The sequence below is a fragment of the Mauremys reevesii genome, linkage group 13 (genome assembly GCF_016161935.1).
Source record: "Mauremys reevesii isolate NIE-2019 linkage group 13, ASM1616193v1, whole genome shotgun sequence".
Classification (NCBI taxonomy): Eukaryota; Metazoa; Chordata; order Testudines; family Geoemydidae; genus Mauremys; species Mauremys reevesii.
The window spans coordinates 26,284,987-27,393,738 of record NC_052635.1 but is presented as its reverse complement, the minus strand read 5'-3'; the positions used below and the strand labels follow the sequence as shown (position 1 = coordinate 27,393,738).

Sequence of the window (1,108,752 nt, the reverse complement as noted above, 5' to 3'; positions counted from 1 at the left end):
GTCCCGAAAGCAGGTGAAACCTTCTGGTTTTAGTTGAGTTCAGCTCTGAGACTTTAGACCCATCTACATTCTAATCCTTACATTTGTTGGGGGAACCAAGTTCAGACATGATAATCATTTGACACGGTTTGATTTCCGTGCAGATGGGACCAGTGTTTTACTCAAGTTCCCCAAATCATACTATTAACCTTCAACATTTGCAGGCCCATAGCTGTGTATGGGAACATGGCTAATATGTGGCTTGGTCTTGTGTGTGCTGCCCACCAAACAGTGTTGAATTACATTGGAGCCTGCCATGTTGCATCCTAATGGCCCAAGAAGGTGGGATTTTTGGTATTGTTCAGACATCTCATTTTAGTTTAAACCAGAAATTCAAAGCAAAATTCACAATGAGAACCCATCGGAACTGAAGCCATGCAAAAGCTTGTATGAATCATAACAAGTAGAAACCACTGAATTTTACACACATTTACCACATATATACATGACTATATTTGGTTTTGATTTCCCCCCACCCTCTGCCTTCGACATGACCTCTCAATTGTTGTCGTCAGCAGCAGCAGAGAAATCTGCAGGCTTCATGCCTCTAACTCCAGAAATAGCAAATGATGACTCATTTCACCTCCAATGCAAGGATGGAGGGAGAGACAATACCATCCTTTCCTTCAGTCATAAAGAATGTCAGTTACTAAAGAAATCCCCGAAAGAAGCTCTGTGAGTCTTTTGCGGGTGGCAAGGATGGAGAGAGATGAAAGGGAAAGAAGACGCATGATTGAATGTTGTCTCATGTTTCATTCAAAGCAGTGTGCACTTGTAATAAATTGACAAAGCAGCTTCTTCATGTATTCAATATCATGATGAGGGAACCTCAGAGAGATTTTGAGATAGGATATTCTTCAAAACCTAGGAAGTTCTGATGCTTTACTGAACCAACCACAGTTCTTGGATATACAATAAGAATCTCAGAACAGCTTTTCTTAAGTAAGTTTTGGCACTTCCTGGTTTAACTTGGGCTACCAATGCCATCAGCACCACCTTTCATGAGGTCCATTTTGGATGCTTTAGATCTTCTGCTGAAGATTCTAGTACTAGCCACAGTTGGAGACAGGATACCAAACTAGATGGACTACTGGTATGTTCCTGATTTGGTGTTTCTGCTTCTGGTCTGGATGCTTCGGAATGTGGGAAAAAGGTTACCCAGACTCGTCAGAACCTCAGAAAACTTTAGCTGAAAGTTAATGTAAAGGCTGCATATGAACAAAGTGCCAGCACATTAATCTGGAGAAAAAGCATATGAGTTTTATTGTGGGAAGAATATAGCTCAGGACCATCTTTAGGCTGTGTATTTCAACTAACTGTGAAGAAATATTGCTCTGGATGCAAACTTTACTGGCATAAAGATAGGGATGGACTGCAAAGGATTCAACAACTCGAGGACATAATCTAGAAAAACAGGAATCTGAGTATAGTACATGGGGGAACTTGGGCAGTAACAGACTAGGGTAATAAGTAGGGTATGATTCATCTTGCCCTTAATCTAGTTTTGTTGACTTCAGTGTATTCAGTCCTGATTTACATCAATGTCAGATCTGATCTGCATACAAACATACACTGAAATAACTAAATTGCTCTTCATTCAGAAGTTTAGATGCAGGTCTGTGTGTTGCTTCTCAATTTTATTTAAGCTGGAAGCAAAATCAAAATAGGACACTCAAATAAGAGTGTTCATGCAGAAGTTGCAACCAGGTTACTAAATTGCTTTTAATTCACACCATTGGTTATTTCAGTCCATGTTTGTATGCAGAACAGACCTTGCATTGGTGTAAATCAGGAGTAAATACAGTTTGTATAGGCAAACACTAAATGACAGAATCTGGCCTAAAGAATATAAACCAGTCATTATTTTGGGTTAGGGACTAGGGACTTTTGGTGAAAATTTGTTTTCCTGTTCATACGATATCTGACCAAATGGGGAAGTCTTCAGAAATTACAGAATCAGATGAATAACAGGCTCGATTTCAAAGCCTCTCTAATAAAAAAGTATGTCTGGAAACGTGTGAGAAGCTTCAGAAAAGGACCTAACACCTTTTTTAATAATAATATAAACACTTAGCTATGGAGCATGGAAGATCAAAACTAGTCAAATGGCTGGATCCAGGCTTGAATCCTACCTATGTGCTATTAAGACCAAGAAATGACTGACGTACATGCTTAATTCAAACTAAATAGCCTATGAAACAACTTCCCTGAGGCTAATAATAATATCAGGAGAAATGAATACAGGGATGATTGAATACAGGATACACTGATCAGTGAATATGGCTATAGATACATATCAGGCTAGCAGAGATGGGCTAGTATTTATGGCAAGCTCAGAAGGCCCAATCAATCATCTGACCAGAGAATGTAATACAGTTAGAATCAAAACAGCGGCTCCATTCCAGAAGCTATATACGGCACATTATAACCCAGCAAATGCAAATAATCAATCAAAGGCAGCAAGCAAATAAAAAGTGTAATATCATCAAGCAATAATTCACAGCTGTGGATATGAGTGATAACCTTAAATCTGCTATTTAATTAATATTAAGCCTCTGACACCATGGCCATGCAAACCTTCTCAGGCCTGGTCTACACTACAAGTTTATCTCGAATTTAGCAGTGTTAAACTGAATTAACCCTGCACCCGTCCATACAATGAAGCCCTTAACTTCGATATAAAGGGCTCTTAATATCGATATCTGTACTCCTCCCTGATGGGTATTGCCATTTCGAATTAAGGTTAGTGTGGCTGCAATTCGACGGTATTGGCCTCCGGGAGCTATCCCACAGTGCACCATTGTGACCGCTCTGGACAGCAATCTGAACTCAGATGCACTGGCCAGGTAGACAGGAAAAGCCCCGCAAACCTTTGAATTTCATTTCCTGTTTGCCCAGCGTGGCGTGCCGATCAACACAGGTGACCATGCAGTCCCAGAATCAAAAAAGAGCTCCAGCATGGACCATACGGGAGATACTGAATCTGATCTCTGTATGGGGAGATGAATCTGTTCTATCAGAACTCCATTCCAAAAGACAAAATGCCAAAACATTTGAAAAAATCTCCAAGGCCATGATGGACAGAGGCCACAAAAGGGACTCAACACAGTGCTGCATGAAATTTAAGGAGCTGAGACAAGCGTACCAGAAAGCCAAAGAATCAAATGGACGCTCACGGAGGGAGAGGTGACTGACGACTGTAGCTATCCCACAGTTCCCACACTCTCCGAAAACCATTTGAAGGGTCAAAAACATTGTCGTGGGTGGTTCAGAGTATATGTCGTCAGCCCTCCTCCCCTCCCTCCCTCTGTGAAAGCAAAGGGGAAAAAAATCGTTTCTCGCCTTTTTTCAATGTCACCATATGTCTACTGGATGCTGCTGGCAGACACAGTGCTGCAGTGCTACGCAGCAGCATCCCTTGCCTTGCCTTGTGGATGGCAGACGGTACAGTATGACTGATAGCCGTCATCGTCATCCCATGGGTGCTCCTGGCTGGCCTCGGTGAGGTCGGCCGGGGACGCCTGGGCAAAAATGGGAATGACTCCAGGTCATTCTCTTCTTTAAGTTTTGTCTAACAGAGATTCAGTCCTGCCTGGAATATCCTGGCAGCTGGAGGCTTCTGCCTCAGGCTGCGCTCCCAGTCAGCAGCACCGTACGGTCAGATACTTAGACCTCTACATTTTGCTGCAAATAAAAAAATTAAGCTGCCATTTAGAACTGTCCCCCAACATACATATCCTGGGACGTTTTGTATTTTACCAGTGTCAACCAAAGGCTCACAAACAAATGGAGATTCAGTCCTGCCTGTGCTTCTGTCCTAGTGCTTGTCACAGATTCCCATTTTCAGCTATAGGCTGAGCAAGTGCAAAATGGTGGTTCACTCTACTTTGCTGTAAGCCAACCACCCTCCCCTCCCCTCTTTGATCTTTGCTTGCAGAGGCAATAAAGTCAGTGTTGTTTCTTATTCATGCATTCTTTATTACTTCATCACACAAATGGGGGGATAACTGCCACGGTAGCCCAGGAGGGGTGGGGGAGGAGGGAAGCAACGGGTGAGGTTGTTGCAGAGGCACCCCCTAGAATGGCATGCAGCTCATCATTTCTGCGGGATGTCTGGGGCTCTGACCCAGAGCGGCCATTTGCCTCGCTGGTTCTTTAGTAGGCTTGCCTGATTCTAGGCAGGACTGACTCTCCATTAGACAAAACTTAAAGAAGAGAATGACCTGGGGAGTCATTCCCATTTTTGTCCAGGCGCCCCCGACCGACCTCACCGAGGCTGGCCAGGAGCACCCATGACAGCACCAGATGGTACAGTATGACTGGTAACCATCTTTGCTAACTTGCAAAGGCAAGGGGATGCTGCTGTATAGCACTGCAGTACCGCCTCTGTCAGCAGCATCCAGTAGACATACGGTGACAGTGAAAAAAGGCTGAACGGGCTCCATGGTTGCCATGCTATTGCGTCTGCCCAGGCAATCCAGGGAAAAGGGCAAGAAATGATTGTCTGCCATTGCTTTCACAGAGGGAGGATGGACTGACGACATTTACCCATAACCACCCGCGACAAATTTTTGGCCCCATCATGCATTGGGATCTCAACCCAGAATTCCAATGGGCAGGGGAGACTGTAGGAACTGTGGGATAGCTATGAGATAGTTACCCACAGTGCAATGCTTCAGAAGTTGACACTAGCCTCGATACATGGACACACACCGCCGAATTAATGTGCTTAGTGTGGCTGCGTGCACTCGACTTTATACAATCTGTTTCCAAAAATCGTTTTCTGTAAAATCAGAATAATCCCTTAGTGCAGACATACCCTCAGTTTAGTTATGGTAACAGCCAGAGTAACAATACCCTTTTTTATTAACTTGTAAAGTGAATTAACCATTCACTGATCTCTCATCCAAGGCTGTCCAGAGGTAGGTGCAAAAATGAGAACTCTCTATAATGTACTCTTCAACCGGGTGCTTCTTAGATAAGCTCGGGTTTTGATGGTTTCAGATAGTTGGTGTCACTGTAGAAAAGACATTAGTCTATGACCCTGGTATCAATTAATCTAGATATTCTGGGTCACCTTTGTCTTCCTGCATGGTCAACGTGGTGCTTCTTCCTCTGTAGGGTGGAATTCGCAATGGTCTTGGAGTAATCTAAGCCTGCTGTCCTCTCAGTTCACCAGGATAGGGGCAGGAGAGCCATCTACATGGTCCTAAATCCATATTTATGCATAACTTTAGGCACCCATGTTTTGAAATGTTAGCCTACCTACCTGATAGCTAGGTAGCTGTGTGTGTGTAGAGACCAATGACTTATGCTTCCCCAGTTTTGCATGCCCCTCAGGGACTGAAAATCCACCCCTATCTGTGCACTGACTGCTATATACATCAATAATCATAATAAAGTTTTATAATTCTCCTCATCACTAAAGGAGTGACTGTAAACTTCAAGCATTCAGAAACAAGCTGCTTCCACCACATTCTTCTGGTTTTAAAAAATGACCTTTGAATGAAATGAAAGTATCAACAGAAAAGGAAAACAGAAATGTAATTTATGAAATGTTAGCTCAGATACCCTTTGGGAGGAACAGACCTTTCCCTCTCCCAAGCTGATACATTATTGTGATGCCTGGATCAACACGGGCACAGTTAAAGAGTCAATTAAGAAAAAACTGTGTATTTACTATCGGATGGATTAACTTTGTGTTTTTGAGCAACTGAGACTATTTATACCCTTGTCATTCTCCCTAAAGAAGCACTATAATCAGATGCACTATGGGCTTGATTTTGCATGGTGGACATAAGAATGGCTGTAATGGGTCAGACCAATGGTTCATCTTGTTGCCTGATCTTTAGATTATGTATTAATTATATTGATTACTTAAGAATCCCTAGTTATCACTTTGAGGGTTGAAAGATTCTTGTCCCAAGATCAGGCCCAGTTAAATTTATTTAAATTTAATAGTTTAATATTTAAATTATGATATAGTTGGGAACCCCAATGTGCTAAGTTGCAACACTCTCACTATAGGAACTCTTTTATATTTACAAATATAATTTTTTAATACATTTAGCACAGTCACGAACACCCCCACTCAGTAAGGTAGATAGAGATACTACAGAACATACATCTGCACATCCATATACTCACACCATCTCCTGTAGAACAACCTGAAATGTTAGCCACCATCTTCTTCATCACCATCACCTTCCCCATCATCACCAGTGGCCATCATTCTGGCACCTCTCAAGGACTACATCTCCCTCTCCTACTGCCCCTAGGCTGTGATGCCACTTTTATAATATGCTTTGCTGACGCCGTTATATTTGATGCATATTCAGTAGGGTTTTTTCCCCATTTCCCTTATTTGTATTTCCTCACCTTACTAATGTTGGAGTGTCTTTTTCCTATAGGTTAGTATATCAATGATTTCCACTTATCATATACGTCAATTCGTTACCATGGCCCTTTTGTTGTTAGGTATCACATTTGTTATTTCTGTCCTAACCAGTTATTTCAGTTTTTTTCCAAGTTGTGGTGTACCTGTTAAGTTTAAAAGGGTATGAACTTAAGAAGCCCCTATGCCAACCTACTTCAACACATCCTCTATGTTAAATGTTGCAGCTATATATGGACCTTATGCTTTAACTCATTACCATCTGTCTAGGTCCCAAACATATGTATGCTAACTTTGCGTTCGCTCAACATACAGGATGTGGCCTGTAAGTCCCCTAGTTTACAGCCAAAATATATTCTAATACAGGGGTAGGCAACCTATGGCACAGGTGCCGAAGGCGGCACATGAGCTGATTTTCAGTGGCACTCACACTGCCCGGGTCCTGGCCACCAGTCCAGGGGGCTCTGCATTTTAATTTAATTTTAAATGAAGCTTCTTAAACATTCTGAAACTTTATTTACTTTACATACAACAATAGTTTAGTTCTATATTATAGACTTATTGAAAGAGACCTTCTAAAAAGGTTACAATGTATTACTGGCATGCGAAACCTTAAATTAGAGTGAATAAATGAAGACTTGGCACACCACTTCTGAAAGGTTGCCGACCCCTGCTCTAATATAAACCTATTATAATGAAACAAATAAGCAAACCTGTAAGAAAATTAGAAAAGATATATAGGCAAGGAAACAGGCTGGCCTTAGATGTATCTCATGTACCTGTTATGTACATCAGTTCATTGCCAGGACACTTCTGTGGTTGACTCGTACCCAGGGTCAGAACTTCCCTTTAAACTCTATTTTCAGCTCCCCAAATACTTGGTTTTCTGTTGGGCCGTTTGTGTGCAAAGTTCATCTGTTCAAAGTTCGTAGGCCTTAAGCCTTAACTTGCTGAAGCTAATGTCTTACAGGCCTGTAGGTTTCTTGCATTATTGCTGAATAGAATGCAAAGCAGTGAATATAATAAAGGTAAGCTAGCCCACTGGGCTACTGTCTAGCCCAGTATCTTATCTTCTGACAGTGGCCAGATGCTTCAGAGGGAAGGAACAGAACAGGGCAATTATGAAGTGATCCATCCCCTTGTCCAGTCCCAGCTTCTGGCAGTCAGAGGTTTAGTGATACCCAGAGCATGGGATTGCATTCCTGACCATCCTGGCTAATAGCCACTGATGGACCTATTCTCCATAAACTTATTTATTTTTTGAACCCATTTATACTTTTGGCCTTCACAACCTCTCCTGGCAACAAATTCCACTGGCTGACTGTGCATTGTGTGAAGTACTTCCTTGTGTTTGTTTTAAACCTGCTGCCTGTTAATTTTATTGAGTTACCTCTGGTTTTTGTGTTATGTGAAGGGGTAAATAATATGTTTTCTCCACACCATTCATGATTTTATGGATGTCTATCATATCCCCCGTTAGTTGTCTCTCTTTTCTAAAATGAACAGTGCCTTTTAAATCTCTCTTCATATGGAAGCTGTTCCATACCCCTAATCATTTTTGTTACCCTTCTTTATATATTTTCCAATTCTAATCTCTGTTTTGAGATAGGACCAGAAATGCATGCAGTATTCAATATATGGGCATACCATGGATTTATATAGTGACATTATGATATTTTATGTCTTTTTATCTATCCCTTTCCTAATGGTTCCTCACATTCTGTTAGCTTTTTTGACTGCTGTTGCATCTTAAGCAGATGTTTTCAGAGAACTAACCACAATGACACCAAGATCTTTCTTGAGTGGTGACAGCTATTGTAGACCCCATCATTTTGTATGTATCGTTGGGATTGTTTTCCCAGGTGCATCACTTGAAATTCAATGTTGATAAATGCAATCTGCATTTTTGTTGCCCAATACACCCAGTTTTGTTAGATCCCTTTGCAATTCTTCCCAATCAGCTTTGGACTGAACTATCTTGAGTAATTTTGTATTGTCGGCAAACTTTGCCACCTCACTGTCCACTCCGTTTTCCAGATGAGTTGTGAATGTTGAACAGCAAAGGTCCCAGTAAACATCTTTGGGGGACGTCACGAGTTACCACTTTCCATTATGAAAACTGACCATTTATTCCTACCATTTGTTTCCTATCTTTTTAACTAGTTACTGAACCATGAGAGGACCTTCCCTCTGATCCCTGAATAAAGCATGTTGAAATTTCTTCAAGAACCATTTTCTGATGAAGTAGCAACTTTTTGTGATTAAATTTTTGCATTCAACAAAAACAAAAAAAGTTTTGGTTTCAAATGGAAAGATTCCAGTTTTAGTTTTTTCAATGAAAATTCATATTGTTTTACAGAAAATGGTTTGGGTTTTTTTATTTCGTGTGTGTGTGTGTGTGTGTGTGTGAGAGAGAGAGAGAAATTGTTTTCCAACCACCTGTAGTTCTGAGCACTCCATGAGGTGCTGTGCACCCTCCTCTCCCATGGAAGTTGGTTGGAGTTGAGGGTGCTTAGCACCACATGGTGCAGCTCAGGACCTTGCAGTTCTAGCCCTAAGTCAGGTTCATATTGCCTGAAACATTCCTTCTCCTCATATTGTTAAGGCACAGAAATCGTAAGTGCTATTAATTACTTTGTGTATCTTTGTTTGTTACAGGGCTGGCCTTATCATGTACAGGGACCCAAGCAAGTGGTGGGCCCCAAAGCCAGAAGAGAGAATGGGCTTTGAGCTACCTTCCCTCTGGTCCTGCTACCTGAGGTGAAGCTAAGCAGTCACTTTACCTCCACCTCTGGGTCCTCTGCCTATTGCCAGATGGGGAGATCTGGTAGAGAGGCATCTACTCCTTTGGTCCTGCTCAAAGAGGGGGTGGACATAGCTAGTGAGCTGCCAGTTGGTGCAAGGACCCCAGCAATTCATTTGTGCTGCTTGGTATTAACCTTTGAAGGCAAAGGCTGAATATATCCACCCCTTGGGAGTCTAATGTGGGTGTCCAGAGGTCCCTATTTTATAGGGACAGTCCCGATATTTGGGGCTTTTTCTTCTATAGGCGCCTATCACCCCTGACCCCTTGTCCCGATTTTTCACACTTGCTGTCTGGTCACCCTATGTGGGGCAGGAGTGGGCTGGATGTGAGTTAATTCAGTGCTGTTTTTGTTCTTCTCTCCCCTCTCCTCCAGTGACCCTCCCTCTCTTCCCTGTGTCCCCCCCCACTTTCTATGCTCTTTGAGACCCTTCCCCAGGTCCAGATGCAAACCCCACTCTACTCCCAGTAAACAGGGAGCTTTACACACTCTGCCCACCTCTTCCTGGCCACCAGCTCTCTAAAGGTATGTCTACACTGACTCCAGCTTGCAGAGCTTGGGATGTGGGGCTAAAAATTGCTCTGTAGATGCTTGGACTGAAGCCCAGGATCTGAGACTCTCCCCCACTCATGGTGTCCCAGAGATCAGGCTCCAGTCTGAACCTGAGAGGAAATAGGACTACGGTGGGTGTTGAAGAGAAGATTGGGCATCATAAGTACCAGCCAGTGTACACAATGGAGCGGCCCTCTAAGGTGGAATGGGGGCTGGGGATCGAAAATGGTGTCAGCAAATGGCTGCAAATGATGGTAATCATTTCCAGGGTGCTGTCTGACAGAGAACAAAGAAAGCTTTCACTCTCTTCATAGCCTCGTGCAAAGAGCCCTGGGTTTTTATCTTCATTACCGGCCCAGGGCTCCGGTGTAACAATACAAAAACTAAACAGCCTCTCTTTGAACTTCCAGGCAAGAACAATGCAAAAAAGAGCAGGAGAAAATTGTTTATTACAGAGAAAATTACAGCACTTTGAATAATGAGGAAGCAAATGCAGCTGAGGGCTCAAATTGAACCTCCATTATACGTGTGATTAAAGATAATGCATGAGGGAAAGGGAGTTATGGAGGAGTATGTGTGCTAGAGTTGGGCAGTGAAAGACCGAGCAGTGACTGCTGCTGGTCTTGCGTTGGCTTAGTCCTCATACTGCAGTCAGTAGTGTTGCTACACAGAAATGAAACTGAAGCTCTCTGAGATCTTAAGCTTGTCCTGTGCCAGCTTATTTGGGGACTGAGCTTGTACAATGCTGAACACTCTCAATTCCCTTTTAAATCATTGGGTACTAAATAGCTCAGAGGTGGCTCGCAGCACCTTGCAGCATTAGGACCCTACTGGAATTGCCGTCTCTGCTCCCTGCTAGTGATGGGCAAGGGTTCAGAGCATGGGTTTGGGTCAGAATAGAATCCATACATTCTGATGCTTATCAGAAGCTTCTCCATATTATTTGAATCACTGGAGCCTGCATAACTAGACTGAAAAAAATTCATGAAAATGGGATTCCTTGGGAGGAGTCTGGCACTTCTGATGTCAGCCAGAACTTCTGTGAGCATAATCTTTACTAAGGAATTTTGGCACTTTGATTCCTAGCCAGAGCCCAGAAACGCAGAGTCAAAAAATTGTGTGTGTGTGTGTGTGTGTGAGAGAGAGAGAGAGAGAGAGAGAGAGAGAGAGAGGAACAAAAATCTAAAATAGAGCCAAAGATCTGATTCTAAAATTGGGGAGAATGTCTGGAGGATTGTAACTTTAGACCAGAAGTAAATACAATCCTTCCATCAGCAATCTCAAAATACAGAAAAGACTGTTTAGTGGTTATGGCACTGGACTGTGGCTTGGGAAAGCTGGGTTAAATTCCTGGTTCTACCACAGACTCCCTGTATGACCGTGGGCAAGAATCTCTCTGTAGTGCTGTCCCTCATGTGTAAAAAGGGATAGTAATCCCCACTTGGGCTGCCTTGTGTATTTAGATTGTAACATATTTGTGACAAGGAATCTCTCTCTCTCTCACTGTGTCTTCACAGTACCTAGCACAATGGGAACCAATCTCATTTGGGGCCTCTGGGCTCTAATGTAATATAAATAAATCTTTGGGGGTGGGGGGAACCTAAAAAAGATATAGGTATGACCACCTCACCCTGGTGAGCACTTACCCAGGCAATAGCTTCAATGGAACTACTTGTTGTGAGTAATGGCTCCACAGTGACTTCCTTGATGGTCAGCCTCAAACGCGGGTCCATCTGAATGCTTAATATTACCCTGAATTAATATTACATTAAAATATATAAACAAAATCATTCTCAAGAGCAAGTTCTCTAAGGACAACATCTATTGTTGGTCAATTAAATATTTATTATCTGATAATCATTCCTATTTATCTTGTACAAACAAAATTATTAATTTTTACATAAAAATCCCCTCCACAATCCATGGGTCAGAGATAAGGGTGTCTTGTTGTAATGAAATATGCATTCCTGTATACCTAATAAAATGTATTTGGGGGTTAGACTAGATGACTCTTGCCATTCCTTCTAACCCTATGGTTCTACAATTCTATCATTTTGTGTAAGATTTATAGAAGTCCTAAACTTTTCATTTCCTTGCCTCTTGGTAAATGATGCAATAAATTAAGTATGCTGTTGTCATTTAGCAAACTTAAATGGTTTTGACTTAGTCTCTTGGGTGTTTAGAATTAAATAAAACTGCTTTCTTTTTGAATCAGAGAGAACTCTGTTCCTGCAGGACAAGAAGAATTTTAATTCAACTTCTTCTATTTGTTTGACTCAAACCCTTTGTAATGCTCATTTCCCCATATCCTTGTAGCGCTCGGTTTTCCCACCCTTCTGACAGGAGCTGGAAGACTTGCCTATTCCACCTCTCTTCAGAGCCCTAGTGCCCTGCTGTGGGAATAGCTGCTATCAGCTGCCTGCAGTGTTCTGCTCCAGGCTTATCTTTCCGGGACACAGAAAGGTCATTGTCAATTGCTAATCAGCTTGGAGTCCACAGGCCTCTGAGAAACATCCACAACATCCATGCTACAGGCCTGTTCCTTCTTTTATTCTTTCTCTTTTTTTTGCAAAACTGTTCTCACTAACAAAGGAAACAGAGCATCCTTTGCTCCTTAATTTATGGCCGTAATTTTGCTAACCTCAGAAAACCGAAGCACAGATTTTAAAGTGATCACTGCCTCTCTGGGTTGATATCCAGCTGAACTTGCCTTAAATTAAATGCTACCATGTTTTAATTAAAGTGTAATAATACAGCTGCTGTATGTTAGTGGAATGGAAAATTATTTTTAAGGACAGATCTCCCACTGACAGCAGTAGAAGGACAATTTGCACTATAGTATTTAGTAGCTTGCATGATTGGTCTGCTAGCCTTCGAACAGTATGCTGCCACTTGACCCACAGCTATGCCTAAAGAAATCTAAGGATGGTCTATCTGCAGTTCTTAGTGCATTGGTATCTAAGAGCTGAGGAAGATACTAGCAAGGGCTGAGAGTAGTGCCAGAGAATGCCAGCAGCCTCTCATCAAGCCCAGGCTGCATTCTCAAGGTAGCATTCTCAGAGAGGATGACCAGGCCCATATTTTCTAAGAAATGTATGGTTAAGTGCTTGTGCTCTTAGGCATGCACAGGCCAGGGGTTGTGTGCACAATGCTCTCATTTAGATGTGCACATGTAATCAGGGTGTGCACAAAAGTGCATGCACAGTTACATCAACACATGGGCCATGATCACTGGGCAAAGAAAATGAGCAAACAAGCTCTGGGGAGAGCTGCCACTGCCCCCAGAGATATGGCCAATATTTTGATTTTTGGATCTGGTGGTGCCCCTCGAGACTACAGGCTCCAGCAAGCAATGCACTGTCTTGATCTAGGTACTGCATGCTGGGATCTGTAGTTTGTGCAGGCTACAATTCCACAGTGAAGAAAAGGAGGCTGCAATCTGCTCCATTTTGTGGATATTACATTTTTCCCTAGGGCTCTTGGCAAATTGTTGATGAGACCCCCAATGAATGAAGATCAGTTTTCCAGAAGAGGGGACAGTTCAAAATCTTCCCCTGATGGGATTTTGCCTTGTGACTGGGGTGTTTTTTTTGGACTGGGTGTTCCAAGCATCTGTCCCTTTGCCCTTTCATACCTTGTTGACTACTCAGTTGTCTTGCACCTGATACAAACAAACAAGCCCAAAGAGGCAATAACCTCCACTTTTTTTTTTAAATAACCTTTCCTCTGATTGTTTCTGCTACAAGCCAATCATGTGTGAAATCGGACAAAGGTTAAATTGCAAAGCTTCCTTTGCAAAGAAAAGATTTCTGACTTCTAGCCCGAGGCAAGGATATCTAACTTGAACTGCTAGATTGTTTATTAGGTCCTGGGTTTTTCATGTGTGAAATGTATCGACAGAGTAACTTCACCACACTTGTGCCATGCAGGGAGCAAAAGGTTTTGATTGATCTGTGTAAGTGTAATTTAACACAGTCCGGTAACCTGTTACATAACAGTATGGACTTTGACATTATTCAGAATGTCAAGCAATAGATTGCATTTTACATTTCTATTGAGTGATACAAGGGAGAAACACTGTGTGTGTGTGTGTGTGTGTGTGTGTTCCCGTCCCCTACACTCTGCCACTGTGAATCTGCAGTAGTTCAATATTTCCTTCAGACTTTACACAAGTGTACATGGGCCAGATTTTTGGCTCAGTGACTATATTCATGTGAATGTGTGCATATAGGATGTGTGTTTCTCTTGACTTCTGGCACTTGCGTTACAAGGTCTCACTATCTACCATAGCTGCCCCTGTTTTGTTGGTGATTATGAAAATCTGCCCTCAGTTATATTCATGCAAGGTTTCCCCTACTGAAGTTTACACAGTAAACTTAGTTAACTCAGAGCAATATTGTGAAAACCATGTGTAATGGCATGTCTGCTTTGGTGTGATGGGTACAGGGAAAACATAGAATCATAGACTTTAAGGTCAGAAGGGACCATTATGATCATCTAGTCTGACCTCCTGCACAATGCAGGCCACAGAATCTCACCCACCCACATGGAAGGCTAGGGAAGAACAGATTATCTAGGGTGTGTTTAAATTTCAAACCGTTAGCAACGTTCTTGTATTTGATTGTGACTGAATAATTACAGCTAGAATTCCCCAGCACTTGCGAAGCCCAGTGGTTTATACATTACAGCAAGGGCATGTGACCATGACCACTTTTCTAATGTACTTCATGGCTGCTTTGTCAGAGTCACAGGGCAGCTGCATTGCTTCCTCCTTTCTGGTCTCTCTAAGGGAACCCCTCTCACTTAAGTCTTAGGCCTGTTGCCTTTATGTGTCTCTGGGTGGAATAGGACAATTCTCCCACTTAGACCAGGCACTGAGCTACTGCACCCTATGTATCAACTATTATGATCAGTCGTGTTTGATTGAGTCTGGGCACCTGTGGTTCTTCCCATTGGCTGTCTGTGACCAATGGTGGACAGTGACCAGGAAGCCTTTTTAAAACAAAAGTATTGGTTATTTTAGCAGTGGGAACAAACACAGTTTAGAGGAAAAAAGGATTGTAAAACACTAAGACAACTCCCACCTTTTCATGCTCTCTGTATATGTATATATATCTCCTCAATATATGTTCCATTCTATGCATCCGAAGAAGTGAGCTGTAGCCCACAAAAGCTTATGCTCAAATAAATTTGTTAGTCTCTAAGGTGCCACAAGTACTCCTGTTCTTTTTGCGGATACAGACTAACACGGCTGCTACGCTGAAACCTGTAAAACACTAGACAGTCTACCCACATTTATCTTACCTAAAGTCTTATCATCCCATAATGGTGACCTAGGCAGGCCTAAAGACACCCTAGCAGGGCCCTGTGTCTGGTTCCGCCAAACACCTAGTGCCTCTCTTGGGATAGGTCCCTTTCAGTCCTCCCAGAGTTTTCTTGTTTGTCTGTGTTCATGGGCCTCACCCTATCCTGGTCCAAATTACTGGCTGGAGAGAAGGCAGAAATATCAAAGCTAATAGTTCTGGCCTTGCCCCTGAACAACTGTCATGTGTTTGCTGCGGGGTGGCTACCCTGAACCATTTTCTTCCTTCCTGGTGTCTGTTTTTTCTGGCAGCCTCATATAGAGCTAAACTAGTACATTCAGACAGTAAATATCTCAGTAACCAGGCCAAGGTAGGATATGGATAAATGATTACAGAATAGCTTCAAACTGGCCACAAGCTTGAAAAGCCAAAGACCCATTACTCATGCAAGTATCATTCACCTGAGCAAGTCACACAGAAGTGAAATGCCTGTCCTCTGAATGTGTCCAGTCCCACTGAAGTCAATAGAAATACAAACGCTAGTCTAGGGGAGTGAGGGATGCAGAACTGAGCCCTAGAAAAGAGAAGACTGCATCACTTCTGGACAAGTCCCAGGTGTCCTATTGACCTCAGGCTGTTCAGTTAAAACAGTTGGGAGCCCAACAGAGCCATTAATGATGCCAGAATATAAGGCACATTTTGGAAGCAATTATGATTCTTTGTTGATAGCATTTCTGTCTCCTCCAATGAGGTCTGTTTGCTTCATTGCTGTCTGTACAACATATGCTAATGCAACAGAAAAACATTTTTTGCCTTCATATTGAAGATTCAAATAAACAAAAGGTGTCATGATCTGCCCTGGGAGAGGTTGGGCTGTAATTGAGGTTATTAGCTTTGCTTTTTTTCAGACAGCAGAGCAGGCAACAAGCCAACCCCATCTCCTGCAGACAGCTCCTTCTGCAATCACTTCATTAAATGCCTCCCATCTCAAACTCAGCCTCCAACCTCTCCCCCCTCCCACCCTTTTCGCTTTCTTCCCCAGGCTGCAAATCCCCTTCTCATCAGGGAGCCTTTGAAATGGCAGCATGTCTGTTTAAAAATAAAATGAAATTTTAATGAGTACAAAATACCACCCTCTTCATCAGATGTGTGAGCGGTGGAACGAGGAGGGGGAAAAGGAGGAAGGCACAAGGAACCTGGGGGAATGTACAAATGTTAGAAATGCAGGGGACAGAATGACCATCATCTATTTTACTGGGGACTGTCATTTAATACAGGAAAAACATATTTAGAACATGTTAATTTGCCAACTTAGCTTTGAATTGTCTTTAAGTGGCAGGGGACAGAGAAGACTGAAGGCATTTGTTACACCCTGTAGCAGGACACACAGGCATTCGTCCCTCCCTAGATGGTTTTGGTGTGACCACACCTTGAATACTGGATTAACTTCTAGACCCCTCTGCCAAGCATTTCAAGTGTGACTAGTAATTTTGGGTGTCCAACTTGAGACACCATGAGGGAGCCTGATTTTTCAGAAAGTGCTGAGGATCCAAGCTTCTGAAAATTCCTTTATAGAATTGCAAGCTGGCTGGGCACCCAAAATCATTAATCACTTTTGAAAGCCTTGAACAATGCGAGGGTGGAATGAGAGAGACAAATTCCTCAGAATAAGTCTTACAGCCAGCTTCCACAGCAAGTGCTATGTCTAGCATTGTTGCATCCAGCATGACCTCACAAATTAGACTTTGTGCAAAAGCTAGCAGTGTATTTGGTTATGATCTGGACTGGGTTTGTCACTTTCTCATCTGTTCCTCTGGAACAAAGCCCTTGTATCATGGCATTTTGATATTGGTGTCTTGTCACCATGATACTGAATCATCACGTAGCTCTATTGTGTTGTGGTGTAAACATCTAGTTATAAAGTCATCTGGTTACCTGGTATTTGTCTCAGTGGTATTAAAATGCATCAGGAAATATCTGGGATATCACTTGCAAAATTAAAAATGATCTGGAATCTTTGGGCCAAGTGTCCACCTAAGCCTAGGATAACATCGCTGCTAATGCAGAGCCTGTGGAGATTAATTAACTGACAGGAGATTAATAGGTCTATGGTAGAGTTCCTATGGTAGAATAATTCTGGAACTGTGGTACTGTCTGTGATATATCCACAGTACTAATTTTGCATGTGAAATCCCATCTTCCTTCAGTGTCGTCATCTTGGATTTAGCATCTAGTTTGCAAAGCTGGAGTTAAAGTCTATTAACAACTTCTATACTAGAGGAGACTAAAAAGATTAGGGCTGCACTAATTTACCCTGTCCCGCAGTATAAAAACCAGAGGGACACCCAATGAAATTACTAGGCAGCAGATTTAATACAAACGAGAGGAATTACTTCTTCACCCAGTGCGTGACTAACCCGTGGAACTCGTTGCCGGGGTGGGTGTGATGGCCAAAAGTGTAACTGGTTTCAAAACAGAACTGGTTAAGTTCATGGAGGACAGGCAGTCCAATGGCTATTAGCCAAGATGGCTAGGGATGGAACCCTATGATTGGGGCAACCCTAAACCTTTGACTGCCAAAAGCTGGGAGTGGACTATGGATGGATTGCTGCAAAATTGCTCTGTTCTGTACACTCCCACTGAAGCTCTTTTATGAGCCACTGTTGGACCCAGAATACTGGGTTAGATGGACCATAATTTGACCCAGCATGGGAGCTTTTATATTCTTAAACAATGTTTCCCCTGATGATCGCAGGCCTATATCATATCCTTCTTGCTCCAAAGGTGGAGGGAAAACTTTAATCAGGAGCAATGTGGACTAGCTAGTGACTGGATACACGGGAAATGGCTCAGTTTTGTCTCTTTGGTTTATACAGTTGCAGCTGGAACTGACACAATTGCAAGGTTAGGATGGTAGAAGCAGAGACTAATTGCACTGAAGCAAAGGACCCGAGGAACTGAATTTGTCATAGAGCATCTGATGACTCATCCTGTTAGCAAAGTCTTAGGGAATCCCGGAGGTTACTTACCTGGCAGCCTAAATGTCTCATTACTTAAAGTGGGGATGTAGTAATACATTTAAAAGGGCTCAGGTCTAGGCAGGCCCCAGTAGTTTGTTCCCAGCCTGAGGCAGGAGTAATGTTTCTCTGACAGATTTCTCATCCTCTTTACAAAGAGCTGGGCAATCAACAATCACTTCCCCTTCCCTTTCCCCTTTCTTTAGTCCTAAGAAGAAAAGATAAAACCAGAAACATAATTTTCATCCATACTTTTATAAATCCCAGTCCTAAACTAAAGCTATTGGGCCATATTGTGTTTGCAGGGACCATTGACTAGTAACATAAGGCCTTGCATTCAGCCTGGCTGAACCAAGCCTCTATTCTTGCTCCTGTAATTTAGTGCTCACTAATAGAGGTGAGATTTAATACCTGCTGTTATTTGCAGCTGAATTTAAGTCATTTTGATTTTAAGCACCCAGCTCTACTTGCAAATCAGGCAGTTAAATGTCAGTTGCAGATATACTTAATTAGGGGCACAAAAATAAGCCAGGGCTTATTTGCACTTGCAAATTATGAGTGTAAAATAGTTTGTTTAAATATCTGGCCTTTAACTGCTCTGCAGCTCCATTTCCTTATCTCTAAAGGAGGCTAACAGACAACAGTATCTACCTTGCCGACTTGTCATAACCCTAATTTCACTAAGACTATATGTGGGGTAGAATGTGGTCTGTATGTCTTGCATCGGGCTGATAATTAATGGGTGTATCTGAACAAAAAAGAAAACATAACGTTCAGTGTTTCTGGTCAGTGACATTACAAAGGGGCAGCGACTATCTCCCAAACAAAATTATGCTAAAAATACGCTCCAAACTCAGGAAAAAAGCTCTTTGTGGCTCCTTTGGGCTCCTTCTGTCAAAGTATCATGACAAAATCCCAGAACTCCTTTCTCTGAGAACATGCAGGTGAAATCTGGCTGCCCTATGCCATTCCTCCCTCTTTTATTGATACCACTTGGACCTGCCGATCCTGTTCCTGGAGCTCAATCAATTGCTACAGGTTAAAGTGCTGTGTAAGATTTCTGGTGTAGTAAGAGAAGACCCTGAGATATAAACCTTGGTATCAGAGGCCTGGTATGAGGCCTAAGGCCTGAACTAAAGTAATGGTCAAGACTTTGCTAATATAAAGCAAAGTTACGCTGTGAGCCAGAGGCAGGCCCTGCTCACAGAAGCTGGCAAGGAAAGGGCTGATGCTGCAGAAAGAGACATACCTAAAAGATACTGGACACCAGATATCAGAACATTCGCATACTTGTACATTCCACACAGATAACAAGGAACAAGCTGACCCATCCCAATGACAAGGCCAAAAGGGAATATGATGGATAGAGTTGTTTTGTTCGAAACATGTACAAGGTGAGAGATGGCACCTTACTACGTAGAGGGGTTGCACCTCAATACATCAGGAGTGATGTGTAATTTGTTTGTACCTCTGTATAAGAATGCACCTCTGAGTGGATGTCTTTGTCCAGCCTAGGGGGCAGTGGAAAGTCCCGCCACTGACTAAGCTGAGTCCATTGCCAGGGGGCACATATTCGTAGTATGTCCTGTAGAGTAGAGTCTAGAGGGAACTATTACTGTGCTTCATTTGACAATAAACCTGGCCCGGGTGCCTTCGTACCTTACTAGAGTCGGTGGTCATTGGGGGTTCTCTCGGGGTCTGCTGTGTCAGGGATCTGTGCAGAGCCGGGGCAGCACACAGAGGGAACACGCACGCAGCCGATTGATATCAACATTGAACAGAGCAGAACACCACACCAGGAGCATCTGACAACATCTGGCTCTGGAAAGAACAGGCTGAAGTGGGTTGAAGCACAGGAAGGCTAGAGTTCACTTCATTCTCTCCAAAACGTCTGTTAGTCTATAAGGTGCCACAGGACTCTTTGCTGCTTTCATTCTCTCAGTGCAGCTTTAGTGAGGTCCATGGGAGAATTCACATCATGAACAAAAGTGTTGAAGATAACATTACATCTTCCCTATTCATAAATATGTTGGGTGAAGGAGAAGAGAGCGATAGCTGTGACACCATCAACTACTGCATTTCTACCAGCCTCAGAAAGAATTGCCATTCAGATACTATAGTGATGGGTTCATTATAATGTATAAATGTTTTGATATCTAAAAGTAGACTAGCCAAATAAGGTTGCTAGCACATTCTAAGGAACAGAGCCATACATGAATGCTTTTTGAGCAAGGCTTCCAGAAATATAGCCCATTTCATTTATGTTCATATTGTTTAATTGCATGATCTGTTTGAGCAAATAGTTTACAGGCAGACTTAAGCCAACTCTCCTTTAGACTGTACATGTATCAAATATGGCTAGCTGCCTAGTGATCAAAGGGAGGCCAAGGAGTGGTATAGATAATGCTGCTGTTAGCCATATAATAGCTCTGGAGAAGTGGCTGGCAGATGCAATGCAGATTTATTTTGATAAAAAGGCTATTTTTTCAGATGAACCATTTTAAAAGCTGCAGTGAATTGTTCTTCTGTGCCACCATGATTTTACCATAATAAATTAAATCCTTTATTGACTCAGTTATATTGGGCATCTTGTTTTAATTTGCCCTATAATATGGGTAATATATGTAATAATGTAATGCCTGGTTAATATCAAGTAAGTGCATATGTCCTACTGCTCTGTATATGGACCTGATTCAAAGCCCACTGGAGTCAATGGAAACTTCCCATTGACTTCATTGGTATTTGGATCAGGTCCTGTAAGCAGAGTGCACTGCATGTGTTTAAGTCTATGTTCTTATTGTCCATTAGTAGGGCAGTTGCAATGCCCTGCAGTTGGCTATTTATTAGCATAGCTTAGTGGCTGGCTTTAAATAGAAATAGATGGAAGTGCAGATTGACAGCTGCAGTCTTGAGCTATCCGTGCTGCCTGTGGTCTTTTCTTTCTTTTTTTTCTCTCTTTCTTTTTCCAGATTGATAAATAGTTAAAAGGCAATTACAATGTTAATTTGTTGTGTTAATGTGCTACAGCAGGAAGCCAAAGGGAGTTGCATGGGCTAATGCAGTGAGCCAGTCAGTTTAGATTAACAGACCAAGCTACCAGGGGAGTTCGCTGCCATTGAAAAAAAGAGGGAACACAATCAGTGTGTTATCAAGCCTGACACTGAAAATGATGCAATCACGTTCAAGTGTCCCAGAAGGACCAAGGCGCTGAATAAAGATAAAGCCACTCAACCCTTGCTTTCTTCACTCGGATCATTGGGAAGGGAGGTTTATTATTAGCCAAGCAGTAAATCTCACTGCTGAGCCTTCTATTTTTGGTTTTTCTCAAGCAGCTTTTCTGTTTTGTTTTGTTGTTCCTCTGCATTATGAAAGAAAGCTGGCGAAATGCAGCAGAGAGTGTTCCACCAGGAGCTAAGCAGGCCCTGCCCATGCAAAGGAATCTACTTAAAGGAACAAAGCACACCTGAAATGCTGAGTGGAGGAATCATCTGGTTTCCCAAACCATCAAACAGTAAATGTGTCTCCCATCTGCCTTCCATTTAGCCAGCATTAGGATCAGCATCACCTGTGCAGGTTTGTTGTGTTCTTAAGTACAGATTGGGGTTCACTGTGAGCGAGGGCACAAGGGGAGGGTATAGAAGGCCTTTCCCACCTATGCTGCATATGAGTGAACCCTAACAGGTAGGGGGTATGGAAACTATGTTAGACTTGTGCCCAGAGCACTGTTAGCAGGCTGATGGGACAAAGTAAGGATAGGCCCTCATCCTAATATCCCTCCACACCAGTCAGCCCCACTGAGGCAGCAATGTAGCTGCTTCTGCTTCATGTGTGCTTCCCCAGAGTCACTGAGGGAATTCTGGCAGAGATGGCTGAAATTCTTCCTAGTCCCTGATTTATAATGGCCTTTCTACACCTTCTTCTGCCTTACTGTCCATACTTTAACAAAGGACCACCTCTTCAATCTGTCTATGTGCTGTTCCCTTCAGTAAAACACTCCTCATGCCCCTCTCTGCACCCCACTACTCCATCCCTTCCACATTTTTCAGCCCCCATGCCCTATGTAATCAATTCCATACTCTTCCCACCCTAGAGAATCCATTAATTCCATGCATGTCTCTTCCCTAATCAATCCTCCCCTTACCTTACTTTCCCCTTATCGGAGGGTGGCTGGAGGTGGGGAGAATAGGCTCCTTCTGCTTCTTGAGGTGGGTAGATCTCCCTTGACTGCTGGAGCCCTCCACTAGCTGATGTGGATTATCACATCTCCCCAGACTAGTGGGAGGGATCACATGGGACATTTCGCTTGGCTGGAGGATGGGAGGACATAGCAGGATGGTCCCTTGCTGTATTGTACTAGCCTGGGGCTGAGCAGTCTGCAAGGCAGGCAGGCAGGCTGCAATGGTTATGTGATTTCCATGGAGAGAAAGAGCAACTTGGCCTTATCTCTTCCTCTTTCTGTGCAGGGGATTGGGAGAATTGCATGGATTACACAGGGCACTCCCCATTCACAGCTAGGCACCGGTGGCAGATACAAGGGGAGAAGAAATGACATTGTAATACCTGCATATGTCTCTTTATATTCTATGTAACAATGAAATGGGACCATCTCAGTCCTAAATGTGGGGTGAGAACTAAAAGAGTGTGAGGGACTGTGCACTAACTGACGTAGGTTTTATGGTTACTTAGGTTTGAGTATTCACAGAGAATCACTTGCAGCAGAATCCTGGCTAAATGGTACATTAATGCAACAGCCACATGCCTAGATAAGGATAAGTTCAGACACTTTATACACCCAAATACCCAAATGAGTGTCCAAATGTAGGGTGGTTTTTTTGCCTATAGTTGAATTTTTGACCTGTCCTATCCCACTTACCCTTTAATCTTGAATGCATTTTTTCCTGTTTACCAAATTACTTGCACAGGAGTAATCTATGCAACAGTAAATTATAACAGTAACATTTTAATCAAATATTTTTGCCAGGATAGTCATAAATAGGTAATAACAGCATTCTGGAAATCAGCTGACTTGATGGTAATAAAAAATCCATTTTTTATTCAAATAGCTTACCTTCCAAGTAATAAAAAATCATTAGCCTTGCCTGTTTGGGAAAATAGAAAGCTTTTAAACATCAATTTAGAAGCCATTTGAAAGCTCTCTTGAGGCTTTTTGTCATTATTCAGTAAGATGCAGTGAGAAGAACATGTGTTATGTAGCTAGTAAATGCAAGGGACAGTACTGAACTGTGGGAGAGCTGTGATGTTAAGTCTTTCTGAAATCTTTCATACTATAGAAACAGTAAACGAATAAATCTAGCAACAAATATTTCATAGTTTTTAAATATTGTATGGTATATATAATCTTTCAGGAGGTTATTAAAACACTAGTGTGTATAAATGATTTTTAAAAGTGAAAAGTGCCCTGTCAGTCTAATCCTTTGCATGCCCTGAGCTGTCCAGGGTGCTGAATGAGACAAAATGGGTGAGGTGATATCTTTTATTGGACGAGCTTCTGTTAGTGAAAGAGACTAACTTTTCAGCTTCAGGACCTGAAAAAGAGCTCTGTGGAGGTCAAAAGCTTGTCTCTTTCATCAGCACAAATTGGTCAAATGAAAGATATTACTTTGCCCTTGTTTCTCTCATATCCTGAGACCAACACGGCTCCAACAGCACTGCATACATGGTGCTGAATGGCAGACATGCTGTCTATTTCTCTGATGGGAGGGAAAATGAAGTCTGTATAAATATAACCATTCAGCTGAAGGTCTTAAATCCTTTTGCAAACATTAATTAAACTAGACACACAAAATACATTGGAAGAATGTCAAGGTTGTAAAGACAAGTGCTCAAAGATTAGGAAATGCCAAAATTAAGGGTGCCCATGCTCCCTTAATTCAGCACCCAAATGCCTATGTGTTCTGATAGTTACTAATTCTGTGCTCACAGTCTGCTTTTTCCCACAAGACCCTGCCTCATTCAGTGCACAGAATGAGTGTTCCTCATTGGATGAGTAGCTAATCAATATTTTGTTTTACCCTCACTGATCAATGTGTGGCCCAGCCCTTGTTAGTGACACCCTTCAAAGCCTGCCCTGATGACAGAATGGTTCATCATGTCATGTGCTTTTTATGGTGCTCATCCCTATAATATCTGAGTAATTCACAAAGATTATTTTTCACAACAGCCAGTGAGGTTTACAGATGGGGAACCAAGGGACTCAATTTGGGATGCCCAACGAGAGACACTTGATTTTCTATTTTTCTCATCATATAGCACTTTATGTGCTTACAGCACAGCTCCCATTGACTTCAGTTGCAGCTGTGAGTGCTCAGCACTACTGTAAATCAGAGCCCAGATTGTCAAGTTAGGCACCAAGAAAAGGAGGAACACACAATTAGTGGCCACTTGAGAAAAAGTTGGTGTATATGGCTTGCCCAGAATCACCTAGGAACTCTGTGACAGAGGCAGGGATAGAGTCCATTTCTCCTGGGCAACATTCTACTGCCTTAATCATGAACCCCTTCCTTTTTTCCCTATAGACCTCTGCCTTATTCACTACACACCTTCTGACTTCTGCAATAATGAGGAACAGGTCCTACGGACAACAGCCTCCCTTCACTACACAAACCTTATTCGTGGAATGGAGCTGGGGTCCTGTGGAAGAAGAAGCATGTGAGCATGTAATTATCGACTGTATCATAATGCATATACACAAAGAGACTGAATTAAGGTTACAAAGGCAACCTTAATTCTGGAATTTTCTAACTCTGGCATCATATTGACACCCACATAGTTCAACATCAGGGTTAAGAACCATTCCACAGTCCTCTGCTATTTGAGCTAATGGAATAATTGAGAGCAGGAGTAGGTAGCCATCTTTTATGCGGACTAGCACTAGAGGTGGAGAATGGGTTTTGCCAGTGGGTTTGAGATCTGACAGCAGAGAAATGGTGAGACTTAGGAATCTTGGGTTCATTCCAGGTTTTGGAGGGTAGTGTGCACCTGTTGGTGACCCTTCTGTTGTTGTCCCCTCCAGCCTGCATATGTGCTGTCTCTTCCCTGCCCACCCCCACAATTCCATATCACCATCTGAATCTTCTCACCTAGCCAATCACATTATATGCCCCTCAAACTCATCATCCCAATCCTAGTCTCTTTGTCTAGCCAATCATAGTCTGCCCCGCTGGGATCACAACTTCCTTCCACCTTGGCTCCTGCTCCCAGTCTCTCTCATTGGGCCTCCTTATCCAAATCTTCCCACCAGCTCTTTGTCTGTCTGCTTGGACAATCTCAGTTCTTATCCAGTCTGTCTCCTCTCACCTCATCCCATCCCTGCACCCACTGGCTCCCACTCTCTTTGCCCAGTCACTATCTGTCTCCTCTCCACCCCCACCTGACATACCCTTCTTCTGGCTCCTGAAAGCTTATGCTCAAATAAATTTGTTAGTCTCTAAGGTGCCACAAGTACTCCTCATTCTTCATCCCATATCAGTCTTCCTGTCTCCATCCCTGGTTCCCAGGACCAGTTTCCTTGCCCAGGCTGTACCAATTTACCACCACCCCCGCCAAGAAAATTCAGCCTGAGGCTGACTGGTTAAAATTTGGCAGTATTATAAGCAACTTAAAACAGGGTCTTCAAATTGGAAGTGTTGGGCAACCTTAAGTGAAGGCGGTGCTACCAGTTCCATGTACGATGAGCCTCCAAATACCCATGTGAGATGGAAAATAATAATTCTGCTCATTTTGCAGGTGGATAAACAAGGCACAAAAAACTCATGGGGCTTTTCCAAAGTCATGTGCTGAGTTAGTGGTAGAAGTGACACTAAACACAGGGTTCCTGCCTCTGAGTGCCTTGCTCTAACTGCTAGACAACACTCCCCCCTCCATATTTTAAATATATTTTGTGAGTGTACTAGAGACTTGTAGGCAGTGGAGTAATGTATGCATTCTTAAGGAGGCTGAGCAAACCTGCTATAATCCTGACACTGTATGCGAATTTATCTCTATATAAATCGTAATAATGGAGTGGACTTTTTTTTCTTAAAAAAAAGCTTTAGTATTATTAGATGTCATTTGAACTTCATGGGTCTTATGAACAGATCCCTGGTTCTCCGGATAACTGATGAGTCAATCACTGGCTGAGCTATTTCATAATCCACTGGAAATCTTTCATAGGCCTAAGAACAAACTCAATATATCACTTCCTTCACAGTGTGAATTTGTAAATGTCATTTGGCAGTATTTTTAAAGGAAGACTTGACATGTACTTAGCGCTGCATCTACTCTTGCTCAGAAAAGCAGCATGATAGTTCGCATGGTGCAAAGCCTTTCTCACCATTCTTAAACTGTGAAAATAAAGTGTAATTAGAACGGGCATTCCTGCGCCTACTGCTGCTAGATTCTCTGCTGCACCCTAAGCCTCTTGGTTAGCAAGGATAAAGCACTAAGGAGATAGCCTCCACTCATTCCTTCTTGGACTGTTTTATACTGGTCCCCCACTCTGGTATCCATAGGGCACTGCTGTAACTTGTGATGACTCACTAGCACCTCAAAGTGGCCACCCTGCCAGCTCTGGATTGACAGAACTCAGCAAGCTCCAGCCTTATCCCCCTCCCTCGACAACCCCCATCCGGCTGAGTGATCCTGGGTGTGGGGGAGGGGCAAGGGACATCCATGATCTCCCCCACTTTGGGGCAATCCTCATTTGGGAGATCATAGAATCATAGGACTGGAAGGGAGCTTGAGAGGTCATCTAGTCCATTCCCCTGCACTCATCAGATCTGAGATCTGACAGTTTTCCAAGATGCAGGAGATGATGTGGTCCTTTTATTTAATATGGAAGGGAAAAGGTTTTTTTAATTGTAATTGGCAACGGCCAGTGCACCATTGATGTCAATGGAAGGAAAATCTGTCCCTCGCAAAATACACATGGCAAGCTGAGATGTATAGAATGGGGACACAATAAAGCAGTGCTGTATTAATGCTGATGACTCTGAGATATCTCTCTGGTACCCCTGTTCCTTCAGGCTATTAGCCCACATTCTGGTGCTTTTTAGTGCCATTCACGACGTTATAAGAACACGAGCATACAGTGTAACTCAGGCTTCTCACACTGATTCTGTCACAGTATCTGAATATATGTGGCATACAAGAATGACGGCTAAAATAAGCTTGGCCGAACTCTTAGCAGCTCAAGCTTCCCTTTGGCTCCCCGGCTAGAACTGTTTCCCTGTAGACCAAGATGTGTCGGAGTCTCAGCACATATGCAAGTCACACACACATTGGAGCTGGGAGACTCCACTTGGAGTAGCTGGCTAAGGGTTTCCATGCACCTATGTAACTCACAGAGTACAAACAGTGCCAGGTTTGCCATGGATTAGGGGCATGTGCTACAATAAACATATTGCATATTTTAAAATAGCATGTTAACAGCCACAATGTTTTTTAAATATGGCCTTCCATGTTGTGCCTGCAATTACCTGTAGATGTAGAATTGCAGTCATGATTAGCTGTGAGTTCAAATGATAGCATATAGACATCCTACTACAATGGATGGGGACATAGGTAATTTGGTATATAAATTCAGCCATTAGCACCTACTATTAATTACTGACAATTTCACATCGACAATTTATTTTGGGTGCAAAATTGCAGAAATTAGAGGCTATGTTGAGATTTCTTTAAAAATGTGCCCCCAAAACCTTGTCTAATGGTTAGATGGTAAGTGTATTGATTATGTTTGTAATATGCATCATTTATGAATTCTTTTTATGAGTTCTACATACTATTTCTTTGCCGTGACTTTAATCATTATGCTAATATTTGCCAAGACAGACAGATTGCTTAATGCCACAGAAACTATTTTCCCTTCCTGGCACCCTAGGAATCACACAGCTGGTGTGAATTTTAATGTTATACAGGGCAATTTTAAAAAATTAAGCCAATTTTAGGAAAATAATAAATCTCGATCCTTCTCTAAAAGAAAACTTAAAATTGTGTAAATTAAAAACCACCACCAACAAACTCCATCCTTGTGCAAGAGCCTAATTTCCTCCATTCCGCTGGGATCTGGTATGTTTTTCAGTCCTGTCATTAATTGTGCTGTATTGTGTGCATTTTCTGCTTCACTAGTTAGTCAGATAGGCAGCAAATGGAGTCAGCTCTAGGTCACAGAACATGAAAAGCCAACTCCTGCTGCCTCCCAATCAGGTAGGGATATTGAATTGGGCTCCACATAATTGAAAACATTAGCAAGACAGAAAATAAGCCAGAGGTTTTAAACATGGGCTCCTGAAATTCAGAGTGAGCTCGTTTGAAGCAGACATGAGGGCTGACCCTCGTGATGAGCTTGATGCAGCTTCTACTGCAGTCAATGGACATTCTCCCACTGGTTTCAGTGGAGTTGGATCAGGCTTCGCATGAAGAAATACTTAAGACACAGTGACTCTTAAAAACAAAGACATCAAGAAGTTTTTCAAAGTGTAATGCATTAGGCCTCACAACCCCTTAGTGAGTGTGGTTATTATTATCCCCATTCTACAGACTGGTGAATTAAGGCACAGAGAGATTGTGCTTTTTTTGCCCAAGCTTGCACAGTGAGTGAAGCCTGACTCCTGGTTCCCTATTCAGAGAATGTCTCCATGCTCCCTGCTTTCTACTGTTAGAGGTCCCAAACACACCTTATTTCACCAGAGCTGTTCCTTTCTTGGTTTCACCTTCTTGAGGGCTTGGTTCTGCCTCACCTGGAGCAAATGGGAGTTTTGCCATTGTCTTGAACAGAAGAAGAACCAGGCCCATAAAGCTGTTCTACATATTCTCTGATAGCTTCTCCTCAACCTCTTTTAGGTACGGTTTGTTTGACATTTAAACATACATTTAGTTGAAGTGTGTGTCAAACCTTTAATTTTCTAGAATATGGCCAAGTTACATCCCAAGCTCTTTTTGTGACAGGGCAGGAAAAGCCCAAGGCTCCACCTGATGGCACAGAGGTTGTCTTTGATACTTAAGGTATCTATTAGCTAGGGAAGAGCCCAGTGAAAATATCCAACCCAACAAAAACGAAGCTGTATTGAGAGGGTGTGTGTGTGTGTTCGTGGGTGCCCTGCAGTAACCTTTACTAGAACCTGATGCAACTGCTTTGCTAGAATAGTTCTCTTTCTATCTGACCTACGGCAATTATTTCTTTAACCCTTTTCATTCCTGAATAGTTTGTAGCTATATGCTCAATATCTAGTTGTGGCTCTTAGGCTCTGTCTACACTACAAGCTGGGGATGTGAGTCTCAGCTCATGTACACATACTTGCGCTAGCTTGATGAGAGCTAGCATGAGTATAAATGAGAGGGTAGCTGCAGTAGCAGGGATGGCATGTCTCAGCCGTGATGAGTTCTTACCCACAGGGGTCAGACGGATTTGTACTCAGCACGGCTGAAGGGTGCCACTGCTGCCACTGCCTGTGCTATCATGGCTACACTGCTATTTATACTCACGCTATCTCTCATTGAGCTAGTGCAGGCATGTGTATGTGAGCTGGGAATCACATCCCTCGCTTGTAGTGTAGACTTTGCCTTAGAATTAAAGGGGGCAGATCCTTAGCTGGTATCAATTGTCATAGCTCCATGACTTCCACCAGCTGAGGATCTGCCCCCAAAAGGCTAAGATCACTCTCCTCCTCCTTGTAAGGATGGCAGAATCTTGTTCATAATATTCACGCGTGCCTTCCTAAAACAGAAAAATGGACACTTCGATCTGGATATACAGAGAGCCAGCAAAAGGCCTATGCAGCACGTCAGTCTCATGTCCTCAAAACAGGATTTATCTAGGACATGGGTGGTCTATAGGACATGGGCAAATTCTCTGTGCAGGGCCAGATTTCACCCTTGGTGACTATCATTACTACACCGATTCTTGCTGAATGCCATCATGTGTTTCAGCATAATCCTGTGCACTGTGATAGAAGCCAGGTGCAGTGGGAAGTCTATGATTCTTTATCCAGTGAACACTACAGCTCCAACTACCAATATACGTTCAGAAACTTCATTTGTTTGGATTTGTTTCCTCTCAAATCTTGTTAGATGCACGTGACACAGAGTAATGATTTTGCCGGTGCAGAGCAGAGGGGAAAAGAAATCACACAAATGTATTTGTTTGATGGACCCTGTTATCTGGTGAGTGACTCTGACAGCGATGTATCCTTCTGGGACCTGCCAAGCCGGGAGCAAACTGAAATGATGGCATGAATTGGACAAAGCAAGGAGATAAGATGAGAAAATAATTCCCCATTGCTCTCAGCTGCTCCTGACCTGCAATCTACATCATCACAGACCCCTGGTCTGTGTACACTGTGCGTTTAGCAGTTGGTCACAACAATAGCCGCACATCATATCAGCTTCGGAACAAAATGTCCTGTGCTGGTCGCTTTAAGAGCTAGGCAGGCCCACAGATTTGGAAAGCGCAATTCATAGCTGGCTGCTGCAATTCAGTTTGCTAATCAAAGAGAAGGTACTTGGAGTAAATATTTATGGATGTTAAAAGATGGCTGCAATTCCAATATTCACTCAAACAGCTTCCTGGGGCGCCCGGTGAAAAAGACATCTGAAAGAATCCAGAACTGTAAGAAAAATAGATCAAATTAACCATTGAGGTAATGAGATAAATTTGGTCTAGGGCATTTAACATAAAGAAGAATACAACCGCTAGTCTGTTAGCCACTCTTTCTGGAGGCTGGGGACATCTGAAAGTGGGTGGGCAAATCCCACACAATATTGTTACTTTCCCTGAGGCTGTGCCCATTTCTTCTGCTGCATCTCTTCTTATCTAACTCTGCAAACTTGTTTATTTACAAGCAATATACCAAGTTCTGCTTCTCCAAACTCAGGACAAACCAAGAACAAACAGAGTAGTTTCTTGGCTTCAAGCCTCAAATTGCTTTAGCGAACACCATAAGAACGGCCAGACTGGGTCAGACCAAAGGTCCATCTAGCCCAGTATCCTGTCTTCCAACAGTGGCCAGTGCCAGGTGCTTCAGAGGGAATGAACAAAACAGGTAATCATCAAGTGATCAATCAGACCCAAAAGCTCTCTCTTTGCCTTTTTCCAGGGTCACATCATGCTTACCAGCTGCTGCTTGGCTTTCTTGCTTTTTTCTTTCTTTCTCTGTTCTGTCTTCCCCCACCTCACAGTTAGCCTTTGCCCCACCCCCCTCCACCCCCCTGACACACCTGCGGTCAGAACAATACCTAGTGGAACCCTCTCCATCCACATGGTGCTAACTTCTGGGCAGATTCTATTAGCCTTTAGGTGAGGCCCCTTAACTAGCTCTTCCCGCTATCTTAAATGAAGAGCATATTCATGCATCACTTTCAACCAGGTTTTAATTCAACCTATAACAAGGTTTAACCCAGCTCATAAGACTGTTGCCGCACTCGGGCTGCAGCATCAGCATTTGACTCATGGCAGAATGAGATCTTTCCAGAAAGGAGGACCAGAGGTGTAATTATGTTAAATGATGACAGCCTTCATGCTGACAATGATTGTTTGGACCACCACAGAAGTGCTGGTATGCTGCCTTGCCATGTACTGAATCAATCCAATCCCTGATGCTCTGGACCAGCTGCCTCTGGATACTTCTAGGGATAATCTAAGAGTACGGTTCCCTACAGATGGACAAATATGAAATGTGCAGGCGGGACCAAATTCTTACATCGGTAGTGACAGCTATGAAAGGTGAGCTGAAATAAAACCTCACTGTGCCGCCACTAGGGCTTAATTTAGAGCAAGGCGTAACATTCACCGATACATCCCTATACAAACAGCAAGGCTTTGGTACGGTGCACAATTAGAAATCAAAGGAAACTGTCCAATAGTAACAGGAACAAAAACAAACAAACAAACAAACCCCCCCAGAAAGAAAGGCTGATTTTGATTAGGGAATAAAACTTTAATTTTTATAAAGCCCTGAATGAGATGCAGGAGGGGCAAATATTTATTCTGCTACTGACCTTCTCAGGCAAATAGTGCATTAGGCCCTTATGGGGCCTGATGCTTTATACTGCAGGGAAATGAGAAATCATTAAAAGTGAAGCAGGGTTTTAGAGGAGCAACTGATTGCTCAGGGTGACTATAATGAATTCCCCAAACTCCAGTGCTGTGAAAAGCCATTGTGTGGATGAATGTGGCTAAATAACACCCTTGGATTTTTAGAGTAACATCTGTCCAAACAAAGGCAACCTTTCCCCTGCTCGGATATGCCAACTTCCTCTTGGAGCCTGCTTTGTGGGTGAGAAGATACCCATGCTCGTGCGAGCTTCAGACACTGAGCCTCTTGCACATTGCAGAGTAGGTGGGCGAAGGGGAGAAGCTTTGTGGTATAGCAGTGTATGCCGAGCTGGTATAGTACCTGGCATCATCCACTTTGCAGTTCTTAATTATCTAATCTCTTTTCCCTGTAAATCCAGAGTTTAAGCATGATTAATTGTCAGTTAATAAAATGTTTAAATGGCAGCATGAGCTTAAAAGTATGTGCCGGTGTGTTCAGGGCCTGTGCATTGGCTGGTGGGGAACAGGTTAACTTTATCCTTTCAGATAGGTGTAAGTCCACAGTTGCCTGTCTTGAGAACAGGAGATTTCAGATTTGGGTTTTCTAAGCTTCTCACAAATGGATCTTTCTCAAATATATTAAGGCTGTGTCTACACTGCACTTTTGTCATTAAAACTTTTGGCGGTCAGGGGTGTGAAAAAACACATCCCTGATGGACAAACATTTTAATGACAAAAGGCGCCAGTGTGGACAGCACATTGTTGGCAGGAGACACTTGCCCGCCGACAAACCTACCGCCCCTCGTTGAGAGTGGCTTTCTCCTGCCGGCAAGGAGCGGCTTCGCTGCGTGTCTTACAGCGGCATGGTGGCTGGAGCAGCACAGCTGTGCTCCTGTAAGGTACACAGTGTAGACATCGCCTAAATGCCTCATAAACTGCTGCATTGATTCCCACTGCACCTCCTCTGAAGCACTGTGGGGATGGTTGCAAAAGATTTTGGGTGCATCTGAAGAGGGGTGGCTGCTGGAGTGTGACTGTGTGAAGAATCTGAGAACCTTTTCCTCTTTTGATACCCTCCCAAATGGTGTACTGAACTGCAGCAGGCTGTGTGCAGAGAAATACTAGTGGTGAGTACTATCAAATGTTATTACTCTGACAATGAAGGCTACTGGATGTGAATGTTTTGTAAATCAAGCATGTTTCCCCTTAGGGTCTATACTACCATCTGCCCAGTCTTTGTATTAGGAACATGGCCCAAGGAATATAATAGTTTTATTTAAGTACTGGATTACATTTACTATGGGACTGTTGCACTATTATCTCTTATTTTCATATGTTTCATCATCCTCTGTCAGAATATGTACCTTTCCTTGAGCTGGGGAGCTGAGAGGTTACCTTTGTTAAAGATTAGTATTTATCTATGTTGGTTTCTAATACACAAAAAAGGCCCCTATCCTGGGTCCCAGAGACCAGATTTTTAAAAGTTTGTAGGGACTTAAAAGTACAGATAAGCATCTAGTGGGATCTTTCAAAGCAACCAATAGGAGTTAGGAGCCTACATGCTTTTGAAAATCCTAATAGGTGCCTAGCTGTGTCATTAGGCACCTAAACACTTTACTAATCTGACCCTGGGTGTTTTTGTCATTAGTAAAAAACCAAAATCCCATGAAAAGATGAAGCTGGCAGCTAGGCCTCAACCTGAGACCAGAAAAATCATTAGCTAAGGGTTAAATTAAAACCCAACTAATACCCCTTCTGACAGCTACTACTCCTTATTGTGACCCTCTAGCCCCAAAAGCCTGGGTAAAAGGATAGGCCCTGAAGATTGATAGGTTTGAGCTCTTTCAGACTGAGGGGATTGGTAGGTTCCAAAGCTAAGAAGAGAAGCCTGAGAGTAGCTCCTGTCTCTTAAGGTCTGTCTGCACTGCACATTCCTCACGGGGGTGAACGGAGTACATACACTGCGCCCTCGCTCGGGTATAAATAGCAGTGTAGACAGTGATGCACTGCTTAGATGAGTAAAGAACCCGGAAGGTCTGTACCCTGCATAGTTCTCTACGTGCCCAACCAGTGCCTAGCGTCTACACTGCTACGCTGCCAGAGCCTTTCCTTGCTGCCTCCCCCCTTTTAAGAGCTACACACTGTTGTGTGGATGTAGCTTGCTTTTCACTGAGGTGTGTAGCTACACATACCCTACGCACCACCACCAGTGGGGTGCAGTGTGGACGTACTCTTAGGTATGCCTACATTGGAGCTGGAGGGGGTAATCTGCAGCTCAAGCAGACATACCCACTCTAGCTTTGATCAAGCTAGCATGCTAAAAATAGAAGTGCAGTCATAGCAGCACACATTGTGGGAGGGGCTAGCTGTCCTGTGAATGATCCTATCTGAGATCCTATGTGAATACTCAGGGCCCCTAACCCGTCCCATTTCTCATGTTCCCACTGCCACACTTTTATTTTTAGTGAGCTAGCTCAATCAGAGCTAGCATGGGTATGTCTACTGGCTTCTGTTCCTGGCTCTGCAATTGATACAAGATGTGATCCTGCAAACACTTACTTAGACATGTGTGTAACTTCATTTCATGTGGGTAGTCCTGTTACTGCTTCTACAATAGAATTACTATTATTATTATTCTGAGCTGAGAAATTCTCTCCAAACACGTTTTACTGGAATTTATTAGTTAGTCACATTAGCAAATTTACGATGAGCATCCTGTACTTTAAAGAGAATGGTATTAAGTTGGGCACCTAATTTCCTCAGGCACCTTTGAAAATCCCAACCTTAAATTACACAGACCAGACCAGTCTAGTACAAAACCATCCCATACAAATGTGCGTAAATAATTCTGAGATGATGAACGTTTACCAGAGAATTGGAATATGCTGAATTCTAATGAGTGAAACAGGTGAATGTAATCCTGTGAGCTGTGTTTGAGGGAGGAGCAGCCATTTATTTTACATGAAGCTGGTTCTTGTTTTGGCTTGTTTACCTTTGGGGGAAATGCAGGTCAGTGTGTGGTTGGCGGCTTTGCAGCTGGGATCTTTGCTCAGGCTGTGCTTTGAAGAGAATCAAACAGGAAATGGAGAGAGAATGGCCAGGAAAATGTTACACGTGCTAATACCTGGCTGACAGGTAAAAGGTGTGTGTTTTACCCAAGATCCCAGGTCTCTTTATACAGCTTTCTCCTCTCCCGGACACTGCCCAGTGCCTGAGTCACTGTCATTAGAGTAGGCAGATGATCATCTCTATAATGATGCCATTCACGGCTGATCTTCCTGGATTGAAAATGAACTGTAGCCGCTGTGGCTTCCACCTTTGCCGCATAGCAACGAGAGCAGAAAGTCAATTAATTACCTTCTTGCTGGAATCCAGGGGTCCTTTCGTCCTCAGCTCAGTCAAGTGTGTAATGGAAAAAGGGAACGAAGCAGACTGCATCTGGCCAACAGGGAATTGCATGACAAAGTGAAAGATGAGCTATGGGAAAGCAGGAAAGGGAGGGGCAGTGGGGAGAAAACCTGCTCCTATGAGTTCATTTAAAAAAAAGATGGTACTGATTACTTTATTATTGTCTTATTTTCTGAGACTGTACTCCCTTGTCTCTTCCTGATGCTGCAGAAGTCTGGAGCAATCCCCTGATTTCTGTGCTTTTGCTTCACAAAAATACTTTGCAGAGGCCTCTCTCAGTGAGTGTTCACTTTTTATCTGTTGTAGTCTTCGTAAGTTACCCATAATGGCTGACACACAGTAACCCATGGCCTGGAATTCCACTCTGTTGTCTTAAAGCCCATGAGAGGTCATCTTCAGAGTGGGCCACCTTAACATTCCTTTAGGTGTCTTTTCATGGTGAGGAGGAGCAAAAGAGAATAGCATTGCATGCCACAATTAAAAAAAAATCCCCGAAAGGATGGACAGATGCATCAGAACGCAAGAAACCACCTCTTATCTGCTTGGTTGGTATTAAGCATGAGTGAAAAGCAGGGAGAGTGGCAACAGGTTCAAAATAGACTCCCAAGTATGTTGATGCATATCACTGTTCATCTTTAAAATATCCACTCCTGGGTCTTATATTGGGTACCCGTGTTATATCCATCTATCTAATCACATACACAGAGTATAAGTTACTGTAGGTCATAAATCAAGGACAAAATCGAGCCTGGTAGGAAAAGGCCAGAGGCGGAGGAGAGAGATTGTTTAGACCGTGCTACCGACAGCTGTGTTGCAAAATAGTCATGTGCTGTTTTGTAATGCAGCTGGTACTACCACAAGTCTTCAGTCTAGTGTGGACAGGGAGAGAGAGAGAGAGAGTGTGTGTGTGTGTGAGTGTGTGTGAAAAGCATATAACAGTGTTAGGCTGTAATCATGTGTTCAGTTCCAGACACTGTCACAAGCTTTTGAATGTGTCTGTGCTGTGGAGGAAGGAGGATAGAGCATCTGTGTAGCCACAATTTATGATGAGGACTGAGAAGTTCCATGGTTTTCTGTGATATTTAGCAGGTTCTGTACATCCCCCTCTCTGCTTCCCCCTAAACGTTCTCCCACCCCAAACACACATACTCTCTCCAGAGCTGATGAAGAAAAGAGGCAAGTATTTTGTGAAAAAATTCTAAAATCACAAAAATGTTTTATTCAAAATGTTTTTGTATGGAAAAGTTCCTGTTGGCTTCAGTGGGATTAGTTAAGCACATGCTTAAGTGCTTTGGTGGGTCAGGACCAGAGTTCTCAATATCCTGCAGCATCAAACAGATAATGCAGCAGAGGAACCAGGGCCGAGGACTGCTGGGCAGGCGCTTCTGCCAGAAGCCACATGTGAACATTTCTAGTACTGTGCCCTTCTACAGAACTTTTCATCTATTGGTCTAGTGCAGTGGTTCCCAAACTTTAACAGCCCATGAACCCCTTTCACTAAATTGTGAAATCTCGTGAACCCCCTCCTAAAAATGAATATTTCCCAGGATTTAAGTTTAAATTTCCTCTGTGTGACGGAGGCGCTTGCTTTGCTCTGCATAGCTCTTGGCAGTCCGGAACCATGGCTGGCTCCCCCGCTGATGGGGGCAGGGCTTGGGTTGCCAGTTCCAACTGCCGGCCCTGCTCTCCCTGGGGCTCGGGCTGTCTGCCCTGCAACCAGGTCCCACCTGCTGCCTCCAATGCCCTGTGTCCTTTGGCCACCATTAGTAAAATTTTTCTGCGAACTTCCTGTAACATTCTGCGAACACCCAGGGGTTCATGAACCCCACTTTGGGAACCACTGGTCTAGTGAAATGAGATCTTACAATGAACTCAGCACATTTCTCTGGTTGTCTGCCTGACTATCTGTTACCCAATAACTTTTGAACACCGCCTTTGGTCAATTCCCAAAGTCTAGGGAACATTCTAGGCATCAGTGGGCTGAAACCTATTGATTTTTGGTGAAAATAGAAAATAAAAAAATTAAAAAAATATAATGGAGATATACCTATCTCCTAGAACTGGAAGGGATCCCGAAGAGTCATCGAGTCCAGCCCCCTGACTTCACTAGCAGGACCAAGTACTGATTTTGCCCCAGATCCCTAAGTGGCCCCCCTCAAGGATTGAACTCACAACCCTGGAAGGGGGAAAAATGGGGAACATGTAGAGCCTCTGGCATCTGATTAGCAGACCTAGCAGCTTCAACCTTCTCTGCAACTGTCTGTAGATAAAAGAACCAGTGGATGACAGCCATTCAACTCTTCGGGATAATGATACCTCCCCTTCAGCTCTGCCCATTCTCCCAATACAGTTTTAAAATATTGACACCCTGAATAATCTATCTTCCAGACCAGGGGTGGGCAAACTTTTTGGGTATGGAAACGGAGGGCCACATCTGGGTATGGAAACTGTATGGCAGGCCATGAATGCTCACAAAATTGGGGGTTAGGGTGCGGGAGGGGTGCAGGTTCTGGGGTGGGGGCAGAAATTAGGAGTTCAGGGGGCAGGAGGGGGCAGGGGATTGGAGTCAGGGGGGTGAGGGCTCTGGCTGGGGGTGCAGGCTCTGGGGTGGGGCTAGGGATGAAGGATTTGGGGTGCAGGAGGGTGCTCCGGGCTGGGACCGAGTAGTTCAGAGCATGGGAGGGACATCAGGGCTGAGGCAGGGGATTGGCGCATGGGTTCCCAGCCAATGGGAGCTGTGGGGGCAGCACCTGGGGTGGAGGGCCACGTGCAGAACCTCCTGGCTGCCCCTACGCATAAGAGCCAGAAGGGGGAACATGCCTCTGCTTCCGGGAGCTGCATGGAGCCATAGCACGTGAGAGAGGGGCAAGTCCCCAACCCTGCTCCTCGGCAGGAGCTCGAGGACCAGATTAAAATGTCTGATGGGCCAGACGTGGTCTGTAGTTTGCCCATCCCTGTCCCAGATAGAAAAGGGAGGGGAGGATGCACACAGAGCCAATGGCATGGGGATGGGAATGTGGGACAATAGTATGGGGGAAAGGGAATATGGGGAATACATGGAGCCCGGGCATGTGGCAGAAGGGGAATGGGATGCACGCAGAGCCCCTTCCATGGTGGGGAAGTGAGGAATGGGGGGCATGGGCAGAAGGATGAAAGTATGGTTTAAATCTAATGCAGTTTGTGTGTAGATCTTTATACTGGGGCTGCGGTATGAAGATGAGAGAAATTGTCCCAACCAGAACAACAGTGAATGGTTCAATAGCAGAAGTTGCTGTGGGATTGGGTGTTAGAGATGGAAAAACCCTGTTCAGCATCTGGGCCATCTCAGTGCCAGTGCAAGACTATTCTTTGTACCATGGAAGTAACTTGGGCCAGGGACCGTCTTTTTGTTCTGCGTTTGTACTGTTGGTGGTGTAATGAGGCCCTGACTAGGACTGGGGGGGAGGGGGGACGCTCCTCAGAGCTGCTGCAAAACAAATAATAATAGGACACACGTGCTTAAGTGCTATAGCTGAATAGGATGCTACGATTCCAGAGAGCAGGATCAGTCCGTGAGTTTCCTTCCCGTTGGTTTTGCTGCTGGAAGGGGCGATCTGGATGGGATGGCCTTTTGTTTTCTCTCTCTCTCAGTGCACTGCCAGAGAAGGAGATAGAGCTTCTGAGCTTTCATGCACGGGGTGGATAAATCATGATATATAAAATCACGATGATGGGTCCTGTGACTGGAAGCGGCTCAGATTCCACGGTGAATCCCTGAAATATGAATGCAGCTGGGCTCCATTTAGCCTTAAAGCACCATGTTTGTTATGGGCCCATGGGGCCATTGTGTCTTTTTCACTCTTTACACAACAATCAGCAATATGAAGGAACCATATGGGCAGAGCTGCGTGCCAAATAACCTTGTTTGCTAACTCTACACAAATACACAAGACCTGGCTCTGCATATACTGTTGCTCTGTGACAGGATTCTGGCAACTTCTAAAACACAGAACATGGTGAGCACGACTAGAGAGCTCATAAACTACTTAAAGGGATACCACCTTATTCCTATTCACTACCGGGTCACGAAGCAGTGTGTTTCTTTGTTGCTGTTTAAACACAGCCTTGAGAAGAGAGCTGGGAGTGGGTATAAATAACACCAGCAAGATTCCTCTCATCAGCCACTCACCTTAAATTACAGAAGGGAATAAGATGAAAGACAAGCAGCATGGAGAGAAAAAAACAAATATGCTGATCTTCATTGCAGAGTGACTTTCTCTCTTTAATGGATTCTCCCTCCCAAATCATCCAATGTGAGGCCACTGGCATGTTCAACAGATGGATCTGCAGTCGCAAACATACAGCTGAGCCCCCGTGAGCCTCAGGCACCGATGTTATGTACTGTAGTTGTGTGTTTGCTAGCTACCGTGGAAGACAGGGAAAAAATAAACGTGCTGGCCTGGTACACAGAGAAAATAGAGCACTGTTCAATCGCTGCTAGGGTGGGCTGTGTGCTGGGCTGGGCTTGAGAGGGACTAAAAAAGGGTAGATGCCAAAGGAAAGGAAAGATGCAATGAAAAGCATGAAAAGAAAGGGATTGCCATTCTGGAGGAACACACAAGAGAGAGGAGTCACAATCTAGGAGTTAAAGGAAAGGAAGGATGGTCTTGTGAATAAAACACAGGAGGGGGGCTCAGGAGTTCTTGGTGCAATCACTGGCTCAGCCACAGACTGTGTGATTTTAGGAAACCAACTTAGTGCCTGATTTTTGACAGGTGCTGAGCATCAGCAGCTCCTATAGAAGTCCAAGGCAGCTGTGGGTACTCACCACTACCAAAAATCAGGCTCTTTAACCTCTCTGTGCCTCCATGTGCCCATCTGTGAAATGGGGATAATAATACTTTACAGGGGTGTTGTGAGGATGAATTCATTAAGCTTTGTGACATGCCCAGAGGCTAGTGTTGTGGACCATAAAATACCAAGCTAGAGAAAAAACACAGGGTGTGGGTCAGGAGAGCTGGGTTCTGTTCCTGTTTTATCCACTGATGTGTTGCTACCTTGGCTGTAACAGCTTTGTGCCTCGGTTTCCTTTTCTGTAGAAGGGGGATTTCACCTACATGGCTGCACAGGGTGTTAGAGACAAGGTGGGTGAGGGAATATCTTTTATTGGACCAACTTATGTTGGTAAGAGAGACAAGCTTACGTGGAGCTCGTCCTCAGGTCCCAAGTAACTTGAAGAAGAGCTCTGTCTGGCTCGAAAGCTTGTCTCTCAGACCAACAGAAGTTGGTCCAATAAAACATATTCCCTGCTCATCTTGTCTCTCTAATATCCTGGGATCAACATGGCTAAAACAACCCTGCAGCTGCAGTGTTTGCTACAGAAGTGCAGAGTATTAATATTCGTAAATATATGAACGTTTCTAAAAATGCTATTTGCCATTTTCCTGTTTCCTGTTGCTTAAGCTAGGTACAGTTAGAGACACAGGAATTGCCATCCCACAACACACGTGTGGTCCATCAGGTTCCCTGTTCACTCTCAGAGCACGGGCAGCACCACAACAGATGCTCAAAGAAAGCCTTCAGAGCCCTCATATAATTTGCCAACTGTACCATGCACTATTACGGAAGGAAATTTCTTTCCAAGCCCAGCTGGTGAGCACTACATGCTGTGAATCATGATACTTGGTCGCCCTTGTGTTTGTTATCCTGAGTAGTGTAATGACAGCTGATATTCTTTTTCATCTTGCTAAAAATATCTGCGTGGTTAGTGTCCCACAGCAATGAGTTTCACAAGTTAATTGTTGCGTTAAAACCCGGTATTTATGTTTATATATTTCTAATTGTTTTTGCCCTGTTAAATTCATTGCTTGTCCCTTGTTATTGCCTTATGGGAAAGGATAAGTACAGAAGTGCACTTTTTATCTGGCCTTTCTCCCTGTACAGCCAATTGTGCTGACCTAGATCAACCATGGTGAGACCTAGATGGTCTCAAAAATAAAATTAAATAAAGAAAAATAGGTGTGGAATGTGGGGAGTAGACAAGTGTGATGGGGAGGGAGCTTCCTGCACAATCCCTCCATGACAGTCCCAGCGTGAGTCATTATCTTCAAGCAAGCAATGCAATATGGAAAACTGTATTGTTCTGGTGCTCAAGTCCATCAAACATGTCAAATATTCTGGGGAATATTTCTTCCTCTTTTTCTCCCCTTAATTCTTTCCCCACTTTGCTTTACACCAAGGCGTTTAAAACCTTCAGGTCCAAATTTACAGCACCCTCTTTAATTTATGTACTCTTACATTTGCACAAAAGTGGACAAGCACCCTGAACATGTGCACAGTCATCTGCTCATGCATATCATGTAGCCCAGTACCCAGCTGCCCAATTTACATACACAAACACAATTTGAGAATGGGGAGTGTTAATATTTGCCTGCAAAGTCAATTGTGAGCCTAAAAGCAGAAGTGCAAAATTATAGGCTAATTTGAGGCTGGTTCAGAATGTGGCCCTTAACAGGCCAATCTCAGAACCTACAGGTGTGGGTAGTATATTCTGTGGTGTATTCTTGTTCTGCTGTTACAGGAGCATTTCAATAACATCTGCAAACTGCTTCCCTATGTTAACCATGAACATATCACCAGGAGTACCTACGTACTGATTCACTGACAGATCTTGCATTCCTGTGGGCTGCTGCTGTGGGTTTGCTTTTGGGTATAGCTGGAATACATTTGCGATAGGTCTGAATACAAGGGTGTTGGTCTTCCTTCCTCATTGCAGAATGGACACAAAATAAAGGATGAAAAATAACAATTAAGGGACAAAGTTGATGGGCCTGGGCACTGCCTCCAGGAACCACAAGGGAGCAAAGGGCAGTAGTGTTCTGCCCCAGTTCTGACTCCTGTAGTGCCAACAGAAAGGTCATTCCCCAGACCGTCCATGGAGAAAAAATAGAGACATACCAACTACGAAGCTTCAGGGTGGGAACCAAGCACTAACTGCTGAGGATGAAACTTATCCTATGGGCTGGTTATTCCATACCTGCCCTTTATGGAGTTTCTTACAACTCCCCCCGAAGTAACGCTGGCCACTGTCAGAGACAGGATACACGACCAGGTGGCCCTCTGGTCTGATTCAGTATGGCAATTTCTATGCTCCTTTGTTCCTATGAAAGGAGTTGTGCCGTGACATCCTGGGAGCAGGCCTATGGGTCAGAAGTGTGTATTCAGCACATTTGTGTGAGCATTTGCCTCTTGACCTAGCAACAGCAACTAAGCACACACAGACACTTCACACCCAGTATAGATTATTCCTACTCTGTCCAAGAACAACCTGCCTGGAATAGAGGGGGCCAAGGATGCTGTGTGTTGGGTGATTGCTGTCCAGAATACAGTGAAATATTGATGCTCAATTTTCTGCTGCTGTTTACAGATGGGACCAGAATTTTGTCATCAATTCAGTTATGTGCAGGAGAAATAGACCTCATCATTGTTTTGATGGTCTTGATAACTGACTGAAATATATTGATGAGATTACAGAATCCTAACAGAAAGCAAAGAACATTGAGTTTTTAATTTGAATTTTGAAGGGTTTAAATATTACCAAGCATACATATGCTATGCTTTTCCTTGACTCTCAAAATGACACTATAATTGTGTCCTAGGAAATATACTGTGTACTACTCATGGCATAAATATGAATATTTTATTTAAATGCTCATTTAATTTGACAGTGATGAAGCTTTATATATGTTGTCAATGAAAACCCTATTAACTTGAATCCAACTCATGGGAGAAATGCCATGTTCACAGTGAGCTTGGGAATCTAATCTCATAAACATCAACAATGATCACCTCCTTTTCATTTCAACAGGAAAGCCAAGGTCACAGTTAAATTTAATTCTTACCTAAGAGAAATATCTCCTAGGGCATTTTTTAGTCTTATTCTCATTTTTGGAAGATGTTTATTTTGTTGTTCATAATGATTTGTTTGCGTGGCATATGAAGATCACAGAGATTCATGGGAAGTTTTGTTCATGTCAGAGGAGAAACACTGAAAAGTGTAAAAAAATGTAGGTCAAATCTGGAAGATGTTACTCAGTTTTTACTCCGTCCTTACACAGGCAAAATTCCTACTAGGCTAAATCCTGATAGATACTGATCTAAAACTGTGATGCCTTTTGTTATGCATCTGTACTGCACCTTTTAAATCTTAAGAATTCTGCTGTTTACAGAGTCAGGCAGTCATTTTGTGTTCAGTTGGTTATTAGCCAAGCTAGTCAGGGATGCACCCCCATGCTCTGAATGTCCCTGACTGCCTGAAGTTGGGACTGGATGACATGGGATGGATCACTTGATAACTGCCTTTCTCTGTTCATTACCTCTGAAGCATCTGGTACTGGCCACTGTCTGAGGAAAGGATATTGGGCTACATGGACCATTGGTATGTACCAGTATGCCCCCCATTATGTTCTGTGCAGATTGTTAAAAGAAGAAGCCACACATGATGTGCTCTTTCTCATGGAGCTTTTACTTTTTGTTTTTTTCTTGTTATGCTAGTGTCTTAACCTAAAATAATGGTGATTCTGACTGCAAGTGTCTCTTTCTTGTTTCTGGAAAATCATAAGATGATGGATTTGGTCCTGATGGTGGGGATCTAGCCACTCACAATCTGGTTCTACTGTAGCCAACACTTGCATTGTTCCATGCTAGTATTATGCTGATGAAGATTCATTCTTAACAACAGAAGCTTCAGTTTATCTCATTAGTAGTTATTCCACATTTTTGTGCTGTATGGTATTAGATGATGGGCAATGGCACCGACTTCTTTTGGCGAGACTCAGAGGTAGTGTGTTCCCGAGGGATACCCTCAGTTCTTTCACTAACTTTTTATCCCATAACCTGGGATGCTAATAAAAAAGAACTTATAATACAAATACAGCTGACCTCAGGTGCCACCATAAACTTTTATAGCAGAGTTCAAACAAGAGACCTACCCTAGTGAAGGGACATACGGTAGAATTTCACAGGGCTACTTTCTCCTAACAAGGAGACTATCAATACATCTTCCACAAAAATTATGCAGATATAGTTAGGTGACTGTTGCTGACTCCTTTCCCCCAGCCCAAAGGGCACTGATATACCAGCGTCTTTTTCCTTCTCTACTCTCTTGAAATTCCCAGCTCTGTTCAGAGCTATTAACCAGGTCACAAAGGCTTGTCCCAATCCGGCAGTTTACCTAATTGCCTTTTTATAGTGTATTGTGCAACTCTTTATTATCCTGTCAGAATTCACCTCCAAGGCTTCTGTGGAGGTGGGGGAAGGGGGCTGGAGAGGGAAGAAAGAACTGGAATGAATTTCTGCACTGTACAGCCACTCGTGTCTGAAAGCTTAGAACAAGAAGGTGCATGTTTACAATACCAGAGGGATAGCTAGATACTGTACAGTTTTTATCAATGGGCTGGTAAATCTTTGCCATTTCTGACCTCTGTGGTCTAATCAATACCCCCACCCCCACCCCCACCCCCACAAATAGAGATACAATTACTGATTTCAATAGTGGCCCTTAAAATCAGCGCTTGCTAACAGTTACCTCAGAATACTATCCGAGATATCACAATTTTTGCCCTAGACTAAGAATTAGGAGATATCTGTGGTAATTGTATGGCAAATGTTGACTTTTTGTGGCAATTGCTGTATGCACCTTAGTCACTTAACTTCAAAACATACATACCTATATCTAAGTACAGAGTAGGTACACGTTTTACAGGGTAGTTGCTTTTTCACTATACACAAATGTTATCAATCGCACCTTCAAGTACCCACAATTCTCTCTGGTCACATGGGGTCTCTCACCCATCCAGTACGCCAACCAGCTAAAATGAAACCAAAGCAAAACTCATCATTTTCAAGTGAAAACTTATCCACACCTTGTGATCTTGCAGTGGTGGTTCACCCAACTCTCCCGTTCAAATCAACTGGAGTTTGGGATGTGCAAGGAATTTGAAATTGACCTCTCAGTATATTTATTTGACTGGAGAAATTACTGTAGGATTAGCTCCTAAATGGAACACAAATAACCAGAGCCAGTGTGGTGTGGGGTCTAATTTTCTGAAGACTTAAATCTCTTGTATGTTGCACTGGGAGCAGGTTAGATGCATGATCACACCCTGAACATGGAATCTTTCGGTTGAGGATCTCCAAGCGCTTTGCAGCCTTTAGTTCAGACTCACAGCACCCTTTTGGGTTTGGTAAATACCAGTATAATACCCATTTTACAGAGGGGTAAACTGAGGCAGAGAGCAAAGGACTTGCCCAACCTCTCCTCTGGTAGACACCCCTTTAAAAAATTGCAACACAGAACTGTAGAACTTTGCACCGGGCCGTATAGTTTCCCAGTTTCCCTTCCTGAAAATAAGAACTGCTTCCAGGCTGAGAGCCCATTTGCAAGGCGATTGTGCCTAGCTATGCCCATCTGCAGTTCACATTAGGAGAGTCGGTGGATAGAGCAACTGTAGGAGGAATCCTGCTTTGTGTGGGCTCCTCTGCTCCCCCTTACCCAAGGATTTTTAGTCATGAATAGCCTTTCCCCCCCAGGTTATTAAATCAGGAACCGCAACTGCAAATCGCACCGCGCCTGGGCTGTGTAGATAAGGGCGAGTGTGTTTAACCCATGGAAGGCTTTGCAAGGCAGTTCCATTCCCATTAGATTTCCTGGCACATTGGCAAGCCTCAGCGAGAACTTACCGTCAAAGCAGACAAGCTGGTCAGCATCGGTTAGCCTTCCCTTTAGGAGCAGATACTCGCACTGCTGAGTCTGGAAAGGAGATGCGCTTTGTTTAAATACAAGGGGCGGGAAGGAAGACCATCCCAGACAGCGCCTGGTGTGACTGAGGCTCCAGAAAGCACCCAGGGCTTTGTTTTTATATAGACAAGCAAAGTATAAAAATCAGTGGAAACCCTTCCGTCTTTGTGAAGCCGGGGCTTAGGAATTGTTATTTGCTCTGCTTTAGCTCCGTTCGGAAATTATTTGCAGATCAAATGCACCCCGGAGACCTGCTAACCTTTGGGCAATGTTTAGATGTAACATCCTGCTTGGGGATAATTATTAGTTAGGGGGGAAAGCATGAATGACGTAGACGTAGTTCTCTCTCTCTCTCTCCTCTTTCTGCTGTCCCTGGTCCTCATCCATTCCCCACTTTCTAATGGAATAATGCACTGCCGGCGAAGATGAAGAGAGAAGCATAGGTAAACGCCAACACTCTTCTCTGCAGCTTTCTTTCTTTCTTTCTTTCTTTCTTTCTTTCTTTCTTTCTTTCTTTCTTTCTTTCTTTCTTTCTTTCTTTCTTTCTTTCTTTCTAGTCATATCTTGAATCCATTCTTTTAGACCATGGCAAAAGTTTAGGGTATGTTTTACAGAAATCCATTCAAGGAAGCTGCTGGGAAACACAGAAAAACTAGCTAGGAGGAAGTTTCTTTCTTGTGAAAGAATTCTCAGGTAGGGGGGTGGGGGCGGGCGGAGGGAGAAGAGTCATTTTCATTGTGGGTTGATGTAAATAGGGTTTTTTTCCCTCTAGGGGACATATTGCTTGGCTGTTAGTTTGTTGCTTGTTTTTCAGTTTTATTCAGAAGCAAACTGCCTTTTAAGATTTTTGTTTTCCTTTGCTGTAGAATTTAAACATAGTGAAGCGGAGTTCTGTTTAACAGGGATGGGTACGTGCGTAAAAATAAATGCATTTAGCTGGTGATTGACTTTAAATTTAGGGTTTATTTTAAATTAAACTCAGTATAGGAAATCCAGATTACATTTAAAGATGTAATTTATAGGGGTGACGTGTTGTGTATCATCATTTCTTAGCTTCGCTCCGCATTGTGTCAGTGAGCGGTTTATACAAATGGGCGTTTTACGAGGAGTTCTAGCACTTAGGACTCCGCAGCAATCCGGTGTGGATGGAACGGGGGCTTAGTTCGGATGCTGCTGTTACCCTGGTTTCTGTTCCCTGGTAACGATGCAGAGCTGCACAGAGGCGCGAGTTAGTTATCTGGACAAACCCTTCTTTGGAGCCGATGCTGCAGGGAACAGGACCGGGACTGTTAGTGGAACAAACCCCCGCTGCGAAGGAGAGAAAGGAGCTTGTATTGTTCCGTACCAGGGAAAGAGACTTGTCTGGGTGGCCAAGAGAACTCGTATTACCCAAACTCCCGGCTCCCTAGTATATGTAGAGAGATGCATCTGTTGATCTGTATATTAAGGCGCATGGTGCTGCTGTGTAATAGGAAGACAGTGGGATATAGCTTGTCCCCAGTGAAGTCCATGAGAGGTTTGCCATTGACATCACAGGAATCAGGAATTCACCCTGCGTCCTCAATGCCCCGCAAGAGGGGAGAGAAGGGACGGACTCTGAGACGGAGGCAAGGCGTGTGCAGTGCTAGGGACCAGCGAGCAGTGTCTGCTGCCGGCTCTGGTGTTCTGGCATCGAGCCTTGCTTGCTGGAGTCAGTAACCAGCCCTGAGCCATAGCCCCGGGCTCCCTGATACTCAGCGCCCTGCTCTTACCTTTCCAGTAGCTTCAAACACGCGTGGTTGCTTTGGTCCCACAACCCTCTTCCCCACCCCCACAATCCTGCTTTGATTGCCAGTGTGGTCTCTTTAAACCAAACCCCCATGTACACTGACCCCCTGTTTGTTTGAGTCTACATTTAGCTGTCTCCAGGGTTGAGTTTGTTTCTTTGCCTCCGTGTCTGTCGGGGTTGCCCTAGGTTTGGTGAGGATGGGATGGGAGATGGACAAGGGTTTATTTGTCTGGTGGCTTTCCGGTGAGGGAGGTGCGACTGACATCATACAACTAAAAGCTCTTAATGGGAAAAATGGGGCTTCCCCCGTTTGACGAAATAGCTAAAGTCCACTAATGGGGCGTTCACAGAAAGATCTTGTTAGCACCAGGAGGCTGCTTGCCAAAAGGACCAGAGAAACGAAGAGGGAAGACAGAGGTTAGTTTCAAATATCTACATTCTTCACAGATGTTTGTTTTCAATAGAGAGTAAATAGGATCGCTAGTTTAAGGCTCCCTAAAGTTTGTAAATTTGTAATTAATAACTCTTCGAGATAGATCGATACATTTGATTTAAAAAAAACAAATAGAATTCTTCCTTTGGTTTATGCTAATGAACAATTATAAACTGGAAGAAAGGAAAAGGATATTTTAAGTGGCATGAGAAAAATCATCAAATTACTGTATAATTAATCGTTTCTTCCGCTCCTTTGCTACCCGACTGGTGGAAAAATTGCAGCGGAGCTCACCGTCCAGCAAAAGACAATATATTTGTTGGATTATCAGGTGTTTCGTTCTGTGGGTTATGTGGAAAATTCTCAGTGCTTTACTACAGCTCAAGTCAGTTTCACAAGTTAAAGTTCTCTGAAGCGAATTGGTACCCTTTGATCTATGATGTGTTGGGAATCAGAGACCTCAGGGCTGGGCTTAAGAAATATGGTCTGGATGAATCGCACAACCCCAGACATGCCTTTCCCACCTAATTTTCGACAACAAATTCCATCGTATGTTAGAACATAGTAAAATCTCGTTGAATTAAAAGAAAATTCATTTTCCGTTTAGTGGTAGTGTGAGGAGGGAGGAAGAGAATAGCCATTCATCGATTAAAAATACACACCTGAATTTGTGATCAGAAATTTTTCTCAGTTAGGGGGATTTTTAAAAATGGAAGTTAAATTCTGGTTGCGATTTGATAATTCCGTAGCTCCCAATGCATGCTGGATGTTTCTAAATATGGATAAAAAATGGGCAGCGCTCCTGTTTCTCGACCTATTTGTGCAATGATATGTAATAATTCCTTCTCCAAAGCAAAGGCAGAGATGAGCCCTGGTTTGCTAATGCACCTCGCGGCCTTCCTTCTTCTGCAGAGAACCGTTTGCTATAAATAAGCATCATTGTTTGGGTTCTCTTTGACCTTTCGCACCCAGGTCCGCACAGAGGATTCCAGGAAGGAACATTACAGAAAGGAATTAGGATACAATTGTCAGTGCACATAACAACCATAATAGAAGAACTATTTTTTTCTTATTTTGGTGAAGCTCTAACTAGTGTCAGTTCTAATTGGTTCAATTCAGATACACTGTAGCCTATTAAATCCCTGTTTTAACTGGTTAAAGGCATCTCACGAGAAATGGTGGATGTATTTCTCCAGCCTCTAGTCGTTTTCATCTTAATTCCACATCCAATTCCTTTTCTCAGTTCAATCAGATTTGTATTAGTCACCTATCTTGTAATACTTAACTAGGAAAATAATCGGTAGTGTCGACAATTCTGCTTCTCTTTAATACAAAATGAGTTTGGCAAATAAAAAGAATTTTTAAAGAGAAATCAAATATACGTGTCTTGTGAAAGCAGTAAACAATAAGTAGATTTTTACAGCTCGCATTTAACATCTTAATAAAATAAAATAAAAATATAAAAACCCTATCCAAGTATTCTGAAGGAAGGGAAGATGGCATCCCCTAAACAACAACACTATAAAACTACGCATTCCCTTACAATGGTATAGATTTCCTTATAGACTTTCCCCAAATGGAATAACAGGGAAATATGTTAAATAAAAATGAATAATTTTAAGGCTGTTGCATTAAAAATAAATATAAGCATTTGAAAACAAAAGTAAATAATATTATATATCTATATGTAATAAGGTGATATCTAAATGTGGCATCTGTAGTTGTAGAACATGGACGATAAGGAGAAGTCTGTATCTACATACAGCTATCGAATTTATGTATACAAAAGTAGAATCTGTATCTGAATCAGGATTTAAAATATATGGGCAAGAGGAAGGAATCTGCATCTATATAAATATGGAATATACCTATAACGAGAACCTGTATCTAGATATAAAATAGATGAACACTAGGGAGGAATCTGTATCTGGATGTAGATACAGAATATAGGTATAATGAGAAATCTATATTTAAACTCTAGATATAAACTATATGGACAATAAGAAGGCATCTGTGTGGGTACATACAAAGGCATGATATGCGCACAGTAACAAGGAATCTGTATCTAGCTATACATTATAGAAAGAAGGTATATAGCCGTTTAAATCTGGCTTTAGTGCATTACACTGTATTTTGGCAAACAAAAAATGATCCGCGGATTTCTAGCAACATTAATTACACGTAGGAATCGTTCGAGAGACAAAACGGTGGAAGCGGAAGCTCCCGGCCTCCATTGGGGGTTTTCTTTGGGCCCTTGTCTTGCCAGCGAAAATCGGCTCCCAAATCAGGGCGAGGCGGCTCCTTTGGGAAGATAGAGATATAAATGTAGATACACATATAAATCAGGGAGGGGGAACTACCCCCATCTCCCTCCACCGCCAACTCCCTCTCTCCCTCTGCAGTGTGGATGACAGAGCCTAGAAGGTGTGGGTGTTGCTGTGTAAAGGGGGGGGGGAGGAAGGGCTCTGATGAGGACTGTGGTACCTCCCTCAGAAATGCAGCAATCCTCTCCCCTTCCTTCTGATAGATGGGCGCATTGGGATGGAGACGTGGTGTGCACAGCAAAAGGCTTGCGTTGGCAATCTGGTGATCATCCCCCGTCCCCCTGCCTTTCTCCCCTTAGGCTCCTCTGCATTGCACGGGCATCATTGAGGCTGGAGACAACCAACCCGCGTCTCTGCTGCTCAGCGAGGGGACAGGGATATTCTGGAGCACAGGCTGGGTACCAGAGCGCCGACCCCCCCTTCCCAGCACTGCAGAGACCCCCCTCCCCGGCACCCCACTTCACCCCCCGGTCTATATGCACAAGGAAGAGGGTGAGGTGTTGATCGGGAGCTGCCAAGGAACTCAAACCGAGCGGGGTCATGCTCCAGGGGACACTGAAGGGGAGAAGGTCCAATTGCGGTAGGAAGTGGAGATAGCGGCTTTGCCAGCCCCGCAGCAGCAGAACTTTCTCGCCTGGTGCCGAGGACCGCCGGCTTCTTGGTGGCCAGAGGATCCCAAGCAAGAGAGGCAACATGGCCACTCTGATCCGGAGCAAGCTTTCCAACGTCGCCACCTCGGTTTCCAACAAGTCCCAGGCCAAAGTGAGCGGCATGTTTGCGAGGATGGGCTTCCAGGCGGCTACCGATGAAGAGGCGGTGGGCTTTGTGCATTGCGATGACCTGGACATGGAGCACAGGCAAGGGCTTCAGATGGACATCTTAAAGACGGACGCCAGCGAGGAAGGAGCCGAGCCGCCCCTAGAAGGGGATATCCATTACCAAAGGGACGGCACGGGTCCCCTGCCCCCGTCAGCCTCCAAGGACGAGGGCATCTGCTCGGAGCTCTCCAGCCAAGCCAAGCCCAAAATCACCGCCTGGGAAGCTGGGTGGAATGTCACCAACGCAATCCAGGTAAGGGGGGGGGGACATCTCACCGCACACCCCCAGCAGCGCGCCCCCCAGTGCTGCAGGTTACCTGTGCAGGCATGTGTAGGGAACATGGGTCATAATAATAACGTGTGTGTGTGTGTGTGTGTGTGAAATCTCCCTGCTGCCTTCAGTCTGACGCAGAACCTTGAAACATACCAGGCAGAAATGGCATGCACATGCGTTGGGGGTCTGAGTGTGTACGCTGCGGTGTGAGGTGCGGGTGTTTACACACTCACACAAACTCACAACATCGTTTCAGACCGTGCTTGTTACACAAATATGTCAGCCCCCTCCCATCCCCAATTGCACGCTTTTTTTTCCTCTCGGGAATTATATTTTGATGGCGTAAAACCCTGGTGGGATGGGTCTGTGGACAGAGAGATCAGGCCAACAGAGGGTGTCAATCTGGAATGCAGCCCACTCCCCTCTGCTTGCCTTTATGGTCTGATGGAGTCAATTCAGTTTGGGCTCGGGGGTAAATTACTAAAAGGAAAAAAAAAGCGATCATCCCTTCTCCACTCCACATAACATGACAAGTTGCCCAGTAAAGTTTAAAAATGAGCAGGAGCGCGTGGCTTTTGCCAACTCTCTCCTGTTGTAAATAGAATTCACTTGAACAACCAAAATGGCATGTCCACTGAGCGCTAAAGTGTCTCACCTGAACACTGTGCAAGCAAATGAAGACACCTGAGAACGGTGTGTTCCCACTGAATCTGTTTTCTCCCAAAGTCCTGGTATTCGCTGCTGTAAACGTGAGATGCGTGTTTGGGACTGATTTTCATTTGGGGTTTGAGGGGATTTAGTGCCCCCCCTATTCCCAGCCTCCTCCTCTGGCTGTCTGGATATGTGAATATTACCAATTTCACCCCGAAATTATTACCCGTCGCAAATAAAACCCGAGCGGTTTTACGAGTCTCTCATCTCTTCTTAAAAAGCTTCCGTCTGTTAATTCATTTGTACTGATAACGTTCCTAAATGAATGGACCTTTCCCTCTGGGCCCCATGCACACGAGAGAACAGCAGAGATGGGTTTGCCTGTCCTAGTAACCCCCCACCCAACTTTCTAGCTCCAGAATGATTATGTATGTAAAGTGTGTTTCCTTACAGGGTTCTAGGCAATTTCAAACGGAAAACGAGTCCTTTGTGGAGAGCAGCTAGAGACTTTTAAAGGTGTCACCCTCCGAATCTCAGTAATGTGGACAGATCCCACAAGCAACTCGCGCTCTCAAATGCAGAGGCATCCTCAGTATGTCAAAAGCAACTGCATCATGGAGAGCGTGTGTTGTAAGTGGCAACGCAGCCCAATGATTTTTAATCTGGCTATATGAATATTTCCAAACCTTTTCCCAGAGTTGCCCCTTAAAATGGGGTCTCTGTTTTGATCCAAACCAGATTCAGTGTCCTATATGTTTGAGTGGGGAATTAAAAGGTTGATCGAAGATATTCAGAGGTTGGGAAATTCAAATAGCAGAGTAATAATAACAATAAAATAATAATAAAAGAGTGAATGTTTTATGAAATGGTGAGGACTATTCCTTTTCCAATTCTGAAATGACTAACTTCTCTGCCTTTCATTCCGAAAACAGATTTTTAACAAATTCTGATCAAATGTGGTTTTATTTTATATTAAAATGCTTGTCTTCAGTTCAGTTTAGCAGCTCAGGAAATATTTAGACATTTAAAAAGAGTTCTAGACAGACAAGTGAAGCAGGAATCCTTGTCCAATTTCATTTTTAATTTCTCTCTCAGACCTGATTATATGAAGCAGAATCTTGCTGTTGGTTTGTGATCTGATTGCATCGAGTAGAATCGTGTGTGTGTGTGACAGAGAGAGAGAGAGAGAGAGAGAGAGAGAGAGATCTTGCTGCTGTATGTGTGTGTGGTCTCTTGCTAAAATGAACACTACAGTATCCATTTTGTCTCTTTCTAGGGGATGTTTGTTCTTGGCCTGCCCTATGCTATCCTTCATGGTGGATATCTAGGACTCTTTTTAATTATTTTTGCTGCAGTAGTTTGCTGCTACACTGGGAAAATCCTTATTGCCTGTCTTTACGAAGAGAATGAAGATGGGGAGATAGTCAGGGTGAGAGACTCCTATGTCGACATTGCTAACGCTTGCTGTGCTCCCAGGTTTCCCAAGCTTGGAGGGAGGATTGTGAATGTGGCTCAGATCATTGAGCTGGTCATGACCTGTATTCTCTATGTGGTGGTCAGTGGGAACCTGATGTACAACAGCTTCCCAAACTTGCCTGTCTCCCAGAAATCTTGGTCTATCATTGCCACAGCTGTGCTCCTGCCTTGTGCTTTCTTGAAGAACCTCAAGGCTGTCTCGAAGTTCAGCTTGCTCTGCACCTTAGCCCACTTTGTGATCAACATTTTGGTGATTGCCTACTGTCTCTCCAGAGCACGTGACTGGGCTTGGGACAAAGTCAAGTTTTACATTGATGTGAAGAAGTTCCCCATCTCCATTGGCATCATCGTCTTCAGCTACACCTCCCAGATCTTTCTGCCTTCCTTAGAGGGGAACATGCAGCACCCCAAGGAGTTTCATTGCATGATGAACTGGACTCACATAGCAGCTTGCATTCTCAAGGGACTCTTTGCCTTGGTAGCCTATCTGACCTGGGCTGATGAGACTAAAGAAGTCATCACAGACAACTTGCCATCCACCATTAGGGCAGTAGTCAACCTTTTCTTGGTGTCCAAAGCTTTGCTTTCCTACCCCTTGCCCTTCTTTGCAGCTGTGGAAGTCCTGGAGAAGTCCCTTTTCCAAGATGGAAACAGGGCAGTCTTTCCTAACTGTTATGGGGGTGATGGGAGGATCAAGTCTTGGGGACTAGCCCTCAGGTGTGCCCTGGTAGTTTTCACCTTGTTAATGGCTATCTATGTCCCTCATTTTGCCCTCCTGATGGGTCTTACAGGGAGCCTCACAGGTGCAGGCCTCTGTTTCCTGCTCCCCAGTCTCTTCCACCTCAAGCTCTTGTGGAGGAAGCTCATGTGGCACCATGTTTTCTTTGATGTCGCCATTTTCGTTATAGGTGGTATATGCAGCGTGTCTGGATTCATCCATTCTTTAGAAGGCCTCATAGAGGCTTACGGTTCCAACATAGAAGACTAAAGAATGGCCAGAACTGGTTGCATTAAAAGAGAATTACACTGAACATCCACATAGCCAAATAATTATGTATCCTTTTAAAGAAAAGATTATTTTAGATATGTGCATCCAACAAAGTCAGTCATAGAACCTAAAAAATAAAATAAAGTCTTTGCCCTGCAGTTGTTTTAATAAGCTAAGATTTCAATATTTTTTTTCTTATTTATAAATTTTTTGAAGGAAAATATTTGACAACCCTCCTACCCTCTAAATAATGGTCTGAACTTTCTTTCAATATATCTTGTAGGGTTGTAAAATGCCCTATCTAGAAACAATTTTCAAGGCAATAGTCTTGCAAATATTATGCAAGTCAGGGTTGCAAGATTCGAAACACAGTTGTCAACCCAATGGATTTGGGTTGTTTTTGTGTAAAATTAAAAATAGATATTTTATACCCTGTGAAGGGTGGTTACAGAAGTGTAGACAAGACTTGGATTGTATGAACACCCAAACAGTTAAAATGGTAACAGCTGGTGACCAATGATCCCAGTGAGATGTAATGTTTACATTGTAGTAATAAAATAAATACATATCCTGAATTCTTCCATTTTAACTCATATCCAGTAATCCCATTTGATCAAGATCTTTTGCCTCCAGCTGAAATCACAGACCTGGAGTTCAGTTCTCCTTATTTTTTTTTTAAATAATCATGACGTCTAAATTTAACAGAAAGTTGTTGGATTTGAAAGCGTTCAGGCTACAAAAACAAGACAAAACTCATTCTGTGCAATCCACCAGATCTGTGCAGCTGTTTCAAATGTACGTGTGGTGTAATTGTGGTAAATAAGATGAAAAAAATGTATATCAGAAGATTTATCTTTAACATATAATGTGGTACATAAATATATCAAACAATAAAGAGAAAACATAACGACTATGGCTGGCATGGTTTGTTATAGGGACTGCAGGTTGGAGGAGTCTAACCAACATCATGAGCGATAGAGGAGGAGTATGCAGGTGTCAGGGCAGTGTTAGGAGAGGCTGAAGGGAACATGCCTCCTTTATTTAGCCTTTGAAACAAGAAAGAGAAAGCAAGCCAGAGGAGGAAACGGAAAAAGAAAGGAAAGAAGGCGGCCAGCCCTCTCCACTCCCTCACAGCAGCACCAGTAACCACGTAGGACCTTTTCTCTCACTCACGCCAAGCGCCCACTGCTTTCCATAAACGTGCCCCATGCGAATGGGAGGTTTGCCCGAGGGAAGGCTGCAGGGTAGGGGCTGAGAGAAGAAAGCTTCGCAGTATGGACTGCGAGGCTGGGAAACCTCGCCACGCTCCGCAGCTTTGGACACAAAGAGGAGAGGCGGCCATGGCCCCAACTACCACGGGGGCAATCCAGTAAAACACCAGCCCAGACCACACAAGGGGACTCACGCCACACCCCGATCAACTAAAGGAGTGGGGGGTTACAGCGCCTGAAGTCAAGAGCGAAGCCCCTGCATTATTTGCCCTTTCATTCCCGTCTGCCGGGCTGGTGCAGCAAGTACCCAACAGTGTCAGGGTCGCTGGCACTTGACAAGGGTGAGACTCCTGCCTGTGTCACTGCTCCTGTAATTGTACTGCCGCAATCCGAGTCTACTCTCAGCCCAGAAACAAAGCTATTTTAGGAGAGGGTTCGTTTTACACCGGCGCTCGGGCAGTTCTCCCTTGCTAGCATTTCTACTAGTTAAATAATTACCCTGAGCCTACCCTGGTAGGTTTTACCCAGGGGACACCCCTTGATGGTTAATGCCATGAATCCACCAATTCTACGCACTGGCTATTGCTTGGCAGATAACGACCTCCAGCCCCCGCCCCCGTAGCTACCGAGCAGACAGAAAAGCCCCTAAAGAGCTACTATTTAGAGAGATGCACCAGAGCTTTCCTTAACAAAATCACTCTGAGCCAATCACGACCCTTCCCCAACTGTAACTACCCTGTGAAGAGTTTGGATCTTGGGGGTGGGGGAAGGGCGAAGCATATTTTCTTCTCTTTTTACCCTTTAGTTGAAATCTCCGATTTCAACGAGAGAGAGACGTTAATTCGCCCTCCTTCATTTTTTTTAACTATAACAAGATCACACCCCTTTCATGTGCTTTGTATAAGGTTACGTTGTAGTTTAGATGGCCAATAATAATAGTTACACCAACAATCACATTATAGACACACATTATTCCTAACCACCTAATTAAATTACAGGTGGACCTTCTAAACGTCTTGCATAATAATAGTCACTCTGATCATCAGAACAAATAATTAATAGTGTTAATCACCTAATTGATTTCTTTCTAACAGATGGAAATTTTGTTTTGGAAGCTGGACATCTTGCATAAAATTATTTTAATACTTTAAAATGTTTTTACCCATACTGCAGCCCTCACCTAAATCTCCTATTGATTTCACAAGAACTTTTCAGTGAGTAAAACCTACAGAATCAGATTCGCAGTTTGTGCGTCATCTTGGTTCATTTGTCCTAGCAAGGGGGGAAAAAAGCTTGTAACGAAATAAAAGGTCTAAATATGTTACTGTTTGAATTCAAATGAATTCGCGAAACAGGCTTGCTTCCAAACCCTAACATTCAAAAATATGGGGATTGATTAGTGTAATTAACACGATGCCATCTTCCCATTGAGATTCGTACATTTAAGGGAGACATTTAGTGTAAGTACCCAAAACATCTTCATTAATTACAAATAAAAACACCTTGCCACTATATCGCGTTCGTGGATCTTCAATAGGTTAGAAGCATTTTAATACATGCAATCCCGTTCAATGTCAATTTCATAGGTCACTACTCCAGGAGGAAAGGAATCGTTAACAGAAGATCCCTGGTTTCCATTTTCAAAATGTTCTTCCTATAATCTGAAAGCAGCCAGTTAAACAGGAATCTGAATGGAAAGGGAAAAGATATAATCTCCGCAGGTTTAGATCCTATTTCCTCATCTGAAAAATAATTTGTGTTTGTGGGCGGCGAAAAATTAATTTAGCTCGCTGCTTGGAAGAGAGAGGCTGGTTTTGTTGTTGTTTGAATGCTCCTTGCAAAAGTAATTCGTTTCCAGCTAGCTCTGCAATGCGGTAAGAGGGAGAGCGAGCGAGAGATAAACTCCACCCGGTTGGCCAAACAGTTTCAGAAGGTGTCAGGACGTGTGGCTCAAGACTCCTTATAAGAAGGAAGGCAGCAGAAAAAAGAGGAGGGAATATAAATCACCCCAGGGAGATCAGGACATCAGTTTAGTTTATCCAAAACTGCGAGATCTCTGAAAGAGATTAAACCCAGAGGGTTATTGTTAGGAGCATGTTTTGTTTTGCAAAATAACCAGAAGGAAAAAATAAAAGTCTAGTATCTGTTGAGAGGGTGAAAACTTCAGGGTAGGTGGGTGAATGAATGACTCCTTCCCTCCGTGTGTTTGTGTTAGTGCCTTTTTCTGTGTTTTGTGAGTGTGTGTCTTCCTGTAGTAGAAACTATATTAAGAATTGACTTAGACTCATAGATCAACACAATTTGTTGGGGAAGCGTTAACAGGCCTTTTGTAAAAGGAAGTCATACCTCGCCAATCTCTTAGAATTCTTTCAGGAAGTCAACAAGCATGTGGATAAAGGTGAGTCAGTGGATACAGTGTACCTAGATTTTCAGAAAGCCTTTGACAAGGTCCCTCACTCAAGGCTTTTAAGGGAACTAACTAGCCATGGGATAAGATGGAAGGTCATCTCATGGATCAGTAACTGGTTGAAAGATAGAAAACTAGAAAACAAAGGGTGGGAATAAATGGTCAGTTTTCACAATGGAGAGAGGGGAACGGTCCGAGTCCACAAGGATCTGCACTGGGACCTGTGCTGTTCACCATATTTCATTAATGATCTGGAAAAGGAGATAAACAATGAAATGGCAAAGCTTGCAGATGGTACAAAATTATCCAAGATAGTCGAATCCAAAGCAGACTGTGAAGCATTACAGAGGGATCTCACAAAACTGGGTGACTGGGCAACAAAATGGCAGATGAAATGCAATATTGATGTGCAAAGTAACGGACACTGGCAAAAATTATCCCAACTATACATATACAATGATGAGATTTAAATTAGCTGTTACCACCCAAGAAATAGAGCTTGGAGTCAGCATGGCTAGTTCTATGAAACCTTTACCTCAATGCACAGCAATGGCCAAAAAGGCTAATAGTATGTTGGGAACTACTAGGAAAGGGATAGAACACAAGACAGAAAACATCATAATGCCACTCTAGAAATCCATGGTGAACCCACACCTTGAATACTGCTTCCAGTTCTGGTTGCCCTCTCTCAAAAAGGATATAGTGGAATTGGAAAAGGTTCAGAGAAGGGCAACACAGATGATCATAGCTATGGAATGGCTTTCATATGAGGAAAGATGAAAAACATTAGGGCTCTTTATCTTAGAAAAGAGATGACAAGGGGGTGTGCGATAGAGGTCTATACAATCATGAATGGTGTGGTAAAAGTGAATAAAGGAGTCTTATTGGTCCTTTCACACAATACAAAAAAACTGGGGGACATTGAATGAACTCAATAGGCAGAAGGTTTAATACAAACACAAGGACATACTTTTTCACACAATGCACAACTAACCTGTGGAACTCATTGCTATGGGATAGTGTGATTGCCAAAAGATACAACTGGGTTAAAAAAGAACTGGATAAGTTCATGGAGGAAAGGTCATTCAGTGGCTATTAGCCAAGATGGTCAGGGATGCAACATCATCCTCAGGGTGACCCAAAACCGCTGACTGCCAGAAGCTGGAAGTGTAAGATGGGGTGGATCACTCCATAATTGCCCTGTTCTGCGCACTCCCCCTGAAGTTTTGGTATGGGCCACTGTTGGAGACAGGATACTGGGCAAATTGGACCATTGATCTGACCTTGTCTGTCAGCTCTTTTGTTTTCTTATGTTCCTCTGTGTATTTGATGTGTCCTCCGCTGTATGTCTCTGCACATATATCTACTTCTGTTTTTGAGTGTGCAGATGTGTCCATATTGTGTGTCAATTTTTGGAAGGGTCTGTTTGTCTTTCTTGCTCTGTGAATATCCTCTATTTCTGTCACACTAAGACCTGGAAATATATGAATTCCAATGATATGATAATTAGGAGAAAAAGAGCAGATACAATACAAAACCAGCCAAAGGTACCTTCTTGTTGGTAAATCCAGAATAAAAGAGATGTAGTAGAGAAATATCTGATGAGCAGCTGGCATTGCTCACAAAACATAATCACTCCTCGACACAATCAAAACTGCACCATCAGCCATTTCTTTGTAAAGGATGCTGGAAGTCACTATAAATGAAAATGACACAAGCCCCTGACTATGCCAATTCCCCATATTTTTTCCCAACAGATTTCTGTTTTCTCCAAGTATGTTGTTGATTTAAACGTGATCCCGGAAGAGCTGTCCCTTGCTCACCGGACTTGCCTTGTGTGTTGCCCTGACTTAACCTGTAAGAGATTAGGCAGAATTTGCTTGGGGAATTGCTTTAAATTGTGTTGTGCAGCCCAGAGCATCACCTTGTCTACAGTATAGAACTACACCTTGCCCCAGGATGAGTGTGCCAATGCAAGCTGCAGTCGTGCAGTGCCTTCACATAGCCATCCTGCTTTGGGGACACACAGACCAGTGCATTCACATGCCAAGCACTCCCAACAATGGTTGCAGGGCCTGTGGGGTGCTGCTTCTCTCCCATAATTCCCAGCACAGCTGTTTGGATTTCCCCAGGAGCAGATGCATGTTGTGTCTAGTTTATCATGTCTATTGTGTTTCCCACTCACATGTTTGGTTTGTTCCAATGAATGTGCCTGCGGTTCTCTCCTGGCGGTGCATACATAGTGAAGGACCAGGGGCCATGCCCTGGCTGTGCCCTCATGCTCACATTGCGGATAACAGCAGATTCTCCCCAAAGCTGTTGCAGGACTAACTCTGGACCAGTTGTCTATGAAGCTGCTTTTGGGTGGTGCTGCAGGAAGAGGTAAGGTGCTTGGGGCTCAGTTACTGTGATGCTTCTAATGACTGAATTTTTTGTTGTCCAGCTGTTAACATTTTTGTTATTTTTGTGGTTCTTTTGCTGACCAAAGGGCTTTCCCCACCTCTTTTCTTGATCTCCCTACAGTATGCTGGGATGGAAATGGTCTGGGCCCAGCTGTGAAGTGAAGAGATCTAGCCAGGCTCCTCCCTGCAACATAGCCACTTCCCCCATCTCCCTGCTTCACCTGCTGTGGAGGTGGTGGGGAGAGGCATGAAAGACACAGCTTGTCAGGGCAGTGGGGTAACCCATGAGGGCTTGGAGAGGCATTCCTCCCCAAGGAAGTAAGTAGGGAGCTTGGATAATTGATTTTTCTATCTGTATATGTTTCTAATGTCTTTTCTTCCTGCATGCTTCCTTCCAGATCGCAGGAGACTGAGGGATTCATTGGAAACAGCTGCCGCCCTGCCAAGGCAGCTCCAGCCCTCCTTGCCTGTGCTGCGGTGCAGGCGTGCGGGGAGGGAATGTTCATGTGGATGAAGTGTGTGTGTGTTCTGCTTCCTAACCTTTCTCTGGTGGCTTTCAGGAGCTGAAGGCTCATTGGTTTGAGTGGTGGAGAGTGGAAATCATTAAACAACATTCTTAACTCTTAAAATATTAAGCACAATTTTGGAATGATTTTCTCCTAATACATGTTTTGAAATATGTTTTTACTGTAGTAGGACTCTGTACCTTTAATGAGATGGGTGGAGAGAAGCTGGCAGAGGCAAGCCAAGCTGAGCACAAGCTCCCCTGCTCTCAGGCCTGGCTCAAAGGGGCAGAGGAATTGGGCCAAACCAAGACTGAGTATCGCCTCTAGTGCTTCCTTTTCAGCTAAGCTTGCTCAGAGGAGATGACATGATGATGCCTCACATCCCTGTGCCCTGTGGTCATTCCTGTGGCCACCAGTGGAGCTGCCCAAGTAGGGAGTGATGGGTCCAACACACCCATTAAGTTAAAGAAGCAAACCCAGGTCACTCTGTCAGAGGTTCCATTTAAAAACACTGCGACCCACATATTTCCATGCAGTAGTGCTGGCACCAGCTCAGGGACAGAGGACAGGAAGCTGGTCCTTCCCTTTTCAGGGGCTGTCTGGGAGCCAGTGCAGCCCCCAGTGCAGACTAGGGCAGCCAGGAAGGTTTCTCTAATTTTCATCACTGCTGCAATTGGCCGGCAGAATTGCTAGGGCACAAGAACACCCTGCTTACGCCTCCTTCTGCCTCTGATGTCTCACCCTTCTTCCTCCATCATAGCCTGTGGTGGGATAGGAGGGAGGGAGGGAGGGCTTCTATGGAGGCAGGACAGACCTGCCAGAGAGGTCCCTGTGCTGGGAATTTATGCCTGAACTCTGACCCCTTTGCACTGGCTTAGCTGGCCCAAAGGGGCCGTACGGTAACTATGAATCTGGCCATTGGGGCTTTTCAACCAGGGTAAAGTCATAGATTATTCAGAAGGACCAAAATGAGTTTTGTCGTGCAGCCAGTTCTGGTCAAGTGTCTTGCTCCTGTATTTCTTTCATACTGTCTATGCATGCTCATGGCTGATCTGCGTTCAGTGCATTTCCTAGGAGATGACCTGGATATGCAAACTGAAATGCTAAGCAAAGGCTCTCTCTCAAGTCAGAACATGTCCTCCAGACTTGTCAGTCTAGTAGCTAAAAGGAGCATGACTGTGTGTGCTGTGCCTACAGCCCTTGTGACTTGGGCTTTAAATACACACAGGCAGCAGCCAGCCAGTTGGAGAAGGGACATTTCCATGCTGCGCTGATGCTAGTGAAAGAACAAGAACACCTAGTTTTGATTTGTTCACGCATGTTATTAGGTTTCGAACAGGGAACGAAACCTGATGATCAAAATGAAAAACAAACCCATAACCCGTATGAGTTGGGCATGATAAAAATCTGACAGAAGAGCTCGTACAATAGGCTTTAGCAAAACGTATAATCCGTATCTCTTCTTGTGAATATTCCCTCATTTACAGCTCCGCTAGCTTCGGATGATGTGGTATTGCAATATTTTAAATTGGTTTCATTATAAAGGGTTTTGTGTACACTAGGAAAACAACAGTTAGGCCTGATTATGTTGTCTTTGTACAGCACCTAGCACAATGGTTCCCTGTTCTCAGTTGGCTCCTATGGCCTATCATAGTACAAATGCATTGTAATAATCCACCCCCATGGCAGCTCTCCCACTAGTAAAAAATCTGGGAATTATAGTGTAGAGAGGCCTCAGAGCAGGGTTTGACTACATGGTAAAAGATGGCGGCACTACCTCTGTACAGCAGCTTCCATCATGACTATCACTGGTGGGGCTGGACCCATGCACAATTACAGACCCGAGTTTTGCCCATGTACATGGATTCCTGAATTGTGAGGCTGCCTTGGTTAGAGTGGCAATCGGTTACACTGACGTAATCACTCAAGCCTTTTTTCATTTGCTTAGCAATTTGCTGTAATTGTTTCAGGAAATGTTTATTTTGACGTCAGTTTGATTTCTCTAAGTAAATAGTGCAATAGCTGTTCCTATAACCACTCCTCCATGCCCTCCCCCAGATGTATAAAAACACCCCCCTTCTCTCTCTCTCGTGCACACACACGCCCCTCCCATGCATACGGGTTCACCAGGCTGTGCTGACTGCAGATAGCTAGCTAGCGAAGTGTGTCACTTGAGGAATTGTGCTCCGATTAATTTTCCTTTAGAGATATGGGGCCCAATTGACAATTACACTATGGCTCCTTTTCATGAATGAGGCTGGTGAAAAGGGGCTGTGAGACAGCTGGAACCTCCCCATAAGGTGACCAGATAGCAAGTGTGAAAAGGGGTGGGGTGGAGGGTAATAGTTGCCTATATAATAGTTACCAACTTCTCAGAGGTGTTCTAAATACCTTCAAGAGTATGTGGTGCTCAGATGGTACAGTTATGGGGGCCATATAAGTACCATAGATGGATAAGATTTACCACCCTCCCCCAAATAAAACAAGAACAACACAGATTGACTCTGGGGCACTTTGTTAACTGTTCTGGTTTGACATCTGATGGGGCTTTACACTGGAATTGAGTTACAGGGAGAGTACATTTTCTGTCCAAATAGCCTGACTAGTCCAGAAAGGAGCATCACATAGATTAATAGATTTACAGGGTGACGGGACCATTACAATCATCTAGTCTGACCTCCTGCATAACACAGGCCATAGAAACTCACTCAATAAGTTCCACATCAAGCAATATATATAATCAATATTAGATCAGCTTTTGCAGCCAATCTTTTAGGACCTTCCCAAAGGACAGATGGCCTCTGAATGCTCACTCTTACTTTATCCACTGCCTTTGAAATAGCCAGGTTGTGGCATTGGTATAATCCATCTAAAACTGGGTTATGGAAAAACACAGGTGAAGCTTGCTCCCTTTGCTGGGATGCACAGACCCTAGCCATAGTTTGGCAGGGAAGGTGTTAACCCTGCCTCCACCCCCCCTGCTCTTTAGAGGCAGGACCACAGCTGAGTGCTGAGATTTGCAAGCCAGGGAGACTGCGCCAGCTGTGGATGATTAATTCAGTCCCACCCCAGCCCTACTATAAGAGGGCTGTGCAAGGACAGTCAAGTTTTGGTTTGGCAAGGAGTGATGGGGAGGAAGTGTGTCTGGGAACAGGGTTAGTGGTGGCTGGTTGAGTCCATTTTGTTTTTGGCAGAGACAAACGCTGCCTCACTCCTTCATTTCAGCAGAGGGAAGCACTGCTGTATTTGCATTTAGCTTGTATGGGGGCAGGACATTCCTTACATTGACTTTACAGTTCTACAGCAAAACCCCTCATAGACATGTTGTTAAGCTGCACCCAGGCAGTGTTCCTCTCTCACACCTGCTTCTCTCTCTCAGGAGTAGGGTGGGATGGTGTTATTCCTAGGAGGGGTGCAGGAGCCATGGTCTCAGGAAAATAAATGCACCCTGAGTTGAGGTCTGAAAAGCATTGGAGCTGGGTTAAGGTGCAGAGATAAAAGGAGACTTTTACCTGGTGGCAACAGTATGAGCTGGGGCTTGGTCACTCAATAGTATCAGAAAATAATAGAGGGACATCATAGTGGATCAGAGCAGTGAAAGTATCTAGGTTGAGGCTTGTCTCTGACATTGGCCAGCACCAGCTGTTTCAGAAGAAGATGCCTGAAACTCTCCAGTAGGCAGCAAAGGGATTACCTGTGCCCAGGGAAAGTTCTTCCTAATTCCCAATGGTTAGAGGCTGTCTTATGCCCTAAAGCATAAGAGTTTGTTCCTTCCCTAGTTTTTTTAAAAAATTAAAATCTGACTAATTTAACTGGGCAGTCTCATTATCCATGTAAATATCCAGTCATCCTTTGAATCCCGCTGAGCTCTTGTCCTTGGTAAGATCTGATGGCAATGAGTTCCACAGTCTTAGTGCGTGAAAAAGCAATTCTCTGTATTGGTTTTAAATGCACCACCCTCCCATGTCATGGGATGTCTCCTTGTTCTTACACCATTAATTATTTTGTATAGCTTTGTCATGTCCACCCCTTATTCTTCATAAAATCAAACAGTCCTGACAAGTGTGTTATCTGAGGCGCATAGGGAATGCAAAGGACCCCAGAAGTCATAAAAAGAGATCTCAGTTAAGCCATTTTTCAGTTTGTTGAGCAGGGTAAATATTTCTGAGGCATGAGAGAGAGAGAGAGATAGTGGGATTTGAAACTGGTCAGTCTGGGGTGCCGTGATTTTTGGCAAGGAGGTTGTGGATGGGTTTCTGGAGAGAATGGAGAAGGATGGGGCAGGTGTCCACAAAGGTGCAGAGGATCCATGGGATTTGCCAGGAAAGAGCAACACCGCTATGAACTGCTGACCTGGATGCTGAGATCTCTGTTGATGACACTGGATTGAAATGAAAATTAAAGTATTCAAGTCAGGGGTCCAAGGTCCTCTTGTATTTATGCCTGGGAACCAGCACCCAGAAGTACCTGATAGGAGCCTCAAGACAGAAACACCTTCCACCCCTCTCATTTCTCTGGACAATTTGGAAGGTGATAAACTGCACATTTCAAGCTTTACGCAGGCTCATCTCCAGAGGAGCGGTAGGTCATAGCTGGGCCTTTTGAGCTCATTAAAATGATGATGTTATATGTCAGAACTGCAGCTCTGGACACAAGTTACCCTTCAATGGCCTGTTGCTGCAGAGAGGTCATTCCACTGGCCTCTTACTTTACGTTAGATTATTTGCATTAGTGTAGTGCCGAGAGGCCCCAAACTAGATTGGGGGCCCATTGTGCAGAGGGGCTGTACATGAGATGAGAGTTCTTGTCCTGAAGAGCTTACAAACCTTATAGATAGGGCAAAGGATAGATTATCACCCCCCCTTTTACAAGTGGTGAACTGAAGCACAGGGAGACTGAGTGACTCACCCAGAAAGAATCTGTGTCAGAGCTAGGCATGGAACCTAGATCTCCTACTCCACTCTGGTGCCCTAGCCAAATAACCATCCTCCCCAAGTCACCCTTCTTATGGGGTGCAGGGTGTTCAGAGAAGGAATGGTTCTGCCTGCCTGGAGGCAGACAGTAGGATGCATAAAGGGTGAAATCCTGGGGGATGAGGGAAAGGCCAGATTCTCTAGAAATGTCTCGCCCAAGCAAACTTTTGTTTGTTTCCCCTGGAAGGCATAGGCAGAATGCAGCCACTTGTGATGGCTCAGCACTTTGATAGGTGCTGGAAAACAGGGGTTTTCTGAGGTGCTGAGCACCTGCAGCTCCCACTGATTTGAAATGAAGCTGTGGGAACTCAGCTTTTTGGAACAGCCCCCTTAGCCCTCCGTGCCTCAATCTCCACCGTTTGTCAAATGTGGATAACGTGTCCTGACCTGGCCGGGGAGTTGTGAGGCTTCGTTCATTGATGGCTGTTCAAAGTTTCTGCTGGCAGGTTCTGTGGGAGAGTCAAGTGTCCATGCGTTTGTGCACTGCACTGATGAGGCTGTAGCATTTCATGAAGGAGTCCCAAGGAGCAGCATGCTGCAGACAAGAATGGCCGCCCTGGCTCAGATCTTGGTTTGCAAGGTGCAAGCCTACCAGATGAAATGGCTGTTTGGTTTGCCCCTCCTCTCACTGCAAGAGCACAGCAGGGCCGCATGCCAGGAGCACAGACACTGACATTGATGTCATGGAAAATGCAAGCAGGCCTGGTGGTAACACAGTGCAGCCCTGGTTTGTGAGGCATCGAACCCACACTCCCTATTTCTGCCTTTGGGTTCCAGTGGAGCAAACATCCTAAGACAGGGCAAAGCCCTATGCCGGGATTCACCCTGCAGCTCTATGCCTAGCGCTGGGGCTCTCCACTGCATATTGTATGCTCAGAGCTCCCAGTGACACCAGAGTCTGAGTACAGACCATGCAGCAGAGATCCTCAGTGTTGCTGTGAGAGCAGAAAAGTGTCTACACAGATTATACTCTCTCTCTCCTACTCACAACCCACTGTGCACAAGGAAACACCAGCATCAGCTTGAGAATGAACTGGGCCCTCTTGTCTCTTTGATCAAATACATTTTGTCTTCTCTTTGCTTAGGTGCCCAGGCATGGACCCTTCTAAAGGCTGTGTGAATTTTTACAGTTGCTTCCACGGACACCTTATTTTAAAGTCAAAATTCTTCCCCATCTGCTCCATTCCCTGATCCTCAGTGTGAAACTAATGTATTTGCCAATGACAATTGATGGGAAAGACAAGGGATTCCATGCAGAGACACGATGAGCTCAGGACCAGGCAGCCACTGCACCAGAATGTTGCTTCTGCCTCTGAGGCCTCCAGAATAGGACATACCCAGAGCCAGGGCCAGCACATGTGGATCCCCCTGTGAAATTATTTCATTTCCTCCACTCACTAGTCTCCAGGTCATGACTGTGACCTTTAACATCCCTCACGTCCCATATTCTTTGCCATGCCCGCTGGGGGAGAATAGGGAGTGCATCCGGCGAGTACATTTAATAATCAAATACTCGCACTTTTTGTGCATCAATCTCATGGAGCTAGTAGAATAGATGGAGACTTCTGGCTAAAGGAAGGAACCTCTGCTATACCCCAGCCAAGATTCTGATAATGGGGGAGACTTCCTGACTCCACGGGGACCTCAAAGGTTTAGCTCAGTCAAATGAAGTAACTCTACATCCTCTGTGGCGCTGGTGATGAGCTGTACACAGCACGTTAGTAGTTCAACCTGTCCACAGTAAGGTGGGCACCCAATGGCCAGGAACCTCCTGTGTCTGAAGGTCTGGCAGCATTGTCAGAGCCCTCCCTACATGTGCCAGCCAAGCATCATGCTCAGCACTGAAATGTCATATACGCAAATGCCATGTTCGGGAAGGCAGTACTGCCGGAAAGGCCAGTTAGCAAGATGAAAGATGAGTGATTACACCTCTGAGTTATACTATGGCAGTTTATGCAAGTTCTCTCCCTATGCAAGGGAACAATAACCAGGTTATTGCCTGAAAGGTTGCCAAAGTGTCTAGGTTATTTGGAAAGATCCAGAGTGGAGCTTTACAAAATATTAGGGACACAATACACCAGCCTACAATGCCTCTTTTGCCTGATTGCTCCATCCAATGGCAGGATGGTTGAAAACACAAAATTATGATGCGGGGCAGGGTGCGGGAGAGTGGATCTCTGGGCAGGTTTGTGGGGTGGAAAGGCACTTTGGGCAGGGAAGGGGTGGGGAGCACTGGAACTAGGGGTTTCTGGGGGTGCTGCTGCAGCACCCTAGGTTTTAGGCTGCCTGCGCAGCAGCACTTGGGGTCCAGGTCCTGGTTGCCCAGCCCCGCGGGGCGGGGTGCAGGGTCCAATGCCATGGGGCAGGGTCCGGCTGTCTGGCCCTGCACCCAGGGCTCCATTCCTGTCCCCATTCTGTTGAGGGGTCTCTGGGTGGGGGGTTCTGGGCATAGGGGACTGTAGGGGGCTTCGAGGGGTGTGTGTGCTGTGGTGCTCAACCTGCGGCACACTAACACTTTGTGGGCCGTTTGGCTGAGAACCTACATGCTCTACAAGGGGAGGTGGAATATTCACCACCTCCACCTTCTCTTATTTCTTAGGCCCTGCAAATCTTTTTCTGCATTGCCACCGTGTGGCTATTTGAAATAATGCAGCTGCATATTGAGTATTAAATGGAATGTTAATACTTGCATGGAAAGTTCATGGATGTTAATATTGATAAAGTAAACAGTTTTAAAAGAACATAAGGTTTTGACTGTCAGATGACACTCAAATTTGAACATATCATTTAAACAAATACATTTCCCAACTGTTATTACAAAATCCACCTTAGAGTATTGAAACTATTAAAAAAAATCCATCTAAATTTCCATCTTTACCTTTGGGCCTTTGAGATCAATAGCCCTACAACAGACAGATCCCCCATTTTGTATCTGAGCTTTTTATTTATATTTATTTATAGCTGTTTATTTATATTTATTTATTAGCTAATTTGACCACAGCAAAGAATCACTCAGTGGAGACAGACAGGCAGGAGATGAGGCAGCTAAGGAAAATACAGACAGATGTTTGGCTTATTGAATATAGCCAGTCATAAAAGCCAGTGGAAACCCTTATTGTCCCAGACAGGGTTATAACACGTTGGAGGTGACACTGCTTGGAGACCAACAGATGTTTCAACACTGGCCTAGACACAAGATCTGGAAGTGCTCTGTGAGCCCTCAGTGCTCCATGGACCAGAGCTGAGGAACATTACTCCAAGGGATGCAGCTCTTTCCGCTCGTAATGAGGGTGAGATGGGTGTAAGATATTAAGGAGAAGTGAGGCAAATCAAATAGCCTGCACTAGGTCAAATCCTGCCCCAGAGAGAGGCACATTGGACTCCTGAAGTCCCATTGGGAAGTCTTTGGCTCTCTGCCCTCCAAATGCCAAATCGCTGTTAGGTAATTTTTGCCCCATGACTGAGTTTGAGCCAAGCCCAAACCAAACCCCTCAATGCCATCATTCCAAACATCTGGGGGTGTTTGATATCCAAACTCACACCTCAATGGAAATGTTTGATCTCTTTCTCTATACTAGGTGTTTCTTGTCCAGCATGCTGGATAATAACATGAAAGGTCTCCATGCTTGTAAAGCTAAACTGGCTCTTTATTAAAAGAACTATTTACAGAGCTGCTGCAAATGCAGGTTCTGGTTCAGCCACAGCATACAGCCTCACCTCCTGAGCCCTCCTACAATCTCTTGCCTCCATGTCCCATGAAGGTTGCTACACTGGGCCGACTCCATGCCCAGGATAGCAGCTGATCTGCACTTTGGAGTGTTTGGATTTGGACTTAGAATTTGAATTGTGTGATTTGAGCCCGTCTCTAAAATGTGCATTGGCTGGTTTGTCTGTGTCACTTTTGCATGGCATTAAGCTGGATATAGTGCTGGCGCTCTCTAGTGGTGAAGAACAGAAAGAACAAACAGAAAAGACGGAGACATTTGCACCAAAAATCTGCACTTTAATGGAGATTTTAAAGAAATGGATGGCAAATGTTTCTGCCTGTTAAGAGTCTCATGTTCAGAGAAGCAGGTAGGTTGCTTGTCATGCCTTTCCTTATATAGTTTGTTTGAGAAGTTGCTCCTGGTTGGATTCAGTCTATCCTTTCTCAGTGTGTTCTGCTAAATGAAATGTTGATGAAATGGACACAAGTTCACAAAACATTTTTACTTCAGTGAAGCTTTTTTCTCTTATTAAAAGTTGCTTCATAGAAGTTTTCCAACCAGCTCTATGATGCTGCATCTGGGTGAATGATAAATTAATAGTTATTCATAGTTACTAAGTATGAGTTAGTATTATAAACAGTAGTTAGATTGAGTCTTATAAAGGCATAGAGTTTAAGGCCAGAAGGACCCACCAGATCATCCAGTCTGACCTTCTGTATATCACAGGCCACCAACAGCACCCGCACACTAAACCCAACAACTGAAACGAGACCCAGGTATTACATCCCACAAGGGACTAGACTATTGTGTTCCACAGGTGGAGAATAGGCGAGACCTTAGTGTATGAGTACTTGACACCCCTGCAGTGGCAGGGAAGTGATTAAGTGAGATGTACCCAGATGATCCTGGCAAGTCACACACACCCCACACTGCAGTGGAAGCTGAAAATGAGAAAAGGTCACTGCCAGTCTGACCTGACGGGAAATTCCTTCCTGACCCCACATATGGTGATGAAGTTAGACCCTGAGCATGTGAGCAAGAACCAGCCAGCCAAGTGCTTGAGAGCGAATTGACGACATGAATGAAAAATCCTAAACAAATGCTGGAGAGAGAGAGAGAGAGAGAGAGAGAGAGATTTGTTTATTCATCTGACATGAAGTCTGAGTGGAACGACTCATCTGAGGAGCAGGGGCATCATAGTCAGCATCAGTAAGTGAGATTTCGTACAATAACCGGCTGTGTTGATTCAGTTTAAACCTTGTGGATGTAACTGATCCCTAGAGTATCACTCATTGTCTCCAGTGCTGCTCTTCAGTGGGCCTGGGAGCAGCAGCAATAGAGTCAGGTTTTCTTTTTCATGGGAGGAGAGATGGGACAATGATGATGGGGAGGAAGTGAGAGGCTGGGGACTCCTACTGGTGAGGGAATGGATTGAAGAAGTTGCCTCAACCCCATGCCCAGACAGTTCCTTTAGAATTGGCCCAGCATTTTGTTTATCTACCCTTAGTGGATTGTGACAACCTAATCCTGCTGCCAGTATCTTCAGTGGTGCAGAAATAGATCCTCATTTGTTAGCTGCACTCCTGGATCTTTAGAAGAGAGTCTAAGGCTGTGTCTACACTATGAGCTAGGGGTGTGATTCCCCGCTCGTGTACATATACTCGTGCCAGCTGTCATTGAGTGTAGCAGTGTAGCCATGGTAGCATGTATAGTGTAGCATGGACACATCTACACAGCAGCTATACTTTAAGGTGGTACTTTCTGGAGTGATAGAATCATAGAATCATAAAGTTAGAAGGGCCTGGAAGGGTCATAGAGTCCAACCCTCTGCCAAGATGCAGGATTTGTTGTGTCTAAACCATCCAAGACAGATGGCTACTGTTGCGAATTATACCTGTAGGCCACGCACCGTTCGTTTCTAGGCTGCGGCACAAAACCCAAAGATTTACAAAGTGTCCAAACAACAAAGTTTTATTGCGCACAGGGCCGGCTCCAGACCCCAGCGCACCAAGTGCGTGCTTGGGGCGGCATTTTGCCCGCAGGGCGGCAGGCAGCTCTGGCGGACCTTCCGCAGTCATGCCTGCGGGAGGTCCACCGGGTCCGCTGGTCCCGCGGCTCTGGTGGACCTCCTGCAGGCATGACTGTGGAGGGTTCGCTGGTCCCGCGGCTCGGGTGGACCTCCCGCAGGCGTGCCTGCGGATGCTTCACCGGAGCTGCGGGACCAGCGCACCCTCCGCAGGCACGTCTGCAAGAGGTCCCCTGGAGCCACGGGACCAGCGACCGGCAGCGCGCCCCCCGCGGCGTGCTGCCTTGCTTGGGGCGGCCAAATTCCTAGAGCCGCCCCTGAATGCGCAAGGTTAAAACAACGTTCGAACGGGGTGTCTCCCTGCTAATCAGGGAGAGACAAAGGCTGCAGGTTACATAGGGGTTATATACCTTTTAGCAATGCAAGTTACCCTCATGGGTTGTGAGCCTTAGCCAATAAACAAGCCATTTTCTTATCTTTAGCCTATTACAGCTAATTATTATCCTTGTGCTGGCTATTGCGTAGTCCAGCTGTTATCTTGCATACTGGAATTTTTCTTTAATTATGCTGTTGCAGCTATTTTCCTGTCCTCTTTCCTGTTTCTGGCTTTATCTTTTATGCTGCTCTTGGGATCCTTGTACGTGATGTGCTCGCTTTTAGTTAATGATGGATACAAAATAGGGGAACTTACAAAATGGAGTCGCTCATGCTAATTACCCTTAACACTACCCAGCCTCTTTTTAAAAACCTCCAGTGAAGGAGCTTCCACAACTTCCCTAGGCAGTCTGTTCCATTGTCCTATTGTTCTTATAGTTAGGAAGTTTTTCCTGAGATTTATTCTAACTTTTGCTATGCTGTAGTTTGAACTCCTTCAGCCTCTTGTCCTATCCTCCGTGGCAAGTGAGAACAGCTTTTCTCTTATGGCAGCCTTTCAAGTATTTGAAGACCGCTATCATGTCCCCCATTAATCTCCTCTTTACCAAACTAAACATATTCTGTTCCTTCAGCCTTTGCTCATATGGCTGGCATTCCATCCCTTTGGCTATCTTTGTTGCTGGCTTCTAGATCCTTTCCAGTTTCTCGACATCCTTTCTATACATTGGTGACCAAAATTGGACACAGAACTCCAGCTGAGGCCTAACCAGCCCTGAGTAGAGCAGTACCATTACCTCCTGTGACTTGCATTCTATGCCTCTGTTAATGTAACCTAAAATTGCATTTGCTTTTTTGCAACAGCATCGCATTGCTGATTCATGTTGAGGATGTGATCCACTGCAACTCCCCGATTCTTGTCAGCAGTGCTGCTGCCAACCCAGTTGTCCCCCATTCTGTATTTGTGCATTTGGTTTTTCTTCCCTAAGCGAAGCATTAATAATAATAATGTTAAACAACACTGGACCCAGAACAGATCCCCACTTGAAACCTCCCTCCAATCTGACATCTAGATAATACTTAGTCCTGCCATGAGTGCAGGGGACTGGACTAGATGACCTCTTGAGGTCCCTTTCAATCCTATGATTCTACGATCATTCCATTAATAGTTACTCTTTGTTTGCAGCTGTTTAACCAACCTGATGTATTAAACAGCACTGATTTGATGATGCAACTGTCTTACTTAGAGAAGTGAATGGGTTAGGGTGTCACTCTTCTAGTGACACTGTTCATGATAATGGGCAGGTTGGATATTGATAGAGTGCACATAGGTAATCTGGGTTTGATAGGTGCTTCATGGCCCCATGGGCTCTCTACACACCATTTCCATTCCACAACATGACCCAAGCTTTGGGGTAATTTTACTGTGGGGACTGAATAACCAATGGGTTCGGTAATGGACTGTGGGGAGTTAGGGTGACCAGACAGAAAACGTGAAAAATCGGGACGGGGTTGGGGGGTAAATCGGAGCCTATGTAAGAAAAAGACCCAAAAATCGGGACTGTCCCTATAAAATCGGGACATCTGGTCACCCTATGGGGAGTTCACCAATTGCGCACTTATTGCTATTTGAGGGTTAGCAGTGTCCAGGAGTCACTACGATGTGACGGCTGTTCAATGGGCTACATGAAAGAAGCTGGCTGTCTCCAGGCCCCAACAGATAAAACACAATCACCTTTGGCACTAGCAGATCCCCTTGTTGGTCAACTCAGCACAGAAGCCAAGGGCAGAATGGGCTATGGAGAAAGAAATCCTTTTCCAGGTGTCCCTCCAGAGCCATTTGGGGAAGCTTGCACTGCTGCTGGCTCCTGATACTTCGTCTGTGGCCAGATACAGATAAACAGCTCTTCCACCTCCAGAACTGTCATTCATTCATGTTTTATGCTATTTAGGAAATAAATCCAACTCAGTTCTGGCTCAGCATGATACCGTAGAGCTTAATGGGACATTTGACATGACACATTTCAGATTTGCTGGTATAAATCAGAACACATTAACAACCCTTTGGGGTCTGTGTCCAAGGACTCTTGAAGCACTGAACTGCTGCAGTTAAAAGCCTGGGGCTAAATTCTACATTTGGATACACAGGTGGGAGGTGTAGATTCAAGCCAGAGGGCATAATTTCATGCTAAGACATACACTTCTGTTAGAAATATGTGATTCCCTCTTCCACTAGGTGGTGCTAGCCAATGTATCGGAGGGGTCTGGGTTATTAAATTGAGGTAGTGTATTGACTTTACCTTTGACTGAATTTACATAGCAGATGCAGATAGCCAGACATCCAGCCTGTTGGCCATCCCTGGCACCCTGACTACAGATGTTATGTGCATATGAAGAAAGGATAGGACAATTTTGCTCTGAAAAGGAGCGTCATAGGGGGTGCAAAAAAGAAGAACTGTGCTATTGAAATGGCCTAAGGCAAAGCTCCTCGGAAAGGTGTATTGTACTATGCATAGTCATACCTCAAGGCATGATGTGATCACTTGCCCAGGTGCATTGTGTTTTTCCCCACTTTCCTCTACAGTGTTGGGGAACGGTCCACAGCTACAGGCAGGCTACAGAGTTAGTTTGTTGGGCCAAAGAGAGCGATTGACTCTACAGCCCAGTGGTTAGTGCATTTGCCTGGGATGTTGGAGGTTCAAAGCTTTGCTCTGTCTGATTTGCAGCATGGGCAGGAACCTGAGTTTCCTATATCCCAGGTGAGTGCAATAACTGCTGGGCTATTGGCTATTCTGGGGTGAGTCTGTCCCTTTCTTAGACCAGAAATTCCGTCCTGAAGCTGAGAACATAAGAACAGCCATATTGGGTCAGACCAAAGGTTCATCTTGCCCAGTATCCTGTCTTCCAACAGTGGCCAATGCCAGGTGCCCCAGAGGGAATGAACAGAACAGGTAATCATCCAGTGATCCATCCCCTGTTTCCCGTTCCCAGCTTCTGGCAAACAGAGGCTAGGGACACCATCCCTGAGCATGAACACAATGAACAGAACAGGGCTATTAACAAACTATCCATCCCCTCTCTTCCAGTCCCAGCTTCTGGAAGGAAGTCAGAGGTTTAAGGGCACACAAAACATCGGGGTGTGTCCCTGACTATCTTGGCTAATACTCATTGATGGACCTATCCTTTTATGAAGGTCTCTAATTATTTTTTGAACCCAGTTATACTTTTGGCTTGCGATCCCCTGGCAATGCGATCACAGGTTGACTGTGCACTGTGTGAAGAAGTACTTCCTTAAGTTTGTTTTAAACCTGCTGCTTATTAATTTCATTTGGGTGATCCCTGACTCTTGTTATGTGAAGGGGTAAATAACACTTCCTTATTCACTTTCTGCACACCAGTCAAGATTTTACAGACCCCTATCATATACCCCTTTTGTTGTCTCTTTTCTAAGCTGAACAGTCTCTCTTTTCAATCTCTCCTCATATGGAAGCTGTTCCATACCCCATATAATTTTTATTGCCTTTTTGTGTACTTTTCCCAAATATAATATACCTTTTTTCAGGCGGGGCATCCAGGACTGGATGCAGTATTCAAGGTGTGCACGTATCATGGATTTATAAAGTAGCATTATGATATTTTCTGTCTTACTATCTCTTTTCTAATGTTTCCTAACATTCTGTTACCATTTTTGACTGCTGCTACATGTTAAGCAGACATTTTCAGAGAACTATCCATGATGATCCCAAGATCTGTTTCTTGAGTGGTAACAGCTAATTTAGACCCCATCATTTTATATGTATAGTTGGGATTATGTTTTCCAATGTGCATTACTTTACATTTATCCACATTGAATTTCATCTGCCATTTTGTTGCCCAGTCATCCAGTTTTGTGAGATCCCTTTGTAGCTCTTCACAGTCAGCTTTGGATTGAACTCTCTTGAGTCATTTTGTAACATCTGTAAACTTAGCCACTTCACTGTTTACCCCTTTTTCCATATAACTTATGTTGAACAGAACGGGTCTGAGTATGAATCCTTGGGGGACCCTGCTATTTACCTCTTTCCATTGTGAAAAATGACTGTTTATTCCTATCCTTTGTTTATAGTTGTAACCAGTTACTGATCCATGAGAGAACCTTCCCTCTTATCCCCTGACTGCCTACTTTGCTTAAGAGTCTTTGGTGAAGGACTTGTCAAAGGCTTTCTGAAAGTCCAAGTACATTATATTCACTGGATCACCCTTATATTCACTGGATCCCTGTGTTTGTTAGCTCCCTCAAAGAATTCTAATAGATTGGTGAGGCCTGATTTCCCTTTACAAAAGCAGTGTTGACTCTTCCCTAACATATCGTGTTCATCTATGAGTTTGAAAATTCTGTTCTTTACTATAGTTTCAACCAATTTGCCTGGTGCTGAAGTTAGGTGTACTAGCCTGTAGCTCCAGGGTTGCCAAGAATGAATTGGTTTTGATGAAATTTCCATCAACACCAATATATTTCCGTGAAACATTTCAGTTTCCACTCAAGGACATTTTTCAACAGGAAAATGTTTGTCAAAAGTTTCTACCGGTTCTTCTCTTTCATAGAGCATACCACATTTTAGTAGAGAGATTGTCTCCTGAACACTTCACCTCCTGTTGAAGATTGGGGTACACTAATGATCCCAGCAAGTGCCACATAGATGGAAAACTAATATTAGGAATGTGATTAGATCAAGATTTTCAAAGGTTACAAGTTGTCTGGAGTACTCTGATTTTTGGATGCCCATCTTGAGACAAGGCAAGAACAGTGGCTCAAACTAGCCTAGATGTCAACTGCAAGCACAGGCTTCAACTTTTCCCTTTCCCTGGGGGTGCTCCACCCTGAGGCCCCACCCCCACTCTGTCCCTTCCCCCAAAGCTCTGCCTTTGCTCGGCCTCTTCTTGTCGCTGCTCTGCCCCCTCCCCAAGGCCCCCGCCTGCGGCTCTCCGTCCTCCCCCCATTCCCCTCCCTGAGCTGCCAAACAGTTGTTTGGTGGGGCTCCGCCCCCATCAGCTGTTTGGCAGCTGCACCTCCCCATCAGCTGTTGGGTGGCAGTGGTGCCTGCCCTCCCATCAGCTGATGAGCAGGGGCTGCAAACAGGTGTGGCTGGTGGGCGCTGAGCACCCACTATTTTTTTCCCGTGGGTGCTCCAGCTCCGGAGCACTCACAGAGTTGGTGCCTATGACTGCAAGCCTCTTCGGGGCTGGGGTGGGGGAGAGAGAGAGAGTGAGAGAGGCAAGTATTAGCAATTGGCGATGGGGTCTGATTCCTTTGTGCTGCTGTGTTTCAAGGAAATTAGGGTTAGCAGAGTAATTACAACACTGTCGGCAGAGGAGAGCAATGATGATTAGGTGCTTAGACACTATGGTGATGGTTGGAAGCTAGGTAGATGGGTGGATACATGGAGCTGGAAATTGCCAAAGCTAACCCTTCCACTGTTGGTGGAACAGCCAGGCACATGTCCTCAGATCAGAACTAAGCAGACTAGCTATACATTGGAATGCAAAAATCAAGGCTTGTTTAATGCAACAGGGAAAGTAACAGAGCAGCACATGTTCCAGGTACCCCCCAGCATCTCAGTGGTTACTGAAATGATTGTGTCCGCAAGTTGAAAAAGGAGATATAATAATTAAGGCGCAAGTCTGGAATGTGGAGTGTGGGTTAATTATACAAATTGGTGTCCCAGTTCTCCTTCCTGCCCACAGGCATAATAACTTTTACCTACTTTACACAAGTGATGAATGTAAAGAGCACTGAGATGAGGGATGCAGTAAAAAGGCAAAGTATAGCTGAATAACAACATTGATAATGAACTGGCTTTCTCTGCCTTTTAGCATGTAATTAGCACTTCTCCAAACCAACAATACAGCGGAAGAAATTTTTCTGCAATGTGTTGGACACCTGCATCCTAAAACCTGAGTTCCCACGGCTGATGAGTGGGGACTGTCCAACCCCCGTCCCTGTCTTGGGGTCCACTCCTGTGGGAAAACTGACGCCACAAGCATGGGGGAAATTTAGCAATAGGTGGTCTACTTCACCCCCCCCAGCCCCATATAGTCTTTTGCCCAATAAGCTGAATTTGAATTTAACCTTTTTTGAGGTTTGAAAAAGTTCCGATTCCTCCCTCCCGACATCCCCCCTTTTATTTTATATTTCCATGAACCCCTGAACGTCCAGGATCTGTATTATGGTGGCTGTTGTGCTACTTCTAGCCATGCCCGAAGAATCAGAGACAGAGTTCACAAGACAGCCTGTTTCCAGATGTTCAGGGCAATTTTACAGGAACTTCTGGTAAGCAGGTGAAGTTTTAGGTTTGGTTTGAGTAAGCACCCAGAATCATTAGGAGTTTGGTCTAGCATTAGAAAAATCCTTCTCACAGGGTCATTCATGGCTGGCCCATTAAGTGGAGTTGGACCCAGCGTCACCTGTGACTGATCAGCTGCTTCAGTGATTAGAAACGCCAGCAATTGGGTCGGTTGAAGAGGGGAGTTATGTGAAGAGATGGGTTTCTGGGGCAGGCAGTGGAATGGGAAAGATACAAAGGGAAAGGCTTCTTGTGAGTGTTGCTTTTGCGGAATAAATCTATGCCCTGGAGGAAAGCCTGAACGGACCTTTGGGCAGCCTTCTAAGGCTGGGGAGACAGGCCAACAGTCTGAAAACCACCCCTCAACCCCCCGAATAATCATGAGCTTGGGAAGAATAATGTCCAACTATTCTCTCCAGGCATCAGCAGGGGATCTTAGCACCCACAGTGCCCTAACAACCTTCCACTACTGGGAAAGGGTCGCAGTAGAGAGCTTTACAGGAATGCTAAATTCTAACTCCCCATCAGCAGTGCTAACTACCATCCAGAGTTCGTAAAGCATTGCTAGTGCAATTAGTGGCCTTGCTTCTACAGCAGAAACCAGAACGGTTTTTTTTTTCTTAAAGAGCAAATCAGCAGTCGTCAGTGAGGTCATACCACAGCAGGGCTGGGTTTTTTTTTTATTTACTTCTGGTTCTTTTAATTAGAATCATGAGACTTGGAATGGCCTGAAAAGCTGGAGCACTGGCCCTGCTGTTCTGTGGCAGCTTCTTGAAAGGAGTTTAACATTTAGGGAGAGTGGTGTGAAGAGTGAAAAATGAACTAAAAGCTAATTGTGCAATCTTTTTCACTGTTGCATAGTCTTTATGCTCCCCAGTAGATGGCACTCTGGGATTAGACTTTGGTGTAAATGGCCTCTCTGAGACAGGGCTGAAAGAGCCTCATTGTCTCCGTTTTTGTGGCCCAGAGTAAAAAGAAAAATGAGCTATGGATACAGGAAGAGAAGTAAGAGAAACTGATAATGGCTTTGAAATGAGCACATCAGTATTAGCGTGGGGTGAACCTACAAAGGAGCAGAGCAGGAGTCGGCAACCTTTCAGAAGTGGTGTGCCGAGTCTTCATTTATTCACTCTGATTTAAGGTTTCACGTGCCGGTAATACATTTTAACCTTTTCAGAAGATCTCTTTCTATAAGTCTATAATATATAACTAAACTATTGTTGTATGTAAAGTAAATAAGGTTTTTAAAATGTTTCAGAAACTTCATTTAAAATTAAATTAAAATACAGAGCCCCCCGGACCAGTGGCTAGGACCTGGGCATTGTGAGTGCCACTGAAAATCAGCTTGTGTGCCGCTTTCGGCACATGTGCCATAGGTTGCCTACTCCTGGAGCAGAGCATGGCATTTAGGATAAAATTCACCTCTGTGCAGAAGTCCAGAGGCAGCATTATACACCTCATAAATTCCACTAAGACCAGATTTAAGTGACTGCCTAGTCTTTGTGCTGACCCCCTGCACAGGGGTGAATTTCACCTATAATGAGAAATAGGTATTCTTGAACATTGAGGTACATTCAGAATACACTGTCGCTTCAACCATGGCTGTACCCCCCTTTTATTCACTTTTCACCCACATTCCTGTGAGCTGTGTTGAGTCTTTGTGGAACTCAAATGGCAAAAGATGATTTACAGAGCTGGGTTCCAGGATTTGAGCTGGGTGAGTTCTGTTAGAGGCAAATGAAATTTTTAAGTGAATTCACTCAAACTTCCCTCAGTCTGAAGGGATGCGAGAGTGGTTCCTAGGCTGACATGCACTAGCTCCAGGGCCAGTGCAAGGATGTTTCGCGTCCTAGGCGAAACTTCCACCTTGCGCCCTCCTCCCCACCGCGCCCCTGCCCTTTGGCACGCCCCCCGTGGCAGCTCCCCCCCTCCACCCTGAGGTGCCCCCCTGCAGCAGCTCCCCACCCCCACCTTCCACCCTGAGGCACCCTCCCCACCTCCTCCCCGAGCACGCCGTGGCTGCTTCACTTCTCCTGCCTCCCAGCCTTGTGGCGCTAATCAGCTTAGGCACCGCAAGCCTGGGAAGTGAGAGAAGTAAAGCAGCCACAGCGTGCTCGGGGAGGAGGTAGGGCAGGGGTGAGCTGAGGCGGGGCGTTCCCCTGCGTGCCGCCCCCCCTTACTAGCTGCAAGCGGGCTTCCCTGCGCCCCCCTACCCCAGTTCCCTCCACCTAAATGCCGGTGGCGACCGGGGTGGCCGAAGATCTGGCCGCTGCAGTCATTGCCAAAGAAAATGGCGCCCCCCAGATCCTAGCAGCCTATGCGACCGCCTAGGTCGCCTAAATGGTTGCACCGGCCCTGACTAGTTCTGTTCAAGCTAATGAGCTAAAAATAGTAGTCTGGCCACAGTATCCTGGGCTGCTGTTCAGGCTAGCCACTTGAGTAGGTACCCAGGGGGTCAGGCAGGACTATAATGGGTGGTAGCCTGATTGCCTCTTATGCAGCCGCAGCCATACTAGTTTTAGGGTTGATGGAGCCATAAGGTTGATGAAGCTGTAGCTGTACTACAAGCCCACCAAGCTAAAGAGGCTGCTCAGAGAGCAGTTAACAATCCCACTGGGGTTCCAGGTGTTTAATATAAAGATCCAGGACTTCAAACTAGAACTTTGCTTCACTGAAGAAAAAAAATCTAAACATGAGAAAATGATTAAATATTGAGAAAAACATTGCAAAATATAAAATAAATAAAAAAAGGAATGGAAACTTTGAAGCTTATGTACAAAGCAAATGCCAGGGCTAGCAAAACTAATGCTGGTCCTAGATTTACCTATTGATTTAAAACAAAACAAAAATAGTAAAATGAAAAATACAAATTAATGTTTTATAAACCCCGGGGGGAAAAGATTTTCAGCAAAGTACAGAAAAATAAAGCATTCCATTCCTTAAATCTGCAGCCATACTATTTATCTCAAGCAGAGCTAGTGTGTGTCTGTCTACCCATGCTGGGAAGCACCCTCCCAGCCGCAACGTAGACATACCCTTATGAATACAGTCAGTTGGGTTGGTGTAAAAGAAAATGTACACAGTTCCTAGAAATTTTGTTTGCTGTTTACAAGGAAAGAATAATGGAAATTCAATTTGTAAATGGAATCCTTGCTTGTTAAACAAAAACTTAGATCATCCAGCTTGCATAAGCAAGAAACATCAGGATCTGCAAGAATTCTCAACCACCAAAGAACTCACTTGTGTTTTAATTAAATAATTTTGTGTGCGGGTCCTGGTATGTGGAAATAGAAAAGTTACTAGGAGCCTGAGCCAAAGTCCATGGAAGTCAATGGGAGCCTTTCTCTAGGAGCATTTCTGTAGCAGTTAATGTTATGCGGAGCGACTCTAAATCATTTAAAGAGAGAGAAATTTCCATTGCTATTCTCTTTGTGATCCTAACATGCTCCAAGTCAAAGGATACACTCGCTGTGGCTCTCAAGCCAGCATGCATAGCAATAAAGAGAGTGAAACCCCTTTAAATTCCTATATACATAGGGTCTGATCCAACAGCCACTGAAGCTGATGCAAAGATTCCCATTAGGGTGACCAGATATCCCAATTTTATAGGGACAGTCCTGATATTTGGGGCTTTTTCTTATATAGACATCTATTACCCACCACCCCAGCCTGATTTTTCACACTTGCTATCTGGTCACCCTCATTCCCATTCCCATTTGGATTGGGTCCTTAAAAAGTGTGGCTGATAACAGGCTCTTCTTTTCCCTTTTTGATATCATAATAAAACTGTGCTTTTGGCTAGTTTCTCGTGTTGTGGTGTAAATGGAAAGTGAGGACAGGAACTCTGCATTCTCTCATTAAGTGATGCTCTTGTAACCATGTCCCACAAGAGAGATCTCTTGTCTGAATGTCAGATGCAATATGTTTTCACTGCATTGCATTTGTGCATGGTTGGTTGGTTTTATTTATTTATTTTTTGTTGGGTTTGGGTTCTTCTATTCTATCCCAATGGAATAAATCATCCAGGCAGTATGGTTTGCGGCACAGCATCATGCCTCTGAATGACATGCCTGAAACCTCAAATAATCCCAGGTTCTGTAGAGGTTTTTTTTTTTAATTTTTTTGCCTTCCTTAAAAAATCAGCAATGATTAAAATTTTCTCTCTCTATCCTAGCAACAATTTCAAACACCAACTCAATCGTCATCAGTGAAAAATGCCTTGCATTCATTTTCTATTTCTTACATTGCCCTTTTGGAAACTTGGAATTAACACCTTGTTCATTTCTGATTTTGTCCCTTCCAATTTAGCAAATATCTGGGGCCAAGGTTTCAATGTGGCATCAACTCAGACTCTAAATTTGCACTCATATATTTGTGCATGGAAAATCTCACAGATACGTGTGCAAACAGAAACTGTGCATGCAATATGACTTGTTCAGGTAGGCCTAGGTCTCTTTAGCTTTCATTGGGCTGGTCACTGAAAAGATACATTGGCATAGCTACGTCTCTCAGGGGGTGAAAAATCCACATCATTGGGAGATGTAATGAAATTGATCTAACCCCTGGTGTAGACAGCACTAGGTCAGTGGAAGAATTTTTCCGTTGATCTACCTACCATCTCTGAGATAGGTGGATTAACTACAGTGATGGGAGAATCACTCCCATTGCCGTAGTAAGTGTTTATGCTTAACTGCTACAGTGCTGCAGCTGGAGCTTTAGCGTTTTAACTGTAGATGAAGCCTTAGGTTTGTGCATCATCGGTAGTGTCAGTAGGGAAAAGCAGAGCTTTTGTTAAGTAGCTGCTAACATGTGGTTACACTCATGCTATTTTTAATAAACCCAAGACCAGGGCTTTTACTTGGAGATGGATTTGTATGGATATACATTTGCACCGTACATACTGGAGATGCAAATCATAGTACCTAGTTAGAACAAATCTGGGAACTTTCAGGCATGGAGTTATCCACAGCATTCAAAGAGATAAGTCATGACGTTGGGGGAGTCCCTAGGGCCAGTCTAGTGTTTAGTTGTGACCACAATGTGACCACAAAATGAAAAATATTTTTCTTTTCTCCTAAAAAAGTAGAAGCTATGGATGTGTCAAGTTCTGAGAAACTCCAGAAGACCATCCATGTGGCAATGCTGAGGCACAACAGAGCTGAGTTCAGCATGCTAAAGCTGCCTTCTCGCCAAATCTTCCTGATCATGAGGATGAATTTTGAAAATCTCATGCTATTTAGAAATTTTAGACTGATATTTGTGTTCATCTTTTATCATTATCACATATCAACCACCACATTGGGTGTTATTGGGACTTCCACTAAAGAGAATCTAATCTCATTGTGATGGGTGAACCTTTAGAATTCAAATACTTCACTAAAATTTATCTGTACTATCCATACCTCTTGATTCTGCAAAATCTTGCAGATTTACTTAATGCAAAGATCTCTGGCACTTCAGTCTCTGGACTAATGTATCTCAAGATATCTTAACATTTCTGGTTCTGGCCCCAGATGGAACCATGCAATAAAATAAAAGGAAGAACATATTTAAACTTCCTAAATAGTTTGGTGGTTCTTTGATTCACAAAAGAGGACAAAGTTTGGTGGGAGGGAAGTTCCTATTGCTCCCTGAACTGGTTCTTCCACCCTGTTATCTGGACACACCAGATAAGGATACCCCTTAGCTGAATCTAAGATAGATATGGACCCAAAGCTGAACCCCAAATCTCAACTCCCCCCACACTCTGGATCCACACTGAACCTAGATTGGAATTTTATGATTATGGATCATCTCTACTGTGAAGCAAACTGAACCTTGAATCTGAACATTATCAAAGCTTTGGGTGGGTGGGCTTTTAAACCTGGACCTGAAACTGGACTCCAATTTTGTATATCTGGCCAATCTCAGGTTTTTAAGGAGAATCTGTAGGGAACCAATAATAAATAGTACTGCATTGTAATAGAATTTGGGTTTTATCTATATTCACAAATACTTGCTAGGTGATCTTAGGAAATGAGGCACCTAGGAATTAGTGCCAATTTCTCACCATTTCCTTTCTGGGAATTTGTCATTCTTAGAGCAGGAGACTAAACTATAGCATTATGCAAAATGGCAAGCCACTGTGAGCTGCAAGCTGCACAGTATGGTGCATGCAGCATCTATGCCTTCTCTTAAGCCTTCTACCTTAAGATGATGCAGGTGCTATCCAGCAAATGATCTACCCTTCATGGACACCAGTGCATGGATGGATCTGACACCTTTTCTTATACTTTACGGACAATATAGAGGTTTTAAGCAGCTATGCAATGCCTTGATTTTTGCAGGTACAAAAAAACAAAATAAGCAAACAAATACAGGGAGGAAAAAAGTTCTTAAAAAGCTTGGAACTGATACCAAGGATTAGTTTCTTGCTGATCAGAAGAGAAGAGGAGTGAGTCTGGAGGTGCAGCATTATGTATTGTCTAATCGATGTACCTTATAGAGGTTTAAAAGGGGGGTTGTGAGAACAAAGTTATTCTCGTTAGAAAAAATATTACCTGGGTATTAAGGCAACAGCTCAGAGCGCAGCTCAGCACAGGAGAACAGGACGACCTTGTGCTTAAGGCACCAAGCTAGGACTTGTCCCTTCAGTCCTTTAAAAACATAGTATAGCTGGCAACTGTGCCTCTGATTTATGTTCTCAAAACATGTTGCAGCGCTACCGAAATCTCAGTTTACCATAGAATCATACAGCTGCAGGGCTGGAAGAGACCTTGAGAGGTCATCTAGTCCATTCCTCTATCCTGCGGCAGAACAGGTATAGCTAGACCACCCCTGACAAGTGTTTGTCCAATTTGTTCTTAAAAACCTCCCACAGCCTCCCTTGGAAGCCTGTTCCTGCGCTGCAATACTCTTATAATTGGAAAGTTTTTTACTAACATCTAATCTAAATCTCCCTTGCTGCAGATTAAGCCAATTATTTCAGTAGACACGGAGAACAATTTATAACAGCCCTTAGCATACCTGAAGACTGTTATCAGGTCCCTCCTCAGTCGTCTTTTCACAAGTTGAAATATGCCCAGTTTTTTTAACCTTTCCTCACAAGTCAGGTTTTCTAAACCTTTTATCATTTTTGTTCCTCTCCTCTGGGCTCTCTCCAATTTGCCCACATTTTTCCTGAAGTGCGGCACCCAGAACTGGACACAGTACTCTGGCTGTGGCCTCACTAGTGCTGAGTAGAGTGGGACAATTACCCCCTGCGTCTTACAAATACCACTCCTGTTAACACACCCCAAAATGATATTAGTCTTTTTTGCAATTCCCTGACATTGGTGACTCCTATTCAATCTGTGATCCACTATAGCCACCAGATCCTTTTCAGCAGTGCTATCTCCTAGCTAGTTATTCTCTATTTTGTATTTGAATGTTTGATTTTTCCATCTTCACTGACATACTTTGCAATTGTTTTTATTGAATTTCATCTTCTTGATTTCAGACCAATTCCCTAATTTGTCAAGGTGATTGAGAATTCTAATCCTGTCCTCCAAAGTGCTTGCAACCCCTCCCATCTTGGTATCATCTGCAAATTTCATAAGTATACTCTCCACCCCATTATCCAAGTCATTAATGATTAAGAGTGCGTGTGTCTTTCTGATCCACAGATAACAGCAGTCCATAAGAGTATAAAATGTATTCAGAAATCATATTTATTCAAAGTGGAGTCAAAAATTGTATCCCAAATTGTTCGAAGTGATCGTTAATGGCAGCTTCTCGGCATGATGCCGAGTTTCAATTTATGGTAACATTTCTTTTGAGAGCATGTCTCTGTCCTGAATGACTTTGTGCTGATTACATTGAAGCAGCAAATTATATTTGTCCAGAGCTCAAAACCACCAGCTATTAGTGCTCCTTGTAGATTATGATTACTTTTTGTAAATCAAGGTTTGAGACTGTACTTTCAATCTAATTTTTTTTGTCCATCTTCTTTTCCCTTGCAGAAAATCTTGCTTGAAAATATTCTGGGATATACTTCTGAACCCCCAGAAAGAGGAAAGAGGAGGCAAACACAGGTTTACAGACAGTGTCATCAAATGGCAGCATGGTGCAAGCATAAGAGGGAAGAACGTAGTGGCTCACGTGCTATTTGCCAAGCCTAAAGCAGGTAAGGAAAAGGCAGTTCCCTGTGGCAAGCAAAGGGATTGCAGTCTTGCAACAAGGTCAACAGAAGCACTCACTGCCTTTGGCTACAACACTATCAGATGGATAAGAGTATGGGGCCCCCGAGGTAAAGCTTCAGTTAATAACATAATCAGAGAGTTCTTCATTGTCTTCACAGTGTTCTTTCCATGGCAAGCAGATGGGCCCGCTCTGAATCTACTGTTGCCATTTCATGGCTCTGAATATGTGGCGCCCATTGGGAATTTGCAACCAGACAAAATTCTTTGAGGCGTGCTCTGTGGTAGACGGCATGCTCAAGTGATACTTATGAAGAAGATAGGACAACCCCCCCATCCCCAACTCGAGAGATCCTCAGCAGAGCCAGTAAATGAGATGAAATAGGAACTATCCCCAAACCAGAAATTAAAACCTAGTCATTTTGAGGTTTACCCCATGTTCATTAGAAAGAAGATATACCCAAGTTCTGCTAGTTTAATATTGGTGCTGTTTCTGTGCTCTTTCTAACTTCAGTGCCCTCTTTGATCTTATCTATATTAGCTTCTCTTTCAAGTCCAAGATACAGCATAAACGGGAATCTCATTGCCCACGTGGGTTACACAATATGGGACAAAGCACGTGCGCTCACCAGCTATTCTTTAGGCTGCTATCACCTTTGCATTGCTAACAGAGTTCTCATTAGGGCAAAGGTTAGTGGTTTTTTGATTCCAATGCAAAATCCCTACCCGCAACAGTCTGATGCTCCTATTCCAGTGGTTTTCAACTTTTTTCATTTGCAGACTCCTAAAAAGTTTCAAATGGAGGTGCAGATCCCTTTGGAAATCTTACACATTGTTTGCAGACCCCCACGGGTCCATGGACCACAAGCTGAAAACCACAGTCCTATTTTAAGGCACTGAGTGTTAGTGAGATGGGCTAGGTATAAGAATGAGCACAGGCAACACAGTAAAATCCCTCCGTGAGGGATTGTAGATGACTTGTGCACCACTCTAGCCAAGACTCCTGTGATCTATCCGTCTAGGAGGTGAGCCGTTCAAGGAAGCTTATGGCTGGCAGAGCTGGTAACAGCTCTGCTAAACTTTTCTCTGCTGAAGAATTACTATTATGCATCAGTGAATGAATGACTGCTTAGTGCGTAATTACTTCTCCCCAAGAGGTGAAAATGCTGGAAAGGTCTTAAATAGTTTTGAGGCACTGTGCAGCACCATTGTTCTTTAAAAAGACTGCAGCTAAAGAAGTAAGTTATTTTGAAATAAAAAGAAGCATAAGAAAAAAATGAGTTAGCAGTTTAATGCAGCATTCTTTAGCCTCTGGAGATGTGGATTCAAACTTTGCTTGGGTAACTCACAGGAAAATCTGATCATCTCAGTTTATTCGCTGGTGGCCAGTTAATGGTCTCTGATCAGGAGGCCCCTAGGACAGGAATAGCAGGGATATTATAGGAATAAATGGTAAGTGGGCCAGATCTGCTGCTGCTGTAAATCAGCATTACTCCAGCACTGGCTGCAAGAGAGCGATGGCATTGTACACCAGTGAGGAACTGGCTCAGGAGTGTTTTAAATAGCTCAGCGGAGAAAGCTTGTATTTAACATCGCTTGAGCAAGTGTTATTTCTTCTTCACTTGCGGGAGCATTAAACATAAAGCTTCGTACTTCATGCTCTCGTTCTGTGTCGTATTTAACAGACTGGAGAATAAGTTACTATTTGCTGCCCACTAGCCTCCTGCAATGCACCATTCTTTTCTGACTGCCAGTTTGGGCAACTTTAATATTTTAAAATCATAAAACACCATCTGCTTCCCACAAAAATGGACAAATCTTGGGTCAGTTCCTCAGTAGCTGTAAACTGGCAAAGCTCCATTGACCTCAATAGAGCTGCAGCCTCATATGGTCAGTGCCTACATTATTATTTTTATTTATGTTCCAGTAGCACCTAGGATCCAGGGCTCCATTGTGCTAGGTACTGTGCAAACTCAACAAAGGCAGTCGCTGCCCTAAAGAGCTAATGTTTGCTGGTTCTGAGTAGGTTCAATTACCTAGAAGCATTGTTGCAGTAAATTCCCAAAAGTTGCACAATGTTGCTGGCTTTTGTGATATTATTGGGTATCTCATGAAATTTGGTATTTTAGTTAAAGCCCCAGCTCCTGGAGTCATGTGATTACAAGAGAATGGGAACATAGGACATTGTGCTGGAAGGGACCTCCTGACTCCTGAAGTCCAGTCTCTTGTTGTCACAGATAACTCCATCATATAATCCCATTAATAAATTTATCAAGATCCCTTTTAAAACTAGTTGGGTTATTTAGCTTCACTCCTTCTACTGGGAGGCTGTGACTGACCCTCCTTCTTCTGAGGGTTAGAAATCTTCTAATTTCCAGCCTGAATTTATTCCTGTCCAGTTTATCCCCATTTGTTCCTGTACCAACATTGTCCTTTAGCTCTTCTCTCTTCCTGGTGTGTTTATGTAACCCACACACCTTCTGGGTGTGGTGTTCTGTCCCATCTAGTGGCACCAAGACCACTTAGAGACAGAGAGAGAGAGAGAGGGAGAGTTAAGTGACTCTGCTCTACAGCCTTTGCTAACAGCCAGTTGGCTTTTAGCTCATGCGGTAGAGGTTCATGCACTAAGCTCCAGAAGCAGGGCCGGTGCAACCATTTAGGCGACCGTAGGGCGCTGAGATTTTGGGGGGGGGTGCAATTTTCTTTGGCAGCGACTGTGGCGGCCGGATCTTCAGCTGCCCCGGTTGCTGCCGGCATTTAGGCGGAGGGAACTGGAGCAGGGGGGCGCAGGGAGGGCCGCCTGCAGCAAGGTGGAAGTTTCGCCTAGGGTGCAAAACATCCTTGCACTGGCCCTGTCCAGAAGTCCCCGGTCTGATCTAGCCCACCGACAAACAGGGTCTGTCGGCATTACATTTATAGAGAGCAATCTCAGGTTCTTTAAAATAAGCCCAAACTCCTAAATTGTTATTGTTAGCCCACAATAATGGGTGTGGATTGAATCTTGAGAACATCATACCTAAAGGCTCCAAAACCAGAAGACCTATTGCCGTGAACGTGACTGCTTAAAGTCAAGGACATGCTTACATGCTTTGTTGGATGGAGGCATAAATCAGAGGAAAATCAAGCCAAATAATCAAAAATGCATTCCCGACCAATTTCGTCCGTCATTTGAAGGCTAAGTTAGTCAGGGATTGCTTTTGTATTTTTGTTATTTATACAGTTCAATAGAGGGTCAAATAATGTTCACCAAATTAATTACTTGTTGGATTTCCCCTCAACAATCAGTGAAGACATTATTTTTGAGTAGGTTTTGTATTCATTTGAGCAGCAGAGCTTGGGACACAGGCTGTTCTTATGAGATTTCAGCAACAAAGACGTTTGGCTAGTTGAGGTTAGGGCTGAAAAAGCATCTATACATTTGGCTGAACCTGTGGACTTCGATGGTTACCACCGGTAGTAACAATTACTTCTCTCAGGCCAATGTAAATGAACGGTGAGAGCACAAATGGAGTTGTTACTGCTGACATTTATGTTGAAAGGCTTTTTTTATCAGCCTCTCTCTTCCCTCTGCAGCAAACCTTGTCAATGAAGGTCACTTTCACAACCACACCAAATGCAGCATTTGCAAACATGTCATGAGGAAGACTAGACAGGCGATAGCTCTATTAGACTGACGTATGACGTTCTTCTAGGCAAAGATAAATGTACTTGTAAAGTTATTTAATGTTAAAGGCATGCTTGCCTTGAATGAACAAGATGCTCAGGTGCTTCAGGATATGAGGGGCATGCACCTACTCTAACCCACTGAAACTTTCTATCAAGTTCAGGCCATTTCCGATCAGGACCCACGGACTCCTCTCCCCACAGTTCTACCATGGTACACCACCTCTGACAATCCAGCAGCAGGGCACAATAGTCAAAATAACAATGCTGATGCTTTGCTTTTGCTCATTTGAATTTAAATTTAAGTGGATGCTGCCCCAGAGCTGATGTCTTCAAAGGTGTGAGGGCATGAAGGGGTTTAACACAGGAAGAGGTCTCTGCAAGAAAAGCCCCCCAAAAGTTAAGCTGAGTTTTGGTAGAAGGGCCAAACTTCAGAGTGTTGCCTACCTCTATCAGCAGCAAAATGACCTTCCATTGCAAACAAATACTGATAACAATTGATCATTGCTTGAAAGTCAGTTACAGTTCAGTTAAACCATAAACTCATAGACTTTAAGGTCAGAAGGGACCATCATGATCATCTAGTTGACCTCCTGCACATTGAAGGCCAGAGAACCTCACCCACCCACTCCTGTAATAAACCCCTAACCTCTGGCTGAGTTACTGAAATCCTCAAATTATGATTCAAAGACTTCAAGTTACAGAGAATCCGCCATTTACACTAGTTTAAACATGCAAGTTACCCCTGCCCCGTGCTGCAGAGGAAGGCGACCCCCCAGCCACATGACCCTTAAAACCTCCCAGAATGACTGCAAAACTCTCAAGAAAAGTAGTAATAAAGGCTGCACTTGCCTGGCTTAAATTGAAAATTTGATGAGCACCCCTACTGTTTTCTACGGTTACGTATGTATTAAGTGACAACCCCATATCCCTTTAGAAATGAAACACAGACACCTGCTGCGTATTTTGTAGGGATTTAGCAACCCAGAAGGCCTCTTTAAAAATGAGAAATTAGCAATTTGAGGACCACAGTCCTGTTGTAGCCTCTTAGTTTCTACTTTTCCCCCCCCTGCGGATCTTTTGTCTTCATGTTTGAAACCATATTTCACAGGCTATTAAAGCTTTTCTGTGGGGGCTTGGTTGGATGGGATAGTTGCAGACTCTGTGAGAGATCTATATCTTTCCTTCCTGATTAAAGATGAAGCCAGCACCTCAAGAGTAAGCTGTGGAGTATAATAGCCTGCAAAGGTCAGAGTGGAATCTAAGTGTTGGAATCAGAATGGCCCCAGCTGAGTCTGAAATCAGCATCCTGTGGCCTGTGCTTGTCATGAAACTTTCGGCTCATTTTTTATTTGCTTTGAATCCACCAGGAATCAGATTCATAACTGAGCTATTGAGGGTATCTCAGAATGGAGTTGGGGAAACCCATTAAGGCCAAACATTAACGTTTAATAGCTGCTCAATGGCTTTGCATAACACACTTTAAGGTCTTTTAACTATGGAGGAAAAATCACCAGGTTTAGTTTTCCTCTATGGTACTGAAGTATTAGCTGTTTTTGTTGCATGAAATGCATATAACACAGATATGTTAGATTTCAAAGGTATTGTGTCTGAGATGGACCAGACAATGGGGTGGGGCAATGTAAAGGTTTTATTAGCACTTCTTTAGCAAGATCTCTATGGCTTTGCCAATCATGTCTGAAGTGCTAACCCCAAATTTCTGTTGGTAAAACGTTCATACTACTCACCACCATCATAAGTTCAGTAAATGCCACACGATAAACAATAGTTACAGGACTGTTTTGGAGAGCTTTACAACATTTTGAGACTATTTATTTTGTCTCCCCGCCTGTAAGATGTCTTTATCATGGGCTGAATTGTAACCCAGTGTAAATCAACGTAGCTCAACTTGCTTATGAATCCAATTCTGCAGGTCTCAGAGAAAGCCATATAAGCCTCATGAAATTACCCAACATAGCTTTTCCATATATAAAAAGATCACAACTTTAGCCTTCTGGGCTAGAAATGAGTGCCATTCCCAATAGTTCAAAGCTCTTTAGCCAGATCCCCAGCTGCTCCAATGAAGTCAAAGGAGCTACATTAACTTACACTTGCTGAGGATCTGGCTCACTATTTCTAGCCCTTTGGGGAGAAGGAAAATTGTTTTTAACAGGTGACAGATGTTGATGGGTTTGAAATGTTGGGATAAACTCTGGGGAGAGAGAGATGAGTGGACCGAGGGCAGGTGAAGTGGTCACAGCTGCATAATAAATACATTGACCACATGAGTCCACAATTCACAACATGGGGGCAATGACCAAATGTTGGGAATCAGGTTAGAGCTCCCAGTTGATGTGAAGTGGGATTAAACAGAGTTGCACGGGATGTTCTTGGTGCCCAGATCTGTCTGGTCAGAGCTCCAGCCAGGGTGGAGGGACCGTGCACTCTGACTACGATTGACTGGGGTGCACCTCTCGGGAAATGAGGAACTCCACTTGGGCATCAACAGAGAAGTCATCAGTCATACTGCCATCATAGCACTGCCCAGCGTGCGGGAAGTTGGATGGTGTGCGCCACTCAGTTGCAGGTGTGGGTTTCTGGATTTGCACCTGGGATGGAATGCTTTAGTGGATGGTCTAAAGTGGGGAATGCCAGTGAACCAAAGTGCTAGTAACATCTTATGGTTGGTGATCCTTGTAGTTAGGCCAGATAAACTGCCTACTATTTATGCCACCTTGTTCTGGTGTGGGTGGGAAAGAGAATTAAGGCAGAACCCCATCTGAATGAGTTAACTTGCCCTTGAACACTGTTAATAAAGCTGACGCCAATCAGCGTGTGAGTGGGTGGCTCTATCTACCTTGTACACAGAGATATACTAACGAATCTACAATGCATTTCAGCAGCAGAGAAGTGTATGGCTTTCCAATTACTGCTGCCCTTTATGCGTTTTGTTCTTTATGCATTAATTTAGATGAGCTCAGAGATGTTGGGTTAGTCTTGAAAATAGTGTAATTAATGCAGGTTAATTTAGTTAGGTTCAGTATTTGTGATTCACCAGCTCTATTTTCTACTCTGTTTCTTGATCATTGAATGTCTTGAGTTTCAGTTTATCGTTATATCTGTTTTGTGATATTTTTAGTATGGAAGATAGTTATGACTCCAAGAATAGAATAGTCCTATACCCCATATAAATACACACACGTGTGTCCATCTATATTATGTGTATATAATAAGAGTCATTTTATACAACACTGAAATGTAGACTCATTCCTGGGGTGAAGCAACACAACTGTATCACAGCCTAAAGCAACACTACACACAGTTGAATCCAAGAAGCAGAGCTAGATATTTGTACTTACAAATCCCCTGGCCCTGAGGCCCCTGGTTTGGAGGGGACATGAAATGTAAAGAAGAACCTCAGTTTTTTATTCTAAACTCATTTCATTCTAAGCCTTTCAAACTTTACTTTGCAAAGTTTGTTTTGGAAATGTAAATTGATATAAATCAATGTAAAACCCATCCCTAGGAATAAGCTACTTCTGAAGCAGGAGGTTGGGAACTAAAAAAAATGCGCCCTCCTCCCCACACACATATATTGAGTTTTGGGGTTAAAGGAATCTGTAAGGTTTGGGTTGTATCCCGAAGCATTTTGTCACTAACCCAGCATTGCCAACCCCGAGCATTCAAAAATCATGACTCTCAAAATCATAAGCGTGGCTTAAAAGTCATGAGATTTAAAAAAAAAATGGCTTGTGATGTATGGCCAGAAAGGGTTAAACATCCTGCAAAATAAATAACCCACAAAAGACACGTAGGGAGGGAATGGTTGTGGTTTTTGTGTATTTACATATGTATGAGTAGGGTCAGCAAAATGTAATCCTCAGTCTCTGTCTATGCTGTATGTGTTCTGATTGTTCAGAGATCAAAAACACATCCTAGCATTTAAATGAATTGTAAACATGGGATATCTTGGTATTCATCTCTCTTTGAAATGTACTGTGAATGGTGAAGGAACAAACAAATTGCCTTATGTTGATTTGTATAGCTAAATACCGGTGACGGTCCCCCGTCAAAGTCATGCTAATTACCTTTTGTCCCCCCACCCCCCCAGGAACTCCAACTTGTCAAAAAGACATGAAATTGTATAAAAAATCCTTGGGTCCTGATTCTGTCATCTCAGATCTGCTTGAGGTTTCATACAGGGGAATCTTAGGTCTTAAGGACTGAGATCCCAGTCCTAAACTGGAACACCCTGAAATGACATTGGACTAAAATCTATGGACCATTTCTGCTATGAATCTGAACCTTAATTCATTGAACTCATGTCTGTATGTATTATTGATCTTTTAACCGTACTCTCTCTTTTGTTTTTTAATAAATGTTAGTTTAATTACTAAGAATTGGCTGTATGCGTGTATCTAGGTAAGATCTGGACTATTCCGTAACCTGGGAGGTAATGTGTCCGATCATTTGGGATTGATAGAACCTTTTCTTTTATATGATGAAATAAGATTTTCAGAAATTATCATATTTGACTTTGGTACCTGGATGGAACTGTGTTGTTTGGACTTCTGAGTAACCAGTAAGGTAATAAAGAAGCTGTTTTATGCTGGTTTGGGGAATCTAAGTATTGGAATATCCACCAGCTTTTTGGGGATTGTCTGCCCTATTATTTGCAGTTCACCTGAATTGAGTGACCATAGCTGGCCCCCACTGGGACCCCGGTCATACGGCTTCTGTTCCTTTGTCTTCTTGTTTCTGAGACAATAGGATGCACTCGAGTCATGTTTTCATGGTCTTTTTCTTCCCACCATTACATGCCATCAGAAGCTGGGGCTTTATGAGAAACACTAACCTTCATGAGAGCTGGCAACCAAGCTAAACCACTAATACTGTGACCATTTGCGCATGGATGGTCACTGCATACTGGGACACAGAAGGTCACAGACAGGACGTGCTATAACTTGAGAGGAAGAAATATCTGTGGTGGGGAAACAAATGCAGTGGAACTAAATAAATCTATGCCAACCTCTCAGCTGCATGCATGCGAGCGCACACACTTTTTGGCTGCAATTTTGCCTACTGCTTTATAAAATGTATACCCCAAAATGCATGAAAGCTACATGGTGCCTTTGATCCACCCATAGATCTTGCAACTCCCATTGGTATCAATGGGAGATGTGTACTTAGCTCAAAAGTTACATGTGGGGCTAAAAGCAGGGTCGGTTTTAGGAACTGTGGGGCCCGACTGGAATACCCAGCGGCGGTCCGGGTCTTCGGCAGCACTTCAGCGGCGGGGGGGTCCTTCTCTTGCTCTGGGTCTTCCATGGACCCAGATGCCACCGAAGACCCAGAGCGAGAGAAGGAACCCCCTCACCCACCTCTGAAGTGCCGCCGAAGACCTGGACCGCCGCTGGGTGAGTAAAAAAAATTAAAAAATTAAAAAGGCGCTTAAGGCTCAGGGCCCTCTTAGGCGTGGGTGTGGGGCCTTCTTAGGTGCGCGGCCCAATTCTGGGGAATCGGGCAATCGGCCTAAAGCCGGCCCTGGCTAAAAGTCTCTGGGTGGAGAAGAGGATGTTATTTAGGAGAGACCTATGTCCCCCATTTCTAATTTTGGCATAGTTAACAGTCTCCAGCCTTCAGTTATTCCTCACATCTCCAACAGCCACACTTCCAGGCCATATTGCTTTTTTGATAGAGCCTCTGGACATGAGTCTAGGAGAAAATTCCCTCCGGCATTAACACTCTTACCTTATCTTACTCAGTATCGGTAATAGGTAGATGGAGGATGAAAGCTTAATAATTTTGAAAATAGGATTTTAAATTCACATTTCGCTTTACTTAAGTTTGTTTTCCTTAATTTCCATTTCTTGGAGGGAGTTGCTGTATTTTTAGGTTACAGTTTGTCGTGTCCTGAAACACTTTTCTTAATGTAGAATGACGCTCAATGGAGGAATTTATGAAAGGAAAAAGAAGAGACTTCAGGAACTGTAAATTGCTCTCTATGGAGTTTTGAGTGACTGAAATTTACTAGGATCCTTTGAAGTTTATGTATACTTCCTAGTTGAATTGAAGTGGTTTCCAGACTTGCATAGTGAGTAATTTATTTAAGAGAATCAGTCTTGCAAAATGACACAATCCTAAAGCCAAATCCTGCAGATCCTTGCTCTTGATGTCACTGAGAGACTTGGGGAAGTTTTATCTGAGTGATGACTGCAGAATCTGCCCTAGGAGATGCTTGAATAAATGAAGCTGCTTTTGGCTCTCGCTGGGCTCAGCCATTCTTCTGTTGATGACAGCCATTCTCTAACCTATTCCAAGTGAAAGGTCTCCTTATTACCACACTTTAACTGACAAGCTGAATGATAATCCAGAATGAGAACCATGCCAAGTACCTACAGCCAAACCCCACAAAACTCACCTGATATCTGGCTTTTAGAAGCACACAATGGGGAGTGAACATTTCAAGAGAACCTGGACTCAGTTTCAACTGGGCTAGGTCCCTAAAACCAGTCTGACTCTCAGTTCTGGGCCCATAATGGGAATAGCACAGGATGATGCCTGGATTGTGCAAGTGCTCCCTTAGGTGGGCATGGTCTTTGTATTAAATCTTGAATAATGGATCCTTTCACACTTTGCAGGCTCCTTGCACTTTGAGGGCTGTGGGTATATTTGTAGTCTCTACGCAAAACCTCGTAAAGCTCAGTGCTTTCATTTGAGTTTAGTTTAAACTAGAAACTCAAAGAGAAATCTATGCACGGAGCAGTCACATAATAAGACCATAAGAACTGTGTCCCCCCTTAGTCGTCTCTTTTCTAAGATGAAAAGTCCCAGTTTTATTGATCTCTCCTCATATGGAAGCTGTTCCACACCCCTGCTTGTTTTTGTTGCCCTTTTCTGTACCTTTTCCATTTTCAATATATCTTTTCTGAGATGTGGGGATTAGATCTGAATGCAGTTTTCAAGATGTGGGTGTACCATGGATTTATATAAAGGCAATTATATTTTCTGTTCTTATTATCTATCCTTTTCCTAATGATTCCCAACATTCTGTTCGCTTTTTTAACTGCTGCTGCACATTGAGTGGATGTTTTCAGAGAACTATCCACAATGACTCCAAGGTCTCTTTCTTGAGTAGTAACAGCTTATTTAGACCCCCATCATTTTATATGTATAGTTGGGATTATGTTTTTCATTGTGCATTATTTTGCATTTATCAACATTAAATTTCATCTGCCATTTTGTTGCCCAGTCACCCAGTTTTGTGAGATCCCTTTGTCAATCTGCACAGTCTGCTTTGGACTTACCTATCTCAGGTAGTTTTGTATCATCTGCAAATTTTGCTACCTCACTGTTTAGCCCTTTTCCTAGATCATTTATGAGTAGGTTGATCATTACTGGTCCCAGTATAGACCCCTGGAGGACACCACTATTTACCTCTCTCCATTCTGAAAATTGACCATTTATTCCTACCCTTTGTTTCCTGTCTTTTAACTAATTCCTGAGCCATGAGAAGACCTCCCCTCTTATCCCAAACTCAAGAACCAGTTCAGCCACCCCCTTGAGAATTGAAATCGCTGTACCTCACTCAGCAGCCACCAGATCCTGTTTTAGCCAGTGGAAGTTGGTAACAAGAAAGATAAACTCTCAGCCAAGTTTATCTCCCTATTTGTCTTACTGCTAAGGCTGACCTGTCATTACTCAGAGGTTCTTTATCATCGACAATGAGGTAGTGTCTCCAACTGGTGGGTCAGGTTATGCTCCGATGGTCCCAAATAAACCTATTTTTCATTTGAAACTTTGACCCAGCTGCGCAGCAGGTCTGCACTGGAGGTTGATCAATGATCTACTCCTTTCGTTTTGTGATGTGGAACCATCCTGACTCTTTCAAGGCCAAGTGGAAAAATGTTTCAGCCTGGCTGGGGGAGGAACGGGAAGATATGGCTAGAGTTTATATACTACTGGGCTAGTGGCCCTCTCGGCGCTATGCGCCACTAAAACGCAAGAGGCATAGATTTGATTCCTGTGTCTGGACTCTGAGCTGAGGCAGCGGGTGCAGCAAAGGGTAAGCTGGGAAAATGAAACACCACTCCTGGGAGCCTCTAAGAGCCAACACATCCCCACTTGCAAGCACTGAGTCTGTGTGTAACAAAGGAAACCCTTTTTTTATTGAAAGGGACCCAGCATTAATTTGGGGAAACACCGCAACCATGATAAAAAAACATGTCACCATAAGCAAGCACATTTCCCACAAGATGCTGGGCAGTGCTCTTTGCCTCAGTTTTCTGCTTTGCAGTGTGAAAGTCTGAGGAAGGAATGGCCCTTTACCACATCACTCCCCTTTCCCTCTGCTGCCCCCCATTCACAGTGGGTTGTTCTTGGTCAGTGAGGACCCAGAGTTCAGAGGTGCATTCATGTGGTTTCACTTCCCACTTGTAAAAGGGGTGGGGGGGCATGCGAGCCATCTCTGCAATTGGCTCACTGCTGCTCTCTCTGCCACTGCATGCCACCGTACTCTTCGCTTTCACAAGGACTTTCACAAGTCCAGATTGTTTTGCTGTGCAGCAACCCCTCTGGCAGGTCAAAGACCAGCCCTAATGGGTCACAATGGGAGTCACACCCATTCCAAATCAGCTGGAGGCACGTTCATTCCCAGCTGCGCCTCATGGTATAAGCTAGAGAGTTCCTGACAGAGAATGCCTGACGCAAGGGGCCAAATTTTCAAAAGAGCCTCTTAAAAGGCAGCAACTAGAAAATGTTCCTGTGCACCCATTTGCATATGCAAGCTCACTATATCAGCACTAATGTGCACAGTTACCTAATTTTGCATATGTTGGTGTCTGTTTGCATGTAACTCGATCAAACAGACAGATTTTTGGGCATGCATACATTGCAGGCAGAGTTTAAGAGGAGGCTTCTTTAGATACCTGGGGGCCTTCATTTCTCAATCTGCCTCTTATCTATAGTGCAGATTGATCATATGACGCAAACCTAATAAGATATCAAGGAGGATGGGGTGCAGTCTCTCCCACCCTCTGCCCCTTGGATTGAGAGGCACAAGGCCATCTTGGCTAGGTACAGCTTCTGGGATTTGTTTCAAATGTTTCTGTGGCTCCAACTTAAACTTTGAAGTGTCAATTTCCTAATACTAAAATATTGCTAGGATGTGGCGTGTGTGTGGGTGAAGTTCTCAGAAATGTAACCTTTAAAATATATTGGCTTTCCTTCCTGGAGAACACAATGAATCCACAGTTATTTATTTTTAAATGAATAGCCTGGAAAAAAGAGAGACATCTTGACTCAAGCCATTTTTTTAAATTACTCACAGAGATGTCAAGGCTGACTATTGACAAGCAATGCTGGAGAGACACTGGCTTGCTTCAATCACATTTCACTAGTTTTGTGAGTTGAGTAGGTGAAGGGGAAAGAAAGATTAATAGAACTGATTTTGGCAGATTAGTTAATGGGACATTTAACCTCCCTTCTCTTGCCCCCTCCCTTTGGATCTTGCAAGCAGTTCTTTGCAAGGACCTTTCTGCCAGTTCTTTGCAAGTTACAATTCTGAGCTGTGAAGAGAACTGGATTCATATGGCAGAGAGCAAATCTTCATTAGAGTCACTGTGTTTCTACCCCTGTCATTTTTGTGGGCCAATAATTAATGCCATGTGGGATTTGAAAACAAATGTTATAGTTAGGAAAATAATTGCTGGTGAGGTTTGTTCATTTCAAGCGGCATTTGCTCTATGCCCCAGCACTCATACTAGGGATAGCTCTTCTCCTGACATAGCAATTGTGAAATCCGCCTAAGGCATTGTTAATAGTAACGCAGAGGAGATGGGTTTTTATATATGTTCTTCATCTTGACAGTGAGCGGCCTTTACTGCACAAACCCTGCAATTAAATGAAAGAAAAGACCTTACATGAAGTTTGTATCTTTTAACGTAAAGCACAACTGTACTATGTGTGCCTATTAACATTTTTTCTGCTGCAGCTACTTGCGAATTCAAGTAGTTTTTGGCTTAAGACCCTAAACTGGCCCAGCAGAGATGCAAACATGCTGTTACAATTGAAGGACATAAATCCACACCGTGTAGAGGCCAAGCATAAGAGTTTATTACACACAGCGCTGGCGGAGTGTCACCTGGCTTATTAGGCTCAGAGACACTGTCAATCAATTGATTGCAATAGAATATATAGATTTTCCATGGGTGGGGGAAAGTGACGGGGCAGGCAGTTCCACACCCCGGGATAGGTTTTGCAGCAAGACAAGATAGCACATTAGCCAATGGTTAAAAGGTTGCATAATGTCTCCGCCCATGGTCTCAAGTTAGCAAGTTAACATTTAATTAATACTTTGATAAAATGTTATTAGTATAAAATATATATGTTGAATTCTGATTTGGGGTCCATAGGAATGGAGCAACTCCTTTGATTGTCCAACAGGTACATTCCTAGAGGTTAAAGCAAAGAAACAGTGAAAGTATATGGCAATAAAGATTGTCCCCTTTATGTCTTAAGGCAGGCATTGGTCCCTGGGAAGGGAGGTGGAAGGATGCCATATCTTATACTGACATGTGCCAACTTTTCATAAACTCAAGGTTGGATCTGTGGGAAGAAACTGACACAATAGGAACAGGGATCCTTTGTTCAATTTGCAACTCTGAATAAGACACAATTATTTAGTTCTTAGCTCCAACACCTGGCAATTTGCTGACCATGCCTATTTTAGCAAAACAAGATTATCTGTTTACCCCAGCTTTCTCTTAGCTAATCACTATTCACTAGGCCTCTGCTCTCTTGACCAAACTCTGGACTTTGAATCTAAGAAAGAATTGGCACAATCCATATACCAGGTTGTTATATAAAATGCACATGGATTTTAACCCTTCAACAATATATAACAGCCCTCTGCCTTGTGCCACCTTCCCCTCCCTCTGCGAATACATGCTATTATCACTCATTAAAGAACAGGATTTTGATATGCTAATTTCTAGTATCAAGTATACCCACTGGTCCTTGATCACCCAGCTTGTTCTTTTGAAAGGTTCAGCTTGTCTGACCTAATCATGCACTTTTCCCAGCAGCCTCCTGAGGCCAATGAATCAGGGTAGTATGAAGACAAGAAGATAGTCAGTATTAACCAACCACCAGCCACAAAGAGGTTGATAGCATCTATGCCCACAACAAAAGGAACCTCGTTATACAATGATGCAGACTAAGACCTGAAAATGGTTTAAAAGGACATTGTCAAGAAGCGATGTGTCTGGCCCTAATTCTGATCTCATTTATGCCACTTTCACTTCAGTGTCTCTCTACTGACTTCGGTGGAGTTGCACCTGATTTATGCCAGCGTAGGGGAGGTCAGAATCAGGCCCTCTAGGTTTTTTCCTCCATTGTTTGAGATGACCATTCAGAACTTCAGAAGATAATGCTTTCAGTGACACAGGTGTAAAGGCAGAGTAATTCCATCAATGTCGATGGAGTTAGACCCGGGATTTAAAAGCATAGTCACGACAGAGTGGGCAGAAAATGGGTCTGGGTGCCAGGAAAACTGGGACATGTTCCTGACTCAGTCACCGACTTATTATGCAATATTTGGCAAGTTATTTACAGACAAGTTTTCTAATGTAGCCACTGATTTGGAATGCCTGACTTGAAATAGTTTGGACCTGATTTGCAGAAGTGCTGAGCAACTGCAGCTCTCAGGTATTTCAGATGGAGCTGTGAGTGCTCAGCTGGCCACTCAAAAACAGTGGTATCCTCTCCAAGGCATCACCAATGGCTGTGTAGGATGCTACACCGAGTTTGACTCAGTTTCTCCCTTTCATGCCATCAGTCATTTAACTGTGTGTCTCTCAATTTCTTGTTATGACCCTGGCCCCCTTAACGGGCCCTTATTAGTCTCTGCCCTTTGAAACTAGATTGGCAGACAATACCGAAAATGCAAATTTCAAGTATCTGGCTTTCAGAATCCAGGAAAATGTGTAAATGGAGGACAGAATTAGAGCTAGGGCAATAAATGCCTGGCTCAAATGGAGAGAGAGAAGTGGTGTAGTATGTGACAGGAGGATATCAATAAGATTAAAAGGGAAAATCTATAAAATTGTGGTCTGTCCAGGTATGATGTATGGGGCTGGGTTGGGCAACTGAGAAGAAACAGGAGTAAGTGATCTGTTCCATGGGAATGTGAATGCTGACATGGATGAGTGGTGTAAGCAAGAAAGACAACATGCAGAATTGGTCTGTTAGAGACATTCTCAAACTAAATACCCCTAATGGAAAGAATGAGGGAGTGCAGGCTCAGATATTTGGTCATGTGATGCATGGTCCTGACAACTCTGTGGGTAAGAGAGTTCAACAGATCAAGACTGAAGGAAAAAGACAAAAGATGCATTTACACAGCCAGCGGCCGTGAGCCTCTGAGCACGGGTCAACAGACATGGGCTTGTGGGGCTTGTGCCATGGCGCTAAACTTAGCTAAGTAGATGATACTTTTCATTAGTGGCTCAGGCTGGAGCTTGGGCTCTGAAGCCCACTGCCTTCCCTAGGCTTCAGAGCCTGGGCTCCAGCCTGAGCCACAATGTCCACACAGCTGCACCATAGGACGAGCCCCAGTCTGTCAACCTGGCCTCGAGGACCTACTGCCAGGGGCTGTGTAGACATACCGAGAGAGGCCAACCCAAGAGGAAGTGGTGGGATATCATGTTTGCATGTGGTGTGACAGAGGACAGGGCATTGAACAAAACACTTTGGAGGGAGAGGATTGGTAGAGTGGACCCCATTTGATGGGATTAATACAAAGAATTAGAGCCAGTCAGGAATTTTCCAGTGAAACATTTTCCCCCTCAAACTGAAAACAATCAATAATGGTCAAAATCAAAACCCGATGTTCCAGAATTATTGAAATGAAACATTTTGATTGACTGAAAACTTCACATACTTTTGGATTTTCAGTTCACACAAATTTTCAATCTCAAAAATTTTCACAGCTCAGGAAAATCATTTCCTGCCCAGTTATATCTCTAATTTAGTCATATGGCAAGCTCCCAATCATTTCCCCAACTTACTTTTAGGAGGGTCACAAGCTCAAATTATTTTGGGCACTATGGTTGCAGTTAACTGAATCAAAGAATGAGCTCTGACTATATCATACAGTAGCATAGAAATGATTTATGCATCTTGTTAAATCCATCCATTTTTGGCCAGACATCTCACTGAATCAAGTGTAGCAGACATGCAGGTCTACATATCCACGCTTCCTGGGGGATGACAAAATGCTAGTGGATTAACAGCTAAGCACAGATGCCACACTCAGCTCTTTAGGCACTTATGCTTCTCCAAGGTTTGGAGATGTGCATGTTAGACCTGAAGGCAGAATTTGGTCCTCTGATATAAAGACACTTTTACAGAGTCACAGAGATGCACACAGAGGCTTATATCATCCCTTCTGCTGGGTGGGGTGCAGATGACGAAAGGATCAGAGATCCCTTTCAAAGGGACGGGAGTCAAGGCAACAATATCTTCCCTCCCTCTAAACCCAAGGATGCTCCTCTCTAAGGGTGCTGCATGATCAGATCTCCAGGGAATGTGGCTGCTCCTCATGGCAACACCCCACAGTAGAATTAAGGGGAAATTCCTTTGGGAGTAACTTCCAGAGAGTCCTGTGATTTTTGTATCCTTAGAAGTGAGCAGGATGGGGTTAGGGCATGGCATTTAGTAGAAGGCTACAGCTTCCTGCTTCCTAAGAGAGCAATGTTGCTAAAGGCTACAAGACATCAGCAGTAGCACAGAAGGGCTGTCCATTTATCTGGATGCATGGGCCACACTCTGAGATCTATAGGATCTCACCACAATTCTAGATAAATGTTTATGGCTGGAGGACCAAGCCCCTTATCCCTCTCTCTAGTCCTTCCAGTCCCCTTCCCCTCCAGGGTGAAGATGCCTTAAAGATGGCATGCATTGCAACTTCCACAATGGCTAGTGTAACCCTACCTCTCCTGCAGGATTTTCTTCTGGGATGGGATGATCTTGCCCAGAATTCCCAGGCAAAATAACATTATTGAGAATGGTTTCAGAGTTGTAGCCGTGTTAGTCTATATCAGCAAAAACAACAAGAAGTCCTTGTGGTACCTTAGGGTATGTCTATACTACTTGCCGGATTGGTGGGTAGTGATCGATCTTTTGGGGATCGATTTATCGCATCTAGTGTAGATGCGATAAAATTGATCCCTGATCACTCTGCCATCAACTCCGGAACTCCACCGCGCACGTGAGGCGGAAGCGGAGTCGACGGGGGAGCGGCAGTGGTCGACTCGCCACCATCCTCACGGCCAGGTAAATCGACCTAAGATACGCCGACTTCAGCTACGCTGTGTAGACTTAGCCTTAAAGACTAACAAATTTATTTGGGCATAAGATTTTGTGGGCTAAAACCCACTTCATCAGATGCATGGAGTGGAAAATACAATAGAGAGGTATAAATACAAATTGGCCACCTTGATTACATTGAACTCATTAGCACTACAAAAGTGGTTTTTCCTCTCTTCTTGTCAACTGTTGAGAATAGCCCACTTCCACCTTAATTGAATTGGCTCGTTAGCACTGACCCTCCTCTTGGTAAGGCAACTCCCATCTTTTCATATGCTGTGTATTTATACCTCTCTACTATATTTTCCACTCCACACACCTGATGAAGTGGGTTTTAGCCCGCAAAAGTTTATGCCCAAATAAATTTGTTAGTCTCTAAGGTGCCACAAGGACTCCTCATTATTATTGAGAATGTAGCCCTTAGGGTTCTGTATAAATAATGGCTGCTTAGATTTCTTTCTTTATATCTCCTTTTAGACCCTAAAACAAAAAAGTTCAAATTCAGAATGTATTTGTGAAAACAATGACAGCCATGTCTTAAAGCAAATCAAAATTGAGACCTAAACTGTTTTGCAGAGTGTGTGAGTGAAAGGGAGAATGTTGTACTTGCTTATTTCTCCTAATTCTAAAGATGCTCCAATCATGGCCTCCAGTCACATGTACACACACCACAAAACCACATCTACATCCAACGGAACCAAGATCAATCAATAAAAACAAAGAATCTGACCCCACAGGCCCTCCAAGCACCATTTCAGGCAGTGCTGAGAAGATAGGCGTTGCAATGTTCACTGAAGGTCATAAACCCAAGTCTGTCAGACCAAGTGGAGAAGTGAATTCCAGAATCAAGGACTGACCTGCCACCAGCCCTGCAGAGTTTAATCTGAATACTGTCAAGTGAGAATATGCCAGCTGATCTCATCTAGCAGATTGGATCATTGGAAACCATAGGACAGAGGTTGTCTCTAAGATATTAGTCTCCAACCAGACTGACTCAGGCCAATCTTCTCACACAGTGTGTGTATACAGTGCTTAACACAATATGTCCTTGATTCCAGATTGGGGCATTTAGGCACTAGTACGATACAAATAAATAATAACAGGACTTTGTTAGTCAAACTACCTTTAGTTGCCCCTTGAACCTAATTAGAAGTCAGTGCAGTTTTTGGAGCACAGCTGTAATGTGCTCCATGCATTAAATATCATTAAGCAAACACATGGCCAAATGGTACTCTAGCTAAATGTCTGAGTGGTCTTCAAAAGGTAACCCAGTGCAATGAACATTGAGGTAATCCATTCTGGAGGCGAAAAAGAGCTGGATAATATTAAATGTGCTTTTCTACAATGCACCAGAAAATAGCTATTTTCTTATTTCACAATACAGAACACCAAAGATAAAGCCACGGGAAAAGGCACTTTAAACATTCAAAGAGTAATCTTTCTCAATTTACCATTTATATAGTTGATCTTTTTGATTGAAAACTTCTCCTCCAAAAAACCTGCATTGTGCATCAGAATATTGCTTTCACTTACCTTTCAGGTTGTTTGAACACTGTCATCTATTTTAGTAACAACAAGCTATACATCGGGTGGATTGTTTTTTGTCATTTTTCATTTAAAATCAGCATAAATCTTTACTGTTTACTGAAGTTCCTTGCTTCACTCCCTGTGTTGCATATGCTTTCCATCTGGCTGTAACCAAAACCATTTTTTGGCTACTGTCTATAAATAACACCATTCCAAATATAAAATACACCATGCCTCAAAAATAAATAAATATAAATAAATAAAATAAAATAAATGAGATTCTAATGAACTGGAAGATTTCCTGGGAAAATGAACATATCTTTCAGATAGCCATGACTCAACTGAAGAAAAGAGAAATCCATAGAGGGAATATATACTATTGTTACATGAGATAGTGTGCAAAGAATGGTAGGCAATAGATTTGAAGCAATTATGAATGGAGTGAGTTTTAGTGACTGCAAAACACCAGCGGCCATAATCTCAACTACACCGGAGCAGTATTCAGTACAGCTCAGGAATGAGGTGTAAAGGTCGGTTTCTGAGCCCTGAGAGTTCTTAAGTGTAGAAGGCTGGAATGTCATTGCCTTGGTAATGCTGTGCAGGCTGATCAGTGCTTCTGTCCTTGGAGCTCCAATGTTATCAGTATTAGCAGATAGTGCAGCCTGCTAATTCAGCAGACCTTGATGTTACTTGTAAAGAAAGAAAAACACCCAGGCACAATTTGGTGACAAAGGCACTCAGCCAGGTTTATTGCCTTCAAGGCACAGTCTTACAGGTGCGCACGAGTGCCCAGTGGCAAGGAGTGGCTCAGTCAGCAGCAGGAATGTCTGCTGTCCCCTCGGCCACACAAAGGATCAAGGTGGGGGTACCCTGACATTTATAGATTGAGACAAATAACTGGGATAAACAACTTACGTGTTTCATCACATCTGTTTGTTTCCTCCCCTTTTTCCTGATATCTGGGACGAAATGTTCCTATTCATTATTCTGTCAAACCATCTTATCTTGTACTAGCTTGGGGTGTACCTGTACAAGCCTTCTGAAAGGTATTTATGCAAATATTGAGTGTGTTATTCTGCCAAGACCAGGCCTACTCTCATTCACAGCCTTTGGTTCAGGCCTCAGGTCTTGCAGCAGGCCCAGTGCTCCAGGTGCTCTCCACTATACTGAGCTAGTCCCAATCATTTGCATAATGTAGAGCAGCCTCTTGACTGCTCTGTGTTATGCCAACTGCCAACAACCCCCAGGAACTATTCCAGATTAGAGTGCAAGGAGCCTTTAATGACATCCCATCTTACCTTGCCTCATGACCTACACTGAGACAGGGGATGCCCTAGTGTGGCCATTTAAGACAGGTTAATATCTGCTTTGTGCCATCACCATGGTCTTAGATTTCATTTGTTTAGGTCAGCCCACAATTTGTGGGTGTGAGCATTATCTAGTAGTTAGAGCCTGGGACTTTTTGTGTGTGTGTGTGTGTGCAGAGAGATCTGGCTGCTGTGTATCACCTTTTTGCCACCAGAGCAGTGCAAAGGGACACAAGAATCTGGACTGACATCCACACAGCCGGGCTAGAAACAGAGAAAGAACAAGCCCTCTCTCATGAGATCTGCAATAACGTCTTGCTTGAAATTGGGCCAGAAACCCTTAGAGAAAAGTCTTCTGGTGTTTGGCAAATAGAGAAGATCACACTCTGTGAGATAAGAAATGTTATTTTAAAGCTTATAACAAGGTATTATAAAGAATTACAAACTAGAGCTATATATTTATGTAGCTTAGTGTTATTTTAACTCACTTTGATCAATGCCGGGTTCCTATCTAATGTATTAAAAATTCTATCAAAGATAGTGCTTATTCAGTGTGAATCTCACTTAGAAATAGATCTTCAGGTGATACATTCATGATGAGCTCTTTTAAAGAGGGTACAATATATCTCTCAAAGACGTTTGGGGAAAAATGCTTTGAGATGATACCATGCTGCATCAATAGCTGAATATCATGAGCTTAATCTCATATTACAGTACAAGTCAAGCATTGTGTTGGTTTTATAAAATGCCACCATTTTAGATGAAATGACAAAAAGATCTCAATGAAATTTGGAATGGGTCCAACCAGGGCAGATAAAAATAAGAGAAATCTTCACAGGAAATTGGAATGAAACCCGAACTGAACTTTTCCTGTGTTTCTATAAAATGTTAACCACTTCTCTCCATAACTTTTATTGTTTGTAGAGCTCGGTACTTATAGATTCCAGCTGGAACTGGTAGCTGAAGTATTTACACTCAGCAAAAAAGCCTATTCTTGTGGTGTCTCCAGAGTCATTTTGCAGACCTAAGAGATTGGGATAATCCGGAGAAACATCTACCATTTTGAGTGCTTAGTCAAACTGAACCTCCAAACATCTGAGCTTTGCAATCATTTGTAGCCAAGACAGTAAGAGTGAAAGATGCAATTTTTACTCTCTCTTTAAAACCAGCCAAAGCAAAGCACACACAGGATTGGTCTGTTTTTTAAAAAAGGCAGTGCTAGTTGTACAATATCATGCTTCTCTGTGGGTCATCAGCGGTAGGCTCAAATCTGCAGTCACTGGATATTAATGCATGAGCCTCTACTGCATGAGCTAAAAGACCCACCGGTGTTAGCCACACGTGTAGCAAGCTCATGAATTTCTATACGACCTAGCAGAGGGGGACAGAGAGCTATACTGAGCTGGTGAGGGGCTTACATGCATAGAACACAAGGATATTTTTGGTAGGTGTTATAGATAATCACATAGCCAAATGCATATGTGTTGGGAGTGTTTGGAGAAGAAATAATCCAGCATTTGGAGAATAAATGGTTAAAACTCTGTGCATTTACTGACTGATAACGAAAGAAGATGTCAAATCTGGGACAGAGGTGTATCTAAAAGCACAGTCTAGGAGTAACTCTGGGAGCTATTGTGCCTTATAGAAAATTATCTGATGAACAATCCCTACCCTGCTCCCTTTTTGTTTTGGGGTGGAATAGCTGAGGGGAAATAAGTTAACTGAAAAGATACAACTTACTTCTTGTGCCTGGCTAGCTATTCTGGCCAGCAAGCTGCATGGATCAAACTCACACAAGGGCAGCTTAGGGTTGCCAGTTATGGTTGGACATATTCCTGGAGGTTCCATCACATGACATAATCTTTAATTAAAGATTACTCTTTAATTCCTGGAGACTCCAGGACAATCCTGGAGGGTTGGCCTACCTGTAGCTTCACACCAGATGTGTATGCAAGATTCAGGTAGGATTTATTCAGCCAATGAGTGGGAGTTTTAGCCCCTTGCTCAACCAAGTAAAACAAAGGCACACTCCAGCTCTCTGCATGCAAGACTCTTTGCATACCTGCATCCTACTGTCGTTCTGTTGCCATCTGTGCCTTTCATTGAAACCCACCACAGAGTGAGGCAAAGAAGTTGTTTTGCAAGAAAAAACATCTCCCATCCAAAGCATTCTGCATACCACTAAGTGTGTACCTTGTACACAATGGTAATCAACTACAGGATCTGTCAAGCTGGATCGGATCTTTCTAGTTGGTCAATTAGATTTGAATGAAAGAATTATTTTCTCAATACCTTGCATTGTTAAAAAAAGCAATGGCGTAATTAATAACACATTCATCGGTCCTGCTGGTAATTGTTTTCAAAGAACAAATAGAAAGAAAAATGATTGCTTTTAAAATGTTCAGCCACCTTTCAGGTATAGGTCACAAACCAAATGAGGTTGGTGATCTCAGTCCAGTCCCGGCTTGTGGACATTCATCCCCCACCCAGTGCTGCTGTGCAGCTCAGGAGAAACCCAGGACGGGGATGGCGGCAGGGTTCTTTGTGAGTCAGAATGGAAACACGTCAGAGAAGTGCGGGGGAAGCTCACGCAATGCCAGGCTCTTGTCAGCACTTAAAACTACTCTCTGGAGCATCAAAATGTACTCCATTTGAAAAGAAAAATGAACAAAAGACAGAGAATAAATAAAAGAAAATTGTTGCTTGAGCTTGCGGTTTGGTATCCCCCTTTGTTGCGACAGCAGCCATCAAAAACAGATTTATACAGAATTATGATGGGGTGGGCAGACCCCTCTCTGGATCTGGCAAGGAACTGGTTAAAACCCTGCCGTGAGCACTCAGTGGCACAAGTCACTGCTCACCTATACCTTGTCCGCCATTATCCTCTCATGCACAGGCGCTGACATTTTGTTTTTGCTCATGGGTGCTTTTGGCCTTCCGGTTTCACTGTGTACCATGCACATGCTCCTCCCACCTACATGTGGCTCATGGGTGCTAAGTACCCCCTATTTTTTCTCAGTGGGTGCTTGAACCCTAGCGCACCCATGGAGTCGGTGCCTATGCTCTCATGTGTATTGTTGAAAATTATTTACATTAGAAATGCCGTCATGAAGAGAGAGTCATTCACACTTAGGGAAATAATCCTGCTGCACTTCCTCTGCAAGAATAATTGTCTTGTGGGTGTTTGTCCATTCATGGCACCCTGCATTAGGACCAGGGCAGGTTGAGAGGTATCCCATTTTCTATTGGTGTAAATGGCCATGCATGCCAGAGATGCAGTGGAATGAGAAACACTGGGATGGGGAGGAAAGATTATAGGGTTATGAATCTCAACATGCCCAAGCTCAGAAAATGACTTTATGCTTTTGATCATAATGTTATGACATGGCCCTGATGCACTGAGATGCAACATGATTTTTCACAGACCCCAAAAGAATTTCAGGCCCTTTATAAGATTAGCACCATCCTGGCAAAAAAATCTGGGAAAGGGGGCAAGCTAGACTATAACAAGTGAATCCCATCTGTTTCCAGATTATGAGGACTCTGCCTGAAGGAGGCTTTACTGTGGCTGAACAAAATCTTTACACTTTGGAGGTTTGGACTTGAACTGGGCAAAATGTTTAGCCAAAACTTTTTCATCTAAAAATGCAGATTTAGCAACACCGAGACATTTAATGAATTCATCTTAGTTTTGCCAGGTTGGTCATGTAAACAATTCCAAAAGAGTCAGAAAAATGTTTAGTTTCAACATTGTTAAAACAATGTTACTATTATTTATTTCAAATAACTTTTTTGATTTGAAATTTCCTTCAGTTTTATTTCTAAAAATTAAAAAATGTAAAAAATGCTCAAAATTGAAACAAAATATATTTCCTCTTGGGTTGAATAAAATGTTTCATTTAACCCCAATTTTTTATTAACCAAAAACATGAAAAAAATAGTTTTTGGGTCAACACACAAAGAATTTTGAAAAATAAATGTCAGAATTGCTAGCATACTAAAAAATCAGTTATTCACAGTGCTCTAGTTTGGACGAGAAAGCCTTAAAGGACCAGGACACATTATACACTGTTTTCATTCAAGTCTTTTTGACCTCACGCAGGAGTCAATAAAACATCCTTTAAACTAGCATAGTCTTCTAACAACTGATTATTCTTGTAAGAGGAGATTTTGTTTTCTGAATCTTTTAAACAGATCCATTTGTTCCCCAGGGGGTCCATGTTGCATATTATTCCAGCTTGCAGATTTATTTTATTGTTGTATTCTGCGATGATAAATTAAAAAGGCTTCATTGTATTTCTATAAATGTCAAGTTTAGCATGCAGCGCAGGTACTGAATAGAAAAATCTGTTCCTGCAGTGAGGTTTTATAATTAGGAAACTCTAATAAGCTATTGAATAATGTTTAGTACAGCAGTCAAGAAACCTTTTGCACTGTAATAACTACAACTTTATTGAACATCCAAGCATATCAATATTAGACAACCATGCAGTGCACACCACTAGATGGTGCTCTTGTTTTATATTATCTGTCCACAGACACAGCATAGGTATAGCTTTACAATTCATAAATCCCTTATTTGTGAGAAAGCCTTCCAAAAGGCAACACCGGTGATAAATAAGTATTTTATTACCCATTACAGGTGTCTGCATGCCGGTACCCTAGTAATCCTTGTGGACCTCGCCAGTCCAGTGCATTGTGATGTCATCTGGAAGATACTAATGCTCCGAGTCTTTATAGGGCAGACACATCAACTTTTCCACAGCTGTTATTACATTAATAGAAAGCACCATCTCTTGGAAGTGATAGTCTAGGAAACTACAGCGCACACGCAAAAAAAGAGTGTATAACTAAATTACACCTATAAAACACTGCATTTAGCTCTGTATGAGAGATACCATTACCCCTTGCCAGGGGTGAAGGTGTCTGCTATCAAAGCATTTGCTACCTCTTGGATCAATAGACATGTGTTACAACAGCCTTGCACAATTCTGCACAGCTCAGACAACTTACTACTTCAGCAAGCAGGTAAAATAGCATTCAGTTTGATGTTATTATCATCATTGAAATAAATGTCAAGCTGCTCTGTGAATTTCCATGACAATTTTGCAAGGCTGCTGCAAAATGACTGATCAGTCAGCAATCTTTATTCAACTGCTTCTTATACACTTTCACCACTAGATGGCACCTTTGCCATGCACACATGCCCATGCTTGCCTGCTCTCTCGGTCTCTGTCTCTCTCTTACACACACAGTACAGTAATTTTGTGTCCAGCTAGGTATGGCCATTCCATTTTTGCAGGGGAAGGGATGACTACACTGCTAAGCACTGATGCCTTCATTCATCTACTGATTGGGTCTAACAACATATTTTAGGTTACACCAATTATGGCTCGTGGCTTTGGGGCCCAGTTTTGCGAGATGCTGGGAGCCTTCTATTCTGACCTCACAGGAGACCTCAGCACCTTGCAGGATTGAGCTGTGAAACAACTACCATTCCTAAGGGTAAATGTACAGGTGAACTCTGCTCAAGGGGCCCAATCCCACACCCACTAGCTAAGAATTAGATAGGGCCTTTCACAATAGCATGTACTGACAACGGTCCAAGTGAATGAATGATTCTTGTTGAATCAAGAAACAGGCATTTGGAATCCAATTATATTCTGTGATAAAGTCCTGGTTTAATGTGTGTGTATATATATAAAATATATGGGCAAAACTGGTATCGTAATGTGCCTGTCTGGCTGAGCATTAAAAGGATTAAAGAAAAAAAAGAAAAAGAAAGCTTCTGCATTTTCCCCTGCACTAATTGAATTTCTGTCCATAACATTTACAGACTTAAAGAAGCGACTGCATAATTACCATTTTTTCCTGGATTTTTTTCTTCTCTCTATTTAAAACTCATTGTATTGTGTCATTTTATAGAAGCTGGGAATAAATCTTTTGTCAACTCCATTGCATTATTATGCAAAGTACACAAAAAGCATTGGAATGAAACAATCCAAGAGAAAGTGAATGCCGTTTCTTTCAGAGGCTTCCTAGTCTACCTCATTAGAAAGCTTCCAAGTTTGCTAACATGAACCCTTTTTCAGAGACAGGTCCTCATCCTCTACCATTGATCTCAAAGATTCTACTGTAGGATGCTAATGTCTGCTGGAGGGATGTGTATTTCCTTAGAGAAGAGAGACTTGATGATGTACCCATTAATTATCATTTTAGAATTGAGCATGAATGAGTTGCTGAGCACTGTCAAGATTACTTGGCACAAAGAGAGAGGTCAATTTCAAATAAACACTCCTCAGTGTAAGTTGTAAGGGTTCCAAGAAAGATAGTTTGGTAAAAATACATGTACCAAAATATTTTTACCGAACAAAGCTCTATAGGTATCCAGGAACCATTCAGTTCCTTCCGAAATCTAGGCATTGACATAGGTTGGAACTAATTTGATTGGCTCTGAATGAAAGCTGAGATCTGGAAGGTCAGGCCTGCTCTACACCTAAAACTTAGGTCACCCTAGCTACCATACTCAGAGGTGTGAAAAACTCACACCCCTGAGAGACATAGGAAGCCAATTTAAGCCCCAGTATAGATACTGCTAGGTGGATGGAAAAGTTATTCTGATGACCTAGCTACTGCTTCTCAAAGGGGTGGATTAACTATGGTCAGGGAAAATCCCCTTCCGTCTCTGTAGCAAATGTCTGTACTAAGGGCTTGTCTTCACATACCTACTGTAGCACTTCCATGAAGATGCTCCTATATTGATGAGAGAGCTTCTCCCATTGGTATAGTTAATTCACCTCCCCAAGAGGCAGTCGACCAGAGAAGCTCGCTGGGCGACATAGCACTGTCTAAATGGTTGGTTAGGTCAGTATAATTATGTTGCTCGGGGTGTGGATTTTTCACACACCTGAGTGACATAGTTATACCGATACAGGTCTGTAGTGTAGATGTAGCCTAAGGCACTACAGTGGTACAGCTGCAGCAGCGTAGCTATGTCACAGCAGTGTCTGTAGTGTAGACAAGCCTCTAGGCATTAACCCTAACTCATGGTGCTCTGTACTGAAGAATCAAAACCAAGAATTTTTAAACTAAACATGAAGTGCAAAGAGCTTATGTAAATACATTAGGGTGTGAATTTACTCATAACAGAGGCTTGTTAACATGGTTGGAGTAGAGCATCGTGCTGCCAATGTATCAGCGGGATGGAGTTAACCAACGTAATTAGGTTGTGCAAAGTACAAAGAAAGGTTTTAAGAGAGAGCGAGGCTGCTTGGCAGACCTTCTGCAAGATGATGTAAGGCAGCTGGTAGAAAAACCCAGCCACCCACTGGAAGATTGATGGACAGTTGTTTGTTTTTTATTTGCTTGCTGTCAGGTGCTGCAATGGGCTAGCCAACTGGCAAGAAAGTGCTGGAGCTCAGGTGGACCCACCATCAACACTGCTTTCACCTTCTGGGGTTTTTTTTCCTTTTGTGAAAAATTTCCCTTTCCTTTGGGGAAAAAAATTCTCAGCTATGCTTTAAAAAAGGTCACCAGCAAGAGGTCACCAGCATCTGAACAGTCATGTTCTAGCTCCCATTTTCTATCCCATAGATTTGCAACCTGAGTGATCACAAAAAGGTGCCAAGGAATTGCAACTACCCTGTCCTTCCTATATTGCTAACAGAGAGAGAGATCCTGGTATGGAAGAGGTTGAGAACTGCACTATTCCTCACTGCGCCTGTTCTTAAACAGATTTGCTCAGTCCCTTAAAACCAAGTCCTCCCCAAATACTACCCCATAAACCACTGTAGGACTGGTGCCGAACAACTCCCCTGATGCAGCCTGGATACAGATACAAAAGAATTCTCATTGTCTGTGGACTGGTGGTAACACGTGGTTGGAAGTGGGTTTGTGGCAGTCTAGGGTATTTATTATTAGATCTATTATTGATGGCGATGATTGTGCTTCTGTGCCATGTTTTGGTGCCGAAGCACTGTAGGGTATGTAGGGAAGCAAACAGCCAAGAGTATAAGGTTTTCAGATGGCCAGGAATAGCACCCTGGTTTGAGGCAAGGACAGGCAATGAACAAGCCCACAGAAGGGAAAGGGGAAAGGAACTTGGCTCTGTCATATGGGTAAGGAGTAAAACGGGAGAAATGGGAGGCAGTCCCTGATTTTCCATCCCACATACCAATATGGGAACATTGTGTATGATTTTCATGATTATCTGAAAACATATTAAAAACAATATTGGACACCATCCAACAACCTATCCATACAGCCAGTGCAAACACACAATAAACAAGACAGTGGCTGCTGATACTGTATGTGCCGTGATGGGTTCAGTTCTGGGGGCCTACACAAGGCAGAACTTTCCATTTTTTTTTAACTAAAACATTTGGTGTGTTAAAGTAATTGGATTCTCAGTGACTCATTAGTATCACAAGCACTGACATGTCTTTTACATCAAGATGGCCCTGAACCAACCCGCATGAGCTTCAAGGAAGTTCTGACCCCATTTGGAGCCCGTCTCTACACAGACTAATATATTTACTAAACCAAAAATCCTGCCACCCCATTGTCTTGGAGGAAGGTCAGAGGGATGGACATGCTATTAATATGGACACAAAGACATTCTTATTCTAGATGATTTTTGCAGCCGCTTGTTTCCATGGGAAAATTTGCACCCACATTTTTTTTTGCACCCACACAATGACTTCTGGGCACACATCTGAGTGTTTGCACCTCCGACGATCCAAACTGAACTCTGAAGCAGGTAGTAATAAGGGGCCAGACTGTGAGGGGCAGTGCATGAGTGACTCATCCAGGAGGCATCTGCAGAAGCTCTGTGCCTGAGACAGGTCCAGTGCTTCTGGTAGCTCAGGGGAAGCATTTCTCCTTTGGCAACACAGTACCACTGCTGGCATTAGCCGCATGGAGTCCTTGCGCTGCACACGCGGACTGCAAGAACTGGGATTATGCCCAATCACTGTGCAGCAACACAAAGTGGGGAGGGGTTATGGCACATTTTCCATCCCCTCTCCCTGTGAGCACCACATGCATTCTTACCCAATACGTGAACACACTGGATAATCATGACTCCAGCCACAGAGGTGAGGCGGAGCCAAACTATGAGGTGGACTTCACCAAGATCCACTAACGGCAGCTGCTGGTACTGGTGTATAGTCCTAGCTGGAGGTATGTGTAGGAAGCAGAGATGCTGGTGCCATTGTTTCTACGGCACTGACTTTCACCTTACTCTCCTCTACTGTCTTCTGTTCTTAAACCATGGAACTCTAGCTATACATAGACTCCATCCCTACCTGTGTGGTGCTGCTTCGTCCATTGCTTAAGAAAACTCAGAAGGACCTTGAAACCTGAAGGGTTTGCTGCCTTTTTTTCTAAATACTACCTCTGCCGCTTAGCCCAGTCTTTCTAGTTATACCTTCACTCAGCCACTCATCCAAAGCCACACCTCCCTTACCTTCATTCACACCCTTAATAAATAGTATTTTACAACTACTATAGCACCTTTGGCTAAGGAACTTCAGATTAGATTAATTAAACACCAACCTTAAGCCTCACATCATTATAATAATACATGGCACTTTTAGTCTATAAAGCCTTCCATCTGAGGATCTCATAAGGACTTTAGAGACATTATTTTAGCCTACCAATGCCCCTGTGAGGTGGGTAATTACTATTTACCCCACGTTGCCTGCAGAAAACTGAGGCACAGAGACATTAAGTGACTTGCATAAGGTCACAGGTTATTTGATGCCGAGCTAGGAATAAAAGGACAGATTCTCAGTTGGTGTAAATGGAGTCATCTGAGGATCTAGCCCAGAGCCCAAGTCTCCCAAGCCCAAGTCCTGGGTTTTAACCACATCCTGTAAAGCAGCGGCTTTCAACCTGTGGTCCAGGGACCCCTGGGGGTCTGCAGACTACACTTAAGATTTCCAAAGGGGTCCACACCACCATCTGAAATTTTTTTAGGGGTCCACAAATGAAAAAAGTTTGAAAACCACTGCTGTAAAACAGTAATGAATTACGCCTGATTACCCACTCCTGTGTGTTAGGAAAAACACTCCAATATTTGTTGCTATTTATTATGTCGCCCACTGGTACAGCTGTGTATGGGGGGGTATACAAACCCTGCGTGCATCAGGAATGGGTTACTGGGCTGCTCAAGGCTCAGTCAGACCCACCTGAAGTCGGTATCCAACTGCGAGGGAGGAGCTAAAAAGGGACAGCTCAGCTCAGCTGGTACTTGGCTGGGAGGCAGCTCTCATTGTGGGAGTGCTGGTTGGCTGGGAGGAGCAGCCGGGGAAGATTACTGACTATCAGAACCTCCCTGAGGGAGGGGAGTCTGCTGAAGACTGAGCCCAGGAGGGGTGAAAGAATTGTTTATTGTGGAGTGCCTGGAAAGGACAGAACCCTTGTGATCTTGATGCAGGGCTAAGTCACACTGATCCAGAAGGTGTTGGAAGCTGGGTGGATCAGCTGAAGACCAGGAAGGGAAACAGAGGCAGAACCACTGCTAGCAAAAGCGGGAGTACAGGGAAGGTGGGTGGCCACTGAATGGTTGTGAACATTTGTTCAGATGCCAAAGGGCTGTTTGGTTTGACTACGTTCATACTCCTTTCATTCACTATTTCAAACAGATTTGTTTGGAGACTAGCTGTCGGTCACATGAATGGCAGTAGGTGCAGGAGACAAAAGTGTATTTGTTACTACCAGTTGTTTAATTGTTTTTCACCATTATTCTCCTGTTAACACATTTTCAATCATCTGATCCAGGAGCAGAAATAATACCAGTTACTTCAGTGACAGCTTGCACATTCCACACAATAACTAGCGAACAATCAAAATGAACATCTCCTGGACAACACATAGGCGGAGAAGTTATTTATCCCAAATGTTCAGTGACTAGTACAGCTGGTTGGAAAGAGTTAGTTCAGTTCTGTGGGAAATTTCAAGTTCAAAAAGTTTCATTCCAAATTGGAAAGAGAGACAAAATTTTGAAAATTTTCATGGAATGAAAATTCCTAATTTTGTTTGATTTGGAACAATTTAAAGGTTTTGTTTTGCTAATATTAAATAATAAAAAAGTCAAAATGAAATAAATTGAATCAGTAAAAGTTGAAATGTGACATTTTTACCTTATCAAAATCAGTAAGTTGAAAGGATTCATTTTGATTTTTTTCCCATTGAAAACTGTTGAAATAGACACGTTCCTGTTTGATTTTGACAACTGCATTTTCCAACTGAAAACTGTTCCATTAAAAAAATGTTGACTGGATTTAGTGAAGACTTACAAGTTCCGGGCCCAGTCCTGATCTCAGTTACATCAGTTTTGCACCAGTAGAACCCCATTGATGTAACTGGAGTTACTCCTTATCTACACCAGTATGAATTCATAATCAGGCCCAGCAACTTGAAGAAATTCAGGTTTGTTTCCTGAACAGGAAAAAGTGATACATTCATTGGATAATTTATTCACCATGAATTATTCAACCTGCTCTTGTTATTGCTTTGCCATATGTGTTTGTGTTATACAGTATATTTGATTTTATCATACAGTCCTTGAAATTAGGTAGGGAAAAGATCTAGCTCAAACCCACCATCCAGTGTGAGATTATTTTCGACACTATACAGAATATAGAGTGCCAGATTCTCAACTGGTGTAAATCAGCACAACTCCATTGATACTAGTATAGTAATTTAAGGTCTGTATCTTATAAATATTTCCCACTGAAAGCAAGAAGCAAAGCCTAGGATATTGATGGCCATAACTTTGTTGGTTCTGCATATTTGTATTTTAGCTGAGGATTTTTGCTTCAACAGAGGAAGTTATTTTAAGTGTAGATAAAAATATATTTTGTATTCATGTTACTGAAGAAGTAAGAAATGCAGACCAATTTTGGGATCTCTCTGTGCATTTGAGGTGTGAGATGACACTGCAGAGTTTATTTTTACCTAATAAAAATTAATGGCCAGAGCCTTAGCTTGTGTAAATCAGCTTCAGTGGAACTCTGCTGATGTGCCTAAGTGTTTTCCATAATGAGCTCTTTCTGAGCCCAGGCTTGCTAAGGGGGGTGGAAATTATATACCAGTGTATGTGAATGCTCACAATCAAACGTGGCTATCAGGAAGGCAACCTTTTGTATTTAAAAATACGATATTTATTGCAATTAGTGCATCTTCCAAGTTGTTGCTAATTAGCTGTAGTGCTTAGTGTGCAGCTGATTGAGGAAGCATCAGTGAAGGCTGCATGAGGGGAGCAAAGCAGAGGCTTCATTAGGTAAGTTTATCTCTGTCTCAGTCTTACCTGGTAATAGCAGGGCGGTGACAGCAGCTCGGAAGGTGAAGTCTATGCTCCAGGGAAAGAGGAAAAATGTCTCCATCAAAGGGAAATGAAACAAGAAGACTATAGAAACACAGGTCAAATCCTGAAGTCCATCCTTAGGTCAAACTCCTGTTGACTGAATAAAGACCAAAGGATTTGGCCCCCGATAAGTAGGGTTACCAGATAACAACTGTGAAAAAACAGGACGGGGGTGGGCAGTAATAGGCGCCTATATAAGAAAAAGTTCCAAAAAACAGGACTGTCACTTTAAAAACGGGACATCTGGTCACCCTAACAATACGTAAATACTTTCCTTTAAACCTGTCTTCTGGCCTAAATGAATCACTTAACATTATGGAAACCCAAGAATGTAGCTTCCGAAATACTGTTTATAGTAAACAGGTGGGTTAAGTGAAGCCTAACATGAACCAAACCTCAGGGGTTTATTTGTTTTGTTTTTTGTTTTAAATACTGTTTTTGCTTTTTGCAGCTGCCTCTGCCACTAAAAGGCCATTTTCGAGGTGTTCTGGAGTCCACTAGAAGCAGGAAGCATGTTCTCATGAGTCTGCAGATTCAAGAGCTTTGTGTCATGCAGACCAGATGCAGGCTTTTGTGTATAAGCTGAAAAGCATTGAGTTAGCATAAGAAATGTATGTAGGATAAGAAGGAAGAGGGGAGGTCTTCCACCACCACCCAGAACAGGAAGACTATTGAAGCTTTCTCAGTTGTTACAGACTGACAATGTACTATCACTGCTACAAATGATGGTAGTTGTCCATAGATTTGGTTAAGTGCAGCTTGTAGCACTGTGATCTTTCTACACAATGTAGACACTCTAGTGGAGAGTCATCTTTAGTAGGTGGCAGTAAGATTCCCTTAGATAGTGACCTTTCATGAATATACAGCTAAGCACTATGCTGTCAAGTCTTGATAGTTTCTGTGGTTTGCACTTCCCCTTGGGTTTCATCAGGGGCCTTAAGACTCGGGAGCTATCCAGTAAGCAAAAAAAAATCAAGCTGTCCCCATCACTCAAACAGTCAAGCCAGCCTGCTTTGTTCACTTGCATCCCATATACATTTATTTGAATTGCACACATAATCTTAACATCTTGGTGAATCATTTCTTCCAGCTTGATTTTTTTAAGCTAATGAGAGAGATTTCTTCATTCCTTATTCAGTTTCAAAGAGCAAGAAAGATTCATTGAACTCAGGCAGATTCTGGAAATTTACTAATGAAGATCTTTACACAGGGTATTTCAGAGGAGCAGACATCTGCCAGTTTAAAAACCAGGCCCTATGATGTGACGGAAACAGCTGCCCCTGATCTTTTTATTCAGGTTTTGTTCAACTTGTTCGAAGTCTGTAATGAGGGACAGTCACTTCATAAAACTGATCTAATGGGAACTTTGATCTCCGTTAGGAACTAGTGCTCAGTGAAGAAGGAATCAGTATCAATAACACACTTCACGTTAATTTCACATTAGCGATGTAAAAATGAGGATTTACCGTTCCCTTCCACCCCATTTAGTCCATTTTTCAACAAACTCACCAGTTCATATGAATTAGTGTCTAGCGCCTGTTGTTGTCACCAACGTTCTCTTAATAAATTGCATGTCTGTTGGTATTTAAGATAAAATATAGAGACTGGCATCTGGTTTCTTGCATCTCAGTAGCAACTCACTGCAATGTCTTATGTCAGAAGGATGCCAACAACTACTTGTTCCTCCAGGCAGAAGAGATGGGGAACACCACTAGCATGGTGTCCAGGAGCAGTTTATCCTGCAGGATGCCTCAACAGGTGCGGGTCAGGGGGCTTGAGCAGTACCTAGAAATGCATATTCTGAAATACCAGTTCAGGAGAGCAATGAGAGGCTGTAGGGTGGGGAATGTGGAAAGACTGGAGAAGAGCAAGAGGAAAAATGCAGACTCCTATGAAGATCACCTGCCCTACTTGTAGTGATCACGTCTCATCTCCTATCTCATTCTGTGTCGTCTCAGTGCCTCCCCTTTTATGACCATGATGGGGAAGATGCTGCACTTTCCCCCATATTCAGAAAGCTGCTAGCTTCAACTTGCTGGAAATCATTATCCCACTCATATGGTCCCCTTCTCACTTGCTCATCTAATAGATATCATTTTTATTTTAAAAAATGAATTATATAGACATTGCGGGACAAGATTTTTCATCAGCCTCAAGCTGGATGATACTTTTGTGTTCACAACTCACAGCATCCTCAAAAGTGAGCAGGCACCATATTCTGAGTGCAAAATCTGCATTCATCTATCCAAATGGCAAAGAGTAGAAAATGAACCTCGCAGGAAGAGTACAAACTTCTTTCAAGAAATCTTGATCCTCCACTAGCTATTAAAATATGCTTGAAACTTCATCACAATGTGCAATCATTAGAGCATTACCCTATGACTGCATTAAAATCTTCCTGTGCAATAGATCTGCTCCATGTGTGTGATCAGGCACATATTTGCTGATGTTACTGACAAAATCAAACTTTTATTACTTTTTTTTAATTTCCCTTATTCCACCAGAGCCAATACAGCTATGGGTGAGTGAGCTGAATTCTATTCTAGTGTATGCTTTATCCACAGAACTGTCACAGCTGAAGTTCTGATCTCAGAGCTTTCATTACTGAGTCAGAAATAATACAGCTTGGTTTTCAGATCCTAGGGTGAGTCTGCAGCAGTGAAAAATAGAAAAATACTATCTTTTGGATGTGCAAACTGAGCAAATGTGATAGGCAGAGCTTCACAAGCAATAAACACAGAACCCCCTCGCCCCTCCCAAATCCATTTTTACAAAGTCACTTTTCAGAGTAGAACTGCACTTTCAGTGATTTTTATAATTTTGAATCATTTCATTACTTTCATAGCTTCCTGAGTAAATGTATACAAAAAAGTAATATGAGTGTTTAATGTTTTGCAAGCTGTTGCCAGGTGTATGCTTTTACAGTCCATTGCAGTGGAAATTGGAAGATCGTTTTTTCATCTTGGGGCAAAAATAAGTAAATCTGGCACAAACTGTAATATATGGGAGGGAGAAAATGGTTTCTTTAAGGAAAGAGTAAAGTAGCACATAAAAATAAACAGTTGTTTCAAAACACAACATTGCCGCAGCAGATTTTATTCTTTGTTCCATCAAGGTGCAACCCTTGGTGTATTTCCTGCTGATCTGTTATTCCTGATAAATTATTGAGACAGAAAAGATACGTTCTCCTCCCAACTAGCTCAGGCAAATCATTAAGTGCATCAAAGCCTCTCTACTATTATATCTGAACCTGAAATCATCTTTGAAAAACAAGTGTGGCAGATCTGCTTTTAACACAGATTTTATATGATTTGCATTCTTTCTGGTTCTCTCTTGGGTTCGGGGAATTTTTCTCATTGTTTGTAGGGGCTTTTTTGGTTGGTTGTTTTTAGAGAGTGTTGAATTATTGAAAAAACAATCAAATATTTATTATATAATCAATATTACATTTGGGTACATTGCTGCTTATTTTGTATATTGACAGAAAGAACTCCAGTACACTGGATACTGGAATGAGGCTGATGGTGCTGTAATCAGCAGGGAATTGGATGGTGAGATGGTCACAGGCTGGACAACAATTATCCTTTCAGGTTTGAGAGTATTTAACCTGATTGGGAAGAGCTGGCTCCTTTGCTTCCGAGTGAACAGAGTTAGAGTAAAGGATGCAGATGCGCTGGCCTCAAGGCATACTTTGTAGCTCAAATGGCCTTGTGCCAGGCTAAGCTATGTTACCACTAGAAGAGATGTAGGGAATGCCTTCTGACAGAGATGTACTTAGCACTGTTACCACTAGCCCAAACAGATGAGATTGCATCACAGAAGGTATTTCTTATGTTGTTACTTTCCCCGCTGCACAAAAACATGCATGCACACAGGTGAACTACATAGAACATGTGACAGGCAGTGGGGTGTATTATTGAAATAGAACCAAATTCCTTTTCTAAATCTGTCTTTAAACAAGAACTATGTAGAAAAAAAGAGGTCTGGAGACTTAGGAAGTAACAGAATTAAAATCAAGTAAGGGAATCCTTGGGAAATTTAAAATACATACAAAATGAGATAATCTAGATTATACGCATTTTAGGATGTTAAGGAAATTAACACAAGAATTCACTGATTAGACTAATTTCTGAGGAAAAAAACCATGGGTATCTGGGGAGATACAAGAAGAATGGAAAAGACTGGCACCAATCTTCAGAAAAACAGAAGAGTGATCTTGTGAACTACCATCCTGTAAATGTAACTTCTAAGGGTATGTCTACACTATGAAATTAGATCGATTTTATAGAAGTCGATCTTTAGAAAGCTATTTTATACAGTCAATAGTGTATGTCCCCACTAAGCGCATTAAGTCGGAGGAGTGCAGCCTCAATACCATGGCTAGCATCAACTCACGGAGCAGTGCACTGTGGGTAGCTATCCCACAGTCCCCGCACTCTCCGCTGCCCATTGGAATTCTGGGTTAAACTCCCAATGCCTAATGCAGCAAAAACATTGTTGCGGGTGGGTACATGTCATCAGTCTCCCCTCCCTCCTTCCCTCTGTGAAAGCAAGGCAGACAATCATTTTATGCCTTTTTTTCTTGGTTACCCATGCAGACGCCATAGCACAGCAAGCATGGAGCCTGCTCAGCTAACCACTGCTGTTGTGAGCATAGTAAACACCTCCTGCATTATCCTGCAATATGTGCAGAACCTGGCTAGGAGCCACCAGCACGAGGATGATTGTGAGGAGGACATGGACACAGACTTTCCTGAAAGCCCGGGATGTGACAATTGGAACATCATGGTGGCAGTGGGGCAGGTTGATACAGTAGAACGCCAATTCTGGGCCGGGCAAACAAGGACAGACTGGTGTGACTGCATAGCGTTGCAGGTATGGGATGATTCCTAGTGGCTGTGAAACTTTTGCACGCGTAAGGCCACTTTCCTGGAAATTTGTGAGTTGCTTTTCCTTGCCCTGAAGTTCAGGAATACCAAGATGAGAGCTGCCCTGACAGTTGAGAAGCAAATGGTGATAGCTCTGTGGAAGCTTGTAACGCCTGACTGCTACTGATCTGTCGGGAATCAATTTGGAGTGGGCAAATCTACTGTGGGGGCTGCTGTGATCCAAGTAGCCAAGGCAATCACTAACCTTCTGCAGGCAAGGGTAGTGACTCTGGGAAATGTGCAAGTCATAGTGGATGGCTTTGCTGCAATGGGATTCCCTAACTGTGGTGGGATGATAGATGGAACGCATATCCCTATCTTGGCACCGGACCACCTTGCCAACCAGTACATAAACCGCAAGGGGCACTTCTCAATGGTGCTGCAAGCACTGGTGGATCACAAAGGATGTTTCACCAACATCAACGTGGGATGGACGGGAAAAGTGCATGACACTCCCATCTTTAGGAACTCTGGGCTGTTTGAACAGCTGCAAGAAGGGACTTACTTTCCAGACCATAAAATTACGGTTGGGGATTTTGAAATGCCAATAGTTATCCTTGGAGACCCAGCCTACCCCTTGCTTCTATGGCTCATGAAGCCATAAACAGGCAGCCTGGGGACAGTAGTAAGGAGCAGTTCAACTATAGGCTGACAAGTGCATAATGGTGGTAGAATGTGCCTTTGGACGTTTAAAAGCTCGCTGGTGCTGTTTTCTGACTAGGTTAGACCTCAGCGCAACCAATATTCCCATGTTTATTGCTGCTTGCTGTGAGCTCCATAATATCTGTGAGAGTAAGGGGGAGATGGTTATGGCGGGGCGGGAGGTTGAGGCAAATTGCCTGGCCGCTGATTTTGAGCAGCCAGACACCAGGGTGATTAGGAGAGCACAGCTAAGAGCGCTATGCATCAGAGAGGCTTTGAAAACCAGTTTCATGACTGGCCAGGCTACGGTGTGACAGTTGTGTGTGTTTCTCCTTGATGCAAACCTGCCCCCTTTGTTGATTTTAATTCTTGTAAGCCAACCCTCCTCCCCTTTGATCACAGCTGGCAAAGGAAATAAAGTCATTATTGTTTTGAAACCATGCATTCTTTATTAATTAAAAAAAAGTGAGATAACTGACAAGGTAGCCTGGGTGGTGTGGGGGAGGAGGGAAGGACAAGACCACATTGCTTATTGTAGCCACACTACAAATCAAAACTGTTTAAATGACAGCCTTCTGTTGCTTGGGCCATCGAGTGGCTGGGTGCCCAGAGCCTCCCCCTCTGTGTTCTTGGGCATCTGGGTGAGGTGGCTATGGAACTTGGGGAGGAGGGCAGGCAATTATAAAGTGGATGCAGTGGTGGTCTGTGCTCTTGTTGCCTTTCCTGCAGCTCCACCAGACACCTGATCATGTCAGTTTGCTCCCCCATTAGCCTCCGCATTGCCTCCTGCCTCTTCTCATCATGCTCACTGTATGGTTTCCTGGCCTCTGTCGCTGTATGCCTCCATGCATTCAGCTGTGCCCTATCAGTGGGGGAGGACTGCATGAGCTTGGAAAACATGTCATCTTGAGTGTGTTTTTTTCACCTTCTAATCTGCGATAACCTCTGGGATGGAGATGATAGGGGGAGCATAGAAACATTTGCACCTGTGGGGGGATAAAATGGGAGAGTAGAATTGAAGAAGATACATTTCTGAGAACAAAAGGGAGACTCTTTCACAGTGAATCAAGCAATTCACAGCAGACAGCACATGTGCTTTAGGTACAAGATCACATTTTGCCTTTTATTTTGAGCACCTGCTGGTATGGTGACACATCACACACGGCTGGGCAACAGAATTCGGTTTCCAGGCAGACATGGTAAGCCAAAGGGTACGTGGGGTTGGCTTCTTCTGCCTTCATAACACGTGGGAATGTTTTCAAACTGCAGCAGCCTCCTTTCCCATAGCAAGCAATGCTGGTTGGGTTTGCAATTTAAAAGGAGGGGCTGCAGTTTTCGGGTGGATGTGCAGCACACCCCTCCCCCCATCCCACTGTGGGGCTATTCTCAGGGATGATCCCTTTTAGCCAAGGGCAAACAGCCCAGCATGAACGGGGTCCTTTTACTGTTCCCTTACAAAAATTCCCCTATTTCAACCAGGTGACCATGGATGATATCACTTTCCTGAGGCTAACACAGAAAGATATAAACCGAATGTTGCTAGAACGTGACCAAAACCCAGGACCATTCGCTGCCATGCTTTGTGCTGCAATGATTCCAGACTATTTGCTACTGGCTTGGTGTGGTAAAGTGTCCTACCATGCAGGACGAAATAAGGCAGCCTTCCCCAGAAACCTTCTGCAAAGGCTTTCAGAGTACCTCCAGGACAGCTCCATGGAGATGTCCCTGGAGGATTCCCGCTCCATCCCCAGACACGTTAACAGACTTTTCCAGTAGCTGTACTGGCTTCAAATGCATCCCAAGTCTTCAGGGCAAACCAGACATTAAACACAATTGCTTTTAAACCCTATAGTGTAGTTACAAGTGTGCACTCACCAGAGGTGCCTTCTCTGGCTTCAGGGTCCGGGAACCCGCCTTGGGAGGGTATTGGCTCCAGGGTGATGAAAAGGTCCTGGCTGCCAGGGAGAATGGATTCTCCGCTTGCCTGTTGCGCATTCTCTTCCTCCTCCTCCTCCACCACCTCTTCCTCATGCACAAAATCCTCCTCCATGTTGTGTGAGACTCCCCCCTTGCAGGTGTCCACGGACAGTGGTGAGGTAGTGGTAGGGTCCCCCCATAGAATGCCATGAAGCTGATCATAGAAGCGGCATGAATGGGGCTCTGACCCGGAGCAACCATTTGCCTCCTTTGTCTTTTGGTAGGCTTGCCTGAGCTCCTTAACTTTCACGCGGCACTGCTGTGTGTCCCTGTTGTAGCCTCTCTCCACCATGCCCTGTGTGATTTCAGCATATGTATTAGCATTTCTTCTTTTTGATTGGAGTTTGGCCTGCACAAATTCTTCTCCCCATACAGCAATCAGATCCAGTGTCTCCCGTTTGGTCCATGCTGGAGCTAGTTTGCAATTCTGGGACTGCATGGTCACCTGTGCTGCTGAGCTCGCCACGCTGACCAAACAGAAAATGAAATTCAAAATTTCCCAAGGCTTTTCCTGTATACCTGGCTAGTGCATCGGAGTTGAAAGTGCTGTCCAGAGCGTCACATTGGAGCACTCTGGGATAGCTCCCGGAGGCCAATACCATTGAATTGCGTCCACACTACCCCAAATTCGACCCAGTAAAGTTGATTTTAGTGCTACTCCCCTCACTGGGGAGGAGTACAGCAGTTGATTTTAAGACCCTTTTGGGTCGACAGAATGGGGTTGGTTGTGTAGATGCATTGCTTATAAAATCAACCTAATGCAGCTAAATTCGACCTAACCTTGTAGTGTAGACCAGATTGAAACAAATATTAAGAGATAAAAATCTCTTTAAACTGGTTGGCTTTGTAATTCTATTTTAATAAGTATTGAGTTTGTCTGGAAAATTGTTTTTTTGTACAAAAGTTAGTAGCTGAAGGAAATGTGATGGGTGTAGTCTTATGTGCATTTTAGAAAAGCATTTGATGCAGTATCTCATGAAATCTTAATCTCAAAATGAATTAAAACTGCCTTTGATATGGACACTGTACGTGGACTGAAAGTTGGCTCAAGGCCCCTAAAAATAATAATGATACATGGCAACATGTTGAACTGCGGGAAGTGGTGTTTAGTGGGACAACATGGGGTGAGTAATTTCAGCCTAGCCATCTTTATTAGTGATGTAGAAGAAGGCGTGAACAGCATGTGAATGACACTACAATGGGAGATGCCATGAACTCCAGTGGTGGCAGAGATACAGAGGGATTTGGAGACATTAGAAGAATGGGCTGAAAACGACTTTAGCCCCTATACTGTATTTTTAAGCACACACAGGCATGAAGGAGTATGAACGGGTAATAGTTCATGCATGAGAATATACTTGCTGCTTTTTATTGACTTGTTTTAGATATGCTCCCCATTTAGTTGTTATATATATGAGAGTGAGCTTACTTGGGTGACTCCCTAATAGACCTTGGGGGGAATGATATCCCTATTTAGGCCTTGGAGTCAGATTGGCACTTATTCATTTGCCTTCTGGAAAAAACAAACTATCCTCCCCTTTGGCAGAATCCAAACCAGATGGGAATAGAGCCAGCAGTAACTTGCCTCATAAATATGAAGTATGGACCAAGGTGTGAAAAGGTACCAGGGAGTTATATTATAATGCAGTGCCGTTCTGGGATTTTTTTTTTATAAGCCCACTGCACTAATAAATCTGTACCTGAGATAGAGGCATCCATTTCAGGGTTAGAAGAGAAAAGACATTTCAGGGAGTTCTGGGGAGAACAGAAATAGCACAGTTCAGTACAAATAAGACAGAGGTGAGCATCAATTATGCTCAAAGGAGATTGACTTGAAAGACATTGTTCATTTATACAGTTCACAAGGTAGTTCCACCTCTCCCCTGCAGTCTAGCAGGTTCATATATGTTGAAGAGTCTGTATGTGCACAGCTGCTTCCTTGTCCACACACAATGAACAATGTCTATTGACAAACGCTGACCTTTCAAGGACAGCTACTATATGTGAGGCCATGATCTGGGTCATATACCAGAAAATGACAGAGTCAGAGAGAGACGCTGTCATGCTCACCAGTGCTTTTCACTGCTCCATTTACACCAGAGGGGAGGAGGAACCAAACTCACAATGCACTATACAGGGCTAAGCCTCAGCTCATGCCACCCACCCTTCCCTCTTTTGACTGAATATTGTCAGCTGCCACAGCCCTCAGTCCCACATACCACTGACTGGTGTGGGGACTCTTTGGCACAGCCCTCACAACAAGGCTTTGATAGGGCAGAGAATGCAAGGCAATGGAAGAGCTGAGGTTTACTTGCTTTCCTTCACACAGAAAATAGCTGCATGTTGAAGACCCCTTGGAATTTGTCCATAGCCAAAAAAGGCTCATCTCCATGCCAAGAAGGACCACTTGTGGAGGTTGCCGGAATGACTATCCCCAACAAGCAGCATGGGATTCATAGCTTGGCCAGAAGGGGCCACCTAAATGGCATTCCACCACTAGAACCACGTGTAAAGCACTGAGGCTATCCTCACTAATGTTCCTGGTCTGAGCTCCCCAGCTGATGGAGCTCTCCCTTCCCACAATCAACCCCCTATCTCATACATCACCACATGTGAGTACTAGGCCACTTGTCTGGTGCTGAATATGCTTGATCTTACTGCATCATAAACCATGGCTGGACACAGCTGAAGTTTCCTGCTCCAGCAACCTTTATGGAATCTCTCATTTTGGTGCCTTGTTCCAAGTTGTAAATGGCTGCGTGTCCCCATTGCTCATTAGCAGGCCAAGAGGAACGGCTTTTATAGACCCATGTATTGAACAAATAAAAGACGTCAAGGAAACTTAAAAACATATCCAGCAAATTTACAGTGTGAACATTAAACATACTTTTATAAAGTGCAGCTTTATTTTTTGGATCCACATGCCTGTGACAGCGGGAAGTAGGGTTATCAAAATATACTGGCTAAATGAGAACATTTAACAGCGTCAGGTTTATTGGCCACATCTCAATGACAATGCAAAGCACACTGGGTATTTTTGCAGACTGTCATGCAGTTTCCAGTTTCTCTCTCTAACAGAGAGTTTATGAAGCAAATAAACATTTTCCTTTGCTTGTCCTGTGGAGACTAGCTAGCTTCATTTTGATTTATTACACTCTCCTAGAAAGGGAAGCTAATTGCTAAAGATTTCAGAGCTAGGGGCAAGGGGTTGTCAAGGTTGAAGTGTGAACATCATGGAAAGATCCCTCTGTATTTCACATCAGAGCTTCAAAGCAACTGAAAAAGAGCTGGGTTCTACAGTATCCCACTCCCAGTTTTCACAAGACTAAGTGTATGGCTCTGGAACTGGTGGAAACTGACCTGACCTCTGTCATGTGATATGGTATCACCAGCAAGCCTGACCATTGTTATATGACAAAGGAATGGAAATAAACAAGTCTTGTATCAGCATTCCTGCATGTCCTGCCTTTATTACACACAAGACTAAGGACATATGGGGAGACAACACTGTAGGAATGTTTACTCAGTTCTTAACCAAACAGGACTGTGAGGGGGCAAAGAGGTCCCACACCAGCAATGAGGGGGTTAAGGAGACTTGCAGGCTCTTCATTGGCAATGGAAGAGCGAGAGAAAGCCTGTGGACCCTGTTGACCCCACCCATTACACCTGAAGCCAATGTCAGGCTTTCAGTGGGCCTACCCCAGTTCAGGGCTAACCGGGAAGGATGATGAGCTCTGCTTCTCTTGGTGGGAGACAAGCCTGGTTGCAGCCCTGAGATGGGTAGGATTGAAGGGCACTTTGGCCAGAGGACCGTGATTATACTGGACCTTGTTGGAACAGAGACATATCAGTAGAGACTTGCCACTCTCTGACTTGTGCCCAGCAACCCGGGTACATGATGAATTTAGGAAAGCTGCTTGTTCTTTAATATAGTGCGGGCTCTATTGCATCACCTACAGGGGGACTTCAAATATGGACCTACCTAAACAGCGTCTAACAAGGTTTGGTTGCTCACTGTGGACAGAGCCAGCTGGTGCTAGAACTAGAGCTGTGTGAAATTATTCTTCTGAAACCTTTTTCGGGCAAAAAATGCACATTTGGGAGCAACTGAAACATTTCACAAATTTGCATTGATTTGGGTGAATTGTTTCGGTTAGAAAAATTCTGAAGAAATCTGTTTTGATTTTTTCAATTCTAAATGACTTCTCTTTTAGAAATTTCTGTTTATTATTAAATTATTAAGTTTTTAGAAAATGCTTGAAATCACACCAAAATGTTTTTTGTTCATCCCAAAACTATTTTTCTAACTTTTCAATTTGCCCCCATATTTTGTTTTCAGGTGAATCCAAAATGAAAGTTTTTTGATTTTTGCCGATTTGCCAGTTAATTAAAATACCCATTATTCTCACCCTTCTAGTTAAAACCATCCTGTTTACAAACCAAAGGCTTTTTATGTAGCAGTGACAACTGCAGTTCAGGTGTCCCTCCCCAATACCCCACCTTTATACTGCAACTCTGAGCTGAAAGGGATGAAAGATTAGGCATGGTGTGGTCAGTTATTAGTCAGTCTATTGATATTGCCAAAAAGGGAGCAAACTTAGTTAGTTGGATTTATGTTTTGAAGACTTATTTGCTAGCACAGTAAGATTTTTCCTCTCTGTATACAGAGCTGGAAACCTGATTTTCCTGGGGGGAAATGGCTATGCTGTCAGGGCCATGTTTTTCTAATTAGTGGATAAAACTGTGCAAGCAATTGCCTGGCAGTCTGGGGCACCACCCAGCAATTCAACTTCAAAACTCAGGATCAGATCTGGTAAGGTCCATCACCCACGTCTCTTGACCCACCCAACTCCATCCCTAAACCCTTCCTCTCCCCACCAGGGTCTACCCCAATCTTCTCCCCCCCACAAACACCTTGATCCCACTTCACATCCCCAGCCCTAATTCCCACCTTCCACCCTCCTTGTGGTCCTCCACCAGCCCACAATTCTAGTCACATTCCTGCCTCAGAAAACAGAAGACCGCAGTAGGCTGCAGCTTTGCTGTTCTAGTCAGCTCACAAAACTGATACTATTTGGTACAATTTTGGGAAACCGTTCTATACATAGATTCTCCCCTTCCCCTGCCACTTGAGACGCCAAGTGGCACCCCTGCTGACAGTTACTATGACTGCATAATCAAATTGGGTAATGGCATGTGCAACTGGCCATGAAGTACATAATTGTCCCCATTTTCCCATGCAATCACAGTAACTACATGTGCAAACTAAGCACAAATGTGTCTATGAATTAGCAATTGTGCATAGCCAGCAGTTTAAAACACCATGACCTAATTTCTTTAAGGGTCTAATACTAGTCTGGAGGTCATGAATGTATGGAACAGCATCACTAGGTTTGCGGTTATGAAGATGGTGGGCTTTAAATGAAAGGAAATATTTTTGGCAGAAGTTGTCTATCAAAGAGCAGTAGTGAGCAGAAAGACTGTAGGGCTGGAAATTTTTCTGATGACGTAGAGCCAGGCACTCATACTATGATGATGAGTTTGGTATAAAGGTCCAGATCGGGAAGAAGATACAGAGTTGCCTTTATGTATCAAGGCTTCTGAGAAATGGGAAGACCACCTCAGCCATGTAAGCATGCAGGATTCCATGACATTTGATATTTCCTTAGACCAAACAGAAGGCCATACTGCTGGATACAGAGCCCTTGATTAATTTCCCCTAACAGTGCTTAACGACTTTTCAATGAGGATTACATTTTGACAGTGAACACAAACAGGCAAGTCTAGTTATTCAGCCATAACACAGACCCTGATTCCACAAAGGGTTTAAGCACATGCTTACTTTGCATTCAAGTCCTTGGGTTTATTCATGTGCATAACTGCTTTGCAAAGCAGGTCCATAGGCAGGAGGGCTACAAGAATGGCAGAAGCAGGGCAAGTTTGCCTTTCTTGAAACTCTAGAACATTTTAAAAAATATGGGGTTTCACAAAACTTTTTGACATTTTACAAGAGGCTTTTCCCCCTCCAACAATTATTTTTCCAAAGTACACTTATTTTTTTTAACGGGCCCATTTCTGGCAGGCTTTGTTTTGCAGATGTAACCCTTCTTCAGAGAGTATATGATCATACCAAACTTTCAAACATCACCTCTACAGAATCTGTGCCTTTGACTGTATGTATCGTTATCTCCTTTTGTCTCTCTAGAGCTGTAAGGAGCTAATACAGCCACTTAAACCACTGAATAGTTTAACTACAGAAAACATCAAATATGTCTGCTTCCCGCATAAAAGGAATAGGCACCTGTAACGGGTCGGACTCACCCCTGCAGCGCCTCCTGCTGGTGACTCCGGGGAATTAGCTCCGTTTCCAGCACGGAGCGCCCTCTGCAGGCCAGTGATCCGCCTGTTCCCTGGCCCCGAGTCATTCCCTGGACCCCGGTGCCCTTTCACATGGGGTGCTGCCCCCTGGCAGTAACCCCTTTCTCTCAGGGTCTCCCTTCCCCAGGGAACCCCCACCCTCTATCCCCACCTTGCCTCAGTGTAGGGCTATTGCCAATCATTGTCTAGCCTCACGTCCTGGGGCAGACTACAGTATCAGCCTATTCATCACTGGCAAGGAGGGTTTGGACCTGCTGCTTTGGCCTACCCCTGGGCTGCCTCTGCAACCCCCAGTACCTGTTAGCCCTCTGCTAGGCGGCAGCCTGGGGCTTTCCAGGCTGGAGCTCCCCAGCTCCTTTGCCTTTCCCCAGCCCTGCTTCACTCAGGTATCCAGTCTCTAGCTTCCTGCAGCCAGGCCCTTCTCCCTCTGAATGCAGAGAGAGACTGTCCTTGCTTCTGGCTTCCCTGGCCTTCTTATAAGGCCCTGTGGCTCAGGTTGCGGCATGGCCCCAGCTGCAGCCACTTCCCCCAATCAGCCCAGCCTAAAGGCTGCTTTCTCCAGCCACAGCCCCTTCCCAGGGCTGTTTTTAACCCCTTCAGGGCAGGAGCAGAGGTCCACTCTGCTACAGCACCATTTTCTTTGCAAGAAAGCATGTTTTATGGCATACAAAATAAAACAGGTAGATGCTCTGGGTTCACTCCATAAGGTGGCAGGTTGTAGCCTTGTGCTGTTTGAAAATGCTGCTAGGGCAAGAAGGAAACATTTGGCTGCTGGCCCAGCTGGCAAAGCCCCATTATCTGAGGGTGAAGCAGTGGGTGGAATTGTGTCTCTGGAAAGCAGCCCCCCACCCCACATCTTTGGTGCAAAGCCAGCTCTGAAGTATAATATATTAGATTGTTCTGCGTTTTCCATTTTTATTTGTAAAATATAGATAAAATCTGGGCATGTTTTCTCTGTTTATTTTCCAAACATTAAAACCAGGATGAAATTGGGTTAAAAAAAATCAGGAAAAATCGAGGAAAACAGAAAAACAAAAAACCTTTCATAATATACACATTTTGCTACAGTATAATTGAAACTTTTTTTAATGTACAAAGGTATTTTTTGTCTCTCTCTGAGCTAGCAGTTTGCGTAACACTCGCATAATTTTCTTCAAAGTATCCTTACTCATGTTGAGCCTATTGCTGTCTTGGAGGTAGTCCAACTTTGGAAATAAGTGCTTTGCATCAGTAGATCCAGGGGGTACACTCAAAGTTCGCTGTGCCACTTTGCTGAACTTGGGAAGTGTGTTTTCATGACTTCCAGAACATTCAGTTTCACATTGTCACAGTTAAGCATGTTCATGTAAGTAATAAATTCCCCTTTCAGATTTGAAATTTTATCTTTAATGGCAAATGGTTGAAACACTGTGGTATAATGGTCATAGTCTGCTGCAAAATTCACCTTGAGGACAGGGTGCAACACATGGGTGACATTCCAAAAAGAATCTTTGGCACCAAATGCTTGGGGTTCAGATTATGGGCCTTGGTCATCTCCCATGTCTTGCTGAGCATTGTGTTGAAGGGTTTTAATGCTTTTTTGGTTCCCTAGTGTGGCAGGCTTGGAAGAATTTCAAGAAACAGCTATGTCTTCTTGCTGTATGTTTCTTCTGCAGATTTTGTGCTCCATTCAGCTGAGATTTTGGTTGTCAGGATCCGGTAAACATCTGTATTGGCAAACATGTTGGCAGTAGTTGAAGAAAACTCCAGTGTTTTCTATGTGTCACACAGTGATTCCAAGTTTTCAGCAATGAATGTTACCTTGGTGCACAGAATCTGGCAGTCATTTTGGTTATTTGCCAGTCTCTTCAGAGTTTCTGCTTTAGAACCGACAAACTCAGGATGATCTAGGAGACGCATTAGCATAGTCCACGCATTATTTACATGACAGGCAATGAAGTACAAGCTCATTCACTGATGTGGCACAACAGGGTTAGGTAATCGGCAGTCAGCTCTGCACTCATCTCACACTGTGTAAAACCAAGTCTTCCACTTGCTTGTATGCTTGAAAACGGCCCCGAATCCCGTAATGCAAGATTTCACATCTTTCATTGCTTCTATAGCAGTAGCTGCTGACAGCACAACGTTAATCAGATGAGCAAGACAAGTAATATGTAGCAGCTCCAGTTTCTGATTGAGTTTAATCTCCTGTGCAAACTTAGCCATGTAGGAAGCAGCATCCATGTTAGTTGTGGCCACATTTTCCCAAATTCATTGGTACATCTCAAACATGTCAGTTATTGCTGTGTCAACAAAACGTGTGTCAGTAGAGGGGGTGAATGTCACAGCAGCACAAAACAATGCACATTTATTCCAAAAATGAAAACAAAAGGCCAAGAATCAGATGGTCCAAAGCATCAGGAGACTGGTCAAAAATCAGAGAAGACACCACATTTCCATAACATTGTTCTGTCTGTTTAGATCAGGGATCGGCAACCTTTGGCATGAGGCCCATCAGGGACATCCGCTGGCGGGCTGGGATGGTTTGTTTACCTGCACTGTCCGCAGGTTTGACCGATCGCAGCTCCCACTGGCCATGGTTTGCTGTTCCAGGCCAATGGGGGCTCCAGGAAGCAGTGGCCAGCACATCTCTCGGCCCATGCCACTTCCTGCAGCCCCCACTGGCCTGGAATACTAAACCTGTGGATGCTGCAGGTAAACAAACTGTCCTGGCCCGTCAGTGGATTTCCCTGATGGGCTGCATGCCAAAGGTTGCTGATCCCTGGTTTAGATACTAATGACTCATCATTTTCTCTCAGATACTTACAAGTGACATTGTCTGCAGTAGGAATGGTTTTTGTTACTTAACAGTATTGCCGCAGAAAGTCACTCTGCAATTAACAGTGGTTGCCCGATAAAACAAAGAACGCACAAATTCATTGACACAATTGTGCTGTGTCTGTTCTTTCATTAAAGTCCCAGTGAAAGCTTCTGATGTTGACCATTTAGCCCAAAGCTCACTTTTTTCTTTAAGGGCTTGTCTACACTGGCAATTAACAGCCCTGCAACTTTCTCACTCAGGAGTGTGAAAAAACACCCCCCTGAGCACTGTTGCAGCACTGTAAAGTGCCAGTGAGGTGGTTTTTTTACAGTGCTGGGAGAGCCGCAACCACACCAGGTATGTTAAAGCGTACTCAGCTGCCCATTACTAATTAGCTCAAGGGAAGCCACCTGGAGCACCTGATTGCTCCCATGTGTAGTGCAGAGGGTCAGCATGGGCCATGATCATTCTTGAAGGGTCAGTGGCTCCTTGACATAACCATAGACCACAGTCAATCACTTCTGAATATCTGCAGCTCCCTACCTATAGGCTGCGTGGCCATCCTTCCCTGTCAATCTCTGAGGGAGGCCACGCCTCCTCACTGCCACCTACCTGTAACGGTGAGCTCAAAAGGAGGGAATTAGTTGCACCTAGTGCTCCGGCCCTCCTGCTGGGCAGAGCAGTACATCAGTCTATGAGCCCTGGGCCCTCAGGCAGGGTGGGCCAGCAAACAGTTAGCAAGCTCTGGCCTGCAATCAGGACAGAGCGGTTAAGCAATCTATTAGTCCCGGGCCCTTGGTCAGGGCAGGGACGCAAACAGTAAGCTCTAGCAAGGGTGAGTGCCCATACACTCCAGGGGCTCAGGTTGGGGTGAGCCCCAGCAGAGTCCAGGGGCTCAGGTAGGATACCACAGGCCTCCTGGCCTAAGATGGGGGTGCTGCCATCCCAAGGTTGAGGTGGCAGGGAGTAGGGGGACACGGGCCCACCCGACTTCATTGCGTCCCAGCCCAGGGCCCTAACAGTGACGGATTGGCCCGCTACTGCATCAGCAGGGATCTGCTCACAACGCGCTGACCTAGGATCAGGCCAGCACTTAACCAGAGAGTCATCCATTTTCTCTGGGCTACTTCCTACATCCCTGGGTTTTGGTACCTAGTCTATAACATGGGGATCCTCTATCTTCTTGGGGAGATCTGGCCAGTCCTCAGCATGGCGGGGCTCCTCTGCAGGTTCTAGCAGCTGATAGGATGCGTCTGACTCCCTTGGCAGTTCCAGCCCACCTGAGCTGCAGGGCCTACCTTTTCTACTTCTGATTCCTGTCCTGCCCTCCCACTTCTGGCAGGGCAGGCATGATTTTCCTGGTTCTACTCACCAGGGTATGTGTTGTGGTCCCTTCCTGTCAACCTCTGAGATAGGCTACACCTCCTTGCTACACAGCCCCTTCCTCAATTCATTCATAAAATATACCTTGGTAGTAACCTTGCAATTCTCACTGCTGTTTGCAGATGCAAAAACTTGCACTTCAGCTGATCAAGTAGCAGAAAAAAGTTGTGTTTGAATAGCTTTTGTTTAATATATTGTTTGATTAATACTAGTGAAATTTACCAAATAGTATAGTCTCGGAGTATTATTCAATGAACTGTAGAGCTGGAGAGATAAAATATGATTAACTTTCAAATAATGAATCAACAAGGAGCTATGAAATTCAGCTGATAGTGTTCTCCAAATGTGACTCAAGTAGCTCCAATATGCACATGTGACTCCAGTGGTTAGTTGTTCAGCCACTAGTTTAAATTTTATCTCCCTGTGCCCTCAAGACACAAAGCTGCCCAGTCCTCAGGTTGGAAGATTCATAATTTGGAGATCCAGGCATAGTTTAGCTCACTGCATCTCATTTATTTTTTAATATGTTCTACAAGTATGATGGTCATACTTCAAAGTTCCAAAACTCAATTTACAACCAGCAGCATATATAGTTTTCAATCTCTATGCTCCCATGTAACCCAATCATAACTCTTAAGTGCATCACATTCAGGGACATAGACTCATTTTAGTCCCACAGTTACCTACATACTACACAAATTGGATGTCCCTTCACTTATTGCTGAAAACTATTTACATCAGAAACAATCCTGAAGCTGAGTTTATAGAAAATTCATACTAATCCCACAGCGTTTCAAGTTTCCTACATGACTATTTTTGACTCACAAAAGTGACTCTGCCCCCTGGATCCTCCTCCAAGATTCTCCAGCTCTGCTACAAGAGAGATTGTGGGGAATTGTATTAGTTACATTGAAAGACTATGCAGGAACCTAGCACCCATAATATATTGGTTCCTCCAATGAATGAGTTCACAAGGGAGACAAAAAGACTCAAGGGGAAAAGCAGAAAATGCTTGGTTCAGCTCTGCTTGTAGATCAGCCACCTGAACTCTGCGATGCAGCCATTAGTCAAAAACCTTACAGGCACCACTGATGGCTGTGGAACAGGGATGTGATCTAACATTGTGCATCCCAACTTCTCCTTGACCTTGACAAACAGTTATGGGAGAACTATTCTATGTGCCACAGGATCTGAGCTTTGCCCTGCTGCCAGCACAATAATCCTGAATGTTTTGTCTGCCTCATCTTCCTGGGAGACAGCCAGAATGAAGCTCAAGTTCTGACCGACTCACTCATCTCTAATAGTCACTGCTATAACTTCCAGATTGCTATGCATATAAAGATACACTTGGCTTTGTGTTACATTTCCACTACACAGTCTACATCCTGCCATATGGGTCCCAACAGAACACTACTACTTCCTCCGGTGTTCTTTAAGTCCCTATACTGCAAACCCCTTGATATGCATTTACTATACAGTACTTTTTGTTCCTATTTTCTTTGTCCTGTTTCTTTTGCATTAGCATACAGACAACTTCGAAACTTCTCAACTGACCTATTTTCTACTCAGTTTTTTCCTAGCCTTATTTCCTGAGTTATTTCCCTGATCATTTTCCCCCTCCTTAGGCCTTTTGTTCTCAGTTTATTCTTTCCTCTCTGTCCATCCATATGCTTATTTCATGCACTGTTTCCTTCCCCTCTTGTTGCTTCTAGAAACACTCCCCCTAATCTGTTTGCTCTTCCTACCCATCCATTTATTTTTAAACTCTCCCTGTCAGCTCTGTTTGACAGCACTACATGGCATGCCTTCTGGTTATAGGCAGGCCCTACCAACAATTTCAAAGAGACGTCCTTTGATCAACATACCTTTCCTCATTCCCAGCCCTTATAAAGCAGCACCCTATGATGCTCAGGATATACAGCTAATCCAAATCTATTAGCAAAGCATGGAAACATAGGTGCAAAATGTGAGCTCAAGTGTGCATACAATTTGCTCATGCAATTACAAAAATTGTGCATACAAAATGTGGACTATTTTTTTGTTCTGCAACAAATAAAAGAATAAACTGAGAACAAAAGGCCTTAACCTGCAGAAAGATGTCCAAGTATTCAGACAAACATTGTAAGGTGGAGGGCCCAAAATTCCATTGCTACTAAACAAGACTGAGGCTGCCTCTTACTAAAAGCTGACTCCTTAAGGAGTGAGGTTTTGTTGCAGAAGACCATCTAGATTGAGGCATTCATGGTCCACACTATCCACTGGATCAGAGATGAGCCAAATACCAGGTTCATATCAGAGATGGAGAAGCAGAGCGATAAAGCAAAGAAGTGAGAATGGCATCAGGAATCTTGCCCCTGTCAGTACTGACATCACTGTACATGCACGACCCATAATATATTTTTAGCAATAAGAGAATTTTCAATGCATTTGGCTCCAATAAGCATCTAAATGTCCAAATATTTCTCCAAAACTCTTCAGCCAGATGGAAGATTTGTTTTGATCATGAGGTGATGATCTAGGTCTGTCCTTACAATTTTATCTGATACTGTTTGTCCATCCCTCATTGTCTTCCAAATCTGATGACCAAAGAGATACCTGGACACTTACTCTTCACTGAGCATCCAGAGAACGATTAACAGTTACAGACCAGACCACAATGACTATGACTCTCAGGCCCTTCAGGAAGGAGTATAAAAGATACCTCACCTACCTTGTCTCTCTAATATCCTGGGACCAATATGACGACAACAACACTGCATAGAAGAAAACAGTGGCAGAGATACTGATAAATAAATCCAGTGTAATTTGTAAAGCCTAGATAATATGATGATGGGCATCATATAAGAACATGAAATTATTATTATTATTATAGTAGCATCCAGGGGCCCAACTGTACAAATACATAACAAAAAGCCTGTTCCTCCCTGCCCTGAGGAGCCAATCTAAGCAAGTAGAAAGAAAGGAAGGAAGGAAGGAAAGATAGGAAAGATATACGAAGAGTAGGAGAAAGAACAAGGTAGTAAAATAACATGCAGCATGGCTACAACTCCCGGATATCAGGGGATGTGACATAGAGGCCTATTGGTGGTTCACTACTCTGTGTCAGCAACTCTTGCCAGGCCTGACATACTCACTACACCTAACACCCTGTTGTCATGACATATACCCAAAAGGTGGCCTCTAATATAGTCATTGGAAAACTAATAACTCATTGATCATTAATATTCTTGTGTGACATATGTATGGGGTGCATGCAAAGGCTAGAATGTTCTATGCTGATAAAGTATGTTCTTAAAAATGTGTTCGCCAAGCCATCCATAAGCTCAGTCTGTCCTAGACAAAGGAACATGTATTTGCTTATTTGACCAGCCTGGTCATCAAGCAGAGACAACGAAGGCACATTTACATGCCAGGTAAACAAAGCCATCAGGAGAGCTAGTGGGAAAAGATGACCACCTAACAATCTTGATGGAGGATGAAGATTGCACCCTCAGGAAGCCTTCCTGCCTCTTGAAGCAGGGTCAATGAACTTTGGGAAGACATAAGTGAGAGAAAAAGCCATTTTGGCATCCATCACTTGAGAAAGTCAAAGAGCCAGAACTCTTGATATCACAGAACACTGGATCCTTCAACCAAGGGTGTTGAAGTCTCTGGGAACTGAGTTTAGGTGAGAAACCTGCTTAGACAAAGATTGTAATGAGAGTAAATTAATTTCTCATTTTAGAAGCATATTTTTACTTTTGTTTGCTTGTCAACCCTTATCTTTATTCCTTATTACTTAGTATCACTTAATTCTATGTCCTTTTGTTAAATAAACTTGTTTTACTCTTACTATAAACCATTTCAATGCTGTGGTTGAAATAGGAGTGATTGTCAAACTCCAGTTAAATTATTAAGCTGTGGTGTATTGTCTCTTTAAATGAGCAATGAACTTCTGTGAGTGTGACATCTCTGGGCAACTCTGGGGTTCGCTGTTTGTTACCTGCAAGGCAAGGTTTGGACTGGCAGAGTCTTGAGGAATTTGCTGGCAGGGCAGACAAGCTGGTGTGTCAGGGTTTTGTCACATGGCTTAGCAGTAGCAAAACTCTTACTTGCTGAGGCTAAGGGGGTAACACAGTAACACACAAATCTGGGCCACCCAGCAGATTGTCACAGAGGCCCACTAAAAATAAATATAGAAGTGAATAGGCAATGGGATGGGGGAAGAGATATGAATCCCACATGTGCGTCACATCTGTATCCCTATAAGATATGCACTTCTCTGGTGGATGATTACCTCCAGCACAGCTTATTTTTAAACACAACCACCCTTTTTAATTGCCTTAGTTTTCATTTACTCTGAATCCTTCTGCAGCAGACATCATTAGGGCATAAACAAGGCCTCACTTGCTCATGGCTAGTCTGCACTAGTATGTTGCTCAGAACTGATCCACTTTGACTATATTAATGTGCACTAGGGAACTTTTAGTGGTGCCAGTTAGTGTGCAACATGCTAGTACGGACTAACATTTACACCCCTGTGATCTAGACTAAAGTATTGTGTAGACAAGCCCTTAGTCTAGGCCAGGGGGTCTCAAACTGGGGGTCAGGACCCCTCAGGGGGTCGCGAGGTTATTACATGGGGGGTCACGAGTGGCCAGCCTCCACCCCAGACCCCGCTTTGCCTCTGGCATTTATAATGGTGTTAAATATATTAAAAAGTGTTTTTAATGTATAAGGGGGGGTTGCACTCAGAGGTTTGCTGTGTGAAAGGGGTCACCAATACAAAAGTTTGAGAACCACTGGTCTAGGCTGCTCTTTGCATGTCATCTTTGCTGTTAAGCCCCATAAGATTTCCCTCTCTGAGTTCCATTTGGAGGGACTTATTGGATTGGCTCCCTTTGCATGTTCCTTCAACTGCCCAATGGCACCCCTGCTATAGCAGACAGACATTTTGCCTTCATTTTTAATGTAAGTCCCAAATATTTCTATCTTCTTTTCTGGATAACTTTGGAGATAAGGGATTGCTGTTGAATCTTGGCATTTGTTACAGATTCATTCCATATAATATCTAATATTTTTCTAAGGAATTTGCTTTCTAAGGCATTTAGAGGTTGGTCTGTAAATTTGGTGGATTTCCAGCTTTCACATCAGTATGTCAAGGTGGAAATAACATCTGAGTTGAAGATTTGTAGTTTAGTCTTTGAGTTGGAGACTTTCAATTACACCGTCTCATTTAAGCTAGTAAATGCAGCTGCTGCCTTGCAAATTCATGACATTATTGCTGGATATCCCCATTGGCTTGCACATTACTGCCAAAGTATGTATTTGGCTCACTTCCTGTATTCCTTTGCCTTCCAAAGTAATGCTTGAGTTGTCACTTGCTGGGGTTTTCATTAGATTTTTTTTTATAGCCTCCTTCACTTCTTTGTGATCTGAGGTGTTATGATGGTGAGTTCTGGGTGTTAAGTTTCTTTGCCAAAGTTAATAGTTCCTTGTGGTGTTGCTCTGTTTAGCCACTCTTGGAAGTGTTCCACCCATCACTCTTTGTTCTTTCTGTTAGTCTTTCCTTGTTTATCCTTGACAGACATCTGGCTGGTATAAATGTGCAAAGACCTTCTTGAGCCAATAAAGTGTTTTACTATCACCACTTTCAGCAGCCACTTAGGCTTCTTTGGTGATGTTATCCCGTATTTCTTCTCATCACTTGGCATGCTGCTTGTTTACTGTTTTGTTCTTTGTTTTATACATATTGTTTGTTGCTTTTTTTGTTGTTTCTGAGGAGTTAATGTATGTTTTGTTGTGTTTTCTTTCTTTCACAGAGTTCTATCTATCCTCTCTTATCCAGACTTTAAGTTTGCTTTTCTGGAAACCAGCTACAGTTGTTCTGGTGTCATGCAGCTAATGCCATGATGTATCAATGTTGACTTCTTGTGATGTATCTAAGTCTTGCAGTACCTGAAATCTGTTCTTCAGTTCAATTTGAAATTGCTGCTGTAATGTCTTATCTTTTGGCCTTTTGTTGTCAATTTTCTTGGTGCTTTTGGCGGTTTTGCTTTTCTTGACTTTCATTTGCCACACAAATCATGGTTGCTTCCAATATCAGCTCTGCTTTATGCTCCGACATCCTGAGAAGCTGATCTAAATTTCCACCCAATACCTAAGTGGTCAATCTGGTTCCTGGTGACTCAATTGGCAGAAGCTGTAACTTCATGAATATCTTTATGTGGAAATAGTGTTCCACCAATTATGAGCCCTGACACCAGCCACAGTTCTACCAGACTTTCACTGTTCTGAGTTTGGGAACCAAGGTGGTGCTTGCCCATTGCTTTCTTTACTCCACTGTTGTCATCCCCAGTCTTGGCACTGAAATCCCCCATCACTCAGCAGGAGTCATGCTTGGGAATAGCCTCAGAGTTTGTAGGCAGCTGTAGAATTTACCTTTGATCTCATCATTGTAGTGTTTCTTGGTGCATAACTTGGTATAATTGTCATTATTGTCATGTATCATCTTTGAAACCTAGCTCAGAGCTATGGCTGTTGATTGGGTCCTAGTCTGTGAGCTATTTTTCTGAATTATTGAAGAGTTATCATATTAGAATATTGTGGTAATAGCAAATTAATCCATACAACAGAAATCAGATTTCAGACTCAGTACAAACTTTGGGGTAAATATTCATCCTATGAATGGAATCTCTCTGGCAAGGGGAGAGGTAAGTGCACTCCCAGAGGAGCAGTATCAGGAGACATCATGCCTTTGTATGTCTCCTGTGAACCAGGGGAGTAACATGAGCAGTAGATCTTGTGATACTTGTGAAAAGGCATAGCCAGTGCTGTGACACTGGGGTAGCAGGGCCATTGTCTCCACCTAAACACATCCCTTCTGAGCTCAAAGCAGAGCTATCTGACATCCTTCCTGATTGTGCTCCCTAGTCCCTGATGATCCACTGTGGCCAGTGCAAATCTAGCACAGTGGTATAGGCATAATTTGGCCCTTCAATATTTACCCAGCCTTAGCAGTTGAATGATTGATGCACAGCCTCGTTTCATAAGCCTGTGAAAGTGTTTTCAATAAAATACAACTTTGTTATAATTTACAGATTCTTTGTGACCTGTTTACTGCCTAAAATAATCTAGTCCCATCCAATCACAATTAAACGCTCTGAATCAAGTCCCATTGGCTCAAAGCCTTTGAAGTAAAAAGAAACACTTGCAAGGAGAAACAGTGTGCTAAATTCATTGTAAAACATATTAATAAGAAACTGCACAGGGTAAATGTATTGGTAACAATATATGAACCTTTTCAACGTTAAGGGTAAAATTCAGCCTTGTAGAGGGGGCCAGTACAAGGGTTTAAGTGGGCCTTATGCTGGCCCTCCAGACGAGGATGAATATCACTCTACAGCACTAGTTCAAATCAAACTCACAATAGTAGCCAATGAAAGCGGCTACTCAGTTAACAATTGTTTTGTTGGCCTATGTGTAGCAAGCTGTTTGCCTCCATCCAGTTCCAAAGCAGAGAACCTCATCACATAGCACACTGTTTTGCAGTCTTAGGAGAAGGCCAGATAGAGAACCATCCACTGACCCTTCAAGATAGCCGCTCAGAATTGTAAAGGTACTTTGGCTGGGCAGCAGGGAAAGGATGTGCATAGTAGGTTCCTGTGCTGCACCTATTCTGCTGATAGAGGATTTCCATTTCCTGTATGGTGGATCGAACACTTTTCCCCATCACTGAATTGTCATTAAAGGAATACACATCAGCTGAAGCTGCTTATGCAGAGTCTGCCCTTTCTTGGCTATTATCATCTGCCTCACATCCACAAAACCTATTTATAGTGTACAAGGGATACATTTTATTCCTGTGCATCAGACAGCACAGTGCAAAGCAGAACAGAACAAGAAGCCATCCCACAAGAAGTGCTGATTTAATTCAATTTTTCTACACAGAGGAGTGGCCAGAGGGAACCACAGAGATGTACTCCAAGAACACAACATTGATTTGAACAATGCACATTAACAGTTGTCCAATGCTGAAGCACTTTGTGGAAACCACCCTGCCATGGTAATGAGCACCTCTGAATTTAGCCAAGTGTATTTAGTTTTTAGAAGAGTAGCATAAGTCATCTTTATTGAATATAATTTAGTTTTAACATATTGCTCTGTGCTTGAGTTATTATCTTCAGTGTGCTTGGAGAAATAAATTACACGGAAGCCTTTATATTTGACCTGTGACATCAATACACACCATGGACAGATTCCAAAATCTTATCATCTTTGGCAGCGCTATTAAATTATAATAGTGAACAAACCTCTTGAGAAATGAAAAATGCTTTTGGAGCTTTGACCTTTACATTTCAATTCACAAAGAGTCCAGTGCAAATGGGAAATGCTGATCAAAATCCAGTTACTTTAATCTACCGGGGTGTCCTTTCTGCAGAAGAAAAGAACAAAATGTATCTTCTTGCCTATGAGCCCTTTGAATCTCAACACTTGAGATTTGGGGTTGGAAAGGCGCTGCTGCTTTCTTTAAAGGGAGGCCATGTGAAATGAGCAAGAATCACAGAATTTGTAAAAAAAATCCTGGAAATAAGTGCGTAACTTAAAATTGGACAAATCCAAATATCTGTTGTTGGTTTTTTTGCAAGTGTTCTGTGTTAACAGATATGTAGAGATGCATGCACAAGTCTTAAAATGCTGCAGAAAAACATCTACTTTCTTCAAAATGAATTGAAGCGCTTTCTGTGTGAGCTGGATTTAGCTGAAATTGGTATTTTATATATTTTTAAGCCAGCGTGTTTAGATCTGGGTTGTTTTCTCACTTCTCCCACCACAGCTTCTGTCTTCACATAATCATTTTTCCTTTTAAAAAAATTGCACATCATCCTCTGTGCAACACGTTGCAATGTTCTGAAGCCTGTGAAGTCACAAGGGGGATTAGATGAGGAACAGAGGACAGAGTGCGAAAACTAGATCTTGAGGTTATATATCAGCTGGAGTGGAAGCCATAATGAAAGATGTATCTAGGAAAATACTCCAGTGTACTGAAAATGTTTTTTGGCACCCAATGATTCTGCATCTATTTTTCTACCCCCCTCCAAACAGGCGTTAAAATATTTAGCTTCTTGTGCACTAGTAGAAGGGATGAAGCCATTTTCACTCCTTTACAGGAAGCAGAACAGACATCACACTCCATGCTGTCTCTATAACACTTTCTGGAATAGGGCTGGAAATGATTTTATCTCATCAACACTACTGTACCAGCTAAGCTTGTTGTCAACATCATTTTTTAACAAAGCAAGACTCTATTGCTGACAATTATTTTCAGCATTAGACAATTTTCCTAGAGTAGATGGACCTAAATAGCAGAAGTGAAACTTAAGTTCATAAGTGCAACTGGGCAGAGTCACACTCTAACTTCATCATCCCCTCTTAAATCTTAGGCCTGGTCTACACTACGATTTTATGTCGAATTTACCAGTGTTACCTCGATTTAAGCCTGGACACGTCCACACGACGAAGCCCTTTTTTTCAACTTAAAGGGCTCTTTAAATTGATTTCTTTACTCCACCTCTGACGAGGTGCTGAAATTGGCCTTGCTGGGTCGAATTTGGGGTAGTGTGGATGCAATTCGACGGTATTGGCCTCTGGGAGCTATCCCAGAGTGCTCCATTGTGACTGCTCTGGACAGCACTCTCAACTCAGATGCACTGGCTAGGTAGACCCACGAACTTTTGAATTTCATTTTCTGTTTGACCAACATGGCGAGCTGATCAGCACAGGTGACCATGCAGAGCTCATCAGCATGATGTGCACATTGCTGGGGCACATTGCCCGGCCCGTACTTTGTGAGAAGTCAATGTCCATGTCTATGTCCTCCTCACTCTTGTCACTGCACTGTCGTCGCCTCATTGCCTGGTTTTGCTTTTGTAGCTTCTGGTTCTGCGCTGAAAAAAGGTACGAAACAATTGTCTGCCATTGCCCTGACGGAGGGAAGGGTGACTGACGACATGGCTTACAGGGAATTAAAATCAACAAAAGGGGTGGCTTTGCATCAAGGAGAAACACAAACAACTGTCATACAGAATGGCCCCCTCAAGGATTGAACTCAAAACCCTGGGTTTAGCAGGCTGTTGATTTCACAAAACAAATTGGGTCAATTTCTTGTTTTGATCCACTCCATCTATCTTTTACACCTTAGGCTGGCAGCAGAAGGTGCAGTACAACTGCTAGCCATCGTAATCTCCTGGGTGCTCTGAAGAAGATGCTGCTTTACGATTGCTAGCCATCATCATCTCCTGGCTGCTCGCCAGAAGACAGTGCAGTACGAGTGCTAGCCATCGTCATCTCCTGGGTGCTTGGCAGAAAATGGGAATGACCTGGCTGAGTAACTCCCATGTCTGCCCAGGCGCCTCTGACCGACCTCACCCGAGGTTGGCTAAAAGAGCACCCAGGAGTACGATGACGATGGCTACCAATTGTAATGCACCGTCTGCTGCCAAAAGGCAATGAGCTGCTGCTGTGTAGCAATGCAGTCCCATGTCTGCCAGCACCCAGGAGATGTACGGTGACAGTGAGCTGAGCAGGCTCCATGCTTGCCATGGTATGGCGTCTGCACAGGTAACCCAGGAAAAAAGGCGCAAAACCATTGTCTGCTGTTGCTTTCAAGGAGGGGGGGGGGGCTGATGACATGTACCCAGAACCACCCGCGACACTGTTTTTGCCCCATCAGGCATTGGGATCTCAACCCAGAACTCCAATGGGAGCGGAGACTGCAGGAACTGTGGGATAGCTACCCACAGTGCAACACTCCGGAAGTCGATGCTGGCCTTCGTTCTGTGGATGCAGTACGCCAACTTAATGCACTTAGAGCATTTTGTGTGGGGACACACACAATCGACTGTATAAAAACGATTTCTAACAAACCGACTTCTATAAATTTGATCTCATTTCGTAGTGTAGACATACCCTCAGTTATACAGTAACTCCTACAGCAGAGCTTCCCAAACTTTATACTGTGTCCCCTCTTCCCCTTCAGAGATGCATGTTCCATGCATGCCCCTTTCCCCCCCTAAGAAATAGTATTTCTGCAGATGCCTGGGAGCCCACGGTGGCCATACCCCGCTTCTCTCCAGCTCACAAGCATGCCCTGCCCACACATGCTCTGGGTGGGCAGCTCCAGCAGACTTCTGAGTGCCAAGTTGTGCCCCTCTCCTTGGGCTCCTGCCCCAGGACTCCCCATAATCACTCACAGGGTGTAGGCTTCTCAGGTCCTGGCGCGATCACCAGCATGAATGTGCTGGAGCCTGTGCAGGCAGGGAGGACCTACCTCTCCAAAGGGGCACATGCACATCATCCTCTGGAGAGGCAAGCAAGCTAGACCGGCACCGTCCCCACCTCCTGTGCAGGAAGAGGTCACACTCCCTACCTCCTTGGATCTCCCTACTCCTTATTCTTTCACCCCAGCCGCAATGGCAGGAGCCAGAGCCAGAGCCTCAGCTAGGGAGAGGAATTTTTATTTTCCCAACACTATTTTGAAGAAACAAAAATTCTTAACCAGTCTGGTCCTTGCACCTCTTAATAACCTTGTCACTCCTGCCCCTGGGATGAACACCACAGTTTGAAAACCAATGACCTAGACAATGCAGAGGAGTTTCTGGATAGTGTAAGATGCCTTATGAGAGTAATGAGAGCAGGGGACACTGAACAACAATGTCCTCCTATAGGCTAACCTAATCCCATGTTACTTTTTAGTCAGAGGAAGTCCTGACATTTAAAGAAAAGAAATATAATTTAGGTGTTTGCCATTAAAGGCCAAGTTTTCAGCAAGCTTCCCTCACTGCAGCACACAAACTTGAGGGAACAAATATTTTGGATGTGCAAGAGCCCCCATATTGGCATGTGCAGACCAAGTAATTGCATGCATTGATGCTTTGACTGGAACTCTGTATGTATAATGGGTAAGTGCGGGCATACATACTCATACAAGAGCTTGTGTTTGTAAATTAATGTGTTCTCATACACCACAGATACAACTGAGGAGGCTTCTTATAAATATTTGCCCATAAAATATGGGCAGCAAATGGTTAACAGGTGTGCAGGCCTTGTCTGTGAGCCAGACAGTCAAAATAAAGCACCCTGCTGCATGAAGAGTCTAATGTATGTTAATTGAATGCCAATTGATTAAATATATTCATTGAGGTTTCACATCTAGGTCATAAGTAATGTATCTATCACATACTTGTTAAACCTCATTAAATAATTGCCAAGTGATATTTAACATGCAACAAGAATCCCCTGAAATCCAACTAAAATGTATTCTTACACCCATTTTGGACAGTTCATGTTCTTCAGTTGATTCACTTAGCCTAAGAAATAAAAAGTCAATGAAAATATTAAATGTGATTTTTTTTAAACAGAGCTGTATGGAATAGAATAATTCCGTTGCACTGAGTACAAGATACTCCACTAAGTCTGCTAACCAATATATATAATATCTTCACATATATTCACTTGATACTATGCTGAGAAAAGGGATGAATCATTAACAAGCCATGCTCAGAAACATGGGGTCAGAGTTCTACAGGACTGGAGGGAGAAAATTAGTGCTTGGCCTGAGGGAATAACTAGAAGATTTTTAGAAGAGGCAGGTTACTGGAGTCTGAAACTTTCCTTTTATTTTCAGAGGTGAAAAATCTTTGCTAACCATCTGATCTTGTGCCAACAGACAGAGAACTCCTTCCCTCTGCTTGTCCATTTTGAATAATTAATAATACTTTGCACTCACAGGGTCTTGAGTGAAAAATGGCAAGGCATCCTATCAACATTAAATAAAGGCTGACAGCGCCCCTGGGAGGTAGCTACTTGACGATATATATTTTTTCCCATATAAGGAGGAGTGAGTAAAACTGAGGCACAAATAGTTTAAGGGTATGTCTACATGGAAAAAAACCAAAAACCCACACACGCACCCTGTGGTGAGTTTCAGAGTCTGGTTCAACTGACTCAGTCTTGTGCTATGGGCCTAAAAATAGCAGTGTAGTCATTCCCACTCAGGTAGGAACCCAGGGTCTGAGACCCCCACCCCCTGGGTTTCACTGCTGAGGAGACTGGGGAGTGCTCAGAACTGAGTGAACTATACTAGTTGACTTTAAGGACATTGTGGGGCTAGACCCCTCTGCCCCAGCCCAGAGGGATCTGAGGTCACTGAGGTCCTCAAGCAGGCAGTACTGCAGGCGAGCCACTGCAGACTGTTTGGCCTGAGTTAATGGCTGTTGTAATGAGCCTGTGAGAGGGTGCTTGGAGGGCCAGCCAGCCTAGAGGTTAGCACACCTGACTTCAAGCACCTGACCGGGTGGCAGAGGTGCTTGGTTCCTGACATTAAGCCAGGAATCTTCTGGCCTCCACCCACATCAATGCCTCATCCCTGAAGGGGATAGGGAGACCCAGGCCCTCCCTCTCCACCAGGTCCCAGCTCAGGGCCCTGTGGAAATTAGCACTGGAAAAGTCCTCCCAGCAGAAAGTTTAAGCCTACTGCCCTGGACTACTTCCTATCTATGACCCTTCAGTTTGGGGCATGGCCCCTACAGGGCCAAACAGTCTACCACAACATTGCAAGGAATAATTATTGTATGTCTACAACAGTAATTATTAGATGCCCACTCTCCATGAAAAGAGCTGCAGTGAATCTTTAGTTCACAGAAGTTAGGCACCCTTAATTCAGGGATAATGTATCTATTCCTCTGTTAATTCAAGTCACATTTTTACCTACTGCCTTCAGAATTTCTCTTTTGGTGCTCATTTGCTGTACATCACAAAGCTGAGTTTGGGCAGCAAATGCCTTTACTACAAAGACAGGGGGAGCAGCTCTCTTGTTCTCTTCTGACTTGTCCACAGAATTTATTGCAGTTTCTCTGCCTCATTTAGTAAAGCCCAAGAGGAAGGGTGAAAAAAAATACAATTTCTTATGAAATAGTAAATAAAACAGGATGGAAATTTGTCTCTGTCACTTTACTGGCACAAGAAATCATAGATAAATGAGGCTACAGTGATGGGAAGAAGGAACGTGGGTAAGGGAAGGCAAAAAATTCTCTTTTAGACTGAAGAGTGAGTATGGGACATTTTAAAAAAATGTGTTAAAATGGTAGCTTCAGTAACACTCCAGAGATGGGCTAAACAGGTACAGCTTAGGTCAAGCAATTTCAGACACCTGGAGCTTTTTTGGTGCTTACTTGTCTTCCCAAGCATTGAGCACTATGGCTCCTAGCCTACAAGCTGCAACCCATGGGAAGAACCCTGCAATGACACAGAGCCCCACTGACCTCGGGATGGGGACCTATTTCCTGGTGGAGGTGGTACAATGGCAAAGGAAGCACCCATTCTTAGCTCTCAAATGGGGAGGGGTCTATTTAGAGGAATAATGATCGTTATTAAAATGATCAGCTGTTATCCTATTGGCAGGCTAAAATGAATGAGTGACTAGCTCCAGAGCTGGGCAAATATGACAAAAGAAGTTTTACAAACATTAATTCAGAAGAGGGAAGAGTGGAAATTGTCCATGAGCTATTCACCATGGCTACCTATAGGCTGAACTATGTTCACTTAAGCCATTACTTAGTGTTGAACAATAGACCCCATTCTCCTCTCACATCAGAGGGACTCCACTGTAGTCATAGTTCAGAGAGTGGTTAAGTGACAAAACAAAGGGTAGGGCAAAGGTCAATAGTGGGATGCCCGAAGAATCTGTACTAGAACCGGTGCATTGTTAACCCACTTTTCTAGATTATTAATACATGTTCAAGTGGCCAAGGTAACAATTATTTTGATTGTTACTGGTAGATTAACACCATAAAGAACCTAAGTAGCTGTAGAAAATGCTTCTGAAATGGACAGGATGATGATAGAACAAATCCAATGTAGATAAATTCACGGTGATGCACAGTGAAGGGAACAAACAAATGACTTGAAAAACTCATACAGATTGTTAGTTTCTAAATTAACTGTAACCACTCAGGAAGAGATCTAGGCATCATTGCCAGCAGCCTAATGAAATATCTATTCAGTGTGCAGTGGTGGTCAAGAAAAAGAGCAAACAAGATGTTAAGTTTTATTAAGTAAGGGATAGACATAATTCAGAAAATATTACATCTCATCATGTACATTGTGTTCAGTTCTGATCATCCCCATTTTGAAAAAGGATACAGCAGAAATAAAAAAAGGTCTAGGGAAGGTCAATGAAAATGATTAGAGGCATGAAAAACTGCAGTCTAAGGAGAGATTTAAAAGATTAGAACTAGATATCTTAGAATGAAAGGAATAAGTGGTGACAATAGAGAGGTATATAAAATAATGAACAGTTTAAAGATGGTAAGTCAGCAGTTGCTATTACTAGACCAAGGGACATAACATGAAATTCAAAAGCAACTAGTTTAGAACTGATATATGGAAATTCTTCTACAACACAACTGACCTGTGTGTAGTGGGGCAGTTGCCCCACACTCTGAGAATTTAAGCTGCAGCAGGCCAGTGGGCCTGCGCAGATGAACAGCCAATAAGAAAAGGGCTTATTGGGAGCCAATCAGGACCCAGATTGGAGGGAGCCAATCAGGGCCAGGCTCAGCCATATATAAAGGCTGCCCAGAACAGCAGCAGGTAGTCTGTCCCAGGCCTTTGAGAGAGGAAGGTTGGTCTCCAGAACGGGGAGACTAGCACCAGGGACAGCGCAGTGCTGGGCAGTCCCGGAGGAGCTGAAGGGAACTCCAACCTGGTCTGCAGGCCCTGAGGGGAAGGGCCTAGCTGGTGTGAGGGGCCAAAGGGGAAGCGGCCTAGGGACATGGACAGACAAAGGGAGAGAAGGAGGGCAGGATGGCTGCCACTAGAGGGTCCCTGGGTGGGGACCCAGAGTAGTGGGTGGGCTTGAGTCCCCCCCCACCTTGCCTTACACCCAGCTGATGGGAGTGGCTGTCTGGGGCTGCACCAACCCCCTGCCAAGAGGGGTGTGACTTTAGGGGTGCAGTCACCCACAGTGGCCAGGGTGTGGAGAGGCAGCTGATTGAACCCCTGCCCCTGGAAGGGGGTGTAGATGAACTAAGGGGCACTGCCAGAGGGCAGTGGTCCAGAAGAGGACACTACGAGCTGGAGAGCGACGCGGGCTCAGACGCCAACTGAGGGCGAGACAATGGGCGGGACACCACCAGGAGAAGGTGCTCCACTGGACTGAGCTAATTCCCAGAGTCACCAGTGGGAGGCGCTGTGGTGGTGAGTCCCAACCTTGTCACACTGTGGAACTCACTGCGCCTCCATGTCATAAGGCCTCCAGCACAGCAGTAGTCAACAAAAGACTGTACTTTTAGATAGTGCTGCTAACTCAAGATTTTATCCTAAGCGATGCAATTTTTGGTGCATTTCTTAAACCCCAGCTCCTGGAATCAAGATATTTCATCACAATCTCAGCCATCATTTAAAACAAAAAATAAGTTCATAAGCCTCCTGGTTGCAGATAAAATCTTGACAATTTGAAGCAAGTGCAACCTAAAGGCTCATAGACCAGAAGGCAAATAAAAAAAACAACCCCAAATTATTTTTCAAAAATAAAACATTTTTTGGAGCCTGCCTCAGCATCTTTGAATAATACAGGGTGACAATACTGTTTTTATATAAATAACATCCACAGTTACATTGGGTATGGGAAAAAATGGATACAGGATATAAATCCTCAGTGTTTGGCTCAGGCCATGAAGCACTAACTGGCCAAGGCTAGGAAGAAACTTCCCATAAGGGCACATGAGTCCATTAATACGTTTTGAAGTCGTGAGTACTGGGTAGTTTCAGAGACAAGACAAGACACAACATGGATTCTAGGTCTGACAACCTGTTTGTTTCTAAGGTGAGGTTGCATTTTCTTCTTTTTCCTTTTCTTTCTTCTGACCAAAGGACCAGTGTAGGCTGCTGGCTGCCCCCTCAGCCCAGAAAGGAGAGCAGGCTGTGGGGAGCGACACCACATCCCAAGTCTGCTTCAGGACACTTTTTCTCAAAGCTTCATCTTTTATGTCTTCCAAATAATACAAATTTAGCACACCAACCATCCTGTCCTCAATGTCCCCTGCAGCTCTTTTTTCCAGTCTCCCTACAGGTCATCTTCCTGGGACTCACCCTGTGCCAGAGCCAGTCAGTTTCTTGTAGCTCTGCAGCCCAGCTGAGCTACTTGATAGCTTTTATAAGGCCTTAATCCATCAGTGATCAGTCTCAGCTGAGAGGTAGCTAATCCATCAGAGGTGAGGCTGGGTCCACCTCCCCTTAAAGGGTCAGCCACCCTGTGATAACCAGAGCCTTTTCCCAATAAATGAACAGGAGCAGGATCTGATTCTATTTTTTTATTTCAAAATACTAGTATTGGCTGTATCTGCAGTTCTTGCCCTTCTAAGTTTGACTTAAAAAAACCCCAGTGTCTGACAGTGGCATTTTCATCTGTGCTTGGCTTGTTGCCCAAATTCCCCTAAGCCATCCATCCATCCTTGCACATAAAAGAAAGAATCACTGTCTGGAAATTACTTCACCTGGGCCAAATTCAGAGGGAACATAAGCCTGGCTTAAGTTATATATCTGTAAACCTTTTCTATTCAGTTTCTCATTGTGCCAAGCAGGTGGAAGAGCAAGAGGTGAGGCAGGAAAAAAAATCAAGAGGAGGGTGAAGGATCTGATAGGCCGGTCTTCCATCTGTTCAATCCCGTTCTTGTGCCTGCACTTTGCCGGTGCAAACATCTGTGAGCACATTGACCCCTAATATTTGCATATACATAGAATTGATACATACAAAGCCATAGGAGCCAATATAATCTGAGGAAGCAACAAAGAATCCTGTGGCACCTTATAGACTAACAGACGTTTTGCAGCATGAGCTTTCGTGGGTGAATACCCACTTCTTCGGATGCAAGAAGAAGTGGGTATTCACCCACGAAAGCTCATGCTGCAAAACGTCTGTTAGTCTATAAGGTGCCACAGGATTCTTTGTTGCTTTTACAGATCCAGACTAACACGGCTACCCCTCTGATACTATAATCTGAGGGTACAAGTTCTAAGACCTGAATGCACTAGGGAGACCAGATGTCCTGATTTTAGATGGACAGTCCTGATATTTGGGTTTTGTCTTAGATAGGTACCTATTATCACCCACCTGGCCCCATTTTTCACACTTGCTATCTGGTCACCCTAGCATGCGCACATGTATAGCAATTTCTACAGCAGACTGTAAAGTTCATGAGACAGAATGAATTTCTCAAATTGTGTGTGCTCACTTATGGAGAGCAGGTAGAAATACACAAGTCAGCTTTCTGCTGGATCGCTTAGTCCTCACCCCACAGTGACTGTTTCTGTTCCACTCAGTCATTTCTTCTTCTTCTTTAACATGCAAATTACACTCACCAGGACTTACTGATGCATAACTTTGGTGCTGATACCACTACCAGTGTGGGATTAAACAGTACCATGGTGACCTTATAAAAAGTTAAATATATAGATTACATCTGAGTTTGTCTTCATGTTCCCATTATTCCCAGTATTATAGATGTACCGACTGGGCCCTGTTTGTATATTTATAAAGTAACTTCTATAGCATTGTAGCAGCAACACTCCAGGCTGTGCATTTCCAGAGAATTGTTGTATTTGGATGGTTAATCACTTGGCCTTTGGCTGCCTGCCTTACAACTCATTTGACGTGTCCTATAATTACTTCTTGGAGAGCTTTATTACTTAATTATGCTATCAGGGACTGCAATTTAACATGCCAGCAGTCTCTCCCGACCACACCTACCTCATACACTCAGAAACAAATTCTTCCTTTCAATCAAGTTCTTCAGCAAGTTTGCAAAGCAAAGAACTGCAGAACTTTGTGTTTTGATCAATGTTATAACTGTTGACTGTTTTCAAAAATCATTCCCCTCCCCCCCATCCAATATTCTTCTCCAACTATTCCCCTTTCAGAGTGTGTAATTTCAGACTTTTCTAAACTACACAGTCACATGTCCCGGCGCTGGCACAAAACAGCCTGCTCACCTCATCCTTTTTAATATGTCCCCTACAAACAAATCAGGAGGCAACCAGAAAAGCTGTTGGTTTGTTTGAACATCTGCCTGATACTTCTTGGGCTGCTTACAGAACACTATGAGCTGCTGAACTTTTTCCTCTGATAGAGCAGCCACCAACCCTCTTTAACCAATGAAAGTGAGAGCAGCCCCGAGGGTGCACTGATTTATGGCACCTTCCCAAGAGCTCCATAATCCAGAGAAACCCAGAATCTCAGCAGTATGAATCCCCTTTCTACCTCCAACACCCCCTCTGCACCAGGGCTTGAAAAGATCAATATAAGCAACTATGCTTCCCCAAAAGGGAACTGGCCCCCTGGCCCTTTGCAGTATTAGGGGCTGGGGCAGGAGACAGAATTATTTCCCCGATGTTCAGTATTGAGCACTGTTTGCTGTGTACTCTTTGGGTCTGATTTCCTCCTGATTTACACCAATGAAACCGAGAAGTGACATCAGGGGTGTTTCACGAATGTAAAACTAGCATAAGAGGGAATCAGTCCTTCTATCCTTTATCTCAGCAGCTATCTAAAGGTTTCTATAGTGGTGTAAGAACTAGCATCCATATTGAGGAGCAGCTCTTTCAAGGGCAGGATTAAAAATGACCAGACTGTTTGGTCTCCTAACTTTAGCTGACTCATCCAACTGTTGCCTTGAATTTCAGCAGGAAATTTGGATTCTGGCCTTCCCCTTGAGCTATACAGTAGCAAGCAATCTTTCTACCCCCGAATGCCATCTGGGCTTTCAATTAAGTTTTCCTTGTAGACCATTGCAGGGATTTTACTAGTGGGGAAGTGGAAGAGTCCTCTGGAAATTCGTTTATTCAGAGTGTTTCTGAAGAGTGACCATTTCGCACAGAACCATGCTGACAAGGACATAAAAGCACAAGATCTGAGTTTTCATGCCCCATTCACATTGGAGTTTTCTTTCCACTGACTTCATTGGCATTGCATATAGGTACTGTAGGGACTGATTTATCCTCAAGATGCTTCCAAGGAACAGCAGGGCATCTCTCTTAGTTAGACAGCTCCTTGTGTTCCCCAAAATATCCCTTCATTTCTCCTGAAACCCTCGCTTATGTACTGAACAGAGGCTGACTAATGCAAAAAGTAGGAGAAGTGGTCTGTGTGCATTATTTCTCTTCATCAGGGCATCTGCATTGAGAGTTTGTTGGTCTGGAGGGATCAAGTTCTATTCTTACAGGGTGGAAGTCCACTCAACTTAATAGAACCAGTGTGAAAAATTTATAAAGGAGAAAGCTTCTGTGCAGTCCCATGGTGATTCTCTGCAGCAATCCGTAGACACTCATGTGACTGCCTGGAAAAAGTAAATGTATCTCAACAAAGGCCATGAGTTGAAAAAGTGTTTTGTAGACAAACCGGGGGCCCTTTAATTACATCTTGTGAATTTTAGCATCTCCGAGAGGCAAGACTGAATGGTAGCCCGATTCAGGGATTGTGCATGCAGACGGCACACCACTTTTCTTTCTCCATCTATTCCTAGCCTGCACTTCTCTGAGCACTATTCAACAGGATGTGGAGATAGTTTTCAGTGAGACCAGTAGGGGGAAAAAATCTAATGTCTTTAAAAATTAGCTTTAGGTAATTGTGAGACCAGAAACACAAATATGCATTAACCCTAATTATATGGTTATCCCATTGGTCTCACTATAGCGTAGAGTTAAGGCTGTTTGGGTGCTTAACTGTGCATTTCTATACCTTAATGTGTTTGTGTTTCTTTGAAGTTTTATTTTAACTCTAAATTGCCTAGGGTTGTAATGCTTATTTTGGGAATAATTACATCCCTGTAATGTCTTTTACCTTAAATTACTGATATGTACTCAACCTTAACATAGTATAGACTCCCAGATAACTGAGGACTACAGTGGAAGACATTTATTTGCATGACAGTATATGAGAGAAATATGCCTGCCAGTTAGATTATTTTGAAGTTTTGGCTTATTTCATTTGTTTAAAATAAGATACGAGACAGCTGTGTTGTGGGATAGAAACACAGCTTGGGTGAAGGCTCACAAATCACAAGACTGACGCAGGGAAGCTGGCAACACATCAGTAATGGTGTACATGAGCTACACATGATGGGTTTACAACAAAATATTTTAATCATCCTCGGTCTGTCTAGCAAAAGGATAGCAGTTAAATCAATGCCTATCCAATTATTCCTGGACACATCACCAGCTCTTTTCTATATCACTATAATCAGTTAATGACAAAAAAACCCCATGAGAGATTGGTTTCTCTCATTTGTGTATTGATGCACTTCGTGTGAGCAGCACATTATGCACACTGCATTGTGCATCTTACTTGAAAACACAGGAATGTGTAGTTCCTAACTGTGCTCCATTTCTTAGGGTAAATAACAAGCATGTTTGGTGGAATTCCAAAGAGCTTCTTCAAATTAGTTATAGTCCGTGCTGAGAAACGAATTACTCCAAGGTTTGGAATGTTCTGTTAGATTCCAACACTTGCTAGATTGGGATCATAGTGCACTGCCTGGACAAAAAGGTGTACGTTTCTATTATTCTGTAGTGGAGCAATAGAGTGTATTCAAACAAAAAAGGCAGGATAGAAAAAGCCAATTCTGTCCAAATGCCGACTTCCATCTTAATGTCACATCAAACGGAAAGAAATACAGGAAAGAAGACTTGAAGATGAGGTTTGCTCATCACCACAGGATATAAGATAGAAACAGGAATGGACTCTCCTTTGATTTAATGTATCCCCAAGGTCACAAATGCAACTGTAACAGTCAATACCAATCAGATTAGTGTAATGTATTATTCAGTGATTATGATGGTGAATTTGTATATCAACTGTGAGGCAGCGGTGATCCTCCTGAAATATTCTAACTGCTACTTGGGGTTGACACACAGCTGAGGCAGTTATACAAAAGCTCTAGCTAATGCTTCCCATGTCACCTCTGTATAATTACATCTTTTTATTCGGTGTACATGGATATATACTTGAATATAATTGTTCTGCAACTGAATAATCATCCTGGTTGTTGACTTCAAAGCATTTTAAATGGTAATAATAAAAGGAATGCTTTTTATCTGATGATCCCAAATGCTTTACAGTACTACCTAATTCGGTCTCACTGCAGAATAGCTCATGCCTATGTATAGGTATCACTTTGCCCACTAATGGAAATGGAGCTGTCTGCAGGATGCCACATAGCAGCTGTGTAATGGGTAAAAAAATGCATAGTTAATATTTTCTTCAATTAACAGCCTTCCCTCTCCTTCAAAAAGGATCCATGACTACCTTCCATTCCCCCCCCCCTCACATTTTTTTCATTTTTCAGTGTTATTCATGAAATTATTTGGTGACTAGTTCCTCATTTTTTCCCTTGGGCTTTTAGGAAATAAATGGAGGCTGGAGATATTTAAGTGTATATGGGAAGTCCTTTCAAATAAGCAGTACAATCTAGCAGAATATATATAAAAGCCGTGCAGTACAGACCAAGGTCCATAGCCCATCATATCTGTGGTCGACCAGTGGCCAGTGCCAGGTGCCCTGAGGTGAGGGCCCAAAGGCACATGGCAAAATGATCTCTCTCTCTCCCCATCCATCCATCTCCATCCTCTGATCCCATAGGGAGACCACCATTTCATCCCATCCTGGCAGCCACCATTTTATATGGCCATAGCCAATTATTTTTTAGTCCCTTTTTTACAACATAGTTTAGCCCCCTTCCTTCACCTCTCAGTCCAAGGAGTAAGTTGACTGTTGACTGTGAAGAAGAACTTCCTTACTTTTATTTTTTTTAAAACCTGCTGCCTATTCATTTTTTTTGGTGATTTTTCTTTTGTTATGAATAAGTTATAAATATTTCTTTCCTCCTTTTTTTCTCAACATTCATCATGATTTTATATACCTCTATCATGTCCCCTCTGTCTTCTCTTTTCCAAACTGAAGAGAGTCCTTCTTCTAGCCTCTTTCCCTCATATGGGACTTCTTCCTACCCCTAATCATTTTAGTTGCTCTTTTCTGAACCTTTTCTAGTGCTAGAATATCTTTTTTGAGGTGAGGAGACCACATCTGTACACAGTATTCGAGTATATGGAATAGAAGCCTAGAGATGGGTGCCTGTCAGTAGGGTTGCCAGCCCGCCCAGTTTTGCTGGGAGTCTCCTGGAGGTTACTGAACGCAAACTGGAAGATTTTAGCCTGCTAAAAGTCCGGCAGTGCAGTGGGGCTAAGGCAGGCTCCCTACCTGCCCTGGCACCGCACTGCTTCCAGAAGTGGTAAGCATGTCCCTGAAGTCCCTGGGGGGCACAGGGGTCTCCGCGTGCTGCCCCTGCTCTGAGTGCTGTCTCCATAGCTCCCATTGGCCGGAAACTGTGGCCAACGGGAATTGTGGGGGTGGTGCCTATAGGCAGGGGCAGTGTGCGGGGTCTCCTGCCCTCCCCAGGGGAAGCAGGGACGTGTTGGCTGCTTCCAGGAGCGGCAAACAGAAGAAGCAGCACGCGGAACCCCTTGGCCCCGCTTACATTGGCCAGCTCCCGGTCTGCAGCCACATTTCCCGGCCAATGGGAGCTGCAGAGCTGGTGCTCGGGTGTGGGCAGTGCATGGAGATTCCCTGCCCCCCAGGGCTGCAGGGAGCAGCACGGGGCCAGGACAGGCAGGCAGCCTGCACCCAAACTCCCTCCCACAGCCCGCACCCCTTCCTGGCCCCAAACCCTCTGCCCCAGCCTGGAGCCCCCTCCTGCACCTAAACTCCCTCCCAGAGCTTGCACCCCACACCCCCTGCCCCATGCTCAGCCTGGAGCCCCCTCCTGCACTCCAAAACCCTGAGCCGCAGCCCAGAGCCCACCCCCAGCTGCACCCCAACGCCCTGCTCCACCCTGGTGAAAGTGAGTGAGGGTGGGGGAGAGCAAGCAATGGGGGGGGATGGAGTGAGCCGGGGGCGGGGCAAGGGTGTCTGGGTTTGTGTGATCAGACAGTTGGCAACCCTAGTGCCTGTACAAGATCTAGCCAACTCCTGAGTGCCCCCTTGTGGCCAGAATTCACTCCATGGTGACCTGCCACGAATTTCCCCCCTTTTCTTCACAGTCCACAGATAAAGACATTCCCCTAATGGGGTCCCATTTATTGAGTCATCATATACTGGCCCTTCAGCCCCAAAGAACAGTTCAATCATACTTTCCCATTAGTGGTGGAGCTCCAGTCCTTCTTCCCTGAGCTATATCCCAGTCCAGAGTTTCTCTGGCTTTACTGGGTTGGAACTCAGCCCTCTGGCTTCCAGGCCCCCAAACCCTTTTCCCAGTCAGGGTCTCTAACAGGAGCTAGGCCTGATACTTCCAGGCTTTATCTGGCTGAAGCTCAGCTGTCTAGTTCTGCCTTCCAAGCCCAAACCCTTCTGTCAGTCAGGCGTACTAGCAGGAACCACCTGCTCTCTGCATGTCTTCTCTGTTACAGCTTCCTTGGTCTCAGAGTCTTCCTAGTAGGAGCCTTTCACACCCTCTGCAACCCCCCATAATTCCTGTACTCTCACCCGCTTTCTGGCAGCTTCTTGCTGCTCTTTATAAGGCAACCACCCTAATCTCTCCCAAGTGTGGCTCATTCTGTATGCAGTGTTGGCTAGTCCCAGCTCTCCCAACTTAAGGGGTGAGTCACCCTGTTACAGTGCCTATAGATTTTTTTTTTAATGGAATACATACATTGTTAATGGGCAGCTCACTGAGTATTCCATATCCAAGATTCAACCTGTGTGTTTTAGTTTTGATTGGACATATAGGTCACATGGTATTGTTTCCATTTCCTGATTGGATGTCTATGAGCTCAAAATTAACTTTTCATGAATGTTGCTGCCAGTACATTTGCTGGATTATTCAGAGAAAGTGGACACATGAGGGGTGTGAGGTTGGCAAAGCAAATTCAACACATCTTGGTGGACTTTTGTCTTAATTGTTTGTGCATACTATAGCTTGAGGCCAATGGATAATAGCCTAATCATAATGCCCTGCAATACCATGTTGGAGGCCTGTGTTTAATTCTTGATTCTTCAGTTTGTCCAAGGGCTAATGAGACATTAGAGTGTTGTAAAGGAAGCAATGTGCATTTTGGAGCAGGAGGTAATGCCTTGAATCCCTCACTGACCTATTGCTGAACATTAAAGAACAGCATTGATGGGCTCTGAAGAGGAATTCCATGCATCCCTGTTCAGTCAAAAGCATGGTGGCTTCAACACAGGACTGGGCGGGGGGAATGGGAGGAACGTGATAAGAGGATCCACAGGGCTCTAAAAGGACACAAAGTACTTGAAGATTCTAGGATGGAATTTAATGTACAACTGACCAACACATGACATGTATGAATAGATGAGCTGATCTGCTGTATACAGTCTGATATGGAAGGGTGTTATGGTAATGCACATAGAGTGGATGAGACTTGGGAGGGGGGTTATTCTTATTAAAAGGAACTTGCTAGGTTATTGGTTTTATTACATTTAAAAGAGCAGACACATCAAATCTTTATAGCTTCTGGTCTGAGTTTGCTCCATAGTAAATCATTTTATACAGTGACTCACAAAACCTTTCTTGAAACTAACTCAGTTTAACTGGCTTGGATATGGGCTGTCTCTTATGGACTGAAAAGTGCCAGAAAGACCATAAATATTGGACAATACCATATCTTGTTAAGGGAAGCTGTCCATAGGGGTGTTTCTGGGACTTTTTCAGGTCCAGTCTTATTTAACAGCATCATTAATGATCTGGAAAAGAAGGTAAACTGCACATTAGCATCATCTGTGAATTTAATTAAATTGGAAGGTGTTGCAAACATCAATGAGGACAAAGAAATAGCTATGAGGGGAATTTGAGTGGTTAGAAGTATGGCAAAAATAGCTAAATGAGATTCACCTGGAAAAATATGCATGATGATATATATATAAAATCCAGGACACATACTCAGTGGGAACAGCTGATGCTGAAAGAGCAATCTGATTGATATTGAAAACTCAATCATTTTGCAAGGCAGCATGGCATCAAGCCAATGTGCTTTAGGTTGGAATGTGCAGACACATTGTAATGGACAAAGGAAGCAAGTCTCGTCCAGAAGATACTGGTGAGGTTGTGCCTAGAATATGACATTCAGCTCTGAGCATCTCAATACCAGGAATATATTGACAAATTGAAGGGAATTCAGAGAGCAGCAACAGAAATTAAGAGCTTTTCTCATAAACACGGGTAGACACTACATTGGAATAACTTTTCTATGTCACAAATGAAGTGGGGGAGTGGAGAATATGGTAACTGTCAACTAGTATTTGGACAATGTAAACATGAAGGCGGGACAGGATTTGTTTGGGGGAATCTACAGAATGCTAACTAGCAGTAATGGGAAAACACTGGCTGAACATCAGGATCAGTGTTCCAATAGTCAGATCCATTAGTTCTGTGGAATGGGCTCTCAAGAAAAGTGGTGAGTAGTTTTAAAATTGTATAGACAAAGAACTGGAGACTATAGTATGCTGTAGAGAACACTGCAGAGGATAAAATCCCTCTAGCTCTAGATACACTGTTTGTTAGGGCAGAGTTTTTGACAGGAATTTAAATTAGGGTGTGTGTGTTCAAAAATGGAGGGGGTGGGGTGAAGACCAATGAGTGGTGAGACCGTTAAGGTGAAGGGGGGCTGTATGGCACCATAGTAAACACTGAAAAACGTTTCCAGCCATTTTATTAGATTTAACTCATGTTTTTAAATCATCACACAAATTAAAGCGGGCTACACAAGCCTACTATGAAGCACTATATCTACATCCTTCATGGTTTCTTGTTGTAATTTTGCACAACTCTGTTAATGAGCATTCATTTTTGGTGGCTTCTCATGTGTCTGGTACTTCCAGTCATTCATGGTATGCTCATGATCAGGCAGAAGGCGACTTCTTTCAGAACACAAAATTCTATTAAATGAGGGAAAAAATGCTCAATTGTAGCAGTTGTGACTGGGAGTAGAAAGAGTGAATTCCTACTTCTTTCATCCCAGGAAACAGCACGAAAAATGAATCGAACCACTAGTGATGATAAAGAAGAAGTTGAAGTCAAATCTTCAGTCGTTCTTTGTATGATATTCCACTCTGTGTTCAAATTCTCTATTTTGTCCTGATCACATGGCAGCCCCATTGCATGCAGTGCCTCACTTCACACAACTGTCAGTGTTTTATAAGACAGGTATCTGTAAAAGCTATGTAGAGGTTGAGTAGAATCCAAAAGTTGCTGTTGTAGAGATGTAAGACTCAAGTCTGTGTACTTTACTTTTTCAGCGGGCTTAGCGAACATTTCTTGTCCTCTTCATTTAAGGAGTTAATACAAGTGCCCTAATTAGTCAACTTCTGAACGTAAGGCTTTGCTTCTTCCAGTATGTTTTCAATGGATATCTCTCTGATTGATCCAAGTGTAGCTTCTGTTGCTGGACAGAGATCTACTACTGTTGTAGCAGACGCCTGGATGGCATTGTTTAATGACCCAAGTGGTTTCAACGGTAGGCTTACAAGAGAGAATGGTGATGGTCTTCTCTGAACTTGGTAGCAAAAGTAGTCCACCAGCCTCACTACTTAGATCCATCCCATCTTGGTAGATACTTTCCAAAGCCAATAATAATGGTTGCAGTAATTTGAAGACGACAGCCAAGGATCGCTCATGAGAAAGCCAGCGGGTTTTCCCAGGTTGGACTAATTTGAACTTCAGTCCCAGTGTATCTTCTATATTTTTCAAGATGTTCAGTCCTTTTGGACTCTTTTTAAAAAAAGAGTATAATGAAGACATTAAATGTATAGCTTTTTAAAAGCCTTTTGAAGATTCTGCAGCTAGTACTAGTGCTAGTTGGAGTAGATGGCCTCTGCTGTGTATTGGAGAGATTAGCGTTACACTTTTCTCTGAACAAAGCTTGTACTCCACAATGTCTTCCAGAGTAGTTTGCAGCTCCATCAAATGCACAAGCAGCCATCTCTTTTGGGGTTCAATTTACAAGCATTTAATTCTAAGAGGTGAGTTGTCAGAGATGCAGCCGATGTGTCATCTATAACTTGAACATCTAGAAATTCATCTACTGGCCTATCACTAATATCAAGATAACATATGCAGTGACTTAATGCTTGACACCCCGTTGCATCGGTGCATTCATCAGCCAAGTATGCACATTTTCTGAATGCGGTGAGAGAGTTCTTTATTTTTTCAACTGCTGAATCTTTCACTGTTGCACTGCATGCTTCTAACCAGTCAGGTGAGTTTCTTGCAGAAAGATAGCGAGCATTTGCTGGTCTTGGTCAGAACCAGTGTCCAACTTCAGGATTAACAAAGACACTGCATTTAACATTGGCCTCCAGTTTGTAGTGTATGGTATCTCTTTCTTAAAGAGAAAGTATGATGTGACAGTCATGTTTATTTGAATAAACTGTGTTGTGTCTCCAGCATTTTTAACAGCCTCATTAAGTACTTCCTAAAATTGGCTTTGACAATGATTGGCTTATAAGGCTTTCTGCATGTCGATACATTCCAGAGGATTGGTGTTTTGCAGTCATTTCACATAGTTTGTCAGCATTAGCTTTGCTGATCTGTATGGTAAACCAAGCTCTTCCACCTTTACTATATAAATCCATGGTATGCTCACATCTTGAATACTGCGTGCAGTTCTGGTCGCCCCATCTAAAAAAATATATATATTGGAGTTGGAAAAGGTACAGAGAAGGGCAACTAAAATGATTAGAGGTATGGATCAGCTTCCACATGAGGAGAGATTTAAAAGATTGAGACTTTTCAGCTTGGAAAAGAGGACTAAAAGAGGGGATTTGATAGAGGTCTATAAAAGCTTGACTGGTGTGGAGAAAGTGAATAAGCTCCTTCACATAAAACAAGAATTAGGGGTCACCCAATGAAATTAATAGGCAGCAGGTTTAAAACAAACAAAAAAGTATTTCTTCTCACAACATACAGCAACCTGTGGAACTTTTTGCCAGGGGATGTTGTGAAGGTCAAAAACAGAACTCCGTTAAAAAAAGAACTAGATAAGTTCATGGAGGATGTGTCCAACAATGCTTATTAGCCAGGATGGGCAGAGATGCATTTTAAAAAATGCTCATATTCCTCTCATCTTAATTTTAAATAAGAACATAAGAATGGTCAGACCAGTAGTCCACCTTGCCCAGTATTCTGTCTTTTGACAGTGGCCAATACCAGATGCTTCAAAAGTAATGAACAGAACAGGGCAATCATCAAGTTATCCATCCCCTGTCATCCACTCCCAACATCTGGCAGTTAGAGGCTTAGGGATACCCAGAGCGTGAGGTTGCATCCCTGACCATCTTGGGTAATAGCCAATGATGGACCTATCCTCCATGATATTATCTAATGCTTTTTTTAATCCAGTTATAGTTTTGGCCTTCACAACATCCCCTGGCAATGAGTTCCACAGGTTGGCTGTACATTTTGCAAATAAATACTTCCTTTTGTTTTAAACCTGCTGCCTATTAATTTAATTGGGTGATCTCTGGTTCTTGTGTTATGTGAAGGGGTAAATAACACTTCCTTATTCACTTTCTCCACACCGTTCAGGATTTTATGCACCTCTATCATACTCCCCTCTGTCATCTCTTTTCCAAGCTGAACAGTGCCAGTCTTTTTAACTTTGCCTCATATGGAAACTGTTCCATACCCTTAATTTTTGTTGCCCTTCTCTGTACCTTTTCCATGTCTAATGCATCTTTTTTAAGGTGGGGTGACCAGAACTGCATGCAATATTCCAGGCATGGACATATCATGGATTTATATATTGGCATTATATTTTCTTATTTCTGTCTCTTTCCTAATGGTTCCTAACAGTGTTAGCTTTTTTGACTGTCGCTGCACATTGAGCAGATGTTTGCAGAGTATGATCCACAATGACTCCAAGATCTCTTTCCTGAGTGGTAAAAGCTAATTTAGACCATCTTTTATATTATAGGTGGGATTATGTTTTCAATGTGCATTACTTTGCATTTATCAACATTGAATTTCATCTGCCATTTTGTTGCCGTCACCCAGTTTTGTGAGATCCCTTTGTTGCAGTCTGCTTTGGACTTGAGTAATTTTGTATCATCTGCAAACTTTGCCACCTCACTTTTTACCCCTTTTCCCAGATCATTTATGAATATGTTGAACTGCACTGCATATTTGCATGTTTTTGTTCTATAGCCCTCATGAAAGCAGTGAGTCTGAAGAATTTGAATAATAAAAGTAGGGTGGATTGAGATTGGGAGTGTGTTCCCCATAAACAAGGCAGCAAAAAAAAAATCAAAATGAGATTGAGAAAAGGTAACAAGGAGGCATCAAGATTGGCACAACAGGTAGCAGGAAGTGAATGAGGAAGAACACTATCAACACCATGCTCTTAGAGCTTCTGTTTGCCAGAATCTGGGAGTGGACAACAGGAAATGGATCACTCAATAAGTGCCATGTTCTGTTAATTCCCTTTGAAGCACCTGGTTTTGGCCACTGTCAGAAGACACAGTACTGGGCTAGATGGACTATTGGTCTGATCCAATATGGCCATTCTTATGTAAAAATTAATTATAATAAAAATGTTTAGTACAGAAACTCCCAACACCAGCCAAAATTGAGCATTTGGGCAACACAGCTCTGTCTGCTGGATTCCTGGGCAGAGTAGGTAAGTTCATGTAAATACAGTCTGGTCCTGAAGCCTTCCCTCACCCCAGGCTCATCACTGTGAAGAGAGAACTCATTCAGACCTTGGAACTCACTCGTGGTATCAAATTACACAAATCACAATTTTAAATTATTAGGTTGGCCAACATTGCCAAAACGAATGTGCCAACATTGTTAGAAAAAACAACAGCTGTGTGAAGAAGTTAGTCTTTGTTCATACTTTTCAAACCTATTATACTTTTTCAGGTACAAGTATTTTATCATACACAGAAAATGCTTTTAAAGTGTGTATTAATGTTTCAACTTCAATTCAAATTTCCAACTAATGACTAAACTGGCAACAGTGCATGTAACTAGCTGACCACTGGGGGAGTGTTGGGGAAATTTGGGCGGGGGGGCGGGGGGAGGAATCCCTGTGTAGGGGTGAGAATGAAGTTGTCCTGGAATAAAATGCCTTGAATGTGTGATGGAGTGTGCTCCCCACACTCACTAGAAGGAATTAATGTAGGCCAGATGGACCAATTAACCTATTAGGCTGCAAACTGGGGGATATTTAGGCTGAGAGAAGAGCCCTGGTTAAGGGGAACTCACCTGTGCAGGAAGAGGTGGGGCTTCTATAAAACCAGGGAGCTGCTAACAGAAAGGCCACTGCAATTAGTTTCCTGGGGCTGAGAGAGAGAAAGGGAGTCTGTTCCAAGAGGAGAGGTTTGTCTAGCAGACCTGAGAGATAAGGGTTTAGCTAGAAGGGTGGAGAATGTGAGCTGGAAGGAAGCACTCCAGGTGAGTGGCAGGAAGGTTTGTGCTAGCACTTACCTTGACTGCTAGAGATGAGTCCTCTGGACTGTATCCCAGAGTAGAGGATGGGTCTACGTTCCCCAACCAGCCACTGAGTGAGTGGTGCAATCTGAGCAGTGAATTTGGAGGCTGGCCAGGGCTAGATGTTCTAGTCACTGAGGGAGTGACCCAGCCAGGGTAGTGGACTGGACTGCCTGGGACAGTGAGGAAGAAATTGATAGTACCCCAGAAGGGGAGGACTCTTGTAACTTGGCCAGAGAGCTAAGCCACAAAGATGAGGTATAGCAATTCCTGAGGTGCAAGAGAGGGGCTGCAGACTGAGAGAGCGAGATGATGGACTGAGGAACTCCAAGAAGAAGGTGTCTGGATGAAAGAGCTAATCCCCAGAGCATCCAGGAGGAAACACTCTCTAGCAGTGAGTAGAGGCCCCTGTGATAGTCTGTAAGACAGTTTCACTATATGCTGTTTTTTTACTTTATACAAATCAGGTCAGCATCTAATCTTCCAGTCCTGATCCCCTTCCCTCCCCATCCCACCTATGCCTCACCCCATTAGAGGTGAGCTCTGTGTAATGCAGGCTGTGTACTGTCCCCAGACATCAATCTCTGCTTGCTTGTCCAGAGAGACTGCACTGGTTCCCATGACTGTAGGCTGGACTTGCAGTTCTATCATACAGAAGTGGCTGGCAGCAGGTAAAATTGTGTGCACACAATCATATGGCTTACACAGTTCTTGCACTGTGCTGGAGGATTCAAAAGGTTCATTAATATCATGTACAGGTGCCAGATTCAATCCCTATTGTATCTCCCCATTCACTTTATTAAGTTTACTTTATTCCTGCTCTGTTGCTGTACCTTTGTGCCCTCTGCTGTGTGTACCAAATCTTATTGACATTTTAATATTAAATTATTATGACAAGAAAATATTCCATTTGCTAAGTAATTTGTTTTATTCAGAGGAAAACTGGAAGCTGCAGAAAAACCATTATAAAAGATTAAGATAGTGGACTAATACTGACTGATACAATATAAATTATTATTTTGTTGGCAGCACACCCTGCTCTGCTACTAAAATTTTAAGCGATAAAGCCAACAAGTTAGAAAATTAAATCTTTGAGACCGAAAATACTATTAACCACAAAAAATAAGATTCAGGCACAGTTAGAAGTTGTGGAAAAACATGTGCCAGAGAAACCTGAACAAGACTCATGCAGGGAATGGCAAAAAATTACAGTGGCCAAATTGTGATTTCAATTAAACTAGTGTACGTTCAGAATGACTCCAGTCAAGACAAGTCATTTGAGTTATTTCTGGTTCCTGCCAATGTAACTAACAACTACAGTTGGCCTATTGAATCGATAATTTCACTGGCAGAAATGTAGCTGGATTCGTAGTGGCCAGCGTGACCTATGATATTATTTAATATTTGCAGTTCTGTAGTGCCTAAGAGCCCTAATCGTGAGAGTGTTTTATTGGTTCAACTGAGCAAATGTCCACAGAGCAGCAGCACAGGGAATTCTACACAGGATCACACCAGTGGTTCATTTAGTACCAAATCTGGGCTAACCATAGCCAGTACTAGAAGTACTTACCAGGAATGGGTAAGTAACCCTTCTGTTAAGTCTGTAACACAGTACCCAATGGAACAACTTCTTCCCCTTAGTCCGTATTAGAGGTTGCCTTATGCCCTGAGACATTGTCTATCAGTGCCACAATTGCTATTGGCTTGCCCACCTTTGTTCTCAGTCTAAGCAGTGAGACCAAAAACAGACTGGATCATGCAGCCTAACCCACACTCCCTTTCTCCACAGTGGTCACTTAAAAAAACAGTTCAGGCCCCCTGGCAATGCAGCCAGAAACTGATGCTGTCATTAGAGTGTGAGCTCTTTGGGCAAGGGGCTGCAATACAAATAATACATTGCCTGTGATGTTCATCAGCATGGAGTTCTCATTAGTAAGGATAAACTGGCTATGGCATTTGTTTTCCTTTTAATATTGTGAGTAGCAGGCTTGGTAACCCTCACTGATTCTAAAACCCCACATTGTCTTTATGAGGGTCTGGAGCTTTTTCTGTTTAAGATGAGTCAGGATAAAAGCTATCCCTTAGTTATCATGCATTCCTCTAATTAAAGGGGAATAGAAATGACAGGAATGAGTAACTCTGCAACTGGCTGGTCATAAATACATTTAACTATGAATTCAGGGCCAAATTCCCACTGGCTTGGGCACTTCACCTGGATTAAAGGACTGTACAGTTTGACTTCATTTCAAGTTTCATTTTTGATCTCTTGCAATTAGTGACTCTCAAGTAAGTGCAAACATATCTTTTTAAACAAAAAATGACTTGAAATCATATAGTTTGCAAGACAGAAGTAGCAAAAGATGTTGTCTAAAGGACAATTCATAATAAACAGGTTTTATCCAAAGGTTACCCTTCATGATACCAAAATGGAATTGCCTTAGTCTAGTGATACTGTATAGTTACTCACACTTAAATATAGATTCTTACCCCCCCCCTTAGTTATTTAATACTCTTCACTCTGATTGGTTCTGAGGATCTGCAGTGTATGCAATTATGAAAATGGGATGCCTCTCTTGTGTACTTCAAGTGATCTCCTCAATGTGGAGGTTTTTGACCACCTTATATCTTTCAATCACACACAGTTGTAAAACTTCCATTTTAATTTGGATACCTGTCCATCTGGTGGTGATTCCAACCTCTCTGTATCTGTGTAGAGACAGCTGCCATTTTTCTACTCCATTGTTGCAGCTGAGAAGACTTTCACACACTGTGCACAGATAAAGACTTGAATTTAACTGTGTGTTTTTTTCTTGCATGTAATCTGAATGATTTGTTTCTGAGGACTCCTAACCTTCAGTAACTTCAAAGGAAGTTTGAGGGAGCTCAGCACTAGAGCTGGTTGGGCATTTTTGTCCCTTTTTTTTAAATTAGAAAATGCTAGTTCATCAAAACCAGAACTTTTAGAAGAAACATTTCTTTCCTTGGGAAGGTTTCTCAGGCTCAGGATGGAATTTTGGGAGAGGAGACACCAGAATAGCCAAGATGCAGAGATGGGATTTGAATCTTTCTCCCCCAAATAAGCACTCTAACCACTGGGCTATCAGCTATTTTGGGGGGAAGATAAGCTCTCTGCATCTCATTTTTTCAACACTTTTTTGTGAATTTCTTGGTTTTTGTGCCAGTGTGAGGCTTGAAATTTTGTTTTAATTCCAATTTTTAATGGAACAGAATTATTGTTTTCAGGCTAGCCCTATTCTAAACATAACAGCTTTGCTTTTAGGTGCATGAATATGCGTTTAGTTGTTTAACTCTTGATAGTAAAGTTTAAAGATATTGGCCCATATTTTTGTTTTGGTAAAAGATTCAAGGTGTTGATTTGTTTGTAGCCACTACCACCTGCTTATGAGGTAGATATGTAGATGGTTTTGAAGTTCCACTCAAACATGTTGAAGGCAGTAAAAATAATAATTCATGTATAGTACTTGCATCTAAGGGTCCCCAAACATTTCACAAATGCACACTAAGTCTCCGTGCCACCCTGTAAGATGGGTGTTCTGATCCCTGTTTCATAGCCAGGGAAACAGTGCAAACCAGAGAAGTGACTTGCCCATGCAGTCAGCAAAAGCAGAATCAGAAAAACAACCCAACATCCTTGCCCCTTGGTCCCTGGCATTGACCCACATTCCCTCGTCCAGCAAAGAAGCATCTGTTAAAGATTATGCTCTAGCAGTAAGTAAAGCTCTTGCTTTTGGTAATGTTTTGCCTGTTTCTAGAGCTAATACAAGCTCGTAGCTATCTGAGGAATAAAGAGCTAGTGAACGTGGTTGTTAGAGAATGGATTACTATTTCTAAGCTTATGATCCTGCAGTGACACTGCCAATACCCGCAGCTACAGTTTCCTTTAAAATATACCAATTTTTGTATAAAGAACAATTAGCAAAATATTGTTTCCTTCTGGCACATTAACCTAAAAAAGCTATAAGAATTGCAATTTAAACATATGTAACTCTTTTATCACAGTGTCTCTTAAGAGACAGGTTTGCTATTGGCTTTCTGGAGTGATGCAAGCAGCAGAATCACTCTTGATTTCACAGCACGTTTGTAAGCTTATCTTAGACACAGAATTCTTTGTTCGAATGGACTGGAGGGTGCGCAAGAGAAGGGGCTATTTTATGCCTTTTTTTTTAAACTGGCAGAGGGGTTGCCTTTACAGGGGTCTGATTGGCATGCAAGACTGGAAATGGAATACTGGACGTTTTCCATCTCTATCAATGGTGTGAATCCAGGAGAAATTGGCAGAGGCTGAGGGCCAGGTTCTCAGCTGGTGTAATCATCATGGAAATCAATGCTACAAGAGCTGAGGATATGGCTCTGAGGTTAGCCATCATTTGATGATTGTTAGCTGGCTCCAATACAGTGAGTTGGTGGTCTGAGCTCAACTTCTGTTCACATTTTTTTTCTTTTTTTTTTAAAAAGGCACCATCATGACTGATACTCTTGTTAGCCGTCTCAATAAAGTGGCCAAGGAATGAATGGGTCATGGAGGCAAACTAACCTTTCATCTCTGAAGGTAGTTCTACATGTCAGGATTGATGAAGGCAAGGCAGGAAGAGGAAATCTTTCACTCTGCTGCTTGTCTCCAGAGCTAGCTGGCCATCCTAAGTACTAAAAATGTGTAAATATAAAAGCAGATGTTAACTCTCCAGGGTTTGTCTCCTACACCTCTTGGCATCAGGAATTGGTGCACTAATTCACATGAATGGGATACCATTCACAGAACTGCATACAAAAAGCTTTCCAAAGTGCACAAGTGTAATTGAGAATACATTGACTTTGTTTCTAGATGTATGTAACTATACTATTAAACAGCTTACATCTTATCCTAGTAAATAACTATTTTAAAGCATGCAACTTAACACTTCTATTGCAGTAGCACCTAGAACCAGGTAAAGGTTTGATAATGCTGGGCATCTACAAACCTACAGTGAATGAGTATCTTAGGTGCAAAGAGCCTACAGTCTAGAAGACAAGACATAATAGGTGGATGAAACAAACAGGTGGGTGGAGGGTAAGGAGGACAGGGTAACAAATATTTTTTGTCATAGACCGTGTGTACAACTCATAGCTAATCAGTAGCAGTAATCACAACTTGTCACCTGCCTAGCAGCAGGACTGGCTCTAGGCACCAGCAAACCAAGCATGTGCTTGGGGCAGCACAATTCCAAGGGTGGTATTCTGGCCAACTGTCCTTTGCTTTGCTAGTTGTGCTCTCGGAGCTTGGGGTGGCAAAAAACCTAGAGCCAGCCCTGCCTAGTAGTTATCATATGGCAGTTTTATGTATGCTTCATGGTAGGAGAGCTTTAAGGAAGGATGTGGTGGTAGCTTTGCAGGTCTTGTGGAGGAGCTTTTCACCACATGTAAATTGATATATTGTCTGCTAGTCCTTTCAATACACTCTTGCAGAAGCCACCACCATCTTTCTTCCTGAACTTGTGGTATAAGGTCTGAGAACATTGCAGTGTTGCTGCTTATATCCTCAGCAGTTTGGTTAGATGTGATGTGTGGTTTTGTGCAAAACCTTCTGTGCCATGTATACATTTGAGTTGGGAGATGTGATTCCCAGCTCATGTAGATGTGTATGTGCTAGATCTATTCAAGCTAGCATGCTAAAAATAGCAATGTAGCCAAAGTAGCCTGAGTGGTGGCATGTCCAAGGGGTCTGGGCGGCAGCTGCAACCTGTCCTATCCCAGCTACACTCCTATTTTTAGTGCACTAGCTTGAGCAGAGCTAGCATGGGTATGTCTATGCAAGCTGGGAATCACACCTCCCAGCTAAAATGTAGAAATACCTTTTGTTGCTTTGTCATGAGACTGTAAAGCCTATGTAGCCAATCCATAGGAACATAATGAAGTGACTGTTTTAGCTGATCTGAACCATGTGGAAGACAAGTTCTATACGAGAAATTAGCATGAGCTGCAAAGTTCAGAGCCTGATCTGGACATGAACTTTTCTAATATGAGCTGGCATTCAAGATCTAGGGGCTTGTTAAAGATGAGTGCTGTTCTGGATCTGAAAGAGTAGGGGGTCATCAGGTTGGGCCCAGCTCAGCTAAAGCATCTAAGAAAGTCCTTAAGTACAAAGCACAAGCTCCACAAGTACAGGAAACAGACTAGCTCAATAACCTACAATGAAGACATTTCCTGGGTCAAACGATGGGTACATTTCCTACAAGGAGTGAGATCTTGCATGGGCCCCAGGAACCTGGTCTTCATCCCACTGAAATCCATTCACAAAGATTCCATTACTTTAATGAGCACAGGAGTGGGCCCAGTATGTGCTACTTACAGTTATCACATCTGCCTGGTTCTTCATTAGTGACACTTAATGGGTGGGTGTAACAAAACTCATTTAAAGGACTCATGGTGGGTTAGAAATCAATGCTCATCTGTGGCAGTGTGTCTGCTAGGGATATTTTGTTCAAGACTTGGGTGGAAATGTTTCTACCACAGTCAATATGAGTCATGCCCAGCTATCTCCAGAATTTATCCTCCCAGGGCTATGAATGGGGCCAGAATGGCTGAAGTCAGGTGCCAAGCATATATTTATTAGGGTGACCAGACAGCAACTGTGAAAAATCAGGACAGAGGGTGGGGGTAATAGGAGCTTATATAAGAGAGACCCAAAATTGGGACTGTCCCTATAAAATCGGGACATCTGGTCACCCTAATGTTAATGTGGTGAAGAATTTTCTGTTTTCTGATTTGTCAGCAAGTAAAAAGTGGCTTCTATTAAGAGTAATTAATGTTTATCTAGGAAATATGAAATGGCGATAATGACCATTGTGACATGTTGCCCCTCTTTCAAGGGTACCACTGAGCCCACCTGTTCCACCAGCCTGGGCTCCCTTACACTGTCCTGCCAAGCCAGGCCCTCAAGCCTCCTCAAGCACACACACAGGTAGAGACACAACCAGCTGCAGAAAGACACAAACACTGAAATCAGCTCTGCATGGGAAGACTCAGCTAGGGAATTGCCCAGCACTCAACTACATACCCCCTCTGCATTGTAAACCCAAAATTGTATTCTTATGCTGCACAGAAAACTGTACAGTGTAAGATCACGAAATTAGGGCCAGGCACATGTGTGCCAGCCCTCTGTAAGGGATGCGGTGCAGCCCCATGACCCCTAGAAGAGCATGTGGAGATTGCGCCTGACTGAGGCACAATATCTCATAGGGCTTCCCAAAGTACAAGCAGGGGTGCACAATCTGCTCCCACCACCAACTTGGTTGTTCCATCCACTGCAAAGGTGTCTGGGGCCAGGATCCCATCTCCTCCACCCCCTTTCTGGTATCTTGGTCCCTGGGTGTAGAAGGAGCAACCCACCCTTGCATATCTGAGCTGAAGGACTGCTATTGCGGGCGACTCTTGTGTAACCAAGTAAGTGATGGGTTTAGTCCTTATGCAGCATTCCTGTGATCGTGCAAGGACCATTCAGAGGCTGGCCCTTTAATGAGAATCCCTCAGTATTTATATATCCCTAACTGAGTCAGCAAGGATGGTGTTTGTGACGGGTTGGATCACAGAAACCCCCTTGGGGCTGCCAAGTGATGTGCCAAGACTACTTCTGCCCCTGCTTTCCCTGCCAGCTTGGGACTCCAGAACCCTGCCTGGTTGTGCCAGACACGCTTGCCAGCCACAAACAGAGACCCAGGTCTGAACCACGTCCCACAAACTGCAAGCTTAACTGAAAGCAGCTTAAGAAGTGTTCCTGTCTCTAACACTCAGATGCCCAACTCCCAATGGGGTCCAACTCCCAAATAAATCCATTTTATAAAGCTTATGCAGGGTAAACTCATACATTGTTCGCCCTCTATAACACTGATAAAGAAGGATGCATGGATGTTTGCCCGCCCCCCTCCAGTATTAATACATACTCTGGATTAATTAATAAGTAAAAAGTGATTTTATTAAATATAAAAAGTAAGGTTTAAGTGGTTCCAGGTAATAGCAGACAGAACAAAGTGCATTACCAAGCCAAATAAAATAAAACACGCAAGTCTACACCTAATACAGTAAGACGATGATTACAGATGAAAACCTCACCCCCCCCAGAAATGTTTCAATAAGCTTCTATCACAGACTGGATGCCTTCCTAGTCTGGGCACAATCCTTTCCCCTGGTACAGCCCTTGTTCCAGCTCAGGTGGTAGCTAGGGGATTTCTCATGATTGCTGCCACTTTGTTCCGTTCCACCCACTTATCTCTTTTGCACAAGGTGGGAATCCTTTGTCCCTCTCTGGGTTCCCACCCCTCCTTCTCAATGGAAAAGCACCAGGTTAAAGATGGATTCCAGTTCAGGTGACATGATCACATGTTGCTGTAAGGCTTCATTACCCACTTGCCAGCACAGACGTATACAGGAAAACTTACGAGTAAAACAGCCATCTACCGACACTTGTCCTGGTTAATGGGAGCCATCAAATTCTAAACCACCATTAATGGTGCTCACTTTGCATAATTACAATAGGCCCGCAGAGTTATATTTCATATTTCTAGTTTCATATACAAAAATGCTACATTCATACAAATGGGATGAACAGTCAGTAGATTATAAGCTTTGTAATGATACCTTACAAGAGACCTTTTGCATGAAGCATATCCCGGTTACATTATATTCAGACTCATTAGCATATTTTCATAAAATCATAGAGTGCAATGTCACAGTGTTCATATGGAATAAACAAATCCTTATAGCTAACAAGTTAATGAGAAGTTACATAGGGTGAAAGGGATTCAACAGGTGACCCAGTTTGGCTGGCAGCAGTGGGGCCCAAGGACTGAGTGATGGACACATTTAATACGATTGTGAGGTATGGGACATTATATGCTGTATTAATAGTTGCTTCATTTTTATTGATCTCTCAAGCCTCATCCTTGGCAAAAAAAATATAAGTCTATGGCAGAGTAAACAATATCCTAACAGCCTTATCTTAATTGAACATTCGGGATATTCATGCAGACAGCTCACGGCTTTGGCTAGTTCAGCATTTTGGATAGTGTAAATCCTCACATTATTGTGATTAGCACTAGTCTTAGGGTGGACTTTTTATAATTAGCTCTTTATTTCTTTAACTGTATTTCTTCCTATATAAGTGAGATGCATCGATGATATTCTTTCATCCTCTGGACAGATGACCTAAACTCCCTCAGATTTCTACCTCACCTTCAACCACCACCACCATGAAACTATCTTTAGAACACTCCCATACAAGTATCAACTTCATAGACATCAGCATCAGCAAAGGAACCCTACAACTTGATATAGTCAAAAATCCTATGGGTCCTTATACCCACACAGATCCAATAACCACTCCAAACACACCAAGAAATCTGTTATCTACAGCCAGGATCTCATACCACAGAATATGCTGCAAGGAGAAAGTTGGGGACATATACCTTAAGTCACTTAAAACTGCCTTCACCAAACAAGAATGGTACACCAGAGAAGTAGATCGCATCATGGAATGGGCCACCCAAATATCCCGACAGGACCTGCTTCAAGACATAAATAACGCTGCACCCTAGTTTTCACCTACCTTCCCATCCACAATGGAACCCATATGCAGTATCATTAAACAATTGCAGCTCACACTGAAAGAAAATTTTTTTGAGCTTCCTCTTTTGGCCTTCAATGAACACCCCCCTATCCTGAAACTCATCATCCAAAGCAAGCTCCTCACAGACCAGGACCCACCAACTCAAAGTGGCATCGGCCCCTGACAGAACAATAGATATAAAACCTGTAGCCAATCTCCATTCCTATGATGATCAACACACCTTTCAAGATCCATGGGTATCACACATGCCTATCACAGCATGTAATGTGCCTCATCCAGTGAACTAAATGCCCCAATAACAACTCTGTGAGTGAAACAAGACAATCTCTACACTCTCTCAAATGAACTCTCACGGAAAAATAATTAAAGACAACAACACTCTGTCACCTGTGGGTGAACACTTTTCACAAAGCGATCACTCCGTATCTGACCTCTCTGTCCTCATCCTCTAGTGAAACCTGCACAACACCTTCAAAAGATGAGCCTGGGAGCTTAAATTAATAACTGCTAGACGCTAAAAAAGCATGAACCGAACAAGGACCCTAGATTTATGGCTTATTACAACAATCTGTAACCCACTAATCGCACATCATCCCCAGCTTTTTTTCTCCTTAGGGTAGGTCTATACTTACCTGCCGGGTCGACGCGTAGCGTTCGACTTCTCGGAGTTCGAACTATCGCGTCTAATCTAGACGCGATAGTTCGAACTCTGAACGCGCTCCCGTCGACTCCGGAACTCCACCACCGCGAACGGCGGTGGCGGAGTCGACGGGGGAGCCGCGGACTTCGATCCCGCGGTGTCTGGACAGGTAAGAAGTTCGAACTCAGCTATTCGCGTAGCTGAAGTCACGTACCTTAGTTCGACCCCCAACCCTAGTGTAGACCAGGCCTTAGTCTCTCTCTAGGCATAGGGGGAAACTGGCCACTTCACTTTGAATGGTGCCTTGAAATATGTGCTAACTACTTATGTTAAACAAGCTGCTGCTTCTTGTATTTAGCTGTGACACTGAGTGCATTTCCCAGACCCGAATAAGAGCTCTGTGTAAGCTTGTGTTTGTCACCAGCAGAAGTTGGTCCAATAAAAGATATTGCCTCACTCACCTTCCTTATAAACATACTCTGATTTCTTATGTGGCTTCTAAAAATTTGAAACTGTCATGGACTCTAAGTTACAGGGCTAAGTAAGCCCCTACCACATTCTAGTATACACCCACTGTGCTGTCGAGGTGACTTTCTGTAGGCCATTTCTCTATGCCAATTACTTAGGCATAGCAGCTTCCTGGTTTATTAATCTTCCCCTTTCCTCTTGCCAGATCCATTCAGACATCAGATATCCAGTTTGTCATGTCAAAGGTGTCCCTATGGTAGTGATTTGTGACTTGAGCTTTACAAAAATATATACTGACGGCAGCATTACTGGAAAAGTCTTTTCTTTTCGTCCTGCATGTTTGCCCCAAGGGCAATTTATAGAGCTGTTTTTTGTCCACTTCCTCCCTCCCACACTTGGTGGAAATAGTATGACACCTTAGAATGCGCCATTTATAGGTCCAGACCCAAAGAAAATGAAGGAATCTTGGAAGTTACATTCCCTTCTGGTTCTTTGGGCCATTCTACAGAGGACCTACACCAAGAATCTTTTCAGGATGTGGGTTGTCCAGGATGAAATTAAAGCCCAATGTAATACTCTCCCTGTTGCCATAGATGTTGACTAGGCTCATACTTCTTTAGTGTTTTATCAAAGCACTGGAGGTCATATTTTTTCCAACTTTGTGCTGAAGCTGTGCACAATATATCCTGTAGGTTCTTGCGCAGGCAACTATATATAAAAAAAATGCATGTGTGAACACAGAGCAGGTAGTAACATGATACACAGGGTTCCAGAATTGGACTCTAATTATGCAGATGTGGATTTGACATACACTTTGCCTCAGTTGCACGTGAATGGGCATAGGTTGTGGGCACAACTTAGATTGCAAAGGGGGTATTGTGAGGCCTCTGCTAGTCTGTGGAGCCATATATGCATGTGGACTTGTGGGGACTGGGCGTGCACTGACTGGGAAAATGGAGGGAGCTATGGAGGATGAACATAGTTTCTCCTGCTATGCCCAGCAAAGGTTCCCAGGAAAGGCTATTAATCCTGGTGCCTATCATCTTGGATATCTCTTCCTCTGCTGCAGGGGCGGGGATTCCTCTTTCAGGGACATCCAGAGAAACCTGAACCAGAAGAGGCTTTGGTCTCATGGCTCCATCCGAGCTGCAGTGCCAAGGGCACAGAGCCTCTGTGTGGATGGTTCTGGCCTTCCAGGGATCCTCCAGGTGTGAGGGCAGGCTCACTCATTCTGTGTAAGGCAAACTCTATCCCACATCTACTTACCCAATCCACGCCCATTATATTATTATTACTCCCGTACTCGTCTTGCATTTCCTTTCCTGTCATTATTGCTAAACACAATAATCTTATTTGTATCTCATGTCTTTTAAAGCACTTTACATACTATTACACAGAGGAATTGCTGGCAGCTTCTCTCTCCAGCAGTGTAGGAAGTTCTGTCTAAGAACACGGTGAGAACTCCCTTTTCTTTTTATATCCAGGTAGAGAAGGTGAGATTTTTTTTTAAGTGAAATTTAGCATTGGTAAATTTCATAATGCCCAAAGGTACAAACCCTGTGAAGTAGATTATAAATAAAGAGAACTGGTATACTGCAGGCAGCAATGCCCCAAGTGTCTTCATACTGTTCCAACCCACCTAGTTTTGAAGGGACCATCTTTAGAGTACAAAGGCTAGCTCATTATCCATGTTCATTTAATCCTTCTTTACCAACTGTGGATGCCAATGCATGCAGAATTTTAACAGTGGGTTGAGCATTGCACGTTAGTAAGATGTCCTTGTGCACACATACATCACAAGAGAGTTTATTCTTCACCTTGGGTGAGCACTGAGTACTCCTACATGGCAGAGCAGAGCTTTATTAGGATGCTCCATACCATGCTTTGTCATTGTATTTTCATTTGGAAAGATGGGGTGGGTGAGGGAGGATTGTTTAATTTTTCTTGCATTAAAGCCAGTAAAGGAAAAAAGCAGTGGAAACCTCTGAGAAAATTGCACTACTAATCATATTTTCGTAAGCAACCTTCTGTACCATTACAGTCACACAGTATATTTATAATTTGGTTTATATGAGCAACAGTTTAAGTTGAAGAAAATTGGTTTCCTTTTCAAAATGTCATGTTTCTCATTTTCTCTCGAATCTCAGGCTGTTTCAAGCTCTTATCAGCCTTTAAATCACTGGAAAACATACTCCGTAATTAAAATGCTGTAAATCCTCATGAATCAATTTAAGTTTTTTGATTTGTAGTAAGACGTATTTAAATAAGCTGAATGCTTGCTAAAATATGAGACGATAAACACAAGTGCAGAGCAAGGAGAAGATGGGGAGGTGGTGCAGATACTGCGGATCTGAGAACCAGGAATTTCTCTAAGTGACATTTTTCTATGCACCCCCCATATGAAGGGTTATCCCTTCTGGTTGGGGATCCTCTGAATCTGAAGGCTTTGCTATTATCCTACTGCTTTTAGCTCCTTTCTTCTGGGAATCATGCACGGCAGCTTTCTGATTGGAGAAAATTAGATGAGGACTGTTTAGGTATGTCCTCAGAACCAGTTCATGCTTCTCCTCATTTGGCTAAAGGTCATCTGATGCCATTATGACACAGGGGCATGTAGAGTTGTCCGTCTACAAGAGAGCTGTGCCTCAGAAAGTGTCCATCTTGGAGCTACATGTTATACAGGGATTCTGCCCTCTGCCCCATCTCTTAGTAACAAGTGCTCCTCACTGAAGTGGTCAGATCTGCTGGCAGGTCTTGGAATGAGGTGGACGTGGCGCTCAACCTTCTTGCCTCCCCTCTTGAGCCCTTCGGAACAGCTAGAGTTCCAGGGGCTTCCTTCCAGGCATTCAGTGGAGTGCAGGGACTGCAATTGTTCCTGGTATCGTTCACCCTTCCTCTTCTGCACTCACATAAAGGACAGATTCATAGGCGGCAGGTTTGTATAATTTTTGGTGGGGCCCAAAATGGTGGTGCCCCCCCGCTCCCGCCCTGTAAGCCAATATAAAATGAAGCTACAACGCGTCAGTGCCACAAGATTACAAGGGTCAATTAAAAGTGGAAAGTCAGAAGCAGCACTTGCCTACTTCAATATACAGTATTATATTTTGTTGCATCTGTTGTGATGAAGTGGGAATGTTCTTAATATTTTCTCTGAATACTGTGTGGGTGCCTCAGTTTCCCCTGCAAGATGCCAACTGAAGGTGTTGGGGACAAAGAGATCAGGTGGCCTCCTTGTCCAGAAGAGACACAGAGGCCAGAGGAGGGAGTGTCAGTTTGGAGCTGGCTGGGGAAATTGGGAGAGACCCAGAACTTGGTTCTGGGCTCCCCACCCCCCAAGATGGACCTGACAGAGGGGTTCTGTTTTCTGTACCAACAAGCTCTGTTTAAACTGTGTTCCCGTCATCTAATAAACCTTCTGTTTTACTGTCTGGCTGAGAGTCACATCTGACTGCAGAGTTGGGGTGCAGCGACCTCTGGTTGCCCCAGGACCAGCCTGGGCAGACTCACTTTGGAAAGTGCATGACGTGGAAGGGCATGCTGAATGCTCGAGGTCAGACCCAGGAAGGTGTAAGCTTCTTGCCCTGGAGACAGTATGCTCCGAGAGAGGAGGCTCCCCCAGAGTCCTGACTGGCTTTGTATGGAGATGTTCCAAAGCATCACAGCATCCCCTTCCACACCGTGCACTTCCCAGAAGTCCGCACAGGCACTGACACTCCCTCCTCCGGCCTTTGTCTCTTTTCCAGGCATTAGGAGGCCACCTGATCTCTCTGTTCTCCAACACCTTCAGTTGGCACCTTGCAGGGGAAACTGATTTGGGAGAAATGAAGTAAAAGCTGCCCAAACCGAGCTTGAGCACTCCTGAATTTTGAGGTGTTCAAATCTGGAAGGCAGGTGCTGGGAGTGGGAGAGGGCTGTGGGCTCCATGGGGGAGCATGGCAGCAACTGTCTGGAGCTGCATGGAGCCAGATACGCTGGTCTGAGTGGCACAGTAAGCAGTTTGGGGGTTGGAGACGAGGTAGGGAGTTCCGGGGGGCAGTCAAGGGACAAGGAGCAGGGGGAGTTGGATGGGGCAGAGGTTCGAAGGGGCAGTCAGGGGACAGGCAGCAATTGGATAGGCATGGGAGTCTAAGAGGTTTATCAGGGGACAGGTAGGGGGTGCGGTCCTGGGGGGGGGGGAAGTTGGATGGGGTCTCAGGAGGGGGCAGTTGGGGACAAGGAGAAGGGAGGCTTAGATAGGGGCTGAGGTCCCAAGGGGCAGTTAGGGGCAGGGGTCTCGGGAGGGGGTAATTGGGGAACAAGGACCAGTGGGGCTTAGATAGGGGGTGGAGGTTCTGGGGGGCAGTTGGGGCAGGGGTCTGGGGAGGGGGCAATCAGCGGACAGAGGCTGGGATTCAAAGGGCTCTGGGCTGCTGGCAGCCATGGGGATCCCAGAGCCCTTTAAATCCCAGCCCCGGCTGGGAGTCAGAGGACTCTGGGCTGCCTGCAACCGCAGGGAGCCCAGAGCCTTTTAAATCCCAGCCGGGGCCGGGAATCAGAGGGCTCTGGGCTGCCCGCTGCGGCGGGGAGCCCAGAACCCTTTAAATCTCAGCCGCTGCTGGGATTTAAAGGGCTCTGGGCTGCCTGCAACCGCGGGGAGCCCGCAGCCCTTAAAAACTCAGCCGCGGCAGGGATTTAAAGGGCTCTGGGCTGCCTGCAACCGGGGGGAGCTGAGACCCTTTTAAATCCCAGCCGCGGCCGGGAATCAGAGGGCTCTGCGCTGCCCACTGCGGCGGGGAGCCCAGAGCCCTTTAAATCCCAGCCGCGGCCGGGAATCAGAGGGCTCTGGGCTCCCCGCCGCAGCAGGCAGCCCAGAGCCCTCTGATTCCCGGCCGCGGCTGGGATTTAAAGGGCTCTGGGCTGCCTGCAACCGCGGGGAGCGCAGAGCCTTTTAAATCCCAGCCGCAGCCGGGAATCAGAGGGCTCTGGGCTTCCCGCTGCGGCGGGGAGCCCAGAGCCCTTTAAATCCCAGCCGCGGCCGGGAATCAGAGGGCTCTGGGCTGTCTGCTGCGGCGGGCAGCCCAGAGCCTTTTAAATCCCAGCCGCCGCCGGGAATCAGAGGGCTCTGGGCTGCCTGCAACCGCGGGGAGCCCAGAGCCTTTTAAATCTCAGCCGCTGCTGGGATTTAGAGGGCTCTGGGCTGCCTGCAACCGCGGGGAGCCCAGAGCCTTTTAAATCTCAGCCGCTGCTGGGATTTAAAGGGCTCTGGGCTGCCTGCAACCGCGGGGAGCCCAGAGCCTTTTAAATCTCAGCTGCTGCTGGGATTTAGAGGGCTCTGGGCTGCCTGCAACCGCGGGGAGCCCAGAGCCTTTTAAATCTCAGCCGCGGCTGGGATTTAAAGGGCTCTGGGCTGCCTGCAACCGCGGGGAGCGCAGAGCCTTTTAAATCCCAGCCGCGGCTGGGATTTAAAGGGCTCTGGGCTGCCTGCAAACGCGGGGAGCCCAGAGCCTTTTAAATCCCAGCTGCAGCCGGGAATCAGAGGGCTCTGGGCAGCCCAGAGCCCTTTAAATCCCAGCCGCGGCCAGGGCTCTGGGCTGTCTGCTGCGGCGGGCAGCCCAGAGCCTTTTAAATCCCAGCCGCGGCCGGGAATCAGAGGGCTCTGGGCTGCCTGCAACCGCGGGGAGCCCAGAGCCTTTTAAATCTCAGCCGCTGCTGGGATTTAAAGGGCTCTGGGCTGCCTGCAACCGCGGGGAGCCCAGAGCCTTTTAAATCCCAGCCGCAGCCGGGAATCAGAGGGCTCTGGGCTTCCCGCTGCAGCAGGCAGCCCAGAGCCCTCTGATTCCCGGCCGCGGCTGGGATTTAAAGGGCTCTGGGCAGCCCTGGCGGCGGCAGCGGCGGGGGGGCGCTCCAAGCAGGGGAGAAAAAACATTGGTGGGGCAGAGCCCCTGCTTGGGATTTATTCATGGGGCTAAAGCCCCAGAGCCCCATATAAGTCGGCGCCTATACTAACGTCAAGTGTCCAAGGGTCCCAATTGAGGGAAAAGGCCTGTTTTAGAAGATTTTAAAGCTCCTATTCAGGGGCACAGTGTTGTACCCATGATATTTCTACAGCAGAGGGCTAGGACTTTATGCAATAACCAACACACTACTGAGAGGTACCATATAATTTCTTCAGTGATGATCTGATCAGGGAGATAATAGGACTAATGAAATTTTCAGATACTGAACTGGAAGAAATTGCCAACACCACTGAGTCCAGGAAATTATAAAGCTTGAGAGAGCAGCCGCGTTGCCCCCAAAATACTTGCCAAATATACAGCATTTTTCATCCATACATCTCAAAATCCTTTAAAAAGGCGATGGTGCATCTTTTTGCTCATTACATCTATGGGATAGAGTCTGTGTATCTCATAGTGACAAGAAGTCAGCGACGGTGCCACAAATACAATTCATTTCTCCTTGACTCCCAGTCTAGCATCCTATCCACTGGGCCATGCTGCCTCAAAAGAAATTTATTTAGAAAATCACTCTTTCAAACCTGGGCTGATTGCAGAAAAGTTAGGGCAGGTGGCAGAAGTTTCCAAGGTGCAACATGGCAGCTAAGTGAGTTTCTACAGTGAGCGAAGGTAGTGGTGGGTTCTGCAAGGATCCTTGCAGCAAAAGAAAATGGGTCACCACTTTAGAGGGGAAACCGAATTGGAGAATACTGAGCGCTAGGCTCTAAGGATCTTCTACCATCAATCCTGAGTGACCTGATTAGAACGTGACAGGTCGGTCCAGAGAGCCAAGCACTAATCAGGAGGCTCCTTGCAAAGACACAGTTGCAGCAGTCAGTGAGCCTTGTTATGGCCTCATGGGGAGCAAGGGGAAGGCTTAATAGAGGTACCTCTTTCCCACAGAAATAGGCGGGAGGGATGGGAAAGACATGAGGGGAGAGGGGGCCCCTATAAAACAAGAATGAGGTAGAATGGATAGATTCACCCTCTTGGTAATCTGGGCAGAATAGGACATGAGGGTGGTATCCCCTGGTATCCCCCAGTGTGTAGTATTCACACCCTCCTCCTCCTATGAGCCAGGAAAAGCAACAGGCAGCATCTGATTATCTGGGCAAGGATTAGTATCCCACATCACACTTCCCAGCAGTCAGGAAGGTGGCAGTCAGAATTCCCTGGAAGGGAGGTAATCACATGACTACCCTCTCCCATGCTACACATTATTTTAGGCTGATGACAGCTGAGGCCCATGCAGTACACCTCTTTCCCCGCCCCTGTCCCTCAGGCTGACACATGGCAGCACCTATGAGAAGGCCTTGGGGACAGAGCTGTAGCAAACATTTGTAAGGTTTGGGTAGAGAAATAATCTGAGGAGATGAGTCAGTGTTAGTCTGAGCACTCAGAGGTGGAGGTAGGGTGGCCAGATGTCCTGATTTTATAGGAGCAGTCCTGATAGTCAGGGCTTTGTCTTATATAGGGGCCTATTACCACCCCACCCCCTGTCCCAATTTTTCACACTTGCTATCTGTTCACCCTTTAAAATCTGACAGAGCTGGAGTCCCTATTCAATCTTAATCCACCCTTGATGTTTTTGAGTGGTCTAGCTGTGTGGGAGGTGTTACAGGTCTCTTGACTAAGGGAGTTAGCTACATGCTGTACAAGCAACAGTTTAATGAAATTTTGCTGCTGTAATGGGGTGGAGAATGATCCAGTGGTCAGGGCCATGGACTGAGGAGAGCTGGGTTCAGGCCCCAGCTCTGCCACAGTTTACTGGTGTGACCTTGAGCAAATCACTTAGCCTCTCTTTGCCCAAGTTTACTGACTTCAAAATGGGGATAAAAGCACTTCTGAAACTCCCAAGGGTGTAGGGAAGATAAAAACGCTAGGGATTGTGAGGTGCTCAGATCCAGATACTCAAAGGCATTAAGTTAGGACTCTAAATACCTTTGAGGATCTGGACCCTAGAGACTGCGCTAATGGGTACCATAAGTACCTAACAATTCTCAGATTTAAAAGCTGTGTATTTGTAAACATTTATCACCATGAGAGGTGGACCCAAGGTATACAGGTTCTAAACTTCTCCAAAGCTTGGTGGTATTTGGTCTGGGGTCTGGGTTTGGTCCCAGCTGTAATTATAAGGATAGGATGATGATTTCATAGCTTTTGAAAACCCCATTGCCGACAAACTGCTGATACTTAGGAGCTCCTCTATGCCATATTAGTCTACAATCCACCTCCCTTAATCTACAATATGTAACATGAAACAAAGATGATTTTAGAGGTGTTACAGAAGTCCATCACACTGCTTATCCAATTATTGGTAATGATATTTAGATTTATTCATCCTGCGTAGCTGCTTTCAGACCTATACCTGATAGAATAAGCGAAAATAAATTAAAATTAAGCCAAAGAAAAATAAAACTGAAAGAAACTCAGCCCTGATCTGCAGAAAAAGATTTATTCCATATAATCATAGGTGTAGAGAGCTGCCTCTGAGGCAGGTATAGTAACAGGAAGGATAAGAGGGTCATGCAAGATGCAACCAAAATATACAGATGCCACCCTTGAAGGAAATGAAACAATATTTCAAAAAGTGTCTCTCCATGAAAAGCCTCAGGGCTTTTCACTTATCTCTAGCTCACCCCTCTCAAATTTTCTGGGTTGGAAGAACCAGAGCCCAGAATAAAAGCCCATGGAGATTCTAGTCCTTCTTGGAGGTAGATTTCTAAAAAAACCAACCAACCAAACAAAAAAACCCAAACCCCCACACCTGTAAAAGGGAAATGTGAGATACTGAGGATAAGGGAATATTAAAGCTAAACTTCATATGAGAGAAATGGAATTTTCCTGGAAAGGAATGCAGACCAGGATCCTTTAATGTTTCTATTAAACTGCAATAAAGTCCTGTCCTCCCAGGTTACAGGAAGTTGACAGACTCTCTGCATATGGATTTCTCTTCTCCTGCCAGCACTAGATTGGATGAAAGCCCAACAGTGCATTCCGTTAAGGAGCTTATTCATACAGTTAGGTTTAATTGTCAGCAGTTTGGATACTTCAAATGAAAACAAAACCTGGCTCCATTTCTGAGCCTTAGATACACCTGCAGCCTGGGAAGTTTCGGATGGGTTTTAAAATTAGAATCTTGGTGGTGTTAAAATGCCACAATAGCTAACAAAAACACAAATGCTACAGAAGCACTGAGCACTTTACAACTAGATCTAGGAACCCAATCAGCAGCCAGTCTATATAGCCCATTGATTCTTTTAAACAGTAGAAAGGTTCCGAGATATGAGAGTTCAGTAAATGCACCTAATTCCATCTCCCCAACTGAGATTGGCAACAAGGTCCTTTTACAGCTCACCTGAAAACATGCATCTTCGATACTACATATTGATTGTAGGCTTCAGAAAACTTCCTTGGGATGAAGACACATACTATATACATATGGATAAACATTTTAGACTGAAATATATTAAATTTTGCAAAGATCACCAGATTGTTATATAGATTAGGTATAATGCAATGCTCATTTCAGGGGTAGTATAGAAAATACTAAAAGTACTGCGCTACATAGCAGTTAGTGAAGAGAAAACTAAAAAGTATTTAAAGGGAAATATATATATATATACGTGTATATATTACATATACATAGGCTTGGAAGGATTTGACTTTCATCAGTAAAAGTTGATAAATGTTGGTTTCACCATGCGCACACAAACCAAGAAATGAACATTTCCAATGACGATGATTGGAATTTACAGATCGTCAAAGTAAGAAAAAAGCTGCTTCAGAACTTCTTAGAATCAGAATCCAGCGATTTAGACCAGTGGTTCTCAAAGCCAGTCCGCCGCTTGTTCAGGGAAAGCCCCTGGCGGGCCGGGCCAGTTTGTTTACCTCAGGTTCAGCCAATTGCGGCTCCAACTGGCCGCGGTTCACCGCTCCAGGCCAATGGGGGCTGTGGAAAGGGCTGCCAGCACATCCCTCGGCTCGCGTTGCTTCCCGCAGCCCACATTGGCCTGGGACGGCAAACCGTGGCCAGTGGGAGCCGCGATCATCTGAAGCTGTGGATGCGGCAGGTAAACAAACCGGCTTGGCCCGCCAGGGGCTTTCCCTGAACAAACAGTGGACTGGTTTTGAGAACACTGATTTAGACTTTTGAATTAGGTTTGTTACAAGTGGACTAGTGAATGAATAGTAAAAACAGGTACGATCTGTTTATTTAAGGCTATTTACTTTGTATATTTTGAAATGTGATGTTGACAATTTATATTTTAATAATTCATAAAACTTTAGCTTTTTTGAATCTCAACATCTAGTGTCATTAAATAATTGTCTGATCCCCCTCTAATTTCCCTCAGCTGTGAACATTTAAATTGATACACACTGAAAAAATGCCTTAAACAAACATTGATGTTATCTGTCAACACTATTTTTTTAAAATTGAATTCTACCACACCTACATATACAAGAGCAAGCGTGCCCTGGCTGTGATGTGAGATAAAGGTGTTTTTAATATACATTTGGGATGACTGCATTACTCAAGTGGTTTCTCCATTAGTAATTTAATACACATTTCATACAATCCTCAGTTTTACTGTTGCTTCCTCTGGCACACGTAGTTCTCACACTGAAGTGACTGAACACTTGAGAATATCAATCCAACACCCCTCAATTCGTCTTAGAAAGGCACCAAAACAATTCAGTCTTTTCAGTTCTTTTGAAACCATTTTCTCCCCAGGATTTCTAGTGCCTTTGGAAGGTGTTTGACTGACAGCACTGATTACTTAAATCTTTTATCTATAGAGGAGGAACAGCATGGACAATAATAGTGCCAGCTTCCATCGCACACAAACAACCCTACTTCAGGGTGTCTCAACTCTGATGATAGCATCTGTCCAAAAGGAAAGGCAAGTTCAAGCTCCACGCTGATCTATTTATTTAGGGCTAGATTGTGACCCCCCCTTGCTCAAAATTGGTGAGCATTTACTCACGATCAGTACCACTGACGTCAATGAAACTACTCATGTAAGCAAGAACCTCACAGCCTGGGCCTTAGCCTTCTATACTGGGCATCAAATCATGGTTTTACGATGTGGACACCTGTGGGACTGAGACTGCTAAACTCATTGCATCTAATAGGAAATGTAGTGTTTAAACGTATGCTGTAACAATCTCTGAATAGATTCAGCCCCCTTTTAGAAACAAAATTTCAAGAATAAGAAAAAATTTCAGCTGAGCTTTACCTGCCAATGATTGTACTGCCAGCTCATTCGGTAGAGTAATTAACTATCAAGCAGAAATAATTATAATAATTATGGGAGATTTGAGATTCCTCTTCATTTGCCTTCATGAAATATGGGTTACATAAATGAATTTCTTTCGTAAGGAAGAGGGCACAGTGTAGTTAGAAAATAGGAAATTCTAGCCATTCTAATTTTAGTCTGATCACAGAAGTAGGCAGCATAGGGGTAATACTGCAGTATTTCCTATGCCACTGTGTGATAAGGTTAGTGCTGGAAAAAGGTTGTATTCTGATGGCAACCACTCTTAGCTGTAGTGGCATGATACCTAGGTATAAATGGATTTTGGTTTCTTGTTTTCTTCCTCACCATATTCTGTCAGCTCAGCAACCTTCCTATTCCTCTAAGACTGTTTCTTCGTAGGTGCCATGTGTTCTTTGATACATTCCAGAATCTTTGCCATGACTTCAGTGATGCTTGTAAAGAAATGTTGTCTAAGCGGATACAAATCCAACCAGCTGTGTGCAGACCACTTAATCTACACTAAGGGCATGATCCTACTCCCACTGAATTCATTGGGGGTTGCAGAAAGCCTTACATCTAAATATATGGAAGATACCCAAGAGGTACTGATGATTCTTTGTACTAGTATACTTCTCTGCTGATTGCTTTTTTTATCACATGCATTAGAAACATCTAGAAGCTGTCTAGAGGATTTATGAAGCTTAATATGCAAATTTAGTCTTACCCCATACCTGTACTTGCTTCAGTAGAAAAGATGAAGACTGTGCACTACATGGTAGTCTTGGTCACAGATGCTTGCAGTGGAATGCTGACAGGGGGATTTTGGGTTGCTTTAAGAAGCTTTGTGAGATAGTGTAAGTGAAGTGTGTGTGTGTGTATGGGGTGGGGGAGCAGATTAACAAATCCTGTACAAAGCACTGACAAGAGCAAACAACATTATTATGTTAATTAGTGAACTCCTCCAGATCAGGAAGATGTCAAACCAGAGGGGATTCAAAGAAAAGCGGTAGAAGTAGTTGAGACTGGAGGGACTGATATACGTGAAAAGTTTAAAAATAAGTAAATTCAATCATGATGAAGGCCCCAAATTCAGCAGCTCGCTTAAGCATGTATGTAAGTCCCATTGGCTTCAATGGGACCACGTGTGTTTGAAGTTAAGCATACATGTAAGCACTTGCAGGAGTGGAGTTTTAGAAAAGGAATACAACTTTCTGTGACTATTTGGAGAAGGTGAGGCTGATGTGGAAAACAGGCCTTTTACTGTGCTCCAAAGACATTACCGGGAGTTGTAACGGAATGAAGCAAAAAGTGTAATACAAAGGTATAATGGAACGAAGGAAAAGTTTGATCAGGAAGAGCTTCTTGACACTGAAATCTACTAGCTAGTAGAACAGAGCTCTACGAGTTAAAAATGAAAACTTATTCATGTGAGTGAGTACAAACTGGACAGAACCAAGCACTGGAACAATTCTGAGCTGGGTGGGTGAGAATAGAGAGGAAAGCTAAGGTTACCCCACAGGAAACCTTTTTCTCTTGATCCATGATTCTGTAGCATATTTGATATTTTTTGTTGTGACACAAGCCGACCTAAATCTTCCCTTTCTGGCCATCCCCAGTCACTGCTCAGATTGGCCATGCTACTGAGCAGCTCCAGCTATGACTTGCACCAATTGCCCTTTCCACTGGAAAGAAGCGAGTAGCTCATGCTTCTGGGAGGGGTGCATCTTCAAAGCAGAAAATGTGGGCACGGAAGTCTAAACAAAAGTTGCAAGTCAAGTTGAGCCCAATTCCAAGAGAACAACCTAATAAAGAAAAGTGAATAATACCTACCAAGAGGCCAAGACTTGTGTTAATTCACTGACTTGTTTACTTTGCTCCGAGAGAAGCTCCTGGATCCCATTATTATGCAAGGGAGGCTCAGGTGGCCTTTTATTTGTTTATTCCCAATAGCCCCCATTATACTGAGGCCTGGTGGTTTTGTGCATATGTCAGGCTAACAGCGCTGCCATTATTCCCTTGAATGTCTGGGTTTATTGAATCCTCCATGGGATTCAGGCAGTGGAGGAGATAACAAAAAGATCCATTTCCTACAGGTAGAAGAATAAATGCATTTAAAATGGGTCTAGCATCACCACAAAAGTATTAACTCTGGCAGAATTTATCCCTGCACCAAATGTAATGAAAAAGGAATTAGAAAGTATCAATGAGAAAGCAAATTAAAGCAACCAGCTACAGTTAATATACAAGCTCAGCTGCCCTATTTATAATGCTTTTTCTCCTATTCAATTTCAAATGCACATAATTAATTATTGCATTTAATCTATGTTTTCCCTCCAGTCTGCTGCAAGCAGACCAGCATTTAATGGTGCCAGAGCTCACTTCAGGAGAAGGGGAAAAAGTATATGGCTTCCTGTCACACACAATCTCTAGGTGCATGTGCCATAACATAGCTAGCAATTAAGATGTAATTGGAAAGAAATTAATTGCTATAAGTGTGTAATTAGCACTGCCATTGATTAGGTATAGTCAAAATCACTGTCTATACATGAGATATTGATTGCTACTCTTTTTTTGTAAATGTAATTGTAATTATAGCTTTGCATTGCTAGGTCTTTTATTTGCTGTAAATTTCCAGTTGAAGCAAGAGATTAAATCCTTGTACAAATTTTAAAATGCCTGAAATAAGGAGAAGTGTGACACCATCGCTTTCATTTGTTGCTATGAAGGTTTTAAATAGAATACTAAGTAATGTCACACTGTTTCCTTGATCAGATCATAGCTGCTGTGCTGTAATCCCCAAATCACAATCATATGAGCATAGCACTTACTGGACTTGAGAACATTTTTCCAAAGGACCTCCAGAAACAAGCTTGTATATTAATACAGTGCAGCCCCAATACTGAGACAGCTATGCTACTGCAAAGCAAAAATGCTGCTAGTGAACGATTGTGCCCATTCAAACAAGTGCACATGCAGGTACATCTTAAAAAGTCCTTTTGAAAACCTGACCACATACGGCTGTAATTTCAGCAGGGGTGCTTGTGGCATCAGAAAGGGTGACTTACTCCATTTAAGGAAATACTAAGAATTATAGTGTGCAGACAACACACACACACACACACACACACACACACACACAGATTGCATCATGCTTAATTAAACCAATGTCCCTGTGTGACTCTTCCTCCCCACTTCCCCTCCCCAGCCCTTTTCTATTTAGTGCGCACAGTTTTGGTCCTTTTATTACCTTCTCACCCTTTATAACTAACTTAAAGACTAAACAATAAGAGCAGTTGGGAATTCGGTGGCTTCGTAATGGGCTATGGAGTTTTACAAGAGGTAATGTGACTTGTCCAAGGTCACATCAAGTCAGTGGTAGGGCTGAGAATAAAATCAAAGGGCCCCATTCTCCAACTGCAGGATAAACCGATATGGGAGTTGCATGGACCCTGCAGTACGAGGAGCAGTCCCTGTGAGTCCTGGGTCACAGTCCCTTGCTCTAAACTTTAGCTTGGACTTTCTCTCTTATCACCAGTTACAGCATGAAGGATGAACTTCAAGAACCCTCTCGTCCCTATAGGTCATCTCTCCAGGTCAGAGATGAAGCATATCAGTGGAGCTAGGTGGGGAAATTTGCACTGATGCCATCTGTGCTGTACCTATTCTGTGGATAAACAGATTTCAATCTCCAGCGCTGCTAATCCACGGATCAATTCCGTTTTACCAAAAACTGAAACAGAAAGAATATCAAAACTTATTTTCTATAAGCATGTTGCAGCTTCCTAGGCATTATAATGGACTTCAGTAATTAAACTGGATAGGAGCTTGTTTCCATCTCATCCTGCTTAAGACCATGGTTCCATCAACTCAAGCTGGACTGAACTCCAGATACAAATAGGAAGGGATTTAGAGAGATAAGGTGGGTGACGTAATATCTTTTATTGGCCCAACTTTTGCTGGTGAGAGAGCTGAGCTTTCAAGCTTACACTGAGCTCCTCTTCAGGTCACCAATGAGCTCTCCTGCAGGCTACAACAACACTGCATAGAACTAATAGGAAGGATGGAGGGTTTCTGGAGCTGTTTCTTCACCCCTCATCAGCAAATTTAGAATAAAGTTTGAACTCATCGCATTCAGCTCTGTGAGTTGCCATGGTTGCAGCAAAGACATTCTAAATGTGGGAGATTATATAATCAGTCTGAATGACTATTTATACAAAAAGTTTAATTTAAACAAAAAAAAGTTTGCTGTACAGTACATGATACTTTGTCACTTTCCATTCCAGCACAGGGAAGCTGCTGTACCACTGCTGGTGTTACAACACAGCACCAGCATATTCGCTCTTCAGATCATATTTATAATACATCCAAAGCCTTAAAAAAACCTTGACAAAGGTAACTGACCTATGCATGTAAACAAGATAGAGGTGTAATACTTTTTTATTGATGACAATTTTATTTTACCTGGATGAGCAATGTATATGCTAGAACATCAGTATCTCTCGTATGGGCAGCCATGAGACCTTTTCTATAACTTCACCATCCTTTAGACTTTAAAAACGCTACAGAAAGGGTCTCATTCTCTGTATAGATCATCCTATGAAATTCTATAGAAGAGACTAATATATCTTCTATACAGTTTAGGAGGTATTAAATTATTTATAGATGGTGATGCTGTAGTATCTAGTAGATGAGATTCTCTAGAGGTGATAACTTCATTTCTTCTATAGGATTTCATAGGAGAGTTGAGAAACCCTTCAGAAAAGCTCTCATTGTCTGTCAAGAGTATAGATCAGAGTCTGTGTTGTGCCTGAAGGAGAACAGCACAGGGCTGGAGTCCAGAGGAAAAGTGGCTTTAAGCCAACTTTGCACCTTCCCACCTCTGGGCTGCTCTAAGGTATTCCCAGGACTGCCTATGGCTAGCAATACAAGCCAGAATGGCTCTAGCAGCATGTGCCACAGCCCTGCCTCTCAGGGTATGTCTATCCTGATGTTAAACACCTGGAGCTGGCCTGTGCCAGCTGACTTGGGCTAACAGGCTCAGGCTAAGGGGCTGTTTAACTGTGGTGTCACCATTTGTGCTTGTGCTGGAGCCTGGGCTGTAGGACCCTGTAAGGGGAAGGTCCCAGAGCTTGAGCTGCAGCCCACGTCTGAGTGGCAACACTTCAATTAAATAGCCCCTTAGCGTGAGCCGTCTGAGCCCAAATCAGCTAGCAGAGGCCAGCCACGGGTGTCCAATTGTGGCCAGGTCTTGAAGGTAACATAGGGCTGACAATGGCAGTTCAATACAATGGCAGTTCAATTGGTAGAATTCTCTGCTACCCCTTACACCCATCACAGCAACCTCGGGGCTGGTGTGAGAAGCCCTCTCTGTAGGTTGTCCCTAGTAATGTGTACAAAACCCTTTTGCTTTCATCCTTATTCCAAGTTCTACAGGGTTTTTTTCCATAAGGGTTAGCTGTTAACCAGTTCCTTGCCAGGGAGCCATAAAAGGTTTTACCTCTGAGCAGTGCAGAGTGCCTAGATCTTTGCCAAGTGTAACGAGGCTTGTTTTCCTGTAGCTTGTTCCCTCACATGGCCTTCTCAGTGACCATTGCAGGCTAGAGAGCCCCAAACAAATTGCTTTCATGCTTTTACAGTATAGAATGGGTGTTCCCACATTAACCCCTTAATGCCTATAGTTTGGAGGGCGGGGATAGCATTCTTCTTGTAAGCATTAGCACGGAGTCTTGGGACTTTCTGCCCCGTGGCAACAAGCATTTGGAGCAACTCAACCAAGTTGACATTAGTTCTTGGCATCAATCAATGGAATCATTAGTTTGAACAGTGGGGTGTTTTTCTCTCCCCTGCCTTCCAGTTTCTGTGATGATAAACCTTCAGCAGAGCTACAGTTCTGCACTAAGTGACAAAGAGAAATGGGCTGCATAACTGTGGGTAGCAAGGACAGAGGAAAATGTCTATTGCAGGCACAAAAACTATATTAAAAAATGTTAAGCTTGTGCGAGGAAATTCAGTTAGAGGAGAGAGATGCACAGCACAATACCTCTCTACCCAACAGGCCATGGAGGAGAGAGCGCCTCGTTTCACCCTTTACTGAATTGCCAGTCTTTTATTACCTCATATCACATCCCGAATGCTTGGAGATTGAAGTTAGAGTGTGAATGGTTTTTTCTTTTCGTTGAGTTGGGCTAAAAAGCTGGTGTTTGGACTCTGGTTCCAGTATTCAGAGCAAACCTGTGCTGAGATTCAGATGAAGCATTAACAGCACCACACTTCTCATGTGATATTTCTGCTATCTTGTACAGCTTTTGAAATTTATCTGGGGAACAGATGCTGAGGGTTTTGGATGGTGGAAGGACGGTCAGATTGGCAATTCCAGTTCAGGCCCATTTCTAGGTTAGTTTTGTAAATAGCAAGCAGCCGGGACAAATTCTCTGAAGACAATTAGTACAGCCAATCCTGGATGCTTAAAAATGGAAGTTTTGGGGGTGATCAAGATTCAGGTGCATGCCATGACTTTCTTTAACAAGATTGTGATGGGGTGCATAGGCCCCCTTAATTGGTTGGCAGGGAGAGGGTTAACTTTCTCCCAGGCAATGAAAACATCACAGTTGCCTGCCATTACTGCAGGGATTGCTGGGGAGCCCAGCTACAGGGAGTTACTGAATCTCAAGCAGAAAGAGGAGTGAGCGTTGGGTAGCCACTCCCTGTGGTTTGGGCCATTCTAAGGGTTAGGTCCTCCTCATAGACACAGGGGACACCTGGGGCACAAGGAAACTCCACATGAACAACTCCAAGGACTGTGAAAGCCTGTTGAGTTTTGTCCGTGGAATGCCTGTTCCCTTATTTGCACTCAAATCCTGGCGTGTTTGTCCCTTACCTGGGCATGGCTCACCTTACCTGCCATATAAATCAAAAGAAAGAGGCCTGCAACTTTTTTTCTTTTTTAAATGAAGTCCGTTTTGCCTTTTGTGAGCACAAAGGGGAGAAGAGGGTTATATTTAGAATTCCCAAGCCGACTGGGCAGATTCTGTTCCAGTTTTCTAAAATAAAAATCCCTTCTGAGCAGACGCCTTGTTCCTTCTCAAAGCAAGTTTCCACAGCTCTTTTATAAATCTCAGAAAATGGGGAAGCTGGCCCCTCAGCTACGGTTTCATGTAGGCTATTGGCATTCTTCTGAAAGGTGATTAATGATATGTTTTCCCATACACAGAGCAGCCACATACTTACTGTCTGAAACACTCGTTTTAAAGCAAGGGACGTACAACAGCAACAAAACGAGTCTCTCTCTAGGAGAGCACAATGTGTGCATCTCCTCTATAGCAGGCTGCAAGGAACACAGAGGTCAAAATGGCTGCAGTGTGTAGACAGGCAGAGAAGTTGGAAGTTTAAAGGAGCAGTACACAGAAAACAAAATGATCAGTTTCAAGCTACTGGGACACGTGACTTTGTTAAATCTTTGGCTATTTCTGTTTTCTATTGAGACAAATAGCTTTTAATGCTAGTATCACAGTCCCATCAGCTCTTTCCCAATCAGCTATAACCTTCTTACTAGACTAAAGACAGGAATCAGTTGTAATTAATATGAAAAGAACTCCTAAGTGCGGTTACTGGACATGGGAAGGCCTTTTCCCTGGCCACCTCGCTAGCTTTGAGTCTTCCTAAATCTTGGCCTGGACTCAGTCAAAGAAGGGACTCTGACTGCATTACACCCTAAAATCCAGGTTTACATGGAGATTGTCCTCCCCTACACCAGCAGCCTTGTTGGAAAATCATAGTGCTAATGAAGCCTTTCCGTATTAGGCCCACAGTGATAAAGTTAGTTTATGCAAACTGTGTTGGAAAGCTTACAGAACTCATTAGACTGACTGAAGGTATCTACCTAAGTCATCTATCTCTAGCTTATCAGTTTTGTTTGGCTTTTTGTTTGTATGTTGGCTCCCCAAGTATGCATGCAGCTGCGTATGCATGTGCATATGTGCATCCAATACAAAGTAGGGTCAACGGTATCTTGTGTCCCCTTCAGAGAATGACAAATGAATCCTCAACAGATTGTATTTATTTTTGTAGCCATATAAATATATGATATATATATATATATATTATCCTATGCATGTACAGGATCTCTACAGGCAGGTCAGCCAAACCAAAACGAGGACACTGTGTGTGTTTGTTGTTTGTATATAGGTAAGCCCATCTGGCCACATGTGTGGTGTCTCTCTCTCTCTCACACTCAGGAGAGGAACACCCGCTCAGCTGACCGATCAATAAAGGGTGTGGTACTCGTCTTCCTGTCTCCGTGCCTCCTTGGTGTAATTAGGTAAGCTCCAGGGGGAAACGGGCCCTTTTGGCTAACAGCCTCTGCTCCCCACATCTGTTCCACCCCTGCACCTCCCAAACAACTCCTGTTCCCCCACCATCCTGATTTATGTATTGGGAATCTATTCACTGCAAAAACAGATGTGTTCATAACTCAGGTTAGCTAACTTGGGTTAAAATAGCAGGGAAGACACAGCAATTTGGCTTTTAGCTCAGGTTAGCATCAACCCCTGGCTCACCAAAGGCTTTAACTCAAGCTGCTGACCTGAGTTAAAGGCCAAGTTGCTGTGTCTTCCCAGCTATTCTAACCCAAGTTGGCTAACTCGAGTTCATTAAGAACACACTTTGTCTTCCCATGGAGACATACCCATAGAGAGATTTCTCCTCATTTTCCCTGCCCCCAGGCATAGTTTCCATTGCTGCCCGTCTAAGCCACCATCCACCATTTAAAACAGCAGCTGCAGACTTAGGAGTGAGAAACAACTTTAAAAACCTTGGTTTAAAAAACAAGTAGGGAGGGAACTGCCTGCTTTCTAAGAAGCATTACACACATTATCTAACCCTCTCCCAACTGTACTCCGGCCTCCAGCACAGAGAGGCAGAAAAACTAGTTGCCAGATGACTGACAGGTCCACTGCAAATGAGAGCTGGTAGCCTGGCCATACCATGATTTTAGTTAGTTCCTTATTGTGTTATGAACTGGTGCTGTACATGTTAAGTTAATCTCGTCTAGATCATTGCTTCCCATGCAGAAGATCTCGTGTATTCACTCCTGTGCCTAGGTGTTAATTACTCTCTGCAAACCATCATCATTTAAGCACATTCTCTTCCTGCAGCTCTGCCTGTTTGAGGTGTCATGCTTTGGCTCTTTCACGTGGCATGCTAAAGCTTACAGTTGTGCTTGGTGGAGCTGCAGCCTCACTCTCGCTCTGTGAAAAGCACAGCCAGCGTAAGCTCAGTCCAGGATCAAAGTAAGATTTTTTTTTCTGACTGACAAGGGCTTGCAAATGTCCCAGCACCTGAAAAATCAAGCTGTGCTTGTTCTGCTTAATACATCATCATTAACCTTCACCAACAATAAAACAGAGGCTCCATTTTTAGCTGACATGGTGTCAATTTAGTTGCTGTAATGGATGTGAGCTTCTATGTCCATCCACCAAGAGCTGCCTTCTATCAACTGGAAAAAAAAAATGAAATTCTGGGAGCAGAACCCAGCTGACAGCTAAGCCAGTGATGTATGAGGCAGAAGAGAATGCAGCTTGCTCCTGCACAGCTCTATTGATTCTACAACTTTGACTAGGCAGACAGTAAAACCAACCTGAAAGGACTCAGAGGAGCTCAGGGGTTCAGGTGTGATTTAAAGCCACAGTCCATGCCTCTATAGTGGCTAGCAGCAGAGCTTGTGTAGATCAGTTCTTGAGCTCAGAGAACTGCAAGTACTCCCAGAGTATTCCCCCATGGCACCAGGGTTCAAGGTGGGGAGGGCTCCTTGCACTTTCTCTCCCATGCACACGCATGTAGGGCCAGATTTGAGCAAGTCCCTAGGGAATCAATAGCTGCAGCAGCCGCGTTGCTATTGTTATCACCTCCCTTCACTGGGCATATGAAAGACTTGATCTGGCTGCAGGAATGTGCTGTCCATTATCCACCCCCTACTGTTTAATTTGTACTCTTCTCTAACTGAGGAATCAGAGGTTTCAGGAATAAAGTTATCTATCAGGAGTGCTCTCCGATGTATTGATCCCATGCTCAGGAATGTAATATGCATCCTATAGTTGTTTCCTTTTGCTTTTTCAGTATTTCTACAATGAAGTACAATTAAAACAATATAAAAACAATCATTTAGAGTGCCAGATTCTAGCTGGCACTTGACGCAGTCAATACCACCAGTCCTCAAACAAGCACGCTACATGCTGCAACCAGAATCTGTCCATAGAGACTAAGATACCACATCGGTCTAAGCCCAATAATGCCCCTTTCATATTCTATTTCTGCTTGGAGCAGGAATGGTTGTCAAGGTGAAAACATAAAGGTCATTGACTGGTCAGGGCAATCCTCTATATCAGTGATATTCAGGCTCATGAGCCAAAAGTGGCTTTTTAATGTGTCTCCTGCAGCGCTTTACAGCACATATTAAAACACCATGTTATTTAATTATTACGAAATTAATTATAATAATTATTTAATATTAACCAATCAGGCTGCTTTTACTATGCTATTAACCAATTGTAGTTGATAAAATAACAATCCTTAGCCAATCATTTTGCTGTGAGAATAATATATAATCTATATAAATAGTAAATGAATCAGTGAATTCACACTACTGTGGCTCTTTTGGGTAATGTTGATCGCTAATTTGGCTGCGGAACCACTGAGGGCTGAGTATCACTGCTCTATATAATATTTAGCTTTAGTATAGCACGCTCAGCCACAGATTTCAGTGTTTTTTAAAATAGGGAAAGGGTCTTTATCCTCCAAGAGTGGGGAAACGAAGGCATGGGACTTACCCAACATCACATAGCAGATCAAAGCAAGTGTTGGAGACTGCACCTGCGTCCTGGTCTGTTGGCCCTATCTGCCAGACCATGTTGCCAAACAGTTTAAAATAAGCTGAAACGTGTTGTTATAGACTAGCTATTGAAAGGTGCAGAAATGCTGTTTGTTTAGGAACAAATTGCAAAGAGAAAAAGTGATATTAATGTAATAGATGGTTTGCTACAAATTGTACACCATGTTCTAGCATTTAATGTGTTCACATTGCAGTGGTCATTACTGCAATCTTAACTGACTCTAGAAAGCAAATACTTCCAAGAATAACATTTCAGTCCTGTACCAGCACATTTTGTTTTCTACACAATAATGATTCCCTGAATGACTACTCCCATAGCTGTCTTCTCCAGAATGATGTTACAAGAATATATTGGATTCTTCTGTGCATCTCTGCTGCTGGCTGATTGTGTACTTCTGGTTCCAAATGAGGTGTGTGGTAGAGTGGTCAGTTCATAACTCTGGTGTTCATAACTCTGAGGTTCTCCTGTATATACTCAGACATCTTTCACAGAATACTTTCTTAACATCCTGAACTATTTACACAGACAGCCTTACATTTTATTTTCTTCACCTTTTCTACTGTTCTTTGGTAGCCAAATTTCATCTTCCACCCCCCTCAGGTTCTTCTTTCTGGTGCAAAAAGCACTTCTGTAGCCCAGAACTCCAATACATGACTGCTATGTTAAAGTCCCAACCTGGCCCGAGTTGCAGGGATCTCACAACATGAAGTAAGTGAGGTGAAGATCCTCTGGCAGCCTTGAGGGATTTAGGTGGGTTTTTTTAACTTTTGTTTGTCCACTTTAACATAGATTTCAGGCCACTTCCTTTAAAAGCCCTCTCAGAGGCTTAAAAGAATTGGACCATACAATAGAAATAATCTTCATTTATTTATAGACTCATTGCTCCTGGGGAAAACAAGCTCAAAGAGAGTCCAGTTCGCCTGAGTCATGGGGCTACAATTCAAGGAATGTAGAGCTAAAAAGGCAAGTTGCACTGGATTAGATGGATATAGATGAAGCGTTAACCTTAAACCAAGGGATCTATTCCTGTCTCTGGTACTGAAGCTTGAGGGTGGCCCTTAGCCCCTACACTGTCTTGTGTTTTCCTGTGTTTCTCAATTATTTGTGTAGATCTAGGTAATACACTACAACCAAATCAGGAAATTAACCTGATCTCCACTGGTTCTCTACAGCCTTTGTGTGGCTTCAGAATGCCATCTTTCAAGTACAAGTGCCTAGAGAGACAAGGTGGGAAAGGTCATATCTTTTATTGGACCAACTTCCGTTGGTGAGAGAGATCAGCTTTTGAGCTTGCAGAGCTCTTCTTCAGGTCTCGAAAGCTGCATGCTCAAAAGCTGGTCTCTCTCGCCTTCAGAAGTTGGTCCAATAAAAGATATGACCTCACCCACCTTGTCTCTCTAATATCCTGGGACCAACATGGCTACAACAACATTGCATATAAGGACAGGTACTGACATTCTACTGGAATGCCAGACTCTCAAAAGTAAAGTCCCAGGTTTCTGGGGGCAGCCTTTTTCCCTGATATGCGCCATGTACAATGAGCAGCACAGAAGCTGTTCAGTTGTGATTCTCAAAGACTATAAGCTAATTTCCAACCAGAATTGCATCTACTTCCCCACCAATTGAGTTTGGATCCATATTTATTTTGATTTCCCACCACAGACCCTAGATGAACAAAGAGACAACAAAATCACTCATTCCTTTTGGGCACCACCCCTTGTTCAATAGCTGACCCTGATGTCTACACTGGCAGAGTTACATCACCGACAGTTACAGCACCGCTCAGAGAGCACTGAAGGGAAACTGCTGTAATGTGTTCACACTGTCAGCTGCCTGTGCAATAGCGTGTTCACACTTGTGGCACTTGCGGCAGTATTCAGAGCGATGCAGCTATCCCACAGAACGTCTCTTCCTCTTCTGCTGCTAAGAGTTGTGGGAAGACGGAGGGGGTTGTGGGGCATCCTGGGTCCTGTCCCAGTGCCCCGTGATGCATTGCTTCGCATCCCAGCAATCCCTATGCTTCTGTCTGCATTTGGTGCCATCTTTCAATGGTTTGTGTACTGCACGCTCCGCCTCTTCAGTCTGCAGGAATGGATCCCACACTGTTGACCAATATGTTGCTTGCTCTCAGTAACATGTCATGAGTGAAAGTGGAGTTATTCCTTAAACTACAAAGGAAAGAGGAGTTTGACATTGATCTCGCCACACGTAGTAGCTATGACACAAGATTGCTTGTGGCATTCACGGAGGTGCTGACCACAGTGGAGCTGCTTTTCGGCTCGGGAAACAAGCACTGAGTGGTGGGATCACATCGTGATGCATCTCTGGGATGACGAGCTGCAGAACTTTTGGATGAGGAAAGCCACTTTCATGGGACTGTATGATGAGCTCATCCCAGCCCTGCGGGGCAGGGACATGAGAATGAGACCTGCCTTGTCGTTGGAGAAGAGTGGTGATTGCACTGTGGAAGCTGGCTACTCCAGACTGCTACCGATCGGTCACTAATCAGTTCGGAGTGGGAAAGTTGACCGTTGGACGTGTGGTGATGGAAGTGTGTAGGGCCATTAATCGCATCCTGCTCCGAAAGACGGTGATTCTGGGCAATGTGAGTGACATTGTGGATGGCTTTGCACAAATGGGCTTTCCTAACTGTGGAGGGGCAATAGATGGGACGCATATTCCAATTCTGGCACCAGACCACCTAGCCACCAAGTACATTAATCAGAAGGGGTATTTCTCTATGGTTTTCCAGGCACTTGTGGATCACCATGGGCTTTTCACGGACATTAACGCAGGCTGGTCTGGAAAGGTGCATAACGCACTCATTGGAACACTGGCCTGTTCAGGAAGCTGCAAGCAGGGACTTTCTTCCTGGACCAGAAGATCACCACAGGGGAAGTCAAAATGCCCATTGTGATCCTGGGAGACCCTACCTACCCCTTAATGCCATGGCTTATGAAGCCATATGATGTGAACCTTGACAGCAGCAAGGAGTGGTTCAACAACAGATTGAGCAAGTACAGAATGGCTGTTGAGTGTGCTTTTGGCCATTTAAAGGCCCCCTGGTGCTGCCTATATGGAAGGCTGGACCTGGCCAATGACAATATTCCTATGCTTATAGCCGCATGCTGTATGCTCCATAATATTTGTGAAGGGAAGGGTGAAAGCTTCACTCAGGGCTGGACTGCTGAAGCTCAGCACCTGGAGGCTGAATTTGAACAGCCAGAGACCAGGGCTATTAGAGGGGTGCAGCGTGGGGCCATAAGGATCAGCGATGCCTTGAGGCAGCAATTTGCAGCTGAAATCCACTAATATTTGTTGCTATGCTTGGGAGTGCAGTGCTTGTAATGCTAGGAGGTGTTTGTGATTAGTGCAGATGATGCACTATGAAGGTTTAAGAAAATTGCCTGTTGCTTTGCAGGACTCTGTTTGCTTTCTATCAATGTTGGGATATTGAAAGTCTTTTTCCTGAGTGTCTGGCTGGAGAGTCTTGCCCGCATGCTCGGGGTTCAGCTGATTGCCATATTTGGGGTCGGGAAGGAATTTTCCTCCAGGATAGATTGGCAGTGGCCCTGGAGGTTTTTCGCCTTCCTCCGCAGCATGGGGCAGGGGTCGCTTGCTGGAGGATTATCTGCTACTTGAAGTCTTTAAATCAGGATTTGGGGACTTCAACAGCTGAGTCAAGGGAGAGAATTATTTCAGGAGCGGGTGGGTCAGCTTTTGTGGCCTGCATCTTGCGGGAGGTCAGACTAGATGATCATAATGGTCCCTTCTGATCTTAAGTTCTATGAGTCTATGAATGGAATAAAGATTGCTTTCAAACCAAAACAATTATTTTATTAAAAAACAACAACAACAAAAAATACATCAGCACTGTGGGGGATGGGGGAAGGGAGGGTCCCTGGGGAGGTGGGGACTTGGGATGGTTAAAGATTTGTGTATGTCCAGGTATCATATGCAACCTTGTCCTTTGGAGTATAGTGCAGTGAGTATTGTACTTCAGCAGGGCTAAACTGCAGAGGGACGGGTGTTGAGTGCAGTGGGTACTGGGAGTCCGCAGGGCTGGACTGTGACAGGGCAGGAGTGGAATACAGCAGGTACAGACTGGATCTAGGAGGTTGATAAGAGTGTGTTGGCGGTGTCTGGGGGACACATAGGAAAGAGTTTTGCAATAGCGGCTGCAGAGGAGGACGGGTGCGGAGCTGCTCGGTTTGCAGTGCCAGTAGTGCCTGGAGCGTGTCCATCACATTTAAGAGCTGCTCCATGGCTTCATTCTGGCATGCCACGTTCTCCTTTTGGTCCCTCTTCTCGCTGTCCCGCTACTCCTTCAATTCTTGTTTTTCGGCCGCGGAGTGCACCATGACATCATGCAGAAAGTCCTCTTTAGTTCTTCATGGCCACTTTCTAATTCTGCGCAGCTGTTCAGCCAGTGATAACAAAGAGGGAGGCTGGGCTCCCAGGGTCATATCTGTGAAGCCAAAATGCAGCATTTTACAAAAGCAGCATTGTTTGGAACACAGAGACCACTGAGTCAGTCATTTAAAACACAGCCACGATTCACATACCTGTCCCTAACTGGCTGACTCCAGGCAAGCTCACATGAGCTATGAGCCCCCCAAAATGGTGAGTAGCCGCAGGGGAAGGGGAAATCAGTGTTCCAGGACCGTACTGTACACTGGGCATGTGGCTCTTGTGGGGAGGCAGCACTGTAGGGGGAGGACTTATAATCATTACTGTCCCCCCATTTTCCACAGGCTGTGTTCATTATGGAAGATATCTTGCTGCTGAGGGTGAGCATGGAATCAAGGGAGGGTCTTCTCCAAGACTGTGTTCCACCCTGGCCCTTATGTGGCTCCTCTGTGTGCAGCAATGGTCCCCCCGCCAGTGACGGCAGAGTGCGGGAAAGTTACCCTTAATGGGGAAAGAAACAAAGCAGCTCTGCCAAAGAACCTGCGGCAGCGGATTGCCCAGTATCTCCATGAGAGTTTCATGGAGATCTCTGAGGCAGATTCCTGTGAAATGAGGGAATCAATCAACACCCTGTTCCACTGCTCAGACTAGGCATGTGGTGGTACGTGCATCATGCAGACACAAGTCTGCTTTCTGCAACCCTCCTGCCCCCAACAACTCACTTCAGCGATTCCCAAAAACAAAGCCACTTACCAGGAGCCTACTCTCCTGTTTGCTCTTCGCCAAGCTCCAATAGCTGTGACTGGTAAGCCTCTTCCAGGGTAGAGAAGAGCTCCTGGCTGCATGCATCTCTGACCTCCGAGTCATCCTCTGCCTCTGGGTCTCCCTCCCCCAACCCCTCCTCATCCAAGATTTCCTCGTCCTGGCTCGGTCCACTCTTGATTGGCACGCAAACCACCAAAGTATCTATATTGGCCTTCGCAGCGGAGATGGGGTAACCACTGAGTATCACGTCCAGCTCTTTGTAGAACCGGCAGTTTGTGGGTGCAGCACTGGAGCGGTGATTTGCCTCCTGTGCCTTGTGGTAGGTGGTCTGCAGCTCCTTCACTTTGACCCTGCACTACAGTGTGTCCCGGTCATGGCCCCTTTCTGTCATGCATTGTGAAGTCTGTCCTACGGCTGGAGCACAGCTGGGACTGAACATCCTCCTCTCCCCATATGCTGATGAGGTCAAGCAGCTCGGCATCGCTCCAAGCAGGGGATCACCTGGTGCATGGAACATATATGGTCACCTGCGTTGAGAGCACTGCATGCTTCAGCAAGCAAACAGGAAGAGGACTTTCAAAATTCCCAAAGAATTTAAGGGGTGGGGCTCACGGTTGGTCACCTGAGGGCAGGGCAGTAGAGTTCAAATTGATGACTATGGAGGTGAGAACAGGCATTGTGGGATACCTCCCGGAGGCCAATCACAGCACTGTAATTGACCAGGGTGTCTACAATGGCACCGCGGCGCTCTAGCCCCAGCACAGAAAGCTGTATGCCTTTCAGGGTGGTTTTTTTACAGTGCTGCAGCTCTGCAGTTTCTGCGCACTAAGTGGGTTGGCAGTGTGTACACCTCGGGAGTTACACTGCAGAAAGCTGCTTTACTGCACAGAAACTTGCCAGTGTAGACAAGGCCTAAGTGTATAAAGAGGCCCCTGCACTCTGTATTTGTGGATAAGTAGTAGGTGTTGCCATCTCTTGTGATCATGTAACAGGACTTCCAATGTTCCTTAAAGCTCCAGCTCTTGGAGTCACTGGATTAGGTGAAACTTGACTTTCATTTTAAAAAGTTTCTAGTCTGCAGAGTTGCAGGGAAAGGCTTGTAAATATGACACTTAAAGGCTCAAAAGCCAGGAACAAGGAACCCCCCACCCCGCAACAATGTAGTAGTTTTAAAAATTATGATTTTTAGGACAATCTCATGGCTTTTGCAGCCTGACATGATTTGGAAGCTGGGGGTTGGCTATACTGCCACGGCACTGTATATATGCCACCAGGTTATGTTTGCAACTGTGAAATTTTTGCTTGCAGATTCCTTACATCCACACCCATTGAACACATGAAAAAGTGCCTCTCAGTTGTTTATTCTGCACAAAACCCATTGACAGTTTGCAATGGTACATTCTTGGGCTCAGGGTGCTTAAGTTACAGTAGGGAAAGGAAATCAATGGACCAATTCTCAGCCTCTGAGAACTTGCTAACAAAGTTATCACCTGATGACAGCAGATGTAATTAGGCTGTATAACTACATGCCCCTATTAATTCACCTGCAGGTTGGACTAATAAAATGAAGGAGAAAGGGGAAAAAAAGGGTAGAAGGCAAGTAGTCATTTCAGGCATGTGCAGTATCTCTAATGTAGTATTCAATACTTGGTGCTTCTATAGCGCCTTTCGTTCAAGGGAAACAATGTATTTGCAAACGTTGCTGAAAAACGCCTCTCAACATCCTGTGAGGTATTTAAATTGTGACAAAATATCCCCCCATTGGATGAACTCAGAACTGCTTAGCTTATGCATCAGAGGCTTGATGCTGCCAGCAGCTAATGTGGCATCTCCTCTTGCTCCAGTAGAACAGGAAGATCCATGTCCTGGTCCCACTGGCACTTTTGAATTTCCACGGCATGCAGCATTAACCTCACATCCATATAGCCTGAGGTAGCCATGTCACACTTAAAGGGTTAACTGCACCTTTATCCAGCCCTGTGTGGTCTGCTCCAAAAATGCCCAGTCAGGTCTTGAGACTCCTGCTGTCACCTGACCTTGTGTAGAGACCCTTGTCTCACTGCCTTCTGACTGGGGTTTTTATGGCTGCCTAGCTCCCTGACTTACACTGTAATATCTCGAGCAAGCCAGTCTACTGTAAGGCGAGCAGCTGTGCTTTGCTTTCTCTCCAAGAGCTTCGAACAGTGTAGTGCCACCAGTTACAAGTTACCACACAGCTCTTCCTAAGCAAGCACATTTATTCTTAAGGTAAAAGCATTCCAGAGAAAACATATAAAAACAATAAACAGATTTAAACACATTCTAAAGGTACCAGGAGTCACCCATTAATCTTACGGGTTGCTAGTAGGCCAAAGTCTTTCCAGGCCTTCCATAAGGGTGATGGCTCCCCTTGGACAGAAAGTCCTGTTGATGTGCTGGATCAGAAAGAAGGCCCTGATTCAGTTTAAAACAAGCTTTTTTATATCAAAACTCCTTCCATTATCTGCCGGTCTTTGGAAAATCTGATTTGAACCAAGACATGCAAGCTTCCTCAGGGGTGGTATCTCTCTGCAGGTGTTTACAAACTGTACACCATGTTCTAGTATTTAATGTGTTCACAGGTTTTGTTTTCTGGAGGAGTTGTAATTCTCCCCTCTAGAGTTGCATGCAATCCCTGGTGCACAATGATACATAAACTTAGTACAATATGGTCCTCAAAGCTGTTGAATGGGATTGCAATAGCTGTTATAAGCCACAGATTTGTTGTAATATTACCCCCAGTTTTATAGCTGTGTTAACTAGCAAAAGATTTGCTAGTACTTAGAATTTGACTCAGTGGCAGAGGTGAGGAATTGAACCCCTGATTCTTGACTCTGAGTATCCTAATGTAACCACTTTTCTCTTACTGTAGGTTATTAAATATTTTGAAGTCCTCAGTATTCCATTTGCAAAGGGTTAAGCAAATATCATCCCTGTGATGATAACTGGGCCTACATATTTACTCTAATTTTCAGCTAAATTGTAGAAAGTCTATAAAAGTTTATAAAATGTTACTTTCCATTAACATTTGCTATTCTTGGTTATTGTAAGTCAAATTGCTTTCAGTAATGAATGTTATAAGCATAGACAAAGATACTTAATAAGTCCAAACAAAGAGACTACGATGAAATACTTCAAGGACTATGTTGAAATCACGCTAAGTAAAAACAGATATAGAACTGGAAATTAATGAACCAAAACTGATGTGTCAACATGTCATTATCTGATTAAAATATGACCATGTAAATCATTGTTGCTACCACTATTATTTAATAGCACCAAATCTTGTACTAAGCATGTCAAGTAAGGTGTCTATGGAAAGGTTATGATTTGCTGAATATGATTATCCTATTAGTATGCATGCATCATTTTAGTATTTGAAGTTGTAAATATTGGCTCTATACCTGTATTTCAAATGTGTTTGTTTCTGGGTAACAGCCACCAAGTATTTAGCCTGCACATCTTGAAGGAACTATTCAAGTTGAATGGCCCATCAAGGAACACTTAACTCACAATGGACAATGGAAGACACCCATCCACACCGGATGGACTTTCATGTGAATGTTCTAACTAGAGTATGAGTGATGGCCCCTGCTATGACTCAGCTGAGCATGTAAGAGCATGTGACAAGACCATGTGACACTAAACTGCATCTTGTTACCCGTATTTTTCCACAAGCTGTGTGGAGGGTTTTGTTTGAAACACTGAGTTTCCCTCCACAAGGCCCTGGAAACAGCTCCATTTTGCCTCTTTCCTGCTCAAACCTCTGGACTATGAACTTATAGCAATGGGAGCATTCTAACCAAGGGACTGAGGACCTCCCAATGATTTGGGAGCAACCAGAGACTTAACAAGCCAGCAGTTTATTCCATCACGGCTACAAGCCTGATCCAAGAACCTTGCAATTACTGTATGTATTTGATACCTTTAACCCGTTTTAATCTTTCTTTCTTTGTATAAACCTTTAGAATTTAGATACTAAAGGATTGGCAACTGTGTGATTATTGGGTAAAATCTCAGTTGTATATTGACCTGGGTATGTGGCTGGTCCTTTGGGATCAGAAGAACCCGTTGGTTGATGAAATCAAGGGATGTGATCATTCCCCTCTATTCGACATTGGTGAGGCCTCATCTGAAGTACTGTGTCCAGTTTTGGGCCCCACACTACAAGAAGGATGTGGAAAAATTGGAAAGAGTCCAGCGGAGGGCAACAAAAATGATTAGGGGGCTGGAGCATATGACTTATGAGGAGAGGCTGAGGGAACTGGGATTGTTTAGTCTGCAGAAGAGAAGAATGGGGGGGGGATTTGATAGCTGCTTTCAACTACCTAAAAGGGGGTTCCAAAGAGGATGGATCTAGACTGTTCTCAGTGGTACCAGATGACAGAACAAGGAGTAATGGTCTCAAGTTACAGTGGGGGAAGTTTGGGTTGGATATTAGGAAAAACTTTCTCACTAGGAGGGTGGTAAAGCACTGGAATGGGTTACCTAGGGAGGTGGTGGAATCTCCTTCCTTAGAGGTTTTTAAGGTCAGGCTTAACAAAGCCCTGGCTGGGATGATTTAGTTGGGGATTGGTCCTGCTTTGAGCAGGGGGGTTGTCTAGATGACTTCCTGAGGTCCCTTCCAACCCTGATATTCTATGATTCTATGAAATTGGTTTTAAATAACCACTCACCATTAAGTTTAGTGTTTTTGGTGGTGATACAAGGACTGGAATACCTGAGGAGAGTGCATTTCTGGCTTCTTGTTAGCCGGTGTGGTGAGACATAAGTTTACTTTAGTTGCTGGATTGGTATATCTCATGGAAGAATAACCACCAGCTTTGAGTATCAGAGGGATAGCCGTGTTAGTCTGGATCTATAAAAGCAGCAAAGAGTCCTGTGGCACCTTATAGACTAACAGATGTATTGGAACATGAGTTTTTGTGGGTGAATACATGCATGCATCGGACAAAATGGGTATTCACCCACAAAAGCTCATGCTCCAATATGTCCACCAGCTTTGAGGTGTGTCTGCCCTATTTCTCAGCAGTTTGTCCTGAATTTGGTATTCTCGGTTGTGACCCACTGAGGCATGGTGACAGTTATTAGGTCTGATTGGAGAACAAAATAAGGGGGGATGGGCTACTCTACTCATCACTCCCTTTTTGGGTCCTTAAAGAAACTTGGTGGTGGTGGTGGGAAATATAGAAAGAACAGATAGAGGCTACTGAAGCAAGCTTCACCATCATGGCTGCACCCCCACTATCTCTTGGAAGCCCAGGCTTTTGTCACCCTGATCTCAAAAAATGTCGTAACCAGACTGAGCCAGAAAGAGGGATCCAAATGACATCACCACCTCTGCTGGCTCCATCTGAATCCCAAACACCAGCTGGGATGAAATGGGATTGGACTCTAACAACAGCAGCAAAATTGACAGCTCCAGCCGATTTCAACCAACTTCTTTTCTTTTTCCCCCAAAGGACAGTTTTTACCATCTTTGATACCATCTAAAAGACTGTCAAACAAAGGGTGCTCCTTCTCAACGTCTCTCCAGCCAAAAGGAAAGGGAACAAGGAATGTTGTTAAAATGATAGCCTTACTTAGTACTTTACATTTCAAAAGTTTAAACAGTTTTCCCTTCTTTTCTGTATCTTTAATAAAAGATTTAAAGGATTTTTAATGGTGTATTTGCCATGGTACTAAGGAGGCTGAGGTCTCCATATACCAAACTGTAGACTTTGTTTAACACTATTTAATATTGGACAGTGACTGGGTTATGTTAACACCTTTGGCCCATATATTTCCTTTAAATTAACAGAACAGCCCCCTCCTATTATGCATTGGTTCTATTTTCTTATGCCCCATCTATTACTGAAGCACCACGTCTGTTACTTTTCTGTTGATGTCAGCTTCATATACAACATATTCCAGAGAAGCACCTTTTTCTTCATCACTGTCAAGTTCTGCCCGTTCATATCTCGGCGACCAAATTTCATAATTCTTAACTCTTTTCTCTCATGTCTAGAGCTTTTCCCCTCAAACATATCTTGCACGTTTCGCTGCAGTGGTTTGATTTATTAACATTTAGTGCTTCTAGTGTGTGACGTTACAGTCTATATGATTTTATAAAAATATGCTAATGAGTCTGATCATCCTATTTGTATAAAGGTAACACTCTTGTATCTGAAAATAGAAATATGAAATATAACTCTGAAGGCCTATTGTAATTATGCAAAGTGTGGGCTGTTAATGGTGGTTTGGACTCTTGATGACTCCCATTAGCCAGGACAAATGACTGGCTCTGTTTGCAGGCAGGCCTTCCTGTGAGTGAGGCTGGGAAGAATGAAGGCTTGGGGTCTTACAGTGACAAGTGATCATGTCACATGAACTGGAATCCATCTTTAACCTGGTGCTTTTCCAGTGAGGAGGGGTGGGAACCCAGAGGGACATGGATTCCCACCTTATGCAAAAGATATATAAGGGGTGGAACAGAAGGAGGAGAGGAGCCATCATGAAGAATCTCCTAGCTACCACCTGAGCTGGAACAAGAGCTGTACCAGGGGAAAGAATTGTGCCCAGGCCTGGAAGGGGTCCAGTCTGAGGAAAAAACTTACTGAAGCATCTCTGAGGGTGAGATTATCTGTATTCAGTTTGATTAGAAATAGATTTGCACATTTTATTTTATTCTGCTTAGTAACTTCCTTTGTTCTGTCTGTTACTACTTGGAACAACTTAAATCCTACTTTCTGTATTTAATGAAATCACTTTTTACTTATTAATTAACTCAGAGTATATATTAATACCCCGGGGAGCAAACAACTGTGCATATCTCTCTAACAGTGTTATAGAGGGTGAACAATTTATGAGTTTACCCTGCATAAGCTTTATACAGGATAAAATGGATTTATTTGGGTTTAGACCCCATTGGGAGTTGGGCATCTGAGTGTTAAAGACAGGAACACTTCTGTGAGCTGTTTTCAAGTAAACCTGCAGCTTTGGGGCAAGTAATTCACACCCTGGGTCTTTGTTGGAGCAGACGGGAGTGTGGGGTGCTGGGGTCCCGAGCTGGCAGGGAAGGCAGGAGCAGAGGTAGTCTTGGCACATCAGGTGGCAGCTCCCAGGGGGTTTCTGTGATCCAACCCGTCACATAGTGTTTTACCAATTAAAAGCATTTTACAGACACTAACTGACTCTCCCACCACAATTGTGACAGGCATGATCATCCCCATCTTACAAAGAAGGGGAATGAGGCTAAAATTTGTGGTAGTGGGCTGTAATTTTGGGTGTTTCAATTTCTGGGTTTGTAACTTGGAACACCTACAGTCTGATTTTTCAGAGGTGCTAGGTACAGACAACTCTAATCAGATCTGGGGGTATTTTGTTCTTCTGGAAAAGAGAGATTTCAAATTGGGCACCCAGACCTGAGGCACCCCAAATTAATGTATTCTTATGACTTGACCAAGGCCATACTTTGTGCCAGAGCCAGGATTTGAACTCAGGAACTCCTTGTTATCAAACCCAAACACTACCCACTTTTAATATAATAGTTACTTTGCCGTTATAGAATAACTTTACGCAAAAATCTCATTAATTATCACACTTTACTTTCTGACTTTCATTTATATTTTCTTATTGTTACCAGTTCTCCATAGAAACTCATTAACATTTCAGCTGGGGTATGCTCATGTGCCCTGAAAAGTTAGATTTTGTTTCCTGGTATTGTCTGTATTGCATTATGGGATCCTGTAGTTCAGTTTATAACATCTCATATTTTCCTTCACTACTTTTTCCCAGATTCTCTGTGAGAGAAATTCTACTTCTGATTCATTTTTATTAGTAGGTTTATTTCAGTGCAAAATAAGGCTCGGTTTCCCCAGTGGAAAAAAAATCCTTTGCCTGTAGTGGCACAAGATAGTCCAGATACCTATTAGCCAAGAGACATTAGAAAGGTTGTAAATGTTTCTTTTTTTCGGGAGGAAAAATCCTCAAACTTGTTTGTAAAAAACCAAAACAAAATCTCAGCCATTGTACAACTCACAATGACACTAGTCTTTTGGGTTATTATTGTAGAATGTTATTTTAAGGGAATAGTCGTGAGGAGAATCAGGGAGTTTTGGGTGAAGGGATGGTCTTACAGAGAGCTAGAGAGGGCATCTTGGGAGTTTCAATGTTAGTGAGCAGTAGTGGATTGGGAATTTGAGGAAAAGGGAACTATTAGTGCAAGCAGAGAAGCAATAGTAATATCAAGTCTGTGGCATTATCTTGTCAGAAAGGAATTCTGCACCAAATGGAGCTTTACCCTTCACAATGCCCTCTGCCTTAACTGGGGGCTTCTTTCCATATTGATTTCTTTCGCTTGCCTTACAAGTGTCTGACCATCTAAGATACAACCTCTGCAGCTGTCTGTATTTTTCCTGAGACCGCTGAGCTCTTTTGTACAACTGCAGAGCACGCGCTTCATCTAGCACATTCTCATTCTTACTTCCTGCTCTCACCATTGACCCCCCACACTAGCTCCTCTTCTGAGTCCTGTCTGTTGTCTCTCAACATCAGAGGTGGTTTGGCAACTATATTTTGCTTAAATTCAATGCACTTCTTTACAAGCCTACATCTTTGAAAAAGCATTCACTGAGCAAACCATGGAGGCTCGAAAGCAACCTGCCCAAGCCCAACCACTCTCTTCATTTGAGTTAAAGTTGTGATGTTATAGAGTAGATCTCATGTATAGAGAACTGAATGTAACTTTTGTCTCTGCCTTGGCTCCCAAGAGCTCTTAATACAGTGCAATTTCCTTTCATTCAAAAGCTTTCTCCGAGGTGGTGTATGCTTTACCCAGGGTGAGCTTCTGTGCATTCTTCTTCCTCAATACTTCATTAATCACACAGAGGAGGTCTGTTGTGGAGAATCCTGATTGAAAAAGTCTGCCTGTGCCTATTCTCCTGTTTGATCCAAAGTGGGAGTTAATGGCTCAGTGTCTTTTTAGGGGTGTGTGTGTGTGTGGGAAATCTACAAAATTCAGCTCAGATTGCAATTGTTGACTCTGCAGATTCAGTAGACTAAGAGCTTTAGCCTCTGTTGTTCAACTGTTTTATTAATAGTTTTTCATTGTCTGCTTCTGGCAACCTTTGCTCTGACTTAAAGTGGCTTAGAGATTTCAAACTCTGACACTTGAACAGTCACTTATTTTATAAATTTTAGGCCCAGATTTTCAAGTTTACAGGTGAGCAATTGCACATACACAGGCTCTGGTCCTGCTGACAGCTATATATGCTTAACTTTATTCTTGTGAGTAGTCCCACATAGCAAAATTAAGCATATACATAACTGTTTGAAGGATTAGGGCCATACTTATAATTAAATGCACAATTGCTGTGATGAAGACATGGCTAAATAGCTACTTAGCACATCTAATTACCCATATGTTTTTAATTGCAAGTACAAATGGTGTACACACAATTGTGTGTATGAGGTTATATACTTCTGAAGGTTTTATTTTATATTTTTCTGCATTGACAAAGATTGACCTTCTGCACACACAAAAATTTGCTTTGTGTGAAACTTAGAGACCACATGTAAAGATTTACACCTTTCATTTCCAAGTATCCAAAAGCAAATTACAAGACAGATACATCACCTATGAGATGTTTGCATTTTCATCCTTGCTTTGGTAGTTTCCTTTTCATGCCACTGAAGATGTTACATCCCAGAGTCGGTTGCACTTTGCCACATGCAAGATTTGAATGGAGTAGCACTGTAGCATTTAGTTGTCAGAGATATGGGCCTTCTACCATTGATGGAAGTGTCATATTTCAGGGCAGCCAGAAAGAGAGAATCTGAAGACTCCGGGTGAGGGGAGTTGCATTAAACAGAAGAGGGAACTAAGGATGTGGAGAGGCAGCCATAGGTTAAGAAAGGAATGAGGGCATCAAATGGAAGAAGGGGTGTGAGAGTAAGCCTGAGTGTAGGTCTTGACCCCAAAGTAAAAGTAGGCTTGGGGGGGAACACGGAGGGAACCACGGAAGCTTAGCTTACAGCTTTCCGCAGTTCCCTCCGCGTTGCCTCCAGTTACAGCATTATAGCTTTAACCAGCATTAACCTGGTGCTGGCTGCTGCTGCTGGCAAGGCCTGGCTGGGGGGGCAGCCCCGGAGGAGGAGGAGTTTTTATTGCATTATGTATGAGCTGATATGCTGCTGTTTTTTATAAAAAATGCAAATGTTTTGTTTTTGTTTTCTTCTTCACCAGGCCGCCACAGGGTGCTGGGTGGGTCTGCCTCAGTGACAGCAACAGGGGGGGGGTCCTGTGCAGATGTGTCACTTTTATTTCATAAAAAATTACTTACTCTCAGTGTGGAGTCGGTCTTGTTCTTGCAGAGTACCTCGGACCCTTTGGGGCAATAACAAAAAGACTGTAAACATGCCTACTAGTTATTCCTGTGCCTACTAGTAGAACATGCCTACTAGTTATTCCTGTGCCTTCGCCTAACTGATGCGGTAGAGAGGCATTAATGCCAACCCCAAGTGTTCAAAAAATCTTGAGTAAGGCCTCAAAAAATAATGTGCTAGATTTAGTCAAGAGATATTTAAAAATACATTTTGGTTTCTTTTTGGTTTTGGGGTTTGTAGAGTTCATGTTTTCAAGCTTTTATCCACAGAGGGCTACAAACTTAACATGAAACCTGAGAGTTTCATGTAATCGCATGATTCCAAGAACTGGGCAATAAAAAACAAACAACTCCTTTGACCCCCTCTAAAGCCCCCCCCCCCCAATATTGTGACATGGTATCAGATAATAAAAATTGGCAATTCTGGAAAGGTGGGCATGGGGTGGGTGTACCACCAATTCTAATGGGAATAACCTACTAGGATTACCATGTTAGTTGGATATGTTTCCTCTGTCAATCTGTTTTATAGTGTGTCCATAATATTGGCATCAGAAGAAGGGCCCTCCCTCCCAAAATCATATTCAAAGCTATGACACCTTTACTGCCAGTAGAGTTGAGCATTTTTCACATTCTCAGGAGACGATAAGTTTTGGATACACAGACAGAAGATCTCACACTGGGACCAGGCAGAAAGTCATGAACACTGCAATAGAACATATGTACACTTTCATTCCTGCTGACAGAGAAAGAAAAACTGGTTTATGACCCCAGTCCTCAGAAAAAGCGGGCTGGGCGGGGCCGGTGGCCAGGACCCTGGCAGGCAGCAGCGTGCCATTAAAAATCCTGCCCGGCCCAGCCTGCTCTTCTCTGCCCCTCCCCCCCACTCTCTCCTGAGGGGGCAGGAGGCAGAAGCTTGGTCCTGCCAGCTGCTGCTGCAGTGCAGCTTCTACTGGCAGCCAAGCTCCCTCCTCCCCTGCCTCTTCCCCCAGTGCGCTGGGTTCCTGCCCCTCCTCCTCTCCCTCCCTGTGGCTGAACAGCTGATGGCCCTGGAGAGGGAGGGGAGAAGCAGAGCCGGAATCACAGCCATAACGTGCTCCCTGCTCCGGAGAAGAGGCGAGGATGGGGCCTTGGGGAAGGAGGGTGGAATCAGGGCATATCCCGTTAAGCCCCCTGCCACGAGCCACTCAGGACAAGGGGCTGGGAGCATCCCCACGACTCCAGCCCACACCCCCTTGCCCTGACTCCTGAACCCCACCCAGCCCTCTGCCCTGCACCCCCCACACCTCCCAGGCCCCTGCCATGACCCCGAATTGTGAATGGAACCCCAGGCCGACAGCAGGCTGAGCTGGCCGGTGGCATAAGATCAGCATTTTAATTTAATCTTAAATGAAGCTTCTTCAACATTTTGAAAACCTTGTTTACTTTACATACAACAATAGTTTAGTTATATAATATATAGACTTATAGAGAGAGACCTTCTAAAAAAACGTTAAAATGTATTACTGGCACGCGAAACCTTAAATTAAAGTGAATAAATGAAGACTCGGCACACCACTTCTGAAAGGTTGCCGACCCCTGGACTAGATGATCACAATGGTCCCCTTCTGGCTTTGGAATCTATGATGAACTATGGAGACCTTTTGAAGTAAATTCAAAGAGACTGCACATGCAAAAATAGCCAATTGACTGGTGGTTAGGGTAGTCCTGAAGGATGTAACTGGCTTGGGTTCAAGTCCCTGCTCTGTCTGATTTAATGCAGGAACTGCAGCCTGCATGCCTATAACCTTGGGCTATAGAAACAGTCTCTCTAGCTCAATGACCATTTAATTATTTATACAAAGGAAAACCCCTCCAACAGGAGCTCTTTCTTCCCCAGTCCTGGACCTGAGAAGTCTTGACAAAACTTTGGGTGAACCAGGAACGTTCCCACGCAGTTTCGGTTTTGATGCATCAGCATTTTCTGACAAAAAGTTCATCGAAAAAATTCCCAACCAGCTCCAGTGTTGGGGAGAATTAGTGTTCGAGGTGTTCATGTTAAGGAGATAAGGGCCATAGAGGCATATATAATGACCAGTCTCATGTCAATTATAGAATGCTCCCATCCAGTGCTTGCTATTTTAGCTTGCCACCTTATAACCACAAGGGACTAAAGCTGTCTCATTTGGAAGTTATCTACTCATTTTATAAGGCACTGGCAGCAACAGTAAGGTGGAGAACACTGCACCATAAAGGCAAATGCCATGAGGCAAACTATACAAAGTCACTTAGTATCCACATCTATGAAGCAATTGCCAGTGAGCACCCTTCGACTTTGATACATGTGGTCGCTGTGTTTAAAGTGATGCCATTGAGCCTGAAGTAGGATGGCCAGTTGCCCAGTTTTTGACTGGAAAGTCCGGTCAAAAATGGGACCTGACAGTGCCCGGTCAGATCTACTGACTGGACACCCAAAGACCGGTTACTGTGGGCAGGGAAAGCAGGGAGGTGCTGGGTCATCACCCACACCAATGCCTACTCAGCCAGGGCCGCCTCCAACCTGCATCAGGCAGTTGCAGCTCCCAGCCCTGGCAAAGCAGGTGAGTACCTCCTAACCCAGGCAGAGTGGGGTGGGGCAGAGGGGAAAAGCAGCGAGTGACGGGGAGATGAAGGGCAGAGAAGTGAACAGGGGGCAGGGCCTTGGGGGGAAGAGACAGGGCGGGGAGATAATGGCATTCCTGCTGGAGTGTCGAGTTTTTTAAATATTACAAAGTTGTCAAGCCTAGCCTGAAGTCTGGTTCAACACAGCTTACTTGACCTTGGCAGGTGCATAGTTACCTCAGTCTTTGAAATGCTCATTGTCAGATCAAAATTTCCAAAATGAAGGTATCTTTGTCTGCAAACGCTGCACTGAGTGGCTTATAAGTGCAGCAGTACTCAGCACGCACCCGCTATTCCCAAAGCTGTGCACACACACCAGTCAAGGATAAGGATGCACAAACAAAGATGTTTTGGAATGATAGGGCATTTGTACACATTGTGACTTGTTTAAGCAAAAAAGAACCTTGTCCGTTTTGTCTTTGTTCAAAAGGGAAGCGAGAGAACAACTGTTTGCCAAGAGGCAAAAGACAGAATTAGCATAGTGAGGGGAAATATTCTTGCGTTTGAGTGTTAAACACAATGGCAATAACATCCTTGCTTTCATCAGTGGATACAGAGAGAACAATAAAGAGCCACTAAAATCATGAAAGGGCTGAGAAATTTATGAGGAAATATTGAAAGAGTCAAATATGTACAGTATAGCTGGTCTCATGGATAACTAAGGGCCTGATCCAATGCCCGTTCAAGACAATAGAAATCTTCCCTTTGACTGAGGCACAGGGTCAAACCTTATGGGGGAGGGGGGGAAATGTGATAGCACTGTCCAAGATTTTCAAGGAAGTAAATGCCACGGAGGGGAGTTGTTTAGCATGGTACAAGGGGATATATCTAGGAATAGTAAGATTACATTAAAATAGGATTTTTCCCTTCCATAAGCCACAAAAGGGTGTCAGACAGATAAGAGGCTGTAGCAGAGGCAGCATAAGTATACATGCTACAAATAAAAGAATTGTATTTTGTTAAATAATTTGTAAAGTTTGTCAGTGTACTAGCAACAATTCTGTTTACATACGTGCTGGGTTTTTTAAACTAAAGCGGCACAAATTGTCTCTGAACTAGGAGAGAAGGGGTTGAAGTTAGTAGGGAATTTAAAAACCGCTGAAGTCAATCGTGTCTGGAAGTTTTCCGCTGCATATCAAATTTCAACACCAGCATGTTTTTCCTATTGGGCTGCAGATGAGCCTCAAGGGAAGCCTCTTCACTTGGAATAGTTAAGATTGGACAGGTCAGAGAATTAGAAGGTGGAGTGTGGAGAAGAACTGTACACAAGGGTATGGATTAGATGATCTAATAGAGATTTCATTGAGGTTGTGGGCAAGATTAACTCAGGACTTGTGACAGCTTCTGGCAAAGGGTTCCGTGTGGCAGAAAGCCAGAGATACAGAGACATTAAGTGATTTGTCCAGTGTTGCAAAAAGTGAAATTCACCCTAGTGCAGGCCTTCAGCACTGTGTTTAATCCTGTGCAACAAGGCACATACGGCACATAAACCCAGTGAAGAAGTGGCAGAATTGGAAAATAAACCCTCTCTTCTTACCACAGTCTAGTGCTCTAGCTACGAAAGAGCTCTGGGTGGCAGGGTCTGTCTAAACATTTAATATTCTTTTAACTGTTAGCAACATATAATTTGAATGGCCTGACAATCAGTGTTGGAAGCAGTTATTTGCATGATGGGAGACAAGATAGTGCCGCTCCTGTCTACTCAGCAGGAAGTTTTTATGATGTTCCATCCCAGGTCATCAATTTAGTATCCTGCACTTAGCTACCCTGCAAATAAAGAGACATGCAAATTTGATTTAGCTTCTGGGTGTGAGATACATGTGTCAAGTTTTCTAAGAAAATTCCAAGGTGGTTTGTTTATTTTTGGTAAATGCATTCAATCTCCAACCTTTGAGATCATGGAATAAGGAAGATGACGTGGTAAAGCCAGTGAGTTGCATATTGGCAAATGCACTAGAAATTTGAAAACTCCATCAATATAGGCTATTAGTCCCAAATCAGATTTGATACATCAAAAGAGATATCAGAAAAAAGAAATGCAGAGCTTGCTGATTTTTAAGCACAGAATTATTTACCCCAAACATCCATCTCAACATGCAAGATAGAGACTGAAGTACTGTCACTATTTCAGCTGTCATTTTTCAATGACACACGTCACTAAAATAGTTAATAAATATAAGCCAAATTCACCCCTGACTCCAATGGCATTATGCTAGGGATGAATTTAACCCATGGCTCATACTAAAGAAATTCTGCTGTGGAGGTAGAATACCCCTCTCACTAGCCTCACCCAAGCAAAGTGTATTGCAGGTACGGTTAAAAACACACGAGGTATACAAAAGCACCATTATTGTGACTCTCTGTTCTTAGCCTCCTACACAGCTCTCTGTAACCCCATTAAGATTATTTTGGCTGGGGGTGGAAGTGTGACTTAGTGCCTGGTTGTGATGTATAATATATTAACTGGTGAGAACTTTCAGACAGTCATACAGATGACAACAAAGGGGGACCTGGACTACAAGCCCAGTCCTTCATCTGCAGGAACACAGGCTTCTATCACACAAGGTTAAAGGGAAATTCTTGTGACTCCTAGTAGATCGTATTTGTCTGTGCACTAACCATTAAAGGGCAATATCTCTTAGCCATTCATGCACCAGTCAGTAACACCCTTACCAGCCTTCGTCCCCCTGCTCCAGCTCTGTCCTGCAATGATCCCCCTACAGAATAGCTGCTTCCACGCATTTGGAGCAGTCAGAATCAAGGATGAACACTTATTTCCTGTGCTCTTTTTTTGGCTACAGCCTCTGGAGTGCACACTTGCGGCCTGAATTACTCTGAACTTTATGAGTATTTGTGTAGGGATTGTTGTATTAATTTAGATGGAATAAATGGCCCAAAGGTATTAGCATAACCCAGTCACTGTCCAACATTAAACAGTGTTAAACATGGTTCAAGATTTGATATACAGGGACCTCAGCCTGCTTGGTACACTATGGCAAACACACCATTAAAAATCCTTTTTATTAAAGATACAGAAAAGAGGGAAAAACAGTTGAAATATTTGCAGTGTAACATACTAAATATGGCATTTATTTTAACTGTTCTTGTTCGCTTTCTTTTTAGCTAGGGAATGTTTTAGAAGGAAAAACTCCTTGTGTGATGGGGTCTTAGATGGTATCAAAGACAGTAATAACTGTCCTGTTGGGGAAAAGAGAAGAAGTGAGTTGAGATGAGCTGGGGCTGTTGTTCTTGCTGTTGCTGTTAAAGTCTGATCCTGTTTCATGTTAGGTGGTAGTAGGGATTCAGCTGGAGCTGGTAGGGTGATGATGTCATCTGGATCCTCTTTGGCCTGGTCTGGTCAGCACATCTCTCAAGATTAGGATGACGAAGGCCCGGAGTCATAGGAGGATAGGGGTAGCAGCCATGATGGTGAAGCTTGTTCCATTACTTTCCATCTGTTCTTTAAGGACCCTGTAGTGGGGCAGCTGCCCCACTCAAGTAAAGAGGGGTTAAAAGGAGCCCTGGTGAGGGCTGCGGCTGGGGAAAGGTTAGGCTGATTGGGAAAGGAGCCACAGCTGGGGCCAGGCCCCAATCAAGCCACAGCTGGTCCTATAAAAGGGCTGTGACCCAGGTGCTCTTTAGTTTCTGAGATGGAAGGACCTGGTTGCCTAGGAGCTGAGAGGGGTACCTGAGCTGGAGCAGTGCTGGGGAAGGGCAGAGGGATGGGGGGGCTCCAGCCTGATAAAACCCCAGGCTTCAGGCCTTGCTAAAAAGGTACTGGGGCAGCCCAGAGACAGGCAAAGGCAGCAGGTCCTAAACCCCTTGCTGCTGATGAGTGGCTATTACAGACTGCAGTCAGCCCCAGGGAGTGGGGGCTAGTGGCTACTGCCAGTCACCATCTGAGATAGGGTGGGGATAGAGGGTTGGGGGTTCCTCTGGGTGGGAAGACCCCAGACTGTGGGTTGCTGCTGTGGGCAGAACCCTGATGAAAAGGGCACCGGGGTCTGGGAAAGACACAGGGGCCAACGGCAGGCAAGACACCGGCCTGCAGAGGGTGCTCTGGCCTGGAAGAGCTAATTTCCAGGATGACCAGCAGGAGGTGCCACGTAGGTGAGTCGTCACCTCTCTACAGACCCAGAAAGGGAATGATGTGTGGAATAGCCCATTCCCTCATTAGTTTATCTACCAGTTAGGTCTAATATCTGATATACCAATTTTATTTCATTAATTTCCAGTTTCACATCTTCTGTTTTTACCAAGCATGATTTCAATATAGCCCTTGAATCATATTAATGTGACCTTTTCTGTTTGTACTAATTTAGTCTCTCTGCCTGGTTCTTTTGCACCTGTTTAACATTCATTCTTGAAAACAACTTGACCTACTTTCTATTAGCATTTGTTATTAGAAGTTATTGTAATGTCTTATGAACTTTCATACAGTTTGCACAATTGATCTTAAAATTAGGGTAAATTTGTAGGTCCCATTATCACAGCAGTGTACAAAACAACAAGGAGTCCGGTGGCACCTTAAAGACTAACAGATTTATTTGGGCATAAGCTTTCGTGGATTAAAAAAAACCCACCTTCTTCAGATGTGCAGGTGAATGAGCCTCTGATGGTGTGGTTGGGTCCTGTGATGGTGTTGCTAGAATATCTTTTGTGGGTAAAAAAAACCCACTTCTTCAGCTTATGCCCAAATAAATCTGCTAGTCTTTAAGGTGCTACCGGACTCCTCATTGTTTTTGTGGATACAGACTAACACGGCTACCCCTCTGATAGCCGTATACAGACACTGTGCTCTCAATACAGAAATATCAGTGTGTGTCCAACACAATATGGCACTAAAGAACTTTGCTGCAGAGAATTTAGCCAGCATGCTAAGAAACTTCTTCAGCATATGTATTGTTTACTGTATATAAGACACTATGTAGATACACACGTTTGTTCTACTTTGCAGGGAAGGAGAGCTAATAACTGATGGTATCATGAAAGCTGAGGTATTTAATGCCTATTTTGCTTCAGTCTTCACTAAAGAGGTTAAGGATGGCCAGAAAACTTGACCTATGAGGGAAAATTTAAAAAATAGGCATGTTTAGTCTTGAGAAAAGGAGACTGAGGGACATCTGATAAGTTTTCAAATATGTTAAAGGCACTTACAAAGAAGATGGGGTCCACAGGGATCAATTGTTCTCCATGTCCACTGAAGGTATGACAAAAAATAATGGGCTTCATCTGCAGCAAGGGAGAGTTAGGTAAGATATTAGGAAAAGCTTTCTAACTATAAGGGTAACTTAAACTCTGGAAAAGGCTTCCGATGGAGGTTGTGGAATCCCAGTCACTGGAGGTTTTTAAGAACAGGTTGGAGTAACATCTATCAGGGATGTTCTAGGAATTATTGGTCCTGTTTGAGCACTGGGAGCTGGACTAGATGACCTCTTGAGTTCCCTTCCAGCCCTGTATTTCTATGACTCTATATAGAGCCTCGAGGTTTCCCTTGTATTTGGCATGCTGTAGTCAGACCACAGAGCAGTGGGGAATGGATCTTTGTCTCTGTCTTTTGTAAGAGTTCATTAAAATAAGATGCTTTCCATAAATCAGTCTTTACTTTCTGTAAGCCCAGCAGCTTTACCACTGTGTAGGGAGAAAGCAGGCATTTTAGAACTTAGAGCCTGGCTCAGGAAAAAGTGAGATCCATTTTCTGGGGTGTCATTCTACCTTTTTAATTCCCTGTGAACTAGGGTAGTACCTAAAGGTGACCTTCAGCAATTCATATGCTCAAATAAATTTGTTAGTCTCTAAGGTGCCACAAGTACTCCTGTTCGTGTTGTTTTTTGTTTTTTTTTAAATGGGATTGTGGAGTGCAATAGATCACAGTACCCAACCACAGCTATTAATCAGGCTGCAGCACTGGGGGAGCAGTAGCACTCTGCAGTTCTGAGCTCCATCTTGGACATGTTTGCCAGGCCACCAGCTGAAATCATGCCATGGAACACTCTAGATGCCTTTTTGAGTCGGTCAGATATCACTGTGGAGACCCTCACTTCCATTGTCAGATGTTAAGTTATTTTCTTCCTTGGGTAGTGATTCTACCATAGAGAGGATATTCCTCTTGTCAATGGAAAGGACCATGTTTATTCCAAGAAACAAAACAAAATAAGACTTCTCACCTGCAGAATTTCTGATGACATACAAGAGTTGTTTGTTAAGCCTGGCTATGCTTTGACACATGCAAACAGTCAGTTTTTCAGACTATTGAGAGAGTTTTCACACTAATCAGAAGCCCACAGCCCGCTAGCTTAAGCTCAGTTCCCTCGCATACATATTATTAATAATAACATTACTATGTTACAAGATGCACTATCTGAAGAAGAAAAGAGATCACTTCAAATCCACTTCCTCTTCTCCATATATCAGAAGGGCTGTTAAAGCATCTGCTTGAGAAAGAGGAGCGGAGAATGACTTTGGGAAGGACAGCCTTCACTGAGGGTCATAGGCCTGGGTAGAATGCCAAGCTGGAAAAGCTTGGCTGTTTGCTGCTCATGATAAACATGATTTCTTAAGGAAGTTGCTTTCCTGATGGCAGCTCTTCTCTGCTGCCTCTTCATCACTTTAGTCCCATATGATACTGCAGGTGCCTAATTTTTGCATGCAAATATTATGACTACAGGCAGCAGTTGTATGCAAATGAGGTTTGTGTACATGTAAAGACTCTAATTATGCAGTTTTGAAAGTTAGCACACGAACAGAAAGGTTTGTATTATCACACATGTATATATTTGTGCAGTACTGGATATAACTGGGCAATAGGGTTGAAAGGGCATGTCAAAGGATTCTAAGTAGAACTTGGGAAAGGGAAAAGGGAACTTTGAAAATGCATCCATGGTTTTGAAAACTAGGACCTAGGAATGTAGCAATATGTACTTGATGAGCCCATTTAAATGAAAGCTAATCATATATATCACCAATCCACCTTTTTGCAAATGAAATTATTGCACTCCCTGATCCCTAGATCTGACATTAATACATATTTATACTATTCCTTAATGAATACCTAATTAAGGAATACAGCTGCCAAGTGAATGCATTTGTTGCTAATCAAATGGTACTATTAAGACAGATAATCAGACCTATTAGAATTTATACATTCAGCAGAGAAACCTTTATACCACAGTCTGTTAATACAATGTATAGTACAAATAAAATTAATCTGAAAAAGCGAAGTCCTGAGTTTGTCAGAGCTTTGCCAGGGTAAATAGTTTGCCCAGGGGTAGATTTCACCTCTGGGCAAAATCCTACAGTTCTTACAGAAGACCAGTAAACACTGTCCACTAAAGTCCTAGCTTAAAGGTGAATTTCATGTATACGGCTGTGCAGTGAAGATTTCACTGGGGTATATAATTGCCCATCTCTTTTACTAGTGTATTTAATTCAGCTTTATATATTACAATGTTAAGTAGGTTGTTGGGGGTGGGGTGTACATTTTGTGATGTATTAATTCTAGAACTCCTATTCGGAAGAATTAACTGGCATTTACTGTTTATAAGCCATTTTGCCCAAGGAAAATCTAACAGCAAAATTGGTCTAATTGCTTTTTTAAAGGATTACAACAGGCTGGAAATGACAAGGTAGCCTTTTGAATAACTGCAAAATTGTCTTTACAAGGGACCTACAAAATATTCACAATAACGTTCAAGAGCCTTGAAATGTTATAAGGCTCGCTTTGATTTTAATTTTGCAAAAATTTACTTTTTTTTCTCTCAAGAACAGGACCATTTGCATGCAAGCCTTAATGTGTAGCATTTTGAAATTCACAGTTGAAATATTGTTCTGATGAAGATTCACTTTCACATCGAGACATGAAGCATTTATGACTTTTGTGTGTCTCAGGCTGCAAACCATCATTTATGAAAGTTTTACACAGAGGAAATATGGGCCATGAAATGGTCTATAATGAAAGGGCAAGAATTTTTCTCCAAAAGGCCCTGATTCAGCAAGGTACATAAGCATGTGCGTAACTAATTGCTTCAGTGGGACTATTCCCATGCTTAAGTACTTTGCTGAATCGGGGTAATTTGATGAAAAATTCAGCATTTGCACACAGCCAAGTGTTAAGGGTTTTAAACTCAACATGCATCTCTTTATGCAACAATCCCTGTTCCCTTGCATAAACTATTGAATCAGGCAGAGGGGCCACTTTGCCTCCTACTCATCTTATACTCTTTCACCTGATATGTATTTGCTGATGGGAATAAAGGGAAATATTTATGCTTCAGAGTGTATTCACTGAACATGTCAGAATAAAGCAGCCCCTGCTGGGTTTACTTGCATCTGTCAAGCAGGACGAAAAACAGGAGGGAAAAAAAGGGAGAAGATATCTGCTTTTGAGAGTTTCAAGTTTGTGACTGATCAGTGCAAGATTTCATCTGACAGGGGATTTGAGTGGCTCTGCTCTCTGCTTTGCATCTGCTTAGCCAGTACCCACTCCACCAACCAAGTGTGTGACAAGGGATGGAGAAGGGCAGGAGTGGATGGAGCCTTGACTTCTCTTCTCTTCTCTTCTCTCTGCCTGTGGGGCTCAGCTGGTGAAAGGGAGGGCAGGAAAATTCAGATCCTTCCAGTGAAGGGTTGCAGTGAATTACTTACCCCCAGTGTAAATAGGGGAAGGAATCCTATCAGTTCTTTCCCACAGCTGCTCCGGGCATAAAACAGCAGGGCCACACCTGTTCCACACAACAGAATATGAAGGCTTAATCAAGCCCAATATGAATGCATTTTATCATGCACTTTGACCCCCTCACCTGCAATCTGCCCATTAATCCATTGCTGCTGGATTAGTTCTAAGAAACCTCAGAGCAGCTTCAAAGACCTGCTTGGGAAATGTCTTCTCCATGTGCCCTTCCCAGACTGAAAATTTTCCTGAAATTATACTGGGTCTGAAGCGCAGGATTTTAATCCTAGATCAATGATAGGTTTAATGTCCAATATCACACATCCCATAAGGGGTAGAAGTGGGAGCGTTATCCCATTGTCAAGTTAAGGTTCCCAGGGGGCCACACTAGTATTTGCCCTGGTGTGGCATGATGTATCTGACCCTTAAAAATCACAACATGATTCTGTAATGAAAAACTATTTGGAAGGATTTTTAAGGTGGGATCAAGTTATTTTCCCAACCCCCAACAGATCTGTACTATTGGACACTCAGGAACTAAGGGAATCTCCCTTTGTGCGTAGAGGGACACGAAATATACTGTAACTCCCAGCTGAATATCCAGCCAGCAGAAGGCTCCATAATGGTGAGAGAACAGGGAAAAAGGAAGTAATGTCCTGCAGTCATAGAGACCATGCTCAGAAGAGAGCCAGAGGTTGCCTGAGCAACAGGCCAGAAACAGCCACCTGGGAGCTGGTTGCAGAGGGAGGGCTGGATAGCAGGCAGCCTGGAAACCGGGACTGAAAGCCAGGTGGGGAAGCAGTCTTTTGCTGGCAGAAAGCAAGCAGAAGGACACAGAGTAACAGACCAAGGAGGCCCCACAGGATGCTGTTACCCTTACACTTCGTACTGGCCTGTCCTTAGGGGTTATGAATCCTTGGCTTGAGCTTATCTAGAATTACTGAAGCAACTGTGCCTAGGGCATTTGCACCTTTTATTTCCTGGCCACCCGACTACAGCAATCATGTGTTACCGTAATGGAATGGAATTTTTATCATGGGCTTGCCCACCCCTGCCTTCTACAGGATTGAATCAGAACTGCTCACTTGTGTGTCATAATGGCTACCAGGGCCAAGCTAATATGTGGCGTGGGCCTGAATCTCTTGCCTCACTTTTCTGATGGCCTTGAAAGGAAGAAAACACAAGTTGTTGCCTGGAGAATTTTCAGATTACGCTGAGTTGGCACCAGCTCCAAGTACAGCTGCTCGTGTGCTCAGCATGGGGCTGGGCAGGCTGTATGCTGCACCAGGAGCACTGAGGGCAGGTCAGCCATCTCTCCTGTGCTCTGAACGCTCTCCGTCCTAGCACCCACCAATTTGAAGCTGCCAGGGAGAGGAGGCGGTGATTGCAGCCAGTTACTTCAGGGCCTTACCAACTGAGAGGTGAAACAGAGTGGGATGCAATGGGCAGGAATACAGGCAGGGGGTAGGCTGGTTTTCCTTGATCTTTTACTTCTCAGCCTTATCACTCTTGAGTGCACATGTGCTTCCCCCCACACTCTCTCTTTGATCCCCTTTGAGCTGCTGGGGATGCTCCCAGTGGTCACTCCCAGTGGTCACTCCCCAGTTGCAGTTTAGCTCAGTCATTCTACTCCTGGATAAACTCTGTGCACAGAAACAAGACACTTTGCAATAAGACAAATGGACAAGATAAGCCTTTCACATTCTAGCTGTTCATTAATCTCTGTGCCTGTTTCCTGTAGCACACATGAAGGAGGTGCCTATGGCAGGTCAGGATACTCTTCCCCATTAGCAGTAGAAGGCTTATGACACACAGGAGAGCAGTTCTGGTTCAACCCTGTAGAAGGCAGGGGTGGGCACTATCATGAGAACAATTCCATTACTTAACGGCAACACATTATTGCTTCCCCCTGATTCTCCCCAGTGAAATATTTTGTTGTTCAGGTTCAGTTGCTGAAAACCAAAATGTGTCCAGTTGCTGAAAACCTGAACGTCTGTCCTGACAAAATCCCAGAAGTTTAAGAAATATGGATTCCTCTGGTCCCTCCCCCCACTCCCAACTTTCAGTTTTTTGTCAGTCATTTTTCATTTAAAAAAATTGACTGGCTCTATTTGGTTTGAGTACAGTGTGGCCTAATTGGAAGAGGTTTGGGAACCAATGCTTTAGTTCAAGTGTCACCGGTGGAACAGGAAGACCTGCATTCTGAAGGTGTAGGGAGAGGGGCAGAGGTTTTGTTCTTTAGAGAAGCTGGCAGAGGTTGAAAGAGAAAACACACAGGAACAAGCAGAGGAGTGGAAAAACAACACTAAAGAGGTTATAAATAGTTTTTAAATGTCTGCGCAAACAAGCTGTACTTATATCGTTAGGTTATGTAACACCAAGATATCATTACCCTCGGCCTCTCTCCTTTCCATTGGTTATGTCCACTTGTGCTGTCTTAAAGTAAATGCAAGCCCTTTGGGTCAGAGACTGCCTCTTGCTGTAGGTTTGTACAACACCTAGTACCATGAGGTGCAGATCCCAAATAGAGCCTCTGGCTGCTACTGGAATACAATTTCAGGCTCCACGTTCCAGTATGCTAGTGTCAATTTTCATATAGATTAGTGTTCTAGTTTTTCACGAGAGTATATGCAATTAGAGAAGGTTAATAGTTTCAGTTCAATTTTCAGTTTCATTTTAGCTCAATCATTTGTTATCAGCAGGTCTCATTGTGCAGGATCATTACAACTGTCAGGTTACTAGATGAGCACAGATTTGTAATAACTCTCACACTCCTGGTCTGAGCAAATAGGTGCAGTTTTGCCTCCCTGGAGCCTACAGAGTGTATTTCAATTGGCTGTCTCCCATGGAGGAGAAACATGCAAGATAGGGCCTACAAAACTGCATAAGTAGCAACTTTGTGGAAGTTATTAAATCCAAAATGATGATCAGCACAGCTTTAGCAAAATGACTAAAATGAATGCACCATCTAAACAGTTTGCTCTGCTCTGCATTGATGCTCCTAACTTGAAATGAATCTCTCTAGACCTGAAGGCTATTTAGAAACAGCTGATGGTGACTATAATGAGGCTTCCAATCTTAGTCTCCAAACTGAAATTAGACATGTGTTTTGACATGTTGACATTAATTTGAACTGTTGTAGCTGCTAAAAGGGTTTATTTTTCAAGCATTTTTAATAGAATTTCGTGGGAGATGGTCTCTCCGGTTTCAGAAGAGCTAGAGAGGGGCTGCTGAGCAGCTGTCATGGCAAAGGTTAATTTGAAATTGCTTTTCTTGTCAGAACTTTTCCTGAATTGCATTGCTACTTGCAAACTAGATATTGCAATAGCTGATACTACACTGAGAGGTGGAGCGCTGGCTAATGCACTAGCTTTTCATTTTTGGAGAGCAATGTTCAAATCCTGTTCAGCTCAAAAGCAAATGAATGTAATGCTTTCATCCTAGACCCTGCATTACACATTTAGGCTTGTTAAAAAAGCCATTGCATAAAGTGCAGTTTCTGCGACAGACATCTTTGAACTCAAGCTAGAATAAAAGTGTTTGGCGTAGTAACACAACTGCCCATATTTGTAGTGTTTTGTTCAAGCCAGTCCCTGACAGAAATGATTGCAAAATTCATCAATATAAAGTAACTAGAATACAGTGGTGGATGCAGCCACGAGCAATACAGTAGCTGCAAACTAGGGGGCTCTAGCTTGCTAACAGCACCACTTACTTGGTTCTACAAAAGGCCGGCACCAGCCGACTTTGGGGCGGCACCTTGGGGCGGGGCGGCGCTTGGGTGTGTTGTTGTGTTTGGTTTTTTTGGGGTGGCAAAAAAGTGAGAGCCAGCCCTTGTTCTACAGTATGCCGGTGGGGCAGTTCATGGATGGATCCTGGGGAACTGAGTACTAGTAAATCCGCCAGTGTTATTAGAAATTCCACTTTGGCAGGGATTGGGTTGGAAAATATCCCACGAAGTGTTATGACCAGAGGATGGGCATCCCCTGCACTGAGCAGAGGCCAGCCTCACAGATGATCCCTGTCTGGCAGCATGAAGAGGGTGGGTGCAGCTAGATCATGAGACAGGGTCAGCAGATGCTCTGTTGCTTAGGCCTTCTGGATCTGCCTCCTGCAGCAGGGTTGCCAAGGATTGCTTCAATCAGGGAGCTAGAGTAACCTCAGTGAAGGGGTTCCACAGCCACTCCATACTCTGGGGAGTTTGCCTCCCTGCCCTCAAAAGATGCCCAGCCCACTGCTTGGGATGGAAGTGGGGTCTTGGGGACTTGATCTGATATGACTCACTCAGGCAGTTCAATAGTCAACAGCCAGACTCTGACATTTTTCCATTGAGTTTCATAAGTTACATGCAGGGGCGGCTGTAGACACCAGTGCGCCAAGCAGGCGCGTGGGGCGGCCGTTTCCCGGGGGGGGCGGCATTTGGCTCCGGTGGAGCTCCCGCCGGCATGCCTGCGGCAGGTCCACCGGAGCCCGGGACGAGCGGACCTGCCGCAGGCATGACTGCGGCGGGGCCCGTCTTCCCGCGGCTCCGGGTGAGCTCCCGCAGGCATGACTGCGGCAGGTCCGCTCGTCCCGGGCTCCGGTGGACCTGCCGCAGGCATGCCGGCAGGAGCTCAACCGGAGCCGCGGGAACAGGGGACCCGCCGCGGGACCGGGGAAGGGCGGCGCAGCGCTCCGTGCTGCTTGGGGCAGCCTACTTTCTAGAGCCGCCCCTGGTTACTTCTACTGTTTTTGCTCCCTGACAGGCATAACTAACCAGCACTCTTAGGTTATAAGACAAACCTATCTTTCTCAAGCAACTGCTTAATTGATTAACCATACAACCTACCTTAGGGTTCCTTTAATTTTGATTGCTTAATGAAAGAAAAGGGCTCAAGATTTGAAATTAGTTTTATACCAAGCAGCAGAGACCCCCCACCCAAAGCAAGTACAGTACTGTGATAAACGTAAATTAAGAAAAAGGAAAGCAGCATTTTTCTTCGGCATAGTAAAGTTTCAAAGCTGTATTAAGTCAATGTTCAGTTGTAAACTTTTGAAAGAACAACCATAACATTTTGTTCAGAGTTACAAACATTTCAGAGTTATGAACAACCTCCATTCCTGAGGTGTTTGCCCCTGCTCTGACCCTTGGTCCTGACTGCTTGTTTTGGGATCCTGACATGTATTCAGTTTTAAAGCTACTTTTCAACCATTTTGATTGGAATCTCTTCCAAAGACACAAACAGTAACTCTGTGACAATCTTTAGAGCCCATACACAAGCATGTGCACTTCCTTACTAATTAGGAACTCAGTTTCAGGAAGTGGTCAGTTGATTCATTTGGGTAATCACTCAAGAAAAAAATCTGTGTGCCCCTTGTCACCAGATGTTTGCTCAGCTATTGTTCACGGCAGGAACTGACATTGCAAACACAGGTGGAGCCAAGGATGGACATGACTATAGTCTTTTCCTGGTGCACTAATGGGAACCCAAATTGCTGGTAAATAGAAAGAGACAGTTATCTCAGGCTGGCACCTTTAAGTACTCGATGTCACCAGTAGGACTCCCAAGGAGCCAGCTCAGGACCTCAGTCTTCTACCTTCCGGGTATCTTTGTTTTCCAGAAATTATGTGTTGAAGAAGACAGGCTGCTTTATCCTATTCCTGCTATGTGGTTCAACTTGGTTCCTCTTCTTGGAGGTGCTGGCATGGACCAGTCAGATGGTGACTCATACCTTTGAAGTGTCCAACTGTAAGGATAAGTCCTTCGTCTGCAGTCAGATTAAAAGAGCAGCCAAGCAGCAGCCATTGGCTGAGAAGCAGGAAGTCACATCCTCACATTCCATCTAAATTACATTAAAACAATGTAATATCAGGCTGTTAAGAAGCAGACCCTGTCCTAATGGCACCCACTATCACTAGGTAAGGAAACAGATCTTAAGATGGTTAAAGAAAACTGTCAAGAAATCACTTATCAATAGTTGTGGTTGTGAAATCCTCATTTCTTTATTGTTTTGTCATTATGGTCCCCACTTCCCTATTGTTTATCTGTATGTTCTCTGTCAGGTTCTTTAATTGTTTCTGTCTGCTGTAAAATTAATTTTGCTAGGTGTAAGTTAATTAGGGTAGTGGGATATAATTGGTTAGAGAATTGTGTTAGGATTGGTTAGATAGATTTCAACCAATGATTGCTTAAGGTATAGCTAAGCAGGACTCAAGTTTCACTATATAAACTGGGGTCCAAGAAGGAGAACAGTTGGGAAGAGAAGGAGAAGGAGGAAAGTCCTGGAAGAAGATCTCACCCCCAAGACTCAGCCTAAGATCAGAGCTGTTAAGAATCCTCCGCATGACCATGATGTGCAGCAACTAGGACCCAGAGGAGACCAGCCTTGCCTGGCCAACAATTGGTTAAGGACTGGATGAGTAACCAGATAAAAAGGTGATTGAGCTAGTCAGCTGAGGACAGTTAAAAGAGAAGGGAAGAGGAAAAAGAGGGAGGGGAAGGCCAGAGAAGCCCAGGCTCTTAGGGAAGTGAGATCTTGCATCCTATGCCTATGGAGAAGGTAAAAGACTTATGCAGTGGGATAGATGAGGAGTTTTATAGCACACTGTAATTAAAGCACTTGGTGTATGTGTGGACTGTTTGCAGAGAGGAATGCAGGATGAGGAAGGCTGCCCTGTGCACCCTCCATATTCTTTGATGCTCTTTAAGCTTGTTTTAACAGTCCATTTATATAATGCAAAGTGCTTCAAGAACTGTTTTCTCCAGCAGGCCAGAACAGCTGTAAAATCTTCTATTTCTGTTCTTCTTGCTTTAACAATGGTGCAACCTTGGTATGTATGGCTGAGTTGAGTCTGTGTGTTAACCGAACACTCTGACTCTTTCCACTCTGTTGTCAAGTGTCCCTTAGAAACATGTATTTGGTTTCAGTTCCTTTTATTTACTGCTGCTTTCAGACCAAGTAAATTTCACTAACTTGATATGATAAGCATGTTTGATTGCAAACATTGACTTTACTACTTCACTTTAGCACTTAAACTAAAAGAAATCAATATGAACAGACTGCCTTTCTTTCTTAACAGGATTGCCCATGGTTCTGATTTTTATTCTGTTAGACCTCTGTTTTATCTCTTCGAAAAGGCCTTGATGACTGGGCAATTCTCAAATACTAACAGTTCATAACTGTAGGGCGTTAGTTACTACAACTATGTGAACTCCAAATACCATTGTAAAATCTGCAGTTCAGCTTTGCTTCCAGCAATCAAGTACTTGCAGTTAAAACTCACTTTTCATTAGTGTTTGTGCCAGTACGTGTCAGTGGGAAGCAGAAATGGTTGCGTACGTGGCTGAATTACATTTGTTTTAAATTTGAATATTTGTGGAATGTTGGTTTGACTTTCTCATGGGTCTAATAATGGCAGATAATTGGGTTTTTTAATTAGCAGTGCATAGCACTAAAGTTAAAGGGGGGAAAAAGGGACTGAAAAGGAAGGGTTCTACCCTAGACCTGTCACCTTGCGCCCATGCGGAGCGCCATGGATTTCAATCTGAATCCACCCATGTGCAGGCATCTGCTTATGCAGATCAGATTGCAGGTTTGGGGCATATACTATTTGCCTGGATTGAAATTTCAGACATGTGGCTCAAAATTCTCTAGCTAGAGTAGCAGCAGATTAGAGACAGCTTAGACCAATCATCTTTTTGGTCAGAGTGATGCAGGGTGCCGCTCTGACAGCTCTTAACACAATATAAGAATGGATTTATGTGAATGGGATTTGGCTCTTATTTTTGAAGTGTAAACTTCACCAAGTGAGGATTTTTAATTATATACAGTTCAGCACATGTTCAATAGCTTAACTATTCAATTCTTTTGAATTTTTTTATAGGTTAGATCACTAGATACTCTACACAAGTTAAGCAATACCCCATGCTTCAATTAAAACCAGTCACTTATTTATAGGAGTCCCAATACTCCCACAAAACAAGCACACCAGGTGACAATAAAACCTTACATCAAATTCCCCTGTGTCTCCATCCCCTCAACCTAGCTGATATTCTGGTGTATCTGTATTCTCAGACTTCACACCATAATCTGATTAATTCTGAAAAAGAAAAACAATCGTCTTGACCAAAGCATAGATGGATGAGCTTTGATCCACTCCATAGGTGGATGTGAGTCACGCCTATACATAATATTGTAAAACCTGACCCTGTTTAACAGGGTTCCCCAAGACACCATCTCTCTTTATGAGGGAGGGACTGGTCTGACAGCATTTAGGTAATCTGCTGGTGTTCAAGTGGCCAATTCTGCAGCAAGGCAAGAAATATGTCAGGAGATCAAAGCCAAGTAGCAGTTTTCCTTGACACTTTCACCAGCCCCAGCCCCATTAAGGCTGCTAGGATTTTCTGGGAGTACTTGTAGCCAGTAGTCCTATTCCCTTCTGTACAGAGGCAGATGCTTGGGAGGCAGTGTTCCTACATGGGTAGGTCGGGTGCTATTTTGTGGGGAAAGGGAGGGCATAGGGCTCCAATCATTCCCTGTAGAGTACCCTTGAGAGAGGAGGGTGCACAAGTCTGTATACTTAATACAGAACTCTGGGAGGGGTTGGATCTTGATCCTGCCTGTCCCCCATTCTGGCAGTAGGGATCCCCCTGTTCTACTCTCCTTTGCCCCATAGCTTCCCCATAGCTGTAGCCTCCTCCTCATACTGTTGTTGACCTTGCTTACCTCCTCTTAACAGCAATGCTAGTGCAACTTAGCTCTGTTGGTGCACCATGTTCCTTTGGGATTGAAGGCTTTCAGATGGCAGATCAATGTGGAATTCTTCAGCTGGGAGCCAGGTCTGATACTAGCTCTGTTGAAGGGAGACTGCCTCAAACCTCTTCCCTTCTAACAGTTCCCTTTCCCACTCCATCAGCCCCAAGACACCCTGAGAGTTTAATTTCGGGCTAGTAATACAAAGAATGATTCATATAATATCCTGCATTTCTAACAGTATTCATTATCCCCAAACACTTTACAAACATCACATACTCCTCTCCAGCTATATGCCGGGATCACTTAACCAATTAGTGATATACAGCCACCTCCATGTGGAATGGAACAGCTGGTCATTAGTGCATGACAACACTATACAAGGCCAGAAGGGACCATTATGATCATCTCATCTGGCCTCCTGCATAACAGGCCATAGGTTTCACCAAGTGACAGGACGCCAAGAATGCTATGTCCAATTAGCCCTAAACAGGAATTTGTGGAGAGGGAACGTGGTTGGCCAAGCGACAATTTAGGCAGGATTTCAGGATTTATGCCTCTGCTTTGGCAGCAAAAATGCTGCAAGCGTCACTGCTCTTTCATTAAATGCTGCGAACAACTGAACTGTTTAGCTGTGTTCAGGACAACAGGTAATGCAGCATCTACCACTTTCTTGGTACTGCTTGGTTCAGTACTCAGAGCAGCAGCACCTACTAAATCATCTGCACCGCTTGTGATTTTTATGCCAAGTCTCTCAAACTTTTATGTTTTACCAAGTACCGAGCTTGATGCTGAGCTTGTGATTCCCCTCAGTTTTCATGAGACCGGCTGGGATGGTCCCGGGCAACTAGACTGTGAATTGTTCTGCCCCACCTTACTGCCACACAAGCTCTGTCATGGCCTTTTCACATGCTGTATGTTTCTCTGCCCTTCCCTGTGTTCCCTGCATAACATTAATACGCTGGGCAGAGTAGAATGCATTACTGCTTGGTGTCCAGAGGTTAGGTCAAACCTGCAAGACTAGCAGCAGCAGAGAGGTGGGGAAGAAATAACCACCCTTCTCCTGGCCAGGAAATTGAATAAACATGACTGGGAAGTGATAGGAGGAGAAATGAAAATAGATGCAACACAAATTGTCATTTTGCAAAATGACTTTTCACCAGGGGACTGCTCTGAATACATAGGGACACTGTGCAGATGATTCTTGGCCTGTTAAATAACAGTTTTCTTTATATTTATTGCTCTTGAGTTGAGCATGACAGTTTTATTGCGTGCAAACTGGCACATTATGAAAAGAAAGTAAATAGGTCTATGGAATCATGGCCACTGTATTCCTGCTTAGGGGGAAAACAGTCTTTCGGTTTGCCACATGTCTGAAAAGAAAAGACAGTTCTCACTCAGTGTTTTAGGGCAGTTCTCCCTCCCCCCTCCACCTTAAACAGTCTGGATTTGTTTTGCTTGTACAATTAGGCAATCACAGTTGATCAGATTTGCATCAACTGCATGATATCTTCTAAAAGCTAACTCAATTGATGGACAAGCGAGGGAACAGCCTGTTTATTTGTAGAAGCTGTAAAATATTCTGCCTATGCCATACACACTGAAAAAGTATATTCGAGTTGGCTTTTTTTTTTTAATTCTTTGAGAGTAGATATATGGCTAAGGCACTTGACATTATAATAGAGTTCAAGCTTCTGCTATTTTCTATTATCCTTGGGACAAAAGCAAACAAAATCCCTTATATGGCCTCATGTAAGAATGTATTCCTCTGAAGTAACTGTGTGCATTTCTTGTATGTACCCCCCCCTCCAACCTATACAAATTAGAAGAACAATTGCCAAGGTTTCTATGGCATTTATTTAGACCAAGCCATTTCTTTCTTGACAAATAAATGCAATTATGGTCACAGCAGCATTGCAGAGGACCCATGTTACCGTCTTATTTACTTTGTTACAAATCCCTCAAGAACAGATAACACTATCTCCTTTTATTGGCTGTGATTTGAATTTAATGAGTTGGTTTTCCCCTCACTTCCTGTTGGTCAGTTAAGAGCAGAAGTGATTTTTTCCCCCATGATATATACTTGCCCTCAATTTTTTCTTTAATCTCCAGCTGTGAACTTCTTACAGCCAGTATTTCTCGGTAGGCCAATGAGTGCAAACAATATCCCTGTGATGGAAGTAGCCGGTAATGCTGCCAATCTAAAGAAGTGGAATCTCACAAAGCCAATACTTATCCATCATCTTACCAGCGGCTGAGTGGCACAGCTAGTTTGTGGCTAAAAAGCCATTTCTAGTTCCAATGTGCCCTTTCCAACAAGACAGTACTTTTGAGTCAGTCCTCTGAAAGTCTTGTGGAACTAGGATGGAATTACCTGCACGAAATACAGCAGCCAAGAGTATGGGGGACTTGCTAAGTAATAATAGCAAGACTGTTTTCCCATCTGTGCTACTAATAGTCAACAAATTTAATTGATGAAAACCCTATCCTAGCTTTTAAAGCTAGATGATAGTCTGTAAGAGGTGAGGGTTTTCTCAGTAGCTACCTAGTTATGCAGATATTTGAACATGTTCCCTATTCTACACAGCTTCTCCTTTCTTCACAGATCATTGCATGTCTATACACGCAGCCCACATAACTAGAATGGGTGGGCAGAGTGAAACACATCTTTGAAAGCAAGCTTCTGTGGGCCAGGTGGCACCATGGGTCAGCGTTCTTCTGTTTTATCTCTGGAGTCCTAGGTTCAAATCAGGGGTGGCTCTAGGTATTTTGCCGCCCCAAGCACGGCTGGCAGGCTGCTTTCGGCGGCTTGCCTGCAAAAGGTCCCCGGTCCCGCGGATTCGGCGGCACACCTGCGGGAGATCAGCCGAAGCCGCGGGACCAGCGGACCCTCTGCAGGCATGCCGCCGAAGGCAACCTGCCTGCCGCCCTCACAGTGACTGGCAGAGCGCCCCCCATGGCTTGCTGCCCCAGGCACGCGCTTGGCGTGCAGGTGCCTGGAGCCACCCCTGGTTCAAATGCTACTCTGGTCTCAATTAAAAATGATTTGGTGGATCTTATCCTCATCTCTAGTTGGATACTTGCTCATATCCCTGAATAAGCTGGTACAACTGGCAAGCTGTACTCGAAAGAGGTTTACAGGGCTTAGCTGGTAGGTGTGTGTTTCAGATCACTGACAAAATGCACTATGTGAGAGATACACGCAGGAAGGCAACATTTCTACAGGTTACATTACCAGCTACACACTGCTTGGTTTGAATGGGGCTCTTGGTCTCATTTTCATATGTCACCAGATCTATTGTGACATACAGCAAGCATTTCTCTTGTGTCAGAAGAAGAAAAACCAATCCAAATAATAGCAGTCAGCTCAGGGGTCTCTTTCCTGTAGATTGTGAAAAAAGGCCATGTTGCCACACTTGTAAATATGAATGAGAATACTATTTATTTATATTCTGGAAGCCCTTGTCCTGGATTTGGATCCCATTGTTCTAGGTGTTGTACAAAGACAAAACAAAAAGACAGTCCCTGCTGCAAATAGCCTGTGATCTAAGTATAAAAGACAGGAGGCAACAGATGGATATGGACAAGTTGACGGGAGAGTGCAATGAGACAATATTGATCAGCAATTGTCTCAGCGCACCAGCAGCCCAACCAGGGTCAAATTTTCTGTAGACATCATGGGAGAGGAGAGTTTTAAGGGGGGCAATGAGTTAGTTTAGAGGCAAGGGGTAGTATATAGTGCTCACCAGCCTGTTTCAAAGTTTTGGTGCCTCTCAGTTTGCTGTCTTTCAATAACAGTTGAGCTTATTTTCAGTCAAGAAAGAAAGGGAGCTCATTTTCCTTATCTCCTGACACATTACTTTCAATTATTTAAAACACGGTGTTTGCTTAAGAAAGAGTGATGCTGTAGCCAAAGGTATTACTTGAATAAGGATTTCGTCCTTTGTCTCATTGCATTAGTTGATTTTAAGGAGTAAAGGAAACTTCACCTTGATCTTTGCAGGGGCTAATGCAGCCTTATTTTGCTGCTTTTTATGCTATGACTTTTCTAACTTCTATTGCTATTTCTTGGCTTTAAAAAAATTACAGTATTACCAGCCCCAAACATTCAAAAGTCATGAAAGGCCCCCAAATAATGAGATTGATGGGATGTTTTAGAAAGTAATTTTTTTTTCTTTTATATGCTTCCTGGTTTGAGCCTTTTGGATGCACTTGGGATGCATTTCCAAGTACTCCTCAGCAATCATGAGGGCTAGAATCTTTTTACAATGAAAGCTGAGATTCTCATGCAGTCTGTCTCCAGGAACTGGGGATTGAAGTCAAATACCCATTATCATGGGGCTCAATAAAATCGAGACGGTTGGTACCACAAAATTATTTCCAGCTAGAGGCAAGATTCAGCATAGGTTTACACCAGTGGAGGGCTCCATGAAGAATAGACCATTGATAAGGGGGAGAAGTAAAGCAATTGCAATCCCCTTCTGCTTGTGGGGAGATTTAAGAGTTCAGGGATGCTCAAAGGGTAGGGGCCCTAACCAGCAAGGGCACGGCCATGTCATCTGGGGGATGTGCCAAATTAGAACATCCTTTCATCAGCCTCTGCTATGGGCTTCTATAAAACTGCAGGTGAAAACTAAAGTTTGTACCACATCTGGCAGTAATAGCTTACAGTGACTCTACTCTAGATCATGATGGACCTTGGTGGTGTGGAGAGGTGCAATTTGCATCTCCCCGAGTGACTACTAGAGAATCTGTTCCCAGATCTGCAGCTGTGTGGTATCAAAATAATGAATTAGTCGGTTCCTTTTGTTATCTGTGCAAGCACTTATTGGGGAAAGCGCTTCTGTCCCCAGAGAAAGGATCGTCCTGTTCTGCATAGGTCAGGCTGGGCAGGAGCAATTTAGAATTTCAGTCACATTGATGGAATCACAAGATATCAAATCCAACAGCTTGCTGAAGGGATGCAGGGAAAATGCAAAAGCAACAGAAGACGGTCTGTTTCAGAATCCTCATCTATTTTCAGACCTGCTAGACAGGAAACATTCCAGGACAGAATTCTTCTCCCCTACATACTAGAGCTGCCATGGATTCATGCAGAGAGATTGCGGATGTGAGAAGAAGCACAAAGAACAGAGTCCTAAAAGCCCATCATCCTTTCCTGCTGCTAGCTAGTGAATATGTTCTACAGCCTTCTAGACACTAGCCATCCCTGTTTCAGCATGAAACTCATTTTTTCTGATCATTTTCAGCCACCTGTATTGCTGGATCTTTAGTTGTAGATTCAGTGCAATAGTAAGGGTGATGGTCTATAAATATTACTCAAGGGTAGAGTTTGACCCCGAGCACTCTGACGTTTATTTGGAATATTTTCCAAAAATAAAAGCGGATTAAAGCTATTGGGTGGGAATTTTGCAGGCCTTTACCTCAGCAAAGAGTTAATCTGAAGGGAGGAAAAGGGAGTGTTGCCATTATTTCCTTTGTCCTCCTTACCCATTGCACATCCTGGTTTTGATACCAGTGCCCACAGTGTTGCCAACTCACAACTTTAAAAAAGACACCAAATTATTGTGACTCGCCATAAAGATCCAATCCCCAGAGTTTTGTGACAGTGAGAATTTCAGCTTGTCTTTGAAGAAATACTGTTAGTTTCTACCCTCTTAGTAATGGAGAAAAACTGGAAAACGTGACTTGTGTACATCCTAAAGGTTCAAAAACCTGAAGGTAAATAAACTCAGTGTTGGTTTTTTGTGTGTGTGTGTGTTAAGTTTTCTCACAATTTTGTGAAATCTGACTCATGATTTTTTAATGCTTGCAGTTGGCAAAATAGTTGATCATACACCACTAAAAACAAATAACACAACTTATATCAATCTTATCATTACGCGTATTCCAAAACAAGTATGTAACTCACATGCTTGTATTGTAGCAATTGTCTTGAGGTTTTCAGTCTAACAGGGAGAGAAACAGTGGGGAGGAGATGTGGATTTTTGTTGAATCCTGTGCCTCTCCATGTGTGCAGAGAGTGCGGCAGGACACTTAAAAGGGTCCTGAGGCATAGAATGGAGAGGGTGGGCGGGGTGAGGAAGAGGGTGATGATTACTGAGCATGCTCAGTTGCTGTTTCTGAAACTGCAGTGGGTTTCCAGTAAGGGTAACCAGTTTAGCAGGGATATAAATATAGAACAAGTTGGAGACAGACCTGTGGACTCAGCAGCTGAACAATTCAAGACTAAGGTGTGTGTGCGGTGAGAGCTGTGTCCCAGAGCCTGTGCTAATCTGGATACAGGTTACACACTCCTTATTTTACTGGATGCTGAGGAGATGACCAAGTATTGACTCTGGGACCAGAACTGATGCTGTCTGTAAGGTTCTTCAAACTGCTTTCACTGAGGAGGCTGTAAGGAGTTTGGAGGGGAAACTGTTGAACTGCCACTCTCTTCTGCATCTGAGCAGTCCAGGTGACACACATGCATTTTTGATGCCATGCTGCAGGGACTGAGGTCCTATCTGTGAAGATCAGAGAGGGGTGTGACTGTATGGATGCTAAGATGTACTTTGCACTGAAAGTTATGTAACAGCAACCAAATGAGAGAAGCTGTATGGGAAAACAGTGTTACCACATGAGTGTTTACAAGAACTTTTCCCAAGTATTCCAAGTGCTGGCTGCAGATGTTTGTGTGTAACTATAAGATGTTATTCCATAAGAAATTGTATAGCACCTCTCTTGGTGGCTCAACTCTGGGTAATACTATTTTTCAAGTCTGGAAAGGACTGAGCCCTGGGCTTCTCCGATTCAAGCCTATGCTTCAACAGAGAGTAGGCTGAGGTGCATTAAAAAGGGGAGTGTATTAGTTATACATTATTTACATTACCTTTTCACCCCGCAAACTCATTGTGTGCCCACTCAGACTTGCATCAAAATACGATTACAGCCAATTTAGTTACTTTGCTTCCAGTTTCCATGTAGACAAGGTCATATCAAAGTGATTATTCCTGTGTAAAAAGGATGGATAATCAGGCTTCAAGTTTAACCAGTAGGGTCTGGACAATAAGTTTGCTGTATGAGCATTGAGTATAGGAATCTATATCCCGACCCTACGAGGAGATGGATTTAGTGATGCAGTAGATGTTCTCCATGTCTGCTATAATTTTATGTTCCAAGCTAAGAGCCAAATGCTCCTCCCATTTATGTAGTCGGTATTCCTCTATAAGACCATTATGTTGCTATAATTTGATGAGTTCAGTACTGCTTATAGTGGAATCTAGAGCAAAAGCTTGGAGAATCACAGGCTAATAGCTACTGCAGATCTGCTACAGATATTAAACTTACACCTGTCTGAGAGTGGATTTGCCTTCTGCAGGGCGGTAGATCTGTGGTAAAAATACTGAAACTAAAAGAGGTAAAGTCATCTTAGAACTCCTTGTCTGCAAGGGGAGTGTTCTTCTTGGCCAGCTCGGTGATCCAGCAAAGAAGGAGATTATCTCCACAACCCCTATCCCTTGCAATACCCTATGGGATATCTGTGTCCTAGGGAGCACACTAAAACACAGACCTAGTTGTGGTCTGCTGTTATGCAGCCGGAAGAGGGAGTCTCCTTACACATGCTCTCTTATGCACCTGTGAAGCAGCCTGATGCTATCAAATCTTAAATGCAGAGTTTCAGAATGGGTAGTGCAGTGCCATTTCCAACTATAATGTGGCTGGAGGGAAATGTGTGGCAGCTTATCATTATTGTGGTCAACTGTTTGGGAGATTTTAACTTTAACAACTATTAATACTGCAACAACTCCAGCCAGTCAGTGGGAGCGGCAGGTGCTCAGCACTTCTGGAAGTCAGGCCATTTAAAGCTCTTGAAGGACCTGATCTGAAGATCACTGAAGTCTGAGCGAGTCTTTCCACTGATTTCAATGAGCTTTGGCTCAGACCCAGAATCTGTAGCAAGAAAGGTACAGAACTTTACAGAAAAGACGCACCAATCAGATAGCTGTGAGCAAATAAAACTGCAAAGGAAAAAGGTAAACAAAAACCCAATGGCATGTCATTTGCATTGCCAAAATTATCACTGATTAATAGACTTGAGGATGCAGCAAATGCCCAGCAGTGTCAGAAACAGACTTAGATGCTTCAGACACTTTTTGGATGCGCTTGCTAGTGAGAAACCTAAAAGCAAGTCATATTATTGCTACAATGTGGGTGAGGTGGTAAGTGACACCGAGGATTCATTGCCCAACCAAATTCTGGCAGGCATGGTCCCCCGGAGAAAGCCCTTAGTGTTTTGGCTGACCACTTCTCTCTCAAAAGCAATATATGGAATTTGGATCATTTATCTTCATGCAATCAAGACAGGCCCCAGATGAGACATTAAATGATTTTTATGCCGAATTAGGCCAAGTAGCACTGGCGTGCAATTTTTCTGACTTGGATCTTGAGAGCAAACCACAAATTGTGCAGTATTAATCAAATAAGCTCTGCAGAAGAGCTCTTAACAAGCCACATTGGGCAGACTTTTCAGCAGTAGGTGAGCATTGGATTCTCTGGTTTGCTACGGCCGTTCTGCACCAGTGGTAGAAGTTGGAGCAGCAGAGGGCCTATTTTGACCTCCAATGGGGAGGGGCTACCAAAGATCACCAAGCCACAGCCAATTCCCTGCAGCCACCATGCGCCACTATGTCTGTGTGAAGAAGCGTATCCGGAAAGTGACAGAGCCACGGGCCCTGCGCGTGGAGAGCTGCATACAGCCTGTGTACGCTAGTTGGCACATAGACTTCCAGTCAGAGTAGACTAGACCTCATGAAGTAAAATTTGGGTTAGAAAATATTTGCTGAAAGTATAGTGGGATTGTATCCCCCACCACCTGGGATATGGCTCATTTTATCCAGCAAGTTTGGGGGAGAGTCAAGTGTGCTGAGGAAAACCACATCATGGCACAATGCCTAATCTAGAGGACAGAATTCAAACCAAGACAGGAAAACTAACATCCATTCATCAGGAGCTAACCAGATGCACAGACATTGTGCTTGAACTCCCGGTTGGTTAGGCAACGGCTGTAAGAGATGGTGATACTCACTCTGAGGGAGCTTTTTGCACCTACAGATTTGGAGGAGCTAGCCTGCAATCAGAACAGTACGGGCAGCAGAAGAGATGTCTATTCTGTAGCATTATGAAAACCAGCAGCATCTCAATGAAATAATGTCAAGTGAAGAATGAATAAGGCTAGAGCAGATTTTTCTGACAAGTTTTTTTTCTTTTTTTTTTTTTTGTTTTCCTTTTGCCCTTTTTCCCCCTCCCCCCTCCTCCCCTCCTCCCCTCCCCTCATAAAACCCCCCTTAGACCCAGGTTCAGGGCAGGGTGTCAATTTGGTTACATTTCCTAGTTCCTTCAGGTTAAAGTATCTAAATTAAATACAAGATTGCTCTAGATAAAACTTTACTATTTTTTTTAAAAAAAATTTTTTTTTAAAAAAATCAATTTTTTCAAAACATTTTTGTAAAAAGGCTGTGAAGCCAAAAAAGGCTAAGTTTAGAAAGAGAGCAGAAAGCAGTAGCAGAGGCATAGTGCAGAGACAGAAAAAGAAGAAGAGGCAGACAAAAAGAGAGAAGAAAAAGAATAAAAATGCACAACAAGAAGATCCCAGGATATTATTGTCAGTGTTGTTGTTACAGGTAGTTGTAGTTGTCCAAAAGAGGCTTTGTCTCTCACCACTCTAAAGTTGGCTCAAAGTCTCAGTTCCTGCTCAATTCTCTCTCTCTCAGAAACCATTCCAGTAGAGATCAGATCTTAGTTCAGACCTCTCTCTCCTCTCTCTTCATTCATTTGGATTAGATCTTTGGGTGGTGCTAGAGAGTATTAGATCTGTTGAGAGAGATGGAATTACACAAAAAAAAGTGAAGAGAGATCAGCAAGCAAGAAAAAAGCAAGATCTTGAAAGCAGCAAAACAAGTGCACAAGGAAAGAAGAAGAGGTCACAAACATCCATCAACAGACAGAGACAACACAAACAAGACACAAAAAACAAATCACATCAAAGAAAGCAAGGAAACAAAAAAAAAAAAAAAGCAAAATCCTGAAAATCTTGCATATGCTGAAAAATGAACATTATCCTGCACATTTAGAGAAATTAGAGTTTAGCATTTAATAATAACCTTTTTTTTTTTTTTTTTTTTTGTGTCTTAAATTTTTTTTTTTGTGTTTGTTTTGGGGGTGTGAAAAATGTGTTTGGTTTCTTGGAAAAAGTTGTGTGTCAAAAGCTAAAAGTAGGTTCAAAAAAAAAAAAAAGCTAAAAAACAAACAAAGTAAAGTTGGAGGAAATTGTAAAACTGGAAACTTTTTTTTTTTCAATGAAACTTTTTTTTTTTACTTTTGTGTTAAAACACTTTTAACCTGCCCTACTTTTTTCACCCTTCCTGACAGAAAAATCAGAGTCTCTTGATTGTGACAAGAAAAAAAGGCAAAGGAAAAAAAAAAAAAAAAAAAAAGTGCAAGTAAAAAAGCTTTATGGTAAACTAGCATAATGGTTCCCTTGTGTTTTGAGTTTGGAAAGAGGGATGCAAATGCAATGCCTTTTATTTTAAGAAAACTTTTCTATTTTAACCTAGAATCCCACCAGAGCTGATAGTGAGAGAGGGAGAAGTGGACCCAACACACACACTGCACAAAAAACACAACACCACCATGTGTGACACACCAAATAAGTTTGACCAGCTGCCATATGAAAAAAAACAAAAACCTTTAACTTCTCTTTCTTGCTTTTTTTTTCTTTTTTTTTTGTTTTTTTTCACTTTAAGTTTTTGGTTTTGGAAGTTTTTTTTACAGTTTTTCATACAGTTTTTGTTTTTTTTTGAGTTTTTTTTTGTAAACTCATTTCAGCTTTCATTCCTGTCCCAGGCTTATTGCCCAGAGCTGTCACTGGCTAACAGGAGCAAATGTCATGGCTTGTCATGTCTGGTCATGTATTGTCTATTTTCTATTATTATTTTATTTTTATTTTGTAGAGTTTTGGATCCCTAGATAGATAGTTTTTTTTGATAGTTTGATTTAGAGTTTGAAAGTTTAATTTTTTTTCTTTTCAAGAGTTTTCAGTTTTTTTTCTTCCCTTTTTTGATGGAGATATCCCTGACAATGACTGAGACATTATTTGCTCTCTAGTCATTATTGAAAAAATGGAAAAAAACGAAAAAAATTAAAAAAAAAAAAAAAATAAAAAAAAAAATACTTTTTCAATTTAAAAAATTTAAAACTGCCTCTCTCTGTTTTATCTCTCAAGTTTATGGAAAAGGTTGGATTTGGATTTGAACCTGAATGTATCTGAGATTACAGTTTGTTACAACATAATAACAAATAATAATAAAATGATTTATATAAAGAAACATTGGATCAAATTCAAATAATTGAGAATAAAATAATTTAAAAGAAATAAGAACAAAAAAATAGAACAAAATAAATAAGAAAAAAGTTATATAATAAAAAATATAAAAAAAATGCTTACCGTATTGCTTTTATGAAGCTCAAAGCTTTCACATTTGATCTTTTGACATATGATTTAAATATTATTTATGTGCTGGTCTAGCTGAGAGGTGAGGAAGGTGAGTGAAGAGGGCATTGGTGGGCTCAGGTGTGCTCACCTGACCTACACTGTTCATCACCTAAGAAGCCACTACAGCATCCATACAGTGAATTATTATGATTATTTATTTTTATTTTTTATTTTTTTTGCTTATTTAGCCATAGACTAATAAAACCCACAAATACAGAGACAAATGCCACTATTAAAAGTGGTTTAAAAAATTAACAACAAAGTCTCCAAAACAAATAAAAAAAAGAGTGGCAATAAAAATGAAAAATGGAGATCATGTCTGAAGAAGAAAACTAGAGTCTACTCTACTGACATGATGACTGAGGCATGAAGACAGAATCAATTTCAAAATAATTTTTTTCACATTCCAATTTTGCGCCCTGTGTAACAGCTAACACATCATTTATTATTATTATGTATTATATTAAGATCATAAATTATCAAATTTTTATTTTTTTTTTTTTTTTTACCTGAGTACCTTTCCTTTTTCTTTTTTTTTTTTTCTTTGTAAATGTTATAAAGAATTTGAATAGAATTTCAGCTAATTAGCTAAGATTTGAGGAGAGAGAATCAGTTTTTTTTTTATTTTTTTTATAAAAAAAAAAAAAAAAAAAAAAAAAAAATTTTTCAGTTTTTTTTTCAATGCACATGCACTACTGCCTGAGCAGTAGCATTGTAACATCATAGATAATCAGCCACTCATCATTCACTCATTTCAGTCATCATTTTATTTGAGAGAGGAGTTGCACTGTTTGTTGATTGTTTTGGCATTTTGATAACCTGATTTTTTCAGAGACCCATACCATAAAAAAAGAAAAAAGAAGAGGGAGAGGGAGGCAATGCAATGAAAAACAAGACAGAGCAGCTCCTGCTCCTGCTTTGCTCTGTTTGGGTTTGTCCTGTTGTAAACTGCACTGTTTTTTTCTGTTGACACTGTTTTACTTTTCAAACAATTATATATTATTATTAAAAAAAAAGATCTAAAATTTTTATATTTATTATTATATATATGACAGAGAGGATCAGGGCTTTCTGAATATTTAGCTTTATAATAGTTTTAATTTCCTGCTTTTATATTAAGTCCCTATTAGTTTTTTTTGTTTTTTTTTTTTTTTTATTAGAACTTAGAGTAAGCAGTAAAAGTTACATTTTTTTTTGTTTTTTTTTTTTTTACACTTTTTTTTACTACTTATATATATATATTGTTCAACATGACACAGAGTGGTGAAATATGGAGATTCTGCTTCACAAAGATGATAATGGCACTAAAGTATACATTGAAGATGACAATAGCACACATATAAAATATTTTTTGTATTTAAAAAATCCAAAGGAAATACACAATAAACTTTAACGTTAGCTAAGGTTGCTCTCATTCATAAACTAAACAATAAGAAATTAGGAAATACTAAATTAGGGATTAAAATGTTGCAAAGTCAAGCATTTTCAAGTTAGAAAATGCCAGGATGAACATAGCTCATTCCCTCTGAAGCATCTGACACCGACCACTGTCAGGAGACAGGATATTGGGTTAGATGTACCATTGGTCTGACCTAATATCGCCATTCTTATGTTAAACTTAATTCAGACCCTTTCTGTATTATGATACTGCCTTTAATTATATGATCCCAGAATCTTTTTTTACCACGAGACCCTTACCTCATTCAGGGCACAGGACTGATCTGCTCTTGGGATGAGTCAGGGTTGTATACAGAAGGAATTGGTTTTTATGCCTCCTTTATTGCACAAGTTGGACGGTTTGTAGTGGATGAGGAAGGGGATGGTAGGAAGAGAAAGGATGGTCTTGTAGTTAGAGCATTTGAATGGATTCAGTCCCTGCTTCTATCATCAAGTTACTGCTGGGCAAGTCTTTTTCCCCAAACTTTTCACAGGTAGACCCTTCACCATAATACATGCACACGAGGGGGCTGAATTAGGTTTGTGGATGGGCAACATGTAGTCTGGTATTTCCTAACTTGTGAGTGATTGGTTGGTTGGGTTTTTTTGTTTGTTTGTTTTTTGTGTATGCAACTTTTTAATTCTTCAGAATCACTAAATTTGTATTTATATTTATATATATGTGTATGTATATGTGTGTGTGTATATCTATCTATCTATCTCAGATAAGTGGTGGTAGGTAGCTCATTTATTCTTGTGGATTTGTACGAGGGGATTTTGGCAAACCAATCAAGTGCCTGAAACCACTATTGCTTATTGCTAAAAGAAGCCAAGTCAGCAGGCCGTAAATTGGCTATGCAGCAGCCTTAGCTTAACCAAGGCAGGAGGGGAGGGGGTTTTGGGTGCCACAGACAGGGCAGCTTGACCCCGCATCCTTCCTGCTAAGAATGTTGAAATTGATGATATAGGTATTTTAGAAAAACAGGAAACTATCTATAATGTCCCCTTAGGAATGTGTCTGTCTGGGTCCCAAGGCATGCACACTCTGGAAAAAAACATCTGGTTAATTGACAACCATAAGAAAACCTCTTGCTTGACCTTTAAAAACTGCTTGCTCAGCAAGCTTTCTTTATTATAATAGGATAATAATAGACTTTAAGATCAGAAGGGACCATTATGATCATCTAGTCTGACCTCCTGCACAACGCAGGCCACAGAATCTCACCCACCCATTCCTATAATAAACCCCTAACCCAGTGCTTCTCAAGCTATCTGATGTGGGGGACCAGCAATTTTTTTTCCAATGTGACAGGGACCAGTCCCATATTATTATCCTATTCAATGCTCTTATAAGGAAACTCGCCGCAGACCGGCAGCCGATGGCTCGCGGACTGGCACTGGTCCCTGGACCACCACTTTGAGACGCACTGCCCTAACCTATGTCTGAGCTAATGGAAAACCTGTCTTATGAAAGGAGACTCAAAGAGCTTGGCTTGTTTAGCCTAACCAAAAGAAGGCTGAGGGGAGATATGATTGCCCTCTATAAATATATCAGAGGGATAAATACCAGGGAGGGAGAGGAATTATTTAAGTTCAGTACCAATGTGGACACAAGAACAAATGGATATAAACTGGCCATCAGGAATTTTAGACTTGAAATTAGACAAAGGTTTCTAGCCATCAGAGGAGTGAAGTTCTGGAACAGCCTTCCAAGGGGAGCAGTGGGGGCAAAAGACATATCTGGCTTCAAGATTAAGCTTGATAGGTTTATGGAGGGGATGATATGATGGGATAACCTAATTTTGGCAATTAATTGATCTTTGACTATTAGCAGTAATAGATGGGGTAATAATTAGCGGGATGTTAGATGGGGTGGGGTCTGAGTTAATACAGAGAATTCCTTCCTGGGTGTCTGGCTGGTGAGTGTTGCCCACATGCTCAGGGTTTAGCTGATTGCCATATTTGGGGTTGGGAAGGAATTTTCTTCCAGGGCAGATTGGCAGAAGCCCTGGGTTTTTTTTTCTTTCCTCTGCAGCATGGGGCACTGTTCACTTGCTGAAGGATTCTCTATGCCGTGAAGTCTTTAAACTATGATTAAGTGATATGTCATCGTATTACTAATGTATAAATAAGGGGGAAAAGTTTGAGGTAGGTGGACTCTTCGGAGGGTTTCTTCAGGGATGTTCCCTTTGGGCGCATCTTGGGGTCCCCATCGGCAGATTGAAGTTTGGCCAATGGAGGCCTGTTGCTGTGCCACTCAAGAGCCACACTCCGCTTCAGTAATTATCGAGGGTTGGAGGTATTTTACTAACCTGTTGCGGACGTGTGTAAGTGCTTGAGACTAAGTTTAGCTTTAAGTGAAAGCTCTCTTGTGTTGTCCTGTTTGAGCCAGCCATCTATCGGTCGGACAGCCGTATCTCCCTTGATTTATTTCCTGACACCACCTCACACAGAGTAAAAGTTACCAAGAGCTTTGGGTTGAAAGAACAGATTGGGAGTGCTTGTTTTTTTAGGGCTAGTTTATTGAAATAGTTTAAATGTGACAATAGATCAGCTGTTTGGCAGGGTTATCAAAATATTCATTTCTTGACCTGATATTTGCTAAATATTGATCTTTCTTGATGTTATGGCGGCAGTAGTTTACATTATTCGCTATGGAAACAGAAATGACATCACGTCATTTTATGTAATAGAATACAACAATATGAATAGTGACTTTTAAAATCCAATTCACTTTTTAGTGACTAGCTCAGTAGACTTATATCTTCTCTCATTCATGCATACTGAAAGTAATCAAAGCTGCTTTTGCACTCATTTTCTTTTTATGTTGAAGTTTAAAAGAGTTTTGGAGTGTAATTTACAGCACAGCTCCTATGCTCTATTCCAGTCTCAAATAATTAAGAGATTATTATGGTCAATATGACTGTACTATGATTGAATGCATTTCTGTGGCTAGTTGCATTAGTGATTCTTTAAGGATTAGAAGCCTAATGAAATACATAGATCAGGGCTATGATTTAATCTTTTTCTTGTAAAAAAATCTTAGGGTAATAAACCTCAGAAACAAAATCATTTTGACAAACCTGACTCGCTCTCATATTGTGTTAAGTTTGAGACCATTATCTATTGGACACTGCTGTGATACTGGGGATAGTTGAAAAGGCACCTCTATATCTGAAAGTTTAAGGCTTGGAACTGAGTAAGAAACTTTTTCTCTTTGTTTGTTTGAGTCCATCCCAAATGTACTAACTTCAGTAAATCTACCTGTTAACAAGTCAATTGAATCATCTGAGAATCTCTTTTATGAAGTCAGTGTACATCTGTCTCAGCCACTGTGGTGAAATGGATTAAGTTTGTGACTATCTTCCAGCTCTCTCAATGGAATTACAGTATGCATCAGCACTCTTTTTCAAAACAAACCAAAAAGTGATATTAGCAATAGAACTGAATTTGGGGTGAGGTATGGGGAGTGGAATCTTATGTCAGTGGCTGAGAAAGATCTTTAAAGCAGGTCTTTAATTAGGTCAGAAAAAATAGCCTTATCATTTCTAAGTTTCCTTCTTGAATCAGTCCAAGACTGGTAGCAACTGAAAGTTCTTATCTGATAGCTTTTTTCAGTGGCCTGTGTGAAATGAGTTGGTGGTCTCAGTCAAGTTCCTAATGGAGAGGTAGCCGCTACATACTGATAAAGTCTTATGACCTCCTCTGGTGGCTTGGGAGATAAATCAACTCCTAACAGAGTTATCCCTTTAGCTCAGGAGTTAGGTGGTCTGAGCCATGGTGCTGCAAGTACAGGGTATGTACCTTGATAATAAGCCATGTGAAGAGTCATTAAATCAGTGGTTCAAACCTGCTGTAATGTTTGTTACTAATTCACACTCTTATTGGTAGCCTCTTTTTTGAGGCTAAGGGTATGTCTACACTATGGGATTATTCCAATTTTACAGAAACCGTTTTTTAAAACATTGTATAAAGTTGAGTGCACGCAGCCACACTAAGCACATTAATTCGGCGGTGTGCATCCATGTACCGAGGCTAGTGTCGATTTCCGGAGTGTTGCACTGTGGGCAGCTATCCCATAGTTCCTGCCGTCTCCCTCGCCCATTGGAATTCTGGGTTGAATTCCCAATGCATGATGGGGCAAAAACAGTGTCGTGGGTGATTCTGGGTAAATGTTGTCACTCAATCCTTCCTCCGTGAAAGCAACGGCAGACAATCATTTCGCGCCCTTTTTCCCTGGATTGCCCTGGCAGATGCCATAGCATGGCAACCATGGAGCCCGTTTAGCCTTTTTTCACTCTCACCGTATGTGTACTGGATGCTGCTGACAGACGCAGTACTGCAATGCTACACAGCAGCATTCATTTGCCTTTGCAAGGTAGCAGAGACGGTTATCAGCCCTATTGCACCGTCTGCAGCTTTGGAAATTGGCGATGACAGTTACCAGTCCTATTGTACCGTCTGCTGCTGTCATGGGTGCTCCTGGCTGGCCTCGCTGAGGTCGGCCAGGGGCGCATGGACAAAAATGGGAATGACTCCCCAGGTCATTCCCTTCTCTGTTTTGTCTAAAAATAGTCAGTCCTGCCTAGAATATGGGGCAAGCCTACTAGAGAACCAGAGAGCACAGCCGCGCTGGGTCAGAGCCCCAGAGATCCCGCAGAAATGATGAGCTGCATGCCATTCTAGGGGTGCCCCTGCAACAACCCCACCCATTGCTTCCCTCCTCCCACACCCCTCCTGTGCTACCGTGGCAGTTATCCCCCCCATTTGTGTGATGAAGTAATAAAGAATGCATGAATAAGAAACACTGACTTTTTAGTGAGATAAAATGAGGGGGAGGCAGCCTCAGGCTGCTATGATAGTCCAGGCAGGACTGAATCTCCATTACTCATTAAAGGGTGTGGGGGAGAGGAGCGCAGCCTCCTGCTGCTATGATATTCCAGCCAGAACTGAATCTCCATTAGACATGAAGGCGGGGAGAGAGGCGCGCAGCCTCCAGCTGCTATGGTATTCCAGCCAGGACTGAATCTCCAGGAGACAAAGCTTAAAGAAGGGAATGACTGGGAGTCATTCTCATTTTTGCTCAGGCGCCCCCGGCCAACCTCACCGAGGCCAGCCAGGAGCACTCACGGGATGATGATGACGGTTATCAGTCCTATTGTACCGTCTGCCATCAGGGAGAGGAGGGGAGAGGATACTGCTGTTTAGCGCTGAAGCACCTCGTCTACCAGCAGCATCCAGTAGACATACAGTGACATTGAAAAGAGGCGAGAAACAATTTTTTTTCCCTTTTCTTTCACGGGGGTGTGTGTGTAAATTGATGACACATACCCTGAACCACCCGCGACAATGTTTTTGACCCTTCAGGCATTGGGAGCTCAGCCAAGAATGCAAATGCTTTTCGGAGACTGTGGGAACCGTGGGATAGCTCGAGTCCTCAGTCCCCCCTCCCTCCATGAGCGTCCATCTGATTCTTTGGCTTTCCGTTATGGTTGTCACACAGCACTGTGTTGAGTCCCTGCTGTGGCCTCTGTCTATCATAGCCTGGAGATTTTTTCAAATGCTTTGGCATTTCGTCTTCTGGAACAGAGCTCTGATAGAACAGATTTGTCTCCCCATACAGCAATCAGATCCAGTATCTCCCATACGGTCCATGCTGGAGCTCTTTTTGGATTTGGGACTGCATGGTCACCCGTGCTGATCAGCGCGCCACACTGGGCAAACAGGAAATGAAATTCAAAAGTTCACGGGGCTTTTCCTGTCTATCTGGCCAGTGCATCTGAGTCCAGATTGCTGTCCAGAGCAGTCACAATGGTGCACTGTGGGACAGAGCCCAGAGGCCAATACCGTCAAATTACGGCCACACTAACCCTAATCCGACATGGCAATACCGATTTCAGTGCTACTCCCCTCATCAGGGAGGATTAGATATTGGTATTAAGAGCCCTTTATATCGATATAAAGGGCTTCGTTGTGTGGACAGGTGCAGGGTTAATTCGGTTTAACGCTGCTAAATTCGGTATAAACGCGTAGTGTAGACCAGGCTTAAGGTACAGAAACAAAACTGCCTTTTCCTACCCAAGAGGATCCCTCTGAGGCATGATGAGGACACTGGTAATGAGTGGTAGGGCACCTCTTGTAACTCTGCCTATGATGGCTGCCCTCTGGATACTGGGGTTCATTTTCCAGAGCTGTCTGGCAACTTTTACCAGTATTTAACCTGCCAGCACTGTTAGTTGGGGGAACTTGCTACCAAAAGGAAAAGGAAGCAGTATCTGTCCCAAAGGATTGAATTTCTAAAAACTCAAGACAACTTTCTCATGATGGCTTTGACGGTTTCTCTGGGGCTGGAGCCAGACTCTCACTTGATTGAGAAACTCCTGCCCTCTTGGGAATTTCAGATGTGCCTGAGGGGAAACCCTCCCTGAATGGCTGCCTTCCTCACTGTCCTGGCTTCTGGGGAAGAGAGCCCATCAGAGCTGCTGCAGGAAACAGGCAGAGATCTCTCCCCTCCTGTCAGGAACAGACACCATTGTCACAAGGAGAGAGGAGGTAGCAGAGGGAGGCCTGGGAAGGGGAAGAGAGAGGTGAAGAGGCCCTGGAGATGACCCCCAACCACATCACCAGTTGAAAGGGGAAGAAGGTAACCCTGCTGCAGCCCTCTCCTCCTGCATCCTAGGTCTGGGAGAGGAGGGCGAAGAAACCTAAGAGAAACAGAGTGAATCTAGGGGCACAAAACTGACGTGCCATTAGAATTAATTGCTGGGCAGGAAAACAATCAGATGTGGGGGAGAAAGTGTCTGCAGCAAGGGCCGAAATCACTTTAGTACATTTGGGAGCACTGGAAAAATGAATTGTCCCACATACTGGGGGTGGGCCAAAAATCAAGACAAACCAAATATACAATTTTTAAAATATGATTGGCGGGTGACAATCATGATTTTTTGAGGTCCGTTTCCTGATATTTGAACCTTTGAGGTTGGCAATGCTGCAGACGTCATTTTACTGATCCGTTTTGCCAAAGATAGAGTAGCGTTTCAATGAGGAGCTACCTCAAGCCTTGAATATGGAACAGTGCATGATGGCCCTGCCCCAGAGCAAAGCAAGAGCATTGTGCCTCAGTCACCATTTGGTCCCTGGTTCCCCTCTTGCTCGAAGGAAAAAATAATCTTTACATGCCCTTTACCTGGCACAGTTTACTTTTCCTTTGTGTTGATAGAGTCACAGCTCTGCCCGCTCCATATCCTTGCTCCTCCACCTGTGTATGTGTGGTGAGAAAGCATAGCAGCCTCACAGGCCTGCCTCCCTACCAGGTTGTAACCCATGCTATGGACACACATGGTAAGCCATGATCTTACCTCATAATAAGGAACACTTACAGAAAAGAAAATAGACCGTAGACCCTAATCTATTGTTACTGAAGTAATTAATTGTCAAGATTCTACTGACTTCATCTGCAATAAGTTTGGACCAACAATCTAACGATTCTGAAGTAGAGCTGGGCACATAATGGATTTTCTCAGTTTATTTGCAGTTCTGGAGAAGAAAAAGTTTTGGAGCTAACAACCTCCTCCCCATTCAGAAAATCAAAGTCTGGCGGGGGGAACTGTTTCGGGTTGAATGAATCCTTCCATTCAAACAAACAAAATGTTATTTTGAGAGTGTAAATTCTAACAGAAAAAACGATTTTTAAAAAAAATATAAAGCTTATTGTTAAAAAAACCATAGGGGTGGATGTGGGGTAGTTTGTGTTTTATCTGGAACTAGTCAACAAAAGACACTGAAATTTTCTGGTGTAAGCCAATTCTGCCTTTTTTTTTCCCTCCAAAAACTATTCTGTGAAAACTTTTTGCCCAGCTCTAGCCAAAATTGATAAATAAAAAAAATTCTAATCTGCAGAAAACTCTACTGAGCCAAAACACAATCAAACATTTAAAACATACGCTAATATGAGAGAGAGAGCACACCAAGCAATTGCTGTATGGTATAATATATCCACACAGGAAAGCAAATATTGCACTGTGCACAACATACTGCAACATTAGGAGCTTGCAAGTCTTCTATTTCCAAGAACCAGAGAGACAGTTAAATTTTACAAATAGATATATAAGGGAAATAAGAGATGGAATTACTTTCTCATCAAATCTTCTTCTGAGCCTTGCACAGCATTCCTCTTTTGGCCCTCCCTTTGACTCTCCTATTGGCACCAATGAATTGCTTTGAATGGTTGTAAAAAGAGAAGTGCCCCTTGGACAGAAAATGTCATCTTGCCAAAGATAATATGGACACACAATTTAAGGGGAACATAATCAGTTTTTTACAGTTAAGTCTCTTCCTGAGTTTTTGTAGCTCTAGAAATATCAGGAAAGATAGGTAGCAGGAGCGTGGGGGAAGGGAGGGAATCTACTCTTTCACTACCTCATTTTCTCATAGTGGCTACTTTTTAAAGGATCTGGACTCTTAGTGGGTATGTGAGAAGGTTGAATACATCTTCAAGGCAGTTGAAATTTATTTCCTAATGGCAGTAATAAGACTTTTCAGACTTTCCTATGGTGAGACCTAGCACCCGGAAGCTGTTCTCACATTTCTGTCTTCCTGGGTAGTGGGGTTTACCTTTTATCACTTCACATTTTAAGACTGTGGAGCTACCAAACATAGTCTGTAACATTTGAGTGTCCCTGGGGAATTTCAAATGGTCTTATTCACTACACATGTCCGAAGTGTGCTTTAAATAAGGCAGACAAGGAACATGTGAATCAATTTTTACCTCCAGCATCTGGATGGCTTGTAGAACAGACCCCACTTAGACATCAGTGTCTTCAGAGAGCCCTGAAGATGACTATCTCTTCCAGGCTAGAGCCCCGCGCTGCGCAAGCGCCCGCGCCGCGCCGGTCCTTCCCGTCTCCCGGCGGTTCCGCTGAGCTCCCGGTTGCTCGCCGCCCGCCATGCCTGCGCGGCAGGTCCACCGGAGAGACCCCCGCACGCGCTCCGCCCGCCTGGGAGCGCTCGGAGCCGCGGGAAGACGGAACCTTCCGCAGCCGCCATGCGCGCAGGTCCGTCATCCCCGCCCCGTGGACCGCCGCAGCAGAGCATGCGGCAGGAGCTCCACCAGGCCAAATGCGCGCCCGGAAACGGCCGCCCCAAGCGCCTGCTTGGCGCGCTGGTGTCTAGAGCCGCCCCTGCTTCCAGGGAACTGTGGGAGTATTTGAATATGCCACCATATTATTAACTTGCTGTTGTTACTTTGGCTCTACAGGAGGCTGCTAATGCAGTCTTATCTTACGTTTCTCCTAAGGGTTCAGCACTTGGAGCACTTGGATATTATGGTAATGAAGTCCATCAAAGTACCTGGACCAGTAGATGATGGGATCAGCTTCTAACAGGCTCCAGCTGGCTTTCTTAGAGGTACTCCTTTGGAAAGAATAGCATCAGGTGTCAGAAATCGGCCTCGGCAAGCTCAGAGCTTTATTAATAAATGACAAATCCACTGTTAAGAAAGCACATAGAAGGGGCAACACACAAGAGTGATAAGCAAACAGCAGGTGAGCTGATATAGACAGAGAGATTTAAATAGCATCAGCCTAAGCAAATGGAAAAAGAAGCTTGTTTACACAGAGTGGGAGCCTAGCAGTAAAATCACGCAAAAAGGCCAGCTTCCACCAAGCACCGAGGAGCAGATCCTTGGCTCCTCATAAGTCCCGTCTGTGCCATTGCAGTGGTGCCTTGAAGCTGCTTTACAACAGATTCCCCAAGCAGGACACAGGGCTGATGTTAACTGCCCTCGGGCTGCCCCCACTAGCCTCCCATGTCCCTGGTCTACTGTGTGGACTGGAAGGTGGGGGAAATTGTGCTGAGATGAGAGGGTACATGGCCAGAGTGCAATGGTGGGTAGCAGAGCAGCTTGTCCAGCACTTCTGAAGTCAGGCCGGTATTCCAGCTAAGCTGCTTGATGCACTGATCCAAGAAAAAACACTTCCAGGGAAGTAATTCGGATTTTTTTGTTGCCATCCACTATGGCACCACCTGCTGGTTTGAAATGCAGATCTGTAGTAAGTCACATCATAACTCTGGAAAGTGGAGATGTCATTGGGTGGCCCCACCTAGAGCATCCTCTTACAGCAGGCTGCAGCATGACTGCTACAGCTACCTCTGTTTTCCCTTGGAGAATCCCCAATAATTCCACCACAAGCTTTCTTGCCTCCATAATACCCCTCCTTGGGGTTCATTTATTACCAAAACATAATGTAAAGAGCTCAAAACATCATCCCCAACATAAAGTCTGTTTATCACCCCTGTGCATATAGTTCTTAAAATCCCAGAATATCAAGTTCCTCAGTACTTCACGCTCCATTGTCTTCCACTAGCCCTGGCTTTTCACTGGTCCTCTGCCAGGACAGCCTCCGAAGTTCTACCAGCTAGATTACAATCCTGGGGGGGAACTGCTGGTCTCTCTGTTAAGAGATCATCCTCACCAAGGGAGCATCTACGTGCCCTCTAACTGTTCCCCTGGGTCCAGTGCTCTAATGTGGAGATGACGGCAGATAAATCCCTCTGCTGTTCCCCTGCCTTCAGCCCTTTCCAGTCCTTCGCTGCACCTCTGAAGTCAGACAACCCCCTCTGCTGCTCTCCTGCCTTCCCCAGGAACTTCCTACAGCTTCCTTCGGGAAATCCTCCAGTCTCCTGGCCTCTGGCAGCTCTGACCTGCCAATCTCCTGACTTTCTCCCTTGCCCCTCCTGACTGACCAGACAGGTCTCACCTCCCTTTTTCCTGATCAACTCTGGCAACCCAGAACTGGGTCTCCCTTCCCTCGGGAGCACAGCTGGAGTGAGCCACTGGCCCTGCTCCCTCTTAAAGGGCCAGTGTCATCTTGTGACAGGAGGGTTACCTTTGCCAGCTGTTTTGAGTGTGTTGTAAGTGTGGTTCAGTGTGGTGCACACTGACTTCAGTGCACAGTTCAGAGAGGAAAATTGAAGGCATGCTCTGATGGGTTTTTTTTCTTCTTCACCAGCGATTGAAAAAGTTTTCTGCATTGATGGATGTCTCTATTCTGAAATATTGATTGGATGTGTTTAAAACAGTCAAATAAAATGAAGTAGCATTGGGTTTGGTACAGATTGAAAAATTTGTCTCTGTGATCAGATCACACTGCATTTTCTTTACCGTTTTGGTTTGACTTGGCATTTAAAACCCCTTAAATTCCTTGGCTAAAAGGCCAGAGCACATAGGCCAGATGTGTTCCTGAAAGTCTTTAAACAAACTATCACACATGGGAGGAAATAGGCATCGCAGATACCCTTCCATGATCAGAGGTGAAGTTGTCAGTGGAGAAAGGGATGTTGTCTCAAGAAAGTGGGGATCAAAATGTTTCTGGAGAATAAAAATGACCACCATTTCCTGAGAAATGTATCCTGTTTACAGAGCTCTTAATCTTTACCTTCACTCACACTCCTGAAATAATGTGTGTAACTTAAAGGAGGTGCCATTCCTAATGAAAGAGTTCCTGGGGAATTGGGTGAATAATAGTAACACTTCCCCGTATACTAATACCAGGGCTATGATCTAAAAGCATTTTACAAATATGAGAGAATTAGGACTCATAACATCCCTGAGAGAGGTATTATTCTTGCTCTACAGGTTAGCAAATTGAGGCATAAGAAGGTTAAATGACTTTGTCCAAGCTGGACTGTTAATGAAAAGGTGCCTTGTAAATAGGGCTACCACCTTTGAAATGCAGCCTCCCCTCAAAAAACCCAACACCCATCCCTGCACAAGGCAAGCCAGCTGTAACCCAACCCCCAACCACAAAGCAACTGCACAACCTCCCCACCCCTTCAAAAGCCATTTATAATATGTAGAGAAAACCTATAGATAAGCTTGATAACATAATTTGATAACAAATGGGCATTTGTTTTAGCAGCACATTTTGCCAGCGAGTTTTTGTAGCCTGTTTTGTTTAGCCAGTTATCATTGAATGTGCAGTTTCTGATGTGTGTTTTTTTTTTTTTTTTTTTTACAGAGTGTAGTAGGGTCACTTGCGCCATCGCCCTCGTCTTCCATTACTTAATATGCCTCACACATCTCCTCACTCTTGCATGACTCAAACCCTCTCTCACACACATGTGTGATGCGCTTGCATATTGGTGGGCAGACAGCTGCTGTATTTTCAACAGTTTTGATGTGTTATCGCTTAAAGTATGGAAGTGGGAACAGAGTAGCCTCTTTAGCTGTACACAGAAACTTTTAATATTAGATATCCCAGTGTATTATGATAATAATGCAAATCTTTTGACCCATGTAAAAAAACCTGGCAGATTTAAATTATTTGTCTGGCAACTGGCAAATCCATAAAAAAAAAAAACAGCCAGGTGGTAACCCTACTCATAAAGTCCTGGCCCTTGAAGGCAAGGAATTTCTGGGAGTTGTGGTCCCCAAGTGGGTGAGGTTTTAGACTGACCCAGGAGAGGAGTGAAGCAGAAAAAAGAACCTGGGGCAATACTCCACGGGTGTAAGTAGGAAGTTGGTACCAGTCTCTGTTTAGTGGCTTCAAGCTGGGGATTGCAGCAAGCAGGGGCGGCTCTAGGAATTTGGCCGCCCCAAGCACGCCGGTCCCGCGGCTCCATAGACGTGCCTGCGGAGGGTCCGCTGGGGCAGCATTTTGCCGGCAGGGCGGCAGGCGGCTCCGGCGGACCTTCCGCAGTCATACCTGCGGGAGGTCCATTGGAGCCGCGGCAGCAGCGGACCCTCCGCAGGCACGTCTGCGGGAGGTCCACCGGAGCCGCGGGACGAGCGGACCCTCCGCAGTCATGCCTGCGGCAGGTCCACCTGTCCCGCGGCTCCGGTGGACCTCCCGCAGGCATGACTGTGGAAGGTCCGCCAGAGCCACCTGCTGGCAAAATGCCGCCCCAAGCGCGCGCTTGGCGCGCTGGGGTCTGGAGCCGGCCCTGGCAGCAAGGTATCCTGCCTTTAGTCCCCATATCAACAAGGGGAAGACTGGGGCAGATCCATAAGCTGGTGGGCTGCAAAGGACTATCAACTGACCCTGCTTGGCCCATTGAAAAAACTCTGTAGCTTAGGAAGAGCAGATTGTTTCCCCAGTTGACACAGGGCTGCTCAAATTGTTGAGCTGGGGTAGAGCGGATGAGTGCTGCTGAGAGAGGTAGTGTGGACACCTCTGCATCAAGAGGTTCAAAGAAACTTCTGGAATCCAAAGAGAGGAAAGACTGTTAAGCTCAGACCTCACTGGCTGGCTTTGTTTTTTTGTCAAGGGTTTGGATCTGTGTTTGCATTTTGTTGACCTTGAACGGGAAGGACACTTACTGAGGTTTGGCTGCAGGGCTAAACCCCAAATCACCAAGCCATTGGCAGATACTTCAGACCACTAACCAAAGAAGGGGAAAGTGAGGCAGCAGTGCCAGAAAGATAAGAACCTCTTGCAGTCAGTTACTGGTACAGAACAATGGAGAACTGATTCCCATTTCCTGGCTGTTAATATTTAACCTATGGAATCCTTCTGTAGTATTGAGGCACTAGATACAGAAATAAGACTCATATAGCAAATTGTCCTCAAGGGACCCTACTTTCTTGATTCAGCTGCTGTTACTTAGTGGGTTAGAATGCATGTTGCTCTTTTTTCTATTCTGGCACACCAGACCACAGCCTCTGCAGAAGGCTCATCCTCAGAAGCCCATGTTGGTACCTGTGCTAGAAAGAAACAGGAAAAAAAAGTGCTGCTTTTTTTTTTTTTAATGGAGCCTGAACTCTCTGCTTCAATAGCCTCTCTAGTTCACTCATTCTTGAAACATATAGGCACGGAGGAAAGGCAGGAGTCTGCACTGCTGCTATTCCTCTGCTGTGGCTCAGAGGACTCCAGGACTGCCAGTCTGATGCCGTCTACCATTATTACTAACTCCACGCTGAAAACGCAATTAAATATTTTTGGCAAACATTTCATGTGAACACCAAAAGTTGCTAACAGTTATGAATTTTGATAAGAGAGGAATCTAGGGTGAAGGAGTGGGGTGCGGGACTCTGTCTATGCATACCTGTAACAAACGGAAAGGTACAACTTATAAGAGAAGGTAGAGAAAGTAAGACCAGAAAGGTCCGTCCAAGGTACCATCCATCTAGAGCAGCATCTACCGACAGGCAGGTGCCACAGGTGCTGCCCCACAGGCAGTGTGATCTCGATCATCCATCCATCCATCTCCATCTCTCTCATCTCTAGGACATTCTCTCACCAGAGGCTAGGGACACCATAGCCACCTAGCCATTTTTTATAGATTTTTATCCATTGATTTATCCCATTTCTTATAAACATTGTTATAGTTCCCCTTAGTCCAACCTCCTCACCACCCTTGAGTAAAAGAAGAAAGAAAAACTTCCAAACTTTTTTTTTTATTTTTTTTATTTTTATTTTTTTATATGTTTTTCACCTTTCTTTTATTATGAATGTATATAGTAAATAATTTTAAATACTTTTTCCTTATCCACTTTTCTCATATCTCTCATGATTTTATATACCCCTCCTCTCTCTCCCAAGTCCTTTGAAGAGTCCTAGAGTCTTAATCTTCCCTCATCTTTCCCTCTTCTCTAAACCCTCTAATCTTTAACTCTTTTCTTTTTTTTTCTTTTCTAGTGACTATCTTTTTTTTTGAGAGGTGAGGACCATTTGAGGTGAGGAGACTACAGAGGTACACGCAGAGATGATTATATATATAGGGCAATATTATATCAGTCTTATTCTATATTCTCTCTTTATTTTATATCCCTTTCCTTTTTTTTTTTTTTTTTTTTTTGCTTTTTTGACCATCTCAGCACAACTATCCACGATAACTCCAAGATCTTTTCCTTTTCCTCCATCTTTTCCTGACTCCCTCATCATGCCCCATGTATGTTGTATGTTTTTTCCAATGTTTTTTATTGTTTTTTTTTTTTCCACATTTTCATTTACATTTCACATTAAATTTGTTTGCCATTTTGTTTTGTTTTTCTTTTTCTTTTGAAGTTCTTCACTCTGGTCTTTCTTCTCTAGTAGTAGTATTCTATTTAGTATCATCTGTGCCTGCACACTTTACCACCTACCCTCACTGTTTTATGAATAAAATTGAATATAAATTGAATAGGATGACTCCCCTTGGGAAACACCTTGGTAACCTCCACTCCTACCTGAGAATTCACACCATTTTACCACCCCCTGTCCTTCCTTGTTCCTGTCCTTTAACCAGTTCTCAATCCATGAACCCTCCTTCCCTTTTGACAGCTTAATTTTTAAAGAGGGAGAGGTGAGGGTGAGGACCTTGTCAAAATCTTTCTGGAAATCTCTATCTATACGGATCCCCTTCCCCACATGTTTGTTGTGTTCTTCTTCAAAGAACTCTAATAGATTAGTAAGACACGATTTCTTTACAGACATGTTGACTTTTGACTATTCAAGAGTTTATGTTTTTCTATGTGTCTGACAATTTTATTCTTTACTATTGTTTCAACTAATTTGCCTGGTACCGACGTTAGACTTACCGGTCTGTAATTGCCAGGATCAACTTGTTGATGGAGCACCACAAATCATTATTCACACCCAGTGTTTTTTATACTAGATGGGATAGGTACTAGACAGCTAGGTGGCTGGACTGCTGACCTTCTTATCCCTCATTTGAGAAACGAGCACAACAGCAGAAATGGTCACTGGATGCTGAGCTTATGCTGCATAAATGCTGAGGCACACCCAGGATTTACTTACAAAAGGATGGATGTCTGGCATGCGTCTGACGAAGGGGGTATTCACCCACGAAAGCTTATGCTCCAATACACCTGTTAGTCTATAAGGTGCCACAGGACTCGTTGCTTTTTACAGATCCAGACTAACACGGCTACCCCTCTGATACTTTACGAAAGGAGTAACTGATCCTGTGCCATTGCAAAATGATTGTTTCTTGTGTATAAATTTAACTATAGTGGGGAATTGCAGGTAGGTGAAAAGTTTGTCATCAATAGCGTATTCATCATGGTTAACACTGCTACTCTTGCAAATAGTGCCTGGAATCTCTTATGGCCAGTGACGTGATCTCTCATTTGAAAGACTGTAGCACATTGCCTATTCATGTAACGATAGGCTATCACTTCAGTACTGACTCCAAGGGAAGAATGTGCAACGCTATGGTAATTCCCATAGCACCTAAGAGTTCCTTTGAGATCTCATCCTAGCCTTGACCTGCCTACCCGTGATTAACCTGTAAATTGAGGGATCACAACATGTGGTGGCATGGCTGCACTTTATGTTAAAGAACAGAATTACTCTTCTCTAGTTACTTAGCATGTCGTGTAGCTTGACTAATCTTTCTATGGCAGCCAATACCGTAAATACAGCATTCCATTCCTCAGTGTGTGAAATAATTGAAGATTTGCCTTTAAGATTAGCTTCTTTGCTACGACAACGTGTAATGTTTTTCTTTCTAATGGCCATGATGTCCTTGGAATGGATCTTCTAGAATAAGCAAGGATCTGAAATTAATCAGCTGAAAAAAGTAAGATCTCCTGCAAACCTTTTAAAAGGAGTAGTTCATCAGTCCAGCTTTGGGGTGGATTTGTAAGACAGCAGAGGTTACTATCTGCAATAAGGGTATCTATATGTGCAACAGTCCATTATAGTCTTGAAATATGTCTGAATGTTGGCACAATAGTGACGATTCCTGATAGGTGAATTTATCCCATTGCAGAGCGTGCACTAGGCTCTAAGCCCTCCTTGAGCCCCACCTCAGGGCTTTGAATAGGACAGTGATCTCAGGCTTAACACAGCTGTATTCACAGAATGTTCCTGGAAACCATCAGTGGTCAGAACCTTGATTTTATACCACCTGCTAGTTACAGATTAAAAAAAATGATCAAATACAACTTCATTTAATCAGCAACTTGGTTGTTCCTAATAGGCAAGTGTAGGATATAAACTGGACACTAGGAAGTTTAGACTTGAAATTAGACGAAGGTTTCTAACCATTAGAGGAGTGAAGTTCTGGAACAGCCTTCCAAGGGGAGTAGTGGGGGCAAAAGACATATCTGGCTTTAAGACTAAGCTTGATAAGTTTATGGAGGTGATGGTCTGATGGGATAGCCTAATTTTGGCAATTAATTTGGCAATTGATCTTTGATTATCAGCAGGTAAGTATGCCCAGTGGTCTGTGATGGGATGTTAGATGGGGTGGGATCTGAGTTACTACAGAGAATTCTTTCCTGGGTGCTGGCTGGTGAGTCTTGCCCACATGCTCAGGGTTTAACTGATCGCCGTATTTGGGGTTGGGAAGGAATTTTCCTCCAGGGCAGATTGGCAGAGGCTCTGGAGGTTTTTCGCCTTCCTCTGCAGCATGGGGCACAGGTCACTTGCTGGAGGATTCTCTGCAGCTTGAGGTCTTCAAACCACAATCTGAGGACTTCAGTAACTCAGACATAGGTTAGGGGTTTGTTACAGGAGTAGATGGGTGAGATTCTGTGGCCTGCATTGTGCAGGAGGTCAGACTAGATGATCATAATGGTCCCTTCTGACCTTAAAGTCTATGAGTCTATAGTCCGCAGGCAGCAATGAGTGACTGTCCCTCTTCTGCACTGACAGTCGAATGACTGGCTCTACACTGCTTGTTTGCTCTAACATATTGTCATTGTAATAGGGCATTGTCACTAAAAACTCATTCTTTAAAATAAATAGTTTGCCTTCACTGCAGCATTAACTTCCGACAACTTAGCACTTAAATAGTTGCAATCTTTTATCCAAGGCCCTCAACACAATGTACAGATACTAAAAGTAGTCCTTCAGCATTGGACAGGGGAAAGTAGTATAAGCATTTGACAGGAGAGTAAACTGAGGCAGGTATTAGCATCTATTACTTGTCCTGTCTCTGGCTCGTTGTGGCCTTAAACAAGCTAAGCATCCTGGCTGACACCTTGACCTCTGCTCACTCCATTTTCCCAGGCTAAGTAGCAAGGTGGCCCTGTTCTTGACAGTGGGTTGGATTTAATAAAAATGATCTATAGGTGTGAGGAGCACCTGAATGGGCTGCAGGCCTTGAAACTTCCACCAAAGCCCTTGTGACAATGTTTTATGGATATGATCCCTTAAATATGGTGGGTTTAATACACCTACATGGAGAAATTAACAAATATGGATGAGGACTAAAGACTCATAACAAATTTGCAGAAGTGACTGATCCAGAGACAATAGATTTTTTTTTTCTCTATCCAGTACAAACAATACAGTGTTAAGGCCAATGTTCGCTGACTTGGAGTTAATGTTAAATATGCAGCCACCACTCTGTTTATTAAGGAATCTGTTTTTATTCAGCAGTATTGTGTAAATGCTTGAGCTCCCATGGGCAAAGGGGTGGGGTGGGGAAAGCAGCATAATCCAGGTCAAGAGCTTTCTTGTTAAGTGCACTCCTTTACTTTTGTCATAATGAGAGGCAAACTGGCACATGCAGGTATCTTGAGTGCTTCAGTTACTCTTCAGATTCAAGTTGCCTGGAAAGAAAGTAGTTATAGCAGACAGAAATGTTCATCATCAATAACTTCCTGTAGTGTGCAAATCTCCTGTTGGACTATTTGGTTGCATGGAGTGGAAAGTGTTTAGTTTTCCTCTCAGTTATGCAGCATCAAGTCACACAGGGGAAAGTGGCTACTCTATGTTCAGATCAGATGGATGTTGTTCAGAGTTAGGCCTTGTCTACACAAAAAAGTCAAGATGCCCCAGCTCTATCACTTGGGGTGTAAAAAATCTGATTTACCCGTATCAAAACATCAGAAGGGAGCACGCGCGCACACACACACACACACACACACACACACACACACACACCAGGGAAAATGAGTCACAGGTCCACTGTATACAACAGTCTGCTACCCCTGCAATAGGCTGAACTCTGTTAAGCACACGTCTACTTTTTCACACCAGTTCATTAGTGTGCTAAACTGACACTTTGATCAGCCCCCACCCCAAAAATTGGGGTGTGCTTGGTTCTGGATCTGAGTTTTACGGCTTGGGTCCATTTAAAAAATGGTCCTTTTTACTGCCTTTGGGGGTTTATCTATGTTCTCTGTGTTGCAATCATTGAGGTTGCACATTTGGTAGCAATTCACAATAGCAGGAGATAGAGCTATTCAAAATGATCGCAATGACATTTAAAATCAGGTGAAATTGACTCCACTTTCTCATTACAGCTAGAGACCAAGGCCCCACTCTTGAAAACAATAAGCACGTGCTTAACTTTATTTACAGTAGTGGTTCTGATCTCAGGGGCACTACTTGGCTCACTTGTACAGGAGCAGGAATTAGGTGATAAACTTGTGTCAGAGACCGGGACGTGGGTAGTCATGCCTAGTGGTAGGGGTTGGAGCAGGAGTCAGCCAGGATTAGGAGCCCAGGATCAGAAATTAGAGCTAAGAGTCAAAAGCAGGTTACCTGGAGTGAGGCAAGGCAGAAGCAGAGCAAGAAACAAACAAGCATAGAAACTAATACAACCATGGGCAAATGCTTTAATCAGCCAGCCCCCTGCTGCTCATCTGAAGAGCAGGTCTGCTGATCCCCCTCAGCCAGTTGGGTGGTCTGACCAATCAGGTGATTCTGCAGCAAGTCTTCAGTTGTGCACTAGGGAGGTGGAGCTAGCTGGTCCGAGGCTCAGCTGCAAACCCTGACTCCTGACCCATGAATGTTCTCAATCTTGTGTGCAGTTTAACTTTAGTTTCAACATGTAATAATCAATTAGATGATTTAGAGTGAAGCACCCATAGTGTGCTGTGTAAGACAGATATGTTCCCTGCCTCAAGGAACACACCACCTGAGTAAGATCCTACAGGATTTGAAAGAACTCTTCTTGTCCTGGCTGTCAGCTAGCAGCACTGTGTCACACCTCAGCCAGACAAACTAGATACACATTCTTCATATGTAGTACAGTAATAATGATCTTGTTGTAAGGAGCCCTGTGACAAATTGTATTTATCATGCACTGTTGACTGCCTCACTAGCATTCCACTGCCCAGTAATCCATTTCCACCCAAGCCATCTGTAACCTTCCAGAATATGTAGTTAGGTGTGTATTGTTGGACACCTACAAATTCTGTGGGTGCAAAAATTGCCTATGTCAATTGCTCCCATGAAATGGAGTTTGGCTTCTGAAAATGTAGGCCTGGGAGCATAAAATAAACAATCTGAACACCCCAGAACTTTGGGGGGGGGGAGGGCAGGTTGAAAATTCAAATGTACAGAGAGTCCATGTCATCTCGTTCTAGGGTTCATCTAGGTCAAGGTTTCTCAAACAGGGGGTCGCCACTTGTGTAGGGAAAGCCCCTGGCGGGCCAGGCCGGTGTGTTTACCTGCCCCATCCGCAGGTCTGTTTCATCAGAAAGTTCCCGACCACCTCTAGGATCTACAGCCTTATTGCACACTGCTTACCCTCCCCTCTTCTATGGCCCTCCTCTTTTGTACTGAACTGTTGATCTTTCTCAGATGTTCCCAAGCTATAAATTATGGAATACTGGTTGTCCATGAAATGTTTGCTGATGGGATGTGGAGGGTTCAATCATAGAATCTCAGGGTTGGAAGGGACCTCAGGAGGTCCTCTAGTCTAACCCCCTGCTCAAAGCAGGACCAAACCCAACTAAATCATCCCAGCCAGGGCTTTGTCAAGCCTGACCTTAAAAACCTCTAAGGAAGGAGATTCCACTACCTCCCTAGGTAACCCATTCCAGTTCTTCACCACCCTACTAGTGAAAAAGTTTTTCCTAATGTCCAACCTAAACCTCCCCCTCTGCAACTTGAGACCATTACTCCTTGTTCTGTCATCTTCTACCACTGAGAACAGTCTAGATCCATCCTCTTTGGAACCCCCTTTCAGGTAGTTGAAAGCAGCTATCAAATCCCCCCTCATTCTTCTCTTCTGCAGACTAAACAATCCCAGTTCCCTCAGCCTCTCCTCATAAGTCATGTGCTCCAGCCCCCTAATCATTTTTGTTGCCCTCCGCTGGACTCTTTCCAATTTATCCACATCCTTCTTGTAGTGTGGGGCCCAAAACTGGACACAGTACTCCAGATGAGGCCTCACCAGTGCTGAGTAGAGGGGAATGATCACATCCCTTGATCTGCTGGAAATGCCCCTACTTATACAACCCAAAATGCCATTAGCCTTCTTGGCAACAAGGGCACACTGTTGACTCATATTCAGCTTTTCGTCCACCGTAACCCCTAGGTCCTTTTCTGCAGAACTGCTGCCCAGCCATTCGGTCCCTAGTCTGTAGCAGTGCATGGGATTCTTCCGTCCTAAGTGCAGGACTCTGCACTTGTCCTTGTTGAACCTCATCATATTTCTTTTGGCCCAATCCTCTAATTTGTCTAGGTCCCTCTGTATCCTATCCCTACCCTCCAGCGTATCAACCACTCCTCCCAGTTTAGTGTCATCTGCAAACTTGCTAAGGGTGCAGTCCACACCATCCTCCAGATCGTTAATGAAGATATTGAACAAAACCGGCCCCGGCACCGACCCTTGGGGCACTCCACTTGATACCGGCTGCCAACTAGACATGGAACCATTGATCACTACCCGTTGAGCCCGACCATCTAGCCAGTTTTCTATCCACCTTACCGTCCATTCATCCAGCCCATGACCACATGCTACTGATTCCTTTTTTCCAGGGGTGATCAGTACCATTGGGAGTGGGAGGGAATGTGCCCCCATGCATCTCTATGTTAAATATGCTCCACACTATCCAAAGTTTGGGAACCCCAGTCGAGCTGTTTTCTGTACAGTAATTGGAACTAAATAACTGAGAGGGTTGTGGGAACTGTGCATGAGCCTTGTGGGCACAGGGGAATTCTCCAGAGTGAAAAATATTTTGACCTGTTGGTGCTTTCCAAAAGGCAAAAAATATTTTCAGAAGTACATTTATAAGTCAGATACTAATCCTCCTTGGAGGGGGAAGGTTCATTTGTATGAAAGAGGGACACATGCTCTAAATTTTGAAGTGATAAATGCATTACAAATGGGACTAAATGGCTGGTTAGATTATTCTCCCATCCCCCCTCAGTTTGAACTCTGTTAAGTACACGTCTACTTTTTCACACCAGTTCGTTAGTGTGCTGCCTCCTTCTGACTGCTCAGAGGGCAAGGGAACCTGCCATGATTTCTAATGATATCTCACATGATTAGAAAAAAATTACTTATTTGGGATACATACGTTAAATGGGGAAATAACACATTAGTGTTTCTAAAGATGTGAAATCATCAGGAAAGATCCAGTGATCAACCTATTCTTCTATCTTTTGTATAGTATATTTTTACACAAAGGCACTCTAAAGAAATGTTAGTACCATAGTCAGGTTTTACACTGGAGCAAGCAGTTGGAAACTCTTGTACATTCCATTGCCATTTTCAATTAAAGGTAAGTTTCTTTCTGACTACCTCTGCCCATGGGGGAAAAGAGATTTACTATAACAAGATACTAGGAATCTTGTTTAATCTAATTAGACTTCCTTTAAAAAAAGCAAGAAAAGGTCTTTCAGTAGCATTAAAAAGAACTAAAAATGAAAATAGAACTATAGACCAAATTCAACGTTGGTGTAATGACATGTCACTTCACTGATGTCAAAGGAATTTCACCAAGGCTAAATTAGTCCCTCTGTCTTATATCCAGCAATACCTCCAATTAGTTATTGAGGAAGCAGTTGCAATTTCCCTACACTGCACGAGGCTGCTAAATGTCTAGATCACTGGGCTACCAAAGCTGAGATGAAGGTAGAGGAATTAGAATTGGACTGTCTGAAGTAGGACTGAGTGCCTCCATTAGTGCTGTATTATGGCAGTGTCTAGAAGCCCTGATCAGGAGTGGGGTCCTGTAATCCCGGGCACTGTACAAGCAAAGACATTCTTGGATAGGCAAATGTATCTAAGGGCTTGTCTACACTATCTGCGGGATCAGTGGGCAGCGACTGATCCAGTGGGGGTCGATTTATCGCGCCTAGTAGCGACCGCTGAGTGCTCTCCCGTTGACTCTGGTATTCCACCAGAACAAGAAGCACAAGTGGAGTCGATGGGAGAATGTCAGCTGTCAACTTACCTCAGTGAAGACACCGCGGTAAGTAGATCTAAGTACATTGACTTCAGCTATGCTATTCATGTAGCTGAAGTTGCACATCTTAGATCGACCCCGCATGGTAGTGTAGACAAGCCCTAAGTTTGATTTATCTCTTCATAAGTGTATGGTGTTTGGATCTATATTGCATGCCTTTTATACAATGTTATGTCTCTTCTGTGGTTTTCTGCTAAGGGTACGTCCAGACTACCCACCAGATGGGTGGGTAGCGATCGATCTATCGGGGATTGATATATCCTGTCTCATCCAGACATGACATATCGATCCCTGAATGCGCTCCCGTTGACTCCGGAACTCCACCAGGGCGAGTGGCAGAAGCAGAGTCGAGGGGGGAGCTGCGGCCATCAATCCCGTGAGGACGGGAGGTAAGTCGAAATAAGATATGTGGACTTCAGCTACGCTATTCCCGTAGCTGAAGTTGCATATCTTACATTGATACCCCCCCCCAGTGTAGACCAGGAATAAGTCTAATCAACAGTGTAATAGAATGCTAAACTGTATTATACTGTTCAGCCACTAGGTTATGCTGTGTGTAACATACCTTATTTAAGCTAACCTCAGCCTTGCCTGGCAGTACATTAAAATATCTTATACTGAACACATTTGGCATATACTTCCCAGAGAAAGCAGCTCTGTAATCAGTCCATATCAAATACAGAAGCCTGATGTGCCAGTAACAGTCCTTCAACTTATTGTGTAGAAGGCATACATGACATGGTGTCAGGAGTAAACTAGTGCCAGAGAACAACAGAAACTGAAGGAACAAAGCAACAAAGGCTGCAGGATATCATCAATATGTCACTCTTCAATGCCCCAATGAAAGTCAGCTTTGACAAATCTTCATAAGCAACAGATTGAAAGCCATACTGTGCAAGATTTCAAATGGCTACAAAGCTCCATAAGGAAACTTAAGATATATAGGTATGCTTCTTCATTTATCTTATGGGAAACCACACAGAGTGTATCTTTAAATCCTTTACTGAAGTCAGTCCCAAAGATGACCATGAAAAGGTTCTGACTACTTTTTATCTCTGAGTAATGTTTTTGAAAATGTGTGTTTTCACTGGAGAATTCAAAGACCAGGGGGAAATGTGAAATATTTCTAAGAACTCTGCATGCATTGGCTGAAAACTGAGAATTTTTTTTGAACTGCAAAACATGAAGATATCAGAGACAGGTTGGTTATTGGGTAATCTTTGACAGCAGCTACAATTAAAAACAGATTTAATCCTAAACCCAGCTATTCAAGTAGCACAGCAGTCTGATCAGGTGAGACAGCAAAATCACAAGCAACTTGTCAAACTTGAAAAACAAGAAACTAACTTAGAAGCTGTTAACAGACAGAGCATGAATGCTAGTAGCCATTGCCATAAAACCTCTGAAGCCAGAAGAGAGAACTCCTAGGCTAAAAGAGACAAATTCCAGTCAAATATCAAAACCTTTCAGTCTAAATTCACGTGTGGAAAAACTCATAGTGCAAGGGATGTGTGTCCAGTCAAAGGTGAAAGGTGTACTAAATGCACAAAATATGCACATTATTGCAGCTGTTTGCCACACCAAAGCAGCCAAGGAATTGACTCATATTACAGACAATCAAAAGCCATTGATTCTGAGATCATCACATGTGATGAGACAGAGCCTACTTGAAGAGAGAAACTGAATATTCATGGAAAGACACAAACAACTGAGAAAAATAGAATCTATACATTTCAGGTGACTGAATCAAAGACCAACAACCTTCTAAGCTGCGGTGTGCTGCACTATATGCTGAATCATACAGTGTACAAACACCTCTACCAACAGAGCTTGGATGTGATTACCTGCAGATTTATGCAAACTCAGAAGACATATTTATGTAAGCAGTGTCAGGATGAGCTCTACCCTGACATCTGGTGGTAGATTATGGGGAGTGCAGAAAGAAGTTTCAAGTATTCGTATTAGCATTTCAGTTATTTGCATTGGCACTCCCACCCCACTTAGCATACTGCACAGCAGCCTGGGATGGTTATTTTCACAGCTATGGGAGCCCCAATTTCGTTGTTATTGGGGCAGGAGCAATAAAATGTTGTCACCCCAATTAAGTAAATGAGGAACTACTAAACTGTCTTATGATAGAGGGTTTCATTATCAACTAAATAGCACTTGCTAGACAAGGGACATGGGTTCCAAAACCCAGTCAGGAGAGAGAGGCTGGGGACAGATATCTGTACTTGGTGGTGCAGGCTCCTTGTGTGAGCCAGAAGCACCAGTTCCACCTATGCCTCTCTCCACTGTGGAATGTCAGAGTTAATTTTTGATTCCCTTAAGAATCTAGATACAGGTTACTGAGCTGAACTCACTGGCACTGGGGCTCCCCTACTATGAGCTGGAATCACTAAGAGCTGAAATCACTGAAGAGCTGGACTTGCTGAGCTGAGAGCACTGAGTACTGTGCTAATGAGTGGGGGAGCCTGAAGCAATACCGCGGAGCAGAGCAGCTGGCAGAGCGGAGTGGAGCAGTTGGTGCAGCTACTGGGTGAGTGGAGCCAAGCAGCTCGCGAGGATGGCTGGAGCGGATCACAGGACAGCTGGTGGACCAGAGCAGCTGGCAGAGTGGAGCAGCCCACAGAGCAAATGGAGCTGAGCTGTTTGCGGGGATGACTAGTGGAAGCAGAACCCCACGAAGAGGCAGGGCAGTTGGCCCGGAACCATGTAAGGTGCCCCTTTCTACCCAGGCTGGGGAGGGGGACCTCTGCAGAGAGACTCTTGAACTCTGGGGCTGCACTGACCTGGGACAGAGACTTGGGATTGTGGGACGTTTGGGACTGTGGGTGATTTGGGGGTTGCTGGACTCAAGGGCCCAGAGAGAAGGACATGGCCCAATTTGCTGGAGTGGGTCTTTGCTCATGGTTTGACCTATGAACTCTAGCTGAGGTATTTTCCCAATTTAATGCTTGTTGTTTATCATGTAATTAAACCTTTTCTGCTACACCAAGACTCTGTGCTTGCGAGAGGGGAAGTATTGCCTCCTCGAGGCACCCAGGGGTGTGTGTAAGATTTTCCCAGGTCACTGGGTGGGGGCTCGAGCTGGTTTTGCATTATGTTGAGGGGAAGGGACCCCTATGTATTGAACCCGGCCCTTGCTGCTATTGTTTCGGCCCGGCAGAAGGGTTACATTTACTTGATCATAATGGATGATTTTTCTGGGAAATAGTGAACTTGAAAGACATAACATGTCTGACGAAGTGGGAATATTCTGTAATTTTATTTAGTCCTGGTGGCTTTTGGGGTAGACTAAGACAGAGGTGTGGGTGTCACCTAGTTTTCTGGACCTTAATCCCCATGTCAATAAAGCATCTGAGAAGACAATGGCAAATCCAATTTCCCAGATGTTGACACCTAGCAACCAACAACCCAGAGGGATGTGGACTTCACTACCTCTCCTTAGGGAGACTGAACAGCATTTCTCCAACACGAGAACAAAGGACTAGGAAGGTATGAGGTGGGGGAAATATGGCTGCTGCAAGGAGGCGGGGCTTTTACCTGGAGTCAGATGAAGGGGCAGATACAGATTGAACCAAAGGGTTTGCTACAGCTTGGCTGCGTTCTTGGCTAACCAGAATGGACTCTCTAAATCAGTAGTTTTCAAATGGTGGTATGTGTACCCCTAGGGGGTATGCAAGAAAAATTCTGTAATGGCAGACAGCACACTTTATTTAGTAAGACTTGGCAATCTAATCATAGCTATATTAGATGGGAGTATGCGGTAGACTACATTATTTGGAAAGGGGTACGCAGCCTAAAAAGTTTGAAAACCACTGTTCTGTACTACCCTAAGAAATTCCTATGCTGTGTTCCAGTTAACTAATAAACCTACTGTTTTGACAACACTGTCCGAGTGTCACTGCAAATGCTTGGCAAGGTGCATTAATCCCAGAACAGTGGACAAGTCTCCATTAGGAGTCTGTCTCAGATGGAGTCACTGAACAGAGCTCAAGGTGTGAAGCAGGAGTGCTGCAGGCCTAGAGGTCCAGCCTAAGGAGGCAATGAAGCCATGTGGATTACCCTGGAGGAAAAGTGAGACCCCAGGGCATCTGGCACATTGATGGGGTTTCTCCTAGGAACCGTTCCAAAGTAAGGGCCATAGCACCGATCCTGTGGATCTGTGATAACATGTTGCAGTGTTATCAAGAAACTGAAGCTCACTTTGTATTCCAAAACAACTAGTGATGGACAATGGACCACAATTCATTGCGGCAGAAATTGGCATTCTGAATTAAATATGATTTTGATCATATTACTAGCATCCCACAAGTGAATGGAGAGGGTCAGAGAGCTGTGCAGGCAGCTAAGAAAATCTTACAGCAGGAAGATTCATTCCTTTCTCTTCTGAGTTAGAGATCAATACCAACAGCAGCTACTGGATATGTCCAGCACAACTCCTGATGGGAAGACAGTTCAAAATTACTGTTCTGACTCAGATTCTTTTCCAATCTCCAAGTGGTCAGACATGAAGAAAGTAGCCAAATTGGCACAAATAAGGCCCAAAGAGCTTATGAACACTTTTACAACAGATGATACTCGGAGAACTGCTGCGTCTAGAACTTGGTGACAGTGTTTGTGTCAAAATGGTTTGAGAAAAAAGATGGACAACTCCATCTGTTATAAAGAAAAATTAATCACCCAAATCATATGTGAGCAAGACATACAGTGGAGAGTTTGACAGAAACCATCTACATCTACAGTTTTTTCCTCTGAAAGAACAATCAACAGAGCAAACTCTACAGATGGCAGATGAGGAACAAGAAGAAGACTCAAGGATTCCAGCCACAGCCAGTTGTTGCAATTAATGGACATCCAGATGACCAAGTTGCTACATGGTCAGGTTGTGTAATTAGAAAACTAGTACAAGCCAGAGGCACTTAAGAGACCGAACTGTACTTTTCAGGGCTGATTCCTTACTCTGGCACTTCAAGTGCAGAAGGTGGGGGCCCGCAAGGACTTTAAAAATTTAATACTGGCCACTCCAGGCTGGTATTAAACTCCCAAGGTCATAGCTTCTCTCTGACCTTGGATGGGTAAATGCTGCCACCACCCAAGTGCAAAGAACTCCACCCCCCCTTTGGGAACTCAGGAAGGAACACTTGGGAATTCCTTCCTGTGGGGTACCCTCAAGCCTTTCACCCCCCCCCCCTGGGGAAGAGCTGAGAAAAAAACAAAGGAAATCAGCTGTTGCCACCAGCTAATTAAACAACATATGCACAGACCTCTTAGGGACACACAAATCCAATCCTGTTCTTCAAAAAGGTAAACTTTATTAAAAACAAAAAGAAAGAAAATACATTTGAAACGTAGGCTTTTGCTAGATTTTAAAAGAGCAATTCCAGAAATTAAGTACCCAAAATAGCTTTCTTGTGGGTTCAACTTAAAGGTTACAAGAAAACAAAAGCATCTGGGGTTAGCACAGAGGAGTCCACAGCCAAGAAATAAACAGAAATAAACCTAATCGCGTCTTTCTAAATATTCCCTGTCCCAATGAATCCTTCTAGGTATGGATGATGAATTTTCATACCTGGTCCAAACTTTACACAGCATTTCAGCTGTCCCCCTCCCACGTCTCTTCAGCCCAAATTGAGCAACAGAGAGCCAAAGCGAAAGCCTTTTCCCCATTTAAAAAAGTTCTAGCCTTTCCACTGTCTCTTTTGGTCAGGTTCCCACTCCCTTTTCTTTGCCTGGGGACTTTTTAACCCTTTACAGGTAAAGCAAGCAGCCACCAAGAGGGACTTTAGAGCTACCTGACTGGCTGTGTGTCCATAAAAGGGAGCTCCCCCGCTTCATTTATCACAGTACTGAACATCAAACGATAGTGAACATTTGTAAATGGTAGGACTGTAGAACTTAATGGGGGAGATGTAATGAAGTGCTAAATTGTATTATGTTGTTTAGCCACTAGGTGGCACTGTAGGTATCATAACTTACTTAAGTTACCTCAGCCATACCTGACAGTACATTAAAAGATCTTATACTGAGCACATCTGATGTGTGTCTATATCTCTGAGAAAGAAGGTCTGTATTCAGTCTGTATCCGCTAGTAGCAGTCCTCCACCTACCACGTACAAGGTGTAATGACAAACTGTGTGTGTGGTTGGGGGGAATACTTTTCGTATATTAACACTGGAAAGATTTAAAAAGTAATGATCACTTACCGGGGGCCAATCTAAAGCTTTTTGAAGTCAGTAGGAGACTTTCAGCTGACTTTAATGCGATCGGCTTCCATCCCAACATCACAAACTTGACTGTGAGCTAAAAACTGAGTAACTACCTGCATTATTTGTTCAATGTTAATACGCTAAAATAGTAGGAGGCTTTCCTATGTCTGTTCTCTAGATGGATAATGCTCATGTGATCGTCAGAGTTTTTTAATTATAAATGATAATGTATCGTGTTTCTTTAGCAACGGAATCAGGCTATAATGCTGGTGGTGGAATACATACTTTGAATTATATGGATTGTATTTCAGCATCTCTTGTTTGTAATTATTAGGGCAGCTCAGTACTGGAGCACACCAATCCCCTACGGTACCAGTAGTGTGTCATCTGTGCCACAACATGGAGGCAAGGACTGTAGCTGCTTCAGCAGCTAGGCCTTTTAGGTGCTAATGCTGGTGGGTCCCAATAACACAGAGGTTCTCAAACTGGGGGTTGGGACCCCTCAGTGGGTCGCAAGGTTATTACATGGAGGGTCACGAGCTGTCAACCTCCACCCCAAACCCCACTTTGCCTCCAGCATTTATAATGGTGTTAAATATATTAAAAAAGTGTTTTAATTTATAAGAGGGGGTGGGGTGTTTGCACTCAGAGACTTGCTATGTGAAAAGGGTCACTAGTAAAAAAAAGTTTGAGAGCCACTGCAATAACTCAGACACATAGCTAAGGGAAAGGGTCTTTTACTAGGGCTGGCAGGAAAGGGAAGGATTGGGGTTGGGAAGGAATTTCCCCCAGGTCAGGCTGGCAGTGACCTGGGGCAGGGACGGGTGTTGCCTTTCTCTGCAGCATGTGGGCGCGGGTCACTTGCCAGGTTTATCTGCATATATCTCACTTAATCATTTCCCTGCCATAACAGAGGCCTTAGGTGCTGGTGTATCACATCCCCTCCTACTCCCTCTTCCTGTGGCACATGTAAAGTCTCCTGTGGGCTGTAATACTTTGGTCTTATTTTGGTTGTTGGATTTAGTGTGCGGGTGCTGGGTAGGTTGGTGGCCTGTGATACAGGAAGTCAGACTGGATGATCTGGTGAGTCCTTCTGGCCTTCAACTCTGTGATAAATACCACAGATACAGAGAGTTAAACTGTTACAGTGTGAAATAGTGGTTCTTGGACCCCTGGAGCAGTCCAGTCGAGGTTTAGGGCTTTTCAGGCCTTGTGCATGGTGTCCCGTCTCCATCTCAGTCTCTATTCAAGCTAATAGGAGCTTGTGAGTTTCCAGGCCAGGCTCAGTTTGGGTTTCTGTAGTCGACTACTTAGACTGCATCTACACTTGGAGCTGGGAGTGTGATTCCCAGCTTGCACAGACATACTCGCACTAGCTGTCATCGAGCTAGCTCTCTAAAAATAGCAGTGTAGCCATGGCGACATGGGCAAGCTGCCCCGAGTATGTACCCACAAGACCAGGCAGACTTGTACTCAGGGTGGCTAGTCCATGTCACCGTTAGCCACTACTCATGCTACTGCGGCTACACTACTCGGTTTAGCATACAAGCTCAATGAAAGCTAGCATCAGTGTGTCTGCTGATGCTCCAAGTGCAGACGTAGCCTTAGTTCATGGCAAGGTGGAGTGTAAATCTACCCCACACTAACCTGCCTGCACCATCCCACTTTGAAACTGGAACAAATAAAAGTGCACTAGGGAACTTCTAGTGCGTGGCAGCAGAGTCCACACAGAAACGTAGTTAAGGAAGGCTACTGTGGAGAAGACTTATACCCCAACTTGCCACAAACTAAGTGTTTGTGTAGATAAGTGCTTAGTGTCTCTCACTGATGCCCCTCTGCACTGGCTCTCTGCCCTGTTGCTGCTGCTACCCCATAAACCGCACACAAAGCTCTACCCAGCTGTAACATCCGTCACTCACAGCCTGTTCCACATGTGGCTGTGTATGCAGTTTCTTGGGGTTCCTCTCTGCATCTGGCTTCTCTGCAGTTCCTGGCTAGCTATGCGGCTGCTGCTTTTCCAAACGTGCCCTAGTCATGCCGTGGTTCAGGACCCTTCCTTCTACTTGGCCAGGGGCAAAGACAAGAGCAGTGGGGCCCTGGCTGACAGGAAAGTTAGTCCCTGCTTAGCAGATCCATCCCACTCTGAGGGACACACAGAGCTCACTCACGGCAGCAGCAAAGGCTCTTCCAATTTTAACTGCTCAGAGTGGTGGGCTGTTTGGGGAATCTGACCTCATTAACTGCTGCAGAGCTATGTCTTTCTCTGCGGCATTGTCCGCCGTTTCAATTAGAATTCAGGCTGATATGCCAGTGGAGTTTTTGCACGGTTTCCTACTAGTTAAGATGGTATAGTTACCTACACTTGAGGATTAATTCCTGGTGATGGACATGAGGAAAATGCTCTCATGGCTTGTTAGACTTTTTCAGAGGCTTTATTGCTCTTGCCTAATATTTTGACGTGTGTGTTTCTTACTCTTAGAATTCCAAGAGGTGTGACTGGTTCATGGCTACTTGCTTGAGCAGTAATGACATTCTGCTTGGCACCATACAGTAGACAGATAGCTCTTGTGCTGAAGATTGTATAGTCAAAGCAGGCCCAGAAGATGGGACACCCTGGGAAACCAAAGAGGGACGGCTGATGGGCAGGGTGGCTGATCTGTCCTTGAGTTAACAATCGACTCTTTTGTGGGCATTACCAAACAGATGAGATTTTAAGGACTTAATCAGAGGTTGCTAGTAGAGCTGGGGTGGTTTAAATTGCCTATTCACTCACAAGTGTTGTTTCGGCTCAACCAAAACTAGTCACAAATGCTGGTTGAATTCAGCAAAAATGTGAAAAAATATTATTATTATTATTATTTAAATCTACAAGCTTGGTTTTTACATTTTCATAACAAAATGTTTTGACTCTTCATCTTGAAATAATGTTTCATTTTGAAACTTAACTTATGTAAAAAAAACCAAAAAACCCCAAAGCTACAAAAACATCTGATACCTAAAGAGAAGGTTATGTGTGCATTCAAGCTGGAGGTGTAATTTCCAACTCTGGTGGTTGTCCATGTGTTTGCTTTATTCAAGTTACTGCCCTAAAAATAGAAGTGTAGCCGCCCCAAGTACAATCCCACTTGGGAGTCTAGGTACTTACTTGGGCAGCCAGCCCATCCTGCCATCTGCACCGCTGCAGCTACCCTGAAAAGGCAGTGCACATATACCTACCTGCGTTGGGTTTTCTTTGTTTGTTTGCCCCAAATGAAAATGTTACCTGGCTCAATTCACATTGGAGACCAGGTAAACAAGTGAAAAAACATTCCTTTGTCTAGGACAGGCTGGGCTTATGCAAAGAAAAAATAATACAATAGGTTTTTTAGTTTGTTATAGAATTTAATCACACCTGTAATACTTCCATTAGAGAGTTAAGAATATGAAGGGTCCCAATTGGATGCTTTTTCTGAGGGACCCTAAATTTCAACCCTCAGAAATATGCATTCCTCTAAAGATATTGGTCCCAATTCTCTCCTGGGTTAAGGCTGCTGCGTGCCATTCTGTCAGGATAAACACAGCCCTAAAGCTGGGGAAGCCAGCCACGAAGGAAGACCCCAGTGGAGGGGATCCTTTGACATAGATTGTGGAAAGTGAGCTAGAGAAGGTGATGTGGCTGTGGCCAGACTGTACCCAGGCTAAACTTGGCCGTCATAATGGTCGTTTGGGATCATTGGAGCTGGTCTAATTTAATAAGGCCTTCAGGCTGTGCTAAATTATGCCAGGGACTAGATCATTTTTCAGCTAGCCTACAATAAAGGTAGTGCAGTAGCAGAATCCTTGCACCTTTTTGCCGAGTTGAGCAGAGTGTGCCTCTGTGACAGCTAAAGATCTGGGCCATTGCTTGGCTGACTTGTTCCCATTACCCTAGCCCCGTTTCCTGCATCATTTGATGTGAGTACCGAATGCTTCTTTAAAGTGACTCTAGCAAGCTTTGTTGTACACTGAAGACAGACACCAGGTGTTAGCTGAATGGATCTCTATACTTGATTTGCACTTAGACTAGTGCTGTTCCTGCATCCTGCCAGAGGGCAGCACAGGGCCACTGAGATCTTTCTAGTACCCTTGAAACCAGGAACGAATGAGGTCTCCATTCCTAATATTTATTAGTGTGCTCTATTCCAGAACATTTTATAGCCTTTCCATCAGATATGTTTCAAATGATTCTGCTTCAGCCAAACAAATTGTCCAGGCTTAATTTCCGAGAAATCATTGTCAAAATTGCTGAACCAGTTTAATTCTAAAGCATATATTTATACGGAGCTGCACAAATCACATCACCAAGTAAGATTACAAATGGGAGGGAGAACAAAATTTAATCAGAAATGAGATTAGATTTGAAAATGTAGTGTTAGTGATTGCTGCCGAGGCTCAGAGAGACTGTAAAGTCATATATTTTGTTAGCAGGTCTCAGAATAGTTAGCTTGAGGAAGCTCCAAAGAGCACATATGCCCTTGTGCCGAGGGTGGGAGAATGAGGAGGTGGCTGAATACTGGGAAGTTGTCATTTCTAGCAAGATGCTGATAAAATTGTGTCGCGGAGTGAAGCAGAGGCAAGAGCAAGGAATGACTCAAGGTGTGTTCTGGGGACAAGTGGGAAGATAGGATGGGATGGAGGGGGAGGAGTTAATTCATTTTAAGTGATGTGCCTGCATCTGGTGCTTTGGGGTTGTAAACGGGTCGGACTCACCCCTGCGGCACCTCCTGCTGGTGACTCATGGAATTTGCTCCGTCCAGCGCCGGAGCGCCCTCTGCAGGCCAGTGATCCACCTGTTCGTCTGGCCCCCCGTGTCCCTCCCTGGACCCGGTACCCCTTTCTCTGGGGTGCTGCCCCCTGACAATAACCCCCATCTCTCTGGGTCCCCCCTCCTTAGGTAACCCTCACCCTCTATCCCTACCTTACCTCAGTGTATGGCTACTGCCAGTCATTGTCTAGCCCCCCACTCTGGGCAGACTGCAGTCTCAGCCAACTCATCCCTGGCAAGGAGGGTTTGGACCTGCTGCTTTGTCCTACCCCTGGGCCGCCCTCTGCAACCCACAGTACCTATCGGCCCACTCCTAGGCGCCAGCCTGGGGCTTTCTAGGCTGGAGCTCCCCGGCTCCTCAGCCTTACCCAGCCCTGCTGCACTCAGGTATCTGGTCTCTCTTTCCCAGCAGCTAGGCCCATCTCTCTCTGAAGGCAGAAGAGAGACTGTCTGGGCTCCTAGCTTCCCTGCCTTTTATAAGGCCCTGCTCCTCAGTTTGGGGCGTGGCCCCCAGCTGTAGCCACTTCCCCAATCAGCTCAGCTCTGTCAGGCCACTTTTAACCCCTTAAAACCCCGGAGCAGGGTCCACCCTGCTACAGGGTGAAGATGGATTCTCTCCTCTTTTTATTAGTGAGTAGACTCCTGGTAAATGTGCCTCCTGGGTGACCAGCAGCGGGCCCTGCTTTCTGAACTGATGACTCTCCTCTGAGGGACAGGTGGCCTGCAGTAATAGAAGGAAAAGGGAGGTCTTAGCAAAAGGGTGTTTCACTATGCTTTTTTCAAGAAGAGTAGGGATACTTCAGTCCTGGCTAAATTCCAATAGTAAATCTGATCTATACCTAAAAGTCCCCAGGCAGTTTCAGTTGGACAGAGTCTTCTCCTTGACTTCCTGCTCTCAGCTGTTAATAACTTACATTGTGGCAGCACCCTCAGTTGCTTTTTGGAACCCTGTGTGGCTGGGCGGTGTACAAATGCATAGGAGCTCAAGGTCTCCTGCACATTGACCAGCCTGTATGGAGGAGGATGGTTGGCCTGATGCAGGAAGTGGGAGGGGACCTGCCCCCACGCTGATGTCGGGTGCTGTGGAGCAGCTAGGAATTAAGGAATTCATGTAAATGTGCTGCCCACTCTCACATCCTCCAAGGTTTATGATGCATCATGGAAAGATACAGTAACAGCTCAGAATGGAGAACTGAGCAGACTTTTTTCCTAAACACTTTCAAGCCAACGTCTAATTGATGTAAGGAGCAGAGGGGGAAGCAAGGCAGAGTAGCATGTCCTCTTACTATAGATGATTCGTGTGGTGCTTGAAATGCACCCAGCCCCAGATCAGACCTGGCAGTCCTCTTTTACAATTACAGGATGGCTAAAAGCACAATCCAGGTGCAGAGCTGCTACCACCTAACAGAGGTTTTGCCAGCCATTACCGAACCAGTAGTGTAGACTGTAGTCCAGATTGCGATGTGGATCAGGTGGTCAATTCTGAGGCCCTGAGTCTCCTCTTCTTCTACACCAACTTGATTCAACTTAAACCAATGGAATCACTCCAGCTTTAGCCCTCTTGCGTATGCCTGGATGCCCCAGTGTGTTAGCCCTGCTGGGATTACTTTCTCCTCCTTCCCTTCTATTTTGACCCTCTTTGTTTTCACCTCTCCTCTTGTCCTGAGTCCTTCAAGCCGCTCATTCGTTCTCTCCAATGACTGTTTCCCCTTACAAAATGGACTGTGCACAGAGAAAGAGAGAGTGAGGTCTACACTGAAAAGTCTATGGGCCTAATTTAAGGGGAATCCCCAGGTGGCATACAGCCGCTACAGCGCCAGTGTAGGGGGCATCCTCTGGAGAAAGGTCCCTGGCATCTTTATTGCTTGTTGATCCCTGCCTGCAGCAATGCCTTTTGGGCCTAGGAGCAGCTGGGTGCAAGTTAGAACATGAGAATAAGTATGACCTGTGGTCCAACTAGTCGGTATCTTTTCTAAGGTTGTGGCCAGCAGCAGATGCCTGGGGGAAAGAGCCAAGAACCTTGCGAAGGTCAGATGTGAGATAATCTGGCCCCATGAAGTTCTCATCCTAATACTTAATAGTTATTTTGTCTTAAATCCTGAAGCATGAGGCTTTGCTCTTCCAAAGTGCAGCCCTGAGACATCCCATGCTGTCGGATTGGACTTGCTCCAGGATCAGGGAAATGCAAAAATAGAGACACCTTTGCCTCAGCATCTCAGCTGAAGCTTGATGATTTAACACAAACCTAGATTTCAGCTCCACCAAAATGTAGGGGTTCATCTTGGGATAATCTCTAATATATAGATAGCATAGGGCTTGATTTAAAAAAAAATGTTAGCCATGCCAAATGTCTACAATTGCACACACAACCTGCTGATGCAGTTGCGTTGGTTGTGCCTTAAAATAGGTAGTCTGCCACGCAGATGAACACAGTGCATACCAAGGTAACTGCATGCACAAATGAAGCATGCAATGGCATACTTAATATCTCTGAAAAATCAGGGTCATGGTATACATGATGATTGTGACAATTTGGGGACTCTGTCTATGTACGGCTTATGAATTCTATTTAATACTGGGAATCCACTGAGTCTCTGTGTCAGACTCTAAACTCCATTTTGAATGCGGGGCTTGTTTGCCTTGTCTGCCACGGGCCTCAAAGCTCCCTGTTGTGGATACATGTCAGGCTGCTGTATTTGGGCCAATGTATCCTTTAAGCTTCCTTTGTCTGAGTAGGCTGAAGCACTGTCTCTTTCCTTGGCTTTTCTGGCACATTTCCTGGGAACATGCTCTCTGTTACCAGTTCACAGAAATGGGTTCTTCTGGTCCAGTGACCTCCTTCACCAATGTTGACTGCTAACCCAGATTTCCCAGTAGCTTAAGCATGCCCTTTCCCAGAACTCCAACCTTGTTAGTGCTCCTCTTCAGGGACATGGGATGATGCAAGCAAACAGACACATGGGCTTTGCAAGGGGTCCAAAAAACAATAATTCTTTACTGTAGTTAGTATGAGAAATATACTGATTTGGAGAAAACAATAGAACACCAACATGCATTACCCTGCCTCAATTTCCTCATCACTTTTAAGTATTCTTTGGGCTTAGGTCAAAGCCCTGTAAGGAGGCCAGAATCCCCTCAACCTGCTTCTCCTCTCAATCATGGAGGGTCTCTTTCTCCGTCCTCTGCAACCAGTTTCCTTCTTCCTCATCTGGACCTGCAGTTAAACATAACACCTCTGCTACAAAAATGTCTCTTGCTTTCCCCCTTTTCTGCCTTCCTGCACATGACTTCTCCTTGGGAAGATGGAGCCTCACTGGTCTCTTCTCCCTGTCTCTCTACCTAAAATAGCTGAGAGATTGTTACCTTTATAACGGGGTGGCCAAACTTAGTGACCCACCAAGCCTCGTACAACAATCTTCAGAAGTTTGAGAACTGGGGAACGCCAGCAGGGCTTGGGCCTTCAACCCTGTGGGAAGCGCCTGCCTTGCTGAAGCCCTGAGACTCTCTCCCTCCCTCCCTGCTGGGCAAAAGCCCCTACCCCACCAACCCACTGCAAGGCAGAGGTCCCAAGACCCCCCCCCCCATCTGGTAAGTGGAGAATGGGTGAGATGGGGGGGTGGGCTCCGAGAGCCGCACTTTAATGGTAAAAGATCTGCACGTGGTTCATAAGTCACAGTTTGTCCACCCCTACTTTATAATCTCCAGCCCCCTTTGCCAGACAACCCTCTGAGCAACCTCCTCAGATGATCAGTCCTGCACAAAGTGGTCTGTTGCTTAGTTACCACCCTCCCCTACCTACAGAGTTCAGGTTTGGAAAAACTGGTTTGGCCTGGCCATTAGCTAGTGTTGCCAGGTGTCAATGGGAGCTGGGGGGGGGGGGGAGGGGGCGGGGCGGTGCGCCTGCAGATGCAAGGGCAGCATGCTGAGCATCCCTGGCTGCTCATGTGCCTAGGAGCCACAGGGACCTGGTGGCCAGCTTCCTGGGAGTCACAGTAAGCACTGCCAGGACCCCGAATCCCTTCCCGTGCCCAAGCCTGGAGTCCCCTCCCGCACCCAAACTCCCTCCCGGAGCCCACCCCCTCCTACATTCCAAACCCCTCATCCCTGGCTTTCCCTCTGCTGTAAGCATTTAGTGGGGTGATATTCCCATTTAAAATGTTCCCCTATTTGCAAACACTTGTGTCTATATTTTGGTAGGAGGCAGATAAACCAGCTAGTTTGCTGAGCTGCCATTAGGAATAAACATATTGCAGTGGGTCTTAGAAAATCCAAACAGGTTTTTTTAAAATTATATTTACTGACTTTCAACTTAATAGAGTTAAAACCAATCCAAGGATTATATTGTCACTAGGTCTAGGTAGGTCACTAGGTCTAGGTAGATTGGTTACAAGTAAACAAACCCAACTCTCAGCAGCAAAACTCAACGCTAACAATGAACAATAGCTTCCAATTAGCGAGGGCTACAGCTCTTGTGGAGGAGAAGGAAACAGGCCAGCAGTAGCAGAACACAAGCTGTGGGAGGCAAGGGATATGGGTCCAGCAGATAGGAACTTGGAGATGGGGGTAGAGCTACATTCATCCCAAAGAGACCTATTAGGCCATAAACACTATTATACAGATGTCTTGCACTGGAAAAGTTGTGTGAGAGAAAATATGGGGCACTCATCTCCTTCACAGTGCAACTTTAAAGTCAATTATTGCTAAAGTTTTAAGGTAAGGTGCATAGCATTCGTTCTGATGTACCATATATACTTTCTCTGCAGCCGTAAAGAAGCTGTACTGTTCACACACACACACACACACACACACACACAAAGGAAGAATTAAAATGTTAGGGAAATTCTGAAGTGCTATTGCTTCTTAGTAAAATGAGTAGCTGTATGTTGATTGAAAGAGGAGATTTCTTCCATTGCATGAGAAAGGACCCTTTCCCAGCTGTTGCCTTTGGCTCCCAAAAATAACACCACAGAAAGGTAGAACCAAATTCATCCCTATTTTCCACAGAGTTATAGCTGGTAGGAATTTGATGTCTAAGTGTGCAATATTGTGAAAGGGTGTCTACCCCACACAGGACTGAGCAGGGATAAGGTGCCAGGTAGGCCAGTTAATGCCACAGGCTGCATCTGGAGCAGGAGCCAGGGAGCAGGAGATTAATTAGGAACAGGTTCACCTGTGCAGAAACTGGCAGGGCCTATAAAGCCAGGTAGCAAGCTACAGACTGGGCTGCTTCTGAGAAAAGGGCAGTCACTCCTTGGAAGATGGAGGAGCATTGGTGGGGCTGCTGGGAAAGGCTGAAGGAAAGCAGTCAGCAGTCACTCCCTGGGACGAGGGAAGAGGGTTTTGGAGCTAGGACACCCAGAGAGAGAAGGGGACCCAGGTGTGGTAAGCAGGGGTGAGGGCTAAGAGAGAAAAGCCCAGAACTGCTGAGCTGAGGGTCCCTGGACTGGAACCTGGAATTGAAGGGTGGCCTGGGTTCCCCTGCCAGCCACTGAGGGAGTGGCATGAAGGGGCAGTGGAAGGGAAGATTGCCTAGGACTGCAGGGGTGAGGGAATTCTGCTACCTCGGAAGGAGGAACATTGAGTGAGCTGGCTGGAGGGCTTAGTCACAAAGAGGACACTGCGGTTCCTGGGATGAGAGAGGAGCAGCAGATGAGTCAGAGTGTTGGTGTGCAAACATGGGTGGAGGTGTTGGCCATGACAGCTAATCCCCACAGTGACCAAGAGGAGGCGCTAGACTGGTGGGACGTGGAGCACCCCAGGACAAATGCAATTAAAAATCAGGCAGGAGTGAAATACCTGGCCTACTAGCGTTGGGTGTATATACTAATTGGTCATCCAAATCATTAAAAATTACGCTTTGTGTCATGCTGCTAATCACTTAACAGGAAGGACATTTATCCAGTTGCCTTCTTCCATTCCTCTGCCTCCAGGAATATAGTGATGGAAAGAGGACGAGTGAGACAAATCTTGTTAAGATGTTATGGGGCTCTTGCTTTCTTGGATCTTCTGCCTGTTCCCCCTAAACATTTTATTTTTAAAAATGACTTTTACCCCAGATCACTTTTTCAGTTACAAACAAACAGCACCACTGAGATGCATCCACCTCTGGGGGTAGAGAATGGTAACCCACCAACCAGTAGCCAGCCAGCTCTACAGAAGGAAAGGAAATTTTGGCCAAGGATACCAAGATAAACCCTCATCTTTACAAAAATAAAACTAATACTTGGACCTCAAAGAATTCTACCAAGCAGGGTAAGGATAGTGTGGCAAAGTCCCGTCTCAGTCTCCCCAGCCACTGCTGTTTTTAGCTCTGGTGAGACTGGCTAGGGTAATGCAGTCCCCCTTAGGACTCAGGGGAAGTCTGTCCCCTGTCTTCTCACCAGTCTTAATTAAAGTATTTTTACCCTGTCTTGTAGGAGAGTGTCCTGCCGCTCTGCCTGGGAAGGCTTGCTGCTTCAATACTCCTGGTAGCCAGGCTCCTTCTCTCTCTGCTTTCGCCCCCCCCTCCTTCCTCCCAGGAAGGGGTCTCAGGCAGCTCCAAGTTGTAACCAGCTGATCCTAATTACCCTCAGGTAGCTCCCCTCAGCTGATTCTAATTTGCTACCTGGGTAACCCTTTCTCAGCTGAACCTGCTTGACCTGTAGTTGCTTCAGTTGATAAGGAGGAGGGCCTTTTAACCCTCTGGGACTGACTCCTCCCCCCCCTCTGGCAACTGTCTGTCCTGAGTTTATCACACATCCCCCCCCCCCCCTGCTCAACACTACAGGGTTGCAAAACAGTGTACCCTTGAAAGGCCATCATGCTTGTTTCCAGACCTATGTTGCACTCTGAAGTGGAAGGGTTGTAGTGACAGGAACCACCTGGTCACTCTCGCATTTTCTCTTTGTTTTGGTGCATCCACTTCAGGAGCATGGTCCGTGACACCAGGCATTCCTTTTCAACTACGGCATATTTCCGTTCCTGGGCAGGAGTTTCCTACTGAGGAACAGGACGGGGTGTTCTTCCGCTCCAACCAGTTGTGAAAGTACAGGCATCCGTTTGCAAGATAAACTCCTTCTCCCAGTCTGGAGCTACCAGCACTGGGTCAGTGCAAGATCTGCAAATGCCTCCTCAGACCATTTCACTATATCTGGGCGGTCAGTTAGCGGGCATGCCCTAGTGGCGAAGTGGGGATGAACGCCTGTAGTACCCCACCAGCCCCAGGAATGCTCTGACCTGTTTCTTCCGGACAGGTCGGCCAATTCTGTATTGCCTCTAACTTGTTGAGTTGGGGCTTTACCACACCTCTCCCCACTATATATCCAAGGTATTTGGCTTATTTGGAGGATTTGCAGTCAGCCCTGCCTTCCTCAAGGTGTCCAGGACTGCTTCCACCTTCCCTCCCAATCCGGACTATGTATAATGACGTCATCAAGATAACAGTTTGTCCATGAGTCGTTGGAAGGTGGCAGGAGCCCATGTAAACCGAACGGGAGGACAGTGTATTGATACAGTCCTCTGGTGGACAAAACCCATATGCTTTCCCCAGTCGGTCAATTAGCTCATCTATCCGGGATCAAATTGGGACACCTCATTCAGTTTCCGGAAGTCATTGCAAAACCTCATACTGCAGGTACTAGGACCACTGGACCATTGGCTATGAGACTCTTCAATGACCAACATTTTCCTGACTTCTGACTTGATCTCTTCTCTTTCGCCTCCGGGATCCGGTATGGCTTTACATTCACCTTCACTCCAGGCTCTGTGAGGATGTGATGGTGAACCTCAGTAGTCCTGCCTGGCTTTTCTGAGAACACGTCCTGGTTGCGTTCAATCATGTGGATCACCTCCGCTCGTTGGTCAGAGGTCAATTCTGGGGATATTCCCACTTGGCCAGGCAGGTTGCTCCTCTGTCTTGCCAAGGTTTCAACAGGTTCACATGATAGATTTGTTCCAGCTTGCCATCTGGCCAGGAGCTTGCTCTCTGCTGAGTACCATCACCCGATCTCCCACCTGGAATTTTGATTGTAATATGTTTGTTGGGCCCTTGTGCTCTCTCCATGTGTTCCATATGGAGTGACTTGGGCGGGCTATCCTGTCTTTCATCTGCAACACATGCTAGTCTGAGGCACCTCCTGAGCAGGGTGTCCCAGTTCCTCCCATCCCGGCTCACCACCTGGCCATCGGTCTGCGGATGATAGACTGATGTCCTTAGTGTCCTTATGTGGAGCATTGCACATAGATCCTTCATTAATTTAGACACAAAGGAGTTCCTTGATCTGTCAGGATCTCTTTGGGTATTCCTTTGGATTAATTCTTTAGCTATGGTCTTGGACGTAGTGTTCTATCGGGTGGCATAATCTAGCACCACCAGTATGTGCTGATGGCCCGGGCTGATCTTTCTAATGGCCCTACTAGGTCCATAGCTATCCGCTCAAAGGGACTTCAATAAAACTGGCATTCTGGACAGGAGGCACAAGCTGCATATATTCCAGGCCAAAAAAACCTCTGTAGAAGTCGGTCCAGGGTTTTATCTACCCCTAGATGTCCCCCGAACAAATGGCTGTGAGCTAGCTCCATCACGCTCCTCTGATGTTTCTGTGGTACTAGGAGCTGTTCCACGACTTGCTCTTGAGATCCTTCTTGATCATATAATATGGCCCAGGGCCCTTGGCTCTCCCTTCCACAGGGACCCCATTCACCTCCACTACTTCTTTGCGAATGTTCTGGTATACTGGATCATTGGCCTGATCCTGTCCAAAATTCTCTAGTGAAGTTCCAAGTTTCCCAAACTCAGAGGTTCTATCTCCCCTCCTCTTCAAACCTCCTGCCTAGTCCTCGTCCGTTGGGCCAACTCTCGATTCTGGGCCAAGATGCTCGTTCCCCTCCTCTTATCTGCCCTCCTTTCGAGTCTTCCTGGTTTCGAGAATAAGTCAGGCCACCCCATTGCTCTCTGGAGTGTTATCTTCTGACTCCTCTCCAGGAAGTAGACTGCGAGGACTGGGCCATCACCTTAGTGGGGTTTCCTTGGACCTCTATTTTCACTCGGATGGTCGGATAGTAATTTACATCCCCATGGACACAGGATATCCGGATAGTTGATCATACCCGACCAGCTTTCCCGAGACCAGCGTGACTGCACTTCCTGAGTCTACTAACGCGGTGGTCTTTATACCATTCATTTTAATATCTATATGAGGGACATCGCTACTCCTACTAGGCTTATCAGGTCACATGACTCTTCTAGATTTCCCAGGTCGCATTGCATGGGCTCCTCTAGGTTTGGGCATTGGGCAGCTATATGCCCTATCTCTCCACATGCATAGTCTCTCAGTACTTTGGCTGCTCTTCATTCTCCTTCTTCCTACATAGCCTTGCCTCCTATCCTGGCGCCTCCTTCCCCAGTGGTCCGAGAGAGTTCCTGTGCTGCTAGATGTCTCTGAGCCAGATGGATCAGGTCAAACAGCTGGGACCTCGGGGCTTTGTTGGCTAGACCTTGCCAGGATCTCGCTGCTTCTGTTGCCATATCAAAATACGCTTTCTGTGCCTCCCCACACAGAAAAGGTGCCAGGATACTGGCCCACTGGTCTATCATCCACTGTCATCTTCTGTAAGTAGCGGCTGGCATGCAGGTGGTCAGGGCCTTTAGCTGGTTCACAACCTCATGCAAGGTGGCTCGATCCTGAGCCGCTTGGCTCATCAGGAGTTGATTTGTCTCCTGCTGGCCTCCTGCTGGGCAGCCATCTGCACCCTGGTAGCTTCTTGCTGGGCCGCAGTGGCCTGCACCAGTGCCTTCACTACATCTTCCATTTTTTTTTTTTGTCTCAGTCTCCCCAGCCACTGCTGTTTTTAGCTCTGGTGAGACTGGCAAGTCTGTCCCTGTCTTCTCACCAGTCTTAATTAAAGTATTTTTACCCTGTCTTGTAGGAGAGTGTCCTGCCGCTCTGCCTGGGAAGGCTTGCTGCTTCAATACTCCTGGTAGCCAGGCTCCTTCTCTCTTCCTTCCTCCCAGGAAGGGTCTCAGGCAGCTCCAAGTTGTAACCAGCTGATCTCAGGTAGCTCCCCTCAGCTGATTCTAATTTGCTACCTGGGTAACCCTTTCTCAGCTGAACCTGCTTGACCTGTAGTTGCTTCAGTTGATAAGGAGGAGGGCCTTTTAACCCTCTGGGACTGACTCCTCCCCCCCCCTCTGGCAACTGTCTGTCCTGAGTTTATCACAATAGTTATACCTATATTACAGGTAGGCAAACTAAGGCACAAGGAGATGGAAGTGACTTGCCAAAGGACACACCAAAAAATTACTGGTCGTCTGGTCAGGGCTCCTGATTTCCAGATCAGTTCACTGGATCAAGTATCAGGGGATCTTCAAAATGCACACAGAACAGATAACCGCTCTTTTAAAACCTCATTAGGCAGACTCCAGCACATGAAATTATATGGAGCTCTGCTAATTTACCTTACAAGGAAGAAGTGCTGAATTGACCTGATGGGAATTGAATCTGTGGTTCCACAGAGACTAGCTATTTGAAAGCTAGATGGCTGGGCCACGCAGCTAACAGAACATAGTCTGTTCTGCAGATGAGTCACCACCAGCATCCTGCAAAGAGATGTGCTCTTGTGGCACAGAGTTCCCACTTATTTTTGTCAGGCAGCCAGAATGAGATTATTTTAAAGGCCCAAGAGACTGGACTCTGGGGTTTGTCATCAGTGTTGCTGTGTTTCTTTGTTTGGCAGCCAGCCACTAGCGCTGAAACTACACGGTTCCTCAGCTGGTGTTCTTCAGACGAATTAAACAGCAGGCAATGATAGAGAAAGTAGAAGCAGCAGTATCAGGTAAGTGGCCCTCTGATTCTGGTTTGCTTGGTGAACCAGAAGATCCTACAGAGTCTTATGACTGCGGAAGTAGCTGTGATCAGCTCTGTTGAGACACTGTTTCTCCCCCCCTCCCCCTTTCCCATTATGTTTCAGATGGGAACTGGGCTGTGTTCCAGACCTGTAGCCTGTGGCAATGGGCTGAGGAGATAAGAATTCACTGAAATATAAACACAACAAAGTGTGTAGGAAAAATTGAAATGACAAACTTCTTAAAGTGGAACTTCCATAATTGGAAACACTTCAAACTGTATCGTCTTTTCAGATAAATCCAGTCACTTTCCACACTCCTTTCCTATCTTCTCTTGGCATGTCTGCACTTATCAAAGATGTTTGTTTAAAAGCAAAGGTTTTCTTCTTCCTCAGCAAGTCCTCTCATTTTACTTGATTTTTTTTCAGGGAAGTCTTAGACAAACTTACAAACACAGTCACTAAGTATCCAGACTTCTGCATGCAGATGGCACCTGAGTTAGTTACTTAGAGCTCCCTTCTAAAATGTTTGCACGTCATACAAGTTGTTACCACTCCTATTGCACCATACATCTGCATGGTGTTTTACAGGCAAATGCCTTACTGTCCATATTTATGGTAACTGTATATGCATACATTAAATATGCAATTGTACTCATTTAAAAACATGTTTGCACTGTTGTAGCTATGTTGGTCCAAGCCGGTTAGAGGGACAAGATGGGTGAGGTCATATCTTTTATTGGACCAACTTCTGCTGGTGAAAAAGACAAGGTTTTGAACTACACAGAGGTCCCTGAAGCTCAACAGTTTAAGCTTGACAGTTTGTTTCTTTCATCAACAGAAGTTGGTCCAAGAAAAGATACTACCTCACCAATCTTGCATTAAAAATTTGGCATTTAGATACCTCACTTGCACATGCAAATACAATTTGCAACTGCAGATTTGGGATTTTGCACATGCACATTATTTTGCATCTACAACAGCATGTTAAAGGTTCAATCAGTTGAGCTTTGAAAATTTCAGTGCTGAAAATGTGGTGTCACAACTGCTTCTAGGCCAACACTTTCATATCTACGATGAACAGAGAATTGGCTAGGTAAATGGTGAGCTGAGATCTCTGCTTATTTTATAAAAACTTGCTTGCTTTGTGTCCCCCTCCTTCCCCATCCCTCCAATTTGTTTCTCTTCCAGCTATTTTGTCATAACCTTGATTGTGGGCTCTATGGGACAGAGATTGCGCAAGGTGCTGCACACAATGCAGCAGACAATGAGGACCTGATTTTTTACTAGCACCTGCAGCCATGTAATAGCAATAGCAATGGTGACTTCATTGCTAGGTACTTTGTGTTATAGGTATTTCTATGATGCTCTATAGTGCTCATCAACACAATGAGGTAGGGAAATATGCCCATTTTACAGATGGTGAAACTGTGTTAAAGGTAAGAATATACCTGAACACTTGCTTGAAACTAGAACCCCATGTTTTAGAGATTTTAAAAGACTCTTCTCCTTCCAGCTGGGACCGGAACTAGATGAGTTGACATGCCACAAGGCACTGGCCATGGGAGATACCTGGCCAGTACAGAACTGTCTAAAAATCTCACAGGATCTTCTCCTGAGACTTCCAGCCTGAGTTATATAGTTTAAATAAGCTTCAGGTAACATCCCCTACTCTTACAGGCCATGTCGTCCAGTGACTTATGTAGGGGAACTGGAATTCAAGATCTGTGTTCTTCTACTGGCCCTGACATTCACTTGTCATGTGGCTATGAGCAAGTCACTTAGGACTAGATTCACAAAGAAATTTCAGTATGGGGACACTCAGCATCACCACGCCTAACTTTTGGGTGCCTAGGAAATGACTGTGAATCACAAAGCCTGAGTCTGGTGCCTAGGCTTCCTGTACAATGAATGGGAAGAGAAAGGCGCTGCAGAATGGGAATCTCAACCACCAGCACGCTAGGTAGTTCATTGCCTAAGCTAGCCAATGGGACATGCCAACTTGTGGGGATAAGTGCTAAGTCCTACCCCTCTCTTGGAGATAAATTCCTAAGTCTGAGCTTCTCCCCTTCAGATGTGGAGGAGGACTTGAGCTGGAGGTCTTCCACATCCACTAGCTAAAAGTTATGAGGGAGGTGGTCCTCTCCCTCCTGCAGCCTTTTATGTAAGATCATCTATAGGGGCCCGAACTGGTAGGTGAGTCTGAGTATGCTTACCGGATCCGGTGAGTTAGTCAGAGGAACACTTATCTTTCCCCAGTTCATTAATCAATCCGGGGCATAGAGGTCTGGGTGCCTGGAGCAGGGCTACAGCACACACATGTAGAGGAAGAAACATCATGCATCTGACGAAGTGGGTATTCACCCACAAAAGCTCATGCTCCAATACATCTGTTAGTCTATAAAGTGCCACAGGATTCTGCTGCTTTTACAGATCCAGACTAACACGGCTACCCCTCTGATACTTGATCAACACCGTGGGAACCTTTAGTGCAAATATGGAAGTGCAAAGTGAGTTTGGGCACTTCTAGCATTCAGTGGCACCTGAGCTGGGCTTTCAGAATCCCGGAGGTGCCTAAAGTGGCAGTGAGGCACCTAAGCTCTTTTGTGAATCTAGCCCTTAACCTGTCCATGCCTCAAATTTGCAATCTATCAAATAGGGTGGGTGGGTGATAATTTATCCACTTTTAACTATCCAAACTCTTTACGGCTTATCCATACCTACTAACTACCCCTTTTTTCCAGGTGGCATGTACTGGAGAGAGCAAGCTTGTTCATACCGAAGTACCTCTTAAATATATTTTTTAAGTCTGGGAGTAGTTAATGTAATAAATATTCTGCCCCTCCCCCCCATATGCTTCTCCTTCAGGACTGGTTCAGATAAGCATCTCTGAAAACTACAGAACTCCATTAGGGCGGTGGGTGCAGCGGGACACAGATAACAGAGTACTTGCCCTAGTCAAACATTGGAGATCCATATCCCTTAACTGGGATGTAGTCACACGTCAGTTACCGCATTGCTGTTCCCTTGCATACCACCACATAGTGTTCAGTGGGATCAGAGGTGGCTGAGATGATTCACTTGTTCAAGAACATGTATAATACACACCAACCAATGTTCTGTTGCTGGGGAAGGGGGGAAAGAGGTGTGAGTGTGTGTATTTGCTTGATCGTACTGATTTGATGGAACACCATCAGCCTGACAGAGTTCTTTATGACAAGTCAATAGCTGGAATAGATTCAGTAAATTTTCAAAGCCCTGTTGCCGAGAACGCATTATATACTCATCTATTGTTAGACCCTCCAGGTTGTAAGTATTGCCAGTTGTGCAAAGCAGGTGACCCTGTGTAGTTCTGTAATCTCATTCCATGCTGTTGCGATTTACATATACCAGGTGTAAGTGGTAATATCTGTTAGAGATACAATGCAATTTTTGCTTTTATATCAGAAGAAGAATAAATTTGACATCCATTAAAGGCTCTGTTACATATATACCTTGCCATTGTAGAGCAGGAAGGCACCTTATTTAAATTGTACAGAAATCATACAGCCCAGCTTCAGTAGGCACAGCCACATTTTTGTTGGGAGAGAAATGAGAGGGTGAAATAACACTGACATTTTATGAGTGGATAGATGGTAATAAATGTATGTTATAACAAGAGCACACTGATACTCTTCTCCTCTTGCTGACATTCAGCGTTGCTTTGAAGACAGCAGAAAGCTTTGCTTTGAATCCCAAGCATATCAAAATTAGATAATTTTTTAAAAAAAGCCTCCAGATATACCTTATCCTGAAGCGGTTTTTATTAAGGATGCTAATTGCCCAGGCCTTGACAAATTCGGGCTGTGCTCTGCTGCCAGATTAGTCTCCTTTGCATCTTCTGAAGTAAAGCAAGGCAAAAATTAAAGCAGAAGATGTAAGTACTCCTTTAGTGCTTTATATTGCAAATGCCATTGGAAATCTGATATAGCCCCGAGTCATGGCATGGATGGATATTTACATATAATAGTGTTTGTAACTGTATGCTCATATTTGTACCTATGTATGTTTGAGTCCATAGACACAGAACACATGTTTATATAAAACATAGATGTATACTGAGACGTTGCACTCCATATGATTCTGTGAAAATATGCTAATGAGTGTGAATATAATGTAACTGGAATATGCTTCCTGCAAAAGGTCTCTTGTAAGTTTCATTACAAAGCTTATAATCTACTGTGTGTGGTCATCCAATTTGTATAAATGTATCATTCTTGTATCTGAAACTAGAAATATGAAATATAACTCTGAGGTCCTTCTGTAATTATGCAAAGTGTGGGCCATTAATGGTGGTTTTGGAATCTTGATGGCTCCCATCAACTAGGACAACTGACTAGATGACTTTGTTTACTTGCAAGCCTTCTTGTGAGTCAGGCTGGGAAGAATGAAGGCTTGGGGGTCTCAAAGGACATGTGACCATGTCACCTGGTACTGGAATCCATCTTAAACCTGGGACTTTTCCATTTAGAAGGAGGGGTGGGGACCCAGAGAGACAAAAGATTCCCACCTTATACCAAAGGGGGTGGAACAGAACAAAGGGGGTTGCAGTCATGAGAAATCCCCTTGTTACCACCTGAGCTGGAACAAGGACTTGTACCGCGGAAAGGATTGGGCCCAGACTAGAAAGAAGTCTACTCTGTGAAAGAAGCTTATTGGAACACCTCTGAGGGTAAGATTTCATCTGTATTCAGTTTCCTACTGTATTAGGCTTAGACTTGCATGTTTTATTTTATTTTGCTTGGTAATTTACTTTGTTCTGTCTGTTATTACTTGGAACCACTTAAATCCTACTTTTTATATTTAATAAAATCACTTTTTCCTTATTAATTAACCTGGGGGAGCAAACAGCTGTGCATATCTCTCTATCAGTGTTATGGAGGGCAGACAATTTGAGTTTATGCTGTATAAGCTTTATATAGAGTAAAATGGATTTATTTGGGGTTTGGACCCCATTGGGAACTGGGTATCTTGGTGCTGGAGACGGGAGCACCTCTTAAACTGTTTTCAGTTAAGCCTGAAGCTTTTGGGGGACTTGGTTCAGACCTGGGTCTGTGTTTGCAGCAGGCTAGGGTGTCTGGCTCAACAAGACAGGGTTCTGAAGTCCCAAGCTGGCAGGGAAAACAGGCTCAGAGGTATTCTCAGCACATCAGGTAGCAGTCCCAAGGGGGTTTTTGTGCCCCAACCCGTCACATGTACAATTTATCTTTATGCCATATTGCAGCTTTGTATATCTCTCACATACAGATATCCATTATTCATATGTTTATATACAGTACATAGTTAACACAGGCATCACTGTACCTTTCAGTCTTACTACACTATATACATCTAAGTGTGTAAGTAAACCAACATAACCATTCTCTGATGCAATGTCATCAATATGTACATGATATGTATATACTGGCAATTCTAGAATACACAAACTGCTTACTTGTGTGTAAAGTATATGTATGTGAACCTCAGATAAAAGGGACTCTTAAGTGTATATGACTCTCGCCATATTTTTTTCTTGCTTTATTTCCTTAAGGTAGCCTTCAGCCTCTACTATTAACATCTTTGATTAGTGTCTTGCATTTCTATATCTAGTATTTTAATATAGAAGATTCATTTTCAGTTGATATTTCTCAGCCTCAAACCAAACCTGATCACTATATAAACTTCCCTGGAGTCCTACAGCTTCAATTTTGGATCTGTTTCACATAATTTATTAAATGTTTCTTTGGAGAATAACCCTGACTACCAGACCCTTTTCAATTGCATTAGCCTTTAATGGAGGAGGAAATATCCTAGAAATCTTCAGCTGAAAACAGTCTATTACCTCATGCAAATACCGGTAATCCAAACCTGGATTCTGGAAAACCTTACAGTCACGGTCATTATAGAGATTACTAACTATTAACACATTGCTGGCCATGAATTTTACCCAGGTTTCTCTCTTCCTTGTTCTTTAAATGCTTATTTAAGTGGATAGTTTTTGGAAGATGACATGATTCCAGAGAATGTGCTATATATTGTAAATTTTTGTAATTTATATTTCAATTTTAATTCTGCTCTAAGCTCTATCATATCTTGCTACTTTTTTTTTATGGAGAAGGAACTAATTAAAGATACAGCACAAATTCAATTCATTGTCCACTGATCTGCACTAACTTTGCTGGGCACCCACAGCATCTAATCTGGATTCCATAGGCAATTTTGTCTCCTCACTGCTTGGATCAATGCCAGCTGTGGCACTTCTTATTTTCTGCAATCCTCAAAGGCATGTTTCTCTTCTCTTACTATTTGCAGTACACTGAGGTATCTCACCCACTTTAGCATCCTGGTGGCTTTGGGGAAGGGTCTGCAAGGGAGGAAATTCTGCTGTGTGATACATAATGCAGGGTATAACAGAAGGTAGAATTGATATGAAGGTGAAGATGTGAAAAGCCCTTAATATTTTGCCCTTGCAGGAGGATGGATTTGTAGCCCCCTGCATTAGAGGACAAATACAGTTTCATCTTGTCTAAAAGCTCAGACATCCTCCCAAGTTAGGACGCAGGTGAATTATTGAAGAATAATTATCCTTATCCTCCTCCAATTCAGCAGCATATAGGAGAGTGTCTTACAAGCTTCAGGACATGATAGGCTGTTTAAAGGAAATATGGGCTCCTTATATTGCTTACTGAGGCACAGTGAGAGCTCACTGAGTTGATTTATTCTGAAGGGATTGTGAGGAAGATAAAAACATTAATGTCGTGCTTATTTGTACTGCCTCTGTGCATGTGTGCGGAGTGAGTGACTCATGAGAATGGAGAGCTGTCAATCTGATATACTAGAGTAGGTCCAGTGGGACAAGTTTACAGCCCAGCCCTAACAGCTCACCCATTTATGCAGGTGCAAATTTGCTCCTGCAGCTTGTAATTTTAGTCCCTGTTTTGCTGATAGACATAAATGACTGAGAGGATATAGAGATATGGGTGTGCCCCTAGAGAGGTCCAAAAGCCATGATGCACCCTGCCTCTTGAGTGCCTATAGCCAAATGGTGAATTTTGGGGGGGAGCTTTTGAGTGAGTGCAGGATCACCATCTCTGCTGGGATGGACTCGTGTATTGTTGAGCTTGGTTATCTTCAGATCCATAAGAGGCCGAGCTACTGTGAGGAGAGTTCTACTCTGTGTATACTCAATAATTATACTGTAGTTGGTTCTGTTTGGTATTGCTAAACAATCTCCATGGAGGAATTGTCCTTCAGGACAGATGGACATTGGTATATTGGATTTATGGCTGCAGAAGAACCCTACAGAAATAAACCTGGAAGCAGAGAGGCTTCCCTAACTGTTTGTTTCTGCATTTGTGCATGCCCTGGTTCTACCACAGTGACCTAGAGGGTATGACAACAGGTACCATTTTTTTTAGTCAAATTTATTTTTATGGGTGCAAATAGTTCAGTGTCACCTAGTTCATCTTCAGCTGGAGAGGCAGGTCGTGGCTTCTAATATGTAGTAACTGAAACCATTTTTTCAAGGAATACCCACCTGCTTTAATTGCCAAAACACACTTCTAAAAAATACCAATCTTCGATCAAACCTACTTCTGCTGCTAAAGAACCATGCAGGAAAGGGCCTCACAATTCTTGAGCATGGACACGTGCACGCAAGCGAGTTTTCTCATATGTAAACGCCATTCATGCATGTAAGCTGACCAGCACACAAATGACAAAATCCATATCTGTGAACACCCAATGTCGTAGGTGCACAGAGGCCACATTTTGCAAACATGGTACTTAATGCTTGTATTTTATCAGCTTCACAAAAAAGATGAAAAGTGATCCTTTATCAGCAGCACAGTCTGTTGATGGCAAATGATTGAAACAACTGCTTGTCTACAAGCTGAGAACAAACCTTGTGTAGTATCACAGCTGAGGGATGAGGGGTGAGAGGAGAAGTTGTTGTAGATCTGAGGCAAAATTCCATTAGGAGCACATTTTTACCCACTGAAATCTACTCCTGTTATAATGATCCCCTTCTTCAGTCCTGCTCAGAAAGGATAAGCGTTTAGGGAATGAGGGAACATGAATGGACATCTTTGAAATAATCCTTTGAGAAATTAATTAGTCAGTGTTTGTAATTCACTTGAGCCACTCTCAGATGAAAGGTGCCATGGAAGAGTAAAATATTATTATAGGAAATACCCTGCATGGAAAATATTGTGTATATAAATGACTGATTTACATTGATTTACATATGATTTGTTCCTTGTTTATTTAGTTTAAAGGCTGTTTAAACCAAGATTTAAAAATCACTTTACATGTGTAAATTAGAGCTGACCAAAATATGCACTGAGAATAATTTATCCAATTAATTGAGTCCTTCCCCTTCCTTCCCCCGTTCATGGGTTATCTGTGAACAGACATTGGACTTTACAAATTTATCCATTCTTCATAATTAGCTGAACACCTTGGGATAGATCCTCAGTTGGTATAAATGTGTGTGGTTCCAGTGATGTCAATAGAGCAACACAATTAATACCAGCTCAGGATCGGTCCCTTTCTGCAAATAAATTTCAGCCTCTGGGTTTGAAAACTCTTACCTCCAGTTCTTTGCCACTGGGTATTTACAAAGTGTGGTTAGTTATCTAAGCCACTTGGTATTCTTCTGGCTCCTAGAGATTAGTCAATAACTAGAGGTGTTTTCTGGAATGGCTGAGGATGTCAGATGAGAAGGCCTGTGGAAAGGAAGAGGTCCAGATGCAGGTGTTGCCTGGATTGAACCTCAAGATGGGGAGTGAGCTTTTGAGTTTGGATCCCTGATTACTGCCCTCTTGCTTCTGGTGAGCCAGCCCCCAGTTTACCCAGGATTAGTTATCTACTTATGGCAGAGGAACACATTTCATTAGAGATAAGAATGAAACAAAAATGACTGTGGCCATGGAGCAGCAGCAATTGTTCATAGAATATCAGGGTTGGAAGGGACCTCAGGAGGTCATCTAGTCCAACCTGCAGCTCAAAGCAGGGCTAATCCCCAGACAGATTTTTGCCTCATATCCTTAAATGGCACCCTCAAGGATTGAACTCACAACTCTGCATTTAGCAGGCTAATGCTCAAACTACTGAGATATCCCTCCCCCCAAGATTGATGTTACAGAAGACTAATTTTCAAACCCCACTTTCAGTTTCCCTTAATAAACATTGCATATCTCATCCCAGGGCATGATATCAAGTTTGGAAAATGTCTAGAAAGCAGTTTTAAGACCTCCTTTGGACCATTCCCCTGCTGCACTAGAAACTGGGTTCCATATGTTAGTTGCTTAAGACTGTAATTAATATAGTTTAAAATAACAAATTAACAAAGACTATTTATACTTAAATAAACCCACAGCACAATGTAATCAGCACTTTCCATAATACCAAACATATCAATCATTCCAGTTCTGTTCATAAAAATACTCACCACCAACACAAGCACACTGAGAAATATGTGCAACTGACACCTACCTCAGTAGTCCCAGGGACTATGTTCCTTTCAAAATCTTTAGTACACAGTTAACAAGAAATATACAAAATCAACAGTGCACATCCAAAACTATATTTATATTACAGGAGACAATGAGGTGAGAGGTGGGTGGATGGTGCAAGTGTGGTGTGGTGATAGTTGGGGATAAAGAATATGCTTTCTCCTTCGGGCTTCTCCAGTGGGAGAGGAAGGGGAGAAAATACAGAGCCGTCCCGTTGCTCATTCCTTATCTCTGCAAGATGGCTATTGTCCTTTCGATCTGGTTTTCACTTTCTGTGCATCAGGGGCGGCTCTAGAGAGTAGGCTGCCCCAAGCAGCGCGGAGCGCTGCGCCGCCCTTCCCCGGTCCCGCGGCGGGTCCCCTCTTCCCGCGGCTCCGGTTGAGCTCCTGCCGGCATGCCTGCGGCAGGTCCACTGGAGCCCGGGACCAGCGGACCTGCCGCAGTCATGCCTGCAGGAGCTCAACCGGAGCCGCGGGAAGACGGGACCCGCCGCAGTCATGCCTGCGGTAGGTCTGCTCGTTCCGGGCTCCGGTGGACCTGCCGCAGGCATGCCGGCGGGAGCTCAACCGGAGCCAAATGCCGCCCCCCCGGGAAACGGCCGCCCCAAGCGCCTGCTTGCCGCGCTGGGGTCTAGAGCCGCCCCTGCTGTGCATTAAGACTCCCCTCTTTGGAATTATACACTTAATCTATGCAGTCCTTGCCCACATTTTCTCACGCTGTGCTAGTATAAACCAAAGTGCCTTTGAGCCAAACATTTGCCCTCTCTAGATGTTAGTAAAACTCCGTTGCTTTGGGATTTTGTAACTTCCTTTAAGTGATGGTAGGAAAATTTGGTGAAATATTTTTCATGTGAATAAAAATGTGGGTAAAATGGTAACATTAGTGAATGCAATATACTGTTCAGACCTGCAAAATTTTGATGGGGAAAGTGATCTTTCATAACAGGTCTGTATCACTTTACAAACTAAAAGTGAAGCAGGATTATGCCAGGAAGAATATAGAGGGGTTTGGTCTTCCTTTATATCAGTGTAAATAAGGAGTAGATCCATTGACATAATCCGGGTAAACTGGTATAAGGGAGACAAGACTGAAGCAGAGAAAGAGGGTGATATATGTGGTCACAAAGTTCAGAACCTGATCCAGTATCAGAACTTTTTCAAAGTTTGGAACTGTTATGAGCTAAACCAAAACCAGATCCTCACAGATGGACTTAGCTGTGAATTTTGGATCTGAATCTCCCTGGTGTTTTTAAGCATATTTAGATCCAGAGTTCTGTTCCACCGCTACCAAACCATGTTTCTCTCTAATTAATAGATTCATAGAGTTTAAGGACAGAAGGGACCCTTAGATAATCTAATCTGGTCTCCTGTATATCACAGGCCATTACATTTCACCCAGTTGTCCCCATTTTGAGCCCCATAACTTGTATCGGATATTGGCATCCGATATTGATTTGCTTGTTCCAGAGGTTAATCATTCTCACTGTTAAAAATTTGTGCCTTATTTCTAACTTGAATTTGTCAGCTTTCAGTTTCCAGCCATTGGTTCTTGCTATGCTTTTCTGCACTATGAGTCCTTTAGTACTGGTATTTTTCTCCCTGTGTAGGTACTTATACCCCATAATAAAGTCACCACTCAATCTTCTTTTTATAAGCTAAACAGACTGAGCTATTTGTCTCTCACTGTATAAGGCATTTTCTCCATCCCTCAAATCATTTTTGTTGCTCCTTTCCTGCACGTCCTCCACTTTTTTCAATATCCTTTTTAAAATGTGCAGACCAGACATGGATGCAATATTCTAATATCTGTCTCACTAATGCTGTATGAAGAAATGACATCCCCTCCCTGCTCTACTCACTCCTCCCCTGTTTATGTATCCAACAATTCCATTAGGTCTTTTTGTCATGGTGTTAGTGCGCATTCATGTTCAGTTGCTTGTCCACTATAACCCCTAGATCCTTTGCCACAATTGCTTTCCAGGGCACAGTCCCCTGCATTTCTTCTACCTCATTGTATAACTTGCATTCGACTGTATTCGGTTGCATTTAGTTTGAATAGGCCCACCTTACCAAGTGATCCCTCTGATGACTGCCCTGTCCTCATAATTAATTATCACTCCACCAGTCTTTGTACCACCCATGAATTTTCTTAGCAGTGTGTTTATATTTACTTCCAAATCACTAATGAAAATGATGAATAGCATTGGACCTAATATCCATCCCTGCAGAACCTCTCTAAGGAAAAAAACTCTTTGATGATGATTCCTGATCAATGATTACTTTTTAAGATCTTTCAGTTAGCCAGTTCTTAATCCACTTAATGACTGATTTACTGATAATGTGTAGCACCAATTTTTTAATCAATGTTGTGCAATACCAAGTCAAATGCCTTACAAAGTTCTAAGTATATTGCATCTACCCAATTACCTTTATCAACCAAACTTGTAATCTCCTCAAAGAATGAAATCAGGTTTGTTTGACAAGACCTATTTTCCATAAAGCCTCATTAATTATATGCTTATCCTTTAATTCTGTTTTCAGTTGAATCCCCTACCAGCTTTTCCATTATCTTGCTTAGGATTGATGTCAGTCTAACCAGTCTGTAGTTACCTGGATCATCTTGCTTGCCCTTTTTGAATACTGGCTCAACAATAAGGCCTGGTCTACACTGGGGGGGGGTCGAACTAAGGTACGCAAGTTCAGCTATGCGAATAGCGTAGCTGAACTTGAACTACCTTTGTTCAAAGTACTCACCCGTCCAGACACTGCGGGATTGAAGTCCGCAGATCCCCCGTCGACTCCGCCACCGCCGTTCGCGGTGGTGGAGTTCCGGAGTCGACGGGAGCGCGTTCAGAGTTTGATATATCGTGTCTAGATTAGACGCGATATATCGAACTCCAAGAAGTCGAACGCTAGCCGCCGACCCGGACGGTAAGTATAGACGTACCCTAAGACTCTTTCAATCTTCTGGAATTTCCCTGTGTCGTGGCTACAGGGAAACCTGCACCACAGACACCTTTTAGTCCCTTTTCAGTACACCCCTTAGATGATCAGACTGGCTTCCTGTACCTCATTCTGCATGAAATCATGTAATCTTAGACTAGATCTCTGCCCTCATTCTGGGTGGAATCATGTGGTCCATAGGGTAGGTCCATATTTACCCGCCGGGTCGACACGGAGAGTTCGACTTCTCGGAGTTCGAACTATCACGTCTAATCTAGATGCGATAGTTCGAACTCCGAACGCGCTCCCGTCGACTCCGGAACTCCACCACCGCGAACGGCGGTGGCGAAGTCGACGGGGGAGCCGCGGAGTTCGATCCCGCGGTGTCTGGACAGGTAAGAAATTCGAACTAAGGTAGTTTGACTTCAGCTACGCTATTCGCGTAGCTGAAGTCGCGTACCTTAGTTCGACACCCCCCCCCCCCGTAGTGTAGACCAGGCCTTAGACTGGATCTCTGGGCACCCTCCACTCCATTTCCCAGCCATGTTATCACAACAGGTCCAAATATGTTGCATACCTGAAAACCCTTTCACGCCAGGGTTCTGTGACCAGTGAACTGATTACAGTGACTCCAAAAAACAACATCTTCATAACAACACATTATTTATTCATTTCCCTAAAGGTGCAAAGCCCACATAGCAAAGGGTAAAAACAATAAAAACCCTAGATGCATAAGTCTAACTCTTTCTTGCCAGCTCTTGTAAGTTCCCCTTAGCCAGCCAACCCCCATCTCTGTCTGGGATAAGTAGAGTGTCATGTTCACAGCATCCTCTGTCTGTCTCTGTGTATCACTGCCTGCCCCATATTCATAAAAATAAGACAGATATTTCCCAGTTTGTCACAGCCTGGCATTATAAGGTTTATTAATTCAGATCAGCAGACTAGATAGTGCCTCAGCTAACTGATTATCTCTAGTAGATGTTTAGCATTCTGGCAGGGTGGACTAGATCCGGTGGCCCCCTGCTGGAGGCTTCGTGGCCCAGCGTCACCCTGCCCCAGAATAGAGAGAAGTCCTTGAGGCAGCCTAGAGTGGCTGCAGAGGAGTGGCAAATCACAGGGGCTGCTGGAGTAATCAATAAGGGGCCAGAAGTGCCAGATAAAAGGTAAGCCGTGGAGCAGAGCCTTCAGTTGATGTGTGGAGCTCAAGGCATGAAGACTGAGTGACTGACTGGCTGGCTGGAAGAGCAGCAGTACCACAGGCAGCTCACTGTGGAGCACTCACTGCAGGTAGGACTGAAGCCAGGGAAAGCTGCTGAAGACCCACGGAAGGGGAGGCAGAGGCTGAAGGAGGGCCAGAGACAGAAGTTGGGGGTGAAGGAGCGCTCACAAGAGGTGAGTGCTGACCCCATTACAAGCATCCTCTTCGGTTATTAATGGACTGGAAAGTATTTCATCGTCCTCATGTGATAAGAGTACATCACCCTGCTTCTTTCCAAAAAAGAAATATTTATTGAACACTGCTGCCTCTTTTACATCATTATTAACAATTTTACCGTTTCCATCTAGTAATGGACCTGTACCACTGCTAGGATTTATTTTGTTCCTAATACACTTTTTAAAAAGTCCTCAGTCTTGCCAGCCATGTCTTTTGCTTCCCTTACCAATTTTCTATACTTAACATCTACTTTATATTGCTTATCTGTTTTTCATATTTTTTTCACTTCTTCCATTGCTTTTTTATTTTTAATTTCTGTCTACACGAAGAAGATGGACTTGTATGCAAAGTTCTCCTCTTTCTTGAATAATTTACAGTGTAACCATGTGAAGGAAACTAATGAAGTCACTCATATGGGAGGGCAAGCAGAATATGGTCCAGTATCTATAAAGTATCTTGTACACTTAAGAGCTAAATATTGATAGGCACCACTGAAAATTTTACCCAATATCTGTAGTAATATGTGACCTAGGAACTTAAGGCTGGGATTTTGAAAGGAGACTAAAGGAGTCAGATGCCCAACTCCCATTGGAATTTGATGGACATTAGATGCTTAACTCCTTTGAAAAACTTGTCCTAAGTCCTACTTCTGGGTTCTAGTCACAATTCTGCCACTAACTCCTAGTGTGATCTAGGAGAAGGAACTTAACTTCTGACTGTCCCGGTTGTAGGGGAAGTACAATATACCTGCCCTACCAGGAGGTTGTGCAGCTTATTTCATTAATATTCCTAAAGTGCTTTTGAGATCCTTGAATTTGGGGTGCTACATGAGTATAAAGTATTGCCCTAGATCACTAGGATTTTTGCCCTCCATAAGAAGCGGCTCTATAAATGGACTAGTGGGAAGGAATCTCTCCCGCTGGCTGAGGCAGTGGGAACTGTGTGAAATATTCCTCAGCTGGAAGCCACTCTTACACCTATTACTGTAAGTTTGCAATGTTCCCAGCTGGGAGATCCCTGATTATACAGCTTTTGGATGTTGTGCTTTTACAACTTCACTTGCCGAGCTATCGATTTTTACCGCAGAGACATAACAACAGGTTTATTTTTGGCTTTAACTAAAAGCAATTACTGCAGCTACCAAAACACTGTGCACTGAATTCAAACATTCTACTTCAGCATTTGTGGGCTAAATTCATCCCCGGTGTAGCTGAAGTCAGTGGAGTTACATCACAGGTGAGTTTGACTATGTATGGTGGATGCCTGGTACCTGCATTTGTGAGAGAAGGGGTGGGACGTTCTGCCTTGGGTGTGAACTGTAGCTCATGCTTATTGCTTAGGAGATTCCAGCAACCGCATGTGTCTTTCATCCAGGGTGTCACGTTTACAGGACTAGATGCATCTCTGTCCCCTTCCTGCTCTCTCCAAATATACCTACTCACATGCTGGGCTTTGTACCTTTACCTACCCTGAGATGGAATTCGGCAGTTCTCCCACTCTTGGACGAGGCCCTGGGTTACAGTGCCTTGCGTACCAACCCTGCATACTCAGCAGGTCCAGTTCTGGCACTTGTGGTTCTTCCCTTTGGGAGTCTGTGAGCACTGGTGTACAGTGACAAAATAGTTTTCCTAACCAGTGTATCATTTTCTTTAACAGTAGGAACAAAACATTTAGAAAGGGAAGGATTTTAAAATGGTCCACATGTCTGTCTATCTTGCCTAAAGGGTCATCCTCGCCTGATGGTCATTTAGGCAGGTCTAACTTCTTCAGAACCCTCCAGTGGGGTGTGATGTGTAAAAGTGGGTTCCCTGACCAACGAGAGAGAGAGACAGAAACACCTTTTTTACCCCTGATGTAGTGCTTTTGATCTTGCATTCCCAGGCCTTTTCCTGTCCTTTCACTGTCTTTTCACAACTCATCTCTTTACAGAGAACAGGTTTCAGAGTGGTAGCCGTGTTAGTCATGTACATTGGCCAATCCGAACAGTCTCTACGCAAAAGAATAAATGGACACAAATCAGACATCAAGAATTATAATGTTCAAAAACCAGTTGGAGAACACTTCAACCTCTCTGGTCACTCAATTACAGATCTAAAAGTCGCAATACTCCAACAAAAAAACTTCAAAAACAGACTCCAACGAGAAACTGCAGAACTAGAATTAATTTGCAAACTGGACACCATTAAATTAGGCTTGAATAAAGACTGGGAGTGGATGAGTCATTACACAAACTAAAAACTATTTCCCCCATGTTAATTTCCCCCTACTGTTACTCACACCTTGTCAGCTGTTTGAAATCGGCCATCCTGATGATCACTACAAAAGTTTTTTTTCTCCTGCTGATAATAGCCCACCTTAATCAATTAGTCTCATTAGAGTTGGTATGACAACACCCATTTTTTCATGTTCTCTGTGTGTATATATATATATATATATATATATATATATATATCTTTCTACTGTATTTTCCACTGCATGCATCTGATGAAGTGGGCTTTAGCTCATGAAAGCTTATGCTCAAATAAATTTGTTAGTCTCTAAGGTGCCACAAGTACTTCTCTGTAAAGCAAAAAGAACGAGGAGTAACTTATCTGAAGCCATTCTCTTTTCTTCCTGCTTGTTTTTCCTTACAGCCCCCTCTTAAACTATCCCAATATATTCATACAGCAAACTATCTCAATAACGAGGTCAATGTCCAGTATTAATAAATGATTATGGAACAGCTCCAATTGCCAAGGATTCTTAAACGTCTTCATAATGTGGGCAACCTCTTCAAAAAGAAATTGTCTTATGGACATTTCTCGTCCCATTAGCAATCACACGGACAACTTATTCGTAGTACTCTATGATTTCTGTGGCAACTACAGCAGTCGCTTACATGGAAAACTATTGCTATATATTTTTTATCTGTCTTAATGAAATTTAGCTGTTTTGGAAGGAAGGAAGGAAGGATGAGAGCCAGCACCCTGTGACCAGCTGGCCCTCTGTTGAAAGCCAACAAGTGTTGTGGGCCTCAGGTACTAAAATTATCTTCTGTAGGTTCTCACACTGCACCTATCACTATAGCATCTGCATTCTTCTCTGGTGCACTCAGGACTGTTCGCTCATGAAGTAAATGCATGAGAAGATGATAAGCATACCCAGCATGCATTCGTGCCCCTTTCTTTTTCCTTAGGCATCCAGTATGCAAGCATGTGCTTGCTCTGCTAGCACTTTGTAGGCAAATAGATATATTTTTCCACAGCCAGTTTCACTTGGCAAATGACCACCCAGGATATTCATGATATAGACTTCCTTTAATTGCAAGCTCCCTGCCCCCACCACACTTTGTTCAATCCCATCCTTTCTTATCCTAAAGCAGCTGTGGGTGCTGCACTTACCCTGCAGCCTTGAAGGAGGCTATTCCAGATTTGTCTAAGCGAACAGCCTTCTGCACAAGTTATGGTCTCTTCTGGTATCTCTGTAACACTAGCTACTGTATCCAACTTTCCCAGCCCTCTCGAATCCAAAACGCAAGAACTTGGAGGTCTCCCTTATCAAGATGGCATCATGTGAGGCCAGCCCTGATTCTTTCCCCCCTTCCTGTCTCACTGTTGGCATATCTGAGGTGGGACTGCTGCTAGAAAATACAGCAAGTAAAATGAATTACCCCTACTCTCCACCTCCTGTTGCTGCTCTTATACTTGCCTGGATGTTCGCAGGCAACACTTGCATCATTTTGTAAAGGAGATGAGAATGTGACCTAGGCAGTTCCCAGTTTGCTTGATGATGGCACTGGTTTATGGTACTGAATTGACAACTCTCATGACTTTATTGTGACTTTGAAGTGTTTGGTATCTTTGTTAAAGCTCCAGCTCCTGGGATCACGTGATGACACCTGGATCTGAGCTTGCTTGCTTTCTGTACACTTCTATAAGTGTGGTCAGTGGTTTGTGTGTTTCTAGCTCAAGCCAGAAGAAATAAAATTGATCTTAAAATCATTTTAATAATAATCTTACCATTTGGAGGCCTGGCATGATTTTTGAAGGCTTGGAATTGGCAATACTGAGGGTATGTGTGTTTTGGACTCTGTGTGTGTGTGTGTGTGTGTGTGTGTGTAAGTGTAAATGTCTGATACACTAGTATGTAGTGTTCTTGCCCACGATGGCAGGAAGCCTGAAAGGATGTATCATTTTTTCTACTTCTGATGGCTACTTCCGGAGAATCAATGATAGCACTGTCACTTTTTGGATCAAAGTATCAGTGGTCAAATCCAAGGTGGGGGCACATTCTGTATCCTGGTGTCCCATTAGGACTCCATTCCATACTCCTTGGTATCACTGGCAATACTCCCATTAACTTTTCTAGTGCAGACTCAAGCCCTTTGTGGTTTGAACTGCAGAGTAGCCTGAGGCTGCACACACAGGAATATACACATTGCTAATGTTTGTTGGAAGTCTTGAGAATTCATCCAACTTTATTTGCTGACATTTTTAAACAAACTGATTGAAGACTGCATTTGCAGTGTGACTGTTCCAGCTTATTGTTTCATTAAATATTCTAGTTTGCTGGAGTTGTCTGAGAAATAGCAAATTTTAAGCAATTGTTTATTTGCAAGAACCAAATTTTGAACTTGGCAGCAAGTATTCATACCTGCTGTGTGATTCAAATTATGTCCATCCGATCCAGGAATAAACACACTCTATGACCTCTATGCAATTAAAATTAACCAACGGAGTTGAACTTCAGATAGCCAAGACTCACAACAAGCTGCTCTCAAACAACCTGCAGAACTGTTATTGACAGAACTCACTCACTGAATAATTTAAAAGAAGAAAATCCTGAAAATGGTCAGTTGCTCGTGGACAATTCAAACCGAGGCAGAATATTTCAAATTAGCTTGGCTCTGCTAGTCTTATGGCTTCAGAAGAAGAGAGAACTATAAGTGTGGTCAGTGGTTTGTGTGGGATTCTGGATTGGGAGAGAATTAATAGCACTGAAATAACTGAAGTTGTCATGCTTTCATTCTAACCACAATCTCATGGAATGGCACACTGAGAGATCTTGGGAATATTTTCAGGTCTGCCACATACTTCATTGGTGACCTTAGGCAAGTCACTTAACACCCCCCCTGCCTGTTTCCCCATGTAGCAGGGTGGTCCCCTGCTCCTGCCTTGAAGGGCTTAAAGCAGCCCAGGAGGAGGGCTGTGGCTGGAGCAAGAAGCCTGGGATGACTGGGGAAAGTAGGCTCATCTGGGGCCATGCCCCAATCAGGCCCAGCTGGCCCCTATAAGAGGCTGTGAGCCAGAAGCCCAAAAAGTCTCCCTCTGCCTGTAGAGGGAGAAGGGCCTGGCTGCAGGGAGGTAGAGACAAAGTACTTGAGTGGAGCAGGGCTGGGGACAGGCTGGGGAGCTCCAGCCTGGAAAGCCCCAGGCTGTGGCCTAGCACAAGGCCAACAGGTACTGGGGGTTGCAGAGGGCAGCCCAGGGGTAGGCCAAGGCAGCAGGTCCAGACCCAACCTTGCCAGTGATGAGTGGCTGATACTGCAGACTGCCCCAGGGCGTGGGGGCTAGACGATGACTGGCAGTAGCCTGATACTGAGGCAAGGTGGGGATAGTGGGTGGGGGTTCCCCTAGGTAAAAGGGCACCAGATCCAGGGAGGGACACGGGGCCAGAGGACAGGCGGATCACCGGCCTGTAGAGGGTGCTCCGGAGCTGGAACTGAGCTAATTCCCAGAAGTCACCAGCAGGCGGCGCCACATGGATAAGTCCGCTGCTCTACACCCCACCTTTGAGAAAGAGATAATAGTACCAAGTATCAGAGAGGTAGCCGTGTTAGTCTGGTTCTATAAAAGCAGCAAAGAATTCTGTGGCACCTTATAGACTAACAGACGTTTTGCAGCATGAGCTTTCGTGGGTGAATACCCACTTCGTCGGATGCAAGAGATAATAGTACTTTTCTCTCCCAGGCAGGGTTATGGTGAGCATAAGGGCATTAATGTATGTTGAGGGCTTAAGTTCAGAGGAAGGTGATATATTAGTGCAAAAGACAGGTAGGTGGATATGCAAGGTAGGGTGCTGAAAGAGAATTTGAGTGCTTTGTTTAAAAAGGGGAAAGTGTAATGGTCACACCATCTAGTGGCTGGAGGCCTGAGAGAAGAGATCAGCTGCTGCTACAGAGAACACATACAATTTATTTTCTATTAAGCCTGATGCTTTTGGATACAAAGATCTCTGCTATGGTCCCAGTAGGAGACCGAATCTTCACACACCTTTTGAAAGCTCAGCTACTTAAGTAACTTCCCCAGCTAAAATCTCTGCTTCCAACTTCCAACTGCTTAATTTCATTTTTAAAAAATGACCCTATGCAAATGATACAGAAATTTCACCAGTAGCTGTGATTCACATCAAATTCCTGCGGCTAATTACATAGGCTTTTTGCTACAAGTTCTGATTAGGAATCATTCATATGTCCTTAGAGGTCTCAGAAACATTTAGTATTCATGGTAAATATATCAGTGTGCATTATGAAAGAATCATTTTAAAACAAAGTCTGGTCAGCTGTTTAATAATTTAAGTGATAGCGAGGAGAATAGCTAATTACTAACGAGACTGGCTTTCAAATTGAAAATGAATTCAGGTAAGAGGAGTTTGGTTTTTTTAAATGAATCATAATTAAAATTAGAGAAACATTTGGTTATTATGGCAGTTCTGGATTGCTTTACAAGTACTTCTGAAGTCAGACTTTTTGTGTGATTATTTAGTAAACTGTAGAGCCCAACTCACTTATTACACAGCTCAGACTTAATATGAGCAATTCTCTTTCAATATTTGAATGGAGTCAGCCCTAAACCAAGTATGTTTTACAACTATTTCTTGGCCAAGTGAAGTGAGGTCTAACATAAAACTCAGTGGCATTTATCTGTGTGTCTCTAATGCGAGAACTTTTGAAAACTGTCTGATCAATTCTAAATTGCAGGGCATGTCCCATGCATTGGTGGGAAGAATCCAGTTGATTCTGGTAATAATTGGAGAACTAAATAGGCTGGATTTCCACACAGTGACTATTGGGTGCTGCAGGAACATTGTAACATCAGCGGTAATTCAGCCAGTCATCACGCCCTCCCTCCACTTTATTTGCATACTTCAATTCCATTCATTGAAATGAGTCAGCAAATGAAACTGCAGATCAGGACTGAGATGCTTTGACAGACTTGGTGGAGAGGCCCACAGGCATTCAGTGCTGGAATAGCAGTGGTTGGTTTAGATCAGGAGCTATATTGGCTGAGTGGGAGTGAGGAGGAAGATTTGCTCTGTGGCTCCCTCCATACTATGTCTGGCTCAGCCAATTTCACTTTACCTTTGCCCAGTCAAAACCATCAACTCATCTAAACAGGCCCATTTGGCTCTGCAGGTAGAGAGATTCATCTGCCTGCAGCACAAATGGGCACTGTCAGTGGGGGAGAGATGACCAAGTGTCAGAGGGCAATTGTCCCTTTAAGGGGAGTAGAGGTCAGTCTACCCCAGTTCCATGGTGTGTCCCTTTAAGGTTCCCAGGACTTTTAGAGTGGACAAAGGTCTAGGGAAGGTATTTGCCCTTTTGACCCAAGCAGCTAATCAAAAATTCCAGTCTAGTAGGTTGTTCCCATTAGGAAGAGAAATTGGTGATAGGCATTTCTTTGTTTTGTTTATTTACAAAGAATATATAAAGTTCTGTGTCTGAACACAGAAGTAATCAAATAGTGGGAAACAGCTTATTTTGCTGACAGGCCCAAGCTGCTTGTCAGCCAGCATCCTTAACTCAAAAACCTCTCCCTGCATTCTTCCAGGGACATACACTGTGCTTTCAGCTGCTCCTTTGGGCTGTCTGTGTGGCTTTCTTGCTCTGCCCCTGAGCGTCTGTCTGGTCTGTCTCTGTTTCTGTGTGTTTTCCCTACATGCACACCCCTCAGCAAACCCTCCCCCCACCCACTCAGTCCAAAACTCCAGGATGGGTTCACAACCCCTTTTGTCTTAGCTGGGGGGCTTAGAATGAACTTAACCTGACAGTTATGGTAATTGAAGGGTGCGTTCACATCCAGTGTCAGAGGTTTGTGGACCCATGCAGTCACCAGTTCCTCTCAGCATAACACAAGGGCAGAAGCAGGTGTTGCAATGGCTCAGGAGCGTGAGTACTAACCTCTGGGCAAACTGCTAAAAACCAGGGCACAAAACCCAAACTGGTTGTGAGTTCTGAACTGAGATTTCACCAACCAAGTATCAAGTGTGAACTCCTCAAGCTCTATTACAGCCTTTACATGGAGTCACAGACAGTCCTCTTGGGCATTTCAGACTATCTTGCCACCCAGGCTAGCCTGTCTTTGTGATAGATGGTCCCTGACCCCCAAAATCACAATATTCAAGCTACTCCCAGATCCAAAGGGCTAATCACTTACCCCAGGTCAATTGCATCTTAGATCCTATACCAAAGACAACACATGTAGCCAATCCTGTAATAAAGTAACTAAAGATTTATTAACTAAGAAAAAGAAATGTGAATTGTTTACAAGTTTAAAGCAGATACACACACACACACACACACACACACAGAGTTATAATCTTAGGTTCCAAAATGCAAGAGAGGCTGATATATCGAGCTTGTTTATTACATCCTGTAAGGGTAAGCCAGTCTAAGCAGCTGGGGATCCCTTGCTTAAGCTTAGAAATCTTGCCCTCCCGAAGTCCAAACAGCACAGAAATCCAGTTTCTTCCTGTCCTGGATTTTTATTCCCTTCCCCCAGAGTTCAGGCTGATGGGATGAATCCACATTCACTCCTCTTCATGGGTTTGGGGGGAACAATTAACAAAGTCTTTTGTTCTTTGATGTTTCACAGTAGTTCGTTAGGTTTCAGCAGGCCTTCTTGGTGGGCAGGACCTAACTCCTTCTGTAGGAAGCCAGCATTTTACATCAATTAATGCTCCTTTCTTGTTTGTTTGACTTAAACATTTACAGAGGTTTATAATACAAACACTCAATATAACCTTATACTATGGGTTACAGATGTTATAAGTGAGATTACTACATGCAGCATCCTACATGCATTTCATAAAGTCTGAATATATTCTTATAAACCTAACATCTATTTTAACAATGCTTACACACAGGTGAGTCAGACCGGTTTCCAGCTACAAATTTTCCATTGTTCAGTTGAGGTCTAGGGGGCCTTGGCATAAGCTGGCACCTGGTCTGCTAGTGTCATACCCACACAAGGGGGAATTCTGGTGTGAGAGTAAGTCATTGCAAGGAAATCAGAAGGAACAGGGAGCAAGCTGCCTGCAGAGCTACCTCAAGCCACAGGGCAGCAGCCAGAGATGCTCTGGGGCAGCACCCATTGACACTAAGGCCTGGTCTACACTAGGGTGGGAGGTCGAACTAAGGTACGTGACTTCAGCTACGTGAATAGCGTAGCTGAAGTCGAAGTACCTTAGTTCGAGTTACTTACCCATCTTCACGGCGCGGGATCAAAGTCCGCAGCTCCCCCGTCGACTCCGCCACCGCCGTTCGCAGTGGTGGAGTTCCGGAGTCGACGGGAGCGCGTTCGGAGTTCGAACTATCGCGCTAATTCCGAGAAGTCGAACGCTACGCGTCGACCCGGCAGGTAAGTATAGACCTACCCTAAGGCAGGCAGAAGGCTTAGGGCTTAAGGTTAGGGTTGTTGGAGGGAGTAAATGATGATGTCAAAATGCTACTACTCAAGCTCGTCTGTCTGTAGCATCAAATGGGCACTGTCGAGCGGAAGTTGTTAAGAAACTGATAAAACAATAAAGAGAAGAAGGAAAGTGGGTTAGATGACTTGACAGTAATGTAGTAGGAAGAGGGCTTGAAACATAAGCTCATGAATCAGAGACCTGGTATGAGGCCTGAGGCCTGGGCTAAAGTAGTCAAAAATTTGCTGATATAAAGCAAAGTTAAGTTGTGAGGAAGAGGCAGGCTCTGCTCACAGACTTTGGCAAGCAGAGGGCTGATACTGCAAAAACACATTCCTAAGAGGTGCTAGGCATAAAGCACTCACGCAAGCACATCCCAGAAGGCTGGTACCAGAACACCCCGATAAACACATTCCCCAAGGATAGCAGGAACATTCTGACACATCTTAAGGATAAGGTCAGGATAACAGCATGATGAATAAAGATGTTTTGATTGAACCTACAACGTACGAGGCAATGGGTGGTGCCCTAATATATCAGAGGGTGACACCCTGATATGTCCAGGGTGATACGTAACTTGTTTGTATTGGTGTATAAAAATGTAGCTCAGAGGGAGTGTCTTTGCCCAGGTGAGGGAGCAGTGGAAAGTCCTGCCACTGACTGAGCTGCATCCATTGTCACAGGCATACATGTGCTAGTGTATCTGTAAGCATTGAGCCAGGGCATTAGCACTGTGCTTCGTTAGCAATAAACCTGGCCGGGTGCCATCACTACTACACCAAGTCTGGTGGTCTTATTGGGCAGTTTGATCAGATCCTGCTGTACAGGCTATCTGGCCAGAGCCAGTGCAGCACGCAGCCGAACATCTAACCACAAGTAACCGTGCCAGAATCCTGCAAAATTGCTACAGAGGACTGAATTTCTGCCCCTCCCACCACCTGCCAACTCTGCCTGCCTAAGCAATAAAATATCTGATTCTCTAGTCCTCATAGGAAAATATGGCCCTGTTGGAATTTAAGTACACTGAAGTATCTTTTAAGCATATCACTAAATAATTCTTAAAAGGGAGGGTGAAGGGGGGAAGCAAATAACAATAATGCTCATGCATATGGTACTCTACAATTGCAAAGTGATGTATAAAGAGAATCTTGATCCTGTATAGAATATCAGTGTCTGTCAGAAGGGACCTCAGGAGGTCATCTAGTCCAACCCCCTGTTCAGGGCAGGACCAATCCCCAACTATTTTTTTTGCCCCAGATCCCTAAATGGCCCCCTCAAGGATTGGGCTCACAACCCTGGGTTTAGCAGGCCAATGCTCAAACCACTGAGCTATCCCTCTGAGGTCCTATATTAATATACATTAAGAAAAACAAATATTTCATACCACGATGTCTACTTACAATAGATTCTATAGGGAAATTTACATCAGCTTTGGGAGTCTTCCATTAAAAATGGATCTTCTAGGATCCGGCAAGTCCCTTATAAGCATTCCCATATGCTCCTGCACTTTCTTGAATGTGTATATAATGTATGTGATACATTAGTCATAATTCACTGGCAAACTGTCATTCTAGGGTTGGTATTTAGCATGCTGTATAGTGGAGAAGACTTGAATCTCCTATGAAGAGTCAACTATGCCTTCCTTATGTAAAGCCAAAAAGTATAAGTATAAGGGATGTTTTAGAAATAGGCGAATCACCTAGAATAAAATAAAAGCTGACATGGGCCCTCACAATACATTTGAACAAGAATGTTTTAGGTTTAAAAGGTGGGGTGTTTTGTTTGTTTGTTTTTTCATTTCACTAATGTCTTGGGGCTTGCATTTGACCACTGCATTTCTTTTTTCCAGGCAAATCTAAAAAGCAGTAGCACAAAAATGTTGAACTTGTTTACATGGTATTTCCAGAGTGTCTGGAAACAGGAAGAAAGCCTGCTCTTGTATCTGAAAAACTGATCTCAAAAACTTGCAAGAGGATTGGACACTTTAAGGTAAGATTCAGAAGATCATCCAAAGTCTGTCTGGTACTTCTCTGAACCATTCCGGTAAACCTTGATTTTGTGAATTTGGTAACTTGTGAATGTTAACACAATTTTTTGTGACCTACAATGTGCAGATATTACAATTTATCTTGAGTACCATCTACTGGTAGTTTTAATTCTTATCAGAACTGGAAATGTGTGAACTACGCCATACAGATGCCTTATCTGGAAGTTAGGTATGTGTGCTCAAAGAGTGAAAAATAAACCGTTGTTCACAGTTAGCTGCAAACCTCTAGGTTTTTGTCTTTCTTTTCCTTATATGAATGAGAATATCATCTTCAACTACAGTAGGTAGGACTAAAATTACCAGGATTCTTAATTCTCTTGCCTCAAAGAATAAAAAGGGGAGTAAGCTGGAAAATCCCCAATGACCTAGAGTTAACAATGAGATTCCCTATAGGGGTCTAGTCTGACAATCCTTAGGTCCTGGTGATCCTATATTTCTCCTGCTTCCTATTAAACATCTGCCATACACAAACATGTTCTGATGTTGTCCTCCTAGTATTTGGCTTGTAGGAATGAGGACTTTGAGGAAACTTTGCTGGTGCAATGGAGTACAAGTTGTAAGCACTGCATTAATGTGCAGCTGGTACCAGGCAGGAAGGATTCATCCTAGAAAAGGCTAGTGCTCCTCGTTCTCCTGTCCTACAGTGGTCTGCCAGATCCTGCAGGTTTGAGCAGCTGTTTCCTATTTTGGGACCTTATTGCCCCCCTCACCATGGTATCTGAGTGCATCACATTGTTTAATGTAGTTGTCCTTACAGCCAGTCTTTGTGATAGGGGAACACCATTCCCATTTTACAGAGAGACTAATGTGACACTACACCCCATATTCTTCATAGAAATATTGTTAAGATATGAATATGGCATAACTAAGATATATTTTATGCAGGATGGGTCATGTAAGGTATCATTGGAAAGGTTATAATTTGCTGAATGTGATTATCCAATTTGTATACATATATCATTTCTGTATCTGAAGTTGGGAATATTGACTATGTAACAATTACAATTGTGTGTGTACTTGGGGAACACCCACCAGACAGTAGGCAAACAGCCTAAATGGGCCATTTAAGAAAGACCATAGAACTTTGAAGATGCTAATCCCCCACCTTCCTGGAAGCTTTCTGGGTTGTTGCTTTGACACTGCAGGATCATCTGATGATGTCACCTGTTAACGGAGTACCACCTTGGACACTGTTGGTATTTTTCCACTGGAAACAAAGGATTCCTGCCTTATGTAAATCCTGCTTAAGGCTGGGAAATGAGTCAATCAGGGCTCTTTTCCATTGCCTCCCCGCCCAAGAATGAAGACTGCTGAAAGCACCTGAGGAGACAAAGGAACTAAACTGGAGAAGGGCAAGCACTGACTCCAGGCTGAGACAGAGGTCTAGTCTGCAAAGAGAAATAACTGGAACTCTAAGCTGCAGAAACTCTGAAACCTGCCTAAAACAACATTTAGGGTGAGAAAATTACATTTTGTAACCTGTTTAATGAATTAAGCTTAGGTTGTGTGTTTTATTTTATTTGCTCAGTAATCTGCTTTATTCTGTTTGCTATTCCTTATAATCACTTAAAATTTGTAGTTAATAAACTTATTTCTTCTTTATATCAAAACCCAGCTTGTGCAATTCATATCTGGGGCTGGGGGTGGGCTGGGGTGAGGGGGAAGCTGTACATATCTCCATCCACATTGAGGGAAGGAGCAATTTTATGAGCTTACACTGTAAAGATCTCTCTCTACATTGTGAGACAATATAATTTTGGGTTTACACCCCAAAGGAGATGTGCACGTGAGTGTTGGCTAAAGTCCCGAGGTGAATTCTTCCACACAGAGCTGATTTCAGTCTGTTTCTGAAGCTGGGTGTGGCCTTACCTGTGTGTGCGCTAGAGAAGGCTTGAGGGCCTGGCACAGCAAAGACAGGGTGGGGAAGCCTCAGCTGGTGGAACAGATGGGCTCAGTAGAACCCCAGAACATCTGGTGGCACCCCGAAAGGCCAACCCATCACAACTAAGACCCAGATCAGAAAGTTAGGAGCCTAAATACCTTTGAGGATGTGGGCCTCAATGACTTGCTAAAGGTCAGTCTGTGGTGCAGCAGACAACCTACACTTGTTTTTTCAGGTCCCAGGTTAGTATCCTAAATGCTGTATCATCCTTATATGGATGACCTCTGCCTATGGGCATGTCCTCTCTGGCTGCACACCTGGGGTCACCACAAACCCTGGGTAGAAAGTGGCATAACCCTGTACTAAACCAACCCATTCTGAGTTCCTGATGTTTGATTGATATTGTTGTGGCATAGTTTGATATCAATTCACCGTCTGTGCGCTACATAAAGCATTCAGATCAATAATTTTGGGCAGACAAAATTACTCTGAACTTTTTGGGCTCACAACACTCTTGAGCAGCTGCAGTGTAGTACAATTCTGAGAACAGCTATTTCTCCCAATTGTTCCACTGCCCACAGAACATTGTGATAGTTAATGTCCAGAAATGTCAAGCATGGCCTAGAAGGAAATGCATCATTCTAAGAGTTTGTGGCTGATAGAGAAGCTGCTAACAGCCCACACTGTTTTGGGATTGTGTCTTCACTGTACTAAGTCTTCAGCAGCAGTTGATCAGGCTGAAGCATGGAGATGTAATTTCTCCTTAGGATTCCTGATGCAACAAGTGACTGAGGAGGAACCAGATCCTATCATGTTTGCTGAGCGTTCCCGTGAGCATATGGCATTGTGCTGCCCATCTATCACCTCACAGGTGCAATGGCAGGAGGACCAGAGAGGGGACAGGATGAATGAACTATGAAGAACACAGGCACAAAGAAGTGCTTGGGCTGATGAGGAAGATCAGATATTCAAGAGAGAGTCTCATCTACAGATATGAAAACTATTCTACTCCTAAACAGGTGACTTCAGCATCCTGAGCTGCCACTGAATGTAAAAGGCCATCAGCTGTTTTAGTGAAAGCCATTTGACAATGAGTTGAAACGAAAAAATGAATGGCTGACATATTTAGTACCATCTGATATAATAAAGCTGAATAATTTTACCACTGTCAATAACATTTGTACTTACATGATCTGAGATAAGATAATCAAATCACATGCTTCAGGGCATAAACTGATCACCTGAGAAGCTTGGAGAAATTTATTCCCTTTTCCCAGCTACAGCATAGCATATTAGGTGTTGTAGGTGCATTATGGAGAGTTTCTACCTTCCTCTAAAGCAATGCTGAGCAGTTGCCAAGGGTAGATACTGAACTAGATGGGACAAATGGTCTGAACCAGTCATGCTAATCCTATTGCTCTAGTATGGGCCTAAGCTTTCTAATAGTAGAGTAAGCCTGGGCCTTAGATGGAACACAATTGCCAAGACAAAAATGTTGAATCTGAACAATAGACCCTTTTAATGATGGAAAAATGAGACAAAAGTCTCTCATCCATATACATCTAGAAATGTGCATTAACCGCTATATCTACCAATAGGGACCCGCACAGGAATTCTGCTTTAGCTCCTAGGTAGCTAGGTCAGAATTCCCAGTTTTGAGATTGTTGTTCATATATGTGATGAAATCCAAGTATAAAAGGTTAGAAAACATGCCTTATAGTGACAGACTCAAGAAGCTCAATCTAGTTAGTTTAACAAAGAGAAGGTTGAGTGACTTGGTTACAGTCTATATGTATCTACTTGGGGAACAAATATTTAATAATGGGATCTTCAATCTAACAGGGACAGCTATAACACAATCCAGTGGCTAGAAGCTGAAGTAGACAAATTCAGACTGGATATAAGGCATAAAATGCTAACAGTGAGAATAATTAAGCATTGTAAAGATCTACCCAGGTTCAGGGTGGATCTTTCATCAGTGATCATTTTAAAATCAAGAGTGGATGTTTTTCTAAAAGATCTGCTCTGGGAATTATGTTGGAGAAGTTCTATGGCCTGTGTTATACAGGTCGGCCTCGTTGATAACAATTGGCCCTTCTGGCCTGGGAACCTATGAATATTTCCTCAGCTACCTGTTTGATTACATTGATACCAATACAGGTAAAGTTATTTTCAGTCTTCTCTCCGTGGTCTCAGTGATTCAATTTTGGGGGCAGTAGTGGTGTGAGGCAGACAGTGAGCAAACCAGCTTCATTACCTAGAGGTCCCCATTCCTTTTGGTTCAGGTCAAAGTGACCATGCATCCCAGTTTAACCCAGCTAGTCCCTATTTCACACTTGGTGACTCAGAAGTTTCTTTCAGAACACCTGAAATGTCGTGAGCTTACATTCTAATAATCTAAATTTTTATAGCTACAAAATGTCTGTTATATTGAGCAGAACTTGCTCAGCGGTCACCAGAAAGCTAGCGTCCAGTGGGATGAAGTTCAGTGATGAACAGTGCTTGAAGTAAAACATCAGCTGTGAAGAAGCAATCAAAGCTGTTGCTGACTTCCTCGACTCTTGCTCGGTGTTTTGTAAGGAATACAATCTGAACTGTACAAACGTCTCCATAGCATATGAAGGTGAGATTGTAGCATGGATAAGCATACCCACATTAATTTACTCTAGCTAGCAAGGGTACCAATAGTAATGAAAAGGTTGTGAGATGGATTTTAGTGCAGGCTAGCAACTTGAGTACATACCTGGGGTCCCCAGAGGCTTGAATTGAACCAGCTAGCTCATGCTGTCATGTCTTCACTACTATTTTTACCTACCCTAGCTAAATTAAATCTAGCGTGAGTATGCCTACCACACTACGATCTCACCTTTATCTATGTACCCTAAGTTCATGCGAAAAAATCCTCCATGCAAAGAAAAATGCACATGGCGGTGGCGGTAAGTCAGAAGATGGTAGCAATGATACCAACTTGCATTTTTTAAATGTGTTTTTAAATGAATACTTTAGGTCATGGTTTTTGAGTTTGAAAATATGCTCTTCTGAATTAATGTTCTGACCTTAGCTTAAGTCAGGGGTCCCCAACGTGGTGCACGTGGGAGCCATGGTGCCCGCGGGGGCATCTAAATACGCCCGCATCCTGGCCGGCGGTGGAGCACCCGCCGCGGTCCTTCGTCTGGCGCTTGCCAGATGAAAAGGTTGGGGACCACTGGCTTAAGTGGAAGCACTTAGGGAGTGGTGCATTTTTTTCCCCTTTGCTTTTGCTAGTGTCACAGAACCACAAAGCTATGCAAGAGTAGATTGTTTTGTGCATCATCAAAAACATTAACCAAATTCCAGATGCAGAATCGTTATAATTTGTTAATATGCAGGAACAATAATGAACTTACTCTAACATTCTGATCCCAGGATAAGTTTGTATGTGCCTGTGAATGGGATACCTGAACAATATTTCTCTACTTAGATCAAATTTTATCTGGAAATACTTGAGGGGCAGTCACAGAACCCCTCAATGCTGTATGCACAGAGCCAGTATGCAAGAAGACCCTCTTTAAAGTCTTGAATTCACCACCTAGAAAAGAATTTAGATTCTGACACTTTGATTATTACCACTAAGTATTTTGCAACTAGCTAACTTAATTCTGGTTTGCCATGCATTAATCTATTGCTATTTCTGCTACACAGCATTGTCCAAGACTAATGACTAGATCTGAGTTATTTGGCATTCCATGTAAAGAGGCACTGTGTTACTCTAAAGGTGAACTTGTATTTCTGAATAATTGATGGTTGATTATTAACTCCGCCCTCCCCCCCAAAAAGGAACTTATTAATGAAAATGATACATAAAAGATCAATGCAATACGTCTGACATCTATTAATGATTTCATCTCAGATTAAAAGAGACAGCTGGTATCTGTATTTATGCACATAGCTGCAAACACGCTGACAACTGTGTGGGAGTGGAAGACAGAGAAGCAACAACTAGAAGGGTGGTGGTTGCAGGCAGCTGGTCAGAGGTCTTCTCCCTGTTGATATTCACACTGTTGGCTCCCTATGAACTGTGTAATAGTGAGCTTTTCCTTTATATGGTGTGTGTATGTGTGCGTATGAATAGCTTAGCCTTTGAGATGCCTTGGAGAGTCTGAAGCCAATACTACATGGGGACCAGGATTTTCTGAATTTATTTTTAAGTTAAAAAAAAAAGAAAATAACTGTAATAAAAGCAAGTAGGAGTTTGGAATGTTACAACTGATGCAAGGAAGATGGTGCTGGGTTTAAACTCCCCAAAGAATATGCACAGGTAACATGCTAAACACAAGTGTGAAGAGACTCAACTTATAATTTATAGAAGGGGCCCAATGTCAGAAATTGTAGTGTACTCTGAACTCTTGCAGTGTGTGGGGAAGTCTGCCTACGCCCTCCCCCTCCTCCCCCCCCAAAAAATCTAGTGATCTAGTTGAAAAAGAGACACTGGATGCAATATAGTGCAAAAATGAAAAATACAAGCTGTATCTATCTCTTTCAGTGCAAATAGGATGATACAGAGGATTCCACATCCTGAATCAGATAATGGTTAGAGGTCCAGTATACTGCCTTTAATGAATGCTACGTGCATCAGTAGAAGATGAAAACCTCTCTTCAAACACCTGGTCCAGTTTGCATTGTAAAGGTGGGACAGAATTCCTTTTTGGCATCTGGAGTTTTGCTATGAGATCTGATTATCCTCTTACTCTGTGATGTACTAGTTAAGGAACAGATAGGGAAGCCTTTCCCCTTTCTCTTGGCCATATAAAGTAATCAGCAGGGTGTCTCTCTAATGCTGAAAATTATTAGGAAAAGGAACCATGTCCTGCAGTGGCTGGGAAACCAGTGTCCAGTCCCCTCCGCCAGCCAGTTTGCACACATGTTGCTGCTTCACATCTGTTTGTAACACACAATATTTCGGATGAGATGAATCTGATAACATTTGAACAGACTTGGATTTTTGCAGACTTTAAAAAAATATTAAATGTTTCATGCGAACACGTTTCAGGCAATGGGTTGCTTGCTAAATGTAGTGTCTGCCATGGATATTTTCTGTTACCTCCACTGTGTGAGAGTCCCTTCAATCACCTGGCATTGTTTCTGTTCCCTGAGCATGCGCAAAGTGTGGGTGAGTAAGTTATGAAAAGAAGAGTGCCATCACATCCCTGGGACTTAGCTTCTCATGGAAAAGGCGGGAGCCATTTGTGGAGTCAAGGGGGGTTAAGCCAACAGGATCAGGAATATTTTAAGGACTTATTTTTAATCTTTTCCTTTTTGAGCTACTTGAGCAATCTCTTGCCTGAGCCATTGCTGCTAGAAAAGTTAGGCTAACATAATATATTATGGCACGATAGGGTCAGATTTAAAACTACTATTTTGGGGGTCATAGTCACAATTTTAAATTTCCTGTATGGTAGGTCATGACCCTAACTGCAAAGGATACAGTTGCATATCCTTATCTGTCTTGATGTTTTAGTCAGCATTAGCGGCAGGACTCTGCCCTGGGGCTTGGGAACATGACCTTTCACCTTGCGCTTTAGTGGTAAGCACTGAGGTAGATCATCAGCTGGTGTAAACTGCTGCAGTTCCATTGACTCTAACGAGCTATGCCACTTTGCACTAGCTTTTGATCAGTTCCTATGTTCCATTACATAGTAGACGTTGGTGTGCAAATACATTTACTGAATTTACTTACCTCCAATTTCCTTTCACATGTTACTGTGGAACATAACTTCCAGAATATTTGCCAAAAGAAAGAGGGAAGTGATACAACCTACCAGTAGACTCATAGACTTTAATTTCTGAAGGGACCATTATGATCATCTAGTCTGACCTCCTGCACAATGCAGGCCACAGATCTCACCCACCCTCTTGTAATAAACCCCTAACCTATGTCTGAGCTATAGAAGTCCTCAAATCATGGTTTAAAGACTTCAAAGTGCAGAGAATCCTCCAGCAAGTGACTCATGCCCCACGCTGCAGAGGAAGGCGAAAACCCCCCAGGGTGTCTGCCAATCTTCCTGGGAGGAAAATTCCTTCCCCACCCCAAATATGACGATCAGCTAAACCCTGAGCATGGGGGCAAGACTCACCAGCCAGACACCCAGGAAAGAATTATCTGTAGTAACTCAGATCCCATCCCATCTAACATCCCATTACAGGCCACTGGGCATATTTACCACTAATAGTCAAAGATCTGGAACCGCGGGACCAGCGGACCCTCCGGCATGCTCCAGCAGAGCGTCCCCGTGGCATGCCGCCCCAAGCACACGCTTGGCATGCTGGGGCCTGGAGCCGCCCTTGCTTGTGAAAGTTGGGTTCAAATCCTCATTCTCCTCCAAACTTCCTGTGTGACTCGGAACAAGCTATTTATGCACCATTCAAGGACTTCAATTGAACTAATCACATGCTTAGTTCAACACTTGTTCATGGAATCTGGGCCTTAATCTCTTTCTGGGTCTCAGTGCCCCATCTGGAAGGTGGAAATAATACTTCCTTTGTTTTTTTTGTTACGTTAGACTGTAAAATCTCTGGGACAGGAACTGTCTCTTACTGGGCATATCTACAGCACCTTTTACAATAGGGTCCTGATCTTGGTTTCAGCCTTTGGCTTCTACTGTAATACAAACAATATGGATCTGTCAATAAATTGCCTATTTCTTCAGCCTATCGGCCTTCTTTAACTTTTAAAACAATTCTCTGAAAAGGTGACATTACTGAAATGTAGTAAACAATGTTTTTAACCATAAACTCTGGATGTCTTTAATGAAACACTGTAGAGTTTGGCAAAATGAAGGATTTTTTTTTCTTTTTAAATTCTAAAGCATGAGACCAATAAAAATGTAACCTATTGAAAAATTCCAATGAGCATAACTATTCTTAAATGAACAAATGTTCCCTTGCAGCACTAATGAACCTAAAAGTGAAACTGACATCATGGAGTGTTTTCTTTAAAATGAGGAAAATGCAGAAAGTAAACAGCCTAAGCAATAACAAGAAAATTGGAGTTTTAAGATTTTCCTACTTAATCTAAAACTGCATTAGTGCTGGACAAATATGCCTGACAATATCTGAAATGGCCTCTGTAAAAAACATTTTCTAAATTATGTGGAAGTTTTGCATTTATTCAGCTACAGCTGTACATAGACAATCACTACAATTATTTAAACATCCACTTTACTTCCTCCATGTAGGGGTTTTGCAACCTCAGAATAGTGGCATGACAAGTAGAATCACAGTGCTTCTTAAGCAGATCTTTACTAAAGAAAATATCTGTTGCTATAGGCAAACAGATTTCCACACAACTTGACTTCCAGCTTTGTCTTCCTTGCTTGCTAAGTACCACACTCTGTTTTGAGCTCTGTGCAGCTGATAGTGGCCGAATAATATATGGCAAGAAAACAATCATTACAAGAAGGAAGAGTTGGAGGTGAAGTTTGACCTAGAGGGGGCTGGCTGCATCTCTTATTGCGCAAAGAGGTATGGTAATAGGAGAAGAGATGGCCTGGGAGAGAGAGAAAAATACTGTCTACTTCCTAGGGAACTCCCCATGTCTCTTCCTCATTTAAAGCCAGGCTCTGGGCCAAGGAGCTCCTCTTCCCCTAGGTGCTGCTGCTATGGCTCTTCTTGCTGCTTTTCATCCTCCCACTACTGCTCCCTCTCAGGCTGGGAGGCTTTCCCCATCAGCCTCTTCCGTTTCTGTGGTACTGAGGTGTCCACTCTATCCTCATCAGGAAGGTGGCTCACCTGCCTCTCACAGTAGTTCTGGCCCCTACCTCCCAGCATCTACCTATCTGTTAAAGCCATGAGTTTGGAAACTAAATTATGGGGTGTCTTAATTTGCACATACATATGCATGCACTTCACTTACATAAAACATGCTAGGAAATCCTTTAGTTCCTTGTTCCTCCTCCCTCCCAAAACCCCACTACTTCTGCCCTTGAATCTAGCCCCCATTCCGCTCCCAGTACTCTTTGAACTGGTGCCCCCAGGGACCTTCCCCCACAACCACCTCCCCATCTCTGTTCCCCAAGTTCTCCCTTCAGATTCTCCCCTTTGCTTTATGACTTGAGTTCCAAGTCAAGGGCAGCGTACCATTCTCCTGGATCCAGGGAAGGGATAATCAGAGCCCAGTGTGCCATGCAGAACTTCATCTCCTTGACCTATTTGTTGAGTGTCTGGAGGTGGAGGGTGAGTCTGAGACCTGCCCTGGCTTTGGTATCTGAAAGTATCAGGAATAAAACTTGCACCAACTAGCAGAAGGGGATATGGGGAATTCTGCCAATGAGTTACATTTGCAAATATTCCCTGCCTGCCTTTTTGCCATCTTGCTTTGTAGCAGTGGAGGGCTCTCTACTTCACTCCCACTGCAAAGCCTTCTTCAATGAGGGCAGGATTTTCCCCTTCCTGTGCCCACAGCTTCCACTATGAATCCTCATGTAATTGTGCAGAAGCCTTTTAAACCCCAGATCCAGTATGTGACTCTCTCAGCCACCTGCTCTGAGTTCCTTACTATACCCTGCTGTGTCAGTTATGTCCTTTGAGTTGTTTAAAAGTTCACTGGTATCAATTCAATTGTTCGCTCCCTTTGTTCTCTTTTGGGATGGGCCAAAAAAGGAAAGATCATTTCGAGCTGTGCTCACCTGGGAAGATCCGGTACAATTAGCTAAAGCTATTGTGCCTTCTGTGCATTAAGGTATGTTGTTAATCCAGGTCCCTGGCTAAATGTCTGCAACCCTCCCAGAGAGGTGGCATGCAAGTGAATGGGGGTGAGGAGGGAGGCTACATAGAAATGTCACTACTGATGCAATTCTACCCCCTACTGGTTATCCATGGAGTGGTACAGCCTCTTGGCTGCTTGCCTGAGTATTTGATTAAAAGAGCTGTGTCAGAATCAAGAGAAAACAGGTTGTTCAGCAGGGGGAAACCAGAGAGGGGGATAAAGGACCTGGGGAGGGGGTAAGCTGAACAATTAACAGCATTCGTGGAAGCAGAGCTCGACTGAACCTGGAGTGTTTTGACTCCACGCGCACACACAGGCACCACAAGGCAAAACACTGGAGTTTCTTGGGAAAGTTCAGTGACCGTCCAAAGGACTCTCCTGTCGCGTGCGTGATAAAACAGTCACTTCACGACGGGCGCGACTCACCGCTTTCATTTGCTTTGCCAAGCCCCCATCGGATGCGGGGGGGGGGGGGGGTCATTTGCCACAGGTCTTTTAGGTCCCGTCTCCGCCGATGCAGGGGATCGGGGGAGGGGCGGAGACACCTACTTTTTTCATTTACAAAATGAAGGGAGACGGGGGAGGTAATGTGCAGAGTCATGTGGAAGCAGAGTCACCGTTTTAATTGCGTGTGTGTGTGTGTGTAAAGCGCGTGTGTGCAGCAGTACGTGGTGTGATTACGGATTTAGCAGCCAAGTCTATCCTAAGTTAAGTGAATAATGATGAAAATTACTGTTTCCAGCTGAAAATGCCTGTGAGGCATTCATAAGAGCTGATCCAATAATGGACCCCCTGAAACCTGCAGTTTTGCTCACTCTTCTCGCCCTAGCAGGGGGTCTCCTCTTCACTTCCCATCTCAGGGCTGGCTTCACGGGTAACCACAGTCCCAGTTCTTTTGCTCATGGGAGATATTTTACATTGACCCCCCCCCAGAAACAATGCACGAGCTGGAAACCTAATTTGCTTGCAACATGTTGTCCCTAAGTCCCTGCACATAGGACACAGCTGAGCAGCAAAATGGATCAAACAGTTTGATTCAGGAAAAATACCCTCCGATTTCTCCTGCCCTGTATTTATTGTTGTCAATTCCTAACCCCGGGTTGGTGCAGGAGTTTTGCTGTTCCTTCAGGGCAGAAGGTTCTTAATTACACTGATTTCCCTGTGGGCAACCCTTCTATCAGAGTGCAGAATGGGTCTCGCTAGCCGAGGTCGGCTGAAGTCTGGTTAGTGACGGTCTGGAGATGTCTGAGAAAAGGAGAGGAAGCGGCAGGCGTTAGGACTCAGGGGAAATCTCTCGTCTCTGTCTCTCTCTCCCCCTCCCCCTGCTCTCCCACCCCCTTCTTCAATCAGTTTGTGCTACTCATCAGATCAGGATAGCAGCTTCAGCGTGGAGATACATCTCCAACTCTCTGATGTACCAATGCAGGGGATATTTGCCAGGCACACAGAGAGCCAGCTGCACTGCTACAGCGGGAAGGGAATGTGAACTCAAATAAAGAATGAACCGGATTGCCACTATTGTCTTTCTGGTGCAGCTGTTGCAAAGAGCAGAGGGGCAGGTCTTCCCAGGTGAGTTCATCCATTCTTCACTTGTTCTATAGGCAGCTCTCGCGAAGGCTTTCAACTTAACCGAGGGCAGGGAGTGAGCCCGCGATGAAGGGGTGGCAATGCGCTGCACTGTGTCTACTGGGGGCTGGATTGTATGTGGACCTTCTGCCCGGGGTTAAGTTTGCCTTTTTGCAGTGATTTGCCAGCTTTGCTCTTCGCCTGCATCTTCTCGGTGTGGTGGGTTAAATGCAAGAGCCGGAAGAGAGCTGGATGCAATATATTGAATTATGTGGGATCTGCCCTACCCTTTCTTCTACCCTTTTCCACCTCGAGCTTTTTTTCCTGAAGGATCCTGGGCTGCAAAGAATAGATTTGTCTCTTCAAAGCCCAGTGAACGGCAAGGAAAAGAGCAATCTTATGAAAAGTCCTTTAGAATGAGGGTTGTCTTCAAAGTCATAACAGTGCCTCAGCACTAACTCGCCCTTTAAAGGGTTTATTTCGTTTGCTTGCGTCCACGGGAGATGTGGGTTTTATATACATGTCTATTTTCTCTCTCTCTCGGGGAGGGGTATGTTTCTTTTAAAAGTTGTGGCTGGTGTGAAATGAAAGCCCCCCCCCCCTTCATGCTTGGAGTCAAGACAGTTGAGTCCTTTTTATAGTAAACAGTTGTTCTGAATCAAAGGCAGGAGTGAGCCTTGGGGGAAATGTGCCCCCTCGCTGTAAGGCACTATACGGTACCTTTAAACCAAAGTCGGGCAACACTTTTTAGAAGTTCAATGGCAGCTTTTCTCCCTGCCCTGCAGAGTTTGAATAACTTTCTCTGGCTGGGTGAGGTACTTGGACTTCTTCTTTCACACTTATCAGGGATGTCGGTTATTTGAATCTGTAGGGAGAATGTTTTAGAGCAGAGACTGTGTGTAGCCTAATAGTAGCTATCTCTCCCCCCCCCCCCCAGTTCCTTAGGTACACCTGGAATTCCTTCAAGGTGATAGGTGTCCATTGAGCTAGTTTTCTGCCTCTTTCTCCATTTTGCAGGTGGATCAAAAGGGAGGGGGAGTGATTTCTGCTTTCTCTGGTGATGTGGAATCAAATTTCTTTTGGCTTCAGTTAGCAAATCTTTAAAACAAACGCGCGCACACCCTGCCCCTCACCCTGTATTTAATCTTTAAAATGAGTAAAGACAACTTCCCTGCTTCTAATTGCCTGTGTGGACTGGAGATGATACATCTCACCCATTGAGGCTTGGCTATTTGCATTCCAACCCTTCGGCAGGGGTGCCCAGGACGCTGGGGTTTAGTACTCCTTACATGGTGAGGAATTAAGATGCTAAGACAGATCAAATGACTTTTATCCGGCTGCTTTAAGATATAAATATTGGGCAGCTCAGCAAATGGGGCCGCTGCAATCAGACCCATGTGTAAAGCTGAAATACATGTGTGTTTGTTTTCCCACTGTGAAATCGTTTTAAAGAAAAGTTTGGCGTGAGGCTGGGTGAGTCGGTAGAAGAGCTCCCATTCAGCTCTGTGAGGTACAGGAGCAAATCTATCCCATGCTGTTTAATAACAAATTCATATTTAGATTGCTAGGCAACGGCACATGTTCTCAGATTTATTAAAAACCCCTGGGAAATGTAACCCTGCTAAATAGCTCCTTTCATGAGTAAAACTATATATGGAGCTTATGGTATTTTTTCTGTTTTTGAAATATCCCATTCAGAACAGTCATTAAAAATGGGTTTCAGGAGATATAGGATTGGGGTTGACATAAACAGGGGGTAGACCCTAGGCTTGTGTTCCCCTTTGAATCACTTAGCTCGCATGCTTAGAAAAAAAAATCCGTCTTTAAGTAAAATTGCAAACTTTTTCGTGGAAGGGAGACGTAGGTATTGGAGCGAATACATGATACCATAAAAGACGCAGAGCAAATGCAAGTGCACTGAAAGCAAATGGCTAATCCTTTCCAAAGCAGGATGGAAATATTCCATTATCATTGTTAGCTAAGTGGGGAAGCTAGTGTTTGATCTGCCTGATTGTTAATGTCAACTTTCACCTCCCACTTTAATGCCTGCCTTGCTGTTCAGAATGAGAAAATGATCTTATTTATACATAGAAATCTGACTGCCGAGCCACTTCCATGAATGAGGTTATATGGAAAGTGTTGCCTCTTTTTTGATTACATTTAACGGCTGAGTTCTTAATGCCCTGTAACCAATTTGCACAGCTAATATTCTGACAATAAAAGCAAATGTGCAGAATGTCCACGCACCCTGCCCCTCTGCTGGATTTCAATTAAGGATCAAGTTCTGTGAAAGATTCCGTCTGTTGTATCCCATGCACTTTTGCTGCCTTCCATCAGATGGTGCTGTCTTCATAACTATTCGGATGCAAATACCGCTTGACTACTAGCTGATGGAACGATTTTTTTGAACGCTTAATGTGTTTATTCAGCAGCCTTTTGTTAAACATTCTGAAAAGTCATTGTGCAAGAAATGGGCTGCTTTTGTTTGTTTTTCTGTATGGGAACACATGTAAAAAGGGGGACGCTAAGAGGTCAGTCTTCAAGGCAAAACAACACTGAATCCCTTCCTGTCGTGTCCACTTGCTTTCCAATGCTGCACCATAAAACTTGGTATCAGAAATACTGGTGGAAATATAACACATGGTTACTGGTTTCCTGCTTGTCCACTTGTTTGATACTGGGGGACGTTTAAAATCCCTTTGTTGGCCCTTCTCCTTAATGCAACTGTTGGGTTGCGCTATTTGTAACATTTTTCCTCCTCTTCTCTCACCAATTATTTTTAGTTGCACACAATTTCGAACACATTCTTTTATTTATAACAGTGCAGATCTGCTCTTGAGGTTTTAAACTCTCTTCTTGCTATAGGTTCCAAATCTAATTAATTCTACCTACTTTTTACTAGAATACACGGCAGTAAAATCCCAAGTGTATCTAGCAACTGCTGATCCTCATTTCAGAAGATAAGGGACTTTCCTTATGGGGAAATACTTTCCCGTAAAATACTTGTGTGTGCACGGCACATTTTCTTCTTCCTTTTGACATAGGAATTATCTCTACAACTGTCTTGTGCTCTTTGATATACTCTTCTTATTGCCTGTGGATCCCTGCAGATTTACAACCTTGAAATAACATTCAGGGAAAAACTGGGACAGTAGGTTGCATGGGGATTGTTCCCCTGAACACAATGGCCACATTAGTTTGACACTATTTGTTTCTCTTGATGGCAATCTTGATTATATCACAGATGTCCTACCTTTTACCTTGCTTTGCTATAGTGGAGCTCTTGAGCCTTTGGACATGTATGAGGTGGATGTTTGCAAAGATTGATGTCAGATCATAAAACCAAAACAACAAATGATGTATTAGAACATGGTGTATGTGGGGAAAGTGAAAAGGGGGGAGGCTGGAGAGAGATTTAGGGGTGATTAATTCATTTACTAGCAGATATGTAAGCAGATTAGTAAATTGGCAGCGAAAAATGGATTTTACAGCATAAGCTACTCTATGTGGCAATTGTTAACAATGTAGCCATTTAACTCACTAATCACTTCCCACTCCCCCTGGGGAACTGTTAGCAGCACAGTTCAACTTTATTTTCCTTCCTGGCTGGCTTGATTTCTCCCCCGCCCCCCCCATAAATGAACAATTTATATTAAACAAGGTGCTTTTTCCACAGCCACAATGAAAAGTCTTTGTGTGGTAAAGCCCAGCTAGTTCTCAACCTCCAGGTCAGAACCCATTGTTTCTTTTGCAAATGCCCAACATCATCTACGCCCCACTCCAGCCTGTTTCATTCATTTTAAATTTTAATTGTGGAATCCTGCAGTGTCCTCCCTGTATAGTCCCAAATTCCTACAGTTTACAGTAATGTTTTGGGAATGGTTTTGGACGATTACTGTAGTATCTTCTTTAAATAAGGCATTGTGATCTGCTACTCCCAAAACAATGGTGGTGCCGGAGATGTAGATATGAAGCTTTGTGGAATTTATAGAATGGGGTTGGGACAAGAATAGTTTCTTATGGGGAACAAGTATTCATGTTGTGTATAAACCTGTTAACTAAAGAGAAGAAAGGAATATAAATTGATCTATTCAGTCTACTTAGCCTTGAAGGATTATTCCCTAGATCAGTGTCTCTTCATAATTTTCCCTGTATTGTCTTTCAACACTCATTATTTTTATTTTATTATTTATTATAATTATTAGGAGTGTAATGAGCTGTTCTGACTGGTATCTGCTTTGCTGCTGTGGTTATTTTATTATCTCATTAATAAAGAGATAATGAAAAGAACAATTGGTGAGTGTTGCTTTTGGGCTGAATAGGATGCACTGAATATAGGGAAGAGTGTGGTTTTATATGGCTCTGGATACTGATGTTTGAACATTTTAACCCTAGGGGCTAAGTAAACACCTTTAATTCTGTTTGAAGTCAGCATAATTTGGCATTTCTGAATATCCGGCAAAAGGTGTCTAAAATCAAGCACCCAAGATCTGAGGTGATTTGAATTAATTATCTCTGGGATTATTTACTCATCTGAAAAATAAGAATAATACTTGCCTATGATACTCCAGAGAGAGGGGTTCTGAGATCTGATCAATATTCCAATGCCTTCTGTGATCTGTGGCTGAAAGGAGGTTAGGGAGTGTGTATGCTTATGCAAAGTATTTGTACTATCTATAATAGGAAGCAAGGTGATGCATTTCCCTGTAATTCTTTGGATGCAAGCAGCTCCAAAACTGCTGCCTCAACTTTCTGTAATCAAGTGGTTTGAAATCTTGCATGTCAGCATAACTGTAGATGAGGACTTTCTTACTGAAAATCTGAAGAAGAGGGCCAGGTTCTCAGCCCATGGAAGTCCACACACAACTGAAGGTCTGGTCTGGATTGCCCAATGTGAAATTCCCTTCATATTTTTAATGCTGGCTTGGAAGTTGTGAGTTTCACCTCCGTGAAGTGTACAGCTCTTATATTGAATGTTTGGCATTAGCCGGCCTTCAGTTGTAATTCCAGAGTAGACTGCAGTGTGTCCTGATTTTACTGTACATCATAGCATTGATACTGGGCAGCACAGATTGGCTCATTTAAACTGGAGGACTTGAACCAAAGAATTCCTTTTCCCATTGAAGCATTCTTCTCCACCAGTTCTATAACCTTTGCTAAACTTTCCCTGTGGTAGCTTCTGACAGCACATCTCATCACCATTTAAACTCTACTTGGGTAGAATTTCACCTGGTTGGCACCTGCTCCTTTTGAGAGGACATTACTTTTCTGTTTATGCATCCTCAGCCTTTCTGGATATAGGCCTTCATTTTCTAAATGCCATTCACCCTCCACCTCCTTGGTCACTGCCTTGAAACATTGTAGAGCCCATACTCTCACTGGTGAAGACTTACTCATGGGCACAGACCCATTCACCATGTATGTATGGGCATCACAATCTGTCCCTGTGTCAGGGTGTAATTATACGTGTGGTGTAATTCTATGATAAACTGCTGCTGTTCATTATTGCAAACTCTCAAGATTTGTTTCTTCATGGTAGTGAGACAATTCCTCTGTCTTAATCAGACCATACATTTTTTTAATCAGCCCCACTTGTTTTTTATGTCTGATCAATGCATGCTATCTATCGTATTGTTGTTCTGAAATATCGGATAGACTACGGTCTGGCTCTCGGGGCATTATGCATTTTAGAAGAGAGATTATGATGAATCAGTTAAGGTATTTAAAGTCCTTTTAAAGATCTGAGGCACTAAAGAAGTAAAGTGTTATTTATTATCTAGCATAGCACTGGGGAACCAGAAGAGCAAGGGCAGCATGGACCTTTATGCACCTGTGAGGAAGGCTTAGCAAGCAGAGAGGCAGAAAACCCCAACGAGAACGAGCCTATTTGACACCCAGTCTCCTCTGCGTTTCTCGTTCTTTTTTAATTAGTCCCTATAAATTAATCCAGGGCCAGCCACTCGGTTTCTTGTTTACGGCTGGGACTGTGGGCTTGGGACTTCAAGTAGAATCCACATGAATTGTATCACAGTTCAGAATGGTGCAGTGGTTATAAAATGACTGAGCTTCTGAACTAGTGCATGGATTATAAGGAGGTAGACTCTGGCTCTATCCCTTGATATTTTGAGTTCCATCTTCCAGAAAGGCTGTGGAATTTGATGGCTGATGATGTGTGTGGCATGCACAGTCCAGCGAGGCTGCCTGAACAGCCTACAGTTCCTGGCTGAATAAAGATGTTCGAGGACGTTACTTTGAGCGTTCTCTTTACGAAAAGTATCCAATGCTTTGTACTTTGCTGTCAGATGAAATTTCTTCAGATCTGACTTCACAAAGGAAACAGTCGAGTTTACCATGGCTGCTTCTCATTAACAGCCTTGTCATGATCTTGGATTCACACCAAGATAGTGACGGTATGTAAAATCTCAGGGAAGAGCTCCTGGCTGCAAGTGAGTTGACGGCTGCAAGTGAGTTGGCTGCAACCGATGCTTTTAAAGGTGTACATGGAACAAAGGCAAATTGCTAGCCTGCCTGCCCTCCATAATGTTGTAAAGCAAAGCTTACTGCAGTGTTATCTTGGGCCCTGATCCTTCTCTCCTCTCCTTGAAGTTGGGGTGGGGGAGAGGGGAATTCCATTAATTTCAAGGGGAGCAGGCCGCTGAATGGTACTTTGGATATCTTTGCTGGAATTTGATGCTTTTGACTCTTGCAATCCCACAGGGTTAGGATTTGTTGTTGTTTAATTGTCTCATGTCACAATTCACCAGAATTAAAGCCAGGCACTCTGGTAATGCCAGCAGAAGACCCACAGATGTGCAAACAAGGCAGCTATATTTTGCACATTCATGTTCAGGGTTGTCTCTTACTAGTCAAAGCGGTGGCATTATTAACATTTTGTTCTTTATTAAAGGAAAGGATGAAAGGGGTGAATTCTCATAGGGAGTGTGTGAATGGTTGAGTCACCTAGCGGAAGCAAGAGGAGAGGGGATTGAAGTAACTGACATCTCGTAGACGTATGTTGGATTGGAATCACAGCAGCATTCACTATGTGAGCAAAGAGAGTGTTCCCATTAGCCAGATGGGAAATTGTTCTCCATGACACTTCATTTCTTCAGGACACGGATTTTCTGTCAACATTCACCCACTTACATGGTAACAGCATAGAGTTTATTTTGGTTTTCCAATATGGTTTGACGTGAATTAAATGCTTTGATAGGAGTAATTATTACTTTCAAAGTTGTTTTGGAGGCCCTGTGACAGAGTCATGTACATCTGACACATCTGTTGTTCAAAAAAATCACTTGCTTCTTACTTTGAATCAAGGTATACAACTATCACTAACGCCTAAAATATATTCTGTAATTATATGGTATCTGAATGTGCTAATCTAGCAAGTGGAGTTGCTACCTTCCTCTCAACACAGCATGTGTACATGCATATCCCCACCCCATCCACAATAAGTTAATGCTCAAAAGTTTCCTTGCTGTGGGTTTTATTTTGCTGCTTAAGAACAATGGAGCACAAACATTACCTTAAACTGGCTATTTTTAGGTTTTGCAGGAAAGCCTTCCTGAGTTATTCACAAGCCCCTTTTGATTTGGAGAGTCATACAAATCGGTGGTTGGATCTAATGAGACCTACCTGCTCTGCTTGACAGGCTGAGCCTAGTATCTCTCTTTCCCCCCCCCCCCACAAGTCCTAGAACGTGAAGTAATGACAGTACCATGTGATCGTCCCTCTCTTTTACAGCAAGAGCTGAGTGAACATTCATAGCAAATAACTTATTTGGTATACATCTCTTTTTCTGTGCACGAATAACTCACAAACAGAATGTAGTTGTCTGTATTTATTTAATTATCCCAGAGTCATTGCTGGGGTCCCATTGTGTTAGGGGGCTGCAAAAACATGTAAGAAGACCCAGTCTCTGCCTTGAATTGTGTATGACCTAAACATACATCAGAGACAAAATGCGGAAGGAGGAGGAGCAACGTACCAGAAAAACAATCTCTATCTTCTTCTTCTTCCACATGGCAACTTGAAAAGCCATTTTAAAGGTCGATATACAGGTTTGTCATCCACTCTATGGCTTCTGGAGACATGGAATGAATCAAAGCAGTCCCTCTGAAGAAAGATCTTAGATGGCAGCAGTACTCTGGTTGGGCTATCTTCTCTGCATTGACACATCAGGCTGTCTTTCCTTTTCCATTTATGTAGTAGGTAATTACAACGCCCAGGTGAGGTTCTGATGTGGTTGGCTGTGATCCATATCTTAGGTGGCATGGTAAAGCTAGGTGGTTGGTTTGTAGGATCTGTAATCGGGTCTTAATTCTTGACTTTATTTTCCCAGAGGCTTCTACCATCGCACATTTTTCCCTGTTAAGTGCTTCTGCACACCCAATGCCATCAACGTGGCAATTGAATGCTGATTGACAGCCTTGCAGTCTAAAAGGCATCTCAAGCAAAGCAATAAGGGAGGTTCATTGAGGAGATAACTAATAGGAAAATGGAAGGAGCAAAGGATACTGAAGGTGGTAGGCTGGAAAGGAGCATAGAAGGCAGGGAGGATGAGGCTAGCAGCAGAGAGAATGTGAGGGAGGAACAGTCATACTGGATTAGACCAATGGTCTATCTAGCCCAGTATCCCGTCTTGACAGTGGCCAATACCAGGTGCCCCAGAGGGAATGGACAGAACAAGTAATCATCAAGTGATCCATCCCCTGTCGCCCTTTTGCAGCTTCTGGCAAACAGAGGCTACACTTCAGAGCATGATTTTGCATCCCTGCCTATCTTGGTTAATAGCCATTGATGGATCTATCTACCATGAACTTATCAAGCTCTTTTTTGAACCCTGCTATAGTCTTGGCCTTCAAGGGGAGTCAGAACAGACAGAAAATAATGTCAAGGGTTCAAACTGCAAAAAATGAATTGGATACTGTACCTGGGGCCCAGGGATTTTGAGACCAACTTCTGCCGCTGCTTCTGATTTCTTCTAGCTTATCTGCTATCCAAAATTACTTGACAAATGACATCTTTGAATAATTTTTTGACCTGTAGGCTGAAAGTCAAGCTGTGGGGATAACTTTGTACATACAGGTCACATCATACTATTTCCGTTTTCTAATTGGATGATCTTATCTCTTGGAATCAGGTTTGCACTGTGAATATTCGTGTTTACAGATTCATAATTCACTTTGCATGAATGGCCTTCATTATTTGCTGAAAAAAGGCGGCCAGTGAACTTGTTTGCTTGTCATGAATATTCTAGCAAAGAAAAGATCATCTCGAGCACCGCCAAAGCGAATTCGCTTCTTTTTGTTTTGGTGTTTGCTCAGCTCTGTGAATACTCTTATACTTTACTCTGTAGTTGCATATTTATTTTCCAGGAATGATTAAGCATGAGCATGTAAACAGCAAGGAGTTGATTCAGTATTAGCATTCTTTGAAATTTGGTATTATCCAGTTCCTTTCTGTACCCAAGTAGGTCATTGTAATAGTAGCAGAATTGAAAACCTCAATGGATCTTCCTGTTCTGTTCTCTGAGGTCAATGCTAGGCAGCCCAGGTGTGAGCATATAGCATCGGATGGCAGCCCAATAAAATCGAACATCTAGAAGACACTCTGCCTGTCACTGAGCTGAATGGGACTGCTTTTTTCCTCCTCCCTAACCTCAGCCCCCACAAAAAATCAAAATATTAACTTTGAGACAGACACTTTTGTTCCCTCCAGACCTTGGCTAACCAAGGCAAAACATTCTGATCAGAAACACCCATTGGTCAGTGACTTCTAGTTTTTTGCCCTCTGCCTCTGTGTCCTGACTGCTTGTTGCCAGCACTGACTCATTCTCTTTAGGGGGAATGGATGTTGCTGAAGCAGCGCTAAGCCTATTGCTTTGGTTCAGCTTGTGAAAGCACGGAAGGTAAACAGACAGCAATGGTTGTTTTGCTTGCCAGAAATCCAGACGTATTGCCTATGACACACACACACACAGAGAATTATTGCCAGAGATGCTGTCTACTTGGACGCTTCCTAGTTAAAATGGACCCAGAGTTAAACTTTTGTGAAAAACAAGCTTTTATAAAAACCTAAAACCAATAGAAATGTTCCAGAAATGAAATAGTTTTCTTTTCACTGACATTTCCCCTGTAATGTTTTGATTTTAGTCATTGCAGCACTAAGAATTTGACCCTTATGGAAAAAAGACCCTGTAGAATCTAGTAGGAAAAGATAAGCTTTCCTATTGGTTTTATTTTAAGCTAGCCTATAGCAAGTCTTGGGAGAATTTGATTTGTGTATTTTATAATTTTGATGGATAATATCAATGTTTATCATTAAGTATTTTTTAATTTTTATTTACATTTTCACAGTTGTGGGGAATTATGGGGGTCAGATAATTATTTAATGACCATATATGTTGAGATTAAAAAAGTTTAAACCTTCATAATTGTTAAGACACAAATTGTCAATATCGTATGTCAAAATCTACAAGGTAAATATCCTTATATCAAACTCTAATCAATTCTCAAGCAGCATTTTTTTCTGACTTTGCCTAGTTGTAAATTTTGATGACTATCACAAGAAATATTTTTCTTTGGGTTGTGTGTGAATGGTGAAATCATCATTTACCAACAAAAATCTAATCCTTTCAAGCATACTTACAGAACTTATTAAGCAATTTCATCCTGCTATGAAACTCTGTGCTGGCTCAAAAACTTACACAAATGACATTTCTCTTCATGTTGTTTCTGTAGTAGAAACCTATTAACTTTCTATAGAACCGTCTTGGGATCACCACTACTAAACTCTGCAGGATTTAGTCCCATAACAGGAACTTGAAACTGATTATAATTGCACAATTTATAATCAAACATTTTTATATGTAACTATGTTGGAGCCCTATTGGGCTAGGTCAGTGTTTCTCAAACTGGGGTCGCTGCTTGTGTAGGGAAAGCCCCTGGCGGACCGGGACGGTTTGTTTACCTGCCCCGTCCGCAGGTCTGGCCGATCGCGGCTCCTACTGGCCGCGGTTCACCGCTGCAGGCCAATGGGAGCTGATGGAAGCGGCGGCCAGTATGTCCCTCAGCCCGCGCTGCTTCCAGCAGCTCCCATTGGCCTGCAGCAGCAAACCGCGGCCAGTGGGAGCCGCGATCGGCTGGACCGATGGATGGGGCAGGTAAACAAACCGTCCTGGTCCGCCAGGGGCTTTCCCTACACAAGCAGCGACCCCAGTTTGGGAAACACTAGGCTAGGCACTGTTTTAAAAAATGACAGTCCAAGTCTTAGAGTCCAAGCTGAAAGAAATGCTAGGAGTAATCAAAGTGCATAAATGACGACAAGTAGATTGGATTTTAGATTATTTAGAAAATAAGGTCTTAAGAGTAACAAGTAAAATATAGCTTTGTGTTTTATAACACTTGATTTTAAGCTGAAAATGTCTCTTTAAAGCAAATGTACCATTTTATTTATTATTTTTTCCTGGTCAGTCTGACTCCTTAACGCCACTCTGTCAGCTCATTGACTGGATTTTTTTCCTTGTTACTGGTTCAGGTTTTGAACACTCTGGTTTGGATTCTGTGATTTCTCTGTCTATTAACATATGTCTCTCTGAAACTCCTTGCAAGGACTCAGATGGCATTCATATCTGGGGGTCACTGTGCATATTTGCAGAGGTCAGCACATGGTGGAAATCAGCAAAGGGGTGGCAAGCTCACAAATAAGGAAACATGCTGGCCCTACTGACACAGATTAACCCTAGATCCTAAGAAAATCAGACATTATAGAGGGGAGAGGGAAATACTCTGCATGATTAATTGCCCTGAAATGAACTTGCAAAGCAAAAAAATATCCCTCCTAGAAGAATGTGTTGGGGGTTTTTTAATATAACATTTACAGATGTTTTATGTGTGCAGTAATATTCCTAGTCTGAAATTACATGCTGTCAGGGTTCCCTCCCAACTCTGAACTTTAGGGTACAGATGTGGGGACCTGCATGAAGACCCCCTAAGTTTATTTCCACCAGTTTAGGTTAAAAACTCCCCTATTTCTTGGATTAAGTAACACTACCACCACCAAGTGATTTAAACAAACATGTAGGGAGGGCCACTTGGAGCCCTACCTTCCCCAAATATCCCCCCAAGCCCCTACACCCTTTTTCCTGGGCAGGCTTGAGAATAATCCCCCAAGCCCCTACACCCCCTTTCCTGGGGAGGCTTGAGAATAATATCCTCACAAATTGGCACAGGTGAACACAGACCCAAACTCTTGGATCTTAAAATGATGAAAAAACAATCACGTTTTTTTAAAAGAAAAATTTTAATTAAAGAAAAGGTACAAGAATTACCTCTGTAAAATCGAGATGGTAAGTACTTCACAGAATAACAAAAGACTCAAGAACATAGAGGATCTCCCCTCTAGGCAAAACCTTAAAGTTACAAATCCAGGGATAAACCTCCCTCTAGACATGGAAAATCACAAGCCAAAATAAAATTAAGCTAGAACATTCCCTTATTATTACTTACTAATTCTAATGGAGTTGGATTGCTTGCCTTCTTGATCTGTCTCCTGCAAGTACACACAACAGACAGACAAAGAACAGACAAAACAAAGCCTTTTCCCCCTCCCCAGATTTCAAAGTATCTTGTCCCCTTATTGGTCCTGTTGCTCAGGTAACCTAGCTGGCACCTGACCTTCTTAACCCTTTACAGGTAAAAAGATTTTGTGCCTCTGGCCAGGAAGGATTTTATAGTACTGTATACAAAAAGGTGGTTACCCTTCCCTTTATGACACATGCACATCTAGTAGAACAACAAGTGTGAACAATGGGTACTGGGCTAGATGAACAATTAGTCTGACCCAGCATGGCCATTGTTATATTCTTGTTCATGATGCAGTTCTAGCAAATATACAAAATGTTTAGATGCATGCTTAAAAACAATACTGTGGGACACAGTATTGATGCTATTTGGAGGTTTGTCAGCATCTAAACAAGATCTCCCACTTTTTGAGGTTTACATAAGTCAGATGCTGTCTGTACTGATGAGAGGCACTGAAAGACTGGAGAAAAGCAAACATGGTACCAATTTTCAAAAATGAAAGAAGATCGATGCTCACAATTAACATCCCATAAAGCTAACTTCTATCCTTAGCAGAATAATTCTGAGAGGGGGGGGAAAAAAAATCAGTGCTTTATTGTGCAAGGTACCGAGTTCTGCTGTGAGATGCTGACTGTACCCTCAGCTCTCACTGACTTCAATATAAATTTCGGGTACCTGCCACCTTGCAAGATTGAGCCCCCTGAGAGTATTAGCAATAAGCAGTGTGGGTTTTGAATAAATCTTGTAAGGCAAGCCTGATTGTCCACATTTTTGTTTTAAGGTACAAAGGCAGCACAATAGGTGTATTTGGATTTTAGTGAAGAATTTGATTCTTTCCCCCATAACAATATTTTCAATTGTGTGAAGCTGTCTATTGGAATGCTGCAAAGAATACACATAGGTCCAGGTCCTATGTATCATCTTCGTTAATGCTCTGGAAGAAGTAAACAGCATGTTTCATTAATTTTGCCAGATACCTAATTGGGAGGGTTGCAAACACTGATGAGGATGGAGAAATAATAACAAGGTGCCTTGAGAGGTTGGAATCATGGATAGAAAATAACTAAATTAGCTCCAGCTGGGGGAAATAAAAGCTACTGTAATATATCCATGGGAAATAAACACACACTTATATTCAATGTGTGGGTGGGAACCTGAAAGGTGTTAGTGCTGGGACTTAGATGTGAGAGTGCACAGCAATTTAGACATGACTATGCAATTCAATTTAGCTGCAAAAAGCAGCCTATACAGTTTTAAGCTACATACCCATGAGGGAAAAATAATCCTCCGCTACGTGATGGTTGTGTCACTGCCCCTGAAAACATTGCCTTCAGCACTGGGAACCATGTTACCATAATAAAATTGACAAATTAGAAGCTCTGAGTATGTCAAAATGATCAGGGGGCTAGACTTTTGAGGAAAGAGTTAAAAAACTGTGTTTAACCTGGCTAAGTAATAGCTGAGGGTGGGATGGAGGGGGAATAACTTGACAAATATTTGAAAGATCTGAACACCAAGGGGAGAGAGAGGAATTATTTAGTAGGCATGTAGAGTAATGGGAGAACATTAAACAAGGGAAAATTTAGGCTGAGCATCAGGAAAATCTTGACACTGAGGTGGGTAAGGCTGAGGTAGTGGCAACCCCATGGCTTGGGCCATTTAACTTTAGAGTAGAATACGTAATACAGGGAACAATTCTGCACTTACTGGGGAATTGGGCTGAAATATCTAATGGGTCTTTGTTTCTAACCTTATGCCTCTGTAATAATACTAGCTGGCCCCAATGCTAACCTGTCTTTTAGTCATATGTTTCCATGCTTTATCTATGTCATTCTTCCCTCCAAAATAACAGCCACTCACCCTTCTTATTAAAAGAACAAAACAAAATATAAATATAAAAGCATCCCTGTCTTCTTAATAATAACCCTACAATAACAAACCAGCATGGTTGAACCATGAATAGAGAAGGCAAATTTAATGAAGAACTCTTCAGTGTCATTCTGATGATTAAGGGGGATTAGGAACAGCAAGAAAACAAAATAGCATGTAACAAATATGATCATGAACAACACCTTCCTGCTGTCATTTCAACTGTTTTAATTCACCTGATCTGAAGTCCACAGAGGGGACAGTGGGAGTGTGTCCTTTGACATGAGTAGATTTTGCATCAGGCCAACAATTTCCTCTATTTATCCACTCATGCAATATGTATCCTACATACACAGACTATGTTAAGGGAACATGTACACCCTTAATTCAGCCCCCATATGCATTATTACAATATCCTCTTAATTACATGAGTACATAGTATTTTTTCCCACAAGCCCCCTGCCTCATTCAGTGCATTGGATGGACCTACTGTAGTGATGAATCAGGGTTGTGTAGTGAAGGAGGCTATTGTCTGTAAGACCCGTTTCATTTGTTGCAAACCATGAAAGCTGTGTAGTGAATGCGGCGATGATGGCAGGAAGAGAATGGAGAGTCCTTGTGTGATGCCTGGCAAGTCACTTAAACTAAACTTTCCATGGGTGGTCACTAATTGCGCGTTCCTCATTTTCTGGGTGTCTGGTTTGATACCTTGGGAGCTGATTTGCAGAAGTGCTGAGCGCTCACAGCTGTAACTGAAGTCAATGGGAGCTGGGTTTGAACATATACATGCTATATAATGCAAAGTCCTCTGAGGAAACCGAGGTGCTTCAAATTGGGGATCCAAAATTAGTGGACAGTTTTGACTTTTGTCTCTTTGTGCCTCAGTTCCCAGTCTGTAAAATGGGGATGGTAATGCCCCCCTCCTCAGAGGAGTGTCATGCAAATAAATTAATGAATGCCTGTGAAGCAAGTACCCAGGATAAACCCAGGAGGAAACGAATTATTCTGTCTTCAGAGCAGGGTTTGAATGGTTTGCGATATATAAGGCACATTAAACAATGAGGATAAACCAAGATATTGAATAGCTGCTCTTTCAATGAGAACAGTCCATCCTGTACACTGAATGAGCAGGGCTCCTGTGGAAAAACTAGCAAGTGAGCATGTAATTAAGTACTGTATTAATGCTATGCATGTGGTGGGGATGGAGCAGGAGGGTGGTTTAATTAAGATGACATCTGAAATCTTAATTCTGGCATTTCCTAATTTTTGAGTGCTCAACTCTGCAGCCTTAACTTTCTTTTAACATAGTGTTTTTGTGTTTGTTTATAAATATATTTATAATGATACAGAAAGATCCTGTTTGTTCTTTAACTAAGAATTTTCTACATGACGCCTCATGGTGTGACCGTTTTATATCCTTTGCCAACATCTTGCATGTAATTAATGTCATCCTGTGTTTTGTTCACCTTTGCTGCAATTGTAGAAAGCTGTAGGGAGAAACCAGGGCTACTGCAATTAAATTGAGTAATTGATTATTCAAATCCCATTAAAGAACAAAAAAGAAGCAAGAAAACGGATTGTGTTGTTTCATCAACTAATTCAAGGCGACTCAGGTCTTCAGAAAATTAACTCTAATTCTGTTCCTTTTCTGTTATTGTTTTGAGCATTTAAATTATTGCCACAGTAAGGAGTGCAAATAATGAGTTCTTTCCAAACTTGTTCTTTCTTTTTATATTCTCAGGCTCCCAATTTATTTCCTTTGTTCTCTTATTTTATTCTCTTTTACGACCAATATGTAATATCCATCCCTTCCTCCCTCCCTCATCCAGTGTGTTTTGTGTAATGCCCGTTGATTGCTACCATGTTATGTTCTAGAAAGGAGCTGTGTTATAGCAGCAGTGGGATGAGCCTGGTACTCTTATCATACGTACCTACTAAACATACAAATAAGTCCATGTCCTAGGGCCATAAAGGTGGTTGAATTTATTTAAGTATCCCTTCAAATTCTCCTATTCGCTGCAACAACAGCAGGGGGGCTGGGGTTGGGGGAGGGAAGAGTAGAATGGATCTGAATTCAACAATTAAAGCATTTGTCTGTCACTTTTTTTTTCCAAGCAAGATCTACTGCTAGATCTAATTTCTAGTGACTCCTTCACTAAAACCGTATTTGTTTAGATGCTTGGCTGTGTTGTACCTCCTTTGTGCCACACTGTCAGTTCAAAGCGGCATTAAAGCTGGCATGACTAGCCCTGGGAGGAGCCTCTGATGTCGTAGAATTGCTGTAGCAGCTCTTCCGCTGCTTCACTACTCCTTGTTGGACCTTAGCTGCCCCAGTTGCTTCTTGTAACAAAACTTCCCAAAACTCCAAGTTAGAGAACTCTCTAGTGAAGATGTGGGCCAGTAATTAGCTTGTCTGATACTTGCAATAGAGTAGATCACTAAGGGTATGTCTACACTGCACTAAAAGATCTGCAGCTGGCCTGTGTCAGCTGACTCAGGCTGTGAGGCTTTAAAATTGTGGTGTAGTTGTTCAGGCATGGGTACAAGCCTGGGCTCTGGAGCTCTGCCAGGCAGTGGTGCAAGTAGATTTTTAACTCTTACTGGTACAATACCGCGCCCCCACCTCGCCTAAAAAAAAAAATGTTTTTGTGAACATTCCCAGAAATGTTCCCTGTCATCTGGTGGGGCTGTACAGACTGCAGACAGGAGACGTAGCTGCGTGGAAGGGCTGGGGGGCGGGGCTGGTGGTGGTACAGCTGCGTCAGAGGAGCTGCCTGCATGGGGCGCTGGTTCCTGGGAGCAGCGGCCCCAAGCTCTGGTCCTTTCGCTGCTGGGGTTCCCGGGAGAGCCCTGCGGTTCAGTGGATACTGATTTCTATCCACGGATATCCGCATCCGCAGGTATAAATTTGTATCTGTGCAGGGTTTTGCAATTAATTCTTGAAAATGTGTCTTTCTGGTATGATGTACCGGCAATAAATGTCTTAATGGTATGGAGTACCTGACGTACCAGCTTACTTGCACCACTGCTGCCATGTGGGAGTGTCCCAGAGCCCAGGCTCCAGCTCGAGTCTGAATGTCTATACTGGAATTTTATAGCCTTGTAGACTGAGCCTCCATGAGCCTGGGTCAGCTAGCACAGGCCAGCTGCCAGGTGTGTTGTGGTGTAGGCATAGTAAGAAATTCAAGGAATTGCAGTGGGTTAATGCAGTCTCACCTCTGCAGATCTGGATTCAGCTATGATTTAGGTCACAACAGAAATAAAAGATGTGGTGATCTGGAGATTTGGCCACATCAGAACAATGATAATGCAACAACATCCATTCCTATATTCTTGATTGTCTTTCCATTCTGGAGGCCCGGGGTTGAAACAGAGAATGGTGGTGACTGAGAGGTACTAGTAGTCTTACTCTGTGCCCTTGAGAGACGAAGGAATGGAATAGCGTGGGGAAACGTAAGTTAGGATAGGTGGAATTTGGGGCATTTATAGGGTGCTTGACCTTGACACCCCCTCCCCCCGTTTTAGTCTCATTATGAATACCTTTATATTTTAACAGAATAAATATTGACTTGCTTCTGCTGTATTAAAATATTGTGCACCATGAACACCTCTCTTTTAGACCAATTGCCTTAATTCCAAAGAGATCCTGGGGGGAGAAGGTAGCGTTTACACCAATATTATATATCACAACTAATCAAGTTCAAGCACATTATCTATAATATATGTAATTACATGGGGGACAACGATTAAAGAGTAATACATTCCAGATGAACATGAATCAAGATTCCTCCCCACCTCGCTTTTCCCAAGTCTCACTTTACAGTACTTCCCCATTAATTAGTCTTTCAGAATTAAGTCTATTACATCCTTCTCTGTGTTTCCAGTTTACTTAGGAGGATCAAAGATTTCTCTGACTTATAGTGCTTGGGTTTTTGTAATCTCACGGGTGAAAATGAAACCTGGTCTTTTTTAGCTGACTTTTTAGGTTTTGAAAAAGCAGCCTATTGAACATGGCATATACAAACTGGATGAGAAGCATGCTTCTTCATAAGACTTCCTGTTTAAAGGAGTTTCCACACTGTGTGAAGCAAACCACAGTTGCATATAGGTAAACAATGTTTAGAATTGGAAGCTCAGGTTTCTGCCAGTCTCATTACCTTCAGCAAGTAAATCTTTTTGCACCTTGGTTTAGCCTTTTGGAAATAGGATATGCATTGCTGGGACTTTGTTTTTATTCTCCAACAGTGGAAAATGCTGCTTCTTCAGAAGAAGTTACAGGGTCTCTGCTGATGTCCATGGGCACAGATCCAATGAAATCAATGGCGCTGAATCCATTGTCACTAGTAGAAAATTTGGCTCATGAGACCCACACAGGGGCGGCTCTAGGAATTCCGCCGCCCCAAGCAGGGCGGCGCGTCGTGCAGGGCGCTCTGGCGGTCGCCGATCCCGTGGCTCCGGGGGACCTCTTGCAGACGTGCCTGCAGAGGGTCCGCTGGTCCCGCGGCTCTGGTGGACCTTCCGCAGGCATGCCTGCGGATGCTCCACCGGAGCCGCGGGACCAGCGGACCCTCCACAGTCATGCCTGCAGGAGGTCCGCCGGAGCCGCCTGCCGCCCTCCCGGCAAAATGCCACCCCAAGCGTGTGCTTGGCACGCTGGGGTCTGGAGCCGGCCCTGGACCCATATAATGCATCTAATCGTGCCATATTTTGTGGTGATGTGGGTTGTTTTTTTTTTCCTCATCTCAGCTGGTGATCAACTTATACATTGAAGCATGAAGGTCCTGTAACTCTGTCTTGGTGCTAGCATGGGCTGGAAGTTGTCTGCCCCAAACATGGTATCTATAAAACTACAGAGAACTGCGTGGGATGTTTGGGGCTCGTCCTGGAATTTGAGGGTGGTCTGTGTGTTTACAGAGCTTACTTTAGGAACATGCCAATAGTGCATGCACACATGGCTCCCCCTCGTCTCTGTGGCCCTCAGAAGGCCAAAGCATCTGAGGTCAGAGTGACAATGATGTCTGTTAGCTCTTGCCTTTCAGACAAGTGGAAGATGGAAGGGAGGAAAACAGCAAGAGCCACATTGGGAGCCACTGGGGGAGCAGTGGCAACTTCACAGGAAGCCTCATGGAATGGGGAGCAGTGGAAACCTGTTAAAGAGGGGGGTGAGCACAGGAGCTTCACTGAGGGAACTTTATGGGGTGGGAGAGTTGAGCACAAGTGTTTTGGGTGGGAAAGTGGAGGAGGGGGACTGAAGGAAATGAAGCTCTCCCATCCCCAAGAGGGGATTCTTGCACTTCCTCTAACAATGTTAGACTGAGTTCTTATGCGTAGGACCCTGAACTGAGTGTGTTGTGTAGATGCATTCCCTCCCTCCCTTGGTGCAGAACTGTAATTCACTTTGTGGGTCTGGGCTGTATATGGCAACCGCTGCCTGCAGGAACAAGTTGAGTACAGGCTCATGCTGATTTTGCAACATGGATATATGCCCATGCTGGGGACACAGTTTGGGTAGGTGCTGGAGTCCATCTCATCCCAAGGATGATGTATAGCAGGCAGCAGATGTGTGTTGGCAGGGCAGATTTTGACTTTCAATAGGTTTGCAAGATGTCCTTTTAAGAAGGACGCTTTGATTGCAAGCACACGAATGCTGGTAAATGGAAGTTTTGAAAGGCTGTTGAGAATGGATTTTAAGGTGAGACCATGCCTTTAATTTGTGCCTAACATACTTCTACGCTGCAGCCGAGAAAAAGGTTAATGCATTTCTTCTGGACATTGGGGGCACTTATAATGGACCAAGGTTATTCTTCCCTATTTTGTCACAAAATAAACATCTACCACTTTATTCAGAGACACTCCCCTTCAACTCTCCAAATAAATGAAGTGTTCATCTGACATCTGAGCTGCCTCCTTTCCCCTCCTCCCCCAAATAACTAGGTGGCTTCTGTTATCTCTATATTTCCATCATCTATATTTTATGTGGCGTGATAGAGATGCCTATAATTAAAGCTGGCTAGTGCTTTCTAAAAGTACAGATCGCTAACATTTGTAAAGATAGCTATTTCTCTCAGGGTTGTTGGTAATAGAATATTTATATTTTATCTACACACACACACACACACACAGTACTTTTTTCCCTGTAGATCGATTGATCATGTATATTTAGTCGATATAAAATATATATATTTTTTCTCTTGGATTATAGTTGGAGACAGTCGATGTGCAGGACACTAATTCCCAGATGTTTCGTGTCTTGCTAGATTTCCGTGTGTTTTGTCAAATATTTGGCTTTGCTGAGCAAGTTGGCATATTCTATTAGCTCAAACTGATTTACTGTCTCAGTGCCGTCCGCTTGGCACAGAAAGGTAATATTCAGTGTGTCTGTGGGGATTATGTTAACATCTCAGGAAAAATACATTTTGTTTTTTGGTGGTGGTGGAAATAAACAGGAAGGAAAAACCATTTATTACTGAAATGCTGACATTTCTAGTCAATGTTAGTTCAGAGACCATAGGACCGATTTTCAAGAGAGCTGGGCACCCCCAGTCTGGGGGAGATTTTCAAAAGAGTTGAGTGTTTTTTGAAAATCTTACTCAGTTATGGATGCTCAACTCTTTTACCAATCTAGAGCTTAGTGTCCAGGTGGCTTTTGTTGGTGGAACTACATTGCGGATACATATGTGAAAATTCTGCAAACAGAAAAATTTAATCAACGATCTCAGCTGGTCTATGGAATGTTGAATTACTTAGTGTTGGCTGCCGTTCAGCTTCTTCACCACACTCTTTTATTGCAAGTGCTTCTACAAGGCAGGGGAGGTTATTTGCTACATACAAGGCAAAAAATTGTAGAAAAACGGTTTTGCTACAGTATTGCTGGGGTTTGCCTTTTTTATTTTATTTGCTCATGACCTAGAAACAGTGGAGGATCTCTTAAAGGGGAAAAGGAGCATGTTCTTTCAGTCCAGATTTAGAATTAACGAGGGTAAAACTTAGGGTACGTCTTCACTACCCGCTGGATCGGCGGGTAGCAATTGATTTCTCGGAGTTTGATGTATCGCGTCTCATCTAGACTCTGGAACTCCACCGGAGCGAGTGGCAGTAGCAGAGTCGACGGGGGAGCCGCGGACGTTGATCCCGCGCCGTGAGGACGGGTAAGTAATTCGAGCTAAGGTACTTCGACTTCAGCTACGCTATTCACATAGCTGAAGTTGCGTACCTTAGATCGACCCCACCCCCTAGTGTAGACCAGGCCTTTGAAAGTGTAAATTACTCCATATTACCTATTTGCTGTCAATCCAAGACCATCTCTCTTCATCCCAGATCCAGCTTCCATATAGTTGCATTTGACTGCACCTTGTTCTATTCATGCGTGACTTCGTTTGTACTTTTTGTTCCCAGTACTTTGTTTCTATTACATATTGTCTTTAATTGAAACTGGCTTTATTCTCTGAAACATCTGCAGTAATTTCTAGCTCTCGTCTGCTTCCCCTGCTTGATACTATTTTATTATTAAATTTTGATTTGCTAAACTACAATCCTGCGAGCCGTGGTCTGCACAGAACACATTTAGTAATGCTTTTGCTATGCACATTGAACAGTGGGAAGGAAATCTATTTGAAGACCGGCCAGGCATCGGCCTAGCTTCGCTGCCGCTACTGTGGCAAGCATTGGGATCTGTACCGGTGATTCTTCTCTTTTTGTTGATGAGTGGGGTTGGGTGCCTCTGTGCAGGCCTGAATATATAGGAGCTGTCATATAATATCACATCAGTGGTCCATCTAGTCCAAAATCCTGCCTGTGAAAGTGGCCAGTATTGGATGCTTTAGAGCAGTGTTTCTCAACCTTTTTTTTTGATACCTGAGGCCACCTTGCTGCCTTCCTAAACTGTGTCAGGGACATGGACCAGCTGTTGAGAAACACTGCTTTAGAGGAAGGTGCAAGAAACCCTTAAGACATTTTCTCACTGGAGTTAACGGAATATTCCAGGGCTACCCAGAGTGGGGGGCAAGTGGGGCAATTTTGCCCTGGGCCCTGCAGGGGTCCCCTCAAGAATATAGTATTGCAACTTTTTTTAAGGAAGGGGCCCCCAAAATTGCTTTGCCCCAGGCCCCCTGAATCCTCTGGGCAGTCCTGGAATATTCTAGCTACAGTGCTGCTCCTTCATCCCTGGAGCCTGACACACATTTATGAGTGTTCTTCAGGTGTTTGGTTTGTCACTTTTCCCTATATGTGATCAAGGACCCTGGCTAACCTGCTTCCAGTACTCTGGAAGAATTTAACACATCCTGTTGACTTTAGTGACCCGTTTAGCCGCCAAAACCATAGAGTGCGGCGAGAGGGGCATAAACCCCATCCACACAGGGCATACAGTTTTTTTTTAGCATGTTCAGTGTTGTAAGTGCAGAGTGCGCGCGGATCATTCTCTCAACACCTTCAACAGCACTCCCCTCTCTCCGATCAATCAGATCAAGCCACGCTTCACCCTCACCGAGCCAAGCGACGGCTGGATTGCTGGCTACTGTAATACTATTTGTTATCCTTTACGAGCGCGATGGGCGGCCCCTCCCCCCCCCTTTTTTACCACCTTACCGCAACCAGACATGGCGAAATCAAATCACACACAACCGACAAGCTTTGTTCCTCACCCAAGTTTGAAGCATCTCCAAACCAGAGCTAAGCAAACTAGTCACTGTCAATAATTTATGCCATGAGTTTTGCCTTTTTTTTTCTGTTCACTGTTCATCTCCAAGCAGACTTTTAAATCTTTTTTACAAAATAATTTCTATTTGTAATTGTTCGCCAAAGAGTTTATGCAAACAGATTTCAGCCTGTGGGTTGTTTGCAAGCAGTTAACTCTGATCCTTTTGGGGTGCTGTAGTTACCTTAGTCACATGCTATTGTTTCTGCCTCTAATCGGATGACTAAGAACTATTAAACAAAACTCTTACTTGTGGGCAAATACCCTTGTTCACCTGTGAATATGGATACTTGTAGAAATAATAGTCATTCTGAAAACACTTATGCAAGCCAAAAGTTGCTGTAGGCCAGCTAGTAGACATAGGTCTGGACATGGTCAAAACCAACTGGAGTTTGAAATTTCAATAAATGTTTGTGATCACCATGTCATAGCTTGCACCTAGCTCTAGCCCAGATGTTGGCTACTCTCTATTTGTAACACTCTCCCCTTTCTATCACTCGCAGAATCAGAAAACAGCTTATCAGTATTTCCCAAACTGGGGGAGCTCCAGATTAGTCTAGGAGAAGCACAAAGCAGAAGAGAACATTGCATGGGCCTGGTCTGTCCCTCTTCTGTGCAAGTATATGATCTTGGACCATGGGTAAAGCAGGAGGTGGCTCTTTAAACACTATCAACCTTCTGTCCCTGATTGCGTTGGAGCCCCTAATGAAGTTGGCCACAGAAGTATTTTGTCTGTACAGGGCTGCAGGATCAGGGAGCAACCCATAGGCCCAAGCTGCTTCAGTTTTCTTTCCATGGCTCTCTGCTCCCCTGGAAGAGCATGTGTTTGCTTCTCCATGCAGCCACCAAGGGTGAGTGGTTTGTAGCTTCTTCCTGCATGGGGAAAATGGATGGGGCAACCACAAAACAAAGGATTAAATATTAGAAAGAAGAAATTGAGAAAAGCTGAGCCGAGGTAGAAAAGCACAGGAGAGAGTAAGTGAACAAGAAAATTAATGATGGCAGCAGCTGAAGTGGGGCATAAAATGGGGAGACACTGACCCACCAGTCCGTCCCAAAGGTTGGAATGACTGCCGTACACTTTGGGCTGTGTGCTTTCATAAAGGGCTGGGGAAGAAATGGACTTTATATCCCTAAGAAATTGGAAGAGGGCTGGGACTAGCATTAGTTAACTGTGCTGCTTGGTGACCTGCTGCTCCATAGCTAATTTAAGACCTCCTCCTTCAAAGATTTGGTGCTGCAAGCAGCACTTGTACAGACTTTAAAGGAAATGCTTTTCCTCAGTTGAAAACTGCTGTGCTGAGCATCTCACTTTTCCCTAAATGAGTTTTGAAAGCTGCCCTGGTTTTGCACCTCCTGTCCGAGCGGCTTGTTTGGGTGGGAGGCAGATGTCCTCCTCGTTGATAAATGGACTGAGACTGAATTTATCTGTAAAGCCACTGCAGTGAATCCTAAATCTGGCGGTTGGTAGAGATGGAGGAGGTAGCAGGGAAACAGGAAAGGTTGTAAAAATGAGAGAGGAGGGAAAAAGCCAGAGGGAAACTAAATGTATTGGATGCACTGGATTGGATAATTGAGAACTGGAGAGCTATTTATTTGTGGTCTTGCTATTTTACTTTGTGATTCTGGTTGTTACTAGGAAGGGACATGAGTTGTGATTACCATTATATTAGGAGGAGGATAGTGCATGTCTTGCATCCAGTCTAAACATAATTTTGAGGTGTCTCTTGATTTTAACAGAGTAGAGGTAGAGAGTCAGTGCAAAGAATACACCTGGGGTGAAATTTTGACCCCATTGTGGTCAATAGGAATTTTGCCATAGACTTCAATAGGGACAGGGTACGTCTATACTACCCCATCAACCCTGATTGGTGAGTAGTGTTCAATGTATCGGGGATCGATTTATTGCATCTCGATGAGATGCAATAAATCAATTCCCGAATCGATGCCCGTACTCCACCTCAGCAGGAGGAGTAAGCGGAGTCGACAGAGGAGCCATGGCGGTCACCTCGCCACCGTGAGGATGGCCAGATAAGTCAAACTAAGATACTTCGACTTCAGCTATGCAAATAGATACGCAACTTCAGCTATGCTTAGTTCGAACCCTCCCGCTAGTGTAGCCCAGGCCTCAAAGTGCTTTATACAGCACCACCTCCAAGGGATAGCTTTCCAAAGTATGGTGGTAGTTAATCCACCAGCTTTTAAAAGCAGGATTTACCACAGACTCTTCTTTTGTCTTTTTTCCTCCTTCTGGTAGGTTTATTTCCTGTGGTGGTTGCAAAAGGTAGAGGAAAGTCTATCTTGTGTGTTATTCACACAAGGTGTTGCAGCTTACTATGGCAGCATTCTTGAAAGCCCAATTCTGTAAGAATTATGTAGCAGTGTGATACCAGGTGATTATAATGGGCTATATCTTTTTTGCTTATAGGTCAGTGTGTCTGAGATTCCAGTTGTAAAATTGCTTTAAATTATTTTTGCCACTTCTTAATAAGAAGCCCAGAGATACAGTACTTTTGTTTAATGACCCCTGACCTCTGGTAATGCCCCTTTCCTGATATTAATTAGGGGCTCATGTACATTCCCTGCAGTTCAGCCTACGGGGATATGAATGGAAGTGCGCACCAAAGTACTGCGCTGTAACTCCCCCCTCTGGATGCTGCAGGTGCAAACTAAAATATTCTAGTTGTCGTCTTCTAACAGGGTAGTCCTTTTCAAACAGTAGTCTGAACTCAGGGGCAGTGTAGACATACTCTAAATCTCTTTAGTAATTGATATAAATTGCTGCAACAATCTTTTGTGTGCACATGATCTTTTTAGTTGGAGTGACTTATATCTAGAGCCAGTTGGAGAAATGTTGGCTGAACCATATTCTGTCAATTGCAAAGCTTAGTGAAATCAAATTGATTTCACTGGAATTTCATATTGGAAGAAAATGGGAGGGGGGAGAGGCATTCCAATGATCTTGAAGCATCTCATTGAAATGTCTCGTTCCAAAAAGTTTGAGCTTTTTAACTTTGAAATGACTTTTGTATTATTATGTTTATATACAATAATGCAATAGAAAATAAAAAGTTAAAATGAAAACGAAACTATTTTGTCAAAATGAAATGGCTTGATTGACCTAAAACAATTTTTCTTTTCCAGAATTTCCCTTTGCATGGAATTCTGAAATTTTTGGGTTTTGTTCCGAATGGAAAAAAGCCAGATTTTGAAATTTCAAATCCTTTGCAAAAGGTAACTTCTGTCCTCTGCACAGCTCTGCTTATCTCAGGTTAGCTTAACTTGATAAGGAGTTCAAATCAAAATGCCCACAGAAGGGCTTGCACTGATTTAACTATATCAGTGTCTACATTGGTACAATTTTCACATGCAGCTAAGGCATTAGATTTCTAGGGCTAAATTTTCAAAAGCACTCCTTAATTTTGTCCCCAACATTTTCAAGTGCATCTAGTGCATGTCCAAAGCCTGAGAATGGGTAACAGGGCATGCAGATTGTTAAGCTGGGTGATGTTACAGTTAACTGCTTTATGCATGCTAAATGGATATATTTGCATAAGCAAACAGCCATATTTGTAAGTATGGCAGGTGCAGATAAAATGACCTTTTGAAAGCATGCCCTTGGAATGGGGAAATAGCCCCATAATAACAGCAACAACAATAATAATAAAGAGCAGCACCCTATTTTTCAGATTCCTCAGTGGGTTTGGGGGCAGGCAGACTGAACTGGACACAAACTGGGCTTTAAAAACAACTTGGTTGTGAATTTTGGGTTGTTTCCTGAGACATCGCTCATCCTCCCCCCCCCCCGCCTTCTTATCTCTTACCCAAAAAGAGAATTTTTCAAATTCTGTGTAGAAAATCAAAAGTAGCAACTTTTAGTTTCTTTTTGTTGCTTGAGGATAGTATTCCACACTAATGAGCTTCTACATAAAAAATATCGAATCCCCCGCTCAGAAAACAAGGCCACAATTAAAAGAAACACCCTGTAGCCAATTCTGTGCTTCGTCTTTCTCATTCCCCTCCTTTCCCAAAAGCCAGAAGTGATTTGAACCAAAATTTCATTTTATTTTAATGTAATGAAATTTAAAATGCTTGGACTGTTCAGGATCCCCAGAATCAACTGTGTTTATTTTCTTTGGCTTTTTTAAAATCCCCTTTGTCTTTGTTAATTTAGGAAAGAGAAAGCAAAGCTGTGATTTTGTGTGCATAGTGTAATGCAGAACTGATTGTTGTGTTGAATGGGGGTGAAAGGGAGGGAAGGCATTGAAGCCCCTGGGAGGTTCTTAAGAGGTCATTTTAGTTCTAATGGAGTTTTTTAATTGATTAAAGACCTCTTAAGTAAGCTAAATGACTGCATTTTGAATTCCTTTTATTATTAATTATTAAAGGTAAATTACAGTGCTTGAGAGGCTGTGGAGAGATAATTTAATGAAATAGACCAGAGTCATTTTGGGCAAGGTAATTATTTAAGGAGGTTGGGACACAGTTAGAGCATTCATTTAAAGTGGATTAATTAAACTGAAATCTGCCTTGGCCTATCTTGCCCTTTTGGTATTGCTTGAAAATAAAACCCAAGTGGAACTTTGGGTAGGGTCAGCTAGTCTCCTAGGAAGTGCTGGCCGGTCTCAGTTCGACTCATTTAAAGGTCTTACCTTTTTAGTTGCTGGGATGTTCAAGGGTTTGATCCAAAGCTCCTGTTGACTTGCATGAGCACAATCGGTGTGGATGCTACTACACCATTTGCGGCTTTTGGTTAACATCGATGAGTCCTAGTAGTTTTTTGTTTTTGTTTTGTTTTTCCAATCACTCTTTCAGGGTCTTCTATCATGAGCCTGGTGTCTTTGGTTGGAGACAGCAGCTGGAATTGTTATTAACAGCTGAACAGGTAGCCCATGTGCTTCTCAATGTAAAGGTCCCCAGTTCAATTCCCAGCAAGAGATGCCTTGTAGTGTTTGGATTTGTGATTCCTCATGCTCTGTCAATATTTGTTTTTTATTTTTCATCTGTTGGATTATTGGCTTTCTAAGAAAAATAAAGATTTGTTCTTCCACATATGTGTTGTGAGAGCGGCTGTGATTGTTTTTTCAACCAAGCACCCTAAATGCATTCAACTGTGCTCTTCAATTCATTTGATGATACTTTTTGTATATTAAATTCCAATGTATACTAAGTGTTTGGATTTTGACAAGAGGGTATGGATTAAAGTGTGGGTGTTTCTACCACGTGTCTATAATATATACTGATTTAGGCCCTGATTCTGCAAAGATTTAAGTATATGCTTAACTCTAACCATAAGAGCAATTTCATGGGTGTCAGTGTGTCATCTGCTGGTTGTAAAGTTATGCATGTGTTTAAGTAGCCTGAAGTTTATTTGGCAGCCACAATAATCCTATTTAGGCTATATTCATATTCACTGCAAAAATGAAAAACTGTCAATATCTCTTGCTAACTACTATGGCAAAGAACTGATTATCCTGCACTGCTTCCATCCCCACATGTGCGCAATAACAAACACTCACTTTGCTATGACCTGAGTCAACTCTAAACTAGATGAAACAGATGTGTCCTACAGGCTGCCAGACTTGGACTGTAGTGAGCCTCACAATGACTTTGTTTATTAGGCACTTTAACAGAGCCAATCTAAGTCTGGAGGCATTTTACCATTTTTTAAAATATATAATACACTGCATGAGTTGTGAATTGTTCTGACTGCCCAGACCTTAACATGGTATTTACCCACCTCATAAATAAGTCCTAAATTGACCACAATAAAAATCCTTAACCCTTTCTCTCCCCCAAATTGCTGGGCATTGGTGCTGGTGGTGATGACCGAGACTGAATTCCAGAGCGGTGAGGTGCATGTATGTGTATATCCAACCTCTGCTACATGAAGCTACATATCCAAAACAGTGTCAGCCCTTCAGGACCAGTATTGGGCTTCGTGTGGGGGGGGGGGAGGAGATAGGGAGGGAGACAAAAGGAGCCTTCCTTTCCATTTGTTACCCCTATAATACTCAGGGTCTGGCAAAATCACAGACCCCATGGGCTGCTGAGCACATGGACTACTCTATTCTAGTGCCTCCTTGAGTGTAAATCACCACAAAGCAGCTGTGAACATGGAGAAGAGAGCCAATACTACTAAAGGGAAGGTAGTGCATGAACACTCCTCTTGTCTGTCTGGGAGCACCATGATGGTTTCTTGCCCCTCTGAGGCACAACCCTCCCTCACGGCTTTCCTAGGGGTATTATATTTTTGCCTGGCCCCAAATACAGGCCAGTGTCTGCAAGGCACAGTCAGGCTCTCAATGTCTATTAACTGATGAAGTTGCAGTAGAATTATCAGACCATGTCCCCTGTGTCATTTAGATACCCTAGGCCATGCTGTGTAGAATATTACTGTATATTGATTATTAGGGCTTGTCTTCACTACTGTGCTACATGTAGTGTGTCTAATGAAGATGTGCTATGTTGACAGGAGACCACTTTCCCATTGACATAGCTTCCACCTCTTGTTGAGGAGGAGTGATTGTCAGTGAGAGAGCATGGTGTAAACAGTGCTTTAAGTAGATGTAACTTACATCACCCTGGAGTGTGTGTTTTCACACCCCCTGAGCATCGTAAATAACATCAACCTAAGCGGTAGCATAGTCAAGCCCATAGGAACACAGATTCAGCAGTTGATTAATGTGCGTATGTATGTGTGCATGTTTGTATATATCACATTTAAATAAAGAATTAATGTCAGGTAATAACTTACCTTACTGATTCTGAGGATGCTAGATCTACTTGATATGGAGCCCATCACCGTGTCTCTGGGCACTTTACAAATGTTTACAAATGACCAACGATGTAAATTATGCTGGGCCCAAAGGCCCAGAAATAGCAGCTGCTCCAGTAACAGAAAGGAAAAGAGAGAATCCAACATGGAAGATCTGTCAGGACAAGCGTAACCACAATGAAATAACACAGACAGAAAGGCCATATCTTGGCAGCTACAAACAGTCTTCTCCCAATGTTAAGAATTTCCCTAGAATGAATATGAGAAATTTGGGGTTGCTCTGGGGCTTGTAGGTCATGTTTGTCCTGAGGAACTCTAGGTGATCTTAATATAAATACCACAAAAGGGAATGGGAACTAAGCAGCCAGGACCCAAGCAGGCACTGCCTCCCTCAGCAGGTTGCCCTTTACCTGTAGTTGTCGTCTTCTGGGTTTAGGGGGCAGTGGAGGTATGCATAGGTACACATCATGTTTGGAAGGGCACTTGCTGTCACAAGTCACTGAGAGCTTGAATCAACTGGATTTTCCAATCTGTGCAGCTGTACAAAGTCAGAACTTTTTCTCTTATTTGCAGATTATCAGTCTTCCCCCTTAGAAAATAGGGCCAAGATCAAAAGAAGCATGCGGTAGCCAGTGGGAAATATCTTTGAGTACTCAATGGATACAAGTGAGCTCCAGGACTTCTTGTTTTTTAAATGGTGCAAGTGCTCAAGATGCTTCTACTACCCCACAGCTATTTTGCCCACAGTGGACTTCTCAGTTTGTACCTCTGGAGTAGCTACTACTGTGTAGTTCATGAGGATGATGTTCACCAAGTGAAGAGTTGCTTTTCAGTCCAGGACAAGACTACGGCCTGGAGGGACACAATTGTTCTCCAGACTTGGGATAAACAGTTGTGGCTACATACTTCAGAATGGAGAAAGCATTTCTGTGTATCTGCCTTGGAGTACAGCACAAGAATAGGTGTAATGAAAATTACAGCCCAAACACCGTGGCATAGTTAGGGGAGACACAGCACTGTTGGTACTTTCACTGCTGTAAATCCCAGTGGTTCCATTTTTCTAGTGTAAACACAGCTTTGAGTCAGTTGTCTGAAGGTACCACACTTCATCCCCTTCTGGGCATCGGTTATTTGCTTAGAGCAGTTGTCACCGTGCCTCTGTGGGTCACAACTGAGAACCAAATTCAGGACAAGCTGCTGGGAAATAGGGCAGACACACCTCAAAGCGGGTGGTTATTCTCTCATGAGATATACCAATCCAGCAAAAGTAAACTTCTGTCTCACCTCATTGGCTAACAAGAAGTCAGAAATGCAGCCTCCTTAGGTATTCCAGTCCTGGATTCAGCACCCAGACACTAGATTTAATAAGTGGTTATTTAAAACCAATTTAATCAAACAAAAGGTTCTTCTGATCCCAAAGGACCAGCCGCAAACCCAGGTCCATATATAACTCAGATCTTACCCAATAATCATGCTGCTGCCAAACCTTTAGTATCTAAAATCTAACAGTTTATTTAAAAAAGAAAAAAAGGTGAGAGTTAAAACTGGTTAAGGAATCAAATACATACAATCAAGGCAAAGTTCTTGGATCAGGCTTGTATCAGTTATGAAATACATTGCTGGTTTGTTAAGTCTCTGATTGCTTCCAAATCATTGGAAGGTCTTCAGTCCTTTTGGTTAGAATGTTCCCATTCATATAAGTTCATAGTCCAGAGGTTTGAGCAGGAAAGAGGCAAAATGGAGATGTTTCCAGAGCCTTTTATAACTTCTGCGAAGTGAAGGAAAAACCATTGTTCTCACTGTGGAAAATGACAGGTGGTAAGATGGTGTTTGGAGTCACATGGGCAAGTCACATGTCCATGCATGCTTCACTTAGACATAGTAGAAGCCACCCACCCTACTCTAGTTAGAAGTTCACAGGAAAGTCCATTAAGTGTAGATAGGCATCTTCCATTGTAAATTAAGTGTCCATTGATGGGTCATTCAACTTGAATAGTTCCTTTACAATGTGCTGGCTAAACACCTTGTTGGTGTTACCACAGGAGCAAACATTTGAAATACAGGTACATGGTTAATAATCATAACTTCAGATACAAGAATGATGCGTGCATACAAATAGCATAATATTCAGCAATCATAACCCCTCCATAGACACCTTACTTGGCGTACTTTGCACAAGATTTGTTGCAATTATATAACAGTGGTAGCAGCAATGATGTATATGGTCATATTTTAATCCGATAACGTCACAGCAGTCAAGAACAGGCATGCCCTTGTTTTATGTTTAGCATGTGTAGATGTTAACGGGAGTGATGCAGGAGTCTCTGCTGGAATAGGAAAATGGGGCCTTGGAAGCAGAAAAGGCAGCTTCCCAGAGACAAAATTGGAGATGTTAATGCAGATGATGGCCTCCATTTTTAACCATGTGAATTCAGGCTGCTGCTGAGATGGAGGTGTTTTTAATTCACTCCCCAATATAGGGAATCCATTGCTACAGAAAACCTAATTTGTTTAGAGAACATAGCAAATCTTGTTTAGACACATTTTGCTTTGAGTGGCAGATGAGAGAACTTTCTTTTTGTAGTTTTGGATGAAACTTCAGTGCTTTTAAAAGACTGAGAGCTCTCAATAGAGCCAAGGAGAAGGTGAAAAAGGGCAGTATACTTAGACTGTGATAACATTTCTGCCTCAGTGCTCTATTTATTCACCGTAATGCAGCCCTGTGTTTCATGGAGAACTGGGTTCAAATCTATGTCTCTTAGCCTGCATTAGTTACCTAATGAATATGTAAAAACTAGTCCACAGGGTAACGTAAGGTTGGTGATCATCCTCCAGACAATATCACCAGCCTTATTTTAGCATGTGGGGTAGTTTTTACACATCCATTAGGCAAGCAGTGCAGGGCAAGAGATGCATTACTCTTAAAAAATTTAATGTAGATTTTAACTCAGCTCTCCACAGAAGAAAAAAATAGTGCTTTAACAATCTGACTCCATTAAGCACCTATATCCTTGGCATCTCAGCCAAAATCTAGTTTGTACAATCACATTCTGCTTGCACACATTCTGGTTTTTGATCAGATATGGTATTCCTCCTCAATCACTGTCCTACATTGGTGCAGCGTAATTGTGCACTGTTAACTGCTGCTTTCCGCCCTAGATGTGACTGCATTTTAGTAGAGGCTGAATTGATTCTATTGTGGCATGTGTTGTAAAATGCTTTGAGATATTTTGAGATTGGCAATTTTTAAATAGTTGTCATTTTTTAGTCTAATTACATCAGACCTATTCAAATGTGTAACTGCCGCGCCAAAACTTCAGCTTTTAATAGGTTTACTCCTTTGATAAATTTGACATTTTTTTTTTCATGGCATGTAGTGAAGGCCCTAAATTTTAATTTATATATTTATTTAAGGTTTTGTAAAAACCAATACTGATAAAAATGTTTTCCATGATTTTAAAAATGCATTCAATGGTAATATTTCTCCCCAACTACCAAATTAGGCATTAAGCTTAAATGTAATTTAAGCATTAGCCCAAACACTGCACCTTTTATGTGAGCATTTGAAAGATGACTTGCTTCACTTTTGCAGTAAGGGACTGTATTTGACTTAATATCTTGACTTCATGATAATTTGGCCATTGTAGGATTAGCCTGCTCTTGCTTCCCTTGGAATCGATAAGCCTTTTGCCACTGACTTTAATGGGAAGTAGGCCAGTGCATAAATACAGAACACCTGTTCCCTGATGTGTATCTATACTTCTGAGAATATCAGTATCTTAAAGACTGCCTTCCTTTTGCTCCCCACTCTCCTCATTAATGTGAACAGAAGGTACAGTAATAACTAAAATTAGCAAGATTTAGTGAAAGGATTTTATCCTTTTCATGAAAAGATTTGCAGCCCCCTGGTCATACCCAGCAATCTCGCAGAGATCTATCTTAATAGGAAAAAAGCAAAATGTTCTCTCTGTCCCAGCTGGACTCCTACAAAACAATGAAATGTGAGGATATGCCCCCAACTGTCTCTGCTTCTGAAATCTACTTCTTTTAGAGGTTCACTCTCTCTTGTATTGTACCTTCTGGGGCACTGTAGGTATATTTTACAACTTAGATTGTAGGGTCCTTGGGCTGGGGCAAAGACTGGCTCTACACTTATCTTCAGTGTGCCGGCTCACCCGGGTGCAGAAATAGCAGGAAGTATTGTAGGTGATAATTGCTTCCTGTAAGTTTTCAGAGCAACAGTGTGACGAGTGCTCCTGGTTTGTGATGTGGTTACCTAATTTCATTTCAGTTTGGTAGGAACTAGTGGCCGCCTCCTTTTGTATAAAATGTTACTGGGTTTATTTCTTTATCAGGTGACCTTTTCAAAAAGCCTTAAAATTGTACTACTTCTCTGAAGGCCCCATCCTTCGGGGTGCCATGTACCCTCAACTTATACTGACTTGTACCCTTGGATTGACTTCCATGAGAGTTTTGGAAGTGCCCAAGATTTCCCAGAAGGTGCTCAGCACCTAATGGAATCAGGCTGCAGTTAAATCCAGTAAAAACATATTGCTTTAAAAGGGAAGATTTTCTCAGGCTGCAGTCTGAAAATTGACAGGGCTGAGAGTACTTGTCACCATTTTTTTTTTAAAGTGAGATCTTGATTTAATCAGTGAAGTCAATCTGTCCTCTAGAACCTTGATACCCAGAGATTGGTGTTCCAATCTCACTTGCTGTCTTGCTTCTTGAATGAGCAGGGCAGCATTTCTGGGTAAAGCTCATCTATGCAGAGAGAGAGATTTCTTATGGGTAGATAGGGGAGGGGTGGGGCTGGTCATAGAGCTGTGGAACAAACTCCCACAGGAACATCACAGACCTGACTAACTTCTGCCGCAAGTGCAAGGCAGGCTTATGCAACCTACCTTCTCTAATATAAAGATCCTTAAAAAAAAAATCCCCCCCAATGAAACCCTAACAAAACAGAACACCCTGCTGTATGCACAATTCTCCCCCTGGGGAGAAGCTGAGAGAGAACAAATCGTGCATAAGACGTTAGTCACATCACTTAATGCACTATTGGAGGGTACTCAGACACTATGGTGATGCAGGCAGGGCATTATAAGAACCTATATAGAATATAATTGCTGAGAGGGGTGACATACAGTACTTACATATTTATATTTATAAACCCGTTGAAAGATCTCTTCTAGACTGTGAGGAATGGCCTTATTTGGGTTCAGAAAGGGGCTTTGCTTGAGTGTCCCTGGCTCTGTGAGGTTTGTGGATGAAGATGGTTCATAAGACAGTGGGAGGTGGACAGAGCTTTATGAAAGGAGGAGGAAGCATCCCTCCTTCCCACATGTTCTGCTTAGGATCCTGGATTTTACAGTCTAACTAGTCTTGGGGAGTATAGGATAGAGTTGAAAGGTAGCTATGTAAAGTCTGGTGAAATCTTTTAACCTACCGTACACTGGCCAAAAATAAGGCAGGGATGGCTGTGCTAGAAGTGATTCAGCTGTATGCATGTATACAGCTGAGGCACAAATGGGATTCAGGTAGGCTAGCTCTGATTGTTCTGATTGTTTATATTGTAGTCTCTACGTTAAACACGGTAAACTAACATAATCTGCACATCTTTTGCACTGAGGGACACTTTATGGCATCACAGACAACTTGGTCAACAGAACAAGAAATGTGAAGAGATCAATAACTGTAGACAATTCTTCTGATCCAGGCAGAGGAAAGCATTGATTGTTTGTTTAAGAAGAAGAATGTGGACACAGCCGTCGAGATATGCTCTGCTTATGCACATTAGATAATAAAGTAACGTGAAATGTCCTTTGCCTGAATCAAAGGCAAACAGTAAATCAATAAACTGTGTCATGAATCTCCTCTGAAGAAGGAGGCTGTGAAGCATGCAAATGAATATCGGAGTCCTGCAAAATAAGCTGTCTACACAAGAGATAATAAAACCAGTGATCTTAATCAATCAAAGAAATGAAGTGTCTTCAATCTCCATTGTGTACTTGGCTTGCAAGGAATCAGGAATGCCAGAGCATGACAGTGAGGTGAGGGGTGGGGGGGAGCATCTCTGCTAGTGCTGGGGCCATCTCAGAAGCATTGGCAGTTGAATGCAGACAAGTGCCTTACATTTTGGATGCTTATCAGGGCTACTTGGGCCTCTGATGTCTGCAAAATTCCATTAGAGGCTTTCTCCTGATGTTTGTGGTACATGGTGCTTCTTGTCAGGCTAGAGATACTACATGAGAGAGGCTATTTTCATAGGCTGTCATCATCCTGCCACTAAATCAGAGAATTTTGTAGTTGACTTAAGCAGAAGCAAGATCCATTCCAATACTGTGACATTTCCATTTCCAGCTGGAAGTGGAGCAAGATAGAAGAGGACAGGAAGCAAATGCAGCTAACTGAAATTGTGTGTGAACATCTTAACATTTTTTGGTGTTTTGGTTTAGTTTTGCAGTTTGTTCTAGTCATCTTATATCAAAATTAGTTTGCCTATCCCATACAGAGCACAAATGCTTTGTCCCACCCAAACCAACATGTCAAAGTCTACTCTCAATGGGGATGTGAAGCAGAGGGACTCACAAAACAGACCGATATTACAGAATCCAAACACCTGCCTTTAAAAATAAAGCAGGCAAGGGCAATATGGATGCTTTATGAAAGAAATCACAGCACCTGCTCTTACGCAGTGTTAAGGCACCACCTATGCTAGAGCTGCCAGTCCTGTGCTCTCATGCCAGTGCAACTAAATTCTGACCTGCAGCATTCTCTGGGCCTCTACTCAGTTAAACTGCATGGCATATTTTGTGGTGTGGACTGACATCCAGGAGGAGTTAGAATAAGCCCAACCTACTTATTTCCCTTTTTGGGGAAACAAAATTTGAACCCAGGTCTCTGGGCATCAGTACTGATCACTATTGGATCTTGGCCATAACTTTATCCCACTGCACCCATTATAGTTGGATGTTGATGGTTAACGATCAAGTTCCATGTATACATTTGTGACTTTTAATGTTACTAGTTTGGTTTAGTTTAATTTTGAGGGCTTTTTGGAGGCAGGGTCTAGGTAATCCCATCATGCCTACCTAAACTGCCTCTGCAACTTGACTTGAATATGGTATTTTTTACTTCCATATCTGTATAGTCATGTAGCGTTGCTGTGCACAAAACCAGCGGGTTTCCACTCCAGAGGCAGCTGTGCTGCTGTGATGGGCAAAGTGATTCTTATGTATGTGGCATATTTCTAGAGCTCTTTGTTATGCTCTGCAATGAAAAACACTATGCATATATATTACTGTACTGTTATGCAGGTGTGTTATGCGGCACTATGTGTGTCTAATAGTATGACCCACCCAACCATATACTGCAGCCTTGGAAAAACATTCTACTTGGCCATTTGCTGAAGGCTAATGCGTTATTTTAAATAATGAAAATACCTATTTTCTTGCTTTATCATTATCACCCATGGAAAAGACAGTTGAGTAGATTTTGTTTGCGTTGACAATTTTTTGTGACATTTTGCATGGCTGATAGATGGCCCACTCCTGAAATCTTCACTCAACAAAACTTGAATAAGTGGAAGGCTTGTCTACGTAGAAGTCCGGTACAGACTTGAGGATTTGGTCCACAGTATATAAGCATGTGCAGTTTTGAATTTATAGATATGAATGTGTATACTAGTGTGCAGGGGAAAAAAAAACATTCCCAGATAGTTAAGTTTAGTGCTATATGATCTCACTCTGCATCTAAATGATTAGCTGTCAAAATTGATGATGTAGAGACAGGCTGCAGTGTAATAAAAATGTTGTTGAATTAAAACACAAGCAGGATTCGGCATGAGTCATTCTATAAATAACTTATTATGAAAGGTGCAAAGATGTTTCTCTTAGCAAATTTAAAATAATCATTAGAATCCTTCAACAGATTGCTGTTAATTGGATTGAGAATTAAACAGCTTTGTATGAGTGCAAAGTTAATTAATAGCTCATTACTTTTTTAATAAGGCAAATTCATTTGGAAATAAAAGAGATGCCATGGTGTTTATCACAGATTAGATGTTAGATTGGGAATATTACTCGTTTTCTCATGGGGTGAGAGTAGTTTTTAACTAAAACTCATAAGGAGCGGACAGTGTCAAGGGAGACTAAAATAATCTCATCTCATCCAAACCCTCAAGGACACAGTGATGGGGGAGCGCATGCTCCTTAACACCATCTTCTGTTGATGGTGATTTTAGCACTTATGAAAGTGATACACCGAAGAAGGCTGTGTGCATCTCCGAAAGCCGGAAGTTTTATGGCAGGTAAACTCCTGAAGAACAGATGCTTTCCCAAAACCCCATCCTGTTTGGTGCAAGTTCTTCTTTCTCCTTTCTTGACCAGTTGTTGTGCCCCTTCCCTATATTTTTAATATAGATAATACATTGTCGTCCCAACCCTCCTACCTAACAGGTCCTCTCATTGCCTGCTCCCTCTCCGCTCAGGGGTACCTGATGGGAGGTTTGGGAAGAGAAAGATGGGGATGGGGTTTGGTCTGAGATTTGGACTAAGCATCAAATCTTGATTGGCATTTTTGCTCAGTTGACCCACTCCTAAACCTTCTGGCATTAGTTGATGTCAAGCAGACTGCAAGGGGAGGCTCTGTGCAAGCATATCCCATATAACTCTTTTTTTTAAATGAACTTCTGTCCTAACCTGTGCAGTTCCTGCTATTCGAGTTCTGGACTTCTCTAGGGAGGAATTTGATCAAATTGTGAAGTGAGAAATAGTCTTGTGACATGGATAAATGCCACCAATTGCTTAGGTATCCAAAAGTGAATGACTGATTGATTGTTGTGTTAACAATTGCACTTCCTACCTACTATAGAGCAGACTTATTCTCAGTATTGTATGGGCTATGAGTTTTATTCAAGACACACAACCAACCCATACTCCCTAAAAGATGGGCATTTGCTTTGTGATGCAGAGATCTTAGTATGCATGTAACGTCTGTTAACTGGAGATGAGTGTCACAGTTACAGGGAACTTCGTCTTTTTCCCCTCTCCATGGTCCATTCCAGGAGGGTCCAGTCAGGTCTCCAGCTCTCACCTGTCTCTGGGTAAGGACCATTGTTCCTCCCCCTGCTGACTGGGGTTTAAGGCTGCACGGCTCCCTGCCTTACACTGTGATATCCCCAGCAAGCCCGTCTATCGAAAGGTGAGCACCTGTCCTTTGCTTTCTCTCCAAGAAAAAGTATATTACCAGCAGTTAGAAGTTGCCACTCAGCTCTTAGTATCGTCGGCGATCCCTTGAGGTCGAGGATATTCTCTTTCACAGGTTTTATTTTTCATGGGTCCTTTGGTGACTGAGGAGTCCAATCCTTGAGCCACAGGCTGGTTGGCAGACATTGCAGGAGGTGGTGGAAGACAGGGTTGGTCCGCAATTGCTGCATGACCATTGTCGTGTGTTTTTTTTTTTTTTTTTTTTTTGTGACCAGGGCAAGGCAATTTTCCTCAAAAATGGACATTTCCTCTCTGACAAGTCTTCACCAGTTACCCCTATCTTGGGGTTCTGTCTCTCTGTGTGTGTTGTGAATGCCACATCTCTTGATGTTTATCCTGAGTGTGTCTTTAAAGCACTTCTTTTGGCCTCCCCATTTCCTTTCTTCTGTGGTGAGTTGGGCATACAGCAATTGTTTTGGTAAGCGTACATCAGGGGTACACATACAGTGCCTGCCCCACCTCAGCTGGTGCTGGATAATCAGGGCCTCAACACTGAAGATGTTGGCCTCTGTGAGGACACTGACATTAGTGCGATGATCCTCCCACTTTATGTTGAGGATCTTCTGAAGAAAGTGCTGGTGCTGGCTTTCCAGGTTTTTGAGGTGTTTTCTATAGGTCACCCAAGTCTCTCAGCCATAGAGAAGAGTTGGGATTACCACTGCTTTATAAACTAAAAGTCTAGTATGTGTTCTGATGTTGTGATTGTTAAACTCCCAATGAGTCTGCCAAAGGCTCAGTTTAAAGTCAGCCTTTTCATACCAGAAGCCCTTTTTTTGTTTGAATCTTTGGAAAACCCAGTTTGGGAATAGTACATGCAAATATCTGCAAGGAGTGGTACCTCTCTAGAATTTAATCTGTTACCTTAATTTTCCCCTCCATCCACCTTTTGGTTTTTTTTGGTTCCTGGAGGAGCTGTAGTAACCCTTCCCCTGGAGTACAAAATAGTTGTACCATGTATCATAAATGTAATACAGTTGTATCATAAATGTAATACAATGGCCCCCGAAGATACTGCATGGGGTTGCAATATTTCTCAATGATTCCATCCCAGAATCCTGGATCTGACAAACTGCAAGCTGTGGGTTGTTTTGCAGCATCTAGTTTTTAAGGCAACTAATAATAACTAGTACATTTTAACTACTTTTTAATTCCGCCATAGCAGAGATGAGTATATACTATCTAGCCTGGTGCCAAATGTCTTTCCATATGGGCAAAGTATTTTTTTTGGGAGGGGGAGGAGAGGGAAGAAAGGTTTTAGATATACACCAGATCCAGAAATACCTGGATATTTCATTTCATGAGTGTCTTTCTTTTCTTCTCTGGTTGTAGTTAGCAAAGCCAGTTTCCAGTCACGTTGAAAGATGAGTAGTGCTTTGTATAATTCATTAATATTAGTTTGTTTTTTTAAATCCATTTTAATTCTTTTTTTTTTCCTTAGTGAAGTCACAGATAAAATCACCATCTGCTTTCTTCTTCCTATTTTTTCCAGATTCTAAGAAATACAATATGCACAGAACCCAATCAGGTGAAAACTCCATTATGATGGCCATAAAGAAACTATTCTCATGTCATCCTTGAGAGAAAGGAAATCCCCTTTTAAAACAAATAAAAGGAAGTTCTTCTTCACGCAGCGCACAGTCAACTTGTGGAACTCCTTACCTGAGGAGGTTGTGAAGGCTAGGACTACAACAATGTTTAAAAGGGGACTGGATAAATTCATGGTGGCTAAGTCCATAAATGGCTATTAGCCAGGACGGGTAAGAATGGTGTCCCTAGCCTCTGTTCGTCAGAGGATGGAGATGGATGGCAGGAGAGAGATCACTTGATCATTGCCTGTTAGGTTCACTCCCTCAGGGGCACCTGGCATTGGCCACTGTCGGTAGACAGATACTGGGCTAGATGGACCTTTGGTCTGACCCGGTACGGCCTTTCTTATGTTCTTATGTTCCCTTATGTCATCTTAATGTAGACTGCCCTACTGTCTCTTACTTCATGGGTTTCATCTACATAGCAGGAGCAGCCAATCAGTTCTAAAGTTGCTCTTCACAAATAATAAGTAGAAGTGGGCCGAGAGAGTGGCTACAGGTGCCCTGTTGGAGAATAGCACATATTTGGATTCCAAGTTGATTGAGGTGGGAGAAGGGTTCTTGATCGCTGTATTTTGAGCATTCTTCTTGATGGCCAGTATACAGAATGGCACTGGCATCTGCCTTTGAGAGCGCTGTCCCCTGGCTTTCCAGGATAAAGCATGGCCATGGGCTATGGCTTTTGGAAGGAGTGAGGCATTCAGTGGTGATGAATTAGAAGTGTTGTTGGTGAAGGGTTGCAGGCCTAACATCTTTAAAGAGCAATAGGAGTCTAGGTGGAGAATAAGAAGCGGTGGCCAAAGAAACAAAGATCCTATTTTCATGCAAAAGTCTCAAGTAAAAATGAGAAGATATGCAAAAACAGAAAGAGATGCAGCTCTGTCCCTGTATTGACTCATGCCTCTAGAAAGACCATGGACCTTTCATTCTTGAGTCCTATCAGCTGATAAACATGAGACACTATATGTTTAAAATGCTTTTGTCATCTGCACTATTCAGGATTTCCTCTGCCACGGATTTACTGCCTCCCAGAGTGAATCAATTTGCCCAGTGACCTCATAGCTCTCTAGTGACCAGTAGTTTGAACTTCAAACCTTGGCGCTCAAAAATCCCTCAGACAGAACACTTACAAAGGAAACTTACAAAAAATACTCCTGAGATCTGGAGTTTAGTAGTTTAAAAGTGCTTAACTCCCAAGACTTTCTTATTTTAATAAAATAAAAAGAAAAGTCAGGAAAAGTGGCTGAAGCAAGGGCTCAATGACGTGGAATATAGTTTTCATACTTTGCTTTCCAAAGGAGGACGTCCACGCCTTTGGACTTTCCTATACTGGTCTAAGGCCTGCAGCACAAACCAGTCAGTATTGGAGGTGACCCTGATTGGGACTCTTGAGTGTAGCTGCATCAGAAATCTTAGCTGGGTTCACATCCCAGTTTGATCCAGTATCATCACAGGCTACTAACCAGGGTTGATTTCAATGGCAGCAGGATCAGGGTTATAGGGTGGGTGATATGGCTTGAAGATCCAGACTCCTCCAGACTGGTGTTCAATCCCTCATAGTTTAAACCATCCCTGCAAACACAGTGTGTCCTTAACATCTTGAACTCTCTGGAATCCTTTGACTCATCACCCGCCATATAGTGGCCTGAGGAGCTGTGTTATATCCTGATATGATAATCCACAGGACTAATTGCCCTCTAATGTGGCTCCATTTTTACCCATTAATTTGTTGTTTTACTTCACGGGTAGAGAAAGAAAATAGTTAAAAGAACTGAAATGCACCTTCAGGTATGACTGTCCAATTAGAGCAGGGAGGATTGCAGCTTGGAATTAAAAGTGAATGTATCCCTGATTGGTACTGGAGGCAATGGCAAAGCAAGCACCAAGGAGCTGGGTAATGCATTTCTTACTGTTTTTTAAGAGAGACAGTAAGGGGATCGAGATCATCTGAAGATTCAGATCTGGGCTTCAGTTAAACAATTTGCTTATCGCCATGAGACTTGCAAACAAAACAGAATAAATCCTTTTGATTGGATGGTCCCATTCCAAGGTGCAGGAGTGGGATTTAAAGGAGTTTAAGCTGAAAGTATTAGTTTGTGTTAATGTTGTGAACGAAATCATTTAGGGGTAGAGTCCTGGGTCTGGGAAAATGGTGGCCTTAAAATGGCCAGAGATAGCCACTGGAGAATTTTCCTTGTGTGGGGAAACTCTGCTGGTAAAAAGCTGGTGAAAGAGGGTCTACTGTTTCCTATGCCAGCTGTACCCCATGCCCTAGTGCCAAGAGTGGGTAGGGGTTTGTCAGGTATTCTGGAAGTGGACCGTACGTGATGGTGTGGAGTTCTACTATGCCTGATCCTCCATTGGCATAAGATCAATGGTCTTTACACCAGTGATGGAAGTTAAATTAGGTCCCTGCTGCTCTGATGTCTGCCAGGGCCAGGTGGCTAAGGAAATGCAACAGGAAATTTCTGGTCCATTGGCTCCCAGCTGGCATGGCACTCGAGAGCATGTAAGCATCCTCTCGGGAAGTGTTCGGCATGCCATGGGAACCACCCCTTTCCTCCTAGGAAACCAGGGACTGTTTAAGCAGAAATGAAAGTGACCTTTGTCCTGTTTCACTTTCTGAAATGAGGCCTTGAAGGGAAGAAGGAAGCTAGACTCTGCCTAGGCAAGTTAACGGGTAAAGTAACTCTGATTGGCATGAAAGTTGGAAAATACCTATATGGGGTGACCAGTCTGTTTCTGTGAAGTCTCCCACTACTGACTCATGATTGGAGAAACAGCCTGAAATAAAAGTCTGAGTTGCAATCCAAGTAGCCTGTCAATTTAGGGTCCGAGAGAGACCTTCCCATATGGCACCTTAAAGGGCAAGATGATTACCGAAATAAGCAAAATATCATGGTGCAAAAACTATTTGCAGCAAGAATAGCAGATTTTTGTAAGTTTTTTTGTTTCTCTTGCATTTTGTAATTAAGAGTTAAAACTGTGTTCTAAGAGCAATACATTGGGTTCAATCCATCAATTCCTACATATGCAAAACTCCCATGGGTTTCAACAGGGCTAGAGACTGAAAAAAATGTGTGTGAAAATGTCGTCCTATAAGTGTAAATCACTTTAGTTGCATGTGCTGTTTTTAAATGGGAAAATTGATGTATCCTATTTGAAAGTAGCAGCTAGTGTTTTCCATTCTATGACTGCTGTACCCCATGGAACCTGTTGGAAGGGAGCAGATCTAAGCTGAGAGCATGTGTGTTTGTTTTTTGAAAAGCTGCTTGCTTTATGCATTTATTTATTTATTTGCACACAACTATATGGCGTGTGTGCAGGCTCACGTTCATAATATAGTTTTGTGTTGGTGCAGATACTGCAATATCTATTTCATTCCTTTTATTTGGGAGAATTTCATTTTCCAAATGTTATTTCAACTTTTCAAGAGAAATTGGTAAAGAATTTGTAATGTGTCTCTGTGCCCAAAGCAAGCATCTTTTAAGATGATGAATAACTGGGAAGATGAAATTTGCACCCTCTGCAGACTCTTCCGCCCACGTATCTCCAGCTGCACATAAATCTAAGCATATCTTCTCCCCCTCCAGCCTTGCTTCAAGATGATTTGGTAGCTTAGCTGGCATCTTTACCCTTTTTAGAAATGCTTTAAAACAATCCTATTTTATATCGGTGAATGTAGCCAAAGCATGATTTGGTCATTAGGTAAAAGTTTTGCCCTCTGTCTCTCTCTGAATAGTTTTTTCACACACCGTTAAGGTCCATTCACAACTCCAGGGATTTATAATCTGCCGTTGAAAAGGAAGACCTAAAACTGTTGCTACTGTTGTCACATACACAGACAAAAACTCAGTGAATTTAAAGTAGGGCTGTGTCCTTACTTCACATCACAGAGGGAGTTACAGGGGATGGGATCAAGTGTCGCTTTAACTTTGATTTCTCTAGTTTATTTTGTGTCACAAAGCAGATGCTATTTAAATGTACATTTTATTTATGGCAAATGTCTTTTTTTTTTTAAAGCAATAGTTTACAAAAGAAAGTAAAGAATAATAATTAGCGATGGATAATGATAGTGATCAGAGTTTCAACTTGGATAAGCAACCAAAAGTTCAAAGTTGAGATACTTTTCCGAAGGTTATCTCAATCTCTCAGGACTGCAAAATAGGACTGAATCAGTAGGAGTAAATAACATTGGAAGTTGCCCCATGGCCTTTTATGACATTATTACAAGTTCTAGCGAATGAACTATATAGGCCGTTAAATGTTGGAAATGTTTATCATCAGTTATGATGCTTTTGTTTTAGAAGAGGAGTATACTGCCAGTAAAGATGCCCTCTGTCTGAGCTGCCATCCTCTTCAGGTTATCACTGTGCAAGCAAACTAAAATGGTACATAGTGTCCAAACATTCTAGAGTAGACCTGATTGTCAGCAGTACGTCCGCGAGTGCTTGCAGGATTGAGCCAGAAGGTGACAATGGAGGGTGAAGGTTGTAGAACGGCATGCAAGCAAAAGTAAACTGTCAGTTCCATAATATGTGTTCTAAGCAGGGGCGGCTCTACACATTTCGCCGCCCCAAGCAGGGCGGCATGCCGCGGGAGGCGCTCTGCAGATCGCCGGTCCGCGGCTCCGGTGGACCTCCCGCAGGTGTGCCTGCGGAGGGTCCGCTGGTCCCGCGGCTCCACCGGACCCTCCGCGAGCACGCCTGTGGGAGGTCCACCGGAGCCGCCTGCCGGCAACCGGCAGAGCGCCCCCTGCGGCATGCCGCCCCAAGCACATGCTTGGCATGCTGGGGCCTGGAGCCACCCCTGGTTCTAAGATCTGTTCTGTTGCGACGAGGGTGAGGGTTGATAGGCCCTGTGGAAGATTAAAACAAGTTGTATTTTCAAAGGGAATTAAATGGCTTAGAAGAGGGAGAGAGGCACTTTGCCTCAAGTAAATACTTATTTAGGTTTGGTTAGATACCAGCTTAAACATTTTTAAAAGATAAATTATTCAGCTGCTTAGCATACGTACTTTGGGATGTTTCAGATGCATATTTTAGTCTATATATTATTTACCTGATAAGTCACAACAGTTTAATAAGCATTTCAAAAACAAGTGCTATGCCTGCTCTTCCTGCACACAAGAGACTGTTTACACTCTTTGAAAACACTTCTGGTTTTGTCTAATATATATTTATTAGTTAGGCTCTTTTTTTTAAAGTATGGATTTTTTTTTAAAGGGAAAACATCTCATTGGTACCATGCAGATAGTCTGGACAGTGCAGTCTTTGATTAACAGGTATGGCCTGGGCACTTCTCGCTGCCTTGCCAATATGTCTCAGACATGAACTGGAGAAACATGAACTGTGGCCAAGTGGGGTATTAAGTCTATCTTGGCCTCCCTTCTGAGGCTTACCAGCAAGTGTAGTGGATTTTGTGCTGTGGACCCTTGTCCACTAGAAACTCAGCTGAGACCATCAACACTTCTCATGTAGGTCACCCATCAGCCCTTGGATGGCAGTAACTAATGCCCTGAGTTGGATTTGAGCCTGAGATGAAAGGCTACAAAACCACTGCTAATCTTTCGATCATATCTACCTATTTAAGGTACTTACATGGCCCCATCCCTGTAGTAGCTGAGCAATTCACAATCTTTTCATTGTATTTATCCTCTCAGCACCCTGTGAGGTGAGAATTACTATCCCCATCTGAACTAAACCACAGAGAAACTAAGGGCTGGTCCACACTAAGAAGCGGGGTCGAACTAGGGTACGCAAATTCAGCTACGTGAATAGCGTAGCTGAATTTGAAGTACCCTAGTTCGAACTACTCACCCGTCCAGACGCCGCGGAATCGAAGTCCGCGGCTCCAAGGTCGACTCCGCCACCGCCGTTTGCAGTGGTGGAGTACCGGAGTCGACCGCGGCGCTTCCGGAGTTCGAACTATCGCGTCTAATCTGGACGTGATAGTTCGAACTCCGAGAAGTCGAACTCACCGCGTCGACCCAGCTGGTAAGTGTAGACTAGCCCTAAGTGACTTGCCCAAGGTCTCACAGGAAGCTTGATGCAGAGCAGGGACTTGAACCCAGGTCTCTTAAGTCCTAGACTAATACCCTAACCACTGGACCATCCTTCCTCAAGGTGTACAAATTATGGATCTTTGATCTGAGAAACCTCTGTATAAAGATTTCCTTGTTTATGGATTATTGTCTGGCTTCTTCTTTCTGTCTGTATAGAACAGCAGACCTGCATGTTCGAAAGTGCTCACAAATTCTTGTGTGGGGAAGCAGAGGAGACTTCTATTTGTACTTTTTTTAAGTCACATTTTACAATGAAATATTCCAGTCTGTTTTGGGGGGAAGGAGGAATATGGCAGTTCAGCTGTTTCTCCTTCTAAACATCTGCAAGTGAATTTCTGGTTTGTGTTTCCATTCTTTTAACTGAAAAGGAAATGTCTGTTTCTACCTCCTAGGTGTATTGTCACTTGATCTGTTGCTCAGCCATAACCATCTACTCGAAAGTCAGCTTCTGTATGAGGCTTCTTCCAGTAAGGTTTCCCTGTGCCCAGGGCACAGAGTGAATAGAGGCACAAATGATGACATTAGTCCCTGCGCAGAGGGCTAGTGCAAAGCATCTGCACCACCCAAGACGTCAAGCCATGGCGTAAGTGGGACTGTAGTGATGCACAGGTTTTGCATAGGGTGAATTTCATGCAAATAGAAGAATTGTTCATGATGATATTCATGTTTGGCATTAGCACATCTTCAGTATCCAAAAGGCATTAGAGTCTCCATTATGGACAGTGGCAGCTCTCAGTGAAAACTGTAGGTGGACACTATAACATTTCAAATGTCCATTACCTTGTGCACTTTCAGAAGTGCCCCTCAGTGCTTGCGGATGCTGGCAGGCTGTTCAATTATGTCCTGCTACTGTTGCTACTTTGGAGTTGCTACCTGAACGTGAACATTTTATACTGTGCAATGAGGGCCACTGGACCAGCTGCTGTACATGGAAGAGCTATTGTGTTCAATTCTTATTTTTCTGAATGGGGCAGTGCCCAAGTGATGACAGAGCCTCAATGATTGTGGGCCAAACCCCGGACACATCGGAATTTAAGATAATGGATAAGAGAATTGCTTGATATATGTTTTACTTTGCTCCCTTAGAGAGTGTGTGGGGGAGAGGGGGGAAGTGCTTCTCCTCCTTAAGAAAGTCACTCTGAAGGAAAACCCAGCTAAGCTTTTGCATAAGGTACAGCAAATTTGCATAACTGAGTTATAAAACTTCTGCAAAATAGGGGGCTGTATTGGAAAAGCTGGCATAAAGTTGGCCATAGCAAAGCAAGCGGTCTTGTCCAGGCATTGAGGGTGCTTGTAAAGAATTACTTATCCTTTCACAAGCTTTCTCTTTTCAATTTATCCTCAAAAATGTTTGCCATTTGGTGTAACAGGCCCTCATGCCTTCAGTCGTACAACCCTTCTCCTATGTGATTTTTGTTCAAAGCTGAGAACAAAACAGATGCTAATTTATCCCGTCTGGAAGGGGAACTGCCTCCCTCCCTCCCTCTTCTCCCACACTGAATTCCCCACACTGCTGTCTATGCCTGACTGAACATATGCATTTATACCTATTTAGTGCCACTGACAAGATGGCTAACCTGTGTTTGATGAATCTTTGACGTTCTCTCTGCCCTCCGCAGGTATCCGGTCCCTTCTGGAGCATCGGATGATTTAGGGATTTGAGCTACCTTGTCTCTGCATCTGGAGAAGCTCCATTGCAATTCAGGGCAGGTGCAGCCAAGGCTCCCTGCATTTTTACAAATAGGAACTACACAGCTGAGTGGCACAAACAGGCCAATTGATATAAGGCAGCTCACAGCAGGGCGGTGGTGGTTGGGGAGTGCTTAATGGTGTCGTCTTATGGAAACTATTTATTTCCGCACAGAGCAGGTCTGATCACCTCATTATAAGATGGCTGATTTATTTATTTATTTCACATGGACTTTCTCAGGGTGGTTGCTGCAAAGCTTGTTTCAGCTTTGTATCTAGTTTCCAAAGGGTAATCTCTTGCAGCAACTTGACCACCTGCTGTGATCTTGTTCTGGAAAACACCAAGTTGCTTTATATGTCACTGAACAGTGAAGGTATCCTAAGCAAGCTTGCAGCCCTCGCTGTTCCAATAATGGGAGCAGTAAAAGGGAAATGTGTGTGCAGCGTTGGGGATCCCAGGGGAGGTTCAGTTCTATGGAGTGTGTGTCTGAGGGGGGCATACAGGTGCTAAGTGGATCTTGAATCCCGAGCTGCGTTTCTGAGAAAACTCAACTTACCTCTGACTAGGCCCAGACCCCTTGGTTCTCTCCTGTAACCTTTGAGGAGGCAGGAGCTAACGCCAGAAGCAAATGCTGTGCTCAGCAATGAACAAAACTATGATCTGAGTAGAGACAAACCTTTCAATCAGTAATGGGGGCGATTCAGGGGGGCCCTCTGGGAAGTCACTCCTACCCACAACTAGCAATAGCACAATGCACCCAGCGCCAGACATCTAAACATATAGGTGAATACTCTCAAAACCAATCAGAGTCAAAACAGCCCCACAACCCGTCTCTTAGTCCCAAACAAGGCAGCTTCTGCCCCTCGTGCCAGGTGCCTGGCGCTTGAGCATGGCGCAAGCTTAGCAATTGATCTTTGATTATCAGCAGGTAAGTATATGCCCAGTGGTCTGTTAGATGAGGTGGGATCTGAGTTACTACAGAGAATTCTTTCCTGGATGCTGGCTGGTGAGTCTTGCCCACATGCTCAGGGTTTAACTGATTGCCACATTTGGGGTCGGGAAGGAATTTTCCTCCAGGGCAGACTGGCAGAGGCCCTGGAAGTTTTTCACCTTCCTCTGCAGCATGGGGCATGGGTCACTTGCTGGAGGATTCTCTGCAGCTTGAGGTCTTCAAACCACAATTTGAGGACTTTAGTAGCTCAGACATAGGTTATGGGTTTGTTACAGGAGTGGGTGGGTGAGATTCTGTGGCCTGCATTGTGCAGGAGGTCAGACTAGATGATCATAATGGTCCCTCCTGACCTTAAAGTCTATGAGCAGGGGAATCAGTTTCTGCTGCATTATTTGGCAACTGTCACTGGGCTAGTCAGGGCTCCTCTGCTCCATCAAGGATGCTCCTGTCGCCTGGCTGAGACTGTGCCCTGGGGCCGCTCCTCTAACCCCAGATTACTGCAGAACTTGCTCCTTCCAGCCATAGCAATGTTCCAGCTTCACCATGTGTGTCCTTTGCCTCGCCTTGCCCAGTCAGTGAGGGCCAGCTTCCATTTCTGCCCCATTCCCCCATCAGTCATGGCTCCTGCGGGGAGAGCTGATCCTTCCACACTGTGGCTACTGAACATACATAAGGAAGATATTTTTTTCAGGCAAATGTTCGCTCTTTTAAACAACAGAAGTCTGACCAAGATGGACTGGTGTGCTTTGGCCATCTTGATCAGCTTGGCTCACGTTTCACTGTGCAGGGGAGGAAGGGATGGTCTTGTAATTAAGGCTCGGGGCAGGGAGACAGAAGGTTTAGATTCTACAACCAGTTCTGACACTCACATGCCACATGCCTTTTGGGAAGTCACTCATGCCCTAATTTTCAGCAGTGGCCTCTAATGTGAGTCTCTTTTTCTCAATGCTCAACTTTAGTCACAGGTAGCCTGATTCAGGTTTATCTAGAACTAATGGAAGAAGACAAAATGTGAAACTGTTTTTTTGTTGTTGTTGTTAAAGTTTGGAGGTGTTTATATGTTTTCAGACAGGCTTTAGGGTTTTCTGCTGATTTTAACCTGACAATGTAGCGGTTCAGCACCTCCGAAGCTCAGGCTCTAAGGCCAACATATTTGGATTTGCTTTTGCTCCTGCATTTGGATGCCCAACTGGAAACTCCCTATTTTCATGGAATCCCAGGGTGGGAAAGGACCTCAGGAGGTATCTAGTCCAACCCTCTGCTCAAAGCAGGGCAAATCCCCAGACAGATTTTTGTCCCAGATCTCTAAATGGCCCTCTCAAGGATTGAGCTCACAACCTTGGGTTTAGCAGGCCAATGCTCAAACCACTGAGCTATCCCTCACCCCCTCCCTTTTTTTAAATAGGGAAAAGAAGAAACATTCCTGAAGCCAAACTTTACATACGGGGGCAGTGATCAAACATGGGACAATTTCAGCCCAAAATATGAATATTTAGGACACTTCAAGCACATGGAAATGGGTTTCCAACTGAAATTCTTTTGCAACCTTAACTATAGCCGACTCAGTAGAAGATCAACCTTTAGTGTGATGTTTGCTGTAGCAGTAATAAGAAATATTAGTAATGTCTTCTACAATTATGGAGCCGCATACGCATTCTCAATCAGAGAAGCCAATTTGATGAAAAAAATCTTTACTTAAAAAAGGCCTCAGTAAAGTGCAATTCTCTTGTATTTAGATTTATTTCACATTGGCCCCAATCCTGCAAATACTTGTGCACCTTTAGTACTGAGAGTGGTCCCATGAAATTAATGGGGCTGCTCATGGTAGCAAAATTAAGTGTGTGCGTAAGTGTTTATAGGACATTGGACATCCCCAGGTCCTAAGACCAGTCAACCACAGCTTTTGTCCTTCAGCAGAATTTGTAGTGTAGTAACTAGACTAAAGTCTGGGAAGTTAAATAGACTGACTAAGTCAGTTGCTGGGGATGCTGTGTCTTCTCTCACGCGAGAGTGTGTTGCTGCTTCTTTTGTTTGCTGCTGTTTTTTTTTAAACTGCAAACAAATTTCGTCTGGAATTTTGGCTGCCAACATTATAAAGATTATACTTATTTTAAAAATGCTACTTATCTTTCTCCATCTATTGCTGTCTTAGAGTAAACTAAATTTGAGGTTTATAGCCTTGCAGTTATAAAGCATCAATAATATTTCCCTTGCCAGACAAAAGTAGGGCAGAGCTTACTGTGTGTGTTGAGTGTGTGTGTGCGTGCATGTGTCTTGTGGATAGAGGGAAATGTAATCTTCACATTTTCAAACTGTTCTGTTGTGTTCTTCTGAACTGAGAAAAATCCAAAGAATATTTATGCCCCTTCCACACCTTATTACTGCAAAATTATATATACCGTATATTTTGTAGCTGAGGAAATAAGTTGTACTTTCTGTATAATAAACAAAATAGAAATGTGATACCTTATAATAGCTTTTTCATTAAGTACTTTTGGGCTTGCTTCATCTGTATAGTTCTTTGCAGTGCTTTCCCCTCTTTTTGCCATGTTCCTGACACTGGTACTGCTTAAACATTTCTTTAGGTCAGTCTCTTTGTTTTTCTTCAGCTGCAGCATTGTGTAATTTGGATGCACCTGTTCAGTTCCTTTGCAGCGACCTCAGAGCTGTCACTACAGCTGTGGAAGTGTGTGAAAATAGATAGACTCTTAAAGAAAATACGTGGGTTAAGATAGAAAGAGCCAAGTGCTCTTTAATTTAATTAACAAATTTGGGGCCTGATTCGACAAAGTACTGAGCACCTTCAAATCCCAGAGTCTTCACTGGGAATTGAAAGAGCTCACCATATCCTAGGGTCAAGCCCTTAAACAGCCAATGCCTTGCATTTTTTTTTTTTGGCCAGGCTTTTCCTTCCTGAATCTATATATTTTCTCTGTGTGTCGATTTGTGTCTGTTAGTCTCTATATGGAAGAATGACCTAATAAGTAAGTTGCTAGCCTTGGACTTGTGGGAGCTGGGATCAGTTCCCTGATCTGTCATAGATTCCTTGTGTGACCTTGAGCACATGTTTCTGTGCCTGAGTTTCCCCACCTATGAAATCTCTTCCCTACCTCAGGAGTGTGATGAGGATAAGTATAGCAAAGATTGTGAAGCACTCCGACACTACAGTAATGCAGGACCATGCACGTTCCTTAGATAGATGCTGTATTCCATGTGTGGGGCATTGGCTAGCACCATGAGGGACAGAACTCAGAGGGACTGAGTATGTATCTTTCACTTGTGATGTACACCAGAATAATTGATCAGGACCATGCTCTTGGAGATTGGGCTGTTGCCAGCCTAGAAGCTTCAGCTCCACACGTCTGTGCCTGAAATGGCAACTCTATGCCAGTGGAAAGAGACATGAGCAGTTGATAGAGGTGTATAAATACGCAGGTTGCCCTCTTCTTATTGGAGTGTCACTGTGTTTGAAGTAAAAAAGTGTGTTTATAAAATTAGTGCAATGGCAGGGAAAAGCTATTTATTTATTAAGGCAGGGCCCCAGTGTTAACTTTCCCAGGTTTTATATTCCTGCACCCAAAGGCACAGTCACTGTTAATTGCATTTTTGTACCTGTGCAGGCGAGAGAGAGAATAAACACACTCTACACTAGCAAGTGAATGCGAGAGCCCTCCCCTTTGTGAGAAGCCAACAGAACACCTGACAGACAGATCCGAGTGGTGTTCCACTGCTCTAGCAGCAACGCTGGGAAGTGCCTTTTTCCAGGGTTCTGGAAAACTGATACAATAGGGGTCTCTAGCACATTGGACTGTTCCCTCCTTCATTGAGAAAACAGCAAGACATAGAACTCAGGCTGGCTGTAAGTTTCATAAGGCCTCATGCAAAATAACATAAGGTATTTATTCCTCACCTATGACTGGGTTCCCCCAACTTGTGTGTATGCATTACATTGCCGCTTACCACCAACACTCTTACTTGCCTCTGCCTCTGCTCAGGCTGTTGTGATTGCCCAGCAATGCCTGTCTGAGGTGAGGGCCAAGTGGCAGAACTGAATTATAACTTACCAAATTGGGGAAGTCACTGACTGGCTGGCACTGGAGTCTAGACACTATGCCTAGATATTACAGTGATTGGTACTTTGGAAACATTTGGTAGGTCCTCAGCTGTGGCCCAGGCAAGCACCTGACGGAGTGAGCAAGGTGATTTTAAATTACCTTTGTGATATCTTGATCTAGGAGGCCTGCAAGCCATCTGCCTAGCGACTGGTGTAAAGTAGAGCAGCCTTGGGGCAGCTCTAAATTATGCCCAGCTCTCTATGGCCCTCATGAATTCCTTTAGCAGTGAGAGATTACCTGCATTTGCCCCCAGGAACACCCACCACCTGACTCTCTAGAAATCTTATTTTAAGCACCTATCATCCAAAGAATCCCCGAACACTTTACAAACTGCTGCATATATTTGTGAAGCTCACTTCTCTGAGCATCACTGAAGTAGGAGCCATCTCTGAGTGAAACATAGCTCCTGTTTTGGCTACCTAGAGCAGCAGTACCCAACTAACTAGGACAAGCAGATATGAACATGATAGCATAACTGAAACCATGGGGGGAGGGGGGATTTGAGGGGGTTGTATGTAGGGTTGGTACTGTCTGGGTTTAACCCGGGCAGTGCGACTTTTGGCTTGTGTGTCAGGGTGCCATTTAGCGTGGCCAGGGGCCCAGTTTTCAACTGGAAAGTCCAGTAAAAAAGGGGACCTGGCAACCCTAACAAACCCAAAGTCTGGTTACCTCAGGGAGGCACCAGGTCATTAACTTGTGCCAACTCCTCCTCATTCGGGGCCGCTTCCTACCTGCAGGCAGGCTCCTTGAGATGATTCAGTGAGTGACAGGGGAGAGAAGGAGAGGAGGGATGAATAGAGGTGGTGGTCTGGGGGAGGGCGTGGGGCAGGGCCTTGGGGCAAAGAGGTGCAGGGCAAGGGCAGGGGCTTCAACGGTCTGGTTACTAACAATTAGAAAGGTGTCAACCCTCATTGTATGTAACTATTCAAATGAATTCAGCAAGGACTGACATTGTGGCTAACATCACTACTTTCCCAAAAGGAGAAATCGATGATATTTTAATGGCTTCAAGTGATTAGGACCCCTGCCTTGCCACTCATCTGAAGTATGATGGTTCGGTCATTTTAATTGTGTTCCCTTACGACTGCCTTTTGCAATCTGCTTTCAAACTGCCTGCCCCAGCCACTTTGTTGGCTAAATGTGTCCTTCCATATTCCCTTCTGTCCCGAGGCCCTCAGTCCCAGAGGCTGCACGTCTATGCAGTCATGTTAGCTGGGTGGCCTATGCTTACTGCATAGTGTGGGTGAGCGTGGATGTGAGTTCCAGAATTAAGTACTAATTAAGTTCCTGGACACGAATCACTTCACAAACTCCACTTAGAGGATTTGTCTAATTGACTGAGGAAATAGTTTGAAATGGAAGAACATTTCTTTTCATTAGTCTTCAAATGAAGTGCAAATTATAGAACTTTGAAGCCTCCATATTTCCTAAAGATAAAGCTTTAAAAAAAAATTGGGAGCTGAACTTTTGTTTTAAATTGCAAACAAATGCATTTTTACGTGGGGGGAAAAAAGTTTGGGCAATTTTCTGCATGGATAATTTGAAAGTGGCCGACAACTGGTTTAGTGAAGGCGGGCGTTCACAATTCAAAGTCGCAGCCTGGGGAGTTTTCTTTTTTTTTCTTCTTTTTATGGAGATGGGCCTGACTGGGGAAGGGGGAAAAGAAACTCTCTGGACTCAAAAGAAACAGGAGTACTTGTGGCACCTTAAAGACTAACAAATTTATTTTAGCATGAGCTTTCGTGAGCTACAGCTCACTTCTTCGGATGCATAGAATGGAACACACAGACAGGGGTTATTTATACATACAGAGAACATGAAAAGGTGGAAGTATGCATACCAACAGGCAGAGTCTAATCAATTGAGATGAGCTATCCTTAGCAGGAGGAAAAAACTTTTTGAAGTGATAATTAAGATGGCCCATAGAAGGTGTGAGGAGAACTTAACATAGGGAAATAGATTCAATTGGTGTAATGACCCAACCATTCCCAGTCTTTGTTTAGGCCACAGTTAATTGTATCTAGTTTGCATATTAATTCAAGTTCAGCAGTTTCTCTTTGGAGTCTGTTTTTGAAGTTTTTTTGTTGCAAAATTGCCACCTTCAAGTCTGTCACTGAGTGTTAGAGAGGTTGAAGTGTTCTCCCACTGGTTTTTGAATGTTATGATTCCTGATGTCAGATTTGTGTCCATTTATTCTTGGGAACTGAGCTGAGATTTGCAGCCCTGGGACTCTGCCAGCTCTGCCCTCCTTTCCATGGTTGTGGGAGGGCCCTTTGCAGGGGATCTGTTGTGATACCAGTGTGGGGTGGTGGGTTTAGTGTGCAGGGCCACTGGTGATAGGCCAGTAGAAGAGCTAAATCAAATAGATAATGGGTGTGTACCCCGTGCGTGGCAACATGTCATACAAGCTGGAGAGTGGCCGGATATGGGTTGGCTGCAGAAAGGGTGGGGCAGGACCATCAGCTGCTGTGACTATTCCTGCCCCCCTGTTATCTTTCCCTCTCAGACATTGGAGAAGCATAGAAGACCCTCCCAAAGCTACTCATGTCATGGGGTTAAAGTAGTCTCCTTAGAGTTGCCTCATAGTCACTCTGCTATCTGGAATATGGGTGGGTTCCCCCACCACCTTTTCATACCTCTTGCATGTCTTCCCAGTCCCCATCCTAGTTATGTGGGTTGGGGTACTGGGTTCTGGACTTGACCCCTAATATAAATTCAGGATAGCCCTGGCAGCTCCGTTGTGTAGTACTATCTGCCCTGTGCTTTGGGGCAGGTGTGTGCACACTTTTCCTTCCATGTGGGCAACTTGCCAAGAATCAGAGAACCATATCTAAATTTCATATATGTTCACTTCAATACTTTCCCTTGGATTAGAATTCTCTGTGTGCTTTCCTTCGGGTTATCTGTGTGCTTTTACATTATTAGAGCACCATCAGTGCTCTTTGCAAGGATCTTGCCTCATATATCTTGCAATGTACATATTCCATAATGTGGTGGACATCAGGTAAGAAAAAGACACCACACTCAGTGGGTTCTCTTGTTAAGTTGTGTAATGTACTGGCTTGTACACTATTCGAATGGTAATCGACCTTGTGCGAATATATTCAGTACTACACCTGTTAATAATAAAGCACTTTCGATTAAAGGCACTGTACAAACAAATAGAATGCATCATAAAGCAACACAGAACTAGCACACTGAGGTTTATAAATGAATCCAATTTGTACAAAATGAATGAACAACAGGTGCATTTTTAAGCTTCCTACAGTATTTACCTTTTCTCTCACATTTTGGCCATTGCATATTGAAGAGTCTCCTGAAACTGTTTGATCACAAAAGTATAATCAAGCCAAGCAGTGTGCAGGACTGAGCCTTGTTCATGAAGCTGTTTCTTAGCCCCAGGGATGAGATTAACAGTCCTGATCACAGCAGTAAAACCATAAAACCTTTAAATGAAAACCTGAGACCAAGGAGTGTGGTGAGGGAAGATACAGAGACCTCCTCATTGAAGAATGAACTTTGAAGAGTAGTGAGCACCCTAAAAACTATTAATCCTTCTGAGGAAAGAGATCCAATAATATATATTAAAATATTTTGGGTCAAAATATCTGTTGATGTAACTCAGCTGATTTTTGTGGATTTTGTTTAATTTGGCTGTATACCTCTATCTCCCCACGATGTGCACGGTAATAGGGTGGCTTACCTGCGGACTGGAGAGCCTGGGGCTAAGCCGGTCCCGGTTACGGGATGACCCCCACCTGAGTGGGATCAGGTGATGCCCATATGAAAAGAGCAGGAAGTACTGTAGAGTGACCTCTGGCCATGAGGGGGCACCCAGGTTGCAGCCAGCTGTATGACATGCACACACAGATCTAGTACATACTTTAATAATATATTTTGAAAATACCATTCTTTGTGATAACCTCTCTTCCCCTTGTCCCCGATTCCCCTCCCTTGTGGAATGCTCACAAAGAAGGAACTCAAACAAGAGAAGTCTGACATGTAAACTTTGGTCCATACAACAGGAGATGATCTTTGCTGATGGGTGGGGGTATATGCTTTCCCATTCCAAGACCATACTGCACAAGTGACAGAGTGAAGCTCTGTGAAAATAAATATTTTGCCACCTTCTGACTATCCCATTCCTGGCTTGAGATGCCATGTGCAGAGCATCCCAGGTGCAAACACTGTTTTTTCACCTAAAGTGGGTACATTTGCGTAACTGTAAAGATAATGATTTTTTGCACCTTTAAATTTCCACAAGGAACAGTATGTTTGTTTGATTAAATCCCACAGACTCTGGAAAATCTGCATCCACCTTGGTAAAAGCCAGACTATCTGCTTACTGTATTGATGCATCCATTCCATACAAATTATATTTCTGTACAGTGCCATAATATGGTGCTGCATATGGAGTACATTTGTAACCAGAGCTAAACCTCTCGGGGGAGGATATAAATCCTGTGGGGTTTTTCTCCAGAAAATGATATAAATTGACACACTGATCATCTTTAATTTGCTACTCTCAGCAGCTGGAAACCTCAGCTGGTCTGACTTCACTGAACAATGCCAATATGACAAGCACAGGCGATGGGGGGAGCCTTCTGAGTGGCACTGGTATTATATGGAGGGAGGATCCCTTTTGAAGTAGACTTGAACTTGGGGGCTGGGAGGTGAGTCTGGTAATCAACTTACAGAATAGCTTACAGAACCCAGGGCCTCCTAACAAATAAGTGCAGAAGCTGAAGATGGAGTATCATACTGCGCTTTCCAGCAACATTTGTTATCCTCCAAAGACTATAAAGCCCTCCTCCTGACTCTGGGCCCCATAATGTAACATGTTCATGGGCACTCAGCATTGCACCAGCTCTCATGTATTGCCTTAAAGCAAAGATGAAAGGTACTTCCCATGGAGAACAGGGCTGCAATATTTGACTTGGCACAGATAAAAGGGAACACTTTGTTCTTTCCCCACACTTTGTGGTGCTGCTTTTTCTTGAAGAATGGTCAAGGAACCGAGCTGTTCAAAACAAGATCTTGGGAAAGGAAAAGCAATAGGGCCTGATTCACACTGCGTTTATACTGGTTTCGCAGCACTGCTACTCCTTTGATTTCAATGGTGTTGCTGCTTCTGGTTTATGCCAGTTGCAATTGAGATCAGAATTCGGCCAATATGTTGTAAATCTAAAGTACATACTTAGTATGCGTCTTGTGATTTACTGTTAATTCTGTTGAGACCAAACATGATTTCAGTACTCTGATTCTAGGACTTCTCTTTTGTGATAATGACTTGCATTTATTAACTGCCTTGCATCCAAGAACTGGGTATGCCCGTTCACGATCTGTGGGTTAACTTCATTTCCACTGTCAGCTGGTGCAACTCTTTCAGTTTCTGCTGAGATAGATCTGTTTGCATCAGCACAGATGTGTGTGCTCATGTGTGCACTAAATCAATCATATAAAAATATACATCATATCTATGCAGGTGATAGCCATGTGATACATTTAACCAGGGCCGCCCAGAGGATTCAGGGGATCTGGGACAAAGCGGGAGAGTGCACATGTACTCACCGGGCGGCACTCCGAGTCAGCGGCGTGGCGGCGGGTCCTTCACTCGCTCCGTGTCTTCGGCAGCACTGAAGGACCTGCCACCGAAGACCCAGAGCGACTGAAAGGCCCCTCACCACCGAAATGCTGCCAAAGACCCGGACTGCTGCCGGGTGAGGAAAGGGATTCTTGGCCAGGGCTTGTGGGGCCAGAGCCTGGGGCAAATTGCCCCATTTGCCCGCCCCCTCCCCTCCAGCCGGCCCTGCATTTAACACATGCCTGTGCAATGTGGCTCATAGCAGTGCAATTCATCACAAGTTATGTGACCTACTCCCTGGGCCCTATTCTAATATTCCAAATCCCTGAGCAGCTCCAGGCAGCTGCCATTTAACAACAACAACAAAATTCCTCCTCCTTCAGTCCCCCCCAAAATGGAATCTCCCTTGAATTACACCTAGCCTGGGACAGGCAAGATTCAATCCTGGGCCAATGACAGCTTTGGTAGAGAGGATGATGTTACCCAGATTTGATATCCACATTTTAGGATGCTGTAGAGCTAGAAACAGCACAAGGGGGAGTCCTAGCTTCCTAACAGAACACCACACTTCATTCTAGCTCTGAAAGGGCCTGAGGTACCGGATTTGAAAGTTTGTCACCACTTCACCCATCAGTGACATGAAGTCATCCTGGGATGTAACATGGCAGCTATTCACCGGTGCCTAGTAATCCTAGTGCTAGAAGCTTTGTGGCATGTTTTGCAAGTCCCTTTGTACCCATTCCAAATGGGAAAGAGGGCCTCCAGTTTTTCACTTCTAGAGACTTTAGATTATGATCTGGTCTGGGTCACAAGTGAGGCCTTTGATTAATGTTGCCACATTTCTCTAGCTTCATTGCTGGGTTACTCCTCAGACTAGATGTGACATAGCTGCTATAGGAGATTATGGGTGCTCTGTAGAGAGATGCAAGGGAGTAGCCTTTTGGTATGCACGTCTCAAATTGTAAGTAACGCCTTGTCTGGAGCAGGTTGCATATTGCACGTTGAGATGAAGATTTGTGGGCAGTTTTGTGATAGGCTAACAATCTGAAAACCAGCAGGGGAACAACTCCATAGCTTGGGGATCAGCTTAATGCTACGACCCTGGGCATTGGAGCCTGACCTTCCTAAAGGCATTATCCTTCCTCTCCTATGCAGCTACTCATATAGTCCTTCCCCATAGCAGCTGAGGACAAAGTTGTGTTGGACTTGACTTAACTCATTCACCAGGAACCAGATAGCGTCACTGCATCCTGCCCGAGGGGTTTCATTAGGTACAGTGAAATAAAATAGAGCAAAGGAACGTTAAGGCTGAATAGTAAGGGAAGAGCTGTCTGTGTTGAGACCTAGAGGTGGTGGACTAGTCTTCCAAGAGAAGTGTGGGGGAAGTCCTATTTCCTGAGTCATTTAACACTGAAGCAGTCAGCACACTACAATATATTCTGTAGGGAAAACCCTGAGCATGTACAGAGATGGATTCTCAGTTTCCGGCATGTGTAATGTCTTTGGTTCATTCATCTCTCAAAGTGAAATGGATACCCCAGATCCCAAATGTCCTTCTGAGTCTTTGCTTAGTCCCTGCACAAGTACAAAACCCCCCTGACATTACAGCAGGGCTGTGGAAGAGAAGCCCAAATTATAAACTTGTGAAGATACTGTGAAGAGCTATTGATTGTCTTTTGGAGCGGTAACTTTTAAATAAAAAGTTGAGGTTGAATTTTTATTTATTGTTCATATGAATTTAACTGAGGCCAAACTCTTGTGTTCCTGAGAAGTAACAGATGATATGAAATGCCTGGGTCTTTCCAGTCTATCCAATAAATATGCTATGGGTGTCTTAGGGCCTTTTCCAGCCTTGAGAGAGCAGCTGTTAGTCCTCTGTAGTGCCATGAAAATGTAACATGGTATATGAGTGCTAATTGTTGGTTTATTTTATTTACAATTGGGCAAAAATTAGTAAGTTTTCATCTTATGATGATGCTATTCAGAGAGAGAAAACTGCTCTCAGAGGAACTCTTAAAGAAATAACTACTCCATGCATTTTTGTTTCTCCTCTCATCATGCAGTCTTTAAAATATATGATCATATAACTCTGGGTAATGTGACATGTCATTGCACCACTAACATACTGTAATAAGGGAAAGTAAGTACCATTTTCAAATCTTCGGATGTCTATATGCAATATTGTGTACGTATATTGTGAGACTTTGAATGAAAGTGTGAATGCAGAGGAGAGGCAGAGTTAAGTTTGAGCATCTGGAGAATTTCTTCTTCATCCAAAGTGTATATTTCAGCATTGTGACATTACCCAATCTGGACTGATAAACAGCTGTGTCCCCTTAATTCTCCAATCTAGGGTGCTTCTAACACTGCTTCCTTGTCAGAGCAACCACTCCTGGTCTGCTTACACTCAGCCTCCATCATGCAAGTTACTCCCAGTTATATTGTATGGGTAATATAGCTAGCCACCATTGAATTACACTGCAGAGTAACACCAGCAAAATCCCAGTTCCTGACTTTCCCCCAGAAATGTACATCTTGTACTGCCCAGCTCTCTCCTGGACAATACAAGCTCATACAAAGACTGTCATTTTATTAATGGGCAATGATATGCACAAATCCTGTGATCCCAAATGGAGTTTCCGAAACACTTCAGTTCAAACACACTGGTTTAGATAAAACAATAAAACCAGTTTATTAATGACAAAAGTTCGATTTTTAAGTGACTACAAGTAATGAGGCATAAAAGTCAGAACCGGTTACTTGAAAATAAGTAAAATGCAACTAATGCCTAATTTAACAAGCTAAGTGAAGCCAAAGCAAAGGTCTCTCTCACCACATGTTTCAGAAATCTTATTGACCGAACTTCTTTCAGTCAGGATCCCTCCCCTAGTCCAAAGCTGTTTCTTTTGTTCTTCAGGTGTTGTGGATGCTCTGGGTAGAGAGACGGGAGGAATAATTTGGGGCATCTCCTCTTATCGTTCTTTCTCTTCTTTGAGAATCTTCTCCAGCTGAGCTTCAGAAGATTAAAAACTTTGTGCATGGGAACCCCCAGATATTTTTGTCATGATGTAGATTTTCACCCACATCCTCCCTCCTGCCAGAGAATGGCCACCGTAACCAGGTGATGGTCATTTGATTTTGTTGACAGCTGGCTGAGGCATTGGCTAACCTTTTGTCTCTGGGGAATTGGTTTGTGGCTGCTTCCCCCAGACTTGGAACATGTATTAGTAATAACATACAGAAGAATCTTGTAACTTTACATGCAGTGTTGGCACGCACGTTTTACCAGGAAATTAATGATCAGCAAATTGAGCTTTCAAATGAAACCTCACAAGGCATACGTTGACTATGATAAATTTTGTTCTTGTAAAAAGGAATGAACATAAGGGTACAGACTGTCACAAGCATCCAAAAGGCCCACAGTGGGGCCAGCTCATGTGACTTTATCGCAAGCTGCATGATATTTCATAGTTTTTTCTTAATTATATGGCTCCAAGAGCCATGGTTTTATTTGAGAATATCTCTTTTCATAGTGTTTTTTTCTCCTATGCAAGTTTCTAGACCTCATGATTGTGGAGAAAAAAGCTTGAAAACATTACTTCTAAAGGTTTTCAAAACAGAAGACATATAGACATTTAAAAATAAATAACTTAAATAAAATATTTTAGACTGTAAGTTCTTTGTGGGCAGGAATTATTATGCTCTCTGGACAGTGCTCGGCTCCATGGGGCCTGACCAGGTGGAGTCCTCTGGGTTCTACCACAGTATAATTGTTTAACAATAACACACTTTAAAATTTAATGTTTAAGATAATCTCATTTTGGAGTGGGCTCACTCATGCTGTTTGAACACTTCGGGTTGGGAATATAGGGGTCTGTCTCAGTATAATAGAGAATAGGTGCCTTAAATTCAGCGACCTTTGCTGATTCAGTTATAGGCAATGTGGAAAAATTAGGCCTTTAGACTTATTGTGATAGGAGTTCTGGAATCCTCTGGTGCCCATCTCTCCCTCACTCCCCTTGCATCTAGGGTTGCCAACTGTCTAATCGCACAAACCCAAACACCCTTGCCCTGCCCTGCCCCTTCTCCAAGGCCCCGCCCCACTCACTCCCAGCCCCCCTCCCTCCATTGCTCGCTCTCCCCCACCCTCACTCACTTTCAATGGGAAGGGGATTGGGGTGCAGGAGGGAGTGTGGGTTCTGGGAGGGGGTTTCGGTGTGGGAGCGGGCTCCAGGCTGAGCCTGGGGCAGGGGGTTGGGGTGTGCGAGAGGGTGTGGAGTGCGGGCTCTGGGAGGGAGTTTGGGTGCAGGAGGGGGCTGGGGCAGAGGGTTAGAGTGCGGGAAGAGGTTCGGTGTGCAGGCTCCGGCCCGGTGGCACTTACCTTGGGTGGCTCACGGAAGCAGCAGCATGTCCAACAGCAGCTCCTAGACTCAGGAGTGGCCAGGCGGCTCTGCATGGCGTGTGCTGCCCTTGCCTAGGACCCGCTGCCAGACATGCTGGCCGCTTCTGGGAGTGGTGCGGAACCTGTGCAGGTAGGGAGCCTGCCTTAGTCCCACTGCGCCACTGGACTTTTAGCAGACTAAAATCTCCCAGACTGGCTTCCGTCGCCTCCGGGAGATCAAGCCCAATTCTGGGAGGGCTGGCAACTCTACATGCGTTGGCTTCAATGGGCGTTAATTATACTTTGTGAGTGGGAAGAATCAGGCACCAGAAGTTCAAATAATCATAACAATTAGATTGTAGACATATGTGCCTATAATTATATAATATTCAAAGGCAAACTGCATAAAGATGGAGTTCAGGTTGAATGCATGTATCAGTAACTTAGGGGTAAAACCCCATAAGGATGTAATTATCCTGACACCATGTATTACAAACCCTGGAAATTCAGAGTTAAGGTTGCACTTGAAAGAAATCCGGAAACGTTAAGGTGAAGAAATGCACAATTGCTGCACTGTAATGTTAGGTTCCTGGTGCTGTGTGTCTCATCAGTATAAGGCGAGATGAAAGAAACACTAGTGTTCCTTTACCGAAATGTTCAACTGTCACTCTGTGTTCCAGCTTCTGCCCACTGAATGGCTAGATTGTTGCAAACAAACACTGCTTGTCTCCAAGCCATATTTTAAAGGGTAGCACTGGAAGCTCTCCTGACTTCTGGTAGCTGTGAGGAAATTGCAGTGAATTGCCTTCAGTTCCATTCAGACCGAGATAGGTTCTATAGGTGGTGCTTCATGTTCTGCCCTGGGGGCCTGGGTATGCAATTGCAGCAGGTTATGAATGGCCTTTGTTGATGTTACAATCTGCTTACATGGAGTCTGTCCTGTTAACAAGACATAATTACACATTTTGTTCTTGTATGGCTTCATGGCAGAAACTCAGTCCTTATTCGACACATGTCCTTTCTGTTTCCTTAGAAGCTCAAATCTTGTTTTTTCTTCTTTCTTATAATACAAAGCTCTCCCTTTCTTTGGATCTACAACTAGAATGAGACGACTATAATGCAAAAACTACTGTGAGGTTGGATATGGGTGTATTTAATGTACAGAATTTACTTTAATCTTGCAAGGATTGGGTTAATTACAAGGGAAAAAATCCTTTAAAAATATTTGTACTTACAGTATGCACTATAGCACTTACTTTTTGCAGTAGCGTAAAAATGTGACCATAATATTCCCACAGAGAAGCTGTTTTGTTTACTGTACATACAGTCAGAACATACAATGTAGGTGGCCGTATACCTACACAGATGCAATTGTTAATCACCTAACCCACGTACAGGAACATAACGTGAGACCTTCTGCTTTAGAAACACAGGCCTCTGCAATGTGAACTAAAGGAGACGCTCCATTAGTTGCTGGTAGTTTTAAAGTTTATGATGCTGTCTTTGTATGCCTGTAGCCATTGACAATCTCATTGATCAGACATGCTTCAGTGTGTGGCGTTAACACCATGAAGTTTGTGGTCCTCTGTAGGAATTGGAGGACTAATACGTGTAGCAAGATGCACTTTAATAAAGTTCCAAGTTTAGAGGCTCTTTCTATAAGTCTGGAGTCTGTCTATTGTTCTCTGCCTCCCAACATAACATCAGAAGTGCTTCAGGTCCCTTTCTGCAACATGTGAGTACAGAAAATTAAAAAAAAAACAAAAACACCCCATCATACTGTGAGGGGAGGTAAGTTAGTGGAAGTTTTGAAAATAAAGAAAGATTTCACTGATGGTAAAAACAAACAAAATATGAGCGATGAATCCAAGAAGCCTCACAGGGTTCAGAAGTTTACAGGGGAGTTACAAAATAAGACTGTTAACATCCACAACTCCCTTTGCATTCCTAGCTCCATGATGTGCCCTGATACCCTTGGTGGGGAAAGTCAAAGAAGAATAGAAGATGCGGGGATTATTTCTGACTGGTATGAAGTAATGGTTGTGATACCCAAGCCCAGTAGCAAAATTCTCATTGGTATGAACTGCACACAACTTAATTAGAAAGAACACATGGAGAAAGACACATGCTTCCTGCAGTCAACAAGAAGTTAGTTTTACAATTCGGAGGCCAAAATATCCTCAAAGTTAGATGCCAAAGCAGGTTTCTAGCAAGATTCTTCTGCAAAAGAAAAATAAAATTGTATAACTAACTATACTCTTCACTATGGTTAGAGGGCACTGCTTTAATCTACTCCTATTCAAACCCAGAATGCTTTCAAAATAAGATATATTTTATTGTATCTGGTTTGTCTGGAGTCCTTGCCATGCAGATAGAAGGTGGAGAAAAGAAGATGGAACATGATGAATTACTATGTGCGGTTCTGAGATGCTTCCAATAAGCTGACTTCACCCTGAAATGAGAGAGAAAAAATCGGGAAGGAGCTGATAGTATTTGTAAGGAATAGACTTACCAACAGCAGATTCAGGCTGATCCAGATGAACTGAAGGGGCTGCCTGCTATACATGTGCACCAGGACATTTCCAGTTGAACACCATTCGTTTTACAAAGTTAAAAGCATTGAGATCTTTTAAAAGGTCATAATTACATCCCGTGGAGTCCACAACAGAAAATCTTTGAGAAGAAAGAACTGGTGTCTTCACCTGTTTTGACTCAGTACACTCTCCAGTAACAGTGGCAACTGGTGGATCTTCATTTTGGCTTAGGAGCATTGTTTCTACAGAAGCAACCAGTAGGAAACCAGACACCTGTTGCTTTTATAGCAAGAAGACTTGCAGAACAGAGCTATGGCCCAGAGTACATTATAGTAGTGAGTTGGGTCTGTGAATGGCTAAGGACATTTAGTTTAGGCTTCTTTAAAATAGAAACAGACCATAAGCACATAGTGAATGGCCCTCTTGGGTTCATATCCAGCAAATGGTGGCCTTTCCCACTGCCACTCCCTCCTGAGACAAAGGTTCTAATTGTCTGTTGCAATTTTCTTTCAAAGTCAAATACATCCCAGGAAAGGCACTTAGAGCAGCAGCAGGCATTGGATCCAGAGCCCTGAATGAACTTTTCATTATCCTTGAGAGAGAGAAATCAAGGTCTACAATGACTTTGTGTAGACAGCAATTCCAGCATCATCCAGACAACTTCAGCAAAGTAGAGATGCACAACTAAAGAGCCTTGCCTGAAATCTGTCTGACTCTGCCAAACAGGATGGAGTCAAAAGAAGAAACCTGGTACCACATAGTATTCTGGTGGTGATCAGATCAGTATCATGACAAATACTCCTATTATGAACAGGAACTATGTGCAGAAATATACAGCAGTAACACTTCCTACTGCTCCGTATAGCTGCAGCCTGTGACTGTTCTGTCCTGGGCTTCCTTGTTTTTCCCCTAGCAGTAAGTGTGTCCCAGGAAACTGAAGACTGCATCTAGAGTGCACAGGATGTGTGGCATCTCTACACATCCTAACTTATTCTGTAGCATAGCAGCTACAGGGCCTGTCAGTTGAGCTCAAGCTGTAGAGACTTATGCTTCTATCTGTTCAGTTGCTTTGTCTGCCAAGATACAGCCCTCACAAGAATGCTGCTTGGAAGACTGGTAATTCTGATTAAAATACATGATAGTTAGAAAAGGGGCTATCTATATTCAAGCACTGAAGAGAGATCAGTTTAAATAGTTTTGAGAGCAAGACTTCATTGAAGCTGAAAATATCTATAAAGCCTTCAATCCTCCACCTGCTAGAGAAATTCAGGAAGCATTGTAATGAGGATTGGAACAAAAGTCTAGAGGGGGGAATGCTGGATTCAGGGGGTTTCTTTCCTAGGAGCCTGGTGCTGAGCCCATTGTTCTCCCTCGCCACCAAGGGAAGGGATAGCAATAGTACACAGGCCAGCACAGCTGGGCTGCACTGTATGAGTTGAGGACTTGGATATGTGCAGTCTCATTTCTCTTACTACAGGGTGAAGCAGCTTGCCTAGCTGATGCTTGTGACTTTCGTAAGACAGGACATTAACCCCGAGGCCACACGTTATTGTTAACAAAGACAAGGAGCCAATGTAATTGAAATACATTCCCAAGAGCAGAGTGTGTTCAAATAAATGGTATCTAATAACATATAACATGCTTAAGCATAGCATGACCTTTATCTTCACTCCAAGCAAGCTTGCCTGCCCTATGGTTGTTCACTGTATTCCTTACTAGCCTCTCTTTCAGTCTCTCTTCCTATTGGCTTTTTTTAACATCCTCTCTAATTAGCATACACTTAACATAGAGAATAACATTCTCATTATAGTGCTGTAGCTGTGCATAGCACCTTATAGACAGAAAAAGGCATGCTGCTACCCAGAGCAGCTTGCAATCCAAGTGACCATTAACAATGAACTCTTGGACATGCTTTTGCGCAAGATGACCCGCAGAGTGTTTGTCATCACTGAGAAAGGTGAGGGCTTAGCGGTCAGAATGGAAAAATGACATTGCCCAGAATAGAGTAACAGAGAGAATACGGTACATGGGGCAAGGTTGAGCAAAAGAGCCCACATAGTACACCTGCATCAGATAGATTGCTAATTATGGTACTAAAGTGTGTGTGTGTTACCCACGCACACAATCAAATCTGCCAAAATTAAATCCAATCATTCTTCCAAAGTGATGTCTTGTCTTGCCTTCATTAGAGCTGTGAGATTTCCTAGTTGACTGGGAGCTGGTTGGTTTTTAAATGGGAGCTGAAAAAATATTTTATCCAAGCAGACATGACAGCCAGGCAGTGAGTTATTGAAGCATTTAGACAGCCACAGCAAAAGAGATGTGATCTTCCTGTCTGACACAGAGAAATGGCACTGCATGGTATGAAAGCAACTTGGCAACGTATAACGACTTAAAACCCTTGGTGTCAATGATACCAATTTAGAGAACTAGTGCTGGCTTTTCCAGATCTTGGAAATCGCTAGTAGAAGTTGTTTTTCAGAAGGCCTATGTCAGGGGACTGTAAAGAAGTAATCTGTTTTGAATAAGCAGTTTTTGGATGGTCTCATAATGGCTGCACACCTGGGAAATGTTCTCTCTGTGCATATTGGAAGCTAGTCTGCCAATGCTTTTTACGGCAAATGATTCAACAACGTTAGGAACTATCAGGAAAGGGATAGAAAATAAGAAGTATAATGCCAATCTATAAATCTCTGGTGCTCTCACACCTCGAACACTGTGTCCAGTTCTGGTTGCCCCCTCTCAAAAGGGGTATATTGGAATTGGAAAAGGTTCAGAGAAGGGCAACAAAGATGATCAAGTGTATGGAACGGCTTCCATATGAGGAGAGACTAAAACTAGGGCTGATCAGCTTAGAAAAGAGACGACTAAGGGGTGGATGTGGTAAAGTCTATAAAATCATGAATGGTGTGGAAAAGACAAATAGATCCGTGTTATTTAGCTTTCACCGTAATACAAAAAACAGGGATATTCCAATGAAATTAATTGGCAGCAGGTTTAATACAAACAAGAGCAAATACCTTTTCTCACAATGCACAATTAACCAGTGTAACTTATTTACATGGGATTTGGTGATGGCCAAAAGTATAACAGGGTTCAGAAAAGAACTGGATAAATTCATGGAGGATAGGACCATTAATGGCTATTAGCCAGGATGGGCAGGGATATAACACCGTGCTTGAGGTGATCCTAAAGATGAATCACTCCAGGTACCCTCTCCCTGAAGCTCTAGTACTGGCCACTGTAGGAGACAGGTTGCTGGGCCAGATGGACTATTGGTCTGGTTTAGTATGGCAGTTCGTGTATTCTCTCTTTGGTGGTGATTGTGGAAAAGGGGTGAAAACCTTATTTTAAGAATAGCTTTATGATCTTTTAATGTTATGGGCTGTAGGCCTGGCAAACTGGATTTTAATGTCTATCAGAGGAATGGATTAAATCATCTAATAATACTTTCCCATCTCTAATAGCTATCATCCCACAGTGTTTTGTAAACACCTTTGTTTACAGTGGTTACCATTTTAAAAAAAATCAACAGTTATCAACAATTAACACATTATATTATAAGCTCTTCAGGATGAAGACAGTCTCTTACTATGTTTTTGTACAGCGCCTAGCATAATGGGGCTCCAATCTTGGTTGGGGTTTTTAGATGCTAACATAACACACACAAATAATGATGATAGTCACATTCTCTACACTCAAGTGGATAATAATTAGGGGTATCTCATGAAATTTGTTTCAAAACAATATTATTTAAAAAAAGACCACCGTACAGCACATTCTTTAAAATAACTTGCTTGCTGTATAAACTTAGCACTGAAGATTATCAGTTAATTTATTTCTTCTTCCTACTTAAATATGCAAAGCTGCTAAAGACTCTCTTTGCCTTAAATATCCCTGGGCTTCTTTTGTCCTAATTTATTCCATATTTTCAATTAGGCTGCAGGTTGTCAGAAGAGAAAGTTACATCTCTCTTTCTGCTCTGTTTAGGAGTAAAACAGCCTCCCCCAGATCAGATAAAAGCCCCTATGGTGGCATGGCAAATCCCATAGGTTCTCATCTCACAGTTCTTACTGAGGCAAAACTTCCAGTGACTTCAGCAGGGTAGCAGGATCAATCTCTGAGTAATGGGATGCATGAAGGGGCCCAGAGGGGTTACCCATGATCATCTGTGGCTATTTGGAATCCTGGGTTGTTTAGATTTTTTCAAGCAACAGAAAATACAATACTGAACCTGAGAGGGGCGAAATGAAAGAAGGAAGAGAAGAATAGAATACTGGGGCTTGATTCCACTTGCTTATGCCAGTAACTCCACTGGAATCAGTGCGGTTAAACTGGGGTAAGTGAGCACTGAGTGAGACCCTTGCTATCGAGAGCCTTCAGCTCCCAGAAAGCCTGCTAAGAAACTCCAGTACAAGGAAACTGTTTTGCATTCTGGGAACTGAAGGAAGGATCAGTTTAAGGCACTAAGCCTGTCTTGGCCTTCAGATGTAACCCTACTGTGCATTATTTCAGGTTCACAACTCATTCATTATTGCTTAATCTTCTGTTTGAGTTGTAACTCTGGGAGATGAGGATTCATTCGAATTCTTGAAAAATCCTCATGGCTGATTCACTGTCACCCACACCAGCTATTGATGAATTAATTATAAGCTGAGATAATGGATAAGAACAGTGTGAAATGCAGGGATAGAGTCCCTAAGGGGGGTGGGGGAGGGGAGGGAAGAAAGGGAACAGGAAGTAAATGAAGACTGATATAAGATCTAGTCAGAAGTACAGGCCTATGTTAATTCCTGGATAGATATATTATTTCTTAAATTGAGTAGATCCCTAGTTCCCGATCCTACATGGTACTAAGTGCTCCCTTCAAGGCGTGGAGCGTCCTCAGTTCTCGGTGACTTCCAGGTGATGATACTCAGCCCTTCGCTGTTGATAAATGTCCAGTCATTGGAGAGCCAAGAAACTGCCTCTTCACAAGGGGCTGAATTTTTTCACTCTGCAGGCTGACTCTCATGATGTGTCTCTTGATATCTCTGCAGTTGCAGATATTCCCCTAATTTATATAGGTAAAGCATTCCCGTGAGATGCTATGTGGCCTGGACTCTCAATGATATGAGCAGGATTTGAGGGTAGTCAGCACTGCACAGAAGTACTCGGCATCTTGCAGAATCAGGCCTATAGGGAGCACAGAACAGACACGAAGGCCAACATTTTCCAACAAGGCCACTGACTCAAGTGCCTCACTTTTCAGGCACCCAACTTGAGACTTTTGAGATTTTTAGAAAGACTGAGCACTTTTGACTCCAGCTGAAGTCAGAGGGAGTGTCAGGTCCTTGGAAAATCAGGGATGCAGTCTAAAAACTGGGCACTTAAAATTAGCAGCTACTTTTGGAAAATTTGTTCACAAGAGATCTGTGGAGAGGAGAATTTAGCCTTAAATTTAGTAGGCTTAAAATTTTTGTGGGTTTTTTTTTTTGTGGTGTTCAAGAGTGACTATGAATGTCTTTTTGTTTATATAGGCATCAAGTGGGGTTTCAGATCCTGGTGGGTCATGTATTATAACAAACTACCAAACATCTATATTCAGCCTTTAAAAATTAATTACCGCATATAGTAGATCGTATAAATCTTTCGCCTTTTACTATGTGAAGGCAGGATACTTGCATGGTAATCACAATATCACTGCAGAGTAACTGTATCTGTCTTTGGTGTACAGTAAATTAATAATACTTGTTGAGCTATCTGCCTGCTGTATTTAGTTATTATTGCAGAAACTGGTGGGTTTTTTTTTGTTTGTTTGGTTTTTTTTGGAGGTGCTAGCATCAGGATATCCTGTGACTGCAATTGGAGTTGTGGGGACTCAACACCTCTGAAAATTAGGCCTGCAGTATCTAGAATTTAATAAACTGGTATATATATTTTCCCACCTCACTGAGGAGGTGTTGGATTCAGGAAATTGGGATTAGAGCAAAGCCCCTTTTGCAATCCCCTGCTCCATCAGACGGGGAGAGAAGCAGAGAACACAAATTTCCAGCTTGGGCTTTTGGTGCCAGGTTTTTTGACAGTTTAGTCATGACTCATAAATTCAACCGTTCTGATAAATAATTTACTGTGAGGACTCAGAGTCTAGCCTTGCTGCTCAGAATTTAATCCAGGCAGCACGCCCTTTCAGAACATGTCACCGGAGGCACAAATAATCTCTCCCCTCTCTTCCTCTCTCCTGCCATTCTATTTTGAATGCTGCAGATGTCCGGTTTTCCAGATGTCAGAGCATGAGCCTTTACCATCTCTCTGTCCAGTCAGTGGTCACACTACATCTTTGTCTGTCAAAGTGACAGCAAGAGGCAGCTAGTGTGAGGAGCTTGCTGATTGCTACTGTTCTTAGATCTTGGGAAGAGGAGGAAAAAAACCTTGCTCCTGTCTTTTCAGTGGTTTATATTTCTCTGTGCTGTCGTCTTCACTGACAGGGCCTGAAAGAGAATTGGACAAACTGCTATGGTCCACAAACAAGGACCTGTATTTCCTTTATTTTGCAATTTCTCTTTCCCTCCAACCATTCTCCCCCCCTCCCCCGCCACACACACACATTTTTGCTCCTAAATATCATCAGAGGTGCAGTTGAGAATGCCTTTAATGCTTTGGTGGCCAGGCTTGCGTGGGACTGTGAAACTTTGATGGTATTAATTAATATCATTAAGATGATATTGCCTCATCATTTTTAATGTTAAAGCCTAAGGTAATAGTTAATGGTGCTGCACTGTATTTTCATAAAATTACTTGTAGTAATTAAGGAAGAAATGTGGAGTGTGTGGGGAGTTCAGATGTGGAAAGCTACAAAGAAATCCAAACCTAGCTTCAGTGCAATGACTCCGTTGGGTTTTTTTGGTTGATCATCCTCTTCATCACCATTATCTTCATCCTTGGTCATGTGGTTTGATAAGTCTGTGCATTAGTGTTTTCTAGCTCTTACACCTTAGCCCAAGAGACCAATTCTGCACTTTAAGTACATAGGTGTCGCTCCAATCAACTCTGAGGCAGTAGCATTGATGTAACTGAGCACAGAATGGGTCTGTAGGTGTTAAAAAAAGAACAGAATGGGTCTGATTTCCCCCTTCTTAAAGAACAATGAACCCTAACTTGTTTGCAGTATTTTGTTGTGGTGGTGAACAACACAAAAATCTGAGGATTGGTTTTCCATTCCCATCCCTCTTTCTCAGGAACTCTCTTATTTGCATACAGATGCTTCTACAAGTGTGTGTGGGGGAAATGTCCCCCAGACTTGCCAGAGATATTGTGTATCATTCCTTTTTGGATCCATAATGAGAATGGAAACTCACATATGAGCTGTGGCATGAGATGGGAGGGAGGGGGCAAATTTTTGGCCTGAATCCCATTTGAAATTATTTATGGAGCTATTTGCATCTGGTCTTCCTCTCGCTATTCCTGTGATTCAAAATTGGGTCATTGTAAAGATTGGATCATCACTTACTCTTTGTAACACTGATCCCCATTCCTTCTACAGGCAGTTGCTGTAATTTTGCAGACTTCTAAACTGATCAGAGGGTGAATGGCGCTGTCACACTGTACACATTGGCCAGCAGGCAGCATATTTTTCTTTCCATATCATTTTCCTGCCAACGCAGCCATGCTAGCAGCCATGCATACATCACTACCTTATCTATCTAGGTTGGATGTTACTATGCCCATGATTTCTTGTGCCACCTGCTCTGCATGAGGAATATTGGCTTCACTTTGGGTCACAATGCTACAGGGCAGCATGTACTAAAAAAACAGAGAGCATTTTTCCAAAGCCCTTGTTTATCCTGGGTCTGATCCTCCTCTTGCTTATGATGGGGTAAATCAGGAATAACTCAAGTCAATGGCATTAAGCTGGTATAAGTGCATATCTGACTCATGTATTTCTCTGCTGTGAAGCCTCTTTTTTTCGCACTGGAAAGATCTGTATGAAGTGGAGGAAGATGGGTAGAAAAAAGAAGATTCTCCAATTTGAATCAGGATAGTTAATACCAAGCAACGAGGCCAGTGGAGACAGAAAGAGTCTGTCATAAACAGATAGTTAAGGGTTAAAGTCTCTTTTACCTGTAAAGGGTTAACAAGCTCAGTAACCTGAGGAACACCTGACCAGAGGACCAATCAAGGGACAGGATAATTTCAAATCCCTGTGGAGGGAAGGCTTTGTCTGTGTTCTTTGTTGGAGTTGTGTGCTCTCTTTGGATCTAAGAGAGGCCAGACATGTCTCCAAGTTCTCCTGGAGTATTTCCTACTATCCAGTATAGTGAGTATTAGTTAAAAAGGCGGATTAGTCTTTTGAGTTGCTTTCTATATTTGCAATTGTGTGTTTGCTGAAGGAATTCTTTATTTCTGTTTGCTGTTACTTTGATTATGCTGAGGAGGAGGGAGGGGAAGTCTCTCCAGTTTTTATAAGTTAGACCCTGTATTTTTGCATCCTGGTAATACAGAGAGAGTGTACTTTTTTTTCTTTCTTTAATAAAATCTTTTCTTTTTAGAACTTGATTGATTTCTTCCCTTGTTTGGATTTTCAGGGGAAGGGGAGGGGGGAAAGTGAATCCCTCTTTGGTTGATTCAAGGAGTTTGAATCAGGTATCTCTCCTAAGCACTAGGAGAGGGAAGGAGGGAAATGGTTTGTTTCCCTTTGTGTTGAGATTCAAGTTTGAATCTGTGTTCCCCAGGGAAAGTTTTGGAGGAACAGGGAGTGTGTCAGACACTTAAAACTGACTGGTGGCAGCGAGAACCAGATCTAAACTAGGATTTTAGTTTAGAGGAGTCCATGCAGGTCCCCATCTTGTGAATGCTAAAGTTCAAAGTGGGGGAGAAGACCTATGACAGAGTCATATTCCCTTTCATTTCCGTCCACACCCCAAATATTAATGCAAGTACCACCACCTACTCCTTATCCCAAAGCTGGAGCTCTAACCATCCTGCTTCATTTCAGTGCTGGTGCCTCATAACAGAAGATGCACCTTTCCCAAAGTGATCTCTGCTCATTTGTGGGCACATAAGTTTAGGAAAGGAACATAAGGTATCTCATGCCAGATCAAACCATTGCTTTCTCCAGTCCAGTATCTTGACAGAGTGTGGCCAATATTTGAGGACATGAAGAGAGGCAAACAAACCTCAGTAAAAATTAGTCAGTTGTATAATATTGTATGTGCTTGGTATATGTTGTCCTGACTCCTCTTATAATCAGCATGCCCTAAATGATGTCTCTGTTGGTATTTAATTGGAGGATATGGCACAGTCTCCATTGGTAGACACCACTCAGAGTTGCTCAGGCTTTTAGCTTAATTTTGGAAGCATGAGATACTACTGGGCAAGGAATGGGTAGTTGTGCCTTTTGGATCTCTCCTCTTTTTAAAGTAGGATGTCTGCTTCAGAAAAACAAACTTTAACAAACTCCAATAGCTGGTAGATAAGGTCCTTGGGAAGAAAAATCTAAGGGAAAATGTTTTCAGGAGAACTTGCAGTTTCTCAAGGACACAATATTAAAGGTACAACTGCAAACTATTTCAATGCAAAGGAAATATAAGAATAGTAAGAGGCCAATATGGTTCCATCAAGAGCTCTTTATTGACCTAAACTCAAAAATTAATCCTACAAAAGTGTAAATGTGGGTGAATTGCTAAAGACGAGTACAAACAAATAGTACATGCGTGTATGGGGACAAAATCAGAAAGGCTAAGGCACAAAATGAGTTACACATAGCAAGGGACATGAAAGACAAGGTTCTATAAGTAAAATACAAGCTTTTATTAATCCGGCATGTTAGGGGGATGAAGGGTGCTGGTAAGTGGGAAAAATTCTGGTTAACTAAGAGGGAGCAAGTGTGGGTATGGGAGGGGGTGCAGGGTTGGGGCATGGGAGGGGGTGTGGGGAGCAGACTCTGGGAGGGAGTTTGGGGTGTGAAGGGGCTCGAGGCAGGAGGTTGAGGCATGGGAGGGGTTTTGGAATGCCAGACCCAGGGGGCACTCACCTCAGGCGACCTGTCCCTGCTGCTCCTAGGTGGACGCGCAGCAGACAGCTCTGTGTGCTGCCCCCACCCTGTCCCGAGCACTGGCTCCACAGCTCCCATTGGCTGGGAACCATGGCCAATGGGAGGTGCGGGGGCAGCACCTGTGGGTGGAGGCAGCGCACAGAGCTGCCTGCTGCGCCTCTGTCTAGGAGCAGAAGAGACAGGTTGCCACTTGTGGGGAGCTGCCTGAGATGAGTGCCCCCTAGATCTGGTACCCCAAACCCACTTCTGCATCCAAACTCCTTCCCAGAGACTGTGCCCCACACCCCCCCTCCTGCACTCGGAACCCCTCATGGCTGTTCCTCCGCCTAGAAGCAGCAGGGACATGCCACCGCTTCCAGGGAGCCACGCAGAGCCAGGTAGGGAGCCTGCCAGCCCTGCGCCAACTGAACTATAAACCGGACTTCCTATGAAGATGAGAAAAGCTGGTTTATAGCTTTCTGGTTGGTACAGGGCTGGATAACACAGCTTTTACTGTAAATTGGGAGCAACAGGATGATGAAGGAAAGTGTGGAGGTTCTTTATTTAGGGAGGAAAAGAGATCGTAACAGACATCTAGAAGGCAGATGTGCTTAATGCCTATTTTGCTTGTCTTCACTAAAAAAGGTAAATTGTGACCACATACTTACCCCAGTTAAGGTTAACAACAAGGAAGAAGGCCAACGGCAAGCCAAAATAGGGAAACCAGGTAAAAGAATATTTTGAGAAGTTAAATGTATTCAAGTTGGCATGGTCTGATAAAATTCATTTAAAGGTGTGGAAGCAATCTTGAAACCATTAGCAATTATCTTTGAGAATTTATGAAGGATTTGTGAGGTTCCAGAAGACTGGAAAAGGGCCAACATAGTTCCTAGCTTTAAAAAAGGGGAACGAAGAGAACCCAGGGAGTTGTAAACTAGTCAGCTTAACTTCAATCCTGGAAAGATAGTGGAACAAATGATTAAATAATCAGTTTGTAGGCACCTCGAGGATAATAGGGTGGTAAGTAATAGCCAATGTGGATTTGTCAAGAGCAAGTCATGTCACATCCAACTTAATTTTCTTCTTTGACAGGGTTACTGGCCTAAGGGATTGGGGGAAGCTGTAGAAGTAATATATCTTGATTTATATAAGGCTAGTGACATTCTCATAAGCAACCATGGGAAATGTGGTCTGGATGAAATTACTATAAGGTAGGTGCAAAACTACACTTAAGAAGGAAAAATCAAATGCACAGCTACAAAATGGGGAATAACTGGCTAGGCAGTAGTACTGCTGGAAAGGAGTTGAAGGTTAAAGTGGATCACAACTTGAATGTGTCAACCATGTGATGCTGTTATGAAAAAGACTAATGTTGTTTTAGGAGTGTTGTGTATAAGACATAGGAGGTAATTGTCCCACTCTACTCAGCACTAGTGAGGCCTCAGCTGGAGTATTGTGTCCAGTTCTGGGCACCAGACTTTATGAAATATGTGGACAAATTTGAGAGAGTCCAGAGGAGAGAAACAAAAATATAAAAGGTTTAGGAAAACTGACCTATGAGGAAAGGTTAAAAAAAAAAACACCACAACCCAACTCTGGGCAAGTTTAGTTGTGAGAAAAGATGACTGAAGAGGGACCTGATAATATTAAAATATGCTAAGAGCTGTTATAAAGAGGATGGTGATCAATTGTTCTCCATATCCACTGAAGGTAGGACAAGAAATAATAGGTTTAATCTTCAGCAAAAGAGATTCATATTAGAGATTAGGTTAAAAACTGTCTAATTATAAGGATAGTTAAGCACTGGAATAGACTTCCAAGGGATGGTGTGGAATCCAGCTCTTTAGAAGTTGTAAGAACAGGCTAGACAAATACCTGTCAGGGATGGTCTAAATATATTTGGTCCTGCCTCAGTGGAGGGGGCTAGACTAGGTCCCTTACATCCATAATTTTTTATGATCCTGTGCCCTGGATTCCATGGGAATTATAAACCTGCAGTGTTGTATATCTCCTGTCCTCATTTCCTTTCAGCTTCCATTGTTCCCCATAATACATCACTGTGTACAGTAATAACTTTGAAAACTGCAATGGTTAAACAATATATTTACATTTACTGTGGAGGCTTTCTGGGTCAAGAATTTTCAATGCTCTGGAATGAGATTGCTCTTTTATCCTTCTGTAACAGGAAGGAGAAACAAGTGCACCTGCCCAACCTTGAGAGAAACTGCACTTGTTGAATATTCAAACCTTGTCTCTTTGCTTTGTTTTGTAATCACTTATTGGTATTTACAGATTCATCAGATGTTCTCACTGGCTGCTTCAGCACTGACACTTTTTGGAAGGGAGGGCAAAGAAGACAATGAAAGGCTTCATGTTGTCCTGCTTGGTGCACATCAACCAAAACATGAACCAATATAATCATCAGAAAGGACATGGTCATTCAAAAGCAGCTTCCAAAATACAAGTTGTGACTGAGTGCCTGGGATAAACCACACTGATAATGCCAAAACTCAGAGCACAGACAACAAGAAGTTGAGCAGACAATCCCCAGATCTGGTATTTTACTCTATAATTAGATTCACCAAACTGGTAACAAAAGAGTTTCTGCTGTACCACACTGGTGAACCAGAAGCCAAACACAGTCCCCTGTAGGCATTCCAGCCCTAGGCTCCCATCCGGGTAACCCAATCTAATATAGCAAGAGGTTATTGAAAATCCATTTCACCATATGTGAGGTTCTTTCTAATCCCAAAGGATCAGGAACATATCCCCAGATCACTATGAATCTCAGATCTTACCCAAATATTATGCTGTCAGCCAATCCTTAATAACTGATGAAAGATTTATTAATGAGAGAAAGGAAGAGAGTTTTATAAATGGTTAATAGATCATATACCTACAAATGATTGTAAAGTCCTTGTATAAGGTTTGTAGCAGTGATGGAACAGACTGCTGGCTTGTGAAGTCTCTCTCTGGTAACTTCCCAAAGATTGGAAGGTCTTCAGACCTTTCTGTTGTAAATCCACAGTCCAGAGCAGGAAAAGAGGCAAAATGGAGATGTTTCAGGTGTCTTTTTACATCCTCTGCCATGTACATAGAAATGTACTGTCCCAAACAAAGCCCACAGCCCCTGTCTGTGGAAAGTTACTGGCCAAGAGAGAGTCCAGGGTTACATGAGTATATCACATGACCCTACGTGTTTTGCCGAATCATAGGGGATGGCTGTTGGTTTCTTGCTGTCTGAAGACCTACTGGGAGGGATGAGTTTCTTCAAGAGTCCATTGTGAGAATGGAGTGTGACTGATGGGCCGTCAGCACATAGCTGTCTAGCCCTAATGAAAATTCTCTCTGGTGGGTGTCACTCAGGGATACAACACAGGTTTGAGATGTAAGTACATAGCCAATATTCATAACTTCAGATACAAAGATGATACATGGATTTAACCAGGATAATCATACTTGATAGATTGTAACTTTTCCATTGACACCTTATATGATATACAATTACTGTAAATCTTGTAAAAAGTGTAACAGTGGTGTCATCTTTAATCAAACAGCGTCACCCAAGTTACTTTACAATTGTTATACTAGAGCTGGTCAGGGATTTTCTGTCAGAATGTTTTCTGGTGGAAAATGCAGTTTTTGCTCAATCAAATTGTTTGCTGGGGAAAATCTTAATTTTGCTAAATTCTTAAAATTTAAATTTAGATTGGTTCAACCCATATTGGAATATTTCATTGTGTTGAACTGACATGAAACATTTAGTTTTTTAATCGGTTCAATAAGGCAATTAAATTGTATTTATCTAACAGCTTGCTGTCTTAAGGGAGTTGTAATTCAGGCTCCCATTTCCCCCTATGGGCTGAGCTCCATGGAGGATTACATCTTCCATAATGAAATGCATATTTCCCTGTGGTCAAGCTCTTCATAGAAATCACACAAGTGTCGGTCATTATGGGAGATGTTGTCTGACCAGGGAGCCAACCAATAGAGGAGAATGAGGCATCAAGCTCCAAAACTACAAGTCCCATGAGGTAACGTGCCACAATGGGGAAATGCTGTTTTAATGTTGAATTGACATGAAACAAAGCATTCTGAGTCAGTTTAACAAACCAAAATCAAACATTTTGATTTTGGGAATGTTTAAATGTTTCCTTTTTCAAAATCTCAAAATGTTTTGATACTTATAAATTAGTGAGTTTTTTGTTTTGTTTTGTTTTTGGAAATTCAGTTTTTCATCCTGGCTTGGATGAAAACAAATTTTGAAATATTTAAATTTCCCATGGGATGGAAATTCCAAATTTCAATCAGTCCTACTTATAACCTGGCAGAAAATGCCCTCATCTTTGTCTGTCTGTCATAAATAAACTCACATGATTAGTGAGAAAAGTAAACTAGAGATGAAAGTGGCCCCTTATTAAATGTTGATCCCACATAAATAAATAGGGGACAAACTCTGGCTTTTTATTATTATTATTATTTTATTTTTATTATTTTTTTAAAAAAGAGCCTCTTCCTTTTCAAACAGAAACCAAGTCTGAACATTTATCTGCATTTTTTCAGAGCTTACTAAGTTTCCCTTTATTATCAGGAGTAATATGAGGAGAAGGCACCAGATTGAGAGGCACAAGAAGTGGGTTCTGTTACCAGCTCTGCTAGCGTATGCTGTTTGACTTTGGTCATGCTACTTCTTCATTTCCCTCCTCTATGAAATGGGATGATAGTACTTACCTCAGAGGAGTGCTAATTTGTTAATCTTTCTAAAGTGCTTTGAAATCTGCAAAAGGTGATGCTGTTGAAGTAGAAGGAATGCTAGTGCAGTGTATTTGTTTCGGGTGGGATTTTCAAAAAGATTTAGCAGTGGCTTATTTCTGTTTCACTTTAAGAAGATAGCAAAACTCCCATTGACTTTAATGGGACTGGAATTCAGTGTATTTTGAGCTTTTAAAAAAAAATTCCACCTCTACATTTTATTGTGTATCTAATAGACATTAATCTTTAACAAATAAGATAAGTGGAAGGGAAAAGCATTTTCATCTCAAGTTTCTAAGAGTATTTCACACACTAGAGGGTAAGGAATAATTGACAGTGTCCCTTTAAGTTTTTGAGTTGGCTTAGATATCAACAACACAGATGGGTCAGACTGGGTCAGGAAAATGCTGTCTAGGCATATTGGGAATAGTTTTAACATTCATTGCACTGATCACAAAGTCACATCTCCTGAAATTAACATAAAGGTAGAAGAAAGCTGACCCAGACAGCCTCTCTTCACAGTCAGTGAGTCAATAGGTGAGTCAATAGCAACATATCTGACACATCACCTCTGGCAGGTTTAAGCATGGCGATGGGATCTGTGAAGAGACAGATATGACTAATATTGCCATGCTCCCTGCTCCACATCTTGTCACACCCCCAGTTGCCTGGGGAATGGCCAAAGCCTTTGCCATGAGGCCAGGAAAAGTTCTGATTAGATTCCCCCTCCCGCCCCCCTGAAATGAATGATGCAGATGGCATAGGATGTAAATTAAGAGCCCATTGCCATCTCTCTTGATTACTGGCGAGTCTCATCTCACGCTGGGGTTATGTTCCACTGTCAGTGCGTAAAACGAAAATTGCGTATAGTCAAAATTACATTGAGTGTAATGACGGGCGGAATTGCCCGCACTACAGGTACAGTATTAAATTATTATTTTTCTCTTTTTTTGTTGTTGTTTTTGCTGACCACGCAAAGCTGAATTCACGCATGTTAAATGCGCTTAAGATGAGACTCGGCTGTATTGCAGCTGGGGATGAGATATGGAGACTTGTGTCTTTAAATTCAAAGTCTCTGTCTTGACTCTAGACTAGCTTGGTAACATCTGAAAGTCATTACAATCTGACAGCTCTCTGGTGGCCTATGCAAGAATTATTTATCGACTCATTTATTTTGATTTTAAAAAATGCACCTGTTCAATGCTCTGTTGTTCTGGTGCATTCGCATGTAACTGAATTCTTTGCTTTTGTGCATATTGCACCTTTAAATTGCTAAGAACTCTGCTGTTTGTGGAAACAAGCAACAATTTTGAGAGGCAGAGTATCTGCATCCTATTACAAGGGGGAGAGAGAAGTACTGGTGCTCTTGTAACCCACTGGACAATGTGCATTGCAGGTCTCTTGCTGTGCCCAATCAGCAGAGGATGTGAGTTTCACAGTGCTAACTAGGGAGCTGTGGTTCTTTAGCTCTAGTTGTAGCAGTCCGTTCTCTTAGCTCTGGACGTCTCCAATTCAAGTCCTGGTGTTTCATCCATGATGGTGACTCTCTTATGGAGAATTTACTTCATTTATTTTTGTTGCTTCTCCTTTCATCTGAAACGTGTCATTTTATATTGAAAGTAATCTTTGTTCCTTGTGTGTGGTAACCTAACACAGACAAGTGACCATATCATATCAACTGGAACTAATTGGCAGTGTCAAGGGAGATGTCATAGACTGAATAGACCAGAGAGAGTAAACTCCAATGTAAGTTTAACCCCAGCTGCAGGTCACAATTGAGACACATTGGTGAAGCTCCATGGAGGAGCTTGTACTGCCCTTTACACTTCACGCCTTTTCAGCACGTAAGTAGAGGACGTTAGTGCTTAGGTTAGTCAGTGTTAATCAGCACTAATTCATCTTGAGCAAAAATAGCCTGATATAGTTTTGTGTGTTTGCCTGTTGGATGCATCGTAAGTGTGGGTCATGTATAGTGAATAAATTTGGACAGGCCAGGATGATACTTACGCTAAACTGGCTGGCTTCAGCCTTGTCTTTGCTCATGATGGGTGTTGCCTTGCTGACTTCTCCTTATGTGAACGTGCTTAATAACGTTTACAGCTATTGTGTAGGATCAAGGTGAATGTTCACGGAATGTACTGAGTTGAAGGGTATTACATAGATAACTTCCTTTTATCATTACAACAGACACACAAAAGATATGGCCAAAAAGTCTCTTTGGGAAAAACAGGAAAGCCCCTGCATTGAGTAAGGGATGAAAGGCCTGCTCAGTCATTATAAACCAGTTATGAAAAAGATGGAATGTGCAAATAGAGTGGGCAGCAAAAGTTAAGTAAACTGAAGCATGTGCATACTATACCGATTAGGTAAAACTTAATGCTGAATGTTGATTGGATGGCTATACAATGTGGAAAGTGCGTCTATGTCAGAGTGTAAGGGGATACTTGGACCCTTGTAGGAGAAACCTGTTGTGATCTGCCTATGCATCAGGAGAAGGTAACTGATCACTATCTCTGCATATATCCATCATTCATTGCTTTTATAGTAATAGTAACTGCAAGGCCATATTTTTAGTTCTAATAAAGGTTTAAATTAATAAACCTAAATATCTGAGCCCCGAGTGTGCAGTAAATCTCACTCAACATTTCTGAGAGGCCTGAAGTACAGATGCTCATTTCATTGGTAGCACATGCAGAATGCCAGAATGAAGTCCGTAATACAAAATAAAGATGATGGGTCAAATCCTGGGGTGATTGTGTGAGATGGCTTTAAAAGTAATACAATGGTAAGTGGGGGGCAAAGGAATCTAAACGGCTGTAACTGATACACTAAGTTGTTAAATGAATGTGTCTCAAGGTCATGGTCATGTTAAAAGTTAGCATGGATGTTCATTCCACAGACACCTAGCTCACGATTTTCACAATACTATAAATGATCAGTGTCATTAGTTTACTCCATATTTTTGCTTTTGGAAGGAGGGTAGGGTGAGGAACTCTACAGAACTAGTGAAAAACAGCAAAGAGTCCTGTGGCACCTTATAGACTAACAGACGTATTGGAGCATGAGCTTTCGTGGGTGAATACCCACTTCGTACTTTCACCCACGAAAGCTCATGCTCCAATATGTGTGTTAGTCTATAAGGTACCCCAGGACTCTTTGCTGCTTTTACAGATCCAGACTAACACGGCTATCCCTCTGATAGTGGAAAAACAGTCTTCCAAGTTCAGGAAAATCTTCCCCAAAAGCTTTCTCAGGAATTCTATAAATAGATTAAATCTGTTTAAAATATTCAAAACAAAAGTAAAAGCTCTCTCTTCTCTAAAAGTACTGTATAAATAAACCCAGAGTGTTGCAGAGCTGTGACATTGCTAAGAGATTTTAATGTATTATCTTCGTAACCTTTATGAGCTGTCATCAACTGAGGAGCACATATTCCCAAGGCATTATCTGTACAGTTCTTGAGGGCAAAAAAAGAAAATGAGGGGAAAAAATACAAAATAAGCCTAATCAGAATAAAGAGGAATATGTTAGATGAGTTATTGAATAAGTGCTGGAGCTGCCAGAAGTTTACTGTTAAGTGTAGACCAGGCCTTAGATGAGTTATTGAATAAGTGCTGGAGCTGCCAGAAGTTTACTGTTAAGAGGAAAATACCCAAATGGAATTCATGTTTATTTTTAAGGAACCCTGCAACCTGTTTTCTTCTACAGTGCCGTACATACTGTACAGTACATATGCAGCATCTTGCTCTTCATCAAAAGTAGTCCATAACAGAACCTCCTTTTAATACGTTGTGACTTTTTTCATATTAATTTCTGGTATGGTCCTAAAGTGTAAATTTCCCCTCTGCTGAGTTGTCCTCTCTTGACCTCTCCCAGGCCTGTCAATTTTTCAGATGAATTTAGTGCTAATTAAATGTGGTAGATTGAAGCCCTGGAGACAGACTGAAGGATCTGTTTGTCTGCATAACAGGTACAGCAGGGACAGAAGCACTGTTCTTCCCCACCAGACCAGTGTTACATCCACCCTGAGCTGGGTCACCCACGGCTGACCTGCTGTAATTGTGTTTAGTTGACTGTTCTATCTAGTGATTCGCTTGATGGTACAGAACAGGCCTTTTGTCACCTTCAGAACTGAACCAGGAACATTCTAAGAGTTTCTCTTTTTGTTTGCATGTACAACTTGCATGCTCAAAGCTAGCATTTGGGTGTGGAAATGGGCAGCTGCATGTGCAGTTAGGTAACACCAGAGCATCCAGTTTACTCTAACAAATGCTTGTTATGCACAAATGTTGGTTATTCCCACTGGATAAATGCAGACCTATTCGGTGCTTGCAAAAAACAGAGACCCTTTAAACTATGGCCATGTATGTTATGCCACTTCACTGATCAACAAGTTACTGTTTTATTTATTACTTGCTGTCTTGTCAACTGTATCTTAACCCAGGGATTCCCAAACTGTGGGCCATGGCCCAAAAGTGGGCTGTGAAACAGTCCCGAGCAGTCCGACAGCACAGTCATGGGTAGCTTGGGTGGGGGCATTGCAAAGCATACAGCAATGTAGTGTCAGCCGGCAATGGCCCTGCCCAGGGCCGGAGGAGCCCAGCGCCCCTGGAAGGTGCCAGAGGGTGAAGCAGAGCCAGTAGGTGGGTGGTGAGTGAGGAGAAGGTGGTGGCTCCCAGGGTGGCTGGAAGGTTCACAACTGTTCCTGCTTCAAGTGGCTGCACCCCACGATTCATGGCTGTTGGGCCCTGTGATGACCCTCCCCCAGGAACCGGTGCTCACTGGTGCTGCTCTGCTTCTGCCTGGACAATGCCGTGATCAGGACCACCTCTGCCCAGGACTGGGTGGCCCCTGAGCCCTTCCCTCATTCCTGGGCAGGGTGTGCTTGGATGATGGGTGGGTGATTGGGGCAGGGCCGCCAGGTGAAGAGCTCAAGGCACTCAGTGGGCTGCTGAGGTGGAGGGTGTCGGTGGGGGCTGGCTGTTCGCCCTCTGGCTGTCCCTGATCCCTGCTGAGGTGAGGAGCCATTCATGCCCGTATTACCCTGACAGATATGTGGCAGCTTGGCAGCAACTTGCCTGATTTCCCATTTGATCAGCCTGAGGGGGACGATAGCTCACCTGCCTGGTGGGCAAGTGGGAGGGGGCACTACGAAACTGTACACTTTCTAGAGGTTTGGCTGCCCCCCCCCCCGAACAACTTGAGTTATGCCCCCGTCCCTCCTAGGCAGACCCCCCTCTCTTATCCTCAGTCTCCCCTCCCGGAAAGCAGTGGAAATAGTGGGCTGGAGCAGTTAATAGTGGGCTGGAGAGCCTATTGCAGCTGCACAGGTGGGCCTCAGGGGAAAACATTTGGGAACCTTTGGGAAATTAACCTCCAAGTTCCAGGAGCCAAGAACAGCAACATCAGTAGCATCTAGCTGTGGGAAAAATAGACCCAAAGCAGAAACACAGTATTTGCCATAATACTTCTAATACACTAGATGTCAATTGTGCAAAATAATTCTTTCCTAACCCTTCAGTGATCACTTTCTTCCCAAAACCATGAATAGACTTTTCTCAGTATATAGAACTATAAAATTTGATGGCCATAACATTATCCAACCCAGCCAAGGTATGAGACACAATCAATTATTTCACTTGATGGATTCACTTATTCTCTAGAAGGTACAGCTACTACTTTGATATCTTATAAAAGTACTTAGCACTTATAGCACTTTACAGCTTCAAAGCCCTGTATAAACATTAATATGAAAGCCACTAAGGATGGAAAATAAATGAAGTACATACAAACTTTTACTTACAAGGGTAAAAAGCCTTTCATGGGCTGATGGAAAGTTAGGCTTATTTACTCAGTGCATCTTTTATGACAGCACAAGTTTGTCCCACACAGACAATTTGTAGGAAAGTCTTTTCAAATAAGCAGAGATCCATGGATCAAACCTCTTTTTTTCCCTTTGGCAGTATTTGCAGGCTCTTTTCTGGTTGATCATTCTATACATGCTAACTCATTGTCAGTACCACCAAAATTTAATCTGATGGGGCAGGTGCCTATTTTGGAGAGTGCCAGCTGTAACTAACAGAAACCAGAACTCAATTCTTATCATTCCATCAAAGGCCTTTGTTACTGAAGAAGAAAGGATAAGAATTGTGAGGCTGCTTGCTTTTTTAAAGTTCAATGTCAAAGGAGGAGGCAGATGATGTTTCTCAATTACTCACAGATTATCCATCACAGTGGCTTGGCAGAGAGTTACATAATCTCCTTCTGGACCACTCTCTGTCATGAATCAGTTACTTCAGAGACCGTTGCCTTGGCATCATCCCAGAAAGTGAGATAGGCTGAGCTAGAGATTCCAGAACAAGTCTGGAAGTCCACTTCATTCCAGTGAACAACAAGTGCTGAGCCAGTGTTCTCACAAAGGTCCTCCTTGAAAAGCCAAGCACCTCACAGAAGTCTTGGACTTTGCAAGCACCTAACAGTTCATAAATGTTGATCCAATGATGTCCTGGTGGCCTGTACCTTGACATATGCCAAGCAAGCTAAGGAGCTGATCTAGTCCTCTTGCAAAGACATGTGCCATGGCATAAGCACATTGTGTGAACTGTGCATACAGTTACAGGATCCAAGGAGACATCACTAGCCGGCTAAATCTAGGGGTTGTACTTGTAGCGGTCTCCATGACCACTAGTCTCCATCAGCTAGTTTATTTGCTTCTCTCCTGTTTGCAGGTCTCCCCATTGTCTTACAGAATGGCAGTTCTATAAATTCTTCACAGCACTAAAGGCTAATATACCCATCTAAGTGTTTTTACCTTGCACACCACTATGATAGATCATAAATTCTCTGCCTTGACCATGAATCGTATGTGGGCCAGTTTTCTAATTCTTGTGGGTACAGACCCGGAATTTGAGGGTATAGGGTTTAGTTTGGGGGATGGAGGCTAAGTTCATGTGTGGTGCTAGGTTACATTGGTATTGCAGCTTAATAAGCACTATAGGCAAATAGTCCCTGCCCCATCAATCTTCCCTACCTATCTTCCATGGAGTTTTGAGCCATACCAAGTGTAATGTTGCCTTGTGTGTGATACATCTGAGAATGCCAAACTCAGAATAGACTGATAAAGACAGGACAGACACACCCAAAACTGGTGGTTATTCTAACATTAGATTCACCAAAGCAGTAACAAGAGTGAGCTCTTGTGTCACCTCACTGGTTAACAAGCAGTCACAACACAGTCTCCCTTAGGCAATCCAGTCCTTCTCACCACCCAGACACTTGGTCTTTATGATGAGAGGTTATTGAAAACCAGAGTTGTCATGTGTAAACTTCTTCTAATCCCAAAGGATCAGCCACTTCCCTAAGTCAATGTATAACTCAGATCTTACCCCAAAATCACGCTTGTAACTAAAAGCTAAAGATCTAATTATATAAAAAGAAGAGAGTTATTAAACGGTTAAGAAATCTTATACATTACAATTGATTTTTAGAGTTTTCGGGTCAGGAGCATAGCAGTGGTGTTAAATCTGCTAGCTTTCAAAAAGTCTCTCTGGAAACTTCCCAAGATTGGAAGGTCCACAGTCCATTGTTCAAAATACTCCTTTTAGTTAGAAATCCACAGTCCAGAGGATTGAAGCAGTAATGAGGCAAAGCAGTGATATCACAGCTTGCAATGTATAGTTCAACTCATGTGCATGGAAAGTTACTGGCCAAGATGGAATTTTAGTTCTCATGTCATCATCATATGTCCTTACATGTTTTGCTGAATTACAGGGGTAGCCATTGTCTGCACATTGTCTGAGGCATCTGTAGGAAGAGCTCACCGAAGAGTGGGTTTCCTTTCAATGGCCCATAGTTACATGGATGGCCTGTCCACCAGTGATGGTTAGTCTGAAAGTAAATTTGTGTGGAGGGCTGTGGGGGTGTGTGTGTATGTGTGTCACCCAGGACAGTGTGTTTGAGATACAAAGACATAGCTAGTATTCATAACTTTAGATTCAAAAGTGATATATGCATGTAAACAGGATTATCATACTTAGCAGGGTACAACTTTTCCATTGATATCTTACATGACATACTTTTGTATCCATTTTAGTAAAACTTTGTAATATTGGTGGTACATTAATATATACAGTATCTGGTTATCATTCCTTCTATGCAGAGTCACATCAAGTGCACTATCAACACTTTAACGAATAGGCCTTATTTAGTAAGAAACAGAGGCTTTTCCCTAACAGCACTCATAAGTTAATCATCACAGACTAAATTTGGTTGTCCCTTCATCCTCCCACACACTCTGTCATTCATAGAAATAGCTTCCAGCAATGTCTTGGGAATTCTAGAATGGCCAGAGCTATCCAAGGTAATATGATGTAAAGAGGGAAAGGGGTTAGAGAGGATATGGAGAGAGAGACAAGCTGTGCAAAGTCCATAAGGTGGGGATCTGTAAGCTCTGTCCATCTCTGGCCACACCACTTTTGTTAACAGCAAGTCCCAGAGAATGAAAGTGTTACACCAATTAGATTAATTAGCTTATATCAAGGGATCTTGCCACATGTGCAAACTTTTAAGAGCAGGGACCCTATATTTTTAGCCAATTCCTTATCACTTTTTACCTGGTGCCCATCCAAAGGTGTTATCTAATCCAAAGGATTTCACAGGAGTTCAATTAATGCCAACAAATCCTCCTGTGGATGACCCCAGTTCATGAATGCTGTCAGTCATGTTGCTTCACACCAACTGAGTTCCTGAGCCATTTTTCACAGCTAAAGGTGGTCATGTTTAAAAGTGAATCAAGGAGGGTCAAGACATGCAGCTTTAAATCCACAGCCTGTGAACCTGACAGCACCAATACTACACACTGTTATTACCAATACACTCTGTTTTGCTGCCTTTGACTATCAGGGTCATTTCCCCCAGCCTACTTAAAGTGTTCAGATGCTCATGATCCAGAAAGGAATTGAAATATGTCTCTTCCCTTCCCAAATGCAACATATACTGAATTCCTCATAGGTTTGTTTAGTAAAAAAACAAAACAAAATACAAATTAACTCATTAATCTTTCTTTAGTAAATACCACTGTAAAAGAAGCAAATTTCATATTCACACATAGTTTCATTATTATGGTAATGACTTTCAATTTATAACTAATTAATGCTGCTCAGTACCTAACATACCCTTTATTAGCAGTAGCAAGTAGGGAATTGCTGAGTGTATGATTGTTGCTGGTCCTGGTATTGACAGATGAACTACCTGGCAGCAGCTGTTTTGGTGGGGGCGGGGGAGGGGAAAATGGGGGGAATGTCACATTTAGGGCTCTTCTAAGCTGCGATGGATATAGCAAGTCTCATGTTGCTGTGATTTGTAGGGACGAATGTGGGTAGCACGAATGTCTGATAGTAATTAAGAGTAACAAAATCTAACAGAGTGATCTGAATTGGAAACGGGGCATGTGGAATGAAGAGGTTGAAAGGAAGGTGGGTGGGAGGGAGGAGGAAATATGATAATGCCATGCATAGACACTCTTTGATCTTGGGTATAATTCAAAGCAGGCTAGTCCCACTGCAGGTGGCATTAGATAAGAGCATCATATTCCCAGGGTGGATTTTACTGGCACTACAAAGTAATTAGCTTTTGCCTGTTTGTAATGTGAACATAAACAGGTACCCATTAATTAATTAATTAAAGATCCCTGTCTTCCTCCTGGATTAATTAGGGATTCATCTCCCTCCTGGATCAATTACAGACTCATCTGCCACTGGATTAGCTGAGGGGGGTTTCTTTTTTTCTTTTTTTTCATCATTGAGATGTGCTTGAACTGAAATGTCTGGCATTGAATGTAAATGCTTTGAGGCCCACTTTCATTCAAATGACAATCAGACATTTGGAAGATTATTGTTTAAGGGCTGGATGGTTCCTTCGAGGCACCAGCTGGTGTTGAGGGGCCTTCACACTGCCCTATGGAGAGATGCAGGAGACATTTGCATCAGGGATATGCAGTTGCTCCCTGGAGAGCAGAAAGTGGACATGCTTTGTCAACACTTGGAGGGTGAATGCCCATCTCTACTGGCTGGTGTAGAATGGGAATCCAGACTATAGCCACATTGGCATGGCTTGTGTCTCTGCAAGGCCCCAAGCAGAGAGCAATCATGCTCTCAGGAGAGCTCAGGGACTGTAATTGTACCTGTGTGCTGGGCGACAGCACAGGAAGATTTCATAAACTTGTCTGTCCACTCCTGCACACCTGGACAAAGTTGGGCAAACTTGGCTCTCTAACGGTCCCTTGGCCACACTAAACCGGGTCAGAAATCTCCCATGAAAAGATTTGTTTCTGAGATTTTTCACTACTTGCTAATCATTTTTCAGCTGGACAATCAAGGCTGTACATGTTTCTGCAGATATGACTTGTTGAGAAGTGTCATGATTTCACTTGATTTGACACTTTGCTTTACTTACTTGCCAGCATATTCTTGGCTGTCTTTGCTGTAGCCAATTGCTGTACTTCTAATGTTCTTTCCTGATACATTTTGTTAGAGTTCCTAAATGTGACTGTCCCTGTACAGTTTTGTGGCTGGAAAAACAACTTTAATCTTACACTAGTGGATTGTGTCATCTTGTATGTTTTCAAATACCAGCAGTGGTTTGGGCGGGAAATTGTCCCAAGCAACCAGGAGGAATAAAATGATGAAGGAAGAGGGGGGAGGTGGATTAAATAATCCACTAAAGGCTTTTCTGGATGTAACATAGGTTTTTGACCCCCTGTGGCTACTTTTGGTAGGTGGAGACAAAGGAGGAAACATTGAGGGCAAAGCAGAGAAGAGAGAGAATGATAGAAAAGAGATGCGTCAAATCATTGTTCTGCAACAAAATGGCTATTTGTTCACATGCCGTGTTGAGAACCACTTGCTGTTGGCCACCTCTTGGGGTAAATGGAAATTCATCTGGGGGAATTGATTGCTGTATTGATGTGCCTTGGCCATTTGTTTGCAGGTGGCTGCTCTTGCTCTGTTATTTCAAAGGCTGTGCTGCAGGTGTCAGTAATAACGCCATTCCTTTTTTAGGGCTGTAATAATAGGCTAGTGGCCATTAAAACACTCAGTGGACTACATGCTAGCTTGGTAATAATTCACTAGAAGGAGCAAGCATGGCTCAGCGAGAATTGATGGATAGGTGAGAATTGATGGATAGGTGCTTAGTGTGATTTCCTGGCATGTACCTTGTTTTGAAGTGTCAGAGCGTGACAGTAAGACTACAGAATGGGGCTCCTCTAACGGCTTTCTGAAATGCTTCTTTCTCGCGTGCGCACTTTCCCAACCAGTCACAAGATGGGGGATTATGGAATTATTGGGAAGTGGTGTGATTAATCTGGCTGGAAGGACGTCTAGGGAACTGATATAATCCTTGGTGTTTGATGCAGGGGATGCATGGATTAGAGGCCTTGGGGAAAACAGAAAGGGAATCAGAGAAGATGGCTCATTGGTCTCGTAATCCCCCCACACTCTTGGCCTCAAACACACAGTCCTTGATTTTAGTTGCTCCTTCAGTCAAAATGATGATGCTCAATAGTGATATGTGTTGCTCTTAACTTTACAGCTTGTGCCATTGTAACACTAATGTAAAGTGTGTGTTGTGCTCTCCTCTAGAGGCTGATCTACACAGACAATTATAGCCTGCTACTGATGCCTCTTAATAGCACAAATAGTAGAGGTCTGGGCTATGATGCTGCAGGTCCTGTATTTAAATTAGGGCTGTCAATTAATCGCAGTTAACTCAAGCAAGTAACACAAAATGAATTAACTAGATTAAAAAAAAGTCACAATTAATGACGGTTTTAATCTCACTGTTAATAGAATACCAATTTAAATTTATTATAAACATTTTAGGATGTTTTTCTACATTTTCAAATATATTGATTTCAATTACAACACAGCATACAAAGTGTACAATGCTCACTTTACATTACATGCCATGCAAACGCCTGTTCTCACTTTCAGGTGACATTGTAAATAAGAAGTGGGCAGCATTATCTCCTGTAAATGTAAACAAACTTGTTTGTCTTACCGATTTTGGCTGAAAAAGTAGGACTGAGTGGACTTGTTGACTCTAAAGTTTTACATTCTTTTGTTTTTGAGTGCAGTTCTTTAAAAAATAAATAAATAAATTCCACATTTGTAAGTTGTATTTTCACGATAGAGATTTCACTACAGTACTTATTTGAGGTGAATTGAAAAATACTATTTCTTTTCTTTTTTTTACAGTGCAAATATTTATAATAAAAATAATATAAAGTGAGCACGGTACACTTTGTATTCTGTATTGTAATTGAAATCAATATATTTGAAAAAATAAATAAAATTTAAATTGTTTATTCTATTATTGTTTTGCCATGTTTATTACACTGTTATTGATCACAACTATTTTTTATTTCACAATTAATTCTGATTTTTTTTAATCATCAAACACACCTAATTCAAATCCTACTGAAGATCTCTAGAGGGGAGAGATTTAAATTTGCACTGAAAAGTTACATCCACACAACACTCCCTAAACTCCCATAGTGCTGTCCCAGCAAGCCTCTAGGCTGATAGCAAAATCTGGCCAATCAGAGAAATATGGGGCTGGAAGGGACCTTGAGAAGTCAGCAACTCCAGCCCCCTGTGCTGAGGCAGGACCAAATTAACCTACACTACTATCCTTGACAGATGTTGGTCCCATTATTATTATTATTTTTTTTTTAAACTTCAAGTGACTGGTATTCCAGAACCTCCCTTGGAAGCCTATTCCAGAGCTTAACTATCTTTATAATTCAGTTTTTTCCTAATATCTAACCTAAATCTTCCTTGTTGCAGATTAAGCCCATTACTACTTGTCCTACCTTCAGTGGACATGGAGATTGATCACCATCTTCTTTTGTAACAGCCCTTACTATAGACTCATAGAAGTGTAGGACTGGAAGGGACCTCAGTAGGTCATCTAGTCCAGTCCCCTGAACTGAGGCAGGACTAAGTAATAACTAGACAATTCCTCAGGTCTAATCTGTTCTTAAAAACCTCCAATGACAGAGATTCCACAGCCTCCCTAGGCAATTTGTTCCAGTGCTTAACTACCCTGACAGGAAGTTTTTCCTAATGTCCAGCCTAAACGGCCCTTGCTGCAATTTAAGTCTATTGCTTCTTGTCTTGTTCTCAGAGGCTAATGAGAACAATTTTTCACCTTCCTCCTTGTAACAACCTTTTATGTACTTGAAAACTGTTATCAGGTCCACCCCTTAGTCATTTTTTCTCAAGAATAAACATGCCCAGTTTTTTAACCTTTCCTCCTAGCTCAGGGTTCTGGCAGTTAGGAGGCCAGAGTTGTAATCTCAGCTCTGACAGGTGACTCTGGGCAAGTCATTTTACCCTCTCTGCCTGATCTTTGAGAGTTTGACTTTGATTTGATTCACGTTGGGGTGCATCCATCCGATTGCTCCCCCTCTTTCATCTTTGAGTTTGATTTGGGCTTGATAAATTTGGGCTAGAGTCACAAAAGATCTGATGCCTGGTGATGCTCAGTATCACTGTGCCTCGCTTTTAGGCACCTAGAAAATCAAAGTGATTCACAAAGCCTGAGTTTGGTGCTTGGGCTTCCTATCCAGTGAAGGGGGAGTGAGACAGGTGCCCCAGAATGGGAATCCCAAAAGCCAGCATGTGACCCAGCTCTTTGCCTAAGCTAGACAATGGGATGCCAAGGTGCACTGTCTGTCCAAGGTGCCTATCCTGAGTCAAGGCTCCAGGGAGGTACCTCCCTTTGCTTGGGGTACCCAGCTCTAAATCCTCTCTTGGGGTTAGGCACCTATGCTATTCTAGCAGCAGCAGCTGTTGTTCCCTCATAGCTTTTGGCCCAGTGATGAGAGTGCTCATGTGGGAAACCCCTGGTTCAAGTCCTTTCTGCACCTCAGTGGGAGAAGCCATTTAGACAGGGATCTGCTCCATCTCAATTGAATGCCTTAACCACTGGGCTGTGGCATATTCTGACCTGGGGTTCCCTTGGCCTCTCCTTTTGGAGCAACTCCACTGTGAATAAATAATGAAAGAATCGCTCTGCAGCCTGGTGGTTGGAGCACTCACCTGGGAGGTGGGAGACCCAGGAGCTGCTCCCCTCCTCCCATAATTTTTGAAAAACATTTATCCACAGGGCAACAGCTTCAACAGGAGAGATTGAAGAAGCTCCCATTGGAATAGCCCAGTAGTTAGAGCACTCCCCTGAGAGGTGGCAGCTCCCTCTTACAATCCCTTCTCCCCCTCAGGTGGAGGGGGCACAGGAACCAGGCACCTCCCACATCCCAGGTGCATACCCTATCCTCTTGGCTAAATGCTGAGGGAGCTCCTCTACCCCCACCTTGTTCCCACACAGCCACTTTGTGTTAGTTTGTCTGTAGGGGATTGACCTGATAGGCAAGCTGCAAGCATGCTTCACTGGATCAGGTCCCGCAGGTGAGTTAGATGGAAGGACACCTACCTTTCCTGGTTTGTGCAACACGCTGGGTCTTGGGCATCTGGACCCCTGGCCTGGGGCTGCAGTGAGCATGCACTAGGGAACTCTTCCTGCCAAAATTTAGGCACCAAGTGAGTTTTGGCTCCTACACATTTCAGTGGCAGCTGAAGCCTCATGGGGCCTGACTTTGGGATTTAGGCATCTAAAGTGAGAGTGAACATAGCCCGTTGTCACTATTTCTCACTTGCTATTGAGGAGGGAGGAAGGGGAAAGGACGCTAAGTTGCAGGCTGAAAACTTTTAACAGAATGTCCTAAAGGAAGGCCAGGTTCCAGGACTCCTGACCTGGAGGTGGTGTGTCTCTCTTTAAGGCGCTGCGTTTCAAATAAACCGAGGTTTCTTTTTCACACAATAAGATACAGAATTGGATGCATTGGAGTGGACCCAATTAACATGGCTCCTGGGATGAAAGGGCTGCCTTCTGAGCCAATCAAAGGAATCTGTTCTTACCGCAGTGTGTAGATCCAACTATCTGTTCCTTTCTGCTCACTTCTGATGGAAAATCACAACACCTGGACTTGTGCACATCAGAGATTCTGGAACAAATTCAGTTGTTGAAATGAAAGTGCTAATTGAGTGAACTTACCGGAAGCCATCTCTGAAGATTCTGCAATTATACTCAGCAAAGGAATCCTACTTAGAAAGGACACAGCCAAGGGTGGATAGGCCAGAAATTTGACTTATTTTGCAGGGAGAGTGGTCCCATAATAATGCTTTTTTTCCCCCTTAACCTTGAAGAGAGTTTCACTAGTTACATCTTAATAGATTTCTTAATGCAAGTTGTATATTAGGATAAATGTCAGTTCATCTGAAGTGTAAGTGTAGCCTGAGTGTTGGTGTTCTTATCACTGTGTCATTTAACCCAGCTTAGAGGCAGTCTTGACCGCACTGTGGTAGAAATGAATGTGCCCTTTCCGTGGTAGTGCTACCACTGGTATAACAACAAGAATGGGAGAATTTTACAATAAAGCTGGGTGTGAGCCAGGCACAATCTTGCAGTAGGGAAATGGGAAGTCAATGAGGTTGCTGCTGCTTCTTTTTTGTTGAGAAACCCCAAATGTTCTTTTTTTACTTGTGACCTGATGTAGTGAAGACGTGAACCTAGGTATCCCAAGGTATAATGGCTATCAGGCTTAGGCCACTGTTTCACCCAGTTCCTGTGTGGCTGTATCGTGCAACATTTTTATCAAGGTATGTGAACAGGACCTTCTAGATCCCTATACACATACAAAGTGTTGTCCTGGATTGACCTCTGGGAGTTTTTGAGTTCACATTTGGAGTTGATGCTTGGCCAAGTTCTTATCTCCAGGAATTAATCTAACAAATCAGTTTTTGCAGGCTCCTTAGCCATTTGCTGCCTCACAGTGTAATTGTGCATGACTCTCCCTCATTAGACAGCAATATTTACCTCTGGGAAATGGGGCTTTGAAGCACAAGATGAATTAAATTGAAACTTTGGCAAATGTCACTGCGTTTAGCAGCTCTGAAATAAGAGCTCTTTTCTCCGTAACTATGAGTGCATGTAAGTAATGGGCAACATCTGGGCTTTGTGTCATAGGCTTGATGCTGTGAATTACATCAGGAGGAAATGGCAGATTTGGCTGCAAGGATTTGAGGGAGGAAAGAGTTTGTTTCAATAAGAATTAAATAGAGTTTTAATAGCTGAGTTGCAGTGTACCATACAGGAGCTGCGTAGCCCCGACTGGGTGCTTTTGAGATGTGAAGAAGGTATTTTGGCAGGAAGATATAATAATGCCTGTTTGCAGGTCCAGACAGGCACCTGAGGTTGTGTTTTAAGGTGTTCACATCTGTGATTCTGACTCCTACGTGACCAATGAGCTCATCTATGCATTAACCCAGGAAGAAATCTCCAATTTTAAACCTTCAGGACACGGTTATAGTCCTTTTCTCTACCCCAGCGTTGGAATAATAAAACTTAGTATTTGGAGGGGAAGAAAGGGAATTCCCCCTCCTCTAAAGTTTTGGAAAAGTCCTTGCTCTGCTCACCTCATGGCCTTTTAATTTTTTTTTGCTGTCTCTGTATATTTCTCCTGCTCGACACACTGGGTTCCCATCTCCAGGGTCCAGGCCTGACAAGTTAATGAACCGTTTGAGCTCCAGTAACCAACTATCTCCGTTTAAGCTGAATAATGCAAGCCACAGCTGTCTGTGTTCCTGTAATCAGCACAGATTGGGTGGGGAACTGGAGAAGTTAAATTTATAGAAATGAACAGGCCTAGCTTGTCAGCAGAAGGCTTATAAGACTGATGGGTTTATGTACAAGAGTGTGACTGATAGTTCTTATATTCCAGTCTGTTAATGCCTCTCTTCACCCTGAGCTGCTGTCTGTAACAGTGCTGGGGCTGTGGGCACCGGAGGGAGAATGGGACATGGAAAGAGGAGGAAATTTCCTCTGCAAGTCTAACAGCTGCTCCATGTTAGCGCTTCATATGCAGCTCTTGTGATGTTGGTTTTTATTTTATTTTTCCAACCCTGATATTTTTTTCTTGTCATGCGGAGTTGCCACATTTATCTAGGCAGGGAGAAATAAAAGCAGATGGGCCATGGGTGAGCCCCTTTACAACTTACAAAAGAACTTACTGCTATACGGGTGGGTGGATGTGGGGAGAAATACACTTTTAAAAAAAGCAAGGATACATGGAGACAGGAGGTTTGAAGTGCAGCCTCCAAATTGGGGAGCTGCAAATATTCCGTTTTGACTATCAGCAGCGTGGTGTCTGTTCTCTGCCTGGAAACTGCGTGTTGTGGGACAGGTGCATGGAGATGTCCTGTCTAGTGGAAGCTGAACTCCGGTACCAACTTAATACTGTTTATTAGCAGAGTTCGAGTACCTAACAGCATGGGCATCCAGCGTACCATACTCTGCTCTGTCATTGCTGGGGATCTCAACATGCCTGCGGTCCTAGAGCGGCACCCCACTGCAGAGGACTGGCCTTAAGGACTTTTATGGATAATGCATAAACAGGTGCAAAAGTCTTCCTGATGGACGATGCATTTATTGATATGCAAGTCTACTGTGCACTTGGAGTGCTCTCCGTTTTTTTTTTTAAGTCACTGGTACTAAATCTTTCAATTAAATCAAGGCAAAGATTTAGCTTCTGATTCCTATGGCTGGATGTTTAATCACATCTCTACTTCCCAATTAGAGAATTGCAACAGGATGCGCAAGCCCTTTGGAAACCCAAGTGGGGAACTCTCCTGATCCAGAAACTCCTTCACTGTCTCTGATGACCCTATCCCCAAAGATGGGGGAGGGGGAAAGAAGCCACCTGCAGAGGTTAACTGGACTCAGCTGCTTCCCTCCCTCTGCTCTGATTATGTGAGAAGGGAAGGCAGTTGGGCTTGTGGCTTTCTTGAGGAGGAGGAGTGTTGTGGAGGGAGACTGAGGAAGAAGACAGGTTTGTGTAGCTGGGTTACTTACTACTGGGGCAAATAATTCTGGTTTCTTATGTCTTATTCGTTATTTAGAGTTGAGGAAAACTGGGAATAGATTCTCTGAGCCATGCTCCAGCATCTGTGGGACCTTATTATTGTTTTATTTGCAAAGCTGAGGTTGCTGTAAAGTAACTAAATAAAAACCAACCATGGAAAGGGATGTTTTACCTCTTATTCGTGGTAACATTCATCTCATTGATCCATTCCTCATCTTCACTCTGATCAGAACATTTCTAATTTGGGCAGACAAAGAACTGCAAGTTGCACTAACAAAACTTTCAGCTTTAGGCGCAATAGCTTGTCTGTCAGCCTGTAGATAAGTTACCTCAAGTCTTGTCATCTCACTTTTGCTTTCATGTATAGTACATAAAATTAATCAGGCAAATACTGTATTAGTATTAGTCACTGAACTGCCCTTGTGGGTCAGCAGACATCTCCATTTTGCTTTCAGTCTCCCAAAAACTCTCTCTACTGGTATCAGCCACTCTCACTACCCTGCTAAGTTGAAGCCTAAGTGTGGTGCAAGGAGGCACTGTATAGTGGAAGAGGTTGGAGTTTGGATGGATATAAAATCGAGGCTCTGACTACAACTTCTACCAATTGACATGGTTTCATTGAAGTCAATGGACCTATGCTGGTTTATAACAGCTGGTCTTTAAAGAACAGTGACAGTTTTCATGATAACTGAGTTGATGGATTTAATGCTTTGGCCAAATTTCAGTGTGAGTAAATAGATTTTTTGCTACTGTAGGGTCCTGATCCCTGAGGTGCCTGATTCTTAATGCCCTCAATACTCACTGAAGTCAATGGGATTCAAAGCACTCACCTTTTTGCAGGGACTGCTCAGCACTTCACAGGATCAAGCTTAATATCCCTGCTGTTGATATGACAATCTTCTTCACTTCTTATCCTAAGCTGCTGTGGACTGTTAATAGATCATTTTATAAAGCACTCTGAGATCCTTTCAGGTGAAAAGCATTATCAGCGTGTACCACAATTGTAATGTAATATTTTACTGACGCAAGAAGGAAGCATAATTTGAAATTGAGATTTGAAGTGAGCCAGTGTCCACGAGGGATCCAGCATGCTTCAATAAATCAGCTTAAATATCTGAATATACTCACAAGTTTCTGAAGCTCTCACTTCGTTTATTACACTCATTTTAACGCTCTTCCAGGCCAATGTGCGTTATGTTTCTTGCATTTTAGATGCAAAACATCCTGTTTAAATACAAATTAGTCTGAACACAATCCTCTTTTACCCTTTTTTAAATTTTTAAAGCCCGGATTTGGAATTTAGGCTCATTAATATTCACAAACACTGCTTAGTTAAGCCTGCTTTAATTTCTCTGTGTGCTTTGTAAACACGGATTACAGTGATGTTTGAATTTGCATGCCAGATTTTTGAGTATTGTGTAAATTCTGGTCATTATCATGGAAAAATAAATAACTAAAAAATGCTTAATACCCACCTCACTCCCCCCCCCACCCCCCCCACAACCTTTCCCCAAGCTCCTAGGCTTCATTATGGCATCGTGGGAATGTTTAATATCATTTTAGCAGGTGGGATTTCTGATTTCACTGTGCAGAGATATTTCTTGGTCTTGGAATCCCAAAGGAGGAGGAAGCTTTTTGGTCTCCAGGTAAGGCCTTTGGCAGGTTTTAATGATAGGGGAATGAAACCTTTTCAATATGGAAAGTAAAGCCAGCCTTGGAAAAGTCCCACGGTTGTTGAATCTTCCACTAAACTCTGACACTTGTAGGTATTCATTACCAACCTCAGTTACCCTGGCCAAAAACGTAGCAGCCTTTTCTAATTACATTCTGATCCCAGAGGTCGTCTTTCAGCAAACATCTTTAGTCACAGCCAGTGTCTGGATGCAGACTCAGGTAAGCATTACAGACGGATAATCCGTAGTTCTTTTTCTGTTTAATTTTCAGTGAGTTGAGCGTTCCTGACAAGTGGCAGATTAAACAATCCTGGAGATTGCAGCCCACTATTTATCCTTAGAAAATGAGCAGCTTGGACAGCTGGAGCACTGAGTCTGGGAGCTGCCCTGTTGATGTGCCTCAGACCAGGCCTGCTAAGTAAATCACCATGAAATAACTCTTTGGTATTTGATTTCTCTCTTATGCTGCCAGCTGTGAAGTTGGGTATTTGTCTTCTAGGAGAGGGACTGAGACTACTGGCTCATTTCAGATAGGCACCACCTCCAGATAGTGACCAAAAGCCATTACTGTTGATAGGTGACCATACGTCCCATTTTGGCCGGGACAATCCCGTTTTTTTTTTAAGCCCTGTCCCGGCCGTCATGACTTTTGGCAAAGGTGGGCATTTCTCCTGTTTGCTCTTGCCTACATGATCAGTAGGGAAGAGCAAATGGGACAAATGTCCACTTTTAATAATAAAAAAGGGGGGGAGGGTGTGGAGGAATGTGTGTGGGGTGAGCAGAGATGCCAGGGTTCCAGCGCATGAGGGCAGGCAGGGTTCAAGTGACAGCCTCAAGAGTGGGGTCTCGGGTGAGCAGCTGGGGCCAGCCCTGCGGAAGGGGTGGGGAGCAGCTCGGGCCAGCCCCGTGCGGTGTGCAGTTTTCCCTTTGGGAATTATGGTCACCCTAACTATTGATCCAGGCTGATTTGAACTCCTGATTGAAAGGTGTGAGGCTCTGAATCCATTTTTTACTCCCTATAACCATCTGGGCTCCCAAGCCGTAGCTTCAAGGAAGAACCATTTGTTTTTGACACTGGCTCACACATTGACCTGCTGAATTTCTCCCAAGTCAGATGTGTATATGGCTTTAGTAATTCTGGCTTTTAGGCTTACGTTTAGTTTCCCATGTTCTGTCTCCTCTTTGCTAGACATGTGGAGGCCCTAATATTGCATTTTATTCTTGGCTGGAAAGACAGTCCATGCCATTGCTAGTTTCCACAGGATTGGTCAGGAGACAGCTCTGTAAGGTTGAGCCACTCAGTAAACAGCCTTGCATTCTCTGATATAGCCAATATTTGTGATAGACTTCTGTGTCTCGGGAGTGTAGCATCTAGGAGACTCCCATAACCAGGTCAGCTGATGTTGAATAAACAGCAGAATCGGAATAGTTAATTTAGCTGGAACCAGACCAGATAGGCACCGTCTCGATTCCTTCCTCCCCAGCATGGTTGTTATTCCAATCAATAGTTCCCCAGCTGCATCACCGCCCATGACCTACTAATAGACTCTCTACCTGCTCTGTGTCTTTCTAACAAACTTGTAGCACTCTCTGCTGCTGACCGTTCAGTAGGTTTTTTCTCTCTCTCTCTCCTCTTCATGATCAACCTGAGTGTGAAAGCCAAATCATGGGGTTTAACCAAAGAACATTGTAAATGTTAATTCTACAGTGGTAGGACCCAGTAGAGGGAGTATTGGCACTGCTTGCCCTTGAAATGAGATCTTCATGGAGAATTTGGGAGGACAGTGACAGGAGAGCCATGGCAGCAGGGAGCTACTTATACTCCAGCTCGAGAGAGGTTTGGATAAGCCCTTAGGGCCACATCCTGACCTAGCATAAGCTGATGTTCCTCTGTTAATGTCATTGGAGCTGTGTTGATTTGCAGCAAAGGAGAAATCTGGCTTTGAAACTTCTAGATGCTTATGTGAACCTCTGTGCCCCTTGGAATTCACTTCTATGAGTCGTCAAAAACACTAAGCCTGCTACTGGACAGAATTCTGTACATTAAAAAATAACTCTCAGCCAGTCCTAGGAGAGGGTTCTTGTTCCTTCTCACTGGATGTCTCAGATGTATAAAATTGCACGTTTCCCTAAGAGCTTTGACAAGACAGCTCCTGTATCCCATAATTTCATGCATTTCCTGATTTATCTCTCAGCTGCATTTCAATTTAGCTAGCAGAGGTAAGGAACAAACCTGTAAAACAAGCCTAGCATCTTCAGACGATATTATTATGCCAGCATAATAATAAGTATCCATGTTTATTTTGTAATATGCTTTCAGAAAATAGTTGTGTATGTATATCTATATATAGATACATGTGCACACGTAATGTGTAATTTTTCTAGCAATCAAGTATGGCAGCTGGTGCATTTAGACAATAGAAAACAATTCATAAGAACATATGAATTGCAGACCAGTAGTTCTAGTGCAGTATCCCATCACTGAGATTGACCAGTGTCAGATTCATCAGAGGAACACGTAAGAAACTCTGAAGTGGGCAGTTATAAAATGAATCTGCCAATAGGGGAGGTTTCTGCCTGTCCCTTGTAAGTTAGAGATTGGTTAATGATTGTCCTGAAGCATCTGTGTGTATATATCTTTGAAACGTCTTAAAAATCCTATCTAATGGAACTATGGATTTTCTCATTATCCATGTATCTAATCCTGTTTAGAATCAATGGCAGTATTCAGTCTTTTGTTCATATTTTGATTTAATAAATCACTGGGAATGGGAAAAAAGCAATACCAGTTTATTTGAAGTGCATCTGCTCAGCATTAAGACTTCCAAGTTTTTGCATTAAGGGATGCTCTCTCAAGATTGGTAAAGCAAAAATTTGGCCTGCTTTGAAAGTGAGGATAACTTGCATGCAGGGTTCTGATCATAACTTCATAGGTTTAAAGACAAAGAGTGAATACAAATAATTGACTTGTTGTAAAATAAGCCATGCACCAGTTAAACCCTAAGTGGCATGAAATTTGTTTCTCCAATCGCAGATGTTCTGCCATCCAGAAAATGGTGGTTGGGTTTTTTTGCTCACGCTGTCCACTTTGTTACTCTGAACAAATACATTTACAATGAATCCTGCTCCCTAAGGATTCCTGAAATACTCGAGTTCTTGTAAATTTCAATGCAATGTCTGTTCATATGAATGAAGAATGTGGGCACAAGTGGTGCACCTTGAGACCAATATTTCTGGTTATGTCCCTTAACAGATTTCCTTTTAAAGTGATTTGTTTTTTTGCTACTGAAAAATAATTGCCAATTTCTTCACTGGAGTCACCACTGAGACCCTAATCCTGCAAGCCACTCTGCAGAGGCAGACCTCCTGTGCTTGCATTGAGACCCACTGACTGCAATAGGGCCCTGTGGGCTACCCACGTGTTGCAACTTTAGGATCAGGGCCTAAATATGGAAAACAAAATACAACATCGAAAGGCAAATTCCCCATATTTGATTGTACAAAAACTCAGCCTCTTGAAGCTAGTTTCTGAGGGATGAGCCATTGTGTGCTGATCACCCATTACATGAGGTCAAGACCAGTGACTCAAGGTGTATAAAGGAAAGAGTGGATTATTCATGGTGGTTCTGGTTCTGCATCTGAGTCAGTTATGAACTTATAACCATGGGGAAAACCCAGTTATGGGTTTTGTAGAGTTGAACCCACCAGAGCCTGAGGCTAGAGTTAGGGTGACTTTGGGCAAGCTCTTTAGTGTGTATGTAGGTTCTTTTTTTGTTTTTTTAGTAGATTTTCCCTGTAATGCTTTCACCTTAAAGATAAATGTGCTTGCTCATAAAGAGCTGTGTGGTAACTTGTAGTTGCAGGCCATTATGGGTTTGTAACCTCTGCAGTGAAAGCAAAGGGCAGATGCAGTCTGGCTTGCTGGGGATTTCACAGTGTAGGCAGAGAGCTGTGCAGCCTGAAAAATCCCTGATCAGGAGGGAGAGATCTGTGGGTCTCTGCCTAAGAGAGGTGATGGCTGGGGAGCCATGATTCTAGAGTGGGTGTCCTTGTGGGACCACAGAAGGATAATTCAGGTGCAGTTTCCATGAACTTCAACACTTACTTACAATCTAAGGTCCCAATCCTACAAACACTTATAACTTAACTTTAAACATGTGAGTAACCCCATTGCCTTCAATAAGATTACTTACATGCTTAAAATTAAGAGTGTGAATAAGTGTTTGCAGGCCGGGGGTGGACTCCTGCCCCTGCTGGTTGAACTCTAACGCTTTGATGCTGCATTCTCACATGAGTGATTCGGTGAATATATCATCAGAAATATTGTGAAAGAGAAAATAAAGTTCAAGGAAAACGATTCCTATGGTTCTTATGGGATCATTGGCCATTCAGTCGCTCAGATGAGTAGGCTGTAATGCTGAACACAGTTTACTTTTGAAACAACGATAGACCCTCCAAATCCTCCTTCAGCTAAAGAAGATAAGAACTACTCAGTTAAGAAACACTTTTAACAGCATTCTGCCAGGGCTTTTCTGGCAAAGGAGGACAGTAATTTCAGAACCAGACATTTGAGAGAACCCATTTTATTGATGACACCCCCCACTTAGCGTAAGAACCACTCTTTGCCTTGGACCTACTTATATGTATTTATGCAAACCTCGTATTTTGAAAGTTTTAGTCCCCAGCCATCCTGATCCAGTTTGCTTGATTCACGTCTTGCAGCTTTAAACTAATGATGTCCCTTAAGATGGTCAGGCTTCCTAAACGCTATCATCAGAGCAGTATTTCTGCTCATGAATTCGCCTTATCGGGGATTGTCAAACCCTGACCAGGCTGCACTGGAGATGAGAATGTTGCCTGGATGGAGGGGAAGTTAGGAGGTGTGAGACTGAAGTGATTAATTTTTTCATGAGCCAGTCACAGAATCGTAAGACTGAAGGGCCCTTGAGAGGTCAACCAGGCCAGTCCCCTGCACTCATGGCAGGACTAAGTATTATCTAAACCATCTCTGACAGGTGTTTGTCTAACCTGCTCTTAAGAATCTCCAATAATGGAGATTCCACATCTCCCTAGACAATGTATTCCAGTGCTTAACTACACTCACAGGAAGTTTTTCCTAATGTCCAGCCTAAACTGCCCTTGCTGCAATTTAAGCCCATTGCTTCTTGTCCTATCCTCGGAAGTTAACAAGAACAATTTTTCTCCCTCCTCTTTGTAGCAACCTTTTATGTACTTGAAGACTGTTATCATGTCCCCTCTCAATCTTCTTGTCTCCAGACTAAACAAACCCAGTTTTTTCAATCTTCCCTCATAGGTCACATTTTCTAGACCTTTAATCATTTTTGCTGCTCTCTTCTGGACTTTCTCCAATTTGCCCACATCTTTCCTGAAATGTGGCACCCAGAACTGGACACAATACTCCAACTGTGACCATATGAATGCAGAATAGAGCAGAAGAATTACTTCTGATGTCTTGCTTGCAACACTCCTGCGAATACATCCCAGAATGATTTTTGCATATTTTTTTTGGCAACAGTGTAACACCATTGACTCTCATTTAGCTTGCGATCCGCTATGCCCCTGCCCTCTCTCCCCCCCCACCCATCCCTTTCTGCAGTACTCCTTCCTAGGCAGTCATTTCCCATTTTGTATGTGTGCAACTGATTTGTTCCTTCCTAAGTGGAGTATTTTGCATTTGTCCTATTGAATTTCAGACCGTTTCTCCAACTTCAACAGAAGTTGGTCCAATAAAAGATATTGCCTCACCCACCTTCTCTCTCTAATATTCTGTTACCAACATGTCTACAACAATATTAGTAGATTTATTCCTAGTCAATATGTTCCTAGTTATCAGTGTCACTCCAGTCAGTCAGTTGAGCCCAATTATTGCTTCATTAATGTTTCCTTTTCAAATAGGGTGACCAGATGTCCTGATTTTATAGGGACAGTCCCGATTTTTGAGTATTTTTCGTATATAGGCTTCTATTACCCCCCACCCTGATCCTGATTTTTCACATTTGCTGTCTGGTCACTCTATTCTCAAATGGCTGTCTTTCTCCTCCCAAGTCTTCTCACTAATACTCAAGTCTCAAGGAATCACTTATTTCTTTTTCTTTTCCTCTTCCCTCTACCATTCTACTTACCCATCATTTCTGTTAGCTATGAACCTTTGTCTCAGGTTTTAAAAACTCTCCCTGCCCTTCTCTCTACCTGTTCAAGACTCCAACAAATTTCTTATTTTCTAGGTTTTACCAAACTCTGAGTATTTGCACTGTTGGCCATTGAAATTGTCTTTCCAAGTCCCTGTGGCTTTCCTAATATTTCTATCAAGAAAATGAATTTGTCTTTCCTGAGCTTGTTGTTTTTAAACCTCAATATTTTGTTTTATGATTTCACGTGGATTCACACAAGGCATTGTGCTCAGCAGATTGTCCTCTCTTTTTTTTAATGCCCAGAATGTTTATAAATTGACAAATGGATTTGGGCACCAGAATAGTCACTATGAATTCATAGTTTAAGGCAAGAAGGGATGATTAGATCTAACCAGACCTCCTGCATATCACAGGTCTTGGTCCTACTTACATGTACTTCACAGAAATCTTGTTTTCACCCAGTTTACCCCTCCACTGAGCCCAAAAACTTGTTTGACTAAAACATAATCTGGTTTTGGCTAAAGCCTATCTTTCAGAAAGGCATCCTGTTTTGATGTGAAGATATCAAAAAAATGGAGAATCCACCGCTTCCCTTGGTAGTTTGTTGCAGTAATCACCCTCACGGTTTAAAAAAAAATAAAAATTGTGCATTACTTCTAATTTTAAATTGTCTGACATTCCAGTGAGCAGCAGCTGTGGACTTGACAGAATAGTGTTTCATGAGCTTTCCCTGAGGTGTTGCAATAGCATTTAACATCTGTGGACCACTCCAGGTTGCCAAGATCTTACACACTCTCTCATTGTGGGCTTGTATGTAATGCATACGCCATTTTTGTACCAGAGTTGATGAGTTGCATGACGATGGGGTTTTTTATAACATGGATATTTTGGTATCCCAGTAGGTAGCAGTCTTACTATGCCTTAGAAAATAAGAAAGAACACTTATTATGGTTCCCCTTCTCTGATCTTTCTTTGCCCAGGCATCCAGTTGTGTATGTGTATAAATATACTGATGTTGTTTGTTGCACCTTTCACTGCCTTTTCCATTCTGACTGACTGACTGACTCAGCATCAGGCGATCATTCTGTGCTATGGCCCGGAAAAAGCGATTGGAGAAGTAGCACTAGACTCAGGCAAACGCCATGTGCACCTGTGGGTCCAAGAATGGAGGGACATAATTGAGCACTGATGGAATGTTAATTTAGAAGCTTGTTACAGAATTATTGACTTAATAAATGCAAAATCTGCAGTTGAGTGGCTTTGGGGGATCCTTTGGATTGTGCATTAATTGTGTTAGACACTAAAGCTGGTAAAAATACTGGAAAAACCTGTGATAACAAAGTTGTTCATTTTAAACACGTTTGTACTACTTTTTTTAATTCATGCACGTTTTTTTTTCTCTTATGCAATTTGAGGGACGGGTTGCTCTTCATATGACTGCCAAAATTTGGAGGCAGTCAAGGGGATTTTTGCAAGATTATTCACCTATCCTTTTTTCCACATGGTGGGGCTGAGAAATGCCCAGCAGAGCTACTGAGGAAAGCCAGTTAGTGCTGAAGGAAGACAGTGAAGTGTTCACAACTCCTGTATTCTTTTTTGTAAGCAGCATCAGAAGTTGCAGGGGAGCCAGCAAGCTGGAGAAAAGAGCACCCTGATCCAAGTTCTGGGGGAGATGAGACAGCAGATCAGATGGGTGAAAAATGGTGCAAAAATTAGTCAAATTTTTTTTTAATTGAAATATTGGGGGAAAATATTTCAATCAGTTTAGGCAGCAGTGCCCAGGAGAAAGACAGGCCTGGACAGAGTGTGTGTGTGTGTGTGTAATATGTTACAGAGTGATGTTTTGTTTTTATTTTCACAAAGTACAATAAGCACCTTATTCATGGGTGGCGGAACAAATTGATTCACATCATCATGATTATTGAAGAGAACGTCTACACTGCAGTCAAGAGGTGTGATTGCAGCAGGTGTGGCCAGACCCAAGCTAGCTTTAATCAGGCTACCTTGGGTACCAGTGGTAGGAAAGCTTCAGCAACATGGACATCAGCACAAACTAGCCACCTGAGTAAATTCCCGAGGTCCCAGGTGCGGATGTACAGCCCACTCTGAGGCCTGTGCTGCCATGGCTTCAATGCTATTCGTACTCATGCTTGTTAGTTTAATGCTAGCTCAGGTATGCCATCACGTGCTACCCATACACACCTTTGCAGTGTAGATATACCCTAGGAGGAAAAGGCAAGTTCTATGCCTACTTGCATGGTTGAACATTGACTAAGGTATAGGGGTCACAGCCCTGGTTGGGGCATTTGCATCCTGCTGCAATACAAATAATATCTTGAGGAACAGATAGGAGAGGGTAATGATTCCCCAAACCTTTGAAAGCTGAGCCCCCACTTCATGAAACCAAAGCTACGGAGTTGTCTTCACAGCGAGTGTTAGCTCAAGTTATCTACACTCCTCTAGAGAGAGAGCCTACCTCAAGTGAGAGCAGCCACACTGCAAACCAATATTCAAGCTGCAGAGCATTTGTATTAGCAACCCAGAGTAGCTATGTCCCCACTGCATTACCAGCTTCAGTTTCAGCAGCAGTCACGCTTCACCTCCCACCCCCTGACAATGGTTAAGTTTAAAGCATTACTTAATTTGACTTCTATCAGAGGGGTAGCCGTGGTAGTCTGGATCTGTAAAAGCGGCAAAGAGTTCTGTGGCACCTTATAGACTAACAAATGTACTGAAGCATGAGTTTTCATGGGTGAATACCCACTACGTCGGATGCATGTTGGATTAATTTGACTTGTGTGTGGACGGGAGTCAGGTTGGGGGCAACACATGTTGTACCTTGAGCAAATACTGCAGTGAAGACAAACCTGACAGTGCCCCTCCACAATCCTGCCATGTGCTACTAGGGTATATCTACAATGCATTGTAAACGTGGGTCTGCAGGGCATGGGCTTCTGAAATGTGTTTCCAAACTTGCCCTTGAGTGTCCACATTGCGTTGTAATACTGGGCTCACAGTTGTGGGACCCAGGGTTCACAGCTGTGCTAACGAGTCCATACTGCACTACACAGATCTTCTGACTCAGGTCTGCAGGTTGTCATGCAGCTACACTGCCAAATGACAGCACTTTGGATCAGGATCACAGCGGAACTCAGGCTTTGATCCACTCTCCTAGCAGGGTTGTAGGATCTGGACCCTGAGTGATGCTGACTTGAGTTAGACTCATTTGTGTGTGAATGGAAGAGGGGATTTGGCTCAAACCTGATTTAGAGCCCAGGATTTTTTATGTGCAGTGTAGACATACCCTTAAAGGCTAACCTGAAGTGAGTAGTCTCTCAGAGTAGATTGTATAGAGGTTCGCAGAATTTAAGGCCAGAAGGGCCATTGATTTCAATGGGAGTTAGGCACCTAGGTTCTTTTGAAAATCCCACTAGGTGCCATCTGTATCTTTAGACAACTAGTTCCCTGTAAAAATCTGACCCCTAGCCTTTCTGTGCTTCAGTTTCTTACTTGTAAATAGGGATAATGGCACTTCCTTACCTCACAGAGGTGTTCGTAGGATAAAGAAAGTGTGAGATGGTGAAATACTACTGTAATGGGGGGCACTTGATGGAGCAGTTCACAATTCAGAGCTATTGTTTCAGGCTCTCTACAGACTCAAGCAGTCAACATCACATTGGTCATACTTGGGCCATATTTTCCAGATTTTTTTTCTGCAACCATCACAGCTAGAATCTTATTCATTTTTTAAAATGAGAGTTGAGATTCTGGAGAGAAATTGAGAGGTCTGTTTTCGCCACCCCTTCTGGGAGTGGACATGCCTCCCATTTTGTGAAACACTGGTATAGAGAATGTTTTTGAGGGATGGAGTCAGCATAGGAAAATACCCACAGAGTATAGAGCAGTTGGGCTTATTTTGTTTCATGGGAATGTATCTGTCACCGTATCCTGCCCCACTGAAGTCATTGAGGGTTTGCCACAAAGTTTACTGGGGACAGGATTGGAAGAATAGTAAGTAAAATCACCCTGTCCATTGAATAGTTGCATGTTCGTATGTACTCTGTATATGTCAACATTGTATTGTGCTCGTATCGTGTTGTATCTGACATACCCTGAGATGGGCTTCTCACTGTCCCACTAAAATAATTGGGAGCCACAGGGAGGTTCCCTCAATATCACAGACAAACTCAGTAATAGTCATTAGCTGCCTCTGTCTGTCATTTTGTTTGTGCATGAGACAGAATCTCTCTGTATGTTGTGTATGGGTGACAGCTGTGTATCTTATGTTACTGGCCTTTTCAGGAAATATTCTGGTCCATTCCTACTTTAAATCCTTCTTGATATTACCTGAAGCGGAAGTATATTTTTCAAACATTTGAAAGCACTTCTCTTTGTTGGATATCAGCCCATAATGTGTTTAAGTTGAAGTTATGTTGAAGCTATCATCTCTATTTATATTTCACCTGTCAGTCAAATCAACATCCTTAATCTACTTGCCCATAGGAGGAAGAAAAAGGAATCAAATTGCTTCTGCGTAGGTGTTACTGACTTGATTGGCACATATAATGGAAACAGACAGGTGGTGTTCTTTTTCTGATAAAGAACTTTGCCAGTATGATCTCAGGTAGTTCACAGAACGATGTAATTTCCTCTTTCAAAGGGCACACACCCCATCAGATTTTATTTATTTTGTCGTTGTTATTGTCAGAAGCAACAAGAAGGTTGGCTCCTGTTAAAATACTTCAGGAGCAGATGCTGCTGTTGCTATTTCAGTTGTCAGTCTTCCCGGTACTATCGTTGTAATGACACAGTTGACTTCTCTGGGAACTAAAAGGATGAGGTCTTTTCCGGGAAAAGAAAATTTTCGTGTGGCCTAGAAGTTAGATCATATTACAGATATGAAAGAACGAATGCTTGTTCGTTAGTAATCTTAAGAAACAAAAACAAAAGAAACTTCTTTTAAAAATCTTTATCTCCCTGTTGACTCAGTTTAAGACATAAATGTGACAGTGATGAGTGCTACTGAAAACACTAAAATAGAGTGGAAACTAGGAAAAGACAACAGAGTGAAAATTGAATGTCTGGAGAATAGTTATAGTATGCCTTTCAACAGCCCTTCCTGTGCACCGAATGGAAATAGCAACCAGGGGTAGGATTTTCAAAAGCACCTAATACTGTCCTACTGAAATCCAGGATAAAACTTCCGTTGGTCTTACTGAGAGTAGAGTCAGGCCAGTGATGAGCACTTTGAAAATCCCAGCCTGAAGGTCTCTGGGTATGTGGAGAAAGGAAATTTAAGCCCCTTGTTTTTATAGTGGTTCACTTTATTCAAAGGCATAACATCCGTTTCTCAATCCATCATATAGGCAACCAATTCTACAATGTTCTTCCTCTATCTGAAATCAATACCTGGCACAGATTCCTTATACAAAAGGTTCATTCTGAACTTCATTATTCTTCTTATTACATTCTTAAAAGGTCACTGTTATTCCTTATGTATCCGATATTATACCACAGAATAGGCACACAAACACAAAGAGTTGATCGTAAAACAGAACTTTTTTGAGTAGTGAAACCTAGACTACCGGGTCTCAAAGTGTGGTGAATGGAGAGCAGTCTGTTCACATGGCATGATCTCTCTCCTTGTTTTCAACTGCTAAACTATATTAACTAATAGAAAAGTGTTCAGTGGATTTTTCACTAACACTGACTTTCTGGTCCAGTATTGGACTGGCTGACTGGGGTTCAATTCCTAGTTTCCTGTGTAGTCTTGGGGAAGTCAGGCCCAGATTTTGAAAGGTATTTAAGCTTTGCTCTGCTCAGTGTTGCAATGACTAGCAGATTTAGGAGCTTAAATCTAATTGTCAAAATGGATTTAAGCACTTGAGTCTAAATTCTATCCACAGCCAAAGTGCCCATTGGGAGTTAGGTGCCTAGGTGCTTCTGAAAATCCCACTAAGTGCTTATCTGCATCTTTAGATACCTAAATACCTGTAAATTTGGTCCTTATTCTCTCTTTACCCCAGTCCCCCATCTGTAAAATGAGGATAATAGCACTTCCTCTGCCCCTCAAGGGATGGAGATATCCTATGTCCTAGAACTAGAAGGGACCTTGGGTCATCTAGTCCAGCCCCCTGCCTTCACTAGCAGGACCAAGTACTGATTTTTGCCCGAGATCTCTAAATGGCCCCCTCAAGGATTGAACTCACAACCCTGGGTTTAGCAGGCCAATGCTCAAACCACTGAGCTATCCCTCCCCCCTATGTGATGATAAATATATAGTGTAAAGCACCCAGGTACTAAGGTAATGGGAGCAATATAAATACCTACATATCATCAATAGATTCTGTGTATGCAATGGCTGCAAGCTGCCAGAGGAATGTGAATGGGTCATGAATGAGAGGAGGTGATCTTCACAATCAGGAACTGGAGGAGAAGTGTCTGAGACAAGCTCTCATTAGAATGTGATCCATGCTATGGAAAAGTTTGACAATCCTTTGCTCTAGGCAATTCTTGTGTTCATCCAGCTTCTGTTGCCTCCACTGTCTTGAGTAGAAAGACTAAGGTCCTGATCCTGCACTGAAAACTGCATGTGGCTAGACCACTTGTGCTTGAGTGGATCCGTCCCTATAGTAACAGAGGTAGAGGTAGATACGACTCCGATCATATCCTTTATGAAGCTGCAATCCTTTCAGTGATGTCCAGTGGTGTAAGCTGACCTGTTAAGATGCAGTTTCTAACTTTACATTCCTTCAAAAAAATCCTTTACAAAATTGTTGCTTCTAGAATGAAGTTGCAGAACGTTAAAAATATCAGCAACACGATAAACATGAACATCCTCTTCCATAAGCCTCCAGTCAGCCACTCTCCACGAGTGCTTTGAAAATAGGAAGAGGGTGACTTATTCAGGCTGTGAAAATGCAGACCAAGAAGTAGGAGGCAGAAGCTGGGGAACCGAGCTGCTAATGGGCAGGAGAATGAAGATTGCGTAGTTGGGGCCCAATCCAATTCCCACTGAAGTCAGTGGGAATCTTCATGCTGACTTGAGTGGAATTTTTGAATCAAATCTTTACACAAGGGGTTATTTTCAAGAAGATGCTATAAAATTCCAGTTAACATAGGGTCTGATTTACTGTTCAACTTGCTTCTAGCGAGTAGTTCCATGTGCATTCCTGGGGCTACTTGCGTAGGCGAAATTAGCAGAATGAGTCGTCTAATCTTTTGAGAGTATTCCCACTCCAAGGCTGTCTTAATACACTAGGATGATTCCCATAAATGTGAAGCTGGAAAAAAGACATCAGTCTTTGATGGCTTGGGCTGTTAGTGAACCCCAACTGATTATACTTCTCCATCCTCTTATGCTAAGTTTTTAAGGAGTGGGGAGGGATAGCTCAATGGCTTGAGCATTGGCCTGCTAAACCCAGGGTTGTGAGTTCAATCCTTTAATGGGCAATTTAGGGATTGGTCCTGCCTTGAGCAGGGGGTTGGACTAGATGATCTCTTGAGGTCACTTCCAACCCTAATAATCTCTGATTCCATGAATGGCTTGGTTTTGTTTCTGCAAATTTTACATGGATATCTTAGCAGGTAAACCACAAAATTGTTAGATAACTTTATGGATTTTTTTTTACAAGTTAGAGGATGTGTGTCAGAAATCAAAGATGACCATGAGCACACTCAGAGGCTTGCTATGTGAAAAGGGTCACCAGTAAAAAAAAGTTTGAGAACCACTGAACTAGACTATCAGCAGCCCTTTTACACTCTTTCTATGTTGGCAAATTTCTCCTATCAACCCACAATGACTTTACTGTACTATGTCCTCTAGTATGTTCTTACTATAAACCCACACTTTAGATTTCTTCCATTATTCCTGCATTTTCATTTTTTACAGGCTTCCTGATCATCACAAATCCGTCTTAGCCTACTGTATTGTGAATATAGAAAACTTTTTTTAATGCTTCTGGATTAGTACGAACATAATTGTGTTTATCTATTTCATGAAAAAACAGCTTTAACACCACATTAAATATGAGAAATCAAACATTTAGAAAATCCAATATTAAGGCTGAACAGTTAATACAAATTCTGCACTTAGTGATACTCCAGTAGTCACCTACTGTTGACAATCCCTCCCCCGCCTCCCTTGTGATCTGATCAGCTCAACCTAAATGACTTTTCTTTGAACATTGCTACAAGCAGTTCTACTTTATTTCCTTCCCATATTACTGTTCTGACTATGAGTCTGACCCTGTAATGAACTCTTCATGAGCAGATCCCTGCACCTGAGTGGAGTCTCATTGGCGTGAATGGGGATTCATTCATTGTGGGATCACGGCCTCTGCTGGGAACTTGCTTTGATGGGACACTCTCTCATACTCCAGGTTCTAGAAGACTCTGGAAATACAAGCAATCTATTGGCACAGATTGGATTCACCTACCGCATCCTATAAGAAATGAAAAAATTGACGTTACACATCACTGTCCCTTCTTTTTGAATACACTTCCTGCTCTTCCTATGCTGACATCAGTGTTCTTTTCACTATGGTTAAGTGTGCAGCTGTAATAAACTCTCAGATAAAACAAGACACACCAGCTGCTGCTAAGCGATAAACTTTTCAGTGGATTTTTTTTAACAGAGAAACTGACTTAAGATTGTTGCCAGACCATAAATTTTAATCTAGACCAGCATTTCTCAAACTGGGGTCTGCAAAGGTACTCCAGGGGGTTCCTGGGAGCCTGCTGATCAACTCCTCCCCCTGCCTCCCTCAACTTCTCCTCCTCCCTCCCATGTCCGGCACTGGGAGGGAGAGGGAAGAGCGGTGACGGGGTGTGCTTAGGCAAGGGGGCAGAATCATGTCCAGGGCTGCCATCCCTGCTGATGAATTCCTCCCCCATCCTCCCAGTGCCTCCTGCGTGCTGGGGAACAGCTGTTCAGCAGTGTGCAGGAGGTGCTGGGAGGGAGAGGAGGAAGGAGGACGGGGCACACTTGGGGGAAGGGGTGGGAAAAGGAGGAGGAGCGGGAGGGGTGGCGCAGGGGCAGGAAGAGGTGGGTGGGGTTGGGGTCTTGGGGGAAGGGGTGGAGCGGGGGCAGGGCTTGGGGCTGAGCTGGGGGGCTTTGAGGTCTGAAAAATTTTAAATCAAAATGGGGGTCCTCAGCTTGCTCAAGTTTGAGAGCGGCTGATCTAGATTAAGTGCATCATTTTATACTCCGAAAAGCCAAATAGAATCCCAATACTTAACAGGATTGAACTGAATATATAGCTCTCATATTGGCTTTAGAAAGCTGGTGAATACCCAAACAGTTAAAAATAATTGCAAAACAATAGACCGATATTTTGCAGATGGACTCACAAAATCCTAACCAGCCACTGCTGATCCATAAATGCAAGTGCTGTCAAGAGTTGAGTTGAATGTTTAGTACAGCTGTGTATGTGTGTATAGTCTAAAATATGTGTCAAGGAGCAGAGAGGTCTTACGAGATGTTACTGGGATCTCAGGCTCATGCAGGTGTTCCAGATTTTGGTGATAAAATGTACTCAGCTATTCTGGGAATGGGAAAAGGGAGACTGCCAGGAAGAAGACGATTGTCCAAACCCAGGGCTGCGCATCTGGGTGAGAAACCCTGCATGGTAGAATATTGTGGTGGTGGTGGTGTGTGTGACAGGTTGGATCACAGAAACCCCCTTAGGACTGCCACCTTATGTGCTGGGACTACCTCTGAGCCTGTTTTCCCTGCCAGCTTGGGACTCCAGTACCTTGACTTGTTTGATCCAGGCATGCTAGCCTGCTGCAAACACAGATCCAAGTCTGAACCACGTTCCCCACAAGTTGCAGGCTTAACTGAAAACAGCTTAAGAAGTGCTCCTGTCTCCAGCACTCAGATACTCAATCCCAATGGGGTCCAAACCCCAAATAAATCTGTTTTACCCTGTATAAAACTTATACAGGGTAAACTCATAAATTGTTCACCCTCTATAACACTGATAGAGAGAGATGCACAGCTGTTTGTCTCGCCCGACCCCCAGGTATTAATACATACTCCAGGTGAATCAATAAGTAAAAGTGATTTTAGTAATACAAAATGTAGGATTTAAGTGGTTCCAAGTAATAAAAGATAGAACAAAGTAAATTACCAAGCAAAATAAAACAAAAACACTCAAGTCTATGCCTAATACAGTAGGAAGCTAAATCTCACCCTCAGAGATGTTCCAATAAGCTTCTTTGACAGACTAGTCTCCTTCCTAGCCTGGGCCCAATCCTTTCCCCTGTACAGTCCTTGTTCCAGCTCAGGTGGTAGCTAGGGGATTTCTCATGACTGCAGCCCCCTTTATTCTGTTCCACCCCCTTATATATCTTTTGCACAAGGAGGGAATCCTTTGTCCCAGTCTGGGTTCCCACCCCTCCTTCTATATGGAAAAGCACCAGGTTAAAGATGGATTCCAGTTCAGGTGACATGATCACATGCCACTGTAAGACTTCCTGTATACCTGTGTGCTGGCAAGTGGGTAGTGAAGACCTTACAAGTAAAACACAGCCATCTACAGTCACTTGTCCTGGTTAATGGGAGCCATCAAGGTTCCAAACCATTAATGGCCCACACTTTGCATTATTACAATAGGACCTCAGAGTTATATTTCATATTTCTAGTTTCAGATACAAGAATGATACATTTATACAAATAGGATGAACACACTCAGTATATCATAACCTTTGCAAAGATATGTTACATGGCATATCTAGCATAAAACATATTCCAGTTATATCATATTTACACTCATAAGCAGATTTCTATAAAGCATTATGGGGTGCAACATCACAGTGTGTTTGTGTTGCAGTACTGCCCAGGACTCCATTATGCTAGGCACTGTACAAAGACAAAACAAAAAGAGGGCCCTTCCCCAAGGAGCTTACAATCTAAGTAGAAGACAACAGGTAGATGCAGACAGATGGGTGACGCAAGGAAACAATAAGAAGCATTGGTCAATATTACATCTTAGTGTGTTTTTTCTGTGACTGAGATAACAAGTTCTCCCTATCCCAGAGGATCTTGCAGGAGGCTGTCCTTCTCCTTTTTCTGCTGAACTGCTTAAGCAATGCATATGTGTGAATGAGTTTTTAAGATGCAGTGAGTGATGGGAAAAGTGCATGAAATTCTGTAGATGTTCCCTGTGAAATTCCTATTTCATTTATCTGACCCCTCTCTCTCTCTCTCTCTCAAGAATATGAATTTTATCTTTTCTGAAGACAATGTGTTTCTGTACAGGTTTGGGGAAAACAATAGGCCATGCCTGCCCCATAATGTTTGTCTGGAAAGCTGTCCCTTTAACTGCAGATGCTTGCCTCTTCAGCCTTACAGTCAAGGTTAAGCAGCTACTGAAACTCCCAGGGCTTCCCTGGCCGTGAATGAATGTATCTGTACTTTCTGTGTGGGGTATATATTTTCTTTTGCTGTCACAGGCATGCCACTTCCTGCTTTATGTATAGCAAAGCTCCGGATGGTTATAGTGGGAGAAGGAGAGGAGGACAGGGAGGGATAAAGGGGACAGAAAACCAAAAGCAGCTAGAGTTCTCCTATTTCACATACCAGTTCTCTTCTTTGGGGAGAGCAGCACATTTTAAAATGTGCAATATGATGATCTTCTTATAACCATGTGAGCAGAAAGCCATGTCACTGGGTCAGCTGCCATTTGACTGGTCCCATCCTCAAAATGGAATTCTATTTTGTTGTCACACTTAATAAGGTATTAGTTAGAGATGGGTGAAGTGGCTTGGAGGGGGAAAATAACCCTGTTCCCTCTACATATATAATCATTCTACCCCGGACCTGTTCCACATTCTTCATACAAACCTTTATGAAGTCAATAAGCTGTTTAGGTATCTGCTGTGACCCATTTCCCTCCTGCAATTATTTAAATTTTTTGGCTCTGCATTTGCCCACTTCTGTGCTCCAAAGCCAAAATGCTCCAAGGCAAATTCACAAATAATACAAAAATATCTGTGGTGAAGGTGTTTCCTGGATGTGGGAAAACCTATCTCATAAAATTACCAGCTAAACTTCTGACTCAATAAATAGGTTTGCCAGATTCAGACACTTAACCAGTGACAGTCCCCTCAGGGAGGCTGGACTCAATTGTGTTTATTTCTAGAAGGTCACCTCAGCTTGACAATCTACCCTCTTGATTTGATTTCAGTAGCTTTACAAGGTTGGGGTGCTTCTGTCTCATGGTTCTTTTGAAAACAAATACATTAGACCTTGTGAGGCACTTAAATACTATGGGAACAGGGACCAGATAAGTACTTCATCTGAAGAATGACACAAAGGGGTTTCTCCAGCTTGTGGAGCAGTTGTCTCAGCAGAAAATCCTCCTTTCCGTATATTACAGGTGATGGAAGATTGCTCTTAACAGTGTCTTGAAGCCAAATTCTTCTCTTTAGGTAACCGGGTGCAAGATCCAGAGTTACTCTAGAAAAATGGAGTTATTCTGGAGTTGTAACAAAGAGCAGGGTTGGTCCCTCCCAGTGTGTACAAAAACTTACACATTTTAGACTTATTGTTGAAGTTTTATGATTTTGTTTTAAAGCAGCCATTTAACACAAGCCAACCGTGAGGAAATGAGAGAGTGGCTGCTGTTTTTGTTTGGTTCCTAGGGAAAGAGTCCATTGACATGCAGGGAAAGCACTCGACAGTTCACCTGGAGACTTAGGAGCTCGCTAGTGCAGCATGTCTATAAAACCCCCAATGACTGTATCACACAGCTATCAAAAATGACTTTCACTCTTCTGGCTGCATTTTTGTCACTCATAGTCTTTGAACCAAAGGCCTAGGGACTGAGAGCTGTCTGTATTGCTGCTGCTGCTATATTGCCTTACATTTCGGTTTGATCTGATGCACTTTCTGTTCCCATTACATGGATTTCATGTCTGTTAGGGACATGGGGGTAAGTGGAATAGAATTTACATAATATTGTGTTCAAGGGATTCTGCATTCTGATTCTTTATGGTAAAGTTTGGATTTATTGGTGTTTAGAATAATAAATTGTGTATTAAAATAATAATGATAAATGTTGATACAGCAGCTCCCCTTTTAATTTCCTGTGCTTTTCTAGCAACCTCAGTGTCAAAGAATGCTCTTCCCCTTTGCCACACTGGTTCTTGACCTGAAGACCATTCCCAATTACATTCTCTGCACCTGGATGTTCATAGTTTTCTCCTTGGTATTCTACACACACTGACAATGTTTCTTTCCAGTATTCAACCTCACTGCATTCTCCCACCTTGCCTAGGGTGCGTATTGATATACTTCCCAGGAGCACGATTCCAGGCTTGCTTGAGATTCAGCTAGCAAGAGGCTCTAACAAAGTGAAGGCCTTCCATTTGCACACTCAGGGTAAATGTCCATAGATCCTATGCAAAGCAGGCTGAATTAAAATATTTCTTTGCAATATGAGATGAGCCTTCCTTTCTCTAATCCCCTGGCTCATTTATTCTCCTCTTTGGAGGTGTCCTAGTTCTCAGTGAGACTGTCTCTTGGACTCCTGTAAATTATGCCTCAAGTGTCAGGGACAGCTAGGATTATGTTAGGACTATAGTCAGGAAGTTCTGTTGCTTTGGAGATCACGGTCCCTTCCCTTACCTCTTCAGAACTTGTGTCTTCTATAGCATGTCCAGAATTCTCTGTTGCTCTGAAGCTGTGGGCTAGAGTGGAGACTAATGTTGAGGGAGGACTAGTTACTTTAAACAGCTGCTCAGCAGAATGTTCAAAACTAACTTTTCTCATGACCAGAATCGCTTTTTTACATTGGAATGACCAGACACACCACCTGTCCTCAGTGTATTATCTCATAATGTCAAACAGCAGGTGAGACCATAACTTAGTGCATTTAACTGTGCTCTTTTGACATGTGATGGTATCTTTGACACTTTCCAAGCTCTAAGTATCCTTCAAGTGGTGTATCTTGTGTTGCTATTCCATTTCTCTTCCATTTAATTCGGAATGCCCAGAAATACTGGTTTGCTTTTTATTTTCCCTCTACCCACCCTTTTTTCGGGTGTGATGTAGGGCCTCAAGAAAATGAGGACTCAATAACAGGAGACTAAAGTATAATACAGGCTGAGAGGCCACCTATGCAGGTCTGTCAGTACATCTCAGTCACCACCTGCAACACGCTAGTTTCTACTCTCATTTTGGGCTTGATTTATCAAAAACGCTAAGCTCTGATTAAAGTCAATAAGAGCTTCAGGAGCTGATTTCCTTAGGAAATAAAGCTACCTGTGGATGTAGACTGTCCATGGTGCTGAATTGTCTGGGAGTTTTAGACTGCAGACATATATATCCGGCAAAGCTAGGAACATCCAACTTGTTCTACCTGTGACTTATCTCAGACCTATAGATGAGAGACTAATCCTTTAATAATTTTCTTAGCCTTTTAGCCCTCAGTAAATAAGGTTATTTATGTGACTTATGCAAACTCACTGGAGAAATTTTGCTTCAAGATGATGCAACAGGCGTTTTGATTTCTGCTATCTTAAATCCTCCTTTTGAGATGAAGCAGCTCAACATATTGTGCCCTGGAACATAGCAAATATTATGAAGTAGCCACTGGGACATATTTGGGTGAAGACTTTCTGGCTTCAGTAACCATGTAAGGTTTTTTTCTTTTCTTTTCTTTTTCTATTCTCTTTTATTTCAAGGTTTACTGAGTTTTTCAGTCAGTTTAGCCTAAAGCAGAAAATCTATTAATTTAAATTACTCAGTTTGGAAATAGAAGCTTGAATAATAATGTTGCCATTTAGAATTGCTTTGATTAACTACATCACCATTTTGCAGTTTGGGATATAAAAAAAAATCACTTCTTTTGTGATGAGAATTTTAATTATTTTCTATCTCTTTGGGGAAAATGCTGTAAGTATTGGAGATCTGCCTGTCAGGTTACATGTACCTGGAAATACTCTGACAAAAGGCATAGGTGGGAGTTAAATATGGTTTTGGGGGAACATTTGTTTACACACTGCCCATAAACAACTTCTCATCCCAGAAAAAAAAATCCAGTTTGAGGTTTCTTTTGGACTGTAGAACAGTAGGGTTTAAATATTATGTTCTTTAGATTGTTGTATATTTTATATAAAACCTTCCTTCCCAAAGTGCCCTACAAAAATGTATTAGATATAAGAGTTCTTTCACCCCCTACTGTGCTACCGGCACCCCTTGTGTTGAAAGCAGTATCCAAACAACAAATAGCAAGTGAGCGAGGGTTAAAGTTGGCTAGGGACACTGGAACAAAGCTGTACTCTTTCAAGATCCACAGTGTTGATATTCAAGGACAAACTTGAGTCCTTCGCTCAGATTCTTTTTATGCCCATCTTTTTGCATTGGTTATGGAAAAGTTTTATGTGCAGTTGAATGCACATGCATCTTTTTGTCTGGAAATCAGGTGGTAGGGTACCCAACTCCCTGACGTCTGCACAGATGAAGATATTGCATGTAAAAAATAGGCATATGGCCATTTCTGCATGCATAGACTCTAATGCAGGCTAAAAACAATATGTTAATATCAATGCAGAACAAGCAGGATGGCTTTTAAGGTCTGAACTGGAAGTCACCCATGTAGTAAAACTGCACTGGACTCTCTTTAACTATTTCAAAAGATTCAGCACTGAAGCTGAATTGGACAAAACTTAAACTTCTGGTTTCTGGAATCTTAGACATTTCTCATCTAAAGCCATTCCCTCCAGTTTAATGAGATCTGTGCTACTTAAAAGTAAAGGACTCATTCACTAAGTGGATTTCATCATCTTGTATGAATGAGAATTGGTGGTATTACACTAAGCTAAGATGGAAATTTTGCATCCTCATTTCCTTGAGATCACTTCCTGTCATTTATATGCAGTTTCTGAAGTCAGGGACCAGAGTGTTCTCTTTTGCCATGTTTTTTTTTTTCTTTTCAATTTTTCTTTTGCTGCCTGTACTGACATTTACAAACTGATGTCACTATCATGATTTTTTTTCCAGATTTGTCAGTATATGTGACTATAGTAGCAGTTCAAGAAAGCTGTAAATTTTCATCATCTCCCAAAATGTTTGGAGCAGACTTTTGCTCTGTCTTTCTGTTTTGTCCATTTCCACTGTTTACGTGTGTCAATGTGTTTGATCTTTCTTTTTGCTTACCTCTCAGTTCCCATGTTATACCTTTTTATTTAAGTAACTACATTGGCTACCTGTTTTCATCTAAAGATGATATTTAAACCCTAATCACAATGTTCTTTATTCTACACCTCCCTCTTAACTTGACTCAAACTGCACAGGTTACGAGCTCGCTCATTTCTGACTTTGGATCAGACTATCTTCCTTCTATGTCATCTGTGTCCAGTGCTTATTTCCAGGAAAGGGCCTTTTTGCACCTGGCACCAAGCTTTTTGAATGCCCTTTCTTTGGATCTTCATATACTCTTGTTGTTATTTTTAGGGTCAGATTTGTAACTTTTCAGGAGTCCATATTAGGTGGTTGTCATACGTGTATCAGGTTTGCTGTTCGGCTTGTATAAGTCCCCAATCTTGCAAGTACTTCGATGTGCATTACTTAACTTCAGTGGGAACATGCACATGAATAAAGTCACATAAAAGATTGTGTTTGTAGGATCAGGCCTACTGCTGATTAATAATTTCCATAGGTAAGAGTTTGTGTGTGTGATGGGTCAAGTTATTTTTATTTGGATTACTGCAGCACCTGTAAGGCCCCAACCAAGATCAAGGCCCCAATGTGCTACACATAATGAGAAACAGTCCATCTCCTGAAGAGCTTCCAATCTAAGTAGACAAGACAGATAAAGAGTAAGAGGGGAAACAGAGTAGAATGACTTGCTAAAGGACACAGAGCAGGTCTGGGAATAGAACCCAAGTCTCCTTTGAGTCCCCTATCCCCTGGACCACACTGCTTCCTGTGAGAGCTCACTCCCAGGTGAAACTAGAACTGGATTGATTCTGGACTCTTGTGGGGACACTGGCAAGAATAACCATTTGTGACATGCCATTGTTCTGAGGCAACCAACATAATGAAAGGTAGAGAGGATTTTCCCATTTCTGCAGATTGTGGAGCCTGAAGTAAGGCAGCAGGATTGGAGAAGGGGAATAATTTTACACTAAGTGTTACTTCTGCTGATTCTTCTGGAGTTTACCTAGCACTTAAAGAAAATCTAAAAGAAATCTTAAGTGGCAGTCATAGCATCTGCTAGAAAATAACACTGTTCACGAGGCACTCAAGAGGAAAAGCAAATATACTCCATGCTGCATTGTACTGGTGTGGAGTGAAAAGAACTGCAGGAGGCTTGTGGCTGTATCTTTCTGTAGAGTGAATAAGGATCTTTGATAAAAGGAAGGTGTGTGTGTATATAGATATGTTACAGAATAAAATATTACCTGTGGAAGAGAACTTCTCCATTCTTTTTAAAAAGGATTGCGGCTTGGGAGATGGATAGCAGCTCAGGCACTGAGGCATGGATTGGAAGGCTTCAGATGCAGCATTATTTGCCTCCAGCTGTATAATAGCCAGTGACCAAAGAAGAGTTCAGGGTTACCTTCCACTGAGGGTAGCATACATGCAGGTTATACAAGTCAGCTGGCTCTTACTATAATGAGCATTCTTCTCTTTAGACTCATAATGATCTCCAGCTTACACAGACCTTGATTTTATCCTACTTTCATTGCATAACTTCTTTACGGGAGAAATGCTGCATTAAATTAAACTCTTGGAAAGTGCTGTTTTTAGCATCGAGCACTGTTATTGCTTTTCCTCATTTTGGGTCATAGGCAGTAGAGAGAGAGAGAGCGCACCTGTTGCTGTGGGTTATCTTCTCCATCCTGTGGTCAATACCAGATTGCTCTTTATATATTCTTCAGTGCTTTGTCCAGCCTAGTTTTAAACAACTTGAGCAATGGGGCTTCCACTATTTTCCTTTGGTGATCATTTTTAAGGTGCTGAGTCATCCCTTAACTAGAGCCTGATTAAGCCACGTGTGTTGATGAGCCACTTCTGTGCTAGACTCCAGCCAATCTACAAGCCAGGAGCTGGTCTGGTGACTGAAAGCAGGTATGAAAGTCCTCATAGAAAACACAGTAGCTCAGTCTTCTCAATGTCACTTTGTGGCTTGGAACTCTCCCCTGCCTAAGAGTGGCAACAGATGCCACAAGCCTTGGCCTGCTCCAGCCTTGCTCTTGCTCCAGCCATGTTCCTAGTCCTTGTTCCAACTCCACTCTGAACTCCTGCTTTTTGGCTCTGGCAGCTGGCTCCGACCACTAGGCCTGACCGTCCCCATCACGGTTTCTGACACTATTCCACAGTCTAACAGAACTTTCCTCTCCCTCCATAGTGTTCACACCTTTCCACATCTGTGTTGCAAAACAAAATTGTGCTGCAGGAGAGGATGACAGAAAGAGCAAAGCTCCCGTGGCAGATGTTGGTCACATCACTTAAGATACTACTGGAAGGTGCTCAGGTACTATGATGATGAGAACGGTATAAGGTCCCATATAGAACAGAACATATTCTCCTCTCCGGACATCAGTGTGACTCATTGATCTCAGTGGGGGTGATTCCTGATTTACACTGATGTAACCAAGTAGAAAATCACACCCATTGTCACATTTAAAGCTTGGCAGGTTGAAAACCCCAATGTGACTATAACAGGGTTCAAAAAAGGCCTAGATAATTTCACAGGGGATAGGTCCATCAATAGCTATTAGCCAGGATGGTGTCCCAGGCCTGTGTTTGCCAGAAGCTGAGAATGGGTGACAAGGGATGGATCACTGGATGATTACCTGTTCTGTTCATTCCCTCTGGGACCCCTGGCATTGGCCACTGTTGGAAGTGAGGATACTGGGCTGGATGAACCTTTGGTCTGACCCTCTATGGCCGTTCTTATTTCTCACTGTAATCAGCAGCTGCGGCACCAAAGGGGAATCCTGAAGCTTTGTTGCCACTGCTTTGTCTCTCCCCCTCCCTTTTAAATGCACAGGAGTCTGTGAGAGGCCCTTTTGTCCCCTAATTGAAGCAAGAAAGCACTTTTTTGTTCTGAATTATCTAGCTTTGCTGTCTTAGTTTTCTGCTCCAGGCAAAAGTCTGTGTTATGCTCCATTAAGGACAAGCAACACTTCCTCCCTCCCTCCTTTCACCCTCCCTCCACCCACATTCAGGAGAAATCAGCAACAAACTTAAATTAGCCTGTTTTGCAACGCTCTACAAGTGGCTGGTGACTTGTCAGTTTCCATCCATATATTGTGTGAGAGAACTCCAGATAGAAAAAAAAAATCTGTATTTCCCTATAGTGAATAACATACACATTTAGGGGGAGATTTTCAAATGAATCTAACAGAGATAAGCACCCAAATTCTTAACTACCTGAACTCCCTTAGGTTCTATAGAAAATCTCCCCCTTTGGTTGTTGGGGAGATACAGACTGTACTCTGTGGCCTCACCAGGATAAATTGTCTTCCTCTATAACCTTGTCTGCCTTATAAAATGTTACCATAGCTGAACATATCTGTTGGCTGATATGATGCTGACCACATCTTACTGATCAGTGCAGATTAGGACAAATTGTGGTTAGCATCATCTCAGTTAATAAGGGTTAGACCCATTTTAAACATGGAAATGTTTTGTAATGTGGACCAGGCCTAAAGCATCACAAATGAAAAGGGCTCTCCATGTTTTTTTTGCATCGGGGGGGGGGGGGGAGGGAGAGAGAAATAATTATTTAAAGGACCAGCGGAGGTTGGTGTCCACCCCCACTGATAGCCACAGACTCAAAGTGATCTTATCATGCCCACACTGATAGGGTTGGGCTGGTGCATCAGACCCTTAAATTTCATCACGTCAGAGCTGTGAAGTCCTGCCAGATCTAAAAACCACCACTCGTATGTAATGCAGCTGGGAGGAAAGCAGTCCTGTTTGGCTGACTGCTGAGAAGGCTTAATTAGCGCAATTTCTTTGTCAAGGCTGTTACTGCTTTCTGCACAACACATGCTCCATGCTCTCATAAATCATATTTGCAACAGCAGCATTTGCAGAGCTGGAATTCTTCTGATGTCACAGAGCAGAAATTTCTCCCGAGGCAGGGTTCTTCTGCCAAACCTGCAAATAACCACACTACAGGAGGACCAGATTTTCAGGCCATGCTCCTTCCTTTCACCAAGGTCCAGGAGGGCAGTGATGGGCAATCACTCCTTCCCATGAGTCGTCATATGTAGGATCTTGCATGGTTCTTTCTGGGAGGAGAGTTGGGGTAGTAAGCAGAAAATACCAGTAGAACTATGTCTACACCAGGGGAATGTACCACTTTAATCATATGGCATAGCTAAAGTGGTACGACTTGTATACGTAGACAAAGCCGAATTATAACGCTATATTGAAGCAAACATGGCTTTAAGAGCCTAACTTTAGGGATCTTAGCCAGGTTTGAAAATGTTTGGCTGTGATCTGTGTGCTATATATAGCCCAGTGTCTAGTTCCAGTGATTGTTTCATTTGCAGGCATGTGTGTGACGTTTCGGGCACTCTCATACTATGCATCCATTTCAATCTCTAGGCACATCTGCAGTTTGAAAACCACAACCAGTCCCGAAATCTGAACCATAATAAAAGGCTCCCTCCTCACCTTTCCACACACCCAAGCTTCACAAAAGCAAACCCTCCCTGCTCAGTCCCGCCCACCCAGGAAAAGGTGTAGCAAATGAATAAGCCATTTCGGGGGCAGCTGAACCATAGGAGATGTGAATTCCACAGCTGAGGACCTTTGCAGGAGAATGCTTGGCACTGTGCCCTTGATGTACATATCCATGGATTGTCAGTTTGATCGCCTTTGCTCATCTCAACTACCAGGTGACAGTCATGGCCGGCCTAAGGAAAAATGGCACACTGGGTGAACTTGTATTTTGTCACCTCTGATCCCTCTGGGTACAGCACCTCCCCATTTCCCCTGGCACCTGTGGGTGCTCCTCATTGCCCCTGGCGCCATGAGCTCCCCAGGCTCCTCACCCCCTTTGCCCCAGCCCCACACTGTGCCCCCTTTACCCCTAACCCCTGCACCTCCCCTCTCCTGTGCCCTCGTGGGGAAACTGACCTGGATCCATGGAGCAGCTGGAATTGTTGCTTGTTCCCCTCCTTGGAAGCTGCACCTTTGTGCACCCATAAGGGGCTGTGGGATGGGGAGCAAAGAGTGATGTCAGGGCTCTCTACATCTAGGTCACTTTCTGCACCTGGGCTGCATAAAGGGAGGACAGGAGAGCAGCAGCCCAGGTGGGGAAAGTTACCTGAATGCATGGAGTGCTTCATATAGCTCCTCGCTCTCCGCACGCACAGACCCCTAGGGGGGTGTGGAGGAACTTTGGAGGAGCAGTGTCTGTGCGTCACTGCTTGCCTCCCCACCATGTTCCTCTGTCAGAGGAAGCCAGGAGAAATATGGGTGCTCTATGCATGCAGCACTCACCTGCCAGCTGGGAAAAACTTCTGACTCCACACTGGCAGTGCACACATCTGTGCTGCCGCATGGCGCCCCAAGTGCTCACCTGGGTGGCTCACCCGTAAGACCAGCCCTGGTGACAGCATTAGGAGTGAAGCTGGATTCTTCTGTCTCTAAAAGACTTCCCTGAACATAAGAACGGCCGTACCGGGTCAGACCAAAGGTCCATCTAGCCCAGTATCTGTCTACCAACAGTGGCCAATGCCAGATGCCCCAGAGGGAGTGAACCTAACAGGCAATGATCAAGTGATCTCTCTCCTGCCATCCATCTCCATCCTCTGACAAACAGAGGCTAGGGACACCATTCTTACCCATCCTGGCTAATAGCCATTTATGGACTTAGCCACCATGAATTTATCCAGTCCCCTTTTAAACATTGTTATAGTCCTAGCCTTCACAACCTCCTCAGGTAAGGAGTTCCACAAGTTGACTGTGCGCTGCATGAAGAAGAACTTCCTTTTATTTGTTTTAAACCTGCTGCCTATTAATTTCATTTGGTGACCCCTAGTTCTTGTAAATCACTTTCCTTATCCACTTTCTCAACATCACTCATGATTTTATATACCTCTATCATATCCCCCCTTAGTCTTCTCTTTTCCAAGCTGAAGAGTCCTAGCCTCTTTAATCTTTCCTCGTATGGGACCCTCTCTAACCCCCTAATCATTTTAGTTGCCATTTTCTGAACCTTTTCTAGTGCTAGAATATCTTTTTTGAGGTGAGGAGACCACATCTGTACACAGTATTCGAGATGTGGGCGTACCATGGATTTATATAAGGACAATAATATATTCTCAGTCTTATTCTCTATCCCCTTTTTAATGATTCCTAACATCCTGTTTGCTTTTTTGACCGCCTCTGCACACTGCGTGGACATCTTCAGAGAACTATCCATGATGACGCCAAGATCTTTTTCCTGACTCATTGTAGCTAAATTAGCCCCCATCATGTTGTATGTATAGTTGGGGTTATTTTTTCCAATGTGCATTACTTTACTTTTATCCACATTAAATTTCATTTGCCATTTTGTTGCCCAATCACTTAGTTTTGTGAGATCTTTTTGAAGTTCTTCACAATCTGCTTTGGTCTTAACTATCTTGAGCAGTTTAGTATCATCTGCAAACTTTGCCACCTCACTGTTTACCCTTTTCTCCAGATCATTTATGAATAAATTGAATAGGATTGGTCCTAGGACTGACCCTTGGGGAACACCACTAGTTACCTCTCTCCATTCTGAGAATTTACCATTAATTCCTACCCTTTGTTCCTTGTCCTTTAACCAGTTCTCAATCCATGAAAGGACCTTCCCTTTTATCCCATGACAGCTTAATTTACGTAAGAGCCTTTGGTGAGAGATCTTGTCAAAGGCTTTCTGGAAATCTAAGTACACTATGTCCACCGGACCCCCCTTGTCCACATGTTTGTTGACCCCTTCAAAGAACTCTAATAGATTAGTAAAACACGATTTCCCTTTACAGAAACCATGTTGACTATTGCTCAACAGTTTGTTTTTCTCCCTGGGAGTAAGCAAACTGTTTGGCTTAAAATTGAGCCCCTTCCCCCTTTTGGGGAAAAACTTGATTAATTTACAGAAATAAAATGTTCCCATACTCAGACCAGGTTTCTGAATCCTGAAAAGTCCCTGAGTTTTGCAAAACCTCAGACTTTGAGGTCTAGCAATCCCTGTTTTATATACAAAACCAGAACCACTTAAAATAAAATGTGTTTTTGTCTGGGGCACCTGGCCAGTGGACCCGAACAGATAACTGTCATGTTCTTGTCATTCTCCAGAGGAATAATTTATCATTTCTCACCTTCAAAATGCTTTATGATTATTACCTACTGCATGCCCCCCACACACCCCAAGGTACTGTAGGGAAGTAAGAATGATCCTCTTCAATTTATAGACAGGAGAGCTAAATCACAGAGGGGAAGCGTCTTAGAATCATAGGACTGGAAGGGACCTTGAGAGGTCATCTAGTCCAGTCCCCTGCACTCATGGCAGGACTAAGTATTTCTAGACTAGTGGTGGGCAAACCTGTGGCCCGTCAGGGTAATCTGTGAGACAATTTGTTTACATTGACTGTCTGCAGGCCCAACCATCCATACTTCCCAGTGTTCCCGGCCAATGGGAGGTGTGGGAAGCAGCAGCCAGCACGTACCTGCGGTCTGTGCCACTTCCTACAGCTCCCACTGGCTGGGAACCGTGAAGTGCAGCCACTGGGAGCTGCAGGCAGCCATGCCTGCAGATGGTCAATGTATACAAACTCTCGCGGCCTGCCAGCAGATTACGCCTGCAGGTTGCCCACCACTGATCTAGACCATCCCTGACAGGTGTTTGTCTTAAATCTCCAATGATGGAGATTCTACAACCTCCCTAGGCAATTTATTCCAGTGCTTAACCACCCTGACAGTTAAGAATGTTTTCCTAATGTCCAACTTAAACCACCCTTGCTGCAATTTAACCCCATTGCTTCTTGCTCTATCCTCAGAGGTTAAGAACAACAATTTTTCTCCCTCCTTGTAACAACATTTTCTGTACTTTAAAACTGCTATCATGTCCCCTCTCAATCTCCTGTGGGCTTCAGATCAGGCCTCAGTTGCCATATGTGGTATCAAGTTGAGTTTTCATTGTTTGTTTTTTCTATTTGTTTTATCCCCTTTTAATTCTTAAGAATCACTGGAATGGTGCAGTGTATGTATGGTTCATGAATGACTCAGTTGCCTAGTTTTCTGTGAGCATTGAGAGAGGTTTTCTTCGTCCTGACTGGTGGTGGTGATGAGAGGAGACTGGTTTTGCTTAGCTGGTTTGTGAGAAGTTCCACTGTTTTGGCTAGCAGTTATAAACTCCCTGCAGGCACAGAAACACTATTTATAAAGGAGGAAACACACATAAAATATGACAATAGTATCACACTCCAGGATTGTGGGAAGCAATGAATGAAAAATGTATGTAGTTATGCACAGTGCCATCATTCACTTGCTCCATGATATAGGCCAGGGGTAGGCAACCTATGGCACGTGTGCCGAAGATGGCATGCAAGCTGATTTTTCAGTGGCACTCTTACTGCCCGGGTCCTGGCCACCAGTCCAGGGGGCTCTGCATTTTAATTTAATTTTAAATGAAGCTTCTTAAACATTTTAAAAACCTTATTTCCTTTACATACAACAATAGTTTAGTTCTATATTATAGACTTATAGAAAGAGACCTTCTAAAAATGTTAAAATGTATGACTGGCACGTGAAACCTTAAATTAGAGTCAATAAATGAAGACTTGGCACACCACTTCTGAAAGGTTGCCGACCCCTCATATAGGCCTTTGTCTATGAAATGCTAATGAGCGACCTTCTCTAATTTATAAACTTTTACTATTTAATAATAATAAAAAAACCCAATAATGGCGAGCTCTCTATCCCATGAGTGTACTGAATCGTTCTGTACTATCTTAGTGGCGTGGATCCTAGTAGACAGGCACCCTGTCTCTGCATTACAAAAGAGGAACATGGTATTACTGAGAAATGAAGTGAGTTTTTATTAGTGTGGGGAATTCAGGCTCCTCCATAAGGATTCTCCAATAGTGGAGTGGGCCCTTTGTCTTTGCTAGCAGGACACTCTCCTGAAGGTGATGGTTCTAGTCCTGTCCCAGATGTCTCCCTATAAATTAGATGGATAGTGTCTGGGCTTTTATTTATAGCTTTAATTTTCAATAAAATCCCTCTCTCCTGACCAGTTTAGCCCATTTCCATTTGGATGGTACTGATTTACTCCTCCCCTTTCCCGGCTCTTATTCTGTGACTTAGGGAGCACAAGAAAATGTGTCTGAGTTGTTTACTTTACCTTTGTGTGCCAGCTTCCTCAAGGAGAGAGCCTTGTCCAGAAATGAGTGTCAGGCCTGCACAAACAAAGGTCATTGCTTGTGGGTTTTTGAGTGTTTTCCACTACCCCTCTAGAAGTATTTTTGAACAATATTTATAACGTATAGAATTCAGAGGATAGGATAGCTCTATGATGAGCAGTCTCTCTCTTTTTAGGGCTCCCATAGCCATGCCCCTTCTCCATTGCCCTGATATAATGAAATAGCATCAAACTAAACAGCGGGACAGAAAGGGCACCAGGGTTCAAGAAAATTGAGAGAAGGTAGAAGGATCCCACTGGAGCTTGATTTGCTGATGGGAATTGCACTTAGTAGCTAATGAAGGATTCTGTAGAAAGATGGCAGCATCTGAGAGGAGAGGGTGCTGGAGAAAATGTTCTCCCTTTCTCCTGAAATTTGTGTGTGTTGGGCGGTGGGGGGCGGGGTTCTCTTTCAGCAGTCTGTTTTGGCTACTGTTTGGTTTACATTGGGTAGCCAGCACTGGGTTTGAATTCTGACAACTGGGTTTTATTTTGCTTTATGGATTTCCTGAACAATAAAAGTGGATTTTCATTGTGGCTTATTGGAACCTCTGCTGACCCGTGGGAGGGAACTGGAACCAGGAACTGGAACCTCTGGCATGTCTTCCCTACAACCTCTTCCTCTATGGCCTTCCTGGCTCTCATCTCTGTCCCCATCCAGTCTATTTAGATTGCTACCACAAAAGACGACGTCTTCGCCTACTATTCTGACCAGATCAGACCTCTCTTCATAATCCCAATTGCCTTCTGCTTCAAACACAAATTGCCAGGCCCATACCCCAGCTGATATTTTTGCATTCATTTCTCTTCCTTTCTTGTTGCCTACACTATTCCAAAGCTTCCTGTCAACCCCTTAGTCCTTTTCCTGCTTCCAGCATCACGCTTTTTCTGTATTATCCCATTCACTTACAACTCTCTCCCTAGCCCTGTTAACCAAGCATCGTCCCTGGCCTCATCCAGGTCCCTTCTTCAAACTCCTTTCTTCTGTGCACTCTTGTTACTGATTACACATTGATAAACCAATCCAGTATGAAAAAGCAAGCAAGTGATCTTCTATTCTTTGTTTTACATATCTGAGTTGGAATACACAATGCAACATTGCGAATGGAAGGCACCATCTGTGCACTATTTAGTTCTTCATGAGCTGCTATTTACCACTACTCACTACAAGAACAAAGAGACAGCCACAAAAATTAGAAGGCAATGCATTTAGAACTGATGAAAGGGAACATACAATTAGCTTGTGCAATGTCACAAGATATATTTGGGAAAGTGTTTACTAGGACTGAAAGGATTCAACATTTATATGAATATACAGAGTTAAAATATCTAGGATAAATTCCATATGGAATATAAACCCTTTGTTCTTTAGGACATCAGCCAATCATTCGCTGCTTGGGGTTAGGAACAGACTTCTTCCCCATGGACCTGTTATTGCATAATTTTCCTTTGCAAGGTTTCCTACACCCTCCTCTGAAGCTGATCCCTGCTGGAGGCAGGATACTGGACTAAATGGTTCACTGGTCTGATACGCTTATTTTAGTTTACTTAAGTACATTAATTAATTGGTCATAAAATTGCACTTTCATCAGTAGGGAAACATGAGTGATTTACAATCCATTGGAATAATACATCACATGTACTATGGAATTTGATCTAGTTTCTCGCTTTCTGAATGACTCTCTATGGTTACGCCACTTGCATAGCAAAGAGCCCCTAGGGTAGCCTTTGCTATTCAGGGAGCACTATCCAAAGGGAATTTTTTAAACTCATTATGACGCATTTTCCTCTTTGGTCAGCAGCTGGGCCTCTTGCTGATTTTGATGAAGACACATGCCATATATATAAACCCCTATTCTCACCTCACTCCCCCTCATTGTCATGGCAGCAAAGGGAGATTGCTGCTAAGAAGGGGTGAAGGTTACTAGATCACAGTGCTTATAAATATCAGATGAGACCAGAAGGGTAGGAACTGAAGCTGAGACTAAATAACACAAGGCCCGGCATGTGTGCTACGCGCACAACCCCCAAACATCAATCTTTGTACACTGACAGAATTTAATATTTTTTTCGCTTTTTACTACAGTATTTCTGTTTCTATAGAAACCAGGGATTATGCAGGCCAATAAACTACCCTGGAGGGAATTGGAGACAGAACGAAGCTGGCACTGGCGGCACCATAAAACAAATTTGCATATGATTCTCGAATTCTGCACTCTAGATTAGGCTATTAAGCCTCAGTTCTACAGATTACTCCATGCAGGTGGTTCCCTGCAATTAAGTAGGGTATCTTTAAAGTGTGGTTATTTCACTGTCTGGGTAACAAGTTCCATTGACCGAGAACCATGTGGCTTGGGATCTAAAGTAAGGTAATTGGTGCTTCTGCTTCGGACTAAGCTGAATGAATGGAGGGGGGCAAAGAGCAGTGTCCTGTTAACCCTACGATATTGCACAAATGGTTAGGTCATTGGAGTGAAAGAGAGTGGGTGTTCTCTCCTGAAGCACTAGCTATTACATACTATGGATGCAGACTTGGTCACAACTGTCTGCTCACTTATAGTAAATCTTATGTTCTTCAGACTGATCCTTTGATCAAAATCTAATAAATTATGCAAGGGCATCCGTTCCCTGCTAATGTTGCATATTAACATTGTCCTCAGGCCTTAAAAAGAGTAGAAGCAGGCTAAACCTAAAAAATTGTGCTCCCCATTCCACCACTGCCGTCATCAGGGTCCCTGCCATTTACATCAGAGCTTCACCCTCCCAGATCAATGGATTCTTGTGTTATCTGTTGAGCTAGGGGAAGGAAAATGGCCACACTTTTTCCTTCTGATGATTACTGTAGACAGCCAGCGAGGTGCTTTGCTGCTGATGTTGTTGAGGGGAAAACTTTTCATGAGAATGACTTTGTCAGCATTCAGACTGGGTATCACAACTGCCCCAGTAGATCTGGGCTGTCAGCATTGGGATATATTGTCAGATTTTTTTCTCTCTCGCGCTCTCTCTCTCTGTTTGTTCTTCTTTGCATGTCTCCCTAGTGGTCTTAGCATTTCTTTCCAGCATCTCATCATCTTCCTGACAGTTCCTTTCAACAGGAGACTGGAAGAAAGGGAGAGGAATTTTAGAATGTGAAATCTACAAATTTTACCCTTGGCTCTCAAATATTATCCTGGAAAGAATATACAGCTCTGCTGTTTGTTTATAGCATGAAGGAGTGGCTGGGATTTTGCAAGTGGTGTGTTCTTATACTGATGCTGTATTTACAGATTGTAGTTTCTCCCATGTGATTGGGCGTGGCATCAAAAGTGGGATTTTCTTGTTTGGCTTTTGTTTTTATTGTCTGTGCATTGTGAATGAGGTGTAGAATGCAGTGCCTGGCACATTAGTCTGTCTGTAGACAGGAGACTGTGGTTTTGGTAGAAAATGAACACCATGTCATGGTCAGGCTTTCCTGCTGAGGAAAGGAGGAAAAGAACCCAATTAGAGAGTGAGATGCAAAGATATGCTACCAGAAGCAAGATTCAGTAGCAGATCTGAGTAGATGAGCTCACATGGTCTTCACAGCTTCACTACAGCAAAGCTGGCTACATAGCAGCACTGTCGCAACATGCCTCTGTATGTTATGTAGCATTAATCTTTCATTTTTTAGTGAGAGGTGAACCTCAGGAAGTTTTATTCTAGCTAAGCACCTGAAGTATTAGTGAAGTACCTGAATCTCTTCAAAGCTGGGCTACAAATTTCATGAGAGCAGACTTCCTGGCTCTGGTGGAGCTGCAGATACCTTGAGAACCAAATTCATCAGGTAGAATTGGTTTGTCCATTTCCAGTGCCAGACAAATTCTGAAGGCACAGAGGACAGTATGAAATGTCTCTAAGTAACACTACCAAACGAATAGAGATGGAGTGGTCGTGGGCAGTCGGGACCAGGGCAAAACCTCCTTACCCAACACTTGTGCAGACTTCATCTGTGAACACTTCTCTGCTACTGTTTCATTGTCCTGGGTCCAGACTAGATTTTTGGGCTCCTTCCAAAACTAGCTAGAGCAACAGCCTCTGGCCCTCTGCTCATTTCTTCCTCTCAGGTGTGGGGGGGAAACCTTATTAGACTCCATATTCTATCCTAGGGGCATGTTCTCCTAAGGCTACATCTACACTACAAGCTATGGGTATGATTCCCAGCTTGCGTATGCGTACTATCGCTAGCCCCATGAGAACTAGCGCAAGTATAAATAATAGTGTAGCCACGGTAGCCCGGGCAGTGGCAGCAAAGGTACGGCTTACCTGTGCTGAGTACAAACCCTCCTCAGCACTGTGGGTACATACTCAGCAACCCTGCTATTGTGGCTACACTACTGTTAATACGTGCACTAGCTCTTACCGAGGCAGTGCATATCTATGTATGCAAGCAGGGACTATCACCTTCTGTTTATGCTGCTTCGTCACATAACCATAGTACAAGGGGATAATGATTGACTTGAGTAAATGGTGTAAAACTTTGTGGTGAAGAAAAGAAATGGGAACCTGGTACTTTTCTAATTAGTGCAGGATCAGTTGATCAAATAACCCCTTTCACTGCCCCCCTCCCTACCCCCACATGTTCAGGGCCTTGTGTATGGGTAAAGCTGACTATCATTGCTCTCAAGAGCAAGAGGTCACTGATCCAACAGAAGAGAGACATGAAGAGAAGTTACAGTTAAGTGAGTAAAAGGTGAAACAATGTCTTAAATATTCACCTACATCTACACTATGACTGTACTTGACAGTTCTCATGTGCTTTTTGACCCGTACTCAGCCGGGAAACCCCCTTTGCTGCCAGTTGAAAGTGACATGGTGTTGAAATGGCTGGAATGCCTTTGCAAGCGTTAGCTGTCCATGTGAATTTGGGAAACTTGTCTTATAAAAGGTCTTAAACTGTGCAGATTTTTTCAAGGTGCGGTATGGGCCTTAAATCTCTTGTGGATTACACAGTGAAAGTGACAGGCTAGGAGTGGACCGGATTGCTAAAATAGTGTGCTGAGATGAAGTGCTAAATGCCTTCTTTATCACTAGCCTCTCAAAAAGCCTTCTCTTTAAGCTGCTGGGAGATAAGTGCAGGTTATACCTGGGAAGCTATGATAAACGCTAATTAGGAATTTTTAAAATTTGCTGCTCTGTTTCTAATGCAAGAAGAGGAAAGCAGATTTGTGCTTGTTTAATAGAGGAGACTACTTTGCATGGTGATGGAACCTGTAAGCAAAATGCAATATTAGTCTGCCTACAAGAGGGGGAGAAGTCTTTCCTTGCTTCCTAAAGGAGCCATCTAAAATGTGCATCTCTCATCAACACAAAAAAGCTTTGTTTAGCCACAGTTAAGGTTGCATCAGGATGCACTTTGCTCACCTACCTTCTGTAAGGCATGGAAATAACATGGAAAAGTCTCCGGCATTCTTTGCCACCTTCATGTTGCCTCCAACACTAAATTAACTCACCCTAGGAAGTGCACTCACCTCTGTCTCCAACACATACCAAAAAGCAAATACTTATGCCAACTTCATCCAATTCACTTCTTTGTGCAAATGCTTGGTGACCTCTGTCACAGTTCAGGGTAGACTGCGCTGATGTCCCCTGTCTTGGTCTCTGCATTCCCATAGGAAACAAGCACCCAAGCTTTTGACCTCTTTTGGAGCAAAATCCTGTGATTCTCTGACTCTTAGACCAAGCCCTGGATTACAGACCCCTGTGTACCTCAGCCAGCCCAATTTAGGTTCAGTACCTGCAGGTTTGCCCTCGGAGAGCTTTGACTAGTGGTATATACAGAGTGACCAAGCATTCTTTTCAAGGCCGTATTCTTTGTTGAAGGTTGAAGTGTTCTCCAACTGGTTTTTGAATGTTATAATTCTTGACGTCTGATTTGTGTCCATTTATTCTTTTGTGTAGAGACTGTCTGGTTTGGCCAAGGTACATGTACAAAAACCAGTCAGAGAACACTTCAACCTCCCTGGTCACTCAGTTACAGATCTCAGTCTCAATACTCCAACACAAAAACTTTGAAAACAGACTCCAACAAGAAACCACAGAATTGGAATTAATTTGCAAACTAAAATTAAATTAGCCTTGAATAAAGACTGGGAGTGGATGGGTCATTATACAAAATAAAAACTGTTTCCCCACGCTATTTTCCCCCTACTGTTACGCACACCTTCTTGTCAACTGTTGGAAATGAGCCATCTTGATTTATCACTACAAAAGTTTTTTTTTCTCCTGCTGATAATAGCTCACCTTAATTAATTACTCTTGTTACAATTGGTATGCCAACACCCATTTTTTTCATGTTCTCCATGTATATATATCTTCCTACTGTATTTTCCACTGCATGCATCTGATAGTGGGTTTCAGCCCATGAAAGCTTATGCTCAGATAAATTTGTTAGTCTCTAAGGTGCCACAAATACTCCTCGTTCTTTTTGCTGATACAAACTAACACTGCTACCACTCTGAAACCCGTTTTCATACAGTACATATTTCAATAACCTAAACATACTTATCATCACAGATCAGTTTCAGAAGAACAACCATTACTGTACAGGTAAGTAATCATTTTTTGTGATCTAGTGGCTTCACTGGGGCAAACAGCATCACTGTTTTAATGTTGGTTACAATTGTGTCGTCTGAAATCCTGGCTTGCAGCCTTAAGTAGTATCTGATACATTGTCAAGATAATTCCATCACTATCCTTAGTTTGTCTTTAGCAACATTATGCTGACCTAACTCTTAGGCTACAATTATGCTTTGTGATCAGTTACAATATCAACCTTCTCAGGAACAGTGCAACAATATTGTTCAAAACTAACATCTTAAATCTTAAATAACTACTTATGCAAGCAGAGTTGCAACTTTTAACAAAAAAATCTTTGCTAGGAGTAGACTGGAAGAATCACATGTATTTAATTTCATGCTTCAGACTGTCACGATGCTTTATGAAGGAGGACAACAGAAAAAAACCTAGTCAAAAGGCATGTTGAAATAGTCAAAACTGACTTATTTTATCAGCATGAACTCCCATAGAAAATTCAGTCAGTTCATAAACCACAATAGGCATTTGCAGTTGATCTTCTAATTCAAAATACCTTTTATAAACCTTTTACACCCCATTAAAATGGAAATCCTGCTCAGCCTCAATTTTGGCAGTGGTACCACCCACTATCATAAGGGAAGATTTTGTACAAACTGTCCCATCAAATGGTTTACTTTGGTGGAAAGTTTGGCCTTGACAGCTGGAGAACTGGATTAGGGCACAAGCTAATAGAGGAGCATTTGGAACATTTTCAATGTTTTGAAATTGACAAGATAGGGAGATTCCAAACTTCTCTCTCTCTCTCTCTCTCTCTCACACACACACACACACACACACACACACACTAAAAATGGGAGCAAGAATGACTCATAAGAATATAATTTTGCTCTAGAATGCTAGGATGGTGCATATGTTCTGTTGCTCAGAACACACATTGAAATGGTTTTAAAAGCAGCTCCAGGAGCTGACATGTAACATCAACTGTTGTTGTTTATTATTATAGCAGATGCTGAATCCTCTTGATTTTTTTCATTAAAAAATGAGATATGAATGTATTTCTATAGCTTGGTTCCCAAAATCCAAATTACCCACTAATTTCACACTTTTCAATTCTACACTCAAAATCTCATGCAAAAAGACAATGAGCCATCTTTATATTCAAGGTTTTTGAGAACATAATGGCACTCTCACATAGTGGCACTCCTACATTATAATATAATCTATGCACATCAGGTTAGGCACCGAGAAGCCAGGGATAATATGCAGTCCGAGTCCACCTACTGAAGGCTAATGGAGAACTACACCAGGTTCTGCACCTAAATCTACCACCGTGTGGTGCCGTCAGGGCACATGGCCAGCTGAAGGTGCCAAAGCATTGACAACTGCAGTTGTTTAGCATCAGGGAAGAACTGTCGTACCTTTATTAGAGCAGTGGTTGCTCTCCTTGAGCATAAATGGGTATCAGGAGGAGGGAAACATGAGCTGGCCCATGATGACTGAGCTCTTGCTGCTCATTGGGAGACAGGCTCATCCTGCTGATGTCCTGCATATGGTTGGGCTGCCTATAGGCACAGAGGCAGCTGATGTTGGAACTTCTGCTGCTCCATAACGAGTGAGCACCCACTCTGGCTTTACAATTGACCTTGCCAGGTTCTAGCATAACATTTCTGTGCAATTTCACATGTAAACTAGCTTAGATATAGCAAAACTGCAACAGGCTCTGTAGCCAGATATTTAGGAGACCTACTGGAGATTAGAGACCACCACTATTCCATGCAGCCTTCAGGCCCCATACACTCAGCCACCCAACCACCACCTCATAGAGGTACCTCATGTTGTCTACTTATAGACAAGAAACTGTTCAATTGCTCCCTCCCTACAGTAAATGGTAGTGCTTGGTCTACGCTGGCATTTCCATCATTGCTACTGCTGATGGAGCATGACTGGTGTGATGCTGTGGAGGTTCACCCAGACCACTAAGAGGTTGTCACCATCTGCCCTGTAATCCTGGGTGCATCTATGCTGATCAGCTTTGTCTCAGAGGCCTGACACCAGTTGCCCACTTGCACAGCACAACAGCATCTCCCTGGCTTTCACCAGCCTGGTCACTACTTGCAGGGTGTCACCAACAGTCCTGTAGTGCCTAGTCCCTCTCACTGGACCCTTACAGGTTTGTTTACCTGCCCCGTCCACAGGTCCGGCCAATCGTTGCTCCCACTGGTTGCGGTTCGCCGCTGCAGGCCAATGGGAGCTGCTGGAAGCGGCACGGGCCAAGAGACATACTGGCTGCTGCTTCCAGCAGCTCCCATTGGCCTGCAGTGGCGAACTGCGGCCAGTGGGAGCTGCAATCAGCCGGACCTGCGGAGGGGGCAGATAAACAAACTGGCCCGGCCCGCCAGGGGCTTTCCCTACAGAAGCAGCGACCCTGGTTTGAGAAACACTGCAATAGTCCTTTGTCTAGGACAGGCTGTGCTTAGGCACTGGCTGCCAAACACATTTGAGGAACATATTTCCAGCACAAATCTATAATTCTTTATACACTGCCTGGACATATCCCACACTGCTCATGAGTATTATTGCGTGTTACCAGTTTGTACGAGACACACCTTACACAACACCTGGTAGATACAGATTATGATGGCACTGAGTTGAGGCAAATGAATGTGTCAGGCTTGATGAGAGTTATGGTGTGGGGCACCCTCTGCCAGTTGGCATTCAGGGGCTCCCTGGGTCACAACTAGTAATGTAGGGAATCTTTTGCTAGTGACTGCAGGCCCAAAGGTGCCGTAAATTTGTTAGGCTGGAACTAAGTGCTCTGCTGTCTGTAAGCTCCAGCACCCTTTTCATTTCAGTTGTGCTGCTTGAGTTTGAGAAACCACCTCCCACTTCAACAGTTGAGGTTATAGGATTGCAAAAATCAACACAGCTGCATGGTTGTCCCTCTACGGAGGTGCAATGTATCCTAATGTTTTCCAATGTACATGCTCCCTCCCGCATTTTTATATGGTTGTGAGTTTGCTTTTAAAACCATTTTTTCCCCTCCCAAGCTTAACTGCATGTTTACATGCTGAGCTTGTTTCAAAACTGAGCTGTTTAGGGGAGGAAGAAAAGGCTTTTAAGAACATCCTCCAACTGGATGGATTTTTGTACAAACTTTCCAACAGAGTTCATCTTTTGCTAGAACACAATTAGTAATACGTTTAGGCTGAGAAGTGACTGCTTTGAGTGCATGAAACTGTCATTTCAGAACTGAAAATGTTTTGAAACCTTCTTAGTATTAAAAACCAGTGTGACCTCCAATATATGTGTGTTACTGGTAAAGCTCTTCTCTTTAGGGGCCTGATCCAAAATTCACTGAAGGCAATGACAAATCAATGAAATTTAAATCAGATTCTTGAATAAGATGTCTAACCTCTAGTAAATCATTGTTTTTTCCCTTGAATTACACGATCCACATCCCACTGAAATCAATGGCAGTCCTACAGATGCAGTCTTTCTGTTGACATCAAAAGATTGGTGATTTAGTCCTTAAAAATGATTGAGGAGGGTTTCTGTAGCTCTGCTTTTCCTCTGCTGCATCTGCTGTTCCCTGGTGCTTCTGCTTTTCTGTTCTCCTTTCTTAGCGTGCCGGGCAGCTGCTGCTTTTGTTTTTGGTATATGGCTAATACAATCTTGCATTAGTGCTATGATCTATATCTAGTCTTTGTGCATATAATAGTACCATGGATATGAATAATTTTCTGTAAAAACCTCAAGAAATACAAACAATAAAAATGCGGAGAATATCAGCTTTGTCAGAATGTTATTGTTTGCAAGAGAGTGACCTTGATAGTCTTCGCTCATACAACTCCTGAATAATGCCAGTGATTGGAGAGAGAGAGAGACTTTTAAAATTACAAGAAAAGTACTCAGTTGACAACCTTGGAATAGGTCTGAGCATATGCTTTGCAACAAAAGTAGTTGATGAATTTTGTCTTTCTCTGAGTTGTCTACAAAGAGATCACAACATTCTCAATGTTTTTGCCTGAGAATTGGCATCTTTGTTGAGCTAAAAATTGTTGTCTGGCCTATTTTTCACAAAAGAAGTTTCTATTTGCAATTTTAAATTTTTACCAAGTTGATTAGTCACATGGTATTATTTCCCTGACTGAATGAAAACCAGTACAGCCTGAAACATCCTTTCAGCAAATATTTGTGCATTAGAACTTAACATTTTCTTCTAATGAGCAAAGTGTGCCAGTGATAATAGGGTTAGACAATACCATGCCTGGTATCAGTGAAATTAGAATCAATATTGCTGCCAAGATTTTACACAGTATATGACACTGTTTGCTTACTTGTTACAGTGGAGAACTCAGAAATATTTTATTTATTATAAATAACATATGCCCCTCATTATATCTGTTGGATATTACCTTGCCTGAATGCATAGAGCTAGATCAAAAGGGGTTGTTAAAGGAGCCACAAAAGGCAAAACTATGGCCTAGATAAGGAAGTCTCCTCAAACAATAGCCAGGTTTATAACCATGAAAAATGATTCCTCAGCCCTGACTCTGGGCACAATGCTGTTTGCAAAGGCTGAGACTCTGGACATCAAAAAGACATTGATCTGTTAAAGGTGCCCCTGGCAGAACAGGAGGGGGGAAGTTGTCGGCTCAGCTGGAAGCTGATATAGAGATACACACAGAGAGTAGGCTTCAGTCTGACCCAGAGACCAAGAAACATGGTCTGCAGGAAGCAGTTTACAGCTTGGTTCTAGAGAGAACGGGGCAGACATCAAGGCTAAGCCATGTCTACTTTGCATTTGAGAGGAATGCCAGGCATAGGTAAGACAGCATGTGCATAGGACTCCATTACTTTTAAACGGAATGGTTGGACTGTGGGGCCCTGTCCCAAAGAGGAGTGGGGACACAGCCTGCCACTTGAAAGGGGTACACTTGGGGTTCTGGAAAAGGGGTGTCAGAAGGGGCAGTCTACCCAGGGACCATGACGGTTACCATGGTGGTAACAGTTTTGCTTTATTACGTTTTAGTCTCTACAAGTCCTGATGAGCTGCTCTGGGAGGGTGCAGTTTTTGCCTGGGTTCTCATTTCTCAATCAGGCAGGTCTAAATGCGCTGTTGAAATAATTAACAGACAAATATAGAACATGCTGGTTTAACAACAAAAATTGTTCAAACAGTCCTCAGAGAATCCCCAGAATGAAGTCCACAACCATAACACAAGCTCATACTCAGCCTGGTCCTTCTGCCACACACGGAGCTCTCCTTCTGTCCCTCCAAAGCCACCAGACCCAGCCCTTTCTAGTTGGAGCTTGGAACCAGTCTTTTTCCTCCTATCACTGACACCCAACAGTTTCTGCAGCTCTTTATAAGGAATCTCCCGATCCAACACAGGGGTATGCACAGGTTCCAGAATTCAGGGCAGCTTTCCTTACCTTGATTATTGGCTCCAAGTCCTGTACTCCTTTCCATCTCCCCAATCCCTGTAGAGATGAAGGTAGATGGTGGCAGGTCCATTTCTTCCACTTTCCAGTAATTGGAGGTTGCAACTGCAGATTGTCTCATCCTCTCCTACCAGAGGGGATGTGGAGAGCTGGTTGGTGTATGCTCTCTTTTCACTCCCAAAGGTGCAGTATGCATTAAAGCCTTTATTCCCATCCATCCTCATGCCATCAGGAGCTGGCCCATTGGACTGAGTGATAGCATCCATTTGCAGATAGTAACTCTGCTAGTTTTTGCTACTCAGAACTGATGTCGGGCACCTCTCCAAACACATTATGGTGGAGCATTCACAAAGTATATTTTGGAGGGAATCAAGCAGAACTGAGTCATGGTAGCACTGACCAAACTTACCAGTGTCACTAGAAATATTTAAAGGGTTGCCGTTAGTAGTGAAACCCATCACAGTGGCTTTATGCAAACGCTTTTTTAAAAAAGTGTGTTGATTTAAATTTATTTTTGGATGTATCAACAGTAGCAGTGCATGTCAATTTTTACCTCAGTGAGGTACCAAGTTGTGATGCTTACTACTTGGATTTGCTCCAGATTTCTGTGGATAATAGTAAAGTGGGACCAAAGATCATTTTGGGTTGCTTGTATTTCCTGCACTACTGGAAAGAGATTTCCCCTATAAGCTACCCACATGCCATGCTCAGCCTTGCCTCTGGTTCTCTTTAGGCTTAAAGAGCTTGAAGCTGTTTGCAAAACAGATGAGAGAAAAGCTGCTGATGCATATAGTTTTTCTTTCTTTTATGCAGACTGGGAAGGTTTCTAGTAGCATTTGGGTATTTGTGAAGAGCCCTCTGCTGCTGTGGAGGATTGCCAGAAACAATGCAATTCAGCTGAAAAACAAATTGGAGAATTTCCCCTTAACTTGTGTTTTTCTTTTGCATACAGGCAGAATACACCTGTGCAAACTGCTAAATCCTGAGCAGCACTTTACAATTCTCACAAACCCAGAAATGAGTGTTCTTGGTGCTTTCAGAGATCCTCAGAGCATTTTTCAAACGCTCATGTATTAAGTCTCAAAGCACCCCTTTTACAGGTGGGAAACAGAGGCAGAGAAGTCTTAAGTGAGTTATCTGCAAGATTATCCTTCTCAGCAACTTGCTATTTAATCTCTGGTTTTAGCAAACCAAACCATGTCAGAGATGTTGGGTTCAGGGCCGGTGCAACCATTTAGGCGACTAGGCAGTCGCCTAGGGCGCTGGCATTTGGGGGGGGGTCATTTTCTTCGGCAGCGACTGCGGCAGCCGGATCTTCGGCCACCCCGGTCGCTGCCGGCATTTAGGCGGAGGGCGCTGGGGCAGGGGAGTGCGGGGAGGGCTGCCTGCAGCAAGTAAGGGAGGGGGGCGGCATGCAGGGGAACTCTCCGCACCAGCTCACCCCTGCCCTGCCTCCTCCCCGAGCACTCCGTGGCTTAGGTGCCGCAAGCCTGGGAGGTGGGAGAAGTGAAGCAGCCACGGCATGCTTGGGGTGCTCGTGCATGGAGCAGGGGTGAGCTGGGGCGGGGGGGTGCCTCAGGGTGGAGGGTGGGGAGCTGCTGCGGGTGGGGGGGAGGGCGCAAGGTGGAAGTTTCGCCTAGGGCGCGAAACATCCTTGCACCAGCCCTGGTGGGTTACTAGTTGATGTCTTCTTTAGAATGCACAGAATGTTTTAGTGAGAGTCTTCCCATACCAAGTGTTTTAGGAATCTTCATTTCTCTTTCATGATTTACTCGTAGTCACTGTACTAAGTAATCGACCCAGTCGTGCAAACCCTTGCTGACTTGAGCAGTTCCTACTCATGCACATAAAGATTTGTAGATTGGGAAAATGCAGTCTATAGCCACACTGCAGCTTGGAACACTTTTTCTGTTGCAACTTTATGCAGAATCACAGCAAAGTTTTTGCAAAAAGATTGTGTGGAGAAAAAACACTTTTGGGCATGCAGTCGTGCTTGCTTTCTATTTGGCAGTCGCTTGTTGACTTTTATCCTTTGCATAATATAGCAGATGAAACCTCACATAATATACCTTTCACAAACAAATAAGCTTCTCGACCATACCCTGGGATAGGTAAGTATTCTATTTTACACATGGATAATCTAAAGGCCCAGAAAGACTAAATGACTTGATCAGAGTTGTACAGCAAGTTAGTGGCAGAACCGTTCTCTCCATTCTAGAGGCAGACCATGGCATGGCATTGTTCATACATGCAGTGTTGTGACATTTTGTTTTCTGGGGGAGGAGGGGAAGAAATGTGTATTTTTTACTCTTTACATTACCCCTGCATCATACTTCCTGTGCTTTGGACTGGAGAGACATTGGCTGTACAATAATTCTCTGTAACACTCTGGATCAATTTCTTCCAGCCCGCTGGGGAAAACTGATGCTATTTAATTTGGAAGACGGTGGTTTAAGGTCACTTGTTTTCCTTCAGAACAATAAAGTTCCTCCTCAGAGAAATTCGTGAATCACAGGATCAACTCCTTGCTCGAGTGCTCCAAGTGTAGGGGAACATTTCTACAGATGCAAAGGCTTCATGTAGTCCAGGAATATAGGGGAGAGGAGGAGTAACTTGTTTCCATATTGCAGCTGGAGTAATTGTGGGGAGGTGATATGATATTCCTGAGAACTACAGTTTTCTTAATTTCATGCCGGGGCTGGGAATGGTGCACCGGGTGTGAATGGACAGTGATTATTTCCCAGCATCTCTCTCTCACCCTCTTTTCTTTCCAACTGATGCAAAGAGTTGTAGGTGCCAGTGGCATGAAGTGAGCTCCCCTAGTAACGGCAACAATCCAGATCAGTGTTTTACACTCATTCTATGTCTTTGCATCCCAGTACCACATGATGGATGTCTCCAGGGGGGTACTCACTGACAGCAGCTGTTGGTTGAAATTTTTAACGGGCCTTTGGTAATTAAAACTCAAGGATCGTCAGATATTTAAGATCCATTAAAATGAAGTAACAGATGTTTAGATTGGCGCAAGGCAGGGAAGAGGGAGCGTGAGAATTGTAAGTGAGCCAGTGTTGAAATAGGAGCAGAGGATGGTTCTGTTTGAGACAGTGGTATGAATTACCTTCATGAGATTCACACTTGCATAGGATCTTCTCATTGCAGCCCCATATCTGGCCAGAGTCAGTTGTCCTCAGATTCACTACAAGAACCCTTTGTGCTGGTTCCCACAGCACATCCAAAGAGGTGCCAGTGGAATTGGTGCAGTGGTATTCTGGGCACTCTTGCAACCAGTTCCTCTACATATGTCAAGTCATTGAGCAAATCCACTTCAGAAGAACGGAGTTCATTCTCCAGCAGCTATCTTCCAAGGGCAGCTCTACCTTTCAAGTTTTACTGGCATAACTGTGTGTGTTGGGGTATGAGTTTTTGCCAATAGTTATGCTCCTAAAAGCTGAATGTAGTTGCAGTTATCAGTATAGCTTATTTCAGTTTCTGAAGTCAATTAAGCTATGCTGGTATAACTGCCTACACAAGGGGGTATTGCTATTTTAATTAAAGTGCCAAGAAGTCCAAGTGTATGTAAGACCTAGGTATTTTTAGTGTGTGTAACACAGTGAGGACCAGATTCAGACTGGTGCTTCTGGACTCTTCTAAGATAGACTAAGTGACCGTGGAAGCTAGCACTGCATTGTCCTATGGACCAAGTGTTGGAAACTCCCTTAATACTTTGTTAGCATTTATCTGACATGCCTAAAGTACTTTACCAATATCTTTAAGCATCATTAGCCCCATTTTATGGGCAGAGATACTAAGGATATGCAGGAAGTCTTAAGCAGAGGCAGAATAGAACCCAAGTCACCTGAGTCACAGTTCAGTGCCCTGTATCCTCTGTACTATGCTACAGCTGTTTGAAGCTGGAACACTTCCTCTACAACTTCTTGTAGAAATAGTTGATATTTCTGATTATTTTGCACCCCTTGAATAGGAATATCAGAAAGTATTGCTGTTCAGCAATGGAATACTGTGTGTGTGTGTGTGTGTGTGTGTGCGCGCACGCGCACGGCGAGAGGTGGGGGGAAAGCATACAGACAGCATGTGTGGTTGAAGGTTAGGGTTCATATCCATTGATTAAGCTGTATGGTCCAGGACTGGAATAGGGAGTTAGTGCTGCAGTTCAATCTCTGAGGTGCTTAGACAGCTGTGTGTGGAGAAACTCACAGCACAGTGTGTGCCTGGCTTTCTACTACTAAACCACACTTTCCCAGGCATTGAAAGATCAAACTGAAACACCCTCCCCCCTGATTTTAAAGCAACAGCTCACAGAGTAGAAAAAATGCAATTAAACACCAATTTTTAGTAGGGCATGTGCACACTGGGAACATTTGTTCATTTACAGCAGTGACAAAGCCACTGGCCTCAAACTCACTGCAATCTAATTTTTTCCTCTATTAACTGTTTCTACAGTTGACTCTTCAGCTGAACTTTGCAGCTCCTTTCAATTACATTAAATTCATGGTCGTGATTTTGCAGCTGAGAAATGCCTGCTAGAAAATTGCAGCACACCCAAATGTGGCAGTTCACTGAAGTCTCACAGCTTGGCTTCTGCACTGTATAGGGGTATTTGAGACAGACCAGATGGAGTATGGAAATCCAGGCCTTGGAGAGTGAGGAGCAGTGCATTGTCCCAAGAGCTCTCTCTCAGTGCAGATGTAGCAGGGGAGATGGAGGTTGTATGCTCTTGGGGCTAACAAAGAGAATAAGGGATGATGAAATCATTGTCATTTTAAGTTTCAGCCATAAGGGATCCCATCAAAAGTACATTAATTTAACTCTAAGTTCCAATAAGTCAGGTTAGAGTTATCCCTTCAGAAAATCCACCTAAAGAGTAAAAAGTCATCTGGCTGAAACCCTGGGGTTGAGATCTAAACAAACCATTCAGTTATGAAAGGGACTGAGCACTATAGCTCAGTTCTATGGTCACTGAGTTACCACTCACCCCTCTTCCTGCCAGATTTAAACAAAGGGAGGAAGACTACCCTGTCCACTTCACTTCCTCTGGCCAGTAGCAAGTGAGAAGAAACCAAAAAACCCCACATTAAAAACCACCCAGTATTTAGCGGTTTCCCATTCTTTAACGGAAAGCTCCCTGGCTACCTGTGTTGCAGTAGCATGTTCCTAATGCCAGACAATGCTATACAAATATATAAAAAACTACACTTTTATAAGCTCCTTTCATGTGACCTAAAATTGAGCCCGCTAGCGGCCAGAAGGGTCCTGTGTCTACTTCTGATTTCAGAGAAAGTTTTTCCAGAAAAACTGTCCTGAGTTTAGAATAGCCAACTTTCCACTCTGAGACCAGGGAAACTGAAAGGAGGGAAGCAAGAAGTTAATTCTTCAGTGTGCGGCCTGTGGCTGGGTGTTTTTCTGTTGCGGTTTTGTATTAAAATACCTTATTGATTTACATGTAAGGATACATTTAAGTTAGCCTTCAAACATATCTATGTAACATAACATGGTCAAACATACTCCCTGAGTTCCCGCATTGTGGGAGCTTGCTCCATTTTTCCTATCTCTACCCTCTTCCTTTGAGGAATTTATTGTAAGCCACTAATCAGAGTTTTGTAGGTGCAAGCTCTAAACACTTGCTCACCTAGACAGACATTGGCCTTTGAAGTGCGTGCATTTGTTTGCATCTGTATAATGCAGGTGCATGTATGTACATCTGAAACTTTGCGGGAGGGCTGGATGCTGCATATGTACTCCTGTACACGTTAGATGTGTGCAAATGGCTGCACATTATTTAGAAGCAAAGTTAGACCATATGTCTCACTCATGTGAGAATGACAGAAGCAGCAAGACAACTTTACTATTTTGGCACCTATTGGTGTGATGCTTTCGTGTAGTCTGAAGAAACCAGTGGTATATTTATATAAATGCACAGTTGAGCCTCATAAGGACAGAAATTGATACATCCTTCTATAAGACAGGTGATGTTTCCTAAGAAAAAGTTGGGAAAACTAACCAATATTGAACATGGGGTTAGAGTTCTTTTGACAGAAGGTGGATGTTTGCTACTTGGAAGAGGGGAAACAAAATCTATGACCTCTGAGGTGTTTCTCTCTCTCTCTCTCTCCCCCCCACCCCCGCGAATGTCTGTTCAGTGCAGCACATTAAACATTTGGGACATAAAGGGAAGGCAGTTTATCCATTAGCTTCTGATTTTTCTTCAACAAAACAAGACTTCCTATTACTGTTTTTCTAGCTCAGCTTTAGTGACATTATGGACCTTATTGTCAGCCTACTATTCAACAATCCTTTTTAAAATCAAGTTTGGGTTGTAACAATTATTTGCTTAGTTATTAGGGGGCACAATGTCATCCTGACATCTGGATGTCTATTTTGAAGAGGTATTAAAATTCTTAGAGGCTTAAATGACATGAATTTTACCCAGTTCTCTGTGAGGGGAAAAGAGATGCCAGTCTGAAGGCCCTGTAGCAAAGCTGCAACTCCAGCATATAGTTCTGCAACAACTTCTGCTTCAGTTTTCCCCACAGTCCTTTGGCCTTCTCTGGTCATGGCAGTGACTTGGCCCTCTGGCTGGGCCACGTCACAAAGTCCAGCCTCTTTCTAGGGCCTTAGAGCCATTCACCAAAGTATAACTAATGTCTATAAAAATAATCCCCAACCTTCACCTAGGTAGGCTCAGCTGGCAGCCATCTTGTCGCAAGCCTGCCTCCACTGCTCTAGGCTGCCCTCCTGTCTAACCACAGACTTCCGTGCCTTGATCAGCTCCACAGTGCAGGACTGGCACACTCCTTGCCTCACTCACAGGTTCAGGCAGGCTACCGCACATCAGGGCTCCTGTCTCCAATCAGGCTTCCAACTCACCACTGGAGAAGCAGCTCTTCTCCGCTTTGTTCTCCTTCCTCCTTCTCAGCCTTCTTTCAAGCTGCTTCTTGGAGAGAGGGAACTCCCTGGCTCATCTCTTCTGGTGTGCTCCCTCCTCTTTATGGAACATCCAACTCCCCCCAGCAGGGCTTTGCTTCTAAAAATGCCTGGCCCACTTTCCAGGTGCCATCAGGCAGATTAATTGGTCTTTCAAGTTCATATTAACCCTTTCATGAGGTGTGTAGGATAAGCACCCCATCTCAGGTCCCTTAGTAGTTTATTAATCTGGGAAGGGTAATACTGCCCTTTAGTGCATCCATGTGCTTTGCAATGGACAGAGTGCAAGGAACAGGGGAGATCAGTTAGATCCATGCAGTCGAGATTCCTGTGACGTTCTTGGATACCTGGGTGTGACACAGCTGATGGACAGTAAATTAAAAATGCATGCACACTTGTCAGCAATTTTCTATGTATTCAGTATTGGTTTGCAGCTAATTCTAACTTTGGTTGTTTAGCTCCACCATTTTAGAATGCTGATGTACCAGTCATGGACTTCACTGTTAAAATTACATTTCATATTAGATTTTCTTTTAAATGGATTCCATCAACGTGCTACATAGCCTTATTACCATAATAAGGCAACCCTAGGGGGCCATTGTTGGGAATGTAATTGCAGAGCAGAGGCACTCTCATATTTGTGCATAACCTCTGGCTGGTTATCTGTGATCTCGTGCCCCATGGTGTACTATTGCTTTGCATAGAGCTGGCACAGAAACCTAACACATTGACATTGGTAGATTTGCTTTTCTGTATTTTGGCCGGTATAAGTCATTCAAGTATAGCTTCAAACAGTTAGGCATATGTAGCCATTTGATGCACGAAGACAGATATTTTGCCTTTCTTTGCTCTTCTTGAACGGGGGTTTATTTCCATTTCACAGGGAGTGCCATGAGTAATGTTCCAAAATGTGTGGGGAAGGGGTTGTTCTTCTGAAAAGTTGATAAATCCTTAGCAATTCTCATAATTTCTCCCCTCCTTTTTGTCTAGCTGGTCCAAAGACTGTCCATGTGAAATGCTAGGAAAATATGCTATAAGAAACAATCCTACACAAGAAGTGGGATAGATCAGATGATCTTCCAGGGCTAATTTCTATGGATTTTCAAAAGGGCAGAAGGCCAGAATCATGTACTTAAACTGCAGTTTTTGCACAAGACATGTCTAGCTGTCTGTCTAGCTGCCATTTGTGCCTATAAATATCCCATTTGCAAATGGTTACAGTATTTATGCAGGTGCTCCCAGGGAGACCTAGGATAAGACTGCTCTGTTTCCCAGAGATGTATATGCAAACTTGAGGGAAGGCAAAGGTGGCTTTAAGTAACTTTTGTGTGCTCTCTCTCTCTTGGATGGGTGCAGATCCAAGGATAATTTACAACAGATACTGATCTGTAGCCCTGAAGGCTTTCCCCCTCCCACTCTCAGCACTCCCCCACACCAGGGCTTGCGAGCATGGGCATCTGGACAGCATATGTGCAACTCTTCCCCTGCTGGGGAAGCCCATCCCAGGGCTTGTATAATTTCCATGTGCTGCACCTGTTCACATTTATATAGTGCTCTTTATCTCAGTCAGTCTATAGCTCTCAGCCCTAGCAATAGCTTTTCATTAGTGCAGAGTAGTATGTAGTTGTGCAAGTATAGGAGGAATTTGGAGGTACTCCTCTGAAAATCATGAAATCAGCCTTTGGGGGAGTTCCATGTGGAATTGTCCGCCCTAGGGTTCCCTTAAGAAACCAGCATTACAGTTGCCCAAAATTGTCTTAAGTACACTTCAGAGAACTTTTCATGAGAAGTGAAGTGTGCCTTGGTTTATTTGGGGATAGATTTTACAGCCATACCTTCTCACACACTTCACTCCAGAGGATTTTCTCTGTCTCAGAAGGATGAAGGGCTAAGTCAACATGGCTGGCATGCAAAGGTGTAGGTCCAAGAAGCATAGTTTGGGAGAGAAAGGAGAGTTTTAAGTGCAAAGTGGATTTTATCCAGAAAATTTCTAAACACATTTGAGAAAATATGGAAGGGCTTAACCCCTTTTGTAAAAAGAGAACTCAATCTTAGATTAGCAACAAAATTCAGTTTAGAGGCTCTTTAAACTGGGATGCAGTCAATCTGCTGACACTTAACCAATATTGAAGGAACATATTCTGATCCTCAGTATAGTCACTAATACCACATATTAGTGGTATCTTTCATTTTGAATTTTTGCTAAAGGTATGTAAATCCTGTTCAATCTATCACAGATACCTCTGCCCATTTCTATTTGGGTTATGTGACCCTAGCTAGTTTCTAGGAAATTCACTAACTAGATAATGATTGTTTCAAAAAAGGTCCAAGCAAGCTTATTTTCTCTGTGAAGATCTCTGCTTTCAGATAAAGCTTTAATTAAATTAAAGGTAGTAGTAGAAATCTTTCAAATTTACTAATGGAAAATCTGTAATAATTAGAAACAAGATAGGATGTTTACTTATACAGAAATGTAGTCCTGGAATGCCAGAGTATATCACAGTTGGGAAGGTGTTATCTAAGGCACCAACATTGTTAAATGTTGTGCCTGTCAAAAGAGGTTTTCTAAAAATTTAAATAGCTTATCCCTTTTTTGAAAACAGCAAGCATGTGAGCCAGCGTGATCTTGAGCTTAATGTACATGAACAGGATTGTAAAAATCTCTCAAGATTCAGTGGAGGCAAAGACAAGCTTGTAATAACCCATCATTAATTAGTTTTATTAGTAACTCATGTCTTCATCACTGAGGTTTCATGTCCACAATAGTTATTTTAAATCTGATCAAGTCAGCTGGAGACTTGCCTGAGGAAAGACTTTAGAGCCATTTATCCTGATTATATTTTTCTCATTCTTTCTTCTCTCTCTGTAAACACCATTTCTGTCTGCAAACACATTGGAGATCAAATCCAGTTTAATGATTGCCCAGTTTCATTAAACGGTCCTGATCTTAAACATTAGATGCCTCGTACTTGTGTGTGCGGTTCCTGATGCACCCAGAATTCTTCTTTGAGAGTCAGACGGAAGAGGATGAAACTTCTGGTCCTGAACCAGAACTGAATGACCTTGTCAGGATGGAACTACCCAAAGAGTAAGGCAGAGCTGTTTGCCATCAATTCCAGTTGGTCATGCAGTCCATATGAAGGAAACCTATGACAATGTGGCGCTTTGTGGTGATTTTGAAGGTTGTTGCTCTCTTGCTTGGTCAGATCCCACACTACATCAGAAAGATTGGCCACTCCGACAGAGTTGGCAATAAATTTTCTTGGAAACAACAAGGCAGACAACTACAGGTTGTTGTGAATAGACTAAACTATCTATAATAGTTTTTGCCTTTTTTTTTTCATATAAATTTTTTATATATAACCCTTTGCTGATTTTTAAAGTGTTACATAAACAGTATTATCATAAAAGCAACCATAAACACACAGAAAAGACCTAGTTTTACAATTTATGATTAAACTCTACTATCTATACAATATACATAGACATAAAATGTAAAAACTTAAACATTATCAGTGTGATACTGCAGTGATTTTTGCCCTTGTCTGGACATTAATATCAAAGTGCACTTTCTAGGAGAGGGGTGTGTGTGTGTGTGTGTGTGTGTGTGTGTGTAAAACAAAACAAACAACTCTGTTGCATTGTGTGCTGATAGGAGGGGATGAGTTCTAGAGCCAAGTTACTGTAGAATTTTTGCATCCACACTATGGAATAATGTAGGATTTGTAGCTGGGGCAATAGATGGGATTAGTTACAATCCAACATGTTTTTAATACATACGGAAATGGGCACTGAGCGGGAGGGGGAATATGTTTTCACTTGGGCCAAAGCCCAACCTCTTAATTAGGCCAACAGATTGCTGGTAGCCAGCCCCACCTAACATGAGCTGTGTAGAATCCTAGAGTTAGACCAGTGGCTCCCAAACTTGTTCCCACTGCTTGTGCAGGGAAAACCCCTGGCGGGCCGGGCCGGTTTGTTTACCTGCCGCGTCCGCAGGTTCAGCCGATCGCGGCTCCCAGTGGCCACGGTTCGCTGCTCCAGGCCAGTTGGAGCTTCTGGAAGTGGCGCGGGCTGAGGGACGTACTGGTTGCCACTTCCAGCAGCTCCCATTGGCCCGGAGCAGCAAACCTGCAGATGCAGCAGGTAAACAAACCGGCCCTGCCCGCCAGGGGCTTTCCCTGCACAAGCGGCGGAACAAGTTTGGGAACCAGTGAGTTAGAAGGTACCACAAGGGTCATCTAGTTTAATCCTCTGCCCAGATGCAGGATGACACTTTCAGATTCTTTATAGCTTTTGGTGTAGAGCTAGGGAATAGTGGAGGGCAAGAATCGGAGCAGTGATGGGAGGTTGCAGCAGGGCAGGAGTTGGGAGAGTATTCTGCACCCTGTGCCAACCTTTGCCACTTAGGGCTGTATTCCCTGGCGGAAGGGTCCGAATAGGGAGGACTAGGCTGTGCCGGACAGACTGGGAGTGGATGCAGGGATAGGGAAGGGACTAACATGCAGCCAGTGCTGCCTCTGGCTGGTTAAATGATTGTCAAGGAGCCAGAGGCAGTGGAAGGGGGGTGGGGGAGAGCAGGGCTGTAGAACCTGGGTGCTGTGAGAAATAATTTTAACAGAGGAAATAAACTGCATCAAAACTTCCTCAATGCCGAGTTCAGCTACACTCAAACCTTTGAAAACCAGGAAATGAAGAATTAAGGTACACACCAGCCCCGCAATGCAGCCTTAAAATTGTCCTGTTTGAGTAATGCCTCAACTTTGCAATAACATGCCTGCTAACCTCTGTACCCTTACAGATGCTACAAGCCACTCTGGGAACAGATCACATGAGCGCTGTAGGACGAAGTCTGTCCTCATCTTTGCTATGGCTAAACTCAGGGTTAGGTCCAGATGTAGCAAACAGGAGATGCCCTGTGCCCCAGCCCTGAGCCTACTCCACACAAATCACCTAAGACTTGTAAAATGCTACCACCCTTATTAGCCTTGCCTGGAGGCTTCCTCCTGAGACATTTTCTTCGATACCTCACTGACTCCAGACACCAGTCATATATACCACTGAGCTGACAGTCCCGTGACAAGATGATCCCTGTGTGCTGCTACTGACACAGCCTACTTGCCACTGAAGTGAGGCCTTGGTGGTACGAGTGCATCCTTTGTCATATCAGGGTCCCAGATCTGCCAGGCTGCTCCAACTGATTCCTCCCCCATTCAGTACAGCTACACTAACACAGCAAATGCAGCTGGAGTGCATGCAGATAAATGCTGCAGTTCAAATCTGTGGGACAACACAAACAATGGCATCTTCTCATAGTCCCCCATGTCTATTTATGAAACCAGCATAACTGGTTTCCCGGTGGCTATTGCCAACTCCAGGGGAAGAGCTGAGGTTGTGGTACTGGGGTGGCATATACCTTTATTTTCATTTCCCAGCATTCAGAGTTTGTGTAGCAGAAACCTCAGCACTGGAAGTAAATGAGCTTTAATGACTTTGTTAACCTAGAAAGGGGACCATTCCAAAAGAATGATTACTGAGATATATTTGGCCTGATTTTTATTTTAGAGGTTAGAATAACTAATGTATTCACTAAATCAATGTGCATACTTTTCTTGCATTTGAGTACAGACGAGTTGCTGTCTGCATATATTTTTCTTTCTCCTCCCTATCCTGAGAAAAACTGAAATGGAAAGGGAAAATGTACCACTGAAGCAAAACCCGGGCTGCACAGTTTTCTCCAGGCTAAACTTAACAAAATATAACTCCCTTACAGTTTTCCAGGTCTCTGTGTTTATTCTCTTTACTCCTTATGCTAACAAGATCAGAATTCCCAGTTAAGTATAGCCTTTCCTTTGTCCATATTCATCTTATTCACAGTTCTGAGAAATATGAATTCTTGTCACAGATGAGTGTTTCCACATGCAATTAAATTAAAATTTTAACCCAACTGGGACCTGAGCTTCAGGTTTCTGTTCAGTTATCCTATTTATCTAATCTTAATATAATCCTAAAGAACTGTAATATCGTCATGTGTACCACACTCTTCTCTTTGGTATCAGATAAGAGAATGCTCACCTCTCCCACCCCTCAAATGAAATCCTAAAAAGAATGGGGTTTCCTCACTAACATTTGGCCGTTCAGCATTCTTGGATGTGGTATTTCAGTCATTTAGCTTTTATATTCTTCCCCCGTTTCCCTTCAAACCTACCACCGACACTAATACCTTGTCTACACTAGAGGGCTAAGCGAATGTAAGTTACGCAACTTAGGGCTTGTCTACACTACAGGACTCAGTGGAGATCATGGTGGCAATGGGTCATTCATGTGGTGTGGAGCGATTCTGGGGCCGGGGAAAGCACAGACTGGTGGGACCGCATAGTGCTGCAGGTCTGGGATGACAAAGACTCTTGAACTGTGTGACTTGCTGTCCCCTGCCCTGAAGCGCCAGGACACAAGGATGCGAGCAGCCCTGACTGTGCAACTGCTCTCAGGGTAGTGACTGTCGAAATGTCCAGGTCATCAGATGGGACACCCCCCTATCTGCACCAGCCCCCCAGGCCCAGAGTACATTTAACCGAAAGGCTACTTTTTCAATGGTGCTGCAAGCTGTGGTGGACCATAGGGGACGTTTACCAACATCAATCAGACTCTCTGGTGTGTTTAGCGCCTCCCAGGCAGGCACTTTTTCCGGACACAAAAAAACGGGTTGGGGATGTGCAGATGCCTACAGTGATGGCTCATGAATACAGGTGCCTTGGACACTGAAAAGGAACTCTTCAACTACCGGCTGAGCAAGTGCAGAATGGTGGTGGAGTGTGCTTTACATCAAAGAATATCCCCGTATATTTTGCTGCTTGCTGTGTGCTCCACAATCTCTGTGTTGCCTGGCTGCTGTGCTGATCAGCCAGACACAGACACTGAGAGAATGAGAGAATATCCAGCGAGAGGAAGCGGCATGAGGAGGAGGCTTTGGCGAAGTTTAGAGCAGGCAGAGGGTAACCTGTGACACTTGATTTTGAGAGAGCCTGACTGATCATAAACCAAGTTTCCCTTTTCCAGGACGTTTTTTTTAAAACTAACATGTTTTAGTATTAATAATAAAAATCTTTCGTTGACTTTGCATTTCTGTTTCTTCGTTGAAACATGGAAGCATTCTGTGGTGGTTTCTTTTGGGGGTCGGGGGCTGGGGGAGGGGGAGGAGGAATGGTCCAAACGGATGGAAAGGAAGAAGAAGCCTGCCTTTACATTCAGGCACCAGGAGGACCAGGACCCACAAAAACCGGAGGGGCACACACACACACACAGACCTGGTGCCCTGGTGCTGCACTCTGTGTGTGCCTGTGCCTGACCCCCCCCCCCCCCCCTGTACCCTGGTAATGTGGGGCTATGCACTGTAAATAAAAATCCCCCACAAAGTCCAGCAAAAAACTTTTTAATAACATTATACACAGTGGGGGGTTTGGATTTGGGGACTGATCTGATAATGGAAGAAGAGAAGAAATTTACAAAATTTACAGCGGTGTCTTGTGTTACAGCGCGCTGCTGTGCAGTGAGTGTTTCTCCACGGCCCCCCCGCCCCCCTCCTTCTGTCACTTTGGGTGAGGGGGACAGGACTTGCCTGCTGGTCCTGCCGCCCACTATCCTCTCCTTCCAGGTGGTGTGTGCGCTGCTGCTGACACTCTCCTCGACGACTCTCTCTCTGCCGCCGCCTCTGCTCTGAGCTGGGCATCAGTTCCTGGAACATGTCGTCCCTTGTCTTTTTTTCCTTGAACAAATACATGTTTGCCAACAGTAAACACAGTCTAGTCATTTTCAGTTAAGAATGCATCCCACACAAAGTCCTGGTAAGCCTTACAGCACAGACTGCTCAGATAGTGCTTAGCTGTGCTCTCCTGCTGGAGGCAATGTGCAAAGCAGAAAAGAACCTCCCCAAGAAAACCCTCTGCTGAGCTTTTCCAGCTGCTCTCGAGAGCTTTTTGAAATATCCCCATCAGATCCTCTTCCCGGTCACTCCATGCTGGGGACCTCTTTCTATTCTGGGATTGCGGACTCCTCTGCTGGAGAGCTCTGCATTCATTTCCTGGTGTGCAGAGAGAATCCAAGCTCGGAATGCTGTCCAGCGTCAAACAAGTGGTGAACTGTGGGGATAGCTCCCGAGCTGCTAAGTTCGATAGCATCCACACCAAGCCTAATTCGGACCAGGCCTTACATAGCTAAAGTCAATGTAGTTTATGTTGACTTAGTGCAGTTTAGACACCGCGTAATGTCGGTGGGAGATGCAGTCCTGTCAACATAGCTTCTGCCTCTTGTTGAGGTGGAGTACTGAAGTCAACGGGAGAGTGCTCTCTCATTGACTTATTGCATCTTCACCAGACCCACTAATGCTGCTGGATTGATTGCAGCAGCGCCGATTTAACCTGTAGTGAAGACAAGCCCTGAGGCCCAGCTCCTCAAAGGTATTGAGGCTCCTAACTTCCATGAATTTCAGTTAGGCCTGTGGATTTCAATGAAAGTTAAGAGCCTCAGTACCTTTGAGGATCTAATTCTCCCAGTACGGATAATTTACATGCAAAGTTTCAAAGCTGACATTTTAAACTAGGATTAAAAATGGTGATCAGAAAATGTATTAAAAATTGTAGAATCCTAAAATCTTCCTTCAAAAGTCACTTTTTGGACTGAAATTTAGCATTAGAAATTTGAGGCCCAAAAGAAAAAATGCCCTAAAGTAAGGAACTTCAAATGGGAAACTTTTTGCAAGCTCAGCTATATATTTTGCTACCCAGTGTGTGTTGTAATACACATGCAGCATGGACAGAACTGTCATGATCAGTTTCTAAGTGAAGTCTAAGCTGAACATGAATTGTAAATAAGCAAATACATTAAAAAATGTGAATGACTTACTGTAAATTAAAAACCTGAGCAGATAGTGTTGAGTTGTGCAAAACACACCAATTGATGGTTGCTGCTTGTCAGCATAAATGGATGAAGGCAAACATCCTCAAACTCCTTAATGAACTGAACAGCAGGATTGCAGCTGTGAAATGGCTGGAATTAGCCTGACGGTCATGATTGTAAATTTGTCACTGGCCATAGCCAGCTGAGGGCATTTCAAATGGATGGATAGAAGGAACAGAGGGGAACAGAGGAAGCATGATCAAGACTATCTGGGTTTGAGCATGTGTCCGCAAACTGGGCAGAGGTGTAAATTGTTGCATCTTGCTCTGTCCATTGACAATACACCTTTACCCTGATATAACGCGACCTGATATAACATGAATTCAGATATAATGCAGTAAAGCAGCGCTCTGGGGGCGGGGGCGGGGCTGCACACTCCGGTGGATCAAAGCAAGTTCTATATAACACGGTTTCACCTATAATGTGATAAGATTTTTTGGCTCCCGAGGACAGCATTATATCAGGGTATAGGTGTACAAATGTTTCCTCTACAGTTATTGGATTTTTTTTCTTCCCATTGCAAATTTTGAGATGTCTCTATAGAGGTAATTGAATTTTTCTTAATGTTATAGTATGCTTCCCCGCCCCCCCTTTTTTTCTTCTCCCAGCTGCTGCCATGCTTTAATATAAAGTTTAGGATAAATTAGCATCCAGGTCTCTTCTGAACATGTGCCATGGATCAAACATTTTAGTGGGAGCTCCATGGTTGGTTGTACTTAAACACTCTCTGTTGCCTATCTGAGCTCACTTGCATATCACAAGCAGGGAACTTTGTTCAACAGGAAAGAAGCTCGCTGTATTTTGAAGAGTTCATATCTACTGTTAGATTAGGATCTATTTCTTTGCTCTTGGCACATATTGTAGTTTGTTTGTTTTGCTACTTTCCCCGGGGAATTTACAAACATCCACAACACACAAGTCTGGAGGCCAAAAGTGAGCAGAGCTTTCCATCATTCCCATGTTCATGCCATGCTGCAGAAGAGACCCGGGCTCTCAGCTCACCCTACTTCTGCTGTGATCCCTGAAAAGCATTCTGGGTAGTGCCATGCAAATGGATGTTATGGGGAGGGGGGAGGCACAAATAATGAAAATATGATGGAACAAATGAGCTAAAAAATTCAGGATGCCAAGATAGCAGAGCTTGTCTCTGGCTCCTTTTTGGTCCCTCACTGTCTGACCTGCTGTGACCAGGTGGCATTCTAACTCCCTTAAGCTTTGCAACGTTTCCTGCAGAGCCTGGCCCTTGACCTGCTGCCAGTCCAAATTAGCCAGTGCATGCCCAGAGTCTCTGAAAACAAAACAGCTGGTAAACCAAAATCCTTTCAGGGTCGACTTGTTCTTTGTACATTGAATAAAGATCCTAGCTTACTTGAGAACACTTAAAAATGTGTCTTTAAATACCCTTCAGGCTTTACTTAATGTAAATTCAATAGCAAATGTTAGATAAGTACCAGCAATGAGTACAGGAATATTTACAGAGGCTTAACAACCCTGTAATAAATAAATGTACAAACCTGTAGCTATAACAGTTGTTAAACTTCAATAAATATATTTTATACAGCCACCCACTAGGATTAGCTTGCAATAACCACTTTATTAAATCGAACAAGATGCAATAAACATCGCAACTCTGTGTGTGTTATTAAAAACTAATTGACTAATAAAATCACATTGTTGATATTCAACAACGGATGCTGGTTATATTTTTAAACAGGCTTCAGACATTCGACTGGTACGTAGCTAATATTTGATATTTGCATTACTACAGCTAAAACTCAGTCTGTTGAGACTTGTACAGTGCTGGAGCCCTAATGACACCTGCTCTTCTGAATTTATTTATTTTTAAACCCTCAATATTATTCAGTGGATTTCAGTTTGCGGCATGGAAGTCTTCAGCAGGAAGAATTTAAGGCATTAGGATGGCAAGTTAAGTGTGGCTGAGTTATTGGCAGTGTTGCGAGCTGCCATTCACCCAGAGCAATTCAGTCAAGTTCATGAGAGACTAGGTGGATTTTAACCTTTCATTGAAAACCACAAGAGAATCCAAATATGTGCTACAGTACAGCAAGTAAATAAACTCACTCCCTTCTCACTCTCTGCTGGGTGGTCCAGCAAGACAGACCAGTTGCAGGCAGATAAATCTTTCTTCCTGTTTACAGTCTGTCTCCACTCCACCAACAGAGAAGCTCTTAACATTCCTTTCTATATGCTAGGCTATTCATGCACCCTGTGACATGCATGTACACAGCATGTCCAGACAGGCCCAACAATGGCTCCCCCATTGCCTACTGGAGAGCCCCGAGACAGGCCCACACCCTTAGATGTTCCTGTGTCCCCAGGGTGAGGCACATCTAAGGGTGTGGGCCTGTATCGGGGCTCTCCAATAGGAGCAGGTGACAAGGATCATCAAGGATCTTACATTTTTACTTCCCTTCTGCAAACCTCTGGATCTTTTTGTGAGCAAAAGTACAGAATTGTATTGCTAGCATGGGGAACAGCCATGTTAGTATGGATTTAACTATGCTGATACCGTTGTTTAAACTTCAGGGAATGCTCAGTCTAAGCTAGAGGTTTCCAAAAACCTGAGCAGACAAAGGCTGAGAGGAAACCTCCTGAAATAAATGGGTGGCTTTTTCTAAAGGCCTCACCATATTGGACTAACCCTGCTCATGTTGACATTAATGGGAGCAGAGTTAAGCCCATGCTGTGCACTTTTGAAAGAGCCACAAAGCACTGTGCTTCTCTGCTAAGAAACCTAACTAGATCCCTTGTGAAGCTTTCATATCAGAAGATAAGACCTCAAAAGAGGAGAACTTGTTTCTACCATGTCTACTGGATTTCCAGAAAAGCCTCCTGGAAATGCCCCCATTTTAAGCAATCAACTGCATGCTCTTCTCTGAAGCCCCCATGGTAAAGCACGACTAATACAAGAAAGACTGTTTTCCATGTGGCAGCCCTGGCTGCATTGCAAGAATACTGCTTTATAAAGGTGAGAAGAAAGAAGATAGAGATGTGACAGGTTGATGCATACGTTTTGGAATCACTGAAAGTGTTCCTTATGAGAGAATTTATTTTATTCATAATCAAGGGCAATATGAATAAATCAACACCAGGGCGTCTTGCTTAAAGTTCAACCAGGTAATTTTGTTGCTCCTAACTAAAATAAATACAATGTATAGAAATCTCAGGGCGGTAAATCTAGCTATGGGAAGTTGGTTTAACAGCAGCCCAACTCAAGGAAATTAGCAAGAATTATAGTTGGGATTTAAATGACAGTGCAGAATGGGCAGCTAGCTCATGTAGCATCATTACATAAAGCGAAAATGAAGAATTACTATAGGAAATATTGGCAAAGATCCCTATGCACCAGATGCTGTCAAAAAGACCTTCTGCATTTGGTCGAAAACACCACAAGTATAATGTGGTAAAATAATCCTTTCTAGGGTATGTTGCACAGTCAAACCCAAAAGTTTCCACATGTTTAGAGAAGAGCAAAGCTTGGGTGCAGATCTTGTAGGTACAGTGACTGTGCAGCAAACTGCTTTGGTTAGGCCAATACAGTCAAACATTAATTGGCAACTCTATTTAAACATAAAAACTATAAAGTGGATACTAGAGCACAGTCCAGCATTATTCCAAGAAAAGTATATACAGTAATATTATAACTAAGGAAAGGATACAGAAATGTAAGGAAAGCAAGACTTATTCTCATAGTTAGGCCATAAGAATAGTAGTAAGCAACTGGTGTAAAGTTTTTTAAAACCACTATTATTTGACTAGCCGTTTAGTAAATGCAGAAGTACCACCTCTTTTAGAGAACAGGTTAGCTAGTTGTAAAATGTTACAGAATCAAATGGAGACTGTGTTAGGAGAATTCTCGGATGTTTTCCAAGACCCAGGATGGCTGGATGGAGACCACCAGATTGGGATGGACAAGTCAGTAACTTTAGTTGTCCATTTACCAACAAAATTCCATTTGCTTTAATAGTTAAAGTGAAAACTGAACTTAATATGGAAAGATAGGAAAGATACCTTTTCAGTAATCCTACCACTGGGTTATATGGATGTGCATAAATCCCCACATTTAAATAAAGCAATAAGATGTTACCATTGAACCACTAAAGTAGTGACAGCTAAGCTGTCAGAAGCAAAGATATTCTTAGTATTAGAAGCAGGGCGTGCATTCTGGCAAGTGAAGTAAGATGAGTCGTGCTCTAAGTTTGTCACTTGGACATTATACATTTAAACAAATGACATTTAATATTATGCTCCTGAGGTGTTTGAAAGTAATTTGATAGATTCTTGATGGATTACTAGGTACTGGAGTTGTAATGGATGATGATTCAATTTGAACTAGGACTCTCAAAGAATACAATGAAAGACCTAGGGAAGCTTTGCAGAGAAAGAGAGTGAGACCCCTAACAGTGAATTGAAGAATTAAAAATTGGTCTAACCAGACATAAACGGAGCATAGCTTAATTGCTTGTTCAAATATAACAACAATAGCTATAAAGTGGATCTACATAGATCTGAGGACGATCAACATTTTGGCAAAATCCATTCCAAATCTGTGGTCAACAAGCTCTCAAGGGAACTGCTGGAATAGGACCTTGCCTGTCATTGGGAAGACAAAAAACAGGCATTTGAGAAGGTCAAACATTGTTTGACAATACACTAGTTTTAAAATAAGATTTAACTAAGCCAGGCACCATATCAGTAGATGCATCATTCACTAGGTCAGGGGTTGGCAACCTCTAGCACGTGGCTCGCCAGGGTAAGCACCCTGGCAGGCCGGGCCGGTTTGTTTACCTGCCGTGTTGGCAGGTTCGGCCAATCACGGCTCCCACTGGCCACAGTTCGCTGTCTCAGGCCAATGGGGATGGCGGGAAGCAGCGCGGGCTGAGGGATGTGCTGGCTGCGGCTTCCCGCCACCCACATTGGCCTGGGACGGTGAACCACAGCCAGTTGGAGCCGCAATCAGCCCGAACCTGCCGACGTGGCAGGTAAACAAACTTAAGTCCCCTAGTTCCCTTCTGAAAATTTCAGCCTAAATTATGGATGGCTTCCTATTAATAAACCATGCAATAAATGGGTGATTATGACCCATAGCAAATTGCTGGGCATGGAAGACCAGATTTCTGATCGATGACATCAAACCCTTGTTTGTAAGTGTGAATTGTCATGAGTATGCCAATACCTGTGGTACGAGTTTGAGCATATAATTTCCTCATCAAAATAGTCTGAGCAATATGATGGCCAAAAGAGTTCTTCCGACAGCAAAAACAACAAAACCTATTAAATTAAGCTAACTGTGTGACAATAAAAATACATATTTAGCCTAGTGGTAGTTCTAGAAACACATCAGGAGGACTGCCTCATCACTGACTCTGGACGGTTGAAGAGTTTTACTTCTTACATGTCCTCAGTCATACAAACCTACAATCAATATCTGGCTTAAAAAAAAAAAACAAATGAAAGAGAGGCAAATGAAACAAAGTTTACTAAGGCAGACAGGCAAACCATGACCAGACTGACAGTTGGGCAACCAGTCCCTCTGAGAACTGGCGATCACAGCCAAGAGCCAGCAAGAGTCATCACTGCCAAAGAAGAGCCATGATCAGACTTTATCATAAGTGAATGGTCAGGGGTACTGGAGAAACCATTGAGATTTACTTCAAACATCATAGTGTACTGGATACCTGGAGAAACAGGTGACTGCTAAATTCATCAAGGAACAAGTAGTGAGGGAGGCAACAGGTATCTGTTTCTTTGGGACGATTGTGGACTCCAGAATTGTTGAGATCACCAAATGCAGAGAGATTGGAGACTACATCAATGCTTAATTTGCCAAGCCCAAATAACCCAGCCAAAGCTTCAGTATAATTTGCCTAAAATGAGCCATTAACGTGTCCAGAAAACCAGCTAGATACCTACAGGACTGAAGCAGACAGATCTTGAAACAGAGTTCAAAGTACATCAGAGGATGTAAGAATAGATATCTGGTTACTACTAGTGAACTGATTGCTGATATCTATGTTAAGCCTGTGAGCATGCCAGTGAACTAGATGTGTCCACACATCTGAACAGACTCTCATCTGAGTGCTTTTTGCAGCCCACCTGCAGCCCATGTGCTTCCTGAATAGTTATGCCTGGAATTTTCAGAACAGATTAAGGGCAGTTAAGTGCCCAGCTCTCACTACGTCTCACTGGGAATTGGATATCTAACTGCTTTAGGTCCCCTTGAAAATCCCAGCCCCTGGTGTCAAGCTGAGGAGGGCTGGATAGAACACATCAATTCTGTATTTAGGGCACTATTTGAGAATAACAACCCCTTTCCCCCCATCCCTAGGTGCTTAGTGTATTCACTGCAGTATCATGATCATCAAGAACTGAGCCTAAACCTATATGAACTGGTCCAGCAAGAGCAAAAACAAGTCAGAACCATTTTGAACCAACCTTTGGAAGTTTGCATTGTCTTTGGAAATCTTTTTGCATAAATTGCTGTATAAAATACATGGTTTCCTGAAGGTGCTTTGATACCATACAAAAACATGACATGCTCTTACTTAGGGTATTTTTCTAGTGCCAATTTAAAATAAGTTTAAAAACAAAACTGCCATTAATGACCTTAATATTAACCTACCGCTACCTGGATTGTTCTCCCATTTGATAGCTCTTGAGTCAAATTCCCCTTATAAAACTTTTGATTTTGGGGAAATCACTGCTACTATAAATGGCTGCTGCTTCTCTAGCTTGTTGGTAAGATGCCTTTTATCCTCTCCAGGAAGTCGGCAGATCTTCCTTGTCCCTACCTTGACCCTGCCTCTACTGAAACTTTTGTTTTGAAATTTTTGTTTTTGAGGGAAAATTCCCACTCACTCCTCCTTATGAACTTCAAAATAGGAGGCAAGAGAAAGTGTTTCACTAAAACAAAATGTTCCTGTTCCATCTCTACAGAACTCCACACGCCCCATTCTCAGATAGTTGCTCATTAATTTCTTTAAACCTCTTCCCTTAAAAGCCTTGCTGTTTGTTTTAAGCTGTGTACTTTGAATCTAACTCCCCCACTATTGCTGACTTTCGTTCTCCTTGTGAAGACTTCCTTTCGGCATCAACTCAGTAGAGTACGTGTTCGCTCAATCGGTCCATGAAGATAAACTTACTAACAATACTTTATTTATTTACCTGCCAAAAAAAAGTCCATTAGCTGTGATGAGTAAACAAGTAGAATTATGCAAGAATGAGTCGCCAGCCTATTTTAAAATCTTAGCACTGTTTGCAAGAACATAAAATTTTCCTCTCTGACTTCGGTCACAGGTCCATCAAATCTCATATTTTGTCCTTGCAGTGGCCATTATGTGACTTTTTAGAATGAGATGAATGCCTGCCCCTGCCCTATAACACACTTGGGGCCTGAACCAAACCCTTTAAAATTCAGTGGAAATCTTTCTATTGACTTCAATGGGCTTTGCATCCAGCACTTAGCCTATTGGTCTGACTCTGTATAGTGGTGTCAAAGGGGAAAATAAAACATTCATCCTGATGCCAGCAGTCATAGGTACACTCTGGTTTTCTTCTTCTTCCTGAATGGAAGGAGAGGACAATAAGGTCAATTTTCCCATCCCTGGTGGAATCCATCCCCCTTTCTGGATATGTTAAGTCATCTGTGCTCAAGAAAGATCTTACCAGAGAGAATACTTTGTTTGGGAACTGGAGATGCAAGTCAGATCGACATTCTGAACATGCCCAGACTTTAGGTATGTTCAGATGTAGGTTTCTGGCTCAGGTCCATCTCTTTTTGGAGTACCCTAGAATGCAGGATTAATTACTCTTCCTAGAGGAGGATACACTGGGCTCTCCTCCAGGGATTTGTCCCGTATATGCTCTAAGTGACTTAGGTCAAACACTCTATGCATAGTTCCAAATTCAACTCTTTTAAAGCCTCTTCTTTATTCTACAGTCCTATGGCTGTCTATGTTGCATGAAGGATGCTGTATCAAATATAAATTGTCTAAAGTCCCTGAAGTGAGTCATGGAATAAATTTGTATATATTAAAAATAACAAAAATCTCTTCCAATAGACGTTATTGCTCTAATAGCCCAAGTACATCTCCTCTGGCTCTGTGAACATGAGCATGTTGGGAGGAGACAAGAATTAATGGTTAAAGAGAACAATCCTATTCTTGTTCTAAAAGTCCTATGGTACATCTGCAGTACTTCCCTGCTACAGGATTCAACCTTTCCTCTATCCTCATCCTCTATGCTCTTGCAAAGCTGTGGAGAGTGAAAATCCCATTTTCCTCTAGGGAAAGCTTAACAACTTGTACTCCAGGTAAATTGTTCCCTTTTAGATCTGCTCTGTGCATTCATATACTCTTAATATTTTTTAAAAAGGAGGAAAAAATAAAGTAAATAAGTGTTTATCCCCAAGAGGAATGACTTGAAGCAGGAACAACGAGACTGCTGACGCTCTTTCTTTCTTTCTCCGCTGGAGATGATGCAAATGCTTGATCAAGTGATGCCTGATCCCATGTTATTCCTGTGTGCATTCAGATACCCTGTAGATCCAATGAGCCTTCCCCTTGGTTTTTTTTTTTAATCCCTTTTAAAAGTATTGTTTCTATCTGGCGAGTCCATGACTGACATTGGATGACTTTATAAAACATTCCACTAATTGGATTTGTTAAAATAAATAAATCAAACACTAATTGGAATGTGCCCTGCCATTATTTTTGCTTACTGAATTAGATATAATGGCGTGAAGTCCTTTTTATCGTATTTGTGCACTTATTTAAACACCCCCTTGGCACACACTTCTGCAAATTCAATTATATATTCAAAGAAAGCATTCAATTTATGCAAGGCTGGTTTACATTTAATCCAGAGGCAAGACTCAGTAACTGATGATAGGTCTGCTCAAAATTAATTAGCATCACTCAGATGAGCAGTGGCATTGTTACTAGCCTGCAGTGTAAAACAAGGGGTTATTTTATCCTTCCTGTGTGTGCCATTATTTGCTTCAATATGACCCCTTTTGAATCAGGAAGGCTGTTTCATTGCTTGTTTGGGTTTCTATTTTTGCTAGCAAGCGGTCACTCATTGCACATGTTGCATCTGGCCAAGTTGAAATCATCTCAGTTTCCTTTTCCCTTGTCCCACTTTTGAGCCACAACCTCCAATGTTACTTTTTAGCTGATTGGAAGAAGGGACGGGTAGAACCAAAAGCTGCCTTTGCTCTTCCTGAAATCCTCACCATTTTTACCACTTGGCATGAGCTTTCTGTCCACATGTGGATATTTTCACCTTTTGTGAAATTACTTTGTGGGGTTTAGCCCTGTATCATAGTTAAATTCTTAGTTGGATAATTCTGACTTTCTAAATTCCTCTCTCAATGTGGTGAATCTAATATTCTCCACATTAGCTGTTCACTTGTGTGATTAATTTCACTGTGGCTGTTAGGGAGATGCTCTGTTTCACCTCTGAGCTAGTTACACTTCAGTGAAGGGTGACAGTGTGTCTATAGAGGGATCATGCCTGTATGTGGCCTTATAGACCAATGTATTTAGATGTGGCTAGCTGAAGTCCATGTTTAGGTGCTTACACAATTGGCCTGGTTTTCAGAAGTGCTGTGTTCAGAACTCCCACTGACCTCTGTATAAATCAGGGCTGAAATTGGTCTGCAGCCTGCATTTCCATGGAAGAGTCCTAATCTGGGCAGAGATTTTTACCCTTCCCTTCCCCCAACCTTTTCTCTAGGAAACCCAAGCATATTATTCTTTCTGTGGTATAATGCTGAAACCCACCAACAGTGGGGTTTGTTGCCAGGGGATTTAACCTGCAGATAGTGGGTTGGTGTATATATTGTGGCAACTCCAAGAACCACTCACGTCAGCACTATGTCTGTTATGCTTATCTAACAGGATTTTTTAAAAAATCATCTTATTCTCTATTATTTTAAATCATGGAAACGTACTGTATAATCCTGCATCCGACGAAGTGGGTATTCAGCCACGAAAGCTCACGCTCCAATACATTTGTTAGTCTATAAGGTGCCACAGAACTCTCTGCTGCTTGTATAACAGGTTTATTTCCTTTGCTTAGGCACACATATTCAAGACCACTTTAATCTATTGGGGAAGTATACAAAACCTCACAAAATAATAATAAGAAGAATAAAATGCTTTTATATAGCACTTTTCACCAGTAAACTCAAAGTGTTTTAACAAAGGAATTAAGCATCATTATCCCCATTTTACAGATGGGGAAACCAAAGCAGAGGCAGGAAGTGACTCACCCACAGTCACTCAGCAGACCAAGCCAGGAATAGATCCCAGTCAAGTGTTCTGTCCACTAGGCCACCCTGCCTCCACTCTCCCAGTACATTATTCCAAGCCTCCTTCCTTTCCCCCTCACCCAAGAGGTCTTTTCCTTTAGGACAGGTATTTTGAGGGTCTGATTCTATTCCGAGGATTGAGGATTGACCACGTGAAAATTCTTATTCAGAGCTGCTTCCTGTCTGTAATGTTCACCACTGTAGTTATGAAAGTTATTTTACTGATTTTGGGGGCTATAAAGCCAACACCAGTAGGAGAGCGTGAGCTGGACTGTTTTGTCAAAGGCAATGCAGTTACAGAGCTGTCATGGGGGGCATAAATTGAATGTTCTAAGGTTGTATTGGCATAACTGAGGATATCATTTAGCGTGTGGAATTTTTATTTCAAGTGATTGCATGGGAAATGAAAGCCAACTAGATTCCAATCTCAGGTTGAATGTGCAGGGCTGGCAGTTAGAAAAAGACATTTGTACTTGTAAAGAACATATTGAATCTGGAATTACTGAGCTGCAATAAGCGTCATGCCACTTTCCAGTAATGGTTCAGAGACTTGAGTTGCAATGTAGTTCCACACACAGAATTCTCTTTCAAACAAGGAAGCCCCACCCTCTAACTTGCAGATCTAAACTAGGACAGCTACAACTATTAAATACTGCAGTGTTCTATGGTGACTGGTCCCAACATTTTAGCACCCCTCTCCTCATTCTCTGGCTGTGGGATTGCTCCTTCATCCCTTTCATTCAATGGATTCTCCTTTCCTCCCTTTCGTTCAGTGGGGGTACCAGAAGGCTCTGTCCTTGTTTTCCTCCCCTTCTCCCTTTACAAACCATATCGGGATAGTTTAGTCACAGAAACAGTTCTATCAACTTTATGCTGATCACAAAGCTTCTTTTTTACCTGAAATCTGCCTTCCTCCTTCCAAACCAAAACTACAGTCTGTTTTTCTGACTCCTCTTGGATGTTCAGTCACCAACTGAAATTTAAACATAAATGGTCAAAGTGGAACCTCGTGATCTTTTGCCCAACAGCCCTCTGCTCTCTCTTCTCTAACATACTGGACCCCACCAACCTCTGTCACTCAGATCCATAGTCTTTGCTCCATCTTTGACCTTACCCTGTTTTGACCCATACATACAGGCTGTCTCTGTCTTGCCATTTCTTCCTGTGGAAGATCTCCAAGATCCAATCTTTCTTCTCTACCCATACTGCCAATCTCTAGTCCAAGCCCTGATCTTGCACATTGATTACCGTAATATCTCCTCTGGCCTCATTGCCTGGAAATTTACCCCGTGAAGTCCATTCAAGATGCTTCTACTGCTAAATTAATCTTCCTCGCTCATTGCTTTGACTATGTTATCCCATCTTTTCAGATCCCTGCAGGAGCATCTGCCTCTTCAAACACAAATGTCTTATCACCCTTACCTATCCAACTAGCACTTTCAAACGTCCTCTCACGCTGCTGTTTGAGTGGAAAAGTTCCTAGTTAATTTCTGAGAAGTCATCACCTTATCCTCCTTGGAGTTCCTCCTCAAAGGTCACCTCTTCCACAATGCATACAGTCAGATACAGCCTGATCATCACAAGGCAGTTAGGCAAATTGGAACTATTGCTCCTGTTGAGTAAAACTTGCACACATCGTGTTTTGCACCTTCTCCCATCCTCCCTCCCTGAGCTTTCTCATTTGCCTTATCTACATGCCGCCTTTTTGGATTTTGGGGCAGCAACTGTCTTTTTTTTTTTTGTATGTATGTATGTATTTGTACAGCACCTGATAAAATAGAGTCTATGCTGATTGAAGGATCTAGGCAATATTGAAATAACTGTCTAGCAACACCATTGCTATTTTAAGATTTCAATCAGCTTGGACAGTGAAATGAGACCAGTAAGTTTCTCCTTGTGCTCCTCTTTTGCTAGCACAATGCTGCTGTGTTTGAGATGCCCTATGCTATAGGAGAGTTCTAATTGCTCCCCTTCCTCCATCATAAAAAAAGTAATTGGTTCATATTAGGTTTTGTAGATTTTTTTTTTAAATTACAAAACATGTTACCCCTTAAAATACTTTGGTCCTTTAATACAAAATAATGGGTTGATGCTCATTATAGTCTGTCATCAAGATCAACAAAGATGAAAATCAACAAGATGAAATTCAGGAAAGACAAGTGCAAAGTACTATGCTTAGGAAGGAAAAATCAAGGAAGGAAGGAGTCAGGGAACATCTCTATGTAACAAATTCTTCCAGGCGAGGTAGGGTACAACTGGCGGGTTGTCTTGCAGAACAAGTTTAATATGGTTCTGAATAGCACTGGGTTACTCTACACATCCTCTGAACTACAGAGGTGTCAAAGGAGCACAGCTGACTGGAAGACCAATGTCAGCATAGCAACAGAGCCAGCCTTGCTTGCCTGTGTGGTAGAGAAAGCCAAAGCAGTGCAGAGTCAATGTTACTATGGGTAAGGCCTACAATCCATGGGACGTTCTAATGGATTCATTGCTGACGCATATTTGGCAGGCCAAGTAGGGCGTGGGTTCTGAGAAGGGGATGTGCATGGGAGCAATGTAACTGGGACAAAATAAAGCTCATGCTCCAATACGTCTGTTAGTCTATAAGGTGCCACAGGACTCTTTGCTGCTTTTTTTGGGACAAAATAGTGATTCTCTAATAAGGTGGGAATTCTCCATCAGGACCTCATCAGGGCTGGCCTCTGCTTGATCCTTCTGCAGCTGACAGCTGTCAGGTATACATATCAGGAAGATGCTGCACAACTGTAGCCTTTCCTAACATTCAAATTCTTTCCTCTTGCATACCTCTATGAATATGGGGAAATATGGCTCTTTGTTTACTCGTCATTAAATAGTTAATTTTGCAGCTACATCTAAGCTATTCGCTCCATTATTCTTTCTTGTTGAAGGGTTCACATGTTTTCATATTTTCATGTTACCTTTTCAATGGGAGAATGGTTGGCTGATTTGTACAATGACTGTCCAGCTCTTCTGGTATATAGAAAGAGAAGAAGCTCAATTGAGGGAGATCTGGGAATTGCTGTAATTAACCAGAACAGATGTAGCATTCCCAGAGAGAGAACCTTGATGAGTGGAAAGATAATATTCTGTTGAATGTGGAGTCCTTCTTGTAGGTATAAATTGCCTATTTGTTCATAGAAATCTAAGGAATGAATACGCTTTTTGCCTAAATAGAATATATGCTAATTAAAGTCTAAGTGATTATTTTCAGAGTGGTAAGTGATTATTCTGAGTCATGATCTGTAGGCCATCTAGAAGCCTCCTCTTCATAAATTCATTCCCAGCATTTCATTTTGCAATGCTGGCTAGTGCTGGTCAAATACCACACATGTTATTTCTGTTCAGGCGTGGCAAGTTCATTCCATTATTCATGGGGGTCTTTTTATTCACAAGTGTTCAGACAGCTGCCAATTTATTTACGACAGTTAGCCAATTCCAAGAATTTTACAGATTGCACTATACATGATCATTCAGCCACATGTTTGCACTGGATCATCTGCTGTTTGCTTGTTGTTTGTTTGCCATTTTCTGTTTGTTGTTCTCTCATTTTTAAAAAGTTTCAGTCCATCAGGAAGTAGAAATACTTGTGACTTAAATGATGAGTAATAACATGCCGCAAACAACAGAATGCAAATAATCCAAGTGAACAGTTCAAAGAGGAAGGCTGGACTTGTGTATATATGGCACCAGACTGAGGTTTTGGAGATCTGGGTTCTGTTCCTGGCTCTGCCACCTAGGGCTGAGCGTTAAGAGAAGCCAGTTTGCTGAAGCTGTGAGTGTGCCATGTGCCAACAGCTTTATAAGTGAATGCAGAGATCAAGGACAGCATAAAGACACAATACGATAAGAAAACTATATTCTCTATAAAAGATAGAGAAACTGGAAATCAAGAATTTATATTATTTTTATTCAAATGCAAAATTTGAAATGGATTCTTCTGAAGGTTACCCCCCAAAGGAAAATTAATTCATGCTGTGAGGATGATGAACTGGTGAAGGAAGCCTCATGCTGGTTTATTCCCCTGCTGGTGTTTGTTTAAATGCAAATTGATCTGTTTCCTGTAATCTCTTCCCCTTGCCATGATGCTGAGTGATTATCTCCTCCCCTTGTTGGCCTTATACTCCTATTTACCTTCTGTGTAAATTGCATTCCCATTGTCTCTTAATGTACCTTCAAAATATCTTCCAGAAACCACATTCCTTTGTCTTGGGTGAGGTAACTTTAGCCCTGCGTGGCGGACACACTTTGATAACATAATGTCGAATATGTGTGTAATTTTGAATTTCTCCTCCATCCGTGATGCAATAATTAAGGCTGAGAATTTGTCACAGAGGTCACAGAAGTCAAGGATTCTGGATTCCTGCACCAGTCGCACTGTCCGCTGCTGGGGCAGTCTCAAGTCCCCACACCTCCACTGCATGACCCCACCGGAGGCATGGCCAGGCAGCTCTGTGCGCTGCCTCTGCCCAGAGCACTGGCTTTGCAGCTCCCATTGGCCAGGAACCACGGAGCCTGCAGGCGGAGGCAGCACGCAGAGCTGCTTGGCCACACTTCCACCTAGCAACTGAGCAAGGGGGATGTCGCTGCTTCTGAGGAGCCCCCCAAAGTAAGTGCTGCCCAGAGCCTGCTTCACCCTGTGCCATGCCTCAACCCCCTGACCCTCCTACACCCAAACTCTGCTGCTGCTGGGGCGGGAGGGGAGGCGCGGAGCCAGGTAGGGAGCCTGTTGGCTGCTGCCCTGCCCCCGCTCCCCCAGCACCAGCGGGGGTCCCGGGCCGTGCACTGCCATCCTCCCCAAGCAGCCACGCCACCCTCCCCTAGCACCTGCCAGCACCCTGGGCGGTCCCCCGTCCCTCCTGCCAAGTTTTATTCATTGGTATTTTTAGTAAAAGTCATGGACAGGGTCATGGACCATGCTTTTTTGTTTACTGCCCATGGCCTGTCCCTGACTTTTCCTAAAAATATCCGTGGCTGAAACGTAGCCTTAACAATAATATCAGTGATCAGTATGGTGTTAGCTTTCTACGTATATCTTACATGACACCTTCTAGATACAGGTTATGACATTAGTGAGTTGGGATACATTGAATGGGTCGGACCAGCTGAAATTCAGTACCAAATAACAGTGAGTCCCTTGCCCTCTTGCACTGGGATGCTGTTAAGGTCACAGTATGCTGCAGCAACAACAACAAAAAATGTGAAATTTACAATGGTAATACCTTGCTGCAGCAAAGAGGGGATATATCAGGGGTAGGCAACCTATGGCACGTGTGCCGAAGGCGGCACACAAGCTGATTTTCAGTGGCACTCACACTGCCCGGGTCCTGGCCACTGGTCCTGGGGGCTCTGCATTTTAATTTAATTTTAAATGAAGCTTCTTAAACATTTTAAAAACCTTATTTGCTTTACATACAACAATAGTTTAGTTATATATTATAGACTTAGAGAAAGAGACCTTCTTAAAAACGTTAACATGTATTACTGGCACGTGAAACCTTAAATTAGAGTGAATAAATGAAGACTCGGCACACCACTTCTGAAAGGTTGCTGACCCCTGTATTATACTGTGCCATGGTAAGGGTTGACTTTAATGGGCTCCCACTATACAAATTGTTACTTCTTGGTATTGGGTCAAACAATTGACTCATCACATCCTTACCTATGGCACTAGAAAGTTGAAAAGTAAGTGAATGTGAGAGATGTAGTCGTGAAATCATCTATTAACCTTGTACTACTGAATGTTTTTAAAAGTGTAAATGAAGGGAGGGCTTGAGAGTTTGCACAGTGAAGCCATGGTTAACATTTGCCATATGAATTTCTATTCCTCCCTCCTATCTGAACATCTGGTTTTCAAGCTCTGTAGCTAGGAAACAGTTACTGTGGTTCAGACCTGAATCCTCATGCTCATGCCTGAAATGCCAGACTGCGGTTTAAATTCTTAAGTCATGAGACTGAATCTAAGGTAATAGCCCTAACTAACAGCAGCACAATCAGAGAGAGAGAAAATAAGATTCCCCCCCCCTCCCCAAAAAAGTGGGTGTTTGATATCCAGAAGTCTTTCCTGGATATCCTAAAGCAAATACAGAAATCTAATGTGCCAGAAATTCATTTTGCATTTTGTTTTTCCTTCCAGAGTTTATATAAAAGCACTGATGTAAATGGAATAACACAATGAGACAGAAGTAATTAATAGACAGAAGTATTTATTCAGCTCTCTTGCCCTCAGGTGGTTGTTCCTTTGATGAACACTACAGTAACTGTGGTTATAGCGTGGCACTGGGGACCAATGGATTTACCTGGGAGCAGCTCAACACCTGGGAAAAGCCAACGATGGATCCTGCTGTCCCGACTGGTATGTATGGAGCATGCAGAACAGGGAAGGCCATTAACAGAGTGTTCGTATTTGGATGGGATTTCCTGTGAGAATTTTTCTACATGTGAGCTCTGTGCTGACTTGTATGGGTTGGAATTCATCCATTTATATGCAACTGGCTTTTGTGTTAAAAGTAACCAAGTAGAGAAATGCATAACAATTAGAAATGGGGAGAAAACTGGGGCAACTTGGCAAAACATAGATGTTTGGCATTATTTTGTCAGACCATGAGTGAAGTGCATTGGATCCATTTTATTTCAACCCTCACTTGCGGAGAGAGGTGAGTTTCAGGAAAAAAAAATGGCCCAGGGTTTGGCCAGTCTTTGGACCTGCTCTGGAGAGATGCAAAGTGCTTTTTTTTCCGGGTAAAGCCAGGGGAGATGAAAGTGCTGAGCATGTCACGGGAGGTGCTCAACACCTTGCAGGATCGGTCTCTTTGGGAAGTTCAGGGATGTCAGACTTTCTAACAGCTCATTACACTTTAACGTCAGTGCTGTGAACTAGAAATCTGTGGCGTTTGGGTATACAGTATAAAGGTGACAAATGCTGGTTCCCTGTGAAGAATGAACTAATGGGAGAAACTGGACCTGGACCCACCCTGATTAGTCTTGGGTTCCAGGAGACAAATTATGTTCCAGTATTTGAGAATGCCAGCAGAGATAGAGACTAATAACATAAGTTAATGATTTATTAGTGGGTACAGACATTTAAGTCCGCTGTTTTCGAGGATATCTAAACTGGAAGTTCTTCTCTGGAAAGTTGTCTGATGCTTCAGCATCACTCCCAGAGGTACTGCTTCCTCTTGGCAGTTAGAATCTGGTAAGCTAGGCTGTCAAATAAGAACTTTCCCAGGTACTAGTGATTTTGGGTGTTCAAATAGACATTTATAAAGGTACCTGATTTTCAGGGAGTGTTCTGCAGCCACCTTCTGAAAATCAGCCATGTTAGAAGTGTAACACTTGACACCCAAAATCACTGGTCACTTTTGATGATTTTGGTCTCTGATCCATTTTGCCAACACAAGAGGTCGTTGTTTCCACTTACTGCATTGTGTTGTGACAAGGTAGGCATGAGGAAAATGGGCAAAACTAATCCAGAATGTTGTCCAATAAGGATTTTTATCCCTGCCGTGATTAGAATGAGGGGGACCACAGCTCCCACTCCTCTGCTAGGGGAAGAGCAAGGTCCTCACCAGCTCTTTCTTTGTTTGGTACAGTCATAGTGCCTCATCCTGTTTCAGTCTACTTCAGTCATTGGTGTTGAGGCCAGTTCTCATCTCTGTGCACAGCTATTGCCATTAGAAAGTAAACATGCCACAGCAGCCCCAATGACTGAGCAATTCCTCCGTTGCTTCTAGTTTTCATTTATGCCCTGGTTGCATCTTGCTTTCAATTTAGATTTAGTGTCTGTACAGCACTCACCACACCTGATCTGGGCATGGTACTGTAGTACAAATAAATTGTGATACCAGATACAGCAGTTCTCCCATTCTAACTGCAAGGAAATATTGCTTTATTTGGATATGACTATGCATAATTGTTAGTAAAAGTAGTTAGTAACTTTCTCCTGGTAAGCATGCTATGCAATCATGCAAGACCTATTTTCAATCTGGGACACTTAAGCTTTGGCACCCAAAGTGGGACATCTTGTTCTGTACTCATGCTGGAAAAGTTGGGCCAAGTATCTCTCTACATATAGACTTATACACATTGGGGTCCTATATAAATCTATTTATAGATAACATAACCCTCAACGGTGCGTGTGTGTCCATGCACACAAACAAACTAAACCATGGTATTTTTAATAGCAGACGAAAAATTAGTACTACACCATTGTATTTTTTGTTATCATGATGGTATTTTAGGCTATATCCTAGCTTTACAGCAGGAGGTACCACATTGTGCAATCTTTGGTGGCATCCAGAGTCCATGGAAAGAGTGACTTTTACCAGACGGGTACAAGATTTGTTCATCAATAGTACTTTTTATGTCTGCTCTCATGCGGTGGCAAGGTGTAGCACCACTCTAGTGCAGCCTGCATCAGCATTTCCGTGATCAATACTGTTTTTATGTACAATCTGTGCCTGGTTTCCCAAACACCAGCAGACCCCACTGACTTCAGCTGGAGCTGCGAATGCTCTTCTGAAACAGATGCTTAATCTATTGTGATTTTTATTTCCATGCTGAGACTCTGCTACAAGGGTCTCCATCCAAGGACAACTTTTTGCTCTTTATTCTTTGAATCAAAATGCCTGAAAAGATTCAAACACTCCATCATCAATGTTAAAGATTGTGGACATTTTATTTTTGATCATTACTAGCAAATAATATTGTTTGCCATGAATTCTGTGATAAATTGCCCAGGACAGGAAACAAAGGGCTAAGGTAATTGGAGAATTAAGATTCCAGATGTCAGTTGTTTTATTAAATAAATAAATGTTATCTTTTAAAAATCTGACAGAGATAAGTCATGGGCTACCCATCCACTGATTTAGGTAGGACTTCTAGTCCACCTCCTTGCGTTGTAGCAGGAGAGATTATAACAGAATCTTCCTTAACAGATGGATGTCTAATCAAGCCTTAATATCCCCAGTGAGGGGGATTTTGCTGCCTTTTTGCAACTTGTTCCATGGACTATTTGAGTTGTAAAAAATTTTCCTACTTACCTTCAATTTTACATTTTGTGTCTCCATCACATTATTTCTTCTTCTGTTCTTGTTGACTAGTGAGAATAATCAGTTGCTGCCCTCTTTATAACCTCCCTTTATGTACTATAGACAGTTAAGCCTTATTTCTCAGGACTCAATGTGACCCAGTCCTTTTAATCTTTCCTCACACGGTATGTCTTATTTCCCTCTCTATGCCCCCAAGCCTGTTTCCATTGCTCTTGCTTTCCTCTCAGCTCTCTCCAGTGTCTGTGATGTCTTTTTGGAGTCGTTGCCGAAAACTGAACCCTGCGTTTACCAGGCATTGATTCAATACCCCATAGGGGAGCACTGGCAGGACAATGGTTTCAACTCTATTCTACGTGAACTGGCCACAGAAAACAAGCCTATTCTATTGCTGCTTCTTCTCCTCCAATACAGGGTGACGTGCAGTCTGGAGGAATACAGTCCTTGAGCTTATGAGATGCATGTCTACACCTCTCTGTGTGTGTTTCTTAGAGGCAAACATTTCTGTAAGAAAAGTATCCTGCATTATGGTCAGCCAGGCAAAAATAAAAGCCTTTTACCAGACTGCGACACTTGCAGCATTCCCAGCATCTTGGACATGTCTGGCCTAGTAGCAGCTGAATCATCATAATAATGAAAGTATTTAACATTTTGTGGGTTCAAAGCGCTTTACAAGCATTAACTAATTAACTCCAGAGAAAACCTAACCAGGGCTGATTAGAGTGGAGTAATTACTTTAATTGTATTACATATGATTCCACTATGAATACAAAATCAATATGGCATGCACTTTTTGCAGCAGTGTCACATTGTTGACACTGATTAAGTGTTAGATTTGCTATTACCTCCGGTTCATTCTGTGGAGCTATTGCATTCTCCTTTGAATGATTGTGCACATATGCATTCCAGTACTGGTGTGTGTGCACCCAATGAACAGGTCAGAGACTTTTGCCAGAAGTACCAGTAGGCGGTATGTGCCCCAATCTCTTCGTGTTCCCATCTGAGGGCATAAATGGACAAGTTTGCCACCTTCTTCTCAGTTCCTTCCCACTGCCTGTTACAAGAGCTGGAGTTCCCCATGGCGTTTGCTTCAATTAGCCAGCATTTCAAATTTCCCCACCAGGACTAAAAATCAGAGGGATTTATGCCTGAAAGTTCCCCTTCTGAAAGAGGCGTTGCATCCCATGTCAGAACTGAGTCCTGACCATGAGGTAGCGGATTCTGAGTCCATGACAAGCACCCCACCCCCCAACTTCCCACAATTCAAAGTGACAGTTTGATGCTGACAAGCACTTAAAGCCTGGGTCTTCTCCTATCAAGACTTCCAGTAAGCCCTCTCGTACCTTTTCAAGGCACCACAGACAGCATTCGCCAGGCCTGTCTGAGGTTTCACTGTAGACTCAGGCTCCTTCGGGGCTATCAAGACCAGTTTATTCACCTTTACCAGATACTTCATCATCATTCCAGCCAATCCAGTCTATTTCAGCATCACCAGATGAACACTTATCTGTTTTGGTGCTCTCTACTCTGTGGGCTTTCTTGCTTGCAAGAGATCTTCTGTGCCTTCCCCTACCAGACTCTCCATTGCTACAATCGACTTTGGTTAGGAGAACGTCAGTGTCTTCGGCACCGCCTGCATGAGCAGCACCTTTGGCACACGTGTGTTGCTGGCGTCTTTGGCATCATCCGCAGTCAGCAGCATATCTGTGCACCATCATGCCAGCAGCGCTCACCTCATTGGCATGCTGACTGCTTCGACCTTTGCTTTCTTTGGGTCCCTGGGTGTCTCCCATAGCCATATCACCTCAGAACCATAAGGGGACCTCTCCTCCCTTTTCTGAAGAAACTTACATTTCTTCTTTGGACTCTGAAAGAGAGGAATCTGCATCACCTTCATGATCTTTTAAATCCTCTTACAGATCTCGTACCCAGGTTACAGGTCCTAAGGATCACTGTGGGTGTCTCAGAATTGCACTATCCCCCATGGCCTTATTGGTTTTGGGTTGCGCCGAGGCTTTCTAGACCTCCGTCACAATTTCAGTCTACGAGGAGGTTTCCCCCTCGGGTTCAGATTTCTGCCATCATTCCTCCACCCACTGAATTGGATCCTGTGGAGGAAGGAGAAATAATGGAGGAACCCCTAGAGGTTCCCCCCTGTAATTTTATCTTGGACAAGTGAAGCTCTCACCCTAGAATTGACATCTGCCCTCCAGAGGACTTCAGCGTTTTTCAGGACCTGATGCGGAGAGTGGCCACTTCTCAGCCTGCGCTCTTAGGGCTTGTGCAAGAAAACCTGCACAGCTTCTGTGTTGTTGTACAGATTCCTGCCCTGGGAAGGGTTGCCCACCCCATTAATAAAGCTTTGTTAAAGCCGGTGAAAAGTCTCTGACCCCAACCTCTGTACCACCTATGGCCAAGTAGGTGGACACAAGTTGCTCAGCAGCACTTTGATTTTTAACCAATCAGTTTCTGATTTCTTGGTGGTTACAGCTGCTAATGAGTGATCTGAACAGTTCTATCCTAAAGCTGCTCCCAAAGACAAGGCTTACAACAGACTGGATTTACATGGCCAAAAGGCATATTCCACCACAGCTTTTCAAAGAAGAGTGGCCAACATCAAGTAGTCTTGTCTAAATATACCTTTTATTAATTTCTTTGCAATTTCTAAACATGCTGAGACATGCTGAGAAGAATGTAGGGAACAGTTCCTGGCTCTGGTTTTGGAAGGGCACCTGACAGCCTGAACATCCCTTCAGGCAGCTATTGACAACACTGATACCAGGGAGGGAGAGGAATTGAATTATTTAAGTTCAGTACCAATATGGACACAAGAACAAATGGATATAAACTGGCCATCAGGAAGTTTAGACTTGAAATTAGATGAAGGTTTCTAACCATCAGTGGAGAGAAGTTCTGGAATAGCCTTCCAAGAGGAGCAGAGGAGGCAAAAGACATATCTAACTTCAAGACTAAGCTTGATAAGTTTATGGAAGGGATGGTATGATGGGATAGCCTAATTTTGGCAGTTAATTGATCTTTGACTATTAGCGGTAAATATGCCCAATGGCCTGTGATGGGACGCTAGATAGGGTGGGATCTGAGTTACTACAGATGATTATTTCCTGGGTGTCTGGCTGGTGAGTCTTGCCCACATGCTAATCATCATATTTGGGGTCGGGAAGGAATTTTCCTCCAGGGCAGATTGGCAGAGGCCTTGGTTTTTTTGCCTTCCTCTGCAGTGTGGGGCATGGGCCACTTGTTGTAGGATTCTCTACACCTTGAAGTCTTTAAACCACAAGCTGAGGACTTCAATAGCTCAGACATAGGTCAGGGGTTTGTTACAGGAGTGGGTGGGTGAGATTTTGTGGCCTGCATTGTACAGGAGATCAGACTAGAAGATCATAATGGTCCATTCTGACCTTAAAGTCTATAAGTCTATGATATGACTTTGCATTCAGAGGCCACCACCGTCTTCATGGGCTTGGAGCTGCAACTGCAAAAATATTTTAATTTCTTTTTGTCACACTGCAAAAATAGTGAGCTGTTTTGTTGTCTGTCACTTCTGCTCCACGCTGGGCTTCATTCATCACATTAGTGCAGAGTGAGTCCCCCTACAGCAGTGGCAGCTGCTTCACCCAGGGGGCAGATTCATCCCCATAGAACAGCACATAGTGTTTGCTGTGCCATCTTCCCCTTTGGATCCTGATGGAGAAGGTAGCTTTAACGTGAAACTAGGTCTCTGTGGAAATGCTATTATTGGGAGCTGCCTGGAGGATACTCTGATTCGCTGCAGGACTAGCTTAAGGCAAGCTAGGGTACGGCTATGCTGCAGTTAAAAACCTGCAGCACTAAGTCTCAGAGCCCAGGTCAGTTGACTCTGGTTTATGGAGTTTGGGCAACGGGGCTAAAACTTGCAGTGAAGATGTTGCAAGGTGTCAGAGCCAGGGCTTCAGCCCAAGCCCAAATGTCTATACTGAAATTTTAGAGCCCTGCAGCCTGAGGCCTGAGAGCCAGAGTCATCTTGCTTGGGCCAGCTACAGCCATGCTACAAGTCTTTTACTCCCATGTAGCTGTACTCCAAGGTACATCATCACATGAGCCTCCTATGCCTCGCGCCTCATTTGGAGTGGCAGAGGCCACCCAAAGAAGCTGCTGTGTGGCACAGCCTGCCACTGTTCCTCTTTGGTCAGATTGGGCCTCTCTTCTGTGAGAGGTAGAGACCGGAGAAAGAGCTTCCTCTCCTCAGGTGTGGGAAAGATAGGGCAGGGGTACCTCTCTCCTCCCAGAAGGACAGTTCTTCCATTTGAGTGATAATAGATGACTTTCTGGGCTTCCACAGGGAAAGCACACATCAGGGCGATCATTCATTATTGCTGCTTGAGTGATTAATCACCCAGTCTGAACACTCAAATGTGCATCTCACACATGTGATTACATACCATCACATGCATGATTTAGAGCCAGCAGAGAAAATTTTCCTTTGACTTAAACCCCACTGGCTTCACTAGCACTGAGTGAGGTTTAATTTATGAGAGGGTTTGGCCCACTAAGTCATCATGCCTATCCCCTTGTAGAAAGTCCAATCCATTGGATTCTGGTGGAATATACCATATCTTTTGAAAGCTCCCACCCAGCCCTTCCTGCTGGGGTTATCACTTCACACTGGTGTCCACTGTCAGATGAGGAGGATGTTCTTCAGTGGATGAGAAACTGGTGCTAGGCAAACTAAACACATTGTACCTCTAAGCATAGTTCATGCATTTGTTTTTGCCTTTTTTCTTCAGGCTGGATTGGATGCCAACAGGAGTTCGACACAACATTTGTACTTTTCAAAAGCAATGCAATATAAATTAACATTTTTTCATGTCTGAGTGTATTAATTCTTGCTTACAAGGAATTACACAAACAAACTTGTTAAAAGAACAAATTAGAATCCTACTGTGTATATGATGAATCATGATGCAATTTCTCATCTGCAATGGAGAAAGAAATCTGCCTCAGCTGTCTGTATGTGGTGTGTTTTTTATTATTATTATTATTTATCTTTTTCAAAGGAAATTACTCAGAATGAGTCAATTTTCCCCCTACCAAGTAAATAGATTAGTTTACAGTTTTGATATTGAAATAAAAATTCTCAGCCTTGGAATTCCAAGCTGAATGAGATTTTTCTGGAAGCACACAGCATTCACTAATAAAGGGACAAATTCTCTGCTGAAGTAATTTGGCACAGCTCCATCTAAATGGATGGAACTGTGGCAATTTACTTCAACAGATAATTTGCATTGTACTGTCTGTTACCGGAGTCCCATCACTCTCCCTGTAAACCTTGTTTGTTTTCTCTTAGTGCCCCACCTCCCTTTACTTCCAGCTGGGAATAAAAACAAGTGGCATTTAATTCACAAACATCTTCATTAGCTAACATTAATGGGTTGTCTTAAAATTTCAGAAGGAAAATCCTCTTGTCTCTTCATCCTGTTGTGTTTAAGCATTACAGACATTCTGAATGAATGCCTGCTGAGCCCTTTGTCTTTCGTACTGTGTGCGCTGCAGTAAGTACAACGGGCCAAATTCACAGCTGGCATTTAAGTCATTGGCAGTGTGCATGTTCTTGCCAGCAGTGAGTTTAGTTCAGTGAGTGTCTGAGAGAATGAGCAAACGTGATTGTGTGCGGTGTTAAAGGCTTTACTGGCATGGATTTCAGATGACCAAAGGAATTTCAATAAAAATTTGTGTGCCAGTTTACCAGACATTCTATTTTGCATCTCTTGGAGAAAATACATCTTTACGATGTTTTTAGATATCTCCCCCTAAATACTGGTACTTTATGTATTCTTCACTCTCTAAAGCCAGGCTCTTCTAATACATGGAGTTCAGTAGTGCAGATCCTAGAGGAAAGGAAAAAAACCTACAATATATTGTAGAAACAATATTGTTTGATTAACTCTCAACCACATTAATGGGATAATATTATACCCAGCGAGCAGATATGTAACCATAACTCATGAATGAGCGGCCCTCCAACTATGCTGTTTTAGGACATTGCCACTGAGGCACGTGTACACAATTCAGAGAGAGAAATTAGCATGAAATACTTTTTAAATACAGAAATATATGTGGGGTACATTTGTACAAATGTATTGCACTGTTATCTAGTATTTTTAGTAGTTCTGTTTACACGTTTGCTTCTAGTGAGAGTATCTTGTATAATAATTGTGGTAACTATGTCTCCTTCACTAAACAAAAGCTGTTTTTTTACATAAATGTAATTTGCATATGCTAATGTATTTGTGGGGTAATCCTCAGGAGTATACATATTACAATAAATCATGGATTAGTGGCCATCCAACTCGCTGCTTTAGCACATTGCATGTATTAATTGATAATGCATTGCGGTGACAGTGGTTGCTGCATACAGTCACCCTAAGATACAAGGTACTCCAGAGAGCTTGGTACCTTAAAATCCAGGTTTGTTAAGTCTTGCTGCATCTCTTGCCTAATATTCTTGAAGGGATTTTCTATCTAGATATTGTGCTCCAAACACTGCAGATGCAGGAGACTCTTAAGGGGATTTGCAGTGTTGCACAGTTCAAGATGACAAACAGGCACAATATTCTGCTTCTGACCTTATAAAAATGATTTGCTGTTCTGAAAGTGAGTCATCCTGTAATGACAACGAATTGGATGATAGTGACTTTGTGCTAGATCATGTTGAGAGTTGCTTTGAGAAGTAAGACCATGTTTCCATTGATTGTTCATCTTCAATAATGAGGAGCTCATATTACCAGCACAGTAGCTACGTGGAGTAAATGTATCCTGCGGCCTTCATAGAGTAAGGAGGACATGTGGAGGCAGGAAGCATAGCACTGCAGTACTGGGTGAACTGAACCAACTTGCCACTGCCCCAGCATGGACTGTGATTCCATGAGTGGCAAGAGTGGTAGAATGTGGGGTTTGTCTCTGTGAGCGGTTCATTGCAGACCATGCCGGGACGTTATCCATGAACAGTCAGGAGTAAGAGGTGAGGCTCAAAAAGATACATTGGTAAAAACATTGGCACTTTTCCTCACAGAAGACATTTTCCACATTGTGATGAGAGAGATTTAAAGAGGCAGATTGCATATGCTGAGAATGGAATGACGGCAATCCAGACAAAAACAAGGAATGGAAACTGCTCAACAAAACCAAGGTGAAAGCCTACACTGACCTCCTAATTCTGGCTGATGTGTATCAGGGAATCATAAAGGCCTGGAGGGATTATGGAATCCGCACTCAGAACCCTTTCTTCCGGGCAACAATGAGCCTATAGCTATTCAGACTATCGCTTGGCACCTGCAATTTGACAACAAAAACATGAGAGAATAATGGAGACCATCAGCCAATCTGGCTACATTTTGTGATGTATAGAGAGTGTCTGTACAGCAATTGATAAAGTTTTATATTCCTGGAGCAAACATAACTGTTGATGAGTACCTGGTGCCAAAAAAGGACATTGATGTCTAAAACATAGTATATACCAACACGGCAAAATATGGTATCAAGACCTGGTGGTGGTGTGATACTGTGACATTGTATCCTCTGAATGGACAGGTATTCCTTGGAAACAACCTACATCAAAAAGAGAAATGACCTAGGTGACTGCATTATGGAGGAGACGGTTTAGCCCTGATTTAAGACTAGAAGAAACATGGTTGCGTATACCTTTTTCACCACTATTTAGCTTGCTAAAGATCTACTCAACGAAAAATGTGACCAATGTTGGAATACTGTGATGAAAGAAGTCAGTATGTTCAGTGAGATGCAGACACATTGAAGCTGAGAAAAATTGTCATCGGTGTTTGGGCCATTCACCTGGTTTCCTGTGTTCCAAAGAAGGGGAAGTCAGTGGTAATGCTATCAGTGATGCATCATGACAAGATTGTAGAAGGAGACAAAAAGAATCCCCACATAATTCTCCACTACAATGACACTAAAAGTGGTGTCAATAACATGTACCATCTTGCAAGAACGTACTCCTGAGGGGCATGATGAGTAGATGCCCAATGGCTCTTTACTTCAACATACTTAATGTTGCTGGCATTGCAAGTTGTATTGTCTGAGTCATCAACAATCCTGCTTGCCACCATGTTGACCAAGACAAACAAGGCTCTTGTTCCTTGTCAGTCTAGGAAAAAGACTCATAGATGCACATATAAAGAGACGAATCCTTGATACCCATCATCTCACCAAGCCATCAAAGTAGCACTCAAATCCTTCGGCTACCATTGAAAACCAGTCACCATGGGACCATTTAGCCAACTTGGCAGTGGATGTTGCTACATTTTCCCAAGGTCAGCTGACTGGAAGGAACCACAAGCAATGTGGAGAATGCAATGAATCAGTATGCACTGACCATTTCACATTGATACTGGTGTGCAAAAATTGAATATAGGCTGTCACTGAATGATACTTCTGCTAGTTCTTTCAATTTGCTAGTTAGTTTTTTTTTCATCTAAAAACATAAAATAATTTGTTCTTGGTTTCTTATTGCATTTGGGATACAAACTTCCCTCACAACACAATAAATGGAACTTTTTTCTTGACACTGGATGAAGGTTAAGGTATTTTATCTCATATATAAGTGTTTAAAAGCCTATACCAATGGAAGAGGCAATTCCTCATTTTGTTTCTAGGCCGATAGGTTGAGAAATTAGATCTTATATTTTTTTACTGGTCCAGGATTGAATATTTTTTCTGGGTCTTGGACCAGTGTAAATTTAGAGCGAAATTCCATAATTTGGGAAAGGTGAGAAGTGGTAAATAATTCACTGGTAGTTTGCAGCAATCAGGCACTTTCTTAACTGTATTGCCTTCACTCTGCTCAATGAGGAATTTCATCAGGACTGTTCCAAAACTCTGAGCAGATCTCACCAACCTGTTTTTTTTTTTTTTAAATGTCACCTGGCACAGTGGTTCTCAAAGCCGGTCTGCTGCTTGTTCAGGGAAAGCCCCTGGTGGGCCGGGCCAATTTGTTTACCTGCCGCATCCGCATGTGGCTCCCACTGGCTGTGGTTCGCCACTCCAGGCCAATGGGGGCTGTGGGAAGTGGCACAGGCTGAGGGATGTGCTGGCCGCCCTTCCCGCAGCCCCCGTTGGCCTGGAGCGGCGAACCGCTGCCACGATTGGCCGAATCTGTGAACATGACAGGTAAACAAACTGGCCCAGCCTGCCAGGGGCTTTCCCTGAACAAGTGGCGGACCAGCTTTGAGAACCACTGATCTAGCACATGGACATCCCCCTCAACTTATGTGATGTGAGCTGGTCTTTCTGTAGACGGTCCAGTGTTCTCTACCCCCGTACAAGCGAAGGTCTTTTATGCTCTAGTCACACCCCTCCCCTTTGCTTTTTGTGTACAATTAAAGATGTTTTAGTTTATTTGTTTTTTAACTTTACAGATTCATGAGTGAGTGTAGTGCTACACAGGGAACATAATGACAGGTTTCAGAGTAGCAGCCATGTTAGTCTGTATCCGCAAAAAGAATAGGAGTACTTGTGGCACCTTAGAAACTAACACATTTATTTGAGCATAAGCTTTCATGGGCTACAGCCCACTTCATTGGATGCATGCAGTGGAAAATACAGTAGGAAGATTATATATACACAGATGACATGAAACAATGGGTGTTACCATACACACTCTAATGAGAATGATCAGTTAAGGTGAGCTATTACCAGCAGGAGAGAGAGAAACTTTTTGTAGTGGTAATCAAAATGGTCCATTTGCAGCAGTTGACAAGAAGGTGTGAGGAACAGTGTGAGTGTGTGTTTGTGTGTGTGTGGGGGAAATAAACATGGGGAAATAGTTTTACTTTGTGTAATGACCCATCCACTCCCAGTCTTTATTCAAGCCTAATTTAATGGTGTTCATTTTGCAAATTAATTCCAATTCAGTAGTCTCTCATTGGAGTCTGTTTTTGAAGTTTTTTTGTTGTAATATTGCAACTTTTAGGTCTGTAATCGAGTGACCAGGGAGATTGAAGTGTTTTCCGACTGGTTTTTGAATGTTATAATTCAAATCAGACTCACCTTAACTGATGACTCTCGTTAGAGTGTGTATGGTAACACCCATCGTTTCATGTTCTCTGTGTATATATAATCTTCCTACTGTATTTTCCACTGCATGCATCCAATGAAGTGGGCTGTAGCCTGTGAAATCTTATGCTCAAATAAATCTGTTAGTCTCTCTTAAGGTACCACAAGTACTCCTGTTCTTTTTACAGGGAACATAGGAGGTTTTTTAATGTTATGTCAGGCATTACCAGGTGGCACTCTTACACATACTCTTCCAAGTTTTTCTTAATGTGTGAGCAAGTTTTGATGGTTGGGAAGACGAGTTGTGTTAGTTTTGGATTATGCAGAGTTATGTGTCAAAGCAGCTTTGGGGGAGAGGCTGCTTTGTGAGCAGAAAGAGAATTTGCTGTATTCCTCAGGCTCTGATTGATTGTCTCTCAGCTGACCAGAGTTGCCCATGGGAAACCCAGCTTTAGTGTTAGGCTGATATTCCTTTAAGAATAGATTGTCCTGCATGCTCTTTGAACATCTCTTGTCAGAACTGGTGTATCCATCAATAAAACAAATTACATGCAGAGCATTCCCAGATTGTCACTGATTTCCCTTGAACTAAAAAGCCAACATGCAAATCCCCAAACCTCTGCTACTGCCCTGAGGAGCAACACTGGTGTCAGAACTGAACAATGGTGTTAGAGGAAGGGGAAACATCTTCATATGGACCAAGCTTAGATTTATATAGGAGCTAACTTTGCCCAGACCCCTCACTCCCACCAAATAATACCTTATTCTGCAAATAAGCCAGCTGATATTAAACAAACTATCCATAGAGTTAATTAATTCTGGCCTAAACAGAGACTGGGAATGGTTGGGTCATTACACTGATTGATTCTATTTCCCTATGTTAAGTTCTCCTTACACCTTCTATGGGCCATCTTAATTATCACTTCAAAAAGTTTTTTTTCCTCCTGCTGATGATAGCTCATCTCAATTGATTAGACTTTTCCTGTTGTTATGCATACTTCCACCTTTTCATGTTCTCTGTATGTATAAATATCTCCTGTCTGTGTGTTCCATTCTATGCATCCGAAGAAGTGAGCTGTAGCTCACGAAAGCTCATGCTAAAATAAATTTGTTAGTCTTTAAGGTGCCACACGTACTCCTGTTCTTTATCCATAGAGTAACATAATACTTGACATGAGTGAGGGTGTTAGACCCTTTAGGGTACATCTACACTGCAATAAACACCCTCAACACTGAGTCTCGGAGCTTGGGTCAGCTGGCTCATGGGGCTCGGGCTGTGGGGCTAAAAGATGCAGCATAGACATCTGGGCTTGGACTGGCACCTAGGCTCTGAGACCCTCCTCCCTCAAGGGTCTTACAGCCTGGGCTCGAGCCTGAGCCCGAACATCTAAATTACAACTTTTAGCCTCATGTGCCCAACTCAGCTTTCCTGGGCCAGCCACAGGTCTTCTACTGTAGTTTAGACATCCCCTTAGATTTTTTTGTGAGTGTCTCATAGGAGCTTCCATTATTAAAGGCAGACATTTATTACAGAAGATGAGATATCAGAAGAGCTGGCCATTAATATTTCAGTGCATTTAAGATGCACTCTGGTGAAGAAGGGGAATTACATTTGAATTTTCACTAGTTTGCAGTTCTCACACCAATTGTAAAATTAAAATGTCCTCTTACACTCCCTGAAGAGAGGTCAAGGTCAATACATGTCCTGTGTATACTTCAATGGCACTTTGGTAATTAAGTCATACTTCACCCAGAGTACTGTGCAGACACTCAATCAGTCTGCCCACTGATAATCTCCCAGAATGTGTGGGAGATACAGAGATGTATTGTCAAAGGAGTCTGAAAGAAAGACTTCTGGGGAGGTTTTAATGGCCCAGAATGAATTGCTGTCCTCAGGGGTCCATACAAGCACCATATCATAGCTGTGCTAAATGGTGCATTTGAACTATTGTCAGTCTGTTTCTTCCCTCCTCCTCTGTGAACACTATCAGGAACCCAGCACCCCTGGCTGTGAACATTATCACTATTAGCCAGACCCTAACACTCTGAGGGGCACTGCTGTAATGACATGACAGGGCTGGGAGAGAAGACATGAAAGCCCCACACCCCATATATTCTTCCTTTATGGGTCCAGTCCTTTAAGGTGCCAGTTTCCCTCAAAAAGAACAGGAGTACTTGTGGCATCTTAGAGACTAACAAATTTATTTCAGCATAAGCTTTCGTGGGCTACAGCTCACTTCTTCGGGTACACAGAATGGAACACACAGACAGAAGATATTTATACATACAAAGAACATGAAAAGGTGGAAGTACGCATACCAACTGGAAGAGTCCAATCAATTGAGATGAGCTATCATCTGCAGGAGGGAAAAAACCCTCAACATCCATTGACTCCAGTGGGAGCTGAGGGCTTTCAGCACCTCACAGGCTAACCTCTGCACCTCTCTAAAGCAAGCTCCATGAATGTAATAGCAGCTATTTCACTGTCCCAATCCCAATGGTCCTTTGGAAGAGCTTGAGTTTGCTATATATATAGAACCAAGAAATGGTGTCATTCAGCCATATAGAGAGGTGTGAACACTTTGGGTTTCTAATTAAATTTTCCATAAATGATTTGGGATGATGTGTGTGGTGGGGGGGCTGGGATGAGAGAAGCCTTTTGTTTTATTTCCATATGAAGAAATTGTTTTAAGAATCTTCAGCAAAGTAGACCTGATTTGCCACTTTTATTCTAGCACTAAACCTATGTAATTGCATTGAAATGAATGGGGTTTCTCTGGTATAACACTGAAGCAACATATCAGTGAATGAGGCCTGTCTTTTTAAATACTTATCCTCAAAGTCCCTTTAAAATAGAGGTAAGGTTGAGAATAGTATTGCCCTTTTGCACACATTAATATATTATAATTGACAGCAACAGAAACCTTAGCTGCTGGAAACTCAGGTAATTCACAATTCATTTCGCAATGGTGGCCTCAGTTCTGCCTGTAGACACTTTCATCTATAGTCTGGAGATTTCTCCAGTTACCAGGTTAAGGGCCTGATTTTGGTATGAGCTGCATACCCACAACTCCAACTGAAGACAACAGAATCTCAGCACTATTGAAAATCAGTACCCAAGCTTGCATGTTTGAGTGCATGAATTACTGTACTCTGTTCTCTATGTATTTATTTATTATCAAGTCATTTATAGTGTACAGACCAGAGAGGTTCCCTTTCCTGAAGGGATTCTAATCTGATCTGGATGTTGTCCTATATCATCCTGTCTAAGGGAAGTCGAGAGAACTGTTGATGAGAAGGAAGAAAGTGCTGTTGGAGGCAATGGGCCTGAAGGAGGAGTGAGCAAGGCAGACATGGCCTGGTGGATGAGGGCAGTTGACCATTCGTTGACAAAGCTGTAAAGCAAGAGGGCTGGAAAGAGTGTAAAGAACAAATGAGGGAGTAGATGCAAATGAGACTTTAGCTAGAGCAGCAAGAGGAGGACCATTTACTTAGCTAAAACATGTTGGATAGACTTGAAGAGGTAGAGTGGAGAGGCAGGAAGGCCAGGGAGAGGAGAAGGTTATAGTTGTTCATGCAAGTAATGACAACGGGAAGGATAAGGGTTTTAGCAATGAGGAACAGGCAGATTCTAGTGATATTGAAGAGGAGGAGTCAACAAGAAGGGGAAGAAAGAGAGAGCATCAAAGGTAACCAGAGGCTGTAACCTCAGAAAATAGAGAAGTGGATTTGGATAGAGAATACAAGTAGGAGGAATAAGCAGCTGAGTTTTGGAGCAGATGTCAGTGTTGGAGATACATACCTGACAGAAGGCATGGCTGAAAATAGAGGTCTGGGGGATATCTGTACAACGGTGGTTGCTAAAACAAAGGCAGCAGATCAGGTTTTTGATAAAGTAAAGTGAGGAGAGAATCCTGGGGGACGCTACCAGATAAAGGGGGAGAGGAGGATGAGGAGCCGTGAAAGGAGATGCTGAAGAAACAGTCAGCAGGGTGAGAACCACCAGGAACAGTCGTGGAAGGCCAGGGAAGAGAGCATCTGAGGAAGACAGAGTATTTAACAGAATTGAAAGCAGTAGTTGGACAGAAGTGCAAGGTCCACAAAGTGCTCCTTGGCTATAGCTAGGCACCCTATTAATTTCATTGGGTGTTAACTCTGAGCCTAATGACAACACTTGAAGTATCACCATTAGCCACTTCATTGCTTATCATTTTAGCAGATAGGATGGGGAACGGGATGAGTATGAAAACAGGGATGAGTTGGGAGTTGCTGTGGGGAATGAAATGTAAAAGGGGGAAAGTGGAGAGAAAAAAGTTGACAGGACAGGGAGAGTAACAGGCCAGGAATGCTGAGTGTCATAAAGAGGAGCACATTTTCCCCACTGGAGATGCTGAATGTGACAATAAGGTACATGCATAGCTAAGTTTAGTTACTGCATAAAGACCTTATTCTATCCTTGGCCTCATACAAGGTTCACATTGACATATGTGGGAGATGAGTTCTGGATTACATAATGTCTTCAATCAGAATTATTTGCTGTAGACCACATGCAAAAGTGGAATTTACCCCTGTACAAGTGTCTGACATCATGGACCAGAAGACAATGCAATCATCTGTTTCATATCATACATGATCTTGAGAAGTTACTAAGCATGCTTTAAAGCATCATATGAAGCTATCAATGGCACTTTAATATAAAGGAAGGTAACGTTTCCATGTCATCTGTATGAGATCTTCTCTGCTTTGGATCTTTAGTACATTGGAGAAAAACTTATCTGCACGAGAGAGCCCTATGCTCAGAATATGCTGTGTTATTTTCACTTTTCCATCGATGCCCTTGTGGCTGTCGGTACTCTCTGGAAAACAAGCTTCATGATGTGAGGTTCACATGTTGTTTCATGAGAACTATCCAGGAGCAGGGCTTATAGGAAGGAGTGATGAAGGCAACTACTTTGCAAATTGTCACCCCTGTGACTTTGGGGCCAGAGTGTTGTGGTTTAGATTCACATTTCTCTTGGCAATGGAAAAAGTGCTGCTGCTTCTTAACTGGCAGTGACAGGATTATTGGCTTCCCAAAGACCAGGGATTCTGGGATAACAGCACAGGCTAAACAGGACCAGGGAACAGGAATCCACATCCCAGGTCTTGTGGGAGAAACTGGGATTCTTTCAATGTCTACAGTACTAAATTCACTGCAGTACCTCAAGTCTGTTCGTATCTGTAATATTTATAGCATAACTTGTACCAAGGATTAAGTAACACGCCTCACCATAAAAGAGTAAAATCTTCCTAGTATGTAGGGGCAAATTTCAACACCCTTAGCAGATAGTGTTTATATTTAGGAAGCCCATTAAAGTCACTGGAAGCCCACAGAAACCCTTTGACTTCAATGGGAGCTGGATCTGGCCTCGAACAAGAACGCTTTCCTGCAATGGATTGGTTTGGTTAATACTGTAGATCTTTTCCCCTCTGGAGATGAGAGATGACCCTGTGACCTGCATCAAAACCACCTCTCAATTTGGCAGCATGATGCCAATTAGGCCTGGTGTAGTGGCAAGTGCTGTAGTACCTAACTGAGATGCAAGCTTTACACAATATTTATCCTGGCACTATAACTTCCTCACTATAGAATTGATTCAATGTCAACTGAAGTCAATGGGAGTCTTCATTGACTTCAAAATGCATTGGATTGGGGTCTGTAACAAGCCCAAAGTTTTCAAACACTCCATTATTTATTTAAAAGGATTCATTTTGGCTTGATTTCAGTGGTACTGAGCACTCTCAGCTCTTTGATTGCACAAGGAAACTGTTCAGAACCTCTGAAAAATCAGGTCAGTTGCAAATAGCAAACTAAAATATTTCCTATGCTAGATACTTAGTTTACAAGTCTTCATTGTATTTGTGCATGTTTCTTTTGGGCATATGGAAGATGTATTGTTTTAGCAAGACTGTTTTCCAGGAGTTATTGGTATGTGTAGAAAAAAGAGCTTATAGCAACAATGCTCCTATTTCCTCAAGGGAAAAAAAATTGTATGAGTTTCCTGCAGTAGGCAACCCACCCACTCCTTAACTGTGCACCCCTTTCATAAGTGTTCTGGAACTGTTGTGGCTATAATCCTCTGAGATGGAGGTTGTAATATAGTAAATTATCACTTATTTTGCAGTCTTGACTAGAAAAATAAATGCAATTATGTGTGTGAATGTTGAAAAGTGAAGCCAAGTAAAGCAATTCTGTATATTTGAGGGGAGTTTTCAAATGAAAAGCTGTATTCAATGAATTCCAATGGACTCTTTCTCTAGCATATGTTTCATTATGTGATCTTTCTGAATTAAGTGAACAGCTGTAGCAAATGGCACTAGCCAAATGAGAGATGGAATTTAAAGGCAAGGCACATTTTCAGGCTGTGAGCATAATCCCAAGTGGAGCTGCTGGCTGTGCCTCATTTTCACTGGTTGATTGTTCTGGAGTCTTGTAGCAGTTTGTGTAGCATGTGACTCATGCAGAGGGTTGATGTCACAGGCCATCACTATTAATTATTTATTTGTATTAGCGTAGCACCTAGATGTCCTGATTATGGCCTCTGACCCCATTGTGCTAGGCACTGTACAAACACAGAACGAAAAGGCTGTCCCTTCCCCAGAGAGGTTACAGTTTAAATCCAGGGAAGCAGCATTTTCTTCTGGTCACTTCAGCATTATTTGCAGCTTTGGTATAGATCTGGTAAAGTCTCTCATATATTCCTTTTGAATGGGATGCTGTGACTAAATGCTTCATGTCCTGCCTGAGTTAGACTAAACAAAACTAACTATTCAACATCTTTTAAAAGCCAACTTTATATTTTTTGTGAAGTTTGCTCAGAAAAATTATGAACTTCCACTCCTGAAACAACACCTGGTGACCGTTTATTAGTATTTTCCTTGCCTTTTGCACACTGGAGATGAAATCATTTTAGCAGAACCAAGTTTAAATATGAGCCAGGTAAGCCGTGTTTTATCCCTGTCTGAACCATTTGGAAACTAGCATAGGTTTAAGACTTTATGCAATGTAATCTTAAAATGGTTTAACTAAGTTTCTGTTAACACAGTTTAATCCCCAATGTAGATAATTCAGGATTCTGGGTAATATATGTAAAGGTTTGTCTCATATTTCTTATGTGGTATTACTATTGGTTCATTCTATGCATTTCCCAAAGATCAGGATTTTGTAATTATTATAGAGATTTTTCTTTAGTTAATTATAGTTGATAGGGCGGCTTTGAAATGTTTATACATGTGCAATATGGAGAATGATTGGTGTGAACATTAGAGGTCCGGTAAAAGTTTACTTGCAGCTTTGCATTTGTATGTTTCCTCCTCTCCTACTTCACAGCTGTGACTGTGTAGAAACCTCATCCACCACTCTGTGCCTGAAATCACCCTTCATCCTCCACAACATGTGATGCCCCTGTTTTGGGAGTCAGTGGTTTCTGCACTCAGCTGCTGGAAATACCCCCTGGGGGCTACAGGAATCCCCACACTGTCTTCCTCACTTTTCAAAATATGCTGATCACTCTGAGTGTAACAGGTCTGCGCCAGCACAATCAGAAGGTTAGAATGGAGCTACTGGAGTAAATGCCAGCATTGTCCTTAATCTGCAGCATACACCATGTAGAAATACACAATGGAGAGAAAAGACCACCTGGTTCATACAGGCTCTCTTGCTTAAATGCAGGACTATCCTTGCACTGGGAGCCGAACTAAATTCCCCTTGGATCACTGCAAAGACTCCCACTGACTTTTATTGGTGTAGGTTTGGGCCCTGAGGTGTTTTATCTAGTCTGCTCTTCAACACCTTTAGTATGGACACAGCAATGAAAAAAACATTCTAGCAAAGCCTATCGGAGGATGGGAGGGGAGAACAAAATTAAAGGCAGGTGCCCCTCCTGGAAAGTCTGGATTTAACAGATGTAATTCTTGCACTTCAGTGTATTTTAAGATGTATCAGAACAAGTGCTTTATACATTGAACATTAGTGTGTTTGGAATTCTGCTACACTATCCTATATGTGTTTTTACCACGTTCATCACCATGGTATCTGAGGCCCAGATCCTCAAAGGCAGAGTCACCCAACTCTCTGATTTCAATGGGATTTAAGTGCCAAAATACTGTTTAGGGTGTGGGCCCGAGTGCCTTCCAGAGTTGCAGTAAGCAAAGTGACAAACATTTCCATTGGGTAATTGCCAATGGCAAGTTACCTCCCCTTAAAGTGAACAAGTGTGCCCCATAACCCAAAGGATTTACACATGTTTGTAGATTCCCGCTTCTGACACACGGGAAAACGGTGATTTTTTTTTTCTGTTTCCAATGTCCTGCTCACTCTTTTCTCCTTTCTTTCTAAAGTATATCTTGATAACTTTCGTTCTTGTGTTTTCCATGCCTTCAGTTTTTGTCTCTTAATCTGCACCAGTGAGCTGTGCCAGCGACCAGGCCTCAGATGCTAAGCATTGAGAGTCTACACCTAAAACTTAAAATCAACTTACCTATGCTGTTCAGAGGTGTGAAAAATTCACCCCCCTGAGAGACACAGTTAAGCCGACCTAAGTCCTAGTATAGACACCGCTGGGTCCACAGAAGAACCCATTCCTTGGCAGTAATAGAGTGTCTATACTACAGTGACGCAGCTGTACCTGTGCCACTACAGTGTTGCTAGTGTAGCCATAACCTGAGAAATTAAACTTGATTGCCACACTAGCCACACTGGGTTGTGGGCAACAGACATTAGTTTTTACAATAGTTTTAAAAAGTGATTGTTTCCACTAAATCCCTTTGTGGATTCTGGGATTATTGGAGACACCTCAGAGTTCAGATCATAGAATCATAGGACTGGAAGGGACCTCAAGAGGTCATCTAGTCGAGTGCCCGGCACTCAAGGCAGGACTAAGTATTATCTTCTAGACCATCCCTGACAGGTGTTTGTCTAACCTGCTCTTAAAAATCTTCAATGATGGAGAGTCCACAACCTCCCTGGGCAATTTATTTCAGTGCTTAACCACCCTGACAGTGAAGAAGTTTTTCCTAATGTGCAACCTAAACAGTCCTGGATGTAATTTAAACCCATTGCTTCCTGTCCTATCCTCAAAGATTAATGACAACGCTTTTTCTCCCTCCTCCTTGTAACAACATTTTATGTATTTGAAAAGTGTTCTCATGTCCCCTCTCAATCTTTTCTTCTTCAGACTAAACAAACTCAATTGTTTCAATCTTCCCTCATAGGTCATGTTTTCTAGATCTTTAATCATTTTTGTAGCTCTTCTCTAGACTTCATCCAGTTTATCCACATCTGAAATGCAGTGCCCAGAACTGGACACAATACTCCAGCTGAAGCCTAATCAGTGCAGAGTAGAGCAGAAAAATTACTTCTCATGACTTGCTTAACACTCCTGCTAATACATCCCACAATTATGTTTGCTTTTTTTGTAACAGTATCACACTGTTCACTCATATTTAGCTTGTGTTCCACTATAACCCCCAGACCCTCTGCCGCAGTACTCCTTCCTAGACAGTTATTTCCTATTTGTATGTGTGAAACTGATTGTTCCTTCCTAAAAGTGGAGTACTTTATATTTGTCCTTATTGAATTCCATCTTATTTTCATCTTATTTTCATCAGACCATTTCTCCAGTTTGTCCAGATCATTTTGAGTCTTAATCCTATCCTCCAACAGTTGCAAACCCTCCCAGCTTGGTATCATCTGCAAACTTTATAAGTATACTCTCTATGCCATTATCTAAATCACTGATGAAGATATTGAACAGAACTGGACCCAGAACCGATCTCTTCAAGACCCCACTCAATATGCCCTTCCAGCATGATTGTGAACCACTGATAACTACTCTCTGGGAATGATTTTCTAACTAGTTATGCACCCTCTTATAGTAGCTCCAACTAGGTTGTATTTTTCCCTAATTTGTTTAAAAGAAGGTCATGTGAGGCAGTATCAAAAGCCTTACTAAAGTCAAGATATACCACATCTACCGCTTCTACCCATCCACAAGGCTTGTTACCCTGCCAAAGAAAGCTATCAGGTCGGTTTGACATGATTTGTTCTGGACAAATCCATACTGATGGTTACTTATCATCTTATCTTCCAGGTGTTTACAAATTGATTGTTTAATTATTTGCTTCATTATTTTTCCAGGTACTGAAGTTAAGCTGACTCATCTGTAATTCCCCATGTTGTCTTTCTTTCCCTTTTTATAGACTATACTTCCCCTTTTCCAATCCCGTGGAATCTCTCCTGTCTTCCATGACTTTTGGAAGATAATCACTAGTGGCTCAGATATCGCCTCAGTCTGCTCCCTGAGTATTCTAGGATGTATTTCATCAGGCCCCGGTGACTTGAAGACATCTAACTTGTCTAAGTAATTTTAACTAGTTAGATGTCTAACTGCAATATTGCCGTCCATATCAGACATTCCTGACTTCCCCGACTGCCACGTCTATTTTGTTGGTTTAAGTTTGTTCTTGTTTAAATTTATAACCTTATGGGATATTTGAAAAAGGTGCCACAATCAGAAAAAGTGTTTTATGTAAGCCCTTACGAATCAGAATGCCTCGTTTTGGAGAACCTATAGTTATCCAACATGGAGACTGATGGTGGACAGATTTTTTATAAGGTGTTTAAATTAATTTGTGCTGACTGACTGACTCTACAGCTTGGTGAGTGGGGCTATTATGCCCACAGTCCTCAGTTTCTAAGTCACCTTTTAAATGTCTCATGTTACTCTTAGTCCATTTTATGATTTTATATGGCAGCTGCTATTGTTGTGGTATCTAAGCCTAACATCCTTCCCCCTCTCCCATTCATGTCTCTGTGTTCTCCTTCAGTCAGCTTTTCCTTTTCTATTCAGCCCTGTTTGCTCCTTCCTCCCCTTTTCCCTATGCCCTTTCCTTCTCATTCCCCATCACTTTGTGCCTCAGCTGCTGCCTCTCATTTACTGTACACATCTTTCTTCCTATTTCTTCTGTATGTCAGGAACCCAGTTTCTTCCTCTGGTCCACAGGAACTAACAGCTAGCAACCAATGGCCAGATTTTCAAGATTGCTCAGTGCCTGGATGCCCCATCAACTCCGATTGGGAAGCCCCATCTCTCCTTCCTTCCTCATACTTCAAGATCCTTTCTGCCTTGTTTCCTCTAACCCCTCATTCCCCTCATCTTCACGAGTTCCATCCCTCATGAATCTCTTTCCCACTCATTTCCAAGTCTTTGCTCCCCAGTCTCAGGAGAGACATTAAGGGGAGGATAATCTTATTTATCTCAAGTTTCCAAGAAATCATAATCATACCATTATAGTGCAGCTGCATTGGTGCAGAAGGCATCCTTTAAATGAGTAATAGAGCCAGGATTTCAAAGTCAGTTTGCTTGTTTTCATAACATGATCTTAATTCTACAAGGGGGAAGAAAAGATGATTTAATCTAATTTAATTTTGCTCTTTGAGAAAAAAAAAAGAGAGATCACTTGGCCAGCTGCTGCTCTGAGCAAACATTGGAGCATGCAGGCTACAAGATAAGCTTTGAACTTTATCAAATCTCTTGGCCGTGCATGCTAATGAGTGCTGCTGGGAGACTTCTGAAACTTTTGCCCCTGATTGTATTAATTAGTGTGCTGCTTCCCAAGTAGCAAAGCCTTTGAGTGAGCTGTAACTACAAAATTAAATAAGTACAATTACACAGAGGGCCTCCTGCAACCCCACTGCTATTGTTGTATTATAGAGCAATGTGGACTCCAAGGTTACGAGTCTGGCCTAGCTAAGGCTTTGTGCAAATGAAAGTAGTTCCAAGGTTTTCTAAAAATCTTGTAGCAGTGGGAAATCTTTTCTGTTCTGTCTGCTTATTTGTAATAGGCGGAGAGAGCTTTGAAAAGAGGGCTTCTGCTCAGTATACAGGAGCCTCTCTCACAAAAGAGAGGTCCTCCAGGCTTGGGGATTCCCTCAGTGCATCAGTCTTCATGAGACTTCCTCCTGTCGCGATTTATTTTTGTTTTACAGAAGAATTCTGCCAAAACCCGGCCCAGTCCCCCTCTCTGGAAAAAGAGAGTAGCATGAATCCAACCGCTGGATGCCATCTTAGGCAGAGCTAGGTCACTTGGGCACACTCCCAGGCCCAGGTGCAGGTCCTCCCTATATCTGACACCCTTTGGGGGCAGTGGACCCCTGCAGTCTGGCCATCTCTACCCTGGAGTCAGTGCCTCAGCTCTCCTGAGCCCCCAGTTGTTTACACAACAGAGTCCACCTGCCTGTGGGAGCTCTGGTTTCTAGTTCACTCCTTCAGGGACAATGGCAGGAAAGCAATGAGCACAGGCTTAGTAAAGGAGTTGCTTAAGAAGGCACACTGAAGTGTCTGACTCAGAGTAGCGTTACAAATCTATGGAAAACAACCAACTCTTGAATGCACCCCTCTGATCTTACCCACTCTGGGAGTCCTGGGCTTGGTCAGCATCCTTAGGCTAGGCCCTTCCTGCCTTATTCCTCCTTAGCCTGGACTTCTTGCGTGTGAGAGTGGTTTGGCTCATTTCTCCGACAAGCACCACCTTTTAAACTAGGCCGTTCCTTTTGTGCCCATTTGCTTTAGCTGGGAAATCCAGACTCTAGCCCATGTTGTCAGGCTTCAAGAGGGTCATTCAGAGTCAATGGTCCTATCAGTAGAAAACCCATTGGTCAGCAGGGGTGAGTCATTCTACCTTGACGCCTTTCATTGTTAGCCCTCTTCAAGCTGTCTCATACCCCAACATGAGCAGGACAGTGTCCAGAATAGATTGGCCTCGTCAGGGCTGACTCTAGGTTGTTTGCCACCCCAAGCAAAAAAAAAAAAAATTGGCTACTCCCCATCCTAGCCCTGGGCTCTCACCCCCCTCACTCCCTGCTGCCCCAGCCCTGGGCTCTCTCTTCCCCGCCACCTCCTGCCGCCCCAGCCCTGGGCTCTCTCTTCCTCCCCGAACCTGCACCCAAACAGTTGCCTTCTGGACATTGGGAATAGATTCTTTTTTTACTCTGATACAGAATTTGAACCAGAGAAAAGGAGAAAAACCTTACTATCAAGGTGAAAAAAATACCATTTTTGCTGGACATTTCCTTCAAATTCATTCATCGATTCCAGGGCCAGAAGGGACCATTGTGATCATCTAGTCTGACCATCTGTATGACACGGGCCAGAGACCTTTCATCAAATAATTCCTAGAGCAGCTCTTTAATAAAACTTGTCAGTGATGGTAAATTGTTGCAATAATTAATTACTCTCACTGTTAAAAATATACACCTTATTTCCAGTCTGAATTTGTCTAGCTTCCATTTCTAGTCATTGGATCATGTTATACCATTTTCTGCTACATCGAACAGCCAATTATTAAATATTTATTCTGCATGTAGGAGATACGTAGACTGTAATCATGTCACCCCTTAAACTTTTCTTTGTTAAGCTAAATAGATTGAGTCTATCACTATAAGGAATGTTTTTGGTTTTTTTTTCAAATTCTTAAATCATTCTCATGCCTCTTCTCTGAACCCTCTTCAATTTATCAACATCCTTCTTGAATTGTGGACACCAGAACTGGACACAATAGTCCAGCAGTGGTTGCACCAGTGCCAAATAGAGGTAAAATAACCTCTCTACTCCTACTTGAGATTCCCCATTTTATGCATCCAAGGGCATTAGCCCTTTTGCCCATAGCACTGGGAACCTGTGTTCAGATGATTATTCACCACAACCCCCAAATCTTTTTTCAGAGCACAGCTTCAAAGGAGAGAGTCCTCCATCATGTAAGTATGGCCTACGTTCTTTGTTCCTAGATGTATACATTTACCCATGTTAAAATGCATATTGATTGGTTGCAGTGAGTTTGAGCGCAATCTAGATTGCTTGGTAATCTGTGACCTGTGCTCTCCATTATTTACCAATCCCTGGATTTTGTGTCATCTTCAAACTTCAGAGATTATTTTATGATTTCTTCCAAGTTATTAATGAAAGTGTTCTATAGCAAAGGGCCTGGAACCGATCATTGCTGGAGCAGACTACAAATACACCTGATCAGTGATGATTCCCCATTTACAATTACATTTAGACCTCTCAGTTAGTCATCTTTTAATCCATTTAACGTGTGCCATGCTAATTTTATATCTTCCTAGGTTTTTTAATCAAAATGTCATGCGGTATTAAGTCAAATGACTTACAGAGTCTAAGTATATTACATCAATATTATTACCTTGATCAACCAAAATTGCAATTTCAGCAAAAGAAATATTGTTAGTTTGACAGGATCTACTTTGCATAAACTCAGGTTGATTGGCATTAATTATATTACCCTCCTTTTAATTCTTTATTAATTGAGTCCCATATCGGCTGCTGCATTATCTCGCCTGGGACTGATGTCAAGCTGTGACAGGCCTATAATTGTCCAAGTCATCCTGCTTGCCCTTTTAAATATTGGCACATTAGCTTTCTTCCAGTCTTCTGGAACTTTCCCAGTGTTCCAAGACTTTTTGAAAATCAAGAGTAATGGCCCTGCAAGTTCCTCTGCCACCTTTTAAAATTCTTGGATGCAAGTTATCTGCACCTGCTGATTTAAAAATGTCTATGTGACATTATTGATATAATCTGGGACCATATAGAACATGGTTGCAACTAAGCTCCTGTAGTGGCACTAAATCTTATGTAAAGGGGGTCATGTAAGGTGTCTAAGACCAGGTTATGGGTTGCTGGTTATGATTATGGTGTCTGTATGCATGTGTCATTTTTTAGTTGAAGTTATGAATATTGGCTCTATACTGTCTGTACTTCAAACTTATGCTATGCTTCTGAGTGACATCCCAGACAAGTTGGTGTTAGCTCGGCCCTTAATGGGCCATCAAGCAGGCTAGGCAATCAGCTATACAATTGACCCATTGAGAAAAGGCAGATATGCCTTGTAACTCAGCAAAGTATGCAGGAACTTGCCCATGTGACTCCAGACTCCATTTTGCTGTAATTTTCCACAGTAAGAACAAAGAGGTGTTCTTACACCTGGAAAAGACTATAAAAGGCTGATGCCTCATCTCCATCTTGTCTTCAATCCTGCTTCTTACCTCTGGAGGGACTTTGCTACAAGCTGAAACTCTGAACAAAGGACTGAGGACCCATCCCAGTGGGGGTTGTACTCCAGAAACTTGATATGAACCTGCAGTTTACTCCATCACTGCTACAAGCCTGAACTAAGAACTTTGCCATTACTGTATGTAATTGATTCCATTTAACCAATTTTAGCTCTCATATCCTTTTCCTTTTATGAATAAACCTTTAGATTTTAGATTCTAAAGGATTGGCAACAGTGTGATTTGTGGGTAAGATCTAATTTGTATATTGACCTGGGTCTGGGGCTCGATTCTTTGGGATCAAGAGAACCTTTTTCTTTTATTGGGGTGTTGGTTTTCATAACCATTCATCCCCATGACGAGTGGCACTGGTGGTGATACTGGGAGACACGAGTGTGTAAGGGAATTGCTTGTGTGATGTGGGGTGAGACCAAAGTCCTCTTTGTCTGGCTGGTTTGGTTTGCCTTAGAGGTGGAAAAACACCAGCCTTGAGCCGTAACTGCCCTGTTTAAGCAATTTGTCCTGAATTTGGCACTCTCAGTTGGGTCCTGCCAGAACCGGCTTCGTTACAGTCTCTCTTTGCTGTTTCTTCTTCAAGTGTGTGCTCATGTGTTTTCCATTCTAGGTGTGTGCATGCCCACATGTGTGGCTGTCAGAGATTTTTGCCTTAGCAGTATCTGTAGGGTGGGCTGTGGTGCCCTCTTGAGTGCCGTGCTCATGCGACGGTCTGTTAGGCACTGCCAGCCCTCTCAGTTCCTTCTTACTGCCCCTGGTGGTTAGCTGCAGTACCTTTCCCTTGCGTTGTAAGGGCTAATGGCTCTTCTACTTTGTTCTTCCGAGCCTTAAGACCCTGTAAATTGTTTACTGTAGTTAGTAAGTAGTTAAGTAGTGTTGTTAGCAGGGGGGGCTCCAGGCCCCAGCATGCCAAGCGCGTGCTTGGGGCAGCATGCCGCGGGGGCCACTCTGCCACTCACGCCTGCGGGAGGTCCACCGGAGCTGCCTTCCGCCCTCCCGGCGACCGGCAGAGCGTCCCCGCGGCATGCCGCTGTGCTTGGGGTGGTGAAATGTATAGGGCCGCCCCTGGTCTTTAGAGATAGAGTCCCTGCTGGGACTCTGCCCCAGGCAGGGCATTCCCCAGTCTCCGGGTTTTGAGCCTTGCTCTGACTGTAACAGGCCTATGCCTGTTAGTGACCCCCAGAGCAGCTGCCTCAAATGCTTGGGGGTATCACATGTGATGGAGACGTGTCGCATCTGTAAAAACTTTCATCCCAGAATGCAGAAAGAGCAAGACTTCTGTTTGAGAGCCCTCTTCATGGAGGCTGCTCTCTGCCCGCTGTCCCAGCCAGACTCTGCCCCTAGCACATTGGCCTCGGTGCTCAGTGCACTCCCAGCACCGGGCTTTACCCAGCAGCGCTCCCCTTTTCCAGTGCCCAAGAAGAGGTAGAAGAAGAGTGACTCCCCGGCACCGAGCAAGGAAGGCAAATGACTCTGTTCAGGCCGACAGCCCACACCGGAGCCACATGGGGCTCCATAGCCCCCCAGTGGTCTGCCACCAATTCCAGGGAGCAGTAGGGGTCCCAGACTGGTGGCAGTGCCCATGTCTTCCCAGGCTTTCCGGGTGTCCAGAAAGCAGAGGCCTCTACCGGCGCTGCCAGCACCATGAGTGTTGCAGGTCACAGCAAAGGCTCGCAGTGAGGGCCAGCCAGCCGTAAAGTCATCATTACTATAGTATGATCCTACTGTACTTCTTTCAGGAATGTGGATGAGAATAAAACACCTTTTTCCTTTTAAAAGCTCCAGCTCATTTAATTAATTGAATTAATCTTCAAGGTGCTGTCTTGATCCATTGCAGGAATAAGCAATAGGAGAGGAAAAAAGTAAAATCTGTAAATTTCATCAGTAGTCACAAAAGATAGTGGTTTACTAATTGCCCTTTGCTGTTTCCTGACAGTTTGCATCACTTATTATCAACACAATCTGTCTCGAGACACTAGAGCTGTTTGTATGTAAAGAGGTTGTAACAAGAATGCAATGACAGCAAATAAATCATCAATAATAAAGATGTTTCCTATGACACCTGGAACTTTTGAATATATTTTTGTTATCGAGCAGACCTTATATTCCTGCCTCCCTTCCTCACCACGTTTTGGATTACAATGTGTACTGAGAAAGGAGATTGTAAGTACTAATCCATTAGAATAAAATGCAATGTGGAAAAAAGTCTGTAGTGGTACTGGATGGAACAGAATAGAGTAATGCCACATGGTAGCTAGTGTCTGAAGATACTGAAGATAGTGTCTGGGCCTGAGCAGGTGAGTCCAATCCAGCCATTTGATGAGGGCTTGGCTACATCTGGGCCTACAAAGGTTTGCTGAGGTTAGTTGGAAGGAGGGATTGATTGAGACAGGTTGTGCTTGGGGAAATAAAGGAATAGTGGAGTGGAGGTAACTCCTGTGGTGTCTCCCCTGTATCCAGGTGATAGCCCTGAGGCTGCTGCAAAGCTGGCCAGAACTGGGAACCTGGCAGAAGCCCCTGATGGGGGGGTGGAGCTGAAACCTGAAAGTAAGGACTGAGTTAAAAGATGGGGTTTTTTTTGTTTGTTTTTCTGGCTTCTGTCAAGAAAATAAATCTCCTTGCAAGACTGGGTGTGGTAGCTTCTATTTTGGAGCTGCGGAGAAGCTAGGCTCGGTGACCAGGAGTGTTGGGTTTTCTTTCTGTCATGTTTCTAGCTCCAGAATATTGTTTAAAAAAGGCAGTGGTAAAGGCCAGTCATGCCATGAGCGTGTAGGCAGCAGCTGCAGGCTCAGTATTTATTTATACAGTTTAGGACATTAGAACCCGTGTGGTTGCCTTTAGTTAGGGTCTCTGCTCCTAGCCTGTGTAAAGATTGGTTGTAATTCTAGCAGCCCCTCTGCTTGAAGGAGAACAAGGGTTGCTTCTAACTTGCAACTATAGGATACATCCACCCCAAAGAGGAAGGGAAGAGAGCATCATACTTGGAAAGATACTGGAACCTATTATTTAAGAATCAGTTTGTAAGCACCTAGAAGATAATAAGGTTAAACAGAGTAGCTAGCATGGATTTGTCAAAAATAAATCATGCTAAACCAGCTGTTCTCAAACTGTGGGTTGGGGATCCCAAAGTGGGTCACGACTCTGTTTTAATGGGGTCACCAGGGCTGGTGTTAGACTTGCTAGGGTCCGGTGCCCAAGCTGAAGCCAAGCCCCACCGTCCAGGGCCGAAGCCTTTGGTATGATACATTCATGATTCCACAGTATTCCAGGGTCACGGGGCTCAGGCTTCAGTCCTTCCTCCTGGAGTCATGTAGTAAATTTTGTTGTCAGAAAGGGGTAATGGTGCAATGAAGTTTGAGAACCCTTGTGCTAAACTACCCTAATGACAGGGTTACTGGCTAGTGGAGGGGGATGATGAGATTTCAGTAAGGCTCTTGACAGTCCCATATGACATTCTCATAATCAAATGAGGGAAATGAGGTCTAGATGAAATTACTGTAAAGTGGGTGCACAACGGGTGAAAGATTGTATTCAGAGAGTAGTTATCAATGGTTTGTCGAACTAGGAGGCCATATCTAGTGGGGTGCTGCAGGGGTCAGTCCTGGCTCTGGTACTGTTCAATATTCCCATTAATGATTTGGACAATGAAGTGGAGAGTATGCTTATAAAAATTGTGGATGACACCAAACTGGGAGGGGTTGCAAGTACTTTGGAGGGTGGGATTAGGATTCAAAACCACCTTGACAAATTGGAAAATGGGTCTGAATTCAACAAGATGAAATTCTATAAAGACAAGTCAAAATACTACACTTATGAAGGAAAAATCAAATTCACAACTACAAAACGGGGAATGGCAGGCTAGGTGACCGTACTGCTGAAGATCTGGGGGTTATAAGGGCTCACAAACTGAATATGAGTCAACCATGTGAATCAACTGCGAAAAGGGCCAATATCATTCTGAGGCGTGTTAACAGGAGTGTTGTATGTAAGACATGGGCGGTAATTGTCCTGATCTATTTGTTGCTGGTGAGGCCTCGGCGGGAATATTCTGTCCAATTCTGGGCACCATACTTTAGGAAAGTGTGTGTAAATTTGCAGAGTCCAGAGGAGAGCAACAAAAATGATAGGTTTAGAAACTTGACCTATGAGGAAAGCTTAAGAAAACTAGGAAAGTTTAGACTGGAGAGAAGAAGACTAAGGTGGGACCCAGTAAGTCTTCAAATATGTTTAAGGGCTGTTATAAAGAGGATGGTGATCAATTATTCTTCATATCCATGGAAGGTAGGACAAGAAATCATGGGCTTAATCTGCAGCAAGGGAGATTTAGGTTAGGTATTAGGAAAATCCTTCTAAATATAAGGGCAGTTTAAGCTCTGGAATAGGTTTCCAAGGAAGGTTTTGGAATCCCCATAGGTTGGACAAACACTTGTCAGGGATGGTCTAGGTTTACTGGGTCCTGCCACAATGCATGGGGCTGGACTCGATGTTTTCTCAAGATCCCTTCCAGTCTGACATTTCTATGACTATGCACCACTCCTGCGTTGACTCCTGAAGAGGAAACAACACTCATAGTAGCACCTATCTCCTTTGGGGACACAGCAAGCTGGGACGTGCCAACATAATTTCTGTATTCTTGAAGTAGAATTCTTCCCAATCCTCATGCCCCTCAGGACAGTGTGGCTTCACGTCACCCATGTGGTTTGATGAGAACACCAGTCTAAACACGCAATACTGTGGGATTTATAACTTCCACCCTGTCACACCTCTTCTCCCCAGAGACAAATGGACAAGATCTTAGCTAAGAATATCATGTGTAGTGCTTGATTTTTCTCATATCACGTAGTAGGAGGAGCACGGGGCCTGTGACTCCCATCCTGCAATGGAATTTAACTCCCACAGTCTGTAGTGTCGATATCAAATGAATGCATCACCAGCAGAGGCATGCTGATGTGGCCAAGATTTTTTTAGACATAGGTGCCTAAAGGTCAGCTTCTCAATGAGTTGCTTGATTTTCAAGAGTGCTGAGCCCCCAACAATTTCAAAGTCAATGGGAGCTTCTGGGTGCTCAGCATTTTGTAAAACAGGCCACTTGTGTAAAGCCTAAATGTGGCTTGAGGCTTCTATTTTTGCCAGCCTTCGCCTAAAGCTCAGGCTTTAGGAGGGCAAGCGAGATTGACAGAGAAGAGAGAGAAGACAAAGCTCACTATCACTGAACTGAGAATATTTGCAGCTGGAGTTCTAAGGACATTCTCTGGATTTATTTTGTACACCATGCCAGTTTTGGCGCACAGAGCCAGTAAGGCAAATACGGTATATTTCTTTATCTCTGCACAGAGCCATAGTGGAATGAAATAAATGGAGAAAAAAATGTTATTGCTTTATAGCTACGTGGTAAGCCACAAAATGAGTCAGGATGCCAGCCCTACCCAGTACCTAACTGAGAAGAGTACAGCAAATTTGTTCTTTGCTATGCAGGTGTGCTTATTACACAAGCAGACACTGTTACATGTCATAGAGTCTGTCTCCAAGTGCTTAGCAGTAAAATCATTATTGCTTTCCCCTCCTTTTTTTGTCCCTTAAGAGTCTGCACACGTTTTCAAACAGAAAAGCTTTTACCTGCAATTCTCCAATATGTTACCTTATTCAAGGCTCTGAGGACAGCACCCTCTGTTCTGTAGCTATTTTCTCCACTACTAACAGAGACAGAAGAGCCTGTGTTATATAGCCCCCCAGACTCCAACCATTCCCAGCATGGCCTCCTAAAAGGTAATAAAGAGCCCTGCTTCCCCTTATTTAATTGTTTCAGTGGGACAGGTTTGCGTTACCCCATGTAATAGCCTCTGTTTTTCTTTGAAGTAAAGAGGCACTTTTTAAGGTCTCTCTCTTTCTTTTCTGGTTTTAGTTTTCTTGAAAGAAATGTTATGTGAAATTAAAGACAGGAGTTGTGATTTTTCCTGTTTGTTGGTTGGCTGGTGTGTGGAGGTTTTTTGGGGGGAAGCGGGAGGGAGAGGGGGTCATTCTAGCCTTGGAACCTTAACAATTAGTGAATAAATCCAGCTCTTTAAAGTATATGGGCTTTCTTTCCCTGAGGCTCTTTCCTTTTCCCCCCATGACTACTTACTCTCTCACAAAGTAGTCGGGAAGGTGCATACAACTGACCCATTTAGCCTAATAGTTGTCATGGTAGCCATAATTCACTTGTGGATGTAGAAAACTGCTCAGTCACCTTTGAGTGTGTGTGTGTATTTATGCATGCGCGCATGTGCCTCTTGTAAAAGCTTTTCATTTTAAAGAGATTCTGTTTGGTGCATTGGAGCTTAGCATTTTATCAGTTTATTTTCCGTTAAAAATCACTGAACATATTGATTGCAAGCAAGTGCAGAAAGTTCTGCCTGTCCTGGTTGTTAATGGCTGAAGGTGTTACCACAGGGTTGTTTGACTATGTATTGGTTGTCATACTCTAATTCCTAGCAGCTAAGTGTTGTCATCATAGTTTTGCATGTAAGCAGTTGTATCTTGATCCAGAGTTGAGATGTATCTCTGGGATAATGAGGGAGAAACCCTGCCTTACTGCTGACTGTGCTATAATTAAGCAGAGAACTTTAGTCCTCCTGGCTCTTAGTTCAGCAGCTTTCACTAGTTCATAAGAGACCACTAAAATATAGATAGCAAAGGGATGCCAGCTAGTTTTCCAACTTTCTTTACCGTGATCTCCATTTGCTGTTGCCTGTCATTGCCCACTACCAGTTGTTTTTTTACAGAAGGATTGGGTTATTCATTTTATTGTTTAAAAAGCTAAAAAAGTTTTTAGATCTTCCACTGAAACAGCAAATAGAAGTGACTTTTTTTTTCTTTTTCTTTTTTTTTAAACTGGTCCCAGCTGTAAATAACTTTAATTGCCAGCCAACATTCAATAAATGCTGAAGGAGGTGATACCCTACATGGAGACTTTAATCCAATCCAAGAGTTTACAGGCTGTGTGGATGCCTTATTTAAGTGACACTCACTGCCTGATCTTAAGGTCATAAAAGCAAGTTATAAAAATCCAAATCTGCAGAGACTGATTTTATTACAGCTAACCTTGTATTCTTGAAAAGTTCTACCTCTGAGTTTATAAGGTTTTCAAAAGCACCTTTAGGAACAAGAGAAATTCTGAGAGCTCAGCTTGTAGCAGGTTTTCTGAAGTGTTTGCTTTTCTGTATCTTAATACAACCGGGCTGGCCTAGCTACAAAACATAACTGACAGTTCTCCACTTCCTTGCACCTTTTTGTAGTCACTTGCACTTGTGCAAAGTCAGTGTAAAATACCAGCATGGTAGCCCTGTGCATACATTTTGCACAGGGATAAATGACAACACAAAATGTGAGGCAGTGGAGAATTAGGGTCTACATGTACAAGACAAGAGATCCTCTTTTTGGGAATGATCCTGAGGTTACTACAGGCAATAGGAGTTTTGTTATCAATTCCATTGAGCATAGGATCAGTCACCTAAAGAATAGCCATTGTGAATGAGCTGCATGAGGTTTAAGGACATAATGCTCAGATCCTCAAAAGGAGTTAGGTTCCTAACTTTCACTGATTTCAGTGGAAGTTCTGAGCCTACATACCTATGAGGATCTGGGCCTATAGTCTCTTGCCAGTAGAGTTCTATTCTGTCGCCATTTCAATTTTAACATAGTTTAAATATATATGTGTGTGTGTGTGTGTGTGTGTGTATGTGTGTATATATATATATATATATATATATTTGATGTTTAACCTTTGCAAAGAAACATGTTAAGAATTAGTAATAGTGCTTTGCAATTCTATAATGTTTCCCATCAAAGGAGTACAAACGAATTTACATACAATAATGCTGCAGCAGAAGAATTTCATTTTACATAGTCCCCTTCCATCAAGGCACTCAGGTGGCCATGCAAGAGAATAACAGGAAATCCATTATAATTAAATACATCCCTGTACAGTAGAATTACACAAACCAGGGAAGGCATCAAGTTGTTAAAAAGGTAAAGGAACTGAATAAAAAGAGAAGATGGTAAACATAGGGTCAGCAAAGGCCGAGAAGGGAATAAAGGAGTTTAAAAAATAATTAAATGAATTAGATTTTAAGGGGCAGGCATAGTTCCATGCTTAAAACTTCACAAACAAAACATTTACGGTTCCTGTTAGTAGGCAGGCTTTTGGGGATGTGGCCAGTCTTTTTGTTCTGCGCTTGTTCAGTGCCTAGCGCAACGTGGTCCTGGTCTGTGGCTAGGGCTGCTAGCCAGGGGCGGCTCTAGCAATTTCGCTGCCCCAAGCAGGGCGGCACGCCGCGGGGGGTGCTCTGCCGGTCGCCAGTCCCGCAGCTCTGGTTGACCTCCTGCAGACGTGCCTGCGGAGGGTCCACTGGTCCTACGGCTCCCATGGACCTCCCCCAGGCATGCCTGTGGATGTTCCACAGGACCAGCGGACCCTCCGCAGGCACACCTGCGGGAGGTCCACCGGAGCCACCTGCCACCCTCCTGGCGACCGGCAGAGCGCCCCCCGCGGCATGGCACCCCAAGCACGCGCTTGGCGTGCTGGAGCCTGGAGCTTCCCCTACTGCTAGCTGCTACAACAATACAAATATTAAATAACTGGTTTCACATATGCAAGTAATAAGAGTATTGTCCCTATTACGGCTGAAGAGACTGAGGAAGGGGGAGGTTAAATAACTTGCCTATGACCCTCACATCTCCTAACTCCTATTACTGTGGCTAAACCTCAAGACCATCCTTCCTAGCATTTACTAGACAAAACTGAAAATAAAAGATTAAGATCTTTTTATTTATTGATGGGAAATTAGCAAGATCACAGAGAGACTGACCATAGCATCAGAATGCCAATCATGGAACTCAAAAGATACAAAAATTAAAGACAGGAAAAAGCTATATGGTGAGGATAATTTTACTTAGCATGTGTATTTCAAGTTAAGGATTAGCATTTCAGTGTGTGTCAAATTTTCCAGGTTAAGCTGTTGGAGTAACAGCAGGTTTTAGTTTGGGGGAAGAACTAAATTTGAGTTTGGAATGAGATGAGCCGAGTAACTAAGGGACAGCTGAGATATACTAGTGAGTCTCCGACTTCAATGCCCTCCGGCAACTAAGTTTCACACACACATGGAAAATGTGTGGTTGGCCTAGCGACCTGAATGCATTGGCAGCTTTGGATCTGTGATCTGATGGAGTCACTGAGGCAGAGACACCCTGCTAGTGTCAGCAGCAACCCAATTTCAGGGCGCTTGACAAAGCACAACAGGGGCCTCTAGGAAACATCAGTAGATAAACAGAATATATCAAATACTGAATTGAGAATGAGGGGATGGACAGTGTGAGGGAAAAGATCACAAGCTGCACTAGTCGGCCTACTGAGGCTTAAATCATTCCCTCGGTCTGACTCCGCTCCGGGCTGTCGGAGACAATACTGCGTACTACAGGACTGGTTATTTCTGCAGTAAAAAAACCCCATTCTCTCTGTTCTTTCCTTAAAGATTTTTTAAACTAAGATCAATACAAACAGGCAAACAAGCATAGCAGTAACGGCCATTAAATGAGGGAGCATTGGGTAACAGTAAAAAGATCTGTGCAGATGTCAAGTCTGCCTCTATATACCTAGAATAATGGTAATAACAGGCTACGTTTCTATAGTGGCTTTCATCTCAAATTATCTCACAATGCTTTGGAAATGGTACAGTAATAAATACTGAGGATTTCTAAACATCAGAGTGATTTCACAACAAATCCTCACAGCCACCTTGTAGCATACCTAAGTATTTTCATTCCCATTTAGAGAAGGGGAAACTGAGGCAGGAGAGGCTAAGGGATTTGCCCAAGGATATAGGACTGAGATGGGAGCTAATTTACTTCGATAAGTTTGACTTGCTCTTCATGTGCCAGTGATTTCTCCTAGCATTCCAAACTTCTGAATGCAGACACCAAACAACCAAGAAACAGCCCCCAAAATAAGTATATCCCTTGAAATTAACACTAATCTGAGCTGTAGGATGCACAGGACTCAAATGTTAAAATAGATGGCCATTGTCTTGAATTAGTCCCTTCTTTGCAATGCTTGTATCCTTTATATTTTCAGAAAAGTTGTGGCTAGGCACTTGGTCTCATTTAGTTGTAACTGGTTCAATGAGTCACATATTTCTTCTACCTGACAGAGGGGGAAAATCAAGGCATCCTTGTGAGGGTATTTCAGTGACTTGGGGGTCAATGGGATGTATGTATAGAGTGGACATAGTTCGTTTCTGGTCTGTATGTGGGGCATGGAGGGGTCTCTTACCGAGGGTGAATGGGAGTATTCAGCTCATAGTGGGCGATGTCATTGTGCTGACTTCCCTCCCTCGCCCCCCCCCCCGCCCCACCATGTTCAAACAATAATCCACATGGGCATTTCAACCCAAGTGCACATTGGTTATATACCATACTCCTTGGCTTTTCAAACTCTTTTCTGTTTGAAGTTTAGTTTCCAGAGCCATAACGCAGCATGCTTATGTGAGAATTGACTGGGCCTGGAGATGGAGTGTGGAGCCTGCAGGCTCTGAAGTTGTCTTCTTTGGAGGCTTTGATCCTCTTCTCCACCTCCCCGCTACCACCTTCAAACAGGAGAGAGAATTTCCCCGTAGTAAATCTAAAGATACTGAGTGTGTTTTATTTTCATGTTTACAGTCAGTGCACTTTAAACTAGAGAAATTGGAAGAAAAAAATGGATTATTTTGATGAGAATATAAATTCTAGGAAGCAGAGGATAGGGGATCGGAATATTAAAATCCAAGGGACTGTATAGTCGCCTTCCTCAGGGGAAAGGAATCTAGTGGATCTGGATTAGGAGATCAGGGAAGGAAGTGAGACCTCAACTTCAAAAGTATTTAGGCACCTAACTCCCATTGGGAATTACTTCCTGCCTCTGCAATATTGTTTCCCCACTTATCAGCTCTTCCATGTTGACTCTGTGGGGTTTGAAATGCACGAAGAGGGTGGGGAGGAGAGTAGTTACACTCCATGATATCTATCAGAGTTTCTCCAACTTGTGGAACTTTGGTAGGTAAATTAATGCTGACACCTGTAATATTAACTTACCCATTTCACCACCTGTTCCCTGGAATCACCCCCGGGTGGCTGTCCCAAGGGAAGCATTTCGTAGGGGATCTTTTCTGTAAAGAGGTACGGTGGGCTAAGAGCTATTGTAGAGGTCTGGGGCCTCTGTACAGATGACTCTGCTTTCACGGATACCTAGGGAAAGCTCCTTGCTCTCAGAGCTGATAACCCTATTAATTCTGCATGTGGCAAACTTGCAATGCTTCCCGTCCTCTCCATGTGAGTGGCCTGTGCCAGTGTTGGGCTGCACAATTGGGACGCATGCGCTCAATTAATTCAAGGTAATGTGAGCCCTTATTCTGTAAGGTTCTGAGCACCTTCCAGTTCCATCCAAGTCTATAGCACCAAAGGGCCCCTTTACATCTCCGAAGAGATGTAGTCCGTATTAAGCACTAGTACTGTGTACTCTAAATAGGAGTTCCTGAGAAATGAGTATAGCAGTAGTGTGACTGCTTCGGACTATCAAACTACAGCTGAAGGGATTGTTTTGCCACAGACTTGTTGAGAGAAACCCTGGGATAGAGCTCTGCAATAATAGTACTTTGCATTCCCTGCTAAAAGGGAGACTGGCAAGCAAGGAAAAAAGTATAGATGCTAAAGCATGAAAATTGGGTGCATTCATGGGGTTGTTTCTGCTCTTAAGTCTAAGGCAAAACTTTCATTGATTTAAGTGGGTGAAAGATTAAGCCCATAATCTCTCCAGCTATCAATTCACAGAGATTTTGCTATCTCCAAGGTAAAGCAGATTTTGAAAAAAAGTGATTTATCAAGGGTATAGAAGACATTAATTCCTTGATCTAGTTCAGGTCACTCAATTGTGTCAAAGATTTATGCATTTGAAAAAGGAATTCAAGGATGAAAGTGGCATTGCTTCTACTCTTCACCCTGCTTAATTGTGGTTTCAGATTTTTCTTGTCCTGATTGTGATGAGGCAGAGGTCAGGGAGCTATCTGATCCAGTTAACAGAGAATGAGACTGATCACGAATCCCTTTCAATTGATCTGGATGCAATAAAGTCTGTCTAATCCTCTGGTAGTTGTTTAGACTCTGGGTTAGAATTTTTTTTCTCCCCCGTCTTGTTCTCAACATAGAACGCAAGAACTTCACAAGAAGTCTGTTTATAATCTGATATCAATTGATTCTTCATTTTTGAATAGCTGTATTGTAACATTGAATTTTTCTGTAGCTTTGCTTTAGCACCTTTGAGGAAGTTAGAAAGGAGGTCAAAATTAGACTTGCCTGTTAACATTTCCAACAGTGCTTAAGTGATGTGGGCTCTTAAATCCCATTTTCAAAGGTCACTTAGGTCCTTAAGAATTTAAGGCTCATTGACTGTCAGTCGGCCTTAGGAGCCAAAATCATGTAGGTACTCTTGAAAAATCTTACCCATAAAGTAGAGATTTACAACCCTATGGAATCTGTGTTGAGGGGCTGAGCACATCCAGCGAGGTGTAGGCATTACAGCAAGAGGATACTAAAGGTGTTCACCATGTCACAGGCCTAGGCTAACAGACAACAACCCTGGGATTGAACTCCGCAAGTTGATTTCAGTAGTTTGATGTAGAAGAGAGCAGTAGATACAAAAGCAAAATATCTGGAGGTAACAATAATGAGTAGATTCCTTCCCCCACCCCCACATTAAGTGGATGAGTAAATCAAGCATTGAGTTTGGCGTTAAATCTAGATGGATTCATTAGGCAACAGAAAATAGAGAAGGAAAATAGCATGATTGAATAACAGAGTATGTGGTGGAACATGTAGATGTTAGCAAGCAACTAAGTTATTACATAGCAGTGACCACAATCTAACTAGGTGCAGCCTTTTTATTTAAATTGAATTTAGTGATTTTGTATTAAACTACAATGGGTTAAGCTCCTGTTGCTACAGTTTCAAGTGAAAATCGCATCTATTGCTTTTCTCAAATTTGGAGACTCCAGGAACACAGGAAGAACAAGGATAGAGACCACAGATACAATCGCAAGTACAAAGTCTTATTAAAGCAATAAGTAAAGTTTCAATCACCCATACATATAGAAATCCTACAAAAAACAATGCAATGACTATTATGGTAGTTATAGTCACAGCCTCAAAGATATTCTAGGATAGATCTCTCAACAGATGATCATTGATAGAAGGGTGGTGCCTGCTGGGGTTTCCTGTGGGTCTTCCCTTGGGGCAGTGGTCTTCAAACTTTTCAAGGTCATGTCCCCCTCCCCCCTTACCCTTGGGGCCAGGAGTGGGGCTATGGCTGGGGGTGGGGTTGGGGCTGGGAACAGAGCCATGGCCAGGGGCCAAGGCTGGGACCAGGGCCATGAGTGGAGCTGCAGCCGGGCTGTGGTCAGGGGCCGGGGCTGAGGGCAGGGCCAGAGCAGACTTGGTAGTGGAGTGGGGCTAGTTGGTGCTCTCTCTCTGCCCCCTGTGGGGGCTGGCCCAGGCCCTGCTGTGCTCCCCGAATGTTCCTCCGTGCCCCCCTAGGGAGGCGTGCCCCCACAGTTTGGGGATCTCTGCCTTGGGGTCTTCTCATTTTACCCAGACAGGGAACCTCTTTTATATTATTGTTCTGACCACACCTAACACCTTGTGCAAATACATGATGGTTTCAACCCTCTTTTCCTTATCTGTACTTCCATGCCCCATGAATGTTACGGTGCCCCATTTTTTTTCATAAGTTGTTTTCTTAGTTCACCTTCTCATTAGCATGTGTGCACAATACATGTTCATGGTAATGTGCGGTCAAAGCAGAACTTTCCATGATGTTATCAGGTGCTTTATGGTCTATTGCAGTCCATTTTCCGTAACATCACCTATTGGCACATTCTTTCCAGTAGTATTCCAACCTTAACAGCATAGGGTTATGCCTAGATCACCCATTCACGTCGCACATTTTTAAGCCTATGGCCTAACATGACTAAACTAAACTCTTACAGGCCTCAGCCCATAGGCCTTGTATTTCATTCTGTGCTTTACTTATATACCTAATAAACACTCATCAATCCTACATACTTTCAGTCTTATACTGCTGTATATGAAATAGCATGTGAGTTGACCAAAACACTAAATAACACAATGATAAATGGATGATAAAATGAACTAATTGGCTACATAAGAGAACCAAGGATACTACCCCCTGAGAACAGAGATGATATTTGCATTGCTATGAAGAGCTATTTTAACATCTACATTTATGAAGGGATCCATATGAAGTCTTTAAAATATAGACCTGTAAAAAAAAATCTGCAGGGTCGGAGATGATTGTTAGGTGAACTAGTAAAGAACAGACTTTGATATCAAAGACAGTGTCTAAATATACATAGAAGCAGTTTGGGATGAAAGGAGATGATTACTGTGGTGTCACAAGGAACATTCTGAGGACTGATTGTCCGATTTTTGTAAAGCAGTGACTCAGATGAGAAAAATCTGTAGCTAGGTGATGAAAATACAAAATTTAGATTTCAGGGGACAGGCAGTAAAATCAGAGGAGGAAAAACAAACAAAATAACTTGTGTAGATGAGCAAATGACTTGGACAATTCTAGAGAAAGAAATGTAAGAGAATAAGGCTGTAACAAACAGAAAAGCAAACAAGAGGATACAATCTTGGTTGTACAGTTAAAAAAAAAAAGTTTTCAGTGCATTGTTTGGCACCATTTAAACCATAATACAAAGCCAGCATTCTGGAATAAATGAACAGATCTAGCGAACATAAGCTGAGGGTTATTATTCTAGGTCTGTCTATAGGGCTGTTGATCAGTTGTGCTCACTCTTATGTAGAAGGGCTACTGTAGAAGCGGGGATAGAATGGAATGATTTAGGGTCTTGAGGATCTAAGGTTATTTGGGAAGGTTAGGGAACTTCTTCATAGTGGCTTAGGTGGAAGCTGAGAGGACAACCAAAAACATAGGGAAAGTATTCTAAAGAGAGGGTAGAAGTGGTAGCATTTGCACTAGAAAACCAGAACGTGCAATGGAAGAATCCCGGTGACCAAGGACTAATTGTGAGCCCCCTGCACCAAGGTGTGAAGATTTGTTTGGGAGACAGGTGAAATTCTCTCTCAGCTCCAGCACTTCTGTGCAGGGTAAGAGGGCTGGAATAGTGTAAACAGCCTCTAAAATCCCTGGATCCAGCTAGGGGAGAATCCTCCCAGCTCATGCGTTAAGGAAGACATGAGGACCCCTTGCAAGCCCTGGTGTGGTGGTGCTGCTACCCACAGGTAGGTGGGAAGAGCCTGCTGTGATTTACATAGCCCTGAGGGATTATCCAAGGCTGTGTCTGCACTTTGAACTGAGATTGCAATTCCCAGATTGAGGAGATATACTCATGGAGTCCATGCTTGGGGTGGGGGCAGCAAGCAAAGACCCCCTGGACACACCTCCTCCTAGGAGCCGCTGCTGGACATGTCGGTGCTTCCGGGAGCGGCATGGGCCAGGGCAGGTACTAGGGAGCCTGCCTTAGCCCCACTGTGCTGCTGGACTTTTAGTGGCCTAAAGTCTCCCGGATTGGCTTCAGTAGCCTCCAGGAGATAGGGCCTGATTCTGGGAGACTCCCAGCCAAACCGGGAGGGTTGGCAACCCTACCCTGCAGCCAAGGAGGTAGACTTAATCCAGGGTGGGGTATGAACTGGTAGCAACCCCTGTGGTCCTGGGAAACTTGGGGAGGGTTGAAGATTCTTGTTTGAGACTCTTGTTTGTCCTGGAAGGCCCAGGGGAGACCGTCTTTTAGGGTAACAAAGGCAGTGACTACATCCTGGTTGTGGATCAGTTTTTTAAACGTCTGCTAGACTTATGCAGACTGACTTCTTGTTATAAGGGATAGGCCAGATCCTCAGCTGGTGTTAATTGGTGTAGCTCCACTGATTCCTTTAGATCCATGCCAGCTTACATAAACTGAGGATTCAATCTGTTGTTAAGAGCATGATTTTGCTGACTGCAACTGTATTTTCACCCTCAGGGAAGTTGTTTCCCCAGCTTTGCACCCCTTTCTCCATCTTGCTGCTCAGAGGCCATCACTTTCTAAAATACAAGCAAATAACTTAAATAATGATACCACTTCACTATATAGTACATAACAAACAACTGTTCTAAACATATAAACAACTCTAAACCAACTGTATGACATGGTCAAGCCAAAAAGTAAATAAAGAAAAATAGTTTATTTAAAAAGTGGAGTTAGTGAAATAGTAAGATGAAGAAAACAAATGCAGTTTAAATATTTGTATCAAATGATTTGACTGATTCCATTGCCCAAGAGAAATTAATGACTTTAGTGGTCAGCATATGTCCCAGTTTTATTTAACTTTGTGTAATCTGCTGCTTTGTTATGTTTGTGTTTAATATCTACATATACTATATGTAATATACAGTGATTGGAACTGATCCTTAAATAATTAATTTGGTAGTACTATGTGGACATTCAGAAGACAACCCATGATTCAATTGTTTGTGGTAAAAGACCCTGTAAACTGGTCGACTCACCCCTGCGGCGCCTCCTGCTGGTTGCTCTGCGAATTTAGCTCAGTCCAGCCCTGGAGCACCCTCTGCAGGCTGGTGATCCACCTGTTGTTAGGCCCCCCGTGGCCCTCCCTGGACCCGGTGCCCTTTTACATGTGGTGCTGCCCCCTAGCAGTAACCCCTTTCTCTCTCTGGGTCTTCCTTTCTGTCTCAGGGAACCCCCACCCTCTATCCCTACCTTGCCTCAGTATTTGGCTACTGCCAGTCATTGTCTAGCCCCACACTCTGGGGCAGACTGCAGTATCAGCCTACTCATCACAGGCAAAGTTGGGTTTGGACCTGCTGCCTTGGCCTACCCCTAGGTTGCCCTCTGCAACCCACAGTACCTGTTGGCCCACTGCTAGGCCGCAGCCTGGGGCTTTCTAGGCTGGAGCTCCCCAGCTCCTCAGCCTTCCCCAGCCCTGCTGCACTCAGGTATCCCGTCTCAATCTCCTAAGCAGCCAGGCCCATCTCTCTCTATAGCCAGAGAGAGACTGTCTGGCTTCTGGCTTCCCTGCCTTGTTATAAGGCCCTGTTGCTCTGTTTGGGGCGTGGCCCCCAGCTGCAGCCACTTCCCTAATCAGCTCAGCCTTGAGAGCCACCGCTCTCAAGCCCTGCCAGGCCACTTTTTAAACCCCTTCTCAGCAGGAGCAGGATCCACCCTGCTACAGACCCTGTCATAGACTCATAGACTTTAAGGTCAGAAGGAACCATTATGATCATCTAGTCTGACCTCCTGCAAAACGCAGGCCACAGAATCTCACCCACCCACTCCTGTAACCAGGGCCGGCTCCAGGCACCAGCAGAAGAAGCACATGCCTGGGGAGGCACATGCTAAGGGGCGGCATTCCATCCATTCTTGGGGCAGCACAGTCCAAATGGCTTTTTTTTTTTTTTTTTTTTGCTTGGGGTGGCAAAAATGGTAGAGCCTGTAACAAACCCCTAACCTATGTCTGAGTTATTGAAGTCCTCAAATCGTGACTTAAAGACCTCAAGGTGCAGAGAAACCTCCAGCAAGTGACCCGGGCCCCACGCTGCAGAGGAAGGCGAAAAACCTCCAGGGCCTTTGTCAATCTGCCCTGGAGGAAAATTCCTTCCCGACTCCAAATATGGCAATCAGTTAAACCCTGAGCATGTGGGCTATAAAGTTAGAGGGGGAAAGAGAGTTTCCTTTCCTTTACCCAGAATACTTTTATTCTAAATAGAAGGGATTATTCATTAAGCACTCAAACATAAGAGTGAATTACTTGGGGCTAGTTTGTGCAACACATTCTCTTCAGTGGGGCTATTTTTGTTAGAATATCTAATCCTTACTCAGTTTGGTAAGCAGTATTTAGTCCCTTACATTGTTATCATTTATTTATTAAATTAAAAAAATCTTTACAATTTCTACTTTTGCTATAATTTGAGGGATCAGTATTTCTAATTACCTTCCTGAACTGTGCCCTGAGGATTTGACTGAAAAAATCCACATTGCACAAATGCTCCCTGGAGTGTGCCACAGAGACCTGGGATTTGTGAGCACAACTGAGTGCTCTTGCACATTTGCCATGGATAGTTTAAGAGGTTGCTATGAAAATTTGTCCCAAGTGTGGAAAAAGTCTCAGAGGAGTACTGGGACTGTGTTTAAGCAACCTGTGGTGATGGAATATGTTATAGGGTGAGACCACCAAATTCCCATTTGCTTGCAACCCACTGCAGGTGTATGGAGTTAAATAAGCTAGTACCCTGATTTACTGAGCCACCTGGCCTCTCTGACTTTATATTTTCAATGGAAAATATTTCATTATTTGGAGCTCTTTGCCCTCCAGATCTGTGTTGCACCAGAAAGTGCACAATAAGATGTCCAAGATAATGACTTGGATGTGTGCTGTACTGGATTTGTATATTCAGCTGAATGTCCTTTTACTTAACTTGTGACTTTTTATTGCTCCAATCAGAGCAGTATTCACTTTCTTGCAATTCTGCACAAAAGGTAGAAATGCGGTGTGTAGTTCCTCTTAATCATCTCATCCATTCAGCCTGTTGAAGCAAGCTATCAAAGGCTGAATTCCATTTCCAGTGGCAGGAATTAAGTTTCTTTAGGGGTTATGGTTTACCGCACACAAGTACGCTATATTGCTTCATTCAGATTAGACTTGCATAGATTTAATTGAACTATTTTGCTCTTGGGGTTTTCCTGTGCTGTTTGATATCACGTTATTGGGAACTCAAGCTACAATAAAAAAATCTCCAAACGTTGAGTGGAAAAACAGTTGCATCAGAAAAATAAAATGTTACATATGAGATGATACATTCTATGAGTTTTTCTGAAAGTGGGAGTTGGAAGTTACTAATTAATCCTTTAGAGCCAGCTGGGATATTATGGAGGCATTGGTAGTATCTCTACCAATGGAAATAAGGTGGAAACTTAACAGTGATTATAATTTACCATTGGAACAACTTACCAAAGGTTGTGGTGAATTCTCCACCACTGGCAATTTTTAAATCAAGGTTGGATGTTTTTCTAAAACATATTTTCTAGGAATTATTTTTGGGATGTTCTCTGGCCTGTGTTATCCAGGAGATCAGACTAGATGATCGTAGTAGTCCCTTCTGACCTTGGAATCTCTGATCTATAGCTAAAGTTGGATTCAGTTTTTCACTTAAAATAGACATGAAATCACAATGACATCATTGTCTCTAATGGTAGAGATTTAGTCCTGGACTGAGACATTTGGCTTAGAACTTAAGTAACGTGTACAGTAACTGTGCTTCCCTGGGAAAGAATAGTCACCAAGAAGTAAAGCCCTGCTGTAGCAGATAGTGTGCTAAAGTTAACAGAAAATCATCTCCTATTCAGCATATCTCCTAAAATGAGCAGGAGAGCAGCTAATGCGGGATCAAAGAGACATTAAACTGTTGTTAACCGTAGCCTGGAGAGGAAGAGGGTGAGCAGACAACAGTGACTGGACACTGTGAATGCTTCAAGGGCTGTCTGTTTCTTCCAGGCCAGGAGCAGGGGTGTCTGGGTTGAGTAGAATTTACAAGGACTTTCAAGGAAATAAAGTTTAGGTAAGACCTAGGCGAACAGCTCTGTAGTGGGGCTCTGACCCAAAGCATGTCCTCTTGTATCTCTGCAGGTGCATTTTGCTCAGCATCCACTCAGGTTCTTTCAGTCAATTACCCATACCACATTGGTTCAAAACACGTGTCCTTTGTTGAGGGCCTGGTTCATTAACTCTTTCCACAGAGTGTAAACTAACCTCTTTAGCTGCTCAAGTTTATGCCCACTGTGGGTCAGTATTAAGACTCCTGGTAGGCTTTCCTTGCACCAGCCCTCCTCCCAGAGCTGAGTTTTACTTCTGAGAATCCCTGTCTCTTAAAACAGGAATCTCCAGTTTTCCTCCTTGGAGCTAGAGTTGTAACTTAGGCTAGCTGTAGAGCCTCAGACAGGTCTTCCTACTGCTGTGTCTCTTCCCCAATTAGGACTTTCACCTTCCATCTAGGAGAATGCAGCAAACAGACCTTCTGCAGGCATTTCTCCCTAATATAAAAGATGAAGCAACACATATGCTGGTCCTCTTCTCAAAGCTCATTCCAGTTGGCTGGGAGAGTGTGGAACATTGCCCCATCCACTCTGTAAGGATCCTGATCATGGGCCTTTAAAGAAACCATACTGGGTTTTCCTTCCAAGCACTACGTATTCCTGGGACCGCTTCTGCTCTACCAATGCCTTCTATTTCCTAGGTCCTTCCTTACTCCTAAACTCTTGAAGGGGCCCACACTTTGTGGGTGAATACATAAATTGTGTTTTGAAGAGGCTGTTTGTGAGTTGCTTTAATCAGTTACTGGTCATAGGCTCCTGGAGGGAAAATTGTTCACAATGCCAGGTGGAGTTGGGCCTATCATGTTATTGAGGTTGGTAAATGAGGGGACTGCAGCCCAGAGATCTGGTCAGAGTGGTAAGACCACCTGGTTCCATCCAGAGAGGTGTGAGGGTAGCAAAAATGGTCACCAGAGGGGTGTACTGAGAGAGATAAAAGGAGTCTAAAGCACAGCTTACCCTGTAGCCATGACACAGGTAAATGGCTACGAGACTCAAGAACCAGGTAGCTACTGGTTCTCATCTTAATGTCATGTTAGTGTCAGACATTGATGGGGCAGATGCTACGATTTCAACATGCTATGGGCCAAACTCTCAAAAGGGACCCAAACATGCTCTCCAGTTTTACAAGTACAGTGACTTGCAGGTGTGAATGTTAGTTTTCAGAATGTTAGCTGCCTGCTTCAGTGACTTGCAAAAGCACTTGTAGTAGGCCATGTTTTGAGTTTAGGCTGTTAAACATAATTTCAGTGATACCAAGTAATATTTTTATTTACTTCTGCAGGCACTATTGCCATATACTACCAGCTTCCAGGCATTCCACTGAGTAATATGAACAGGTCTCCTGGCAAGAAGACCTTAGCAGCTCATTGGCCTCTCAGATACCTCCAGGTAGTATATAGGGTGCACCAGTGCAAAGAGGACAGTATGGAGAGGTTTAAAGGGCTACTGTAAAGGAGGTTTTAGACCCAACATGTTAACCTATATTAAGGTAGTGGGGAATATTCTCCAAATATGACATTTTTAAAAAGCCAGTCAAAGCACCAGTCTGATCCAGAATTTTTAGTTAAAAAAAAAATCCTTAAAGGCAACTTCGTACAGTCAAACATCGCAATAATGCGCCCCACCATAATGTGAAATCGCATATAACGCGATCATAAGCTGGCTCCCCTTTAAGGCCTAATACCAGTGGTCCCCAATACCATGGCGCCCGCCGGGACATTGATGTGCCCCCGCCTAGCTCCCAGCAGGGGACAGTGAGCACCGCGCTTGCCGGGGACAGTGAGCACCGGCACCCGCACTCTCAGAGTTCTCTGTCCCCGGCAGACGTGGGGCCGCTGCTTCTCTCCCCTGCTGGGCACTAGGTGGCGCACATCAATGCACCACGTTGGGGACCACTGACTTAAACTGACCGGCTTGAAACCCTGCTATACCACGACCCCGCATTTATCGCGATGGAAATTTTGGACCCCAAACATCGCGTTATAGAGGGGTTTCACTGTATGTGATGTCCAAGTGATACATTTGATGTGCCTTTGTTTTCTGTGCAGCAGCAGTTAACTCCCTGTACATATTAGTCCTAGAGCAGGGCCAGTATCTATGATGGTGTTGATATACAGTCCAAGAAAGAAAGAAAGCCATGCCTATTTCACACATGGAAGCATACTCCTAACTCCTGTGAGCATCTGTTGCAGTTATGGTACACATCTGTATAGGAAGAAAAACATATCTAGAGTGTCCACTGTCCAAATATTTCTGTGGTCACTCTTGTGTCAGTGACCCTGCATTTGACCTGTATACAGTTTCTGTAATGTTAATCACTATTGGTGTATATGGAATATCATCAAATTGGGGTGCTGTCAAAGTGTAAATATCAGAACTAGAGATGGGTAGATAGTGGGAAATTATTCACAGCCATTTTTCTTGAGTATTCATTCATTTTTTATTTTTTTTTATTTCGCCCTGATCAAGCAAATAAGGTGCATATTTATGGACATTTGCAACAATGAGTTTATCTTTGCCGGAAGGCTGCATAATGGCTTTTTCTTAAAAAATAATTCCTCTACTTGCATTTGAATATCAGTATTTGCTATTCATCCTAGAAGTCCCTTGCTCATAAAGGTTGCATCATCCAATCGGAGCAGGAATTATATTTTGTTACTTAGGTAACCAGACACTCACCACCCTGACTAACAGAAACAAACAGTTATAAGCAGCCTCTGGGCTGAAACATATACAGGATTCAAACTACTACAAACGCCAGATAAATTCACAAATGTCAGTCTGGCATAGTGGATAATTCACAAATGGGGAAAGCCTGCATTTGTTGGATAAACAGTTGGCTATGAGTAGCTTGCCCAGTTCTAGTCACAACACACTCACAATCTTGTATAATTATCTCTTTTTAAATTTTTTTTTTAAAACAAATGACTTTTTTTTGTTTTCATTTAATTGAACAGACAAGTCAGGAATTCAGCTGGCAGTGGCACTCCTCTGCCAGTATTTTACAAAGAATTGAAACGTTGACCGCTCCTCTGTTTTGTTCAACAGATGGTGTAACATCAACAACAACAACAAAAAAGGAGATAGTTAATGTCACTGTAGCCATTGACGTTGGTTCACCAAGATCCTGCTTCCATATGTGCAGATGAAAAGGAATGCAAAGCATTTGCAAACCGATTCATTACAAGAGTCTGTGGCGCAATATGGCATGGAAAGCCAATCTGGCATGGATAACGGGGCAGACTGCAGACTTTTTAATGCTTAAATGCTTTTCTGTGCAAGTTGTTTCTCTCAGCAGAGAGAATCAATACAGACTGTTCCGATCAGGAAAGATACACATAATTTATTCATCTTTCCAGGTGTGGGCTCCTTCTAGCCAAGGACATCAATGCCTCTATAAAATCTGAAGTGGCTACGAGCTATGTTTGTTCTTTGCACTCATTGTGACAAGCAGAAGGATGGAAGCCTGGAGGAAGAAGAAAAACAGCTGTCAGCAGAGAGCATAGAACTAGCAGGAGTATTCAGGTGGCTGAAGCATTTCTAATGCCTTACCACATGCTTTATGTTATTATATCAGAGTGTTCATCAAGACAGAAGGGCCCAGGGTTTTTTTTTTTTCCCCTAAGTCTCCTTTGAGCTGCATCTGTGGTACAAACCAGACTTGCATTCCATACCAGCAGAGGGGGCATGATGGCGCAGAGCTGGAGGACAGTGTGCTCGGAAGTCTCTGGCATACGGCTCCGGCCAGTGTAAATTAGAGCAGTCACACACCTGTTCTAATTTACAACAGGAGCCAGTTTGAGCCCAGGATTGAGCATGGTGGAAAAGCAGTTTGGAAATGCCTTTACCACTCCACATTCACCAAGTATGAACACAATGCATGTGAGGATGCAGCCCTAGGTATTGGAGAGGGACCACATTAACATATGACTTGTGTAGGGCAAAATGCTGAGGAACAATCTGGTGTATTAATTTGGTTGGAATAAATAGACTCAAAGAGTTAAAGACCCTATCACTGTACAGGACTACACAGTTCAACGTGGTTGGGATTTTGGGTATAGAAACCTTGACCTGCTTAGAATCATAGAATATCAGGGTTGGAAGGGACCTCAGGAGGTCATCTAGTCCAACCCCCTGCTCAAAGCAGGACCAGTCCCCAACTAAATCATCCCAGCCAGGACTTTGTCAAACCTGACCTTTAAAAACCTCTAAGGAAGGAGATTCTACCACCTCCCTAGGTAACCCATTCCGGTGCTTCACCACCTTCCTAGTGAAAAAGTTTTTCCTAATATCTAACCTAAACCTCCCCCACTGCAACTTGAGACCATTACTCCTTGTTCTTTCATCTGATACCTCTGAGAACAGTCTAGATCCATCCTCTTTGCAACCGTCTTCCAGGTAGTTGAAAGCAGCTATCAAATCCTCCCTCATTCTTCTCTTCTGCAGACTAAACAATCCCAGTTCCCTCAGCCTCTCTTCATAAGTCATGTGCTCCAGCCCTCTAATAACTTTTGTTGCCCTCCGCTGGACTCTTTCCAATTTTTCCACATCCTTCTTGTAGTGTGGAGCCCCAAACTGGACACAGTACTCCAGATGAGGCCTCACCAATGTTGAATAGAGGGGAATAATCACGTCTCTCGATCTGCTGGCAAAGCCCCTACTTATACAGCCCAAAATTCCATTAGCTTTCTTGGCAATAAGGGCACACTGATGACTCATATCCAGCTTCTCATCCACTGTAACCCCTAGGTCCTTTCCTGCAGAACTGCTGCCTAGCCATTCGGTCCCTAGTTTGTAGCAGTGCATGGGATTCTTCCGTCCTAAGAGCAGAACTCTGCACTTGTCCTTGTTGAACCTCATCAGATTTCTTTTGGCCCAATCCTGTGTATCTACCACTCCTCCCAGTTTAGTGTCATCTGCAAACTTGCTGAGGGTACAGGCCACGCCATCCTCCAGATCATTAATGAAGATATTGAACAAAACTGGCCCCAGGACTGATCCTTGGGGCACTCTGCTTGATACCATCTGCCAGCTAGACATGAAGCTTAGCTCCATAACAATTGCTATTAAAAAATTATTAAAGATACCTTTCAATAAAGATACACCAAAAGAAGAAAACCTGTTAGAGCATTTAAAATGTAAAGTATTAAGTAAGGCTTTTCTTTTAACAATATTCCTTATTCCTTTTAGCTGTAGAATTATTAGAAGGGAAAATCCTCTGTTTGACAGTCTTTTAGATGGTATTAACTGAGATTTTTGGGTAAAAAAGAAAGTAATTTGAGATGGACAGGAGCTGTTGTGGATTTGTCTTCAAGAAAATGGGATTGGACTTTAACAACAACAAGACAAACACACACAAGGGGACAAAAATTTAGCAAAGAGAGAAAATGTAGTTTCTGTGTTTGGTGATGACCCTTACTTGTAGCTTCCTGCTGGAGAAACTTTGCGACCTGGCAAACTTGTACCAACATCGGGCTGTTTAGGACATTGCTTTTATCAACCTTTTTGGTCAAGGACTCATAGCAGTGTTGCAAAATATGCAGTCTTGGATGGCTAAGCCAAACCGTTTACTGAACAAGAGAAAAAAGAGATAAAGAGATCAGGTGAGGAAGACACACAAGGGAGGGGGTGATAGCATGAACCCAAGTCTCACATTCTGGGTGCTGTGTGAGACCTAGCTTAAGCCAGTGGAAGTGGTGGTTTCACTGGTTTCCTCTTTCTGATCCAGTGTGGTCAGGATGCCTTTCAATATCAGGATGGATGGTGTTATGGTGGATCCTGAAGTATCAGAAGATGGTGACAGACATGATGGTGAAGCTCACTCCCTCCATTCAGCTCATCTCTACCATTTTGACCCCCTCCCCCGCAGCAACTTTTTTAAAGACCTCAAAAGGGGTCTTCCCTTCATTGCTCGCTCTTATTTCTGACATACCAATTTTGATTCTTTAATTTTTTATTCTGTTCTCCTTTTATTTACTAGACATGATTTTAGTATAGTCCTTGGGATGTATCGATTAACCTTTTACTTTGGACTAATTCAGTTTTTTTGTAACTTTTGCTGATTTTTATAAACAATTTTACGTAATTGCTAAATTGGACTTCTGTTACTTTGGACAACTTGGAGCCCAGGTCTCTGTGCAACAAATCCCACATATGATGTTAGAATTGGTGTATTGATATTCCAGTGGCATCCTTGACCAGGATATTCTATTGCTAATCTAAAGCAGCTTTGTTGCCACTATTACTAACAGCCCTGTTCTCCAAATATGTAAAAATCCCCATAGACACAACAAGACCAACATCTATACCGACACAAACCTTCACTGCAGCACATACTTGAAAAAAAAACCCAATACCAATACTCATACTAATTATGCCTGTAAATTCAACCCTGGGGTAATGTGCATGGGCAATTCTGACTCTCGAACACTGGTCCTGCCACACAGTCTCCATTATTTAAGACACCAGAAATGTACACTAGGTGTAAATGTACATTTAGGGCAACTGTACACTGCATCACCTAGCTTACGGTCAGTGAAGTTCCCATGTACTGTTGGATGATTTTAGGTGGAAGAGACAGTGTTTTGTGGTGAACGTGTTGTCTGTTTGCTTGCTATTTTTAGGGCATTTACTGATAGCGGAAAGGCTATCCCCTTAAATGATGTACCAGCACAATAAACCATCAGGGAAACATCTCTAACTGCATATTAGAGGAAAGGAAATGCTGAAGTTTATGGGGCTCCAGGTGGCCTTCAGACTCTTTGCTCATTTAAAACATGTTGCAGCAACAAATTGTCCAGTGCTGCATCTTCAGAAAGGTGGCAAATCTATGCTGAATACTCAGTAACTACTCAGTTTCTCTCTTTTAGGAATACCACTCTCTAATTGCACATAAGGGATATAAATCCTCATGTTTCAGATGGTACCATTAGCCACCTGGCTTTAAGAAAAAATGCCTTCCTAAGAGCAGTTTATTCTATGTTTGTTATAAAGTTTCTTGTACTTTCTTTGGAAGTATCCGGGATTGATCATTTCCATTGGTCTAATTTGGTATGGCAATTCCTGTGTTACCACATTAATGTAGGTAGAGTGTAACTGTAGCAGCTTTAAATGGAGTAAAAATAATTCTCACCTGGTCTTAATACTCACCCCGTCTTTTTCTCATATGCATTGCATTTAAACCTTTGCAGCTTACAGAAGAATAAAGCTATCAGGGGACTTCCAGGAATGGACACCAATGGTGTGTCCTTCAGCTTTGTGATTTATACGTTATAATCTGAGGGACTTGCATTGCTAAAATGACAAGCTTTGTGCCTAATGCATGAAATAGTTTTAACATTTCAGGTAACTAAAAGCTCTGTATCTCAGCTTTCCATGTCTGGAGAGGCCCACATCCCTCCAGATGAGGGTACGCACTCCTACCACGTTTAGAAGGTAAGAGTGGAAATTAGAAAGAGAACTGTAGGCTCTATTTTTTTTTCTGCATGAAAACCTGAACACAGTTCAGTTTCCCCCTAGAAACAGACAGACGTTTAGTTCACTAGAATGCATTGATTCATAAATATAAGTTATGTAATGCACTCTTTTAGAGTGGTCTTTGTGCAATTTATGTCATGCACAGTGTCTGTCTTTCAGTGTCTTTATTTCCTCCTTTTTTGAATAATTTGTGGTCCACTTCTGTTTTGATACCAGATACATAAGTAAAGAAAGTGGATATTTTTATGTGTGTGAGCCCTGTAGCTAGAATTTTATAAATCCTCTTAGATTTCCTCTACATTGTATCCTTATGTGCCTATACAGCACCAGGAATATCAGTGGTATTAAATATTAATATCAGCACAGTTGAGTATAGATTTAGGATTTGATTTTGAAAAATGCACTCTAATTTTACAAGTGCAAATATGCACTTACAAGTAATTGGTTTATTTTTGCACATATTTTGAGCACAGTTGGTGGGATTTTTGCCATCTAATTATCTGATTATGTGTATTAATTGGGCATATGGCCGAACCCTATCATGCTCCATTTGCCCCCAATTAACTGAAGGAGCAGAAATGTGGAGACAGCTGACCACAGCGTCAATTTTTTGTGCTTGCAAAACTAGAGCTGGGTTGAAGACCTCTGCATAATTGAAATAGAATAGAAGCCATATTTAAAGATCATTCTTGTCCTGCTCTAAATAGTATTTGGCAAAGGCTTTGGGTCAGTGTGGCTAGAACCACAGGAAGTACACCCCTGCAATCAGTTCTGAGTTCCATCCCAGCATCAGTGCATGTGCATTGTCTGACTGCCTAGATATTTATTCTACCTCTTTGTGAAATGTGGTGGAACTTTCCAGTTACTGGTACCTGTGTTTTCCAGGCTTCCTGAATGTTTGATCTCTAACATTGATATATTTATTAAGTGGACCCGTCATCCTTTTGGGTTCCTAAACCAGATAAACAGCAGTTGGGTTGAGGAAATGTGTTTTACACTGAACAAATACTAAGTGGAAGTATGTAGGAGAAACTAAGTACTCTAATGACCCAGATAATTCAGATAAGATTGAGGATATACCACTTGGTAGAAACCTGGGTCTTGCATAGTAATTTGATGGGCAAACTGCTGCATGTGGAGTCTAAACCATTCTGCAAACAATATACCTGTACTCTGCTGTTCCTCCAAATTAGTCCCCCTGATATTAGCTGTGAGACAGGAGAATAAAAACTGTTTAACAGGGGAAAAATTACCTCTGTCTTTGTTCAGTTCCTGAACATTGTGCTGACTAAAAAGTCTGCATGGCTGCTTAAAATAAAATTGTTCTAATGCTGGATCTGAAATTTGTAGGAAGAGATTAGAATATCATAAAAAGTCTGAAGAGATCTGGGAAAATCTTTTTTGGTGTTGTATTTAGAGTGTACAGCACTTTAAGACCAGGTCTAATAAGGAAGTCCATGTTGAAAATACAACCCCAGTGAATGTTACCAGCCTTTTTAGTGGAATATTCTGAGCCTTTGCCATACCAAGAAGAAGCATAATTGGATGTGCTCTAAGCACGAGCCTCAAGCAGCGAGTGTTTAAAATGGAACGATGCATTTTAAATGGACTGCCTGTAGGTTTGGAAATTGGATTTTTCCTCACAGTATAAGGAGGCAAATTTACAAAGTAAATTGTGAAAAGGAGCCTGCTCAAATTCCATCCCTCCAGTGGCTTGTATCATGATGCCCCATATGGCAAAAGTAATAAACTAAATGAAGGGAGAAGAGCTTTGGTTTTTTAAATGTAAAAATTACATTTATATCTACAACCAACAGTGATCCACCCCGAGTAAATCCCCTACCCAACCACTGATAATGTTGTGTTTTTATAGAGCCATTCAGGGGTTATGATTTAGAACATTAATATTTCAATTATACTAGACAAAGCATCTCTCAGCATGTTGTGTATAATATTTGAGTGTATTCTGAACAATGTAGCTGATTGCTCACAGAAAGGGAATTTTCCATCCATATACAGAACATCATTGCCTGGTTAGCTATGGGTATTGTATTTGGTTTATTTTATCCACCTTCCTGAGAAGTTCAAAGGATCAATGACCTGGTTCAGGGAGCAGGTTCCTTGTTCCTATGCAGCCTGCCACTTCATAAAATAACTCTATTAACTGAAGATAGCATATGTTTCCTTATGTTGTCTCTGTAGGAAACATTTGAATTGTCCCAAACACTGGATTGTGTCACCACTGAATCTGACAGGCTGATTGTTAAGGTGGATGTGATACAGCATCCTATTATTATTATCCACTCACATTCATTTAGGGCCTGTGTGATGGGTGAGGTGGAATAAAGGTGTTATCACAATCAATCTGGAATGATTGCATTCCAAGGGCCAAAGCCATGAATCAGCTATGCAGGATATCCCAAACCAGTGCCTATAAAGCATCTAAGAAACAACACTTTACCATATTCTCAATGTGCCACAGATGCTGCAAGGAGTTGGGCGGGGGGGAGGAACAACAAAACAAAACATCACCTTTAGGAATTGTTTAAGTTTAAATTTTCTAATTTGGGGTTTATTATACCTTCCTCCACCTGTTAAACCAGGTTCCTTATTCCCCCCAGCAATTCTGGTGCTGACAGCAAGGATCCTGGCCCTAATGTGATAATGTAGCTGGAGCTTTGTTATTAGCAATTAACAAACCTGATAAAGTGGACACCATTTAAAAGGTCAACACTAGTCTTTTTAGAGTCCTCAGTTAGTTCTCTAAATTGTGTGACTAACAGGAAATACTTGGGTGGACAATCTATGGTTATACAATGGCTAACTCTTTACTGGTGACCAATCTACATGTATCTCTAACCAATTGCCGATCAATAAAATGATTTGAAATGAATGTATTTAATTGACAGACACTAGCTACATCATGAAATCTAATTGTCTCAAATATACATTCAATTCTCATCATTTCCTCTGACTTCTTGTCTCCAAGGCTGCCTTGTTGCATGTGATCAGAAAATGAAAGCAGTGCTAAGTCTGGCTTAAGATATGGATGTGGAACATTCTGAGCGGCTTTCCCTAGGCAAAGGTGGTTCAGGTTAAAGTAACCTGCTGATGCTAGTGTTACCTATCTTCTGCGAAGAGCAGGAAATATTGCTGAACAGAGATATTTGACAAATGCTTTAAAGATTTTGGTTTTTTAATCTGAATTTTGCTGGATAGCTTTTGCATGAAGAAGTCTCAAGGCTATAATTACTCTGGGGAAATATCAGCAAATCCATCTGTATGATTTACATTTTTTAATAAATAAAGCTATATTTGCGCTACATTATACTTACAAGTTGGGTATCTTTTTTGTTTAATATTTGGTTTGAAATGGAGAGGACAACTTCAAAATGTTAAAGGAACTAATGTCAGCAATTTACAGATTCCATCAGCAACAGTAGAGGTAGGATATTAAAGAAACCCAGCCTCCCTTCACATGTAGAGAGAATGTGATCTCAGTGTAAATCTGGAGTAACTCCACCGAGGTCCAGTGATTCCAGAACTCTTGCATCTTCAGAACTGGACCGGAAACCTTGTAAACAAGATACCCAATTTTCTGCTTCCACTTCTAGCTGGGACCCAAAATGAAAAGCCAAACAAAATCTTTCCCAACTTATCAGAACCCTGATCAGTTGCTTGAATAGGGTTCCAGAAGTGGACAAATATTCAAGTTTGGGGAGGTGGGACTTAATTGGGACTAATGATAAATTATTTGTTCCCCTGGTGTCAAATTTACAATAATATGTTACATGAGAGCCTAACTCCAAAATCTGAGTCAGAATATCTTTGGCCATGGGGGCTATCTGCAATGCAGATATGGATTTCACAGGTAGCTTCTGATTTTTTTATAACAGGATAACAAAACTCTAGATTTGAAAACTTTAAGGGGAGTTGAAATCTGAATCCCAGTCTAGACTTTACCACTAAGGCTTATCTGTAACACAAGCGTATGAGTAAATGGAAAGATTGCTGCCAGAGATTCAGAAAGTTAGTCGTGGTCAGAAACAAAACATGTAAAATGAACATTAGTTTATTCGAAGAATGTAAAGGATGTGTTTTACTCAAATATAGTTAATCCTGGTGGGGAACACTTGGATTTCTCTCATTTGGCATCACTCTGGAACTAATGGGAGCTTTATCAGTTGGTTTCAATGAGAGCAGGAGCAGGCTCCGAGAAAGCCATTCCCTGTGAGTATTTTAGTTTGAGCTCATTCTACTCAAACTGTTTATGAACTTGTCTCAAATGCAGCATCCCATAAAATAGTGGGGAAAAGTCTGACTAAATGATTGCTTTCTTTGGGATACCCCCCTGCCCATTCCTTTTTGAATCTGTCGTAATTCTGATTCCAAAAACACTACTGAAGTTCTTGAGTTTACCCGTTAGCCATCTTTCAGTCTTATCTTTAATTACCTCAAAACCCCACTCAAGTATTCTGTAGTTTAAATTGTTATGAAACATCATAGTTGGAATTATAATGTTTGTGCCAGAGCATACAATGAATATGGATCATCAAATATTTCTTATCTGATTGTGATTAAAATGTATAACCTCCAAAAGATGTCTAATAACTGTTTATTAAACTACCATGGATTTTAATGCAGATACTCATTTTTAATCCACAAATTAAGTGTCCAGACAGCGAGCATCTTACCACTGATTTCAGTGGAAGCGGAATTGGGCCTGTACAATAACTGTGACCAGGGTCCCAGGGGGGCCACACTGAAATTGCTCAGTTTGGACAAACTGCAAAGAATGGGGCAGACAATCCCCAGAACTGATGGTTATTCTAATACTTAGATCCCACCAAGTTAGTGACAAAACAGCTTCTACAATACCTTACTGGTTACCACAGAAGCCAAAACACAGTTCCCTTAAATCAACCCAGACTATGGGCTTCCACCCAGACAGCCAAGTCAAATGTAATGAGGATTATTGAAAATCTTGTTTCTCATATAAAAGGTTCTACCAACCACGAAAGATTGGACACATTACCCACCAAGTTAATGAATATGCCAGATTTTACCTAAAAACACGCTTACGGCCCCTCCTTTAGTATATAATAGCTAAAGGTTTATTTATAAAAAGAAAGAGGTGAGAGTTAAAATTGGTTAAAGGAATCAAATACATACAATAATTACAAACTTCTTGGATCCGTCTTGAAGCAGTGATGACATAAATTGCATAAATCTGGTTAAGTGTCTGGTTGCTCCCAGTTAATTGGAAGGTCCTAAGTCCCTTAGTTAGAATGCTCCCATTAGTATAAGTCCATAGTCCAGAAATCGGAGCATGAAAGAGACAAAATGGAGATGTTTCCAGGGCCTTTTATAGCTTCTGCCATGTGGAGGGAAACTCATTGTCCCAAACAAAGCCCTTAGCATAGTTTGTGAAAAAGTACAGACACACAAGATGGAGTTTGTGTCACAGGGTCTAATCACATGCCCTTACATGCTTTGATGAGTCAGGGCAACCATACCCATACTCTGGCTAGAACATCCTCAGGAAGGTCCATCAGGTCTGGATAAGCTTCTTTCATTTCCATTGTGAGTTAAGTGTTCTTTGATGGGCCATTCAACTTGAATAGTCCCTTCACAATGTGCTGGCCAGACTAGAAGCAAGCTGCCTTGTGGGTGTGACCACAAGCAAATACATTTGAAATACAGGTATGGAGCCAATATTCAAAACTCCAGATACAAAAATGATACATGCATACAAATAAGATAATCATATTCGGCAAATCATAACTTTTCCAAAGACATCTTACATGACATACTTTTTGTACAAGATTTGTTGCAATTATATAACAGTGGTAGCAACAGTGACTTACATGGTCATATTTTAACTAGATAATGTGACAACAATACAAGGGAATCCACACTATGATATGAGATCGAGGCCAGGATTAGATGCCTTGTGTGGCTGATCTAGGAAGCACAAGCTTTTTATCCGTCTGTGAGCTAAAGAGCCAGAGCTGCATTAGCTGCTTATGTCCTGAAGCTTCATTCAAGGCTGTAGAGAGCTGCACCACAAGAGGGACCTCTTGGGAGAGATTTCATGGTCCATAAAGGGTGACTAATGGGAGTTCATTTTGGAGGGAGAGACCTGTATTATAGCCAAATAAGTGTCATTTGAAATATGAAAATTCAGTCCAAGTGAAGCTGATACAAGGGGATGTAAAGTGAGCTTGAAACGGGGGCTAAGAGGTAATATGAGGAGCAAATGAGACCCAAACATAAGGCACTCCTAAGTATATTGGAAACATGAAACCCGCAAGAGAATTGGTGGGTCAACAGGACCATCAGGGAATAAGGATCCATGAGCAAGAATATGGATTCTGAAGGAAAGTGAACTGATTTATTTACGTGTTATTCATCACTGAGGGCTAGTCTACACTTACCAGCCGGGTCGACGCGGTGAGTTCGACTTCTCGGAGTTCGAACTATCGCGTCTAATCTGGACGCGATAGTTCGAACTCCGGAAGCGCCACGGTCGACTCCGGTACTCCACCACTGCAAACGGCGGTGGCGGAGTCGACCTTGGAGCCGCGGACTTCGATTCCGCGGCGTCTGGACGGGTGAGTAGTTCGAACTAGGGTACTTCGAATTCAGCTACGCTATTCACGTAGCTGAACTTGCGTACCCGAGTTCGACCCCCGCCCTTAGTGTAGACCTGCCCTGAGAGTGTTAGTCCTATGCTGGACCTACTCTTTTAAGGCTGTCAGGGTGAGGCACTGTCAGACTGAGGTCTCACGATGTTCTTTAATACAATGGTAAAGAACAGCAAGTCACTGGAACCAGATGTTATATATGAGTTCTGAAAGAACTTTAAAAGAAGTGGCTGAACTGCTAACTGAGATAAATCATTAATCTGCTGCTAAATGAAAGGGTTGGTGGGTAGAGAATGTTGGCCCTAACTTAAAAAAAGTGAGATCCTGGGAATTGCTAGCCTGTAAATCTTACTTCAGGAGCAGGTGAATTGGTTGAAACACTGTAGTATCATACAATGATATGAAAGACTAACTAGCACAACTTCTGTAAAAGGAAAATCATGCTTCTCTAATCTGCTAAAATTATTTGAATGTCAGTAACATAGTGGATAGAGAACTGATGGATTTATTTTGGACTTCTAGAAAGTCTTTGAAGTCCCTCACAAGAAGCGATTAAACAAAGTAGTCATGGGGTAAAAGGTAAAACTCTGTTCAGGATTAGAAACTGCTTAAGAGACAGCAAACAGTCAGACAGGAAGTAGTCGAATTTTAACCTGGCAAAAGATTAACAATTGGTGCCATGAAACATCAGCTCCATACTAGAGCTGATGTTTCATACATTAAACAATGATGTGGAAAAGATAATCAGCAGTGAGGGAGGAGATTTTGCAGCTAATGCCAAATTACTTGAGAGTTTCTCTCAAGTTCCTCAAAGACTTGCATCTCTAGTGCAATAAAAAGCATAAAGGTGTTGATATTGGAAGGAATATGTTGAGCGGCTCGTACACACTGCTAGGTTCTAAATTAACTGCAGCCACTCAGGAAAAAAGATTTATGTGGACAGCTGAGTGAAAATCTCTGTTCAATGCCCAGTGATGTTCAAAAAACAAACAATGTTAGGATCTTCTTATAGAGAGAGGAAAAAAATGGGGCTATTTAATTTGAAAAAGTCTGAGGGAACATTATAAAAATAGGCAAAATTAACATATAGAGAAGGCAAATTGGATACACCTGTTTATGTATCATACTAAAACAAGGGGATAGACCATGGATCTGAAAGGCTACAGATTTAAAGCCAGCTAAAGAAAATACTTTTTCATGGCACATACATAACTTTGGGAATTTATTGCTCCCAGTTTTCACTGACTAAATGTATGTAGATAGCAATTGGATATATGAATGATAATGGATTTATATGATCACTTACAACTGAATAGATTTTAAAAAACAATAAAGTTAAGGGATATAAATTCATATTTTTAAGGGCTTAAGCCTATTGCTAAATGACTTGATAGTGGGGGGAAAAACAAACCCGATGGCAACATTGGCTTAGTCTCTTATTTTTAAAAAAGTGATTTTCCTTATTGGGGATGTGGAATTGTTAGTACTGATCAGAGCTGGTAAATATGTGAGCAGATACTATGGAAGCTTCTTCCTCTCGTGATTTTGCAGTGCAAGTAGCCCTGGCCTGCTTTAGCCTCTGCTTTTGCAGCCCTGGGTTGCTCTTCTGAAGAAATTGCTAGTCATGTCATGTTGTGAGGTGGCTTGTTCTGCAGACTACTAAAGGTGATGGATGAGAGCTCTGTCTTCCTGGAGCCAAATGCTGTTCTCTGTTACGCTGTTGTAAATTCAGAAAGCTACAATTGACTTCAAGGGCGACCGAGATAATGCTTTGGCCCATTTTCACTTTAACTGAGCTCAGCAGAGTTGAGACCCTGATTTGGACACTTTGATGTATAGCCCCCCTCTTCATTTTGAATTTTGGGCCTTTGTGCTATTCTGTTAAATGTGGTAAAATATCCGTGACCCATAGCTGCAAAATCTGAATCAGATTTAAGAGGTAAAATCTGTTTCCTTTTATGAGACTTGGCCTGTTATAGTTTCCTTTTGCCATGTTTAATATGCTCTCCTGTCACAAACATAAAAGGTAAGAATCCATCCAGTATTTTGTATAAAGCACATAAAGTGCTCCAGTATGACAGATTTGAGCATTTTGCAAGGGAAAATGGACTCATAAATGTAACTCCTCAAAATAGCATTGTGCCATCAACAAATATGTAAAAATACCTGAGAAATCTGCAATTTTATCATTAAAGTACTCATTCCATTTTAGTTTGACTTTCTAAAGGAGGTCCAATATGTTGACAAAAACTTGGGAACTGAACAAATTGCAGTCCGGCTGTGGTATTTTCCACTGTCACAGGATCTTAAACAACTATAAGGTAAAATTTGCACCACAATCCACCTCTGGTAGGCATCCCCTATCACTAATGACTACTTTTGAGGTATTCCTGTACTTCAGAGTACAAATTAGTTCAACCTTTAGGGACAGTGTCAGGTCTAATCTAGCTGCACAACTTCAGTTTTAAATTTGTTTTTAAGTGTAAAGTCAGTAATAAGGTAACCATGTTTTCCTGTAACTTTGGGAGGAGAAAGAAATTTTAAGAAACACAGTTTGTACAACAACTAAACATTCCAGTGCACTATTTGACACACAAGCATTCTAGAATTCTACTAGTGAACAAGAACCTAAAACTGAATTTGAGTACGAATTGCTTATAAATAGTGAATCTTAATAGCCTTATTTTCATCATTTAAGTTGGGGAAAATGAAAAAGGGAAGCTCAACAAAACAGAGAGCATAGATTTTTAAAATTAACTTTAACCTCAAGAGGTATTAAAATAGGTTAAGTAATTTGTTTGTTTCTTTAACAAAATTAACAGTGCCTTTAAAGGCCACTTCTTATTAACTAATTCTTTATAGTTAATGACTTGTCATATAAACTGGGTGTTACTATAGCATCTTGTCTTTATATTGAGCTCACCACAGCACTATTTGAGTATTTTGATCCCAAATGTCCTAAATTTTTCTCAGTCTGTATTCTGCTGGGTATGTACACAAACCAATCACTTCACCAACCACTGAAATGCTGCCACTTCTGCTGTCAGCTGGTGTTTTCCACCATGGCACTACACAACAGTTTAGGGCAGGTGATACAGGTCACCAAAGGAAATGTCACTCTTTTGAATCATCTTTCCAATTAAACATCCAAAAAATTGCACATAATTATTATGGAGCTATGGGTTGTCCAGAAGCTGTGAAAGGAGACTGAGTCAATACCTATCCATCTCACTTGTGTCAGCCTACCCTTTATGGCCCAGGTTCAACAAAGCACTTAAATATGCTAAGCATGTGAGTAGCCCATTGACTGTAATGGAACTTGTAATGTCTCTAAAGTTAAGTGTGTGCTTAACGTGTAAGTTCTTTGCAGGATGAGGGCCACAGTTCCAATATTTTGTTTGCTTTATGGTTTCATCACCTGGACAATATTTAAATGTAGTTTTTGTTGTGTGAATTAAAAAAAAACTATTTAGGCAGCATAAAATATTCAGAAAATGATTGATAAGGCAAATAACTGTTTACCTACTGGAATCAAATAGCAACAAAACTGTACAGGACTTTCATGGTTCAGTATGCACTTTATCCTTATTTAAAGCACCACTAATCTATAATTAAAGCTACTAAGCTGTTCTGGTCTATTGGGTAGAAAGAGACTATGTTTTTTTATAATAAGGATACTTTACCTGATAGATCGGAATAGGTCCTTGGCTAATGAAGACATTAGTCTATTATGTAAGCCTCTCTTTAGCACTGTATTTATCAATCTGAAGTAAGGACAGTCGAAGTACAGTTCCTTCGTGACCAGGGTATCATTAACTGCACTTAGTGAGTGCAGCAGAGCTTTATTTAAAAGTTCTTCGTTGCTGAGATCGGTAGAATTATTGGTCATTACAGCTACCCATTGGAGCTCTTTCAGTAACCCCCCTTCTTATTGCTGTGGTATAGAGGAGAGACTTGCAGTGAAGAGAGAGGGAGAGGGTAAAGTCTAGATATATCTGGTGCCTATGGAAACCTTAGCATATGCTGCATGGAGCCAGTGCCAGTACTATTAGCTATTTGAGTATTGGAAGCTATTCAGAGAATCGTAGGACTGGAAGGGGCCTTGAGAGATCTTCTAATTCAGTCCCCTGCACTCAAGCCAGGACTTAGTATTGTTGATCCCTCTTCTGAGACTTTTTGGGCTGTAAACTTTGTTTTTCAAATCAAGGAATATGTGTGAGATGGTGAGTGAGAGGAAGAGGAGTGGGGACTGGCCATTAGTGTTGTCCAAACAAATATTATTCTCAGACATGCTCAGATGCATTAGATCATTTATATGGACAAAGAGGGCAATACTGTACATGGGCATGCATTCCTATTGTTGGACAGGGGTGATATGTCCTGATTAGTGACTCACATTGGCTCTGAACCTGCACTGCTGAAGTCAGCGTGGAATTTTTTTCATTGACTTTGAGTCAGATATTGTTCAGATTGAAGTCCTACATCCTTGCAGATATTCAGCACCTGTCAGGATTTTGTGTAGTGCAAGTGACATTCACCCCGCGACAGAGGGCCATCACAAGCCATTTTGGGAATTTAAGTGAGTTATGCATAGTTGTGGGCTGACCCTCTCTTCAGTGCTGAACTAAACCCTATATGAATAGATCATCTGAATGAACCCTAATGGAAGCTACACATGTACATTGAGATGAGGCCATTAGTGACATCCTAGGGTATTCACTGAATGGTAGCACACATCAGAGGGCAAGCTTTTCCTGTGCTGAACATCCTAGCTACTTTGCTTCTGCCATCTTTTACTAGGCACCAGAGCTTCCTGTTGCTATTTCTGCCTTTAAACTCCACTTTTATTTTCTTTAGATTTACCCTTCAATGTCATTGATAAAATTATTACCATGTTAGACCTTGATATTACACATTTGCCTTACACCGCAAATGTCAACCAATAGTGCTGTCTATCCTAGGTAAACACTACTAGAAACACAACCTCTAGCATTGCCTGGATGATGTAACAGTAAAAGATAAATAGTTATTACTTGAGGATTTCCACACAACTCACATTCTATTTTTGTAAGACTCAGAGCTGTCTCCATGTGAGGTAGAGCCACACCTCCATTGTATAGGTAAGAAAACTAGGCTATAGAAATGTAGGGGCTGATCCAGTCAGACCCATGTGTGTGCCTATTTTGTGGGCCCTCACGTTGTCGTGTGTGTGTGTGTGTGAGAGAGCAGAAAAGCAGGGAAATGTTTTGGATCACACATCACATAAACCACATCTTGCAGAAAATCTGTCAATCAAAAATTGAGTCTGGGTCTCCAGGCTGCAAGTCCTGTGCCTCAGCCAGACCATTTTGTCATTAAGAATGCCCATGATTTCGCTCTTTTGGAATGGATAATATCTACTTTGTGATGTCATTGACAATGCTTGATGTTCCCTTTGGTCACAGTAAGTCATTCCCATCTGTGGAAAGCCTTTGAGAACATCCACATGCTGGATCACAGGAAATCTGTCAAACTGACTTATCTGAATACACATCCTCTTTGTATGAATATCTCCTGTCTGTGTGTTCAATTTCACCTTTTCATGTTCTCTGTATGTATAAATATCTCCTGTCTGTGTGTTCCATTCTATGCATCCGAAGAAGTGAGCTTTAGCTCACGAAAGCTCATGCTGAAATAAATTTGTTAGTCTCTAAGGTGCCACAAGTACTCCTGTTTTTTTTGCGGATACAGACTAACACGACTGCTACTCTGAAACATCCTCTTTTGTGTCCCATTGTACACTTCTAGCCAGTGACTGTAATGCTTGTTCTTTCTGTCTGGTTATTCTTGCCCATGGTGCAGACAGACCCCCTGCACTAGACATTATTTAGTTCAAGACTTAGTGAAGGGAAACTATCAGTTGGGTGGAAGCCATTGAAAGATGCTGATAATCTAACAGTATCTGTTGGCCACCATTATCCAACCCTTGGAAACCATTTAAAAAAGGAGTATAGTTTAATAATACCTGTGATTTACCACTGTCTAGTCCTGGGATATCATTGAAAATTTCTGCAGTCAGCTATTGCACAAGCAGCAGAATCTAACTGAAGAAGTCTATGGTTCACAATTAGGAAACTGGGGAAATCTTCATTCCTAGTTCTGGGTATTGCATCCCATAATTCTTTGGTTTATATAATGCAAGATAGCTGCTGACATTTTTCCCCCCAAAGGACACTGGTATACAAACTGGAACTGGTACAAATAGTTGTCACAAATTTAATCCTTACTTTCTTCAAATATTTAGTTCAGATATCTGGTATTTGTATCATAGGGTTGGTAATTTAAATAATATGGTATCAAGTCCTTCTTCCTGATAGAATTTCTGGAACAGGAGAAAAATGAATAACACTTTTCATGGTATAAATTTACACAAGAATAATTGTTTTCTAAAATTATGATACTCCTTAAATTTCTTGTGTGACTCTCTGGAAGTCATCCAAATGAATGAATATGACCCCATGAATCCAAATGAACTGAAGTTGCTGTTTATATGCATGGAAATGTTTGTGACTCTAGCTTTTTTATTACTTGACTAGTTCAATAAAATGCATGCTTGCCAAATAAAACACATGGGCCTGGTTTTTTGCCCTAACAATTGTCAGGGGAATAGTAACTGTAAGAAATGTCTCAAATAACTTTGAATTTCTATGTGCACACCTGCCTTCATTCCCCCAGCCAGAGGGGAGCAGATTTCTGAGGATGTGCACAAGTTCTACACGGTGTAGTAAAAAACCAGTTTAGATTATTTTCATTATCCAATACCATGTGTCATCATGCTCACCATAGACTGTTTCTTAAATGATGATATTGTAACTGTGTGCCCTACTAAGATATGTGCAAACAACATGGCATTTGAGGCACATACCTAAAAAGGTATGAGTATTTGCCTCAATAACCAGGGCAGGTTAAAATACATGATTGGTTTGCTCTACTTTGATGTAGAAGAAATGTACTGCAGTTCATACTTTCTTTCACTAGTGTTAACCTCCAGATCATGTCACAATGTCAATTTGTTCTTCCAGACTTCTTTGTTAGAGGGAAAGAGTGGCTTGGTTTGGATGATGGGAGAATTTTGATGGGAGGAGGCACAGGTGAAATTTGAGTCCATACTGTGTATCAACTGCATTGAGAGAAATTCGAGGCCCCACTCCTCCCATTTCACTTTATTTACACAGATGTGACAGATGTTTTGAGCTCAGGGCCCCAGTACAATTGTCCCCCTTTCTCCTCCCCTCTCATCATGGACATTGGCCCAAGTTGTTGCTGTTCAATATTTTTACATATGCCCACATGTTGGGAGGAATGTTTTTCCGAATAACAACCTACAACCCTGTTCCCCTTAACCTTACTCTATTTTTCACATTATCCTCAGCCCCCACATTACAAGCCTGCCCCACTTTCTTGTGTAAAATTACCATCAAATTTTAGAACACACTTTCTCCTATACATATTCCCTTGTAAACCCCACATATGCATATTCATTCTCATCTGTTGATTGCGTTATAATTCCCAGTTAGAATATTTAAAATAACTATCTTTCCAAAAATATTTAACTTTCCTATCCAGTTGGAAAAACATAGCTTTCCCCCGCATACTTTCTGATCAGATTTGAAATTAGCATTGCTCTTTTTATACCCTGCTTGCGAATCATTGATGCTAGTGCTGCAGACCTGTTGGCTACTGATGCAGGACAAAACTTTGTACGTGTGTAGGTTCTATTTCAAGTGTTTTGTCTTTTAATTTGACATTGTGGTGTGCTTTTTTTCCTCTTTGCAATGGTTTGGGGCAAAATTCTGCCCAGGAACATGTGCACAGAGCTTCTGCTGGTGCTACTGGAAGGTACATTCATGTGTTCAGGGATTGAACTTGGCCCTAAGAACAACATTCCCATTGGATTATAATACCTTTAAGGTCAGACTTTGCAATCAAGCAATTTCTTAGAATCATAGAATATCAGGGTTGGAAGGAACCTCAGGAGATCATCTAGTCCAACCCCCTGCTCAAAGCAGGACTGGTCCCCAGACAGATTTTTGCCCCAGTTCCCTATATGGCCCCCTCAAGGATTGAACTCACAACCCTGGGTTTAGCAGGCCAATGCTCAAACCACCGAGCTATCCTTCCCTCTATCTGTTTATTTTGCACTCATTCTTTATTGACGGCAATATTTTTCACTTCTAAACAGCGTGATTGTACAAAGCCAGCAGTGAAATGGCATTAATGGAGGTCTTACTCTAGTGATCACGAGGGGCTGTCAGTGGCTCATTTCTTCAGCTGTCATTTGTCAGAACACACTCATGTAATCTTAATGAACAGTGTGCAAAGCCATTAAAAACTCAATTACTTCTTTCTTTTTACTGCAGACGTGAGACAATGCAATCATAAAGTGCTGATGTGTAAACACAATAGCCACCATCTGCTACATAGCAGCATTTCAGCTCTGCAAAGAGGATATACGTTGCAGATGCATCAATAATAGGAGGCTTATCAAGGCATCATTATGCACCAAGAGGGGAATTTTTTTTTCAATTTTATGGCCAGCTAGAGAGCACTTCATTGTTTAACTCACCAATTTTCAGTGGTATAATTGTTAACTATGAAAGAGTGTTCAATGTTTATGTTCACTGTTATTCTAGTGGATTTTTTAAAAATCATTTCATTTACCACCTTCCTTTCCTACTTGTTCCTGACTGATCTGAACATAACAAGTTCATTTTGTGATTTTTCAGGACACTAGCAGTAACAGAAAGATATTGTTTAAGATAACCTGTTGATCAAAGAATATTAAATTAAGTTCAAGCTGGTTTAACAAACACTCTTGTGTCTGATAAGTATGAAGACATGTTCTTTTGCACCACACACACAACTTTTTCTTGAGCTCTTGGTGTACAGTTCATTACATATTTTTTGTTGCTGTCTTAAGATGTTTAATTTCCCACAAGAAAGTAGAAAACTGGAAGTGTGAGTGGTATGATTTTTATTTTTCACAACCAGATATACAGTGGTCAAGTTAAAAAAAAAAAAAAAAACCCAAACAAACAAACAAAAACTTTCCAGTTTTACCTAAGATTAATACCATTTTTAGTTATGTTTTTTATACCATTGTAGCTGTATGTCTTTCAATGATTTGTTGAACAATGTGGCTTGTATGTCCTACATGTTAGTTCCTTCTATGTTTCTCTGACCTCTGATCAGCGTCATGTCTCCTAACCATGGATGAGCCCCAGTCACAAAGCTTGAATCCAGGTTTAAACTTCCCCAAATATAGGATTGTTTGAGTGGGATTTTCAAAGGGATTCAGCACTGGCTTCATTCTGCTGTCATTTCAGTCAATGAGAGATTTACTCTCAGGGTGGATATGATTTAAATCAAATTGATTTAAATCACTAGTCAGGGAGACTCAAATTAATCATGGATTTCTACATAAAAGTGCATTATTGTTGGTTGCTATAACCTTAACATATATTCTTCACAAATCAGAGATAGATAGATGGAGGTTTCATTTTTAGAAGATACACACTATACATTTTTAAGTGATTTGTTTTGAAAACTTTTCAGATTAGTTTTATAGCTATATCAGAAAATGAATGATTGTTTGGTTATTGCATTTACCAAAGGTAATTGAAACAGATATTTATGAAGCCACTGGGAGGTGAACTATCTCCAATTCAACAAGTTAATCATTACTATTTGGAGGATTTTCCTGCCATGCTGTATTAGGAGGAGAACATCACCATACAGACATTTAAATTGTTTTATTTAACTAAAACAACAATGTTATGTATTTTGGATTTTTTTCTTCAACAGTAAACATATAATATTTTAACAAAACAAGCATACAATTTTTTTTATTTAGTCAAAGATTCAAGTTTTTAAAATCAGATTTGTTTTTGCTAAAAAATTTAACTAAAATAGTTAAATGAAATGTTAAAAAAAAAATTAAATCGACTATATCAGCCAGGTCAACATGAGAAACTTAAAATATTAGTTTCTGCAGCTAACTCAGTCATCTTTACCTTCATTTTCCTGTTTGTTCATAATCTGGAAAAGAAAAACAAGCTTTCCTGCTTTTTCAGGTCCCAAATGATTTCTCAATTTGGAATGAATTAGTCCAAAGGAAGAAAATATTCTTTCTACACCGGCAGAAGACGCTACTGCTGTTCAAAGTGAGATTATTACTTCAACAGTCTCTGAATCCAAGTGCTTAAGTGATTTCCACCAGTTCGCTGGTATGACTTTCTTTAAAACATCATCAGTAAACATATATTTCTTGAATGATTTACTCTTAGCTCTGAAGTTTATTATATTTGGCATTATGGAGGGATGGTTGCTGGATGTCCATGTCATAGCCAACTCCTCTTCTTCAGCTGTTAAGGTTTGACCCTGGTACCGAGTATTGAAAATATCTGCAAGAAAATGAGCTGGAGATAGTGCTTGTCCCATTCGTTTTTTTTTTTTAATGCTTGTAATTTAACTCTGTCATTGACTATTTATTTCTCTTTTTTTAAGATCTCACTCAGTTCTGTCCAAATTTCAACAGCGTCAGCAATAAAACTGCTATTTCCCTGCACTTTGTTCAAGGCTACAGAAATAAGCTTCAGGGTACTCGGCATGTGTGTAGCATTTCTCTTAAGCCCAATGTTGAGAACTTTGGCTGTGATGATGCCATCTATTTTTTCATTATTTTGTTCACAAACTGTCATCAAGTTAGGCCAATTCTTGATATACTGCTCAAAACAGTCCACTACTGAGTTCCATCGCACGTCTTATGGGAGAGTGAGCTTGGTTCCTCCCATCTTTTTCAGAGCAGCTGCTGCAAAGTGGTTGTTATGGAAGTATTTTGCATTTTCAACAATATTAGCCTTTATTTCTGGAACACTGAAGTCTATAGGCTAGGAGGTGTATCAAATGAGCACTGCAACCGTATATTATTAGCTTGAGACTCTCTCTTCTAAATTTCTTCTCATCTTGGATACATTTGCAGCATTGTCTGTGACCAAACTGCATACTAGACATTTTTTTTTTCACAGTTTGTTATAGCTTTTACTGCTACTTTTTGTAAGTATTCTGCTGTGTGCGCATTTCCTGATGTGTCAATTGTTTCTGTAAGGAAGACATTCCCTTCTTTGGTTATCACACAAGCACATACAACAGGAGCATTGTGGACATTGCTCCACCTATCAAGACTCCGGTTAACAATTTCACTCTCTAGATCTTTTGCACACTGCTCAATTTTTCTTTCATACACTTTATCCAGCAATTTGCCTGCGACATCTGCTCTGTTGGGTGGACTCTATCCTGGTCTTAATGACTGAACCATGTTAATGATGTGTGGGTTCTCAATCACATGGAAAGAAGAGTTTTTGCATAACCAAACCAGGCAATTTTTTCATCAATTACCTCTTTTTGTAATCTGCTGGTTCTTGTCACAAACTTATCTATGGTTATTTCTGGATGATGGAGATTTTTTTTCTTTTTGATACAGGTGATATACTGTGACTATGTCAAGTATCAGAGGGGTAGCCATGTTAGTCTGGATCTGTAAAAGCGGCAAAGAGTCCTGTGGCACCTTATAGACTATCAGACGTATTGGAGCATGAGCTTTCGTGGGTGAATACCCACTACTTCAGATGTGACTGTGACATACATGATGTGACTGAAACACTATCTTTGGCAGATAACTCTGAAACTATAGAAAACAATGGTGATCTTGAAGGTGGATAGTCTTCAGAATCCTGTATGTTGAGGATGGATTCTCCTAAACAAAATTAAGTCAATGCAGTTATTTAATTATTATTACCATACTGCTCATTTAGTATTACTCATTGCATTCACCGACTCTCAGTACTACTTTAAAAGTGAAATTGTAAATGGAAGATCTGCCTATTTCAGCTATTTATTTTTTATCACAACTGCATCTAAAATGATAGTACCACAGAGTAACAACTATGTTTTTTGCTCAAACATGAGAATTCAAGAATAGTCCAGAAGGAAGACAGGCAGTCCTTAAGAAAAACTATGAAATAAAAAAGTTTACCAACCTGAGGCTCCTGCATGTTCAGACCTGTTCCTTTCATCATTTTCAGCACAGCGTCCTCCTTAGAAGGCACACTTCTCATGACGTTGTTTCATACTGGTAAGGAGGCCTTACATTTCTTTGTTGCACTGTTTGCATTTTGCACACATGCTTGTCTTACCCATTGGTAGAGGAACTTCATTAAAATATTCCCAAACTGGGTCTCTCTTACGGACTGCTGACATTATAGGTTTTCCCTTCTAGTGACAGAATGGTATGGTAGATCTCAAATCAATGAAGGCTACACTCGGAAAGACCTCAAGACTTCTAGAGTATGCTGCTCAAACAGTTTCACTTTTGTTGCTACTGCCTGTCCCTCCCTTCTCATATTTACCTCCAGACTTCTGCTTCTTGTCCAAATCTATTCCACCCCCAACAATCTTCTATTCATTGAACTTTTTGAAACTGTGCACTTTTAGAGAGAGGTACGGGATTGGCTCTGTGTACACACATTGGTAAGGGACAATAGAGTTGAGGTCTGTTATTTCTCACCTCTATATATTATTTAATTTATTTATTTATTTATTTGAAAACATTGTTTTGCTGTTAACAATCAGGTTATCTCTGGAGACACAAATCCACAGTTTGAGAACTGCAAAACTAAGCATCTCTGATGGTATCTTCTAGACTGAGCACTGAATCCCATTGGTTAGATAGAAAGATTAACCTAAATAATCTATACAAAAGCTCCTGGAACCCAATAAGATTGGGTCCCTAATCCATGAATTATTGGAGCACATTTACAAAACTTTTCTTAAATGTTACATTAATAGATTGTCTCATACTGTAGAATTAGAATTTATAATCCCTATTCCATGATGAGATATCTTTGAGCTATAATGTATCTTAATTAAAACTATCTTTAGATAGTTTTTTCCTCAAAAAGCATCTGATTTAAATAAAAAACAGTTGATTTTTTTTAAATTATGGATTTTTATCCAGCCTGTTTACTATTACATTTGGTGGGAGCAGAACTGGGTCAACAGTGAACACTTTTTAAAATCCCAGCATTTGACCTTGTGCTTTGGCATGGTCTTCCGATTGTAGAGAGGGATCAGCTGCAAAGTTTGGATTCAGATCTAAAATTTCTGAAAGTCCAAGGGTGCTTGAATTTGAAGTTTTCTTAGGTAACATCCATTTCTATTTCTACCACATTGAGATGTAGGTTAGAATAGCCCTGAAAGGATCTGTCTGTCACTTTTCTTGTTGCTCAGTGCAATCGTTTTCTCATCTTTACTTATATTGTGGTTGAATTTCCTAAAGTTTCGAGACTTTTTTTTCCCCTTTAGTATAAAAGACTTACTTCCTTCTGCATCCTTGCCTCTCTTGATGCTTTATTGAGAGAGAGAGAGACTGCGTATGAACATGGCGGGGAGGGGGAGGGTTTTGTGGGAGAATGCTGCCCAGTGTCCGTTGATTATAAATTTATAGCATATGGCTGTTCACTGAGCAGACTTGATCAAAATGTTTATCTGGCTCATCTGGGTGTCTGTCACACTGTTGCAGCGTGGTTTAGAAAGGAAAAGGGAACTTCTATAGGTTAGAACTGAAGTGAGCCTTTCCAAACTCAATCTTCTGTGAACTGCAAAAGGCCAGCAGAGAAATACATTTGTAGCATGACTTGGCAGCAGTATCGGAACTGAGAATGTCAAGAGGGTTGCGTTTGATTAAAAATTATCATGCCTGGCTGCTGAAACACAGAGATTATTTTCCTCCTCTCAATAGTTTTTTTCCAATTTTCCTGCGTGTGCCCACACTGAAAGTTGATTCTTTGAATAGAATCGAACCAAATAACTCCCTTAACGGCTTTCTCATTGCTAATGTGTTTTGTCACCTTGATGCATCTGTGAAGAGACAAGTTTTAAACCAATGTGTCTCAAAATAAAATGCTTGGTGTAGCAAGCTGTGGGTTCCTCAACACCCACTGCTGTGGTTTATATAAGGTAAGCTCCAGGGTAAACAAGCTCATTAATCCCTTCTAATCTTATACCACCTCCCACTCCAGCATTTTCACTCTGAATGCTACTTGTGTCCAGTTCCTCCCATGAGTGGTTTAACTGTCCTTATTGCATTGTTTCTAGCTGGGATGTCACTGTTACACTCACGCGTTTAATTCTTCTGGGCTCTGGCAACCGGGGGTGCTGTTAATGCAGGGGAGTGTTTAGAGGCTTACTATGCAGAGATGTTGGGTTGTATCTCATGCTGGTGTAAGCTGGCACAGGTCTGCAATGGTGCTACACTGACTTATGGCAACTGGGGGCCTCACCCACTGCATCTTTTTATATTGGGCATGCCATAGGGGGAGCCAGGTATGCAAGGGTGTACATACATTGTGTAGGGCTGGTTACTACATGAATATGGCACTACCAAATTCATGGTCCATTTTGGTAAATTTCATGTTCGTAGGATTTAAAAAATCTTAAATTTCACAGTTTCAGATATTTAAATCTGAAATGTCATAGTTCTGTAACTGTGGGGGTCCCAACCCAAAAGGAGGTTGTGGGGCGTTCACAGGGCTATTGTTGGGGGGTTGTGGCATTGCCATCCTTACTTCTGTGCGGCTGCTAGTGGTGGCACTGCTTTCAGAGCTGGGTGCCCAGCCGGCAGTGGCCGCTCTCCAGCAGCCCACCTCTGAAGGCAGTGCAGAAGTAAGGGTAGCAATACCGTGACCCACTTACAATTGCCAGATTTCATGGGGGAGTCCGTATTTCATGGTCAATTATGAGTTTTTCATGGCCATGATTTTGGTAAGTCCCTGTACATGAAACCTGGACCAAAAAGATGTATGTTAATTTTAACTCCGAAGGAATATTTCCGTCTCCTATTATATAAAATGAGATTCACTGAAGAAAATTCAAAAATAAGAACTCTTATAATACTCTGGTGTTATCAGGCCCAAAATCTACTTGTATCTCTACCTAATAAGTTTAATATCCATAAAATAGGAGGCTTCAGCTCCATGAAATGAACATTTTGTTTTCTGACTGCTGCGGATCATGTAGAATCATTTACTTTTCTGATACAATTGCTCTGAAAACCCAAAACCAAACCCCCTCTTCTCTTCCCCTTTTCCCTTCTTTCTCTCTAGGTTCCTTCATGATGGTGAATAGCTCTGGCCGGGCATCTGGGCAGAAAGCTCACTTGCTGTTGCCCACCTTGAAGGAAAATGACACTCACTGCATCGACTTTCATTACTACCTGTCTAGCAGAGACCGCTCCAGCCCTGGCTCGTTGAATGTCTACGTCAAGGTTAATGGTGGACCACAGGGCAACCCCATCTGGAATGTGTCGGGGATTGTTACTGAAGGTTGGGTGAAGGCAGAGCTTGCCATCAGTACATTCTGGCCACACTTTTATCAGGTATGTGTTTGTAATATTTCCTCCACCAAAGATTTGCTCTGTTGCTCTGAGTTTGGGGCTGGGCTATTGTTAGCCAAGGAGGTCATGAATGTTAGTTCTGAAATAACAATACTTAATTTTTTTTCCTGTACAATATTGGAGCAGTTGTTGCAATATGTCATGAGCTCTCACCCCATCACAGGCAAGAAAGGGTTGAAGTCCCAGTTAGTCATTCACTTCACCTGGGTGGTAATGAGGTAGTTTCTTGTCAGTCAGGGGAGGTGGGACTAGGGAAGGATCAGGTAATAACTGGCATCTGGGCCTTACAAATAGGTTGAGAATCAAGCAGAGAGAAGCTTCTGGATGACTGGCTTGCTCGCTCCCGTGAAGGGGTATGGTGCTGGAGGCCTCAGGAAGACTTTAGCTGGGCAGAGCAATACTCAATAGCAGAGCTGGAGAAAGGCAAGGGGATGAACACAGGGTCCAGAGGATAGTTAATGAGTCTTTGGGACTACACCTGGACATTTTGTCACCTTGGAAGTGAGCTGAAATATCCACTTTTCAGCTGGAGAGCTGACTGGCATGTAAAGGCAGATGGCCTAAAGGTGGCACAAGAGAAGAAGAAACTCTGCAACACTGCATGCAGACATGAAGGGAGAGATTGATAGGACCTGCTGGCAAGAGACAGTTTATTCTAGCTGGATCCTGGTCCTGCCTCTGCTCCTTGGTCTCTTTCTGAATCTCTTTGGGGCAACCTCTCTGCCTTAGTTTCCCCATCTGTAAAATGGGGGTAAACACTTACCTACCCAATTAGTGCTGTGAGGCTTCCTTTGCTGATGGCTGATATGCTTTGATATCCTCTTATGAGTGGTGCTTATATAAGTAAAGAGTCTTAGTTTTAGAACTGGGCTTGTGTGTGGTGATTTTGTATGGTGGGAGCCTCCAGGCATCTTGAAGCATGCTTCTTTCTTAAGAACATACGAATGGCCCTACTGAGTCAGACCTAAGGTCCATCTAGCCCAGTATCCTTTCTTCCGACAGTGGCCACTACCAGGTGCCCCAGAAGGAATGAACAGAACAGGTAATCATCAAGTGATCCATCCTCTGTCGCTCATTCCTAGCTTCTGGCAAACAGAGGCTAGGGACACCATTCCTGCCCATTCTGGCTAATAGCCATTGATGGACCTATCCTCCATGAATTTCTTCAGCACTCTTGCTTCTAGAAGGCTTTCAGCTTCTGGAGGGAGGGCTTTATTGAGCCAGTTGGTGGTCCGCACTTATGTGTTCTGAGAATAAGGATGTGTAAACCCTTCCACTTGCATTTACCATGGCTCTGCATAAAAATGGGTAAATATACATGACATTTATCTAGACATTTAACTAACTATCTGCACATACTTAACCCAGTCTGCCCATGCACCCCAACTGACTGCATAAGCAAGAGTGCTTGACATTTGTTCACTCACCTTTGCATTTGGGCGGTTGCTCTGTTTTTGAAAGCTTGGCCCAGATTCCTAATCCGAGTGGGCTCTTCATCTGTTTGCTTTTTCTCCTGAGTCCTCCCTTCCCCTGCTTGAGTTACTGAGTTGAACTTAACACCAGCAGCCTGGCATCTAATGGGGCATCTTTGGATCGATTTTTGCCATCTTGTAAGCTTGCTAAATAAATTGGAATACGTTTAGAGTAAGGGTTGCTTGTGGAACAGTTTTGCCTCTGCTGCCTAGCTGACTCCTTCCCTGAGTCTTAGAGTAACTTCCTCTCTGGTGTGTCAAGCTCTTCTCCCTTTCCCCCAAGAGCGGGAAGTAGGTCAGAACTACATCCGCTGGAACTGCACCAGCCCCCACCAAGACTGATAGTCCTGCTAGTTTAAAAGCCCAGGCCCCTTTCAGATTGGAGGGCATGCTGAATGAAAGTTAGCCCATCTGAATTCCAGTGAGTGCCAATGATGGTGATTTCTGTGGTATATGGACACCTGTCCACTTGGAACAGGACTAAGAGCAGCAAGCCCATTGCATCCTGTCTCAGTCCTGGCTTCTGAAAAGAGTAAGAACAGACCCTTCCCAGCAGTCAGCCTCAAATGGGCAGGGAAGGAATTAGTGCTAGGGAAGAATAGTCAAGTTTCTTAAGTCTTAGACTGTGAGGTGCTTCATATACCAATCCTGAACTGAAACTACATGCTTTGACCTTCCGGCGTTCCATGAAGATTGTGGACATAACAGTGGGCACTCCTAGCACAAGGAGCCAGCGGACAGTCTCGTTCTGCTGCTGTTCAAGTTCCTGAATCAATTTCACTCAAGTAGGAGCACATGACAGTAGCCTAATCTGGACCATGGCCCTTTCATATAGTGCTGAGCACTCATTCAAGAGCATCCCCACCAGGAGCTACTGTCTTGTTGCCAACATCTGAGTGTATCCAGAGGTACTGGGGGATTTAATGTAGTTTACCATGATTTTTTGTTTGCTGCCAGCAGAACGTCATCAACCGTTAATCAGGGGTTTTTCAGTGACATCAGCAAGTTGCCTGGATGAAAAATGTTAGAAATGCCGATCAAGTCCAGATGTGGCTGGAATGTCATAGTGGTTGTCTCATTATTAGTCTTTCCCAAACAGAGGCTGGGCTTCAGTTAGCTAAGCCGGATTTCACACCAAGAGGACTATTTTTAAGCAGCAGATAAATTCTAAATACTCAAGTGCAGGTAGCACTCTACTCTTCTGGAATGGTTCCCTAGAGGAAGAAGGGAGGTGGGTGGTTCAGGACTATTTAGCCTGAAGAAACTGTTCATCCAAAGAAGGGAGGCAGATGTAGAGAGCAGCTGCAGTGCTGTCTGGTGGGGAGTTGGGAGTCAGCTGGCTTTGTGAGATCAGGGAGTAGCTGTGCTGTGCAAAGGGACCGCTGCAATTTTATTTCTGCAGAAGCACTAATATGCCACTTTAATATGCTAAGTGAAGTGAAACTTTATTAGGAATGTGCATGCCATGCTTTGGGCTCTTGCTGACTTTTCCAGGAGAAACTCATTATAGTTGAAGGTTTCAATTATATTTTACTACATTAATTTTGCAGCCACCTGTTTACTGCACCATCATGTGGCCTGTTCCAAACTCCTTTCTATGCACTTTCTTGGCCTTAATTCAGTAAATGAGTGCACTTTCTGTTCATGCAGGACACTTTTACTGTTCTATTAGAGACAAAAAGGAATGGCAAGGAACTGCCCACTACACATTGTAGGAGAGGTGCATAAATTGCTGATCAGAGGCACAAATGGGATAGGAATTACTGTGGATAACATTCCACAGCTGAGTGGAATTTCTCTCCCGCCCCCATTCACCCCCCCACTTTTAATAACTGGATGGGATTTTTTTTTTTTTAAATCTGAACCATGGTGACTCCTTCCCTTCCTGCCAAAAGCACTTTGGTTCTTGTCCTGTTTTTTCTTTCTTTCTTTCTTTTTTTTCCTGGTGGTTGGTCCTTCCAGACGTTCCCACTCTGCTCAAACTTTCATTTTTCTAAAGGTGGCTTTTAAACCTGACAGATTCACCAGTCTCTAACTGTATAAACTGTCTCTGTCTGATGGCCTATAAACCAATGGTCATCCCAGGTCTTGCTACATTCAACCAAGACGGTGGAGAACAGACTGAGGGAAATTTGTATACTTAAAAGGAGGAAGCGAGAAACTTTGTCCCCATTCACTCTTGTTGGTGACCTCATGGAATACCTGAGGCTATGGGCAGACTGAGCTCAAAGATGGCTGTAATCTGGGTACCTAGATGCCTGGTAGGCTCCTCATCTCCCAATTGTCAGGAAGTGGCACATCTTGATCCTGAGCCATAGAAATATTCCTGGTTTTAAAAGCCTTTACACTCTGTCAATTTTAATCTAGTAGTGAATGCCAGGGAAATGCAGACTGATTCACTGAGGCCTGGAATCATGATCAGTGTTTCACAATGAACTCTTAAGACAGTGTTTCAAAAGTAATGAACAACCAGGAAAATTTGTCTCCACATCAAAACAAAGAATTCGTGTCTGACAAAATGTGGAGGATGTTCTTGATGCACAGATGCGCCTTCGGAGTCATCAGCAGGAACAGTGTTGTGTTATTAGGCTGGGAAATTGGGCCTCTAACTCCTCTAGATGCTTTTCAAAATCCCACTGTTAAGAAATAAATGTCCAGAAACATCTGCCTTGTGCCTGACCCTCCCAGGAAGCTTCAGCTACTACTCAAAGCTATAGAGAGTCTGGCTATCTGAATACTGGTAACCCAGCCAATTTCCTGAGGTCATGTTTGCAATGCTGGCAATCCTGCACAAGATTCACATGAGTTATCCAGTTATAGAGGCATTCTGTTGAGACATATATGGATGGTGGAGATTTATAATGGCTACCCCAGAATTTGTCACACTTGGATTCCCAGCCTGAATAGGTGTTTAGCATAGTGAGGAAAAGCGGTAAAAGGACTGGGAGAGAGTTTATACATGTAATCACTGAATTATTGTGTGCCATAAAGATGAGCTAAGCTCCAGAATGCACCAAGCGCAGTACTGGAGTCTGCCAGTAAAAGCTGGTGTGATGTACAGCAAGGAACATTATTGATCTGTGCCTTAAGAAAACAGTTGTAGTACAACAGATGAAGCAGGCTACTTTGCTAACACAGACACTGTTTGTATAAAGTAGCAGTAACATGTAAGGGTTGTTTGTTGGGAAAGAAACATGAAATGGCTTGGATTTTACTATTCTCAAAGGTGTTTAAGAAGGTTCCAAAAGTGTAAAGCTTTGCATTTTCTCTGTTTCCCTGTTAAGCTTTGAGCAGTTTGTTAAAATGCAGAACAGTATTAAGGGCCGAAATCTGCAACTTTCAGAATGAGTAAGGAGCCCCATTGGAGTAAAACATGAGCGTCACGTATATAGAATTGGGCCTTTAAATTAGCATACATCTCAGCTTCCTCCAGGCCCTGAGCTCCAATTCTCTGCCTCCCAGAAAATCTGGTCTGCTGTCATTGTGCTGGGGTCTAGGTCGGTGCAATGCAAAGGGAGAAGGAAGTTCTGTGAGCTTGGATTGATGGAAGAAATTAGAGCATGAAGAGTTCAGGGTGGCAAGGAGGCAGAGCGTGAGACGTCTTCTGAAGCAGGCTTGCCTACAACTGTTCTGCAGATTCAGATAATTGAGAGGAGTGGAAAACATGGGGCCGAGGGCAGTTTGTGTGGGGCTGATTCTCATCTACTAACTCAGTTAGCAGTGGTTGCCCTGAGCCATCTGTCTCAGTCCTTGTCAGTCCAGTATGCCATAAAGGACATTACATTACACATTAGATAGTCAACTGTAGTGAACAGACGCTTCTGTGGTCTAGCATTTGCTTTTGCCAGCTACTGATAGTTAAGGGCAATGCCTAACCCTTCTCAGAAGAGTTCTCTTGAAGGTGAGAAGTCTGGGCTCTGAAGAAATTTCCTTGAGTGGAAGATATGGAAGCTGATAACATGGTTTAAGATGCCTTTTGGGCAGACTATTTTCCAACTGAACCTTCCTTCCTCATGTATTCAAAAATTAAAACAATATTAAGGTTACAGTTTGCAACCTAAGTTTGAAAGGAGCTGCAGCAGTAATTTCTCAAATAATCTTCCTGATCTCTGCAATGTGTTTCTCGAACGACTCGCTCATTTTAAAGACCGTAAGCAAGAGGTTCCTTATATGACACTATAGCACTAGAAAGCAAGTAGGTGGCTCATGAAGAACCCTTTCCTTTTTCAAAGCTGCATGTGTAACCCCAGCATGTGGTTTTCTCTCTAAGATATTCGCCTAACTCTTCAGTAACTGGTTTTACCAGTTTCTCCTGTTGCTGCTGTACCTTGGGTAGTCTGTTCCTTAACTGCTCTCCTATGTATTTAAATTCCATTCCTGACTTTATTCAGTACTTGATCTTTCCTTATCTTAAATCCTTTGCCCCCTTTGTTCTTCTATTTCACACAATTTCCAATGCTTTTGCTGAATCTGTCTTTTCAGGACTCATTTCAAAAGGTCTAATTTTTGTGTGTTCTTGGTATACTAGGAGTAGTACAACTTCAGGGTTTTCTTCCATAAAAAAAGGAAGTAGATAAACTTGAGTAGAAATAAAGTTTTGGAAACCCAGATGCAACACAAACCAACCCTGTTTGATTACAGAAAGTCCATTGCTTTAATTGACTGTCTTGGGTGTTGCCAGTGCATAGAGACCAAGTATTGACCAAATGGGGTAGTTTATCTTTCTATCAATAAAACTGTTCTCTGTGGGTGAACTTGAGCTCTGTGCAGGGAGCCAGCTGAACGGCCACTGATATTCTGCCTGCATTTTCCTTTATCTTTATCCCAGTCGTACCATGCTAAATTTCTCCTTATCCTTATTGTTTGCACCATCCAAATATTTCCAAGCAGTTCTGTTCTGCCCACCCCCATCCTTTAGCAGTTTATTACACAAATTGCACACATTCAGTTCTTCTCTCTAAACAATTGCATTGGCTTGTTTTTCTTTTCTGGAGCTTTTCTCTGAGCTCCTGGTCTCTCTATCCTTCTTTGATAATGAGGTGCCCAAAACTGAGAACAGTATTCCAGGAGCAATCTCTGGGTTACAGCAAAAGCCCATTATTGCTCTGCTGTGTAACTTGATGTCTGTTTGTGTGCAGCCCCAGATTGCTTGGGCATGTTCACTGCCATACGGTATAGCACTCTTAAACAGCTCTTCTGAATACATCCGCTCCTCCATGAGGATAGATTTTTTTTAAAAATTAACATACAACACGTGTAGAGATACTACGTATCATATTTTTTTAGAACAGTATTTCATTCTCCATTTCTGTTGGTTTGATTCAGAAAGAGTAGAAACTATCCTGTATAGAAGACTCTTCTTGAAATCCAGCAACTGGAGACTGGGATGCATTGCTGTGATTTTACAGCTGTCTTGCTTGCACAGATATTGTATGCAGGGCCGCCCGGGGAGGGGCAAGTGGGGCAATTTGCCCTGGGCCCTGCAGGGGCCCTGCGAGCCCTGGCCCAGCGGCGAGCCGGCTCTTTGGCAGCATTTCGGCAGCAGAGGGCCCTTCAGTCACTCCAGGTTTTCGGTGGCATTTCAGCGGCGAGGGGCCCTTCAGTGCTGCTGAAGACGTGGAGCGACTGAAGGTCCCCTTGCCACCGAAGACCCGGACCGCCGCCAGGTGAGTACAAGCGCGGCAGCTCCCCTGTTTTGCCCCAGGCCCCCTGAATCCTCTGGGCAGCCCTGATTGTATGTAAGCCATTCCCCAGCTGTGGGGCATATGAAAGACAAGGTGTCAACTGTGTCCTGTGTCTTAATTGGGACTCTGTACAATTTATGAATTCTGGTTGAAATGGTGATCTTGTATTTTGAAAAACTGCTGTATCATGAATGCCTCTATGTTTGTGGTTCTACCATTGCAGACACGTCCCATAGCAGGTAGACACACCAGACAGACAATGTGGGTGCTTAGGGCTCAGTGACCCTATTCAGATGCAAACACTTGGGAACAATGGGTGACCTGAAGCCTTGGAAATCCAGTCCAGTTTATCCCTCAGAAGGGAGCAAGGAGGCTAGGAGCAATGGAAACTTACCAGGACAAAAGAGGCCCAATGACCAGGAGGGGTTTACATAGAGAAACACACAAGAACAGGGAAGCCAGACAGGAAGAGGAAGCATGGATCAGGAGAGAGCAAGGTCCTGCAAGCTGGATGAAGGAATCCATGAGGGAGAGAGGCCAGTCAGTATGGAACAGCCTGAATAAGGCATGAGATGCTCTATTTGCCTTCCTGGACCCAGATGGTCCCCCAAGGGCTTACGGAAGGATGAGCTAATGAGGCACCATGTGGTTTAAGAGGCTGCTTGTTGTGTATGATCTGTACTTTTGTGCTTTACAGGATGAAGTATAAAAGAGCAAATGTGTTAGACTCAGTGCAAGGAGTAAGTGTGTTGACTGCTTCATAACTGCTGCATATCCACACAACTCAGAAGTTTCACAGCTTTTAAGGATGAGAGAGTCTGAGGGGTGACTTCTGTTCCCAGATGAGCTAGGCGGTTGGACAGTGGGTTCCAGTTCTCAGGGTGGGCTTCTACACGACAGATCTGTGCCCTGAGAGTAAGTCTAGGGACCTCGAGATTGGGGAAGTGGATGGACTCTGTTCAGGATCCCGGGGTTTAAAACAACCCTGGGAATCCAGACTACAGAGGGTTGGATTCCCCACGCATCAGTCCTAGTGAGTAGTCATGAGGGGCCACTTAATAGGATCTGTAACAGGCTCACAGAATCATAGAATATTAGGGTTGGAAGAGACCTCAGGAGGTCCAATCCCCTGCTCAAAGCAGGACCAACACCAACTAAATCATCCCAGACAAGGCTTTGTCAAGCCGGGCCTTAAAAACCTGTAAGGATGGAGATACCACCATCTCCCTAGATAACCCATTCCAGTGCTTCACCACCCTCCTAGTGAAATAGTGCTTCCTAATATCCAACCTAGACCTCCCCCACTGCAACTTGAGACCATTACTCCTTGTTCTGTCATCTGCCACCACTGAGAACAGCCTAGCTCCATCCTCTTTGGAACCCCCCTTCAGGTAGTTGAAGGCTGCTATCAAATCCCCCATCACTCTACTCTTCTCCAGACTAAATAACACCCTCCACTTCTATTGACTTCCCAGAGTGGGCCTCAGATCAGCACAGAATTTCAGCTCAGGTGGGTCTTTATTCTAAATAAAAGGGTTCTCTGTTCCTGGTAAACAAGGTAAATTAGGTTATCATAAATCTCTAGCAATTTCTGTACCAAGTGGAGTTGAAATTCAATCCAAAACCTAGTTGAGAGAACATCTTGATATGCGTGCACACACTTGAACAGATCTTTAGTCCCCACAAGAATGACAGAATCGTAGAATCCTGAATGATTCAGGCACTTGAGTTGGGTGGGAGGGGGCAAACGTTAAAATGATTCCTGCAGCTAGTGTTTGTAAGAAAGGCTTTTCTCACTGTGTTTCAGGTGATATTTGAATCCGTGTCTTTGAAGGGACATCCGGGGTACATAGCAGTGGATGAAGTCAGAGTCCTTGCCCATCCATGCAGTAAGCACTCTTTCTTTCTCTAGCCATGTTAATGTGTTATACCAGGCTTTGCAGTCTGAAGGAGCAATTCACCCAATTCAATCAGCTCTAAAACATCATCTTTTATCCTTCCAAAATGCTTACAGAGTGAAGGCAATCAGCCTGGAATAAATACATAATTTTGCAAGTCGTGCAACAGGCAGCAAAGCTCTGAATCTACAGCCAGTGCCAAAATGTCTGTTTAAATCTTTCTCTATTATTAAAGCAATATAAAGCTCTGATTGTTTGTTAGCTCTTATTCAGACCATTCAAGGAGGAAGAATGAAAGGTTTTTTGATAGTACAGTTAACTTTTAAAAAGTTCATTTGCACACATTAGTGCAACATTCCCAAATACCCCAAAGCTATCTTCTTTAACAGAGTGTAAATCCACTCAGCAGTTCCATGAAAGTATTTAAAAAATATGTATCATTTTTCAAAACGTTCCACTTCCTGTGGACTGGAGACAAGGTGGGTGAGGTCATATCTTTTACTGGACCAGCTTGTTGGTGAGAGAGACAAGCTTACACAGAGAGTTTAATACAAGTCCATTTCACTGTGCAAGCTGGTTAGTGCTGTATTTGTCCCCCAAGTTTTATCTATATGTGATGTGTCCTATTTGGATTTTTCGACTGGATCTGAACTTTCCCCATGTTTGTATAGATCCGGGGTTTTAGTTTGGCTATTTAAGTGAAATACAGTTTTTAAAAATCCCTTTTTTAAACATTGTAAGAGACTTCATGCCCTTTAATGAGTCTAGCCGTGCCTCGTGCTCTTCCCCTTCAATCAATTCAGTTACCTGAGCTGAGACTCCTGCTCTCCTGAGCAATCCTCAGCTGCTCCCAGGCCCTTCAGAGTTTCAATAAATGAAGAGTTTAGGATTGCATTGCACTGTGGTGTGACACCTCAGGTCTGTTAGTCATGATCTAATGTTGCATATACAGCACCTACGGTAGTGTCTTCTATCTGCCCAGTCATACTTGAAAGGCAGCAAACCATCCACTCCATTTACTGTGCTTTACATCTCTCCGCTCACCAATTCACAGCTCCAGGTATATTAGTACAGCTGCTACACTTCCCGAAATCACATTGATCATGTATCTGTTTACTGTAACCTCAGTGAGCTGCATACAACAGGGATTAATTACAACTTTTAAATAGTGGCTTCCTACAGTTAACATTTAATGTGATAGACATCAGGGGACATGAACCAGTTTAATATAGCAGGGCAGTTCTGATAACTGAGGTATGGATAATCACCATTATTACTTTATTATATGTATATTTATGACATGTGCCCATTGTCTATGCCTTTGGGTGCATTTACCTCATTAAGATATAATTACTATCAATATTAACCACATGCTGCAGCTGATTGGCAGCATCCAAACAAATCCCCCAAATGGTGTGCTTACGTGGAGTAACACTTTAGCTGATACCTCTCGGTAGCAAGGATTCTGCTTACCCAGTCACAGGGCAGTGACTGGGCAAGAAAGTTATTGGCTGTAAAAAGGGAAAAAGAGGACACCGGCTCTGGATGAAATTCAGGAAAGCATTTAAAGTGGTGCCTAATCCCATTAATCCCATTTCTTGAGTATGCGTGCATGCCCCAAATTGAAGTTCAGCACATGCCTAAGTATTTTTTATTGAATAGGGATAATTTCCTGATTTGACACCATTATGTATGAAATCTGTGTAGAGAAACAGCAATGCTGCTAATATCACACTTCACTGATCTGACTCATGTATTAAGCATCAGATCTTCAAAAATGCACAGCTCCAATTCTCCGTGGGAATTGCTGCCTGCTGAGCAGCTTGGAGAATCTGGCCCTAAAAGCTTAATCACTTTCTGAGCCTTCTATTCCCCTCATATTCTGGAAACTTATTTATTGTCCACAACTGACTGCTAAAGCACTTTGTGCCTTGAGAAATGTAGAAGGGAAAAAAATTCCTTAGAAATATTCAGAAAGAATTGGACTTCAGCTGCCTCCTTCCTTTTAACTTTAAACAGAGCAGTATAGTTACCATGCATCACAACTTGGCTAGTACCAGTTGACAAATCCTGGGTTCTTAACTGGAGAACTCCCATTCCTTTCAGTAACTATAGGATCTGGCTGCTAGAATTGTAATGATGGAGTTGAGCTTGTATGGCAACCTGTTCTCTGGGTTTCCCTAAACCCCTAACTGCAAAAAGCTGGGACTAGATGATGGGGCATGGATCACTCAAAATTGCCCTGTTCTGTTCATTCTCACTGAAACATCTTGCACTGTCCGAGGTCAGAAGATGGGGTACTGGACTAGATGGACCATTGGTCTGACCCAGTATGGCTATCCGTGTGTTTTTAAGTTTTCCATACAGCTCAAGCTTAAAAAGGAGACTGATGGCAGTATAAAGTGGCCCAAACCATGTGCATCATACCCTGTTTTGGGGGATTTTTTCAACCTGTGTGGTATAGTGTTCCATATAAACTATAAATCCCCTGTAGTCTTTCCTAATGCTTTACCCCTCTACTGCTGAGGGTCCCATGCAGAGGTCCAGGAATGAAAGCCACCTTGAAATATCAGTGACTTGTTATGTGAACTTTTATGGCTTTCACGCCTCACATTCATTTTACAATAGTGATTACTAAGAACACTGCTGGGAAACTCGTGCTGAGGAGGGGTTTGACATTATTAGCCCTTATTTTCACCTAATTTTTGCTTTTTTCATAGCTTAAGTGTGGCAGACAAGCTTAAAAATCAGTAGACGTGCAAAGAATTGGCCCCTACGGATGCACAAAAGGGAAAACTAGATGTCTCAGTTCTCCAGCCACTTCAGCTGTTATAACTTCTGCTGCAGCACATTGTTCATTTGTGCTCAGGCCTCTGTTTCAGGTAACAGGGCTGCATAATCCACCTTCAGCCAAAGGCTGGTTTCTCAATAGATTTTGCTAGAACTACTGACCAGCTATAAAGATCATAGTATAGGGATACGCTAGGCTAGCTGGTTGGGCTGTTGCAATCCAAGTGAATGGCAAACACTATATTATACAGTACAGACATGTACATACAGTGGACCAACTTTTCAACTGGCCTCTGTTAATGTCCGCCAAACTTGTTTGCACCAGCATATGTGCACGTAAATAGGTGTCTAGATGCTGTTACCTGTTCTGCATATATAAAGGCTTTCTAGGTACTTAATGGCGGTTGCCTGGGAATATAGTTGGATATAGTCTATGAAATGACATGGCCCATTGACGGTCTAGTCATAATAATGTGCACTGATCTGTCAGGATTTTTTTTAAATCGTCCTAAATCTAGTAATGAACTCAGAATAAAATTCAAAACAGCACAAGGCCTAGGGATAGAAGTAGCATATACACCTTGTGCTGGCAACCTGCACAGGTGAATTTCATTTAAAAATGGTCAGCTGGAATATTATAAAGTTCATAGCCTTGTATGCTCATCTTGTAATGCTTTATTTTCCTCTCAGTTAATTCTCAGACACGAAACAGCCTGGCTTTGTTGCTTAGTTCTAAAAGTCAATGGTCTGTTGTGGTATGTGTGTGCATGGTATGTTTGTTTTGTTTTTGGTGAATGCGGGAATGGACATTTAAAATCTAACAACAAAATGATATAGAACTGAAATGCCAGGGTTTTGCTTCACAATCAGTGAACCTGAAAAAGCCTTAGGAAAACTTGTGTCTATCACTCACTGCAAATTCACTATTTGAATGTTTGACCCTTTAAATTGTGACATTTTCCCATTCCACAGAAGAAATTGTTCTTTGCTTATAGCAAACAGTAATGAAACTGTGCTGGTTAGAAATAATTGTGAACTTCTGTTGTAGAGCTGATACTTAGCACACTTTCTTATTGTGCCAAAGGGTTACATGAGCCATCTGGCCTTACCGCATAAGATCAATCTCCCCATGTTAAATAATTAAACAATACTGCTTGGCTTTGCTTTGTGAAGTCACTGTGTCAATGGGGAAGCCTGGCATTCTCCTCTGATCTGCTGAGCCTGGATCTTCCCGTGGCTACATGACACCATCAATTACTATCGTGCTCTACCTGGGTAATACTTTGAATTTTTTTTTTTAGGAAAAGCGCCTCACTTCCTGCGGCTGCAGAATGTGGAGGTCAATGTGGGACAGAATGCAACATTCCAGTGCATCGCCGGGGGGAAGTGGTCTCAGCACGACAAACTCTGGCTCCAGGTAAAGTACCATGAAGCTTGGGCTGGTGGTCTTTCCTTCTAACCATCTGTCAGGTTCCTTCCCCACTCTGAACTCTAGAGTACAGATGTGGGGACCCACATGAAAGCCCCCTAAGCTTATTTCTACCTTCTTAGGTTAAAACCTGGTACGCTGCCACCACCAAGTGATTTAACAAGAAACAGGGAAAGGCCCACTTGGAGTTCCTCTTCCCCCAAAATATCTCCCCAAGCCCTTACACCTCCTTTCCTGGGAAGGCTTGAGAATAATATCCTAACCTATTGGTTACAAAGTGATCAAAGACCCAAACCCCTGGGTCTTTGGACTATGGAAAAATCAGTCAGGTTCTTAAAAGAAAGATTTTATTTAAAAAGAAAATGTAAAAATCATCTCTATAAAATCAGGATGGAAAATAACTTTACAGGGTAATCAGATTCAAAGAGCCCAGAGGAACCCCCTCTAGCCTTAGTTTCAAAGTTTCAACCAAACAGGGATACCTCCCTCTAGCAAAGGCGAAATTCACAAGTTGAAAAAACAAAGATAAACTAATACCCCTTGCCTGGCTGTTACTTACAAGTTTGAAATAAGAGAGACTGTTTCAGAAAGATTTGGAGAACATGGATTGATGTCCGGTCCCTCTTAGTCCCAAGAGCGAACACCACCACCAAAAAAAGAGCACAAACAAAAGCCACCCCCCCCGCCAAGATTTGAAAGTATCTTGTCCCCTTATTGGTCCTTTGGGTCAGGTGTCAGCCAGGTTACCTGAGCTTCTTAACCCTTTCCAGGTAAAAGGATTTTGGTGCCTCTGGCCAGGAGGGATTTTATAGTATTGTATACAGGAGGGTTGTTACCCTTCCCTTTATAGTTATGACACCATCTATAGTCAAAATGAATAGCGGTGAGGAAGAACTGAGGGATAGGGGCAAAATTCCAAACTGCTTTGTTTAAAGTTGCAGTTCAGAGTTCAAGGTAATGCTGTGTGGGGCCACCATAGAAAATGTAACAAATCTGTTACATTCATAGTAAACCTGTAGCCTGATCCTGCAACCTTTATTTGTATGAGTAGTACTTATTCACATTAGTCAAAGGTTGCATGACTGAGCCCTAATACTAACCTCTAGGCATTTCCACAACACTAAGCATAAATCATAATCATGCACCTTTGATCATCTCACTTGCCCTTTGCCCCCTAGCAGACTCCCCTGAAAGTTATCCTACCAGATCGAATGCCCAAGCTGCTTCAAACACCTGCCATTATAATACATCAATTTTAAAAATCAAGAATGTTTCCACCTTGTGTGGAATCATCTCTTCCCTCCCACTCCCCCAAAGCACATTGATCTCAGGCTCAGGACCGGCAGACAAAGCAGTTGGAAAAATGCCCTAAAGAGGCAGCTAGTGATTTTCCTTAGGTCGAATACCCAGGTGGTACAAAGCTGGCTACACCTTTTGCTCCAATCCCTCCCCCCACTTGCCAACTCCCCATTGCTCTGTGTTACTGTGGGGTTGAGCCAGTCCACAATTGGCTCCAGGATCAGGGGAGCAAAAGGTCTTATTCCTCCATATGTCCTGCACCATAGCACGGCTTGCCTGCACCAGAAGTCTGGGTACAGTAACAGACTTAAGATCTGAGCTTCACAACCTTATAGGGTTAGAAATGGAAGGTTTAACAAACTGGAAAGGGGAGACTTCCAGCTTCTCATTGAGGGACACTAATTATTTCTAGCCCTCAAAGTGCTCCAGATCTTAAAATTACAACTTTTTTGTGCATAGAGGCTTTAAATACTATAATTCTTCTCTTCCTTTAAACTCTGTAGTGTTAAACTACTAAGTTCCCAATGAAGCCAATAAGACTTCCTTTTGCTGTATGTACTTCAAATGCACACAGGGTCAAAATCTGCTTTTGTACTTACGTTAAGTCTGAGCAAGGCAACTGTACTTAAAAATGAGTTGTACACTGGTGCAACTGAGGTCTGGATTCAGCAAATCACATGTGTAAGGTCCATCAGTGGCTATTAGACCAAATGGGCAGGGATGGTGTCCCTAGCCTCTCTTAGCCAGAAGCTTGGAATGGGTGAGGGGATGGATCACTTGATGATTACCTGCTCTGTTCATTCCCTCTGAAGCTTCTAGCATTGTCAACTGTTGGACGACAGGATACTGTGCTTGATGGGCCTTTGGTTTGACCCAGTATAGCTGTTCTTATGCAAGGCTCATTTAAGACAACTGAACTTAAACTTTGCTGCATTAGGGTTTTAAGAGCAAAATTTAGTCCCTATTCTTTATTATTATAAAGCCTACAGAGAACAATATTTCTAGAACCTTCTGCTTCTGCAGACAGGTACGCACCATTGCCAGAATTGCCATGATATTCGTGATTTAATAACAAAGGGGTTTTGGTAGCCTAAGGAATTAAGTTAAAACTTTTAAAACAAATTTAAATACCAATTTCATTCTAAACATGGGAAAGAGATGGGGATAGGAATCAGTTTGTCTAATGCTGAAAAGATGAAAATCAGTATGGGAGAAACTTTTGCGTCAGTAAGAAATGTAATGTTTTATACAAAATAACTTAAGTCTCTTTAACTGTGCTGCTGTCACACACCTTCATATCCTTGCAGTTCTATTTTGTCTGAATTTTTTTTATGTTGTAATCTAGCCACCCTCTGAGATGTGTAATTGCTTAAGCATTAACTTGCTTGGATTCTTGCTGCCAAATGCATCTGCCATTATGATTAGAGGTGTGGAAAAACGTTTCTGACCTAAGTAATGTGAGAATATGCCCACCGGCCTCTGATTCAAGGGTTTGGGGGGATGCATTTTTATTGCTAGTGAGAAATTGTTTACCACTCTTCAAACTTGGAGCATTTCATGAAAGTAACATCACCCAGAATGTCTGGAATCACCCAGAATCACTGCTGGAAATTGGCAAAATGACACTACATTTTCACAGCCTTACTCTCATATCTGCCTAGTTCTTTCGCCTACCTCAGTTCCAGTTGTTGTGAAGAATAGGTAATCCAGATTAGCCAAAATGAATGTTAACCAAAATCCAGGAAGGTCTGAACATCTTCAAAAATTGGAAGTGTTCAAAATCTAAATGTGGATCTCAACCCAAATTTTGCAAATGGTCTGTCTTCAAATTAGTCTGAAACAAACTGCCACATCTGAACATCCACAAAGAAAAGGCTGTACAATACCTGTTCATTTGTAGTAGTTGCACATGCTAATTAAGCATGCAAATACATTGTATATGAACATCTCTGGAAGTCTGGATCATCTTCCTACCTAGACATTGCTGTATGTATAATGAGTCAAACTGTTAGATGCAATCCAGAAACATACCCGCAAAACTTGAAAGCATATACAACCCCTCACATCAGTATGCAAGGGTACTAGTGCATGTCAGTGCACACAAACAGGTATCCAGTACATTTTGTGGGTACACATTTGGAGGTTTGTTGGAAACTTGCACCCATGTAAATTCTATCATGGTAGATTCAGGTAAATAAAAAAGTGTAACTGTGTTACTATGAAATATAATAACAAAAATTGGTCAGTAGCTTTAAAAAAAAGCCATGTTTTACAGCCACATCCTCATCACTTGTTTTATTCTTGGTTTCCCTGGCAGCAGTGGAATGGAAGGGACACCGCGTTAATGGTCACCAGGGTGGTCAACCACAGACGGTTTTCTGCTACAGTAAGTGTAGCAGACACCTCTCAGCGCAGCATCAGCAAATACCGGTGTGTCATTCGCTCGGATGGTGGCTCTGGTGTTTCAAACTATGCGGAATTAATTGTGAAAGGTAGGTGGCAAGAACCCAACAACACATATATCATGCAGTGTGTGTGTGTGTGTGTGTGTAGATATTGTACCTTTTTCTCCCAAATGGCAGCTGTTCTGTGTGTAATATTTACAATCTTAAATATCTGCCTCCTTCATTAGTTTATAGCACTTTAAAGTTAAGAAAAATATAGGGTGTAAACTACAGAAGAGTTTGTCCTCTTTTTAAAAACTGAATGAAGAAGGGAAACTTTCTCTGGCTACCACCCTGTTTATCAGCCCTTTAATTATGTCTATTATACATAAATATAAAAATATATGGAGATATACCTATCTCATGGAACTGGAAGGTCATCAAGTCCAAGTCTATCCCCCTGCCTTCACTAGGCAGGACCAAGTTCTGATTTTGCCCCAGATCCTCAAGGATTGAACTCATAACCCTGGGTTTAGCAGGCCGATGCTCAAACCACTGAGCTATCCCTCCCCTTAACATTTATAAGTATTTTTAATGATACTTAAATTTTTTCCATGAAACAGTTTGACCACCTCTAGATTGAAGCTTTGTTCCCTAACAGTATTTTATAAGGCACAAATAATCCTGTCAAGGTGCCATAGTGTGTTCTATGCTGCTATGTAAATGGCGTCAGGGTGGGCTCTTCTGCTGCCCTGAGGTGCCAAGTGAGCAACAATACTAACTGAGGAGGACTGCAGCTAGGTCTTTGTTCCAGTGCTATCTATTATCACTCCTGTGTCAGTGTGGCTGAAACTGCCCAACAATTTTTTTTTTTTGCAACTACCAAAAAAATAGTCAGCCTTTGCCCAAAAAGCTTGGAACGGGGTAGGTTCAGAGCGCACAGGATTCACTGAGTGAACTGTCATTTATCATGCAAACTTATTTTTTTAACAAAATCCCAAAACATTAATTGTCTATTCGATTTTAACTTACTTCGACGAGGGAAAGGGGGTTTCTAGTCAGGCTCAGATCTTGAGCGGCACCTGAGGAGAGATCAGGAGGGGAGAGTTCAAAGTTGTCTTTAAGTCACCTTTATTGTCCCCTGAATCTGGGTTGATTGCACTGATCTGACCACAGCTACAATATACTACAGATCGACACATGTCTTCAGTCTTTGGCAGTGTGATGTGTAGGAAGGTAAGATGATTGGAAGAGCAAGTTGTAAATACCGATGGATGAAGTGTCCAGCAGAAGAGCTGTTGATAAATTTGTTGCTAGGGTTACACAGGTACCTAGACACCTAGATCATGAGATGGTAGAAGAACTAATAAAGAGAGATAGTTGAGCATTAATAAAGTATTATTTTGCCAAATCTTGCTCCTTTTTTTTTAAATGGGTACATTTTTCAGTGGTTGATTTGAGATTAGTCCCATGCACCAGTGGTGTCACTTTGGGATTGCACAGATCAGTGCTTCTGAAAGAATCTGACTAATTTTGGTGTGGATAATAACAAATTCTAAATGCGTGCACACAGCTGAAATGAAAGCAAATTGGAATCGCTTAATTCTAAAGAGATGTTTATTGAATTGCAATAATGTACTTGGGTCTACATTAAATTAGTCTGTAATTGAAGTTTTGCTCAATTGACCATCTTGTCCCTAAACTCGCTAGATTTGGGCTAATGCTCTGTCTCTCGTTCTTTCTCTTTCACACGCATGTGGTGTTGCTTGAACAAAGAGCAAGATTTAAAAGTTGTTTTTTTTCTTCTGGCAGGACTCAATTTACCTCCCTATGAATAAGATTTGTCAGATTGTTTTGGCAAGGAAAAGAAGAACTCATGTTTCTCTGCAGCATATGCATGTAATCTGATAAATACAGAAGGACAGATTCTGTTTTTGAATACATTTACTAATCCCATTGACTAAAATGGGAATGGCAGGCTTTCATCTAAGGAAATAAATTGGCCAATGAAATTAAATAAAACACTCTGTGTGATATAAGAACTCTTGCAATCCCAGGTGTCTAACAAAGTTAGAACAACAGTAAAATAGTTGCAATCCTTAGTGATAAGCTTATGAAACAAATGTCTGAGTTTAAAATTATGGCAATAATTTTATACTCAGATGATACCTTGCTTTTACTCATAAAAACCCTTTCTGCAATCCCATCACTGATTATGCTAATACTTGTAGAGATATCCCAGGCTTCTGTATCAGTTGGCATAAGTCTTGGGTAACTGACAAAACACATACATGCTCTCTTCACAGAAACAAAACAATCGAAGAAGCCTAACATATATCATTCCATTATACACCTTTTATGGAGTGTTGGTGTTTCCATGGGATTAGGATGCTCTTCTAGTTCTTAACTCAAGGTCTGTCACTGTTACACATGTAATATATTGCTAGAATTTAATTGCCTTGTATATTTACTCTGAATGGAATAGAAGCAAAACTAACGAAAGGAAAATGAAGTCAGTGGGAGTTTTGCCTGAGTACGGCAAATTTGGTGGTGGTGCGATTATTTTTCCTTGGGTCTTGTACAGCAGAAAATGAATAATTTTATAGCGCATAAAACATACATGGCAGAACAGTTTGATACAGATTTCTCCTAAAATCTTAAGGACCTACAAAATTTTGCATAAGCTGGTAGCTATGTTGGAAAGACACCTAAACTACATTGTTACCACTTACCTTAAATAGTGTGAATTTTGGCCAGTTTCAAAATATTTCAAATAGTCTGTATGTATTATGTACAGTTAGAACAAAAGTACAGCAAAATACAGCCCAGCTGTCATGGACTATTGTCGTACGTGCAGTATCAGGAACACAACTTTCACTCTTTGAGCTTGATCCTGTTTTAAGCACTAAGCAGAGGCATGGAACACTAAGCAGAAGTATCACACATGTTTTTAAAGTTAAGCACGTGCTTAGGTGTTTTGCTGTGCTGGGCACTTTGATTCCATAGATCTATACTTAAGGAACTAAAGAAGCAGCTCTTTTGATATAGGGAGCCTCTGCACTTGAACAAACCAGGACTATTCCATCCAGTAGAGGATGTTCATACATAACATAATGTGTTTTATAAACAGCTGTCACCACTATATGGAAAATACATTACTTTTTTTCTTTGGTTGACTGATTGCTATCTGAATGCTGTTGAGTGTGTGCAGTCTAGAAATGACTTGAGAGGTTCAGGATAAGTATCTTCTAGTTTTTCTTCAGATTGGCAATGTTTGTTAGAACCAGGGATGAGAAATCAGGACTCGTGGGTTCGATTTTCAGCTCTGTCTGACAAGCCGGGTGGCCTTGTTAACCACTCCATTAATTTTACTTAGCCTCTCTGTGTCTCAGCTTTAGAGCTGTGTGGAAGCTGGAAGTCTTGCTCCGCATGGATTTAGGCAAGCATATTTTTTGGGTTTGTTCTATCTGGGTTTGCACACTTGCTATTCATTGTGTCAGTACCACATTTTAGGTAATTCTGCTGCAAAACCACAAATAGCTATAGGTTTGCTCAAGTCACAAACTACATAGAAGATTATTGTTGAAAAACATGAGAAACCCACAGCTAAACCTCTCAAAAAAGTCTGATTAGGGGTTATTGGTTTCTGTATAAAACACCTTTCAGATCCATTCCAGACTCCTGTATGCAGCTGCGAGTCACTGTACCAAAAGATAGCTTGTACTGCTTTGGTTAGGGTGGAGTGCAGAGTAAATAAGAGCCCCTAGGGGGAAATCTCTAAGCTTTGAGGAAAAGTCAATGGAGTAGGGCTTATTCTCAGTTCAAATATCAGTGTTTCTGAATTGTTACACCCTTCCCTCCTGCACTCCCCCAAAGCCCCATGACTACTTCTCTGGAGTAACTTGGTATGAGGGGCTCAGAACATCTGATAATGGATAATCAGGAAATACTGCAGTGAATATAGATTAGCTTGCTCTAACCAATTCTCCTTTGAATGTTGCTCTCCATAAAGTTCCCTCATTATATTGCCTCTGTTTGATGTTAATTGTCTCAATTCACAGGGCGTTAATTTCTCCTAAAATCTCTATTCCCCATCTACTAGAACATGTATAGAGAGGTTTGACAAAGCTCTTTACATACCACCTAGGGTGTTTTCTGGTTCCCTTCCTACTTCCCCTAGTTGCTTTTCCAAGGGTTTGGTTAGTCAACACAGATATAAAGTCTGTAATCTCGGATGTGATATTTGGGACAGCTCTATGTTTATCATTCAGTTATATTTTGAGTTCTCAGGCACTTGGGGCTGATGCCTTCAGTATAGCAAGAAGCTGAGGTGGTTTCTTTTTAGGGGCTTTGCTTGCTGTTTCCTCTCATTCCCTTTTCAGTGGTGCTGCTTGTTACTCTTTAATTCATCCTAAATTTATTAACTCATCATCAACCACTCAGAGAAGACTGTACTGATGACCTGAGCCAGTAAGTCTTCTCTGTACACTACATGCAGGAAAAAAAAAATAGAGGCAGAATCAAGAGCTTCTATTGTGAAAAGCATGGCAATTATTTAAACACCTTAAAAGAAATCTGTACTCTTATGAAGAGCTGGTTGTAGACATAAAATACACACGCAGGACCACATGACAGAGGAAACTGTCACTGGGGGAAAAAGGCAAGGGAAAACCCAAGATAGCTAAGAAGCTAGATTTACCAAGAAGTAGCTGTACAAAGTTTGATTACTCCAGGAAATAGAACTAGGGTGTGTCCAGATGACTCCAATTAACTACTGATCTTTAGCTAAGCCTGCCTGGGAGTAGGAGGGATCTAGGGTGCTGGTATAACACAGGCCCAGCTTATTCTAGGCGCGGCAGGAGGAGAGGGAACTCCAAATTAGGATGCACTGCTGGGGGAAGAGAAACTGCTCCAGAGAACAGACCCAGTCGCAGAATATGGGCAGAGAGGAAAAGCAGGTGCTGAATTTAGCAGAGTTTGGGCATAGGCTGGGGTCTGCCTCCTATAAGTACTTTGATCACACTTGGAGGACACTGAGAACTGGTAGGAAAGTGGGACTTTTACTCGTAAAGTAAATCGGTGTAGATGCTGGTAAAATAATGATGCACCTTTTTTAAAGAACTGACCCAACTCTGGGCTTCCTTCCCACCTCCCCTTTCTGTGGTGTTCGAGTCATCCTGGCCATCAGGGAGTAACTGGTAACAGGCCAGATCCTCAGGTGTGGTTGAGCTGTATTTGGAACAGGAACTGAATTGAGGTGGTAGTGAGAGATGGCTGTACACCTTTGCACTGCCCTGATTCATGGAGCTGTCCAGGTAGAGCACCCTAAGGATCCAGGAGCTTGGAATTGGTGTAGCACAAGGATGCTGTCTATGCTCCATACCTAACCCTGCCCTGCTAAGTCTCTGATACTGGGGCAGAGAGGGTGGTAGTCATTTGTCAGCCGTATGTCAGCCAGGGAATTCCTAGGAAGGTGGATTAAGCTGCCTTTTTATGGTCCTCTTGCACTACCAGAGCTGTTCAAAGACACCATACCTGAAGCTATAAGTGTGATTTCTTTTTAAAGAATATCACTCCCCTCCGTTATTGAGATCTTATTTGTGCTATACTTGAACCTATCATATATAACCGTCCTCAAATATTTTCTTGAGATATGCAGACAAACTATAAGCACAACATGCCAGGGTATATGGCGTAGAGCAATGCATGCACATGACAGCAGGGCATGCGTGTCCTGGAGGCCAACATGGGTAAATTGTGTAGCACAAAAAAGAAGGCTTAATGTCCTTGATAAATACAGCACGCGCCATCATCTAGGATGCCCACAAATTTCCAATCATTTTATATGTAATAAAAGGCTTAGGTGGAGATAATGGAATTGAAAATAACTCTTCTCTTTTCAGTTCTTTGGTGAAAGGATAGTTCTGCACCCCAGTTATTCAGGTTTAAGATAGTCATTACAACTGGCTTGCTATCCCCATAATTGCACAATAATGCAACAGATTAAGAACTGCAAGTGCACCAAGAAAGTGAGATCGGAATCCATGTATCTCAGGGATGACTATGGAAGTGAAATGAGGTATTGAAAAATTTTATAGCAATGTATTGCACCATTTCTATAGTTTGGAAAACCCAATCCAGTCACCTATAAACCATTCAGGTGATGAGGTCAGTCCTGCTCAGGAATACATGCATTTTAAGTTTTAATATTCTTCTTCAAATATTTTTTCTATGAGGCATAATAAAGTTCAGTTAAGTAAGTGAAATACATGAAAATTCCTATCTGAGTCACCCAGACTGCAAAAGCTGCTGGATAGATTTGGATTCGTCTGCCTGAGTAAAGCATATTAATCAAGATCTTCAAAATTACCACCTTGGGAACAGGAAAAAGTCTCTTGGGCTGGCACTACCTGCAGTATCAGTTGAGCTGTGATAATGAGGGTTCCCCCTAGGGTTGGCTGCTATCTCTCTCTGTATATTTTCCTGTATGTGAAATTAGATTCAGTCTTAGAATTTGCATGCTTGGCACCATGAGAAGTGTAGATTTGATACAGTTTGTAATGAGATTGCTTCATCTAAGCTCCTCGCGCAGACACAGGTAACGTGTTTTGTGTGAACTGTCTGTAAAGGTTTTGCTGTGTCAGAAATTACTCTCACAAGTGAGAACAGCTCTGCTGCTGCTGCTGCTGACTGGCTGAAGAAAGCCACTTCAGCTCATTTATCAGCTTCCTCAACGGATTTGGGGAAATACAGTGCTCACTTCCTTGAGCTCTGGGTCTGACTGCTAATTGCTTAGATTCTTCATTTCACAGACTGTTTTAATGGTCTAGTTAATGGAGTACACAATTTTACTCATTAGGTGGGTATGCGATGGTGTGAAGGGGAAGAAGAGATTTCAGCCTCTCACCATTCTGCCACATCTGAACTTTTTTACACATGGTTTTTCCCTTCTTTCATTCCAGCAAATGATTCTACAAACTGGTCTGGGAGGAGAGAATCCACCACTCCAGACTAAACCGGCTTCCCCGGGGGTGATTTAAAGGGCCTGGTGCTCCAGCAGCTGCGGGGATTCCCGGGCCCTTTAAATCACCCTCGAAGCTCTGGCAGCGGGGCTCGGGCGGGGATTTAAAGGGCCTAGGGCTCCCCTCTGATTTACCACGTTATATCCGAATTTGTGTTATATCGGGTCGCATTCTATTGGGGTTGAGGTGTATATATTACTATTGCCTATTACTATGTCTAAAATATTGGACCAAGTGGGAGGAATACATGTCAGTTAATTTAATACATTAGGGCAGGAAGGTCTGAAACTATGTAGAATGGGGTCACAGAAACTCTGGGAGATGCCCAACAGTTTCTTTGTGACCAGGTGAAGAGATTCATCCCCTTGCCCTGCAGCAACCCCATGCTAAGCCTGTCTACTCAGGCTTGGGGCAAAGCAGGAATCATGGTATTTCTGATCTGATGCAAAGTAGAAATTTCATGAGCCCATTCTTGGGAGTTCTTGTGCCCAACTCCATTGTTCCAAATAGTGCATGCTGCTCAAAGAAAGCCCAGATGAGTGCCTGCAATTCAGGGTGCTTTACCATACAGAACCACAACTTTTTCTATCTACCTTTTACAGCCCTCATCATCAAGCTGTGTCTTCCTTTACAGCCTATAGTAGAAATAACATAATTACTTTATATGGCTGTTTGTCTGTGTGTAATTTGAGGGAAAGCTAAATCAAATGAGTTTTGTGTTTAGTTATGAATACAGCGATGTCTCTGGCCAGTGTCTTTTGCAGGACTGAGTTCCATAGCTCTCAAGAGCTGGAACTAGACTATTTCCCACACATCTGAGCTATCCCTGATTGGGTGAGTTTCATTATTCATGTGAAAAGAACAGGAGTACTTGTGGCACCTTAGAGACTAACAAATTTATTTGGGCATAAGCTTTCCTGGGCTACAGCGCACTTCTTCGGATGCATGTGGAAATGTGGGTTATTCGTGTGGAAATCATGGCAGCTGTTTGAGAAATCCTGGTCACGGAGGGAGGGGTGTTTTCATGTAGCTGGGGCCGTCCATGTGCAGGGTTTTGAATATCAGTGTGTCCCTGGTGTGATGTGTTCACAATGACCTGTGCCGCTAAGAAAACAAGCTGGTGTGTTTTGTACCCATTGGAACTCTTTCAGGGTGTGGCTTCATTCCTAGATAGGAGTTGCAATAAAGCCTAGAGGTGATGGATTTGTGGGATTACTGTGGCAAGGTCTGTCAGATGGGGTGGGGCACAATCTTTTGCCAAGTCAGACATGGAAATGAGATTCTTGGCCACTGTGGCTATTTGGACTTCTGATAGCACTGAATGCAAAAGGGCCCCAAAGATACAGACAGACTTAATAAACCTCTTGGCATATGCCTCCAACAGCAGGGGATGTTAGAGAGAGGCAAGTTATTCCATGCATTTCCTTTGTCCTATCAGCATCACCTTCATCTTGTTTGGACCGAGCTTTAGACAGCTGATTTTGATTAGGCATTGAGAAAGCTGGGAGAGGATGCAGGTCACATGATATAAATCCCTAGTTTATGCATTCATGGAGAGCAGCAAAACTCTGAGGAAAATAAATGGTAAAAGTCATAAACTTTTTGCTCTGACTAACCCGAGCGAGGATGCCAGTAGGCATGGCAGGACAAGAGAACTTCTGTCACTTTGGCAAGGCAGTTGGTATTTCCAGTCCTCACCCCTGGTTTTCGTTTATTTTTTTGTTTGTTTTTATAATTAAAGCCTTGTATTTTAAGGATAACTTGAGTAGAGTTCAAACCAGGCCAGTGGAAACCAGAGTTTGCCAGGTGGGAGATTTCAGACTTCCAATTTTTTTCTGTTACAAAATGTGACTTTATCTTTGGAATGGAAGTGTTTGAAAAATACCCTGCTTGGTTTCCATCGAAACTTTGGACACTGACATATTCCTATGAAAATTTAGATTCTCTTGAATTAGCATTTTTTTCACAGAAAATTGTTCCTTTGGAAAATTTTTGATCAACTTTTAAGTAGAGTCTCTTTGCCAGCTGAAAACCTTCCTGGAGTGTGTTGCTCAGAAATGAATGTCAGCAGTATTGTCATTCTTTAAAATATGTCAGGGAGCTTGATTTAATTGCACCTTTCTAATTATTTTTCATTATTTCATATGGTGGCTTGTTTGCTTCTGATACTGGCAGGGGTGTTGAAAAGACACCAGTTGTGGTGTTTTTGTCTTTGGGCTTTAACTAAAAGGAAGAAGACACAGCATGAGAATTAAAATTGCATACATTAAATCATTTAGTCTCATTCGTGTCTGCCTCACTAGTGCTTTTCTAGTCTTGTGAGAATATGCCAAAGTATATGACAAGCATCTTCCATCCAGGTATAGAATAGATTGCCAGCACAGGGCTGCAGTCCTTCGAAGTTTAGATAATTAGGGACAGACTTTTTGAGTTTTATCTGTCACTAATCTTGGTATCAGTGAAGGTTCTGCTCTGATTTATGCCAACTTTGCAACAGTTGTGAGATGTAACTGCTGGGTGGTAGCCTAACCCATGTGTACTGTTCCTGTAAAGGAAAGGATACCTTATGTGCTTCAGTGCATTACTGCTGTGAAAGGCTGAAAAATGGCATGTCAGCTGAGACATCAGATTCCTTCTCTCTGAATGCTGCATTCTGTAGCTGCCTGCTCGCAAGAACAGATCAAGCAGACAAAGCAAGGCAAAAGCGCTAGAGCTGGTGTGTGTGTGTGCGTGTACTCCTAGGGGAAATCACAGCTGGCATCTCATTTTTGGCCAGACCTCCTTGCTGGTGTCCCTCCCACATCAGCACAACTTCTTGCTCTTGAATATTTTGGTTTGGTCCCTGGTTTATTCTGAATTACAGAGGGGGAGCAGCAGGTTTCTAAAGTGTGCATAAGAAAAATCAGTAAGAGAGACTGACATAAGAATAAACCAGCTAAACTAAGAATGAATTTATTGTGTAGTGAGCTCTGCAGATCTCATCTGTATGGAGAAAGCAAATGAAATTCCAATCAAATGTTTGCAATACATCTGTTTTTATGAATACAAATCCCACAGACCTCTATGATTATTGGGGCTTTTAAGAATCCTGCAGTGCTAGACAAAGTGGGTAGAGAGACAATTACTTATACCTCTCAGAAGTACACAAGCCACTTCAGCTAGTGGACTTTCTCCAAAGGCATGTCATTGATTTCAGGAGAACTGAAGTAAGGAGTTTAAAAATAGCTCCTGGAAGGTGGACAGCCTGTTGACTTGAGGAAGGTGCTAATGAGTTCCCTAGATATCTTAGATCTGACCGAAGTGTTCTGAGCCAAAAGACCTAAGTTTCCCTCTCTGCTGGCAGTGGGGGGGGGGGGGAAGAGGAGGAACGGAGCTGATGAATGCACAGCTGCCCTTCTTGAGGTGAATAAGCTATTTACCCAACTCTATTTTCCCTTAGGTGTGTAAACCATGATTAGGCTAACCAGATAGCAAGTATGAAAAATCCGGACAGGGTTTGGGGGGGTAATAGGAGCTTATATAAGAAAAAGCCCCAAATATTGGGACTGTCCCTATAAAATCGGGACATCTGGTCACCCTAATCAGGATACAGGATGGCCAAGAGCCATGTGCTAGTTCTTGGAAAGCTATCCCTCAGTTCTAGCCCTAGAGAGGATGGTCCCTTTAAGAAATTTCAGGGTCTATGCTCATTCTGTTGTTGCCTTTTCTAATGCATCTTGGCACACCTAGGATGCTCTGGTAGCCTTCCATTTAAGCTGATTTAGGCAACCCACCCTCCATTGTGTGCCCAGCCTTGCATAGTGAATTTTGCATCTCTCAAGGTGACTAACTGGAAAAAACTTGAAATTAGCAGAAATTAGGCTGGATTTGTGCAGATAACTTTGATCTTTTTTTTTAAAGATAACCCTAGCGATAACTACTTCATAGTTGCTGTCATTCCACTGTAAAGTAGGTATAGAAAATTAGCCCAGTATAGTTTATATTCAGTATCCAGGTATTTTCAGTTCTTTATCGGAATCTAGCTAAGCTATTATAAATATATGTTGGTTTCAACCAGTTTAGAAATGTAATGATCATTGCAATAGGTGTCTATCTGCCAGTGATGAATCTGCCAGATATTCAGATAATGTAAAACAGATACAATCCATTGACTTCAGTAGAGCTATGTTGATGCACACAGTTGAGAATGTAGCTGATAGAGTTGTAGCTTTTAAAATGAGCTTAAAACGACAATGGAAGAGACTGATCCATCTCTGACTCTTTGATAAATCCAGTCCTTGTCAGGAGAATTTCTACCAGCGATACAAAGATTTGCAAAGATGTTTTGCTTCCTGGCACCTTTGAGAGAGGTTGTCTTATGTTCTCCTTCTCTTCCTATCCTGCAGCATTGTGGTTTGAAAGATGACATCCGTTTAGTGATGGCTAGAACTCAAGAAATTTAGTTTAAAAAATGCTCAGAAGTTTGGATGTTTCTGTGTTATCCAAGTTATTTTATACTGCAAAACTGAACTGGCAATTGGATGAGAACAGACATCTGTAAGATGTAAGATTTTCTGTTCTTGTTCCAGATGGATTCAAAATATCACAGGGTGAGCCTTTCCCTTGATACTTGAGCCTGTCTTTGGAATAGATTTTTTTTTTAAAGACTTTGCAGTTTAACAAGAAGCTGTCAGAGACTTTCAGAAACGATGGCTTTCTAGAGACGTGGGGATGCTGCTTACATGACTCAGAATTAGACCTGGGAAAAGATGGCGATGTGACCATTTCTTGTAATAAAATAAACTGCATTCTATAATGCCTTTCAGCCAACCATCTCAAAGTGCTTTCAGATAGGGAAGCAGTACAACATCTAGCCTTATAGAGGTTAAGGAAAACATTTTAAAAAATGGCCTCTGATTCTGGTGCTTCAATTTCTGAGTGCCCAATTTGAGACAATTTAGGCCTGATTTTTCTGAGGTACGGAGTACGTACAGCTTGTTGGGGCTAACCACAAGTTACCTTGGCCTGTTATTACAGGATGGGCCAGGTGGAGCTAGTAATAAACTAGCTTTAACTGGCTAGGCTGGATTGCACCCACTCTGACTAAATAAACAAGTAAAAAAATAAGCGGGGCCCCAAAGTGTTAAGTATAAAAATAAAAAGCAATAGTGTTTCCTGCCAGAGCCTGCTTGTGAATGTATACGCCCCCTAAAAAATAATAATAATAAAAACGGCTATAAAAATTGCTTTAAACAAACAGTCTCACCTGCAGACCTTGGCCTTGTGGGTGCCCAGGAACTCCCCACTCTGGAGCAGCGCCTGCTAGGAGCCCTCAAGGATGAGGTTGGAGGGTCCGGGACTGTCCATAGCAGAAGGACCGTAAGCATTGATTCTTGCTTACCTGCTTGGTTGCTGGAAAGCACATATTTAGTAACGCGTAAAGGCTGGGAAGCTTATTACACTTTGGCAATAAAATCGGTTATCCTTATACACCTGGTGTGGCTTCATTAAGTGTATCCAAGGCCCCCTTGAGTGTGACACCGCTTTGACTGACTTACCTGAAGGTAGTGTTCTGAGCGTGAGACGCCCACACTAGAGCTAGCTGGAGAAATTTGGAGGGGGGAGGGGGTATTCTCTCCTGTTGTTGTTTTTTTTTAACTCAGTTTTTTTTAAAACCTCTTTTTGATGCACTGTAACCTAAAATTGGGGGCCATGCTTGCCAAAGTCATACAAGTAGGGTGACCAGATAGAAAGTATCAGAGGGGCAGCCGTGTTAGTCTGGATCTGTAAAAGCAGCAAAGAGTCCTGTGGCACCTTGTTAGTCTTTAAGGTACCACAGGACTCTTTGCTGCTTTTACAGATAGAAAGTGTGAAAGCTGTGGCAGGGGCGTAATAGGTGCCTGTATAAGAAAAAAGCCCTGAATATCGGGACTGTCCCTATAAAATCAGGACATCTGGTCACACTACATACAAGTTAGTGACAGAACTTGGGATTAGCACCCAACTGTCCTTTCTGCTAGGTCCCTTGTTTAACTTCTAGAAAATGTATATCCCTTCATACCATCTGGGACTATATGCGTGATTAACAGTAATATTATTACTATGGTTAACGTGGCTTTAGTTTGTTTTGATGGAAGAGAGTGACTTCCAGTTGCTGAACAGAGTTACTACACTTGACCAATTTGTGGTAATATGGCTGTTAATTAGTCTTGATGAACTCTGCTACAGTATATTTGGTAACACCTAGTGAGTCTTAAAAGAAATTTAGTTTGCAGCTGCTTGGCCTGAGAAATTCCCAGTATCTTCAATGAACCCTTTCTTATGCACTGACTGCAATAACCGGCCTAAATGCATAGTGCATGCTCTACTGACTCCTTTTTCTTCTGGCATCCTACAATTCCGTTTCCCTGTTGCTTTGTGTTTAAGAGTCTGCAAACAATTAGCCCATAAAAGAAGTACTTTCACGACAAGTAGATCTCTCCATAACCTCTACTTAGCTGAATGATGTGGAAGCCCTTGTAGAAAGCTCAAATAAAATTAGGCACAATTAAACTCATTTGAAAAGAATGGTGGTAGGGCCTGCGTGTGACATATCAGGCCTTCTTGCCATTATGCACTCTGTAGGTGCACGCTGTGAAATGGAGATTCGAAGTGAAACCAGGTGTATGTGAACACTTTCCAAAAGTGCCAGTCGGAGGCACTTGCCTTTCCTTTACTGGTTAGAAGCAATATATGGCCATTTGAAAGTAAATTTTGGCCACCAAAAGATTTAACTTTTGATAGGAATTGGAAATGAGAGTCGTTTGAGTTTTGGGGTGTGTATGAACATTGACCCACTGATATATGAGGAGTTATTAAACTGAACTGCTGTTTGGTTACAGGAACTTAAATGCTGAGGCTGCACTTCTAATCTCAAGAGCTGGCAAGCTTTGGTCAAAGGATGACGTAGCTTGTAAACTGCACAAACTAGTCACTGTGCTCAAAACTAAGGAGATTAGCACTGGCAGCTCCAGAATCCCATTAATTTCAAAGAAAGGAATTGAGAAGATCTGTTGGAGCCTGTCAGATGTGCCGCCTACTAGCTGTACAAGAAGCTACTGTTAGAGGCAGATCAAAGTCAGAAGACAGGAATTGGAGCTGAGGGTCAGAGATGGATTACGTGGAGTGAGGGAAGGAAGGAGCAGGACTGGGTCCAAGGCTGGAAACCAGGTGGGGGCCAGGCTGGGAACAAGCAGGCGCAAGAGCTTTCACAATCATGGGCAAATGCTTTGAGCAGTGGGCAAACTGGTGGTGGTGCTGCAGCTGGGCATAAGAGCTGGTCTGCTGACTATTCACGCCAGTCAGGCAGTGTAGCCAGCCAGGTAACTTACTACAAGTCACTTGTGCTCATAAGGTTTCCTGGAGACTGGCTCTGTTGCAGGCCCTGACTCCTGGTGGAATTTAATTTTCATCTTTTAATAATTTCTATGGATATTATCCTGGTCTATTTTTAAGCTTTTGTTCTCTTTATCAATTTAAATTTTCATAATTGCTGGAAATTGGTAGTGGTTGTGGGGTGTCAGAAAATAACTATTTCATGACAGTAGACTTTGATTTCAAAATGTTAGAGCTTTTTAACCATTAAAACACAAAATGTCAACCTCGCTTGTCAAAATATGCAAAATAAATATCCTTAAATCAATCTCTAAGAGCAGGTCTACACTAAGGGTGGGGGTTGAACTAGGGTACGCAAGTTCAGCTACGTGAGTAGCGTAGCTGAATTCGAAGTACCCTAGTTCGAACTACTCACCCGTCCAGACGCCGCGGAATCGAAGTCCGCGGCTCCAAGGTCGACTCCGCCACCGCCTTTTGCAGTGGTGGAGTACCGGAGTCGACCGCGGCGCTTCCGGAGTTCGAACTATCGCGTCCAGATTAGACGCGATAGTTCGAACTCCGAGAAGTCGAACTCACCACGTCGACCCGGTTGGTAAGTGTAGACTAGCCCTAAGTTCTCAAGCAACATTTTTCTTATTTTGCTGAGCTGCAAATTTATATGATCAATGGCGATATTATTTTTGCTGGTGTGTGTATGTACAGTGAACTTGATTTTTACTGATGAAAATCTAATACTTCCATGTCTGAGTACAGAATCAGACAAATGTTGGGGCTGGAAGGGACGATGAGAGGTCATCAAGCCCAGACCCCTCATTCTGAGGCAGGACCAAGTAAACCTAGTCCATCGGTGATAGGTGTTTGTCCAACCTGCTCTTGATAACCTCCAATGATGGGGATTCTGCAGCCTCCCTTGGTAACCTGTCCCATTGCTTAACTATACTTATAGTTAGAAAGATTTTCCTAATATCTAAACTAATTCTTCCTTGCTGCAGGTTAAGCCCATTGATCATCATCTTCTTTGTAAAAACTCTTAACATATTTGAAGACTCTCCCTATTTCCATTGATTTCCTCCCTTTATTATGACTCAGTGGTTTTCCACCTGTTGTCCGTGGACCCCTGGGGCTCTGCAGACTATGTCTAAGATTTCCAAAGAGGTCTGCACCTCCGTTTGCAATTTTGTAGAGGTCCATAAATGAAAAAAGGTTGAAAACCACTGTTATGAATAATGACTACAGCAGTAGCACCCAGGAACCCCAGTCATAGTCCAGTACCCCACTGTGTTAGGCAACAAACACAGCAGTCCCTGCCTCAAGGAGCTGTACCAATCTGCCAACTCCTCTTTCTCTCCTGTCCTTTTTACCTTTTCTCAAGCCTTCCTCCCACCCAGCTCTCATGTCTCTTTTCTGTTTCCCTTGCACAGCAAGTTCACAGCAGGAAACTTTCCATCAGATGGGATGTGTGTATGTGAGGGAGATGCAAATTGCTGCAAGATCTTAGGTACTCTCTTTTTGGATCCCATAACTCGGTGTTAGCATGTGCTTTACCGTCCTGTTTGTTAGCCTGCAGCTAATATTGAGTCTCATGACGGAACACTATTTGAGAATTGTTTGTTGCACAGCAGGATACAAAGTCAAATTAAATAGAAATAGGCCGGATTTCTAGTTTCCTTCATTTTCTTCCCTTCCCCACCCCCACTGCCCAATTTACAGCAGATGCAGAATTTTAAAATCCTTTTTTTTTCTTTTGCAGCTTCTGGTGTGGTTTAAATCAGTTGGGTGTTTCTGGTAACCTCATCAGTTTTTAACAAGCAAGTACAGTGCTATTTGGTCTGTAAACCTGAGCTGCTCTTTGCTAGTCAGTGGGCTCTCACTGTCTTACCTACTTTCGGGCCTGAGGCTTTCCGAGCACAAAGCACTCTTGTACTTGCATTTCTATCCCTTCCTGCCATCTTTCCACCTTTTTTCCCCCTCTTCTGTCCTGCACCAACTCTCTACCCTAAGACTCATGAAAATCATTCCCTCCTACACATACACCTCCTTCCCCCATTATGAGCAAATGCAGAAGAGTTTCAAACTTAACTCTTTGGCTGATGTCAAGGGTGTGGTGCTAGGGCAGTATCTTCAGGGCTGTTGACTCTATTTCTATCAAGTGCTGGTTAGACAGTTAGGACTATGCCATCCAATTTCAGTCCGCCAGTTAGAAGAAGGCCATGTGATAGTGATAGCCGTGGCCTTATGTACTCCTCAGAAAATCGCACCTATATTCTGTTGTGTCACAGACCAGAAATTCTACAGAAGCTATATGAGGGGTCGGCAACTTTTCAGAAGTGCTGTGCCGAGTCTTCATTTATTCACTGTAATTTAAGGTTTTGCATGCCAGTCATACATTTTAATGTTTTTAGAAGGTCTCTTTCTAGAAGTCTATAATATATAACTAAACTATTGTTGTAGGTAAAGTTAATAAGGTTTCAAAATGTTTACGAAGCTTCCTTTAAAATTAAATAAAATGCAGAGCCCCCCAGACTGGTAGCCAGGACCCCCAGGCAGTGTAAGTGCCACTGAAAATCAGCTCGCGTGCCGCAGGTTGCCTACCCCTGGTCTATATTAAAGCAAACATACCTTATGCTGCCTCAATTTTCAATCTTTATCATGCTGTATATTTTATATACATGCATAGAACTCTGGAAACTTGTGAAAATTGAATGCACTATTCATTGTGTATTTCCTATTAGTGAAGGACAAGAAGACGTTAAAGGCTTTGTGTATCACATGGAGCATGTCCAAAACATGCAAGGCTTACCTCTGTCTTCCAGTGTTAGTGTGCACTGAGGGCAATGGGCATCTTGCCTCCCAGATATGCAAGATGGTCACTTGGTCCTATGGCTGCACCTGCTGGAAGTTCTGCAAATTGTGTAAGCATTCGTAGACATTGCATTTGGCAGAAGGGTGTGAGAAAGTTAACTCTAAATACTGTGTGCATATATGGCAATTTCTTTCCCTATTTCTCCCCCTGGAGCCAGATAGGTGATTGAAACCTCAGCGTTAAGATCTGTGGACTGTTCTGTGCAAAAAGGAAACTTAACTGTGCTTACCTGGAAATGTTCACTCTTCAAGTAGGAAGGTCTACAAGCTCAACCCACCCTCCATGAAATGATTTTAAATAGGATCTGAATTTTCACCAGACTTCAGCAGAGATACACTGATAAGCAAGTTAGCACATTGCTTTACATATAACTACTCCGATTAACAGAAAGTACAGTTGCGATCAGCTAATGTGACCACCTGCATAATACAGACCACAGAATTTCAAGCAGTCTTTCCTGCACTAAGCTCAATAACTTGTGAATGCAATGGTGGAGAACCCACTGCACCCTGAGGCAAGTTGTTCGGGTCAGGGGCGGCTCTAGAAAATAGGCTGCCCCAGGCAGCGCGGTGTGCTGCGCCGCCCTTCCTCGGTCCCGCGGCGGGTCCCCTCTTCCCGCGGCTCCGGTTGAGCTCCCGCGGCAGGTCCACCGGAGCCCCGGGACGAGCGGACCTGCCGCGGGCACGGCTGCGGACGGTTCGCGGGTCCGGCGGCTCCGCTTGAGCTGCCGCAGTCATGCCTGCGGGAGGTCCAGCCGAGCCGCGGGACGAGCGCCCCCTCCGCAGTCATGCCTGCGGCAGGTCCGGTCGTCCGCGGCTCCGGTGGACCTCCCGCAGGCATGACTGCAGCAGGTCCACCGGCCCAGCCTGCCGCCCCCTAGATTTGGCCGCCCCAGGCAACAGCTTGGTTAGCTGGTGCCTAGAGCCGCCCCTGGTTCGGGTAGTGATCAATGGTTCCGGGTAGTGATCAATGGTTCCATGTCTAGTTGGCAGCCGGTATCAAGTGGAGTGCCCCAAGGGTTGGTGCTGGGGCCGGTTTTGTTCAATATCTTCATTAACGATCTGGAGGATGGTGTGGACTGCACCCTTAGGAAGTTTGCAGATGACACTAAACTGGGATGAGTGGTTGATACGCTGGAGGGTAGGGATAGGATACAGAGGGACCTAGACAAATTAGAGGATCGGGCCAAAAGAAATATGATGAGGTTCAACAAGGACAAGTGCAGAGTCCTGCGTTTAGGACGGAAGAATCCCATGGACTGCTATAGACTAGGGACCGAATGGCTGGGCAGCAGTTCTGCAGAAAGGGACCTAGGGGTTATGGTGGACGAAAAGCTGAATATGAGTCAACAGTGTGCCCTTGTTGCCAAGAAGGCTAATGGCATTTTGGGTTGTATAAGTAGGGCCATTTCCAGCAGATCGAGGGATGTGATCATTCCCCTCTATTCAGCATTGGTGAGGCCTCATTTGGAGTACTGTGTCCAGTTTTGGGCCCCACACTACAAGAAGGATGTGGATAAATTGGAGAGAATCCAGCGGAGGGCAACAAAAATGATTAGGGGGCTGGAGCACATGACTTACGAGGAGAGGCTGAGGGAACTGAGATTGTTTAGCCTGCAGAAGAGAAGAATGAGGGGGGATTTGATAGCTGCTTTCAACTACCTGAAAGGGGGTTCCAAAGAGGATGGATCTAGACTGTTCTCAGTGGTAGAAGATGACAGAACAAGGAGTAATGGTCTCAAGTTGCAGAGGGGGAGGTTTAGGTTGGACATTACGAAAGACTTTTTCACTAGTAGGGTGGTGAAGCACTGGAATGGGTTACCTAGGGAGGTGGTGGAATCTCCTTCCTTAGAGGTTTTTAAGGTCAGGCTTGACAAAGCCCTGGCTGGGATGATTTAGTTGGGTTTGGTCCTGCTTTGAGCAGGGGGTTGGACTAGATGACCTCCTGAGGTCCCTTCCAACCCTGAGATTCTATGATTCTAATGGTTAATTACCTGCAATTAAGTATATGTACCTTATTTCCAGTCCAAATATTTCTAACTGCTACATCCAACTACTGGATCTTGTTACATCTTTGACTGCTAGATTAAACTACCTTCTAGTACTGGATGTCTTCTCCTTGTGTAGGAACTTATATAGACCATAATCTTAATTTTCTCTTTTTTTCTTAGACTGTGAACTCTTTGGGGCAGATGTATAGAGATTGATTGTGGAGTACAAAGAAACAGTGATACAACATTGTCTATATCAGGGATCGGCAACCTTTGGCATGCGGCCCATCAGAGAAATCCGCTAGTGGGCCGGGATGGTTTGTTTACCTGTGGCATCTGCACGTTCTGCTGATCGCATCTCCCACTGGCCGCGGTTCGCTGTTCAAGGCCAATGGGGGCTGCAGGAAGTGGTGCGGGCTGAGAGATGTGCTGGCTGCCATTTCCTGCAGCCCCCATTGGCCTGGAACAGTGAACCACGGCCAGTGGGAGCTGCGATCGGCCGAACCTGTGGACGCTGCAGGTAAACAATCTGTCCTAGCCCACCAGTGGATTTCCCTGATGGGCCATGTGCCAAAGGTTGACAATCCCTGGTATAAGCAGAGCAAATAGTGTAATGTCAGGAAATGTCATGTTAGTGCAATGAGGTGTTTGGGTTTTTTTAGAGGGGATCTACTAAATGGAAAGGGGGGGGAAGGGATGAGGGGAGGGGAGGAAAGGATAGACGAGCCAGGTGTGGAGAGAGGCTATGGTGAAGAGACTGTGAGGGAGGGGGAGGGTTGGAGCAGAGCCAACCATCACAGGTCTCTTAGCAAACATTCTGCAGTTTTGACTGGAATTGCCAGAGGTCCCTGCTTAGGCTGCTTCTGCTCGAACCTGCAGGAGTCTTGCTGGCTGCTCTCTGCTGTTCTCCCCCAAGGCCACATGGCAGGAGGGAGGGGAGGCACCACCTAGGTGCCCCCAAAGTGTGGGTGGGGGTTCTGCCCTCCACAGTTCTGGGCCTGGGGGTAAGCTGGGGCAAGGGTAGACTTGGCTGGGGCCTCTTTTCCCTCCTCCCCCAGTGCAGGAATCCCTACCTTGGCTAGTTCTGGTCCTACTGGCTGGTTTGATTACCTAGTGAGATCCTTTTAAGATTCTGATGTTGAAACACTGTTGCCTGTCCCGTGGAAAGTATCTCAGACTGGACTCTCCAGGGCTGTGACATTCTTCTGTCTATGGTTGCCAGCTCTGGTTTTGCCAACCAAGTTATAAGGAGGCTGAAGATACTTTGCTAGCTTCTGTTCCTTTTCCTATTAGAAGAAAGGCATTTTGTAGGCAAGCATGGATACACTTTCCAGGTTTCACCTTTCAGCAGTGACTAATGCACTAAGGAAGGAAATAAAGGGCATGCAGCATATATCCGAAAGAAACAGCTTTGTTGCCAAACAGAACCTTTCCGACCTTTCTGTGCAGCACTAACTCCATCTTACTTTATGGCACTTTCCTGCAGAGAGACTTTCTTTGCCTGTGTGACAGCTTATCTGGAGTCAATACAATGTCAGCACACACGTCTTAAAAGTTTTTATTGTTCAACAAAAAAATGCACAGAATGTTTAGCCTGCAGGTTAAGGAGCCTGTCTCTGTTCGCTTGCTGGTTTAAATTCAGCCCCGGCGGTAGTAAGTGAACGTTTATGTCAGATACCTGTTCAGTGTCCTGTGCAAAATTAGCTGGTCTCTCTAGTTTCTAAAAGGAGCCCTCATCACAATTTGCATGAGACATCAGGAATTAATTGGCCATCGAGACTGAACCCTCTGAACCTAGAGGGTGGTCCCCCAAGACAGATTTGAAACATCTTTACAAGGCGTGGAAGCTTGTGCAGCTGCTGCCCCTGCTAAACCTGAGAATAAATGGGAGTCTGCTTCTGGAGCCATCTAACACCTTTCATCAGCATTAAGCTCCCTAACGAATATAAATGAAACAACATGAATGGAGAGCTGCGGCTTGGGTCTAGCTCAATCCCCAACAAAGTCAGAACTTCTGTCACTCTCATAGTTGTTCCCTAAAACTGCAGCTTGTAGTTCAGCATCTTATCAGTGATCCTCTGCAGTACCTGTATGCCAGGGAAGAAAATTAGTAGTGGCATACAGGTTTAAATTATTGCTCAGAATGTCTTGAGTTTACATAGGTTTAAAATTAGGCCCGGAGGTGGCAGGGAGGGGGTAGGTGTTGCTTCAATTGCAATTCAGTGTGCTGGGATTTAGCTTCAGCAGTTCAAAATTCCTTGAAATATTATTCCCTCCAGACCTGCACATATCAAATTCTGCAGAAATACAGGCACAGAGGGGATTTTATTTTATTTTTTAACATTGGCAACAGCTTAGTCACCAGCAACCAGCAGAATTGATAGGTTGGGTTTAATGTAAAGCAAAGAAATACTGCATGCTTTCAGAATAAATATAACCAGGATATAACTTGGTGCCAGCTCTCCCACTCCTTTCTTGTTCTTGGCCATAGTGTGTGTGGTAAATTCAGCTTCCCCCTCTTGCCTCCAAGTCTCTAGAATCCCATTTGTGTAATACCAAGACCTATCACTCATCATTACAGCTATCATTTTACACACACACACACACACACACACACACACACACACACACACACACACACACACACACACACACACACAGTATGCATTCCATGAGGAAACTCAACAAAATTGATCTTTTGCTGTAGTGCTTTGGATTCTCTTGTGGCTGGGGCACAGTGTAAATTAAGAAGCATGTTTTAAGGCTTAGTTTTAAACTGAAAATAAGCACTTGTACAACCCAGCCAAGGATGGAGATGGAGAAAGGGCTTTGCACTCTGAAACGATCTGCAGCACATCCTGAAATACTGCATATGTATTTAAAAAAAAAAATCCACCTAGGTTTGAGATAATTCAAGTAGGCTAGAAACCCTTTTGGTAACACTTTCACCATGCTGAGCTCATTGTTATATTAGTTTAAGTGCTATTTTATCACCAGGCTGTTGAGTCTAAGAAAATAGCAGTATCTTTTGGGGAATTTTGCAGAGCTGCAACCTGTAGTATGCTCCTCAGCCATCATTTATCAGTGGCAGACTGACAGAAATTAGGAGTTCCCTAGACATCACAGAGGACATTGGTGTCTGCTTCAGCTTATAAAAAGCTGTTTGCTTACAGCCAGGCAAGCTTTAAAATATATGCAAAAAGAACAGGAGTACTTGTGGCACCTTAGAGACTAACAAATTTATTTGAGCATTTGTTCCCTTCCCACCTCCCCCACCAACTTTGCTTGCATATTTCAGATCACTCAGGTTTGAAAAATTGTCCTGAAACCTTGAGAGAACAGGTTCTCTCATGAGATTTATAATACTTACTAATATTAGTTGGGTTAGAAATACTGCCTTTCATAGTGGTTCTCCCCACACACCTCTATCCAGAACCTGGAAATGAGAAGGTGCTCAAAACTGGACTAAATGGGAAAAGCCATTAGCCAATGTTTATCCTCACTTCTAAAACTGGGCTAAAGAATAAAAGGTTTGTTTGGTGCATACTGTCTGAACTGGTTTGCCTAGCGAATGCCTTGAATTTCCTATGGAAACTACACATGCAAAACACTGTGGTGGTATGGTGTGTTGCATGACCTTTAAATGTGGACATACAAAGTATTATCCAGAGGATGGTTTCCCACTATCTACTACTTGCTCAGTGTTACAATGCCCTAAGGACTCTCAGCACCCATTGAGTTTAGTGAGAATTCAATCCTCTGCTTTCTGTAGGATCCTAGTCATTAATGAGTGCTCCCTGCAAGGGAGGAGGGAGGAGCCCTTCTGAGGTATAGCATGTGGGGAATATGAGTGTCACTGAACAAATGTTTTCAGTTCATGAAAATGCATTAACATCTTCAGCACTGGGTCATGACTTCAAAAGCAGTTTAGCAATAAGATGTGGTTATGATGGAGCGGATGTCTCTAAGGTACCAGCATGACAAATAAGGGATATTATTGAGGCAAGTAGCTTAGCAATGGATTAGACATTTGTATGCATAAGAATAGCCTCTGCAATAACTCTGCCAGTAGCTAAGAAAAAAACACAATGGCTGACAATCCTCCCACTTCAGGGCATAAGCTGAACACCACCTGAGACTGTGAATAATATCCTTCTAAGGTATAACATTGCACAGTTGGCAAGGTACATTATAATTAAATTCTTTTGGGCCTACTTCTAGAGTATCGTGTAGGCTGCTCTTTACTGGTCTTATTCCTCAACCATGGCCTTAAAGACTACAACATACACTAGTGTGATGTTGGTTGGATCAATGTTGCCCATTTTAATAAGGGAGGTCTGACCATTCTGGGGTACAATCCAGACTACGGAGGGGTTGGGTCACCACCTGCCCTGACCCTGGGGTGCCTCTCAATGCTTTGCTGCTGTAGCTCTCAACCTGGGCCCCTCACAAACAGCATGCAAGTACATCCTGAGTGTCTGTGTATAACAGGGTGGGCAGAGTATGGTTTAATCCAGTCCTCGAGCTACTGCCAGGGAGTGGGGTCTGGGGTCAGGGGCTTGCCCTGCTCCACATGTGCCGTGCCTCTGCACGGTTCCCAGAAACAGCGGCATGTCCCCGCTCCAGCTCCTACATGTAGGGGCAACCAGGGGGTTCCGCACGCTGCCCCTGCCCTAAGTGCTGCCACTGCAGCTCCCATTGGCTAGGAACTGCGGCCAATGGGAGCTGTAGGGGCAGCACCTGCGGACCAGACAGGGTGCAGAGGTGCATGGCCGCACCTCCGCCTAGGAGCCAGAGGGGGGACATGCCTCTGCTTCTAGGAGCTTCTTGAGGTAAGCACTACCCAGAGCCTGCATCCCAGCCCCAGTCCTGAACCCCCTCCTGCCCTCCGAACCCCTCACCCCCAGACCGGAACACCCTCCTGCACCCCCAACCAGTCATCCCTAACTCCACCCCAGAGCTCACCCTCTCAGCCAGAGCCCTCACATCCCAACCCCCGCCCCAGCCCTGATCCCCCTTCCACCCTCTGAACTCCTCGATCCCAGCCTGGAGCACCCTCCTGCACCCCAAACCCCTCGTCCCCAGCCCCACCCCAAAGCTTGCACACCTAGCTGGAGTCCTCCGTCCCCCGCACTCCAACCCACTGCACCACCCCAGAGCTCTCTCCAGCACCCTGAAGTCCATTTCTGGCCCCATCCCAGAGCCTGCACCCCCAGCTGGAGCACACACCCCCTCCTGCACTCCAACCCCCAATTTTGTGAGCATTCATGACCTGCCATACAATTTCCATACCCAGATGTAGCTCTTGGGCCAGAAAGTTTGCCCACCCCTGGTGTATAGCTGCAATCTGCCAGCACGCTCCGGACACACTCTGGTTTCCACCAGCCTTGGTTACCACTTGCAGGATGACCCCAACGCACTCCCAGTCCCATATTTTCCTCCAAAACATGTGTTTGGCACTGCCCAGTCCTCTCCTGAACAGTTCAGATATTTTAGGCCCATTGCTCCTCCAAAGGGATAAATATCTGACAGTTTTGCTACTTTAAATGAAATTATCAACACAATTTAGTTTAAGCACAACACTGGATAAGTTTTGATTCAAGAATAAAACAAGTTTATTTAACTACAAAGAAAGACGTTTAAGTGAGTACAAGTATAAAGCATTTAAGTCAGAAATAATTACAAGAGAAATAAAGATAAAACACTTTCCAGTAACTAAAACTTAACAAACTAGACTTGGTTCAAGGTAAAATCCCTTACCATATGTTCCCGGTAACATTGCTGACCAAATTCTCAGGCCAGGATCTGTTCCCAAAGGCTTCTTGTGTCTTCTTAGCTGAGAGAGAGAGAGAAATAGATAGGGAGGGAGAACTTGGACTGTTTTTGCCCCTGACATTTATAGTCCAGTCCCTCTTTAAAATGCATTTTCTTGAGGGTTACTCCTAGATAAATATTCCCGCCATGAGGATGGAGACAAGGAGTCTTGTGGTTAAAGAGGCTTCATACTATTGTTTGCTGAGATGCAGATCTGTTTGTTCCTGCCCCTCTTCCTTGCCAAAGAATGGCCTCCTGATAGGTGATGGCACATCAACTTTGGTGACACCTGGCTAGAGGCATCAGCTTGTCCTTTGTCTTTGAGAAACTGGTTTATCCAGACGTGTCTGGTAAACACATTTCAGACCTAATTTCAGCTTAAGTTTATAACTTTACAAATAATATTGCTACACACATTTCATCATGGTATTATTGACCAGTGAGGAGGAGTTTTTCAAATCATACCTCACAAGGCATATTTTGTACAAAAATTGTTACAATAATATGTAGGGTGTGAATATAGAGGTGCATTTAGGCACAAGAGGAATCCCTGATACATCTCAGTTGTATAGAAATATAGGAACTGCTACATGTCTGCTCATTCTCTTCCCCATCAGCTGCTCTTTAGAGCAGCCACTTGAGTGACAGGCCATAAAGTTATCCACTCCTCAGCAGGTCTGTCTGCATCTAAGCATTTTGTCACAGGTAAGGTGATAATTTTCCTTGCATCTCTTAAGACTTTGTGGCTCTTTGGTTTCTGCAAGGCACACTTGATCTTCTTTCCAGTTTAAACAAACAAAAATGCTGTGCATCTTCCTTGTAGAGCTTGAAAATAAACATAATTGGATAATGGAAAGATTGAGTTGCTAGTATCACTCAAAATAGCAGTAGTTTATTTTTAAATATAACAGCGCTGGTCCTTCCATGGGACTGCATTGCTGACAGCTGTTGCTTTTGGTTTGTGTATGCATATGTGAACACCTTTTAAAGAGGTAAAGCAGGAGAGCCAATTTATTTAAAGGGACTAAAGGAGGAGGCTAAACACTAAATTCTGCTGTTACACCCTGTGCACTTCTATGAAGGTGGAGTTGCATAGGTATGACGGAGAAGAATTTGACCCAAACTCTGAACCAAATCTATTTCTTGGGTATGATCTACACTGAAGTTAGGTCAACATAGCCTTAGCACTTATAGATGTGAAATATCCATGCCTCATGGGTACTGTAGCTATACTTACCTAACTCATAGTGTAAATACAGCTAGGTTGACAGAGGAATGTTTTTGTTGACTTAGTTATCAATGCTCAGGGAGGTAGAGTTTCTAAAGTGACAGGAAAACACCTTCCATCATTGTAGGAAGCATCCACCATTGTGGTGCTACAACGCCATAGTTGTGCTGCTGTAGTGGCTGTATTGTAAGCATGGTCCTATATCTTCCTCCTCCTCTGGCCTCTTGTCTGCTGAACATGTGAGTGTCCTGGATAGCTCTTTCTGTTATGAAGTTAGGATGAAAGTTTGACTCGTTACTGTATGTGTGCTGTGGGGGGAAGGCTGGATGTACATTTGTGTCCCAAAGGAGCTTTGCATCAGTGTTACTTTTGAGAAGATACAAAAGAACCCAGGAAGCAATGAGTGAATTAGTCTCTCTGATGGAATAATCACCCATACCTGCATGAATTCCTCTCATCTCCTTCCACCTTTATGGACCTAAATGAACCAGTGGCCACTCAGCCTGGAAATTGCTCCAGTAAATTTTCTTATCCCATGATGTACATGTAGACGGTCTGGTCTACAGCTTCTGCCTGAAAGCAGAGTTCAGCTTGTCCCCTTTCCTGCCATCCCCTGTAGCTACTGGGCAGTGGATACCAGATTTGTACATCTTTTGTCCTTGTTTGGAGATGTCTGTGACCTAACTAATCTTTTTTTTTTAATGGGATCTGTCCATAGTGTTTCATGAGAGTTAAGTCCAGAGGCAAATTGGAAAGTTATTAAACCTTGTAATGAATACAATTAATTCAGCTCAGTTGACACTGCATGGGGAGATAAGAATTCCAGGTTTGAGTCCACAGAAATCTCACTTCTACTGTATTAAAACTTTCAGCAACTTGTCAAGATGGAGGCATGGTGTCATTAGAACTAACTTCCACTGACCCTATTTTAATGAAAACATGACACAGTTACTATCTGTTTGATTGGTGTCCCATTAGGTCACAACCAGTCACTACTCTGAGCCAAATCTAGCAGTCTTTAATCAGCTTTCAGCCCTTAGTCTTGAAGACTAAGTTGGGTGCAACCCCCCTAGGGAGGGCACAGAGGAATGTTGGCGGGGGGGCGGTGACGTGAGGTGCCAGGCAGCAGGTTTCAGGGGCTGACCCCCCCCCAGCCCTGGGTGGCGTGGAGGTGGGGTAGTTCAGCCCCAGTTGTGGGTGGCATTGAGGTTGGGTGGGGGTCAGCCACAGGGGGCATGGAGCTCCAGGGGGCCATCCCCAGCCGTGGGAGGCACAGGGCTCGGGTGGTCAGCTCCAGCTTCAGGCAGCACAGGGTTCAGGTGTTCAGTCCCAGTCGTCGGCATCATGGAGCTTGGTGGGGATCAGCCCAGCCGTGGGTAGCAGGGAGCTCAGGTGCTCAGCCCCAGCCATGGGTGGTAGGGGAGGAGGGTGTCTCTGGTGAGCCCTGCTGGGTGGGAGGGGCAGGACTCGGCTCAGGTGATCCCCAGCCATCCTGTTTTTACTTTAGGAAATATGGTCACCCTATCCCATAGAAAGGCAGATCTGTCACTGAAATACTTGAGAAATGTTGAGTTGTGTCTGAGGAAGGACTAAAGATGAACTGCATAAGGGCTTCAGATCACAGCCTTACATATTTTGAAAAATAAAACTAGCGTGGACAAAATCCATTTGATTTATGCTGGTGTTTTGATCACTCAGTCCAAAAATCGAGGCTGTTCTTTGTATTCAGGTCCCAGTGTGGATTAGTAATGGTTTGGAATTTAGGATTGGTTCAGCTAGGCGCACAGAAGTTTGCATGCTGATATGAACATCTTGTATTTGCAGATTGGAAATGGAGTGTGTGTGTGTGTGTGTGTGTGTGCACGTGTGTGTGTGTGTGTGGGGGGGGGATTTTTATAGTACTTTGGCAATTCTGCTTCCAATCCTGGCTGGATCAAGGAAATGTAGACATGTAAAAATGAGGAGGGGGCTTAATGAGAGTTGGCATTTTTGGCACACCTTCAAAGTGATTGTTCTTTTGCAACTGCTTCGCACAGCCCTAATATGAGCGCACACAAACATCTCCGGCAGAAATTTGGAAAATAGCTGTTGGGCCTGATCCACATCCATATCCAGTAGAAATGGAAGATTTGCTGTGGTGAAAGAATTCCTTTTTGCCTGACCAAAAAAAGTAACAACGCCTGTTAAGTCTAGGAAGAGGCAGGCACATGAAACTTCCATAGGAGCAGTGTGCCCTTTTGCACACCTTGCTTAGTCTAGTGATAGATGTTCATCTGCTGATGGCTACTTAGGAGGGCGCTCAGTACAGAGCCCAGGCAGCCAGATTATTTTAAGAAATAAAGACAATGAGCTTTTTCCCCCTCTAATCCCTTGATTATTTTTGTAAGGTTCTCTTCATCAAAGGAGAAACGAACTATACATGGGAAACGATGAAACTGACTGCAGTAGGCCTTTGACAGTCCTGTGTATAAACAGACTGGGGGGAAGAGGGAAGTGGGTGGGATTAATCCTGGCTGACATATAACTATATCAGGCACACAATTTTCATACAAAAGATATCCAGCTGATGATGTCTTTTTCAAGAGCCTACACAGCATTATGCTCAGAGGGCTAAAATACCCCTCACTCTACCACCATGGGACTAGTAAATCCTGCCATCCAAGGGTTAAAGCATAGACTATATAAACGCATTTGTAGATATCCCATGTGTAAAACAAAACATTTATTCCGTTACACCGCCCTCTACGCTGATATTTGTTAATTTTCATGAAAAAGTGAACCCAGGGGCCTTTTAGACATTGTCTAATTAAATGATTGTATTTGGGACCCTGAGGCTCATGGTATTAAAGGCTGAGTTGCATTAGGAACGCTCACCTGAAATAGCATTTCAGACAATTGATATGTAAAATGAGTTTTCATGTATTCAGCTCGTTTCTGCAGAAATGAAGCCTGGTTTTCATTATATAAATTATTATACTCATGTTTGAAATCATCAGTAAACTAAGCAGCAGCAAAAACCCCGCTGGGTTCAATTTTCAGGAAAATTAACAAATGCAAACTTAATTAGAGTAATAAAATTGGGGAGGGGTGGGGTGGATAATATTGCGGGAAATATTCATCCACGAAGGAAAGCAAAAATCATTTTTATATAGGGGTCTGATAATGTATTGCAAAGTTATGTCAAGTATGTTTTCTGATCCTTGAACTGCCGGGATGTATTGTAGAGCAGTGGCAATCTAGTCTTCCTTGTGTAACTCTTTGCTTTCTTTGTGTGACTCTGATTGCTGATGTAAATCCCCATATTAATTAAATTAAATTTAAATTTAAATTAATGGAGATATACCTATCTCCTAGAACTTGAACCATACTAATATGAGCTGGGGTAGTGCAAACACTGTATTCAGATTTTACCTTAGCACTGTCCTATCTGTGCACCTCGGTCCATTTGATCTGCGTGTCTAAAGGAGATGTTAATTTTATGAATTAAAGCTGCTTTTGGGTAAGATCTGGACAAATGTCAAAGGACTAAGACTACCTGCCTGACTTTCACATATGATCTGAGTGAGCATCTGAACCCCCACCCCTCAATCTTTAGAGGTGAAAGGCAAGCAAATCATTAACACACTGCCTCTGAGATCTGTTGTGTGTGCATCACTTTTGACCAATTAGCATTTCATTTCCTGACTGCAGAAGGAATTGCAGATTCAATTAGTCAACAAATGCCTTTCCTGTTCTTTCAAGGGAGCCTTAGGGGGGAGCTGTTTTCACTTAAGTTAAAATTAGATTCATTTCTTTAATAAGGTCAGCTTGAATGTTGAAACAAGGTTTATTTTAATGGAAGACATTATTCTGAATGGTTTTAAAAAAGTAACTCATTGAAATTATAGCTTTTCATTGCTAGATTTTGGGGGGGGCAGGGAGAATGATTTAAAATGTACAGTAAACACCATCACCATCTGTTCTCTCTTTCGGAAACTTTGGGTTGAGAGTATCTTTAGGAAAACTCAAATACCCATCAAGGGTTTTTTTTAGTAATTAAAAATGAGGAAACGTGTGGCGTTTTTGTCTAATTTTTGGATGATTTGACTGCAGTTAACCAGATGTTAAAAAAAAAAACAATAAATCACAAAGCCTGTAACAAATTATATTATGCATATAACATAGATATGACAAAATATCAGGCTAGAGCTGGTGAATATAAATGAGCTGGAGGCATGACAGCACAGAAAGACAGATCTTAGCACTTAGAGGAACATGCAGACCTTCTATAGTACCTAAAATGAATGAACTTATTCATGAGACAGATTTTATATTGACATTTCAGGCAATTTGTGCATCCATCTCCTATCTTACTCAGTGTATTCATTGTCTATGTACACATAGCAACAGCCTTGATCCCACAAGTCCCTTGCACACTGTGCACTGGCAAGTTCAGGATTTTTGTGCTCCAGCATGAGTGGGATTGAAGCATAATCCTCAGTACTGAATGGAAGTTGCAGATCTAATTACAAATGATTTTACACAGCTGGAAATTGGGTGGCCTCTAAAAGCTTGCTAGCATTACCTTAAATAGGTTACTTGAACATCAGAGGTATTTTCTGCACCTCTGTAGGAAACACTGCCTTTTCAGTAATCAAGGCATCTAACTGCAAATACTTACTTGCTTATCTAAAGCAATTGATATACCCGTAAGGAGCACCACTGTCTGCTGAATGGCACTCCAAGGCGTATTAATGTAGGGATACAATGATAATCATCTGTCATGGAGTCTTTACACCCCATGCTGGTTCAACAGCCAAAGAGTTAATGAAGCAACTGCCTGCCTGCTCAGCCAGAGCTGATTGGCAGCCCCACAGCAGCTGTGAGGATAAAAAGGCTGCAGGCAAGAGGTGGCTGCCAGGGAGGCAGAGGGATTGCAGAGAGGACCTCACCAGCAGACAAGCTTCTGGACAAACCAAAGTTCCAAAGAGGGAGAAGCAGGACAAGAGGCTGGGAAAGCCTATAGCGGCAGAGAGGTGGGAAGTAGCTCGTGGACTGAGAGAGATGGATGGGATCTGGCTTTTCCAAACAAGGGCCTCAAGGTGGACCCTGGTGGTGTGGGCAGCCCTGGGTTTCCTTAGCTACTCTAGCCAGGGGCTTTTGGAGAAGAAGGTCTTAAACCTAGGAGACGTAGAGTTGATTAGCTCACACTAGAGACACAGAACGTCTCACTCCACACCATCCTGAAGGGAACAGAGACTACTGACGACCTGGCCAGGAGGGCTCGGGTCATCATAATGCGGAACTGGGTGGGGCAACATAAGAGGATTGGTGCCAGGTTGGTAAAGCTCCCCATCTTGCTAATGGGGTGCTAACAGACCAAAGGCTCCCATATTACCATATCTTTTATGTATTTTATAGTAGGCTGATAAAGTCCTGGCCTTGCACTTCTGCTCTTCAATTCAACTCCATCCTGTAAAATGTGTTTCTGAGAAGTCAGACTAGCGTGGACAGTCTGCTTCATCACACAAAGCTACTTATATACTGAGCTACGTGGCATGTAGCTCTTGTTCATGAGAGACTTGTAGCATAATTCTAGCCCTTTTTCCTAAGAAGTAGATTAAATGAACTCCAAGAAGTTTAGTGGATGAGGGTCTATCAGGTAAGACCTTTAAAAATGGAGCTCCGTCTGCTCGGCATGAACATTCAAGATCCCATATGTATGTCCCAGCACCCTTTGCTAAAATTTCTTCTCTTTGCTCTGTTGTGCTGAATACCAGTTAGATGTCTGTGTGCTGCTCCCCACCCCAGAGATGGCTGCACCTCAGTAGTATTGCATGTATATCATAGTTCATAAATTGCTTGACAGTGAGGCTGGCTATACATACAAGACATGAGCTGTTTCTATCAATATACCTATATTTTAATTTGCATACCGTACTGGAATTCTTATGCTATCTTATTCTGTTATCCAGTTCTGCCTATGAAATGTTAGAAGCATTTCTGAGTGCACATGCGTTAATAGAGGAAAGCATGAAGATATAACATAGGCTCCCCCAATTATCCCAGTGGCACTGCACTTAGTGCATCTCTATTGGTTTCCCTTTCTTTTTCAATACAAGTATATTCAGTGCAATGCAGTCATCCACTATGACTCTGTAATCTGCCTAGTTCACAGGCAAAGCACATCATCTTTCGTGATTCCATTTCAAAATATAAATGGAAAATAATAATAAAAGTAAGATTTTTGTAAAAAAATAAAAATAAAAATTATGCCTAAGCACTAGCCTAACTCTTTGGGAGAGGAAATAAAATACATGCTGACAGCTCTTTCCTTAATGATGTGCATGCTTCTATCAAAACATCATCACCAGACACCCCATCATTTCCATTGGCATTTGCAAGTCTCTCTGAAGAGACACAAGGACAGGTAGAAAATGTTATTTATATTTATTTATTTATTTTAACCAGCCTCCCTCTAGTTATCTGCCATTCCACTTGAAAAGAGTCCAGCAATCCCTGCTAGGAGCAGCTAGTGAGTCAGACCTGGCCTACATCTACAGTGTAGGTTGGCCTAGCTATGTGTGAAAAATTTAAACTGACAAAGGCCTGGTGTAGACACCACTAGGTCAATAGGCAAATTCTCCCATTGACCTAGCTATCGCATCTTTGGGGGTGGGGTGTTGGGGAGAGAGAGGTGTGAATTTACTACAGTGGCAGAAAAAAATTCCTCCATTGCTGTAGCAAATGTCTATACTACGGTACTATGGCATCATATCTGCATTACCACAGCTATGCCACTGTAGCATGTAGTGTAGCTGTATCCTTAGTAAGAATTGGAATATGGGAGCAAGAGGGAATGAAAAGTAACAGATTTAAAATGCATAAAAGGAAACGTATTTAAATGTAGCATAACTAACCAGTGGAAATCACTGCTGCAGGATATTATTGAAGCACACAGCTGTGTAGTAGTAAACATTACATTTTTTAAAACCGAGGTGGACTGGTCATGGGGACCTGGGATGATACATGCATCTCAGACAGTCACATAAATTACTTGCAGTTTTGCTTGCCATTTAGTACTTATTCATTACCAAGCAATGCCCTTCAGCTCCATTGAAGAATAGGTGTCTGCTTGGTGTCAGCACAGAGGCAAAGTAGGGGGAAGAGGGACCAATTTTCATTAAACTGGCTCTTCCTTCCCAACTCCCAGGGCCAGTCCTTGCCCCTCCAGCTCTAGCACTCCTTGCAAGCACCGCCATCCCCACTTTAACATGGGCACTGTCTCCTTTCAGTACCCATAACCACCATAGCCATCTCCCTCAACAGACCAGGATCAGCATCTCCCCTCATTGCTCACATCATGAAACCATTACCTCCAGTCAGGTATAAGTGTATTTAATAAAGCAAAGAGATTCAAGTAGTAGCAAATAGAAGGATTGGAAACAAGTGGTTATATAACATGTATTCTATAGCCTAGACTTCATTAACAAGACTTCATGTCTTGTACGGTCTTGCTCACCCAAAATCCATGCAGTACTTTTCAGGCAGGCTGGCTATGACTCTCCTTTCATGAGAAAAGCACGCTATCAATTTGCCTTTTAAGGGAAGGATTCAGTGTGTCTCTTTGTATTCCCAGGTATGCCAGAATAATCCCTTGTAATTCGTAAACAAGACGCTCCCCTGTCTGTTTCTCCCTGTAGATTTCCTCTCTTGTAGATTTTGCAATCTCTTAATTTGCATCTGACTCAATATGAAAACAAGCCTGTGTTATGAAACATATAGTAAACAATGGCCCAAACAGGGAGTAGGTATCAGTCACCTCCTGATGACCTGCCTTGAGACAATAATTTTCAATATAGATATGTAACTCCTTAAATATTATCCATACATGCATTTCACAATGATTATGATAACCCAGGGTTTTTCAAACAGGGATCACAGCTTGTGTAGGGAAAGCCCCTGGCGGTCCGGGCCGGTGTGTTTACCTGCCCCGTCCGCAGGTCCACCCGATCGTGTCTCCCACTGGCCGCAGATCACTGCTCCAGGCCAATGGAAGCTGCTGGAAGTGGCACGGGCCGAGGGACTTACTGGCCGCCGCTTCCAGCAGCCCCCATTGGCCTGGAGCAGCGAACCGCGGCCAGTGGGAGCCGCAACTGGCTGGACCTGCAGACGGGGCAGATTAACACATCGGTCCGGCCCGCCAGGGGCTTTCCCTACACAAGCGGCAACCCCTGTTTGAGAAACCCTGAGATAACTGGCTGCTGGCTCTCTGTAGAGACCTCAAATGCCACCCTCTAATTGACTTTTATGCTGATATCCAGCCCAAGAGTTCCCTGTTGTGCTCTCTGCCAATTGGCACAATAGGATTCCTGGGTCACAGTGTTTTTTTCTATTTTAAAGTCCCAGCTGCTGGAAACAAGAGTTTACATGAGAATCTCAGCTTTCATTTTGTAGAAAGGTAGATTTCTGTCTCTCATGATTTGAGATAAGCTTGAAAAAGTGAAGAGAGGGAATACTAAAGACTCAACCCAGATGCGTAAAAAAACCACCACATGTATTTTAAGCCAATTGCCTGTATGTTGGGGAGTCTGACTCATGATTTTTGAACACTTAGGGTTGGCAATACTGTGGCTCAGTACCCTGGAGGGGGAAATCTGCAACTGGGAGGAGGCTTGTCTTCTGGGGCATATCCTTGTCATGTCCTAGCCAGGGCACTACTTTTGAAGCCTTCTCTAGGGCCCAGTTCTAATAGGAAAAAACACCCCCTGCAATTATCAGCATGTTTCATGCAACATTTACTTAAAATGCCCCTCTACTAGGCTTCTACGCTTGCTTGGTAGAGGGGTTAACTTGATGGGCTTCATTGTGTATGAACAGCAACAATATCTGCAGTTACAAGAACATGCTATCCAATAAAATAACAAAGGCCATCTATCCTCCTGCTGAAGGGGTGAGCTGCTCAGATAGGGCCAGGTAAAATCCCTTCCCCTGCTCACCCATGTCACCCTGTGGTCACACAAATAGGAAGGGGACTATGTTGTCTTCTTACGTAGCTAGCCACCTGCCAAGGTTGGAGGCAGGATCCCAGAATGGATACACAGCTGGGCAATTCCTATTTTACTATACGCTGAGTATTGTCTTGGAGAAAAGTAGAGACTGTATGAAGAGCAATGTGTTTTACTTCATACACACCTGTCAGTAGCAGGTTCCAAGGATACCAGTCCTGTTTGTTCATGTCTACTTACAAAGGAGACAGAGATGCGAGCAGAGAGAAATAAGCGTCATCAGAACCTAAGCAATGAAGATGAGAAAGTGATTCCCTGTCCAATTACCCTTTATCCAGACAGTTGTTTCTGTTTCTTACATCTCCACCTGGCAGTGACATGCCGACTGGCAGGGAGATGCAGACAATATAAAAATGAAATTGTCAGTAATGCACAGCATTTTCTCTCATAGTGTCCACTGAACAGTGAAGACCTTTGCTTCTTCCAAAGCCCAGTCAACCTGTTGTTTGTTCCCACCTGCTCTTTCCTTCAACAACCACTGACCTGATCTGGTATTTACTTTTGTAGAGTTTACCTCTCGGCCTGTCACTGTCCCTTCCTAATCTCCTGAAATAATGCTTCAGGTACCTGAATCTTTTTGAACGGATGCATAGGCAGGAACACACATGAGATTTTTATCCTACAGAGAAGAGGAGTTCTGATTTTCTGAATGCCCTCCACGGTTTCTGAATGCCCTCCACAAGCTTCCCTCTACATGTAGTGCTCCTGAAGCTCGTTCTTGAGTTTTATCCTCCCTTAAGGCACCATGGGCCCTGCCCTGTGAAATTCTACGCCCTTACAAAGCCACGAAGTCAATGGGACTCAAAGGAGCTCAGTTCCTGAGAGGATTGAACCATGGCTGTAGGAATAGTAATTTCCCTACCTGCCAGTATCTAGTCATAAGTTACAGATCACAAGATCGGTACAGATATGCAGAAAATGGTGTTGATATTTAAAGTAGTTTGTGCTGTTGTCATGTATGACATATGATATGATATAAGGGGCAGTGACTTTGGTGACCTGAATTATTTTTTTTAAAAATAAAATCTTAAAAGGGGGCATTTCTGATGCTTTAGCTCTTTGGTCTTTTCTCCCACTTCATTCCTTTAGCCTATTTTCCTGATGGATTGCACAGGAGGTGAGCTCCTGCAGGGAGCATAGAGGGAGTATTAGCTCCTGGGAAGTTTGTTGCTGTTCTCCGTTACCTAGCTCAGACTTGGAAATGTATCATTATAGAGGTTGTATGGTTTGCTCTGTGTTCTCCTTCCCCAGACGCTTTGTTCCCCATTTCATATCTCCACAGGACAGGAATAATCTCTCCTTCCCTCTTTCTGCTTGGAGAATTAATACTCGGGGGAGGGGGGGAGGTGAGTGGGTTAAAAATTCACAGGTTTGTGAAATGAGCCCTCTGGGCCATCTTGTCTGCTCATAGACAAAAATGTCGAAAACAAACTTTGAATAAAGTTGAACCAAAAAAGTTTCTAACTCTTAAAGGATGGTGGTTCTGGAACAGCTTCCCAATAGCAGTAGTGGGAGCAAACAACTTAACTGAGTTTAAGATGGAGCTTGATAAATTTGTGAATGGGATTATATGATGGGGTTGCCTGCTATAGCAGGGGACTGGACTCAATGATTCAGAAAGGCCCTTCCAGTCCTGTGTATAATTTTACAGGATTTATCATGACCACAAGGTATTTCAGGCAGCCTGAACTATCTCTTTGACAGTTACCCCACTTAGGCAAAAGCTCAAGGGAATAACAGGACCTTATACCAAGTCTTGAAGGTTAATGGGCAAGGGTGCCTCAGACTGTTTGTGTAAATATATCTATAGTGAATTTCTATGGTGTCCATCGCTATAGTGTCTGGGTCCTTCGTATTAAATTGAACAGAGCAGCTATTTCCAGTACCTGTTACTGTTGTTGCCCAATGGCTGTATCGAATGGGTGCTTGCTTTCACTGCCATTCTGGGAATTTAACTGAAAGCCTTCCTAAACCATGTTTTTTCCACTGTGGTATGAAGATCACCAAACTCTGGATAACCACTAGAAGAAGTAACTTTAATGAATAAGGATCTTCTAACAATCCAGCTGTCTTGCTGGTCCTAGGAAATACTGTCTGAGGCACAGACAGCAGAGTGCCCCAGCCAGTCTTAACTTCCACATAAGGACAGAAGGGGAGAAGGACACAGATCATTCATAATCTGCACCTTGTGTTGCATCCCAGAACAAATGGACAAGCAATGCAGAGTACAGAGCACAAGTTATATAATCCACTTAGGTAGACATCATTGCACATGGTCCATCACCTCTAGGATGGCCTTAAATATATCACATTGGGTAGCATTCTATTCTGAAGTAGAATATGGAGATACTGTTAATGAAACATGTCCAGTCTGGAGCTCTCTGCTGATCCATGCCTGCCTCTTGATCAGTCATATATGGAGAAAGCAACGATGGACCACTGCAGCTTCCTGACCATACATGAACAGTAATGGATCCAATAAGACAGGGGAGCTCAACCTTTTTCTTGCTGAGGCCCCCCCCCAACATGCTATAAAAAGGCCAGGGCCCATTTGGGGATGGGAGGGGGAACTCGATCCTGGCACGGGGGGAACCCCTGGGCACAGGCATAGTTTTACTTCTGTTTTGTGGGGGGAAGAGCTGGAAGGGCTTGAGCCAACTCTGCACAGTGGGGTCCAGGGAGGGAGGCTGATGCTTCGGGGATTAGGTGCGCTGCTGCGCTGTAGGGGTGGGGGTGGTGTTCCAATACCAAAAACAGCACGGCGGAGCCTGTGCACTGTGGCTCTGCATACGGGAAGATGGTGCTCATCAAGCAATTGTGAGTTGGGCTGGGGAGTGTCAGGTGGGCGGAGCAGGGCAAGCCCCCAACTTCACTCCCTGTGGGGAGCTCAAGGGCCACATTAAAAAGTCTGGCAGGCAGTACGTGGCCTGTGGGCAGTAGTTTGCCCACCCTGATTTAGCTTAACAAAGAGAAGGTTAATGGGTGACTCAATTACAGTTTGTAAGTATATATGTGGGGAACAAATATTCTCTTTGATCTAGCAGATAAAGATATAACACGATCTAGTGATTTGAAGTTGAAGCTAGACAAATTGAAATTGGAAGTAAGGCATAAATTTTTATGGTGAGTGTAATTAATCATTGAAAAAAATTACCGAGTATTGTGGTAGATTCTCAATCACTGACCATTTTTAAATCAAGATTGAAAGTTTCCCTAAAAGATCTGCTCTAAGGAATTATTTTGGGGAAGTTCTCTGGTCAGTGCTACTCAGGAGGAGAGACTAGATAATCACAGTGGTCCCATCTGGCCTTAGAATCTATGAACAATTGAGTCTTAGTTCACAGGCACCTTAAGCTGGACCACAAAAGCTGATAAATTTGCTTGGAGATAATGCCTCACTGAGACCACTCTCTCTTAGTCCTGGTGAATTTAAAAGCAATATATGCTTCCCAGAGGCAAGTGAACTGAAACTTGCTCTGAGCATATAGATCGGCTGCTGTCTTACCTTACCCCAATTGGAGGAGGGTTTTTTTATTAATAAGGTATTAGGTGTGTAGATTTTCATTACTCTATGCCTTTGATGTCCGGTTAATACTTTTCATCTGGATGATGCTGATGCACCAGCTTAGCATCATAGCTCTGTGTGCTATGATTTCAGAGGGAAAGAGCTGTGTGCAATTCAGTGATGAATTAATCTAGCCAAGTAATTAAGTTTATCAGATGGAATTTCATAAAACCGATGCTTTCATGTGGCTACTGTAGGTCTCTTGAGGTTGTTGATTGAAGAGATAGATGCTGCTGTTATTAAATGTCTGGAGGTGGCATTGAACTTAACAAATCAAACAGAAATGTATAGGTTCATAACTTGGCATTCAAGTAAAAACACTTTAAAGACACTTGCAAAAGGCCATTTGGGTCAAGATGGCTAATTATAAATGTTAGCTGATGGAGTGTTGTCTGACCAATGAACAGAGTACTGACTTGGATATCTGTGGGAGTGTGCCAAACCAATCTTCTGCTCTCTTCATCCCGTGGTGTATTCTGTCAGCAGTCGGATTGTCCATTTGTTTCAAGGCTTGCAAAAAGCTTTCTGTGGACTAGATTGGGAAAATGAACTTTGTGTGCCGAGACATGTTAAATTCCATCAGAATGTTTTTTGCTTGGATTCCAAGAGGTTGAACTAGGAAACCTAATTGATCTTTTTCTCCTGATTGTTCAGGCAACCTGAGGCCCATATTTACTTTTTGTCAACTTCAGACTGCTTCCACTGAATTAATTGCAGGCACAAATCCAAGTCCTGACAACTCAAGCTGCCTGGTTTGTGCCTGTGATTAAAATAGAGGAAGTTGTAGATGTAAAATTTGGAGGTATGAATTACACTTGCAAAAACAAGGCTGTCCTGAAAAGTTTTGGCCTTTGAGTCCAAATCTCAGTGATCCTTTTGCTGTGAGCAAACTGAAAGCAGAGAACTGTGCGAGAACTAAAGATGAATAGTTACAATTAAATTGACTCCACTGGGACCACTTTTAGACATGCTAGAATTGTATTTTGCCTACCTAATTCCCTGCAGTTTCAACTGGCCGTATTCTTCACTTGTCCTGCAATACAGTATATTGTTGAGGTATATTCTGTCCTTGATGTAGTATCTATATTGCACATATGACTGGGGTATCTAAGCATGCACTAAAAGTATTATAATATACAGTAGCCTGAGCACTGTAATCCTCCTGCTTTGCCTACTGGTGTGTCAAGACTGTTCTGCCATTTTCAGAAGGTATTGGGGGAAGGCTAATGTTATAAGAAGGATCTTGCATCTGACAGTGGAAGGTAGGTCCATAGCTGTGAGCCTGCTGTTCAGAAAATGAAATCTGTGTTCGCTTTATAACTCATGTGTCTGTAGTGGGTGAATTGAATTGTATAGATTGATCTCCATGTTATGCCCTCAGAAGACAGAAGTCGTCTTCAGTTTGGAAACCACTGTGGAAGTTTTGGGGAGGCAAGATTGAAAGTGTGAGAACGTTAAACACATTTCACACAGCTAATCCTTTGGCCTGACTCTATTGCTGTCCCCAGATTATGTTGAAAAATAGCAACTCTCTAATTGCTTTACCACCCAGACTGCAGGAGAGAGTCCAGGTAGGGCAAAAACCCTTCTTTGTGATGGAATAGTGCCTATTTGCTGTTGTTTGTGTGTTCTTTGTGTCATCCATCATGCTGACATTATAAAATACCAGGCATCCTTCCATTGTAAACACACATTTACTTACAAGATGGTGTGAAGTATTAATGCTGTGGTTGCCCCACGGTAACCAAATGGCCTTAGTATGTGGTATCTTGGACTATAAGAACTGTGAACGAAAATGATGCACACTGGTGCCACAGGCAGTCATGAGTGATAAGCTAACATTGCAAATGATAGAATAATGTGTCTTCCGTTAAAATTCTACATGCAGTTTCTTTGGTGTTTACATGCACAATAAATCTCAAAGCGGTTCGTATGCACCCCTTTAAAAAAAAGGAAAATGTGTGTGCACCTCTTTTTGCTACTTCAGTCCTTTCTAGTCATGTGTATAACTTCTATTTATATTGATGGGGAATATTTTAATGAGTATAAAGAGGGGATACTCCAGGTGCATTACAGGCATCTCAGTCAGGATGTCAGATTAGATGGACCGCTGGTCTGTTCTGGTATTGCAGCTCCTATGTTCCTATGTACAGTATATGCACCTGTTGCTGTTTTGTACCGGATGGAAGGCAACCCATGTCATTTGCTCAGTTACATGGAAATATAGTGATACTTTGTGTTAAAAAGGAAGCGAGAGCGTGATAATTCCATGGCAGATCATGTTCCAACTAGCAGTTTATCACCAAATGTGTATGTAATGGTTATATATCATGTGGGTTCACTATACTCTGTTTTACTCAAACAACTTTCAACAAAGCAGTTATACAGCAGTCAAAATGATCACTGGAGGAAATTCCAGATACAGAAACATGACATGTTAAAGAACTGCTGATGCCTCTTTGGAAACTTTGGTTTGCAAATGGAATGAATATATTTCAGTTTGCTGCTTTATTTGATCTTATGAATTTCTCTTCACTTGTTAATTATCAAGAACACTTGTAATCAAGCTGACTCTTGGCTTCTGAAGAGTTCTGTTATAGTTACAGGGCTAGCTTGCACCTCTGTTCCCTTTTTGGTCTCTCTGAGGGTACCCCTTCATGTGTCGAGTCTCATGACTTTATTTCTCTGGGGGGATGGCATATCACAGTTCTTCCACTCTTAGACCAACCCTAGGCTATAGTATGTTGTGGATCAACCACACTTAACCAACAAGTCCAAGAGGGTTTGGCACCTGCAGTTCAGCCCTTCAGGAGTCTTTGACCAGTGGTGAATACAGTGACCACACAGCCTCTGTAAAACCAAAATATTGTTTAATCTTAATGGTAGGAATAAAACACTTAGAGAAAAGAATTTTAAAACAGTCTGCTGGAGTGTCTGGCTTGCCTAAAGCCCTGTCATCCTGTGATGGTGATCCAGGCGGGCCTACCTTCTTCAGACATCCCCAGGGGGTGCCTGTGTCAGTCTGACCACCTCCCCAGCAACCCATTCCCTCCTAGAGACAATGACTTTCTAGCCAGCTCTTTGGTGTCTGATCTCAGCTGTTGGACCTGCTTACCTAAAACCAGTTTGGTGGGCTCAGCGAGTGTCATGCCAGATCTCTTTGAGCCATGGCTTTCCCATTGTCCTGTAACAACACTCAGGTATTTGCTGAGGGGTGTTTTATTTTGAGCAATTATTTTGTCTTCCTGTTTGTTTCTCAGGATTTGCACAAATATAGTCACATTATTTATAAATGTATTACAGAGAAGCTCCATGTCTCTCGTCAGTTCATCTGTTCATGCCCCACTTGCACTCCTGGTCATTGCAGTATTGCCACAGCAACAATTTACAAGAACATTCATGATTGGGGTGCTTGGAATCTGTTTACTCTAGAGTCCAGAGAACCATGCTTTCTGTAGCTGTTTAAACATGGCTTTTGCTAGCAGGTTTCTAGCACAACTACCTGGTAGACAGGGATTGGTTTTCCTCTTGAGAACACTGATAGCTAAATTATTCTGTAGCCTAAATTCTTCGTTTCTTTTTAATCCTGTCTGGTAGACTGGGGAGCTGTGCTAGGGTCTTACTCAGCAGGAAATGCTTTCAAAGCAAGCACAGTTCACAGTCTGTGAATTATTTGCCCCTCGAGTTGGTTCCTATCAATTAGTTCATGTGGGATAAGAAGTTATTGCTATTTCAGGTTACTCAAGAATTGAGGAGCAGACTCATGGCTCATTTGCCTTACTGTGTTATCTTCATTTACTCTGCTGGAATTGACCTGGATTTTGAGCAGTATTTGGTAGAGCAGGAGGCGGCACAGAGTTAACTGTTCTTTGAATGTTATGTTTGTGAATAAACAAATCACCAGGGCCACAAGGAATCAGCAGCATTGTTTGAAATGTTGAGATCCATTTGAAATCTGAGTGCTTCAGTAGGAACATATCAAGGTTAGAGGTGAGTTTTGACCTCCATGTTTTGGCAATCTAACTCATTTTTTGCATAAAGTGTATGTGACTATAAAATGAAAAAAAAATGTTTTGTGGAGTCTGTTTTCAAATCTCTACCTGTCTGTATCAGTGGGAGTTCCACATATACACAACAGTGGGAGAATAGACCCCTATGTGTTTTAATATCTCCAGAGTGTGTGCTAAATGTAAAACTAATACATGTTGCTTTTGGTATTTGTTTTAGAGGATTCAAAGGGCACAAATGTTCAGGGTTCCAAGCCAAATCTTCAGTTTAGTAACCCAGCCTCTGCTGGATCTGTCACTACTGACCTTCTTCACTCAGAGGCCTATTACCATATCAGATTAGGTTAGTGGGCGGTATCCCACAGTGCACCACTGACCGCTCTGGACAGCAATCTGAACTCGGATGCAGTGGCCAGGTAGACAGGAAAGAATATTTCCTGTTTGCCCGGCGTGGAGCTCAGATCAGCGGCGATGCAGTTAAAAATCAAAATAAAAAGAGCTCCAGCATGGACCATGCGGATGTGATCGCAGTAAGGGCAGGCAAATCAAATTCAGAATCATTTTTAAAAATTCTCCAGACAGATGCCATAGCAGGGGCTCAGCGCACTGCTGCGTGACAGACGTTAACGGAAAGCCAAAGAATCAAATGGACGCTCATGGACTGGAGGATTCAAACTATCCCACAGTTCCTGCAGTCTCCGAAAAGCATTTGCATTCTTGGCTGAGCTCCAAGTGCCTCTAGGGTCAAACAAACAGTGTCCATGGTGGTTCAGGGCATAAGCTCGGCAATGTACACCCCCCCCCCACCCACCCCAGAAGTAAAAGGGAAAAAATCCTCTCGTGACTATTTAACATGTCACCCTATCTTTACTGAATGCTGCAGATCACCAACATCCTCACTCCCCCCCCCCCGCCATGGGTGGCTGATGGTGCAATAGGACTGATACCCGTCCTCGTCATCATGAGCTTTTTGGCACATGGGGCAGTGCAAAAGGACTGGTAACCATGCCGACTAGCATCTGTCAGGGCCCCAAGTGCCAAGTGCACCTAATTTTTCATGGTAGATGGTGCAGTATGGTTGATAACCGTCTTCATCATAGCAACAGGGGGCTGAGCTTCATCAATCCCCACCCTTCATGTGTAAAGAAAAGATTCAATTGCCCCTGGACTAGCAGCAGGATGCTGGGCTCCTCTCCTCCACACTCCTTAATGTCCTGTCTGGACTATCATAGCAGCTGGAGGCTGCCTTCCACTCATTTATCACTAACAAGTCACTGTGTCTTATTCCTGCATTCTTTATTACTTCATCACACAAGTGGGGGGACAATGCTATGGTAGCCCAGGAAGGCTGGGGGAAGAACGGAATCAACAGGTGGGGTTGTTGCAGGAGCACCCCCTGTGAATAGCATACAGCTCATCATTCCTGCAGGATCTGACACAGAGCAGCTGTGCTCTCTAGTTCTATGATACAGTGGTTCTCTAGTACACTTGCCCATATTCTAGGCAGGACTGATTCTGTTTTTTGATACCATAAAGGAGGGATTGACTCAGGGGCACTTATGACAGCAGCAGATGGTGCAATGCAAAAGGACTGGTAACCATGATAATCTTTTTACCAATTTATGGATTGGTAGATGGTACAGTATGACTGGTAACCATCTCTGCTGTCATGTAAAAGCAAAAGCATGCTGCTGTGTAGCGCTGCTGAATCGCCTCTGTCATGACAGTCACAAAAGGCAAAACAGGCTCCATGATTGCCATGCTATGGCATCTGCCAGAGCAATCCAGGGAAAAAATGCTTGTCTGCCGTTGCTTTCCGGAGGAAGGAGTGACTGACGACAGTTACCCAGAACCACCAATGATTTTTGCCCCATCAGGCACTGGGATCTCAACCCGAAATTGCAAGGGGTGGGAGGCTGCGGGAACTATGGGATAGCTACGGATAGCTACCCACAGTGCAACGCCCAGAAATCGACGCTAGCCTCGATTTTATAAAATCTGTTTTACAAAACCGGTTTATGCAAATTCGGAATAGTCCCGTAGTGTAGACGTATCCAGAGACTCCTCAGACACAAGCACAGGGAAATTGAATCTAAGGGAATGGCTGCTGCATTGAGTTGGGAAGCAGAATCCTCACACATAGTGATAATCCTTCCTGCAGAGCATGATTCGAAATGTCTGTGCAACCTGATTCAGGGAGACATCTTGTCATTTTTGACATGTCCCTAACCACCAATAAGAACAGCATGTGCTGGATCTCTGGTAGATGCTCAACAAATAACACAAAGGGACCCAAACTATTTAAGGAACTTTCATCCCATTAAGTCAGCACCTCAACTGCAATCTGAAAGTGCATTAAAAACCCATGGGCAACATTCACACCACTAGATGGAGTAATAACGCACTCAACATTAACCTGTAGGGTGGGCAGAGAAAAGTGCTTTGGCAGAGAAACTGCAAAGCAGATACTAGGTCAAAAGTATGCACGTTGACTGGGCATCTGCACATTCATCTTTCAGAATAAGAGTGTTCAAAGCTGTAGTTCCTTTTCCCCTTCCCTATACTCTGCTTTTCTCTTCCCCTTCCGCTCATATCTCTGCATTTCCCTCCCAAACTGGTCTCCCTGTGGGATGTTGCCATGTGTAATGGTCAATAGGCACATTCCCTTTAAAGATGGAAAGGAAAAGCTTCCTCTAAGACAAGCATGTCCGCCAGTCAAACTTCCTACGATTCCTTCCCCCACTTCTGTGGTGGAGAAATGATCATATATCAAAACTAGTTTCTCCAAGTTTGGGATGGTGTATTCCCACTGCACATTTTCTTAAAATTGCACATTTGTAATTTGCTTTTACAACACTATTGTTTAATCTTAAAATGCAGTTAGTGGATGGGTTCCAGATGCATGGCTATCACCTCACTGAAAACTCTAGAGGTGTGTATTAAAGGGGACCTGACTTGTATAGGGATGAAGGAGATGACCATCTATCACGCTCTGTTCTCCCTCCTGCAGAATCCTCTTCTGAATAAGAAGCAATTCACAAGGCAGTGACATGATTTGGTCTTAACTACTTTAAGCCACTTTCTTATTTGATGTAATGCCATGGAAGTAGTTATATCAAAGTGCAATCTGGGTCCCTGGTGTTGAATTTTGGCCCCAAGTTAAGCTAATGTGCTTAGTGTGAGCAGAGAAAAAGGAGTGGAACGTTACAGAAAGCTGATACATGAGCTGAGTTGTTAAAGCAGGCAGACTTTTGCGGCTGTCTGGGCACTGTCAGATGTTTTTAAAGCAGTGCTTTAGTGTGAGGAAATTCAGGGACTACAGGCCTATTCACGGTATGTTCACATAAACCAAAATGGACAGAAAAAGCATTTTAAAAAATGCCTCCTGGACCTGGAGAATGGTGAGGGCTAACAGGGCTGATGCTCAGGTATTCTCCAAATGGCACTTGGAGGCAGAAGTTGTGGAAAGCTTTGGTTTTTCATTGGGGGGAGGGGGAGAACTTGGGGAATTCATGACTGTCAGTGTAAAAAATCAAGTTAAAGAGTAGTCTGGTGTCCTGGCACATTATGGAGAATATTCTCCCTTTTTTTTTCTGTACGCCAAGCTCTCATTTACATTATACTGGAGAAACATGCATGTCATGACAGGAAATTAGACCCCTGTATATTGGTAAAGCCACCATGTAATTTCAAGACACTCAGCTAGAAAATGTGATTCCATTTGCAGAAGTAACAGTCCTAACATTCACTATGCTCTGCTCTTATCAGCTTGCTGATTGTTTACATTGATGTATAAACTATTGGATAAAGAATAGGCATCCGGAACGATTCAGCTATATTTCTGGCTGTGCTGCTTATTTGCTGTCTGCATAATGGGGAAACATAATTAACTGCTGTAAAGTGCTTTTAGATTCCTGGATGAAATGCACTCCATAGACGTAAATTATAATGCAAGTAACGTCAGTCTGAGAGTAGATGGGGATGTTCTGGTACATAAGGAATATTAAATGGCCTGGATATTGTACTACTTGGAAACTTTCTTTAGAACTGCTAGCATTTGGGTCCATCTCCACATCCAAGCTTGCTGCAAACTTCAGAGGTTTCCCCCAGGTCTCTGTCATTTTCCCCCTCCCGTAATATCCTACCTCTAAGAGAAGTTCATTAGGAAGGTTCTCCCCTTTCTCAGGGTCTGGAAGTGGTCAGCCGCTCTTATGTAGGTCTGCTCCTGGAGCTTCCCAGTTGGTGCGCAGTGCACTTTGGGGAAGCGCCAGATAAAACATGATAGGAATAACTTTGATGAATAGTATGTGCTTGAAAGGAGCTTTGGAGTCCCCTGGTTTAAGCATGGGTTTGGGGTGAGTGGAAGAGCAGTGGTAGATAAAACTGGACCGTAAATCTGCTGGAGACCTGGGTTAGCAAAGGTTTATTGGGTTTTCAATTTTTGTTTTATCCATTCTAATTTAAACAGAAGAAGAAGAAGACAGGCAAGGACCTGTCCATACTCCCAATGCTTTAAATTCCAATATAATTTAAGTATTGGGGGTAGTCGTGTTAATCTGTATCCACAAAAACAACAAGGAGTCTGGTGGCATCTGAAGAAGTGGGTTTTTTACCCATGAAAGCTTATGCCTAAATAAATCTGTTAGTCTTTAAGGTGCCACCAGACTCCTTGTTGTTTTTGAGTATAGTTTAAGAATGGCTTTTGGAAGGCATTGTCCAGGCTTCTAGGCAGGCAGCCTCTGTCTCTTGTTTTCTGTTTGCTTTTGTTTCCCTCCACCCCACCACATCAAGGTTTTGAGCCTAATTAGACTCAGCTGCACCTGATTAAGGAATAAATATGGTAGGATTCCAAGGTTTCTCCCCTCACCCCCCCACCCCCGATTACCCTCAATTAAGGGAAGTACTCCTAGGCAGGAATAGGAAAACTCAAGAGTCCCTGCTGAGGCTTAACATCCCAATCCCCCATGCTACTGTCTGTTTTGGTGGAGCTCATTGTAAGGACACAGTTGTGGAGTGCATTGTTTGTGCCACCACCTGAAGGGCCTACGAACCCCCTTATCAGTCTGTGGACTGCTTTTGAGGTCATGGAGAGAAGGACAAGACAAAGAAACCTTCAATTCCAAAACCCCCCTGCCTCAAGAAAATCTTAATTGTAAAAACTGTGAGTCATAGAAGGTGAATGAAATGGGGCTGTGATAAGTATCAAAGCCTGTTCTTGCCTTCTGCATTGAGCACGTTCCTCACCCCCATGTAAATATTAGTGTAAGATCTGCAGAGTGACTTCCAGCAGAGACAAGCTCAGCCCAACTCCTGCCAGAAAGGCACCCTTCTGACTCAGCTGGCAGAGCTGCTTCATACAAACTGAGCGATCCCAACTGGATTCTTGCCCATGACAATGTGAGGGATGCATATGCATGGGTTGTCCTGCCATATCAAAGTTCTGCTAAGTGGTTACAACTTTGCTGCTGCCTCTTGTAGTGTAGACACATCCGTTAAATTCCTTCAGTGCTGACCCGACATTCTAGGTACATCATGCTGTCATGTTGTGACTTCAGTGGGCAACCAGAACATCAAAAGATGTTTGCTATGCATCACTATGCAAACACCACTACTCCTGCTCTTCTCTGTCCTTCAGTGGCTAAATGTGACAAAAAGGGTCTTCTGCAAAAGGGGTCTCCCTCCTTGCAGGGAAAAGTCCTGTTGGCTTAAATTTGAGTTTTGTCATTTTACGGACTAAAAAAATCCCTAAACCTGTAACACCATCCCCACAATTTCCTTTTGCTAAGGAGGTGATACAGTCTAATAGGGGAGGCTGGATTCTACTCCCAGCTCTGCTGCTGGCCTGGCTGGGTGACCTTGGGCAAGTCACATCACTGCTCTGTGCCTCTGTTTCCTCATCTGTAAAATGGGGATAATGATACCAACCCCCTTTGTAAAGCTCTTTGAGATTTAATTTTTAAAAGTGCCATATACAAGTTAAGTGGTGGCATTATAATTTATTATTACTTTATTAGTGACGAGAGCAGAGTCCTTCTTTGCGACCCTAAGGCCATACCTTAATTGTTTGTTTTCATGTGTTTCAGATGGGATTATAATACTTGCTTTACCAGGGTGTTGTAAGTATGGGTGGCAGGTATAATAGGCCAGGGAAGGCTAAGCCTCCCCGGGCAGAGCCACTGCTGTGGGACACCATGTTGCGGGTTTTTGCTTCTTCTTATGCGCTATGCAGATTCCGAGGCAGCTGGGGTGGTGGTATCTGCTATTCAGCTTCCTGGGTTCATCAGTAATCTCCCTGGACTCTAGAGAGATTACTGATGGACCTGGGAAGCTGAGTAACAGATAATGCCTCCTCAGCCACCCCAGAACCTGCATGGCACATATCAAATGCACAGCATTCTTCTGCTGGACGTCTGTGGGTCCTGGGAGGTGAGGTGCACTGCCTTTCCCATTCTCTGGCCTGGGGCTCGGGTCAGCCCAGGGCTCAGGTTAGTAGACTGGCCAGCCAGAGTGCAACTGGGACTGGCCTCAGGCTCGGGTCGGTCAGCCAGCACAGCCGGGGCCAGCCCAGTGCTCCTCCAGTGGCAGGGGGGGACAGCTTGAGGTTCTGCCAGCCCGGGGCTTCTCCAGCCATGGGAGGGGGGTGGGAGGGCTTAGGGCTCCTGTCGGGGGAGTGAGGCCTCATCTGGAAGTGATGGGGCTGCGGGGCTAGCCTCCCCAAAGTGGGAGTCCTCCTGCCGCCCATGGTTGTGAGGATTAACTAGTCAGTGCATACAGAGTGCTTGAAAAGCACTGCACGTGTGTATGGTAGTCCTGTGGACTGTTGCTGTGATATCAGGATGGTGGGTATGTTAGAAAATATTGTGGTTAGCAATGAGAGCAAAACCAGCAGTGAAATGGTGGGTCTGACGCCATTGTGTCTGGAATTTCTTCTGCATTGTTGGCCTTTCATTTTCAAACCCCATTCTAATCATTGTGTCTGTTCCACTGATTTCTCTGCATCTGTTCCCTGTACCCTAGATGGCTGGTTGTGGGGAGGTGGACTGCAGTGCACGTTTAATTCCCCACTTTTCCTTAAATGAAATGAAAAATCCTGCCTTAGGCTCTAACTGCAAACCTAGCAGGCCGCTATGGATTAAGTTACTTAATCAATCCAGACAAACCATTCCACGCTGCTCAGAGTAGCTGGTACCTCCAGTCACTTGCCATTTCAGCAGTTTACAGACTAGCGATCCTTTTTTCTGCAGACAGGGATGTGCCACAAAGCAAAAGTTGCTAAATAGCCTCTATAGGCGAAGCTATAAAACCTCATCGCCTTCATCCTTTTCCAATTCATAAGCTGGTAGCATAGCAACTGATGAAGCTGCTTGAACTTGAGTTGACCCAAAATTACATGTTTCACAGCTTCTACATTTCCTTTCCTTTCCTTTTTTTTTTTTAACCCCCTTTTCTTTTTTCCGGTGCTTGTTGAGTTTGTCATCCATCCCTGTGGGAGATTAGCAGCTTGCTCATGCAGAAAGATGAAATGGATTTAATAACACATGGTAGATGAGCCCAAGCAGTTCATGGAGTTAAGAACATGAGCCATAACTAAAGCTGGGCCAAACTACTTTTTGAAGGGACCTGCCTTTTTGATGGACGGCAAGTGTCGTTGGCATTATAAATGTGCACTATGATGTACCAGGTACAGCCTCACAGAGTAACAGGCTTCCCTAGCCTTAGTCTGACACAGAGTCTTAGTTGGATATTGCAGACTGATATGATAGATCATTAAAGGAGCAAAATTTATAGTGTAGAAGATTCATAAACTATAATAATCTCCAGTATTCTGAAAGGAGAGAACCAATTTAGACTTCCAAGGGACCAGTTCTGAAGCAGGAAAGGGGAAACTTCTGGTTTGTGTACACTGTTGCAATAGTTTCGAGTGAAAAGACAGCATTTGCTCACTGTGGCATATGGGATACTGCCATTCTGTGTATGTTCTTAGATAAATTAAAAACTGGGCTTTCTAATAGCAGTGTTTTCTCCCAGTTGGGCTTTTGTAGCAATGATTTCAAGTCTAATAAAGATTTTAAATTGACAGTATGCCTTGTTTGACATATCAGAAAGCATCAATGTCATCACTAAGGATGAAACACAAAATAATGAAAAATGACCACCCTGTTCAGGGAAGAAAAGGAAGGGAAAAAAGCATATGGATTTAGGTTGCCCTGTAGAAGGGCAATTCTTTTGCCAAGTGCAATGGGCCTGGTTGGTTGAGCCAGCTTCGCTGAATGTAGCCCAGTGCTGTGAAATTTTAAGATCCCATAAGGCATGGGGCTCACAAGTAGTTTAATCAGTGAGACAATAGATGGCACACTCATGACCCCATTATTTGACAGATGAAAACTTCTTTTCTGCCACTGTGCTCCTTTGAAAAGGCCAGGTTCAATTATGTTAAGTTAGGCAGCATGGGCTAGATTCACGAAGGTACTTAGGCAGCTAAGGTCCAAGTTTCAGGCTTCACTGCCATCCACAAAGCTCCCACTTAACTCTGTAGGTGCTTAACTCACTCTGGGCCTAAACTTTCAGGGTAAAAGTACCACCAGCCCCTAAATTTCTGCCTCTAGGCATGTGCACTGCTACCTCACTCTAGGTATCCAGACACCTCGTTCTCCCTTAGGCCCCAGACTAATGAACTGGGGAAGGTAGGCGGTCACCCATCTATTTTGTGCAGGGCCTGATCCTAGTAGGCATGCTCAAAGGCCACCTATTGGATCAGGTTGCATTAAAAAAACCATATGAAGATGGCGGTGGTGCCCATCTTAGAACTTTTCACACAGTGGTTAGAGCACTGACCTGGGATGTGGGAGATCCAGGTTCAAATGCCCCTTCTGTTGGAGCAGGCAAAGAGAGACCTCTCTTCAAATCCTACCCCACAGATGTGTGCTCAGAGTACAGAACTATGGGATTTTCTGATGTGGAGCTCTATCTCCTGTTGAAGCTATTCCATTGCTGATAAATACTTAGTTGTTGGGCCAGAGAGAGAATGGCTCTGCAGCCTGGTGCTTAGAGTATCCACATGGGAGGTAGGAGACCCGGGGTCCCATATCCCTGCTCCCATGACTCTAACATTTATGTACAGTGGCACAGCTTCAACAGGAGAGATTGAGGGAGCCCACATCAGAATATCCCATAAGCCAGTGGTTAGGTCTCGTTCAAGTCTTTTCTCTCCCTACAACAGAGGAGGAAATTGAATCTGAGTCCCCACATCCCAGTTGAGATTTCTAACCACTTGACTAAAAGTTGAATAAGGTAGATACCATCACCTCTCTTCTCCCCCACATTTTGTGTGTCATTAGGTGCCTGCCTAAGTCATTCTTACAAAACGCGTCTCAGGCACCTAAGCTGCCTGACTCCAGAAGAGGGGTTCCTGTCTGTGGATCGCTAAACAGAGCTACACTGCTCCCTGCAGCCTGGATTTAGGCACCTATCTCCATGAGAGTGGTGGGGATCAGCACACCCACCTCCTGTCAGCATCTCCCATTGACTAGCTTAGGCAGTTCCTCCCCTAGTGTGCTGGCTTTTGTGAATTGCATTTTTGGGCATGCATCTCTTCCAGTGTGTTGTATAGGGACCCTCAGGGTCTAACCCAGACTTTGTGAATCAGTGTTGTTCCTGTTCTTTTTCTAGGCACCTAACAGTTAGGCACTGCAAGACTGAGGCTATGTCTACACAACAGCACTTACAGTGGTGCACCGATGAAGATCTCTCCCATCGGCTGAGTAACTTATGCGTCTGTGAGAAGCTCTCCCACAAACATAGTGCTGTCCACACCAATACTTAGGTTGGTATAACCTGTGTCGCTCTGGGAGGTGTATTATTCACACCATGAGTGACATAAATTATACCAAAGTAATTTCTTATGTAGACAGAGCCTCAGTATCACAGCAGATGAGACTATGTTGCTCCCATTTGAAGTGTTTTTTAACCATCAAAGGTGTTTGTGCCTGCATTTTTGTGCATATATATATTAATGTGTCTGCTATTACCCAATATGTACATCTGGGTTGGTTATCATTTGCACTCACAGATTGTACATGCATTGCCTAGGCCAGCCCTCCATCACAGGCGAAGAATGGTCATTCTGCAGTGCTCCCAGGCTCAGAGTCCAGGGAATGAGATTTGTTCCAGGATTAGAGGCTCCTGTGTGGTAACATTTCATGCCAACAGCGAGCCATTGGGAGACTCTGCAATTTTCTTCTTTTAAAGTACAAATCAAGACTCAAAGAAGAGCATTCAGTTCTAATCTGTGTGAGCTCTTGTAATAAGGTTCACAATTAAAGCACAGAATCTCCCATCTAATTCACTTAATTTACACTGGGAAATGAGATACAATTCTACTAATCCAATTCTATTTAATTCTTTATTAAAGAATGAAAGCATCCTCTGACGCTCTGGTGGGATTCATACTAAAGCTTCTGAGCACAAATAGTATGAAAAGCTAATGAAATAGAATGCCATGGTAATTCTCTCTTTTGCTGTTTGATGCCCTTACATTTTAACCTATAAGACAATTAAAGCAAGAGTTGGCAGGAGCTAATGGTTCTGTATTGACTCTTTTTGGTGTCAGGGTGGCTTTGTCAATTTTTGTTTAATAAAATGTTATGAATATAGATGAACTTTCTGCACTTGGTAGTTGTTTCTTCTATGTAACATGGGAAATGCATGTGCTTTCAGAACTGGGTCAAGAAGTTTTCTGCTTTGTTGCAGTTTTTGTAAGCATTGCTGTATTGTCTACTTTCAGGATGAGCTGCCTGGTGCCTAAATGAAACTATGCTCCTTGGTGATTTGGATTAGGCATTGCATCTCCGAGTGGAAATACACCTCTACCCTGATATAATGCGGTTGTGGGGAGCCAAAAATCCCTACCGCATTATAGGTGAAACGCCGTTATATCGGGGTAGCGGTGACAGGGCTGCAGTGGTGATTTAAAGAGCTCCGAGGCTCCAGCCGCGGGGAGCCCCAGACCCTTTAAATCGCCGGTGAGCCCTGCTGCTGGAGCCCCGGGATAGCAGCGGCAGGGATCCAGCGGTGATTTAAAGAGCTCCGGGCTCCAGCCAATGCGAGGAGCTCGGGCCCTTTAAATCGCTGGCCGAGCCCCACTGCCGCAGCCCCGGGGTAGCGGCAGCAGGGCTCCAGCAGGGATTTAAAGGGCCCGGGGCTCCCCACAGCAGCTGGAGCCCTGGATCCTTGAAAGTGCTGCTGGAGCCCCGCTGCTACCGGGCTATATGCGAACCCGTGTTACATCGGGTCGCGTTATAGCGGGGTAGAGGTGTACCGAGTGGAATGAATGTATTGTTCATTTTACTTCAGTAGTGGAAATACCCAAATTTCTCATAGGGCTATGCTAAGAGTTCGACCTCTTCAGCGCTGACACTCAATAGATTTACAGTTAGGGCTAAAGTTTCAAACTACTCTACATGCTGGAGGTGTAATTCCCAGATCGAGGAGACAAATCTGCACTAGCTCTGATCCAATAGCATGTTTAATAGAGTGTAGCAGTTGTGGTATGAGCGGTGGGGGGGGGCTAGCTGCCCCTAGTATGTACCCATCGGAGATGGTAGGCATATGCTTGGGGAGGCCAGCTCCTCCCACCAACGTTGCCACTGCTCACGCCACTGGGGCTGCACACTATTTTTAGGGTGCTCATTCGATCAGAGCTAGTGCAGGTGCTTCTCCTTGAGCTGGGAATTACACCACCAGCTTGAAGTGTAATCATATTCTCAGGGGCAAAGTGGGTCAACACAATTCCTTTGTGCTCTCAGTTCCTTATTTGTAAGCACAGAAGGTAACTGCAAGTGAGATAAAGTGGTAGGTATTTATGTACGTGACACACAAGTACAGGATTCTGGAGTGCAAAAGGGATGCCCAGATTCATCATGTGCGCTGTGGATCCTGAATTTTTGAAAGTTGAGGCTTTAGGCATGAATAGCTGAACAAAGGTTACCTGTTATATATAGGGGCCCTGCTCCATCCTTACTAATCTCTGGACTTCCTATGACAAAGATGATCAATCCTTCTTGAAATCTTCTCCTTTGCTTTTCACAGCCACCTTCTACTGGCTCTTGTCCTACCTCCCTAATTGTTCCTTCTGCATCTATTTGGCTGGGTCATCTTCTCTGCCCCACTTCCTGTGGGAGTTCCACAGGGCTTTCTTTGAACCATTCTTCACCTTCTCTCCCTTTTCTCTAGGTGATCTCATTTGCTAGTGCCACCTCAGCAACCCCTCTCTATGCCAATGACTCACAAATCTACCTCTCCTCAGCTGTCTCCCTCCATTCAATTTTGCATCTCGATCTAACAAATCCTCTTTGGAGGTCTTGCAGCAAACTAAAATTTAACATGACCAAAACTTGAACCACTTGTCTTCGCTCTCTCTCCCTGACTTTTCCATCATTAGAGACCCCAACACTCCCTGTCATGCCTGGGGTCATCTTTGACTGCGTCCTCTCAAGACCCCTCTCATCCAGTCCATGTGCAGTTATTGATTTTTTTTTTAATCCATAACATCTCTAAGTCCAGTCTTTTTTTCTGTAAGTACTGCTAAAACTCTCATCTAGATCCTTGTTATTTCCTATCTTAACTCCTTCAGCTCCTTCCTTTGTCACACCCTCTAACACAATGATCTTCATCCTGGTCAGTCATTTAGCCTGCTCCCCTTTTTTCTACTGCATCAAATACACTCTTCTACTCCTTAACTTCTAAAGGCCTTTCTCAACTTACCCTACAATCCACTCTTTTGTCTTATCACCTCTCCTGCTGTCTTCTCCATTCCATCAAAACAAGTTTCCATTGCCTGTACTTTAAACAGTTATTGCACAGCTGAATCAACTAAAACATCTATTCTCAAAACCATTGGGAAGAAAATCCTATCCCTATAAAGCATCACAACTAGCGATATTATGCAATTTCTTTTGGTTTTGCTTTTAAAATGTTAAGGGAGGGTTGGTAAAATTAGACATCTGGCAAGTTTCGAGTAGAGGCAGGTGTAAACTATGAAGAATGTCAGACTCAGAAAGTTGGAGGGTCACATTTTTCATTCACAGAGCAGGCACAGCGTGGGGGCCCTTAGCACAAACTTCTCACACTGCTCATATGTCAGAGCTCTAATCTGTACATATGAGCAACCATGTCTAAGGGCAGAAAAGGCATTTTAGTCTCCTTGCCCTTTCAATCTTTGGCCCCTCTGCTGAGACTGCTATTGAGGCTCAGGGGGGCAATTCTGGTGGCTTGTGCCAGGGCCACCCAGAGGATTCAGGGGGCCTGGGGCAAAGCAATTTCGGGGGGGCCCTTCCATAAAAAAAAGTTGCAATACTATAGAATACTATATTCTCCTGGGGCTCCCTGAGGCAAATTGCCCCATTTACCCCCCTTTCTGGGTGGCCCTGGCTTGTGCAATGGTGATACTTCCCCAGTAAGACCAGCTCAATTCACGTAGGTCACTGAAACAGCATCCTATGTTACTGGCTTTGCAGCCCTACCTATGAACAGGCATCTTCCCTATCTGTTCTCCAAATGCAGTCCATACGCTATGTAAAGTCCAGCCCTTCCTCATTGTCCCTTCCTGGGGTTTGGCTTTAACCAAGAAATCAGTAATAAAAAACCTTATTCAAAGTTCTCAGACATAATCTTTCCACGAGGTGTCAAGCTCCTACCTTATTCTTCCTCAGCATGGCAGTTTCCCAGAATCCTTCCTTGGGATTGTTCAGCAGACACCCTAGATTTTCTCCCAGAGGCACTCTCCATTACTTGTATGTCCAGATGGGTTGATGAGGCACTTGCAGTAGTGAGTTGGCAGAATCCTCTTAAACTTGTCCCAGAACAATCAACACTCTCCTTCTGGGTATGATGTTTAGGCAAATGCTGTCAGACTGTTACAGATATGCTCTTAGGCCAGATTTGAACTTCTGACTTTGAGGCAAAAGGCCCTATAGCAGTCTATTGCTACCTTAGTGACCCAGCCCTCTACTGGATGTTGTAAAATCCTTATAGCATTTTTGGGAGATTAAAACAATTGGAGGCTCAGGCAATCACCCACTAACAAACCACCTCATATTTATAATGCACACTGCAAAATAGTCTTGTAAGCAATGCCAGTATAGTATAAATATTATGATTCAGAATTCAGGCTGCTCTTTACTGAGGTGTAAAACCGGGAGCGATAACTTACGTGAATACAGTTCAGACAGCAGTGTGAACCATTAACAGCAGGTTATAGTCATAAACAGAGTGAATGAAATAGTAAGTGAAATGGTGACAAACTGTTTAAGGGAGGGGGAGAGAATCAGAACACAGGAGCTTTAACACATTCTCATTCTTCTTTGAAAAGCAGTTGGCTTTTAAAATCCAAATTAAAGTACATGTGTTCATTGCAGTTCTTCATTTGTAATACACCTTGCAGCTATTGGGAAGGAGGCCATGCAAACATGCTTTGTTCTTTATTATTTATAATACCCTCTGAGAAGCCTGAAATTAAGTTTTCTTACCTCCCAACTCCATCCTTATCCATTTGGCAAACATTGATCAGTTCCACTGTCTTAGACTAGATATCACAAGCAGAGGCTCGTGATTCCCATTAGCTGGAGAATGCACAGCAGTGGGTGACGTCTTTGGAAACGCAGATCCTGTTTTTCATATACATACCTTTTGATTGTAAAGAAAACAGGGAAGATAGATAAAGATTCCTCCTGACTTTATTGGTGGAAACTATGCAGTGTGCATGAGGCAGAGCTGTGCTGGCTGTGTGCCTGTTGTAGGTGTAGAATTTGCTGGCTGGCCATGCAAGGGGTATGCACAGCTGATGCTTTTATAAGTGTAGAGCCTCCAAGCTAGTTCAGGGATGTGAGCTGGATAACTTAGCTGGGAGTGATTTGGTGTTCTCAAGTGCTAGGTTGCATTCCTGTCTTGCCGCTGCAAAGAGGGATGTTGAGAAGCTTCTCTTGCTGGCATGATTGCACAGCACAGAATGAGGGCGTGATCTGGCTCTTTGGTGGCAGATTTGTATAACCTAGAGTATTTTCCAAAGTTTTCCATATGGCATCAGTGGCTCTTTATATGTGGACATCTTCAGCTAAAAAAATTAAAGGCAGCAAGAGATCACCTCTTTGCTTGTGCATTACCTGAAATGGACCCATTATGAACTACAGTGGTAATGAAGATTGAAAAGATTCAGAAGCTTAATTCAGATAAGCACCTGTCATTTAGAATGCTTATCCACAGAGACCTTGGGCTGGAAATCTCATGAGTAGCTTTTTCTCCTGGACTCTCTGGCAGGATATTTTCTCCTGCTGATCAAGGACACACTGAGAACAGATTTTTTTAATATTCCGGGACTTCTGGTATTATATGAAAATGCAGACGCAAAAAAGTCCTAAAAAATGCTCGTGGTGGCAGAAGGTGGGGGAAGTTATGTGAGCTTCTGGTCTCAGATGTTCTAGTTCATGTTATTTTTAAAGGTTCGAGTGGATTCTTTTATCTGCACAAGTACATCCATCGCTAAGGTTGGGGCAAGCTGAGAAACTGCTGTGCATATTAGTTGTCCCCAGAAGACTGAACAAGGTTCTGTTTTCTCTTGGAGGGGACATTTTCTCTCCTCGCTGGTATTCAGGAGAATTTCATTTTTCATAATTCTGATCTTGCTGCTTTAATCTTTTTTTTATAAAAGACAATCATACAAACCACAGACCAGCTGTTCTTCCCCCGCCTTTCGCCACCTTTGGGGCATTTTATGAAAGCTTAAAAAAAACAAAAAAAACCCTCTATAAAAACAGTTTGACAGGTAACATTTTTCACCATATTGTGAGAGTGTCAGAAGTATCGAGAGCAGGAGGCTATTGCTGCCAAGACTAATGTTCAAGAGTTGAGTAGTGACCATTAAAGTCACTTCTCTCCATTCCCACACATCCGTCTTAACCAGTTAGTGCTCACGAGAGTTTGACGGGTCAAGTGCCTGAATATTAATTATTGAACTGGGACAAAGGCACTCTTGGATGGTAGCATGGTGCAATGCTCCCAGGGCCCCATACTGAAAGTCAAGAGGTCTGGATTATCTTCTCAGCTCTTCCTTCATGACCTTGGGAAAGTCATTTAACCTGTTTGCACCTTAGTTTCTCAATTTATAGAATGATAATGTATCTACTCAATTTTGTAAAGCACTTTGGGATCTACCAATGAGAGGAAGTTGGAGTGAAAGGCCTGTTCTGATGATTCACCCTCCCAAAGGAAACCGGAGTGCCTCCAGAAACATCTCAGAGATAAACTTGTGTTCTGAGAGACCACTCTGACCATCCACTCTGTGGATGGATTGTCGGACTCCACAATCTTCTTCCACAATTGATATGGGGACCTCCCAGTTGTCTCCTTCCACTGCTTTGTCCTCCCATGTCACCTTGGTTTATTGATGATGAGCAACAGATGAAGTGAGAGGGGAGATAGCTGGAGTGCCAGGTGTGGGGTGCCAGGCTGCAGATGGTTGACAAAGGTTTCTTTAGATCCTACACCATGGGGCTACCAAAGGTATTTGAAGCAGGTGAGATCAACATACTCCTTTAGTATGTAAGAGAGTGAAGCTGGCAGAGTTCTCCATGAGGGCTCCTCAGTTTTGGAATTCGGTCCCCAACATCTCTTGCTGCTTTGTGTAAATGGGCCAGCCACTTCCTGAGCATCCACGTGTGGCCTGAGATCATTCTGCAGGCACCCTACCACAGTTTCTCTCTTCTTCAGCTCAGGGCCCCATAAATCAAACTATCAGAACAACTCCGTTTTGGTGCAGTATGCCCTCCGTTGTGGCTAGATTTATTAACATTAAAGTCAGTTCCAAAATAAAGTTCTCAAAAAGCCCCATCAAGTCTATATTCCCAGTTTCTTTCTCCCTTGGGGTCTCTCAGGCCTTCCTTGCATGGAGACCTGTTCCCTGAAGACTCAGGGTTCACTGCTGGAGCCTATTCACTCCTAGGGCTGGTCCACACTAAGAAGCGGGGTCGAACTAGGGTACGCAAATTCAGCTACGTGAATAGCGTAGCTGAATTCGAAGTACCCTAGTTCGAATTACTTACCCGTCCAGACGCCGCGGAATCGAAGTCCGCGGCTCCAAGGTCGACTCCGCCACCGCCGTTTGCAGTGGTGGAGTACCGGAGTCGACTGCTGCGCTTCCGGAGTTCGAACTATCGCGTCCACATTAGACGCGATAGTTCGAACTCCAAGAAGTCGAACTCACCGCGTCGACCCGGCTGGTAAGTGTAGACTAGCCCCTAGTGAACTTGTCTGTCCCTCCCTCTAAGCATCCCCCCCCCCCCGTCCTGGAGCTTCCTGCTGCTCTTTGTAGAAGAATCAGATCCTCCATACCATACCATACCAGCTGGGCTAATTGTATGGGACTGACTGCTCCAGGCCCCTGACCCTTAAAGGTGCAGGTCATCCCATTACAGTTTGAAATAGTCCATTTTTTGTTTGTTTGTTTACTTATAGGTCATGCTGCAAACCCCATCTATTTGAAACAGACCTTTGGGTAATGTAGTGTTGTGGATTTTCAGGAATCTATAATGGTGAAAATTTCAGTTTTCTGCCTGGATTCTTTTGAGAAGAAAAATTATTTGCATTTTTAATTTTGTCATATGTGCCCAGTCCCTGGAACTAGGTGTTCTTTGATGTTTCATACTTTGAAATAAATATAAACATCAGAGCAATCACTATTGCATCTAATTGGAAATGTTAGTCTCTGTTGGTGTAGACATGCGATAGCTACTGCAAAAAATGCATGGGAGAGAGAATGGTAGATCATTGAACACTTTCTGGTGAGCATAACAAAAACAGAGGTAAGAACTTTTAACCAGATCTAACATACAATGCTTTCCTGTAGTACCAGATTGCTGCATTGTATCATTGTACAAAGATGGAGGGCAACAAATGAAATTACTTTCTGTGTCACAGTAGTACTTCAAGACCTCATTGTGATGGGCACGTTCATAGATACAGCCCCAAAGAGATTAATGTAAATTGGCAAGACAGAGAGAGGGAAGTAGTATCCCCATTCCAGAGATGAGGAACCAGGTTATCCAAGGTCATATAAGAAGTTAGTAGTAGAGCTGGGGCTTCAAACCAGATCTGAGTTACAATCAATACTTTAACCATAATGCCATCCTTCATCATCCATTGGAAAGAAATGGTCTGTAATTTAAAAGCAGCAAAGAGTCCTGTGGCACCTTATAGACTAACAGACATATTGGAGCATGAGCTTTCGTGGGTGAAATACCACTTCGTCTAATGTGTGAACATTATGTACAAATGCTCATTAAAGCTGAAGGGCCTTTTTTCACTTGACTCCCCTTCTGTCCTTGGTGTCTCCAGCCATTTCCAACTTCAGATGAAAGCTGCTAATATAGTGGCTGCTCTTAAAAGTTCACTGGCTTGGAAGATTCAACCATTTCTATTAAATTACCTATTTTAAAGACATGAGATGTTTCTGAAACGGATAGTCTTTTAATCCGGTGAAATTTTAAAGCAGGCATGCTCAAAAAGTTAATATAGAGACAAATTAATGCAAGTGATATCATCTGAGGCATTTCAGTACCAAGTTAGTTCTTCCAGTGAAAAGAGTTTTTATGTCCTAGTCTCTCAAACAGCTACTGATCTCAAGCAAGGGACTCTGTTTGTATAGTTGATAATCTAAGAATAAAAATTCACAGCTAACTTTCCAGTTACATTAGGGTTGAAATAGATTTGATGTCTACCACCAGGCTGTGTCCACAGCCTATTATATGACTGTAGATGCTAAAATGCAAGTATTTTTCACCCTGTATGATCCTTCACTGTATTACCTGCTGCCTACAGGGAAATTCATCCCAGTCCCATGACTCTGTAATTTTTTGAGCAATCATAGTCCATGGTAATCACATCTTACTGTTCGCAGCACTGACAGGAGTTCCAGATATGTGCGGGTATGTTGGATTAAAGCTGCAAAAACATAAGGTCCCTATAGAGAATTGGTATCTGCTAGGATGATATTGTTATAGCTATGTATTTCTAGTTATGAAACCTATTGCTCATGGGACTAGTATTAGGGGAAAATGTACCATATAGATTATCTCAGTTTGGGAAGTAGTTTAGTGTAATCCATTTTTGCGATTTTATAAATGCTTAGGGTTTACTGATCTATTCACAGGATTACCCAGCGCCTCTTTAAAAGACAATCACATTTGCTATTTCCCAGCCTTCCCACATAGTTTAAAGTGAAATTGTGTATTTATCAGGAGCTTGGCCATTTGATTTTAAAATTTCTTTGGAACTCTGGTGTGAATACCATCTGGTCCTAGGGACTTAAACTGATTAAACAGAATCATCCCAAACCACCTCTCTCTCTCTCTCTCTCTTTTTTTTTTTTTTTTTCTTTTGACACCCCAATTTCTGAAAATGTCAGAGGGGTAGCCATGTTAGTCTGGATCTGTAAAAGCAGCAAAGAGTCCTGTGGCACCTTATAGACTAACAGACATATTGGCGCATGAGCTTTCGTGGGTGAATACCTGCTTCAACGGATGCATGTCACATCCGACGAAGTGGGTATTCACCCACAAAAGCTCAAGGTCCCATATGTCTGTTAGTCTATAAGGTGCCACAGGACACTTTGGTGCTTTTACAATCTCTGAAAGTGCATCATCCTTATCTACCCTGAACCTATTCTCTTCCTGATATCTCCCCAACAATGTTGTAATGAAGACTGATGCAAAGAAAAAATTTAGCCTCTGCAATGGACATATTTTCTTCAGAACTGCTTTACTCTGGGAATTAGCAGATCTACTGATTTCCCACTTTTGATATATGTAATGTCTTGTTTTGTTTGTCTCTTTGGCTACTTCTCTTCACATGCTCTCAATTCCATTCTTCTCTTGGCTTCACTTAGGTGGGGTTTCCATTTTCTTAATACATTTTTGGGTCCCTCCTTCATGTTTCTTCCTTCTTTGTCTGCCTTTCTTGATCATTTGGTTAGATTGTGGCTAATTCCCTTACTGGCAGGTTTGTTGGCCCTCAGGGGTTTGCCATTGCGCTTCCCCCAGGCTGTATTGCCCCATACATGAATGCTATTTCAGGCTATGTGGATGTGGTTTGGTTTCTGTTTGAAGGTATTTGGTTTTAAAAACACTGTATAGAGAGCTGGGTCTGAATCCCTCACTGTGGGAGAGTTGAGATTCTGATACAAATTAGGTTTAATTCTAGATTAGATTTAGATCGAATGGGTCTGGGCCTGATGCCCATTAGAATACAAGGATGGTCATATGATTAAAGTACCGGACTGAGAATTAAGAGATCTGTGTGGTATTCACAGCTTGGCCATAAGAATCTTCTAATTTTGGGTGAGTCAGTTAAACATCTTGTGCCTCAGTTTCCCCATCTGTAAAATAGGTATCAGTCTATATAAATTATTTTGACATCTTTGAAAATCTCTCTGGAAGTGCAGTGTTATCTTCAGGCCTGCACTTTTGAGTTATACAACACTCAGATGTTTTGTGATAGTCTCCCTACAGAAAGGTTAAATGTTCCTTTTATTTTGTATGCCTTTGCCCTTTCCTTAGTGTCCTTCCATTTTCTCTTTTTAAAGCCTATTAGTCGCTATGGAAACAATGTCACTGGTATAGGTGGGGCCTAAATTGCATTCCCAAGAGCAGTGTACAGGCAGTTAATATAATAGCATGACATTCATACAATGCTTTGTGAATTAAAGGAGTTGGATGGGTTTTTTTGATGACCTTGTCAAATCAGCTGTCACGTTGCAGGGGGTGATGTTTGTCACAACCTGGCCCAGTCTCCATCTCCAAACAGGTGCCCATCTGTTGTGAATGGATCCCACTTGCTTCTAAGTCATCTGGGCCTGGGTATTAACTGGTCACTGTTCCTAGCTCTGGGGGTCTCATGCACATTCCCAGGTGCAGACCTCATGTCTGACATTCTTCTTGGGCAGTAGGATCTTGCAGTCTGGCTGACTTAAACCCCAGAGCTACAAGCCTTTCTGAATCCCCCGTTGCTTCTGCATGTTCCCACAGTTCCACTTTTCTGTGGGCATGCCAAGCTTCTGATTAACCCCTCAAAGGACAACGTGGCAGGCAAATAAGGAACACAGGCTTAGCAAAGTAGTTTCCTAGACATAGGCACTATGGCCCAGATTTTGAAGGTATATAGGTGTTGCAGCACTTAGCATCTCATCACCCAACTTATTTGGGACCTTAAATCTCATTTTCTAACGAGATTTAGGCACCTAAGTGTCTAAATCCCATTGGCTTTTGATAGACTTCAGATTCTTAAGTCAATAAATTCCTTTTGAACATGAGATTTAGGCTCCCAAATCAGTTAGGCTTCGAGACACTGAGCACAGCAACACCTAAATACCTTTAAAAATCTGGGCGCTTCTCAAAGCACACTAGATTTACTTATCTTTGAAAAACAAGTTCATGAACAGCACTCCTCCACTTAAGTCTGAACACATGCCTTCCACGAGTCCTGGGTTTGTTCCGTGTCCTTAGGTGCTAGACAGCCCTTCCTACCTTCTCTTTCTCCTTTAAGCTGCTCTGTTTTTATTTGGTGGTGGTCACCCCTCCTCCTCCTAACTCAGAGAAACGCCTCATCCCCTGTTGGCTTCTGTGTAGCCCTTCAAAGTTGATAGCCTACCAGAAGAAAACTCATTGTTCCAGGGCCGCCCAGAGAATTCAGGGGCCCTGGGGTCTTGGGCGGCGGGGGGCCCCCTCTTCCGCAGTAATTCGGCGGCGGGGGGGGTGTCCTTCCGCTCTGGGAACTGCCGCCGAAGTGCCCCGAAGACCCACGGCAGGGCCCCCCCCCCCGCCACCGAATTACCGTCGAAGCGGGACCCACCATCGAAGTGCCGGGTCTTCGGCGGTAATTCGGCGGCGGGGGGTCCTTCCGCCACCCAAGACCCGAAGCGGAAGAAGTTTCGTGGGCCCGAGCCCCGCGAGAGTTTTCCAGGGCTCCCAGAGTGAGTGATGGACCCCGCCCCAGGAAAAGCTCTCATAGGGGCCCCTGCGTGGCCTGGGGCAAATTGCCCCACTTGCCCCTCCCCCTCTGGGCGGCCCTGCATTGTTCTAGTAGGAGAGTCATTCAACACTGATGACCCTTGATTGCTCTGTCACAGCTTCTCAGACATAATCTTTCCACTAGGTGTCAAGCTCCTACTATAAAATGGATGTTCTAATCCACTAAGGAGAACATGATGTAATACAACATGAAGGTCACACACCCAAACAAAGGTTTTATTATAAGGTAGGGCCCCTGGAATAAAATAGGGTTCATAAAAACAAAATAGAGTTCAAAATTTGACACGGATATATCCTCAATCTGTCACCACTCTGTTTAATAAGCATTTAAAATCACTGATAAGATCACATAAATGTTAATTAGAATCGCCAGCTCATAACAGCATCAGGCAGGCAATTTGTAATGGTTACAAGTGCAGTTTATTTGCATAGGGTCACAACAAATATACTGCTCCTGCTCCAGGTGCTTGCTCTGATAAATAATGGCTTAATTATTTAAGGTGAAATATTTTCAATGTTTAGGTCCAGAATGAGTTGAGGTCTTGGTCCTAGTCCTATTTAAGGTGATGGAAAAGCTCCTGTTGCCTTCAGTGGTGCAGGATTGAGGCCAAAATAATTAGTTCAACTAAGGTTCATTCAAGTTCCTTGAATCTTTAGAATTGGGTTTGACAGTCTTAAGCAGTTTTCATCATTTTCTTGTGATGTTTTGGCACTTCTGCTCCTAGTCAGAACCTGAAAGGGCAGACATACATGGAAACAAGAAAACATTGGACAACCCTTCAGAAAGGTTTGTGTTGATCCAGGGTTGAGATGAAAGGGGATGGAGGCGAGCACTGTGGATTTCTTATTCCGATGCAGTTCGCTAATCCTTAGAGTATCTAAACTTGCTTTGAATATGTAGAGAAGATGGAGCTCTACTAATTTAACTGTTCTACCGGTAAATCTTTTTTCTAATCCTCAACCAAATCCCAAAGTAATTTACATAATGTTGCTATTATACTATGTGATACCCAGAAGTTTGGGGCTTAATATTTCATTTGTCTCCTAACTTGGGATGTAACTTGACTTATAAGATGCCGTCGTCTTTTTTGGCATCAAAAAATAAATCTGTAAGATCTTCTTTTAATTATGGTGCAGAGGGGAAAAATCAATATTAAGCAGTTTGTGATGCTCATATTGTTAATGAAAATCTAGCTACCCCTGGTTGAATTTTTGTTTTTTGAAAATAGATTTGTTGGAGACGTCCCTAATGTAAGCCACTAGGTTTTTGACACTAAAAAGTTTCTGGCTGGAGATTGGAGAAAGGGGCAAAAACTAAGTTTGCAAACATTTGTTTGAATTTTAAATAAACTATTTCTCACACTGTTTTGTTTGCTTTTGGGGGATATCTACCACTCCAATTAGAATTGTGATGATAAGAGTTGCTCATTCTTCCAGGGAACAAATAGTGTGATTTCTATGGTTGATCCCAATGAAGCAACACAGCTCAGACTTTGAATAGCAAGCCACAGAGTAAATAACATTCACCATAAATTTTGTTGAGTAACTTTGAATAATGGATTAATCGGAGAAAATTATCTTATGCTAACAAACCACAAATAGGGCTGGAATTTACTGAATTACTTATTCATTAGATTATTTGTTCAGCTCTTTATTACTTATTTATGTATCACCATGCTAGTTCTACTTGCTTTACAGACAAGGGCTTGGATGCACAAAAGGAGTTAAACACCTAGAAAATTGCTGTACTTCACAAAGCCAAACTCAGGCACCGAGGCTCCTCTACAATGAATGGGGAGAGGCAGGCGCCTTAGTCTGCAAATCACAAAAGCAAGTATGCTAGGCAGGGAGCCCTCCTAGGCTAGCTAATGGGAGATGCTGACCAGAAGGGGAAGGTCCATGGACACTTGAGGGTCCACACACTGTCTAAGATTTTCAAAGGGGTCTGCCCCTCCATTTGAAATTTTTAGGGTCCCCAAATTAAAAAAAGGTTGAAAACCACTGATCTACACCATGTTAACAAGAAGCCAGGAGGGGGAGGGCGGGGGAGGAGGAGGAGGAGGACCTCCCTCATAAATTTCAGCCCAGTGGTTAGGGTGCCCATATGTGCTAAACGTTCCGAGGGACATCCTCCTTCTCCCTTCCTTCAGCTGTTTTGTGTGAACTCATCTGAGGGGCCCTACCCGGTAGCTGTGCCCAGAGGGCACCTATAGGATTGGGCTCCATACATGACTTAGATGGCCAAATGCCTGTCTTCCCCTGGTTTGTGAATCACTTTGTGGCTTAAGTGGAAGATAGGTATCTGGGTGCCTAGAGGGAAGCAGCAGCGCACATGTCCAGAGGCAGAAACATAGGCACTGAGGGAACTTGTACCCTGAAAAGCTGGTGTCAGCTGAGTCTAGGTGCCAGCAGAGTTCAGTAGGAGTTTTGTTCATTACAGCGGTCTCCAAACTGGGATTTAGGGTGTCTACGCTGCAATAAAACACTCATGGTTGGCCCATGTCAGCTCACTCAGGCTTTTGGGTCTATAGAAAATTAGTGTTCGGGCGGTGTGGGCATACCCTTAGGTGCCTAAAACAGAGACTTAAGCACCTAACTCCTTTTGTGCATCCAGGCCCAGGTGTCTTGCTAGAGGGTTTTTAATCTAAGGCCCTGATGCTCTTCAGAATTTAAGCTCAGAGTAAATCCCCCTGGGCTAGGAAGGCTTGTCAATGGAGTTGGGTTTTTTTCTCCATCAAAACTTTCAAGTGGTGAATTGCAGGATCTTCTGTGACTTTGGGTAACCTCCATGCCCCTACAATGAACCTTGTAAGTTAAGGAATGGGGGACTACGGTGCTTCCTAAGGTTCAGTGGGACACTTCCACATTTGCAGGAATGTTCTGCACACCCCAGTGTTTGTTCTCATTCCCCATCAATGCATATGTCTTGAGCTCCTCTGTGGTTTGCAGCCAAGGCATTCATTCCTTTAACTAATCACAGGAGGAAAGCTTATCATTCTAGTCAATTCAAAAGGGTTTTTAGAGTAACTCTTACAGAAATCTATTTCTAAAACTTAAAAGGCTCTGTGTTACTAACTTCTATAGGACTTCTTTCCTTAAGAAAAAAGGTGTCTGCTGTGTCTGTCTCCTTAGCTTCGCAAGCAAAGAGAATTTCTGTGTCCTCTGGGCTGAGGGCAAACCAAATTAGAGGGGTGGAAAACAGACCAGATGTGATTAAAGAAATTGCTTAGAATCTTGCACATTTCAGTTCAGGTTTTCAAAACCACAATGCATACGGTATTCATGTGGCTTCCAATATGCCAGTGTTATGTATACAGGGATAGTACAAAAAAATGAGGCAGGCTGCCAGGCCCCTGTAGACTTTTTAAGGATTAAATCAAAGGGTGCTGGAGAGCCGTCTTGCTGACTTGCTCTCCTTTTTATCACAGAGGTAATCTGCACCCGTCTGGTTCCTGCCTCCTGATGATGCTTCTCAGACTTCTTCCAGGCAGTCTTCAAGTCTCATGCAGACTTGGCTTTAGTGCCATCACTCATGAAGTTAAACATATTTTGCTCTGGAACAGCATGGAGTCTCTTAATTCACTCTCTTAGTTTCTCTTTTAGCCCCACCATAGCTGTAATGTAGTTACATTGAACTTCAGCAGCATTCTGTTTGTGTTACTATTAAACAAGCAAAGACCCTTCAGGCATTTAAATACATTTTCGATTGTATTTTTAAAGACACTGTCAACTAATTTGGTCTAAAAATGTATCCAATTTTAAAACTACAGCTTCTTGTTAAAATGGCCTTTTGAATTTCCTAAATACAGTGGTCACCGATAAAAGCATGGTCTTTGCCCACAGCTATACAGTGCCATTTGATTCACTGCATTTTCTCCTCTTAGAGTAGGAAATAACTGTGGGAACAGTGTTGAACTTTTCAAGTTACTGTATTTTATTTTAATAATCACTCTATGGTAAATTACTCAGGAGATGGGTTCTCTATTTTGAGATGAGTACATGGGATGGGCTAAGGTCAGGAGCTGTATTTCGTGAGGATTTTTCTAAATAGATAAAATTTATTTTTCTTTCATATTATGTGGCTCCTCGTTTTCCATAAAGGGTAGGACTTTCTGCCTCCTGGAGTCTGTTATAGCACCTAGTTAGAAATAAATATATTAAGCCAAATTATGCTCAAGTTCCATGGAATTCAATCTCATGTAAGGTATTGTCAGGTACGTATTCGTGAGAAGTGCACCTGGGTAACAGAGCAGAGTTTGGACCAGCCTTTCTGCTGAACATGGTGTACTGTTACAGTCCAGTCAATTTAAGCATTATTAACACATTTCACAAGCATCTTCTAATTTTTTGTTGCTTGCAGAACCTCCCACGCCCATTGCACCCCCTGAACTGCTGGCTGTCGGCGCCACCTATCTGTGGATCAAACCCAACGCCAATTCTATCATCGGAGATGGGCCTATAATACTGAAGGAGGTGGAATACCGTACAACCACGGGGAACTGGGCAGAAACCCACATCGTAGACTCCCCAAATTACAAACTGTGGCACCTGGACCCTGATGTGGAGTATGAGATCAGAGTTCTCCTCACCCGCCCTGGTGAAGGGGGCACGGGGCCCCCTGGGCCTCCACTCACGACAAGAACAAAATGTGCAGGTAGGGGAATCTTATGCTTTATAAACAGCACTGTAGTTTTGGTTTAAATGTTCTGTGACTGAAACCTGAACAAAGCTGCATTAAAGTGCAAGCTGTATCTAGCTCTACTCTTATTTCTATGCACCAATGAGTTACTGACCCAATAACAGCCAATACTCCCACCCCTCTTTTGATGTAGCTGTATTGTCTGGAGCACTCTTTGAATTCAGGATATGGATTGATTGTGGTATGTGTTTTATCTTACCTTCATTTTTCTGTTCAGGTGGCATGCTTTTAATAGGCATAGGCAGCTGTTTAGACATCTACAATGCATTCCCACTCACGGTATTAGTGGGAAACCCAAGAAGATAAAAAGAAGACAAGCCAATGATAATCTTTCAAACTAGTTGTCTGAGGGTCACATTGACCCTAAGACAAGCCCATTATCAATGTTTCCATCTCTTAAGTGCATAGTAAATACATACTTTTCCTCTTAGGTAACTTTTGCAGTGTCAGCCAAAAAACAGAAAGCTTTCGGCACTTTGTACAAACTTCAGCAATATTTTTATGATATGTAATTCTGTGATTGTTTCAAAATGTCTTGTTTTGTTTTGTCTTTAATTTCCTCCCCAGACTTATTTTTTTCTTCAGAACAGTGCAAATCTCCACCTACTAATACCCATATGGCTAGTTTTGCTCTGCATGAAATTTTATACACAGCTGAATTTATCAACCACGGCTTTTGACTTACAGAATCAAATCAGACCTTAAATTCATGGGGACTCCACCATAAAACTTCCTGATGTGGACAAATCTGAATGAACATACACTTAATTTAGTTGTTTATAGTTAGCAGCTAGACTTTATATTGCATATTATTGGAAAAATCTGACATTTCCTCTTATGGAATTGTGCTATAGTAAAATATGGACTGTCCATGTAATTGAAAAGCTTTCTCACCAACTACCCAGCCAGCAGGTCAGAATCTTTAGCCAGATTCTTTGACTATTAACCTGATGTTCATTCAGCAAAGTTACAACAAATCATTATATAATGTGCAGTATGTTATAATGATTTGTTGTAACTTTGCCTTAATAAAAAGTTCCAACAAATCAATAGCATTAATGGCAAGTGTTAGAAAGTGTGGAATGGGTACGTTTTTGTCCTCCACTCAAGGAGGCTGAATAACTCCTCTCTTTACCTGTGGCAGCATTTAGTGCTATCTGAATGTTGCAGGATATTGTGCTTTGTTCCTTCATGTTGCATGGAGGAATTTTGAAGAAGGGGGTGGAGGAGGCCAGTTCTGTAATCCAGTTTTAACTTTCCTGGTGAAAGATGAGCCCTTTCTTGGTGTTCTGAATATGCTGTGTATTTATCACTTGCCAAGGCAAATCAAGCTTGTTGCACAGCAATGGAGTGGGTTAGGCAACCCACTGTAAGTTCCTTCCTTCCATAATGCTTTCTTCTCAAGGTTTGGATCACATTTCTTCTGCAAATTTCTAGATGTCTCTTGCAATAGTTTAAACAAAGGAGAAAAGTTGATAGAGGATGTATCTCTCTTCCTTCCACTAGGGTAATATAGCAAGTGGACTTTAGTGAGCTCGTACAAAATATCTGATTCCAAATATCCATGTTGATGAAGTAAACCAACCAACCTGATGTCTGCAAGGGGGGTTAAAGTATTTTAAGCAGTAACTACATTTGGCCAAATGTTTTCCTATGATTGGATTAAGTCTTGATGCATTAATATTAATCACATACTGTCACAGCATGACAACCCCCCGTCAACCCTCCTTCCCTCTCCAAATGGGGAAAAGTAGGGAGTTGAGTGCAACGTGAAGGAAAAAGGAAGCTTCCTAACTATATTATGTTCTCTTTGAAATGGACATGTAAAGCGCTTGGCATGCAGTGTTTTCTTGAGACAAATCAGCAGTGACATTCGTGCAAACTGTGCAGATCTGGCACACAGGTGTTTGATGTTGCATGGTATCTGTCAGACAGGCAGGAGCTGGCAGATGGTTGGAGGGTTTTCCACAGTTGTTGCACATAGAGGGAAAGAACAAGGATACTGATGCCAGCATTCCAACACACTCAGTATTTCAGCAAGTGCCACTGTGCGCAACCTCTTGCCTTCCTGCAACTCTGTGAACACCAGAATCACTGTCAGATTCTCTAGCCTTCAGCACAAATCACAGTCTGATTGATCGTCTTAAGGGGCTAAGATGGAAACTAGTGTTGCACTGGTAATGATGAAGGTCAAAGTTTGAGATTTGGCATGTGATTGGGACCTGTAAACCCAGATTTCTGCCTACAGACACCTGTACACTCAGGAACTGCAACACTCCCAAGGAGGCATAATCCCTCAAGCTTCTGAGCCCCGTAGAGGGAGTGCACATACTACACCAGTCCTTACAAGGTACAACATGAGCCCTTGTGTCCAGCCAGCTCAACAGGATGGTGAAGAGGGGGAAATGGACAACTCAATCCTGCTTTCTCGCTGTTCCCTTTTGCAGTAGTTTATGCTTTCCAGGGGCTACTGAAGGAAACAGTCTCCATAACTCTCCAATGCAGGAACTCCGATTGTGCCATGGCAGGACTTGGTTTGCCCTGTAATTTCCTGATTTGTATTTGCAAATACAAACTCGCACAAATTAGGTGTCTTAAACAATGGGTGCAATCACACTTTTGCAGGAGCAACAAAAACCAGCATCTGCAAACTTGTGCATTTCATCTCTGTAAAGAACACTTGCTTTAAATTAAAGCTTACTTCACTGGAGGAGGAGGAAAGGGGGCTAGTACTGTCCCCAATGATCTCTTGTACTATGCCCCAGATCACTGGGTTTTCCTTTACTTCATATGGCATTGACTAACATCACGAATGATGATGTAGATAATCAGACCAATTTGGCTAACCAATGTCACTCTATTTTTTTTTCCAGTTGTAATTTACTAATGAAATCTAACTGTGGAGAAGGTCACCGCGTTAATGTTAATTGTCATACAGAGGTTGTTGAGATTGATAGTGATGACATTTATACTTTGTCAAAAGCACCAGGTTGGAGAGATTCTAATGATCTAAATGTTGCCTCTAAGGAGGGAGGGAAGATGCTTAGCCAATATCTGAAGATTTTATATAATATCCTCATAATGGTAACTCAGATAATAGACTGGAGAATTTAAATCATTATCCCGATTTTTCATACCGGGTGGTACAACCTCTTCAAATATCTTATTACTAGGATAATTACATCAGACTTATACAGTAAGTCTTTCAAGACTGTTCTGAACAAAGAAGAAAGTGACACCATTTAACTCAATTTTTTTTTAAACTGGCTAATGAAAAAAATCAGTTTATGATGGAGCATCTTTTTAGTCAGTACTGATTTGTGTGTATGTTTTCTGCTCCTCTATTTGCAAGGCCATCTCAGCAATGGGAAAACAGCAAACGGTTTACACATGTATGTGGCTTTGTTCATGTAAATAGCTCTGTTTTGTGGTCAGGTCCTAAATGACTATACAGCACAAATAGCAAAACTGACTACAGAACTGGTTTCCAAGTGCACCATGTAAACTGAAAAATGATCACTAATATATTTGTTGCAGAAACCATAGGTGGTGGTTGTAAGTATAATAGATCCACAACTTTCAGAAAGGTGACTTAGTTTGATGGTATCCTGTGAAATACTCTCCAGTACCCCTTTGATATAGGCATCTTCTACAGAGATAGGGAAACTGGGCCACAAGATTTTCAGAGGGTAGCCATCAGAGTTGTTTCTGAGACTGTGGATGGTGGTGTATTCTGCACTGCTAAGGTTATGGGGCAAGTGATGCTGCTTTTCCGCAATCTCAGCCCGTGCACAGCTTGCTGAAGCCAACAGGAGCTGCTGGTGCTTATTGCCTTTGCTTTGGGCAACATCTTATAGCTTGATTTTCAGTGTCATGCTCAGAGTCAGCTTTAGAACTCAGGCTCCTAGTCTTGTATCTGGACCACTGGATCACTCTGCCCTCCCTCTTCATGTGAAGCTATGGAAAATAACTTTCAAAGTTACAATTATCTAACTTTCTTTACCGCAGGCCTTGCATCCAACTGAAGCGTGACCAAGACTATCTTAGCAAGAGTTGAGAAAGTTACTGCACCATAAGACAATTCTTATCAAAAGCATCCATGATTTGTCACATTATTGATCAGAATGAGGGAAAGCTGTTTTCATGGACTTCAGAAAGGTTTTTGATTAAATAAATCCCCTATCAAAAACTGATTATGCAATGCCCTGTTTTAAATAACCATCAAGGGATTTTATTGAAGTGGATAATATCTTATCTAAACTTTCCCAATCAGTATGTAGCCATACAAAAAGGTTTCGTATACCACTGATACGGTGGCTGGTTTTCCGCAGGGCAGCCTTTTTAGGTTGGCAGCTGCATTTGATAAGTCAAAATTATATTCAAAATAAATTAAGTCCCTGCATGGTTTTTTACTGACTCTTTACAGACTGGAAAAAGCCATATGCCCCAAACTCATGGCAAGCACTATCTTGGCAAGTGAGTGATAGTGTTTTTTGGCCTGTTGGACAGTGACAACAGGTGAAGTGGGGGCAACTGAGTGAGCTCAGGTCTGGCAGCAGTAAGCTGTCAGCCAGAGGGAAGGATTACTTAAGGAGAGTGGAGAGACGGGAGCTGAGCTGCTTCTGGGTAGGAGCAGAGCCATAGAACAGAGCTACAATTAGAGGAGAACAAGCTGGGTGTCATTGATGTCAGCCACAAAAGCAATGGTTTAGGAGAGAAGAACGGGATCAGGGATGAGCACGTCTATGAAAGGTCTCAGTCGGATCATGTACGTCTTAGTGCTCTGATCAGAGATCTCCGGGCACTGGGTGCACGCTTTTCAGCAATCCTTGGGTAGCTAGAAGTGGAGCTAGGTAAATATTTCAGAGTTTTTGTTCCACGGGTTTCAAAAGAATGTTTTTTGTTTGAATTTTTTTCACCCAAATTTTGCAAACTGAAAATGTGTGGTTTTAAGTTTCCCTGTTTTGCCACTGGAATGGGGTAGGAGAGAAGAGATGCTTCTTTTAGATTTTACTGGGGGGAAAGGGAAACTTATGCCTGTTTAGTTTTCCAGCCAGGAGAGCTCTTACAGATGGAGTGGATTGTAAATTCAGATTAATATGAGGACAATGCTAAATTTATAAGACCAAGTGAGATTCAGATGCTAAAAGCAAGAGAGAGAAGAAAAAAAAGCCCCAAGACCCCAAATTAGTAAGGCCCTACCAAATTCATGGTCCATTTTGGTCAATTTCATGGTCATAGGGTTTTAAAAATCATAAATTTCATGATTTCAGCTTTTTAAATCTGAAATTTCAAGGTGTTGTAATTGTAGGGGTCCTGACCCCAAAAAGGAGTTGTGGGTAGGGTGCGGTACTGCTACCCTTACGTCTGCACTGCTGCTGGTGGCGGTGCTGCCTTCAGAGCTGGGCAGGTAGAGGGCAGTGGCTGCTGGCTGGGATCCCAGCTCTGAAGGCAGAACTGCTGCCAGCAGCAGCACAGAACTAAGGATGACATGGTATGGTATTGCCACCCTTACTTCTGCGGGACCCGGCCAACAGCTGACACCTCTGGCCACCCAGCTCTGAAGGCAGCACAGAAGTAAGGGTGGCAATACTGCGACCTCCCTGAAACTCCCTTTTGGGGCAGGACCCCCATTTTGAGAAATGATGGTCTCTCCTGTGAAATCTGTATCGGATAGGATAAAAGTACACAAAAGACAGATTTCATGGGAGGAGACCAGATTTCACAGTCCGTGATACATTTTTCATGGCCGTGAATTTGGTAGGGCCCTAAAAATGAGAGACACTGCTGTAATGATCCTTCACAGGGCCAGTCTGTGAAATGGGCTATAGGAGCTTTCAATTCTTTTGATAAGATAAATTAATAAAAGAAACGTTAAAGGGGTCACATCCAACCTTTCTCTGTATTCAGCAGATATGGAGACTGGGTGTAACCAGCTGGAGGATGTGAGTTCGCTCCTGGAGAATGGAACAATGGCACAGATCAAGAGTTTAAGAAAATGGCAGTTAGTCTTGACCTATTATTGTTGAAATATTACTTCAAAAAAAAAGGTCAAGTTGAAGCAACTGTTACTACTTCAACTGATCTATGCCTGCTGAAGTCTGGTGTGTGTGTATTATACACAGAGTGAAGGGGCAGGGGCGATACTTCACCTGTGTGTATGGGTGGGTGGAATTTAAAGGCAAACTATTGCCATGAAATAAAGTGAAGTTCAAAAGTTAGAAGTAGTGTCAATACTACCCATGTCTCTGAGTCTCAGAAATTAAGGCCAGAAGGGACCATCACATCATCTAGTCTGGTCTCCTGTGTAACCCAGGCCACCAACACCTGAAAACTAAACCCAGCAACTTATATTAAACCAGGGGTTGGCAACCTTTCAGAAGTGGTGTGCCGAGTCTTCATTTATTCACTCTGATTTAAGGTTTTGCATTCCGGTAATACATTTTAACGTTTTTAGAAGGTCTCTCTCTCTCTGTAAGTCTAAACTATTGTTGTATGTAAACAAGTTTTAAAAAATGTTTAAGAAGCTTCATTTAAAATTAAATTAAAATGCAGATCTTATCAATTTAGTGCAGTGGTTCTTAACCTGGGGTGCACGCACCCCCTGGGGCAGGACCGGTGCAAGGATATTTTGCCACCTAGGCGAAACGTCCACCTTGCGCATCGGTTCATTGAGGGGCAAATCCTCAACAAGCCTTTATAGATCCCGGGGGCCAGCCATGCCCAGGGGCTCCTCTCTAGACCAGGTTTCTCCCTCCCCGCCCCCTGAACTCCCCTGGAGGCTGCACAGCCCCCCTGCGAGACCTCCTAACCCTACCCAGGTGGCCCCCGCCCCGAGTCCACTCACTGGCTTTGCCGGGCTTGGGCCGCTGCAGCAGCTTGGCAGGGAGGAGCCACCTTCTGGAAGCACCAGAGAGCCAGTGCATCCCGCTTGCAGCAGCAGCGAGCCCCAGCCATGGAGGAGCCGGCGTGGTGCAGGGAGGCAGCAGCCCTGCAAAGGTGGCAGTGGCACCGCTAGCGGGGAGCAGCTGCGCCCCACCCCTACCCCTCCTGCCCAGGCTTCGGCCTGGCGCGCCCCCCCCCCGGGGGTGCCTGTAGGCTGCAGTGGATGTATGCGGGCGCCAGCCTCCATGCACCCCCTGGCTTTCCCCTCACCTAAGGTTACCATATTTCAACAATCAAAAAAGAGGGAAGAGTCCAGCCCTAGCCCCCATCCACTCCCTCCCACTTCCCACCCCGATTGCCCTGGTCAGAACCCCCAACCCCACCCTGCTCCTTGTCCCCTGACTGCCTCCTCCTAAGACCCTCCCACTCTAACTGCCCCCCTAGTACCCTACCCCCTACCTGTCCCCTGACTGCCCCAATACTTGTGAACACTCCCGCCCCCAGACAGACCCCCGGGGACTCCCACGCCCCATCCAACCACTCCCCACCCCCTGACAGGACCCCCAGAACTCCCAACCCATCCAACCCTCCCCCTGCTCACTGACTGCCCCCCGGGACTCCCCTTACCAGGCCCATGCTGGTGAGACGCTGGCTCCACGTGGAGGCAAAACGCCATGTGGAGTGCTGAGGCAGCGAGACGGGGGGAGCTGCGGGAGGGGCAGCGGCGGCTCACACTTCTGGGAGCCGCAGACCCGAGCGCGGTGAGGGGGGAACCGGGGGGTGCGCCTGCCCGGGATGCGGCCCGGTGCCCCCCCCGGGGGGGCTCCTGCAGTGGATGCATGCGGGCGGCGGGCCTCATGCACCCTCCGGCTTCCCCCTCGCCGTGCTTGGGCTCTGCAGCTCCCGGGAGTGTGAGCTGCTACCGCTGCCCTTCCCACAGCAAGCTCAGGGCCCCGTGCCCCGGTGGCTCACACTCCTGAGAGCCGCAGAACCCGAGCACGATGAGGGGGGAGCCAGGGGGCGCGCCTGCCACCAGTCTGGGGTCTCGACAACCGTCCCCGCTTCACTCAGCCGGTCGCGCACGCTGGCAGCTGAGTGCCAGGCAAAATTGGCTCGTTTGCCAAAGGTGGCATGTGTGCCGTAGGTTGCCGACCCCTGAATTAGACCAATGTGTTACAGTCTTCAGAAGACTAAACTATTGTGATTCCACAGGCAGAGAATAGGAGGGACTGAGGTGCACCAATGCCTGAGGCCCCTGCAATGGCAGCGGATTGATTAAGTGAGAGAGACGCAGATGATTCTGGAAAGTGACCCTGCACCCCTTGCCCCAGAGGAAAGTGAAACCTGACCCCAAGGTCACTGTCAATGTGATCTGGGGTAAAATTCCTTCCTGACCCCACATGTGGTGATAAATTAGACCCTGAGCATGTGAGCAAATACCAGGCAGCCAAGCACTGGGAGACAGAATGCTTGGGGTCACCTCAGAGCCCTGGCCCTCCCCGTCCAGTGTCCCATCTCCAGCTCTGGCCATCTCTGATGCTTCAGAAGTGTGTGTGGGGGAAGCTCACCATAATACACTGGGGTAGGGTGCGGGGGGGGGGTCCCCTTGCTGACTCTTGCAGAGTCACTTTGCCAACTTTTGAGAGTTTGGAAGTACATTTTCATATTTTATAAAAACAATTTTCTGTGGTTTCTGTCACACACAAGGAAAAATGACTGTAATGAACTCATGGAAATGGCTGTAGAGAGAACTATCAAGTGCACAAAAAAGGAACAAACTGGGGAAACAATTATTTTTCTCTAATCTCTCTGTTACTCATTAGGCATGTGTTGTAACAATAATGGGTTTTAAAAGGGCTTCGGATTGGAGAATTATCTTTCAAGAGGATGGTGTCGCTTTAAAATTTAATGGAAAAAACATTTTGTATGTAAAGTTGATGCTAAAGTATAAGATTTAGGATCCCTATATTGATATAATTAATATTTGATTTTTCACACATGCACATAAAAGCCTGAAATATTTGCTGTAAATAACCACTAGTCAAAAGAGATTATAAATAGCATATTAAATGATTTTAGATGGAACTCTCTGCAGCTGAGACATAAGTGTATTAGCCTAAAATCTCCTTTTGAACATTATACTGTAATCAGAATTAATGGGGCTACTTACTGTAGTTACCCGTTCCCCATCTTGCTTGCTCGCTCTCTCTCTATATACCCTTAAGAGTAGATAATTGTAAAATAGGTTCCTATTCAACAGAAACTGATTTTTTTTTAACCGTGTTTTTTTTAATGCATGCTAGTGAGTGGAACTTATTACCTGGATTTCTTTTTCTTTCTGATTTGTTGATAAATGTTGGGGGGCGGGGGCGTTATTTCTTTAATTTACGTAAGAACATCTTTTCTTTGTGCTCAGGCTTGCTGAAACACTTGAAATAAAAGACTGCGTAGTATAATGACAAAGAACTCTTCTTTGCAGGTATTCTTTTGGCAGCAAGAGGCCCCCAGAGTGAGTGGGCATAGCAGGTGACTTGTTATGTATGGCAGGATGTTGTCTGAGCATTATTTGATGTCTTGGATTGTGCTAAGCCTGTGGGGATGGCAACCACTCTAGTGACTGTCCATTAACTTCAGCATTTTGTTGGTGCTTGAGACTCTGCTTTTGTTCCAGCCCAGTAGCCTCTGGCAAGTGAACTGGAGAGATAAGGCTAAGTTACAGGAATGCTATGCTCCTCATTTTGGTCCTTTATCCTCAAATTCTGTGTCTGGGAATTGACAGCTATACTCACCAAAGCGAGGGGCTTCAACCATAACATATCCTTGGGGCTTAGTCCCTTTAAATATCAGAGGATGATTTTCCCCATCAGTGACAAAATTGACCAAACAGGTAATAAACGTTTCCTGATCCTCATATCTCCTCTTTGCCTTGTTACAAGTGGGAAGCAGCGCGCATTCTATTACCAAGCAGGTGACATATCTTCTGGAAGTAAAGTGGCAGCTTTGATGATCAAATATGCTATGTGCCCTGAAGCATGTTCTCATGGAATCTTGACAATGGTGCATTTGATCTGGTGCTCTCTTCTTCTCTCTTTCCCTCAGTCTTTTCACCTCTCTCAGCTCATAAAATTCACATGTCCAAACTACCATGGAAAAATACAAGACCTTGCTGCAATTTATGGCCAGTTAAACTTTGCAGTTTAATAGTTCGATTTTGATTTTTAAAAGGACACTGCCAAATATCTGTCCAGTTTCTCTGCAAGGGAACAAGTGTAGTCAGTTGCCACATCTAGCTGCATTTCGGGGGAAAAGCTGCCTCTTTCAGTAACTATTGACTGTGAACTAGAATGATAGTGCTGTAAGTGTTTGCTGTAGACATCTGCTTGGTGCCAAGTGGAGAGATCTAGCGGAGAGAACAAATGGTGTATTATGTGCAACTGCGAACTCCAAGGAGAATGAAAAGGGAATGAACACAGAAGTTAATTTGCCAGTGGGCTGGTTCAGTCACAAGAAGTGGTGATATATGGAACCGAATGAATTTGGGAGCAGAGAGGGACACAAGTGAGAGATGGAAATGCAAGCTGAAAGTTCTGTGTAGGATCTGAGTGGCTCTGTTTGATACCAGAACATGTTAAAGATCCAACCCTGCAAGTTGTGATTCCCTTCAACTCAAGGGAAGTTGAGGGAGCACAGCACATTCTAGGATCAGGCCCTAATTGTGGTGCCATGGAAAGACCTTCATTCTTTTGTGTATAGAATAAGACCATACAATTTACTGTACTGAAGCAGATCATTGCTCCATAAAGTCTGATGTTTGTTTCCAACTCTGGTCAGTACCAGCTAACTCAAGAGTAAGGCATAGCATGACCAGAATGCCTCTAACCAATTGAACAGCGAGATGCATATGGCGAGAAAATTCCTTTATCCTGACCCCAGCAGGAGATCAGCTGATGCCCTGAATCATGAGATATGATCTCTTATCTTAGCCTGCATAAATACAGTTATTTTTAATATTAGAGTGAGGCTGTCATGATAGTGTTTTAGTCTGGTTGTTTTTTAGAGGAATTTTGTTAATGGTGGATTTAAGTCCCTAGGAATTTTTCTACCAGGATAAACAGTTTCTAGTTTTCCTCACACACAGAGTTTGATTTTTATTTATTAGCATGAGATCTATTTATGCATTTCCACATCAGGCCTCTTCTATTGATTTTTGTTAAAATGTTTAATTATATGTAGCATAGTTCAAATTTAGCATTATGTTCTGAGCAGCAAGCGGGTAAGTAATTAGCAGGACACCTTTCATGGAGGCACTAGGGGCTCTCACTGTGGAAATAAACAATGTGTTGCTAACTATTGGCTTTTGTGAATTCCTTTGGGAGAGGAGAACCTGCCTAGTTTCTGCTTTTATACTGTCTGGACAGAAGATGATTGTCCTTTTCGATCTTTCTACTAGCTCCCGAGTGCTGTCTTCAATTTGCATTCCAGAAAGCTGAACATATGGGTGCCCTTTTCTGTGCCTATTCAAGGCTGTTAGCCCTGTATTCTTAGTGCGGGGAAAACTAGCTGGAACGTAGTATCTGAGGATGTGTGCCTTCCTTCCACATCTGCCCCAAGACTCCTTTCACAAACTAGTAAAAAAATCTTACATTGCTGGCTCTAGATCCTCGGCTTGTGCAAATCAGCATTGTTCCATTCACTTCCATGACGTTACACAGATTTACACCAGCTGAGGACTGGGCCCGTGAACTGTAATTCTTAAATCAGGAAGGTCTTTGTACCAAAGCCACAAATCCAAACCCTGTCAAAAATTTGAATCCATCTCTGGATTTAAAAAGGGCCTGATTCTCCTCTCGTTTCCACTACTTGTCATGCCATTGACTCCAAGGGAGTGTGTTTACTCCTTGTTTATATGGATGCCAGTGATAAGAGAATCAGGCCCAAGTTTCTGCAATGGGCTCAACTCTAACTTGAAACTGTGACTTAATGGGTATTTTTTTTCTTTGCATATGTGGCACTTTAATTATATGGGTTGTTCCATGTGTAAACAGACAGGAATTCTAATTAGGGGTCTGATTTCCCTTTCTCGTTATATAGTGAAATATGCATCATGATTGTTATCTGGAGTTTGTTGCACACATCCAGGTGGTAATCAGACAAACTCTTTGTGTTTGTGTCTCAGATGCAAAACCCCCTTTTGGGGGTGGGGGGCATTGAACAGGTCATGGCACCAATTTGAAGGCAGAATTTCTCACTTTGTATATGCAGCGCTCTTTTGTAGCTCTCAACCTAATATATGTTTTTGTGAATGTGGCCCTGAAAATAAAATGTAGATAGGACCGGATCCTCAGCTGTTGTAAATTGGCAAAACTGAAGTCAACAATTTATGATTTATAGAAGTCTTTTTATTTATTTATTTTTAACAGAAGCAGACCCCATGCTTCTTCTCAATTGTCACGCAGTCCCCTGCTAAAAGCAATTTACTCAAATTGCATGGTGTCTTTTTAGTCTTCAGTTAAGTGGCATCTTTCATAAAACTTCATCCTTTATTACCATATTATTATTATTGCTTCTGTTATTTTTTGGGAGTGTCAGATGAGATGTCAGATGAGATGATGTTAGAAGATGTTGTTGCTTTATGCTACCATGAAAAGCTTAACTAGCAGTAGGAGACTGGAGAGGATAATGCTAGGTATGCGTTTTTGCTAAGCATGAGTTAAGCATTGAACTTTCACCCAGGAGCAACTCAAGGAAGAGTCTCTTTCTCTATTTTCTATAACTTACAAGGCACAAACATGCTTATGGACCCAGTCCTTTAGGATTTACACAGGAAAAGATCTCTCTGAGCTCAATAGAGCTACATAAACAGGATCTTGTCTCTCCCCAGAGCTATCATTTCATTCCCCTGCCCCTAATGCCCTCTCCATCTGTTCCCTATGCTCTGCCTCCTTCCCCAATGTGATGGAACTACACAGCCCAAGGAAACAGCATCTCTTGCTTGCCGACCAATCAGAAATACCTAACTCAGTAATTCTTAAAATGGGAGTTCTACCTAAGGACTTGACATGGAAATAATTACTGCAGTTTATTTGAAAATTACACTTCAGTCCAAGTATACCTAAAATACTGTGCATTTCAGTTTGAAGGATAGAGATAATCAAGTTTTTTCCTCCTTTACTTACAGTGGTCCTGCCCTTATGGCAGGTAGGCCCTATAGAATTTAATATAGCAAAATAGCCTAATGGGCTTTATATTAGGAGACTCGGGTGTACTTTGAGGCATGTGGCTGGGGGCGGGGGGGATTTATTCCACACATCCTTCCTACAAGAGGTAGTTTTTACTAAGAGGATAAAAGAAAATGATAGAGAAGTTAGTTTAAAAAATGGCATATTCTGTGGCTTCTGACTTTGAACGTCTAATGGATCTTTATTAACTGTCTAGGTTTGCTGTTGTGTTTTGGTGCTTTTAGGATTAGTTTCTTTCAGGTACTAATTTAAAATGACTTTGTATTGTAGATGTCTTGGTTTTGTTCATAGGCATAAATAATTCCAAGTGGTCTGCTCTGCTAGCTGTCTCTATGGTACTCTTACTCTGTTTCAAAGAGTAAGTATGAAAAGGCTTTCCTGTGTATAGTTCTTCTTGGCCCGATCTCAGCTGGTGTAAATTGATGTAATTCTGTTGATTTAATGAGAACTACACCAGTTTACACCAAATGAGACTCTTCCCTGTGTGTGTTCAGCGCTAATGATAAGTACATTACTATTAAAAATCAAAAGGATAAATAAATTTGAAATGACACATGTGTTCCTATGAGTACTTGAGAACCTCTGAACATATGGTGCCCCTGATCCATAAGCACAGGGAGAGAACATCCCTAGTATGGCAAGAAAAAGTGGTGTGGCTAACTTAATGTTGACTTGTGCTTTGAGATCTTTGGATGGAAGGCATAATGCAAAGTGGGTTTTTTGTTTGTTTGTAATATTAGGGTTGGAAGGGACCTCAGGAGGTCATCTAGTCCAACCCCTGCTTAAAGCAGGACCAATCTCTAGACAGATTTTTACCCCAGTTCCCTAAATGGCCGCCCTCAAGGATTGAACTGTCAATCCTGGGTTTAGCAGGCCAGTGCTCAAACCACTGAGATACCCCTCCTTCCACTTTATTTAGGAAGTGATATTTCAGAAATGACATTTACTTCAGTGCCAGGTAAGCTGATTTGCTGTTGATGAAAGACTCTTCCTATATGCCCCTGTTTGGAGGTAATGAGTCATGTATCCAAGTCCTTTGTATCAGTGCAGATGATGGATAGAAGGTTAGGGATTGAAAGGAGAGAGTCACATAAACGTTTCCAGCTCTGCTTTTTCATGGATACATTTGTGATTTATAATTAAAGAAAAAATGAGTAAGAAAGTCAACTTTTACTGGTTATTATACTATAATGGAATCCAAATCCTCTAATATTAGACATCACAGTCTCCTCCGGAGTCCTTTACACACTGTGCTGATAATGTGTGTCTTATCAGAATTTTCACTTTTGTCACCTTTTATTTAAAAACAAAAACAAACAAACCAAGAACTCCATATCCCTCCCCCCCCCAAATTCCTGCTGGATTGTCCAACAAATGTCAGAATTTTTAAGCAAAATGATTAACTTATGTTCAAAGTGTCGCTGCTGAGTTGATAAGGACTATGCCAGTGCCACCATTGCCTCACAGTTGCGTTAAAGATCTATTGATCTAATCTAACTGGGTAGGCACCATTATCATGTAAAAAACTGAGGTGCTGTTTGAACTGTTATTGAGAAAGTGGTGACAAACCATTTCCCAGGAATGGAAGTCAGGTGAATAAATAGCAAGAAATGCTTCAAGTCCCTGCCTTGTCTGATAGATGAGTTGACCCGGCCATAAGGAGTGTATCTTCAACATGAGGGGATGCAGTCTGACTCGCGTGCGGCAGCAGGTTTTCATCTCCTTTTCCTGCATGCAGCTTTTCCTGCATGACAGCTGTGGTGTTGGGTGTAGGTGCTTCTGTCTCTTCTGTTACGCTGCTGCTGTAGTGAGGCCATTCCATGAGTTATTGGGGGAGAAGGAGGCATGAAGGATGATGATGATGATTTAAGGTGAGTGGTGTCTGAGTTTGGTCATCGTTATCTGGACTGACTACCCAAGGCAGTTCAACCGTGGACTTGCTATGGTGGAAGAGGAAGAAGTTTTTCATGGCAGCTTTCCCCTGCTGCCCATCCCCCGCTCCCCCTCACACCAATTCCAACTCTTCAGTATGGGGGTGAGGGCACTACAGAATGTGTCTTTCACATCACATCTCACCCCTCTCTACTCCCCCACCTCTGAACCCACCCTCATGGCTCCTAGACTGCGCCCCTGGGATTAATTTCACCACTAAAATGGTAATTTGTTCACCAGGGTCACACCCTTCACCTAGTATAAACACAACCAGTAGTTCAGAAACACTCCTTCCAGAACACCATGTAAAGAGATATTCACGGCTCAGTGGCAGATGAAACATGAGGGCAGAGGGGGAGCTAATTTATCTGCAAGATGGTTCAAAATAGAACCTTGGCTTCTACTTGCAAATTTGCAGCGCTGCAGCAGGGTGTGAAAACACACCCACTCCAGCGCTGTAAATTGCGGCGCTGCAAAGCGCCAGTGTGGTCAAAGCCCCAGCGCTGGGAGCGCGGCTCCCAGCGCTGTACGTTATTCCCCACAGGGAGGTGGACTACGGACAGCGCTGGGAGAGCTGGCGCTTTGACTACACTTAGCGCTTCAAAGCGGCAGCGCTTTGAAGTGCAAGTGTAGCCAAAGCCTTAGTGATGAATTTGAGGATGAATTAAAGGGATTCTCTCTGGTCATTTAAAACACAAAATTTAATTTACTTTAAAATTGTTATATATTGATTACACTTTGGGTTTTTTTCTGTGTGTAAAAATACCTCCTGTTAATAATGAATAAATAAGTTAGAATGAAATAGAAGTTTAATAAAATAAGTTAGAATTAAATACTACTCTTAAAGTCTTACTTCTAGGAATTTTTGCAACCAATTAAAAAAAAGTGTGAAGGGCAAAATCACATGATTTTTTTAAAATACGGATTTGTGAATTTGTTTTTCAGTTAACACACTTACCTGGAGGAAAGTGACAAACACCGCTGTCCAATTTCCTGCTTATGTGTTTGTTCCTTTTCATTTTTCCAAAGACAGATGAAATCTAAATGTCTCTTTCATTTTCAAATGCATTTTTAATGTGCACAACTCTGCATTAAAAAGCACTCAAATAATAAGAGGCATTTAGGTTTACACACTTAAAGTGCCCAATTTTAAACATTACGGAGAATAAAGTGCACTTTAATTGGCTTTTTGGAAGCTCTAACGTGTAATACAGAAGGCAAGGCATGAGCCACATTTAAAGGGACACTGTTAAATGCATTTTTGATCACTTTATGTTTTAACCCTCCAATGTTTGTAAGACATTTAGGAGCAATTTCTTCTCTTAAGACTTGTTTTACATGTTGTCAAATGAATACTTCCCCCCATCCTCCCTTTAGAGCTTGAAATACTGGCATGAACATGGCCTTTTGTTTAATGCCTTTCCCGCATACCCACAGCACCAGAGTCACTGCTTGGGGTACTATGGTGTTGATTTTAAAATGCTGCCACAGAAACAGCAGATGGAGCATGAGAGCACAAAATACCAAATACTGGTTTTTTGTGTAGGCCTTAAATAAATAGTGCTTGTTTCTTTAATTTCACAGCAACAGGAAGAGTTTTTTCTTTTTTGTAATATCGTCACTATTTCTTCTCCAGACAGTTAGCAGCCTACCAGAGTCCATAAGTTCCTGAAGTACTTGGATTTTTTTGAGTACCATCTTGCAAAGCTTTCCTTATACTGTAGTGCAGTGGTTCCCAAACTTGTTCTGCCGCTTGTGCAGGGAAAGCCCTTGGCGGGCCAGTTTGTGTACCTGCTGCATTGCAGGTTTGGCCGATCATGGCTCCCAGTGGAGAGTAATATAATTAATGCCAGTAAATGTGGTTTATGGAAAATAGATCCTATCACACTACTGTATATACTCGTTCATAAGCTGAATTTCTTTAGTAAAAAAGGGAAGCATCAGAGAAGGGGGTCGGCTTATGAATGGGTATAGCGAGGCAGAGGTGGGACATAGCCCCTCCCTCCCAACAGAGGGGCCAAGGAGAGGCAGCACAGCCAGCAGAGCCAGAAGGGAAGAGGCGAGGCCAGAGTCTCTCCGCTTCTGGCCATGCTGCTCTCCCCCCAACCTCCAAAGTAGCTGCAGCTCTGGAGCTGGCAGGCTGCGGCTGCGCTGCCCGGCCCCGCCTGCCAGAGCATGCTGTGGCCATGCCGCCCGCTCCGCCCGCCAGAGCATGCTGTGGCCATGCCGCCCGCTCCGCCCGCCAGAGCATGCTGCGGCCGCTGGACCAGGCTGCGGCCGTGCTGCCTGGCAGCCCGCCGGACTAGGCTGCGGCCGCGCCACCCAGCCTGCTGAAGCCTCACCCGGCCCACCCCAGCTAAGGTGGGAAGGGATGGGAGGTGGAGAGTGTGGGGGTCCAAGGATAGGGGTGGGGTCATGGTCACAGGGGTTACTCACGGGGTTACTCCCCTGACCCCCAGCTTCTCTCCTCCCCTCCAGTTGCTGTCCTGGCCCGTCAGGGTAAGCCACTGGTGGGCCGGGAGACTTTGTTTACTTAGGTTTACCTCCGTGCCTGCGGACGCTCAACGTAAGCAAACCGTCTCAGCCTACCAGCGGCTTATCCTGATGGCCCAGGAGCCGAAGTTTGCTGACCCCTGAATTATAGGGTTGGCTTATGAGTGGGTCATAAAAAATTTCCATTTTTACTTATCCATTTTGCATGGGTTGGCTTATAAACAAACCGGCTTATGACCGAGTATATACGGTAACTTGATATCTTTTTTTTTTTTAATGAGATTACAATTTATGCTGCTAAAGGTAATAGTGTTGATGCAATATACTTAGACTTCTGCAAGGCATTTGATATGGTACCACATGACGTTTTTATGAAAAAGAACTGGAACAGTATAAAGTTAACATGACACACATTAAATGGATTAAAAACTGGCTACTTGACAGGCCTCAAAATGTAATTGTTAATCATAGACTCATAGAACTGGAAGGGACCTCAAGAGGTCATCTAGTCCAGTCCCCTGCATTCAAGGCAGGACTAAATATTATCTAGACCATCCCTGACAGGTGTTTGTCCAACCTGCTCTTAAAAATCCCCAATGATGGAGATTCCACAATGGGGGATCATCATCGAGATGGTGTGTTTCTAGTAGGGTTCACAGGGATCAGTTTGTGTTCTGTGCTATTTAACATTTTTATCAACCACCTGGCAGAAAATATAAAATCATCACTGATAAAAATTTTCAGATGGCACAAAGGTTGGAGAAGTGGTAAATAATGAAGAGGACAAGTCACTGTTACAGAGCAATAAGGGTCTCTGGGTAAACTGGGTGGAAGCAAACAATATGTGTTTCATTATAGTCAAATGTAAAGTTATGCATCTAGGAACAAAGAGTGTAGACCATACTTACAGGATGGGGGCCTCTAGCCTGGAATGCAGGGACTCTGGAGAATGATTTGGGTTTCATGTGGGATGATCAGCTGAATGTGAGCTTCCAGTTCGATGCTTTGACCAAGAGGGCTAATGTGATCCTGGGGTGTATAAACAGGGAAATCGTGAGGAGGGTCTATTACCTCTGTATTTGGCACTTGTGTGACCACTACTGGAATACCGTGTCCAATTCTGGTGTCCACAATTGAAGAAAGATGTTGATAAATTGGAGTCGGTTCAGAGAAGAAGATTAAAGGACTAGAAAACCTGCCCTTCCAATGCCAGACTCAAGGAGCTCACTCTGTTTATTTTAACACAGAGACAGTGAAGGGGAAACTTGATCACGGTTTATAAGTACCTACTTGAGTAATGAAAAATTGATAATTCAGGGCTCGTTAATGTACCAGAGAAAGAAATACTAAAATCCAGTGGCTGGAAGTTGAAGCTAGACAAATTCAAACTGGAAATAAGGTGCAAATTCTTACCAGGCAGGGTAATTATCCATTGGAACGATTTACCAAGGATTATGGTGGATTCTCCTTCAATGACAATTTATAAATCAAGATTGGATGTTTTTAGAAAAGATCTGCTCTAGTTCAAACAGAAATTAATTCAGGGAAGTCCTATGTGCTGCATTATACAGGTCAGACTAGATGATCACAGTGGTCCCTTTTGGCTTTATAATCTATGAAACATTTGGTTCAGTTTTCTTCAGACTGATTATTTGTTAACCTAATACGTGCAATAGGTCTTTCCAGTTCTGTTATGTTGTTCTTTTTGGTCTCATTTCTATAGTGTATGTTTATTTTTTCACTTATAACATGCTCTCCTGCAAAAGAATCCACAAGCATGGATTCTTGTTCCTGGGCGAAATCCCGCGGTAGCTAATGGAACTCTGCCTGGGAGTAAGCATCTAGGTTTATGGGTTGTTGTTTTGTGTGTGTGTGTGTGTGTGTTTGTTTTTGTTTGTTTGTTTGTGGCATTGAAGCCATAATATGCCAGTTCAGATAATATTGCTGACCCTCTGTCATATGGGACCCCAATGTCATTAGGGCTCTACCCAATGTGGGATAGATTGAAATGCTGGTATACATTTCTGCACGTGTTCCAGAGTTGCATGTAATGATGTATTATTTGCTTTGTGTTGATTGAGAGTTTCTCTCTCTCTCTCTGTGGCCCTGGCTGAGATTCCATCCATTATTCTACTTCACTCCACAAACATTCTCTCACATCAGGTCTGCATGCAAGACCTTTTCCTTCCTCCTCCTTTCCCCCAACCCCTGTACACTCACTCATTCTCTCTCCCCTGCTACTGAACAAACAGTGGGTCCCTTTCCCCACTTCCAAATAAATCAGGAGTGAGGGAGCTAAATATGTGAACTTTGCAACACCAGGAGTAAATCACATATGGTAAAAGATTGTTTTGCATCTAGTGTATGCTGTATTCTTATTTCTGTCCTGATGCTCTTTCCAAGTAGGTGTTGGTTCTAATTAGTGTTGTGCATTTGAACCCCTGATAGGCACCTTCTGCCAGTCTTCTCAGTTGTTGTCTATGTAAAGCTCAGCCAGGCAATTTGTAGCTTTCTCCTGATCCAGCTGGCAATACACAGCAAATATTTACTTATTCTCACAGAGGAGCAAATTTCTCACTGTAAAAGAATTGGAATGGCATTTTATGCAAACAGGTGTTTCATATATTATCAGTACTTTAAGCTGTAGTTAGTCAGGGACTCATCCGAACCCTCTAAACTCCTTATACTCATTGGACCCTGGTTTACAATTCCAGCATGGCAGTCTGCCTTATGTGACTAGAGCTGGTTCATTAGTGTAAACAATTGTCCATCTTTGTTCATCTGTATGTGTATGTTCAATCATACTAAAATAGTCTCCAAATCAGATCATGGAGACCCATGCTGAAAGGAATATCGTCTTGGTAAATTACACTTTAGCTTGTGCAAATACACCTGTGTGCTGAAGACATAATCAATAGCTTATTATTTCTGCTTTCCTTCCATGGCAAAGATGTCCCTTTGCCACTAAAACACTTCAGAATCTTGCTATAAATTCTGCTGATAAAAAGGAAATAGAGCATTGCTGTTTAATAAAGCTAACAGTGCGTGCTAAAAGCAGAGTTTGACAGGAGAACTTAGTCTCAGTGGCCCAGATTCACAAAGATACTTAAAAGCCTAAACCCCAGATTTAGGCACTTAAATCCCAGTTTTAGGCTACACTGCAGCTCACAAAACTCCTGCCAAATCCTGTAGGTGCCCAAACCTGTTTGGTACCTAAATTTTCAAGATAAAAGTTCTCTTGGTGCTTATGTTTCTGTCTCTGGGTATGCGCAGTGCTGCCTTACTGTCGGGGTCCAGATGCGTCTGACAAAGTGGGTATTCATCCACAAAAGCTTATGCTCCAATACTTCTGTTAGTCTATAAGGTGCCACAGGACTCTTTGCCGCTTTTTATAGAGGAAGATATATGTTCCTCTACCAGGATCTGATGTGGTAGGTGTGCTCAGAGGTCGCCTCCCAGATTGGTCCCATTCAAAATCTGGCTGTCAGAGGAGGCAGTCACTCAAGGGTGCAGCCATGTTCCACTGGACACTTGCTGTACTCAGATTCACTGCTCCCAAAGGAACAATACATCCCAGCTTCCAGTTATACCTAAGAACGCTGCTTTGCTTAACAAACAGCTCTCAGATAAGTTTATAGTGAAAACAAGTAAAAGTTTATTTAACAAAGCACAGAGGTTCAAAGAACAGCAAACAGAACAGAACAATTAGAAACAAATGGTTAGACATAAAATAAAAGCATAACACACATTGTAGAGCCTACACTTAATTAATGAGATACTCTCATCTTTGGTAAATTATTGTCACATTCACTTTTCAGTCAGGCAGGCTGTGATCCCTTTTTCATGAGACAAGCCACACTATCAGCTTGTCCCCTAGGCCTAGGTGATATATACCCTGTGTCTCCTTGTGTTCCCCTGATAAACTGGACTAATCCTTTGATCTTAGTCATAAACAGGACATCCTCCTGCTGTGTGTTCCTTCCTGTAGATTTTGTGAGCTCTTGTCGATTTTGCAATCTTGATTAGGTGGCAGCTCAGTGTGCAAATAGTTACATTGTGAGGTACACAATAATTAGACATAGAGATAAACATGTGTCACCCCTTGCCTGAACAGAACCCGTTCAAGGCATGTCGCATCCTGCTGACCTGCCTTAAACTTCAAGGCTTTAAGAATATAATTTCCAATATAGATACAAACTTCTTAAATATTATATGTATGTACGTACATTGCTCAGTGATTAAGACAACCAGGGCCCTGGGCTCTTGGTAAACACCCTGTACCCTTTGGAGAATTATTGTTCATATACTTAATCAAGGGGATCCCTGTAAAACTCTAGGCCCCTCTGTGCCCTCTGCCTGTTGGTAGAAAGAGGTTCATAAGTCATAATTCTCTCTCCCTTTGTCTCTGTATATTGCCTAGTCAAGTCGGTCCCTGATTTTCATTTGAGACATTTAGGTGCCACTGTAATATAAATAACCAACTACAGATTTCCTGATAGTTGCCCTCAAAAACACAGCCTGAATTCTGAGCTCATGCTTTTTTAATCTACAAATAGGCGAACGTTTTCAGTGAACGCCGCCTAGAGTTTGGCAACTAAATCCATATTCTGGCATCCATTTCCCTCCTTGACGCTGATTGAGAAAGATACTGGGCACCCCCTTCAGGACATCAAGTGTGTCCTCCCACGTACAGAATGCCCTCGAATCCCTTTGAAATCAGGGAGGTTTGAGTGCACTCAGCACCTGTCTGGATCTGACCCCCATTACTATCCAAAAGTGATGACATAATCCATTAACATAGAAATGATTGTGATGCATGCTGTAAAATGTAGGGTTCATTTCAAAATTAGCTGTGCACAATATCTGATCTGGTGCACAATAACCACTTTGCAAGCTCATGTTATCTGCACACATAAGTTAGGTGCACACAGCTGCATGTGCCAGACTGAAAATTTGTCCACAAGTCCTTTGCATTTAAAAGGATCAACAGCTAATAGACTGAATGAAGAATAATCTTAATGTAAATATCTTGCAGCATATGTAGCTATTTTCATCATTGAAATCTACTCAAATCTGCAAATATTTTACAAAGTCACTAGTGATTTTGAGCGCGTAAGGTTTTTTTCTGCATGCCATACTTGAGGCCCCTTGCAGGACCTTGATTTTAAGAAAAGATTGAGTGCTCACTCTCTGAAATTTAGGCCTCTTAAAGATGTCTTAAGCTGGGCATTCCAAAACTGAGTTGCACAAAATCACTAGTCCGTTCTGAAAATCATGTCCATTAGCTAATTCATCCTCATAGCACCCCTCTCAGGCAGATTAAATATGAGCCCCATTTTACAAAAATGGGGAACCTCTGGCTTAATATTGCTGTCATCCTTGCCAGAGCAGAAATTGGCACCTCGTCCTATACTAAAACCATTTTACTATGCCTGATCTTCAGTAGCACTGTAACTGTGCCTGACTCATTAATTAGAACTACAAGACTGGTTCATTAACTTCTCGTTTGACTTTTGAAAGAGTCCTTTCCTCATCCTTACTTTAAAAGCCATATTTTACCCAAAGTCCATGGACTCTGTCATCTAAGTCCGCATCTCCTTTCCCTTCATTGCTACCATTTGTTGTAAGCAAAAGCCACTTCCATCATTAGCTGACTCCGACTCTGGCCCAACTGCTTCATTGCCATTCCCAAGCAAGTGCATGTGAAGCTGCAGTTCAAAGCACCAGCATGGGAAGTATCAGGTCCCATGCTCTGATTTATATGGAAGGAAACTATTACTTACTTGCAGATGTGTCGGTCAAGTACAGCGATGGAGAAGGAAGGACAAAGCCTCATATTGTATATGATGTTTAAAAGGGAGTTGTCAAATACGAATATGATTCAGACGATGGCTTTGAATGTGTTGAAAGGAGAAAGGGATGCTTTTTAAAGACCAAATACAAGCAGCTTTTAAGAGTTTATGAAACAAATCTTACTTTGTCAGAGTCATGTGATACTCTCCCAGGGTAAGGACACAGTTTACTGGTGGTATATCACTGGCTTTATCCCCTTTAAATGCTGTCTTCCTGAAAGGAATCAGAACTGAAATAGCAAAATGTTGCCTGCAGCATTCCATCTGTTCCCATCTGAGAGTGTGAGGACAAGAGTGAGATGTGCAGTATGCCCCTTCCAACACTCCCCTTCGGGTTGCCTAATTAATTGTGTATTCAGAGCACCAAGGCTCTGTCCCTTAAGAATGCACGGGGCAAACCCTGTCCTGCAGGCAGCTGCTACAGTTGCTGCCTGCTGCACAAGGGACACTAGCATCTCCTGGGCAAAACAGGTAACTGCAGGTGGCTCAGAGAAAATTGCTGAGCTGCTGGTTGTTTTTTGCAAGGGATCTCCAGAAAAAAATTGCACTTTCAATAAGGTTATTAGTGTGGGAAACACTACAATTAGCACAGACTACCTAGAGAGCCTGGCTTTGTAAATGACTGCGGGGGGGAGGGAATGGGCATTTGGATGGATTTGTTACCTTAGTTCTGAAACTTTTAGTTTGCCTTCATTAATATGTCCACAAAATATTCAAGGCTATCTGTTTGCATGATCAAAAATCTGTTTCCCCGTGTGCAAACAGACAGTTGCAGACATCTGGGTATTTGCAAACTCAGCTACCTGTTATGTATGCACAAATACAGATGTTTGGGTACTGCATTACTAGGGACTGGTTGAAAATTAGTCTTTAGATCAGTAGCCATATTTAATGGTTTCCTTTCTATTTTGATCTTTTCCAGCACAAAACTTGGTTTCAAAGTTGTGCTACCTTAAGTTGCATTGAAATATGGCAAGGCTTTATGTGACATTATGTTGCATCCCAGAAGCAAAGCCACATGAATCATGCCAGTCAATGTGGTTTGAAAAGCTGTATATTTCACGGATGGTTGACACAATATATGGGTGCCAAGATGTACCGTACTAAGGAGACACTTATAAGTGGAGATTTGACATGATGTTTCAGAACAGCACAGCTTGTTGGCAGCCTTCATCCTATAGTGTATCATCCTTCTTGTATGAAGGCATTATGATATTAATATGCAGCACTAAATGTAGGAGAAATCTTCTGTAGTGCTATTGAGCTCATTGTGGATATGGTGAAGCTGGAATGCGTGCTTTTGAGAACATGTCAGTCACACCTTGAAATTGCCTGCTTTCGTTCCTGTTTTCTTTCATAATGTATATTTTTAAACTTGTATTATTTATTTTTGTTGTCCTATTTTATTTCTTGTTCGAGTGAAAAAGAAACCTTTGAATTCCAGAGCCATGCTGTTACTTAATTCCTGCTGAAATAAAGTGTGCTCAGCTCCTGCTCCATCTAAGCACAGTTTCAAATCTCAGCTCCCTTTAAGTTCTGTTCCCGAATTCTGCTATGGCATGTCAAGTCACTTTGACTGGTATAAGATGGGTGTTTAAGCCTTAAAATTCTCCCCATCACTCTAGCAGTGTTAGTACCTGTTAGTAAATAGTAATACCTTTAGTTCTTTCTTTCTGTATGTTTGATTTATATATATTAACTATTCGTTAGAATCTTTATCTTCAACAAAGAGGATGTCTGAATTCTAAGGGCTAGAACACTGGTCTTGCCCAATAAGTAACCTTACCCAGGAATGTATTCATTATGCCTTATTTAATAACTCTAGGGCACTTACACATCTATAAAACTCTAGATATTCTTGGAAACTATCTCCTTATCTCATATATAAAATGCTGACATAAGCATATCTAGACTTGGGAAACTAATAGGAGATTGGTTTCAGAGAGGTGGCCGTGTTGGTCTGTATCAGCAAAAATGACGAGTAGTGGCACCTTAGAGGCTAACAAATTTATTTGGGCATAAGTTTTGTGGGCTAAAACCCACTTCATCAGATGCATGAGAGATAAGATAACCATAAGAGATTATTGTTATAGCAGATGTTTTCTGTTGGGGAAATCAACGTGGAAGAATCATTGTGGGCAAGAAAGACGCTCTGAGAGATATTAACGTAACGAATTGTTAGTCCTCTCAGCTGTAAATAATCATCCTTCTCACATGAGTCAGGTATACTGAGACTGTATAGAAATGATATCACAACATATGTTTCTGAGATAATATTCTTGGCAACTAGGTTTCCTTTGTCTGAAACCCTATATAATGATAGTGATATGAAAACTTAGGTTGGGGGAATGAAAACTGCACGTTCCTTCCAGATGCAGGAAAGAGACACATCCAGCTCTTAGTCTGACACCAAAGGGTGGTAATGTGTCTGTCTAGTTCTGTATTCTGTACAGTGCTGTACTAATCTCTGATTCATAATCTAATATAAATAATTTCAATGGAGACTGTTATTTTGACAATCTCAAGTCGTTAACTCAGACATGCAACAGCAGGGTGTGTCATCATTGAAAGTTATTCAGTGTCTGTCATCCTCTAAAATAGGTGGGATTGTGGGGCTCCTGGGTTGTAATTACATTTCCTTTAAAAAACCTGTATGATGTAGTATTTGCCACAGTCTTCAAATATTAATTCAGAAACTTCAGAGGAGGGGGAGAAATGCTACCTTGGATTTAATACCATGAAGAAAAAATGTCTGCAAAACTTGATTTTTAAACAAATGTAACATCCTCTTATTTAAAAGTTTCTGAGCTAAATGTCTGATCAGTGTCACCTGCTTAGGAGCAGGTGGGAAGAAAATCCCCTCCAGCATCTAGACACTCTGATACCACAGTAGTGATTGCAGTATAAAAATCTAAACTGGAGACAAGTTGTACCTCCAATGTGTCACTTGGAAATCCCCTCCACATGGAGTGGGGGTAGAGTGTGTTTACAATGTAAGCACTTTGGTCCAGGAACAGTCTTTTTATCAATATTTATACAGTGCCTAGCACAATGGTGAGCTGATTCCTAATTGAGGCCCGTAGGCGCTATCTGTGATGAAGTGGGAATTTGTTTGTAATATTGTTATGAATATTTTGTGTGCCTCAGATTCCCCCTGTACTTTGGACTGCTGCCCTGTGGGAGAAACAGGATTAAGCCTGCTCTCGGGGCAGACCAAGAGACACAGGTGCAGGGCCGCCCAGAGGATTCCGGGGGCCCGGGATCTTTGGCAGCGGGGGGCCCTTTCGTTCCGGGACCCGCTGCCGAAGTGCCCCAAAGACCCGTGGCGGGCCCCCCCCCCGCCGCCGAATTACCGCCGAAGCAGGACCCGCCGCCGAAGTGCAGCCCGGTCTTCGGCGGTAATTCGGCGGAGGGGGGCCCCCGCCGCGGGTCTTCGGGGCTCTTCGGCAGCGGGTCCCGGAAGGGAAGGGCCCCCCGCCGCCGAATTACCTCCGAAGACCGAGCTGAACTCAGCGGCGGGTCCCGCTCCATCTTCGGCGGTAATTCGCCAGCGGGGGGTCCTTCCCCGCCGGCGAAGACCGGGAGCAGAAGAAGCTCCTGCGCCTGGCCCCGCAAGAGTTTTCCAGGCCCCCCGGAGCGAGTGAAGAACCCTGCTCCAGGGCCCCCGAAAAACTCTGGTGGGGGCCCCTGTGGGGTTCGGGGCCTGGGGCAAATTGCCCCTCTTACCCCCCTCCCCTCCCCGGGCGGCCCTGCACAGGTGTGTTTTTGTCACCTGGCTCTGAGCTGACTGAGTGGGTTGTTAAAAGGATTGGCTGAGGTCCTACATTAAAAACCACTTTTCTATGCTCACAACAACCTTTTGTGGACTCCATACACATTATAAGGAGAGTGATCAGTTAAGGTGAGCTGTTGTCAGCAGGAGAGAAAAATAACTGTTTGTAGTGGTAATGAAAAGGGCCCTTTTCCAGCACTTGACAAGGAGATATAAGGAACTGTAGGGTGGTGGGAGGGGGGGAGAGATAAGCATGGGGAAATAGTTTTACTTTGTGTAATGGCCCATCCACTCCCAGTCTTTATTCAAACCTAATTTAATGGTGTCCAATTTGCAAATTAATTCCAATTCAGCAGTCTCTTGTTGGAGTCTGTTTTTGAAGTTTTTGTTGTTGTAATATTGCGACTTTTAGGTCTGTAATAGAGGGACCAGGGAGGTTGAAGTTTTCTCCAACTGGTTTTTGAATGTTATAATTCTTGACGTCTGATTTGTGTCCATTTATTCGTTTACGTAGAGACTGTCCGGTTTGGCCAATGTACATAGCAGAGGGACATTGCTGGCACATGATGGCATATATCACATTGGTAGATGTGCAGGTGAATGAGCCTCTGACAGTGTGGCTGATGTGATTAGGTCCTATGATGGTATCCCCTGAACAGATATGTGGACAGAGTTGGCAACAGGCTTTGTTGCAAGGATAGGTTCCTGGGTTAGTGTTTTTGTTGTGTGGTGCCTTGTGTGTCTCCTTCCCTAGGCTCCTTCCCTCTAGCCAGCACATGGAAGTCTACTGACTGTAGGTAGCCTAAGATAAATGCTGAAGCTGCCCTCCCATTCCTGTCTCTTGAGCTGAGAAGTGAACCCCAGGCTCTAGTGTCTGACTAGTGGTAGATGGGTTTATAACCTTGTAGCACTGAAATTCCAACAGTCATCCTGGAAGGAAGATCCTTTTGTACAGAATGTCTGTGCCCCAGCTGGAGGAGAATGCCACTGAGTGGTGGTAGCTACAGCACTGCCACGCTCCTGGAGGAGGAGGTGGAGGTGGGTGCAAGTGAAGAGAGACTGAAAGGTGAGGAGCGAAAGGGAGGAGGAGGAAGTGTGGATGGAAATGAAGAGCGGTATGGTTTGGGGGAGGGGGAGATGTGTGAAAGAAGAGGAGTGGGGACAGGTTGGAGGGGAAACCCAATTTAACACTCTCGCAGGCCCCTTAGTTCCAGAGTCTGTCGCTGGGGTGGATGGATTATCTCTTCTGGGTCCTTTGGCATCTCTAATCCATGCAATGGATGTTAATAGTTGTATAGTACTAAGCTACTGGCCACTGGAATCCCTCGATTTCAGACACTCTCCTCCTCTTTGGACAGAGAAGGAAGAGCTGGGACATGCTGAGCCCAGGCACCCAGTGCCAGGGCAAGGTTCAGCCCAGAGAGGACAGGGGAAAGTACCATGCAGTCCCCGCACTCCCTGCTGCTGCCCTATCTAGGGCAGGGGGTTCAGGGGAGTACTGCTGACTCCAGCTCACTCGGTGTCAAATGCAGAAAGGAGGTTTATTAAGCGCTCTGTATTTCATTTGCGTTTAAAGCCAGATGCTAATAGAGAAGGTTAAATGAATAGAAGGAACCTCTTTTTTTTTCCTTTCCCTCCTCGATTGTGCCTATAATTGTATATTGCTTATTAAATAGCCAAAGGCCTTTGAAAACTCTCTTCATTTGAGAAAGATGCGAGGCAGAGCTCTTCGTGAAATAATTATAGAAAATGAGTGTTGATGCATGTTTTGACTTTGCTGCAAAAGTAATTCTGTCTCTTCTAGTTGAAGTAATTACATTTGTTTCTAAATAGAGCAAAAGAAACGGTAATTGTAAAAAAAAAAAAAAAAAAAAGGCATAGATCTGACTTGTACATTTATATAGTGGCAGATAGATGGGAAGCAAAAACTAATTATTATATTAGTATAGTCATTATGGCATGTTGTACATTCATTCAAGGGAAATCGTACTGTTAAACACATTGTGAATCATGAAAGATTTGCAGTTTATAGAATAGTTTGCCTGATAAGTACTTTTTTAAGCATTGTGATGAATGTGGATATTGCAGCATGTCTTGTTTATATTGGGTTTGTTGAAGGAGGTCAATGTGTGAATTCACCAGCCTTTTGTTACTTTTACTTTTTTAATTCAGTGTTCATGGAAGGAAACATTTTTACCAGTGGAAACTAAAGTCATCTCACATTTTTTTCTTTTTTTAGTCCTTATTTGAGATGACCAAAAAGAGTAAACTTGTGCTGGCAGCAGTCTGGTGGTATAGGTACTTGTCGACTGCAAAAAGGATTGAAACCACTATGTTATTTGACCTGGGTCATTGGATAGTCTTCACATAGCAACAACTTTCAATCACCACCATCCAGGGCTGAATTTGGGAAGGCAAGCTAGAGCTGAAAGACCTCAGGGCCCAGTCCACTCAGTCATTAATTTCCCCAAGTGACAATGATTTTATTGATCTGCTTAATCTCCCACGGGCTTAGTTGCACAGTGTCACGTATTTGGGCACAATTTGATTCTCGTGGCCACCTTACAAGACCAGGACACTATGTTGTTGGCAGTGTTCTGTGTGGAGAAACTTACTTTGTGGCTTATTGCTCAAACTTGCTCTTGTCAGTGTTATTAGTTCCTCTCTGTCATGATATTCACATGGTCATATGAGATGATCTGGAGTTCCCCTGCCTTAAACTTCGTCTGTGGGCATTGGAAATCCCCAGATTCACCTGTATTCTAGTCTTTCAAATATGCTGAGACTCTTTATGTTTCTGGGTATGTAGGTAAAGCTACAGTGAACTTGCCAGCTATATTCTTCTCCAGCTAGCAGGGTTACTATCTGTTTGCTAAGGCAGAAAACAATGTCTATCAAAATGCAGTGGTAACAGAAATTATTTTGTGCAGTCGTGCATGCCTGAATTAGTAGATCACAGCACTGTAGGAGATCCATGTGCCCTCTTGATAATTTGTAAAGGAATGATGGCTAAGTCATATGTTCAGCACTGGCTCCCTCATTCCAAAATACTTCTGCCAACCATGGTGTTTAGCAAAGCCTTGATGAGCACAGTGCTGATGGCTCTCAGATGTGCTGGCTACTGAATTTTCCCTTTCTTGCTTCACTGTAGTACCTACTCTTCCTGATTTTTACCTAGTATCTTGCCATAGTATAGAGACAGAAGTCTGCCCTCTGCTATACTCCATGCAATTCCAGTGACTTCACTGTGGTTGCATTAGGGTGAGAGTGAGGGCAAAATTTGGACCCTAGCATTTTTTTATTCCCCTGTGACTACTTAACAGTTATGTGGTCTTGCATTATCTGAGGTCAGTCTCTGGAGAAGAAAAAATACCTTGAACCCCATGTAAGTATGTAGCAAGTGTTGCCCAGATCAAAGGAGAAGTAAACAAATGGGCAGTTCCCTTGACACTAAAGCAATGATTCTACCATCTTCTGGTTCATCTCTTTTCCTTTTGGGAAGTCTTTAAGGCCTATATTTAATAGTTTTGAAGTCTTTCCCAAAGCATAGGCCTTTAGGGACACATTTTTGAAGAGTGGAAAAATGGTTGCACTCACAAAATTGTGGCTGTACCTGTGAGATCCAAACATGGCCCTCGAACAGATGAAGCAAAAGATGGGGTGAAGCTATATATGCCCTTCCTATTGGGTGCTGTGCTGTGCCAAGTGGTGCTTAAATACAGAAATTGGACCCATGAAATCTACACATGTAGATTGTTCACCTGCTATTGTGTATGCAGTTATTGCAATTGTGTGTACAAACTGGTTAACTTTAGGAATATTTACCTGATTTGTGCACATACTGTAGTAGCTATGGGTGTGCTTCTGCAGGAGGATGTTCCTTTGGAAAATGTGGTTCTTACTGTTTAGCTCATCCTCTTGACCTTATAAAATTAGGTGATTCCTGCTGGAGAGCTTGGAGAAACATTCTTGCTAGAAACAATTGTGCTGATGCATCATGTTGTCTTGCCTCACTTTCTACTACCTCTGCTTCGTAAATGACAACAGAAGCTTTGTTTGATCAAAGTTAATCCTCTCCTGTTCTTTATGTGTCCATGAAGTGATCCACTGTTAATGGGTATGTCAACACAGCAAAGAAAAACCTGCGGCTGGCCTGTGCCAACTGATTCGGGCTTGGGGTACAGGGCTGTTGCATTTCTGTGTAGACTTCCAGGCTCTGGCTGGTGCCCAGACTCTAGGACCCTAATTTGCTGCATAGACATATCCAGGGACATCAAACATCAGTCATTTCCATATCAACCATCTGTGACGCTACAAATGGAGAGTTAAGATTGGCTGCTGGTGGGAATAAACAATGGGATTAGTTAGTTTCTTTGGGCCAAATTCTACCTTGGGATAAACATATACAGCTCACCTCAGATAGCAGAGTTGCCCTCTAAAACACAAATTTGGTGTTCCTGAGAATGTTGTTATAAATATAGACATTAGAGGGAAAGAGAAGTACAGAACAGAATATTGTCCTGAATTCATCATGATCCATCTTGACTTTTTTTTCTAATCTTAGCTAACTTTCCAGTTTCCTACAAAGGTCACTTAATCTCCTTGTCTTTCTACTGTGTTTCTTCAGTCACCAGGAACTGAGGGGTCACATTAGGACATGAGGAAAAACTTCCTAACTGTCAGGGTGTTTAAGCACTGGAATAAATTACCAAGGGAGTTTGTGGAATCTCCATCTCTGGAGATTTTTTAGAGCAGGTTAGACAAACACCTGTCAGGAATGGTTTAGATAATACTTAGTCCTGCCATGAGTGCAGGGGACTGAACTAGATGACCTCTCAAGGTCCTTTCCAGTCATATCATTCTAAACTGGTGTAAACCAATGTGACTCCATTGACTTCAAGAGGAAGGAATAGCTCAGTGGTTTGAACATTGGCCTGCTAAACCCAGGGTTGTGAGTTCAATCTTTGAGGGGGCCACTTAGGGATCTGGGGCAAAAACCAGTACTTGGTCCTGCTAGTGAAGGCAGGGGGCTGGCCTCAATAACCTTTCAAGATCCCTTCCAGTTCTAGGAGATAGGTATATCTCCAATTATTTTTTTTATTTTTTATCCAGACTTTTGGCAGTTGTGCATCTGGGTCTTGCACCGTCTGGTTTCTGACAGAACTGTGATGTTTGGAAGCCACTGTACCAGCCAGGCCCTCTCAGAGGTCCAGAGAGGCCTAGGCCACTTCCAGATTTTGAGGCCCCTAGCCATAATAAAAATAAAAAATGACGACACATGAAAACTAAATAAGGCACCAAAAAAGAGTGAGACATAATTTGAATATTTTATTATTTAACAAATGTTTTTCTAGCATTTTTCTGTGCAAATGCACTAATTATTGAGGAAAAATCTAGCTTTCGTGCAATGTCACAGTTGATATTAAGCATGGCGAGCCCATTCAACGTTCTTGTCCCATAGTTGAATGGTGATAGTTCTTTACCTGCTTCAACACATTGAAGGTGCGTTCACCTGAAGCCACTGATGCAGGCAAACAGACAAAAATACGCAATGAATTGTGATATTAGGAAACACCCCAGAGAGTCCAAATTTGAATATTTCTTGAAGCAATTCCATTGGCAATCCAATTTAAAGCTCATGGAATATATTCTTTTGAGGAAGATGACCACGTCACTGAGATCTTTTGAGATTTCTTTGTTGTACTGTTGCTGAAGTTGTTCAGCTGCAGAACTGCCAAAGAAACTCAAAAAGGATACAAATTAGTCGCAGTGACTCAAATCGACGTGTAAGGTCCTTGGGGCATTCCGCTTGATACCGGCTGCCAACTAGACATGGAGCCATTGATCACTACCCGCTGAGCCTGATGATCTAGCCAGCTTTCAATCCACCTTATAGTGCATTCATCCAGCCCATACTTCTTTAACTTGCCGGCAAGAATACTGTAGGAGACCGTATCAAAAGCTTTGCTAAAGTCAAGGAATAACACATCCACTATTTTCCCCTCATCCACAGACCCAGTTATCTCCTCATAGAAGGCAATTAGGTTAGTCAGGCATGACTTGCCCTTGGTGAATCCATGCTGACTGTTCTTGATCACTTTCCTCTCCTCTAAGTGCTTCAGAATTGATTCCTTGAGGACCTGCTCTATGATTTTTCCAGGGACTGAGGTAAGGCTGACTGGCCTGTAGTTTCCCGGATCCTCCTCCTTCCCTTTTTTAGAGATGGGCACTACATTAGCCTTTTTCCAGTCATCTGGGACCTCCCCCGCTTGCCATGATTTTTCAAAGATAATGGCCAATGGCTCTGCAATCACATCCGCCAACTCCTTTAGCACCCTCGGATGCAGCGCATCTGGCCCCGTGGATTTGTGCTCATCCAGCTTTTCTAAATAGTCCCAAACCATTTCTTTCTCCACAGAGGGCTGGTCACCTCCTCCCTATGCTGTGCTGCCCAGTGCAGCAGTCTGGGAGCTGACTTTCTTTGTGAAGACAGAGGCAAAAAAAACATTGAGTACATTAGCTTTTTCCACATCCTCTGTCACTAGGTTGCCACCCTCATTCAGTAAGGGGCCTCTAGGGTGGTCATGTAAAATTACTCAGATTAGTTCCAGGATCAATGTTCTGAGATAGCTTTGTAATTTAACATGCTCTCCAATGGGCACCATGTTTGTTTCCTGGCAGTTCGTTCTTCACATGAACTGAACATCCAAGTAGCCAACAAACCTCTCTATTCCAGAATACCTGCCAGCCTTGGGTGGGCTCTTAAACAAACAACTTTGTTCATTTCCAGTGGCATTTTCTCTCTCTCTCTCTCAAAGGATTGATCCGTTTTACAAGGAGGACACGCTGGGGTTTTCCATCCTTTGTTTTTTGAGAGATAGAACTAGGGTGACCAGATAGCAAGTGTGAAAAATTGGGACGGGGGTTGGGGGTAATGGGAGCCTATGTAAGAAAAAGCCCCCAAATATCAGGACTGTCCCTATAAAATCGGAACATCTGCTCACCAGAGGTAGAACAATGCTTAAAAAGGTACAAGCGACCTTCCTTCTGTGGGAGAGAGCAAAAGGACAGAGAGGAATTAGTCATTACAGTTTTGGTCAGCATCACTTTTTCCTGAATTAACCAAACATTGTGCAGATTTGCAAACAGCTTGTCCCTCAGTGATTCATGAGGACACTCAATTTCCTTTTTCTTCTTGCTTGTTCTGAGGGCTTTAGAAGCCACACAGTGTTGTGAAGATTGTCAAAACATCATACACAGTCAATTTTAGCTGGGGGGTAGGGAACCACAATGTGAACAAGAGGCTGGAGAAACTGGTAAGCTCTTTGTGATGTCTAAAAAGGTTGAGATGCCCCTTCTCCAAGACCAGAGGCAACAGAGGATCAACCTGTTTCTCCATTACTCTTCCCTTTGTTCATGTATTTCCAAGTGTTGGAAAGAAAATATAGAGTGTAATTCCTGATGGTACTTGGAAGTGAATATTTAGGGTTGTAAAGATAAAAAACCTCATGTTGTAGTTGACTCCAAGTCATGGTGACCCCACTTAACTAGGGGCCTGGCTGAAATCCCAGTGAGAAATGTAGCAGTAATGCTTCAATGGAGTGTCATACTGGCTTAGGCTACGTCTTCACTACCCGCCGTATCGGCGGGTAGCAATCGATTTCTCAGGGATCGATATATTGCGTCTCATCTAGACGCGATATATCGATCCCCGAATGAGCTCCTGTCGACTCCGGAACTCCACCAACCCGAACGGCAGTAGCGGAGTCGACATGGGGAGCCACGGACATCGATCCTGCGCCGTGAGGACGGTAGGTAATTCGATCTAAGATACTTCAACTTCAGCTACGTTATTCACGTAGCTGAAGTTGCGTATCTTAGATCGATTTCCCCCCGTAGTGTAGACCAGCCCTAAGAGTGATAACTTTAGCTCCCTGGAAAAATAGGACGTTTCATCCTCCCTTGTCATTACCATCACTGGGGTATGCCACAGATTCTCCACCCGCCCCCCACCTTTCTCAATTTAACAAATACATCCTGGATCTGGACAGTTGTCTTCTCCCATAACCCCTTGGGACTGTTACCCTCATTTATCCACGCCAGCTGAGATGGTAGAGGGGGGAAGTTATTGTTGGAAGAGAAAGTTGCAATCTGATTCTAGGCTTTACAGACAATAAGGCTCAATCAAATGACTTGGGGGGGGGTGCTCAAATATACTCCGCCTAGGGCTATGGGCTCCTCTGCCTCTTCTCCACCTCTGTGCTCCAGACACACTGATCGCTCACTCCCCTTTGGGTGCTAGGAAAGGGAAGGGCCCTTGTGATGCCAATACACTGTTGCAAAGGTGACCATTAAATAGTTTCTCCATGCTGCTGTTCTTTAATATTTCTCCATAAAGCTTTGTGTTGTGCTTTTAACTCTGAGAGAGTGGTGCTTCATCTTAACGCCATAAACTCCATTAAGGCACCTTTATAAATCACCCGAGCCATTGCATGGATCCTGTAATGCAGGGTTGTAGCCCCAAACCAGCCATATGAGGGGGAGTGCAGTGATTTTGCTCAGTGGGTAGTTGCTTACACCAGACTTAACAAAAAACTCCATTTAGGTGAAAAAGGGATCTTCAAAGCTGGCATTTTTCAAGTAAATAACTCTTTAGCTTTGATATGCCTGTTTCATGTTGCCTTGTCAGGCTTGAGGGAAGACGTATCTTAAATCAAAGTGGACAACTGAGAATAAAAGCACATAAAAGATTACAATAAAAGAAAGGAATCATTGTCATAAAAAACCGCAAGACATGGTTTTATATCTGTCACAGCAAGCACCCTTAGGAGTGAATTTCTAACGTGCAGTCTAGACTCAGATGCTTTTGTGAACTTTTATCATTGTTTATTTAAAACTCTTCAGGGCAACATGAAAAATAATAAAAAATCCCCAACCACAGGTTTTCTGTCACCCTGAGTATCAGGCTTTAGAACAGGGCCATTATAAAAGGAGGAATCTAACTGGTTGATAATAGTTCTGCTGACTGGGCAGGTGCCTATCCTGCATAAACACATGGGACAGGATTCCTTAGCCAAATGCTTTAACTGTGAAATTGACATGATTAATGTTGAAGCAGCACAATAAGTCATTTGAACTAATTCAGTTCTGGAGGTAGCATTAAGAGGTCGATCATGCAAGGGGCTGATCGCATTCAGCACCTTGCAGAAGTGGAGCTTAGATCAGCCCCTTAGGCACTTGGCTTCCAGGCCGCAACTAGAAATAGGTAAAACCAGGGCTGTCTTTGTAGATCAGCTGTTTATCAAAACCCATTGCAAATGTGGTTTGGAGCCTGGTCCCAGTTAATGTTCAGAGTTGATAGGTGTGTTCGGATAAATGTTTCTAGAATTGGCCCATCTCTAGGATTGTCACTTTCTCAGTGCTGTGTTTGAGGCAATTGTTTTGATCTGTTATGTGCAGATGCTGCTGCATTGGGAAGCAATGGTGTGAAAAAATGTTTGATCAGCCCCCAAACCATCATTGCTTAGTAGTTGTTCCCTGCTAGCGTCTCTGTATGGGAAGAATCTCAGAGACTTCTCCGAGGCAGCTTTCTATGCACCCAAGGCAGCAGTGGAGGTGTGTGTTTTGCCTAACATGCCTGGGTGTATTGAGAACAACTGTGTGTCAGTTTCATAATTGAAGCATGTGTGTGTGTGGCAAGGGGGGTGATGGGAGCTAACAGAGCAGGGTGAGAGCAGAGATCTGTAAACTAAATAGCAAAAACTTGGAATGACTTCCTCATGCACCAGGCTTTCTAGCATCTTTGTTGGGACTACTAGACTATGCTGCTTCTCACACATGAATAGAACAAGGGGCAGTATAGATGGCCCTTCCCATCTTTTTGGCTTTGTTTCTTTTGCTGCTGAGTTATTTTGAAAATGGCAGGTCTGCACCAAACCATAATGCTCATTGCCTGGTGCAGGGCGATTTGCACTCTTGTGCATTAGTAACTGGGTGTGTTGGCATGAGAGAGAGTGTGGGGTTGGAGGGAGGGCTGCTAGCTATTGGAGAGAAAGGGTTTGGTGGTTAGAGACTAACCTAGAACTTGGGAGACCATGGTTCAATTCCTGCCTCCATGACAGAGTTCCTGTGTGACCTTGGCCCCTCTGTGCCTTAGTTTCCTCCCGGTCTGTAATGTGAGGAGAATGGTCGTGGAGTGGTATTGCATTAAAGACTGTGAGGTGCCAGATACTGTTTTGATGGGGGAGGGATGGCTGTATAAGCACCTGGGCTGAGTAGTTAGCTTTTACCCTGTGCTCTTTGTCAAGGGATCTAAAGCAATTTCCAAAGGTGAGCAAGTATCCTCATCCCCATCGTACAGCTATGGAAACAGTGACGGAGGGAATAAGTGATGCATAAGAGATCACACTGAGTCTGTGGCAGACCTGTGGATAGACTCCCAGGAGTCTCTGACAGCTGTACCATAGTGCTTCCCCAGGCTGGCCCAGGGACTAGGGATAGACATTGCTCAGGCTTTTTCTTCCCCACTCATCTAAGTCACTGAGGCTGGGACTGGAATTCTAGATCATAACACTTCGCAGCAGACACCTAACAATAAAAATGTGGTACACACAATATGCCATAATGTCTCATACCATGTCATCCGGTTGTTAGAAGGGGTAGGGAGGAGGAATTCATTACTGACACATGTTCTGTTACAGGAATACCTGTTAATCTGATATCCAGGTACAGTGGGAACAGCCATTAGATGTGTCCTCCTCAGGAAATAGAGACAAAATCCCCTGCATTATCCTTTGGGAACAATTGTTTGCGGTAATGCAGCCTATTGCAAGGTCTCATAGAAATCACATGGGATAACTTGTCACTGACATTCTCTCCAGCATACACTAACAATTGAACCTGGGTTTGCAATGCATGAAATGTTTCTTCTGAGACTTGGGTTAATTTTAGTGGCATTTTAGATGTGTAGCATGTATTTAAAATACAATTTTCTTGACCTGTAACAGTCTTTAAATTGAAATATATACACTGTCCTGCACCATATAGTGTACTAAAGATTGACTGGCCTAGGGATGCTTTAAACAGTTGGTCAATTTTAGAAGTAACATTAAGAAACAAAACAGACATATGGGAGAGGTAGACTAACAATGCAATAACTTTAAATAAAAAGTTTGCCTTTTTTAATGCCTTGACAATAGCACTTATTAATTCCTGATGCTCGATCAGTGCTTTTTAACTAGAAGGATCCTGAAATGTTTTACATACTGTAAATTCAATATAAGGTTAAACCAGCTATTGCTGAAATGCAGCCACCACTGAAGTTGGCACAGCAGCCACATGACACCATTATGAGATGCACCAACATCATACAAGTTAAAAATAAACCCTCCAGCTGAAACTACAGATGGAAATTTAGTTTTAGGTAATTTAGTCCTGACTTTAGTACCCTCACTCATGTGAAAGATACTACAGCTTCTTGAATGTTTTCAGGTGGTTAGGAATTTGGTTTTAAGTCTCTTCCAGAAGGCTGATATGTGCATATATATATTACATATTGTATGTGCAATTGAATTTTATGAATCACAATATATTTTGCCATATGAGAACTATTCAGAACTTTAGTCAGGTAGCCTGGATGATATATTTTAATCCTGGCAAAACCAGTGGCTCACGTGATGCTGGCGCATCTCACTTGACCTCTTTGTACCACAGCCAATGGTGCCAAAAAACTACATGAAATATACCTCCTTCATACCCAAACAGTAGCCGCTGTGTTGGAGCTGAATTTTCCTAGATAGATAGATTACAAAGGAATATAAATGCTTCACTGCCCAGGGCCCTATGGCATGTGCTCAGAGTAGGAGAGTTTGTCAGCAAACAATGCAGCATATTCCAAGAGAGCAGTAAAAGCAATTATCTTCCTTGGCACTCTCACCTTGAAAAACAGCAGTGTTGTGGGGCAGGGAGCTAATTGCTCCATCTGTTGCTTTGCGTCTCTCTGAGGAAAAAAGTGCTTTCTGACACATTGTGTAACATGTGACATGCCCAACATGGAGGGATCTATTCAGGCAGGCTTTGGCTTTGAAGCAGGTAAGAATGGATGCAAAGTATAAGGTTGGGGAAAGCTAGCTGGCTTCTCTAAGTGCATTTACTATTATTTCATTGGAACTATAATATCCTTAATGATTTTTGGATCTATTGTGCCTATAGTCAAAATTGCATCTTCAAGTAAAGAGTGTCTGTTACATTGAAGGCAGTGATGGCTAGCGGTTGCTCAAGTATATGTCCTTATGAGTGCTCCACTGTACGATGTGCATGCATGCCTGTATGCGCTCGGTCAGAGATTTTAACTAGCAGTGTCCACTGGTCTGTGCGTGCACACTATACAACTACGTGTTCTAGTGTGAGGGTTCTTAGAGAGGTGACAACTCACTGCCATCCCAGTTGCTTCTCAATTGATCTCAACTCGAGACCGTTCAGACTGGTGCCTGCTGCTTTCATAGCTCTGTTGTTGTTTTTCATATTGATATATATAGTCTTTCATTTTCTCTGTTTCATTTGCTTAATTTTTTCCTTTGTTACGCACATTTGCAGTTCTGAGGGGTTTCCCACCATTGAATTCCTCTTTTTTCTGCAGCCAGAGACTCCTGCCCTCTACCATTCTCTCTGGAGCTTTCCTACTCAGGGTATACAAGGACTCTCGGCTTCAAGACTTGTCAGACCTGCTGCAGGACTTTCCCCCTCAGCGACAGGCATTCCAGCTACCTCTGCTGCCTTCAAGAGTCCCACATCCCATCTAAGTGCAAGAACTGCACCAGTTTTAAAAGCTGATCTTGCAAGCTAAAGGAGTTGGCGGATGTGATTGCAGAGCCATTGGCCATTATCTTTGAAAAATCATGGCTAATGTAGTGCCCATCTTTAAAAAAGGGAAGGAGGATGATCCAGGGAACTATAGGCCAGTCAGCATCACCTCAGTCCCTGGAAAAATCATGGAGCAGGTCCTCAAGGAATCAATTCTGAAGCACTTAGATGGGAGGAAAGTGATCAGGAACAGTCAGCATGGATTCACCAAGGGCAAGTCATGCCTGACTAACCTAATTGCCTTCTATGAAGAGATAATTGGGTCTGTGGATGAGGGGAAAGTAGTGGATGTGTTATTCCTTGACTTTAGCAAAGTTTTTGATACTGTCTCCCACAGTATTCTTGCCGGCAAGTTAAAGTAGTATGGGCTGGATGAATGGACTATAAGGTGGATTGAAAGCTGGCTAGATTGTCAGGCTCAATGGGTAGTTATCAATGGCTCCATGTCTAGTTGGCAGCCAGTATCAAGCAGAGTGCCCCAAGGATCGGTCCTGGGGCTGGTTTTGTTCAATATCTTCATTAATGATCTGGAGGATGGCATGGACTGGACTCTCAGCAAGTTTGCAGATGACTCTAAACTGGGAGGAGTGGTAGATATGCTGGAGGGTAGGGATAGGATACAGAGGGACCTAGACAAATTAGAGGATTGGGCCAAAAGAAATCTGATGAGGTTCAACAAGGACAAGTGCAGAGTCCTGCTATTAGGCTGGAAGAATCCCATGCACTGCTACAGACTAGGGACCGAATGGCTAGGCAGAAGTTCTGCAGGAAACTGTGGGATTACAGTGGACAAGAAGCTGGATATGAGTTGACACTGTGCCCTTATGCCAAGAAGGCTAATGGCATTTTGAGCTGTTTAAGTAGGGGCATTGCCAGCAGATCAAGGGACGTGATCATTCCCCTCTATTTGACACTGGTGAGACCTCATCTGGAGTAGTGTGTCCAGTTTTGGGCCCCACACTACAAAAAGGATATGGAAAAATTGGAAAGAGTCCAGTGGAGGGCAACAAAAATGATTAGGGGGCTGGAGCACATGACTTCTGAGGAGAGGCTGAGGGAACTGGGATTGTTTAATCTGCAGAAGAGAAGAATGAGGGGGGATTTGATAGCTGCTTTCAACTACCTGAAAGGGGGTTCCAAAGAGGATGGATCTAGACTGTTCTCAGTGGTACCAGATGACAGAACAAGGAGTAATGGTCTCAAGTTGCAGTGGGGGAGGTTTACGTTGGCTATTAGGAAAAACTTTTTCACTAGGAGGGTGGTGAAGCACCGGAATGGGTTACCTAGGGAGGTGGTGGAATCTCCTTCCTTAGAGGTTTTTAAGGTCAGGCTTGACCAGCCCTGGCTGGTATGATTTATTTGGGAATTGGTCCTGCTTTGAGCAGGGGGTTGGACTAGATGATCTCCTGAGGTTCCTTTTAACCCTGATATTCTATGATTCTAAGCTGAAGAAGGAAAGGCTGAAGTGTCTTCTCATGGAGCACTTTTGGAATCAAAGCTCTTCTGCAGAAAGAGACCTTATACTCTGGAGAAAGAATCCAAGAAGAATGGGGAGTCATCTTCAAGGTCAGGACTTAGGGAGAGCTCGCCTGCCTGGCACAGGTGCTCTTGAGGCTTCCGTGGGCCCTGGTACTGATGCATTGGCACACAATTAAGAAAACTCCCAGCTCATGCACCAAAGGGTCGTTTAACTGAGGGACTCTGAAGTTGGTACTGGAATATGAGCCTTCCACAGGTAAAAGGACTCTAGAGCTAGGGACTCCTCTAAAATGTCTACTTCAGCCTCAGTACCACATCAATCTCTTGAGGTTGCAGCTGCAAGGATCACCTTAATCATACACTGGTACTGTCCTCAACCCGCATCCCCAGGGTCCACATGGACTGCACCTCTGTACTGTGCCCAGGCTATTAGGGAGCATCCCCACAGGCTCTCTGGTACCAACTATGTTCTTCTCCCTTGAGGACCTTTTCATCTCTTCTAAGGGGCACTGAGCGGGATCCTTCCCTGGTACTGTCCGACTGGTCAGAGCTGAAGCCTCCAGCTGTTGTGTTACACCCCAGCACAAAATATTGTCTATCACCTGCCTCTCCTCAGGCTACAGGACCTTACGAGTTCCAATACTGATGTTGGAGACTTCTCCTCTGGATACAGGAGAGGATACGTCTTTGGGTTTGGATATCTCTGTCCAGGACTTTGCCTCTTTGACCCTCCCAACATTCTCTGTAGGTATCTGGATGGCAAGACCTGATCTGTAACCAGCAAATGTTCTCACTGTCCTTGGCCAGGAACAACTTGTGGAGTCCTGTGCCTTTCCCCTGTGAACTACCACAGTGGGCTTATTGGAACCCTTGGGCCCTAGAAAATGATCACTACAGACTGCCGCCAACAAAAACCATGTACCAAAAATCACCTCCAGTACTGCAGTAGCTGTTGGTATGTCAACAACTTCTGATACAGCAGGACCCACTACCTCATGAGGAGACTCCTGGGGAACAAGAGCAGGTAGCTGAGGAGATGATGCTGCCATCCTCCTACTCACCCCAGGAGGACGTCATATCTCTCCTGCCAGCTTATGCCAACAACTTCTGATCCTTTCAGGACCTGATAAAGAGAATTACAGAGTCACCCCAGATTCTCCTAGAAGAAATCCAGGAAATTCAGCATTCTCTGGCAGACACTTTACACTTTCCCCAGGGTAAAATTGCTCTGTGTATCAGTGAGACAGTACAGTCTCCATACTGTATGGTAGAAGGGCAGACTGTTGCCAAGGCTTCTGTGTCAGCTCAATGGAGCCGATACAGCCTCCTGATCAGTGGCAACTACATCTGTTTTGTACAGAACCTCCTGGCTCCAGACATCCAGTCTTCCAAGAGAGGTTCAGAAGACTGTTGAGGATCTCCCTTTTGAAGGGCCAAAGCTCGTTGGTAGTGATGCTGACACTTCTCTCTGCAGAGTAGAGGACTCTAGTGTGACTCTGTGATCCCTCAGCATACACATGCCTGCAATGAAAAGGCAGTTCAGTAAAATTTTGATAACTCAGCGTTGCAGGCCTAGTTAGTGCCATGCTTACACAAGGCCTGCAGAACCCCCTTAAAGAGGACCAGACCTCACAAGAAAGAGCAAATTCAATCAAATGGCAGTTTTGATGGCCTAGTTGAGGGTCAAGAACCAACCCCATCCCTGCTCAAGAAAGGATGGAAGTTTGGGATGGGTTGTGTACCCCACACCAGCCCTGACAGGGTTAATGTGGGCCTGAGATGCCAGTTAGGCTACCGAGTGTCACCTGTGAGCGGGAAGGCCAGGGTTAATTGAGAGTGAAGTCCAGCTGGGGAAGGGCTGGGCCAGCTCTACAAAGCCAGGAAGCTGAGAATAGTGGGGTGCTGCAGGGAAAGGAGACTGCAGTCACCTCCTGAGATGAGGGAGGTCAGCAGGGACTTGGAGTACATCCAGGGGGAAAGTAAGCCCTGAGATCCTGAGAGGAGTAAGGAGCCTGGCAAGAGGCTAGGAAGGGTGAGGTAGATACAGGGAGTAGAATACGTTCAAGTGGTAAACGCAGAAAGAGGCAAGGACATAGAGGGGCTGGATAGAAAGGAGCCCAGGGAAACAACAGGGGCTGGGGCAGAGCAAACCTGGATTGTTGGTTGTAAGGTCCGTGGGCTGGAGTCTGGTATAATGAGCAGGCTGTTCCTCTGCCAGCCACTAGTGCTAGTGGTGAGTGGGAACCCTATTACAGGGTCATATTCCCATTCAGACCCCTTTCCATCAGCTTCCATATTTGTGTTATTGCAGGCGTTAAGTGACTGCTTTAGCTGTCTGTTGTGGAGAATAAAAAGTACTGAGAGTGCATGGGGAATAAGTGTTAAATTGTGAGTTTTGGCATTGATCAAAGAACAATAGAGGAAGTGTTAAACTGATAACCAATTTTCATATGGCATTTATCTTTAGTTATCTTGTGAGATGGGACAACATCAGAAAGATAATGACATATCAGAGATCTGTCCCGATAGACTTTATCTGTCAACAAAAGAATAAGCAAACATCTAATAAAATAAGGCTGCTCTGTATGCCGAAGGAAGGAAGGAAGGAAATACATGTTAATTTTATTAGACTTTCTATAAATAACATTTTTTTAGAAAAATGTCATAACTGTCTGAGGTTTGTTCTATGTAAAATCATTTAAAATATTTCAGCTGTGCATATCAACTTTAAAACTACAGAGCCATCTAGAAATGAGCCCAAGTCCCCGCATCCAAATATTTGTAAACGTTGGGGTAACTGAAACACAAACTTTACTCATGGCCCTTACCATTGTGCTAGACTGACAAATCAAGGTCTGTATTGGAATATCCCTGGTCTTCAGAAAGTTCAGATTTGGACTTAGAGTTTGCATCTCTTGCCCTTCTCTAACACCATTAACCTGAAAACATTATAAATGGAGTTTATAACGAGAATCTGGAGATAATTTTATCCTCTGTTGGTGTAAACTTGTGCAGCTTCGTTGGCTTTAGGGGAGTGGTGCCAATGTACTCCAGCAGAAAATTTGGCCGATCATCGTCACATGTTTCATTACTGAAGTTAATTGTAACTCCAGTGAGATTCACCTGGTTTGGATTTCATGTTTGGATACAATGCCAAATCCTGGGCCAGTTCTGTGGATTAACTTATCAAATGTATATATTTGTGAGGAATCCTGAACCAAATTTCAAGTGACCCTTGCTGACTTTACCCAGACAAGACTTCACTCAGATTCATATAGAAATTCTGAGGAACCTGAAACTCTGATTAAAACCTAAGTGGACATCTTCCCTCCTTCCCCACCCCCCCCAAAGTTCCCATGAGCCCCAGGTTCTATTTATGATTATATTTACTTTTTAATATGCTGTAGTATTTGGATATTTCTATTAGAAATATTGCCTATTTATATTATTTATTCCAACCAAACTGATATTAATATCAAATAGAACTGAAGTAGGGGGTGGGGGATGGTTTGATTAGGAATCTATGCCCAGACATTAACCTATCACACTTACACCAAATGGACTTTTGTGAGATTCAAAAATGTTGTGTTAAAGACATTCCCAATATAGTTTCTGTGGCTCCCTTCTGTCTCTCCCATATAATGGGATGTCTGCTCCAGGGATGATGGTGGGGAATTCATTGGTTTGCTGTTCCCCTCCAGCATCAGGATCTCATCTCACTGGGAATAGTTTGGTCCCTGTGTCAGTCTCTAGAGAGAAAAAGCCAGGTCCTGTTGTTACTCATGCAGCTACTGCTATTGAAGTCAATGGGAATGCTTGCCTGAGTAGGGTAACCTCTAATGAAAAATCCTATGTGATTGCATTTTCGTGATGAAAGCAAAGGGGCTTTACAGAAATTTGTTCTCTTACATTCTGTAGATTTTAAGAACAGAGTTTCCACTGGTTTTGTTTTTAACTGTCCCATAAAGTTTAAATGCAAGGATATAGTTTTCTCTTAAATTCTGTAGCACAGCATGGGATATACCGTAATGTTTCAACTGTTGACAATTCTTTGTTGATGTGGTCTATGAGAATTGCCTGACACTACATGCTGGCAGCACTGTGCATCTCTGTAAACTGAACGTGCACATAGAGAGGAATCAAAACCCAATATAGGTAAACCCCAGTTATCTGGAGCTCTACGTTATCCAAGTTTCATATAGAAACTGAAATTTATTTTTATGAAACTTTCTTTATCCTTAGATTTAGGATGTCCCCTGAGACATTTGCCCCACCAGGATTTATCTGTACTGCCAAATGTACTGCATCCCAAAAGCTTTTAGTAGCATCATTTTAAATAAATTCCTAAAAACAAAAAACACCTCATAATATTTGCTGTAAAGTCAAACTTACTGCATGTAATCACTATCTGAATAGATGTAAAATGTACACTTAGAAATTCTAATGCATGTGAATACCCCCACAAGCCTGTGATTTTTGTGAACGTTTATCTCCCTATCTTAGATCATTACTTAGCCATGTCTTACAAAACCTAACTTACCCAATCTCACAAACTGCCTTAAAGAGTAAAAAATAAATAAATAAAAAATCATAATTACAAACTCCTAGGCTTTCAAGAGAAGAAGAGGGCTACCTCAGATCTGTGCTTCTCAAGCGCATGTTTGCGGAAAATCAAAGATTGTGTTTTTATTGTATTTGACGGTTTTCTCTTACTTTTTTGTGGGTGTGACATAGGTATGTCTGAAGGAATATAATGCCGATACCAAATTGTCAGCCCCGTAAACCAATGTCCTTCATTTAGCCACATAATAAGAACCTCATGAGTAATAGTAGGGCAAGTTCTCCCAGTCCCTTCTACCTTCTTAATGTGCTTTAGCTTTGCTCTGTAAGACATCTTCGCTCGAGGTTACAGGGGAGTTTGGTCTCTAGGATAGATTCCTCTTTGGCCTTCCTCTGATACTGTCAGTAAGAATGCCAAAATAGGCATGGTGGTAGTGTGGGATTTTAATTGTTGTTGTTCAGTATTTGTTTTGTTTTTGTTGTTTCTAGCAGGACCTGGGTGGAAACCACTAAATTCACCTTACGTAGGGAAAAACCATTAGATGGTAACCACTTTCAATCTCTACTGACTTGGACTAGACTTGAAATGGAACCTCCAGGTGAAAGGTGCTTTATTCAAACCCTTGAGCCATCAAATACCAATATTGACTGGTTTCGAGAGGAGAGACAGCAAAGTATTGTGCACAAGTAAAATCCACTCCTGATATTGAAAGGCAATTATTCTGTGGGTGAGAGAACCCCCGGGCATTGCACTCTGTGTGGTTTTGCTGTGCAAAGCAGTGGGTGCACTAGATCCACAGTTCTTTTCATCCCGTGGAAGAGGGCAAATTGGGACTGGTAGGGAGACCAGGGATAGGCCTATTACATCCTCAGGACTTCTCTGGCTGGGGAAGGAGATTCTTTTCCTCTTGGCCAGTCCCAGTGAAAGTACCCAGCATGCAACTAGATATTTTGGCCTTTGCATTGGGGAACAGAATTTGCACCCAACTGCATGAAGCTTGAAGGATTAGGCCATTCTTGTACAACTGAGGTCATTGTGTGTGAGCCAAGGGAACACGGTTAATATTTAAAAAACATACTGTCACTGTTTTATTATAGGCAGACACTGGTTAGCAGCCACTTTTCATTTTCTCAGCTAATGCTGAATTTATATTTATTCCTTGAAGTTCAGGATCAGATTTAAATGGAAAATGAATATGTTGCTGGCTGATAAATAGATGAGAGAAAAAAGGACAGCAGAGGGATAAATAGATTGAATGTGTCAATACAGGCAAATGTATGGCACTGTAATATGAATACAGTGCAGAGATGGAGCTGATAATAACTGGAATGCACAGGGGAACATGACTAGGAAACTGAAAAGTATTTTTCCCTATTACACCTATAAACCTTTAAACTATTGCAGGTTAAGGTTAGAAAATAAAACATTCTCAAATGTTGCATTTTGTGGCAGTGACAATGGCAATATAGTGAAACTGTGGACTGAGGTATATAGGGGCATATGGAAGCCTGAAACCCCTGTAAAATACAGGAGTAAAGGATGAAAATACTAGGGCTTACCCTCAGACCACCAATTAATGCTGGGGCTGCCTGTTTCTCCCCCCACCCCCGCCGCAATCCCCCTTACCTTTCCTTTTCCTGTGTACTTAGTCCAGGGGTTGGCAACCTTTCAGAAGCGGTGTGCCGAGTCTTCATTTATTCACTCTAATTTAAGGTTTCGCATGTCAGTAATACATTTTAACGTTTTTAGAAGGTCTCTTTCTATAAGTCTATAATATATAACTAAACTATTGTTGTATGTAAAGTAAATAAGGTTTTTAAAATGTTTAAGAAGCTTCATTTAAAATTAAATTAAAATGCAGAGCCCCCCTGGACCAGTGGCCAGGACCCGGGCAGTGTGAGTGCCACTGAAAATCAGCTCACGTGCCGCCTTCAGTTGTGCCGTAGGTTGCCTACCCCTGATTTAGTCTCATGACAGTCCTCCCTCCAATTCTGCAATATAGAGAACCAACGTGTCAGCTGTGAAGGGTTTGTTGCAATGTGGATATATATCCACTGGGAACTGAATGGAGACCATCACACTTTTCACTAACTGAAGGGCACACTAATGTGTGATATAGAAACATATTTTGGTAACTACATTACTGATTGTAGGTAATCTTGAACATACTATTTTGGTGCCAAAAAGCCCATTACCAATCATCTTCAGCCATCCTGTTCCCCAAAAAAGGGATCAAAACCCAATAATTGATTTTTGTTATTGTTGTTGAAATAGCCAGTATACCAACTGTCCCTGTAGGTTAGCATTAGAGGCTGATTTACTTTTCCATCTATTCCTTACAGATCGGTGCAGTTTTAAGCAAAGTTTTTTTTCCTTTTTTCCAGTATTACACCGTAAATTACCAATTACAGTTGGGTTAGAGATTTTTTTTTCTATAAAGCTTCTCCTAGCAGTTGCATTTCTAACTGAATTCTGATGAGAAAAGGCACATCACTCAATTTCAGAGGAATTACTGACGGGTGGGAAGAGGAAAAGAGAATTGGAGAAGGCTGAATTATTCGAAGTGAGTAACTTGTCTAATGAATTTAGCCCTTTTTTCTGTTGGTAAATTGTCTGCCAACAAACCCTGACTCCTGCAAATGCTGTTGTTTATAAATATTCACTGAAAAGTTTGGATGGACTATTTTCAGTTAATGTGTATCTCACTTCCTAAGCAAATATCAAGCCCCTGCTATATTTGACTTTTTGATAACCCTATGACAAAGGCACTAGGAGGAAATAGAAATTGTATTTCTTTGAGGGATGGTGCCTGCAGTTCAATCTATGCAAATTACCGCACGCTTTTCTTTGGTGGTACTGATTGTTTTTATCTGTCTTTCACCATGATGGATAACTCATTTAAACCAAATCTTAGTACATCAAAAAGTGCAACACATAAAACAGAGACCGTTGTTCTTAATGCGATACAAATAAATAACATTCAGTATGCTGTACATCAAAATAATGTGAAACGGAAGCATTATTGAAATGCTTGTGAACTCCCATCATTAGAAACATTTTCCAGTTGGCGTAGGGGACACTCAGCCTCTCATTTGAGTCACTAGATTGTATTCAGTGCACATCGGCTGTGAGTAAATGATTTAACCATGTGATGTCTGTTCAGTTTCCAACGTGAAATAAGTTGGTGGTTTCGCTGCTTTTCCTGTTCAGAGATAACACTAATTGGGTTCTTTTTTGATAGCCTCAGCAGACAGGCCAGGAACTGAATGAGCATGGCTATATAATGTGGACACCTCTAATGGCTGCCCTTCTATTTCAGAGTTGTGGAGAGCTGGAGAGCTCCTACCTGTGCTGTAGCTAGTCTGTGGATCTTTGTGGAATAGGCCTATAGTATTCAATAGGGATACAATCAATAATGCTATACAGGAATTAATTTAAAAATCTGTAGAATTTAAGAAAGATTTATGGCCATCATAAAAGATTTTTAAGACCATCCAAAACTATTCTACAGCAGGAATAAAAATTCTCCATTAAATTCTATAGGATAATATAAAAATCCTACAGAAAGCATTTAATTTTCAATAGGACTTTTCCCATAAAGGGATAAGTGGAGAAATTTCCGATTATCTGGACCTTTAATCAATATTAAACTTGGTTTTAGAGAGAATAAATGTTAACAGATGTTCTGCAAAGAGAAAATGGCAATATACAAAGCATATATCACAGTCAAGGAAGCATTCACAGTTTGAAAGTGTAGAAGAAAATAAATGTGTCAGTAGCAAAAAACTATAGGGAAAAACACTCACTAAAATTGCATTTGGGCCCAAGAAAAGAACTGTAGGCAGGGTACTGAAGTTTTTGATGGAGATGGTGAAGACATCAAGCATTTGGCATGTGAAATGAAGGAAGGCCAGCCTCTATTATTTCTAGCATCAAATAATATGTGACTTCATTTTTTCCCCCAAATGGCCTCAATAAGTTTTACTGGTGTTCCTTATTCGGTAGCAATACAATGACTAGCATTCCACATGGCTGCACTCAGACAGCTCTAGAATGGGGAATAATTCAAAGTGTCAGTACCACAATCAGAGACTGCGAAGAGGTAAAGGACAGTTTAAATGCCATCATTGTTCTTTATGGAAGAGAATATCTTCTCATTATATTCCAAAGACTGCTGATCACATTCCCTACTTATTAGGGGGCAGGGGTAGGTCTGAGATCTGAGGTATTTTTATCTTTTTCTCCCCCCACCCTTTAAAGATCTCACCTTAAAAATTAAAACCAGAAACTGCATTATAAGCTATACTCAAATTTGAGACCTATATATGTATATGTGGTTAGGTGCAAATATCACTGTTGGGGAAACACTAACCCTGTGTCTAATTCAGAGGTGCGCAAACTATGGCCTGCGGGCCACATCCAGCCCACGAGACCCTCCTACCCGGCCCCATAGCTCCTAGGCTAGCCCCCGGCCCCTCCCCTGCTGTTCTCCCTCCCCCACAGCCTCAGGTTACTCTGGCACAATGATCTGGGTGGCAGGGCTGCGAGCTTCTGGGGCAGCGCAGCTGCAGAGCCCGGCCTCTGTGCTGTGGCAATGGCGTGGCTGGCTCCAGCCAGGCGGTGTGGCTGTAGCGCCGCCAGCCACTGGTGCTCCAGGCTGCGCAGTAAAGGGGCAGGGGAGGGGTTTTATTGTGGGCACGGTTTTTGGGGGGGGGTGGGGGGGGGTGTATGGATAGGGGTCGGGGGGATCAGAGGGTGGGGAACAGGGGGTTGAAAGGGGCAGGGGTCCCAGGGTGGCAGTCAGGAATGAGAGGAGAGGTTGGATGGGGTGGTAGGGGACAGTCAGGGGCAGGGGTTCCGGAGGCAGTCAGGGGACAGGGAGAAGGGGTGGTTGGATGGGGCAGAGGTCGCCGGGGGGGGGCAGTCAGGAAGGTGGGGAGTTGATGGGGTGGTGGGGAGCAGTCAGGGGACAGGGAGAAGGGATGGTTGGATGGGGCAGAGGTCCGGGGGGGGGGACGACAGTTAGGAATGGGGGGGGTTGGATGGGGCGGCAGGGGGCAGTCGGGGCAGAGGTTCCTGGGGCAGTCAGGGGACAGGGAGAGGGGGTGGTTGGACGGGGCAGGAGTCCCGGGGGGGGGTAGATAGTGGGTGGGAGGTCGGGCAACAATCCCCTCCCCTAACCAGCCCTCCATACAATTTCCGAAACCCAATGCGGCCGTCAGGTCTACCCCTGGCCTAATTATATCCCAGTGATCTCTATATTGTGACAATGGAGTACCTTTCACACTAAGAATTTAAACAATGATAGCAGAAAATTTCAGTTTGTTATATTTTAGCTGTTCAGTGGATGCCATCAAAACATTTCTACCAGTGTGAAAGTTTTACTGATTCTAGCAGTATTTTCCCTATTAATGTAAAAAAATGTGTCAAACAATGAAAACTCTTTCAATTGTGCTCAACGAAAATGCAATTAAAAATAGTAAAGATTCCTTCCAGCTACAAAATGAAGACCTCTTCACTTAAGACCTGCAGCAGGTTTTTCTGATTGATAAAGTGTGACCCAAAAAGGCCCATATGTGGATGGAAGATACATGGGTAAACAATACTGTACATTGGTAGAGCTGTAGAAAACTGATGTCTAGATGTTTGAAGACTGGAACAGATGAACCTCAAAAAAATGCACTTATGCCTGTAGCAAGCTGTGTTTGCACGTCTTAAAGAACATTTATGCCACACAACAGGTAATTGTATGAGCAAGTGGGTACTTTCACACAATTATCCCTTTGTTGTATAGACATGACACTTTAGCATACTTGAACATGGGGTTTTGGGTGTGCTCTGGTGTGCATGTACACTATTGCAGATGTAGTGGATGTGCATGTATTTTGGCCTAGTTATCCTTATTTGAAAACTAGGTTCTAAAGGTTGCTTGCTCCTGCTGAAATTCATAACCAGGGGTGGGTGAGGGGGTTCTCAAATTCTTTCATAGTGAGGTCCACATCATAATAATATTGTATAGAAACCTCACAACCCATTCATGATCACATAGATCAGTGTTTCCCAAACTTGGGACACCGCTTGTGTAGGGAAAACCCCTGGCGGGCCGGACCAGTTTTTTTACCTGCCGCGTCCGCAGGTCCGGCTGATTGCGGCTCCCAGTAGCCGCAGTTCACCGCTCCAGGCCAATGGGGGCTGCGGGAAGTGGCGTGGGCCAAGGGATTTGTTGGCCTCTGCTTCCAGCAGCTCCCATTGGCCTGGAGCAGCGAACTGCGGCCTGTGGGAGCGGCGATCGGCCGGACCTGCGGATGTGGCAGGTAAACAAACTGTCCCGGCCCGCCAGGGGCTTTCCCTAAACAAGTGGTGTCCCAAGTTTGGGAAACAGTGACATAGATCATTTCTCCCCCTCTCCCCACCCCATATTCACAATCTGACATCCCTGTGGCAACTGCAGCAATTGCTTCCATGGCAATACAACAGTGAACAGCGTTCAATAGCCAAGATTTTCAAAAGTGACTAGTGATTTTGTTGGCACCTCACTTTTAAGCTACCCAGCTTGAGACATCTTCAAAAGGCGTCTGATTTTCCTCTCAAGGACCCAGGGATCTGATTTTCATCTCAAGTTGGACACCCAGAATGGCTAATCACTTTTGAAACTCTTGACCCATATAATTTTTTTAGCTGCTTCTTTCAGTTTGAGCTTAGCAAGGCTGTTTTTGAGCAAACCTTAGACTTTGATTTTAGCTGTAAACCTTTCATTTTTTTCCCGTACATATTTCACACAACCATAGTTAGCCCATCAGATACACATGCTGTCCATTGCTGCTGCTTAGCAGATAGCTGAACTTTCTACAAACATGCTAAGGCCATAGCTATCTTCAAACATAGCTGGACAGCAAAGCAGTAATGAAGTACTCCTTATTGTCACACAATGTTTATATCTCTGCATTTGTGCTACACTATAGCAGGACTATGTAGGTTGGCTGTTTTATCAAGCAGAAATCTAATTGAAGTTTCTGATCCAATGCAGTTTCCAACTATATAGAATAGATGGACTGACATTGTAAAAGTTTTTCTTCATTCTAATATAAGTTTTAAAAAAAATTAACCAAACAATACTGAAGAAACCAAGGGGGAAAATCTATCTATTTTATAGCTGTAGCCTTTGGCAAGAACAATGTATGCTTCTATAAATTCTGTTTGAAACTGTGGAACCTTTCATGTGGTAGCAGTGTTTTAAATTAAACAATATTATGCTAGAGAATCCAAGCACAAATAACATGTTCAACATCCCAGAGCAGTGGGGTGCAGTGTGAAGAAGATAGGAAGGTAGCCAGAAGATGGAAAAGCAAGCTCCCTCCATCCTCCCCACCCCTGCACTCCACTCCCTACTAGCATCCTGGTAGAGAGACATTAGCAGGCTGCCCGGAATCACCAGATAATTTGGACATTTGTGCAGCCTTCATTGTGTTTTTGTTTTCCTTTTTTTCCCCTCCCCAACCTGCAAGGAGAAAACCAGGCTGGAGAAGCTGTGTTTTTAGATATCTTTGAAGAAATAAAAATAGACAACAGAACCTGTAGTGGTATAAACATCAGAGACCAAGCCAAGAAAATCAAAAGATTTCTTTGCTAAGTATATAATACAAGTACTATAGGCTCTCACTATAACTTTGATGTTATCCAAACATTAGAATATCAGGGTTGGAAGGGACCTCAGGAGGTCATCTAGTCCAACCCCCTGCTCAAAGCAGGACCAAATCCCAACTAACTCATCCCAGCCAGGGCTTTGTCAAGCCTGACCTTAAAAACCTCTAAGGAAGGAGATTCCAGTGCTTCACCACCCTCCAAGTGAAAACGTTTTTCCTAATAGCCAACCTAACTTCCCCCACTGCAATTTGAGACCATTACTCCTTGTTCTGTCATCTGGTACCACTGAGACCAGTCTAGATCCATCCTCTTTGAACCCCCCCTTCAGGTAGTTGAAAGCAGCTATCAAATCCCCCCTCATTCTTCTCTTCTGCAGACTAAACAATCCCAGTTCCCTCAGGCTCTCCTCATAAGTCATGTGCTCCAGCGCCCTAATCATTATTGTTGCCCTCCCCTGGACTCTTTCCAATTTTTCCACATCCTTCTTGTAGTGTGGGGCCCAAAACTGGACACAGTACTCCAGATGAGGCCTCACCAATGTCAAATAGAGGGGAATGATCATGTCCCTAGATCTGCTGGCAATTCCCCTACTTATACATCCCAAAATGCCGTTAGTCTTCTTAGCTGAAGAAACCCTTCTTGTTACTCTTAACATCTCTTGCCAGCTGCAACTCCAAGTGTGCTTTGGCCTTCCTGATTTCACTCCTTCATGCCTGAGCAATATTTTTATACCCCTCCCTGGTCATTTGTCCAAGCTTCCACTTCTTATAAGCTTCTTTTTTGTGTTTAAGATCATTAAATACTCTGCAGTAGAAAACTACTGTTTTCCAGTAGAGTTCTATGCCCCAATCCCACAATATAGTCCTGGCAATCCCTGTCATCTTTTTCTTTTTTTAATCCCCATTTTGTGAGATTTAGTGCTGCAGCCAGCATGCCCTCCAGCTCCAAAGGACTGAAATACATTGAGGGAGTCATTGTTGTACCTGAATTGGGCAATAGATGTCATTCCCAAGCAATGAGTCTCTACTGGCAGGTTAGCTGGATAGTTCTGTAGGTCTCCCAGATCCAGCTAGACTGGACAGTGGGGGGAGAGGAGGGAAGTATGAAGATTCAGGCCTTGTCTACACTAAAGGGAAAAGTCAATCTAAGCTATGCAATTTGAGTTATGTGAATAGCACAACTCAAATCGACGTAGATGAGATCTACTTACCATGGGGTCCATGCTACGTTGATTCCCCTTACTCTTCTCGATCAGGTGGAGTACAGGAGTCAACGAGAGAGCGATCGGCAGTTGATTTAGTGGGTCTTCACTTGACCCACCTAATCTACTGCTGATGCATTGATTGCCGCCTTGTTGATCCTCCGTTAAGTGTAGACAAGCCCTCAGTAATGAAATAGCAGCTGCTTTGGATCAGGAGCTGTATTGGTTGAGGAGAAGTCAGGCTGGAGATTTACACTGCAGTTCCCGTCATACCTTTGCCCAGTCAGAACAGTTTCAGTTCATCTAAAAAGTGCCCATTTGGTGCTGCAGGTAGAGAAGTTCTTCTGCTCACAGCACTAAATTGGCACTGTGAAGAGGAAGTTGCAGTTGATACAAAACAGCAAAGAGAAGAAGAAGGGCAGCTTAGATGATGTCATGATAACATTTAGGTTTAATTGCTATAAGTTCAGGGATGGAGATTGTGTTTCTGTCCCTCCTACCATCTCAGGCTGCTTAAGCAATGAACTGCGGGAGCAGCTATTGCTAGTTCTTTTGTAAATTAGACAGTTCTAATTTTTTCCCCTTCACCTCACCCTGAAGCCACTCAATCCAGTTAACACCTCTGAAATGGCATTAATGGAGTCAGGGAAGGGGTGATAAACGGAAAGCATAAATTTGTTTATTTCCTTTCTACTCTTGCAGTCACCCAGGAATGACCCATTCCTGTGTCCTTTTGTCTAGAAGCAGCCATGTGAGAGCTAGCAGATTTGTTAGGCTCTCGATCTAGCTATATTTCTCATTGTCTGAATTGGAAAAATCCCATTTCCTCCCTCACCCCAGAAGCTTTTCTCTGTTCCTCGAAAGATTTCATCACTTGCAGCCAAGACAGAGAAGTAATATCCTTTCCCATGGGGTCAAAAGTAGTGGAGAGTATTTAAAAGTGATTGATTTGGGGAAAGAGAATAGATTGCTCGAGATTGGCTGCCTCTGCCCAGGCAGAATAATTGGAAATATCTTTCCAAATGAGCTGACGCAGGCTGTAGGATTACTTCACTGGGCTCCCGCTGCTCCTTGCAGTGCTTGTGCTGTTTTACAAGTTTTTTTTAATGCTTTTCCTTCCTTGTCTTAAAAGAGTTAGTGAGGAGTAGCCTCATACCAACAAGTGGTATGGCAGATATATCATTTAAAATAGTGTCGTCCGCAGATGAGAATGGCCAGGCAAACCAACCTACACTGGATCTTAATTAGAAGTGCTCATATTGCCCAGGGAGCAAACTAGGGCAGCGGCTTTCAACCTTTCCAGACTCCTGTCCCCCTTTCAGGAGTCAGATTTGTCTTGCATGCCCCAGTTTCACTGAAAAACAACTTGCTTACAAAACCAGACATAAAACTATAAAAGTGTCACAGCACATTGTTACCGAAAAATGACTGACTTTCTCATTTGTACCATATTATTGTAAAATAAATCAACTGGAATATAAAGATTGTACTTGCGTTTCGGTGTATAGTCTATAGAGCAGTTCAAACAAGTCATTGCATGAAATTGTAGTTTGTACTGACTTCACTAGTGCTGTTTATGTAGCCTGTTGTAAAACTAGGCCAATATTTAAGTGAGCTGATGTACCCCCCTGGAAGAACTCTGCGTACCCCCAGGAGTACATGTACCCCTCGTTGAGAACCATTGGACAAGGGCACCAAGGTGTGAGAGATGTAAAATGTTGAAGTTCCATGCTCTCAAGTACTCTATTCAGTCCTGTGTAGTCTTGTCAGGAGACTGCCTCCACAATCCTTTAATCTAGGAATCCCCAGTCTCTCTTCATGCTGCCCAGTATCCCCACCCCTGAAGTTCCTTTCAGCCATCCCAGTGAAGAGTCTTAACCTCCTCCAATGAACCTTGATGAGAATCCTTTCTCCCAGAATTCAATTCCGTTTCTAGGGCAATAACTCCACATGGGTATATCTTCCCACAGTGCTGAAACTCGCTATTGCTAGCTCTGCTGTAACCTACTCTTATCCCCTCTGACCATCTGTGGGCTTGGCTACACTTGCAAGTTGCAGCGCTGGTAGAGGCTTTCCAGCGCTGCAATTACACCCTGTCCACACTTGCAGGGCAAAACCAGCGCTGCAACTCCCTGGCTGCAGCGCTGGCCGTACACCCAGGTCTGCTTCGGGTATAAGGGTTGCAGCGCTGGTTCTGCAGCACTGGTCATCAAGTGTGGACACTCACCAGCGCTGTTATTGGCCTCCAGGGTATAAGGAGTATCCCAGAATGCTTTTAACTAAATTATTCCCTTTGTTTTGTTATGCAGCCTCTCTTTGTTTTGTTGTCAATTCGGAGCTCCGGGCTCCGTGGAGCTGCTTCAAACATAGCTCCTGTTTGCTGTCATTAATCTGTAACTACTGTCAACAATGAAATGAGATAACCCCTGCAGGGGTTGAGTGTTTGCTTTGCTTGAGAGAAACGGGGGGAGGGGGCAGAGGGGGGAAGACAGTATGTTGGATGCAGGTTGTTTGCAGTTAACAGTAAGGGGGTGGGAAATTTTTCTGATTTTGCACAGTGTCGGTTCCAAAAATCCACTCTCTCTCTCTCCCCCCCGGTCCCTGTCACACTGCCCCACACCCCCCTCTTTTGAAAAGCATGTTGCTGCCACTTGAACGCTGGGATAGCTGCCCATAATGCATCACTCCCAACAGCGCTGCAAATGCTACAAATGTGGCCACACTGCAGCGCTGGTAGCTGTGAGTGTGGCCACACACCAGCGCTGGCCCTGCACAGCTGGACGACCAGCGCTGCAACTACCAGCGCTGCAGATTTGTAAGTGTAGCCATACCCTGTGTGTCAAATCAGGGATGGCCATCTGTAAAGCTGGAGGTGAGGAATAAGACACTAAATGTTTCTAATTGAAATGTGAATCTGCTGTTGATCAAAGGTGCCCCATAAAGAAGCACCTGGCTGAGGAATCACTTTGGCTTTTCAGAGTATATCATCATGTCCTTTCCTTGGTCAGACCAATGGGTATATTTAAAAGAAAGTGGTTATTAAAGGTGTGTAACAAACCTGAGGAACTCCTTAGTGTGATGTGTGACATAGGAGGCAGTTGCCTCATGACCTCAATAAATGTATACTTGGGATGGTAGGTGAACTTGCATCTATTTCCAAAGTCTCTGCAGTAGATCATTGTTTGCTGATGTCGCCCATCTTGCTGAAAACACTCATTCCACAATACTAAAAACTGTGTGACTCTGAAGAGCCCCTTGCTAACATGCTGACCTATTATGTAGTTTAAAAGATATTTGATGATGATGATTACATTGTGTATAGCAGCATAAACATGCTTGGTGCTAAAAGGTGTGTAGAGAAAAGGGCATGCTCTGAATGCAGACATGATATGAAGATCATGGTAAAATTTGAGATCATGCAAATCTATGGCAATTTGCTTTTCTTACTTTTTTAATAATATGACATGAGCTGAAACATCTAATAATTTAATTCAAATCCATCTGTATGCACTCATTTAGAATCTCCAAATTTATAGCTATATTAATCTGCAATACACTCTTCTTCCTAAACATACATACACACACACCCCATTGGTTTGTGTGTTTATGTATGTATGTGTGTAAAGGGAGGAGCAGGCAGGATATGGGAATGTTGAACTAAAACCAAATCTTTCCAAACTTATAATTTGCACACTATAACTTGGTGAGTTTGGGGGATGTGTATTAATTTTACAAACAAAACAATTTTTGCTGACTGTCATTCATGATATATGCAGTGTTCATGATATAGTCAGCAATCACCCCTCAAGAGAGAATTCAGTGATGGATAGCAGCTGGGCTGCTTTTGAGATGGAAAAAAAGTCACAGGACACAGAATAAATTTATTTCTTTTGGAATATTTGTGTGTTTTATCTTTGCCCTGGAGGAGATTCTATTTGCTTTTTCTATTGCCAAGTCCCTGTGAACATTCTTCTTTCAGCAAGCAGCCAGAAAGGACAATTTTGCAAGTTAAATTTTGCTACACAAAATTAGAAGAGCAAATTCCCAGTAACAGTCATGAACATGATGCATCTAATTCAGGCACTTATTGTTTAAAAATATACAGTGAATCCATGAGACCATCCAATGAGTGCTTCAAAGGATGCCTGCTGGGTCATAAACAATGGAGCATGTATCCTAAAAGCAATGCAAGAATTACATGTGTAATTGTTGAAGGATCAAACTCTGTGTTATTCATGTCTAACTGCAGTAATTTGAGCCATTCCAAGAATGAAGTTTTCTTTACACTTACTGCAGTTCATTTCATGAAAACCTTTTTTTAAAAGTTTTTAAAAATTCCTTGGCCCAAATATTATTATACCTTTTCATTGCTTGAGATAAAATTAAAAATATATAAGTTAAAAGGATGTTTCAAATGTTTGACTCCTAGGTCTTAATTTACTCCAGTTTGAATACAGTAATCTTCTACACTCTCTGATGCAGTGCATCTAATGGTGCTTTACTGCCCACAAAGCAAACCCTCTTTTGACTAAACAAGACAGAGTTGCAAATTCAAGAGTTTCTACAGCTAAAACTCATGACCCAGAGATCTTGAGCTTATTTCTGATACTCTGCATGGCTAGTCTTTGGAGACCTGACTGATGTATAAAAATGTCAAGAGGTCACTGAGATTCACAGGGCCAGAATGATGAAGAGCTGTAAATATCAACAAGGCCCTTTTGTTAAGAGATGACATTTTTATGGGGTGAGTGCAAAAAACTGCAATTCTGGAAAACTGAGTAATCCAAGTGTGTAAAAGGATCTTGATGGTAGAATGCGCTAAAAATTAGCGTGTTGTGTCTCCTGTTGCATGAAACAGGCTGCAGTAATCCATCTTTGCCATTAGTTTGCATTACAGGAAGTTAAGAAATACACAAAATAGCAACTCTACTTTAGCCCATCTCATCTCTGCCTTAAGACTACTCCTGTAAAAACTCCCTTCTGGTAGAAGCTGTGGCCTATTAGAATTAAAGTAGCACATTACGTTTATTTTTAGTAGGTAAGGATCTACTTAACAAAATAAACCCTACTTTTTTTCCTGTATATATGATACCGTGTTGTGCAGTTGTTATGGGTAAAGACACAAAGCGACAAACTTCAAACATACTCCACAATTCAACAGCCCAAATAAGATCATAGCTGTTGCCTCCAAAATAAAATAACAGCATCCCCGTTCTGAACACTGCAATTCAATGTATCAAAAGCCTTGAGGGACAAATAGCTTTGCCTCATGGATAATCAATTTTGGCTATGGCATACTGGGCCTGCGGGGCAGGGGTAGATGATTTGAGCTGAGGACGCTTCAAGCAGTCCACCCCACTTAAAACTGGAAGAGCGAAAGGGGAGTTCAGAGCAAGTGTTTTTACCAATTGCAACCAACTGCAGCACCATGGCATGGGGAGAGGTTACCTAGGTCCAAACCATGCCGAGCCTTAATTGGCACCTGTGACAATGTCGGGGACCTGTTTATGTACAGGTTATGGGAATTGTTGGGAGTCCTTTATGTGTATCTGTGTCGGATTGTACGGTCTTTTTGAATATGGGGTTTGGTTGCCTTCACTGTTGTCCTTTTACCTCCAGCTTGGATTGGAATTCCAAGGGGTGGTTGAACAGGGCTAACAAAGGGTCTTTAATGTCGGTGCCCTTCTGTTAAAATGAAACCACCCTAGACAACTTGCTTGCTCCTCTTTACAAGAACAGGCTTATCAGCGGAGAGGTCTCCTAGCAATGAAGCCACCTGGTGGGAGATTTGTGTTCATTTATTGAGGCTGATCAAGAGTTAAAGCATTTGCTAAGCCTGTGGCTGTTTGCTTTTGCTGCCTGTCATGGACAGGGATGTGGGCAGTCAGGCCTACTGGTCAGAGCTGGAGCAAGGCTGGGAACAAGGCAGGCACAGCAATGATCGCAGTTGCAGCTAAGGGTTGAGCAGCTCTTGTCTTGATGCTGCTGGTGGGCTTAAGAGCATGTCTGCTGATTCCTCCAGACAATTGGGTGGTCTGGCCAATTAGGTGATTCTGTTGCAAGCCACCTGAGATTCATCTGAGAGTCCTCTATAGCTCACTAGGGAGTAGAACGATCTGGTTCCAGGCACAGCCTAATTCTTGATGCTGCCATGAGCCCTGAAAAGGTAAATTGTAAAACTAGAAGGCTCACAACTTTGGTGAGATTCTGGGGAATGTGCCAGAGCTTCTAATGAGGCTTAGCAGAAACAGCACTTGTGTCAGGGCCTAGGTCATTGGACTGTTGGGCCCTCACTGTCAAGGGGGAGTGTCAGGCATGAGGTGTACACATGGGGTCATGCCTGGAATCCCAAAGCCAAAGATAGTGACTCAACTCTGCACAGCCCCAGCAAGGTAAGGGCACATGGGATTCAGCGATTGGATCCCTCACAGCAGCCTGAGTGTCTGGTAGGGGGAGCTTAGCCAGATCTGTGGCAGTAACCTTGTTAGGAGTCTCAGTAGATAAGTGAAGGATAGAACAGCATGGAGATAGAACTGCCCTCTCTCCCCTAGAGGTTCCCTCCATAGGTCATGTTTGGCGCACAGTAATAAGGCTGCGCAAGGGAAATGTTTTCTGTTTTTTCCCCATGTAGAAGAATACTGTCCCGTTCTGTAGGATAGTGGCTTTATTTCCCCAAAGTTGTCAAGTTTTGGCATTGAGCATTAAAGCTGTTTCCCTTACTTTGCATGATAGGTCGGATCCTCTGTTTCACAATCTTCAACAAAATGAAGCAGTATTTGTATTGCTATAGCCAGTCAGGACCAGGGCTTCATTGTGCTAGATGCTGTGCAAATGCACTGCAAGGCTCACTCCATGTCCTCAGGAGCTGACTGAAGGACTGTCGTGATTTGCCTAAGTCGAGCATGTGAATTAAATTTTCAGTAACTGGAGAATCTGTTTCAGTGCCATGTTGCCTGGGCAGATGTATTCGAGGAATATTCATTCTTTGTCCAATCCATAAATTATGTAATAATAAAACAAATCTCTCATTTATTTTTTTAAAGGCAGGGCTATCAACTAAATCAGCCAGGAGAAGTCAAATAACTATATAGCAGGAATTCCATAAGGCAGAGAGTCCAGTAATATTTGGAATTCTTCATGGCTACATTTCCTGCATACCAAATGGTAATGTGTTTTATATGGTAAACCCCTTAGAGGAAAGCTCTTTGACCTGTTCCAGTCAAATGTATAGTATGATGTTTTAAGGGGTTTCAGAAGACACAACATTACTGAGCCTGTTATACCACAGGATTTTTTTTTAATGTCCTTTAAATGCAATGTGAAGACACCCCTCTCCCTATTATCTGGCCTACGGATGTTCTAGGAGCAAAAGAAAATGGCTAACAATTGAATTATCCATCCCCCAAAACTTCCCATGTATCATTTTAGTTTCAGCTGTCATTTCTAGGCACACTTCCATCTTTCAACAGCTATTGTTTAAAAGGTAAATATGCTGTATGGGTAGTGCAGTGAGGTGTACATCTATTTGAATCTCCATCTTTTGGTTGAAATGTAAAAGGTTCTGCCCACCTGTGGTTATTGAAGGTCCCATGGCAGTTTTTTGCAGCAACAAAGGAGTTCAGCCTGGTGTGCTGGCTAATGTCCTATAATGACAGCTACATTGTGTCTACTTTAATTCCCATCACTCTCTATTACATCATGGGGTTATTAACTTTCTGACACTAAAACTGTTGTGCACAGTTACTGGCAACATTATCTTTGCTGCATGCAGCCTTCTATTGGTGGGTGAGGCCATGTGATCCATAGGTTACAATTGTGAGTAGTTCTGTAAAGTGCATTGAAATTTTTGGAAAACATTGAATAAATGTATTGCATTTTGGTAGCACTGGAATGTGTGACGTATTGTGAACATGTAGGATGAGTTAAGTTCTTGCTCTAATTAATTTACAACCAAATATAACAAGCAACATATAAAAGGTGAGAAGGTTAAGGAACTCGGTCGGAATGTGAAACTTATGCATATGTTGTGTACATTTTTATGTACGTTCTTTTTCGCCGAACAATAATAATTAAACCCTAGGCTAAATTTTCCAACACCAGCAGATAGGAACTTAAACCTGAAAGAGCCTAACATTAGCCAGTGTATAATAAATCACATCTTAAAGTCCTTACTAATTTTTTTTTTAAATAACATTGGCAAAGACCCATTCACTTCAGTGGGAGTTTACTCAAAGTAAAGACTGAACAACAACCTCAGAATTTGTTATAGTACAAACAGGTGGAAACATAACTTAACTTTTTTTCCTTCCTCTGTGAGATACATGAAGCGAGGTTAACTACAGTACACTGAAGTATAATTTAATAGCATGAAGAACAGAGTAATGAAAAAGACAAAGGATATTATTTAGCTAAGTAAACTTTTTGGTAGTAATGGTAAGAGATGTGTGTGTTTATGATTAAAAACCTAATTAAATATGAGCATCTCACCTTGATAATTAAGCAATAAAGACACATCAGGCAATGAATTTCTGGGTGATTATAGCCTGCCTTGGGTGTTACTATAAGGCATGGGGCCAAAGATTAAATGGTTTAAACCATGTGAGAAATTCATAATTGCCCTGAAATTTGCTTCCTGGAGGGTTTAAGAAATAGAACTCATACATAAAAAAAAGACAAGAAAAACAGTCAGACCCTGCTAATAGGCATTTTGGCAATATGGCTAGAACAGCACTGGAAGCTCCAGCTGTGCTCCAACTTGTAAAGGCTTGTATATACCTAACACTATCAGAAGATTGTGCCAAGCCCTGTGCTCCTCTTATCATACCACTCACATGGGGAGAAATCCCAAGGGAACTGTGCTGTTTCTCAGGGTGATTAAGGAAGGTGACTGGCTCAGCAGATGGCTCAAGATAGAGTCGTGCAAAGTCTGGTGGTCTTAAATTGCAAGCTGTGAGGGTTTGCGGGTTTTTTTAAACCTTTTTCCTGTGGATTCACACTCCCCAGATTTCCTTTGGAGATTTTTGGAAATTCAGCTGAAACCACTGAGTTATCTAGGGGTTCCACCAAAAGTATCGCTCTCCTTGTATAGACTATGAAAATGTATGTACACATTATATATGTATTTATTGCATCCCGGTCTCTAACTCTTCCTATCACTCTCATCTTCATATATTGTAAGCTCTTGGGCAGGAGCCATATCTTCCAATGGGTTTAATCCTGATTGAGGACTCTGAATGCTACCACAACATAAATATTAAACAATAAAATATTGCAGTTGCTGTTAAATAGTGAAAAAATGTGTTTTTAATAGCTCCCTCTGTAATTTTATGCATTTCAATTTCAGAAAACATCTTTTGCCAGATTCTCCTTTGTCTCACTCCCCATTTCATACCAGTGCATTGATGCCCACAGAGTTACTTTGGATGTATAGCCATACACGTGAAAGGAGAATTCGGGCCATTTAGTATAATTTTGTTTTTGAGTTTTTCCTTGTGGTCACGTTTCAAGGTGTTTGCTTTCCTGACTCTTTTTCGTATGGAATGAGCTATTTTAGAATTCTAAGGGTATGTCTACACTACAAAATTGGGTCAATTTAATAGAAATTGATTTGATTTGATACAGTTGATTGTGTGTGTCCCCACTAAGCGCATTAAGTCGGCGATGTGCGTCCACAGTACCAAGGCTAGCATTGGCTTTCGGAGCGTTACACTGTGGTAGCTATCCCACAGTTCCCGCAGTCTTCGTCGCCCATTGGAATTCTGGGGCAAAACATTGTTGCGGGTGGTTCTGGGTACATGTTGTCAGGCTCCCCTCCCTTCCTCCATGAAAGCAATGGCAAAAAATCATTTCTCGCCTTTTATCCTGGGTTATCCATGCAGACGAAATACCACGGCAAGCATGGAGCCTGCTCAGCTCACTGTCACTGTATGTCTTCTGAGTGCTGCTGCAGTGCTACACAGCAGCATCCCCTTGCCTTGCCTTGCGTACGGCAGATGGCACAATATGACTGCTAACCGTCGTCATCGTCCCATGCGTGCTCCTGGCTGACCTTGGTTAGGTTGGTCGGGGGCGCCTGGGCAGACATGGGTGCTCCTGGCCAGCCTCAGTGAGGTCGGTCGGGGTGCCTGGACAAAAATGGGAATGGCTTTAGGTCATTCTCTTCTTTAAGTTTCATCTAATGGAGATTCAGTCCTGCCTGGAATATCATGCCAGCTGGAGGTTTCTGCCTCAGGCTGCTCTCCCAGTTGGCAGCACCGTGTGGTTGCACCTACCCCAGCCTATCCCTTGCTCCCATGGCTCATGAAGCCTGGACAGTAGTAAGGAGCAGTTCAACCATAGGCTGAGCAAGTGCATACTGGTGGTAGAATGTGCCTTTGGACATTTAAAAGCTCACTGGCACAGTTTACTGACTCGGATAGACCTCAGCGAAACCAATATTCCCATCGTTATTACTGCTTGCTGTGTGCTCCACAATATCTGTGAGAGTAAGGGGGAGACATTTATGGCGGGGTGGGATGTTGAGGCAGATCGCCTGGCCGCTGATTACGCACAGCCAGACACCAGGGCAGTTAGAAGAGCACAGCAGGGCACGGTGTGTATCAGATAAGCTTTGAAAACCAGTTTCATGACTGGCCAGGCTATGGTGTGAAAGTTCCGTTTGTTTCTCCTTGATGAAAACCCATCCCCTTGGTTCACTCTACTTCCCTGTAAGCCAACCACTCTCCCCTCTCCCCTTTGATCTCTACTTGCAGAGGCAATAAAGTCATCATTGTTTCAAATTCATGCATTATTTATTAATTAATCATACAAATGGGGGGATAACGGCCAAGATAGCCTGGGAGGGTTGGGGGAGGATGTAAGCACAGGGGTGGGGTAGTTGTAGGGGCACCCCCCGAATGGCATGTGGCTCATCATAGAAATGGCATGTCTGGGGCTCTGATCTGGAGCGGCCATTTGCCTCTCTGGTTCTTTGGTAGGCTTGCCTGAGCTCCTTAAGTTTCACGCGGCACTGCTGTGTGTCCCTGTTATAACCTCTGTCCTTCATGGCTTTGGAGATTTTTTTCAAATATTCCAGCATTTCGTCTTTTGGAACGGAGTTCGGATAGTGCAGATTTGTCTCCCCATACAGTGATCAGATCCAGTACCTCCCGTTCGGTCCATGCTGGAGCTCTTTTGCGATTCTGGGACTCCATGGTCACCTGTGCTGATCAGCTCGCCAAACAGGAAATGAAATTCAAAAGTTCGTGGGGCTTTTCCTGTCTACCTGTCCAATGCATCAGAGCTGAGAATACTGTCCAGAGTGGTCACAATGGAGCACTCTGGGATAGCTCCCGGAGGCCAATACCGTCAAATCGTGTCCACGCTACCCCAAATTCGACCCAGCAAGATCTATTTCAACACTAATCCCCTCATCGAGGAGGAGTACTGAAATCAATTTTAAGAGCCCTTTAAGTCAACAAAAATGGCTTCGTCGTGTGGACAGGTGCAGGGTTAAATCTAATACTAATACTGCTACATTCGACCTAAACTTGTAGTGTAGACCAGGGCTAAATTCTGATTATTCCTCTATAACACCTTTCTTTTCCTCTCTCAAGTACAGATGCCAATGCACAATCCCACCTCAATGAGGACTTTATGAGAACTGATGTACAGATGCAGAAGATAGTTTTGCCAATCATCTAAGATATGATGCCTGTCATCTGTTTGTTTCTGGTTGGATGAAATATAATTGCTCCTGTAGTTGACATTGATAAATGGCGTTGAGTGGAGTGTGCTACTTTGATTGTTTTGATGAATGATATGCATCCCATGTTGATTTCTGACTGATGTTAAAGAAATTCGTTCCTTAGAAGTAAGTAGACGATTATCCTCTAAACAATGGTAATTAGGATATTGAAAGTGTAGGGGTTCTTGGTGTGTATCTGTGTCCACAATTCTGATGTCCCTTGGTTTAGCAATTCTTAGGTTCATATTAGCTGGGTATGAGCACAATACAGACCCATCACCCTGGATGATACTCACAAAGACTTTATGGGGCAAAGATAGTAGAGATGAGCCAAAACTAGACTCTTTTATGCACAACTATCTGAACTTTGCTGGGTCAGATAAGATGGAACCTGAATCCACCCAGAGTTTTGATTTTGTAAAAACAAAACCTGAACAATGAGGTTTTGCAAAAACAAAACCATGCTACCTCAGCCCACGTGTAATTCTTAGAATCATAGAAATTTAGGGCTGGAAGGGAATTTAAGAGGTCATCTAGTCCATCCTCCTGAGCTATTGCAGGATTAAGCATACTTAGCCCATCCCTGACTGGTATTTGTCTAACCTGCCCCAGTCATGGGTATTCTACAACCTTCTTTGTGTAACTTGTTTTGGTGCTTAACTATCCTTATAGTTAGAACGTTTTCCCATCTAACCTGAACTTCCTTTCTGCAAATTTAAGCTGATTACTTCTTGTCCTATCCTTGGTGGACATGAAGAACAACTGATCACCATCGTCTTTATAACCGCCTTTTCTATATCTGAAGCCTGCTATTATGTCCCCCCTCAGCCTTCTCTTCTGTAGATTAAACATGCCCAATTTTTTTCAATATAGGGTGTATTTTCTAACTCTTATACTGTTTGTTGCTCTGCACTTTGTCTACAACCTTCTCACAGTGTGGTTCTTGGACATCTACACTACAATTAAACAGCCCCGCAGCTCAAGCCCCACAAGCCTGAGTCAGCGGGCATAGGTCAGCCGCAGGTGTGTAATTGCAGTGTAGACATACCCTAAGTGTCCTTTGTGCCTTTGAAAAAGCTCCCTCTCACGCATGCACCCTCACCTATATGTGCTGATTCCATAGGTGCTCTGGGGCTGGAGAGCCCAGAGACAAAAAATAGCAGGTCCTCAGCACCCACCAGCAGCCCTGCTATCAGCTTCTTCCCCTCACTGTCCTGCCCACCGGCGGGCTCTGCCAAACAGCTCCTCTCCCTCCTAGCACCTTCTACCCACCCCGATCAGCTGTTCAGTGGCATTCAGGAGGTGCTGGAGGGGGAGGGGGAAGAGCAGGGGGGTCGGAAGCGGTGGGGGTGTCACAGAGTGTGGGGGAATCAGGGCCCTGCACCCCCCACTTCCTGCGATTCACCGTGACACTCAGCCAGCCAGTAAAACAGAAGGTTTATTAGATGGCAAGAACACAGTCCCAAGCAGGGCTTGTAGGTACAACCAGAACCCCTCAGCCAGGTCCTCTGGGGGGCAAGGATCTTAGAGCCCAGACTTGGGGTTCCCTGCCTCTTCCCAGCCAGCCCAAAACTGAAACAAAAAACCCCGCCAGCAGGCTCTCTCCCCCTCCTTCTCTCCCCCTCTCCCTTTGTCCAGTTTCCCGGGCAAAGGTGTTGACTCACCCCACCCCCCTTCCTGGCTCAGGTTACAGCGGAGTTGGCAACCTTTCAGAAGTGGTGTGCCGAGTCTTCATTTATTCACTCTAATTTAAGGTTTCACATGCCAGTAATATATTTTAACTTTTTAGAAGGTCTCTTTCTATAAGTCTATAATATATAACTAAACTATTGTTGTATGTAAAGTAAATAAGGTTTTTAAAATGTTTAAGAAGCTTCATTTAAAATTAAATTTAAAATGCAGAGCTCCCTGGACCGGTGGCCAGGACCTGGGCAGTGTGAGTGCCACTGAAAATCAGCTTACGTGCCACCTTCGGCACACATGCCATAGGTTGCCTACCCCTGGGTTACAGGCTTAGGTACCGTCCCTCACCTAAAGTCATCCCCTGCTCTCCCATCCTGCATGCAGACAGTCCCGGTAAAACTAAACGACATTCTCAGGTCAATCCACCCCGCTCCCTACTGCGTCACAGGGGGTAGGAAGAGGCAGGGTGGTAGCTTGGGAGAAGAGGTAGAGTAGGGGCAGGGTCTGGGGAGGAGTGGGAGTTGAGTGCCCCTTCCCCCCCCCCCACAGAGCTTTGGAAGACAGTACCTCTGCCCTCACCCATATGTAAAAATTGTTTGAATCACATTGTAAGCTTCACGGGGCAAGAAGCAAGTCTTCTACTGTGAATCCTATTTAAAAAGCTTTCCAGTTTTGCTTCAATTACATCGCTTCATTTGGAGTGTTCTCTTTACTTAGCATGGAGAGTACCCTGGGGATACTCAAATAACATGTTACTTATCCAAGGGACAGTGTTGGTGCTCAGCAAATGATAATTTATTTTTCAGGATTGTATTTGTTGCTCATTTTCACATTACACGCTTGGTATGTTTCTTTCATTTTGAATTTTTCTTCATGTCTGCTCACGAGGCACTCGAGGTACAATTTCTGGCCCTACTAAAGCCCCGGTATGATAGGCTGAGTCTGCAGAAATTTCTAACATTCTGGTTCAAGGTTGATTCAGGAAGTTCATTTAGTCACTCTAATTTAAGGTTTCACATGTTCTCCACCTCACTATATTGAATCAGTACCTCTCTTTCTTCAAGATACTGACAAAGGGAATTTGGAGCAAAAAAATAGATTGCGTCTAATTGACCTCACCTCCAGGATGTTTGTCAGCCACATTTCCTGAGACACTTAAATCTAGATTGAAAAATACATAGTAGCAAACAATCTTGCAAAGACAGAAAGTATGGTTTTCATGCCTTAATACTGTAGATTTGTATATCAAACTTCTGGGAACATATGATTAACAGGGCTTTTTCTATCTCAAAGTCATATTCTGCAATATTACTTGACGTCCAGCAGTAAATTTTGAAATGAGTTTTGTGCTTGCAGATGAGGTGGTTGATAGACCAAATCCTGCTCCTACCAAATTTAGTGGCAAAGCTCCTATTGACATTAGTGGTTGTAGGACTGAACCCGGGATTCACTAGTATACTAAGTAAGGAGGACAATTTGAGGAGCATGGTGGTAGGTGACTACATTTATTGTGTAGGAGACCTTGCAGGTTAACCAGTACAGTTCTGTGTGGTTGTCATTGGATTAAAAGGTTAAGGGAAATGGGTGGCCAAAAAGGTAAAGAAAAGCAAGCTTTAAAGAGATGGCAGTTTTACAGCAGGCTGAGATTTGGGGGCTATTGATCGTGATGTGTGATTGATTTCTTTGGTAACTTCAGTGGCATTCAGAACATTTCTGTTTGAATTATTTGACAGCGCCTGGAAAGATTTTTGAAATTTCCCTTCTCTCCTGCCAAGAATTTACCATCTTAAATCTTATCATCTCTAGTATTATCTACTCTGTCATTAATCACTGAGTGAAAGCCAATCACAGGTCAGCAGTTACTAATTTACAAATACCATCGCTGTCTCTAGAACTGTTGAAATTCTTACTAATCTATTAGAGTTCTTTGAAGGGGTCAACAAACATGTGGACAAGGGGGATCCGGTGGACATAGTGTACTTAGATTTCCAGAAAGCCTTTGACAAGGTCCCTCACCAAAGGCTCTTACGTAAATTAAGCTGTCATGGGATAAAAGGGAAGGTCCTTTCATGGATTGAGAACTGGTTAAAAGACAGGGAACAAAGGGTAGGAATTAATAGTAAATTCTCAGAATGGAGAGGGGTAACTAGTGGTGTTCCCCAAGGGTCAGTCTTAGGACCAATCCTATTCAATTTATTCATAAATGATCTGCAGAAAGGGGTAAACAGTGAGGTGGCAAGGTTTGCAGATGACACTAAACTGCTCAAGATAGTTAAGACCAAAGCAGATTGTGAAGAACTTCAAAAAGATCTCACAAAACTAAGTGATTGGGCAACAAAATGGCAAACGAAATTTAATGTGGATAAATGTAAAGTAATGCACATTGGAAAAAATAACCCCAACTATACATACAATATGATGGGGGCTAATTTAGCTACAACGAGTCAGGAAAAAGATCTTGGAGTCATCATGGATAGTTCTCTGAAGATGTCCACGCAGTGTGCAGAGGTGGTCAAAAAAACAAACAGGATGTTAGGAATCATTAAAAAGGGGATAGAGAATAAGACTGAGAATATATTATTGCCCTTATATAAATCCATAGTACGCCCACATCTCGAATACTGCACACAGATGTGGTCTCCTCACCTCAAAAAAGATATACTGGCACTAGAAAAAAGTTCAGAAAAGGGCAACTAAAATGATTAGGGGTTTGGAGAGGGTCCCGTATGAGGAAAGATTAAAGAGGCTAGGACTCTTCAGCTTGGAAAAGATGAGACTAAGGGGGGATATGACAGAGGTATATAAAATCATGAGTGATGTGGAGAAAGTGGATAAGGAAAAGTTATTTACTTATTCCCATAATACAAGAACTAGGGGTCACCAAATGAAATTAATAGGCAGCAGGTTTAAAACAAATAAAAGGAAGTTCTTCTTCACGCGGCGCACAGTCAACTTGTGGAACTCCTTACCTGAGGAGGTTGTGAAGGCTAGGACTATAACAGCGTTTAAAAGAGAACTGGATAAATTCATGGTGGTTAAGTCCATAAATGGCTATTAGCCAGGATGGGTAAGGAATGGTGTCCCTAGCCTCTGTTTGTCAGAGGATGGAGATGGATGGCAGGAGAGAGATCACTTGATCATTGCCTGTTAGGTTCACTCCTTCTGGGGCACCTGGCATTGGCCACTGTCGGTAGACAGATACTGGGCTAGATGGACCTTTGGTCTGACCCGGTACGGCCGTTCTTATGTTCTTATGGATAAATTAGACAATGATCAAAGCTCAATGCCTATGCTTGGATTAGAAAAGGAAGATCACCAAAGTGTGGGCACCAGGATCATCTGAATGGACACAGCCATATGCTCTAAGGGAGAGGCTATGTGAGAGATCATGCTTTACATTAACCGCTTTTCTTACATTACAATGGTGAGCTGCTTGTATGGGATGTGTTTTTAAATTTCAGGCCCATTCAGTGAAGAAATAGACTCAATGTCTTATTTCCCTAATACATAGTTTTCTGGTATGTCTATTTAGTCTTCCACTCATTTCCAATGCAACCATCTCAGCACTACCTGTGTAGTATATATCTAGCCATGGACCTTTTCATACACCTAAAGAGAGTGCTGTCGCAAACCTATTTCTTGATTTAGACATCTGATATATTCAAGCACACGCTTCATTTACATTGTTTAGTCTTTAGCATAATATGTCTACAAGTTTCTGTTATTTGAATGCAAAATAACTCATTAAAGTAGATGGACATAATTGCGTTCAGTTTGTATTAAAGTACAAAAGAAAACCTATTCAAAGACTAACACTGTACCACAAATTTCATACAAACAAACGAAACATATTCTTGCCTGGTTAGGAAGATTTCAGTGTTTGTGTAACTCTGCCTACCATAGCAGGGCAATTACACAGCAGCTAACAACCCAGCCTTGAGGTTTTGTTCTGATCCTAAGCATATAATTGAAAAAGCCACAAGTATACCTAAGAGCCAGCTGTTTCCTCTTGGGATTATGTAAGGATGTAAATATCTCATCTCTCGCAATCATAAGGACACAGGCAAGTGTTTGCTCATTCAAGAACAGTTTATCTCCAAGGTTACCTACCCCAGAAAAAATGTAGCGCCAACACTAAAATACATTTGAAATATTGTGTAGGCAGACTGGAGACCTCAGAAAATTGATAAAGGCAAATGCTCCCATTTCTGCCTCCTGTACCCACTTCAGTCCCCTATACACACTTGTATGCACTCTCCATCCGCCCCCTGACCCCCTCCCCTCCAAAAACCCTTCCTTTTCCTCCTCCTTGCTCCCATACAGTGAACATTTCCTGTTTCCATATGGGCAGCCATCTTCCCTGAGGGTAGCTTGGTTTCACTCCAGCTGTGAAAAAATGAGAGAGGCTGGCCATTGTTACCTAAGTCATCCTAAACTTCCTCTTGCACAGGCCGAAGGAAAATGATGGCCATCTTAACTGGGGATGCCAGTGTCCTCAGTCCTACTGAGAAAAGTGGAAGAGTGCAGACATTTTGAAAGAAGGTAATTTTCCTGGAGTTTCTCTGAAAAAGCTTTTATAAGAATAAATGTGTTTATGAAGAATAGTGTAAAAAATGGCCCTTAATGTCTTTCAAAATGACCCATTGCAGTAGATTATTCACCTCTCTGCCAATTTTTGTATAGACAGACAATGCTGTTTTAAAGTTATCAAGTTGACAGAAATCTGCCCCAGACAAACTCCAGCCACAGACTAATTTCAGATTCTTCCTATTAAAAATTATAAAGAGAAACCATGGAAAAAGTGTGTAGAAAATTCAGAGGCCATGAAAATTATGTGAAATGTCACACTAAAAGGCCACCTACATGGCCACAGGAATTTATGCTCTATTTAAAGCCTGTTTCAGAGCACAACATTAACTATGGAGCACCTCCATATTGAGTGCAAAATCTGACTCATTAATAATAAAATACCTTCTCAGCTTTAAAGTTGGTACCTCCCAGGATGCGCTTTATGGCAAAATAAGGAGAAGCATACACTGCCTTTCTCTTCACTATACATGCCTTTGTGTTAGTAGAGATGTTCACTTGCCTATTCAGTAGCCTTCCATCAGCCTGATATTCACATAAAAGGAAACCTCTTCTATTCCCATTTGATTAATAATCAAATTCTGCACTGGGCCCAGAAACTTCCAGTTTCAGGAGAAGAGAAGAATATTGCTGATGGATGAGTTTTCATCTCTTCATTTTGGTTGGCTGTCAGTGATAATCTCCTTGAGCTCTGGTGCTTGAGTGGCTGACTTAACTTGTTTACTGGACCTCTTCTGCCTCGTGCTCCTAGATGGGCTCCCAGAGTACAGGTTATTTATAGTAGCTTCTTCCCAGTGCCAGCCACAAATTTCCTCACATCAGTTTTAATGACCTCTTGCTTTCGCTCATCTTTGTGACCTGAACCTAGAACCTTCATTGCTACAACCGTGAGTTACTACTCCATCAGCTGGTAGCTGAGGCAGAATCTTTGCCTGTCATGTGGACCAGCCACTCGAAGGGGTAAATACCCACAACTGGCCACTGTAGATTATATAGGATTCTGGATGGGCTCTAAGAGAACAGGTCTCTCTGTAGTAGCTGCTTTCCCATACTGGCTAACCATTACTGCCATCCATACTTCTGTTGTGCCCATGCACTGTAGGTTATTCTGAGTTGCCATAATATGATTTTAGTCATAGTGTCATTAACTTGAAACAGATGTCATCAAGTTGCAACACTGCTCAGGCCAGGTTGAATTTGGGGCAGCTTAACTGTGACTAGAATGATTATCGTCTCTAGAAGGTATTTGGATTCTCTCAACCCTACATATATCATATTGAGAGAGTACAACCTTTTCCCATTACCTTCTAAAATTTTTTTTTTACTGTTCTTCTCTTAAGTGAAATTTTAAACCAATTTTAAAACCAATTTTAAACCTTCTTTGCATTCCATGCTCACACTCTTCTGTTATCTTAGGGCCACTCATTAATGGTGGGATTCTGTTATGTATTATTGTACTTCGATGTATTAAATTTTAAAACTGATTTTTAAAAGGTAACTTTTGGCAAAAAAAATCAAATTTCATCCATCAGAGCATCAGACACTGGCCCGATGAGACCTGGTATCTACCTCCCCCATATACAATATCTCACAACTGGCCCAATACACTGAGTTTTTCACCTTCCTTTGAAACGTTAAATAGATGCCAGTCCCAAAAAGAAGTTACTGGAAAAATCCAATCTGTTTGTGTTGGATGTTACATCCTGTCATTCAGATTCCAAGCCTACCAAATTTGATAGTCCCTTTTATTGTAGGGGCTTGATTTTAAGCAGAGTCTTAATGAATTCCAGACACACACATGTGGACAGTGTTTTTCAGGGCATAATTATTATTTAACCCAAAATTTCTTCCCTGGGAAACTATATTTGTCCACTAACGTATTATATAATGTGCATCACTGTAGTACTTAGATCCTGATCATACAGCCACTTATGCACATGTAAAAGTTTAGTCATGTGAATAGTCCCATTGAAAGCATGTTCACGGGATCAGGCCCTAAGTGCTGAGCTGGTAAATTGGCTCTGCCTTGTGCTTGTCCATCGCTAACTACCTATAGGATAGGACTCTTTATCCTTCCCAGGTTCTGGGACAGGGACAAATATACACATACATTTAAAGTAGAACTCTTTCCCAAAGTGTTGTTTCTAAAATGTGAACAGTTGGATGCAAGCCCCCGCTTCTCGAATTTCCATCTATCCTCAATTAGCAAACCTGGATTAACTGGCAGGGCTGGCTTTATATCATAAAGTACAAGCTTGGAAATGCCAAAAATGTGTTCTTATATAAAGGCTGCTGGTATTTCATCTGATGGACTAAGTAACACTGACTTGTGGTTATTTCTATGTTGGTATTAATTTCCATTTATAGTAGAAGCACCAGACATGTTCCATCCACTGCTGCCGAATACAGCTTTATTTCTCTTCTCAAAGCCATCTAGGAAGCTGGCTTTGTCACATCTTGGGTAGGAGGATTAGCTTCAGGAGAATATTAACCCTGTAGCTAATGATTTCTCATGCTTCTCTGTTACTTAGGATTTTTTCCTTCCCTTTGTACTGAAGAAGTACTGCTTACAATACAACATTCACATTGTTGGGCTCTGTCAATATAAGACATGCATGCTGCTTCATCCTCTTATTCCTAAAGATGAAAACCTTTTCCCTTTGGGAGAGGATGGGAAGACTCAATCCTCTTCATTAGCATGCCATTAGATTTGCATATTGTGATAATGTCTTTGTATTGACAATGTGACTACTGCACAAGAGGAAGGTCTTCCCTGCTTTGTAGTTTTTCCCAGGGATTCTGACAGGAGGCTGTTGCGGTGTATCAATACTTCCCTTTTATGCCACATTGGTTTAGGTATAAATTAAGTGATGACATGAATTGAAATGTTCTACAAAGAGAATGTTATGCGGTAAGAGAAATATTTGCAAGTCCATTGTGGCATAATTACGCCTTATGCCTGTGATGCAGTAGATCTGACTCTTGGACAAACGTGCTCTAGTACTGGTAACAGACTGGTTTATTTAAGGGGAAGAAGGAGTGTCCGCAGACCATACCATTTTTGAGGAGTCCAGCTAGAGAGAATACTCTTCTAAGTAAAGAGGTTATGTTTACACTCTAGTTTCCATCTGGGAGGAGTACTAGATGGATGGGTTCCCCCTGTAATGTGCTATTATTGAGACTGACTCTTAAGAATGTACTCCTAACAACCATAGCCTTGTTGCAATATTTGACACAGGCTTGAGATGTGAATTTGAAGGAATGTTATGCAGGTCCGGCTCCAGGTTTTCTGCCGCCGCAAGCGGCCAGGGAGGGAAGCCAATCGGTGGCACTTCAGCAGCAGCTCAATCGCACCACTCCATTCTTCGGTAGCACTTTGGTGGCGGGTCCTTCACTCCCTCTCTTCCTCTTCGGCAGCACTTCGGCAGCAGCTCAAAGAGGAAGAGAGGGACTGCCGGCGTCAAATTCCCGCCGAAGACCCGGACGTGCCGCCCCAATAGCAGACGGAGGGCTGCCCCTTTGTATTGGCCTCCTCAAGCACCTGCTTCCTTAGCTGGTGCCTGGAGCTGGCCCTGATGTTATGTATTAGCTTTAGAAATCTGGACAAAATAGTGCTGTCAAGTGATTTTTCTACATACCGTACTGCAGCGAAGTGACGACTCACCGGTGCGGTGCCTCCTGCTGGTCATCCTGGGAATTAGCTCTTTTCCAGCTCCAGAGTGCCCTCTGCTGGCCAGTGGCTCACCTGCCTCAGAGTTATGCCCCAGAAGTGGCTTGCCTTACCTCAGAGTTATGCCCGAGAAGTACCCCCACACTCTGGGTATCCCTTCCCAGGGGAACCCCCCCACCCTCTAAACCCACCTTGCCTCAGTGGCTACTGCCAGTTGTCATCTAGCCCCCACTCACTGGGGCAGACTATAGTCTGTAATGGCCACTCATCATTGGCAAGGGGTTAGGACCAGCTGCCTCTGCCTAACCCCAGACTGCACCCCTTCAGCTCCAGTACCTTTGTAGGCCTTCACGGCCTGCAGCCTGGGGTTTTACCAGGCTGGAGCTCCCCAGCTTCCTTTGCCGTTCCCCAGCACTGCTCCACCTCAGGTACCTTGCTTCCAGACAGCTAGCCCTTCCCACTCCATGTAGATAAGCCCTAATATATCACATAGGAAATCTAGATCAAATCTCGAATGGTAACTGTTGAGGTTTTTTCCACTTATTTTTTAAGTGTGTATAAACTACAGGCTGTATACTTACCACAGTCAGGTGGTACATATTTTTTTTAGTTTAAAGCATAATATTAGAATGAGAATCCTTTATATTAGAGAAACAAGGTGGTTGAGGTAATATCTTGTCTCACACCAGCAGAAGTTGGTCCAATAAAAGATATTACCTCTCCCACCTTGTCTCTCTAATATCCTGGGACCAACACGGCTGCAACGACACTGCATACAATCCTTTATATAGCATTCATTAATATCGGGAACGTTGTGCACCAAGTACTTTTGAGTTTTAGATGTACACTAGACCGCTGTTTGAGGACAATAGCACCAGAATATGCTTCTATAAATTGCAATATATGTTTCCTTTATCTTTATGTATATTTTCTTAAATTCATAATTTTATGATGGTAATCTGATGGGCAAGATATCACAGTTCTAGACAAATTCATTTCATTTCCCTGGCATTTCATGACATGAAAACTGAGTCTCTGGTGTGGCAACATAAAAACACTTGGCTTATTTTGAGCAACACTTGCTAATCCCATTTCCAGTTACCAGTAGAGCCAATGGTTTCACTCAGGGGGTCTGTGTGAACATTTTCCTAGTTGATCTATGTGGTGCTTGTAGCTCCTAAATTTCACTTTATTTTTTGGGCTTTGCAGCAGAACTACTGAGTTTCATTTGGCATTGCATAAAAAATATTATTGCGTAAAATTGTGTAGCATTCAAACTTGAAACCACAAATGGGAACAGATTAACTTGAAACTTGGCTCAGACTCCCATCTCTCAAATCTTATGAAGGCCTTGGTTTGAACTTTGAGTTTGTAACAAACCCCCAGACCAGATGTGTGGTGTGGTTTTCATAGCTTTAGTTAACAACCTTGGTGTGATTCCATATGTATAACTCCTCATTGACTATATTGTGTCTTAGTAGGTGTTTGAGTTGCCATTTCCATCAGTACATTAATTGTTCATATTATGTGATGTGTTTGGCATTAAAACTGGATCTGATCAGGTATATACAACTTGTTTAAAATAAAAGGAGGGGACATCATTTTATCCCACATATCAATCGTATGAATTTTCTGAAATGTATGAACAAGCCATTTTGCTTTTTCATTATGCATATGTGAAAAGAGTGATTTATCTTCCAGGGTGGTTATAAAAACTGTTCAGTGGATCATAAAGAAAACTCTACTAGATACCAGTGTGTGTTTGCCTACACATTTCTGCATGCATTTGGAAGAAAATAGTATTGTTTTTGCATTGTGTTGATCAGTAATGGTTCTTCAAGTTCAAGGGGAAATGTTTTGGGTACATACCTCTTTCTTCATTGCCCTTCATCCTCCAGCTGCCTTCCGTTTCATTCGTGCTCCAGCCACTAGACCGTTTTAGCTCCTTCCTATTTAAACAAGAAAAATGTCATTCTTGTGCTTCAGCCACCAATAGATGTTATTGGTTAGTGGACACAACATGTGACCACCCAGATCACAACCCTTGGACCAGTTCAAGTTGTGGGGGAAAGATATCACAATATGTGAATTTGCCCTTTCTGTCTGATCTTATACATTCACCTTCTGAGGATTTGCGAGTCTGTCTGTTTATATTTTATGAATTCTGTCTGAGATCATGAACTTTCAGTATGTGTGTTTACCAAGCTGCAAACTCAGTTTTGAATGTGAGGGTCAGTTGTTTTCTCTGTGGTCTCTCTTAGCCTCTATATTGGACTGAAATTCCAACGTGTAGTGATATAGGGCTGACAATAGCCAATTATTAAGGACTATTAGAGCCTGAATAGGCCTCACCTGGGAAGAACAAAAGAGTAAATGCATCCTAGGAGAAACCAGTTCTCTCCAATGTCCCTCAACAGGAGGCTGGGGATGTGGAGTGTAGAAGTTCGCCAAGCAGGACAGAGAGGTGACTAAGCAGGAGATTATAAAAGGATTCAGAGGAGTCAGACAGAGAGACAGAGACGCAGAAAGTTTGGGAAGGGGATGAACCCAGCCAAGGATCAGAGTAGCCAAGCTGGGGGAAGAAGGCTTCATGTTTCAGCACCCAAGCCATACACTGCCATAGAAGGATGCTAGAAGGCCCCAGATGACCCTGATTCAGCCCAAAGAATGCTCTGGAGTGGTGAGGAAATGGAGGAAGGGAAATGTAGGTGGGGTGTATTATTGCATAGGTCTGTGTAATCCTTGTGTGACTAAGGGCAATGGTGCATGCGAGTCTTGTGTCAAGTCTGTGTGTGTTATGTACCACATCTTATGTGCCCCTAAGAGAGCTCATTTATAACCTAGAAGGCCCAGAAAGTGGAATTCTGAGAGGGTATGGGGGAATCTGAAGACTCAGCACTCACTGTAGGGGCTAGGCAGGGGACTGAGCTGAAGGTTTCAGGAGGTGGTGCAAGATGGAGGATCTGAGGCCTAAGTATGCGCCCAGTGGCAGTGCCTGGACTCTGTTCAGACTCTAGAGGCTTAAAAGACACAAAAACAACAAGGAGTCCGGTGACACCTTAAAGACTAACAGATTTATGTGGGCATAAGCTTTCGTGGGAAAAAAACCTCTGAAGAAGTGAGGTTTTTTACTCACGAAAGCTTATGCCCAAATAAATCTGTTAGTCTTTAAGGTGCCACCGGACTCCTTGTTGTTTTTGTGGATATAGACTAACACAGCTACCCCTGATACTTAAAAGACACAGGGTCCAGTGACTGGATCTCTTTGCGGCAGTCTGGTCAGTGGCCAAGAGGGGACACTTGACTGGACCTGTGACAGGAAGTTGTTAGCGGGTTGGTTACATTTCTTGCTCTGGGGAAAAACTTTTCCTTGCCCTGAATGAGGTGGGGGCGGGGGTGTAAGATGAGGAGTGCTAGCTGCATGAATAGTACATGATTCCCCCTGTAGGTTCAGGACAGCCTGTGGGAGATCCCTTGCTGGCTGCATTTAGCTTATCATTTGAACAGCAGAAACGCATGAAGGCTGCAGACCCCACAGCATTATAAACTAGCCTGCTGAGGGCTGATCACATCTTCTAGTCATTTTCATGAGGCTATGGAAGGTCAGCCAGACAGAAGTCCACGTACTCCTTCAGCAACACTTGAGCACTAAGGCCTTGTCTACACTACAGGACTATTTCGAATCTACTTAAGTCGAATTTGTAGATTCGACCTTATGAAGTCGAATTTGTGTATCCATACTAAATACACAAATTCGAACTTCTGAGTCCACATTCACGGGGCCAGCGTCGACTTTGGAAGCGGTGCACTGTGGGAAGCTATCCCACAGTTCCCGCAGTCCCCGCTGCCCATTGGAATGCTGGGTAGAGCTCGCAATGCCTGCTGGGTGAAAAAATGTGTCGAGGGTGGTTTTGGGTTACTGTCGTCATTGAACCGTCAATCACGCCCTCCCTCCCTGAAAGCGCCGGCGGGAAATCTGTTCGCGCCCTTGTCTGGTCGGTTACAGCGCGGACGCCACAGCACTGCGAGCATGGAGCCCGCTGCGATCATCGCTGCACTTATGGCCGTTGTCAACTCCTCGCACCTTATCGTCCACCTCTGCAACAGTCAGCTGCTGAGAAACTGGGCGAGGAGGCTCCGGCAGCACGGTGAGGAGAGTGGCACAGACCTCTCAGAAACCAGGGTACGCCGGGCAGTGGAGATCATGGTGGCAATGGGTCACGTTCATGGTGTGGAACGGCGATTCTGGGCCCGGGAAACAAGCACAGACTGGTGGGACCGCATAGTGCTGCAGGTCTGGGATGACACAGAGTGGCTGCGAAACTTCAGGATGTGTAAGGGCACTTTCCTTGAACTGTGTGACTTGCTGTCCCCTGCCCTGAAGCGCCAGGACACACGCATGCGAGCAGCCCTGAGTGTGCATAAGCGAGTGGCCATTGCTCTCTGGAAACTAGCAACGCCAGACAGCTACCGGTCAGTAGCGAACCACTTTGGCGTGGGCAAATCTACCGTGGGGATTGCTGTCATTCAAGTAGCCCACGCAATCGTTGAGCAACTGCTCTCAAAGGTAGTGACTCTCGGAAATGTCCAGGTCATCATAGATGGCTTCGCCGCGATGGGATTCCCAAACTGCGGTGGGGCTATAGATGGGACTCACATCCCTATCCTGGCACCAGCCCACCAGGCCAGTGAGTACATTAACCGAAAGGGCTACTTTTCAATGGTGCTGCAAGCTGTGGTGGACCATAGGGGACGTTTTACCAACATCAACGTCGGGTGGGCGGGCAAGGTTCATGATGCGCGTGTGTTCAGGAACTCTGGTCTGTTTAGATGCCTCCAGGCAGGTACTTTCTTCCCGGACCACAAAATAACGGTTGGGGATGTGCAGATGCCTACAGTGATCCTCGGGGACCCGGCCTACCCGCTAATGCCCTGGCTCATGAAGCCCTATACAGGCGCCTTGGACAGTGAGAAGGAACTCTTCAACTACCGGCTGAGCAAGTGCAGAATGGTGGTGGAGTGTGCTTCGGACGTCTCAAGGGAGATGGCGGAGCTTACTGACTCGCTCGGACATCAGCGAAAAGAATATCCCCGTAGTTATTGCTGCTTGCTGTGTGCTCCACAATCTATGTGAGAGCAAGGGCGAGACCTTTTTGGCCGCTTGGGAGGTTGAGGCAAATCGCCTGGCTGCTGTTTACGATCAGCCAGACACCCGTGCCGAGAGAATATCCCAGTGGGAAGCGATGTGCATCAGGGAGGCTTTGAAAGCGAGTTTCCTCGCAGAGCAGGGTAACCTGTGACTGTCCACTTGATTTTAAGAGAGCCTGATCATGGGCTTGTGTCTGTATGTGTCGAGTTAGATCTGAGCTCACAAACCCGCTTCTCCAAGTTTCCCCCACTTCCAAAGCACGTTTTAAAACTAAGGAAATGTTACAGTAATTAATAATAAATCTTTCGTTGATTTTGCATTTCTGTTTCTTGGTTGAAACATGGAAGCATTCTGTGCTGGGTAAGGTGTGCACTGATGTACAGACCGCTTGTCCAAAACAGGACGGACAGCCTCCTGCTCCTACATAGGTCTGTGGGGTGGGGGACGGTTTACGGTGGTTGTGCATGTAGGGGGAGGGTTGCAGGAATGGGTGGGTTTGCAGGAAGGGGCGAGGGGTGCCGTCTTTGGATAGGGGTTTACATGACGGCTGTGGGCTGTGGGTTTGGGCGTTGGAAGGGGTGAGGGGTGTGGGGGAAGGGTGAGTATCTGCCCCTGGATGAGGGCTCTTTTTGCGGCTCAGGGCACCGGGGAGGATCGTGGCTACGGTCAAAGTGCATGTGAAGGGAAGCCTGCCTTTACATTCGGGGATGGCAGGCACCAGGACCCTGGACAAGCATACACATCAACGAAAGACCTGGGGCAGCATACACCACACAGACTGACCCTGGTGCCTAGTGACTGCAGTCTGTGTGTGCCCTGCAGTTGACCCTGCAGCCAAGTCTGTAGCATGGTACTGTGGGCTATGCACTGCAATTACAATTCCCCCCCCCACACACACACCCACAGAAAGTCTTCTGACACGAGAAACGTGACGGAAACAGTGAGTAACACCAAACCGCTTTTAATAATGTAGTACACAGTGGGGGGTTTAAACTTGGAGTTGGGACTGGTTGATGCTGTAAGGAAAGAACTTGTACAAATTTACAGCGCGAGAGTTGTCTCGAACATTAGCGGTCTGCTGCGGTGCAGGGACAGTTCTCACAGCCCCTACCGCCCCTCCTTCTTGTAACTTTGGGTGAGGGGGGGACAGGACTTCTTGGCGTTGGAGGGCGGTTGCAGATGCACTGCAGGGGGGCTCTCTCCTCCTGCCTGCGGTCTTGCAGAACATCTACAAGGCGCCAGAGCGTGTCCGTTTGCTCCCTCATTAGACCAAGCAGCGTTTGAGTCGCCTGCTGGTCTTCCTGCCGCCACCTATCCTCCCGTTCCATGTGTGTGCGATGCTGCTGACACAGGGTCTCCCTCCACTGTCTCTGCTCTGCCGCCTCCGCTCTGGAGCAGGCCATCAGTTCCTGGAACATGTCGTCCCTAGTCTTTTTCTTTCAGCGTCTAATCTGAGCCAGCCTCTGCGAGGGGGATGCCGGGGCACTCCGGGAAAGAGCCGAAGCTGTGTGAGGCGAAAAAGTAGGTGATTTCCTTGAACACATACATGTTTGCCAACAGTGAACACAGTCTAGTCAGTTTCAGTTAACAAGACCAAAGAGGGCACCAAGTATCAGGAGATCTCAGAACTAGTCCGAGATTTCGGAATACGCTCTCATTGGCGGCGCCATTGCACTGGAGAGCGCACAAGCGAGGAAAGACAGCTGCATCCCTCTTGCACAAAGTCCTGGTAAGCCTTACAGTACATACTGCTTATCAGTTAGTGGTTAGCTGTGCTCTCCTGCTACAGGCAATGTGCAAAGCAGAAAGGATGAGCCTTTTGCAGCCCCTTCCGCCAGTGCACGGGAACGATCAATGGATGCTTGTTCTCTGTGGCCTCTCGCACGTGGCTGTTAGGCGAGGGTCATTGTTATGCAACCTAATTGTAAACCATTAACAATAGTAACACTACACTAATTGCCCTACTTAGATGCAGTATTTGCAGAACGAGATCACCCTGAGGCGGGTCACTCGTGCCCAGAAAGACAGGATGTTACGGGACGCACTGCACAGACCAGGACCATATGCAGCAATGCTAGTCCAGGCAATGGTTCCACTCTATATTCGGATGTCCTGGCGTGGAAGAGTCTGCTTCCACGGAGCGCCCAACAAGGCACCTCTTCCGACGAACCTCATGCGGAGGCTTTGCGAGGAACTGAATGACACCTTTGTGGAAATGTCGCTAGAGGATTATTTTTCTATCCCCATTTGTGTGGACCTTCTCTTCATATAGTTTAATATTTAGAATTTTGTAAATACTGTTTCTATTTTTTCTATAACAATGTTATAAAAAATAAATGTTTATACGTGTGTAGCACTTACCGCCTGATCCTTCCCCTGATTCCGAGTCGGGGTTAACGGCAGGGGAGGGTTGGTAGGGGATCTCTGTGAGGGTGATGAAGAGATCCTGGCTGTCAGGGAAAGCGGGAGTGGGTTCGCTGTCGCCTGCGCCGTCCTCAAAAGACCCTTCCTCATCTTCCCCATCGGCGAACATCGAGGAGGAACTGTCCCGGTACACTATTCCGTCCTCGGAGTCCACCGTCACTGGTGGGGCAGTTGTGGCAGACCCACCTAGAATGGCATGCAGTGCCTCGTAGAAGCGGCATGTCTGGGGCTGTGCTCCGGAGCGTCCGTTTGCCGCTCTGACTTTTTGATACCCTTGTCTTAGGTCCTTGACTTTCACGCGGCACTGCATCGCATCCCGGCTGTATCCTTTCTCTTTCATGGCTTTCGAGACCTTCTCGAAGGTCTTCGCGTTCCGCTTGCTGGAGCGCAGCTCCGAGAGCACAGACTCCTCGCCCCACACAGCGATCAGATCCATGACTTCCCTGTCAGTCCATGCTGGGGACCTCTTTCTATTCTGGGATTGCCCGGACTCCTCTGCTGGAGAGCTCTGCATCGTTGCAGGTGCTGCGGAGCTCGCCCCGATGTGCAACCAGAACGTCAGATTCAAACCGCCCAGACAGGAAAATGAATTCAAATTTTCGCGGGTCATTTCCTGTGTGGCTGGTCAGAGCATCGAAGCTCGGACTGCTGTCCAGAGCGTCAACAGACTGGTGCAGTGTGGGATAGCTCCCGGAGCTACTAAGTTCGATTAGCATCCACACCAAGCCTAATTCGAGCTAGCCGTGTCGAATTTAGCGTTACTCCACCTGCCGGGGTGGAGTACCAAATTCGAACTAAAGAGCCCTCTAGTTCGAATTAAATGGCTTCCTGGTGTGGACGGTTGAGCGGTTAGTTCGAATTAACACTGATAAATTCGAATTAAAGTCCTAGTGTAGACCAGGCCTAAGAATAGAACCTACCATGCTGCTTCTGTGCAAGGGCAAGATTTCTTATATCTAGTCATCTGCAAGAGCAGCCCATGGCTGGATTTCCCCCTATAGAAATTCGAGCTCCCTGTTCATTTGGGTTTGATTCTTTTGCAAAATGAATAAACCCAAATATTTGAAAATGCAACTCCTACTGTTGTGAATTTTTTAAAAAATTGGCATCTAAATTTCATCTGCAGAAAATACCCATTGATATACTTCATGTAGCAAACTCCATATTTCCATGTGCATAGTACATAGTTAGCATTCATATACCCAATACTGAGTTTGTACAATCCAAGGTTTCACATACAGTTGTGTTTTATTTGTTTGTTTTTTTGTGGGGGCAGATCAGACGCTACTATCCCAATTTTCTCCTCTGTAGGAGAAGAAATTGTCTGTAATTGCATCAGCCAATGAAGAAATTGTGGTAAAATACAGGCTTATTTAGAAAGTTAAGTTTTTTTACATTTTTCTGTATCCTGTTTTCAGCTAGTTTCCCTTCACATAATTTCTAAGTAAAATAATTCCCTTTGAGTGATTGACTCTAGGAAGTTGGCTGTCATATCCAAAGCATGACACTTGAAATCACATACTAATGGACGTTAAATGTGCTGCTGCAAGTTTTAAAGTGGGGTTTTTGGGGGGTTTTTTTTGGTGTTGTGGTAGGGCACTATTATTTCTGTGGGTAAAATCTATTATCCCTAGACCCAGTATTCTAAAGTTCAAGAATATTCATGACTGAATTTCTATTGCAGTTACATAACTAAAGAAAACCAATGTAGTTTACAGGTTTCAGAGTGGTGGCCGTGTTAGTCTTTATCAGTAAAAACAATGAGGAGTTCTTGTGGCAACTTAGAGACTAACAAATTTATTTGGGCATAAACTTTCATGGGTTAAAACCCACTTCATCAGATACATGGAGTGAAAAATACAGTAAGCAGTATATATATCAGTTGCCTTACCAAGTGGTGGGGGGTCAGTGCTAACGAGGCCAATTCAATCAAGGTGGAACTGGCCTATTGTCAACAGTTGACAGGAAGTGGTGAATATCAAGAGAGGGAAAATTACTTTTTGCAGTGCTAATGAGGCCAATTAAATAAAGGTAGACATCGCCCACTCCTAACAGTTGACAAGAAGGTGTGAGTATCAACAGAGGCTCGCCTTAAGGTCATGATTTTATGTAAGTCTGTTGCTAATGGGAAAAAAATGGTACCATGTAAATAGTGCAATTACAGGAGAAGACTAGCTGCTGTGGGTTTGATTTTTTTCCATATCCCCTTAAAGTCCCCCCTTAAAGTTTCTTTGTCAAACCAATAGATAAATCTCCTTCTTCTGTGTCATCCAAAAAGAGTTTCTGTTCCTATGTACACAAGTTGTTTATTCAGCCCTAAGAGGTGACCTACTGCAGCTAAGTAGCCTTAAAGAAACATAAATAGTGGGTCATGTGGTCTGAACACTTTGTGTTATAACAGGTTACTTTGTCTATGTAGATGAGGAAATTCCTATTAATCAAATATGCAAACCGGGACAATCATTTATTTGGCTACAATGGCAGATTTCTGGATGGTCAGCCTTAACAGATCTATACCATGATGGTTCCAATTGGCACTGTGCCCTAGTGTCGAGGCCGTACTCAAACAGGGGTAATCACATTCTCCTGATCTACATTCCCCAATACAAGAGTTCTAATTGTGTATAGATGACTGAAGTTTTGTGGAAATTTGCTATACCCCGTTAAACAGTTGCTGCATTTCTCCCCATCGGTGGTTGGAGTTCAGAAGTGGACTAAATGATTTTCAGTTCTTTTGATAATCATTTAATACACAATCTGTTACTAAAACTTGAGACCCTTTGGATAGGAAGGCATATGATTATATATAAGGTCAGTTTTGAATTTGTAGAATTTAGCCCTACATATTTTTGTAATTGAATCCATTTAGTTTGCTGACAAAAAAACCCTAAGACAGCTGTCAGTCCTGCAAAGGCAAATACTTATGGAAGAGGAAACTGCATTTAGTCTCAGTTCATTCTTAACAAACTAGATAACAGCATTCTGATTCCAGATGCTGGTGGTCATGATGCATGGAACAAAAAGAAAACAGCTTGATTTTTATCTAGTAGGTGGAGCCAGCAGGGCTGGCAGTTGGCCAAAAGCACAAAATTTTGTTTTGACTTTTAAGCAAAGTGCAGAAGGCTTTTAGTGGAGACTAAATACTGAACAACAAAATGTCATTTCTATAGTCTCTTTCCTGACCACAGCCACACTTTAGACTCTCTAATGGGGTTATAGGTTAGTACTGTGAATGATACACACTGCAAAATGTTTACAAGTGGTGTATTAATTGACTAATTGAATCAACAATTAGCAAGTGCTCACCTGATTAATGGGGCTGTGGTCAAGTGGTTCTTGCACATTGTCATCTGCTCAGGAATAAATCTGTGCTTTGTTGAGAAGACGTTAATTTCAGCCAGAGGAGTAGGAGAGAGGTAGATTAGCAGTGTGGCGGATGAAGTTTACCCTCTGCTGTTGCTCTCATGCTGCTCTCTTGAAAATCAGATCTGTAAAGGATATTATGCAGATTTGAAAGAAAAATTGAAACATGTGACTTTTTATCTGCTTTTGATGTTACATTCAGTTACTTTCATCTCAGAGGATAAAAGTAATTGAACAATAGTCCCAAAGAGAGTGAAATATATAAATCAATAAACCGCTCTCACAGGAGAATTTTATTTTGATATGTCTACTGCTACCTAACTCTTCCCAAAGCTGTTGGGATTTCATTAGATGCTCTTGTGCTATTTCACATGGCTGGTGACATCTAGACTAGAGAAAAGGCTGCTATATCCTGAGACTGAATGTCTCAAAACAAGAGCAGCTCTTTCCTGTTTTGCTCTACAGCCTACATTCTGGTTGGGTACTGAGAGCAGTCAGTGGTGTGGTGTTTGGGTGTGTATAATATATATTTGTAGGTCCTGTATGTGTGAATGTGAGGTGCATAAAAATAAAGGGTTAGTACTCCCATTGGAACCAGGGATAATGTAATCCGTTATTATGCAAGCTCTGCCATATAGCTTCGTTATACCACAGTTCTGACATGCAATGGCACTTGTGTCTTACAATGCTTCGCAGTCCTGGGTTCCCAGTGCACTTCAGTCTTGTATTTTAACTACTTGTTTTACAGTCATGTGTAGATACACCAACCAGTATTAGGGCACCATGGTGTTAGGCGTTGCACATACTCATAGTAAGGCTGTGTCTACACTTATGGTAGTGTATAGATGATGAGGGTTTACTTAGGTGAATAGAGTAAAGACACACCAAGACCCTAGGGTATATACTCTACATTGCTCTGTACATGCCCAAAGTACTCTCTCCCCATCTATACTGCTATTGTTATCAGTGTAGTGCTACCCTGCCTCCAGGGGTGGCTCTAGGAATTCCGCCGCCCCAAGCAGGGCGGCACGCCGCGGGGCGCACTCTGGCGGTCGCCGGTCCCGCGGCTCCGGGGGACCTCCCGCAGACGTGCCTGTGGAGAGTCCGCTGGTCCCGCGGCTCTGGTGGACCTCCGGCAGGCATTTCTGCGGGAGGTCCACCGGAGCCGCGGGACCAGCGGACCCTCCGCAGTCATGCCTGCGGGAGGTCCACCGGAGCCACTCGTCCTGCTGCTCCGGTGGACCTCCCGCAGGCATGACTGCAGAAGGTCCGCCAGAGCCGCCTGCCACCCTCATGGCAAAATGCCGCCCCAAGCGCATGCTTGGTGCGCTGGGGTCTGGAGCCGGCCCTGCCTGCCTCCCCAGTGTTAAGCCTTTCACTGTCACGTGTAGCTACACACTGCAGTGTGGACTCAGCCTGCAATGTACCGCGCACATAGCTACACATACCCTACACACCACCGCCAGTGTAGACAAGGCCAACATATTCCAAATCCCTGTCCAGGGCCTTAACCACAAGAAAATGCTACACGCAGAAGCTGGCGAATAACCTATTATATTAAGTTCTGTTAAGGTTTCCTGACGATTGCCATTATAAGATCCTGTTTCCAATGGCTTATAACTTGGAGAAACTTTAACCATTTGGGCTAAATTTTTCCATTCCCTCAGGCTAAATGTTTTTGAAAAATTTCAGCCAAAATCTTTCAGGCTTCTGGGAACAAGGCTGGAGACAGATGAGTTTTGTCTATGGGTTTAAAAAAAGACAACATTTTCTTTGAACACGCCTTGAGCCTCTGTGTTTTGGAGCAGGGACTTGAAATTTGGCTTGGGTGGCCTTTGTGTCAGGGATGATGTGCCTTTTGCTGTCTCCATGAATATCCACCCGTATTTGGCCAAATTGTAAGCCTGTGAAAAATCACAGTTCACACATGCTCAGATTTCTTAGATTTTTAGCAGCTAAATTTCCTGAAGGTTGTGTCTGCACTGGAAATGCTCTTGCCTAGGGCTGAGCAGGACTTTCCTTGCAATTACAGCTCTGGGCTGCTGCACACCTTGCTGGGTCCAGGTCCAGGCACCTGAATTGAAAGCAGAGAACCTTTCTCTCCATTGCTCTTGATGACACCCTACTGGGCTCAGCCAGTAGGAAGGAAGAAGCTGTCAGATTCAGGTGTGGAGGTGACAAGAGCTAGACCTGCTGAGGTGTGCAGTGGGGGGAGAAGCTAGACTGGGAGAAGGAGCCTGGGACAAAGGAGGGCAGGAGGCAATGGAGAATATGGGTCTAGTTTTTAAGGTCTGGTAGAGACTTGGACTGGCTGGGCAAGGAAACTAGGAGCGGGGGAGGGAAATGGGGTTGGGAAGAAGCCAGTAGGTGGAGGATATTAAGACTTGCTGGGCAGGGAGACTCAGACTGAAAACCAGTGGTGGAGAAGGGGAGACAGATCTGATGAGGAGCCAGGGGGCGGGGGTAGAACTGGGAATGAGTAGACAAGGAGACTTGGAGTTTATGGTGGGGAGACTGGGATCCTGAGGGGTGAGACTAGTACTTGCTGGGCACAGAGACTGGGGTAAGGAGCCAGGGGTGTGGAAGAGCTAGGACTGGAAGAGGGACAGCTTGGAGGGGATGTGGTAGACTTTGGCACACTTGGGTGGGGAATGGGCAGAAGAGTCTGTGGCCACTAGAGCACACTCAACTTCACAGCCTAGAATGGACCATAAGATTCACAAGTCTCGCTCTTTCTCTGCTGTCAACAAATGTTATAAAACCACTGGCAGTATCTCAGCTCCCTCTAGTGCTGCTCTGCATAGAGGATGACAACCTACTACCACTATCTCTTATTCCATTAATTTAAGTGGCAATCTCCTTCATTATACATACCTTATTCTATCCAAGAGCAGGTCCATCTTGTACATTGTATGAGAAACAGGGCCTATTGAAACAGTGGCATTTGATCATATAATTAAGGACTATATTGTAATGCATACACATGAGAGAGATAAATTAAGGTTGCACAGACAATCTTAATTTTGCCATTTCTTAATTTCTGAGTGCTTGACTTTGCAACCATACGAATGTTCTTTTAATGTGTGTGATTTTCTGTACCTTGAAGAATAAAGAGCTATGTTCACTCTGCCAGCATTTGAAACTTCCAGCTGTAGAGCGTCCCCACATTTCAAACCTTATTCTACTGCTTGAGATAAATTACAGCCATCTATGGAACAAATGCTGAAGCACCTCTAGTGGGATATTGTTATTTTAATACGCTAAGCCTTTTCTCTGCCCTCCTTCTCCATCACAGTCTGCTCTGTATGCAATGAAATCACAAGCAGCTGAAGGACAACTAGCCTTCAAATTGACCCTTTGCTCTTTTTCCAGGTGAACAGTTGGAAGGAAAAATAAGTAACTAGGGCCAGATTATTTTCTTTGTTTTAATTCATTGATATTTGGAATCCTAACAAAAAAGGAGGAAGTACAAGTCTCTCAGCGAGGGCTGCTTGGACTGCAAGTGAAGGAAGTGAGCTGTGGGGGTAGTCGCTGAAGCATTGGGTCATCATGTCATTTCTCAGAGACCATAAGCTTTCCCCACATCTGTTGAGCAAAGCGGTTCCTAATCAGAATCTGCTGCTTCCTTCTTTCCCTACAACTTTCAAGACACAGTCATCCATTGGTGCGTGGTGCATCCGTGTGAAAACTGCCTTCTTGAGAAATTTAAAGGCAGAATCCGGATCAGTTCCCTGCACAAGCTTTGCAATATCCCTGGAAATTGTCACAATCTGGACTTGGAGCCCAGAGCATCGCTTAAGCCACTGAGGGGAAAACTAATCTCTTATGCTTTCATTGGTAGGCCTGTCTCATTGACTGATCCTAATGAGGTGGAAATGAGCTCAGCTGCCTAATTCTATTAAAAACATTGGCTGTTTTTGTACATGGATGCTCATCTGCTGCATTGTAGCCTCATTGCTAAAGCCATGGTAGAACAGAAGCAGGTCACAGTTGCCCAAAACAAAACACGCTACTTTTCTCCAGATTTGATTTCTTTTTATCCAGTAAGAAACGGCCCAGCACCAGAGGCAGTGTTCATCCAGAAAAGCTATACAGACTATAAAGCCCTTGATGTGGAGGAATGGAATCTCCATAGCTTACAACTCATGAGCAACTGTCTTACTGCTCACTGATTGCACGATAATATGCTAGCTACTGCACTCCAATATAACGGATCAGGTTCTCTTCTGTGGTTAAGATCACTTCAGTGCTGGGTTGTGTGCGTGCATGTGTGTATGTGTGTGCGTGCACGCAACAGTTATGGCTCCCTAATTCTCTGCCCAGCTTTGTCCCAGTGTCAGCCAGTGGTTCCAAAGAGATCTTCTACCAGCTGGAGATAGCCAGCATGCAGTCTATTTAAGTTATGTCCTTCCTGATCCTCCCTGGCCCTTGGGCAAGGTCGTTGGGTGGTTAGTAGCTTAGGAGCTGGCTCTCTGCACGCTGGGGAATGAATCCCTAGCTAGGGAGGTAAGTTCCAAGGTACATAAATAAAATACCTTGTGATTTTCTCTCTGTCACAGTGACTGCCCCTTCAAGGGCTGTCAGGGACCAGCCTACCTGTGACAAGCTGCTGGTTAGTAGAAGGAGCCAACTCAGGCCCACCTGGAAGTAATTAAATCTCTAGGTGTCTGGTTGGCAGCCAGTTAGCTAATGAGTCTGATAAAGGGCTACCAGGACTCAGCTGGAGGTTGAGCAGGAAGTTCCAGAGGAGAAAAGTTTCTGGAGGAAGCTGAACAGGAGAACACTTGAGAACACAGGGCCTGGAAGATGTGCTCTGTGGGATGGGGAACTCCCAAACAGTGGCAGGAAGCCCAGCCTGAGAGGACCTACATGCTGCCCTGGAGAAGAGCTGCAGCTGAGACAGCTCCATAGATCCCTGGCTCCATGGAAAGATTCTTCCCAGGCAGTGGCAAGAGGCTTGTCTCCAGGGAAGGGACCTAAACCAAGAGAGCACTGCTGCAGGGGAGTGCTGAGCCCAGGTGGGAACAAATAAACTGAGACTAACTCTGTCTCCCAGCTAAGGTGCTAGGGTGAAGACTTACTTGTATTTTCACTGGGTCTTTGGTTAAGAGACTAGACCCCTCAGAAGGGTCATTGTTCCCTACATAAAGCCTCATTGAACTGATTGATGATAGGGGAAACTGAGGCAGGGTGCCCCGCACTTGGCCAGATGAGGGTGCTATAGTTAAGGTACACAGCCTGTGATGCTCTTTGTAGGACTGTTGTATAAGAACATAAAAACTGAGCTCCAGTCTGCTTTATAAGGAAACTAAGCCTCCTAAGACTCTCTTCCCTCTTCCTCCTCCCCGCAAAAATCTATAGAGGTTTTCCCTCTGGTTGTCTCAATTTCCCTTCTCTGCAGCATGCTGACAACTGACTGGTTGCCATTCTCCTCCACAAAAGTGGTTGTATTTCAAGTGTGTGTGTGTGTACAGGTGTGTAAATGTCTCCCATTTGGTGTTCTTTACTTGTCATCACTGCTTTTGTGTCCACCAAGTAAAATGTTGCATGTCTTTAGTAAGTCAGAGGATGCTGCTTCTGTCTGCTTTGCCAACCAAATGAGCAGCATAACATAGCTGGAGGATGGCCACAGGCAAAACACGGTAGACAGAGGGTTAAGAAATGATAAACCGTTACAGCTCCCTATTGTAACAGAGAAGCAGTTGAGATCAGGCAAAAGAAAACAGTGTGATGGAATAATCCTGTTTTAAAAAAACACCTCTGAGTTTGTGAAGCAGGCAATGCAGAATTCATCTGTTAGCTCGCCCGAGATGAAATCAGCTCTACAGTGAGCCTGGTGGAGATTTCATCAGTTTTTCAGCCTTCCTTTAGGAGCAGCGCCTGACTCACTCAGCATGTGAGTCATGCACAAATCTGTGCCTCCTGCTATGCTGAATGTTACACTGTGAACAAACCCAGAGCGTGCCCTGATAATAGAAACTTTCAATAATACATGTGGTGCCACGTGACAGTGGAAAGATTACAGGTATTAAAGGCAATTTAGAATAATTTAGAATCAAGCCATTTTCAGAGCAGGCAATTAATCCAGTTGTATTTTTTAAAAAAAAGCTGCTGTGTTTGAACAAAATATACTTGGGTTAAGAGAGAGACTTGGAATTAAGTGAGACTTTTAAAAAAATAAAGGATTTTAGCAAGGCTGTTGTAATCCTGCCACTCTTGCCTGCATATTCAGATTATATTATGGGCTAGAAGCTGTGTTTTTTTCCCACTCAAGGGGCTCAGTACACTTGAAGGAAGACAAGTTAAAAATCTATATTCTTTTTCTTACAAAATCACTGTAACGTGTGTTCAATACCCTATAAGTGAGTGGGTTTTTTGGCGGGGGGAGAGTTAATGGGGTAAAAGAAGGCTGGTTAGACACAAGGTGCTGTCTAATGGTAGCTGTTACAGCAGGGTGACTGGGGTGTCACAGCTCCTGGGTTCATTCCCATTTCTGCTCATGATTTGTTTTGAAACTTAGGCCAATTCTCTTAATTGCCTCGTTCCTCAATTTACCCGTTTGTAAAATCGGTATAAACAAGGCTCACCCATTTCTAAGGGATTTTGTTCATCTTAATTGTTGAACATTCATTGATTTGTTTTAAAGTACTTTGAGACCCTTGGATAAAAGGAGCTGCTTAAGTAGTATGGTTGGACATGACGTAAGGTACATCAGCAAGCTGCTTGCTCAGATTTACCAAGAGATAAATCTGTTTCAAGTAGCTAAGAATTTATGCACCGATGTTAGCCAACTAGAAGACTTGTAACTTGGTTGGAATACAACAATCTTTGTCTCTGATTTTGACATCAGTGTGGCAAAAATTGGCTCTTTCAGAGGTAAAAGAATTTGTATACAATGCAAGTAGTAGCCACATGTTCCAAAGGTTGTATTTGAGCTGTGCACACAGATGCCCTGGTTTGGATTAGTGTATTGGGTAATTTTTATGCTCACATGTGGCTCTACAGACACACATGGGGTTTGCATGTATGCAGGTTGAGCTGGCTCAAAAGTATGTATTTAATTCTGTACTCAGTTTTCTGAGGACTGCCTATTCAAATAAATGCAGCACAAGGAGCACAGTATGATGTTGTAAATGATCTCAAAGAAGTGCCAAGTCTGGCATTACAACAGTCTCCCAGCATTTTCATTCTCTGTCATTCTTTTTGCTTTGCTTTCCCTTCCAATCACTGATCTATTGTTCCCTGCTCCTGATATTAGAGACAGGACTGACTGCTGTGCTCACTGTATTGAGTAACAGTCATGGCACATTCAGCAACAGTTATGACCTCATCAACTACTGGCCTGGCTATGAGGTCTTAAGAGTGAGAGAGAGAGAGAGTGTGCGTGCACACGCTTGGCCTGGTCTAAGTCACAGTGCCAACTGTCCTGTTCTAAGTTTATTCTCTATCAGGTGTATCCAGGTGCACAATCAGATCTGCTATGCTCTCAGCAGTTAGATAGTGAAGATACATATTGATGTTGGAGACTGATATTTCAGAGCAAATAGGCAAAGCTGAGCAATGAAGGTGCTTACAGCAAATCTACAGTATAGCCTGGTCTACACTACGCGTTTAAACCGGTTTTAGGAGAGTAAAACCGATTTAACGCCACAACCGTCCACACTAGGAGGCACATTATATCGATTTTAATGGCTCTTTAAACCGGTTTCTGTACTCCTCCCTGACGAGAGGAGTAATGCTAGTATCGGTATTACCATATCGGATTAGGGTTAGTGTGGCCACTGATTGACGGTATTGGCCTTCGGGCGGTATCCCACAGTGCACCACTGACCGCTCTGGACAGCAATCTGAACTCGGATGCAGTGGCCAGGTAGACAGGAAAAGCCCCGCAAACTTTTGAATATTTCCTGTTTACCCAGCGTGGAGCTCTGATCAGCACGGGTGGTGATGCAGTTAATCAGTGATCGCTGTAAGGGCAGGCAAATCTGTTCTATCAGCGCTCCGTTACAGAAGACGACATTCAAAATCATTTTTTAAATATCTCCAGACAGATGCCATAGCAGAGACTCAGTGCACTGCTGCATGACAAGCGTAACAGAAAGCCAAAGAATCAAATGGACGCTCATGGACTGGAGGACTCAAGCTATCCCACAGTTCCTGCAGTCTCTGAAAAGCATTTGCATTCTTGGCTGAGCTCCAAATGCTTCTAGGGTCAAAAACAGTGTCCGCGGTGGGTCAGGGCGTAGCTCGGCAATTTACGCACCCCCCCACCCACCCCCAGGAGTGAAAGGGAAAACAATCCTCTCTTGACTCTTTTACATGTCACCCTATCTTTACTGAATGCTGCAGATAGACGCGATGGTGCAGCACTCAACACCAACATCCTTGCTCCCCCCACGCTATGGCTGACTGATGGTACAATACGACTGGTATCCATTCTCGTCATCAGCCTATTGGCACATGGGGCAGTGCAAAAGGACTGGTAACCATGATGACCAGCATCTGTTAGGTCGATCAAGGGCGCCTGGTCCTAATTTTTCCTGGTAGATGGTGCAATATGGCTGATAACCATCGTCGTCATAGAAACAGGGGGCTGAGCTCCATCAGCCCCCACCCTTCAGGTGTAAAGAAAAGATTCAAGTGCCCCTGAACTAGCAGAGGGATGCTGGGCTCCTCTCCTACACACTCCTTACTGTCCTGTCTGGACTATCATAGCAGCTGGAGGCTGCCTTCCACTCATATCTCACTAACAAATCACTGTGTCTTATTCCTGCATTCTTTATTACTTCATCACACAAGTGGGGGGACAATGCTACGGTAGCCCAGGAAGGCTGAGGGAAGAACGGAATCAACAGGTGGGGTTGTTGCAGGAGCACCCCCTGTGAATAGAATACAGCTCATAATTTCTGCAGGATCTGACACAGAGCAGCTGTGCTCTTTGGTTCTGTGATACAGTGGTTCTCTAGTACACTTGCCCATATTCTAGGCAGGACTGATTCTATTTTTAGATACCTAAAAGGAGGGATTGACTCAGGGAGTCATTCCCAATTTTGGCTTTTGCGCCCCTGGCTAAGAGCAGCCAGGGGCACTTATGACAGCAGCAAATGGAACAGTGCAAAAGGACTGGTAGCCACGATCATCTTATTACCAATTTATGGTATGGTAGATGGTACAATATGGCTGATAACCATCGCTGCTATCATGCAAAAGCAAAAGCATGCTGCTGTGTAGCGCTGCTGAATTGCCTCTGTGAGCGGCATCTAGTACACATACGGTGACAGTCACAAAAGGCTAAACAGGCTCCATGATTGCCATGCTATGGCATCTTCCAGGGCAATCCAGGGAAAAAAGCCGCGAAATGCTTGTCTGCCGTTGCTTTCCCAGCGGAAGGAGTGACTGACGACATTTACCCAGAACCACCCGCGACAATGATTTTTGCCGCATCAGGCACTGGGATCTCAACCCGGAAATTCAAAGGGGCGGGGGAGGCTGCGGGAACTATGGGATAGCTATGGAGTAGCTACCCACAGTGCAATGCTCCAGAAATCGACGCTAGCCTCGGACCGTGGACGCACACCACCGATTTAATGTGTTTAGTGTGGCCGCGCACACTCGATTTTATAAAATCTGTTTTACAAAACCGGTTTATGCAAATTCGGAATAGTCCCGTAGTGTAGACGTACCCTATGTCACAATAGCCTCTGACTCAACACTGGCTAAACAGCGTCTACAGTAACAAGTTAGCAGGGCTCTTCTGTTGTCCCACCCTGTTAGCAAGTGTTGAAAGGCTGCAGGGGAGATGATGCTGGATTCTTGCTGACTCTCTGTACAAGTGGGGTTAATTAACTCAGCCAGAGAAAAAAGGGTGTGGCAGTGGCTCTTTAGTCAGGGATACACAGGTCTCTGCAGGGAAATCTGAGGAGCAGTCTAGTTTAGGCAGAAAACTTAATCTGAGGTTTGTTTTTGTTTGTTACCCGCTTGCTGTATTAGTAAGTAGGGGACTTACTGCACTGTGTGTAGACTCTGTTCAGAGTAGAAACTCCACTTGCCGTATACACACCCTGAGGAGTGTCCATGGTGCATTGAAATTCATACTCATTGAATTATATATATGCACACTCATAAAATAATATATTCCTGTCCAGTAAAGTATTATGTTTTAGTGTTCTGTTACACAATAAGCTTTCTAATAAAATGATGCATTATTTTCTATCACTGCTAACTGAAAATAACTGACTTCATTTTTTTCCTTTAGAAGTGTTTATTTTTGTGATGAAGGAGCCACATAAGTAATTCATGCAAGAAGCTTTGTAGATTTGTAAGGAGTTGAAATGAAAATCCTTTAAAAACAATTCCATATCCTATTACTAATACCACTGCTATAAAAATTGAAACAATGTAATAAAAACAGAAATTCCAACAGCATGTGAAAATGTGCATTCTGATTTGCACAACTGATTTATGAACATAATCGTGACCATGTGCAGTTGCAGCAATTCTGAATGAAAATGTCCATTTCTTTTCCCAAGAGGCCACTTGTGTGCACATTTAGAATTTGTTCAAGTAACTGTGTCTCTGAGATTCGAAAAATCTGGGCTATACTTTTGGTTACTATATCCGCTTTCTTTATATTCTTTTCATTGCTTTTTGTTTACATGATGAAACGAGATTGGCAATTACACTTCGAATCTAATCTTACTCATCTCTGTTAGTTAGAACTCAAGATAAAGTCACTGGTCTTTAGTGAGACTTGGACTCTGTGTCCCCCCCCTTGGTAATAAAACAAAATATACATTTGATCTTCCACTCACCATCCTTCCCAGCACACTTCTTTCAAGGGTAATAAGATGGAAATAATAAACATTTAAGTAAATTGAATGGTCACACAATAGAACTGATTCTCCCTTCACGTTACACCAATGTAAATATGGAATAAATCTACTGATCATGACGACTCAAAACCTGTGTAAGTGAGATCAGTATCCAGTCCAGTAAGTGCATGCTATACTAAGGGGGATTTTAATCAAAGCAAAGAAATAGCAGTGGGTTTTTTTTACTAGGGATTTGGGGAAAAAATCCTTTTATTTTCTAAAATTTGTTCTTATTGAGTGTTAGACTTATAGAAGAACAAGTGTTTTCTCCTTGCAGATTTCACAATGACAAAGAACAAAGCTGTAGCAATAACACAGAGAGCCTACCTTAAAAAAAATGCTTTTTTTTGTTTTTCCAGAGTAATTAAACAGAACAATGATTATGAGTAAGAAACTCCACCACTTACACTGTTTCCACAGCTACCATTTTGATACCTCATTTATTCTTACACATACAAAATGTCTTTAACAAAATCTGTAGGGTTTTTTTATTTCTGACTCCAGTCTTGTCCACCCAGTCCATTAGAAGGAGATGGACTAACCTGTCCCCAAACAACGATACATCCAGGAAGAGATCGTAAAGATAAAATATGTTGCAAACAAACACATTCTGCCTTTGCTTGCTAGAAATCTACTGATCTACCTACGATGTAGTTCCACTTTCATTAACCTCTTTAATCATGTACTTGTATTTAATCATCAAAATGCTTAATAATGTACATTCTGTTCCCAGCCCTGGAATAACACCCAGTTATATGAATTCATGATAGATTATTTTAATAAAATCAGTAATTGCCTTTTATTGTTTTAAATTATGATCTTGACGTTTGTTGAGTAACAATAGTGTCTTAGGTATAGCAGGACTAAAGATCTTTTTATCATTACATAATCTAACATAAAGTGGATTTAGCAAATGCTAATGCACGTGCTTTTTTTTAATATAGTGCTTAATTATCATGAAGCTTGTTTATGAGTTAAGATTCAGCAGCTTGGCTAAATATAGAAGTGAGAGTAGGGATGGTCTTGTATGCAAGTACAGGCCTGGCAGTCTGTACATGCTGGATTCTGTTCCTCTCTTACCTGTAGGCTTTGCTTTCTGTGTTAGTGCTCACCCTACCAAACTAACGTGGCATTTCAGCCAGTGCTTGTGGTAGATGGCTGCAGATGCCCACTGCCCCAGTGGGAGATCTCTGCCGTTGGGAGCTGACTGGAGTACAGTGGCACCAGGAACTCTGTCCTTGGTGGTCCCTGCTACTCCCCATGAAAGGGGCTGGAGGAGCTGTCCCTGTGCAAGTGCTGTTCTACTTGTTGGTCATGACCCTGCCTTCACCCTCCTCACCCATGAAAGGTTAGCCCAGCTGTCAGATCTGGCTTCATCCAGCATTTGTACTTGGGCAGGGTGAGGGCTGGGTTGAGACAACCTGTGGAGGGATGCGGAGAGTGGATGTTAATTGCACACACTCTCCATCCTGCAGAGGAGTCAAAATCCAGGTACTAATCCATCCTAATCAGTCTGTTTTTTGACGTGTCCACCTCCCTGTGATGTATTTTAGTTGACAGGCTTAAACCATTGTAAAGAGATCCCAGGATGGAAGAGACACCAGAGTATTGATAGCGGGGTACATATGGACTCCCTTTCAGTTGTACACTAAATCCATTTGAGGTGTTAACTACCCTACAAGGGAAGAAAACGTGTAGAGCTTCTTAAAATGTTTGACAGAGCCTGAATCCACAGAAAATTCACCTGGTTCCAGGGTTTGTTATAAATTCGTTTCATTAAAACACGGAGGTTCACAAACATCTAACAAATCTGGGCCTGGTTTCAAATGAATTTGAATTGTTTTTTGGTTTTGCTGCCAGATCATGCAAGAGTTGGGGTTTAACATGCTTTTGGCAAGGAACCAGGGGATGCTTGATGGCTTCCATAGAGTTTTGGTTGTGTTTTGAATGCAGAAATCAAAGTAAAACTTGGAGAATGGGAATAAACCCAGAGAAACCAAAAACTCAAGGAATGTATTTATGAACTGTCAAGTTAACAATCCAAGGAGCTCAGTTCCACGCTGACTCGGATGCACACTTGTTAACTCACATATTTCACCTGTAGGTATTCATAGAGGAAATCACATGGCAGGATTCTTCCCTAAAAATACCCTTATAAAGGTCCTATTTTAGTTCTGAGACTTATTCAGACATTATCATAATAGATAAGTATAGGGAGCTCATTATCAGTAACACGTTGTTTGATCAGCAATCAGTTGCCTATCTTTCTGTCTTCTCTCTAAAACCTACTTTCCACTATAATCTCCTTCCTTCAGCCTTTTCCATGATATCTGTTAAGAGCAGCGACAGCCGAACTGGCTTAAAATACTTTTTAAACACAAAATAGGGCTGTAACATATTATACCTTGGGGGAGTGCCCTGTAACCCCCATATTCCTCATCTGTATATAATTGTGATATTGCATATAAAACATGCCATGTGAGGTATCAGGGAAAAGGTTCATTGGCTGAAAATCACTGTTCTATCTAAATATGTATATTTTTAGTGCATATGAAGTTATGAGATGGTGTTGTAGGGTTGTCACTTAAACATGCTGTAAATTGGGGAATCAGCCAGATATTAGCTCCCCCAGAAGCAACAGCAAGGAAAGTAACCAACACCCGGGCGGGATGTCAAACAACCCATCAACAGCCATTGTCCAGCAAGGGAGCTACAATTCAATGACTCACTTGCATAAGGCCACACCAGAGGAATTGCTCAGCCTTGCCTGGGGACTCAGCAGTGCCCCCAGGCATGTCTGGATTTGTGTTCTCCAAGCACATGGGACTGAGGGTATAAAACAGAACACAAAGGCCCCATGCTTGGCCTATCTTCTGCCCCACCTATGCTGCAAGCAACAAGGACTCTGAGAAGACTTAAGACTCCAACAGAGGAGACTGGCCCAGATTTCAAGGGTGAAATCTGTGTACTGTGAACTACAATATCCAGTAGGGTGAGAAAAACGTCTTAATCTAGATGTTGCCCAGTCTTACAGTCTCAGGCTGCAGTCTAATAGGGTTGAGAGAGTTTAAACTGGGTGCTTTTATTTTATTTTATTTTGGTAACTAACTCTGACTTTTTGCCTATTACCTATAATCACTTAAAATCTATCTTTTGTAGTCAATACATTTATTTAACTGCTTATCTTTACCAGTGAGTTTGCCAGACGTGTTTGGTAAGGGTGCTTGCTCAGGTTTCCATTGATGAAGTGGTGAACCAATTAATAAATTTGCACTTCTCATCTTGGGCAGTGCAAGACAGTATATTCCTGAGGTACAGTGCTGGGAGGGAGTTGACTGGTGCCTTTCTCTGTGTGATTCATGAGTGGTTCTGGGAACATTCATGCAATCTAGCTGGCAGGAGGGCTCCACGTGCGGTTGTGCTGAATGATAACAGGACCTGGAGAGATTTGCTGCTTGTCGGTAGCAAAGCATTGTCCCACAGTCCCAGGCTGCACCCCGAGGATCCCATCACAAGGGCTAAATCCTATTCCAGCCAAATTCTCTTCCTATGTCTTCCTGCTCTCAGAAGAGGACAGAGCCAAGAGACTACAGTACTATTTAAACATTGTCTATCTCCTTCTGTTTAATCTCAGTTTTGTCTATCTAATCTATCAAGGCATTTATACCTCATTTTTGCTGACTAGGCATTAAAATGTGATGGGCAGAGCTTACGTGCATTGCCTTGTTTCTTGGATGAGCCAGCAATTGTGCTTTGTCACTGACAGACATGCTGAGCTTCAGGGATGAACACAGTTGTCTGTCAGACTGACATGTCCACATTGTCAGAGAAAGAGAGAGAGACCACTGTCAGTTAGAACAAGCTGTCTGTGATGATTTGTCTTATTGGCTAAGAAATGAACTGTGGAGTTGAATGAACAAACCCCCACCAAGCTGTACATATAGGCCATGCTACTTAAATGCTCTTGCTTTTTGTTTCTTCAATAGTTTTCTGAGTAGCGGTTGGGGTCCCACTTCCATCAGCCCAGCGATATGCCAAAGGGGGCTTTCATTGTCTTCAGGACGTTTGATCTGTTGGAACAGGAATCAGTGAAGACAGTGTGGTTTAGTGCATAGGCATGAAGTCCAGGAGACCTTTCCTCAGGCACTAATTCACTGGGACCTTGGGCAAATCACTTTACCTCTATCAGTTTTCCCATCTGTAAAATGAGAATAATGATCCCTTCCTTTGTAAAACATTTTGAGATCTACAAATGAAAAGTCCTTTACAGGTTAACTCTTCCATTGTTCACATGGAAATGTTGTACTGTCTCTATTTGGTAACAGAACTATACATTTCATGCAGTTCTCAAGTGTATCAGGTTTTGCAAAACATGCTATCTTTAGAGGTGAACGATACTGGCTATTGCATAGTGCCACCAAATCAGTGTTCTGCAGATGGGAAAACCAAGCCAGATATCTGTAGTATAGTGGAACTGGTATTAGGATCTCCTGACTTCCAGCTTGAGTTCTTCTCTTACCACTGACTGCTATTTTATGTCTGTGCACCCCCTAGTCCTTATTACCAGTTATGATCATACAGAATCCTAGAAGGCAGGTAATTATTAGTGTTGCCAGTCAAGGAGCTGCTTAGCTTATGTATGGGACCATTGCAGCCCCCACTTGCCTTCAGAATCTGAGTGATGCAAACAGCCCAACATTCATTTCTGTTTACCTCTATTAAGGGGCTATCGAGCCCTACTGATTTAATCCCTTTCACATTTTGTAGGACATCTCTGTAAGGGATATACATCAAGAAGGTAAAACTACACTGTTCATTAGATTTCTTAATATAGGTTGATGACTCTGAAGTTCAGGCTTTCAGTGTCTGCAAGTGAAATCCAGGAAACTTAAGAGCTAGCACTAAATTTTGCAGCTAGAACTCAATCTTCATAATAGAAAACGGACACAGAGGTTAACTGACTCACGCAAGGCCACATTTAAGTTTGTGTCAGTATCCAAGATATTGGATGTAAAATCAGCTTTGCTATGTAAACTGAAGAGTGAAGCTGCCTATGACAGAAAAATGTTTTCTGATCATCAGCCTTGGGGTTACCACCAGGCTGGGAAGGGCAGACATTTTCCAATTTGTTAAGCCAACAATAATATTTAGACTGGCATTATTCTGATGCTTATCTGAAGTGACCTAAATTTCCAGCCTCTAAAGGTTTGGAGATGAGGTGAGGTTTGGTTTGGCCGAACACAGTAAATCCTCCTTGATGCTTATGCAGAGCTCATCTGAACTGTTTTAACTGAACAAAGAACGAGATACTGCTCTTGAACACCTGGGGCTCAACAATGCCTATACAGCTTCTCTTGCTTTGGTTTCAATTTAGCTGACTAACGAGCTATTTTTCCTGTGCCCTCTGCAGCAATACCCATTCTCCTCTCCCTCTGGAGAGCTGTATTAAGTTACTGACTACATGGGTGAATTTAGTGGCCTCAACTCAACACCTGTGGAATTGTTTCAGGGTGCTGGTCCTGGGCACTGTTTGCTCAAGAGTCTTCCCTGCATCCTACTCTAAGGCTTGCCCCTTTAAGACTGAGAAGCGTGAGTGAAGGAGCAAGTTGACAATGGTCCTGTGACTGCAAGCTGCAAGTAGTGTCTCCAGACATGGAAACCGCCTGCTGAAAAGGAAACTGCCTATCCTTGATAGGAAGAGATTTGGCCTCCAAGGGGCTCTCCATAGTATCCAGGAAGGGCTACATAGTGGGGGAAGGAAGTGATCTCTCAATTTCCCAGCTGACAGGAGACAGAAAAGTGTTGCTTACTAGGCATTTTGTATTATTTTACACCAGGTGTTGATCCTGCTTTGAGCGGGGGGTTGGACTAGATGACCTCCAGAGGTTTCTTCCAACCCTAATCTTCTATGATTTATACCATCTATTATTTAATGCAAACTACCCTGAAGAAAGGGACATGGAACCTGATTTAAGTGCTTTGATGTTATCTAGGCTTCTTTGGCTTACATGAATTTATCCAGAGCGGAAAGCCAGTGACATGCTGTGGGCACAAGTCAGTGTGCTTGGGATGTTCAGCCTAGTCTGGAATAACAGGGAATGTGAAAGAAGCAAGGGCATTAATCTCCATCCCTCTCTAACACACATGCCCACAAGTTTTCCTCACTCTTTTTCTTTTTTAAGAGAACTTAAACAAAACTCTTGGAAAGCTGCTGCACCTGTCACACTAATTTTTCTTCCCTTTGGGCTCTGTGTCTGTGTAACCTACCACTGGGAAACAGAATTTAATCAGTGGACATCTGCACTGTTAATAAACTCTGCTTCACGTCCTCTGTAGGGTCAGGAGACATGGGCAATGGTGCCTCAGAGCAATACGGACACCTTCTGCTTCATGCCGCGTCATTACTGACAGCACCAATTTCTTGCAATTAGGCTCCTGCAGCAGGTAGTTAACCTGAAGGGCAACAACTGATTGTCTCAATTTAGCTTTGCTGCTCAGCTCTAGCTTGATATTCAGAACATGGTGTTTTATTTTAAGCTTCCCCTCCCCCCCATCTTCCATGGGAGGGGTTTAAAGCAGACATCTGCTATTAACAACCTACATCAACCTTCCTATTCCTATGGCTCACCTTGAGCCATTGAAGAGGGAAAGAAATCATATCATCTGCACCACTCAAGAAGGAATGACAAAACCAGCCACCAAAATGGACCATCTATTAATGGTGGCAGCATGAGATACATACTGTGAACATGTCAGATGATACTTACAAGTAGAGAGTAGCTTGCTGCCTGGTCCTGGGACCAAGACCACATCTGAAGATTTGTGGACCAAGCTGTTTTCTTTTCTAGACACTTGTCCAGAGCTAGTGCTTAGAAAAAGTTGTTAGTCTGGAAAACTGCCTGCTGTAGCGGTAGGTCACAGCAGCCTACCAAAGCATAGGTGACACTGAACTTATTAAAATATTTTTTTCAATCCTTTGTTATTGAATGAATCATTCATTAGCACTTAATAGTTCCACAGAACTTAAATAAAAGTTAGCAATTGTAACTCTGTTGTGGTTCCCCCTCCGAGTGAATCCCAAAGACTGGATTGCTTTGCTTGGCTTTAAGAGCAGTTACAGTAGCCCTATTATACTTGTTTCTTTGGTATTTTCTCCCTTAAATTTCATAGAGCCGTTTGAAGTCCATGTGAGCATGAAAGCTTCAGTGCATGGAAATTGTATAAATATATTAATAAATTAGGTAACACCCAGATAGTCAAATTAGATTATTCCGATTGCTATCTTTCTATGTTTGTTTGTTTTTTCCCTCTGCTCCAATTCAAACATACGGTTAGCAGCCTCTCTTTCAAACACCAAGTGCTAGGCTAATGCTTTATAGGCTTGACATGCTTCATTTGAAAGCTAAGATTTAGGCTTTTAGATGGCATGAATCATTTTGCTTCTAGCTGTGGTGGTTTTTATGATAGCGGCCACTTAAGCCATGTTGAAAAATTAAAGCAAGATATAATCAGTGTGGCATCATTTTAAGGACCGATATCTTGCAAACACTATGCTAGAAACAAGCGCCCCATGCCAATGAAATGCAAAGGTTTCTCAGAGGAATTAAGGAAAAGCAAGGAGAGAAATCTTAGCCTCCCAGTAGTTCAAAGCACATGTATAAGCTTAGGTGGTTTGCGAGATCAGACATTAAAACCATCTCTAGTCCTTAGGATCAGGAGGGATTTTTAGCACTGGCCCAGAACACAATATATAGCAGGTCTCAGACCTTGAACCACTGTACTTCTCTATGCCCTGAAAGGGCTCACAAAACATTTGGCATTCCTTTCAGTAGCAAGACAGAGAAGTACAACAGAATGGAGCCATCTCATTTCAAATTTTGCATTAACATCACTTTGTTCTTCTATGGCCCTTTTCGTCTGAGGCTTTAGTCACCTCACATACAAACATTAACTAATTAAAACTTGATTCCTGTGAGGTGGGTACTTTATCTTAAAAAGGGCCAGCTTTTTAAAAAATGACACTGCACCCCATATTCTTCACAGTGGTATTATGATAGGATTATGGCACAATTACGGTGCATTTTGCACAAGATAAGTCATGTGAGGTGTCATTAGAAGAGTCATGATTTGCTGAATATGATTATCGTAGCTATATGCATGTATAATTTCTGTATCTGAAGTTAGGAATATTGACTATGTATCAATTGCAAAAGTGTTTGCACCTGGAGAACACCCATCACATAAAATGCAACCAGTCTGGCTGGTTAGTCAATAAACCATTAGGGAGAACAATAGGGAGAGTCTTTGAAGATTCTAATCTCCCACCGTCTTGAGAAGCTTTCTGGGATGCTGATTTGACACTGCAGGGTCATGTGATCATGTCACCTGGTACTGGACACCATCTTGGACTGCTGATATTTTTCCACTGGTATGGGGCGGGGATCAAACTGGGAAACAAAGGATTCCCACCCTATATAAATCCTATTTAAGGCTGGTGAGTGAGTTAATCCGGCTCGGTTCTTCACTGAATCCCTGCCCAAGATGACGGCTAAAAACACCTAAGACTGAACTGGGGAAGAATTGGACCCAGGCTAGAAGGTGTCTGGCCTGCGAAAGATATCTGGAATTCTAAGCTGCAAGCAAAATAAATTTGTCTCTGCAACTTGCTCAAAACAACATTTAGGGTGAGAAATTACTACTTGCAGCCAGTTTCTTTAGTGTATTAAGCTTAGTTTGCATGTTTGCTTTATTTGCCCAGTAATCTACCTTGATCTGTTTGCTATCGCTTATAATCACTTTAATCTATCCTTTGTAGTTAATATACTTGTTTTGTTTTCTAAAACGCAGTTGGTGCAGTTCATAATAGGGGAGGGGAAGCTGTGCATATCTTCCTCCACATTGAGGGAGGGGGCAATTTTCATGAGCTTAATGCTGTACAGTTCTCTGTGCAGTGCAAGACAATACAATTTTGGGTTTACACTCCAGAGGGGGTGTGCACTTGAGTACTGAGCAATTCTCAAACTGAGTCTTCCCACACAGAGCTGATTTCAGTGTTTGTCTTTTTCTGCAGCTGGATGTGGCCGTGTGTGTGTGTGTGCGCGCTGGAGGAGGCTTGAGGGCCTGGCTCAGCAGGACAGGGTGAGGGAGCCCAGGCTGGTGGAACTGATTGGGTTCAGAGAGACCCCAGTGTATCAGGTGGCATCCTGGAGTGGGGAGTAACCCATCACACCCGCCATATGCAAAAGCTATATAAGGCAGGGAGTGACATCATCTGTGGTTCTTCACTACCCTCATAAAAGGACTCCTGGAAACACCTGAGGAGCAAAGACTGAACTAGGGGAAGTGCTGGGCCCAGGTTAAAGGGATTTCTATCCTGTGTATGAAACACCTGGGGATTCCAAGCTGTAAAGCAAGTGTAGATCCCTTAAGGATCTGCAGCCTGCTTGTATCATTTCTCAGGGTGACAATCTAATTCATATCCAATCTATCTAGTATATTAAGCTTAGTTTTCACTTTTGTTTATTTGCTAGGTAATCTGCTTTGATCTGTCTGCTATCCCTTATAATCACTTAAAATCTATTTTTGTAGTTAATAAACTTGTTTTTGTTTTTAATCTAACCCAGTAAGCTTTGACTGGAGAGGTTGGGGAAAATCTCTGCTTGCTTACCACAAGTGTGCATTGTTCTCTTCACACTGAGGGAGAGGCAGACCAGGTATTAAATCCAATACTGGCCAGATTTGACTAGGGAAGGACGGTACAGCTCTGGGGTCCCAGGCTGGGAAGCTGGTGGTTAGAGAGCCTGTGTGTAACTGCAGCTGGGTGTGTCCCTACCTGTATGGATGCTGGTGAAAGTGCAGGCTGGAGGGCTTTGCAGCTTGTCACAGCAGTACAGTGTGAGAGGGAGCCCAAGCTGGTGGGTCGGGGGGCTCAGTGGTTCCCCATAGGTGGCACCCATCACAGGTACTTTTTTCTTTAAAAAGGATCAGTTTTTTTAAAACTGAGCAGAAGCTCTGGGCTGTGCACAAAAATGCTGGTGTAATCAAATGCTTAATCTGTGTGCAATAACTATGCACTGATCCAGGTTGTAGCCATCTGCCCTTTTGGAAATCAGGCCTTAATAGACTTGACTAAGGTCATACAGGAAATTCATAGGCGAGCTAGGAATGAACTCAGATTTCCCAACTTTCAGCCACATGACTTGACTGCCAGACCGCCCTTCTGCTATGTAACAAACACCCCCCATGTCAAGTCGGTGAGGGAAGTCTGCAAGAGAACCTGGTGAGGTCCTTCACTCCAAGTCTTCCAGGATTGATGGGCAGGGGACATTTGGGAGGCTGCTCACTGTCCCGAAGGGGAACAAAGACCAAGCAGGTGCTTGCTGTCAGCCAATAGGGACCATGTCAACTAAATATGGAGCAGAATTATTGAGTCAGAGCCCAAATCCACCACCTCTGTTTCCTGTCCTCTCCTTTCTTCCTTAAATGCTGGGAAGGTGAACAGCATGAATATGAAGCCACTCAGAACATGTCAGTATTGTTGATGGCTTATGGTCGACTGTATCATACATTATTTAATAGACTGTGGGTCATGGGATGTATTAGGATTTGATATCTCCATTCCAAGACTATTGAAATTAAACTGATTGACTACTCATCAGACGTTTAATGGTGGTAAATTGACTACTGATTAATTAGAAATACTATCATTTTTCTTGTTTGTTCTCAGCTTGTTCTTGGGGGGGGGGGGATAATTCATTACCACATTACAAAAAGTGAGTGGAGGTGATGCAATAGATTCCGCTGTGCATGGATACCACTGAACATCTGGTAATAAGACTGCAGCATAGAGAAGTATATTTAAGAAACTGAAACTGCTGAAGAAATAAATAGACAAGAGACTGGGATTGCTGTCCTTTAAGAACAACAAACCATTCCTGGCTTTAAAATGTGTTTTTAAAAAAAAAATGGTTTGTGCTGCAGAGGAAATGAGACTGGAAACAGAAGAGCATTTTCTAAATTATATGGTTTTGGCTCTCAGAGAAATTGAGATTGAGACTGAGAGAAGAGGGTGAGAGAGAATATAAAACCTTCAGTGTTTACTTCAATTCACTGACTTAATTCCAGGCAGGTTTCCTGTTCTTCAAACCTAGAGCTTGAATAGTTGTATTTGTTTTCCCTCCCACAAGAAACTAAAAGGCCATTTGATGGCCAATACCAACCCCCCTGGCCAGACTGCAGATAAATCTGAAAGCTGCAGCCCATTCCCAAGTTCTCACCATCGCTGCAGTATCTTCATTTCCTTTTGCTGGACTCAGAAAGTAGGAGACAGATCAACTGGAGATTGGGTACCCTAAAAGTAGTTGTTAGAAGGACACTGCATGATGCATCATGTAGTGCAGATTGTTAGTAGAGAGAGGGCTCTATGTTTGGGTTACAGATTTAGCCTAAACCCTTTATTTTGTGACTTCTCGGACCCACATCTGTAGTTAATAGGCAAGCTACCCTAATGAAAGAGGGCTGCATCTCAGAGAATCTACAGAAAAATGCTAAGTATCTGTTGGAAACTGGGGTGGAGATCTCCCAGAAGTGGGGTTCTGACATTTCTGGTCCTGGTAGGAACTACAAAGTGCAGAGGTGAGCAAGGAAATTAGAGGGAAAGTTAAAGTCAAACTTCAGAACATTTTGTTTAATTCAGGTTTGAGGTGAAAGTCTGGGCGAGGTTACATTAAAATCAGAACCAGTCCTTACCCATTGCACCAATGCACTGACCAAATCTGATACCAGTATATAGGGGCGGCTCTAGGAAAACCGCCGCCCCAAGCACGGCGGCACACCGCGGGGGGTGCGCTGGCGGTCGCCGGTCCCGCGGCTCCAGGGGACCTCTTGCAGACATGCCTGCGGGAGGTCCACCGGAGCCGCGGGACCAGCGGACCCTCCGCAGTCATGCCTGCGGGAGGTCCACCGGAGCCGCCTGCCGCCCTCCCGGCAAAATGCTGCCCCAAGCGCGCGCTTGGCGCGCTGGGGTCTGGAGCCGGCCCTGCCAGTATACCAGGCACCCCCAAGTTAATTATTCATTCCATAACATGAATAATGTAAAGACAATAACTATAATTAAATCACCATTTAAAATGTCATGGTGTTTTTAAATTGTCATCTGCAGCTGCCTGGGTGTCTCCAAGCATGAATGTTTTTGCGTTTGCCTTGCTGCGTTCTGAGGCCTCAAGTCTCCTAGTGATTATGTGGGGTCTGAAGAAAGGGGGGCGCTGAAGGAAGAACCACCTTTATCTTTTGTTATTTTGATATTCTTTCCCTTTGATGCAGCCTGAAAAGACGTGTGCCTGTCTTTGCACTTTCAGGGGCTGGTGTTTTTCACAGACGCATTCTTTTGGTTTCTTGAATTGCCTACGGTGGTGATCCACTGCAGAAAAGTTCATTTTTCACATTCGGTAAACCCCTGTTGACAAAACATCTACGGTAAGAGTAGGGGTAAGGAGCAATCACTAATGCTGACTGGGAAGGAAGATGTTTTTTTCTCACATCTTTTCTATTCCAGATATGTCAGATTAATGGTTGTGTCCCAAATACAGTTTGATTGTTTTATATGCTGCATCTATTTCTGCCTGTGGACATGTATCCTGTCTGACGATCAGGATTACGATGTTGGAAACAAAATAGTTTGGCTAACATCACACCATATCAACGAGGAATAGAAGGAATAGGCTCTTTGTTCCCATCTCTAAACACTAGAGCACCCTTCCTCACATCGAAAGGTGAAGGCAATTGCCTAGCCTGATTTTTTTTTAACTTGTGTCTTAAGCATTCCCAACATTTCACCATTACAAAGCCACACAGCAGTGAGATACTGCAGTGATGGATGTTCCGTATAGATATCCTAGCCTGTTAGGAGCCCATCATTATCTTCAGAAACCCATAATTTTTTAACAGTATAGTTATGGCAGGACCACACACACACAGTCCATTCTCCACTGCCTGCCCCCATGTCAAAACACTAATATCACCGATGTAAAGGGAAACAACATTTTCTCACGAACAAAAATAACCCAGAAACTTGAGTGAGGAAGCTGTTCTTATACATCACTCCTTGTAAAATCCTCGCTGCTAGACAGTATCCTTCAGTTAATGAAGCAGCATATCCTAAATGATTGTGCATGGAATTTGAAGTTGGGAGCATTTGATTCGAATCTTGTCTCTAATGCTTGCTGTATGTCCTCAGGCAGGTCAAGAATATCTACATTTTCCCAAGTTTTCGCTGACTTTTAGGGTGCTTCAGTATTTTGGTGTTCAACTGGTGTCCCTAGCAGCCTGGTTTTTCAGAGGTATTAGAGGAGAAAAGGGGCAGATAGACAGAGAGGAATTACTACAGGGTGGCAAAGGCCAGCACAAGGTCTGGTAATAAGGAGGCTAAGCCATGAAGAACTGGAACTAGAAATAAGCATCTCTAAATGTAGAAGCATAGGTGCTGGAACTAGGGATGCTGGGGGTGCTGCTACACCCTCTGGTTTGAAGTGGTTTCCATTATCTACAGAGTTTACAGTTTGGTTCAATGACTCTCAGCACCCCCACTATACAAATTGTTCCAGCGCTCTTCCGTAGAAGCCTTCATTAAAACTAACTGTGGTGGCAAGAGCAGCAAATATATTCATTGGCTTTTCTTATGAAAATTGGCGATTGGCTACTAGTCAGCACAAAGCATGAACGCTCAGGTGCGATTCCTCCACACAGTGCTCAGCTAGTGTGCCCAAATCCTTCCTGCCCCTTCTGAGAGTAAAAATAGTCTCTTCCTGCGCATGCTCCCTTTTTCTACCTCTCCCCCGCCCCTTTGAAAGGAGGTATGGTTGTATCACATGTGGCTCTTCAGAAGTAAAGATGCTTCATTTATCAAAATTATTTGGAGTGATCTCAGCTTTTTAGGGCTCCATCTCAGGGGAAATGTGTGGAGTTCTCAGCTTGTCACTAATGGCTTTCAAACTCCTGCAGTTTCATATCCAGTATAGTAAAGCTCTTGGATGATTGGCAAGACTTCCACCTCCCATGTCTCAACATCCTCTTCACTTTCCTGACAGGTCTCCAGGAACGCGAGACTGCTTGGCTACAGTGTGGAATTCTCTGTCTCCCCCTTTCCCAGTCTATCCACCTGGAGAAGCCAGCAGCACTTGTTAACTTAAAAATAGGAATTGTACCATAAATAGTAACTAAATGAATAGAGATCAGAGATTGGTAGTAATGGGGAGGGGACTAGTCTCAGGATGAGACCACACTGAACCTAAACCCCATCAGTGTGTTAGGCAGTGCTGTGCTGGGACAGGCATCATCTTTGAGTGAGAAATTCTGTTGAGGGCCTGGCCATTTGTCATTTTAAAATCCTGTAGTCCCTTCTGCATAGTTGCTTTTAGATCCCAGTGGCCTCACTACATTCGGGTTTAGGTAATTATTTTGCCTGCCTGTATCTCCCATGATAGTTTCAGCTAGGTATAAGATTTTTTCATTCTCCCCCTCAAATCGCATTCTCAGTTGTGTTGCTGTATCCTGGTGACTAGTTACCAGCTTTCACCTCAGAAATAGCTGTTGTTAAATGTAAAGTGTTAAATATGTTTTCTAGGGAAAGTGTTATATAATGGCTGGAGCAGGAACTGGGTGTCAGTTCTAAAGTTCTGCAGTGGACTGTGTGTGTTTCTGGACAAGCCACTTAAACCTCTCTGTGCCTCCGTTTATTCCTCTTTAAAATGAGAATAAAGCCTCCCTCACAATATGAGGATTGAGGCTTCATTGTTTGTAAGGAGTCCAGCAACCAGTCGTTGAATATGCTATGGAAGTTCCAAGAATGATTATAAAAAATGGAATACAATAGCAATTACTGTCCAAGAGATTTGAAATTCTAAACCATAGTTGTCTGCTGTAAATCACCTAGTTTTAGTGTCCTATTTTTAAAGTGCACACGTGTTTTAATATATATGAAATGTTCATTCCTGAAGCAGTTATTGACCCATTGTTAATTGTTACAGATTTTGCCGTGAGATGTCTCACCGACCATTAGTATATTCTCTGCTCTTACATTAGCAGAAGAAGAGATGCTTTGTTTGTTGTTCTTCAATTCATAACAAATTCTAGAGGGCATTTTCCCCCCCTTTATTTCTCTCTCTTTCTTTCTAAAACTATTTTGTTTTCCTTATGACTGTTTTTGTTTTTTTAAAAAAGTAGTAGTCTTTCTGTGGTTTGAAATTGAGAGAGGACAGAATTTGGGGGTAAAATATTTTAAATTATGCTCTAATATTAAGAAGTTGCAGATGAAAATTATATGTATTTCACTAATTTTCTCTCCTGCATTCATACATGTGCACTCTTGTAGCATTGACTGAGGGATGATTAATTAAAACTTTAAAATGCCATACAATTTTGAGAAATACCCACTCAAAAGTGTGTGTGTGTGTTTGTATATATAGTATACTTCCCACTTAATGCATCTCAATCATTCACTCATTCATCCCTCAATCTTTGTGTAAAATACAATTATATACTCTCACACTCACTTTGTAAAGTGGTCAGAGCTATGCTGTAAACATAAATAGGCAACACCAAGTGAAAATTATTCTTACACATGCATCTTTATCTCAAGCTGAGTATGTAGAAAAAATAATAAATGAACTTCATTAGGACTTTATATTACCTCTGTCGCTGTGGTATTCATCTCATAAATGGTACTTATATGACCACTTCTCTCTTCAACCAAAAATTAACCTCTGCTGCGGCCTCTATGAATGTTCCAGATCCATGGGCCCTTTCAAATAGCCACCATTTAAAAAGAAAAACAAAAATTACCAGAGGAATGTTTCCTATATTCACTCCAAACTTGCACTGGCCTAAGGTACAGAAATATACAGTTCTATACCCATGACATGTTTAACGTGTGATAACATGTGACTCATTAGGGCTAGAAATGTGGGAAAGGGAGATTCCTAACTGTCCAGTGGGGATACACAGCAGTTCATTTATTATATAGTATCTATTATAATTTTTACCGCATGTATCCATAGCATTAGGTGCTAGTACTGGCTTTGGAAGGTCCTGTTATATTGGACATTAAAATCATGATGTTAATCTGTATTTGAAAAAAAAAAAGTATGAAATTCTAAAACATTACTTTCAATATTTTTCCTCTTTCTCTGAGAAATTTCCCAGTAGTGTGGGATTTCGGATATTAAAGTAGACTGGTTTTACAGATGGAGGAACACAAAAAAATAGCCTCATCCAGTCAATATGTATTTCTAAAATAGCTGTTCTATAAACGTGTGGTGCATGAAGAATGTATGATGGTATGGTGAGATGTTACTCTAATAACTCACTCAAGGCTTCGGCAATAGGGCACAGGAGTAGACTAGACCAAGTGTCTGAGTGCCCCCCAAAAGAGAGAACAGTAGCACTGGTAAGGTGTGGTGGTGTTCCCAAACTCATTCTCATAAACCTCCACACGGCATCCTCATGTTCTCATTCTCTGTGCAGGGAGGATGTGCAGTGGTTAGGGCATTAGCTTAGGAAGTGAGAGAACTGAGTTTAGTTACTGCCCAACGTCAGATCTCTTGGGCAGGACATTTAGTCTCTCTGTGCCTCAGTTCCCTGTCTGCAGAACAGCGATAATAGCACCTTTTCCTACCTCACGGGGGTGTTGTGAGGACAAATTCATTAAAGATAGCCAGGCGCTCAGCTACTATAGTAAGTTGGGCCATAAGTACTATAGATAATGCACACTGAGAGATCCACGGATGCCTGCCTCCTTTAAAGCCTTTTCATTTCTTTCACTTGTTGCACAGATCCAGTCCATGGACCACAGAGTGTGGAAGTTGTTGACATCCGCTCCCGGCAGCTGACCTTGCAATGGGAGCCCTTTGGTTACGCAGTGACCCGTTGCCACAGCTACAACCTAACAGTCCAGTACCAGTACGTGTTTAACCAGCAGAAGTACGAGGCAGAAGAACTCATCCAGACATCCTCACATTATACCTTGCGAGGCCTTCGGCCCTTCATGACCATCCGGTTGAGGCTAGCACTGTCTAATCCAGAGGGCAAAATGGAAAGTGAGGAGCTGGTGGTACAGACTGAAGAGGATGGTAAGAATTTTTTTTTTCATGGTTCAAAGTTCTGATTAACTGTTTGGGGGAAAAATGACTTGGTAAAAATGGTATTGTGGGCTTGGAGGCGGTGTCTCACCAACTCCATATCAGATTTCCTTCGAATGCAAGTAAAACAGGGATTATATATACTTACCTACTTTTCGTGGTGTGGATAATGTCTGTAAAGCACTGTGAAGCTGCAAGTAATATTCATGTCTGCCAGTCAGCAGCAAAGGGCCCAGTTCTGGGAAGTGTTGTGTGCTAAATTCCCAGTGCCCCCCCTCTACACGCCCATCCCCCTGAGACAAACTTCTGATTTTATTTATTGTAGGGGAAGCTGGTTAATCTAATAGCTCAAATAGCAGAAATGTGTGCTGCAGTGCCAAAGACTCAGCGTTCAAACCCTGCTGATACCTGCGCTTGTTACGAGTTTACATAACAGAATTTTACTGTCTTCCCTTAACCAAAAAAACAAAAACAAACAAACAAAAAACAACACCGTAGGAAATTACATACCAAATGTGATAAAGAACATTAATTAGGTTGTAGAGTCAGGCACTCAAGTTAGGAAATTTGAGATTTATGGTTGCGTGTCCAACCTTAATTCTGCCACTTTGTGCATATGCCTTATAATGCAGCCTTTAATTAGAGGGCCACACGCTGTCTTTTCCACAGGGGTCTGCCCTCATTCAGTGCAGAGGTAGGCGGCGTAGGGGACCAGAATGAAGGTTCCATAGGCAACTGCAATTCTGACACATGCAAACTTTTGATTGTTTAACTTTCCAACCTCAATAACATTTTAATATAGCTTTTTGTACATCATTTCATTTCCAGAATGCACCTTTTTCCATAATTCAAGTCACACAGTATCCTAACATATTATGTACACTTATTATGCTAAATTAATGAGGCCAGATTCTGCCACTCTTGTTCCATATGAAGTGCTTTGAGGATGTATTATTATTTATTAATATTTGTATTATCATGTCACTTAGGTAGAGTGACCAGATGTCCCCATTTTATAGGGAAAGTCCCGATATTCAGGACTTTTCCTTATATAGGCACCTATTTCTCCCCCCTCCCGATTTTTCACACTTGCTATCTGGTCACCCAGGGAATCCCAGGACCCCAATGTGTGAGGCTCTGTACAAACACAGAACATAAAAGACAGTATTGGTCAGAATGGGAAGCCGTGGTCTCAGCACGCCAGCGACCAATCATTGTCTAGTTTTTTTGTAGGCCTTAGAAAAAGGAGAATTTGTCCAGTCAGTGGTGCAGCAAGGCTAAGGCAGGCTCCCTGTCAGTTGTGGCTCTGAGCGGTGCCCGGAAGCAGCAGCATGTCCCCCCTTCTGCTCGTAGCCATAGGGGCAGCCAGGGGGCACTGCGTGCTGCCCCCACCCCAAGCGCCAGCTCCGGCACGACCATTGGCCAGGAACCGCAGCCAATGGAAGCTGCGGGAGTGGCGCCTGCAGACGGGGCAGCGCACAGAGCCACCTGGCTGTGCCTCCACGTAGAACCGCCATAGGGACATGCTGCTGCTTCCAGGAGCTGCTTGAGGTAAGCACCACCCGGAGCCTGCACCCCTGATCCCCTCCAGTGCCCCAACCCCCTGCCACAGCCCTGATCCCCCTCCCCTCCGAATCCCTCGATCCCAGTCTGGAGCACCCTCCTACCCCCAAACCCCTCATCCCTGGCCCCATGCCACAGCTCAACCCCCAGATAGAGCACTCACCCCCCACACACACCCCAAGCCCCTGCCCTAGCCCAGAGCCCCTTCTTGCACCCTGAGCCCCTCCTTTCTGGCCCCACCCCAGAACCCACACCCCCAGCCCAGAGCCCATACCCCCTGCCTCAGCCCGGAACCCCCTCCCATACTTTGAACCCCTTGGTTTCCCCCTCCACAGCCCAGAGCCCCCTCCTGTACCTCAAACCTATCATCCCTGGCCCCACCCCAGAGCCCTCAGCTAGAACCCTCACCCATATCCCAACTCACTGCTTCAGCCCGGAGCCCCCTCCCGCACCCTGAATTCCTCATTTCGGGCCTCACCCCGGAGCCCACACCCTTTCCCAACTCCCTGAGCCAGCCTGGTGAAAATGAGCGAGCGACAGAGGGAGGGGGCAGGGGATGGAGTGAGTGGGGACAGGGCCTTGGGGGAGGGTTGGGGCAAGGGTGTTCGGTTTTGTGCAAGTAGAAAGTTGGCAACCCTAGGCAGGAGTCAACTTTTCAATACTGAGTGAGTGAGGATAGGTTATGAAGGGCCTTGAAAGTGAAAACAAGCAGCTTATATTTGATACACTAGAAGAGAGACACTCATAGAATTTAAGGCCAGAAAGGACCATCATGATCATCTATTCTGATCTTCTGCACATCACAGGCCATAGAACTTCACCCACCCACTGTCACTGAATTACCGAAGTCCTCAAATCATGATTTAAAGGCTTTAAATTACAGAGAATCCACCATAAGAGATGGTGCCAGTAAAGGGATTCAAAAAGAAGGATGACATGTCCCAGCGATAGGCTAGGAAAATTATCACTACATTATTAAGCCTGTCACAGTTCAGGGTATTGGCACCTGTACTTCTCCTCAGTGGTGAAGCAAGGGCACCCACCCTCAGGCTTCTGGATCCCTGGGTTGTCACCTCTCTTGTGTGGAGAGACGTGTCTCTCTCCTTTGTGACCAGGCTGAACAGTTCCCTGCCTTCACTGTGTTATTCCCAGCAAAAGATAGCAGGTCTCCTTAGGCAGTCTTACTTTCTCTTCATTGACTAACAGTGTAAATCCTCACAGGTACGCTACTACACAGCTTTTTCTGTGCAACCACATTTACTCGTAGGTTAAAAGCATCACAGAGAAAACAATAAAAGAACCTACCCGCATGCTAATAAGCTTTTCAGAGATCACCCCCAAATATACTATGGCCATTAGTCCTTTCAGACTCTACAGAGAAATCTCTGTTGTGATCACAAGTTCATAAGAGCTTGAGTTCAGAACTCATGAAAAGTTTAGTCCCTCCTTTATACAGTGGAAGGTATTCTTTGATCTGGAGTTTCCAGGAACAGGTGATCAGTAGGCAATGGGTTTTCCAGGCATCACTTCAAAAGTCCTTACAAGGACCTCCTAGGAAACCCACTTCACACATTGTCCCAAAGAGTTCTTTAAAGTTCCTAGCATTTCCATAAGCTTTCCATTAATCAGTCTCCTTGAAAAGTTAGACCCAATTCTACAGTGCCACATAAACAATTGTATTTTTACTACAGTGGATCCCAAAGGTATTAAACAATTCAATAAGGGTTAACTTAATTCAGTAAGGTTTGTCCAGGATATTGCAGGAAATTGCCCTCTGTCACAAAGCCATGTTAGCTGAGACTCAAACTAAGAGTCCTTATGGGCTGCAAACATCCACTCTATCTAATGGGATATAAGGAAGCATCATTATAGTATAGGCATTACAGGGAAGTACACGAAATGGCAGACCTTTCTGTTAATTCAGGGAAATGATCAGAGTTTTTGTCAGACAGGACTGGGAGTGAATTTGGTTAGTTATCTTTCACAGCATTATAGTTTTGCTTGAGTAGGTGGATTTTTAGTGGCTTTGTAATCATAATGAAAGATAAGTCTTAGATTGCTACTCTGCTGGGGAAATCAGCCTTTCGTATCGATAAAGGCGAACAGCCCTGGAGTAGCTCTGTGCCAGGGTGCAATCTAGCTATCTGTGTAGGGTGAAAGAGGAGGGTACATTAAATTCTCCACTGGATTTTATTATTCCTTGATGATGTAACCAGAATCTTAGAACATTGGTGCTATTTAACTTATTCCTCTCCTCTTTTTCCTTGTAGGGTTCTATATAGGGTACATTTCCCTGCACAGACTTGTTAACTCACCATATTTGATAACACAGTGGTAAATGCACAAGACCTACACTAAAGGAAAATACAAACACCCTGTACTGCAGACTGCTAACCTTAGGGAGAGAATATAGTGGGCCCCTAAAAATGAGGGTCTGGTGCCTCTGCCATTGTTTTCTGCAGTGTCTGTGCTAGCCACTTCATGTAGCATCCTAAGATATTGTGGATTCCATCTCTATTGCTTCTGGACAGAGGTTATGAGCAGTGGTGATGGTCAGTAGGTCTGGGAGATCAATGGATCTTTGAAGCATCATTATAGTATAGGCATTGGGAGAAGGGGAGGTGGCCGTCAGCTGATGGGTGGAGGTGACAGTGGGGGAGGAGGAGCCCCAGGGCCGGATGGTGGCGTCTGTGAGCCATGAGGGAATGGCCGAGCGGGGCTGGCGGACGTCAGGCGGGGACATGAGTCTGGACAAGGTGGGGCCGTAGTGTCACCGGCTGTGGCTCCATGGAGTGCAGCCATCTGACGAGGGGAGGTACCACTGCGCCATCACCTCCTGGGTCCAGTACCCTGACTGCAGCTGGTATAATGCCGGGGCCGTGAAGTCCAACTCCTTCGCCGTGTATCCCTATGCCTGGGCCATGGACACCCTGTTCATCCCCCTCATCGTGGGCATCGCCAGTGCCCTCTTCAAAGGCATTGCCATCCTCACCACTATCACCTGCTGCTTTACGAGGCAGCCCCGCAAGAGGTGAAGTGCGTGGGAGACCAGCCCCAGGGCACTACAGGTGCCTGCTCTATCTCGCTCTCCCGCCAGCCTTCACTCAAGCCACTGGGCTCCCTTTTTTCCCCACCACTTGTGACTTTTGACGTCTCATCAGTATGCCCATTTAAACGAGCCAAAATGTGATCGAACCAAACTGGAGGTGTCATAGCCTTTTATGTGATACTGCCGAGAGAGAAGTGTGGTGTGAGCAAGCTGGTGACCAGATACTACAGTTGTCTATCTCCCACCAGTTGGTTGGACAAACTGTACAGCTTCTCAAGCTGAGCAGCTTAAATAGGAAGTTATATCTCACATTTGAATGTGGTTATTGCGACTTAGGTGTGTAATGCAGGAACTAATGTGCCTGCATACCTAGTTGAGTGTCCAGGTGTGGGATTTGGACATATGACTGAAGTGGCTGTGGCTGACAATTGGCCTTCCTTTGTTTACCCTCTTTACAACATCTTATACTTAAATCATGACCCTACTAGTCAATAGGCTGCAGCTTTGCAATGTGAGCCAAATGGGAATCTCTCTCTTACTCTTGAATACGGCAAATCTTAATCTTCCTTCTGGGGAATCTTCACCACAGCAGAAAGGAGTGGCTCTTGAATGTGTTCTCCATTGCCTGGCTCTCATCGGTAGCTGCATTACTTGTGCACCAAGCTGAAGACAGTTTAATTTTTCTGAAGCCAGAGCTGATCCTCAAATACTGACTGTAGCAAAAAAACAAAACAAAATGAAAACACTTCCTGTTGCTGGTACATAAACAAAGATGTCCATCAATTAAAGAAGAGAAAGATACAGCTGTGCAATATCAGTCCTTCATACTGGGCATTTCCTTCCATCATAGCTTCACTCAGTGATTGGAAAGTGCCTGGTTTAATTATACGTCAATGTCCAACAAGGAAGATTGTAGTAGTTAGCATTCTGCCTGTAAATACATTTTAAGAATAAAATTATGAAGTGAATAACTTTATTCCTAGAACTCAACCAGAAAGTGAACACAGAGCAAAAGGGGAAGAAAAGGAACCCATTAAATAATTGTTTGTGATGATGATGGAAGATTACCTCAGGCAGGAAACAGGAGATAAGATAGGGAATAAAATAATTCAAAAGGCTGGGAAGAAAAGAATATTTGGCTTAGCTCATTTATTTACATCTTAAAGGAGGTCTTCATGGCTCAATCCCTAGTTATTTTATGTTTTTGCTTGTACACAAAACAGAACTTTTGTGCTATTTTAAACTCAGTGTCATACCAAAACAAATAAAGCATGAATCCTGTTATATCTGATGCTTTAAACACAAATCCATTACACTTTTGAGACAAATGACTCCTACAGAGTACTTAAGCAAATCTTATATAAATGTTTACTGTCACTGTCATCTAAGTTTAAGACAATGTGCAGTTGAAGAAAAGCTTGAAAGGTTAGATCAGTATGTGTTGACCCAGCAACAACAGTAGCGGTGTTTATTGTTGTGCCTCCTGAATTATGGGTCAACTAGTCCAGTAAATAGAGTACCAAACTGGGGTTTGTTCTCAGCTCCATCACTGATTTTCTATGTGGCTTAAAGTTATTCAGCTTCCAATTCCGCAATGGATCCATGTGAGCAGTATTGAAATCTAAGCATGTTTGTGCCTCAGTAACCGCTTCTGTGAAGTGGGGATAATATTGTTTAATCACTTCTGTAGATAGAGTTTTGGTGAAAGTACTTTGTAAGAGCTAAATATTACTACAGTAGAACCTCAGAGTTACAAACACCAGAGTTACAAACTGACCAGTCAACCATATACCTCATTTGGAAACAGAAGTACTACACCAGGGGTGGGCAAACTACGGCACTCGGGCCAGATCCGGCCCCTCAGGGCTTTGGATCCGGCCTGTGGGATTGCCCCCGTGGCATCGTGGGCCCCGCGCTGCTCTCAGAAGCGGCCGGGACCACATTCCTGCGGCCCCCGGGCAGGGGGAGCAGAGGGCTCCGTGCATTGCCCTTGCCTCCAGGCACCACCCCCCGCAGCTCCCATTGGCTGGGAACAGGGAACCGCAGCCAATGGGAGCTTTGGGGGAGGTACCTGGAGGCGCGGCAAGGGCAGCACACGTGGAGCCCTCCTCCCCTCCCCCACTCCCCCAGGGGCTGCAGCGCTTCCTAGAGTGGCACGGGGCTGGGGACAGGGCAGGCATGCAGGAAGCCTGCCCTGGTCCCAGTGCCTGCCGCTGCCACCCTGGAGCTGTTTTAGGTAAGTGGCGCCAGGCTGAAGCCCGAACCCCTCCTGCACCTCGCCCCCCAACTCCTTGCCTTGAGCCCCCTTGTGCAGCCTGCACCACAACCCCCACCCTGAGCCCCCACTGCACCCCGCACCCCTGTGTACCCCCAATCCCCTGCCCTGAGCCCCCTCCTGCAGTCTGCACCCCTCCTGCACACCTCCCCTGAGCCCCCTCCTGCACTCCATGCCCCTTCAGCACTGCAGCCCCCTTCTGAACCCCCTCATACACCCCACACCCCTCCTTCACCCCTGCCCTGAGCCCCTCCTGCACTCCGCACCCCTCCTGCACCCCAATCCTCTTCCCTGAGCCCCTTCATACACCTTGCACCCCTCCTCTACCCCAAAACCGGTGCTGGGGCCGGTTTTATTCAATATCTTCATTAACGATCTGGAGGATGGTGTGGACTGCACCCTTAGCAAGTTTGCAGATGACACTAAACTGGGAGGAGTGGTTGATACACTGGAGAGTAGGGATAGGATACAGAGGGACCTAGACAAATTAGAGGATTGGGCCAAAAGAAATATGATGAGGTTCAACAAGGACAAGTGCAGAATCCTGCACTTAGGACAGAAGAATCCCATGCACTGCTACAGACTAGGGACCGAATGGCTGGGCAGCAGTTCTGCAGAGAAGGACCTAGGGGTTACGGTGGACGAAAAGCTGAATATGAGTCAACAGTGTGCCCTTGTTGCCAAGAAGGCTAATGGCATTTTGGGTTGTATAAGTAGGGGCATTTCCAGCAGATCGAGGGATGTGATCATTCCCCTCTACTCAGCACTGGTGAGGCCTCATCTGGAGTACTGTGTCCAGTTTTGGGCCCCACACTACAAGAAGGATGTGGATAAATTGGAGAGAGTCCAGCGGAGGGCAACAAAAATGATTAGGGGGCTGGAGCACATGACTTATGAGGAGAGGCTGAGGGAACTGGGATTGTTTAGTCTGCAGAAGAGAAGAATGAGGGGGGATTTGATAGCTGCTTTCAACTACCTGAAAGGGGGTTCCAAAGAGGATGGATCTAGACTGTTCTCAGTGGTAGAAGATGACAGAACAAGGAGTAATGGTCTCAAGTTGCAGAGGGGGAGGTTTAGGTTGGACATTAGGAACAACTTTTTCACTAGGAGGGTGGTGAAGCACTGGAATGGGTTACCTAGGGAGGTGGTGGAATCTCCTTCCTTAGAGGTTTTTAAGGACAGGCTTGACAAAGCCCTGGCTGGGATGATTTAGTTGGGTTTGGTCCTGCTTTGAGCAGGGGGTTGGACTAGATGACCTCCTGAGGTCCCTTCCAACCCTGAGATTCTATGATTCTATGAATCCCTTGCCCTGAGCCCCTTCCTGCACACCGCACCCCCTCCCACACCCCACACTTCCTACCGGACCCCAACCCTAACCCCCTGCCCCAGCCCTCCATACAATTTCCCCACCCAGATGTGGCCCTTGGTCCAAAAAGTTTGCGCACTCCTGTACTACACAATCAGGAAGCAGCAGAGACAAACAAAACAAAACAAACAAACAAAACACAGTATGGTACTGTGTTAAACGTAAACTACTACAAAAAAATAAAAGGAAAGCAGCATTTCTATCCCACATAGTAAAGTTTCAAAGCTGTATTAAATCAATGTTCAGCTGTAAACTTTTGAAAGAACCATAACGTTTTGTTGAGAGTTGTGAACATTTCAGAGTTACGAACAACCTCTGAGGGATTTGTAACTCTGAGGTTATATGTATTATGATTGTATGACACAAGTTGCTATATTTGAGGCTATGTTAAATCATGCACAGTTGTTCAATTTATTTTTGTTTAAGAAATGTATTTGTATTGTCTTAATATGTAAAAGGAATGAGGTAAGTTGGAAAATAAAAAATACACATTTAATAACAAAATGAAATATCTATAGATACCTGGATATGTGATAAATGGTACAATTATAAATGCATAATTTCTTGGCAATAGAAGTAGTCAGTTTCTTGCATGATCATATTGGGGATGGGAAACCTGGGGTGTGTGCAGATATACAAACAAAGCACTAGCTGGTAATACATTAAGTTGCTTTTTGTATCTTCTATAACCTCTGATTCTGTGATAAATACTCTCAATAAGTTGCTTCTGTCATGCCAGTGGAGCTATGTATGGTGGATCACTGAAACATTGGAAGATAGCAGCGACTTTACATGAGAGTGTGTTTGTTGTTAATATTCAGTACGTGAGTTTTCATATTTGGACCCCAAGGTCCAGAATGGACCAATAGTAATGGGTACTAAAACCTTTTTAAATGTTCCCGTTTGGCCCAGAGTGTATGTTTTCTCTGCTCTGGAGCACCAGCCATTGCTGGAAGACTTCAGTCTCTCCGGGGATACACATGAGACTGTTGTGGAGAGTTACTGACTTTCCACTCTTTTCCTTTATAGTTCCTGGACCTGTTCCCCTAGAATCTATCCAAGGAGGACCCTTTGAAGAAAAGATCTATGTTCAGTGGAAGCCTCCAAATGAGACCAATGGTATCATTACACTTTATGAGGTAAGGAGAACAGATTGCTGTGAAAGAGTATCTACCAGAGGACCTGTTCCATGTGTGCGCAAGTGTATTGGTCAGCATAGCCATGATGTTTCAGAGATTTCAGTAGGTGTTTAAAGGAGACCTAAATAAAATAGTGAGAATCTTCATGGTACCTTGCTGCTGCCACTGAAATGTGTGGTCTAGTAAATAGCTGCATTTAAATCACGTCCAAATGTGACCCTTTACTATCTCCATTGCCCCACATCCAGGTCATCGCAAATTCTGCCACTTATTCCTCCACAGCATTTCCAAGATATACTTCCCTTCCTTTCTGCCCCTAGAGCTATAATGCTTTCAGACATTCATTATCTCCCATCTGGAATACTGCAGCCACTTCCTTTCTCTGCCATATAGTTTCCTTTCGGTTTTCACAAAATGAAGCCAATAAGCACCTTCCTTATTAAGTACTCTCGCCCTGTCAGCCCCCTCATGGAATTTGGTTTAATCCATATGTCTAATAAAAATGTGTTATCCAAAGCTTTAGCTATGTCTTCATAATACAGTCTTCACTCTGATTGCTTCACTTGTGTGGTATACCTATCCTTTGTCTTCAGGAGGTAAACCTGTCGGGGGAGGGGATATGCGTCTTTTGTTTGTGCTGTGCCTAGCATAATGGGAAGGAACCTATCAAAGGATGTATGCCATTAATCTGAAATCTGGTGCCTCATCTGTAAAGTGATGGGACATCCTATGAAAGAAATAACAATATTCTGCAATATCTTGGACAAACCTTACTGAAATCTTACTGAATTGGTTTAGACCTTATTGAAATGAGTTTCATGCCTTTGGGGTACATTTTATTAAAAATTCAATTGTTTATTATGGTGAGATTGTATGCCACTTCTCTAGGAGGAGCAGGTATGCTAATGTAATTCCTCCAGTTATCAGCCCTTTGAAGCCACCTCTGGAGAGTTTTGCATATACTAGTTCAGACTGGATTCTTCAGGGACCAACAGACAAAGAGAGGATTTTTTGATAAATAGCCTGGTTTTCAACATGCTCAGGGCTTTTTGTTCTGATCCAGCAAATTATCAGCAGGTCCACGGAGGACCCCAATCCTTAAGGAAGGGTTGGGAGGACTGATGCTGACCTTGTGGAGATTGGGTAGGAGGTGGGAATTATTCTCTGGTAAGATTATTGGCATACTTGTAGGTTCCTTTTATTGTTTTAAATATGTTTTTCCCTGTAGTTTGTTTACCTTAAGAATACAATAGGCTTCCTGAGAGAGAACTGTGTGCTAACTTATAACTGAGGGAAGTTAGGCTATTATTAGAGTTTTGCTGGGAATAACATGCTGAAGGCAGGGAACTGTTCAACCTGGAAATATCTCAGTCAGAAGGGAGAGAGACAATGATTTTCCACCCAGAGAGATAATGATGGGGTGGGGGAGGAATCCTGAGCGTGGGTGCCCTTGGTGACATGAAGGGGAAATATAGATGCAGTTTACCTGGAGAGTGACATATCTTTTCCAGAAGTTCTCTGAAAGATGCACTTAAAGTATGGATTTTAAAAGTTAGGCACACAGATGGAGTAAATGTGCAAATGATCAGAATTGCCCATTTGTACATGCAATTGCTCAGTTTGTCCATTCATTCATATTAATCACATATGCAAATTAAGGGACAGATTCCTGAATCTTGTTGAGCTTCATTAACCATCTTTCCATTCTACCAGTCCTGGAACCAGCCAGGGACTATTGCAGCCTTTAGCATTAATGAGAGCAGTATATAAACTGCTCTGTGTTATAAAGGCCAGACTGAACCCTTAGGGACTATATTGCACTGTAGCTATACCGCTTCCTATCCAGGAATGCCATTAGAGCAGTTCTCACTGCCTGAGAGAGCAGGATCTGATCTTGTTTGGTATGAGGTTGTGCACCTAACCTGTTTGAAAGAAGGCAACTGTGTTACAGACTCTGAACTGACAATCTCATGACTTAAAGGGCTAACCTGTGAGCAGACACTGCACTGGATGAATGTACTAATTGTCACCTTTTGGAGCCCGTAAGGCAGGGTTTCTCAAACAAGGGTTGCCGCTTGTGTAGAGAGAGCCTCTGGCGGACCGGGCAGGTGTGTTTACCTGCCCCGTCTACAGGTCCAGCTGATCGCAGCTCCCACTGGCTGCGGTTCGCTGCTCCGGACCAATGGGAGCTGCTGGAAGTGGCGCAGGCCGAGGGACTTACTGGCCACCATTTCCAGAGGCAAGAAACAGGAACAATTTACAAAATAGTATCGGTAAGGCACTTTAGTAAAAAGGAGGAGTTAATAGCATTCGGCTTGTTAAAGTACAGTCCAGAGCTGACTTTCAAGCCCTGTGATACCCCCTGCTGCAATCCCTCCTGCTTTTGGGAAACCAGAAATGTGAGGTGATATCCCAGCTTTCACTTAAAAAAAAGAGAGTAAAGCCTCTTTCCTTGCAAAGATAATTTTGAAGGCCTAAATGGATGTAAAACAATTGTTAGGGTTGCAAAGAACAATGGTGGTCTCCATTTCTGCTGCAGGATGTTGAGTGAGCTAAAGAATGAGCACATAGTTTATATAAATAAATCTGTTATGTTGAGGTATATCACAAAGAATTTTTTCCTGCTTATTACTCTTAAAATCTTGCTGGCTCTCTTCAGAGTGGGGTGATATAGCGGGACGGGAACCATTTACAGTTTGGTTTCTTTTTTCGTAGTGGAAGAACGCACAAAATTATTTTGGGGCAAGCATGCAGATGGTAAACCGTTACACAGCCCAACAGAGTCTATGCAGATTTCCTTCCCATAACATTCCCACTTCCCCTCAGTTCTGACCAGCAGACCACCAGCTCTCTCGTCCTAAGGCGGCAGTGCCAGTGATGTCAAACAGGGTTTGTTTTTAGAGTGAAGAAACGAAGACTAGTTTGAGACCACCAAACTCTTATACATTGCAGCCAAAGTAAGTTCTGTAGTCTGCTGTCCAGAGGTTAAATATGATTTCATAAAGTATTACGTCATCTTACCTCACGTCTATTAAAAATGTAGATTGAGTTGATACAGTAAAAAGACTGCATATGAAAGATGTCCCTCTTGATAAATGTGTGCCATTTCAGCCAGGTCCGTAACTATAGCAATGCTACCAGATGCCTCTCTAATAAAAAACAGATTTCAGACGGCTGGGTGTTACAGTGAGGTTAATGCACTAAGCCTTTCACATCTGGAAACCTGATTTTTAGAAGTGACCTGGGTCAAAAAAGAAATTGAGTTTGGTGGCTTCAGCCTAATCTCTGGTGGGGGGGTTGTGTATATTGCCAAACTCCTTCACAATTCTCTATGACTAACAATCTCCATTCAGGGAAAGTCCTAGACTAAAATAAGCAATAGGGTTGTAGATGACAATTGAGACACATTGGCAAAACTGTGGGGGCTGGGCAAGATTTCACCTCACCTGTCTAGACTGTAGCTGGACCTAGCCAGTATTATTATCCATTTTTATGAGCTCCAAATGCACGTTTTGAAAGGTACACTACAGGGTCTTACATGCACACGGATGATAAATTGTATAACAGCCCTTGTTTATGCTGCTTAGGAACTGCCCCGGATGGTATAAATTGCAAATTAATTATTTTCTGAGAACACAAATGACCTATAGGAAAGTGAATATAAAAATAAATTGGGGAGTGTAAATGATTAAAAAAAACCCTCCTTTTAATTCTTAAAGAGACTTGCTGCTAAACACGACCTGTGGGCACAGCTCATTGAAAGGACTTTATTAACCTGAGTTGCTTTTCTGACTGAGCAACTGTGTAGAGGGGGGTGATGCATCATAACAGTGACTTTGCCTCTTAAGTCAGATCATTTCTTGTATCTCATTGGAGATACAAATCTCCCTTCCTGATAATGACTCAGTGCACATTTGATGGTTGCACCAGTGGGGGGGGGTCAAGGTGAATTCCAACTGTTCCTCTCCCTCTAGTCTCTTCAATAAAGGGGAAACCTAAGCACTAAAACATCCAGAGAATTAAAATGGAACACACAAACATCTCTCTAAGCAGAGATGCTTCCTACTGGGTATGGGGGAATTTGCAAACTGACATGGAGGTATTACCTCAGATAGCCTCATCCTCCATAGCCCTCCAAGACAAGTACTCTCAGCATGAATGATGCAGTTGGAGCCAGCATGGTATAGATATTCAGGTGTGCTTAGTTTAGTGAGGCAATCAGAGTATTCCCAACTGTAGATTTCAAGTCTTGAAACTCCATAACAGAAGAGATCAATCTAAACCCAGGGCTCTCTGTGTTAAGAGGGGAAGTGGAGATACATCCTTTCGACAATGCCCATTTAAATAAAGCACAGTCCTTTGCACATATAGATATATGCCTCACCTTGCTGCCTGAGGGAATTAGGTAGCAATTGACCTCTATGCTCCCTAATTGTTTAGTGCCTTTGTGCAAAGGTACCTCTCACCTATGCATCATCTAAGATGGATAGATCTGCTTAATCTCAAATTCAGCTGTATGGGTAGTTAGTACCCATCAGTTTTGTCTACAGTGGTATTTATCCTTAAAATTTCACATCGTGAGTGTAGCACTAGTGTAGTTCCATCAGTACAAGCAACAGATGAAGTGCTATTTTAGGCAGAATTAAGGAATCTTTACCACAGCATTGTCTTGACCTGCTCTCAATGGATTCTGCTGATGCCTTGGTTAAAATGTCGGTGGCTGGTCTGTGCTGCTACTTCTTTTGTTTCCTGTCACCAGTGGCCTGCGCTAGCAGTATTGCAGTGGTGGGAGGTTTTGAAGAAATACTGCCAATAACGAAAACATCCCTAATCTATGAACAAGAGTGATTGTGTTTTTAAGAACAAGAAGCACCTTTCCTAAAAATAGTACCTATTATAAATAAATAAGTTGGGTATCCCACTAACATTCCATTTACTTTACCTCAAGGCAGATTTTTCACATTAAGCCTCTCTATTTTTCTCACAATTGTCTGGCAGACAGGTGTCCACGTATCACAAATTGCCATCGCAATTTGCACATGCAGATTTCACATGAAGAATTGGGTTAAAATTCAGCAGCAAAATCTCCAGTAAGCAATTTGTTTAGCAGTCAAAAATCATAAGTTTGTAATGACTATGTATAACTTGAAAGAGCTTAAACAGAATGAAAGGACCATAATGAGCCTCTCTGACTATTCAAGTCGCAACTGATTGACATTTATCCTTCATATTGCTCTTGGGGTCTGGCATTGAATGTTAAATAACACACAGCTACAGCTTTGCTTTTAAGACTGACTAAAAAAAGTACAATAGGTTTGAGAATTGTTTCACTGGATACAGGCACAGCTGGATTTTAAAGAAAGAACCCTACAGATCTGCAAATCAGAATGCAACTAGATTCTATTCTCAGGAAGCAGAAAGCTCCTGTCCAAGGCACTAGGATAGCTCAGGATTGAAATTATGATTAGCAGGATGCTGAAAATATTAAGACACCAGTTATGTGGAGAGAGAGGCAAAGACATTATAGTATATCTTACAGAAGTTAGTGAAGGGTGGTAATGGGTGAATGGGTGAGCAGGTAGGCAGTTAATATAATGAGCATGTGAAGAGATGGTAGGTGCAGATATATGGTAAACCATAGGGGAGATGCATAGATTGATATAAAAGTAACAGAATGGAGATTAAGCTCAACAGCTCTATAGCTGGGTTAACGGGTAGCTAGGTATACAGGTGTGCATAAACGATAGGTTTTCTAGGAAGTGTTCAGGCAAACAAGAAGAATAATGGATTGTGCTGGTATATTGGTTATATTGGTTTATAGAGAGGTGTGTGAATGTGACATTAATAAAACAGGCCACATTACAGCTCTCTCTCTTGTTGTGATTGGCAAGATCTAATACAACTGCTTTAAGGACTCCCTACCTCCCCCCATTTAAAAGCAGCACAGCTGTTCAGTAATTTTACCAGTCCTATGAAAGCTGCTATACTATATATTGGAATCTTGAAATGCATGTTAAGAATCAAACTCATTGTGATTAAGCCAATAATATGATAGTTTCTATACAGCGTGGAAGCATCAGTGCAAAGATTGTGTATGAATGTGTATATAAACATCACTGTTGCCCTAAATAAGTGGCAACATCAATCCAGCATTACACAATACAAAGGCTTATGCTGTTGTGGATCACAGAGACATATGATCTGATTCAAGTTCACTGATCAGTTTTGTGCTGGAGTTTTTATATTTTAGGCTATACACATCCAGTTATCATTTTTAAGCTATCTAAATGCCTAATGAAACATCCACGTACAGCAGTTTTGGCACCCAACTTTGAAAAGTGTTCCCTTTGTGTATAATGGTCTTCTGGGAATTGTTGATTTTAGAGGTTCACAGTACTTCCTAGGTGGTCAAGGAGGGAAAGAAGAAGAAAGACCCAGCAATCCTCTGTGTAAGATATTCCTCATGTTACTTGACTGAAAATAGAAGACATTGTTATGGTGCATTTAAATCCTAGAGGCATTTAAACAATATCTACAGTATATTCATCTGCTCAGCTAAAAAACAAATAAATAAATAAAAGTCTCAGATTGGAAAAGTCCATCGACTGAGCCACGTCTAGACGCATTGTCTAAGTAACAAACTATCTCTTAAAGCACTACAAGGTGTATTCTTTTTGTGACATATGCTCTTAATTTATTATCAAGTCCTCTATAGGTTGTGTATAGTCCTTAGGGAAAAAAATGATTGTGTAACTTCTAACTATCCAGCTTTCTTAGTCACAGTTTTCAAATGAATCAGATCTTTGTATTAGGATGCCTGGAATAAAAGTGTATGGGGCTTTCAGGCTATTTCAGACTCTTTAATAGGATGTGTGGAGTCTAGTTTCTCTAATCCCAGTAGATTTGAGTTCAAATTGTACTTCAGAGGTTACAGATCTTTTTGTTTGTCATGTAAAATTGTGATCTGCCTTCCATCATCTCTTAAATTGTCAAAGCACCATTTCACCTGTGTCACTTTGCTCAGTTTTTCTCCGCAGGAGAGGTAGTTACATGAAAAAAGCCACTGAATTAGAGGGTCATATATCAGGCCAATGTTTGTGGGATGCATTTCCTGGATTTAAAATAGAGTAGGACTAAATTTCTCCCAAGCTGAGCCCCTGAAACCACAACCTATTATAATACAAAGCGTAAGAACAGTAGAATAAGAACAATGGAATTAAAAACAAAACAAAACAAAACAGATTTTACCTATCCATTCTTTGAGTTTGTTAAAGTCCCATGGAAAGAAAATTTAGGGGAAAAGGGAATGCAGGACATCTGGCAATTTCTCAAGGAGACAATATTAAAGGCACAACTGGAAACTATCCTGACGTGAAGGAAAGATAGGAAGAATAGTAAGAGGCCACTATAGCTCTGTCAGGAGCTCTTTAATTACCTGAAAATCAAAAAGGAATCCTGCAAAAAGAGCGAAACATGGATGAATTGCTAAGGAGGAATACAAAAGAATAGCCTAAGCACATTGGGACAAAAAGGCTGAGGCACAAAATGAGTTACACCTTGCAAGGTACATAAAAGGCAATACAAAAGAGGTTTTTTAATTACTGGTATATTATGAGTAAGAGAAAGATGAAGGAAAGTATAGGTTCTCTACTTATTAGGGAGGGAGAGCTAATAACAAACAATATCAAGAAGATTGGGGGAACTAATTTTCCTGCTCTACTTGGCACTGGTGAGGCCTCAGTAGGTGTACTGAGTCCAGTTCTGGGGGGCACACTTTAGGAAACATGGACAAATTGGAGTCCAGAGGAGAGCAACAAAAATGATAAGAGGTTTAGAAAACCTGACCTTTGAAGAAAGGTTAAAAAATACTCTGGGCATGTTTAATCTTGAGAAAAGAAGGCTGAGGGGGGACCTTATTATAGTCTTCAAATAAATTGATGTCTGTTAATAAAGAGGACTGCGATCAGCTGTTCTCCATGTCTACTAAAGGTAGGACAAAAAAATCCTGGAAAACTTGTTTTTCCCTAGAAAACTTGAGGGGAAAAATAATTTCATCATTTTTGGTTGAGGAAAGCAATTGCAACCATTTTGTGTGCTGCTCTGTAGTTGAAATTGTAGAAATATTAATGTTATCAGAAATAGAACCTCAGTGGGGAAGTGGTTTTGGATGTTCCCATGAAAATCTGCTACAAGGGAGATTTAGGTTAGATATTAAGAAAAACTTAACTATAATGGCAGTTAAGCACTAGAATGATGTTTGTTCATCCTTTGGGTTCGAAGATGACCATGACATCACTTGATGTCATGACTAGCATGTGAATTGTATTTAAGTGAGGGAAAGTTGTGCAGAGATACCTTCAGTCATTCATCCAGGCCTGTCTAAATCCAGTGGCACGACAATGTCAAGATGTCTGGAGACAAGTCTGGATGCAGTAGATGGGCCATTAGGTCCTGCTGCACCCAAATTGATTTCCTAGGCCATTCACACAGCTCTCACCATCCATCTTCACAGCCGGGGAGATGAGCATGTCTGCTTGGCCACCTGGTATGCCACAGAGGACTTTCCAGTGCGAGCCAGGTGTAGCTATCCACTCTCGTCAACAGTCACAGGTATGATAACAGTCATAGCCTGGCCTGTCTTGTAAAGTTTGGACCGCGCTTTATCTAGAACCTTACCTTAGACCTGTTTGCCAAGGATGGTCCTACCAAGAGTACAAAACTCCACAGAACATGGTTCTGAGAGTCAGTGGGACACACAGTCCTCTCCACCACAAGGTAAATGGTCCAAGGAGAGGAAACACTGGAATAGACTGTCAAGGGAGGTTGTGGAATCCCCATCTTTAGAGGTTTTTAAGAACAGGTTGGACAAACACCTGCCAGGGATGATTTAGGGAAGGGCGGCCACCACATCCCTCGGCCCACGCCGCTTCCCGCAGGCCCCGTGGCCTGGGACAGCAAACTGCAGCCAGTGGGAGCTATGATCAGCCAAACCTGCGGATGCTGCAGGTAAACAAACCAGCCCACTCTGCCAGTGGCTTTCCCTGGCAGGCCGCTGGCCAAAGGTTGCCAATCCCTGGTCTAGGTTTACTTGATCCTGCCTCAGTGCAGGATGACTTGACTTGATGACTTCTCGAGATCCCTTCCAGCCCTACGTTTCTGTGATTAGCTGGTATTATAGCCACAACCAGGGGATCAAATTCATGGTTACACATGTATTTCTGTTTCCTGATTTTCAACCATTCATCACTTTTTGGAATGTTGTCATTTCAGGCTGACATTTTTCGAGGCCAAGTTTTGTAAGATTTTTTTTTTCCCTGGAAAATTTGAGGGGGGAAAGTAGTTTAATCGTTTTTGGTTGAGGAAAGCAATTAATGTTCATTCCCCTCATAAAATAAAACGAAAAATTGCAACTATTTTGTGTGCTGCTCTACAGTTGAAATTGTAAAAAGATAAAAATTGTGAGAAATAAAATCTCAGCAGGGAGGAGGTTTGGATGTTCCCATGAAAATCTCTTTTGATCAAGTTATGGTCACTGTTATATTCTGTGCATGAGTGATACACGTTGTACGACGCTTTCTCACTGAACATAATGAGTGTTCATTGAAGGAAGTTTATGCTGTACATACCTGGTTGGCTAACTTAGCTTAGCAGCAAGAGCATGAAGGATACATGGTTCAGCATCCTAAATCCACAGGAAATAAGTTTAAGATGATATGTACAACCTTAAATCTAACCACTTGTATTTATGTATTACAACGCAGTAAAACCTATTTCCCTATGCTAATTGTTTTCCCCTACTGTTACTCACACCTTCTTGTCAACTGTTGGAAATGGGCCATCCTGATTATCACTACAAAAGTTTTTTTTTCTCATGCTGATACCACACCTTCACTGATTACTTTCATTATAGTTAGTATGGCAACACCCATTTTTTCATGTCCTCTGTGTATATATATCTTCCTACTGTATTTTCAACTGCATGCATCTGATGAAGTGGGTTTTAACCCATGAAAGCTCATGCTCAAATAAATTTGATAGTCTCTAAGGTACCACAAGTACTCCTCATTCTTAATGCAGTCTTCGTATGCCACCATACTATTCCTCTAATACATATGTTTTGCTTTGACATTAGATATGTATGGGTAGCATCTTGGACTGTGATATATTATTCTGTCTGAGTCCATGAAACTCAGTTATATGAAGAGTATGTTATACTTAATCTTGCTGTGAAGGCCGTAATAATGCAGACTAGCCATGAAAATTTGCAGAAGTGTAGTCTACTTACATTTGCAGCTATGTCAACTCCAAAGTTGACTGTTTTATCCTCTGAATTGCACTTAAGATAAGCTTTGTGTGTATGTGCACGTAAATTAGCCTTGTAGTTAACTGTTTCACCTCCGGAATTGCATCAGGAAAGATCTGGGCTGTTGAAAATAAATTATTTACTATATGGCTGACGACTGTAATGTTCAGTGAGTTCTCAGGAAGCAGATTGGTTGGACACTGCCAATATCCTGGACCCCTCCTAGTCAGGCTTCAGGCCAGAACTTGGAAAATAGATGGTGCTGGTGGCACTGATGAATGATCTTTTCTTGGCAATCGACAAGGGCAATAAATCCAAACAAATTTCTGGACCTCTCTACAGCATTTGTTGCTATTGGCCATAGAATCCTGCTGTCCTGTCCCCAAGATACAACAGGGGTTAATGAGATTGCTTTCTGGGTGCAGTCTGAGAGCAACACTTAGACATGATAAACACCTGCTCTTGCAATTTAATGTCCCTTGCCAGCAGAATCCCACAGGGATCCCAGCTCTCACCCATTATGTTCATTATGTTATCTAGATGAAGCTGATATAATTCCTAGAAATGCCAGTGCATAAATGAAAAAGACTTTTGTCACACAATGGGGATCTTGGTCAGTTTCTCTGCTGCTGCAAAAAGAAGGCTAATGTGTGCGGGATTGTGTTTTGGTTATCTCTTGCCTCTGAAGCAGGGACGCCGGGCTCTGAGGTGACACCAAGCATTCTCTCTCTCAGGTGCTTGGGCTGGATGGTTCTTGCTCACATTTTTGGGTCTAACTGATTGCCGTATGTGGGGTGGGAAGTAATTTTTCCCCGGGTTAGATTGGCAGTGGAGGTTGGGGGGAGTTCGCCTTCCTCTGAAGCATGGGGTGCAGGTCACCTGCCAGGTTATCTGGCTATGTCTCACTTAGTCATTAACCTGCCATTGCCTGGTTCAGAAAAGCATTTAAGCACATGCTTAATGCTGAGGATGTATGTAAGAGCTTTCCTGAGAAGGTATAGACCTCTAAGGACTTAGGCATCTGTGTAAACCCAACTGACTTCAGTGGGATTTAGCACATGCTTAAAATTAAGCCAGTGTTTAATGATACCCTAATTAGGAGCCTTAAAGAACTTTTGAGCAAACTTCACTGCAGTGTATAGAATTCTTAATCACGCTCCCCTCATTGCTACTTGAAGACATCCATAACTTGGAAGCAGAGAAATGCAGCTTTGGTCATCTCCTCAATCATTTGTTAATTATGCTCTTTTAAATCTGAAATGCAAACTGATTGATTTGAAAAACTAACTTAAATTACTGTAATTGTATAAAATCTGGTAAATCTGGTAAACAACCAAGTAAACTGCACGGAGTGGCTATAAATGGCATGTAGTGTTTAAAAACAAAATAAAAAAGTTTAAAATGATTAAACTTTAAAAAAAAAAGTGAAACATGAGCCACTGAGCCCATTTTTCTGAATTTCTCTCGCTATTGTTCTGTTGAAGCCAGCGGATTTACAGTGATGTACATTCAGCATAAGAGAAAAGATTTAGGCCCAGTGTCTGCAACAGAAAAGAATATTTTTAGTGAAATGATTTTGGGAGCTTAATTTTATATTGTGCTCATATGTTTCTTTCTGAGCCAAAGAGAATTTTAAGACAACGTTTGAAAGCTCTGTATTTTTCACTTATGTGCTAGTGTGCAGTTTTAAAAATATCTTTGGCAGCATCTAATCTGTTCATTCATAAACCGATGTACTTCTGCTTCTGCCTGCCAGTGATTTATTCCCTATGCTGGCTAGAATATGGTTTTGGTCAGTTCTTGTTCCTCTTTTGTGTATCTGTTTCTCTTTTCTTGATTCTTAATCCCATTTCTTCTATCTAATCTTTTTAAAGCACCAATCTGCTGGTGCAGCTATGGTAATATAGATAAACCTGCTGAGCAGCTTCATATTTGGACCTTGCTGTATGACATCATCCAGTTCCAAAAATAAAGCAGTTGAGTAACATGAAAATAAGCTACACATATATATCTCCTTTCCAGATAGTTATTTTCATTCCATGTAGACTTTAAGGAAAAGCAAAGGAATGATTAAAAAGTGAAAGAAAAGTTGCTACTCTGAGCCAAATATACAAATGGAAAAATCTACTTTTGAGGATCATGTAGGGTGACCAGATCACAACGCTAAAATATCGGGACACTGGGGTGCCATCAGTCCCACCCACAGTCCACCCCTGCTCCTCCCAGGCTCCGCCCCCACTCTGCCCCAGATCCCGCCCCTCCCCTTCCTCATCCCCCAGTCCCTTGCTGGCTCTCCATCCCTCCTCAGTCCCCCACCCACTGCTCGCCTCCTCACCCCCCCTGCACACCTACCCACCGCTTGCTCGCCTCTTCACCCTCCCCGCCCGCCACTCACCCCTGTGGCGCCGACATCCCCTCTGATGGGTGGGTGCTCGCCCACCCCCCACCTCTTCCCACCCCCGCCTCTGCCCTCACTCTGCCCCCATTCCACCCCCTTCCCCCAAATCCCCACCCCTGCCCTGCCTCTTCTCCTCCCCTGAGCGCACCATGTCCCCCCACTACCCCCTCCCTCCTGGAAAGTGCTAAGTGCCAGCAAACAACTGTTAGGTGGCGGGAAGCACTGGGGCGGGGGGAGGCGCGGGGATGCGGTGCTCAGGAGAGGAGGGGAGAAGAAAGCAAGGAGGGAGGAGCTTGGCTGCAATTTTTCCCCGTGGGTGCTCCAACCCTGGAGCACCCACAGAGTCGGCGCCTCCCTCCCGCTTGTCTCCTTACCTGAATGTTGGAACAAATGGCGTCCCGATCGTACGTTGATTGGGACGTGGGACAAAGGATTAAATATTTGGACAGTCCCAATTTTATTGGGACATCTGGTCACCCTAGGACCATGTTCCACAGCTGTGTCACGGTCAGTGGAACTGCAGTCAGAGGGCCCATGTTCTGGAGCGGTGGTATTAACAAGTTTCAGAGTAGCAGCCGTGTTAGTCTGTATCCGCAAAAAAACAGGAGTACTTGTGGCACCTTAGAGACTAACAAATTTATTTCAGCATAAGCTTTCGTGAGCTACAGCTCATTTCTTCGGATGCATAGAATGGAACACACAGACAGGAGATATTTATACATACAGAGAACATGAAAAGGTGGAAGTATGCATACCAACAGGAAGAGTCTAATCAATTGAGATGAGCTATCATCAGCAGGAGAAAAAAAACCTTTGAATTGATAATCAAGATGACCCATAGAAGGTGTGAGGAGAACTTAACATGGGGAAATAGATTCAATTAGTGTAATGACCCAACCATTCCCAGTCTCTGTTTAAACCTAAGTTAATTGTATCTAATTTGCATATTAATTCGAGTTCAGCAGTCTCTCTTTGGAGTCTGTTTTTGAAGTTTTTTGTTGCAAAATTGCCACCTTCAAGTCTGTCACTGAATGGTTAGAGAGGTGTGAGTTCTCTGAATGACGGCAGCTAGCAGAGGGAGCCCTGGAACTCTGTCTGAAGCCCCCACCAAGCCCTGGATTTTGCAATCACATACCTAGCTCCTCAATGGATTCAGTGGAAGAAGAAGTTTGAGCTGTTCACAGACCTGTCCATGCAGGAGGAAGAGAACAACAACAGCAGGAAAGTAAAACTGTTCTTTTACCTGAGAGCTCTGCAGTACTCGGAATCTCCCCACTGCCTCAGACCTCACAGAAGTCCTAGGAGCCCTGGGGACCTATTGCTTCCCAAAGCAAATGAAACTGTGGAGTCACACCAGATTTTCACTAGAGACCAATCCAAAGGGAAGGGGATTGACCCATATTTTACAGCCATGGGCTGTGGGTGAACCCCCTTTGGGGAAGCTAGCCTACCGGCCATGCCCCTTCCACCTGAGGCAATTCCTGCTCTGTGACAGGAGGAGCCCCGAGACCCTCATCACCAACAGCTGGAGGAGCCCTGGCCCACCCACCGCAGCTGCGCTGCCTGATCCCCTCAAGCACTGGGCTGGCGCCAGGCCAAGCTGGTAGCCCCCACTTGTGCTCAGAGTAGCCCTGGACAAGCCGCTGCACCCTCCTCCCCCTTCCTCCCAGACAGAGGAGGCTGGGCCAGCCCCAGTGCTGGGCTGAGCCATCCCCCCACCCCAGCAGCTGGAGTAGCCTTTGCCCACTCACCTCAGCTGTGCCAGTTGCCCCCCGCCAAGCACCAGGACCCAGCAGAGCCACCGGCTTCAGAGTAGAGGGGAAGGGAGGGAGAGGTCACCTGAGGGAACGTAGGCGGGACCACAGCCTTGGTCAGGGGAGGCTTAGCTTGCCCTGGCTTTTAATACCCTGTAGTGGGGTGGACTGCCCCACTCCCTGTGAGAATGGGCCGTGGCAGGCCAGGGCGCCTGCTCAGACAGGGAGCCAATCAAAGAAGGGCTTATTGTGAGCAAATCAGGGCCCAGTTTGGAGACAGCCAATCAGGGCCAGGCTCAGACATATATAAAGGCTGCTCAGGAAGGGAGCAGACGGTCTGTCCCAGGCCTTCATGAGGGGAAGGTCAGTCTCCAAGGGTGGAGACTAGCACCATGGACAGCGCAGTGCTGGCCAGGGCTCGGGGAGGCTAGAGAGCTTGAGCCCATAGCCACCAGGCTGCAGGCCCTGAAGGGAAGGGCCTAGCGGGTGCAAGGGGCCATAGGGGAAGCGGCCCAGGGAAGCAGACAGACGAGGGGAGAGAAGGAGGACAGCGAGGCTGCCACCAGAGGGTCCCTGGGCTGGAACCCAGAGAAGAGGGTGGGCCTGGGTCCCCCCCTTCACTCCTTGCAGTACACCCAGCCATTGGCTGGAGGGAGCAGCCATTATACTACGCCAGATCCCTGACAAGAGTGATTGGACTCAAAGGGTGTGGTTGGACATAGTGGCTGGGATGTGAGACTGCTGATCACCAACCCCCGGAAGGGGGTGCAGATGGACTAAGGGGCACTGCTGGAGGGCAGTGGCCTCGAAGAGGACGCCACCGAGCAGGCAGCAATGCGGGTCCAGAGACAGCAACAGAGGGAAGAATGACGGATGGGACACCACCAGGAGTGGGCGCTCCACTGGACAGAGCTAATTCCTGGAGTCACCAGCAGGAGGTGCCAGGTGGTGAGTCCCACCCCATTACATACCCCCACACCCCGCCGATTGTAGCTTTCTACACACAGGTAGTACATGCAATTTGGGGGATACATGCAGCAGAAGCTCAAGAGAGAGGATGAAAGCCTTAGGAAACACCGCACCCCCAGAAGTATGTGCTCTGGGACAACAGCAAAGAAGAGAAGGTGGGCCAGGATTCCATACCCACAGTGAGATGCATTCACTGCGAAGCTAACTTGAGCGGGTAAGGGAGAGGTGCCCCTCACTAGCAGAGCGTTGCAAGGAAAGTGGCAAGGTTCACTATTTTAGCAAAGTGTGAAAGAGCAGAGGAGGTTTCCAGAAAGATTAATCCAGACTTTTACAAGAGGGGGATGGCACATCAGACAGCAGTGATAACATCATGACATCGCGGGTGCGATAACCACCCGCAAAAGGAGACTCAGCTACTATGCAAATTGCTCACCCAATCATAGGAAAAGATGGGAATAGATTTATTTACCTCAAGGAAAAGCAGTACTTGATTACAGTGGACTACTGTTCAAACTTTTGGGAGGTCACTGCCCTGCCTCATACACGAAGCAAGTCACTGCAAACCCACTTTGTGAGATAAGGCATTCCAGACACAGTATTTATGCACAATGAACCCCAGTTTGTCTTGGAAGAATTCAGAGAATTTGTGTGCAAATGGAAGTTTGACCACTATGCCTCCTCCCCAGCATACCCACAAAGTAATGATCAGGTGGAATCAGCAGTGAAAACAGCAAAGAGACTGTTACACAAGGCTGTTTCTTCTGATTTCAGACCTCTTGTTAGCAAACCTCACCACAGGGGTGCCAAAACCTTCCACTATAGGCACTGATGGGACAAAGGACCAAAACTCTACTACCAATGAGGGGGAGGCCTGTTGCATCCAGATGGATGGGGACACCGGCAAGAGGAGAGAGAGGCAGCAATCAGAAAAAGCAGGCAGGTCCACCAAGGAACTACCAGCTCTGAAGGCAGACATTCCGGTGAGGGTTCAGCCATTAAAGAAACACTAGAAGGAACGGACTAATGGAGTCGCAAGGGGTGCTGTGGCACCTACATCATACAACACGACTGCATTAAAAGAAGGTTATTATGGTTGCAAAGTAAAAACTCAGTTCAGGAACTGCCAGAATTGAGTTTCCTTAATTTTATTGATCCCCTTGTATGTGTATATTATGGTACATGCAGTGTAGCCATGTGAGTCCCAGGATACTGGAGACACAAGGTAGGTGAAGTAATATATTTTATTGGACCAATTTCTGTTGGAGAGAGAGAGAGACAGAGCTCTTCTTCAGTTCTGTGAGGCATGAAAGTGTCTCTCTCACCAACAGAAGTTTGTCCAATAAAGATATTGCCTCACCCACCTTGTGTCTCCACATTATGGCACAGTCTTTAATTACATAATATACTATTTTTCCCATGGGTCTTCTACCTCATTCAGTGCACAAGACTGACATGCTTGAAGTCCCAGTTTCCTCCACCCCTACCTTCCATTTACAGTCTCTTTGCCCAGCCGCTCCCAGTCTGCCACCCCCCATCTCCTTTAGGCTCTTTGTCCAATTCTAATGCCCATGTGCCTCCTGCCTCAACCGTAGGTCTGGCATTTGTCTCCTTTGTATTCAATTTAGGCAGCTTCCTCCACCACACTGCCTGACCCCAGCAAGGGGACTCATTACGAGCACAGGAGAGAGAGGTTCTCTGCTTTTAGTTCTGATGCCCATCCCTGGCACAGCCTGGAGAAGCTGGGAATTGCAGTTTTAGGGAAAGTCCTGCTCAGCCCCAGACTGGAGCATGCTCAGTGTGGAAGGACTCTTCAGGGAATTAAGCTGAGAAGCTCTAGCAAGTGTAAAATCACGTGTGAACTGCATTTTCTTCTTAAGGTTGATAATTTGGCCAAATTTGCATAGATGTTTATACAGACAGCAAAAGGCACATCCCTGACACACAGCCTACAAGGCCACCCCTTCCAAAATTTCCTGATCCAAAATGTAGGGGCACTAGAGCTTCTCAAAAAGTTGCCAGAATTTAACATGGGCAAAACAATGTATTTTTCCCTTGCTTCATTCCTGGAAATGGCTGAACCATTTTGGCTGAATTTTTCCAGAAACATTCAGCCTGAGACAGACACCCAGCATGGAAGCTATCAGAGTGAGTTGGCAATGTCTGACAGAGTTATAAGCAACTGAAAACAGAGTCATATAATGGGAAGTGTCAGACTACCTTAATAGATGTGGCTGAAACTGTACCTATAAATGTGACACATACATATTATATATAATCATAAGCCATATTTCTCCATTTGTTTTGTGGACCATAGCAGAGAGCAGTTTACATTCTTAGGGTACTACTCTGCAGCTGGGAGCGTGGTTCCCAGCTCAGGTAGACAGACACGCACTAGCTCTGCTCGAATTAGCAGTGTAGTCAGGGGTACCCGAATACCTATCCAGAGGGTCTAGGTGGGTTTGTACTCAGCCAGTTAGAGCTGCCCCCGCCCCTCGTTCTCCCTGACTACATTGCTATTTTTAACATGCTAGCTTGAGCAGTGCTAGTGCATCTCTCTACCTGAGATGAGAAGCACTCTCCCAGCTGCAGTGTAGGTAGTCCCGTATATGGACACAGCTAGTGCCCCTTTGTTTTTAATCCTAACCACCATTGCTACTTCCAAGGCAACGAGGCAACTACTCTGCATATTGAAGAGTATTCTCAGCATCAAGAACTGACTGGGATACAGTACTGGAGACTGAGTAACCCACTCACTGCTTGTGTCTTATCAAAGCAATTTCTATAGTTGTCATTTTATGTGCTATTAAACTGAACAATGCTGCTCTCCAATAAAATCATTTCGAATAACAGCTCATTAAAAGGACTCTTTAATATATGGCATGCTAATTTAAGTCAATGTAGGTGCAGAGCTTGCATAGCAGAATTGACTATAATGTTTGGAAAGTAGGTAAAATGAAAAAAGGATATTTTATCATTAACAACCTATTAGCAAACCTAATGAAATCCTTAATGGCCGGAATACATTGCAGAGGAACTCACAGTTGCTTTACCTACTTTATTTCCCGTCCCCTGCTTCTCTTACATGTTACATTTAGTTTCATGTACAGGAATTGAAAAGAGTAAAATACCCAAGGAAACATCAGTAGGAAAATTATGGCCAAGAACTGAGAAAAAAAGAGATTGCCCATGGTTCTTATTGGTCTAGGGTCCCTATTCCTGAGCATGGGAAATACTGGGCATAGGACCATGTAGTACCTTCAGTCTCTAGGGATATATCTCCACAGCAAAAATAAAACCTCTGGCAACGAGTCTCAGAGCATGGGTCAACTGGCTTGAACTTGCTGGGTTTGTGCTGTGGGACTAAAAATAACTGTGTTGATGTTCAGGCTTGGGCGAGAGCCCAGGCTCTGAGACCCTGCCCACCCCCACCCCACCCCACCCCACCCCACCCCAGTTTCAGAGCCACAGCTGCAGCCTGGGTCCAAATGTCTACACTGCTGTTTCTAACCCTGCAGCATGAGCCAGAGTCAGTTGACCCAGGCTCTGAGATTTGCTGCTGCTGGCCCCCTTTTCCCCGCCACTGTGTTATGTCAAGTATTAAGTGTTAATGAGCTCTGTGTTTATTATTCTCAGTAGATAGGCCAGGAAGTGAATGGACCCCCTATTCTTGAAGTGGTTTCAGAAGGTTAATCTTGAGATGCATTTTGGGTGCAGGGAGTTCAGGGGGAGAGCATGAAGGCAGGTTGCACTGCTGCCCTCGCTGTGCCGATTCTATAGCTTAAATAAAGGAATTCACTCTCCAGCACTGTCAATCTGGCCCCTGTTATCAGCATTAAATATACTTGCAACAAATTCAGTTAAGAAAAGAATATGACGGTGAGAACACCAGATAAAAATCTTTTGTCTCCCTGCCCTCTGGATATCAGTTATTGGCAGGAGAAAATGTAGGAATAGCAATAACTCTAGCCCAGACTCATCTCCCAGGCCACAAGTACTCTTACTTTTCAGGCCATAAAACATTCTCTTTAGCTCTGAACTGAGGTCCAGTGCTGGCAGGAGGGGATTCACTGACCCGCCATGTCCTGTTCATTAGAAGATAACTCTTTCAAAAGATTCTCTTTGTGTAACACTTGGTGCAATTAACTTCTGTCTTGTACCCGAAAATGTCTGAAACTCTCTGATAAGATTGAAAGTTACATCCATCCCAGCTCCACTTTGAATTCACCTATAGTAGCAATTGTTCCTGGGAAACTCAGGCAGCCAGCAAGCCTTAGGAAAAAAAGAGCCCCTGGCTTGCTGTGTAATCATGTTTCAATCAGCTTTATAGAATCGTGAAATTGATTGTCCCCCTGACGTTCTGTACACTTTGGAGTAGATACAGTGCTAGACTGGTTAATTCCCTATTTGGCTCCAAGCACACACAATAAAAGAGATTTCTGCTTTCCCTCCCACTGTCAAGAACCAAGGAGGAAGGGAGCTCAAATCGCCTTGAAATCACAATTTGGGAGCCTAGCAGCATCAACCAGCTGTATGCTGTTTTCCTAATCATCCAGCGAAAGTCAGAGTGATTGAGAAGAGGATGCCCAGTCTGCTAGCTGTGCACTGGGGAGTGTAGATGAATGACAAAACCACTGGAGATGATGACCAGCTAATCAAGAGCCATAGAAAATTGTAAGGTCTGACAAGAGGGAGAGACAGCCCAAATGTCTTGGTGGTAGTGACCTGTCCTTTGGAACCATCTAAGTTTGAGTCCCATGTTTTTTCTCCTAAGCTGGAAACAGCTGGCAGTGCTTTGGAAACATACACTATGCAAGCAGCCAACTAACATCACTAGACAGGCACTGCGGTGGAACCCCCAAGGCAAGCGGAAAAGAGGCCATCCAAGAAACACCTGGTGACGCGACCTTCAGGCTGATAGCAAAAAAATGGGCTATACCTGGAACCAGCTAGAGCGAATGGCCCAGGATAGAGGACTCTGGAGATCTGTGGTTGGCGGCCCATACCCCGATTGGGGTGACGGGCATGAGTGAGTGAGTGAGACGGAGGGATATTGCTCAACAGGGACATCTGAAGAGGAGCTTATCTTGTCTGCTTGAAACTGCCTCACTTCCCTTAATTTTCTAAGTAGTTTAGCCTTCCAGCAAACCAAAAACTCCACCCCATGTGAGAGAAACAAAAGTCCAAAGTAAACTTGCCAACAATAATTCCAACAGCTGTTTGTTTTCTCTGTCTGCTCATGTCTTGTATCGAACTCATCCACCCACTGCATCTGAATGCTTCTGTTCTGGGTCACAGTTTAGTCTGAAGCCTTTCTCCTTTGCTACAACTTCCATCCACCTTTCTACTGTCTCTAAGGACCACAACCTTCTTTCAAGGGTTAGTTCTTGTCTCTTTTCCAGAGTCTGACATCAGTGCCCCTCAATGGTCCCCTAAAGCCATTGGTGAGTTCAATCATCCCCTCTTTCATGAGTTATAGCCCAGGGACCCTAAACATGATGACTGTTCCAACCACTGATGATCCTTGCTTCACATCCTCTAGGATATTTTCTGCATTCTTCCTTCTCTCTGAAAAGGTCCAGGAAACTCTCCTCTTAGCCGCCACTCAGGTCCCTCTTTCAGGTTTTCTCAACAGGGAAAATCACCACAGTTCCTGCCATCTGTCTGGTCAATGCAGATTAATGGGCTCAAGGTTTGACCTTCCTTTGTCCAAGCTGTTTAAGTTTATTTACCTAGATGATATTCTGAATCTGACGTCCATTTTAGGAGAATCTGCTCACTGTGCCCTAACTAAGCAAATAGTGTTGCTTCCTACATCCAAGATGATCATTTTCCTTGATAATATAAACACCAGATATATGTTTTCTTTGTACCACTTCACTTTGCTCTTTCCCACTCTCCATGGACAGTAAACCAGATTTCCAGCTAAATAAAACTTCTGGCTACTGCAACAGAGGCAAGAGGCAAGTCCCATCATCCAGCTAATGTGCAATGTTCTATCAGGCTTGGCTTGGTCAGGAATAATGAGACATAGCCCTGGGCTATAAATCACACTGACTTGGGAACTGTGGGAACTCATTCCGCTTCGCCTGAGGCAAAGGTCTGCTCTGCTGTCAGCAAGTTTCTTAGACTCCTGGCCTCCTTGTGATGGTAATCAAGCACCAAGAAAGCTGCTCATGAAAGAGTTTTGAGGAAGTCCCCGGTTGCCTGCTACTAGTTTAACTTCTATAATCCCAGCAGCAACACGCTCGCAGCAGCAGGGAAGGTGAATCTATTCTTAGCTGCTTTATTGAGAGATTTATACCAAGAAAGGAAGGCATTATAGACCTTTGCAAAAGCCTGCCTAGACTAAGAGAAATCCCCTACAGGTAGAGTGGGTTGCTAATAGTCTTCAAATGAAGAAGTTGTATTGATGAGCTGCAGTCTCTCCTTGTAAATGGATAGCTCAGTGTTTGCTTTGGTTACTCTGTGTTCTTTGGTGGAATAGGAGGGATAATGGGATAACGATGTAAAGACATTTGAAACGTCTAATGGGGAAGCATGGTATTGATACTTTCATAAAATATAGAGTCTGAGATAAAAGGAATCCTCGGAGAAGTCTCATTCCCTAAGAAGCAGCAGAGAGAGATGCAATTATCCCCACTACTCTTCTATGTCATGCACATTTGTGTATTAGAAGCTCTGCTCCACACTGAAGGGACCTCTGCAGGTCTCCAAGACCAGACTGTTTGCTGAGGCTTAATCTGCAATTCTATCATAACCAAGTATCTGTGACTGCATTCTTTGATAACATACTCGGTGTACCTGGTCCTTTGCCTGTGATAGGCCATTTGCCTGTGTGAGAAGGACAAAAGTATTTTTCATTTTAATGGGTGATTCTGAACTGTACGGGAGTCAAACATATATCTGTAGTTGCATGTGTCTCAGTCCCTGGATAACCATCCTTTTCCCCTCACCTTGGGGAATTTTGCATTTCAGCCAATGTAATAGATGGCTGCTTCCCCCCCTCCATCCTCTGAATGTACTGCTTATAAATATTTCTGCTTATAAAATGTACTGCTTATAAATATTGCTAACAGCTAAACACACTGCAATCTGCTACAGCCCATTCTGCCTCTGCTGCCCCTCAAAGAGCTGTCATTTTGTTGCGGAAGGTAACAGCTGATGTAGCAGAGCTCTTCTCTAAGGTGGCAATTGTTTTCTCCACCCCTTGCCACCAAAGCAGGCATGCCCCCGGATTAATGTGTAGATGAAGACATGTTGCCTTCTGTTCAATAGCATTTCCTCTCCACACTCAAGTCCCCGGAGTGCACTGTGCTTTTACTGTGTGAGATTCCATTAATATGTAATAACAGTCTTTTGCTTTGAAATGGAGCTTAACATTGCTGCTGAGAAGACTTAACATTAACAAACCAATTACATTCTCCTAGTAGAGAGGGAAAGAGAAGACCCATGAGATGACCAGCTAACCCCAAAAGATTTGGAGGGTCAGTTGGATTCAGATTTTTATGCAAACATCTTGAATCTCTGTGGATTTTAAATTATACTCAAAATTATGCTCTTTCTGAGATTTCTGGGGCTGTCTGGCTCCATTCAGATTAGATGTACTGTAGGAACACTGTTTGCCATGGTATTTTTGTTACATCCTGTTTTTGAGCTAACAGGAAATATACGGGGCATTGGCAAAAACTGCCATTCACCCAAATGTTTTCAGTAACATTGCAGAGGGGAAGGATGATCTAGTAGTTAGAGTGCTAACCTGGAATTTGGGTTCCATTCCATGCTCTGCCGCAAATGTCCGGTGTGACCTTGGGCAACTCCTTTAATCTTTCTGTGTTTCACTTCCCTATCTGTAAAATGGGGCTAAAAGCATTTTTCTGCCTCACAGGGATGCTGTGAGGATAAATTCATTAAAGACTGTGAAGCACTCAGATACTGTGGTAATAGAGCTATATAGGTACCCAAGAGAGACTTGGGCATAGGTTTTGGTTAGCTTTTAATTTAAATGAGAAACCTGTTTTCCTCACTTAACACCTTCATTACTAATTTCCTACTGTGACCGTTGTACAGAGTTTATCCCTTTCAAGCATTAACACTCCATTACAGAAACAAGGTGGGTGAGGTAATATTTTTTATTGGACCAACTTCTGCTGGTGACAGAACTTATACAGAGCTGCTCTTTAGGTGTGGGAAATGTACTCAGAATGAGAAAGAGGAGGTGGTCTGGGATATGCACATTAACCCACTTAAAACCACTTTCAGTACACAAGGACATGTCACCAGCGAAGTAGATCACATCATGGAGTGAGCCACCCAAATACCCCAAGAGAACCTGCTTCAATACAGAAATACCCCCCCATAACTGTGCACCCCTAGTTGTCACTATCACCCCACACTTGAAACCCATACTCAATGGGGACCACATACTGAAAAAAATAAACTTTCCTGAACCCCCTCTTCTGGCCTTCAAACAACCCCCCAATTTCTTCCTCCGAAACAAAGTCCCCCACAGACCAGGACGCACCAACTCAAAGTAACATCAGAGTGTGCCAGAACAATATGTGCAAAACCTGTAGACATAACTCTGCTGCTACAAACACCCCACCCGCAACAAAACACATTTCAAGATCCATGGATTCTACGCATGCCTATCACAGCATATGGTGTACCACACCAGAACACTAAATACCCCAATAACAACTATGTGGGTGAAACTCACACAGAAAAATGATAAAAGATGACATCACCTTATCCCCTGTGGGTGAACACTTTTCACAAAGTGAGCATATCTGCCCTTTCTGTCCTCGTCCTCAAGAAAACCTGTACAACACCTTCAAAAGATGAGCCTAAGAGCTTAAATTCATAATTTTCCTTGACATTAAAAATTATAGACTGAATGAAGACATTGGATTTATGGCTTATTACAGCAATCTATAACCCACTAACCCACCCACCCCCAGCTTTTTTTATGTGCTCTTTCCCCCTATGACTGGTGAGGTGTTAACTGACCACTTCAAGTTGAATGATTCCTTGAAATATGTGTATGCTAAACAATCTGTTCCACCTTTAGCTGTGACACTCTGAGTGCATGCCCCAGACCTGAAGAAGAGCCCTATGTAAGCTCGAAAGTTTTTTTTTCTCTCCAACAGAATCTGGCCCAATAAAAGATTTTACCTTACCCATCTTCTCTTTCCAATATCCTGGCACCAGCAAGGCTACAACAACACTGCATTTAACCCTGCACTGGCACTTTTTAGTGCTGTACTAAATACAGGAAGAACAGGAGTACTTCTGGCACCTTAGAGACTAACACATTTATTTGAGCATAAGCTTTCGTGGGCTACAGCACACTTCATCAGATGCATAGAATGGAACATATAGTAAGAAATATATATATATATATATACATACAGAGAACATGAAAAGGTGGAAGTAGCCATACCAACTGTAGGAGGCTAATTAAGATGAGCTATTATCAGCAGGAGAAAAAAAAACTTTTGTAGTGATAATCAAGATGGCCCATTTTAGGCAGTTGACAAGAAGGTGAGAGGATACTTAACATGGGGAAATAGATTCAATATGTATAATGACCCAGCCACTCCCAGTCTCTATTCAAACCCAAGTTAATGTTATCTAGTTGGCATAATACTGGAGGCAGCATCTTCTCTCAAGCGCCAACTATAGTCAACAGCTGTCAGGTCATTGATCTGTGTTGATATTTGTAGCATAGTCAATAAATGATTGGGAGTGGGGGAAAAAAAGGATAGAAGCAAAACAGAAAAAGCAAAACAGGCTACAGAGACCTAAACTAAGCAGTAGAGATGAGTGAATTTTTTTTTTAATGAATAGTAAATTTGCCCAAAGATTGCATTTTTCAGGACACCAAAACTATTTGTGAATTCAGGTCAAAATTAACAAATAATTTTTGGGGTTTTTTTGGGGGGGAGGGGATATTTCAGAAATATCAGACTGGATTATTTAGAAATTGTTGAAATGAACCAATCTGGCATTTCATTTCAAATCAACTTTTTGTTTCAGAAATGCCATTTTGATGCAACAGCACCAAAGAATCAATTATTCACTCCACTCTACTAAGCAGTTTATTCTTGTAAGAGTGGAAAGAGAACTCTCTCTCCAGACTTCTCTGCTCCTTTTTAAAAAAATTTTGAGTAGCCAAAAAAATAATGATTTCATGGCAGATTGTTGTTTTATGCTTTGGCACTCAGACCCCATCCCCTCCTTTTTCCCCTTCTTCCACAGACAGAGTACTCTCTGTACCATACTCCTAATAATGTAATGAACATCATCATAATGGGAACATTTAGCTACATGTTATGTTAGCCTAATTACAGGTACTCAGTCTCTTATTTTGGGAAGCTTGAGGATATGACGACGCAGTGAATTAATGTAAAAAATCCTTTACCTTTAAAGCATTGGGTTGAAATTCTAATTTAGGTCATAATTGTCAATGATTTGGTTTCAGTCTAGTTCCATCATGGGCACTTTTCCACATCACACTAACCATTATGTAATCTGGTACACCTGGCTCAGGGCAGGCAATAGCACAGGAATGTAGCATGTCAGGATTGAGATCCATAGGCAGGGTTGTGGAACAAGGTGAAGAGTTGACTAGCTCCTACCTGCCCAATGTCTGACTTTGTTGCGTGCATTCTTTCTCTTACTTCCAAAAGCATAAGGGAACTCTCCAGACTTGGAAAGGAGGAGAAGAAAAAAACTTATTCTGACTGTGAGGGCTTGGTACAACTTGGCTTCAAAAAAAGAATTAGATAATTTTCTGGAGGAGATATCCATCAACGGTTATTAACCAAGGTGCTCAGGGCCACAACCCCATATTCTGGAGGTCCCTAAACTTCCAATTGCCACATGTTGGGACTGGATGACAGAGGATGGATCACTTGATAATTGCCCTGTTCTGTTCATTCCCTCTGCAGCATCTGGCACCAACCACTGTCGCAAGAATGGATACTGGTTTAGATGGACTATTTGTCTGACCCAGTATGGCCATTCTTATGTTCTTATATTTTTACTAATGAAAATGAGAGTGAAGCTTAAAATATCAGGTATCCAAATACTCCTTCAGGATATTAGTGTGGATATTATTTATCAAGCTTTATGTTCTCTTGACCTGAAACCTTGAAAAGCAAGTTAACAAGCTTTTGCTCTGTTGGCTGCTCTTCCTTTTGCTCTAAACTGCATATACTTCTGTCCTAGAAGTGAGTATTTGTTCCGCTTCATTCATATCCCACACTAAGGGAAGTTGGACTGATTTTGAATATGTGCCATAGCCAGAATGATGTTATAGGAAGCTGGGAATAAGATTCTAGTTGTGTGCGACTCCAGGGCAACTGTTTACACAAGGATATTATGGCAACCCAAATGTGTTGCAGCTGAAAGTCATTTGCAAGCAGATTGTGGTTGAGATCAGAAGAGAACTGACTCCACTTTCTGATTCTAACAGGCTCTGAAAACCTAGTTCTGCAAAGCACTGGGCATAGATGATAGATGGCTCCAGGTAGGCCACACTTGGCAGCACTGTGTGACTAAACCCATGTATAATGAATGGACATGAACTGAAAAGTCTGGTGTGACTGTGTAAAAATAGCACCTTCATAGAGAGCGGATCAACTCCCAAAGTAGAAGTGTCTCATCTACTTCCTGTACATATAAGGAGCAAAAACTTATCTTGTTAGCCCTGCAGAGTCAACACAAGTAGACTTCAGCTCATTTTCTCCTTGATATCTTGTGCTTCCTCAACTATTTGCTATGTATCAATCACTTCTGTCTGGGAAACTTAATTGAAAGCAATGGTACCTGCACAGGAACACTTGGGGCAGAATTTAGCCTGCAGAACAATTATTGATATGTGAGAAGAAAGATGCCCAGCTTGGAGGCAGGATGAGTTTGTAAGGCTGGCAGTTTGGAGGGAAAAACAAAACAAAACACAAACATTTAGCAGATAATCATCTAGTATAAATGGCATTGCTCCTCTGACTTCCACGGTGCTGTGTCCATTTACACCAACTGAGCATCTGGCCTCTCTTGTATTTATCAGCTGTAAAATGATATTATGGAAATTTCATATGGAAATTCTCAAGCCACTAAATATGGAACCACACAATGCCATTTTTTTTTTTTTACAATTGCTTATTAGAGTAGAGCCATGCTTCAATCAGCAGGAGGGAAAAGTGCTTTGAATTTGTTAAAAGTAGTGAGAATGAATAGAAAGTTGGTGCAGTAATTGAACTGCACAGCAGGTCTGTTTAGCCACGCCACTCCTCATGAGAAATGTCCTCCTGGTTGACATTTCCTTCTGGTTGCTTACATTATGCCCCTAGAGCTTTCAGTTTAAAATGTTGCAGCTACAATAAAACACAATGTTGGGGTGGGAGGAGCAATATAAATGTTTATTCCAATTCTGGTTGGTTTGTACAGTGAATTGTATCCTTCATCAAGACCAAGGGAATATATTTTCTTCCTGCCATTTGATCCGTGGGATTATCATCTACTAACAGAAATTTGGGATTTTGTTCTCTATTCTGGAGCCCTGTTGCCCGGTATTATTAAGTTGACCTCCTCTGCCCACACCCAACATTTCAGTTCTTCGTTATATTTTACATCTTCTCTAGCCCTATTGATCACAGTTTCCTTGCAAATTGGGTTTTATGTGCGGTAATCTGTTGTATTATTTTGCCATTTGTGAGATTCTTAATCTCTGGCATTTCAGGCTATTTTCCTAATCTTCTCAGAGCAGATGTATTATAGGTTTATTTAGTTAATTATAAATTATATTAGGCCATGCATTCTGATATGGTATCCATAAAAGGAATTTCTTTAAAAAAAAAAATACAGCAATTTTTTAAAAAAGTGGCCTCACATTTGTGCTTGGTTGCTCTTCTAGCATTAACAGTAGTGCACACAGATGATAGATGATGTATACATGCAAGCCTCTTGAATCTTTTTTTTTTTTTTAGTAGAAGACAGAATTTTATGAACCACATGAATGTTCAAAATGTGTGTGGGCAACGAAGTCCAGTTTGAGGCTCCTTTTAAAAGTTTGGCCCATGGAGAGTAATAATTTATTTGGAGATGCTTGTCTCATGTTACATGAGAAGCAATTGGTGTCTGAATGCTAATAGGAATCAGGTCTCAGATGTAATTATGCTGGATGAGGATAGCTAAGAAATACCTCATTGTCATTCACATTATCATTATTACTTAGTTGCTCATTCTGTTTGGGTCAAATCTGCTGATAAGCCAAAATAGGTGTCTATTGAAGATCTCCCGGTGATAAATAATTTAAGAAATCGTATAAATTGAAAGGCTAAGGGAATGCCAACTTCTACAATTGGTTGGTCAACAGAACAATAGAGCCAGATTTGACTTAATGAGAGTAGGAACAAACTGTGAAGCTCCTCTCTTGGAATGGCTGAATGCCGGAGCAGGATAGAGGCAGTGTTCTTGTTCTCCATAGCTAGGGTTGGCTTGCATTACTTGTACAGGAGGTGACTCTTAGTAGTTGCAGCCTGCTGCCATGTTCCAAAGACTACAGCTGTAGTGGACACAGCACTGAAAGGAAGACAGGGAATTTTAGGCTAGAAAATGTTGGCGTCCCAGAATGATGGGTGGTATATGAGTTCCCTAAAACCTTTCTGAAGGTAATCTGTCTCTGGGGTAGTGAGAATTGTCTAGTTCTATTGCCTAGGCCCATGTGTAGTAGTCAGTGAGAGAACACCCAGCCTGAAAGAGCTACAACAATAAAGAAAAGGCTCTTATCAACCCATGCCTATGTAAGCGGGGGAATGGTCCCGCTATTGTGGGGAACTTTCCTGGCTTCTGCACTACCTCGGTGAAATGGGCTAGTGGAAGGATCTGAGTCTTCGCTCACACTTCCTTTACCCAGAGGCCTCCCTGCCCTCGAGGACTCCCCTTCCACACTCCTGTCTGGCAGAGTCCTTGTAGCCCAAACAAGGCTGGGCCCAGGATTCCGGGGGGCTCGACCCCCAACCTTGCTGTGGTCACCTAGGACAGGGGCTAGAGTGTCCCCACTCCGGGTTACTCTCTCTCTGCACTGGGCACTTCCCTGACCTACTGATAATTACATATGATTTAAAACAAATACAATATATTTAATCAGCAATTAGTTTAAAAAGGAATAAGGAAAAATGGGAAAGGTTAAAGGAAAACACATCACCCTGCTTTGTGGCAGGGAACATCACAAACAGTGTCTCTGGAACATCAGGGCAGTTCACAGTCTGTTCCTTGTAGGTCCCAGGCTTCCTTCTCAGGCCCTGGCTGTGCTGCAGGGATGCTGTGGGTTGGACACTTGCTCTGGCGGTGGCCACACACTCTCAGGTTCTAGGTGGCAGGACCCTGTCAGGGTTACGATCCCCCTCCAAGTCTGGCCTGCAGAGCCTCTTGGCTGAGGCGTCTCCCTGTGCTGGGCCCACTGCCCAGGGTCCCTCTCACTCTCTCTAGCTGCTCACTGCACCCAGTCCACCACTTTGTCTCAGCCCCAGCTCCACTCTGCCTCAGCACTGCTGCTGCTGCTCTGCCTCCAGCTCCCCGGGCTGCTTCTCTGACCCCTCTACAGCTCTCCTCCCAGGACAGGCCTGCTCTGCAGGTTGCTTCTGTAACTCTGCTCCTAGCACTGACCTGCTTCGTGAGCTGCTTTTCTGGCCCCTCTGGCTCTGGTTGCTGCAGCTCTCCTCCTGGGACAGGTCTGCTCTCTCTGGGCTGTGCTCTGGCTTTGGGGCTGCAGCTCTGTTCCCAGCACAGGGCTGTTTTTCTGGCCCCTCTGGATCTGGCACAGCTCTGTTCCCAAGCTCAGCTTGGGCCCCTGCTCTGCCCTTACCTCGGCCCCACTCTGGCTGACCCAGGCAATTCCAGCTCACAGGGAGGACGGGACCCAACCTGGCCTCCTTTCTCCTTGATTAGCCTGCCCGCTCTGTCAATCAGGCTGACCTGGAGCATTGGCCTCTGCCCACTGTTCCTGGGGACTATCAGTCTCAGGGTCCTGATTTCTCATTGGCCCTTCCCCTTTCTTTTAGTACTGGCTAAACAAAACACCCCCACTGAATGTTAGTAACTTACACCTATATCAATTATTGGTAGTGTTTTATATGGGGAAATACCAGCACCTTTTAGGGCTCAGATGCATACCAGAAGCCTTTCAGTGACAGCCATGACACTTGAGTCATTCCACTAACCAGTGCTAAGAATTCTGAGACAAGGGCCCACTGACTAGTTCATGGAACTTCCCATTAGGCTCAGGGGCAGCTGACCAGGAAATTTCTATGACTAGGGTGACCAGATGTCCCGATTTTATAGGGACAGTCCTGATATTTGGGGCTTTTTTTATATATGGGCTCCTAGTACCCCCCACCCCCGTCCCGAATTTCACACTTGCTATCTGGTCACCCACTGAATCCCCAAATGTGCTTGCTTTCATTGCTCAGGAAGTGTGCAATAGCTGAGAAGTAGGGTCAGGTTTTGCCACTAATTTTAAAATACTAGAGGAGAATGACACTTCTTGGGTTATGTTTACATTATAAGTGAGCAGCGTGATTCCCGTGCTCATGTGCGTATCCTCACGCTAGGTCTCCTCAAGCTAGAGTGAGTACAAATCGCAGTGTGGCTGCTGTAGCATGGGTAGTGGCAATGGAGGCACGGCTGAGTTGTGCCAAGTACAAATGAGCTAGTGTGAATATGTGCATATGAGCAGGGGAATCACACCCCATCTCATAATGTAGACATAGCCAGAGTGAGTAACAGTTCAATTGCCTGCAAGTGAGGTCCTGTGACTCTGTTTAGATTATTGTGCTGGTCAGTAATCATATAAAGAAACTATTGCAGGGCAATAACGCTAAATTATTTAAAGTCAATCAGCTGGATTGCATCTGACAGCATAAGGGTGTATGTATATATAAAAAATATATCAAAGCTCATTTCAACTGCTGTGTCTTTAGGCAATGTCTTCCATGCAACTCATGGGGTTTTTTTTCAATAAATTACCCTTAATTTGAATCAATAAAATTCTGCCTTTTCCATTACAGTGTGATTACTCTTTTCAGTTCCTCTGTGAATTTATAAATCTGTTTCGCTTTCAAGCCTCCAAATTATTTTAATAGGAGATAAGGAGAAGCTGTACAAACCAAGTTCCCCGCATGACTTTTCAGCACATGCATCCGTGAGCAAGCGATTTATTATTACCATCTGGCCACCCCTGAATGGTTTGCTATGGACCAATAGCAATTTGGCATGTGAAGATCAACCTTTGGGGCCATTGTCATGCATGGTGTGATACCATGGAAAAGGAAATTTGCACTGGGTGATAAAGCTTGCTAATGTTCAGGAGGTTATTGTGCTTTTGCATGCATGGGATTCCCAAACTGTATTGGGCCCCATGTGCCTGTGATTCACACCCTCCCCAAAAGGGCTCAGAATTTATAAACAAAATGGGGTATTTCTGCACGGTGCTCCAAGGGCTTGTTGATCAGCAGGATACAGATTTACAGACATAAATGCAGAGTGTTCTGAGCGGGTCCATGATGCTAGGGTATTTCAGAACTCAGTTCTATTTAATTTAGTGGAAAATGGACTGTGTGCCCACTAGCACTATGGACAACAATGGTGCGGACATTGCTTCAGTTATCCTGGGATACCCATCTTACTCTCTGCTTCTCTAGCTAAAGAAGCCATTCACAGCCATTCGACAGAAGAAAGGAATCATTTAACTACCTTGTAGTGGTTGCAGAGTGACAGTGGAGTGTGTGTGTGGCCATTCAAAAGGAAGGTGGAGCTGTTTGTGAAATAGGTTGGAAGCAGCAGGAAGAAAACCCTGAACATTATAGCAACATGTTGTGTTCGGCACAGTATTTGTGAGAGTTAGGGGATAAAACCTTTGTGATGGGCGGGACGCTGAGTCATTTAAGCAGGCAGCAAGGCATCCAATACAAAATACAAATAACCAGGGCAAAATTGTTAGAGATGCCTGTGACAGTGGCAGACCAAGTGCCAGCTCATTGATAGGTCCCCGTGCCTCAAAGGAGCCTGGACAAATACATAGCTGGAATCAGTCTGGCTCACTTGTGTTAGTATTGTTAAAATAGGTAATTGAATTATAAGAATTCAAATGGGTTTAGTGTTTAGATTTTGTTAAATGCTTGTCAGTTACTGAATGCATTAATCTCACTTACAATATCTGCATCCCATATTGTAAGGTAATATCTGAGCGGTTGTATTGTAAGCCTCTCTGAGGCTATGGCTACATTAGCGCTTCAAAGCGCTGCCGCGGCAGCGCTCCCGTGGCAGCGCTTTGAAGCGCTAAGTGTAGTCAAAGCCCCAGCACTGGGAGAGAGCTCTCCCAGCGCTGTCCGTACTCCACCTCCCTGTGGGGAATAACGGACAGCGCTGGGAGCACGGCTCCCAGCGCTGGGGCTTTGACTACACTGGCGCTTTGTAGCGCCGCAATTTGCAGCGCTGCAGAGGGTGTTTTTTCACACCCTGCTGCAGCGCTGCAAATTTGCAAGTGTAGCCATACCCTGAGAGAGTAAATCACCAGATAGAAAAGAGACATTAACTCCTGTGAGGTTTTTGTCTCCAACAAAATGTGTTATGTCCCGCCCAACAGGAAAAGGTCCATCAATACCAAATGGACTATTGTGGAATGATAAAGCGGACAAAAGATGTTTGTTGTCTCCCCGTGAAGATAAGTCATGCAAATGGATTCTTCCCAACCACTGAGTTTACAGCTGAGAGCACAAGGGAGGAGGGGGATAAAATCCCCTAACAAGAAGGAACTGTGTCTCTGTGCGGCTTGGACTCCGGGGGGCAAGTTTCCCAGCAAGAGGTCCCCAGCTGCTTAGCCTCAGTCAACCCTAAAGGACATATAAAGCTTGCTTATTAGAGAAGCCTTGATCGCCTTTTGAAACTTCAGGTTGTAACTTGTTTGGGTATCTATGTTTTCTTGATGACAGGTTTCAGAGTAGCAGCCGTGTTAGTCTGTATCCGCAAAAAAACCAGGAGTACTTGTGGCACCTTAAAGACTAACAAATTTATTTTAGCATGAGCTTTCGTGAGCTAAAGCTCACTTCTTCGGATGCATAGAATGGAACACACAGACAGGAGATATTTATACATACAGAGAACATGAAAAGGTGGAGCTCATCTCAATTGATTAGACTCTGCCTGTTGGTATGCATACTTCCACCTTTTCATGTTCTCTGTATGTATAAATATCTCCTGTCTGTGTGTTCCATTCTATGCATCCGAAGAAGTGAGCTTTAGCTCACGAAAGCTCATGCTAAAATAAATTTGTTAGTCTTTAAGGTGCCACAAGTACTCCTGTTTTTTTTTATGTTTTCTTGTTTAATCTTGTAAATAACTCATTTCCTTTTCCTGTTTAATACGTCATTGTATAGTTTATTATGGTATTAGCTATAAACATTGCCTTTGGTGTGAGATCTAAGGTGCAGTTGACCTAGAGTAAGTGACTGGTCCTTTGGGACTGGGAGCAACCTGACTATTGATGTGATTCTTGATGTAAGAGACCATCTATCACAAAGGTCTGCTCACCTGGGTGGCAAGATAGATCAGAGTACCCAAGGGGACTCTCTGTGACTTCATGTTTAGGCTGTTGTAGTTAATGAGGAGTTTACATTTGATAATTGGTTGGTGAAATCCAAGTCTAGAACTCAGCCAATTTGAAGGTTTTGCCCTGTTTCCTGACAGTCTGCCCAGAGGTTGGTACTCACACTCTTGAGTCACTACAGGCAGCTTTACAATGCCTATTGCTCTAATTTTGAGTCTCAGGCATGAAATTGTGCAGCTGTACATCCAGCTGCTAGCCTGTGGATGGGGGGTGGGGGGAATTATTTTTGCATTTGGGTGGTGTTTGTGGGCAGTAGAAGTGGAATGTTATGGCAATCCCCATGGCACTGTGTGTCTTTGCCTTCATGTGTTTGTAAAACCTCATCAGTTAGTGCAAACACAATTATTTTCTGTGTAAAGTGCGCCGTTGACGCCTCATGAATGATGTTTTAAAAGTTTTTGTTATTAAATAACCTATAGTGTAACAAACAGAAGTGAACGTTCAACTAAAATGAAACAGTGGCTTTTCATTATGACACAGCATATTTTAAAAATCAATCTGTTCTCTAACTACAAAGAACTTTTTCATTGAACCAGCAGAGAAGTGCACCAGTGCAGCTCAGGGCACAACGCAAGGAGTTGGGGGGCTTAAAGGCACAGGTGAGTGTACTTCTGTCCCTTCTGGTTTGTGGGTCTTCTGTTGTGGAGTGCTAAAGCTTGACGTTACCAGAGACAATGGAGAGCTCAAAAGAGCTGCAGTTCTCGGTGCTCTGAGATGGGGTCTGGGAGGGGTGCTTCATTCCCTGCTTCCCTAGTCAGTAACATGCTGTTCAATGGGGCATTTTGGTTTTGTATTTCCTCTATAAGTTGTCTCTGCATCTCCCTGTCTCTTTGCATATTGAGACACAGGCTGATTTCCCAACCAAAGTAGCTGCTGTGTTGGAAAGGTGTACATGGCAGGGGGGCAGACAGACAGGGTGGGTGTCATATTCCAGGTGCAATTCAGACCAGTGAGGGGTTGTATCATGCCTGCTCTGTAACCTTGGGTGCCTCACAATGCTTTGCTGTTGTAGCTCACAACCTGGACTGCTCACAACCAGCCCACCAACATGCGGGTGACACCTTGAGTATCTGTGTGCTAGACAGCTCTGGTTGAGCAGCTCTGACTCTGGCAGACTGTCTGCAGCCCCATTCTGGCTTCCACCAGCCTGGGTTACTATTTGTAGGGTGACCCTAACATGCTCCCAGTCCAAAATTTTCGTGTGCTCTGCAATGTCCAGCCCTCTCCTGGACAGTTCCAAGAAATAATATTGTTTGTTTGTTCCTCTACAAGATGCAAAAACGCATCACAGCTTATTAACTTAATGGTGGGTAAATACACCCTTCCCTTTAAATACAGCACTGAGTTGGTTTATGGTAAAAAGTAAAAATAAAAAAATTATCAACAAAAATATACGTAGTCAGTTCAAGTGTAAGGAATGAAGATAGAAAGAATCATAAGTAAAATAAAATAAAATATATGTTTCTGAAAGTTGTCTAAAACTTAATCTAGCAAGTTTTGGTTCAAGACTTTTGTTCAAGTTAGCCTTACTCACCCATTGTCTTGTAGCAACATAGTGACTGACCCTTTCCTCAGTCAGGATCTCTCCCCGGGGCACAAAGGTGCTGGTGCCTTTGTCTTTGTAAGTGCAAGAGATCTTTGCGTAAGCAGGCTTCTCACCTGTAATCAGTTCCAGAGACTTCAATATCTGCACACACCCCCCTTGGTTGAAGGACCCATCTTTCTCAGCTTCCGAGATGTCTGGCTTCTTGTCTGTCTAGCGATAGATGCCAAAGATGGCTTCTGTTCTTGCTTATATCTCCCAAAGTTCAGTGACCTTGCTTCAGGAGGCAGGAAGCCCTCCTCAGCTGGCTGTGCCCACCAGGAAGCTAAGTTAATGCTGTTCTTCCCTTCCTGTGGACTTCCCATCCCCCCTGTATGTAAATTGGGCTTCCGTTGTTTTGATTCTGCCATGCTTAATTTACATAGGAGACAGGAAAATAGCTGACCCCCTCCTGTCGGGTTGGAATTGTTCCTTCCTTTGTTCGCTCATGCACTTTAAAACACAATATCAACGAGTATTCATAATTCCTCCTATAGCATTAATACAGACATTTCACAGTGAAATTAATCACCAGTGTGTCATTTAGCTTTCAGAAACGACCTGACTCTATACACTTTTATAATACAGTGATATTATATACAAGCAGTTGATTCAGTTTCTTATCACTTGAGGTTCAGCCTCCCTGTCTTTATAGACGAGTAAACCTTTGAAATGCATTCTTCTGAAAAGTAAAACCCAGCCCAAGTTTCTCTCTCCTGCTGGGTGTTGATATCATGCTGTTTTCTCCCCCAGTTGATGGGTCTGTTTACTGCTTATATATAAATTGAGGCAAATACACATTCCTTTGTTTAGGATAGGCCCGTTTAGCAAGTCCCCCTGACACACCTGGTTTACACACCCTTTAGTTACACATCCAGTGTATATTCACAACTCTTAATACCCATCGTGTACATACATCACACAAGAATGCTAATGGTCAGTGAGTTATTAGTTTTCAAATAATACCTCTCAAAGCATATTTTGTACAAAGATTACTACAATAGTGTGTAGAGTGTGAATACAGGCTTGCTTAGTGTCACAGTGGGTCAATGGATGGAGGCAGGGACCCCAGCCTCGGAAAGGCTTCTAGCTTACATCTGCACACAATGGCTGCAGCCATGGGGCACCTGGAACAGAAGCTAGCACGGCAGCATAACATAATAATAACACAATGCATGTTAAACGGTAAACTATTTTTAAAAGTACTTACCAAGGTTCCCTCCATAGGATCAGCCTCAGATCCAGTCTGTGTTTTTGCTGAGGATTTGGGGTTGGTTGCTGTGGGGCAGTAAATAGGCTTGCCTTCTACCTGGCTGACTTCAGAATCCTGAGTCCTGAATAGATCCTGGCTTCCTGGAGAGATGTCTTCATTGGCCTTCTTGCACTCATCCCCAATGAATCTTGCTGGTCATCTTTGGAGGATAGAGGGGAGAAGGCGTCCAGCCAACTCCACAAATGTCTTGGACTGGGTGGTTGTGTAGTTATGTAAAATCCTGTCCAGTTCTTCAAAAAAGGAACAGGTGACATGTGCCCTGCTGGATTTCTTTCCTGTTATCCCTCATTTTAATGTAGGTACTCCTGAGCTGTTTGCTCTTTATCCAGCACTGTGCAGCATCCCAGTCATAGCCCTTCACATACATCCTCCTAGCTATGTCTACAAAAAGATCTTTATTAAGGGGGCTGGTCACAAGAGTGTCCTACACAGATGCTTCTCCTCAGGTGGCAATGAGCGCTCGGGTCTTGATGTGGCTCCAAGTGGCTGCTCGAAGAATGTTGTAGGACTTCTGGGACATTATCACAGGTGTGGTGATAAACTGGAATCCAGGAGTGAATGGACAAAATCTGGGTGTGCACCAGTTTATAAACTGGGGAGGGGACATCTGGTCAACTTGTTGCGAGAGCAGAGAAGGGCACAGAGGCAAACAAGACTGGTAACCCACAAAGCAGTATGATAGCTACTGGAAGACCACCAGTGCAGTGCTCAGGAGCATTGCATGCACACAGACAATAGACCAGATTAATTTGCTTTGCCGTAAAGTTAATTTGCTTTGAAACAGGACTCCAGAGTTTGCGATAAATGTAGAGTCAGTGAGCTACAATGAATTGTGTGGTGTGTATGCAAGCATTTTCAAAGTGGATTAACTCAAAAGCTGTGGCTTAGTCCCCCCAACCTCGGGTACACAAGCTCTCAGTAGAATCCAAAAATGTCTACCATTTATTAGCTGTTGAATGATCAATGTGAATGGAGTCATTCACATCACAAAAGCTGGGGCTAATTGGAAACTTCTGAGCAGAGAGCGACTGGGTCTTGAAGACTGAACTACCTTATTTCCAGTAGAAGTTGGTCTCTTCAGGTTGTAGCTGATGCACATTGTTGGGGCAGAGTGAGGGAATTTTTGTACTATTTCTGCCTTAATTCTATCAGAAATGTGGATAAATAAGAGGACTCTACTCTAAAGGCCAGTGTATTTCAATAGGACAAAAAGCATGACACCATCCCAGAGTAGATTCCAGGTTTGAACACAATCATTATTTGAACTGTGAGAAATTTTAGTTTCCAAGGGTACCTGTGTATCTTATTTATTTAAGGTCAAATTTGTATCCCCTGAGTTTCACATTGAATGAAACCAAAAATTTAAAGCAAAACTAAAATGAAACTCTCATTCTTTGACCTAGTTTAGGGTTGAGCCTCCATATGCTTTCAGGTTTAAGCTATAATCAAGGCAGGTTTGCTGAAGAATCAGCTTATGCTGACTGAAAGTTTTCTAAAATCTTAGAGAACTTTGCAGTGAAGCCACTATCGCTCAAGTTCTGGGTCTGAAGGTGACATTGCACAGATTTTAGGCCTGATGAGAGTAGGTCCTTGACATTGAGGACATAAGAACAGCAGTACTGGATCAGACCAATGGTCCATCAAGCCCAATAGCCTGTCTTCTCATAGTGGCCAATGTCAGGGGCTTTGGAGAGAATGAACATGACAGGCAATCATTGAGTGATCATTCCCCCGTCGTCCACTCCCAGCTTCTGGCAATCAGAGGGTAAGGACACCCTGTGCCCTGATCATATTGGATAATAGCCATTGTCATAGGACCTTTGTCATTACTCCCAGAAGCACCCTCCATTGGACCATGGCAGCCATCCTGCACCAGCGTGGGGTAGTTTAGAATTGGGATCAAGCTTTTGGAAGATGTGCTTTTGTATGGTGGGGGACAAAAAGAACTAGAAACAAATCCTGACCCGTCAAGAGCGGGAGAGAACAAATTCATCAAAGAAAAAGAAAATATTTTTCCTTCAGGGAAGGAAACACACCAGTGCTTCCTTCTCCTAGCACTCCTATTTTGCTTTGCCATTGAATCCTAATGAGGTATAATTTTCAAAGAACTGCCTAAGCCTTTCAAAATCAGTTTAATTCTGCGATTCCCAGCATGGAAAGCTTAAGCCTACGTCCTCAGCAATTAACTTTGTTCACCTCTTTGCCATTAGAAGTTCAAAACAGTTTGATTCCTCTGGGTTACTCATCAAGGTGATTCTGCTGCTACTATGGCTCTGCCACCCACTTTAGATTGTGTCCAGGCCTCTGTTGCTGTGAACAGCATCATATTCGTGCCCCTGAGAAGCCAATTTGTTTTTTCCCCCTTTATGTCTTCTCCCTCCCCTCCCATGCCCCTCCCGAATAAGGTACAGGATATGGTGGGGGAGAGTTAATTTCAGATATCAGCTTAGTGGAACTTCTCTCTGGAGTTAATGGAGGCCAGGAAATATGCTTGACAGAGTGGGTAGCTTCTATGTGTTGTGAGACTGAAGAGTCAAAGGGCAATTTATTAAGCTTTCCCTTTTTATTTGTAGGGCAAGGAGGGAACCAATTTGGTACTCGATCTTCCTGCTCGTTAGTGCAAGGTAAAGAAGGGGCTTAGGCAAAGATTCACAACGGGGAGTTAAAAGCATAAACCATACGATTATTTTTAACTTTGTTTATGTTTGTGCATCTCGATTATTGTGATGTCTTTTTAATACGTTTAAACCAACCTGAAGATCCATAGGAGGAGCATCTCCAAAGAACTCAGCTAAAAGGAGGAGGTATAAGGGTCCTCCACTGAAGATTCCCTGCAATATTCCGAGTTACGTGGAGAAAGATAAAGCAAGAGAAATCTGAAGTGTGTGTTGGTGTGCATTGAACTCATTGAATGTGAGTTAAGGATCTTGGTTGGTGGGAAGTCTTACCACTGGAGATGAATTAAAAAGAAACAAAACAAAAAAAAACAGTAATTAATTAAAAATGGAATAGAAAACTTATCTTTCCCTTTTCTTTCTTTTTGATTTGAAGTGCCAAGGTTAACAGATGGAATGGGAGCGCAGTAGTCATACTATACCTGAAATTTTAGCAAAACTTTTGAAGTAGTTGGGAAAATTAATTTTAATTGATCTGGTTGTAAGCACTGTTATGTGGGCTAAAAATTGGCTGCAGAACCATAAAGATAAAATTTGAGTTGAGAGAGGTGTCTTGTGAGGCACTACAGAGAGCAGTTATAGGTCTGTGATAGGAAGACAAGATGATACAGCCTCCAAAAGCATACTGTGTAAGATATACAACATATGTTGGGTAGGCGAGAGGCATACAATCAAAATGTCATTATTTTTTTTTAATGTATGTGACATATGCTCTGGGTCTTATTTCAGTAAAAGAAAAAAATTACAAAGACTATACCCAATTGCTCCTCTCCATATAGGATGCTCGCTTAATATTTTGATTGAAAGAGAGGGCAAAAAGCAAATGAACTGAATTTTATAAATGACATTCAGGCCAGATTCCCCCACCGATACTGCTGTTTAATAGTCCCTTGCTCCATGACTAGTCCTAGTGGCTTCAGCGGGGCTATTGACAAAGTGAATTACTGCTGAGTATTGGTAAGGGTGACAGAAATTCATCTCTTAGCTGGGAGATGGTATAGAATGTAGTGAAGGCAAAGACCATTAATACAAAGACAGATCCGAAGTGTCAGGAAGTAAAATTAAAGCTTGTGAAATACACCTGGATTCCATGACACACTGCATTGTTCTAGTGTGTGTATATGTGTATAGAATGAAGATGACCTGCTCTTCATGTATGGGTGAACAAATCAAGAAAGACTATATGCAAAACACAGGAAATATTGTGGATGAAAGGTGTAGATAATCTTTTCTGCATGACTCAATAATGCTTACAATATAATGCAATCATCTGTATTCAAATTTCAGACAAACTTTTGTATATTTATACATTGGGATAGAAAAATAGAGCACATTGTGGGGAAAAAAATATCCCAGCCTGGCTTCAGAGTTTGTCCACCCATTGTGACACATGCAGCTGCTTGCATGAGCAAAAGTTTTACTGGCTTCTCATTGTCCTGCTCAACAAAGCATTGCATGTATTCCATTTGTTATCGGCTCATTCATAAACCGTTTTCTTCTAATGTAGCCTTCTATCATTCTAGATCCCTTTCCAGTTCGTACTTGTCTTCACAGCACAGCATAATATTGTTGGTAGAAAGATGTTCCATGAAGACTCCTGTGATGTTGCACCCCATAATGCTTTATAAAAATATGCTTATGAATGTAAATGACATAACTGGAATAGGTTTTGTGCTAGATATGCCATGGGACTGTCCCTGTGGTACACCTGCACCAGTTTGCTATGTTTCCTTTGCTCAGTTGATTGGCAGCTCATGTAGGTATCCACCCTGACAGTTACAAGTTGTTTCTATAAGGGTGGGCTCACTTCTGGTTTTCAGAGGCACCCTAGGGGGCACTTTCTGGGGCACTCCTGGATTCACTGTTGTGGATTTCAGATAATCCACACAGACGATCCTTTTCTCAAGCTTCTGGGAGTTCCCTTCTCCGATCAGCATGCCCAACTGACTGGTTGTGATGCCATGGGTCCCCTGACCTACGCGTTGGTCTCCAATCTCTGCCGAGTTCTCCACTAGTTTCTGAGGGATCACAGACTGCCTGGATGAGCCTGGGCCCACATATTTTCATGACAGTTTTGCATGGCTGATGTACAGCGTTTCCCCCCCCCCCCTCCTAGTTTCTCCTACAGTGAAGCTGTTGTACCAAGACGGGGCCAGCAGGAGTATTCTTATTCAGATTAAAACCATGCGAACAGTTAAATAATATTCATGGCTTCAACCTTGTCTCCCTTCATGTAGCTACTCAGGAAAATGTGTTCCATCTTGCTATAAATACCAATATGTGAGACAGCTCTTAACCACTAAATCCCAAGCAAAAATTTACATATAGAGATTTATTTTCTTCACTCCACATTATCTAGTTGCCAAAGCTGACCATTTCTCTGCTAGAGTAGAGCAGAAACAAACGTGGCTTGCTTGCTGGGAAAGGCAGTTTGGGAGAGTTTGTTGCTATTCATAGAACAATAAAATAAGGATTTTTACTGTGGCATGAGAAGGAAGTTCTCCTCCTCCTATTTATGACAAGGGTGTGTTTGGGGGTTTGGTTTGGTTTTCTTTGTCTTCCCTTCTCTTACTTAAAGCTGAATTTGAATGGATTGGCTTGCAGCGGTTTTCAAACTCTTTGCAACCAGCAAGCCTATACTTCAGGGAATTATCCTTAGATGGGAAGTATGTAGGTATAAATTTGTAAAAAAATTGAAAAATGGGGTTGGGAAATTACAGAGTCTATTTCAATCCTTCACTTGCTCTGAACAGCTTCTTTTCAATCTTTCTTATGGCAAGGAGAACCCAAATATGGCACAGCTTGATGGTATAACTTGAGAGGCAGCTGTACAAACACCAAACAGAATTATTGTTTTGAGCAGACAGTGCCAGGAAATTATCACTTTTATGCACTTGACCATTCCATCATCCTGGGACAAACTCAGCATCAGAACATAATTGTACATGAAGCATTTGTAAATGTTCAACCAGTCAGATTACTTGACGATTAGCAAAATATGCCTAATCTTGCATATTTCAGTCATGGATGCTAGAGATGCCAGTGTTTCATTTTCAGCCTGTGCGTCTGGAAAGGGAAACCTCATTTACCTGAAAGAAATTAGAACAGGACAAAAGGTTAATGTGAAAATGAGTTTTGGGATAACCGACATCAGCGTGGCAGGCAGTATATGGTCCAAAGAATGGAGTTCCAGACTGAGTCAGGAAAACTGTGCTCTATTTCTAGCTCTACCATGGACTTGCTGTGTGAATTTTGGATAAAGGTTGGGTTTTTACAGCATTTTCCACAGGGGCAAAATGGGGATAGTGGTGCTTACCAACCTCAGCAAAGTACCTTGTCTACAGATGAAAGATGCTGTATGGCCCTGATTCAGTCAAAGCACTTAATGCTTTGCTGGATAGCAATGGATTTGGGCTTAAATGCTTTGTTTAGTTGGGGTCTCCTGCAGATTATCTTTATTGCTAGCAAGGAAAGTTGTGATACATTTAATCAGATGAAGTATGACCAAACTCCACACAATTTGTGTTCATTAAAGATCTCCACAGCACTTTTTGGGGGGAAAATAGGGGACCTGGCCAAATTCTAATGAGGAATAATTGTGTTCTTCCGATTGAAAAATCCACTGTAGTTGTAACTTTTATGTGAACAAATCTGATGTGTGATCTTGCTGTACTGTACTGGGCTTGATTCTGTGAGGTACTGAGTGGTGATGAAGGTGTTCTGTACCTTACAGAGTTTTGCTGTTAAACAAATGCCACTTTCTGCCTCATGAGGAAACTGCATTTCAGTGATGGGTAGAGGGATTCCTATGTCATTTTTAAACCAGTTTGTAAAGTTTACTGGAATCCTTCTAGGAATGAGAGATTCTTTTTCTGACTCAAAATTTGTCACTCTCGGGGATTGTCTCTTAGAGGCCAGGAGTGGGACATGGGGATTGCCTCACCCGACCATTTTGTGTGACAGCCCATTTCAGTACAAGTGAGGGGAACTCTGGCAAAGTGGGCTGGTGTTTTAATTCATTTTATAAAATATGCATTATGGGCTAGATGGACTGTGGTTTTACCAGCCATTGCTGTATCATGGGATGTCTAGAGGGACACCTGCCTAGGGGCAGTAGCTGGAGTGATGCTGCCTACTGTGATTGGCTTTAAGGAGAATGTGCCCAGGGACTATGGGGGAGTGGAGGCAGGCAGCCTCTTCCCACTTTAAAGGGGCACAGTCACTGTGTCAGCCCCCGGCTGTTGCAGGAAAAGGGTGGGATGTCTCTGCTCTACCCCTTTTGGAGTGACTAGCATTGCTCAGAGCACAAGGGGGGACGCGGGGGGTGGGGGGAGAAGAGCTCCCTGCATCCTCTTCCCATGCTGTGAAAGAGGTCAAAATTTAACTCTATGAATGGAGGTGAAGTAAATAAGGGCTTGTCTACATGAACATTGAGTGCATGGCAAGCTGGGATGTGAGTCTACCCTGCACTAGCCTTCCGGGGGACTAACTGTCCATGTGCACCCTGCTGACACTCGTTAACAGTTTGTTAATGCACTTGGAGCCAGTCCTTTTTGAAATGGCACTAGATCAGTGGTTCTGAACCCACGGCCCAATCAGCAAACAGCAGTGGCCCATGTGACATCCATGGACTAGATCAAAGCCATGGACTAGATCAAAGCCCACAAATTAACTGTTAATGTATGTCAGCAGGGTGCACATGGACAGTTAGGGCACGGCAGGCTAGAGTGGTGTAGATTTACACCCCACCTTGCCGTGGACTAATTGTTCATGCAGACAAGCACTCAGTATTTGTCTGCCTTAGAAGAATATAGGGCTGAGCCCTACCCCTACCACTCCAGGAATGGAACCTGTGGCTACAGGAACTTGATGTTTGTTAAATCTGATGTATAGTCCACACCCAGAGCCTTTTGATATTTTATTGGTTATTTATAATCCCCTCCCTCCCTCAGTGGGTACACTTCACTCGTTATGATACTAGCTGTGAGGACCTGAGTGTTAAGTGTTAGGAGGTGGTGTTATAGTGAAGAGAGTGATGCTACGGGGGGAGCACAAGGGCAGAAGTTATATACAGGAGGAGGTGAGAGCCCAACAAAGAGAATGACACTTATAGCAAAGTGGTGTTAAAATATAATATGTATGAAATGTGTGTGCATGAGTGTGTACTCTATAGAAGTTAGGAGGAGAGCTATAATTATCTGCTAAAACTGTTACTTTGCCAAGATGAGATGTGGAATTTATAGCCAAAAGATGTAAAATTAATACAATAAATCAGTATCACAAAAGTTGTGGATCTATCTCATTAGTTTGTAATCATTCTTTGCTGTTGAGTTGCAGCTGGCACTTATATTTGTTTGCTTAAATCTACTTGATTTTCCTCTCTGTATTACTTTAATCTCCTCCAAAGAGTTTAATAGTCTGTGCCCTGGTGTTTCACCAAGAAAGCAAAGTGTGGAGAAAAGCCATGAGTGAGAATCTGTCTAGTAGATGTGAGTAGGTTTTCATTTCTTAATTAAATGTCAGACTGATGAAGGGTGTTGGAAACAGAAGCTTTCTCTTTTAATCCAGAGAACAGGTAGTGCACAAGCATTGCTTCGCAAATATTCCTCATTCTACTGTGTTAATGTGCCTTGATCCCAGCCTTTAGGGGGATGTCACTAGGGAAGGAAGGGTAAGTCAGACTCCAGGGCCTAGTCCATTCTCCTGAGATCAGCTAGGAACCAGCTAGTGCTAATTGTGGTGGTGGTCTTTAGGGTGTGGATATCTGTGGATTCAGAACAGATCTAAATCTCCCAGAGTGTGTTCAGTTTTATCTAGCATCTTGTGATAGCACCCCTGCCAAGCCTATTGCTGCCCACTGTGCTGAGGGTCCAGTCTGTAAGAGGAAAGGGAAGGCAGTCCTTCGGGAAATAATTAGTGCTTTGGGTGGTTTACCATGAAACCTGAAGTTCATTTTTTTCTTAGGAATGCTTTTCAATGTTGCAAACTCAGCTCAGGTTCTCCAAAAGTGTTGCTAAAGTTCTGGAGTCTTGTGAGATACCCAGCCTGGTTCATATGCCAGTGTTAACTCTATGGCAAAACATACGGATTCATCTGGTTTCATTGTGAAATTAGATGAAGCTCTGAAGTTTTGCCTGCCTCCCACACTTGGGTTTATGGGTTCATTGGAACCTGAAATTTGGTGTTGAAGGGGGATGTGCAGACAAACTGAATTCAAAGGAAATTCCCCACAAAAGTGATACCACAGAGTTTCACTCAGATGTAGAAGAGTCACTTACACCGTTAAATCATGCCACGCATTAGAGTCTGCCCAAGAAATGCTGCATTCCCAATACAGTGACACGTCTAACTTCATGCAAAAGAAAGGAACTATATTTTGTCACCTTCAAGTTCAAGGATTTTTCTCTCAGGCTTCCAAAACTCAATTTATTTTTATTTATTTATATTTGGGGGATGTCACGTAGGGATTGGTTTATAGGATTTATTACAGCGTGGAATGGAATATGTGAAGCAAGATTAACAATTAATAGCCTTATTGTTGACTAGGGTCTTCTCAGTTAAGAGGTTCTGCAGAACTTAGGTGAGTTGGAAAGATATGTAGAAGGCTTGGTTAGTTTTTGCAGTCCCTGTGCAACATAGCACATGTGGCTCCATCCAGCTCTCTGCCACTGATATCCAGGTCCCCAAATCTCCATGCCTATGACATATGTACCCTAAAGAGTCTCCTACCTACATGAACCCAGGCTTAGGCTGTGAAAACCTTCCTACTCACCTGCTTCTAAGACTTTGTGGACACTGACCCCATTGCATGGAGTGAGAAGCCATGGAGAGGCACTAAAGCATGTAGCGTAGGAAAGGGCTTGGGGAAATTATTGATGGTTGTAGTCTGTGAGCACTGGAGTCAGGTGTGACCACAAGCCTGGAAGTGAGGGGAGTGCTCTGCCTGGCAGAGGATAGCTGTGTTAGTGCTGGGCCCTGGAGGGCCCTGCACCTTCATAGCTCACATAGCTAAGGTTGCCAATTATCCTTCTGGCAAGATAGAGTTGATTCCAATAGGGAAAAGATTGTACCTGCAGTTGGAAGCAGCAGCATCGTGCAGTTCTCTGGTCAGCAGGGTCTCAGAATGAGAGACACCTTTATTTAAAAAGAGAGAGAGAGAGAGAGAGAGAGAAAAAAAGCTATGACTGTTGTGCAGTTCACTTTGGGCTTGTCTACACTGTGGTTTTAAACTGGATCAAAATTTGAAAACACTTGCATACACCGTCTGCTAACTCCATGTTTATCATGAACTCGGCAATCCTCTTCTAAAGTGGACTACAGACGCTTGGAATTGAATTAATTTGATCTATTGTTCGTGTGGACACAATTGCTGCGCACTCCTTTTTGCATGCTTCCACTTGCTATCCCACAGTGTTTGCAAATTGACCCATTGCTGGCCTGTGTGTTTACCTGTGGGCCCTTTGAGCTCTGGTGTTGAGTTCCCAGGATGACCCTCATGCCATTTAAAAGCTGACACGGAGCCAGATTTTGTCCATTTGCTTCTGGATCCCAGTGTACTGGCATTCTTGCAATACAAGTGCAACCCCACAACATGCTTTGCACAGATGCTTGGAGCAATGCTGAAACCCTGGATCTCATCACTATCTAGAGAGAAGCATCAGTCCAGGAAGCTTCTGTGGCCAGCCACTGAAATAAAGACCTCTTTGTGGACATTGCAAAGCAGATGCCTGCAAGGTATCATGACTGGGATGCCAACCAATGCCCAATAAAGAGCAAGCAGCTCAGGGGAAAGTACATTGTAATAAGGGGGAAAAGGAGACAATCTGGCTTGGGACATGTGACCTGTATATTTTTTGGATAAGATTCTACACAATTATAGCACACCCCATCTGAGACACCAGTCAGAGCCTGCACACAACAAAGCAAAATGCCCTAGAATACCCCCTGAGAATTCTATGCCCTCAATTCTCAGCAAACTACTGCAGTGTGTTCACACAATGCAAATTGAAAATAGAACAGGTGTTCTGTGCACATCCTTTTGGGGTGAGTTGTGTACTGCAAGTTACCTGATGCATATCAAAAAGCTTTGGAATAACTGCCCCCCCCATGAAGATACACTCTTCATATGACATCATTAGTGATTTCCTTAGCATCATTTTCATGTTTCAGTGTTTCTGTTTCCATCAGTTATGGCAGGCTACCTGCAGGTGTGTCTGTTTCTCTGTGTGTTGGAGGTATGCAATTTCCAGAGGGGACTGTGGAGGTGAGTCCAGCATTCAGTGCTGGGAGAGGTGTGCGAATGTGTGAGCTAACAAGCTGTTCTGTCTGAATTAAAAGGTTGCCTTCTTCCTGTCTGATGCTAGCAGAGTGTGATAGTGAAAGAACTGACACCCTGACAGTCATCAGAGGATCTTTATTCCCTATGCCCCTTCTACAGGGAGTCCGTCACCACAACTATTCCACCAGTGCCTCTGCATGTACAATGATATTAAAATAAAAACAGTGTATAAACTAGTCCTGTTTCCAGTGTCTTGACTCTTGGTACACATGAGAGGAGTATTTTCAAAAACAGCTACAAGTCAGGAATTGGTTTATTTTCTCCCAACTCAGTAAAGTGAAAGGAAGTCCCTGGAGACTTGAGTTTGGATCCTGGCAAGGTCATGAGTGGTAGTCTCCCTAGTCCCAACTCCTCAATTGTCCATGTCACAAGATGATGTCACTCTTGGGGCATTAATAAAAATTTGCTCCTCACTTTCAGTTCAACGGTGCTCTCGGAAGTCAAGAAGTCTGTTGTTTTAGTGGGGAACAGAAGGGTTGGCTGGGCTGTATTTAAAAAAAAATGCACATAAAACTTTCAGGAGACATGGGGCATAGTTAATGGATTTACATGGTTCAGATGTGCTACAGCTTCGCAGAAATTGTTACACCGGGTGCCAGTTAAACAGCAGAACTATTTTAAAATTGTATTGTGTATCTACAAAACAATGTTTCATTTAAGGTGGCGATATTTAAGAGCTCTGCTAACTGGTTTGCATTTCTGTGTTCAGGAACCACACTTTGGTGGGAAGCTTAAGATCCTAACAGTTGATATTTAATATGTTTTGAGAAAATATATGCCTTGTAAAATTCTGTTTTCTGGGTTTGTTTAATGTTGTTTAACAAAGGAATTGAAATATAGCACTGGTAATTTTTAGTAAAGGATAGATGAGTAGAATTTGTGACTGGGCAGGTACATTTTCATGACTGTTTTGCAGAGCTTGTTTGAAAGAGTTCACTGTGTTTTGGTTTTCAGGTAAACTACTAGGTGAAATCCCTAAATCTCATTGTGATGGGTTGGGTCACAGAAACTCCTTTGGAGCTGCCAACTGATGTGCCAAGACTACTTCTGTCCCTGCTTTCCCTGCTGGCTTGGGACTCCAGCACCCTATCTTGTTGAGCCAGAAACACCAGTCCGCTCCAACACAGACCCAGGGGTCTGAACCACGTGCCCCAAAACTGCAGACTTAACTGAAAGCAACTTAAGAAGTGTTCCTGCCCTTAACACTCAGATGCCCAACTCCCAGTGGGGGTCCAAACCCCAAATAAATCTGTTTTACTCTGTATAAAGCTTATACAGGGTAAACTCATAAATTGGCCACCCTCTATAACACTGATAGAGAGATATGCACAGCTGTTTGCTCCCCCAGGTACTAATCACTTACTCTGGGTTTACTAATAAACAAAAGTGATTTTATTAAGTATAAAAAGTAGGACTTACTTTGTTCTATCTGTTATTACTTGGAACCACTTAAGTCACCAAGCAAAATAAAGTAAAAACATGCAAGTCTAAGCCTAATACATTAAGAAACTGTTTACAGGTAAAATCTCACCCTCAGAGATGTTCCAATAAGCTTCTTTCACAGACTATACTCCTTTCTAGTTTGGGCCCAATTCTTTCCCTGGTACAGTCCTTGTTTGTTCCAGGGGACATCTTAAGTGGAAAGCAGGGGTATTCTCATGACTGGCAGCCCCTTTGTTTGTTCCACCCCCTTTTATAGCTTTGGCACAAAGCAGGAATCTTTTGTCTCTCTGGGTCCCCACCCCTCCTTCTAAATGGAAAAGCACCAGTTTTAACATGGATTCCAGTATCAGGTGACATGTCCACATGTCCTGTGAGACCCCAGCCTCCATTCTTCCAGGATTGGCCTGCATGTACCCAGGAAGGTTTGCTAGTAAACAGACCCATTTACAGGTCATTGATTCTGAAGCACCCTTAATGGCTTCCACATAATATGTTTACATCAGTAATACAAGTTTAAATCTTATTCTCCTAACTCCAGACATAGAAATAATACATGCAAACAAATGGGATCAACACACTCAGTACATCATAAGCTTTGTAATGATACCTTACAAGAGACCTTTTGCATAAAGCATATTCCAGTTACATCATATTCACACTCATAAGTGTATTTCTATAAAACATTATGGAGTGCACGCCTTGGGTCATGGCTTGACTCTGGCTTGTACCTTCCTTCCCTGGGGGGTTCTGGGTCTGAGCCCCAGGTTGTTGAGATTTGTATATAGACAGAAGGGGGTTAGAACCCTGGGCTTACATTGCAGTGTAGACATACACAGTGTGTGTGCCAAGCTTTGTATGTGACAAAATGGATTTGTTTGTTTAGATAAATAGAAGTGTACATGTACAGGGAGCTGCTACTTGGTTCCAAGGGACAGCACTAAGGTTCTAAGGCAACGGGAAGATGGATTATAAGGAGTAGTGCACAATAGCATCTAATTTGATTGTACTATACAGAGGAAAACCTTGAATTTTAATTGAAAGCCTACAGATATATCAAGAAAGCACACCACTCATGGAGTCACGGATGATGAAGTCAGATTGCAAGAAAGGATCAAATGTTCCATCATAAGTCAGCATGTTATGTTTTAAAGCTAGGAATGATACTACTTGCTGTTTCTGTAGCACTTAGTGTTTGAAGGATGGTGCAGACATTAACTAATCTTCACAAAAGTTGTGTGTTGTAAGTGGAATAAAAGTGAAAATGCTTTGTACATTCTAAGTAGCTTGTACAGTTTGTAAACAGATTTGGCGTTGTTTGCATGAAATGCATTATAGAAAAGTAAGATAACGTTATAGCCTGTCTTCTGTTTGCAACACGAACTCATCACACAATGTCACACACTTTGAAGTCTCTGAACAGGAAACACCCATGACTGCAATAGCAGGAAGCTGCATGTCATGAGTGATGTATGCTTCCGAGTTGTATGAGGATAGCCTACTACAGGAGTAGAAGGGTAGGCTGCTGGTGAGGACTGATGTATGCTGACAGAGCTGTGTAGAGGACCAGGACTGGAACAGAAACTACAGGTGAGATGGAAGATTCTTTGGATAGCAGCGTAGAGAGCTGAGACACCAATTGCAGGAGATTTGAGGTGCAGTAGCAGAGCCATGTGGGAAAGTTGTTGTGCAGTGCCTTCCAGCATTATGTTGGACTCTGCCTTAGTGCTAGCATTCTGTCGCTTACTTTAAAAGACAGAAGTCACATTTCCTAGGACTGAAAAGTTGCTGATCTGCCTGAGATGGGAGAGGAGTTGTGTCTCATTCAAAACAAACAGAGCCTTATTTTCAGAGTTACATTTACCTCACTGCTCACCATTGAGTTTGCTGCTTAAATATCAATATTTAGCCATGATATAATCCTATTCACCCATCGATCTCGAACATTTTAAAAGGTGTGGATCATAACCCCCATTTTACAAAAGACAAAACTGAGGTATAAAGAGAAGTGACTTTCCCAGGGTCCCACAACAAATCTGTGGCAGAACTGTGAATAGAAACTGGGCCCTCTGGTTCTGAGTTTCGTGCCTTATATGCATTTCTAACCCACTCCCATAATTCAAGGTTCTTAGTGTAGAAAGCAGAGAGGAGTTTAAACCTAACTCAACTGACAATAGGTAGGCAGATGTCGAGCCATATCTACTGATGCTATTATATTTACTTATCATTCAAATAATGCTACCTACAAATTGTGCCCATAGCTCACCTCTGCAGAAACATATTTGCATTACTATTACCCTGTACGCCCTCTCTGTCTTCAGTTTGTTGGAGCAGGGATTGGTTCCTCTGTATGTTTGTACAGAGCCTTGCACAATGCGGCCTTTCCCCTGTGGGTCCTACAGTAATACCAAGAATAATCCCCTTTCCCCACCCCACCCCAAAAAGCTCACACTTCTGAGAAACTTCAGATTCTGATCTGGATCAAAACTTTTGTTGGTAGGGCTTCTCTCTCTAATTTGCCTGAACTGCAACCCTGCAACCCTGAATCTGAAACAGGCCCTCCCTCTTGAATGCTGCTTACTCCCTACCAAAACTGTGGTGAATGTTGGATTCAACTCTGAATCAGGTTCCAGACTTCACAAGTTGAGTTCCTCTGTAGTTTGTGTGCCCCCCATGCAAGTCTTCTGTGCAGAATCTAATGAGCAGACTCTGACTTGTAAAGCTCCATAACTTACTTTTTATCAAAAATATTGCTGGAGTTTCATTTGCCTTAAGTATCTGATTTCTTTTGTTGTTTTGTTTGTTAATTTTTAAAAATGAAGATTGATGGATTATTGATGAGTAGCCTCTTCTATTTATCCATAGATGAAGGACAGTTGTAGTGCAAGATTCCTCCACTTCTCCTCTGTGGTCTCCCTGCTAATGTTATTGAAAGTCAATACCATCTGATGGAAATGTGATGGTCTGTGGGAATTGAATTGTTGCACTCAGTCAGTCTGCTAAGACCTGTACTGAGCCAACTAACTGAATTCACATAGGATACTGGCTAGCCATCATATGGGCATGATTTTCAGTGACCTAGAGCTGGAAATTTCCTTATCCTATTCCCAATTTCCTGATCCCTGAACTCCTACCCAGCCCCTTAAGACCATTCTAAAAATGCTGTTTCTACATTTTATTAGTACAAACACAGCATGCAGGTTCCAAGAGGTTAACAGTCTCTCCTGCTCGTAGAAAGAACAGGAGTACTTGTGACACGTTAGAGACTAACAAATTTATTGAAGCATAAGCTTTTGTGGGCTAAAACTCACTTCATCGGATGCATGCAGTGAAAATACAGTAGGAAGATATATATACACAGAGAAAATGAAACAATGGGTGTTACCATACACACTATAACGAGAGTGATCAGTTAAGGTGCGCTATTACCGGCAGGAGAGAAAAAAAACCTTTTTATAGTGGTAATCAAAATGGCCCATTTCCAGCAGTTGACAAGAAGGTGTGAGGAACTGTAGGGGTGGAAAATAAACACGGGGAAATATTTTTACTTTGTGTAATGACCCATCCACTCCCAGTCTTTATTCAAGCCTAATTTAATGGTGTCCAATTTTCAAATTAATTCCAATTCAGCAGTCTCTCGTTGGAGTCTGTTTTTGAAGTTTTTTTGTTGCTTGTGACTCAAAACTAAACACTGAATGAATACATTTTATTTTTTTAAATTTGCCTCATCTGTAGCAGAGCCAGGGCTATGATCTTTTCCTCAGAACCTAACTGTGTTTTACCTAAAGTTCTCTTCCTCTTTGAAAATCTTTTGTTAAGGCAGCTGCAATTGTTCCCTCTGTGCTGCCCCCAAAGGTGAATGAAGTGTTCTGCTTCCACGTGTTTGTGGTTTTTTTAATGACCTTTGTCCTGAGATCTGACTCTGTATAGCCAGCTGCTGGGAAGTAGCAACAAATTAAATTGCAATGTATAGTTCCTTGGGAAAATAGTGAGTTTAAATTGAAAATACTGACAAGCTGATTTAATAGAGCTGCTTTTGAGGGTGCCACTCTCCTCAGTTCTTGCTGCTCTATATCATTATGGACCCTGGTGGAATTCACTCTTCTTACCTGTAATCCAACCTATTCTCTGTGTATTAGCTCTCTCTTTTGTGATCTGCCTCTGTCTAAATAAAAGTGTGATTTGCTGCTCCTGCATGGTGCCAGTAAGAATTGGCCTCTGTCTGTTTTCAAGCCTGTTACAAGATATTCCTTTTTTAACATTATATATTTGTTTTTTCTTCAAAATGCAACATTTTCCTCCTGTCATAATACAAGGGACTTAGAATTTTCAAAGCCTTTTTCTGGCAAATCCAGGAATTAGATTCTCGTGAAGACCTTCATAAAACATTGAAGACTTGCTATATTAACATACATTGATTTATTCATAGTGTTTCATTACAAATAAGCGAGGATCCTGTAATATCAGGATATGTTAAGGGAGCAGTAGAGTACAGTATATTATATTGACAGTTCAGTTGAAACTGAGTCACCGTTGGATTGAATTTGAAACATAGGGAAGGAATCAGCTGGTAAATAAGTCATGAGTTTTACCTCCAATGTCTGTATATCCACAGACTTGCCACTGGTAGGCATAATGGAACTCAGACAGAATTTCAAAGGTGTGCTTTGGGCTTGTATTTCTCTAAAGGTGTGTTATCACTAGCAATATGTGTACTCATGAATATCTGTCTGGATCCATACCTTTCTGCCAACACTCTGAGGTGGAAATCAGGGACAGCACTCATACACAAACCCTCAAAACCAAGGACAAAGCCAGAAAAAAAAATCAGTCTGAAACAGTCTCAAAAACACAGGCAAAGGGAGGAGGGAATTTGTGGAATGCCTTCACGGTATTTATTTCATGTTCTTAAAAGAATATTCTCTCTGGATCAAGAATTCTTTCTGTTTTAGAACCTGATCCAAAGCCAATTGAAGTCAATAGAAGGACTCCCATTAACTTCAATTGGCTTTCGATCAGGCCACTAGCTGGCAGGAAAAATAATTTATGGGAAATTTTCCCACAAGTCTTTTCACATCACAGGGAGAAGGGTGAGGGGAAGGAATTACACCAGAAATATTCATGAAAATCCTGCTTTCAACTTTAATTTGGCCGAAGAAATTAACAGATTTCTTTTAAAAAAAAATTGTTCATCCACTTCTTAAATCAGTTTATGCTGCAGTCTGAGCCTGTTGGTAATGGAAGTGAAAAATGAGACCCTCTATTAAGTGCAACTTTGGATGAAAGATCATGCTTGGATCTCCAGCATCCAAGTAAAAACCCATTCACGGAAGATAATGAAACTGGATCTGTTTTTTTGCCTGACAATCCTGATGTCAGCACAACCACCCTGACTCTCTCTGTTCTTTATTTGCAGATTACATACAAAGCTGTTGGGTCCTTGGATCCCAGTGCTGACTTATCCAGCCAGAGGGGAAAGATCTTCAAACTAAGGAATGAAACTCACCACCTCTTTGTAGGGTTATATCCAGGGACTACCTATTCGTTCACCATCAAAGCCAGCACAGTGAAGGGCTTCGGACCTCCCATCACAACACGTATCGCAACTAAAATTTCAGGTACGGCACTGGGGGAGAAGGGAAGAGGCCTGCCCTTGGTTTGTCCTTTGTAAATCCAAAGTCAGCAAACTAATAAAGCAAGAAAAAACAACTTGGCATAGTATCTCTGTCTGCAGGATAAGATAGCTCCATAAAGGGTTGTTAGCTTGACTGAAGAATATATATGATCTGCAGTCTGTGTAAATACAGGATGGAAATCTTTGAAGAAAAGCCCCAATGATCAAAGATGGTTCTAACAAGTTTCAGCAAAGAAAAGAATTCAAGAAGCAGTGACAATTGTCCCACAGGTTCTGATAGATAAGCTATAGAAGTGTGGACTCTTAAAGGGTTCATTGCTAATTACTTGCCTATCCAGCTGGACCCAGGCAACATGGTTTTGGGCATCCCAGGTCTAGTGCTGTTGTAAGTGCCTGATCAATGCCTATAACTGCATATTACTGTATGAGTGTGTTGAGTGCTTAGGCATTTTAAAGTACGTTTGGAGCAACTGTGTAAATACCATTTGTCTTTTGGATGTAATAAGGGAATTTATGGTTGTATTCCATATTAATAATGATGATAATTTCAATACCATACAAACTCTGTGGGGCAAATTTTTAAAGTGGGCTTCCCCCAGCATCCACATTTGATGGGTGTGTGTGAAAATAGTACCTAATAATAAATATCTGATTTATGGATGCCGACAGTGTGTTAGATGACATCATTTCCCCCCCCCCCCCCCGCAACTGACTATGAGTGTACATTTACACCAGGTGCCTAGTTTCAGAGAATCCTTTGAAAATGTGGTCTTTATATCTTCAAAATGCTCCACAGGGAGTGATAATAGAGCTAGTTAAATAATCAGAAGGATAGCGCAATGGAGAGGTCTGAACAAGGAGAAAGGTAATTGTTTTTCCAAATGGGACTGGAGAAAAGATGGAGAATCCAAGGCAGGTATGTCCAGGAAGGCTGTTAAAAGACCGCAGGAGCTGCAGAGAAGAAGGCTCTTGCACCTGCAGAGAAAGAGGAGGCTATTGCTAGATGAGTTTCAGAGGAGGGTAGAGGAATTGGATAGGGAAGAACCAAGTGCTGGATTAGATTTATGGAAAGGTTTTACAATTAAAATGACAGCATTGGGATAACGTGTTATTCACCTGGTTCATTTTTTCACCTCTTTGATAACAGTGAATAATAGGAATACCTTTGGCTTTGCTTTATATCTTTACCCAGCAGAGGAAAGCTTAAGGCAAACCTTGAGTGCAGAATTTTAGTGTGCAGATGTCCTCAGACAATTGTGATGCCCCAAATCGTAGCCAACTGCCTTATAAAACAGTGCACTGCAAGGCATTTTTCTGCTTTGTTTTTAACAACAAATTTTGAAAGAGGACAATGTTGCCAATGCACTAGACATAAATGAGAGAATAAGCATCAAATAACCATTCCTTCCACTAATCATCAGCAGGGTTTGAACTTCTGACTTTCAGCACAAAAGTGCAGATCTCCATACTTGCGCTAAAGAAGTAACTCCATTAGCTAATATCAGCCACATAGACTGTTAGCCTCCATGTAGACCTACCACTAGAAGGAGACGGTGCACACTCTGCACACTTGTAACATAACAAAGATACAATTGCACAATAATGCTAGTACCTTTCCCTCTCTGATTCCATTTGCTTTTATTTTAGCATTCCATGAATATTCAGAAATCAAGTTAGAGTAACCCCCGCACTTGACTGCACATAAGCAATCAGCTCAGTCTGTCCTCACAGGCTTCTGAAACATCTGGTTCATAGTAGGTAGGCTCAGAGGCTTCACACAGGCAATAGCATAGTCACTAACACTAGATCATCACATTGCATGGCCACTCCTGTGTTCATAACTTGAAAGCTCTCATTATGCTTCTCATAAAGCCAATGCCCAAGAAGGCAGTGTTCAGGAATAAGGATTTTTGTGTTGGGCTTTTGATTACTAACATGTTTCCACCTATTGTAGTGTTTTTATGGGACTTTTTGGTAATTATTTTTAATGACCAGGCATGCCTATCTTGCTGCAATGTGCCTGTATATGTTTATAATCATAATCTCTTGGTAACTATTAAGGGCCCAATTCTGCTCCTGCTGAAGTCACTGACAAAACTCCTGTTGACTTCAGTGGGCCCTAAAGTAGTAAACACCATGCAGTTGTATAGTAATTATGTTACTATTCAGTGGTTGCCAAAAAGCCAACATTTGCCGAGCTATCACTTAGCTTTTTCATATTTTAAGTGTAAGGGAAAACTGGTATGTTCCATATACGTGCATGGTAACTAATGCAAATATTGATCACTGAATTACACTCCCTATTATTGTTACCCAGTCCTTCCACCAGGTGTGTTTCATTCACCAGTTTTGTCTTGTCTTAAAGTATGATTGTAAACTCTTTGAGGCCAGCATAGTCTTTTACTATGCCTGTAATGCATCTGGCACAATAGGCTGTGCATCTCTAGAAAATATTGAAATACAAATAATACTTCATAGTTAAGGTAATTGTCCTATAACGAGCTTTTTTATTTAAAAGCTTCCTTAATATAGAGTTTCTTATATAAAGATTTCAGAGATTCATTTCCCCCATAAAATCATCACCATTTTATAGATGGGAGGATGTTAAAGGAATAGGGAAGTTAAGTGACTTGCACAAGGCCTCAAAATAAGTCAGTGGCAGAACTACTAATAGAAACCAGGATCTTGACAGTTTTCAGTTTCTGAGACATCATCAACTTGTAAACAGGCTGATTTGACCTGGAAGTCATGGTAGAGAAATATAGGACCTCCCACAATGCAGTTTTACCAAGTCACTTTTCTGAGTTATAGCTGCACTGAGTGGAACTAGGCTGTTCATATAACATATTTTCTGCATTTAATCCCTCCATGTTCTTTTTAGCTAAAGGCACTTGCATGAAACCTGGATCTTTGAGTCTTATGGGATTCATCTGCTGCTCCTGCTTGTTTCCCACCCAAAATCCTAATGCTGTTTGTGGTATCTGCACTTCTTCCACAGCAAAAAAATGGTGTTGTCCCAAACAGGAGTCTGATTTCAAGTGGGGAAGCAAGAAGGGGAGATAAGTAGCAGAAAAACTAACTTATAAGAAAGTCAATATCTTGTTTTCCTGAAAATGTCCCCAGTACTAATTAGTGGGTAGACTTAATACCAAAAATACAGACTATGTAGTTCTGTGTGTGTGTGTGTGACAGTACTATGGAGCTGTGTGAGATAACCTGGCTAATTCCCACACCTTCCTAAGCATCTTCTGGTCCAAAATTTATCTTACAGCTCACAAATGTTCAGCTTAGCTCAGGCCTAAACAGTGAAAGTTGCATCTCAGGTGTAGGAAGTGTAATCTAGTGATAAATGCTGGAGAATAAGAGTTGGGACTCCTGGCTTCTATCTCAGCTCTACTGTTGACATACTATATGACCTTAAGCCAAGATAAGACTTAACCTCTGTGTGGCTCTCCATGGGAAAATGCAGAAAATGAGGCTATTTTCACAGGAGTGCTGAGGCTTAACTAATTAGAGAGAGATTTTCAAAGCCATCTAGGACATTTTGAGTCCAATTCCCATTATTTTTTTAAAGGGAAGTGGGTGTCCAAATCTTTTAAACAGCTTTGAAAATTCCACCCTGAATGTTTGTAAAGTATTTCAACATCTCAGATGAAAAATGCTACCCAGGCTCCAAGAGTGATTCATGTTATTTTGCCATAGCTCCCGAAAACAAAAACTAGTGGATAATTTACACATTGGTCTCTGTTCTGCCACAGCACCATCTATGCCTGAATACGACACGGACTCCCCCTTGAATGAGACTGACACTACCATCACAATCATGTTGAAACCTGCTCAGTCCCGTGGAGCACCTGTCAGGTAAAAGGTTCCCTCTTCTCATTTCTCTTTGCTTTTTCTTTCCATGCCCCAAGCCACGCACACACCTGTCATTCATGTCTGAGAATGTGGCTGCTCTGGACTTATGCTCAATAAAAGGCAGCTGTGCTGTAGATTCTACCTCTCAGAGCTCTTTACAAATACCCTCACCTATTTGCATTCTGAAGTTAACCTTAGGAAGAGATTGATGATACAGTGGCACTGGTTATTGACCTTACAGTATCCCCTCCAGATGTATTTGCAGGGTTGGAGCAACCATATGCAGAATCATGAACTGGGAAGCTGGGTCTTTAGCATCGCCTTGCCAAGGTTAACTAGTAAGAGCATAGTTGTAAAAAAGGTCTTTTTGTATATTATGATTTTGTAAATAATGCTAGAAATACCCCAAGGACCCTTAAAACTTGTCTCTGTCCTAGTTCAGCATCTGGACCAAACTAAACTCCCCAGGCCTTCATGTTATAATCTCACCGCTGCTCCCAGTCCACCAGCTAAGATAAGCACAGATTCTGACCCCAACATCTGAGTGAGGTCAGACTGCAATGAGGCTCGGCTTATACTCCAAGTCTGCTGTTTTAGGCAAACTGGGATTCTGCTCACAAAGGTATTTGTGGGCAGGAAACCACACTCATGCCCTTGTTCTGGAGCTGTGACATTGCAGATCACGTTTCCAGAAGTCCCTGAGAAGGAGGAAACTTGCATTGGTGAGATGAGCAATGTTGGAATTTAGAATGTGTGTGCGCAGATGGCATATTGCCTTTTAAAAAGTGTGTTCTTTAAGGGAATTTCATGATGAAAGGTGTCAGCACAGAAGTCTAAAGTTTTCTATTTAGTCTTTACTGATGGCAGTAGGACAAGCTTCTCTAACTTCCCCACTGCATCATATTCTGGAGAAATCTCATTTAGTTCACTCTCCATGCCTGCTTAGTCCTTGCCAAGGTTGTCTAAGATGTGAGTTAGTGCTGCTTGTGATGGTGGCTGTTGTGATATTTTCCCAGAAAGAACTGAGCTACACCCACCAAAACACTTCTCTAAGCCACCCGACCGCCATTAGCTTCCCCTCTCCTCTCATAACTGCCTTTGATCTGGAGCTCTCACATGCCTGTCGTTATACCATTGAAAATAGACTCGAGGAGTAAAATTTCAAAAATGCCAGTCTCATTTTCTCAAGTGACTTTAGGACCATAAGTCCCATTGACAGGTTGTTTTGAAAAGTTGATCCCATATCTGCTCCAACAGAGCTAAACTGAACCAGTTTGCAAATTCTACAGTTACTTGGTTTAATTAAATGTGTTTTATAAATCGGTGGTCAAGTCTATAATGAGTAGCAATTTACCCTGACAAACTCTTGGATACTCCTAAGTAAAAGAGCCAGTTAGACTTAGGGCAGATCCTTTCTTTATATTTCACTTGTTCATCTGGTCGCCACTAACCTTTTCAATTTTCCAGTAGTACCCATTTTAAAGTTCTAACTCTCATTTCTTGTACTCCCAACATGACTAGAATTAAGATCCCATTATCTGAATCCCTTAGAAAGGTTGCTATGCTGGAGGAGAGCAGTAAATGTTCACAGTTTTGGGGGGTTTTATTCAGGGGAACTTTCCTATATTTCATTTTACCTCCTGCTGCCTGAAGAGTGTTGCTATTTTGTCTTTTTATTGAACAGCCTTGCAATTTTTTCCAAAGCCCAATTCACTACATTTTTACCACATTCTGTGAATAATGTCTTTTTTTCAGAAAATATGTCCATTATGAAAATTTTCCCATGGCATTTCTATGAATTTTCAGTCAGGTTTCTATTATATTGTAGTCTCTATTATACATTCATTTGCAATGAGAAAAATATTTACATGCTACACCTAAGTGATAGGCTTACCTGCTGTAATGACCCTCATTTTCTTGACGTATAGATCGGTTTAAGAAAAGGGGAATGGGGGTTGAGTCCCTGGGGAGATTCTAGCTTTATATTAACTTTTGGAAGCAGGCTGGGTGTGGGTATCTTTCAGTGCTTAGCCATGTGCACCTCTGTGTGTGTTTCCTGCTTGAAAGGTATTTTCAGTACAATAAGGAATTGGAACTTAAAGGAGATACATTGTAAGCAATTTTAGAACAAAGACTATCTCTTCCTGTTTGTATGTACAGCACCTAGCACAGCAGGGCCCCGATCTCATTTGGGGCCCCTATTGTTTATTTGCCTGCCAATAGTGCCTAATCAAGTGAAATGCTGCTGTTTAATAATTTGGGGTTTGATTGTGCCAGACTTCTGCATTGGGATATAAGGCTCCTTCCCTTCCTGCACCTGCAGCACAATCACTCCTGTTGTTTGGAAGGCACAAGGTGCATGCGAAGCTTGTCCAAAGGAGCAGAGTTATGGGCTCACTTCTTCACCACTAGTCAGTGAGGCAGTCTGAGTGGATCCTGTGCCATGTAACAGGCTGGCAAGGTGGCTATGCTTGTTCGCTCTCCAGTAGGCGTTGTGCCACCTACCCAAGTCACAGTGCCCCCTGGAACACCCACTCTCCACACCCACCTCTTACCCAGAATGGTCCTTAAAAGCATAACTACCTGGGTTAGGAAGAAACTTCCCCTAAGTGGTGGTAACTCATAATGGTGCATAATGGGGTTCCATACACCTTCCTCTGAAGCTTCTGGTACTGACTACTTCCAGGGCACAGGAATAGATGGTTCATTGGTTGAACCAGTAGAACAGTTTTTACTGCGCCTTTTATATATAGGACCTTTTCTCCGGGTTTAAAGATTTCTATTGCAATATTTTTCTATTGTGGAGGTATAAGTAGTAACTACACAGTTATGGTTACAGACATAATCATTCTTATTATCGTTGCTTCTCTGGCTTTTGAGAGGAAGCATATGAGTATATAATTAAAACTAATACATGCATACGATACAGCCGCATAAATTACTCTGTGTTTAAGTCTGGTCTGCTGTAGTTTATCTGGGGTATAGACAGTACAGTGTAGCCTAAAGAGTCATACTTAGGTTATTGCTGTAGGATATTTCAAACAAGGGTTCATTGTATATCAGTTTCATTTAGAATTAAACTAAACTAAACCCAAGTCACTTTCAATATTAGGACATGACTGATGTCCGGTGTTGCTGTATTTTTCCTCATGGTGAGTAGCTAAAGGGAGGTTGTTTAGCAGACACAAAAGCTTGAACTTTTCAGTACTCATGATCTGTAGCTAGCAATAACAGAGACAGGGTGCTCTGATACCAGGGGCGGCTCTAGGAATTCCGCCGCCCCAAGCAGGGCGGCGCGGTCTGGCGGTCCCCGGTCCCGTGGCTCCAGGGGACCTCTTGCAGACGTGCCTGCGGAAGGTCCGCTGGTCCTGCGACTCTGGTGGACCTCTTGCAGACGTGCCTGCGGAGGGTCCGCTGGTCTTGCGGCTCTGGTGGACCTCTTGCAGACGTGCCTGCGGGAGGTCCACCGGAGCTGCGGGACCAGCTGCCCCTCCACAGTCATGCCTGTGGGAGGTCCGCGGGAGCCGCCTGCTGCCCTCCCGGCAAAATTCCGCCCCAAGCGCATGCTTGGCGCGCTGGGGTCTGGAGCCGGCCCTGTCTGATACTATGGAAATGAGGACAGTGTAAAAACTTAGATAATATTTTTGAAGAATTTCTCAAAATGGCAGCAATTATGAAGTATCTGTGTTGCCCCAGAAGCCCAAGCCAGCAGCCTTAAAATGTTGGATTAGTTGAGATCCAGGAGAATCCTTTGAAAATGCTGCCTGTAAACATCTCAGTGACACAAAGTGTCAGGGGTTCCAGGAGATAGTGCTACACAAGAAGTGCCGGGCTCCATGCAAAGCTTCTGCTGGTTGGAAATTGGAATTGTATTGGTGTGATCGGCTTTCTATCTGAAAGGCATCAGTGGAGAAGCAAGAGACTCCTGGGGAAGGAAATGGGGAACATTAAGTCAGCTGAAACCAAAATTAAAAATTCTTCCTAATCTTTAACTCTTGAGTCCTGATGTCACCCCTCTTGGGATTTAACAACAACAAAAATCTTACAGTAATGAGAGGCAAGGAGAAAACCTCTGGGAGCTGCAGCTCAGGGTCGGCAAAGGATGCATCCAATGAAGTGGGTACTCACCCACGAAAGCTCATGCTCCAATACATCTGTTAGTCTATAAGGTGCCACAGGACTCTTTGCTGCTTTTACAGATCCAGACTAACACGGCTATCCCTCTGCTACTTTTTGTGTTGATGTTTTCCCTAAGTTTAATATTGAAGAATGAAACTTTGGCCTGAAAAATATTTGAGTTATGACAGAGAGTCCTTCCTGGGCTGGGCAGCCTATACTACCCCTAGGAGTTGCAGGGTCCTTCCACTTCTATACTTATTTGAACCTCTGCTGAGTAAAGCTGAGTCAATAACTCTTACCGAATAATCTAGCTGACATATTTAGACATTCTATTGGTGGATTTTCCAGGAGTAGCCTATGACTATCTTGATTTCATTCTCTCCTTGAAATTATTCCTAGGAACAATTCTGCATCTTTGAAATGTCCATAAGAAGTTTCTTACGAGAGTTGGATGTTTGAAAGTCAAGCGGGGTTGTTAACTTTTGGCTGGAGGCATAGATTGCCTAGTGGTATTTCTCTTCCGTGACTGGGGAACTTGAAATCCTCTCTCAGGCCATATTCCTCTCCCCTGGTCCATTCACCTCTGTGTCTTCTTTGATTCTTGGACCATAACTCCCCATCACTACTCTTCTATTACTTTCTCTTTCAAACCATCCTTTTCTCAGTCCACTCTCTTCTCTCTATCTCACAAACTCTTGAGAACAGAGGTCTTCAAGTGCTGGTTGGCAAGTGTTGGTGTTATGTTCTTGTTCTGGTAGCTGCTCACTTCCTCTGTTGTTTTTGCCACTGGCGTTCTTTTTTATGTACCTGTGTTTCTAATGCACCGTATGTATTTCTGTTTTCATGGAACACTGTTTGCAAGCCTGATCAGCTTGGTTTTGGCATGAGGGAAGAATGAAATGAATAAAGAAAGAGGTATAAAGCTAAGAGCTTTACTGGGGTTCTCTTTTTTTGTCCCAGTTGGTGGTTTTGGCGCATACATCATGGCAGCTGCACCACGACCTGTGCTATTCAGTTCATTGCCTTGAGACTTCTTAATGGATTTTTACTGGCTACATGTGAGCTTGTCTGTCTTTTATGTTGATAATGAATTCATTAATTTCATGCAAAAGGTTACAGTTTATTGTTTTTAAAGTGACAGAGCCCTTGCATAGCATAAACACATTACACCTTGTATAAATGCTTGAAAATAAATAAGACAATCAAAGATAATTGACACAGCAAAAAGGACCTGATGTTTAAATCATGCTCCTAGTAGTCTTGATGACTCGGTTGTGATACAGCAATAGGCACATACATGCCTTGACTTACAGAGTTCTGGTTGGCTTTTTGTAAGCTAGTATTCAAACGCAGAATGTATGCATCACATGACTTGGTTGATGGGATGGAGGGGAAACAGTTATCATACTAGATCTATTAGCTTTATATTATCTAATAATAAATAAACATTATCAATTTTGTCTGTTTTTATTAACATCTCCCGTAATACACCTTAGGACATGTATTCTGAACTCACCTGAGCTTGGGTTTCTCCTACATGGTGTTCTGCTTAATTTAGGAAAGAGTTTGAGGGTAAACTAACAGGAGGTGTTTTCTGCTAAACACAGGCAAGATTTGTTTGTTTGCTTTTTCTTTAATGTTTTTGTGAACTGAAGTGCTGGTGAAGAGTGTCTGCTGCAGAGACTGATGTCATCTCTGTAACACAGAAAAGATACAGCACAGGCAGAAGCATTACAAGCTTCCCTGAGCCATCCCATTAATGTGCCTTAACCCTGACGAGAAGAGCTGCAAGCCTTGATCATAGGCTCCAGCTCTGCCATTGTCATAATGGGGCTGTTTTTTAAATTATACCAGATGATTTTATCACCAGTAATAAGAGATGTAATTATCAGAATAATTAAATGTCATGTTTCAGGGGATCACTATAAGGGTCAGGAAGAACTATTTAATCCTTTGTGTATATATAGGCTTGGCAGAACTTGATTTTTATTTTTTATCAGTTCGATGGATAATATTGACGTTTATTTTTAATCACTTGTTTCATTATTTTTCTATTCAGTTTTTCACAGTTGTGCAAAATTATGGACTGTAACCATTTTTCCAATTTTTCTTGAGTCAAATGTTCACAGTGGTGGGGAATTATAGGGAACAGACAATAATTTATTTAATGACAATAGACATGATTCAAAAAGTTGAGGATATATAATCATCAAAACACAAATTGTCAACATCCCATGTCAAAATATGCAAGGTAAATATCCTTCTATCAAACTCTGATAAGTTCACAAGCAGCATTTTTCTTAATTTACAGATAAGCAAATTATGTTTATCAATAAAAATATTTCTCATTGGCTTGTGTGAGAACGGTGAAATCGACATTTACCAAATAAATCTAATGCTCCCAAGCCTATACATACAGTATTGCATAATTGAGTAGGTTCTTGTGGGTTTTTTAACTTCCTCGGAAGCATCAGATTTTGACCACAGAAAGTCTGGATACTAAACTCTGATCTGAGAGTGGGTATTCCAGGAGGCATTGTGACTTGGGTAGGTGGCACAATGCCTACTGGAGAGCCAATGAGCACAGCCACTTTGCCAGCCTGTTACATGGCACAGGATCCACTAAACTCTCATCTGAGTACATTGTCTCTTAACAAGTCATGTAACTGCCTTAACCTATTTACTTGTCTTCATAAATATAGCTTCTTTGACACTGCATGCCATGCTGTACCATACTATCTCTTCCGTAGGGAGCTATGAATGTGGTTAGAAAATCAGAGGGGGAAGTTAGGAATTTTTACACATACAGATATATAGATAGATAGATATTACAATATTTTAACAATTAAATCAATGGTTCTCAACCAGGGTACATGTAGCCCTGGGGCTATGCAAAGGTCTTCCAGGAGGTACATCAACTCATCTAGATATCTGCCTAGTTTTACAACAAGCTACATAAAAACAACAAATGAAGTCAGTATAAATTAAAATTTCATACAGACACTGATGTGTTTATACTGTGGTATATACTATACGCTGAAGTGTAAGCACAATATTTGTATTCCAATTGATTTATTTTATAATTATATGGCACAAATGAGAAAGTCAGCAATTTTTCAGTAGTAGTGAGCTGTAACGCTTTTGTATTTTGATGTCTGATTTTGTAAGCAAGTAGTTTTTAAGTGAGGTGTAACTTGAGGGTACGCAAGACAAATCACTCCTGGAAAGGGTACAGTAGTCTGGAAAGGTTGAGAGCCACTGAATTAAATCCCACAGAAGTGATCTTATATGTCAAAATCTGTTTTATTAACTGCACATTGAAGCTTTGTTAGCATAGTAATTTGTAGTGGCTTTTATAAAGGCTGAAGAATGATATGAGATGAGTTTTTGGCATAAATCTTTCATGTTGCCCAGGTGAGCTGTCAGGTTAAAGTCCAGCAATCAAAAGGTTAATGAAGTCTGAACTTTAAGATGAGAATCACAGATTGGTGATCATTTTCTCATGTTCAGTTGTCAATTGGTAAAACAAGGAGGGTGTAGGGAAAAGAACTACAACTGCCGATTTGAGAGGCTTCTCTTTAAAAGCAGTTTCTACAGTTGTTTCGTGTTCCTAGCTCAAACAAACTCTCCATTATCCCAAATGGGGGAATCCCATCGCCTATTGTGGTCCTTTAGCCCTTGGCAGATATTCCCATCTCAGAAATGGTGCATAGGCTTGGTACAACAGGCAGATTCTGCTTTAAATCAAGAAACAGGGCTACAACTAGATATGGGGTGTGGGCTTTAGTCTGAGCTACCTTGAGTTCTTCTGACCCCAGGCAGGTGGGACTGGACACTGTGATAACAGCAGGTGCCCCCTCCATGTCTGTGAGTAGCACATGAATGCAAATGAAAGGGAAGACGAGTAAGCTCTGCTCTGCTCTGTTGTTGTAGATTTTAAAATGTCAGGACTTAATTATGCCACAGGTCTATAAATTCCGGAAACACATTAATGCTCCCGTGATTAAAATTATAGAGGGCATAATTGAAAAAGCATAAACACAACTGAAGAATTCCTAATTCTAGTTTGCTTTGAGGTGTTAATTTCCTCCACAATGAATGTGTAATTTTTTTGGAACCAGTAAAAGGGGGCTGTTCTACCGGTGCGTGTCTGGAGGTGGAATGAGGGGATTATCATAAACACACTCAGACAATACAAAAGGAAGCCTCGGCAGCCATGACACCATATCAGATGCCTGTCCTCCCTCTGCAGCACATCTTGAGAGCAAAGGGGAGGGTCGGTGGAGAGATGACGAATGAGAAAGGGCTGATTTAATTAAAAGGAGATACCGTACCAGTGAGAAAGGAAGGAGGGGAGAAAATAGGGCAATGTGCAGAAGGTGCAGGCACAAAAGGCAATATCATGAGTGCTGAAAAAAGAGAACAAAAGGCAATGGATGGGTGGGGAGGGCCGCTGGATCAGCCAGGAATGAAGCTGGGTGTGACTTCCCTCAGTGCCAGCCAGCACACATCCCTGTGCAGCTGGAGAAGTTGATATTGGTGCAAGATGCTGTTTCCCTCAAAAGGGTGAATATTCTGTCCTGAGTCCTCCCTTGTGCCAAAATAGGCTGGACATGATGAGGCCACGATCCAGCACTGGGAGCCAAGTCTGGCTTCCTGCTTTTGAAGTCGCCCTAGCCTTGGTGCATGTTAGACCAGACCGTGAATGCCTGTATGCCAGTTGAGAATTGGCAGAGTGCAGGCATGCACTGTCCTGCCACCAGCGCTCCTCCTTTGACCCCTGGCACACCCACTCCTGCCAGTGTGTAGGAGCCAGCTACACCAGCTGAGAGCTCCCTACTGCAGGGGAATTCATAGCTGGCCAGCTGAAGTGAGATGGCAGGGTAATTTTGTACTGTCTGGACAGTGCAATGTGCTCAAAATGGGTAGGTAATCTAGCTTGATGTTCTCAGCACTCCTATCCCTTGCACATCCTGGGAAAAAGTGACTGGGATCAGTAAGCCTACAGGTTATTTTACCGTGGCCTGCCAAGGGATTATGCAATTGGAAGGCTTTGACATCATCTGCCTGCTCCTGGTCCAGTTATCAAATGGTGAGAGTCCGTATCTCCTTTATACCTTTGCCCTTTTCAGAAACGTGGCTTGTGCTGAGCAATGTCGAGAGAGGGGCATGGGAATCAGTGGGCTGTGGAGATGGAACTCCTTCCCTCCCCCAGGTGCTTCCTGCCACTCAGTTATGAAGCATGTTGATGGGACAGTTGTGGGCAGTAGTTTACAATATATCTGGCCATGATGTACCTGTTCTGTGGGTAGAAACCTTCATTGTATTATGTTATCGATCTCGTGCTCTTCTCAGGCATTAAGTTAACTAAATTCTTGTAAAATAGTAAATGCTTTTTCATGCAGTTCCAACTCTGTACAGTGGAGAGGGGAAGGAGGAGTGGGAGTTCTTAAATACAGACCAGATTCTCTGCTGCTATAAAGCTGCATTGTTTACCTGAAGCCAATGGAGCTACTCCAGTTTACGCTGGCTGACGATAGGGCTCTATGTATCCATACCTTTGCCTATCCCACTGTTTTTATGAAGAGGATTGAAGAGCTTAGGTGCAGCAGCCCCAGAATTGTGCTCTTAAAATACCACCAGAGCCCCTTCTTGTCCTATGCCTTGTCTAAAGAACAACACGGCTCTTGTTGTCCTTGAAACTTACTTCTTGTCTCGAAAGAAACCACTGAGCATGCCAACAAGACCCCAGTCTAATGCCTAGTGCTAAGTGACATTAACAGTTTTTCTTTGCTTTTGTTTTTTATTTGTTTTTGCAGATTAAACAGATGGCAGGTGGTTCAGGAGGGAAAACACACCTCTGAAGCCACTAACATTAGCTCCTGTCACAGTGAAAGCCGTATCTGTCTGCAGTCATTATCTTTAATCTGCCAGCATGGAACAACATTGAACTGGAGAGATAGGGACCAAGCTTTCCACTGGGGAATATCAGCTATTATATCTAATTTGTGTTCCAAGCCAGGTCAGGCTTATGGATATGGCTAAGACAAAGGAGTGTACAGTTTTGAAATGCCCTCTGTTGGGTTTCTTTCCAGGCAGATTAGATACAGACGAGTAAGCAATTTAAATCACGATGCATATATAATCCAAATAACATAAATATGTTCATAGCTTCCTGCTCAGTCTCCCAACCAGGTTCCTTTCTAGAACCAGCTCGTGTTTTCTGGAGTTACATTTTTCTTTGCAGTCCACAGACATTACCCTAGTTACAAGGTCTTCCAAACACTATTTGGAAATGTTGCGGTTGTAAAGTTCTGACTATAACTATCCACCCTGGTGAGAGCTCAATCACCAGCTATTGTAAAAATTAGTGATGAGTAAAACACAAGAGATTTGGAGGATTGGTTTAAGAACCCAAATACATGAATGTTTGTTCAGACCCACAGAGTCTGCCAAACGACACTGGGAATGCCATGAAGAGGGGGATGCTTCCCTTATTTCTTGCGTTTCCCATATTTCTTGCGTCCATTTGGGATGGGGAAGCCATGGTGGGTCACTAGTTCCACTGCCTGACCCCACTGGAACCAGAGGGTGCCAATTTGTTGCAATTCTCACAAGAGAAAGAAAAAAGAGAGCATCTGAACTTCCTTAAATCACAAAAAATGTTCAGGGTTTGGGTTTTAGCCTTAGCGGCGTGCCTTTTTTTTTTTTAAATCCAAACCCATCTCTGGAAACAGTGGAACAATAAAATATCCCATAAAAGCAACAGACCATGTCAAGAAGTGCGGCTCGATCAAATGCACACACTTCATGGGACAATTTTGAAGGTCATTGACCCTGCTGCTCATGATGCACACAAGGCATCTATCTGCTACATTTATGTATGATTACTCACAGTTAATGGTGTTTGGAGGAAAATACCAGTCAGCTATTACTTGTATAGAGAGACAATTTAAGAAAGAGATCGAGCCCTGGCATGTTTTAACTGTGATATTTGGCAAGTTCTCCTATAAGTAGCTACTGCTGGTTATTTTGCCAGGGTTCTAAGGAGAGTCGCTTTCATAGTGGTGTGGTGGATGAGCAACACATAGGCAGACTGTTCCAGGTGCATTTTGTGGAAGTCACCGTTGTGCTCTGGAATGTCTCCAGAACGTTGTCTCTCCCTGCCTGTGAAAGACCATGCAGTCACTATTTGCCCTCCCTTCATCTCCCTGTGGAATATACCCTTGGATAATGTCATGGGGAAGTTGCACAATCCCACTATATCCCAGCATTTACCTGCTGGTTTTATTGTTAGTGAGTATTGCTCGGTGTACTCAGAATAGAAGACTCCCAGCTGCATTAGAGAGGTAGTGGTCTCTGGTAGTTGGGGCTTGGATATAGGGGCCGAGAATACTGGGTTCCTTTTCAAGTTCCATCAGTGATATACTGTGTGATCTTAGGTAAATCACTCGTAACTGTAACTTCCCTGTGCCTGACTTTACCCATCCATAAAATGGGGATAATACCTACTGTGCCTGGCAGAGGTGTGAGGATTAATTAGCGTGTATTTTTTTTCTATTCAGGTTCTCATACTGTCTCATGACCATGGTATGCGAGCACCTTGAGATCATTGATGAAGGGCAAATTATCACTTTTATTGTAAACACAGAGCAGGTAGTTTTTGACAGATTCCTGCATTTTAGAGAGACGAGGTAGGTGAGGTATTATCTTTTATTGGAGGAACCTGTGCTGGTGAAGGAGACAAGGTTTCAAGCTTACACAGAGCTCTTCTTCAGGTCTGGGAAAGGTACTCTGAGTGTCACCGCTAAATACAAGGGTGGAACAGATAAGAGTTACCACAATGATACTCTGACCTCAGTAGCTCAGGAGCCAAATTAGTGATCAACATTGCCCAAAAGAGCCACAGTCATGTGAATTCACTGTTTCATTTACTCTATCCAATCTAATCTAAATTATTCTTACAGCAGAATGACTGACCAAATATTCTACAGTTGGTTAATAACATACTAAAAGCATCCCAACGGGTTAATAACTTAGACTGATTAATAATTAAATAACACACTGTTTGACTATAAAGAGCTGCAAGAGACACAATAAAAAGCTACTTGGGGCTCCGAGCCTGTCTCCCAGTATCACTGAGTTTACATGTTGCAAGAGACCATTCAAGATGAAATGGACAGTTAACACCTCGTTGTAGGAAAAAGGAGGGTCGGTGGTTACAAATTGTGGTAATGAGCCATAAATCCAGTCTCTTTATTAAGTCAGTGATTTTTGATGTCTAGCAAAGTTATGAATTTAGGTTCCCAAGCTCGTCTTTTTAAGGTGTTGTGGAGGTTTGCACTGAGGATGGGGACTGAAAGGTCGGATATCTCAGTCTTCTGCTTGGGCAAAATGCTTCCTTTTACATCCCCCTGGCCCTGTACCACCCCCTGTAATGACCTGCTGCCACAGTGTGTATTTTGGTGCCAAAAGTAAATTAATGCTGCTGTATTTTTTTCATGGAAATGTTTTCTGAAAGTAAACTTTACTCAAACACAATATATAGTCTATGGCTTGATCCAAAGCCCAGTGTGTAATCTATAGGAGTCTTTCCATTGATTTTAATGGGCTGAAGATCAGGCCCTAAATCACCAAAGGTACCATCAGGGCAGGATGCTAGAGCCCAGCATCCACCTCCCAGGGTGGGGTGGGGATTTTAATGAATTAATATATGTATATCTGAGACCCTTGCATTAAAGGTACTCTAGAAGGGCAGCATATTATGGGTCAATTTTTAAAATATATGAAATTACTCCCCTTTAGAGGCATAAATTACACCTGCACAATGTGCAGGCATACTTTGTATCCACAAACAGACTGCAATTGGAAATCTGAATGCCTGAGCCTCTAGCTATCTAATTATAGCTATAGCTGGAGAAGCAAGTACTTGGGAGTTGGACCCACAGTTTGGTTGTAGGCTTACATTTTGCAGATGCAATTTATGCTCAGAAAAGTAAGTTCTTGCTTCTGGCTTTTTGACTCTCATGCATTTAATTCTTGTAGTTTTTTAACGGGCAAAATGCTAACCTTTCTATCGGTTTATTAACCATCCTATAGAATTTATTGGAGCACCCTTCTGTGAAGTTGCATGGGATGGTTAAAAAGCACACTGTAGGATGGATATAATTTGTTAATGAAATCTGTAGGATTTTGGAGTGAATTCTATAAAACCCTGCCACATTCTTACAGAATCCAGTGGTTTTATCCCATTACATTCCATCAGACTTTCTACAAGGGGAAAATGTACACCTATGTATTAAATTGTTAATGGCTATGCAATCAAATTTCCATTGCCTGGATCCCATTGCATGTCCCTAACCTTTGTTTTAGTACAAGGCTGCCAGAAGGTTTGCTTTTTGCGGGCTCAGTTATTTGTTTACCCCGTCCCTTGTGCCAGGATTTTATATGTGCTTTAGAAAACCAAAATAAAGATACAGGGCAGAATTTTCAAATTCTGGGGCCTTAATCTCCTGTCCAAATCAATACTTAATCATAAAAAAGGCATGTATATCTTCAAGTGCCAGTCTGAGTATTTATATGCGAGTTTGGACATCACATAAAAGCCCTCTTATTTTGAAAGTTGGGCCACAGTATCAGAGTAAAAAAGGCACAACCAAATTTAATGTCAGGAGTTAAATGGAAAAAAAAGCATCAATAACAAGATTTGTGCAAACTAATACACAAATAGCTGCTACCTAGACACCTTGATTTCTCTGTCAGATTGCAGCAGGGTCATATGTTTTCTGTTTTGTTTTTTTGGCTACTATAACTACTGCAGAGTTTGGAATCTGAGCTGACATATTTCAGTAGTAGCAGAGCAAAATGATTTTAAGGTACAATTATCTGGTGGGCAGGCCTATTACCTGATGATCTATGTTCATGTCTGTCCAGGGCCGGTGCAAGGATGTTTCGCGCCCTAGGCAAAACTTCCACCTTGCACCCCCCCGCAGCAACTCCCCACCCTCCGCCCTGAGGCACCACCCGCCCGCCCCAGCTCACCCCTGCCCCGCCTCCTCCCTGAGCACGCTGTCTCTGCTTCACTTCTCCTGCCTCCCAGGCTTGCAGCGCCAATCAGCTTAGGCGCCGCAAGCCTGGGAGGCGGGAGAAGTGAAGCAGCCACGGTGCGCTCGGGGAGGAGGCGGGGCAGGGGTGAGCTGGGGCGGGGAGTTCCCTTGCATGCCGCACCCCCCCCCCCCTCGCGTACTTGCTGCAGGCAGCCCTCCCCGCGCTCCCCTGCCCCAGCTCCCTCTGCCTAAATGCCGGCAGCGACCGGGGCGGCCAAAGATCCGGCCTCCGCGGTCGCTGCCGAAGAAAATGGCGCCCCCGAAATCTCAGCGGTCGCCTAAATGGTTGCACCGGCCCTGTGTCTGTCTACAGCCACTTTAACTACACTTTACCATGTGAAATCAACAGTTGATGTTGAGTCCCTTCATGGTGCTTCCTGAAGATACCTGTGAGCAAATGTTCTAAGCATACCACAAACCAAAATGCCTTTTCAGTTCCCTTAACCTTAAGGGGACCTTAAGAGGAAGGTTCACAAAAAGTTTGTATATTTCAAACAAAAGGACAGAGTTTAGTTCCTGGCCCTTTGCGTGCAATCTCATGAATGTTTGATGCCTTCCCCACAAAAGCGGCTCTTCTGTGAGCGCTACTGCTGCTTCAGTGCTACCAGCTGGATGAGTCTTTGATTTCTGATACCATTCCCAAGAGTACCATAATTGTGATGTCCACAGAATGGAGACAGCAAAGATGAAGGCAATGCTTCCTGCATGGCATTTCAGCTGGCCCTAATGATGCCATTGTCCATTAGTGCCTGGTGACATTTGGGGATGGAGAGAGGGAGTGTAGTGATGTGGGGATCTGTCCATTGTGAGATGACTGACACCATCATCCTTTTTCTCATAGCCCACTAAACAGCTGTTTGGATGGTAATGACTTCTGCATACTGGTAATTTGGACCACAGCTAGAGGTGAAAGTTTCCAGATACTCTTTCCAATCCTGGGCTCATTCTATCCATCCCAGAATAAAAAAAAAAAAGTCCCTACTGAAGTCAGGACTGCAGAATCGGCTATGTCTACTGCCACCTTTCTTGTCTTGTCCCCTGGGGGAATAATGTTGTTGGAGATAATAAACACATTTGTATTATTTAAGGAAAAGTAGATACTAAAATGTTGCTTGTTGTAAACGTTAGTAAGTCAGGCAAGGGCATCAGTGTAGGGTCAGGAAGGAATAACTCTCTGTGATGGGTATACAAACCCCATGCTGGAGAGCAAGGTATTAAGGAACAGCCCTGGGCCCAGGTGGCCTCATCCTGCTGCATCTGCAAGGCCTGCATAAGCTGGAGATGGAGTTTAAAAAGGGAATCAGACATGCTCAGAGGAGGCAGGCAGTGGAAGGGAGCAACCTCTGCTCTAAGCTCTGGGGAAGTGCTGCCTAGGAGCTCTCACTGCCTGAGACCTGGCAACACAGACCTGATGAAGCCTGCAAAGGAGAGACTGGTGACTGACTGTAAAGTCAGAAACTTTATTTATCCCATGGGGGGAAAGGTGATATAGGTAGGAAGTGATCCAGGGAAGCAGCAGCTTAGCACCCTAAGGTGCAGAATTTAGCTGCCCAGCATCGGGCCTTGGATAGAAGCCCGCTGAAGAGGATGGCCCAGGCTCCCCTATCAGCTCCAAAACAGGTGACAGAAATATGCGGCTTTACCTCGGTGGAGAGTCCAGCTGGGGAAGACCCTGATTGTTAAAGGGCCCATACCTCAAACTTGCTGCCCCCCCGGCGTTGGCCACTAGCTGGTTACCAGGTGCATTCTGGGGATTTTTACCTTTCAGGGAAGCAGTAAGAGTTAGGACACCAGAGTGGATGGACAGATGGTCTGATGCAGTTTGGCAGGTGTTCTGTGACAGCTATTTCCTTTCACCCGATGCCCATCCCAAATCTATCAGAGCCAGACTCAAGCCCCTGTGAATGGCTCTCTTTCTGGACAACTGCTCCCCAGCTCGGCTCCCCAGTTGTTCTGCATACAATGTGGAAGGAAAGCTAGAGCAGGGAAAGAGGCTTGCCAGAGTCCCAAGATCTCACAGTAGTGGGGAAACAAGGCTGTGATTTGGAATGACGATCATCCATTCTCATGCTTGCACATCGACTGGAGAACACGTTGTTTAAAAGATTACCTTGTAGATGATGATAAGAGCACATTTTCTCCCTCTGCACACAGTGTTTATACTGTGGCGACCATAATGGCTGGTGCTTTTATCAGTGATTTAGAACAGAGCTGTCAAAAACTTTAAATCGCTTCTATTAAAGTAAAGTAATGTGGTTTTATCTGTATAAAACCTATAAAATTGATCAAGGAATCCAATTTTGCCCCCCCCCCCCCCTTTTAATGAAAGACCTTGCAGTTACATAGCAGGGCAGTTTCGCCTCCCCAAAAGTCAGACCCTTAACTAATGTGCCATGTCTGACAAGCCTCAGGGAGCTCTTTGTGGAGAGCAGAGCTTTTTCGGTATTTGGAAGACCATGTTTTCCCATTGCTTGTTGGGCTTATGAAGATGTCTGGTGGGTGAGAATTGGTTGGATTGGTTGCTCTGTGAACAGTGTTGGTTGATACTGACTGAGAACAATAACAATGGTGTGCGTTACTGTCCACCTGGTAACCTGACTAAGAGCCAGTAAATTTCCTGGGGGAGATTTCTTTATGGACTCCTCACCTTCCTTTCCTGTAGTACTCTTTCTAAGAGAAACACACCTTCCTTCCTTATCCTGTATTCTTCATCCAATCTGTGAACTTGTGAGATCTGACAAGCTGCAAACGGTTGGCCCTGCTCAGTCCTAGGACAGGGGGAATCTCCAAGGAATAATCTGGTGCTGCAATGTTTTTGGTGAGTCAGCAGGTGCAGCTCTTTCCATGAGTCAGCACTGCAATAATGGCATTACTTAGTTCTCATATAACACGTTCTATCAGTAGACCTCCCAGCACTTCGCAAAGCAGGTCAGGTTTATCACCTGCATTTTACGGATGGGTAAACTGAGGCACGGAGAGGCGATGTCACTTTTCCATGGTCACCCAGGAGGCAAGTGGCAGAGCCAGGAATAGAATCTAAGAAATAGGTCTTCTGAGTGCCAGTCCTTTGTTTTCTCTGCAAGGCCACACTACTTGCTGTGGACCAGTGCCTCGCCACATAGCTGGCAGGGCATTGTGCAGCTTGGAGGTGTCATCTACTACATCTCCTGAGTGAAGCAAAGTGGCATAACTGTGTTTGATTTGTGGTATAAACCCAGATGTGCTGGCCAGATTCCAGTGTGGGTGATTACATAGTCAACCTAAAATTCTCACAGTAGTTTCATTTGGATACAGGATAGCTATTTACGTCCTCTCATTCTGTGCCAGCAGTGATTGCATTTGAGTGGTAGTTGAAGTGATTTGCAAAGTGCCTTTGAATCATTGGAGATTAAAGGTGCTACAGTGAATGTACTGGCTCATTACCTTCCACTCACCCCAAAAGGTAGGGAGCGGACCAAGCCAGCAGAGGACATTGTTACCCAGCGCAACATCTTGCAGCAGAAGGTCCCATAAGGTGGAGAGAACATGGAAAGGAAGTAACATTTAGAGTACGTCTACACAGCTGGTGGCAGTGAGTCTCCCAGCTCAGGTCGATAGAGCTAGCTAGTGCTCTAAAAATAGCTGTGTAGACAGCTCTTTGAAGTGGTAGCTCAGGCCCTGAAGTCCAGGAAGGGGGGTTGGCTTCAGAGTCTGAGCCGCAACTTCAAAGCACTGTGTACACAACTATTTTTAGAGCAGTAACACAAGCCCTGCTGGCCTCAAGATTGGCTAGGAGACTTGCTGCCATGGGCTGTGTAGATGCATTCTCAGAGGCTAGAGGGGGTCGAGTTCTGTGGCGAGCCAGAGGCTATGTATGAGCAGGAGCAGCAGGCTCTGGAAGGAAGACCAGGCAACACGCAGTCTGATAGCCAGGCAAGGAAGGAGCCTGTTTCTGACAGGGGATCAGCAGGCATGAGGCACAGGACAATGGCACATGGCATAAGGACAATGCAGAGGAGCCCCACCACCGTCTGGGATAAAATCAATAAGCTGTGGCACAGAAGGGACAGAAGTTTGGTCTGCAGGCTGGCACGTGCTTTGCCTCCAGGACAGGGTGGACTGAAGGGAGTTTCAGACACTAACCTGTGGAGCCCCATATCACACAGGTACCTTTATATCCCACTACTGGACTCTGCCCCCATGGTTTGGTTAGGAACTATTGAGTCCATCTCTTATTGTAACTGTTCAAGCTATTGTGCACCTTTTATGTGTCACCCTTCGTTTTGCTCTTTGTAGGGGAATAATCCTGTGTTGCTCGTTCAGAATGGGAGTGTGTTGAGGGGGTGCATGAAGGTTCTTGGAGTATGTATGGCATGTGGCTCTGAGCAGAGATGACAGTACCTGCCAATACTGGGGGAGGGAGGCAGAGTGAGGGCAGCGACTTCAGCAGATGGTACTGAGTATGCTCAGTTGTTTGAACATGTTCAGTACAAGCCAAGCAGCAAATCTGGGGAGGCACATGACCCTTTGTGCCTCCTCCCCGCCCCCCCCCCCACACACACACTTTGCCTCTGCCTTTGAGTTGTTTTGCACCTGGAGTGCTACCGAACACTGGGTTGGTGTACCACAGCATTCACACTGATAACTGTAGTGCTAAATACATGTGTCATTCATATTCTCTGTGATCATCTCCTACCAAGTCCATCATTAGGAGCCTTTTCCATAGCTTTTCAGCATTTGTCTGATGGCTTTCTTTCCCATGGGAGTGGTGCTAGGTATCTCCAGAAATTAGTTGGTGATTAATCTAAATGTGCAGGTTAGCTGTTTGATCTCTCTGGCCTGCTTTATTGGTCCCACCCGTGTTTCCTGTGGAAGTGCTGATGCATGTTGGTGTGTTAAGTTTTTCAGACCAATATTTCTGCAACAATAACCCTCTGAAAGCCACTGGAACGATGCTGGCTGTTTCTAATCTTTGCATCGATCTCTCCTGTCTAACTAGACAAAGAATTAGCCTCATGTAGACAGGTGAGGGCAGCATATGTGAATACCCTGACAAAAAGTGAAATGACTTCAGTGGTATCTCTTTCTTTGTCAAATGGGTGAGTAGTATTAAGCAGTCAGTATGCCTGTCACAGTTGTAGCAGTGCTGAACTTAAGGCTTTGTTAACTGTTTGTGACAGAAAACAAAGCCAAGTGTATCTGGATGCTGTGCAACCCTACTTGGGTCTGCAAAATTGTGCTAGAAGCATCAAGAATTCCTACAAGGTATCACTGAGATCAAGAGTTTAATGGGATACAAATTGGGATTAGACTTTTATATAGATAGAAAGAATATCCAGAATTGCTTTAATATTCAAAGTGTTACAAGGGATAGAAACCCACGTCATTGGAGTCATCGTGGATAGTTCTCTGATGACGTTCATGCAGTATGCAGCAGCAGTCAAAAAAGCAAACGATGTTAGGAATCATTAAAAAGGGGATAGAGAATAAGCTGGAGAATATCTTATTGTCCTTCTATAAATCCATGGTACGCCCACATCTCGAATACTGTGTACAGATGTGGTCTCCTCATCTCCAAAAAGTTATACTGTCATTAGAAAAGGTTCAGAGAAGGGCAACTAAAATGATTAGGGATTTGGAACGGGTCCTATATGAGGAGAGATTAAAGAGGCTAGGACTTTTCAGCTTGGAAAAGAGGAGACTAAGTGGGGATATGATAGAGATATATAAAATCATGAGTGATGTGGAGAAAGTGAATAAGGAAAAGTTATTTACTTGTTCCCATAATATAAGAATTAGGGGCACCAAAGGAAATTTAATGGGCAGCAGGTTTAAAACAAATAAAAGGACGTTCTTTTTCACACAGCGCACAGTCAACTTGTGGAACTCCTTGCCTGAGGAGGTTGTGAAGGCTAGGACTAAACAGGGTTTAAAAGAGAACTGGATAAATTCATGGAGGTTAAGTCCATTAATGGCTGTTAGCCAGGGTGAGTAAGGAATGGTGTCCCTAGTGTCTGTTTGTCAGAGTGTGGTGATGGATGGCAGGAGAGAGATCACTTGATCATTACCTGTTAGGTTCACTCCCTCTGGGGCACCTGGCATTGGCCACTGTCGGTAGACAGGATACTGGGCTGGATGGACCTTTGGTCTGACCCAGTACGGCCATTCTTATGTTCTTTTGTGCTTCAATGTGAATGCCAATTTTAGCTATTTGGGGGGTTAGGAGGAGACTCTTCATGGAGGAATTAATGTGAGAGCCTTTCTCCTATTGTTTCAGAAGTTCTGCTCCAGGAGAGAACCCAAAAGAACAGAGGTAGCAGCAAATATATAATATGCACAAGTACATATTATGCCAAATTATGAATCTGTTATTTTATTCAAACTAGTTCATACATCCTTAGCATAAATTGTTTAAAAAGCCATTCATCATCACCACTTTCAACCACCACCATCTCATTTGGTGCATAGTGGGATGAAAGTCATGGGTACCTCCTACCATACAATTCTATCTTGTGAATTCCCCTAATGCATCTCTCTACCTTTGTTACTGGAGCCTGTTGCTGCAATTACTACAATTCATTGTTCATATTAATTTCACCATATACATGTAATATTTTGTAAGATAATGTTACACATTTATGCACTTTTTGACCTAAAAGAATCCCAGAGTGCTTTAGAAACAGCATACATAAGACTGAAATCTGTTCTCATTTTCACCAAGGCATATCGGGAATAAATCCACTGAATTCAGTGGAATTACTGCAGACTAAATTATCAGAATCTGGTCCACAGAGCACCAGCGGAATGCAGCCATTAGTGCGGAGAAAGGCCTATATACAGCATAACTGTGAAGGGGGTCCCATTGAATGGCATTTTTTCAGTGCTACATTTTCCTGTCTCAGTATTACTTTAGCTTTGCCTTTTTTCTTTCCTTATTGGTGAGCTTCTTGGTATTCTAACCTTGTCTTCATCTCTCTTTCTCCCTCCCCCCCTCCTCTCCCTCCTAGTGTCTATCAGCTTGTTGTCAAGGAAGAGAGGCTGCAGAAAGCACGAAGGGCTGCAGACATCATTGAGTGCTTCTCTGTTCCAGTGAGCTACAAGAATGCTTCCAGCCTTGACTCACCCCATTACTTTGCGGCCGAGCTGAAGCCCATCAATCTGCCCATCACGCAGCCCTTTACAGTGGGCGACAACAAGACCTACAATGGCTATTGGAATGCTCCACTCTCACCACTGAAAAGCTACAGCATCTACTTCCAGGCTCTCAGCAAAGCGAATGGAGTAAGTGCAGTAAGAACTGAGACTGGATTTGTGCACATATGGCCACCTCCATCCCCCCACCTCCTAAAAATGCACACTTTTTTCCCTTAGAAAGCCTGAGGAAAATTAAACACTTCACTACTAGTCCTCTGCTTTGGCCTCTGGTGCATTGTTCCATTGAAAACTGCAAGAGAACATTAAGTTGTACATGGTGCATCTGGTGTTACTGGAGATGGGTTTTACTGAAATACCCAGAACAAAGGGGGTTGGTTATATTTTACTGCAATATGCTCCTTTCTGTGGTGTATTCTTTTCCTTGTAGTTGCACTAACTCCAGGGAAGGGGCTTATAGGACAGACCTACTACTTCCAGATAATCTTCACTTCCAAATTTGTCATTACTGGGGGAGAAATTATGAAACAAGAGAAATGCAAAAAGCTATGAAGGAGGATTAGCCTCTAGTCTTGAATCTGGCTGTATCCTAGTTCAGCAGTTACAGCTGGGATTTTCAGATGAAGCGAAATTTAAGAAGTGCCTCAGTCTTTCAATGGGAAATGAGTGTCTTACTCCCCTGCAGCCTTTTGAAAAGCCCAACCTGCATGGCTAGAAATATTTATCCTGTGTTGGGGAAAGGTTGAGAATGGAGAAAACACAGGTACAAAATATTCCTTACTACTTCCAGCTCCTGAGTACTACCCTTACCATGCTGAAATATTATTCGTATCATAGGAACAAGAGATGGAAAAGGCCATCTAGTTTATCTTCCAGCTTATTAGCATTTTTACTGCATTCTGCCAGTGTCCAATGTATTCTTAGTACTTTTACCAGTGCTCTATTCAGTCCTCTTTTCCATTAATAAATTCATGCAAGTTTTTCTTCTGAAAGAGCAAGACAATACTATATACCAAACCATATTGCAAAGGTAAACTACCTACTTAGGCTTTAGATGCCACTTTAAGTATCCATCCAGTGTCTTCCCCATTACACTGAAAACACACCCACAGTCACACAAAGTGTTGGGCTTGATTTAATAGACTAGCAAGGCTAATGAGCATTTATAACGTTCCACTTTTACTGCCAGCATTTATCACCATTCCAGTTGCAAGGTATCTGCAGCATAACTTATGAACAGCAAAACTCTTTAATGTTGTGATGTTTCCTCGCCTTGGCTTTCTCGCCAGCTGATATCTTCTCCTTCCAGCATTATTCATGTAATTCAGTATTAGATTTGCCTTTATAAAGAAAAGAGTGAAATATATGTACATGTTTGTCTGTGTCTAGTTAGTTACCGCTTGCATGATAGTTGATTGCTTGTGAATGGGTCCCCAGGGGAAAAAAAGCTTTATTTGCTGAAGTACAAAATAATATGCCATAAATAGATAATATGAATGGAAATGTAGGCTTCACCTGGCATGCTGGATTAATGCAGCAATGTGTGGCTTGTGTTTTTTCCCTGAAACCCTGCAGCTGGAAGGCTTCATATGCTCTGTGTACTCTGAGTTTACAAGCCAATGCAGGGACATGAGGGGTCTGACTTGACTATACAGTATTAATGCATGTCACTGTGTCACCAGGATTATTCTGCACCTTTTAGGTACAGGCAGAAATATATGGGCTGCAGGTGGCACTTACTTACTTAATGAATCTGGGCTTTTAGGTCTAAATATTCAAAAGGTCTATCTTCAAATACATGTAGGACCATTCTGCATGTGTAAAATATATTTGCATGCACAGCAAGTAATTTTGATGCAAATTTCCCTTGGAGTATGCAGTTAGTTGCCTCTTGCATGCATACATTTAATTGGCACAGCAGATGAATGGGTGTTTTCAGGGTGCAACTTAAGGGTGAGCATAGAAGAAAGTGTCCAATAAGTTTAAAGTGTGATAGACTGCCCTCTGCTGTGCGCAGCTCCAAAAGCAGAATTTGGATCTTCAGGTGAATATCCACATTCTTTCTCCTTTCAGGACAAAGTACTTTGGGCCAGATTTTCAAACATTGGCCTGTGTTTTGCAGACATCATTTTTCAAACACCACTAAATACAGGTTCACCGTTGTTCACAGAATTGTTTGCAGGCGTGATTTGTTATTTACAGTTGTAAGTACCCAAATGCATCCACAAATCAAGCAGATCATTGACTGTGATGTTATCAGAGCCTGCAAATAATTGTGGGTGAAAAATTACACCCTTGGTTATTTATGCCTGCAAAGTTTCAGATGCAATAATAAAAATGTCCCATTTAATGTAGGGCAAAAAATTGGCCATATGTCACACCTGGATGTGTAAACCTCCCAGTGGGGTATTTTCCACTCATGTTAAACCAAGGTGTTCTATAACCCCATTAATCACTCACAATTTTGAAATGACAAAACATCTTTCCTCACCTGGAACCTTGAATGAGAAATCACCTTTGCCCACTGAACCATACCATCTCCCTCTGGAAACACAAGGACTCTAGTAGGAGTTTAATTTGAAGAAACTTTCTGAATAGAGTCAAAAAGCAGCTTTAGCAGAAGGGGTGCCAATAGACTGGCATTGTTTCCACTTCACACTCCATGGCGAGCTGTGCTCAGTCGATGTTCTTGTCTGCTCTGTTACCATTAGCCACGATTGTTGTGTTGAAAAGAACATAATTAACAGCTGGATACAAAACAAGTGTGGCAAATTGCAGCAAAATCAGATCATGAGCTTTCCTGCCTTCTGTTGTGTAATGCTGTATTTGTTTTCGTAGAGTTTGAATAATATCGCCGTTGTTCATTGAATTCCTTTCTCTGGGCTGTCACAGGAGATTTGGTCTATGTGATGCTGCTGCCAGACAAGGGTGTCAAAGGAACACGTGGAAAACAGAATAGACTTTGGCTTTGTTGTACAAAACACCTGCTTCCAAACTGTGTGAATTTCCCTCCAAGTGATTGTCAAAAGCCAGATGCTGAACTGAAATATGTCAAAGAGTTTTAAGTAAAAAAAAACAAAAAAACCAAAAACAAAACCACAGTAGGCTTTTGTGGTCATGGGAGTGTGAGCACAAGAAGCAATTAACCACTGTTTGTTCCACGGAAATGGTTGCATACATGATATGACACAAGGAGCTGTGGGCAATAAAAAGGAAACTCATGTGGTTGGCTCTGGCAGAGCGGCTTCTTTAACACATCGTGTAGAGCCTTCATCTAAAGATCAGAGTTTTATTTTCACCTCTGGCTTCAAGGTGTCATTCAGGTAGTTAATTGTTATGTGCTGCGTGACATTGTGCCACTGGCTTCGAAGCATGTTCCTTTCTCTCTATGAAGCATGAGGGAATTTGCCACATGAAGCCATTTTTTATCTAGCAATATCATCTGCAGGGCCGGCGCTTTCATTTAGGCGACCTAGGCAGTCACCTAGGGCGCCAGGATTTGGGGGGGGGGGTGGCAGGTGGCTCCAATGGACCTCCCGCAGGCGTGCCTGCAGAGGGTCTGCTGGTCCCGCGGCTCCGGTGGAGCATCCACAGGAATGCCTGCGGGAGATCCACCGGAGCCGCAGGACCGGCGGGGAAATGGGTAGAGCCGGCCCTGCGCCTAGGTTGCCAAAAACCCTGGCACCGCCCCTGATCATCTGTTCTCACCCTTGAGAAGACACAGGGCCTTTCAGTGTTACCTCTGTCAAAAGGTGAGGCCAGTGCAACTGGGCAATATTGTGCTATTCTGACTCTCTTCTATCTCCCCACTAACTGTTTCACATAAGGAAACTGCTTTGTCAGAGTTGTTGCTGACGGTCTCCAGCGTCTGAGCCAGCTAATACATCCAAAAGTGGAGACTTTCCTGGCTGCAATCAATCCTGCCTGACGAGTTTTTATCCAGCATAGAAACTAGGGTTTCTTAGAATGATTTCATGCAGTCGCTGTGTTTCACTTCTGAAATACAGAGTTCACTTTAGTTTTTAAACTGTAGAGTTCAATATTCTGGGCCATTCTTCCTCTGAATAGGAGTCTTCATAACTCAATCAGAGATAATACGGGAGACAATGTTGGCTTGTTACTGCAACCTGGTGGTCCAACAAGTGAATGATATTTTTAGGTCATGAGTGTGAAAAGTAGCACCTCAGCAATCAACGGGAATATCATTTTTGAAGGAATGATGGACTCTGCAGAGTTTCTTATTGATTTTTTTTTTTGCCTTAATGATTTGTACTACATGCATGTTCATGCAATTCGTGATGCTGGATTTCCGGCTACTGACAGTTCTGATCACAGTATAACATGGTTTTTTACTGCTCTTGGAAGATTTTGGGGGTGCAGGCATAGCTGCCAGCACTTAATTTGAGAGTAAATCCATAAAAGGCCAATTAACTACTTTAAGTCCTATTTTAAGAACTGAAGTGGTGTCTAGGCCTGAAGTGACTCTTCTTCTCAGGGGTGAATTTCAACTTTAAAAAGCTCTACATGCCGTAAATAAATCATTCGTCTGGCGATATTACTGCATAAAGGGCTTTTCACAACTTGGAATAGTTGTGTCAGAAATGACACGACCCTACTCCAACATATGCCTGTGGGATTTTCAGTACACATTTGCGTCTAATCATGTTTGCCACTTGCAAACCTTGTGCCAAACTTGCCTTGGAATATTACGGTGAGCTCTGGTCAGCCCTGCAGTACAGAGACTGTTTTGCAGCCTCAGTAGTCCCTTGTTTTCATACATGGATAACTTTCTGAAATATTGGGGCTGAATCTTTCCTTGGTAGCTTTTTGCCTGAGGATTTTTTATTTATTTATTTAGGTTGAGCAAAATTCCTTAATCGGTGTTCAAGTTATGGGACAGTGGGAGAAAATATTTTTTTCCAATTGTAAATAACAATAATAAAATAAAATTCCAAGCACTCTTTTATTTAAATTACATCAAAAATAGCTGAAGTTGGAAAGCTGCAATTTGGGGTGGACCTAATCCTCCTTGAGGACTGGAACTTTGCCTGGGTTGGTGAGGGGAATTAAAAATCATTGCCCTGACCTTCCAAAGACTTGTGCACATGGTTCATTTTACACACAGATGATTCAGTTGGCTTCAATTACAGGTTAAAGTTAAGCACATGTGTAAATCTTTCCAAGATCAGGGCATAAACTGTAGGGATTTGAAAGTTAATTCTCAGCCTGCTCAGTTGGTACCTACTAGTATTTTAGTAGTCTAATGAAGCTCCACCCATTTTCCCCTCTACCTTACTTGACAGGCCTAAGGGCAGCTGCTCTCAGGCTCCTGATAGGGTATTCTACATGAGAGAGATGGTAAATACCTTATAGACCCAGAGCAAAAACTGGTAATATTAATAGGATGGAAAATATGAGGCTGTAGAGGGGAAAACAGTAGGAGAAGCTGTTTGAAGGGATCTCCCTATTTTTTTTACTGCATCTGTAGTCTGTCAATTTTCAGGTGTTAATTTTTTTTCTTTTTAAATAAGTTTTTTGTCTCTTTCTGTTGCAGATACAACTGCCAAATTAAATATATGTCTTGCCCTGGTACCCTTTTCTGCAGAATTGTCCCCATCCAAATAGCAGCAGCCAGTGAAGGCAGAACTTGCCTCTTAATCACCCAGTGCACTTCAGTGAGATGTGAACTTGAAAACCTAAGTGGAATCATTTAAAAGTTCATAGTATTAAGCCAGACAAATTATCTTTATCTTTAAAAGAGGTAGGGGGGTGAGAGAGAGAGAGAGAACAAGAAAATGATAAAGCCAAGAAATTCAGAACAGTGTTAACTTAATCCAATTGCACATATGTGCTATAGTATTTTCTTCTTGGTTTTCTGGTTAAAATATGTGTACCTTAATATACTATTGCTTGCATTATAAAATGTCTACAGTAAAATAAACTGGATGTACACACAGCCAAATTAACCCTGCTGTCAGAACCTCAGTTTTGGCACCTCCTGAGTTTGACTAACTTTCCAATCATAATCTTTTCACATTTAAAATAATAAAACTGTACTCTACACACTAAAATATAAGATCTTGCATATGGAGATCACTAAGATCTTTACAAGCATTAAGTAAGTTTCACATCACTTCTATGAGGCTGGAAAGTAGAACTTAACTCCAATTATCTCAATAGCTTAAATAACTGTATCCAGAATTCAGAAAACTGAAATTTTAGAAGATGGTTTTCATTTTTCTGAAATTCTTCATTTTTTTCTGATGTTTCTATTTTGTGATTTTGTGTGTGTGTGTGTCCCTTGAGCCATCTGGATAATTGGGGTTTACCTCTGTGTATTCCCATTTTACTGGTGTTTAAACTGAGGGACGGAGGTCTAGAACTATCTGTGGTCACATAAAAAGTTTGGCTGACTAAGTTATAGAGCTGATCAGAATTTCTTTGATTAAACAAGGAAAATATTAACTTTTTATTGGAAAAAATTTTGGGGGGTTTTTTACAGGAAAGTTTTTGACAGACTCTCAATTCTCGATGGGTAACCGACACTTTTCAGGAAGAAATAGTTTTCTTGAAAATACAATTTTCTGTCAGAAAGCAACCTAGATGGAAATTTTTTGACCAGTCCTAATCAAGAATACAGACCAAGGGTCCTATCTCCCAGACCTTCCACTTCAACCATTAAATCCCAGAGCCTGTCTGTGGGTTATCCTCTCAGGCTGCAGTTGCACTTCGTTCCTTGGATGAAGTATTTTGGAGTATAGTTCCGAAGTCCAGATGTCTTGTTTCTGGAGTGATTGCCCTTGCTCTTGGCAATACCAAAGTGTTGTCTTTTAATAAGTGCAATTCGTCTGTGTTAAATATAGCAATTAGCAGATGTAAATGCAAACAGCGTACACTATATTCTGTCTTCTCAAATTACCCTGTGCAAGGGATATGCACATGCTCAGATGAGATCAGTTACGGCATCATTAACAAGCTTCCCTCTTTGGTTTCTCACCTATTCTTTTTCTTAACTTTGATTAATTTTTCCAGCTGGCTGTTGTACTTGATAGCTAACAAGGAGCTACAGAAACATACGAAAACATTCAAGACCAAATTTGGGACTTTGTATATTAATTGTGGACTGCCACAATGCTACTTTTATATCCCATGTCCAACCTCCATCAATGACTTTTCCGGTCCCATTTGCTCAACTTATAAGTCACAACAAGATTTCATTTTTTATTGCACCCATTGTTGCAATGAGTATAGTCTCTGAAAATAAAACTGTGTTCATTCTACTTCATATTTCATCACTGACAATAAAGATTCTGGAATTGCACAGTAGCTTGCCATTCTAGGTGGTGATGCATGAGGCATAACTGAATACAGCTCTCCCTTCTGCAACTATATTGGCTCTGCGAGGCTGACACTTGTACTATTTTTTGTGGGGTCAGTTAACCAAGCAGATATGACTCAGGGATAAACTCGGGCACAAGCTTGCATGGCAGGGTAGAGGTAGGGGTAGGGGCAGTGTGTAGGCACAATGGGAGTTTTGGGAGGGGTTATCCCTTAGAAAGCACAAGTGTTTCCCATGCAGGTCAACAAGCTGCACCACCCCACAGACTGTTTCATGGGGAGGAGCTATGGCTACGGGTGAATCACCACCTTCCTTGCTCTTTGCAGAGCACAAGAACTGTGGTTGTCCCTTGTCTTTGTGCAAAGTATGTATGGAGGTGAAGGTACTTTGCCACCTTCCCACCCTATGGCCATGCACCATCCTAGGGCCAAGGATTGTCTGTGCCATGCTTTTCCGTAAGAAAGTGCCATTTGAACAAAGTTACTCTTTGAAAATGTGTGTATTGTTACTGTAGGAGGGAGCAAGATACATACTGTCACTTCCAGAACACACATACCATACATATTAATGCAGCATTGTTGCATATGGTAATTTATGCAATATTCATTACACTTGAGATAGGTACAAGATTGTTTAAAGACATAAGCACTAAGAAAACTCTGCAGCAGATGACTGTCTCACAAAGTCACTCTACTGACCACAGCAACATGTTAAGATATGTAAGGCAGTCATGTGTTACAAGCATAATCTGCCAGTAATGACTGTAGCGTAGAGTGAGGTACTTGGAATGCTGGTGATGGTATGTATTCAGTGGACATGGGCTAAAAAGGTGGCTTGGTTTTGGTTTCTAGAAAAAACAAACACAGACCTATGGTCAGTTCAGATCTCCTCCCTCCTCCCCCTGCAAATAATCAGAATCCAAGAGGAATCAGATAAAAGGTGTGGGTGTTGTCCCAGCTCTGTACTGAATGACCTGGGATGGTTTGGATTGTGGGTCAATCTGTTTGGTAGAGCTGATCATTTAGCATGCAGTTTGTTTCACACACACATCAGATAGCTGCATGTGCAAATAGCTAGTTAGGTATCTCTGTAGCCATGTGTGTATGGAAATGCCCAATTTGCAGGAATTATAGCAATTATTATTATTACATCTTTCTTAAGCCAATGTTGATGCATTAATGCTATCATTAGCTGCTGCGTCCATCTGCTCTGTGATGTTGAGTTTGACTGTTCCGCCCTCCCTTCTAAAGGTTCTTAAGGGTTTCTTTGGGCTCCCTCATTTCCTCATTCCTGTTGGTTTTCACTTGACAGCTACATGTGAGAGTGAATCTGTGTGTTGGCATCCCATGCTCCAGATACGTAAAGCACTTCCTTCTGATTCTAGTGGAAACAAGCTGCTGGTTGTTGTTTTCTCAGATCTCTTTTTTGGTGATAAAGTCTCTGTCCAATGCCCAGAATCTTTCATAGGCACTTATTTTCAAAGGCATCTAGATTTCGATCTAATGTTTAAATAGCTCTCTAGTTCTTGCGGCCACATGCTAGCACTGAGATTACATTGGCATTGAAAATTCTGTTTTGTTTTGTTACTGTACATCTTTGAGTTCCATGGTTGAGTTTAGTGAATGCTATGGATGCCTTTCCTATCCTTGAGGTCTCTATTGGCTAATATGGAGCTACCCAGGTAAATGAACAGTTCTACCTTTTTATATCTTTACCTTCTAATATCATGCTATTTTTGACATACAGGTTTCAGGGATGTTTGTTTTGGCGTAACTGATTTTGGGCCCTTTTTGGCCTGCTGTTTTTGCCAAGGTCTCTGTTTTGTTTGTAGTTTTTTTGGGGTGTTGCTCAACAGCATGATATCATACCAAAGTCTAGGTCTTCTAGGCGTTTACCAACTACCCATACTATGCCAGTATTTGTGTTGCTAATACACTTCTTCATTATCCAGTCTATGGCAGTGTCAAACAACTGTAGAGATAGAATGCAGCCTTGTTTCATTCCAGTGTCCACATTGAATCACTTTGATGTCTTGTTGTTCACTCTTACAGCTCACTTTTCATTTCTGTACATAGATTTGATGATGATGATGATAAAGACTTCAGCTGGAATTCCATGAGATTGTGGAGTATTCCACAATGTGTGCTTATGCAGGCAGTCAAATGCCTTTTGAAAATCCATGAAATTGATAAGAAGGGAAGCCTGCCATTCTACACATTCTTCTATGATGGTCTTTAATGTGAATATCTGATCTCTGCAGGATCTCTTGAGCCTGAATCCAGTCTGTTCTTCCCTAGGTGTTGCATCCACTGCCGCTCTCATCCTATGTAGTATCACCCTACAGACGACTTTCACTACAACCAAGAATAGTGTGACACCTCTTCAGTGGCTGCAGTTAGTAAGATCACCCTTTTTGGGTATCCTGAGATTTATTCCAGGTCTTCATGGGTTAGGTTGGGGTCTCTGTTTCCCAGACTTCATTGAACAACTCTGCCAGTTTCATTAAGATGGTAGGGTCAAGAGCTTTTAGCATTTCTGCTGTGATTTGATCATTTCTTGCGGTGTTTTTTTTTCAGCTTCTTGACTGCAGCCTGTACTTCTGACATCTCTGTTCGAGCGATGTTGATATCAAGTTGGTCAGGTTCGCGTATTTCATCAAACTCTGGTGCTGAGGTAGGGCTGGGTCTGTTGAGGACTTCTTTGAAATGCGCTGCCCATCTGTTGTTCTGTTCTACCTGAGTTGTCAGCATTTTTCCATCTTTACTTTTTATTGGTCCATTTCCTGTTTTGAAGTTTCCACACAGGATTTTAGTCACTTGGTAAACAGCTCTGTGATTTCCTATCATAGCAGCAGCTTCAGCTGCTGGGTCTTCAACATATCTTTGCTTTTCACTGCTTTGTCTGCTTTCTTGTACTCTCCCTTTGCATTTTTCAATATCTCATTGGTCTTAGCATTCAGGAGTTTTCCGTTCAGTGCTTGTCCTTTCTCAATAAGACACCACATCTCTTGGCTTGTCCAATTCTTGCTCTGTGTACTATGACTGCTGCAGCTTGAATCTCATTGTCTCTGAGCACTGCCCATTTTTCTTCAGGTCCAGTCAGTGTCACACCTTCTTCGGCCTCTGGCAGTGCCTCAGCTCTGTTCCTTAGCTCAAGGTTGAATTTCTCACGGTACTCTTTTATTTTCCACTCTGTGCAGTTGATTTTCTTGGCTGCTTTCTGTTTAAAGTTGATCTGTCTCCATTTGAATTTTATGTTGGCAATGCAAAGATTCTGGTCACTGCTGTCATCTGCTACTCAATTAGCCCTTGCCTCTTGGACAGATGACCTGCCTCTTGAGCTGATGCAGATGTGATCAGTCTGTTTTTTGTTTTGCTATCTGGTGAATTCCATGTTTCTTTATGTTTATCTTTATGAGGGAACAGAGTGCTTGCAAGAGCTAGATCGGACGCCAAGTACGATTCAATGAGACTCTTACCATTTTGGTTAATGATCTCTAACCAGGGCTTCCCCATTGCTCTTTCCCTTCCATGGTTACTGCATTCTACATTAGCATTAAAATCACCTATCACAAGAAGTAAATCCTGTTTTGGTATTCTATCAAGCATACTTTGTAGGCAGTTATAGAACCTACCTTTATCCTCATCGCTGTGTTCCTCTGTCAGCGCATATCACTGTATGATTGACATCGTTACGATTCTGGTTTGGAATGTGGCGCATATAGTGGTTGGTTGATAGGTTTCCGATTCATAGGTGTTTTTCCCACCGAGTCTATCATAGTGAGCGTTACTCCCTTTGAGAGTGTGTTGTCACTATGACTTGAATAAATGAGATGTTTGAAGCACTTCCTATCCTCGTCTGTCAGTCTGCTGTCACTGCTGCCCCATAATCTGCAAGGTCTTTGCTGTTTGAAACATTGTTCTCACATTCCTGTACCAACTTGGAAATGTTTTCTTGCTCCCGGCATTAAACTTTTTGGGGTCTTGGCTTCCAGAGACTGGATTTCCCTAGGAACCTTCATGCAACATGTGGAGTTGGCAGTACTTTCTGCTGAGCAGCCATTTTTACCAGAATGGTAGCCTGGTTCTATTTTTATAATGAAAATGAGAGAGGGTATTTGTGTTTTATAAGGCTACATAGTTAGCCTTGCGCTCCATCCTTCCCACTTTACCTGGCTTGGGACCAGCAGCCACATCAAAGTGCAGCAGATGGGGTTAATTGTAGCAATTGTGCATGAAAATTAGGTGTATAATTGCATGCATTTTTGTGTGTGACTGTAGGGATTCTCTGCCTGTTATCAAATTAGGTTGTTAAACTGGTAAAGCCCATTAGTCGATCAACCCACTATGTTTCCTCACACATGCAGCAGAAGAAAAATTGCAAATGTGTTGTCCCTGTAACTTTCTAACAGTTACTTAGTGGAGCAACTGTCCACAAATTGATTAGTACAAAGTGTTTAATAGAAAAGGAAGAAGGTGCAAAATTTTCAGAGATGGCATGTAAGGAAAAAGCGACTTTATTTTATTATTGTATTTTTAAAACTTGTTCTAAATGGACAAATAACAAAACACCCTGATGATCTCCTATATTTTATTATTTTCAGGAGACCAAAATCAACTGTGTCCGACTGGCGACAAAAGGTATGTGAGACTCTTCCTCCTGGTTGCAAGCTTATGCCGATATGGTGAAAGCTACAATGGTGACACAATTTAATTACAATTATCACTCAAATAGTGGTCCTCACTTAAAGCAGGTGTGGGTTGTCCAGGCAAAATGCCTGTTTCCAAAACCACTTTCCTGTATGTAGGGTCTGATCAAGTTAGCCTCGTAAAATACCAGTGTAGCTGCAGCAGCCCAGGCAGTGGCTTGGGCTAGCTGCCTTAGTGCAAAGGTCCTTGGTATGTATTTAGGTGGTTAGCCCCAGCTGCCCCTGTGATGCTGCAACCACACTGCTATTTTTAGCATGCAAACTCAATCAGAGCTAGCAGGTGTAGGTCTACCCAAGCTGGGATTTACTCCTTCCAGCTGTTTGTTAGACGTATCCACAGAGTCACTTTGAGGGGGGGTGGGGGTGTTTCTCTGCCAACATCTGGTGTGGTAAACAGCTTGTGTCACCATTGTAAACCCAAAGAGGATGAGCCATTTCCCCCTCATTTGCTTGTGGCTCTGCTGTTGTGTAATGTCCCCTTCCCCTTCTTGTTGCTTTCCTCTGTAGAGGTTCCTCATCAAACTATCATCTTAATTCCTATCTCTGGGTTCCAAACATTCTGTGTGTCTCAAAATCTCTCTCCTCCCTACCCCATCACTTTATCTAAACCTTGAGTTACACGTCCATTTCAGATCACTCTCTTGGCTTTCTGGTGGTAGGAGGAGGTTTGGATGAGAGAGGGAGATAGGGACAGGTGAAAGAAGTTAGGGTAGAACAAGAAGTTATACATACGTTTTGCCCAGAATGTGACTGGGGTATCTTCTGAGGTTTAGAAAAGTCTAGATAACTTCATTTTTCAAAAGCCATAATTACATTCTTTTATCTCTGTAGTTCCTAGTTCTGGGTCCGGGTGTGGAAGTGCTGCATTACTGTGTTTATGGTCTAGCCAAAAGCAGGGAGTAGCACACATCTGGCAAGGAAGCAAGAATTCCTGTTCTTGTAACTTCTCCTGGTTAGGATGGTCTGGTTAGGTTTGGATAGTTTGCAGTAGGTTTAAATAAGCATTTGAAGATTGAGATAGTTTTCCAAATGGATTGTGTTTTATTAGCCCAGTAGGCTATCAAAAGGAGCCACCAGCTTACTTGTATTCTATCATTCTTGAATGTTTGTGCCCTTTTAGCATGAGAAATCTCAGATGATCTACACTAGTGACAGATATAATAAGAATGGGTAGAGCCACCCAAGACTCTAAAAGTCATTGTCTCATGGTAAACGCTGTCCTCAGCGCTGTTCTTGGTTGGCATGAATGGAAAAGAGCAGGAATTTATGAAAGTAATGTATAGAGCAAGTGTTCATTTTCTCACTCGTGTGTGCGCGCATGCTTATTCGTTCTCAGTGGGCATTACTTTTGATTTACAGGAAAGTGTCTTGTGTCTTCATTATCTTGAGGGTTGGTGTTTTTTGGTGTTCTCTTTTTTTCCTTTTTTGTTACATGTACTTTTCAATATGTGCTTTTTTCTTTCCTTTTTTTTTTCCTTTGGCATGAAATGCAACTGTACATGTTTGAATGTCTGATCATAAGCTAGGGCACTGGAATAAATATATCTATGGGGTAACTTTATGCCATACTGCTTTGGCATATCCAAAGATACAATGTTGACTAGGACACTCAGGGATTATGTTGCCGCAGCATTAGTATTCCCAATGATACAACATTTGTTCATGTCTACAAATGGCACCTCTGCAAATAGCAGGTGAAAAGGGGGATTGCTCAGTCTGGGGAAGTTGAGCATACAGCAAAATATTCCCTGTCTATGATCTAGAATCTTTCTTGTTATAAGGTACCCAAATATCATGCAGCTGTTTCTCCTCCTAGTAGTAACTTTTTACAAGTCAATAGAACCATGCCACTATCCAGCCATCTGTAAGAAGGGAGTCATGCCCCAGGTCTGTAAACATATTGCTCTAGTAGCAGAGATGTGCAATAGCCAGGTGTACTTGCATAACTATAGTTACATTGTGATTAGGGTCAAAAAAATTATTCTCTTAGAATGGCGCCATCTTACCCAATGCATCCCATCTTATCTTGAGCATCATCACCAAAGCTGTCTGCTAATGTGTGACTACGGTGTCTTTATAAGAGGCTGACAGAGTAAAGCTTTCAGATTCCTGGCTGGTCTACCAGCACTGGCAATTAGAAAGTCCACTTTTGACTTGTGTCATAGAATGACCACAGTTTGTTTGGGAGCTGGTGAGAGAGAATAAATGTGGGACTCTTTAATGTCCTTTTATAGACTCCCTTTTCAGTCTACGGGCCTGATCTTACTTACATATGTTTTACCCCAGAGTAGCCCATCAGCTTCAGTTGAGTTACTCCTGATTTACACTGGTGAAAGTGAGGTTAGAATCAAGACCATTAACTGTGCTTAAGTCTGGCAGATATTCTCTTAAACTGTCATTAACATGGGCAGTAAACTTGAATGTGAGAATAATTAAGCAATAAGACTTGACAGGTAGTGTGTTACTGGGAGATTATAGCACATTATAGCTGTGAGCCACCAGACAAAAAGCTGAGTAACTTTAATTACTTGAGAAGTTCAACAAACCATTCCATTGTCACTGTTCCAGCCAGACGGGGAGGGCATTTGCCTTTAAATTCAGTTCTCTCAGAAAATTAGACAACCCTTCTTAAACAGTTTTAGTTTAATAAATAAATAAATAGGGGCAGTCAAGATGCTTCACAGCAGACTAGTTTTGCCTAATCATATTATGATGTCATTGAAATCTCTTGTTTAGCATAAAGATGTTCAGACTGGCCCTTCATTTTCATTTCAGCTAAGCTCTGTTCAGGGATTCCTTACTCGGAAAGATAGACTTCTCTAGAGCACTAGCTACTAAAGGGAAGGCAGCTTGTGTATGGGGTGGGGGTGGGGGTGGGGGGGGTCCAGCCCCTCACCATCTCACTCGCATGCTGTGTTCTGCAGCATGCTCTTCCTGAGCATGCACACTGCTCCTTGTTGGGTGAAATTGACCCCAAACAGAGGTCCAGTAAAAGGTCTGTGCACCCGTAATGTCCCGAATGGCTTAAGTGGGACTTAAGTGGTGCAAAGGTTTTAGGCTAACACACTGCATTGGGATCAGTTTCACCAGTTAGTGCAATCAGCAGCACATTCTCCAAGACACAACTGGTGGAATTCTACTGTGGAAGGCAGAATTTCTAGAGTGCATCTGCCACCATCCCGTCTCCTACTTACAGCACTGTCCGGGGCAAGATTTGGCCCATCCCATAAATAGTGGGACAGGGGAGGTTAGACTCTCACTGGGCATTATAGTCAGACTTTGCCATGATATTGATGATCCATCAGAAAGCTTGGTGCATTTGTATCATCTCCTGTAGCTATTTCATAATTCACTAATCTGTTTTAGCTCACTAATTAACACCATTACCCTTATATATGCATGTATTTGCTTTCAGTGGTGTTGGCCTCAAATCTCTTACCTCAACCATTCATAAATGTCTCTCCACAGACAGGTTACTCCTCTTTTTAAATTGCTGTGGGAAAAAAAAGAGAGAGAGAAAGAAAGAAAATTATAAAAGCGTTAGTCACCTTGGATGATGATTATTAGCATTTAAAAATGAGCATGAAATTAAACCCCAATTTACCAGCTCTCTGCCACACCATTTTAATTCAAAGAGTTTATTTATTCACTTTGCTACTTAGTTTCTTTGATGGCATTCATTTTATTTTATTTATTTTAATTTGATCCATTCTTTTGGAATTAACTGATCTCCCTCCTCCCCAGCACCCAGTGCATATTTATATTGACACTTTCTTTGAGAAAACTGCAACCTCTTCCTGAGAAGAAAAGATTACCTCTTTTACTCTCAGAATGCAATAAATACATTTCAACGCCTAATTGTGCCCAAGGCAAAGGGCTTGTTAATGGCGCTTCTTGATATTAATATCTTGATATTCATTTCTTTTTTCTTTTAAATGTGAGTTCTTGCAAATTAAAAAAATGCAATTTTAATCATTAAGTGGTACATTTTTATTTTTATTTTCCTTTTTTTTTCTTGTGCATGCTGCCTGGGAACTGTTTTCCTTGTTCTTAGCAGTACTAGGTAGGCAACAGGTGACCACACGAAACCCGCCCAGCCTCTTGAGCACAGGTGATTATCAATTCAGGACAAGGAAGATCATTAAAAACTTGAAGGAGTTGAGCAGTTTCTTGATTTTTTTTTGTTTCGTATTTTGCATGCATGGGGAACCCAATTTTGAAGTTACTCTATTATTTAAAGGAGGGTTTTCTCTGACATGCCACTCTTTTGCACAGAGGGTGAAATTCACCACTGTGCAGAGGGCCAGCAGAAGTCCAAAGCAACAGTTGTCCTCAAAATAGCACTCAGGTAGGACGTAAGTGGTGCACTGACTTCATGTTGGCCCTCTCCAGCTGGTGAATGTCACCCTGAGTGTACTTGGAGATGTTGTCACATTGCTGCCCGCAGTGCACTCAAAGTGACCGTGGCACTTCCTGGTGCTGGGTTAATGCACTCACTTTTTACTTTGGAGACCTGGGTTCCATTACTAAGTAGTGGGCAAGAAAAAAACAAAGACCAGATCCTACAAGCAGTGTGCCAAACTTCCATTGAAATCAGTGGGAGTTTCACAGCACAGAGCTTTGCAGAATCAAACCCTCAAACTGGTGGTTTTAAACTAGTTCATGTCACAAAAATTACCACAGACAGCCATAGGAGAAGCTCAAAACTTGGCATGTGTTTGGCAGCCTGATTCTGAATGCATTTTCAGAGCTGTGTGTAATAAACTTGTACCCTCATGCCAGTGTTGTGTCCAGTGCTATCAGTGCTTTTTTGCACCCAGCAACATTTAATTTTATCCAGAAAGTTTAAATGTTGGGGCGGAGGGAATCCAGTTTCCTTCAACTTAACTTAAAAGACATGGGATTCAATATACAGGGGTGTGACGTGGAGTTATTTGAGTTGAATGAAATCCTCGTAGGGATGTGTTCCACTTTCAGTGCTGTAAGGTCATTCTTAAATTGGCTTCATTCCCCTTCCCAAATGAATATTGACTTTGCAAGATGGCAGCCCTGAGAAGATAGAACAGACAGGATACCAGGCTTGGTACCTGAATGCCTTGCAGGCTCAGAAGCATGAAATGCAGAGTGAGGATCTTCAGTCCTTTTCTAGTGCATCATCAAGCAAAAGGAATTTTGTCATTCAACAGAAGTAGCTGCCTGGGAGAGTTGAGTGTATATCAATCATGAGAGCTCAGAAATGAACCCAAGTCTTAAAAGTGACCAATGGAATATTGTGGAAGAAAAATATTTGTTACAAAAATAATGCCAGTAAAAATGTCAATAGAAAGTCAGGGGAAATAAATCCTACTACCCACATAATCTTGTTTCATGAGAAAACTGTTCCTCTAATAGGTCTTGTTCTTTCAACTTCATTTAAGAGAGTCCCATTGTTTTCTTAAATATATTCTGGTTTGGTAGACAGATAATGTATTCTTTAAACAAATCTAATCCCACATCAAGTCTGTTTGTTATTGCATTTTGTCTTTTGATGCACTTGAATGTTATTCTTTTGACAGGTTTATTCCATTCTGTGCTATTTATTTCAAAAACCTTCATTGCATTGCTTAGGTTAGATACACGAAAATGTTTTTCCTTAACATGTCTCTCCCTTCCAAAAGTTATTTTAAGTATAGGTTCCCATAGCACCATTATTAAATGTTAATAACAGCAACACTTACGTCACTCTTTATGAAAAATATTCCCCACTGGGAAAACAAATCAAGCTTCCTAATATTCAGATGTCCATCTGGCTGGTGAGCATCCTTATTTTCGTCAAATTTTGTAGCTTGATATAACTAAATTGATTTAAAATGTGTATTGTGGAGGGTTCCTGACTCAGTGAGATAATGCACTAACCTTTATTTGTTAGAGAACTCAGTTCAAATGAAATGAATTAATGACCTCAGCCCACTTCCTAGTGGACATCGGTCTGTCCCCGGCACTTCTACACTGCTTGGTGTGATTGTTGGTCTCTAACCAAGAAAGGCCCCACGCTGGAACAGCAGGAACAATGTTGAAGGTCAGGACTGGGATGAATTGGTAGAATTGTGTTGAGGAACCTAGCTTCCAGCTCCATGACAGAATCCTGCCCCCGGCCAGTGCTGTGACTCTGCGGCAGGCATTTCTCGCACCACTGGCTAAAGGCCACCACTTGGCCCCAAGTATGGGAGTCACTCCACAGAAGAACAGAGAAGGAAGCTGAGAGGCAGCAGGGTATGACTGGTTATCACCATGGAAGCTGAAATCTCCTAAAAGGAAAGTTAGCAGGATGAGTAAGGAAAAAGGTGTGACAGTCAGGCATCAAAGCCAAAGAGGAAGGTGCAAGCAGAACCAGGGAAGAGTATGCAGGAGGAAGTGGATGACAGTTACCTGGAGAAAACCAGATTGCTGGCCTTTCAATGGTAGGATGGGAAGAAAGGGTTTGTAAGAGAGAGGAGAAGTCTAATGCCACTCAACAGCCTCCTGGTTTTGGCATCGGAGATGTAATCCGAGCCAAAGGCAGAACAGCTGCAGATGAAGAGCAGCAGGAAGATAATTTGTGAAATAGAGGTCATAGTGATGTCACATGTTCATAATTTAAATATTGTGCCATCAATACATGGGGTTATCAATATTCCTTGGCCTTTTCACTATAGGTGAAGATTCTTCAGTGGATGTTCATGAATTACCATTGCTCCTCTACCGTGGATGGCTTTAAAAGGTTATCAGGAATATATTATCATTATCAATGTCCTGAAATAGAGCTTCCAAAGGCATGACAAACCCAAAGCTGCTATTAATACATTATGCCTCTGTTTCCTTAAATAGTTTCTCAACTAGCCCACAGTCAGAAACAGATTATTATTAATACATTAAGGTTCTCAGTTTCCCTCAGGGACAGTCTAAAAAAAAACCATAATGGCAGTAGGATGTTTAAGATGGTTACAAGAGAGCCAGGTGTGGAGAGGGCCATTAGTAATACCACAACACAAGTGAATTAAAAGTCTTCAGTTCAGTAGTGTCCGAAAGTATGACTTGAAAGGCCTGGAAATCTTTCACACAATCATGAACTCCATTCTGCCCAAGTAATACAGTGTGGGTAGATACACTCCTTAAAGCAGTTTGTACTGGGGACTGTATGTGTCCCTATCATGTTGCCCATGCTGTAGGGTGGGCTGCATCCTGCCTTCTGATACGCCTGTTTCAATGGATTATGATGAAGAATTTTTATTGGTTCATTGTGTCTCTACTCTCACATGTAACCTGTAAGACCTTTGAATGGTCAGATTGAAAGTTAGCCTTGTTTCACTGTTGTACCAGCCTCTGGCCTTTGCTGAATATTTTGCAGTTTCCTCTGCTAAGCCGGTCAACAGGCGTTTTGACAGTAATTGCGATGAGAGTAAAAGCAAGTGCTTAAAAAGCACTAATCTTCATTAAGGTATCAATCCTTCAGCTCTGAAACCACAGCTCCTGCATGTAGGGTATCAGATCCTGAAAAAAGAAAAAAGAAAACTGTTGTTAAGTCAAAGGCTCCACTGAGCCTAATATGATGGTTAGTGTACCACAAAAGCTGTGATTTTAGGGTTAGACCTAAATATCCAGTTATTAATGCAATGAGTATACTAACAAAAGCCCACATTAGTGCAATGCAGCATTTTGCTGCATCCACAAATATGGATTTTTACAGACTTAAGGTATGTATGGACATTTTTATGGGCACATGCATTGAGTCTCATATATTCAAATATGAGTGCTACTCAACAGTGTAATTCCCGGCTCCATACTGTCATAGCTTTATATTTAAACGTACAAAATGTGTTTTTTCAGAAAATTCCATGTAGGTGCTAGGTTGTGTGCGGTGAAGGTGGAATGCAGAGTCTCATCAATTTACAGTAATGACTGGGAGAGCCATGATGAATTACTGAATTTTGTGAATTAGCAAATAAGTGCTGGATTCTGATGCCTTGCTCATGTTGAGCACTAACAGGGGAAATTGATGGGAATGCTCAAAGAATAAGGCATTGCTGAGAGGCTGAAATTCAACTCTGTGCCAGTGGGCCAACACAAAGCCAGTGTTAAGTCCCACTTAAGAGCTTTTTTGAAGGTTTCATTGGACTTAAACAGTGCATAGGATTGTGCTGCCCTCTCTACAGGGGTGAATTCCATGCAGTATGTATAAGGATATCAAAATCTGTCCCTTACAGGTGAACAAACAAAGAGCAGAAAGCCAAGTATGAGACATCCCAAATAGGCTGGCTGTTAGACAGTCCTAATTAGCGCTTGAGCAGGTGAGTTTTGGTGGATTGTTCCACTTTTAAAAAAAAAAAAAACCCTGTCCCGGTAGCCTCACTGAAAAGTGTGCACCGTATTATCCAATAATACAGAGAGAGGGGATGGGGAAATAAAAAACACTTATCTTACCTTCAGTTATATACTCCCAGTTTCTGCCACTACCTTGAACGCAGCTGCTCTTCTTCAGTTCTCATTTAAAAAATAAGGATATTATTTACTTACCTCCTGGGTATAGTGAAGGTTAATTAGTTGCTATTTGTATAACATATGATGTGTTTATTGTATTATGATAAGTGTATAATGTTTTCTCATTCGTGCTACAAGTACCAGTGGTTCTCACATCCACACCACTCAAAAGCTTGACACTCTTTATAATATACAAAGAGGAATATGGAAAAGGTTAGAATACGTTTCTACATAAGAGCCCTGATCTGGGCTGTGCTATTTTGGATCCATGATATGAAAGGCACAGATAAAAATCCTTGAGAGAGATGGAGCACAAGCAAGTTTGGACACTTGAAAATTCACGTCCTTGTATTTACCTGGATAGTCACACCAATTAATACCTCTTTGTAAATTTGGCCTTGTGGCAGTGTGGCTGCCTCCTTATAATTTACAACTAACCTATTAATCCCTCCACATAAGTAAGGAATTATAATGGAGAAATGCTGTCACCATCTTAACTACAGCATCGCTTGCACTCACCTCATAGGACCCTTTAATAATATCACTGTTACCTGTGATTGTCTGTCCAAGTGAACACAATAATCTCTTCGATCCTTGGGCGTAAAGATCCACTGCTAGCAGAAATTAAATGTTTCTGTTTTGATGGAAGAGGTGAGAGCAAAGAGAAGAGAAGAAAAGCCTCCATGGTAGATTTGCCTGGAATCTCAAGAATCATTGATTCTCATTGCTTCTTTTTCATTATTCTTGCTCAGTTTAGTAACACTAATCATACCTCCTTGCTGTGTGTTTATCTCATCCACCCACTGATTCCATATGCATCCCTGATCATCCTTTTTACAGAGGCCCGTCTTTCTCCCCTGCCTCCCCCTCCAGACACTACCACGCCTACAGTGTGCTGCTGCTTTCTCTGCATTTATCATTTGGCTGAAAGTTGTTGGCTCCTGGCAACAGGTTACTCTCTCTGTCCCTTTTAAACCTTTTGTTTAGGTGAAAGTGTAGCACTGAGTCCTCATTTATGAGGCATTAGGCCTCTGGTATTTACGTTCTTCAATAACTGTCGACAGAAAAGACACTACATTTTTACCTCAAGGAGAGGGTGGGTTTTGTTGTTGTTGTTTTTTAATGAATAGTTCCAGTTCCAGAAATGACCTCTGTGAAATCTTTCTGGTTTTAATATATTGTTTTATTTGGTTTCTACTTCATGGAAGGAAAGATCAGCATTTTACGTGCCTTGCTGAAGTCCTCACACTTGGGTACATTGTTGAAGATTATATTTTTATATTTGCAAACCAGTCTTCTCTAGCACAACCAGTGAATTCAAGCCTACTAAAACAATGCTTGTGTGTGCTCTCTTGTTGATAAACAAATAGATCCATAGTCTAACATGGCTGTTGACAGTCTGTTTCAAGGTAGCCAGAGAAACTAGTCTACACAGGATTTTACTGTTATCGTCTTCATTTATAACTAACTATAGATATCTTCTGAGTAAATTGCATGGCCAAATTTTCAGAGGTGCTAAGCAGGTGTACCTCCATTAGAGCTTTAAACTTCAGGATATTAATCCATAGGATAACTTTGGAAACCCTCTTCCAAATCCTCAGAGGCCTTAGTCCCTTGTTGGCCAGTAGCATAACAAACAGCACCTAAAGTTATTAGGTTAAGAATGTTCAAGTGATTTGGGAACCTATGTCTCTTTTGAAAGTGGGTCTTATGTACTTTTGGAAGTGTCATACTCAGTGTACAGTCTATCCATTACTTGCAGCAAATAAAGATATAGCTCTTGTAGCAAAGCGACAACTTACCACTGCGGCGCTTCCTGCTGGTCATCCAGGGAATTAGCTTTTCCAGCCTTGGAGCATCCTCTGCTGGCCGATGTCCCACTTGCCGCTGGCCCCGTGTCCCTCCTGGACCCTGGTACCCCTTTACCTTGTGTGCTGCCCCCTGGCAGTACCCCCACAGATCTGGGTCTCCCCTCCCCAGGGAACCCCCAACCCTCTATCCCCACCTCGCCTCAGTCTAGAGCAGGGGTCTCAATCTCAAATGACCACCAGGGCCACATAAGGACTAGTGCATTGGCCCGAGGGCCGCATCACTGACACCCCCCCCTTGCTGCCCCTGGCCCCACCCCCACTCCACCCCTTCCATGAGGCCCTGTCCCTGCCCCATCTCTTCTCCAGGAGGGAGTGGGGAGGAGCGGGGAAAGTGCTAAGAGCCACCAACAGCTGTTTGGCGGTAGGAAGCGCCTGGAGGTAGGCAGAAAAAAAAAAGGAGAGTAATATAGTAGTATAGTATTAAAATATAGTATGCTATTAAAAGTCAATTTATTAACTTTTTTATTAACTTTAACTGTAATGTGAAAAGTCAGTGCTAATTTTGACAGTCATTTCATTTTTGGCCACTTAGCTGGCAGCATTTTGCATCAACCAGAGCCTCAGTATTAGGTTTGATATCCTGAGACGAAACCAATCTCAGTGTTGCTTTCAAATGTTCATCAGTGAGCCTTGACCTTAACACAGATTTGTTAATCTTCATGGAAGAGAAAAACTGTTCACATATATATGTACTTCCAAACATTGCCATTATCCTTGTGGAAGCAGAGAATAACATGGGAAATCTTTCTTGTGAAAGAAACCTGTAGAATTCTGGAATTCCAACATCTGTATACTTCTGCTTCAAAATAGTGTCACACTGAAGTTCCACTAAGTCCATCTGCATTTCCTCTTCAACATAGTCAATTTCAACAGCAAATGGTGAGGAAAAAAGTTGAAAATGTGGTTCAAGTGCCTTGAAATCTTTAAACCGCACATCAAACCGTTTGTGTAAGTTAGAAATGATCTCTGCATATTCTTTCAAGGATTTGGGTTCAACTTTTCCTAAGGAATTCAGAGTCGAGAAATGAACCAAATTGCCAGCAGTCAGCTGTTTCCCCCACAAAGTAAGTTTGACTTTGAATGAGTTAACGCTGTCGTACATCTGTGTTATCACCAGTTTTCTACCCTGAAGTTTCAAGTTCAGTGCATTCAGGTGATCAGTTACATCTGATAGAAAAGCAAGGTTGCAGATAAAAGTGGAATCAGCAAGCTATGGAACCTCCCTGTTTTTCATTTTCATGAAGGAATCAATCTCCTCTCTAAGTGCAAAAAAACGCTTCAAAACATTTCCACGACTCAGCCATCTAACTTGAGTGTGATACAAAGTTCCCCATATTCGCTGTCCATACTTGCTAGAAAAGAAGTAAACTGTCTGTGATTCAGCCCTCGTGCACGTATAAAATTAACATTGTTTTAACAACTACATCCATAACTTCCTTCCTTTGTAGACTTTTACTACACAGGGCTTCTTGGTGCAAAATACAATGTATACTGGTGAAGCTAATTCCTGGTATATTGAGGCTGTTGAGTTTGGTCTTCAGTAATCCAACTACACCAACATTTTCAGAGCACACTGATGGCGCACCGTCTATAGCCAAAGATACGAGTTTGTTCTATGGCAGCACAGCTTTTTCAATGCACTCTTCCAGTCCTTGAAATATGTCATGTCCCGTTGTGGTACCCTTCAGTGGCATTAAGTCTAGCAATTCTTCAGTTATATTCAAATTGCAATCCACACCTCTAATGAACACTGCACACTGTGCGGTATCTGATACATCTGTACTCTCATCAAGAGCAATTGAAAATGCTTCGAAGTCTTTTGCCATTTGAATCAATTGTTTTTGCACATTATCAGCTAAATCTGTTATCCTGCAGGCAGCTGTATTGGCAGACAAGCTTATGCCTTCAAAAACTTTCTTCCTATCAGGACATAAAATTTCACTGGCCTTCATAAGACATTCTTTTATGAATAAGCCTTCTGTAAAAGGTCGTGATGATTTAGCTATCATTTCGCTTATCACAAAACTTGCTCTTACTGAATCTTCGCTAGACTTGTTAATCCCTGAAAAGAAATTTCTTTGCTTGGCAAATGCTGCTTTAAGTTGCTGAACTTTTTCCTCTCTGATTTTTCCAGTGAATGAATCATATTTTTCACGGTGCATTGTGTCATAGCACCGATGCATGTTACACTCCTTGGGAACAGCAATCGTTAGCTGACAAATAAGGCACTGAATTTTATCTTTTATCTCTGTGAAAAAATATAAATTCTCCCATTTGTCTTGAAAAACTCTATTTTCTTCCATAAGTGTTCTTTTTTTCAACAGTCATTTCCAAGCGGTTTTAATAAAATACATTCACTCAGTAAAGCCCCCCCACTGCACTGCGCTGCACCACCACTCCACTCCTGCTCTACCTCTTCCAGGGGTGGCAGGTTTGTAGAAATGTTGGTGGTGCCCAGAACCTGCCCTCCCCCAAACTCCGCCCCACCTGCCTGAGGCTCTGGGAGGGAGTTTGGGTGGGAGAGGGGGTCTGGGGTGCAGACTCTGGGATGGAGTTTGGGCCTGGGTGCAGACTCTGGGCTGGGGCAGGGGGTGAGGGTGCAGGCTCTGGGATGGAGTTTGGGGATAGGAGGGGTGCAGGGGTGAGGGCTGTGGGGCTGGGGATGAGGGGTTTGGGGCATTGGAGAGGCTCAGGACTAGGGCACAAGGGCAGGGGAAGGGCAGCCTGCCCTGGCCTTAGTGGAGGGGGGCACTAGGATGCTGGAAGCCCTGCCGAGTGGAGTCAGCATGAGCTGCAGGCTCCGAGCAGTGAGGGGGCAGCAAGTGAGGCTGGGGGACACTCGGGGGAGGTGCGTGGGGGTGGCAGGTGGGGGTGCCAGGGGAGAGACCCGGCCCCAAACATTGGGGAGCAGCGCACGGGGAGCTTACCCTCCATATAAAATAACTCAGGGAGGGGCGGGGGTAAGGGGAGTTTGGCAGCCACAGAAAGTAACGAGGGGGGGCGGCGCAGGGAGCTTGGCGAGCCATGGGAAAAGCTCCACAGGCCATGTGTTTGAGACCCCTGGTCTAGAGCTACTTCCAGTCTCCATCTAGCCCCCGCTCACTGGGGCAGACTGAAGTGTACAAGCCATTCATCATTGGCAAAGGGAGGTTTGGACCTGCTGCCTTTGCCTAACCCCTGGGCTGCAGCCTCTGCAACCCCAGTACCTGGTTTGGCCTTGCACAGGGCCTGCAGCCTGGGGAGTTGCCAGGCGGGAGCTCCCCAGCTCCTCTCGCCTTTCCCCAGCCCTGCTCTGTTGCCTGCACCCTCAGCTCCCAGACAGCTAGGTCCTTCTCCCTCTGAAGCTGGAGGGAGAGTGTGTCTTGCTCCTGGCTCATAGCCCTTTTATCAGGGCCAGCTGAGGTCTGATTGGAGCGTGGCCCAGCTGTGGCTGCTTCCCCAGTCAGCCAAGCTGTTAGCTCGCAGCCCCAGTCCTCTCTCCGGGCTGGCTGTGGCCCTTTCAGACCAGGGAGTGGGGGACCACCCCACTACATTCTACTTAACAGACTAAGGCTTGTCTACACTGGCAAGTTTTGTCTCCAAAAACTGCCTTTTGGTGACAAAACAGCAATGGGATACACTGCAATGGGACATTTTGTAGAAAAAAAGATGCCCAGTTTTGGCAACAAACTACTTCCCCCGCTGCGAGAGACTTTTGTCTTTTCCCCTCCCTTTATTGTTGAATAACAGCCATTGTAGACATCACACCTTATTTTTTTTAATTTTATTGGCCCCCAGAAAGTGGCCCACAATTCCCATGCTGCCGCTCTGGTCAGCAGTTTGAACTCCGCTGCCCTGCAGCCAACCCACCCGTCCCCCTTGCAAGCTGTGGGAATTTTAAATTCCATTTCCTGCTTGCTGGCTTCCCAGGTGAGCCTGGCTGGCTATTGGACCAAACACGCTCTCGCTTGGACCACCGCTGAGCTTTTGGATCTGATCAATATATGGGGAGAGGAGTCTCTTCAGTCGCAGCTGCGAGTGCCCCATAGGAATTGGGACACATATGGGCAAATTTCTCGAGGCTTGTGCAAAAAGGGCTATGATCGGGACACGCAGCAGTGCAGAGTGAAGATAAAGGAGCTGAGGCAGGCATACCATAAGGTGCGGGAGGCAAACCATGGCTCAGATGGTGCACCTAAGACCTGCTGCTTCTATAAGGAGCTGAATGCTATCCTCGGTGGTGACTCCACTTCCATCACCGATAGCCCTGTGGATACTTCGGAGGCAGCAGAAAGAGGGGGTAACCCAGAGACTGAAATTCTGGATGAAGAAGTGGAGCTCCCAGCGGGGTCGCCCAGTGGGCAGGCAGCCAGGAACATTTCTCCACTCCAGAAGTGCTCTACGGGGAACAGGAAGCAGATGAGATGCCGGGTAAGTTGCTGTGGCAGGGAATCAAAAAGTGGGAGGCAGGTAGTGTTTTATGTGAGCTGGACATTGCCCTGTGTAGTTAACCTGCATGGCCAAGCAGGGTGTCAATGGACATCGAGACCTGCATGGAATCCTCCAGAGAGAGGCTCTGCAAAGTTTCCAAGAGGTACTTGCTAATCCTCTGCTGCAGATTCCAAGAGATTGCAGCCTTGTTAGTTCCCCCATTGTAGGAAACTGTACCATGCCATTTAGCAATCACTGGAGCTGGGACCAAAGCGACACATAGCTGAGCTGCATATAGACCGGGGTGAAAGCCGCAAGCATGCAGTAGTTGTGCCCTGGTTTCCCTGCTTACCTGCAGCAGTGAAGTATCAGCCAGCAGGTTGGCCGCCTGTGAAAAAGTGTGTGATAATTTTAGAATGAGTTCCCTGCAAATCTGCCCTGCAAGCCGTGACAGTTTTGTCCATAAGCACAACCACCTTCCCCCCACTCCCGACACTCACCATGATTTGGGTGCTCGCGGAGCTGTGTGCCTGCCTAGAGTCAGCGAGAAAATGATTGCTGCTAGTTGCAAAAGGCCCTCATTACTGAAATGTTTCAATCGTTTTCTGGAATGTAACAATCCCTCTTCTGTGCATTGTCCACAGCAGCCGAGACCTTGAGGAACACACCATGCACCCCTGATGACTGGCTTCAGCAGATAAGGAAGAAGCCGAGACACAGCAAAGAAGACATGGTCAGGGAGGTGTTGCAGCGCAATGAGAGACAAACCAGGGAACCTAAAGAGTGCTAGGAAGCTGCTAGGCAAGTGACAGAGCGGATGATAAAAGTTATGGAGGATCAGACAGAGATGCTCAAATCTTTGATATAGCTGCAGACTGAGCAGATCCGTGGTCGACCTCCACTGCAGCACATACACATGCACAATTCTTTGCCAACCCCACCCCCCTCTATGACCACACATTCCTTTTCACTTCACAGCACTCCTGAGTTTCCCCATCACTCCACCCCTCTCATGGCTTGCAGAAGGATAGCTGGAGCTACACACAGTTGTGAGGTTTTATCTTTTTAAACAATAAATAAAGGCTAAGGTATTTAATGGTACAGCGTTTTTATTCTGTGTTCTACAAAAGTGTATAGCAATCAATTCACTCACGGGAACAAGCTTCTAAAGCATTTTGTTGCATGGATCTTGGGCCCCAAAATTGTACATGGATGCACCAGGGAAGCAACTCCAAGTATCCAAAGCAGACGTGTTAGTGCCCATCATTGTCAAAGTGGTTCCACAAAGCCTCTCTGATGTTAATAGCAGCCCTCTGGACTCCTTTGACAGCCCTAGCATCTGGCTGTTCAAACTGTGCAGCCAAGCGCTCTGCCTCAGTTCTCCACACCTGGGCAAACATTTCACCCTTAGATTCACACAGATTATGCAAAGTGCAGCATGTGGCTATGACCACGGGAATATTATCCTTGGTAAGGTCTAGCCTGCCACTGAGACACCTCCAGCGAGCTTTCATACGACCGAAGGCACATTGGACTACCATGTGGCACCTGCTCAGCCTGTTGTTAAAATGCTCCTTGCTGCTGTCCAAGTGCCCCGTGTAAGGTTTCATGAGCTAGGGCTGTAAGGGGTAAGCTGGGTCTCCCAGGATTTCTGTGGGTATTTCCACATCTCCCACTATGATCTTGTGGTCTGGAAAGAAAGTCCCCGCCTGCAGCTTTCTGTACAGGCCACTGTTCCTGAAGATGCGTGCATCATGCACCTTTCCAGACCAGCCTGCACTGATGTCCGTGAAATGCCCCCGGTGATCCACAAGTGCCTGCAACACCATGGAGAAGTATCCCTTCCTGTTGATGTGTTCTGAGGCAAGGTGGTCTGGCGCTAAAATTGGAATGTGTGAGCCATCAATCACCCTGCCACAGTCAGGGAAACCCATCTCTGCAAAGCCATCCACTATTTCATGCACGTTTCCCAGAATCACAGTCCTCCCCAGCAGGATGCGATTTATTGCCCTGCACACTTGGAGTAATACAGCCCCAACAGTAGACGTCCCCGCTCCAAATTGATTTGCAACTGACTGGTAGCAGTCTGGATTTGCCAGCTTCCACACAGCAATTGCAAAATGCTTCCCTACCAAAAGGGCAACTCTCATTCTGGTGTCCTTGTGCTGCAGGTCAGGGGCCAGCTCAGCACGTAGCTCCAGGAAGGCTGCTTTAGACATCCTAAAGTTCTGTACCCACGGGTCTTCATCCCATACCTGCACGACAATGCGGTCCCACCAATCAGTGCTTGTTTCTCTAGCCCAAAAGCGACGGTCTACCGTGTGCAGCTGCTCTGTGAATGCCAAAAGCACCGATAAGTTGCTGCTGTCCATATCACACTTGGGTGCCTGCGATTCATCCTATCAGTAACTTTGCAAGTAATTCTGCTGCCATGCGCGATGTTCTCATGACAATTAAAGGTGCATAGGAGAGAAGTGCAGGATCCATCCTCTCTCACTGCAGATGCTGGCGCACACTACAAGGACTGACAGTTGGAAAAATGACACAAAAGGAAAGCCAGAACGGCGTGAAAGGAAGCCAGAAACCATTGGAGGGCTGGGACACAAAGCGGTGCATGAAGGCACATTTTGCACATCCCAGGATGCGCCACGCTCTGTTTCCGCCTTCCCACACCTAGCGATACATACCCACAGTGCATTGCTCATGCTGTCGACAATGGTGCTCTGAATGTGGATACAAGCTGTTGACAGAGGGAGTAAATGTAGACTCGCTTTGGTGACTTTGCTTCTGTCAATTTTTTTTCATGCCAACATTAGTTTAATCGACAAAACTTGCCAGGCTAGACAAGTCCTTACTCATGCTAACTCCATAGTTAGCTGAACTGGTCAGAAGAGAGGGAAGTGGGTTAAACAATAGTCTTCTTTTTATTTTTATTTTTTTTAAGTCAGGTTTGTTTTGAAGGAAATTCTCTGATGCTATGATAGCAAGGGTAGCTTTTTTAAGAGAGAAAACTTAGTGTCCCGTCTGTGTAGTAAGGCATGCGGCATGTCTACTAAAAACTCTTCTCAGCATAAACCTGTGCCTTTTCCGTTCAGACCTATCTTTTTGGATGCCTTCTCTTTTTCATAAGCCATGACAGTCTCTTCTAACTGTTTCCCACATCTAGTCTGATCAGTGTCCCCTGTGTTGAGGACAGCCCCATAGGGGCTCTGGGGCTTGAGCACCCATGGGGAAAAATTGGTGGGTGCTCTGCACCCACCGGCAGTTCTCTGGCCCCCCACCCCAGCTCACCTCCGCTCCACCTCTACCTCCTCTCCTGAGCACATCACGTGCCTGCTTTTTCCCCCTAGCTCCCCAGTGCTTGCCGCCGTGAAGCAGTTGTTTCACACAGCAAGCGCTGGGAGGGAGCGGGAGAGGGGTGAATGCAGCGCACTTAAGGAAGAGGCGGAGCCGGGATTTGGGGAAGGGGTCCAAATGGGGCAGGGAGGGGGCGGAGTTAGGGTAGGGACTTTGGGGATAGTGTTGGAATGGGGGCGGGGCAGGGGTGGGGACGGGGTGGAGTTGGGGCTGGGGTGGGGCGTGAGCACCCACCGGCGCTGCGGAAAGTTGGCGCCTATGGACAGCCCTGCTTGCTTATAAAACAGTCCATGCACTTGAACAAGCCTTCCTTATGGTCCATTTCATTTGCTCACTCATGTAGCAGCAGCCACTTCTCTGTCCTTCCATGCTGTGTGGTTATTGTTGAGGGAAGAGCTTCAGTCCCTCTCGGCATTCCACTGTCGGGTACGCATGCACACCATATGCCTGGAGTTGGAGAATTTGAAAGCAGTGGACGCACATGCCCGGGCTAACCTCATGCCTCCGACTGAGGGAATAAAGTGCAGGACGGACTGCCTGCCTCTACATTTCCTTCTCGCTGCTGCATGGTCCAAATCAGACCCTTTAGTGTCCTCAGCTTCGGCTTCATTCTACAAAATAAGAATCATCTAGTTTGTAAATAGTTTAACAGTTGTAATAGTTTTTACTATTTAGCATTAGATTAGTCTCCCAAGGGGACCTCCCCACCCTGTACCCTGTCCAGGCACCAAGCTATGCCCACTACTCCATGCATCAAACTCTGTGCTTCCTGCCCATGATCCTCTGTCAGCGATGACCAGAAATGCTGCCTGTACTGCCTTGGGGAAGCTCACATTGTGGCGAGGTGCAATTTCTACTGATCTTTCCTCACCCATACCTGAGAAGGGAAGTAACTTTGTCTCTACAAACACCTCATGGAGAAGGCCATGATACCCCAATCAGACATAGGCCAGAGAACCCCCAGTGTACATTGGCCTGATTCAGTAAGGAGTGCACCTTCTGCTGTGAAGTCAGACTCTGGTGTGGGAGAATCCCCCTTTACAGACCCCCACAGCTGGGTCTTGGCAGGAAGTTAGGAAGCATTCTCATAACCATGAGACTAAGTCTTCCTTTGAGTCCACTGGTAAGCAAGCCCACCAGCTTGACCCAGGAGGACTTAGTATGTCCTAAGTCCCAGAGGCATGACAAGAAAGCCTATAAGCATTGGGCTCCATTGGCTCCTCCCAAACCCCAGGAATCCATCAGAACCGACAAAGTCTGATCACTGCCAGCTTCTGATTCCACCCTCCTCGCCAGCTTCAAAGGTGGAACCCACCTCCCTTTAGGGAGAGCTGAACCTGTTGCTGCTCCCAAAGGACATTTTCACTCTCCCGGATCCAGAATCCCCTCCTCCGTGGGGGCCCTCTGTTTCCAGGGAGATAATATCACCTCCGAGAGAATTGACTGCTGGAAGTCACTTATCACCCATCCCATACACATCTCCCCTCCAATGGCACCGATGGCACTGCTGCTGGAACTGGAATCAGCCTTCTCCTCATCGAGAGATTCTGAGGCATCTGATGAACCGCTCTTCCTTTACCCTACATATCCTCATCACCCAAAAGACCCACACAGGTTTTGGACCCACCTCTGCCTCATCTAACTTGGAGCCACTCATCCCCCATGCCACGAGGGCCCCTGTGATCACCTATTGACCCCCTCTTACTGGCCATATTGGGGGCATTGGGACTAATACCCCCCTACAGCGTTGATCTGATCTTTCTCCTCTCTAAGGGGATGCTCAGATCAGCTCCCTGATCTGACAGAGGGGGAGTTACACTATACTCCCAATCTGGCAGTTCTGCCAGAACCAGCAAGACTGCCATCATCATCCCCAGATGAAGCGGTGACTTCTACATCCCCTCCCCACCCCAGTGACTTCAGGCAGTTACAGGATCTTCTCTGCAGAGTTACTAGAGAGCTTCAGATTCCTCTCGAGGAAATCCAAGACTCCAAGCAAACTCCTAGACATCCTGCATGTTTTGGACCCAACAGAATAGCTCTCCTTGTTAATGAAGTCATACTGGAGCCAGCTAGGACAGTCTGGCACATCCCTGCCACCTGCGCTCCTACCTCCAAAGGGGAAGAGAAGTTTTATTACATGCCGGCCAAGAGTGCAGGATTTTTGTTTTCTCACCCTGCTGCCAATTCACTGGTGGTCCATGCCCCTTCTGAAAGGACTAGACAGCAACATCCCCACTCTGCTTCTGCTGATAAAAACAGAAAATGCCTGGATCTGATGGGGAAAAAAAGGTCTTCTCATCATCCAGCCTCCAGTTCAGAAGAGCCAATTACCAGGTGCTACTAACTAAATATGATTTCCTGAATTACGCTAAGTTTGCAGAGTTTGCTGACAGCCTTCCACAACAGGACAGAGCTTGTTTTCAAACTCTGATAGATGAAGGCAAACTGATAACCAGGACCACCTTCCAATCTGCAGTCGATGCTGCTGATATCTCCTCTAGAGCTGTGGCTATTCCCATCGTCATGTACAAGAAGTCATGGCTCCATGTTTCAGGGTTCCCTCAAGATGTCCAGAATACCACTGAGGACCTCCCCTTCAATGATTCACACCTCTTCAACCAAAAGTCAGACAAGTCCTTTCATACCCTGAAGGATTCCAGGGCTACCCTGCACGCACTGGGTATACACACATCAGCCCCGAAGAGGAAGTTTCACCATCCACTGGTCAAATGTATGGCTCAACAGTTTTTCCAGCAGAGGCCCTATGAACCACCACACAAGAGACAGAGGATTCAAAAGCCCTGCTTCCCTACACCCTCTGCAACAAGCGGGTTGACGAGAGCTTGAGAGCCACAAAACACTAAGCTCAACACCTCCCAACTCCCCCACACCATTTGGGGGTCATCTAGCACTCTCTTTCAACACCTGGGGTGCGATAAGAAAGGACAAGCAGGTGCTAAGCATCATCCACTCTGGTTATATGATAGTTTTCATCTCTACCTCCCCCAAAACTCCCCTCACTATCCCTCTTCGGGGACCACTCTCAGAAGAATATTCTCAAACAAGAGGTGAACTTCTTACTGCAGTGAGGAGCAATAGAACACGTCCCTCCTCAATACCAAGAGAGAGGGTTTTATTTGGCGTACTTCCTGATATCCAAAAAGAAGGGTGGTTGGAGGCCAGTCCTCAGCCTCCACCATCTCAGCTACTTCACTCACAAACTCAGACTGCATGGTCATGTTGGCAGCCATAATTCCATCTTTATAAAAGGGCATGTCGTTCCCGGTTCTTGATATGAAGGATGCCTACTTTCACATTGACATTCATCCCACCCACAGATTCATGGTAGGCACCAACCATCTTCATTACAGAGTACTCCCCTTCAGAATAGCTATCATCCCCAGCATCTTTACCAAGATATTTTCGGTAGCAGCGGCCCACATCTGAGGTCATGGTCTCATTGTCTTTCCCTACTTCAATGACTGGCTCCTTGTTCTCAAGTCCTGCCAGGAAGTCTACATGCCAACTTCCATGATGCTACACCTCCTCTCTTCACTGGGAATCACCTCCACACAATTTCTGGACCTCATCAGGGGAACTTTAAATTCTATCACTGCAAGAGCATATCAGCCCAAAGACAGGTTCCAAACCATGCACAATATCATAACTCATGTCACAAAGCAACCCCCATGTACCAGTCAAGACATGTCTGTCACTCCTAGGTCATATGGCCTCCTGCACCTTCGTCACTCCGTTCACAAGATTCCACTTTAATTGCCTTCAAATTTGGCTGCAGTTAATATACTCCCTAAGCTGTCATTCCATGAACCTCCTGGTGACAGTTCCAGACAGTTCCCTCCTGTGGTTGACAAATCCTCATCAGGTATGCGTCGCCGTGCCCTTTCTCCCTTCCTCTCTGGACAGGGCCATTATTACAGATGCTTCCCTATTAGGCTGGGAGCCCACATGAAGAGTCACACAGCACAAGGTGCCTGGATATCTCAAGAGTCGAGGATGCACATCAATATCCTGGAGTTGCGAGCAGTACAGAGGAAGGTGAATCCTTTCTTCCATTCATCTATGCTTACAGTGTCCTTATAATGTCAGACAACGTTGTGACTGTCTCTACATCAACAAGCAGGGGGGAGTGAGATCTGCCCCCCTGGGTGCAGAAGCAGTCAGCCTCTGGGACTGGTGTATGGAACTGGTGTAAGCAAAGCACCCTATCGACAGCTTACCATCATGGGAAACAAAATGTGCTTACAGATTCCCTCAGCAGACATTTTGCAGTTGACTATGAGTGTGAACTCCATGATTCGGTACTGCACAATATTTTCACTCTATGGGGGACCCCAACCAGGGATCTGTTTCCCCCACAAGCAGACAGGAAATGCACTATGTATTGCTCCAGAGGAGTCCTAGATCCCTCCCAGAGCAATGCTCTGCCTCTTCTTTGCTTGGACCAGTTCCTTTCCTCTGCTACCACTCCTGCCACAAGTTCTACTCAAAATCTGGCAGGACAGAGCACGAGTCATCCTGATTTCTCCATTTTGGCTCCGACAGTTCTAGTTTCCTAACCTCCTATGCATGTCATCCCGACCACCAATCTTCCTTCTAACGTTCCTCGAGCTCCTGATCCAGTGAAACAGCAAGATCAAGTACCTCAATCGGTGTCCCTCTCTCCACCTCATGGCTTGGTATTTGGATGGACATTATCCTTAGAATGTTCGTGCTCTACATATGTATGAGAAATCCTCTGTAACATTAGAAAAGACTGTACTAGAAAATGTTACCTAGCTAATTGGAAGCACTTATTTTTCTGGGCATACTGAAGAGGCATTCTCCCAGAGACTAGATATTCCTCTCATCTTGGACTATATCCTATCTTTGCAGACATCAGGTTTGTCCATCAGTTCCTTGCGAGTCTACTTGGCTGTGATCAAAGCATACCATCCACCATCTCAGAACTTCTCGGTCTTTGCACATCCACTGATAATAGATTCTGGAAAGACCTAATAAGGGTACGTCCATACTTACGGCCGGGTCGACGGGTAGCGTTCGACTTCTCGGAGTTCGAACTATCGCGTCTAATCTAGACGCGATAGTTCGAACTCCGAATGCGCTTCCGTCGACTCTGGAACTCCACCACCGCGAACGGCGGTGGCAGAGTCGACGGGGGAGCCGCGGACTTCGATCCCGCGGCGTCTGGACAGGTAAGAAGTTCGAACTAAGGTAGTTCAACTTCAGCTACGCTATTCGCGTAGCTGAAGTCGCGTGCCTTAGTTCGACCCCCCACCCTAGTGTAGACCAGGCCTAAGAACCTTCCCACCTACACAGAAGCCTACTCCCAAGTGGCACACAAATCTTGTTCTCTCAGCACTCAGAAGGCCCCCTTTGATCCTTTAGCTGCTTGCTTCCATGTCCCTCCATTCCATGAAGGTTGCTTTCCTTGTAGCCATCACCTCAGCAAGAAGGGTTGGAGAACCTGGAGTGATGATGACAGATGCTCCATACGCTATATTCCATGGGGATAAGATTTCTGTATGAGTACACCGCAAATTCACCCTTAAAGTAGTTTTGGGATTTCACCTTAGCCAACCAGTTCGCTTACCTGTGTTGTTCCCAAAACAGCACGCTTCTGCAGAGGAACAAAGACTCCACTCCCTCAGCGGGCCATGGCTTTCTACCTGCAGAGAACAAAACCAATCAGGAAACCCCTGAGGCTGTTCGTCGCAATAGCAGAAAGAGTCAGATCTCGAAATGGATCTCTGGTTGCATTCTACTCTGCTTTCAGCTTTCAAACCTCTTCCTCCACCATGGGGTAAGAGTTTATTCCACCAGAGTGCAAGTAGCAACTATGACATCACTTCAGGCAGTACCTCTCCTGGACACCTGTAAAGCAGACATGTGGGGCTCCTTTCACATATTTACAAGACATTATGCCCTGTTGCAGTACTCTTCTGCTGATGCCTTCTTTGGAATGGTGGTGCCCTGCTCAGTCATACCATCTACAACCTCACACCCTCCTCCTACTTCAGTACTGCTTGTCAATCACACACAGTGGAATACAATGGGGACCATCACTTGAAGAAGAAGAGGAGGATACTTACCTGTAGCTGGAGGTTCTTTGAGGTGTATGGTCCCTATCAATTCCACTTCTCACCCTCCTTCCCCTTTACTTCATATCTTATCTGATTCACAGTGGGGAAGGAACCGGAGAGATGGTCAGTCTACCCCAACCTTTATCCTCTTGGTCAGAGGCAAGAGGTGAGCCAGGGCTCATGCATGAACCTATGGATTCTGATTTCAAATTCTTCACCTCTGGATGCATGATTCGCATGCATAACCCACAGTGGAATACAGATAGGGACCACAAATCTCAAAGAACTTTCAGTTACAGGTAAGTAAACCACCTCTTCTCTTTTGTCTATGGCTCTTCATATCTTTCCCTCAAATTTCCCGTTTTAATTCAGCTTTGTAACTGGTATTTTAAATATGGAGCATTTAAATGTGGAGCATGGTTTGTGTGACAGGCCCTGCACAGAGTAAACTTGTATTTTAAATTATGTTGACTCTCCTTTTCAGCTCCATCCCTTCAATTACCTATATTTTAAGTATGTTTTTCATGTGAACCATCACCTCAATTTTTTTACCTGCTGGCTTCTCATTCTCAGTTTTTAGTCCTGCCTGTAAATTTTCCAAGTTAAAATTTTAATTAGTGTTGTCTTGTCATGTGACCGGGACATGGGTGGTCATTCTTAGAGGTCTGATCAAGAGTTTGGTCTAGTGGTCCGAACAGGAGTCAAGCATAGGGGTTAGACCAGGAGTCAGTAGCCAGGAATCTGAGCCCAGTGTCATAGCTAGAGGGGTCAGAGTCCAGGATTAGAAGTGAAGTCAGAAGTCAGAAATTGGAGCAGAGACTCAGAACCAGGTTACCTGAAGTGGGGCAAGGCTGGGTCCAAAACAGGGGCAAGACTGGGAACAAGCAGGCACAGGAGCTATCACAGCCAGGGCAAATGCTTTGAGCAGCTGAGGAGCTTGAGAGCCAGTCTGGCGACTCTTCCAGCCAATCAGGCAATGTGGCCAATCAGCCAACCTACTTTAGCTCAGCTCTGCTCATTAGGTTTCCCAGAGACTGGTTCTGCTGCAAGCCTGATTCCAGATGCTACTTTCACTTCAGGACTTTCAGTCTCTAGCAAGCTGGTGACTCATCTGCCATTCCTGTACCTAGCTTACAACTCCTTCATTTCTGCGAACTGCTCAAGTTTTTACTAGCATTGCTTGAAAGGCCGTGTGATTTGATGGAATAGGCACAGGACTCAGGAAATCTGAGGTTTAGGTCCTGGGCAAGTCTCTGAATGCCTGTGGACCCTATTTCCTGATCTGTAAAATGAGGATAAGAATAATTAACTACCTATCTTGCATGGTTGTTATGATGATTTAATCAGTGTATGAACAGCACTTTGAACTAATAAAGGACTAAGTATTAATGATTAGTAGGATTTTGGGTATCTCAGGGATACCATCTAAGTTCACACTATTCTGATTCATTAGCATAGATCAAAATCAGGATTTTAAGACAGCAGTTCAGATTGGAGCCATCTGCATTGTATAACAAGAGGTTCATTAAATCTTTTCTGATGCAACTTCCTGTTCTATGAATCCAAGCAGTCTAGTTACTGTTCCTTGTTGACAGAAATCCCTTCAACTCAGAGGCCCAAGAGAAATCTTCTAAAAGATTTAGTTTATTGAAATAAACAATGCAGCTCAGATACAGTGAAACTCATTTTGGATTTTAAAGTTCCTTTTCCCAAAGAATGGATTGTTAATTTACCAGTCACCACAGTGCCAGCTTTGTTCATGTTCTGAAGCAGAGGAGGATTGAGTTAGAAAGGTCAGATGCTCCAGAGAGCCTTAAGAAACTAACAATTCTGTCACAATTTAAGATCAGTTTCCCAATAGTTGCACATTACAGAAAAGCAGAGTCTAATGGGATTTATCTCTTTATGAATTGCATAATCAAGGATAGATGGATTAGAACTTTCGGTGCCTGTGGGTACATTATTAAAGACAGCATTGATTGATGACTCACAAACGTGACTTTTGAGGGATGGTCAGGGTCATGGCTTTGGAAAAGAACCCATTCCCCCACTCTGCGTTCTTTACAGCTCTGCAGTGTGATGTAGGCTGTATCTTATCCTGTTAATGAGCTCCTGGGACCATGCATTTTCTGCACTGCAGATTGCCTGTATGCACACCAGTGAGAGGCAAGGTCACCTCATGGGGATAATGTACTAGACTGGGAGTCAGGAGACCTGGTTTCTATTTCTGACTCTGCCACTGATCTATAAGAGCTTGGGCAAGACACTTCACTTTGTTGCCTCTGTTTCCTCCTCATCCTTTGTCTTGTCTATTTAGAAAATAAACTCAGGGCAGATGACTGTTGCAAGATGGGGACTTGATCTCAGCTGTGGTCTTTCAAGACTATAGTAATATAAATAATAAAATGGTAACCCTCTCGTGCCTCCCAAACAGACACCTTACTATTCCAGAATTATGCTTTATTTAAGAGAAATAATTTCTTGTACCAAACATGGTGGAAATCTCCACTAGGAACTAGAAGCATAGTAACTACAAAACTCATTCTTTCTTGTGATCTCCACACAGTTCGGCTCTCCAGAAGGGAAAGTGTGGTCATTGAAATAGAGTTGTAAAAGTCTTTCAGCTGTTTGGGGTGATATATCTGTGACACATCCCATTTGAACTATTTTACAAGCTTCCAAACCCATTGATCTTGAAAGGAGAGAAACAAAACCTAACTCAGAAAAGGGGTGGAGTGGAATGCTGAAATCAAGGAGATGCATGCACCCATGGCTGAAAGGCACGTGTTACAGCAGCAACAGTTGTTTTATGAATATACAATATTATTTGCCTTATGGGCCCCGTGCTGCTAGAATAAAGATGATGCCAGGCACTAATAGCTGGTTGAATTCCATCTGGCAATACTAGTGATCATGGGGAATGCCTCCAACAGGAAAACACACACACACGACTTCTGATGCCGCAAGAGAACTCTGATCTATTTCAAGTGACTGTTTCCTTGCAATGTTATAGCAATGTGAGGCTTAGGAATTATTGATACTGTCAAATTATCAATTCCAAGACAGTTAGCTGAGGCAGATTGACTCTCTTAACATGGCTCAGAGAATTTGCGAAATGCAGCCTCTTCTTCTGAAAAACCAAGTCAAAAACAGCTTTTGCTGTATCTCCTGAGCGCTTGGAGTAAACTCAACCAATCAGGTGACTAAAAAAAATAGTATGAGACTCAAACTGTATAATTTCCATCATGCAACCTCTCTCTGTCAAATGCTGAAATTTGGTGAATGAAATTTGTAATACTAGTGTCAGAAACTGTCTCAAAATATTTGAGGACATCCAGATGGGGCAAAAACTGTTGTGTCCAATTTCAAACATGTGGCAGATGTTCTAACACCATTTTTGAACGCCACTGTGTGTTCATGGACACAGTTTGCACTTAAATGAAAACTGATTAGGAGTACTTTTGAGTTTCAAGTCAAACACTTTTGACAGCTCAAGTATTAACCCTCCGCAGCAAGAAAGCTGCACTATTATCATATATTCTGCTCTGTCAGAGAATCAGGATTGTCCAGCTGATGGGATGTTCTGTAACTCGTGACCAACCTCACTCCAAGACCTGAAGAGGCAAAATGCAAATGGAAATTATGTAAATCCTGTTATACGTGTTCTATTTTCAATTCTTTATTTTTTTTCCTATTACTTTTCATACTTAAGGACCCCAAAATGTTTTTCAACTGTATGTACACAGGAATTATTTCTTACACTAATCAACTCTGCTGGAAAGCGCAATAGTGTCTTCATAATTGCAAGTGGTGAGGCCCTCAATTTTAATTCTCATCTGAAATATGGACACTTCTAAGCACAATATTACCTGACAATGTGCCGGACTGAAAGTGAAGAATGCCATCTCCTGAGTATGCTTCACTGCTTCCTGTAACGGCATAGGTTTTCCTTTAGATAACTGCTCTTATGCCTGTTAAAGCAGATGTGATTACAGACTCAAAGGTGTTTTATAGCATATAACTGATTGATTGATTTATACAGATATATAGGTGGGTCTATGATAACTGCAAAGACTGTCAGAAGACTTCAAAGGAGCCTCATAATCTCACCTTGAATCTTCAGCACTTCTCTGGCAGATGGCACTATATTTGACAATTTGATATGGCAATACATAAGCTATGTTCAAAATATTGCTACTGTAAATGGATAGCTTTTATAAATGTTTGTTTTCAGACATCAGATGGTTTTGAACTCTTGACATAACACAATAAGGTATTTTAAATAAAAAGAAATAGTATGAGACTCCAACTTTGTAACGTCCGTCATGCAACCAGTCTCAGCCAAGTGCTGAAATTTGAAATACCAGCATCCAAAACTGTCTCATAATATTTGAGGACATCCAAATGAGGCAAAAAGATGAGAAATAATTCTTCCACTCTACTCCACACTGACAAGGCCTCAGCTGAAGTATTGTGTCCAGTTCTGAGTGCCACTTTCAGGAAAGATGTTGACAAACTGGAGAAAGTCTGGAGGAGAGCAACAAAAATTATTAAAGATCTAGAAAACTTATGCGGAAAGCTTCAGCTTATGAGGAAAGATTAGGGGAAAAAAGGGTTTATTTAGTATGGAGAAGAGAAGACTGAGGAGGGATATGATGACGTTTCTCAAGTACATAAAAGGTTGTTACAAGAAGGAGGGTGAAAAATTGTTCTCGTTAACCTCTGAGCATAGGTCAAAAAGCAATGGGCTTAAATTGCAGGAAGGGAGGTTTGGGTTGGACAGTAGGAAAAACTTCCTAACTGTCAGGGTAGTTAAGCACTGGAACAAATTGCCTAGGGAGGTTGTGGACTCTCCGTTATTGTGGGGTTTTAAGTACAGTTTAGATAAACACCTGTCAGGAATGGTCTAGTTATTACATAGTCCTACCTTGAATACAGGGAACTGGAGTAGACCAGGTCCCTTCCAGTCCAACGCTTCTATCATTCTATGAAAAGTCAACATCACCCATTGGTAACTAGAAAGAGGCTGCGGGGGGAAAGATGTGTCTTTCTATAAGTGATTCACAGAAACATACTCAACCTCACCTGGTAGGATGTGTGTGATGGGGTGTATAAATGCAACACTGCAACTAAAAGAATTAATTAAGGAGCAACTCTAGAACAAGGTGACCCCACCCAGCTGCACCTGAAGAGCATGCTCCAGCTAGTGGTGGAGCTTAATAGGGAGCCAGACAGCTCCGAATGGGCCTGACAAGGCATAGAGAAGGCTCTACCCTGAGAGCTCCAGAGAAAGGGCAATGCAGAAACCTCCTTCTGGAGAGGAAGAACCTGTTGGCTGAGCCCAGTGGGGCTGAAGGTTCAACTAGTCCCTCTTCTCTCACTACTGTGAGACAGACTGTAAGACTTTGACAAGACAGTGGGTGGTAGGAAGGAGCCCAGGGAGGAAACTGTAAGGCAGTCCTGTGTACTGGACATTTGATAACCCTCACAGGGTCCTTCAGGGAGAGAAGACTGAGTGATAACCTGACCAGAGGGTCAAGTCAAGCCCCAATAAAAGACAGACCCCCATCCGGTGTGAAAGTGTCCCGGTGGAAAGACTAGAGGCATGGTAAACAAAGATCTAGCCCCCTAACCACCAGACAGCACCACCAGCAAGCTCCGTCCATCACAGTGTGTCATGTGGACTCTCTCTAGCGATTGGCCAGTTTGCATTATTAAGGCAGTGTGGGGATGAATTTTAAAGAAGAACTTTCAAACATAAAAGAAAAAAAATTCCTTCCAGGCTACCACAGTGTGGAGTAAAGAGAGTTTCACATCAGAACTCTGGTTCTAAGCACCCTTGAATTTTGGGGGCCAGTCTGACTCTCTCTGGCTTCACATCAAATTTTAGGCTATTAGCCCATTAGTGTGGAATTTTAAATTTGCATGCGTGTCTGAAAACAAAATGTCTGGAAATTAGTTTTTTCCTTTATTTACTTGTTATTGCTCCATGTTTACCCTTCAACAGCTGACGAGAACAAAACAGCCTCTTGAAACACCATCTCCTGTTTGTTTTAGGGCCACATCCTCATCCCATTGAAGTCCATCAGTTTGGACAGGGTTTGATCAGTAGGAACTTATTTACATCCTGTGTGTTCTTTATTTGTTTTATTTAGGCAGATGTATCCATTGTGATTCATATTGGCCAGTACAACCTTTTAAAGCACATGACAAAATAATAAAATGACAACAATTAATCAATGAGACTCCCAACTGTGTCTCAGAAAGTTGATTCAAACACTAACTAGTCTTGGTGAACAGAGAATCCATTCAACCTTCTTTGAAGGTCAGCACACTTGGGCTTTGTCAGACCAATCAGGGAAGCAAACTTCAGAGCCTTCTAATGAGAACAATTTGCTTTCCACCCTTGCTCCCCTTTCCCAACCTATAAGTGTTCAACTTTGAGGGCTGCAAGTATGAGGACCCAGTTGACTTACAGACAAGATGGCTCATGCAGTCAGGTTGTGATCTCGGTTGTAAATTCATCTAGCCACAATGAAGTCAGATATTCTATCACACAGCCATCAGCATGCAAATTCACTCCCAGAGCACTCTGACCAGTCACTCATTAATTATGTACAGGGCGATACCTGTAAGCTCTTAGTCCCAACCTTGTTCCCCCAGCAATATGTGTCTTGTACTGTCCAGAAAACTATTGAACAATGCAGGCTCATAGAAAGACCGTCATTTCATCAAAGGAAAATGATATATGCACCAGCATTGTTATCCCAAAAGGAGTTTCCCACACATTGGTTAATCCAAACACACTGGTTAAGATAAAACAATAAGATAAGTTTATTAACTGCATAAAGATAGATTTTAAATGATTACAAGTGGTGATGAATAAGTCAGGACTGATTACAAAAGAAAATAAGAGTAATATGCAAGCGAATACCTAACTTAACAAGCTAAGTGAATGTTAAAGCAAAGTCTTTGTCTCACCATATACGCTGTTGTAAATTTCACAGACTGGTTGTCATTTCAGCCTGGGACCACTCTGTCTTAGTTTAGTTCTTTGAGAGTTGATGCCATGATCAGAGAGACAGGAGGAGGAGAGATGAAGTCAAATGTTTTCCTCCTCCTTTATAATTCAGTCTCTTGTGCTAGAAACATCTGTGCTGAGTCATGGTGATGCACAGTCCATTGCGGATGTGAGCTTTGAATCATCTCTGTGATGAACTGTAAATTTCTTGTTTACACCTCCAATCTGCTGAAGGATGGTCGCTTAAGTAGGTGATGCCCCTTTAACACAAGTCTGGGGTGCTAGTGTATTTTTGTCTCTGAAAAATTGGTATGTAGGACCCAGAAGTACTATGTATTTCAGTAACAATCATACAGTAGAATCTTATAACCTCACATGTAGTGCCGCTACACATATTTTAACAGAATGATGATATTCTTCAGATTATGACTTTTCAAATGATACCTTACAAGGCATACTTTGTACAAAATTTATCATAGTCTTGTAAAAATGGTGACCATAATAGTATAGACTATCACACACAACCTTTAGGCTTTCTGGATCAAACTCAACACATTTACATTTTACCTGGGAGGAAATCAATGCAGTAGCTAGTGAAGTCTACATGACATAGGTGTAATAGGCTTCTCATGAGTAGCACCGCTAAATAATTGAGCAGCCACATTCTACAAAGTGATCAACTATTGGAGGGGAAACAGAACCTTGAAGTCAGACCTTGGCAAGTAAGTGAAAGAGGAAATGCTTTTCAAAGAGTAAGTTTATAAATATATTTTATTTTTAAATGCCCACGGTGTACATTTTCTGTTGAGATGAAAATTGTGGTTGCCTTGCCAAAGACAGAAGAACTCATACATGGAACAAAATAGATAATTTGAGGAGGTGAGGGGGTAGTTTTGTGCGTTTGGATTAATGTTTGTTGAATGTGTAATCAGTGTAGTGACAAATACATATTTGTTCTGACTGCAGAAGAAAAAATGTTGCTACAAAACTGTTATGGGGATGCTTCACTGTAAACTTTTTGCTGTTTCTGTCCCTAAGATTAGCACCTGCAGCTAAACTATGTAGAATTAAAGTTATAACTGCTATTAATTCTCCTGCTTCTGAGTATAAGCTGATTGCTATCTGAAAAAGGCATTTTCTCCTATAGTATAATATTGTAAAATTAATCAGGTGTGTTTATACCTGGGCTTTACATCTCCCTCTGAAACATCTGGTACTAGCCACTGCTGAAAGCAGAAGATCAGGCTAGATGGACAATTTGTCTGCTGCAATTTGTTTATATGTATATCATTAGGTTTTAACTATTAAAATCTGATCACTGTGGGATATTTTCTACAAGTTCTAATTTTTATTTCCTTCCTCCCTCCACCTTTTAAGGAGCTTCCACCCAGAATTCCAATGCAGTGGAGCCCGAAAAGCAAGCTGACAACACGGTGAAAATGGCTGGGGTTATAGCTGGCCTTCTGATGTTTGTTATTATCCTCTTAGGAGCAATGCTTACTATCAAAAGGAGGTAAGTCTCTGCTTTGCTTCCATTGTAGAGGTACTGGCTGGGACTGCTTGTATTTTACTAAAGCTGTTACCTCAGTAGAGATAAAACACTCCACTTGTGTTCATGTGGTGGAAAGGATATGTGTGGTGGTGGTAGTGGTGATTTATTTGTATCAACGTAGCACCTACGAGCCAGGGCCCCATTGTGCTGGGCACTATACAAACCTAGAACAAAAAGAGAGTCCATGTCCCAAAGACAAGGGACAACAGATGGAGACAAACATTTGGAAGAATACAAGGAAACAATGAGATAATATTGGCCAGCCTGACAGACAGTGGTCTCAGACCATCATCAGCTTAACCATTGTTAAGTATTTTGGCAGCATCACGAGAAAAGAGTTTTGAGGAGGGTGTTGGAGGATAGTGTGTCAGTTTTTTGGATATTTACGGGGAACTCCTCCCAAATGAGGGACAGCATGGGAGAAAGCACAAACGGCTTGTTTGAAAAATTAACAACTGGGCAGTAGAGGCTGACATCATGAGGCAGGAGTCAAGATCTCCAAAGTGACTGAGAGATGATAGGTAGGGCAGGAGTAGGCTATGAAAGGCCTTGAACATGAATACAAGTAGCTTATATTTGATGTGATAGGAAATGGGGAGCCAGTGGAAGGATATAAAGAGAGGAGTGATATGGTCAAAGTGACAAGCTAGGAAAATCTTTGCAGCACCATACTGAATGGATACCAGTGGGGCAAGGTGGCATTTATCAAGGCCAGAGAGAAAGATGCAAGATGATGAGAGCATGGACAAAGAGTTTTAGCTGTGTGTGTGGATAGAAAAGGCCCTATCATAGAGATGTTATGCAAAAAGAATCAGCAAGATGTAGACATAGTCTAGGTGTGTGGACCTAGAGAGAGGGCTGAGCTGAAGAAGGCAGATAGAATGGGGATGCTGTCCACAGCAATTGAGAAAGGAGGTAGCAGGGAGAGACAGCGGGGAGATTAGAAGGAAACAGGTCTGGAGAAGGAGATCTGTAAGTTGTCAGAATGGATATGGTAGTTGAATTTGCATTTGTGGATGACATTATCCAGAAATAAGGTGTGGAGAAAGAAGAGGACCAAGGACAGAGTCCTGTGGAATCTCCCACAGAAAACTGGTGGGAGGATGAGGACCCTCCAGAGGACACACTGGAGCGATTATAGAGGTAGGGGAGAATCAGGAGAAGACTGAGTCCTGGAAGCCAGTGGAGGACAGGATTTCAAGAAGAGGAGCATAGTCAAGTGTGTTGAAGGTGGATGTCAGGTAAAGGAGTATGGGGACGGAGTACTGATTCTAAGTTTTGGCCAAGAAGATGTCATTAGAAACTGGTGAGAGTGGTTTCAGTGGAGTCCTAGGGGTGGAGACTGGATTGGGAAGGTCTGGGACAGAACTGAAGGGTGAGGAACTTCAGAAAGTGATTATCGACAGCGTGTTCAATGATCTTAGCGACTAAAAGGGAGATGGGGCAAGTGGGGGTCATTGATGGGTTTTTGTAAGATGGGACAAAGTAAAGCATGTTTGTAGTGTGAGGGGAAAGAGCTAGAGAGAGTGAGAAGTTAAAAAGAAGAGTAAGAATGGAGAAAAGAATGGGCCCAGGGGCACTGGGACAAGTAAAGAGGTTAGCGGAGGAAAGCAGACAAGAAACGTTCTAGCTTTGAGATTTTGTCCCAGGGAGTTAGAGGGCTATGTGAATCCCACTACAATAGTAAATCTGGTGGAATTGTCTGGTTTTGACTTGTCTGTATGAAGGAGGCTCTTGTGGTTAGAGCATGGACCTAAAACCTGGAGTGCTGGGTTCCAGACCAGATTCTGCAAGTCACTGCATAACCATGGGAAAGTCACTTTCCCTGTCTGAAAAAAGGGGTAACAATACCTCAAAGATTTGTTGAGAGCTTATTTTGTAAAGCGTTTTCAGATCCTCAGATGAATGATGCTATATATGTGCAAAGTAGTGTTATTAAAATGGAATTTGAGCTGTTTTGCAGTTTGGAATTTTACTCTGTTTTGCACATTTCTTAAACTTGTCATTATTTTACAATTATCCTTCATTGTGCCTTTGGAGAGAGAGATGTGATTTTGCAGATGCATGCGGCATTCCCATGTGATTTCTAAATGACTGGCTGTGAAATGTGGCAGAGATTTCAGAAGAAAATTACTTTATTTTATTTTTATTTTTTTTATGTGATAAGGTGAGGATGCTGGAGTGGCTTATTCTAGGGTGATTGTTACCTCGCCGAGCGTGATATGTTTGTGCTTGCTTAGAGACAGCCATTTCCTTTAGAATATGAGTTAACCCGGACAGAGCGTTAAAATCCTGCAGTGGGGAGAAGTGATTTCTGAGAGTTTGATTTTGTTCATGTTTGGCTGAAACTGTCTGAAATTGCTGCTGTGGATACAATCAAAGTTTTCAAGCAGTTCGTTGTGTGTGATTGTGTGCTTTCTTTGTGAACCATTTGTTCTCAAACTTTGAAATAGAGCATAGCTTGTAGCTGGTTTTTCTGCTATCATTTTAAGAGCTCCTACTGTGTAACATACAGATATGATTCAGAAAACAGATAGGACACAGATCTGTTTCGTACCAAGGAGGGATTTTGCATGTGTTGGGTTTTTTTGACAGTTACTTTTCTGATGCTAACTCTACTTTTCAACATGATTGGTGTGGTCAGTTGTTGGCTGCGTATGTGTTTATTCAGTGTGCTGTCCCAGTTCTGCTCAGATAATGGAGATAGCAGACCTTAATTAAACTGCCTAATACATTTACAGTCTTGGTTTTTAGCAAAGGCACCTGGCTAGGTTTATTGTTGACGAAGCACAGTAACAGCATCTGGCAGACTACGAAGATACGTAGGCTCGTGACAGTGGACACAGCTTAGGTAGTGGTGGGACTTTCCACTGCTCCCTAGGCTGGCCAAAGATACTCCCTTTGAGATACATTTTTATACCCCAATACAAACAAGTTAGTACTGCCCCTTTGACATAGTTAGTTACTTCTCCCTGACATCGCTAGTTATTACCCATTATTTTGTACATGTTGGTTTAATTAAAACATCTTTATTACGTGATCTCATCCTAACCTTATCTTTTAAAAGGGGTCAGTGTGTTCCTGTTATCCATGGGAAATATTTTTGTACCATCCTTAGTATCAAAATGCTCTGGTACCTTAGTAGTGGGATGTGTTTGCGTAAGCACTCTGTAACTAGCACTTCTTAGGAATGTGTATTTCTGCAATATCAGCCCTGTTCTTGCCAAATTCTGTAAGGAGGTCCTGTCTCATACCAAGCCTCTAATACAAGGGCTTATGTCTCAGTCTCTCTTCCTACTACATTTCTGATCCTAGATGAAACCTGAGCTGCCTGATCCAACACAGCCTTAGTTAGACAGCTACCATTTACATATTTGAGTAGCCCCATTGACTTTGGTGGTCTACTAGCATGAGTGAGAACTACTCATGTGACTGAGGAGATGCAGGGTAAGGCACTCATTCCCAGACAGTATTAAAACTTTCCTTCAGCTTATTTGCCCCTTTTTGTAGTGCACACTGCTGAAAAGTGAAAGAAGGGCACACAAGATATGCCCACAAAAATGCATGTTCATTCATTGCACCCATTGACACATGCAAATAAAATAATACTTGAGCATATAAATTATCTGTTAATTATATCACTACTGAGTGCCTTAAAAACTCATTAGCGAGACAAAGTGGGTGATGTAATATTTTTTTGGACCAACTTCTGTTGGGGAGAGATACGAGCTTTGGAGCCACACAAAGCTCTCCTTCAGGTCTGGGAAAGGTGCTCCCAGCATCACAGTAAAATGCAAGGTGGGGCATACTGCTTGGCATAAGTAATTAGCACATATTCAAAAGGCCTGTTAACACTTCTGTAGTCATAGGACAAAAAGAGGGGGTCGGGGGGTTATAGATTATTGTAAGAAGAAGTGGGCTGTAGCCCATGAAAGCTTATGCTCAAATAAATTTGTTAGTCTCTAAGGTGCTTCAAGTACTCCTGTTCTTTTTGCAGATACAGACTAACACGGCTGCTACTCTGAAATCCAGTATGTTTGTTCAGTACATGCTTTTTAGTGTCCAGTAATGAAATTAAGTTGCCAGGCTCATCTTTTGAAAGTGTTGTGCAGGTTTCCTTTGAGGCTGAGGACTAATAGGTCCGATATAGTGTGATTGTTTTGTGAATAGCATTCACCCACTGGTGATGGGGTTGATTGGATTTGAACAGGGATCTGCCATAACTCAAGTGAGTGCCCTAACCACTGGGCTATGGGATATTCTGATGTGAAGCTCCCTCAATCTCTTCTATTAAAGCTGTTGCACTTTGGATAAGTAATTTGAGTCATAGGAACAGGGGGACTGGATCCCGGCTCTCCCCATCTTGGGTGGGTGCTCTAACCACCAGGCTACAGAGTCATTCTCATGCTTGTGTGCTCTCTTTCACTCTGAGTCATTCCTCCCACCGCACACCTTCTTGCTAAAACAGCATAAGGCCAGTAAGTCTAAAGAGGATTCCTGGATCTGAATCACAAGATAATATAGACACCTTGCTGCAGCCCACACTTAGGTATCTATATCTGTGTGTCTTAGTGCACACCCCTCTAGATGGCATCTTCCACTGGCTAGCTTAGACAGCTCCCCGCCTAGCACGCTAGCTTTTGTTAATTGCAGTCTAAGGTGCTTATCTCTCTCCATTCGTTGTACAGGAGCTTAGGTGGCTAACTCAGACGTTGTGTATCGCAGTTATTTTACCAAATGCCTAAAATATAGGCAGTGTGACGCAGTAGTGGCACAATGCCTAATTCTTTTTGTGCATCCCAGTCCTGGTTCCTTTCAGCATCGATAGCCTCTCTCATAATTCTGTTGACCTGTGGTGTCTTGTTATACGTTATATATGTTGCTGTGAAGAAAACAAACACACCTTTCTCCAATTTGTCCACATCTTTCCCAAAGTGTGATGCCCAGAACTGGACACGATACTCCAGAGGAGGTCTCATCAGTGCTAAGTAGAGTGGAAGAATTAATTCTCGTGTTTTGCTTACCATGTTTGGGCTAATACATCCCAGAATGATGTTTGCTTTTTTAGCAACGTTATTCCATTATTAACTCTTATTTAGTTTGTGATTCACTATAAACCCCAGATCCTTTTCTGCAGTATTCCCTCCTAGGCAATCATTTCCCATTTTGTATATGTGCAATTGATTAGTCCTTCCTAAGTATAGTACTTCGCATTTGTCCTTATTGAATTTCATCCTATTTATTTCGGATCATTTCTCCAGTTTGTCAAGATCATATTGAATTCTAAGGGTATGGCTACACTTACAAATCTGCAGCGCTGGTAATTGCAGCGCTGGTCGTCCAGCTGTGCAGGGCCAGCGCTGGTGTGTGGCCACACTCACAGCTACCAGCGCTGCAGTGTGGCCACATTTGTAGCATTTGCAGCGCTGTTGGGAGTGATGAATTATGGGCAGCTATCCCAGCGTTCAAGTGGCAGCAACGTGCTTTTCAAAAGAGGGGGGTGTGGGGCAGTGTGACAGGGACGGGGAGAGAGAGGGGAGTTTTGGAACCGACACTGGGCAAAATCAGAAAATTTTCCCACCCCCTTACTGTTAACTGCAAACAACCTGCATCCAACATACTCTTTCCCCCCTCTGCCCCTCCCCGTTTCTCTCAAGCAAAGCAAACACTCAACCCCTGCAGGGGTTATCTCATTTCATTGTTGACAGTAGTTACAGATTAATGACAGCAAACAGGAGCTATGTTTGAAGCAGCTCTGGTGCCGTGCACAGAGCCGAGCTCCGAATTGACAACAAAACAAAGAGAGGCTGCATAACAAAACAAAGGGAATAATTTAGTTAAAAGCATTCTGGGATACTCCTTATACCCTGGAGGCCAATAACAGCGCTGGTGAGTGTCCACACTTGATGACCAGTTTGCAGAACCAGCGCTGCACTATAAACCCCAGATCCTTTTCTGCAGTATTCCCAGCGCTCAGCCATTTTGCAGTGCTGGTTGTCCCCTGCAAGTGTGGACAGGTAATTGCAGCCTGGATCATTTACCAGCGCTGCAACTTGCAAGTGTAGCCAAGCCCTAATACTGTCCTTCAGAGTGCTTGCTATCCCCCTCAGCTTGATATTGTCTGCAAACTTTATAAGTGTACTCCCTATTCCATTATCCAAATAATTTATGAAGATATTGTATAGAATTGGATCCAGGACTGATCCTTGCAGGACCCCACCCAATATGCCCTTCCAGCTTGACTCTGAACCATTGATAACTACTCTCTGAGTATGGTTTTCCAACCAGTTTTGCACCCACCTTATCATAGGTTCATCTAGGCTATATTTCTCTAGTTTACTTACAAGGTGGTCATGTGATACAGTCTCAGAAGCCTTATTAAAGTCAAGATATATCACATCATCTGCTCCCCGCATCCACAAGACTTGTTACCTTGTCGAATAAGGATATTAGGTTGGTGGGACATGATTTGTTCTTGACAAATCCATGTTTACTGTTACTATTATTGTTGTGTATTTGGTTGGCGTGGAAGGTTTGCAGCTCTCTGTGTCTCCAGTGATTTCTTCCTAAAACTGTTGCCCCCAAGGATATAACAGTTATCACCTTATTATCTTCTAGGTGCTTACAGATTGACGGATTATTTGCTTATTATGTTCTCAGGTACTGAAGTTAAGATGACTGGTCTATAATTCCCTGGGTTGTCCTTGTTCCCTTTGAATATATAGGTACTATATTTGACCTTTTCCAGTCCTCTGGGATCTCATCCATCCTCCACAAATTCTCAAAGATAATCATTAATGGCTCAGAGATCTCTTCAGTCTGTTCCTTAGGTATTCTAGGAGTTATTTAATCAGGCCTGCATGCATGCTCACAAATAGGTTCCACAGATTAAGATCTTTCCATCATTAACCCTTCAGTCTTTTCCCTGGTCCCTTTCTTGGTCCCAACTTTGTGCCGTTTCTTATGCTGTTCCCTGTGCTTGGTAGAGGCTCACATATCTTTGTTTTCCAACCACCCTTATCTCTTCTGTCAACTCCCTCTGTAAAATCCACTTGTTCCATGAAGTTTTCCTGCATTGGTCCACTCTTTGGTCTGCATATTTTAAAAAATATCCATGCTGGATTCTTACTCACTGCTGATCTGACCTGTCACTGCTTCTCCAGCTCCCAACACAAGAGTTTGAGAATATCATTATAGAGGATTATCGGAAGTGGAATTGCAGGGAGGTAGTTTTATTTCTTCAAAGAAACTGAGCCAGATCCTCAGCTGGTGTAAATCAGCTTGCATCCATCGCCATCACTGATCGCAGTGGAGCTGTGCTGATCTACACCATCTGCGTATTTGGTCCATCATCACTGTGTAATCCTCGCTCTTGAATTGTAAGCTGGAGAGCCAGCAAAAGGCTAGGTGACCAAGGAGTAAGAATCCTAAGAAGCAGAGGTAAGTAATTGGTTGCGTCCAAGTTAGATTCTAAGCTTTTTCGAAGCAGAAATTGTCATCAACTTTGTTTTGTAAAGTGTTTATGCACTAAAAATTCCTTAGTGACCAGGAGGAAACTCAGGGGCTACTTTATAGAGTTAACAGGTTGTTTATGTGGTATGTATATACAGTCACTGGATTATTGTCCTTTTTCACATCCTTTTAGTTGAGGTGAGAAGAGTAGGCAATGTTCGGACCCATACCTGTGTGGCAGGTTGGACCCTGTGGGAAGCCACCTGAGGTGCTGAAGATACCACTGAGTCTACCTGTTCTGCCAGCATGGGCCCCCTTTACTCTCTTAAAACCTCCTCTAACACACACAGGCAGGGCCATACACAGCTGCAGATCAGCTCTGGGAAGACTCAGCAGAAGGGACTTGCTCCAGCACTCAGATGTCCACCTCCCTTGGAGTACAGACGCAAAGGTATATTATGAAATTCGCCCCTTCCCTCAATGTGGAAGGGAGATGTGCACACTTCTTGCCCACCCCCCAGTTAGAAATTGCATAAACTGGGTTATATTGAAAACCAGAAATAAATTTATTAACTATAATAGGTGCATTTTAAGTAGTTAAGGAGGAAGCAGACAGAACAAGGCAGATTGGGGGGAGGGATAGCTCAGTGGTTTGAGCATTAGCCTGCTAAACCCAGGGTTGTAAGTTCAATCCTTGAGGGGGCCATTTAGGGAACTGGGGTAAAAATCTATCTGGGGGTTGGTCCTGCTTTGAGCAGGGGGTTGGACTAGATGACCTTCTGAGGTCTCTTCTAAACAATCTTCTAAAATTCTAAACAAAGATTACTAAGAAAATAAAATGGAGCACACAATCTAAACTTAATACACTAAAGAAACTGGTTACATGGAAAGCCTCACCTTAAATTTGGTTTTAATAATCATCTTCATAGGCCAGATGTCCTTCTAGCCTGGGCCCAGTTCTTTCCCTCAGTTCAGTCTTAGTTGTTTCCAGCAGTCATCTTCGGTGGGGTAGCAGGGGAGAACTGACGACCTGGATTACCTCACTCCCACCCTTACATAGGATTTAAATAAGGCGGGAGTCCTTTGTTTCCTAGTTTGACCTCTCTCCGTCCCCACCCCTCAGCCCAGCGTCTCGTGGAAAAGTACAGAATTCAAGATGGATTCCAATATCAGGTGACATGGTTACATGCCTCTGTAGGGCCCTTGTAGACATTCTTCACAGGCTGACTAACAGGTTCACAGGAAGACTAAAAGCTCTTTTACAGTCTGTTGGCCTTGTTGATGGGCCATCCGCCCTGTCTGGCTTTTCCATTGTTGTACCTGAAGTGTTAACAGTGGGTGTCACCCAAAGTAGCATAGTTGAACTACAGATACATAGTCAATATTCCTAATTTCAGATACAGAAATGATATATGCATACAAATAGGACAATCACATTCAGTAAATCATAACCTTTCCAATGATATCTCACATTAGCCATCTTGCATAAAATATATCTCATTTATGCCCTATTCATATCATAAGCATATTTTCATAAGGAATATGGAATGACATATCACAACCTGGTCCATACCTAGAGCCCTGTGCAGATACAAAGTTTGTGTCTGCATCCAATCCTCAAAAATGGTCTGCGGATGCAGATATCCATGGATATAAAGAGGATATCCACAGATTTTCATGGCTCTATTTATAGCCTTCTGAGATCTGATTTGGTGATATTTCAGCTATCATGAATGGTGAAATTCTTGCAAGGTGAGCTGTTCTTGTGAGATTTCCACCATTTCATTCTGAAACTTTGCAAGAACAGTGACCACATTCAAATTAGATGCAGAATCAAAAAACTATCCACAATATAGGAACAGATGGGAGATTAGAATCTGAACCTTCTGGAAATTTAAAGAGAGTGGAAATTGAAGTTTCAGTTTCAGGTCACCTCTACTTCCTAGAGCTTGGAAATGAAACTTCTTTCTCTATTCATTTTCCCCCTTTTGGCTGCATGCAAATGAAATCTTTGTGTTCTGTTTTCCCCTGTGTACCTCTTTGGCTGTGCACCATCATCAACAATGTTTTGAGCCAGCCAGGGTGGGCATAATTCTCTGAGAACAATTGGCTATTGTATAGGTGACTCTTTTCCCCTTTTAGAGGCAAGAAGAGTGTACAAAAGTGTTTTGGAGCCACTAATGTACTTTGATCTTCCTTCAAACACACTTCTTGTATTAGTTCTGGACTTCTTTTGAATGGACACAGCCAGTCATGTCAAATTGAGATTGAGAGTGGGAGTTCATGTGGGCAAGTGTCCATTAGAGATGGCATTGAACCTACCCAACAAATTTCATTTGTAAACTAAGGCAGACTGGGACCAGATCTTGTTATGGGAAACACCATCCGGGGCCATAGATTGATATGAATATCTTGTGATGTGTGGCTTAAAAAAACAACAGCTGCACACCACTGGCTGATAAGACTTTTCATAACAGATTTGTTCTCTCGTTGTACAAACAAAAACACAAGCAGCTTAACCTCTTTGAATTCAAACCTACTTAAAGGAATCATCTCTCAGCCTGCAGAGGCACTTGTACAAGATAGTCTTGTCTTTCTAGGCAATGATGCAGAAAATAAGTTATTTAATTAGACAAACTTGAGGCACTGCCTTCACATGGAGCTGGAAGATACCACAGTAACATCTGTTAGTGGCTCAGGGCATTATAGCTAATCAGTAATAGACACAATAAATCTGATTTTTTCTGAATGAAGTATTTTGTTAACCGGTGTACAGAGTTGAAGGATGAAGAGAGATTGCGAACCCTTCACTGCCAAAACAAGGACACTTGAATTGTCAAAAGTTACTCCTGGTTCTTATAAACACCTCCAAATTAGGATGCTTCTCTGAACCTTATCTATGTAGACTTGGACAAAGACCCTGGCCTTCAGTTTGGATGTGTTCAAACCCTTTTAGTTCAGCAAATGTGTGAAGCTACCAAACTTGTCTGCATGACTCAGTTAAATACCCATATTTGAAGTTGAATAACCATACCAAACCAGCTTGAGCTTTTTTCTATAGGGGAAAAATGAATGGTGGGCTTACATGTGTCAATTTAAATCTGCAGTCACCCAGGACCAGCTAACATGTTTTTAAATAGGACTGTCTTTGCCTACACTAGATACTAAGGGCTTGTCTATACAAACATTTAATTTGCAGCAAGTTGGGGTGTGACTATCAAACCCACAGTTGCCTGCTGCATACACACTGCCCATGTAGATCCTGCTCAAGCACATAAACACTTAGTTAATGTGCTTTTATCTCATTCTCTTTGAAACCGGAGTAGATCTTTGTCTACACAAGTACTTAAAAACATACTCATTTAAGCCCACTCATTTTCCCAATGTTGACAAACATCTAGTGTGAGGGAGTCCGAACTTCAAAATACAGAATGCCAACATCTGATGCTGTCCCAATATTCTATAGAAGATAGTTTATTCACTTGTGATATTAGTTGAATATTGCCTAACATAAAAAGTATAATAAAATAATATGGTTGGTTACTAAATGCTTCTTGAAGCCAGAAAGACTTTGGTGTAACTCTTTATTGTGCAGATACTTTTTCACTGTTTTGGACCCCTTAATAGTTTGGATGTTGGCCAGTTCTTATTTTATCTTAATAGTTTTAACTCCTGCAAAATTGTGACTTACATTTCCCTAGAGAGTCAAGAATGTGATGCTCTTCAGTGTTACATGTTTGTGAGGACAGAGCCTCTAGTGACCCCTGGAAGTGAGAGACTGAATAAATAGGATCAGACAGCCTGTCGCTGTCTACTGTAAATAAGTTCCTCAAAGACCTCTTGTGGCAAAATGAAGGTGGGATGGGGGGTATAAATCTAGAATTAGTTCCTTTTAAGAAAATTAGCGCTTTATTCTGGATTAAGGTTGAAATCTGAAACTAATTAATTAAAACCCAAGTGCCTGTTACAATGTGACAAAGACTTGGGTTACGGGAAGGAGCTGCTCAATGGGTACTTGTACATTCAGTGGTGAAACACCCACCTCCCCTTCTGTATTGGCGTTTAAGAAAAACATTCTGTGTCTATTATAGGTGAGGCTGGTAGCAGTGCCTGTTATTAAGATTGCCTGAAACTTCCCATTATAAGACCCTGTTTCCAGTTGCTTATAACTTTGCCAAACTTTAACCATGTGGCTGAAATTTTCCATGTCAGCTGTCTGCCTCAAGCTGAATTTTTGGGGAAAATTTAAGACAAAACGGTACAGCCATTTCCAAGGATTATAGGGGGAAAATATGTTGTTTTGACAATGTTAAATTGTGATGACCCTTTCTTTGAAAATGTTTAGCACCCCTGTCCTTGACGTCCTCGTGAAAATCCACACAAATTTGGCCAAGTTATAATTCCTTGGAAAATCATTTTACCCATGCTCAGCAGAGATTTTCTAGGGCTTTGCAGTTTAAAAGTTCCATCCACATTGAGGATGCTCCAGTCTGGATGAGCAGAACTATCCTTTCAATTACTGCTCTGAGCTACTGCATGCCTTGCTGGGTCTGGGTTCAGGCACCAGAACTGAAAGCAGGGCTACTATCTCTCCTGAGCTCAAAATGTCCCCCTTCCCTCTGATGCTTAACTCAGGCAGCATGGAAGAGAAATTTCTCTGATTTAAATGCAGATGGGACAGGAGATGGACCACTCGGGGTGGGGGTAAATTGAAACAAGAAGCCGGGACAGCGGGTGGGGGGAAGGAGACTGAGAATGCCAGCTGCCACTAGGAGGAAAATGGACTGGGAATTGGGGTGGGGGAGATTGGGAGTGGCTGGCCAAGAAGACTGGGACTAGGAGCCAGAAACAGTAGGCACCATTCACTCTATGAATATATATATTTCTCTCTGATATTACTTATATAGAGATGGTAAATATGGCTATATCTAGTCCCTAAGAAACACAGACTATGGGATATGCTCAGTTTCAGCTGTCACTATCAAATGGTTAGGGCCAGTCAAACAGCATAACTAGAAGTCTGACCTAACTCCTTCCACCTCCATCTCTGGAGCCAGATGTTCTGCAGTAGGAAACAGGGATTTAGCTTTGCAAAAAGCCCCCAAACCCAGTTCAAGTTAGTCACCATGTTTCAATGACTGGATTTAGGTAGTTAAGAGGTCAGCTGTATTGGATGTTTAAAAGGAAATCCTTGACTGAATTAGACTGGGCTTTACAGAAAATAATTCTGGTTACATCCTCAGTAGGTAAGAAGAAGAGACTGAGCAAATGACACATGGAGAAACTTCTGCACATGAATAAAAATGAAAGGCACCTCCTTGGATTCCAGCACTTTTATTTATTTATTTATTTATGCATTTATGCATTTATTTTTGGTAATCTTTGGGGAACTTTAAGTTATTCTCCACCTTTCCTAGACCCTGTCTTTTAGGGAGTCACTATGATGATATTAAAAGAAAAGAGAGTTTGGGAGTCATAGAGCTGTGTGGTTTCAATCTAGATCATTTGATGTTTACATGGTTCAGATTTTTAATCCAAGCATGCAAAAATAATTAATCAGGCCCTCAAAAATCATTAGGTGGGCTTAAAACTAATGGAAACTTTTGTTTTTTTAAATGAAAGATGAAATTCTCATGAAGTCACACAACTTCAGAAGCTGGGACTTCAAGAAAAACACAAAATATGGCGAGAGTCACAATTAAAATCACTAGAGTTGACAACAGTGTGAAAATCGTAGTACTTGCACTTCACTTTTTGGAATATTGCTTTTGTCTTTTGTCTACATGGGCTCTCACTTCTCAAATCCCTCCTCATAAGAACATAATGGCCATACTGGGTCAGACTAATGATTCCTCTTGCCCAGTATCCTGTCTCTGACAATGGCCCAGAGCTTCAAGGGGAGTTTACAGAACAGGGCAATTATGGAGTGATCCATCCCTGTCTTCCCCTCCTGGCTTCTGGCAGTCAGAGGTTTGGAGTTGCCCGGAGCAGGGGTTGTATCCCTGACCATCTTGGTGAAGCCAGTTCTACTTTTAGCCATCACAACATCACATGTCAACACGTTCCACAGGTTAGTTGTGCGTTATGTGAAAAAGTATTTCCTCTTGTTTGTATTAAACCTGCTGCCTATTAATTTCATTGGGTGACCCCTGGGTTTTGTATTGTGGCAAAGGGTAAATAAACCTTCTCTATTCACTTTTTTCACATTATTCATGATTTTATAGATGTCTATCATATCCCCTTTAGTCATCTCTCTTGTAAACTGAACAACCCTAATCTTTTTACTCTTTTTTTTTAAATCGTTCCATACCCTTGATTATCTTTGTTGCCCTCCTCTGAACTTTTTCCAGTTCACTATATCCTTTCAGAGATGGGTAGGGCCCTATCAAATTCACGGTCCATTTTGATCAATTTCACGGGCAGAGGGTTTTTTAATTGGCCAATTTCACATTTTCAGCTGTTTACATCTGAAATTTCAGTGTTCTACCCATGGAGGTCCCAACCCAGAAGTGTGTCTGATCTTACCACCACCCTGCCCCGGCTGCCATGCAAGGGAAGGACAAGTCCTGTCCTCTCCCAGTCCAGCAGGGGCTCACAGCTAGGAGCCTCCCTAGCTGGGGCACTCTCAGGAGCAGGGGGATATCAGACCCACCTCCACAAATCTCCCCCAGCTGCAGAAACCTTGGAGGCTGGAGCTTTCTGCAGCAGGGGGAGGCACTGGGAGGTGGGTCTGATCTCCCCCTGAGAGCGAGGGTGCAGGAGAAGGACAAGGCCTCTCTCTCCTCAGCTCAGCTGGGACTTGCAGCTAGGAGCCCCCTGACTGGGGTGCTCATAGCAGCAAGGGGGAGATCAGATTTCATAGGGAAGGGCTTATTTCATGGGCCATGACACATTTTTCACAATCATGAAATTGGTAGGGCCCTCGAGATGAGGCAACCAGAACAGAACACAGTATTCAAAGTGTGGGCACACCATGGATTAATGTAGTGATATTTTCAGTCCTATTTTCTATCCCTTTCCTAATAGTTCCTAACATTCAGGTAGCATTTTTGATTGCTGCTTCCCACTGAGCTGAAGTTTTCAGAGAACTATCCACAGTGACTCTCAGAACTCTTTCTTGAATGGTAACAGCTAATTTAGATCCCTTCATTATATATGTGTAGTTGGGATTATTTTTTTCAGTGTGCATTACTGTGCATTTATCAATCTTGAATTTCATCTGACATTTTGTTGTCCAGTCACCCAGTTTTGTGAGATCTCCCATAACTCTTCATAGTCAGCTTTGGACTTAACTATCTTGAATAATTTTGTAACATCTGCAAACTTTTCTACTTTACTGTATCTTTTAAACAGAACCTTCCCTGTTATCCCATGACTGCTTAGTTTCCTGAAGAGCCTTTGCTAAGGGACCTTCTCAAAGGCTTTCTAAAAATCCAAGTACACTATATCAGCTTGGTCACCCTTATTCATATGCTTGTTGACATCCTCAAATAATTCTAATAGCTTGGTGAACCATGACTTCCCTTTACAAAAGCCATGCTGACTTTTCCCCAACAAATCATGTTTGTGTCTGATAATTCTCAAGGTTCTCTTTGATGTTGGGTTCAAATGAACTCAGAATCTCATAATGAAACTCAGTGAAAATGGCTCCATTTCATTTGATTCAGTGTCAAAATCATGTGGAACCCTGAATTTCATGTGATTTCCTAAATGAGGCCAGATGCGCTTAGCTATGCATTCCAGAGTCACTCGAAAGGTTTGGGAACCTTTGGGATTCTGGCCTGCATTTTAAGTTTTTAACAAGATCCATTATGAGGCAAAACATGTAGTTTCAATGTAATAATTTTGCACATCTGTAATTAGCTGTACTTCCCCTGAGGAAATCTCTTTGTAGGCAGCAAATTGTACATGAGTGAGAAAATGAAGCAGATCATATTTGCAACAAGAAAAGGAATACCAAATGCATGTGTGATGGTATGCCCAATCTCTGAGCACCAATTACTGTGACTGCATACACAAAATGGGTAATTGTGTATGCAAATATGACAAATTAACCATGTATATGCCCAGCTGCTAGGTTTCCATGTGAAGCCATGGTAATTGTATGTGCAGATTAAACATACAATTGTACTTTAATGTCACATGTCTACATCTGGAAAGTCTGTGCCAGGATGAGTAGTGGCCAAAACAACAAAGGTAAAGTTGTAGAATAAGTTGAAGTTTGTGTTCTTTCACCCCTCCTTTTCTGTTGTGACTTAGCTTGTCACCTGTGATGATCAACATTTCATGTTTGTCAAGATGCAGTACAGTACTTTGTGTTGCAGTACATTGTGCCATATCTTGTGGCATAACCTATGATAAGAAGCTCTTTGCTTCCCCAGCGTTGTCCAGTGGGGAAAACCCCATGCCCTATGCTATACGTGTTTGCCATAACATATTTCCTTGTGATACAATGTATCAAAATCTTCTGAAGCCTGTCATAGAGAATTTGTAATAGGAAATCCTTAACAATTATCCATGGTTAATTAGTGACAGAGAACATTAATGAGTAACCATCTACCCACCATCCTTTTGTGCTACCTGAATCCATAAACAATTTAGAGTTTCATGAGACTTGATTATTCAGTGCTTTGTTTATTGAGACATGTAGATATCGAAAAGATTCACAATATTTACTCATCTCATTCTGTTTCATATAATATTTAGCTTTTATAAAATGCTTTTCATCCAAAGATCTCAAAGTACTTTACAGAGATAGGTAAGTATCTTCATCCACATTTTTCAGATGGGGAAATTGAGTCACAGAAAGATGAATTGAGTTGTCCAAGGGGACACAGCAAGTCAGCAGCAGAACTGGGAACAGAGCCCAAATCTCCTGACCCCAAATCCAGCATGCTATCCAGTGGGCCATGCTGTTTCTCAGGAAAAACTTGGGAAAAGAAGCAAGTAACTCAGTATAAGTGATGGCCCTGAAATACTGTGTACATTTCAAATAAAGAAGATTTCATATAAGTCTAATTATGGTTTTTTTTTCTTCTTCTCCCCTTTTGGACATTTTCTTCATCTGACTGCCCATCAATGTTTAGAAGAAATGCATATTCCTACTCCTATTACTTGTAAGTACCTAGCTGGAGATGACTTTTCTTGAGCATGCTCATTATAGTGGTACTGGGGTGGGGGAGAGTGTTTATGTGGTTTTCTCCTTTATCAGTTGGGTTGTTTTTTTTACCATTTCACTGATCTTTGTTCTTCAGACAGCCTGCATTTTTATTTCTTCATTTTCATACTATTTTTTTCATTGTTTCACGCATTGTACCTACACACGTCTCTTCAGAACAAGTAAGTGTGGGCACAGAAATGTCAGTTTACAATTGCAACGCTCCAAATGCAGGTGTGCAAGTGGAGAAGACCTACATTGCCTCTGTCGTTTTGATAGTTCAGCCCTCTCTATCCAGATTCTTGGAAATTCACATCTAAGAACTGTTGGTTGGAATTGCTTTGTCTTGAGGACAAACTACTTAAAATATAATCAATTTCCAAGGGGGCCTCCCCTTGTCTTTGTTTACATTTCCGATTTAGGGTATCAGGGTCAGACTTTAAACCAGCAAATATTCCAATCTTAGGCCAGACATGTAACATGCTGGGTTTCAATCTAGATCATTTGATGTTTACATGGTTCAGATTTTTAATCCAAGCCTGCTGCTTAGCCCCAGCGACTTCAGTGCACATTGAAGTCAGTTGTTAATGCAAGTGAAAATGGTTCATGAACAGCTGCCACACATCCAGGGAATGCCTGTGTGGCAGTTATTGGGTATGTCAAAGGAGTCTCACTTGCACAAACTATTTGCCTTCTTTGACATCAGTGAGAGTTAGTCTCTTTGATACATGAGCTGAATTTGACCCTCAGGGGCTAGATTCTGCTCTCGGATATTTAGGTGTAAATCCAGAGTAACGAAATAGACTCTAGAGCTAATTGAGATGCACACAGGTGTAACTGAGAATAGAATTTGATCCAATGCATTAAGAATTATGGGCATAAATTAAAGTGGGATGGGGGCTGCTTTATCTTACAACTTCCAGCTAGTTTTAGTCCTTGCTACAGCCCCTCCTCTTCACCAGGTAAGTTACTCACTTAGCATACCTTTAGAATGTCAGAAAAGCACACGTTGCACTATTTTGCTGCTTTCACCTATTTATACCCAATTTATGATCAACAGACACCACTGCCTATGAATTTGGCCCGTGGCCTTCAATGAAAGCTGTACCCTCTTACTCCAGACTACATATGACAGAAATTTGCCCATTTCATAAACTGAGTTTTACATATTCAGAAATCATGTCAGGGGTGTGTTCAGAAACAGGAGAAGTATCAAGCACAGCTGCTGGAACAGCCCCTTGGGCCCATGGTAGCTGGCACATTTTAGAGCAACCTCAAGGTTGCCCTAACTTGCAGCAAGGGCAGAAACAGGCATCAGGAAACTGCAAAGGTAGCTTAGTCCCTGCCTCTCCATCCTCAATTTTCAGCTCCACCAAACAGAGCTTGATGACATCTGAGGATTAAACCTCACATATTAATGTATGAGTGACAGTGTGGCACACAGGAGGTGGTGAGAGAAGTTAGGCTTCTCTCATCCACAACTCAAATCTGAGAACAGTAGGAATGGCTTGAAGCATCATAGACTATCAAGTCAGCATAGACTGCTATGTATTAGGCTCCCTTTTGGGGGCTTCAAATCCCCTGAATTTCACTTTTGGTTCAAAATGAAACTTGGCCAAAACAAGCTGGTCTTGTTGTTAGTCACCATTGTTATTTGAACAGTGCAAAGGGCATGGAGGATACTTTATAGAAAAAGGCGACTCTTTCTGTACCTTAAGGCTCATACAGTTTTTACCTGGTTTCAGATTTCAAGTTAAAGCCACGTGAAAGGGTGAGTTTTGCATGGATACCAAATAGGATCATAAATCAACCAGGGTTTGCGCAGTACTGAGCCCAGCCTCTTACAAATCACAACACATGTTTTGACAAATTTAGTATGAATTTCATATCTGGATCCCAAGCTGACCAAGTTTCACCTGTTTGGGGGTTTCATTGACAATATTCTGTTTCAGCTCTCGTGGAGTTGTGTGGGTTCCAAATAATGGTCCCACTACTGGATAACCCTAAACTCACTTCCCTGGATATAGAAGCTGTTGTACTGATAGCTCCTTCCAGACTCCAGTAAACCAGAGTTAAGCCCTGGGGATCATCTTTCTTCCTGTAAAATGCTGTGGAATATCTTGGTGCCACAAATATGCACATTTCTCATGGAAATCCATAGCTCCTTTTTAAAGTGAATACAATTGTTATGGTACATTTTAATTTTTCTTTTTGACAAATTATCCAAAAGCATGAAAGCAAGTCTTTGGAGGAATAGCTATGGGCTCCAGGTGGACAAAGACTGCCTGAAAGGACTGCACTTCATTTGACTGACTATTTTACCTCTTGGACAGCTTACAAAGAAAATAGTTTAGAGAAAACAAACAAACAACAATATTGTTTTTAAATAAAACTGGTTCCTATTCAAGACCTTGTGTGCCAAGTTTTAACCCTGAAGCAAATTTGAATTGGATGAGTTATCACTCCTGAAAAACAGATTTTCAAATAAATCTGCTGACAGATCCTTAAATTCAACTGCATTGACTGGGTTTCTGAAAAATACATTATTTGTGGTTTCTTTTTCTCGAATTCACCTTTGTGCTTCTTGGAATAATTCTTTTCTTTTTCTTTTAAATCATTGTTTTAACCCTTCCTCAGCTACTTGCCTGAAGTTTCTGTTCACTAAGGCCCTGAATCCACAGCCCACCTCATGCTGGGTAGTACTTCCTCACCAGTGTAGTCTCACAGAAGTCACCGAAGAACTGATGCTTACTGTGAACTTTTGCAGAATTGGGCCATAAGTGTTGCAATAGCTATTAAAGGCCAGTCTCTGGCCTTGGATTCTAACAGATCTTACTGCAGTCAACAGCTAAAGAACCTGATTCTGCAAGGTGGCCAAATACCTTCAATTCCCATTGAAGCCAATGATAGTTGAAGGTACTCATTCCTTTGCAGGAGGAGCTTTGCATGTCATGGAATAGGGTCCTAGTGAGCTGGGGGGAAAGAGTAACAGTAAGGAGAATCAGAAATGACACATTCTTTCTTTATGCATCTGAACATTATTACTCCTTATCTGTTGAGTGCTGACTCTGTGTTAAACTGGGCAGTTTATCGTAAACTGGGATTTTTGTATGGCAACACCTCATTGAAAGACCAGACAGAACAAGTTGAGTGGGATACTCTATTGTTCTAAAGGGGAGGCCACCTGAACTAGTGATTAAACAGAGGTCTCAAAGCAGGAGACCTGGGTCTGTTCCACATTCTGCTACTTTCGGTGATCTTGGAAGAATCACTTATTTTTTCTGTATCTCAATTTTCCCTTCTGTCAAATAGTTAGTTATTGCAGATGCTTTGAGATCAATGGATATATTGTGCTCCATGACTGGAAAATAGTAATATTAGGGGAAGGGAAAGATAAAGGGTTGTGAACTCCTGCCTTCTTGATGATTGAATCACTGAATACATCATTGCTACCCACATGATCCATGCAATATTTCAAAGGCGTTACTCTAGATTTATATCAATATACATTAGAAGAATTTGTCTCAAGGTTCTTATAGCATTGCTAGCTCTGTCACACTGCAGATATGTAGTGGGTTTTTTTTTGGTCTTGTTAAATATATAATGTATTGTTGTGCTGTTTGTTTTGAATATATACCACCTGAGGGGTGCCATGTGGCTTAGTTAACATTGCAATAGAAGCCCTACATTTTTCATTTCTTTACTTTCTACCGTTTTAGTTAAACAGTCTTAATATTGCATTAATGTAGGTTTTGTATTTGAAACCAGGCACCTGCTTTAATCATTTATTCATCATACAGTAGTTTTCACTGCATGAACTTTTATAAAGGTTTTATTTATACCCAAACTAGTGAAAAGAATAAAGGTGTTGATTTTGTTGTGTCTTCTTTCCAGTGACTGTGTGTAGTGTGTTACCTAGGTAAGAGCCGCAGGGTGAAAGTTGATTGGCAGTGATGACATATGTGATGGGAAGTATTTCTTGTGATAGGTGGATGCAGGTGATAATATCACCCAGAGCTTGGCTACACTTGAGAGTTACAGCGCTGGTGGTGGCTTTACAGCGCTGTAACTTACTCCCCGTCCACACTGGCAAGGCACTTACAGCGCTGTATCTCCCTGGCTACAACGCTGCATGTACTCCACCTCGACAAGAGGAATAAAGAGAACAGTGCTGCTGTTGCAGCACTGGGGTGCCAGTGTAAACAGTGATTAATCTTACTAGGCTGTAACTGACCTCTGGAACCTTCCCATAATGCTTTTAAGTAAAGATAACACTCTTTGTTTTGTTATGCCTCTGTTTGTTTTGTTGTGAACTCAGGGCTCCTGGAGCTGCTTATCTAAAAAACAAACACAGCTACTGTTTGCAGTGAATGAGCAGAGGCAGGCAGGGGGATCCCTTTGGAATGTCCACAGCTGGTGTTTGCTTGAGGAGAGAAGCAGCATGGCGGGTGGGAGGAGGGGGGGGTCCGTTTCAGAGCAGCTACTTATCTGGTCTGTGAGGAAAAAACAAAGAAGGCTATTTGCATTTAGTGAATGAGAGAGGGGTGGGGGAAGGGGTCGGAACTTGCAAGGCAGGGAGCTGACACAGTGTCAGCTCCAAAAATCCACACTCTCTGTCTCCCCCACGCTCCCTGTCACACTCCACCCCACCCCGCTCTTTTGAAAAGCATGTTGCAGCTACTTGAATGCTGGGATAGCTGCCCATAATGCACCACTCCCAACACCACTGCAAATGCTGCAAATGTGGCCACACTGCAGCGCTGGTAGCTGTCAGTGTGGCCACACTGCAGCGCTTTCCCTACACAGCTGTACGACGACAGCTTTAACTCCCAGCGCTGTACATTTGCAAGTGTAGCCAACCCCCCAGATAGTGTACTATGTTGTTTTCTACAGTTGATGAGAAACTCAGCAGCAGATAAGTAGCTTTCGTTTACTCCTGATCCAGAAAAAGTGCCAAGCACCTTCTGCTCGGGGCTGAGCACTTTAAACTCCCATTGTAATTGGATATGTAGGGTTACAGTTGCAGTAATTGAGCTAGGAGTGGTTTTTATGTTTTTTTTATTTCGAGTAGTGATTCCACTGAAGGTGTTAGGATACATTTTTACCAACAATTTTGAAAATAACAGTGTTTATGTGCAGAATTTATTTCCATCTTCTGTGGGGCGTTTGAAAAGAATTAAAACAGCAACTGCATTTTTGCATGTACTTGTCTATAACACATGCTCACACACACACTTATCTCCATGGATGCAGGGATCTACCTGCATAGGCCAAACTGCAGGAACAGAGTCTTCACAGAGTAAACTTATTTCCCTTTAGTTTCAGGAAAACCAGGGTCATGATTATGCCATCCTAATAAGGGTAAATAAAATGTTTTCCTAGTCAACAGGTGCCCTGTTTTATTTATTGCATGTTTGTGGGATGTTGGTTTTACACCAGCATTTTGTTCTTTCCAATATTGCTCATGCACTTGACTGTTTTATAAAGTGGATGCTGTTCTGTTTGTAAATACTTTCAGGGAGCCCAGTGACTAATAAAGTCACTAGGAAATTTGGCCAAGAATCTGATGCAGCATTTGCAAATGACTAGTGATTGTCTTTTTTAAAAAGAGCTAAACCCTGAGATCCTTCTGCTTTGGGCTCCATTCTGCCACCCTTCCTCATGTAGAGTAGTTGAGTAACAGTTTATTGTATGAGTAAGGGAGGCAGAATTGGGCCTTCAGTTTTTATTCAGTCTTTACTCAGGCAAATTCCCAGTAGTATTATTTCACATTTATATTGTGGTAGCACCTAAAGCCAACATTGGGGTTGAGGCCCACTGTGGTAGGCACTACACGGTATGGACACTGTGCAAACACATAATAATGACAGTCCCTACTCTGGAGAACTTATGAACAAGTGGGAGTTTTGCCTGAGTAAGGACTAAATGAGCTTTGAGTAATGTAGGTCCCCCAAAAGTGAGTAACTGAAGAATACTGCATATACAAGAACAACTTCTATGTATGCTCCAGGGCAAGTATTATCTCTATTCTGTGTTTGTGCAGCAGCTTATACAATAAAGTCCTAGACTCGATTTAGGCCCTGGGTCAATACCATAATATTATTTTTTTTGTAAATATTTATAATTTAATAACTGCATTTGTTTAACTACTGCAATAAATGATGTGTGTCTCGCTTACAGTGTACGGCGCACAAATATCTAAGTTTAATTCACATTATGTGACCTTTTGATGTGTTGTCTATTAGATATTGGGACTTTTAAATTTCTAATCTCCAATTTTTTACATGTAGGCATTTGGGAGGTAATTTATTTTTTAGAAGGTGTGTTGTTTTTTTTCTGGTGGCGAGAGGGTTGAGTGTCCTGGATTTGTGTGCACAGATCGAGTAGTTAGATGTTGAGTGCAAATCATGTAAACTAGGCTTCTATCTACATGTACAAATGCTGTTCTTGTATGAAGACTCCACCTTTAAGGTGCATAAATAATCCTCCATGCAAAATTGCAGCAAAAACTTAGAGGAGGGTTTGAGGCTTGTGGTAGGTGGTGGCCCCTTGAGACCACAGTTTGTGTTGCTTCCCTTCTCTGGTTCTTGCAGAGTCCTACCACTGCTCAGGGTATATCTGAGTCTCTCCAAACAAAACAAAAATCTTTCTCCTTCCTCGAGGTCAGGGAGGATCAAAGGAAAAAGAAGGCGCTCAGACTCCTGGGCATTCTCTTGGTCACCCCTTTGGGGCCTGTCTTATCTGTAGGGCTTTTAGTGTCCCGATCAGGGTTGGAGTCCATCTTTAGAACTCCACACCCCCTTTTTTGTAACTTCCATTCTGTGCCTGGTTTGGCAGTCTCTGGGACAGCAGAGTCCATGACTGACTCTCTCTTCACTGATCCCACCTTGCAACTAGTTGTCTTGGAAGAACAACTGTCTTTGCCTGGTTGCTACCCCTTCCTCTGGCAGGCTCTCTTTTTTTAAGCTTCTTCCCTCCAGGCAGAGCAAGCCCTGCAGTTGTGTCTGGTGTGTGTTAGCTAAGACCAGAAGAGCTTGTTAGCTTCCTCCTTAATAAGGCGAGGGCATGCCTCCTCACAAAGCTCTGCAAAACTGGAATTTGATCCCACAAACACTGATCACTGGGCATGGTGCTTGACTTCAGTGGGGTTACTTATGGTAATAAGCAGAGTATACCCCTACTTCCATGATCTGGCTTTTAAGCTGGAAATCCTGTGACAAAAATTGTCCTGTAGTATTTCAGCATTTGCACTTCTAATCCCCACCAGAAGCTCAGAACAATGGGAAAACCAAACTAACCCCATTTTTCAAATCTCAAAGTTCAGTTTCAGTCTGGATCAAGACTAACAGGGAAGTTCTCGGTTTACTGTGACCAGTTGGACTGTCCCCACTGTCCATCCATTTTGTTCAGGGCAGATAATTTCATTCTGCCTGGTAGGTCCACCTTTGAGCACTATTCCTGTCTCACCTCCCCGTCATGTACAGTGCCCACACATATGCTTTGCCCCATATTTTTTTAAACAACTCCTCTCTCCTGAACCTTAAAGAGCAGCCTGATAAACTGCCTTTGTGAATTCTTGTTTTCTTCTTGGCACCTTTCCCTTGCACTTAAAAGTAAAGCAGCCATTAATTCCTTCTTATTGACACTTTGACATTTCAATCACTTCATCACATGTTGATTGTATCAGTCTTTTCCTCCAATTATCTGTCCAGTTATTTTTTTCCCCTTTTTCAACTGCATAATGCATGAGACAAAAAGCTTCTTCTCAATGCCTAGTGACAGACTGTGCAGTTTGATGCTGGTTACACATTCTCGACAGCCCGCAGTCCACCCATGATTGACACTAATGTGCTGATAGCATTTCATCTGGATGTTCCAGCGATTCTGTGGATGGGAAGCTGGTCAGTGAGGAGAGCAGGCGCTTTGTCACTGATAGGACCTGTCAGTGATTCAGGGAGATCATTTCAAGAGCTCTGTATTTAGAATCAGAGCATTTTCAGATAAACACTTTTACCGTTGCAAAGACATCTCGACATATTGGCAGATAAGCCACTACCCAGCTGTTGGTTAAGTTACATCCCTCACACTTTAGCTTGTGCTAAAATCATTTGATGTTTTGTAATTCTTTTATTAATTGATTTTGGAGGAAAAAAACACTCAAAAGGATCTTGAGAATTTGGAGAACTGAGCTATAGACAACAAAATGAAATTCAACAGAGACAAATGTAAGGTGCTACACTTTGGGAAGGAAAACCAAATGAACAAATACAGAATGGGGGATAACTGGCTTGGCGGCAGCACTGCTGAGAAGGATCTCGGAGTTGTGGTGGATTACATCCTCCACATGAGTCAACAATGCAATGCTGTCGGGGGGAAAAATGCAATTTTGTGTTGCATTAATAGAGGCATAGCGTGTAAGTCACGGGAGGCTCTGGGTAGTCCTCAGCCAGAGTACTGTGTCCAATTTTGGTCACCAATGTATAAAAAGGATGTAGAAGAATGGAAAGGATCCAGAGGTGAGTGACAAAGATTATCAGAGGGATGGAATGCCAGCCATATGAGTAAAGGCTGAAGAACTGGGTATGTTTGGTTTGGAAAAGAGGAGATGAATGGAGGACATGGCAGCAGTCCTCAAATACTTGAAAGCCTGCCATAAAAATGGAAAAAAATTGTTTTCTCTTGCCACAGAGAGCAGGACAAGAGGCAATGAGTTCAAGCTACAGCAGAGCAGATTTAGATTAAATCTCAGGAAAAACTTCCCAACTGTAAGAACAGTGGGACAATAGAACAAATTGCATCGGGAAGTCATGGAAGCTCTTTCACTGGAAGTTTTCAAAAAGAGGCTGGGTAGCCATCTGTCTTGGCTGGTTTAGACACAACAGATCCTGCATCTTGGCAGAGGGTTAGACTAGATGACTCTTGCAGGCCCCTATATGATTCTATTGTTCTAATTGCGATGATAGTGAGGACTGACTAGGTCTATTCCTGAGCTGCTATTCTGTCCAGACACACCAACCAAGGAAGAAGGGAAGGTGGTAGCAAGAAGCTCCTCGAAAGCTTAGCTCCAAAATCCTCAAAAGAGAACATCTCTCCCTCCTTACCCTCTCTTCATTTGCTCTGTGAATTTTTGTGCTCTTGATGGGTGGGGGAGGGAGCACCTATGACCTCCTTGTACGAGCAATACACCACAATTACTAAGGAATTCTTGCCCTTGTTGACTCATCATTTTAAGCTGTCAGATTTTGTGCAACTTCCCCACCACGGTTCTCCCAATACACTTGTATCCTAATTTGCCACATCTTTAGCTAAACCACCTCTGTGCTTCCTACGAGGAGAGGTTGCCATTTGCTTGTTCTGCTTCTGTGACTTGAGCTACGTTGGGATCATTAAATATATGTCATCCTTTCCTTTTAACTGCTCAAGCCAGTGTTTAAGGGCCCTCTGTGTCTCCTGCACGACAGTGTAGAAGTGCTTTACATAGGGCTTCCGTCAGTGTTCCTTTGGGACTCTGGTTTCCATTGTGCACAGGCCGTTCAGAAACACTATTGTTCATTCACTGAAAAGGAAAATGAGTTTGCCAGTTCCAACTCTTTGTAGCTTATTGGCCTGTCTCAAAAGACATCTAGCAGTGGGACTTCTAGGCAATTTTTGCCAGGAATAATTTAATCTGGAATTAATAAGGAATTCTTGCCCTTATTGACTCACCATTTTTAAGCTTCAATAATGGGAATCGGTAATGGTTCGCCCCAGCAGTCCAGAGTGCTTGTTATTAAAGACTTATGTATTTGGGATTAGTGTTTCCCACTGAGAAATCATAGTTCCTGTTGCCAAACAACTCACATAGCCACGCACTATTATTAGCAAATCCAAAGGATTAACATAACTCCACCTCAGGGTTAATAAATCATAAGGTTAATGTTGCTGCAGACAGGGTACAGCAGAATATAGGGTAACATGGTATACCAAAACAGAGGGTTCACATGCCCACATACTACAGTTAGTAAATCCAGCTGTGTGTTAGCATTGCCATATATCACAATAGGCACAGCTTTTAATTTCATTCATTGTCAAGATATGAGCTTCCTCATAACAGAGCACTGTAATACTATTTATCAAGTTACTGTAGAGTGTAAGTGAGAGACACTAAACTGGGAGGAGTGGTTGATACGCTGGAGGGTAGGGATAGGATACAGAGGGACCTAGACAAATTAGAGGATTGGGCCAAAAGAAATATGATGAGGTTCAACAAGGACAAGTGCAGAGTCCTGCACTTAGGACGGAAGAATCCCATGCACTGCTACAGACTAGGGACCGAATGGCTAAGCAGCAGTTCTGCAGAAAAGGACCTAGGGGTTACGGTGGACAAAAAGCTGAACATGAGTCAACAGTGTGCCCTTGTTGCCAAGAAGGCTAATGGCATTTTGGGTTGTATAAGTAGGGGCATTTCCAGCAGATCGAGGGATGTGATCATGCCCCTCTACTCAGCACTGGTGAGGCCTCATTTGGAGTACTGTGTCCAGTTTTGGGCCCCACACTACAAGAAGGATGTGGATAAATTGGAGAGAGTCCAGCGGAGGGCAACAAAAATGATTAGGGGGCTGGAGCACATGACTTATGAGGAGAGGCTGAGGGAACTGGGATTGTTTAGTCTGCAGAAGAGAAGAATGAGGGGGGATTTGATAGCTGCTTTCAACTACCTGAAAGGGGGTTCCAAAGAGGATGGATCTAGACTGTTCTCAGTGGTAGAAGATGACAGAACAAGGAGTAATGGTCTCAAGTTGCAGAGGGGGAGGTTTAGGTTGGACATTAGGAAAAACTTTTTCACTAGTAGGGTGGTGAAGAACTGGAATGGGTTACCTAGGGAGGTAGTGGAATCTCCTTCCTTAGAGGTTTTTAAGGTCAGGCTTGACAAAGCCCTGGCTGGGATGATTTAGTTGGGTTTGGTCCTGCTTTGAGCAGGGAGTTGGACTAGATGACCTCCTGAGGTCCCTTCCAACCCTGAGATTCTATGATTCTATAACTTTATTGAAAGAGTTTGATAGAGCTCGGAAGATAGGCTACCTGGGCTGTTCTGGTTCTGCCACTGGCTTGTTGAATGATGTTGGGCAAGTCACGCAACCTCTGTGCCTCAGTTTCTCACTTCTGTAAAATGAAGCTCTATACATCACACAGGTGCTGTGAGGCCTTATTGCGGTAAATGCTTTGCCACTGTGCAGATGACCAACCGGGCATATCATTAAAGTTTGAACCCAGGACCTCTAAATGTAAAAGGCTTATTCTCTACTGCCTAAGCTAAAGGAGCAAGTATTCGCTTGTAGCCATAGTAGAAAAGTCTTTGACGTGCTCCAACCACTGGAGGAAGACAGACACAGTTTTCCCTTGTGCAACATAAGAACGTACTAAATTGCATTATTCGATGATTGAGCAAAAGTGGAACAAATGATTATGTGATGTACACATTTAAAGAATGAAAAATATATTTCTGTCTGGCGGAGAGGGAGCGATGCTCTTTGTCTAAAACTAGACCTCAACTGGGGGAAAAATCTGTAAATTAAACCCCCACATCTTGATTATTTTATTGTACTGAAAGAGTTACAGGGGTCAAATTGAAGTTTTTCACTACAACCCACATTGCCAATGGTTGGTTGTTTTGATTGTACGCCAGGTGAATAATTACAAAAAATCCAAGGCACTGGCAGGAATTTCACAATCCAAAATGTATTCAAAAGTTTGCATTGACCATGACAGATGTCATGAGGGTTATAGTTTCACACAGATCTAAGTTTAGTGTCACTCCTATCCTCTCCCTGCACATGAGTTTATTAACTGGCTACACAGCATAGACTCATGGGAGAGTCTTGAGCATTTGTGATCCCTTAGTGCAGTAAATGCCACTCAGATTTTATTCCCTGTGAAGTAAACACAGCTAATTGAAACATGTAGCAGAAGATATGGTTCTAAGAGTCAACTGAATGTTTAGTTAGTCACAAAGAGGGGGCAGGGGAGAGAAATTAGTCAGGCACCTTTTTACCATAAGGAAATCAGTTTAGTGTAGAAAAACCTCTTCACATAATAATTTAGTTGTTAGGATTTCTTCTGTAGGGGAAAAAAGAACACTAAAGCCCCTACTTATGGTAATCTTTCTTTCTCTCTTTTATTTTGTTTTATTTGCTTATCTATGGAGCCCATGTAAGCAAAGTTCTTTGCTGGTGCCAGGGATTTGTAGTGCATCTTTTGAAGCTGCTGGTTGTAGAATGTCATGTATTCATTTTTAAATAGTTTTACTCTCTGATATGAATGAAGCATAAAACAGGCAAATGTCAGTGGAAGCTTAGCTGGTAGCTTTCTTCCTTCTCCCTCCTCCTCTTCATTTTCTTATTGTTAGATGTGGGAGCAAGAGAGGGACCTTGTGTTCATGGGTTCTTGGTAATAGTGACCATAATATAATTAAATGTAATATCCCTGTGGGTTCTTGGTAATAGTGACCATAATATAATTAAATGTAATATCCCTGTGGCACGAAAAACACCACAGTGGCCCAACACTGTATCATTTAATTTCAGAAAGGGGAACTACACAAAAATGAGGAGGTTAGTTAAACAAAAATTTACAGGGTACCGTACCAAAAGTGAAATCTCTGCAAGCTGCGTGGAAGCTTTTTAAAGACACCATAATAGAGGCTCAACTGAAATGTATACCCCAAATTAAAAAAAACATAGTAAGAGAACCGGAAAAGAGCCACCGTGGCTAAACAACAAAGTAGAAGAAGCAGTGAGAGGCAAAAAGGCATCCTTTAAAAAGTGGAAGTTAAATCCTAGTGAGGAAAATAGAAAGGAGCATAAACACTGGAAAATGAAGTGTAAACATACAGTTAGGAAGGCCAAAAAAGAATTTGAGGAACAGCTAGCCAAAGACTCAAAAAGTAATAGCTAATTTTCTTCCAAGTCCATCAGAAGCAGGAAGCTTGCTAAACAGCCAGTGGGGTCACTAGATGATCGAGGTGATAGAGGAGCACTCAAGGACAATATGGCCATTGCAGAGAAACTAAATGAATTCTTTGAATTAGTCTTCACGGCTGAGGATGTGAGGGAGATTTGCAAACCTGAGCCATTCTTTTTAGGTGACAGATCTGAGGAACTGCCCCAGGTGTCATTAGAGGAGGTTTTGGAACAAATTGATAAATTAAACAGCAATAAGTCACCAGGACCAGATGGTATTCACCCAAGAGTTCTGAAGGAACTCAAATGTGAAATTGCAGAACTACTAATTGTAGTCTGTAACCTATCATTTAAATCAGCTTCTGTACCAGAGGACTGGAGGATAGCCAAGGTGATGCCAATTTTTACAAAGGGTTCCAGAGGTGATCCCAGCAATTACAGGCCTGTAAGCCTGACTTCAGTACCGGGCAAACTGGTTGAAACTATAATAAAGAACAATATTGTCAGACATATAGATGAACATAATTTGTTGAGAAGAGTCAACATGGTTTTAGTAAAGGGAAATCATGCCTCACCAATCTACTAGAATTCTTTGAGGGGGGTCAACAAGCATGTGGACCAAGGGGATCCAGTGGATATAGTGTACTTAGATTTTCAGAAAGCTTTCAGCAAGGTCCCTCACCTTAATAAGACTGGCACTTTTCATCTTGGAAAAGAGACGGCTAAAGGGAGATATTATTGAAGTCTATAAAATCATGACTGGTGTAGAGAAAGTAGTTAAGGAAGTGTTGTTTACTACTTCTCATAACACAAGAACTAGGGGTCTCCAAATGAAATTAATAGGCAGCAGGTTTAAAACAAATAAAAGGAAGTTTTTCTTCACACAATGCACAGCCAACCTGTGCAACTCCTTGCCAGAGGATGTTGTGAAGGCCAAGACCATAATAGCGTTCAAAAAAGAACTAGATAAATTCATGGAGTATAGGTTCATCAATGGCTATTAGCCAGGATGGGCAGAAATGGTGTCCCTATCCTGTTTGCCAGAAGCTGGGAATGACCACAAGGGATGGATCACTTGATGATTACCCATTCTGTTCATTCCCTCTGGGACAGCTGGCACTGACCACTGTCGGAAGACAGGATACTGGACAAGATGAACTTTTGGTCTGACCCAGTAGGGCCATTCTTATGTTCTTATAGGTTTGTCACTGAGTGTTCACAGCTGGCGCTAGTTTGCTTTATGCCAGTGGCTTTGTCATCTCCTTGGACTCAGAAAAGATACAGACACTATGGTAGCATAGACATAGCTGGAGATAGTGATTTTTAAAATGGCTTCTACTTCTCACAGGTCACATTCTTTAATGTCTGTCTTGTCCTGAGCCCATTTCAGGTAAGTACTTAAGTCCAGGACAGGTTCCTGGGTGCACAAAGAAACTCCTCCTCTTCCTATCAGACACTAATGTGAACTTCATGTTACGTCCCACTTTTCAGTGGGGACAATCAAAGGGAAATTCCAGACTGAATTTAGGTGCCCACCTAACATGGATTCTGGCAACCCCCTGTCCCCAAATGGAGCTGCATAAACCATTGCCCCATTTTGATGCCTTCTGTTCTTCCTTGCATGAACTGACATCAATTCCAGAGGACTTATTAAATTGCCCTTGTAACTACATTGTTGGTTTGAGTAAGATCAGTCTCTCCTTTGCTAGTGTTTACTGTGGGGATGTGTTGTATGTGGTTTCAAAGGTCTTTGTATTTATCACACTCCCTTCAGCTATTTTAAAGCAGAATCTTTCACTTTCTTGCCCTTTGCAATGAGTCCTGTATGTCAGTCTAAGAAGAAAAGGTAAAAAGGATATTTTTCTCTCTCTTTTGCTTTGTTGTTAATGAAAGAAACTGACCATAATTTCTCCCCTCTTCAAAACACCTTAAAGGAAACTAGCGAAGAAGCAGAAGGAGACTCAAAGCAGCACTCAGAGAGAGATGGGTCCCGTTGCTACTTCAGACAAGAACACCACCAAACTCAGTGCAGTTCACAATGAAGAAGCTTTTTCTTCCAGCTGTCAAGATGTTAATGGATTCAGTAAGTTTAACTTGCCTGCAATGGATACCTCCCTTTTTGAGAGCTGTAGATCCTTAAAAGGATCTATTTCCATGGGCACAAGATGTAAGTATTAGAAATGAAAAGGGTACAGTTAATGGCTGGAGTGCTGCTAGAAAGAGGTCTGACACTCCAGTCTGAGATTTCTCTGTGACTGCCCCAAGTTAAATGTCAGACAGGTGGAGAGGACTCCCTCCGACTCTAAATCTACTTGAAAGAATTTACAAGAGATGTTTAAATAATTATACCGCACAATAGATAAGGGGAATGCCTGTTTGATCTAGTGGAATAATTCTTGCTCATGTTGGGATATTGAGATCAAATCCCCAAGTAGACCTTAGAGTGAAACAGTTTTTGCTGCACTAAATTGTTATGTGAGAAAGGCTGATCTTGAAGTTAAGGAAGAGAGTTGGGACTAAGGAGGTCTGCATTTTGCTCTTTTCCTCATTCCATTCCTCAGAAGGGTGCAGTAAACTTTAGTTAGTTGATGTTAGTAAACCACGCCGAGCCATTTAGATGGAAAACTCTATATAGATGCAAAGCATGATAAGCAACCACTTCTCAGAAGCAATAGTTCCAGGTGAAGCCATAGCACGTCCAAAAACTCTTGTTCTTAAATCAGTTTTCAAGTTGTGTGTTAGGAATGTCATTTAAAATCTTTGACCTTTCACCTATTAGTTTGAATAGGGTCCAGTTTGGGTACCAACAGCCACTGAAACTGTCGGATAATTCTTCAGTAACCTTAAGTGAAATGTTTTAGTGGTTTCCCTCTAGTTCTTACAGAACAAGTGTCCATATTACCAACAACAACAAAAAGTCTATGCTTGACACTCTTTTTTGCAGTCTCAGACTGAACAGGCTAGAGAGACAATTCCTCTTCCACCCACAACTGTGGTCTCTCCAAGGCGGGTCATATTTGCCTGCGCTGCCACTGTCTGCAATATACCTGCAATAATTAGAGGACTTCAGACTCCAAAACTGGCAATGCAGTGATTCTCCAATACTAATATTCACTTTGAATATATGACCTGATTTTTCAAAGAAGATGACTACCTCTATCTTACATTGAAGTCAAAGGGTCCTGATGGTGCTGAGCATCTTTGTAAATCAGGCAAGGAGAGGATAACTTGGTGGTAGTCATCTTAGTAAGATGGATAGGAGGGTTGCCAATTAATCGCAGTTAACTCACTCAATTAAGTCAAAAATTAATTGTGATTAGAAAAATTATTTGTGATTAATTGCAGTTTTAATCACACTACTAAACAATAGAATACCAATTGAAATTTATTAAATATTTTGGATGTGTTTCTCCATTCTCGTATATATTGTATTCTGTGTTGTAATTGAAATCAAAGTGTATATTTTAATTACAAAAATTTGCACTGTAAAAATGATAAATAAAAGAAATAGTATTTTTCACTCACACTCATTCACCTCATACAAGTACCATAGTGAAGTCTCTTTGTTGTGAAAGTGCAACTTACAAATGTAGATTTTTGTTTGTTTGTTTGTTACATAATTGCACTCAAAAACAAAATAATGTAAAACTTCGGAGTCTACAAATCCACCCAGTCCTACTTCTTGTTCGGCCAATCGCTAAGACAAGTTTGTTTACATTTACAGGAAATAATGCTGCCTTCTTCTTGTTTACAATGTCACCAGAAAGTGAGATCAGGCATTTGCATGGCACTGTTGCAGCTGGCATTGAAAGGTATTCACGTGCCAGATATGCTAAACATTTGTATGCCCCTTCATGCTTCGGCCACCATTCCAGGGGACATGCTTCCATGTGGATGAAAAAAATAATGTGTTAATTAAATTTGTGACTGAACTCCTTAGGAGAGAATATTATGTCCCCTGCTCTGTTTTACCCACATTCAGCATATATTTCCTGCTATAGCAGTCTCAGATGATGACCCAGCACATGTTCATTTTAAGAACACTTTCACTGTAGATTTGACAAAACGTAAAGAAGGTACCAACGTAAGCTTTCTAAAGATAGCTACAGCACTCAACCTAAGGTTTAAGAATTTGAAGTGCCTTCCAAAATCTGAGAGGAACAAGGTGTGGAGCATGCTTTCAGAAGTCTTAAAAGAGCAACACTCTGATATGGGAACTATAGAACCCGAACCACCAAAAAAGAAAATCAACCTTGTGCTGGTGGCATCTGACTCAGATAATGAAAATGAACATCCATCAGTCTGCATTTGCTTTGGATTGTTATCGAGCAGAACCTGTCATCAGCATGGACGCATGTCCCCTGGAATGGTGGTTGAAGCATGAAGGGAATATGAATCTTTAACACAGCTGGCATGTAAATATCTTGCCACCCTGACTACAACAGTGCCATGAGAATGCCTGTTCACACCGTCAGGTGACGTTGTAAACAAGAAGCGGGCAGTATTATCTCCTGAAAATGTAAACAAACTTGTTTGTCTGAGCAATTGGCTGAACAAGAAGTAGGACTGAGTGGACTTGCAGGCTCTAAATTTTACATTGTTTTGTTTTTGAATGCAGTTTTTTTGGCATATAATTCTACATTTATAAGTTAAACTTTCATGATAAAGAGATGGCACTACAGGACTTGTATTAGGTGAATTGAAAAATACTATTTCTTGTGTTTTTTTACAGTGCAAATACTTGTAATAAAAAATAACTGTAAACTATAAAGTAAACTTTGTATTCTGTATTGTAATTGAAATCAATGTATTTGAAAATGTAGAAAACATCCAAAAATATTTCAACAAATAGCATTCTATTATTGTTTAACAATGTGCTTAATCGGGATCAATATTTTTAATCGCACAATTAATCGCGATTAATTTTTTTAATCACTTAATGGATAGTATAAAAATATTGGAAATGTACCAGTTTTTAATGCTTTCCCCTCAACTGTGAATATTAAAACCTATTTCTGGCCAGCACATGAGATATAGTAAGAACTGAGTCTGTAATATGGTCTCATCACTTTTGGGTATTTTGAAAAAAACAATTAAAGCTGCGGAATCATTCATCTGTAGAAATGGCTATAGAGAATGCACTGTGACTAATTTTGCAAAGAACATTCCTAAAGATTTTTATCACTTATAATCACTGAGTCCTCGACTTGTCTGACATCATTGCAAGTTTAGCCAATACCTATTCTTTGGCACAGTTCCATGTAAATATTGAGCTGGATTTTTTTCCGGACCATCAGAAATAATTATCAGTAAGGTTCATAATCTCTCAACACTCTTCTTTGCCAAGTCTGGGATGCTGAGGCATCCTGGCTCGTTGATAGAGGCAAATTGTGTCCTGTGTAGTTGAGTGCCCATGCTAAAGTAGGTAATTTATGGTTCTGGCTCGGATAACATGGATGAGGAAAAAAATCCTCCTTTCAAAAATTGGCTTAGTAGAAGTTAATACTTAAAGACACCTGTAGAAGCCTGTACTAAATCATGCTAATTTTGAAGTAGCACAAATAGGATTACATTGCTATTCTTCCTAATAGGACTAATAGGTTTCAAAACATTGTCTGAGGTTTGAGAGCTGCAGTCTTTTGTACCCCCTCTCTCATGCCCCCTGAAGACATTTTTCTTTTTTCCCCTTTTGCCTAACACAAACAGAAGTGGCTACTAATGCTTTATGGTAGGTAGCCACCCAGCTTGTTTAGAGAAGCCCTGCCCAACAGTGTATGTTCAAAATGGAAGGTAGGGGACTTGATTTGCCAAGGAGGATACAAAATCTGCCACCCCATAGACTGTGGAGCCAGGCCAACCTGGGCCCTGGCTTGGACCCAACCATTTTTTGGCCTGCCACAGCCCAGGTGGAGGCAGGTGATCTAGCAGCAACAGGAAGGTGTGAGACAGGACAAGGTATTGTTGGGGGAGGCCTCACCTGCACACTGAGGCAACAGCTGATAGGCCAGAGTGAGAAGACAGGCCAGCTCCACAGGACAGGAGCTGCTGTAGGGTGAGTGCAGGGCAGTCTTGCTTTCCAAGGCAACTGGAGAGGCAACTGAGGCAACACCTGACCCCTTCCCGGGGATGGGGCCTCCCAAGCCATGGGGACAGCACAGCACCCAACCAACCCTGAGGGCAAGAGCTGACACCCCCCATGTCACACCCCTGAGGGCAGGACCCACCCTCCCCCATGTGGCCCTCCCACTTTAAATGACGCTCCTCAGCCCCTGGTTCACTCACCAATATGTTCCTTCACCTACTGCCTCTGAGAGGAAGAACATTTCTATGCACAGTTCCAGTAATTGAGCATGTAAATGGGTAGTTAGGTTTGCAATTGTCCCATCTGTGTCTGCAAATGTGGGGTTTTGCAGATTTGGAGAATGGTGGAGACAGCTAGGCAAGTGCTTCTGCTCTTTTCTCCTCCTACCTTTAGCCCCAAGTGTCCGCCTGAACTTTGCTTTTGCTTTTGTGAGTTTAAACCTGGTCCTTAATATTCTTTTGATCACAAAGAAAAAAGTCTTGTTAGATTAAATCCATCCCTATGCAATGGCAGGATAGTAACCCACTGGACGTGTCAGCTACTAAACTGATACAACACTGTAACTTAGTCAACTGTGCCTTCACTACAACATCTGTGCTCCACACTCCTTTGCCATTACATAGAAATCACAGTGGATTGTCACAACACATCCTGATGCATTTTCCTTAGCAGCCATGGCATTTCACACAGCAGCAAAGTGTTTACTTACTTTTTGAATGCAAGTTTGTATTCGAGGTGGTGCCACCTGATTTAGCCGAACATAGCCGCACTCCTCAGCAAAAGGTATATTTGGTGTAACTTAATTTCTTGGGCTCATCTTCCATCATTCTGTAGAAATGCATATCTCCCAACACCAAGTCTCAGTGCTCTAGATACAAGTGTTTTTAAAGCTCCCAGATGATACTTATAAAAGTGGGTTTTCCCTTTAAAGTGTCGGTTTCATACATGAGCGAGAAAGTGCATTTCCTTAAGTATATATCTTCTTGGGGTGAAACAGCCCTGTGCAGAGGGCCAACACAAGCCCTATGCAGTGGTTAGTAGCACATGGTCCAAGAGCGAGGAAACAGGTCAGCTCCACGTGACAGGTGGTGGCCGTCTGGACAGGGCTGAGTTTTGCCCTTGGACAGGGATGTTTTATGTACCCTTGTTATCAAGAATATTTCTGTTTCAATAAGGGCTGGAAGAGGCAGTGCAGGATCTGCTGAAAGAGCAGCAGAAGATGGGCTATTATTAGATTGCTTACTCCTTTTAGTGTTGTTGCTTAACCATACAGCCCTTTTGCAGGCGTAACTCCTGTTGAAATTAATGGGAGGCTTAACTAGGTAAGGACTTAGAGAACTGACCTGTTTACTCAGCCCCATAGAAGAGCATAAATAAAACTTAGTTGAAAGAAAAAATACAACAGGCTAGACGGACTGTAGTATTATTCCAGCTGTTCCAGGTTTATATTGGAATAATACAGAGGTGATTCAGGCCATTCATCTTCTATTTATTGCCCAAATGTGTAAAGGAAAGTTTTATGCTAATCCCAGGAAAAGGAACTGATTGAATCTGTTTATATTTGAGACTGCTCCTTACTATGAAAGATCATCCTGAAAGTGCCATTTTCCTCTGTGAAACACAGCACAAGGTATCAGCTCAGTGCAGGGGTGCTGCTGAAAAGAAGTGACAAGGAAGAACAGACATGGTGGGAGCTAAAATTATCCCCTAGCATCTGTGAAGTGTCCAACAAGATGCACACTGGGTTATTACTGAGAGGGTATCTCATGTAGTCTGGCAGTCCCATCAATGTGACAGGGCAGGCAGCACATCATCTGAACAATGATATACTAATAATACATCCTTCACAAAGGCACCACTTTTCTGACACTACAATGAAGGAATGTCACAGTATCATAGATTATGCAGGGCTGGTCCAGAGGTAAATGCCACATCACCAGGGCAACCAGCTTAGCCTTGACATCCAGGGACTAGATGACTAAAAAATGAGATATTTGTGTGAAGGCCGACAGTTTGTTAAGGTTTGTTTAACTATTCAAGCATCTAATTTAGGGAGCAAAGTGGCATTCAGTTGAATATCCAGGTTTTGAAACCTATACATCACCCATAAGGAACATGTAGAAGTACAAAGTCAGAAGCAATGAGCAGGATGGGGGAGCACAGTGGAACCCTGACTTGTGTTAATGATTTCTGGTGTGGTCATAAAATTATCCTGTCTAATAGCAAGAGCAAGGCCATGAAAGAAGCATATAGGTAAGTGCCTCAGAGGATGTTAAGGACTATCTTTCATCCCGGGTCTAGTCAGACATGCTTATTCTCTGCTTACACCTCACTTGTGTTTTTTCTTTGTGAACTTATAAGGAAGCAGATCCAAGGGAACTTGAGACATACTGTCAATCAAAGTAGACTACGACATCAAAATTTAATTCTTATCTGTGCCCATATGCAACTTCTACTTCCAGTTGGGTGCATCCTGCTACACATAACGCAGTGACTTACAGGAAAATGGAAATTATTTAAAATAAATAAATAAAGCTGTGTATTCATGGAAACCATCGTGGAGACAGAAGACTACCCAGAGTGAAGGGGTGCTGGCAAGTTTGATTAGGCCACAATATCAGCTGCCTTTTAATTATTCTGAACATTCTCTGCAAAATCCATGTCATTTTTTGGGACAAGATTTTCAAACATCTCTAAACTGGCTATTAAATTGATCCCCGTGTAATGATCCAGTACAAGGTCCACACACCACCTTGGAGGGCTTAACAGGATTTAGCTGGTGCATATGCTTTTGTGCTGGCCCTCTGCATTGGGTTGAAACTCATCTGGATGAGCTTCGTGAAATATGTACATATCAGTTGTGCCTGTAAAACCCCTCTGGTTGGATAATTGTGCACATAACTCTCTGGTTATGCAAGCGACTGCTTGACTGATTTGTGCCAATACCCAAGTGTTCCCTGCAGATCTTCCATTGAAAAAGAGTTTTGAAAATCTGGCCTTTTGTTGTTTGTTTCCTCCCTCCACGCCCAAAAGAATTAACCTCCCCTTCTTGCCACTGTGCTCTGTTTCACTGAACATAAATGAGTAAATGTTTTTGTTAAATGTACTTAAATATTTATTAGGCTTCTATCCGTAGATATGTAAGTACCTTATGCTGAACTAATGCAAAGGCAGTGTGATCCAATGATTTTACATAGGCTCTTGGATCTTAGAAAACTTGAGTTCCACTCCCCAGTTTGCTACTGACTTGCTGCATGATCTTAAGAAAGTCACATAAACTTTCTACACCTCAGTTTCCCTTCCGTAGAAGTGGATGCTTCCCAGTTAACATATGAGGATGAATAGGGATAGCAAAATACAACAGCCAGACAGCAGGGGTAGGAGTCCAAAAAAAGAGTCATGCATCATATCCTAAAGGTAGCTGGTGAAGAACTTCAGGAGACCAATGTGTGAGACAGTTCACTTACCCCCCCCCCCCCATTATGTCAGCTGGTGTGTTATAAGCTGCAGATGTTGATGAACAACACAGCAACAGAAAAGTGTTATATTGAGAAAACTGCAGGCGCTTTCACTAGGCGATGTAATCTGTTTAGTAGGCAATTCTACAAATTCCACTTGAAATTCTCTAGGCTAGTGAATACTTATATTCACCCCATGGAAAAATTTTGATGAGTGTTTATAAATTTGTCAGTAATGTTTACTCTGGAGATTTAGAAATTGCATCTGAAATTTACTTTGATGCATATTGAATTTTATCTACTTTTATTGTATTATGGAATAGTTATTTCTATTTAATCTATTGGCATCTTTTTGATGTACTAAGATTTAGTATTTGTTTCCCATCACAGTGAAAAGGAAGTCATTATTTGTCACTATAGGAATAAATGACAGAGGATTACAAAAAAAATGCCCTTAGAAATGATTGGTTGCCATAAATATTCACATTTAAACTGACCCATGTATAAGCCAGCTCCATAAATTGACTGTCTAAAAAGTGAGTGTGCCACATGAATGCTGATCCCTGCCCCTTTCCTTGATCTGTTTTGATTAGCAAGGAAATGATCTGTTGATCCTTGCCCAGAGAAACTCGTCCCTTGAGTGAGAGAAGATAGGCGCCACTTGTCATCTCCAGGGAGCCCATCCTCCAGCTGCAGCTAACACCATTTGTGTGCTATTAGATATGCAGCAGGCATGTGTGATACAGTGTGCACGCTTCCTAGGCTTAGTCCCAAAAGCACGTACTCTGTAAGATGCGCACTTAGGGTGGCTGCCTCTTTTGCCACCAAGCCGAGGTGCCACTTTAGGGATCTGATGCTAAACCAGCAGCCCCTAGCTTTCCTGCCCTGTTCTACTCCTGGAGAGAGTTCATCTCTTTCCAAAATGTCTCATGTAGAAGCTACCCACCCCTCCATTCTTCTACAGAAAGATTGCCTTCAAATTGTATCTTCGTGTCTTAGTTTATAAGTAATGTATATATCACATTTAGTGAGCAGGCTTATTTTACTATTTGTAGTCCACTCAACTTTGGGTGGCTTGTATTTCTGGGAGTTGTTTTTAGGAATCCATCTCTTTGAAACAAAAACAAATTTATTTCTTGTGTAACAACAAATACAACTCTTATTAAAAAAAAAAAAAAAAGAATAGTAGTCTACAGTGTTCCCAAATCTTATACGTTACAATAGCAGTACTTCAATGTTTGGGGCCTGTAGTATTATAGTAGTGAAATAAAGTTAATATGTGTGCTCAGGTGAACAACTGATTTAATTTTGATAAGCCCTATGTATTCAATATTGCCATGTTCTTTGAGGAACTTTCTCCCTGTTCTGTCTCTCTAAATATATATGTTTCTAAAGTCTTTTCCTTGTGTCTTTCCTACCTAGCATCATCCTCTCCTTGTTCATTTTCTGTCCAAAGCAAAACCCTTCAGAGCAAATCTTTGTTGAATTCCTACTACTCAGGTACTAGTGCCAGATTTTATTTTATTTTTCTAGTTTTCTTTGTTTGTTTTTTTTACATTTCCCGATATGACATATGGACTGAGTCTTCTGAATGTTGGATACGGCTAACCTTGTTTTCATTTTTTAAATTTGTTTTCCTCGTTGATCTTCTGTTGATTTCCATTGATCCGTGTCGTGTGGGTGACCGGAATTCCATCTCAAAGTATCATCAGACACTGTTCCATCGACTGCGCTGCTAGGTAAGACGACAGGTATGGTGCACTGTACTCCAGTGGAGGGAAAACATTTATAGCATCTGAAAATGACTCTAAGGGACACTGCCAAATGGTTTAAGCTCCAATAGTACAACCCTCCTTTGGATTGACCACCATTTTGTTATTGCGGAAACTGAAGCAACTCTAAGGTTAAGTGTAGTCCTACAACCAAAACAGAAATGTGACTTCCCCTTAGAGCTGCTGTTTGCCATTATGCTGGAATAACATGATGTGGATGCTTAAATAAAAAGTAGGCCCAAATCATTGTATATTTCAGTTCCATTCAAAATGCACACAAACATTAAAATTAGTGAAATCTTGGAAAGTGGACAAAATTGATCAGGAAAAAAAATTGCACTATCTTCCTTAGTAAAAGGAGAATAAAAGACAAAATTTGAGAACCTGAGGGGTGTCAGGTGCCTCTTTTATGTGTAGGGTGTGACATGATGGGCCAAATTTCCATCCATTCTCCAATTTTGGAAACCATTTTGGCTCATGTAAGTGATTGTGTCTGCAAAGCTGACACACACATGCTTTGTATGTGAAGATCAGATCTGAGATCCCCAGCTTGTGTGCGTAAATGAGTGTTTGCATATTCAAAATTGGTTGGAGCCTGCTTCTTTGGATGCAATCAGTTATGAGTGCAACAGGTTCCATGCAGAAATCAGGGGCTGAGCTTGGGAAAGGGAGACTTTCATACTGAGTACATTGAGAACTGTAAAAGCAAGGAAAAAACTTCTCCACTTGTAATACATTACCCTACTCTGTCTGTCATGCACAAAACTCCCATTGATCAACACTTGGATACCACGGTGCTATACATAAACCTGAAGAAAACTGAGATTAATGTCAATGTGAATTTGGTACAAAACGAGTACTGAATATGCAGTAGAAAGTGCAGATCACAGAGGAGAATTTTGCCTATGTTAAGAGAGTTTGCACTGAGTTAAAGCCAAGGGAAAATGCATAATGGTAATTTTATTTTATGAAAGGAGACTCTATAGGCCAAAGTTTTCACAATTGGTTGTTAGATATTACCTTTCAAATCCCCTGTTTCAGCACCTGAATAAAAGTGAACTTGTAAAGGTCAGAGTAGTTGAGTGTGCCATGACTCCTTTTGACTTTAATAGAAATTGTCAGTGCTCAGCACCTCTGAAAATCAAGTCACTTTTATTTAGGTGCCTAAATACCAATCTAAGGGCTAGTCTACACTTACGAGCGGGTCGACGCGGTGAGTTCGACTTCTCGGAGTTCGAACTATCGCGTCTAATCTGGACGCGATAGTTCGAACTCCGGAAGCGCTGCGGTCGACTCCGGTACTCCAGCACTGCAAAAGGCGGTGGCGGAGTCGACCTTGGAGCCGCGGACTTCGATTCCGCGGCGTCTGGACGGGTGAGTAGTTCGAATTAGGGTACTTCGAATTCAGCTACGCTATTCACGTAGCTGAATTTGCGTACCCTAGTTCGACCCCTCTTCTTAGTGTGGACCAGCCCTAAGTAGTCTAGCTTCAGGTATCCAACTCTGAAACTTTCATTATTTGGAGTTTTAAAAAGAATATGCTGCCCCATCACATTAACAAAGAGACAGCAGAATGGGCAGAATAAACTTTTAAGCTGGCTAAAGGAGAAAGAGCTATTCAGAAACTTATTACAGGTGTACCCTTGAATACAACAGTAGTAATAGCCTACCGGTTTTGGATCTCCCTTGAGGACGCCTGTACTTACTGTGTGTGGAATTTGAAAAAGGCAATTCCCCTGCTATGAATTAGAAAACAGATATGTGGAAGATCAGAATCTACCCAGTGGTATTTATCAGACCTGTCATTTTGGATTATCTGCAGTAACTTTTCCCTTCCAGACACAGTAATCTACTGCAGCTTTCTTAAACGTTACCCTGAGCAGGTAGCAGCCCAGTAATTAGACCAGGAAAAAATGACACACAAGCACATGAGTGCCCTGTATTACACGGTAACAGCAAAGGAACAAAGAGAGGCTGGAAGAGACTGTTGCAGTACGTACATTTCTCATGCAATCTGTCACAATACTGACTTTGGGAAGAGAGGGTTCTTTTTCCAGGGGGAGAATGTGTCCATTTTCCAGTAGGGTTGTATTTCTTAGTTTCCCAAAAAAGAGAGATCTAAATGTGGATTCATATCACAGCTGTACTCCCTACACAACGCAAGGCCTATTGCTGCAGTATACTGGGAGGTGCTGTCCACCCTCAGCTCTGCATTTCGCATCTGTCAGAACAGAGGCCCCTATTTTGCTGGAGCTGTTTTCACACCTGTATTCTGGGTAGTGAGCACAGTGGTCTTGTTAGGACAGCTAAATCGCTGTGCGAACTGCACACTTCTTAATTTGAGGCTAAAGGGAAGATTATATATGACTTGATCCAGACTTCCCACAGGAAAAAAACAACAAAGGCTTTCAAAATCCCAACATTTAGAGAAAAGCAATAATAATTATTAAGAATCAAATTGATTTTTAGAGATGCTTTGCACCCACAGTTCCAGCTGAAGTTAAGAGCCACAGGTAGTCAACCCCTCTGAAAAGAAAGCCTTTAGCAACTTGCTCAAGGCTGCCTGGTGAGTCGCGGACAAAACCAGAATCACAACCCAGGAGCAGTTCTTCAAGTGTGTCAGTGTGGTATGCCACAGTAGGTGTGTATGTGCCCCAGGCACATGAGACCAGATATTTTTGAATAGCAGTGTCAGGCCCATGCATGCACCCTGTGCTACCTCATGCTCCTCTATGAGGGCACAAAAGGTGGGGTGACCATGACCCTCTCACAGTTCCCTCTTACTGCCCATTGCAGCAAGAAGGAAGCTAGTGAGTGTCCAGTCTGCTATATGATTGCTTTGGCTAAATTTCCCAAAAGCTTATTCCACTTCTCTGAGATACCTCTGAACTACCTTCGTTCATTTATTCTTCCTAGGCAGGTCTGTTCTGATGTTTGTCAAACTAAAAACTGCTTGCAAACCCCTCTGTATAGCTCCCCCTATACAAGTTGTTAGAATGGTGCACTCAAACCCTACAGACTTCAAGCCTTCTACATCCTGTGATGAGCTAATTGCACTGAAAGACAGGCGCAGCAAATGCCTATTCTTCTTGGGAGAGTCTCATGTCCCAAGCAGTTGCTCGATCTGCCTCTCCTTCTCTGCAAGAACCTGCAACTTGAGAGATGCAACGCTGTACCTCCATCTTCTGAAGCAGTGTGTGGAAATGGTATTGGAGCCAGGATATTTGACCTCAAATTGTCTGTAGAGCAAATGGCACAGAAGCCATCAACATCCCCAAATTTGACATCTCACAAGTTGGATGCAGTAGGCTGAAAAGGGCTGCCCTGCTCCTTATAAATGAGTCATCCTAGACCCAGCAAGAACCTCATGGCAAATGCCAGACACTATTCCAGCAATAGCTAAATGTGCCAAAACCTGGTACCAGGGAACACTTCCAGTTTTGATTACCTTGACTCCCAACCCTGACTCCCTGGCGGTCTCAACTGCTCAGGGAGTCAAGACCCACCAAAAACATGCTGAAGGACAAAGATCCCAAAGGCTATGATCCATCTGGATGACAGGCATACTCATCAGCCTCGCTCCAATTGAGAGTGGCCAGCTGTCAGGCATTGCTGGCAAAATATGACTTTTTGATATGGAATAGGGTGACATCCTTCTTGGCCAAACACCTTCACAAAAACAGAGGAGCTGAAACACATTATAAAAGACCAGCTCATAGCCATCTACAGGCAGTGATGGAGGCCTCTGACACCAAGGCCAAGTCTATGACCACTGTAGTGGACATTTGTAGAGCATCATGGCGCCAAGCTTCAGGTATCCCTCCTAAAGTATGAGCCAGGATTGAAGACTTGCCCTTCGAGGGGTCAAAGCAGTTCAGTGAATGGACTGGTAGGGCCCTACATGCATGGAAATATTCCAAAGCAGCCCAGTGCTTTCTGGGGATATACATTCTTCCACCCTATCGAAGGGCATACCACCCTCAGACATTGCGTCATCAGAGACTGCGCACCACAGGGTACCATGGACAAATGGAGGTACCTGGCCAGGAAATGCCCTGGGTAAAACAAAGGGCATTGATCCCCCTCCACCTTCTGGGATGACCCATCAGCAAATTTGATGGGATGGTGGACAGCTGTATAGAAACCTTTCCACAGAGCATGACCTTGGGAAGCTGCCTCATGCCATACCATCAGGCATTGTCTATTATAACATCAGACAGATGGCTTTCCACTGAATGTAATGAAAGGGTTACCCTTCTCAGTCTCTTCCCTAACAACAACACTGGTCACAGACACATCGGGGCAGGGTGGAGCCACTTGCAAATGCAAGGTTTATGATCTCAGGACAATCTATAATTACATATGAACATCTCGGTACTGAGAGCCATCAGACTGGCTTGCATGGCATTCTTACCCATCTTTAAAATGTCACAATGAAGATCTTGATTGTCAACGCATCAGCAAAGCACTATATAGACAAGCAGGGAGGCACTCAATCATTCCCTCTCTGCATGGAGGCAATCGATTTCTGGGAATGGTGCCATCAGCATTGAGTCATTCCAATAACTCTGCACCTACCAAGGGTCAACAATTACCCGATAGACTTCCTAAGCAGGAATGTGATAACCAGCCACAAGTGGTCATTGTGGAAATCCATTCTAGAACCAATATTCTGCTGGTGGGGAACTCCCACCGTAGACCTGTTCGCCGGGCTGGACAATGCCAGTGCAAGGACTTCTGTTCCAGGGAAAGTGTGAGGCTCAGCTCCCGTCTGGACACCTTTGTGTTTTGTTGGTCTTGAGGACTACTCTGTGTCTTCTACGCAATCCCCCGATCCCCAGGATCATATCCAATATTAGACAGAACAAAATAGCCTCTTAATAGCAGAGGCAATTTTGGCTGTTGGATCACCTCCAGGTATCCAGCCAGCTCTCCATATGCCTTCACACCAGTCCAGACATGCTCTCACAAAACCAGGGTCAGATATTGCACCAGGACCCTCAGTTGTTACGTCTGACAGCCTGGATATTTACTATGAGCAAGCCCAACAGAGATTGATCCCTACAAGTCTATCAGATCCTTCTATAGCATTGGAAACCCTCCACCAGGAAGACTTACTCCTTGAAGTGGAAAAAAAAATCCATTTGGGCAATGCAAAACTTTGTGAACCCAGTTGAGATCCCAATACCAAAAATTCTGGATTACATGCTGCTCCTGTAGCATCGGGGTTACCCTTAAGGTCCATCTGGCTGTAATATCCGCATGCCATGCTCCAATATGGTCACATACAGCCTTTTTACACCTTGCAGTATCAAGATTATTCAAGGGCCTTCTCTGTAATTCCACTGCAGCCAAAGACCCTACTCTCATATGGGACCTTAATGTGGTTCTCCTGTTGTTTAAGGAGCCTTCATTGAAAGCGTTGTTGGAATGCTTCTGTTATAATCTCACCATCAAGATGGTCTTTCCTGTAGCCATCATGAAGAGTCAAGAGAACCACAAGCTCGCATGGTTGGACCATCATATACATCCTTCCACAGGGATAAAGTGGTGAATTAACGACACCCTAAATTCGTCCCTAAAGTGGTCTCAGAATTCCACCTGAATCAGTCTGTCACCTTAGTAGTCTTCTTTCTGAAGCCCCATATGTTGCCAAAAGAAACAAAACTTTGTACTATGGATGTTGTCCAGGGCCCTGGTTTATTACATCAACAGGACCAAACCTTTCAGATTTTCTCCCTACCTCTTCATGGCCATTTCTGACATCAAAGGGCCAATCTGTCTCATCCCAGAGAATCTCAGTGGATTACACAATTCATTTCCACTTGCTATAAATTGGCTAGCAAACCTGTACCCCCAAATATGAAAGCACACTCCGGTAGGGTTCAGAAAACGTCTTTGGACTGCTTCATATCTATACCTATCTCTGAGATTAGTAAGGCAGCCACATGGAGCACTCCACTGAGCTTTGTGAAACTGTGCACTTGACATGGATGCCAAGTTTGGAAGAGCAGTACTTCAATCTCCATTTGACGGATATAGCTGAACCACCTCACTCCCACCTTCCGGGGACGATACTGTTTGCCAGTCACCTAGAGTGGGATCCATACTCAAAGTATGGTTACTTATCCTACAGTAACCTTGGTTCTTCGAGAAGTTATAGTCAGTGAGGATCCCACAACCTACCCTCCATCTCTGCTGTTTGGGCTTTGAGTTGCAAGGGAACTGAAGGAGTGTCATGGCAGTCCTGCCCTTCATGCCCTTGTCTGAGAGCTTAAAGAGGACAGGGCACATGTGCGGCCCTAATGGACACTGTTACTCAAAAGAGGTTTTTAAGGTGAGGCTTGACAAAGCCCTGGTTAGGATGATTTAGTTGGGGATTGGTCCTGCTTTGAGCAGGGGGTTGGACTAGATGACCTCCTGAGGTCCCTTCCAACCCTGATATTTTATGATTCTATGGGTGTAGGGGGCGGGGAATCCAGTGGAGCATGCATACCTGGAGTGAGATGAACACTGATGACACCATGTCAAAGAACTACACTTACTATAAGGTAAGTAACTGTATTTTCCTGACTTTCCAATCCCATTGTCCAGACACTGGACAAAGCTGCATCTGCAAAACAGTTTGATGGTAAAACTGGTTTATGTAAAATATGGGAGAAAGAGCATCAGCCACCTCAGAAACCAATATCCATCACACGGTGCTACCTGCAGCTTGGCATATTTGTTCCCATCTGTTACGCCTTCTGCTAATAAATGTGCAGTGTTTGGAATACTAGATGACTCACCAGACTCAGTTGTGACATGATTTGTTGATAGAAAGACACACGGGATGGGTTTTGTTGGCTTCCATCCCACCCTTTGCTTGATTAATACTTTTATAATGCATTTCTTTAGCTGCTTAACTTTCTGGTATGAAACATCCCTGGATTCAGGCACTATGCTTGCAAGTGTCTGTGCTGGGAAATTTAATACTTAGCTGAAAGCAAGAGAGGCGGGAGAGGCCTGTGTCCTGGCTGTTTCATTATGGCCCAGCTTGGAACACGAAGGCGCAGCCCTGATCAGGGCTGATTTAGAACTGTATTGTGTCAGGGGCTATTTTGGAAGGCATTGCGAATTGCTGCTATCTCCCAGCATTCCCCAGTGAATGGAGGTGGAGGGGTGCAGCATGTTGTTCCCGTTGCACCTAGCTAGCTGCCATTCCTAGTGTGTAGAATGAACTTTGGCCATGGCTCCAATTCCCCCTGCTCTTGTCCACACTGCACCCGAGAGGGTGCTAGCCCGAAGCAACCGCAGCCCTCAGGGGAGCACAGGAACTTTAACTCCGCCTTGTCCCTGCACATGGGGAACAAGACAGCGAAAGTTTCCTTGCACCTTTCTTTCCTCCGTGCACTTATGCAGAAACCACACACAATCTGGCCTGTATTTAAATACGTGGAGAAATTTGCCCTAGATTTTTGCATTTCTTGGTTGGTGCTGTGCAATTACACACATGCCCTGGGTTTATCTACAGTATATCTCTGAGCAGCTTAAAGGTGAAGATTATGATGATATTGTTTCATTAGTGAGCTGCATCATCATTGACTTCTTAATCTGAAGGATGGGTTATTTTTTATATTTTTAAGCCATTAGAGGTTTAAAAATTGGTGGCTCACATACTCTTTGTGGCTTCCCAGCAGCAGCCCAATTTAGTAAATGTCACTTGCAGTGGAATAAGCAGCTGTGAAATAACCTGCGTTAGGAGGTTGAAGGTTGTTGCTTGATGAGACTCTCTGATGACATTCCTGTGAGACTGACTACATGGCCACATGCAGTCAGTGCAGAAGACTTCCTGCTTCAGTGGCTAATGAGGCAATCCAAGGTGGGGGCAAAGTTTTCCTTGGAAATATCAGACAGTTGGGCATGGGGAGATGCAGGTGTGTATGGTATTCTGAGGTTCTCAGCGTTCAGCCTCGTTTTACACAAGGCACAGAAATACTGAGCTGGTCAGGGCCATGTAGTTAATCAGTGGCAGAGCTGGGGCTTGAACTGAAGAGTCCCAGGTCCAAGTCCACTGTAGCAGTGCATTCTCCCTCCTTATTTAAGCACATATCCCATTTGTTAGTGAAGCTGGGAAAGGAAATGCTCAAAAACTTCAGTCAAGGTTAGTATATGCAGTATTAAATGTTTGCCAGAATGTGGCAGTGGTGTTTTTAAGACCAAGGGGAATTGATTTTCTGCAGCCTTGTTTTTTATCCATCATGAGCCAGCATGGCTAACGCATGAGCTGCTGCTCATTGTCTTTCCCACAAAAGAAAGATGAATGAAGGATGCACTCTCCAGACTGCCTCTAACATGGCTAGGAAATCATGCTTCCAGTTGGCTCATCTTTAATTAATGTGCCCAGTTTGGCTAAATCTATATCATTAGTCAAATGATAATTTTTACTCATGTTTGTCATAGCACCATGCATATCGCGCATCACCTTCGAGTTGGGTATTTGTCATATAATAAAGCCTATGCACATAAAAAAGTGAGCTAATTTTACTAAGTGCCACCGTATCAGTAGCATAATGCAGAGAGATATTAGCCATGCCACACCAGTCCTTAAGAGATGTCAAGTAATTGACAACCCTAACTCTAGTAGACAGAGATTGTATATGTGTGTAATTAAATCCATCACAAACCCCACTCAAAATCTAATTTATTTTGTGCAACGGAAGTCTTATCGCGTTACCCACTTGCCAACATTAAGAGAAAAAAATATAAATAGAGATGATTGCATTTATGTAGCCTATCATTTCAGAAGCAGAAAGAGCTGGTGGATATTAAAGGAAAAGATTCTAAGCAAACTTCTCTGTGTACTCAGGACACACATTAGTGCAGTAAGGCTGGAGTCATTTGAAGCTTAGTTAGGTTTTCTTGTCTGCAGACACCCTCCGTGTGTATGTTCTTCCTCTATGTGTTATCTCACAGTAACAAAACTAAGTTGTGAACCAAGTTAACATTTGAAAAAGAGGAATCTGAGGTTTCTATGCTATAAACGGTTCTGGGTGGACAGGCTTCTGCCTGTAGCCCTACTGGAATACTTGTTCAGGGATTTGCTCATGCTGAGCAGCTTGTAGGGTTGGGGAGCTAATTTTTCAGGTGCTTCCTATAATGTACATGACATCTGCCAGAGAATTTACCAGCTGTCATGAGGATGACAATTATTTATGTATTTTGTTTGTTTAGTTATATAGCAACAAAAGTATGCTACAGTAAGTATTTTAGTAACAATCAGGCAATAATTTCCTGCCTTTGGGATTACTCATCAGACACTGGAAGATACTTCTATCTTGCGTTTCATTGGTAGAGGGATTTTCATCACATAATATCCTGTTGCAATAACTTTAGTTTGAACCGCATAGAGCTGGAATTCACTGATACTCCAGCTCACGTAGGCAAGTTATACTCTGCTACTCCCCAGATGACAGTGTCATAGTGAATTCATAAACATCTTCCCCCAAATTCTCCTTTATGTTGGTCCATTGTTCTTGTGGGGAGTCACATAAAGCACTAGTAAGTGACTCAGACTGGATTCTGAGCTTGTGAGGTGCTGAACACCCTACAGTCCCACTGATTTCTGTGGGAGTTGAGAGCAGTCTGTCTTAGGGGCATGGTGACAAATTGCTACAGCCCATGTTAAGTGTAACAATGACAATCAGAAGTGTGAATTTGCAGAGCGAATGTTATTTTTGTTGCTTTTTTCTCGTAATTACGGTGCCATAAGCAATGCAGCACGTTTTATTTCTGCAACCTCCAGGAAAAGGAAAAGCCTGTCTAAAATGCGCTTTGAAGACCCTTTGGGTTGATTGCCCTAGTTAGAGATGAGAGTTTGCTTGCTACCTCTCCTCCATTCCAGGGCATATTGAATTGTTTATAAAATTGCTGCAAACAGCACATCTTGAGAGATGGTGTAGTGCCTTGCTTGAGTGCTTCATTAACCATGCTTAGGCTCAGACTCAAGGGGTGATTAGACAGAGAGGGAACAATATGTTTCATAAGGCATTATTAGCAGAACATCTGAACATTCGACTCACCTCATACACAGCAATTCGTGTGCATGAAGAAGATTCAAGTTCTTTTTTTTTTTCCCCCGCTTGGTACGAAACAAAATGTCTGTGGATGCAGCCATGGACCATTCTAAATTCACACAAATAACCAGGTCAGCTTCTCCTCCCAGTGGTGGACATGGAATCCACTCAAAGTACTGCAGGCACAGAAAACCCAAGTTAGGCCGTCTTCACCCTAGTTAGTTCCCACAGCTTGTTCTGAGTGAGCATGGAAAGCTCATCATTGCCTGATGCTAGGAGTATATCGCAGTGTGCTAGGGAACTTCCTGTGTCCAGTAGCGGGGTCCACATGGCTAATTAGTGCATGGCACTCTGGTAAGCTGTAGATTTACACCCCTACTTGGTGCTCACTAACTCTCCAGCTAGACAAGCCCTTGGGAAATGCATTTCAGTTGAGACAAACACCTTGTAATGTAGTTGTCCACATCACAGAAACCTCTAGTTTAAGACTTCAGCACATTGGTGGCCCAGTGTGGAGGAGGTGATTTAAAAGAGAAGTGGGTAAAAATTATTAATAGAACTGCACATTAGTTTTAAGGCTGCCTCTGAAAGAGGGACATCATAATGTTTTCTAATTGGGGCTGATAAAAATGTAGCATTACTTGTAGGCTCCTCAGAGAAGCCAGTTGTGAAATTGGGTTTGTATTAAACCTAATAATGGAAAATTAAGCATAGTATGTCTGTCGAAAATGGCCTGTCATAAAAATAGTCTCCTCTCCATTATGGGACATTAATAGGGAATAGGTAAGGAAAGATGCATTGGGGAAACAAAGCCAACTAGGAGAATTAATAAGCCTTGAAATTCCCTCTGATCAGAGTTCTCACATTGTAATTAGTAACAGTATTAGAATTACTGTAGAAATGCTTAGATGTTACTCTTCCTTAAATTCCCCATTTATTGCTGTTATATGTGTGGGTGGTTTTGCTAAAGCCAAATTCATATTTATTTGTGTGTGTCTCATGCATGTTGCTTTACTGAAGCCTGGATTTTGAAAAATAACTTAACACCAGTGAGTTGGTGGAAGAGATGCCGATCACCTGTAACTCCGGTAGATTTCAGAATGAGTGGAAGGTGGTCAACATCTCTGATAATTGGATAAGTCAAAACTCCATAGTGTTTTCTGCAAGAGGAGGAGTGTTCACCCTGCTGCTATAGCCAAAATTCAGCTTGAGCAGTTATAGTCCATTTCCCTAAAATTACCCTCAAGTTTTAGCTGGATTAGTTTGTTCTCTTTGCCCCCCTTAAAAGACTGTAGTAGCGCTGCTGACAAGTAATAGCTTCTAGTTTCTAGCCCTTTCCAATAGTGAGCAAGTAATCGCTTTGTATACAATCTCCAGTCACTTTGGGTCATTCTGGATAGAAGAAGCTATATATTGGATATGTGAATGTGGTGCTAGTGGTTAGTAACTAATGCAATGAGCATTAAGAGCCCTAGGAGATCCCTAACGAAGTGCCAAGACAAAGACTCACTTGATCAAATGCTTGAATTAAGTTGGCTCATTTGGAAAGAAACCAGAACTAGCAACTAGATATTGCATCTAAGCAGAGCTTTTGTAGTTAAATAGAAGAATCCTGGTTGGTGATCATGTGTTGCTAGAAGTGCTTTCTGTTCTGTTGTCTATTAGGAGTATTGTGCCATACAGTTAGGGTTCTGCCTGAATATATGAAGCTACAGTCTTCATTCACCTAGTGCTGGAGATGTTTTCTAAATCCGTATCTTTTGAAAAGGTACATTTTTTTCTGATACATTTACATTTCTGAAATATAAGTGCAAGGTAGCCATATTTCTGTGCAGTTTTGTTGTTCTTTCAGATGACATTACATTTCTTAAACTGAAATATATACGTTAGGCCTAAACTTTACTTCATAAGTGACTGACAATTTTGGGTTTCCAAATTTCTGGGTGCCCAACTTGAGATGCTGAGCCCTCACTCTCTGAAAATCAGTCCTAGCTATGGTTGAGCACCCAAAAATCACTAGTCACTTTTGAAAACCTTGTTCTTTCATATGTGCAGGACAGTCATGCTTTGTGAACAGAAGTATATCATTCCAGTGGAGTTGCCATGCAGATTTCATGATTGTAACATGCATTATTTCTTGAGATATGCCATTTACTTCTGTCACTGTTGTGCCTGTTTGGCTATCCACATCTGTTCCTGTCTCCTTCTGATTGCCTCACTGACTGATTACACTACAAATATTTGAGCGTGCCTTAGTCTTTCTGGATGGTTTGGGCATGTGTGGTTTTGCACTTGCTTCTCTTCTTTATTTTACCTGCACTGACTTTTGGGGGGATGCGGGGGGGACGGGGACAAACAGCACAGGAATGAGACCAGAAATAATGGATAGGTAAAAGCTTGTTTTGTCTCTCTGTCTTTAAAACAGAGAGCAGCCACGGGGAGATGACCCAGCCAACTCTGACCATCCAGACCCATCCGTACAGGAGCTGTGAGCCAGTGGAAATGTCCTACCCCAGGGGGCAGTTCCAACCAGCCATCCGAGTGGCCGACTTGCTACAGCACATCACCCAGATGAAACGAGGACAAGGCTATGGATTTAAAGAGGAATATGAGGTGAGAGGAACATTTGTTCACAGAAGTAAATAGAGACGTTGCAGCAACTCTCAAGTCAGGATGGAGGCTCAGGAGTAGAGAATGATCGTTTTAAGAGGCTTTTTTTATTAATTGAATTAACTGTGATCATGTCCCCCTTTTTGCGTTTCTGTGGCTAGGATTATAACCATATTCCTTTACCTTCCGTAGTGGCTCCAAGCCCACATCTCCTGTAGTGACAGTGATTACTGGGGGCTGTCTGCTTCGTAGGTCCATGTAACAGCATTCTAGCATTGTAAGAGGAGATGGAGAACAGTTACAAGACCATTGGATCCATTCCTTCGTGAGTGTGGATTATAATTTAGAGTCCAAGGCTACCCTTTCCCCAAAAGAGTGGGTATAGCAGAGACTGAACAGGTGAAACAGGGAAAGAATCAGAGTTCCCTTCTCCCATTATCTTTGGTGTAGTATAACTAAAGTAATGCAAGCCAAGTCTGGATAAGCGAAGTAAGCTTTTTCTTTTGATTTCTACTCCATTGCAGTCCCAAATGCTTTGTAGCAATTGATCAAATTAAAGCACAAATTCACGAGCTGCATGTGGAACAGTAAACTCAAAGCAAGAGATACCTTTAAAGAATTACTGGCTTTTCCATTGTGCTAGAACCTCTGGCTCAGAAGTGAGAGATAAGAAGCTAGTTATTAAAAAGAGGGCAAAAAACCCAACAGGGTGGTGAGAATTAGAGAACATCAGAGAAAAAGATGGTAGAAAGAAAGATAACAAGAGACCAAGGAGGATATGAAAGAGAACTATGCAGCACCTATATGGAGAGGGGTAGGAATGAGGAAGAGAAGGAACCAGCACAATCAATCAATGAAATTCAGTTCTGGCAAGCTGTAATGGTAATGAGTGAAATAAGCTTTGTGGGGTGGCCATAAGGTGATATGTTGCAGCTTCTTTAAAATGATTCATAAATAACAGCAGCTGTGAGAAATGTGCAACTTAATGAAAGCAGTTTATTTTTAAATACTGTGAGTAAGAGTGCATTGGGCATGTAGCACTTGTGCTGGCTTATATTGTTATAAAAAGAGTATGGAAATTACCTTTCTGTGCAAGCCAAATAGCCCTGTTTTGATCTGACGACATTATAGACTCATAAGGGTGAATGTTTCTAGTTACTATAGGACGGCAGAGAGCAGATAGGGCTCAATAACTAGCATCTCCACTATCCTGTATGCTAGGTTGACAATTAATCGATGGGCTTTGCTTAATATTGAAACAATGGGGTCAATTCTCTTATAGGTCCAAAGGGGATCTACTCAAGCAACCCCTTGCCCCCATGAACAGTAATCAAGTTTGCACGTCACTCTCCTGCAGATGCTCCAAAGAATTAGGTCTTGATGCTAAAAGAGAAAATAAACAGTGTCTAGAGTGCACGTGGCTCTTGGCACTGGGGTTGGTAATTCTCAAAATAACCCATTAGCATAAAAAATATTAATGCAACTCCAGCTCCACGAGATAGGCCTCTCCCCAGAAAGTGCTAGCCATGTGTATATATAATGATAACAATATACTGTAGATTTCCATAATCCATTTCACTCCAAGAGATACCACTGGGTATTCTGCAGGTTCACAAATCGCATGCAAAATCCTGCTCTGGATTAAAGGGGCACAACTGCTCTGAAGTCATCTAGATTTACTTGATCTGTTAGACAGAAGAATTTGGCTTTCAGTACACAGTATGTAAGGAATGCTTCACTCACTGCCAAAATGCAGCCACAGCTACCACCACAAACACTACAAAGTTAGGGAGGGTGACCATATCCTATTGAAGCTACTAAGGATTATTTCAAATTGACAGAATATATTGTCCCAAATTGGAATTTGGCTGAACAGAAGGCTAACAACTTTATTTTGCAAAAAGCACTCCAAGATCTTTAATCACAAATGGGCTAGACCTCTGTTTTATGCCTCTTCCATATATTGTGTTTTTATATATTATATAGTTTAGTACCTGTGTCACCTACAAATACATTTCTCCTTTAAAGAGCTGATTTTCTACCTTACTTTGCCATCAGGTCTCATAAATTACAATCTATTTAGTGATGTGATATCAAATAATTTTACTATTATGAAACATCTGTTTGAGCCAGGATCATCCCTCATCCATGGCAGTCTCTTATCTCTGCAAATTTTCTCCCCATGCTACTGCTGGGAAATTGAATCACAGATTTATTTTAGAAGTACCTCTCTCCCCCATAAGTTTGTAATAATGGCAAAGTTTTAAGCCAAGTGCGCTGCTAAAACGTACATGCCTGTTAGGTGTGCAGAAAGCAGGATCTGTGTGCGCATTTGGTGTTGTGTGAGCACTCGGTTTACACTTTGAATGCAGGGATTTGTCAGCAAACAAGGAGCAGGTGCATTTTGGCTCAGTGTTTGACCTGGCCCTTCACGAGTGCTGTTGTTATTTAATATATATATATATATATATGTATATATATATATAAATAAAATGTGACACTAACAACAGGGATTGATAACATTGATCAGAATGAGGCACAATGTGGGCATGGCATGTTTAAATGTCACTCATTCAACCTTCAGTACCCTTTAGTTCTAACTTGCATCACCCCGATCCTAGTCTAAGCTTCCTATGAGCAAAGACTGCCAGTGTGGAAGGTGAGGAAGACAGATGGCCAAATTCATTTTCATTTGTGGTTGAGGACAACATTGATACAGCTCCCCAGAAGTGAATAGCTTACTGCATACCCATGCTGCACTACTGGGGTATTTTATTTATTTTGAATTTTGTGGCTGGTACTTAAGGCATTTCAGGATGGACTTCTCGCTGCCTATTATTGAGTGTGAAGTCTGGCTTTTATCCCATTCATAAAATCATAGAAGATCAGGGTTGGAAGAGACCTTAGGAGGTCATCTAGTCCAACCCCCTGCTCAAAGAAGGACCAGCCCCAACTAAATCATCCCAGCCGCCAGGGCTTTGTCAAGCCAGGCTTTAAAAACCTCTAAGGATGGAGATTTCACCACTCCCTAGGTAACCCATTCCAGTGCTTCACCACCCTCCTAGTGAAATAGTTTTTCCTAATATCCAACCTAGATTTCCCCCACTGCAACTTGAGACCATTGCTCCTTGTTCTGTCATCTGCCACCACTGAGAACAGCCTATCTCCATCCTCTTTTGAACCCTCCCCCCCTTCAGGTGAATGAAGACTGCTATCAAATCCCCCCTCACTCTTCTCTTCTGCAGACTAAATAAGCCCAGTTCCCTCAGCCTCTCCTGATAAGTCATGTGCTCCAGCCCCCTAAACATTTTCATTGCCCTCTGCTGGACTCTCTCCAATTTGTTCGCAGTCTTTCTGTACTTGGGGCCCAAAACTGGACGGAGTACTCCAGATGTGGCCTCACCTGTGCCACATAGATGAGAACAATCACTTCCCTCGTTCTGCTGGCAGCACGCCTACTAATGCAGCCCAATATGCCATTAGCCTTCTTGACAACAAGGGCACACTGTTGACTCATATCCAGCTCCTCGTCCACTGTAATCCCCAGGTCCTTTTCTGCAGAACTGCTGCCTTGCCATTCAGTCCCTAGTCTGTAGCAGTGCATGGGATTCTTCTGTCCTAAGTGCAGGATTCTGCACTTGTCCTTGTTGAACCTCATCAGATTTCTTTTGGCCCAATCCTCCAATTTGTCTAGGTCATTCTGGACCCTATCTCTACCCTCCATCTTATCTACCTCTCCACCAGCTTAGTGTCATCCATGAATTTGCTGAGGGTGCAATTAATCCCATCATCCAGATCATTGATAAAGATGTTGAACAAAACCGGCCCCAGGACCAACCCCTGGGCACTCCACTTGATACTGGCTGCCAACTAGACATTGAGCCATTGACCACTACCTGTTGAGCCTGACAATTTAGCCAGTTTTCTATCCACCTTATAGTCCATTCATCCAATCCACACTACTTTAACTTGCTGGCAAGAATACTGTGGGAGACCTTATCAAAAGCTTTGCTAAAGTCAAGGTATATCACGTCCACCACTTTCCCCATATCCACAGAACCAGTTATCTCATCATAGAAGGCAATCAGGTAAATCCATGACTGCTTCTGATCACCTTCCTCTCCTCCAAGTGCTTCAAATGGATTCCTTGAGGACCTGCTCCATTATTTTTCCAGGGACTGAGGTGAGGCTGACTGGTCTGTAGTTCCCCAGATTCTCCTCCTTTTTAAAAGATGGGCACTATATTTGCCTTTTTCCAGTTGTCTGAGACCTCCACGAATTTTCAAAGATAATGGCTCTGCAATCACATTAGCCAGCTCCCTCAGCACTCTTGGATGCATTACAACCAGCCCCATGAACTTGTGTATGTCCAACTTTTCTAAATAGTCCTGAACCTCTTCTTCCACCACTGAGGGCTGCGCATCTCCTCACCATACTGTGTTGCCCAGTGCAGCAGTCTGGGAGCTGACCTTGTCTGTGAAGATTGGGGGGAAAAAAAGCATTGAGTACTTCAGCTTTTTCCACATCATCTGTCACTAGGTTGCCTCCCCTATTCAGTAAGGGTCCCACACTTTCCCTGACCTTCTTTTTGTTGCTAACATATCTGTAGAAACCCTTTTTGTTACCCTTCACATGCCTTGCTAGCTGCAGCTCCAATTGTGCTTTGGCCTTCCTGATTACACCCCTGCATGCTCTAGAAATATTTTTATACTCCTCCCGACTCATCTCTCCAGGTTTCCACTTCTTGTAAGCTTCCTTTTTGTGTTTAAGCTCACTGAAGATTTCTCTGTTAAGCCAAGCTGGTCGCCTGCCATATTTGCTATTCTTTGTGCACATCAGGATGGTTTGTTCCTGCTCCCTCAGTAAGGCTTCTTTAAAATACAGCCAGCTCTCCTGGACTCCTTTCCCCCTCATATTAGCCTCCCTGGGGATCCTGCCCATCAGTTCCTTGAGGGAGTCAAAGTCTGCTTTTCTGAAGTCCAGGGTCCGTATTCTGCTGCTCTCCTTTCTTCCTTGTGTCAGGATCCTGAACTCGACCATTTCATGGTCACTGCTGCCCAGGTTTCCATCCCCTACCAATTCTTCCCTGTTTGTGACCAGCAGGCCAAAAGGAGCACGGCCCCTAGTTGGTTCCTCCAGCACCTGCACCAGAAAGTTGTCCTTGACACTCTCCAAAAATTACTGCCGAAGTGGGACCCGGAGCGGAAGGACCCCCCGCCACTGAATTACTGCCGAAAACCCGGCTGCACTTTGGCGGCGGGTCCTGCTTCAGCGGTAATTCGGCGGCGGGGGGTTCTTCCTCCCCGGAGCAGAAGGAGCCCCCACCGGCGAAGACCGAGAGCAGAAGAAGCTCCGTGGGCCCGGACCCTGCAAGAGTTTTCGGGGGCCCCGGAGCGAGTGAAGGACCCCGCTTCAGGGCCCCCGAAAAACTCTCGTTTTGCCCCACTTGCCCCCCCCCGGGTGGCCCTGCCCCTGTCTGTCCTTCCTGAACAGTTTATACCCATCCATGACAGTGCTCCAGGCATGTGAGTTACCCCACCAAGTCTCTGTTATTCCAGTCACATCATAGATCCTTGACTGTGCCAGGACTTCGAGTTCTCCCTGCTTGTTTCCCAGGCTTCTTGCATTCGTGTACAGGCACCTAAGATAACTAGCCGACTGCCCTACTTTCTCAGTAGGAATGAGGAGGCCTCCCCTGTTACATCCTTCTTCTTGTGTTTCCTCCTGGTATTCCACTTCCCCACTTACCTCCGGGCTTAGGTCTCCATCCCCCGGCGAACCTAGTTTAAAGCCCTCCTCACTAGGTTAGCAAACCTACCTGCAAAGATGCTCTTCCCTCTCTTCATTAGGTGGATCCCATCTCTTCCTAGCAAACCTTCTTCCTGGAACAGCATTCCATGGCTGAAGACTCCAAATCCCTCTTTCCGACACCACCTGCGCAACCACGCATTTACCTCCACAGTTTAATGGTCCCTACCTGAGCCTTTTCCTTCAACAGGGAAGATGGACGAGAATGAGACTTGCGCCTCAAACTCCTTTATCCTTCTTCCCAGAGCTACGTAATCTGCAGTGACCCGCCCAAGGTCATTCTTGGTGCCCACATGAAGTATCATTGGTGCCCACATGGAAAAGTAAGAAGGGGTAGGGGTCCAAGGGCTTGATCAGTCTCGGCAGACATTCCGTCACATCCTGAATTCTAGCTCCACGCAAGCAGCATGTTTCTCGAGTTTCCAGGTCTGGACGGCAGATGGATGACACCGTCCCCCTTACAAGGGAGTCCCTGACCACCATCACCTGTCTCCTCCTCTTGGGAGTGGTGGTCGTGGAACCGCCATCCCTAGGACAATGCATCCCATGCCTTCTGGTCGATGGGGTCTCCTCCTTATCTCTTCCCTCAGATGACTCTTCCAAACCATTCTCTGCTGTAGTACTTGTGCAGAGGGCCTGAAAATGGTTTCTTACCTCTGTCCGCATTGGGGATACATGGGTTCTTCTCTTTCTTCTTCTGGAGGTCACATGCTGCCAATTTTCTTCCCCGTTCTGCACTGCCCTCTCTGATTCTTTAGTATGCTGTGCCTGCAGTACCAAATGCTGACTTCTATCCAGAAAGTCTTCATTTTCTCTGATGCACCACAGGGTTGATACTTGGGTCTCTAGTCCTTTAACCTTCTCTTCCAATATGAAGACCAGCTTGCACTTCATACAGACGAAGAAAGACAAACATGGCACATCCTGTGCAGGTCACAACAGATGATCGCTCACTATCCATATTGTCTTCCTTCTAAGAGCCTCTTCAGATGTTGTATTTACTGCTCACAGAAGCCTGAAAGGCAAAAACTCTGTGGGAACTCCCCACTGCAGGCAAACTCCCAGGCAAACTCTCTCTGATGGCTTCTCTGTTCACCGCTCACTCGGTTCACAGTCCTTACTTCCAGCTACAAATTCCATGTACATCTGAGGGAATAGAATCCTTTTGTTATCTATAAATTATATAATAAATTATAAATACTGTTTGTTTCCTAACTGGTAGGAATCTTATTTATATTTTACAAAAACTTCTGTAGGAAAAGAGCATTGAAAATTAAGACCCAGATCTTGTGAACACTGAAATTCTACAAACGACCAGAAAGCACTTAACTAAATAAACAAGTGCAGAATAGTCACTCTTGATCATAAAATGAGGAAAAAGTAAAGAGCTAGCCACACATAAATAAAACATCTGATTTAAATTTGAACAATCATTTTGATTTTTTTTAATCATGACTTTTATCTACCCTGCTTTAAATAATAAAATTATTTTGATTTTCAAACTAGCAGAATGAAAACTAGTTACAAGTTTTTTATATTGCACCATTAACAGAAATCCTGTCTCATCTCAGCAGTGCGGAAATTCTTGTTATATAAATAAAACTTCTAGGGTAGAATTTCATCCCTTTTGTGGATGCAGTTTAATTTGTGCCTGTTACTTTTGCACTTCTGTGAGAGTTTGTGCCTCTGCTTACCAGGCAATGTGGCCTAGTGGCCAGAGTCCCTAGAACCGCCCCTGGTTACAGAGCAGTATGGCCTAGTGGCCAGAGGCTCTCCCACTCCACTGGGTCCCAGCCTCTGGCCCTAACCATGGTGTAGGACCTTGCCCCGCCTCAGCGTGGAGGGTCCTGCCAAAACATGTTGAGGCTTGCCATGGCAAGGTACCAGTCCATCATCCGCCCCCACCCCAGGTCGCTTCCTACTGGCTTGAGTGTTGAGGTCTCCCACGAGTCTCTAGGTTCCCTACGGGACTCCAGGTCAGTCGCCTCCCCGGGTTCCTCCTGTGGTAGGGCTTCAAGCCAGCCTGAAGAGGCTTTAGATCCCAGTGCCTCTGCCGGCAGTGGCTGGTCCTCCGCAGGAGCTTCCCAGTCAGGTCATAGAATCATAGAATATCAGGGTTGGAAGGGACCTCAGGAGGTCATCTAGTCCAACCCCCAGATAGATTTTTGCCCCAGATCCCTAAATGGCCCCCTCAAGGATTGAACTCACAACCCTGGGTTTAGCAGGCCAATGCTCAAACGACTGAGCTATCCCTCCGCCGCAGGTCCTTCCCTTGTGGCTGCCAGCCCAGACTGAGCTGGGCTCCCTCCTTTTATACTCCCAGAGCTCTTGGAGCATGCCCAGTAAGGATGGGGCGGGACTTCTACCATCAGTGCTACCGGCCTGACACTGCTGGGGCTGGTGCGGGGCGGTGCTGCCCCATCACAACTTCCATTTCAGCTGTAGATGCAAATATTAACAGCCACACCTCTACCTACCTCATTGCTGATCAGAGATCCAGAGATTAGTGGTGCAGTTACTCCAATTTGTTCATCTTGCTAATGAAAAAGCATTTGCACAAATGGTACCCTCAAACAGGGAATCTGTGCCTTCCATTCAAACAGAGATTGATATCTTAGTATAGTGTAAAATAACTCAGTGTTCAGTGAGAAGAACAATCATCAGCTTCCTCTTGAATCTTCTGAGGTCGTATCAGGCCAGTGGTTTCTTTCAGCAGAAAGCCTCATCAATTTAAATGGGAAGTTTCATGTTCAAATCAATGGCAGGATAGAGTTATTTGAACATAAGAACAGCCATGCTGAGTCAGACCAATGGACTGTCTAGCCCAGTATCCTGTCTTCCAACAGTGGCCACTGGTGGTGCGTCAGAGGGAATGAACAGAACAGGTAATCATCAAGTGATCCATCCCCTGTCACCCATTCCCACCTTCTGGCAAACAGAGGCTAGGGACACTTCAGAGCATGGTTTTGCATCCTTGCCCATCTTGGCCATTGATGGACCTATCCTCCATGAACTTATCCCATTCTTTTTTGAACCCTGATATAGTCTTGGCCTTCACAACATCCTCTGGCAAAGAGTTCCACAGGTTGACTGTGCATTGCATGAAGAAATACTTCCTTTTGTTTGTTTTAAGCCAGCTGCCTATTAATTTCATTTGGTGACCCCTAGTCCTTGTGTGATATGAATGAGTAAATAACATGTCCTAATTTACTTTCTCCACACTCGTCATGATTGTATAGATCTCTATCATATTCCCCCCTTAGTCGTCTCTTTTCCAAACTGAAAAGTCCCTGTCTTATTAATTTCTCCTCATATGGAAGCTGTCCCATACCCCTAATCATTTTTGTTGCCCTTTTCTGTACCTTTTCCAATTCCAATATATCTTTTTTGAGATGGGGTAACCAGAACTGCACATAGTATTCAAGATGTGGGCATACCATAGATTTATATAAAGGCAATATGATATTTTCTTTCTTATTATCAATCCCTTTCATAATGATATGGGTTTTATTGGATCTGACTGCATCCCCTTTGGCTGGACAGGACAGCATCACCCTGGTATAAATATGATGAGGTGGGATTTTTTTTCTTCTCAAAAGTTTATGATTAGATTGCTAATGACTGTTGCGGTGCTCTGGTCAATCTACTGTAACTAGATCCTAATGTAAAAATAAGGCACCTTTTTCCCTTCTCTTTGAAGATGAAAATGAGCCTCCCACACCCACTTTGTTATGCTTATTTTTTTGCCCAGGAGATTAGCTGCTATTATGTAGCAATTCTCTGTAAAAGGAAATAGAAGTGTGATCAAAGCCCTCACCAATTACTGTTATCACCTCTTGCTCCTGGGCTTTTGAATTGGGTCTTGCCTTCGCTGTTGTCAACAGCACTCATAGGTGTCCCTGACATATCTGTCCTGGAACTGTATGAGAGGAAATTCAAGATCTGCCAGGAAGTTGCTCAGATCACGTTTTATTGCAATGTCAGGTTTGTAGATCCTAGTTATTATGTCTCTCTTCCATCCCCACTCAGACACAATAATAGACCTGGATGGCTTGTGAAGATGCATGTGAGTTTATTTTCAAATTTGGGCTATTGCAAACCACCCGCTGCAGGGAAGGCAAAATAAAGTCTCCAAGGGTTAAATTAAAAGAACCATTATTGCCTAAGACTCCTAAATAATATAGTTTGTGACACTACTATTATTCTCTTGGAACACTGCATTTGCTTACAAGTCGTGCTTGGGGATGACAAAGTGACAGAAAATCTCAGGGGAAGGTATGTTGGAGTGGCCATTTACATTCCCAACACTGAGCAAAGCCAGGATGGGGCTACAGCTGAGAATTCACGTTTGTGGTTTTCTGTCTCAGCTGTGAGAAGCTATGCAAGTGGCACTAAGAGAAGGTTAGTGCCAGCTGTGTCCCAAAAGGGAACGCTGCTCCTGCTTCTCTGAACTGCCTATGCTGAAGTTTCCCTGGCTATGTCTTGAGTGATCATCCCAATTTACAGACACTTCAAGCCACGTTGCAAAGAGGGGAAAGTCTGCCTACCGGGCCATGTCCCAGGAGATGTGCCTTTTTCCTGGCTATTTCCTTAAGAACCTTCATTTTGGAAAATGGTCCATATGATTATATCCAAAGGGACTCATGTGACCAAGTCAGAGGGTGGTTCAAATGTGAGGAGTGGGATGTGGGACCTCCCCCTCCAAGAAACAAATCCCAGGTTTATAACTGTGGCCATGTCCTTCAGCTGTGTGTCTGGATGTACATTTTATGCAGCATTTGATTCTCAATCCCTGTGTAGTACAAAGACAATGACTATAATATCCTTCTATGTGGGCAAGGTGGGAAAGCCTTGCAGGACTTCCTTTAAGAAAACTAGCAGAAGGTATTGTGTAGTTACTGAAGACTGGCATCCCACTGTTGTTAATCCAGAAATAGGAGAAACCACCTTATATACTTTCCATTTAAATATCCTACAAGACTGAGTTCTGCATTTCAGCCATCTGGTCTTTCTCAGGGGCATATGTGTGTGAAACCCTCACAGACCCTGCACTGCAGGGGGAACGTCGCTCACTCTATAAATATGCCGCCAGAAGCAAATGCTCTTCCCCATTCCCTTTAGGTCCATACTTGCATGAGGAAAATGATTCTTAGCCAGCATAAGCCAAAGGTGCTAATGGTCTCTGCAGAGCTGGCCCTTTTGCATAATCCGATTTGCCTTTTCCTCTTTGAGAACAGCTGGTTGGTTGGTTGAGTACTGAATTATGCATCGCCTTTATTTTTGCCCAGCTTTGTCATGTTAAACCACCTGAAGGCATTGACCACTGTTTTTATAAACCCTCTTCCACTGTTTATTTTTCAGGCTCTACCCGAGGGGCAGACGGCATCTTGGGATACAGCCAAGGAAGATGAAAACCGCAATAAGAATAGATATGGGAACATCATCTCCTGTAGGTTCAAATTCAAATTAAATTGAGCTTACTGTATGTGTTTGTCAGCATCTGGACAGATGTTTGAGAGCCTGAATAAAGAAAAATGGCTCAAAATGCCCAGCCTTTGAACAGTTTGATTAGTTAGTTGCAGGCTAAGGTTCTTGTTATGATTTCTCTCCCCTCCCCCTCCACCCCCCACTGTGCGTTTCAGATTTTGTACTTAAGGGCAAAATCCTGCTGTCAGATTTTCACAGCAGACTGTGATGCCAATAGTCTGTTCTGTCTCTACATACACAGAGCTTTCAATACCACAAATGGGAGTTCAAGGGGCAACTAGGAATATCAGAGCTGAGATGCGGATCAGAGAACAGAATTTTTACCTTAGACTAGAAGTTGATAGACTCTAGTCTGTAGAGCACTCACTGGTGGTCTCCAGAGAGCTGGTTGCTTATATGGAGTAAGCTCTGTTCCTGTTTCCTCCTAAATCACATTGACAGCTAAAATAACATTAAACATTTCCCAATCCTACCTGCTCAAGTAAGCAATTGGTGTAGTTGCTACAGGGATGTTATGGGATTGTAAATGAGATGGGAGGTGTGTGAGACCCTCTCTCTCTATTGAGATATGTTCAGCAGCATGGAAGCTATTTTAGAACCCATGTATTAGATCATTGATATAAGAAATTGACCCAGGAACACAAACGGACACTTTTTGAGAGTTCCATTGAAGTCAGGAGAGTCATGCTAGTGTAAATGAGGGGGGAATTAGACACCATGCATTTATATATTTTATGTTGACCAGAGAAAAAATACCTTTTTGCAAACAAAGAATGGTCTTATGGTTAAGCCACTCGACTCTGACTCATCAGATTTAGAATTCGTTCTTGGATCTGGCCCAGCTTTCTGGGTGACTTGGGAGAAGTCACCGTCTGTCTGTCTGCCTTAGATCACCATTTATAAAATGAGGCTAATCATACTGCTTATTTCACATCTTTTCTCTGTTTTGACAGTTTAGATTGAGTTCCTACTCTGGAGAATTTACAGTGTTTTACTATGTGTTTATAGGGTGCCTAGCACAATGCGATGTATAAAATAATAATAATTAGTCAGGATGGGCAAACTGTGCAGGATAAAATAAGCTCTTTCTCTGCCTAGACACTTGGTCAATACCCAAACCAAATCTTTTAATTTTATTTAGTTTGAACAAGTTTGCACATTTTGGTTAGTTGGGATTTTTTGCTTTTGTTTTTTTGTTTGGTTTGTCTGTGTTCCAGCTGGACGTGGTTTAACCTGCATAATCTGATGAAGCAACAGAATTAAACAATGGGTCTGAGCCAAAACCCTGGATCTAGATAGTTTCCATCTGCCTGCAGGGAAGATCTAGATTTGGATCCTAAGTTTATGGCTCCGGCTCATGTCTAAACAGAATGAAATCACTATAACAAATGAAAAAAGAAACTGAACTAATTCTGTAGCATTAGGAGCCTACCTAATCATGAACTGAGATCCACTAATACATTTTGAATATAATTTATTTTCCAGTTTCCAGATCTGTGGCACCAGTGATATAAAAACAGCAACTCAAGCAACAGGCTGTTGGGCAAGGTGTAGAATGGCTAGAAACCTTTTGATCTAGAGGAATAATGATGGGATTGAAAGTAAATCAGGAATTCCTTAATTTTAATCCCAATTTTGCAACTGATTTACTTTGTGGCATCGGGCAGGTCACTTAACCTCCTTGCTTCTGTTTCTCCATCTGTAAAATGGAGATGGTAGTACTGGAGTGAATACTTGTCCAGTGTGTTTGAAGAAGAAAGTGTCCTGTATTTATGAGTGGTGTATGTAATGAGGAAAATATGTGAGATGATTTTTTCAGGTAGTTTTGAGTAAGCAGAGGACATGACTGAAGATGGAGGACAGAAGCAACTAAGCTATAGTTACTGTCCAATTTAGGACTCGGAAAAATACACATAGTGAAATCAAACAAGGTGAATGGGAAATGACACAGTGGGGAACTGTCCATAATGTTGCGTGCTTGAAGTTAATTACTTGAGATTGTTAAATAGACTCAAATGGAATTATTTAATCAAAGATTAACTATCTGAGATTAGTAGAGCACTATACAGAATACGGAAATAATAGATACATTCTGCCCCTTAACATAAGGTAAAAACCTGGCCTCTGTATCTCTCTCATCTGTAAATGATGAGATTCAAGCAGTTAGCACTCACCGATCTGACTTTCAAATCCCTTGTCTTTTATAGAGCATGAGTCAGAGAAACTCCTTTTTGTAAAGGAAAATTGCTTTCCTGCGATTAATTTCACTATGTGTCTTGTTTTGACATTTTTGTTTTACCTAAATGCTTATGGAATTTCTTTTACGGAATTTTTAGGTTACATGATCAATAAACTAAAGGGAATTCTAATCTGATCATTATTACTGACAGCTGTTATAACCAGCAGTTTTATGGAGTTAAAAACATCTTTCAATGGGTCATTGTTTCATCCATTACAGAACCCATCTGTAATAACAATGATTCCTTATCAATCACACAGTCCATTACAGAAAACATCTGCCATAACATGAATCCCTTATCAGTCACACGGTTTTGTTTATAACTTACTTCTATAGACTTTTTTTTATCAGTTTGATGAGTCTTTTCCCTGACATGTATAATCCCACAGATTTGGAGGCACCAACCATAATGAAGTAAAGCCCAATACTTGATCACATGAAGTTCCTGAATCCAGGTCACTTACAGATCAAGAACCAACACTCTGGCCTTAGAATTCAAACACACTCTTTTCTAATATCTTAAAGAGTCTGGCAGAATAGTTAATATGTGAAGGAGTTTAATCTACAATAAAAAGAGGATTTAAGGGGTTAATATTTATTAACAGGTACTAATAACTAGGATGAATTGTTGTCTGACAAAGTGTTGTGCTGCCTTTTGGCTATAAATATAAATACAGTAGAAATCAAGAGGGAGGAGGTGATGTTTTTGAATATGGAAATGCAAAATGTAATCAAAGCTAAGGAAGAGGTGTTTGCAAGGTCTAAAACATCGTAATATAAGGTCAGGTCCAGAGGCAGAGAGGGTGAAAAGGCATAGATAAGAAAAGTGGAGGTAGAGACGGAGACGAAGGATGCACACAAGCTTAAGATAAATAACAAGATTGAGTTTTTTCCCCTCAAATACATATTGAATCAAGAGTACAGAGGAGGAGAAATAGACCTTCTAAGAGACAGGAAGGAGAGTTTAGTAACAGAAGAGATAGGAACAGATAAATGGAATGAAATTCTTTGCCTCACAATTTCCGAGGTGTCTCAGGATGGATGCCATTAAAGGGAAAGTAAGTGTCCAAGGAAGAAAGGAGATATCTGAAGAGCCTATGGGCCTGTTCCAACATCCATTGAAATCAATGGAAGTCTTTGCAGTGACTTGAAGGACTGACCGTTGGATCTGGCCTTATACATGTCCCTCCTGTGCAAAAATGCCTGGAGAGGAACAAAAAAAATCAAAATGTTGACTCCAGTGGAGTCTACATAATTTCCCTGCTGGGACACGGGACCAGGAGAGTATGCACTAGCCAGGAGGCCAGGCCAGAAATCAAGCAGAATTCAGGTATCAAAAGGAATCTTTTCTCCCAGACTCAGGGGTCCTGGGCAGCAGTGTAGCATCCCCTTCCTTACTCTTCTTGAGCCCAAACCAGGAGGCATGGTGCTATTAGCTGGACTCTGTGATCCCTCTGAGTGTGACTCTCAAAGCACATAGCAGGAGTTAATGATGCTTCCAACAGTTCATAGAATCATAGAATATCAGGATTAGAAGGGACCTCAGGAGGTCATCTAGTCCAACCCCCTGCTCAAAGCAGGACCAATCCCCAACTAAATCATCCCAGCCAGGGCTTTGTCAAGCCTGACCTTAAAAACCTCTCAGGAAGGAGATTCCACCACCTCGTTCCAGTGCTTCACCACTCTCCTAGTGAAAAAGTTTTTCCTAATATCCAACCTAAACCTCCCCCACTGCAACTTGAGACCATTACTCCTTGTTCTGTCATCTGGTACCACTGAGAACAGTCTAGATCCAGCCTCTTTGGAACCCCCTTTCAGGTAGTTGAAAGCAGCTATCAAATCCCCCCTCATTCTTCTCTTCTGCAGACTAAACAATCCCAGTTCCCTCAGCCTCTCCTCATAAGTCATGTGCTCCAGCCCCCTAATCATTTTTGTTGCCCTCCGCTGGACTCTTTCCAATTTTTCCATATCCTCCTTGTAGTGTGGGGCCCAAAACTGGACACAGTACTCCAGATGAGGCTTCACCAATGTTGAATAGAAGGGAATGATCACATCCCTCAATCTGCTGACAATGCCCCTACTTATATAGCCCAAAATGCTGTTAGCCTTCTTGGCAACAAGGGCACACTGTTAACTCATATCCATCTTTTCGTCCACTGTAACCCCTAGGTCCTTTTCTGAAGAACTGCTGCTTAGCCATTCGGTCCCTAGTCTGTAGCAGTGCATGGGATTCTTCCGTCCTAAGTGCAGGACTCTGCACTTGTCCTTGTTGAACCTCATCAGATTTCTTTTGGCCCAGTCCTCTAATTTGTCTAGGTCCCTCTGTATCCTATCTGTACCCTCCAGCATATCTACCACTCCTCCCACTTTAGTGTCATCTGCAAACTTGCTGAGGGTGCAGTTCCAACTCCAGTATCTGCTGGGGCTTTATTCTCCAGCCACATAAAATGAATAGCTCCCATTGATGTCAGTGGGAGTTATCCATATGCTGGTTTGGGAGAACCAGGCCCCTGGGAGAGAAGAAAAGGGATTTTCACCACATAGTGTGGCTTCTCTGTTGGTCCTGTCAGCCTGACTGATGATTGATTTCACTGGGAATTATGCCTAAGTGAAGACAAGAGGATCAGGCTCAGAAAAATGACAGCAGACCTGGAAATAGAACCCAGGAGTCCTGACTCCCTATAGGCCAATCATGAGAAGGAGATGTGTCCTCATTGAGTACATGCTACAAAATTCTGAGCAAACAGGGTATCTTGGGAAATGGTGAATGAAACCACTGCACCTTTAACAAACTGCATAATTGTGGTTCAAATGCAATTGCTGGCAAAAGCCAGAGTCTGCACTGATTAGTTTTACAATTTTACTTATTAAAAGGCTACAGATGCCAATTAAGATGGTTTGCTAAATATTTCTATTACTGTTTCACCGCTCCAGGAACAGGAACCACAAGTCCCCATGGGAAGGGCATTGAAGGGCTTTCTGATTTTGCTGTAATTTCTGTAAGTGCCTCTGTTGTAACCTCTCACAGTAGCACCACTCCATGAATCACAGCACAGCTTATCCTTACACTCCTTTGGGTAATGATACAGTATGAGGACTATCTTTCCCGGCTCACTCCTCCTTCTCAGCACTGTGTTAAAACAGGGCACTGACCTTTCTGTGCAGATACCACTAGGTCTTTCTCCCAATCCCAATTCTTGCAGTTGCAAACAGCCCAAACTGCATTGGAAGAGGTCAAGTTCCACTGCACATGGGGAAAAGATACAGAGACTCAGCACAGTGGGTCCTGGTGCCCTTGAGTGTTGTGAAGCTCTGCTTTGTGGGGATCCCTGCAACCCAGTACACAGAGGTGTTTTGGGGGAGCCGGGAGAGTTGATTAGAGTTGGGGTCATGTCTTCATAACCACACAGATCCTTCAGCTTTCTTGCTGCGGCGGTGGAATGTGTCTTCTGTGCGGGAATTACTTCAGCCTTGAGGTTTCCTCAATGCTGGGGGAGATATCCTAGCAGAACTCAGTACAGTGCCAAGATACATGGGCTGTGTGTCTGGGTTTGGGATTTAGCCTTTAATGTAAAGATCTGAAAAAGCAAGCAAGCAAAGACTGGGGGAATAAATGAAGAGTCCTCTTTGTAGACCAGGGACCAGTGGGGAAGCAGGAATCTGTTTGCCTGTATATGGACAAATAAAAATGTGCCTAGGGTGAAAACAATTTAGAATAATTTTGAGGCCTGGGTTTTTAGTCCTCCAAAATGTTTGGGGGTGTCTGGTGTTGAGGTTTTGGTTTGTCCCATTATATAGATAAGAAAACATGGCAACTGTTATTGGACTTTTGGTCCAGATTTTCACCGCATCTCCCCCTAGCCATTCAAAGTCAGGGATGCTGAGATCTGAGACCATCTCTGGGTGATGGGGTCGGGGGGAAGAGGGAATTCAGCAGTAAATTGCAACTTGGATCTGTGAGGCAAAAACCTTAACTTGTTTCAAGACTGAGTTTGATAAATTTATGGAGGGGATGGTCTGATGAGACTGCCTACAATGGCATGTAGCCGATCTGCCACCGCTAGCAGCAAATATCTCCAATGGTTGGTGATAGGATATGAGATGGGGAGGGCCCTGAATTACTACAGCAAATTCTTTCCCATGTGTCTGGCTGGTGGGTCTTGCCCACATGCTCAGGGTTGACTGATTGCGGTATTTGGGGCTGTGAAGGAATTTCCCCCTGGGTCAGATCAGCAGAGAGACTGGGGTTTTTTGCCTTCCTCTGCATCATGGGTCACTTGCAGGTTTAAACTAGTGTACATGTGGATTCTCTGTAACTTTAAATCTTTAAATCATGATCTGAGGACTTCAGTAACGTAGCCAGAGATTAGGAGTCTATTACAGGAGTGGGAAGGTGAGGTTCTGTGGCCTGTATGTGCAGGAGGTCAGACTAGATGATCATGATGGTGCCTTCTGGCTTTAAAGTCTGATAGTCTAAGACAGCACAACAAGTCTTTCCCTCTTCTTTTCCCCTGGGCTGAGCACTGTCCCCAGCATGGAGTGGGATGCCTGCTGTCAAAGGGAAGTGCTGTTCCTAGTACCCCAGGAGTAATTACAGCTGAGTCAGCCAGAATTCTCCCAGGGTTCCTGCTGCAGTGCAGTCCCTCAAGCCTCCAAAACAGACCAGAACTTGAAAGCCATGATTTGGGCCATAGAAATAGAAAATACAGAACAGAAGGCAAAGAGAATCCTACAGGGAAACTTAAAAAAAAAAGATGTTTTGAAATATCCTTTGGGATGGAGAAAATTGTGAGGGAACATCATTGACATATATAAAATTATGGAAAGTGCAGAAAGGACAGCTTTTGCAAGGGCATTTGAGCTACTGTCAAAGAGCACAAATGAAGCATAAATAATTCAGTCAGAATTTTCTTACATGGAGAAAAACATAGAATTGAGTCAGTACCATGGACAGCAACACAGACAGCTCATAAAAATAAAAATTATGTGTCAGGGATGGGTACAGAATAAAAACCCTTCAAAGTCCAAGGAGAAGGAGTGAGCTTAGTTTATGTTCCTGACTTCCTCATTGAACAATATCCTGTTCCTGGCTACCGTCTTCACCTCACTGAAAATGTTGCCTCATGCCTCCGCATAGCTTCCATTTCATGGGATAACTCTAGTGTCAAAATGAGATGTGGAAATAATCACACTGATATTCACAATTTTCAAAAATGGGAATTTTGACACAAGTTTGAAATGACGAATTTGGTGTGCTAGAATGGAACTATTTTCAGTGAAATTCTTGTCACTTTGGAGTTGGTATTAAAACCGGTTTACAGACAAATTGTAATTTTTTCTAGTTGTGTTAATTCACAAGGGTAGAGGATGATATGGCAAAATAAAATGATAAAAAATGTCATTACAATGGTTCTGCAGTTTCTCACAGCCTTGGATTTTGTAGGCATGAGCTTGCTCTTAAGCAGATGCTCCCACTCAGGCTAAAATGTGTGGTGATTTTGTGATATGAACTGAATTCACCCACACTCTTTAACTTCCGATTTGAATTTGAGCTTAGCTTGACAGAGGTTAGAGGCTTCTGAGATAGTGTGGTCCAGCAATGGAAAGTTCTAAGGATCAGGAGACCCAGGTTCTAATCTCATCTCTAGTACAGACCTGTTGTGTGACCTTGGGCAGGTTACCTCATCTCTGTGTGTGTCAGTTTTCCCATTTAAAAAAAAAGGATATTTGCCTTCCTTTGTAATGTATTTTAAAATCTATAGATGCTTTATGAGAGAACTAGTGTTACTATTAGTTATTATAAGTGCATCAGTGTACTGTATACCTTCTCCCTAAGGTACATTCCTAACAGCTTTGCAAAGCATTGGGAAAATCTGATTTAAAAGATGTTATTTCATGAACTTTTATCTAGCCAGTTCCCCTAAAAATATGAACTAGATTAAAGGCTCCAGTCCCTCCTGAAAGGTAAGACATCATTAATATTTGCTCTGTTTATTGTATATACAGAGGCTGTCTGTCACACCATTCACCCTATGAGCAAAATATTTCTCCCATGAGAAATAAAATCTCATTTCTATAAAAAGTGCGATGAGATATTATGACTCCGATCCTACAGAAGAAAAACTGAGTTCCCAGTATATTTCAGTTGGTCCAAAAACAGAATTGGACCTCAGCCTAAATGCCTCCTCTGTTTTTAAGTTTTCCTTATTTCATTTCAAATGATTGTTTCTTCATAGCTTAGTTTGCATTACAGATAAAGCAGCATTTTTTTTTCCTTTAAAGAAAAATATTATTCTCTGTGAGAACAAAGGTGTTGCCTTCTCAGTCCTTCTCCAGGTATAAATGTCTACAAGTGATTAGTCTTCTCCTGCGACCACCACCTTAGACATCTTTTTAGGATAGTCCCTTAGAGGTTCAATTTGTGATTCTTTATAGCTGGGTGGGAACATTTGTTGTTTCTTTTCAATTACATTGTTGCAATAAACTAGACATTCTTAAGGTTCTGATCTCCTTGTGACATCACTATAGAGGATTGTTGTCTTTTTCCCCCCTTACATCTAAGATCGTTTTAATTTCTGATTCATAGAATTCTCACTAGCTTGGCTCCATACCTTGCGAGCAATTGTCTGCAGTAAATTTTGTGTGTTGCCTCCATACATGCAATCTAATCAGCTCTCTGGCTGTCTTTGTAAATTACGCTTAGCATAAATTCTTTTGTCTGTCTAACCATTTGGTTAAGTAAAATTCCCAATGTACTGGTTTAAGTACAGCTAACTTTCTAAGGGCTTGGCTACACCTGCGAGTTACAGCACAATAAAGCAGCCCCGGGTGCCCTAGCTCACTCCCCGTCCACACTGGTAAGGCACGTAGAGCGCTCTGACTCTGCAGCTACAGCGCTGCCCGTACTCCACCTCAGCGAGTGGAATAACGTTTGCTGCGCCCCTGCTGGAGCACCGCAGCGCCAGTGTGAACGAGGTGTTGTGTTACTGCACTGTGATCAGCCTCCAGAAACATCCCATAATCCCCTTAAGTCAAGTGGTCACTCTTGTCATTGCTGTGAAATCGGTTGCAGGAATGCGGAAATGCCCTTTCAAATCTCCTTTTCAGAGCTGCTTATCAGCTCTGAGAAAAGCAAACATTTACTGTTTGCTTTGAGTGAGTGAGAGAGAAGCAGGGGGAGGGTGGCAGGGGGGTCTGAACTTACAAGACAGCATGCTGACACTCTCAGCACCCCAAAAACCCACTCTCTCTCCCCCCACATGCACACAAATACTCCCTGTCACACTCCCCCCTCCCCTCCCCATTTGAAAGGCACGTTGCAGTCACTTGCATGCTGGGATTGCTACCCATAATGCACTGACCCAATGCCGCTGCAAGTGCTGCAAATGTGGCCACGCCAGTGCACTTGAAGCTGTCAGTGTGGACAGACTGCAGTGCTTTCCCTACTGCACTCTATGAAGGCGGGTTTAACACACAGCTCTCTACATCTGCAAGTGTAGCCATGCCCTAAAACTGGGAACAATGGGTGCACCTGCAGAAATACACATGTACTCGCTACAGCCACAAAACCCATATCTGTGAACCCAAATCATATAACACAGCTCCTGTCTGCCTGACCAGCATAACCATTTTGAGCACAATTGTGGGGTGTTGTGGCCATCACAGTGTGCCTATATTTGCAGGTTCATCCATTGCATTTGGGTTAAAACACCTGACCCATAAAGTCAAGAGACTATTGAGATTTGTGCCTCTCCCATAAGAAAATTAATTGCAATACACGTCCATATGTATCTGGGCCCTGGTTTCCAGAACTGATGCACATAAATCTGCCCGCTTATAACCTGAGCCTGTTTCCATTAAAGTCAGTGGCAAAGCATCTCTTGACTTCAGTGGTATAGGATCAAGCCTCTAGTTTGCATGTGATTATGTGTTTAATCATGATGATAGTGTTCAAATGGCCGGTTAGATATTTGGGGCCAAATTTTCATAAGTGCCTCTAAATTCTTGGTGCCTTAGTCCTTGGGTGCTGATTTGTTGATAGCTAGTTCATAGGAATTAAAGTGAATGGAATCTCTGGATCCTCAGCACCTTTTAAAAAAATCAGACCTAAGAGGTCTAGTGTTGAGCACTCAAAACAGAAGCTATTTTTCAGCAGTTGATCCTTACTGAGCCGTTTCTGTACATAATAACATAGAAACACTGGAGATGCCAGACCAGATCAGATCAGTGGTCCAGCTAGCCCAGTATCTTGTCTCTGACAGCAGCCAGCACCAGTTGCTCCAGAGAAAGGTGCAAGAATCCTCGAGTGCAAAATTCGGGAATAATCCACCCATGGAGAAGTTTGTTTGTAACTTCAGGCAGAGATTGGTTTATGCTTTTTTACCCTATCTAAAGTAACTGAATACTGCTAAGCTCTTGGCCTCAATATGGTCTTGTTGCAATGAGATATATAGGTTCATTGTGCTGTGTACATTCCCATGTAAACAGAATGTTCCTTGGTATCAGTTTTAAATTTTGTATTCTTCAGTTCTATTGAAAACTGAAAAATTTGGTTTTTGAGACAGACAAGGTCAGTGAGGTAATAACTTTTATTGGATCAACTTCTCTTGGTAGAAGGGATAAGCTTTCAAGCTTCGCAGAGGTCTTCTCTGTATGATGAAAGAGGAAAAATAGGAATGACTGTTTTACCACCTTTATATTCAGTATTTTACTTACCTCTGACCTCATTTATTTTTCTCTTCCGTAACAATCCTAATCTCAACTCTCACCTCAGTTTCCATAGTCCTGTCAATCCTTGGCCCCTCTCTGAGCAGATGAGGAAAGCTACCATTTAGTTCTAAGCATAGTGTTGGCATTTGTGATCTGGACATTTCCCTAAAAGGATGAAGGCTGAAATCCAGAAAATGAAGAATGTTCATGTTATGTGTCAAGTATCAGAGGAAAAAAAAAGCAAAAAGATGGCACCTTATAGACACTAACAAGCAGCTGTGTGGCAGCTACCTTTTTCAGATGTTCTTTTTCTGAAGAGTTCTCTTCATCTGATGAAAGCTTCATTTGCAGACATCATCTGCAAAGATCATATGCCACAGGATTTTTTTGATTTTTTTTACAGATCCAGACTAACACGGCTACCCCTGATACAAGTATCAGAGGGGTAGCCGTGTTAGTCTGGATCTGTAAAAGCAGCAAAGAATCCTGTGGCACCTCATAGACTAACAGACATACTGGAGCATGAGCTTTCGTGGGTGAATACCCACTTGGTCGGATGCATGTAGTGCATGTCATGTGTAAATCTCATAACAGACTATATTAACTTCAGTGAATAATGAATGCCTACTATAAATAAAAGGTAACCCCAGGATGTAAAGGTAACACCTTAAATACCAAAAGGAAGTCATGGACAAATTTATGGATAGCACCATGATGGTCTTGATACAGCTGTATGTGTTCAATCAGCCAGTTACAAAAAGCAGCAAGTGGAAAGCTCCGTTACAGTACATCTGCCCACTTGTGTTTTCCACTGCCTTAGGACAGCCATATTCTTCTCTATTTAACCACACATGAAACACTTAGCACTTTTATTTATCTTTAACTTTACTGTTTTTCTTTTCATCTTTCAGATGATCATTCAAGAGTGAGACTACAGCTGTTGGATGGAGACCCTCACTCAGACTACATAAACGCCAACTACATAGATGTAAGGGCCGTGGACATACCTTGTGTGACGGAGAACCATATCATCATATCTGCTTGTGGCCGTGGTACTTCTTAGGCTAGCGCTACACTAAGAGCTGGGGGGAGTTTCACATCTTGAGGCAACATATTGATCCTAGCTCTCATTGAGCTAGTGGGCTAAAAAGACAATGAAGCCATGTCAGTGTGAGCAGCGGGATGGGTTAACTGCCTTGAGCACACACCTGCGGTCTCTTACGGGTGTGTACTTGGGGCAGCTAGCCCCTCACATCACTCTCACTGCCATGACTATGTTCAATTTTTAGTGCACCAACTTGATGAGAGCTAGTGGGGGTATGTCCCCTTGGGCTGGGGCTCATACCTCTCAGCTCCAAGTGTAGAAATACTCTTAGAGAGAGATTCACTGCAAATGTGATAGGGCTGATAACGTTTATCCCAGCTCTGTGCTGTGTTGGGGAGGGTGGTCTGTCTCTCTCTCTCTTTGAGCCACCTACTTACATGAGATTTCTGGGTTTGATAGTTACACACACACACCAGTGGAATATAAGATGCATGTACTGTGGATACAGAAATCAATATCACCCCTCTCACAATAACATTAATATAGACCAGTGGCTTCTTGATTGTTTACATGGTTGCAGCGTGGGAGGCATATATGTGTACTGGTATTTTTTTAAGCAGTAGGAAATATCTTTTTAAACATAGTGTGACAAAGTTCCTCCTCTACCTTGGTGGGTCCTGTGCTTATTGGTGGATTGCTTACCTCAGTGATCTTCCCCTCTGGTGGAACCCACAGTCTGGGTCAACTCCTCCTGTGTCTGATCAGGAGTTGGGAGGTTTGGGGGTAACCCGGGCCTGCCCTCTACTCCGGGTTCCAGCCCAGGGCCCTGTGGATCACAGCTGTCTATAGTGCCTCCTGTAACAGCTGCATGACAGCTACAACTCCCTGGGCTACTTCCCCATGGCATCCTCCAAACGCCTTCTTTATCCTCACCACAGGACCTTCCTCCTAGTGTCTGATAATGCTTGTACTCCTCAATCCTCCAGCAGAACACCCTCTCCCTCTCAGCTCCTTGCACCTCTTGCTCCCAGCTCCTCACACCCAAAACTCACTGACTAACTGGGAGGCTTTTAACTAGTTCCAGCCAGCCTTGACTGGCTTCAGGTGGCCCAATCAATGTAGCTATCTCCACTGCCTTCTAGAAAGATTTTAATTGGCCCCAGGTGTCTTGATTAACCTGGAGCAACTGTCATTTGGTTACCATGGTACTAGGGATTTGGTTAGCCTGGGGCTAATATACCTGTTCCTTACTACTTTACTGTAGCCATCTGGCCTTGCCCCATCACAATAGCCACCCTCCCAGACACACACACTGTGGTCAAAGGAATACACATTTTCTTGTACGCATCTCTTAATCCTTAATAACATTTTTTGAAGCGACCCCTCAATGGAGGAAATTGAAAATATACTTAATCACTGATGGTTGAGTCCATTCTGTAGAGGCAGGTGTGTGCATTTCAGACCAGAAGGCACAGTTTTTTGCTTGTTAATTTCTAATCTAAGTAGTGAAGCAGGTTTCCCAGAGTGCCTCCAGTTTAGCTGCAGGACTTGCTCTTTCTTTGAGAAAATGTGAAAAATGCCTCATTCTTGTTTTCTCTCTGGTACCATCAAATCCATGCTATGAAAACTACAAACATTTCATGGTAGTTGAATTATTAAAGAGGACTAAAGCAGTTCCTGCCATTTGTAATTCCTCAACGGGACCCTGTGTCTCATGTAGGGTTTCTATGTACCCATTAGTGCTAGTGCCTCATTCACAGCACAACAGCTGATTCTACCCGGAAGAAGTAAAATGCATGCCTGTTTGCTCACTCTGACATGTGATTTTTATGGACCTTCCTGATTTGTTTTCCCTTCTCTTATATTTTCCCAGGGATACCACCGGCCTCGTCACTACATTGCAACTCAAGGCAAGTGACAGTCTCCTACATCTAACTATTTCTTTAAAGACAATGATGTGTTAAGCTGATCCAAGAGCCACTCTCAGAGTAAATCTCCTGTGTTTTAATACCTGTAAGCTTAGAGTGGTATTCATGTACAGAAAATAAAATCAGGGATATTTCAGTCCACTGCTTGTGAGGATATTTGAAACATACTCAAATGCACAATCGGAGCTAGATTAACATAAAGAACATCTAAACCTATGTGTAGTAGTAAAGTCAATAATGAGTAATTTGTCCAGGAAGAGTGAGGTCAGAGTAAGTTGTGCACTGGAATGTGATTGAGGAATTGGTTGTGTATTAAGGTGGGTCAGAATTGAAAGGGAGTTTGTTATGGAGCTGAAGAATCGGAGAATGTGCTTAATTATGATGTTTGCATGGTCAGGCCTGTGGGAGGAGGTTGGTGTGTTTATGACTATATCCATAACTGGTGTCTTCCTGGATTTGCAGTGGACTGAGTTGATAGAAAATGTAATTGAGCAGCCTCACCTGTAAGTTGGTGAAGATTTTGTGGAGGAGTTTCCCACCACTTAAACATACTAGCAACATGAAGATTTATGTTGTTAGTGATCAACATTGATATCTATTTCTCCATGCTTCCCCTCTATACATCCCAGATGTCTCTACTGCCCTCCCACTCCCTCCTACATCATTACCAGCCACACCCCTTTGCCAGGACCCCATCGCTCACCACCGGTTATGCTCACTCCCTCCTACTGTGCACCTATGCCACCCCTTGAAATGGTGTGATCCCAGGCCCCTTCCATGTCTACGCAATGATAAATTTTAATATGTAAAAGCAGACTAGAGATGGGTGTAGGGAGGGCAGCTTTACAGGGAATCTGGAGGGTGGGGCATAGGGACAGTGAGGGTAGACAGAGGGTTGGGGTAGTAAACAGGCTTTCACCTGCAAAGTATGGGAGGAGGGAGAAGCAAGCTCAGAGAAGCTCCGATCTAATAAACCTGGTGTGGTGACTTAACCCCAGAACCACAGGGGCACATCCATAATGTATTGGATTGATCATATGTATCTATTTGTGTACTGTATCTCTCTCTAGTACTTATAATGCATCCGTCACCACAGTTTCTGCAGTCCTGGATCCTTAAAATCTCGCCCGCCCTGCTGGAAAGAGTATCTGTTTTATTAAAGAAGTCAATATTGTTCAGTGGATGTCACTTTGAAGAGCAAGGAAATATCCTGTAAGAAGGGTGGGATTTAACGTGAACAGGGCTGTAGGCAAAGAACAGCTGAAATGGATTGCTGACGTTAAATGTACCCTTTTAAGATGTCCTTTTTTTCTCTCTTCTCCTGCCTCAGGTCCTATGCAAGAGACGGTTAAGGATTTCTGGAGAATGATTTGGCAGGAGAATTCTGCAAGTGTTGTCATGGTCACCAACCTGGTGGAAGTTGGCAGGGTAAGGAGGCTGTATTCCCAGTGCTCTCCACCATTTCCTCACCAGATGCAGCCAAAATAGCAGTAGATGTAGTAACATTTTACTGTTCTAAGTATCTTGTAAATATCTCTCACTTACTGCACTTTGAAGAACAAGAGACTAGATTAAACTACTCAGGTTTCTTCTTTAAAACTGTACTGTAATTTTCTTATTTCCTAGCTGCTTCCCCTCATCTCTGATAAGCACCTTTCTCCATCGTGTTTTGGCTTCCTTTAGATGGAAATATATTGGGTCAAATCCTCAGCTGGTATAAATCAGTTTAACTCTTGAATTCAGTGGAGTTACAACAATTTGTACCAGCTGAGAAACTGACCCTTTTACTACAGAAACAAAGTAGAGTTCTGAGTAATGTATGTGATTTATTCTTTATCTGCAAAGTTCACATGAGCAAAAATATGGGAGGTTTCTTTAATCTGGTCTCAGTGACTGTTGAAGGATCACTGTATCAATGGCGAATAGCAGAAGTGCTAGGTTCTGAAGGTTCAGACTTTTTCCCCACTCAGGGGCCATGTACAAAAAGAATGGCAGAAACGAGGACCAGGAGTATAAAGAGTCAGGATAGGAGAACTTATCATGGCAACTCTAGGCTTTTAAGGATAACCAAGACGCTAGCGGCTCCAGGGAATGGGTTTGGAAGGTGCCACGTAGCTGGGTCAGTCAGATAGGCCTAATTGTTTCTGAGGATCCTAGCAAGCCTAACTAAGGCTAAGGTTTGCTCTTCCTCAGCAATTCAAAGGGAATATTCCCTATTCAAATTGCATGGCCTTGAAATGTCTTTTCCTTCTCCTTTTCTTAACTCCTTACAATGTCTTCTATCCCATAGTTCCCATCTCCTTCATCCCACCCTTGTTCCTACCCTGCTCCCCTATGTTCCCCACTTCCCAGCTCCTCTAGCCTCAATGTCCAGGTCTCTCTCCCCACCCCCTTTTTCAGTAATTTTACTTGTTTGAGGTTTTAGAAATCCTTCCTTCAGAAAATTTATTTGGGCCACAATGTTGAGAGCATTATCTCCATATCCCACTTCCTCTGGATGCTGGTTCCTTGCATGCTGAAGTAATCTCTTCAGAAATGCCAATTACTACATGGGAAGCTCCTTTCTAGAAACTGCTCATTTACTGACACTGAGGGGCAGATGGCTGACACAGGAGGGGTTGACCAGATTGAGGCTACCACTAGCATGAGGGTGGTATTTGAGCTGTTAGTTTCTCTGCTGTACTGCAGGTGCTTTGTGATTAGGACACACAACAGATGTAGCCATGTGAGTCAGAGCAGCTGCTGTCAGACTTGTTCAGTGTCTCTGTTTCAAGTAGCCACCAGGTTACTGAAGCGCGTTGGTACCGATGGGCAAAACTCAAAAGGTTGGATCCTTTTTCTGATGAGTACTCAGATATTTGATGCTGCTCTGAATTGGTCAAAACAATTATATTTGCAAAACTGGACTGAGAAATTTGTGAGAACAGACTCACTTACAGTATGTCAGTGCTCCAGATTTCAGTCCTAGTCACAATGTTAGAAATAATTACAAATGTAAAAACATTTTTATGCAGTTAAGTGAACTTCTTTGAATGTTTGTTTATTAAAGATCCAGTTTTTTGGATTGGACTTGAATTACACAATCCATTATCCCATCCATCCCTACAGTCTATTTTTTCTTCTTGTAGGTGAAATGTGTTAGATACTGGCCAGATGACACAGAGATCTACGGAGATATTAAAGTCACATTAATTGAGACAGAGCCATTGGCAGAGTACGTCATACGTACGTTTACTGTACAAAAGGTAAGGAAGTCCCCAGTCAATTTTACTTCAGACATAACATCTCACTTGGGATCTGAAGCATGGTTCCACACAGACATAACCAGGAAGCTTGTAGGTATGGGAGTGTTAAATTTTTACTTGTTTTCTACCTTACTAATCCAATGTGTATGAAGCATCTTCCAAGTTCATATCAGCAATTAGATGGAAGCAAAAATAACTGTGGATACAATTCATAACACTCAAATGTCTAAATGCATCTATGACTCCAGTAGGTAGATGTTTACATGCCATGAACAGTGACTATAGTTATTCACACTGGCAAATTGCAGGGGGCGTGGAGCACTAGTAAAATTAGATCCCAGGCAGAGGTCCTTTTTAAAAACAAATAAAAATAATAATCAGGGCCTAACCATGTGTATTTTCAAAAAATCTGCAGTTTAGTGGAAGGTTTTGTTAAGCAGAGGGGAGGGATAGATCAGTGGTTTGAGCATTGGCCTGCTAAACCCAGGGTTATAAATTCAATCCTTGAGGAGGTCATTTAGGGATCTGGAGCAAAAATCTGGGGATTTGGTCCTGCTTTGAGCAGGGGGTTGGACTAGATGACCTCCTGAGGTCCCTTCCAACCCTGATATTCTAAATTGGAAGCCTAAATAACAGACCATTGCAGGTCTTCCCAAATCATACCTCACACACTTGCTAAGTGATTTTAAAGCTTTGTAAGAAAACTACACCGTTCATTAAACCTTATCACAGCTACACTGGAATACGTTCCAGTTTCTAGTGCCCTGATTTCATATTTTGTTGAACCACTGAGCTGTTTGGCAAGAAATAACCAAAGGCAGGTCTGGCAGATCAAAGGGCTTGGTAGTAGAATATGGAACCCTGCACTCTCTGTGCCACAGACCAAAATGTCAGTGACAAAATGGTGTAACTAAGTGGAAGCTCTTTGGCAGCCTTTGTGTGGAGTAAACTGGTGATGTTGGTCCAGTTCCTAGGGAACAAGTACCTGTATCAGAACAGACAGTGGCTGATGCCCTTGTTGTTCGTAGTCTCACCAGAGGCCAAGGATGGGTATGAAAACAACATAACTACTCTCAGCACTAGATGCAATCCCTCCTTCATAGGGTTGAAATGCATTGATGGGTGATTATAGAATCATAGACTCATAGACTTTAAGGTCAGAAGCAGGGGCGGCTCTAGACATTTCGCCACCCCAAGCATGGTGTCATGCCGTGGGGGGCGCTCTGCTGCTCGCTGGTCCTGCGGCTCTGGTGGACCTCTTGCAGGCGTGCCTGCGGGAGGTCCACCGAAGCTGTGGGACCAGCAGACCCTCCGCAGGCATGCTGCCGAAGGCACCCTGCCTGCAGCCCTCCCGGCGACCAGCAGAGCGCCCCCCGCGGCATGCCGCCCCAAGCATACGCTTGGCATGCTGGGGCCTGGAGCCGCCCCTGGTCAGAAGGGACGATTATGATCATCTAGTCTGACCGCCTGCACAATGCAGGCCACAGAATCTCACCCACCCACTCCTGTATCAAACCTGTGTCTGAGCCATTGAAGTCTTCACATCATGGTTTAAATACTTCAAGGTGCAGAGAATCCTCCAGCAAGTGACCCATGCTCCACGCTGCAGAGGAAGGTGAAAACTCCCCAGGGCTTCTGCCAATTGGCCCTGGAGGAAAATTCCTTCCCCACCCCAAATATGGCAATCAGCTAAACCCTGAGCATGTGGGCAAGACTCACCAGCCAGACATCCAGGAAAAAATTCTCTGTAGTTACTCAGATCCCACCCCATCTAACATCCCATCACAAGCCATTGGGCACATTTACCGCTAGTAATCAAAGACTAATTAATTGCCAAAAATAGGCTATCCCATTATACCATCCCCTCTGTAAACTTATCAAGCTTAGTCTTGAAGCCAGATATGTCTTTGGCCCCCACTACTCCCCTTGGAAGACTGTTCCAGAACTTCACTCCTCTGACGGTTAGAAAGCTTGCTCTTTTGCAGCCTGTGCCTTAACGGCTCTATGGCCTTCACTTTCCAGACCTGTCAGTCATTAGCACTACATTCACTTCATCAGAAAAAAATTAATGGAACAGACTGGATTCTAGAGTGGAAATGAGCTGGGAATTTGTACCACCAGTAGTCTCTCTTCGCAGGTGTGGTTGAGCAAAGGTGCGCTAGCACTGAAGTTACCCCATAATGTTACTGATCAGCTAATTTTAAATTTCATTTAAGACAGTACACTGTGAATGAGAGCTGGTAACCACTTTCATAATCCTCAGGCTTATGTGATACACTTCAAGAGATTACATCTTCCACTACAACTGATCTTTCACCTTGAAATCTCCAGAAGTGAGAAGTGGTATATGAAATGTGGCTTTATATAATTATATTTAAATGGTAGTTCAGCCCTCTGAATGGGTAAAGAATGCAATGAAATATGCTGATTGTGACATGAAGAGAGAAAAATAGAGGTTGCATTGTCTCCTCAGAAAGGCTACCATGAGATCCGAGAGATTCGTCAGTTCCACTTTACCAGCTGGCCAGACCATGGGGTTCCTTGCTATGCCACAGGCCTCTTGGGCTTTGTTCGGCAGGTGAAGTTCCTCAATCCGCCTGAGGCGGGGCCTATAGTTGTGCATTGCAGGTATGCAATCTGTCTGTCTACTTGTCTGTCATCGCTCATTTCTCTCCCAGTCAGTTTTCTTACGTTTTTCCTGTTTCTTTCAACCTAGTGACCACCTAGCTACCTTTTGTGTTAACAGTATAGTTTGCCGGCTTTCGAGGTGAACTTGCACACAGTGGAACAGGTTCTCCATTGTGCAGTGTCTGCTTTATGCTTCATTGCTGGTGTAAACTGGCCCTGGAGCTGGCATCATTGGACCAGGGAGGATCACTCCAATGCTCTGGTGCTATAGGGCTCTTAGCCCAGTGCCCTTCATGCTGCTGGTGTAGCAGGGGAAAGTGGTGCATGGCTGCGATACTCATGCTTGGCTGCAATTTTCATCCTCCTGTGGCAACTGGCATAATTTACAGCAGCATCAAGTGAGGGGCTCAGGGCGGGCAGAAGGGAACTTTCAACCACCTTTGCACGTACACACATGCACCCCAGCTTCTACTTTGTGCTCTTCAGCGTTTGGCAAGACTGGGTCCAGGATATCAGTCTTCCTGCTCTCCTGCCCAGTGGGAGATGCCAACTATTGTATATAATTTTTAGCCTTCACTTAGCCCAGAGCCTGGGAGTTTAATTTCATTCTGGAAATCTGCCATGTAGCTTCCTAAGAGCAACTTTAACCAAAGTGTACCAGGAGCACCTGCTTGTTTAAGAAGAGGAAAGACTCAAACTATTGGAGCACATGCTCACTAACTCTGAGCATTAGTCAGGTTATTGTTATAATTACGACAAGTATTACAGTAATCGCTAGAGTCCCCAGCTGAGACTGGGGCCCTCTTGAGCTAGGCACTGTACAGACATTTGAGAAAACAGTCCCTGACTGGAAGAGTGAACAAGTTTAAATGTGTGAGACGGACAAAGGGCAGGGGTCACAGAGAGGTAATGTGAGTCGGGCAAGGTCATACAGACAGTCAGTGGCAAAGCCAGAACCCAGGTCTCCTGACTGACTCCAGTGTGCTATCCACTCACCCATGCTGCCTCTCAGGTACAGCTTCCTGCTGACAGACCTGACAGTCCTGCCCCTTCCCCAAGTTAGAAAATGGCTCCTGGTAAGTATTTGTATTGGGGAACCTAGTGAAGTCCTTGCAGCATAGGAACACTGTTTTTGTTCATTTGGATCAGACTAGTGGGCCATCAAATCCAGTATGAGTCCAGTGCCAGATGCATTAGAGCAGGGGTGACCAACCTGAACCTGAGAAGGGGCCAGAATTTACCAATGTACATTGCCAAAGAGCCACAGCATTACATCAGCAGCTCCCCCTCCCCCTGCTCCCAGTGCTTTCTGCCTACTGGCAGCCCTGCCGATCAGCGCCTCCCCCTCCCTCCTCACACCTCCTGATCAGCTGTTTTGTGGCGTGCAGGAGGCGGTGGGGGGAGCAAGGGCATGGCAGGCTCAGGGGAGGGGGCGGGAAGGGGTGGAGTGGGGGCAGGGCCTGTGGCAAAGCATTGGTTGAGCAGTGAGCCCCTCCTCCCCCGGCATATGGGAAAGTTGGCGCCTGTAGCTCCAGCCCCAGAGTCGGTGCCTATACAAGGAGTCACATATTAATGTCTGAAGAGCCACACGTGGCTCCGGAGCCACAAGTTGGCCACCCCTGCATTACAGAGAGGCACTAGACTTCCAAAATTCACATAACCAGTTACATAATGTCTGACAGGGTGAAAAGTCCCTTCCTCAACTGTGTGACGATGAGCTGATGTCTTGGTAACCCTGCATAGTGAGGACAGCTGCAAGTAGTAGTCAAAAAATATCCTTTTTTTTTTTTAAATTGAGCTGCATTTGATTTTGTATTTTCATTAATATATGCATATAATAGCACTGTGGCCTCCAACCACTGAACAAGAGTTGCCAATATCCCATTACAAGAAAGACATTACCAGAACAGAGAACTAGTACGGTATATAGCAACTGTTTCCCCAATGCTTCCACTCCAACAAAACACGCAAACATATCTATTTATAGAAGAGGCATAGATGAAAAGCTAGCAAGGTCAGAGAACACAATTGCTGTTCCATGCTTTCCCCTCCAAACCAAATCAATCATAAGCCAGTTACAACTGTTGTCCCATACCTCTTAGGGAGTGCATGTATGAGGCGAGGGGGAAGAGAGAATGAATTCCAAGATCACCCCAAAAAGGGAAATAAATTAATCCCTCTGTCTTTAGCAGGCCGGCAGATTTATAATAAAATACAAATGAAACCTCAGGAGCTGGCAGGTGGTAGCTCTTTTCCACAACTCTGGGTTTCTATCTGCTACTTCAGAGTTATGACCCAGGCCTGGCCTTCGAAAGGGACTGGTCCTGATTCAGCAATGCTGAGAAAGAGGGGAGAGATTTTTCATCCTTCACATTTTAATGAATAAATGCCATTCACTCTCTGTTATTTATCTGCTTTTGAATTTTAATGACTAGCTCTAAGTGGTAATTACCAAATTCTCCCGACCAATGTCTTGCTGGATAATATCACTGCTCGATATTTATGGACTGCCAGTGACCTCTAAATATAGAAATGTTATAACTATTTGTTAAAATTTTGAAAAGCGGAGCAAGAAAAAGAGAAGAAATGCCACTTATTCATTAAAATTCTGCAAATGAAAAATATCTTTCCCCTGTTCAGCTCTTGATTAATCTGGCACATTAATTCATGTTCATTCATATCTCTCTGCTTTACAGCACTGTTTGGAGTTTCATACATCAAAAGTTTTCTTGGCTCTAGCTGAGTTTGCCCCTTCCCTCTAGGATAATGGGGAGAGACTTCCTCCTCTCTTTATCCGTCACACTTAGACAGTCGGATGACTTCCCCAGGGGGAGAGGGGACTCATTGACAACACCATTCATGTGAGATGTTTCAAGTCTCACAAGCAGTGGGGGTTCTAAATTTAAGCACTTGAGTAGCCCAAAGCTCCCTTCTCTACAGTCTCACAACCCCCACCCCAGACTCTCCCCACCCCAGGCCAGTTCTCCATGTACCGAATGTAACTCCCACCAACTAAAATGGGAGAACGATCTTGCAGGGCCTCCCTTCCAACATGTGCACCTAACTATGGCCGAGCGCTCTTAAAAGTCACATGGGAAAACCTCTTCCAAAATATATTTTCTTAAACTGCCTCTAATTACAAGAGCCTGAGTTTCCTCTCTGTCTCAGTTCACAACAGAGTCTGTAGCTCAGGTGCTTATGGAAGTATTGCTGGACAGGGCTAGAATATCATTTTTCATTGATCTTCCTACTAGTGTCTGAGAAATAGTTTTTCTTCTTACCCCTCTCACTTTTCCCCTCCCAAAGAAAACCACCTAGCCTCACTCTCCTATGTCTCGTGCTGTTTCAGCAACACAGAAGACCAGCCCTTCAGTACAGAGGGGCAGCTAATGAAGGAAGACAACTGTGCCTGCAACACACAGATGTTTTTTCTCCTCTTGACAGCCCTTCCGCTTCATGGTCTATTGATCAGGGCTTCGTTCTTTTTTGCAGCGCTGGTGCTGGAAGGACAGGGTGCTTTATTGCCATTGACATCATGCTTGACATGGCGGAGAATGAAGGTGTCGTAGACATATTTAACTGTGTGCGAGAGCTACGATCCCAGAGGGTCAATTTGGTACAGACAGAGGTAGGTGCCAGCAGCTATTTTCTCTTGTTTTACAGCCCTCCTGTCAGCCTCTGCTCAAGAGGAGCCTATGAGTGAGTTAGGTCAATGCCTGTTTCCACTACCAGCTTGTTATATGGAATTCTTTGTAGCTAACCTTGAATAGGCATGTATTAAATGCTCCCATGTACAGGCACATATTGAGTGTACTCAAGGCTTGAGGATTAATCATGTACCCAGTTACTCATCTGTTGGTGCCGTGTTCAATTTTTGTCTTGCATTGTATCAAACTATCTAATGAGTCCTGGTGTGTACCAGGTTTCTACATATTGCAGCATGCATTGACCCATCAGAATCCCTATGCCTTATGTTCTTCTATTATATTGCACTTATCACTGTAATATCTGAACCCTTACATAATGCTCATTTGATATCAATTAATTACATGTAGCTAAACAAGTATGTGAAATATACCACAAAATACATTTCCCTAATCAATCCAAAGAATGAAAGAGTCTGATTCAGCAAGCTACCTAAGTACATGCACATATTTGAAGCATGTACATGGACCCATTTATTTCAGTAGAACTAGTCACTTGATTGAAGTTGGATATGTACTTAATTACCCTGCTGAATCAGGATAATAGAGCATAAAAAAAAGGAGAATTATAATTCTGCTGGACTCCATTCCCAGGATATGGTCTCTGTAAAGAACATTCTGTTTATCCCGTGGAAAACCATGTATCTTTCAAATTACCAGTAATCAGAAGTCCATTACGGAAGAGAGAGATGGAACAGAGCTGTTCGTGCATCTTGTTGTTTTTACTGCAATAGCACCACCAGAGTATAATTGCTCCTAAACTATTTGTGGGGTACTGATTTTTTTCCCTCCATTATGCCTCTGGGGTCCAGAGGCTTCGCATTTTATGTTTAAATTTGAAAGGGGTTATACAAGCTACATTTTTAATGGTGGGCAAAACAGGTTCACCCACAAAATGCTGTTGTGCTTGCAAAAACCTGTAACTGCACATCTTGTGACACATCTGCAAGCAGAATTTCCTAGTTTAAATCCGCAAACTGCCCATTTACATGCACAAATGTAGAATTTTATGGGCATAATGAGTACACTTGAATTTTGCCCTGCTTGAACATTTGTGCTGATGAGGCACTTTCTGCACAAATCTATGGCACAGGGAGTGGTATACGGATCTCTGTCTTTTGTTGCTCACTGGAAACATTGCTGCAGTAGTGTCATCTATTCCTGTTTCTCAGGTTATTATAACTGAATTAAGGGATCCAGTCACCCATAAGGAGCAGACAACTGGTTCCAACTATAAGATCCAGATTTTCTTTTTATATGGTAAAATTATTTTGTAAAAAGAACAATGCTAACCAGGCCATCTTGGCAGAAGGAGCTCAGGGCCAAGAACAGCCTCTCCTCAGCAGTAGCACTCAGCAACTGGTGTAGGGAGCTCTTCAAGTTGTATCTTCCACAACATGCATCCATGTGCACACACACACACACACTCACATTTAAAAATCTGTAGTGAGTACAATTTAAACAAAATCAGCATTGACAGTTCCATGTATTTAAGTTTACTGTGAAGTTTTGTGATGTTTATTTAGAATGGGGTTAATTTGCAATATCTTGTCCCTGTGCTCTGTGCAGGAGCAGTATGTCTTTGTACATGATGCCATTCTAGAGGCATGTCTCTGTGGCAACACAGCAATTCCGGTTTGTGAGTTCCGATCCATATATTACAACATCAGCAGACTGGATCCACAGACAAATTCCAGCCAGATAAAAGATGAATTTCAGGTAAGAGCATAGGCCCCTTTTCATGTCCGCACCAATAGCAGTTGGCGTTTGGGGTATGTGTTTTATCAATTGTTTTATTTTATTTCATGATTGCCAGTAGCCCAAAGGCGGGTATAATATTCACTGCTAATATTGCACTTTGCTCCATTTGTGACCCAATCCTAATTTCAACAAATATTGTTGTTCTTACTTTCACTACATAGTTTATGTGAAAAAATGTCAGTTTATGGGTCATTTATTAACTGTTCACTTTGACTCTGTGCTGTTCATGAGTGACTGTCCAAGTCACATGGGAGTCTTTCTCCATCCTGATTGGATGACTGAAATTTTGTACAAAGGAGAATCACAAGCCAGGAGTAGTGCACTTTCCAGTGCAGATTTTCAGGTGCAGAATCATTTGTGCTAAAATGGAATAAACTTTGCGGCTGCACAAACATTTTCACAAATACCTGGTGGCTACTCAGCAACAATGAATAATGACCCTACAAATAACGGTGGACTGAACACGCTGCTCTTAGTCCCCGGAATATTTGTCAATCACTTTTTGTGTTTTCAGCAAGCTCTAGTTCATGAGAAAGGCAAGTCTCTGAAAAGCTTTTTTGAAAGAAAAGAGGGAGGGAGGGAGGGACTTTGGCATTCATTAATTCAGAAGTTATCCTGACTAGCCATTAACAGCAAAGTACAGAACTCTCTACCTGCAGCAAATCTCCACTGCAATGTAGTGGCTCGACCAGCATCAACCTACAGTAATAATACTCTGCAGTTTTAAGTGATGGCTACTGTGGTACCAGATTGGAATTACCGGTAGATGGTTTTCTTCCTTCCCAGCTCTCAACCCCCTATACACAAAGTGAGACCATATCCTTTCTATTAATACGTGGCATATATTTACCAAGATTTGGATACAGGGAAACTGTCATTTGAATCCCAATGACTGGCAATGCCATTAATGCATCTGATTTTCACAAGTGGCCTGTGCTTTGTAAAGCATTTCTGGTTCTGGACACCTTACTTGTCAAACGAACCAAAGCCCAGTTTCCTGAAATGTAGTGCTTTTAAACAATGACACCACCGTTTATGCTTATTTTGGCAGGATAGGAGTGAGACAGATTTGTGTCCTGCTCACTTGCTTTACAAGCTGTGGGAGGCTGGCAGCTCCTGTGGGAAGGGACCTCTTTAGTTTGCTTAAGAGCTTCCTTCTCCATCTATTTGTAGAAAGCTGTGTTTACAGGACATCACTTATACACAGCATTCTTCTCAGTCCTAATTGTGTGCACTTAGTGAAGAACAGGGAGGGATGCAAAAAAAAATATAAGTAGCTGCCATCTTTATGAACCAATTGAGGTAGTTATAGATTTTTATTAATAATAATAATAATTTTTTATTTCAATAGCACCCAGAGTTTTCTGGATGGAACCTCACTATCTGAGTACTGTATAAATATATCAAAACATCAGGCCCTGCCTCAAGTAGCTTTAATTGTCTGAATGGGAGTAAGATGCAATGAGGGGATGGGGGAAAGGGCTTGAACACAATGCGGGGGATAGCAGGGGAAGACCATACTAATAACAGGAATACAGGGTTGCAGATATCCTTAGCTGAGTTTACAGTTTGGAGGCTTAAATATATTTATTTGTTTATTGGACAAGTGGAAGAGATACTGATGAATTGCTAACAGGGCTCCTGCCGTGGCATTCATTACTCAGCTTACCAGGGGCATCCCGACAGAGGTGTGTTTTCATAAGGGATTTGAGATTTCACATTGTTCTTTCTGCCACACCGTCTAGAAATGGAAATCCATCGTGGACAGTTGTACAGGCCTGAGTGATCTTTTGAATTTAGGACAAACAGTAACATTTCATGTAAGTTACTGATGGGATCACAGATTCAGACATCCCTGCATTTTCAGATGATTTGAAGTTTATGGTCCAGATCCTAAGTTTGCTGCGGTAATGTCCCACTGTGGCATTCGTGCAACTCCTCTGCAATAATTCATCAATACTATGTCTTCTGGGAGTTTGTTTGATAGTCATAAGGGGGGTTAACTGGGTGAATATATCAGGCTGATTCAAGAAAAGGTTGTCTGCATGCAAGCAGGAAAAAGAACTATAGCTTCAGATAGCCATCCACCTACCAACACTTAAGAAAATAGTGCAAAAGGCATCCACTTTGATGTTCTACCTTCAACCCCCTACTGAGCTCATGGGACTAGTTTGTCAGCAGAGGGGAAGGTTGTGAATACAGGCGAATAAAGACACTGTCTAGGTTTCAAAGGACATACTCCCTCCAGCAGGGTGAGAGACAGCTAAGAGGAAAAGACTGACCCCCAGACCCAGACATTAGGGGTGCCTGTGAACGAGAGACCTGCTTAGGGTCTCTACCAGAGGATGGCAAGATCCTAGCTAATATCAACATGCATGTAGGCCCTTTGTTGCTTCAAAATCCTTGTTCGCTCATGTTACGCTTTATTCCTACTATTAAGATAAAACAATATTTTGATTTAAGAAGCTGTCTGCTCACTATATTCACCACTGGTCACTGACTGCCAAGGCAAAGAACCACAGGTTCCAAACCCATTTGGACCTGCAGGGAAGACGTGCAGGTTCTGAGCCTAGCTGGACCTGTTGGGTAAGCACCAACAAGATACCATAGCCCAGGATGACAGATACGTGTGAGAATCATGATTCCAGCCCCAGGGAAGGCAAAGGCACAAGGCCTGACACCAGTGGGGTACACTCAGGCAGTGGGTCAGAAGTACATCCAGCCCTGTAACCGTGACAGCACCTGTAATCTAAATGAGAGAACAGAAAAGTTTCATTAAACCTGGTCTGGTGTCTTAGAATTGGATAGTTAATTGTGAAGATGAACATCAGAAGGAGGAAGCTTGCCAAACACGCACTGGAGCCACTAGATGACAAAGGCATTAAAAGGACACTCAAGGAAGACAAAGCCATTGCAGAGAATTCTTTGCATCAGTCTTCACTGCAGGGGATGTTGGGGAGATACCCATGTCAGAACTAGTCTTTTTTGGGGGGAGGGGCAAATCTGAAGTACTGCCCCAAATTGATGTGTCAGTGGAAGAGGTTTTAGAACAAATTGATCAGTTAAAAAGTAGTAGGTCACCAGGACCAGATGGTATTCACCCAAGGGTTCTGAAGGAACTCAAATGTGAAATTGCAAAGTCAAAGTCTGAGGTGGATCCAAGCTAAAATCCTGGTTTCCGACACCTCCGAACTTTGGGGAAGTTTGGCTATAGATCCAAGCTTAAATAGGTGATCCCAACCTAGCTCTGTAATGGGCCATTCTAAAGTCCTGCATCCAAACAGCTCCATACTTGGGGAAGCTTCACATCTGGATCTCAGCTTTTTGGGTCTTTTTAGAATTGAAAGTAAAGGCTACAGAGCATGTTGAGTATCTGTATTTGATGTTTAAGGGCCTCCCTTTTGGAAATAAACTCTAAGAGGCTTTGCCTGTACCTCTCTCTCCTCCAATTACAGACCCTCAACATTGTGACGCCGCGTGTTCGGCCAGAAGACTGCAGCATTGGCCTCTTACCCAGAAACCATGACAAAAATCGCTGCATGGATGTGCTGCCCTTGGACCGGTGCCTCCCTTTCCTTATCTCTGTGGATGGCGAATCGAGCAACTACATCAACGCTGCACTCATGGATGTAAGCACAACCTACAGGCACTGTTAGCAATGGCACCAGTCTCAATTTGTGTCAGGTTTGTTAGGCCTCAGTTTGTTTCCATGTTTGTGAGAAATCAGTCAAACACAAGACATGCTTGTTTTTCAGGGCTCCAATATCTTGCAACTAGAGCAGCGCCAGGCTGATTGCCTCATGTTCACATAGGCGCCGACTCCATGGGAGCTCCAAGGCTGGGTGCTGAGCACCAACCAGCAGCCAGTTCCTCTCCTCCGCACCAGTGATGGCCTCACCAATCAACTCCTCCCTCCCAGTACCTCCCACGCTTTGCAATCAGCTGTTCCGCGGCGTACAGGAGGTTCTGGCAGGGCGGGGGAGGAGTGGATATGGGATGCACTTGGGGGAGGGGGTGGAACTGGGTGGGAAGAGATTGGGCAGTAAGAGGCAGGGCAGGGGTGGGGGCTTGGGAGAAGGAGTGGGGTGGGGAAGGACGAGGCAGGAAGGGGGTGGAGGCTTGAGGGAAAGCATGGGGTGGGGACGGGGCCTGGGGCGGAGCAGGGGGTTGAGCACTCCCCGGGCCCGGAGGAAGCCAGTGCCTGTGTATGTTCATACACATGCAGGAATGCATCAGTGGCATTCCGAGGATATTTTTGATGTCTTAATGTTTCCTTTATTGGCAGAGATCTTTATTGACCAATAGGCCCATGGAAGAAAAGCCTGGGGTGCTATCATGAAGGGGCAGGCAGTCAGGTGGAGAATCTTCATAGGAAACAGTATAAAAAAAAGTTACAGTGTGCCAGGAGTCCAACAACCCTTTGATCTGAGCGTATAGAGTTAAGAGTATTGGCAGAGGAATCAGATGTGTGCAACATTTCAGAGCCTAAGGGCCTGTGTTAGGTTGTAGTGAACTGGTGTCGGGGCTGTTTTCCCTCTTCCCCTCACTTTGTTTGCACAGTAGAATCTAGTTGGGCAGGTCACTTCTTTATTGTAAATAATAGTGATGGTTTCCATTTGCTAAGTTACCCCGAAAGGAAAGGACATTGCTATCGGACTATTTGTAAATCTGACACAAGGTGAAGAGTTACCAGTTCTTCCAACCAATATAGGGGGTTTGTTTTTGTTTTGGATAGTGATGTTCCTGTCTTTTAAGGGATTCAGTTGAGAATTTGGCAAATCTGCAGAACCACAATGGATTTTTCTCTGGTTTTGGAGTTGTCTGATGTCAAGGGCCCTCCATGCCAGCACCTAAAACATAACAACATCTTGCATTTCTGTGGCACCTTTTGTGCCAATGCACTGTTTCATCTGCCACTGAAATCAATCCATTCAGCTGATGTTTTTTCCCTTTCTTTATTTACCACTTTACAGAGAGAGCAAGTCAGTGCTCTTAGGATAAACAGCCCGAAACAACCAGAATCCCATATCACTAATGGGGGAGATGGACCCTTGGGTGGAATTCCTTCCTTTCTCCACTAGCCTATTGTTTCCAGTCTTGAACACATCATGGATCCTAGTGTCACTGTCTAGAGTGGTTCTGTCAGAATCCAAACAGCAAAAAAGAAATGAAAAATCTTCTTGTTCACCAGTCTTTATTTCCTTCTTCCAGAATTCAAGCTGATGAGAGGAGACTTTTTTGCATGTAGCCTCTTCAATTAACAGTCTTTGTATTGTGATATCTCACAATGGCCCATTTAGTTGATAGCCTTCTTAATGAGCAGGAGATAATCCCTTCTGACAGTTGACAGCTTCAGGGCAAACTTTTTTTTTTTATAGTTGTAAGGCAAAAAACTTAAATATTACCTTATAGCATGTGATAAAGATATTATAGGTGAGATTAACATATGCAGCAATTTACAAACATTTCATAAAGTCTAAACACATGATTATAAATCCAATCCCCATCTTAACTGTACCAACACACAGGTGAAACAGACTGGTTTCCAGCAATGAATTTGTCAGTGCTCAGCTGAGGCCTAAAGCCTAGGCAAAAGCTGGCACCTGGTTTGCCAGTGTTGCACCTAGAATAGCCAATCCATCCCATCTTCCCTTTATATGAGTCACTAGTTCTTTCCATGTGTTGTGAAGCCTGGCAGACTGCCTGCCTTGCGCTAAGGGGGGGGTCACATGATCTCAATGATGCTCATTTTTACTTCTCCCATCAGTCATTATTTTTTTATTTATTATTATTTTTCCTCTCATCTGAGTTTCAGCATGCTCTGTGTATTATCACAAGGTCGCAGCAACTTTCCTCCAACTGGAGGGGGAAAAAAATCCAATTGTTGGGGTAATGTTGAATGTTTATCTTGGTAGAAGGGGTGATGTTCTCCTTGGAATGGGTGGCTGACTGAGTTCTGGAGGCACAAACCTCCAACTTCTTTGACAATAAGGATCTATCAGACCTGTCACTGTGTTAGAGAATGGACCCAAATCTGGTCTAGTACAGACGCAAGGGACCATGCCCAAGTCTCAAACTCAGACCTTTGAGAAGCTGTCACAGTCTTGTGGTTCAGGCAGAGGACTTGGAATCAATAGACCTTCGTCCTCCTCCCTGCTCTGCCCCAGGCTTCCTGAATAACTGCTTAATGTCTCTGTGCTTCGGCTTCCTCAACTGTGAAATGGAGCTAACAACAATGACTCCCCATCTCTACCCAGGATCGGGAGGGGGCTGCAATTTATTAAATTGCCCTCCCAGCACCACAATTTCCCACCTTTAAGCCTCCATCAAATGGATCTGTCTTATAACAACTGTTAAGTTGAATGGATTGTACAACTGGTGCTACAATCTATGGACTTGCTCTGGCACAAAATAAGCCTAGAAATGGGATCAGATACAATATCCTGGTTTGTCCAAGTGAATTGGAGACACTGTCATCGAAGGCACATTATCGAATAGCAGAGAGCGAGAGAACGCGGGGCTTGCTTCTTCACTCACCAGAAGCTGTTTTGTGTCTAACATGCAGTTCAAGCAGCAGCCTCCACAAAAGAGAGAATGGAAGGGATCTGTGCTATTTAGGATAGCAGAATGTGAAACTGTTGCATCATTTTAGACTTAGTTAGAATACAAATAAATTCCTGCCCTCTACCCTCTGCTTTTTGAATGCTCTTGCCTCTGCTGGTCTGGTCTCTCCAACAGGGTCGGTGCAACCACTAGGCGAACTAGGTAGTCACCTAGGGCGCCAAGTGGTTGGGGGCGCGAAAAAGCGGTGCCCTGCCTCGGCAGGGAGGAGCCACCTTCCGGAGGACCGGAGAGCCAGACCATCAGCTTGCGGGGGCAGCAAGCCCCAGCCATGGAGGAGCCGGTGTGGCGCAGGGGGGGCAGCAGCCCTGCAAAGGCGGTGGCGCTGCTAGTGAGGAGTAGCCGCGCCCCCCCGCCCCTCCTGCCCAGTCTGCAGCCTGGCACCCCCCATAGGGGCTCCTGCAGGCTGCAGCAGATGCATGCAGGCAGCGGTCCCCATGTGCCCCCCGCTCCTCCATTGCAGCGCTAGGGCTTTGTGGCTCCGGGCATGTGAGGAGGGAGCCGGGGGGTGCACGGGGGCCACCGCCTGCATGCATCTGCTGCAGGAGCTCCCGGGGGGGGGGGGTGTCGGGCCGCAGACTGGACAGGCATGCCCCCCAGCTCCCCACTCACCACCTTGGGGTCTGTGGCTCCAGGGTGTAGGAGAAGGACGGCTGTAGACGGGAAACAGCAGCAGCAGCACGGCCTCTCCTGCCCCATGGCGGGCTACGCTCCCCGCCTGTCCCTACTGTTGCGGAAGCTGCCACCACCCTGGGCTCAGGCCGCCCGGCTCCCCCAAGTGGTGCCCAGTTTCTGCTGCTCTCAGCCAGCAGGTGCGGGGCCCCAGCTGAGCCTGGCCCCTTGTGTCTGCTCCGCGGCGGTGCCTCCTGCCCGCTTCCTCCTGGGCGGCGGCAGTGGCAGCGGCCAGGGAGCTTGAGGGGAGGAATGGGCCCCAGGCCAGCAGAGGGAGACTCTGAGGTGAAGAGGCTGTTGGCGCAGCCTGAGCGCTGGAGACTGACAGGTACCTGCCCCCACCCCATCCCGGCACCACCTGCCCCACTAGCCTCAGTGCCCTGCCCCATACTGTCAGCCACCTCAAGCTCACGGTGACACCAGCACCCCTTGGCAAAGGGCCCCCTGATCTTCACAAAGAGCTGTCACCGCAGGCCTGACAAACTCACTGCAGCCCACACGTGTCTTACGGGGCACTTACCCACAGAGAGGGCCGCCCAGAGGGGGGGGCAAAGGGGGCAATTTGCCCCGGGCCCCGGGTTCCGCAGGGGCCCCCAAGAGAAGAGCGGAGGCTCCCGCCTCCGCCCCTCTCCTGGAGCCTCAGCGCATCAAGCGCCGAGTCTCCGGCCAAGCCACTGAGGCCTGCCCCGCTCAGAGCCGCGTGGGGAGGGGGCGGGGCTGGGAGCTCCAGCGGGGCCTGAGCCCCGCCCCGCTCAGAGTCGCGTGGGGAGGGGGCGGGGCAGCTGCCTCCGCTCGGCGTGGAGCTCCCAGCCCCGCCCCCTCCCCACGTGGCTCTGAGCGGGACGGAGCTCAGGCCCCGCCGGAGACGCGCTCGGGTAAGAGGCAGAGGCTGGGGCTGGGGCTGGGGCCGGGGCCGGGGACCTGCCGCCGCCGCGAGCGCAGCCGGTCTTGGCGGCGGGGCCTTCTGTTCGGGACCCGCCGCCGAAGTGCCCGAAGGCCCGCGGCGGGACCCCCACCACCGAATTACCACCGAAGACCAGGCTGCACCGGGCGGCGGGTCCCGCTTCGGCGGTAATTCGGCGGCGGGGGGCTCCCGCCGCGGGTCTTCGGGGCACTTCGGTGGCGGGTCCCGGAACAGAAGGCCCCCCCGCCGCCGAAGACCCCGGGCCCCCGGAATCCTCTGGGCGGCCCTGCCCACAGAGAGCAACATGGAAGGGATCTACACAGGGCTGGTAACTTGTCAAGAGTGAGAATCTTTGGGAGATGTGTGCATGGGTAATATTGAAGGAATAATGTATTTACCTTAAAAGTCTGCTTTATAGACTTGGAGTAGAAATGAGTCACCAGGGAATAATGGCCCTTTGGGGCAAGGGGGATTTGTCACCCTGCCTAACCTGGCTGGTGATGCAATGCAAGGCTCAATTGTTTAGCTTTGCACAACAGTAAGACTTTGAATGGGACGCCATCAGAGGGAATGGCAAACAAATGAAACACCTTAAAGGTAAAAAAGAAACATTACAAAGCCCTTACCCATTCTGACAGGCTGTTTATAATGCTAAGTTCACTAGTTTTCAGAGGTTGGGGGGAAGAAGGAGGAGGGAGGGTGCACGCAAGGTGGAAGTTTCACCTAGGGCACAAAATATCCTTGCACCAGCCCTGCTCTCCAATACCATAAGCTGCAAACTGGCTTTACAACCCCTACCCAAATCAGCAAGGCATAGGCTTGCCTGTGCCCATGTTCCCGGATCATGAAATGCAGACCCTGAGAAAGAAGAGGATCCATTTCATATCTGTAACTTCAGGAAATCTCTCTTCTTTTACTCTTCTCTCTGCCTCCTCCCCACCCTCCCCCGCACACACTTGGTGGAACTGTGGCTCATCCAGCCCCCAAGAGAGTTAGCCAGGAGACTGAGGGATTGTCTACACTTACACAGCAGCTGCGCCACTGTAGCGCTTAGTGAAGACGCTGCCTATGCTGAGGGGAGACCTCCCTTTGACGTATGTACTCCATCTCCCTGAGAGGTGGTAGGCAAAATCCTATAGTTTATGGGTTCACCTAAGCACTGTCTGCTGCCTCCAAAGAGGAATAGTAGTTTGCATTTGTAATCTCCTTTCATTCTGTGATCTCAAAGTACTTAATGAACATCCATTAAGCCTCTCAACACTCTTCAGAGGGAGGGAAGTATCATTCTAACCATTTTACAGATGCTGAGGTCAAGTGACTTATACAAAAGTCACAGAACAGCATCAGGAAGAGCGCTCCAGAGCCCAGTGCTTGGACCACTTCCCCACGTTCGTCCCTGAGAGGATGCTCTCAAATCTGAATGTGCCAACTCTTTAGTTTTCTGCTCCCAGGAAACAAAATCAGAGTGAGGGAGAGTGCCCTGACTGGTCTCTAGCATGTACTGCCATGAAAAGAAGCAACATTCTGCTTCCAGCAGTTATCTTTCTTCATTTTAATTAATATTATTGTTATTTGCTAACCCCCAAAACATAAATAATTGATTTGCATAATTCCTGTTATTGTGCCACTTCTCTAATGAAATGTGTTTGTTGGGAGCAGAAGGATCCCATTATGAGGGCTTCATTCATTGCACTGTGATAACAAGGAAGAGGGGGTGTGATCTGGCTAATCTGGTTAAATGGCTCAGATTGCATAGCCTTAGCCTCCCAGGTTTAATAATCATCTGAATAAAAGTGGATTGATTTTTGTAACTAATCTTATTCTTTTGTTAGAGCCACAAGCAACCCGCTGCCTTTATTGTTACCCAGCACCCTTTGCCCAACACCGTACCAGATTTCTGGAGGCTGGTGTTTGATTACAACTGCTCCTCCATAGTGATGCTGAACGAGATGGATGCTGCACAGGTAGGTGGATTTCTAATAGCTCTGTCAAGCAGCCTTATTCACAGATCAAAGCAGCTTCAGATGTCCCCAGTTACTATTCAAGACAGGCAGAAAAGTTGTGAGGCAAAAGGGAAAGTGTATAGGAATGGAGAAACAACTGTAAGTACAATCTAGAGTGAATCTTCACCCAAAACCAGGAGTGCCAGAATGGGGGAGGGGAAGGAGAGGGGGCAGGAGGCCACGCCCCCCCCCTTTTAAAGTGAGAGGGCACTTTTTATGGGCCATTAGGATGAGCAATGGGTGGGTGGAGAGGAGCAAACGAGGGCAGGGTCTTTGGGGGAAGAGGCGACATGGGAGCAAGGCCTCCGGGGCAGTGGGGAGGGGGCCTCAGGGGCAGCATGGCACTGGGGGGCAGGGCCATGGTTCAGACGCCTGTGGGCCCCCCCCACACACACTTTTAGGGTGCTTCCGCCACTCCTGCCAAAACTCAAGCTAAACTTTGTGGTTCAGAAGAGCCTAGTTCAGTACTTTTACACATTGTTCTTCATCTTCGCCCATTGCTTTCCACCTGCAACCAGACCTGTAAATGCTAAAACACTCTCAACAAGCCTGATCTTGTGGTATTGCTGGGTGACTGGAAGTAGGACATATGTGAAATTGTATGATGGGTCTTTTTTTCTTGAGATCCCCAGTCCAGTTTTGCAGAGTTGGGAAGTTTGGATAATTTGCATGAGATTGTGGAAAAGCACCTGATGTTTTGGGTGCTTTAATCAAAGTGAAACACCAAAGCTTTTGAACGATCACCCATTATGAGAAACTATTTACAGTCAGCAGAAAGGGAGGAGGGAAGTGGATACTTACTGCACAATTTATTTTTTCTCCTTTTTATATAAATTGTTTAGTTGGTTGGCAGACCTAAAATAATTTTCAGTACTAGAGCTTGCAAGGTGAAGAGTGGTTACTCTTGCTAGTGCATTGGCATTTGCAGTCAGTCTCATGATGGGTAGCATCAGAAAGGGATGGGTGATCACACATTGTGCAGGAAATTTGCGCTATGACATTGCTACTTCACCCATTGTAGTTCTTGCTAAACAGCAGAAGTGGCCTCGGGCACTTTGCACTTTATAACTTAATTTTTCATCAGCTCCTCACTCTTTTCAAAATATTTCCCCCTGAAGGCAGCAGTTATGATGCTGCCTTTATTAGTGCTAATGGAAAAACTGATCACATTCTCATCAGGGGGATTCTCCAAGCAGAATGAATGATGTGGGAGCTGGTTCACTTCTGCTCCTCTCTGCATTAAGGTACCTCCAGTTCGGCCTTTCTAAAGACCAAGCTGTTGGTGTGACCAGTTTTTCTGAGTCCTAAGTGTCTGAAATCTCAAATACGATTTATCTAGGATCCCTGGTCCTTCAGGACTCGTTATGTTCCATCTGATTCCTCAAACCTGATTTTATGTCCTGGGAATGAATCCAAAGTAGTTTTTAATCTTGTTGGTTGCCCAACAAACTGGAAAGAAACAGTCCTGCACATTCTCTGGAAATACAAAACCTCTTTTCATGGTTATTTTACATTTAGAGTCTGGGAAAATGAAATCCTCCAGCATTAGCACTCCAGTATTGTTGCTGGCCACCTTTCATCAGCAATGCCATATCATGCTTTGCTTTTCCTTGTTGCACTTTAAGGGGAAGGAGAGGAGATTTGGTGATTAATTATGAACTGAAAATTACACTGTCCTGAGATCTGGTGTCTGCCAAACACTAAGTCCTGGACCAGTGCCAAAAAACACTGCTAGATCAAGGGACAAATGACAGTTTTAAAGTTACACATCTTGTAAGCCATCAGCACAAGGAATTAGTTTTATATTACTTAAGAGAGTGAGATTTCTGCAAGGAAAAATCAATTGTATCAGGCTGTTGCACTCACCACACTAGCTATGGACAGATAGAGACGTACAACGTACAAAGTTATCTAATCTAAGCATTTATGCTACAATCGTCACCATATTATCAGAGAGACTAACCGTTTTAAAATGTAATTATGAAGACCAGCATGTGGTGTGATGATGACCTTACAACATCCCAGAACCATTCTGCAGAAGCTTCAACAATTCTACGGCCATCCTGGCAAGACAGAAACGCCCTGCGCTGGTTGGGTTGATAATGCAGGATCCCAGATGGGTGGCAACTTTCATAGCTCCTATATTCCTATATTGAAATGAGGACATCCAACAGTCAATCATTATATATTAATAAAAACAAAACACATAAAAGGTTCAGTTGTCATTTAATTTGAGGTGTGAGATGTGTGAGTTTTTAAACCAATCTGGCTTGTCCCCTTCCTAGATGCTAGTAAACTGAGAATATAAAAAAGTTGGCTGCACAGAGAAATAAAAGTTCCACTTGGGTTGAACAAAGATTAATCTTCTTGGTATTGAGTGTTTCCTCATTAACTCACAACACAAAACCTCTGTGCTTCATATTAAATTCACTAACAGACACTAATCTATTAACACTCCTTTTAAATCTATACTCCTGCAGAAACTTTGACTGCCAGCCACTTTAAAGGCCAGGGCTTCCATATCCTCTGTAATGCTGGCTTTAGATTACAGTTCCTGAACTGGGTGTAAGGTTAGAAGAAGAAAAGAGGATTGATAGTTTCCTAGCCTGTACATGATCTGCTTTCTATTTGTCTTGCACCTTGACTAGCTCTGCATGCAGTACTGGCCAGAGAAAACGTCCTGTTGTTATGGTCCAATCCAGGTGGAGTTTGTTTCAGCAGACATTGATGAGGATATCATCAATAGGATATTCCGGATCTGCAACATGGCCAGGGTAAGATCGGTGACATCCCAGATGATCCATTTATTCATTCATCGGTCCTGTTCTGTCAAATACTTGCTCAAACAGACAAGGGGCAGGGGTGCCACCAAATCCCAAGGCCGGGTAAAAAATTCCATTGCAGGATTTCCATTGCAGGATTTACAGGTGGAATCTTGTAGCTGCACCCCTCTCCAGGAGGTAGAAGACTTCTCAGTAAAATCACAAGGTGAATAATGTGAACTGGATTTCTGTCCTTAACTGGAAAGCGTTTTCTGTATGTCCTGGAGGGCACGTTACCTTAATCAACTAGCAGTCAATGTAAAATCATCATTAATTCTATTAGCTAAACTAGGATATTGTTATCCCCACTCCATCTCTGCCAACCATTTGTGCTGAAGGGTATAGGAGCTCCTATTTCTGAAGTTCGGTGCAGTGCTGCTTGGCTAAACTGTTGAGGTTCCCAGTTGCCACTGTGCCCCTATTAATAAGGAGCTGTCATCTTTGTAAAATCTTTTCACTCGGCATCCATTAGCCCCAACCCTACAGATGGGAGGAAACAGCCCCAACCGTGCTCACAAACCAGGTTTATTTGTATAATGGACCCAAGCACGGTTATTGCACTGCTGCAGTGGATAACCTTGATATTTACTGTGTTGTTTCAGTACAGATTTCCCACTCAGTTAGGTACTATCCCCATATTTCCTGTTCCTCTCACTGTTAGAAATGGAGATGCCAACTGGCCTTTGAAAATAATCCCAGTGCCCCATGTATCTGCCTCTGAGTTTGATCTTACGCAACAGCTTGGTTATGCCGTTAAAGAGGCAATTGTGGGCTGGTCTGTGCTACGGGTAAAATCACCATGAGGATCGTATACCTGCTCTTTTCCCCCATTGGTTTTTTTGAATGACTGCTTTGTCTCCTCTCCATATGGTATCACCAACCTCCAAAACAGGCAAGAGGGGAAGAGAAGAAATATTGTATTCATTCTTCCACCATGAGATGACTTTATTCCCGAATAAAAACAGTTATTTTCAGAGCCCCATTTCCTTCCAGGCCTTTTAACAGTCTCAACTAAAGCCTTTCCACAAAAAAACTTCCTTTTCCTCAAAACCTGAAACCACCCCAATTCTCTGGATTTTTTTTTTTTTTTTTTTGGAAAGAGATGAAGGCCTTGCACCCAGCTATAGTGTGCTTCCTTCTAGCCTGTAGCCTAGTTGTACTCATATTGTTGTTATTAAGTTATACACTGATTAGTAGGAATAATTACATATTTTGGTGATGTTAAACAATGCATATGTAACCTGTGACTACTACTCCCTCGCATACCCCTGCTCTTCCTCACCACCTTTCTGATGGTATAATGGAAGTGGATAACAATTTGTTTTAGCCCCAGGATGGATATCGTATAGTACAGCATTTGCAGTACATTGGCTGGCCAGCATACCGGGACACACCTCCATCCAAACGCTCCCTCCTGAAGGTGGTCAGACGGCTAGAGAAATGGCAGGAGCAGTACGATGGGAGAGATGGACGCACTGTTGTCCACTGCCTGTAAGTATGGCTGGGGATACTTCCTAACCTATGGTGCAGGGCAAAAAGAATTGATTACAGATGTGGAAATCCAGCCCATACTTGAGCTGGGAAAATTAGGTTAAATTGCAATCAAGACACTGTGATAAATTGTGGTACCATGAGCCACTATTTCCACCGTAAATAGGGAGTGGTCACAAAAACACTGCTGCTTATAGCATTGGGAGCTCCACTTGAAGCCCTCTATTGACCCTTTGAACGGAGACTGTCTACTTCTGTCTGTTCAGAGGCCCCAATCCTGATTGGGGTCTCAATGCACTATTGTAATACAAATAATGATTGGTTACAATTAATTGATTAGATACTGAATAGTTTTGAGCATACATCATAAAGGTGGCAAGACATTTCCATGATGGTCAGTGCAACGTTTATTAGTTAATTCTTAATTCTTGTAAAAGCAACAAAGAATCCTGTGGCACCTTATAGACTAACAGACGTTCTGCAGCATGAGCTTTCGTGGGTGAATACCCACTTCTTCAGATGCAAGTCTTGCATCTGAAGAAGTGGGTATTCACCCACGAAAGCTCATGCTGCAGAACGTCTGTTAGTCTATAAGGTGCCACAGGATTCTTTGTTGCTTTTACAGATCCAGACTAACACGGCTACCCCTCTGATACTTAATTCTTGTATAACACTTTCCATGTGACTATCTAAAAAAAGCCCTGTGCAGACTTCAATGAATGATTTCAAGTGACTTCTGTATTATTCCTGTTTCATAGATGAGAAAACTGAGGCACGGGGCGGTGAAGTGACTTGCCCAAGGTCACTAAGTTTGACAGTGTCTTTCAAGTCACATTCCTATATTCTAATCTCTAGACCGTTGTCTTGCTCATCTTCAAACCCTCTGAAGCTTCCTGCCTGCACGGGGCCTGCGCGTGGTACCTCCAGTGATGCATGCTTTTGAATTTGGGAAAGCACTGCCCTTTGCAGGGTGCTTGCCTCCATGCACCAGTCCCCTGCATCCCTTTATAAATGACCTCTTTTCTTCCATGCCTAGGAATGGTGGTGGACGCAGTGGCACCTTCTGTGCCATCTGCAGCGTGTGTGAAATGATTCAGCAGCAAAATATCATTGACGTGTTCCACATAGTGAAGACGTTACGGAATAACAAATCCAATATGGTGGAGTCACTGGTGAGTGTCCCTCCCTTACACACCTCCATAGGGTGCAGTGAGTAAAGAACGAGTTTAAAAAAAAAGTGCTTCAGAGTACTGCTCAATATGAATTAAATTAGATCAGTCAATTAGAGTGAATGATTTCCCTCAGGTGTGTGTGAGAGTTGCAGTAAGGACATGCATGAAATGATGAATATTCAGTATTGTGACTGTATGGGTGTGTCTTTTTCTTCCAGTGTCTTGGTACCCTTTTTGTGCTCTGCCAGTGCCAGAGAAGTGCAATTGGGTCTACAAGTTATTAAATGTTTAACTCTTGGAGCCCGATCGTGCCAAGTGGAGTGGAAATGGGAATGAAGGGTTCTCGGCACCTTGCAGAATCAGGCTGTTAAGAACTCACTGCTACCATTTTACCACTGGCTTTTTCTTTCTCTTTCAGGAACAATATAAATTTGTATACGAGGTTGCACTGGAATATTTGAGTTCATTTTAGCCTAGCAGAGACGGGGGCCTATTGGATTCTAGACCCCCAAGTCTGAAGAACACTTTTTTCCCCGCACTAAAGGGCAGTAATGGGTGTGGGGAGAGCCAGGCTCTCCACACTGAAGCAAGGGTCAGAGTGTACTGACCTCAATGCCATTGGGAGGACGAGGTGATCCCTGTGTTTGCTGCTGCCTGCTTTCTATTGGAGCATCTACTGCTTCTTCCTAGCGTACAAATTGGCTAAACAGGAGACCGGCTGGAAGACTCTGCTTTCTAATTCCCTCCAACCTCTTCTCTACCACTTTGGATGTGTATTTTTGCTCTCCTTGATACAAAGGGAAAAAAATACTGGAATATTCTGTCTTTTAAACAGCTCCTTTTTCTGTTCTCAAATCCCACCCTTTAATTTTTGAATGTCATGCATCAGCCATTTGGAAAAATGAGAGAACCACAGGGATCATGTGAGACTTTTGGTTACAATTAATCCACCTGACCTATTTTTTTCAAGTGAAAATGCCATCAACGAGAAGTTGAAATTCTCTTCCCCTTTCCTGTTCTCCCTAGACATAAGACTAGGTGGTGGTATTGGAAAGCTGTTCATGGATTCGCTGCACCAACACTACACAAGCTTTTCCTTCCAGATCCTGCTTGACTTCCAAGACTGTGCATGAACTGGTTACATCTCTCTGATTCATGTTAGTGTCCCGGCTGGTGAAGCAAATAATAAAAAAATGGCTTTCACAGCCATTTGAGCAAACAAACCCTCCATCAAACCAATTGTGTTTGGTTTGTAAATTTGGTAATTTTTTACCACATTTTTCAAGCATTTGCTGGGGTGCAGTGTCTCTTTAAAAAGAAGAGTATAAAGTAGATACCTGTTGATGATGATATACTATAGATCATTATTATTTATATCACTGTAGCACTTAGGAGACCTAGTCATGGACCAGGATCCCATTGTGCCAGGTACAGACACAGAATAGAAAGATAATCCCTTCCTCTGAGTTTACAGTCGAGAATCATGGCTACGAGCTCTCTCCCAGCGCTGGCGCTTTAACTACACTTAGCACTTCAAAGCGCTGCCGCGGCAGCGCTTTGAAGTGCAAGTGTAGCCATAGCCTAAGTGTATGTCTCCAATGCAGAGTTAATCTGGATTTTTACCTGAGTTTTAGCCCAACCCCTCTCCCCACCATCCACACAGGAAAACCTCAGACCTGATTATGGAAAGGCTTTGACTGTGGATTAGAATGCAGGGTCCTCTTTAACTCTGTCCAGAACCTGATCATTTTGCAGTGAGGATGCAGGCTAAATCACTCCAATGCCCTGCCCACAATTCCTCCCTAAGGACAGAAAATCTTCTGCAATTGACTGGGAAAGAATCTTAGAGCACCTCAGAACAAATAACATGGGATATGCCTCCAGGCACACACGGGTGAGTGCAGAAACAGTGAAGACACACTAGCACGGCTAGGTCTTTGTAGTGGGGATGCTCGCAACTGGGTGTGCAGATCCAGGTGCTGATCACCTGGGTTAACTGTGCATTGTAGACATAGCAACCATATGATTTTAATTTGGGGATTGACTAAGCTTTCTGTGCTGTCTGTTCCCAAGCTGTTGTACAATCAGACCTAATTGTGTGATTATCCAGCTCTCCAGGCCATGAGATTTCTAAATGGTAACCCATTCAGGCTGTAAGAAAGGTTATGCACATTAAACACAAAACTAGTTTGGTATTTGCTGGTTTTGTGAGAAGGTAAGAAAAATGTTTCAGCAGCACAGGAAACTTTACATCAAAAGCAAAAAGGTATTTGCTTTGCTCTGCAAAAATTTCCGCATTAAAATTTCCATTAATTCTTTGAAACAAGCCCTGGATATGTGTTGCCCAGTCTTATCTCTTTGTAGCTATAGAAAAGTGTGTTAACTGGTTAATCAGAAAAAGGTTAGATTTTAATCTCAGAGTGTAAATTGATTTAGATGAACCAGATCTTTCAGTATTCATGATTTTTATTTATTTAGCTATCTATCTTAAGGCAGCAGAGATAAGAGGTGATTGTCTGCATTTGACTAGATTCTGGGAAATACAGGCTTTTAAAATCTAGACTTTCCATCAAAGCTTGACAGGAGAAAAAAGTTTAATAAAACTGTAACTCCTCATCCCTCAACAGAGTTTTCCCACCCTTTTGTCAGTACCCAGATCCTTCAACCCCAGAGCCTGTGGTTGGACCCTCTGTCGCATTGATTTTCCACATATGGAAAGCAGTGTAACTATGTCTAGTTTCAGCTTTCAGTCACTGGATTGCATTACACCTTTGACAACCAAGCAGACAAAGGTATAACACAGTCCAATGGCTGGAAGGTGAAGTTAGACAAATTCAGACTGGAAATAAAGTGTAAATTTTTAACAGTGAAGGTAATTAACCAGTAGAACCATTTACCCAAGGTGTGGTGGGCTTTCCATCGCTGGCCATTTTTAAATCACGGTTGGATTTGCTGTAGTTCAAAGAGAATTATTTTGGGGGAAGTTCTGTGGCCAGACTAGATGATCACCAGGGCTCTTTTTGGCCTTAGAATCTATGAATCAGTATTATTTTTCTTGAAAAATATATTACCGTGTATCTTAGTTCAGAAGGCACCCCTGAGTAGTTACCACTCTTTAGACCTCCCACGTTAACAAGAGACTTTGGATTTTAGGCTTGTCTTTACAAGTGAGTGTCCTGAAATAAGGTAGCAAGTAAGTCCAATTTAGTCCCGAAGTATCCTGCATGCCGTACAGTACCTGTGTCCACCCACACCCATTCCCTTGTGCCCTTTTTGGGCTGGTTCCTTCTACTGTTTGCAACAAAAACACAAGATGATGTTGTGTAACTGGAGAGGAGGGTTTAGTGCGTGTGTGCCATTTTATGAAAACAGAACTTCTCTTTTTGCCATTCATCCATGCAAAGAATCCTGAAAGAATATAAGAAGAGTGGAGAAACTGTTGTGCAGGGAATGAAAAGGCAGGTATGAAAATTAGTGGTTAGATGACAGGCAGCATGTTGTAACTATGTGGTGCAACAAGTGTGCTGCTAAATTCCACTTGAATGGAGGAGGAAAGGAAGCACGATATAGCAGGCCAGGATTTTTCTCCATTTGCTGAAATTAAATTAGGTTATGTCTAAACTGGCACCTTCATTGCTAAAACTTTTGTTGCTCAGGGGTGTGAAAAAACACCCCCCTGAACAACAAAAGTTTTAGCGATGAAAAGCGTTGGTGTGGACAGCGCTTCTTCGGTGGGAGACGTGCTCCTGTTGACATGCTACTGCCGCTCATTGGGGGTGGTTTTATTTTGTCGCCAGGAGAGCTCTCTCCTGGCAATAAAGAGCGGCAATGCAACGCACCTTACGGTGGTGTGACTGCAGCGGCACAGCCGCGCCATTGTAAGGGTCGCAGTGTAGACATTGCCTCAGTTCACTCAGTCCATCAAGTTAAAGGGAATCATTCCCACCCGCCTAAATCCTTTGCAAAGAAAAAGTGCTGTGTGTTTGAATACAGTTCACTCATCTTCAGCCAGGCTATTTAAAAAGAATTGCCTTCTCTTCCTTGAATTATTCCTGTTTGGGGGCCGTGGTTGTGTGTTTGTTGGTTTGGGGTTTTATTATTATTTTGTTAATCCTTTCATAACATAAGTTTTCTTAGGACCTCATTCACTGCTTACAATCAAGTTAGTATCTTGAAAACATCAACTAATATTCAATGTGTGCTATAGTTGTACGTGGAAATTCACAGGACCATACTAGCAATTGAGGTCTCTGTCTAAATCAGAAATAGGACACACTGGATAATAGTTCAAACAAAAAGGGGCAGAGAGTGGGCAATGAGATCTGTCAGTGGCAGAAAGGAAGATAAACAGGAATGTGAGACGCAGGGGCAGCTCCAGGCTTAGGGGTAGCATGAAAGAAAGTGGATAAAAAGACAAAAGTAGCAGCTACAAAGGAGGCTTGGGTGGAGAGAAGTAGGTGTCAGACTTGAGAACAGAGCATAGTTGGGAGTAGAATTGTGTGAGGAACTCAAAGGTTTGAGTTCATTGATTTGGTACACAACACATGACTCAATCTAAATAGATAAAAGAGGTGACGGGAATTGTGTAGAGGGACAGGGGGAAGAAACAGTACCAGCCAACATACAGCATAAAGTTGCTTATTAAATCCTATTTGAAATAGTGTATGCAGTCCTGGTCACCCTACCATAGGAAGGCTATTAATGCCTTAGAGAGTGCAGCACACAGCAAAAAAGATACCACCAGGTTAGAAGAATGTAAATATGAGTTAAGGTTATGGGAGTTGGGTTTATTCTTATTAGAGAAAAATAGAAGCTTTGAAGTGAGCTAAGAGAGGCTTTATCAATGCTGAAAAGGATTACTAGTCAGTGGGGAGTGGAATTGGCCTTTAGTAAGGCTTTTGATATAGTCCCCAATGACATTCTCATAAGCAAGCCAGGGAAATATGGACTAAATATAACTACTATAGGATGAATGCATAACTAGTTGAAAGACCATTCTCAAGGAGTAGTCATCAATGGTTCACTGTCAAACTCTAGTGGGGTGCTGCAAGGATCTGTCCTGGGTACAGTACTTTCACTGAAGACTTGGATGATGGAGTGGAGGGTATGCTTATAAAATTTTAAGATGTCACCAACCTTGGAGGGGTTACTAGCACTTTGGAGACAAGGATAAGAATCCAAAATTATTTTGATAAATTGGAGAATTGGGCTGAAATCAGTGAGATGAAATTCAATAAAGACAAGTGCAAAGTACTGTAATTAGCAAGGAACAATCAAATGCACAAATACATAACTGTATAACTAGCAAGGCAACAGCAGTGCAGAAAAGGATCTGGGGGGTGTAGTGGATCACAAGTTGACTCTGTGGCAACAGTGTGATGCTGTTGTGAAAAAGGCAAATGCTATTCTGGGATTTATTAGTGTAATATATAAGACACAAGTGGTAATTGTTCTGCTCTGGGTGGCACTGGTGAAGCCCCAGCTGGAGTACTGTTCAAGTTCTGGGCACCATATTCAAGAAAAATGTGGAGAAATTGGAGATAGTCCAAAGTTAAGCAACAAACTGATAGGACATTTAGAAAGCATGACTTGAAAGAATTCGGCATGTTCACTTTAGAGAATAGAAGGTTGGGGGGAGGAAGGCATCATGTCTTCAAATGTGTAAAAGAGGGATGGTGATCAATTGATTTCCATGTCCACTGAGGATAGGACAAGAAGTAATTGGCTTTTCAGCAAGGGAGATTCAGGTTAGAGATTAGGAAAATCTAGGGACAGGTAAGCACTGAAACACTTTACTAGGGAGGCTGCGGAATCCCCATCAGTTGTGATTTTAAGAACCGGTTAGATACATACCTGTCAAGGATAGTCAAGCATACTTAATCCTGACTCCGTGCAGGGATATGGACTAGATGACCTCCTGAGGTCCATTCTAGTCCTACATCTCTATGATTCTTTGAAAAACACTAGAGGAATTTATTTGAGGAATCAATTTTTTCATTTGAAATATAGGAAAATTTGATATTGACTATATTTGACCAATTCTAATGAAGAGTCTTTGTCCTAGTTTACAACCACTCCTCAGTGTCTATAGTGTGTGCTTATGAATGGCACAGTACTGGTCCTGGTGATAATCTAAACTTCAAGAAACTGGGAACAATTAAGGAAACAGGAAGAACTACCTCATGCAAAGGGTAATTAATATGTGGGATAAATTGCTCAGAGGATACTGAAGCAAAGAATCCAAGGGATAACTTGATGATTTGCTGTAGATGAAAGAGACTAAGGGTTTGTTTAGATGAACAGTTAGTGCACGGCAAGCTGGGGTGTGAATCTACAGTGCAATAGCCTGCTGTGTGCTAGGTGTTTGTGGCAACCCTGCTACCACACACTAAAAGTTCCCTAGTGCACTTTGATCTACCCTGCTTTGAAACAGGAGGAGATGAAAGTACAGTAGGGGACTTTTAGCGTGAGGCAGCAGGGTCCACATGGACAGTTAATGCATGATACGCTAGTGATCTGTAACTTTAGACCTTAGCTTTCCGTGCATTAACTGTTTGTATAGACAAGCCCTGAGTGGTTCGATCATGGGGATTTGGGGGAGAGGGGGAGCTTAAAAAAAAGAAGCAGGTGTATTAGAGCAGCAGGTCTTCTCATAATTTTTTTACCTTCACATAATATCTTCAAAATTAGATCATGGGCCAGTTATTTATTATTTTCAAATCTCTTTTGGTGTGGAACAGTGCACATTATATAGTGTATATGGGCCTGCAGCGCTAAATGCACGGCAAATCATGAACAGTTTCTCCATTCGTGGGTGCATTATCACATCCACATCATTTGTGGGATTCAGCCAAATAACAAGTGTTGTCAAGCTGCCACCACAAAGAGTAGACACTAGTAGTTCCATTGAACTCACTTTGGAGATCTCTGGACAAATTCTACCTTCAAGTACTCTAGTGCAAGCCCAGTGGAGTGTAAATGAGGCCAAAATATGGTCCTCGGAGTCTAATTCTAACTTAAGGCCCAACTCCTCCACCTTCCCTCACATTCAATACTACCTCCCACAGGTGAGTAGTCCTGTTGAAGTCTGTGGGACTACTTACAGGAGTAACATATGTAAATAAGCATGGCAGAACTGAGTCCTTGGGTAGCAAATAAAGGTGATTTTGGTGATCTCATTCTTGTCCACAATTTGACATGACCAGTTGTCTCTGCTCAAGAGAAACTTTGGACTGAACTAACAAGAAGTGCTTCAGTTCATGACTGAAGTGCTTTGGCAGAGTTGTACAGAACAACTACATGGAACATAGTGTCTCCTTGCACCATACCTTGTTCCAGCCATTTTTTTGTGCTCTGCTGGGTATCACTCTAATCAAGTTTTAAGCATTTAAGTTTGTAATATTTACCCCTTGTTCTGTGTGCATGAGCCATTCGGCCAAATAAAAGATTTTCACATCTATAGAAAAGCTGTAGTCTCTGGCTGTTCCCAGTACACCGAGGAATTCTTACGTGTCCCGTAACATCGGCACTCAACGTATCTTAGTTTTTTGAGCCATGTATTGTGTGTACATTTGTACACACACAAATGTACACCCATACTAATACAGGGAGATGTGATTTACAGACCAACATTTAATATCTAGCGACAACTAGAAGTGATAATTTATATCTTCAGCTATATAACTGAACCGAAAATAGCAAATGCTGTCACTGTTCTTCACACCCAAACACTCAAAAAGAATGACCAAACAAAACACAGAATGTTACATAGAAATTTTGGGGACCACCCAGGCCCCTATAAATCTGGTATTTTTAACCCTTCCCAAACATCAATGTTTCATGCTTTTGGAACAGCAGAAGGGGAGGCCTACTATTCTTTCTATTCCGGGAGGTTGAGTCGGGGAAATGGACAACACTGGAAAGAGATGTTTCAGTGGAAACTCTCATCATGTTCTTTCTCTGTGTTATTCTCATTCATAACCCTTTACATTATGTGCTGCTGTGTTCATGCTAAGATCAGAAGAATGCAGGTAATACCAAATTCCAAAGTTTGAAGCCCCCCTACCCACCCGAGAGCCCAAATGGAGAGGTCAGGGCATAGCAGAAGGAAGAGAAGGTTTGGGAGATAGTACACCAAGAAACAAATTAAAGAAGGGGTGCTCAAGCTGAGGTCTTTGAAATTTGAAGTATCCTTGTTTGTAAAACCGAGAACATGATCAAATGCTCTCCCAGGCATGCATGTCACCTCTGTATTCATATATGGGGCATGGGGGTAGGGGTGGGGACGAGTAAGTTGTCTGCCAGGAAAATGTAATTGCCTTGCAATTAATTTAAAGAGATCAGCATTATCTGGTGGTAAAATTCCTGTGCTACAATTACTCTTGATGATGTCCCTGTGCTACATCCACAGATAGTAGTTCAAACACTGCCAGGGTCATCTCAGAAGCTTGCTGGGAGCCTGCTGTGCTTCCAAGGGTTCTTTCAGTCTCTTTAGTTTGGAACAGATGTGCTGTGTGTGAGGGTGTGTGGATGGGGATGACAAGGAGGCAGATGTGCCATCTGATATATGGTACTTTGCATAGATGCAAATCTCAGAATGGCCATTGGCTGTGCATTAGCCCACTAACGGCTGCCAGAGGGCTTTGGATATTGTTTCTCCTAGAAGATCCTGGAGCATCTGGTAGAATAAAATGTTGTTAGCCTCTCTTCTCCTCCCCCTCACCCCCACAATTCATTAGCCCAGACTGGGTGCCCAGCTAATCAAAAGGTAAACATTAGCCATTCAATACATCAGTGATAGTCATGCTGTTAATTCCCATATGTGTTATTTATTTAGATGTTGGTCTTCTACAAATTCCTGACATACATTTAACAAGACACGAGTGTCACCTCTTTCTTGAAGTTTTATCTCCAAAAGAACCCGGTGGTACTTTCTCCAGGTACAGGGCCAGGTTTATTAGCCAGCAGCATCAATGATGGGCTGCTTCAGTTATTGGGGGTGCCCCTGGAAACAACCACCATGCTCTCTCTTTTATTAACCTGCATATCAGAATTTGTCCTGCTCTTCCAGGGTTTTACCAGTTATACAGATATACTAGAAGAATGTAACATTTTCCATGATTTAAAACAGGAATGTGGGGTAGGTCTATTTTAGATTACAGCATGTTTCAACAGAGAAGCTGACTTTGGACCTCTCCGATGTGAAAACCCATTGAGGCCAGAAAGTAAGTTAAGCAAAATAATGTTCTTACCATAAGGCCAAATGTTGGTGGCACTGAAGTTAATGACAAAACCCTTGCTGACATCAAAGGGCCCCTAGTCTTGAGACTTTCTTTGCTGAGTGAGGAGATTTGCCTCTATCTGTAAAAAGCCTCCATTGTACTTAGTAAACTACAAAGATTAACCCACAATTTCATGTTAAGCTGAAACTTTTGGCAGCACCTTCAGTTTGTAAAAGCCTTGCAGTTCTCAGTTCCCCCTCCTCTGCACCATCTCAAAGCATCTAACAGATTCTCTGATCCACATTACCCTTAATGCATCCTGATCCTCTGGAAACAGAAAACTATGCACTAGAATGAAAGACTTGGATTTACCATTAGGCACAGGGAATTCCGGATGGCTGCATTTGTAATGTAAACTATTAATGTGCAAGGGAATGGGAGGATTCTGCACTAAAATGAATGATAAATGCTGGTGATTGTAGGGGCTTTCCTGGAAGAACAAATGGCTGAAATGGAAAAAAGAATCAAATGCACCAAATTGGGAACCACAAGGCCTCTATAATTCTGGTATTTATAACCATTACCCAACACCCAGCTGTATCATGCTTTTGGAACAGAAAGGGAGGTACAAATAAAAGTGTGTACTTGCTAGGATCAGTTCTGATCTCATGTACACAGGATTTCCATCAGCATAGCAGTTAACGGAAGTTACCAGTGTGAGATCAGAATCAGGTCCTAGGACTATACCAAACATTTGTTTATACTATAGCAGATGTATCTCTAATGTGTAGTACCATGGAGGACTATTTGCTGGTTATAGCCATGAGCCAGTGGTTTCTGACTGGAGGCCTCTGAAACGCACGTTTTTCATGTGGAGTTGCTGAAGCGGCTGTGTTTGCAGAATGCAGAGCTAAGCACATGGGAGCACTGCCACCATACAGCATGCTTTTATGAGTTCAGCTACTCTAAAAATCACCCCAAAGCAAATGGTGAAGTTAAAAGCTTTGAACAATATCAAATGATATCTCTAGTGTGTGCAAAACAGAACCGACATTACCCTCTCACCCGTCTCAGCCATTCTTACTTCTCCAACACTGATGCTCTCTTTTATGCCAAAAGATTTAGCTGCAATCTCACTGTGTTCAGCTCATGCAAACTAAATCCACCTCCCCATTGACCTTTTTACCATCCTGCTGAAACTGAAATGTATGAGCCTCACTCAAAGGTTCTTTACTAGACTTGTTGCCACTTGACCCAGCAATGCTGAGGGAACATCTGGGTAAGCAGCATCCTGTATCAGCTGCTAGATTCCTGTTTCAGTGCCCTGGATGCGACTATTTTGCTGGCTGGGAGAAGTGTGGCATGAGAACTAAAATCTCTTTTCTGTTGCGGTTTCCCCGAGTTCTCATGATTACCAGTAAAGTTCTCTTGTACAGTTTGGATGTTTGATAGATAAAGCACGGTACAATAAAAATGAAAAAAATAAATAAATACAAAAAAACTCAGCACTGTGCATTCAGTGTTTTTTTCCTTTCTGGCTTAAACGAAGGAAGGTAAATAATGTCAAGTCAATGAATATCAGATATATTTTTTGACTGTACATTACAGTGAAGTGTAATTTTTTTTTTACGACTGCGAGTCCATCTTATTTATTCTTGTAAATTTTCCCAGACAATGTTTGTAATATGGGCTGTGTTGCAAATCCATACAATAAAGCTGTGATCCAAGATGAATGGTTTACTAAGAGACTCTTGCATTGGTGCCTTTTTTGTGGGGGTGGAGGGGCTGGAGTTCTGCCAGCATATGTGGTGGAAAGATTATGAAGAAAAGCTAGGAAGGATCATGAGAGACCTGCTTGTTGTAGTGCTGATGGACACATGACTTTGCATGATTGTTAAGGCTCACAACAGAAGCAAAGAGAAGGGTCAACATACCAGCCACCCTATTCTGGTTAACATGTTTACATCTGCTGTTAGTTTTGGATCTTGCTTTATAGGGGAACTCAGTATTTGTGAAAGTTAGGAACTTGATAAACACCTGCTGAAGCCAACCAAAGTGTTCCAAAGCTTTCCCACCATTAGCTCACTGTTTGCAATACCTCCCTGCTATTCAAGTTTTCGATCTCTCCTGAATAGCAACTGCTAATACTGTGGTCATTTTTTTTCTGGCATCTGCTATGGACTAGAACAGTGGCTCTCAAACTTTTGTACTGATGACCCCTTTTACATAGCAAGCTTCTGAGTGTGACTCCCCCCCCTTATGAATTCAAAAAACACTTTTTAATATATTTAACACCATTAGAAATGCTGGAGGCAAAGTGGGGTTTGGGGTGGACAGTTCGCGACCCCCCCCCCCACATGCAATAATCACACGACTCCCTGAAGAATCCCGACCCCCCGTTTGAGAACCCCTGGGATAGAATGACACCACACAGGGCCGTCCCTAGAGATTGTGGTGCCCTATGCAGCCCCCCTGTCAGGGGACCAGCCCTGGACCTCCAAGGGGGCGGTGTCCCAGGCCTGCGGGGGGGGGTGCTTTGGGAGGCAGGAGCAGCCAGTGCAGGAAGGCAGCAGGGGTTGGGCTTGTCCCTGCACTCACTGGGCGGCGGGAAGTGAAGCAACCCAGCCCCAGCCTGCTCCGCTCTGCTCCCCTGGCTCCCAAGCATGGGGGAAGGAGGGGAAGTGCCCCCCAGCACTCACCAGCGGCGCAGCTGGGAGCTGGCGTAGTGGAGCGGGCTGAGGCCGGGTCACTCCACTTATGGCCACCTGGTGAGTGCAGGGCGGGCCTGACCTCTGCTGAAGTCCCCCAGGATTTATAGCTTAGGGGATGGGGTGGGGGTGGGTCTGGGGCAGAGCAGGAGTGGGAAGGGGTGGAGCAGGGGCGGGCGCTGAGGGGAAGGGTTGGGGCAGCATTCCTGGGCCCTGCTGTGTGCAGCCAATGAGGGGCCAGCTCAGCTGTCCGAGGGATCGGGCTGGCCACTGGAGCTGGATGCAGCACGCAGTTGTGTAGAGCAGCAGGAAATCTGGGGCAATTTGGTGCCCCACATTTCCTGGTGCCCTACGCAGCTGCGTAGTTTGCGTATGGGTAGGGATGGCCCTGACAAAGAGAACTTTGGAGATAAATAAGACAATGCTTTCAACCATTCTCCAACCAGGTGCAGGCTTATGGTTTTCCCCACTGTAAACCAACAAAATTTAGGGGCTTGCACCTCACTGTATGATTCTGTTAGTCAAAATGGATGGCAAACTATCACTCCCAGACTAGAAAGGACCCACTGTTTTCCAGAATGCAAACAGAACAGTGCACCATGCATAGCGGTTTTGTATTTCCTGCTGCAACACTATAGAGTTTCAATATCTTGACCTATATAAATTTGCTACAGTTACACAGGGAGGGTTCATGTTAAAATGACTATCACAATAGACTGGAAGAAGGAAGCCAAAAAACCCATTTACCACAACTCTGGCTTGAGTTTGTGGGAGGAAGCCTTGCTGAAACAGGCCACTCTGTGCTTGGTGGAAACACCTAGCTGATCATAATGACTGACATTTCATTTAACTCATCCTGTATCTAAGGATCTCAAAATATTTTACAAGCACTGATTATTAACAAATCTTTGTATTTAAATCTAATTAGCCAATAGGCTATTCAAGGTTCTAGGCATTCTAACATGTTTTGTTAGGAATATAACAAAATCCCATCAGCAGTCGTCAAAATCATTCAGACACTCAGCCAGACAGTCACCTACAAAAAACAAAAACAGAAATCTCCTTTCCATCCCTGCATTACCTATCTACCAGCTTTCACCTGGGGTTATTGGTCCTTTTAAATGATGGTCCCATTTTACAGGTGGGGAAACCGACACACAGATAGATGAAGCAATTTCCCCAGTATACTGGTGGTAGACCTGAAATTAGAACCCACAAATCCTAGCGCCCAGTCAGATGCTCCAGATATTAAGCATGCTGCTGCTTGACATCTGTAGCAGGTGGTGAGATGTCTAACGCAAGAACTAAAAGGCTACAATGAATTTCAAGATTGCTCATTGTCATCCCATTCAGCCATCAGCTGTAGACCTTCCCCCAATGCTAGTGCGTATGATAACCTATATGTTTATATGGTAACATTTAGAGATCTGTTACATATGGCAGGTACTTGATTCTGAGTTGGGGCTATCATCTTCACAAGAGAAAACAGAGCCTTGAATGTTTTATATATCTGGAGGTGTGCTGGGTGTGTTTTTTTTCTAATACTAGCTAACTTGACATTGTGTGTGTACGTACAAGGTCAATGGTCTCAGTATTCTATTTACCAGCTGTTACATGCAGCAGCTGTTTCTCATGAATTCTTGGGAGTTCCCCATTTGAAGACTCTAATTTTGACAGTTTCAAATGCCAGAATGCTACTCTCTTTTGCCAAACTCTAGATTAACCTCTCGCTCTCACTGTGTGTGTGTGTATACAGTGGTTGTGTTAGTGTTGAGAGTGGTTAGCCTTGTGTTGTAAGCTTTTCTCTGTATTGAAATAAACACAACAGTAACATCTAAGAAAACAGCTAAATGCTTATAACAGATGTTGCAATACGTTTTTCACTTTCAGGTGATCTTCCCTCCTGCTGATAATAGCCCACTTTAATTGATTTGTCTCATTAGAGTTGGTAAGGCAACCCCCATCTTTTCATGTTCCTTGTATATATACACATCTTCCTACTGTATTTTCCACTCCATGCAGCTGATGAAGTGGGTTTTAGCCCATGAAAGCTTATGCCCAAATAAATTTGTTAGTCTCTAAGGTGCCACAAAGACTCCTCTTTCTTTTTGCTGATACAGACTAACACTCTGAAACCTCAATGTAAAGTGTAACATTGTGGAGCTTTCCTTCAGCTGAGAGAAATAATGAAAGAGCCTCCTTCAATACAGATCTTGGGGTTCTCTAAAATGGTGGTGAGAGAAGGCCCAGGGTGTAAAGAAGACTGACTAACCATGCAGAATATTGTTTTGAAACCAGACCAAGAGAAACTCATTGACTTCAGTGTGCTCACACCAGGGATGGATTCAGTCCATGGTATTTTATGTGGCGTCAGAAGTTTGCACTAAATGGCCCCTCTGTTTTGACTCTCAAGTTTATATGAGTAGTTCTTCAATCCAGATTTAGGCTCTCATCAAGTCTCTATAGGCCCTCTCAAAGAATCTCACCTCGGGTCTCCATTCCCTCACTAGACCCACATCTGGCTCACGTAGAATCACCACCATTTACAGCCTTAGAAAATGGAACAATTAACCATGACACTTCAGAAGCTGGCAACTATCTAGACTTTCAGTAGCGTCATAGTTTTAATTACATCACAAGCCACAGGGACCATAACCTAGCACTGTGGAACACTAAGAATAAGTACGATAATGATCTACCCACATCTCTGTATAATGAGACAGCATAATTTCTCTGTTTCAGCTAAAGTATTAACAGCCTTATGTTGAGGAGGATGCATCCATTTCACACCACTGCACCAACCAAGTTTGTTTTGTTTTGCCAAATCCTCCTCCTAACAACTGCAGACATGACAAAAATGTCCTTTTTAAGAACCAAGCTACTGGATGGTTGTGTGTGTCAAGGTTTACACAGCCCACGGCACTGACAATGAAAAAAAGGGGCTGTCTAGCAAAACGCTGCTGACATGCAAAGAACTGAAATTATTGTTTATTTTGGTGCTATGGAGCTATCTAGTGAGAAAAATAGGCTTTGACAGAGGAGGTAATGAACCACCCTAGTTTTGTATGCGTGCGTCCCTGTATATAATTATCCTGCGCTGATAAAAATGCTAATATACCTATTATAATACATAAACAGCCTAGTTTACACATGTTTGTACGACATATGTACCATCACAATAAGCAGAACAAATTCCTATGTTCCTCGTGGTATAAATTTCAGACTAGATACAAGCCCCCGTCAAAACTAATAACACACAAAAGCCAAACAGCTTTGGTTCTAGATCTAACTGATGTAGCTCATTCTCACTTGCTTTTAGCCTTTCCAGACATGACTAAGCTTGTCCCAAACCAATGGCAATATTATTTGCATAGTAACTAATACATTTCAAAGCAGAGACAGATTGTTTTAGAATCATATACTTCAAAAAAAAATTCTTCTGTGTTTTTTTAACCCCAGTTTTCTGTGGGTCTCTCCCTACGCGCCTCCTGCTGCAATCTGCTGTTTATGAAAAGAAGCTATGGGCCTGATTCACCGCTGCCTCATGCTACTTGTAGTCATTTGCACGAGAGCAAAAAAATCAGTATAAACTGCATCCTTCCTGATTGGATAGCACGTTGCACCAAGGCTCTGCACCTGCAAGCATTTGCACACCTGTTTGGCTTTGAGCATGTGAGTAGTCTTAGTAATGTCAGTGGGACCTGCTCACGCTTAAAGTTAAGCATGTGCTTCAGAATTTGCAGGACTGGGACCTAATTTTGCACATGTGCAAATGACTAAACAAGGTGCAACAGAGTGGAGAATCAGGCTGTGTGTGACTATGCTAGTACAGGCAAGCTACTAATGTAATACCTATGAATGACACACTGATCGTACCATACAGAACAACTTTTAGATAGAATGTTTCACACAGAAGTGTGTTTAGTAATATGTCAGAATTTTACTCTCTCAGGTCTGGGGAAGGCAGAGTTAACTTTTTTTTTCTCAGTGTTATGTTTATTTTGTAGTTTTGGCTGCTGCTAATTTTTGCCTTTAAAATAACGATCCCATTGTGGAGTCAAACTGGGACACTGAATGCAACTTGGTGAGTAGTGGCTTGGGATGTAATTTTCTCTACTAACTGGGGAGCACAACTTGATCTGAGAGCAGCATGTATTCCTAGGAATCTAATCATATTTTCATGCTGATAACTCCATCACTGCAGGATGCAATTATTTGCAATTTGCTTCTCCTTCCCTCTCTCATATAGCCTCGTGAAACAGGGTAGCCTTAAGAGTTATCAGTCCCAAAACTTTGAGGGACTGAAAAGAGCATGCTCTGCCTTCTGAACTAAGAGAGAACATTAAACATTTTTAAAATGAAGACACACAGCATGGAGAGATCAGAATTAAGCATTTGGGTAACACATTCCATCCAGTCAGAAAAAAACATGCACTAAAACAACTTTTTTCAGCAGTTTTGCTGTAATATTTAATGATCTTTGTTTACAATTTCCTCTTTTCGTCACCTACTCCAGGGCACTCCAAGCCAGGGGCGGCTCCAGACCCCAGCATGCCAAGCGCGTGCTTGGGGCGGCACGCCACGGGGGGCGCTCTGCCGGTCGCCGGGAGGGCGGCAGGCGGCTCCGGTGGACCTCCAGCAGGCATGCCTGTGGAGCGTCCACTGGTCCCGCAGCTTCAGTGGAGCATCCGCAGGCACGCCTGCGGGAGGTCCACCGGAGCTGCGGGACCAGCGACCGGCAGAGCGCCCCCCGCAGCGTGCCGCCGTGCTTGGGGCGGCAAAATGGCTAGAGCCACCCCTGCTCCAAGCCTACACAATCCGCTCCCTGATTTCTTAAATTACAATCTCTACATACTGGGATCCACCAATCTGGTGCTCTGGACAAGGGGGCTATGGCACTCAACTGGATTAAAGTCCTCTTCAGTCTTGCTAGCAGTTGAGCTCACCCCTTTGTGGACAGCAAATTGAAATATGTCGTAGGAAATCTGCTTTGATTTGTGTGTCTATGCCAGGATGCACATTTGTGTAGTGTGTCTAGTTTGTTTTGTGGTGTCAGCCATGGTAGTGGAGCTCGGGAGCATGTATGTTGGTGCCAGGGAAGGAGCATTTATGATGGGTTTAGGAACATTGAAATGGGTACATGAGTGGGATCTGAATAGGGGCGTGTGTGGTATTGCACGGTTAGTAAAGTCTGAACAGCTTTAATTTCTCAGGAATAACTTTATTTTTTGTAACTCAACTGAAAACTTGCTCTTTATTTTAACACAGTTATGGGTGAATGTGATGTGTCTCCTCCCCAAGCTTTGCTAGGACACAGCAACTCCAGCTGCCAGCCCCTCCCCTTCATTTTCTCACTTCATTTACTCACAATTTAACTCAGTTTCTTTTGTGCTCAACACGGGAAATTACAGTCCTAAAGCCATTTTTTAATCCTACTAGGTTCATCCATTTGATGAAGAGAGGTTCTGAAATCAGCTAATGCATCATCCAAACACTCCTCCCCCGCCCCCATTTCCTTGGTTAACACTCTTCTTAATTTAGCTGGCTGAGGTCAACCTTAGGTTCTACCTCAACCAGCTAAATTGAAGTAGACAGAGTGGACCTGAATCTACGCTAGGAAAAGGTCATGTTAATCCCAACCTCATCTCAACCTCTCTTCCTAATCTAGACAAATCCTCAGTGACGTTTTGTCATGTCTAATAGGCAAAAGAGATCACCCTTGGCTTTTTTCGCACTGGTAGACCAGGGCCTTGTCCAGTCAGACACATTTTATCAATACATGTGCAAATGCAAAGAAGACAACTCACTATGGAAGGGTTGTCGGGGGCTCAGCCCCCTGGAGCAAAGTACTCCCTGCTCACCACAGCTGTACTGACCAGGTCGGAACAAGAGTGTTTTACCCACTGTTCAATATATAGGCTTGGAAGGATTTGATTTTTATGTCAGTTTCACCATACACACACAAACCTATGAAAAAATATTTCCATTGATGATCATTGAAATTTACATATAGGCAAAGTTAGAAAAATACTGCTTGAGAACGTATTAGAGTTTGCTTGAAGGCTAAAATTTTGATGTGATGTTGACAGTTGGTGTTTTACCAGTTATAAAGCTTTAACTGTTTGAACTTCAGCATCTACTGTCATTAAAGAATTACTGTCTGGCACTCTATAATTTAAATTGATAATCTAAATAAGTGCCTAAAACCCATAATTTTGCACAACTGTGAAAATGTAAATAAATAATAAAAAAAATGCTTACACATAAAAATTGACATCCATTGAAATAGTAAAAAATAAATAAAAATTGAATTCTGCCCAGCCTGTCTATAACAAATATCTATCAAAAGGCTGCATGGAAACTGAAATATTGCAGTGCATAATCTCACTTTTTAGTGCTATACTTTCACTCCAGTTCTTCTTTCTCCTAACTCTGTATTGCTTATTTTTTTCCTTTGCTTTAAATGTCCTGCCTTCATTTATAATTTCCATTTAAAGAGACGGTCCCATCCCTGGAGTAAACCAAGTTACATTTACATCCAATTAACAAAACTCATTAAGTTCAATCATTTTAAATGTGTAGTAGCTTGTATTTTCCCAGAGCAATCCACTGGGTTGTGAAAGAGGAGCATTAGAGTAGGAGTGTGATGGGAGTGAGGTGTTTTTGTGAATGTTGAGGGGAGTCTGTGTGTGGCGAGGAGAGGGTGTGTGTGGGGGGAACATGTATGTCAGATTATATAAACATGTCAGGAAAGGATATTAAATATAGAAGTCCACTTTTGAATTTCTGTAAGCCTTTTTAAACCCGTTCACAGCTCTGTGCTGTGTAGATAAGGCCGTGCTGTTGTGTGAGCTGCCATTCCAGGAGCAAACTTTTGGCATGTACACAGCAGTGGAGCATTAGCATTGTAAAGCTCTGTTTCTTCATCAAGGTGGGATGAAAAATGAAAGGACGAGTTGTGTTGTGTGAGGTTTTAGTTACCAGTGGAAAAAGTCAAGAGGCAATAGAGGGCAAGCAAAGAGACTAACAGGGCCAGCCCTCTCTAAGCAACCTGGCTTGGCTACCTAAGATGTCAGCATTAGTTTCCCTCAAATACCCCTCCATTTCAGGACATTACAAGTTTTTAATGCCCTTAAGATGTGTAAGGCTACTCGTTGACAGAATGCTTCCTTCTAGGAAGTGTTAACCTAAACTCTGGGCCTAAAATGACCTTTTCCAACCAACTTGGGGATAAGAATTTACAAGCATAAGCTTGGTAGATTTGTCTTTCTGTTTAGAGATTCCCCCCCCCCCCAATCGACATGAGCAAGTGACACAGCAGGAGGCCTGGGGGTTCTGACAAACTTTGATTCAACTGAGCACAGTGACTTTGTGAACTAATCATCTGACTAGAGGGCAAGGGTAAAACAAGATGGGTTAATTCCATCCAAGGAAAACAAACATGAGTTTTAAGGTTTTTCATTTCTTCTGGTCTTAAACACCACCACCACCACCCTACACACACCCCTACCTCTCTACCTGCTTATTGCAAAACAGAGAAACTGCATACAACTTTATCAACCTATAAACAGGGGCGGCTCTAGCAATTGCGCCGCCCCAAGCAGGGCGGCACGCCGCGGGGGGCGCTCTGGCGGTCGCCAGTCCCGCGGCTCCAGTGGACCTCCTGCAGACGTGCCTGCGGAGGGTCCGCTGGTCCCGCGGCTCCGGTGGAGCATCTGCAGGCCAGAGCCGCTGGACAACCGGACCGTCCGCAGGCACGCCAGGGCACGCTTGGCGCGCTGGGGTCTAGAGCCGGCCCTGCCTATAAACAACCTCTTTGTAACTAGGTTCAATTCTGGCTTTGGGTGTAGAGGTATAAACAAGGGGAGAATTTTACCATAAGAGTTTAGGGTTTTTTTGTTTATTTTTAGCTTGACTAACAGCTGCATTGTTTAATCAAATGGAGATTCAAGTATAACATAGACACTTGGAAAATTATGAGAAATGCACCAACCCAAAGTGTTAAGTTGCCATGAAAGCCACTTGGGAAAAAAATGGCAAATGTATGAGACTGACAGCCAAGTGCACTGTTAAGAATACATTCCTAGCCCCAAGTGTAGGGGCAGTCCAGAGCAGGATGGGGAAAGAAGGGGCAGATCAGGTACAAGAGGTACTATGTTTAGACTGGTCCGACATTCCCTACTGTCACAAGGTCCATAGGAGCTGTGGCAATCAAACCAGGCCCTGAATGGGGAAGGCACAAGTTCCCTCCCCTCTAATCTTGCACCAGCCAGAGTGTCAAAACAGGGATGAATGAGGAATGAGATCAAATGAATGAGTTCTTATGTGCCTATCACCTCTGTTGAGAGTCATCTCTGTGGTATTGCTGCCTCACTGTTTCTGACCTGCTGAAAACAATAGGAGAGTCTGTGCCAGGCTGAAATAACCTGCTTCTCAAAATGGTGGTTATTAGCCTGCAAGAGACAGACCACATGCTGATCCTGTACTATACCATCCACACAAGAGACATGAAGAACATTCATCACATGTGCTGTGAAGAATCTCTCAGCAGCTCACCATGCCTTTGAGTGCATTTTCAGTGCTGCTGGGGTCATTGTCACTGACTGTGGTGTACGTTATCCATAGGATGACCAGATGTCCTGATTTTATAGGGACAGTCCCGGTATTTGGGGCTTTTTCTTATATAGGCACCTATTACCCCCCACCTCAGTCCTGATTTTTTTGCTATCTGGTCACCCTAGTTATCCACCACCACTAATGTGGCAAGACTGCTGTTCGTGGGAATTAACTTCTTTTCTCTAGTTTTGAAGTTGAGGGAAATACTTGAGCTAAGCATGGAGGAGAAAGAGAATGCTGATGGGTCCTTTTGTCACTAAATTACAGTGTCCGAGACGGATGTTAAAAATGGAATAATAATTATCATCATAATAAACTTGCTGCCCTATACAGGATTTCAATAACTTCAATTTCTTCTCTTTCAGTTCAGCATACAACGTAAATGGTGATTAAAGCAGAAATGTTTCAGGGGCGTTTTTGGTTTGTTTTTTTGTTTTGCTTTGGTTTTAAATCTAGACACTAGTACTATACAGGTACAACAGTTCTGCTTTGTCCAGGAGGCACTGGGTTTTGGCTACTTATGCCAAAAATGTGTGTCCAACTAATTTCTAACCATCATAATCCCCATTTTAATCCTACTATTATGGTACCTTATGACTGTTTTTGTTTCTATATTCACTTACCAGTGTAGACGTGAAGAACAATTAGAGATGGGAGGATTTGTTTTGCTGGCTTTAGAATTCACTTGACAATCCTGGTCTGACAAGAGCTGAGGATGCTGCTTGGTGAAAACTAAACAAAAGGTTAAACCCAGCTCAGCTTTCTCCTAGCACAGGTGTTCATACTAATACTATCCAGAGGCTAGAGATTCACAGGACTCTGCTAACCCATATCTTGGAAAGTTTTCAGTTTCCTTTTCTGCTTGTGTTAACTTACTTTGTTTTATTGTTGTAAACATGACCCTTTGAGAACAGAACCTTACTGACACAAACTGCCATTTCTTCTGCTGATTTATTCCACCAGTTTGTACCCGAGTTCCAGATTTAGAAGAAAAAGTGATATTCCCATTCCATTTGGCTCTCTCAAAACACTAATTCTGAATAGCAGCCTCCTTTGAGACTGGAGTGATGGGGATGATAGTTTGGTTGTGAGAAAAGAGCGACTGGGGTGGGGGGAACCTGATAAGTCTTCAAATGCATTAAGAACTGTTACAAAAGGAGGGGGTGCTCAATTGTTCTTCATGTCCATTGAAAGTAGGACAAGAAGTAATTGGCTTACTCTGTAGCATGGAAGATTTTGGTTAGGTATTAGGAAAATTTTCTAACTATAGGAGTGTGATGTGCAGTCTATATGGTTTCATAAAAATTAATAATAAGTGAATATAATGTAACTGAAATATGCTTCATGCAAAAGGTCTCTTGTAAGGTATCATTACAAAGCTTATAATCTACTCAGTGTAATCATCCTATTGTATAAGTGAATCACTCTTGTATCTGAAACTAGAAATATGAAATATAACTCTGAGGGCCTATTGTAATTATGCAAAGTGTGGGCCATTAATGGTGGTTTGGAATCTTGATGACTCCCATTAACCAGGACCATTGTCTGCAGATGGGTGTGTTTTACCTATAAGTCTTCCTGTTTATGTGTGTGCTGGCAAGTGGGCAATGAAGTCTTGCAGTGACATGTGATCATGTCACCTGAACTGGAATCCATCTTTAACCTGGTGGTTTTCCATTGAGAAAGAGGGACAAAGGGATTCCCGCCTTATGCAAAAGATATATAAAGGGGTGGAAGAGAACAAGGGGAGAGGAGCCATCATGAAGAATCCCCTAGCTACCACCTAAGCTGGGGCAAGAGCTGTACCGGGGAAAGAATTGTGCCCAGGCCCGGAAGGTGACCAGTCTGAGAAAAAACTTACTGAAACATATCTGAGTATGTGATCTGTATTCAGTTTGATTAGACATAGATTTGCGCGTTTTATTTTATTTTGCTTGCTGAGTTACTTACTTCTGTCTGTTACTACTTGGAACCACTTAAATCCTATTTTCTTTATTTAATAAAATCACTTTTTACTTATTAATTAACTCAGCGTATGTATTAATACCTGGGGGTGCAAACAACTGTGCATGTCTCTCTATCAGTGTTATAGAGGGCAAACAATTTATGAGTTTACCCTGCATAAGCTTTATACAAGGTAAAACGGATTTAGTTGGGTTTAGACCCTGTTGGGAGTTGGGCATCTGGGTGTTAAAGACAAGCCACTTCTGTGAGCTGTTTTCAGGTAAACCTGCAGCTTTGGGGCAAGTAATTCAGACCCTGGGTCTTTGTTGGAGCAGACGGGTGTGTCTGGCTCAACAAGAGAGGGTGCTGGAGTCCTAAGCCGGCATGAAAAACAGGAGCAGAGGTAATCTTGGTACATCAGGTGGCAGTTCCCAAGGGGGTTTCTGTGATCCAACCCGTCACAAGGGGCAGTTAAGCGTTGGACCAGGCTTCCAAGGGAGGTTGTGGAATCTCCATGATAGGAGGTTTTTAAGAACAGGTTGAAGAAACACCTGTAAGGGATTATCTTAGTCCTGCTTCAGCAGAGGTGGCTGGACTCGATGACTTTTCTATGTTCCTTCCATCCTACATGTCAATGACACTCTGATAGAATACGGGGAAATAAATAGGTAGCAAGAATGACTTTCCAACTAAATTCTTTGTTAGTACTGCAAGTTTCCAATGCATTTGAAATAACTTTTTTGTTTTGAAATTACATTTCCCCTGGAAAAATACTAGCCTAATCTACAGGGAACTAGGAGAGGGGAATGGGAATGTTTTTGCAGAATTCAGTTTTGACTGTCAAGCAAAAAAAAAGTTCTAGGTGTGTCACAAAACCCCAAATACAGGACATTTCCCTTCCATTGACTTCACTTGGAGCACATAGCAAGCTTTCATTCTGGGTGTCATGGAATTGATGCAGTTCTACAAACCTTTCTCCCTGCCAAGTTCGGATGTGAACTGGGGAACTGTAGGGATGTCTACAAAGTCTGTGCATTTTGCAAAATATTCTTATACTGCTCCTCTCAAAAGGCTTACTTCTGCTCTGAATATGCAAAGAAACCTGGTGCTCACAAAGAAATAATTGCAGCAAAGAGTCCCGTGGCACCTTATAGACTAACAGATGTATTGGAGCATGAGCTTTCATGGGTGAATACCCACTTCATTGGATGCATTCACTCACGAAAGCTCATGCTCCAATACGTCTGTTAGTCTATAAGGTGAAACAGAACTCTTTGCTGCTTTTACAGATCCAGACTAACACGGCTACCCCTCTGACACAAAGAAATAATTAGTAACAATAAGCAAGACTCCTCAATTGTTCTTCCTCCACATCTCCCCTGACCTGATGGAAGGTGGGAGCGATCACAAATAGGTTATAAAATAATTGTGCTCCAAACAGGAGTTTTGTCCCTCTGGGCAGTACTTAGTCCCATTTTCAATAGCCCTCCCTCTTTGAGTTTTCAGCTGTTGAGCAAGAGCCTTGAGTGAAAACTACAAGCCATTTGGCACCGGGACACAGTTGGCAGGAGTGTTCACAGAAGCAGCTCACGCACATGGCATGGGCTGCAGCCTGCAGGAATGAAAAATCCCAGATGGCCAGTAGCAAACCTGGAGCTCTTCTTTGTGCTCAGGTGGACTGGAGCCATCCTCTGCTGTAGCCAAAAGATTTTGTTTGTTTTAAATCCCTTTTGTGTAATCTTCTCAAGAGTGGCACATGCATCCAGGTACCAGGGAGCTCTATATTACAATATAAACCAGAAATGATGAGACAGAAAATAGGCTGTAATCTTTATCCATAAACAAAGCACCATGCAGGAATAAAATTAGGGATCTGGTTTAAACCAAAACACAAGCAAACTTAGAGCAATAAGTGAAAGTCTATCAGTAAGTCGGCCAAATGTAAGGATGAGGCGTTATAAGTTAGATTCCCTTATGTTCATTTATTGCCCTGCTTCCACTGCTGTAATTTACACTGAGGAGCTGGAAGAAGTGAGAATCTGTAAATAAAGTAGGGTAAGGGCTGCTCTAACTTGCACATTCTTGCACCCCTTCCTGCTGCTGTTGCTGCTTTTCTCTTCCAGCCCTGCAGCAAGCAAGGTGCCTTTAGCAAACAGACAAATGAGAGCACATAAGTAGATATATGGGAAATGAAAGGTTTGGCTACACAGCGACTCTGAGTGTGGCAAGCCAGAGTGTGAATGTACAGCACCGTAGCCTGCTGTGCACTAAGTCACCTTGTGGACCCCGCTGTCACGCACTAGAGGTTCCGCAGAGCGCTTTGATTTTAGTGCACAGTAGCAGGGTCCCCATGACACTCTGGGAAGTGGCAAGTGAGGGCGCTATCGATTAACACCCTGGCTTCCTGCATGCTAAATCACCCTGTAGACAAGCCCTAAATGAATGTAAGGGAATCTAACGTATGTTACCTTCCACATCACCACTGAATTTGGTTTGTTTTCTTTCTTCCACACCCTTGCCCAAACCAGGAGCTGCCCTAACACTACTAGGCAGTCTCTTCTCCATCCCACCCCAACCCAAAGATACCATGGTTTATCCAGATTTACTTTGAGGAGACCCACTTCAGTGGCATTGCTGGACAGGCAGGCAGTCGCTGTCTGTCTTGCTGCTTGATGCAGGCAGTCAGCTTGTGGAATCCAAGATCACACTGATGCCATCCTATGACCCTGGAGTTTGGAGCCCTAGATGTGAGTTCATGGATTGCAGTGGAGCCACAACTGGAACTTAGGTGCCTAAGCCTGACTCTTAGGTGTCCAAGCACCTTTGTGAATCTGGGCCTAAGCTCTTAGGAGCTGGGATCCTGTCATCTCGCTGTTCTGAAGGTGTTCAGCACATCTTTGGATGCTGATTGAAATAATAAATCACTATTATTCAGGAGTTCAGAGTGATATATATTTATATGGTAGGAACACAGTCCTGTTTACAACCTTATCTTTTATTGGCAATAGTGCTATCTTGTTTTTAATTGCAGTCATTAAGATGTTTGTCTCTTAAGCATCCATGTGTCAATACTATGTTGGCTTTGTCTTTTCTGAGCAATGTTTTGCATCATACTTCGCTCAGTTGTGCTTAGCTGCAGGGCATTGATTTCATCCCTTTTTTAAAAATAATTCCTTTTCCTTTGCACTTATTTTGCATTGCTTTTACATTAATTACAGTAGAACCTCAGAGTTACAAACACCTCTGGAATGGAGGTTGTTCGTAACTCTGAAATGTTCATAACTCTAAACAAAATGCTATGGTTGGTGTTTCAAAAATTTACAATTTAATATTGGCTTAATATAGCTTTGAAACTTTACTATGCAGAAGAAAAATGCTGCTTTTAACCATCTTAATTTAAGTGAAACATCACAGAAATAGTTTCCTTACCTTGCTCATTCTTTTAGTGGTTTAACACAGTACTGTACTGTATTTGCCCTTTTAAAAATATTTATTTTATTTATTTTTTGTCTTTGCTGCTGTCTGATTGCATACTTCCAGTTCCAAGTGAGGTGCATGGTTGACCGGGTCAGTTGATAACTCTGGTGTTTGTAACTCGGAGGTTCTACTGTATGTTTGTCTCCTACTTATTTTAAATAGATGCTATTTGCTTGTGGCAGAAAACAATTAAGGTGATCTCTGTCCCAAAAGTAGCCTCACCTGCAGCCAGACGGTTTTGCAAAATACTGCAAAAAGATGATTTGCTAATAGCTAGTTTCACTCACTGTATCAATTATGTTGATTTAATTTATTACTTCCTCATTCTGCAAGAGCAGTCTGCTGACTACTGTATTAGATGATACTTAGATCTATTTAAACTAATATAAAGGGTGACTGATGTATGATCTGTTATAGTAACATAGCCTATGCCACAATTAACAATATTTTCCACATGACACTTATTATTGGCCTTGATCCTACAATAGGATTTACATGGATAGAATCTTGTTTCTGCACAGAGAGCACTTGTAGTCAACAGGGCTTTGCACAGGAAAAAGGCTTTGCTCACCTAGATCTAATTGCAGAATTGGCGCATAGCTCTATCCTGGAATGTGTCCGGTGATAGAACGCGAAAAGAAATATTCTGTCCATTGGTGAGGTTTCTTACATTTCCAGACATCTACCAGAGTCACAATGACTGTCTTTTTGTTCTCTGTTTGGATAGAGCCTAGCACATGACTGCATGTACAGCAGTATAAATAATACATAAGAGGTTTTTGAACATTTAGAAAATTATACTAGGAGCTCCAAATTATCTCCAAGAGCACTAACACCATTAAGATTTCCTGCTTCTATACAATTATATCTTTAGGCGTTTAAAGTATCTCCACAAATATTTTCTTTACATGTACGAGCCCCAACTAGACTGAAATAACCCTCTTTATCTTTTTTAGCTGTTACATATTTAACTCTGCTCTTATGGTAATAACTACTCATTTCTTTGAATTACAGAGGAATAGACAAGATTATAATGGGCTTCCCTCCCCACCCTTGAGCTGAACTGCAGGTGGATGTCGTGTGAGATAGGATGGAGGAGGGGGAAATGATGGTGTTAGGTGATGCAGCCTATTGCCAGCTGTAGGAGAAACAGGCACAGCTGTGTGAGGGCTTGAGCGGCATTAAAGAATTGTCAAATTTTATGACAATGAGGTTGTCATAAGTCTCACCCCCACACTGAACTTTAGGGTACAGATGTGGGGACCTGCATGAATACCTCTAAGCTTAACTACCAGCTTAGATTTGGTCTCGCTGCCACCATCCAGATTACTGAGTACCTGGAACACTCTCTTTCCCCCAAAAAACCTTCCCCTCCCTGGGTAGCCTTGAGAGACTCTTCCACCAATTCCCTGGTGAGTCCAGATCCAATTCCCTTGGATCTAAAAAAACAGGGAAAAAATCAATCAGGTTCTTAAAAAGAAGGCTTTTAATTAAAGAAAAGAAAGGTAAAAGAAAGAAAAAAAAACCCTCTGGGAGACAGCATACCAGCTAATCTCACAGACAATAAATTGAAAACACAGGATGTTCCCCTGGGCAAAAACCTTAATACACACAAGAATACCCAATTTGATAATTCCCCTAATTGCACCAAGACAAGTTACAAAAGAAAATAAACATAAACCTATTTATTCCTTTCTAAAACTTACTACTTTGATAAGAGGCTGGTTCCTTGATCTTTTCCACTCTGGCTGAAACTGAAACTCACTCTAAACAAAGGAAACTTCCCTCCTTCCTTTTGAAACATCTTGCTCCCCCATTGGTTCCTCTGGTCAGGTTCCTCTAGGCTAGGTGAACTTCTTAACCCTTTACAGGTAAAAGAGGCATTAACCCTTAACTATCTGTTTATGACAGAGGTCTTGCAATTGCAACCTGCATTTAGATACACCTGATGTTATAATATCATCGATCTAGCCTCCCTTTTATGTCTGCCTTCACCTTTGTCAAATATGACTAGCTCTTTTCCCCTTTATTGCATGATTCATTCAGCCCTTTTATCTTTAATTTGATCATTTTAAGTATTTCATAGTCATGTCCAAACATTATTTTGCACAGCAAAATCCAGATTAACATAAAAGCCCATAATTTGAGATTTAATATTCACTGTAATAGCATATCATGTAACTTGTGACAATAATGGTCCTAGACATGATATTAGAGGAGACAGAGCTGGTGTCTAAATTCAGTAAAAAGAAAAGATCCCCGTAAATTAGATAAATTCACATCCAGTTGGGGGATTACTCAGTATCATTATTGGAAAAATTAACCCAATGAAAAGGCATTTAACCTTTGCTGAAAAGCCTTAGGAAATAAAGTAAAAATAAAAAATATAAATTAATAGAATGTAAAGACAAGTTTTGTGAAAATCACATACAACTTTTAGGCTACAAAATTGTTTGTCCAATGCAATAGGACACCGATCTTGATTGGGGTCTCTGGACAATACTGTAATAAAAATACACATTTTTTTTAGAAAGTGACAATATATATTTTAATAAGGGCCAATTAAACTCAACTATTATGATTTTAAAATATTCCTGCTTAAAATTTTAATGTGACAATATGACAACCTCTTAAAGTTTTCTCAAGTATGTTCTAAAAGTAGAAGCACTTGAGAGCCAGGGATCTGTCAGTGGAAAAAAGACCAGAGGAGAATGGAAAAATCCAGAGTTGTACCACTTTTTAAAATCACTTCAAGACCTTCCTCTCCGATAAAGCTCATCCACCATAACAAGAATGAACTTCATGACATCAGCTACGCCTTCTTTTGCACCTTTACCAAACCTCCTCTTCCCCCCAAAAGGTTCCCAAAGCAGAACTTTCTATAAACCAAAAATGGAGAAGAGCCTGAAATCCCATAGGGACTTTGCTTTTGTCAATCTATTTTACATGGAAGGTGGTCAGATTGATACTATGGTGGTGGGCAGCAGTATAAAACCCTAATGGTACAAGTGGTTTCAACGGTTTTATCTCCCATCAAGGGCACTTCATACTAATGTTTGAAACTCCTTGATTTGTCTCTCTCCCCCACACCCCTTCAAATATAAATTGTCTAGTACTTAAAAGGTCATTTTGGAGAACTTTGTTTGTAAATTACTGGACCTTGTGAAAACACTCAATATAAGTGACAAGTTCTTGTCTGTCTATATTTAGCTCTTTATTTTTAGTCTCCTAAAAGAAAGCCTTTTTCTAATTTCTAAAAAGGTGGGATGGGAAAACATGCTACTGTAGAAAATGATTTCCCCCTTTTTATATTTTCCATATTGAAGAAGAAAAGAATTATTTAAAATTATCTATATAAGACAATAAAGGAGACTGAGACAAGACTTATCTGCTGGGGAAAAAATCCCAACGTTTTCTCCCTGGAATCTCAAGATGGTGACACAAGCTGATTCCAATCTATTGCGAATGATGCTTTCCAATAGACTTTTTCAGATCTTTTGGAGCTGTGAACAAATCTTGTATTGCTCTGTAGACAGAGGTGAATTTTGTCTGGGTTTTGCTCAGTGGCACTGTAGGGGTTCGGCTGGGGCTTGTCCCCCTCCGGGAGGCTGGGAACCAGGCTGCCTTACTACTTAGATCCATTGAATTGGGGGAGTTAGCCTGGCTGGGCGGCAAACAGCCAGCACCTCAGGCCCTCAGGTAGGGGCTGAGTGAACAGTTTAATATTAGCAAGCCCCGGCCCTGGATCAGAGCGGGGCAACAAACAGTCAGTGGCTCAGGCCCCCAGGCAGGGGCTGAGTGAACAGTTCAGTAACAGGCCCAGGTCTGAGCTCCGAAGGACCAGGGAGAGCGGAGATGGCCACCCGCACATTGGGTGGCAGGGGGGACGCAGGCCCTCCCACTCCAGCCCGGGGTCCTAGCAGCGGTAGACGACCCGCTGCTGCGTCAGTGGGGATCCTGACCGCAACACACTGACATTGGCTCTGGGTGTGCTGCTGCCAGACTAGGGTCGGCTGCCCCCGGGCTACTTCCTACCTCCCCCTCTAGAGGTACCTGTGTCTGGACAGAGTCTTCCAAGGAGTCAAGCACCATGGGCTCCTCTGGGTACCCGGTGGGCGGTAGGCTTGGCAGCTCCTCTGGGTAACTTGCCAGCCGCAGATTTACCAGCTTCTCCGGGGTCTGGTCGGCATCGGGCCAGTCCTTGGTTCAGCCACAAGCTGCAGGAGTCTCCCAACCGGGAGCTAGGCCACAGGCATCTGGCTTCTCTGGCGGCCGGGTCTCTAGTGAGCTCTGGGGTTGGGCTTTTGTACTTCCTGTCCTGCACCCTGACTTCTGGGGGGCGGGCACAAGCTCCACTGGCTCCACTCCCTTTGGCATCCAGAGGGGCTCGTCCTCCTCTGGGCGGCTGGGAACCAGGCCGCCTCACTACAGGCACCAAGTCAGTTATTTGGGGGGAGGGCAAATTCCAGTCCTCGCTCCCCACCAGCAGGGACCCAATTCTGGCCGCCACTCATGCCCACACACACAAAGATGCTGGATCTCCCTCAGCCATAAAGTCTGCCCTCTTTCTTACAAACACAGTGCATGTGCACGGGCTACCAGCAGTTGAGTTTTGGGTGCCTTCTCTGCGTTCTTCCATACAGGAACAAATCCCCAGTGCACCAGGTCACAATACCATTTGGTCCAGCTGTCCCCGCATCTGGATGGAAGGGCAGCCTGGCCAAATTTGAGTGGTGTAGCGGTTCCATGCACCATCTTGCAATGCCATTCACTGAAATGTAACCCAGCTACCCCTCCATCTGAATGGAGGAATGGCTCGGTCAAATTTCAATGGTGTTGAGAACATATGGGTATAGCAACTCTCCAGACCACTCCAGCAGTAGCTGTCCTCATTTAGTATGGGACTCCTGCTTGAAAGTGTAACTGTAAGTAATTGCCAAAACCCTGATCCTGCAAAGACTCATACATGTTTAACTTCAGGCACATGAGCAGTCTCTTTAAAGTCAAAGGGATTATTCCTATGTATCAAGTTAAGGATGTGGGTAAATCTTTGCAGGATTAGATTTTATGGAAGTATTTTACAGATTTTTAACCCCTCACAGCACAGCACTTTATGTTCGATTAAACACATAGACAACAATTCTACATTATTTGACCTATTAACATGAATTAAGTTATAAAGGGAACATTTCACAAATAACATCTAAATGTCTTCATCATTATTCAAATTACTATTTATAGCAGATAATATTTAGACAAGATCAGAGTATATGTCCTTGAGATTTAGTCTAAAACTGCTACACTCTAAAACTTCACTTCTAAATAAATATGCCTCTTCACATTTGCTTTGTACACTAATTACTTTTCAGGGGGTACTAAATCTATCAGAATTTTTCCCTCTTCGCAACCATCTCTTTCCTACGTCTCAGCCGGCTTTGACCCTACCACTCCAACCACCAGGCCTGACTGTCTAGAACCCAGAGCTGACATCTGTCTCTTAAGCAGATTTTTCCTACACAGGGAACAATCTGACCACTTGTTACTACTGTCTGTCTTCCTCTCTCACACACACAGCAGACACATTGATTAAACATTTTTTTTAAAAATAGTGATGGCAAACACTTGCAAACAAACATTGCCAGAACAATACTTTATGAGCATTACCCAGTGGTTGCCATTTAAACTTTGTAATGCTAGGAGCTGGGTGACACCTTATACTGGGTCAAGTAAAACTTTATTCAAACTGATGTGTGAACAAGTCCTTCATTTAGGATAGTTAGAATAGACAGTTAAGGGACCACATCTAAAACAAAGCTTAACTGAGCTTGGCCAGAAACTGGCACAATGTGGGTGGAGCCGAGTATTGTGATGAGGGGGGAAGGGGAGAGCAGGGGACACACTGAAACTGAAGACAGACAAGAACAGAGAAAGAAGCAAGAAAACCTAGCACTAGTATGCGAGTTCGAACAAACAAGAGATGGGGTCTGCTGACCAAAGAAGCTTGGGGCCATAGGCGCCGACTCCATGAGTGTTCCAGGGCAGGGCACCCACCGGCAGGTCCTCCTGCCCACCACTGGGCCTCGCCAATCAGCACCTGAGACATCTGAGATGATCCTGCCTGTCCACCACATGGCTCCTCCCTCTTTGCTGCACCCCCAGAGCTCTGCTCTATAGCTCCTCCCTCTTGTGTCCTCTTGCCCTCCTCTGGGAGGGGAGCAGAAATTGCTGCCCCAGTCAGCACCGCTCCTTCATATCCCAGCCAAATTCCTGAACGCTCTGAGACCCAGGAAGGGGCCAGGCAAGGCACGAGCAGAGCTAGCTACTGGTTGGTGCCACAGGTACATGCTCCTTGACCACTTTGCAAGGGTCATAGCAGACCCTGCTATCAGGAGATTACAGTTGCAGTTTCTATTGCTTATTGAGCTTACAAGGGGCGGGGGGGTAGCAGTTAGTTGGAGGAGTGGGGAGAACCTGCTCAGTGCTGTTGCCCAAGGAGTCTCAGTATTGCCAAACTCATGTGTTCAGAAAACATGAGTCATGAGTCTCCTCCCCCCCAAAAAATATAATTTTTTAAAAATATTTGGGTTATTTTTATTTGTCTGTCTGATCATTCAGGGTGCACTTAGGTCACATTTAGGAGAGGGGGGGTCCCACAATCACGGGGGCTAAAAATTTCCTTTTTTTGTTTTCTTTTCTTGACATGCATGTTTCCCTCCATCCCCCACTTAAACGGTTGCTTCCAGCAGCTGGGTTTAAGAAAAATACCAAATGTTGTGAGACTTGCCATCCAATTGTGAGAGTTGAAAAGGCTGGATTCTCCTTGTCTTCCCTTCTCTGCTGCCTTTCCTGCCAGCCAATTTAGGTGTCATTCCCTGTTCCTAAACTCATCCCTACCATCTCTCCCTGTCCCTCTGTAATTATGTCTGTGCATAGAACATTCTTTTAAAGGCAGTATTTAAACTCAGAGCATGTTGGTGTCATTGCGTGCTAAAGCAACATTCTGCACGCCACAGGTGGACTCAGCCTCTTGCAGGATCAGGTCTTTTACCTGGAAACCATAATGCTTTTACTCTCAGTATTCTAGATCTGTGGTTCCCAAACTTGTTCTGCTGCTTGTGCAGGAAAAGCCCCTGGCGGGCCGGGCCGGTTTTTTTACTTGCTGCGTCCGCAGGTTCGGCCGATCATGGCTCCCAATGGCAGTGGTTCACTGCTCCAGGCCAATGGGAGCTGCTGGAAGCAGTGGCCAGTATGTCCCTCGGCCCGCACGGCTTTCAGGAGCTCTCACTGGCCTGGAGCAGCGAACTGCAGCCACTGGGAGCCATGATCAGCCGAACCTGCGGATGCGGCAGGTAAAGAAACTGGCCCGGCCCGCCAGGGGCTTTCCCTGCACAAGCGATGGAACAAGTTTGGGAACCACTGTTCTAGATGCTTCACCTTATTTTGAGCCTGTTTTAATGCCCAGTGAGCCTACTCTATGGCAATATTTAGTTGCCTCCTGGTCATAGTTTAAAGTTGGTTTTTCTGTACAAAAGTGGTTTTCCTGTATTCCAGTAATTCTAACGGTCCTTCTTCATTTTCTGGTTTGAGCTCTTCCGTTTTGTCAGTAAAAATCCCATCGCTGTACCAAAACCGGACACTTCATTGGGCAGATCCACTTCTCAGCATTATTGATTCTTCTGCAGAAAATGCTTTTTTGCATAACTCCGTGGTTCTCAAATTGTGGCCCCCTTTCAGTCTTCAGCAGACTTGCTGGCAATCTTCAGAGAGCCAGCTGGTTGCATGGTGCTGGTTCCTTCTCCTCGTTCTTCCAGCTGCTAAATCCCAATAAACGACGAATAAAACTACACTGAATACTTTTCTATGAAAGTTGCCAAAGGGGTTTTATGAAATCACAAATTGGTGGGGAGAAGAGCAAAAGGACGAGGTGGTGTCCATGGGCCAAATCCTTTATTAAGAGCTAGTCCACATGGAGAGGGAAATGGAGAGTTCCTGGATTCATTTATATTTAACTTCTGCCAAATCAGTTTTGTTTTTCAGTTCTCCCATTAAAGACAGGAACAGCATTATGGGAGCTCTTAATGTCTTGGGGCATCATTGCTGCACTGCTTTGGGATTCCTTCATTTCTGATGTTGCTGAGGATGAGGGCAAGTTGTCTTAAGGGAACTCAGACTCACTCAACATGCTGAAAGAATATTTTCCACCTCATAATAGTCTTTGATTGTCCTCCAAGTTTTTAAAGACTTTCATCTACAGCTCATCCTTCCTCATAACACTGCAGAAAAAATAGTGGGGCTTTAAGAGCCTCAACTAAAGCCCACTGGACTCTTCCTACTGCTTTGAATGGACTTTGGATCAGGCATTACTGTGGTGAAATTTGTGGGTATGGGACAGACTGTCTAGAAACAGATTTTCATGCAGTTCTTGCCCATTCAGTCTCGCCTCTCAAATATAAAAGAGCTTTATTTTAGCACTGAAAAGAATAAAATAAATGGAACCTGAAATAAAATGAAGTAGAGAAATAGGAAGAAAACTAGCATGTAAAGTTAAGGCTAAATCCAGCAGATCTTAAAGGAGTTTGGCCTGAGTGATGACTGAGAATTACTGAGGCACTTAATATATTCTCACTCCTGCTTTGGATAGATTAAGCCAGAAAGCACCATATAAGTGCTGGATTTTGCTATCCCTACTTATGGAGGGAGGAGTACCACCTTACTCCTTGAATCATCCCATTGATTTTAATAGGATTGTTTGCAGATTCAGTTGCAATTTGCTGTGCACAACCTCGCTCCAAGCTGTGGTTGCTGTCCATATCTGCATCAGTTTACTTCATTCAGCTCCGGCAGCATTAAATATGCGCTTCAGTAGTCTGAAACCACTGATTGCTGCATTGCAAAAGAAGAGGACTCTCTTCCTTCCTAGTTCTCTGATGTTGCTTGCAGCTAGCATTGAGACACAGCAGAAAGAAGAAAAGCAATGCAGCATGCTAGCGAGTTTAGCCACAGAAGAAAGAGAAAAAGCAATTGAACACACAATTCCCCCCCCCCCCCGCCCTTTCCTGCTCCTTCTTCCTCAGGGCTGGAAATCTTTCTGCCGGTATATTTCACAAGATGACATATTTGTAATCGATTAATTCTGCACTGGAAGCAAACCCATCATTCCTGGGAACATATGGCAATTAATCTGTCCTTAAGCGGTTAATTAGGCACCATTTGTATGCACGCATCAGATTTTACTCACCGAATCAGATGCAATTTCTGTAGGAAGCTGTTTGTGTTAGTTCTTATCTCCCTTTCCTTTGTTTGGAAAAGTAAATGATCTCTTACAAAGTCTACATATTTATTTATTTAGTTAGTTCCCTTTAAAGAATAATTATTCTTCAAATATCAAGGTGAAGAGCTTGTCTGTGGACTGCATGAAAACAAAGCTGGGGAGGAAGGATGCTCTTGTTGCTAAGGCATTAGACTGAGATTCAGAAGATTTGGGGTTCAGTTCTTGACTCTGCTACATACTGAGTATGTAACCTTGGGCAAGTCACTTAATCTATCTATGTCTTAGTTCCTCCTCTGTTAATTGATGTTAGATACTTCTCTATCTCGATGGGTTTTGTATGGATAAATCCATTAATGTTTGTATGGTGCTTATTTTCCATGGTTAAGGGGAACACATAAGTACTTAGGTAGATGTATATATGTGTGACAAAGTAATGCATATAGTATAACTCAGATGGTTTTATAGAGTCAGCACCATGGGGCAAAGATCTAAAGGATGACATTGTTTGCTAAAAGGTCTAAAGTCCACTATATGAGAGAGAGAGTGCGTGAGGTAATATCTTTTATTGGACCAACTTCTGTTGGTGTAAGGTACAAGCTTTCAAGGTACATAGAACTCTTCTTTGGGTCTTCATAGAGCTCATTATGAAATGCATGAAGTTAAAATAACCTGGACTACTTATGGGTAGACACCCCCAACCAAACCCCTGAATCCAAACACTGGGGATTTTCAAATGTGAAGCCCACATCCAGATCCAAATTTTACAAATGGCCCTTATTTTTATAATGGGCCCAAATCCTGAATTCCAACATACCTTAACTTTGGGTTATTCCAAACTTAGATCTAGACTCTGGCTTTTGTCCATCTGTCTTTAAGTGAAAATCACTTCCATGATCTTAATGAATAATCTCTTAAAAATGTATCTATAACATTCAATTTAACTTGAATGGCCACCTCTGCTCTGGGCATTAAAGTATAGCAGGGATGTTGCAGAGCGAGGAATGAAGTGTGCTTTGACAAAGCTGAGCAGAAGCATTTGGTCAGCAATGGCTTAGATCATAAATACAGCTGCCAGTGCTATTGATTTCTAACTTTCATCAGCACCAATTCACTCAATTTACGATTTAAAAGATTTCAGTGACTAGTAATTGGAAAAAAATGCACTATACTAGCCACATGTATTCTTCTCTCTTTTACAGCCCTCACTTACCAGCTCATAGCTCACAGTGCTGATCCTGGATCCAAGGCACTGTGTGAGTCTATTTCACACAGAGAGAAACACATGCAATTATTGTCACAGATGAAAAGTGCCTCAAACATTTTTTTTTAAGAACTACAGATCCTGCTGAGACAGGGAGGTGGACTGGATGACACAGGAATTGCCACACCAGCAGTTCATCTATGATCATTTGTCTTAGAGTTGTGCCTAAAGGCCCCAGCTGAGATCAAGGCCCTATTGTTATGTCAAGCACTGTACTAACATTACACCAACATGGGCCCTACCATGGAGAGCTTGTAGTCTAAATAGATAAGGCAGACAGAGTGTGGGAGATAGGAAGAATTATCCTCATTTCGTGCATTGGGAGCTGAAACACAGTGAGGTTTAAATGGTGTGAACAATGTCTCCCAGATAGCTTGTGCTACAGCTGGAAACTGGACCCATATCTCTTGTCTCAGTCCACTGCCTTAACCATAAGACTACCCTTCCTCCTTCATTGGCGTTTAGTGTCCTATCTCTCATAGTGGTCAGTACGTAATGCTTCAGAATGCCCCATAATGAACAATCAGTTAATACGCTACTGCAGAAGCTTCATCCTAACCGAATTCTGGAGATCAGAGACAGACAAGACCTATAAAGAGATTTCACTGTGTTTGGTCTCCCCCCAGTGGAAATGGAGAATTCCGTTGATCCTACTGCCGCAGTGTGCTTGCTGTCTGGGTTGGTTCGAAGAGTCGAGACTCAAAAGTGCATGTTGTTCTATCGCCTCCAACTTTGGTAAACTACTTGTAAGCCTGTGATAAATGACTAAGCACGCCGCAATTTTTCATACCTGTCTTGTCTCTGTTTTGTTGTGCTCTAGTAGGATTACTGCATATTCTATCTCTCAGCATCTTGTAAATGATATATCAAGCTTATTGCACACAGTGTTACCTCCTGCATTTTACGAGCTAAATCCAGCATCAGATAGTCATACGCAACTCTCAGTGGAGTCAATGGGAGTTGCATGTTTGTATCTGAGGGCTGAATTTATCCCATTAACTGTACAGCCTGAGACAAAAAGCTGTCTTACACATCGTTTCAGGCTTTTTTCAGCTCTTACTTTTTGACTGTGTCCTATTAGATTTAATACCTTTCCTTCGAGGCCAGTAATGTATTAACTGGGATAGGATTGGTTTGCTTAACCTGTCTTTTGAATGCCAATGGAAGGAACAATTCCTCTTTCTCCCCTGCCTCTCTGAATCCCATTAACCCACCTAAACTTGGTCTCCCTCCCACCAGGATCATCTCATTGTGGTGTGTATAGCTGTAAAACCATTTGCTTTCAGTGTACTGCACCTTTTACACTTCTGAGAATTCTACCAGTGTAAAAAATATTCCTCAGCCTGCACTGAAGAAATGGCCTGTGCCAGGGATGCTCCCCTGGCAAGGATGTCCCATCTGAGAGGCTGTGGGGGGTTCCTGCTGGGAAGAGCAGAGTGGCACACTGGTTGGAAGCACTGAGGTGGCTGTCCAAGGCCAGAGGAACAGAAGAGGACTGACAGAGGATCCAGGCCTGGCTGAAGGTGCTTGTGTGTGGTATGTGGGGCATCAAGGGATGAGCTCTCTTGAGTTTGCTCTGGGTTTGGGACATGGACTATGTTTAGGACTTTTGCTGGGGACTATTTTAAACCACGTTGATGGACAAAAGAATAAGGTTGCATAGAGTTACTAGGGACTCTGAAGGGGGAAACTGATGCAGGTGTGTCTGTCATGCCACGTTCTGCTGCAGGAGGGTGGTCTGGGTGGATACAACGCCCCCAATCCCTCCCACCCACCCTATGACATCCCCAAAGCAGATAATTTTAAATGCTTATGATTTGTAAGACAATCTCATGAACTGGGGGGGATCTCATTCATGATTTCTGAACTTCTGGCATGTCCTCTGCCCAGACTGAATGTCACAGAGGAATGGTCTGTGAGCGCATCTTACACCCCCAGAAGCCATGGTGCTGTCTGCTGAGCAGGCAGCCAGATTCCCTCTGTCTTGCTGCTCCCCCTGCTGGGTCTGAGGTGGGGAAAAGCTGCTGGGAGGGGGCAGGCAACCAGTGGCAAAAGATGAGAGTGGCCCAGGTCCCTCATCCAGCAACCAGCTAGCTCCCTCTCCCCAGATACTCCTTTCCACCCAGCCCTTGGTCACTCTTCCAGCTCCTCCATCTACTCCTGGTACCCCCATTGTCCTCCAGTCACCCTTCACAAATTCAGGTGCAATACTGCCAACCCCAAAGGTTTCAAAATCATGTCAACCCCCCCCCCCCCCCCAACATTCATGAGATTGGCCCATAAAATGGGAGGTTTGACTTTAGCACTCCCTCCCCACCCCGTGTGTGTGACACTTTCCCAGATTTACTCAGTGATGTGATTTGGGGCCTGGCTGCAGGAGCTCTTACCCCCACATCTGTCCTCCCACCCAGCAATTAATTCTGGCTCCCCAACCTTCAAATCAGTCCTGTCTCTGCATCAGTTCTGCCCTCACACCAGTTCTGTCCACCCCCTCACCCCCCAATCTTTCTACTCCCCACTAAATTCTGTTCCCCCCTAGGCCTGGGAACAGAGGCCTTCTCCCTCTTCTCCCCCTTGTCCCCTTCCCAGGCCTTGTGTTGCAGGGGTGGAGAGGGTTGGGACAGGTGAGAGCAGAGGGGTCCTGAGCTTGCTAGGCTCTCATGCTCTGTCTCCCTTTCATAACCCATTCTGTGAGAATGGCGTCAGTTGGTGGGAGGGGGGGGGGAAGAGAGAGAGCGGGAGAGCTCTGCCAGCTTTCTGCAGCAGCCCTGATTGGCTGCTCTATCCTAGGAGGCGAGGCAGTGGGCAGGCAGGTAATCTGGGGGTGGGTTTCCCTAGGGCTGGAGCTTCTCACAATATGGCCAGCCCTGGTCAAAATCCCATCGCTCCTGAAGAAATCATGGGAGTTGGCAACAGTGCACTTGTCTCACGCTACCCACCTGGATGCCCCTGTGGGCCTTGCTATTCTCCAGCTTCACCCTGCCATTGAGTTTTCCCCCATCGTCCACTTCACTCCCATCAACACACCCCACAAAACCAGCTCTCTTAGTTACTGCCCAGCCATCTCCATCAACCACCATCTTCTGGATTTGTTGGTGTGTCAGGGCAGCTGCTGTGGCCTCACCCACCTGGGAATCACCTATTCCCCAGATACCCTCCAGCAACACTCAGCTGCCAGGTTTCATTCAGCTCCACTGCTTGGGGCATTGCCTATTTATTGGTCCTCAGCTGAAGTTCAGGGTCACAGACAAGGATTTGCAATCAGACACATTACTAAACCAGCTAATTTGGGGATTTGCAAATAAATGTCACTTTGCATTTACATTTCTTAAAGTTCTACATGTTAATCTAAAATAAGTATCTTACCTATCTAAGGCTCCTGTTAAAGGCCCCTGTTAAAGAGCCCCCTGTCCTGTAGCACCCCAGTGTGGCCCTGCCTCCATTTCTCCTCCTTAGAGGCTCTTTAAATGAACTTCACACAGGCTTTTTTTGGTCCAAGAATACCCCTTTGCCCTGGGTGTAATTTATTGGCAACAATTCTCAAGTCTGGAGCTTCTCTTCTTCCCTGAGTCCACTATCCCTGCTCTCCAGCCTTCTCCGGCTAGAATTGTTTCTACTCTGATGCAGTGTGTGCTCCCTGGTCCCCAGCCTCCTGCCGCTGAGGCCCAAGCCCTTCCCTCTGGTCAAGGGTCTTGCAGGAGACATGTATAACTCCTGCTCACAGCAGCTCTTGCAAAGTCTCTGCCACAGCTTCCTTTGGTTGTTTTCCCTGGAACATCCCCCCCTTTCTCTGTAGCTTCCTGCTGATCTCACAAGAGACTCACCTGATCCCTACTCAGGTGTGCCTATATAATAATAAGGATTGGCTGGCCCCAGGTCTCTAGTGCTTAAAGGGACAAGCCACCCTATTACAGCCCCCCCCCCCTTTGCCGTAGTGTCTGATCACCTCACCATCTTTAATGTGTTTATCCTCACACCTTCCCTGGTAAGGGCCAGGCTATTATCACCATTGAACAGAAGGGGAATTGAGGCAAAGAGAGACTAAGTGACTTGCCTAAGGTCACAAAGGAAGGCGGTGGCAAAAGAAGGAGTCAAACCTAAGTCTCCCAGGGGCCCAGACTAGTAAGAACTGCCCCATCCCTTCCTCACTGCTCTGAGTATATGGTTGGTTGTCATGTATGGAAAAACTTAACACTAAGTGATGGACCAATTTGAAAAGGTTTGTGGATTATATGTGGACAAACACTCCAAACTATCTGAGCCTTTGTGTTGACAAAATTCAGTGGGAAATCTCACAAGAATGGGATTTTTTTTAATTGAAATTTCCAGTGCTAATTAATCCTGGTCCAGCCACAGAGATTGTCACGTCCTTATGGTGATTCAGCAGTGCCACTTTTAGGCCTGGGTGATAAAAGTACAAATAAGGTGAAAAACAATTTCCACCCCCACAAAGAAGTTGAAACTTTACTAAAGGTTCAGTCTAAGTTTCTGTAGGTTTCTCGACGAGAGAGCCAAACCCTGGTTCTTCAGCTACCCTACAATCATCCCTTGATTGAAAAATGTTTTTCTTCTATTGTCTCTTCAAATGACCTAGACTCCAGTTCAGATTTTCATACCGTCTTAATTTTTACCCATTTATTTATTTATTTTTCTAAATAATGCTGAATTTCTCCTTTTACCTCAGTCCTTAGCTATGGCCACCGATAATCCCACTTTATAGTTAATTATGTATTTGACTACTGTGGAAGGAGAAATGGGGACAAGTTGCCTCCATACATATGTACATGATCATGAGCTAATAAAGTTACCTGATTCAAGATCCAGCATGATGAGAAATCTCAACCCCCTGTTCCATTAAAACTAGCATGTAGATGTCACCATTCCCTTCTAGTGCATAGAATATTAGACTCTTTCAAGTATAGGTGATTCCAGTGTGCTCTGTAGCCTGGCCCACAGTGGATATAATCCTTAATAACAAATAGAGATTCTCTTTAAGATCAATGACTTGGAGCTGCCATTCTGGAAAAAGTCCTAATTTCTGTTGCCATTTATAACTTAATGACTGTGAAGTTCCATGTACCCATGGAATTGTTACAACTTCCTACCCATCCCTCATGAGCAAAGAGGGACTTTCTTTATATACTCCAATTTGCCTTCACCCCACACAGACTTGTTGTTAATTATTTACAATCAGAAATGCTAGATCATGGGAAATTGAGATTATATTAAGAAATGCTGGTTATGTCAAAAATATTGATCTTGCATAATTTAAAGCCCTTCTGCACTACTATTCATCTCGCATCTCTTATTTCAGGTCTTTGTCCCAAATATGGGCCTTGCCAGGTTGAGAGCCATGTATCTGTCAGAACATTAAAGCTATCTCATTCTTCATTTTTGGCTTCCTTGACCTTGCTTGCTGCATGTCTTATTTTGTTAGAACAGCGCTTCAAAACTTCTGACAAAGTGATGTATTCCTCCTCCTTGGTGCCCTTCTTCACTTAATCTACTAGTACTTCAAATGTCTCTTTCAAGTTGTAGCAACCCCTTCATGCTTCTCTGGGTTTTTTTGTTTGTTTCTCCCCTCCCCAACCCCACCTCTCTTTGGCTGACACTCAAACTCTCTGTCCTGCGTAAGCTTCCAGTCTGTCAGTTTCGTCCCTGTGTCACTTTAGTTTCTCAGATAAGGCATTATTATGTTTTCCTGTCTGACTCTTTCTTCGGCTTGGCGCTGGTCCGCTTCCAAAATCCTCCCTCTGACTCTTCATCCTTGCAATACTGTGGCAAGTTAGAGTTATTTCAGTGCTCTGGCTGCAGGTGCTGTTGCACAGTATCCTTAGCTAAGGACTTCATTTATTTTCCAGTGCTCCTTTCTGGAACTTGCATTACCCTCATTTTGCCCATTTGTCCTATTTTGGAGTATGGGCGTATTTTGGATCCCCATTTTTGGGTACAATAAGCTACTACTGAGCCTGTGGCCTTTTTTTGCCAAGTGAAATTGTTTCACTTTTATGTTCTGTGTCTCTGCTTTCAGTGGTATTGTCTGTTCACAGACTACCCTGGAAGGAAGTCACCAAAGCTATGCTGTTTTTGGCTGGTTGGTTTTTTGTGTTTCCTGGTCATTGTACATCACTTAGCATTAGGTGTGTGGCTTATATGGGACTTCTTTTGCTCCAGAATGGCATATCAGCATCCAGCATGGAAAGTCCTTAAAGGAGGACAGCCTTGGAATGTATCACTGAATGCACCAAACCTGTCCCATTCTCTGGAGCTTTGCTAGCTGGTATAGCAAACCAGAGACTCCCCCCACAGCAAGGAGATGCTCCAAAGGTGAGATGTACAAAATGATTTTTACCTCATTTATCTGTCTCTAGTGCAGGAAGGAGCCTTGTAAAAGTGGTTTGTAGCTAGATGCTTTTTCTCTTTTCCATCATTTGTAACTCACAACCTTAGAAACTTCAAAATAATTGGCCCTGACAAGTATCCCTTTCAATTTGTCTCTTCCCTGCTCTTTCTCTGACTTGTCAATTCTGACTGTAAGTACTTTGCAGAAGTGGCCATGCCTCCCCATGTGTGTATATTGCCTAATAAAATGGGGCCCTGATCCAGATCGGGACCTGTGAGTGCTTCTGCGGTATGATAACAATGGAAACGCCATTACTTCACCACCATCCTCATCACAGCTTATGTATCCGATGGAGCAGAAGCTAATATATGGACTCCTGTTTTTTTTTTTTTCTGCCTGTGCATCAACATCGCTGATGATGTCTTCTTGAACATGTCCAGCTCAGGCAGTATTGTTTACTAATTAATGGTATGCTGCCGAGCAGTGGGAAGGAGCATACATAGAGGGGTGAATGGGCCATGCAGGTCTTGGTTGGGTGGGCTAGACAAACCATGTGTGGTCTGTTTGAATGCCAAGAGGGCTGGCAGATGCAGAGCTCAAACCCTCACCTTGTGCTCCCTCACCCTAGTTGGGCTTTTCCTGAGATCCTCTCCTCCCCAACAATACCTTTGTCTTCCACATGTGAAGTGGTGGTCTGAACCCACTCCTTCCCCACATACTTTCCTCCCCTTGGTACACAGCAGGTACAGGGCCAGATTAAGTTTATGAAGGGCCTAAGTATGAATTACATATTGCAAAAAAAAATTATGAAGTCATCAAACATTTATCTACATACATATTTACATATTTAGTTATGTAAAATTAACAAGTTTATTCTACTCTCACTACATTCAATTCTTCAAACAGATACTTCTGAGTAAGAGGTAACACAAGGGATGCTACGCTGTCCTTCTCTTAGGCCTCCTTCCTCCTAGGTAGTTGGGGGCTCATCTGTATGAGGATGAACACTGCAACATTCCCCATCCTGCTCAACTCTTTCAATCTTGTGCTTCTACCCTCAGCTCTCCACATGGCACAGTGCAAAACCAAGCTCTGCAGGTGTTTCTCCCAAGCTATGGACTCTACGCTGCATGCCCTGTCTCACTCTGACTGTAGTCTGGGAGGCAGCCAGCTTTTATTATGTAAAAGAAAACCACTCTGGTGTAAAATCCACTGAAGTAAAGGAAGTAGTAGTGGGAAAATTACATTGGGTGGCATTGTATTTTAGGCTGTCTTGCTCTGAAAGCTGCCTCCCAGTGTTCCACTGGCTGAGGGCAATGAATTACTGTTTTCACATTGAACCCAAATATTATTTGTCGGATAATACCCCTCTTGAGGTCCCTTCCAGTCCTATGATTCTATTCTATGATTCTAATTGTGGAAGAGCTTGGTTACAGAATGGCCTGATGTGGTGAATCGCTGGAGATTAACTACACGAACTGGGGTATCATCCGACAAATAATATGGCAGGACTAAGTATTATCTGTTCTAGAATGTGTGATCAGCAGCTCTGACCTGAGGTTTTTAAGCATGAGTTCTGTGTACACCAGCCCCCTATGGTTTGCATTTGTTTGTTTTAAGCTTTCTGTAAGAAAAAGGTAACAGCTAGAAGTGACACAGATCTTTAGATGGTTGCCCAGTCATGATATTTAGCACTTCTGTACTATGTTAGCTCTTCAAAATCACTGTACAAACATTAAACAAACTTAATCTAAAGCCTTTCAGCTTTTGAATGACTAGAAGTTGACAAAACAGAGCTATTCCCTGTTGTGTTCTCTGCCCCCCTGAACAAAAAGACTTCACTGAAAATCAGCATCTTAAAAGAACCATTAAAGATCTTTTTTCCCTTAAAGTGCTCAGAGTTTAGGGGAGAAAAGTGAATGAGATTCTGCTTATACCAGGTGTGACAAAGCAGAAGGGACCAAAATCTATTCTTGTGCAAAAATCTGTTCTCCCTGAAGTCAACAATGCTACTCAGGTGTAACTGTCAGCAGGAATTGGCCTGTGTTCTCATTCCCTTCTCAAATCACACACATTCCAGGCTTACCCAACATTTTCCACTTGGGAAAGAAGTTCGTTTGAGTTGGGTAAGAAAAATGAGGACTAACTTCAGGTTTATTTAGCTTTAAGTTTTTGGAATGAAGCTCAAAAGAAATCAAATACGAGGCACTTTTATGATGGATTGAACTGCTAGAGAACCAGCAAATGGACAGAACCTGCCTATAGCCTATTCAGCCAGTCATTCTAAGCCTGCTAAGAAAGTGGATTTAAAATCCTTGAGGGAGAGGGGAGGGAGAAACCTACAATATTGTGTGTTGAGCTTCTTCCAGTGCTTTTGCAACCCCTTAAAAGTACAAAGATGTGTTGGCCTGTGGAACTAGGCTGAGCATAAGGAAAGAACTGGTTCCCTGTGCATCCCAGTTCAGAAAAATACATCAAAGATCTCTTTGATTTTTAGTACAGTTCAATACAATATTGAACACAGTGCATCATACATCTGAAGCCCCTTGATGGAAGGTTCTGTAAAAGTTCAAGTACTGATACCCGGAGTGGGATGTTTTGTTTTTCCTACAAATGTGTGAGAATTCATTCCTGATACACGGGAGGGGCAATAGTTCTGGCTGGAGCTGGATAGTGTGTGTGCAGGTTCTGTGCAAGCTTCCAACCCTACCGCTCTGGTACAGCTTCTTCCCCCCGAGACCCCCTTGCCCTGCCCCCAGGAACTAACCCGTTGTCCAGAACTGGGACCCAGCACACCTAGAAGATGACAATGATGAGCACCAGGACCCAAGAGGCAGCATCATGGAGCTGCCTGCCAGCCTCAGCTAAGGAAAGGGACAGAGGGAGCTTCTTCGTTCCCTGACAGCTAAGCAGAGCTCTGGAGAAATCAGGGGGGTGGGCATGACAATGCCTGCTCAAACTACACCCACGGCTGGCATGGGTTCCATGGTAACTGGATTTTTAGTGCCCGGTCCCCAGTGTTACCTGGCAGTGTGTTCCTGCGGCGCAGGGTGATGCAGCAGGCTACCGGCTGAGCTCCTTCCAAGCCACAGGGGACTGCTTTGCCTTTACTGCTGGTAGGACCACTCCAGCAGAGCTGCTTGAGCAAGCTTGCTCCCCCTCACCCAGCCCTGGCAGAGCCCCTTGCCTGACCATAAGGGCCTGAAAAATAGGAGGGCCTAAGGCTATAGCCCAGGGATGGCCAATCTGTGGCTCCGGAGCTGCATGCGGCTCTTCAGAAGTTAATATGTGGCTCCTTGTATAGGTGCTGACTCCAGGGCTGGAGCTACCGGCACTAATTTTCCCATGTGCCAGTGGTGCTCGCTGCTCAACCCCTGGCTCTGCCCCAGGTCCTGATCCCACTCTACCTCTTCCCCCAAGGCTCCTGCCCCTTCCCCAGAGCCTGCCATGCCCTCGCTCTTCCCTCTCCCCCCGCCCCCCACCCCGAGCCTCCTGCTCCCTGGGAAATAGCTGATTGTGGTGGGTGGGAGGCATGGGAGGGAGAGGGAGGTGCTGATCGGTGGGGCTGCCAGTGGGTGGGAGGCACTGGGGGAGGGAGTGGGGGAGCTGATGGGGAGGCTGCTGGCATATTACTGTGGCTCTTTGGCAGGGTACGTTGGTAAATTCTGGCTCCTCAGGCTCAGGCTGGCCACCCCTGCTATAGCCTTATTAGCCTAATGGTTAATCCGGGCCTGAGCGGGTATCAGGCAGCCACACTATCTTGCAGCTCTGTTGGGCTACCAAGTAAAGAACTGAAGGCCCTCATGGAGTCTGGAACTCCAGGGAAGCAGGGAGCATTTGATGCTCCCCTTTCCCTACAGGGACCCCAATATTCAAAGGAGGAACTTGGAAATATTCTCACTACAGGCCTGCTGCCCTGTTGCTCTGCTGGCTACCGGGGCATAAACACTGCACAATTCTGAGCATGATTGAGTGGAACCTTCAGTATTTATTGTATCTAATCAGGACCCTGCTGAGGTTTGGATCTGAGCAAGGTTGTGTGAGGTATGAACTGGTGATTATTTGCACCCTGGCCCAGAATGGAATCTGCTGCCCTCAGTTCTGCTACTGAATTCAATGGATAGTGCATCCAAGGGAATTGTGATGGGGTGTGTACTCCCCACACCAGCCCTGAAAGAGTTGATTTAGGCCAGGTGGCCTCAATTGGCCAATTAGGCTGCAAAGCGGGGAGATATAAGCTAAGTACAGGGCTAATTAGAAGGAAGCTTACTTGTGAGGGTACAGGTGGGGCTTCTATAAAGCCAGGAGGCCAGCAATAGTGTGGACGGTGGCAGAGAGGAAGTCTTCAGTCTCTCTCCCTGAGATAAGGGAAGGGACCCTTGTGAAAAGGAATAGGAACCCATGAAGAAGGGTTTACCTAGTAGCCCTAAGAGAGAAGGGGTTGACTGGGAAGGCTGAAGACGTTTAAAGCAGCATGGTAGGAAGTAGTCCAAGGAAGAGAACGATTAAGGTTGGTGAAGACCCAGACCTTAACTGCTTATTCTAGGGCTCTGGACTGGAACCCAGAGTAGAGGGCAGGCCTGGGTTTCCCTGCCATCCACTGCAGAGTGGTATTGCTTGGGGCGGTGAAAGGGAAGACTGCCTGAGTCACTGTGAGAATGACGTAGTCAGGGCAGCGGATGTGAGCCTGCCCCACACTGTTGGTGGGAGAGACTTGGAAAGACACACACCACCATCCTCCTTCCCCTTCCCCCCTAGAAGGGGAAATCACAGAGTGACCTGGCCTGAGGGCTCAGTCATGAAGCAGCTGTACTGCGACTCTATGAGTGGGAGGAGAGCTGCAATGGTGGAAGAGAAGAACTGAACCCAACAGAGCTAAACCCCAGAATTGCCAGTAGGGGGCACCAGCCAGCGGTGAGTAGAGCACACTGGGACAGGGATACTTGTTGAAACACATACAGTAGCTGACCTGAGCCTCCAGTTACATCTCTGTTCAGAAGCCTCCAGCCTTGCTCAAAGTGCCTTAGACTCACCTAAGCAGTCCAGAAGTGTGTCCCTGCAACAATTAATACTATTTACACTTATCCAGAAAGGCAACACATTATTGTTTACACTGCTTCAAAGAGAGAGAGATTTAAAAGCTGTGAGAAACCAAATCTCTCCACCTGCCTGAAAAGCCCAGGAAGGTTGGCTGATTCAGAGAAATATATGCAAGTTGCTCATTTACCCCAATGTTGTTTTGATCGGGAGCAGTATGGGGACAGGAAACCACACAAGCGCTGATGCGGCTCACGGGGATGGCCACGCACATAGCGCCCAGGGGTGTGTCTGAGGTCGGAAGTCACAGCCGCTTTCCCACAAGTTGAGTTCAGAATGCTGGCATGTCCAAGCCACTGCTTGTAGGCAGATGACCTCCTCGGAGGAGGTGAGGGAAGGATGAGAACTAGAAAGGATGAGATTTTTCTGTCATGCTTTATCACGTACAGCCACAAAAAATGAAGGGGGAAACAATCACCCGCTGCGCTTTAATGCTGTAATGAAACCCAAATAATTTCATTTTTTCCCTTCATTTTACAACATTAGCTGCAAGTTCCTTAATGAGTCTTTTTTATGAAACCTTATTTCAGCATGGGGGGAAGTTATCAATTCTCCTACAAAGGGATTTTATTATTTAATTATAAACAGGTAATGGAGTCTATGTAAAAATTACATTTTTGCTTCACAGTAAAAGCCCATCTCCCCTCCAGGTAAGAACTCCATAAAAAGAAAGAGAGCAGTGTGGCAAAGTGATGGCGAAGGCCGCTGTGAAATCAAAGGAAGGCCTACATATTAGCAGTACTGGGTTTACAATGGCGCAACTAGTGCCATGGCACTGGCCCCAGGCTCCAAAGGGGTCCCGGCCCGGCCCGCTATGCTTGGGCTGCAGTCCAAGGCCCCACCAGCTCTTCTCTGCCTCCTGCCTCTGTCCTGCAGCCCAGCTCCCCACTCCCCTGCCTCTTCTCCGCCTCCTCCCCCAGAATGCTGCGTTCCCACTCCTCCCCCTCCCTCCCAGCACTTCCCCTGCTGCCAAACAGCTGTTTGCCGGTGCTCCGGGAGGGAAGGGGAGGAACGGGGTCACAGCACGCTTGGGGGAGGAGGCAGAGAAGAGGTGGGGGGGCCTTGGGGCAGGGGGTGGAATTGGGGCAGGGTGGAGCAAAGCTGGGGCCTCCGCACTCTCCCTACACACACCCTCCCTGCTGTGAGCTGCTCAGGGCAGGAGGCGGGTCGGGGGCTGGGAGCACCCCCACGACCCCACCCCCAGCCCCCTGCCCTGACTCCTGCACCCCCCCTCATGCACCCCCACACCCTCTGCCCTGACTCCTGCTCCCACCCACATCCCCACCATGAGCATCAAACTGGAACTTCTGCACCTCCCTCCCCCACATTCCCCCCTGCACCCCTCGCACCAAATAGGAGCTGCCCCAAGTAAGTGGTCCACACCCCAACCTCCTGCCCCAGCCCTGAGCCGCCTCCTGCATCCTAACCCCTGGCTAGAACCTGCATCCCAGCTCGCTCCTGCAACCCCCTCACATGCTCCCTGCCCCCCTCACTCCTGCACCCCCTCACACACACTCATCCCTGACTCCTGCACCCCCCCCCACACACTCCCAGCCCTGACTCCTGCACCCATCTCACACACACCCAGCCCCCGCCCTCCCTGACACCTGCAACCCCCCAGGCCCCTGCCCTCCCTGACTCTTGCACCCCCCATCTGCACCCCTCACACCTAATGGGAGCTGCCCCAGGTAAGCGTTCCACACCCCAACCTCCTGTCCCAACCCTGAGTTCCCTCCCTTACTCTAACTCCTGGCCAGACCCTGCACCCCCAGCCAGGAGCCCCCTAAGTCCTGGCCAGACCCCATACCGCAACATTTTTTTACATTTTTTTTAATAAAGCATTCTTATCCAAAGCACTTTACCGTTAGCTAACGGTACAAAGAATATTTGGAAAGATCATTAAGTGGTCCGCCGAGACCCTCAGTGATTTTCAAGTGGTCTGTGGAAAAATACGTTGGCCTACAAAAGCAATCAAGGTGCCTCACTTTATTTTCATTTACTTCCTATTACTTGTAGGAGGAGGATGAAGAAAAAAAGAATGACAAACAGGGGCAGCAGGGGATAAGAGAGACTGTTCTTTTTCTTGGCTGGGTCCCAAGGAGGGGTCCCAAAAATGAAGCTGAGCACAGGGCCCCATCAACTCTAAATCCGCCACTGGGACTGACCCCTCCCCCTCAGCTCCCCACGCCACAGCCAGGGGCTGACTCCCCGAGCTCTGTATGCCGCTGCCAGGACAGGGGCTGGCCCCTCCCTCGCCCCAGCTTCCCACACCACTGCCAGGAGCTGGGGCTGGCCCCTAACACACCCGAGCTCCATGCTACTTGGGGCTGGAGCTGACCCCTGCAAGCCCTGCTGCCTGACACCTCACGTCGCCACCCCCCCACACACACATTCCTCCACGCCCCACTAGGGGGGCACACTGGACTTTTTTGGTAAACTGGGCATTTGTTCATTTGTTCTTGCCAACCGATCAGTTGGCAAGAGCAAACGGGATAAATGCCCATTTTTGTCAAAAAAGTCAGGATGGCCGGGACAGAGCTTAAAAAGGGAATTGTCCTGGCCAAACAGGGATGAATGGTCACCCTATCTCCAGGCAAGTGGATCCTGAGGGAGTCCGGCCAGGGCAGGGGAAGACCCTGACCTGGCTAATCGCGCCACTCCTGAGAGGCCGGAGTGATTCCCCTCCCTGGCACTGGACCGGCCCCGGCCGCGCTGCAAGCTCACCCTGGCAGATGCTGTCACCTTCCAGCAGGGCTAGTGAGTGTGGCCAGGGGGCAGGGCGTGAGGGAGTGGGTCTCTGGAGGTGGTGGGTGGGGGCTGCTGGCCAGTGGGGAGGCTCTGGAAGTGTGGGGAGGTCTGTGTGTTGGGATGCTGGGCAGTGGGGAGGGGGTCTGGGTGGGCTGCTGTGTAGTTGTGGTGGTGGTCTGTGGGGAAGTGCATTGGGCAGTAGTGGTGCAGCTGTGTTGGGGGGTGCTGGGCAGGGGTGGCGGTGTGCAGGCCGCTGTGCATTTCTGGTAGAGGGTCTGTGTGGTGGGCAGTTCCAGGGGATGCTGGCCATAGGAAGTCAGGGGCTGTGTGGCACGGCATGGACCCACCCTTGAGGGGAAGGGGCACACTGGCAGCACAGGGCTGGGTGGGCCAGTGTGCGTCTGGCACTGCCAGTTTGTATACACCATACTATGCCCCATTGCTCCTGGCTGGCCCCTTGCTCTGGAGACCGATCTCCCCATGCCATGCTCCTTTGCCCCCATGGGGGGCCACAAATATGTTTGGCAGCAAGCCCACAAAAGGTTAATCCAGCCCTGCATATCAGCATCTTCTGAGGAGCGTTAGAAAAGCACCAGGCTGGGCCTATGGAATCAGTCTGTCTCAGTGTTTTGATTTCTATTGAATCAAGCTGAACTGCTCATGTTACAGGCCTGAATTGCTGCAGAGGCGGTATAAAACTCTCAGGTTATGTAGGCTGCAGAACCAATTATCATGTGTTAAGTTAGAGCAATATCAGGAGAGAAATTGCCACATCAGGCTATGGCACCAGATCTAGATTCAAGTCCCTGCCTTGCCTAATTCAAAGCAGGGATTTGAACCTGGGTCTTCTGCATCCCAGAAGAGTAGCCAGGGTATGGACTATTCTGGAATGTCTCTTTCACTCTCGACCAGAAATTCCATCCTGGCCCCTGAGCAACCATGCCAATTAAAGGTTCATTGAAACTGATACACTTCTATGAAAAGTTTTGGTTTTGATCTATTGAGATTTTTTGGTTCAAAAAACATTTTTAAAAATCCACTAGTTCTAATTGCTACAGCATGGCCCTTCGCGCTGCACTGATCTTCCCAAGGCTGTGTATGTTGGGTGTAGAGGAGAGTTGGGACTACCACCGCTTTATAAATAGGGCCCTACCAATTCATGGCCATGAAAAACACATCACAGACCATGAAAGCTGGTCTTTTGTCTGCTTTTACCATATACTATACAGATTTAATGGGGAAGACCTGCATTTCTCAAATTGGAGGTCCTAACCCAAAAAGGGAGTTGCAGGGGGGTCACAAGTTTATTTTAGGGAAGTTGCAGTATTGTCACCTTTACTTCTGCGCTGCCTTCAGAACTGGGTGGCCAGGAGAGCGGCAGCTGTTGGCCAGGTGCACAACTTTGAAGGCAGCAGGGCAGAAGTAAGGGTGGCAATACCATACCATGCTAGCCTTACTTCTGTGCTGCTGCTGGCAGCAGCTCTGCTTTCAGAGCTGGGCACCTGGCCTGGAGCTGCTTCTCTCCAGCTGCCCAGCTCTGAAGGCAGTGCCTCCACCAGTAGCAGCACAGAAGTAAGGGTAGCAGTACCACAACCCTCCTACAATAACCTTGCAACTCCCCCACAACTCCTTTTTGGGTCAGGACCCCTATAATTACAACACCATGAAATTTCAGATTTAAAAAGCTGAAATCATGAAATTTACAATTTTTAAAATCCTATGATCATGAAATTGACCAAAATGGACCGTGAATTTGGCAGGGCCCTATTTATAAACTAAAAGTCTAGTGTGTTGTCTGATGTTGTGATTGTCAAACACCCGGCAAGACACTCTGCCAAAGACAAGGCTGGCACAACAGATTCTGTGCTGAATCTCAACGTCTGTGTCTGCCCTCTGTAAGAGATGGCTGCCAACATATGCAAAATATTCTACATTTTCCTGTTCTTCTTTGTCAATGTAGATCTTCCTTGCTGGGTCTGATGATTGACCAGGGACTGGCTGGTGGAGAGCTTTTGTTTTGCTGATGTTCAGAGTTAGCCCTAGGCTGTTGTAAGCTTCAGAGAAGCAATTAAGGGCTGTTTGTAGATCCTCCTTCGAGTGAGCAACTATAGCACAATCATCCACATATTGGAGTTTGGTTATTGTTGCCGATATTACTTTAGTTCTGGCACAGAGATGAGAAAGGTTGAAGAGGTTGCTGTCAGTCCGATATTGGATGCCAATGCCCTGTGGCAAACGGTCTTGGGTTAGTGTTTTCACAGCTGCTAAGAAAATGGAGAAAAGGGTGGTGTTTTACACCAGTTTGAATGACAAAGGGCTCAGAGGTAGAGCCACTGTACAGAGTGGAAGCAGTCATTTGGTCATGGCGGAGTCTTACAATGGTGATAAATTTGGTTGGGCAGCCAAACTTTGACATTATTTTCAACAGAGCCTCATGGCTGACAGATTCAAAGGCTTTGGTCAAATCGATAAAGGCCATATACGGCTCCTGGTGTTATTGACATATTTCCTTGATCTGCCTGGCTGCGAAAATCATGTTGGTGGTGTCACATGATGGTCTGAAGCCGCACTGGGACTCTGGGAGTACTTCTTCTGCAGGCGATTCAATAAGATTCTAGCAATAATCTTCTCAGCGATGGAGAGAAGGGCAATGCCTCAATAGTTGCTGATGTTAGCATTACGTAAGTCCACAGGGATTTCTTCGGTGTGCCAGATTTTGCGGAGCAGCAAATGAAGCTTGTTATCGGACGCCTCAGTCATCAAAGGACCCATAAAAAATAAATGCCTGTGAAAGAGATCATCCTCGACCTTGAGGGATCGCCGACACACACACATGCTGGGTGTACAGCCAGTTTCCATCCACCCTGCATCTCAGAGTTGCTGCCCCTCAGCCATGAATTGGGACCACTGTGTTGAGAATCTGTCTTCTCTCAGGCCTTGTCTACACTAAAGGGAAAAGTCGATCTAAGCCATGCAATTTGAGTTACATGAACAGCATAACTCAAGTCAACATAGCTTAGATCTACTTACCGCAGGGTCCACACTACATGACACTGACCGCCGATCACTCTCCCATTGACTCCCCTTACTCTTCTCGATCAGGGGGAGTTAAGGTGTCAACGGGACAGCAATCGGCGGTTGATTTAGTGGGTCTTCATTAGACCCACTACATTGACCACCGATGCATCAATCGCCGCAGCCTCGATCCTCTGTTAAGTGTAGACAAGCCCTGTCTATTTTTCTCTTTAGAGGAGCTGTAAGCTACATACCAAGCCATCCTTCTAAGCACCACATTAACTGTGAAATCCCTGCATGAGCTGACAAAGAACAGCTAATGCATTTTTCACACCTCTTGATGCCTTCTGTCTTCTTGTCACCACTCTGCTGTGTGCCTGGCCTGGCACTATGCACCTCCCATGTGCCTGAGTATAATTTACAGCAGATGCTGTGTGTGTGTGTGCATGTGCGTGAAGAATGAATTATGTCAGAGGCTAGAGGAAGGGTTCACACTTGAGAACCTCAGTTTTCAAATAACGTGTGAAAGGAGGAAGAACAAAGACCCTGCAATGCAAAAATATCTTTACAGAGTAGAAATCTCTCCTGCAACAGCAGAGTCCATTTCAGGACTCTTAGGAGTCCAATTCATACTCCCTTCCCCCTTTAAGCTAAGTGCAGTAGTAGAATGAATGAATCCTCTGACGGTCTTGCACTAAGGCCCCTGTTCCAATCTCTGATAAATCCTACACTGGATTTTTATAACCAGCTGCCCACCTTGAAATTAAATGTATCCTGTCTTATGCCCCCTATTACCACCTCCCTATAACTCACCCACCCCAACAAAGTTCAGAGTTGCATGATCCTAAGCAAGAACAGGGACTGGACTGACCATGTGAGGAACTGGGCCATATAGTCTCCCCCTCCTCCAGTCCTATTGCTGAAGGCCAGTGTCACTGTCAGAGAGCGACTATCCTCTTTCCATTGTGCCATTGCTGGAGAAAAAGATTAGGCTTTGAGCTGCCACGTAAGCACAAGGCCAGGAGCCTGCTCGCCCTTCAAAACATGACCCTGTCCATTTCCATTGTGCTCATTTGTGTGGCTTGTGTGAAGAAGGCTAGTCCTCCCTCCCCAAGTGAAATTAGTCTCTTTGATTTTTAGAGAGGAAGGATCTTCTTGTGGTTAAGGCTCTGACTTGGGACTCAGATCTGAATTTGACTTCTGATTCTGCCACAGACTTTCTATGTGACCTTGATCAAGTCACTTAATTGTTCCTTTCCTCTATTCCCTTACCTGTCCCATGGAGTGAAAATAATTCCTTTGTCTGTCTTGTCCATTTAGAGTGTAAACTCTTTGGGGCCTGGTATCTGTCTTAGCACATGTATATACAGCACCTAGCACGATGGGGCCCTGATTTCAGGGAGGGCCTCTAGACAACACCACAATATACATGATGATAATTTGGTCCAAGACAGGAATCCACTCAGGCTACGAAGTGGCTGAATCTAGTTTTTGTTAAGATAGAAGAAGCCTTTCTTGATGTAGCAAAGTTAATTTATAGGTGGTCAATATGCATTTTAATTACATGCTTTTTGCTGGAGGATTGATAGCAAGAGATGAACTGGGCGAAAGGAGTTTGCAGTGGGAGAGTATAATTAGTTTCCACTTGGTTCCCACTGTAAACCATTTATAAACATATACCAACTGCTATAGCTTGTCAATATAACTTCTAATAGTTAATGAGATGTCTTTCCATGCTCTGGAGTTAATGCAATAAGAGCAAGTGTGTTTTCTACTCCATGTGGGTCTTTTTTCATTCTTTGTACAAATGCCCTGCCCCCGTATTCTTTTGTAATGCATTTGCTATAAATCTTGACAGTATTATTTTGTTTCTTGACCCTAATGCAGCACTAAGTGAGAATGGCCATTTCCCTACATTGGATGTTATCTATCTCTATTTTTAAAGTGAATCTGTTGTCTGAGCATGGTGCTGGGTTGACAGCTCTAGAGATGGAATCCCTTTTGCCCACAGCAGGGGCCGCAGCAAGCCAAACCTCCTCTTCCATTGCTCCAACAGTGTGTGCGGGAACTGAACAGAGAGAACTAGCTCTTAAGTAGGGATAGAAGGTCAGTATGCCCATTCAAACCTTGAGCTGCCCACTGATAATGCCAACACAGGCACCAGGTGCAGTGGCAGTTCTTGTGATTATGGAGAAGTGGTTGGAGATCACAGACGTATTTTATATAGACCAGTTACCAGCTAGAACCATGTTCCTGTGATATATTTCTTGGTTTCTCTCATTTGTCTTTCCTGAATGTATTTTTAGTGAGCTGAGTCTTTTTCTATTTGTATTTTAAACAGCAACAACTAGGTAAAATGCCATTCAGAATTTGTCTAAAGAATTATCCCAAACATTATTGGTTTAACTAGCTGTGTGTGTATGCAATATGATGATTTCAGATGTCACCACATACTTCTGTTTACACTCAAAGGGCATTTACACACCCAAGGATCTGAAAGTAATTTACAGTGTTAAGGAAAACTTGCACGATCCCCTTTTGAGAGCTGCAGGTCTTAGGGTCCTTGCAGGGGAAAATGAAGCCAAAAAAGTTTAGCTCATCACTTTCCCAGGGTCTTATAACAAGCCAATGCAGAACTGGGACAAGAACCCAGAGTTCTGGGTTGAAGTTCTGTTGTTCTAACTACTAGACTCCTCTTTGCTTTGAAAAGGGCATGGGCGGCAGGTGAGCCCCCCTCCCCCCACCTTTGGGGAGGCTAGCCTACAACCTCACCCCTTCTGCCTGAGGCCCTGCCTCCACAGCCAGAGGAGCCCTGGCCCGCCTGTCCCAGCCACAATGGCTCAATCCCTGGGCTGGCCTGGCCACCGGCCTGGCCATGCACTGGGCGGAGCACTGGATCGCAGGCTGGAGCAGAGCCCAAACCAGCTTCAGGGGAGAGTGGCAGCAAGGGTGGGACCATGGCTTCAGTTAGGGGAGATTTAGCCTCCCCTGGTCTTTAATACCCACCACCCATGGACATTAGCAGGGCCATAGCCTCAGTCAGGAGATATAGGGTAGTGCCATTGTCCTGGTAATTTCTTCTCTTGAGTATTTGAAAACAAAACACAGCAGAGTTGAATGCAGAGCTGTTACCTCCCTCAACAAATTTCCTTCCTTTTTGAGAAGGTTTCCCTTGACGGTGTCAGCCTTGGTTAGACTAAAAAAAGTCCATAGAGTGATGCTGCTTTGTACCCTTGCAGCTGTTAGAGGAGATAATGGAGTGGGATAGTTGGTAGCTTAGTGAGCTACCATAGTGGGAAGTTCATTGAGAAAACCCGTGAAGATGTATATGGAGCATATGAGCTGCGTGAAATGCAGGTGCTCTTTATAACTGATATTTCTTCACCACAGCCTTTATTTTTGGGTGAGAAATGGAATCAGCTACCCAAATACATACGTAAATCACTTGCGGCAGAGAGCGGAAAATCAACCAAAAGAAAATGGAGCTTAGAGAGAGCTTTTTGAATTAATGTTTTTCTCCCCTTCTAAAAGCTGTGACTCTCAAAGACAGGAATGTTTAGCTCAGCCCTACCTCATCTTTATGGAAGTATAAGTATCTTTAAACCTTGACTGTCCAGGATGCCTTTTCCAAACAGTTTGTGGTTGTCTATTTAGATGGAGTTGATATGTAATCTCTCTCACTGGCACACAACTTCTTCCTTCAAGATGCTGCTTTTTTGTTTTTAAACAAAGATCTATCATAAACACTTTTAGGGTCTGATCCAAAATCCATTGTAGTCAATGGGAGTCTTTCTACTGGGGCCAATGAGCTTTGGATCTGACTCTTATTCCTTATTTTAGAACAGATTTATTTCCCCCTTAAGGATTTCATCTGAAGATCTCAAAGCACGTTTACAAACATAAATGGATCAAGCCTCACAACACTGCCTGTGAAGTAAGAGGCTATTCTGAGCATTAGCCTCATATTACAGAGGGGTAAACTGAGTCAGAGAGCGGCAAAGTGATTTAACAGGTCTTGTAAGAAAGTCCCTGTGTCAACAAAGCACTTAAACACCTGCACAAATCCTGTGACTTCAATAGATATTATGGACATGCTTATCAAGCATATTGCTGAATCAGGGCCAAAATGGAGATATCAGTATTCCCATTTTAACCACTAGCAAAGGATTTCTCTCCTTTCAATACAGTTGCCTAAAGTTTTTAAAAGTTGGTCACTGAGTTGTATGTATGTAAATTCCAGTGTGTTTGTATAAGGGAGTCACATAGTTGGAACCCTATTTTGGAAAGTACTCATATATTATATTAAACATAAATGGATACAGTATATGCCTTATACCAACCTGCCCTCCTCCTCCTTTTACTTTTTCTTTGCTTCCCAAGTCTGCAAAAGCATTAGGCTGCTGATCCTCTTTGCAGCTACTTCTCTGGTTCAAAGAAATGTAGATTGGATTGTTCCTTTACTTCAAAGGCTCCAGCAGGCATACAGGAGGAAAGGTACTTCAAATTATTCCTGGGGAATTGTGTTACCAGGAAAATGCTTCAGTATTTCAGAAAACATTTTGCACTGCAAATCTTTCTACCGCCAAAATGTATTTATCCATTTTGATCTTGGCAATTAAGCACCACAAAGGATTTTTATGTTTGTACAGAGTTAAAAATACAATAGCAAAATGTCTTTTGTAGAAAAAAGCATTCAAAGATAGATGCTTTTCCTCATTTCCCCCTGCCAATGACAGCCACAAAAGCTGTTCAAGAACCACGCCTCTTACAAACCATGAGACCCCCAGAAACCCTATCCATATGTTCTATTCAGAAGCAAATCTGCTTAGCCAGCATCCACGTTCTCTTTCCCTTTCGCCCGCCTCATTATGAAGGGACTTAAGTACACGCATAGAAACAAAATAATTGGTTCTCTTGAATTCAGCTGTTTCTGCCGCTTCCCACCCGCCACCAAAAGTATGTCTAAAACCCCATAATTTCATAAATATAGAATCTTGCTATTAACAGTGCGCAGGTTTCTATGCATGTGTAAACTCAGTCATTTTGATATAGATGTACAATTGTTGTGCGGGAGACAGAACCTTCTCTGGGGGTGGTATGAACTCCTGCAGGAACTGCAGGCCATCCCAGACCTCATCCCTTTCCACTCCAAGTGCATAGTGCCCGTCTTCGACCTTGCCTTCTCTAACACCAACACATAACAGGCACACTTTATATTAAAAACAAAAGATGCCCTACTAAAAGAGGATGCTCCACTGCACAGGCTTCTCCCGCTGGGGAGGGGGAGAGAGAACAAACAATGTATGACAGTTCTGTAGTCACATTACATAATGCACCACTGGAAGGCACTCAGATACAACGGTGATGAGTGGGGTATAAGAACCTATATAAAATAAAACAGAATTTTCACAGGAGCTGCTCAAAATGTTGCCACTTTATCAGCATGCAGCAGTCAGTAATGTCAATCTCGCTCTTTAATATTTTAAAATATAAAGACAGTCTCAATCTGTGATCTATGGGATGAATCTGGTGCAATGCTCTGGCACTGGAGCTGTGATAACAATATTGCATTTCTATATTCTTTATATTCTTTGGATTTATAAAACAGTGTTTAGACACAACAAATCCTGCATCTTGGCAGGGGGCTTAGACTAGATGACCCTTGCGGTCCCTTCTAAGCCTATGATTAACAAGAGGCACCTCTCTAAATAACCTAGATGCCTCTGAAATAGACTTAAAAATATAATACACCATCATTGTATATGATATCTTGCATCTAAGTGGATCCCAAAGCATGTTACAAACTTTTCTAACCGACTACACTCTGAAGTGTTGTCCAATGGCTAGATCAAAGGACTGGCAGTCTAGTTTTTAGGTTCTTTTGTTGATCTTGTCACTGGCCTCTGGCAACTCTCCTAATCATTATAATTCCATTTATCCATGAGAAAAACGGGTATTTTCCGATAGTGTCTGGTCACCATTTAAAATGTCTGTATTTGCCCACTTGTACCACTTAGTGGTACCTAAGATCATCACAATTCTTTCCTGTTCTAAGTAAATCATGGTAGCTATTGGCACATACTGACTTAATGGTGATTGCTATACTTCAGTGTTGTAAGGCTTTAGACCAGGGGTGGGCAATAATTTTCACGGGGGGGGGGGGCATTTCATGAAATTTGGTAAGTCATCACGGGCCACATGTTTCTACTATATTATTGGAGGGGGTGCAGGGTCTGGGAGGGAGTTTGGTGCAGGAGGGGGCTCTGGGCTGGGGCAGGGGATTGGGGTGCAAGGTGGAGGCTGTGGCCAGTAGGCGCTTACCGCAGGCAGCTCCCGGCCAGTGGCACAGCAGGGCTCAGGCAGGCTGCCTGCCTGCCATAGCCCCACACCGCTCCCAGAAACGGCTGCAGCAGCTGGTTGCTGCTGGCATGTCTCTGTGTGCCCCTGGGAGGTAGGGTGACCAGATGTCCTGATTTTATTGGGACAGTTCCAATTTTGGGGGCTTTTTCTTATACAGGCACCTATTACCCCCCACCCCCATCCCAATTTTTTACATTTGCTATCTGGTCACCCTACTTGGAGGGAGGGGGGCAGCAGGTGTCTGTGCACTGCCTGCACTAACAAGCACTGCCCTCACAGCTCCCATTGGCTGGTTTCCAGCCAATGGGAGCTGTGAGGACAGTGCCAGGGGTGGGGCCAGCATGCAGAGCCGCCTGATTGAGCACCCCACTGCACCATGGGACTTTCAGCAGCCCGGACTCAGAGATTGCGAGGGGGCAGAGGAGGCCAGACAGAAATGTTAGATGGGCCGGATCTGGCCCGCGGGCTGTATTTTGTCCACCCCTGCTTTAGACTATGGCAATTGAGAACCATGGATAGAAGGCTGCATACAAATATGAAGTATCATTAGATACCATATATTATAAACTGTAATTTCTGATATATGTAAATACTGATTTTACACCCCAATTTCTTCATTGTCCCCTAAATAAGAGAGAGCTGCTTGGTTTATGCATGAAAATGCTTGCACCTCAATTTTCCTTAATCAAATCAAATAAAATTAGAAAGTCTGAGAGTTCACCTGGTATTTCTTACACCTGGATGTACTCTAGAATTCATTATGGACCTGATCCAATCTTTGATGTCAGTGGCAGTGTTATACAGTACCGATCATAATGAACTTTGGTATCTTAAACTTGCTGATTAACCCTCTGATTTATTTTAAATCACCTCTTTTATGTAAAATTTAAAGTGTTTATATCAGGGTATTACTGTGTAGTGTGGTTGTGTTGATTAAATGAAATTCATATCAACAAATTATATTAGTGTTCCACATTAAAGCACATACATTTTAATAGTAGGAGCAGATGGCCCAGCAGTATAGTTCCTCCAATTGTTCCTCTCCAGCAGAGCTCAGAGAGGAACTGCTCCTACTCTCTGAAGACCAACACCTGGTGGAATCCATAATATCCTCTCTTCTCTCCCAGTGGTTTCATGTGGATATTGAGGAGCTATTGAGATGCCATAGACTCAGCTGCCAGCAGTGTGCTGATGACACTTGTCTTATTCTCAACTGATGCAACCACCACTGCTGAAAAGTCAGAAGTCCTACAGAAATTCTCTTTAGGATGAAGAGCAGCTGGCTCAAGCTGAACCCAGGCAAGACCACAATCATGTTTGCCGGAAAGGGGAATGCTTCAAGGAGCTGGACATTGCCTCCACCTTCCGCTGAAGGCATACAGCCCCTATTCATCAAAATGGTGTGAATTCTCTGTCTTCTCTTTTCAGGGGTGAAAGTAACTTACATTTCTTACTGGTGCACAGGGCTTCTGGGCCCCTGGGGAAGGTGGGGGGTGCCTAGCTCCAGGCCCCCAGAAAGGGCAGGGCCTCGGGCAGAAGGGGAGGGGCCAGTGGCGCTGGAACAATTTTTAGGGTGGGGGTGCTGAGCTGTGCACCCCCCCTTGCCCCTGTCCGTGACCCTCACCACACCAGGCTAGGCCCACAGCTGGGGGCGGCTGCAGAGCCCCGGGCCAGGGCCAGAAGCGGAGTCCTGCGGCCAGGACCCTGGGCGGTGGCTGGGACCCTGGGGCCAGCGGCAGGGCCCCCAGTTCTGGTGGCTGGGACCTCAGGCGGAAGCAGAGGGGCCAGCAGCCAGGATCCCAGGCAAGGGGACAGAGGCCCGGACTCTGGGCAGCAGCGGGGCCCCCAGGCATGGGGTGGTGGTTGGGACCCTGGCGTGGGGGCCACATTGGGCGCAAAGTCTGGGATGCTGCAACATCCCCTGCACCCCTACTTTCCATGCCTATGGGCGGGGCTGGGGGCAGCAATTTAAAGGGCCCAGGGCTCTGGCTGCTGGTGCGGTGGCAGCGGTGGCTGGGAACCCCAGACCCTTTTAAATCTCCGGCCCTAGGGGCAGCTGCCCCTTTTGCTGCCCCCCCCCCCCCGACGGCGGCCGTGCTGGTTACGGTCCTTAAAGTGCTGCTGTGGCAGCGCTTTCTTACTGGTACGCCGTACTGGCTTACTTTAACGTTGGCCTCTTTGACTCCTCACTAAGTTCAGATGTGTTTTTCACCTCCAGCTTCCTAGGAAACGTCATCCTTTCCTCCTGGACAAGGACCATGCAGTAATCCATACATTTGTCACCTCCAGGCTGGATTACTGTAACTCCTTGTATCTGAAGCTGAATGTGAAGATGAGGCACAGGCTCCAGCTAGTACAGAATCCAGCCGCCCACCTTCTCCATATCTCAGGTCTGCACTCAAGTCCCTACGTTGGCTCCCAGTCAGCTTCTGATGTCAGTTTCAGGCCCTGGTCCTAACTTTCAAAGCAATTAATGGATCAAGACCCAGCTATGTTAAAGACCAAATTTCAATGTATGAATCCCTGTGACAGCTCCTTTGGGACAAGACAGATCACTAAACAAAGACAAAGCATGGAGAGCTGGGGACAAAGCATTCTCTGCTGTGGTGCCTGAAGCTCGGCATGTAGCTAAATGTGGACTTTGCGCTGTCACACATAGGCTGCATCTTGCCAGAGTCGAGGGCTCTCCTGCAGCCTTCTGGCCACTCCTGGCTCACCCGGGGGATCATTTCAGATTTTGCAGAGAGGGGTGGGGGGTTGGGAGGAAACTTCAACCATGATTCCAGGGACTACTTAGGCACCTGGAAACTCTAGGGTTTTTGCAGATAATAACTTGGGTATTAGCTGACAGGAGCTCTGTATCTAATTGTTATATAAAGAGAGAAAAAATATCTACAAACACCAATTAAAGCCACGTGTAAAGTTTATATGTAAATTTAGAACAATCAGGAGATAATACGGCAAGATATTCCCAATCCCAAGCCTTGAGGTATCAGTTCTGGAGCTTTAATGGAGATATCAGAAACACATGTTTGATACTTTGTACACTATATTTAGTAGAGATAAATAAAAATAAATACAATCTGCTTACTTTCTCTAACAGACACACTGTGTTACTGCCATTATCTCCTCTATTTTAGTCAATTGTTTTTCACTAAAAACATAATTTTAACATATGTGATTAAGGTTTGTTTTTTTTTCTCTTAAGAAATGGAATGTATTTTTCTAATTATTTTGGCATTTGTTTACTGATCACAATCACGTATATGACTCACTAACATTGACTCCATAATTGCTATTAGTATCATAGATGGAACTGCATTTATTTTCAGGCAAATTTTAAGTTATTTAACAGATATGACTAAAAATATTATTTGAAAATAAGTGACCTTCATCTGCAGTGTCTATAGTTATGTGTTTAGCTAATGTTTTTTAAACTGGCATTGCTAAAGTGAGTGCAAGCTAAAGTTACATTCTAGGAGGATACAGTTATCTGATTGTACCACTTTAAATAATGAATGGCAAAGCACAATATGATGATGAGTGTGAAAGAGACATTGTGTGAGAGCTCGGGGAGTGTGAGAGCTGGGGGAGTGTGTGCAAGACCGCGTGCCGCCCCTTTAAGAGAGCGGCACTCACCAGCCTGAAGGAAAACTCCTTCAGAAACAGCAGCAGTCAACATCCCTCTCTTGGTGAGCCCTGTCCCTCCTCCCCACCACCCACTGTGCAGAGACAGGGTACATGGGAAGGGGGGCAGAGGACACCCTGACATCAGCGTCCCTCCTGCCGCCGCTCCCTCCCTCCTGTACACAGCAAATGGGAAGCTCCCAGGAGCAGTTGGCAGGAGCCACGGGGCTGCAGATACCAACCAAGCAGCAGGAGGAGGGGCACCCCTGCTCCGGAGGTGCCCCATTTGTAATGGCGCCCTGGGCTTTTGCCCCCTTCGCCTGTTTCTAAGGCTGGCCCTGTGGTGATACACAGCAGCCTAACGCTCTAGGGGACACCATGCTTGCTTTATGAAAGTGAAGAATGAAGCCATGGCTTGGAACAATACATGGCTATTTGTACCCTAAGGGAACTCCCATTCCTTTTCTTTTCCTGACTCTTTTTTTAAAGTTTAGAAGCATCTAAAGCAACCTCTTTCCCATCAGCATGTTCTCTGTAACATGCTGTATCTGAACTGAATTCAAAATGGAAGCTGCCTCCAGAAAGCAGCAAACTCCAGGAAATGCAAAGGTACAGGGCATAGAAAACAAAATTAACAGTTATACAGCTATATACACTGTGCATGGTACTGAACTCTAAATATTAGAATCCAGATTCTTTCGTTCTATGTGCAATGGGGTGACTACCCCAGGCTCACCCTGCAGGTTTAATGCAGGCCAGATGGTCCAATTAACCCAATAGGCAGTGGATTAAGGAGGCTCAGCTGGGCAGGAATCAGTGGGGCCTACGAAGCCCATGAACTGAAAGGAGAAGGGGCTGCTGGGAAAAGGCAGACACTCCCAGGAGGCAGGCAAGAGGGAGTGGAGACTGCAGCGGTGGTCACTCCCTGAGACGAGGGAGGAGGCTTTGGGAACCAATAGGCTCAGGAAGAAGAGGGGAGCCAGTGGTAGGAAGAAGCCCAGGGATGGAGTAGTGAGGCCAGAGGGAGAAGGCCCAGATTACTGAACTGCGGATCCCTGGGCTGGAACCCGGAGTAGAGGGTGGGCCTAGTTTCCCCTACCAGCCACTGGGTGAATGGCACTGAGGCAGCGACTGAAAGGATTGCCTAGGACTATTGAGGGCTAAACCCCATCTGGAAGGGGGGAATGTGGACAGTGACATGGCCTGGAAGGCCAAGCCACAAAGAGGACACTGCAGTTCCTGAGGCTGAGGGAGGAGCAGCAGGCAGATGGAGTGATGGAGGCAGATGGGGGGGCATTGGCATCGAGCTAATCCCTAGAGTACCAGGAGGAGGCACCAGTCTGGTGGTGAGTGGTGCGCCCCATGACGCTACATGGGGCAGACTCTGACCTCAATCTCCTGGGGGTGATTCCTGCAGTCTTCAAATATTGTTATTTTATAGTTTTGTGTTCAATGACTAGTGCTCCTGCAAGGTTTGACGGCCTGTAAAATGAAAGTCTTCCATTTAACCACTGAACAGATTAACCACAGATATTTACAGTGCCACCTTTTTCTGTGCCACTGGGCTAATATAGCTTAATCTTGACTTGGAGGGAACACTTCTTGAACTGAAACAGCACTTCAGTCTCCATTCCCCATCACCCCTCAGTCTCTTCGTTGAGACTGACAGCAAAGGGGCCATCAATGGTTGTGATTTGTTGATGTGGACACTTGTTCATTAGGAACCGGAGGGAGATCGCCAGCTCACACTTAGGTAGAACACTGAACCACCATCATAATCACAACATGTGGGGAAGGTGAAATATAAGGGAGAAAGGAGTTCAGGTGCGAAGACAATTTCTCAAAGAGAAACTATTAAAGGCACAACTACAATCTATCCTGATGTGAAGGAAAGGTAGGAAGAGACCAATACATCTCCAACAGGAGCTCTTTAATGACATGAAAATCAGGAAGGAATCCTACAAAAAGGAAACATGGATGAATTGCTAAGGAGGCGTACAAAAGAATAACACAAGCATATAGTGACAAAATCAGAAAGGCTAAGGCACAAAATGAGTTACACTAGCAAGAGACATAAAAGGCAATAAGAAGAGGTTTTTAAAACACATTAAGATCAAGGGTACATCTACACTACCTGCTGGATCAGTGGGTAGCTATCAATCTATCGGGGATCGATTTATTGCATGTAGTGTAGAAGCGATAAATCGATCCCCAATCACTCTTCCGTCGACTGCTGAACTCCAGCTCAGTGAGAGGCGGAAGGAAAGTCAACGGGGGAGCAGCAGCCATCGATCCCACACCATGAGGACACGAAATAAGTGATTCTAAGTCATTCTAAGATATGTCGACTTCAGCTATGCTAGTCTCGTAGCTGAAGTTGCGTATCTTAGATCGAGCTCTGCCCCCCACCCCCACCCCAGTGTAGACCAGGCCCAAGAGAGAGAATAACAGATATGTAGGTCACCTACTTAACAGGAAAGAAAAGCTAATGATTTATGACATCAGGAAGGCTGAGGTATTTAATACCTGTTTTGCTTCAGTCTTCACTAAAAATGTTAATGGTGACCAGATACTCAACACAATATTAACAACAAGGGGGAAGGAATGCAAGCCAACATAGGAAAAGAACAATTAAAGAATCTTTAGAGAAGTTAGATGTATTCAAGTTGACAAGATCTGATTAAATTCATCCTAAGGTACTTAAGGAACTAGCTGAAGCAATCTTGGAACAGTCAGCAATTATCTTCAAGAACTCATGGAGGACAGATGAGATCCCACAAGACTGGAGAAGGGCAAGCATAGTACCTATCTTTAAAAAGGGAAACACAATCACCCAGAGAAGCAGTCAACCTAGCTTTGTTACCTGGAAAGATACTGGAACAAATTATTAAACAATCAATTTGTAAGCACCTAGGGGAAAATAGGGTTATAAGGAATAGCCAGCATAGATTTATCAAGCACACATCATGACAAACCAACCTAATTTCCTCCTTTAACAGGGTTACTGGCCTACTGCATAGGGAGAAAGCAGTAGACATGATATATCTTGATTTTAGTATGGCTGTTGGCCTTACTAAAAGGCCTCCATGATATCCTCACAAGCAAATCAGGGAAATGTGGTCTAGATTACTTTACTATGAAGTGAGGGCCCAACTATTTAAAAGATCGTACTCCAAGAGTAGTTATCAATGGCTTGCTGCCAAACTGGGTGGCCTTATATTGTGAGGTCCCACAGGGTCAGTCATGCGTCTGGTACTAATCAATATTTTCCTTAATGATTTTTAAAATGGAGTGGAGCATGTGCTTATAAAAAGTCCACATGACATCAACCTGGGAGGGGTTGCAAGTACTTTGGAGGACAGGACGAGAATTCAAAATGACCATGGAAATTTGGTCTTTCCAACAAGAGGAAATTCAATAAAGATCAGTGTAAAGTATAGTAATTAGGAAGAAAAAATCAAATGCACAACCACAAAATGAAGAATAACTGCCTCTGGGTAGTACTACTGAAAAGGCTCTAGGGGTTATAGTGGATCACAAATTGAATATGAGTCAACAATGTGATGCAGTTTCAAAAACGGCTAATGTAAGTCTAGAGCAGGGGTGGGCAAACTTTTTAGCTCGAGGGCCACATCGGGGAATAGAAATTGTATGGAGGGCCATGAATGCTCACAAAATGTTGGGGTGCGGGAGGAAGTGTGGGCTCTGGGTGGGGCTAGGGATTAGGAGTTTGGAGTGTAGGAGGGTGCTCTGGGCTGGGACTGAGGGGGTTCGGAGAGCAGGAGGGGGATCAGGACTGGCACAGGGGTGCGGGAAGGGGTGCAGATTCCAGCTAGGGGTGCAGGAGCTGGGATGGGGCTGGGGATGAAATGTTTGGGGTGCAGGAGGGTGCTCTGGGCTGGGATCGAGGGGTTTGGAGAGCGGGAGGGGGATTAGGGCTGGGGCAGAGTGTTGGGACATGGGGAGAGGCTCAGGGGTGCAGGCTCTGAGAGGACCTTACCTCAAGCGGGTCCCGGAAGCAGCGGCATGTCCCTTCTTCAGCTTCTACGTGGAGGCGCAACCAGGCAGCTCTGCACATTGCCCCATCCGCAAGCACTGACCCTGCAGCTCCCATTGGAGCACATAGGAGCCGGAGCAGGGCCATGCCACAACTTCCAGGGCCGCATGGTGTGACCCCTGACCCTGCGCCCCGGCTGGAGCGGGGCTGAGCTGCTGGTGCGGCCCCAACCTGGCGTCCCAGCTCAAGTGCTGGAGCAGGGCCGAGCCACGTGGTGCGGCTCACGGGCCAGCTGAAAACAGCTCGCGGGCTGCAGTTTGCCCCCCCCTGGCCTAGAGGATATTAACAGGAGTGTTGTATGTAAGACACCGGATGTTATTGTCCTGCTGTACTCAGAACTGGTGAGGTCTCAGCTGGAGTAGTGTGTCCAATTGGGCACCACACTTCAAGAAATATGGGGACAAATTAGAGAGAGTCCAGAGGAGAGCAACAAAAATGATACAAGGTTTAGAAAAGCTGACCCACGAGGAAAGGTTAAAAAGACTGGGCACATTTAGTCTTGAAAAAAGAAAGACTGAGGGGAGACCTGGTAAGTCTTCAAATATGTTGAGGGCTATTACAAAGAGGAGAGTGATCAACTGTTCTCCATGTCCACTGAAGGTAGGACAAGAAATCATGGGCTTAATCTTCAGCAAAGGACACTTAGGTTAGATATTAGGAAAATCTTTGTAACTCTATGGGTAGTTAAGCTCTGGAACAGGCTTTCAAGCAAGGTTGTGGAGTCCCCATCATTGGAGGTTTTTAAAAACAGGTTGGACAAACACCTGTCAAGGATGATCTAGGTTTACTTGGTCCTGCCTCAGCCTAAGGGGTTTGACTTGATGACATCTCAAGGTCCCTTCAAGCCCTACATTTTTATGATTCTATGTTATGGTTATTATTACTTATTTGTGTTGTGGTAGTACAGGAGCCTCAGTCATGGACCCAGTACCCTATTGTGCTAGTTGCTTGTACCAACACAGAACAAAAAGATGGTCTCTGAACCCTAAAGCTTAAACTGTCAGTGATGATCAACTTCAGGGGGGCCTAGAGATGGAAAGCTTCATACCCAACACCCTGCTTCCTGTAGTGTCCACCCCAATTTTTTGTGGTTTATTTTAGTGGGCCCCATAGTCACTGTGTGGAGCAGCTGTGGTGTAAAGGACATAGGGTGTGACTGTAGAGTCACCCTCTGTATTGGAAAACAGGACTCTGCACTGCAGGGATAGTGAGCTGCCTGCAGTGAACAGCAGAATCTGGTCTCATTTGTATTTGGAGTTATGTAGTCTTTAAATACCACATAATTTAGTTGTTAAATACAAGCTCTCTTTGCTTTAACACAACGAACAGCCTTGTAAGTAAGCTGTGGATAATGGCAGTAAGAAGGAATTGCAAAAGAAGAATCTGAGGCCATGTTATTTCCAGTAAAATTCTATGGGGAAAATCTATTTATGTTAAGATTATGAAACTGCATATTTTTTCCAAAAACTGGCTTTCAGCAGAAGAGGATAAATGGAGATGAGTGACTGATTCAGGTATTGAGAAATTAGCACTGAGGTTTTCTGTTGCACCCTGTCATATCCCTATTGACTTACTGCAACAGGAAAATATGAAAGCATTAAGTGAAGAAGTTGTTGGAGTGAAGTGTTCTGTTCTAAGGGCTAAAGATCAGCTTGTTTTTGTTGGCCCCTTATTTTGCTGTTCACCTCTTGTTATGCATGGCAGAGCTCCCCAGGGAAAGAAAAAAACAGACCTATGGAAAAACCATCAACTTGTGCCTGCCGCTTATTCTTGCACTACTGTGGTACACGAATTTAATATACAATACTAAATGGTATACAAATATCTTGCATTTATTTTGCATCTTTTTATTTCCAAAGATTCCAAAACACTTTGAAAACTATGGGACTTGATTGTCCTCTCGCATAAGTTTTACACTCCATTGATTTCATTGGAGTGACTCCTGATTTACACTGGTTGAGTGAAATCACAATTAGGCCTTTGATATGTACAAATTACTTATCTTGCCCACTGAAGCACAGCTGAGAAGAAGTGTGCCAGGGGAACAGCAGTCAGTAGCATTGCAAAACTGTTTAGGACAGGAAGTGAAATGAATTCTATGTTCCATAGAAAATGTTGGGTGCTTTTAGAAAGGTAGAATGCAATAAGCCACAACTGCAATTTTACTAGGATACCTAGGTTTACACACACACACACACACACACACACCCACACCATTGTTCAAAGAGTCCCTTGGAATCTCAGGTATCAGGCCCTTTGCTTAACATCTCATATGAAAGAGGGCACTTCTATCACAGTGCTGGAAATGACCGCCACTTATAAAAGCACCATCCTGCAGCCACTAGCCTTCTTTGGAATTTGGCCATGCAAGTAGTGATGACCCTGTATGTTCTTTGTGAGGCTTAAATTCTGAACTCTTGTGGTTCCTCTTTACAAAAGTAAAACCCCTACAAAACAGAGGCAAGGTAATATTTTTCCTTGTATTTATTTATGAAAGATACATTAACTATGAATTATGTCTACTAATAATACTGTGATAAGTGGTTTAAGTTATCCTGTGCTGACATTTTGCTGTTCTAGTTCAATGTCTGCTATTCATAGCCAATCAGGAACCAGTTCCTTCTCTTCCTACTTCAGGTAAACATCACAGGGCTTATTTAGGAGCAGGGGAAGAGTAGGTGTTGGTTCCTGAGGGACAGTTTTGATAGAAGCGTCAGTCAACTAACCATCTGTGGTTTACCAACTGTCTCTCTTTCTTGTGAACCATAAATGGTTCTTTAAAGTTAGTCTTGTAATGGGGACAGTGAAAGAATGAGGAGGCAATTTTAAATGTGACAGTTGGTCTCAATGTTGTCTTTCCAGTACTTTCAGTTTTGTTTAGGTTAAAATAGGGAAATTCAAACAACATAAAATGGTGATGAATGCTAAGGGAAAATGGGGTGACAGTTTTCTTATGGGATGATTCTTCATTTCCTAATTTATGTGGTTTTGATTTGGGCATGGTTTGCCCTTGAGAATGATATCCATTTTTAAGTTTACTTTGGTATTTGTGCAATGCTGAAGATATGAACTATATTACGTTACTAGATCTTTTTAGAAAAAACATCCAGTCTTGATTTAAAAATTGCCATTGATAGAGAATCCACCACAACTCTTGCAATGTGCATCGGGCACCGGGGGAAGAACTTCTCCTGCTCATTCTTTCACTCCTATTTTGGGAACTGGGCAGAGCATCTGTGAGAGGCTGGCAGACATTTTGACAGATTTATCAGTCCTATTGAAGGTACCTCTCGGCGGATAGGTGCAGATGTGGCATCTGCAACTCGACTCATGGCTCAACTCTTGGCATAACCACAGATTCCCCCTATCGAGGCTGGTACTGCTACAGCAGGGCCACAAGCACAGACTGGTGGATCTCATCATCATGCAGACCGGGGATGGTCAGACACTACAGGTCCGTAGCTAACTAGTTTGGAAAATCAACTGTGGAAGAATGTCTGAAGCATTCAGGACTGTGATGCATCCACAGGTGGGGGGCATAAACAATATTCCTGAAATAATTGTTAGCTTCGGGATAATGTGCTTTTCAGACTGTGCTGGGGCTATCATGGGACTCATGTGCCCATAGTTTGCCGTCCACAAGGAACACATCAGTATATAAACTGTAAGGGGTACTACTCCATCATTATTCAGGCTCTGGTCAACCACAGAGGAAGGTTCAGGGACACCAGCATTGAATGTACCGATTTGGTGAATGATGCCATGGTTTTTCGAAGTTCTGGATTTTTCCTTCATGGACAATCTGGGACATAATTCCCTCCAAATGATGTGGTCTAAATGAAGTCACTGTCCCCACTGTTATTCTAGGGGACCCTGCGTATCTCCTTGTACCATGGCATATGAAACCGTACCCTGATCTCAGAGGGTCTGGCTTAAACTAAATGTTCAGTAGCTGTAGGATGGTAATGGATTGTGAGCTTGGTGGATTGAAATCCAGGTGGCGCTGCCTTTGGAACCATTTGAGACAAGGAGCTGCATGATTCCCAGAGGAAATCATGAGAGAACAGCAAAGTACTGTGCAACAAATGAGAGCAACAGAGGGCTGGGTGGGAGAAAGAAGCACTTGCTACTTGTGCTAGTGCTGTACAGGGAAATAAAATGAGGATGAGACAACAGTAATGACTGTTGTGGCAAGTGAATAGCTGACTTCCCAGGAGAACATTTAGGAGCCCCACCGATGCATGAAGGCATTGCATATCATTCGGTGTTATCAGTCTCGCTCTAATAAAAGTGGCCTTGTAATGGCTGGATGCGAATAAGAGGCAACTCCTGGATGGACTAATCAAGTGCTCACTCAGCTCTCCTGGGAGAGCTTGGCCCTGGTGGGGTCTCTGTTTAAATAGGTAATAATTGGAGATATACCAATCTCCTAGAACTGGAAGGGACCTTGAAAGGTCATTGAGTCCAGCCCCCTGCCTTCACTAACTGGACCAATTTTTGCCCCAGATGCCTAAGTGGCCTCCTCAAGGATTGAATTCACAACCCTGGGTTTAGCAGGCCAATGCTCAAACCACTGAGCTATCCCTCCCCCCTTTATCTTCCCTCTCTGATGCTTATTAATCTCTATGGAGAAGTCTCCATTCTGGGTTTTCAGGGTTATTACTCAATGGGGCTAAGTGCAGATGGTGAAATACCATGAGAGGAAAGATCTGATTTCTGAGAAGCTCAAGAAGTTAAAATCAGTTCATATGTTGCAGCCTTTGAATTGTGCTCTTCTCAGGCCTGATGTAAGCAGGTGGAACACACTTGAGTCAGGGAAGTTGCCCATGTTTGTGCCAGGTTGGAACTAAGTCCATGGAGTCCATATGTGAGATTTAGGTAATTGTATAAACGACCTGATAGCTGAATGTGATGAACAAACACCAAAACAAAAGTGACACATGGAGGTACTAGACATAAGAATTTGACTCCTACCCCAAATCTTTTTATACATAGTATTCTGGCCATGTCAGTTTCTGAAGATGAAGTGAAGAAAACAGCATTGTATTATACAGTGGGCTTGCATTTAAATGATATGGTCAGAAGGTAAGTATGTAAAAATGATACCTCTTTGTTCAATGTATATGCTCCCTGTGTATTTTTGAATAATATCAGCTCATTAAACCATACAAAACTTGGTATTCAGTCCTATGGAGTGTGAGCTAGATTCAATTCTGCCTCTCGTGTGTTACATGAGTAATACTATTAGCTGAGGTCTGACTGCATAATCTGTATCACTGGTGATGATACAGAACCAGGAAAAACCCAGCTTGATTTTTCAGAACCCAGAAGAAAGTAACTTGAGGGCCTGATCTAAAGCCCAGTGAAGTTCTTGGGAGTATTTCCATTGACTTTAATGGGCCCTTGGAGAATGAATATAAAACCCTAGAGTGACATTTTTACAGTCACTTCTTCTGACTATAGCCACACTTTGCATTTTGTGTATGGGGGTGGGAGAAGATAATGCTCCTTTAATCTCTGTAAGGCACCAAAACACAATTAATTCCGAATACCCTTGAGCTTCGAAAAGGTTATATCCAGATCTGGGTGTATTGGCTCAGGTCTAGCTCTAGTTACTGAGTGAGTCCTGCCGTATAAAAAGGGTCCTGAGGTGTCCTTGAAAGAGGCCCTGTGAATTGGAGGGAATTCTTGCCCATAAGAAGTACAATAGTATTTTCAGTAATAGCAGCAATCACTGAAAATTACAGTAGCATTACAATTTAGCTACTTTTATGGCCTCCATCACTGTATTATCTGAGTACCTCACAAACATTAACATTAACATATTATTCCCACAACACCCATGCAAAGTAGGAAGGTGCTGTTATCCTACAAGGAGGAGCTGAAACACAGTGAGTGACTTAAGATTGCACAGGGGAATTTGTGAAAAATCCAGGACTTAAATACAAGTTTCCTGAGAGAGCTGTGGGAACAACTTATTTTTCAGTTTGCTGGTCATTCTGAGACTTAATTTTCAGCGAGCCAAAACATTGTGTGTGTGTGGAGGGGGGGCGGGAATTGTTTTGGAATGAACAATATGTTTTGTTTTTGTTTTGAGATTTAAAAAAAAATTGCTTAATAAAATTGAAGTAAATTTCCAAATGAAGAGTTGTTCCAATTAAAAAAAAAAAAAGTAAATGTTTTGTTTAAAAAATGTCAAACCAAAACATTTAATTTTGGGGGAGGGGAGGGTGTTTTTAGTATTATATGGTTATGTAGGCTTTTTTACACATTTCAGTTGACCTGAATCAGCATTTTTTGGCACCAAAAAAAAAAAGTTTTAAATGAAAAATGTTCACTCCTGAGTCCCAGCCTGCCTCCTCCTTCCCTATAGTGCAGGGATCGGCAATCTTCGGCACGCAGTGGAAGGATGGTAGTCATTTGTTGCTGGTCCATACCTACTACAGCAAATTAATATCCCCACCTCTGTGCTGCCCATCATGTTGGGGGAGGGGCCAAGGCTCAGCTAATTCCCTGCCCCCTCCACATGCTCCGGGGAAGACATGCCTGCTTATTCCTGTACCCAATTCATCCATGCAGGGTTGTAAAGAGTGCTCTCTTGTGTCTCAAATGTGGAAACACTTTAAGCATACTAGGTACAAATATGAAGATAGTGGAACTGCTTATATGAATAGCTGCTGCGTAACTTGAGTAAGCATTGTGGATTTGGGCCTTGGTCATGAAAAGACTTCTTACTGGCCTTTCATGCCATGTAATTTGAGGACATATTTTCCTTAATAAAAATACTTCAGAAAGGTTTGTAAATGAACTTAAAAGGTGGCAAAAGGTGCCAGATTGAGAATCTTATGGGGCACTTCCTCCACAGGTCCTGGCAGCAGTAGGGCAAGCTTCACCACTCTGTGTATCAATGTGTGTCAAGCCTGACATAGAGAGACCATTTCTCAGTTTAAAACAATAGTAGAGTCTCCTACAGCCATTGATTCCTTGGGCCCCCTGCTGAGACTTCCAGCAAAGGTGCCATATATAATGGTGATTTTTATGCCTGGGCACTTGGTCTGAGATCTCCAACTGGTGTTACGTAAACCCTTCCACAGCTATCAGCTTGACAAAAGAGGTCGATTTTCAAAAGGGCACATGGGGATTTAACCTTGTGATTCCCACCACTATCGCTGCAAACCACTGTGCTCAATCCTTGTTCACCACTGAAGGAATGCAGCGGGAAATCAATATATCCTAATGACTCCACACATTCGTGCATCTGAGATTTTGCTGGTGCCCTGCAGTGAATCTTCATTCCCATATCCCATTGTACAATTTTTTTCTCCTCAAAGTCCGCATTGCGGACAATTCTCTTTGGGCCATAGGGTACTAATCCTTGACGTCCCAGTTCTTTTCACTGGCAGAGAGCACCATCCATCCCATTTTAAAACCATTTGTGATTTAGCTGTTTCCACCTTTGTGTTCCTTGTCCCATAGTCTTTACGGCTGGGTATTTATGCACTCATCACACCCATTGACCATGTCAATAATAACTTTATCTTTGGCATGGCAGAGAGTCTCAAGGCACTCATGGTGCTATTGCTTAATGTACCAAACACAGCGGGCATTCCTTCCTCCTCTGACTTTTTGTCCTTTCTGCATGAGCATTTTGTGTGAAAAGTGCTGAGCAACAAAAAAAGGCTCCAGGTCACCTATTTGCCATGTAGCAACACTAACATTCTTAAATGGCACAGTGAGATGATGGCATTCATTCCGTTTGCTCTCTTCCTGAGCAAACTGACTTGGAGGACCGTAGATGATCTCTCTTTTTCCCCCTGTGACTTTCTCACTGTGGCATTTGGCATGCCCAGGGCATGAAGGAAGACTGATGTATCCTCAAAGACTATTGGGAAGGAATTACAGCTTGCATGGTCTGTTCACGGCTGGTATTAATAGCCAGGGAGATAAACCAGGGTTTAGTTTAAAATACTTTGTTGTTGTTGTTTGTTTGTTCTTTGGATGGGGCTCTTGGTATTTACCACACCTCTTCCCCCATCAGCCTACTGAGGATTCACTGTGGTGTTAAAAATGAAGAAGCACAAGTTCACTCCTGTTACAACTCAGTCAAAGCCAGTGGAATTACACCACAGAGGACTTTGGCCCAGCAAGCCTGATTGTCAAACTTTATTTGCTGTATCTGAATTTAGGAGCCCCAAACAGGTACTTGGGCATCGAAGTGCCACTCTGAGTTCCCAACTCCAGAAATTATGTTGGTGCAGGTGGGCCTCTAGATAGATAAATGCAGCAACGGGGGTCCTGACTTAGGCACCCAACTGTGAAAACTGGGCCCACAGACTGGTTTGAAACAAGGTCTGGGTGTTTCAGTTTGTGCAAGCTGAGATATGGATAATCAAATCTCCTGGTTCAGGATGCCTTTATCAGATTTTTACTTTAGTGAATGGAAGCCATGCAATCATCCAGTTTTTCTCATCTGTCCTTTGGTGGTGGGACAGGCCATTTACTGACATAGCCCTGAACTGCTGGAACATAGAGATACTGAGTTTAAACAGTAAAGGCCAAGAAAGCTATTTGTTGATTCCACTGAAACCATATTATAAACTACTTATAAACATACTGTAATCATCTCCCAAACACATCCATGGTTTGGGATAGAGATAAGTACATTTTAATGCAAAAATCAGTAATGCTATGTAAATTGCTTTAAGGGCAACGTGTCTGCCTTTTTAAAAGCAGTGGCAATGCCAAAAAATACAGACTAACATAATTACCCAGTACACAGCATCATGATTTTACTTTCAAAACTAGACACAAAGAAAGGCAGGCATACACAATGCATGAAAAGGAAAAGTGCACAACCAAGAGGAAAATAAAATTAAAAAGAAAGGCGAGAGGAAGGCAAAAAGGCAGAAGGTACAGTAATCAACAACAGAAAAGAATGGGTACAAAAGGGAGAAGAGACAATATTATCAGAAACAGGCTGGAGACAATAATATAGAAGAGAGGGGTGGGAGGAGTGGGAAAGGAAATGGTTTTGCATTTGCGATGGCTTAAAACCAAAACTCTCAGGGCCTGATCCTGTATTTTTTGCTTATCCAGAGCCTGATCCAATATCCACTGTAATCAATGGGATTCTTTCTTCAGTGCTCAGGAAAGGCAAGATCTGGTGCTAGGGCTGAACATTCTGAACTGTGAGGTCATGTGGATCCTGATCTGAACTTTGCACTTCAGCCTGCATCTTCGGTTTGGGTGATGATTCCAAGTCAGATGAAAATAAATATCTGGTCACCTCCATCCCCCACATGCACACAGAAGGATCTGTTAAAACTGATTAAAAACAAACACAAATGAACAAATCCCCATGACCCATCCTAATTTGTTAAGAAAAGAACCAGGATCTTTACATGAGAGAGAGGATAAGTCTGGCACTGTAGATGCTGATAAAGATTTTGAACAAGGACACATTGCTCATACAGTCTGATAGAGTTGTGAGGTTTCTTTGCTCATTGTCAGCTTCTAAGAAAGTGCTTAATAAAGATGTCAGACCCTTTTCAGTTTCTGTTTGGGAACAGAAATAGCTAGACAGGGCTGACACTTTGCTGGGCTGGAGTGAGACAGGAAGGCTGTATCTTTCATAGACACATGTAGAAAGCTTGGAAATACTTGATTCCTCCAAAATTCCAAGAATCCAGAGCAGAGTGTCAGGGTGTGTAATGGAATTTACAAACCCCATACTGAACACAGGGAGAGGAGACTCTTCCCAGCTCACAGGAAACCAGACTGACCACACCCCAGCATAGCTGCCAGAATTAGCAATTATGGAGGCAGGCACCCACAGCTGGTGTCAATAAGGAAAACAAGCCCAGTTATAAGGGCAGTAGAACAGCATGAGATGAGTCCTATGCTAGGCTACCTCTTAGAAGGGAAGAGGGAGATAGAGAATGAGTGCAAGCCCTGGAGTTTTAAGGCTGTTTGACTTATTTTGGGGTTAAGTTGATAGACTGGGCTGTCTTGAGGTGACTAGAGAGAGACCAGTTTAGGAGAAAGCTGAGACCTCTAGTTGTCCCAGGAGCAACTGACAGGGTGTCACTGTAAAACTGTGATTCAGCCACCAGGACAATCCTGCACAAGAGATTCTTGGGTTGCTCAGGTTATCAACCAAGGTCAATACTATACACGGAGTCTAACATTTATACTCAGTATTGATGTACAGTGCTGCTGCATCCTAGCTTACTGGGAGTTCCTTATAGCCTAGCACTGAGACTTTATGGCAAGGAGCATAAGTTAACTATGAGTTTTATGGATCATGTCTACCCTGTGTGTGCAAATAGCACTGACACAAAAACCCTCGAGTCCTGACCCAGTACATAACATGGCCTCAATATAAAACTAGGGATGGGTTCTCAGGGGGTGAAGCAGTCCTACTGTTGTTACAAAGTCCTCATGGAGAATTGGGTCTTTGTTTCAGCAAAGCACTTAAGCACATGTGTAGTTCTTTTGACTTCAGTGGCACTACTTGCATGCTTAATGTTAGGCATATGTTGAAATGCCTTGCTAGATCAGGACCCAGATTCCTAACCAGGGCTAATAAACACATTGAGTT

The 1,108,752-nt window shown here is 43.3% G+C and overlaps 2 protein-coding genes and 2 long non-coding RNA genes across 12 annotated transcripts; 2 read left to right on the top strand and 2 right to left on the bottom strand.

Moving 5' to 3' along the window:
- Nucleotides 1-46,699: 46,699 nt before the first annotated feature.
- Nucleotides 46,700-55,292, top strand: SLC32A1 (solute carrier family 32 member 1). 2 transcript variants are annotated; one of them, XM_039497675.1, is made up of 3 exons: nucleotides 46,700-46,769; nucleotides 51,151-51,922; nucleotides 53,871-55,292. In XM_039497675.1, the coding sequence occupies exons 2-3, from the start codon at nucleotides 51,545-51,547 to the stop codon at nucleotides 55,056-55,058; spliced, it is 1,566 nt and encodes a 521-aa protein (XP_039353609.1). In that variant the 5' UTR covers nucleotides 46,700-46,769; nucleotides 51,151-51,544; the 3' UTR covers nucleotides 55,059-55,292. The 2 variants fall into 2 exon arrangements, with proteins under 2 accessions (XP_039353609.1, XP_039353608.1); XM_039497674.1 differs by lacking the exon at nucleotides 46,700-46,769 and adding an exon at nucleotides 48,384-48,511.
- Nucleotides 55,293-333,460: 278,168 nt separating this feature from the next.
- PTPRT (protein tyrosine phosphatase receptor type T) lies at nucleotides 333,461-1,031,630 on the top strand. Of its 5 annotated transcripts, none has more exons than XM_039498533.1 (34): nucleotides 333,461-334,157; nucleotides 510,696-510,821; nucleotides 587,717-587,988; nucleotides 596,970-597,051; nucleotides 601,152-601,267; nucleotides 604,896-605,070; nucleotides 674,285-674,578; nucleotides 789,841-790,137; nucleotides 799,429-799,538; nucleotides 854,354-854,555; nucleotides 858,331-858,433; nucleotides 879,642-879,915; nucleotides 891,729-891,765; nucleotides 895,888-895,944; nucleotides 924,470-924,605; nucleotides 941,183-941,212; nucleotides 956,126-956,274; nucleotides 965,154-965,231; nucleotides 965,435-965,470; nucleotides 977,984-978,171; nucleotides 989,338-989,425; nucleotides 1,001,323-1,001,399; nucleotides 1,003,330-1,003,366; nucleotides 1,004,715-1,004,812; nucleotides 1,006,513-1,006,629; nucleotides 1,009,103-1,009,257; nucleotides 1,012,750-1,012,885; nucleotides 1,014,531-1,014,680; nucleotides 1,018,178-1,018,351; nucleotides 1,024,752-1,024,883; nucleotides 1,027,571-1,027,696; nucleotides 1,029,072-1,029,235; nucleotides 1,030,272-1,030,407; nucleotides 1,030,826-1,031,630. In XM_039498533.1, exons 1-34 carry the CDS (start codon nucleotides 334,088-334,090, stop codon nucleotides 1,030,877-1,030,879), a joined length of 4,476 nt encoding a protein of 1,491 aa, XP_039354467.1. In that variant the 5' UTR covers nucleotides 333,461-334,087; the 3' UTR covers nucleotides 1,030,880-1,031,630. The 5 variants fall into 5 exon arrangements, with proteins under 5 accessions (XP_039354467.1, XP_039354462.1, XP_039354465.1 ...); XM_039498532.1 differs by lacking the exons at nucleotides 333,461-334,157; nucleotides 895,888-895,944 and adding exons at nucleotides 561,753-561,918; nucleotides 582,629-582,781 and having other exon boundaries at nucleotides 965,435-965,482; XM_039498531.1 differs by lacking the exons at nucleotides 333,461-334,157; nucleotides 895,888-895,944 and adding an exon at nucleotides 508,954-509,075 and having other exon boundaries at nucleotides 965,435-965,482.
- Nucleotides 504,461-508,738, bottom strand: LOC120380630. The gene is made up of 3 exons (XR_005587850.1): nucleotides 508,640-508,738; nucleotides 505,346-505,421; nucleotides 504,461-505,265 (listed from the first exon to the last, which is right to left on the bottom strand). It is a non-coding gene; the product is annotated as an uncharacterized LOC120380630 (long non-coding RNA).
- On the bottom strand, nucleotides 776,868-814,201 carry LOC120380629. 4 transcript variants are annotated; one of them, XR_005587847.1, is made up of 6 exons: nucleotides 813,991-814,201; nucleotides 813,483-813,554; nucleotides 809,165-809,220; nucleotides 795,298-795,689; nucleotides 788,700-788,810; nucleotides 776,868-777,084 (listed from the first exon to the last, which is right to left on the bottom strand). It is a non-coding gene; the product is annotated as an uncharacterized LOC120380629 (long non-coding RNA). The 4 variants fall into 4 exon arrangements; XR_005587849.1 differs by lacking the exon at nucleotides 788,700-788,810; XR_005587848.1 differs by lacking the exon at nucleotides 809,165-809,220.
- Nucleotides 1,031,631-1,108,752: the final 77,122 nt, after the last annotated feature.

Excerpts from the sequence above, each read along its gene's own strand:
- SLC32A1 (XM_039497675.1), top strand. The coding sequence starts at position 51,545 with ATGGCCACTCTGATCCGGAGCAAGCTTTCCAACGTCGCCACCTCGGTT. Across the intron at positions 51,923-53,870 it reads ATGTCACCAACGCAATCCAG|GGGATGTTTGTTCTTGGCCT; the intron begins GTAAGGGGGGGG and ends GTCTCTTTCTAG.
- PTPRT (XM_039498533.1), top strand. The coding sequence starts at position 334,088 with ATGAACCGGATTGCCACTATTGTCTTTCTGGTGCAGCTGTTGCAAAGA. Across the intron at positions 1,006,630-1,009,102 it reads GTACGTTTACTGTACAAAAG|AAAGGCTACCATGAGATCCG; the intron begins GTAAGGAAGTCC and ends TTGTCTCCTCAG. Across the intron at positions 1,024,884-1,027,570 it reads ACGAGATGGATGCTGCACAG|CTCTGCATGCAGTACTGGCC; the intron begins GTAGGTGGATTT and ends CACCTTGACTAG.